Source organism: Scyliorhinus canicula, chromosome 17 (genome assembly GCF_902713615.1).
Source record: "Scyliorhinus canicula chromosome 17, sScyCan1.1, whole genome shotgun sequence".
Classification (NCBI taxonomy): Eukaryota; Metazoa; Chordata; class Chondrichthyes; order Carcharhiniformes; family Scyliorhinidae; genus Scyliorhinus; species Scyliorhinus canicula.
Window position 1 is genome coordinate 10,950,788 of NC_052162.1, and position 1,153,433 is coordinate 12,104,220.

Here is a 1,153,433-nt window from a genome sequence, read left to right on the forward strand (position 1 = left end):
TCTACCTGGTATATCTAAACAAGTATTTGGGTATTTATTGAAAGAAAGATAACTCTCGCAATGAGTTACGACCAACCTGATACCACAGAAGATGGTATACAGAGACCTAGGTGTATAGCTGAAAATGAATCTTATTGTGAGCCCAGGTGTGTGAACTCATCAGCTATCCATTTGAAATATTGTCAAACCTAATAAAAGTGTGCTCGATCAAGAGTTCAGTAATCGCATTCATGCAAATTTTCAAAACTTCTGACTAATTTGATTTGAATGGCAATCAGTACAGGGTCTTTTGGCAGCAAATGTTCAGCCAGGTATTCTGATTTGTCTATCTTCACAACTAACATCTTTATTTACTTCCTTTGATCAGGTTGAAATGTTGCTCCAAGCTCTCTGCTTCTTTGTAGGTATGCAGGTACCATGTTGGGCGCAGGCTCGGAGGGCCGAAGGGCCTGTTCCTGTGCTGTATTCTTCCCTTTTCATGATCTCTTGATGCCTCTACTGGATTGCCTGAGCAATATAAAACCCCGCGATAGTATTTTTATTGTAATCTAATTGGGGCTCTCAAAACTTTAGTAGGCTGGAATGTTGTGTCTTTACTATTTCAGGACATTTATGGTGTGCGTTCTGTGCCACTCTGCTCTTTTCCTTGAATAGCTAATTCCCACGGTTCCAATACCAATAAAATCCATCGCAAGATCAAAATGGTTAATTAAAGCGATCACCAGACCCACTTTAGGTTGTTATATCTGCTGGGTCAACACAAGAATCACAACAGCAACACGTCTAAAGGAGACACCGTTGCTTCTGGGCATGATGAACCAGTTGCTTTGGTTCAATCTATATTTGTCAAATACAGTCAAATCTATATTTGTTTGAGCCCATTTATCAAAGCAATGGCTGGGATAGAGATTCTGCAAAGAGATAAATTTAGTTGGAGCAATTGGGTATAGAGTTGGCAGACGGAGCATATTTTGGAGAAATGTGATGTTATTCACTGCTGGGAAGTGTGATGGGAGTGGTGTTTTCAGAACCCCGAAATGTATCATGGAGTTCAACCTTTAATGTATTGTTGCTTTTGAAGCACACGGCTTGTTCTCCAGGTGTGGTATTACAATTATGGACATGTGGGTTTTTAAACACGAAACAATGTTTATTCCATGAACTCAACTTAACCTTTTAAATAAACATTGGATCACTTAACACCCCTTCAAAGATAACCCCGAAAATAATACAACACTAAATAATTCCTCAAAATGTTCCTTCAAACCTCCAAAAGACTTCACGTTTACAACAGAAACACATCAGGTTAAAGACATTACTATTATGAATTTTACTTCACCCAAATGATTCAGAGATAGCCTTTCATGGCAGAGATCACAGCAGATCCAGCTCACTGCAAAACACAGACACACCCAAGCTCTTTTCCTCAAACCCGGCTTTCTCCTTTCAAACAGCTCACAGCAAACCAGCCAGGCACTTTTCAGCTGCTCTCTCTCAAACTGAAACTAAAAGCAGAAGTAAGCTCAGCTCCCCCCACCCTCTGACATCACTTCAGTAATATGAGCTGCTCCATTTCTTAAAGGTACATTGCTTAAACATCCATTTCTTAAAGGTACTCTCACATGACAAAAGAATAGAAATGCAAAACACTTTTTTTAAATTGGAAAATATTAAACGTTGATTTTTCCAGAGAATTTGGGTGACCTTGTACCAAAATCGCAGGAAGTTATCATAAGAGGTGTGACAAGCAACCAGGAACGTGAAAATAGTATGCTAACGTTTGTGGCACGGGTTCTGGAAGTATAGTCTTGTTGCAATTATTGTGAGACTACATATGGAACAGTTTGTTTTTTGTTGTCCCCTTCCTTAAGAAAGGATGAACTTTCCTTGAGGCAATGCAACAAAGGTCCATTAAATGAAAGAGGCTTGGGTTGGGTTCACTGGAACAGAGAAGACTGCTCCAGTCCCGTGGGGGTCACCCTGGCCACTCGGCCTGTTCCTCCCCACATCTCCACCCCCCTCCTCCCCAGCCCTGGCAAGGCTCCTCCCTCCACCTAACTCCAGCCAGCCCAGCCAGTGCCCCTCCTGGCAGCCCACAGTCGCTCCTCTCTGTGTCCCACCTCTCTCTCTCTCTCTCTCCATCAACCACTACGCTGGCTTCATGATTTTGAAAAGCAAAAGTGAACCGCACAGTTGGGTACTCAGACCATTTGAGGACGAGAATCGCAGAGGCTCCGGAGAATGCCAGGTCGGGCCCGCTAATGATTCTCATTGACGCCGCTGTCAAGGTGACGGAGAATTGCGATTTGCCGTCACATAGGTGCTGCCACGATTTTGGCATCGGAGCGTATTCTCTGCCCAATCGTGTTTTGTGATTTCAGTGGCGACAAACAGAGAATTCCACCCTATATCCCTAGGCTGGAGAATCTAGACTCTCAAGATAAGAGGTCAGTCCATTAGGATTGGCATCAGAGATTTCCTCACTCAAGGAGTTGCGGACCTTTGGAATTCTCTATCCATGGGAGCCGTAGATGCTCCATTTTGATTCAAGACTGAGATAAGGGATCAAAAAAAAAGTAGAAATTAGGTAGAAAATCAGACATGATTAGGGCTTGAGGACCTGCATAGCCTACTCTTATTTCTTTTGCTCTTACATTTCTGAAATCACTTGCTGTCAATTTACAAAAAGTACAACTCTTCACATCCACGTTTCCCAGCCAATGATTCGTAAATAGTGAGAATTATTTCTTTTAAATTGTTCTTGGTGTTTATATTCATGCAATATTGTCCCTGTTTATATCGTTTAGTAATTTGTTAACACTTGTGTATAAACATTGACTAAATGCAGCTTTCTATTATCAGCACTGCTGTGTTTCGATGAATTCCTTAATGATTCAATGACAAATTGATCTCAGTTCCAGTCAACAGTGATCAAATGAAATTTATGAAATGCTCCTGTGAAAATGGTTGGATTAGATTTTTTTCCGATATAATTGCTATTGCACTCCCACAGAGCATTTAATTCTACAATCTAGCTTGAAATTACTGCAGAAATCAACAATTGAAATTAATTAACTATCCATTGTCATGGTCTGTCTTCTGCTTGCTGCGGCGTTTTCTAATTATTTTTCAGGTAAATTGTGGCGTGAATTCTCCACAGGAGGATTGGACTGTTCTTTGGTGGAATTTGACTCATGACTGGATAGAATGGTATATTCCATCGATTTTGAAGCTAGGACGAGCAGATAGAATTAGTCTAAATTACATCAACATAGTTTGATAGTTTACTATTCACCTCACTTCACCGCAGTGGTGGAAGATGAGAAAAATGTGTGAATCATTATAGTGTCAGTACAGCAACAAACAACCTGCATTTATATATCACCTTTAACATAGTAAATCACCTCACAGGAGCTTTTATCAAACAAAATGTGACACCAAGCCATGTGAAATATTAGGGCAGGTGATAGAAGCTTTGTCAAAGAGATGATAAGGGATTTTAAAGAAGTGGAAAGTCACGAAGAGATTTAAGGAGGGAATTGCAAAGCATCAAGATCAAGTACTGTTGCCAACCCTCCAGGATTGGCCTGGAGCCTCCAAGAATGAAAGGCTAATCCTCAGGACACTGCTCAGTGTAAGCCTGGAGAAAAATCATTGGGGCATTTTAAAAGATGGTTTTTGTTGTAATTTGAACATTTCTCTTTCCCAGATATAAAAATATTGAAAATGGGCGATGGCGGTGGGTGGAGGGGAAACAGTTTAACCAACAGTCAAGCTTCATCCAATTGGACAATGAGACTTTTTGCATTCCAATTAGTTTATGAAGGCAGTACGTCACAACAATGTGTTGGCCAACTAATGGTTGGAATGTTGGACAAAACCTGCAGGAGTCTATTTAATCACAGTTGGCAACCCTAATACCTAGGCAGCTGAAAACATGGCTACCAATGGTGGAGCAATGAAAATCGGATATGCGTAAGAGGTCAAAATTGGAAGAACATGGAGATCAGAGGTTAGTAGTGTTGGCGAAGGTTATAGAATTAGCTGGGGGCCAGGCCTTAGTGTCATGAACCAGGGTTCAGGGAACCCCAAAGTGTATCATGGATTTCACCTGACCCACAACTTTTAATAGATTGCGGTTATGGGGAGCACATGGGCCTACCTTACAGGGGTGGTGCAACAGAGAGCTAAAGTACTTTTAAATTAAAACAATGTTTATTTATGAAACCAGTTAACACTTTATAAACCCACAGTAAACATCTTAACAACTATCAACACCAATCATCTCCACAGATACAATATTCTATAAGTAACCCTTAATCATTCCTTGCAACATCCATAAGACAAAAGACCCTTTTGTTTTACAGAGACATCAGGTTTAAATTCTCTACTGAGAGCAGTTATCACTTTGAAATAATCCAAATGATCTGGAGACAGTCTTTAGATTGCAGAGAGATCCTTATACAGCTGCTTGCTTTTCCTGCAGCTATCCAGATCTCAAAATGAAACTAAAAGCCCACAAAACATACCAACTTTTGTTCAAAGCGAAAGTGAAAGACAGCCATCCCAGCTCCACCCACACTCTGACATCACTGCAGCTGTTCGATAAATACCCATTTCTTAAAGGGACATCCACTACAGCTATTTAATAAACACCCTGTTCGTAAAGATTCTCTTACATGACACTTAGAGAGGTTTGAAACAGATGAGACTTTCAAAGAAATTAATTCGCTAAACTTTACACTGAAGTATTCTCAAATACACCCTGCCCTGCTCTACCTGAGTATAATAATGATTCCCTGATGCATTTTATATGATTACTGGCATGTGAGCACTACTTATCAGGTGGCATTTTTTGCCCAAAGCTAATTACCCTTGAGAAGATGGTATTGAGCCACCTCTTGAACCGTTGCAGTCAATGTTGTGTAAGTACACCCTCGGTGTTGTTAGAAAGGGAGTTCCAGGATTTCGACCCAGCGACAAGGAAGGATATGGTTCAATGTTCGAATAGTATGTGACATGGGAAAGTTGCAGATGGTGTTTCCGTGAGTTTGTGTTTGTGCCTGTCCTTCTAGGTCAGTGTTCTTCAAACTTTTTTTCCAGGGACCCATTTTTACCAACCGGCCAACCTTCGGGACCCAACCCGGCCGACTTTCGCGACCCACGCCAGCCACCCTGCGTGACCCATGCTGGCCGACCTGCGTGCCCTACCATTTTCTCTTACCTTGTTTGCTGCTGACAAAAATGGAGGAAATGTTTTTTGGTCCCTTTGGCTCTTGTACACGCTCCTCCAATGGAACCGTTAGTTGAAGGTGAAGCCTTCCTGTGTCGGAAAGTAAGGCGTCTCCATCTGTCCAAAGTTCTACATTTTTTTCCTGTAAAATTTTATCAAATAAACCCCCGCCTGAACTTGTAAAAAAAAATAAAAAATAAAATGAGTAAAATAAATGAAAAAAATGAATAAAACCCCCCCGAACTTGTAAAAAAAACAAAATGACTAAAATAAATGAAAAGAATAAAAATTAAATGAATAAAATAAATGAATAAAAACCACTACAGAACTTGTAAAACAAAAAGCTGCAACGGTTTTTAAAAAATAGCGGCCGCACTGCACATGCATGCTCTATTGTCGGCGCGCATGCGCATTTGCACATGCGTGCCGATCATGCGCAATGCAGCCAAAACATTTTTCACATGTTCGCGGAATGCGCATGCGCGCTGATCATGTTATGAAAAGCCAGCTGCTGCGCGGGGATTTGCGCATTCGGGAGCTCTGCGGACAACGGATCCACGACCCTCCCAACACCCGCCCGCGACCCACCCGTGGGTCGTGCCCCCCACTTTGAAGAACACTGTTCCAGGTAGTAAAGGTTGCAGGTTTGGAAGCTGCTGTCAAAAGACGTCTTGAGAGTTGCTGCTGTACATCTTGTAAAAGGTACATTTAGGACAATGCACTGCTGGTGGAGGGAATTAACATTGAAGGTGGTGGATGGGATGCCAATCAAGCAGGCTGCTTTGTCCTGGATGGTGTGGAGCTTCCTGAGTGTTGTAGGAGCTGCACATCCAGGCAAATGGAGAGTATTCCATCACACTCCTTTCTTTGCGCCTTGTGAATGGAGGGCAGGCTTTGGGTGAGCTGAAGAGTTCTGAGGATGGAAGGGCTGGAGATGTGGCCCCTCACACCTACGTGATTGCCCTCTCATTTGTTCCATGGGCCCCTTCATCACTCAGCATCCCAAATGGACAGTAACTGTCTAAATTTCCTCAGGGCAGGGTGGTCAGGTGGGGGGGGGGGGGGGGGGGGGAGGCTGCTGGCCTCGGGAGAGGCTAGCAGAATTAAAGAATATGCTGTCAGGAGGGATGGTGTGATGAGAAAGCAGATGAGAAAGTGTTGACGGAAAATAACGCAACAAGGTTCAGAGATCACGGGAATGGGTGGGGGAGCATCGTGAGTGACAGCAGAAAAGCACCGTGTTATTCCGGGAGAAAATGTAACCAATAGTGAATAGAGAGCCAAGGGGTTGCGGATGTAACTAATAGAAAGTTTATCTCATTGTCCTAACTTATTTCTCTAACTTTTGGTGAATAGCAAACGAATAATTCCAGCCACCAGGGACAGCTATCAAAGGGGAAGTTTGGAGGGGAAAGCTCAGATGGAGGAGAGAATAAACTTTTCTCAATGCACCGCCACATGGTCATACAGGGAGGGGGGTCCTGGGCACCTCTTCTCACAGGACCTCCAAAATCTTGGCATTTCCTGGATGGCTGCTAAAATTCACGCCATTTTGGCATGACCCCTTGCCCTGCATCGGGATATCCTGTAGGATTTCAGAGTCAATAAAGTGCCATTGTGTGTTTGTGACGGGTGGGAAAATGGGGCAGGCACTCTGCAGACTGGAGGGCCCAACAAGCAACGATGAGAAAATGTCATCAGGTTGTCAGTGTCTAGTGACACTGGGTGAGGGATAAACCTTGGTCCGGATACTGCGGAGATATTCCCTAGCCCTCCTGCTTGGAATAATGCGGGGGAATCTTCCTTTTGGTTTGTGATGCAGAACAAGACCAGAAGCACAGGTTCAATTCCCGTACCAGCTTACCCGAACAGACGCCGGAATGTGTCGACTAGGGGCTTTTCACAGTAACTTGTGACGATAGAAGGTTATTATTATTATTATTATTTTTTAAGGCAAATTGTATGTCAAATCTGACCTGTTTGCTTTTAAAAAAAGAGATTTTTGTTTTACGTCCCGTGTGGTCTTGGGGTTGTAGCCATCTGGGATGGCCACTTACAATAAGAAACATGGACAGTTGCAAAGCATAACGGGAAATATGGACAATGTAAGGTTCAGGCAGGCTCAGAGCCTGAATGTATATTTGTGAGCGAAGAATCCAGACAGCATCGAAACCCCCAACCAGCATTTTGATGGTGGCCCATCTCCGTGAGACAAAAGACTGATACTTGATTAACCGATACAATCCCAGACATTTCGGCGCCACCCCCTGTACTCAGGAAGCATCAACAACAGGGTCAATGACCGCTTAGGACACGCCCAGCCATCAAGGCTCAAATCAAATACAGTGATCGGGAACTACCCAATAAATGGGGTCCAAACCGAAGGACCGACCAAAAGAGCGCGAAAACCCCCAAGGATAAAGAGAGAGACCGCCATGCATCCGATCTCTCTTGGACCTGGCGCTCTGGCAACATCCACCTCCAAGTGCAGCACCACCAGGAGCAAGTTCAAGTTCAACGCCAACTACCAGACGGATTAGCCCAGCTGAGCAGCAGTTACTTCTCCAGACCCAGTAGATCCAGATTCGAACAAAGGCCACTGTTCCTCTGACCTAAGCCGGGTGCCTGAAGTCAAGTACAGGTTGCCATAGTTGATAGATATAATTTAACTAGTAGTGTTTATGCTGCATGATTAATCTTGTGTGTAAATTAAGTACCATTGATCTTGAACTAACTGGTGTTTGACTCTTTGATCGATATACGGTTGAACCTTGTGGTGGTATCATTTGATACCTGGCGACTCTGAGGAGTATAATATCGATATTTAAAGAAAGAAGGGCAACTTCATTGATTGCCATATTTATAGCAGGTAAAAAAGGCAACAGGGTTTGAAACAACGATTGAGCTTGATGCCAGCGATCAGAGGTGGACCTGTGTATGGACTGGAGATTGGAATGGTTGTCCTGCTGGGCGAGGTGATCCATTTCACCAACATTTCACCAATCATATTGCTGCTAAGTGATTGTGTCCAGGTTGACCACTCTCTCCATTCAATGCAGGGCTGCTGGGTTTGGGATCAATCACTTCACTGTTATTCTAGGGGTTGGGGGGTGAGAAGGGGGGTGGGGGGAATAGTCTTCACCATCACTTTAGGTTATTGTGAGGTCACTCGGTGAGCTGGGGTGAAGTCAGGGCCCAGTCCACACTAGGCACTGGCCTCACTAAACTTCATTTGAGTTCAGGTGTAAAGCATTCAGAGCACTACCTGCACGATTCTACTGCTCCGCCACCCAAGAGCTTTGAAATGAAGGGGGTGGTAATGGTCCCCTGGAAAGTTGTACAAGAGCAGGACATTCCAGGTATGTTTGGCCATGTCTGTTTCAATTTGTTCACAGAATGTAGCATTGATTAACTATCCCTAATTGCCCCTGAGAAGGTGGCGGTGAGCCGATTTCTTGAGCCACTGGAGTCCATGTGGTGTAGGTACACCCACAGTTCTGTTAGGGAGGGACTTTTGACCCAAGTGGTTAAGGCACCTCTGATGTCTTTGATAAATTAGACTCCACAGTAAGTGAGATGTGGGTGGGTGTTGCACGTCGCACTGTTAATGTCCAGCGCATTGAATTAAAAACAGAAAATGCTGGATAAACTCAGCAAGACCGACAGCATCTGTGGAGCAATAAGCAAAGTTAACCTTTTGTGCCTGATGAACCTCGTCGTGCCTGATTAAGGATGCTGGTAAATCTTACCCAAGGCACGGGATCTAAAGGCCTTGCCTCGGAGACCTGCCCGTGGTGCTGTTTAGTACTGGTCTCCACAAATGTAGACCAGGTGTGATAGCACTTGGGGGCTCTCCAACAATCGGATCCCGGGTGGTCGGGCTCTGGGCATGGTGGAGCCCTGGCACTGCCAATGCCAACCTTACAGTGCCACCCTGGTAGTTCCACCTATATGCTCCCTGGAACTTCCATGTGGTGGGGGCACTGCCAGGATGCCAGGCTGGAAATGCCACGGTGGCCAGGTGGCCTTTTGCCCAGGGGTTCCCTGCCCTTATGAGGTGGGGTGGGGGGGGGGGGGGGGGGAGTTCGAGGAATCCCTCATCCCTTAGGGCAGCACGGTAGCATTGTGGATAGCACAATTGCTTCACAGCTCCAGGGTCCCAGGTTCGATTCCGGCTTAGGTCACTGTCTGTGCAGAGTCTGCACATCCTCCCCGTGTGTGCGTGGGTTTCCTCCGGGTGCTCCGGTTTCCTCCCACAGTCCAAAGATGTGCAGGTTAGGTGGATTGGCCATGGTAAATTGCCCTTAGTGTTGGGTGGGGTTGTGGGGATAGGGTGGAGGTGTTGACCTTGGGTAGGGTGCTCTTTCCAAGAGCCGGTTCAGACTCGATGGGCCGAATGGCCTCCTTCTGCACTGTAAATTCTGTGATTAGTAATTTGGAACGTTGGTGGGGTCCAGAGGCCTCGAGGGAGAGGCGAGAAATCAGGCAACTTTTTGAAATGGCGCCCCGATCTCTTCCTGCACCGGTGAGCTGAGCTCGTTAGTGTCGGGAATGGGACTACGTTCGGCCTTAGCGACGTGTTCCTCACCTAGGCCCGAAAAAGAAGCAGACTCCCGTTTAATAACAAGGTTTTTATTGGTGCTGGTGCTGCAGGCACACCGCTAAACACACCGAAAACCCGACTCTGTTGTTTTTTTCCATTAAATCGTGCTCCGTACTGCAGGAGGGTCATAATGAACTCAAAATGTGAGCTCTGTTTTTCTCTCTCTCTCTGTGGATGCTGCCCGGTCTGCTGAGTTTATTCAGAATTTTCTGTGGGGGTTTTTTAGATTTCCAGCATCTGCGGTATTTTGCTATTATTTGAATAAATGAATGGCAGCTTCCATTTGCTATAACATTGAATATGTTTCATTATATTTGTAATCATCTTAATTTAGTTAATGCTGACAACGAGTCACTGTATTAAACACAATGTATAAGAAGCAACACCAGAATTAATGGTTAGATGGGCATTTATATTAATTCAACTACTGTAATAAATTTTAACGAATCAAAAAAAAGTAGTTTATAAAATCCTTTTAACGTTGCTTTGAAAAGTTTAATCTCCAAGTAAGCGACGTGACTTTTATGGGGCTTGACTGTAAACAGAATGAATAACGTATTTTCCAATATAACAGCCAGCATTGCAGTTCAAAACAGTACATGTGCTCAGGGAGCTGTGCTCAGGGAACTGTGCTCAGGGAGTGCTGCACTGTCAGAGGTTCCTTTTGATTTGGAATCAAAGAGAAAAACGAATACTCCCACTTCCCCGGGGTGCAAAAAGCAATGTCCCATTTGCCCTCATCAAACTTCTCTGTTCAAAATAACCCCAGCAAGTTAGTTAAACAAGCAAGTCAATTATGACCCTCATCACTAGCACATAAGGCCATTGATTGTTTAGCCAGCAGAAAGGTACCCGACAAGGATGGAATTCCAGCCGAACTACGAAAGGACAGAAAGCCCCATCTACTCCGTGACCTCCTCATTCTCTTTGATGGGTAGGATATGTCCAATAACACGTGCAGGAGAGAAATATGATCACATTACTAAAGGTAAAGGCAAGAGAGGAGATCACAACAACTGCTCTGAGGGGCATCTCACTCCCGAGTGTTGCTGGGAAAAGGTTTGGTGCAGTTTTCCTGAAAAGCCTCCATCTCCTTGCAGCCTGAGTGTGTCCAGAAGCTCGGTGTGCACTGGCAGGTCGACACTGGACATGACCTTCTCCATACTCCAGCTACAAGAGAAGTGCAGTGAATAGGGTATATCTCTTTCCCTTACTTTCCCTTACTAAAGCATTCAACATCATCAGCAGAGCAGGACGCTAAAAGATTTTGAGGAAAATTGCTGTCCACAAAAGCTCCTTGGTTGGATCTCGTTCCAGGACAACACACACTGCTCTGTACAGTGTGGCAGCAACACTTCCAGCAGGTTCAGAGTGAAACGGGGCTGTGTCCTCGCTCCCCACTTTGTTCGGTATTTTGTTCTCCATGGTCCTGATGTTTACCACCCCTGCAGGCATGAATGCAGTTAGCTGCCCACTAGGCCAGACTGCAAGGTCTACAATCTCATCAAGACTGAAAACAAAGATAAAAATACGTCCTGATCAGAGAACTCGTCTACACCGATGATGCCTGGACTAGTCGCTCACATGAAACCTCAGCTACAAAGATTGTCTCGTCAATGCCGGTAGCTTGTTCTCCAAGACTAAAAGAATCAAGGAAACTATAGAGGAGAGTGTGGCATATCTCTTCCCTTGATTACATTAAGCAAACCCCACTTAAAGTGGTTAGCAAATCCTGCTCCTTGTGTCCATGGTGACACAATCTATCCCTTGAAGGAGAGCTCCACATATGCACGGGACAAGCAGCTGCCTCTTTCTGCTGACTCACGAAACGCTCATAGAATAACATCAAGTAACTCCGAGGACCATGATAGAATAGAATCCCTACAGACCAGAAGGAGGCCATTCAGCCTAGCGAGTCTGCACCAGCCCTTGGAAAGAGCACCGTACTTAAGCCCACGTCTCCGCCTTATCCTCGTAACCCAAACCCCATCTAAACATTTGGACACTAAGGGCCAATTTGGCATGGCCAATCCACCTAACCTGCTTTGGATTGTGGTGGCAACTGGAGCACCCGGAGGAAACCCACGCAGACATGGGAAGAACATGCAAACTCCACACAGACAGTCACCTGAGGTCGGAATTAAACCCGGGTCCCTGGAGCTGTGAGGCAGCAGTGCTGAACACTGTGCCACCGTGCCGCCCAGATGTTTGTTTGTGAGGCCTGTGAAATGTGGGTAACTTCCTATCAGGAAAGGAAGGCAACAATTTTCATCTTCGTTGTTTGAGGCACATTCTGGGCATCCCAATCGTCTCAAAGGCAAATCTCGCAATATGCCAGTCCACATAAAACAGAGGTGACTCCGCTGGCTCGGGCACCCTGGCAGAATGCAAGACATTCCCAAGGGTTTTGTGTATGACAAGGCAGCGGTGCCAAGAGATCCGCAAGATATCCAAAGCTCTGTCTCAACGATACTTGCCAGTCTGATATGTGTCGTGTTAAACATAGTAAGATAACACGGGCTGCAATTGGATGCAGCTTTGCCTGAGAGATACTCCACACCTTGAAGTTAGTTCAATATGATTTATTGAACCTGTCACACAGTTAGCTCAATCCTCTGTGAGTTCGACTCTCTGCTAACCTATTGTGATTGATCTGTCTGACGGAACTAGACTAGCTCTTAGCCGCGTGCTGTAGGAGTTATATGATATGTACACCCTGACTCACACTGTAGATGTCACCAGTGGAAAGAGGCGGAGTGTGAGTGCCTCGTACCTTTTATAGTGGGAAACCACCCCTAAGTGTTCTGCCTGCTGATTGGTTATGTCCTGTTCTCTATATTCATTGGCTGCCTATCTGTATCTCATTATGTGCATGTCTGCATATCATGACAATATGAAGACTGTAAATATTGACTTTCACACCTGGGAGACATCAGCCGTAGCGGGAAATGGCAACATCACCTGACTGACGATCAGAGGCTATAAGTGGTTTGACAACATGTACCAACACCGAAAACAACCACCCACACGGACTCCTGTTGGCACCTCGTATGCAGCACTGGTGACAGAACTTGTCTCAAGTGGATTGTCCGAGGTACAGTGAAAAGTATTGTTCTGCGTGCAGCTCAGACAGATCATTCCATACATGAAAAGAAAACACATAAAAGGGCAAACATAAAATGCACTATGCAAATACACAGACACAGGCATTGGGTGAAGCAAACAGGAGTGCAGTACCATTCAGTAGAGAAGATGTGTGAAGCGATCAGATCAGTCCATCGGTCCATAAGAGAGTCATTTAGGAGTTTTGTAACAATGGGGAAGAAGCTGGTTTTGAATCTGTTAGTGCATGTTCTCAATGGAAGAAGTTGGAAGAGTGAGTAAGCCGGGTGGGAGGGGTCTTTGCCAAATCGAGGTCAGGGTCGGACTTCCGGTTTGGGCCTCTTCAACTCCCGGATCAGGTCGTTCTCGGAGTTCTGCTGGGTCAGGTCGGGTTGAGTGATCAGGTCCATTCCCTGGGCCTCGGAGGGTTTTCAAACCTGCAAGAGAACATAACAGAGAAAGGTTAGTGTTCGGATAAAGTTTTAAGAGATTAGTACGGTTATAGGAGATGTATGAAGAGAATCTGTGTGCGAGAGCTCGCAGAGAGCCTCCACGCTCCGGCGACATCTTGCTTGATGAGGCAGGAAGGATGCCGACGAACATTCTAAACCCTCAATCTCGACAACCAAGGAGGCCAAGGGCAGCAGATGCATGGGAACACCAGCACCTGCAAGTTACCCACCAAGCCACCCACCATCCTCACTATATCACTGTTGCTTCATAGTCACCGGGTCAAGATCCTAGAACTCCCTCCCAACATTATCGTGGGTGTACCCACACCACATGGACTGCAAGGGTTCAGGAAGTCAGCTCCCAACCAGCTTCTAGGAACATAGGGACATAGGAACAGTGTAGGCTCTTCGGCCTGTAGAGCCTGCTCAGCCATTCAATTAGATCATGGCTGATCATCTAACTCAATGCCACTTGTCCCTGCTATCCCCATGGCCCTTGGTATCACCAGTAAGGGCAATTAGGGATGGGTAATAAAATGCTGGTCTTGCTACACATGCCGTGAATGATTAAAATCATTTGAGGGCAGCACGGTGGCGCGGTGGTTAGCACCGCTGCCTCACGGCTCCGAGGTCCGGGGTTCGATCCGGCTGTGGGACGCTGTTCGTGTGGAGTTTGCACATTCTCCCCGTGTCTGCGTGGGTTTCACCCCCACAACCCAAAGATGTGCAGGGTAGGTGGATTGGCCAGGCTAAATTGCCCCTTAATTGGAAAAATGAATTGGGTACTCTTAAAAAAAATTTTTTTATTCCATAACGTGCCTTTTAAAACTTTTGATTTCTGCACAGCAATTGACTTGAAGTTATGCGGGGTATTTGCCATTCCAGTTGTGTGATTTCACAGGATTCTGATTTCACTGAAATGAAAATCAAAGTACTGCAGGTGCTGCATATTTGAAATAAAACAGAAAATGCCAGAAAATACTGATAAGGTTAGACAGCGTCTGTGGAGAGAGATTCAAGAGTTAACCTAGCAGGTTGTTAGTCTTTGTCTTTGGTTACACTATGTTATTAAATGCAGATTCATGTGGTCTCCATCACTCAGTCCATTGATGAATAAAAATCTGACCACCTTTCCCACCCCACTCTTGGAATTAGAAGGCAGTTTGGTCCCATAAACCAGGACATATATCCTTTGCATCTTCTCCGGTGACCTTATGGCTGGTGGGTGACACTTGGCTGACTAATTAAAATGTCTTTGAGATAGGAAATGTTGAACGGATTTGCCAATCGTTTGTGATGTCTGAGTGATTTCTGTTCTTTGAAGATTTTTATTCTTTGTTAGGAATGGCTGTTTGATGGGTCTCGCTGTGAAGATTTGGTTGGCTTTGCTGTTAATTGGTTTTACACACATCGTGACCTGTAAGTATGTTAGCCACTTTGAGAATAGCTTTTCCATGTCATAGACTTAACTTTTGGCAGGAAGAGAAGTGACTGAGCACTCTGTTAATATATTCCAACTCTATATTGAAGTTGAGGAGCAACAAAAGCAGAGGTCATTTCTTGTTCTATAATGTGTCCAAATTAAAAAATATATAAAGAAGCCCCCTTACATGAACTAGCCATTTAATTATGAACATAGATTAACTGTACTGTGCCGCTAATGATTTATGGATACCTTGAGGATAGAGACCCAACTAATTCTACAGGTATCTAATCAAAAGCGAAGCACAGCTGGATCTCTGTTTACCTCCATGTATAGTGTTTGCTTAAGAGGGCTCACAGGCTTGATTTGAAAACATCTGCACTTGAAATAACATTTAATCTATATTTTTAAAGTTTCCAGCTGTTGTTAGAAGGGATGATTTATTGTGGTTTATCCAAGAAGGGTGGTTTTTTTTTTCATGTTAAATTGAAGATTCCACTCAATCTCCTTTCCCTAGCCCTTTTTCCCATTTTAATGTTGACAAAAGCAAAAATTGTGGCTACTGGAACCATGGGCGAAATTCTCCCCTGCCCGGTGGGGCAGGAGGTCCCGGCGTAGCGGAGTGGCGCCAACCACTCTGGCATCAGGCCTCCCCAAAGGTAGGCCCACGCCGGAGTGGCTCCGCTATGCCGACTGGCGCCAAAACCAGCACCAACGACCTTTGGTGCCCGTCGGCCGGCGTCGGGGCTGGCCAAAAGGCCTTCGCCGGTTGGCGTGAGTCCGCGCATGCGCTGGGGCGTCAGCAGCCATGGCAGAGGCCGTGGCAGCGGCGGAAGAAAAAGAGTGCCCCCGCGACACTGTCCCGCCCACCGATCGGTGGCCGCCAATCGCAGGCCAGGCCACCGTGGGGGCACCCCCCGGGATCCGATCGCCCCGCGCCCCCCCCCCCAGTACCCCGGGGGCCCGCTCACGCCGCCAATCCCGCTGGCACAGAGGTGTTTAAACCACATTGGCGGGATTGGCCTGTCAGCAGCGGGACTTCGGCCCATCGCGGGCCGGAGAATTGCCGCGTGGGGCGCGCCGATCAGCGGGGCGTGATTCCCGCTCCCACCGATTCCCGGGTGGCGGAGAATTTCAGCCACGGCGGGCGCGGGACTTACGCCGGCCCCGGACGATTCCCCGATCCTGTGGGGGTCGGAGAATTCCGCCCCATGTTTGTATGGCTGGGGAAGCAGCTACAGCTCAATGCCAAGGTTAATAACGGTTTCAGCTGATGAAGTGGGGTACATAGGAACAGCTGGAGGCCATTCAGCCCATCGGGCCTGTTCCACCATTCAGTGCGATCGTGGCTGATTGGACACTTCACTGCCTTTTACCCCCACTATCCCCATAACCTCGACGTTATTGTTAATCAAAAATCTATCAATCGCCACTTTAAACATACTCAATGACAGAGCATCCTCTCAGGAGAGAATTCAAAAGGTTCACAATCCTCTGTGTAATGATATTCCTCCTGATCGCGATCCGAAGTGGTTTCCCCCCTTATTTTGAAATTGTGCTCCCCTGTCTGTAGACTCCCCAACCAAGGGAAACATGAATGAAATGAAAAATGAAAATCGCTTATTGTCACAAGTAGGTTTCAAATGAAGTTACTGTGAAAAGCCCCTCGTCGTCACGTTCCGGCGCCTGTTCGGGGAGGCTGGTACGGGAAATGAACCCTGCTGCTGGCCTGCCTTGGTCTGCTTTCAAAGCCAGCAATTTAGCCCTGTGCGAAAACATCCCCTTCCGATGTGGAAATCTGCAATGAAACTAGGATTGAATCGTTCAAGGCAGCATTTCAGTACAGGACCCATACTGTGACTTGAATGGCCACAGTCACAATTTGAGCTGATTCTCAATTTCTACTGGAAAGGCAAATGGAGGCCTCTTCTTTGGCACGTCCTCAAGTGGTTAAGTGTTAACCAGATTTTCCGTGGAGTTCACCACTTGGGTCAGTTACCAGGATGCTCTTGGTGATATTTATGGTCACCAGGAGATGTATCATTGAGAGCTGGGGCTGTCACGTATTGTGTGCAGTGTTTTCCCACAGGGATCACAGGATTTTAGATGGGTGCCTGGGTAGGTCTTTATTTTAGGTCCAGTGTCAGTGAGAGTGCTTCATTAGTTGTCAGCCAGTGGTGATGCTTGAGGGGGATATTTTCCCTGGGGACACCAGGAGGTTCAATGTGTGACAGCACAGGAAGCCACTCAATCTGTGTCAGTGTCAACATTGCAGCAATAATCTGCCTAACTTCCCGCGGGCGAATATCTATCACGTTTGTGTGGAAGCTCCTTAGTAAAACACTCTTCAGTGAAAACATTCGCTGAAACCTGAAATAGAAATCAAAATCATTGGCACTACTCAGCAGGTCTGGCAACATCTGCAGAGAGGAAATGTAGCCATCTCAGATGGCCACCTGCAAAGGACCATGGGAATTATGGCCAACCCAGGACTCAGACAGACTCAGAGCTTGTGTGTGTATTTGCAACCCAGATAGCTGGACGCGATCGAAATCCCCGCTCGTTTGCATTCTAATGGCCCATTTCCCCAGAACAAAAGAACTGTACTCAGGTAACCGATACAGATACAGACTAATCGGCGCCACTCCCTTTACTAAGGGAACCCAAATAGCCAAGGTCAATGACCGATAGGGACACGCCCAGCCATCAAGGCACCCTCCCCTTTATTGGTCAAAATCGAAGGCAGTGATTGAAGCCTGTCGAATTATTGGGTCCAAGTTAAGGGCCGCGCCAAAGAGTGCGAAATCCCAGCGGGATAAGAAGAGAGACAGCCATGTGCTCAGTCTCTCTTGGATCCAGCCTATGCCAACCCAAGTGCAGCATAACGACCAGGCAGACAAGTTCAAGACCAACGATCGCTCCCAGACAGATGAGCCCAACAGAAACAGAGCCACTTCTTCCACCCAGCCACACAAGATTCAGACAAAGACCTTGTCCATCTGCATAGAGCCGTTTGCCCTGAAGTTAAGTATAGGTTATTGTAGTTGCTAGGTGTAGTTTAACTTATAGTGTTTTATGTTGCACGTCAAAGTAATCCTTGTGTGTAAATAAACCATCTTTGAACTTGAACTGACTAACTAGTTGTGTGGTCCTTTGATCGATATCCGGTGAAGCCTTGTGGTGGTATAATTTGATACCTGGCGACTCTAAAGAGCATCATTATTAATTGGCAACCTTACTCCCGTGCCGATTGAAAACAGAAAACAATGTTAATATCTCAGCTCAATAACGATTTTTCAGAGCTGAAGCTTTGACCCATTTTGGAAGCAATAACTCATTGGGTCGTCAATATCTAAATGCAATATCTGCCTTTCTTAATGTTGCCGATAGGGAAAGAAGAAAGCAATTGTATTTATATAATACTTTATTAAAGCTCTCTGTTGGGGTTTACATTGTATTGCACAACTGCCATTGATGTGCACATAAATATGACAGAGCCTCTAAATACAGCGAAGCTACACAAAAACAATAATAAGAATATCCAGACAATATATGCCTTGTCAGTGTTGCTTAATAAAGGAATGTTCGTCCAGAGAGAATTCCTTTCTAAAATGAGAAACAGCAAGGCCAATGAAACAGCACCCGACTGGTGGCAGTGTAGCGCAGTGGTTAGCACTGTTGCTTCACAGCTCCAGACTCCCAGGTTCGATTCCCAGCTTGGATCACTGTCTGTGTGGAATCTGTAAGTTCTCCCCCGTTCTGCACGGGTTTCCTCCGGGTGCTCCGGTTTCCTCCCACAAGTCCCAAAAGACGTGCTTGTTAGGTAATTTGGACATTCTGAATTCTCCCTCCGTGTACCCGAACAGGTGCTGGAACGTGGCGACTGGGGGATTTTCACAGTAACTTCATTGCAGTGTTAATGTAAGCCGACTTGTGACAATAATAATTATAAAGATTATTATAATGTAATAAGGGTCAGGAAAATCGCATTCATGAATACTTCAAAGTCATTTTTCTCTCAATTTATAATGGGACCATTGTTATACAAATAATATCCTCCCTCTTATTAAAAAGGTGAGAAAAGTTCTGGTTAGAAAAATGCTTCCTTCAGAGGTGGTGGTCTCATTAACACACAAAGTCCTTTTATTGAACAAACCAATTGGCTATGGTTGAACCCAAACTCCGCTCTGAATCAAAGTTAATGTCTGAATCCCCATAGATGATTGTCACAGGAGATTTTCTAAGCCCCACTTCCAAAACCATGGGCTCGATTCTCCGTCCTGCCGCATCAGATTTCTGCTTCAGCACGCCGGCGGGGTGCTTCATTTTGCCGACTGATCAATGGGGTTCCCCATTGTGGGGCAGCCCCACGCCGTCGGGAAACCTCTCGCTGCCAGAAAAATGGAGCATCCCGACGGCGGAGAATCCAGTCCTGTGTTTTAAAATCTTCTCTTGCAATAAGGTTTCCATTAGCATTCCAAAAATCCACTCCACCTTTTCCAAAGCATTCTTTTGAACAGAGCCTCTCTTCTCCACATCTAGCAGTGCATCGACTTCGGGGTTTTGCACCAACCCCTCTCAGGATTTCTTTGTCTTGACTGCTTTTACACACTTGACGTCCAACCACCAATTCCCACAAATATTTTAATTCACATTCCACAGGCTGTGGAATAATCTCACAAATCTAAAAATCACTTCAGATGTCTTTCTGGTATCTCAGCCTTTCTCTGAGCTCTCTGTCTTTACTGTACAGTCCTTTGTTCTTGTACCTTTAACCTCAGTCCACCTGGAAACGTAGTTCCATTTCTCTACTTTCCTTAACTAGCTGCTCTTTAGATAACAGTTACTCCATTGTATGGTTTTTCTTATAGCACAGCTGAGAGAGATGTTGCCTCTTTAGCTTTCTAAACCATTGCTTTTAGCAGATCAGGGGGAGCTTTTCCCTTTCCCGCTGTCTATCTACAAACTAACTGCCCTGACTTCCTGATAAAAATAAACAATGGGCGGCACGGTGGTGCAGTGGTTAGCGCTGCTGCCTACGGTGCTGAGGACCCAGGTACGATCCTGGCCCTGGGTCACTGTCCATGTGGCGTTTGCACATTCTCCCGTGTCTGCGCGGATATCACCCCCACAAACCCCTTACGACTTGTGGAAAGACACAAACAATCCTGCATATTACTCAGGAGAGTCCCCTCTATAGATTAAGTGGCAGATTAATCACTTTAAAATCAGCAAGTGAGGAGGCTATCCCTCGGCTTCGGGGATTTAAATTCACCAAATAATAAATAAATAAGATTCTTGGCTGATCTTTGACCTCAATGCCACTTTTCTATCCCATCCCTTGGCTCATAATCTCTCTACACCAGCCCTGAATTTACTGAACAACAATGCTCTGGGGTAGAGAATTTTCTAGATTTACAGTCCCCTGATTATGTGCCGAGATTATGTGCTGAAGACCCTAAAGTAGATCCTGAATTCACAATCTTCTGACTCAGAAATTCTTACCCAATGAGTCAAACCTTTTACTTTGAAGTTGAGTAAAAATCACCATGATCTCAGTTGGTGCTATAACTGGCGGGAAGATCCCAGATTGGAACCCTGGCTCAAAAGACAGTAACTTTTGGGTGGCAGTGCCACCCAATCGAACCTCTGTGGATTTCTCCTCAAATCCCCGCAGCTGATTGTTACACCATGAGCCAACTGGCCTCATTGAACTCTGGCTTCCGCATGAGTGTTTCCAAACTCCACCCTCGTAAAGACACATCCAATAATTTTCTTCCAACCAATGCTTTCCTCAGCTGTTTACAGCAAAGATCCACTTCCAGGATTTCCAACTCTCCTTTCAGTATTCCTCTGCCTTAGATTGCCACATGCATTCAATATTTCACACAATCTCTCAGATACACAGCCACCAATAGAACACTATTGCTTCACAGGCAGTACTAAGGTCAACAACCTGAAGATTGCTTCACATGCCTGGCTTTTCGCTAGCCACCTTCACCAGGTCTGCACTTTTCAACTGTCTTTAACATCAATGAACGGTACCTTGTTAAAATTCCAGTCCCTTTTGTCCCTTTGACTTCAATCTTTCTGAGACTTCTCTTTTCATTCCCTGGTTTCTAAAACTATCTGTTCTTTAGTTTCTGGAACTTACTTTCTTCCCTCTCTGCTTCTCGGGCTCTCTGCTTTTGTCCCTGGCAGAGCTGCGAGAGCTCGTTCCTCTCTAGCTGCTCAGTCCCAACTGCCTTGGGTCCAGTTAAAACTAAACTCAAGACGCCTTCCTATCTTCAAGGTGGCCTCTGGTTGCTGAGCAACAGTTCAGTCCTTTTCTAAGCTTTGTTTGCTTTTCACATCATAAACTCGCAAATCAGTAGACGCAGTTTGAAATGAAGCCAAAAACCCCAAACATTCAAACACCTTTGGTTCAGCCGAATCGAACTGGGGTTTTAAGCCTTTCTTATGCAGAAACACTAAATTAAACTCATACCTTAATTTGAATAACCAGCAGCACAAATATAGAGTATTTAAAACTAGCTCTGCTTCCTGACACTTAATTAATCCTGTGGTAGCAAGTTCCACATTCTAACCATTCTTTGGATAAAAATATGTGATCACGAAGCTGTCGGTGTGTTGTTAAAATCCAACATATTCACTAATGTCCTTCCAGAGACTGTTTGGCACAGGGCTAAATCGCTGGCTTTGAAAGCAGACCAAGGCAGGCCAGCAGCACGGTTCAATACCCGTACCATCCTCCCCGGACAGGCGCCGGAATGTGGCGACTAGGGACTTTTCACAGTAACTTCATTTGAAGCCTACTCGTGACAATAAGCGATTTTCATTTCATTTCATTTCTTGGGACTGGTGGATTCTGACTGTCCTCAGAGATAGCAGAACATGCAACTCAGCTATACTAAGCTGCGATTGAGAGCAACTGGGGATACGTATTAAATGCTGGCTCTGCCAGTGATGTCCACCTCAGGGAAATAAACTTTTAAAGATTGCTAGGACGGGAGATCACCTGCACTAGTGGCCAGGCTGTGAAATTTTCATCTTCTCAGGAGTACCATGAGGATCTCCTCATATCAACCCCTTCTCAGATCTAGAGTCATGAAAATGTAATTTGGCTTTGTGGCTTATTCTGAAACTGATTGTCCAGGTACGGATACAGCGAAGAATTTATGGGAACACCAACTCCCTGAAGACGCTGCGTGGAGTTACAGTCGGTTCACTAGAGAAGCAGTCACTAGAAATACCTTCGACAATGTATTCCGTCCACTCAGTAAGTATGGGCTTGGCGCCATGTGAAGCATTAAATGAAATTGAATTTCAACTGCGTTAACATTTAAAAAAATGAAACCATCACAAAGATCATTTTTGCCATTGTTGTTGTATGCTAAATTAGAAAGGAAGACTGCATTTATGTGGCGCCTTTCACAACTTCATCCCACAATCCTTTGCAGCCAATGAAATACTTTTGAAGTGTAGCCATGGTTGTAACGTAAGCAGCTGATTTGCACACAGTAACAGTGAAAATGTGTTCCTTCTTCCTCAACCGTGATTTCCCACCTACAGTTGTGGACAGGGCCCTCAACAGTCTGCGTTCCATCTCCCACTACCTTCGCCCCCTCCCCTCCCTCCCAGAACAAGGATAGAGCCCTCCTCGTTTTCACATTTCACCCCCCAGCCTCCGTATGCAAAGTATAATCCTCCACCATTTTCGCCAACTCCAGCGCGATGCCACCACCAAACACATCTACCCTTCACTCCCTGTGTCAGCATTCCGCAGAGACCGTTACCTCCGAGATAATCGAGTCCACTCCTCCACCATACCCAACACCACTCCCATCACCCATGGCACCTTCCCATGCAATCGTAGAAGGTGAACACCTGCCCCTTTACCTCTTCCATGCTTAACATCCCAACCCAAAGCACTCATTCCAGGTTAAGCAGCGTTTCACTTGCATCGCTTCCAACTTGGTCTACTGCATTCGCTGCTCCCAATGTGGTCTCCTCTATATCGGAGTGACCAAACGCAGACTGGGTGATCGCTTTGCTGAGCATCTTCGGTCTGTGCACATTCAGGACCCTGACCTTGCCATTTTAACATAAGGCCCTGCTCCCATACCCACATGTCTGTCCTTGGCCTGCTGCAATGTTCCAGTGAAGCGCAATGCAAACTGGAGGAACAACATCTCATCTTCCGGTTGGGCATGCTACAGCCTTCCGGTCTCAACATCGAATTCACCAACTTCAGATGATTAGCTCTACCCCACCTTGACCCATTTGTTTTCATCCCATTTAATTTTAACTGTCTTTTACCACTTCTTTCTTTCTTGTCTTTCTTTATATATAGTTAACCCCCCCCCCCCCATCTTATCCACCTTTCCTTACCCTTTCTCCCCTTCCCCTTCCCCCACATCTGTCACAGTTTACCCTCTGATGTAAGTTTCTCTGCTGTTTGGCCTTTCACGCCTTTTGTTCTCTCTGGGGACTTCCATTAACACTCTCTCCTCTTGGTTTCTGTGGCTATTAGCATCCCATTTCCCTGGGTTTCTGTGGCTATGACTCATCTTTCATTCTCACTCCACAGTATGAATATTTCCCACTTTCTCTGTCTTTTAGCTTTGACAAAGGGTCATCTGGCCTCGAAACGTTAGCTCTTTTCTCTCCCTACAGATGCTGCCAGACCTGCTGAGATTTTCCAGCATTTTCTCTTTGGTGACATATTCACATTAGTAGTCAACCTCAATTTTTACCCTATAAATGAATGTTGCACTTACTGTTACCTTATAACTGGGTGGAAGGGATTGAGCAGGCAATAGGGTTGAGAGGGCGGTATGTTGCACAGATGCATGAGAGTTTAAGACACACCTACACAGAGCAAAGCCTGCATGGTGAATGGCAAAGGTGGAAAACAAAATCTATCATTCCGTCCTGCTTAGTTTTTCTGAAATTGGTGAACTGACTTATCACCTAATGCAAGTTTTTACAAGACCCTGCTATTCTGCAGAAACTCCCTTGACGTTTAATCTGAGCTAAATCAGGATGCACTTATTCCAATTGCATCCTTACAGGAGATATTAGTGGTTAAACCCAGATCCATCAGGACTGCGAGAACCATGGTCTTTCTCCCAGACTATCACTGAGCAATACCCTGGCACTGTTAAGAATGGAGAACTTTTGCAAATGATAAAGAAATGGCATGTTTCCCTTTGGAGGATTTTGAATACTTCCTGGAGTTAATGTACAGTAAGAAGTCTAACAACACCAGGTTAAAGTCAAACATGTTTGTTTCGAACACTAGCTTTGGAGCACTGCTCCTTCCTCAGGTGAATGAAGAGGTATGTTCCAGAAACATATATATAGACAAAGTCAAAGATGCCAGACAATGCTCAGAATGCGAGCATTTGCAGTTAATGACACATGTATGGCGCTGAGTTTATTTATTTGCCATCCAGCCTCAGCACTCAAAACGTACTGGTCCTGAAATCCTGTGATGTTTCTCCCGTTTATCTGCAGCAGTTCTGGAAAAATAGCAGAACCCCCGGGAATGAGATGGACTCTGGCAAAATTCCAGGGCAGCACATCCCTTCAGATCCTCACCCCTCCCCAATCTCGGTGCCCTCTACTAGCCCTGCCCCTCCCCTTCACTGGCTACTCTTCTCCAGGTCTTCTTGTGGACCCAGCATCCTACCCCACCCACCCACACCGCTTTGGTCCACTATTGCCTTCAGCAACCTGGACCCCATGTTTTGGAATTCCCTCCCTAATTCCCTCTCCTTCCTTTAAACTCCTCTGGAAAAGAGGTCAAGCTTCTAGTCAGCCTTTCTGATACTTCATTGTTGACCCCTCCCCTTTTTTGTTTGATTATGCCTCAGTGAAGCATTCTACATTAAAGGTGCTACAGAAATTCACGTTGTTCTTTTGGTTTTAAGCTTCAAATTGTTCTGTTTTGGCTCAGGTTGCTATTTCATTTCGGGTGGAAATTGCATATTTTTGCTCAAGTATTAACGAGCTGTAATTAATTTTGTTTCTCAACTTTCTCCTCAGTTATTTCCCCCGAAATGTTTCTGCCTCCTTCCCCACCGCAACCCCCACCACCCACTCGCCCGAGGGCACCGATTCGCCTGGGGGGCAGTTTCGCAGATACCGCTGGCCCTCTGGTTCCGCATCAATGCTGATTCTCGACATGGGAGCCTTGACAGTAACGTTTGGCAACTTGATCATCGGGAGCTCACTGAAAACCTCATCCTGTCACACACACATTCTTTCTTTCTGTCTATGCACCCCCACCTCCCACCCCCCCACCCCACACCAGCCCCCATCCTCACCATGTCCAGATAGTGACCAGCAGCGGACCCCCTGGCATGGTCAGTTGCTTGCTGGGTGGTGAGCGTACAATGAACTCCTCAGAGAGCTCATTACAAACAATTGTATTGTGTACTGTCTACATTTTTCTTTCGATTTAGAGTGTAATCCTCAAGCCAGAGATCTTAAAGCGTGTGCTGTGGAAGATGAAACCAATGATACAATTTGTCTTCTAATGGGCTGTTGTTTTAAGGACAGGCCTGAGAAACCGTGTTACAAGATGACAATAAACAGTAAGTCCATTTTCAAAGCCGAGGTTATTTTTGAGAGCTTTCAATATGTTTGTATTTCACCAAATAGTATCTGCAAGGTCAAGGTAATTTTGGATTAAACTACTCAATACAAGGGCTGGTGCAAGAATATTAGACACACTGGATGAACCCCACAGAATTCACTTTAGAAAATTAATATTGTGCATTACTACGAAGATCAATTCTGCATTTATAATTACAGATTTATTTTACATTAGGAAGGAGGACAGACTGATACTGATTGTATATTCTCATTACTCTGTAGGATATATACTGGAAGAAATGCACACTATCTTTCATAGAATCCCCACGGTGCAGAAAGAGGCCATTTGGCCCATTTGTGTCTCCACCGACAATCCCGCAACACTGTAAACCCACCTAACCTTTCTACACTGAGGGGAAATTTAGCATGGCCAATCCACCTAACCGGGACATCGTTAGACTTTTAATGTGTAACATGTCTTATGTAATGTAATAACAAATGCCGAACTGGGAGCAAATTCCTGCGGAAAGCCAAAGCTGAGAGTGTCGCTCCCCCCCCCGGTCCCCCCGGTCCCCCCGTTCCCCCCCCCCCCCCCCCGTCCCCCGTCCCCCGTCCCCCGTCCCCGTCAGTGGCATAATGAGACTCCCGCCCACAAAGGTGGGGAACCTCATTTCAATAGATGTAAATAATTAGCGGGTTTCCCCGTTGTATCGTCCACCCACATTTGGGATTCCGTCACGTTGGCCCGATTCACAACAGGTTTATCAAACCGTACGCCAGACAAAGAGAACCTGCTGGGGGTGCCCAGATAGTTATAGCCCCTAGGGGGAGAAGGGCATGCCTGGGGAGTACCTTGGCAGTTCCCCCTGGTACCCTGGCACTGACTGCTCGCACTGCCCCCTCGCACTGCTCCTGGCACTCGGGGCCAGGGTTATCGTCAGGGTGCCAGGGGGCTGTGCCAGGAGCAGTGCTGGTGGGGGTTCGTCTGAGGACCTTCATTGGGGTGGGGTCCCCATGTATATGTGGGGACGGATGTATATGAGGGAGGGTAGGCCTCGTGGTGGGTTTTCCCCCTGTTTGTGAGGCTGTTCTTAGTTTTATTCTAACCGGGCAACGGGGTGCCCTTTGAAAAGGGCATCCTGGTCACCGGAGAGCCGAGACGGAATTCTCCAGCCTTTGGGGTGGCTTCAATGGAAAATCACATTGACAGGCGGCAGTAGTAGAGGATCCCGTTGCCAGCGAATGACGCGTCATCGAGAAACACACGGCGGGAGACTGGAGGATCCAGCCCCCGATGTTGCCAGCTAGTTCATGTTCCGCACTGCTACCATGACTGCGTGAGACACGCCTCCAGAACACAGGAATCTCAGAGATTGTAGAGCTGCCGAGGGTACAGAGATAATGGGTGGGGAGGCCATGGAGAAATTTTAACAATACAATCAAGTGGGGCTGCTTTGTCCTGGATGGTGTTGGAGCTGCGCTCATCCAGGCAAGTGGCGGATATTTTACCACACTCCTGACTTGGCCTTGTAGATGGTGGACTTGCAGGTACACCTACAGTGCAGTTATGGATTGAGTTCCGGGACTTGACCCAGCCGCAGTGAAAGAACAGCACATGGTTTCAAGGCAGGATGGTGCTTGACATGGAGGAGAACCTGCAGGTGGTGGCGTTACGTAACTTCTTCTTAAGGGCAGCACGGTAGCATTGTGGATAGAACAATTGCTTCACAGCTCCAGGGTCCCAAGTTCGATTTCGACTTGGGTCACTGTCTGTGTGGAGTCTGCACATCTGCAATTGCCCCACTTCACCGTGATGGGATTTGAGCTCACGTCCCCCTTCTGGGTCTCTGGACTATTAGTCCAGTGACATTGCCATCAGACCACCATCTCCCTCAATAGACAGATATTTTTAACTGAAGTGTGAGATGCAATATGAATAGAACACATATCTTTGATGAATGATTGTTGTGTCATTAAAGCGGAGCCTTTCCCGTCCTGCATAACAGTGACATCTTTCAATTGACAGAACCAAAGCAAATATTAAATATCCTCGGAGTTGGGTCGGTGTCACTTGCTTTCATAGCTATTTGCCCATTGCTATTCTGCCTGCTAACAGAAAGGACGTAAGTAGATTGACTCTTATTTCTGAAAATGTACCTCATTACATTAGTTGCATCAACTGCAAATGGAAGGAATGTCTGATTTTTACACTGATAGATTCCGAATTCCCATTCAGATTCTGCCTCTATGCCGGATATCAAGAAATGATGCCCATAGCTGCTAAAGTTAGTAAAGTAAAGTTGCCATGGTCCCAGTTGACCATAGGCTTCTTTCTCCTTTGAGTGGGGGGAGGGGGGGGGGGGGGGCGGGGGGCTGACTGGTGGTGATTAAACCGGAGGATCACCACACCTCAGGCGAGGGGCAAGGTTGAGAAGGCGGGGCCTTCAGGAATCATGACTGGTCTGTAATTCCCTGTTTTCTCACTGCCTCCCTTTTTAAATAGTGGGGTTACATTACCTAGCTTCCAATCCGTAAGAACTGTTCACGAGTCTATTGATTCTTGGGAGATGACCACCAATGCATCCACTCTTTTTAGGGCTACTTCCTTAAGGAGTACTAAGTACTCTGGGATTATCAGGTCCTGGAGATTTATCGGCATTCAATCCCATCAATTTTCCCAACACCATTTACCTACTAATACTGATTTCCTTCAGTTTCTCCCTCTCACTAAATCCTGTGTTTCCCAACATTTCTGATATGTTATCATGTCCTCCTTTGTGAAGACAGAACCAAAGTATGTATTTAATTGGTTAGCCAATTTCTGACTGCATTTGTCTTCACCAATCATTTTCTCTTCACATACCTGTTGAAGCTTTCACAATCAGTTTTTATCTTCCCCGCAAGTTTACTCTTATACTATATTTTCCCCTTCTTAATCAATTCCTTTGTCCTTCTTTGCTGAATTCTAAACTATTCCCAATCCTCAGGTGTGTTGTTTTTTTCGGCCAATGTGTTTGCCTCTTCCATAGATCTAATACAGCCTATGGTCATCTGGGACTACGGCTACTTTACTACTCCAACCTGTTTTCTGCTTCTTTTCCCCTGTAAACCATGGTTTTGTCCACCTTTCCCCATTTAATTTTTGGACCAGACAGGAATGAACAATTGTTGCAGTTCACCCATGCGTTCTTCGAATGTTGGCCATTACCATCATCCCGTTAAGTAATGTTCCCCAATCCATTACAGCCACCTCAGCACCTCATAACATCGTAGTTTCCTTTATTTATATTTAGTACCCGAGTCTCAGAAACAACTATGTCACTCTCCATCTTGATGAAGAATTCTATCATACTATCACAGGGGCTAAATCACTGGCTTTGAAAGCAGACCAAGGCAGGCCAGCAGCACGGTTCAATTCCCGTACCAGCCTCCCCGAGCAGGCGGCGGAATGTGGTGACTAGGGGCTTTTCACAGTAACTTCATTTGAAGCCTACTTGTGACAATAAGCGATTTTCATTCATCCCCAAGGGGTCTCGCACAACTAGATTGCTAATTATTCTGTACTTGTACACAGAACCCAGTCTAGGATGGCCTGTTCTCTCGTTGCTTCCTCAACATATTGGTTCAAAAAACCATCCCATACAGCATCCAGAAATTCCTCCTCTACAGTATTGTTACTAAGTATCCTCACTCCTCTGGCAGATGCTCCCCATGTGCACGGTAATGCCCTAACCAAAATGGCATCTGCTATGGTCAGACTAGGACCATAGTGACACACTGCTGAAAAATTGACTTATTTGATTTTGTGGGCACTATCTCAGATTTCACACATGCTGTGCTGCTAAATCTTATTCCCTGAAAAGAAAGTGCACTTGAATGAATTAATCCTACTGCCGCTTTACTGGTCAAAACTGAAATGTTAAACTTGTTTCATTTTTTATGAACAGAAAGATGAATCCTCTTCTGCGCAAAAACCAGAAAATCGAAGATGCTAAAATGAAGGATACGAAACTAGGGGCATATGTTTTGTCTGTGCTCCAAGAACACAAAAAGAAGCAGAAAACAGGTTGGAGTAGTAAAGTAGCCGTAGTCCCAGATGACCATAGGCTTTGAGACCAGGGAGAGATCAGCCATGATCTGAATGGGTGGCGGAGGAGGCTCGAAGGGCTGAATCGCCTACTTCTGCTCCTAATACCTACAGACTGCTTTCCCCTTTGATGGGGAGAGCTGAGTGGTGGTGATTTAACCTGAGGATCACCACACCTCAAGCGAGGGGCGAGGTTGAGAAGATGGGACCTTCATGAATAACTTTAGCTAGTGCGGGAATTGAACCCACGCTGTTGGCCTCGCTCTGCATCATAAACCAGCTGTCCAGCCAACTGGGCTAAACTGGGGCGGCACATGGCACAGTGGTTAACACTGCAGCCTACGGGCTGAGGACCAGGGTTCGAATCCTGTCCCTGGGTCACTGTCATGTGGAGTTTGCACATTCTCCCCGTGTCTGCGTGGGGTTCATCCCCACAACCCAAAGACGTTCAGATTAGGTGGATTGGCCACACTAAATTGCCCCTTAATTGGAGAAAAATATAATTGGGTACTCTAAATTTGTACTAAAAAAACTGGTCTAAACTGGCCTCCATGGTTGCAATAGGGTATCATGCTAAAACACAACATTGATAAGATATGGGACGTTGGGACCCTAAAACCTGAATTTTAATAGGTTGGGGAGGCATGGCAATGAGCTTGAGATAAATTGTGAGGGAGGTCATTGGGACTTCAGCAGGAAGCACAAACTATTTTAATCCGCAGGACACATTGAAATAATCTGGAACAGTGTCCTGCCTGAAAGTGAAGGGGTGGCACCAGGGCCAGGAGTTGGGAGCTGTGCCCTGGAGCAAGGGGCCTTATGAAGACTTGAAAAGCCTCTGTTGTGACCACAGCATTGGGCAAAGTCATTGGCTGCTGATCCAGCACCGAGAGGCAGAGTCAAGACTGAGGTTTGGTCGACTCACGGGAACCTCACTGGAACCAGAACAGAAAGTATTCCCCTCTCCTCCCAGCCCACAAGGGTTGTCCAGTAAGGTTTGTTAACAAAACTCAACTTGGCCTCTCCTGGCTTATTGGCCTCTCTCACCACGGATTTCTCACTCTGGTCGGACGTTCTTTGGTTGACTCCAATGACATTGATGGTATCCTCAGAGTGGATGAAGGTACGATACCACCAGAGGGAACAGAGTGATCTTGGCAACCAACCTCGCTTATTAAAAGAAAATATATTTTCATTCCAGAAAACCAAACAGAAGTCCCACCGGCATCCCCCCCCTCCTGCCCTCCACCCCTCACTCCACCCACCCCACCCCCCCACCAAAAAAAAAATCTAACAGTGATCAGCAACTTACAGGACAAAATTAACGGCTGCCATCTTCGGTAAAATCCTTCAATTGTGCCCCGCGCGGTATGCTTAACCTTCTCGAGATATAAAACTCCACCAGATCCCCCAGCCATACCGAGGCGCTGGGTGGGGAAGCTGCCCATCAGCACCTGCCTTCGAGCAATCAGCGAGGCGAAGACTAGGACAACAGCCCCCAGGCCAGCAGCAGCTCCAATAGATCCGGTATCCCCAATGTGGCCCCGAGGGGATCGGCTTTAGTTCAATTTGTAGGATCGTCAAAGAAGAAGACGCAGAACCCCCCGAATTTAGGACACGACCAGAACATATGTACATGGTTAGCCGGGCCCCTCCCATAACGCTCACACTCATCCTCCAATCCCGCAAATAACCTGATCATCCTGGACTTGCTCCTTCAACGGTATCAGCCCTAACATCGCACATGATGAGGTTGCGTTCATCCTATACAAAGATTCACACCGCACCCCCTCCTCCACCTCGGACCCCAACTTCTCCTCCCACTTGGCCTGCACCCCTTCCAAGGATACGGCCTCCTCCACCATAAGCCTCCCAAAAACCCCCAAGGTACCCTCCTCCTCCATCCCCGCCAAAGACAAAACTCTCTCCATCAATGAGGAGGAGTGCGCCACTGGGAACGTTGGAAAGATCTTCACAAAGTTGCGCAACTCCAAGTATCTAAATACACCCGCCTGTGAAAGTCCAAATTTCTCCACCAACTCCTCAGAGCTCGTAAATCAGCCCTCCAAAAACAAACCCTTCATCGCAGCAACCCCTTTCTCCTCCCACCCCCTAAACCTGGCGTCCAACCTCGCCGTCTCCAACATGTGGTTCACACAAACCGGCACCAACTTCGATACCGGCCCCAAGTTAAAGTGCTGCCGAAATTGTCTCCATATCTTCAGTGTGGGGGCCACCGCCGGATTCCATGAGTGCTTCCCCGGAGAGAAAATGTGGAGAAGCTGTGACGAAAGCCCTTAATCCCGACCCCTTACACGAGCTTGACTCCATCCGCACCCATAAAGCCTCCAGATCCCCCACATCAACCCAACACCGTCTCAACATGCGCCACCCAATAATAACATGTCATGTTCAGCCCCAACCTCACTTTAACTTCTATCCAACCGGCCATTCTCACTGGGTGAGGTTCGTGGATCAAATTCGAACCCATGAATCCAGACAATGGATATTTGATCACGGGAAAAAAATACTTTGCAAGAGCAAGGTATGAATAGGCTGCTGAATGGAATAATATAGCCCAAATCGGTCACCAAAAGCACATCCGTAGATATAGAACACAAAAGTACAAATGATAAAGCAGATAACTATTAGCTGGAATAGAGATTGGAGTGACATACAAGATCAAAGGTGAATTCAAAACCTTGCCACTTTGGGTTAATCAACCAAAACCAAATATGCTAATTAACACACCTGCATTCTTGTGCTTCTTGTATCCTCTGATTGTCCCAAAACACTTCACAACAAAGAAGCTTTAGTGTGTAGTCATTGTTATCATTTGCACCCTTGTTTTCAAGTTTCTCCATGGCCTCAATTCCTCCCAATCTCTGTCATAACCTGAACCTGCACGGGATTTACGGGGTGGGAATGATTAAATTCCCCGTGTCCCATGCGGAATACAGACTTTCCCGCTAAGGGGCCGGGGAAGCTTAATTAACAGTGTATTTAAGTTTGAGACCGGCCTCAGACCCGGTTGTGTATCACCAGGACCAATGTACCTGAAAATTTGGAAATAAACCTTTATTTCATTTGTTACAACTCAGCGTAGACTTCCCCGTGTCTTCATAAAACTGGCGACAAGGAGTAAACCTGGTCATTGTCAACGCTGCCGTCCCGGCGTTTGATGCTGGAGTCGAGGATTCAATATCCAGAGTGAATGCATTATTCCTTTTGTGCGAATAATATCATGGAAGATGAGCACCTGACAGTGATCCTGCTGACCGCATGTGGCGCCTATACCCTTATACGAGGTCATTCGGAGCCTTACATACCCAGCGGCGCTTGACACCCACACCTTTAACCGGCTTGTTGTGTTCGTCAGTCAGCACTTCACCCAACGCCATCTGTTATAGTCCAACGGTATTGCTTCCATCTGATGGGAGAGCCCCAGGTGGGTCGGTCACCGGGTTCATGTCTCGGCTGTGGGAAATCACCAAGTTCTGCACACATGAGACTGCATTGACTGAGATGTTGCGCGATCGCCTGGTCTGCGGCATCAATGACTCAGAGACACAGAGAAAGCTCTTGGCCTAGCCTTCCCTGAACCTCCTACTGGCAGTACAGATACCCTTATTCCGTGAGAGTGCGGAAGGCGGGGTCCAGGAGATACAGGGCATGGAGGTCAATGCCTCGGGACATGGTCCCTCCCTTTGTGTCCTCCCACCCAGTCCGTCAGACAATAAGACCCCGACCTTTAGTTGCAGGCCCAACAATTGGTCGACAGTTACAAGACACTCAGCGCTTTAATGGAACTGAAAGACAGGCGTCGAAAAACAAATCTATAAAATTAACCGGCAGAGTCAAAGGTTTAAAAAATAAACGTACAGAATCAAAAAGGCAAGAGCAGATAGCCATCTGGAACTGGCAGCTAGAAGAGCCATGAATTCAAATTTAAAAAGGACTTTGGATAAAAAGGCAAATAATTGCTGCAGTTAACAAAGTTGCAAAACTTAAAAAAAAACAGCTGGCACTAGAAAGCAGTAGTTTTAAGAGAATGCAAAAATGGAACAGCTCAGAACACTCTGTACCTGCATTTATACATTGGTTGCAAAGTACACCTGCAAATGGAAAGCCAGCTGTATCTGAGCAACTACAGCCTCTGTGGGCAAAAATGTTTGCTGCACAATCTTAAAGCGGCAATACCCTTAAAGAGGTAATACAGTTAAAGTGGCAATCACAGGAAGGAACAAACAGCTATGGGCAGGAAAATTAAGGTAGACCCCAGATAGATGGCAACTTTCAAAAAAGGTCCATAGCAATGAAGACCCCCAAATCAGAGGCAATAGAAGTCCCCAGAGGAGGCAATGAAGACCTCGTGGAAGAGGCAACAGAAAACCTTAGAAGAAGTGAGGAAGACCTCAAAGTAAGGACAACAAAGACACCAAAGAGAGGGCATAAGACAAACCCCAGGTCGTGGGCAGCTCTCAAAAAAGATCTATAGCTGAAAAAGACCTCAAAGTGAAGGCAACAAAGACCTCAAAGAGGAGGTAATAGAAGACCCCAGAAAGTGGGCAAAAGAAGACCCCAGGAGGGCAAGAAAGACTGCGCAGAAGGTGGCAATGACAGACCGCTCAAAGGGGCAATGAAAGAATTGCAGAACAAGTCAACACTTCATCGGAAACATACTCGGCCAACAGTGAAGACAAAAGGGTGAAGTTAAGGCAAGTAGGAATGAAGGTTCCATTTGTGAAATGTTATGTACCCAGTAAGAACACAATAGATTCCACTCGGAGGAAATGAAGAAATCAAAGACTTCAAGAACAACTAAGAACGACTGAACATAAAGAAATGAAATGAAAATTGCTTATTGTCACGAGTAGGCTTCAATGAAGTTACTGTGAAAAGCCCCTAGTCGCCACATTCCGGCGCCTGTCCAGGGAGGCTGGTATGGGAATCGAACCGTGCTGCTGGCCTGCTTGGTCTGCTTTAAAAGCCAGCGATTTAGCCGAGTGAGCTAAACCAGCCCAAATATTCAAATATTTTTGAACATGTACCAGATCAACCTGTTAACGACATGACCGATGTCTCTGTGGAAGCAAATATTGATGAACCTGTGACAGAAAGGGCACCCATTATTGCCGTTCCTGTTAATATTGAGGAATCAGCACAAAGAATTAAAGTTCTGGAGAAGACATTAAAACAACAAGATGAAATCACTGACAGCAAACTTAAAAGAAAGTTGCAAAAACTTGCAAAATTAAGTTCAGAAGAAGGAGAAATGAATGGGACAATGGGGAATAAGCTGAACCCATGAAAAATCAACTAGAAAATAAGAGCAAGCCCAGTGAAGAATGGAATCGGGGGATGAAGAGCTTGAAGAAGGGAGGCTCGGCAATGAGAAATTAACTGAAGAGGAAAAAACATTGAAATGGACGCTGAGTCCGTAATGCAGACAGAAAAAGAAAGTGAGATCCTGTGCCAGAGCAGGGGGCAAGTCCCAGACCATGTCTCTCGGTGGCGAGAGGTGGGCGCCATTCGCTGGTGGTGGGATTCTCTGCTCCCACTGCTGTCGATAGCAATTCCCATTGAAGCCACCTCATGCCACTGGGAAACCCGTGGGTGGGCGTTTGCTGCCGGTGGGACCAGAGAATTCCACAGCCAGCGAACGGCCGGAGAATTCCGGCCAAGATAGCAAAACAGTCGCGCGAAGGGCAAAGCACAAGGACAGTATAATAAAATCCAATGTACAAAATGATGGAAGGACAAGAAATTTTATCACATGCGCTAAATACCAGAAACAGGGCTAAGACCATTCCTTCACACATAATACACCAACATTTTGAAAGAAGTGTCAAGATGTTAGACTTTGTTGTATTGTGATGAGGGGCTTGCAGGCACTGTAATGTAAGATTCTCAGTAGAACAAGGGTCAACGTGGTACTGGAGAGTGGCACCATCCACAGAGCCAAGTATGGTTGGAGGACAGTCTTGGACTGAACTGGGCTCGATAAGAAGCAAGCCTGCATGGAACAGACCCCGGCAATACCAAATTTGGAACCATACATGGTTAAAGCCTCGCAGTAAAAGTGTTTCTGCTTAAACACAAAAGCCTTAGGATTTCATCAATAAGCCCTCACCACTTCGATATAAAAAAAATATTTTTAAGTACCTAATGGGAAACTTCAATAGTGGATCAAGTTGGTTCCCTGGAATTATTGTCTCGAAGACTGGATCCCTGTTGTCCCAATTGGACATAGAGGGATGAATCATTCGTAAATGTCAGGAGTAGAGAGACACTTCAGTAGTCAGTGTTGCCATCAGGAAATATTTTGGGGGCATCATGGTGGCGCAGTGGGTTAGCCCTGCTGCCTCACGGCGCCGAGGCGTTCGATCCCGGCTCTGGGTCACTGTCCATGTGGAGTTTGCACATTCTCCCTGTGTTTGCATGGGTTTCACCCCCACAACCCAAAGATGTGCAAGCTAGGTGAATTGAACATGCAAAATTGCCACTTAATTGGAAAAAAATGAATTGGGTGCACTAAAGTTATAAAGGAAAAAAAAAGAAATATTTTTGAACACGTACCAGATCAACCTGCTAACGACATGACCGATGTCTCTGTGGAAGCAAATATTGATGAACCTGTGCCAGAAAGGGTACCCATTATTGCCGTTCTTGTTAATATCGATCCTGTGGAAAAGTCTCAGATTACAGAGTTACGCCGCTCTACAAGAAACAGAAAACCCCCCTCAAAGATCTGGGCCAGGGTTCTCCGCCGGGGAGGCTTGTTCGTTCCGTCGGCAGTGCACCCACGCCCGTGGGTTTCCTGGCAAAGTGGGGTAGCCACAATGGGAAATCCCATTGGCAAATGGCGGGAACGGGGAATCTTGCTGCCAGTGAGGGTGCTCTGCCAAGGAACATACGGCTGGCGGGACGGAGAATCCAGCCCCTGATTTACAATTATCCAACTCGTGTATAATGTTTGGCTAGAATTTAGGACTGAGTTATTGATCACTGTATGAAGGGGCTAAAGGGGGAGGGATGTTGTGATTGACCCTTTTAGGCCAAGACAGCAGAGAAGGGTCTCCTGGTATATGGGGCCAATCAGGGTGGGGAATCACCCCAGGGCGTGGAGCCCTCTTCAGCAGGAGACATGTCGGGAGCAAACTGCAGTCATGAGAATATTGAACAATTCTTATTGATAAACCCTTTTATGTTTACTCATGCAGTCTCTGAAAATGCATCGCTATAGACTCTCCCAAAAGAGGAAATACCCTCTCCACATCCACCCTGCCGATACCCCTCAGCATCTTAAGATGGCGTAGTATGGACAGCACGGTGGCGGAGTGGTTAACATTGCTGCCTCACAGCGCCGAGGTCCCAGGTTTGATCCCGGCTCTGGGTCACTGTCCATGTGGAGTTTGTACATTCTCCCCATGTTTGTGTGGGTTTCACCCCCACAACCCAAAGATGTGCAGGGTAGGTGGATTAGCCACACTAAATTGCCGTTTAATTGGAAAAAATTAATTGGTACTCTAAATTTTTTTGAAAAGGTGGTGGAGTATCAGATGGAGTAGTTGAGGCTAATAATGTAGATATATGTAACGGAAAGCTGGTTAATGAACAATTCTTGAGAAAGGAATGCGAGAGAAAGGAATAATAATAATAATCTTTATTGTCGCAAGTAGGCTTACATTAACACTGCAATGAAGTTACTGTGAAAAGCCCCTAGTCGCCACATTCCGGCACCTGTTTGGGTACACACAGGGAGAATTCAGAATGTCCAAATTACCTAACAGCACGTCTTTCGAGACTTGTGGGAGGAAAATGGAGCACCCGGAGGAAACCCACGCAGACACGAGGAGAACGTGCAGACTCCGCGCAGTCACCCAAGCTGAGAATCGAATCTTGGACCCTGGAGCTGTGAAGCAACAGTGCTAACCACTGTGCTATCGTGCTGCCCAATAGAAAAATATGTTGATAGAACCGGCTGAAAGAGGGTCAGATGGGGCCTTCAGCTCTGGTGTCTTCCTTATCAATCTTTTTTTCACCTTCTCCAGTGCCTTTATATCCTTGCTATAACATAGAGACAACACTGAGGTCTAGCTAATGTTCTGTAAGCAGTTTAACATGTCAAGTCCTTTCCTTACCTAAAATAAAAGCTGTTCTCAAATACCAGAGAGGAAGTTCATCTGCGAATGTTAAACAATCATGCAAGGACAATACCCATTGCAATTTCTACCTCTTAATGTGTGATTGCGTCCCCACTTTGAAAGTGCAATATCATTGAATCCCTACAGTGCAGAAGGCGTCTGCACCGACCCTATGAACAATCACACTCCCGCGTAACCCCACCTAACACTTTGGACACTAAGGGACAATTTAACATGCCCAATCCACCCAAACTGCACATTATTGGGAGGAAACCAGGGCACCCGGAGGGACGGGGAGAATAGTCATCCGTGGTCGGAACCAAACACTGGACCCTGGCGCTGTGAGGCAGCAGTGGTAACCACTGTGCCGCCGTGTCTCCCTTTATTGAGAATATCTTTTCCACTTCTTAAAATAGTCCTTCTATCTGTCATGGACAACTGCCAAGAGTGCACAGGTTCAGTTTAACATGGTGAAGGTTGGGCAGCACGGTGGCCTAGTGGTTAGCACAACCGCCTCACGGCGCTGAGGTCCCAGGTTCGATCCCGGCTCTGGGTCACTGTCCGTGTGGAGTTTGCACATTCTCCCCGTGTCTGCGTGGGTTTCGTCCCCACAATCCAAAAATGTGCAGGGTAGGTGGATTGGCCATGCTAAATTGCCTCCTTAATTGGAAAAAATAATTGGGTAATCTAAATTTTAAAAAAAAAGTTAAAAAAAAAAACATGGTGAAGGAAAAGTTAGAAGAGTTGTATGGAACCCAGGCCCTGTCTATTTCCTGGCTGTTCAACCTCGGATATATTGGCAAAGGTTAGAGCATCATTGCAACCTTTTGAAATGTGGCTTGTTATGTTAAAGGTATAAATGTTGCGTACTAAAGCAAAAATGAGATTTTTTTTTATTATTCCTAGAGCGAAAACCATCCATCCCGACTGGAGTTCCTTCAGCAGATATTTCACATTCATCCACTTTCGGATAATTTGAAGAAAAACATTGCTAATTTGGCAAATATATATTTAACTCATTAATTATTTTATTGGAAGTACAGGGAAGGAAAAAATGAACCAGTTTGATTTTTTGAATGATTTGATTTTTTGTGAAGAACGAGCCGCACAGAACCATTCGGCTTCCCAAGCCTGTTCTGCCAGGTTCTTTCTCAAGTTGCTTTGAACTTTTAAATTAAAGGAACAAAATAAATGTGCATTGTTTGTTGTTTTGCTCCACAAATGCTTACTTTCGCCGGGTGACTTTGAAGAATCCATTATCGAATGTAAGGGCAGAGCGACACAGTGGTTTGCCAATTTAACGCCGCGAATCCACCTACCCTGCACTTTTTTGGTTTTGTGGGGGCGAAACCCATGCAGAGAGAGAATGTGCAAAATCCACACAGACAGTGACCCAGGGCCGGAATCGAACCTCGGACCTTGACGCCGTGATGCAACAGTGCTAACCACTGCGCCACCGTGCTGCCACGGCCAATCAGAGTTGACTTGCCGACCAATCAGCACCCCTTTCTCCTGCAGTAGAAATTGCTACGATCATTTGAAATTTGGTATTCTTGCGTTTGTTCTGATGAGTGAAAGAGGAAAAACTTTGGCAGCATGTCTCTCCATACAGCAACAATCACATTCTGTACCACCTTGTGCCTGTTTGCAACTATGCTGTCCACCTCAACTCCACATTCCACATTCAGTCCGTTATCCACCACATTCCAGAAGATTTTTAAAAATGTTTAATATTAGGGGCAGCAGGGTAGCATGGTGGTTAGCATAAATGCTTCACAGCTCCAGGGTCCCAGGTTCGATTCCCGGCTGGGTCACTGTCTGTGTGGAGTCTGCACGTCCTCCCCCTGTGTGCGTGGCTTTCCTCCGGGTGCTCCGGTTTCCTCCCACAGTCCAAAGATGTGCGGGTTAGGTGGATTGGCCATGCTAAATTGCCCGTAGTGTCCTAATAAAAGTAAGGTTAAGGGGGGGGTTGTTGGGTTACGGGTATAGGGTGGATACGTGGGTTTGAGTAGGGTGATCATGGCTCGGCACAACATTGAGGGCCGAAGGGCCTGTTCTGTGCTGTACTGTTCTATGTTCTATGTTCTATTTAATTCAACTTGAGATCGAACAAAATACTGGAAAGAGCTGAGTTTAATAAGACGCATTGAAACAAAGAAATTAGCGGCAGGAGTAGGCCATTCAGCCCTTCAAGCCTGCTCCACCATTCAATATGAGAGAGTCCATGTGGGGAACCTATTGATTCTCTCGTCAATGATCTCTACAGAATGATAGATTGGTGTGAATATCGAGGTTCAAAGTCTGAGCTCATCTGAGACAGAATTGTGGTGGGTGATGCAGGCGTTGCTCTCTGACCTCCTGCAGGCTAAAGATGATCTAACCCTAGACAAGGCAGTCCAGCTAGTTAGACTGTCTGAGCTGTGTGAACAATACAGGGGAATCCAAAGGGAGAGAATACAACATGGGTAGAAAACCCGCCAGTCCAGCTTATCATGTCGTAAAGACGATGGGACAATCCATGTCAGGAGAGGCAGTTCCTGAACTGCCCAGCAGAGGGATCTGGTCAAAACCCCAGAACCACAGAGCTATCCCAAAGGTGGCCCATGAGGTCGAGACTGAAAACCTAGAAGACACATAACCGTCCTTTTGAGGTGAGATCAAAGATTGTGGTTCTCCATTTTGGAATGTTGGCATCCTGATAAGTTGTCATCTAACAAATTTTAAGTTAGATTCAGGTGACAGCGTAACAGTCCTGTCCACTAAGGAACCATGACTCAAAGACTTTGAACAATGGACACTCGACTTTAAGGGGCAGCGGGAGTCTGACTACCAGTCATCTGTGTGATCCTATAACCACTGACGTGTGGCAGCAAACAGATCTTTGAGCTGATGTGTCTCATTTATAACCAGCCTTTCCCTCTCCTGAGCAGGGCCACCTGCAAAGCCCTGAATCTCCTGCAGGTGGTGGAAGATGTCAAAACTACCACTGCCATTAGCCAGGCAGAACAGCACGGCCTTGAGTACTCAAACACGAAAGAGTATTCCGTCTTGGATTTCACCTTCAATCTCTCTCCTCCTTGGTGGACCACGTTTGTTCATCGTCATTCCCGGTCCTGAAAAGTCACCAATGGTCAGATCAATCTATCGCCCACAGGGTTACCATGGCACCTGCTATGGATGTGGTCCCAGAGAATGGTCGGCTTCCTGAGAAGACCCTCACTCCAACTGCAACAGTGGTATAGCTGGCCGACACAGCAACCACGGCGGACATACTGCAACCTCCAGCCAGCATGCCATAACCGCAAGGGGTGCTGGGACGTGGTACCAGTCTCTGGCCATCAACAACTAAACGCAGAGATGAGCGTACCGCTAAACCTTCTTCTCTCCACAGCATGGCTCTTCCTCAGCCACAGAGAGCTTCGAGACAACCCACACAGAGGAAGAAGAAGAGAGAGCAGCATCAATGAGGCAAATATCATATTCACCCACCCTGCAGGAAATTATCAAGGGTAACAGCAACCATGGATCAACGCAACAACCAAACTGACCAAACATCGGCCAATATAGGGAAATGGAAGAAAAGAATGAAAACATACCCATAAGCCCACTCAACCTTCTGTAACCATTACAGCAAAGCCAAATTGGCGAAGCTACAAGACAGGACAACATGCATGTCAAACAGTGAACTCAGCACGCACTACGTAGTGCTAAGCAATCCCACAACCAGTGGATCGGGTTAAAGCTCTGCAGTCCTCCACACCCAGTCAGGAATAGTGGTGGACAAGTAAACGCTAACCGGGATAAATGCTAAGTGGATGATCCATCTCGGCCTCCTCCTGAGATTCCCAGCATGACAGATGTCAGTTTTCAGCTAATTCAATTCACTCCACGTGATATCAAGAAATGGTTGAAGGCACTGGATATTGGGCTATGGGCTATGGGCCCTGACAATATTCCACCTGTAGTACTGAAGACTTGTGCTCCAGAACTTGCTGCACCCCCAGCCAAGCTGTTCCAGTGCAGTTACAACATTGGCATCTACCCGGCAATGTGGAAACTTGCCCGAGTAGGTCCTGTGCACAAAAAGCAGGACAAATGCAACCCGGCCAATTGCTGCCTCATCAGTCTGCTCACGATTATCAGCAAACAAATGAAAAGTGTTGACAGTGCTATCAAGCGGCACTTACACAGCAGTAACCTGCTCACTAACGCTCTGTTTGGGTTCCGCTAGGGTCACCCAGCTCCTGACCACATTATGGCCTTGGCTCAAACATGGACAACAGAGGGGTGAGGTGAGAGTGGCTGCCCTTGACATCAAGACGAGTTGTGGCATCAACGAGCCCTAGCAACGCTGGAGTCAGTGGGAATCAGGAGGAAAACGCTCCATTCTTAAATCGGACGTCTTCCAAATTACCTGTGGCATTTCTAATCTCCTCGCCCCCGCAAAGACTTTCACAGGTTTTTTTCCCACGATAATAGATTGAATGCCAATTCAGAAATTCTCTCTTAGGAAGGTCCTTGGGTCATTTTACATCTCATTCCTCTTGGCATTTAAGAGCTGCATTACGTCTGGCTGCACCTATTGGCATTCCTGAAATCGAATCCAGTGCAAAGCCCAAAAAGGCAGAATCCCTGAGGTGTGAATATTTGCTGGGCAGTGTGTCAATAATTCCCCTTTTGTCTGAATCTATCAGCACAGATGGTGGGTTTGGTTACTGATTCATATCTCAACATGGGGCTATCCTGTCCAACCAGCGAACTTAGAAATGAATTTCAGAAAGAGCTAATACAGCTAGTTTGTAGAAAAGTAGACCAACAACCCCACAAGCTGTAATAATACAACCTCTTTACTCACCCTCTTGACAATTTCACAATGCATAATTATAAGCAGGCCACGAAGCAGGTTTGAAAAAAAGCATCTACATTCATCCTGGTGACCCACACTACAAATTAGACGCAGATTTTGAACACAATGGTCAGCTTGTGAGATGTTTTCAAGCAGTTAACTACCCAGCTCCTCGAATTATATGCCAATGTAGCACAGTGATTATTAGCACTGTTGCTTCACAGCACGGGGTCCCAGGTTCGATTTCCGGCTGTGCGGAGTCTGCACGTTTTCCCCGTCTCTGCATGGGTTTCCTTCTCCGGGTGCTCCGGTTTCCTCCCACAAGTCCCAAAAGACGTGGGGCGGGATTTCTTCCAAATCCCCCGAGGGCCCGACGCCGGCGTAAAAAAATGGCGTGAACTACTCCGGCGTCGGGCCAACCAGAAGTTGCAAATCCTCGGCATTTCCGGGGGCTTGGCCGGCGGCGGAAGGGCCGGCGTGGTCCCGCACATGCGGAGAACGGAGGGCAGCACGGTAGCATGGTGGTTAGCATAAATGCTTCACAGCTCCAGGGTCCCAGGTTCGATTCCCGGCTTGGTCACTGTCTGTGTGGAGTCTGCACGTCCTCCCCGTGTCTGCGTGGGTTTCCTCCGGGTGCTCCGGTTTCCTCCCACAGTCCAAAGATGTGCGGGTTAGGTGGATTGGCCATGCTAAATTGCCCATTAGTGTCCTAAAAATTAAGGTTAATGGGGGGGGTTGTTGGGTTACGGGTATAGGGTGGATACGTGGGTTTGAGTAGGGTGATCATTGCTCGGCACAACATCGAGGGCCGAAGGGCCTGTTCTGTGCTGTACTGTTCTATGTTCTATGTTCTAACCACCGGCATGTTCTGGTGTATGCGCAGGGGGGGGGTGTCTTCTCCGTGCCAGCCATGGCGGAGCCCTACAGAGCCCGGCGCGGAAGGAAGGAGTGCCCCCACGACACAGGCCCGCCCGCATGTCGGTGGGCCCAGATCGCGGGCCAGGTCACCGTGTAGGCCCTCCCCCGTGGCTGGATCCCCCCACGTCCCCCCGAGGACCGCACCAGCAGGCCTAGCAGTCAGGTCTCGCCGTGTTGGACCATGTCCATTTCACGCTGGCGGGACTGGCCGCAAACGGACGGGCGCCTGGCCCATCGGGGCCCGGAGAATTGCCGGGGGGCTGCAGCATGATCCCCATACCCGCCTGAAAACCGGCGCCGGAGAATACGGCAACCGGCGTTGGAGCGGCCAGGCGGGATTCACCCTCCCCCCCCCCCCCCGGGATTCTCCGACCCAGCCGGGGGGGAGGGGGAGGTCGGAGAATCACGCATGTGATGTTAGGTTCTGAATTCTCACTCAATGTACCCAAACAGGCGCTGGAGTGTGTCGACTAGGGGATTTTCACAACAACTTTGTTGCAGTGTTAATGTAAGCCCACTTGTGACACTAATAAAGATTATTATTTTTATTATGTTTAGGGAACAACGTGCTTGGGAACGCATGCTATCTAGAGGCAACGTTGGGTTGTATTTACCAATTTGGGCATTGAAAGTCACCGTAGTCCCCGAGGACCACAGGCTGCTCTCCCCTTTTGAGAGCGAGCTGACTGGCGGTGATTTAACCTGAGGGTCACCACACCTCAGACGAGGGGCCAGGTTGAGAGGGTGGGGGCTTCATGGAAAACCTCAGCCGTTACGGCTGACAGTGTGTACTTAACCCGCGCTGCTGGGGTCACTCCGCATCACAAACCAGAATCTGGTCATTAATTGGCTTTCAAGTCACAACAGAAAGTCCAGCAGAGCAGGAATAGGAAGTAGAGGGGGCAGCATGGTGGTGCAGTGGGTTAGCATTGCTGCCTCACGGCACCGAGGGGCCAGGTTCGATCCCGGCTCTGGGTCACTGTCCGAGTGGAGTTTGCATATTCTCCCCGTGTTTGCATGGGTTTCGCCCCCACAACCCAAACATGTGCAGGGTACGTGGATTGGCCACGCTAAATTGCCCCTTAATTGGAAAAAAATAATAGGGTACTGAAATTTTTTTTTAAAATGGAATAGGAAATAGAGTTTAACCTTCACAGCGTAGTGATAATTACAGGCACTCTGTCAGGCCGCATTCTCCTTCCAATAACTCCATGGATAGAATATTCCAGAATTAATGTTCAAAATGATTAGTACAATGCAGTGGGGTCTCTGCTCTGCTTCCCCACCAGGCGAGGATTGTAGCCACAAGAATGGAGATAGTTGTCCTATCACAAGAGGCTGAGTAAATCTGGGCAGTTTTCGAAGAAAATTCTCTACCCCAGAGGAATGTGGATAACACCATAAAAGTTCGGAGCAGTAGTAGGCCGTTCGGCCCATCGAGGCTGCTCCGCCATTCAATGAGATCAAGACTGATCTGATGTGATAATCCTCAAATCCACTTTCCCATCTTATCCCCATAACCCTTGACCCCCCCTCACTGATTAAAAATCTATCCAGCTCAGCCTTGAACAAACTGAATGGCCCATTCTCTTTAGCTCTCTGCGGTAAAGAATTCCACAGATTCTCCCACAAGGGGAAACATCCTCTCAGCACCTACCTATCAAGGCCCCTGAGAATCTTATGTCTCAATAAGGTCGCCTCTCATTCTTCTCAACTCCAATGAGTATAGGCCCAATCTATTCAACCTCTCCTCATTAGAAAATCTCTCCACATCCAGGATGAATCAAGTAAGCCTTCTCTGCACTGCCTCCAGTGCCAGTATGTCTTTCCTTAGATATGGGGACCAAACTGTTCACAGATGCTCTAATACAGATGCTGCCTGGGAAAGACAGGCTGTTGAGCTCTCGGGAAATCAAGGAATATACGGAGCAAGCAGGGAAGTGGAGTTGAAACCCAAGATCAGAAATAACGTTGAATTGGTGGAGCAGGTTCAAGGGGCTGTATGGTGTATTCCTGCTCCTATGTCCAACGTTCCAGACAATACCCCTTACCCAAAGTCTTGATGCAAGCTTAGCATTCTAAGAGCCATGCTGACACAATGAGATCAATAATCTGCTCTTAGACAACTGGGCTGAGGGAAAAAGTTGCCAATCATTTGTGCTTGATTCCTGAGGCTAATCTAGTGAGGCTGCCAAGTATCTGAAACAGGCGGGTCTTCCAATTAAACGGTGGCTGATCTGGCATTTACAGAGAGAGCAACCTCATCAACTCAGAATGTGTCAAAGTGCTTCAAAACCAATGAAGTACTTTTGAAGTGTGGCCACTGTTGTAATGTAGGAAACCTGGCAGCCAATTTATGCACAGCAAGATCCCAAAAACAGCGGTGTATTAATGACCAGAATTTTTTTTTTGTTGTTGTTGGTTACGCAATGAATATTTGCTGGGACACTAAGGCGAACTCCTGCCCATTTTAAAATGATGCCTCAGGCCCGTTTCTATCCAATGGAGAATGTAGACCTCGATTTGATGTCTCATCTGGAAGCCTCAGGCCTGATTATACATTTGATTCTCTAAAGTGGGCCTTAAACCCCCAATCTTCCGACTCAGAGGTGAGCTGGTCAATCTCCTACAATTGAGAGCGGAGTCAGGGGATAGAAGAACATGAGACTGAACGAGACTGAGAGCGGAGACAAGGGGACTAAAAGCCGAGAGAAAGAGTGGGGCGGGAAACGAAAGGGGAAGACCATCAGGGAGCGATACACAGGGGACCACAACCGCCACAGCAAACACTGTGAGGAAAGGACAAAAGAACGAAAAGGAGAAACTCTGCTATATCCATGTTAATAATTAAAATCCATCGCGATGTAAATAACTCTAATGGTACTCCCGATGTACTCTCTTGCATAACTCTCGCAGTTCTGTTCGTATTTATATTTGTTATGTGCACCAAAAAACCCAATAAAAACATGTTTAAAAAAAGAAGAGTAGAGAAGTGGAGAGCTTTAGGGAGGGATATCCACGGCCTGGGGTCTAAGCAGTTAAAAGCACGACTGCCAATGGTGGAGGAATTGAAAGAGGTGATGCTCAAGAGGACAGAACTGGAGATGCGTAAAGATCTCAAGGAGTTGAACAAGATGACAAAGGTAGGGGGGGTGGGCGAGGCCATGGAGACCCCACTAAACGGGAGCGTTGGTCATTGAATTGGCTGTATCACGTACAGTGACATATCCGACCCTCACTGCTGTCTGGTGACTCTTCATATCAAAACGGCTGCAGTAGACAGGGATGTGCCAGGAGAGGGCAGTCAGAGACTGGAGTATGAGCCTGGGAACTCAAAGCATGATCCAATGACCACACCAGCCCAATAAGGCTCATGAGGCACATTGTTAAATTCTTCTTCAGACATCTGTGACTTTTTTTCAAAGGTTATTGAGGATTTTGTTTCCAACACTCTCTCTGGTCTGGCATTCCTAACAGTTACCTGTAAGTCAAGTAATCTCCAAACTGCCCTTTATTCTTCGAATGATGATTTTAAATTGATGTCCGCTAGATACCTGCTCACTGACCAATTTGTGTTTCAATTTCCCTCATAGTTTTGCACAGCTCAATAAATGTTCTGGTCTAATCAAGTGAACCCCATTTTCACTAATCTCTCCTCATTACGATTAAAAAATATTTACAAGGCTTATTATTTAACAGAACCTTTCATAAGAGAACCTGCAAAAGAGAAATGCTCAGCTGACTTTGCGACAATAATTTTGACTGATTTTCAGAAATATTTATGATTTTGTGGTCTAGCTGAACCACAGCAATATATAAGAACAGGGTTAGCCTATTAGACACAGTAAACCTGTTCTTTATCCAGGGGTCAACATCCTGATAGGTCCTCTCATCAAATCTTTCAATCTATTTTCTCTCTGTGAATCTTCATCAGTCACTTTAATCGATATATATACCATCCCCTTATCTGCCATTCTCTGTTAATCTATCCCACCTCAGTGCTGAAGCTCTACCCCTAACCTCCTCTTTTGCAACTTGTAGCTATGTTGCTTAAATACCGATTTTCAGACCTGGGAGTCACGGGCTGATGGCAAAGGAAAATGGCAACATCGCTTGCGGGCAGTCATCCGCCACCATGATAGGCTGGCAAGGGGGCACCACCCACCGATAACAACAGCCCTGAACGACACCTGGCAAGCACTTCAGAAACCCCGATGACAGATGATACCTCCCATAGCCTGGTCTCTTCCACCATCAGCAAACTGCACAACACAAAGCTGTCCGACTTCCAAGGGACTGGATTTGCTGAATGCCCAACGAGGGTCGGTTTCCTGAACCTTGACCAAAGCAAATGGTTTGTTTGGACCGGTTTTATCCATTCATTCATGACTTTAGCAATTAGTCAGGTCAAAGATTTCTCCTTGCCAAAGGAAACAAAACCCACATTTCTTCTCCACTTCAATCCTTGACGTCTAGAGTCAGCTTTATTGCTGGTTCAAGTTCAGTAATGCGCTTTATCTGGTTCAGCAGCAAGAATCCACATATAGATTCCAGACTGGGATTCTGACCTGTCCATCACACTTCAGCAATGGGTGTAAAACCCACAGCATGGCCAGATCACAGCCTGAAGAAACACCAATTTTAGTTACTCCAGGCTCAGCCGAGATACTGAAGGCCATTGTTGAAAGTGGAACCTCCATTAGCTGGGCAATGGCAATTCCTTCTTGGGGTAGGGCACCATTACTCTGCCTCTGTGATTGGCGGCGACCCAGGCTGTACCCCATGGTGGGTGAGCCGTTTACATTTACAATTAATAGACGTCTCCTTGTGCAACCTCCCCACCATATCCTGCAAACTTTGACGGGTAGAAGCCACGATAAACAATGTCACCACAGGACGCCGTCTAGAGTCTGGAATTAATTCGTATCTCGGTTATTTTAATGAAGCAGTTAGCCCATTGGGGAGAAAGGAATTTGATTTGGGTCGATCAAGCATCCATTGAACGGCCTCCTCCCGCGTGCCGTATGATTCTATGTCATCACATCACCCACAGCCATTTCTACATTTGTACGTATTTTAAATGTAATGTATGTCTGTCAAAATTGCATTAACGCTTCATTCTTTTCTGCAGTCCATTCTAACTTAAACCAGCAATACCACTCACCAAAATAAGAACATGGGAATATAAGAAATAGCAGCAGAAGTAAGCCATTCAGCCTCTTAAACCTGCTTCATCATTCAATCAGATCACAGCGAACCTTCCACCTCAACTGCACTTCACCCTTCCGATCACCATATCCCTTGATTCAGTCATTGTCCAGAAATCTATCAATCTCGACCTTGAATATATTCATTGACTGAGCATCCAAACTGAAAAACAGCAAACGCATTCTTTATTCTGAAATGTTCGGGTAAAAGTTTTTTCTTTGAGTAATCGCTATTAATCCCTATGTTGCGTTACACAGAGGTTGTATTCGAGGGTGAATGATCCATTTAAAAATTCCTTTCCTGTGCTTAACAATTGATTTTCTGCCACTATCTTCATTGGGCGCGATTTACCGGCCATGTCCTGCCGGAATCAGGGCGGGACACGGCTGATAGAACATAGAACACACAGTGCAGAAGTAGGCCATTCGGCCCATCATGTCTGCACCGAACCACTTAAGTCCTCACTTCCACCCTAACCCCGTAACCCAATAACCCCTCCTAAACTTTTTTGGTCACTAAGGGCAATTTATCATGGCCATTCCACCTAACCTGCATGTCTTTGGACTGTGGGAAGAAACCGGAGCACCCGGAGGAAACCCACGCACACACGGGGAGAAAGTACAGACTCCGCACAGACAGGGACCCAGCAGAGAATCGAACCTGGAACCCTGGCGCTGTGAAGCCACGGTGCTATCCACTTGTGCTGAGTGCTGCCCACGAATGATAGATCCCGTGAGAGGCCTCCTCCGCCATTCCCAACGGTCCTTCTGCCTCATAAGATCTAACGAGATTTCGCAAGACATCGTGATCACGAGTGGGGACCAGGCAGAACGGCAATTGGCAGGGGGGTGGTCTCCCAAGCGATCAAAGGCCCCCGGGTGATCAGCCTCAAGGCAGGGTGGCACCATGGCACTGCGAGGGTGCCAGGCTGATAGGCGATCAGAGACCCTGGGGGGGGGTCAGCCTCAGGGCAGGGTGGCACCATGGCACTGCTGGTGACACCTGGGCACTTTGGCACTGATAGATTGCCCAGGTGGCACTGCTAGACACCCAGGAGCCCTGCCAGGATGCGAGGCATTTTGCCCATGTCGTGATCGGGCCCGGGGGTGCCTTCCTTGTGTGAGGTGGGGTGCCGGGGGCGCGAGGACCCCCTTATAGGTGATCTGGGGCATTGGGGGGACCGGGAGTCGCATTGGGAGGTCAGTAAATCGGGGCACCATTTAAACATGGCACCCCATCTCTTCCTACACTGAGGAACTCCGCCCGGAGCCGAAATGGCCACGTGGTGACATTACATAGCAGGATCGTTCCCGGTGCCTTATTTTTAGTTTGATCACGCCCATAGTTACAATTCCAGAATTATAGTGGACATGAAGAGACTGAAGAGGTCGGGGGTCATTCTCCTTTGATCAGGGAAGGCTCTGAGGAGATTTAATACAGCTGCTCAAGTTGATGGAGGGTTCACTGGAGTAAATAAGGTGAACCTTATCCACTGGCAGGAGGGCCAGTAACCAGAGGAAGCAGATTGAACCTAAATTGATAAAGGAACCAGTGGAGGTGGGTTTATTTTCAGAGTGAGTTGTTATGTTCTGCCTGGTATGGTAATGGAATTAGATTCAGTAGTAACTTTCAAAGAACCACCACAGATATGATGGTACTGTTTTCCTCTGTGGTTAATCTGCGAGGAAGAATTAAAAATATTGTGACTTTGAAACAAAAGCAGGAAGTATCCAGGCAGTGTTTGCTTTAAATCACCTGGCATTAGCTGCAACACGGAATACCTCAATAAATACAATTACGTAGAGGTTACATCAGTGCTTGAGACCCTTCAGGCCCATGCAAGTGTTTAAGCTCCACAGTGTGACATCCCACCATTGTTACAAATTCCATTCTGATATATTTTTATTTATTTCTCCATCGTGTAGTTATCCTTAAATGAATACATTCACTGGCCCCAACTGCTCCATGCGTTAGCATGTTCCACACTCTCACCACTCTCTGGGGGAAATAAATTTCTCTTAAAATCCCGATTGGATTTATTAGTGACTAGTTTATGCTTACAGCTGCTAGTTTTGATTTCCCCTCAGCTGGAAATAACTTCTCGCTGTCTACCATAGCAAATATCTCATAATTTTAAAGACCGCTATAATAATGATAATAATAATAATCTTTATTATTGTCAGAAGTAGGCTTGCATTAACACTGCCATGAAGTTACTGTGAAAATCCCCTCGTCGCCACATTCCGGCGCCTGTTCGAGTACACGGAGGGAGAATTCAGAACGTCCAATTCACCTAACCTGCACGTCTTTCGGGACTTGTGGAAGGAAACTGGAGCACCCGGAGGAAACCCACGCAGACGCGGGGAGAACGTGCAGACTCCGCACAGACAGTGACCCAAACTGGGAATGGAACCAGGGACCCTGGCGCTGTGAAGCAACAGTGCTAACCACTGTGCTACCGTGCCACCCACCAGGTCGACCCTCTCAGCCTTTTCAATGGAACAGAGGCCCTGACCTATTTAATCCTTCCAATGGGTAAATCTTCTCAGTTCTGATATCTTTTTAAATATCTCTTGCGTTTTCTGCAGTGCCTCTATATGCTTTTTATAACATTGTAATCAGCACTGTCCACAGTATTGGGGTCAAAACAGGCTTCTAAACAAATGTAACACTTTTCACTCCCATCCCAGTCGAAATGAACCAAGGTGATTTTTATGATCTTGTTATGTAATAAGATAGCGGGCATGAGATACTTGCCTTGTCAGTTGTAGTGTTGACATGCACGGATAAGACTTTTCTTTCTACTTGATAAAATATGACAATCAGATTTTATCACACAAAAAATATCAAAGGCTATGAAGATTGCACACACAGGTTGCAATAGTGAGATGCGCTTTGCCGAGGAGGTTCTTTGTCCAGTATTTTAACAAAATGAAATGAAATGAAATGAAAATCGCTTATTGTGACGAGTAGGCTTCAATGAAGTTACTGTGAAAAGCCCCTTGTCGCCACATTCCGGCGCCTGTCCGGGGAGGCTGGTACGGGAATCGAACCGTGCTGCTGGCCTGCTTGGCCTGCTTTAAAAGTCAGTGATTTAGCCCAGCAAGCTAAACCAGCCCCAAAGTGGTTGAACAGTTATTATAAATAGATTAATCCCACGATTTACAGAACTAAATTTTGCATGTTATAATTAGAAGCCAACATTGTGTCAGAGATACTGATTGAAAGAATGGTAGATCTGTTAAGAAAGGACAAGGTTCCATGCAACCCAGAGTGTGTTAAATCGACCTTCTTCCTGAGTAAGATATATATTTGCTTAATTCACGATATGCAGGTGGCCCCCAATCACCTTATCTAAAAATCGCCAATGCTAGATATTGAGAAATCCCCACAGGCAGAACTACGTCTTAAATTTCTGGCGGAGTAATTTCAGTGGAAATAAGAAGTCGCAGGGAAGATGTAAAAACAAGTTACTGAATAGCCCGTTTTACACGCTCACACAAAGTCACGGTTTACCTTGTGGAGTTTCTGTGAGCCGATAACAGAATAAAGATTCTTTCCATAATTTGTCTTTTGGTTGAAATGTTTAAACAGCGGCTCCGACTCCCCTCTCAAGTGGACATAACAGACGGAATCTCGCTGCACTATTCAAAGAATATAGCAGTGGAACTCTCCGTGCCTCTGATTTCAATTATTATTTCATTGATGTTCACGGGGGCTTGCACACATTGGCTGCCACATTTCCTACATTACAAGAGTGACCACACTTCAAACAAAAGTACTTTATTGGTTGTAAAGTTCTTTGGTGCATCCTGAAACCCTGAAAAGTGCTTTATAAGCAAGTCGTTCCTCTTGTGGAAGTTCAGTTGTACACAACCAGATAAAACTTCGCCAACTAGCCGACATGAAGTGCTTGTTTACGTAAGGTCCTTTCTGCTCAGGAAGCCATTGGCTATCAGGGTTGTCTGGAACTTAGTGGGGAGAGACCCTTCCCCCCCCTCCTATGACAGCTCTATTAATATTCCATTAATGAGCCAGGCTTGTCAACTCAATCGTCAACAGTGTTCTGAAGCACTGCAGACTTGCCTCGCTCAAGTATTGGATTACACGTCTGCTACAGAGAGTTGGCTGAGTTCCAAATTTCTAAGTTTTCACATTTCTTAGGTCCAGCTTAGTTCCCCAGAGAGAATCACATTTACTTCTCCTGGACCTCAGAGACACCTAGCAATCGTGCGTTTGGGCCCTCAGTAAAAACTAGGAACCCTTCCGGAGAAACGCGGTGAGCTGCACCATTAAATGTGACAGCTACCAGCAGGAAACTGTTGGACTTTAACCTGGTGTTGTAAGACTTCTTACTGTGCTCACCCCAGTCCAACGCCGGCATCTCCACATCACGGCTACCAGCAGGAAAGCAAGGGGCTGGGAGGCAAGGTGGCGCAGTGATTAGCACTGCTGCCTCCACTGCTGCCTCACGGCGCCGAGGACCCGGGTTCGATCCCGGCCCCGGGTCACTGTCTGTGGGGAGTTTGCACATTCTCGCCGTGTCTGTGTGGGTCTCGCCCCCACAACCCAAAGACGTGCAGGGTAGGTGATTTGGTAACGCTAAATCGCCCCTTACTTGGATAAAAAAAAAATGGATTGGATACTCTAAATTTATAAAAAGGAAAAAAGGTACTGCTGCCTCATGGCACTGAGGACCCTGGTTCAATTCCGGCCCCGGGTCATTGTTCATGAGGAGTTTGCATATTCCCCCATTGTCTGCGTAGGTCTCACCCCCACAATCCAAAGATGTGCAGGGGAGGTGGATTAGCCACGCTAATTGCCCCTTTAATTGGCACAATTTTAAAAAGGGACGGCAAAGGATAAGGCAGGAGATTGGATCTAGTTAATATGCTCCGACAGGGAGCCAATGCAGACTCGATGGGCCAAATGGCCTCCTTCTGCACTGCAAAGATTCTGTGATTGACATTAATCACATGATGGATGCATGCCGTACCCCAGAGAATGGTGGAAGTTATAGAATCCCTCATAGAATTCCCTACAGTGCAGAAGGAGGCCCATCAGGTCTGCATGACCCTCTGAAAGAGCAGCCTACCCAGGCCCACGCCCCCACCCTATCCCCGTAATCCCACCTCACCTACCCATCCCTGAACACTAAGGAGAAATTTAACATAGCCAATCCACCTAACCTGCACATCTTTGGACTGAGTTAGAGTTGTTGCAGCAACCATTTCCCCCAGTGAAATCCCAATCTTGTTAAACACTGAAGCCTGGACATAACCTCATGTGTTTAAATATTGGAAACCTAAGAGTTTGCTCACCTGCTGCATCAAATCATAGAACCATAGAATTCCGACAGTGCCGAAGGGGCCCATTTAACCTGCATCAATCGTCCGAAAGAGTACCCTACCTAGGCCCAGTCCTCCGCTCAATCACTGCAACCCTACCTAACCTGAAAACCTGGACACTGAGGGGCAATTTAGCATGGCCAATCCACCTAATCTGCACGTCTTTGGACTGTGGGGGGAAACCGGAGCACCCGGAGGAAACTCACACATGCATGGGGGGTGCATGCAAACTCCACACAGTGGAACAAGGCCTGAATTGAACCTGGGATCCTGGTACTGTGAGGCAACAGTGGTAACCACTGTGCCACTGTGCCACCCAATCATGACTGATGCCTGATGAAAAGCCCAATGCAGAGGAGCTTATAGTGCAGGAATACCCTCAATGTTGTAGACATTGCAGATCAATGTGATTTATTGTGATTCGTGACCTATCACTTGATCATTTGAGGCATGTTGCTGAGGAATCTTTTTTGCCATTTTCCTGAACTTAGTGGCATACTACCCTCACTCCAAATTATTCTTGTTTTGCCACAAATCTACCTTCCATCTTTATCAGGATAAGGGAAATCCTTTCATTGCCTGCTGGGGAGTTCTGTGCAGCAACAACAAGAAATTATGTTTTCCATGGCAATTATAATGCAATTAAACAGCCCAGACATTTTATAGGAGCATTACCATACAAGAAAAATTAGCATGGAGACAAAGATGGTGGTATCAGGAGAGACAAGCAAAGACTTAGTGAAAGAGATAGGATTTAAGGAGCATATAAAGAGAGAGAGAATAGTGTTATACTTAGGGAGGCAATTCTGGAGCTTTGGACCCAGATGGCCAAATGCTCAGGTGCCAAAGAGACTGGTTAGACCTCAGCTGGAATACTGTGTACAGTTCTGGGAGCCACGCTATAGGAAGGATGTGAATGCATTGGAGAGGGCGCAGAAGATGTTTACAAGAATCATTCCGGAGATGAGAAACTTCCGTTTTGCGGCTAGATTGGAGAGAATCATAGAATTTACAGTGCAGAAGGAGGCCATTCGGCCCATCAAGTCTGGACAGGCTCTTAGAAAGAGCACCCTACCCAAGCCCACCCCCCCCACCCTATCCCCACCCTAGCGCCTAGGATCTTTGCTACACAAGTGGGTTTCCTGCAAAAAAGCGACATCAGAGTTTAGGCTCTTAAGATGAGCGAATGCCATTGGCCATTCTACTGGGTCATTCGAACCCCTAACATTCCAGGTAACCAGACGGGTTGGAGGTCTCCCACCACCCCTTCAACAGGGTTTTTTTTTTAATCATAGGATTTACAGTGCAGAAGGAGGCCATTCGGCCCATCGAGTCTTCACCGGCTCCTGGAAAGGGCACCCTACCCAAGGTCAACACCTCCACCCTATCCCCATAACCCAGTAACCCCACCCAGCACTAAGGGCAATTTTGGACACTAAGGGCAATTTAGCATGGCCAATCCACCTAACCTGCACGTCTTTGGACTGTGGGAGGAAACCGGAGCACCCGGAGGAAACCCACGCAGACGCGGGGAGAACGTGCAGACTCCGCACAGACAGTGACCCAAGCCGGGGACCTGGGACCCTGGAGCTGTGATGCAATTGTGCTAACCACTATGCTACCGTGCTGCCCAGAGAGATTGGGACTATTCTCCTTTGAGAGGAGAAGGCGAAGAGGAGATTTGTAAACGATGTTCAAAATCATGAGAGCGGCTGGACGGAGTAGAGAGAGGATGAAACTGTCCCCATAAAAGGATTAAGAACAAGAAGGCACAGATTTTCTATGGGCCTTAACTTTATAACCACGTGGGGTGGCCACGTCCCGATTACAAAATGGACACTTTGCAAAGAATGCAGGGAAAATGGACAATACTGAGAAAGCAAGCAGGTGAAAGGTTTGTCTGTTGATTGAAGTTGTAACTCCCAGACAAGACCGATACTGCAAAGCCATTACCATACTAATGAGGACAAAAGAGAAACATTTAGGTAAACGATACTAAAGCAGACACCCCGGCACCAGAGGAGACTAGAACAAAGCAGGCCAACGGCCACCTAGGGCCACCCAGCAATCAGGGGAACCACCCCTTTATTGGAAGAAATCGATACCGATGATCAAGATGCGGTCCAATTAATTGGGACCAAGTTCAAGGCCCGCCCAAAAGCACGCAAAGCCCCCTTTGGGTATAAGAAGAAGCCCCCAAGACAGAATCTCTCTCTTGGCCTTGGCTCTCAGCGAGGAGAGACCTGCCTAGCAGCTGCACCAGAGCAAGTAAGTCCAAAGTCAACGCACGCTGTGAGACAGACGCTCCTAGCTACTATTCTATACCAGCTCGACCCCAGCAGCCTCAGAACCGGACAACGGCCATTGTTCCTATGACTGGGCACCTGAAGCTAAGTATAGGCTTTAGTCAGCGCCGGCCCTAGGGTTGCTGGCGCCCCGGGCAAGCTGAACTTCAGCGCCCTTGGGGGGGGGGGGGGGGGCGAGGGGGGGGGGGCGAGGGGGGACGGGGCCGAGGCGGGGGAGGGCGAGGCGGGGGGGCGAGGCGGGGGGGCGAGGTGGGGGGGGCGGGGCCGAGGCGGGGGGGCGAGGCGGGGCTGAGGCGCGGGGGGGTGGCCGAGACGGCGGGGCGGGGCGGGGGGCCGGGGCGGGGCTGAGGCGCGGGGGGGTGGCCGAGGCGGCGGGGCGGCAGGGCGGGGCCGAGGCGGCGGGGTGGGGGGAGGGCCGAGGCGGCGGGGCGGGGCCGAGGCGGCGGGGCGGCGGGGCGGGGCCGAGGCGGCGGGGTGGGGGGAGGGCCGAGGCGGCGGGGCGGGGCCGAGGCGGCGGGGTGGGGGGGGGGGCCGAGGCGGCGGGGCGGGGCCGAGGCGGCGGGGCGGCGGGGCGGGGCCGAGGCGGCGGGGTGGGGGGAGGGCCGAGGCGGCGGGGCGGGGCCGAGGCGGCGGGGTGGGGGGGGGGGCCGAGGCGGCGGGGCGGGGCCGAGGCGGCGGGGCGGCGGGGCGGGGCCGATGCGGCGGGGTGGGGGGGGCCGAGGCGGCGGGGAGGGGCCGAGGCGAGGGGGGGGAGGGGCCGAGGCGAGGGGGGGAGGGGCCGAGGCGAGGGGGGAGGGGCCGAGGCGAGGGGGGGCGGGGCCGAGGCAGGGGGGGCAGACGGAGCGGCGGACGGAGGGGGCCGCCGTGGGGAGGGCGGCCACTGCGCATCCGCTGGTTGGCACCGGCCCAACTGCGCATGCGCGGGACCCGAGTCTCTGGCGCCCCCGAACACATGGCGCCCCGGGCGACTGCCCGAGTTGCCGGTACCTTGGGCCGGCCCTGGCTTTAGTAGTAGTGATAGTTTAGTTGGCAGAGTTTTGTGCATGAGTATATTTGACTGTGTGTGTAAATAATTGATTTCAAACTTACTAACTGGTGTATCGAGTCTTTGATCAGTATTCGGTTTTGAACCGTGTGGCGGTATCGAAAGATAGATTACATAGATTACATAGAATTTACAGTGCAGAAAGAGGCCATTCGGCCCATCGAGTCTGCACCGGCTCTTGGAAAGAGCACCCTACCCCCTATCCAAGGTCAACACCTCCACCCTATCCCCATTACCCAGTAACCCCACCCAAGATACTTGGCGACTCTTGAGCAAACGTAATTAGAATTAAGGAAGGCGACCAGATTAACCGCCATAAACAGAGCCAATTAAAGAGAGAACACAACGAGCAACAACTTTAATTTAAAATAATTTGTAAAAGACGCAAATGTAATGTTTGTGTCTGGAATGCACAGCCTGGAAGTGTAGTGGAGGCAGGTTACATCGTGGTGTGGGGGTGGTTACAATGGGAAATCCTATTGACAACCAGCAGGAAGATAGAATCCCACTGTCAGCGAATGACACGCTGCCAAGAAACACACAGCTGGCAGATGGGAGAATCCATCCCCAGGAGTACGTTGATCAGGAATATGTGGGTCGCCGATGGGTGTTATTTTAAACGGTGCCGGTTTTCTCCAATTGAGCTGTCTTTCTCTCGCGCAGTTGAAGGCTGTGAACACTACTGGCATTGAAGCATTTTCACTTTTTGTTTGCTGCTGGTAAACTCCAGTGTATAATTGTATGGAAAATATTTCCCAACTATTGCTTCTTAGGTGTAATAAAGCAGGCCTGGCCAGGTTGTGTCTCACATTGGGTGAGGGTGGAACGCAAAGTAATTGATCAGTTCAGGCTTCCCAGAGAGCTGATTGGAGTTACATCCTGATCTTTGACCTCTGCTCCTCTCAAATGGAGCTTTTCATTGGAATCAGAGGTCAATAAATGACCACATCGCTTGTATATCATTTTTTTTTGGAAATGTTTTTTATTGAGTTTTCATATTTTATATCCAACAAATTACAAATTATTAGAAAAAAAACACGCAAAAATTAACATGTATATTTACAGGTAAGCATCTTCATAATAACAACTGTGGCCGCCCCCTTTAGCCGGCATACATATTTTGCATTCCCCAATATGGCCGAGGCACATATTTATAGGCATTTATTTACAATTTGGTTTTGGGCCTTAGCTTGCCATCAGACTGTCACTTGCGGCTTTGTCCTTCCTTTTTTTTTTGGAATAATTTTTATTCAAGTTTTCAACAACAAATTTTATCACAACAGAGAAAAACAGTAGCCCCTCCCCTCCAATACAAAAACAATAAATTAACAAGAAAAACAAATAAGCGTAAAACCATGCGAACAAACCCCCATAACGAACCCGTAGCCTCCCCCCCCCCCCCCGCCCCCCCCCCCCCCTCACCCGCTACCTTCCCCCGATTCCCGTCCATTTTCCCTTGATACTTGGCCACCCGACTATTCTTCCTCTTGTTCGTTGGCCACAAACAGGTCCCGGAACAATTGCATGAATGGCTCCCACGTTCTGTGGAAGCCGTCGTCTGACCCTCGGATGGCAAATTTGATTTTCTGCATTTGGAGAGATTCCGAAAGTTCGGACAGCCAGTCTGCAGCTCTGGGCGGTGCTGCTGACTGCCAGCCAAACAGGATTCTACGGCGGGCGATCAGGGAGGCAAAGGCAAGGGCGTCCGCCCTCCTCCCCAGGAATAGATCTGGCTGGTCTGAAACCCCGAAGACCGCCACTATCGGGCATGGCTCCACCCTCACCCCCACCACTTTGGACATAGCCTCGAAGAAAGCTGTCCAGTACTCCACAAGTCTGAGGCAAGACCAGAACATGTGGGCATGGTTGGCCGGGCCTCTTTGGCACCGTTCACATCTGTCCTCCACCTCCGGGAAGAACCTACTCATACGGTTTCTTGTTAAGTGGGCTCTATGCTGAGCCTTGCGCACATGGAGGTGTAGTTGACCCTATGCAGTGCTTCGCTCCAGAGTCCCCACCCTATCTCAATCCCCAGGTCATCCTCCCATTTCTTTCTTGTTGCGTCCAGTACGGTGTCGTCCCTTTCTACCAGTCGGTCATGCATGTCGCTACAGTTCCCTTTCTGTAGGACTTGCGTCCAGTAGGTCTTCCAGTAGTGTCTGTCGTGGCGGTTGTGGGTACGTCCTTGTCTCTCCACCCTCCACGCCTCTGAAATTCGGCATTCCTCTGTTGTAAAGGAGGCCCAGGCAATCGTTGAAGCGGTGCGACACTGGAGGCATTACCTGGCCGACAGGAGATTCACTCTCCTCACTGACCAACGGTCGGTAGCCTTCATGTTCAACAACACGCAGCGGGGCAAGATCAAGAATGACAAAATCTTGCGGTGGAGAATTGAGCTCTCCACTTTTAACTAAGAGATCTTGTATCGCCCTGGCAAGCTCAACGAGCCCCCAGACGCCCTCTCCCGAGGTACATGTGCCAGCGCACAAGTGAACCAGCTCCGTGCCATCCGGTGGTCACTCGCTTGTACCATCTAATCAAAGCCCGCAATCTGCCCTACTCCATCGAGGAAGTACGGACAGTCACCAGAGACTGCCTGATCTGTGCCGAGTGCAAGCCGCACTTCTACCGGCCAGATCGCGCGCGCCTGGTGAAAGTGTCCCGCCCCTTTGAAGCCTCAGCGTGGACTTCAAAGGGCCCCTCCCCTCCACCGACCACAACACCTACATCCTTAGTGTGGTCAATTAATTTTCTAGGTTCCCCTTCGCCATCCCATTCCCGCATATGACGTCTGCCACCGTCATCAAGGCCCTGGATTCCATTTTCGCCCTGTTCGGTTTCCCCGACTACATCCACAGTGACAGGGGATCCTCGTTCATGAGCGATGAGCTGCGTCAATTCCTGCTCAGCAGAGGTATTGCCTCCAGCAGAATGACCAGCTACAACCCCCGGGGAAACGGGCAGGTAGAGAGGGAGAATGGGACGGTATGGAGGGCCGTCCAGCTGGCCCTACGGTCCAGGAACCTTCCAGCCGCTCGCTGGCAGCAGGTCCTCCCTGACACGCTCCATTCCATTTGGTCACTACTGTGCACCGCAACTAACAGTACACCCCATGAACGTGTTTTTGCCTTCCCAAGGAAGTCTACATCCGGGGTGTCGCTCCCGACTTGGCTCATGACTCCGGGCCCAGTCCATCTCCGTAGGCATGTCCGGCACCATAAGGCGGAACCCCTGGTGGACAAAGTACGCCTTCTCCACGCCAACCCTCAGTATGCCTATGTGGAGTTCCCCGACGGCCGCCAGGACACAATCTCGCTCCGGGACCTGGCTCCCTCAGGTTCCGATCCCATGCCCACGCCCCTTTTCCCCCCCCCGCGCCACCCTCCTTTTCCCCGGCGCCCCCCTATTCGTCCCCACCAGGTCCATCCCTCGTCCCCCTGCCCACACTGGAGGACACGGAAGATTTTGGCTCGCTCTCGGAAGATTTTGGTTCGCTCTCGGAGTCATCCCTCCAGGAGCCAGCACCAACACCGCCAGCACCTGCACCGACATCGCCACCACAGCTACGCCGATCACAGCGGAACATTCAACCGCCGGTTTGGCTCAACCTGTAACCTGCTGACCAGATGGACTCTTGGTTTTCTTTGTTTGGACCATTTTGTAAATATTTCATCCTTTGTATCATAGTTACACGTCACCCCCGCCGGACTCATTTTTACAGGGGGTGAATGTGGTGATAACCACTGTAGAGATGCATACTTGCAGTAGGGGGATGTGTGGCTGTACCTGTAATACAGGTTCCTCCGGTAAGCCCCTGCTGGCTAGCTCCGCCCACAGGGAGCTTGTGTATAAATATGCGTGTGAGTCACTCAGACTCTAGTCTTCAGTTGCAGCTGGGCGAATAGCATCACACAGCAATAAAGCCTCTATTGTACTTGTCTCTCGTCTTTGAGTATAATTGTTAGCGTCACAGATATCTTTATATTTTATGCCGCAGTATCATCGCGATCTCCCCTCGTCCACTCTTTGAAAGAATTTGTGGTTGACAATTGTGCTCTCTGCTCCTTTATCACAGGTCCCAGATGTCACTATTTTGTGAGGGCCACGAAGAATCCAGCACAAGTTTGTAGAATAGAAAGAAATAACTTTATTTACAATTATATATATATATACAACATCAGCAATACTCCCTTGCTGCTCACACCTCTCTCCAGCTGGTTCCAGCAATGGCAAGCTTTATTTATGCTCGGACTCTGCTAATTGTAGTGATCTCTGTATGTGCATGTACACAAGGGGTTAATGTATAATCAGTAGCACCACATGATCATTAGAGGGCCAGACCAACAGGGGTATAAAAAGCAACCAAATTGTGTCTCTCCCTCTCTCTTGGGTGCACTGTGACCAGGGCAGTATCAGATTAGTTCAGATGGCTAGTGGAGTTACGTATAGTTAATGTAGTTAGATCTTGTTAACCCTATCACTAGTATCAAAGTAAAAGTAAAGAACTCATGCAATTATTGTTATAGTTACTCAATAAAACTTTTGTTACTACTGGACGAGTTTGAGTCTTCTTCATCGAGATTCAGAAGACCTCATCATTAACCAAGGATTGAGTAGCACATGTTACTTACCACACAGGTAACAAAACATGGTACCAGGTTTGTTGGCTTTAACAGAACTAGTTAGATTAGGTTGGACAAAAAGAGGAAAAAAATTCAGACCGGATATTTGACTGTGGAAAACTTCGCAGCAGATGGATCCTCGACAACTAAACGATTCAATGGACGACGTTCAAGTATCAATGCAGCTGAAAACTGACGGTAACTTCAGTAGTAACTGGAAAATGTCTCTGAAGAATGGAAAATAGCAATACTACTCGGAAAAGCAGGACATGAAGCTACAGAGATCTATAACTCCTTTAATTTCTTGGAAGGTGAAGACAAAGCTAAATTTAAAGTGATTATCGCAAAATTTGAAGAACAGTGTAAAAGTCAGTCTGGTGAGATGCTGGAAAGATTTATCAGTGAGCCCATCACTGATTTTATTACAGACCTCCAGGTACTAGCACAAGGCTATAATTATGCTGATTTCAAAGATGCTGTGACATTGGATCAATTAATTTATGGACTATCTGAAAAAAATTTGAGGGAAGAACTTTCACAAAAAAAGTATTTAACATTAGAAATTGCTATACAAAAATGCCTTGCTTATGACCAAAAACAAAATCAATACTTTGAGTCTTTACAAAGACAGAATCATTATCTGGAAAACAAAATCCTTAAAAATGGCGCAAATACTCATCACGAGGCAGAGGCAGAATCTCACTGTTGTGAAATTAACTTTCACAACACCCTGGAACAAGCAGTCTGCACCAACCAAAGTGAAGAGCACAATGACAAATCCAAAACAAAAAGAGTTGATTTGTCTATCGAACAAAACACACAAACTACTCAGACATGGTTGAGTTATTTGGATATGCTGATCACAGCATCAGCAACACGGCTGCACAGCTCAACACGACTCTACTCATGGTAGATGAATCCAATACCATGATGCCATGGCAGATCGTCATATATTGGATGACAGCAAGCTGTCAAATGCCCAATTGAGTAACTATAACAATAATTACATGAGAAGAAGACGAAGCCACAGAGAGAGCACAGAACGACTCAGTTGAGAGAGCACAGATCGACTCCACAGCGAGAACACTGCACGACTCCACATAGAACGATGAAAAACTCCACACAGAGAGCGACGCAAGCCTTCACAGACAGCTCGTTGACAGACTCCAAAATGGAAGTAAGCAAACATTCCATAGCGAACACCATGCATGAACAAGACTATGAAGATCTATCCACCTTATCTGAGCAACCAGCAGCAGACTACGAAAGTCTACCAAGCTCACGTGTACAACAAAAAGACTATGAAGGTCTACCCAGCGCATTTAATCAATAAGAAGACACTGAATGTCTACCCATTGTATGGGAGAATAGTGACAATGTGAGCACAATCAACATACAGGATGTGCAGGATCACAGCGAGACTGACAGATCTCAGCTCGTCTGTACAGAAACACTCAATAATCAGAGAAAGGCTACTCAACTGTATAGAACCTTAGTTGCAGCTGTATAGAACCTTAGTTAGGCCACACTTGGAGTATAGTGTTCAATTCTGGTCGCCACACTACCAGAAGGATGTGGAGGATTTAGAGAGGGTGCAGAAGAGATTTACCAGGATGTTGCCTGGTATGGAGGGCATTAGCTATGATGAGCGGTTGAATAAACTCGGTTTGTTCTCATTGGAACAAGCAGAGGTTGAGGGGCGACCTGATAGAGGTCTACAAAATTATGAGGGGCATAGACAGAGTGGATAGTCAGACACTTTTCCCCAGGGTAGAGGAGTCAATTACTAGGGGGCATAGGTTTAAGGTGCGAGGGGCAAGGTTTAGAGGAGATGTACGAGGCAGGTTTTTTACACAGAGGGTAGTGGGTGCCTGGAACTCGCTGCCGGAGGAAGTGGTGGAAGCAGGGACGATAGTGACATTTAAGGGGCATCTTGATAAATACATGAATAGGATGGGAATAGAGGGATACAGACCCAGGAAGTGTAGAAGATTGTAGTTCAGTCGGGCAGCATGGTCAGCACGGGCTTGGAGGACCGAAGGGCCATTTCCTGTGCTGTACTTTCCTTTGTTCATTGTTCATGAGTCCAAAGAGACCACATCAATTGAAATCTTGAAGATTTTGACTCCAGAAGAGGAGCACCACAACACACAACAAAATGAAATTGTGAAGATTTTGACTCCAGAAGAGAAGCACCGTGGGGCAGCACGGTAGCATGGTGGTTAGCGTCAATGCTTCACAGCTCCAGGGTCCCAGGTTTGGTTCCCGGCTGGGTCACTGTCTGTGCGGAGTCTGCACGTTCTCCCCGTGTGTGCGTGGGTTTCCTCCGGGTGCTCCGGTTTCCTCCCACAGTCAAAAGATGTGCGGGTTAGGTGGATTGGCCATGCTAAATTGCCCGTAGTGTCCTAAAAAGTAAGGTTAAGGGGGGGGGGGGGGTTGTTGGGTTACGGGTATAGGGTGGATACGTGGGTTTGAGTAGGGTGATCATTGCTCGGCACAACACCGAGGGCCGAAGGGCCTGTTCTGTGCTGTACTGTTCTATGTTCTAAACCACTGGTTTCTTGAAGAGGAGCACCAAGGAAGCAAAGAAGAGGAATCAAATCCACCACAAATGTCTGATGTCACCAACATCAATGCAACATCAGATCAGTCTCACAATTCTCAAGAAGAAACGCTCAATGTAACACAAACCAAAACAGACACTGACACCAATAACTGTGACAATGACAACAAAAACAGAAACAATAAGCACGACAAAAATAACAACAAGAACGACAACAACAAGAATGACAACGAAAACAACAAAGACAGAAACGACAGAAACAACAACAATGAAACAACGACCTGTACAACATGGTACAACTCTGCACATGAATGACAATGCCACAGCACATTGAAAAACAATGACAAGACTACAAACATACCATGGCATGACAAAAAATCTCATGAATTCACATCTGTTCCAGAACAAGCAAGCACACCAGCTTTCAAGGCAGAGGACACATGGGATCAATACCGCAAGCACAGGAAAAAGTCCAGGTCAGACAGCAAAGGTGACATACAGAATCAATACCGCAAGCACAGGAAAAAGTCCAGGTCAGACAATGGTGTAACAAAGTGATTCGACCATTCGAACACCTCATGATGACTTGATGGCCACTCAAACACAAGAACACTGATGACACTCAAAAAGAAATGTTGACATCAACATCGCCACTTCGACAACAGAAAAAGAAAGCAACTCAACCGAACAAATTCATGAAGTTTGGACTCACAAATTTTTTTATTAAGATTTGATTCATAAATATTAATTGGCTTTGTATAATCATCAATATTATCACAACATATACATAACATAATTTGTCTACCTGTTTCAAGCAAACAAAAGGAAAAACCTAAGAGACTAAATGTCTTAACATTTGACTGATTAACTCATTGATTTTACGTAATGCAGTTGCAAACTTCATCCATTATGTTTGTTCAATTTTCTTTACCACATACAGAAAATATGTAACACAAGAAAAAAAGGGGGATGTAGTGATCTCTGTATGTGCATGTACATAAGGGGTTAATGTGTAATCAGTAGCACCACATGATCACTCGAGGGCCAGGCCAACAGGGGTATAAAAAGCAAACACATTGTGTCTCTCCCTCTCTCTTAGGTGCACTGTGACCAGTACAGTATCAGGTTAGTTCAGATGGCTAGTGGAGTTACGTATAGTTACTGTAGTTAGATCTTGTTAACCTTATCAATAGTATCAAAGTTAAAGTAAAGAACTCATGCAATTATTGTTATAGTTACTCAATAAACCTTTTGTTACTACTGGATGAGTTTAAGTCTTCTTCATCGAGATTCAGAAGACCTCATCAGTAACCAAGGATTGAGTAGCACATTTTACCTACCATACAGGTAACAAAACATGGACTCCATCTACACCTCCCGCTGCCGGGGGAAAGCAGGCAGCATAATCAAGGATCACTCCCACCCGGCTTACTCACTTTTCCAACTTCTTCCATCGGGCAGGAGATACAGAAGTCTGAGAACATGCATGAACAGACTCAGAAACAGCTTCTTCCCCACTGTCACCAGACTCCTAAATGACCCTCTTATTTATTGACTGACCTCATTACCACTACACCCTGTATACTTCACCCGATGCCAATGCTTATGTCGTTACATTGTATATCTTGTGTTGCCCGATTATGTATTTTCTTGTATTTTCTGAATTGTGTTTAATTCCCTTTTCTTCCATGTACTGAATGATCTGTTGAGCTGCTTGCAGAAAAATACTTTTCACTGTACCTCGGTACACGTGACAATAAACAAATCCAATCCAAACACTAATAATTTCTCCGCCCCCCTCATTGGGGAAGCTCATACTCCCTAAGGATTGTGGGATTGCTATTAGTCCCCAGTCAGTGGTAAGCAGGCAGGTTAAACCACACTGACGACACTGTATCTGCCTTCATTAGATACAGCAAAGCAAAAAAAAGGTCTCAAGGGTTTTCCTCAGTGTTTGTTTCTACGCTTCTCTGGATCAATGTATCTCACAAACCTTTGCGATGATTCAATTATTAATTTGACAAAAGTAAAAACATGTTCAGAGTCCCGACCTTGTTTAAAGCTAAGGCTGCACTGGATGTTACTGGTGGAGTAACGCAATGTGATTTTGGAAACAGCTCTACACCACATTTCAGTGCGACTTGGGAAATCAAGTCCCATCTGGCTCATAAATGCACCAAAAGGAAGGGATGTGAGACCCCTGCCCAAGGCTCTATGCTCCGGCATCCCCTCCATAAGCTGCTTCACTCCTCCACCCCTCCTGCAGTGTTCACGTGGTCTGTGTTTGATCATGTAAGTCTGTTTACCATTCATGCTCACTGTGCTCAATTGGTTCAGCCTGGGTGTGGAATCAAAGTAAACAAAACAGTAGAAAGAGTTCAAGGCTTGAGTGAGGGACAGGGAATAGACATTTTTTCCGAAGTCTACTTATTTGGATCTTACAATTCTTTAAACAACTCAACAAAATTACAAAATAAATACATTGCAGTATCAATGGAAACAAAAGGCCCAACATTCAAAGAGAAGAAGAATTGTCAAGACACCCAATAATTGGGAGTCCTGGGATGGGAGTCAATTCCCTCCGCCTCAGTTCAACCAAGGGACTCTCTCCTAAACCTCTGGACGGACCAGGATCAGTAACATTACCCTGCTCACCTGAATGAAAAAGGAGGGAGGGAAAAGAAAGAGAGAAAAACTCCAAGGGAAGAATGCCCGGACTGATCTACCCAACTCTGTCTGCCATTGCCGAGGGTATACTGAAAACACTCACATTCGTGAACCAATCAGCCAAGGATTAACGGAACGTACCTCAGCATGTACCACCACTCATATCGTCCCATTCTGATAACTCTAAAAAATCCAACCACACAGAAATGTCACAAGGAATCCAGCCCTACCTGAGATGTAGAATCTGCACGGGCCATTGAAGGAGACAATTCTTAATTTCAAAATATCAAAAAACTAAAATAAAAGCCCGATATGGTTAACTGGTGGTTTATACTCAATCTCAGTTATGATGTGACTAACTCCATCAGCCGACTCTACCACCACCATCCAACCATCAGCCCATCCTGGCACCACTCACATTCATTATAAACGAGGTAAGCGGTGTCAAAAAAGCAACCCCTCCCATAACTAAGAAATATTACAGACTTGGAGTATTGTGAGCAGTTTTGGGCACCCCATCTAAGGAAGGATGTGCCGGCCTTGGAAAGGATCCAGAGGAGAATGATCCCTGGAACGAAGAGCTTGTCGTATGAGGAACAATTGAGGACTCTGGGTCTGTACTTGTTGGAGTTTAAAAGAAGAGGAGGGATATTATTGAAACTTACAGGATACTTTAGAGGCCTGGATAGAGTGGATGTGGAGAGGATATTTCCACTTGTAGGAAACACTAGAACCAGAGGACACAATTTCAGACTAAAGAGATCGGGGCTGGTTCCACTGTTATTTGTTATACATATTAAAGATTTGGATGAGAATGGAGGAAGCATGGTTAGTAAGTTTGCAGATGACACCAAGATTGGTGACATAGTGGATAGTGAAAAGGTTATATAAGATTGCAACAGGATCTTGACCAATTGGGCCAATGAATGACAGATGGAGTTTAATTTGGATAAATGTGAGGTGATGCATTTTGGTAGATCAAATCAGGGCAGGACCTACTCAGTTAATGGCTGGGAGTTGGGGACAGTTCCCGAACAAAGAGATCTAACAATTCATAGCTCCTTGAAGGCGGAGTCACAGTTGGACAGGGTGGTGAAGAAGGCATTCAGCAAACTAGGTTTCATTGGTCAGAATATTGAATACAGGAGTTGGGACGTATTGTTGAACTTGCACAAGACATTGGTAAGACCACACATGGAATACTGTGTTCAGTTCTGGTAACCGTATTACAGGAAGGATATTGTTAAACTAAATTGTGCAGAAGAGATTTACGAGGATGCTACCAGGACTTGATGGTCTGAGTTATAAGAAGAGGCTGAATAGGCTGGGACTTTTTTCACTGGAGAGTAGGAGGTTTAGAGATGATCTTACAGAGGTCTATAAAATAATGAGGGGCATGTAGTGATCTAAATATCTGTGTATATATACAAGGGGGCAATATAGATGCACTACAACTAAGCAATCACTAGAAGGAGCAAGGGCAATGTATAAATACAGACAGACAGGAAGCCAGAGGACACTTCACAGGAATGGCAGCTGGTGAGAAGGACACAGCCAGGCAGCTCAGATGTAACAAAGTATAAGAGCTGGAGAGAGAACAAACTCATACAATTAAAGCATCTACTTCAACTGTAAGACTACGAGCTTTATTCAGACGCAAGGAATAATACATGGTACCAGGTGACTTCAGAACGCTTACTATAAGATTACACAAGATGCAGACACAGAAAGATCAAAATGACAAGAAAACTCATACCGGACATTCAACATGGGGAGACTTCGCTGCTTCGATGGAACTCGTTGGAACTCCACCACAGCTGAAAACAACTGGTAATTTAAGTCATAGAAGGAAAAGCTTTAAACAGATGTTCAAAATATATATTATAGCTAATGATTTGAGAACAGCCTCAGAAGAAATGAAAATAGCACTGCTCCTAGCAGAACATGAAGCTAGAGAAATCTATAATGGCTTTAAATACTTCAAAGATGAAGACAACACCAAATTAGAAGTCATACTCAAAAAATGTGATCATCATTGTAACAATGTTGCTTTAAGACATTCAATGCTTGGAGACCAAATTGCACAGTGAATGAGTGATACGAAACTCAATTATTACCAGAACAGAAAGATGTAACGCTGGAAATCGCGATTGAAAATTGCAGATCTCAAGAAAAATAACATTAAGTGCTTACCTAGAAAGAACACTGAAAAAGTTCTTCTCCACGGGTCTGAAGAAGTTAAAATGGCGTCTGAGCAAATTTAAAACTTCCCGGGGAACAAAAGACGCAAATCTACGCCTGTGCATGCGCAGGAAACAGAAGCCGCGCAAGCGCAGTTGAAAATAGCCGTTTTGGACTCAGATCGTTCATGCCGCGCAAGCTGTGCATGTGCAATTGAAAAAAATAAGTTTTGGGTGCAGATTGTTCTGTGCATGCGCAAGGTGCGCATGTGCAGTCAGCAGAAGATCCAACACCATTCGCCAATCAATCTGCGCATGCGCAAGTTGCGCATGCACAGTTTATAAAAAAGCGTACAGTAAAGGAACATCGATTTGCATATGCGCAGGAGATTCGCACAAGCATCATGCCGTTAGCAGATGCCGAACACGCCCACTTAAAGGGGAAATGCTCGAAAATCACAAACAAGACTCTTAAAGGCACAAAACCAACAAATTTAACCTCAAAAGTCACAACAATGCCTGAACTTCTACCAGCAGTTGAAAATAACTTTCGCAGCACCCTGGAACAAGCAGTTTGCACCACCCAAAGTGAAGAGCACAATGAAAAATCCAAAACAAAAAAAGATGATTTGTTTATCGAAAAATACTACTCAGACATGGCTGAGTTATTCCGATATGCTAATCATAGCATCAGCAACACGGTTGCACAGCTCAACACGACTCTACTCATGGTAGATGAATCCAATACCATGATGCAATGGCAGATCGTCGATACATTGGATGGCAGCAACCTGTCAAATACCCAAGAAGAACACGACACCACGCAGAGAGTACTGACCGACTCCATTGAGAGAGCACAGATCAACTCCACAGAGAGCGATGAAAGACTCCACAGAGAGCTCGTTCACAGACTCCAAAATGGAAGCAATTAAAGACTCCATAGCGAACGCTATGCATGAACAAGACCATGAAGGTCTACCCACAGTATCTGAGCAACCGGAAGCAGACTATGAAAGTCTACCCAGCTGACATAATCAACAAGAAGACAATGTAACGAAAGGGAAGACAATGTAAGTCTACCCACTGTATGTGAAAACAGTGACAATGTGATCACAATCGACATACAGGATATGCAGGATCACAGTGAGACTGAAAGGTCTCAGCTCGTCTGCACAGAAGCATTCAACAATCAGAGGCGATTCTCATGAGTCCAGAGAGACCACGTCAATTGAAACGTCATCCACTCTAAACTACCCACAAGAAAATGAAATCTTGAAGATTTTGACTCCAGAAGAGGAGCACCAAGAAACCAAAGATGATTCAAATGAACCAGAAATGACTCCAGAAGAGGAGCACCAAGGAAGCAAAGAAGAGGAATCAAATCCACCACAAATGACTGATGTCACCAAGTTCAATGCAACATCGGATCATTCTCACAATCCTCAAGAAGAAACGCTCAATGAAACATCAGATACCACAAAGGATACTGACACCAATAACTTTTAGAATGACTCAAATTATCCACACGGAACAGTCATTGAGCGCAAGAAGAACAACAAAAACCACAAGAAGCTCGACAGAAACAAGAACAACAACAGCAACAACAAAAACAAAAAGAACAACAACAAGAAGCATAACAAAGACAACAACAGCAACAACAAGCATGACAAAAACAGCAAGAACAACAACAAAAACAACAAAGACAGAAACAACAAAAACAACAACAATGAAACAACGACCTGTAGAACATGGTACAACTCTACACATGAAGAACAATGTAACAGCACACTCCAAAACAATGACAAGAGTACAAACATACCATGGCATGACAACGAATCTCATGAATTCACATTTGCTCCAAAACAAACAAGCACACCAGATTTCAAGGCAGATGACACACTAAATCGATACCACAAGCACAGAAAAAAGTCCACATCAGTCAACATCAGTGGTTCAACCATTCAAACACCTCGTGATGGCTTTTTGGTTACTTAAAGCACAAGAATACTGACAACATTCACAAAGAAGTTACAATATCAATATCACCACACATACAACAGAAAAAAAACTCAACTGAACAAATTCATAAAGTTTGGACTCATACATTTTTTAATGAAAATTGGACTCATAAATATTAATTGGCTTTGTATAAAGCCAGGGGCTGGTTTAGCTCACTGAGCTAAATAGCTGGCTTTTAAAGCAGACTAAGCAGGCCAGAAGCACGGTTCAATTCCCGTACCAGCCTCCCCGAACAGGCGCCGGAATGTGGCAACTAGGGGCTTTTCACAGTAACTTCATTGAAGCCTACTCGAGACAATAAGCAATTTTCATTTTTTCATTTCATATAATAGCCAATATCATCACCACTATTACAGATATACATATCATAATTAAAATCTAACTATTTTATACAATTTTCTTTAACACTGAACAGAAAATATGTAAAAGAAAAAAGGGGGGATGTAGTGATCTGCATATCTGTGTATATATATACAAAAGGTCAATGTAGCAATCACTGGATTGAGCACGGTTTAAATACAGACAGACAGGAAGTCAGCACACTCTTCACAGGAACGGCAGCTGGTGAGCAGGACACAGCAGACAGGTAGCCCAGATGCAACATAGTATAAATGCTGGAGAGAGAACAAACTTATACAAATAAAGCATTTACTTCAACTGTCAGACTACAAGCTTTATTCAGACACAAGTAATAATATAGGGCATAGATAAGGTAGATAGTCAACATCTTTTCCCAATGGTAGAGGATTCTAGAACTAGAGGGCATTGGTTTAAGGTGAGAGGAGAGAGGAGAGAGATACAAAAGAGACCAGAGGGGAAATCTTTTCACACAGAGGGTGGTGAACATCTGGAATGGGCCGCCAGAGGCAGTTTAAAAAATATATTTTTTATTCTCCTCTTTTTTCACATTTTCTCCCAAATTTACACCCACCAACAATAAACAATAATCAGCAACAAATATGTCAATCCCCATATCAATGACAACGATCCCATCCTCTCACCAAACCCCAAACATTAGCCCGCATGTTTAGTGATAGTGGCGGATACAATTTCTTCCTTTACTAAACAGTTAGAGGGCAGCACTGTGGCGCAGTGGGTTAGCCCTACTACCTCATGGCGCTGTGGTCCCAGGATCGATCCCAGCTCTGGGTCACTGTCCATGTGGAGTTGGCATTATCTCCCTGTGATTGCGTGGGTGTTGCCCCCACAACCCAAAGATGTGCAGGGTAGGTGGATTGGCCATGCTAAACTGCCCCTTAATTGGAAAAAATGAATTGGGTACACTAAATTTATTTTTAAAAACAGTTAGACAGTTACATGGGCAGGGTGGGTATAGAGTGATATGGGCCAAATGTGGGCAAGTTGGACTAGCTTAGTGATAGGAACTGGGCGGCATGGACAAGCTGGGCCGAAGGGCCTGTTTCCATTCTACAAAATAAAATCAATGATTCTATGACTCTGAAGGGCAATCCTTTAAAACAGAGATGAGGAGGAATTTCTTCAGCCAGAGGGTGGTGAATCTGTGGAACTCTTTGCCGCAGAAGGCTGTGGGGGCCAAATTACTGAGTGTCTTTAAGACAGAGATAGATACGTTCTTGATTAATAAGGGTATCAGGGGTTATGGGGAGAAAGCAGGAAAATGGGGATGAGAAAATATCAGCCATGATTGAATGGCGGAGCAGACCCGATGGGCCGAGTGGCCTAATTCTGCTCCTATCTCTTATGGTCTTACAATGACAAAAAGATCACATTTCACATGATCAACCCAATGTGATTTTTTACGAGAACAGGATAACTCGCCCTTGTGCTCACATCTCACACAACCTTGCAGGAGAAAAGACAACAATAGATAATCAAGAACATAATCACAAGGGAGCAACGTCAAGGATTATGGAAGAATTGCAGGATAATGACACCAGCTATGTAGCTCGAGAAGGATGTCGACAAGACAAGTTCAACGGACACTCCTCAGGATCGCTCAAGAATTCCAGGGAATGAAGCACCTTGATTTCCACCATGCCATCGCTCCGGTACCCTAGCAATCCACAGCCTCGGCCAGGATGGATGGCTCGACCTGCTCAGTCACCTCCAACCCCTCGTGATGATCATCGAGGATAGGGTGATATAGGACAAATGGTCGGGGGGCCCAACCAACCCCAGACCACGGAGATTGGATGCCCTGCGCTCTGTCGAACCTGATGCCCCCAGCCTCGAAATCATAATTACTAAAGCATGGCAGCCAATGTTCAAACTTAATCTGGAACTCACCTCCCACTTCTCGACAGGGACCGGGCTCACGGACACACCTTTTCCGGTCCCATCTCTCAAACCCGTCAGGATAAATGACACGCCATGCAGGATGATCTCAACATCTCAAAGTCGGGCCCTTACTAAGGTAAGGGCTCTTCCGACTTCAGGAACTCTCCCATGCATCTCCACCGTTGTCCTCGCAAATCTTCAAACCTGCACTGCAGAGCCGAGATCTTTATCCAGGACAACATTCTCAATGGCGGTCATCATCCGGATGCACACAACACCACTCAGGCAAAATCCAGCTCACCAGCAACACCGCCACTGCAGGATGGGCCCCACCCCAGCCCACTCCGACGAGGATTGTCCGCAATTTATCTCAGCTCCTGTTCGCAAAACACCTATCTGGATGCTCCAGGAACATAATGCAAGACATATGACCCAAGAAAAGACAAATACGAAATGTGCATTAGGATAAAATAAAGGATTACAAGATGAGCAGAGCGAGAGCTCATGAAAATGCAGCTGCACATCACTTGACCCCCCCCCCCCCCCCCCACCCACCCACCCCCGGGTAAGCATTTTAAAGCACCGAATATAAAACCTCTAGAAAATAGTGTGATCTCAAAATATATCCAAGATATCAAGGTACAAAATATACAACACCTCCTCCTTTAAGATTTTCTTAAAATCGATCTCTTCATCCAAGCTATGCTTCAGTCGATGCCTTGGCCAATATTTACCTCTCAACAGCAACACTGTAAACTGACTAATTGGCCAGTCATGTCATCCTGTTTGATGTCTGTGGATAAACATTATGCTGCAGCATGGGCCTACGTTACAACAGTGAGCGTACTTCACTTCAAAGAGGAATTCACCGGCCAATTATCCCTTGGGGCAAGCCAAGGGCATGAAACCTAGACGCAAGTCCTTTCTTTTCTCTCTCGCTCTGCAATGCATTCTTCTTATCCTTTCTCGACTGGGCGACCCAAAACCTTAAATGCTACAATTTTGGTGGATCTTACATATTCACAAAAGTGGCTATTCTCTAGTGTTGGACTTAGTTAAGTCTATGGAAGTAATGGTGTCTCGTTGGGGTTTCTGGTGCAGTTGCAGCCCTTAGAACTCCCTGAAGATCTATATCTATTCTTAGAGAATCAGAGAAAGTTCCTCACAATCATATAATCAGTTTATATGCTTGTGCATGTTTATCATTCGTATGTTATCACAGCTTAGTAAATAATTATTTCATTTTTCATTCTAAATCATAAGGCATGATTTAAGGGTATTTTATATGCTCCACATTCAGTAATATGTTTTGCTATTTATTGATACATCCAAAGAAAAGAAAAAGGGCTTGCAATTCGATGCCACCTTTCGGAACCTCAGAAAGTCCCAAAGCATTTCACACCAAGTAATTACTTTTGAGGTGGAACAACCTCAGCAGTCGATTTACACGTAGCAGTCTTCCACAAACATGACTTGACCAGATAGTATGTTTTAGGTGATAAATGATGACAAAGTCTATTTCTTCAAATAGTATTGTGGACGCATTTACATTTAACTGACAGGGCCTTGTTTTGACACCTGGCCCAAAAGACAGCGCCCCCCCCCCCCCCCCCCCCCCCCCCCCCTGCACTGGGACTGCAGCCGAGATTTTTGTGCTCAAGTGGAGCTTGAGTCCATGGCCTTCTGATGCAGAGGTGAGTCACCCACTGAGTCACAGATTGGGACGGTATCAATGCATTGTCTTCACTTAGCTCACAGACGCCTACTCTCAGAAGCTCACAAAGGTAAATGTAAAATGTAAAACACGTTCATAACAACGTAACATGCAGATGTGATGGCTCATCTGCACAAGTCCCTGGGTCTGCCTCTGGCATTCAGGATGGTGGCCGTCACAACACTGGAACCCCGGATCATCACCGCAGTGGATCGGGGGAGCTTCTGCAGGTCGACCTTTCAGATTAGGTGTCCTGGAGGGTGTCCACCTTCCAGACTCAGAATGTTCCTGGGGATCCGCATTTTCAGGAGGTCCACCTTCTTCAATTGTGGGCCAGCGATGTTAGACACCTTCAGAACGTGGCACCCGCACATGACAGCGGACTACGCACCATCCAGGCCTGCCCTGCCCTGCCATGGCGTGAAACGGCCAGGTGCAGAATTAAGGAGGTCAGGGCTGGAAGATTTGGCGTGAGTTCTTGCTGGCTGCTGCAGCAGGAAACATTTTCCTAGACCTGCCATGGGACTTAGTCTCTGAATGGGAGAATTCTGCCCACCATTTTGTAACATGCCACGAAGACACACCAGAAAGGCAAAGGAATTCTACCCCTCCCCTCCCCCTTCTTTTAAGATGTTCGAAATAAATGTTTGAAATATCCTGTTTTTGTTCAATGGAATCAGTTGACATTGCAGAGGAGGCAATATGTAAGAGAAATGAAAAATTAGAATTATTACCCATGATTATTCACTGAATGGTCTCAATCCTCTGAGTTAATTCTTGATATAAATTTTTCAATCAATGCTCTGTCAAGTAACAGATTCTTTTCAAAGATTTTATTTGTTGCTGCTGAGAAGGTGAAATTCATCAGATTTCGTGAAGTTTGCAACAATAACCCATTTTCACCCATTCTAATTGGCTCCAATGCAACTTTAATGAAATATTCCTCAGACTGTTCATGAAAATCATTTCATTCCCTTGGTTATTCCTGTATTTATCTGAAGACTACATGCCTTGTAACAAGGATTGGAATTGTTTATTGTACCAGTGGATTTTTCTCACATCACAAATCTAAAGTTGCAAACAAATTGACAGTGTAACCCCCTATGGGGAGAAGAAACATCGTGAATGTTTCTTGTGCAGCAGTTGAAATGTATTTTTAGGAGTGCGGTGACAAGCTAAGGCTGCTCCAGGTGAATATGAAAATTAAATAATAAGTCCTCTGTTGAGATGATGAGAATGAGCAAATGAACTCTTCACTAGAGCACACATCTCATTCAACTCCCTCTAACCTGGTTGATTAGAACAAGGATGTCCAGACGTTGTGATCTTTTTGAGGCACACAGGATCCCGAGGGGATTTGACACTGTTCAAAACAATTCTCATCTCCCTCCTGGCTTTTTTGCCAATTGTCTTAAATCGGTGTTCTTTGGTTACTGATACTCCTGTCACCTTATTTGCTCTTAGTTTGGGACGCCTCCATGAAACCTTAACCTTCCCGTCTTGAATGGAGTTAACGAGCACAATGTCATAATATACACCAGTATATCATGGTGCAGACACACACTGATGGACACACACAGGGACCAATCAACATGTATAAACACCGCAGCCAATCAACAGTTAGAATAAACACACTATAAAGGCAGAAGGCACCACGGTTCCCACTCATTCTGGGTGCTGACTCTGAGTGTAACAAGAACTCATCCAGCCCAGCACAGACTCACACCACGTGCTGAGAGAATCAACTGGTTCGGACAAGGCTTAGGTCTCTAGTATAAGTTAGCATCATTTAGACCCACAGTCATCGTGTGTTAGTTAGTTAGAAATAGTTAATAAAATTGAGTTGAACCTTCATCAGTGTTGGAAGTGTCTGTTCATCTCTCAAGTCTACACAAGCCAAAACTTCATAGTACCAGGAGTTGAGGGATGCTCGCACTTCTGAGACCTACCTTTCAGTGATCTGCCTTCCACCAGTTTCGCGCCATCCTACAGAATGGACTCCGGTCGCCCGCCGCCGCCTCTCCGCATTGCAGGGAATCTGGGCTCGAACTGGAAACTTTTCAAACAGCGCTTCCAGCTGTACCTCGAAACCAGGGACCTGGAAGCTGCCTCGGACGCACGGAAGATTGCTCTCTTGCTCTTCACATACGGTGACCACGCTCTGCACATTTACAACTCGCTCACCTTCGATGAGGGGGAGAACAAATCGAAGTTCAAGACCATCATTCTGAAGTTCGACAGCCACTGCGCGGTCGAGGTCAACGAGAGCTCCGAGAGATACATGTTCCAGCAGCGAATTCAGGGTAAGGACGAGCCTTTCCAGTCCTTTATTAGCCACCTCTGCATCCTTGCGCAGTCCTGCAACTATGGGTCCACCTCTGACTCCATGCTCCGTAACCAGATTGTTTTTGGTGTTCAATCTGAGCCCCTGCACCAGCAGCTACTAAAAGTAAAGCAGCTCACTCTCTCTACGGCCATTGAGACCTGTGTACTTCATGTACTCCTTTATCCAGGCTGCTGAAACGGCGCGGCAAGCCCCTTACGAGGCAGAAATGACAAAATCTCTTCAGGCTCTGGACCTGAACGATGGCGGCCATTTTGAGCGCTTTTTGCAGAAGCCCGTGCTCACACGCAGCGAGCATGCTGATGTCACGGACCGCTTCGTGCAGGTGCGCACTACGCTGACTCACCCCGCGCATGCGCGGTGGCGTGACGAACGGTGTGCGGCAACTGCGGCTCCGCCCACTTAAAGCGGCAATGTCCCGCGAAGTCCCGGCGCTGCCTGCAGTGTGGCAAACGAGGCCACTACGCTGCAATGTGCAGATCTTCCCTGCCTGCTGCTCTTCGAAGGTCCACCCAGCCCCACAGAGACGTCAGGGCTATCCAGCCTGCCATCAATGAACCTACTCTAAACCTTAATTCCGACTGTGCCTGCATTGACCCACAGGTCCCGTTTCAAATCGGCGTCATTACTACGAACAGGGTGTCCCCCAAGCGTGGCACTGAACCCGTCCACGTCCACATCGGCCAGGATGATGAGTGTTGTGCCACCCTTACGGTCAACCGGTCCCGTCAGGTTCCGCCTGGACACTGGCGTTTCTGCCAATCTCATCGCATCATCTGATTTTTGCAAGCTCTGCGTATAGCCTGCTGTCCTGCCATCTGCGTGTAAATTGCTGGACTACAATGGCAATGCCATCGTCGCCAGCGGCTCCTGCCGCCTTGAGGTGACACATCGTGCTCACACAGTCATTCTCCCATTCGAGATTGTTGCTGCCTCAGAACCTTACTTGCTTGGTGCGCAGGCTTGCAAGCTGCTCCACTTAGTGCAGAGAGTACACTCTCTCTCTCTTCAAGTGATGTGTCTGCATCCTCTGACACAGACTTCAGGGCACAACTCGACTCCATCATCCAGCAATACCATGATGTTTTCGAGGGCATGGATACGCTCCCGTACACGTATAAAATCTTACTCAAGCCCAACGCCACGCCTGTTGTTCACGTACCTCGCAGAGTCCCAGCGTCCCTCAGGGACCGCCTCAAGCAACAGCTCCAGGACCTCCAGGACCAAGGAGTCATTTTTAGGGTCACAGAACCCACAGACTGGGTAAGCTCCATGGTCTGCATCAAGAAGCCATCCAGCGAGCTGCGGATCTGTATTGATCCTAAAGACCTGAATCAGAATATCAAGCGGGAGCACTACCCGATTCCGAAACATGAGGAGCTCATGTCTGAGATGGCCCACGCTAAACTATTCTCAAAACTGGATGCCTCGAAGGGTTTCTGGCAGATCCAACTAGATGAGTCAAGCAGGAAGCTGTGTACATTCAACACACCCTTTGGCAGCTTCTGCTACAACCGGATGCCATTCGGCATCATCTCTGAGTCCGAAGTTTTCCACCGGATCATGGAGCAGATGATGGAGGGGATCGACGGCATCCGGGTATATGTCGACAACATTATTATCTGGTCAACCGCCCCGCAGGAACACATTGCCCGCCTTCAGCGTGTTTTCAGGCGCATCCACGAACACGGCCTCCACCTCAATAGGGCCAAATGCTCCTTCGGCCAGTCGAGTATCAAGTTTCTGGGGGATCACATCTCCCACCAGGGGGTGCGTCCGGACGAGGACAGGATTGCAGCAATCACGTCCATGAAGACGCCCGAGGACAAGAAAGCGGTCCTTCAGTTCCTGGGTATGGTGAATTTCCTCGGGAAGTTCATCCCGAATCTCGCCTCACACACCATGGCCCTCAGAGACCGGATTCGCAAAACCACAGATTTCCGATGGCTCCCTGCTCACGAGCGTGAATGGCAGGAGCTGAAGGCCAAGCTTTCCACGGCCCCTGTGTTGGCCTTTTTCGATCCGAACAAAGAGACCAAAATCTCTATTGATGCCAGTCAGTCGGGGATTGGAGCCGTGCTCCTCCAACGAGATGAGGCCTCGTCATGGGCCCCCGTTGCGTATGCGTCGCGGGCGATGACTCCCACAGACCAGCACTATGCGCAAATTGAGAAAGAGTGTCTCGGCTTTCTCACTGGAGCCGTGAAGTTCCACGAGTACGTCTATGGACTTCCGCAGTTCACGGTTGAAACAGACCACCGCCCGCTTGTAAATATTATCAAAAAGGATTTGAACGACATGACGCCTCTCCTCCAGCGTATCCTACTCAAGCTGTACAGGTACGACCTTCAACTGATCTATACGCCTGGCAAGGATCTTGCCGTTGCCGATGCCCTCTCAAGGTCGATCACAACTCCATGTGATCATGACGGCTTCATTTGCCAAATAGACGCTCACGTTCAGTTTGCCGCCTTCCATTTGCCAGCTACGGATGCACGACTGATGCAAATTCACCGCGAGACAGCGGCTGATCCACTTCTGCAGCGGGTGATGCGTCTAATGTGAGACGGGTGGCTCAAGGGCCAATGCCCGCAATTTTACAACGTCCGTGATGATCTGGCGGTTGTCAACGGGGTGCTCCTGAAATTGGGTCCCATCGTCGTCCCACAAAGCATGCGCCAGCTGGTGTTGGAGCAACTCCATGATGGGCACTTAGGGATCAAGAAGTGCCGCCGCAGGGCCAGAGAAGTTGTCTACTGGCCGGGCATCAATGATGACATTGCCAATGTGGTGCTCAACTGCTCTACCCGCCACCGTTTCCAGCCCGCCCAACCACGGGAGACCCTGATGCCCCATGAGCTCGTCACATTGCCTTGGACCAAAGTGGGCATCGACTTGTTCCATGCATTGGGCAGGGACTACGTCATCATCATCGACTACTTCTCCAGTTACCCGGAGGTCATCAGGCTGCACGATCTCACATCCTCGGCTGTGATCAGGGCATGTTAGGAGACATTTGCCCGACATGGCATTCCGCTAACGGTCATGTGATCAATTGCCCCTGTTTCGCGAGCCAGGAATGGGCCGGCTTCGCCCAACACTACAACTTCGAGCACGTTACGTCCAGTCCGCTATACCCCCAATCCAATGGGAAGGCGGAAAAGGGGGTCCACATCGTAAAGCGGCTCCTCAGCAAGGCCGCCGACGCCGGCTCAGATTTCCATCTTGCTCTGCTAGCCTATCGCTCCGCCCCGCTCTCCACCGGCCTGTCGCCTGCTCAGCTGCTAATGAACCGCACCCTCAGGACGACGGTGCCATCGATTCTCACTCCCAAACTCGATTATGTCCCCGTGCCCCACCACATGCACATGTCTCAACTGCAGCAGAAAACGTCCTACGACTCACGGGCTGCTGACCTTCCCGACACCCATCCACAGGACAAGGTTTGCATCCACCTCCCGGATGGTGGCTGGTCTGCGCCTGCTATCATTCTAAGGCAGGTGGCCCCCCGCTCCTTCCTGGTCCGCTCACCGGATGGATCCATTCGGCGCCGCAACAGGCGTGCTCTTCGCCTGGTTCCAGGGTCGTCACGGGATCCTCCGACCAGCTCTGCTCCTGATCCCGCCTTGGACTGTGTGGAGCTTCCGGTCACTCTGCCTGCCCCTCACAGTGCTGCAGCCCTCCCGGCTCCTGAGGCGCCAGCCATTGCCCCACCCTTGAGGCGGTCAACCAGAGTTCATCGCCCACCTCAGAGACTGACTTTATGAACTCTGTACACATGTGGACTCTCTGAAATGTTCTTTTTTTCCTATATCCTTTATTTTTGCATTCGTTATCTAGTGATTTGTAAATAGATTTGTTGGTTGTTCCAGTTCATGGTAGTCATTTGCACCAGGCACCTTCCTCTGTAAATAGTCTTGTTCCCTGTATATGGCTTTGTATATATTCGCACCTCACACGTAGCTAGGTACATTCTCCACACACCCACACTATTTATCACATGCCTATATCAACCTTTTTTTATAAAAGGGGGGATGTCATAATATAAGAACATAAGAACATAAGAACATAAGAACATAAGAACTAGGAGCAGGAGTAGGCCATCTGGCCCCTCGAGCCTGCTCCGCCATTCAATGAGATCATGGCTGATCTTTTGTGGACTCAGCTCCACTTTCCGGCCCGAACACCATAACCCTTAATCCCTTTATTCTTCAAAAAACTATCTATCTTTACCTTAAAAACATGTAATGAAGGAGCCTCAACTGCTTCACTGGGCAAGGAATTCCATAGATTCACAACCCTTTGGGTGAAGAAGTTCCTCCTAAACTCAGTCCTAAATCTACTTCCCCTTATTTTGAGGCTATGCCCCCTAGTTCTGCTGTCACCCGCCAGTGGAAACAACCTGCCCGCATCTATCCTATCTATTCCCTTCATAATTTTAAATGTTTCTATAAGATCCCCCCTCATCCAGTATATCATGGTGTGGACACACACAGGGACCAATCAACATGTACAAACACCGGAGCCAATCAACAGTTAGAATACACACACTATAAAGGCAGAGGACACCACGGTTCCCACTCATTCTGGGTGCTGCCTCTGAGTGTAACAAGAACTCATCCAGCCTAGCACAGACTCACAACACGTGCTGAGAGAATCAACTGGTTCGGACAAGGCTTAGGTCACTAGTATAAGTTAGCATCATTTAGACCCACAGTCATCGTGTGTTAGTTAGTTAGAAATAGTTAATAAAATTGAGTTGAACCTTCATCAGTGTTGGAAGTGTCTGTTCATCTCACAAGTCTACACTAGCCAACACTTCACACAAGTGTTAATATATCACCTTCTTAGAACACTCTCACATCAAATAACTACAGAGGTCATGGTGTGGACCACTAACTATGTCGCCAATTCTAAATACAACTACCCTTGTCTACCACTACATTCTACCTGTCCCTCTGCTCCTTGGGCGTAATCTGTCACCTACCTGCCTACTTACGTACAAACCTTCCCATTCTCTGAACAAACCTAATCCCTCCTCCCTCAACTTCGCTAAACACAAAAAACCCACAAAAGAAAATCATCCGATAATTATCTTGGTTTTTCAATGCCTTGTGTGCTAATTCTGTTTCTCTTTTTCCTACTTTAAGTTTCCCTGTACGGTGTTGTATTTCATTTGGCTTGATGTCTTCTTCCTGGTATTCTTATTGATGCTGTTTTGCCTGAGGTGGCTGTCTGAATGACCTGGTTTGACTCATTTTAATTCTTCCATGTGGTACAACATCTTTAAAAAATTTTTTAAAATACTTTTACAGTACCCAATTTGTTTTTTTTTTACAATTAAGGGACAATTTAGTGTGGCCAGTTCACCTAACATTTCTATTTTTGGGTTGCGGGCGTGACACCTACGCAGACACAGGGAGAATGTGCAAACTCCACATGGACAGTGACTCAGGGCTGGGATCGAACCTGAGTCCTCGGTGCCGTGAGACAGCAGTGCTAACCACTGTGCCACCGTGCTGCCTTTCCCTGTGGCACAGCACCATGTGTTAAAGCTAAACGTCACCCTCACACTTAGGATCAGGGAGTCAGCTTCTCTCGATGACAATGATGGGTATTTCCCCCAAGTCCCCCTCTTTGGCTGCCTTTTCAGTAACCCTTCCCAACTTGCCTTCCATTTCCCTCCATTTCCTGTGTATTCTCGCACTTCAAATTAATTGCGATGAATTAGAGCGAATATGGCTTCTTTTAAATTTTGGATTTGTCGGGTGAGGGGTGGATCGATTTGAGTTTCTCTCTTTATCTCTTCACTGCATCTACTGTCTATGCCATTGTGCGCTCTCTGCAAAATTAGTTCATTGCTCAGTTTAAAGTAATAGATCTCTGGACACGTTCAAAGTGCATCTGTCCTGTCGCTATATTAAGCACAATACAAAGTTATTTATGATATTAAAAATTGTTTATATTTTGTTTTCTGTACTTCCCAATTAGTTCTAGTTCATCCTTGTTAAATCAAGAGGAAGGGAAATTAGTTTTAAATCATTTGCAATCGCAGTTTCCCATGCCTTTTCAATATTTGCAAAGAGTATTAAAGGCTTTGGGGTAAGAGTTGGTCCCCAGGCAGAAAATGGGATCAGAAGGTCTAGGTTGTGGTTGTCATCACATAAGGCAAGGGGCCTTTTTCGGCATCAGCGGAAGTCACCTAAGACACTGGAGACAAAAGTGGGTGATAATTAAATTACACAGGATTACTGAGGATATTTGGGGGGGGGGGGGGGGGGGGGGCGCAGTGATCGCGTCCCTAACTTGGAACTAGAAGTTCCTGAGTCAAGCCCCACCCCAGGATGGTGAAGGGAAGGTTTGTTCTGAGCACAGTCAATAATAAAAACCTGAAAAGCCTTCGAACGCACACACCAATGACAGGCGGTAAGAGAGGGAGAAATTCTTAATCAACCATGTGATAGAGCTTCGACTATCAATATCCGTAGTCCCAGACTGTAACATGCATTTTTACATGCACATTGCCATAGTAACGCAGCTCCCTGAGTAAACTCTAAAACATCCCCACCACATAGGGTTATGCGACAGAAAATGTTGCTGGAGTCCAGGTTAGCAGGGGCTGTTTACCTCTTTGAGGGGGAGAGCCGGCTGGGGGTGATTTAACCTGAGGGTCACCACACCTCAGGCGAGGGGCAAGACTGAGAAGGAAGGGCCTCAGTTCAGTTGGCTGGACGGCTGGTTGGTGATGTAGAGCTGTGCCAACAGCACAGGTTCAATTCCTGTACCGACTGAGGTCACCACGAAGAACCCCCCCCCCCCCCCTTTCTCAACCTTGTCCCTTGCCTGAGATGTGATGACCCTCAGGTTAAATCGCCACCACTCAGCTCTCAGTGGTCCAGTGGGACTATAGCAACTTTCAATTTCAGAATCCCCCAAGAAGTGCACGCCAACTTTTGTTCTCCACTCGAGTTTCCTGCCATCTAACTTTACCATCATAACCCTTTGCTGCCATCTCCCTTAAGTATTTTCCCAGATTCCGCTTAAATGCATCTAAACAATTCAACTCAACTACTCCCTTTGTGTTTCACTTGGAGTTTCACATTCTCACCACTCTTAGGGTGAAAAGGTTACTTCTGAATTCCCCATTAGGTTTATGGTGGTTATCTTATATTTATGATCTCTCGTTTTCCTCCTAATCTCAAGGAACCATTTTCCCAGTATCCATTCTTTCAAAACCCTTCACAATTTGTGATAGCTCTGTTGGGTCACCCCTCAGCATTTAAGGGATCCAGCTCGTTCATCCTTTGCTGATATGTATCATCTTATCATTCAGGAAACCTTGCTAATATTGTCTGCACCCTTTTCAGTGGTTTCACATCCTTTCTGTAGTAACCAGCACTGTACACAACGCTCCCAAGTGTGGTTTAACTGAGGTTCAGTATGTGCGCAGGACGGTGAGTGTACAGCACTGTGGCGCAGTGGGTTAGCCCTGCTGCCTCGCGGCGCCGAGGTCCCAGGTTCGATCCCGGCTCTGGGTCACTGTCCGTGTGGAGTTTGCAGGTTCTTTGCATGGTTTTCACCCCCACAACCCAACGTTGTGCAAGGTAGGCGGATTGGCCACGCTAAAATGCCCCTTAATTGGAAAAAATTAATTGGGTGCTCTAAATTTATTAAAAGTAAACTGAGGTTCAGTACAGGTTTAGCTTAATTTCTCTACATTTTCAATTTTATCCCTTTAGAAATAAATCCTCGTTTAGATTCCACCTTTGAGATGGGTTTGGGTTAAAGGAGCAAAGTAAACACAGCAAAAATTTGTTTCTGGTGGCTAATAAATGAATATATCTGCGGGCTAAACTGTTTTCTGAGGTCAACACTGATCTGATTTTGGCGGCACGGTGGCGCAGCCGTTAGCACTGTTATCTCATAGCGCCGAGGACCCGGGTTCGATCCTGGCCCCGGGTCGCTGTCCGTGTGGAGTTTGCACATTCTCCCCGTGTCTGCGTGGGTTTCGCCCCCACAATCCAAAGATGTGGGCAGCACGGTAGCATGGTGGTTAGCATAAATGCTTCACAGCTCCAGGGTCCCAGGTTCGATTCCCGGCTGGGTCACTGTCTGTGCGGAGTCTGCACGTCCTCCCCCTGTGTGCGTGGGTTTCCTCCGGGTGCTCCGGTTTCCTCCCACAGTCCAAAGGTGTGCGGGTTAGGTGGACTGGCCATGCTAAATTGCCCTTAGTGTCCTAAAAAATAAGGTTAATGGGGGGGGGGGTTGTTGGGTTACTGGTATAGGGTGGATACGTTGGCTTGTAGGGTGATCATTGCTCGGCACAACATCGAGGGCCGAAGGGCCTGTTCTGTGCTGTACTGTTCTATGTTCTATGTTCTATGTGCAGGGGAGATGGATTGGCCACGCTAAATTGCCCCTTAATTGGAAATAAAAATAATTGGGTACTCTAAATTTAAAAAAAAACACTGATCTGATTTACTGGCCACGTGTGGTGAGAATGGATTGGTGGTGGTGGGGAGAGGGTGTGGTAAAATAGTGCTGAGCATCATTGGGATGGTTCCATGTGCTTTGCCGTCACTGGGGTGCATTCCCAGGGAGGCCGAACGTCTACATGCTCTGTGGAGCTGGGAGCTTATTTGCGTAATTAGGATTATTAAGGGCCATTTTACTAGTTTGCTGGCTTTTTGCTGATGAAAGGATGATTCCTCACCCCCCCCCCCTCCCCTGTTTGAGGAAGCTGCCAGCTTCACGGATCATGTGTCCCACACACCCCACTGTGGCAGCCCTGGGGCGTCAATGGAGCCATCGATTCCAGAGCCGAGGATTTCTCTCTGATCAGCATGGCGCACAGCCCTCAGCCATTGCGAATTTTAATTTTCACTTGCATCCCCTGGGTGCCACTATTTTGAGATGCCCTCAAGGCTTCCTGCCTGCCCCTCTCCTCATGGCTACTGAGCTGCTGGACCCATGATTGGACGGCAGGGACGGCGGGTAACCAAACTGGAGGCCACCTGGGATTAAAAAGCCAAACCAGTCCTCCTGCTGACGGGGGGTGGGGGGGGGGGGGCACAAGACCTGCATTTCAGCCTGACATCCTGGTCACAAGGCCAGCATTAAAATTCAGACCAACATTTCACACCCAAGACTGATGAAAGGACATCGCCCTGAAGCGTTGACTCACCTTCCTGCGGTATTATCATAACCGTCAGTGCTGCAAGGGTTAATGAAGTGCTGAGAGTATCCACTAGAGGGAGCTGCAGTTACAACTATATAAGGCAGTGATGCTAAGCCTTGTGGCAGAGAGTATTGTGCAGGAGTTAGCTGGTGAGAGTCTGAAATACAGATAGTGTAAGTGAGTGCAGATCATAGTTTAAACCTGTAGTGAGATTAGCTGCAGGGAAGTGTAGTTTAGATGTTATTAATCAACTGTGTATTCTTCAGGAGTACGTGTCGAATCCAAGTTAGTAGTGTTAATACATTTATAGCTTTGTTCAAGGGCAAGCTATGTTATGGTCCTTGTGAACACGATGCCAACCATCCAGAAATAAGCAACACGAAGAACACCACACTTCCATAGCCACAGTTTTTGGTTTGCTCATTCACAGGTTGTGAGCGTCATTGGCAATGTCAGCTTTTATTGTCCATTGGTGAGCCATCTCCTTGACAGCTGAGTGGCTCGCTAGGCCACGCCAAAGAGCAGTTAAGCGTCAACCACATTGCTGTGGATCTGGAGTCACATGTCGGCCAGACCGGGTAAGGGGGGGCAGATTTCCTTCTCCAGAGAAATTCACTGAATCAGATGGGTTTTTAATGAATAACCTGTAGGTATTAACGTCACCGTTGGTGAAACTAACTTTACATTTCACTGTTTTTTTTAATATAATGGAATGGATTTAAATTCTACAGATGCCAATGTGGGATTTGAACTCATTACTCTGTCTCATTAGTTCAGGCCTCGGCGTTAACCTGGTAACATGGCCACTATTTATTGGCCCCAGTCGTACCTGGCAGCCTGAGTATTTTCAGCATTTGCTGTTAATATTCCACTCTTTCAGCATCCATAGGATTTTGCCTTTGTGTTTATCTGAGAGAATGCCTGCTTCCTGAGGGGCTCTTGGGATGTTTTCACTGTCAGACAGTTAGCACTGCCACCTTATTTAAAGAGCAAGAGGATCAAAGATATTCTCTGTTTGGAAGGCTCCAGACGCTTTCACAATTACTGCCAACACAAGCAGGTAAATGAGGCTCACCTTACATCCAAACTGATAGCAGAAAATACCATTTGATCTCAAAGTAAAAATTTAGTTGTTTAATTGGGGGAGTCTTACAGCGCAGACTGCACATCACCTGCTGCGTTGCTTCAATTTTCACACTCTCCACCCAAGTCTTCAAATCCTTCCGTGGCCTCGCCCCCTTCCAATCTCCATCACCTCCTCCGGTCCTCCCACACTCTGAGTCCTCTGTGCGGCTCCAATTCCGGAACCTTCTGCCTCTCCAAGTTTCTTTGCCACATCACTGGCAGCCATCTTGGCTCCAACGTCCGGATTTCCCTCCCTCGACCTTTCCACCTGCATTTACTGTCCCATTTCATCAAGACGTTTCTGAAAAACTACCTCTTTGACCAAGCATTATGGCTATCGATCCTTGTTGTGTTAAGTAATTTGGAAGAACACAAGCTGCCACTTGATGCAGTGTTGAGTAAAAGATGCTCCAGACTTTGAAGTGAGTCCAATGTGTTTTATTGAACTATTAGCGCAGTTCTCAATGAGTTCGACTCTCTGCTAATCTAAATGTGGTAACTCAGTCTAACTGAACCAGCCTTGCTCTAAGCCACGTGCTGGGGTGTGATGCTGAGGATACACTTCATATCATGACAATCCTCATGTCTCCTCCTTTGGCACGGTGTTTATTCCTGTGCTAAATGGTTATGTTTTTGGGCATTTTGAAGAACAGTGGGAGGATTCTTGTGTGCAATTTAAACACTAACAGGGGCATGTTGGGCCCATAGGCCTGTTTTGCAACTGCACGTTTAATAGATTTGCTTGTTGACAAGGTCTGATGTTTCACTCTGTTACTGCATTCGCTATGATAAGAGTAAAGTACTAAAGTTTGATGATGCTGGCTCAGTTGAACAGCGCTGGTAACAGCTGCGACGTTACTCAGCCTGACAGTTGTTCAGTGGGACAATAGTCATGGGAACATATGTCCCTAGCTACGAGCTCAGGGATGCCTCCAGCTTTCCCTTTCTGCTGACCTGCCAGCTATCTGTCAGAGGGCAGGGATTCCATCGCAAGTAGGCGCTGCTTACACAGTTTGAATGATCCCCTGCCCTTCAAGCAGAAGAGCTCTATCGATGAACTGCAGATACCCAGACTGCAGACTTTCAGCAGTACACTGGATGTTTTCGATTCAACGTGTGTCAGAGTGCTAGATCCGTTTGCATGTATTTCTTGTCTCAACTCGTTTTTATTCATGTTTATCATCCATCACCCTGGTTACCCCATGGCAGTATGGCACTGGTTTAACCCCCAGTATTGCCTTTCGTGATCGAGCAGAAAGGATGTCTACATAAGGAGTTCTATGTTATGTGTATAATGCATATATAATATTAAATATATATATATATAAAGTCATATTTGACTTGCCTTAGTGAATTTTAAGCTCTAGTTTTCTCATGCAAGTGATGCGTTCATTTTGTGATTGTCTGTGCTACACATAGCCACCTTTCTTCTTCCCTCATTCTCACCCTCCTTCTACTTCCCCTCCCTCACTTCATTATCTCTCTCTTTGTTACCTTTACTCCCTTCTCTCCCTACTCCCCCTTTCTCATTCTTCTTCCATCCCTCACCCCTTCCTCCAATGCCTCTCCCTGCTTCCCTTCCCACCCACCTAACACTGTCCCTCTCTCTCCCCATGTGCCCTCCTTCACTCCTCTTACCTCTGCTTCAGCGCCACCCCCTCATACTTTCACACTTTCCTTCCCTTCCTCCTGTTACGTTCTGGTGCTTGGCCGGTCGGAATAAGTGCACTAGAGAACACCTAGTTTGTGACCAGTTAAACGTTTATTGTGGGACAATAACATGGGTTAGATAACCAAAAGAAAATTATCAAAAACTGCTAACTATTATAAATGACCTAAGAGCTACTACAAATGTAATTATCCGCTACCACGACTATCAGCAGACTTCCTGAGATAACAGTGACATGTGGTTGTTCTCTACTGCCACCTGCTGGTTGGAGGTCACATCTATCACTACTTACATGAATGCTTCCACCTATCATCACACCTCCTTCCTCTCTTCCTCTTTCTTTCACCCTCTTACTCTCTCTTAGAATGCTTTGCTGAGTTAACCAGTCATTCCAAGTCTTGCATTTGCTGTGGATAAAACCAAAACCCTATACCACTGAACGCATAATGAAGTGAGTTAAAAACCCTGATCGGGGGCATAGCGGAGACAAGGCACCAAGGTGGAGCAAATCTGATGTGTGCCACTGTCTGCAAGATGGAATCGATGCTTCCTGACAAGAACATACTCACACTCATCAACTGAACCGCTCGTGACATAATTCATCATTTTTTGCTGTTGACCCAGTTTCCAGGTTGAAAGCAGCAGTTGTATTGATAATCCTCTCCTGTTCCGTTAGCCACATGAAGCAGATTATAATGTGCTTCCTCAAATAGATCCTCATAAAGCACTATCGAGAAAGTGATTTACAAAGCAGTATGAGTAAGTGAGATTCTGGCCTTTCCTCCTCAGTAGCTCATTCATAATCCATTTCTAACCTGTACTGCCTGTATACATACTTATTACATCCTCATATTTTAAAGATTGTCGCATTGATCACTTCAACAACAACAACTTACATTGATATAGCCCCTTTAACATAATAAAACATTTCCGAGGAACCGTAATTATCAGAGAGAATTTGATACTGAGACAAACAAGCTGACATCAGGACAGGTGGCTAATCGCTGGTCACAGAGGTGGATCTTAAGCAAAAAGAGGGAGAGAGGTTCAGGGAGGATATTTAAGAGCTTAAAGGCTTAGTGGTTAACGGGACAGCTGTCAATAAACGAACAATAAGGATGTACAAGCCTCCAGATTTAGAAGGGTACAGAGATCTTGGAGGGTTGTGAAATTGGAGGAGGGGGCAGGCCAGTGGGGGCACTTCCCGGCTTGGCTTACTGTCTGTGCAGAGCCTGCACGTTCTCTCTGTGTCTGCGTGGGTTTCCTCCGGGTGCTCCGGTTTCCTCCCACAAGTCCCAAAAGACGTGCTGTTAGGTGAATTGGACATTCTGAATTCTCCCTCTGCGTACCCAAACAGGCGCCGGAATGTAGGAACTCGGGATTTTCACAGTAACTTCATTGCAGTGTTAATGTGAGCCTACTTGTGACACTGGGACAGGTTTGATACTGAACCGTTGGATAATGTTCAAAATTAAGCCAGCACCAAACTACAAACAATCAACAATTAGCTAATGTTCATTTTCCTAGAAATATATTTTTATTGGGTAAGGTTATCTTGGGATATGGAACCTGGTCATATTGTCACATATAGGCTTACGTTAACACTGCAGTGAAGTTACTGTGAAAAGCCCCCAGTCGCCACATTCCGGCGCCTGTTCGGGTACACGGAGGTAGAATTCAGAATGTCCAATTCACCTAACAGCATGTCTTTCGGGACTTAAGGGAGGAAACCGGAGCACCCGGAGGAAACCCACGCAGACACAGGGAGAATGTGCAGACTCTGCACAGACAGTGATCCAAGCCGAGAATCGAACCTGGGACCCTGGAGCAACAGTGCTCCAGTCACTGTGCTACCATGACTTCTGAGATGCAGATCAGCAATGATCTAATTGAATAGCAGTATAGGCCCAGCGTTTTGAATGGCCAACTCCTGTGCATATCCAATTGCCCTTTGAAAGTTACAATTGAATATCATTCCATCACCATTTCAGGCACTGCAGGCCAGATCATTGGAAGAACTTGCGGAGTAAAAATAATTAGTCTCATCTCCAGTCTGATATATTGCCTTTGGTTACACACCCTCCTACCAGTGGAAATATTAATCCATACTTACTCATTATTTTGAGCCCTTTGAAAGTTCCTCGTAATCTTGTCTACAGAGAATAATCTCATCTTCTCTAGTGCCTCTGTGTAACTGAAATCCTGAGTCTCAAGTTCTAGTAGAGCCGTAGAATTCCAACAACACAGAAGGAGGCCATTTGGCCCATCACATCTGCCCCGACCCTCTGAAAGAGCACCCGACCGAGGCTCACTCCCCTGCCCTATCCCCGTAACCCCACCTAACCTACACACTCTGTACCCTAAGGGTTAATTCAAATGGCCAATCCACCTAACGTGCAGGTTTTTGGTCTGGGGGAGGAAACCGGAGCACCGGGAGGAAACCCACGCAGACATGGGAAGAAAGTGCAAACTCCACAAAGACAGACGCTCAGGGTTGAAATTGAACCTGGATCCCTGGCACTGTGAGGCAGCAGTGCTAACCACTGTGCCGCCCATAGTAAATCTCATTTGCTCTTCTCCGGGGCCTTAACACACTTCCAAAAGTGCAGTGAGCAGAATTAGACACCATACTCCAGCAGATCCCCTGATTTATAAAGGTTTAACACAGCTTCCTAACACTGCCCACCTCCATTTATAATATATAATGGGTTCTGGATGGCAAATGTTATCAATATTCAAGCACTTTTTCTTGTTTATTTCTGCACACTCCACTTGTACAAATATCGACTAACAGTGATTTCCACACCCTCATACTAAAACAATCTACAAAAAAAATTATTTCTATCTCCTCCAACTAAAAGGCTTTTATTAAGTTCACCCTGTATTTAATGAGGTCCTTCGGGCAGACAATTACATGCAGGTGCAGCCTTCATACTCCACGCTGTAATGCGCTAAATTATAAAATATGTCAGAGTTGTGTGCAATCTCTGATTCGATTCTTCCTGAGGGGCGAAAAAAAGACCTTTTACTCATTTCCTGGATTCACAATCTAAATCCTGCGTCTGTTTTTCTTCAGATATTGAAACTCAAAGTTTTATGTCGAATTCTCTGGGTCACATCTTATCACAAATTTTGTAGAACAAAGAAAAGAATATAAATGACTTGTATCCACTGTACAGAGACTGGGATGTTGATCATTGAAGGATGATAAAAAATAGTAATTGTTCAATAAAGTGAGATATATATTTAACATCATCTCGATGCTGCCTGTTCCAGCTTTAATCTTATGATTCAGTTCTCCAGTCAGACCCATGTAATTATCGTATAACTCCAGACATGAAACAAGGCACTGAAACATGATTAAAAATTATTTTTAAAAGTCTTCATGAGATCAGCATGCTGAATGGAATGCACAAAGGCCATTTGCATCCAGAATTTTAGCCATCGACCTAAAGATCTGATTGCAACCCACCATTACCAGGGCCGGCTCAAGGTACCGGCAACTCGGGCAGTCGCCCGGGGCGCCATGTGCTGGGGGCGCCATCAAGGAGTGCGTGACTGGCGTCAGAGACCCGGCGCATGCGCAGTTGGGCCGGTGCCAACCAGCGCATGCGCGGTGGCCGCCCCGCACAAACATGGCGGATGGATCCAGGGTCGCCGGTGGAAGAAAGGAGGCCTGCCGACAGAGAGACCGGCCCGCCGATCGGTGGGTCCCGATCATGGACCAGGTCACTCCGCCCCCCCCCCCCCCCCAGTGAACGGAGCCCCCCCCCAGTAAACGGAGCCCCCCCCCTCGAAGGGCGCCGAAGTTCAGCTTGCCCGGGGCGCCAGCAACCCTAGGGCCGTTTCTGACCATTACACATCTCCCCGAGGCCAAGAAAAAGGGCAGAGCACCGTTGAATAGCGGGGGTGTTTGCAGGTATCGAGGAACACCCTGCTAAACGCGCTGCTCAGCTGACTTTAGCTCGAGTCCATTGAATCGTGCCCTGAAACTAGGAGCAGGAGTAGGCCATTCAGCCCTTTCAGCCTGCTCAAACATGTTGTCAGTGGGGGCAAGAGAGTAGTTGAGATTGTGGTATTATCATAAATTTAAGAACTGCAAGGGTTAATGAAATGTCTAGATCAGCCACTAGATGGAGCTACAGTCACAAGTATAGAAGGCATCGATGCTCAGCCTTGTGGGGAGAGAGAGGTGAAGGTGATAGCTGGAGAAAGACTGAGGTAAATATAGTGTGAGTAAGAGCAGATCATAGTTTATTATAGTGTAGAGATTAGTAGTAGGTGAGTGTAGATTATATGTTAATTATCTGCTGTGTATTATTTAGGAGTACGTGTTGAATCCAAATTAGTAGTGTTAATAAATGTATAGCTTTGTTAAAGCTGCTTTGTGCTCTTTGTGACCAGTACGCCAACCATCCTGAATTTAACAACACAAAGATCATCACAGAGGTGAATAGCATGGCTGCGTTTAAGGAACTGCTAGCTGGGTAGATGAGGGAAAGGGAATAGTGTTGGTAAAGTGAGATGAAGTATGGTGTGAGGAGCCTCTTGTTCGACCAGATCGACTGAATGGCCTGTTGCTGGGCTGTGCACTCGATGTAATACAATTGTATTCACCAGCAGTTCCAATCTTTTCATCTGTGGCATGATCTGAGTGATTTAAAGTTGAAGCTTTTTGAAAACTTCAATTAGAAAATGGTCTTAGCTCCTCCAAAAGACATTGAGCTCCATGAAGAAGTTTGGAATAACCCTGAAATATGTGGTGTTATCATAACTGTAAGAACGGCAAGGGTTAATGAAATGTTTAGAGTAGCCACGATAGAGAGCTACAGATACAAGTATATAATAATAATCTTTTTATTGTCACAAGTAGGCTTACATTAACACTGCAGTGAAGTTACTGTGAAAAGCCCCTAGTCGCCACATTCCGGCGCCTGTTCGGGTACACTGAGGGAGAATTCAAAGGCATTGATGCAAAGCCTTGTGAGTGACAGTAGTCAGGAATTAGCTAGAGACAGTCAGAAGTATTACTGGTGTGAGTTAGAGCAGATCATAGTTTATACTGTTGTTCAAAACTCACCACTATTCTTAGAAGTCCCCCTATACCAAAAAGAGCCGACATTCTAAATGGTGCTCAGGGATTCTCACTCCCTAACTCCGATGCAGGCTTCGGTGGGTGCTATTCAGGTCAAACTATATTTTCAAGTTATCCCCCGGTATAACCCATACCTTCACCGAAGATTTCATCTATTTACCACTTAGTAGCATCGATCCTGGGTCATGCATTGCTAAGTAAGTAAAGTAGACTTAGGAATAACCAATGTTTTGGTTAAATTAAGTTATTTCATTATTATATTTTTTCTTTTAAAAGCTGCAATCACTTTCTTTAGAGAAAGGTAAAAAGATCTTGCTTCTGGGTCTTTCTGGTTGGTTGAAGGGGCCTTCAGGCCCAACTTGACAATCAATCTTCTTTAAAGTCTGTTCTTCTTGATATGTATTTGCTGATGAGCTTGGTTGCTATGTCCTATCTTTCCCATGTATTGAGCTATGAGAGCTGGCTCTGCTGGCTATCTCTGTGCTGACTCTGAGCTGACTCTGCCTCCTCTTTAAATTCTAGTCTTCCTTAGATGTATTAGCTGTTTTAGCTCGGCTGCGATGTCTTATCTTTCCCATGGACGAGCTGGCTGTAAGCTGACTCAGCTTGCTTCTCTTACTCCTTCTCTCCTTCTCTCCGAGTTCTGGTTCAGGGTTTACATTCTCTTTCTAACAGTTATTAAGTTTTTATGATTTTATTGTAAAGTAACTATTATTTCACTTTGATTGTAAAAAGTATCTTTGATCTAAATATTCTAATACAGAAACTCACCAGCTGATTGTCATAGAATCATAGAATTTACAGTGCAGAAGGATGCCATTCGGCCCATCGAGTCTGCACCGACCCTTGGAAAGAGCACCCTACCCAGCCCACACCTCCACCTTATCCCCGTAACCCACTAACCCCCACTTAACATTTATGGACACTAAGGGCAATTTAGCATGGCTAACCCGCACATCTTTGGACTGTGGGAGGAAACCAGAGCACCCGGAGGAAAGCCACGCACACACGGGGAGAACGAGCAGAATCCGCGCAGTGACCCAAGCCGGGAATCGAATCTGGGACCCTGGAGCTGTGAAGCAACTGTGCTAACCACTATTCTGCCATGCTGTCATGTGAGAATGTCCAACTCCACTCCCCTAAAAATTCTTTAAGATATTCTCTCATAATAATGCTTTTGTTTAGCAGCTTGCACAATTGTTAGCACTGCCTCCCTAACAGCGCCAGGGACCGAGTTCAATTATGGCCTTGGGTAACAGTCTGCGTGAGGTTTGCACATTCTCCCCATCTGCGTGGGTTTCCTTCGGGTGCTCCGGTTTCTTCCCACGGTCCAAGGATGTGCAGGTTAGGTGAAACTAAATGAAATGAAAATCGCTTATTGTCACAAGTAGGCTTCAAATGAAGTTACTGTGAAAAGCCCCTAGTCGCCACATTCTGGCGCCTGTTTGGGGAGGCTGTTACGGGTGGATTGACCATGATAAAATTGCCCCTGAGTGTCCAATGATGTACAGGTTGGGTAGGGTTACGGGGATTGGGCCGGGGAGTGAGCCTAGGTAGGCTGCTCTTTCAGAGGATCAGTGCAGACTCGTTTGGTCGATTGGGCTTTTTCTACATTCAAGGCATTCTGTGGATACAAATGACAGTTTTAAGCAAAGCTTCCCTGCATTTTTAACAGAGAATTGAGTCCAGCATTAACACCAAACCCTTTAGGATTTCTTCGTCTTGACTGCTGCATAAATTGCTCACAATTGTTTTAGCTCCACATTCCAAGACTATGCTAAAATTACATTAAATGTTTCATCTACCATTGAAATCTGCTGTCCCTCTTTAAATCTCGTTACTGCAATTCTCTCTTTAACTGAGAACACTTTGTTTAGTCTTCTTTTAATTCTTCTGAACAATACCTTAGTCCCTGTTCTCTCAACTCCAGTTGTCTTAAATATTCTTACTGTTCAATTCCCTGTTTATCTGGACTGTAAATTGAACTTTAGAAATCCTGCTTCTTTGCAGCTCCCATCCTATCCAGTTTTTCTTCTGGCAGAGCTGAGAAATGTTCACTCCCTGAGATTCTGTCTCCAACAGCTCACAAATTCAGTGAATGCTAAAAATTGTAAGCCTCTCTACCTAACAAGGTCCCAGTTGCTAAGCAATACCTGCATATCTCTGCTGGCCTATTTATTCTTCACACTGTAGCCCTCTCTAAGCACAAAATAAACACAGTTGCAATTTAACCAATCCCCCCCACAATTAGATCCCTTTGTCCAGCATGAATCTAACTACAGACTCTACCTTTCCCGGCGCAGATACATTAAATTAAACCCATGTAGAGCCATAGAAAGGTTACAGCACAGAGGAGGTCATTCAGGCCATCTTGTAACATGTAAATATCTAATTACATAACATATTGCATCATACATGTAGTTTTCTTAGTTCACAATTACACATGGCGTAATATATAATGACGATGACTTAACCAAAACAAAAACAATGGCCGCTGCCATTCACTTTTCCTGCTGGCAACGCAACCCCGCCCGCAAATTTCCCAGCAATGTGGGGCGGCTTTAATGGGAAATGCCATTCACAAGCAGCGGGAGTATTGAGCCCCACCACCAACGCACTGCCGTGAAACAGGCGGCTGGGGAATGGGAGTATCTAGCCCAATTACATTAACAGCACTGTCAGACTCTTCACAGGGTAACAATGTCGTAACTTGGCGGGATTCCTTTTCTTCTAATTACCAGCTTTCAACTCAGAAAATAATATTTCATTTACATCGACAGCGCAATTGTCCTCTTTGTCACTAGTAGGTACAATTCCATTCTCGATCCCCTCCTCAAACTCAAATTTGCATTTTGATTTATCACAGTCAAAATGCCATCTTTGTGCATCACCATCTTCTCTTATTAAAACCTCTTTTAGCTGTTTCAAGGATGGTGCTAAGATGCTTCTTGTGTTCACTCAAAATAGTTTCATGCACTAGCTTTGTTTGTGCTTTGAGCTTTTTGTGATCTTAATGTTCATTTCAAACGAGTTCTTTTCAATTCAGTTCGAGCCATGTCAATTGTTCCCTCTCTCTGAAGTCTTATAGTTCGTTCTAATCCTTCAATTTATTTCCACAAGTTCTGAACTATCTCAGTCTGGTTAACAGTAGAGTTTGAATGGTCTTTGACAAATTGTTCACTTGGCTTTCTTCCAAATACTACATATTGTGTAGTATCACCAACAAACATTTTAAAATCAGTCTCTGGTGATTGATTCAGAAAGATCACTTTGCAATTTTAGTCCTTCTGGTTGACAATTCTTGCTTTCCAATTTTACAGGTACTTCAGTTGTTTTCTTATTGTCCATTACTGGCTTTGATAGATCAGTAATGGATCAGCTCTTTACTCAACTGTATCAGTATTCCACAATGAGTTTTCATTCACAGGAGAAACGTTTGAATTGCGACCCTCCATGCCACCCATCTTCTTCTTCATTTCCTCCATTTCGCTTTCAAGTTCGTAAATCTCATTGTTCTTCTCACGATGAAATTCTAACAGTTCGTTAGCTTTGCTTTCTAATTCTGCGTTCAACCAATTATTCTGATTTACCAGAACTTCCTTTTCTTGTTCGAACAAGGAACAAATAACAAAGAGCAGTACAGCACAGGAACAGGCTCTCCAGGCCTGCGCCGATCACATGTCCTACCTAGACCAAACACCTATAACCTTCCATAACCTGTCTGTTCATGTGGCTATCCAGATAAGTCTTAAAGGTCACTTACATATCTGCCTCAACCACCTCACTTGGCAATGTATTCCAGACCACCACCACCCTCTGTGTGAAAAACATCCCTCCGCACATCTCCACTGAATCTATTCCCCGTCTTGAACTTGTGCCCCCTTGTAACTGTCATTTCGCCCTGGGAGAAAGCCTCCAACTGTCCACCCCATCTATACCCCTCATCATTTTATAAACTTCTCTCAGGTCACCCCTCAGCCTCCGTCTTTCTAGGGAGAACAATCCCAGTTTATTCAATCGCCCCTCATAGCTAATCCCCTCCATACCAGGCAACATCCTGGTAAATCTTTTCTCTACCCTCTCCAATGTCTCCACAGCCTTCTGGTAGTGTGGTGACCAGAATTGGACACAGTATTTCAAATGAGGCCTGACCAACGTTCTATTTAACTGTAACATAATTTGTGAGTTTTTGAAATGAAAAATAAAAATTGCTTATTGACACGAGTAGGCTTCAATGAAGTTACTGTGAAAAGCCCCTAGTGGCCACATTCCGGCGCCTGTACGGGGAGGCTGGTACCGGAATGCGAACCGTGCTGCTGGCCTGCTTGGTCTGCTTTAAAAGCCAGCGATTTAGCCGAGTGAGCTAAACCAGCCCCTTTTATACTCGATTCAAGTAATACTTCTGATGCTGGAAGTTTTAACCGTTGCTAGGTTTGCTTTTTCAAGTTTATCTTTCAGAAAGTTCAATTCCTCAGTCCCACTTTTTCTGATTCTCAATTATTCTCATCAGTTCTCTTTTTTCATTTGCAAATTGAAAGTTGTCTCAATCAGGATTTCCTTTAACTGTTTGTTATATCTCGCTCATTTTTCTCCACAGTAGTTTCCAAAAGTTAATTAAGATCACCATGGTTAATTGCCTGTTGCAATTCAGTTGTCAGCACATTACTGTCAACACAAGCCAAATCATTACCCAGGATGAAATCTATTCCTCCAATAGGTAATTTAGGAATAATTTTCACCGTAACAATTCCATTTACAAAATTGCTTTACTGAAGGAAAAATGTTACTCTTTCCATTAATAACACTTATTAATAACTTACCTACATAAAACCTCCTAGAATCTTCTTATTCGCCGATCACTCTCTAACGAGTATGATTGTCCACTTAAGAAACTCTGTGTTATAGACTCATAGAGGTGTACAGCTCCAAAGAGGCCCTTCAGCCCATCGAGTCTGCACCAGCAATAACTACACCTAATCCCATGCTAATCCCACTTACCAGCACTTGTCCCATATCCTTGAATGTGATTGTGTTTCAAATGCTAATCCAAGGGATGTTTAAAGTTTATGATGTTTTCAGCGTCCCCTACCTTCCCAGGCAGTGCATTCCAGATTCTCACCACTCTCCGAGTAAAATTTACGTTTCTCAAATCCTCTCGGAATCTCCTGTCCCTGACCCCAATACAATGACCCCTAAATCAAGGTGAACAGCTACTTCCTATTAACCCTGTCCCAACCTCTTCTCATTTTATACACCTCAATCATATCCCCCCCTCAGACCTCTCTGCTCTAAAAAGCACAATTCAAGCCTATCCAGTCTCTCCTCATAGAACATTTACTCCATCTCAGGCAACATTGTGGTGAAACTCCTCTGTACCCCCTCCAGTGCAATCACCTCCTTCCTATAGTGAGGTCAGCAGAACAGCACACGGTACTCCAGTTGTGGCCTAACCATCGTTCTTTACAGCTACATCATGAACTTCTTGCTCTTATATTCTATGCCGGAACTGACAAAGGTAAGTGTCCCATATGCCTTTTTAAGTATTCACCTGCTCTGCCTCCTTCAGGGATCTGTGAATAAGTACACCAAGATCCATCTGTTCATCTGAGCTCCCTAGTGTCCTGCCATTCATTATGTACTCCCTTGTCCTGTTTCTCCTTCCAAAGTGCATCACCTCACATTTATCAGGGTTAAATACCATTTGCCACTGCTCTGCCTATCTGACCAACCCATCTATATCTTCCTATAACCTACTTCGTCTTGGAGTCCTACTTCTACTGTAGTCCTCTACTTCACTATTAACCATCCTACCAATCTTGGTGTTTCTGAAAACGTACTTGATTGATTGATTAATATTCATTGTCACATGTACCGAAGTACAGTGAAAACTATTTTTCTGCGGCCAAGGGAACGTACAAAGGACGCACAGAGTAGACAAAGGAATAATCGACAGAGTACATTAACATTCACAATGGTACATCAACAAATAGTGATTGGATACAGTATGGGAACAAGGGGCAAACGAAAGCAGCATAGGGCATCGTGACTGGTGTTCTTACAGGGAATAGATCAGTCCAAGGGAGAGTCGTTGAGGAGTCTGGTAGCTGTGGGGAAGAAGCAGTTCCTATGTCTGGATGTGCGGGTCTTCAGACTTCTGTATCTTCTGACTGATGGAAGGGTCTGGAAGAGGGAAAAGCCTGGGTGTGAGGGGTCTCTGACAATGCTGTCTTCCTTCCTGAGGCAGTGGGAGTTGTGTATAGAATCAATGGGAGGGTGGCAAGCTTGTGTGATGCGTTGGGCTGAGTTCACCACACTCTGCAGTTTCTTGCGATCTTTTGGCCGAGCAGTTGCCAAACCAGGCTGTGATGCGGCCAGATAGGATGCTCTCTATGGCACATCTGTCGAGGGTTCTGAGAGCCGACGCAGACATGCCAAATTTCTTTCGCTTCCGTAGGAAGTAGAGACGTTGTTGGGCTTTCTTGATTGTTGCATCAATGTGAGTGGACCAGGACAGACTGTTGGTGATGGTGATCCCCAGGAACCTAAAGCTATCGACCATCTCCACTTCGGAGCCATTGATGCAGACGGGAGTGTGTGTCATGCTATGCTTCCTGAAGTCGATGATCAGTTCCTTGGCCTATCCGACATTTAGAGAGGTTGTTTTCGGTACACCATGCAACCAAGTGATTTATCTCCCTTCTGTAGTCTGATTCGTCGTTGTTTGAGACACAACCCACCACAGTCATATCATCTGCAAACTTATAGATGAATTGGAGTTGAATCTTGCTGCACAGTCATGTGTGTATAGGGAGTACAGTAGAGGGCTGAGCACACATCCTTGCGGGGCCCCGGTGTTGAGGACTATTGTGGCCGAGGTGCTGTTGCCGATCCTGAGAGATTGCGGTCTGTTGGTGAGGAAGTCAAGGATCCAGCTGCACAGGGAGGGGTCAAGTCCAAGTTTGCAGAGTTTGGTTATTAGTCTTGTTGGGATAATGGGCTGGGGTTCTCCCCTAACCGGCGGGGCGGGGGGTCCCGGCGTGATGGAGTGGCGTGAACTGCCTCTTCACCTTCCGCCTCTGCCATGGTGAAGACTATGACGAAGGCGGAAAGAAAAGAGTGCCCCCATGGCACAGGCCTGCCCGCCGATTGGTGGGCCCCGATCATGGGCCAGGCCACCGTGGGGGCACCACCCGGGGCCAGATTGCCCGCATCCCCCCCAGGACCCCAGAGCCCACCCGCGCTGCCTGCTCCCGCCGGTAAGTTAAGTGGTTTGATCCACGGCGGCAGGAGAAGCATGACAGCGGCGGGGCTTTGGCCCATCGCGGGCCGGAGAATCGCCGGCGGGGGGGGGCACGCCGACCGGCGCGGAGTGATTCACGCCCCCGCCGAATCTCCGGTGCCAGAGAATATCAGGTAAGCTCTTCCTTTCCTTTTCTTGTTTTATCTAGAGGGGATGGCAGGGAAGGCAGTGCAATTTTCCTCCTGCAGAATGCTTGAGGTGAGGGACGCCGTCAGTGTCCCTGCTGATTTCACCTCTGGGAAGTGCACCCATCTCCAGCTCCTCAAAAACCGTGTTTGGGAACTGGAGCTGGAGTTGGATGAACTTCGGATCATTCAGGAGGCAAAGGTGGTCATAGATCGAAGCTTCAGGGATGTAGTTACTCCAAAGAATGTAAATAGAAGGGTGACGGTGAGAGGGGCTGGGAGGAAGCAGTCAGTACAGGGATCCCTTGTGGTCGTTCCCCTCAGTAACAAGTATACCGCTTTGGATAGTGGGGGGGGGGGGGGGGGACTTACCAGAGGTAAGCCATGGGGTACAGGTCTCTGGAACAGAGTCTGTCCCTGTTGCTCTGAAGGTAAAGGGGGAGAGGAGTAGAGCATTAGTCATTGGACACTCCATAATTAGGGGAATAGATAGGAGAATCTGTGGGAACGAGAGAGACACGCCCTTGGTGTGTTGCCTCCCAGGTGCCAGAGTCCGTGATGTCTCAGATCGTGTTTTCGGGATCGCTAAGGGGGAGGGGGAGCAGTCCCAAGTCGTGGCCCACATAGGCACCAACGACATAGGTAGGAAAAGGGATAGGGATGTAAGGCAGGAATTCAGGGAGCTAGGGTGGAAACTTAGAGCTAGAACAAACAGAGTTATTATCTCTGGGTTATGACCCGTGCTACGTGCTAGCGAGACGAGGAATAGGGAGAGAGAGCAGTTGAACACGTGGCTACAAGGATGGTGCAGGAGGGACGGTTTCAGATACCTGGATAATTGGAGCTCATTCTGGGGTAGATGGGACCTCTACAAACGGGATGGTCTACGATATCCTGGGGGGGGAATTTGCTAATGCTCTTCAGGAGGGTTTAAACTAATTCAACAGAGGGTTGGGAACCTGAATTGTAGCTCCAGTATACAGGAGGTTGAGAGTTGTGAGGTCATGAGTAAGAGTAAGGTTTCAAGGTTGCAGGAGTGTACCGGCAGGCAGGAAGGTAGTTTAAAATGTGTCTACTTCAATGCCAGGAGCATCCGGAATAAGGTGGGTGAACATGCAGCATGGGTTGGTACCTGGGACTTCGATGCTGTGGCCATTTCGGAGACATGGATAGAGTAGGGACAGGAATCCTTGTTGCAGGTTCTGGCGTTTATATATTTCAGTAAGCTTAGGGAAGGTGATAAAAGAGGGGGAGGGGTGGTATTGTTAGTCAAGGACAGTATTACGGTGGCAGAAAGGACGTTTGATGAGGACTCGTCTACTGAGGTAGTATGGGCTGAGGTTAGAAACAGGAAAGGAGAGATCACCCTGTTGGGAGTTTTCTATAGGCCTCCGAAAAGTTCCAGAGATGTAGAGGAAAGGATTGCAAAGATGATTCTGGATAGGAGCAAAAGTAACAGGGTAGTTGTTATGGGGGACTTTAACATTCCAAATATTGACTGGTATAGTTCGAGTACTTTAGATGGGTCCGTTTTTGTCCAATGTGTGCAGGAGGGTTTCCTGACACAGTATGTAAATAGGCCAACAAGAGGCGAGGCCACATTCAATTTGGGACTGGATAATGAACCAGGACAGGTGCTAGATTTGGAGGTGGTGAGCACTTTGGTGATAGTGACCACAATTCAGTTACGTTTACTTTAGCGATGGAAAAGGATAGGTATATACCGCAGGACAAGATTTATAGTTGGGGGAAAGGCAATTATGATGCAATGAGACAAGACTTAGGATGCATAGGATGGGGAAGGAAACTACAGGGGATGGGCACAATTGAAATGTGGAGCTCATTCAAGGAACAGCTACTGCGTGTCCTTGATAAGTATGTACCTATCAGGCAGGGAGGAAGTGGTCGAGCGAGGGAACCATGATTTACTAAAGTAGTTGAATCACTTGTCAAGAGGAAGAAGGAGGCTTATGTAAAGATGAGACGTGAAGGTTCAGCTAGGGTGCTCGAGAGTTACAAGTTAGCTAGGAAGGACCTAAAGAGAGAGCTGAGAAGAGCCAGGAGGGGACATGAGAAGTCTTTGGCAGGTAGGATCAAGGATAACCCAAAACTTTCTATAGGTATGTCAGGAACAAAAGAATGACTAGGGTAAGAGTAGGGACAATCAGGGACAGTAGTGGGATGTTGTGCGTGGAGTCCGAGGAGATAGGAGAGGTGCTAAATGAATATTTTTCATCAGTATTCACGCAGGAAAAAGACAATGTTGTCGAGGAGAATACAGAAATACAGGCTACGAGACTAGAAGGGCTTGAGGTTCATAAGGAGGAAGTGTTAGTAATTCTGGAAAGTGTGAAAATAGATAAGTCCCCTGGGCCGGATGGGATTTATCCTAGGATTCTCTGGGAAGCTAGGGAGGAGATTGCTGAGCCTTTGGCTTTGATCTTTATTTCGTTATTGTCTACAGGAATAGTGGCAGAAGACTGGAGGATAGCAAATGTTGTCCCCTTGTTCAAGGAGGGTAGTAGAGACAAACCCGGTAACTATAGACCAGTGAGCCTTACTTCTGTTGTGGGCCAAGTCTTGGAAAGGTTTATAAGAGATAGGATTTATAATAATCTAGAAAGGAATAATTTGATTAGGGATAGTCAACACGGTTTTGTGAAGTGTAGGTCGTGCCTCACAAACCTTATTGAGTTCTTTGAGAAGATGACCAAACAGGTGGATGAGGGTAAAGCAGTTGATGTGGTGTATATGGATTTCAGTGAAGCGTTTGACAAGGTTTCCCACGGTAGGCTATTGCAGAAAATACGGAGGCATGGGATTCAGGGTGATTTAGCAGTTTGGATCAGAAATTGGCTAGCTGGAAGAAGACAGAGGGTGGTGGTTGATGGGAAATGTTCAGCCTGGAGTTCAGTTGCTAGTGATGTACCACAAGGATCTGTTTTGGGGCCACTGCTGTTTGTAATTTTTATAAATGACCTGGAGGAGGGCGTAGAAGGATGGGTGAGTAAATTTGCAGATGACTAAAGTCGGTGGAGTTGTGGACAGTGCGGAAGGATGTTGCAGGTTACAGAGGGACATAGATAAGCTGCAGAGCTGGGCTGAGAGGTGGAAAATTGAGTTTAATGCAGAAAAATGTGAGGTGATTCATTTTGGAAGGAGTAACAGGAATACAGAGTACTGGGCTAATGGTAAGATTCTTAGTAGTGTGGATGAGCAGAGAGATCAGAGTGTCCATGTACATAGATCCCTGAAAGTTGCCACCCAGGTTGATAGAGTTGTTAAGAAGGGGTACGGTATGTTAGCTTTTATTGACAGAGGGATTGGGTTTCGGAGCCATGAGGTCATGTTGCAGCTGTACAAAAGTCTGGTGCGGCCGCATTTGGAGTATTGCGTGCAGTTCTGGTCGCCGCTTTATAGGAAGGATGCGGAAGCATTGGAAAGGGTACAGAGGAGATTTACCATGATGTTGCCTGGTACGGAGGGAAGATCTTATGAGGAAAGGCTAAGGGACTTGAGGTTGTTTTCGTTAGAGAGAAGAAGGTTAAGAGGGGACTTAATTGAGGCATACAAGATGATCAGTGGATTAGATAGGGTGGACATTGAGAGCCTTTTTCCTCGGATGGTGATGTCCAGCACGAGGGGACATAGCTTTAAATTGAGGGGAGATAGATATAGGACAGATGTCAGAGGTAGGTTCTTTACTCAGACAGTAGTAAGGGCGTGGAATGCCCTGCCTGCAACAGTAGTGGACTCGCCAATATTAAGGGCATTTAAATGGACATTGGATAAACATATGGAGGATAAGGGAATAGTATAGATGGGCTTTAGAGTTGTTTCACAGGTCGGCGCAACATCGAGGGCCGAAGGGCCTGTACTGCGCTGTAATGTTCTGTGTTCTATGTTCAGAGCCCCTGAAATTTTCTGTCTCACCTCCTACATCAGCCTGGGATAGAATTCATCTGGGCCTGGGGTTTTGTCTATATTTAAACCTGGCAAAGCCTCCAATATCTCCTCACCAATACATCAGACTGCTCAAGGTCCTCACAGTCCCATTTCCTGAATTCTATACCTACGTCCTCTTTCTCCTGAATGAAGACCAATGATAAGTATTAATTTAATGGCCGAGCAATGTCCTGTGGCTTCACACTTGGTCTCTAATGGGCCCTCGACTCTTTCCCTGGTTAACCTCTTCCTCTTAATCTATTTATCAAATATATTGGGTTCTCCTTAATCTTATTCACAAGTTCTTTTTTTCATGCCCCTTTTTGTTCTTCTATTACTTTCTTAAGTTCCGTCTTGCACTTTTGATATTCCTTTCAGGCTGCTGTAGAATTTCAGGTCATGGATTCTATGGGTCCTTGTATGATTGATGAGCCCAATCAAAGAGCCACATCTTCGGCTGCCCACTTGATAGGATTGATCCTTAGGCTCTAGATTGCTGGTATTCCTTCCTCAGGCTCCTTTTCTGTGCCTCCTCTTGCCATTGAGTGCCCTTAAAGAATTGTGCCCCTTCAATCTCAAGGTTCCTCCAAGTAGATATCTTCTAAGCAAGGCCTTGCAGGTGTTGACGTCAATTTTGCATTACTTGAGGTAAGCCTTCATGATGTTATTACAGCACATCCTATGTCCTCCTGTGATTTGGGAGCCTTCCTTGAGCTGGGTAAGGAAGATTCTAAACAGCTGACTTGTAATGCAGAACAAGGCCAGCAGTGCGGGTTCAATTCCCATACAGGCCTCCCCGAACAGGCTCCGGAATGTGGCAACTAGGGACTTTTCACAGTAACTTCATTGAAACTCACTTGTGACAATAAGCGATTATTATATTATATTATTATTTGCTTTGGCAGTCACAAATTGTATCACCAGCAACCATCAATGATTCATCTGCTCCCGTATCTCTTAGAATTTTAATTTGTTTACTTATTTCACTTAAAGAGTAAAGGAAAACCTCACCATTTGAAAGAAAATGCCCAGAACCTCCAACAGCCTAGCTACCTTAGCCAGCACTCAAATAATTCTCTGAATTATCTTGAGACCTATCCCCCTTTCTCATTGATTCTGAAGGAACATGTTTCACCTGCAACACTGCTACAGTTTTAACAGCCTTTTCCTTTTCATATTCTGCCTTTCCTACTATTGCAATTGGTTTCCATTTAGTTTTCAACAATCTGCCCTAATATGGCCCACTTGGAGACACTCCGGCTGTCATTTCCACCCTCACCACCTTCCTTTTTGATCTGAGGAGGAATTTCCTGACCAATCTCAACTGTCCCATCCCATCCCTTTCTTGACCATTTGTTTTCTTTTCTCCTTTCCACTTTCTGTCCTCGACTGGTTTAGAAGGGTGACAAAAAACAGGTTTGATTTTATAGACTAGTTCTTAATCATCAGCTGATTCTGCTGCCTATCTAGTAGTTTAAACTTTTTGTTCCGCAACATGTGTCCTAATATCCAAAGGAAGTAAATCTTTCCATTCTTTTAAAAGAATCACCTCTCTCAGGACTTCACATGTTTTCTCTATCTTTAACGCACAATGGTCAGGACTATTTTGCTTCATCCTCTCAAATTCTACATGAGTTTCTCCTAGCTGTTTTCTTGAGTTTTGAAATTTCTGTTTTATGCCTCAGGAACCAACAAATGTGCACTAAGGATAGCTTTATTTCCATCTACAGATACCTCTTCTAACAATAGTGCATACAGCTCACTATCTGTACCTACCAGTCTACTTTGTAAAATAAATCTCCAGATTTCTTTTGGCCATTCCAATTCTTTAGCTACCCTTTCAAAAGAAATAAAAAACGCCTCCACATCTTTTCCCTCAAATTGTATAAGCGCTTAATTTAAACATTTCCCTACTAGGTTCATTTTTGAAGTGACTTCCATCCTCAGTGCCTCATTATTAACTTCCACCATTTTAAGATTAAATCCTCTCTCTCATTCCTTTTCTCTTTCTGCCATTTCTAACTTCTCCATTTCCAATTCCCTTTGAAAGCTCTCTTTTCCTGCATTTCAAATTTCTTCAGTTCTATTTATTTCTCTTTTCCCTTTGCCTCTAATTAAAATGTCTGCACTTCTATTTCTTTCTCTTGCTCCTTTTTTCTTCATTTGTAATTGTTTCATTTGTAATTTAGTTTTAACTAATTACATTTCATCATTTTTTGAAATACTTGGGGCTGGTTCTCCGCTGGCGGCATTCTCCATTATGCCGGCACTGCACCCACACCTGGGGATTTCCCAGTGGCGTTGGACTGCCCACAATGGGAAACCCCATTGGCCAGCAGATGGGATAGAGAATCCCGCTGCCAGCAGGGGTGTGCCGCATCACAAAACTGGTGTGTCAAGATGGAGAATCCCGCCCTTGATCTATCTGACAACTGTTGCAATTTTAAATGTTTCACTATGCTTTAAATAATGTCAGCTTTCCTCACCCCGACAGGTAATCCCAACTTCAATTGAACTCTCAACTCCGAGACTGAATCAAAATGACATCAAACGTGTCATCTACCTCTGAAGCCTGCTACCCTACTTCAAACCTAGTTACTGCAATTATCTCTTTAACTCTGAACACTTTGTTTATTCCTCCTTGAATTCTTATGAACAATACCGTGGTCTCTGTTCTCTTAGCCCCGACCACCTGAAACACTCTTTCTGTCCCAGTTCCCTGGTTATCTTTGCTGTAACCTGTACTTTAGGAAGCCTTCCTGGTTGCAGCTCCCATCCTGTCCAGTTTTCTGGAATTGCTGAGAGATGCTCACTCTGAGAGATCCCACCTCCAACTACTTACAAATTCAGCTAAAACTAAAACTTAAAAGCTTTTCTACCTTAAAAGGCTCCAAATGCTAAGCAATGCCTGCATAACTCTGCTGTCCTATTTATTCTTCATGCCATAGACCTCTCTAAGCACAATAAAAGCACAGTTGGAACTAAACCAACTGCCACACATACAAACACAATTGTCCAGCAGGACTGTTGATTATACTCTTCCAGGCACAAAAAAATAAACCCTCTTAAAACTATACCTCATTTCTAATGTTTACTAATACAAATATAAGTCGCTTCATCCTACCTTTGTTTTTCGAACATAAAGGTTGACTGGATAATTACCCAGAAGGGCAAACTTCCTCAGGGCAATTTCCCTGCACTGGGAACCATCCACAAATCCAATTTAAATCACAAGCTTCAGATCAATAGTCATCCAAAAAAATGTTGAATAATCAAAATCACTTCAAACTTCTGGGTAACTATTGTAAAAACCTAACCGACTCCCCCCCCCCCCCCCCCCCCCCCCCCCCAACCACCACCCCAGGGGACTCCCCCCACCGCCCAACTAACCACCTCCCCGACCTCACATCCCCAAACCAACAATGGGATTTCCACCTCGGCAGGACTGTACCCAGCCCCTCCCCCTCCCCGAATGGCCAGCCCCAAACTAGCCAGATGTGGATGGCTACCTTGTGTTTTGTCATTGTCGGAGTGCCCCGTGTACCTGTTTCTGCCAATTCCCAGCAGTTCATTCAGAACATGGTCAATCTATTACCTCCCTCCTATTTTGCAGCGATCCCCATTCCGAATCTGTGATCAAGATCAAGCATGAACCCTGTTAAAATCTCTGCACCAACCCAGTGAACAGAATATTGTTTTCCAAACTACAAAATGGGCTTCACATAATTTTTGTTGGTGCATTTGACATAAGCTGTAAAATGTTTACTGGGTGGATGTACTATATCAGCATTAGCTGCCCATCATCCCTAGTTAACCACTTAACAAATTAATATCATTGGGGATGCCTCGTCATGGTCCATTTTCACTAGCTCATATTTTGGATTAGCAAATGTTTATTCTGATGGTTAATTGAGGCCAAAGCAGAGTTAAAAGCTCCTCAAACAATGAAGGCAGATTCACCTGATGGGTCTTCATCGTGTCATTCTGAAATCTTTACCTTGGTTTTCGTTAAGCTTATATTTAAATCAGCAATGTTTCCTAATCATCAACAGCACTTTTGTGATGTTGTACGAAATAAGTAATGGCATGATGGGAAAACTGGTCAATTACTTGGTACAATGTAAGAAAAGCTGGCTTCGCGTGACTTAAAGCCTGAATAAGATCAGAGATGGTCAAGCTGTTCCGAAATTCCTGAGCTCCGCAAATTCTGATAAGACTAACTCGTCATAACCCAAGGCAGTCTAAATACGACAAGACAAGGTCAGGAAGGAACAAGCCCCCTCTGACCTTTTAATATTCCATCAAAGGACAAAATAATGGTATGAGTGATGAGACAAAGAGTCCTGGAAGGTCAGCAAGGTGATGCCTGTTTTATGATATTGCTTATGTTTATACTTCTGATCGAATTCCTGACTAAGCTGTCATCACGTAATCCTGATTCTGATAATGTATAAATAGTGAGCTGATTCTCTGTGAAAGCGCGGATTTGAGTAGGAATCAGCAGTGGTAGTAACTGCTCTCCGACCTCAACCTTCAGCCAAAACTGCATGCAGTCTGTTCGTAAATAAATTATTGTTATTTTTCCATAACAAGCGTTGTTGAATCTTTCTACCACAGTCCAGAAACGGGAAAAATGTTGACTACTACAGTTTCACTCTGTGTATTTGCATGACACAGGCAGATTTGCTCTCCTATTGTCTATAATCAGTATGTGTTGATTGGAAAGCGGTGAGTCATTCCCAACCTTGGAGTTTGTATTCCAATTAAATAGTTCAGCAGCAAGTTTTTGTACGTTTAAGCCAAAGAAGATGGTCTATTCTCACACACTTACCCCAAATGAACACGGGGCCACACACTTGTCATCACACTTGAACACACATGCACACAAAGGTTGAGTACAGATAAAGAGTACAGAACATCGTTAATTCCATCTCTAATGTATGTGAAGGCCTTGTAAAGTGAAGGGCTCAAGGTAGGTTGCAAGATTTCTTGCAGTTGAATATCTAGAAGGTTGGTTGTCATGGACATTTCTAAGGCCCATCTCATCTGGTTCGGATGGGGAGACCATTGTGATACAATGGGAGGTTCCTATCTTCAATTGAGTTTCAGTCTTTCCTTTTTGTCCAGTAAGAAACATGGAGATAGGTTGTCTGAAAACTCCATAGTGTTTAGATATTGACCCATCCTTAAGCAATGAGATGTGATTTCCATATTCAGCTGCGGGGCACCCTCCCCTAAGTGCATATTTAATTAGGTATTCACCAGAGACTTGATACAGCCTTTAGTCCAAATGTCAAAAGTCACACGATTTGTTGGGACTATTTTAACAGTCCATTTGTGGGTAATTTTTTAAGTATTGATAAATGTTCATAATATGACAGGCCCATATTGGGCAACACAATAAAACATATTTCGCTCCTAATCTAAACCATCCTCTGCACCATCTTGGAAGATATTTAGACCTCAAAACGTTATCTCAATGCAACCATTTTATGGACATAAAGTGGCAATGGGCCGTCTGTGCACCTGAACAGTTTCAAAAATAATCAGAATTTTGAAGTAACAGACTATGTTTAAGATATACTATCATTCAATGCTTCCAAATTGTGATCTGGTTTGCATCGATTCATCTCAAACAATGTGACCTTATTTGCAAATGAAGATAAGACGATGATTTGAAAATACATTGCCTTGTTAACCTGTCAAAATGAAAAACGTGCCTGAAGTCTGAATTTGAATGTCATTGAGGGATGGTTCCTTCGGTCTGAAATAAACACATCACTGAGTTACTTTACTTGATTGATATTTTAACTGTGGAGCCGCATTGACCCTGGAGTTATAAATCCTCTGCTAAATTATTATCTTACAACAGCAGTGCTTGATGAGCTCTTGGCTAAGCAGTTTTACTGCCACAATCTCCAGCGTGAAGGTAACGTGCCAGCATTTACTCCTGGGCACCTGGAGGAGCAGAAGAACGCATTTGATGCTCCTGATTGGCAGTGCTCCACAGCAGAAGTGCTAATTGCTAAAGGAAGCTGCTGAGGAGGGGAAATCTGTTGGGATTTCCCAGCTGGAGTGTTGTTGATTAGCTTCTGCAATCTGGCCAACAGCAGCACTGGTGGCTATCTACCATTATCCCAAGCACTCACCCTTTGGGGAAGCAAACGGAGGAAAGAGGTATGTGGTTTCAAATGAGACATATATCCCTTCAAAACAATTCTCAACAAATATGACTTTTACTGTAGCAATGAATGCTCATTATGCATTTGTAACGAGCCTGAGAAAGATACTCAGAATAATACCATTTTGATGTTAAGAAATACGCATAAATGCAGCACTTTAAATGTGATAAAATGGTCCGAGTCCTGTCGCCAGGGTTATTTTGTTACAAATTTTGACACCAAACCAAAGAACGAGATATTAAGACAGGTGACCAAAAGATCTTTTTTAAAAACATTTTTAATAAATCTAGTGTACCCAATTCATTTTTCCAATTAAGGGGCAATTTAGCATGGCCAATCCACCTAGCCTGCACATCTTTGGGTTGTGGGGGCGAAACCCACGCAAACACGGGGAGAATGTGCAAACTCCAGACGGACAGTGACCCAGAGCCAGGATCGAACCTGGGACCTCGGCGCTGTGAGGCAGCAGGGCTAACCCACTGCGCCACCACGCTGCCCTACCAAAAGATCTTTTTATCATTCATTCACAGGATGTGGACATTAAGCTGCAAGTTGTGCATTTGTTTCCCATCCCGATATCCTATGGGAAGCTGGCTGTAAGCTGCAGGGTGTGCACTTAGGAATGTCAGAAGGAAAAGGTTAGCAAGGACCAATGTGGATCCATCAATGGCAAAGGCAGGAGAATTTATCATTGAGAATAGCGGAATGGTGACGAAGCGAAATATTTAGTTGTGTTCGTCTTGACAGAGGAAGATACAGAAAATCTCCCACAAAAACTAGAGAACCAAGGGACTGGTGAAAATGAGGAACAGAAAGAGAATATTATTAATAAAGAGGCAGTACTCAAAAAATTAACTGGATGAAGGTTGAAAACTACCCTGGACCTGATTAAGTACATCCCAGACTGTTGCGGGAGGCGGTGAGAGGGATAGTGGGGGGGGGATTTCCCCCCTGCCTGTTGTGTGGGGTGGGTATGGCGGAGGAAGCGGAGAATTGAGTGGGAGATGCAAAACGGCATTTTAACCGGTGGGATTTCCCCGCTCAATTGTCCCCGCCCCCCCTTCAATGACGTAATGGGAATCCGACTTTAAAATTCAGGATCCCCATTTACATCTAATTTACAATCCAGATCCGGCATTTACTCCTGATTGTCAACCGATGTTGTGCTGTCCATTCACATTGGGATGAGAACACATTGAAGTGAATCACGACACGTCGTCCATGACATCGAACTGGCGACCTGAACCTGCCAGAGGCGCACAACTGAGGCCAGCTGAGTGCAGAGGGAGATGGCCATGTCCGGGCAGAACCCTGGTACTGTCCTGTGGCACTGCCACGACACTGCCTGGCATGACCCCTGGTTGGTGGGTTTTGCCAGCATGATTTTGTGGGAGCCGCCTCCTCGATTAAATATGGTGGGAGTAGCCAGCAGTGAACCCAGCGAGCTACGCCCCACTTTTCCCACCCTAATTGATACCTAGCCAAAAAATCTGTCTAGTGGAAGCATTGTTGCAATCTATCAAAATTCTACAGATTCTGGAAAAGTTCCTTCAGACTGGAAAGCAGCAAATGCAACCCCACTGTTTGAGAAAGGAGAGAGAGGGAAAACTGAGAACTCAGACCTGTTTATAATGTCAGTAGTAGAGGAAATGTTAGCGCCCATTATAAAAAATGTGAGCACTAGATACTAAGAAAATAATGATACGATTGGGTAGAGTCAACATGGATTTATGAAAGCGAAATCATTTTGTCAAAACTTTTGGATATCTTTTTTTAAAATAAATTTGGAGTACCCAATTATATTTTCCAATTACGGGGCAATTTAGCGTGGCCAATCCACCTATCCTGCACATCTTTGGGTTGTGGGAGTGAAACACACACAAACACGGGGAGAACATCCAAACTCCACACGGACCCTGACCCAGGGCCAGGATTCAAACCCGGGTCCTCAGCGCCGTAGGCAGCAATGCTAACCACTGTGCCACCGTGCTGCCCAACCTGTTGGATTTCTTTTGAGGATGTTCCTTATAGCACAGATAAAGGAGAACCAGTGGATGTGGGGCATTTGGATTTTGCAAAGTCTTTCATTAAGGTCCCACGCAGGGGATTAAGGATAACATACTGCTGCGGACTGAGAATTGGTTAACAGACATTAAACAGAGAGTAGGAATAAACAGGTCATTCTCAGGACGGTGGGTTGTTTCCAGTGGGGTATCGCTATGATCAGTGTTTGGATCTATTTTGATAACTTAGTAAGCTGCTTAGTGGTTAACAATTGAGCAATTTCTAGGTCAGTATGTGCCCAATTAGCTTCAGAGCTTTGTTGTTGTGCCAACTGAACATTTCTGATTTTCATATCACCCACTTCTGACTCCTGACTAAATTGTGTGCTGCTGCACACATCCAAACTTAGGCTACCAAAGCCAAGACTTGTAATCTGATGCTGTTTTAAAGATAATGGTCAAAAGAATACAGGTTGGAAAACCCAAGCTCACATTCATCAGGGCCAACATAGTTGGCTCTTTAGTCGCCCAGCAACTGTACAGTTGTTGCAAAGCTACAGGCAAAGAGACTACGTTATGGTTCAAGAAGGTGACTCACAAACTTCTAAAGGGCAATTAGGGATGGGCAATGAATATTGGACGTTGCCAATGATACTCACGCCTCATGAACGAATGACAAAGGAATGTACAGTCGTTCAGTCCAGTTATCAAATCTTGTAAATCTCTTCTTGCATTTTCAGCCAACAAAAACAATTGCATTTATCAAGCACCTTAGTGTAAAACATCCCAAGAAGGTATTATAAAATGAAATATGACACTGAGACACATAAGGAGATATTAGGGCAAGTGACCAAAAGCTTATTCAAGGAGTCAGGTTTAGAGGAGCATTTTAGAGGAGGAAAGATGAAGTAGAGAGAGACAGAGAAGCTGTGGGGTGAAGTAGAGAGACAGAGAAGGCTGTGGGGTGAAGTAGAGAGAGACAGAGAAGCTGTGGGGTGAAGTAGAGAGAGACAGAAATGGCTGTGGGGTGAAGTAGAGAGAGACAGAGAAGCTGTGGGGTGAAGTAGAGAGAGACAGAGAAGCTGTGGGGTGAAGTAGAGAGAGACAGAAATGGCTGTGGGGTGAAGTAGAGAGAGACAGAGATGGCTGTGGGGTGAAGTAGAGAGAGACAGAGATGGCTGTGGGGTGAAGTAGAGAGAGACAGAGAAGCTGTGGGGTGAAGTAGAGAGAGACAGAAATGGCTGTGGGGTGAAGTAGAGAGAGACAGCGATGGCTATGGGGTGAAGGGGCTGTTTAGCTCACAGGGCTAATCGCTGGCTTTGAAAGCAGACCAAGGCAAACCAGCAGCACGGTTCGATTCCCGTAACAGCCTCCCCGAACAGGCGCCGGAATGTGGCGACTAGGGGCTTTTCACAGTATCTTCATTTGAAGCCTACTTGTGACAATAAGCGATTTTCATTTTCATTTTCATTTCAAGTAGAGAGAAACAGAGATGGCTGTGGGGTGAAGAAGAGAGAGACAGAGATGGCTGTGGGGTGAAGTAGAGAGAGACAGAGACGGCTGTGGGGTGAAGAAGAGAGAGACAGAGATGGCTGTGGGGTGAAGTAGAGAGAGACAGAGACGGCTGTGGGGTGAAGTAGAGAGAGACAGAGAAGCTGTGGGGTGAAGTAGACAGAGACAGAGACGGCTGCGGGGTGAAGTAGAGAGAGACAGAGAAGCTGTGGGGTGAAGTAAAGAGAGACAGAGACAGCTGTGGGGGGGAAGTAGAGAGAGACAGAGAAGCTGTGGGGTGAAGTAAAGAGAGACAGAGACAGCTGTGGGGGGAAGTAGAGAGAGACAGAGAAGCTGTGGGGTGAAGTAAAGAGGAACAGAGACAGCTGTGGGGGGAAGTAGAGAGAGACACAGACAGCTGAAGGCACGGCCACCAATGGGGCAATTAAAATTGCGGGATGTTCGAGAAGCCAGAATTTGAAGAGTGCAGAGACCTCAGAGGAATGGAGTCGATTACAGACATAGGGAGGGGCCACTAGGTGTGAATTTTAAAATTGAGGCATTGCTTAATTAGAAGCCCGTGTAGGTGAGCGAGCAGAGGGGTGATTGCTGAACGCGATTTGATGCAGATTGGGACATGGATGACCAGGTTTCGATGTTCTCAGGTTCAGTTGTAAGAATAAAATATGGAGGACATGACACTGTATTGTGGCCTATCCAAGGTTCTGTACATGTTTAACGTAAGGAGTAGCGTACAAAGGGTTAATGTGAGCAGGTGCTGCACCATTCAGCTGGAGGAATTTGAAACATTCCCCTTGTTTACTCAGAGGTGGAACCTTACCAAAAAAATGCCAAAGTGTTAGTCCCGGTGCGAAAAACAGAATCTTAAGCCTCTTAGAGAAATAAACAGTGAGTGGGCGTTGTTGATGGCACTTAGGGCCGGAGACAGGCTTCAAACAGATCGGGGTGCCATCTTTAAAGGGCTCCCCCAGCAGCGCTGCAGCCAAACAGCCCCCGGGCCACATCGCAGAGATCTCAGAGCTCTTCCCACCGACAGTAATTGGCAGCACATCCCCCCACACCACACTCCTCCTACTTCCCAATGGTCACCGGCGGCAGATCCCCACTCCCCCCTCAATGCCCACTCTCCCGTGCCCCCCCCCCCACCCACCACCCTCCCCCCCACCCACCAACCCCCTCCCACACCCACAACATATATATACACCCCATCCCCGCTCCATAGGGCTCCCACTTGGGTCTTGCCCTGGCGTGACCCTCTGGCACGGGTTGCCAGGGGCATGTCGCTCTACCGCACCATCCCGGGGCTCACGTTATCACTGTGTCCCTTGGAGGGAACCCCTCGATTGCCTCACGTCTGGCCAGATTTGATGTAAATGGCGTCGGCTTTGGGTCAAGATTGGTGAGACGAGAAGGCCTGGAGAGAGAGCTCGCTATTTACATTGTAATGTGTTAAAATATGGTTTCCGGGCTCCAGCAATGTGATTCTCACCACTCCACCCGAATGGGGACTTGGGCGGGGTGGGGGTGGGGGGTCTCCCAGGCAATCGGAGGACCCCAATTGGCCGGGCTTTGAGCAGGGTGGTACCCTGGCACACCCGATGCCACCCAGGCATCTTGACACTACCAGGGTGCCTAGCTGGCAGTGTCAATGTGCCTGGATGCCAGGTTTGCCGTGCTGGGGATGGGGCCCAGGGGTACCTTGCCTCTGTGAGGAGGACTCGAGGACCCGCTAATCGGTAAGTTGGGGTGTTGGGCGGGGGGGGGGGGGGGGGGGGGGGGGTCGACATATCAGGGCAGCGTTTCCAAATGGCGCCACGATAAGTTCCTGCACTGTGAGCTGAGCAGAAAATGAAGGTAAGTGCAGCTCGCCGAGGAAAGTCCTGTTTAATAGCGGGGTCAATCCCAGCTTTGCAGGCTCTGAGAAACACTCCGCTATTCACTCCCAAAACTGGACTCTTTTATTTTTCGTTAAATCGTGCCCATGGCTGCTTTGTCTGTTTGAACTGAGGAGAGTGATGGGTTTTTAAAAATTCATTCATGGGAAATGGGTGTTGCAGGCCAGGCTCTGCCAGCATTTATTGCCCATTTCTAATTACCCTTGAGGGGGAAGTTGTTTTTTATAAATGTTTTTTATTGGGTTTTTGAACAAAGTATATTTACCGTTATGGACACAGGATAAGAGACATATATATATATACACATATATAGAAGAGAAGGGCACACCCAACCATACTAAAGAAAAGAAAATAGTAAATAATTTAAAAAAGCAATAAAAAATAAAATAGAATAACTGGTAGGGTATTGTGCACCAGCTCAACAGCAGCAGCTCTGTACACCTGGCAAAATTATTCACAATACATAAGTGGGCGACTGTTGGTGGGGGGGAGGGAGGGGTGGTGGAGACTGGGGAGGTAAATATATATTTGGGTGCCGGTGAAACAATTACAGTAGGCAATACTCGAATGGGTTTGGTGTTGGTGTTGTCGCTTGCTTCTCCTGGACAGATCTCGCTGCCGTCACGCGCTCACCTCTGCTTCTGCCGTTCCTCCCGTCTTTCGTCTTTATTCTCCTCGTTCCCTGCTCCTGGAGATGCCATGTTCGTTATTGTATCCCATGCCTTCCTTCCGGCTCTCATTTCCCTGACTCCACCCCCCCCCCCCCCCCCCCACCTCCCTGGTTCTCCTCTCTTGTTCCCTATCACTTCCCTCTCCCCCCTCCCCACTCCTGTGATTCACCTTTCTTTCCTCTTAGGTTTAGCTGTACCCCCACCCTCCCGTTCTATCTCTCCCTCTCATGCTTTGGCGACTTTCCCCTGATTCTTGGCTATTCTTCCGCTTGTTCGTTGGCCACAAACAGGTCCCGGATCAATTGCGTGAATGGCTCCCACGTTCTGTGGAAGCCGTCATCTGACCCTCGGATGGCGAATTTGATTTTCTCCATTTGGAGAGATTCCAAGAGGTCGGACAGCCAGTCTGCAGCTTTGGGTGGTGCTGCTGACCGCCAGCCAAACAGGATTCTACGGCGGGCGATCAGGGTGGCAAAGGCACCCTCCTCCCCAGGAATAGATCTGGCTGGTCCGAAACCCAGAAGACCGCCACTTTCGGGCATGGCTCCACCCTCATCCCCACCACTTTGGACATAGCCTTGAAGAAGGCTGTCCAGTACCCTGCAGGTCTGGGGCAAGACCAGAACATGTGGGCGTGGTTGGCCGGGCCTCCTTGGCACCGTTCACATCTGTCCTCCACCTCCGGGAAGAACCTACTCATACGGGTTCTTGTTAAGTGGGCTCTATGTACCACTTTTAGCTGCATCAGGCTGAGCCTTGCGCACGTGGAGGTGGGGTTGACCCTATGCAGTGCTTCGCTCCAGTGTCCCCACCCTATCTCAAACCCCAGGTCCTCCTCCCATTTCTTCCTTGTTGCGTACAGTACGGTGTAGGCCCTTTCTATCAGTCAGTCATACATGTCGCTACAGTTTCCTTTATCTAGTATGCTTGTATCCAGTAGTTCTTCCAGTTCGCCAGTAGTGTCTGTCGTGGCGCTTGTGGGTAAGTCCTTGTCTCCTTTCGTAGGAAGTTTTTGAGCTGTAGATACCTTAGCTCGTTCCCCCTGGCTAGCTGGAATTTCTCTGTCAGTTTGTCCAGTGATGCGATCTTGCCGTCCGTGTATAGGTCCCTGACTGTCAGTGTCCCCCCGTCCTGCCTCCACCTTTTTAAGGTGGCGTCAGTCAGTGCTGGTGTGAACATATGGTTGTTGCAGATGAGAGCTTTATCCGACATTTTGGTCAGGCCAAATTGCTGCCGTAGTTGGTTCCAGGATTGGAGGGTGGCTATCACCACTGGGCTGCTGGAGTGTTTTTTGGGTGGGGATGGGAGTGCTGCCGTGGCGAGAGCCCGGAGGGAGGTCCCCGTGCAGGAGGTCTCCTCCGCACGCACCCACTCGGCTTCTGGCTCCTGGATCCATCCCCTTACACGCTCGGCTGTTGCCGCCCAGTGGTAGAATTGTAGGTTTGGGAGGGCTAGCCCCCCCCCCCCCCGGATTTTGTTTTTTGTCAGACCTTCTGTGGGATCCTAGCATTCACCCCCTCCCCATACAAATGACATGATTAGTTTGTCCAGCGCTTTGAAAAAGGCCTTGGGGATGTAGATTGGAATGGATCTAAACAGGAAGAGGTACCTGGGCAGTATGTTCAGTTAGATCGTCTGAACTCTCCCCGCGAGGGAGAGCGGGAGTGTGTTCCATCTTTGCAGGTCCTTTTTTACTTCCTCCGTCAGACTGGTCAGGTTCCATTTGTGGATCCCTTTCCAGGCATGGGCTATTTGGATCCCCAGGTAGCGGAATTTGTGTCGGGCTTGTTTAAACGGCAGTCCTGTTAGTGCTGCCCCCCCCCCCCCCCCCCCCCCCCCCACTTGTGGGTGTACGGGGAAGATCTCGCTTTTGCTCATGTTGAGTCTGTAGCCCGAGAAGGCGCTTGAGGGGGATGTTAGCTGTCAACCACATTGCTGTGGGTCTGGAGTCACATGTAGGCCAGACCAGGTAAGGACGGCAGATTAGTGATCCAGGTGGGTTTTTACAACAATCAGCAATGGTTTCATGGTCGTCATTAGACTTTTAATTCCCGATTTTTATTGAATTCAAATTTCACCATCTGCAGTGGCGGGATTTGAACCCGGGTCCCCAGAGCATTACTCTGGGTCTTTGGTTTATAATAATAATAATCTTTAATTGCCATAAGTAGGCTGACATTAACACTGCGCTGAAGTCACTGTGAAATTCCCCTCGTTGCCACATTCCTGCGCCTGTTCGGGTGCACTGAGGGTGAATTCAGAATGTCCAAATCACCTAACAGCACGTCTTTTGGGACTTGTGGGAGGAAACCGGAGCACCCGGAGGAAACCCACGCAGACACATGGAGAACGTGCAGACTCCACACAGACAGTGATCCAAGCCGAGAATCAAACCTTGGACCCTGGAGCTGTGAAGGAACAGTGCTACCCACCATGCTGCTCACTAGTTTACCAACTTTAATAATAATAATAATCACTTATTGTCACCAGTAGGCTTCACTGAAGCTACTGTGAAAAGCCCCTGTTGCCACATTCCAGCGCGTGTTCAGGGAGGCTGGTCCAGGAATTGAACCTGCATTGCAGCCATTGTTCTGCATTACAAGCCAGCTGCTTAGCCCACTGTGCTAAATCAGCCCCTTACTTGCCCAGCGACAATACCACTATGCCACCCCCTCCCCTATTGTGGTGAATGAATTGAGAATAAAGTAATAGGGCATTCCAAGTGTTCCAAATAGTTTAAGGTTGTGTCATGTGCATTGTATTTCTCTAACATTGCAATGATATCAAGTATAACAATAACCGTCAGTGATAATTAGCAGATATTGCAAATAAAAGTGGCACATATTGTGCATTTGGCAAGATAATGAGCTGGCAAAATTAGATTTATTTTTCACAATGGCATCCTATGTTTTATTCAAAAGGTGTGGATGTAGCATAATATTTACTGCATTGATCTAAACTGCTCATTATTACTTGGCTTTTGAAGGAACAACTTTGTTGTTTTATCACCAGCTATGGAGGGTCATCAGCTGCGGTGGAAGATTGTAAAAGTTCCCATCAGGAAATGGAAAATGTGACAAAAAATTCCAGGTAGTTGAGTAAATGGGATCTCGGAAGATTGTGTAGGACGGGGTGAAGTTTGACGAGGGCACGAGTACAACTAAGCGAGTAACAGAAGCTAGAGGCCGCATTTGGTTTCTACAGGTTTGCTATCATTTTGGGCTACTTTCAATGTCATGTTTCACCCCAATTTTGTTCAATTTAACTCTGAATTCCGGTCACCATTGTCCATATTTATGCGCAGTCTGTTGCATCAAGTATTCATTGAAGAGATAGAGACATGGTCAAGTGACTCCATGATGTAAAAATCACAGCCCTGGATTATATAAATCTTAAAACTATATCCAAGTGAGGCAACACAACTGAAAGCTTTATTTCATAGAATTTACAGTGCAGAAGGAGGCCATTCGGCCCATCGAGTCTGCACTGACTCTTGGAAAGAGCATCCTACCCAAGCCTGCACCTCCACCTTATCCCCATTAGCCAGTAACCACACCCAACACTAAGGGCAATTTTGGACACTGAGGACAATTTAGCATGACCAATCCACCTAACCTGCACATCTTTGGACTTTGGACTGTGGGAGGAAACCGGAGCACCCGGAGGGAACCCACGCAGACACGGGGAGAACATGCAGACACCGCACAGACAGTGACCAAGCCGGGAATCGAACCTGGGACACTGGAGCTCTGAAGCAATTGTGCTAACCACTATGCTGCCCTTTATGGCTCGTGAACAGGGAATTAACTCAGTACTTACCTCTTTCACAGGGCTAGCAGGGGCCCGATGGGCCAAATGGCCTCCACCACCTGTGCTATAAAGTTTGATTTTTCCCTTCCTTTCAGCTTGAGACATACCAAGTGCGTGAGTTGAATTCCCTCAGGCCATAACTGGATAACCTGAAGTTTACAGTGCCTACACTTATCTCAACATGAAATTCATGGAATCATAGAATCTTGCACCACATAAAGAGGCCATTTAGCCCATCATGCTGACTTTTTGAAAGAGCTATCCACTTAGTCCAGGGACGGGAAAGCTACAGCCCCATTTGGCCTGTTGGGACCTTTCATAACAATTCTTTATGTACTAGTACTGAGAATTGGAGTTTTTAACTGAAGAAAGAAATCCGATTCTCTGCTTCTATCTGGACAGACTAACCTTTACTTGGCTCAGGAAACCTACAATCATAGAATCTCTACAGTACAGAAGGAGGCCATTCGGCCCATCAAATCTGCACCGACCCTCTGGAAGAGCACCCTATCTAGGTGAACCCCTCAGCCCACAATTTGTGTCACCCTACCCCACCCTATCCCCACAATCTAACCTGCACATCCCTGGACATTAAGAGGCAATTTAACATGGTCAATCCACCTCACCTGCACATCTTTGGACTGTGGGAGGAAACCGGAGCACCCGGAGGAAACCCACGCAGACACCCAAGGTCGGATTTGAACCCGGGTCTCTGGCGCTGTGAGGCAGCAGTGCTCACCACTGTACAACTGAGGGAGAATTCAGAATGTCGAATTCACGTAACAGCACGTATATCAGGACTTGTGGGAGGAAACCGGAGCACCCGGAGGAAACCCACGCAGACACGGGGAGAACGTGCAGACTCCGCACAGACAGTGACACAAGTGGGAATCGAACCTGAGACCCTGGCGCTTTGAAGCAACAGTGCCAACAATTGTGCTACCGTGTTATGAAGAGCGACTGGATAAAATAGGGTTAATTTCCTTGGCGTATAGGTGACTGAGGTGAGAAATTATTGAGACGTATACAATTATGAGGGGCATAGACCCAGTAGACAGGAAGAAACCTTTGCCCCTTGGTGGAGGGATCAAAGACCAGGGGTCATATATTTAAGGTAAGGGGCAGGAGGTGTAGAGGGGATGTGAGGAAAAACCTTTTTACCCAGAGGGTGGTGGGAGTCTGGAACTTGCTGCCTGAAAGGGTGGTGGTGGCAGAGACCCTCATAACATTTAAGAAGTATTTAGATGTGTACTTGTGATGTCAGGGCAGACAAGGTTAACAAAGGACAAAGAACAAAGAAAAGTACAGCACAGGAACAGGCCCTTCGGCCATCCAAGCCTGCGCCAACCATGCTGCCCGTTTAAACTAAAATCTTCTACACTTCCGTATCCCTCTATTCCCATTTTATTCATGTATTTGTCAAGATGCCCCTTAAACACCACTATCGTCCCTGCTTCCACCACCTCCTCCGGCAGCGAACCCACTACCCTCTGTGTAAAAAACTCGCCTCGTACATCTCCTCTAAACCTTGCCCCTCGCACCTTAAACCTAAGCCCCCCCTAGCAATTGTTGGGAGGAGGCACCAATCTGAATAATGTGCAGCTACGCACAGCCGAAAGGTTCAACACACAAAGTCATTCTGTGCAAAGAGCCCTTAATTTCCCTGCTGAGGATGCCTTGTTTTCACATGTATGGTTAGAACTCAGTATTTCGGAATTGAATACCGCAGGAAGGAAATGGGATAGATTCTTTGCCACGCTGATGTGAGGGACAGGGAAAGGAACAGTGCACGCACAGCTGGAAACCAACCTTCTACGTGCTCCTGAGCATTGGAAAAGTACTTTGCAGAGTGCAGGCCATGGCTCGGGAATAGATAAAACTGACACAAATAGAGATCAGAAAGCTGAGGCTTTGACTGAGGTGAGCAACACAATAGGTCAATGTCGCCAGCGTATTGAAAAGCGTCAGGAGTGTGTGTCGATGAGATGCAAATGAAAACGGATGAGCTGTTGATGAAACAGATGGACTGCTGAACAGAAACAGATGAGTTGCCTGCTGACTTTAAGATAAAAACAAATAACCTGCAGATGAAAATGGATGACTCAGCACATGGTGAGCAGAGACGGCAGAAAGAAAGTCTGGAAGAACTCCAATCGTGAAAGCAGTTAATCTGAGCTCAGTTGTCTCCAATCCCAGAATGGGATACCGTCAGGCAGAGTTGTCAAAGCCCTTTCCCCTTCACGGTTCACCGCGACGTGCCCCATGGTGCCATGCCTGCTCAGTTGCTTGTACCTCAACTTACTAAAGCCATGATCATAGTGTTCTGATTCAAGCTTGTCCACTAATGAGGCAATGACGCAAAGGAGAGCTAACAGTGCAATGGGTGTCCCTACAAATTTAAATTTTACTGGCAAATATTTTGCACGACATTGGTTTCACTTTATTCATGCTGGCACCGTCGTTGTTTGTTGAGACTAGTTCAGTCAGAGTGCAAAACGCACTGGCATGCCTCATCTTTGGCACGTATTGATGGTTAGGTGGGAGTTTTACTTTACTGTGGAAGAAACAATGTTGTGTTTTTTATTCACTCTTTATTGAATCTTGTTCTTCGTTTCCAGTGTTGTACACATCACGCGGTGATATACGATTAGACTTGCAGGCTCAGCTGTCCCTCCCTGCTATGCGTTGTTGAGAATATTATCCGAGATCAGGCATAGATAGGATAAGTGAGAGATAAGTGTTGCCACGAAGAGAAAAGGTTTGGAGGTATCCACAATCGAGATTCTTGTAAAACATGATGAGGGGTTTATTGATGCTGTTGCTCAATACAATCGAGATGATGATCTGCTCAAAGCAATCACTGTGCATCAGGTTAAAGGCTAGGAATGCTGCAGCGGGTAACTCCCCTCCTGACCCCCCTAAAGCCTGTCCACCATCTACAAGGCACAAGTCAGGAGAGTAATGGAATACTCTCCACTTGCCTGGATGAGTGCAGCTCTAACAACACTCAAGATGTTCGACATCATCCAGAGAAAAGCAGCCTCTTGATTGCTCCTCCTTCCACAAACATTCGCTCCATCCACCACTGAAAAACTGGTGACACAAACGCAGCAACGATGTATTCCCAGGTCCAGAACAGCATAATATGGGAACATGTAAACTGATTGGCTTCAGCAGGAAAAATAGAAAAGCAGCATATTACTGAAACGTGGAAAGATTGCAGGAATCTGATGCACAGAGGTATCTGAGTATCCTGGTACGTGAGTCACAGAAATTGAGTACTGCCAAAAAAAATACATTTTTTTTGTTGAAACTTTTCACCTTACACTCATCCGGACAATTCACAGGAATACCAAATGAAAGGGGAACAACAATTTATGCTGTATGGGAAGAGAGTGTTGATTGGTTGGCAAGTGGGCTCTGATAGGCAGAGGCATTTCCATGGAGAATGCACCAGTTGACGGTGGCTGACAGTCAACTGCCAAGCATCATTTGAAATTTAAACCGGGCAGCTTGACTCTGATTAGTCAAGACATTTTCCCAGAGAATGAACATGCAAATGGCTGTCAATTATTTTGTTCAGCAGAAACAGGCACAATTTCTGTCTGCAAAGAACTTGTATATGTAACTTCCTGGTCAGGGACATGCATCACACTGCAAGCCCCGCTGATCATTTTAAATTGTTTGTTATTTCTAAAGTGTCCAACCCAGTCATTATTTTACAGACCTCTACCAGGTCACCTGTTCAATCTTTCCTGATGTCTCAAATCTCTCAGCTCTGACCATACCTGGAATAAGGTACTGCCTCCCATACAAAATATAAACAAAATTCTTAGCCCACTGAGGATTATGTAACAAGTGTTGTCCAATCACCGAATCTGAGTATCTGTGAGCAGGTTATTGCTGAGTAAGTGCCGCTTGATAGCACTGTTGATGACCCCATCCATCACTTTACTGATAATATACAGTAGATTGATGGGGCTCTAATTGCCTGGTCAGATTTGTCCTGTTTCTTGTGTACATGACACATCTGAGTAATTTTCCACATAGCCGGAATATTGCCAGGACCCATCACATTTGCAGTATCCAGTGCCTTCAACTGTTTCTTGATATCATGTGGAGTGAATTGAATTAGCTGAAGACTGACATCTGTGTTGCTGGGGACCTCCGAAGGAGTCCAGGATGGATCATCCACTTGGCTGAACATCGTTCTGAACGCTTCAGCCTTGTCTTTTGCACAGATGTGCTGGACTCCTCCATCATTGAGGATAGGGGTATTTGTCGAGCCTCCGTCTCCAGTGAGTTTTTTAGTTGTCCACCACCATTCACGGCTGGAAGTGGCAGCACTGCGGATCTCCGTTGATTGTGGAATCGCTTCGCTCTGTCTGTTCCTTGCTGCTTATGCTGTTTGGCACACAAGTAGTCCTGTGTTTTAGTTTAGCCAGGTCGACACTTCATTTTTAGATATGCCTGGTTTTGTTCCTGACCTGCCCTTCTGCACTCTTCATTGAACCAGGGTTAACCCCCTGGCTTGGTGGTAATGGTAGAGTGGGGGATATGTTGGTCCATGAGGTAAAGATTGTGGTTGAATACAGTTCTGTTGCTGCTGATGGCCCACTGCGCCTCATGGATGTCCAGTCTTGAGTTGCAAATCTGATCAACGTCTATCCCATTTAACATGTTGTTAAAACCACATAACATGATGGAAGGTATCCTCAATGTGAAGACGGGACTTTGTCTCCACAAGGTCACTTTTACCGATACAATCATGGATAGATGTATCTGCGGCAGGCAGATTGGTGAGGGTGAGGCCATGTTTTTCCCCCTTGTTGGTTCCCTCACCACCTGCTGCAGTCCCAGGCCAGCAGCTACGTCCTTTAGGACCCGGCCAGCTCGGTCTGTGGTGGTGCTACCGAATCACTTTTGGTGATGGACATTGAAGTCCCCCACCCAGCGTATATTCTGCACCCTTGCCACCCTCAGTGCTTCCTCGACGTGGAGGAGTACTGATTCATCTGCTGATGGTGGACTACACATGGTAATCAGCAGGAGGTTTCCTTGCCCATATTTGACCTGGGGTTCAGAGTCAATGTTGAGGACTCCCAGGGCAACGCCTTCCAGACAACATATCACTGTGCCACCACCTCTGCTGGGTCTGTCCTGTTGATGAGACAGGACATACCCAGGAAATATATGGCAGCTTCTTGGACATTAACTGTAAGCTATGATTCCTTGAGTATGACTATGTCAGGCTGTTGCTTGACTAGTCTAAGAGACAGCTCTCCCAACCTTGGCACAAGCTGCCAGATGTTAGTAAGGAGGACTTTGACGTGTTGATAGGACTAGGTTTGCAGTTGTTGTTTCCAGTGCCTAGATTGGTGCGGATGGTCCGTCTGGTTTCTTTGTAGAAGTTTCCTTTGTAGAAGTTTCCTTTGTAGAAGTTAATTACAACTGAGTGGCTTCATAGGTCACTTCAGATGGGATTTTAGAAACAACCACATTGCTGTGGGCCTGGAGTCACATGTAGGCCAGGTCAGGTAAGTTCCCTGGCTCCATCCTGTGCTCAAGCTGAGGGTTTTATGTCTTTGTAACTCTTACCCAGACCACGGCGAAAGCAGGGTCATTGAATATTTTTTATGCAGAGGTAAATAGATTCTTGACTAACGGACAAGTCAAATGTTCTCAGGCGTAGGCAGAGTGTGGAGTTGAGGCCATAATCAGGTCAGCCATGATCTAGTTGAATGGTGGAGCAGGCTCGAAGGACCAGATGGCCTATTCTTGCTCTATTTTATATATTTTTATCGCTGTCAGCAGTGATAATTGAAACGTTGTGGGTAAGTGTGAAGCCATTTAAAAACTTTGCCAGGCAACACCCTGAGGTGGACCCACATTTGGTGAAGACTGCCTCATCCTTTATTTAGGCTGCTCATTTTCTTACCTTGTTTGACTGCCCCCACTGTCACATCCCCCACTAAATCCAGGACACTAACTTCCCCTGGACAATGGCGTTGGGCTGGGAACCATCCAATAAACCAATTTAAATCGCTAACTTCAGATGGTTTGTCAGTTTAAACCTCATAGTTACTCTGAAAGCACTTCCAACACCAGAGTATCTATTTTGTGGACCCAGATTGAGCCCCACGCTCTAAACCTCCCAACCCTGACCCTTCCAGAGGATCACCTCCCCAACCAAGCACTCCACATGCATGGTATTCCTCCACCCCCCCAACCTGACACCCAACATGACTGGACACGACCCCAAAATGGCCTGAGCACCCCCCCCCAGCCCGATTTTCCCCGTATCCAGACCTGACTCAACAACTCCCCCCTCACAATGTTCATACCCAACCCGACACACACACACACACATGCACAACCCCCAGAACCGACACCCAACCCGACACACCCCCCAACCTGACACCCCCTCCAACCCCAAACAGACACCTCTCTTTGTCTGGAGCCCACCCTGCCCAAATCCAACCCCCACCCCATCAATGTGTGGACACCCCCCCTCCCCCCCCACACCAATGTCCGAATGATCCCCTTCCACCGATATCTGAACACTGTTGACTTCTGGATTCCTCCTGCCAATATCTGAACCCCTCCACTCACCAATATCCAGACCTCCCCCGCCAATGTCTGGAACCGCCCTCACTTCGCTGATGTCTGAACCACCCTCACACTCTGATGTCCAAACCCACCTCTGCCAATGTCCAACCCCCCATCCCCTGCCAATGTCTGAACCCCGCCCCCTGACAGTTAGTGATGTAAAAGGTGGGAGGGGGGGCGTGCACTCCTTCGCTGCGCTCCTTTTGCACTTTGCTGCTGGAGCCACTGATTTGCTTCACCTCTTGCTTCACCTCTTCAATCTCACCCAGCCTGAGTCAGAAAGGTCGGGTCAGATCAGCTCTTTGCAATCCAACCGCGGGTAAGTCACTATGGAGTGACAATCCGCCACTGATTACTACTCCGAGGTATTGTCTTGTTGTAAAACTGGATCTCCTGATTTAGGATTGAATCATTACAGCAGCAAGGGATGCCATTCCCGCTCCCATTCCTGTGTTGGCTCTTAGAGAGAGCAGTTTAGCTCCACACCAGCTTTTTGCAATTTGTCTGAAAGTAATTTGAAATTAGATTGGAGGAGTATGTCTCGCTCAGGTACAGATGTGATTTTCCTAATTAGTGCAACGGTGCCAAGCATTTAAATCCCAAGACACCCTTACAACATCTGGAGAAATCAAGGTGGTGGGTTGCACTCTGACACTTAACCAACCCATTGCCGGTTTAGTTCCCGCTACAGAGAGCAAATGCATCATCCCTGCAGATGTGGGAGTGTCTAATTTAATCTGAAAGATGTAAGAATAAAAGGAAAGGTCTGGAATCAGCTCTCAGCTTGCTCTGCCTGATGCTTGGCAATTAAAGTCCTCAGTGTGCACATCCTTGTTTGTACTCACATAATAACAGAGCAGTTGTTTCTCAGACACTTGCCTTCTCCGAGTTTCCGTGTGAGGAGTGGATATGACAAGGCTGGCATCTTATGGTGAATGAAAGCAGTTAACAAAGTTTTTATTCATATAAATTTAGAGTACCCAATTTTTTTTTCCCGTTTAAGAGGCAATTTAGCGTGGCCAATCCACCTACCCTGCAAATCTTTGGGTTGTGGGGGCGAAATCCACGCAAACACGGGGAGAATGTGCAAACTCCACATGGATAGTGACCCAGAGCTGGGATCGAACCTGGGACCTCGGTGCCGTGAGGCAGCAGGGCTAACCCACTGCGCCACCACGCTGCCCACAGTTAGCAAAGTTAATACAGGATCACAGAATTGTTGCAGTGCAGAAGAAGCCATTTAGCCCATCGTATATGTCCAGAGGAGCAAGTTATTCCCTGCTATTCCCTCACTTCCTCCCCGTAAACTGGCACATTCTCCCTTTCCAGGTGACAGTCTAATGCCTTTTCCAATGCTTCGATTGAACCTGCCTGTGGTAGTATGGCTAGAGAGATCATATTACCAAAGAACCAAGCTGCCATTGGTACAGCAGCCTCGCTGCCCATTGGCCCAGGCAAGTCATGTGCCTCTCTGCCAATTGGTTGTGGCTGGTCATGTGACTCTCCGCCGATTGGCTGAGAGGTTGGTAGCTCCGCCTACAAGGCGGGGTATAAGAGCGCGTACTGGCTGGCAGTCGGCCTTTCTCTGTACGACCACCGCCGGGCTCACATTTAGCGTATTAAAGCCTGTTGTTTGGAACTTCACTACGACTCGAGTCCAATTGATGGTGCATCACTGCCCACACCACACTCTCAGGCGGTGCATTCCAATTCCTAAAAACCCGCTGCGTAAAAAATTCCTTCTCACAAAAAAATGCCCTTCCTCAGCTGTGAGGCTGCCAATATTGACCACACTTCTGCCGCTGGAGGAACATGCACACTCTCGCTCTGTCTTATTGAGAAAACTTTGAGCGTGATACATTTTTAATGAAAGAGCTTGCATTGATAAAGTGTCTCCCACATCCCTGGGACATTACATAGCTCTTCACAGCCAATAAATTACATTTGAAGTATAATCACATGTGGATAATAGTAACAGCCATTTTGCACATTGCAAAGTCCCACAAGCAGCATAAAGATGAATGGTCAGTTAATCTGCTTTCCCGCGGCTGGTTGAGGAATAAATGTTGTCCAGGAAGCCGGGGGGGGGGGAAATCCCCGTGATCTTTTTTCGGAATAGCACCTTGGGATCTTTTCCACATGTCCCAGTTTTAGGTCTCATTAGAAAGGCATAACCTCTGACACTTGCAAGCCTCTAAGTGCTGCACGGGGAATATCAGGCTGGATTATGTGGCCAGGCGGTTGAGCGGGACTTGAACTGTGTTGCTGACTGGTATTGTGACACAGTCACTTTCGTATTAATGGAAAGGTTTTAATGTAGATCCTTTGTGACCTCTTAGAAGATTTCAAGGCTTTTTTGTTTGGGAAAACCTTAAAGAGGTGACAAACGTTAAAAATCTGACTGGTAGCTGATTCGACCGGCGAATGAGAGAAGTTGGCCGTGCGCCATCAAATTAAAATCCCTTGATTTTCCTCTTGACTGTGGAAGCAAGCAGCAGGAAATGAACAATGTCTTCAAGGACTTTTACTGAAGGCTCAATCAGCTGCATTATGAACCCACTGAAGTGCCCATTGACTCAGTCCTGGCTTTGATAGGTCGTCCATACATCTCTGCAGAAAACAAGGCAGCTCTTCACCAACCTTCATCTCCAGCAGTTGGGTAAAATGCTCTTTCATTTTACACATGGAGACTCGGCAGGCTGCCCTGCCAGTTCCATTCAGACGTTCAAGGATGAATCAACACCATTAATACTTAGTGTGTGACACAAAACTGGGAAGAAGGGAATCTTTTCCACGGTTTCATGCCCAAAGGCTCTCACAGGATTTTAACCCCTTCCCCTTAGTGATCTGAATTTGAATAAATATTTGTTTGGATTTTACTCTCCACTGCAGGCGGGTTTCGAATCGAGGTGCCTTCCCGCCTCTGCCTTTATAGTAATGATACAAGTGGTGGGTATGTTGTCAGGTGGTCCACGCACTTATTTTTTTATTTATTTTTTTTATTTATAAATTTAGATTACCCAATTATTTTTTCCAATTAAGGGGCAATTTAGCGTGGCCAATCCACCTACTCTGCACATTTTTGGGTTGCGGGGGCGAAACCCACGCAGACACGGGGAGAATGTGCAAACTCCACACGGACAGTGACCCAGAGCCGGGATCGAACCTGGGACCTCAGCGCCGTGAGGCGGTTGTGCTAACCACTAGGCCACCGTGCTGCCCTAGGTCCACCCACTTATGGCCGCATCTCTGAACTCAACACCGGCAGCGAGGATCAAGTAGAGCTGCAAACAGCACCATTCTCGTTGTATCCGGCCACCTCTTCAAAGGCCTCTGGAGGTCGTTTTACTTGCCATAGCGATGCCGCATTTCCGGGAGCTGGAAGCATTTGATGCAGATATTGAAGATTGGTCACAATATGTCGAGTGGATGCCGTATTTTCTTTGGGTCAACGCCATGATTTTCTTGACGGCTTGTGAAACGCCTACCTTTAGTGTGAAAAAGAACTTAACTAACCCCGCCACCCCGCCACCTCGAAGTCGATCGGGGACCCGGTAGCAATTGTGGCGGATCACTTCAATCCCAAACCACCGGTCATCGTCCAACGCCACCATTTCAATACGTTCGACTGGACTGCTGAGGAGTTCATAATGGAATTTGTGGCGTGTCTCCAGAAACCTGTGGAAATTTGGGAATATGGTGCCGTCCACTCTGAAACATTCTGAGACAGGTTGGTCTGCGGCGTCTGTAACACGGCAACCCAGCGGAAATCGCTCACTCAACCTCAGCTGGACCTCATGAGGGCCGTAGAAATCGCCCTGTCGCGGGAAACTGCAGAACAGGGTGTACAGGAATTACAGAGGATGGACATCCTCAGCTAAGGCCACATCCCTTCCAGGAGCACGGTGCCCCCTCCACCAGGTAACCCCGGTTCTCAGCCCTGGGTGCCAACCCACTGGGGCTGGCCGGTAGCCTAGGACCCCGGCAACCGGGCGGGACTCCTCCCCCAATCCAGACACGGCGGGTCCCTGGGGTGGTGGGACAAGTGGTCAGTGTGGTTGCAGGGGGCCGCGTCCACAGGATGGTCCCTTGCCCGTTGCCCTGTTAGTGCTGGCCGCCTGTCCGGTCCCGCAACTTTTTAATGCAAGGGCTAACAGGTGATGGCAGTTTTTCCACACCCAAGGTCACCCCATTAAAGTCACTGCCGAGTCAATGGTCATTAGAATGGTCATTAGAATTGGGTTGGACACAGGTGCCGCTGTCTCGGTTGTCAGTTGGCACACTGTTGAGAAACTCCGGATGCGAGTGGAATTCCTGTCATTGCAGGACACAGAGGCTCGGTTGGCCACGTACACAGGAGAGCCACTAGCTGTAGCTGGGACCACCGGTGGTCTCTGGGCAACAGACCGCTTGCCTACTCTTGGTCGTGATGAAAGGCGACGGCTTCAATTTGCTCGGCTGCAATTGGCTACAACGCCTCCGTATTGGCTGGTAGCAGGTTTTCCGAATGAGCTCAGGCGGCCTCAACACGGTATTGGCAAATACCCAAAGTTTTTAAGACCAGGCTGGGAATTATCCATGGAGCCATAGTGAAGATCCACGTGGGCTATATGGCACAACCAAGATATTTCCATGCTCGCCCAGTTCCTTATGCACTTCTTCCTAAGAAGGAAGCAGAGCTTGGTCGACTTGAAGGCTTGAGGGTCATCCGCCGGTGCAATTTGTGGATTGGGCAGCACCAGTCATCCCCGTAATGAAACCTCATGGCATTGTCTGCCTGTGTGGCAACTATCAAAAGATGGTGAATAGGGCCTCCAAGCTGGACTGGTATCCAATGCCATGGATCGAGGACCTTTATGCCAAGTTGGCCGGGGAGTCACTCATTCAACAAGCGCAAAATGAGCCTCGCATAACTCCAGTTGATGTTGGACCCCGAGTCCCGAAAATACGTAAAGGTGAACACACATTGGGGTTGTTTGAGTACAAACAAGATTGCCTCTCGGTGTGTCGTCGGCCTGCGCCATTTTCCAGCATGTGATGGAGAATATTTTGCAAGGCCTACTGCATGTGGCGTTTTATCTGTACGGCGGAATGTCTGAACAGGTCCACCAATATAACTTAGCTGATGAGGTGCTCCATCACCTTGGGGAGTTCAGCATTCGTCTTCGTAGAGAGAAATGCATTTCTCACACCTAAGAGGTGACCTATCTGGGCTTCCTTGTGGACTAGGAGGGCCTGCACCCAGTTGAAGACAAGTCCGGGCTATCCAGCAGGCCATCGTGCGGGAGGAGCGACGGAATTCAGTTTGTTCCTGGGACTCATCAATTACTACAGGAAATTCACCCCGGGCCTTGCGACGATGTTGGCACAGTCTCCTCAAAAAGAACAAGGTGTGGGCATGGGGACAGCCGCAGGAGGTGACATTCACTGAGGTGAGAAGGCAGCTCACTTCTTCTCAGCTGCTGACTCATTTGGACCCCACAAAGCCGCTTTTGGTCACTTGCGACACCCCAGCGGATGGCATCGACGCCATGATGTCGCATCGAATCAGCGACGGTAAGGAGAACCCAATCGCTTTCACCTCGAGGACACTTACCGCGGCTGAGTGCAACTATGCCCAAAGAGAGGGAGGTCTGGCCGTGGTCTTCACCATTAAGAAAATTCTGCCAACACGTCTTTGGGCGTAGGGCCACAGTATTGACCATTCCCGAGCCACTGCTGGGGTTATTCAAGGAGGACAGGGCCATTTCACCCATAGCGACGGCCAGAATTCAACAGTGAGCCCTCTCACTGGAGGCATCGAATAAGCTCTACCACACTGCCCGGGGATCATGCACGTGGACACTTTGAGTAGGCTCCCACTCCCACACCCCCAGGGCTAACAAAGTCATCTTTACAATGCATTTTATGGATACATTGTCAGTCACGACGGAAACCCCTGGAATAGGGAGTAGACTACATTCCTCAGTGGGATGACCTTGCGGTGTGAGGTTCACAGTGTTGGAAGTTCTTTAGAGAACAAAATCTGCTTCCTTTACCCATTCTAGCCTACATGTGACTCCAGACACACAGCAATGTGGTTGGCTTCTAGCTGCCCTCTACAATGGCCGAGCAAGTCACTCAGCTGTACCAAACCATGACGGAAAAGCTGAAAAGGAATAAAACCAGACAGACAACCTTGCATTGACCCAGGCAACAGAAAAAACATCCCTGTCAACCTTTCCAAGTGGTTCCTTAACAAATCTGGGGATTTGTGCCAAAATTAGGAGAACTGCCCCACAGACTATTCAAGCAACAGCTTGATATAACCTTACTCACCACCAATGTCCCAGACACCTCTCTCATTCCTGGGTGTTCTGTTCCATAGGGACAGTGGCGTACAGTCAGGAAGGAGATATGCCGGGAGTCCTCGGACCACATGAAGTCTCATGGCATCAGGACAAATATGGGTAAAGGAAACCTCCTGCTTATTATCACTACCCTCTCCCTCCACCTCCCTGCACCCCCTCAGATGATGAATCAGTGCTCCTCCCTGTTGAACACCACAGTCTGGGGGACTGAAGGTAGCAAGGGTGCAGAATGTACTCAGGATGGGGGACATCAATGGCCACAAACAAGGCCGGAATTTAACATTGGGATCACGTCCTGACATCATTGCGCACTCGTGCAATATTTCAGTCGGCAGGTGCATGCCAGATTTGGAAGCTTGCCCGCTGATAACCAAGCAGGAAGCTTAGTCTACTAAGGGGCCAATGGAACGCAATTTTACACGGCCCATCTGCTTTTATGTTTGGCGGGGGGGGGGGCGACAGCCAGGCGGCCTTTACATTTCAGCCACCCCCCTCCGGAGCGGGGTGGGGGGGGGGGGGGGGGGGGGGGGCGACAGCCAGGCGGCCTTTACATTTCAGCCACCCCCCCCCCCCCCCTCCGGAGCAGCACACCGGAAGCGCCAGACCGAGCCCCAACCCTCCCTTTTCTCAGCACCCGCCTTCTTCCCATTCTCCCCGGCAACGCTGAGCCCGCGAATTGGCCGGCCGGCGTGAAATCACATTCCAGGCGACAACCGCGGGTGTGGTTGTGATTCTTCACCCGGTTCCAGGACTGCTGAGTGTGCGCAACCGATGGGCAGAAAATCCAGGCGCGAGAGTGGCTCAGTAGCTGACGGATGGAGCTGGCTGAGTCCCGAGGGACAAATCTGCCAGGCTGGACCTGGTGGCAAGAGAACCAAGAAGTGCAAAAATCCTACATGTCCACACCTTCCTGTTGGCAGTGCACCTGTCCATGGCATTATTGGTCGGACTGACCACTGCACTGTCCTTCTGCACACAAAGTCCTTTCTACATACTTAAAGCGGTGGAGGCACAGTGGTATATAATCGGGCGGGAGTTGCCCTCGGAGTCCTCAATATCAACTCTGGACCCCATGAAGTCTCATGGCTTCAGGTCAAACATGGACAAGGAAACCTCCTGATGATTACCCCATACCGTCCATCCTCAGCTGTTGAATCAGTCAGTACTCCTCCCTGTTCAACACCACTTGGAGGAAGAAGCAGTCAGGGTTCCAAGTGCACCATGTACTCTGGTTAGGGACTTCAATGTTCATCACCAGGTGAGGCTCGGTAGTACCACTACTGACTGAACTGGCCAAGTCATAAAGGACATAACTGCTAGTTGGGTCTGCGCTAGGTGGTGATGGAACCAACGAGAGGTAAAAACATGCCATACCTCATCCTCACCAATCTGCCTGTCGCAGATGCATCTGTCCATGGCAGTGTTGGTAGAAGAGACCATCTCACAGTCCTTGTGCAGACAAAGTCCTATTTCCACAATGAGAAAAGCGTCCACCCTGCTAAATGGGATAGAATCAGGATGGCTTTATTAACTCAAGACTGGGCATCCATGCAGTGCTGTGGGCCACCAGCAGGAGCAGAATTGAACTCATCCACAATCTGCAACCTCATGGCCCGGTATATCCCCCACTCTACTACTAACTCCAAGCCTGGGGATCAATCCTGGTTCAAGAGTGCAGGAAGGCATGCCAGGCGCAGCACCACGCACACCGAAAAATGAGGTGTCGACCTGGTGAAGCTACAACACGGGACTACTTGTGTGCCAAACAGCAGAAGCAGCAAGTAATAAACAGAGCTAAGCGATTCCACAATGAACGCATCAGATCTAAGCTCTGTAGTCCTGGCACATCCAGCCACGAATGGTGGTGGACAATTAAACAACTCACTGGAGGAGGAGGCTCCACAAATATCCCTATCCTCAATGATGGAGGAGCCCAGCACATCTGTGCAAAAGTCAAGGCTGAGGCATTCATAGCAATCTTTAGCCAGAAGTGCCGAGTGGATGATCCATCTCGGTCTCCTCCGGTAGTCCCCAGCATCACAGATGTCAGTCTTCAGGAATAACTCCACGTGATATCAAGAAATGGCTGAAGGCATTAGATACTGCAAATGCTATGGGCCCGGACAATATCCCGGCAATAGTACTGGAGACTTGTGTTCCAGAACTTGTAGCCAAGCTGCTCCAGTACAGTTACAACACTGGCATCTAACCGGCAATGTCGAAAATTGTCCAGGTTTGTCTGTACACAAAAAGCAGGACAAATCCAACCCGACCAAGCAGTCTACTCTCAATCATCAGTAAAGGTTTGGAAGGGTTCATCAGCAATGCTGTCAAGCAGCTCTTACTCAGCAATAACCTGCTCACTGATGCTGAGTTTGGGTTCTGCCAGGGTCATTCAGCTCCTGATCTCGTTACAGCCTTTGTTCAAAAATGAACAAAAGAGCTGAACTCAAGAGGTGAGATGAGAGTGACTGCCCTCGACATCAAGGCAGCATTTGACCGAGTGCGGCATCAAAGAGCCCCAGCAAAACTGGAGTCAAAGGGAATCAGGGGGAAAGCCCTCCACTGGTTGGAGTCATACCTGGCACAAAAAAATATGGTTGAGGTAGTTGGAAGTCAGTCATCTCAGTCCCAGGACATCACTGCAGGAGTTCCTCAGGTAGTGTCCTAGGCCAGTGTTCTTCAAACGTTTTTTCCGGGGACTCAGTTTTACCAACCGGCCAACCTTCGGAACTCAACCCGGCCGACCTTTGCGACCCACGCCGGCCGACCTGAGCAACCCACCATTTTCTCTTACCTTGTTTGCTGCTGATAAAAATGGAGGAAATGGTTTTGGGTCCCTTTGGTCCTCGTACACACTCCTCCAATGGAACCTGTTGAATGCAGGTGAAGCCTTCCGGTGACGGAAAGTATGGAGTTTCCATCTGTCCAAAGTTCTGCATTTTTTTCCTGTAAAATTATTTCAAACAAAACCCCCCCCCCCCCGAACTTGTAAAAAGAAAATTAATAAAATGAATAAAACCCCCCAGAACTTGTAAAAATAATAAAATGAATAAAATAAATGAAAAAAATAAAAATGTAATGAATAAAATAAATGAATAAAATGAATTAAAAAACCCTGAACTTGTAACACAAAAAGCTGCGGCCGCACGACTCCTCAGACAATGATGTAGTCTGCGTGCAAATGCAGCACGACCTAGATAATATCCAGGCTTGTGCTGACAAGTGAAAAGTAAAATTTGTGCCACATAAGTGCCAGGCAATTACCATTTCCAATAAGAGAGAATCAAACCATCGCGCCTTGACATTCAATAGCATTGCCATCACTGAATCCCCCAGAATCAACATCCTGGGGGTTACCATTGACAAGAAACTGAACTGGGTTAGCCATATAATTACTGTGGCTACAAAAGCAGGTCAGAGGCGAGGAATCCTACAGCGAGTAGCTCACCTCCTGACTCCCAAAGCCTGTGCACCATCTACAAGGCACAAGTCAGGAGTGTGATGAAATACCCCCACTTACCTGGATGAATGCAGCTCCAACAAAACTCACAAAGTTTGACACCATCGAGGGCAAAGCAACCCGCATGATTGCTCCTCCTTCCACAAACATTCACTCTCTCTACCGCCAACACACAGAAGCTGCAGTGTCCACCATCTGCAAGATCCACTGCAGGAACTCAGCATGGTTACTTACATGGTTATTCAACCCCTCCTCATAGCTAATGCCCTCCATACCAGGCAACATCCTGGTAAATCTCTTCTGCACCCTCTCTAAAGCCTCCACATCCTTCCGGTATTGTGGCGACCAGAATGAAATGAATGAAAATGACATGAAAATCGCTTATTGTCACAAGTAGGCTTCAAATGAAGTTACTGTGAAAAGCCCCGAGTCGCCACATTACATTATACTCCAAATGTGGCCTAACTAAGGTTCTATATTGTTGTGATTCAAATTTCCTCCCGGCAATGCAGACCAGCAGTTTGTTTCCCGTCACCGTGGTGCGGTTGCAATGGGAAGATAGAATCCCGCTGCCAGCGAGCGGCGCGCTGTCGATAAACACATGGCTGGCGTGTTCCAGTATTTTCTGTTTTTATTTGATTAAAACAGATTGGACCAGTGCTGGGCAACCTACGGCCCATCTGGGTTCTGAGTGCAGCCCACAAGACATTTCACTGACCGGTGCCCACGCGCAGGGTTGCTACATGCCACTGGAACCACGTAGTGCTTCTTTCCTACCGGCATGTCTGATTCGCATGTAAAGCGAGGACAAGTGAAGTGAGGCGTGTGCTGATTACTCACATTGACTGTGAGAGGGCGCTCCCTCTGCGTCCAAACAAGCATGAATATTTATTTTGCTTTTACCACTTAAAATTGATGACGGTTTTATTATTAAGGGCAGTGTTCAGCACTGATGCTTCGCTGCACCAGGGTCCAAGGTTCGATTCCCGGCTTGGGTCACTGCCTGTGCGGAGTCGGCACATTCATCCCATCCCTGCTTGGGTTTCCTCCGGGTGCTCCGGTTTCCTCCCACAAGCCCCAAAAGACGTGCGTTAGTGAATTGGACATTCTGAATTCTCCCTCTGTGTACCCGAACAGGTGCCGGAATGTGGCGACTAGGAGATTTTCACAGTAACTTCATCGCAGTGTTACTGTAAGCTTACTCATGACAATAAAGATTATTATTATTACATGAATGACTAAGCATTTTCTATAACTAGTTAAATATTCAGCATGAATTAAATGCATTCCATTTCATTCATGGGGTCAAAACTAGCGAGCATGTCCACTTTCAGCCTTGCGGCCCACTGGGATAAAGAAGGGCCACTCATGCGGCCCATTCACCAGCCCAGGCCTTGCTGGTTATAGGGTCACTCTCACACGGCTTCATGTAGAATTTGCTGTACCCAAATTGGTCATTGCATTTCCGACATTGCAACAGTGAGATCACTTCAAAAAAGTATTTAATCGACTGTGAGGGACTTTGCGACACCCTGTGTTGGGAAACATCACTGCCAGACTAATCCTGGTGCATACTCCAGTTATATGAAATGGGTTGAATTAATTGAAAAGTCTAGATGATTGCATCGCAGGGCATGCAGCACAGCATTACTACAGCAAGTCGCCACAGGGTACTGCTATCACACTCATTCTTTTAAAGAATAGCTTTAATCAGAGCGCATGTGGTATAACACGAGACGTAGAATGGAGCTTGGGTTATGGAAAATATAAGTGGCTGGCTTTGTCGATCTGTTTCTGAGCTGGTGTTTCTTTGTGTGGGTTTAATTCCCAGTAAACGACAGAGTCCCTTCACGCCCTCTCTGTACTCTCACCTCTATTGCTTCATTAGTTTTCAATCTTTTCATAAACAGCCAGCATTCCAATTTCTTTCAAGAGCTACTGCCCAACAAGGTGCTAATTGGTTTGAGTATTTTCCACCTATCTGCTACTGTGTGGGGATAAAACAGGCCTTTCTTTCAGTTTGAGTTTACACTGTCGGTGACTCTCAATAGCAACAGTTCAGGTTGCAGCAAGGCAATAAAGGTTGTTTATTGCCTGGCTGGAAATGTATCTGTCCCGCTCTCCAAACGCCTGGAAACAAGCTGAGTGTCCAAATGCTCAGTGAGAGACAGAGCTCACACTCAAAACATTTACATTTAAACATTTTACAGCCTCTTCTTATAATTGGTCACTCCAAGAGTAGGCACAGTCTCTGATCATGATTCTGTTCAGTTTGCGACTGCCAGTGACTGGAACGAGGTACGACTAAAGTTGAAGCAAACAAATTTTATTGCCATGGATGCCTTTTGTCGAAGGGTTAAGCCAGTGTTTCTCAAAATTTTGCCCGGGAGCCATTTTTACCAATCGGCCATCCTTTGGGACACAGGTCGACCGACCTTCGCGACCCACGCCAGCCGACCTTCACGACCCATGCCAGCCGGCCTTCGCGACCCATGCCAGCCGACCTTCGCAACCCACGCCAGCCGACCTTCGCGACCCGCGACAGCCGACCTTCGCGACCCACGACAGCCGACCTTCGCGACCCACGCCAGGCGACCTTCGCGACCCACGCCAGCCGACCTTGCGACCCACACCAGCTGACCTTCACGACCCATGCCATCTGAACTTCGCGACCCACCATTTTCGCTTACCTTTACTTTAACAGATGAGCCTACTTGGTCCCCTCCATCTCACTTGCTTTGTTATTCAATGTTACTTTTCTGATAAGCGCTTCAGCTGATGATTTAAGATCTCGCTGCATCCATAGAAAAAAATCAAGAGGTTTCTCAAGGCTGAGTCTTCAAATGTCTTTGACGTTTTGAGGGTTTTAAACTTGCATTTGCTGGTACTTCCCACATGAACGTTGAATCCTGATTTGCAGTGGCACAATTAATAACCCACACCTCAAGAAATCATCTTCATGCTGCCTTGTTCCTGTTCTCAGCTTATTCTTCATGGGTTGTTCGCCAGAGGCCCTGGGGTTCACACCAGCACTGCTGGCAGCTACAAACTGGAGGGAACTCTCTCGTGCCCAGAGCACGTGACGCCAGTCTATGGGACGCGTGACCTGCTCTCTGCTGCCACTCTCGGCAGGATGAGTCCTGGCAGGATTCGGGAACCATGGATGGCCATGGAAATTCAGAATATTGTCAAAAAGAAAAAAGATGCACATGTGAGGTACAGACAACTAAAAACACATAAAGCACTTGAGGAATACAAGGAAAGTGGAAAAGTGCTGAACCAAGGAGTTAGGAGGGCAAAAAGGGGTCACAAAATGTCCTTGGCAGACAGGATTAAGGAGAATCCCAAGGCATTTTATACGTATATTAGGAACAAGGGGGTAGCTAGACAAAGAGTTGGCACATTCAAAGACAAAGGAGGGAAATTATGTATAAAACCCGAGGATGTAGGTGAGATACTTAATGAGTATTTTGCATTGGTATTCAGAAAGGAGAGGGGCATGCTGATTGGTGATGTCTCAGAGGGATGTGTAAACACATTAGAACAGGTCGTTATTATGAGGGAGGAAGTTTTAGGTGTGTTAAAAAGCATTAATGTAGACAAATCCCCAGGGCCAGGTGGCATCTATCCCAGATTACTGAGGGAGGCAAGACATTAAATCGCTGGGCCTCTGACAGAAATCTTTGTGACCTAGTTGGCCTGAGGTCAGATCCCAGAGGATTGGAGGATAGCCAATGTTGTACCATTATTTTAGAAGGGTTGCAAGGATAATCCGGGTAATTATAAGCCAGTGAGCTTGACGTCAGTGATAGTGAAAATGTTGGAAAAGATAGGATCTATGCACATTTGGAAGTGAATGGTCTTATTAGCGACAGACAGCATGGTTTTGTATGAGGGAGGTTATGTCTCACTAATTTGATTAAATTTCTTGAGGAGGTGACAAAAATGATTGATGAGGGAAAGGCTGCGGATGTTGTCTATGTGGACTTTAGTGAAGCATTTGATAAGGTCCCTCATGGCAGGCTGGTGCAAAAGATTAGATCATATGGGGTCAGGGGTGAACTAGGCAGATGGATCCAGAACTGGCTTGGCCATAGAAGACAGAGGGTAGAAGTGGAAGGATATTTTTCCGAATGGAGGTCTGTAACTAGTGATGTTCAGCAAGGATCAGTTCTGGGACCTGTGCTCTTTGTAATATATATAAATGACTTGGAAGAAAACGTAGTGGGTCTGATTTGCAAGTTTGCGGGTGATACTAAGATTGAAGGAGTTGCAGGTGGTGATGGAGATTGTCAGAGAATACAACAGGATACAGATAGGCTGCAAAATTGGGCAGAGAAATGGCAAATGCAAGGTGATGCATTTTAGCAGATCCAATTCAGGTGGGAGCTATAAAATAAATGGCAGAACCATCAGGAGCATAGAGACACAGAGATCTAGGCATGCAGGTCCACTAATCCTTAAAAGTGACAGCAGAGGTGGAAATGGTGGTAAAGAAAGCATATGGCATGCTTGCCTTCATAGGAAGAGGTATCGAGTATAAAAGCTCGAAAATTATGTTGCAATATAGAACGTTGGTTCGGCCACATTTGGAATACTGTGTCCAATTCTGGCACTACCAGAAGGACGTGGAGGCTTTGGAGAGAGTACAGAACAGGTTTACCAGGATGTTGTCTGGCATGGAGGGTATTAGCTATGAGGAGAGATTGAATAAACTGGGATTGTTCTCGCTAGAGAGACGGAGGCTGAGGGGGCGACCTGATAGAAGTTTATGAAATTATTAGTGGGATAGATAGAGTGAACAGTTGGAGGCTTTTCCCCAGGGCGCAAATGACAATTTCAAGGGGGCACAAGGTGAGGGGGGTAAGGTTCAGTGGAGATGTGCGGGGGAAGTTTTTTACACAGAGGGTGGTGGTGGCCTGGAATACACTGTCAAGTGAGGTGGTTGAGGCAGATACGTTAGCAACCTTAAAGACTTATCTGGATAGACACATGAACAGATGGGGTATAGAAGGATACAGGCAGTTGGTCTGGATAGGACACGTGATCGGAGCAGGCGTGGAGGGCCGAATGGCCTGTTCCTGTGCTGTATTGTTCTTTGTTCTTTGACTCCAGCGATTTAAAAAAATCTGCTCCTGGGTCAGCGCACTGACGTCAGGAGGAGGCCTCCTGCCCCATTGGATTCCGGGTCTGCGCACTGCTGAGGGGGCACGCATGCGCGGGACGACCGACATTCTGAAAGCTGGTTGCGGCCAGTGCTTTTAAAAGCCAGTCGCGCCATTGGGCACTACTTGGGCAATCGGGAACGGTGCAACGCATGGCACCCGTGAGTCGTGACCCTGGTTTTGAAAATGACTGGGTTAAGGCTCTGTCGACTGCTACTTGTACTGGCTAAACCCTCACTTTGCTCATTTGTATTTAGTTGTTTTTAGTGGTTTGTGCTGTTCTGTTGCTAAGGCGTTAGCCTGTCAGCCTGGTCGTTATTGTAAATGAGAATTGGTTCTCAATTGACTCGCCTGGCTAAATAAAGGCTAAATAAATAAAATTAATACCAGGCAAGTTAATCATCCCAATGTGTAAATATGCCATCCTCACACTGCAAGTTCTGTCCTTCCCACTGAACAAGGCAGCCGTGCCACCTTTCATAATGAAGATAAAATAGTATCAGTCATAAATCGCATTTAACGGATTGTAAAATTATATTTGAAATGTAACATCGTTGGCATGGTAGCACAGTGTTTAGCCACTCCTGTGAAATAGTGCCAGAGGGCATTCGGGGTCGGGGTCTAACTTCTAAAACTCAGCACCTGCAACAGTGCAGCATCCCCTTAGTCCCACGAAGGAACATAGTGTAGAAGAGGAGCTTTATGACGAAAACCAATACACAAACACAGCTTTGACGTCAGCATTGCTAATTGATGCCAATCCTCAATTATTTATACAAGAGCACGTGGTTACGTCACAACATATGAAAGAGCCAGATGTTTGCTTAATGATGTGGCAACTATTGTGCGCAAATAGTGGGGAAGAGAGAAGGTGAAGCAACATCTGGGGACAGTAACAGGTAGCACCGAACTCTCAGCGCAGTTCCGCAAACACACTTCATTTCGAATGGCTCGGTTTGTTAGTTTGCCGAACAGAGGTTGACACAGTTGTTGGGGGGGGGGGGGGGGGGGGGGGGGGGGGGGCTGTTACAGTAAAACTACCGCACGTGACCATTTCAGAGGAGGAGATATTTATAACAATAGAAATAAAGTGACAAGGGTAGCCTTCCCCATGCTCCGTGTGGAGTACGAGCTCCCCCACTAAGGGCTTGGTATCTTAATTACCTTGTGTATATAAGCACCGACCAAGAGGGACCCAGAACCTGGTAAGGGTTTGCTTCAGTAGTCCACAGGGGGTTCTCCTTATTGCACTGAGAGGAGGGAGTCGTCCCCCCCCCCCCCCCTCCCAGGGCACTCAATTATTGGATGTCTTAGGGCAGCACAGTGGGTTAGCCCTGCAGCCTCACGGCTCCGAGGTCCCGGGTTCGATCCCGGCTCTGGGTCACTGTCCGTGTGGAGTTTGCACATACTCCCTGTGTTTGCGTGGGTTTCACTCCCACAACCCAAAGATGTGCAGGGTAGGTGGATTGGCCACGCTAAATTGCCCCTTAATTGGAAAAAAACTAATTGGGTAATCTAAATTTAAAAAAAAAAATTATTGGGTGTCTTGACCATTTTATTTATCTTTGGCAGTGGGTTCTCTTCGGTTGGGACTGGCGTAATCTTTCTGTTCAGTAGCAGTGGGGGAGGTGCACTGCCCTGGGTGTGGTTGAGGAGGTGCAGGATCACCTGGGTTCCAGGTTTTGGGGGTGCACTGGAGGTCTAGGTGGTGCTGAGTTTTGTGTGTCAGAGGGTAATGGGTTAGGCCAGGCCCAATGCTGTGGTTGGTATCCTGTTGCCCCCCTGGAGCGTGGGATGGTCCTTTCTTGAAGGCCCTTATTAGGGACATCCTGAGAGGACTCTTGAGTACACAGGAGCCTGGGGGTAAGCAGAGTTCTGTACTTACTTGATACCCTGTTGTCCCCCCTCGTAGTCAGGATTACGCACTTATATTTTCTCTTTTTCATTACCGATGGTGGGCATGTCTTGGGGGAATACGGACCCACAGTTGGGTCTTGAACCTTTATTATCCTGTGATCTATTCTTGCTGGGTCTCCGTCCCTTTTGTTGGGAGGTGTTACCAGCACTGATCACAATGTGAATATATATCTGCTGGACCTCTCTGTATAATGGAATAGAATAATGCTAGTTCTGTACTATGCCTGCGACTGAGGTTACGCTGCATTGTGTGATATATATGTAACATCCCTGTAGAACTGGGGTTGTCGTGAATTCTCTTTGTTTGTTAAAATCATTTTATGGGTGGGGATAATGAATCCGTTATTGGATCCCGCAGGAGTACAGACAGGGAGGAGGTGGCGTTGTGTCATTAGTGCCTCTGGTACAGCTGGAGTTGAGGGGGATGTATATTGGTCTGCGCCCAAATCTATCCTGAGCTCTTGTGGTTAATGATGAGCAATCGCCCCGTCGAAAGGTGTGCATCATCTGTCCATGTTTTCATATCTTTATCCTGTTTCTGCCTTCTTCCCTGGTTAGGCTTTTTGAGATATCAAGTTACGTCTAATGATTGTATTGACCCAATTGTCCTGTTGTTCTCCTGTATTCACGTACGTGGAGCTTTTACTTTTTTTGCTGTGCTGGACCATTCCTGTAGTTTTGTTACATTATTTATTAAAATGTAAAACTTCACGAATTATAATTTTTTACAATTAGCACAAAGGAAAATAGTGTGTTTGTTGGAGGTCAGTCATCTCAGCTCCAGGGCATCACCGCATCTTAGGTGTAGGGTAGCATCTTAGTTCCAACCATCTTCAGCTGCTTCATCAATTACATAGAATTTACAGTGCAGAAGGAGGCCATTCAGCCCATCGAGTCTGCACCGGCTCTTGGAAAGAGCACCCTACCCAAGGTCAACACCTCCACCCTATCCCCATAACCCAGTAACCCCACCCAACACTAAGGGCAATTTTGGACACTAAGGGCAATTTATCATGGCCAATCCACCTAACCTGCGCATCTTTGTGACTGTGGGAGGAAACCGGAGCACCCAGAGGAACCCCACGCACACGGGGAGGATGTGCAGACTCCACACAGACATTGACCCAAGCCGGAATCGAACCTGGGACCTTGGAGCTGTGAAGCGATTGTGCTATCCACAATGCTACCGTGCTGCCCGTGCTGCCCAATGCTACCTTCCTACCAACACAATGGCAGGTTCGCTGATGACTGCACAATGTTCAGCACCATTCACGGCTCCTCAGTAACTGAAGCAGTCCATGTCCAAATACAGCTAGTCCTGGAAAATATCCAGGTTTGGGCAGCCAATGGCAAGTAACATTCGTGCTAGGCCCTGACCATCTCCAATAAGAGAGAATCAAACCATCACCCCAATAAATTCAATGGCATAATCATCACTGAATCCCCCACAATCGACATCCTGAGGGTCACCTTTGATCAGAAATTGAACTGGACTAGCCACATTAATACTGTGGCTACAAGGGCAGGTAGGAATCATGTCGCAAGTAACTCACCTCCTAACGCCCAGTGGCAGTAATTTGTACTATCTACAAGATGCATTGCAGGAACTCACCAAGGCTCCTCAGGCAGCACCTTTCAAACCCATGACCGCTACCATCGAGAAGGGCAAGGGCAGCAGACACATACGTACCCCAACACCTGGAAGTTCCCCTCCAAAGCACTCACCATCCTGACTTGGAAATATATCGCAGCTTCTTCACCGGCGTTGCGTCAAAATCCTGAAACTCCCTCACTAAGAGCACAGTGGGTGTACCTATGCCACATGGACTGCAGCGGTTCAAAAAGGCGATTCACCACCACCTTCTCAAGGGCAATTAGGGATGGGCAACAAATGCTGGCCTAGCCAGGGAAGCCCACTTGCCATAAAAATGAATTTTAAAAAGTTAATCTCTCAATCCTCTGAATCCCGCACACACAATTAACAGAACAGAGAGAGGATTAAATGACAAGGAGTAAATTGAACCTGAATGTATAATATATCTTCCAGCCAGTTAGTATCAGTCAAAGGGCAATACTGTGTGAGCTGGCACTCCTAAAGCGTCTCAGATAGCATTGCAGAAAGGCAAGAAAAATACATTTATATTGTGCCTTTCATGACCTCAGGATATCCCAAAGTTACATGACAGCCAATTAAGTATTTTCGAAGGAGTCAATGTTCTAATGTAGAAAACAAAGCAAACTATTTGAACCGAACAAGCTCCCTGAAACAATTGCCAGATAAGATTTATTTCTGTGAAGTTGGTTAAGAGATAATTATGGCTCCAAAAATCATTTGGTTCTGTTATTAGTGTTGCCAACCCTCTGGGATTGGCCTGGAGTCACCAGGAATAGATCAGTCTCCAGGACACTGCTGTGCTCAGCTCTGGATAAGAATCATTGGGATATTTAAAAAATTGGTTTCTCCTGTCATTTTCTCAAAACGGGCAAGATTTAATGGCCTCATTGCACCCGACCTGGAGACAAGCTCCAGATTAACATATTTAAGTGAGCCATTAGGCTTATTTAATTAGGTCTGCGCAGATTCGCCCGACACCAGGAGTTAATGGCCGTGTCTGGGAGATCTCGCCAGTGCGCCGTTTCGCACTGGTTTCCATAAACCTGCACCAGGCATAACAGCATCGGAGGGGGGTTCTCCCTGGCCATTAGAGACCCCCGCCCGGATGGTCAGGCTCTGGGGGAGGCTCGTACCCTGGAAATCCCGCTGGCACCTGGGCATCTTGGCATTGGCAGCCTGAGACCATGGCAGTGCCACCCTAGCACTGCCGGGGTGTCACGCTGGCAGCGCCAAGGTGCCCGGGTGCCAGGTTGTCCATGCCAGCGATAAGGCCCGAGGGTGCTTGCCCTTAAGAGGTCGGGTGAGAGGGGTCGCCTGGACCCGGTGAGAGGTAAATTGGGTGCAGGAGAGGGGCCGGAGACTACGTTGGGGTGGCTGAAGGAGGGGGGGGTGGAAAGATCAGGGCAGCATTTAAAAATGGCGCCCCGATCCACGGGTTGTCTTCCTGCACTGGCAAGGTGAGCTCATCAGTGCAGGAAATGATGCAAAGGCGGCTCCGACAGGGCAAATCCCACCGAGGTAAAAAAAACATTAAATAGCGGGGTCTCTCTGCGCTGCAGGCACCGAGAAACACCCTGCTAAACGCCCCAAGAAACGGTCCCACAAATCGTGCCCATCATTTGTCTTTACCAGATGTAAAAAATATTGAAAATGTGGGCGGTGGGGAGGAGGGGATGTGGGTTGGGGTGCGAGTGGGTGTCTGGCGGACACTAATGAGTCCTTTTGCTTCTAATTGGTGCAGGACAGCAGTGCGTCAGAAGGATGGGGGTGTCGGATGAGTGGCGAGATCGTGACAGTGAATAATTATGGGCGGCACAGTAGCAAAGTGCTTCACAGCTCCAGGGTCCCAGGTTCGATTTCTGACCGTTCTCCCCGTGTCGGCGTGGTTTTTCTCCGGACGCTCAGGTTCCCTCCCACAAGTCCTGAAAGGAGTGCTTGTTAGGTGAATTGGACATTCTGAATTCTCCCTCTGCGTACCCGAACAGGCGCCGGAATGTGGCGACTAGGGGCTTTTCACAGTAACTTCATTGCTGTGTTAATGTCAGCCTACTTGTGACAATGATAAAGATTATTATTATTATGTGATGGAACCTCCAGGAATGCACTCAATCACAGTTGGCAATCCTATCTGTTGTGTGCACCTGAAGTGGGTAAACAGGCATTAGTTTAACATCCCATCCAACAAGGAGCATTGCCTAGCAGTGCCGGTAATGAAGTTGTCAGCCAAGCTTTGGCACAGCGGTCTCTGTAGCGGAGTTTGAACCTGAGACTTCCTGACTGACGGGTAAGCATTTCCCCCGCTGAACCGTCACCAACACAAAGGCTGATCATGGAGGCTGAAGATTTGGTGGATCTCTCATGTCTCAGTAGATAAATAGGTAATAGGTTACATTAGACTGTACAGCGGGCTCACTAATGTTCAGCAATTTAGATAATAACCGCCACCATTTTGATGAATCTGTTGCAAATTGGACAGCAGAGCTGTCAATGTTCTGGCAAAAAGTTTGGAGTGACATTTATGATCATCAACCCTGACAAAGATTGCAAACCCATTAAAACATCTGAAGTACTTTTTCTTCGCAGAGACACACGTCAAAATAGGTTCCGCTTCTCAATCAAAGTGATTGCACTTTTTAAAGGGTGATTCGTGCCATATCTGTGGATTTTTATCACACCATTATGAACAGGCTGACCCCCTTCCTCAGGAAACTACCTTGATCTGATAGAGGTATAAAATGAACTTGAATTGATGCAGCATAATTCAAGACTTCAGAATGTCTCAGGACACTTTTAAAGTCGATTAATTTATTTTGAAGTGTAGTCAGGGTTGTAATAAAGGAGGCATGGAAGGTTATTAGTGCACAACAAGCCCCCATAGTTAGAAGAGTATTTTTAAAAAAATTATTAAAGATTTCATCGTTAACAAACACGATCTAAACTACAACACAGCTCTCAAACATTGTACAATTGTCACGCTAACAATGTAAGGAATCAGAGGTATAGACAAACACACAGCAGAGGCTAGATCCAACGCCCCCCCCTTCCCATATCCCCCCAATCTCACAAATAAACCCTACCTCCTTGCTAACAGCTGATGGTAAATAACTCTTTGAGGTATAAGGTAAATGGCTGCCACCACAGGTCGAATCCATCTATCGATCCGCTCACGGTATACTTGACCTTTTCCAGGGATAAAAAGTCCATAAGGTCACCCAACCAGTCCAAGGCACCCATCAGGACTCTCCTTCAGGCGCTCAGCGAGGCAAAGGCGACGCATTCGTCCTCACTCCCGTCAGCTGCACCGGAGAGTCAGATAACCCAAAATGGCCACCAACGGACAAAGCTCCAGATCAATGTTAAGAGCCCCTGACACGGTGCTCAAGAAGGAGACCCAAAGGCTCACCATCTTCAGACAAGACCAGAACATGGGGGTATGGCTGGCGGGCCCACAGGAACACCGCTCACACCTGGCCTCCTTTCCAACAAAGAACCCGCTCATCCTGTTTTTAGTTAAATGAGCTCAATGAACCAACTTGAATTGAATGAGGCTGAGCCGCGTGCAGGATGAAATAGAATTTACCCTTCAAAGGTCCTCATTCCACAAATCCATGTCTGTGATGGGTCCCAATGCCTCCTCCCATTTTGCCTTCACCTGACCAAGAAGCGCAGATTCCAATGAGACGGTCCGCTCATAGATATTCAATATCCTCCCTACCCCCAGTCCTTCCCAACCGTAAGATTTCCACCAACAGGGAAGACTGTGGCACTACGGGGAACACAAGGGAAGCCTCATGAACTAAGTCGCGCATTTGAAAGTATTAAAATAGGTGTACCACAGATAGTTGGAAATTCACTAAGAACTCCTCCCAACTGGTGAACGGTCCATCTATAAACAGGTCTTTAAAGCACACTCGCCCCTTCACTTCCCATGCCTTAAAAGTCAAATCTGAACTCATTGACGCAAACAAATGGTTACCATTTATAGGAGCCAACAATGACATTGCACTCAACTTGTAAAGTCATCTGAGCTGCCACCATTGTTCAGAGATCACCACTGGGTTTGAGGTATATTTCAGTGGAGAGAGTGAGAGTGGTACCATTATTAGGGCACAGAGGCTCAACCTTTTACATGAACCTGCCTCCATCCTCCCCCATATGGCATCCGATTCACTGTACCGTCCAACGTTGGCCGCCCAGTAATACATGAGGAGAGGAATTTGGGTAGTGCTACTTGCCTCCAACTGTCGGGCCCTCTGGGGGGCCCCTGCAAATTCTCAGCACCCTACGCGCCCATATAAAGGAATTCACTAACTTGTCCACACTAGTAAAGAACGATTTAGCGAGAAAAATAGGAAAGCATTGAAACAAGGATAGGAACCTCGGCAGAATATTTACCTTTATGGTTTGAACTCTGCCCGCCAGGGATACCATAGCTAGTAATGTGAGAAAAATCAGATAACCTATTTTTAGTGATGTTAGTTGAGGTATAAACATTGACGAGGATCAACTCCCACCAACTGGATGGCGAGAACTATTGGTGACCAATAGTAATGGTGACCAAGAGTATTCAAAATAAACTCTACGAGGATGTTGCTGAAATTTGTACCTTAAATATGATACAGGAGATTTTTCCTGATTAATTGAATGTGAGCATCACTGGCAAGACCGGCATTTTTTACCCATCCTTAATTGTCCTTTAAAAGATCATGATGAACCACCTTTATGATGAACCACCTTTGTGATGAACAACTGAGTTGATCCTCAGGCAATTTCAAGGGACAGTTAAGAGTCAACCAAATTGCTGTGGCGTCTGGAGTCAGGCCAGATTGGGTGAGGACAGCAGATTTCTTTCCCTCACCGACATTGGTGATCCAGATGAATTTTGATGCCAGTGCACTTCATGGTCATATTCCACCTCCACCTCCCCCCACCCCCAGCTCTTGACGTGGATTTAATTAACTAACTAAAATTCCTCAACCGCCATCTTGGGATTTGCAGTCATATCTCCCAATCAGTTGCACCATAGCGCCGATGTCCGGCATCAGCAGCTCAGTCGGGTCGGAAGCTATTGGCCCATTACCAGCTCGGCAGGAGCCATCCCAGTCACCGCGCCAGGAGTGGCCCTGTGTGAAAACAGGAACCTTGCCAGCCAAGCATCCATCAACCCCAGAGTCTGCTTCTTAAGCCCCCTTTTTACCATCTGTACGGCTCTCTCGGCTAAACCATTCGAAGGCGGGTGAAAAGGGGCGGTACGGACATGGCAAATCCCATTGCGCTTTGCAAAAGCGGCAAACACTTTGCTCCTAAATGAGGCTCCATTCTCAGTGGCGAACACCTTAAGTATTCCATGGACCAAAAGAGAAGTTTGCAGGCGCTCTATGGTAACTCAGGACGTGATGGACATCATCCTGTGGACCTCCGGCCACTTTGAGTGGGTGTCCACCATGATCAGAAACATCGACCCCAAAAAAGGACTGGCAATATCCACATGAACACTGTAATGATATGTATATATGTAGACAAGTAAAGGGTTAATTATTCCATCTCAGTGTAACACAGCCACTAGAGGGTCATCCTAGTTCCCACGACAAATATAAGAACTCAGGGAACCTTGGGTATTGTAGTCAGTAGAGTGTAAGCAGAGAGAGATAGATTACAGCATAGATGAGATTAGATAGAAGCAGCACGTGTAGCTTAAATTAGTTATTACTTAGATATGCATTACTTGAATACTAGTTATAATTCTGTGTAGTGTGTGAACTCAATATTAATCAATCATTATTCAATAAATCTAACCACAGCTGCCAGTCCCCTCCACACATTTTGATTAGTACAGTCTCAAGTTTTATTTCCCATATTGCAATGAGGCAATATCCTGATGCATGCTTAGGTCATGTACAAATTTCCTTGTTCAGTACCTACAAAAAATCAGTCAGCCCTTTATTGCTGGAAATTGCATTATTTATCTATCATTGTATTATGTATAACAGCCAAATTATACATGGATAAACTCTTCAAATGCTTATTGAGTTGACATTGTGTGAGCCATAAATTTGCCTTTCTCAATTCTCTTTAAAAAAAAGAATTCAATAAATCAGTTTTGTTTTTAAGTCAGAGATTGGTGTTTTCCTTATGATCACACCATCAGACCATCCTAAATTACGAAGCAAAGAGTAACGATATATTAACAAAGAGTAATATAACAAACACAAGCCTAAGGGCGACCCAGCCACTGCCAGGAATGTAATGGAACCGCTGCAGGGGCTTCTAATGTTCCTGACACATGGGGCAGTCCTGGGCCAACACCTCAATTACCGCATCCAACCCTGGCCACCAAACGTAGCTTCTGACCACCATCTACACCTTGGACACTCCAGGATGTCCCACATGAAGATCCTTCAAAACCAAAGCCTCTTCTTTTGCAGGAACGACGACCCTCGTCCCTCATAGGAAGGTACCACCTTCCACGGTCAATTCTGAGAACTTGGAAGAAAACACCTTCAACTCTCCTGAAGCTGTTGCCGCTGCCCACCATACAACACCAGCTGACGCACCTTAGCCAGCACAGGGTCAGCCTGCATCCACTCATGGACACAAGAAGCAGTCACAGGCAAAGAGTCCATAAAGTTCAGGACCGCGATGACTTTGTCCGATGTGGGTAGGTCAGCGGCCACAACTGGCAAGGGAAGATGACTCAAATAGTCTGCATTCGCAATTTGTGTCCCTGGACAGTGTTCAAAGGAGTGCTCATGGGGTGGCACAGTGGCGCAGTGGTTAGCAATGCTGCCTCACGGCGCCGTGGACCCGCGTTAGACCCCGGCCCTGGGTCACTGTCCGTGTGGAGTTTGCACATTCTTTCCGTGGCTGCGTCTGTCTCACACCCACAACCCAAAGATGTGCAGGGTCGGTGGATTGTTTTCATTTTGAATCATGCTAAATTGCCCCTGAATTTTAAAAAAGGAAAAAATATATTGAAAAAAAGAACCGCTCAATTACTCCTCTCACGTGTGTTTGACTCTCTCGAGGTATAGAAACTCCACCAGATCCCCCAGCCACACTGAGGCACTGGGCAGAGAAGCTGACCTGCATCCCATCGCTACTCAACTCTAAGCAATCAGTGAGGCGAAGGCCAGAACCTTGGCCACCGTCCCTGTCTCCCTCTCCGGCAAGTCTGAAGGTGCCTAAGGGAGAGGACCCCAGCTCAATTTTCAGAATCGCCAACAGGAGGAGACGCAGAACCCCACGAGCTTAGAACTCACCCAGAACATGTGCTCATGGTTACAGGGACTCCTCCCACAATGCTCCCGCTTGCCCTCCCCTCCCGCAAACATCTTGCTCATCCTGGACCGACTCAAATGAGCCCATGCATGATCTTAAATTGTATTTATCCAAGCCTTATACACGAGGATGTGACATTCACCCTCCACAGGGGCTCACTCCACACACCTCGCTCAACACCAGCCCCAATTCCACACCAGCCCCAACTCCTCCACACCAGCCCCAACTCCTCATCCCATTCCGATTCTGGTGCGGCAGTTAATTCATGCCCAACATATTAGGGAATCTGTTATATCAAAGTTAGTTGTTGTCATTGTACTGATGAAGTAAAGGGGGAGGGGGGGGGGGGGGGTTACGTATCTGGGAATACATTCTTGCTCGTTCTTGTCACGTGATGTGTAGTGACATCAGCATAGTGTTTGCACGGACTTTGAGCAGATCACTTTTTTTGATTGTACGAGCAACTCCCTTAATAAACCTCTCAATGTGTTTTCCAAGAATCCAGAGTGCGGCCACCTCCACACGTATTCATTCTGTGGCAACAAGGAAATATAACAGCAATACTCAGCTTTTGATGACAGTATTGCTGCTGAAGCCTTGGCCTATGCTGCAGACGCTGATGTCCCACCAGATGCAGAAAAAAAACCTCTTGTCTCCAAGGCGTCTTCCCTAAGGGCCAAAAATACTGTGGGAGGCTGAATCCCTCAGAACTGTGACTTGGAGAAGGGGCGAGTGGGAGATGGAGAGGAGTGCAATCTGAAGTTCTGGAGAGGGAGTTACAGAAATGTAATGTAAAGCACTAAATATATAGGCCGAGATTCTCCGACCTTGCCTTGACATGTCTCTACCACAGGATGCAGATTTCCATCCAGTTCGGATGAACTGTAATAACCCACCATTCCCGGGGAGACGTCAAATCCTGGTCGTTGCTTCGTGTTGCTGTTGAAAAGTGGGATAATATACTTGGGGGTGGAGGGGTGCGTGGGGGCGGGGGTGGGGGGGAGGTGTAGCATAAAGGGTTAACAGGTGGGGTATGCAAATGGGTGACAATACAGGAGGACCCATCTCAAAAACAGGTCATGTAGCAGTGGTGGAGAATACTAGAGCGAACATTTCAGGTTGACGGCCCTCAGGGATTCCAGCATTGGCTGTTCCCATTTCAGAGTATCAGCATCTGCAGTGTTTTACTTTGTATTTGTGGTATGGATGACAGGATAAGTGTTTATTTTCCCCAAAATAAATACAGCAAACATGTTAATTAAGGAATAAAAATGAGGAAAATCATAACACAAATCTATGGCAAATAGGATGCTGATATCATGCAAATGGGAGATTTGCCTTCTGCACCTTCCGCTGGATACAAAATTAAAACTATCCAGAGGTATTATTTTGAGGAAGAGCAAGGGAGATTTCCTGGACAATATTTATCACTCGGTCAACATCACAAAGATGGAGTATCCGATGATTATCACATTGCTCTGTGTGGGATCTTGCAGGTTGCCAGCTGCATTTCCGACAGCACAGAAATGACGACGTTTCTGGAGAAATGCTTTGAGATGTCTGGTCGTCCTGAAGGCAAGATATAAATGAAAGTCTTTTCTTTTCTACTTTTCACTGTGACTGTTTTGCTTGTCACTTAATCACTAACTGCAGAATAATACTTTTCCCATCTGATGGAGCTGTCCATTTCAAACGATGAGCTCCAAGTGCTGGCACGATCGTAAAGTGTTCAATTTTTATCACCAATGCCTTCTCGAACTCTTGGCACTAGACAGTGTAATGTTCTTTGATTGGGCTGATGTTGAATCTTGATATTGAAGTGAGAACAAAGAACATCAGATTTTGTTTTATAAACAGTTATTTATTACTAACACTACACTAACGAGTTAATAAAATGTCTAAGGTTAACACCGTTGGAAATAATTGTCTAACACTAACTTACACTAAGATACTACAGAGCTACTCTAATATGCGACTGCTACCAACTCCTTCTCCTGGAACACATGGTGTGTCCTGATCACGTGCTTTCGTACTCGCACCACCTGCTGGTTGGATGCTGAAACTACAACAGTTATACATATATTGTTACTTACATACAGATGATAATGCAGATGACAATCTACTTTTTAAAAATAAATTTCGAGTACCCAATTAATTTTTTCCAATTAAGCGGCAATTTAGCGTGGCCGATCCGCCTACCTTGCACATCTTTGGGTTGTGGGGGGCGAAACCCACGCAAACACGGGGAGAATGTGCAAACTACACATGGACGGTGGCCCAGAGCCAGGATTGAACCTGGGACCTCAGCGCCGTGAGGCTGCAGTGCTAACCACTGCACCACCGTGCTGCCCTGAGGACAATCTACTTAGCATCACAGACAGTTTTGTTATTAAGGGGAACCAAGCCAGCTGAACTTTGTGCTGTGGTATTTTGTAGTGCTGACATCTTTCATGTTCTTTTGCACAAAATCAGGAATAGAAATTTCCATGTTGTCTCTTGTATATTTCCATGTATATTGTATATTTCCAGGTATATTGTATATTTCCAGGTATATTGTATATTTCCATATATATTGTATATTCCATGTATATTGTATATTTCCATATATGATGTATATTGTATATTTCCATGTATATTGTATATTGTATATTTTCAAGACTATTGTATATTTCCATGTATATTGTACATTTCCATATATATTGTATATTTCCATGTATATTGTATATTGTACATTTCCATGTATATTGTATATTTCCATATATATTGTACATTTCCATACATATTGTATATTTCCATGTATATTATATATTGTATATTTCCATGTATATTGTATATTTCCATATATATTGTACATTTCCATGTATATTGCACATTTCCATGTATATTGTATATTTCCATATATATTGTATATTTCCATATATTTGTACATGTCCATGTATATTGTATATTTCCATATATATTGTATATTTCCATGTATATTATATATTGTATATTTCCATGTATATTGTACATTTCCATGTATATTGTATATTTCCATATATATTGTATATTTCCATATATATTGTATATTTCCATATATATTGTATATTTCCATGTATATTTAATATTGATGGAAGCAGTCACAGCCAATATGTACATAGCAAGATCTCACAAACAACAATGGTCAAATAATCAGTCATTCTTTTTTTAGTCATGCTGGTTGAGTGATTAATATTTACTAGGAAATCTCTTCTGCTTTAAATAATTCCATGGCATCATTTACTTCCTTCGTGACGAGCAGATAGGGCCTCAGTTTAATGTTTCAAAATGGTGTTTCCGGCTGTGTAGCAACTACCCACAATGCTGCACTCATATACCAGCCTGGAACGCTGGGGTCAAATCTCTGGATCTTCGACGTCTGTGCTGGGAGTGCCGCACCCTGGGCCACCACCGCCATCTTACGTTCTCACAGTCTGCCATTCCGCCCCACCTTTTCTCCAGCTTCATCCAAACCGGAGGATGACAGCTGGATGTAGAAGGAATGTAAGATAATTGCAAGGGACCATGGGATGAAAACAGAGAGATTCTCTGGCGGAATCACTGACATGACCCCAGGACGTACTACTCTTTGTATGAAGGGAGGATTAATAAAGGGAATGACCAGGGCTGAAAGAAAACTAGCAGATCATCAATCAAAGCTAAGCTGCTCAGGCACAACAGTTGGTGTCACGGCTTCTTCGCACCCTGGCTCTTATCATCATCATCCATAAAATCGCTGTGTTGTTTAATTTCCTTTTGAGAAGCATGTTTAGTTTTTCTTCATTACCTAATTTGCCTTCCAGGCTCCTTCTGATTCAGCAGGGACAGAGCTCGATCACCCAGTTTTCAACAGCTAGGACCTCTTTAAATCTGCTCCCGCGTCCCATGATGACAGTCACCGTTCTGCACAGAGTAAACGTGGGCAGCCTTTACCCAATTCCTAGCAAGGGCCCACACCAGAGGTATCATTTCACTTCAGCCTGAATCAATTAGTGGCAAACCCAAAGGGCAGAATCTTCACTGCAGGACCCGACTGTCAGGCTCAGACGGAGGTCAAATGTGATTTTCCTCAAATTGTCCAATAACTGGCCCCGGGGCTCATGCTGGCCATCCAATCGAGGGTGGAAGACAGTCTGGAGGGCCAGTGGGAAGCACCAAGGTGGAGGTGTCCTCTCTCCACCTTTTAAAATGTGGGGCATGATCGGAGATAATAATTCCTGAGTATTCACCTGCCACTCCTGCCACTTTCGAAGATGGAAAAATCAATGCAGGAATACGCATGGTGGACATGTGAAAAAAAGGAAAAATCCATGTCGTTGGGGTGCAAAGATCGCCTGGGATCTTTGATACACAAGTGGGTTTCCTGCAAAAAAGGCGACATCAGAGTTTAGGCTCTTAAGATGAGCGAATGCCATTGGCCATTCTACTGGGTCATTCGAACCCCTAACATTCCAGGTAACCAGACGTGTTGGAGGTCTCCCACCATCCCTTCAACCGGAGTTAGCCATTCCCAAAGAGAGAAACAGGACCAGGGAAGCTGAAAAGAAAAAGAAAAAAGATGCACCTCAGATGGCCACCGAGCCCAGTCAGATGACCCAACAAAGGGAAACCAACAGACAACTTCAGCAGACAAATACGAAGCACACCCCCTTCCCTCCCCACCCCAAAAAATCCATCACAGATGACTAGATCTATACCCAAAAGCAAGTGGAACAATGGCAAACAATAACTTATCCTAAAGCGTACAATACAGGGGCTGGTTTTGCTCACTGAGCTAAATCGCTGGCTTTTAAAGCAGACCAAGCAGGCCAGCAGCATGGTTTGATTCCCGTAACAGCCTCCCCGGACAGGCGCCGGAATGTGGCGACTAGGGGCTTTTCACAGTAACTTCATTGAACCCTACTCGTGACAATAAGCGATTTTCATTTCATTGTTCAGTAACAAAATAGGTTAAACACAAGCTCTAAGCACATTTTTTAAAAAACTATTGTAATGAGCTGCAGAAAACCCTCTCCAACCACCCCCTGATTAGCAGGGAGACTCCCAACTGGAGGATAAAACCTGATTTAACTTACAACACCACGTGAGCGACGAAATGTAGCGCCAAACGTCAACGATAAAAAGAGAAAAGGAACAATAGATTAATGTGAAAAAAAACCCAAATCACAGAGATTTCACAAATCTAGCCAAAGGCATCAAGGGGACAACCTGAACAACGAATATGAAAAGACATAAAATACAAAGTGTCTGTACACAAAGCCATGCAGCAGATTAAACAGTGCACAACTTGAGCTTTTTAACAAAGGAGTCCGCACCTCCAGTCTGTCAAAAAAGTTCTTCCCCCCCCACCCCCCGAATGTTACTCGAAGGCGAGGTGGATAAACAATCCCGAACTTGACTCCATTCTTGTATAGGATGGATTTCACTCCATTAAACGTGGCTCTTTTTTTACTGGACTTTTAAAAAAAGACGTGTCTTTAAAAATTGGGCACACGAGCCAAAGATGGCTGAGAACATGACTTTGGAGGCTGTAAAACTCAACGACTCTCTGGGAGGTTCCTGTGTGGTTGATACGAAGAGAGGGAAACAATGGAACGTATCCATTCTCAGACAGACATTTCGAAAGGAGAAGCCATGCAGAAGTGACCTGCCATCTCCTGTGGAGGTGATGGAAGCTGATTACCACCTCAGCAGGCATCATATACTGTTAGACGTGCCCCAGACTGGTTTTGTGAATTTTCCCCTCCCCGGAATACACAAGGGCCTTGGATAAAATGCCAGCTGCAAAGTCTTCTGGGTACGCCACAGTGTGTGACATGGAATCACGGAAAGATAGCAGCAGACACCCACGGTCTGACAGAGAAAATTTTAAGTCTCACTCTCTCTCTCTCTCTCTCTCTCTGATTGCTGCCAAATCAGCAAAGCCAGAGCTGAAAAGGAAGCAGGACAACACCTCCCAATTAAACGGCAAAACCCTGGAAGCCCGAAAACCAACTATTCAACTGCTGAAGTCAGCGCTGTTGGAGTCACGAATGGCAGCAATGCTGCACAATCTACTCCTCATGCACAAGTCAAAGACTGATTTGTATCCTTCGTTTTCTTATTTTTGGACTTATTACTCAATTCTGATCTGTGTGAAGTTTGTGCGTGTGTATTTGCGTTGCATTCAGTAGCCGATAAACCCAGGGCGAGATTCTCCGCACTCCCGACGGTGCGGAGAATAGCGTGGCTCGTAAAATTTTACGGCCACGCTGTTCTGTCGCCCTCCCGCTATTCTCCCCCCCCCCCCCATGCCCAACTCCCGACACGAATCGCTGCCGCCGTTTTTTTACGGCCGGCAGCGATTCACAGCTGTTCGATGGGCCGAGTTCCCAGCCCTTTACGGCTGTTTTTATGAACGGCAAACACACCTGGTCTGGCCGTTCGTAAAAACGGCCGTAAACACTCGCTTTTTATAACCATGGCACCGATTGGCACGGCAGTACCACGGCCGTGCCAAGGGTGCCATGGGCCCGCGATCGGTGGGCACCGATCGCGGGCAGCGGGCCCGATGCCCGCACACTATTTCTCCTTCCGCCGCCCCGCAGTATCCATTCGCGGGGCGGCTGAGGGGCAACCCGGCCCGCGCATGCACGGGTTTCGCGCAAATGCGCGATGACGTCATCCGCGCATGCGCGGGTTGGAGTCTTCCAATCCACGCATGCGCGGCTGACGTCATATGACGCGTCAGCCGGCGCTAACTCCGGCAAGCGGGCTTAACGAAATTCGTTAAGCCCGTGATGCCGGAGCTTACGGCGTCGGGCTGCTAGCCCTGACCGGGGACCAGAATCGGTTCCCGGTCGGGAAGGGGGGGGGGCTGGCGTCAAACCCGCCCGGATTTGACACCAGCTTTACGATTTCTCCCCATATGGGAGAATCTCGCCCCCAATCTTTCTTTAACTCAAGGAAGCCTGCTTAATTGATACCTTTTAAGACATAAATACATTGGGACATGGAAAAGGTACCCACAAGGGAAGGCATCCTTTTTGAAGTAACCTTGCTGTGACCAACCAATGGGGTTGAATAAAGGCAGGGATCTAGTTCACCCCTCCTCACCTGGTGGCATAATAATTTGGGAGTATCCCATCTAGAATTAGAGGAGATTGGGGGTAAAGAATGTGGGGACCTACCCCGGGGACCAGTCATGACAACATACAGTTAAACATGGAAATGAGGGTGTTTGTGCCTGTGGTGACCTGCTCACCTACAAACTGTGGTATGCTAATACCTTGCTAAGATGCTGCGCATTAAAATACAAGGAACATAGTGAAGTTAGGGATACTTAAACATTAGTAAACCTTGCAAACAAGCCAGAAAAAGCTATTCCCAGCAGAATTGTGTCCATTGAAGTGTAAGTAAACTTTTAACTCATTGTAATCTTTTGTTTTTAATTTAGAGTAGCCAGTTGTTTCTCTTTTCCAATTAAGGGGCAATTAAGCATGGTCAATCCACCTAACCAGCACATCTTTGTGTGGGGGTGAAACCCACACAGACATGGGGAGAATGTGCAAACTCCACACGGATAGTGACCCAGGGCCGGGATTCGAACCCAGGTCCTCAGCGCCGCAGTCCCAGTGCTAACCACTGCGCCGCATGCCGCCCCTACTCATTGCAATCTTAATTACTGCCGGAAAATCTCTCCGGCACTGAAAATCACCCTTTACAAATGCCAAGCAGCTTTACTTTATATTCTTAATTATCGTTGGAGGTTGTTTTTCAACTTCTCTTTTGCATTTTCTTTCTGTCTCTTATCTCGTTTATTTCCGTCTTCCTTTCCTTCCCTTTATTTTGCTTTCTGCACATGATTTTACATTGAATTCAATATACGATCTGACACTTGCAGTCCAGGCTCAGTAAGGATTATTCAATTTGATTGGCGGAAGGGCTTACCATTGCTTGCCCTATTCACATATATCCCTGTCTCCTATGCAGAGGGGGGTGCCATTGAAGCCACCCCACACCTCCGGGAAACCCGTTGTGCTGCCGGCGGGAACAGAGAATCCCGTCGCTTCCGAATGACCAGAGAATTCTGGCCATTGTCTGTTCAAAAGTCAAATAGAATTTTGCCACCACCGACAAAATCCAGACTATTGTGTTCATATCGGTGCTGAATGAACAGGTAGCAACTAATATGGACACATAAGAAATGCATTGACCAGTTCTAAGCCAGAAAGATGATAAAACATCTATTTTGCAGCCAGCTCTTTGACATTTCCTTTAAGCTTTTACTCAATGAGTCGTAACATTACTCAGGCAGAACTAAAGAACACACATGATGATGCTTACGTCAAAGTAATGTTTGTACATTTAGAGAATGAAATTCCTCCTTATTTCCGATGAAGCGGAAATTGTTGCAATTCAATATGTGTGCAATCAATAGTGCTCGAAAGCCTGCAAAATCCGACAGAAAAGGCCTTTAAAAATAAACTCCTGTCATATTTCCTGTACTGTTTATAGCAAGACAGATGTAATGATCTAAAGTCAGTTGTTAAGGTGATTCCTGAAACATCCTCTGTTTTAAACCCATAGATTTTGCTTTGATCCCAGGCTGTCAAATTGAATGCGACTGGCAATGTATGGTCACTTTAAACAGGATTGCTGGCAAATGATCATAATTGTTTGCTTATCTAATGCTTGTCTTTAGCAGATCTGTCACTCGAAAAGACCCAGGGAGCTGAAATAATGTCTATCGACCTCAGCAAGGATAATCCCCTTCTGTCACTCAGAACTCTTTCCTGGGAGTGGACTTTGGTCTCGTGGCAGGGCAGCGTTATCATCCTGGCTGAAAACCCTGCTTTTGATCTGACTCGTGTCCCGTTAGATTCAGCGAAAATCGGATCGTGACAACACAGGTTGGAATTGCATTCCCAGTTGAGAGCCAGCAGTCGGAATTGCATGTTTGGTACAATGTCGATCGTGATGGCACTGATTAACAATTCATGGTCGCGAGACAGTTTTGATCCAAATCGCACATGTCGAAACCAAAAGTTGGTCCCGGGGTCATTATTAGATGGCCTGGCCATTGTTTAATAACTTCTCTCATGTGGGAAAGTGGGCCGGCCGATGAGGCGCCAATGGCATTGCGACTGCGTGTGGCCCGCATCACGGTGACGCTGATTTGGAGGGGTTGGAGATCGCAAACCGGCGCGCGCCCTGATTCCGGCGTTGGAATCGATTCTATGCCCAATCGCCGATTACGATTTTGGCGTTGGGCAACGGAGAGTCCCGGCCTCTGTTTTTATGCACATCAAATATTTATTTATTTCTTTATTTCCTTCTTTCATTTAGAACATAGAAAAATACAGCACAGAACAGGCCCTTCGACCCACGATGTTGTGCCGAACTTTTGTCCTAGATTAAGAACAAATTAATCTACACCCCATCATTCTACCGTAATCCATGTACCGATCAATAGCCGCTTGAAGGTGCCTAATGTTTCCGACTCAACTACTTCCACAGGCAATTTCTTCCTTCTTTCCCTTTCTGTCCCTCCCCCTTTCTTTCTCATCAATATATGCCGGATGGGTTATGCGTTGAATTTTAACCCTGCTTGCCTTGTTTTCCAAGGATTGGTGTGCAATCAAAATCTTCCGAGTAACTTGTACACCAGAACACGGCGCACGATCACTCCATCCACAAATTCAGCCAGCGACTCAAGAGCTTATCCCATGCCATTGATGTAATTTTTCGGAAAAGGTTCAACTTCAGAAGGGGCCGAGAAAGTGAAATGTTTTGATTTCATTTTATAGCCAAGAGGAATTCTGTTCAAAAGTCAAAATGGAAAGGTTAAACATTCCCAGGTTCGGCCTACCCAGCTTCCACGGCATCCTCCACTCCCACCCCACAATTGCCTGAACGCATGAGCAGCGTGAGACTCACCCGAGAATCTAATCCAATCACCGACCTTCCATTAATGGGCAGCAATTATTAGCCTGGGATTGATTCTCCTGATCTTAGATCACTTCCCCAAGGGAAGCAACTGAGCATTATGGTCCTGTGATCTCAATGCCCTCAAAGGGATGGGCTATATTCACGGCTAAAGGCTATAACACAGATCTCAGAGTGTTTGTAAACAATGTCACAGGAGTGGCAGCACGGTGGCGCAGTGGGTTAGCCCTGCTGCCTCGCAGTGCCAAGGTCCCAGGTTTGATCCCGGCTCTGGGTCACTGTCCGTGTGGAGTTTGCACATTCTCCCCGTGTTTGTGTGGGTTTCGCCCCACAACCCAAAGATGTGCAGGGTAGGTGGATTGGCCATACTAAATTGCCCCTTAATTGGAAAAATGAATTGGGTACTCTAAATTTATTTAAAAAAAAAAAAAAACAATGTCACAGGAGATCTGTTTGTAAATGTTCTTGTAACAGAAAGATAAGGAATAGGGGGTGACCATTCAACTCCTCAAGCCTATTCTGCCATTCAGTTCAAACATGGTTGGTCTACATCTCAACTCCATTGTCCCAGCTTTGCCCTTCACCCCTTGGTAAACTTACCTGGCAAAAAAAATCTGTCAATCTGTGTCTTGAAAGCTCCTGTTGACCTTTGGTGTCTACCACCTATTTGAGGAGAGAGTTCCAGATTCCTCAACCTTTTGTGTGAAACATTTCCCCCTTTTGAATGTGCTAGCTCTAATTTTAAGGTTATTCCCTGAGTGTTTGATTGTCCCACCAGACGGGGTGGTTTCTCTTTATCTGCCCTCTCAAATCCTTTTACCTTTTGAAAAACCTGCACCAGATCAATCCTCAATCCCTTACACCCGAGCGGGGACACGAATCAAGTTTAAACAAACTGCGCCTGCAAAATTAACGCTCCACCCAGGGAACCATTTCAAAATTAATAAGTCTTACATTGATCGAAATGAAACACAATCTGATAAAATAAATAGTAACTAATTCTAGGAACAGGAAGAAAGCCGTCCCCAAAAATAACAAGGACTCGGAATGACTGGGCACTGTGCCACAGGACGGAAGCAACAAGGCCCACAGCTGCAGTTGCTCACAGGGGTGAGTTCACCATTGTGGCCAAGACTAAATAGTCTCCAGGAACTACACCACAAGAAAAAAGTTGTGGCAGAATTAGCCCAGGATGTTGTCACTCACAAATCCTTGTAGCAACCAGCTGAAAATCTAAATTGGCAAAGATGCCTATAATTCACCACTACCGCAAGAGGATTTAAAACGCAGAAGGAGATAATTGAACTGGGGAAGGGGAGGGGAAATCATAGAATTTACAGTGCAGAAGGAGGCCATTCAGCCCATCGAGTCTGCACCGGCTCTTGGAAAGAGCACCCTACCCAAGGTCAACAACTCCACCCTATCCCCATAACCCCATAACCCAGTAACCCCACCCAGCACTAAGGGCAATTTTGGACTTTAAGGGCAATTTATCATGGCCAATCCACCTAATCTGCATATCTTTGGACTGTGGGAGGAAACCGGAGTACCCGGAGGAAACCCACGCACACACGGGGAGGATGTGCAGACTCCTCACAGACAGTGACCCAAGCCGGAATCGAACCTGGGACCCTGGAGCTGTGAAGCAATTGTGCTATTGTAGCCACCTAGGGTGGCCACTGCCCAACACAAAATGGAAGATTGCAAGGAATGCAGGGAAAATGGACATGTTGTAAAGCAAGCAGCTTGCAAGGCGATTGTATATTGGGACGACTGCAGAAACCAGTTTTGACTGTTGCAGAAACCAGACAGCACTGTGAAAAGAAACCAGTTAACATACTAATGAGGTGATACCGGGCGATCCCCAGATACAATGGAAACAAGTTAAACACAGATCGATACATTCTATGGAAGGCCAGACCCTTTAGAGCCAGAGAAGCCCAAAACAATAAGTCCCAAGAACCGCCCCAGCGACCGAGAAACTGTCCCATGATTGAGGGGTTCAAACATAATCGATTGGGAAGAGACCCAATCGATTCCAAGCAGGTAAGGGAGTCCGCCCAAAGGGGCGCAGATCCCCTGGGACCTATAAAAGGCAGGTCCCACACATGGTTCAGTCTCCTGTCTCCTGGCTCCTGTCTCCTGATCCAGCCTTCGGACAGCAGCCACCAACAAGTATGTGCCTCCCAACGACCACTACCAGAGATAGGCACTCCTGACCCCCTTTTTAATTGATACCAACCTGAAGTCTGCAGACCAGAGCAGAGCAAGAGGCCTTGTTCCCTGACCCAGCAGTTCCTTTGAGATAAGTATTAGTTATTTCGCGGTAGGAGTAAGTGTAACCCTTTTAGCGTGTGCATGGGTAGTTATTATAATTGTATTATAATAAGCTCTAGTTGTTTGGACTTACTAATTGATGTACGGTTTTATTGCTTTGAACTTCACCTTGAAGCTTGTGGCGGTGTCTTAACGGCAACTGGAGACTCCAGAGCTTAGACAAGAAACAGAGCTAAATTGAGTGTTCAGCACACTCACCCCAGAACGAACAACACTATCCACAATGCTACCGTGCTGCCCAGTTAAGAACAGTTAGGGATAGGAAGAACTTGCATTCATCTAGCACCTTTCGCGATTCTCCCAGGGGCCGGGCCGGAGAATCCCAGCAATCGGGCCACGCCGCCCCGACGCCGGCACGTGATTCTCCGCTGTACGCAGCCGGGCCGCCGATTCTCCGTCCACACCTGGTCGCAGCCGGTGGGAACTCTGCGCGCAGGGTCGGGGGCGGCCTGTGGGGGGGTGGGGCTCCGACCCCGGGGGGGTGCCTCCGATGGGGCTGGCCCGCGATCGAGGCCCACCGATCCCTAGCTGGCCTCTCGCTCCCCGGGTCTATTTTCTTACGCGCCGACCCCTGAACTCCCGCGCCATGTTGTGTCGGGGCTGGAATGCTGAGGGAGGCCACCACACATCCGCGTGTTGGCGCCAGTGCCGCTGTGCATGCGCGGGTCCCGCGGCACACAGTTTGCGCCGGGATGGGAGACTGGAGCAGCGTGAATCGGTCCAGTGCCGTGCTGTAAGGGGCAGTATCGGTACTCCCAGCGACCCGTTCACGCCATCGTGAAACGCGACGGCGTTTCTGACGGCGTGGACACTCTGCCGCTGAATGGGAGAATCTCGCCCCAGAAGGTCTCAAAACACTGTTCAGCCAATCAGAACCATAGAAAAGCTACAGCACAGAAGGAGGCCATTCAGCCCATCCCTCCTAATTCCTGCAAAGCTTGTCTTCCCCCAATTGAAACTCCTGATTTATCTCTGTCCTTTTCCAAGGTAATTACTGAATCTAACTGAATTGTGATCACTTTCCCCGATACGGTCGGCAACTTTCACTTCGTCCACTCGCCCTTTTTCGTTCCCCAAGACCAGGTCCAGAATTGCACCTCCTCTCGTTGGATTTGTTACTAATAGGTTGAACAAATATTCCTGGACACACTGCATGAATTCCTCTCCCTAAGTGCCCCTTATATTGTTTGAATCCCAGTTGATATTGGGATAAAGACTCCGACCATTATTGCTCTCTTGGATTGGATTTGTTTATTGTCACATGTACCGAGGTACAGTGAAAAGTATTTTTCTGCGAGCAGCTCAACAGATCATTTAGTGCATGAAAAGAAAATACATAATAGGGCGATACAAGATACACAATGTAAATACATGGGCACCGACATCGGGTGAAGCATACAGGAGTGTAATATTAATCGGGTCAGTCCATAAGAGGGCCATTTAGGAGTCTGGTAACAGCGGGGAACAAGCTGTTGTTGAGTCTGTTAGTGCGTGTTCTCAGACTTTTGTATCTCCTGCCCGATGGAAGAAGTTGGAAGAGTGAGTAAGACGGGTGGGAGAGGTCTTTGATTATGCTGCCCGCTTTCCCCAGGCAGCGAGAGGGGTAGACGGAGTCAATGGATGGGTGGCGGGGTTGTGTGATGGACTGGACTGTGTTCATGACTCTGACGTTTCTTGCGGTCCTGGGCCGAGCAGTTGCCATACCAGACTGTGATGCAGCCAGATAGGGTGCTTTCTATGGTGCATCTGTACTTTCTACGGTGCATCTGTTCTATGGTGCCTCTTGTTCTTACAGGCAGAAATTTGTTTGCATATTTCCTCTTCTATCTCCTTTTCACTATTTGGGGGTCTATAGTATACTCCCAGGAGTGTAACAATCCTTTTGTTAATTTCTAAGCTCAACCCATAAAGCCTCATTGCAGAGCTCGTGACCTGCTCATTGCTGCCGCTTCTGGTCAGAGATCTGCACACAAGCTAACTTCCTTCTCATTGAAATGGAACGGGAGGTCTCAACTTAAAGATCTTATAAAAAGTATGAAATGCCTTTCTTTGCAAAAAATATACTTTATCCATTAAATATCTGAAAGAACATTGCAAACAACGGCAGCACAGTGGCGCAGTGGTTTGCACTGCTGCCTCACTGCACTGAGGACCTGGGTCCGATCCCGGCCCCCGTCACTGTCCTTGTGGAGTTTACACATTCTCCCCGTGTCTGCGTGGGTCTCACTGTGATGATCTTACTGAGCCATCTTCTTCCTTCAGTCTGCTCATCAAGGAGCACGCTGTGTATATCTTTTGGATGAAGAAATGCGAGCATGTCTCATCCTGCTCCACGGAGCGGACTCTGCACCAGAAGGTGATCTTGGAAATCTCTGTGGTGACGGGCGACGCTGACTGACCCTTCACCTCCTGGAGATCTTTCGTGCCATCGACTCCCATCGGCTGCATCCGGAGCAGATTCTGCGAGGCTTTCTGGAGTCGGGACATTTCCGCTCGTCACTCACTCTCTCTTGATGTTTGCCTTGATTTCTTCAGGGATTCAAAGAGGGAAATCACGGTTCTCTGACCTTTGTGATCCCTTATGAGTTCCTCAATGTTCTCAAGGCTCAACAGTTTCATATTCAGCTTCACCCCCCTGCCAGACCTCTGGTCCTCCTGTAGGTGACAGCTAGCCAGAAGGAGGCAGTGGTCAGAGAGGAGCATCGCTTGATGCCAGTGAATCTGACCGTGAAAGCTAGGGATACAAACAGGAAGTCTATCTTGGAGCAGGCTGACCCATCTGGCCATGACCAAGCATATCTACGCTGCGCTCCATCAGCAAGGTTACTAAAGACGTCATGCAGCCTTGGACCTGGCAGGCAGCTCCTACCTGTCACACTGAATTCCAAAGGAACTATTTTGTTATGTCTGCCAATGCTTGAGCTAAATCATTTGAACAAGTAGAACTTTCAGTCCTCTCCTAAATGGACTTGCTGATCCTCTATCTCCCCACCAAGTTCTTCTTGCTGATAAAGTTTTGTCTCCTGCCCTCTTTAATGTCACTTTGTTTAAATTTAAATTTTATTTATGATATCATCAGGCACAGTTTGAATTTATTTACTTGCTATAGGGCCTTGGACATTCCCTCTTCCCACTCACTCTTCCCTTAGACTCGGGAACATCCTGAGCTGCGAACTGGGTGCATATTGTTTACCCACTCAGTCCATTGTGTTTGGTATCCTCCACCTATTGGTGCCAACGAGTTTGACCCCAAGATACTCCCAATTGTCACAGCATACATTCTCACCCGAAGCATGGCTTAAACATCAAAATAGTTTGTCTTTTCACTGCTGGAATGGATGGTTAAATTCAGGCTTCAGTTCTCCATCCCCTCCAAAGTCTGGAATCTACCCCACTTGCCGAATGAAAAGTGAAACCTATTAAAGGATGTGACTTGACTGTGGTTTGTGGGTTCTAGTCTCACTGCAGAGACCGAGGGCAGTATTTTACCCACCTCATAGACGTGGGAGTAAGGGGATAGGTGCACCAGTAAGACAGCAGGGAGGGAGATGCATGGGGGCAGCTTCCCAAGACATTCCGGTCACCGTGAGCAGGCTGCCACTCAACAGGGGCCAGCAGTCATTAACTCGGCAAGCCGCTCCGGGGCCCCAGGTGGCGTTGCTGACTTCCATCCCAGCGGACGTCTCCCAGTGTGTGCAGTATTTTGCTTTTTTAATTACAGATTCAGGGCCTCTGATTTTACAGCAGCCCACTGAGAAACCAATTCGGAGCAACCACCTCTGGTAAAATGGCTGAGGCTGCCTTGTTTCTGGCAGGTATGGGCTTGGGACCCCTGTTTTCTCCCAATGTCGGGGTCCAGAAGCTTGCAGTAAATCTCTGTCTTTGAGCATGAAAAACCTAGGCTAATACACCCAGAACAGTACTGCGGGAGTACTGTACTATCAGAGGTGTTGATTATATGGAAGGTATATTATAATGAATAAGAACGAGAGATGGGAACATAGAACATAGAACACTACAGCGCAGTACGGGCCCTTCGGCCCTCGATGTTGCGCCGACCTGTGAAACCATCTGAAGCCTATCTGACCTACACTATTCCATTTTCATCCATATGTCTATCCAGTGACCACTTAAATGCCCTTAAAGTTGGCGAGTCTACTACTGTTGCAGGCAGGGCGTTCCACACCCCTACTACTCTCTGAGTAAAGAAACTGCCTCTGACATCTGTCCTATATCTATCACCCCTCAATTTAAAGCTATGTCCCCTCGTGTTGGTCATCACCACCCGAGGAAAAAGACTCTCACTGTCCACCCTATCTAACCCTCTGACTATCTTATATGTCTCTATTAAGTCACCTCTCAGCCTTCTCCTCTCTAACGAAAACAACCTCAAGTCCCTGAGCCTTTCCTCGTAAGACCTTCCCTCCATACCAGGCAACATCCTAGTAAATCTCCTCTGAACCCTTTCCAAAGCTTCCACATCCTTCCTATAATGTGGTGACCAGAACTGCACGCAGTACTCCAGGTGCGGCCGCACCAGAGTTATGTACAGCTGCAGCATGACCTTGTGGTTCCGAAACTCAATCCCCCTGCTTATAAAGGCTAGCACACCATATGCCTTCTTAACAGCCCTATTAACCTGGGTGGCAACTTTCAGGGATTTATGTACCTGGATGCCGAGATCTCTCTGTTCATCTACACTACCAAGAATCTTGCCATTCGCCCAGTACTCTGCATTCCTGTTACTCCTTCCAAAGTGAACCACCTCACACTTTTCCGCATTAAACTCCATCTGCCACCTCTCAGCCCAGTTCTGCAGCTTATCTATGTCCCTCTGTATCCTACAACATCCTTCAGCACTATCCACAGCTCCACCGACCTTCATGTCATCTGCAAATTTACTAACCCATCCTTCTACACCCTCTTCCAGGTCATTTATAAAAATGACAAACAGCAGTGGCCCCAAAACAGATCCTTGCGGTTCACCACTAGTAACTGAACTCCAGGATGAACATTTGCCATCAACCACCACCCTCTGTCTTCTTTCAGCTAGCCAATTACTGATCCAAACCGCTAAATCACCTTCAATTCCATACTTACTTATTTTCTGCAACAGCCTACCGTGGGGAACTTTATCAAACGCCTTACTGAAATCCATATACACCACATCAACAGCTTTACCCTGATCCACCTGTTTGGTCACCTTCTCAAAAAACTCAATAAGGTTTGTGAGGCATGACCTACCCTTCACAAAACCGTGTTGACTATCGCTAATCAACTTGTTCTTTTCAAGATGATTATAAACCCTATCTCTTATAACCTTTTCCAACATTTTACCCACAACCGAAGTAAGGCTCACAGGTCTATAATTACCAGGGTTGTCTCTACTCCCCTTCTTGAACAAGGGGACAACATTTGCTATCCTCCAGTCTTCCGGCACTATTCCTGTCGACAAAGACAACATAAAGATCAAGGACAAAGGCTCTGCAATCTCCTCCCTGGCTTCCCAGAGAATCCTAGGATAAATCCCATCTGGCCCAGGGGACTTATCTATTTTAACATTTTCCAAAATTGCTAACACCTCCTCCTTTTGAACCTCAATTCCATCTAGCCTGGTCGACTGAACCTGAGTGTTCTCCTCGACAACATTGTCTTTCTCCAGTGTAAACACTGACGAAAAATATCCATTTAACGCTTCCCCTATCTCCTCTGATTCCACACACAACTTTCCACTACTATCCTTGATTGGCCCTAATCTTACTCGAGTCATTCTTTTGTTCCTGATATACCTATAGAAAGCCTTAGGGTTTTCCTTGATCCTATCCGCCAACGACTTTTCGTGTCCTCTCCTCGCTCTTCTTAACTCTCCCTTTAGGTCCTTCCTGGCTAACTTGTAACTCTCAAGTGCCCTAACTGAGCCTTCATGTCTCATCCTAACATAAGCCTTCTTCTTCCTCTTGACAAGTGCTTCAACTTCCTTAGTAAACCACGGTTCCCTTGCTCGACAACTTCCTCCCTGCCTGACAGGTACATACTTATCAAGGACACGCAGTAGCTGTTCCTTGAAAAAGCTCCACATTTCGATTGTACCCATCCCCTGCAGTTTCCTTCCCCATCCTATACATCCTAAATCTTGCCGAATAGCATCATAATTGCCTTTCCCCCAGCTATAATTCTTGCCTTGCGGTATATACCTATCCCTGCCCATTGCTAAAGTAAACATAACCGAGTTGTGATCACTATCACCAAAGTGCTCACCTACATCTAAATCTAACACCTGGCCGGGTTCATTACCCAGTACCAAATCCAATGTGGCCTCGCCCCTTGTTGGCCTGTCTACATACTGTCAGAAAACCCTCCTGCACACACTGCACAAAAACTGACCCATCTATAGTACTCGAACTATAGTATTTCCAGTCAATATTTGGAAAGTTAAAGTCCCCCATAACAACTGCCCTGTTACTCTCGCTCCTGTCGAGAATCATCTTTGCAATCCTTTCCTCTACATCTCTGGAACTATTCGGAGGTCTATAGACAACTCCCAACAGGGTGACCTCTCCTCTACTGTTCCTAACCTCGGCCCATACTGCCTCAGTAGACGAGTCCTCAAGCGTCCTTTCTACCGCCGTAATACTTTCCTTGATTAACAATGCCACACCCCCCCCCCTCTTTTACCATCTTCTCTGTTCTTACAGAAACATCTAAATCCTGGAACCTGCAACAACCATTCCTGTCCCTGCTCTACCCATGTCTCCGAAATCGCCACAACATCGAGATCCCAGGTACCAACCCATGCTGCAAGCTCACCCACCTTATTCCGGATGCTCCTGGCGTTGAAGTAGACACACTTCAAACCAGCGTCCTGCTTGCCGGTGCCCTCTTTCGAACTTTTAACCCTATCCCTGACCTCACTACTCTCAACATCCTGTACACTGGGACTACAATTTAGGTTCCCATCCCCCTGCTGAATTAGTTTATATTGAGACATGAGTATCCTCGTAGTGAAGGTAAGGATGCAAGTACAGTATGTGGTAAAGAAGGCAAATGGTACGTTTGCCTTCATGGTGAGCGGATTCGAGTACTGGAGCAGGGATGTATTGCCGCAATTATGCAGGGCCTTGGTGAGGCCACACCTGGAATATTGTGTGCAGATTTGGCCTCATTATCTGAGGATGTTCTTGCTATCGAGGGAGTGCAGTGAAGGTTTACCAGATTTATTTCGGGGATGGCGGGACTGACATGTGACGAGAGACTGAGCCAGTTAGGATTATGTTCACCGGGGCCGGCACGGAGGAGTGGTGGTTAGCACTGCTGTCTTACATCGCTGATCTCCCAGGTTCAAACCCGGTTCTGGGACACTGTCGGTGTGGAGTTTGCACATTCTCTCCGTATCTGCATGGGTCTCACCCCCATAAACCCAAAGATGTGCATGGTAGGTGGACTGGCCACGTTAAATTGCCCCTTAATAAAAAAATAATTAATTTTCAAAAAGGATTATATTCACTGGAGTTTAGAGGAATGGGGGAGGGGGGTGTGGGGTGGAATCTCTGCAAACCTACAAATTCTGAACACGACTCATCTCGGTAGATGCAGGGAGGATGTACCTGATGGTGAGGGGTGGGGGGGGAGGGGTGTCCAGAACCAGGAGTCACTGTCTAAGGATACGTGGCAAACTATTTATGACCGAGATTAGGAGAAATTCCTTCACCACCGAGAACCCGGGTTCGATCCTGGCCCCAGGTCACTGTCCATGTGGAGTTTGCACATTCTCCCCATGTCCACGTGGCTCTCACCCCCACAACCCATAGATGTGCAGGGTAGGTGGATTGGCTACTCTAAATTGCCCCTTAATTGGAAAAAAATAATTGCGTACTCTAAAGTTATACATAAAAAAAGAAGTCGTCAATAATTCCATTGCTACTTGGAGGATCCTGCTGTGTGTATGTTGGGACAGAACTTGCAATTGTTTTTTGGCAAAACTTCAGTTTTATTTTTATGTGTCTACTTAATGATTGGCTTGAGAGAAATTAGAAGGGATTTCAAGACCATAAGACATAGGAGCAGAATTAGGCCACTCGGCCCATCGAGTCTGCTCCGCCATTCAATCATGGCTGATATTTCTCTCATCCCCATTCTCCTGCCTTCTCACCATAATCCCCGATCCTCTTAATAATCAAGAACCTATCTATCTCTGTCTCAAAGACACTCAGTGATTTGGCCTCCACAGCCTTCTGCGGCAAAGAGTTGCACAGAATCACCACCCTCTGGCTGAAGAAATTCCTCCTCATCTCTGTTTGAAATGATCATCCCTTCAATCTGAGGCTGTGACCTCGGGTTCTAGTTTTTCCTACAAGTGGAAACATTGTCTCCACGCCCACTCTATCCAGGCCTCTCAGTATCTTGTAAGTTACGATAAGATCCCCCCCCTCATCCTTCAAAACTGCCAACGAGTACAGACCCAGAGTCCTCAACTGCTCCTCATACGACAAGCTCTTCATTCTCAGGATCATTCCTATGAACCTCCTCGGGACTCTTTCCGAGGCCACCACATCCTTCCTTAGATATGCGGCCCAGAGGGCGGCACGGTGGTGCAGTGGTTGGCACTGCTGCTTCACGGTGCTGGGGACCCGGGTTCAATCCAGGCCCCAGGTCACTGGAATGTGGACATCCTCCCTGTGTCTGCAAGCGTCTCACCCCCACAACCCAAAAAATGCGCAGGCTACTTGGGTTGGCCATACTAAATTGCCTCTTATTTGGATAAAAAATTGGGTACTCTAAATTTTTAAAAAAGGTACGGGACCCAAAACTGCTCACAATACTTAATATTTAGTGGTAATAAAGGCCACTTCAGAGGACAGTCCAGAATAGACCGTGCTGGTGTGGGACTTGAGTCACATACCAGATAAAGGAAGCAGGTTTCATTTCCTGGAGGACATTATGAAGCAGTTGCATTTTTAAAAAATAGTTTTATTCTCCTCCTTTTTCCCATTTTCTCTCAAATTTAATCACTCTCCTCAGACCGTACGTTTTTCTTTCCATCCGCTAATTTTAACTGACTGTCATGTTTCATGGCCATTTCCTGAAGTTCAAACTCTCTCTCTTTTTCACTTTACCTGATCTGTATCTCCCTTTCTCTTCCTTTTTTGTTCTGCTAGGCCTATTCTTTCTTTTTCTCTTTCTTCTCTCTCCTTTTCTTTTTCCCTGATCTGTATCTCCCTTTCTCTCTCTTTTTGTTCTGCTAGGCCTATTCTTTCTTTTTCTCTTTCTTCTCTCTCCTTTTCTTTTTCCCTGATCGGTATCTCCCTTTCTCTCTCTTTTTCTTCTGCGAGGGTTATTCTTTAACATAGAACAGTACAGCACAGAACAGGCCCTTCGGCCCTCGATGTTGTGCCGAGCAATGATCACCCTACTCAAACCCACGTATCCACCCTATACCCAACAACCCCCCCCCCCCCCCCCCCCCCCCCCCCCACCTTACATTTTTTTTAGGACACTACGGGCAATTTAGCATGGCCAATCCACCTAACCTGCACATCTTTTGGACTGTGGGAGGAAACCGGAGCACCCGGAGGAAACCCACGCACACACGGGGAGGACGTGCAGACTCCGCACAGACAGTGACCCAGCCGGGAATCGAACCTGGGACCCTGGAGCTGTGAAGCATTTATGCTAACCACCATGCTACTGTGCTGCCCTCTTTCAACCCAAAGTGTTGGCAAAGCTGCCTCCAAATTCTCAATGAAGCTATTGTTACTTGACTCCCCGAGTATTTCCCCGGGGCCATCGGGAGCGGCCATGTTGCTAGCGCCTTCAATCCTGATCCCCGACACAAACTCTCCCCCATTCTGACCCACTGGGAATCAACCCCTCTGATCCAGCTCCTCACCTTCTCCACATTCGCCGCCAAGTAATAATATATCAGGTTCGGAAGACCCAAACCCCCTGCATGCCTTCCCCTCTGTAGCAGCACCTTTCCAACTCTGGCCACCTTCCCTCCCCAGATGAATGAGGCAATCATTCCTTCACTCTCTCTAACCCTAACCCTAAAAAATGCCTCTGGCAGGAATATCGACAGGCATTGAAAATAAACAGGAATCGCGGCAACATGGTCATTTTAACCATCTGTACCCAACCCGCCAGTGACAGAGGGAGACCATCCCGCCTTGCTAGATCAGCTTTCACTCTCCCCACCAAACTAGAAATGTTGTACCTGCGGAGTGCCCCCCCTAATCCCGAGCACCCTGCACCCCCAGATATCTAAAGTGAGTCCCTGCCCTATGGAATGGCAGCCCCCCCTACCCCTGCCCCCACCCCTGGCCGAGACACCACAAAATAATCACTCTTGTCTAGATTTAATTTGTAATTCGAGAAAGACCCAAACACCCGAAGCTGCTCCAATATTCCCCGTATTGATACACTCGGTTCCGACACATATAACAAGTCATCGGCATATAAGGACACCCTATGCTCTATCACCACCCCACCCCCCCCCCCCCCCCCCCCCCACCCCCGCACTATTCCTTTCCATACCTCCAAATTTCTTAACGCGTTGGCCAACGGCTCAATCGGAAGTGCAAACAGTAGGGGGGACATAGGACATCCCTGCCTAGTCTCACAGTGGAGAGAAAAGTATCTCGAGCTGATGCTGTTTGTCCGGACACTCGCCCTTGGTTCCTTACACAGTAGCTTTACCCAGTCCACAAATTGTGGACCAATCCCAAACTGCTCCAGAACTGCCATCAAGTACCCCCATTGCACCCGGTCAAATGCTTTCTCAGCGTCCAATGCCACAACCACCTCTGTTTCCTTCCCCTCCGCTGGTGCCATAACCATGTTCAATACCCTCCTAACATTCGAAAAGGGCTGCCTCCTTCTCACAAACCCCATCTGATCTTCACCTATCACCTTCAGGAGGCACTCCTGCAGCCTACCCGCCAGTACCTTTGCCAATACCTTTGCGTCCACTTTTAAAAGTGATATGGGCCTATATGACCCACACTCCGTTGGATCCTTATCTTTTTTAATCAATAGGGAAATCGATGCCTGCCCCAATGTTTGTGGTAACACCCCTTCCCTATCGCCGCCTCAAACATCTCCAACATACCAGCTTACCCTTTAATTTTTTGTAATATTCCACCGGAAATCCTTCCGGCCCTGCCACCTTCCCCGACTGCATCCTCCCAATCGCATCTTTTATCTCCTGCTCCACTATCGCTCCTTCTCATGTAGCCCTGTCCCCCTCCCCTAACATTGGGAATCTCGATCATCTTGCCTGGGTGCTGTTGCTGGTTGTCACGGATCTTGCTGAGTTGAACTGAATAGATTGAACAGGCACTCCTGGTATCATGTTGTGTTATGCTTCTTCGTGTAGCATAAGCTGCTCCCTTGATGTATGCTTTGACAAAGGAAGCTCCAGACTTTGTAATGAGTTCAGTATGTTCATTGAACTATTAACACAGTTCTTAAATGAGTTTGACTCTCCTGCTAATCTAACTGTAGTAACTCAGTCTAACTAAACCAGCCTGCTCTAAGCCATGTGCTGGGTGTGATGCTTCTGATCAATCCTGATGTACTCTCTAGTTGTGGGTCTGTGGAAAGAGGCAGAGCATGTGTTCCCTGTCCTTTTATATGGGTTGTGTAATGCCCCCTTGTGGTAATGCCACCTCTGGGTGTCCTGATTACCCATTGGTTGTGTCCTGTTGTAATGACCCATTGGCTGGATGTCTGTGTGTCATGACATCTCTGGTGCTCCCTCTAGTGGTTACGTAGTTGTAGTGTATTTACATTAACCCCTTGTGTATATACAGTGATGCATATCACCACAGGGTACTCCAGCCCATCTAGAAATTCGTGCATCTCCCAGTCTCCCCCAGGTAGGTCTGACCTATATAACCTCTCACAGAATTCCTCAAACATCCTATTAATCTTATCCGGAGCCATCACCAACTTCCCTGCCCGGTCCCACACCTGAACAATTTCCCTTGCCGCCGCCTCCCTCCAGAGCTGGCCCGTCTTCTCTCCATGCTCGTAGACTGCACTCCTTGCTCGCCTCAGTTGGCATACTGCCTTCCTGGTAGATAGTCAGTCAAAGCTTGCCTGTAGTTCCTTCCTCTTTTCCAACTAAGTTGCATCTTTCACAACAGTCCAACAGTGTCGTGGTCACTTTTATTGCTTTGAAACAAAATTCTAAATTCTAAAGACTCGGCAGCACGGTGGTGCAGTGGTTAGCACTGCTGCCACACAGCATCAGGGACCCGGGTTCGATTCCGACCTCGAGTCACAGTCTGTGTGGAGAATGCACGTTCTCCCCATGTCTGCGTGGGTTTCCTCCGGGTGCTCCAGCTTCCCCCTTCTCAAAACATGTGCGGGCTAGGTGGATTGGCCATGCTAACTTGCCCCTTAGTGTCCAAAAGGTTAAGTGGGGCTATTGGGTTAAGGGGGTAGTATGGAGGCGTGGGCTTGGGTAGGGTGCTCTTTCGGAGGGTCGGTGCAGACCAGATGGGCCAAATGGCCTCCTTCTGCACCCTTGGGTGGGAGTTGAATTTGGCATGCAAATACAGATGGGAAGGCAGCACACACCGAGCAGTCCTGGGAGTGAAGGGTTAACGCTGTGCCTTGCCTGCAGCACTCCAGCGTGTAAATAATATGCAAATATGAGAGATTCCAAAACCTTCTGTGCTCTGTTGAAATTGGAATCCCTCAGAATTCTCTGTTGATAAACTAGGGCAGGGGGCGGGGTGGTGGTGGTGGTTGGGGGGGGGGGGGGGGGGGACCATTGTTCCGACGTTGCGCAGAAAATAGACATTCTTTTCATTGTGTCTCCCTTTTAGGATGTTGTTTTTTTTTTGATGTTCATTGTTTGAAGCAGGAATTCACTGAGCCTCCAGGAGGCTCCACATCCCTCTCTAACCCTTGCTGTGTCACTTCAACACTGCAATTCAAACACTCGTCCACTGATGATGACAGGACCTCCCACAAGCCTGGACGACTGCAGTGTTGTAGCACAGTCACACGAGGACTAACAAAATAAAAAGAGGACATTAAATATTAATGATATATAAAAATACTTTCAATGTATTGCGCACAGTTTGGCACATGACATCATAAATATTAAACATATGTAGATGCTTTATGGCTTACAGTGCTAATGCATGATTGTTACAACACAGTTACAGGCCATTGTCACTTATAGGTGACACAAAGTCTCAACGGAACTCAGCTGCTGCTTTTGCCTTTTAAAGTGTCTTTTTAAAAAGTCTGGAATTGCTTGGCTAAATCTTTATGCCGCTCCAGCCCCATCTGCTTCTTTAAAGCACTCCTTTGGGCAGCACGGTAACACAGTGGTTAGCACCGTTGCTTCACAGCGCCAGGGTCCCAGGTTCGATCCCCGGCTTGGGTCACTGTCTGTGCGGAGTCTGCACGTTCTCCCCGTGTGTGGGTTTCCTCCGGGTGCTCCGGTTTCCTCCCACAAGTTCCGTAAGACGTGCTGTTAGGCAATTTGGACATTCTGAATTCTCCCTCCGTGTATAGGTTTAAGGTGCGAGGGGCAGGGTTTAGAGGAGATGTACGAGGTAAGTTTTTTACCCAGAGGGTAGTGGGTGCTTGGAACTCGCTGCCGGAGGAGGTGGTGGAAGCAGAGACGATAGTGACGTTTAAGGGGCATCTTGACAAATACATGAATAGGATGGGAATAGAGGGATACGGACCCCGGAAGTGTAGAAGATTTTAGTTCAGATGGGCAGCATGGTCGGCGCAGGCTTGGAGGGCCGAAGGGCCTGTTCCTGTGCTGTACTTTTCTTTGTTCTTTGTACCCGAACAGGCGCTGGAATGTGGCGACCAGGGGATTTTCACAGTAACTTAATTTCAGTGTTAACGTAAGCCTACATGTGACAATAAAAATTATTATAAGATATTATTATTAATACTCAGTTCTTTGATCAAGCTTTTGATCACCTTTCCAAATATCTCCTTCTGTGACCCGGTGTTACGTGGCTCCTGTGAAGCGCTTACTGATGCCAAAGGCACTGTATAAATGCAGGTTGTTGTTACTTTGTTCCTTTTTCTGGTAACTGACAAGGAAACAAGAAGGTTTCCAAGTTGTTTTCCAATCACTTGGCAAATTAACTTGGTTTTACTCTTCCTTTGAGATTGAGAGAGTTCTCCTCTTATTGCTTAAGGCAAATGTGGTTTATACCTGATCATATTCCAAATCGCAATCACTTGCTGTGGCAGCTCTTGTAATTTAATGAAATATCCAATGACAGCAACAGCGCAAATACTGTACTGGGCAAACTGTTGCGATTAATGCTCCCAAGGGTGAGGCTTTATGCAAAGGCAGCCTATTTTGGGAATGTAGGCATAATTATCATACTCTGCAGGTTGTGGCATTTACTTGTTTGACAACCTGGAACATTGCACGTGACCTGGTGATCCTCAGGTTAAATCACCACCAGTCAGCTCTCCCCCTCAAAGGGGAAAAGCAGCCTCTGGTCAGCTGGAGCTGTGGCTACTTTACTTACTTACTTCCAAGAATTTTTAAAAACGATACCACCTTTCATGACCTCAAGGTGTTCCAAAGTACTTAACACCAAATGAAGTGCTTCTTGACGTGCAGTCACTGTTGTCATGTCAGAAATGTGGCGGTCAATTTGCATACCACAAATTGCTATAAACAGCAATTTGGTAAATGATCAGGTCATCTCATTTAGTGATGTTGATTGAAGTATAAATATTGACCAGGACACAGGGAGATAGCTCTCTTAATGTCCTCTGAAATAGTATCCACCTGGGAGAGCATTGGTTTAAAGTCACCCTGAATGTTTGCATCTCTGACAGTGCAGCACCCATTCAGCCCTACAGTGAAGTGTCAACGTAGGTTTTAAGCTAGAGACTCTGGAATGGGACAGGAACCCTCACCCTTGTGACTCGGAGACAAGTTGGCTGCTAACTGAGTGACGCTCCCAACAGTGGACCTGACCCCCTAAAGCCCTGTGCCGGAAGCACTTCGGTTGCCCCGAATCTGAGCAAGTGTTGCATGTCTCTTTCACAAGGCAACGCATATGAAAGGTGATGCCTTCATCTGCACAGATCAAAACTGAAAGTCGAAGCTGGAATCCAGATTTGGCTCTCTGCTTTTCTCATGTGTCAAAAATATTGTACGAAACGTCCCCACAAGGCCATGTGGCACCTCTCATGATGCTGTGGCAGGAAGAGGTATCACAGGGGTGGTTCCTATGGCTACAGACAGCTCTTAGTGATGGGGAGTGTAAGCACAGTTTGAGGTTGCTTGGACATGGCCAATGCTGGCTAGTCTTTGCTCCACTTGCTCACAGGTGCACAAGGAATAAATTCCGCACTCCAGCACCAGACAATTAACTGCTGGAAAGGCTCCAATCAGAATGGCTGTAATTCATTTGTGAATATCTGAATTTGTCCTGCTTGTGGTCCACTTTTGAGACCGGGAGGCCTCTTTAAGAAAACAGCAGCTTTCGAAGCACAGCTCCTTCATCAGGTGAGACACTCACCCGATGAAGGAGCTACGCTCCGAAACCTACTGTGTCCAAACAAACTTGTTGGACAAGAACGTGCTGTTGTAAGACTTCTTACTGTGCCCACCCCAGTCCAACGCCGGCATCTCCACATTAAGAAAATAGTGACAGACAGGGGGCGTTGCACAAATGGTTGGTTATCCAGTGCTGGGCCGGTCCAGTCAGTAAAGACAGATGTGCATTTATCTAATTCCTTCCACATCCTCAGGATGCTTCAACTGATCGCATAACCGATGGAGTACGTTTTGAAGTGTCGCCATTGCTGTAACGTGAGAAACGTGCACAATTTGTGCACAGCAAGCTCCCACAAACAGCAACATCACGATGACCAAATCGTCTGTTGTATGAGATTGATCGTGGGTTAACTATCGGCCAGGACTCTGAGGGGAAACTCCCCTGCTCTTCATTCGCCCGAGAAGGCAGGCAGGGCCTTGGAGTAGCGTCACACAGAAAAACAGCACCTCCAACGTTGCAGCACTCCCTGGGTACTGCACTCCCAGTGTCAGGATGGATGCTGTGCTTGAGTGTCTGGAGTAGAATACATGCCAAATGCAGGCAGTGCCAGACATCATGCTGTGCGGTGTGGAAGGAACGTGTCGAGATACCTGCTTCTTGTTCTCCCTCTCACTTAACTAAGGTGAAGCAGTCAATCCAGCTGATGCCTTTAATGAATTAGTTGCACTGGACCCATGCAGCTGATATCTTGGCAGCAATTTGTCCTTAACATCAGGTTCACTGGTGATCCTGTTTTTGTGTTGGGGGGAGGGGGGGGGGGGGGGGGGAGAGGGGTTAGCATGTGTGTGCCACTCACCCCTGGTGATCATGCACCCCGGGGTACACTCCTGATGGTAAATCTGACCAATATTTCCTAGCAGCCTAATTCCAACGTGATTCCCAGCAACACCCACCATCAAAACCACCCTGCTGCGTCTGTGCATCGGGGACTTTGTAACCTACCTGGAACTCGCAGGGCTGGCTGAGGTTTCACTTCTGTATTTATCCTTGCTCTCCATGCACACAGTCGAATGCATTGTTTGGCACTTCTAACACCTAATCTTAGAAGAAGTGCCCAGCTTGGGGGACATGGGGGGGGGGGGGGGGGGTTGCAGAGAGCCATTATCCCAGTGTGGAAATGCCAAGGTGGTGGTGGGGGGGGGGGGGGGGGGGTGTGGGCGGTGGGCACAAGGAAGGAGAAGGTGATGGATAAAACAAAAAAAAATGCAGGAGGAGGGGGGGGGGGGGGGGGGGGGGGGGGGACATGTGCACTGCCTTAACCACATCTCCCACAAACAGCTGGCTCTGCCAGGAGTGGAGTTGAGCTGCTGTTTCACATTGTGTGTGTGTGTTTTCTTCATTTCAACGTGCCAGATCCCGAGCTGATAGTGTACTGGCTCCATGTCATGGCTTCTTGCTGCCTATAGCTCCACCCCACTCTGTGTGATGTTGAGCTGAGCCTGCCTTTGCACAGCGAAAGGCAAGCCAGCATTCTCTCAGTGTGAGAGGCAAGCCCAGCCAGCACGTACAGTACGGGTTACAGTGAGCAGAACAATCGCCGTATGTTCTGTCAAGCCCATTGGTGTCGGGGGCACTAGTTCCAGGGATCTTGCAGCCAGCGCAACTGAGATGGACCTTTTCGAGTTTGACTTCTTCAGAGACTGGGAACTGGAGCAATCGTGGTAGGTCTGTCTCTCCCTGTGTGTGTGTGTGTGTGTGTGTTTTAAGCCTTTGTTATGAATAAGGTTGCTTCATAGCTTTTAATTCCCAGCCTTTAGCAGAGGTTTTACTGCCTCACTTGCTCTCATTGTGAGCCGCTGCTATTCTGCTGCCTTTTTCTCTCTCCCCCCCCCCCCCGTCGTACAGCTTACACGCTGGCGTCAGGACGAGTCTATATTTTGCCACACTGATTTTTTTTTCCCCCTGTTGTTGGAAGGTTTTGCTTTGTGGAGTGTTTCATTTTCTGCCAGGGCTTTATGTGAACGTGAGGCACCCAGTGGCACTGACATCCTGAAGTTTGTGGCTAGATGTCTCTGAGTGCAAAGTGAATGGATGTTTCCAATTAGTGGAGGCTGACCTCAGAAGCAAGATATTATATATATATATATTACATAGAGGAAATCATCGCGTGTTTATAGACCCCTCACAGTGCAGATGACAAATTTGCAACGCTTGACCATTTGAAATGAATGTTTGGATGATCAGAGTTGGTGATTTCCGAAAACTTTCAGCACACATGGAATTTGTCTCCCCCCCCACCCCCCACACACACCCCCACCCCACAGGGAGAAAGCAGCCTTGTAATGTTGTGGGACTGAGACACTCAGTGGGAGTGATGAAAACATGCATGCTTGAATCTATCAGATGCACAACACTTCCATGTAATGTTTAATCTGCTGCTAATCTGCATTGACCAAAAAATAAAAATGCTTGGACCCAGGCACCATGTCCACTTGAAGGATTTGTCGGGAAATGAATTCTTGTTGGGGCTGATGGGGTTCAGCTCCAGTCCTCAACAGGGTTCATTGTAAAATTGGATTCCATGTCCACGCACGGTCTGGAGTGGTGATGAGCTCCTGGGAACCAAAACTGTGGACCAGTCTGCATCTATTGAGAACATTCTCAATTTTACCAGATTTATGGACATCAGGACTGAACTATCTCTTGAAGATGAATGGAGGCAATGGGGGCAAATGGTTTACTTCGGTCTTCCTGAGCACAGAGTGACTTGTGTGAAGCATGGACCCATTGGGCCGAATGGTCTGTTTCAGTGTTGTACAATTCTGTGTGAAAATACCTTGTAGATTGTTCCATAATTTAGGTAGGTGTCGCTTAAGAATGTTCCCAACATAATTGCTCTTTCAATGCATTTCTATTGTTACTCATCCGTGCCTCCTTTGTTGGTAGATTGCCTTTTATTTAGGGACTGGTTTAGCACAGGGCTAAATCGCTGGCTTTGATGGCAGGCCAGCAGCACGGTTCAATTCCAGTACCAGCCTCCCCGAACAGGTGCCGGAATGTGGCGACTAGGGGCTTTTCACAGTAACTTCATCTGAAGCCTACTTGTGACAGTAAGCGATTTTTATTTCATTTTCATTTTTGTTTCGAGGGCTTTTACAGAACATGCACCCATTACCACTGGTGGTCTTGTACAGAGTGTTTGCCCAATGTCCCAACAGTCAAGTGGAGGTCACTTAGGCTTTGGCGGGCAAATGATGAACATCTGTTTGATTGTTGACAGTCTGGTAGGAGTATATGTCCAATCCTTGTTGCCCTGGTGCCATTATGTGCAAGTGCCCGAAAGGCTTGCCACTGGAGTGTGTTAGAAGCATTTTGCCTCAATGATGAGACATGCCTATCTCTTGCTGTCTGACTGCGTCTGACTCCTGTCAGTTTGTTGGCAGCAAGTGTCTAATTTTTGATGGGCCAGTGGTCCTGTGTGGCTGATCTTTGTGTTTGTCCCGTGCCTGTTGACCTTGTCTCAGTGTCCCGACCCTGGGCTGGCCACACTGTAGTTTAAATGCAATCACTTATTGCCTGGTAAGAAGTCTTACAACACCAGGTTAAAGTCCAACAGGTTTGTTTGAAATCACTAGCTTTTGGAATGTAGCTCCTTCATCAGGGGAGTGTCACTCCCTTAATGAAGGAGCTACGCTCCAAAAGGTAGTGATTCTCACCAGCTTTTCAGCCATTGAGTTGCAAAGACCTATGACAATCGGCGGGAAAACATTTTGCTTAATTTCCGTTTTAATTGGCAACACCTTATATATAAATAGTGATCCCTAGTTCTAGATTCTCCCACAAGGGGGAACATCCTCTCCACAACCACCCTGCCAATACCCCTCAGGATCTTACATATTTTAATCAAGTTGCCTCTTACTCTTCTAAACTCCAGGAGTTACAAGTTTAACCTCTCCAGTCTTACCTTATAAGACAACCCACCGATGGGCAGCATGGTAGCATAGTGGTTAACACCATTGTTTCTCAGCTCCAGGGTCCCAGGTTCAATTACCGTCTTGGGTCACTGTCTGTGCTTCCCGTGTCTGCCTGGGTTTCCTCCCACAGTCCAAAGATCTGCAGGTTAGGTGGATTGACCATGCTAAATTGCCCCTTAGTGTCCAAAAAGGTTGGTGGGGTTATTGGTTGATGGGGATAGAGCAATGGTGTGGGCTTGGGTAGGGTACTCTTTCCAAGGGCCGGTGCAGACTCGATGGGCTGAATGAGCTCCTTCTGCACTGTAAATGCTATGAGACTATACTTCTATGAGACTATTCCAGGTATTAATCTGGTAAATCGTCTCTGAACTACTCCCATCCTTCCTTAAGAATGTCGACGAATACTTTACACAATATTCCAGATGTGGTCTCACCAGTGCCCTTTAAACGGAAGCAGAACCTCCCAACTTTTATATTCAATTCACTCTCAAAATAAATGATAACATTGTATTCGCTTTCCTGGGGCGGCATGGTGGTGCAGTGATTATCACTGCTGCCTCACGGTGTCAAGGACCCGAGTTCGATCCCGGTCCCGGATTACTGGCCGTGTGGAGTGTTATGGGCCAGGGTTTAGAGAACCCCAAAGTGTATCATGGAGTTCACCTGACCCACAACTTTTAATAGATTGTGGTATGGGGAGCACACGGCCCACTCGACAAGTGTGGGACAGCAGAAATGGAAACGTATTTTTTTAAAGCAAAACAATGTTTATTCTATGAACTCAAGTCAACCTTTTTAAAACATACAGTGAACATCTTAGCAACCATTAATTCAAATACAACCCCCAAAAAATACAACACTATGTAACCCTTAATAACTTCCCAAACAACATCCAGAAGACAAAAGAAACACCTTTTAACAGAAGCACATTAGGTTTACATTCACTACTGAGAACATTTATAATTTTGAATTCACCAAATGATCAAGAGATAGTCTTTTCATGGCAGAGAGATCAACAGTATACCTGCTCTGTCTGGTTTCAGCTCCAACACTGAAAACAAAACTAAAACACACCCTGCAGCAAACAGCCTAAAACGAAAGTAAAAAGCTGACAGACAGCCCAGCTCCACCCACACTCTGACATCACTGCAGTAATAAACACTCATTTCTTAAAGGCACTCTCACTACAGATACTTATATACACACCCATTTATAAACACCCATTTCTTAAAGCTACTCTCACATGACAGGGGTTTGCACATACTCGCCGTGTCTGCGAGGGTCTCACCCCCGACAACTCAACGTTGTGCAGGGTAGGTGGATTGGCCATGCTAAATTTCCCTGTAAATTGAAAAATGTAAAGGCAAATTATTCGCTTTCCTATTTATGTGTTGCATCTCCCTTCTATAATTCATGCACTAAGGCACCCAGATCCCTCTGCATCTCCGTGCTCTGCAATCACCTGCCATTTAAATAATAAACGTCTCTTCTGTTCTTCCTGCCAAAATGGACAATTTCGCATTTGCCCACAATACACTCCATTTGCCAGATTTTTGCCCACTCACTTAACCAATCTGTATCCCTTTGTAACCTTCTTATGTCCTCTTCACAACTTACCTTAAAGTCTGCGTGCTTTGGCAAACTCTCTGCTGAAAGATTGAGATGAGTTATCCTAAAGGCAAAGGTGATTTACAAACACATCTGCATGTACGTGTGCTTAATTCCATCAAATAGCTTGTGAAAAAGCTTTGCACTAAGGAGGCATTATAAGATTGAGTTAACTTTCTGATCCTCGTCTTTATAGGTCCAGAGGATTCACAGGGGACCAGTGTTTTAAAAACCCATAACCTTTGGCCCTGCACACACATGATTAGTTAATCGTTACCTTACTCTTCAAACAAATAATATTCAGTGGAATGTTGCGCAGTTGTCAGTATCCAGGGAATCACAGCCGTGCTGTGTGTCTGGTGAGAGCAGTTGTAACAGTATAGGGCAGTTTGTGACTCAGATTAAACGTAAATCCCTTTTTTGGCAAATCGGTGTTAAGAAGAGAGATTTACAGAACGAGCAGGCAACTTTAATAAGATTGTATCTGGTAGAGTTGTTGCACATGGACGTAAGGCGTGACCTAGAACAGTTCATCTTTGTTTAGAATGTGTGATCCCCTCCAGAATGCCAAATTACGTTGAAAACTCATTTTATCTGATCGTGTGGCATGCATTTTAAGACTCAACAAAAGTGCATCTCGGGTTTTTTATTTTAATGGAAAATGGATCCTGTTAAAGAGAGCGTCTGCTCACACTCCTTGGCTCCTGTAAAATATGGACCTTTGAACTTTCTATTTATAAAACATGGTGGAGTCTTTGACATTTTTGCACATGGGTGTTTCTGCTGTCACTGAGGTCTGTCCAAGACTGGAATACAGCAACAACACAACCTCCACTGGAGCACTCGCCTTTACAAATTCAAAACAAGGGATTGTGTTAATGTTCAACTCTGCAGACTATGTGCCAGATCAATTATTAATCATTTGGTTAATTTCTACACTTGTTCCTTCTCTGGTGGCTGCTGTTTCTATCTTCTGTCTGTTTATCTGCAATATTTTGACTCAATTGATTCCGGTTCAATGACATCTGACACCTATCTCAAAGCTCTAGCAGAGCAACAATCCTTCAAACAAGTGTCTTGTGGAATAAGACAAGCCGTCTCGGAAGGTTTGTGTGAAAAATGGGCAATGCAATATGTTTTATATGTAAATGCATAGAGATGTGCATGCTTGTGTGGGCATACAGATACACAGACCTATAACGAGGAACAGTTATAATGGGGAGTGGGTCCCTACCTCTGAGCAAGGTGCTGGCCATTGAAGGTGCATCCATGATGTGGCCTAACAAGTTGATTATCAACCTATAAATCCTTCCAGCATTCCTATGGCGGACGGGCGTCTGCTGCTCGCCCATCCTTTATGTGGACGGATGCCCCTCAAGCAATACCCCCTGATTTAAGGTTATTGACCTGTTCCTGGAGATGTGAGCAATAGGGGCTGGTTTAGCACAGAGGGCTAAACAGCTGGCTTGTAATGCAGAACAAGGCCAGCAGCGCAAGTTCAATTCCCGTACCGGCCTCCCCGAGCAGGTGCCGGAATGTGGTGACTAGGGGCTTTCCACAGTAACTTCATGGAAGCCTACTTGTGACAATAAGCGATTATTATTACTATTGTAGGTGGGGTAAGATTTCCAGGCCATGCCTGCTGTAGGAATCGTCGCGGGCGGGGCAGACAATTTGACCGACCATTAAAAGGTCCTGTGATCGCCGGGAATTTCTGGTCTCTGGTCAGGGGGGGGACCCGGATATCCCGCCCATGGAAACAGACGCAAGCGTGTGCTTTGGCTGTCCCATGCGTCTCCAGATGTTGGAGGCTTTCCAAGTCCAGTGCAGTGCAATGGATTGGATGTTATCCACCGTGGCGATAATTTGTGTCAGGGTTACCTGATGCAGCATGAAGCACGGCTCATGTTGAAACGATACTGCCAGTTGGGCTGGTTTTTACAGTTTGGGATGGTGAAGTTTTTAGTGACTGCATCACAACATCTGCACAACAAGCTTTTCTGCTTTATGAGATCCCAAGGGTTTCATCCAAGTGCTGCACTTAAAACCTGGGGTATATTGTTTCGACAATATGCCACTAACTGCCTCTTTGAAATTATTTTGGAGACAAAGGACAGGAAATGCCTGTAAGTCCCCAATGGGACAATGGTTCTTAAAGGGACAGATTATTTTTTTCAGTACTTGGGAAGCAAATCATTGTTTGGATGCAAATTAAATTCTGATTTGTTGTGTTATGACACCCTGGGCTAGTGCACGGTCAATTCCAGCCCCATTGGTCCTGGAGTCAGAACACAAGTTTATTAACCAATAATTCTGACAAAAATACCCAAAGTCTTTGGCCCTTGGCTGCCCAATGATTTCAGTCACCAGGTTGGTAAATGTAAACAAGATTATATTTATAATGAGAACTGTCATGGAATGTGCAGTAAATACAATTGGTTAACGACAAGCTAATACCTAATACCCACTTTAACTGTCCCACTCTCTACGCACACGAGACAAACAAATGCAGAGGGGTTGAAGGGCTGTGGACAAAGAGCAGCAGGGAGTGGGACTGATTCAAAGAGCCAGGACAAGCCTAGTGGGCCAAATGGCCTCCTTCTGGGCCCATTCTGTGGCAAGGTGAAGTGTTCCGGCGTGACATGATGGCGATAACAGTGGGTGGGAAGTGGAGCTGGCTATTCAGCCCATCGACTCTGTGTTGAGCTCTTTGGCTCCCCGAGGACACATCCGCCAATCCTGGCGTTACGGGTAGAACCATGTTAGAATGAGACGGTAGATCAGAACTCCTGCACTGGGCTTCGCTTGCCATTGGTGGCTTCGACTGGGACTGCCAAGCCAAGAGCATGGGATCAGCAGAATCCGGGCCAGCTACTTCAAAAGACAAAATCGACAAACTCGTTTTGATGAGATTTGGGATTTGGACTTCAGAATGAAAGAAAGGAACGATTTGTTTAACAGGTGTGACAGAGTTTCCATATTTGTTTCTGCTCCAAAGATAAACAATGGCAGGTTTCAATGTGTAGATATTACCTAATTTCACCGAGTGAAGCACATTAACAAGTCAATGGCCATCAGCAAATATGCTACGATATGGCTGCCTGTCAAAACGCATGATTCACTCCCCTCTCTCATTGACTATCCTGATTGTTGCTCACTCCTGTCCGCAAAGATCAACATGGATAATGGTAACACAGCAAAACAAAATCTAAAACAACTACATCTTCTATTTATATAGTGTCTTGAATGCAGTTTTGAAAAAAATTTTGTTTCATGGGATGCTCTATTGCTGGCAAAGCCAATATTTGTTGCCCATCCTTAATTGCCCTTGAACTGAGCGACTTGCTAACCCATTTCAGTGGGTAGTTAAGAGTCAACCAGATTGTGGCCTGGAGTCACGTGTGGGCTGGGCCAGTTAAGGACGGCAGATTTCCTTCCCTCTCAGACATTAGTGAACCAGATGGGGTTCCCATGACAACAGCTGATAATTACATGGTCACTATTTCTGAGACTAGCTTTCAATTCCAGATTGCATTTGTTCAATTTCAATTCCATCAGCTGCCTTGGTGGGATTTGAACCCCTATCCCCAGAGCATTAGCCTGGATTTCTAGGTTACGAGCCCAGTGACATTAGTACTGTACAGCCAGCTCCCCCACTCAAAGCTAGAACATTGAAGTGAAACATTTGAAGGCTTGTTTCATAATAATAATAATCTTTATTAGTGTCATAAGTAGGCTTACATTAACACTGCAATGAAGTTACTGTGAAAAGTCCCTAGTCACCGCATTCTGGCACCTGTTCGGGTACACAGAGGAAGAATTCAGAATGTCCAATTCACCTAACAGAATGTTTTTCGGGACTTGTGGGAGGAAACCGGAGCACCCGGAGGAAATTCACGCAGACACGGGGAGAACGTGCAGACTCCGCACAGACAGTGACCCAAGTGAGAATCAAACCTGGGACCCTGGCGCTATGAAGCAACAGTGCTAACCACTGCACAAGCACACAGGATCAGGCAAAATTTGGTGCTGAGTTACGTAAGGAGGGATGAGGGCAGATGACCAAAATCTGATCAAAGAGATCAATTTTAAGGTATGTCTTAAAGGAGGAGAGAGGGGGGTCAGGGAGGAGCGGAAGGGGATTCCAGAGCTTAGGGCTTTGGCAACTGAAGACATCACGACTCATTGTGAACAATGCCACGGGAGATCTGATGGAAAAAAACAAGAAGACTGGCTGCCAGAAAGTCCAGAACATTCCAGACTGTTTGCCAGGGCACAAACATGCTTCAAGTTAATATTGATGAACCACTCAGTACTGGAAATTACATTTGCAACATTCTCATTTTTGAATGCTTAACATTGTCTGGGCTGTATGTCATGCGTTATTGCTTGAGTTAGAGTAACAGTGGAATGTTTTCAGTGCATGAGTTTTAAATGTGTGAACCAGGATTAGTAGCAAGGGTAATCGCTCGGCTATGTTACTTCCAGCTGTGGCCCATTTGGTAGCACTCTCGCCGCTGAGTCAGAAGGTTAATGGTTCAAGTACAATTCCAGAGACCTGAGCCCCATAATCTAGGCTGGTGCTCCGAGTGCAGTACTGAGGGACCGCTCCACTGTCGGAGCGACTGACATTCAACCGTGGCCTTGTCCAGCCTTTTGGGATGTAAATGATTCAATGACCACCATTTTGAAAAAGATCAGACCCTGGCTAATACTTATCCCTCAACCAACCCAAACAAAAGCGATCTTGTTTTTTTATATAAGTTTAGAGTACCCAATTCTCTTTTCTTTTCCAATTAACGGGCAATTTAGAGTGGCCAATCCACCTAGCCTGCACATCTTTGGGTTGTGGGGGTCACACATAAAAAGACTTGGGGAGATTTCACAAACACCTCGCGGACAGTGACCCAGGGCCCGAATCGAACCCAGGTGCTCGGCGCTGTGAGACGGCAGTGGTAACCACTGCGCCACCGTGCCGCCCTAAAAGCGTTCTTGGGGCAGCACAAAGACGCAGTGGGTTAGCACTGCAGCCTCACAGTGCCGAGGTCCCAGGTTCGAACCCCGCTCTGGGTCACTTTCCGTGTGGAGTTTGCATATTCTCCCCGTGTTTGCGTGGGTTTTGCCCCCACAACACAAAAAGATGTGCAGGCTAGGTGGATTGGCCACGCCAAATTGCCCCTTAATTGGAAAAAACTTGAATAGGATATTCTAAATTTATTTTTAAAAAGCGATCTTGTTGTTAACAGACTGTAGTTCGAGTGGACTTTCCGAATGCAGATTAATTGAAGTGCTTTGGGGCACTTTGAAGCGGTGAGAATTGAGTCCGTTTTCTACCTGTACCGTCCTCCAGCTCAGTGGTGACTGCGCCAGTCAATATAAAGCTGCAGAATTTGCACTCTGCACAGAATTGCACTAGGCCTTACCTGGAGTGTTTCAGCGCTGATGGCAATCGTGATCGCAAAGGCAGCCCATTACCCTCTGCGATTTGCACCACAACCTTCCTGTGGTGCATGGGAAGGAGTCGTTGTTCGGAATGTAATCATCGTCCTGTGGTACGCATAGTGAATGTGATGTAGCCTTTGGGCCACTGTGGTTTTCCTCATCCCGCTGTCAGTCAGGCGCACTTTTCAAATCAGTGGATTTCATACAGAATGCTTTATTTTTATTTTGGGCCGTTGAGAGAGAGAGAGGGAAATACATTGTGACATTGAGGGGGATGAGGGCGATACCAAAGCTGTTCTAAATCGATGGCCTCGTGTCTAACTTGGGGCTTTGGTCTGGCTTGCTGTCTATTTATAAACTTGATGTATTTGTTCCTAATATTGATGCTGACTTTAAGCTATCGGTTTCGGCTGACAGGTGCTGGCGAGACCGGGATGCCACGCTCCCACACAGCCCGTTCAGCGAAGGACGGTGGGAACCCCAACCTGCTATTTTTTTTTTTAAAAAGGTACACGGCCGCCAGGCCAGAGTGAATAGCCAGAATCATACCTCAGTTTAAATGGTTCACAGGAAAAGCAGGCAGGGAAAATCTGCTTCAGCCAGCAGCACCACTGGAGCTGAGTAGAGCACAGAATGCTGTCCTCGCCGCAGCACGGGAGGCTCATGCAGCTGTAATGAATGAGAAGCATTATGGAGATAGTATCTGTGAAGCACTTTGCTTTGCATTTCAATGCCGTGGAAAATGAAATGCGCACAGCAGCACCATTAAAGCATACCCACTACTCCAGAACATACGAACGATTCCCTTAGCCTTCATTATATGTGGAATTACGTTGCACAGAAAGGGCCATTCAGTCCAACTCCTCTCTGTTGGCATTTATGCTCTACATGAGTCAATTAATCTCACCCTATTAGCATATCCTTCTATTCCCTTCTCCTTCACATGCTCATTTAACCTCCCTTTAAACATATCTCTGCTATTTGTCTGAGCTACTCCATCCGCTAATGATTTCCACATTCTAACCTCTCTTTGGGTATGTACATTTCTACTGAATGTAATGGATTTGTTAGTTATATTTACACTTATAGCCCCCACTTTCGGTCTCTCGCAAAAGCGGAAACATCTCCACATCTACGCCATCAATCCCTTTCTAAATGGCAGTGGTCTCTACAGGTCACGCCTCAGTCTTCTCTTTTCCAGAGAAAAGAGCCAAAGCCTGTTCAGCCTTTCCTGTTGGGTCGACCGTCTCAGTTCTGAACATAGGCATTAGGAGGAGAAGTCGGCAATTCAGCCCTTCTAGCCTGCTCTGCCTTTCAATCAGATCATGACTGATCTCTTCCTGGTCTCAAATCCACCTCTCTGCCTGTTACCCATATCCCTTTAACCGGTCTTGAAACCATTTACTGACTCGGACTCCACCGCACTACGTGGCAGCGAGTTCCACAAATACGCCACCCTCTGCGAGAAGTAGTGCCTCCTCATCTCAGTTTCAAATCTACCGCCTGTCAACCAAGATCGTTGACCTCTCGTTCTAAATTGCCCCACAAGGGGGAACATTTGGTCTACGTTTACTTTATCAATCCCTTTTAGCATTTTATACACCTCGATCAGATCCCCTCTCACCCTTCTAAACTCTTGCGAGTATAAGCCCAGACTGTCTAATCTCTCCTCATACGCCAACCCCTTCATCCCCGGAATCAATCTGGTGAACCTCCTCTGAACTGCCTCCAATGCCATCACATCCTTCCTCAAATAAGGAGAGCAAAACTGGACTCAATACTCCAGATGTGGTCTCACCAACACCTTGTACAATTGCAACCACACTTCTCTACTCTTACACTCCAGTTCTTTTTGCAATTAATGCTAACATTCCATTTGCCTTTCTTATTACATTTTGTACCTGCATACCGACTTTCTGCGATTCATGAACAAGGACACCCAGATCCCTCTGCCCAGACACATTTTGAATCAGCTTTCCAATTAGATAAGAATTTGCCTGTTTATTTTCTCGGGCCAAAATGGATAACCTCGCACTTACGAAAACGTCGTTGTCCACATGTTTTGCACTTTTTCCAATGCCTCTGTGGTGGCTGATCTAAGAAACCAGCATTCACTGGTATTTGTAAATAAGCAAAGCTAGACAGGGGGCAGATACACGATTTCAGGTGCTTGCTGTGTTTCCATTTGGAGATGGTAACCAGATATCATTATAACTGCTTACAAGGCCCGGGTTCAATTCCGGCCTAGGGTGGACAGTGTGGAGTTTGTACGCTCTCCTCCTGTCTGCGTGGGTTTCCTCCGGGTGTTCCGGTTTCCTCCCACAGTCCAAAGATGTGCAGGTTAGGTGGATTGACCATGATGGATTGCCCACTAGTATCCAGGGATGTGCAGGCGAGGTGGGGTTACAGGGATAGGGCAGGGGAGTCAGCCTGCATGGCGTGCTCTTTCAAAGGGGCGGTGCAGACTCAATGGGCCGAATGGTCTCCTTCTGCACTGTCCGGACTTTATGATTCTGTGAAGGCCAATTATTTTCCTGAGAAAATCACAGGACCATACTGCACAGAAGGAGACCATTTGGCCAATCATGCCCATGCTAACTAATCTGAAAATCAGTTACTCTCGCTAGCAATGCCTTTTCCCCAAAGTGCTGCAGATATTTTCTTCACGAGTCTTTATCCAATTCGGTTTTGGGTGTTACTATGGAATATTCTGCCTCCAATCTTTCAGGTGGCCGGAGCCAGGATTCAGAGACCCAGTGCGCTGGGGATCTGTGTTCGAATCCTACCATGGCAATTGAATTTAATAAAAAACTGAAATTAAAAATGTCTCTCATTTAAAAAAAAAAATTTATAGTACCCAATTAATTTTTTCCAATTAAGGGGCAATTTAGTGTGGCCAATCCACCTAGCCTGCACATCTTTGGGTTGTGGGGGCGAAATCCAGGCAAACACGGGGAGAATGTGCAAACTCCACACGGACAGTGAACCAGAGCTGGGATCGAACCTGGGACCTCGGCGCCGTGAGGCAGCAGTGCTAACACACTGAGCCACCCTGCTGCCCCAATGATGTCTCTCATGAACGTAAACACGAAATGGTAAAAACCCAATATCCTTTAGGGAAGGGAAATCTGCCATTCTTTCATGTGGCTCCACATCCACAGCAACTCTTAAATGCCCTCAGAAATGGTCTAACACGCTCCCTCAGTTTAAGGGCAATTATCAGGTCATCAATGTGACAATCACTTCATTTTGGGGCTACCAAACTATAAGTACTTGGCTAATCTTCCATCGGCTTTTGGGGAAAAAGTGGTGGAGTGGCACGAGTGGCTTGTTCTTTCAACGATGGAGCACGGGCATGATAGGCTCCATGTTCCCCTTCAGCAATGGCCAATTGTATGATTCTATGCTGTTTGAATACCGCGATTATGAAGATTATTTGTTTGATCAATGGGTAAATTCTAAATCAGAAGGTCAAGATCGCTTTGTAATGAAAGAGCCTGAAATATATCCACATTATTGAGGCAAATAAATTTACGTTTTAATCCATACCTTTAAAATTGTTAAGGTAGGACAGCACGGTGGCGCAGTGGGTTAGCACTGCTGCCTCACGGCGCCGAGGTCCCAGGTTCGATCCCGGCTCTGGGTCACTGTAGGTGTGGAGTTTGCACGTTCTCCCCGTGTTAGCGTGAGTTTCGCCCGCACAATCCAAAAGTTGTGCAGGGTAGGTGGATTGGCCACACTAAATTGCCCCTTAATTGGAAAAAAATGAAAATGGCTCTTGGCCATTACAAAGTACTTTTCCCTGGCAGTACCATCCTTGATTGCCATGACAGGATGAGGAGAAAAACATAGCCTTTATTGGGAACAGAGGTGTAGGTATGAGAGCTAGGCACATCACTGTGTGCAGACACAGATGCAAGCCATTTTGTTCTAAAAGGGTTATGATTGAAGTTAGGCGAGGTTGTTGCCAGAGAGCTAATCAGAGGTGTGCTGTTACAGTGGGGAACATCTCATAAATCGCAGCATCTTTGATTGAAGTGTCACGGAGGCTTATCTAGATCTGCCTGCACTGGGCTGTTGAGATGAGGTGCTGTTACGTTAACCAGTGCCAGCGTTGCTTCTTGTCACTTTATTTATTTAGATAAGTCTCATTCTTAACTGCGTGATCCCTTCCACTGAGAACATGTGCTGAGTCAAGTGCCAGCAAATTGTAACTCATCATTGTAAGAGCAGCTAACAGTTGACACTCTTATCTGGAGAGTAATTGCTTCAGGTCTGGTAATTATCATCTGAATTAAGTTTGAGTTATGGCCTGAGATAGTTGACGCTAACCAGGTTGGTATTTTCTGTGACCTAGTTGATAACTCACATACCTCACTGGCATTCAGCTCCCATCAGCATCACCCAGGTGAACTGAGTTGAATATTCTGGCCCTCGACTGTATTAGGTTCCAGCTTTATGCATATGCAGTGATTTCTTTCCAACTTCCTTTGGGGCACAAAGTGACGGAAGTTCCTCCAGGGTAACTTTACACTGGCCTTAATGTGACTCCCTGGCCTTACATCTGTTTTTAATTCAACCTCAAAGGCCGGACCGTTTTTTATTTAAGACTCCATGCTACAGTGCAGCCATTTACGCAAAAAATTGTAATGAAAGTATTGGGTAAATTGGAAGTTTTATGATATCCCCCACCAAAGCCTGCTTTATATCACAACCCACAACCTGGTTCTGTGGCAAAAGGTCATTGGGTTCCATCACAGTTGGAGAGAGAGAGTTGTCGACATTGCCGATATTTCTAAATTCATTCACAACCTATGGATGTCACTGGCTGCGCCAACATTTATTGGCCAAATTTTGTTGGAGCTGAGTGGTTTGCCGGGCCAGTTGCTGGGGGTGTGGGTCTGCTCTCACATGTAGACCTGACCAGGTGGGACTCTCCTTCCTTACCTGGCATCATCACCGGTTTTGTTATGTAAATCACTGGCCTCCTGCCCTCTCACAGGCCTTGGGCAAAATCTAATGGTCGCGCCCGCACCAGGGCGTGACACGGCCGATAAATTCTGTGCACCGGGCTTGCCACATCTCATAGATCTCGCGAGACAGGGCAGCACGGTGGCGCAGTGGGTTAGCACTGCAGTCTTACGGCGCCGAGGTCCCAGGTTCGATCCCGGCTCTGGGTCACTGTCCGTGTGGAGTTTGCACATTCTCCCCGTGTTTGCGTGGGTTTCGCCCCCCACAACCCAAAGATGTGCAGGGTGGGTGGATTGAACACACTAAACTGCCCCTTAATTGGAAAAAATTAATTGGATGCTCAAAATTTTTTTAAAAAATAGATCTCACAAGACATCACAATCTGGACGGGATCCAGATCTGGCTAATCTGCATATAAAAGTGCTGCAATGAGCACTCGCCGGAGTTACCCAAGGTGTGGGATGTGACCCCCAAACCTCAGAGACCCTGAGCGAGCGCCGGTTAGTACTGGTCTCCACAAATGGGGACCAGGCGTACAGCACTTTGGGGGGGGGGGGGGGGGGGGGGGTGGGGTTTGGGGGGGGGGGGGGGGGGGGTTCCCCTGGACACGAATGTGCCCGATCCTTTGGCCACGTTTCTGTTGACCAGAATGAAGCTCGGCTTTGAGCTCTCAAGCCCTCTGTTCGGGAATCTGGTGATGAGCTGCTCAAGGGACAGAATTACAAGGAGGTTGGTTTCCACATGCAGGGGTTGGGGAGAGGGGGGGGGGGGGGGGGGGGGGGAGAAGTTCGATCGGGTAGGAGTGCAGAGGATGCTTCTGTCTCTGGGGAGACTGAAACCTGAGGCCATAGATAAGGTAGTCATGCTTTTTTCAGAGGACCAAGGCCAGCTCGCCTCAATGGGCTGAATGGCCTCCTGCTCTATAAAGATCCTGCGATTCAGTGAATAAATCCAGCAGGGAATTCAGGAGAAATCTCTTTACCCAGTGAGCGATGAGAATGTGGGACACTGTAGGGCAGCACGGTAGCACAAGTGGATAGCACTGTGGCTTCACAGCGCCAGGGTCCCAGATTCCATTCCCCGCTGGGTCGCTGTCTGTGCGGAGTCTGCACGTTCTCCCCGTGTCTGCGTGGGTTTTCTCCGGATGCTCCGGTTTCCTCCGACAGTCCAAAGACATGCAGGTTAGGTGGATTGGCCATGCTAAATTGCCCTTTGTGTCCAAAAAGGTTAGGAGGGGTGAGTGGGTTATGGGGGTAGGGTGGAAGTGAGGGCTTAAGTGGGTCGGTGCAGACTCGATGGGCTGAATGGTCTCCTGCTGCTCTTTAAAAGTTTCTGCGATTCAGTGAATAAATCCAGCGGGGAATTCAGGAGAAATCTCTTTACCCAGCGAGCGATGAGAATGTGGAACTCACTGTTCTCCAGAGGCGTTGAGATGAATAGGATTGACGCATTAAAGAGGAGGCTAAATAAACACATGGGGGAGAACAGAATGGACGGTAATGTTGATAGGCTTAGCTAACTGAGGTGAAAGAAAGCTTGAATGGAGTACACACATCAGCGTAGACCAGTTGGCTTGAACATCTCTGTGATGTAAATGTTAGGTAACACAATGTAAAAATACATCCTGCTTTGTTGCACTCCAATTCATTGTTGTGTTTTGAGAGTAAGCTTCGGTGCACTTAAAAATTGCATGTTCAGTTGTTCGGAGAACATTTGAGTCGAATTAGTGTTGTTTACTGCTGTGTAATTGCTCTGCAGGTCGTGGATTACTTGAGTTTAGGGAGATTTACTTTGTTAATCTTGCGATATTAAGACTGACTGCCCCAGATTTGTTTAAATAAAATAGAGGAGTAAACGGCGGACTTCAAGACTTTTCTTTATGTCTGTCTTTCAATTATGTCCAATAAATTGTTTCTATCAGGAATAAAATATTGGGGTCTCGGTCTGCAATGTCGGAGAACTCACCCAATGTTTCCTCCTTCAGAATAAATGAGTTGAAAAATCAGGCAGCTGCCTCTGAATAGTTGCACAAACAACTTAAGTGTTTGTTTGCTAATATTATCAACATATATTTCCAAACCTAAACTCTTTATCTAATCAAGTGTAGAACTTATTCTTCAATTACATTTTAAACCCATGAAACCAAAATTCGTTATGGATTCCTTCTCTCATTTTCCCCTTTTTTTCCTCCTTTACCCCCTTTGCTCTTTCTCTAATTCCACCCCCCCCCCCCCCCCCCCCCCCCCCCCACCCATTTCCGTCCTTTCCCACTCTTCTTTCTTTTCCCTTCCTATCCCTCATTTTCCCCACTTCCTTCCCTTCCACCTTTTCCTCCATCTCTCCTTTTGGTCCCTTTCCCTTATGTCCCACGTTCCCGCTATAGTCATGTCCAGAAACCCCTGGGCGAACAGGAATTTGCGGAGGCTCAGAGGAAGCGGAGATGGAGATAATTCGGCAGTAGCTTTCAAAACAGAATTGGTTGTGTACCGGTCAAAGGGAAAGTTACAGAGCTGTGGGGCATGAACAAGGGAAAAGGACCCATTAAGTTGACAGGCATTATAATTTGATTCGATGAGGAAACCTTTCCAGAAGATCTCAAGACGTAGGAGCACATGGGTGGGCCGTTCGGCCCATCGAGTCTGCTTCGCCATTCAATGAGATTATGGCTGACCTGATAATCCTCAACTCCATTTTCCCACCTTCTCCCCATAACGCTCAGCAGAGCTGTGTTCCCAAACAAAGTTTCTTCCTTCAATTATTGCGATTCACACCCTTCTATCCGCTGAGGTTTTTAAATTTCTTTTGCCCACACTTTACGTATGCATCTGTGATGGGTATGAGTGACACGGAGGTGGAAAGAGTGTGTTAAATAATCTGGACATGGACGGGTAGAGTTTTGGAAACTGAAACATAATGAAGTTTTGTCAGTCGAAGGTTAGGAAGATATGGATGATATTGCATGATTTCCCCCCCCCCCCTTTTTAAAATAAATTTAGAGTACGCAATTAATTCTTTTCCAATTAAGAGGCAATTAAGCGTGGCCAATCCACCTAACCTGCACACCTTTGGATTGTGGGGGTTAAACCCAGGGGAGAATGTGCAAACTCCACACGGACTGTGACCCGGGGCCGGGATCGAACCTGGGTCCTCAGCGCCATAGGCAGCAGTGCTAACCACTGCCGCCTAATGATATTGCGTGATATAGATGAGGTAAACTCTAGACTGTAACCAAGTTAACAGAAGGTGACACAGTGGTTAGCACAGTTGCTTCACACTGCCATCATCCCAGGTTCGATTCCCGGCTTGGGCCACTGTCTGTGCGCAGTCTGCACGTTCTCCCCGTGTCTGCGTGGCTTTCCTCCGGGTGCTCTGGTTTCCTCCCCCAAGTCCCGAGAGACGTGCTTGTTAGGTGAATTGGACATTCTGAATTCTCCCTCAGTGTACCTGAACAGGCGCCGGAATGTGGCGACTAGGGGATTTTCACAGTAACTTCATTGCAGTGTTAATGTCAGCCTACCTGTGATAATAATAAAGATTATTATTTTATTCAGCATGTCTCCCAAACTCAGGATGTCCCAACGTGCTTTACAGCTAACGAAATGCTTTCGAAGTGTCGCCTCTGTTGCGATGTAGGAAACGCAGCAGCCGATTCACGCACAGCAAGGTCGCATCAACAATAATTGGTAACAACCACGTTAATTTTTGTTCCAGTGGTGGTGACTGAGGGACAGTGGGAAGAGCTCCCCTGATCTTCTCCAAAATAGAGCTCTCTCCTGGTCACTTGAGACAGTTTAACCTCATCTGAAAGATAGCGTCTCCTACAGCGCAACACCTCCCCGGTACTGCACTGAAAGGTCAACATAGATTTTCTATAGCACTCAACCCTCCAGAATGGGAGTCTGAACTCACAAATGTCTTTCTCAGAGGTGAGAATGTTGCCAACCGAGCAATGGCTGGCACATCTCGTCTGTGACACAAAGGTGTAAGAGGGCCATATTTGAACAGATGCTCCCAACCTATCACTGTCAATAAAAAAACACGGAGAGCGAACTGGAAGGCTTTGACGAAAGGGTCACCGAGCAATTCATTTTATATCACCTGGTAAGCTGGACAGAAGGGCAGAATATCTTATTTTAAGAGATTGGTTGTACAGTGATAAACATTTGCCTTGTCTGCTTTTCCTCGTTTTGATTATGGTATATCAGGTAATGAACAGTTATAAGATTCATGGTCTATCGATTGTAGTTTTAAAAGGCAGTGCGTTAAGAGGGCCTGAGCAGGAATAACAAACAGTTATGTTGATAAGGATCTTGATGTTATAGGGCCAGGAGTTACTTTTGGTAATTTTACTGAACAGTACTTTCATTTTGTCACCTCCGTTTCTCGACGTTTTACTGGTGCTGTTAATCCATTTATCTTAAAATGGTGTTGTGACAAAGTCCTCTGTGAAGATAGCTGCAGAAGGAGCATCTTAATCAGAGCACGTTAAACGGCTTATGAGCTGGCGCTGAAAACACTAATCCCTGGACCTCTGTTTGTTGTATTGGTGCAGAGCCCAGTTAAGACAATGGACTTCTCTCAAGCAGTACAGTGGTAGCTAACATGAGCAGAAGTATAATATCAGGATGTTTCCAATGTGGAATCAAAACCTTGACCTGCAAACTGAGTTGACTTTGTTCAATATTACAGTGATAAAAGCATAATTAAATTGGCGTCCACGTGAAGGAGTAGGTTAACTCAATATCCTCTCTCCATGGGACTTTGGTTCAAATCTTGCCACCCCAGGGTATGGGGATAAAAGCTCCTGTCGCAGCTGGTAACCGAGACAAGGCCTTGCGTACAGTGGGCTGAAGTTGTTTTGTTTCATTTCTTAGTGGGTATCAGCAAGGAAGAAACATTTCCCTTTTGTTGGTGCACTTCACCCCCTCAGGATTTCCTTAAAACGTTGCATCTTTTTAAAGTGTAATTGTTGGTGTCATATAGATGGGCTTGTGGGGAGCGGGGTCAGGGTGGGGGGGAGGGGAGGGGGGGGGAGGGAGGGGGGAGGCGAGCATAGTGGTGGTGCATGGGGTGACAGCATTTTCTCTTGCTTCTGAGTCTGTAGGCTGTAGATGCGACCCCAGTTCAGAGGCAAGCTGAAACTTCAGTGCCCGTACTCAGGGAGTGCTGCACTGTCAGATGTGCTGGGCAGGATTCTCCTGTATGCCAGCCCGTTTCCCGGGGCGGCACGCCCTCGCTGTCAGTGGGATTCTCCATTCCCGCAGTCGGCCAATGGGGTTTCCGCCGGGTAACGCGGGGGCGTGTGTGCGCTGCCGGTGGGGGTGGGGGATCCTGTGAACGGCGAATCCCGCAGGCCGTCTTTCAGACTTTGAACATTCGACACTGAACCGTCTGGTCACCTGGGTGTGTTTAAAAAGTTCCATGGCCTTATTTGAAGAAGATCATGGGAGTTCTGGCCAATATCTAACTCCCGGCCAAGATCATTATAACAGGTTACATGCTCGTGCATTTCATCACTGTTCGTGGGAGCTCTCTGTGTGCAGATTGGTTGCTGTGTTTCCAACATTACAACAGTGGCTATCCATCAAAAAACATTAAATTAACCATCTAGTGGTTTGGGATGTCCTGAGGTATAAATGAGTTCTTCGTTGCCTTTATGTATGCATATGCAGAAGCTAATTTGTGCACAGTGAGATTCCCCAAACCCCTCGTGAATGAATCATTTGTTTTTTGCTGCTATTGTTTGTGGGATGAAAGTTGTCCAGGCCAGAGAGAACACCTTGCTCTTCCTTGAATGGGGACACCTGGCGTTGTGGAGTTCCACCTGAGCAGGCAAATAGAGACATATGTTTAATGCCCTATTGGAAAGATGATGTGGAGATGCCAGCGTTGGACTGGGGTGAGCATAGTAAGAAGTCTTACAACACCAGGTTAAAGTCCAACAGGTTTGTTTCAAACACCAGCTTTCGGAGCACGGCTCCTTCTTCAGGAGCTGAGCTGAGGAGGTGTGTGCCTGTTGGACTTTAACCTGGTGTTGTAAGACTTCTTACTATTGGAAAGATGCATCCCTTGTGTACATGGCTGGTCATAATTGTGCACAAATTGCACTCACTTTACACTCTGCTTTAAAACATGTCAGTGTGGTTGGTTGCAGGAAATGGAAAGTTTCACATCCCTTCATGTGTGGCTGATTGTCTAATCCTCGTGTTGAAGTACAGAGATCTTTGGCCTGTGTGCGTGTGTGTTTGTTATAGTCGTTCGTGGGCGTCGTTGGCTGTGCCGGCATTTATTGCCCATCCCTCATTGCCCTTTAGGGGGCAGTTAAGAGTCAACCACATTGCTATCGGTCTGGAGTGAAACCAGGTAAGGACGGCAAATTTCCATCCCTAAAGGGCATTAGTGAACCGGGTGGGTTTTAACGATAATCGACAATGGCTTCATGGTCATCATTAGACTTTTAATTCCAGATTTTTTATTGAAATCAAATTTCACCACCTTTAGTGGCGGGATTTGAACCTGGGTCCCCAGAACATTGTCCAGTGACAATACCACTATGCCATTGCCTCCCCTGTCTGTGTATGCGTGTGTCCATGTTTGTGGGTGTAAATGTGTATCTGCGTATGTGTGTGGCTGTGAATGTGGCTGTATTGTCTTTGTGTGTGTGTGTGTCTGTGTGTGTGTCTGTGTGTGTGTGTGTCTGTATGTGTGTGTCTGTATGTGTGAGTGCGTGTGTGTGTGTGCCTGTGTGTGTGTGTCTGTATGTGTGTGTGTGTCCGTGTGTGTGTTTGTGCCGTGTCTGTGTGTGTTGTGTGTGTGTGTCTGTCTGTGTGTCTGTATGTGTGTGTGTGTCTGTGTCACTGTGTGTCTGTATGTGTGTGTGTGTCTGTGTCACTGTGTGTGTATGTGTGTGTGTCTGGATTGTCTGTGTGCCTGCGTGTGTGTCCATGTGTGTGAGTGTGTGTGTCTATGTTGTGTGTATGTGTGTGTGTGGCTGTGTTGTGTGTGTGTGTCTATCTGTCTGGGTGTGTGTCAGTGTGTGTGTCTGTGTATGTGCGCATGTGTGTGTGTGTCTGTGTGTTGTGTGTATCTGTCTGTGTGTCTATGTGTGTGCCTGTGTGCCTGTGTGTGTGTGTGGGCGTGTGTCTGTGCTGTCCGTGTGTGTGTGTGTGTCTGTCTGTCTGTATGTGCGTGTCTCTATGTGTGTGTGTCTGTCTGTGTGTGTGTCTATGTGTGTGTCTGTGTGCCTGTGTGTGTGTGTGTCTGTCTGTGTGTATACATCTGTGTGTGTGTCTGTGTTGTGTGTGTCTGTGTTTTGTGTGTGTCTGTATGTGTGTGTGTCTGTGTGTATGTGCCTGTGTGTGTGTCTGTGTGTGTACCTCTGTGTGTGTGTGCCTGTCTATGGCGCCTGTGTGTGTGTCTGTTTGTGTGTCTATTGTGTACTGTGTGTGTGTCTGTGTGTGTGTGTCTGTGGGTGTCTGTGTGTGTGTACCTCTGTGTGTGTCTGTCTGTCTATGTTGTCTGTGTCTGTGTGTCTGTCTGTCTGTATGTCTGTGTGTGTGCCTGTGTGTCTGTCTGTGTGTTGTGTGTGTCTGTGTCTGTCTGTGTGTGTGATCATGGCTGACCAGACACTTCAATGCCTTTCTGCCCCTGTTTTTGGCAGGCGGGAAAGATGGCGGGAGTGGAGAATCGGAGGGTGAGTCCCATAGTGGCTTTCACGCTGGTGGGATTTTCCCACCCTTGTCAGTGACGTAACGGAGTTCTCACCATGCAATGACAGGAAGTCCATTATAATACATCAACACTTAGTAAGCCTCCCAAATGTATCATTTCCCCCAGGGAGGGAACTCCATCCCCCCTGGTGAGATTTACACCAGGTTTTGAAAAGCAGGGTACGGGCAAACATAACCCACCACTTGCACACAGACAAATACAGACCCCCAGGGAGGAGAGGACCTTGGCAGGCAGGGGGAGGGACTTCCATTGGGGATGGGCGGGGGCTCACGCGTCCATGGGGGTGGGGTTTCCCAAATGGGGGGGAATGGTTTCTGTGTCCATGGGGTGTGCCTTTGTTTATTTTGTTTGAGATCGGTTCGCCATGGGACCTGCCTATTCACTTTTTTTCCCCAAAGTTTTTAAAATTACAGCGGGAAAACCCGGCAAGGCATCTGGAGGAATGCCCACTGCTTTTCCCGCCGGAGACAACACTTTGAAAAAATATCGCAAAATCAAACCGTGCCTCCATTGGGCAGGTATGAAAAATTCCACAGCACTGTTTCAGAAATACAGCAGGGAAGATCTCCCTGGTGTCCTTTTTGTGAAAGAAATTTAGAGTACCCAAATTCTTTTTGTACCAATTAAGGGGCAATTTAGTGTGGCCAACCCACCTACCCTGCACATCTTTTTGGGTTGGGGGTGTTGGTGTCTGTTCTGAGACCCACACAGACACGGGGAGAATGTGCAAACTCCGCACGGAGTTTGTGATAGTGACCCGGGGCCAGGATCGATCCCAGGTCCTCAGCGCAGTGAGGCAGCAGTGCTAACCACTGCACCACTGTGCCGCCCCTCTCCCTGGTGTCCTGGCCAGTACTTAACACCCCCCCCCCCCCAATCAAAATACGACCAGGATTCTCCGCTCCTCGCCGCTAAGATTAGGAACTCTGATTGGGTGGGGAATATCGTGTCGGCCGGAAAACGGGGTCTGCCACTGGCGGCAGACCCGCCCCCTGTCTCTGGTCCCACCCCGCTGGCCACAATGGGCTTCCCTGCTAGTGGGAATATGCAAACTGCTCCTTTGCATTCAGTTGAATGCGATCAACAGGGGAGACACGGGGAGAATGTGCAAACTCCACATGAACAGTCACCCGGGGCCGGGATCAAACCCTGGTCCTCAGCGTGGTGAGGCAGCAGTGCTAACCACTGCGCCACTGTGCCATCCCCAATAAACGCTCTTGACATACAATTGACACGTTATTTAGCATCTTCAGGTTTGTGAGTTCAGCAACAGTGGCGTCAGGGAAAACTGGATGTTTGAAATTAGAAATCTGAGTATGCCTGGAGACAGAATTTGTTTTCTGCCGTTGTATTTCTTTGTGAGTGCTTCGTTTCGCAGTTTCCTCATGTTTACATGCTGAAGAAACAGTGAGGATTTCTCCCACTCATTAATTAAGGATGTTTGTAATCACTTGAAGTGTTCACACATTCCAAAAACACAATGTGATCTGTTTATTCTTTACGCCTGTCCATTCTTCCTTGTCAAACCTGCAAGAGTGTCTCCTGCAAGGCACTTTCAATAAAATCTCACTTAATTAGCATTGCAGATTTGTTCATACACTGGTCCATTTTTTTTATCCACGGGTTTACCTCATTTTCAGATTAAAGACCATTATGCCTGTTGTCAACATTGAACATTTTTCCAGTTGGCTCAATGTATCGAATGCCGTTTGTTGTTCAGATCATTTGTCACTTCCACGCAAAGTGTCACACGCAGGATTTACTTTCTGGTGAAAAGAGGTCTCACTCGTTTTCTGAGTGCGTGCTCATGTCCCGGCACGTTTGTCGTAGCCTCCTGCCTGAGCCATGTCGATAACAAACTCATGCCGCTTCCTCTATTGCAGGGGTGGGCAAACTACGGCCCGCGGGCCGCATGCGGCCCGCCAAAGGTATTTCTGCGGCCCACCAAGTCATTAAAAAAAAAAAAAAAAAAAAATTTTTTTTTAAAAATTTTTTTTTTTTTTTTTTTTTAAATTTTTTTTTAAAGGTTAATGGGTGGGGGGGCTGTTGGGTTACTTACTGGTATAGGGTGGATACGTTGACTTGAGTAGGGTGATCATTGCTTGGCACAACGTCGAGGGCCGAAAGGCCTGTTCTGTGCTGTACTGTTCTATGTTCTATATGAGGCGCCCAGAATCATAACCGGGTGAAGTAATTATTTTACTTAATATACTATGCGGCCCTTTGTGAATTGTGAATTTCTGAATGCGGCCCTTGCACGCAAAAGTTTGCCCACCCCTGCTCTATTGCATCAAAACCTCCTCCTCCTGTCACAATATGTGGATATTGTAAAGCACATAAAGGGTTAATGTAATGTTACTACTCTAGTCACTAGATGGTGCTATAGAGCAACCATATAAATATCACATGCCTCCTTGACTTCTGGGAGATAGATGGAGAGAGTGGGAGAGCAAGACAGAGTAGTTGTGAGGTAGTTGAACCGGGCAGCACGGTAGCACAGTGGTTAGCATGGTTGCTTCACAGCTCCAGTGAAACTCTTGCAGGTTTGACAAGGAAGAATGGACAGCTCCAGTGTCCCAGGTTCGATTCCCAGCTTTGGTCACTGTCTGTGCGGAGTCTGCATTTTCTCCCCATGTCTGCGTGGGTTTCCTCCGGGTGCTCCAGTTTCCTCCCACAGTCCAAAGATGTGCAGGTTAGCTGGATTGGCCGTGCTAAATTAGTGTCCAAAAAGGGTAAGTTAGGCTATTGGGTTACGGGATAGGGTGGAGGCATGGGCTTGAGTAGGATCCTCTTTCCAACTGCCGGTGCAGACTCGATGGGCCGAATGACCTCCTTCTGCACTATAAATTCTATGATTCTATAATAGTATAGTTAACGGAAAGGATGTGTAGCGCAATCTTTACTTCACTAACCCCTTAGTAATATGTTCGAATCTAACTCAGTGTAGTGTAATAAATTAGCTTTGTTTATTAAACACAGCTTGCTGTTCTTTGTTGGCACTACAACCTTCACCACCCTGAAATAACTAAAACAAAGAACTCAACGCCTCCCTCTGGTTATTGCCTGGTTTCAAGATTCGTGGCAGATCCCTTCTTTCCCCCTGCCCTGCCCTTGTACGCCCTGATGTTGTTTCCCACTGACCTCCGCTGCTCCCTCGGGATTCAGCCATTGCTTGTCTTCTCAGCTGTGGGCCCAGCTCCACTTTTGGGTCCTTTTCAGGACTTAGAACATAGAACATAGAACAGTACAGCACAGAATAGGCCCTTCGGCCCTCGATGTTGTGCCGAGTATTGTCCGAAACCAAGATCAAGCTATCCCACTCCCTGTCATTCTGGTGTGCTCCATGTGCCTATCCAATAACCTCTTGAAAGTTCCTAAAATGTCCGAACCCAGTATCACAGCAGGCAGTCCATTCCACACCCTAACAACTCTCTGAGTAAAGAACCTACCTCGGACATCCCTCCTATATCTCCCACCCTGAACCTTATAGTTATGCCCCCTTGTAACAACTCCATCCACCCGAGGAAATAGTCTCTGAACGTCCACTCTATCTATCCCCCTCATCATCTTATAAACCTCTATTTTGTCGCCTCTCATCCTCCTGCGTTCCAAAGAGGAAAGCCCTAGCTCCCTCAACCTTTCCTCATAAGACCTATCCTCCAAACCGGGCAGCATCCTGGTAAATCTCTGGAACCAGCGAGAGGTAAAAACATGCCATACCTCATCCTCACCAATCTGCGTGTCGCAGATGCATCTGTCCATGGCAGTATTGGCACCCTTTCCAATGCTCCCACATCCTCACTATAGTGAGGTGACCAGAACTGCGCACAATACTCCAAATGTGGTCTCACCAGGGTCATGTACAGTTGCAGCATAACCCCGCGTCTCTTAAACTCAAGCCCCCTGTTAATAAACGCTAACACGCTATTGGCCTTCTTCACGGCTCTATCCACTTGAGTGGCAACCTTCAGAGACCTGTAGACATGAACTGGTGATAAGAGCCAAATGGTGGTTTGGGAAGGGCTTTGGTCAGTGTGAGTTGCGAACTCAGGTGTGATGCATTCCTGGAGCTACCGTCATTGTAGGTTTCCCTGCCTCAGCTCCCTCCTCCCCCCTTCCCCCACCCCCCCCTTCCCCCCCCCCCCCTTCTCCCCCCCCCCCATTCCCGCAATTGGCCCTCTAACATGCCCATCCTTGCAGGGGCCAATTGGGAAGCAAAACCGGCTCTTAAATGACCCAATTGGATAATGCCTGATTGTCAGTTGAACAACGTTGCCATCCCATTTGCAATATTTGCACACAGTAATTGTCAGAAAATGTTTGAAGAAAATGAAGGGAAAATTGCACAAATGCTTTCAATGCGCCTGCCGTTTATTGTCTTTCCTCTGTTGCTCATAGCCGTCCTCTAGAGATTACTGTTCAATTCCTGACGGTTCCAGGGCAATTCTGGACGGTCCCAACTCTGGGTTAGAAGGTTGTGGTCATTTTCGGGGTATGTATGAATGTAATAAAGCTGCTTAAAACTGATGGACGGCAGGCTGTGCCCCTCTCGTTTATGTAGTACACACTGGGTTGGACAGGGAAGAGCTTTGAAGTGGTTTCCAGGGAGATGGAGGTGTATTCTTTTCAGGCCCCGCCATGCCTTTGCTCCTCCCTATCTCCGCAGCTTCCTCCAGCCCAACAGGTCGCTGAGGCAACTGAAGCAGAAAATACTGGTCAATCTCAGCAGGTCTGTGGAGATAGAAGGGAGCGAACGTATCGAGGCTGGACGACTCTTTGTCAAAGCTGTCTGTCAACTCCCTGAGAACTCTGTCTCTTACAGACCCACTGATATTGATCACCTCACTATTGGGGGCAGTGCCTTCAACCGCCTGGGCCCCAAGCTCTGGAATATCTTCCCTGCTTCCCGTACCAGCCTCCCCGAACAGGCGCTGGAATGTGGCGACTAGGGGCTTTTCACAGTAACTTCATTTGAAGCCTACTTGTGACAATAAGCGATTTTCATGTCATTTCATTCACCTCTCTGCCTCTCTCCAAAGACACTCCTACAAAACCTGACATGTTGACCAAGTATTTGGTCACCTGTCCTTGTGATTTAGTGTGAATCATTTTACCACATCAAAGCCGTTACATAAAAGCAAGTTGTTGTTGTTGATGGCAGTTCGGAGTATGATTTATTGACTCTTATTGTCTTGTAAGCAAGAATTAGCATTTGAATAGCACCTTCCATGACCTCAGGATATCCCAAAGCTCTTTGCAGCCAGTGAGCCAGTGTTTTTCAAACTTTTTTGCCCAGGGCCCATTTTTACCAACCGGCCATCCTTCGGGACCCCCACCGACCGACACTCACCATTTTCTCTTACCTTTAGTGCGAGAGGTGAGCCTGAGCTTATATTTTATAGTCCAGAGTGGCGAAGAATGAGAAATGAGCTCAATGAAACAGGCATTATTCTCTCTGGACTCGACAGAGCAGATGTAGAATGTAAGTTTTCCTCAGACGGGTGGTTTACAGCCTGGAGATATAGTCTGCAAATTACAATGTGACCATTTTAGACAGAGATGAGGAGGAATTACTGTACTCAAAGCATTGTAAATCTTTTTAATGTCTAAAATTCACTATCAAAGAATGGTCTCTTTAAGGGCAGCAGGGTAGCACAGTGGTTAGCACAATTGCTTCACAGCTCCAGGGTCCCAGGTTCGATTCCCAGCTTGGGTCACTGTCTGTGTGGAGTCTGCACTTTCTCCCCGTGTCTGCGTGGGTTTCCTTTGGGTGCTCCGGTTTCCTCCCACAGTCCAAAGATGTGCAGGCTGGGGGAATTGGCCATGCTGAATTGCCCTTAGTGCCCAAAATTGACTTGAGTGGGGTTACTGGGTTATGAGGATAGAGTGGAGGTGCAGGCTTGGGTAGGGTGTTCTTTCCAAGAGCTGGTGCTGACTCGATGGGCCGAATGACCTCCATCTGCACTGTAAAATCTATGATTCTGCAGGCTTAGCTATTGAGCATATTCAAGACAGATGCAGGAAGACTGAATTGAATTTAAAAAAAAATCTTCTGCTGGGTCAGCGCGTTGACGTCAGGAGGAGGGGGTGTTTCTCTCTGGGCTCCAGGCACGTGCACTGATGAGCGTGCACGCATGCACAGCGCGCCCGCATTTCTTTAGTTGGTCATGGCCGTCATTGTCAAGAGCTGGCTGGCTGCAATAAGGCGCTTCTTAAGTCCAGACACTTGTAACTTAGCAAGTGCGGCAGCTAATTTACACAGCAGATCCCACAACCGTCAGTGAAATGAGTAACCCGCCGTCTTGCTTGTGGGAGAAGCGGTGGCCGGGACTCGGCCGATATCTCTTCTGCCCTTCCACAGGGTAGATGGATGAGCTGGTGAATCAGCATCTCTCACGCTGCAGCACTCCCTCGGTATTACCCTGAGGTGTCAATCTGGATTATGTGCTCAAATCTCTGGAATAGAGCTTGAACCTGGATTGGGGGAGAGGGAATGATGCCCCCTGAGCCCGGCTGACACCTTATTAGGAAAAAAAAATTAAGTTTTGGCCCCCGGGTGGATTCAGCTGACGGTACCGGTCTGTAATAATCACAGGTCATGGCTAGATGTTCCAAACCGATTTCCTTTACTGTTTCAGCGTTGGTTGCAAACCCTGTACTCTGTCTGTAATCTGTTTGTTCCCACAGGGATGCTGATGGCAATATGTTCCATCCTTTTTCTCCCACTAAACATGCATTGCAGTTGGAAATTAATACGTTGGAACCAACACGGGTTCAAAATCTAAAAAACCCGTGAAATTCTTGTTGCTTTATGCCATGTGAAAATTCAATCACTCAGCAATCTGCAGCCCTTTCAGCTGACAGCACTCCATTTTACACCAAAACGCTGTGAATTGGAAATTATCGAGCGTGGAGTAATATAATTATGCAAATTGTCTAGGAATTAAATATTCCATGTTGATGTAGGAAAGACAACTGGCTGACTCACCAGGATATTTATCTTTGCACCATGTTTATGACTACCTTTCTGCATCAACCTTTACAGACTCATAAAGCATATTTCCAAGCAAATGCATTGTATGTGCCTGTTTTAAATTGTCAAGTGAATTGCCGTGTTAATCTGTCTTATTTGACCGTGTCACTGAATTCCAAAAGATGGGCTTTTATTTAAATTGCGGGATGGGTTTGATTTTCCATAGAGTCCCTAAAGTGCAGAAGGAGGCCGTGCAGCCCATTGAGTCTGCACCGACCCTCGAAAGGAGCACCATAACCTAGGCTGACTCCCCCGCATTATCCCCATAACCCCACCTAATCGGCACATCTTTGGACACTCAGAGGCAATTTATCATGGCCAATCCACCTAACCATCACATCTTTGGTCTGTGGGAGAAAGTCGGAGCTCCCGGAGGGCAGCACGGTAGCCTTGTGGATAGCACAATTGCTTCACAGCTCCAGAGTCCCAGGTTCGATTCTGGCTTGGGTCACGGTCTGTGTCGAGTCTGCACATCCTCCCCGTGTGTGCGTGGGTTTCCTCCGGGTGCTCCGGTTTCCTCCCACAGTCCAAAGATGTGCAGGTTAGGTGGATTGGCCATGATAAATTGCCCTTAGTGTCCAAAATTGCCCTTAGTGTTGGGTGGGGTTACTGGGTTATGGGGATACGGTGGAGGTGTTGACCTTGGGTAGGGTGCTCTTTCCAAGAGCCGGTGCAGACTTGATGGGCCGAATGGCCTCCTTCTGCACTGTAAATTCTATGATATCTATGAAACCCACACAGACATGGGGAGAATGTGTAAACCTGGGTCCCTGGCACTGTGAGGCAGCGGTGCTAACCACTGTGCCACCTGGGGAGAATTCCCCTTCGCTTCTTTGCCTTGAGACCCTCTATCAAGGCTTCTTTTGCCACTTTGGATTTTTCATACTCGCAACTGTAAGCCTTATTCTGTACTTCGTCTCCACACTAAAATGAAAAGAGCTTGCAGTTATATAGTGCCTCTCACAACTTCAGGATGTCCCAGAGTGCTTTGGAAACGCCAACTTTATTTCGAAGTGCGGTCATTTCTTGTAAAATGGAGAATCCAGTGGCCTGTCTGAGCCAGGAGACATTCCCAAAGAGAAATGTGATCATGGTCAGATATCGACTTTAGTGATTTTGTTGGATGGGTAAATATTGGAAAGGGCTCCGGGGAGAATTCCTCTTTGTTTCTTTGCAGTAGTACCTCGAGACTTTTTGCATACACCTGCGATGGCAGACGAGGTCTCAGTTTGATGTCCCGGTTGAAGTATGATGCCTCCGATAGTGCAACACTCCTCCCGTAGTGCACGGGGTGTGCCGGCTAGATTTTGTGCTCGTGCTCAAGACCAGGGTTAGGACTTGGACCCCAAACCTTTTATCTCAGGGCAGCATGGTGGCGCAGTGCGTTAGCCCTGCAGTCTCACGCCGCCAAGGTCCCAGGTTCGAATCCTGGCTCCGGGTCACTGTCTATGTGGAGTTTGCACATTCTCCCTGTGTTTGCATGGGTTTCGCCCCCACAACCCAAAAGATGTTCAGGGTAGATCAATTGGCCATGCTAAATTGCCCCTTAATTGGAAAAAACAAATTGGGTACTTGAAATTTATTTTTTAAAAACTTCTACCTCAGAGTGCTAATATAGTATGGAAGGAAATATGGATACATAGTCAAGTGCTGAGGTGGTGAAAGGTGTTGCAGTTCTTTCTCTTTGCTCGTTGATTATTCCAGAGTACATCATATATAAAACAAAAATATTCATTTGAGTTCCATAGATACCTTACTCTGAAGTCCTTCACTAATTCCAACAACAGAAGGAACATTGAGTGAATCTCAATTTTAGGTCATGTGTCACCACATCGCTTCCTGTGCCATTGGTTTACAAGCAAGGCTGTTCGTGGGTGGTCAGCTGGTTTGAGATTATGCCAGCTGTCGTTGAAGATGTCTGTCAGATTTTGCTACTTCCCTGGGTTGCCCTGCAGACAAACAGCCGTTTCCTGACAGCTTCAAGCGAGGATTGCGCCCTTGCATCTTATCAATTTCCCAGCTATAGTTTCCTGCTCCTATTATGTCATCTGAGAGTACCTTTAAGAAATGGGTGTTTATAAATGGGTGTGTATATAAATATCTGTAGTGAGAGTACCTTGAAGAAATGAGTGTTTATTACTGCAGTGATGTCAGAGATTGGGTGGAGCTGGGCTGTCTGTCAGCTTTCTACTTTCGTTTTAGGCTTTTTGCTGCAGGGTGGGTTTGGGTTCATTTTAGTTTTGGAGAAGCTGCAATCACAGCAGGATGTGGGTGAATCTCTGCAAGCTTAGAATGTCCATTTGCTGATTTCAACATGGTAACTGTTCTGGTAGTGAAGTTAAGCCTGAAGTCTTTCTGTTAAGAGGTGTTTTTAAGTCTTATGGATGTTAAAAGGAAAGTAAGAATGACTTAGTGTTGTATTCTTTGGGGGTTGTATTTGAATTAATGGGTGCTAAGATGTTCACTGTATGTTTTAAAAAGGTTAACTTGAGTTCATAGAATAAACATTGTTTTGCTTTAAAAAATACTTTTCCATTTCTGCTGTACCACACCTGTAGAGTGGGCCATGTGCTCCCCATACCACAATCTATTAAAAGTTGTGGGTCAGGTGAACTCTATGATACACTTTGGGTTCTCTACACCCTGGCCCATAACAATTAGACTTCCTAATTTGTATTAAGATTGGGTGATGTCAGGAAGTACTTCTTCACACAAAAGGTAGTAAAAATCTGGAACTCTCTCTTCTCACAAATCTGTTGAGGCTGGAGCATCAATTGGAAGTGTCAAAACCATGATTGTTGGATGTTTGTTAGTTTAGGGATATCAAGGCTTAGGGGACCAAGGAGTTGAGTTACAGATCAGATGTGATCTAATCGAATGACGGAATAGATTCAAGGGCTAAATATCCTCCTGTTGTCTCTGTGTTCCATCTTCTTCATGTCTAGTCCACGATCAGTCAGCGCGAGATAAGCCTGTAAAAGTCAGGTCAGCCAGGGTACTGATCTGTGTGTCTAATTCTTGGGCAGGTTTGCTGCCTTTTTGCTCTGCTATTTAAACTCTGTCTCTGAAGGCAGTCGATTTTCAATTACCATGTGCTAGATTTGAGAGGGTGGTGAATATTTGGAATTCACTTCCCCAGAGGGCTGTAGAAGCTCATCTATCAAGTATATTCAAGACGGGGATCAATAGATTCATGGATATTAAGATATTAAGGATGTGGGAAATGACATTGAGGTAGAAGCTGGCTCGAAGGACTGAATGGCCTCCTATTTCCTGTGTTCCTGTGTTCCTCAATGTCTTCCACATTGTCACCTCTGGTCTTGGCTGAGCCTTCTCCCCCAATCAGGAGCAGTCCATTGGTACTCAGCTCTGGCAGTTATGTGAGCCTGCCATGCACCCAAGAAAAGGTGACTTGATCATGGCCGGGATTCTCCGTTGAGGGTCTGCTCTGCTATCGCTGCTGACAACAGCGGCCAGTTTTGGCATAATTTGGCACTCGGCCCAATCTCCCATTCCACTGTAGATTGTTCAGAGAATCCCGCTGCAGTGAACGGACGGAGAATCCCGCTGCAGTGAACGGACGGAGAATCCCGCTGCCGTGAACGGACGGAGAATCCCACTGCCGTGAACGGACGGAGAATCCCGCTGTCGGGAACGGACTGAGAATCCCGCTGCAGTGAACGGACGGAGAATCCCGCTGCCGGGAACGGACGGGGAATCCCGCTGCCGTGAACGGACGGAGAATCCCGCTGCCGTGAACGGACGGACAATCCCGCCCCAGGTCCGATGATCGACTTTTACTCCATGTTGATTTCAACAGAGAGCAAAATTAGGTTGGGTGTAAATGGGTGGTTGCCCCCGAACCTACTTCTTCCCTGTCCAGCAGATTGGCTTAAAGTTGGTCCCACACTGCCTCTCATAATAGAATTGGAGTCGTGAGTGGGGTTTGGGTTGCATAGTGATAAGCAGGTTAGAAAAACTCCAAACCCACTTGCTGACAGAGGATGACCTTGAATTCGAGGGTTACCTTGAATTTGAGGGTTAGACACCTCTTGTTTGATCATTGCACGTTTAAGTTTCATCTGAGGAGAGGCAGTAGCGTAGTGGTACTGTCACTGGACTAGTGATCTAGAGGCTCAGGGTAATGATCTGGGAACACAAGTTTGAATCTCACCATGGCAAAGGGTGAAATTTGAATTCAATAAAAATCTGGAATTAAAAGCCTCATGATGACCATGAAACGATTGTCGTAAAAACCCAATGTCCTTCAGGGAAGGAAATCTGCCATCCTTACCTGGTCTGGCCCACATGTGACTCCAGATCCACACAGTGTTGTGGTTGACTGCCACCCACTGAAATGGTCCAGCAATCCACTCAACTCAAGGGTGATTAGGGATGGGCAATAAATACTGGCCCAATCAGCGATGCCCACATCCCAAGAACAAATTTGACTTGTTTTTTGACTTGCAGTTTTAGTAGGGCAGTTCAACATTTTAAATTAATTGCTTCTTCTTCCTCTGAGACAGTCCCTCGGGGGTTGAATCCGGTATGATCGTTCTGAGATGGCTGACAAGGCCAATGTGCAAAATGCAGACTCTGTCACATACGGGGCAGGGGATGCTCAGAGAGGTCCAGGTAGATTTGAAAAAATAAATTTAGCGTACCCAATTCTTTTTTTTTCCAATTGAGGGGCAATTCAGCACAGGTCTGGGATCGAAACCGGGTCCTCGGCGCCGTGAGGCAGCAGCACTGACCACTGCGTCACTGTGCCGCCCCTGATCCTTTGGAAGTTGGTGCGCTCTTTCCCCGTTGCATTGACTTTGCCTCTGTACGCTCCCGACCAAGTCTCTCGGTGTGTCCGGTGATTTCCTGAATGACCCTTCTCTATTTTGGTCCGTCACAAGCCAGGGACTCCCATGAGTCGATGTGGAGGGATGAAATGTTTGACCTCCTCGGAGATGCTTTGCGGTCATCCCTAAAATGTTTCCGGGGTGGCACGGTAGCAGAGTGGTTAGCACCGTTGCTTCACAGCGCCAGAATCCGAGGTTCGATTCCCGGCTTGGGTCACTGTCTGTGCGGAGTCTGCACATTCTCCTCGTGTCTGCGTGGGTTTCTTCCGGGTGTTCCAGTTTCCTTCCACAAGTCCCGAAAGACGTATTTGTTAGGTGAATTGGGCATTCTGAATTCTCCCTCAGTGTACCTGAACAGGCGCCGGAATGTGGCGACGAGGGGATCTTCACAGTAACTTCATTGCAGCGTTAATGCAAGCCTTCTTGTGACAGTAAAGATTATTTTTTTGAAACAATTGTCGGGGAGTATCCTGCCGTGACTGAGTTCCGAGTAGAGCAGCTGTTTCCGGGGGCTGGGGTCAGGTCTTTGAATGACATGTGCACCCTGCCGAGTTGGTTTTGCGTGATTTGCACCTCGATGCTGGGCAGGTTGGCTTGGGAGAGAACCCTGCTGTTGGGCCACCATTCTTACCACTCGATTGTGAAGACGCCGCTCATGGTAACTGTCCAATGCTTCGGGGCGCCTGCTGTAGGGTGTCTAAGTCTCCGAAAGATACAGGGCATCAGCACCTCCTAAATACAAAACATCAGAATGAATTTTAAAAATGGCAGTGTGAGCTGACTTACTCTTGCTGCTTTGGCACCAGCATTGGCAGTAGTCAAGTATCTTTATTAGCTCAATGATAAACACTAATGGATGGTAGATAATTTTTTTTGCTGTGCACGACACAAAAACAGGGCTATCAGAGGGGCAATAAATTGTATAATTCAAGTGACAACTAAGTGCGATATATCTCAGGCCTGAATATATAAAGTAATTATTTTCTCAAAGGTTATGCCACCCCAGTAAAGTGAAATTTAAAGCGTAGTAATTTCCGACTGTATTTGTAGCCATCAGAACTAAGATCTTTATTAAAAGAGGCTTAAACTGTCCTGTATCTGAGAGATGGACAGAGAGAGTAATGCAGTGAATTATGATTTAGTGTGATTATTATTTTGTTTAATGGTAAACAGAAAGTACACACGCAGTCAAGTTCCCTTTAACCAGTTTTCGCTCTGATGTGACAGAGATGGATGGAACGTTGTCCTCTATCACTCACTAGAGAGGGAAAGCATTAATGAGGTCATTACCTTAACCCAGGCAAGTGGAGAGGATGCTGAAATTACCATTAGTCCCAGCTCCATTTTAGTGGCATTCAGCCACTTTGCTGTCATGAGCCAATCAGATGATGGCTGTTTGCCGCTCCTTCATTGTTCCATTTGCTGCATCCTACCCCGAATGCGGACCCGCTGAGCTGTTTCTGCCCGAATGTCCCGGAAAATTCCCACTTCCTGGCCCGTGGTCTACTGCTGCTGATATTAGTGGACAAATCACTAACCCGTGTGACATTCCTTGGGACACTATTTCAGCAGAGGCTCTCCCAAAAACAGCAGGCATTTATGCTTTCATTTAAATTTAGAGTACCCAATTTCTTTGCCCCCCATTTATTTTTTTATATAAATTTAGAGTACCCAATTCATTTTTTCCAATTAAGGGGCAATTTAGCGCGGCCAATCTGCCTACCCTGCACATCTTTGGATTGGGGTGGGGGGGCGAAACCCACGCAAACACGGAGAGAATGTGCAAACTCCACACTGACAGTGACCCAGAGCCGGGATCGAACCTGGGATCTCGACGCCATGAGGCAGCAGGGCTAACCCACTGCGCCAGGGTGATGCCCTTTTTGCCCCCAATTAATGGGCAATTTAGCATGGCCAATCCACCGAGCCTGCACATCTTTGGATTGTGGGGGTGAGACACACGCAGACACGGGGAGAATGTGCAAACTCCACACGGACAGGGACCCGGGGCCGGGATCGAACCCGGGTCCTCGCCGCCGTGAGGCAGCAGTGCTAAACACGGCACCACAGTGCCGCCCCTTACAGCTTGCATTTATATAGCGGTGCTAGCATAGTCGAATGTCACATGGTGCTACACAGCAGAATTCTCAAACAAAACTCGACACGGGTTCACGGGATGAGATATTGGGATGGTCAACCAAAATCTTGGTTAATGGTAGAAAAGGAGGTTAATACTTTGGGTGCAGAGCCTTCATCACAATCTTCTCCTCTAACCTGGGGTCTGAGAGTTGCCTTTGATCCTGCGCTGAGGCAGATCGTTCATTATCAGTGTTGATATTTTTATTGAAACTGGGAGGTCTCCTGTGCTAATGCCCCAACCTGGCAAATCAACATAACTATAGCTGCTTATAGCCCGCAGTTACTGGTTAGAGGACAGTTGTAGGTGCTTGTAAAATTCAGGCGATCGCTTAGTGATTTACTTTCTTTATTGTTTTGCATTTGTAACAAACAGTACTGTCTGATTTGCCTGTCAATGTATTGTGATGCACATCTACAAATTCTTCCCGGCTTGGGTCACTGTGTGTGAGGAGTCGGCACGTTCTCCCCGTGTCTGCGTGGGTTTCCTCCGGGTGCTCCGGTTTCCTCCCACAAGCCCTGAAAGACGTGCTTGTTAGGTGAATTGGACATTCTGAATCCTCCCTCTGTGTACCCAAACAGGCGCCGGAATGTGGCGACTAGGGGCTTTTCACAGTAACTTCATTGCAGTGCGAATGTAAGCCTACTTGGGACAATAATAAAGCTTATTACAAGTATGTTACTTCTTTTGTATATATCCCAGCCTGTGTTAATCATTATAAATGTCCATGGTGTTCTTTTTCTTTTCAAGTTTTAGAGCACCCAAGTATTTTTTTCCAATTAAGGAGCAATTTAACGTGGCCAATCCACCTATCCTGCAAATCCCTTTGGCTTGTGGGGGTGAGACCCGCGCAGACACGAGGAGAATGTGCAAACTCCACGCGCACAGTTACCCGGGGCCGGGATCGAATCCGGGGGCTCGGCGGCGTGAGGCAGCAGTGCTAACCACTGCGCCGCCGTGCTGCCCTGAATCTAAGCTTCTTACACACGGGATATGCTCCTGGGTTCAGACCCCTCCCTGGCAAGTTGTGGAATTGGATTCGGTAAGTTTGGCAATTCGTGACGTGGTACCAGAAAATGACCATTCATAAAATGTTGCTGGATTGTCATTAAAAAATCCAATTGGTTTGTTCATTTATTTTGGAGAAGGGAACCTGCCCCCCCTTCCCAATTTGAACTCGGCTTAGCTCCATTAGATCCCACAATCTGAGATCAACAATCACAAGGTAAGAAGGGATGGGCACCAGTCACTGTCTGGTCAGTGTTGAAAAAACATTGGCAACAGATTTGGTCCTTCCAGAGAGCCACCTGGTTGAGTAAAGATCTAAAGCTGGGCAGTAGAGGGCGGCACAGTGTCACATTGGTTAGCACTGCTACCTCACAGCGCCAGGGACCCAGGTTCAATTCCGACCTTGGGTCATTGTCTGTGTGGAGTTTACACATTCTCCCCGTGTCTGCGTGAGTTTGCTCCGAGTGCCTCCCACAGCCCACAAATGTGCAGATTAGGTGGATTGGCCATGATAAATTACCCCTTAGTGTCCAGGGATGTTCAGTTTGGCTTACGAGAATAGAACATAGAACATAGAACAGTACAGCACAGAACAGGCCCTTCGGCCCTCGATGTTGTGCCGAGCAATGATCACCCTACTCAAACCCACGTATCCACCCTATACCCGTAACCCAACAACCCCCCCCCTAACCTTACTTTTATTAGGACACTACGGGCAATGGTCATGGCCAATCCACCTAACCCGCACATCTTTGGACTGTGGGAGGAAACCGGAGCACCCGGAGGAAACCCACGCTGACACGGGGAGGACGTGCAGACTCCGCACAGACAGTGACCCAGCCGGGAACCGAACCTGGGACCCTGGAGCTGTGAAGCATTTATGCTAACCACCATGCTACGGTGCTGCCCCCAACAGGAGAATGGACATTGATAGAGTGCTATTTCTAAGGGTCGGCGCAGGCACAATAGGCTAAATGACCTCCTTCTGCACTGTAGGGATTCTAAGTAATCACCCCCATCCAGCACCTTGAACATTCAATCCCTCCAGCAAATACCCTGGGCTGAATTCTCCGCCGGCGGGATGCTCCGCTTTGCCGGCAGCCCGGGGGTTTCCCGATGGCGTGAGGCTACCGCACAATGGGAAATTCCACTGACCAGCCAGCGAAACGGAGCATCCCGCCGGCATGCTGAACCAGAAATCTGGCACGGCGGGACGGAGAATCCAGCCCCTTATCTGCAGTATGTACCACCTAGAAGATGCACTGCAGCAATTCACCCAGAGTCCTTTGACAGCACCTTCTGAACACACGACCTCAACCACCTAGAAGGACAAGGGCAGCAGATAGATGGGAACAGCACCACCCGCAAGTCCTCCTCCAAGTCACTCACCTTTCTGACTTGGAAATGTATCGTCATTCCTTCACTGCCACTGGATCAAAGACCTGGAACTCCCGGCCTAACAGCACCGTGGCTGTACCTACACCACAAGGACTGCAGCGGTTTAGAAAGGCGGCTCCCCACCACCTTCTCAGGGCAATTAGAGTTGGCCAATAAATGCTGCCCCTGTCGGCAATGCCCACATCTTGTGAATAAATAACTATAAATCCAGAACCTGCAGTGATGTAGACACTGGTGACTGTTTACATACAGGACCTCTGCTCAGATGTTTTACATATGCAGAATGAATGTTAAATGTTGATCAGCAAGTTTGATAATCTAACTTGGAGAGGAATGGCCAAGATCACAAGAAACTGCAGAGTGTGGTGAACTCAGCCCAATGCATCACACAAGCTTGCCATCCTCCCATTGATTCTGTCTACACCTCCCGCTGCCTCAGGAAGGCAGACAGCATTGTCAGAGACCCCTCACACCCAGGATTTGCCTTCTTCCAGATCCTTCCATCAGGCAGAAGATACAGAAGTCCCGAACATCCAGACATAGGAACAGCTTCTTCCCCACAGCTTCTGGACTCCTCAACGACTCTCCCTTGGACTGATCTGTTCCCTGTAAGAACACTATTCACAATGCCCTATGCTGCTCTTGCTCATGTATTTGCTTTGTTTGGCTCTTGTTCCGCACTGTAACCAATCACTATTTGTTGCTGTACCATTGTCAATGTACTTTGTCGATTATTCTTTTTGTTTATTATGTTCTTATTGTGTACATTCCCTTGACTGCATAAAAATACTTTTCACTGTAGTTCAGCACATGTGACAATCAATCAATCAACAGTGCACAAGCGGACAAATTTAAAAAAAATTGATAGTTACCATACAGGAAGCTAGTTTTACATGACATGCTTTGATGGTATTACTTATATCAGTATGGGCAATTATCAGCAATAAATCAGATTCTGTGATCTGAGCTGATTGTTAGTTCCGAACTTCAGTGATATTGGGCCATGTTCCATTTTATACCAGCATGTTCCATGGGGCATTCTCAAGGAAATGTCGGATTCCCTGATTCCTGACTTATATTCCCGAGAGTCAGGGTCCAAGCCTGGACCGTCAACCATGTGTGCATGTTATTACAGTGAGAATTCCCTGGTAATATATATAGTGTCCAGATACAGTGGACATGTTTCACTGGTAACTTTGACACTAATGTTCAATCACCTGAGTTTCAGATTTATTTCAAAATGGTGACATTCCCGTTCATCCCCTCCGGCCCACCCCCTCTGAGAATCAAGATGAAAAAGGATCTTTGCAAACCGGTTCTGAACATGGAACTACCCATGGTATGTGGAACTGGTCGTTGACAAGGGGAGATGTGCCTCAGGGGCAAAACATTCATCTGTGATGCCACATCAGCTGTGATACTTAGAAAAACCTGACGTCGTACAACCCAGAGGATTGAAATGGATGAGCTGTTGATGGGTGACCCAGAACAGCTCATTTTGTGACTGACTGTGTGTGACTCTGTGCACAATAAGTTCATGGAGGTGGTAACGAATCAGTTTGATTGACCACAAGGGTGCAACAGGACACTGGGGCAGACAAGGCAACACTGTCCGTTCCAGCAAATCTCTCAAAACTAAACAAAGTTATAATCACCAAATTGTGTGGAATTAGTCAGAGGCACGACAGAGATGGAGAGCATTCAAATGCAGCTTTCTCCTTTTAGAGCGAGCTGATTGTCAGCAAATCAGACATACAGTGCGCCTATTGTGTGCTAAAATGCACAACTTTGCAAGTTTTGAGTGCAGTGTTTGCTACATCATGGCTTTGTGGATCAGTAATATAACACGCACAGTGTTACATATCAATGATAATATCAGGCCTTGTCTGCCGTCTTATGTCAATGTAAAGGATCTCATGGGACTAAAGGATTAGACAGATATGTTGACCGGCTTTGATGATGAGTTATTGAAGGAGGCTTTTGTGGAGTACCGACACAGGCATGGATTTGTTGGGTTGAATGGCCTGTTCTTGCGTTGTAAATGCTTCATAATGTGTTGACGAAGAGCAGGGGCTGGCTCTCTGGTATCATGGGTAATATTTATCCCTCAATCAACATCACAAAAAGAGAGAAGTTGGTCATTGTCATATTGCTGTTTGTGCCCGGAGCAGGCAGCACAGTTTGAAATTAGTAACTACACTTCAGGTGTACTTTATTGGCTGTAAACCACTCTGGGAAATCCCGAGATGTTATCAAACACCAAATCCAAATAAATACGATTGAAGGGTTCAGAGGTTGCTCAGACCGAACCATCATCTATAGTTTCCAGTCTCGATCCACAATATGAGTGCCGGCTGACAGTCGGGCACAACATTTTTCTTTCAATAAATTTAGAGTACCCAATTATTTTTTTTTCCAATTAAGGGACACTTTAGCGTGGCCAACCCATCTACCTTGCACATCTTTGGGTTGTGGGGGTGAAACCCACGCAGACCTGGGGAGAATGTGCAAACTCCACACAGACAGTGACCCGGGGTCGGGATTCGAACCTGGGTCCTCAGCGCCGCAATCCCAGTGCTATCCACTGCGCCACATGTCATCTCATCCGGCACAATATTGACACCATCTTTCAGATGAGTTAAGCCAAGGCCCCAGTTGCCCTCTTGGATGGAGGCGTGCGGGAGCCTCTTGAATTATTTCTTCGAAAGAGCAGAGGAGCTGCCCCTGAGGCACTGCCTAATATTTATGCCTCAATCCGCCAACTTTTAAAGTAAACGATCTGGTCATTAGCATAATTGCTGCTCCTGGAACTTCGCTGTGAAAAAAAACGGCTTGCTGTATTTTCTTCTTGACAGTAATGATTGCACTCCAAAGTGCATCGTTATCAGTAAAGCACTTTGGAGTATCGGCAGGCTGTGAAAGGCGCCACAGAAATGCAAGTCTTTCTGCGTTTTGTCATCCTGTGGCACGGGATTAAAAGACGGCCTCTCACTCTAAATTCAAAACTAACGGACAGTTTAATTGTAGACTTGCTTAACGCTGAGCAAGTTTACCCTTGTTTTCAAAATAACTCATTTTAAGATGTGTTGGAATGAAAGGACTTTCAAATTTCTCATGAGATGCTGAATACTCTATCACCACTCACATCAGCTTATATATTTTTTATTTCACAATTTATCACCATGCTTCAGCATGCTCATCACACGAGGTAAACTGACAAGCTCCTGAGAAAAATGGTGCAGTCAGTCAGTCAAGATCAGGCAGTGTTTCTTTACCATTCAACATTGTGATCAATGTGGTCATAATTGGATTTTGAAATGAGCAGCAGAGAGGGGATCTAAAGCAACCGCCAGTGCCAGGAGTGACAGAGTGATAGATCTAATTCTCTCCATCTCTGACAACTACGCTCCCCACCACTTCCCAGCACCCTTGCACTCCTGCACATATGCACGCGTGCGCACTTTGACGCATTAGAATCTGGGCCAGTTTGTCGACTGAAGATGAATCATTGCAAAGGTGGCCCTGAAACACAACTGCTTCAAACAAAATGATTGAACTGGCTGCAACCACTGTCACTGCCCCCTCCATTCATTTTTAATTTTTAAAAATAAATTTACTGTACCAACTTTATTTTTTCCAATTAAGGGGCAATTTAGCATGGACAATCCAACTACCCTGCACATCTTTGGGTTGTGAGGGCGAAATCCACGCAGATGCGGGGAGAATGTGTGCAAACTCCACTCGGACAATGACCCGGAGCTGGGATTGAACCTGGGATCTCAGCGCCGTGAGGTAGCAGGGCTAACCCACTGCGCCACCGTGCTGCCCTAGCTCCCTCCATTCATTGTCATCAGTGCTACTTCCTATCCCAACCAACTTCTCATATATGTATACATGTTCCTACAGGGCGGCACGGTGGCACAGTGGTTAGCATTGCTGTCTCCCAGCACCAGGAAACCCGGGTTCAATTCCAACTTTGGGTGGCTGTGTAGAGTTTGTACATTCTCCTTGAGTCTAAGTAGGGATAGGATGGAAAGCGGGTCTATGTGTGTGTGTGTATGTGTGTATGTGTAGAGAATGGGGGGACAAGTTAAAGTGGGTATTATGTATTAGCTTATAGTTAACCACCCGGTGAATGGCACGGTGGCACAGTGGTTAGCACTGTTGCTTCACAGCTCCAGGGTCCCAGGTTCGACTCTCAGCTTGGGTAACCGTCTGTGCGGAGTCTGCACGTTCTCCCTGTGTCTGCGTGGGTTTCCTCCGGGTGCTCCAGTTTCCACCCACAGTCCAAAGATGTGCAGGTTAGGTGGATTGGCCACGCTAAATTGCCCTTAGAGACCAAACGTTTAGGTGGGGTTAAGGGGATAGGATGGAGGTGTGGACTTAAGTAGGGTGTTCTTTCCAAGGGCCGATTGGCCTCCTTCTACACTGTAAATTCTATGATTCTATGAAATAGTTGTATTTGCTGCATATTTCATTATAGTTCTTGCTTTGAATAAACAGTAATCGTGTTTACATTTACAAAGCGTTGACTGCTTTTATTGGACAGCCAAGGGCCAAAGACTTTGGATATTTTTAGACGAATTACTGGCTAATTCAGTTGTGCTGTGGAATTGATCGCACACTTGCCCAGGGTGTCGTAACATTGCCCGTACAATGACAGAGACGACACTGAAATGGGACTTCATTGGCAATGTTGATTTGGGACATCCCGGGAGAGGTCAGGTTATCTGTGTGAGTTCTTCTTTCTTCAAACCGTTAAAGGTAACATTAATTATTCTGATATTAATTCCACCAGTGAACTGCAGTATGGTATGGTAATAGTCTTGCATTTTTGGCTGGAGCTAAAGGCCCTCTTTGATTGACAGTGCAAATCTCTGGCATGCTGCCTGCGAGCACCTGATCTGAAATGTCAGGCGGGTAAGATTCCCTGAGTACTGCGTGCTTGGAAAATGAAACCTCCTGGGTCCACACTGAGATATTCTACTCTGGGTACAATGATAGCGAGGGCTTTGCCACTAGCTAGCCAAGGGCTGCTGAGAATTGAGTGCTCTTGAACCCACATGAGAAAGCTGCCACTGCCAACATTCATGTGCCTCTTTGATGGTGGACACTGTCAGATTACAAGAGACCTCTTGTGAAGCTAAATCTGATTAAGTCTGCCAACCTGTCAGCTGTCAGTTCAATAGATCAGCGGCTCGCACAGCACCACCTATTTGGTAAGCGAGGAGGAAAATTAAGCACAGGTATTGAGCACAGACTGCACATGTCCCATTGATGAGAAGAAGAAAGACAAGAAGGGTTTTCATTTATAAAGCATTTTACATGACCACCAGATGCCTCAAAGGGCTATACTGCACAGGCAATGAGGGACTCATTAAAGTGTAATCACTGTTGTAAAAGAGGAATGCAGCAACCAATTTGCTCACAGCAAGCTCCGAAACACAGCATCTTTTACATCCACCCTCGCAGACAGACGGGACCTCACTTAGTGCCTGAGCAGATGGACACCCCAAACAGGGCAGCACTCCTTCAGTACTGAACTGGAGTGTCAGCCCTGGAGAGGGACCAGAACCGAGAACCGTGTGACCCAGGCACCTGTTGCTGGTTTGCCCTTGTGAGATGAGCCAGAGTTTGTTTGGGAATGTGCATTTTACAAAACTATAACTTGTACAGGAGCATAATCAGAGAGTACTGCTGCCTCACAGTGCCAGGGACCAGGGTTCAATTCCAATCTTGGGTGCCTGCACGTTCTCCCCGTGTCTGCGTGGGTTTCCTCCGGGTGCTCCGGTTTCCTCCCACAGTCCAATGATGTGCAGGCACATGGTGGATTGACCATGATAAATTGCCCCTTAGTGTCCAAACATGTGCAGGTTAGGTGGGGTTATGGGGCTAGGGCGGGGGAGTGGTCATGGGTAAGGTGCTCTTTCGGAAGATCGATGCAGATTTGATTGTCCGAATGATCCAGGAAAGAAGATGTATGTCATCATTCCTTAACATTTAATGGTATTGCCATCGCTATCAACACCTTGGGGAGTTACCTTTGAGCAGATATATAAAGAATGTGACTCCAATAGCAGGTCAGAAGATGGGAATTATGTGGCACGTAACACACTTCCTGACTTTCCAGGTCCTCCCATAACAAGGCACAAGCCAAGAGTGTGATGGAATACTCTCCACTGGCGCGGAGGTGTGTAGTCCAACAACATTCAAGAAGTTCAACACTACCAGGGCAAAGAAGCCCACTTGTTTGGCACCCCATCTGCAAACATCCACTCCCTCCACCATAGCAACTGTGTGTGCCACCTGCAAGATGCACTGCAGGAACTCACCAAAGCTCCTTAAGCAGTACCTTCCAACCCATGACCACTACCATCTAGAAGGACAAGAGCAGAAGATACCTGGAAATCCACCACCTGGAGGTTCCCTTCCAAATCACTCACCACCCCGATTTGGAAATATATCACCGCTCCTTCACTGTCAACCTGGAACTCCCTCCCTAACAGCACTGTGGGTGTACCTGCACCACATGGGCTGCAATGGTTCAAGTTGACGGCTCACCACCACCTTCTCATGGGCAATTAGGGATGGGCAATAAATGCTGGCCTAGCCTAGCGACACACACACCCTATGAATTTTTTTTTTAAAAGGTCAGGTGACCACAAGCTTGGTCTAAAGGTAGGATTGTGTTAAAGGAGCAGAATGAGAGTTGAAAAGGTTTAAAGAGGTCATTTCAATGCAGGAGCGATTACGATCTGGGGAAGGTAAAAGACCAGAATCAGAGGATAGCGGAATCCTTGAAGGGTTGCAGAGCTGGTGGAGGTTAGAGAGGTAGGGAAGGAGCGAGATCCTGGAAAGATTTGAACATGGCTGAGAATTTTGAAATCAAGGCATTGCCAGATTGGGGGCCAATATAGGTCAGCGAGCACAGGGGTGACAGGTGGACAGAACCGAGGAGCGAATGACACTTGGTGCGAGTCAGGTTTAGGGACAGCAGAGCAATGGGTGAGCTCGGCGTCATGGCAGCTGCAGGCTGAGGTACACCTGGGACAGCTTCACCCACCAGCACAGCAGTGTGATAAACATTGATCAGTGACACCAGCACTGGTGGCAACAGTCAGTCCCGTGACTCAGTCAGGTGAGGGGAGGACTGTGTGAATGGCAAGTGAGAGGAAACGCAGTCATTTCCTTTGAACTGCTGTCGCTTTCACCAGAAGCACAGCTCTCCTCGGCTACCGAATGGTGCACGGCACGGTATGTCATCTATTCTCTCTAATTTACCTCCTTATAATTCGCGTCACTTGTGAGGCGCCGTGCATTCATTAGAAACGTTCCTTTCACCTTTGGTGCTGCCGGGTAGTGTTGGAAGCGAGTGTTTTTGTTGCCGCTGTAAGGTACACATCGTGTGTTATTCTCACTGTGTTTTCAATTGCCTGCAAATATACTCTGTAAGCTTTCGGTGTGTCACTGAGGGTGTGGGTTAGTTAGAGTTGGCACATCGACTTCTAAGACAATGATCCAGACACTGCAGCTGTGAAGGAAGAGAATAATTAGAGCTGGTCGGCCAGCTTGTTCTTTTCTGATCTAATAGTCATGAGAAGAGATGTCAGAAAAAGAGAACTCCAGTCAGAAATTTAGACTGAGTTGTGTCTTAAGCAGGATGGGTTTGAAGTGAGGCAAACTGCACTTTTTCAATCTCCTGCGCTGCGCACCGTCTATTGCAAGTGGCTGCCGCTCCCCTGTCTTCAGAGAGAAAGTGCCACAAGCAAATGCATGCATCAAGTCCCTGGAGTTCCAAGAGCAAATTCTCCCCTGGTTCGCTTATTCTTCTGAGAGCTCTCAGATCAAGAGCAGATTAAAGCAAAATACGCTGGAAGTCAAAGCAGAAAAGGCGAGACGCACTCAGCAGGCCCAGCAGCTCCTGTGGGGAGAGAAACTGGGTTAAGACCTTTCAGCGAGCAGAATTAGCAAGCACAGGGGTCAGGGGAGGGGAGGAAACGACAAGAGGGAGATCTGTCAGAGCGATGGCAGGAGAGATTAAACGACGAGAGGGATGATGGTGCAAGGAAAAATGCGATCGTCATAGGACAAGTAGAGAAGCAAAAGATGGGTCTAAAGGAGGCGTAAGTGGCAACAGCAGAAGGTACCTCAGCCAAGAAAAGATACCTCAGTCTGTGTGCAACCAGTCGGACTTCCTCAGCAAACAAATTCCTCGCCAAAGTTTTAATAATCATAATTGCTTATTGTCACAAGTGGGCTTCAATGAAGTTACTGTGAAAAGCCCCGAGTCGCCACATTCCGGCGTCTGTTCGGGAAGGCCGGTACAGGAATTGAACCCGCGCTGCTGGCCTTGTTCTGCATTACAAGCCAGCTGTTTAGCCCACTATGCTAAACCAGCCCCAATTTCTCTCAGAGGATCGGGTTTTATCCTTTGTGTCGCTGATCCCGATGCACTTCACCACATTCCACAAGCACGATTGCCTTTCTCTCTTGGGATTTCAGTGTGAGTAGAAAAGGGTGACTGTTCTACTGGTGATTGAAAACTCGGCATGGTTATCCCATTTGTAACCATTTCCCAGGGCCTGGTTGGGAGCCGATGAGGAATGACTTCACACAGCACTCTGTGAAACACAGATGCTGTTACTTCCCCAAAGGTGGCTGCGCAGTTTGAACAATCCCCTGTGTCTTGAGCCATGGTTAGTGGAGGCCCTTGTTGATCACCATGTGATCCACCGTCAACCAATTTCATTTCTGATGCCCTTAAGCCACTTGGAGAAGTAGAAAATCTTTTGGTTGTTTTGGAAGGGTGAATAGATCATAGAATCATCAAATCATTATGGCAAAGTAGGATGCCATTCAGCCCATCGATTCAGTGCCATTCAGTCCATTGATTCAGTGCTTGCTCTCTGTGTGGCAATCCAGTCAGTCCCACTCCCTCATTCTGTCCAAGACCCTCTGCAAGGTTATTTCCTTTGAGTACCTATCCGGTTTCCAACTGAAATCATTGAATGCTTTCACTACCCGCATAGTCAGCAAGTTCCAGGTCATTGACACTCGCTATATATAAAGATCTTCCTCTCGTCCCTCTTGCATCACTTGCTCAAAACCTTCAATCCATTTCCCCTCCGGTCACTGAGAACAACTTGTCTTTGCCTCATAACCTTGTACATCTCTCAATCTGCTGAGCTGCAAGGTGACTAACCCCATCTCTGGAATGGCTTAGTCAATCTCCTGTGTACCCTCTCGAGGAACCTCACATCCTTCCTTAAGTATGGTGGCCAGAATCAGTTTGGAGTTTAAAACATTATGGGTGTGATTCTGGATTTCGCTGTAGCTGGGCGCGATCCAGGCACGCATATTTAAATGAGGTTTCGTTCGGGTGTTTCCCAGAACCTGCAGAGCCGGGAAAGACCTCGCTATTAGAAGGCACTTTGACGATTTATTTTGGCCTCGTTCAGGAACTTAGTTCACCAGTCCAGGAAGACTATTTGCAGATCAGGGAGCCATTTGTAAAGGCAGTCCCGATCCTTCGACCCCACGCCCCCGAGCCGCCACCGTGGCTTCAGTGCCAAACGGCGCCTGGTTGAGGCTCCGGTGAATTCTCCCGGGTGAATTGGGCGAGCGCATATTTAAATGAGCTGAACGGATGATGTAAATTTGGGCGTCTGGATCTCGTCCAGTTAGAGCGAGATCCAGATTGCAACCCGCCGCGAGATTTCGTAGAATCTCACGAGACGTTTTGAGCTTGGCAAATCTTGATGCAAGTCTCTCTCGAGATTCAGTGGCCTCGTCCCGACACCAAGTCAGGCACAACGAGGTTGCTGAAGCGTACCCAGTATGTTTGCAAGAAAGAGTTAGGTATGTTACAATCCCAGTTGGTGTTAGAACTGAACAGGAAAATCCCAGAATGGAACTCTGGCGCAAAAGACCAAAACGTCCACTTTTTTTCATAAAATGTGGCGAAGTCACAGGACCACTAATTAGTTTGAACAACAAGGAAAAAACATTTTTTTATTTTTTCTCTATAAATTTTTCATACCCAATTCATTTCTTTTTCCAATTAAGGGGCAATTTAGCATGGCCAATCCACCTACCCTGCACATCTTTGGGTTGTGGGGGCGAAACCCACGCAGACACTGGGAGAATGTGCAAACTCCGCACGGACAGTGACCCAGAGCCGGAATCGAACCTGGGACCTCGGCGCCATGAGGCAGCAGCGCTAACCCACTGCGCCACGGTGCTGCCCAAAAAAACATTTATTGAACATGAAAAGTTACAACACTCCTTTATTCCCCCCTTAGCTTAACAAATACACACAGATTTAAGGGCAGCACGGTACCGCAATGGTTAGTACTCCTGTCTCACGGCGCCTAGGACCCGCTTTCGACCCGGCCCCCGGGTCACTGTCCGTGTGGAGTTTGCACATTCTCCCCGTGTTTACATGGGTCTCGCCCCCACAACCCAAAAAGATGTGCAGGGTAGGTCAATTGGCCACTCTAAATTGACCCTTAATTGGAAAAAAGTTATTGGGAACTCTAAATTAATTTAAAAAAAAACAATGACACACAGATTTAAAGATTAATGGATTACAAAGTGCAACTTAAACTATTTTTTTTAAACATAAATTTAGAGTACCAAATTCATTTTTTCCAATTAAGGGGAAATTTAGCGTGGCCAATCCACCTACCCTGCACATCGTTGGGTTGTGGGGGCGAAACCCACGCAAACACGGGGAGAATGTGCAAACTCCACACGGACAGTGACCCAGGGCCGGGATCGAACCTGGGACCGTGGTGCCGTGAGGCAGCAGTGCTATCTACTGCGTCGCCATGCTGCCCTGTGCAGCTTCAGCTACAATGGTCTCATTAACGCAAACAGTCCCTTTTAAGCAGACAAAATAACTGTGGCCAAATACACACTCCGTTCTGAACCCAGGTTATTGTCTCTGGTTTTCTCCTCAGTATCGCCCCAGATTATTGTCACATGGGAGTTTCCAAACTCCTCTTCCCAAAAACGCACTTTATGTTCTTCTCTCATAATAATGATCTCACTTAACCTTTGCATTCGGAACTCCAGTCCAGGTTTTACAAATAACACGTTCAAACAAATCTTCTGCTCTACTTTTAACAGTGAATCCAGTTTAGGATTTCACACCAACCCGTTTAGGATTTCTTTGCCTTGATTGCTGTGCAAATTAATCATAATTGCTTCAGTTTCGATTTCCAAATGCTATTTAAATTACATCAAACATTCAGTCCACCTCTGAACTCCGCTGTCCCACTTTAAATCTAGTTACTGCGATTGTCTCCTTAGCTCAGAACACTTTATTTACTTTTCCTTGAATTCCTCTGGACAATATTTTAGTTTCTGTTTATTTAAATCCAGACTTCTTAGGCAGGCTTTCTGACCCAATTCCCTGGTTATCTGGGCTGTAACTTATACTTGAGGAAGTTTGACTCTTTGCAGCTTCCATTCTGTCTAGTGTTTCTTCTGGCAGATTTGAGAGATGTTTGCTCCCCGAGACCCTGGGTTGGATTCTCCGCAGCCCCACACCGAAATCGCATTTGGCGCGGGGGCGGAGAATCCAATTCCACGCTGGAATCGGGCCCAGCGCCGGTCCGGTGATTCTCCGGGACTCGAGGATCGGCGTGTTCGTGGAGTACTTCGCGCGGCTGGGGGGCTATTGCCCGAGGCCCGCCCAGCTATCTTCCGATCCCGACCGGCCGTGTTGCCGATGGTGTGGTTCTAACCACCTATCGCCATTCAGGAAGCTCGCGTGCCTCTCATCTGCCTCCGCGGTCTGAGTCCGCCATGGCGATCGGCGCGGCCACTGGAGGAAGCCGCCGTGCACATGCGCGGACTCAAAATCGGAAGCTCGTATCCGCAGCTATAGCTGTGTGAATCACTCTGTGTCCCTGCTAGCCCCCTGCAGGTGAGTGAATTGGCTGACCTTTTTTATCGGAAACTCCAGAGTGAAACGCCAGCGTTTCTACGCCGGCGTGGGGACATAGTCGCATTTTGGGAGAATCCAGCCCCCTGTCTCCAACTGACCACAAATTCAGCTCAAGCTAAAAATTAAAAGCTGTTCTACTCTACAACGCTATGTAACACCACATGCCTCTGCTGGCCTATTTATTTACTTTCATGTCATAGCCCTCTCTAAGCACAACCAACCCCCACACATACAAACACCTTTGTCCAGTGTGAATCTAACTACCGGTTTTACCCTTTCAGATACAGAAACATTAAATTAAACCCACTTAAAACTATACCTTTTTTCTAATGTATACCAATACAATTATAAATCCTTTAAAACAGTAACAGTATAGTTCTTGGTATATAGTGATCAAAGGAAAAAAGGAAATAGATTATTGATTGGATCAGCCATAATCATAATGAATGGTGGGGCTGGAGCAAGGGGCCGAATGGCCTCCTCCTGTTCCTATTTCTATGTTTCTATGGATGCAATGCATCCGTTGTGGCATCACTGTGTACTCAATACATTTACTTTTGAAGGTCAAGTCCCCGCATGCTTTGCTAACTAAATATGCCTCAGTCTTTCCCACCACCTTCAATTATCTGTACACATAAACCCCAGGCCTATATGAACCTGCACCCTTTTTACAACTGTGCTATTGAACCTATCCCTTTCCCTTCTGCCAAAATGCATCACCTCACACTTTTCTGCATTAAATTCCATCTGCCCCTTGCCTGCCCATCTATAGCCCATCCTAGCCCATCTGTGTCTTATTGTGAACAGATTGTATCGTCACTGTCAACCCCTCCTCCAAGTTTGCAAATTTTACTCTGTATTAAAATATCCAAGTCATGTGTGCGGTATTGATCAAAAAGAGTAGGGGTCCTCACACTTACTGTTGGGGAACACCACTGTCTACTATTGGTCTGCCTGAGAATTAACCATTTATCGTGACTTATCTGCCTTCAGCCAATTTCTGGATCCAAGTTGATGCTGACTGCCCCGGTTCCATGAGCTTCAATTTTGTTAACCAGCCTTTTATGGGATAGATTCTTTGTCAAAATACATTCTTAAAATCCACATCGGCAATAAACATTCCATTCCCCTCATCCACCTTCTCTGTTACTTCATCAGAAAATTGGATTAGGCTAGTCAAGCACGATCTACCTTTCTGGTGGGATCTTAATGAGCTCAAACCTCTCCAACTGCCTGTTGATTTTTCTCCCTGATTATCATTTCTAAGTCTTTACTCATTAACTGATGTAAGATTGATCGACCTGTAGTTACTAGGACTGAACTTATACCCTTTCTTAAATAAGGCTGTCACATCTGACACACTCCAACCCCCTGGCTCCTCTCCCTTATCTGGGGAAGATTGAAAGATTATGGCAAATCTTTCTGTCATCTCTGCACCCCATCCCCTCGCCCGCAATGTCCTGTGGGTACCCTGGATACACCACCTGGACTAGGCAACTTGTCCACTCTAAGCACAGCCATCAATGAAGTAGGTAATTTTTCCCATGCATAAATGATATGATGAAGTAAGTTGTCCGCAATGTCTCCCGCGTTACAGTAGTGGCTCCACCTCAAGAGGACGTTACTGGTTTCAAGCACTTTAGAATGCCCTGAATGACGCGATACAAAGGCTAGCCTTGTTCCTTCAACAACACTCCTCAGATATACATCATCGCCTCAAACATTGTTTACCCAACACTATTTACTCCAGGGAGACAATCTCTTTTAACACGTTGCAAATACAAGTTGTTTATTTTGTTAAGCAGCAGTGAGGATGCACAGTCATACTTCCCAAATTACCCGGAATAGATTTTGGACATCAGCTGCGTTAGAATCTTGACGAAAGATAACCATTCTTCATATCCTGGATTGCTTTCTCTGTTCAAAATGTTAGCCATGGACTATATCGACTGCTGATTATTGACCGTCGAGGTATCAGATGCGACTCAGTTGGTAGCCCTGTGGCTTCCGAATCTGTGGTTTGTGAGTTCAAGTCCCAGACACTTGGCATGTTCAAATCTAGGTTGGCATTGCTTGGCGGTGTTGGGGGGCTGGTGCAGGGGGCTGAGCTGGATGTTAAAGTCCCATCGGCACTGTTTCAAAGAAGAGCTGGGAGGTAATCCCCCCCCCCCCCCTATTTAAGCAACTGTACCCCTCAAGCAAGATGAGTAAAAACACGTTATGGCCAAAACTTTCCAGTATTCCGTCTGTTGGGATGTTCCGGGCCCACCGATGGCTAATCCACGCCCCGTCACCGAGTTCCCCGGCGTGGAGTGTGGCAGAACTGGAAGATCCCACCTCTTCCACCATAAAACAGGGAGGAGGAGTGGGGGGGGGGGGGGGGGCTGCATGTTTATTATCACATTGCTGTTTGTGGGGCCTTGCTGTGTGATAATTAGCTGCCGCGTTTCCTACTTTGCAACAGCGATTACTCTTCAACGGCACTACGTCATTGGTTAGAAGGTGCTACGTCCTGAGCTGTAAAACTGTGATACAAATGTATGATTTTTTTTCTGTTGAAGCTGTGGCCTACGGGCTCTCAATCCGTGGTGAAGAGACAAATGGGTGGTGGGCAGGGGGCCTGATAGTGGCAACCAGCAGCCTAGAGGTGTTCTGCTCCAAGCCTGTTTTGGCAAGTGGCGAATTTCCGTGGAAAAAAATCTGAAAATACGTGGGTGTCTATTACTCATATTCCAAGATCAATTCAAAAGAGTGATTTACAGTGTTCTTTCATTTACAAAGGCCGATACCAGAGTAGAGAGGTATCAGTAAATATCAGGAAAGATTGAACAAACTGGAGAGTCCTTGGGCGACAGTCTCTCGCCTTCCTGTGTCGTGTTTCTTGAGGGATAGAGGTGGCCCGCCATTGACCAGTGGCGGGATCTCCTGGTCCCACCTCTGTCAATGGGATTCAATGGGATTTCCCATTGAATTCATCCCGCTTTGCTGGGAAACCTGTGCTGGGGGTGGAGTGGGGGGAGTTGTGGTGGGGGGGGGGGGAGGGAGCTTCGGCATGGACCCGAATGGCCGGAGGATTTCACGCCTTTTCTCTAGATAGGTTGGGGCTGGTTTAGCACAGGGCTAAAATGCTGGCTTTGAAAGCAGACCAAGGCAGGCCAGCAGCACGGTTCAATTCCTGTAACAGCCTCCCTGAACAGGCGCCGGAATGTGGCAACTTGGGGCTTTTCACAGTAACTTCATTGAAGCCTACTCGCGATTTTCATTCATTGAGGGGTGACTTGACAGAAGTCGTCTAGGTTATGAAAGGAGACTTAAAGGGTGTTTCCATTGGTGGGAAAGATCAAAATTAAAGGTCAGAAATATTAATAATAATAATCTTTTATCAGTGTCACATTAACATTGCAATGAAGTTACTGTGAAAATCCCCTAGATGCCACATTCCGTCGCCTGTTCAGGTACACTGAGGGAGAATTCAGAATGTCCACTTCACCTCACAAGCACATCTTTCAGGACTCCTGGGAGGAAACCGGAGTACCCGGAAGAAACCCACGCAGACACGGGGAAAACGTGTAGACTCCGCACAGACAGTGACACAAGCCGGGAATCGAACCCGGGTCCCTTCTGCTGTGAAGCAACAGTGCTAACCACTGTGCTACCGTGCCAGTCTGATCAGCGTTAATAAATCCACCCGAGAATTCAGGAGAAACCTCTTTGCCCAGAAAGAGTAAGAGTGTGCAATTCACTTCCCCATGGAATAGTTGAGGCCAACAGTATAGATGCATTTAACGGGAAGCAGGGAATAGAGGGTCAATGCTGATGGAGATGAATAAGCCAATCAGAGGTGACTCGAAAGGAGCATAAGTACAAGCACAGACTATTTGGGCCAAATGGCCTGTTTTAGTGCTGTACATAATATGTTCAATTTTATGTTGACATCTTAGCTTTACAGGCCCCAAGCTTTGGTCTTCTTCATAAATGGAAATGTTTTCATAGAATCGTAGAATTCATAGAACCTTAGAATCCCTACAGTGCAGAAGGCGGCTGTTCGGCCCATCAAGTCTGTACTGATCCTCTGAAAGAGCACCCTACTTACGACCCCTCCCCCACCTTGCTCTCGTAACCCCACCTAAGCAGCACATCTTTGGACACTAAGGGGAAATTCTAGCACCTAACCTGCACATTTTCCCTACATCTACCTATCAAATCACTGCCTAAGCTTAAAGACCTCTATCAGATCACCCCTCAGCTCTCACTTTCTGAGAGAAAAGACTCTCAGCCTGTTCTGCTTTTGCTGATAAGGATGTCCCCCTGCAGTGAATTCTCTTTCTCATCAAGGAATGCACAGCACCGATTTAGAGAAATCAGGTATTTTGACTTCATCTACTTTGCTGCTATTTCCCTTGTTGATAAACAACCCCCCCTCATCAATATGATGTTTCCTCTACATAAATCATTCCCAGCTGCAACTTCCCTCACGCGCAACTGTACATCCTGCGGCTCTACTCTGCATTAATATCTCTGCCTTGTCTTTATGCTTCTCTTTAAATCATGCATCTTCTTCCAGAGGTCTTGTCGGCTCATCAGAGCGGACAAGGCATCGTTAGCTATGCCAGTGATGTATTGGTAGTGCTTGTGAGGCCATCATCTATCTGCAGTTATGCTCAGCACAGCCTCCTGCTGTAAAGACGCTTTCATAGAATCCCTACAGCGCAGAAGGAGGCCATTAGGCCCATTAAATCTGTACCGGCCCTCTAAAAGACCACCCTACTTAGGCCCAATCCCCCACTTTATCCCTGTAATCCCACCCAATTTTTGGACACTTAGGGGCAATTTAGCATGGCCAATCCACCTAACCTGCACATCTTTGGATTGTGGGAGGAAACCGGAGCACCCTGGAGGAAACCCACGCAGACACAGGGAGAACGTGCAGACTCCGCACAGACAGTGACCCCAGCTGGAGATCGGACCTGGGACCCTGGTGCTGCGAAGCAACTGTGCTAACCACTGTGCTATCATGCCGCCCTTGTCTTCACTGGGAGTGACGCTCCTTATGGGAGACACAGCTTCCGAGATTTCTGTCTTGATGAGAATCATAGAGAAACACCCCTTACAGAATGAGGCCATTTGGCCCACTGTGCCCATGTTGAATCTTTCAAAGGTCTATCCCATAAGTCTTCTGCTCTCTTGCTGTAGCTCCGCAAATGTTCTTTTTTTTCAAATATTTAACTAATTCCCTTTCGAAAGTCGAACCTACTCCTCCACCGGCCGCGCTCCCGATCCCAACAATTCACTGCGGGGAAAAAAGATCATCCTCATCGCCGACTCTTTCTTTTGACAATTTTCTTAAATCTGAGTCGGTTGTTTACCAACCGTCGTGCTCTAGTGGAAAGCGTTACTAATTTTGGCAATGAGAAAAGTAAAAGCAGTAAACAGTCTGTCACCTGGTTTTACTTCTGCTATTTCACCAGGTTTAGTGAAGAAAGAGTGTCAGTGCTCGGATTGCTGTCGAGTGGCTGGCCGTTTTATTGGTGGTTATGCAGTCCCACTATAAGATTAGTTAAATTGGGTGAATTCCATGAGGGTGTTGATCTTCCATCGTCTCTGCCATTAGCAGCATTGATGATCCAAGTTGCTGCTTTCCAAGCCAAGTACATTGACTGAAGGTAGCCGGGGGTAACCATAGCCCGGGGGTCGCACTCTCCCCTCGGAGTCAGAAGCCAACTTGGGCTAGTGCATGGCCAATTCCACCCCCACTCTCATAGAATTTACAGTGCAGAAGGAGGCCATTCGGCCCATCGAGTCTGAAACGGCAGGGAGAATGCTGACAAATCTCAGCAAGTCTGGCAGCATCTGAAGGGAGAGAAAAGACCTGACGTTTCCAGTCCAGGTGACCCTTTGTCAAAGCTGACAAGTCTGAAACAGCTCTTGGAAAGAGCACCCAACCCAACCCCACACCTCCACCCTATCCCCATAACCCAGTAACCCCACCCAACACTAAGAGCAATTTTGGACAATATGGGCAATTTAGCATGGCCAATCCACCTCACCTGCACATCTTTGGACTGTGGGAGGAAACCGGAACACCCGGAGGAAACCCACGCAGACACGGGGAGAACGTGCAGACTCCGCACAGACAGTGACCCAAGCCGGGAATGGAACCTGGGATCCTGGAGCTGTGAAGCAATTGTGCTAACCACTGTGTTACCTTGCTGCCTCTTGAGCCGGAGTAGCAACCCAGGTAAAATTAGATTTTATTTAAAATACCTGAGGTCCTTGGTTGATCCCAATAAACAGCAGTCACCATTTTGCAACTTTAACTCAGGTAACCTTCTACTATGTAAAGTATTATAATTAAACAGACAGAAAATGTAATTGACTGCTACCACTTTCCCAAACCCCTCCCTTCCTTACTACCCCCACTCTCTTCACACTCACACACAGACAAACGACACAGAGTGGAAAGGGGTTTGGAAGGGAAATAAAATATTAATAAAAGATTAAAGATCTTTGATGCAGTGGGATGGCTTCCAGTTAATGTCTTTCTAAAGTTCAGCTTTTGTTTTTGGTACTTCTTCCTTCTAGGCTTGAGACGGTTTTCTCTGGCAAGGTTGTCTACTGTCTCTGCAGACTTAGCATTATTTCAGATTCACAGCAAAGGATGTGACAGACACTCACTGCTTTCAGAACAATAGAGCAGTTCTTTCAGTTCAGCAGGTGAGAGAGAGAGAGAGAGAGAGAGAGAGTGTTCCTTCCACTTCCTAAATTCTAAACGCATCTGCCCAGTTCTCTCAGAAAGCATCACTCAGGAATCAATCACTGACCGTTGTCAGGCAGAACACTGTCCCTGGCCAACCCACTAGTTGCAATCGATCCAACTCCCTCAAACCTGGTTCCTAAGATGTATTTGCTGCCCAAGAGTCTGGTTAAAAACAAATCGTGTGAACGCAATGTCCTGACCAGCAGGCTGCTTCCACCTTGAGTCTCCCGCTTAAAGGCACATTTCGATTATGGGTCCACGGAGCAAATTAATCAAATTACAAACAAGAAAGGGAGCAAAGGAAATAAACAGGAAGGGTTCTTACAGTGTGGATTCAAGTGCAACTCCAGTGACTTCGGGGACATAGGAACACAGGTGTTTGGTGTTTAGTCCATTCATCCCCTCAAGCCTGCTGTACCATTCAATAAGATCATGGCTGATCTGGTAGTCGACCACACCGGTCTGCCCCTCATAACCCTTGAACCCCTTGTCTATCAAAACTCTATCTCCGCCTTGAACAAATTCAATGAGCTAGCCTCCACTGCGTTCTGCGGAAGAGAATTCCATAGACTAACAACCCTTTGAGAGAAACAAAATTCTCCTCATCTCAGTCTTAAACAGCAGATCTCTTATTCGTAAATGGTGTCCCCTGGTTCTTGTCTCCTCCCACCAAGTAGAATGCTCCTCCCGGTATCCACCCTTTCAAATCCTCTCAGGATCTTCTATGTTTCAATAAGATCACCTCTCATTCTTCTAGATTCCAACAGCCCAACCTATTCAACCCTTCTTCATAGGATAAGCACCTGATCCCAGGAATGAGTCACAAAAACCCAGGAATAAGCCCAAACGTGTGGCTGATACTCCGGTGCAGTACGTCACACTGTCAGAGGTGCTGTCTTTTGGATGTGCTGTGGGCTCAGGTGCCCTTTCAGATCCCATGGCAATATTTCGAAGAAGCACAGGGCAGTTATCTCTGGTGTAAAGGAAGGGCGTGATTCATCCATCGTGTTGCGTCTGGCGTAGAGCTTAGCGCGACTAGTGAATACCTCGTGAGGCCCAAGTCAGGCTTCGTGTCAGGCGTACGCGAGTCATGTGGTCCTCGCTCGATGTGATCCAGAGAATGAAAATATCCCACCGCCGCATTCTCCTGGCTCCCGTTCGTCACCAACCACACCGACAAGGCCTCAATTGGGCACCAATTAGTATTGGTCACCACGAGCGGAGACCAGTTGTGATGGCCAATCGGGGTTCTCAGAAGACATTGGAGCCCCCAGGTGGTCAGTGACCGGGCAGGGCAGTGTCCCAGCACTTCCCCTGGCACCCTGACAGTTTCAACCCTGGTGCGAGACCCTTGCCAAGGGTCAAGGCCTGAGCGGGGCCTTGCACATGAAGGGGGTGAAAGGGACCCTGAAGAGGGAGTGTGGGGGGGAGCTGAAAACTCTTTTAAAAGGCACCCCGGTCTCTGAGGAGCCGGTCTCAGCAGTGAGTTCAGCTCCCCACACTGAAAACCAAGAGGCTTCTCGCGAGAATCGCAACGCTTGTGACATCTCGAGAGATTCATCCAAACCTCACGAGACATCGGGATCTGAATCTCGCCCTCGCTGAGTGAGGTCCAGAAATACATATTTAAATGAGCCATTAGGTTTACTTAAGTATGTCTGTGTGGGATTCTCCCGGTGCCCGGGAACTAACGGCCTCCCCAGCGAGGCCTGGACCAAGCGCCGTTTAATAATTCCCGGGCCATTGGAGAACCATGTGTGCTTGAGAACAGGGCAGGGTGGCACCTTGGCTCTCCCTTTAGCAGCTGGGCAGTTTGGCAATGCCAACCTGGCACTTTGAAGACTGCCATTATGGCTCTGCCAAGGTGCTCAGGTGGCACTGCCAGGCCAGCAGGGGCTCTGCCAAGGTGCTCAGGTGGCACTACCAGGCCAGCAGGGGCTCTGCCAAGGTGCTCAGGTGGCACTGCCAGGCCAGCAGGGGCTCTGCCAAGGTGCTCAGGTGGCACTACCAGGCCAGCAGGGGCTCTGCCAAGGTGCTCAGGTGGCACTGCCAGGCCAGCAGGGGCTCTGCCAGGGTGCCTGGGTGGCACAGCCAGGCTGGCAGGGGCACTTCCAGGGTTCTGGGCTGGTAGTGCCAGGGTGCCAGGTTGCCTATGCCAGGAATCAGGCCCAGTGGTGCCTTGCCCTTGAGGTGGGGTGAGGAGGGGCGCTCGAGGACCCCCTAAAATGGTAAATTGGGTGCAGCAGGATGTCTCAGGCCACGGTAGATCGGGGCAGCATTTTAAAAGGGAGTTGGACAAATACTTAGGGATGAGTAATTTATAGGGGTATGGATAAAATGTAGGGATGTGGGACTGAGGGCCAGGGCAGACACGATGGGCCGAAAGGCCTTCTGCTCTGCTGTACGTTTCTACGATTTGATGATAAAGTTGCTCAATGATTTATTGAATATCATTGCCTCCAAGCCAAGGACCTGACTATCAAAGGCACAATTGCAAATAATAGATTGATGTGAAGGCATGCAAATAAGCAGATTAACTGTAGCTTTAGATTTTCACATTTTGGGTAGCAGAAGATTTGCATCAGTGCACCTGGAACCTTTATAAGATGAATGCCCCAGAGGTTAGTGGCAAAGGAAGTGATCTCATGTTACAATTGCAGAGACAGCTTTTAATAGTTTCAAAGGTTTGAGCAGAAATTTGCTCAGAAGTAATTTTGCAATTGGCCAATGTTTGGTTCGGTGGTTTATATGAGATTGCAGCTGGTTTAAAACTAACCAAATTTCAACAACAGCACTAACTTGCATTTGTGTGGTGCCTTAAACATAGTAAAATGCCCCAAGGCATTTTGCAGGAATCAGACAAACGTTGACCGGGATTTGCCGTTGCGAGTGTGCCCCGGTACCACTGCTGGCGGGGACGGAGAATTTGGCGATCATCCTTGAACTCCCTCCCTAACAGCACAGTGGGTGTACCTACACCTCGGGGACTGCAGCGGTTCAGAAGATGGCTTTTAACTAGTCTCAAGGGTAATTCGGGGTGGGCAATAAATGCTGGGCCAGCCAACGATGCCCACGTCCCCGCGAACAAATTTTTAAAAAGATAATCATGTACTGACTGATTTACTTTCTCTTGCACAGTTCTGGGTACTGAATTTTCTACCTGTGACAGTGTCTGACTAACTGTTGCTTATTTGTATTGGATCCCTGCTCTCCTTTAACGTTGAATTGACTTTCAATCACCTGCTCTGAGTTTTAATCCCTTTTCATTCCTTTGGTCCTGTTTCGTTATTCATCCTTTGCCTCTGCGTTTCTCATTGGCCCCCACAGGAATGTTACAATTTATGTCCACAAGGAGCCCCTCCTTCTGTTGACAGCTCTCCCTCTGAAATACACTTTCAATCCACAAAAATGCATTACCTTTATGGATTACCAGCCTAATGTGACTCAGTCAGATTTCACGCTTTGGAAATCTGAGCACACAGTAAGGTATTTCCAAACCTGTGCTGTTGAGAATTCTTCCGTCACCTCACAGAGTGGCATTTCAAAACGGCATCTTGACTTTGTAGTCCCACCGTTGTGCAAAGATGACCCACACACATAACTTGCTTTGATTGATAACTCACAGCAACGGCGGAAATATTTACCCGACAAATAAATGCAACAGCTGGGATACCCGTGTAAACAATGAGCGCCCGACTATCCTTTTTCTGCAGCTCTTTATAATGCTTTGCAAACATGTCTCCTCTTTTTCTGAAAAGAGTGAGGTGTGTTACAGCGTTTGAACCTTTTATATTATATCAATATCCGTAAGGGAACCCTTGCTGCACAGTTTGTTTTCTTGATTAGAAAGTTTGCTCAAGAGTTATTTGAGGTTTTCTTAATTATGATTCATCTCAAATCTTTGAGGCTTTATCTAAACTGGGGCTTAGTTGGCAAATGTGATACGTCGCTCTTTCACACTTATCACTCAGTATGAGGAAATCAGGGCAGCCAACAAGCTATGTTCACTCACTGGGCTGAATTTTAGTCCGGCGGAGGGAGCTTTAATGATAGGCAGGGGAGCTGGAATTGTGGACCCCCCTACATTGGCCGTTTTGCAAGACCCACAACTGGCCTCCAAATTGCCATCTCTTTAAAGCATTGGCTCCCCGAGCCCAGGAACTGCTGGCCAATTGGATAAGGCAGGCGCCAGCGAGGCGCTACTGGATGTGTTACTGAGAATGGCCGACACTGTTCGTTGCCACTGGTGGGGGAAGCCTCAGTGGCATGAAGAATGGCTGAACAGGAGGCAACCCACCCATGCAGTAGTGAGGACAGCAGGATTTCCTCACAGCAGAATGGCAAACCGCTAAAGTACCAGTGACAATGGGAAGAAGCCCTTAATTTAATGCTTAAGTGGCTCAATTGATCTTCGGGTGGGGGTGGGGGGGCATTCCCCACCTTGTCTGCCACTGGCAAAATGGTGTCGTGGCAGCAAGACATGGGGCCCTCCGTCTTCCCTCTTCATTTTACATGCTTCCATACCTGTCTCTTAAGCCTTTCCCATAGACCTGCTAAAACCTAACCCACTCAAGTTTTTTACTGAGGTTACTAGCCTGGCAAAATACGGTCATTTTGATTCTCTGCTATTAAAATTTCAAAGTAAAATACATTTTTCATCTGCACATTTCTTCCTTTTCATAGAATTTACAATGCAGAAGGAGGCCATTCGGCCCATCGAGTCTGCACCAGCTCCTGAAAAGAGCACCCTACCCAAGGTCAACACCTCCACCCTATCCCCACAACCCAGTAATCCCACCCAACACTAAGGGCAATTTTGGACACTAAGGGCAATTGATCATGGCCAATCCACCTAACCTGCATATCTTTGGACTGTGGGAGGAAACCGGAGCACCCGGAGGAAACCCACGCACACACGGGGAGGATGTGCAGACTCCACACAGACAGTGACCCAAACAGGAATCGAACCTGGGACCCTGGAGCTGCGAAGCAATTATGCTATCCACAATGCTACCATGCTGCCCATTTCTCCTTCTTCGCCGTTCTTCTTCTTCAGTCAATCACTCTCCTTTCATTCCTGATTCTTTCGCAAGGGCTGCTGGTAGGTGACACACCCAGGCCTCGGCCTTTGTTAGGCTCATGAGGAGGGCTGCCTTTGCCTTGTGGTGTGGAAAATTTCTGTTTTTGCTTAATTCCCCTCGCTAACGTGTCAGCGGAACCTTCTCTGCGGTGAACACCAGTTGCGTGCCCATTACCTATCCCAGTGTTGCACTATTGAAATTTATCCGATTAAAGAAGGATTAAATCGTGGAATATTTCAAAACATTTACTGTTGTAGAATTGACATTGATGATAATCATGCATAGTTACTCTCAAGAAGGTGATTGGTTTGGATTGGATTTGTTTATTGTCACATGTACCGAGGTGCAGTGAAAAGTATTTTTCTGCACGCAGCTCAAACACATGATTTAGTATATGAAAAGAAAAAGAAAAATACATAATCGGGCAACACAAGGTACACAATGTAAATACAGAGACACCGGCATCGGGTGAAGCATACAGGAGTGTAGTATTAATCTGGTCAGTCCATAAGGGAGTCTTTTAGGAGTCTGGTAACAGCGTGGAAGAAGCTGCTTTTCAATCTGTTTGTGCGTGTTCTTAGACTTTTATATCTCCTGCCCGATGGAAGAAGTTGGAAGAGTGAGTAAGCCAGGTGGGAGGGGTCTTTAAATATGTTGGCGGACCATTTTGAATTGCTACAGTTCTGTGTTCAAAGTGCCCTCGCGGTGCTGTTGGCCCAGGTGTTTGCTCCGGCAACAGCGAAGGAATGGTAGTTCTAAGTTATGATGTTGTGTCGCACGGCAGCACGGTGGCACAGTGGTTAGCATTGCTGCATACGGCGCTGAGGACCCGGGTTCGAATCCCGGCCCTGGGTCACTGTCCGTGTGGAGTTTGCACATTCTCCCCGTGTCTGCGTGGGTTTCGCCCCCACAACCCAAAAGATGTGCAGGGTAGGTGGATTGGCCACGCTAAGTTGCCCCTTAATTGGAAAAAATAATTGGGTACTCTAAATTTAAAAAAAAAAATGATGATGTGTGACTTGGCGAGGAACAAGGAGGTAGTGGGGTCCCCATGTGCCTGCTGCCCCTGGGCTAGGGAAGAGCTGTCTGTGAAGCCTTGGACAATATCCGCATTGATGAGGGGCCTTAAGCTGACAGTGCGCCATCTTCAAGGGATGGACAGCACTGTAGGGTCTGGCAGCACTAATAGAGGAGAAAATGTTTCCAAAATGGCAAGAAATCATCCAAGCTCACTTCCAAAGCTGTGAATGTGCAGGCAATGAGAATTTGCAGCCAGAGACTGGGTGGAATATTTCATCTCAAAATGTCAACTAAAGCAATTCAAAACTACAAGTGGAGAGATAACTGCACTGCTCAAGTAAGGCTGTCACTGTACATCGCGAGTCCCTCCATCTCGATTTGTGAGACACGGGTAGTCTGCCTGCTGTTTACGGCCTGATGTCGGAGGGAAAAATAATATTAATACAACATAACCGCTGATGATCTCTCTGGGTAAATAGCTTTTTGATTGTTGGGCATACAGCAAGGGAATAGAGTGGAGTGATAAAACGAGAAATAAACAAGAAATATTTAGGGCAAGTGATTGGGAGGAGCAGAGGATGAAATAATGAATGCTTAGAAATAGTTGCGTGTGAAAAAAAGGGCAGGAGCACTTCATCCACCGCTGTAACCGATGTGTTGGCTGACTTTTAAATGACCATTAAAGTTGTGGACATTGAAAGCCCAATGAACTAATATCGTGAATAATAATTGGTGGGCTTCAGCAGTTTAATCATTTATGAGTGACACGAATTCTCTTTGGCAACAGCTTTGGAGTAAAGGCAATAAAATAAGGCAAATAATAAACATGGCAAATGTAATTGCTTTGTCGTCTGATAGCGCTGCTATCGTTTTTTTTTCAGCAATAAAACATGATTGTCTTTTATTTCCGTGCTGTAATAAAACAGTAAGTAAATTACCCATCCTGTTTCCTTTTGCAGCCTGTAATCATGCTTTAGTTCGGGGACTCCTTTTCTTAATGGGTGTAAATCACTCAACATTGTGGAGGAATTGAGGTGTAAAGACAACTGTCATAATACGGAAGCAAAATCGTGCCAATGCTGGGAACGTGAACCAAAAGCTGAAAACACTGGAAAATACTCAGCATCTGGGGCAGCCAGTCGCGGAGGTTATCAGCATTTCAGGCTGATAACCTTTGCTCATATTTCCATAGTAATTGGTGAGTCACAAAGCTGGAAGACAGCAGCTTGTCTAATAATGTCCCACCTCCGACAGGAAAGTTCCAGCACCTGCACACCCCTTTTAATTCCTTTCAACCATCTTAAAACCCCTCGATTACATCGTCTGTTCATCCCCTGAACACTCATTGGCACGGCGGTTAGCACTGCTACCGACGGCGCTGAGGACCCGGCTTTGAATCCCGGCCTTGGGTCACTGTCCGTGTGGAGTTTGCACATTCTCCCCGTGTCTGCGTGGGTTTCACCCCCACAACCCAAAGGTGGATTGGCCACGCTAAATTGCCCCTTAGTCGTAAAAAAATATTGGGTACTCTAAATACATACGTCTATTAAAAACAATCCCCGAACACCAGGGACTGCGAGCTTCTTCTGGGTACTACACCACCTCTGAAAAAGCATCAAAGCAAAATCTGACCATCCTACTTTTACCAGGGTCTGATGAGGGTGAATATTCTGGGCTTTTGCTTTGGACCGTGATCGGATAACAAATTCCAATGAGGTGGACAGATTTGCAGTAAGGAACAAATACAACTCACCCCAACACGTCAGCAAGTTACTTACTGACTTACTCTCTTTGTGTGGCTGGACTGACAGCGTTACTGGACTGAATACAAAACTTCAATAGAATCATAGAATTTACAGTGCAGGAGGAGGCCATTCAGCCCATCGAGTCTGCACCGGCCCTTGGAAAGAGCACCCTACTTAAGCCCCATGCCTGCACCTATCCCCATAACCCAGTAACTCCACCAAACCTTTTTGGACACTAAGGGCAATTTATCATGGCCAATCTACCTGACCTGCACATCTTTGGACTGTGGGAGGAAACCGGAGCACCCGGAGGAAACCCACGCAGACACGGGGAGAACGTGCAGACTCCGCACAGGCAGTGACCCAAGCCGGGATTCGAACCTGGGACCCTGGAGCTGTGAAGCAACTGTGCCACCCACTGTGCTACCGTGCTGCCCTTATAACCAAACATTGTCCCTCATTTCCACTGGATCACTGACTATCAATCCCTCTCTGTTGGATTTGCCAAGGCTTCTTCAACAGCACCTTCTGACCTCCTGATCTCTGCCACCCCGAAGGACAAGGGCAGCAGATGGCTCGAGAACAACACCACCTGTAGGTTTCCCCCCATTCGCTCAACGTTCTGACTTTTGACATCACCACCGCTGGGACAAAGTCCTCTCTAACAGCATGACGGGTGTACCTACACCACGTGGGTTGCAGAGGTTCAAGAAGCGGACTCACCGCCATCTTGGCAAGAGCAATCAAGGATGTGTGAATGTCGGCCTTGCCAGCGATGCCCTCACCCCGTGAAAGAATACAGAAAGGATTACGAAAGAACATCCACCTCTAATCAATCGATAGCTGGCGCAGACAGAATGGTCTCCTTCTGTGCCGTAACTATTCCATGGACCACGCTAGTATCCCTTTTCTGATTGAAATGGTCAACGGTGTCAGGGCACATCATCTGCCATTTGTCAGGAATCTAACGATCAAAGAAATAATTTTTAATATATTGCGATGCGCTATGCCGCTGGCCGCCACGGACCACATGGGATTTTGGCTCGATATGGAAACGGGTTTCCTCAATTCTCCGAGTCATTTGTTCACTCACCACATGCAGTATGGCTATTATTTGACACAAAGTTTAGTTGTGACCTAAGTGGTGTAATATTTCAAAAGGCTGATGATCCAAGTGAAACATGTTCCAAAAACAGCCACGAGCAAACCTCAAACAGCCCAGCTCGAGTGGGCTCTCTCTTTGCACCAAGCTCCGAGATTATGACAACTTGAAAGTTGTGCCAATTTCCAATTCAAATGATACGTGCAAATTTCCCAGCTCAGCTTTCTTTCAGAAGTTGAGTAAATGACGGGCGAGATACGATGGCCACGTTGCGCCGGAAAAGCCGGGAGACCCAGCTTGCAATGCCTCGCGAGATCCAACACGATGTCCCCAGACCTTGCGATTTAAATCCAGCCCACAATAGGCGGGATGACTTTTTGGCAAATCTGCATACTAGAGCGAGGCGGCTCGTCTAACTCTAATGTGCAGGTACGAAAGAGAAAGACAAAGAGTCATTGGACTCGAAACGTTAGCTCTTTTCTCTCCCCCACAGATGCTGCCAGACCTGATGGGATTTTCCAGCATTTTCTCTTTTGTTTCACATTCCAGCATCCGCAGTAATTTGCTTTTATCTAATGTGCAGATTCCTGAGGTTTCTAGGGCTGGAAACTCCCAAAATGGGACTATGTCCCCACGCCGACGTAAAAACTCAGGTATTTCACTCCGGAGTTTCCTCAAAAAAAGATAAGTTAGTTCATTCACCTAGAGGCGGCTCGCAGGAGTGATTCATGCAGCTTTAGCTGCGGATACAGGCCCCTGTATTTCCGATTTTGAGTCCGTGCATGTGTATGGCGGCAGCCTCCAGCGGCCGCGTCGAGCGCCATAGCGGACTTGGACTGTGGAGGCAGCTGGAAATTATAGGGTCCCTCCGATCGGCCGCACGGCCGAAGATCCGCCCGCCCCGATCTGCCCCCCGGCCCTGATAAGACCCCCCGGTGCCAGATCCCCCCGCCCCACGACAGGACGGCCGTGGACTGGGTCTGCAGCCGTCACGCGAGCTTCCCGAACGGCGATAGGTGGTTAGAACCAATGGCATTGGGAACTCGGCTGGCTGGGAGCGGGCCTCTGGCAATGGCCCCTCAGCCGCGCGGAGAACTCCGCAAACACGCCGATTTTTGGGTCCTGGAAAATTGCCGGACCGATTTCGGCGTGAAAGTTTGTTCTCTGCATCCGCGTCAAACGCGATTTTGGCGCAGGGCTGCGGAGAATCCAACCCCTGAAGCTTTGGGATTTATCGCCGTTCAGCGCTGCTCCCCACAAGCGGGGCCCAGATGAAACGGCACTCCTGGGGATCTCCTGGGCACCTTGGCAGTGCTACCTGTGTTCCAGCCTGGCACTGCCAGTTTGGCATTGCCAAGCTGGTAATCTTTGAGCGAGCGCGCGATCAGGCCAGGGGTGCCCTAAGTGGATGTTGGTGGCGTGGGGGGGGTCACCGGGAATCCTCCCATTGCCCGTATGGGCCGTGGGGAGGTCGCGGATCGCTTCAGGGGCCTCTGGAATTGGTAAATGGCTACCCAATCTCTTGCAACACCGGGGAGTTGCAGCAGATGGAGCTCCCCGTGAACAAAAGGGGGCTATGTGCAGCCACGGCCGCCAGCTACCCGCTGAGGCCCTTTGTACAACTCACCATCCTGAGGATTCAGGCCAGTCATTTAAAAAGAAAAAATTTAGAGTACCCAATTCATTTTTTCCAATTAAGGGGCAATTTAGCACAGCCAATCCACCTAGCCTGCATATTTTTGGGTTGTGGTGGTGAAACCCATGCAAACACAGAGATAATGTGCAAACCCCACACGGACAGTGACCCAGAGCCGGGATCGAACCTGGGATGTCAGCGCCGTGAAGGCCAGGGACATGTCCTGGGCCAAGAAGCTGGAGAAATCAGCAAAGGTGTCCCCATGCATCCGCTGCCCTCGTCCAAGTAATTGGTTGCGGGAAAATTAAAAGCGGCGTTCACCCATTTCGTTGTGGATCTGCGGGTTTCTTAATTTGCTGCTGCTGCTGTTAAATCCACCAGGGTTAATTACAAGAAATTAAGGAGCTGTCATAAGCAGACTGTACCTTTCTCACTCCAATAAAGCCTGATATGTGGTGCGGGAGCGTTAGTTCATTAATTTGGATTCCCCCAAGGGCTGCAAGCAGGCATCTCTCTGAATATGAATCATAAACTAGGAGGCCCGAACAGGAAGCACAAGAGATAGGATTAAAAAAAAAAGAGATTGACTGTTTCATCTCTATTGCCCTAGGAACATGATGAACAGGCAGTCAGTCAGGAAATAACCCTGCTCCTGACATTTCTGTGAGGATCTCTTTTTAATAATTTGCACGTTCAAGCTACATGCTTTCAAATATTAAAATATCCCGATCTTGTGTGTCGTTGAACCATCCTTAAAACCGCTCCAAGCATAGCTCAATCGGCTAGCAGCATGGTTTTTAAACACCCTCGGAATATTCCTCATTAAAATTAAGAGAAAGACTTCGCTTTAAGTTGTGACGGCGGGGGAGGGGGTGGGGGGGGGGGGGGGGGGGGGGGGGGTGGGGGGAGTGAAAGAACAGGTCGTAGCTGAAGGACGTTTAAACAAACTTGTGTGATGTCTTTTTCATTAAGTCAACTCTGAGGGCAGTGCAGGCATCTTGATTCACTTATTGTTCAACGCCATCAATCCCACAGCCTGCCACGCACCCTTGATCCAGCTGATTACTGCGACGGAGGTGGCTCAGGCTACGGCTCCGTCGTGTGGGCCGTGACGTTGAGAGGTTGACATTGGCGACTGTGACAGCAGTGCTCAATATGCGCAGGCTGCAGGGGCGATAGCTGCACGCTAACTGCGAGAGACCGACCCGCACGGTGTCAATGCGCGTGCTGTCAACTGATAAATGGCCCAAGTGCTCAGCACAAGGGGGAGAGAGAAAAAAAGATTATAATTAGATTCCCCAATCTTTGCACCATTTACTGCAAGCTAGCTGATAAGTGAAGTCAGAAGCGCTTAGATTAAATGAATATGAATGACTTTCCTTTCGAAGGCCTGCATTTGTACTGAGTGCTTGTAAGCAGATGCAGAAACAAATACTTGGACCTTTTCTAATGTTTTATTAATTAACTCAAATCCCCCTGGAAAGAGTTACATTATTTCCTTTTGATGCCATTTCAGAGATAAGCAAACTAAAATAACTTGGTCCCCCCCCAACACCCCCATTTGATTTAACTACAATATGATATAGACTATGGACAGAATCTTGTTAATGACACACTGTTACTAACACGCATCGAACACCAGCAAACTCAGGGATTAAAGGGACACACTGCGAGTTGCGAATCCCCGGAATTGACTGTTTGATTTACGCTGCAGCACCTACTGTTTCACATAAACAGCACCGCGCTTTTGGTTGGTTGATTACATTCAAGAATGCAATAATAATTATCTTTATTCGTGTCACAAGTAGGCTTACATTACACTGCAATGAGGTAAATGTGAGGATTTGTACCATTAAACTCACCGCGGAAAGTCTTGTAAATAATATCAGCATCTTTTCAATAATGTGAGGATTTTTTAATGCAACCCAGTCAACATCTCTGGCCCAGAAAGGGAGCAATTGAAACTACAGAGTCTCAGCCCTTCAGGTAATGAATTGCTCTTAGAAGCTCCAAACACTTTTAAATTGAATTTGTCTGTAAAATCGCTCGGCGCTTCTTTTTTTCAAAATTAAAAAAAGAAATTTAGAGTACCCAATCGTTGTTTTTTTTTCATTTAAGTGGCAATTTAGCGTGGCCAATCCACCTACCCTGCACATCTTCGGGTTGTGGGGGTGAAACCCACGCAGACACGGGGAGAATGTGCCGACTCCACACCGACAGTGACCCAGAGCCGGGATTCGAACCCAGGTCCTCAGCGCCGTAGTCCCAGGGCTAACCACTGCACCACGTGCCCCCTCCCCCCTCCCTCCCCCCCACCCCACTTGGCACTTCTTAAGCCCTCAAAACTGCTAAAACGTTTTGAAACATATAGTGGACGGGATTCTCCGTAGCTGAACACCAAAATCGGTCTCGGCGATGGGGCGGAGAATGACTCAGCCGCCGGATCCAGGGCAGGCATGCAGTTGCAAGTCTGTTGGTGCGTCATCGGCTGGCCCACCCTCGATGCTGCACCCCCAGTGGGCCGAGTTCCCGAACGGCGTGGGCCACGTGTGGTCTCAGTGGTTGGCAACCTGGCGTGCCGGCTGCGGACGGCGTCCAGCGCCGCACACTCGTCCAGGATCCGTGCCACTGGCCGGGGGGGGGGGGGGGCTTCTACTGGGGCTGGGGGGACTGGTGGGGGGTGGCCAGTTGGGAGACTGTGGGGTCGGCTGGGCAGGTTAGGGTTCGAGCACGGCCGGCGCTATGTTTTTCAGCCCGCCGGGTGCAGGCCGCCAGCCCTGCGCATGCGCTGCCCGGGACCCGCCGATCCTCCGGCCATTTAGCGGGTGGTTCATGTGATGCTGGTGCTAGCCCAGGGGTGGGCAAACTACGGCCCGCGGGCCGCATGCGGCCCGCCAAAGGTATTTCTGCGGCCCACCAAGTCATTAAAAAAAAAAAAATGTTTTTGTTTTTTAAATTTTTTTTTTTTTAAATTTTTTTTTAAGGTTAATGGGGGGGGGGGGCTGTTGGGTTACTTACTGGTATAGGGTGGATACGTTGACTTGAGTAGGGTGATCATTGCTCGGCACAACGTCGAGGGCCGAAGGGCCTGTTCTGTGCTGTACTGTTCTATGTTCTATATGAGGCGCCCAGAATCATAACTGGGTGAAGTAATTATTTTACTTAATATACTATGCGGCCCTTTGTGAATTGTGAATTTCTGAATGTGGCCCTTGCACGGAAAAGTTTGCCCACCCCTGTGCTAGCCCCTCACCGGTACCAGAATCGGTGAGGGGTTCACGCCGATTTTCCTGTCGTGAATCATCCATGGATTCTCTTTGGTGCCGTACTTACGGAACGGAGAATTCCGCCCACTAACACCAAATCTCTGGATCTTTCTATACAAACTAACGTGCTCAAATACAATTTTCAAAAGGTATGCAGCTTCTCATTAGCACTGACGATAACTCCTTAAAACCTACCTCTTTGACCAATCTTTTAGACATCTGCTCTAATATCTCTTTCTGTGGGTCAGTGTCATATTTGGTTTTATAATGTTCAGGCGAATGGCCTTAGAATGTTTCCTTACGTTCAAGGCGCTATATAAATGCAGCCTGTTGTTGATGTTGAAAGAGCAACAGGAAGGAGGCGAGGTTTAGGGAGGGAATTCGAAAGTTTAGCGCCTACACGTGTTGAAGGCGTAGGCAGCAAATGGAGAGTGAAGGGAATCGGGGATGTGGAAGAGGCCAGAACTGGAGGAGCTGGAGGAGGTTACCGATCTATCCGTGGGTCTGCTGATCACGTCAGGTTGTTCACAGTTTAATCAAAGAGGCACTAATACGGCCGGCTGTAAATAGAACATAGAACATAGAACAGTACAGCACAGAACAGGCCCTTCGGCCCTCAATGTTGTGCCGAGCCATGATCACCCTACTCAAACCCACGTATCCACCCTATACCCGCAACCCAACAACCCCCCCCTTAACCTTACTTTTATTAGGACACTACGGGCAATTTAGCATGGCCAATCCACCTAACCCGCACATCTTTGGACTGTGGGAGGAAACCGGAGCACCAGGAGGAAACCCACGCACACAGGGGGAGGACGTGCAGACTCCACACAGACAGTGACCCAGCCGGGAATCGAACCTGGGACCCTGGAGCTGTGAAGCATTTATGCTAACCACCATGCTACCCTGCTGCATTAGACCAGTTTTTCTCATTGGTTACCGAGAAGCAGACGCCATTCACATTTGGGAATATATCACATTCTCAGGTCGCAGAGACATTATGAATGTGTGGATTAAGTCAGGGATGAAGACAGATTCCAGAGCATTTGAATCCCTTTGAACACGGCCACACCCAGTCATAAGACTGGGATGATGCAGTTCTCTCTGTGCTGACATTTCTGACTTGTAGCTGTGTCCTGCTTGAATTCAATGACCACGGAGGTTTCTTTGGGCTCTTCCTATTCCTTTTTTTTCTCTTCTTTTTCTTTTTAAAAAAAAAATTTACAGCACCCAATTCGTTTTTTTTTCCCAATTAAAGGGCAATTTAGCATGGCCAATCTGCCCAACCTGCACATCCCCAGGTTGTGGGGGCAAAACCCACGCAATCAAGGAGAGAATGTGCAAACTCCACACGGACAGTGACCCAGAGCCGGAATCGAACCCGGGTCCTCGGCGCCATGAGGCAGCTGGGCTAACCCACTGCGCCACCGAGCCGCCCCGGCTCTTCCTATTCCTGTTACCTCATGAATGATAAGTCCTAAAATTCAGAGCAACAGGATTTGTTGGAACCTGCAGCTTGTGATCTACGAAAATTAACAGAAATGTTGATGTAAACTTTACACATTAAACATGAGGCTCCTCTGTGTGGTTCACGCCCCTCAGCGTGTACTCGTTCATGCCCCTCAGCGTGTACTCGTTCATGCCCCTCAGCGTGTACTCGTTCATGCCCCTCAGCATGTATTCGTTCATGTCCCTCAGCGTGTACTCGTTCATGTCCCTCAGCATGTACTCGTTCATGTCCCTCAGCGTGTATTCGTTCATGTCCCTCAGCGTGTATACGTTCATGTCCCTCAGCGTGTATACGTTCATGTCCCTCAGCGTGTACTCGTTCACGTCCTTCAGCGTGTATTCGTTCACGTCCCTCAGCGTGTACTCGTTCATGTCCCTCAGCGTGTATTCGTTCATGCCCCTCAGCGTGTACTCGTTCACATCCCTCAGCGTGTATTCGTTCACGTCCCTCAGCATGTATTCGTTCATGTCCCTCAGCGTGTACTCGTTCATGTCCCTCAGCATGCACTCGTTCACGCCTCTCAGCGTGTACTCGTTCATGTCCCTCAGCGTGTACTCGTTCACACCTCTCAGCGTGTATTCGTTCACATCCCTCAGTGTGTATTCGTTCACGTCCCTCAGCGTGTACTCGTTCATGTCCCTCAGCGTGTACTCGTTCACGTCCCTCAGCGTGTACTCGTTCATGCCCCTCAGCGTGTATTCATTCAAGCCCCTCAGCGTGTATTCGTTCATGTCCCTCAGCGTGTACTCGTTCATGTCCCTCAGTGTGTACTCGTTCATGTCCCTCAGCGTGTATTCGTTCATGTCCCTCAGGGTGTACTCGTTCATGTCCCTCAGCGTGTATTCATCAAGCCCCTCAGCGTGTACTCGTTCATGTCCCTCAGCGTGTACTTGTTCATGTCCCTCAGGGTGTACTCGTTCATGTCCCTCGGCGTGTATTCATCAAGCCCCTCAGCGTGTATTCGTTCATGTCCCTCAGGGTGTACTCGTTCATGTCCCTCAGCGTGTATTCATCAAGCCCCTCAGCGTGTACTCGTTCATGTCCCTCAGCGTGTACTTGTTCATGTCCCTCAGCATGTACTCGTTCATGTCCCTCAGCGTGTATTCGTTCATGTCCCTCAGCGTGTACTCGTTCATGTCCCTCAGCGTGTATTCGTTCACGTCCCTCAGCGTGTACTCGTTCATGTCCCTCAGCATGTACTCGTTCATGTCCCTCAGCGTGTATTCTAATCCTTCAATGTGAAGAAAATAATTGCATTTATAAGATAGCTGAGGACGTTCTGGAGAGTTTTATAGCCAATGTTGTGATGTAGGAAATGCAGCAACCAGCTTCTGCACAGCAAGATCCCACTAACTGCAGTGTGATGATGATCAGATAATCTGTTTTAGTGACACTGGGTGAGGGATAAATATCAGCTTGAACCCTTTTGCTCTTCTTCCAGTAAAGCCTTGTAACGATATACACCCACTCGAGAGGACAGGGAGGATCTCAGTTTAACATCTGAACTGAAAGATGGCACATCCTTGGTAGGGAACCAAGTGTGTCAGGCTCTGCATGGGATTTGAACCTACAACTGAGAGGAAAGAATGCTCCCCACTGTGGCAACACTGATTGTTCCCTCACCGAGACGGTGCATAGGGCACCTATTCTGATTGCAAACTGCTGCCTATTAAACAACTCACTGTGAGGAGGTGCAGAAGACCATGATTGATTTTTACTCCATCGCTTGCCCCCCAGGGTGTGTGCTATTCTTGGGTAGTGGCTTACCGGGAATTTACCAATGGTCAAGTCCTCAGTGTGGTAGCATAGTGTGCTGCTGTTGTGCATCACCAGGCAAATTCTTTAATAATTCGACTTAAAAGAACAAACTTAAGAAAGCCCAACTGTAAAGAAGCATCGTTGCAGAAACCTCCAGTTACATATTTAGAGCAGCCAAAAAAAATATTTGTTGTACTTTGAACATGCACCCGTGCTGTGTTTCTGTCGCTTTGTGGAAGACAAGCACGCACACCCTTCCCTGAAACCAGCACAACCTAAATAGTGCAGCGCCGATAATGACAGACAGGTTTGACAAAAGGTAAATTGAACGCAAGACTGGAAGCTTTTGACAGTTCCAATCCAACCTCTGTAAACTGACAATCATAGAATCATGCAGCACCATTTGTAACGTCAAGGGAAAGTGGATGGGAGATCTAGACTCATAGAATCTTACAGTACAGAAGGAGGCCATTCAGCCCATCCTTCTTGTGCTGGCACTTTGCAAGAGCCATGCAATTTGTCCCACTGCCCTGATCTTTTCCCGTAGCCCATCATTCCCCCCCCCCCCCCCCCACCCCAACCCGCTTCTTTGAATTTGCTTCCAGGGTCCTTCCAGGCTTTCGACAAGGTCTCACAGAGCGGATTAATATGTAAAGTTAAAGTGCATGGGGTTACGGGTTATGTCTCGAGATGTGTAAAAAGCTGGTTGGTAGACAGGAAGCAAAAAGTTGGTATAAATGGGTCTTTTCCTGATTGGCAGGCAGTGACTAGTGGGTACTGCAGAAATCTGTGCTCGGACCCCAATTGTTCACATTACATATTAATGATTGGGAAGACGGAACCAAATGTATTATCTCCAAATTTGCAGATGATACCAAGTTGGGTGGGAGGGTGAGCTGTGAGGAGGATGCAGAGATGCTTCATCGGGATTTGGATAGGCTGAGTGAGTGGACACATGCTTGGCAGATGCAGTATAATGTGGATAAATATGAGGTTATCCACTTGGATAGTCAGCGAGACCTTGGTGTCCTCGTGCATCAGTCGCTGAAAGTAAGCGCGCAGGCAGTAAAGAAGGCTGATGGCATGTTGGCCTTCAAAGCAAGACGATTTGAGTAAAGGAATGGAGATCTTTTACTGCAATTGTATAGGGCATTGATGAGGCCACACGTGGAGTATTGTGCACAGCTTTGGTGTCCTTATCTGAGGAAGGGTGTTCTTGCTGTGGAGGGAGGGCAGCGAAGGTTTAACAGGCCGATTCCTGGGATGGCGGGACTGTCATATGAGGAGAGACTAAATCGGTTAGGATTATATTCGCTGGAGTTCAGAAGGGTGAGAGGGGATCGCCTAGACACTTACAAAATTCTAACAGGATTATTCAGGGTAGATTCAGAAAGAATGTTCCCGATGGTGGGGGAGTCCAGAACTAGGGATCAAAGTTTGATGATAAGGGGTAAACATTTTAGGACTGAGGTGAGGAGAAATTTCTTCACCCAGAGAGTGGTGAATCTGGGAATTCACTTCCACAGGAAATAATTGAGGCCAAAACGTTGTGTAATTTCAAGAAGGAATTAGTTATAGGGCGTGATTCTCCGCTGCCCACGACGGGTCGGAGAATAGCGGGAGGGCCTTCCCGACATTTTTCCCGACCTACCGCTATTCTCCCCCCCTCCCACGGCCGCCCCACGACATGAATCGCTGCTCGCCGTTTTTTTACGGCGAACAGCGTTTCTCCCCTCGCCGATGGGCCGAGTTCCCAGGCCTTTACGGCCGTTTTCACGAACGCAAACACACCTGCTCTCACCGTTCGTAAAAACGGCCGCAAAGTGCCGTTCCCGACAACCATGGCACCGATTGGCACGGCCGCACCACGGCCGTGCCAAGGGTGGCATGGGCCCTCGATCGGTGGGCAGAGATCGCGGGCAGCGGGTCTGAAACCTGCGCACTCTTTGTTCCTCCGCCGCCCCGCAGGATCAGTCCGCGGGGCGGCTGAGGGGCATGACGGCCCGCGCATGCGCGGGTTTGACGCATATGCGTGATGATGTCATCTGCACATGCGCGGGTTAGAGCCGTCCAATCCGCGCATGCGCGGCTGACGTCATCATGCGCGTCAGCCGCCGTGACCCTTGGCGCGCGGGCTTAGCGACGGTCGCTAAGCCTGCGATGCCGTGCTTCGCGGCGCTGCTCTGCTAGCCCCGACCGGGGGGGAGAATCGGGTCCCGGGAGGGGGCGCGGAGGCTGCCGTGAAACACGGCCAGTTTCACGGCAGCCTTTACGACTCTCTGCATTTACGACTCTCCGCATTAATAACGACCAAAGCTCTTCTGTCCATTATGGCAGTCCTGCTGTGGTCGGGGAAGTGTTATTTCATGAGTTAGGTATTCATTCAGGCAGTGGAGATATCAAGCAGTAAGAGACGTGTCGCAGTTTACTCAGCTGCAATGGTGATGACGGCTGCTAGTGCATCTATAAATTTACAAATGTGGTTTCCGACTGTAAACAACCTCTGAGCTACGCGCTGCCCTGTCTTTACAGGCAGCAGAAAATGAAATGTTCTGAATGAATGTAACATGTGAAATGCATTGTCAGAGATAATTCACCACCGCACATTGTGCACCTTTCCCTTGTTGACTTGCGGCTTCCAGCTTTCGACGGATGCCCACGAACGCAGCCGTATTTTGCCCTCGCCGAGGATCCGCTTGGCTCAGTTTTATGTTTCCACGTGGAACTACATTTCTGAGCCAGGGGTTAGGATTTAGCAGTGCCTTGTAAAAGGCACAAGACACTTGCTTGATCTTTAAAGTGGCAATGATATGCAAGATCAAACAACGTGTTACTCCAGGGTAACGCTTCATCTAAATACACATTAGCCGCCGTCCTTGTGCATGTTAAGTGGTGACAGTGGAGAAGTTCAGAGATCGACAGATTAACGATACAGAATCTAGAAGCCCCTGTTTGCGGATCCAGTGGTGACGTCCTTTGGACAAGCTTGACTGTTCGGTGAGCTCTGTTTCAAACAATTTATTTCGGGAACCTATCATTTGATTGATTTTCCGCGTTTTGCTCCAAAACAGGATTTCCCACTCTGTCGTAAGTTTATTAATTTCCAGAGGCCTTTCCTTTTCTCTACAAATAGGCTGCTGGATAATGACACTCTGCTCATTTTTAATGACATTTGGTCTATAAGTAAATAAGCACGGGTATAGGGTGGATACGTGGGTTTGAGTAGGGTGATCATGGCTCGGCACAACATTGAGGGCCGAAGGGCCTGTTCTGTGCTGTACTGTTCTATGTTCTATGTTCTAAGTAAAGGGCAGCAGGGTAGCATGGTGGTTAGCATAAAATGCTTCACAGCTCCAGGGTCCCAGGTTCGATTCCCGGCTGGGTCACTGTCTGTGTGGAGTCTGCACGTCCTCCCCGTGTGTGCGTTGGTTTCCTCCGGGTGCTCCGGTTTCCTCCCACAGTCCAAAGATGTGCGGGTTAGGTGGATTGGCCATGCTAAATTGCCCGTAGTGTCCTAATAAAAAGTAAGGTTAAGGGGGGGTTGTTGGGTTACGGGTATAGGGTGGATACGTGGGTTTGAGTAGGGTGATCATGGCTCGGCACAACATTGAGGGCCGAAGGGCCTGTTCTGTGCTGTACTGTTCTATGTTCTATGTTCTATATCTGTGCCTAACAATGTGCAGAGACCCAGCAAAGGTGTCACAGAATCGGTAACAGTGAAGAATGGATTTATCAGATAATTGAGTCTGAGGTCCATATTTTATGTGGCAGTTCGGATGACCTTTCACATGCAAATGTGACCACAAAGAGACACAAGTAGCTGTTAGATTAGGCGCATGACTTGTAAATTAGTTATGGTACCTACAAACAGAAAGTAGCAGCAGGATAGACAGTGATTTTTAAATCACCAATTAGGCCTCAGCTGGTCAAGGCCTTGAAGCGGGGCCAGGAGGGATTCACCAGAGCGATATTAGGGTCGAGAGACTTCAGTTATGTAGAGACTGGAGAAGCCGGAATTGTTCTCCTCACAGCAGTGAAAGCTATTGGGAGATTGAGCAGAGGGGTTTAGAATCATTGAAGGATTTTGGTAAGGGTAAATCAGGAGGAACTGCTTCTTCTGGCAGAATGATGGTAAGCGGAGGACACAGATATAAGATCGTTGTTCACTCTCTCAATGTACGCATGCTCCGAGGAAAAGACCTGGGAATCGATCCCAGCCTGAGAGTCTAGCTGAGTTTCTCTTGCCGAGAGTTAACATTGACACGAGGGGCTGAATGGCCTCTTTCTGTGCTGCAAAGTCGCCAAACACCCAGATGAGGGGGAGGGCTGACTGGCGGCGATTTAACCTGAGGACCATCACATTCTCAGGCGAGGGGCACGGTTGGTTCATGCCAAACTTCAGCGGGCACGGGAATTGTTGGCCGCGCTGTTGGCCTCGCTGTGCGTCATGAACCAGCCGAGCTGCACCGGCCCCCAATAACCATTCCATGATTCTCCAATCCGCAAGACTAACACACTCTCAAAGCAAAGGAAGAGCCTGTTCAGGAGGTACCTTGCGTTTGGTCTGTGCACCGTGACGCCAGCCCCGGTCTCAACAGTGTGACTGCTGGGTCACACAAAATAGATGATGGGGTGATTCAGAGAATGTGATTTAGGTTTCCACTTTGTAACTGAGAGATCTCACGTTTTGCTGAGGAGACTGTCTCACCTGCAGGCTGGCTTTTTTGAATGTTTGCATCTGTTGGTCTTTAAATATCCAGACACGTCTTTTGTCTTTTCACATTTGACTTTTCAGTGCCAGGTCCGCTTGAGATTGGACGTTGCAAAATACTTTGTGCATGCAACAGATCTTTATAGATAACCACACATGGCATCAATTTTAAACATGTTTAACAACTGATCGCTTGTGCCCACTGAGCAGGAAGTCTCATCGAGGCCGATTTCCGGATTTCCATTCGGACCAGTTGCAGCCACTGATCTGATGTTACTGACGATTCTGCAGTGAGTCATGATCCAGACTGCACTGGCAGCATGATGGCACAGTGGTTAGCACTGCTGCCTCACAGCGCCAGGAATCCGGGTTCAACGCTGACCTCGGTTAACTGTGCAGAGCCTGCACGTTCTCCCCGTGTCTGCGTGGGTTTCCTCCGGGTGCTCCGGTTTCCCCCCACGGTCCAAAGATGTGCAGGTTAGGTGGATTGGCCATGATCAATCCGCGGGGTTACGGGATAGGGTGGGGGAGTGGCGGGGGTGTGGGCCTAGTTGGAGAGCTCTTTCGGAGTGTCAGTGCTGACTTAATGGGCCAAACATCCACCTTCAGCACTGTCGGGATTGTATGGCTGGTGGAACCGGTTCAATAGTAACATTAATAAAAAGGAATTTGATAACGATTTGAAAAGGAATTTGCTAAACTATGGGAAGAATCAGCAGGGTGTCCATTTCTAGATCGATGTTTCAAAGAGCTAGCACAGGGCCAGGGGCCGAATGACCTTCTTCTGTACAATATGAGCTTATGATTAATTCCAGTGACTGGAGTAAAACCTGATTTCTGTAATTGTCATTTCAGTAAAACTGAGTTATTTCCGTCCAGTAAGTGCTTGAAGTGGATGGCATTTCTGCAAATGGTGGATATTTCATTTGTTCCAGAGGGGAAGCTGTATTTTGGTGCTTTGGTCACATCTCCCTGCAGCTGTAGTTGTCTCTCAGCAATAGCCATCTTTATAACTGAAGTCATACCCAGCGCAGGAAAGGCCTCGAACACAGGAAATGTGTGTTGACAATTCACCTTGACTCAGGATGTGGCAAGTGTTCACGTACAGTGTTCCTCCCAGCCGGTCGCAAGGCATCCAAAGCAGTCAGGCTTCTTTTAATGTCATGGGCCCACAGACAAAGAGAGCGTATTCCTTTCGGATGATTTGTCCCTCCCTTAGTGTCTCCACCAGGCAGGGCTTCATGAAATAGAGCAGCTTGGCCATCCATTGAGTCGGTTTAACCCAAGTGGAATTGGTCGATTTTACACGCATAAATCAAAGACGATTCACGGGGTAGATTATTACTTAAATGTCTACGTTCACGCAGGTGGGGTTGAACCATTCTATTTAAAATGGCTTAATTCCTGTTTGCTGATAGTTGATCCATTGCAGTCACACAGAGGGTGCACTGATCAGAGAATGTATTCCCATGAAGTAATGGAAGGTATCATTGCGATTGTTTCTAATTTGAAAATTGTTGTTCTTTTTATATACTAGAAGATCGCCGGTGGCATTGCTTACGGTGAGTCAGAGGATCCCCTAAAGTGTGCCGGCTGAAGTGTGACAGCTAAAGTGTAACAGGAAGTAAGTGTAATGCTTACAGGAAGTCCATGCGAAGCAGGACTTAAAACAGTACAGACAGCTTATGAGAATGGACTGGATCGATTGAATAACTGTTCACTTGTTTTTGCTACAGGTTTATTTGAGAGTTGTATATATAAGTTGAATATCTGCTGTTGGGTTATTGTGCTCGTAGGCAACCCCTAGGCTGGTACTAAAGTGTACGCTTTCCATTGCTGTTTAGTGCAAATAGCCATAAAAAAGTGATGAAAAATCAAGAGCTATCGCGTCACTGCGCTATTCCATCTTTGCCGATCAACTCCCCAATCACCACCGCCCACCCCCAACAAAAGCAAAAGGATTGAAAGTGGGAACGGTGCCCTTTTCTGGAGTGAAACCTGCCAACCTAGTCAAGATCTTCGTTAATCAGCTTGGAGGGAACGATGAGGGTTGGGGGGTTTTTCCTTCCCGTGGGGGAAATTAAATTGGGCAGGGGGGGGGAGTTAGGTTGCCTGCTGGGCCGGAGTTGAATCAATATTGGAGCTGCAAATGTGCCTTGGACTTTCATTCCAACTGGAGCTTCAGTTGATGCACAAAGTGAGCAACGAGTTGGTAGAACATGCCCGAATGCACCGCTCAGCTCCATCTCTTAGGAAATTGCAAACATTATTGGTGCACATCCAATAGATCATGACAAGAATGAGCAACTGAACCGAGCAGAAAATGAATTTTAAATAACAGGCAGCTTTCAATACAAACTGCACAGGCGGTTGTCGAGCTCCTCAAGGGCTACGGAATAAACATTATTGGGCTTGTGTTGGCGAGGGTGATGAGGAAAATTAGGTCTCCAGCAAAGGAAAACTGAAGTTAATGACGGTTTCTATTCACTGTTATTAAAACTAATCCAAACATTGGTAAGATTTACAAGCGCCAGTTTCTAAAAGTGAGGAAACATCTCTGAAATGCCTGACCTTCGACCTTGGGGAAGGTATGAGGGAATGCCTTGTTTGTTTTTGCTTGTTAGTTCACACCATGGCCATGCTGTCTTCCGTGTGTAAACACATTTACAAAGTCGGGCATGTTTTGGACCTCGGGGGTCCATAACTGGTTTGTCAGGCCAGCCCCTTATTCTGGTTTCCAGTAGTATATTTGGAAGGAGCTGCAGTTGGACACCAACTGGTCTAATTTGGGATATCAGGGGTTAACAATGAACCTAAACCTCCCAGTTCGAAAGCAACCTGATCGAATGTTTGTCTCACAGGGTAGACTGATTCCCTGGTGTAGAAGGCTGGTTTAGCACAGTGGGCTAAGACAGCTGGCTTGTAATACAGAACAAGGTCAGCAGCGCGGGTTCGATTCCCATACCGGCCTCCCCAAACAGGCGCCGGAATGTGGCGAATAGGGGCTTTTCACAGTAACTTCATTGAAGCCTACTTGCAACAGTAAGCGATTATTAGAAAACGGACAGCCAGCAAATTGAGCCTGTCTTCCGCTGCACAGCCCAAGTTGAATTTGTCCCAAAGTGTCAGCCTTGGTTCCAGAACAAGGATCTCAGTTTTGAGTCAGAAGGTTGTGGATTCAGGACATTCCCCAGTGATTCTGGAATTGTACCTTCCCAGTGCCAGTGCTGAGGGAATGCTGCACTGTCCGAGGAACCTCCTTTGTGATGAAACCCGAAATCGAGGCCTGAGCTGCTCTCACGTGAGGACATCAAAGGTGCTATGGCAACATTTGAACAAGAGCGGGAGAACACCTGGATTCTTGACCAACATTCCTCCCTTGATGAACACCGCTATAAACAAATGAATGAGTCATTAACCAGCCATTTATCTGATTGCTGTGTTCGGGCTCATGCTGTGCGCACATTAGTTGCTGACATTGCTGCAGTTAAAATGTACAGGATTTGGAACAGATACTTCCGACAAGCTGGGACGGAGGATATTCCTCCTGATGATGAGACAATAAGCTGAGAAACAACTTGCGGCGATGCTCGTGGATGACAGCACAATGCCATTCCTCTGTCCGTTATTTTAATGTGAGCGTTAACCATTTATTTTAAGCGCAGCACTGTCACAACTAAGTTCATAAATATGGTTAAGCAGCCATGCGCTAACATCCCCAACACTATTCTCCAGACTGTAATCAATAATAGTTGCCCTTCACATCAAATCTTCATTCAACCAAAGCTTATGTGCATTCGGCCAATTAACTTTAAATGCTGTTATTGCCTGATTTGGAGTTATTACCGAAATGTGCAAAGGCTTTTGGCAATGATTTTCGCAAGGAAAACAGTGACATATTGAACCAAAATAACCTTGTGAGTATTTGCCTGCCCTTATCAATGTCGTTCGTAGCGAGCAAATTGGCTCAAAGGATGCTTCATTTTCTGGAGATTCGCAATGGTAAGAGTGCTGACATCCGATTGTTAGCTGTCTTTATATAATAATAATAGACTTAATCAGCCATGACCTTAAAAGGCAGATAGGCCAACAAGGACTCCAGTAGCTGAAGGCACAAAGCGCATAATACTCAAGAACAAACCTACTGAAAAAGCAAGCAGAATGAATGCATTTTAAGTCTGCAATGGTAAAATTAGTTGTAGAAATGCCTTGGGTTTCACAGGTTTTAGATCAAGGTCTGTGGGAGTAACTTAGGCTAATGTTACAGAACAAAAGGAATGGTAGGGATATGGGAAAAGAACTAGGGAGTGCAACGAACTGGATTGCCCTGCGAAAGAGCTGGCATGAATTCAATGGGCCGAACAGCCTCCTTCTGCGCTGCACTATTCTGTTTGACCGCAAAGTATGCAGATTAAAAAAATAATAATTTAGTGTACCCAATTAATTTTTTCCAATTAAGAGGCAATTTAGCGTGGCCAATCCACCTACCCTGCACATCTTTTGGGTTGTGGGGGCAAAACCCACGCAAACACAGGGAGAATGTGCAAACTCCACACGGACAGTGACCCACCCAGAGCCGGGATTGAACCTGTTACCTCGGCGCCGTGAGGCAGCAGCACTAACCACTGCGCCACCGTGCTGCCCTAAAATATGCAAAACTTGATCAGTTTACGAATGCAATTTTGGTGTTTGGCATCCCCAGTGAACACTAAAAAGCTCTTTGGGAAAATGCAAATAGGCAACAAACATCATTTTTACATAACTTATATTCTCAAAAATGTTCAATTATTAGAATGACAAATGCAGGGCAGCACAGTGGCGTAGCGGGTAGCAATACTGCCTCACGGCGCCGAGGTCCCAGGTTCGATCCCGGCTCTGGGTCATTGTCCGTGTGGAATTTGCACATTCTCCCCGCGTTTGCGTTGGCTTCGCCCCCACAACCCAAAGATGTGCAGGGTAGATGGATTGGCCACGCTAAATTGCCCCTTAATTGGAAAAATATGAATTGGGTACTCTAAATTTATTTTAAAAAAGAATGACAAATGCACTTATTTCTGTTGTGGTAACATTTTACCTGTTGATCTTATCATTAGTCAATTATCTTCAGAACTCCATACCTCTTTGTTCATTATGTATAAGCATTGTAACAGATTAAATTATGACATTTTGGACTATGTAATGGAGGTTGATTGCTACCTTTTTAATGAGTGCCTTTCAGTTCCACTGGTTTTATAGAACATTGCAAAGTCCAAGGGGATCATGGAAACGTCCCATTTTACAAAGTGTTCATGTATCGTGATTTTAATTCAGATCAAAATCTCATGGTATGTTGAACAGGAAGAGGAATCTAGGCCGAACGTTGATATTGATCGTCTGCACCCTCCCTGCCAGGGAGAGTGGAGCTTGTCCCACCTCTGTAGGTCCTTTGTGATTTCCTCCGCCAGGTTGGTCAGATTCTATGTGTGGATCTGTGTCCAGTCCCGGGCTATCTGCATCGCCAGGTAGCAGAATTTGTTTTGGCCTAGTTTGAATGGGAGCCCCTCCAGCTCTGTCTCTCCCCCATCTGGGTTCACTGGGAATGCCTCGCTCTTTCAATTCCCGTACCAGCCTCCCCGAACAGGTGGCGGAATGTGGCGACTAGGGGCTTTTCACAGTAACTTCATTGAAGCCTACTTGTGACAATAAGCGATTTTCATTTCATTTCATTTTCATAGCCAGTCCGATTGCCAACTCTTTTTCTCCGTTCTATTCCCTATGTATTCTTTGTTCCCCCACTGCTCCCAAGTCCCTCCTCCCCTCGTCTCCCTCTCCTTCACCACCCCCTCCCAGCTGTGTCGTCCCCCCTCCCTGCCCCTGTGTCTCCCCCCACCCCCGGCCAGGTGCTTCCTCTGTTGAGATGCGCCGCGGCGCCCTTACTGCCTGTTTTCCGGTGCTAGCCCTCCCTGCTAGGACGCTGGTTTCCCTCCCAGAGCTCCCCTCCCTATGTCTGTGCCCGCCGACCGCCTGTTTTCCCTGTCTGTCCCCTCACCTGCTTTCCCTATCCTCGCTCTCTCTTGTACCCGGTCTTTCTGGTTAGAATGAGGCAGTACATTCCCGCGCAAACACATAACTACGACTATGTGTCTCTGATTCTGTCTCTTTCAGCAATCTTCCTCCGACATGCCTTCATCACAGCTGCTCCTGTTCTTTGTCTAGGCCGTTGGTCCTTACAAAGTCCTTTGCTTCTGCTGGGGTATTGAAATAATATTCTTTACTCTCATGTGTGACCCAGAGTCTGCCCGGGAATAGCATGCCGAATCGCACCCCACTCTTGTATAGCGCCGACTTTGCCGAATTCAACTTCGCCCTTTTCTTTGCCAGGTCTGCCCCAATGTCCTGATATATCCGGATTCTGTCCTTCACACGAGCTTACTTCAGTTTGTCTAGCCCACCGCAGGATCCTTTCCCGATCCTGGTATCGATGCAGCTTCGCGATGATCGCTCTCAGCTGCTCTCCTGCCTTGGGCATCGGTTTGAGCGACCTGTGTGCCCTGTTGAGTTCTGGGGGATTGGGGAAGCTATCTCTCCCTTGATTGCCCTCGTCGGGTCTGAAGGCACTCGATGTCTTCTGAAAGGCCCACAGTCCGTATGTTCTGCCGTCGGGACCTGTTTTCCTGGTCCTCGACTTTTCCCTTCAAGCTCCTCTGGGCCGCCACCAACCTTTTCCTCCAGATCCTGTCACTCTGGTCTCTCTCGAGGCCTTTCTCTTGCGCCTCCACTTTCTTTCCCAGCCCGTCGATCATACTTTGTAGGGAGACCATCGCCTCCGTCACCACCACCTGGATCTCGATTCTAATCACCTCCTTAATGGCGGCCAGCTCCTTCTTTATGAGGATCCTCCATCCGTGTCCTGGTGAGGAGGGGGGGAGCTGGTGCTCGGGTCGCCGTCTTCTCCCCGCTCTTGGGCAGCCGGCGCCTCCCCCTAGCCTCGTGGTCCACCGGCTCATCCGCCCGTTGTTCGTGCCCTTTCCGCCACTTCTGCCCTCTCGTCGGCCTCTCGAGCTCCCATGCCCCGGTATCTTCTGCTCTGTTGCTTCTTTCCCTCCGTTGGTGTTGTTTTCTGTTGATTTCTCAGTCAAATTCTTCTAAAAGTGTCTTGCACTTGGTGGGGGTGGTGGCGAAGTGTGGTGAGGGTGGGGTGGGCAGGTCTTGCAGTGTGGAGGGTGACCCTCGGATGAACCTTGGCCTATTGTAAGGTCCATCATGTCAAGCGCACGTTTGTCCATAGCTGTTGTAACCCATGCCCGCCTGATTCCCGGCCCATGCGGACCCAGAGGATATGGTGCCCGGCCCGCGAACAACAATGACTGCACTTCCAAAGTAGTTGCTGGTAAAGTGCTTTGGAACATGCCAAAGTCATGACAGGCGCTATCTAAATCTTACTTTCACTGACACAATAGCTGTGGCAGTGCTCACAATAAGAAACAAAAGAAATAAGAGAGGAGTAGGCCACACGGCTCCTTGAGTCTCCTTCGACAATCAATAAACTCATGGCTGAACTTCTACATCAACCCCACTTTCTTGCCCTACCGCTTGCTTCTCATGATGCCCAAAGATATATTGATTTGAGTCTAGAATATACTCAATAATTAAGCTCCAACATTTCCCTGGGGTAGAGAATTCCAATGGTTCATAACACTCTGAGTGAAGAAATATCTTCCCATCTTGTTCTCCCCTAACTCTCGACTCGTTAACGGCTAAAGGCTGGTTTAGCTCAGTGGGCTAAACAGCTGGTTTGTGATGCAGAATAAGGCCAGCAATGCGGGTTCATATTCCTGGACCAGCCTACCCGAACAGGCATCGGAATGTGGTGACTAGGGGCTTTTCACAGTCACTTCACACTTGTGACAATAAAAGGTTATTATTATTATTATTATAGAAGGAACAGCCTCTCGGTATCAACCCTGTCAAAACCTTGTAAGGGTTTTGTATATTTCATTCAGATTATCTCTCATTCTCCTGAACGTCAGAGACGATAGACCGATCAGAGGACACACTGTTTTATAGGCACAGGACCATAACGCTTTTTAATGCACAACTAGGCAGGAGTGGTGTGTAAGCTGCCCTTTATGGCCCCAACATCATACTGCTGTAATTATACATTGATTAGGGGCAATTTGAGGTTAATTAGAAGGTCCTTTTGGAGAATTTAAACTTATTTTTTGCTTCTGCTTTACATTTTTCTATTGACATATGTCGCAGAAGTGCACATGTGTGCAAATCTGACACAAGTTCCTCTGTACTCCAGCACAGATTACCCACCCCGAGAGGGGAGCTCGATCCAAAGGTAAGGATGCTACCCGCTGAGCCACAGCGGGTACTGGATGCCAGCTTTCTGGCACTGCACAGAGCAGAGGCCACAGAAAACCCAAGGGGCCTCACGGTAGCATGGTGGTTAGCATCAATGCTTCACAGCTCCAGGGTCCCAGGTTCGATTCCCGGCTGGGTCACTGTCTGTGTGGAGTCTGCACGTCCTCCCCGTGTGTGCGTGGGTTTCCTCCGGGTGCTCCGGTTTCCTCCCACAGTCCAAAAGATGTGCAGGTTAGGTGGATTGGCCATGCTAAATTGCCCGTAGTGTAAGGTTAATGGGGGGATTGTTGGGTTTCGGGTATACGGGTTACGTGGGTTTAAGTAGGGGGATCGTTGCTCGGCACAACATCGAGGGCTGAAGGGCCTGTTCTGTGCTGTACTGTTCTATCTATCTAAAAACTGGCCACACAGACAATTGCCATTGGAAAGCAGCTGATTTGAATGGCAGTATCTCTGCCGACACACTTTAAAGATTTCACAATCCATATTGGAATGCGCAGGCAACAATGCACCTGACCACTGAATTCTCCTCCTCCAAGCCCTGGTGGGCGGCACGATAGCACAGTGGTTAGCACTGTTACTTCACAGCTCCAGGGTCCCGGGTTTGATTCCCGGCTTGGGTCACTGTCTGTGCGGAGTCTGCACGTTCTCCCCGTGTCTGCGTGGGCTTCCTCCGGTTGCCTCCCACAAATCCCAGAAGACGTGCTCGCTAGGTGAATTGGACATTCTGAATTCCCCCTCTGTCTACCCGAACAGGCGCCGGAGTGTGGCGAGTAGGGGATTTTCGCAGTAAACCTCATTGCAGTGTTAAAGTAAGCCTACTGGTGACAATAATAAAGATTGTTATTGCTAATATTATGATCTGAGGGCTTTACAATTCGGGCTTCTTGCTCATCTCCAATTTCCACGGTGGCCGTGCCTTTAGCTGCCTGGGTCGTAAGCTCTGGAATTGACATCCTAAACCCCTCTGCCTCTCCCTCTTCCTTTAAGATGTTCCTTAAAATATGCCTCTTTCACACATCGTATTTTGCCTGATGATGTGACTTGGGTTTTTAACCATGTTTGTGATGGTATGTAATGAAAAATGTTGTTGCTGTAAATGCCACTCCATTTCTACCCCAGAAGAAACCCAAAGGTAGTTCTTATGCGACTGTGAAAACAGTGCTATTTGATTAAGAAACATGGCCTCAGGGTTCTTGTTTTATTAGTGGGGTGTTCCTGGGAATTGTACTGGACAATTGTCCAGTGGGACTGATTTATTGGGGTGTGATGGGGCAGTGATTTGGGCAGCAATTACCCACTCTGATCTAGATGCCCATTCTCCCCTTGCTAACATCAGCAAGACACATAATGTATAAAAGTCTTATTGTGCAGCACTGTAGGCCTATTGCCTGTCCAAGGAACAGGTACTGTGCAGCATTCATTGTGCACTGCAGGCAAGGGTGATCTGTTCCTACTGTGTGTAGCACCTACACTCAAACTGAATCTTAAACTGGAAGAAACTGCGTAACACCCAAGATGTGAAAAATGAATAACCGATAGACTTACCCGTAAATAACTAATTTTTCTAAACATCTATCCAAACATTTTAGAAATGTTTCCGCAAATTCTTTGGTTTTGATGAACAACACGCTGTATTTATTCAGCACCTCGAATGAAATAAGACATTCCAAGATGCTTCACAGACATGATGGGCCGAATGGACTCCTTCTGCGTTGCATGAATATATATCTGCGACACTGAGTCTAAATCAGACAGTACAGTATTTAATTCATTGTAATATCATTGATAGAAAGCAAATGATAGGAAAAAGGATGGGATTTAAAGAGAGATTAAAAAAAGTAAAAGTAAAATACAAATTCCTTTCAACTATCCAGCAATCAATAATAAGTCTCCAAATTTTAAAAATTTCCAATGCGAGGGAGTCTCTTTGGCATTTGTTAAGGGGTTAAATTCACAGGTTGGGAGATTGAGGGCTGTATTCTCCAATTTGGAGGCTATATCCGGAGGATCTATGGCGTTTTATGTGGGAAAAACCGTCGCCACCCCAACACCGATTTTCTGACTGGTGAGGGGCTAGCAGCCGCCCCACGTAAAATGAATGGCCTCCACGACAAAAACGGCTGAAGAATTGCTGGGTCCATGGCCACGCATGTGAACAACAATGACCTGCAACGGTCCTGTCATACAACACGGCGCCGGCCATGCGCGGACCGACCTGCCATATAGTGCCCCCCTGGACACCCCCTTGTCCACCATTCACCAGTCCACGCCCAGCCCGCGCTGAAACACCTCCAGCCAGCAGCACGGCCCCCGCCCGACTGTGGCGGCGCTGGACACAGTCCGCAGCCGCCACACTCCGCGCGGTCGGGAACTCGCCCCATCGGGGACGTAGCATCGGGGGGGGGTGTCTTCCGGAGACGTACTGAGGCTGTCCAAACAGCGTGCGGTGCGCTCCTCGATGACGCCGTTTTGAGGGGGCGAAGTCTGCAAAAACAGGTGTCGCACCCGATTCCAGCGCAAAAAGGGATTCTCCGCCCGATCGGCGATTAGGAAATGGGCTCCGGGAACGGAGAATCCCGCCCTATGCTCTCCCACCGGAGCTGAATTTCACCTGATTTGCTGCGAGCCCAAATGGAGGAAGTAATTTCCAATCGTTAGCCATGCAAATATGTGCATGGCGAGGATTGTGAGGGAAAATGGTGGCCTGATAACAAGGCCCCACGGTTGGTCACTCCGCAACGCAATTTAGCCCCCCTCCCCCCACAGAACAATTAAGGCCCCCACCGCAATATTTTCTGGTTCCCTCCCTCTCCATCCCCATTATGGGGATTGACCTGTCCCACCACCCCCCTCCTCAGATACCCCCTAAATGATGAGACCCCCACAGAGTCCCTTCAATAAAGAGACCCAAGATTTATCACTATGTTCAATTTCATTCACACTTGAATGTCGCAGCTCTAACTTTTTCTATTGTGTAAATACCCCATTGTATTTGAATGGTTTGTTGGTGGTATAGTCATTATGTTTCTGCACGAACAATCCAGCAGCCTGGGTTAATGATTAGGAGACATTTGTTAACTTAATTTGAGTTCAGTTTATTAAATAAACCAGGTTACAAAGCTCGTATCAGTGTGGGCAGCACGGTGACACCGTGATTAGCACTGTAGCCTCATGGCGCCGAGGAACCTGGTTCGATCCCGCTCCCGGGTCACGGACTGTGTGCAGTTTGCTCATTCTCCCCGTGTCTGCGCGGGTCTCACCCACAATCCAAAGATGTGCAGTGGATTGGCCATGCTAAATTGCCCCTCAGTTGGGAAAAAAAGAATTGCGTACTCTAAATTTAGTTTAAAAAAAACTCAGTAATCAAACCCATGAAATGACTAAAGAGTTGTTAAAAAAACCTATCTGATTCACTAATGCCCCTTAGGTGAGGAAATCTGCCATTCTCTCCTAGTCTGGCCTACATGCGACTCGAGATCCACGGCAATGTGTTGGACACCTAATTGCCCCCTGAAATGGCCTCACCACTACTCAGTTGTATGATGTGACCATCAATTCACACGACACGTGGTTGGAAGTGAACAGTGGTTTTAATAGTCTTTCAACAGAGCCTGCCTGCGACGAGATGAACTGGCAGGCAGGCTCACGACTGCCAAGCTTTATACTTCCGGTTAGTGGGAGGAGCCATAAGCGGAGCCATGGGCGGAGCCAAGGGTGGAGCCCAGTACAAACTCCTCATCTCCCCCTATGGGCAGAGCCGCGCAACTGCTCGTATACCGAGCTTACATAGACACAGTACATCATATATAATAACAGTGTGAATTACACGGACTGTGATTCACCACATTATATTCATGATGGTGGTTTACAACCAACTTCGCAAGGACAATTTGGGTTGACAATAAAGGTTGTTCTGGCAGGCCATGCCCGTGAGTGAACAGAAAATAAATAATTTCAATGTCTGGTCTCTCCGACAAGTATTACTGCAGTGAAGCCTGTGGGGGAGCATTTCAAATTAGATACACCTTCCTGATCTCCATGTTTAATTGCAGTGTAGACCCCAGAGGTTGCTGCCTGATTTGCTCTGAGCGCTGTTGGTCTTGCCATCAATCTTAATGCAGAATTGGGCCAATATGTTTCTTGTGGACCTGCAATATTTTAAGTTATTAAGTGCTTGCATTCAATTTTGTCGGAAACAAGCCATAGCCCACAAGCCATCTCTGCTTGCTTCAGAGAGAGAGAGAGAGAGAGAGACAAGTGGTTATAACTTGCTGAACAGCGCTCCACACCAGGCGTCTTTCCTGCATTTCCTGCCTGCCATGGATGTCTTGGAAGGATTAGTGGGTTGGTTATCGACCTGCTTCTCTGCATCATGTACACTCATGCGGACGGGTCCTGGAGTTGGACATGAACCCAGAGATGTCACTCACTGAACACGAGACTTCCCTGCATTCCACTAAGAACTTGTTCAGTGCATTTTAAATTATTTGACACAGAGTACCCGAAGTTCCCACATATAAACATCGGGCTGAATTCTCCGTTTGGGTGATTAATGTTCTCCCGCCGGAGATGAACAGCCTCAGATTTGAGCTCACGTTGCAAGCGAGAATCCAGAGGTGATTCATTATCCCTTGCTGTGTAAATTTATACATGGCGGGAATTGCGAACGGTTCCCTCGTCAATCTCGCTATCGGGCCCATCATTTTGAGTGGGCCATCGTTAGTGAGCTCCAGCCCCATCCACCCCCGCAACGCAATCCCCCCCCCCCCTCCCCCACCCACTATGGGATTTTCTGTGTCACCCCCCTGCTGCCACAGTATAAGGGTGACACCCCTCCCCTAGCCTGACCCCTCGCAGTGCCAACTTGCCACCTGTGCACCCTGGCACTGTTGGCCCAATACCCTGGCAGTTCCCAGGCACCCAGCAGTGCCACGGTCTCACTGCCAGGGTGCCAGGCTGGCAATGCCAATGTCCTTAGGTGCCAGGGGACATGCCAGAGTGCCACCCTGTCCCAGACCACAATGGCCTGGGAGACGCATCTAGGTGCCATTACTCCTGATCCACGTTTATGTGTGGACCAGTACTAAACAGTGTCATGTCGAGGTCTTGCTGGAGCGGCCCGTGAGTCCTGGGCGCGGGGTGAATCCGGTGTCAGGGGATTTAAATGAGCCTTAACGCTCATTTAAATATTCAGATCTGGATCTCGCCCAGAGAGGGTGATACGCAGATCGTGCTGGATGGAGCGAGTCGGGTGACCCGCAAGAGGTTTCGCACCCAGCGGGGTGTGCAATTTGGGGCTCGCCCGAGATTCACCCGCTGCGCCCGGATCTCCGCCTAACGCTGCGGGGGTTTGCTGAATCGCGGCGGTAGATTTTAAGCAAGAGTTGAGTGAGAAGTGGAGATGTTTAAGGAGGAAGTCCCAGAGCTTAGGTCGAGGCAGTCCAAAGCACCAATGGTGGAGAGATGAGGATCAGGGATGTGCAAGAGGCCAGGATTGGGAACATGTTAAAATATATGTGATGCTAATTCTCCTTTTGTCAGCATCCAGCTAATTATAAGTAGCGCTCGCTGCAGCCCAAAATAGATGCATTATTTTGCGGAGGGAAAACTTGAGCCTTGAAACACTTTGCTGAATAGTAACTGAGAGCTTGGCTGGCCTGGCTTTCTTTTCCCAAGTTCAGTAACTTTCTTGCCAAACAGAACAGCACTAAGAGCACCCTCTGGCTCTCCAGCACAGTGCTGTCACTCTCCAGCCCTGTTTTTGCATCCGGCTTTCTCCTCATCCAGTCCCACATTTGCATTCACTGGGGAAGGGGATTGGACGGCTGTCTGGCTGATCAGCAGCGAGTGAGCCAAACCTGAACTGGGAAGCTTTGAACTGTTGCGTCTCGTTAAACTTCTGGAAACATTGAAATTCTGCAAACGATCAGGAAGACAGAGAGAAAGCAAAACGAGTAAAGAACCTGAAGAGAATGAGGGTTGAAAAAGAGGTAATGAACGCAAGCCAAGAAATGAGGCAATAAAAAAAGAAGTAAACCGAACATGTGAACAGAAAACCACAACAAACCAGTATTACACCAATGGAATTCAGCAGCTCTCTTGTTTGGCCAATATTTATACATCAACCAAAACCTGAGACAGATTATCCGGCCATTATCATATTACCGTTTGTGGGAGCTTGCTGTGCAGAAATTGGTTGCTGTGTTTTCACTATCACAACAGTGACTACGCTTCAGATCTACTTTGTTGGCTGTGAAAAACTTTGGGAGGCCCTGGGGTCATAAAAGGTGCAACATATGTACCAGCTTTTTTTTAACCTCTTTAATGTGTAGCTGGAGAAAATGGAGCTAGTGCACTGGCCCAGCGATTGACGTCAGTACGCTTCTGAAGACTGCCTTCAGTTAAATCTTTTGAAATCGATTTGAACATTTTTTTCCCCCGAAAGTTAAAGGAAATGAGGGACGCCGGCGCAGCGCACGAGAACAGAACGTAATCTCATGGTTAAAGGGAAGTGTGGAGTCAGTGCCCTGCCTGACCCTGGGCCACAATGGAGTTTAAATTCAGGCCACGTCACCATGAGATTAGGCCAGGCTTTGTCTCTGGAGTTACACAGTGTAGATTAGCAATGATGCGGTATGATTGCACGCTGAAGTAACTCTGATACAAATGTTGGTTTAGTATCTCATTTACACCACATGTATTTTAGGAGATTTGTCTCATCTCATTAGTACAATGCTAACTTGTTGTGTTTTTTTGTCTTTATATCAGCTTTGCTTGTATTGTTTAGTGTTTTGGCGTAATTTTCATTATTCTCTCTCAGCACCCATTCTCCTTAATTAACTTCTTCAATTTATTTTTTAATTTGTCTGCCAGACACTTAAGCGTATTTTTAAGCTTGCACAAAATGGAACTATGTGTAAAGGATTCACATAGAGGTTGACCTTCCCGGTCCGCCTCTAGTTCCACGAAAGACACCGGGGGGGGGGCCATATTTTCCGATACTGCCCAACCGCGGGGAGGATCTCTACGGGAAGGGCGGAAAGCTCGATGGATTATTTGAAGGTCTGTTGACCTCGGGCGTGAATTTCCGGCCTCGCGCAAATGAAAAATCCCCCCTCTTTGTCCAGATGGTCTCGTCATTGCTGCATCAACTGCTCCAATTGGTTGAAATGCTTTATCCAAATTAACAATTTGAAGTCTTGCGTCAATTTTGAATCTGTAGAAGTGTCCCAGGATTTGGCACTGAGTCACGCGACAGATATTGGACAGGTGACCAAAAACCTGGTCAAAAGATAGGTCATAAGGTGCAATTTAAAGGACCAGGAGAGTGTGGCAGAGAGGTTTATGGAGGGTCTGGGAGCTTAAAGCACGGTCACCGGTGATGGAGCATCTGAACTCAGAAACACGCAGGAGACCAGAATTGGAGGAGCGCAGAGATTTCAGAGGGTGGTACGGCTGGAGGAGGTTGCAGAGATAGGGAGTAACGAGGCCAATGGGGGAGAATGAAAGCTAATCTTTCCCACTGCTCTTCCCATTCGACATTTTGGGGTTGATTTTGACTCTCCCTCAACTTGTGTGCAAGTGGTAACGAGTCAAAACCCTGGTGACAAAAGGCTTTGTGGCTGTGTTTCTGCTCGCCAGCTAGTTGCAAACTTTTCAGGGAACCCTGATTTAGACAGACAGCACTTTCACCAGAAACAGGTGAGAGCTTTACGTTCACATTTGGATCGGGGTCCTGTGGCGTATTTAGCGTACTGGTGCCATTCTGGGCATCTACATTGAAGAGCACATGCTGTGCAAGCGCCACGTCTATTAGGGTTGGTCCAATGAACTTCGATGTTACCTACCTGGCCTTATGGAAACTCAACCTGCCCTGGACCCCTGTGGGCCTGGACCCCTGTGGGCCTGGACCCCAGTGGGCCAATCTTAAAGGTCACCACCTCCCCTCTCAGATCGAAACTTTGGTTACTTCTTGAATAGCACTGCCTGTTTGCCAGTTCAATTGAAATGGGGCAAAGCTTCATGTTAAGTGTAGGCCATCCATGAATGATGTTAGGAAATACTCATTTACGCAAAGGGAAATGGAAATCAGGGACCACCTCCCTCAGAAAGCTGTTGAGGCTGGGGGTCAGTTGTGAATTTCACACCTGAAATCACTACGTTTTGATGAGGCTTGGTGGTGGGGGGGTTGTTTAAGGATGTCGGACCCAAGGCTGGAAATTGGAGTCAAGAGATGCAGATCAGCCAGGCTCTAATTGAACAGGGCAGACTTGAAGGGCTGAATGGTCTTCACCTGTTCCCATATTCCTCTACCCGCTCACCCAAATAATGATGGGACCTCCTGCCAGTGATATCATTGCAGTTGCTCTGCCCACCCTCCATGCGGTGCACACTCGTCCACTGAAATTCCTGAGCATGTCTGGAACAGTCTACTGGTGCGAGCTGAACATCTATAAGAGATAATAAATGTCATCTCAATGCTTTGGAAAATACAGTAACTTTTGGATTTTCGCCTGCCTTGACAAATGATTTCTTTTCATCATCGTCTTAATCCCTTTTGAAAACAAGCCTGTCAGGAGCTGCCGGCGCATCTGAGAGTTGCAGATTTGAACATTACAGACACCAAACATTATTTATGTGACTGGACTCTCAAGCTGCCTCTCTCAGCTGATAACGATTCTGCTTCTCTTTGTCCCTTCTCAGGCAGTCCCTCAAGGGTGCCTTGCTTTGACTCCGGTTCAGTGGGTTCTGAGACGGCCAATAAGTCCCATGCTCCATCGGCGACATGTGGGGCAGGTGGTGCTTGGCGGGTCAGGTAGATGAGTTGTTAAGAGGTTTGTGCGCTCTCACCAATACCTTCGGCGGGATCTTCCAGATGTTCCCGCTGGCCAGATCTTCCGGTCCCACTGACGGTGACTCCCCGGCTGCCAGTCCCCTGGCAGTGGATGGTGCAAACAAAGGGAAATGTCATTGACAGTGGTGGGACCGGACTATCCTGCTTCCCGACCAATGGCGGAACGCTGCAAAACACTCCACGGGGATGGGGGGTGGAGAATCCTGGCCCTCAACTTCATCATAGAGTATTCCCGATGGAATGTGCTTGGTGCCTTCCCAAAGAAACCTTCTTCATTTTGATTGGCTACAAGTCAGGCATGGTTGACCTCTTCCTCACTGCTCTGTGGACACAGCAAAAGTGCTACCATTGCCTTCCTAGGATTCTCCTTCCACCCCTCGACCTCCGAGCAGAGTGGTCGATTCCCAAGGTTTGTATGATGCATACGAGCGACATGTCCTGCCCAGCAGAGTTGGTTTTCAGTGGTGCTGGGCATTTGGAATGCCAGTGCTGTTGGATAACCTTTCTTCCCACTGGCTTGGGAAAATCTTACAAAGCCTCCTCCACAGGTGGTACATCGCCAGGGCTTCAAGGGTCCTGCTGTAAGTTGTTCCAAAATATATTTTTATTGAAGACATTTTTCATTGTCACAAAGTGAAGCCACACTAAAGAACAAACAAATAAAGGTACAACGCACGACTAAAGCAATCAATGATTGACAAGCCCACTAAACCCAACCCTTCAACATATTACTCAAAACTAAACCCCCCCCCCCCCCCCCCCCCCCAACAGCTGACGGTGACTAAATCTCTGAAAAGGGAAATTAATGGGTGCTTCCCATTTGTAGTCCCGATGATCCTTCGCCCACCTCAGGACTCGTTCCTTCTTCTGGGAACTATTGAACCTCATGATGATTGCAGGTCGTCTCGCCGGAAAGGGGCTTCTGCCTGAGTGACCGGTGGGCTCAATTCAGCTCGAGAGACCCGGCTCCACACCGTGTATCACCGCTCCATGTTCCTTTACCGTCTAATCAGCCTCACCCAACGCCTGCTGAATAGGAGCCATGGCCACTTCTACTGATTTGTGGGGGACCTCGGAGACAGGCCATGGCTGTTTCTGAAACTCCGCTGCCAAGATGCCTGTAAGCATCTCGCCTGTCAGTGGAGGGGACAGAGCCGCGGTAGCAGCCTCCGCCATTTTCTCAACACAAGAGCCGTGAGAGGCTTCTGAATCCATCGACGTCTCTCTACTTACTGGCTTCCTTGAGCTGGATTTTCTGGGAATTTCTCTTGTGTGGGAACCTTGTTGCATCGAATTGCTTAAGTTTTAACCCTAACACCCCCAAAAAACTGGGCGAATAGAGATAAAAATAATGTATGCTGGCAGGAGCCACCTCTTGGGCGACTACTCCCTACATGCCGCCATCACCGTGCCTGCTGTAGGTTGTCCAGGTCTCCGAAGCAGAACGGGGTACAGGGCACACCGCTGCCTGGTAAACCACATCCTTAATCTCGGGTTTGAGATCCTGGTCCTCAAATACTCTGATATTTTTTTTTAAAATTTAGATTACCCAATTATTTTTTCCAATTAAGGGGCAATTTAGCATGGCCAATCCACCTACTCTGCACATTTTTGGGTTGTGGGGGTGAGACCCACGCAAACACAGGGAGTATGTGCAAACTCCACACGGACAGTGACCCAGAGCCGGGATCGAACCTGGGACCTCAGCGCCGTGAGGCGGTTGTGCTAACCACTAGGCCACCGTGCTGCCCTCTCAAATACTCTGATAATGATACAGCAAGGGCAATGGGTAGCTGGGAATAACTGAGGAAGCAGTAGGGGTAACTAGAAGCAAATCAGGTTAAGAAATCAAATAAAGACTTTCATTTATACATTGTGCCTTTCAAAACTTCAGGGCACCTCACAGTTCCTTGCAGTTGGCGAAGTACGTCCGAAGTGTAGATACTTCATTGCAGACAATGTAGGAGACACAGCGGTTAATTTGGGCACAAAAGTCTTTCTCAACCAGCCGGGTGAAAATGACCAGGCGATCTTTTTCCTTCCACTGATGCTGATTTACTAGGTTCAGCGTCTCTGCTGGAAGGTGTCATCTCTGATGGTGCAGCGCTCTCTCTCACACGACAGTGAAGCAGCAGTCTTGATTCCTGAGCTCAAGCCTTGGAGAGGGACTTGAACCAACGACTTTCTGACTCAGAGTTGAAAGTGCTTCCAAGTGAAGAGATCCTCCGTCCCGGCAGTCGGCCAATGGGGTTTCTCATTGTCGGCATCCCCACGCCGTCGGGAAATCCGCGGGCGTGAGTGCGCTGCCGGCGAAACGGAGGATCCCGTCGATGGAGAATCCAGCCCCAAATATTTAAAAATATATATTTTGTGAAATTCTAGGAACGATTCAACACACAAACGGTTAACACTGTTGTTTCACAGCGCCAGGGTCCCAGGTTCGATTCCCGGCTTGGGTCACTGTCTGCGCGGAGTCTGCACGTTCTCCCTGTGTCTGCGCGGATTTCCTCCGGGTGCTCCGGTTTCCGGCCACAAGTCCCGAAGGACGTGCCGTTCGGTGAATTGGACATCCTGAATTCTCCCTCCATGTATCCGAACAGGCACCGGAGTGTGGCGACTGAGGGCTTTTCACAGTAACTTTGTTGCAGTGTTAGTGTAAGCCTACTTATGACAATAAAGATTATATTATTATACAAAGGAATGAGGTTCAACAGTTTGAATAGTTCCCTTTCTAGGCCAGAGAGGTAGACTGGGTTCACAATTATCACATAGTTAAATGGGTCTGTGTGCTCTTAATTACCAGTCTTAATTTTCTGCGGCAAGTTTATTGGGAAATTAATGCGCAAATCAGCAAGTTCTGAAAATTAATGGGAATACTGAGGGCAAGATGCCCTTTGCGTGGGATCAAATACGAGAGGAGTGTAAATCGAATAGAAAGTTCTGGAGATTCGTATCTTAATGACATCCCTCATAATCCCATAAGTTTGCTGGTGGTTCTGTGAATTTATGCATTGTTAACACTCTGTTACTGTAACTGCAAGTTTCAGTTCATTGTTTTGAGAGGCCCGTTTGCTTCGGAACACATTGAAAATCAACGTGGTTGGGATGTCTCGACGTCTGTACTCTCTCTGACGGCCTGTTCGAGATGGATTGATTGCAGTTGTGGGAGTGGACTTTTCAAAGATGGTTGAGGAATCCCTCACTGTCTCGAAAATGAAATGGAAACAAGACAGCAACAGAAATTGGTCAGGAGGTTAAGAAAGAGATAGAAGGTGGTCAGAAAGAGCAACTAACCCATGCAGAGGTTTGGATTGCATTTTGACCCTGGTGTAAATAGCCCTGTTTCCCAGAGATTGACACTTTACAAAAGGTTAAATTGCCTTTTTTAAATGATAGAATCATAGATTCACAGAATTTATAGTGCAGCAGGAGGCCATTCGGCCCATTGAGTCTGCAATGGCCCTTACAAAGAGCACCCTACTGAACCCCACGTATCTACCCTATCCCCGTAACCCAGTAACCCCCACTTAACATTTTTTTGGACACTAAGGGCAATTTAACATGGGCAATCCACCTAACCTGCACATCTTTGGACTGTGGGAGGAAACCAGAGCACCCGGAGGAAACCCACGCATACACGGGGAGGATGTGCAGACTCCGCACAGACAGTGACCCAGCCGGGAATCAAACCTGAGACCCTGGAGCTGTGAAGCCATTGTGCTAACCACTGTGCTACCGTGCTGCCCAAAATGTTGTTATTTTATTCATGGACAGCGGTTGAGCCATTGGGTTAATGAGAATTTCTGCTTTTTTAAAACCATTTTAAACTTAATTATTATTAATGTGGTGGACTATGCAAAAATCTATAACTGACCTGTTCACGGCCATTCACACATTTACCGAAGCCCATTGATACAAAAAAAGTTTGCATCTCTGTAGCAACTTTGACAGTCACAGGACACGCCAAAGTGCTGCACAGCCAATGAGGTGTGTTTTTGAATGCCACTGTTGCAATGTAGGAAATGTGGCAGCTAATTTGAGCACAGCAAGATCCCATAAAGGGCTATGAGATCTTTTTTCATGTGTTTTTAAAAATAAATTTAGAATACCCAATTCATTTTTTCCAATTAAGGGGCAATTTAGCGTGGCCAATCCACCTACCCTGCACATCTTTTGGGTTGTGGGGGCGAAACCCACGCAAACACGGGGAGAATGTGCAAGCTCCACACAGACAGTTACCCAGAGCTGGGATCGAACCTCGGACCTCGGCACCGTGAGGCAACAGGGCTAACCCACTGCGCCACCGTGCAGCCCTGGGCTATGAGATCTTGGGCAGATCATCTGTTTTCGGGATAAATATTTGTCAGGGAGAACTCCCTTGCTCTTCAAAATAGCACTAGGGGATCTTATAATGTCCACCTGAGAGGGCAGATGGAGCCTTGACCTAATGTCTTATCTGAAAGTCTGATGGACGAACTATCGACCAGTGCATCACTCCCTTTGTGCGACATTGGAGTGTCAGCCTGGATTATGGTCTCATGTCTGTAGGGTGGGACTTGACCCCACAACCTCCAAGGTCAGAGGCAAGTGGGCTATCAACTGAACCAGGGCTTAATGAGAGCTGAGGATACACAGACCGAGGACCTGAAACGTAAGTGGGAGGAGGAGCTCGGGGGGAACTGGAGGACGGTATTTGGGCAGAAGCCCTGAGCAGAGTAAACACAACCGCAACATGCGCCAGGCTCAGCCTGATCCAGTTTAAGGTCATGCACCGGGCCCACATGAAGGTGGCCCAGATGAGCAGATTCTTCGGTCTGGAGGACAAGTGTGCTGGATGTGCCGGAGGGCCGGCTAACCATGTACACATGTTCTGGTCGTGCCCTAAACTCAGGGGGTATTGGCAGGGATTCGCAGATGTCATGTCCCGGGTATTGAAAACTGGGGTGGTAATGAGCCCGGAGGTGGCAATCTTTGGGGTTTCAGAGAACCCGGGAGTCCAGGAAGAGAGAAAGGCCGACGTTTTGGCCTTTGTTTCCCTGGTAGCCCGGCGATGAATACCGTTAGCATGGAGGTACTCAAAGCCCCCGAGGGCTGAGGTATGGTTATCGGACATGGTGAGCTTTCTTGGCCTAGAGAAAGTCAAGTTCGCCTTGAGAGGTTCGCTACAAGGGTTCGCCCAAAGGTGGCAGCCATTTATTGACTTCTTTGCAGAGGAGTAAGCGTCAGCAGGGAGGGCGCTAGGGTAGAGTAGAGTAGAGTAGGGGATATTGAGGCAGGTCCGTGAATGAACAGAGCCGCGATTTGCACTATGTTTAATTTGTAATTTGTGTCTTGACTTCTTTTTGTTTTTGTACTGTACAATGTCACTTTCTCTCTGCCTAAAATACCTCAATAAAATTGTTTGTTAAAAATAAAACTGAACCAGGGCTGATGTTGCAGTCACATAACTCGCTGCAAGAGAGTGATGTGATGCGAATCCAAAGCTCTATCACTTGGATTGGTATCACACTGGCACCAAAAATCTCCCAAAGTTTCAACCTGACTCGGCGGCAATAAAATCAAAATAAGCATGTTGGTTTTGTTAAGGCAGGTGGCTGGAGAAGACCATTAAAACCCAAACCTCCTTTTCTGACCAGCCAACATTTCATTTGTTGGCAAGTTAGGTCAGAAGCTGATGCCACTGGCATAGTATTAACCCAGCGTAAAAGCAACTAAAATATCCGGAAGACAAAAGCCCTTCCTGGCAGGAATCTCGCATTCTTGAGCTTCAGACTCCGAGAAGTATAAACACGATTTGAGACGCACTTCTGTGCTTGTTTAAGCTTAATATTGGGTTCTAAGCAAAATCTTTGGGCTGGATCTACCAGCTCCACCCGCCCAGAGATCGGAAATACCTGCCCCCGCCCCCGCACCCCCCCCCCCCCCCCCCCCCCCCCCCAAGGTTCTGGCCAATATTTGTTTCTTAATCAGCATCTCAAAAAAAGCAGATTATCTGGACATTATCACATGGTCGTATGTGTGAGTTTGCTGATCAGCGACTGGCTGTTTCCTATCTCATCATACGTCAGAGTCACTTCCTTTCATTGAGTGTGAAGCACTTTGAGATGTCCGGTATCCATGAAAGGCACGATATAAATGCAAGTCTTCCTTTATCTTTTTCAAAGAGCTGGAACAGACACAGTGGGCCAAATGGCCTTCTTCTGAGCCTGAACATAATGCGGCTCGTAGCCAGCAGTATAACTCTGGCCTCGTCGCCTCTGACTCGCACTGTGTAACCCCTCACCTTCAATTTCAAACTGGTCCTGTTGCAGCAACGCAAGGTGACGTTCTGTGGGTGCTGGACTTAAACACCAAATGCTGATAACGGTCAACAGGCCAGGCAGAAAGGGAGTTAGTGTTTCAGGACACTGGGCTTTTGTCAGAAGTGCCATGCATATTGTGTCATAAGCAGCTTCCAATCTTGCTGCGGCATTTGAGCATTGGCCCCAGTGGCTATTTTTAACCTATTAAGCCTGTTTTGCAGCTTTTTAAGAGAGTGTTGATCTGTGGTTTCCGCAGCATTGGTTGTAACAGTGACCCACGCACCTCAGCCCAGGCATGGCCCTTTCACTGGGTGGACTAGCCTCACCAACGTCTTTGACCGAGGTCGACCTCAATGATCGTGCAGCTGCTAATGTGCAGGCCTTTGCATCCGTGCAGTTGCACCTTGCTAAAAAAAAAATCCCCACAAGGGAATGAAACCTTTTGAAGCCAGTTGTAAGTGGAGCAAATGTGCACGCCGTCTTGGTGCACTCCTACACATGTACAGATGTGCTTATCTGGAGCTTCGAACAAACACCAGACAGATCAAAGTCACCTGAGCCCTCCCCTCCTCCCCCTCCCTTTTTGCTTCATGTTTATAAAATGGAGGTTAAGTCCGAACTACCCACTGAAAACTACAGCTGGAAGAAAGATGGCGGGGTTTGCGACCCGTACTTTGAAAAACCCTGCAGTAGTTGGTATGTGTTTCTGCGTGTGCTCAGTGGAAGGCATGTTTATAATAATAATAATCTTTATTAGTGTTGCAAGTAGGCTTTCATCAACACACTGCAATAAAGTTACTGTGAAAAGCCCTTAGTCGCCACACACCGGCGTCTATTCGGGTTCACAAAGGGAGAATTCAGAATGTCCAATTCACCTAACAGGCACGTCTTTCGGGACTTGTGGGAGGAAACCGGAGCACCCGGAGGAAACCCACACAGACACGGGGAAAATGTGCAGTCTCCGCACAAACAGTGACCCAAGCCGGGAATTAAACCCGGGCACAGTGAAGCAACAATGCTAATTCATCGTGCTCATGTGCCTTCCATTGTTGGCAGTTTAATTCCGGGTCATTACGGAATCATGCCATAACTGCATAAGAATGATGATTGTGCATCTCTGTCATGGAAGATCAAATCAATAGTAACTTTTTTTAAATTTTATTAGTTTTTTTTATAAATTTAGATTACCCAATTATTTTTTCCAATTAAGGGGCAATTTAGCATGGCCAATCCACCTACTCGGCACATTTTTTTTGGGGTTGTGGGGGCGAAACCCACGCAGACACAGGGAGAATGTGCAAACTCCACACGGACAGTGACCCAGAGCCGGGATCGAACCTGGGACCTCAGAGCCGTGAGGCGGTTGTGCTAACCACTAGGCCACCGTGCTGCCCTATCAATAGTAACTTTTGATGGGCAATTCAATTTGTTCTTGAATAGGAACTAAGGCTATGGGGAAAGAGCGAGATGGGGGAATGGTGGCGTGTGAATAATTTGATCACACAAAGAGCCAGCACAGGACACGATGGGCTGTATGGCCATCTTCTGAGGTGGTTCCATCTCAGCTGGATTATGGAGCACAATTCTGGGAAGCACAATTTCGGAAGGATGTCAAGGTCCTGCTTTTGGGCAGTAATGGGAAGGCTGGTGAAGAGGGGCAGTGGGACCGATTTGTCAGTTCTTTCAAGGAGTTGGCACAGGCACGATTGGCCGGATGGCCTCCTTCTGAGTTTCAAGGACCTATGATTTCCATGCGCGCATTCTGTTCTTTTATCCGATTTCTCACATGATCTCCCAGCTCCAAAAAGCCTGACATCCCGGGTGAAGGAAGTACAGAATCCTCTGTGATGCTTACACAATGGTCAATCAACAGTCAAACAAAAAGTAGGAAGCGCTTCCCCGTCACTTATTGCACAGCAAACGCCTGCCGTTTTTGCGGCTTCACCTTTTGCCAATCTGTTTACGCATGCGAGGGTATTTGTACAGCCAATCGGTGGAGCACACCCTGAATCTTCGTCCATGTGCCGTTTAAGAATTAAAACGTTTTACCTTGACGATACGTTGGTCCCGAAATGAATAAGAGGCAGAATTTAGAGGCTATAAAAAGTGATGCTTGCGTGTCGTATTGCTCCCGTCGAATGTGCCCCCCGCGTCAGTGCCACCTCTAATTGGATTGCGGTTTGCTCTGATTTACAGGGTGCAGTGCTGTATAACATTTTTAACATACTGCACCATAACTCACTTGAATAGCTGAAGCCAAAGGCTGGGGCTGGATTCCGATGAACACATCCTCTAATTAAAGGAACTTGCCTCATTTCTCCCACTGTTCAAAATTATTAATTGACATTTGTCAGCAAAATAATTGAGATGATTCGGATAGGCGTGGGCCTCCCCTGCTGTGTTTCAATGCTTTGATTTAGAAAATACTAAATATGAGGTTGGTTCCTTTTGCTGGTTTAGCTCAGTGGGCTAGATAGCTGGCTTGTGATGCAGAGCAAGGCCAGCAGCACGTGCGGGCAATTCCCGTGCCGGCAGGGAATTCTGAATTTTCCCTCCGTGTACCCGAACAGGCGCCGGAATGTGGCGATTAGGGGCTTTTGACAGTAACTTCATATTGTGGGAATAAAAGATTATTATTATTATTAAAAGGTGCTGTTTAGCACAACGCTAAATTGCTGGCTTTGAAAGCAGACCAAGCAGGCCAGCAGCACAGTTTGATTCCCGTAACAGCCTCCCCGAACAGGCGCCGGAATGTGGTGACTAGGGGCTTTTCACAGTAACTTCATTTGAAGCCTACTCGTGACAATAAGCGATTTTCATTTCATTTCATTTCATTATTATTTTGTGCATTGAGGGACCGGCCCGAGAGTTTTAGTCTTCCATGTTTAATTACAGTCCTTGTTCTGTCCAATCTCCATCTGGTATCTCAGTGCTATTGTCCTCGTCAACAAATTAATAGTTCAAAAAAACTTGTTATTTCACAGCAAGGTCAACATTTGTTGCCCATTCCTAATTGCCCTTGAAATGCCCAACGATCAAGGCCATTTCAGAGGACAGTTAACAGTCAACCAAGTTGCCCTGGGGTTGCATGCAAAGCAGAACAGATAAGGAAGGCAGACACCCTCCACTGAAGGACATTAGTGAATCGGATGAGTTTTTACCGCAATCAGTGTTAGTTTGATGGCACTGGATGCGATTCAGCGGACTCACATTAAAGTACGTTATCCAACTGAACTTAACCATTTCATTTGGCCCCCGGAGCTCCTCGCCGTCGATTCCGCAGTTAGAGGGATTTCCTGCTGGTGAGCTGAAGCACCCCCCCCTCCCCCCCCCCACTTTTAGGCTTCCCACAATCTTTTGTACTCCCCCCTCACCCCATATCTACCTGGCAAGGCCCTCACCAGCCCGCTCCCCCCACACCCGGGCCCGGCCACAGTCAATGCCTATCTGGCACCTGGGAACCTGGGCACTGAAGCCTGACACCCTGGCAGTGACAGGGTGGTGCTGCTAGCCTGGTACCCTGCTGCCCAGATGCAGGGGGAGTGTCAAGATGCCACCCTGCCATGTCCCCAACCAGCCGGAGGGGTTCTCCAATGACCTGGGAGACCCCCCCCCCCCCCAGGTGCCGTTGTGACTGGTCCATATTTGTTGTGGATCAGCACTAAACAGCGTCTTGGCGAGCTCTACCAGCTGCGGGCGGTGAGTCCAGGCAGCGGGTGAATCCGGTGTCTGGATTTTAGCTCCCTTAAATATTCAGATCTGGATCACGCCCAGAGAGGAGGTCATCCAGATTGTGCCGGGCAGAGTCGGTCCGGTGACCCGTGCGAGTTTTCGCGCTCAGCATGGAGCTCAATTCATCCGTTGCGCCCGGATCCACTCCAGGTTGAATCTCCACCGCTATTTCTAAGGCTAGCTTTATACTCCAGATTTTATTAAATGAATTTGAATTCCAGCAGCTGCTGAGGTGGGATTTGAACCTGTGCATTCAGAGCATTAGCCTAGTCTCTGGATTGCTAGCTCAGTGACATTATGAATATGCCACCACAGTTACATTTCTAGGTTATTAGTCAATATCTCACGGTATCTCACGGGGCCTCACGGTAGCATGGTGGTTAGCATCAATGCTTCACAGCTTCAGGGTCCCAGGTTCGATTCCCTGCTGGGTCACTGTCTGTGTGGAGTCTGCACGTCCTCCCCGTGTGTGCGTGGGTTTCCTCCGGGTGCTCCGGTTTCCTCCCACAGTCCAAAGATGTGCGGGTTAGGTGGATTGGCCATGCTAAATTGCCTGTAGTGTAAGGTTAATGGGGGGATTGTTGGGTTACGGGTATACGGGTTACGTGGGTTTAAGTAGGGTGATCATTGCTCGGCACAACATGAAGGGCCTGTTCTGTGCTGTACTGTTCTATGTTCTATATCTGAGTGTCAGCACCATATCTCAACACTTCATTTCTGAAGATCATGATCTTATTTCCTCTTTAAGATTAATGATTCCACTTGGACACAAAGGCCGGGATTCTCCGATCCCGCGGCCAAGTTTTAACGCCGGCGTCAAAGGCGGCGCGAGCCACACCGGCGTCAACGGGCCTCCAGGCCCAGGTATTCACCCCTTCCCAGGGGGCTAGTACGGCGCCGGAGTGGTGTCCGCTGCTCTGATGCTCGAAGGCCGGCGCTCCACAGCTGGCGGGGGTCCACGCATGCGTGCAATGGCCGGGCAATATGGCGGAGCCCTACAGGGACCCGGCGTGGAGGAATGAAGGCCCCCCATGGAAATAGCCCGCCCGCCGATCTGTAGACCCCGATCGCGGGCCAGGCCACCATGCAGCCCCCCCCCCCCGGGAGTTGGATACCCCCACCCCCCCACCAGGAAGGCCTCCGCAGCCAGAACTCCGAGGTCCTGCCGGGTAGGACCATGCGTAACCCACGCCGGGGAGACATGGCTGAACTCGGCGGGCACTCGGCCCGTCGAGGCGTGGAGAATCACCGGGGACCGCTTTCAACGGCACCCGACCTGCGGTCGGACCCGGCGGGGGATCGGAGAATCCTGGCCATAATCTAGACTGACTCTTCAGTGTATCACTGAAGGTTCATTTGCCTAATGCTCGATGCGATTCTGTGATTGGGCAGCACTTAACGGGATAATCCTAAGTGTGCTAAGAATTGCACTAAGAATCAATTTAGAATGATAAATTGGGCTCGCAATGCGGCTCACTTATGCTTGCGGGAAGCTACATTTATCCATAGGCAGGGACTTCTCCTCTGCAGGCGACAGGAACATGTCGCAGCATTGTACTTCTAAAAATTTAAACAAATGCTTGGGGTGAATATTCCCTGGCAATTCTCCCTGGCAATCCTTGGCCAATCATAGATGATGCTCCCTAGTCTCCTGCAGTATAAATTGTAGCTGCCATTGAAATTTGGTATTCTAGGGCGGGATTCTCCGGTATCCGGCGGGCAGGCTGTACCGGCGCCAAAGAGTGGCGTGAACCACTCCGACACGGGCCGCCCAGAAGGTGCGGAACCCTCCGGGCCTTTGGGGGCTAGGCCGGCACTGGAGTGATTGGTACCGCGCCATACAGTGCCGAAGTGCCTCCGCCGGCCGGCACGAGTTGCCGCATGCGCAGGAGCACCAGCGTGTTCCTTCTCCGCACTGGCCATGGCGGAGGTTTACAGCGGCCGGCGTGGAGGGAAAGAGTGCCTTCAGGGCATATGCCCGCCCGCAGATCCCCCCCCCCCCCCCCCCCCCCCCCCCCCCCCCCGAGGACTCCACAGGCCGCCCACTGAGCCAGGTCCCGCCGGTACAAACCTTGTGTAATTTACGCTGGCGGGACTGGCCGAAAACGGGCGGCCGCTCAGCCCAACGGGGAGCGGAGAATTGCCGGGGGTGCCGCTTTCAACGGCCCCCGACTGGCGCGACGCGATTCTCGCCACCGCCAAAAAACTGCCGCCTGAGAATTCGGCAGCCGGCGTCGGGGCAGCAGGGCAGGATTCATGCCGCCCCCCCTCCCCCCGGTGATTCTCCCACCCGGCGGGGGGTGGGAGAATCCCGCCCCTTGTATCTGCCCTGATGAATGTAAAACATTTTGTCAGCATGTTTATTTTTTCCGCAGTTCTGAAAGGTGGATTGTATAATGGAAGGTATGGGGTGGGATTCTGCGTTGGCTGACGTCGAGATCGGGGCGTGCGATTGGGTGGAATATAGCTTCCGACGCCGGAATTGCGGCAGGCACCAATTTGATGCCGAATCGCGACGGTCCGCCTGCTCGAAAACGGCGTCAATGTGACCCATGCCGCCCGCAGTTGCAACACCGTTCACATATCATTAATGGGCCCACCCACGATGCTCCGCCTCCGATGGGCTTAGTTCCCGACGGCGCGTTTCACGTGTGCTCTCACAAACCGTGAACGTGGCATGGTGGCCTCTGAGAGAGAGGGCGTACAGACAGTGTCCAACACCACCATACTTCACCGACGGTTGTGCCGCTGGCCGGGGGGGCTTCTGTCAGGGCTGGGGGAAGTAGTGAAGGGTGGTCAGGAGATGGGTTGTGGGGTTGGGGTGGACAGGTGCGCAACACCATTACCGCAGCCGGCAAGGCAGCCATGTGGCTGCGTGTGCTGCTGGCACCCCGCTATAAACCTGGTGCGCTAGGTCATATAGGTGACCCCTCCCCTGCCCTCTGGCCCCAGCCGACTAATCAGCTGTAAAAGCTTATGTGGCCATTCATTTGCTTCTCGACTTCAGTATTGCATTATGTCATCAGACATCAAAAATAATAATTAACTGCTTGTCAAATACTTTGGGGGGGCCTTGAGGATGTGAAAGAAATGTTTCGCTTTCTGAAAGGGCATTTTTAAATGTTAAGCACAAACAACAATGAGAGAGAACTCCTCCACTATTTATCATCAAATCATAAGCAAGGGGATAAAGAAAATGTTTAAGATGTTTCACTGCAAAGAGGAATTACTCGTCCCTTCACACTGGCATCTTCTCCACTACCTCTCAAAAAGCCCACTTAACCGTCAATTTGTTTCATTGTCACATTCTATCCTTTGCTCGTTCTTTCTGGAGTTCAAGTGCAGTTCCTTTCAGACCCACTTATTTTTGACCTGACGGATGACACCTTTTTATGACAATTCCCACCAGCCTTTCCTATTTCATTTGCATTACACAGACGCCTTATCAACTGCACTTCATCGTTCTGTTTGCCGGTTCACATTTTAGTTCAGGTTCCACCGAAGGACGTGACGTTACGTGGGAAATATTTTTTATTTCTGAACTGTCAATTTGCCTTTCATTGATCGGTTTGACGAGGCCTGCAAAGACTTGGACCCAATAACGTTTGTAGATGAATAATAATACTGATCTTTATTGTCACAAGTAGGCTTGCATTAACAGTGCAATGAAGTTACTATGAAAAGCCCCTGGTGGCCACATTCTGGCACCTGTTCGGGTACACAGGAGGAGAATTCAGAATGTTCAAATTACCTAACAGCATGTCTTTCAGGACTTATGGGAGGAAACCGGAGCACCTGGGGAAACCCACGCAGACACAGGGAGAATGTGCAGACTCTGCACAGACAGTGACCCAAGCCGGGAATTGAACCTAGGACCCTGGCGCTGTGAAGCAACGGTGCTAACCACTGTGTTACCGGAATGGCAGGGGCTGAAGATCACACAAGGACTAAAACATATCTGTGACTGTCTCCATTTTTCCCCAAATATCTCCGGTTTCCTCCCACAAGTCCTAAACGACGTGCTGTTCGGCAATTTGAACATTCTGAATTCTCCTCCTGTGTACCTGAACAGGCACCAGAATGTGGTGACTAGGGGATTTTCACAGTAACTTCTTTGCACTGTTCCCCAAATATCTGAGCACCTGTTTCATGTCAGCTGGTGTTTGCCTTGCACCTCTTTGTTTTACTGGCCTGATGATCCATCTCGCATCTCTGTCCTGGCAGAACTGCATCCCAAACAAAACCAGCACTCCCTTGAATGGGAGGCGGTGGTTCAATGGTACTGTCACTGGACTAGCAATTCAGAGACACAGGACAATGCTCTGGCGATCCAGGTTCAAAATGAACAATGGTGAAATAAATAAAAATATGAAATTAATAGTCTAAAGATGACCATTGTCATAAAAGCCCATCTGCTGACTATCATAGACTCCCTACTGCGCAGAAGAAGGGCATTCATTCGAGTACATACAGATCCTCCGAAAGAGCACCTCACCTGGGCCCACGCCCCAATCCTATCCCTGCCAATCCACCTCACCTGCACATCCCCGGACGCTAGGCGGCAATATTGTCATGGACAATCCACCTAACCTGCACATCTTTGGACTGTGGGAGGAAACCGGAGCACCCGGACGCAACCCACGCACACATGGGGAGAACATACAAACTCCACACAGACAGTCACCCGGAATCAAACTTGGGTACCTGGTGCTGTGAGGCAGCAGTGCTAACCACTGTGCCACCGTGCCGGCTAATTTCCTTTCGGGACGGGAATCTGCCGTCCTTACGTGGTCTAGCTTACATGTGACTCCAGATCCACAGCAATGTGGTTGACTCGTCAATGGCCTAGCAAGCTATTCAGTTCAAGGGGCAATTAGGGTTTGGGCACTAAATTCCAGCCAGCAAAGCCAGTAAATAAAAAGAATTCCATAGAATTTACTTTACTTTCCTATTCATACCCTGAGGGGAAACTCTCATATCCGAGTGTAGTCCTGTTTCTCATAACAATTGCTTGGGCTGATGGACTTACAGTGAAGACGGAAGTTGGGCAGCTTTTACACATTAATGGCGCTGTATAAATGTATGTTGCTGTTGGTTAGATGCTGGTTGCTGTTGGATTTTTGCTTGCTGCATGAGATGAAACTGTGAGGTAGCAGAATATGAATGCTTGATGTGTTTAACTGGAATTTGTCCAGCCCATTTTAACAGAGGTCGAAGCCACATAAGTAGGTTAATGCCCAAATAGGGAAGAGGGGAATTTCAACAAGGGCATTGAGCCAATATCCCACTGCAATAGTTCAAAGCTTTAAGTGTTATCATTGACTATTTTAGAAAGCAATACAATTAGCATTGAGTGTCTAGTGGTGACAGAGGTTCTCACACAACGCTCAAACACTATGACCTACTAAGTAATAAACAACTTATATAATCTCCTTCCGAAGAGAGAATCCCTCTCTGGAACAAGTTCCACACAACAACACATCATAATGGTTGACAAAGATACAGAGGGTTTATTGTATTTGTTCCTCAGTAGATAATGGGATTTTGTGAATGAAAATGATCAATTATAAGCTTTCCAAATTAGTAAGTGACATGTTTCTCCTTATCAGACAGCACGCTTGGCTAAATACCATTTGGCAGTATGGCCCCTCTAAGTTAATTATTTTGCCTTGACAATGTTTTGGTCCATAGATAATATAATTTGAAAGCCAAGCTAAAATATGCTGGAGCCATGCCACATGGAGTGCTATAGGCCACCATGAGTCAATGCACTAATGGGAATTCAATGAGTAGTTTTAAGCGTCATTTGAAAATGTAGAACTGATAACCCGTGGCTGGTCAAAATTCGTCTCTGCTATGTTGACACCTATGCACAGTGTTGATAATGGATATGGTCACATTGCAAAGACATAATGAAATCTTGGTGTAAAACCATACCCTGAGTACTTGTGCCCAAATCAGTGAGTATGAATTAAGGCTTTAAAACTTTATGACATTAACTAATGTGATGTGGTTGGGTTCTGGCTATCATCAGCAAACATTAACTGATGTATTGCAGGCTGTATATTTCCCCATTAAGTGCCATTGGCTCTGTGATAAACGATGGCCATTACCCGGTCTCAACCTTACTGAAATAGTACTGGCCTGCTACAATGCACGTTGGGATAATTACAGATTTCCTTTGGGATTGATCATGGGGCAGTCTGGAGTCAGGTAACGGTAGTGGTGTTTGTACCCATCCATAAGGCCACTGCTCAGGCACACTCTCTGAAAATCCAGGTAATCGTATCATCGTTGAGGGCATTCAGAGGGCAATTGTAAATTTTTCGTGATTAGCAGGGTTTGGTTTAAATGACTTGTTTCTATTTGTGACAAAGTTTAACTGTTGTGGTATGATGGCTGGAGTGTGGCTCCTGGAATGTAACATATGCAGCACGGTGGCACAGTGGTTAGCACTGCAGCGTCACAGCGCCAGGGACCCGGGTTTGCTTCCGAACTCAGGTGACTGTCTGCGTGGGGTTTGTCTATTCTCCCCGTGTCTGCGTGGGTTTCTTCCGGGTGCTCCGGTTTCCTCCCACAGTCCAAAGATGTGCAAGTTAGGTGGATTGGCCACGATAAATTGCCCCTTAGTGTCCAAAAGATTAGGATTTATTTATTGGGCTAGGGCAGGGATTGGGCCTAGTTAGGGTGCTCTCTCGGAAGGTCAGTGCAGACTGGATGGGCTGAATGGCCTCTGTCTGGACCGCAGGAATTCTATGATTCGGTGATATGCAAAGATGTGCATGTGTATATTTTTTTATTTGTTCTTGGTATTGAGATTGCAGGTAAGGCTAGCCTTTATTGCCACCACTAATTATCGTTGAGAAGGTGGTGGTGAGCTATCTTCATGAACCATTGCAGTCCTTGTGGCATAGTCACAGTACTGTTAGGAAGGGAATTTGCAGATTTTGACCCAGCGATAGAGAAGGAATAGCGATATCCCCACCAGGATGATGTGTGGCTTGGAAGGGAACTTGCAGTTGGTGATGGTCGCATGCCACTGTGACCCTTGTTCTTCGAGGTGGTCGAGGTTGAGGGTTTGGAAGGTGAATTAAAGGACCCGAGGTGAGTGGCGAGTTAAGTTACTCGTCCCAGAAGTTCCAACCTCTCGTCTGCTCTTGTGGCCACAATATTATATACATAGAAACATAAATAGGAAATAGAAGGAGGAGGAGGCCATTCAGCCCGTCAAGCCTGCTCTGCCACTCATTTTGATCATGGCAGATCCTCAAGTTCAATACCCTGATCCCTCCATATCTTTCTTCAAATTACAATGTTTTGGCCTCAACCACTTCCTATTATAGCGAATTCCACAGTTTCACCACTCTCTGGGTGAAGACATGTCTGCTCACCTCAGTCGTAAAAGGTTTACCCATTATTCTCAAAGTATGACCCCTACTTCTGGACTCCCCCACCATCGGGAACATTCTTTGATTTTATAAGTTTCGATGAGATCCCCTCTCACTCTTCTAAACTCCAATGAATATAACCCTAACTGACTTAGTCTCTCCTCATATGACAGTCCCACCATCCCTGGAATCAGCCTAGTAAAACTTTGCTGCATTCCCTCCATAGCAAGAACATCCTTCCTCAGATAAGGACACCAAAACTGCACAGAATACTCCAGGTGTGGCCTCACCAATGCTTTATACAATTGCAGTAAACATCCCTGACCCTATACTCAAATCCTCTCGCTATGAAGCCAACATGCCATTTGCCTTCTTTCCTGCCTGCTGTACCTGCGCGCTTACTTTCAGCAACTGATGCATGAGGACACCAAGGTCCTGCTGAGCAGCTACCTCTCTCAATTTAATAATCTGCCTTCCTATTTTTGCTACCGAAGTGGTAACCTCACAGTTATCCACATTATATTACATCTGCTATTCATATGCTCAGTCACAGCCTGTCCAAATCCTGCTGTAGCATCTCTGCATCCTCCTCACAGCTCACCCTCCCACCCAACTTTGTATCATCTGCAAATTTGGAGATGATACATTTAGTTCCCTCACCCAAATCATTCATATATAATATGAACAGTTGGGGTCCTGGCATAGATCCCTGCGGTACTTCACTAGACACTGCCTGCCAATCAGAAAAAAGACCCGTTTTTCCCAACTGTTTTCTTCCTATCTGCTAACCAACTTTCTATCCATCTCAAGACGCTCTCCACAATCCCATGCGCTTTAACTTTACATAGTAATCTGCTATGTGAGACAAGTTCTGTTCGGTTTCTGGTCAATGTTAATTCCTCGGATGTTGATAGTGGGGGATACAGAGATGTTAATGCCATTGATTGTCAAGGGGAGATAGATGGTCAGATTCTCTCCTATTAGAGATGGTCATTGCCCTGGCATTTGTGTGGTTAATTTCCACTTATCCGCCGAAGCCTAAATACTGTGCAGGTCTTGCTGCATAGGGATACGGACAGCTTCAGCAGCTGAGGAGTCACAAATGATGCTGAACACTGTGCAATCAGCAGTGAATATTTCCACTTCTATTCTAATGATGGAGGGAAGGTCACTGATGAATCAGCTGAAGATGGTTGGGCCCAGGGCACTACCCCGAGGAACACCTGCAGTGATGTCCTGGAGCTGGGATGATTGAATAATGAGATAAATATATTAAATATATGAAAATATAGGAAGGGCAAATATTGTACACATATACACTCTTCATGAATTTCTGCATTCTGAAATCAAGTAAATATTTAAAAGCATATATATTATGATAAAAAAAATGAATACATTGTACATTTATACTTTATAGTTTCTAAGGTCATGAATATATTCATAAAATATAGAAATATATGAAAAACTATGCACCTTCCAATCGCATGACCTCCACCACCTAGACAGACAAGGACTGTAGATTCCCGTACCAGCCTCCCCGAACAGGCGCCGGAATGTGGCGACTGGGGGCTTTTCACAGTAACTTCATTTGAAGCCTACTCGTGACAATAAGCGATTTTCATACGAACACCCCAGCTGCAAGGTACCCACCGAGCCACGAACCATCCTGACTTTGAATTAAATTTCCGTTCCTTCACTGTCACTGGGTCAAATGCTTCGGAATGCTTCGGAAATCAGAAGCACAAAGGGACTTGGGAGTCCTTGTTCACGATTCTCTTAAGGTTAATGTGCAGGTTCAGTCGGCAGTTAAGAAGGCAAATGCAATGTTAGCATTCATGTCAAGAGGGCTGGAATACAAGACCAGGGATGTACTTCTGAGGCTGTAAAAGGCTCTGGTCAGACCCCATTTGGAATATTGTGAGCAGTTTTGGGCCCTGTATCCAAGGAAGGATGTGCTGGCCTTGGAAAGGGTCCAGAGGAGGTTCACAAGAAAGGTCCCTGGAATGAAGAACTTGTCGTATGAGGAATTTTTGAGGACTCTGGGTCTGTACTCGGAGTTTAGAAGGATGAGAGGGGATCTTATTGAAACGTACAAGATACTGCGAGGCCTGGACAGAGTGGACGTGGAGAGGATGTTTCCACTTGTCAGAAAAACTAGAACCAGAGGACACCATCTCAGACCAAAAGGACGATCCTTTAAAACAGAAATGAGGAGGAATTTCTTCAGCCAGAGGGTGGTGAATCTGTGGAACTCTTTGCAGCAGAAGGCTGTGGAGGCCAATTCCCTGTCTTTAAGACAGAGATAGATAGGTTGTTGATTAATAAGAGGATCAGGGGTTATGGGGAGAAGGCAGGAGAATGGGGATGAGAAAAATATCAGCCATGATTGAATGGCGGAGCAGACTCGATGGGCCGAGTGGCCGAATTCTGCTTCTGTGTCTTCTGGTCTAAAATCCTGCAACTTAATCCCTAATGGCACTGTGGGTGTACCTATGCCACATGGAGACATTCAAGATGGCAGCTCACGCCACCTTCTCAAGGACAATTAGGGATGGGCAATAAATGCTGCCTTAGCCTGCCAAGTCCACATCCCTTGAATGAATTAAAAAAAAAAGACTTTTTCTTGTGATTATAATTCAAGCTGTGTTTTCTCCCCCCTCAGTCTTGTGTAATTGAGTTAGTCACTTAATTATGTTTATAATATGTTGGAGTGTCTCCATAGAAGGTGAGGTTTGGATCTGGTTGAGAGTAGGAGCAACTTGATTTACGAACATTCCCTGCAGATAATACTACCATTGTCTTGCCAAGAGTTAGCACCAACAATTTGCTTTATTCCAGCTCATAACTTGCAGGCTATCGCAAATGACTGTCGCCAATATTATATTACTGAGTAATTTGAGCGGCATTCTCCTTGGTATGACATTTTACCGCAAAGAACAAAGCAAGGTACAGCACAGGAACAGGTCGTTTGGCCCTCCAAACCTGTGCCGGAAAATGGCGGGAAAATAAGCGGAGGAGCATTATATGAATCTGTTAAACATTTGGCTTGCTGTACTTCTTATAGCATTTTCTGGGGTGCAGTATTTAATGAGGTCAACTCAATTTGATCTCCCTCATAGAAAATTGTAGAAGCCAGGGCAGCACGGTGGCGCAGTGGGTTAGCACTACTGCCTCACGGCGCCGAGGTCCCAGGTTCGATCCCGGCTCTGGATCACTGTCTGTGAGGAGTTTGCACATTCTCCCCATGTCTGCGTGGGTTTCACCCCCACTACCCAAAGATGTGCAGGCTACATGGATTGGCTACGCTAAAATGCCTCTTAATTGGAAAAAATGAATTGGGTACTCTAAATTTATTAAAAAAAAGAAAATATTAGAAGCACTCTATAGAGTTCCGGAAACATTAACTCACTCTCTCTCCACAGATTGCGCCTGACCTGCTGAGTGTTTCAAACATGTTTTCAATTCAGATTTCCAGCATCCTTCGCAATTTTGCTTTCATCCTCCCCCTTATTATTGTCACATTGGTATTCCTCGATGTGAGGGTATATTTAATTCTGTTTACCGCTGTGGAAAAAACCCAGAAGTTGAAATAAATTCAGTTATAAAGACTTAGCAGTGTCGGGAATCCATTGTGGAGGATGATCTTAACTTGTGGATTTCCCCTGAGATGACACAACAGCAACACTACTGTCCAACTGGCTTGGAGGAAGTGTGACTGGGAGTCATGTCAAAAGAATTCCATGGCTGAATGCTAGCTCAGGGGCAGCGCTCTTACCTCGGAGGCAGTCCCCATTCCAGAGACTTGTAATCCAAAATCTAGGTGACCCTCCCAGGGCAGGACTAAGGGAATACTGCCCTTTTTGGAGGTGCTGTCTTTCGATGAGACAGCAAACCGAAGCCCTACGTGTCCTCTTTGTTGGATGTGAAAGATCCCAAGACACAGCTTTGAAGGGGAACAGGGATGGTTCTCCCCAATACCTTTGGCCAACATTTCTCCTTTGACCAACAACACAGTATCGTGTATTCATTGTTGGGCAATACGGTGGCGCCATGGCACCCAGGACCCGGGTTCGATCCTGGCCCCTTGTGGCTGCCCGTGTGGATTTTGCACATTCTCCCTGTGTCTGCTTGGGTCCATCCCCCATAATCCCAAGATGTTCAGGGTAGATGGATTGGCCACGCTAAATTGCCCCTTAATTTTTAAATTTAAGAAAATGCATCCCATTGCTGTTTGCCATGTGGAAATTGGTCAGCAATTTCACACATTAAATTTCAGAACTACTTCAGTGGGTGTCAAGCACTTTGAGTTGTTTTGAAGGAGTGGAAAGTCCCTATACAACTGCAGGTCATTCTTAATTCCTACCTCTTGCTTACACGCCTCAGCTCAGTTTGATGAAAAGATTTGTGGAAAATTCCAGCAACAGCAGCATTTATGTAGCACCTTCCACATAGCAAAATGACCCAGGATGGTTCGCAAAGCATTATCAAACAGGTATAGACAAACCGGAGACTGGGATTGGACACCAGTGAAGATTAGGATTTTACGCTGCATTATTTCAATACTACCATTGCAGCTCCAGCTGCCATTATACAGTCAATTAAAAAACAAACAAACATACACTTATGCACTCAGTTATTAGAAAGGGTACAAATGTTTTTAAATCCTAGCATATGTAAAATATATACTTCAGTGAGTTCAAACTGTGTAATCCAAGAAAACAGCAACACTTCTCAATGAAGTGACAAAGTAATGATGCACTCCTGAAAGTATTTTAAATACTTGATTTTGTAACATGCCCAATCGAATCCTCAGGTATATAACTCAATAATTATTGCACTGTGTGTTCATTGTCCCTGAAATGCGATTGCACTTGTTTCTAAAATGCCTCTGATGGACAGGCTACTTATCTGAAAAGATCGGATTACCGTTGGCAGATCTATGCTCCATATACTCACGAGAAATTCCTTTTGCCTGCCATTTTTAACGTTAACCCGTTCAAGATAAACAGGTGGATACTTGTTTTACAAAGGCACACCGTCCTACACCGCAGGAACCTGTTAAACATTCATTTTTAGCTTGTTACTCACAGTATTTTCTAGGGTATCACTGTTATTATCAACCTATTATGTTTTAGCATACTTTCCTTTTATTTTCCCAATTTTGTGAAAATTGTACATCTGGATTTTTCTGGAGTGGTGCATCTGGTGCCCAATGCACTGTTAGCTAGATTTCTTTCTTCACCCTTAAGCTCGCCATTCTTTTGCATTCCAAACTGCTGGATGTACAGGCTGAAAACGACACAGTGAGGGCAACGGAACATCTGGGACCTAAATGAACGGCGAGGCCAACAGGCTATCTCCTCAACGAACGGGAGTCAACAATTGAGAAAGTAGCAGGGTAATGACAGGGAAGGAAGTGGGATGGAGTAGGGTCATATAGAAAGAAAATTAAAGAGGGTGAAAGAAAAAAGTACGGGAAGGTGAGAGAAAAAACTTCTAAATTCAGTTTTTAAAAAGAATCTCCAACATCAATTGATTGCATGCAGGAATGAGACTGAACAGTTTTAATTGTTCCCTTTCTGGCCTGGAGAGGTTGATTGGCATTGTCGTAACAAATGTCACATCGTTAAAGGGGTTCTTACACTTTTAATTGCTGGCCCAAACTTTCTGCAGTCTGTTTATTGGACAATTAATGTGAAAATCCAGCAAGTTCCTTTAAAACGGAGACGGTAAAGGTGAGATGGAACTTGTAGGAATCAAAAAGCAGAGTGCTGTTCATTGAACATCGAGTTTTAGAGATACGCAACTGACAGCGTATCTCCGTAACCCTCTGATCTTGCTGGCTGATTTTGTTCATTAATTATAACCTGCATCATTAACAGACCATGGTTTGTGGGCAGCACGGTGGCGCAGTGTGGGTTAGCCCTGCTGCCTCGCGGCGCCGAGGTCCCAGGTTCGATCCCGGCTCTGGGTCACTGTCCGTGTGGAGTTTGCACATTCTCCCTGTGTTTGCGTGGGATTTGCCCCCACAACCCAAAGATGTGCAGGGTAGGTGAATTGGCCACGCTAAATTGCCCCTTAATTGGAAAAAATTAATTATATATTCTAAATTTATTTTAAAGAAACAGACCACGGTTTTTCCCAGGATCTGATCCATTATTATAGTTTATGTTGTGAAGGACAAGCAGATGCACTGGAACAAGACAGAAGCAAACTCCCTTTGATTACTCCAAAAGGCTGATTACAGTTAACATGCTTACATAAGTGTCATTGTCGCAGCTAGCAGAACAAAGGGTCTAAATGATCAACCACAAGTTTAATTAGCTGCTGTTTTAAATTAATAATTGACGTTTTAAACGCTGAAAGAGGGATCGCTGTAGTATTTAATCCTCGGAGTAATACGGTTCGTTCCCCCGTTACACCCCACCGTGATCTATTGAGGATAGGTGCTGGATTTATGATGCTGGAAAATTTGTTGGAGCATCTTTGGTGATTTTTCAACTTCACCTGACCTCAGCAGGGGCTTGATTGCCTCAACTATCAGGCTGTTATTAATATTAGTATTTGTGCTGTGCAAAAGCCAGCGAAGGTTGTTTTTTTTTCTCTTGTGACAGATATCATCAATGTGTGCAATCTGCTATTTAAATTGTCATCTAGAGTTTGTTCACTAATTAACTGCTACCAAACGCTCATAACAGATCAATGCAGGTTGAATGCACACAAGTGTCCCCTGCTGCAGGTCCCCAGAGGGTTGTGATTGCAAGTTGAAGCCTGCCTCCCCTTTTGTTTTTTTTTAAATTTCCTTCAAGGTTTCAATGGTCGCGTTCCCCCACCCCCACACCCCCTCTTTTCCATGGAATGAGTTGTTCAGCGTATCAAGGGATCTGATGCTCTGGCACTTTACTCAAAAGGCATAACATTTGATCTATCATCTGTCACACTCGTCTTGTCAGCTCTGCAAAGCTCTCAGCTTTCGCCTACGTGTCTTTAAATGCCCTCTCCCCAATGTCTGTTGCAGTCACTACGAACAGGATCGGAATGCGCTGCGGAGGAAGGAATGGGAAAGACGGAATCAGGAAGTCCTTCAAGACGAGGATCTGTTTGCTTCAAGTTTTAATCTATTCAGTGAACCCTACAAGGTAGCCTGGTCCAAGTGCGTTAAAACGTTGTTTCAGTTTAACTTTGGTGTTGCACCTAGAGGTGCTTGGCTGTACTCTGAGAACATTTGCACATTAAGAGCAGGAAAATGGTGGTGATAAGTGGTAATATCCTGATTTGCTTCGAATCATGTCATTAATTAATCAATTTGTAGTAATTACTGTTAAATTCAGGCAATGTGGGACAAATACACATGTACAGTTCCCAGATTTAGCTAATTTATGCTACAAGATTGGCTTTGAATGAAATTACTTTTCGATGACCAAATTTGTAACGTTTTCCAGTTGAAGTGCAAAAGCCTGAGGCCTTCATGGTCCCAGGTTTGAACTAGATGAACAAGCAGACATTCAGGGTGGGGCACTCAGGGACGTCTGCCCTCTTAAGTCACAAACAATATTTTCTTCCTGGCTGGCAATTAATTAATGGCTTCACCTGTAGATGTGGAGGGTAAATTGCTAATGTTGATCCATGTTTGTAACCAATGTTTTGGGCATTAATTTGGGGAGTTTTGACCAACACGTAACAATAATTGGGGGGCGGGGGGGAAGGACACAACAGATCTTGCAACTTAGGCAAATGTGGTAGTTGTGAGGGGTGGGGTTTGCAGGTGGGTGGGGGGGAGGGGAGGGGAGGGGAGGGGGAGAGGTGGGGGGGAGGGGAGGGGAGGGGGGAGGGGAGGGGGAGAGGTGGGGGGAGGGGAGGGGAGAGGGAGGAAGGGGGAGGGGAAGGGGAGAGGTGGGGGGAGGGGAGGGGAGAGGGAGGGAGGGGAGAGGGAGGGAAGGGGGGAGAGGGAGGGGGGGAGGGAGGGAGGGGAGGGGGGAGAGGGAGGGAGGGGAGGGAGGGGAGGGGGGGAGATGGGGAGGGGGGAGGAGGGGGGGGAGGAGGGGGGGGGGTGGAAACCAGTAACACGGACATCCAGAGGGCAGATGCGTACTTCCATAACACCTCGTGGCCAGCAGCTTACTCAAAAATAATCAGGAGTTAAGATTCAAGAGGAAGCCAATTTGTTCGCTCTTGTATTGAGGTTTGCAAACCAAAGCATTGACTGAAGTAACATTCTTAGTACTGCAGGAAGTGAAGGTCTAAAAGGCAATAGGAATTAAAATTTTAAAAAATGTATTTTGTGATTCGTGGGAAATAGTCATTTACCTACCAATTGTCGGCCAAAATGCCCAAATCTTTACTGTGTGTTTGTATATGTGTGCGCACGTTTGTGTGCAACAAGATGTCCAAGATGCAAGCATGTGTTTAACTGCTGAAAACGATATGTAGATACATGACCATCATCTGTCAGCCCAAATCAATACGTTTTGGTTCCAATGCTTTCTAGTCCAGTTTTGCAGACCTACAATATAGGTGAATAGGTAGTGCCACCAAACCACTTTTACAAGTGACTATTATTTGCAACTCAGATCTTCTGAGCTTGGGTTGAAAAGAGGAAAAGTGTTTAAAAATTGCATTCTATTGGGTGCAATGTGCTAGTTGTATAATATGTCTCAGGGCTGATAAGTGGACGCATTTACAAATTTATTTTTAATTGTTTTCTCCTAACAAGTAAAATGTATGTCTCCAAATGTTTAATGTTTAACTCCCTTCTTCCAAACCTTTGTGGTATCACTCCCATTATTAAGGTTGGGGGGGGGGGAAGAAAAAAAAAATCAAAGGCTGGTGCTGGGAGTATATTCTGCTGCCTTTATAATGCAACCTTCAAAATTGCCCTTTTGGCAACTCTTGAGAGGGTTAAATGAATGGCCTTTAAAGAATTGGCTTGACATCCTTTGCCACTATCAGCAGCATGGTATCTGCCGTAGCTCTGGGGCTGGCTGTTCCAAACTCTTTGGTCCCACCCGAAGTTTTTATTTGGCCGCAGCTGACGGGCAATCCCACTGGGTTCTATGTTGTGCCAATGCAGCAATGAGAGGGACCTTTCCAACATAGCTAATCTTTGGCTATTTCACAGGGTTTCAGGAGTCAACTGCACCATGTGGGACTGGAGTCACTTGTGTGCTAGAATGGGTAAAGGTGTCATCCTTCCCCCTCCCCTAATGGAGCATTGGCGAACCAGCTAGGTTTTAACAACCCCTATAGGTCCCACAAATAGGGCCTCACGGTAGCATGGTGGTTAGCATCAATGCTTCACAGCTCCAGGGTCCCAGGTTCGATTCCCGGCTGGGTCACTGTCTGTGTGGAGTCTGCACGTCCTCCCGTGTGTGCGTGGGTTTCCTCCGGGTGCTCCGGTTTCCTCCCACAGTCCAAAGATGTGCGGGTTAGGTGGATTGGCCATGCTAAATTGCCCGTAGTGTAAGGTTAATGGGGGGATTGTTGGGTTACGGGTATACGTGGGTTTAAGTAGGGTGATCATTGCTCGGCACAACATTGAGGGCCGAAGGGCCTGTTCTGTGCTGTACTGTTCTATGTTCTATAAATGATCATATTTATTTGTTTTTGAATGCAGTAACATTCACCAATATGCAAAACACAAGCAAACCTACCCGATGTCATGTGGCAAACAAACTATTCTTGATTAGGGGAGATGAATGAGGAGCCATTATAGTGCAGTATAAGGATTCTTTGTTGTCCTTTTAAAATAATTACTGTTTAGTTTTGTATGCCATCTAATTTCTTTCAGACCAGCAAGGGCGATGCCCTTTCCAATCGTGTGCAGAGTACGTTAGGAAACTATGACGAAATGAAGGATCTGTTAACGAACCGCTCGAACCAGAGTCACCTTGTGGGCATCCCCAAGTCTTTGATTCCACAAACCCCTGTCGAGAAAATGGAGCAGGGTTTCTTCACCGAGCCGAGAACCAAAATGGCGCCGTCCCGCCAAAGTAGCAGCCATTCCTCGACGTGCATGCCCCCACCTTCCTCCTCTTTGTCGTTGAGTTCGACGTTGCTGCATGGGCACCAGAGCAACAAGAAATCCCGGACGGACTGGTCTCGGGGTGGTCATGGCTCCGGGGGTGGGCATAGTGTGCAGTCTAACAGCCAGACCAGCAACCAGCAGAGCAGAGGGAAGCATCCTGTCACACATGAACAAGCACAGGACAGGTACAACGACCTTTATAGCAGTCAGACAGAACTGCACAAAGGTGATCACCAGGCTGCTGCGGAGGAGTGCGTTAAGTCGCAGTCATCCAGTCCCTGTACCACTTCACGTTCCAAAAGACATAGCCACTCCAAGTCCAGCAGTGGAGATCATTCCTACAAGGACAGCTGCCATGGAAAGTCTCCTGTTGACAGTGATGCTGTTTCCCACTCTTCCGGATCCCCGGCCCCTTCTACATCACTGATACCCTGTAGCAGCGCGCTGTCAGCTCAGAACTTCCCTCCGGGGCTTTATCCCAAGTCAAACATGGTGCAGCAGAAGCCCACTGCTTATGTAAGACCTATGGATGGGCAGGACCAAGCTCCCATTGAGTCGCCTGAGCTGAAACCGCTAATGGAAATCGAGGATGCTTTTAGTAGCCAGTTGTTTGGGAGCCTCTTGGATGGAAAGCCCTGCACAGCAAGTGCCAAGTGCAAGTTGCCGAAGCTGACGATCCCGCAACCTGGTGAGGTAAGCGCACCCTCACAATTTTCAAATCTCATGTGAAAAAAAACACAGAATAAACGTGGAATGTTGGTCCCAGGTTATGGTTTGTTTTGGAGTGGCAGGGTTGTACTACTGCGAGGTTTGTGTTGTGTTCTGTGTATAGATGTATGGAAGCCTATCTGGTGTCAGAAGTCAACCATGGCGCATCTGAAATTGTTACAATGAAGAGTTACAAGGTTGGCGAATATCCGGCTGCACTTGATAAACCCAAATTAAATCATTGGCGTTTACTTGAAAGCGCAGAGTGTAATGAGAACTCTGGTTGGAAATGTTGGCAAGTTGTTTGTACTAAATATTATGAAACTTATGTTTACATAACGTTGGGATCTCCAGGAACAGGAGGAGTCCATTCAGTTCCTCAGGCTGACTCCTTCATTCAAGTAGACCATGAATGGCCTGTGCACCTCAATTCCATTTTTCTGCCTTTCTTCCATATTCTTCCCCCAACAAAATTAGCCGAATGACAAAGCGACCTCCGAAAGGGCACCTGCCCCAGGCTCACTTCCTCTGGGTCTGTACTCATTGGAGTTTAGAAGGACGAGGGGGGAAACTTATTGAAACTTACAGGATACTGCGAGGCCTGGATAGAGTGGATGTGGAGATGATATTTCCACTTGTAGGAAAAACTAGAACCAGAGGGCACAACGTCAGACTGAAGGGATGTTCCTTTAAAACAGAGATGAGGAGGAATTTCTTCAGCCAGAGGGTGGTAAATCTGTGGAAAGCTTTGCCGCAGAAGGCCGTGGAGGTCAAATCACTGAGTGTCTTTAAGACAGAGATAGATAGGTTCTTGATTAATATGGGGACCAGGGGTCATGGGGAGAAGGCAGGAGAATAGGGATGAGAAACATATCAGCCATGATTGAATGGCGGAGCAGACTTGATGGGCTGAGTGGCCTAATTCTGCTCCCATGTCTTATGGGTGGGGGTGGAGGGGTGCGGAAATTCCCGTAACAAGGCATTAGATAGAAACTAACCAACTCCTCCTTCTAATTTGTCAGCTTATACCCTTGTCATAATACCCCAATCCTTTAATTCCAATTGACTACTGAAAATCCTGGCCCCAAAAAACTTGTGAAGAATCTGAATGCTTCTTTAACAGCTTTGTAAATGACAAATGCCGTTTGGGTAAAATTACGTGGAGTAAAATGTGGTATCATAAAATTACCTCTTATATTAATAGATGACAGTGTGATACATATTACAGAGCATAAGTGCTCTTCCCTGCAATGGCTCATCAATTTGTACTGAACATTAATTCCACTCTTATGAGCCCTTGCTCTTGCCCTGAATGTTGTGGTTTACATATCGACTGGTGCAAGCGAGGAGCAAACAATGCTTCTCTGTGGCCGAAGGCTAGCCTCCTCGTTTTTCCTCTGGCCAACAAAAATAGGACTTGGAACTTGTGCTGGATGAGCTGTTACCTTGGCAGACACATCAACTGCCTGTGCGGTTACTGGAGTTTCGTGCACTTTACAGAATGTGCTGTGTCAGGCACCCTAATTCTGCTGGTTTTAATTCCCCTCTTTGAAATGGGATGTCATATTCTTCGGCATTTTGAACATCAATGGCTCTATCGTAAACAGAAACATATGTGACAGCAGAGTGTCAACCACTGCTTATTGGAATGATCCTGCTTGAGGGAATTCAACTTCCTGTTATTCACCCTGGGCAAGGCAGCATTATCGTGGAGCCAGTGACTTATTATTATTTGGGCATCAATTGCGGGAATGCACACGAGTAAACAAACCAACACAAATTAACGTTTTATTTACAAAATTGACGACACTAATGCGCACATTGGAATGATGGCCAGGCATTATTACTCGTACACCAAGTTAAAAAGAAATTACTTGCATTTAAATAGCTCCTTTTATGACCTTTGGACTTCCGAAAGTGTTTTCAAGCCCATGAAGTGCTTTTAAAACGTAGTAACCGTTCTAAGGTCGTAGACATGGCAATTTGCGCACAGCAAGATCCCACCAGCAGCAGTGAGATACATGGACAGAGATGTGTTTTTGCAGGGCAGCACGGTGGCCTAGTGGTTAGCACAGCTGCCTCACGGCGCTGAGGTCCCAGGTTCGATCCCGGCTCTGGTTCACTGTCCGTGTGGAGTTTGCCCATTCTCCCCGTGTCTGCGTGGGTTTCGCCCCCACAACCCAAAAATGTGCAGAGTAGGTGGATTGGTCACACTAAATTGCCCCTTAATTGGAAAAAATAATTGGGTAATCTAAGTTTATAAAAAAAAAAGAGATGTGTTTTTGTGATGTTGGTTCAGGGATTGATACTGGCCAGGGGACCGGGAAGAACTGCTGTTCTCTTGTTTGAAATAGTGCTCCACCTGAGAGGGTGGGCTCAGTAGAACAGGCGGGAACCTCCACTCCCTGAGCCACATGTTCCTCGGTGGTGCGCCGTTCACTGGCGCAGGGTTCTCTCTTCCCGCCGCTTGTCAATGAGTTTTCTCATTGAAGCCGCCGCACCCCGCTGGGCGGGGCTGTACTGGTAGCCAGAAAAGAGGATCCCAACGACTGGAGTCTCATCAGAAAACAAGTCCATTTGCCAGCGCAGCTCTCCATCATGACTGCAGAGGGACCGTCTGCCGAGGTTTTGTGATCAAACTTTGAAAAGGGGTTTGAACCCACAACCTAAACACCACTTGGCTCAAGGATAGAACTTAAAAGCTAAGCATCAGCCGTGCTGGATGATACATTGAAAGAGTCAGCAGTTTGAAATGGTGGATATTGTGGCTGCCGCCACACTAGATCACCCTTGATATTCCATTCGGTAAATTATTTTCCCAAAAAGCCCATGGGTTTTCATCTGTTCTTTGCCTTCCCAGGAAAGCACGTGACTCCTGGGGCGGGATTCTGCGGGAATCGGCGGGGCGGGCACCTCCGACGCGAAGGAGTGGCGTGAACCACTCTGGCATTGGGCCGCCCCAAAGCTGCGGAATCCTCCGCACCTTCAGGGGCTAGGCCGGCGCCGGGGTGGTATGTGCGTGCCGGCCGGCGGGGAGCGGGCTTGGTGCCATGCCAACAGGCGCCGAATGGCCTCCACCACCCACCGCGAGTTGGCGCATGCGCGGGAGCCCCAGCATGTGCTGCGTCATCCCAATGCATGCGTGGGGGGGGGGGTTCATCTCCGTGTCGGCCACTGCGGAGGACCACAGCAGCCGACGCGGAGGAATAGAGTGCCCCCACGGAACAGGCCTGCCCGCGGATTGGTGGGCTCCGAACGCGGGCCAGGCCACCGGGAGGGGGCACCTCCCGGGGCCAGATGCCCCTGCGTCCCCCCCCCCCCGAGGATCCCGGAGGCCGCTCGCGCAGCCAGGTCCCGCCGGTAAGTACCTGTTGTCATTTACGCCGGCGGGACCTGCCTAAAACGGGCGGCCACTCTGAATCACCGGGGTGGACTGCTGCCACGCCGACCAGCGCGGCGCGATTCCTGCCCCCGCCAAATCCCTGGCGCCGGAGAATTCGGCAGCCGGCGGGATTCACACCCCCCCCCCCCCCCCCCCCCCCGGCGATTCTCCGACCCGGCAGGGGTTCGGAGAATCCCCTGGTGTTCGGCCAATGCCCGGATTGCTCAAACATCATAACCCCCCCCCACCGGCAGGCTGGGCGGGCCACCTCACCTTATGCTGCTCATCATTTTCTGATGTTCAGGGCAACACGGTAGCATAGTGGTTAGCACAGTTGCTTCACAGCTCCAGCGTCCCAGGTTCGATCCCCGGCTTGGGTCACTGCCTGTGTGGAGTCTGCACGTCCTCCCCGTGTCTGCGTGGGTTTCCTCCGGGTGCTCCGGTTTCCTCCCACAGCCCAAAGATGTGCAGGTTAGGTGGATTGGCCATGCTAAATTGCCCTTAGTGTCCAAAAAGGGTAGGTGGGGTTATGGGGATAAAGGCGATAGGGTGGAGGCATGGGGCTTAAGTAGGGTGCTCTTTCCAAGGGCCGGTGTAGACTCGGTAGGCTGAATGGCCTCCTTCTGCACTGTAAATTCTATGATGTGTTCAACCGTTCCCCTTCTGCATCATTCAGGAGACAGCTTTCCCGAGAGGTCCCAAACTCTGAAAAATCAGCTGCCGTAGCAATGGGATCGTTCCAAAGAAAAATGGCCACATAATGTCAGAACTGTTCCAGCATGTTTCAAACACTGCAGCTGAGGTCGGAGAATTTGGGACTCTGCCCCATTCACTGCGGCAGGTCCGGAGAACCCTGATTTGCGGGAGGCGGTGGCACAGTGGTATTATCGCTGGGCTCGTAGTCCACAGACCCAGGGTGATGATCTGGGGAGCCAGGTTCGAATCCCTCCACGGCAGGTGATGGAATTTGAACTCAATAAAATATCTGAAATTAAAACGTCGAATGATGACCGTGAAACCATTGTCGATTGTCATGAAAGAAAATCCATCCGGTTCTCTCGTGCCCTTTCGGGATGAAAATCTGCCACCCTCACCCGGTCTGGCCTACATGTGACTCCAGACCCACAGCAATGTGATTGACTTTTAACTGCCCCCTGAAGGACAATTAGGGATGGGCAATAAAGTCTGGCACAGCCTGCGATGCCCACATCCCATGAACAAATATTTAAAAAAGAACACTCGGAGAATCCCGCTGCCGTGAATGGTTGGAGACTCCCGCCCTTAACCATGTTTGTGTAGGTTATTAAAAGCAAAAATACTGCAGATGCTGGAAATCTGAAATAAAAACAGGACATGCTAAAAATACTCAGCAAGTTTGGTTGCATCTGTGCGAGGAAAAACAAGAGTCTTTTTTATAAATTTAGAGTACCCAATTAATTTTTTCCAATTAAGGTGGAATTTAGCGTGGCCAATCCACCTACCCTGCACATCTTTGGGTTGTGGGGGCAAAACCCACGCAAACACGGGGAGAATGTACAAACTCCACACGGACAGGGACCCAGAGCTGGGATCGAACCTTTGACCTCAGCCCTGCGAGTTAGCTGTGCTATCCACTGCGCCACCATGCTGCCCCAGGAGAAACAGAGTTGACATTTGGGGTCAAATATGATTCTTCTTCAGAACTTTTGCAATATTTACTGGCATTGCAAATCAAGGACTAGGGAGAGGGCTTGTGTTCACTCAGAATTGATGAGGCTTTGAGGTTAGGCCTCCCTGACAAGCATGGAACTCTTCTTATAGGTCATGGGTTTTGGGTGCCAATCTTTCAAGGCTGCGATTGATGCAACCTTACATATTTGTTAATATGGGGATCAAGGGATGTGGGTTTAAAGCTGGAAAATGGAGTTCAGGTCGAAGTGGTCGACGATAACAAGGCCAGCATTTGTTGTCCATCCATTTTTGCCCTTGAACTGAATAGCTTGTTAATCCATTTGAGAGGACAGTTAAGGGCCAACCAGATTACTGCCGGTCTGGAATCACACACTGGGCCAGGCCAGGTAAGGACAGCAGATTTTCTTCCCTCAAGAGCACGAGTCAAACAGACGGGTTTCTGTGATAACCGAAGATTTAGCCAAACATGCTTTCAATTCCGGGTTCAATCGCAATTGAATTCCAATGGTGGAATTCACCTGGGGCTCTGGATGACGAGCCCAGAAGCATTACCACCGCACTACAATCTCCCACCCTTACCAACTCGTCCTCTGTGGAAAGCTTTAGGTTGCTTTTGCCAGCCAGAATGGAGGTAATTCCTCCATCTTTAAAGAACAGGAATTGACTTGATGTGCATCACCCTGTGTTCATTCACTCCCCTTCGCTTACTGAAGAAATTACCCTGCTTTTTCCAGCACGTCCAGCTCTAGTTTCAGTCGTGAGTTCACTCGAAAACAGACTGTAAAGAAGGAATCCAGTTTGGTTCTGTTTTTAGCGTTTGCAGATTTGTTTGAGTCCTTTGCCAGGATAAAGCCAAGGATTGTAAACCCCTTTGAAACAGACTCCAGACTGTTTGCTATGTTAATCGATGTTGGGTGAGATTCTCTGGCGGCCGGGAAGTGTCCCGCCTTTGGTTTGATGGCCTACTGGTCCCGCTGCTGTCAATGGGGATTTTCCCATTAAATCCAACTCAGGCCGCCGGGAATCCCGCAACATCAGCTGGACCGGAAAATCTCGGAAAATCCCGCCTTGGGAACAGCCGAAAGATCTCGCCCTTTGTGACTGTGAAGTAGACCATTTGCTCTGAGCTCCGCCCAGCTTCCATTTCGTTGACCGATACAGGTGGTCTTAATAGGCGTCCTGATGTTTACAGCACAGGTTATTGTAATCAGGCTGAGTGGCAGCACAAAACAGGTGGTATTGAATTAGCCTTAACCGTGCCCACTATTCAACCTTAAACCAGGCAGCCAATTCAATAGCCTCTGCTTCGTAGGGTGGTTGCCTAAGACGCATTTCAAAATCTTAAAAATGACGAGTTACTCCTTATGATGAGTTGTGACCTTACCCAGAACTGCACGAAAGGAGAGCAATGGAGCACCCTAGTGATGGAAACGCTGCACTGTTTCTAAAGCGTGCAACTTCCACACAAAATACGTGCCACGACAGTTTACAGTCACAAACAGCTGACGACAGTTCGTGCTGGTGAGTAAATTATTCCTATTTGTCACTTCTTAGCTTCTCCCCTTTACCTACGGGATGTCCTATTGTCAATGAAATTCGCCTTTGGGTGCCGGTTATATAATAACCAACCCTGTCGCATTTTCAAAATGAGGTTGAACTGAAAAGTTCGCGTTTTATTTCTTTTTGTGCAGTTTTAAAAAAAAAAATGTCAGGTTAGATGCAAGACCTGCCAAAATTCCACGTTCCTGTAGGCCCCACGATAATAAATAATCAGGCCTGTTGCTTTGGCATGAAATCCATGAACTTGGATTGTTATTTTCTGATGCTGAAAACTCAGAAGCCTGTTGAGAAAAGAGATGGTTCAAGATAAAGTTGCAGATTCTTTGGTTTTTCGGGCTGATTAGCAAGGGGAAGGCCTGACAGCTGCCCTGGGTTTCAGAGTCGAAAGGTTGCGGGTTCATGTTCCACTCCAGAGATTTGAACACCAAAAGGGGACCTGCAATCCTAGCCATCTACTGAGGGGGCACTGCTGAAGGGGTAGTCTTTCAGATGAGGCGAATGAACTAAAGCACTTGTCTGCCCTGTCAGGTGGATGGAGGATAACCCACACGCGGCATCATTTCGACAAAGAGCCATGGAGTCATCCCCAGTGTCCTGGTCAATGTTTATCCCTCAATCAACGTCACTAAAAGACAGATTATCTAGTTATTATCACATTGCTGTTTTACAATACGTTCCAAAGGTACTTCATTGACTGTAAAGTGCTTTGGGGCGTTCCGAGGTCGTGGAGGCCGCTAAATGAATACAAATTCTTCTCTCAGTAGTTACAACCTTTGTTGACTGCTCACACAAGGGGAGGGGAACACCCTCTCAATATTGCAATCGGCAGTTTTGAAAACAGTTTGTGTTCTGACAGGCAATTGGAAAAAAGCAGATGACAGGTCGACCACCTTCCTGCTGTTTGGTCAAAGCGGCGGCAGGTCGGCCTACGAAACAAGAGTGTAGTTTATTGGCAGATTAATTCCCACAATCTCTATACACTGCTTTTCAAAACACATAACAGTTTAGGAAGTGAAGGGAAACAATGTGTAGTTATTAGTCCCTAAGGATTCACTTGCTGAGCAATTGTGTTAATAGGGTGTAAAATATGCAAATGACCTGATAGCGAGACCCCTAACTGTGAGGGGAAAGGGGCACTTAAAGAGAGGTTGGTGTGTTCGCAGCATTGCCGTCGGAGGAAACGGTACAAAGGGCTATTTATATCCACGGAAGGCTGATTGCAGATGGTGCTTAGTTAGAAGAAGACAAAAAAGTTTATTATTATGTACGGGTTCCACCAGTTTGCGCTGCAGATGTTACTGTTTATTTTTACTTCGGGTGAAAATTTGCTGCTGAACATTTTTCCCGCCTCGGTACATTTTGTCAATATTAACTCTTCAATTGCAAATAAACACCAGGCGAATGAAAGCTGGGTTGCGCACTGACAAAGTAAGCAGGAAGAATATTTTGGTCACTTTGGGATTTTTGTCTTTTTGCAAATCAACAGAACGCTCGCACAAGTTTTTTTTTGATTTTTTTTTTTTCCCCCTGAAAGGAAGTGATGATGAAGGCGGTCTGAAATGTTCCTAGTTTTGGGCTAAATATACATTCACTTAAAGATATGGAGCTGGATTTTAATGGGTGCCACGTTGTACAAGCCAGGGGCGAATGTGCCTCTTTCCTGGCTGGCTGGCCGCAATGCCGTTCAGGACTTGGTCAGGTGGCCATTGCTTGGACCGCAGGCAATCGCGAAGTAGGTGATCGGTGATAGAGTCCAGACGTTAAGTAATTCTATGGATGCTCCGGGGACATGTTGACAGGCTTTTGTGAGTGGGAATGGGGGTGGGGTTGGGCAGAGGGTGATGCTCGGCTGGCAGAGCAGGACGAGAGGGAAAACATGGGGGTGAGCTTGAATCATGGAAGAGCTTGACGGGGCTTTTGATGGGCGCAGGGGGCATAGAAAGGATTTTTGATACACCATGTGATTTTATCGAATTAAACTGCGGGAGCAACCTTGTATAATCTGGGGATGCCAAGGCCCTGATTTTTGGACTGCTGTGCCTGAAGCACAGCTTGGCCCTGTGAAATGTGTAGCTATGGAGTGAGGAGACACACTTCACTTTAGGAGAGCAGAACCCATTCCTGTGTACACAACTCAGTAGCTTAGTATAGGTTCCAAAACATGGTTTTGGGTTTCTGCGCATATCCTTCTGTTTAAAACGGGCTGATACTTTTAAACAAAACCTTTAAGAATGTAATTTTGAATCCAAGTAGACTCTTTTCCATACGTGTGATTCAGTGACAAATTAAATGTGACTATTTTAAGGATTGCAAGTCAAATAATCAGCAAGGTCTGTCTGGTTCGCATCTGAGCATACAGCTCGTCACAAGACACAAGAATAACTTCTATTTAGTGCCAAGGCGCTTCACAGGAGAGTCATCAAAATAATTTGTCACTGGACCCATATAAGATGAGAGAATAGATGTAGCTATTGATATACATGTTACCATGAGTGTTTGACAACAAAGGTAAGTCAACATGTCCCAGTGTGCTGAGCAGTTGTTGACACAACATTCTTTCTCTGGAATGAGATCTGCTCACATCAGAGCCCTTGAGAAGATCCGTCAGCAATGTTTCCGCCACATCCACCTGACTCACAGGGCGGTCCGTTGAACAAACGTTGGTGTCCTTCTTGAAGTGGGCTTTGCGAGCATTCAGGCGAAACTCCTCCCAAATCAATTTTGATGGATTGGACGCTGTGGGTGGGATTTTCCGCCGGCGGGACAATTCAGAGCCTGTGCCCGGATGGATGAAAGACACCTCCCCCACCAGGTCCCGGCTGGTTTAGCACAGTGGGCTAAATAGCTGGCTTGTAACGCAGAACAAGGCAGCAGCGCGGGTTCAATTCCCGTACCGGCCTCCCCAAACAGGCACTGGAATGTGGCGACTAGGGGCTTTTCACAGTAACTTCATTGAAGCCTACTCGTGACAATGAGCGATTATTATTATTATTATTATTATATTCCCAACTCACAAACGGGCATTGTTCCGGGGAGGACATTGGCACGTCCTGCCCCATGCATCCTAATATTTGATGATCGAGAATTGGCCATCCAGCACATGCAACTCTGAGTAGACACCATCCTCGAATCGAGGGACAGCCATCGATGGCAAAAGGAGAATTGATCGGCGGATAGGTTTGTGGAGGGAATTCTAACACAGCCACCAGTGCGGAACAATTCCAAATCGAGAATGCACATGAGGCCCCAGTTGGAAGAATGCAGAGTTCTTGGAGGGCGTGTGAGGCTGAAGGAGATTACAGAGATATGAGGGGGGGTGGGGGTGGCGAACCATGGGGTCATTTGAAAATAAGGTTGAGAGTTTTATAATTGAAGCATTATCAAGAGCCAATGGAGGTCAGTCAGCACTGGGATGACTGGTGAACGGGACTTGGGAGAGGGAATCGCGTAGCTTTGGAACACTTGAAGCTTGTTAAAAGTCGGGCGCCACAGTAGCATAGTGGTTAGCACTGTCGCTTCACAGCTCCAGGGTCCCAGGTTCAATTCCCGGCTTGGGTCCCTATCTGTGCCGAGTCTGCACATTCTCCTCGTGTCTGCGTGGGTTTCCTCCCACAGTCCAGAGATGTGCAGGATAGGTGGATTGGCGACGCTAAATTGCCCTCAGTGTCCAAAGGGATTGGGTGGGGTTTCTGGGTTACGGGTATGGGGCAGAGGTGTGGGGTTAACTTGGATGCTCTTTCCAAGGGCCAGTACAGACTCGATGGGCCAAATGGCCTTCTGCACTGTAAAGTCTATGTCTATGTTTAATGTGGGAAGCCCGCTATAGTGTGTTGGAATAGTCAAGTACAGAGGAAACAAAGGCATGGGTGGGGTTCAGTGGGCAGCACGGTGGCGCAGTGGGTTAGCCCTGTTGCCTCATGGCGCCGAGGTCCCAGGTTCGATCCCGGCTCTGGGTCACTGTCCATGTGGAGTTTGCACATTCTCCCCGTGTTTGCGTGGGTTTCACCCCCACAACCCAAAGATGTGCAGGCTAGGTGGATTGGCTATGCTAAATTGCCCCTTAATTGGAAAAAATTGATTGGGTACTCTAAATTTATAAATAAAATTTAAAAAATGGGTGGGGTTCAGCAGCAGATCATGGAGTAATCATAGCAAACCATCTCTCGGAGTAAGTCCATCATAGAGATCCAGAAATGAGATATGGAAAATCCCCAGTGGTGGAAGGATTTGGGAACTATCGTCACTCCTTCCTCTCAAGAACACGACGCAGTTCATTGTACATGACCTTGGATGACCCCCTAAATGTTTCATGACTGATGCATTCAGTTGTCCGGCCATAGAAAACTCAACTAATTTAAAATGATAATTGAACATTTAGAAAGGACAAAGGTTATGGAGGGAACTGCCCCTGCCCCCACCCATCACTGTACGTTAAATAAATATTCAAACAGGAGTGCATCTTCAGATATTGTTAAGCTTGGCAAGCAGTTGATATCTCACTTGCAGTGACAACAAGAATTGCAAGCAAATCAAAACATACACTCAGCGAAGGTCTTCTCAAGTCAGTGTTATTGAGTCATTGACAGGAACATTTTTACTGGGAACAGAGACAGACTGGCGGCCTTACAAGTAACTCATGTAGCTGCCAGATAATAAACTGTGTGGGTACAGAGCGTGCTGTACCAAGATACTGTGCAAGTGGAGAATAAATGAGGAAGTGCACACGCACACACGAGAACTCGGTGAAATCAGATATGCCCTGTTTGCAAAGCGAGTCACAACAGCTTTATGTTGATAAATCTGTATGATCTGAGGTGTGTCTCCATTCATTTAAAAAAAAAAAAATTTAGACTACCCAATTATTTTTCCAATTAAGGGGCAATTTAGCATGGCCAATCCACCTACTCTGCACATTTTTGGGTTGTGGGGGCGAAACCCACGCAGACACGGGGAGAATGTGCAAACTCCACATGGACAGTGACCCAGAGCCGGGATCGAACCTGGGACCTCAGCGCCGTGAGGCAGTTGTGCTAACCACTAGACCACCGTGCTGCCCCGTGTGTCTCCATTCATAAGATAAGCTGAGGTACCCGGGTAGATGGAGGACCAGTTGCCAATGCATTACTCAGCATGACATGGATACCAGTGCCGAGAAAAGTCAGCTGTTACGCAAAGTCCCATGTAGGCTTAATTCAAATTCATCTATATTCATCTCGGAAACATTCCGAAAATCCTAAGGCTGTCTTGACTTGTTGAATCAAAGCATGGCATTGAACAGTAAGTGATTATACTTCAACCAGATTATTATTTTTTAAGTAACATCTTTCTGAAACTTTTGTTTTATTTTTAGAAAGGTGGTTTATCTCCTGGTTTCCTTCCATCCTGCTCCCATCCCTCGCCCCCCCTACTCTGTTGTCTCGTACTGAACATTGGTTCTCCATCTAGTTGGAGCGACAGGTTTCTCAAGAACTTTCCTAGTTAGCTGGGAGGAAGCTGCTGGAGGAGCTCCATACACTGAGGTGCATGAGCTACCCGTTCCAGCCATTCCACTGTTCCGACATTAGCAGTAGACGCCTCTCCTTTGCATTATTTGGAGGGTACGCACGACAGTATCTTGCCGTTATACAGTGACTTTAATGTGCTGAAACAACTCCAGGTGCTCCACATGCACGGAAAGGTTGACACCGAACCACAGAAGGAGATAAGAGATTTGGTCACAAAGGGGGAGCGATAGAGAGGTGGAGAGGGTCAGGGAGCACAGGAACGCAAGAAATAGGACCAAGAAGTTGTCAAACCTGCTCCCCTATTCAGGCTGATCTTGGCTTCAATTTTGCTTTCTTATCTGCCACCCCCCCCCCCCCCCCCCCCCCCTACTCCCGTATTCCTCAATTCTCTGAGCGACCAAAATCTCTTCATTCCGGCCCTAACTAATAAGAGAATTCCAGAGCTGAGCAGTAGGCAGCTGAAAGCATGACCACCAAGGGTGGAGAGTTAACATCAGGGAGGCAAGGGAGTCAGAATTGGAGAACAGAGACCCCGGGTGGTTGTGGGGCTGGTGGAGATGACAGAGATCGGGAGGGGCAAGGCCATGGAAAGAGCTGAAAACAAGAATGAGAGTTTTGACATCAAATCGGCGCCAGACTGGGAGCAGACGTAGGTTAGCGGGCACAGGGGCGAGGGATGAACAGAACTTGGTGCGAGTTCTACCACCAGAAGATTTCCGTTTCCCATCATTTCCCGAGCAGTGAGCATTCTTGCAATGCGCCTGCTGCACCCCCAAACAATGATACAGAGCACGGAAATCTGCTCACCAGAGATGGAGGCCGGAACTTTCCGGTCGTTTACAGTGGCGAGATTTTCCGCCCCTGACGACGGAGTATGCCCCCCCCCCCCCCCCCCCCCCCCCCCCGCCATGGGTTTCCGGTGGTGAGGGGTGCATTCGAGGGGGAACCCCATGGACAACTGCAGGACCAAAAGATCCCACCACCAATGACGGGCTGCCTCCGTCGGCCCAAGTTGCACTGAAAATCCCTCCCATTATGATCTGATTAATGCCGGGAGACCTTTATGTCCATGGAACTAGGCAGAGGCATCTCAATTTTTCACGCCATTGGAAAATGAGGAACAGCATGTCATTTAGCCCTTTAAACTGTTCAGATGGCTGGCCAGTACCTCTCAACCCCATTTTCCCACCTTCGCTCTCCTTTATCCATTGATACCCATAAATAATCTATCAACCTTAACCTTAAAAGCATCTGGTGAGGGAGAGAATTCCAGGTCTCTACATCACTTTGTGGAAAAAACGTATTTCAGATTTTGCTCCTGAATTGCCCAGCTTAAATTTTAAGATTGAAATGAAATGAAAATCGCTTATTGTCAGAAGTAGGCTTGAACTAAATGACTGTGAAAAGCCCCTAGTTGCCAGCTTTCATAGAATTTACAGTGCAGAAGGAGGCCATTCGGCCCATCGAGTCTGCACCGGCTCTTTCTTATTTTGAAAGAGCACCCTACCCAAGCCCACACCTCCACCCCATCCCAGTAACCCCACCCAACACTAAGGGCAATTTAGCATGACCAATCCACCTAACCTGCGCATCTTTGGACTGTGGGAGGAAACCGGAGCACCCGAAGGAAATCCACGCACACACGGGGAGAACGTGCAGATTCCTCACAGACAGTGACCCAAGCCGGGAATCGAACCTGGGACCCTGGAGCTGTGAAGCAATTGTGCTAACCACCATGCTACCGTGCTGCCCTCCGGCACCTGTTCGGGGAGGCTGGTATGGGAATTGAACTGTGCTGCTGACCTGCCTTGGTCTGCTTTCAAAGCCAGCGATTTAGCCCTGTGCTAAATCAGCCCGATTGTTTCTTTGTTCTGGATTCCCCCATTAGAGGAAAATGTTTCTCCGTATCTACTCTCTTAAATCCTTTTCATCGTTTGAAGCACCTGGATTGGTTGACAAGAGCAGATCGTCTGTGCCATCAGACATGGCAGAACCATACACATTGTCAACTCTCTGGTCGAGCAGTCTGCAAAAAAAAAAAAGAAGAAATGGCCAAAGGGAAAGAATCTGTGGTCAATTTAGGAAAACTGCTGGGAAATTCCTCCCTGACTCCTGAGGAAGATCAAGCAAAGCCCCAGGGGACTGTAGTAACTCAGCTGTATCACAGTATAATGTCTGAAACTTGAAACAGTCTCTCCTCTCTCAGGAGCTGGCCAGGCTCCCCCGTCAAGATAATTGGCAAGAAAGCCGAGGGAAAGGTGGGGAGAATTAACTTGCAGCGGTGTGAGATCTCCCGATCTGGAATGTGTGGTCTGAAAAGGTGAAGGAAGCAGATTGAAAAGAGGATCGGAGGAGTGCTTGAAAGGAACATTTTTGTCGTGCTCTGAGGAACGATTGGCAATGGGGATGGGGCTAATTGGGTGGCTCTTTAACAGAGTCATCACAGGCTGGTGGGCTAAGTGCACTTCTTCTGTGCTGGAGGGTTCTAGGATATATTTTAATGAATTCCAGTGTTGCTTAAGCCCCCCCTCCACCCCTATTGCAACTACTTCTGGTTGAGGAGGCACAACTGCAAGTGATCTGGGCACAACAGCTATGTCTACACTGTTGTGGCCTGTCTCCTGAAAGACACAAAGAAGAGCAATAGCCCCAGATTCCCAAGTGTGAATTGTGCTCATCTGCATGCAGTTATAAACTGGGAGATAAATTCTTCCATGACACCCTAATTCGAGATGAGATGGGATTGAATATAATTGTATCCTTCACACTGCAACAGTCAAATCTGGAGAGTTCACTGATTGTGACTTGTGTTAGATGCATCTATAATCACCCTGCAATCACAGTGGGTATTGATTGAATATATATTCCGACATCATTTTAGTATATATCTGTCCGCTACACACCCACTGCATTAACTATAAGGAATTGATAGGACCATAATAGAATTGATCTGGCACTGAAGAGCCAGCAGGCTTATTTATCCTTGATTAGTACCTCAAATACCCAGAACAATCATCTACGTCTGGTGATATTGCTGCAGACTTGTTTATTGAACACGTGTGATAGGTAGTGGAAGCAGATTTAATTGTAACCTTCAAAAGGGAATTGGATGAGTGCTTGGAAAAGAAAATAAATTGCAAATGAGGAAACTGCAGAGGGAGTGTGACTGATTGGTTTGCTTTCTCAAAGGGGCGGTATATGCTCGATGGGCCAAATGGACCGCTTCCGTGCTGTACGGTTCGAATTTTGACTTTGCGCATGAGCGAATCAGCGACCTATTTCACGTCCCTCCAAAGTCACATTGCCGTTGAGTTCAGGGGAATGTAACTGGGGAAAGGGATACAACAGAAAGTTGATCTGGGAGCTCCCATTGGCCATTATTGCCCAACGTCAATGATCCCCGCGGCCTGCAGTTTCAGCAGAAATGTTAACGCATTTATGATAAAGCAGTACAAGTCCCCACTAACTATCCATTGCAGTTCACTCTGGGAGTCCAGGTTGCTATGGCAGCATGCACTCTTGCATGCATGTTGGCACCTGGAGCCGTGGATAGTGATGGTAGAAGCTCCCAATGGTCTTCCCATCATGAGACAGACCAGGAATGGATGGGCACGGTAGCACAGTGGTTAGCACTGTTGCTTCACAGTGCCAGGATCCCGGGTTCGATTCCTGGCCTGGGTCACTGTCTGTGTGGAGTCTATATTCTCCCTGTGTCTACGTGGGTTTCCACCGGGTACGGGTAGGGTGGGGTTGCTGGGTTACGGGGATGGGGGGGAGGTGTGGGCTTAAGTGGGGTGCTCTTTCAAAGGGCCGGTGTAGACTCGATGGGCCAAATGGTCTCCTTCTGCACTGTAAATTCTATGTTTATGTCACCAGAGAGGGTGGGTTATGCCTCCGTTTAATCATAAAATTTACAGTGCAGAAGGAGGCCACTTGGCCCATCGAGTCTGCACCGGCTCTTGGAAAGAGCACCCTACCCGAGGTCAACACCTCCACCCTATCCCCATAACCCAGTAACCCTACCCAACACTAAGGGCAATTTTGGACACTAAGGGCAATTTATCATGGCCAATCCACCTAACCTGCACATCTTTGGACTGTGGGAGGAAACCAGAGCACCCGGAGGAAACCCACGCACACACGGGGAGGATGTGCAGACTCCGCACAGACAGTGACCCAAGCCGGAATCGAACCTGGGACCCTGGAGCTGTGAAGCAATTGTGCTATCCACAATGCCACCATGCTGCCCTTGGCTCATTTGAAAGGCAGCATCACCGACAGTGCTGGACTCTTTCAGTACTGGATCAGCCTACATTCTGTGCTTAAACCTTTTGAGTGAGATTTCAACGTGCGCCCTCTCTGAATCAGGCCGCAAGAGTGCTGTCCTCTGCCTCACAGGTAACACCTTAAAACAGGTATGTTTTCCTGATGACCTGACTTGCATTCCTATCTCAACTAACACAACTTGCATTTAAATAGCACCTTTAATTTTGACACCTCATGGGACCTATTTTCAAATATAATTTGACACTGAGCCACATAATTAGGTGTTAGGAAAGGCAGCTCAAGGTTTGGCCATGGGGGTAGGTTTTATGGAGCATCTCGTGCCAAAAACAGGTCATGTATTTAATTTGCTGCCTGTGAAAATGTGTTGGCCAGTTAGCTGCTACTTCTGATGCCATACAGCAATACTAACTCATAGGTTGAATCATAGAATTTACAGTTCAAAAGGAGGCCATTCGGCCCATCACCCAGCCCTTGAAAGAGAACCCCACTTAAGTTCACCCTATCTCCGTAACCCAGTAACCCCACCTAACCGGTGGACACTAAGGGGCAATTTAGCATGGCCAATCCACCTAACCTGCACATCTTTGGACTGTGGGAGGAAACCGGAGCACCCCGAAGAAACCCACGCAGACGGGGGAGATTGTGCAAACCCCGCACAGTCACCTAATGCTGGAATTGAACCCGGGGCCTTGGCGCTGTGAGGCAGCAGTGCTGACCACTGTGCCATCCAGCTACACTTGAAAACTCATCTAAAAATGCTGCGGTCCAATTTCTACCGTTCGCTGGGTCTCCTTCACCCATCACCCTGGTACTTGCTGACGGACATCACCTCTTGCTCCGCCAGCACCTAATTTAAAATTCTCATCCTTGTCATCAAACATGCTGCCCTCCCCCTGAACCTCCTCCAGCCCCACAGCCCTCCCAGCTATCCGTGCTCACCTAAATATGGCCTTGTTTGTGACCCCGAATTGCCTCCTCCCATTGCTAATGGCGTTGCCTTTGACTACGCGGCTCCAAACTCCTGAATTCCCACCCTGTACCTCTCTGTCTCCCTGTCTCAATTTCCTCCATTAAGGCACGGCCTAAAACCCATTTCTTCGACCTGACTATCAGCTGCCCTGATGTTTCCTTCTTTGAGTTGACATCGTTTTTCTTGTCTGGTTGCATTCCTGCAAAGTGTCTTGTCGGGGAGGTTTTGCCTCTGTGCGAGGTGCTACATCAATGAAAGTTGCTGTTGTAAATGCAAGTGACCCTGCCACTTTGGCGTAGTTACTCGCTTTGGCCAACTGTTCTGTGCTCTCCATTTGCTACAGTGATTCATTTACTTCGACTGCACAAATTGTGTGAAGATGTTTTAATGTGACTTCGCACACCACAGCGACGTGTGACAGACATTGCCATACAGTGTGCTGACATCTCGCCACAGAACCACAAAGTATAAAGATAGTCAGAGGAGATCATTCAATGCCGATCACTTGGTCGGGTGACACTAAAGGGCGCTCAAACATTCTTTTTGTTTGTGAACATGACATTTCTGCAGAAACAGAAGACTCGGGAGGCACAGTGATCAAAAACAATAAAGACTCCGAGACTCCCTTGGTTCAATAAAGTTGTAGTTGTTTCCCAGAGGGCTTGGGGCTGTCTCCACCTTGCGGTGCGGTCTGCTCACATGTTGTGACTCGTTGTGCCTCTGCATGAGAATAGCAGTTGCACCGTTGTGCATGAAGCCGCAAGCAAAAACTCTCAGGCCTTGAAATGATACTTTGGACCGGCCCCAAATGCTTCAACGGTTTGTCTCGGCTTTCAATGTAACATGCCCAAGTTCAACCATCCATCAATAACGCTCGGGTGAGTCTCTGCCAAAATTGATGGAGGATGAATGTGAAACTTCACCGCGTGGAGTGGAATGAACCTTCACAGGAGTTTCCCACTCGTCAGTCATAACCTCTGGGAAAACCCCTGCAAAAACCGGAACATTCTGCCATAGATCGTTATGGTGAGTGGAGGAAGGGACTCCCGAAATGTATCCCAGGTCATAATTTCAAGTACTCTTTATTGGGGCTAAATGCAAGAACTGGCAAAGCAGCTCTTCAGAAAGCGCTACTGACATTTAACATTCATTCTTGAGACATGGTTGACTCTAGGAACGCCACATCTGTATACCGTTTATGGGTTCGAGTCAAGTCACGACCAGAGCACAAAATCTGGATGCTCCAGTATCTAGTACAGGGGAAGCCTTGCCTTTTAGATTGAGGTGCAAGACTGGGGCCTTGTCTATCCTCTCAGGTCCAAAATAAATAATCGTGCAGCACTATTTTGAAGAAGAGCAAGCGAATGATCCCTGATAGCCAATATTTACCATCGATCAATATCATTGAAGCACATTATCTGGCCGTTATCACATTGCTGTTTGTGTGATTGTGCTGGGCTGCATTTCCCTCATCACAATAGTGGCGACCCTTCAAAAGTCCTTCATTGGCTGTAAAGTGCTTCGAAATGCCTGGTGGTTATGAAAGGCGCTATATAAATGCAAGCCTCCTTTTCGCATTTATTGCCCACCCAAAGTTACATTGAGAAGTTGGCCATGGCTCTCCTTCTATCTGGCTCAATTTAGCAACTCACTAAGAGTCACCATAAAATGCTGGGTGGGGTTGACAGGTCTTCAAAAGCAGGTCAGTGAACCCTTTTGGTGATTTTGAAGTCAATCCAGCAGATCCCAATGGTCAGTTGCCAACGCGTGCTGCCTGAAGGCTGCAGTGCAGCAAAGCACTGGAGCTTCATCAATAGCATGCCCCACACCCGGGACCTCCAGCAACCCAGGAGGGAAAGGGAGGAAGGTGCATGGGAACGTCATCACTTCGCAGTTCCCTTCCAAGTCACACGAACCGTCCTGACTTGGAAATACATCACCTTTCCTTCAGAGTCGCTGGGTTAAAATCCTGGAACTACCTCCCTGGCAGCACTGTGGGAGCACCTTCAGTATGTTGACCACCACAAGTGGTCAGACCTGAATTTGCATAGTGCCTGTAACAACCTCAGGGGATCCTGGCGTGCTTGACAGCTTGATAAATACTTTGGAAGTGAGTCACTGTTGTAATGCAGCAAGAATTTATATTGTGTTTTGACTTAATAAAGGAACCCAAAGCACTTCACAAGAGCATTATAAAACGGGACTAGACTCCGAGCCATATAAGGAGATATGAGGACAGATGGCTAAAGCCTGGTCAAAGAGGTAGGTTTTTAAGCAGAATTTTGAAGGAAAATGGAGAGTCAGAGAGGATTGGAGAGGGTATTTCAGAACATCCAGCTGAAAGGAGGCCAAATAATGGTGGAGTGATTAAAATCCGGGGTCCTCAAGAGGCCAGGATTAGCGGAACGCAGATACCTTGGAGGAAGATACGGAGACAGCTCATGGAAAGATTTGAAAACAAGGATGAGGAGTTTAAAATGAATTTGTTGCCTGTCTGGGAGTCTCTGTAGCTCAGGGAGCATGCTGGTGATATGGGAATGGGACTTGCTCCGTGTTATGTCGTGGGCAGCAGAGTTTTGGATGACCTCAGGTTTACAGAGGGTCGAATGTGGGAGGCTCGCCAGCAATGTTGCGAGGTCGGCAGTCAATTCGAATGAAGGAAGGCTCCCTACCCACCACCTCTAGAAACTAAGGACGGGCAGTAGATGCCAGCCTTGCCAACAATGTCCATATTCCCAGATTGAATAGTGTAAACCTTGTTGTAAAGCTCAAAGCTGCTACTACCAAACAATTTGAAGCACTGCAACACATATTTCAATCCAGTTTAAACAGAACACATTGACACAGTCATTTTTCACAATATTCCAAGTATATGGCGATTTAAAAGACAATATTGCTCACACACAGCTTTAGAACTATTTGCTTTATTACAGTAATCAATAGCAGTCATGGGGCTGCCATGAGGCAATTCTTGTGTATTGATATAACCTGCTCATCGAATCATCAAATCATTGAATGGTTACAGCACAGAAGGAGGCCATTTGGCCAATTGTGCCTTTTCTGGCCTCCTGAAGGAGCATTTCACTTTGTGCTCTTCCTCGAGGCTTTGAGGGGGAGAGCTGACTGGCGGTGATTTAACCTGAGGATCGCCATACCTCAGGCGAGGGGCGAGGTTGAGAAGGCCGGGCCTTCATGAATAACCTCAGTTGGTACGTGAATTGAACCCATGCTATTGGCCTCGCTCTGCATCACAAACCAGCTGTCTGGCCAACTAACTGCGCAAAGAAGACCACTACCATCTGTAAACCAATGCCTTTGATGAATAAGCGTGCTGTGAGGAAAGCGTGCGAAAGAACCACCATTTGAAGCAAGGACTCTTATCTTTTGACCTTCATCTTATTATTTTCACCCCTCTCCCCTCTTTGTTTGACTATCTTATGCGTGTGTGAAGAGTGTGGGACAGTAAAACGGGGTAGTAGCTTAGTTTGCTTGTTATCCAACTGTAATTACTGCATATTTCATCATTATTCATGCTATAAATAAATAGTAATTGTGTTTACATTTACAAACCCGGTGACTGTAATTATTGGGCAGCCAAGGATATTTTTATCAGTAAATTCACTTGTGTTGTGACTCCGGGATCAATGGGGCTGGGATTGACCGTGCACTAGCCCAGGGTACCGTAACACCCTTATTATATATTATCCCTCCCGGGTCTTCCTACCAAAATGCACAACGGATTAAATTTCACCTGCCACCTGTCTGCCCAGTCCATCAGTCTGCCTATGTCCTTTTGAAGTTCCACATTGCTCTCCTCACTGATCACAGTGCTTTTCAGTATTCTATCATCCGCAGATTATTGCGTGAATCAATGAACAGGGAGCCCAGTCTCGGGGGGAACTGGAGCATCGAAGGGAGCACCAGTACGGGTGTCAGCGACAAACCAGAAACAACAGGGCAGCTGGAGGAATTCAAATTAAATTAATAAATGTACATAGGCTGGGATTCTCTGTTCTGGAGTCTAAGTGCTGTGGGTGGCAGGGTGGCACAGTGGTTAGCACTGCTGCCTCACAGCGCCAGGGACCCAGGTTCAATTCCGGCCTCAGGTCACTGTCTGTGCAGAGTCTGCACGTTCTCCCCGTGTCTGCGTGGGTTTCCTCCGAGTGCTCCGGTTTCCTCCCACAGTCCAAAGATGTGCAGGTGAGGTGGATTGGCCACGCTAAATTGCCCTTAGTGTCCAAAGATGTGCAAATTGGGTTATGGGGTTACGAAGTGGACGGGGGATTGAACATGAGTAGAGTGCTCATTCAATGGGTCGGTGCAGACCCGAAGGGCCGAACGGCCTTTTTCTGCTTTGTAGGGGTTCTATGATTCTCTGATTCCATTATTCTATGATTCTACGATTCTATGAACTCTGAGTCACCCAGGAAAGTGTATTGAGATGTTGTATCATATAATAAGCAGAGAATATCTAGAGCAGGATGCACTTTGTAGCTTTTAAGCATAATTATTCCAGCACAAGTTGAGATTGCTGTGCACAGTCCTGATATTATAAACATAAAGCTGCAGGGGGTCCTGAAGGATCAGTTGGCTGTCCCAGCCATTGCCAGTTAATCCCTTTTTTTTCCCAGAAAAAGCTGCCTTTGAAATTGTTCCAGGATGCTTTAGGTTAGTGTTTCATTCTTGGCACGAGATTGATTCAGCCATTTGACCTGTTGCCAGAAAATGAAATTTCTGCCGGGCAGACCAGATTTGAATGCGACGGGCCGCGTCCCTTCTCGGAGAGTGTTTCCTCTGCATGGGGTGGGTGAGGAGGGTTTCTTGCAGATGGTCAAAAAATTCATACCTAGCCCGGGATTGCCGAAAGGCATGTCATCGGCTGCCAGAGCAATCAGATGGCAAAGAGTGTAGTCTGCAACACTAGCCGCGCTTGTTCGGTTGAGTCAATCACCACCAGGAATGCGCTGCCATGCTGAAGTCATTCAATGTCACATGTTTAAGACACATTCAAAATATTATTCTGGTTGATAAATCTGCGGGGAAACACTGTTGGGAAGTTTCAATTACTTCTGTAAGCATGGGAAAACATTTTAAATGGCAGAAAGACATGTCTCCACAGCACCTTATCAAAGTCTCTCGGAAATGCCTCAAATCAAATCGCTTAAAACCAGTGACTCTGAAGGGCAGTGACTGATTGTTGTCCGGTGGGAAAATACTACTGCCAGTTTGTGCACAGCATGTTCCCCCACCACTACCGCACTGGAGTCGTTAGCCTGGGTTATGGGCTGGCGCAGGAAACCACAACCTTCGGACTTTAGATGCGAGAGCGTGTGCAACCAATTTTTAACAAACCTTTCGGAATAAGATTTTCCGCAAGTCAAATATTTGCTGCAAAAAGCAAAACAGTTACCACTGAGGCACTGCACAGTGGTTAGCACTGCTGCCCCACAATGCCAGGGTCCTGGTTAACACTGCTGCCTCACTGTGCCAAGGACCCAGGTTAGCACTGCTGCCTCACAGTGCCAGGGACCCGGGTTAGCACTGCTGCCTCACAGTGCCAGGGACCCAGGTCAGCACTGCTGCCTCACTGTGCCAGGGACCCGGGTTAACACTGCTGCCTCACAGTGCCAGGGACCCGGATTAGCACTGCTGCCTCACAGTGCCAGGGATCTGGGTTAGCACTGCTGCCTCACAGTGCCAGGGACCTGGGTTAGCACCGCTGCCGCACAGTGCCAGGGACCCGGGTTAACACTGCTGCCTCATAGTGCCAGGGACCCGGATTAGCACTGCTGCCTCACAGTGCTAGGGACCCAGATTAGCACTGCTGCTTCACAGTGCTAGGGACTCGGGTTAGCACTGCTGCCTCACAGTGCCAGCGACCCGGGTTAGCACTGCGGCCTCAGTGCCAGGAACCCGGGTTAGCACCGCTGCCTCACAGTGCCAGGGACCTGGGTTAGCACTGCTGCCTCACAGTGCCAGGGACCCAGGTTAGCAATGCTGCCTCACAGTGCCTGGAACCCGTTTTAGCACTGCTGCCTCACAGTGCCAGCTACCTGGGTTAGCAATTATGCCTCACAGTACCAGGTACCCAGGTTAGCACTGCTGCCTCACAGCGCCAGGGACCCGGGTTCGATTACGGCATTGGGTGACTGTGCGGAGTTGCAACATTCTCCCTGTGTCTGCGTGGGTTTCCTCCGGGTGCTCCAGTTTCCTCCCACAGTCCAAAGATGTGCAGGTTAGGTGGATTGGCCATGATAAATTGCCCTTAGTGTCAAAAGGTTTGGTGCTGTTACGGGGATAGGACAGGGGAGTGGGGCTAGGTTGAGTGCTGTTTTGGATGCTCGATGGGCTGAATGGTCTCCTGCGCTGTAGGTGTTCTATGATTCTATTGGCAGGTTAGGTGGGTTGGCTGTGCATTCAATGTGTAAGTTAACTTACAGGCTTACTGGGATAGGGCAGGGGAGTGGGCCTAGGTTGAGTGCTCATTCAGAGGGTCAGTACAGGTTCGATGGGTCGAATGGCCTACTTCTGCACTGTAAGAATTTTATGAGAAGTAGCTGCCCCTGCTCAATTTGCCTTTCAATGCAAGTGAGGTCCAAAACTAGAACAACTGTCATTTAAAGGGTGCATTTAGCATTGTAAAGTACCCCAAGGCAATTCAGAAAAAACAGAATCAGGCAAAATTTGATACTGAGTCACAATGGACATAGTAGGGCAGGTGAACAAAATGCTTGGTCAAAGGAATGGCTTTTAATGAGCGTCTTTGAGGGGGAGAGAGACAAAGAGGGTTAGGGAGGGGGTTCCGGACCCAGTCAGCTGAAAGCATAGCCACCAATGGCGGTGTGGTTCAAATTCAAGCTTGGATATCTCCGAGGGTTGTAGGGGGGAGTTGATGTTGCTGAGATGGGGAGGAGTGAAGCCATGGAGGGTTTTGAATAGAAGGATGAGAATTTAAAAATGGTGGCATTGCTGAAATGGGAGCCAATGGAACCGACAAATGCCCATTGTACCAACTAATGGTGTGAATTGCCATTTAACTAGGCCTTATTCGATCTGAACTGATACCACATTAAAGTAACACATTTAATTCTTCAAAACTGGGACCGATGAAGTATTTCACCGGTGTCATTAACAACCTCCACCAGTTGTGACATGAGGAATAAATGCATCTATTATTGGGCTGGGCCAGGCTGGATTTAGAATAGGTCAGGGACAGGTTGGATTCTGAAAGGTCAGCGAACAAATCAGGCTGGGACTGAGGGCTGGGGAACCCTACTCTGGTTGGATGTGTTCCCGGAGGTTTGATCACTTCTCTCAGATGTCTCCTCTCAGAGGATTATGCATCTTTGAGGAATTCTCTGACCCAGAGGGCAGTGTTCTATATTGAATATATAGAAGGCTGAGTTAGACACAGTTTGATTGACAGAAGAGCAAAGGGACAGGCTGGAAGGTGATGTTAAGGCCACAATCATGACAACCCTGGTCTTATCGAATGGTGCAGCAGTCCCGATGGGCTGAATGACCTATTCCTACTCCTATTTCTGTTGATCCTATGATCACGTTCCTCCCCTGCCTCCAAGCACCCAGCCGATTAAATAGAATTTATTTAATGGGGGGGGGCATTGGTAAGAGGTGGTTGGGGGGGGGGGGGGGATTGGTAAGAGGGGAAGGCAAGGTTGGGAGTCATGATTAGGGCTGTGCCCTGGAATGAACTTTTAGCATCACTGTTCATTTTGGAGCCTGAAGACTCAATTACAATCTGATTACAAACTTAAGATTGAGTTGTCATCGCTGAAGGTTGTTCCTGCTGATCATACATCCTCGTTATCCAGCCAATCATTGTCGGACGCACTCTGGGTTCAGTAGGGAATCAATAGCTGCCTGCACCCATGCCATCTTTAGAAGAACGGTTCCATCAAATGGATGTTTTTTGTGTGTTGTCTGCTCTGACTCGATTGTTAGCATAGTTCTCTCTGACTCTGAAGGTTATGTGTTTAAGTCCCACCTGAGCACAAAGGTCCAGACTGACACTACATTACAGTGCTGAGGGAGGGCCACATTGTTGGAGGGACTGTCATTTTAACGAGGTATTAAACTAGGGGCCTCTTAGTAAAAGACGACATAGCACCATTTGAAATAAGAGTAAAGCAGTTCTTCCTACTGATGGTAAAAACAGGAATTGTTGGAAATGCTCAGCAAGTCTGGGAGCATCCGTGGGGAATAATATTCAGTTAACATGTCAGCACAACAAGCTTTCATCGGCACTTTTGTTCCTTTGTTCACCTTCATTGCTTTCTGTTGCTCCTCTCGGGTTACATCGGGTATCTACTCATTCCAATGAAAGTTCCTCAACCTGAAACACTGCCCTGGACCTGTTTTTAATAGAATTTTATAGAATTTACAGTGCAGGAGGAGGCCATTCGGCCCATCGAGTCTGGACCGACTCTTGGGAAGAGCACCCTAACCAAGGTCAACACCCCCACCCCATCCCCATAACCCAGCAACCCCACCCAACACTAAGGGCAATTTATCATGGCCAATCCACCTAACCGGCACATCTTTGGACTGTGGGAGGAAACTGGAGCACCCAGAGGAAACCCACGCAGACATGGGGAGGATGTGCAGACTCCGCACAGACAGTGACCCAAGCCGGAATCGAACCTGGGACCCTGGAGCTGTGAAGCCATTGTGCTATCCACAATGCTACCGTGCTGCCCTCAACTAGCTAACTCCTCAACTAGCATCACAAAAACATTACCTGGTTACGACCCATTGCTCTTTGTGGGATCTTGCTGTGCACAAACTGGCTGCTGTGTTTCCTACATTACAACAGTGACTACTGTTCATGGCTTGTTAATTACATTGTTAAGGTTTGTTAACGTCAATTGCATTGTTACGGTTAAGAGAAACAAGTGATAGTTATTAATTGCCTGAGCATGTATAAATGGGGAACAGCTGGGACACTGGACTGCGTGGAAGGAGAGCTGTGAGACCGAACAAGTGAGTAAACTCTCTTGATAAAGAAAAGCTCTATGTCTCGGTTTCAGCTTCACTAATCCGCTTGGATCCTATTGAGAACTGTGCTTCAATAAAAAGGAAAGAATTGAGTTTATATCGTACTTTTCACAATCACTGGCTACCTCAAAGCTAATGAAGTATTTTCTGAACTGTTGTAATAGGGGAAACACACAAACCAATTTCCCTGTAAACGGCAAAGCACTAACGACCAGATAATCTGCTTTTGTGATATTGATTGTGAGATAAATATTGATCAGAACGCTGGGGATATCTCGCCTGCTCTTCTTAGAAAGAGCGCAGCAAGATCGTTTAGATCCGCTTGAGCAGGAAGATGGAGTACCCCTTTAACATCTCACCCGATAGGCAGCACCTCTGACAGTACAGCACTCCTTCAGCACAGAAATGGGAGTCTCGGCCTTGACCTATGTGTTCCAGCTCTGGAGTACGAAAGGAACTTCATTGGCTGCGAATCACTTTGGGCACACCTCCATGTTGTGAAAGCTGTTATCCAAACTCAGGACTTTCTTGAACATACTTGAAGTCAGCTTCTGCTGATTTCACACAGGCTTACAGGAGAACATAGCCTTTGGCACTTCCCTAGATGGCAGCGAATGTGCTACCGAGTAACGGTGGCGGGTCCAGTTCAGGCATAATGGGCCGAACATGCTCCTGTGCTGTATCATTTTATCATGCACGGGCTAAGCACACGTGGCTTTATTCGCTGATTGAATCCTTCCCCGTTTGAAAGGCCAGCGGTTCTGATCAGATGCACTTCAATAGGATTTTGCTACCAGGGCTACAAGGCCTCAGGAGCTGGTGGCAATGTCTGCGTCTGTCACAGTGATGTGCCACTGGATTCAAGTACAGCATTTATGAGCTTTGTGTGAAAGCTGATGGATCTATGGGCAGCCTATGCTGAATGCAAATGAAGTCAGAGCAGACAGTGGAGTAGATCAGAATAATAATTTAGTTATTTTGTCAGAGGACGTTGGGTAGGGGCGGAGGGGGGGTGGGGGGGGGGGGGGGGGGAGCGCGGTGACACGAAAGTTGCAGGTGGATTTAGTATCATCCGACAGCAAACAATCATTGATTAGGAATTAGGTCAATCAACTTTGATTTGCTTCACTGACCCGCAGATTATTTGCTCCCCTCAATGCTGCCGTTTAAAAGGATCTTTCGGATTTAATTGGTATTCACGGCGTTTCGGGGCTGGAGTATTAAGGGTTGTCACTAGCTAAAATGAAAGGCAGTATATCTCTGTAGCTCTTAACACCACCAAAAAAACCTTCACGTTTTCATTCCCATTTTATGCTGTGAGCTGGAATTTCAAATGGCAGTCCTATTTTCCACCAGGCACAAAGGTTTACTGTGTCAAATTCCTGTTGTAATGGAGGTGCTAATTTAAAAAAAAAAATTTAGTGTCCCCAATTCATTTTTTCTAATTAAGGGGCAATTTAGCATGGCTAATCCAGCTAACCTGCACATCTTTGTGTTGTGGGGGCGAAACCCACGCAAACATGGGGAGAATGTGCAAACTCCACACGGACAGTGACCCAGAGGCAGGATCGAACCTAGGACCTCGGCGCCATGAGGCAGCAGTGCTACCCAATGCGCCATCGTGCATGGAGGTGCTAGCTAACCTGGTTGATGTAAGAAATACAAACAGTAGAGATTTACAGGCGCTCTATAGACTTGCTCAAAATGTCGATAGGGTGGGACAGAGTAGATGTGCTTTTCCGGTTGAAAGTGGCTAATTTTAACTTTGGTTTCCGGTATAAAATAATAATAATAATAATAATAAATGCTTATTGGCACAAGTAGGCTTCGATGAAGTTACTGTGAAAAGCCCCTAGTCGCCACATTCCAGCGCCTGTTTGGGGAGGCTGGAACAGGAATTGAACCCGCGCTGTTGGCCTTGTTCTGCATTACAAGCCAGCTGTTTAGCCCACTGTGCTAAACCAGCCTCCAAAAGGAAAATATCGCATTGCAGCCCATTTTACATCTGTCGACGTTATCCTTTCCTTATTTGAAGTAAATAGGTTCTTGTCCATTCATAGCTGACAGAAACATGATGCCAAAGTTTTCATCGATCATTATCACCATCAGTCATTCCCAACCTCAAACCTTTTTGCATTCTGCAGCCTATGTGCTTTCCTTCCTAGTTTTGATCTGTTTGTGACAGTGATGGGGTGGTGACAATAGCACCATTTATCCATCCGTTTTTCCCGATGGGAATTTTAATACAGGCTGAAAAAAAATTGCATTTACGTGGGGCACTTAATGTAGTAGAACATCCTTAAGGTGCTTAACTGTGATGTAATTAGCCAACCATTGACACTGGAGAAGGACTATTAGGACAGGAGCCTAAAATAATTAGCCAAAGAGGTAGGTTCTAAGCAGAGTCTCAAAAGGAGGTGAGAATGGTAGAGAGAGGGAGAGGTTTAGAGGAAAGAAATCCTGTGCTTTATACCTAGATGGCTAAAGGCATGTTCACCGATGGTAGAGTGAAGGATGCCAAGGGATGACGCAGTGGTTAACACTGCTGCCTGAGATGCTGAGGACCCTGGTTCGATCCCAACCCTGGGTCACTGTCCGTGTGGAGTTTGCACATTTTCCCCTTGCCTGTGTGGGTCTCACCCCCACAAACCAAAGATGTGCAGGCTAGGTGGATTGGCCACACTAAATTGCCCCTTAATTGAAAAAAAAAATTGGGGACTCTAAATTTAAATTTAAAAAAAAGGAAGTGAAATCATAAGCCAGAATTGGAGGGCTGCAGGGTTCCTTCCTATCTGACTCACCTCCTCCAGCCCTTCAATTCTGGCCTCTTGCACATTCACAATTTAAATCACGCCATTAGTGAAGGTGGATGTCTTTAGCCATCTCGATCCAATGATCTGTATTTCCCTTCTTAACCCTCTTGGTCACTCTCTGTCCCTTCCCCCCCCCCCTTTAAGGCCAAACTCCAGTTAACAGTTCCAAAACCTTCACATGCGGATTGGTGCCAAACTTTACTTAAAAATGCTCCCATGAAGAACCTTGGCTTGCTATAAAAATGCGCGTGGTTGTTGCTCTCGGAGAGTTGTCGGGCAGGAAAGGGTTACAGGGCTGAGGTTCTGATGCCAAAGGGCTTTAAAAATTGGTTGTAAATTTAGTTCGCATAAATCTTCAAAGAGACCTGGATTGCTGTGAGCTGCTCGCATGAAGATAATCTGCAGCCGTCACCGAAATGTTGAGCAAAAGGAAGTCAGTGCAACTGATGACCAAGTATTTTAAACCAGCTTTATTCCATTGACTGAGAGGGCTTAGCAGCTTCGAGTGTTGGAAAGTAACAGGCAGAGTGTGGCATGCTGTTATGTCTTTAAGTCATTAAAATTTATATTTGATGCCATATGCAGTTGCGAATATCTTTGGTGGTTTGCAATAACATACCCACTGTGCTATTCCGCATTTATGTCAAAAGGGAGCATGACCCAGTATGCAAATGTGGTACTGAAGTGTCAAAATCATATTCACAATGCTTCATGTCAACTCTGCTTCACAAGGAGCCCTCTGAATGGGATCATGCTAGAATGCTGTGACCCAAATTAAAAACCATTAGTGAGTTCTTTTTCTCACAGCCTTCACACAGAGTGAGGATGCTCCACTACTAGAAGCAGCCGCGCTTGTAGGAATTTAATAACGTGTGTTTTAAAATAAACATATCCTGCAGGAAACGCGACGAATTGTATTCGCAAAAAGAGTTTAACCTGGGTGATTATTACTGCGTGAAACCTAAACATGCTGCAATACCGTAAACAGCCTTTTGTTAATTAATTATCCACGACCGCTAAATTGTGGGGGATCACATTTTGAGCAGCCTATCTCGGCCGGCGGATGGTTCTTTCAAAATTCACACCAGCACAAAAGATCTATCGACAGCCAGTTTGAAATGTCTTTTTTTTTAAGATGGACGCCTTTTTTGCTTTGTGTGTGGGAGTGGGGTGTGTGCAGGGCCTTGGGGATAGAGCAGGGAGGTGGAATTAATTGGATAGCCCTTTGAAAGGGCTGGCACGGTGGGAGGGGGCTGAATGGCCTTCTTCAGTGCTGGAAGCCTTTACGATCCTGTACCACAGTGACGGAGTGCTGCATTGTCAGAGGTACTGCTTCTCTGTTGCGACATCATGTGGAATTCTGCTGTGTGGAAATTGTCCAGCATGTTTGAATCCGTAACAACTGTAACTGCATTTCAAAAGAGTAAACCGTGCTTGGAAAATACTCTGGGATGTCCTTTGCCAAGCAGAGCCGTGTTTTATGATTTTAAAATTCTTCCTTTCGAGAATTCTTTTGATACTCATTTGCATGTTTCCATGTGATTGAACTGCCAAAGCTCTTCTTCTGAAATAATTGAATTCTTACGTGTGAACTGAAAGGATGGTCATTCGCCGTTGTAATGTTTTTGTACATTATTAAAAATCCCACCAGGGTGGATCCAGAGGCAACCATTAATGAAGACAGATATCTCACAGAAACTATCACAAAACTGAACCATGGAACATCTTGCTCGCTGGAAAATTATTCCCAATAACTGGGTGTGATACGCATAGTAGCTGTGATACTGGATTAGTAATGCAGAGGGCTGTGCATAGAGCACATTCGCAAGAGAATCACAAAATGGGACGTCTTCCACCATGTTGGCATCAGAACTTAATGAATGACAAGAGCCTTTCACAATCACCGTCCATCTCAAAACACTATAATAATAATTTTTATTAGTTGGGATTTGTTTTATTTGTTCATTAACATGTTACATTAACACCGCAATGAAGTTATTGTAAAAAGCCCTGAGTCACCACATTCCGCCGCTTGTACGGGTGTGTGGGTACGCGGAGGGAGAATTCAGAATGTCCAAATTCCCTAATGCGTCTTTCAGGGCTTGTGGGAGGAAACCGGAGCGCCCGGAGGAAACCCACGCAGACACGGGGAGAACGTGTAGACTCCGCACAGACAGTGACCCAAACCGGGAATCGAACCCGGGACCCAGGCGCTGTGAAGCAATAGTGCTAACCACTGTGCTACCGTGCCATAGCCAATGAAACTACACTTTTGAAGTGAAGTCGCCGTTGTAATGTTGGAAATTTGACAACCAATTAGCACACAGCGAACTCCGTAAACAACAATGCGATAATGAGCAGATAATCTGTTTTGACTGAGGGATAATAAATATTGGCCGGGACAATTTTGTTTTGCTTGATTTTGGAAATTAAATCTTTGCTTCAGTACGAACGTGACCATGAAGCTGTTGAGGCGGTGGCCTAGTGGTATTGCCACTGGACTAGAAAATCAGAGACCCAGAGTAATGCTCTGGGGACCCAGGTTCAGATCCCACTGTGGTAGATGGAGAAATGTGAATGCAATAAAAAAAAAAATCTGGAATTAAATTCTAATAATGGCCATGAAACTATTGTAGATTGTTATAAAAAACCCATCTGTCATAACCCCCAGGAGGACCACAGGTAAACCATCATTGATCCTACCATGGGACCTGTGGAGTATGAGCTTCCCAGATAGGGGATGGAGGCCACCCACCAGCGGCTTGTTATGGACTGATATAAAAGTTGGCCCTAGACAGATGAGTCCTCCCAGAAAGGGTTGAACTGGGAGCGAGATGCTGCTTTATGTAAAACTTTGTATATAGTTCAAATCAATTAATGTTCAAATTTTCACCTGCTTCCTGAAATTAGTAAAAGAAGGAAAACCTTCTGCCCTCACTGGGTCTGGGCCTATGCCTGGCTGCAGTGCCTTGGTCACATGGTTGACTATTAACTGCCCTCCGAAATGGCGAGCAAGACGTTCATTTCATAATGCGTGAGAAGCAAAAACCACGACGGATGCTGGAAATATTAAATAAAAATACAAAGTGCTGGAAGAAAAGCCCCAGCAGGTCAGGCAGGGTTCGTGGAGAGAGAAACAGAGTTAACGAGCGGGGTTTTCTGCACGTTCACGCTGCCGGGATCTTACAGTCGCACCAATGGTGCACCCCCCGCTGCAGGTTTCCCGAGAGCAAAGGGTGCGGTCAGTGGGAAATCCCATTGGCAACAGCGAGGTTGGAAGAACCTGCGACCAGCCAATGGCAAACTGCCCTCCGCCACTGCAGATCACGCCACTGCGGCGGAGGAAGGTCCCACAAATGTTCCGAGTTGAATTACTTCTTTGCAACACATTGCCTACCCCTTGCTGCCCAGGTCTTGCAATGTGCTGGCCACATCCAAATAACGGAGGTTTGAAAGAAGGCTCCAAGAGTCCATTTGACCATAGTCACTTGCAGCCGCTGATAATTCAGAAAGTGATCACTAATGTTAAATTGGAGCTCACTGTTTAGAATGGGCAGAACATGTTCCACTCGAGATCACTGTCTGTTAGCGGATCCCACCAACAGGCTGAATGGAGCGTACCATGGGTATTGGCTAATGATTTTCCCATGCAATATTCCATCAATTTTTGTTACAGTTCAGCTTGTCTGAAGCTGCTGGGAAAAGCAAGCCCCTGTGCAAACCACAGGCCATGTCAGGCACAGACGCCCTCCAAGCTTTTTCTTGTACCCTCACTGTTTCTTCTATTTTGCATTTGGAATTTTTTGTTTATTGTCACCTGTACCGAGGTACAGTGAAAAGTATTTTTCTGCGAGCAGCTCAAACAGATCATTGAGTACTTGAAAAGAAAATGCGTAATAGGGCAACACAAGGTACACAATGTAAATTCCACACTGGCATCGGATGAAGCATACAGGGTGTAGTATTAATCAGATCAGTCCATAAGAGGGTCATTTAGGAGTCTGGTGACAGTGGGGAAGAAGCTGTTTTTGAATCTGTCCGTGCGTATTCTTAGACTTCTGTATCTTTTTCCCGATGAAAGAAGTTGGAAGAGAGAGAAAGCCGGGTGGGTGGAGTCTTTGAATATGCTGCCTGCTTTCCCCAGGCAGTGGGAGGTGTAGATAGAGTCAATGGATGGGAGGCGGGTTTGTGTGATGGACTGGGCAGAGTTCACGACTTTCTGAAGTTTCTTGCGGTCTTGGGCCAAGTAGTTGCCATACCAGGCTGTGATGCAGCCAGATAGCTTTCTATGGTGCATCTGTAAAAGTTGGTAACAGTCAGTGTGGACATGCCAAGTTTCCTTAGTTTCCTTAGTTTTTGGCTGATTCAGGGAAGCATAACCTGGGACTGATAGCAGACGTATGTTGGTCCCAGATGCCTCTAGCCCTCGGGGTCTCTTGCCTATATTTATAACCGGAATGCAACCTGTGCTAACTTTGGAGGACGAACGCTATTAAATTTTCTTGGAGAATTCAACTTCAAATCTTAAAATCCGTCTACCAAACCCTGCTCGAACCTGCCCCTTGCCTGGCTCGAGTTTAAAATCTCCCTCTGAGGTATCATTTTCATATCAGAGGATTAGAAAGGTGACAGAAGCCACAGAGGAATAAGGAACACTGGCTCGGATTGTCAAAGCGAATCCCAGTCACACAGAGAGATTACTGCAGCTCGGATTGCAGGGCCTCATGTATGACTGAAAAGTCAGCTCACTGGAAGAACTACAGCCCCCAGGTACGCAAACCCTGACGCAAACAGGAGGCAGTGAGGGAAAAATCCAGCCTGTTTACATTGCTGTGGTTTCCCCTGGACAAGTGGCATGTTCTGTGTTTATGAATACGCTCATGTCTATGATGACTTCAGCACTGTGGAATGTAGCAGAGTATGGCTAGCACATCTATAAAAACAGCAAACTGAACTCATGCAAGCAGCCCGGACTTACATTTCAAACCTAGCAACCCAGGGGCAGCAATCTTGGCATTTCCCCTTCATTTATTGGTAAAACCACTCAAATTGACGCTGGGGCCAAACTAGGGCATTGCCCATCATTAAAACACCATCTTTTCACCTCTGGGATTGATTTTCAAATTCATCCCTTACTGCATTGAGATTTTTCTCTTCTGTCTCTCTCTCTCTCTCTTGGTTACAAGGCTCCTGAGGGAAAATGAGGTGAGGCTTTGTCTCAATCTTCTCCTGAATATAGGAGATGGAGGGGGTGATCTAATCGAGTGATTAGGCTGTTAAAATCATTCCGCATGGTGAATTTTTCTCTGATATGGGGAAATCAAGCACAATGGATAATCAAGGCCTTGCCAACATAACATCAACCTCTGTACTGCGAGCATCAGCCGAGAGTTTGCACTCAAGTCTCTGGAGTGGAATTTAAACTGACAACCTTCTCACACAGAAATATGAGAGCTACTCAGTGAGCCACAGCTAACACCTGACAGCCTGAGCAAACACAACTCAGCCGCTGCCAGTCAATCCTCATGTTCGGTGGCTCCTGCAGAAGGCCCACACAACACATTGGGCTTTTCAAGCTCTTGCCGAGGCCTCTCATTCAAGGGTTTCAGGCAAATAATTTTCTGTTCGGGATATTCGCTTCAGGTAAATCGAATTCAGGTCGAGAACCTTAAAGTCAGGCTACCTGGAGACTTGGCTTGCCCAAAAACTGAACAATAATAATCTTTATTGTCGCAAGTAGGCTGACATTAACACTGCAATGAAGTTACGGTGAAAATCCCCCAGCCGCCACATTCCGGCGCCAGTTCGGGTACACAGAGGGAGAATTCAGAATGTCGAATTCACCTAACAAGCACGTCTTTCGGGACTTGTGGGAGGAAACCGGAGCACCCGGGGGAAACCCACGCAGACACGGGGAGAACGTGCAGACTCCGCACAGACAGTGACCCAAGCCGGGAATCGAACCTGGGACCAAAACCAACTCAGCCTGGCTGGCCTTTTACTTAGGATGTCAGGGATCTGACTGCCGAAGATAATCTTCTTGCTCAGGTCAAAGAAGGCTCCCAAACACGAGGAGGACAAAGGAATCACCTGAGAGACACCCTGAAGGCTTTCCTGAAGAATTGCAACAGAGACCTCAACGCTCTGGGAGGCCCTTAATCAGAAAAGACCTACTTGGAGGCACCTCCTGATTGAAGGGACACAATTCTTCAAGGACATCCAACGGCAAGAGCAGGCACAGATAATGAGCCTGACAAAGGAATACCAATGATCTAGAGTCCAAGGACCGATCCCACCTACTGGAAACGCCTGCCAAGTGTGCAGCTGAAGATGCACAACTTTCTGCTGGGTTGGGGCCCTCGCGTATCCCCCCCCCCTGCATCACCAAACCAGACCAGAATCTGCAAGTAATGAAACAATTGAAACCCAATAAATACTGGAATAGGTTTGGGGACCTTCTTGGGCGGTATTCTCTGACCCCCCGCAGGGCCGGAGAATCGCTGGGGGGGGGGGCGGCGTGAATCCCGCCCCGACGCCGGCTGACGGATTCTCCGGCGTCGGTTTTTCGGCTGGGGCGGGAATCGCGTCGCTCCGGTCGGGGTCGTGCCATAGGCCCCCCCTGGCGATTCTCTGTTTCGCGATGGGATGAGTGGCTGCCCGTTTCCGACCAGTCCCGCCGGTGTAAATCAAACAATGTCCTTACCGGCAGGACCTGGCTCTGCGGGCGGCCTGCGGAGTCCTCGGGAGGGGGGGGGGGGGGATCAGGCCCCGGGGGTGGGGAGGGGGGGGGGTGGGACCGCCACGGTGGCCTGGACCGTGATCGGGCCCCCAATCTGCGGGCGGGACTGTGCCATGGGGGCACTCTTTCCCTCCGCGCCGCCCGCTTTAATGATCCGCCACAGCCGGCGCGGAGAAGAAACCCCCTGCACATGCGCTGGGATTACGCCAGAACACGTTGGGCAGCGTCAACCCCGCCAGCAGCAGCCTAGCCCCTGAAAGTGCGGAGGATTCCACACCTTCCGGGCAGCCCAACACCGGAGTGGTTAACGCCACTCCTCGGAGCCCATACGGCCCGCCCTTCCGGATAGCGAAGAATCCCGGCCCTTATCTTTCTATGTTCATTGTATGCAGAGGGAAGTATTGACTTTTGACAAGGGTTGCTACCATCTGGGACACATTAGTCATGGGCAAAGCTTCTTTCCGGTAGCTTGAGTGTGGAAAGTATGCCATGTGGGCGGGACAAGGAGTGCTGTTCCTGAGTGTGAAAAATTAGAGATGAATGTGATCCTCGTCAACATGATATGGAGTGAGACGTGTGTGATCAGTGATGTTTGTACTCCCTGAATGTGTCAGCAACAAAGATATTAGAGGGACAATGCATTATCCAGTTAGGCTAAGAGGCCTGTTCCCATGCTGTAAATATGTTTTAATAATTCTCCATAAGTCGCCACACTATATCTAATCTGCCTTTAGAATACCTGAAAGGAAAAACATTTTGTGTTCCCCAATGCATCAACTCAGCTCCTTAACCAACTGCCATGCGCCCTCAAGAAGTTAAATGGATGTTCACAGTTAGCCAGGAGATGACAATGTCATATTTCTGCGTTGGGCAAATAGGAAAATGCTCCCACGTCAGGGAAAAACTGACAATGTGAATCTTGATGTTGCAGCTAGGCCTCTGAATGTTATAGCTTTTGGAAATTGTGAGAAAGCCCATGGGTCATTTGCCAACGACTTCCAGATGCTACAAGATTTATTGAGAAAATACCATGGGGAAAGGACAAGGAAAGGTACATTTAGAAAAAAAAATTGTAATCCTGACAAAGAAATCTTCCGACTAGATCTTTTTGCCTCATACTGACGCGCAGTTGCATTTTTAAAGAATATTAATCTTTATTGTCACAAGTAGGCTTACATAACACTGCAATGAAGTTACTGTGAAAAGTCCCTAGTTGTGTACATTGCTGCCATAACCTTCTATTGTACTTTGAATTAATTTAGAATTTCCCTTGCCTATCATTCACTGGGTTTCCTTGCATCAGTATGAATAGATTAATTCTAAAAAATTCTTCGATGCTGTTGAAATTAAATGCATATATCGAGATAGTGAGCTCAATGAATAGTCTGTTGAATAACTGATGTTTGACAAAATAGTGCATGCTGATTATAAAAATCCCAAACATATATACATAAACACAGTTAAACATCATGTGCAGGGTTCGTGCTCCTTGTCCATGAACCATATCTGCCCTTGTCACAGTTGTATTTCACACGTTAAATCGTAAACATCTCTCATTCAATGGCACAGTGTAGTTGCAGACTGCGACCACTAGCTGGCTCCACCAAGAGAGTTTTTGAAGACCATCACCACACTGAGTGGCCATCCTATATACAGGAAAGAAAGAACCCGTGTGCTCATTGATGCACAGTAGGGCATATCAATGGGAATTTTGATGTATTTTTGTTAAAATCATTGGCGAGAGTGGGTTTTCCAAGTGTTTGTCAGTGCATGCCATGAGCCTGGTTGGAAATACCCAGCAGTCAGCCCACAACCTTCCAAAAGATCAGCGCTCCTCTAATTCTGGCCTTTTGCACAATGCCGCTCCACCATTGATGGTTGTGGCTTCACTTACCTGGGCTCGAAGCCACTGAATACCCTCCCTATCCACCTCTCCACCTCTCTAACTCTCTTCCCTCCTTCAAGAGGTTTATTAAAAGCTACGGGTGCGATCGAACAGCCTTGCCGCGCTCAACTCGCCAACGCGACAAGGCCACTAAATCTCGCAAGAGGCCTCTCGTGAGATTTGCGATGCTCGGAATGACTCGCGAGATCTAACGAGACCTGGGTTTCGATCTGGGTCTTGCCCTTGCTGGGCGTGTTCCAGATTAACGTGCTTAAATCAGCTGTTAGGCTCATTTTATTAAGTCTGCGGCCGATTATCCTGAGACCCGGGATCGAACGCCCACGCCTGGGAGACCTCGCCGTGGCACTGTTTCGCACTGGCCCACACAAAAGTGGACCAGGTGGTAACAGCAACTGGGGGAGTCTCTCGGGCTGTCGGATGCCCCTGGGCGGTCGGGCTCCAGGCAGAGTGGCAACCTGTCACCCGGGCATCATGGCACTGCCAGCCTCGAACCTTGGCACTGCCACCCGATGCCCTGGCAGTGCCAGCCAGCCCTGGCAGGGGCATTGTCTGGGTGCCAGGCTGAGTGCCAAGGTGCCCAGGTGACAGGGTACCCGTGCCAGAGATCAGGCCAGGGGTGCCCTGCCCTTATGACTTGGGATGGGGGGAAGACTCGAGGACCCTAATAGGTGAGTTGGCGTGCCTGAAGGCCGCGGTGGGTGGCTGAGGCAGTCGAGAGACCCAGGTGGCAGTTAAAAATTGCGCCCGATCGCTTCCTACACTGATGAGCTGAAACTGTCAGTGCAGGAAGGGAGGTAAGTGCAGCCTCGATGGTGCATTCCCGACCGAGGCTCAAAAAAACCCCAAAGTCCCGTTTGACAGTGGGCGCCGAGAAATACCCCAACATTCGCACCTTATATCTTTGGCTCAGCTTTTGCTCACCTTCCCCAAATCTCCTTGTGTGACTTAATGTCACTTTTTGATTGGTTGTGTTCCTGTGAATCACAATGGGATATCTTACTATGTCAAAAGGTGTTATATAAATTCAGATTGTTGCTGTTGTTATTATTGATACCTTACTTGACCAGGCATTCATATCCCTGGCACAAGGTTACAATAATTTTGCAAACTCGTCAGCTGTATTTATTTGTTGATTTCTAAAACTAACCCATAGTGCTAAATATATTATTTTAAGAAAATGCTACAACGCTTTAATATCCCGTTACCATATTTGCCTTTGTCAATATAGCATGTTGCGGTGGACTGTATATGTGAATATGGTGTCATTTTTATTGCATTCATTTAATGTATTTGTTTGATAAATGTGTCATATAAAAGTTTTCCCTGATGATACATTCTAATGTCATAAGGGGAATGTCTGTACATTTCGAGAGTGCTTTAAATAGCCACAGCACGTTAAAAGCCTTGTCCCTCTGATACGTATATTGTTTACTTGCCAGTGGCCAGAGGTTGCAACTACCTAGCAGAATGGAAATAGGAAATGTTTACATAGCAGTTTATCATGGAAAATATTGACACCACAAGGTACCGCCAAAATCAAACAACCGGAAGGGGTTTTCCAGGCAGGAAGTGCACAGGATTTCCAATTCTGTTTACAAGTACATGCTTGAGGTTTTTAATGGTGTTGCTGTGGTCGTCTGAGTAATGGAGGACCAAAGAGACCATTCAGCCCCTTGAGCCTGCATATATGTGGGGTGGGGTTCTCCGTGTGGGTGATTATGTCTTCCCACTGGAGCAGCCTAATACCGAGGTCTGCCGACTCTACAACACCCCCCCCCCCCCGCCCCCGCCACAACGCAAATCCTGCCGCCTACCCCTCCACTGAAAAATATGGACATGCACCCCGCCCCTTCACCACCACCACGGGACTTGCTGTCTCACCTCCTCCCATTGCATGCATGAGGGTGACCCATTCCCCCCATATCAGAAACATCCTCATATCAATGACCCCATTACAAACCAACTCATATCAGAGACCCCCCAAGAAAAGAGACTCCCCCCCCATAAAGCACAGACCCTCCCAAATCAGAGACCCCATATCAGAAACCAGCCCAAATCAGTGATCTCCCATCAGAGACCCCCCTTATCAGAGATCCAACCAGTCAACCCTGCCTTGAAGCTAAAGAGGTCTCTGCAGAAATGGTGAAAAAGCACTGCTTTTTCACTTGCCTGTCCCTTACACCAGCTGTTTATTCATAGACAGCTAAAACACATCACAAGGCTTTAAACCCCCTCAGAGCCTTTGATCTGTGAGCCTCCTATTCACTTTAAAAGAGAAACAGCTTTTAGTAGGCTTTAATTGACAGGGTAATAGCTTACAGATTGCCAGATGTCGGGATTGTTTATTTTCATCTCCCTCCATGCTCAAAATCATCTCAAGTACAGTGCTGTGAAGCTAACCACAATGTTTATAAACATCTAGCTATGATTGACAGGTCATCACCACATCAAAAGCAGTTAAGTGCTTTCTGTTGAGAAAAAGAAGTGAAAGCACCTATCTCCCACATGTTGATTTTGCATGTGCCCATTCAAAATCATTATGGTTTATAGTTGCACCAGGACTTCATAAACACTATCTCTAATATGGGGATGGGTCTCTGATATGGGGGTCGTACCATCAGGGAGGCATGGACAACTGGGTTCCAGCCCATTAATCGGATGCAAATGCGGTCAAATTACTCATTTGCGTCCTCCCGCTATTGCACGTCATGTAGCTCGCTGCCGCTGCCAGCGGGGTACTGAATAATCGTAGGGTGCTGATCTCCTTTATAGCCTGGCGAGCGGTTCTCCACCGTATCGGGAACTCCGCTACAGGCGGCAGGTGGCGCAGAATCCACCCCATGGTGTTTATGGAACCTTGGTGGAAGTGTAAACCATAATAACTTTGTATGTGCACATGAAAGATACAAGTTAGAAATGGAATATAAAAGTAGAATTCGGATAGTTTTAACACAGTACAGATCACATTTCCCGGCTTGAACATGGCTTGAGTGTTCAAGAGACAGGCTAACTAATCTTTTTGTCTTGTGCTCATCAGGACAAATGTATGAATGCCAAATTTCAAAGGGTACATTTTATACCACATGAGAAAAGGGTGCTGATTGGTTGGCAAATCGACTCTGATAGGCCGAGGCATTGAGACGTAGAACGCGCCGTTTGTTTTTGGCTAATTCATAAAAGGTGGGATTCTGGGACATATCCCTTTTGTTTGCAGAGGACAAGTCCCTGTGCATAACCACCACATGTTGTGTTTTTTTTTTCTCCCAACAGCTCACCTTTCCTTCTACTGCCACCATTTTCAGGAACTGATGACAACGTCAACAACGTTGACTTTGTAGAAACTTTATGAATGATAGACCATGTACAGTTGGCTTCCATTGTCTGCAGATTGAAAGTTATTAAAATTTAAAGTTGTACACAGGTTCTGACCAACACCCGAGGCTCAGGAACATAACCCTGCCAGAATAAAAGTACGTCTGGAATAAAATTCCTCTGTCACACTTTGTTGTTGCTGTTATGAAAGGAAATATCTTTTCGACATGTTTTTTATGTTTGACGCAGAAATATGAAAAAGAGCTGAGGCCTGACAGACATGTCTTGATATCGGTAGTGACAGAAGCTCAGTGACATTGCTCAGAGTCAGTCTGATGATCTCCTGTTTTATGGTCTCAAGCAGTAACGGGCTAGAAGTGTGACAGGGAGTAAATGGAATACTGTAAGTGACCCAGGGATCTGCCTTACAGCAATTAGTCTCCAATTGACTTGATGACCTTGCTATGTTTCACATATGGGCAGCACGGTAGCATAGTGGTTAGCACAAATGCTTCACAGCGCCAGGGCCCCAGGTTCGATTCCCCGCTGGGTCACTGTCTGTGTGGCGTCTGCACGTTCGCCCCATGTGTGCGTGGGTTTCCTCCGGGTGCTCCGGTTTCCTCCCACAGTCCAAAGATGTGCAGGTTTGGTGGATTGACCGTGCTATATTGCCCCTAGGTGGGGTTTCTGGGTTATGGGGATAGGGTGGAGGTAGGGGCTTGGGTAGGGTGCTCTTCCCAAGAGCCAGTGCAGACTCGATGGGCCGAATGGCCTCCTTCTGCATTGTAAATTCTATGAAATATCCTCACTTTCACATCAGCCAGTAGGTGGGGCCAATTTTGTGAGGTAGGAGGTTGTGGGGAGGAACAGACTGACAGCCCATGAGGAGTGTTAGAGTGGGCGGGCGGGGATGGCTTTCAAAGTGTGAAGGCCTAAATATTTGTGGGGGGCCAGAAGCAGAAGAATGGGAAAACGGAAAAATCAATCATGAAAATTTGGCTTTGCCGCTGTTTATTGAGCGGCCATCTGCTCGGCAGCACGGTAGCATAGTGGTTAGCACAATTGCTTCACAGCTCCAGGGTCCCAGGTTTGATTCCCGGCTGGGTCACTGTCTGTGCGGAGTCTGCACGTTCTCCCCGTGTCTGCGTGGGTTTCCTCCGGGTGCTCCGGTTTCCTCCCACAGTCCAAAGATGTGCAGGTTTGGTGGATTGGCCATGCTAAATTGACCTTAGTGTCCACAATTGCCCTTTGTGTTGGGTAGGGTTACTGGGTTATGGGGATACGATGGAGGGCTTTGGTAGGGTGCTCATTCCAAGAGCCGGTGCAGACCCGATGGGCCGAATGACCTCCTTCTGCACTGTAAATTCTATGAAATCATCCGTTTGTCCCTTTGAGGACCACTTGTCAGTCTGCTCAATGCCCATATACAAAATGGCAACGCATTCACGATGCTCGCTCCGCCCCCACTTGTGCCTCATAATGGCAAACAGATCTGAGTGTCAAATGCGGCTGACAGGCTTAAAAAGTGGATAGGTCATCAGCAACCTAGGGTAGTGACTGGCAATGTGGTAGAGTGCAGAAAATTATGCACCTGAGCATTTTCAGAAAGAGTGCTTATGACATGTCGAACTGCAGGAGAAGTTTTACACAGGTTTATCGAGAACCCTTCTGATAGATGATATTTTGAATATCGTAGACATCTGTGGTCACGAGTTGGGTGCACCTGCAGTTTGCAGGAAGGACTTGCATTTGAATCTCTCCAGAATTGCCTGCCAAGGGATCTTTCAAATTTATTCTTTTGTGGATGTGGCTGGCAAGGGTGGGGCGGCGAAGGTCACATGGTTGACAGAGGGTCGTCTTGGCATAATATCATCGAACAGCACAGCGCTGAAGGAGGCCTATCAGCCTTTTGGTCTGTGCTGGCTCCTTTGAAGGGCAATTCAGTCGCTCCCACCCACCCTCCCCGTTTCCCGAGGACTTTTCTCTCTCCTTCAAACATTTATCCAATTCCCTTTTGAAGGCTACTATTGGTTCTGTGTTCACCCGATCAGGCAGCGCATTCCAAGTATGCAGCACTCGTATCAAAAATGCCTTGTGTCAGGTGGCTTCTGGTTCTTTTGCAGATCACCTTAGATCAGCGCCCTCCGGCTGTCGATGCTTCAACCATTGGAAACATTTTCTCTTTATTTCCCCCCCTTACGGATTTGAAATGCCTCTATCAAATCTCCTCATAGCCGCCTCTGCCGTTTGGAGAACAGCCCCATCATAGAACATAGAACAGCACAGCACAGTACAGGCCCTTCGGCCCACGATGTTGTGCCGACCATTTATCCTGATCTAAGATTAACCAAGCACTTCAATTTACTGCTGTCCATGTGCCTGTCCAAGAGTCGCTTAAATGTCCCTAATGACTCTGTCTCCACCTCCTCCGCTAGCAGTGCATTCCACGCGCCCACCACTCTCTGTGTAAAGAATCGACCTCTGACATCTCCAATCAACCCCTCAACCCGCCCCCCCCGTAGCTGCAAAAACTTTCATCTTTGGAACCATTCGAGTAAATCACTTCAGCACCCCCTCCAAAGTGTGAGGAATGCATTGGAACATCACCCAGCTTTTGCTCACTTCCTGCACCGGTCTTGTGCACAAGCCCGCCTGCACGACAGGCCCTCAGCAATCAGAGGTGCAAGCTGACTCCTGCTTATTTTTCAATGTGTCTCCCCTCACATCATCCGGCTAAGGAACCAGGTGTCTCTCAGAGAAGGTTTGGAGGCTGTTAGCATAATTACTCTTCTGGGATGCGTTTGCCTACAACAGCAGTGAGGCCACACAAACAGTAATTCTTTACAGCTTGGGCAGCTGATAATGATGTTACACACGTTGAGGTGAACAAGGCGAGGTATAAATTTAAAACTTGCTGCGAGTATGAAACTCGTAAAGCGGAAGCAAGATGAGATCTGTAGCAGGGCTTAGCTTGGCCAGCTGTGCCTAATTTACACATCTTTAGTTCCTGCCAAATTTTAATATTGGATCAACATTTTAATGCATATTTGTATTTAATTTTGCATGCTTCACTTTCTGGAGTTTGGGCTTTTTATTTTACTAATTCATGTGATATGAGGTTCACTGGCTAGGCCAGCATTGATTGTCCACTGTCCAACCAGGGGCTGGTTTAGCTCACAGGGCTAAATCGCTGGCTTTTAAAGCAGACCAAGCAGGCCAGAAGCACGGTTCGATTCCCGTACCAGCCTCCCCGGACAGGTGCCGGAATGTGGCGACTAGGGGCTTTTCACAGTAACTTCATTGAAGCCTACTTGTGACAATAAGTGATTTTCTTTTTCATGTGGTGTAGGTACATGCACTGTGCTGTTAGGGAGGGAGTTTCAGAATTTTGAACCAGCGACTGAAGGAACGGTGAAACATTTCCAAAACTCAGGATAATTTGAGACTTGGGCCTTGGGATGTTCCCTTGCGCCTGATTCCCTTGATCCTCTAAGGAGGAGAGGTCGCAGGGTTGGAAGGTGCTGTCGAAGAAGCCTGGGTGAGTTTCTTGCAGTGCATCTTGTAGACGCACTAGTGACCTCTTGTGCTCGATTGCCTCACATGGGGGAACATTTGATCTACGTCTACTTTATCACTCCCTCTTAGTCTTTTATATACCTCAATCAGATCCCCTCTCATTCTTCTAAACTCTCGCGAGCATCAGCCCAAACTGTTCAATCTCGACCCATACATCAAGCCTTTCATCCCCAAAATCAATCTGGTGAACCTCCTCTGAACTCTTCCAATGCCACCCTATCCCTCCTCAAATAAGGAGACAAAAGCTGGACAAAATACTCCAGATGATGTTGATGATTGGGGGAAGGTGGGTGGGTTGGGGGGGGGGGGGGGGGGGGGGTTGTTGACAATGACATTGAATGTCTAGTGGTGAATAGACTTCTCCTTGTTGGAGATGGTCATTGTCCGGCACTTATTAGCCAAAGCCATGCCCATTTTCCTCGAACTCTACGCATGAATCTCTCCAATCAGGTTTCTGCCATCGCAACACTGCCACTTTCAGCAAAGTCACAATGACAGATGTGACTGTGACAGAGGTAAAGTTTCCCCCCTTGTCCTTCTCAATCTGTCTTCAGCCTTTGACACGGTTGCGCTCTGTGTCTTCCTCCAATGCCTCTCCTCTGTCGTCCATAGAACATAGAACATAGAACGATACAGCGCAGTACAGGCCCTTCGGCCCTCAATGTTGCACCGACATGGAAAAAAAACTAAAGGCCATCTAACCTACACTATGCCCTTATCATCCATATGCTTATCCAATAAACTTTTAAATGCCCTCAATGTTGGCGAGTTCACTACTGTTGCAGGTAGGGCATTCCACGGCCTCACCACTCTTTGCGTAAAAAACCCACCTCTGACCTCTGTCCTATATCTATTACCCCTCAATTTAAGGCTATGTCCCCTCGTGTTAGCCACCTCCATCCGCGGGAGAAGGCTCTCGCTGTCCACCCTATCTAACCCTCTGATCATTTTGTATGCCTCTATTAGGTTACCTCTTAACCTTCTTCTCTCTAACGAAAACAACCTCAAGTCCATCAGCCTTTCCTCATAAGATTTTCCCTCCATACCAGGCAACATCCTGGTAAATCTCCTCTGCACCCGTTCCAAAGCTTCCACGTCCTTCCTATAATGAGACGTCCACTTGCCTAGTTCCTGGTCCTGGGGTGGCATGGTGGCACAGTGGTTCGCTCTGTTGCTTCACAGAGCCAGGGTCCCAGGTTCGATTCCCTGTCTGTGCAGTGCAGAGTCTGCACGTTCTCCCCGTGTCTGCGTGGGTTTCCTCCGGATGTCCCTGTTTCCTCCCACAAGTCAAAAGAGACGTGCTTGTTAGGTCATTTGGACATGCGCCGGAATGTGGTGACATGTACCCGAACAGGCACCGGATTGTGGCGACAAGGGGATTTTCACAGTAACTTAATTGCAGTGCTAATGTCAGCCTACTTGTGACAATAATAACGATTATTACAAGTTTCTTCCTTGAAGACACTCGTGCGAAAACCTCCGTCTTTGACTAGGCTTTTGTTCACCTGCCTCAATGTCCTCTTATGTGAATTAGTGTCACACCTTATTGTATAATGGCTCTGTGAGGTGCCTTTGCTTTATTAGCTTTAAAGGCACCTTTTAAATACAACTTGTTCTTGTTATTGTACTCACATGGATGAACCAACTCTGTTGCCTGTGAAATGCAAGACAAAGACTCACGCAGCGGGATTCTCCGACCCCCCTCCCCGCCATTGGCAGTGCCCCCCCCCACCCCGTCAATTCTCCGGGCCCCGATGGGCCGAACGGCCATCCGTTTTTGGCCAGTCCCGCCGGCGTGGGTTAGACATGTTCCCACACGGCGGGACCTGGCAGGTAAGTCGGCTGGGGAGGTCCTCAGGGGGACGCGGGGGATCCGTACCCGGGGGAGGGGGGGGGCCCAACGGTGACCTGGCACATGATCGGGGCCGACTGATCTGCAGGCGGGCCTGTGCCGTGGGCCCAGGCCGGCCCCTGTAGGGCTCCGCCATGGCTGGCGCGGATAAGACAACCCCCTGCGCATGCACCAGAATACGCCGCCGGTCTGCGTATGCGCGGAACCACACCGGCGGTTCCGTGCATGCGCGAGATCACGCTGGCCCTGTGGCACATGCGCTAACTCGCGCAGTCCCTTCGGCACCGGCTGGAGCGGGGCTAACCCCTCCGGCGTCCACCAAGCCCCCGGAAGAGCAGAGAGTTCCGCACACGCCGGAATGGTTCGCGCCAGTTTTCCCGCCGGCATGGGGAAGGGAGAATCCCACCCCTGAAGTCTTTGCAACATCTTGTTGCATTCATTAGCATGAATTTATTCACAAGTTGGAACTGCCTGGGTGAAAAGCATCAGGAAGTAAGCTGACACCGTTCTGGGTTTGACCCCGCTCACATACACGAACCCGACTTTGATGGTGTGAGGTAGACTTTTATAGGAAATCGAACTCACAATGCAATCTGCATTATTTTTCGAACCTTTCGAATTGGAGACGAAACTGCGAAGCGGAGCACTCGATTTTAAATGCTTCTTCCCAGCCCCACCCCACTGCCCACCTGCTAATCCTCAGCCGACAGAAAGTGGCGGGTGAGGACTTAAAACGGCTCTGTTTCCGATCTGGGCTTTTCCGGGGAAGTGGGCATGTAGAACCGCAAATGATCAAAACTAGTGTATCAATTCTCCTCGGCATTTGTGTTATTTAGATTTCAGTCCCTTTGTAACTTACATTGGAACTTCTGCCAGGATTTGTGCGTAGTTAAAGGTATCACTCAAATGCTCACTGCATAATGACAATATACTTGTCGGCACGTAGTTTTCTGGCTGTGCAGGAGGGCTCGACAGTTGTTAAAAATGAGTTCCAAACATGCTGATTAACCACTGAATGTGATCATGAATGGGCCAAGTCCACAACAAGCTAGATCAGCAGAGTTTGTTACCTCAACTGTGCCTTGAGCGTAAGGCAGGGTTCCCAACCCTCCAGGGTTGTCCTGGTAATTCCAACAAATAAAGGCGGGCCACCTGCTCTGCTGCAAGCAACCCAGGAGAAAAGATTGGAGGGGTCTTGGTAAAACGGCACGCTTTCTTTCATTTCCCTTGCCGATTAATCTTTCATTCTTTTTCAAATATTTGAGACAGTGAATAGCAAAAAAGTCAAGAATCACCCACTCAGGTGACGTGGCGTCTGCTTTCTGATTGGCTGTGGGAGGGCAGGCCATCTGGATGAACATGCCGGGAGCGATCTACCCGAATGGGAGCAGAGTCCCGTCGCGAGGGCGGTTAGCTGGATGTTTCCCGGAAGTTGAAGCGCCGAGAAACACCACGCTATTGAACGGCCATTCGGGTAGGTTATGGGGCCTCAGCGGGGAACGGCTCAACGAGGCCGCGCTTTGTCCCATTTGCTGCACCGAGGAGCTACACTCGCCGGAACTCAGTGCAGAAGGAGATCGGGATGCCATCTTTAAATGGCATCCTGATCTCTCGACCACCCCCACTGCGCACCTCCCAAACCCCCGCAAAGCCCCAACTCACTGATAAGGGGTATTCAGGCACCCCCCCCCCCCCCCCCCCACACACACACACACACTCCCCTGCACCCACACAGGACACCCACAGCCTCAGTCCCCGTTGCAGGAAAAAATGCCAAGGCACCCTTGCAGTGCCCCTGTCAGCTGGCAGTGCCACTTGGGCACCGCTAGGCCGGCAGTGCCAAGGTGCCCACGTGGCACCAGCAGTACCAGGGGGCCACCTGTGTAGAGGCTAAATGCCTGGGCGTCTCCGATCCCCTGGGAGAACCCCACGAGTGCCGTTCCATCTGGGCCTCATGTGTAGAGACCAGCACTTAGCGTGCGGCCGAGATCTCCTGTGCCAGGGGCTTAGATCCCACCTGTTGGATAGATCGGAGTGAAATAGTTGTTTGCTGAAGGAACTTGGACAGATCGCAAGGCCTGGGCTAGGTCAGAGGAAGCTGGCATGTCACGGCTCCAGGGAACAGGGCGGAGGTGGAGGTCGTGTGACGCACATCGAAAAAGAATGCAAGCTCACCCACGTAACAGGCTGGTGAGGGGCAAACTAAATAACAGGCACACACACTGATGGATAGAGGAATCTCAAGCCGTACGCACGTGCCTGTAGGTCAAATTGTGTGCTATACTTGTGACAGATTGTGTTAATATGGGAAGGCTTGAGTAAGCAGAACAAATTCAAGCATCTCTTTAATTTAAGGAGAAAGAACATTTGGCGCCAGTAATCTGCATTGCAAGCTCAAATCCCGTGCAGTGGGACTTGAACCCATAACCCTGTTGCCCGCTGAGCCATGGCTAACACCAAGAGTAAAGGAAGCAATAATTCGGGAGGTAATGTTTTGTCTTTGTGCCCCCACTGGAGAGCCCCTGTTGCCAGGAGCAAAGAATGAAAATCCGAAATCTGGGCATGATTTTCTTTTCACGGTGGGATAATGGTGTGCTGCCGAGCCCAGATTTCAGCAACATCCTTCCAGATATCTCCCTGCCCTGGGCACTCTGTCAGAAAATGAGAAAAAGAGAAAATAGACAATCTACTGGTGGATATCTAATGGCGGCCATTAAAACAGGAACACTTTGTTCTGGACCGAAGCTCAAGTACGTTTTCTCAAGCAAATCAATGCCAGTTAATCTTTCAGTGTCAGACGGGTGGGTTTTGTAGTCGTGATAAATGCCTTTGCAGGAAAGTTGTAATTCTGGAATGCGCGCCTGGTGCTCTGACAGCTACAGATGGGGCCAATTACTGTCAGGAGCACCCATCCTTCCGTGAGTCTGCGGAAAAATCTAAGATCACAGCGTGTCAACAGAACAACAAAAAAATAAAGGGAGAGAAAGTTTGGGCGAGCTTCACACCGAGACTGACACCTGCTCTGCGACGGTCTGTGTTTGATGTCCAGCTCAGCAGGGTCCAGGCGGACTCTGCTTGGAATAACACCGAATGAAGACATTCTTTCCACATTTTGCTTGGCAGGAATTTGAAAGCTGACAAGAGAAATTTTATTTGCTGTGCTTTTGATGCAGGGCCCCACGTTTAATGGAATGCAAATGACATTACAATAATGAGCTTAAAACGTTGAAATGTTTGTACCTTGTGAAGGCGTCCTTTGCCAGGAATGGTATTCCATGGAATGCAGAGTGTCATGTGGTTATTGTTTTGAAAGCAGTGCAGAATTAATACACATAATAGAACTATTTAACGATTTTAATTCAACACTAGCTAAGTCAAATGCCTATTTCCCAAACTCCCCCCCCCCCATCCTCCCCATAAGCCTTCTCGGGTCTACTTTTAAATTGGTGGATTGTGAAGATAAATCACGGGGGGGGGGGGCCCAAGTTAGCCGTCACGGGAATGGTGACCCAGTCACAAAATACGTTGTGAATCGGGAAACGTCCCTTGCTGGTGGCATCCCACCATGGAAGGTTGGGGATCTCATTAAAGTGCGTTAGCATCTTACTAGCGAGTCCTCTGGCCAGGCTCCCCCCCCCCCCCCCCCCACCGCCACTGAATATCCATCAGGTAGAGTGGCATGCGGTGCAGTGGTTAGCACTGGGACTACGGTGCTGAGGACCCAGGTTTGAATCCCGACCCTGGGTCACTGTCCGTGTGGAGTTGGCACATTCTCCCCATGTCTGCGTGCGTTTCACCCCCAAAACCCAAAGATGTGCGGGTTAAGAACAAAGAACAAAGAAAATTACAGCACAGGAACAGGCCCTTCGGCCCTCCCAGCCTGCGCCGATCCAGATCCTTTATCTAAACCTGTCTCCTATTTTCCAAGGTCTACTTCCCTCTGTTCCCGCCCATTCATATACCTGTCTAGATGCTTCTTAAATTATGCTATCGTGCCCGCCCCTACCACCTCTGCTGGTAAAGCGTTCCAGGCACCCACCACCCTCTGCGTAAAAAACTTCCCACGCACATCTCCCTTAAACTTTCCCCCTCTCACCTTGAAATCGTGACCCCTTGTAACTGACACCCCCACTCTTGGGAAAAGCTTGTTGCTATCCACCCTGTCTATACCTCTCATAATTTTGTAGACCTCAATCAGGTCCCCCCTCAACCTCCATCTTTCCAACGAAAATAATCCTAATCTACTCAACCTTTCTTCATAGCTAGCACCCTCCATACCAGGCAACATCCTGGTGAATCTCCTCTGCACCCTCTCTAAAGCATCCACATCCTTCTGGTAATGTGGCGACCAGAACTGCACACAGTATTCCAAATGTGGCCGAACCAAAGTCCTATACAACTGTAACATGACCTGCCAACTCTTGTACTCAATATCCCGTCCGATGAAGGCAAGCATGCTGTATGCCTTCTTGACCACTCTATCAACCTGCGTTGCCACCTTCAGGGTACAATGGACCTGAACTCTCAGATCTCTCTGCACATCAATTTTCCCCAAGACCCTTCCATTGACCATATAGTCCGCTGTTGAATTTGATCTTCCAAAATGCAGCACCTCGCATTTGCCTGGATTGAACTCCATCTGCCATTTCTCTGCCCAACTCTCCAATCTATTTATATTTTGTGGTATTCTCTGACAGTCCTCTTCGCTATCTGTAACTCCACCAATCTTAGTATCATCTGCAAACTTGCTAATCAGACCACCTATACCTTCCTCCAGGTCATTTATGTAGATCACAAACAACAGTAGTCCGAGCACGGATCCCTGTGGAACACCACTAGTCACCCTTCTCCATTTTGAGACACTCCCTTGCACCACTACTCTCTGTCTCCTGTTGCCCAGCCAGTTCTTTATCCATCTAGCTAGTACACCCTGAACCCCATACAACTTCACTTTTTCCATCAACCTGCCATGGGAAACCTTGTCAAACGCCTTACTAAAGTCCATGTATACGACATCTACAGCCCTTCCCTCATCAATTAACTTTGTCACTTCCTCAAAGAATTCTATTAGGTATGTAAGACATGACCTTCCCTGCACAAAACCATGCTGCTTATCACTGATAAGTCTATTTTCTTCCAGATGTGAATAGATCCTATCCCTCAGTATCTTCTCCAACAGTTTGCCTACTTAGGTGGATTGGCCATGCTAAATTGCCCCTTAATTGGAAAAGAAAAATAATTGGCAACTCTAAATTTACAAAAGAGAAAGAATATTCATCAGGTACTGACGTGACGCTGGCGCAGTTTATAACACCTGTATAAAACTGAGAACCAGGCAACCTTGCTTCCGATGGCTATAGCGGCGGTAAACGTTCAGCTCGCTCTCACTCTCCGGCGTTCCAATTGCAGAGGGGGAAACGGAGAGGATGCATGGGGGGGGGGGGGGGGAGGAGGGGACAGACCCAGTTCAGTGCATCTCGGTCAGGCGGGGAGGGGTTCAGTCGCAACCCGCAGCCTGGCTGGGAGAGAGATAACCGTGGAGGTGTGATGGGTGTGTGAAGGGGTGCAGCGGGAGCTATGAGGAGCCAAAATTTCCATGAAGAAGGTCATTCGTCTTTTTTCGGTTTTTTAACCCTGCCCTTTTGAGGAGCGAGCTGGTGCTCAATATCGCGGCCACGGCCTCCCAGGTGGGGTTGGTGTACCTGCTCGCAGGTACAGACTGTCATGCCTCTGCTGGGCACCAGAGGTTTGGTGAGGGTTCCCTCTGCAAAATGTGATGCTGTCCTCCTGGCAGCCATCTCCCCCCACACCCCCCAAAAAGGGCAAAAAAATTATCCAGTCTACTTTACGCGGGGAAGTGAGTTGTCCGGCTGGAGTGAGTTACAGGCTGTAAATGTGGATTGCAGAGGGTCAGGGTAAGGACTGAACACTTTACAGGTATGACCTGAATCTACCACGCCCCCCCCCCCCCCCCCCCCAGTTATTATGTCGAAATGTTAACTCTACTCAGCTGAACAGCATTTGCGATTGTAATTCTGTGAAACCCGCCACTGTCTGCAATCGCGCCTTTCACCACCAGAGTAGAATCTCCAGCCGAGGAAGCACTGTTGAAGTGTAGTTATTGTTGTGATGTAGGAAATACACCAGCCAGTGTGTGCACAGCAAGATTCCACAAACAGCAATGCGATAATTTTTTTTAACAAACAATTTTATTGAGGTATTTGTTGGCATTGTAAACAGTTACAGATAACAGAGACATGCAAACATCAACGGAAAACCAATTCTTAAATCAAACCATAATGCACATACCCGCTCATCTCCCATAAACACTACCCGCCTATTTATCCCTCCTACTCTAATCTCTCTCTCCCCCCTCCCCCCCCCCTCCCCCCCCCACCGACGTTCACGCTCCCGCGAAGAAGTCGATGAATGGTTGCCACCTTCGGGCGAACCCCAGTACAGTTCCCCTCAAGACGAACTTAATTTTTTTCATACCTAGAAAACTTGACATGTCCGAAAGCCATAGTTCGGTCTTCGGGGGTTTTGAGTCCCTCCATACCAGCGGTATTCGCCGCCGGGCTATTAGGGAAGCAAAGGCCAGAACATCGGCCTCTTTCTCTCCCTGGACTCACGGGTCTTCCGAAACCCCGAAAACTGCCACCCCTGGACTCATCACCACCCTTGTTCTCAGCACCCGGAGCATGACCCCCGCAAATCCCTCCCAGTACGCCCTAAGCTTAGGGCACGCCCAAAACATGTGAACGTGGTTCGCTGGTCCTCCCGCGCATCTAGCGCACTTGTCCTCTACCCCAAAGAATTTGCTCATCCGAGCTACCGTCATGTGGGCCCGGTGGACGACCTTAAACTGAATCAGACAAACAGCAATGCGATAATGACGATACATCTGCATCTCCTGAATAAAACGTCATTTTATATTGTATTAAATATATTAATTCTATATATTGCGTTACCTTGTATTGCTTACGTTGTTTAGGAGTGCTTCATTCAAGTAATACACAGACTTTAAACACTGGCCTGCTTTGCGCAGAGGAACACAGGATTGTTCTGTGCTTAGAAATGTCCTCATTGCGCCAGGTACATCTTCTCCAGACTCACAAGCTTGATCTCTGCCTTCAGAGCATTACTAATTGAAGATCAAATTGTTCTAGGGCTTCGCAAGACTTATCCTTCTGAACTAAGTAGAGATTCACAGACGTGCAAACGCAGCTGCATTAATCTGATCCTGTTCAATAAAGTAATGATGGGATTCCTGCACCTATTTGGCGATGGTATATTGGAGTGTTGTCGCAGCGACTTATAGACTAAGTTGTACATATTTCCGAACAGTCCTTGGGACTAAGCCCAAAAACAAAATAAATATTGTTAATGTCCTGATACAATCGGCTGTTTTTAGTGCTGAAATGGACTATAGTTCAGCAATCGGCCACTAACCAGGGGTTGATTTAGCACAGGGTTAAAGAGCTGGCTTTTAAAGCAGACCAAGGCAAGTCAGCAGCACGGTTCAATTCCCGTACCAGCCTCCCCGAACAGGCGCCGGAATGTGGCGTCTAGGGGCTTTTCACAGTAACTTCATTTGAAGCCTGCTTGTAACAATAAGCGATTTTCATTTCAATTAAATCTGGATCGAATCACAGAAGATAGGGGGGGGGAGGAAGGGCTGGGGGGATGTGGCCCAGTGTCCTGGTCAATATTTATTCCCACCCCCCCAACTAATATCACTTCAAAAAAAGGCTACCTGGCCACTAACCATTTTGTGGGATCCTCCTGTGCACAGATTGGCTCCAGAATTTCCTATGTAACGATATTTCATTCATTTTTTCAATGGCTGAAGGATGTTTCGGGACCGAAAGAGATCATAGAATCGTATAATTTACAGTGTGGAAGGAGGCCATTTGGCCCATCGAGTCTGCACTGGCCCTTGGAAAGTCCACACCTCCACACCTATCCCCATAACCCAGTAATCCCAGCTGACCTTTTTTGGACACTAAGGGCAATTTAGCATGGCCAATCCACCTAACCTGCACATTACTGGACTGTGGGAGGAAACCGGAGCACCCGGAGGAAACCCACGCACACACGGGGAGGATGTGCAGACTCCGCACAGACAGTGACCCAAGCCGGGAGCCTGGGACCCTGGAGCTATGAAGCAACTGTGCTAACCATTGTGCTACCGTGCTGCCCATCATATGAAATCAAACATTACTTTATCCTATGGCAGAATGCCAAGCTCAGTGTCAATGGCAAAGACTCCAGTCTGCTCCAACCATCTGAGGACTCCTCTTGTCAGCGCACACATTTATTACCGAATATCCCATAACATCTGATATTACATTGAACCATTTTACTGAGCTGTTCAATAAGGGCTGGTGGCACACCTTTTTACTGGGCCTTAATTATCATTCGTTGGAAAAATCGGAACAAGCGCCGCTGAATTCACGGTGCTAGTTTTCAATGTACAGCCGTTCCAGCGGGGATTTTGAGAAAGGCAGTATTCTGCTGAAATACGTGAATGGAAATGTCCACAGGATTGTATCTGGGGCTTTATTTGGTTTCGAGTGCGGGTAGGTTTCCTGTGGAGCACATTATTTGGTGAAGCAGCACATGATAAAAGTGCTGACAACAGCTACAAATCAGGCAAAGTGTGTTTTCCTTCAAATAAAATAAACTTTTGACACGGGCAGCGACCTCAAAGCCCATCAGGAAGCATCCACAGTAGGGATTCATTTTGTTCTATTGTTGTTCTCGCTCTGTTAGGATCTCGAGGCCTGCAGTCAGGAACAACCTCAGTTTTTCTCGCTTCTCTTCTCCCCTGCTGTAAAAATTCTCTCTCTTTCTTTCCTTCTCGGTGACCCGGTGAATTGTGAATGGTTTGAATGTGTATCCTGGTTCCTTTGCTCCCCACTCCTCCTCCCCCCCACTGCCACCACCCCCCCCCCCCCCCCCCCCCCCCCCCCCCCGCCCCTCCACCCAACAAAATCCCAGGGCTGATTTGCATGATAGAAAGATATCAGGCAGGAGCAGCACGGTATCATAGTGGTTAGCACAGGGCCACAGGTTCGATCCCCGGCTGGGGTCACTGTCCGTGCGGAGTCTGCACGTTCTCCCCGTGAATGTGTGGGTTTCCTCCGGGTGCTCCGGTTTCCTCCCACGGTCCAAAGATGTGCAGGTTAGGTGGATTGGCCATGCTAAATTGCCCGTAGTGTCCAGAAAGGTTAAGTGGGGGTTACTGGGTTACGGGGATAGGGTAGAGATGTGAGCTTGAGTAGGGTGCTCTTTGTAAGGGCCGGTGCAGACTCGATGGGCCGATTGGCCTCTTTCTGCACTGCAAAGTCTACGATTCTATGAGGTGGAGGTGGGGTCGTGGGGGCGAGAGGGCATTCTGTTTTATGTCCACTTCTACCCCCCCCCTGCACAATTTAATTGCCACTGAAACCAAGGGGGAGAAATGAAACGGATGCGATTATCCATTTTATACCACCATACGAGAGTCTAGATCCGTCCCCTTGCAGTGTGGCTCATGTAGCCATTAGCTCTGTCATTAAGATGATTGCCTGAAGCCAGGGTGAGTGCAATCCCCCATTTTCACACTGCTCGAGGATAGAGTGCTTCCCAATAGACAGTGAGCCAAGTCCCGCATACATCATGATTTCAGCAGCCTCTCAAAAGTGTGGACGTCACAGATTAGCAGTGGGCCTAATGTTTCGGTGATTCATATTCCATTGTAATTATATGGTCCAGTGAAAGTGATTACATCTCCGCTTCCATCTCCGATTGAAAAGTTTTGGCTTGATGGTGGCTCCATAATTTACAACCCCGCCATAATGGGCCAGTCTTGTGGAAAGAAATAAAAAGATAGATGGTGCTGGCAAGGTTTCATAGATTTATTAAATTCCTATCAAATGAAGAAAAAAAAAAAGTCTGCTGCACTTGGAAATGGCCCGAGTTCTTTTTTTAATCAAAATTCATGAGCCTGAGAGTTTGGTTGAGTAGGTTAGAGAGGGGTTTGAATCAAAAAGTGATGAAAAAATATAAAGAGCCGGTTTGAGGTAATTCTTCACCGCCATCTTTTAATTGGCTGTTAAATCAAATGCTTATCTGCCTTCCTGCAGATATCACATTATATAAAATACAATTAGTGTTACTTACACTGTAACTGATATATACTGAGGAACAGGTTATGGGCAGATGACAAGCCCATTGCTTTGGTCAGTTGCAGAAGGCTTAAATATACTCTCGCCAGCAGAATCTGAATGGACTCAGCAACAGTGACCCTTGGCCAACGTGCCCAACCGGCGGTGACCCTAGATTGAGGACCAATGCGACATTCGGCTTGCAGGCTCTCTGAGATATGGGGCAAGAGAGCGGGGGCTGTGGGAGGTGAAGGGAGTCATTGGAATCATAGAATGTTCCAGCACTGAAGGAGACCATTCAGCCCATCGTACTGGCTCTCCAAAGGAACAATTCACTGAGTGCCATGCCACTCCCCCCACCCCTTTCCCCTGTAACCTTGCACATTCTTCCTCTTCAGATAATAATCCAATTCTCTCTTAAAAGCCTCGATTGACCCTGCCCCCACCAGACAGATCCTAACCACTCGATGTGTAAAAAAGGTTCCCCCTCAAGTCACCACTCATAGAATTTCCAGTGCAGGAGGCCATTCAGCCCATCGAGTCTGCACCGGCCCTTGGAAAGAGCATCCTACTTATGCCCAGTTTTCCACCCGATCTCCGTAACCCCAGTAACCTGACTTAATTAAGGGGCTATTTTGCACATCTTTGGACTTTGCCAATCATAGGAACAGGAGGAGGCCATTTTGCCATTGAGCTTTCAGCATCGTTCAATGAGGTCATGGCTGATCATTCAGCTCAAACCCACTTACCCTCACTATCTATTAATTTCTGCCTTGAACAGGCTCGATGGCTGAACTTCTGCAGCTCTCTGGGTAAAAAATTCCAAAGGTTCACCAACCTCTGAATGAAGAAATTCCTCCTCATCACTGGTTTAAAGGGCCTGCCCCTTTTTCTGAGATCACGGGCGGAATTCTCCAACCCCCCGCAGGGTCACGGAATCGACCGGGGCCGGCGTAAATCCGCCACCCGGGAATCGGCGGGAGCGGGAATCACGCCCCGCCGATCAGCGGGCCCCCCGCAGCGATTCTCCGGCCCGCAATGGGCCGAAGTCCCTCCGCTGACGGGCCTCTCCTGCCGGCGGGAATTGGAACACCTCTGGTGCCGGCGGGATTGGTGGTGCGTGCGGGCCCCCAGGTTCCTGGGGGGGGGGGGGGGCGCGGGGCGATCGGACTCCGGGGGGTGCCCCCACGGTGGCCTGGCCCGCGATCGGGGCCCACCGATCGGCGGGCGGGCCAGTGCCGTGGGGGCACTCTTTTTCTTCCGCCGCCGCCACGGAGGCGGAAGAGACTCCCCCTACCTCGCATGCGCTGGTGGTGATGTCAGCGGCAGCTGACGCACCGGCGCGTGTGCGGACTGGCGAAGGCCTTTAGCCAGCCACGGCGCCGGGCGCCAAGGGCCGTTGCCGCCAGTTTTGGAGAATTCCGCAACTTTGGGGAGGCCCGACGCCGGAGTGGTTGGCACCACTCCGCTATGCCGGGACCCCCCGCCCCGCCGGGTAGGGGAGAATCCCGGCCCACATCTCCTGGTTTTAGACTCACCAGCCAGGGGAAACATTTTGCCGGAATTCTGCGGCAGTCGGAATTCTTTGTTCCTGCCTACCTTGCACCTCTGCCCATGGATTTTCCGGCGGAGTGGCGTGGTTTCAATGACCCCATTGAAAAGCGGAGGGGAGTAGAGAATCTCGGCGCTAGCGAATGGCACTCCGCAGAGAGATACGCACTTGGGGGGAACCACAGAACCATCCGCCCCTTATCTACACCTCCGCCGTCACACCCTGTGAGAATGTTGTAAGTTTCAACGAGGTCATCCCTCATTCTTCAAAATTCCAGGGGAATACCTACCAGGTCTCCCCAATCTCTCCTCATAAAACAATCCCAACCACCCAGGGATTAACCTGGAGAACTTCCACCGCACTCCCTCTGCGGCCAGTGTAGCCTTTCTTGGATCAGGAAACTGAAACTGCACGCAATGCTCCAGGTGAAATCTCACCAAGGTTCTATATAACTGCAGCCTGACAGCTTTACTCCTGTACTCCAATCCCCTTGCTATGAGGGCCAACATACCATTTACATGGTTCTCGAACTTGCCACAAATGGGAACAGTTTCTCCCTCTCCACTCTGCCCAGACACCTCATGGTTTTGAACACCTCTATCAAATCTACTCTTTTTTAAATCCAAATATGAACCACCCCAACTTCTATAATCCACCTACGTAACTGAAGTTATTGGAAAGCTCTATCAAGGAGATGGCATCGGCTCAATGAGCTGAATACTGTGCTGCATGATTCAATGATCTATCTCTGCTGCTTATGCTGTTAAATTTATTCTCAGTAGCCTGGTAACAGTCTCCTGTGAACAAATAACAATGTAAAAACTGTTTTGTAGAATCCCTGCAGTGCTGAAGGAGGTCTTTCAGCCCATCGAGTCTGCAAACACCCTCCGAAAGAGCACTCCACCCAGGGCCATTTGCCCACTCTAGCCATGTAAACCTACCTAACCTTTTGGACACGAAGGGGCAATTTAACACGGCCAATGTACCAAATCTAGACATCTTTGGGCTGCGGGAGGAAACCGGAGCACCCGGAGGAAACCCACGCAGGCACGGGTTGAATGTGCAGACTCCACACAGAGAGTCATCTGAGGCCAGAATTGAACCCCGGTCCCTGGCGCTGTGAGGCTGTGAGCTGTGCTAACCACTGTGCTACCGTGCTGCCCTTCAATTAATTACAATTGAAGGTTATCATTTGATAAAGTGTGAGAAAAATGATTAAAGTAAAATTAATGGCTGGTTTGAAAAGGTGGGCAGGTCCACCTAAATGTCAGTTTTCATTTTGTAAGTGCTGACTTTTGCTTAAATTTTCCTTCTTGTGTTTTTTCTGTGCCTCTGACCTTTAATTTTCAACGGAACGTGCGCAATATGGAAAGAAAAATAGCTGAGTTTTATCTGCAAGATAATCTCAAATCAGCTGCACTTGTATTATTTAGAAGAGTTTTCGAGAAGGGGTATTCGAAGTATGGGTCTTTTGTTTTGGGTCATGATATCAGGGGATATGAAGCAACGGCAGAAAAATGGGATTGAGATATTGATCAGCCTAATCCAGGCTTTACAATTACATTACAATTTTTTTCCCACTCAAGGGGCCGAAGTAGGAGGGAATGAGGGTGTGAAAGGTGCTAGATGAATGCAACTCTTCTCTTTTTATCAACAATCATTTCTCAGTCGGTGGCAGAGCAGTGTTGAGGCAATAGTTTTGGAACTAAATCACTTCATGGCTTTATTGTGAAGTGAAAGAGGAGCTTATCCCCAGCGTAGGTTACAATCAGAATGTCGATCACTCTAATGCTTACACTGTGCTAATGAGAGCAGACCTGTGTCGGGACGAGCATTCAATGATGGCGTCAGATAGATTAATATAGCACTTGAGGAAATTCTGCTGATCAGTGATTTATTGCACAATTGTGACAAACTCATGATTGAGTCAAATATTAGGATTTTCAATCAAACTCTTTTGCTACTGTATTATTTTGATATCCAGTTGTTTTCTTAATCGAAAACCCTGCCGGCTAATATCCAAGGCAGAATATTGATCTGATCTACATTTCCCTTTCTGTCACTCTGTCCAATTACTGCAGGGCAAACTGCGTACTCACTTCAGAAAGCAGTTTGCGATGTTAATGGACCTTGTTGGGAATGACCATGGGGCCTACACAGCATGGTCTGGAGAGGGGGAAGGACCTGCAAATACCAAGGACACTTCACAAAATCAGAACGTCCCAAAGCCCTTTACGGCCAATGAAATATTTTCTGAAAGGTAGTCACTGTTGTAATGTAGGAAACAGGGCAGCCTATTCTTGCACAGTAAGATCCCACAAACTGCAATCAATCAAATAGTAGTGGCCGTGGGGAGTGTTTAGTCCCATTCGGGAGAGTAGATGGGGCATCGGTTTTATAATGATATGCATCACTATAAATAAACAAGGGATTAATGCAAATACACTAAGACTAAGTAAACACTAGAGGACGCACCAGAGGCAGCATGACACACAGCCACTCAACCAATAGGTCAGTAAGATAGGACACGACCAATGGGCAGTCAAGACACCCAGAGGTGACACTACCACAAGGGGCATTACACAACCCATATATAAGGAAAGGGCACAAATACTATCTCTTTCCAAAGGCGACAGAGGTGGCGATATTTGGGGTGTTGGAAGATTCAGGTGTCCAGGGGGTGAGAGAAGCCGAAGTTTTGGCCTTTGCCTCCCTGATAGCGTGGAGCCGGATTTTGCTCGACTCGAACGGGATTGGAAGCTGCCGATAGCGGGGGTGTGGGCGAGCGGTCTGGCAAAATTCCTGCGGTTGGACAAGGTCAAGTTCGTCTTGAGGGGGTCGGCAGCTGGTTGACCCGAAGGCGGAAGCCGTTTTATTGATTTCTTTGAGGAGGTTTGAGGGGTTCGGGGAGGGGGGGGGGGGGGAGATGGCGGTGGTGGGGTATGGGTGTTAAAATGGGGGAGGCGGGATTTGAGGAGGGGTTGGTGTGAGGGGAGCAGGGTGGGAATGGGAGTTGTTTATTGAATAGTTTGGTTGTTCTTCCAATTCCATTTGTATATATGAAAATGCCTTGAATAAAAATATTTTTAACAAAACTGCCAATACAAAGGAGCCTGAGAATTGGGCATTCTACAGAGAGGCAGAAACTGTTCCAGGGTGTTGCGGAAGACGTGACAACCCAAAGGAAGAACATTACTGTTGGGACAATTGAAGCGATTGAAGAGAATTGTCGAATAAACATAACAAGAAGAAGGAGGAAATGTTGAATGTAGAAATAGAGCTCAATGTAACCACAACAAAAGGAATGTGGCAGAGATCCAAAGCCATGCACAGCATGGGAAGGCAGAGAACATTAGAGATGTTGTTGGAAGAGAATGTAATAATAATAATTGTTATGGCCACAAGTCGGCTGACAGTAACACTGCAATGAAGTTACTGTGAAAACCCCCTAGTCGCCACATTCCGGCGCCTGTTCGGGTACACTGAGGGAGAATTCAGAATGTCCAGTTCACCGAACAAGCACGTCTTTCAGGACTTGTGGGAGGAAACTGGAGCACCCGGAGGAAACGCTCGCAGACACGGGGCGAACGTGCAGACTCCGCACAGAGAGCGACCCTGGCACTGTGAAGCAACAGTGCTAATCACTGGGCTACCGTGCCGCTCATAAAACACTGAGCACTATCTCTGGGTTGTCTTGAACCACCAACCTTTCAGTTAACAGCCGAACGCGCTCACCAATTGCGCCACAGAGACTGGGATGGGAAGTTGATCCATGTTGGAATCACCTTAAAAGAGAATCAAAGTTGGAAAAACGGAACGGATTGCAAAAGCAGAGCGAGCGACTCGAGATTGGTTGTGATCTTATTCGGCAAGAAAATGTTATTCTGGCCAAAAGGAAGCTCCAGTAATCAAGGAAGAACACTGAGGTGTTCAGTAACACAGTATTAGGCCGGTGGAAAATGTCATTGGTCAGGAATTTCCCGCAAAGAGCTGGAAGTCAAGGTTGGAACGTTGATGGAGAATCATTCCCATGAAACAAACGGACTAAGAGTAAAACCAGCACACACTGAGAAGGAGGTTCAAAAACCAAGGAGAATAGCTGAAGTATCGGAGACAGATCAGCTGTCCATTGAGTGAGACTTAGGGTATGTAACAGTTGGGAAACAAAGTTCAGTTGGAATGAATTTGGACACAGGTTAAAGACTGTGTCCCAGAGGGGTCACGTGAATTTGTCAGTTCATCCAAAGGTACTTCAGGTGATCAATCAAGAGAAAGAAAAGGAGTTGTTAAAGAAATAGGTCAACCGGCTGCGGGAGATGGAGCTGGAACGGGCTCAGACCAAACTGCAACTAATGTTGCCCGAGTGAGAAAAGCTTCGGGATGGAGGAGGAAGTGGATGTCTGGTATAAAGAACATAGAAACAGAATTTACAGTGCAGAAGGAGGCCAATCGGCCCATCGAGTCTGCACTGGCCCTTGGAAAGAGCACCCGATTTAAGCCCACGCCTCCACCTTATCCCGGAACCCAGTAACCCCACTTAACCTTTTTGGACACTAAGGGCAATTTATCATGGCCAATCCACCTAACCTGCACATCTTTGGACTGTGGGAGGAAACCGGAGCACCCGGAGGAAACCCACGCAGACACGGGGAGAATGTGCAGTCTCTGCACAGGCAGTGACCCAAGCTTAAAGTTGAAGCCAAGTTGAAGCTTAAAGGCATTAAGTGTTATGCTAAATGCAAGCCCCAAGATCTGATCATCAACCAATCGTTACATTGATTTACAAATGTCTGACTTGTGTGTATGATGGTTAAGGAGAATTTGGGGTGAATAGATTAATTTGGAAGGTTGCACAGAAACGTTAAAGGGAAAGGGTGTGGTGGATTGGGGTGCCTGTCTCTTGAGGACAACACAGCAAAGGAGGGTCGCCTGGCTCTGGGGACCAATGGGGACCAAAAACGGATGATCACCACAGAGTCCTCTCCTGACAGAATACACAGGCAGCCAGGTAGCAAAGATGTAAAGATTGGATCAGCACCTCAATGCTGCTTCAGGGCAGAGATGCCAGTGGCTTCTGTACCATTGATCCTTGTTATCAATAAACTCTGTTTGTTCACATTCTACTGGTATATGTACAGAAAGGTGAGTGTGTGTGCACATGTATACATGCTCATATTTTCTGTGTACATAGAGGTGTACATTTGCATGTGTCATGTATGTGTGTGATCATGCATGTATGAACAGCGTGCGTATGTATGCACGTGTGTGCATGCGGTCATGTGTATATGTACTTGTACTGTGTATGTTTGCAGTGTGAAGCCAATATTTTAGCAACCCTTTAAATTGGAGGCAGGGGTTCCACAAAATGGTGAAGGAAGGTGATGGGGGTTCCGGAGCCGTCACCTTTTATAATAATAATCTTCATTGTCACAAGTAGGCTTACATTAACACTGCAATGAAGTTACTGTGAAAAGCCCCTCGTCGCCACACTCAGGCGCCTTAGGGTACACTGAGGGAGAATTCAGAATGTCCAATTCACCTAACAAGCACGTCTTTTGGGAATTGTGGGAGGAAACCGGAGCACCCGGAGGAAACCCACGCAGACACGGGGAGAGCGTGGAGACTCTGCACAGACAGTGACCCAAGCCGGGAATCGAAACCTGGGACCCTGGATCTGTGAAGCAACAGTGCTAACCATTGTGCTGCCCGCTGCCACAGCATTTTACCAGCAGCCTGGAGGGGCGGAGGATGCCTCTCCCATCCTGAGACCAAATGTGCCACTTAAGTGGTGAACCCGGTGACCTCCCTGTGGGTTTGGGGTGGGGGCTGAAAGTCCACCTATTCGGGCACTCTGTGGCCCACAGAGCCCCCCCCCCCCCCCCCCCATGCCGACCAACTCCCTGCTTCACCCCGTAATCCTGATGGGCTCCAACAATCCCCGACCCCCTCTGACCTTGCTGTGAGGATGGCATCCGTCGCTGCTTCCTCACAGCTGGGTGCAGTCCCAGCAGTGGCCACTGCTCTTAGTGGCGCTGCTGGCAGCCCTCTGATTGAATGGCAGCTCTTGGAGGCAGGTTCTGCTCTTTTAAAGGGGTGGGGGGCCCTAATAAGCAACAAAGTAGTTGCTGGATGGGCCTAAAATGTAGCTGGGGGTCCCTGAAATGGCCAAAGCGGAGTTGGCGTGTATGTGTCTGTCTGCATGTGGTCATGTGTGCACCTATGTGTGTGTGTATAGAGAGGGCCAAATAGATATTAAATCAGTTGCACACTCAGCTTCATTGTAATGATTCTTTTTCTTCAGTGACTTTGCTGTCCCTCTGCTCTGTGTGGAGAGTAATTGAACATCTCTGTTCTTAATCTTTTCCATCGACATAATTATTTTACTCATATCCCTCTTCACTGTTCAGTAAGTGATGGCTGGAACCATAGTGTTCTGCTGTTGTCAAAGCTCTGCGCAGAAATAACCGGCCGATAATGTGGAGGATGCTGTATCGCTGCCTTCCATTTATGTAATGCAAATTGCACTTGCTGTTCATGTCAGATCAATTTGCTAATCATGACTCATTTTCTATGTAGAAAAAAGGAAAACAAATTGAGCATTAATGTAAATTACATCAACGTTAAACTCCTGAGAAAATGAAAAATTATTTTGAAAGATTCCTTGTGGGATAAGACTCTGCGCACATGGAGAATGGCCATCTGGGCTTTTAATGTACAGCTGTGGTCAGGTAAATGTGTTCAGTATATGGGTCAGTTAGAAAGTCCACTTTGTATGGGAGGATGCACATGGGATACGTGCACCATAAAATGGCAACTGAAGTTATAGATTTGTGTAATTATCATAGAATTTACAGGGCAGAAGGAGGCCATTCGGCCCATCGAGTCTGCACCGGCTCTTGGAAAGAGCACCCTACTCAAGGTCAACACCTCCACCCTATCCCCATAACCCAGTAACTCCACCCAACACTAAGGGCAATTTTGGACACTAAGGGCAATTTATCATGGCCAATCCACCTAACCTGCACATCTTTGGACTGTGGGAGGAAACCGGAGCACCCGGAGGAAACCCACGCACACACGGGGAGGATGTGCAGACTCCGCACAGACAGTGACCCAAGCCGGAATCGAACCTGGGACCCTGGAGCTGTGAAGCCATTGTGCTATCCACAATGCTACCGTGCTGCCCTAATACTGTGTAACTGCACCATGACCCAGTGGTTAGCACGGTTGCCTCACAGCGCCAAGGACCCGGGTCGATTCCGGCCTTGGGTCACTGTCTGTGCAGAGTCTGCACGTTCTCCCCGTGTGTGCGGGGGTTTCCTCCGGGTGCTCCGGTTTCCTCCCACAGTCCAAAGATGTGCAGGTTAGGTGGTTTGGCCATGATAAATTGCCCTTTGTGTCCAAAACGGTTAGGTGGGGTTATGGCGATAGGGTGGGGACGTGGGCCTTGGCAGGGTGCTCTTTAGGAGGTTTGGGGCTGACACAGTGGGCCAAACGACCTCCTTCTGCACAGTAGAGATTTTACCAGTCTGTGATTCGACTGCCCATTTTTGAAAGAATAAATTTTTAAAAAGTTACTCTAATCACGCGACACTTTACACTCATTGCTGCAAAAAAACAAGATACCCAAACTGGCGAGGGCCGCACCCAGATACCTGGTAGCCACAGCTACGAGGAGTCTCAGAGACTGGTGATGGGCCTTTGAGGGTGGCACCTACAAATTACACAAGCCATAGATTGAGCCAGGTCAGTTATAAGGGAATAGGAATCACCCCTGTGCGGGACATGGAGCTCACCCTAGTTTGTACAGGACACAGGCTGACTGCCATTCCTACACGAGAATCATAGAATCCCGACAGTGCAGAAGGAGGACATTCGGCCCATCGAGTCTGCACCGACCCTCTGAACGAGCACCCTACCAAAGCCCACTGCCCCACCCTATCCCTGTCACCCATAACCCCACCTAACCTTTTGAACACGACAAGCAATTTAGTACGGCCAACCCACCTAACCCGCACATCTTTCGACTGTGGGAGGAAACCCGTGGGGCACCAGGACAAAACCCACGCAGACACGGGGAGAATGTACAAACTCCACGCAGACAATCACCCGAGGCTGGAATTGAACCCGGGTCCCTGGCGCTGTGAGGCGGCAGTGCTAATCACTGTGCCACCGTGCCACTCGGCTGCAACTCAATTATAAACAATTGTTGATTGGGTAGACTGGAGTCATTGCAATACAAGCAGCAAGTGTCAGTGTAGAGCTCTATACCTCACGAGACGGAGACTTAGGGTCAATCCTTTTCCGTCTGGGAGAGGCTCCACTCAGGGTTGGAGTCACACAGTTAGTGATTGCCACCCAATCGCAGACCAAGATGATTCTCCAACCCAATGGAACAAGTTGATGTTCCAGAAGATTATAATCTTAATAATAAATAAAATAACCAAGATAAATTGGAGCAATTTTTTTTTAGATGCTTTCTTCCACTTCATGTGCCTGACATCCCCTTCAATCAGCCTCTGTTTATTAGGCTCTTGAATCAACCAAGCAAATTCAACATGGAAAACCCAGTGTTCACAAAGAGTATCCTGGCACTGTGTTGGCCGGCATGTCAGAGAGCCATTTAATTTGCTTGTGTCAATCATACCCATTGGATTAAATTATTGCTTCTAAGTCTGAAGGTCTGCTTTCATACCCCACTTTAGCAGTTTGAGCACAAGCCCGGCTGACATTCCAGTGCAATACTGAGGGAGCACTGCACTGTCAGAGGGTCAGTACTGAGGGAGTGCTGCACTGTCAGAGGGTCAGTACTGAGGGAGCGCTGCACTGTCAGAGGGTCAGTACTGAGGGAGGGCTGCACTGTCAGAGGGTCAGTACTGAGGGAGTGCCGCACTGTCAGAGGGTCAGTACTGAGGGAGTGCTGCACTGTCAGAGGGTCAGTACTGAGGGAGCGCTGCACTGTCAGAGGGTCAGTACTGAGGGAGTGCTGCACTGTCACAGGGGCAGTACTGAGGGAGTGTCGCACTGTCAGAGGGTCAGTACTGAGGGGGTGCTGCACTGTCAGAGGGTCAGTACAGACCCCCATGGTGGTAACCCTGTTTAGCACAGGGCTAAATTGCTGGCTTTGAAAGCAGACCAAGGCAGGGCAGCAGCACGGTTCGATTCCCGTAACAGCCTCCCCGAACAGGCGCCGGAATGTGGCGACTAGGTGCTTTTCACAGTAACTTCATTGAAGCCTACTCGTGACAATAAGCGATTTTCATTTCATTTCATTTCAAGACGGCTTGGTGCATGTATTGCCAAGGGCAGTCCAGGCATGCTGGTTCCCGAAGGGAGGGGGGGTGGAGTGTGGGGTGGTCAGGGAGGTAAATCCATTGCTCCTGTGCCCTTCTGTTGCTGCCAGGCTTCAGAGGGAGGTTTCCTGGGGGGTTGGGTGGGCTTAGGCTGTGGGTCAGGGGTTGACCCTGGGACTTTTCCGCAGAATGGGCGTCTTGTGCCTCCAAGCCCTGCGCAACCTGAAGATCACTCTTGGCATGGTGATCTCAGGCAGCTCTTTCTTCATGATCTTCATCCTTGTTTGACCTGCTTAAACTATGAAGTGGCCTTCTCACTCTGAATTGCTCCGCCTGACAGCTGATGAGCAGATCCGCCAGCTTATTGAAGATGCAAGGAAGTAAGGTTTTCCCTTACCTCATATCTGCTCCCTCAGCCCAATGCTTTAAAACTACAGCTTTATGAAGCCTTCCAAAAAAACCCACAACACTTGAAAAGCCTTGAAATACCATGAGATCCTTTACAATGCTTAGTATTCAGTCCACTTCAGCCAGTACCTTTAATTATCCTTTGATTGACAGCTTAATGGTTTAAACACAGCAGTCTGAATGTTTGCTTATTGATCTTCCCCTTCACACTTGAATGTATCTGAAGTACCCTTCAGTGCAAAGTTTCTGAAGAACATTGTTTTGATTGACAGCTGCTGGCCACTTCAAAAATGCTACGAGCTTTCACTTCCTCTTTTCTATCTCCAGAAAGCACTGAGCAGTGTTGAAGTGGCCAGCAGCTGTCAATCAGAAGAAGGTTATTTAGGAACATTGCTGTTAGGACCAATGGAGGGTACTTCAAATGCATTCAAGCCTGAAGGGGCACATGAGCAATGAGCTAGCCTCCTTAACCCCGCCCCCCCCCCTCAATAGGGTGTCACTGGCAGGATGTTGGTGCCATAGTGCCGGGGGCAGTGCACCGTTGGCAATGTCAGTGGGCAGGACCTGAATGGGGGACCAGTGGAGGGGGATTGGGCAGTTGGGTCGCCCTCATGTGTTCACAGTGTGGGGTGGTGACCCATTAATCCCATGGTGAGGCGGAGGATGCCCCTCCTTGATAAGGGATTGGGAGTGTTCCTCTTGTCAAAGTGGAGTCAACAAAGTGGGGTCACCATTTGCGTTTGGGATCGGGGGACCTATTCAAAATGGAGGCCGAAACCAGAAGGCGCAGGGAAACTGGCATGTTTGTCGCCATGCATAATTTACCAGAGCAAAGGCATGTGAATACCAGCTTAGTGACGCTCCGAGCACCAATGGGATACAGTCCTGATTCTCCGCTGGTGGGAGCACTGAGGGCTGGATTCTCCAATGACGTGGCTATGTCCAGAACATGGGTCGTCGATGCCCCCGAACCAATGCTTCGCTCGGTGGGGGTCTAGCAGCCGCGCCAAGTAAAGGCCCCTACTTTACCTGCAGATATGGACGGAGAATTGCCGGGTTCGTGGCTGCGACCTGCGGTGGTCGCACCGTACAACGTGGCGCCAGCCGCATGCATACCCAGTGTGCTAGATATTGCCCCCCCTGTAACCCCCCTCACCACCACGGCACCCCCCCCCCCCAACCAGTCCCCCAACCCCCGCCGAAGCCCCCCACCCGGCCAGCGGAACGGCTCCCCCTCCCCCCGACTGTGACGGTGCTGGACACATTCCGCATTGTGGGAGGGCCTTCAGGTGGCATCCTGAGGCTGTCCCAACGGCGTGCGGCGTACTCATCGATGACGTCTTGCATTCTGGCCCACACATCATCAACGCGTATCTGAATCCTGATTCGGAGGCTAAATATCACCGTCGGCAACAGTCCTGCGACCAGTAACAGTTTTGGAGGGGGCGGAGCAGCCATAAAACGGCGCCACCCCCAAATTTCGCCGTCAAAACGGATTCACCGGCCAATCGGCGAATGCGACGTCGGCAATCAGAGAATACAGTCCTTAGTCTCTGAAGTAATGAATCTCGCCTGCAGTCTCGCCGATGCCCTGCATAACCGAAGCATAACATCCTTACATTTATTTGTCAACTCACCATCCCGCCTCTCGAAGTGGAAAGATCCGTGAGCGGTAACTTTGGGCCAGAGTATAAAATGGGCAAAATCGAATCAGCAGCCCGTTACACAAGTCCCCAGTTCCCTTTCTGTCAGAAGCCAGTGGAGATGAAAATGTGGACAGGACCATAATGTCCAGTAACCCCCTTTCCCAGAATTATCGTGACCCGCACAAAATTCAAAATGCCGCAGGTGATGGAAATCTGAAACGAAAACAGAAAGTGCGGGAAAAACTCAGCAGGTCCGGCAGCATCTGCGGAGAGAGAAACCATTCGATTCAGGTGGATGACATGCTGAGCATTTAGACTTACCCTCATTCTGTTTAAATCCCGATAGTTGCGTTGCTTTTCTTCAATTCTCCAAAAGCGGTAGCATTTTGTTCAGCTGTCAGTCCCTTTTTACATTAGTGATCTGGTGACATTTTGTTGGTCCCAAAATAGAACATTGAAGCGATTTCCAATGCTCTTGCGCTCTGCTGCATTCTGGCCCACACATCATCAATCCGTATCTGAATCCTGATTAGGAGCCTAAATATCACCGTCGGCAACACTCCTGCGACCAGTAACAGTTATTGCCCATCATTCGATCACTGCAGAGGATGTTCTTTTTCTGCATCTTTATGCCGTTGTTCTGGCGAGGGTTCCAGATGGACCTGACCCTCCGTTGCTGAAACAGTGTAGTGGAAATCTTACTCCTGTTTTCCTTTTCTGACCTCTGTGCTGTAATTGGAGGTATGCGGCCACTGTGGTTTCCTGAGAAAGCCTGCCGTAATTCTGTTCTCACTGAATCGTTCGGTGCTCAATGGACGGCAGAGTAACAGGGATAGATTTAATGGAGGCGCAGGAGGAGCCTCATAATCGCTGCTTTGAGGGAAGGCCCACTGAATTATGTGGCGCCCAGGCGCTTTACAGGCCAGCATTGGGCCTTCCCCGCGATCAAGGACCCCGTGGGCAGCGGTCCTGCCTGCTGAGAATTGCCAGCCTTTTCAAATGGCAGTGCCCCCAGGGAGTCCATGGCTGCAGCCAGCACGATACCCACCTGAGGCCTCGTAGCATCGAATTGGCTGAAGACTGGCATCTGTGATTCCTGCGGACCTCTGGAGGAGACCGAGATGGAGCATTTCACAATTCTGGCTGGAGATTGTTGCAAATGCTTCAAGCTTCTCTTTTGCGCTGATGTGCTGGTGTCCTCCATCATTTAGGATGAGGATATTTGTGGAGCCTCCTCTTCCAGTGAGTTGTTTAATTGTCCACTGCCAATCATGGATGGAGGTGGTAGGTCCGCCGATCCGGGGCGGGATTCTTGGAAAATGGGGCTATGTCCCCACGCCGGCGGGAAAACCAACGCCAACGACTCCGGCGTCAACGGCCCTCCCAAGGTGAGGAATTCTCTCCTTTCTCGAGGGCGAGGTTGCCGCCGGAGTTGGCCCCTCTGCTCCAGCCGGCACCGAACGGTCGGCGCGAGTTCGTGCATGCGCGGAATGGCCGCCGTGATCTCACGCATGCGCGGACTGGCCGGCATATTTCCGCGCATGCCCGGGAGTTCTCTTCTCCCCGCCGGCCCCCGGGCAATGTGGCGGAACCCGACGGAGCCAGCTCGCCCACAGATCGGTAGGCCCCGATCGCGGACCAGGCCACGGTGGGGGCCCCCCCCCGGGGTCGGATCCCCCTGTGCCCTCCCCCCCCCGAGGACCGCCCCCGCACACTCACCTGCCAGGTCCTGCCATGCGTGAGTTGAGTGATTCACGCCGGCGGGACTGGCCCAACTGGATGGCCGCTCGGCCCATCCGGGCCCGGAGAATCCCCGGGGGAGCCGCTGTCAACAGCCCCCAACTGGTGTGGCGGGAATCCTGCCGCCGCCTGAAAAACGGCGCCGGAGAATTAGGTAGCCGGTGTTGGGGCAGCGGGGCGGGATTCCCATCTCCCCCCAGGGATTCTCCAACCCGGCGGGGTTGGAGAATCCCGGCCCTTATATCTGATCCATTGGTTTTGGAATAGCTTAGCCCTATCATTATGCTTTTGCTGTTTGGCACACAAGTAGTCCTGTGTTGTAGCTTCACCATCTCATTTTTTGGTATGCTTGATGCTGCTCCTGGCATGCCCCCCCCCAGCACTTTCCATTGAACCAGGGTTGATCCCCTGGCTTGGTGGTAACGGCAGAGTGGAGGATACGCTGGGTCATGAGGTTACAGGTTTTGGTTGAATATAATTCTGCTGCTGTTGATGACCCACAGTGCATCACAGATGCCCAGTCTTGCTAGACCTGCTCTTAATTTACCTCACTTAGCACAGTGGCATTGCCACACAACACGATAGAGGGTATCCTCAATATGAAGATGACACTGCGTCTCCACAAAGACTGTGCGGCGCCCACTCCGACCATTTTGGTCATGGTTGGTGTGGATGAGGTCAAGTATGTTTTCCCCTCTTGTTTCCCTTGCCACCTGTTGCAGACCCAGTTTAGCTATTATGTCCTTTAGGACTGTGGTGTTACTGCCAAGCCAGTCTTGGTGATAGACATTGAAGTCGTCCCCCCCCCCCCCCCCCCCCCCCCCCCCCATCCAGAGTATATTCTGGCCCTTGCTACCCTCAGTGCTTCCTCCAAGTGGTGTTCAACATGGAGGAGTATTGATTCGCCAGCTAAGGGGGGGATGGCGCATGATAATCAGCAGGAGGTTTCCTTGCCCATGTTTGACCTGATGCCATGAAACTTCATGGAGTCAATGTTGAGGACTCACAAGGCTGCAGTGGTTGGCACTGCTGCCTCACGGCACTGAGGTCCCAGGTTCGATGGGCAGCACGGTAGCATGGTGGTTAGCATAAATGCTTCACAGCTCCAGGGTCCCAGGTTCGATTCCCGGCTTGGGTCACTGTCTGTGCGGAGTCTGCACGTTCTCCCCGTGTGTGCGTGGGTTTCCTCCGGGTGCTCCGGTTTCCTCCCACAGTCCAAAGATGTGCGGGTTAGGTGGATTGGCCATGCTAAATTGCCCGTAGTGTCCTAAAAAGTAAGGTTAAGGGGGGGGTTGTTGGGTTACGGGTATAGGGTGGATACGTGGGTTTGAGTGGGGTAATCATTGCTCGGCACAACATCGAGGGCCGAAGGGCCTGTTCTGTGCTGTACTGTTCTGTTTTCTGTGTTCTGTGTTCGATCCCGGCCCTGGGTTACTGTCCGTGTGGAGTTTGCACATTCTCCCCGTGCCTGCGTGGGTTTCGCCCCCACAACCCAAAGATGTGCAGGGTAGGTGGATTGGCCACGCTAAAATTCCCCTTGGAAAAAGTGAATAGGGTATGAAAGGGAAAATGCTGGAAAATCTCAGCATGTCTGTCAGCATCTGTAGGGAGAGAAAAGAGCTAACGTTTCGAGTCCGATGACTCTTTGTCAAAGCCAAGTGAATAGGGTACTCTAAATTTATAAAAAAAGTATGATTCTGCCATGTGTGACTGTGCCAGGCTGTTGCTTGACGAGTGTGTGAGACATCTCCCCATGTGGCACAGACTCCCAGATGTTAGTGAGGAGGACTTTGGGCTTAGTTTCCAAACTCCACCACCCTACCCCGCACCCTAGTGTGTTTTGTGGAAGCGAAGGCAGCCCGCCATTGGCTGGCAATGGGACCTACCAGCCCTGCCGAGGTCAACAGCTTTTTTAATGGCTTGCTCACTCTGCCGCCCAGGAGCCCATGGCAGGGGGGGGGGGGGGGGGGGGGGGATTGGGGTTCACTATGAGTGGGACTGGAAGATCCTGCCATCGGGAATGGCCGGAAAACTTTGGACAGTACCTCCAACGGCGCAGCACTCCCCCAGGCCCACACTGGGAGAATGAGCTTTAATTCTTGTGCTATAATCCCAGAGTGGGACTTGAACCTCCTGACTCAGAGTCGTGAGTGTGCTGCCCAACTGCAGCAGGTCTAACATCGGAATCACTTGGGCAGCTGCAAGTTAAAACCCAGCGAGGTTCAAGTCAAGTCGAGGTAAAATGAGAGAAACCTTGCGGGCGAACTGATATAAATTGAAACATCGGATGGTGAGCTTTAGCAAGTAAAAAGAAAGTCCGTTTGGTGCCCTTTGCCTGAATTAAGATTTACATCGCACGTTTTGGGCCATTCCTCTATTTTGACAATTTTCCTATGTTCCCGCCAGAACTGGAAAAATTCACACTGGAAAGGAAAAATGAAAAAAAGTCCTGACATCAGATTGAAATGAAACAAAATGATCTCATTGGGAGTGCATATGGATCCTCGGGTGGAAATAAAATGGATTGTTGCTGGTGACTAATATCCGTGGTCTGTCGCACCACCATGTTTAACTCTTCTCTGATGTCAATTTGAAGCTCTGCATTTTTTTTCAAGCATGTTGAGAGGGTCTAGCTATTAATGGGAGCACTTGACACATGTGGCAAATTGCTTGGCAATCCAGCAAATGGATTCGAGTAAGGGCGGCCTCGATGGAGTGTTTTATATGAAATGTCAATTATTAGTCACCGTACACTGCGGTTCTGTCGTGGCGAGCAGAAAACAGGCCGTCATTTCTGGAAACTGTGATACTAAATCAAAGCAGATGTCAGTCTTCCAACTGATGAATAAATGGGGGAAAGATTAAGCTGTTTAATTATGCAGATTACTTTGGCCGGTATATCTGTTGCACAGCTCTAAGACTCCTCCTCACCGCCCACCCCCATGCATCCAGCTGGGAAAAATACTGCCCACATCCTAATTCGGACCCATTTATAATAATAATCTTTATTGTCACATAGGCTGACATTAACACTGCAATGAAGTTACTTTGAAAAGCCCCTAGTCGCCACATTCCGGCGCCTGTTCGGGTACACGGAGAATTCAGAATGTCCAAATTACCTAACGAGCACGTCTTTCGGGACTTCTGGGAGGAAACCGGAGCACCCGGAGGAAACCCACGCAAACACGGGGAGAACGTGCAGACTCCGCACAGACCCAAGCTGCAATTCAAACAGAGGACCCTGGCGCTATGGAGTGACAGTGTTTCTTGTTGCTACCGTGTTGCCTGTACCCATCACCCTCCCCTGAATTTGCTGAATTACGCTGGCTCCCAGTCATGCCGCATCATCATTTTAAACTTCTTCTCCTTGGGCAGGGTTTTATGGACCAGCGCCGGGCTCGCACAGTATGGTGGGTGGCCAGCCCACCACGTTCCCGCCCAACGCCACCCAGTCCCCCGTAATATGGGAGGTGGGTGGGTGGCAAAATCTGCAGCTCGCTTGCTATTTGTAAATCAGTAACGGGCAATTGAGAGGTTGTTACCAGGCCAATTGACCCGAACGTTACACTTCCCACGCTATAATATCGCTGATGCGGGTGGGAGTGGATGAGCCGTTTTAAATCAAACTGCTTAAAAGGCGGGAACGGGGGTGGGTGGGTGTTGGTAAGTGCTTTTGAGGCTGTACTGTGTGCATTGATGGGGGGGGGGGGGATCTGGGGGGATGTGGGGGGAGGGGGATGGGAGGATGAGAGGGGAACCCTCTCTGAAATTTTATTGCCCCTCCCCCTCCCGCGTCCCTACTTTGCTGGCCTCCAAAACTCGGCACCCCGCCCTCCAAACCCGCCCTCCAAACCCCCACCACCCTATCTACACTCCCGATTCTTCCCCATCCAAGACCCAAGTCAAGGCTGGGTCTGGAGGCCCTGTCTGTCTTTTTCAATTGTTGGGCTTGCTTCAAATCCGTGCAGGGCCGACTACTGAGTTCTGGCGCTGCTCAGATTGCTCGGGCTGCCGGCCAATCGGATTGGCCAATGAGAATCTGTGGGGGGGGGGGGGGGGGAGGGGGGGGTTTGTGCTAGCTTTTGAGGGTGGGACTTCCTCCCGCTGAGGGGTGAGGACCCACCATCGCCTTGTCCATGCTGCCCGCTGCCTGTGTCATGTGAGAGTACCTTTAAGAAATGGGTGTTTATAAATGGGTGTGTAGATAAATATCTGCAGTGAAAGTACCTTTAAGAAATGGGTGTTTCTTACTGCAGTGATGTCAGAGAGAGGGTGGAGCTGGGCTGTCTGTCAGCTTTTTACTTTCGCTTTAAGCTTTTTGCTGCAGGGTGGGTTTGGGTTCATTTTAGTTTTGGAGAAGCTGCAATCACAGCAGGATGTGTGTGAATCTCTGCAAGCTTATGAATGTTCATTTGGGGTTTTCAAATTAGTAACTGCTCTCAATAGTGAATTTAAACCTGATCTTTGTGTTAAAATGGTCTTTAGTCTTCTGAACGTTGTTTGGGAATTTATTAAGGATTACTTAGTGTTGTATTCTTTGGGGATTGTATTTGAATTGATGGTCGCTAAGATGTTCACTATGTTTTTAAAAGGTTACATTGTTTGTTCATAGAATAAACAATGTTTTGCTTTAAAAAATACTTTTCCATTTCTGCTGTACCACACCTGCAGAGTGGGCAGTGTGTTCCCCATACCACAATCTAGTAAAAGTTGTGGGTCAGGTGAACTTATTGATACACTTTGGGGTTCTCTAAACTCTGGCCCATAACACCTGTTATCGTTGTGGAATGGCCTTGTTTAGTGAGGGTTGGGTGGTGTTCAAAATGTTTTCTGTGGACGAGGGAGGGAGGGGGGTAGTGGTGAGTTGTATGCCTCTTGCAAAGTTCAGCCGCTTGTTTTCAAATCCCTCCCTACCTTTGTGATCCCCTCCATTCCACCGCCCACTGAGATCACTGCACCAATTCCAACCTCCTCTTCATCTTCGATTTTCACTTCACTACTGAATTCTATGCGTCCAGCTGCCCAGGTCCTCCGCTCTGGAGTTCCTCCCTCAACCTTTCTGGTTCTCTATCTTGCTCTCTGGGTGTGATCTAGAGTCCGTTCTGGGCATGAGTAGCGGGATTGTTCCCAGTGTTTGCAGCACCTGGAACCACCCCACTATCTAACAGCACTGTCTAGCTATTTTGGTTCCCGGTGGGTAATTGTAATAAGTTCATGGAGGCAGAGGCCCCTTCACCAGAATTCCTTTTATTTACAAAACCAATAGCTGAACAACCAGGATCTGACACTGTTATATACAAAGAAAGGGGTTCCTTGATTGGGCCACTAATCGGGGAACTCATATTAAGAACAAAAGATCATATGAACTAGGAACAGGAGTAGGCCATCTGCTCTGCCATTCAATGAAATCATGGCTGATCTTTTGTGGACTCAGTTCCACTTTCCCGCCCGAACACCATAACCCTTTATTCATCAAAATACTGTCTATCTTTATCTTGAAAACAATCAATGAAGGAGCCTCTACTGCTTCACTGGGCAGGGAATTCCCTAGATTCACAACCCTTTGGGTGAAGAAGTTCCTCCTGAACTCAGTCCTAAATCTACTTCCCCTTATTTTAAGACTATGCCCCCTAGTTCTGCTTTCACCCGCCAGTGGAAACAACCTGCCCGCATCTATCCTATCTATTCCCTTCATAATTTTATATATTTCTATAAGATCCCCCCAACCCCCCCCACCCTTCTAAATTCCAACGAGTACAGCCCCAATCTACTCAACCTCTCCTTGTAATCCAACCCCCTCAACTCTGGGATTAATCTCCTCTGCACACCCTCCAGCGCCAGTACGTCCTTTCTCAGATAAGGAGACCAAAACTGAAAACAATACTCCAGGTGTGGCCTCTCTAACACCTTATACAGTTGCAGCATAACCTCCCTAGTCTTAAACTCCATCCCTCTAGCAATGAAGAACAAAACTCCATTCGCCTTCTTAATTACCTATTGCACCTGTAAACCAACTTTTTGCGGCTCATGCACTAGGATACCCAGATCCCTCTGCACAGCAGTATGTTTTAATATTTTATTGTTTAGATAATAATTCCTTTTGTTGTTATTCCTACCAAAATGGATAACCTCACATTTGTCAATATTGTATTCCATCTGCCAGACCCTAGCCCATTCACTTAAACTATCTAAATCCCTCTGCAGACTTCCAGTATCCTCTGCACTTTTCGCTTTACCACTCATCTTAGTGTCATCGGCAAACTTGGACACATTGCCCTTGGTCCCCAACTCCAAATCATCTATGTAAATTGTGAACAATTGTGGGCCCAACACTGATTCCTGAGGGACACCACTAGCTACTGATTGCCAACCAGAGAAACACCCATTCATCCCCACTCTTTTTCTATTAATTAACCAATCCTCTATCCATGCTACTACTTTACCCTTAATGCCATGCATCTTTATCTTATGCAGCAACCTTTTGTGTGGCACCTTGTCAAAGGCTTTCTGGAAATCCAGATATACCACTTCCATTGGCTCCCAGTTATCTACCGCACTGGTAATGTCCTCAAAAAATTCCACCAAATTAGTTAGGCACGACCTGCCCTTTATGAACCCATGCTGCGTCTGCCCAATGGGACAATTTCCATCCAGATGCCTCGCTATTTCTTCCTTGATGATAGATTCCAGCATCTTCCCTACTACCGAAGTTAAGCTCACTGGCCTATAATTACCTGCTTTCGCCTACCTCCTTTTTTAAACAGTAGTGTCACGTTTGCTATTTTCCAATCCACCGAGACCACCCCAGAGTCTAGTGAATTTTGGGAAATTAAGTATTCTAATTGGCCAATCTCAAAGACCTGACCTAAGTCATAACAGCAATGTCTCACTGAGGCTGTACTTAGTGTCCGAGGAGCAGAGCACAGTGCAGGAAGTGAAATGGCATTCCAATCACCTCCCCCCCCCCCCCCCCCCCCCCCCGACATGACCCCTTGGCCCCCCAACACCCCACCTCACCTATAACGGGGTCCTTGATCCCCTCTGCACCCCACACGGTCAGGGCATCCCCTGGCCGGATCCCGGTGCGGGCAAAATGCCATCCTGGTGCCTTGGCAGTGCCAGGTTGGCACTGAGGTGGCACTGCCAAGGTGCCAAACTGACGATGCCATGGTGCCCAAGTGGCACCAGAAGTGCAGGGTGCGAACCCTTCCCGGAGGCCAGGGACGTCTGATTGCCTGGGAGACCTCCCCAAGTGCTGTTCCTCCTGGTTCCTGCTTGTAGCGACGTGTACTGCACGGTGCTCGGCTGCAGTCTCCTCAGCAAGACTGGTAGATGTGGGGTGGCCATTCCATCCAGCGCGAGCATAGTTAAAAGTGCCTTTGAGAGGCCTTTCCCAAGATCTGCTGGCCACATCTGCGGCCGATAGATTGCACCGTCCTTCTTTAAAACACACCTTAAAAATTACCTGTGTGAGCAAACGCTTTGTCACCTGTCGGAATATCTCCTTCCTTGTCTCACTGTCCACACTCTGTTCAATCACATTCCCCAGGACGTCCCACTGTGTTAAGGTGCTGCGCAAATGCAAGTTGTTTTTGAAGCATTTTCTAATGCAAGCCGTTGAGAATCCTGTCCCTTCTCAGGACTGAAAACTTTCCGCTCTTCGAAGGTGATCAAATCAATCTGTTTAATTTGCTCTGCTGCTGGAGGTGCATTGACGTACTTACATGTTTATATTGCGCAACCATATCCCAATGTCCTCACTTTGTCATGGAAGCTTCTGAAAAAAAAAAAATCTACAAAAGTCAAACCTCCCAGCACATCTGCTTTCAATCGTTTCTTTTTTCCAATGGATTAAGATTAATGCTGCCAGAGTTGGAAATTTTAACGGGAGATCTCGGGCCTGCTTTTAAGCTCGTGAGCTGAGTGGGTATTTCAGTGTTTGCCCTTTTGAGAGAATTCGCAGCCTGTGTTCGCAAGACAAGATGCCCACAGCAGTGTGAACCTGCACGTGTCATGCTGGGATGGCGTGGTATGTATATTTGTCCATCGAACCGAATTACATTGGGTTGCTAAACCCTTAGCTGGTACAGAATCGATGTGGCAGTCAGTTTAGGGAGCTTTATTTGGACTGATCCAGCCCAGCGATTGTGAACGAGCTCAAGGGAACAGATCCAGGTTTTTAGTCATTTTAAGGTCGAGCAACAGAAACAGCTTGGAAAGTCATTTGAAGAAACTGGCAGCTGCTAGGCAGTGGGAACAGCACCGAACAACAACAGCTTACATTTCTGAAGTACCTTTAATGTAATGAAACATCACAAGGCAGGTCACGGGAGCAGTACAAGAGTAAGACACAGAACCACGTAAGGAGTGAGTAGGTCAGATGACCAAGACCCTGGTCAAGGAGATAGATTTAAGGGAGTATGTTGAAGGAGGAAAATGAGGATGAGCGAGGGAGAGGTGTAGCAAGGGAGCTCCACAGTTTGGGGCCCAAACACTGGAGGCACAGCCATCAATGGCGGCGCTATTAACACTGGGAATGCACACAAGGCCTAGAATTAGAGGAATACTGATATCGTGCAGGGTTGTGGGATAGAAGGAGATTTTGGTGCTTGGGAGGGGTTTGAAAGCAAGGATGAGAACTTTAAAATTGTGACATTGTTGGACCAGGAGGCAAGGTATGTCAGAGCGTACAGGGTGATAGGGGAATGGGACTCGCAAGGTGAGGACATAGATAACAAAGTTTTGGATGACCTCAGGTGTGTAGAGTTCAGCTTGTAGTGTGTTGGAATGGTGAAATCTAGAGGTAACAAGGGATGAGGGCTTCAGGGATGAAGTTGGGTCATCTTATCTCCATTATGCAATTATTGTTAACATTTATATTGATGCCGCAATAAGAGAGTCGTAAACGCTGCAATACTTAACAGAACAATGGGAGAATAAGAGCTACCAGTGATAAAGAGGGAAAGTGAGATGTGAGGTTTTGTTGTGGAAGGGTTAATTGAAATGTTGACATGTAATCCAAACAGAGTTAAAATCTCGGCTGTCCCAGTTTTTTTGCTGTGGGTTTGGAGGTTGTGGCCTGTTAGCACTAGTTCCATTGGAGTTAGGTAGCAAGTTAACTTGGAGCCCTCCTCACTACCATGATGGTCAGGTGCGACTGAGAGGGTTCATTGTCACTGAAGTCCACTGCACCTCCTTTGGCTGTCTCAGCAGTCAGCAAGGGGCTAAACAGTATTGTGCTGAGACCACGTGCTGCCGACCGCCTTCTTTTCTTAAAGGCAGTCTGTCCATGTCAAAGGGAAGTCGCATTGAATATAATCTTGCTGCAATTTGAGACATGGAAAATGGACCAAGGCCAATAAGAGGGATTCAGGATGAGGGGTGTGATGCTTGAGCCATTATTGATGCGGGGTGGGGGTAGGGGGCAGAAGGGTGTTGGTAGGGAACCAGGAGATCCTCAAGGACACTCTGAGAAATGAGTGAGAGCGGTTGGACAGGTATGTTAATCCCCGGAGTCTGGGGATGAGAACCTGGCAGTAGTATCATAAGAAGTACAGTATCCTGATACACTTGGTCAAGGCCATTCAATGCATCTTACCATGGCACCTCCGACCCATCACACTGCTGTCCTCTGTCATTGCTCAATGCATCACTCCCCCATCACTCACCTCGCCGCACTCCCTGGTAGTTAGGACTCAGGTCTAACATCCAGATACTTCACTTCATCCTCACCCATGTTCCATTGATGCCAGCCACACAAACCCCGCTCACTGCCACTCCACTGACCGTCAGCTATTCAGCCGTGGCACACAATGCAATAAACCTCAGGACATTCTGTCCCCTCTCTTGCAGGACAAGATGGAACACAGTGGAAGGGAGCAAAGGAGATTTGGCAGGGGACAAAAACGTTTGCATCGTCTAAACCCTGTGGAGGAAGTGCCGCTCCATATCATGGGGCCGACTGCAAAAGCGCCCATGGCATACAGCACCGCAGGGGGAGGCGGTGGCATAGCGGTATTGTCGCTGGACTAGTAATCCAGACACCCAGGATAATGATCTGGGGACCCGGGTTCAAATCCCACCACGGCAGCTGATGGAATTTAAACTCAATAAAATATCTGTAATTAAAAATTCTAATGATAACCATAAAACCATTGTCGATTGTCAGAAAAATCCCATCTGGTTCACCAGTGTCCTTCAGGGAAGGAAATCTGTCGTCCTTACCTGGTCTGGCCGACACGTGACTCCAGACCCACAGCAATGTGGTTGACTCTTAACTGTCCCCCTCAAGGGTAATTGGGGATGGGCAATAAATGCTGACCCAGCCTTCAATGCCCACATCCCATGAACGAATAAAAAGAAAGATTTAGATACTGGCCCCTCATGAAGCTCGGAGTCTGCTATAGTGTCGAGACCTGCGCACAGTGAGTCATCCGGAAAGGAATGGCCTGCACCCAGCCCAGGAGGAAAGGATAGTTTGTTAACTAGCTCACTGGAGGGCGAGGTCACAGATGAGTTCTGTTGCAGGAGGTTCAGATGGGAAGTTGATGGAGTGCCACAAAGGAGAAGGCATGGTGCATTGGCTGACAGTCTCTGTCAGGAAGCCTGGAGGAGTCCAACTCCAACTTGCAGAAGGCATCACTCAGAACTTGCCTTGTTTGTCGCCTTTTCTTTATCTCCCCGTCATGTTGAAGCCCCAAAGTCGTGGGCACTGCTGCTGTCCTACCTGTTGTGTGAATAGGTCACCCACTCCGAACCCAAGACTGTGAAGATACAGCAACACTGCAGGGAAATCCAGGAACTCACCACAACACCACACAAGACACTTCGGCCGGACGGGTGCACACGGTGACGCGGGTACAATATCCCGCGAGAGTCAGACAATGACGATGTCTCCGGCGAGATCTCATTGTCAGACTTACCCTTGCCCCCAGCCTCTGCCGTAATGAGGTTCTCTCCTATTTAAATAAATTACAATATCAGTACCGTTCCCTCCTACATTGGGATCTCCACCTTCACCGATATGATGTCAGGAGGTGTGGGGGTGGGGGGTCAGTCCCAGGCAGTAACCTGGCACTGCCGTCTGACAGTGCCCTGACACCCCGGCATTGCTGGGTATGGTGCCAAAGGAGGTCCCTCTGGGGAGCTCCATGGGGAGGTCCATGTGGTTTTGGGGGGTGGGGGTGGGGGTGGGGGGGGGGGGGGGGGGGGGGGGGTTGCCTGTGTATGTCTGGGGGAGTTCTCCGTTTGCGTGGATGTGGACTTTGTCTTCAGAATTCATGACGTTGCCGGCGTTTTTCTGATCCCACCCCAGCAGCGTGACAGCGTGGACCACACCCTTCATTTTTGTTTGCCCCAAGAACTGTATCATCTGCCGAGCAATGCCGGCGGTGCAGCTGCCGGTTTTGTTGCCTGAGCCAGCACTTGGTGCAAAGATGGTCAACTTCTGCCCTGCACATGTGTAAGTCCTTAAAAATTGCATCACTTTCCGTTTGGGTGCCTGGTCCTTCAAGGAACACAGGTGCTGGTCTGCCTGACAGCTTAGCGCTTGTTGCTTGAAGAAGGATACACAGATTTGTTGCCTGGCACTGGTTTGTCCGCGTTCAGTATCCTGCTGTGGCATCAACTGGTTGACTTGTGTGACTTTGCGCCTTCGCAGTCTATGGGCACATGCAGGCAATGCCCACATGGGCACCTTTCCTCAGGCTTTACTCAGCTTACAGCGCAGCATGGCAAAGGGAAAGAGTGCAATATACTGAGTTGAATTAATCAATTTGTGCTGAATCCAGCTGGAACATACCGTTAAAGTCAATCCAAACTTAGGCCGGGATTCTCCGGCTGTCCACTGCTGGCGGAATTCTCTGGTCCTGCCAGCAGCCCATCCGCCTCTGCCTCCCCCCTCAGCTCTTGCGGGTTTAGCGGTGGCGTGGGGTGCTTCTGTTGGGAAATTCCATTGATAGCGGCGGGAACAGAGAATCCCGCTGCTAGCTAGTGGTGCGCCGCCTTCTGCTGCCGAGAAACACGGGCAGCTGGGGGGGGGGGGGGGGGGGGGGGGCGGCGGGGGACCAGGGAATCCAGCCCTTAGTCCCACTTCATACTCAAAGCGGTCTCACTTCAGAAGATCATTCAACGACAATTACCTTTAAAGGCAACAGAAAATGTCAAGGCACTTTGATGAGGAAAAACAAGTGCGGACGGTAAGGGTGGAATTCTTTGGCCTCGCCCGCCCGGCAACCGGGAATTTTCACCGAGGCCAATTGACAGATATGATCTGCATCCCCTCCGTGGCGATCCTGCGGCGGGCGCGACTGAAGAATCCAGCCCGAAGACCGGGGGGGGGAGGCTCAGGGGCAAAAACCCGGTCAATTAGCTGGTTTTGAAGAGGCCCCCGAAATGAGAAGACGGAGAGATTGAGAGAGAGAATTCCATAATCTGAGGCCTGTGTAGCTGAAAGCAGGATTTCTCCTGGGAGATTGGAAGAATTGGAGGGACGCAGAAGAAGTCAGCGTTAAAACCCTGACAATCTTAACATGGATTGAGCATGGGCAGCTTCTCTATTGAATTGGTCACCATTGCGCCCGGATTTTTAACATCGCTTCATTTTACGGCTTGCTGTCCCAAACAGAATCACCTCTGATAATAACCTTTGCATAAGCCTCCCGACGAAAAGGAATACCAACTGCCCAAAAGCCGAACGGCAAAGAAACGACACGAGGCAGCAAGCACAAGCTCACTTCAGAGCTCCAGTTAAGGGGAATTTAAGCTGTCATTTTAGTCCAGCGGCTGTGCTGCAGTTGCAAGAAGCTCGCTTGCAATTTGAACAACTCCAAGATGAAAAGTGGCTACTTTGATTCCAGTTCAGTGACTGTTTCCACTTAAAACAGCTTGGGGAGAAAATCAGTTATCCGTTCATTCAGGTGAGTGCCATCGATTTCAACAAGACAAAACATAAGGCTCGATCCTGCGGGGAATAGGGGGGGGGTGGGGGGTGGGGTAGGGGAGTGGTGTGTGGCTTTAAGGTACTGACTGCAGGAATCAAATGAAAAGGTTTGCACAGCACGGGGAAATAGTGATTTTCAATCGGTACTTTCACCTTTCCAACACCACTAGATACAAGCTGCTTCCAGATTCCCTCAGGTTATCATGCAGTTACCTGGTGCGAAGATGACTCCCGCAGTGCACAATCAATCACACTGTTTTGGGGCTCCTTCGTGGTGTATATCCCACAGCTCCTGACCATCAGCCGTATCAAAACAGCTTGTGGGTGGCAGTAAAGGATGCAATGTTATGGGACACAAGTACAGATCAAACTTACAGTGATCTACGAGCTGCAAATTTAATAGCAATCCCCTAATTTTAAAGATAACAGGAGATGCAGATCACCCTGTATAAGGGCGCGCGTTGATAATGAAGTCAGTCATTTAAATGGGGTCGCCATTTAGGACAGAGGTGAGAAGGTTTTTCTCTCAGGGAGCCGTGAGTCTTTGTTCCTCAAGAGAGGATGGGAGCAGAATCCTTGAATTTTTTTTTTAAGGCCAGAGGTTGATAGATTCTTGACTAACAAGGGGGCGAAAGGTTATCGGGGGTCAGCAGGAATGTGGGGTTGAGGTTACAATCAGACCAGCCATGATCATATTAAATGGCGGAGCAGGCTCGAGAGGCCTCCTGTTGCTCCTAATTGATACCTTCGTATGTAGCACCTTATGTGTTATATCCTGCCCATGGGGACCATGATCCACTGGGTGGGATCCCTGTTTCATTTCCATCAAATCGTGCCCATAATAAGAGGAATTGAAGTTTACGTTTCATTATTGTCAGTTGACTATATTCAGAGCTGCGGTGGTCTCCCTCCTTTCTGCTTTATTCAGCGTGATGGCGCCATGGTAATTCTATGACAGTTCCTATAGCCAGTGCAAGTTGAATATTGTGCTTAATATTGGATAGAACTCTTTCCGGCTGCCTCCTAGCGCGTTTTCCTGGCAGCAGAGCCACTCGCTATCGGTTACCAGCAGGATGTTCCATTCCCACTGAGATTTAGGGCAGCACGGTAGCATAGTGGCTAGCACAAATGCTTCTCAGCTCCAGGGTCCCAGGTTCGATTCCCAGCTTGGGTCACTGTCTGTGCGGAGCCTGCACGTTCTCCCCGTGTGTGCGTGGGTTTCCTCCGGGTGCTCCGGTTTCCTCCCACAGTCCAAAGATGTGCAGGTTAGGTGGATTGGCCATGCTAAATTGCCCGTAGTGTCCAAAATTGCTCTTAGTGTTGGGTGGGGTTACTGGGTTATGGGGATAGGGTGGGGGTGTGGGCCTGGTTAGAGCGCTCTTTCCAAGAGCCGGTGCAGACTCGATGGGCCGAATGGCCTCCTCCTGTACTGTAAATTCTATGATTTATGGTGGTGCGTATGGCCCGCCCTCCCCACCGCCGGGTAACCCACAAATATAGTGGTTTCTGTGGGTCTGGAAAATCCCTCCCCATGTTTTGGTTCCGAGAATAATAATTCCGAAAGCTGAACCACATCTGATCTGAAGTAAAGGCCAGCGTGTTACAGTCTCCCACCTTTCATTGCACTTGTTATTCTGTCTGAACTTGCATCGGGGATCTCATTGGGAAGGTGGAGATGGTCGGAATCTTCCCCTCAGTGCACAGAGCCCTGGCTGAGGCGGGAAAATCAGCATGTAGCTCCACAGCCGAGTTTTCTCTCCAGAATTTAGAGCACTCCAGGCAAACGACACTGGGGGTGTGGTTTCCACCTGACAGAACCTGGAACGCCGGCCCCACATGGATCGCGGCACCATCTTCAAAGATTTCCCGTTCTGTGATAAAAATAAACTCCCACCCACAACCTCATGGACACAGGGAATGCCCCCCACCCCCAGGAGCTACACTTACCTTCCCGCACTGGCTGATTCCCCTCGACTGCGTCAAGTTTTTAAAAACCTGTTGAATGAATATACAGTGAAGGGAGAACATATTGTGGGAAAGCCCTGTGATGACATTAAAGTTTATTAAAATTTGTTAAAATGAGGTTTGTTACGTCGCGGGTGAGGCACGTGGAAAATCGGAAAACGAGATCTTGCCGACGCTTGCGGGAATTTAGTCCCGCATTGCCATTTACGCTGACCGTTAACGCGGGCTCAAAATCGCCCCATAGCTTCTGTACAAACTGGTTTGCATACTGACGTACAAAATCTACCATGGGCTAGCGAAAGCGGGCAACGTTTTAAGACTTGAATTTTTAAAAGATGATTTTGCTTGAAGAAGTGTTCCTTAATGCATTTAAGCGCAGTAACTTGGTTCAGTTTGATTAATGCAGCTGAAAATGGGTTGATCGCCAGAGGAGAGCACTTTTAATCACACTCTCATTCCCCCACCTCTGAGCAAGCTGATTGTAAATTATTGCAAACGACTTTGGAAGGATATACGGGACCATTTGCCAGTTATATTGGGGTACAGTTGTCAGTGTCTTGGTTAATTAAGGAGAAATGCACTCATCAGCTTCTGCAACATGCCTATCATGCCCATCAATCAGCTTCATTTTAGGAGCCTGCTCAAAGACATATAAAGAGGCACAATTAGCAGACCCTCCCCAATGCTCATTAATTTGATCGAGGGGCATGGACAGTTTTGTGGGTGGGGATTGCAGAAATTTGATGTGTGCTGGACATAGTTTGATGTTAAAATTCCATGATTTCTTTCTGAATTATGCAATGAAGCCAGTGGAACTGAATGGAAACTCTGCCCTGTGGTCTTTCCAACTGATGTGTAAGGCTTTTCCCACTTGTTTTGTAGAGGCAGAGGAGCACAGAAAATCTCCAGCATGGAAGGAGGCCTTTTGGCCGATCATGTCTGTGCCAGCTGAAGAAAATCTATCCAGCCTAATTGCTATCTCATGGCTTTTTCAGTATCTCAGTCAATGTCTGATTGTCAGGCACCATGGGCTGGATTCGCCGTTCTGGAGACTAAGTCCCTCTGCCGGCATGAAAACGGTGGTATTTTACGCCAGGAAAACTGGCGTAAAACGGCCATCGATTCTCCGTTTTGCTGGGGGCTGGTTTAGCACAGTGGGCTAAATAGCTGGCTTGTAATGCAGAACAATGCCAGCAGCTCGGGTTAAATTCCTGCACCAGCCTCCCCGAACAGGTGCCGGAATGTGGCGACTAGGGGCTTTTCATAGTAACTTCATTGAAGCCTAGTTGTGACAATAAGCGATTATTATCAGGGATGCAGCGTAGAGCTTGCAGCTGCCGATATGGCCCCCTGCACTTCCAGTTCAGAGGCTGCGCATTCACACGCCGGTGGCCTGCAGCGGCCGGGCCGTGCTCCATGGCGGGCTCAGCCCGCGGACCTGGACCGCCAAAGTAGTGCCCCCCATTGGCCGCTCGTGTGCCCCGGACCGCCAGCCCGCATTGCTCCCAGCCCCGAATAAAACACCCCCTGCCTGCCGATCGGCCCTTACCCGATGGTGGCGGTCCAGGAATGAGTCCTCAGCTGCCATGCCAAGTTCACTAACTGTGTGAGCACACGTAAACCATGCCGTCGGGATCTCGGCTGGTCGGGGACGGAACATCGCGGGGCGGGGCGGGTCACGGGCAATGGCCTGAGGCGGTGGATAATTGGCACGGGTACTCCGAGAGTACGGCGCTTTTCAGGCGGCGGAGAATTCAAAAACCAGCGCCGCTCACGGTAGATGAATCCAGTACCATGATACGATGGCACACATTCGATACATTGGATGACATCAACCTGTCAAATACCCAAGAAGAAAACAATGCCACACAGCGAGTACTGAACGAATACGTTGAGAGAGCACAGATCGACTCCACAGAGAGAACACTGCACGACTCCACACAGACAGCGATGAAAGACTTCACACAGAGAGCGACGCAAGCCTCCACAGAGAGCCCGTTGACAAATTCCAAAATGGGAGAACTAAAGACTCCAGAGCGAACACCATGCATAAACAAGACCATGAAGGTCTATCAACCTTATCTGAGCAACCATAAGCAGACTATGAAAGTCTACCCAGCTCACATAATTAAGGGGGCAGCACGGTAGCATTGTGGATAGCGCAATTGCTTCACAGCTCCAGGGACCCAGGGTAGGGGTTGTCCTTGGGTAGGGTTCTCTTTCCAAGAGCCGGTGCAGATTCGATGGGTCGAATGGCCTCCTTCTGCACTGTAAATTCTATGATAATAATCTACAAGAAGACAATGCATGTCTACCCACTGTATGTGAGACAAGTGGCGAAGAAATCACAATTTCCATAGAAGATCTGCAAGATCACAGTGAGACTGACAGATCTCAGCTCGTCATAGTCATAGTCATAGAATTTACCGTGCAGAAGGAGGCTATTAGGCCCATCGAGTCTGACTGGCTCCTGGAAGGAGCACCCTAACCAAGGTTAATATCTCCACCCTATCCCCATAACCTAGTAACCCCACCCAACACTGAGGGCAATTTTGGACACTAAGGGCAATTTATCATGGCCAATCCACCTAACCTGCACATCTTTGGACTGTGGGAGGAAACCGGAGCACCCGGAGGAAACCCACGCAGACACGGGGAGGATGTGCAAACTCTGCACAGACAGTGACCCAAGCCGGAATCGAACCTGGGACCCTGGAGCTGTGAAGCGATTGTGCTATCCACAATGCTACCATGCTGTACAAAAGAACTTGACAATCAAAGCACAACCACTCATGAGTCCAGTGAGACAGCATCAATTGAAACCTCATCTAAACTACCCACAAGAAAATGAAATCTTGAAAATTTTGACTCCAGGAGAGGAGCACCAAGAAATCAATGATGATTCAAGTGAACCAGAAATGACTCCAGAAGAGGAGCACCAAGGAATCAAATGCAACATCAGATCATTCTCACAATCCTCAATAGGAAACATTCAATGAAACATCAGATACCACAAAGGACACTGACACCAATAAATTTGAGAATGACTCAAATTATCCACACGGAACAGTCATTGAGCACAACAAGAACGACAAAAACCACAAGAAGAGCACAACAGCAACAAGAACAACAATAGCAACAACAAAACAACAAGAAGCACAACAACAAAAACTACAAGCACAACAACAAAAACTACAAGAACAACAGAAACAATAACAAGAAGCATAACAAAGACAAGAACAGCAACAACAAGCACGACAACAACAACAAGAACAACAATGAAAACAACAAGAACAGAAACAACAAGCACGACAAAAACAACAACAAGTGCGACAACGAAAACACGAAGACAGAAACAACAACAACGAGACAGCGACCTGTGCAACATGGTACAATTCTGCACATGAAGGATAATGCAACAGCACACTCCAAAACAATGACAAGACTACAAACATACCATGGCATGACAACGAATCTCACAAATTCACATTTACTCCGGAGCAAACAAGCACTCCAGCTTTCAAGGCAGATGACACACTAAATTGAAAGCACAAGCACAAAAAAAAGTCCACGTCAGTCAACATCAGTGGTTCGAACATTCAAACACCTTGTGATGGTTTGTTGCTAACTTAAAAACAAGAACACTGACGACATTCACAAATAAATTACAATATCGATATCACCACGTCAACAACAGAAAAAAAACTCAACTGAACAAATTCATAAAATTTGGATTCAATTTTTTAAATTAAGATTAGACTCATAAATATTAATTGGCTTTGTATAATCATCAATATCATCACAACTTGTACATATCACCACCTATGTACCTGTTTTGTATAATTTTCTTTAACAAAGTACAGAAAATATGTAAAAAGAAAAAAGGAGAGATGTAGTGATATGCATCACTGGATATACACAAGGGGTTAATGTAAATACACTACAACTAAGTAACCATTAGAGGAAGCACCAGAGATGTATATATACACAGAGACAAACAAGAAATCAGAAGACTCTTCACAGGAGTGGCAGCTGGTGAGCAGGACACAGACAGGCAGCTCAGATGTAACATAGTATAAGCGCTGGAGAGAGAACAAACTCATAGAAATAAAGCATCTACTTCAACTGTAAGACTACGAACTTTATTCAGACACAAGGAATAATACAAAGAGGAATCATTCTTTCCACATCCAACTTGTCAAGACCGTTCAGGATCCTATATCCTTTAATCAAGTTGCCCCTCACTCAACGCCAACTCGTTCATCCCAGGTATTCATCTTTGTCTGATTGCAGAGAGACCAGATGCCATTCATTCTGGAGTTAAGATCCTTTCGCGATCCAGCATTTCAAGATATAGATACCAGGGCTGAGGGATTTCAGTTATGCGGAGAGACTGGAGAGGCTAGGATTCTTTTCCATAGAGCAGTGAAGGTTAATTCACCCCATAAACATATCCTACTCTTCCTTTCTCCCCCCACCAGCTCCCCCTTAAGTGCACCTATGCTTCTCACTTCAACAGCTCCCTGTGGTAGTGAGTTCCTCTGGTTCTCTAGAACTTCTTTTAGAACAAACAGAGAAAGACCTGTATGTATATAGTACCATTCACATCTTCGGAAATATCCCAGAATACCTTTGAAATATAATCACTTTTGCAATGTGGGAAACGTGGCAGTAAACCTATGCACAGCATGCTCCCACAAATAGCAATGTGTTAATGACTAGATAATCTGTTTTAATTATGTTGTTTGAGGGGTAAATGTTAGCCAGAGAAATTAATATTCATAGCCCCCTAATTGTAGACTCTCCACAAGTGGGAGCACATTCTTTACGTCCATCCTGTCGAACCACCTCACGGCTTCAAAGGCCCCTGTGAGATACCACACGCAAAGCAGGTTGAGAAGCACTAAATGACGCTGTGACTGAACAGCACTGACATTTTCAATTAGTCCAGCCGAGGCTCAGATCAAATTGCCTCTTAACTGACATGTGCATTTACATTTACATAGCCGGCTGCAAACTCATAGCCAGAATTTAAATTGGAAAACAGATAATTAGGATAAACGGAGATAGTTACTCTGCCAATACATGGTATAATTAGAATTCATAGGAAGAGTTACTGCTGAGGCTAATTAGAATAGTGGGTTTGAACCGAGTCATAGGGATTGAATGTTCCGTACAAATGAATATGATTAAAAATTATTCTCTGACTGATGTACATTGCCTGTTTAGATGTAATATTAAATCTGTGATGATGCGGATTGTTTAACAAATGAAAGATTCCATAGGTGCGTGCGCCATCATTTGAGAATTTGTAGCATGGACTGTGTCTTATAAATCTGATTGATAAGGATATTTTTCCCCTCTGGCAACATTTTAATTCAGTGCAAGGACTCATGAATTCAGGAATAATTTAATCAAATGAGTCATTGGACTGTTGTGACTCATTCCAGGCAAGGCTGTGACTTCACATAGAGCACAGCAAACAAAGGCCAGACATGTCACAAGAACATTGAGGACATTTATAGTGCCTGCATAACAAGTTCAGAATTGGAAACATTTATCTACTGACTGCTTCATCTCCTTCACAGTTAGTTTTTGAGATGCATTTTAAAAAAAAAACACACGCTCGGAATTGAGACATTTTCCTGGACGCTTCTAACTTAACTGCTTGTGATTATTTTGTCCAGTGATCCTGGAGAGGTCTGGCTTTCAACGGACTCAAAGAATTCTGTTCGATTTTATTCAAATGCTCACGGTCACTCAGTCATAATTTAACTTATACAGCGCCCTGGCCACAGCAAAGCATTCCAAAACTTTTCAAGGGATCGATTGCCAAACAAAATGCCCAGCTCCGAAAGGAGATAGGAGGACAATTAACTCAAAACTTGGTGAAAGAGTTAGTTTGCAACGAGCATCTTAAGGGAGGATAGAGAGTCGGTGAAGTTGAGGGAAGGAATTAGGGTCCAGGCAACTAAAGGCCCGACCACCAACGGTGGGTGGTTAAAATCAATTAGGATTGTTATAATTTTTTATTGATTGGTTCTATCACTTTATTAAATGTTAGGATGAAACTCCAATGACAGCCCTCTGTTTTTTTAATCGGAATGTGGCATTTGGCCTCTGATACTCCACACTGTCAAATCCCTCCATGGGAGGGCAGCACGGTGGCCTAGTGGTTAGCACAACCGCCTCACGGCGCTGAGGTCCCAGGTTCGATCCCGGCCCCGGGTCACTGTCCGTGTGGAGTTTGCACATTCTCCCCATGTCTGTGTGGGTTTCGCCCCCACAACTCAAAAATGTGCAGAGTAGGTGGATTGGCCACGCTAAATTGCCTCTTAATTGGAAAAAATAATTGGGTAATCTAAATTTAAAAAAAAAAAAAATCCCTCCATGGCTTTGCCCATTTCTATCTCCGTAACCTCCAGCAAAATTACCCCCCCCAAGACCTCTGCGCTCCTCCAATTTTGGCCTTCTGTACACCTTCAATTTTAATTGCTCCCAAATGGAATCCATGCCTTAATTTGCCTAGACTCGGGAATTCCCTCCCGCAACCTCTCTTCCTCCTCTCTCTTCCTTTCCTAAACCCCTTCAAACCTACCCCGTCGACCAATCTTTTGGCCTAATTTCCCTATTAGATGGGTCAGTGACAATTTTTAATGGCCAACTCTCCTGGTGCACTTTGCGGCATTGATGATGCGATATTGCTGCAAGGCATCTTTGTTACCAATGAACTGCCCGAGAGTGGATCCCACTATCCTGAGGGAAATTGGGAGCTTTTCCCCATTGTATGTGGAACTCGATGGACACGGAGCTCAGACTGGCGTTACACGATGGAGCAGCTTATCCTCAATACTTTGCTGTTTTATATTCATTATTAAAATATATTTATTTTGTGATGTACAACATCCAGTTCATGACTGGCCCAGATTCCTGGCAAAGCTGTGATAATCTTAATTTGTCTCGTGGTTCAAATGCCAATGTTGCATTGTGGAGTCACATCACTTAGTATCTGTTCTTTGAACCACGTCGAGATGCATACTCATAAGTGATGTGTTGGGTATGCTGGGTCTACGAGGACTGCATTTACCATAGCAGTGAGAGAGAGTCTTCCAACACTTGGAGAAATACAAGTCTGTTTTATTGAACTACCAACTGTTAAACATGCTTAAACTGTGGGTTGACACTATGCTGAGTTGACTGGAGACCTGAGGCTAACCTGACCAGACTATCTTACTACCACATGGTGGATGTTCGTGTTGCTGATCACGGGCTCTGGCTGTCTCAGAGGCTGCATCCCAAGAGAGCGGGAAAACGAGTGCCCTCTGGCTTTATAGTGGCCGTGTCCTGTCTGGTGATTGGCTGCTGTGTTCTGTGTGTTCATTGGTCATCCTGTGTGTCAATCAATGTCTGTCCGTGCACCATCATATACTTGTGAGTACATTATGACAATAAGAAAACTAGATATACATCTAGACAGACATTATTGAAATGTTACAATATCATGTTTCAGAAAGTAGACACTTTATTGGTTATGCTAGTTATCTCAGTACCAAGTCTGATCTAATTTGTTTTAATGCTTTAACTCAGTTATGCCAATGTGAGTTCTCTTAAGCACTTCACAAATCAATATTTAATGCAGACAATTACAAAGAAGGCATCTTGCAGCGACAGCGAGATACTGGGGATCAGACAGAAAGAGTCACAACTCATTTGTGTAGAAGGCACTCATCTTGCCTGACTGCCTGAGAAAGAATCTGAGGAACTTTCCTGCCACCACTGAGGTACTGGGGTAGATCTTGATCTCGGGTGATTAATATTTCCGTTCTCCTCGCTGAAGACCAAGGAAATCATGATGGGGCGAGGTGTGAAAGAGGCTGCCAACCTTCACCTTAACCCATTTACACAATCACTCCGATGCCCCAAATCTGTTTATTCTCCAGGAGGATCCAACTGATGGTGAATTCGAGGTGTTGTGTGGTGCAGTGCACTGGCAAGCTCCCTAGAAGGAGCAGGGCTGGCACCTTGAACCTGAACTGAATTGAACTGGAGGAGAGGTTAATAAAATAGCTTAATTTCTTGTGCCCTGGCTGGGAGTGTCTGACCCCTGGTGGTTCAATCAAGATAGGGCTGGAAGACTGAGCTTTGGCTATTTGGAGGGAGGATCACCCAGTTTTTACCTGATTTAATTTGAGTTCAATCCCTGGTTATGAAGTGATTTATTTTGAGAGTAAGAACATGACGAGACAATATAAAATAAATTCTAAAGGGTGTGCAGGAGCAGAGGGTGCATTCATTTGTGGGAAATATCTCTTTGAGGATGAGAGAGCATAAATAAACCCTTAAATAAACTAAATCTTCCAGGGACATTTCATGGTAGGCAGCTTAAAGATTACTGGAAGGCAGGTTAAAGTTAACATTTTAATGGGTAACACGGCGGAACGGTGGTTAGCACTACTGCTTCACAGCTCAGGGACCCCGGTTCAATTCCGGCCTTGGGTGACTGTCTGTGCGGCGTTTGCACTGTCTCCCCGTGTCTGCGTGGGTTTCCTGCGGGTGCTCCGGTTTCCTCCCACAGTCCAAAGATGTGCAGGTTAGGTGAATTGGCCATGCTAAATTGGCCCTTAGTGACAAAGATGTGGAGGTTAGACAGGGTTACGGGGAGAGAGGAGTGGAGGCAGGTGGAGTGCTCTTTCGGAGGATTGGTGCAGACTCGATGGGCTGAATGGTCGCCTTCTGCACTGTAGGAATTCCATGATATGTACATAAGTCACTGAAGGTGGCAGAACAGATTGTGAAAATGGTTAATAAAGCAGACAGCATCCTGTGCTTCATTAATGGGGCATGGAGTAGAAAGCAAGGTATGTTAAGCTTATATAGAGTACTGGTTCGGCTTCAGCTGAAGTAATGCATCCATTTCTGGGCGCCATACTTAAGATGTCAGGGCATTAGAGATGGTGCAGAAAATATTTGTGAGAAGGGTCTCATATAGTGTATATAGATTGGAGATGTTTGGACTGTCCTATTTGGAAAGAGAATGTTGAGAGGAGATTTGACAGAGGATTTCAAACTCTGAAGGGACTGGACAGAGCAGCGGAAGGATCGAGAATCAGAGGGCACAGATGTAAGGTAATTGGCAACAGGAGCAATGGCAACACGAGGAAAAACCTTTTCATACAACGAGGGGTTAGGACCTGGAATGCACTTCTCGAGAGTGTGGTAGAAGCGGGTTCAATCGGAGTATTCAAGGGGGAATTATTATTAACTGAAAAGGAAGAATGTGCAGGGTTACTGGCAGTAGGTAGGGTTGATGACACCACCGTAGTGGGTCGGATTTCAAACAATGACGAGACAGAATATAGGAATGAGATCGAGAATCTGATGAACTGGTGCGACAACAATAATCTCTCTCTCAATGTCAACAAAATGAAGGAGATTGTCATCGACTTCAGGAAGCATAGTGGAGAACATGCCCCTGTCTACATCACTGGGAACAAAGTAGAAAGGGTCGAGAGCTTCAAGTGTTTAAGTGTTCAGATCACCAACAACCTGTCCTGGTCCACCCACGCTGACACTATAGTTAAGAAAGCTCACCAACGACTCTACTTTCTCAGAAGTCTAAGGAAACTCGGCATCTCACCAACTTTTATAGATGCACCATAGAAAGCATTGTTTCTGGTTGTATCGCAGCTTGGTATGGTTTCTGCTCTGCCCAAGACCGTAGGAAACTACGAAAGGTTGTGAAAGTAGCCTAATCCATCATGCAAACCAGCCTCCTATCCATCAACTCTGTCTACAATTCCCACTGCCTCGGAGAGGCCCCTACGCACCCTGGACATACTCTCTTCCACCTTACATAGAACATAGAACAGTACAGTACAGAACAGGCCCTTCGGCCCTCTATGTTGTGCCGAGCATTGTCCGAAACAAAGATCAAGCTATCCCAATCCCTGTCATTCTGGTGTGCTCCATGTGCCTATCCAATAACCGCTTTTTCCATCAGGAAAAAGATACAAAGGTTTGAGGTCAAGCACTAACCGACTCAGGAGCAGCTTCTTCCCTTCTGGCATCAGGCTTTTGAATGGGCCTACCTCGTATTAAGTTGATCTTTTCTCTGCATTCTAGCTATAACTGTAACATTATATTCTGCAGTCTCTCCTTCCTTCCCTATGTACGGTATGTGTTGTCTGTACAGCATGCAAGAAACAATACTTTTCACTGTATACTAATACGTGTGACAATAATAAATCAAATCAAATCAAAATTGTGGCAGCAGGTAAATAACTCCTGCAGACAGCAACACAGATAGGGCAGGCTGGATGGCCTAGTGTACTGTAGCGATCCTGTATTTCTATTTGTTGTGGTTGAATGTGGATTGCCCGGCTGAAGGCGTTCTCACATTGCTTTGAGGTTTGATGGAGGTTGGCTACCCTGGTTGGAGATATTCTGCAGGTTTTGTCAACTGCCCTTCCCCCACACTCCCACTAATGGCTACCTGATGTGACCTCACGTTTCAGCTCTATTTGGAGCATGTATAGACCACTCCAAATGAGTGTTTTGTGAATTGCTCATCCCTTTGAGTCTCCTGCCATCCAATACTATAAGCATAACCCTCTATTCACCTCTCCCTCATAGGCATACCCTTAAATGTACCTATACCAGTCACCTCCACCACCATTAGTCACCCCTAATGGTAGCATAGTGGTGAGCACAGTTGCTTCACAGCTCCAGGGTCCCAGGTTCGATTCCTGGCTTGGGACACTGTCTGTGTGGAGTCTGCACGTTCTCCCCGTGTCTGCGTGGGTTTCCTCCGGGTGCTCCGGTTTCCTCCCACAGTCCAAAAATGTGCAGGTTAGGTGGATTGGCCATGCTAAATTGCCCTTAGTGTCCAAAAAAAGATCAGGTGGGGTCACGGGGTTACGGGGAGAGGGTGGAGGTGTGGGCTTAAGTAGGGTGCTCTTTCCAAGGGCTGGTGCAGACTTGATGGGCCAAATGGCCTCCTTCTGCACTGCAAATTCTATAATAGCAGCAAGTTCCACATTCTCATCACTCGCCGGGTGAAGGAGGTTTCTTTTGAATTCCCCATTGGATTTCTTGGTGGCTACTTCATATTGTTGGCCTCCAGTTATGCTCTAACATCCTTAAAATCAATCCAGGTTCTCAGTGTCTTCATTGAAAGAACAAATGCATGTATCTGTAAATATAGAAATATTGTACTTGTAAATATTTTCCAACATGATCTGTGGCTGGCAGAAAGACACTATTTCCCACTGCAGTTCCACATTCCTAGAATTTAATTTCCATTTGGAAAGTGGTACCATGTGTTCTTCAAGGGACTTGGATGCCAAACTATCTGTTGGCTTTGGTGGAAGAATTTGTAGACAGTACTTTGGAAGAGGGGTTGTTAGGCTTTTAAAAACACTTGGCTGTCAACTCAAGCCCTCAATACTTAATTAAATCTTTCTTGTTTATTGAACTTCGCATCATTTGTGAAAACTGGGGTCAAACAAGGGCTGTATCATCGCACCAACGCTCTGCTCCATCATCTTCACAGCAACGCTCCACCCGGTCATCCTGAAGCTCTCCGCTGGAATGGAACTAACCAAGTGGACTAGCGGGAAATTGTTCAGCCTCATACCCCTCCAGGCCAGAACCAAGGCTGTCCCGCCTTCTGTCATCGAGCTGCAGTACGCAGACGACGCCCATGTGTGCGCGCACTCAGAGGCCAAGTTCAAACCATCGTCGACGTGTTCACTGAGGCATATGAAAGAATGGGCCTCAGCTTAAACATCTGGAAAACAAAGGTTCTGTTCTGTACCAGTCGGCTCCTGCCACACAAAACTGCCCTCCTGACCATCAAGACCTATGGTGAACCCCTAGATAATGTGGATCATTTCCCATATCTCGGCAACCTCCTCTCGGTGCGAGCAACTATCGACGATGGAATCCAGCATCGACTCCAATGTGCCAGTGCAGTCTTCGGACTCCTGAGAAATAGAGTGTTCAAAGACTGAGACTTCAAACCCAGCACCAAGCTCATGGTCTGCAGAGCAGCCTTGGTCTCCATCCTCCTGTATGCATCAGAAACATGTACAAGGTAAAGCAGATATCTCAAATCCCAGGAGAGATATCACCATGGCTGCATCTACAAAATGCTGCAAATCCACTGGCAGAATAGGCATACCAAATTGAGTGTACTCTCCCAGGCCAGTATCCCCAGTATAGAGACACTGGTCACGCTCAACCAGCTGCGATGGGTGGGCTACATTGTCCACATGCCCGACACAAGTGCTCTACTCCGAGCTCCGGATTGGCCAGCGATCACTAGGAGGGCAGAGGAAACGCTACAAGGACACTCTGAAAGCCTCCCTAAGTAAATGCAGCATTTCCATCGACAGGGCGACACAGTAGTATAGTGCTTCACACCTCCAGGGTCCCTGGTTCAATTCCCGGCTTGGGTCACTGTCTGTGCGGAGTCTGCACGTTCTCCCCGTGTGTGCGTGGGTTTCCTCCGGATGCTCCGGTTTCCTCCCACAGTCCAAAGATGTGCAGGTTAGGTGGATTGGCCATGATAAATTGCCCTTAGTGTCCAAAATTGCCCTTAGTGTCGGGTGGGGTTACTGGGTTCTGGGGGTAGGGTGGAGGTGTGGGCCTGGGTAGGGTGCTCTTTCCAAAGAGCCGGTGCAGACTCGATGGGCCGAATGGCCTCCGTCTGCACTGTAAATTTTATGTGGGAATCGTTTCCCATAGAAAAGCCAAGCTGGAGAAAAGGGATCCGTGAAGACGCCAATCACCTCGAGCGTCAAAGGGTGGAGCACATGGAGGCCAAGCATAAACAGCAGAAGGAGAGCGCAGACTCCAGAGTGTCCCACCCACCCATGTCATCAAATACCACCTGCCAAACCTGTGACAGAGTCTGCGGATCCAGGATTGGAGACTATGCAGCCACCGCAGAACGCATTTCACCAGTGCAGAAGCAAGTCACCTCGACTCTGACGGACTGACCAGGATTTGGATAAGACATTCAGTTGTGACCCCCATCTTCTCTCTCAGCTGGCCAGAAACAATGGGCATCATGGTAGCACAAGTGACTAGCACTGTGGCTTCACAGCTCCAGGGTCCCAGGTTCGATTCCCCGCTGGGTCACTGACTGTGTGGAGTTTGCATGTTCTCCCCGTGTCTGCGTGGGTTTCCTCCGGGTGCTCCGGTTTCCTCCCACAGTCCAAAGATGTGCAGGTTAGGTGGACTGGCCATGCTAATTTGCCCTTAGTTAGGAGGGTTATTAGGTTACAGCGATAGGGTGGAAGTGAAGGCTTAAGTGGGTCAGTGCAGACTCGATGGGCTGAATGGCTCCCTTCTGCACTGTACGTTCTATGTTCATAGCACTGTGTCCAAGGCAAGTTGGGAGTTATCCCTGGTGACCTGGTCAACACTTATCCCTCAGTCAACATCATTAGAATGATAGAAAACCTACAGCCCAGAAGGAGGGCATTCGGCCCATTGAGTTTTCACTGGCCCTCCAAAAGAGCACCCGAGCTAGGCCCACTCATATCCTATCCTTGTAACCCCATAACACCACCTAATCTTTTGGACCCTCAGGGGAAATTTAGCATTGGCCACTCCACCTAACCTGCACATCTTTGGACTAAAAACAGATCATCTTGATCATGATCAGATTGCTTATTGTGGGGGCTTGCTCTGCGCAAATTGGCTGCTGCATTTCCTGCCTGACAAAAGTGATTAACATCATTGGCTGTAAAGCAGTTGGCGGTTCTGAGGTTGGGAAAGGCGCTACATAAATGCACATTCCTTTTCCTACACTAGTGCCACAATTATGAAAAAAATTAAACCATGAGTGGGCAGTAAAAGTCAATGCATTGGCTTGTGTGGTACACAGATCAAAGACAGCCATGTTCCCAGATCCTATCTCAGCCCTGTGTTGAATGTGCTAATCCCAATCAGATATGTGAAAGGAGAGCAGAGCTGGGTTTACTGACTCCAGGTGGTGGGTGAGAAAAAGCTCAACCAGGGTTTCACCTACTGGTAGAAGGTGCATATTCTCCACTGGGAAGTGTGTGGAATTTTGCAATGTGAGGGGGCAGGATGAAGCACTCAGGGAGTTGTGAATCTTTGGAGCTCTGGATGCACAATCATTGAATATATTCACGACGGAGATCGGTAGATTTTTGGTCATTATCGGAATGAAAGGATATTGGGACAAAGCAAGAAAGTAAAGTCGAGGTAGAAGATGAGCCAGGAGCAGGCTGGAGAGGGTCAGCTCTTGTTGCCATTTCTTATGTTCAACCATGCAAATCAATAGGCTACATCTCAAGGCATTCAATGATAAAGAGAGCGAGGTTACTGTAAGATTGGAGTTTGAGGGATGTGGATGTGTCTTCTTGGCCATTCTTAATTGCCCTTGAGAAGATGGTGAGGGGCCTTCTCGAATTGCTGCAGTTCAACTTGTTTACCAACACCACGGTGTTGTTAGGAAGGAAGTTCCTGGATTTTAACCATGGTGCGTGGTTTGGAGGGAATCATAGGATCATAGAATTTACAGTACAGAAGGAGGCCATTCAGCCCAGCGAGCCTGCACCGGCCGTTGGACAGAGCATCCTACTTAAGCCCACATCTCCACCCTTCCCCGTAACCCGGTGACCCCACCTCCCCCTTTTGGACACTAAGGGCAATTTAGCATGGCCAATCCACCTAACCTGCACGTCTTTCGGGACTTGTGGGAGGAAACCGGAGCACCCGGAGGAAACCCACGCAGACATGAGGAGAACGTGCAGACTCCGCACAGACAGTGACCCAAGCCGGGAATCGAACTTGGGACCCTGGCGCGGCGAGGCAACAGTGCTAACCACTGTGCTGCCATGCCGCCCACTTGCAAGTGGTGGTGTTCCCGTGCGCCTGTTGCTCTTTTCTTTCCAGCTGCTGGAATTGGCGGGTTTGGGAGGTAAGAAGTATTGGTAGATGCTGCAGTGTGTCCTGGAGTTGGCACACACAGTAGCCAGGGCACACTGATGATGGAGGGAGTGGGCGCTTAAGTTAAGCTTCGACAAAACAGGACTGCTTTGTCCTGGATCACGTCGGCCGATTTCTCTGAACTGGCCCGTACCCTCCCTAAGGTGATGAACGGCGTATTATCCTGCCAAATTGCTTCCGACTGTTTTCTGATCGGGAGCTGAAGATTCGGAGACAGAAACAGTTGAGCACCTTTCAGGTTTGTCTGAAAGTTGGAGGTTGTTTTTAGTCTCCCTTGAACAAGGTCATAATGGGAACCCATTATGAATTGAAGTGAATAAGGAAAGGGTTGAACCGCCATCGGTAATTCAAACTGAATGTGTTTATCGGTCTTTGAAGGTGAGCATCTGGTGGAAGTTTGATCTTTGCAGGGGAATGTAACTGCTTTCAACTGTGGAAACAGAATTATCCCAGATCATTTGCACCCACAGGCAATGCAGTCACTTGCCTTGATGTACAAATACCCATTCCAAATCACTTACTGCTCCTGCCAGGTATCTATACACCAACATTATTACTTAAATATGTGAACGGTAGGAAGGACCCTTTTCCAGATATAATTCTGTGACTGTGGATACCTTGGCAGTCAAGGGCTGAGATCTTAATGCTCACCTTTTGATCTATCAAGCTTTGGAATGGTGGAGAAGATTGTAGGTGGTGACTGACTTGTGGAGAAATATTGTTATAACCAATGTCGTGGTCTCAATCACATTGCTATCTGTGGGAGCTTTCTGTGCGTAGATTGGCTGCTCTGTACCTTCCATTACGGGAATGACTACACTTCAAAAGTACTTATTGTCCCTCAAGTGCCTTGGGATGTCCTGACGTTGTGAACGGTGCAATAGAAATATAAATCTTTCTTTTGTTCTTTTCATTGTTAGAGATAGATTTTAGCACAGTAGGCCTTTTCATGATCCGCCTATTGTCTGTCGCAATGTGTTGGAAGTATTTGGATCCTTTGGCTGCAGCTGTGTTGAAAGGTTTGAATGATATGTAAGTGTTAAGCCACAGTTGTCATGTAATCGATTACTGGGCTGTGAGGCTATGGCAATGAAGAAACGGTGATCTCATTTGCTGTCTCTATGTTGTTCAGTGCAATCTCCATCCAAATAGGCAAACGCTTCTGTGAGAAAACCCCTCTGATTACATTGTGTGCTTAACGATAATCATTGTTCAGATTGGCCAAAGTTCAGGCTGTTCTAAACTGCGAGCTTAATTTCTAATCGCCTCAGCCTCTCAGAGCTGACAGCGTCCCTTTAAGCCAACATCTTTGATTCAATAACTGAGAGTTCAATAAAGACCATCTGCTGTCTCCTGAGGTAGTTCATCCATCCTGGCAGCTGACTCAACCCTGGCGTTGCTGAGTGTGAATTGCCTGACTCCAGGTACATCAACATAAATCCTCCAAGATGCTCAAGGCCTGAGCATCTTTCACCGTGGCTTCCCTCATCTCCAGACTTTCAATTTGCAGCGTGAGTTTCAGAGATGGCACTCTGTCCCCTCGAAACGTGCGACTGCCGTTCAGAAAGAAGCAGAAAAATAACCTGGACAGACGGAGCCCCCATTGTGAAACCTAAAACACGGAGAACACACATTCACTGGTCACTGGAGAGAACCCAAATACACGTCATACCGCAATATCATAAGTGAGATAAGTTTAATGCAAATAACGACACAAAAATGGTTAATCTATGCGTATACTGTTTGCATAGTCAGTGCACAAACATGGATTAACTGTAAGAGAAATTAGAACAGAAGGCAGGAGGAATCTCTTCACGTGTTACGAGGGTGTGGAATTTGGTTGCTGGGTAAATGGTTGGGGATGAAACTAATGCCAGCTTTCAAAATTAGATTAGATAGGAGAGGTGGCAAAATGAAGAGGGGCATTGAAAATGGGAGTATTCTGAGAAAGTCTGAGGGTAAATTGAACACGGGCTGACTGGACGTGTTTCAGTGGTCGGGCAGGTTTGGCAGCGAGAGTGGAACATCTCATCAGAAGGCCAGTTTTCTCTTGACGTAAAAGCATGAAGTGATCATCCAGCTGGCACGGGTACTGCCAGGGTGCCAGGTTGGCACTGCCAAATGTGGGGGAGACCCTTCCAAAGTGCATTCGGACTGGGGGGGGGGAGTCGGGGGTTGCTTCAGGGATTGGGGATGCCATTCACCAAACTTTTATATGGTTCTTTGTCAAACATTTTTTAAAAATCCATATCCATCACATTCCCTTCTCTGTTACTTCACCAAAAAATAAATTAGGCAAACATGATTTGCATTTTACAAATCCACGCTAACTCCCCTTAATGTGCTCCAATGCCTGTTGATTTGTTCACTGAAACTAAAAGCTTCCTCACCACCGATGTTAAACTGACTGGCCTACAATTAAGAGAATGCGTCCTTATACGCAATCTTGTCATATTTGTCACTCTTCAATCCTCCGGCACCTCTCTTATATCTAGGGATTTTTACAAGATTATGATCAACATTTCCACTATCTCCATTCCCACTTCTTTCGGCAGACCAGGGATGTAAGCCATTTGGACCAGGTGACTTAGCACCTCTAACTATTTAGCCAGCCTATCAATTTTCACCCCATCCACCATGTCTACCGCCTCCTGATATTTTGGCAGCATCCCTTTCTTTGGTAAACACCAATTCAACATATTAATGAAGTATTCTGGCCTTGCCCTGTGCCCCTGAGCAAATGTCACCCTCGGTGTTCCTCAGTGGCCCCACCCTTCCCCGACTAGGCGTAGCAGACTTTGGGTTTCCCTTTTATGTTACCTGCCTCTTAAAGAGAAGCAAGCTGAAAACATGGAGAAAGGATCAAAAGGTTATGATGATAGGGTTAAATGAAATATGGGTGAGAGCAGGCATGTGTGAAGCATAAACATTGGCATGGTCTCCTTCTGTTGCTGTACATTCTGTGCCATTCGCTGCATGTTAGGTGAATTGGGCATTCGGAATTCTCCTTCCGTATACCCGAACAGGCGCCGGAATGTCGCGACTAGAGGCTTTTCACAGTAACTTCATTGCAGTGTTAATGTAAGCCTACTTGTGACAATAAAGATTATTATTATTATTATGTTGGTGGTGTCATCTGCCATGATGTATCTGGCCATGAGGCGGTTCTGTGACATGACTTTCCGAAATGTCCCTCCCAATCCCTTCACCCTTCTCTGCATGAAAACAAAGCGCGCAGCCATCGGATGTTTCGCGTCGAGTTGTGATTGGGAATACACAGCCATGGGTGGTGGGACTAATTCTCAAAAGTGAGCTGCATAAGCACTTGAGCAGGAAACCTTTGCAGGGGCCTGCTCAAAGAGCGAGGGAGCACCTGGAGGAAACCCACTCAGACACGGGGATAGCGTGCAGACTCCACACAGACAGTCACCCAAGGTTGGAATTGAACCTGGGTCTCTGGATCTGTGAGGCAGCAGTGTTAACCACTGTGCCACCGGGCCACCCTTGACCAAAGTTGGCTTAGTAGGTCCACTGAATCTTTGTTCAACTTAAAAGGACAAGCTAATTCATGGTCCAGATGTCCAATTCACCAGCTCTTTATGTCAGGCTAACCTGCTCCCAAAAGATGTCCAGGATGCTGCCTGCTCAGCTTTCTTTTCATTTGTGGTTTAGTCTTATTGTGTTTTTGTTGCCCAATAATCGTTGATGCCGTTTTCTCCTGTGCTGTTTATTTGCTAAATGACCTGTATTATTTATATCAAGCCCAGTGGCTCAGTACATCTGTGTAGAGAATAAAAGCAGTTGCAACTCCAATGTACTTCGGCCATTCTCCACCATTGAAGAGATGAATGCGGGATGGGGGTCGATGCACATTTTCTAATCAAACCGCCACGATAGATAGGGATCAATAAAGCAGATCAACTACAAGGAACCATTAACCCGTGGACAGATTTGCAGATTCCATTGTCTTCTGTGCATCACCCGACATAAACGTTGCATAACTTGCCCATCAATGTAAAAGTCACATTTTGTTTTCAGTTTGAAAGCGTTCCAAACATTAAAAACAGCAACTGGAGGCTCTGATCTAATAAGCTGCTTGATTTCAACCAGTGTAAAACATTGCAGAGCAATGTGTTCAAAACCCTGATAAAAACATTAAATCAGTATAATTACATTCTCTCTGATCTGTTTGATAAGTTGCTGTGATATGTGTTCACAATTATCTACACATTCTGTACTCCGTACCAGCACTGGAAAGCAATGTATTATTGTGCTGCAAAACTATAACTCAGATTAAACGGATATTCTTATTTCCTGCATGATTTCTTTTCCAGCACATGTAAACGTAATACATTGTCACAACATAGTGCTTCATTTTTAACGTCAGGTTAAACGGCACAGAATAAAGCCCCTTGCTCCCAGTCCCAGCTGAATAATTGCCTTATCCAGCAGGTGAAAGATCAAGTACGATCAAAGATTCAGGATTTCGAATGGCCTGATGTAGTATTTGATGTTCGCAGTGGAAACGTTACAAAGCCATCATAACCTCTCACATTTTACGCCTGAAATGTCTATTTATTTTCCGCATGCAATTCACATTCAGCAAAACTAAGTTCGCAGATGACACAAAAAACTGGTGGTGCCGGTAAATAGCAAGGAGGAATAGCGATTACAGGACAATATAGACGGGCTGCTGGGCAGATGGGCAGAACGGTGGCAAATGCAGTTTAACACTGAAAAATGTGAGGTGGTGTATTTCGGGAGGATTAACAAGGCGAGGGGATACACAATGAATGGTAGGACCTGAGGAAATACAGAGGATCAGTTGGCGTGTATGTCAATAGATCCCTGAAGACAGCGGGCCAGGTAGATAAGGTGGTTAAGAAGGCCTGTGGGATACCTGCCAAGGCATTATTAGCTGAGGCATAGAATATAAGAGCAGGGAGGTTACGGTGGAGCTGTATTAAAATGCTCATTGGACCACAGCTGGAGCACTGTGTGCAGTTCTGGTCGCCATACTATAGGAAGGAGGTGATTGCACTAGCGAGGGTGCAGAGGAGATTCACCAGGATGTTTACCTGGGCTGGAGAGTTTCAGCTACCAAGAGAGATTGGAGAGGCTGGGGTTGTTTTCCTTGGAGCAGAGGAGATTGAGGGAGGACCAGATTGAGGTGTTTGAGATTATGAGGGACTTAGGTAAGGTGGATAGAACATAGAACATAGAACAGTACAGCACAGAACAGGTCCTTCGGCCCTCGATGTTGTGCCGAGCAATGATCACCCTACTCAAACCCACGCATCCCTCCTATACCCGTAACCCAACAACCCCCCTTAACCTTACTTTTTAGGACACTACGGGCAATTTAGCATGGCCAATCCACCTAACCCGCACATCTTTGGACTGTGGGAGGAAACCGGAGCACCCGGAGGAAACCCACGCACACACAGGGACGACGTGCAGACTCCACACAGACAGTGACCCAGCCGAGAACCGAACCTGGAACCCTGGAGCTGTGAAGCATTTATGCTCGCCATCATGCTACCGTGCTGCCCTTTGGAAGGGACTTTTCCCCTTAGCAAAGGGGTCAGTAACCAATAGGCGTAGTTTTAAGGTAATGGGCAGGAGGCTTATTCAAGATGTGAGGGAAAATATTTTCACCCAGAGGATGGTGGGAATTTGGAACTCACTGTCTGAAAGTGGTGGTGGCAGGATCTCTCACAATATTTAAGAAGCATTTAGATGAGCAGTTGAAAACCCATAGCATACAAAGCAACGTGACAAGTGCTGGAAAATGGGATTACATTTGGTGCTCGATGGGTGGCACAGTTGCACATTGGCTAGCACTGTTGCTTCTCAGCTCCAGGGTCCCAGGTTCGATTCCCAGCTTGGGTCACTGTCTGTGCGGAGTCTGCACATTCTCCCCGTGTCTGCGTGGGTTTCCTCCGGGTGCTCCGGTTTCCTCCCACAAATCCCACAAAGACGTGCTGTTAGGTAATTTGGATGTTCTGAATTCTCCCTCCGTGTACCCGAACAGGCGCTGGAATGTGGCGACTAGGGGCTTTTCACATTAACTTCATTGCAGTGTTAATGTACGCCTACATGTGACATCAAAGATTATTCAAAACAAGTTATGTAAAGATGAACAATTTGTAATGATCCCTATTTGTGAAACCTAGAATTCTAAATGCATTTTTGTTGACAGTTTAGATGCAGTTGTATCTGACTGCAGTTGCTGCAGTTGAGGCCTTTTGAGCTTCTTTGTCTGATTAATTTGACACCTGTCACACCAAGGCAATACTGAGGGAGTGATTTTCAGATGGTACGTTAAACCAAGGCCCGTTCAGATGTTCATGTAAGATATCTTGACACTATTTCAATGATTCATAGAATCATAGAATTTACAGCAGAAGGAGGCCATTCGGCCTATCGAGTCTGCACTAATCCCTTGATAGAGCACCCCACCCAAGCCCACGCCTCCACCCAGTGACCCCCACCTAACTAAGGGGCAATTTGGCACGACCAATCCGCCTAACCCGCACATATTTGGACTGTGGGAGGAAACCGGGGCACCTGGAGGAAACCCACGCAGACGCGGGGAGAACACGCAGGCTCCGCACAGACAGTGACCTAAGCCGGGAATTGAACCTGGGACCATGGAGCTGTGAAACAACAGTGCTAACCACTGTGCTACCATGCCGCCCCAGGGGCAGGGGAAGAGCAGTTGAGTTCTTGCCGGTGTCCTGACCAATATTTATTGCCTCACTGAAATGCTCAATCTGGTTGGTCATTATCTCAATGCTCTTTGTGAGGTCTTGCTGTGCACAAATTGGCTTCTGCGTTTGCTGCATTGTAACCGTGGTTACACCTCAAAGCACTTCAGAGGCTGTAACGTGCTTTGGGATACACTGAGGTTGCGAACGGTGCATTCTTTTTAAACATGGAGAATTGTTTAGATAGGGGGTGGTGACAAACAGATGTTGCGACAGCTTGAATGTATCGGGGATTGCAATGGAAGTGGGACTTAGACCGGGATTCTTGCTTTTTTTTGTGGATGATAAAAATCGGCGGGGTACCTGTGCAACGTCCCATCTTCGCAGCAATGAATTTCCACTCTCTTCAATACAGCTTGAAGTCGGAATTTTGAGTGGCCAGTTGAGCAGATTGAAAGCTGCCTTCAAGCTGTCAGAACATGTGGTGCCGGCTTTGAGGCGATGGGTGGAACTTGTTAAATCAGACATGACTGGGAAGCCCATTATGGAGGAAGTAATTGTCCTGTGGCTTGTTTAAAACTCGATAATTTCCATTGATCAACCGAAAACAATGTGGATGTTTACCACCTGACTGATTGAAGTGGGGAAGACTTTGAATAGTTTATTTGCTGGGATTTCGTGGTAAGGATAACAGTAAGGCTACCCGCACTCAGCTTGTTGAGGGGTGAATCGGGGACAGCAGCTTCCAGTGTCTGCAAATGTGCGGTTAAAGACTGAAATCAGGAAGTTGCTGCCTTGAGTTGGTCTGCTCCTCCACAGCCTGCTCTCCTCCATTCTGCACCAAGAAGTCTTGGCCTTAAAATCCAGGTCAAAGGTTCTTGTACTTACTCTCTAGTCATCCACGAAACACCGCAAAAATGCAGGGGCTTATCTATTCAAATATGGACAATTTTCTAATGGTGTGATAAGACTCAATTATTACCAAACAACTTGCCTGATGCTGAACATTTAGTTTTGAAAGTGGAAAGTCTTGTTCTTTCTGATTTGAAATATTATTGAAGATCAGATTTTAAAGATAAAGTTAAAAAAAGCTCTTTCCACTTTTTCTTTGTCTCTTTCTCCTGAATTTCTTTCGCTCTTTATTTCACTTTCTGCACATTATTATTGTTATGATGATTTTGCTTTGGATTGAATATTACAATTGACACTTCCTGGTTCACACTTTGCGTGACTCAGTGAGGATTCTCCACCTGATTGGTTGAGGAGATACACGGGGCTGGATTCTCCGATTTTGAGCATGTGTCTCGTCTGACGACCAAAAGTCGACGGCGTCACCCGCGCCGACGCTCCGCCCGGTGGGGGACGAGCAGCCGTGCCAAGTACTTGCAGATTTGGACGGAGATTTGCCGGGCCCATAGCTGCGCATGAGCACAGCGGCGACCTGCAGCGATCGCGCCATACAACATGGCGCCGGCAGTGCACGGACCTGGCCCGCCAGATAGTGCCCCCCTGTAGCCACCCTCGCCACCCCCGGACCACCTCCCACCCGTCCCGCCAGCCCCTGCCAAGTCCCCCCCCCCCGGCCAGCGGAATGGCACCCCACCACCCCAACCGTGACGGCGCTGGACACAGTCCGCAGCCGCCACTCGAAGTGAGCCACGCGTCCCACGCCATTGGGAAGTCGGAACATCGGGGGAGGGCCTCAGGCGACGTCCTGAAGCCTTCCCGATGGGGGGCGGTGCCTTCAGCGATGATGTAGTTTTTGAGGGGGCGGAGCATCCCAAAAAAGGCACCACCCCGATTTCGGCGTAAAAACGGATTCTCCGGCCAATTGCTGAACGCGCTTTCGGTGTCGGCAATCGGAGAATCCAGCCCACGGTTGTTTCCCCAGTCCACGCAGATCCTCTGGTTGCCACTCTGCTTCAGCCTCTCAGTGGCTTTACCGTGCCATGAGAAACACATAAAGCAGCTGGGGCAGCTGTAAGCATGAGAACAGTGCCCTGTACGTTGGTGAAAGAAAGAACAAAGAGAAACTTGTATTTATATGCCAGGGCGGGGTTTCCATTGCCTCACACCTATAGCGGGCTTCCCAATCTGACAGAGAATGGAGCATCAGCCAGAAAATGGAATATCATTGCCGATCCTGTTCCGATATTCCGGTCCTCCTCACCAGTGGGAAGAGGTCATTTGCATCCGATTAATGCCCGAGTCTCCAGTCATAACCCCCGCCGTTTTGCACCGAACCCCGCTGCTGGAAATCCTCCCGTTGGAGATTGGTGCAAGTTGTCCCAATTGTGACCCTGGTGCAATGGATCCCGCAGTGGGTCAAGGGGGTCAGTGCATAACTGAGGTGTCCCCCAAAATCCAACGGAAGGCCCTCTCTCCCCACAACACAAGTCCAGCCCACCTGCCTGACCCTTCCCCATGATTCCCCCCAGCAATCCCAGCAGACACCCCCATCAGACTCCCCCGTGAGACCACCCCATCAGAGACACGCAACAGAGAACCCGATCGGAGACCCCGATCAGAGAACCCAAAACAGACTCCCCAACAGAGAACACACAACAGAGAATCTCAACAGTGACCACCATCAGACTCCCCCACCCCATCAGACACCCCATCTGCTGTGAAAAAGAGGAAGCGAAAGCACTGAGCTGCTTTTGATGTGGTGAGGAACTGTCAAGGAAGAGTGTTTATTTTTAAATCTTTTTCGGGGAAATTTAGCGTGGTCAATCCACCTCCCGTGCACATCTTTGGATTATGAGGGTGAGATGCACGCAGAAATGGGAGAATGTGCAAACTCCACACAGACAGTGACCCGGAGCCGGAAACAAACCCGGATCCTCGCCGCCATGAGGCAGCAGTGCTTACCACAGTACCGCCCAAGCAAGAGTGTTTATAAACATTGTGGTTAGCATCAAAGCAGGATACTTGAGATGCATTCAAGCATGAAGGGAAAGATAGCTCAACAATCCCCCAAGCAGCTGTCTCTGGAGTAATGCAGTGTACTGCTGTGTGAAATTGAATGGAAGATTTGTATTTCAAAGGCTATCAAGGGATTTCAAGCCCTTTGAAGTGGTATTTGGCTTCTGAGGAAGCCTCTGACACTTGTAACAGCTGCTGCTTTAAACACTTTTGTCTGAGGCGGCAGATTTAGGGAATGGTGAGCAAAAGTTGAGTAATGTTTCACTCTGCTACCTGGACTGCGCTTCAGCTTTCTGGCTGGGGTGACTGATGGGGGTCTCTGTTGGAGGTCTCTGATGGGGGGGGGGTCTGATGTGGGGGCTGGGGGTTTCTGATTGGACGATTGGGAGATCTGATGTCAGGGTCTGATGGGGTTTTGGGGTGGTTGGGTCACCTTCATGTGTACCTGCTGTGTGTGTGTGTGTGAGGTGGGGGGGGTTGACCTGTTATTCCCATGGATGTGTGTGGGGGGGGGAGTGGGGAAGGATGCCCCTACTTGTCAGCGGAGGGGGTGGGTAGGATTCATGTTGTGGGAGGGAGGGAGGACCCGGCTATTTTTCTCTCTCTTGTGGAGGGAGTTCTTATGAAATGAAATGAAATGAAAATTGCTTATTGTCACGAGTAGGCTTCAATGAAGTTACCGTGAAAAGCCCCTAGTCGCCACATTCCGGCGCCTGTCCGGGGAGGCTGGTACGGGAATCGAACCGTGCTGCTGGCCTGCCTTGGTCTGCTTTAAAAGCCAGCGATTTAGCCGAGTGGTCCTTTGTAGACCTAACTGTCCAGCCCCTTTTCACAAAGAACCATCAAAGTCACAGCATGCTAGATGTGTCACATATTAAATCTGATGTGACTCACAGAAAAATTAATTTGCTGAGGTATTGTTGAGCAGTTCCAGCAAAATTATGGCTCAAAACCACTGCGGCTGCTTCACAATGGCTTCCAGCATTGCTCGTAGCTTGCAAGTCCCTTATTTTCCATTGAACTCGGACTGTGTTCAGTCATGTACTTGGCAGAAGGTGATGTAATTTCCAAAGCATTGCCTTGTTTCAACTTCTGGAAACGTTTCAGCATAAATATTGTTATCCAGAAAGTACATGGAGCTCACATCTTGTTGGGGCAGTCAGTCAATTTACATCTTCTTTCAATCAGCGACCAGGACACAAATTAAATGCTTCAAGCTTTTGACTCTGTGGCAGGTTTTACAGTGGCTGGCACTTCTCAATACCTCTCGCTGCTTATTTTACCAGTTATGGGTCAACCGTCTCACTAATCTGTGACAACATTTTTCTACATTCATTCATTCATTCACTCGCAGTCTGTGGTTGTGACTGGAATAGCCAACATTTATTGCCCACCTCGAGTCGCCCTGAGATATTGATGGTGAAGCAACTGAGCACTGCCACTTCAAAGGGCAATTAATAGTCATCCACATTGGTGTGGGACTGGAATAATATATAGGCCCAGGCTGGGAAGACTTCCTTCCCTCAACAATGTGAGTGAACTAGTTGGGTTTTTACAACAAACCAATAATTTCACGCTCACTTTTTTGTCATTGGTAACTTTTATTCCCTGAACTAAATTCAAATTCTTAAACTGCCACCATAGCATTCGAAGTCCCGCTCGCCGAATTACGAGCCCAGTGACTGCGCGACCATATCGGCGGCACAATGGCACAGTGGTTATCACTGCTGCCCCACAGCTCCAGGGTCCCAGGTTCAATTCCGGCCTCGGGTGACTGTCTGTGTGGAGTTTGCACTTTCTCCCCGTGTCTGCGTGGGTTTCCTCCGGGTGCTCCGGTTTCCTCCCACAGTCCAAAGATGTGGAGGTTAGGTGGATTGGCCACGCTAAATTGCCCTTAGTGTCTCCTTAGTGTCCAAAACTTAGGTGGGGTTGTTGGGTTACGGGGATGGGGTGGAGGTGTGGACTTAAGTAGGATGCTCTTTCCAAGGACTGGTACAGACTCGGTGGGCATAATGGCCTCCTTCTGCACTGTAAATTCTACGAATCTGTAAATTCTGTGAATCCATATCCTTTCTTTTTTAATTTAGAGTACCAAATTATTTTTTTACCAATTAAGGGACAATTTAGTATGGCCAATCTACCGAACCTGCACATCTTTGGGTTGTGGGGGTGAAACACACGCAGTCACAGGGAGAATGTGCAAACTCCACATGGACAGTGACTGAGGGCCCGAATTCAAACCTGGAACCTCACCGCCGTGAGGCAGTAGTGCTAACAGAGTGCCACCTGCTGCCCCTGTGAGTCTATACCCTTGATGAGTTATACAGCGTAAAACACTTGTATGTATGTCACTGTGGTGTCATGGCTCAGCTGCTATCACCCTCACATCTGACTCAGAAGGTTCTGGGTTCAGTCCTCCCTTCAGGGTTCGAGTGCAACAATCTAGGCCGACACCCCAGTGTGGGCACTGAGGGAGTCTGCACTGCTGGAACCGTGGTCTTCTGGATGAGAGGCACCATCTGCTCTCTCGAGTGGATGTCCTGATGTGTGAAAGGCACTTTATAAATGCAAGGCTCTCTTTTCCTTTCATGCATTTGCCAGAGTTAGTCTCCGATGTTGCAGACTTTATAATTAGTATTCCCATCACTGAAAGTTGCCCTGATTTGCATGAGCATATTACTTGGGTAGAGGTTGTAGAGCTTGGAACAGAGCCGTTTGATCTGACCATGTCTGATTAATCCACAGTAATTGCATTCATCGCTAAACTGTGATAGTATAATCCTCCCTTTATAGTCTGTTGGTAATAGTCAAGTTTTTGTGCAAATTCTATCCTGACTGGTTTACATGACATCGTGCGTACAAAACAGAAACAGGCCATTAGTCCAAGTGGAGAATGCCAGTGTTGATGCTCCACTCACACCTCCACCACACCATTCTTCATTTAGTCCTATCAGCATTCTTTCTTTATCTTTCCCGCTCATGTATTTCTCCAGCTTCCCCCGAAGCACGTCCATGATGTTTGGCCTTCTCTTACCACAAAATGTGAAAAGAGCACACTGGGTATGTCAGCCACGACTTCTGTGCTCACCCTCGGAAAGGGGCGGGGGGGACTTGTAATCACAACCGTCTGACTTAGAGACAAGACAGTCGCCAACAGCTGATGTGGCAACGTGCGCCTCATCCTAACCACAATTGGAATATCTGAGCGGGTTTGTACGGGGGCTAAGTAGAGGGTGAGGATTCCCCGCTATCTTGGTTGACTCCATCCCCCTCTGTCACCAGTTACTGATGAATTTGTCAAGGCTTTTCATTTGGTTCTGATTCCAGAATTATGTAAAATGCGATTTACAAATATTTATGGACTTCCTTAACACAACACTATTGAATTACCAGTATATTTTTTCAATTATTTTGGGGGGATTTGCAAACTGGAAAATTCACTGCTTCAGGCCATGTCTGGACTGCTGTCTCCTTGTGTACAAGAATCCAATTACTGCAGAGGAGATTTTTTTTTTTTGTGGAATAACGATTTCCTCTGGGCAGAGGTCAGATTAGTTTTCCTTCAGCCTGAAATAAAAGCAAAACACTGCGTACGCTGGAACTGTGCTAGGTTGGATGGGTTGAATAGCCCTCTCTCTATTCTATAGTTTCAGACTCGGAGCAATTCTGTATGCCAGGAAGAGAATTGAGCCAGGATTCTCAGAAATCCCGGCCAAGTGTTGACGGCGGCTAAACGGGCCTCCTGGCCCAGCAATTCACCGGTCCTCAGGGGGCTAGCACGGCGCCGGAGTGCTGCGCGCTGCTCTGGCGGCGAAAGGCGGCCCTGCAAGGCCGTCGCGGGTCCGTGCATGCGCGAGACGGCCATCTCCGCACTGGCGCATGCGCGTGGTTGCCGTCTCCGAGCTGGCATGGAGCAACGTCGGGACCTTACAACGGGCCGCGCGGAAGGAGGTAGGCCCCCTCCAGATCGTGGCTGCCCCCGGATCGCAGGCCTGGATCCCGTGGAGCCCCCCCCCCACCCCTCCGGAGTCAGATCCCCCGCGACCCCCCCCCCCCCCCCGTCCCCCGCCAGGAAGTCCACCGCGGCCGCAGGGACTCCCGCCCGGTGGTACCAGGTCAGAGCCACGGCGGCGAGAGTCGGCGGAACTCGGTGGGAGTGTGGCCGGTTGCCCGCGGAGAATCGCCGCGGCGGCCTAATTCAGCGGCCCCCGACCGGCACCACGGCGACCGTGCGGACGCGATTGTTCCGATTCTCCGGTCGCCGGAAAATCGCGGCCTGACATCGGAGCGGCGTGACGGGAATTTCCCGTGCCTCCGCCGATTCTCCGACCTGGCGTGGGCTTGGAGAAACCCGGCCCTGAATCTTTGGCTGCAGAAACGGCTAACCAACATCATAATAACCAGATTATCCCACTTCTTTCAGCTCCAATGCTTTTCCTCAGGGATTTGATAGGCTTTGATATGGAAAATACTTTCCTCTGGTGGGGCAGGATGGCACCATGTTAAAATTGAAACCAAGCCATAGAGGTGTGAAGTGAGAAAGCACCTGTCCATGTAATTTGGAAATCTCAACCACTTTCGCTGCAGGAAATCTCAAACACTTCCCCAGGCGGCACGGTAGCACAGTGGTTAGCACTGTTGGATAACAAAGAACAAAAGAATAAAGAACAAGTAAAGTACAGCACAGGAACAAGCCCTCCAAGCCTGCGCCGACCATGCTGCCCGTCTAAACTAAACTCTTCTACACTTCCGGGGTCCATATCCCTCTATCCCCATCCTATCCATGTATTTGTCAAGATGCCCCTTAAACGTCACCATCGTCCCGGCTTCCACCACCTCCTCCGGCAGCGAGTTCCAGGCACCCACAACCCTCTGTTTAAAAAACTTGCCTCGTACATCTCCACACCTTAAACCTATGCCCCCTAGTAATTGACCCCTCTACCCTGGGAAAAAGTCTCTGACCACACTCTGTCTATGCCCCTCATAATTTTGTAGAACTCTATCAGGTCGCCCCTCAACCTCCATCGTTCCAGTGAGAACAAACTGAGTTTATTAAACCTCTCCGCATAGCTAATGCCCTCCATACCAGGCAATATCCTGGTAAATCTCTTCTGCACCCTCTCTAAAGTCTCCGCATCCTTCTGGTAGCGTGGCGACCAGAATTGAACACTATACTCCAAGTGTGGCCTCGGTAAGGTTCTATACAGCTGCAACATGACTTGCCAATTTTTATACTCAATGCCCCGGCCAATGAAGGCAAGCATGCCGTATGCCTTCTTGACTACTTTCTCCACCTGTGTTGCCCCTTTCAGTGACCTGTGGACCTGTACACCTAGCAACACCAGGGACCTGGGCTCAATTCCAGCCTTGAGTGAGTGTCTGTGTGATGTTTGCACGTTCTCCCCGAGTCGGCGTGTGTTTCCTCCGGGTGCTCTGGTTTCCTCCCACAGTCCAAAGATGTGGAAGTTAGGTGGATTGGCCACGATAAATTGCCCTTAGTGTCCAGGAATGTGCAGTTTGGGTGGGGTAATGTGGATAGAGCAGGAGAGTGGGCCTGGGTAGGGTGCTCCTTCTGGGAGTTGGTGCAGACCTGATGGGCCGAATGGCCTCCTTCTAAGAGGCAATGGTGTTGGAAGGACAGAGGGGGGTCAGGTGAATTTTTGAACACTGATATTGATGTTTTTACTCAGGGTATTATTCAGGGCAACTAGTAGAGTTGATCAGGGAGAGCCGGTGGATGTGGTTTATTTAGACTTTCAGAAGGGTATCGACAAGGTCTCAAATTGCAGATTACTATGTTAAGTGCATGGGATTGCGGGTAGTGTATTGAGATGGATAGAAAGCTGGTCAGCTGACAGGAAGAAAATAGTTGGAATACATGGATCTTTTGCGAATTGGCAGGCAGTGAATAGTGGGGTACCGCAGGAGTCTGTGCTGAAGCCCCATCTGTTCACATTATATAATAATAATTTGGACAAGGGGATGAAATGTACTATCTCCAAATTTGCAGATGATACAAAGTTTTGTGGGAGGTGAGATGTGAAGAGGATGCAGAGATGGTTCAGTGGGATTTGGACAGACTGAGTGAGTGGGCACATGCATGGCAGATGCAGCATAATGTGGATAAATGTGAGGTTATCCACTTTGGTAACAAAAATACGAAGGCAGATTTTATTTGAATGGGGGTAAATTGAGAGAGGTGGATACTCAGTGAGACCTTGGTGTCCTCGTGCATCAGTCGCTGAAAGTAAGCGCGCAGGTACAGCGGGCGGTAAAGAAGGCAAATGGAATGTTGGCCTTCATAGCGAGAGGATTTGAGTACAGGAATAGAAATGTTTTACTACAATTGTATAGGGCATTGGTGAGGCCACACCTGGAGTATTGTGCGCAGTTTTGGTGCCCTTACCTGAGGAAGGATGTTGTTGCTATGGAGGGAGGGCAGCGAAGGTTTACCAGGCTGATTCCTGGGATGGCAGTATTGTCATATGAGGAGAGACTAAATCGGTTAGGATTATATTCATTGGAATTTTGAAGAGTGAGGAGAGATCTCATAGAAACTTATAAAATTCTAACAGGATTAGTCAGGGTAGGTTCAGAAAGAATGTTCCCGATGGGGTCATAGGTCGAGGATAAGGGATAAACCTTTAAGGACTGAGATGAGGAGAAATTCCTTCACCCAGAGAGTGGTGAATCTGGCATTCGTTACCACAGAAAGTAGTTGAGGTGAAAACATTGTGTAATTTCAAGAAGGAGTACTTGGGGCTAAAGGGATATGGTGGGAAGGCGGGATCAGGGTATTGAACTTGATGACCAGCCATGATCATAATGAACGGGCAGAGCAGGCTCGAAGGGCCGAATGGCTTCCTCCTGCTTCTATTTTCTATGCCTATTTCCATGTATTCGGGCTTATGGTGCAAAGGAGAGAAAAATGGAGTGTGGTGAATATCAGCAGTAACCTAATAGAATGGCGGAACCGATTCAAGGGGTTGAATGACCTCCTCCTGTTCCAGACTTAACCGGGTTGAATTTTCCAGGTTATATCGCGATCCCGTATCGGCCTCCATTCAGTGTCGAGAACCTGGAACGAACTGCGGTGGAACATTGGACACAGTCTTCCTGGAGGCAGCCAGTTAAAGAGCCATCTCCAGGACCACTGCCCAATGGAGAACGGTAGGTGGGCCCGTGAAGGGAAGGACCAATAGGAAGAGCAACATCCAGCTGGCAGCCACAACATGGATGCACTGCTGCCATCTTCTGCAAATGTTCGATTGAAGAGGTTCACGCAGATAGAGCCATCGGTGTGAGGGAGGGTGAAACCATCGACAGGACTGGTCAGGCTGTAGTGACAGCATTTGCTCTTGACAGTACCTTTATTGGGGCTTGGAGATTCCTGCCCCATTGGAGGCACCCTCCAGAGAATTAGTGGGCTCCGTGCATGACAGCGGGCCTGCTAGACTTGTGGGACGAACCCCTCGCTATCAGAAAATGACACTTAATTGGACTTAATTGGACCCCTCAGTGCTATAATTGGCTGACTGTCAAATTGGAGTGAGCTGCCAGATTCTCTCACCTGACCCAGGAATGGTCCACAGAAGGTGAAAATACGTCAGGGGGCTAACTCAATGTTGTTGTCCCGATTTACCCTCCCTCTCTGCTGGAGAAGAAGTTACTGCCTAAAGCTGTTGAACTCAATGCAGACTCCAGAAGATGAGGTGTTGTTCTTCTGGTTTGCCGTTGGGTCTCACAGGAGCATTGCAGTAGGCCGAGGATGGATCTGTGGGTGTGCGAGCATGGTGCTGGGTTGAAATGGCAAGTGGAAGGTTGGGGTCCTGCTTGTGGACGGAGCGAAGATGTTCTTCAAAGCGATCACCCAGCCTGAGTTTAGTCTCTCCAGTATAGAGGAGACCACATTGGGAACAGTGAGTACAGTCGACCTAAGTGAAGGAGGTGCAAGTGAAACGCTGCTTCACCAGAAAGGAGTGTTCAGGCCCTTGGACAGTGAGGACGGAGGAGGTGAAGGGGCAGATGTTGCACATTCTGCGATTGCATTGGAAGGTGTCATGGGAGGGGGATGAAGGGTTCCGGTCAATCAACGGGATGCTCAGTTGCTCCCATTAACACATTCTGCTACCTCACCTTTTTCATCCCACAAATGTACCATTAACTCTCAAGACTGTGCCCAAGACAAATTTTTCCGCACCTCCTTCACCTCAACCTATCCCTGGTCTTCTATTCTGCCCCACCTCCAGCCACTTTGGCCGAAGCCCATGTTGTCACTGTGGTGAATGTATGCTATTAAAATTCCCCACTGTACTGTGTTGTATGATGTCGATGCCCTTGTGGGCTCTGCCTGTGGCTCCGCCCCCTCAGGGGTGGTATATAAACCTGTAAGCCTGTAGGCTGCACTCAGTACAGATCAGTCGCAGGCAGGCACAGATCAAGCTGATTAAAACCACTGTTCATCTATCGTTAGGACACTATGGGGCAATTTAGCGTGACCGATCCACCTAACCCGCACATCTTTGGACTGTAATGTTCGCCATAATGTTCGAACGTTCCGACCTCTATACTAATTGCAGGCAGCTCTTCTTAACTTTGAAAGTTGATGATGCAGCACTCTATGACATGGACTGATAAACAGACAGACCACACGTCAGAGGGAGGCAGCGAAAGCCTAGATATCCACTGTTCATGTCAGACAACGTCTGATAATTACCTTCATGCTAGCCTCTCATATTTGAATGGACATACTTAGCATTTAGAGCAACTTTCAAAAAATAGGTGAAACTTCATTGCCCGTAGCAAACTCCATCTAAGGATAAGGCAAAAATTATCCAGAGAAGCCTCTCTCTCTTTGCATTTCAAACTCATTGACACAAATATTGATCTCCATTTCCGCTGTGTGTGTAGAAGATACTGGGAAATCAACCAACAGGCATATAAATAATCTCTTATAAAGTCTGACTTTACTGTAAAGTCACTGAGCCCAAATGTGGATCTAGTTTAAGTGCCCGTTGATCGATCGTACAAGTTTAATTATGAAGGCTTTTCGCAGAGTAAATAAAAGGAAATTGTTTCCATTGACAGAAGGGGTGACAGTCAGAGGGCACAGGTTTGAGGTAATTGGTGAAAGAACCGGAGGTGGGGGCGGGAGAGGGAGGGGGGGAGGCGGAGCAATGTTTTCTTGATTAAATAGTGAGTTATAATGATCTGCCTGAAAGGGTGTTGGAGGCAGATTCAGTAGCTAAGTTTCAAAAGGGAATTAAGAAAGAAATTGCAGGGCTCTGCGGAAAAGTAGCAGCAATGAGATGAATTGATTGATTGGTTGATTGATCGGATAGATCATTCAAAGAGCCAACAGAGGTAAAACAGGGCTAATGGGCTTGTTGTTCTGATTCTGTGGGATGGCACGATGTGTCATGTGGGTTCCCCATGTATTGGAGGGGCTGCTCTGTGTTGTATGTCACCAAGTCGCTGTGTGCTGTTCAGTGGCATGAGCGCTGATTGATCAGCTGTTGCAGACAGAACAGAACCGTGGCTCCCGCTTTTGTTTTTGATGTTAACAAGGCACAGGGGGCATGATGCAGAGGACTCCAGTTAAAGTTCTTTAAACGGCGCGTCGAGCGGGGTGTTTCCTGGCGCCTGCAGTGCCGTATTCGACGGTACTGAGGCACCCTCAATTATGACGCGAGAGCAAGGTCGGTAATCAAAAGGCTTTAATCTACAGAGAACTGAACAGCATCCGAGAAAAGTGTGCTCACCACATGGAGCCTTATCCTATATACCGTTTCCTGGGGGCGTAGCCAGAGGCGGAGTCCCCCAGGGTTCCAAGCCTCTTAAAGGGGCAAGGTATTAAAGGTCAGGTACCGTTTACGGCAGTTATTAATACCGTTCATCACAGGTACTTTGCCATTTCCTTTGCCCTCGGCGGCGAACTCCCCATCAAGGCCATTTTGAAAGTCAGTTCCTGCACTGGTGAGCTCAGCACAGGAAGACTACCCGCAGATCGGGATGCTATTTCTAAAGGCAGCCCCGATCTTTCGACCTCCGTCAGCCTCAGGACTCGGGGTCCTAAAGTCACCTCCCCCCCCCCCCCCCCCCCCGCCCCCCCGTTGACCTCATCTCTCCTCTTATGGACAAGTGCCCCCTCGGGCCTGACTCCTGGCATGGACAACCTGGTACCTGGGCACCTTGTCTCTGTCAGACTGGCAACCTGTTGAATCTCACAAGATGTTTCGGGCATCGCTAATCTCACCTTTCGCGTAATTCAACGGCCTTGTCCTGACCCTTAAGTCGGGTGCGATGACGCCGCTGAATCGCGAACGGGTTGTGAAAAAGAAGAAGGAAGGACGTGAGAGAGGGTAAGCAGGGCTTTGATTTAATGTCTCAACTGAAATACAGGGCCTCCAACAATGCACTACTCCCTCAGCACTGCAGAGGAACAGGCAGGGTAGAGAGAGAGGTCCTATTTCCACTTTTCAGGCAACCTAGTACTGGGGGCACAGTCTACAAGTTTCAGCCAGGCCTTTCAGGAAGCACTTTTTCATGCAAAGCGCGTTATGTGTTTGGTAAGCTCTTCTATAAATGGGAATTTATGAGAACAATCATTAATTTAAATCTGTCAACCAAAGGTAGTAGGTTATATGGGGTTAGGTCACTGATCTGCTATGATCGCATATGGTTTGGCTCGAGGAGCTGAATGGTCAACTCCTATCCCAATGGACTTTCAGCCCGGATAATGACCGGGATTCTCCCTTCTGGGGACTAAGTCCACAAGCCGGCGGGAGAACCGGCACCAACCACTCTAGCGTCAACAGCCCCCGAAAGTGCAGAATTCTCTGAAGGGCCGGCGCGAGTTCGCACATGGGCCGAAGGGCCGGAGTGATCTCGCGCATGCGCAGACCGGCCGTCGTATTTTGGCGCATGAGCGGGGTGTTCACTTCTCTGTGCCGGCCATGGTGGAGCCCGACAGGGGCCTGTGCGGAGGAAAGGAGTACCCCTATGGAACAAGCCTGCCCGCAGATCGGTGGGCCCCGATTGCGGGCCAGGCCACCGTGGAGGTCTCCCCCCGGGGTCGGATCATCCCCCCCCCCCCCAGGACCAGCCCCGCTGACTTACCTGCCAGGTCCCGCCAGTACTGAGTTGAGTGATTCACGCCGGCGGGACTGGCCCAACTGGACGGCCGCTCGGCCCATCGCGTGGCGGTAACCCTGCCCGAAAAACGGCACCGGAGAATACGGCAGCTGGTGTCGGGGCGGCGGGGCGGTTTCTCCAACCCAGCGGGGGGTCGGAGAATCCCGGCCCTGGTCTGTTACAACCCTACCGGAGGCCCAGGAAGCCCCCTGCAAATGGGAGAATCTGTAGGGCTCCAAAATATGACGGCCGGTCTGCGCATGCACGGAATCACGCCGGCGGTACCGCGCATGCACGAGATCACACTGGCCCTTCGGCGCATGCAGGAACTCGGAGCGTCCCTTCGCAGCCGGCTGGAGCGGCGCCAACCCCTCCGGCCATCCACCTAGCCCCCGAAAATGCAGTGAATTCCGCACTTTCAGGGGCTGTTGACGCCGGAGTGGTTGGCGCCGGTTCTCCCGCCGGCGCGGGGACATAGTCTCCAGGAGGGAGAATCCCGGCCAATGTGTTCGTGTCTGGGGTGGACATGAACCCAGGACCTTTAGAATTCAGAGTGTCACCACTCAGCCAAAGGTGCCTCAAATACAAAAGGCTGCCAACTTTTGATCCTTTTAACCAAGCTGGAGAAGGAGATGGTTGTAGAAATAAACCAGCACAAATAAACCAGTCCATGTAATGCAGTAGCATCCCAGTATAAACCCAAGCTGTATCAGCACATTTGCCAGCATTGCCTAACTCTGCTTATGCGGCCTGTGGCAGGCTTAGATTCAGGTAAAGATCATATCGTGGCTAGATTATTGGAATAGTAATCCAGAGGGCTGGAGTAATGATTCCGAGACTGGAGGTCAAGTCCCACTACAGCAGCTGATGAATTTAAATTTGGTTAATTAAACAAATCTTGAGCAAACAGCTTGTATCAGAAATTGTGAAATTATTGGATTGTCATTAAAATCCACCAGGTCCACTAATGCCTTTTGGGGAACAAAAATTGCCATTTTCACTTGGCCTGCAGATGACTCCGAGGGCAATGTGGGATCGGGAGTAAACGATGAACATGTGAAGAGGCCCAATCATGTAAATAAATTTAAACATTGCCTTTTCATGTAACTACTGCAGCTGAAAAGTCTGCCCTGAAGCCTCCTTACTCATGTGTTGGCGTACCGTCATTATGTCAACCAGCAGTCCAAGGAAAATCTTCAAAGAGAAAGGGGCAACAATAGACACCAGACAACAACAGAGCTGAGAACAGCAACCGAGCATTGTGCAGTTTGCGGCCTGCCCATGGGCAACTTAGACATCCTTCCCTGAGCTTGGATTCGATGTTTGTTGCCTCATTCTGTGGGGCAAAGATATAAAGAAAGTGGGGACGTTTTTTTTTGAGAAGCATTACTCACTTCCCTGTTGTCTCTTGATGTCAATCAATTGATTGTGTGTAAAATTGCCTGACTGGCTGAAGAGGTGAGACTAATTCACTCTCGATTATTTCATTGACCCAGAATGCTTGTGTCTGAGTGATGCAGGCAGTGGGGAAAAGTAACAGCCTCACCACATTGTCAGAAAGTTGTTAGTTTAAGCCCACTCTGCAACTTTATAAAATAGTTTCGGTTAAATGCCGGAAGGGACATGCTGCATTGCTGGAGGCTCTGTCTTTTGGGTGAGAGATTAACTTCAGCACAGTGGTTAGCACTGTTTCTTCATAGCGCCGGGGTCCCAGGTTCGATTCCCGGCTTGGGTCACTGTCTGTGCGGAGTCTGCACGTTCTCCCCGTGTCTGCGTGGGTTTCCTCCGGGTGCTCCGGTTTCCTCCCACAAGCCCCGAAAGATGTGCTTGTTAGGTGGATTAGACATTTTGAATTCTCCCTCCGTGTACCCGAACAGGCGCCGGAATGTGGCGACTAGGGGATTTTCACAGTAACTTCATTGCAATGTTAATGTAAGCCTACTTGTGACAATAATAAAGATTATTATTATGGTTCAGATTGTACTATTCAGAGAAGAACAGGAAGCTCTCCCAATCTCCCTCCCTCAACCATGATATTAAAAAGACAAATGAACTCCCAAGTGTTTAAGCTGTTTATGGGAGCTACACTTTGAACATTGATTGGCAAGTTGAGAGAATGGAACTACATCGTGAATGTGAAGCCTTTCTGCTTTCCATACCACCCTGCTACGTCACTGCTGTTCTTCCTTTATTTAAATAAGCACATAATGCACATTTATACTGATGGGAGAAGCTAATATACTAATGCGAGGAATAAGTGAATAAAACCTAAGTCATGTTTGACCTTTATTATTCTCAGTATTTAAAATACGAAGTTGATCTATTTGATTGAGTGGATTGAGTTCAGTAAGTTCCTTTGATCTCAGTGAACTGGCTGTTGCTAAAATGCCAAGCTGTTATTGAACAGTACTCCTCAACACAAGGAAAGCCTCTCTTCCTTCGCAATGGCTAACTAGAAGGTGCCATAGAATCGTAAAATGTTTACAGCACAGAAGATGCCCCTCGTCCCCTCCTCTCCTTGCCGGATCTTTTGCAAGAACAACTCTGCAGGTTCCACTCCCCCTCCGTTTCCCGTAACCCTACATTTTATTTCCAGTAATTCATGACTTATAGGTCAAGCAAACCCACACAAGAATCCATACATGGTTGTCTGTAATTTTCGTTTTGAAGATTGTTCAGTTTTTGACTAAACATTGCCCACAGTTTTGAAAGGTCGGTCCTGCTGCTGTGACACTCCAGCTTGGAGGCCTGAGCTTCCATTAACGGTGACACTCGAACCCCCTCCAATAGCTTGGGCGGGATTCTCTCAGCCTGGGGCTGGGCCAGAGAATCCCCGCGACTGCCGCAAATCTCGCCACGCCACCCCGACGCCCCGACGCTGGGATACGATTCTCCACTCTGCGGAGAATCGGCGCCATTGTGCCGGCATCCTGGGCCGAGTGGCCATCGCAAAAACCCGAGTCCTGCCTCCGCCGTTCACACCTGCTCTCAGCCAGTGGGACCTTGGCGTTGAGGGGTCCTGGGGTGGCCTGTGGAGGAGGGCAAAGGGGAGGGGGTGTCTGACCCAGGGGGGGCTTCCGATGTGGCCTGGCTCCGATGTGATCGGCGGGCCGGCCTCTCTGGCTGGGGACCTCCTTTCTTCTGCGCCGGCCCCTGTGCCATGTTGCGTCGGAGCCGGCGCGTTGAAGGGAGCCACTGCGCATGCACGCGTTGGCGCCGGTGCCACAGCGCATGTGCGGACCCCGCGCTTAGTTCATGCCAGGATCAGCAGCTGGAGTGGTGTCGTCCGCACCAGTGCCGTGCTGACCCCCTGTGGCGACAGTGTTTCCAACGGCATCAACACTTAGCCTCAGGATCACATAATCCCGCCCCTTGTGTCTGCCTGTGTTGCTTGGCTGCCTAGAGGAGGGGGGAGAGCACCAACCAGCTAACCTGCCTGTAACGTTCAATCCTGTGAAAATAGGGAAAGGACAAACTTCTGAGATGCTGGAGATATTAAGTACAGCCATATAAAGGTGGAGCTTTGGTGCATAACTCCATCTTTATAATATCTAGTTCCAAGGAGAGAATTTATATTTAGATAATCCCTCACAATGTCATCAGGATCTTTACAGAGCACGTCACAAGAGTCTAAGGGTGAACTATGACACAGATAAGTTGGATACACAAGCGATCAAATAAGACATTTATCCATGCTCGAATATCTAGAAATGTTCCCAATTGAAATTATGAATCTTTCGAGTCACTGTAATTGTGGGTTTATCAGGTTTTAACTTTTGTCATGGGAATGTCACTTTAAGAAATGTTTGTTTGCTCAAGCGGCTGCAGCGATGTCAGAGTGTGGGTGGAGCTGAGCTCTGGCTCTGCTTTTTACTTTTGCTTTAGGCTGTTTGCTACAGGGTGTGTTTAGTTTTGTTTTCAGAGAGAAGAGCTGCAGTGAAAGGCAGCAGATGTGCATGGATCTCTCTACAAGCTGAAAACTGTTCATTTGGGTGATTTCAAAGTGATAACTGCTCTCAGTAGAGAATTTAAACCTGATCTCTGTGTTAAAAAGGATCTTTTGTCTTCTGGATGTTGTTTGGGAATTTATTAAGGGTTATCTATAGAATACTGTTTTCTTTGAGGAATTATTGGTGTTGATAGTTGTTATGATGTTTACTGTGGGTTTATAAAGTGTTAACTGGTTTCATAAATAAACACTGTTTTAAGTTAAATGTAATGTAGATTTCTGTTGTATTACACCTGCAGAGTAAGCCCGTGTGTTTCCCATAACCACAACTATTAAAAGTTGTGGGTCAGGTGAACTCCATGATACACTTTGGGGTCCTCTAAACCCTGGCCCATTAAAAAATTGGGGGCTCGTCCGGGATAAAATTGGGTTGGCTTTGTGAACTTAAAGACAGTGAGGGGTGAGCATATTGTGGTTGTTTTTCAGGTGTGGTATTTCAGTTTAAGTAGAGAGTGTGTTGTGGACAATGGCTCTTTCTGAGTTTCTGAAGTTTTTGGGGGTGGAGATGATCACACGCAGTACCTTACGAACAGAGACTAAAAACAGGCTTTTAGAGTTGGCAAAAACATTGCAATAAACATTACCTGACAAAATGCGAAAAGATGAGGTAATTATGGCGGTGGCTAAGCATTTAAAAATGGCAAAAATTCAGTTACAAATTAAACAAATGGAACATGAGAAAGAATTAAAACAACTTGAATATGAAAGAGATGGAAAAGAAAATGAGAGAGAAGAAAGAGAAGAAGAAAGAATAACCCTAGCAGAACAAAAAAGAAAGAGAAAAGGAGTTACAGATCAGGGAAAAAGAAAAGGAGAGAGAAGAAAGAGAAAAAGAAACAAGAGCCCGAGCAGAACAAAAGGAAAAAAAGAGGGAGACACAGATCAGGGGAAAAGATAAAGGCCGGGATTCTCCGACCCCCCCGTCAGGTTGGAGAATCGCCGGGGGCGCTGTGAATTCCGCCCCCGCCGGCCGTCGAACTCTTCGGCACAGGAGATTCGGCGGGGGCGGGAATCGCGCTGCGCCAGTCGGCGGCCCTTCCCCCAGTGATTCTCCGGCCTGCGATGGGCCAAAGTCTCGCTGGTTTTATCCTGGTCCCGCCGGCGTAAATTGGACTAGGTCCCTTACCGGCGGGACCTAGCGGCGCGGGCGGCTCCTGGGTCCTGGGCAGGGGCGCGGGGCGATCTGGCTCCGGGGGTGCCCCCACAGTGGCCTGGCCCGCGATCGGGGCCCACCGATCCGTGGGCGGGCCTGTGCCGTGGGGGCACTCTTTTCCTACACTCCAGCCATGTCAGCGCCTGCCATGGCCGACGCGTAGGTGACCCCCCCACCCCCACGCATGCGCAGGGATGACGTCAGCAGGCGCTGACACTTCTGCGCATGCGTGGACTCGTGCCAGCTGACGGAGTCCCTTCGGCCCCGGCTGGCGAGGTGCCAAAGGTCTTCCACGCCAGTCGGCGGGGCGCCAACCACTCCGGGGTGGGCCTTTCTCCTAAAGGTGCGGAGGACTCCGCATCTTTGGTGCAGCCTGACACCGGAGTGGTTCGCGCCGGGACTCCCCGCCCCGCCGGGTACGGGAGAATCCCGCCCACAGAGAGAGAGTTTGAACTTCAGAAAATGACCATGAAACATGACAGTCAGTTAAAATTGTTGGACATAAAGGGAAACGTACAGTTGGATGTTAGTGATGAGGACAGTGAGAATGAGTGTCATAGTCGGCTTGGTGGGGATCTATTTAAATATATCCAAGCATTGCCAAGGTTTGATGAGAAGAAGGTAGAAGCCTCTTTCATTTCATTTCAAAAGGTGACTAAACAAATGAAATGGCCACAAGACATGTGGGTATTACTGATTCAAACAAAGCTGGTATGTAGGACTAGTGAAGTGTTTGCATCACTACTGGAGGAGATATCTGGGACGTATGAGGAGGTGAAAAAATCCATCTTAGGTGCACAGGAACTAGTGCCTGAAGCCTACTGGCAAAGGTTTAGAAATTTAAGGAAAGAACCTGGTTTTAAATGATTCTAACTCAAAGTGACGAACCAAATCCAGATGATTTTGAATTTGACATACTTCATATTAAATTGGAAACGAGGATGTTCTTAAAAATTGGGATAAATTGTTGAGTTACCTTCCAGAAGAAAAACAGATTGACCTGAAAGAGTTATTGATATCACATAGGCAAGTTTGTGGAGATAAGTTGGGAGGCACTAAAATGGCTACACATGATGTAGATGTGGGAAATGCTGTTCCAACCAAACAACATCCAAATAGACTTAACCCTTTAAAATTGGCACAGTTTAACAAAGAAATTGAGCTCAACAGCATTTAAAAGTTGCACAAAATGTGATGAAATTGGTAGCAGACAAGAAATCCAAAGTTTGTAGTTTTGCCAGTGGAGATAAAGTTTTAGTATTGTTATCAGTGGTAGGTGAACCTTTAGAACAAAGAAACCGAGAGTATGCTTAAAAATGGCATAATTGAAGTGGGTTGCAGCCAATGGAGCTCACCCATAGTGATGGTACCAAAACCAGACGGTACCGAACGGTTGATTGTGGACTATAGAAAGGTTAATGCAGTTACAAGAATGACTCTTATCCTATCCCACGTTTGAAGGATTGCATTGAGAAAGTGGGACAATCAGCTTTTATTTCCAAACTGGATTTACATAAAGTTTATCCGAAAGGGTGAAGGAGATCTCAGCTTGTATGACTCCAAACGGTATATACCAATTCAAAGTTATGCCATTTGGCATGAAAAACGCCCCAGCCACATTTCAACGGTTAACGAATAAAGTTGTTTCAGGATTACCCAATTATGTGGTATACATCGACGATCTGGTCATTTTCAGCCAGACATGGAAAGAATATTTAAAACATCTGATGGAGTTATTCAATCGACTTCAGGAGGCAGGTTTGGTGAATAGACGAGTCTGGAGATGGCAGAAACATGGATGAGTGTTTGAGCAGCACATGGGTTACGGAGGTGGAAGGAGATTGCGATGGAGCGAGTCTGGGTCAGAAGCTCAACTATAGTCAAACAGGTCACTGAGGTTGTGAAGAATATGAGATGGTGGCTGGGGAGAAAGATAGAATTTGAAGGTGTAAATTTCCTCATCTGTTTTAACAGTGCAAGTATAGCACCCGCCAAAGCTCCTCTGCATGAACCTGCATTGCTCCACTATTCAAGCAGATAGAAATATCTTCATTTAATGCAGTCAGCAATGATGTTGCTACAGGAATAAATAAGAGCCAGGACACAATAGAGGTCAGTGATGAGAGACAAGTATATGAGGGATAACAGAACAGGATATGCTATTAGGATTAGATTAAGTAAAGTGGGAGAAGGCTCATGTGGAGCATTAAGGCCAGCAAAGAGCAGTTGGGCCGAATAGCCTTCTCAGTACTCTATACATCGAGGTAACTTAATGAACATCATTGCTTGGCAAAGTACATTTATGAGCCACATTGCTTTGTGGAGCTGCTTTGGTCGCTAAAAAAAAACATTAACGTGTCATAAAGACTTAAGATAAAATGTTAATTAAAGCCATTTAAATTAGATTAAAATTTAATACTCATAACAATTTGCTTCTTGTTCAAAGTAATTATATTCTCCCATATTTCTCCCAGCAGCACCTTTCCTCCAGTTGGCATTGGGAGAAACACGGAAAAGAGAAGAGGTGGGATTAGTGGGGGGCTCCTATCTTGATTCAAATTGCTCTGTTTGGCAAACCCACTTAATGTACCCTCTGAATTCAGTGCTGAGGAGACAATCATCATTAGTGCAGCTATTAGCAATTCCATATAACCGAGAGCAAGCTCACTGGGGAAGTCGAGGTGCATCCTTGGTTAATGCTGGCTAGTTAATTGCGAGAGGAGGCTCATTGAGAAGCTTTAGTGACCTTCTAGCAACTCATTCAGCTAGCAACTTGTCACTTGTCGTCAAGAGATACTCATCAAGGGATCTTCAATGATTTCCCTCATTACAGTTCAGTCAGCGGTTATGGCAATGAAAGGAATTCATAATATCCCATGAATTTATCGTTCACAGGGATGTGAATGATTGACTTGCCTGCTCAGTGTTGCTCACGATGTAAACAAATAACAGGACATGCCTATATCAAAACAAGGAAAGACTTAACTGTCCAGGCTATAGGCACAAACATGGGTGGGAAAGCAGCAGCTGTTTTTTCAAGGCGTCGCCCCTCTGTGATGGCTGGTTAAACAATGCCTCGATTTTAAAATTCTTATCCATGTTTTCACATCCCTCCATGGACTGCTCCTCCCCTGAGCGCGATTCTCGGGCTGTGTTGCGCATAGCGCAAATCTCGCTATGCCAGGAGAATTCCGGGGTAAGCCCGAAGCGGGATTTGCGCCGGGTGCCAAACATCTTCTGATTCTCCCAGGTCCTCCCAGCAGACGTGGTCTGGTCCATGCCCTCACAGGGGGTGAATCAGGCGAGTTTATTGAAATGATCATTTAAATGTTCAGGATCTGTTTGAAGCCGGATTCTCAGAGTATTTGGGGCCCCTGGCTGACTCGGCTCTGGGTAGGATGGTACCCTGATACCATCTGGGCATCCTGGCAGCGCTATACCCTGACAGTGTCAGCTAGGCATCCTGGCAGAGTCACTGCCAGGTTGGCAGTTCTTAGGTGCCCTGGTGGCATTTTCCCATGCCGGGAATCGGGCCCAGGTGTGCCCTGCCCTTATTAGGTAGGATGTTGGGGGGCTCGATGACCACCTTATAGGTGAGTTGGGGCATTGCGGGTGGGTCTGGCATTGGGGTCTTGACGAGCCCGCCATTTTTAAATAGCGGCCTAATCTCTTCCTGCACTGGTGAGCAGAGCTCCTCAGTGCTGGAAATGGGACTAAGCGTGGCATCGGCAGGGCATTCCCCGCTGAGGCCCCAAAATGAAACATAGTCCTGTTGGATAGCGGGGTCTTTCTCGGCCCTGCAAGTGTTGGGAAACACCCGGCTAAACGCGCTCGATGTGGGGACTCTGTTTTATTTTCATTAAATCACGTCCTAGGTTTCCTTGAGGTGTGAGGAAGTTCAGGGATGAATTAATTGAGGTGTACATAATTATGAGGGGCCTCGATCGAGTAAAGAGGTACCTCCTATTCACCTCAGCAGACTGCTCAAAAACCAGGGTCCATAGAGGTAAAGTAATTGGTAGAAGGATTGGTGGGGAGATTAAGAAACATTTTTCACCCAGCGGGTGGTAGGGACCTGGAACCCACTGTCTGAAAAGGTAATTGTCGCAAAGAACTCCCACCACATTTTTAATAATTCTTGGATATACTTGTGAGGCCTCCAAGCTGTGTGCAGCAATGCACGGTGAAACTGACTAGTTCTTCATTGACTGACATGCGTCCAATGGGCCAAATGGTGTAAATGTTCTACAATTTCTATGATCTTATCCATACCTTAACTCCTTATGTGGATCGGCATCATTCTTCTAAGGCCCTCTCAAATGAAAATCGCTTATTGTCACAAGTAGGCTTCAAATGAGGTTACTATGAAAAGCCCCTCATCGCCACATTCCGGCGTGACTGCACGGGAGGGCTGGGACGGGAATTGAACCCACGCTGCTGGCCTGCCTTGGTCTGCTTTGAAAGCTAGCTATTTAGCCCACTGTGCTAAATCAGCCCCTAGGGGTCTTGGAATGTTCCATTTTGTTAAAGGTGTTATATAGAAACAAGTTACTGTTGGTTTCTTTTGAGTATCATGTTTAAAACATCCCCTCTCACCTCTCTCTCTCTCTCCCCACTCTTGCCCCCCCCCCCCCCCCCCCCAACCCCCGGCAGTCATACCATTTCCTGGGAGAGGCAAAAGGAAATTAGAACCCCAGACCCACAAAGGAAATGGTCAGGCGATTTAATCAAGCATATTCCTTCGTGGTTTGGTATGACCATTACTTACTTCAAATCTTGTTTGGATACCAGAAGTACATCTAACGTAAACACATAATGACCTGCGACTCTGTTGGGTCAGTGATCCTGGCACCTACGTTGGGGCCAGGCCAACTTGTGACCTGTGCGATTCACTTAGCCAGAGTATGGAATGTCAGCGGCTGGAGGAGTGCATTTCAGGCACCTGCCGATTCAATGGGGCAGTATTGTGCCTGGCCTGGGCAGGGCCCCGTGAACCATGAGAGGGACAAATGCTACCCTGTAATTGTCTTCATTCTTCAGGAACTGAACCCACGGCCCTACATTGTGGGTGGACTGATCGTCTTGCCTCTCCGCCCCCGTCTCTGAAGATGCAGCAGGCCTCAGATGAAGACTTTTGACTGCATCCCCTCAGCATTGCGAGAGGGGGGACAAAGGTGATGCTCATACCCCCACCGAGTTCCCAGCCTCCCCATCGCGCCCTGCCAGTGTTAGGACAGGAGTGTGCAGGTCGAGACATTCAGCCCCATCAAGTTATTAAAAAGATAACCAACCACAGCCCAAAACGCCTTCCGTCAGTGATCATTTATGGAAAAAAAACGACACAGAGTGGTTTTCCAGCTGTTCGTCATTAGTGTTTGCAATGGAGTAATTAGGCAGCCTAAAGCAAAGAATGTACAAACACATGCGAACATTGCAATTTCCTTTCAATGGTCTTTAAAATTACAACGTTTATTAAACCCCTCAGACCGGAGGGGTCTCATTGTTTAGCACCTTAACAAGAAGGGAAATCCCCTCATGATCCAGAGAGAAAATGAGGCTTCAACCAATTCAGATGCATTGAGTGAAAACCTTGAAGGGTTGTCACAAAACAGTCTCTTAGGAGGGTGCTTTTACTGACTTGGAAGCTACAAGGGTTGTCTGGCAGTCTGGAAAATCGCTTATTTTGGAGGGGATCAACTGGTTAATCCTTCGAAACAATTGCCAAGAAACAGCCCTGCAAAGAAGTTATAAGGTGGGTCAAAGTCACATTCAACACCTGTAGAACTTGGCAGCGGATCTGAGAAAGGCTCAACGCTGGAAAAAAGAACGAAGCAGAAAGTGGCTTTGAGTCGCCACACGTGGAGGTTTATGGGCCACTGGGACATCAAAGTGTTGACTTTGTCAGTAGAAGTGATGTTTGCCCTGAAGGAAGGCATTGAATCTGCTCAGCACATTTCGCCTTCTGTAATGCTGCACCGTGTAATTTAGTGGCAGGAGACTTTAGTTTGTGCCATGAGCTGGAGGGCAGCAGTGGGTTTTGGTTGCAGATGGTTAGCTGCCCTGCATGTTCCTGCACAGGGGAAGAGCTCTCCATGGTGACTGTTCAAAGCAATCTTTGCCCTGGTACTCTCCATTGGCCAATTGCTATCCAGCCATCTGATTCCCTCGGTTCAACCTGTCGGCCCTTGGTTGGATAAGGCACCTTCGACCAGGAGCCTGCAGAAGGCATTGAAACTGGCATGTAGCCACAGGTGAGGTAACGGAGAATCCCGCAGATGGAAAATTTACTCCATTTGGTCAAATGACCAAAACATTTTTTTTATTTGTTCATGGGATGTGGGCGTCGCAAGCTGTAATGTACCAGCATTTATTGCCCATCCCTAATTGCCCTTGACAGGCCAGTTAACAGTCAACCACATTACTGGGGGTCTGGAGTCACATGTAGACCAGACCAGGTAAGGAAGGCAGATTTCCTGCCCTAAAGGACATTAGTGAACCAGATAGGTTACGACAATTGACAATGGTTTCATGGTCATCATTAGACTATTAATTCCAGATTTTTATTGAATTCAAATTTCACCATCTGCAGTGGCGGGATTTGAACCTGGGTCCCCAGAGAATTAATCTGGGTCTCTGGTTTACTAGCCCAGTGAGAATACCACTGCGCCACCACCTCCCTGATTTTAAGGAACCTTGCAAAGGGGAACAGAGAAGTAAAGACGCTGAGAGGTTTATGCAGGGAATTCTAGTGCTTAGAGCCCAGGAAGCTGAAGGCATGGCCACTAACGACTCAGTAATGGATATTGGGGATGCATATGAGGACATTTTTTTTTCTCTTGACGTCATGATTTGTATGAACGAGAGGTTTAATTTTGTGTGCGATGTGTTGGGTATGCTGGGTCTGCGAGGACTGCGTTTACCATAGCAGTGAGAGAGACAGGCTTCCAACACTTGGAGAAATGCAACTCTATTTTATTGAACCACCAACTGTTAAACATACTTGAACTGTGGGTTGACACTATGCTGAGTTGACTGGAGACCTGAGGCTAACCTGAACAGACTATCTTGCTGCCACACAGTGGATGTTCGTGTTGTTGCTACACGGGCTCTGGCTGTCTCAGAGGCTGCACCCCAAGAGAGCGGGAAAACGAGTGCCCTCTGGCTTTATCGTGGCTGTGTCCTGTCTGGTGATTGGCTGCTGTGTTCTGTGTGTTAATTGGTCATCCTGTGTGTCAATCAATGTCTGTCTGTGCACCATCACTTGTGTGTATATTATGACAGTGTGTTGCTGAGTTTGGCTACTCTAACCTTCACAAACATGATCTTTGCCTATTATGCCTTAGAGATATTTTTGGAAATTTCCTGGAGGCTCACAGATGCTGGTTTGTATGTAGTTGTTTCTTCTGAAAAAGAACCGTCCTTTGCACGACAATTAGCCATGTTTATTAGCTCTATTACACAATGATGAAGCTTCCTCTCTCATTCGTGGTGAGGCTTTTGTCCATTGCTGGTACACGGTAGTTGCTGCCTGATGTCCTTTGCTCCTGTATCGGCTGTCAGCTGTGGCCCATTGGGTAGCTTTCTTGTCTCTGTGTCAAAAAAAGGTGAAGGGTTTAAGATCCACTCTGGAGACTTGAGCACCAAACCCAGCCTAACCCAGAGGGATAAAAGCAAAATACTGCAGGGGCTGAAGATCTGAAATAAAAACAGAAAACGCTGGGAAAGCTCAGCAGGGCTGGTGGCACCTGTGGTGAGAGAAACAGAGTTGGCGTTTTGAGTCCACCATGATTCTTCTTCCAAAGAAGACTCAAATTGGACTGGAAATTTTAACTCTGCTTCGTCCACCTCAGCACTGAGGGAGTGCTGTCTCGCTGGAGGAGCAACCTTTCAGGTAAAATCCCAGGAAACTATTTCAAACGTGTGCAGGGGAGTTCTCCCCAGTGTCCTGAACAATGCTTCTGTTTTAAATGAATTGGGTACTCTAAATTTTATTTATTTAGAGTATCCAATTCACCTTTTCCAATTAAGGGGCAATTTAGCCTGTCCAGTCCACCTACTCTGCACATCTTTTTGGGTGGAGGGGGCGAAACCCACGCAAACACGGGGAGAATGTGCAAACTCCAAACGGACAGTGACCCAGAGCCGGGATCGAACCTGGGACCTCGGCGGCGTGAGGCTGCAGTGCTAACCGCTGCGCCACTGTGTCGTCCCCTGAACACTGTTTATCCCTCAACCAACCTTGTTAACACAGATGGTCTGGCCATTATCACATTGCTGCTTTTGGGACCCAGCCGTGAACTGATTGGCTGCCGTGTTTCTAATAGGCAACAGTGACTTCATTGGCTGAGGTGAGGAAGGAGCAGTGCTCCGAAAGCTAGTGATTCGAAACAAACCTGTTGGACTTTACACTGGTGCTGTAAGACTTCATACTCGGTTCCAGAAAGAAAGAAAACAGCTTGTGGTAGGACATACTATCTGTGGCTAACAAAAAAAGTTGCGGATAGTATCAAATTGAAGGAAAAAGTGTTCACTTCCCCCCAAATTACTGGCAGGTCAGAAGATTGGACAGAATCTAAAATGAAGTGAAAAATTAGCCAAAGATAATAAGGGAGAAATTAGAGTATGAAGGAAAGCTAGCCATAAATATAAAACAGACAGGAAGAGTTTCTACGAGTATTTGAAAAGGGGAAAAGCAAGTAAAGTGAGTGTTGGTGTTCCAGAGAGTGAGTCTGCGGAATTGGTAATGAGAAATAAGGAAATGACAAATGCATTGTATGCTTTTTTCTTTCTTTTTTCACTGCAGAGAACATAAATAACATACCAGAAATGCTGGTCAGTCAAGAGATGAACGAGAGGGCTGAAGTTAAAACAATTACAATCACCAGGGAAAGAGTACTTAGAAGCGAAGAGTGGCAGGACCCCAGGACTTATGGACTTCATTCCAGGGTTTCAAAGAAATGGCTGCTGAGATAGTAGACGCATTGGTTTTAATTCATCAAAATTCCCTAGATTCTGGAATGGCCTCTCATGTGATACAAAATATAGTGAATGTGACTCCTCGAATCAAGAAAGGTGGAAGGAGGATCATAGTGGACTCAAAACGCCAACTCTGTTTCTCTCGTCACAGGTGCCACCAGCCCTGCTGAGCTTTCCCAGCGTTTTTTGTTTTTATTTCAGATCTTCCAAGACGTCAGTTAGCCTAATATATGTCAGAGGGGAAATGCTCAAGCCTATTGTTAAGCAGGTAGTAGGAGGACACTAAGAAAATTTTAATGAAATCAGGCAGAAGCAATGTGGTTTTGTGAAAGAGAAATTTCATTTGACAAACTTATTGGAGTTCTTTGAGGAAGTAAAACATAATGTGGATAAAGGGGAACTTGTAGATGTGGTGTACTTGGATTTTCAGAAGATATTTGATAACGTGCCACATCAAAGGTTACTATTCAAAATTAGAGCTCATGGCATACAGGATATCATATGAGCATGGATAGAGCATTGGTTAGCTGCTGTGAAGCCAAGAATAGGGATAAATTAGTCATTTTGGGGTTCACAAGATGTAACCATGGGGTCCTGCAGGGATCACTCCTGGGACCTCAACTATTTGCCATCTGTATCCATCAGACCATAAGACATAGGAGCAGAATTAGGCCATTTGGCCCATCAAGCCTGTCCCCCAATTCAATCATGGCTGATATGTCTCTCATTCCCATTCTTCTGCCTCCCCCCCCATAACCCCTGATCCCCTTATTAATCAAGAACCTACCTATCTCTGTCTTAAAGACACTCAGTGATTTGGCCTCCACAGCCTTCCACGGCAAAGAGTTCCACAGATTCACCACCCTCTGGCTGATTAAATTCCTCCTCATCTCACTTTTAAAGGGTTGTCCCTTCACTCTGAGGCTGTGCCCTCGGGTTCTAGTCTCTCCTAATATTGGAAACACATTCTCCACGTTCGCTCCAAGGCCTCTAAGTATTTTATAAGTTTCAATGAGATCCCCACCCCCTCTCATCCTTCTAAAAACTCAAAGACTTGGATGAAGGGACTGAATGTACAGTTTGCTGATGGCACAAAAATAGGTTGGAATATTGATTGATTCATTGATTTATTGTCACATGTACCGAAGTACAGAGAAAAGTATTTTTCTGCAGCACAGTACGTACACAGTGGACAAACAATCGACAAAGTACATCGACAAATAAAAACAATCGACAAAGTACATTGACAAATAAGTAATTGGTTACAGTGCGGAACAAGGGCCAAACAAAATAAATACATGAGCAAGAGCAGCATAAGGCATTGTGAGTTGTGAAGAGGACATCATGAGTGGAATTCTCCCCTACCTGGCGGGGCGGGTGGTCCCAGAGCCGAGGAATCCTTCGCACCTTCAGGGGCTAGGCTGGCACCGGCGGGGTTGGCGCGCGCCAATCGGCGCGGAAAGGGCTTGGCGCCGCGTCAACTGGCGTCGAAGGGCCTCCGCCGGCCGGCGCGAGTTGGCGCGTGCGCAGGAGTGCCAGCGTGTGCTGGCGTCATCCCAGCGCATGCACAGGGGGGTTCATCTCCGCACTGGCCATGGCGGAGGTCCACAGCAACCGGTGCGGTGGGAAAGAATGCCCCAACGGCACAGGCCCGCCCGCGGAACTATGGACCCTGATCACGGGCCAGGTCACCGTGGGGGCACCCCCCCCGGGGCCAGATCCCCCAGCGCCCCCCCGAGGATCCCGGAGGCCACCCACAGAGCCAGGTCCCGCCGGTAAGTGCCAGGTCTAATTTACGCCGGCAGGATCGGCCTAAAACGGGCGGCCGCTCGGCCCATCATGGGTCGGAGAATCGCCGGGGGGGGGGGGGGTGGGGGGGGGGGGTGCGCTGCCAGCAGCCGCCAACCGGCGCGGCGCGATTCCCGCCCCTGCCAGCCAGCCAGGCAGGGGGGGTTGGAGAATCCCGCCCAAAGAGTCTATAAAGTGATCGAGATAGGTTAAGTGAGTGGGCAAAAATCTGCCAGATGAAGTTTTATGTGGGAAAATGTAAACGTCTTTACGTTGTTTGGTAGAATAGAAAAGCGGTAGAGTGTAATTGCAGAACTCTGAGCTGCAGAGGAATCTGGGTGTCCTAGTGCATGAGCAACAAAACGTTAGTCAGCAGGTACAGCAAGTAGTTAAGAAGGTAAATGACATGTTGCCGTTAATTGCAAGGGGAAATTGATACAGAATTAGAGTTGTTTTGCTGCAGTATTACAGAGCATTGATGAACCCTGTGGAGTACTGTGCACAGTTTGGGTCAGTTTTTTTAAGAATGGATATAATTGCTCTAGAAGCAGTTTAGAGAAGGTTCGCTTGACTAATTTCTGTGATGATGGAGTTGGCTTAAGAGGAAGGGGTGGCTAGGTTGGGCATGTATCTATTGGAGTTTAGAGGAATGAGATGCGATCTTATTGAAACATAAGGGCACTTGACAGGGTGAACACTGGAAGAATGTTTCCCCTTATGGGAGAGATCAGAACGAAGGGACACAGTTTAAAAATAAGGGCCTCCCATTAAAGACAGGGATGAGGAGAATTATTTTCTCTCAGAGCGTCATTTAATCTTTGGCACTCTCTTTCCCAGAGAGAGGATTCCTCGGCGCAGGGTCACTGGATATGTTTAAGGCTGAGTCAGATAGATTCTTTGTTGTCGGGAGAGTCAAAGGGCGTCGCAGGTAGACAGGAAAGTGGAGTTGACAGCACAGTCAGATCAGCCATGATCTTATTGAACGATGGAGCAGGCTCAAGGGGTTGAATAGCCCACTCCTGCTCCTGATCTGCATGTTCGTATCTGGAATGCGCTGCCTGAAAAGGTGGGGAGAGTGGGTTTAATGACAATTTTTTTCAAAAGGAAACAGGATAAATACTTGAAGGAGAGAAAATTGTCGGGCAATGGGAAGAGTCGGGTGTGTGGGTGTAATTGGATGACACTTTCAGTGGGCTGGCAGAGGCTCCAAGAGCCCAATGGCCTCCTAGCGTGTTGTAAAAATCTTGAAAGGAGCACTCTACCCTGTAAGATAATATTTGTGAAAGGAGAGATTGATATTTTGAAAAGAGTGGCTGTGAAATAAAAGTCTAAAACAAGGGCACAGCAGGGACTAGTGTGCCACAGCTTTATAATGGGGAAAATAACATGCATTATTGAACTGTTAGGAGAAGAATACTGGGTGTTGTCAACTCTGAATAATGCCTATTTATTAAACCTATTCAGTAACTTAGGCCTCCCACTTTGGTAGTCAGTTTATCAACCTTTTCATTCAAGAAGGCCCTTAAAATTAGTTTCATTGATCTGAGAGACCTATTAGATACCCTTGGCTGCTGAGTACATATCGCTTTGCTTTATTTATCATGAGCTTTTATTTTCTTCGCTTATAAATCCTGCTTTCTTGAGCACATGTCCAGGATAAATGAAGAGAGGGCAGACTGCCAAGGTTTCTGCGTGAACCTACCCCTGGAGCAGCCCTGCTCTCTTCATTTATCAATGTCTCTTCTGGTCTTTATCTGATGGGGGCCAGTGATGGGTTGTGTCCTGAGGTAGAGACAGGGTGCTGGAGGTGGACGTTCCGGGTGTAACGTGTACAGATTGTAACATGGATTGAAGTCATCAGATTTGGTCCAGTCTTGAGGAATGCCATTGGGGTAAGCAGTTCTTTGGAATTAACTAAAATGATCATTTTCACAGCTATTCCCATCTCACAGTGTTCACTCACATTAATAAGAATCATTGTTGTTATTTACAGTCCCCATATAAGTGACTTAAAGTGGCACTGGTTCGCTGAAATGGACTCTTTGGGAAATCATTTACTCAGTGCTATATGAAGCGTTTATTAGGTCTTGTGGCATGTTGTGATTGAAAGGGTTGCCTAACAATTGCCTCCATGCTGTTGAAATCAAATCATACAAACAGAAACCTATTGTAAGCAGTTATCTATCTGTCTACCTACCCACCTACCTACCCACCTACTCACCCATCTACCTACCCATCCACACACCTACATACTCACCTATCTACCTACCCACCTACCTACTCACCTACCTACCTACCTACGCACCTACCTACCCACCTACCTACCCACCTACCCATCCACCCACCTACCTACCCACCTACCTACCCACCTACTCACCCACCTACCTACCCGTCCACACACCTACCTACTCACCTACCCACCTACCTACGCACCTACCTACCCACCTACCTACCCACCTACCCATCCACCCACTTACCCACCTACCCACCTACCTACCCACCTACTCACCCACCTACCCATCCACACACCTACCTACTCACCTACCCACCTACCTACGCACCTACCTACCCACCTACCCACCCACCTACCCATCCACCCACCTACCTACCCACCTATCTACCTACCCACCCACCTACCCATCCACCCACCTACCTACCCACCTATCTACCTACCCACCTACCTACCCACCTACTCACCCACCTACCTACCCATCCACACACCTACATACTCACCTATCTACCTACCCACCTACCTACCCACCTACCTACCCACCTACCCATCCACCCACCTACCTACCCACCTATCTATCTACCCAGCTACCTACCTACCCACCTACCCATCCACCCACCTACCTACTCACCTATCTACCTACCCAGCTACCTACCCACCTACCTACCCACCTATCTACCTACCCAGCTACCTACCCACCTACCTACCTACCTACCTACCTACCTACCCATCCACCCACCTACCTACCCACCTATCTATCTACCCAGCTACCTACCTACCTACTCACCCATATACCTAACCATCCACACACCTACCTACTCACCTAACTATCTACCCACCTACCTACCCACCCACCTACCCACCTACCCATCCACCCACCTACCCACCTATCTACCTACCCACCTACCTACCCACCTACTCACCCATCTACCTACCCACCTACCCATCCACCCACCTACCCACCTATCTACCTACCCACCTACCTACCCACCTACTCACCCATCTACCTACCCACCTACCCATCCACCCACCTACCCACCTATCTACCTACCCACCTACCTACCCACCTACTCACCCATCTACCTACCCACCTACCCATCCACCCACCTACCCACCTATCTACCTACCCACGTACCTACCCACCTACTCACCCATCTACCTACCCACCTACCCATCCACGCACCTACCTACCCACCTACCGTTCTAGCCACCTACCTACCCACCTACCCATCCACCTACCTACCCACCTACCTACCCACCTACCCGGCCTCCCACATGACCGCCAGCCTGCCAACTGATCAGCTGACCAACCGAGCTGCCTACCTACCCAACCTGAGATCACGCTTAGTGGGGGTAAGTTTTATGAGAGTTCAAACCTGGTAATAGTAAGTCTGCGCCCTCTTTCATTTCTCTTCCCCTGGAAACAAACAACGGAGAGAGACGTAGAACAGGCCGATGACTGACAATCATCCCGCTTCCTACATTACAACAGTGACGACACTTCAAAAGCACTTCATTGGCCGTAAAGTGCTTTGGTGCGTCTCGAAGTGAAAGGTGTTGTATAAATGCAAGCATTTCTTTCTTTGACAGTGTCAGACGATTCCCTGTTCCTTTGCACCCCGGCGGGATTCTCCATTCCCCTGCGGTGATTGAAGATTTGGCTGAGCGCCAAATTCTCCGTCCTCGCTGGCAGCGGTAGTGAGGCGGACTCACCACGTGCAGACTCCCAGCCCCAAATCTACACAATAATGTTTGAAACTGATACCGGCATTGAGCTTGTACCACGGGCTGGGGAAGCTGCATTGGAAGCTCCGGTGAATGGTGATGGGGAAATAAAGCAGCAATAGTCTGACCCAACACCACACCAGCATTACCCTTCCATTCAGAAATCTAGACTTTGGATGGATTGCTGTATCTTGTCTGTGACACGAGTTACTGACAGAACGCAGAGTGTGTTATCGTACAACGATGTCTTTCACCACTGATTGAGCGTTTGGTGAAAAATCTCCTCATGCTAGAAGTTTATATAAAAGTTAAGAGGTGAAGGATCTCAGGCTCTGTGCCAAATCGGGTCTTTCAGGAAACAAAGAGTGGTGAAGGTTTGGGGCCCTCTTCCACAAACAACAATTGATGTTAGGGCAGTGTTCATTTTCAGTCGGAGACTGATAGATTTCTACTAACCAAAGATATTGCAGGGTTTGGAGGAGTACATGGAATTCGGTCATGGATGGGCTAGTATCTCACTGAATGACGGAACAGGGTCAAGGGGCTAAATGACCTCCTCCTATTCCTATGTTCTCAAGATCTTGGCTAGGATGGTGATAGGCGGTGTCACTTTTGGCCTCAGCACCTCTGGTCGAAAAAGAAGAATTAAAACACAGTCTGCAATGAGAGCAGCATCGCTGCCTCTTTTAGCTGCTGCATTAATCTATCAATAACATCACCTGCTTAAGGTCAGAGCCCTAAAAGCAAATTACTGTGGATGCAGGAATCTGAAACGGAAGAGAAAATGCTGGAAAATCTCAGCAGGTCTGGTATCATCTGTAGGGAGAGAAAAGAGCTAACGTTTCGAGTCCAATAACTCTTTGTCAAAGCTAACAGAAAGTGGGAAATATTAATACTGTGGAGTGAGAATGAAAGTTGAATCATAGCCACAGAAACCCAGGGAAACCGGGTGCGAATGGCCACAGAGACCGAGGGGAAAGAGTGTTAATGGCAGTCCCCAGAGAGGACAAAAGATGTGAAAGGTCAAACAGCAGGGAAACTAACATCAGAGGATGAACTGTAGATGCAGGGGGAGGGGAAGGGGGAAGCAAAGAGGAGAAAGGTGCAGGAAAGGTGGATAAGATTGGGGGGGGGGGGGGCGGGGGGGGGGCGGGGGGGGGAATTAAATGTATATTAAGAAAAAAAGAAATGGTAAAAGACAGTTAAAATGAAATAAAAACAAATGGGTCGAGGTGGGGCTGATCATCTGAAGTTGTTAAATTTGATGTTCAGACCAGAAGGCTGTAGCGTGCCTAATCGGAAGTTGAGATGTCCCTCCAGTTTGCGTTGCGCTTCACTGGAACATTGCAGCAGGCCAAGAACAGACATGAGGGCATGGGAGCAGGGTCTTGTGTTAAAATGGCAAGCAACAGGAAGGTCAGGGTCCTGAATGCGCACAGACCGAAGATGCTCAGCAAAGCGATCACCCAGTCTGCGTTTGGTCTCTCCGATATAGAGGAGGCCACATTGGGAGCAGCAAATGCTTCCAGGACCAGAGTCCATCTGGGTTAGGCCATTAGCACCTTCCCAGAATACATGGAGGAAGGGGAAACAGTTCCTCTCTCCAAATACATCAACTTTCTCTGGTATGTATTTAAGGGAGGTCAGCCTTAGGTTGTACACATTTGCTGCAGCAAGCAACAGTGACAAATTGGAAGACGATCTGGATTGTAGTTGAGTATTTAAAATAATGCATCAAGCCCAATGAAGATAATTCACTTTTGCTCTGGCTGATTTGAGTCCCTTAATTTGATGATACCCTCCACCAGCAAGATGCCCCAGTTGAATAGTTTGGAGCAATGTAAACGATTGATATTAACGCCTGGAGTTTCCTCGGGAGGGCCATTGGGACATTTCACTCGAAATGTGCGGCGAAGAGCGTGGATTTGGCTGAGGTGAATTCACGTCCAAGTTGGCTCTCAAGTTTATTTGCCTCAGCCCAAACATAAAACCTCCCATGAATCAGTCCAATCGAACAGCATTATCGAACTTAATCAGTTATTGAGTGTAACAGGGTCACTGGTGCTTCATAATTATGGAACTAAACTAATTTACACCGAAAATGTGTTCAAGTAATTACTACAACTGAAGAAGTAGGCTATTCAGCTGTTTCAGTTGAGTGCAAGACACAGGTTTCATGTACCAAGGGCAGATCAATTGACTGAATTTGACCTAATTTAAACTGAGTTTAGAGCCATTTAAAGTAATTCTGGCATCGTATAAGAAACAAACCCTGACTGAAGCTTCAATTAAATGCTGGTCATTACATCTGTAGGTCCTTAATCATGGATTAATATGACCACGGGTGCCTGTTCAACCAAATGCATCGCGATGAACACCCGTTGAACGGGCATAATTGGTGGTAAATAATCATGCCAAGCTGTGGGCATGGCCAGCTGTACGGACAGTGTTGGCTTCAGGTGAAGTGACTACTGAACCACCAAATCCCGAGTGTTACAATTACAGTTACAATTGAAGGTTTTAAATTCCACAATCTGTTGGGCTGTTTGCCTCAATGGCATCTAGATTGACCTGCACATCCAGACATAGGAACAGCTTCTTCCCGAGACTCCTCAACGACTCTCCCTTGGACTGATCTGTTCCCTGTAAAAACACTATTCACAACGCCCTATGCTGCTCTTGTTTGGCCCCTTGTTCCGCACTGTAACCAGTCACTATTTGCTGATGGACCATTTGTCAATGTTCTCCGTCGATTATTCTTTTGCCTACTATGTACGTACTGTGTACGTTCCCTTGGCCGCAGAAAAATACTTTTCATTGTACTTCGGTACATGTGACAATAAATATCAATCAATTAATCAATATCTGGGCTGAAACCAAAGGGAAATGCCGTGTCTAAGTATTAAAGACTCGGGTGCGAGAGAACAGGCTCTGAAAAGTTCTCAAAGAGCAGGATACTGAAAAAGAACAAGAGCGAGCCGGAATCTGTCAAAGGTTCTGCCCGAGGGGAGTTGCATAAAACCTAGCAAGTGAAGGTTTGCATTTCTTTAGCACCTGTCACAACCTCAGGGCATTCCAAAGTGTGGTGCAGCCGCTTAAGAAGATTTAAAATGCGGCGCTGTTGTAATGTGACAAACTCAGCAGCTACGTCCTGCACAGCAAGCTCCCGCAAGCAACAATGAGATCTGTGACCAGATAATCTGTTTCATCTGAAGGATAAATATTGGCGATGGAATAAATACTGGTCCGATCACCAGGGAGAATTCCCTTAATCTTTTTTTAATTAATGCCATCGGATTTATTACATCCACCGAAATATCTGACAGGGCCTTGGTTTGACATATCATCCAAAAAATCAGCGTGCGTGATCTAAAGGCCTTGTCACGTCCGACTTTGTGTTGGGACGGGGCCAATGAATCTCGCAAGAGGTCTCATCAGATCGTGAGACGTCGCGATCTAAGCCATTAGGCCCATTGAAATATACGTTTGCGGGATTCACCCAGCGCATGGGGCCTAATGGCCGTGCCTGTGAGACCGCGCCAGGACGTAGTTTAGCATTAGTTTCCACAAACATGGGCCAGTCGTAATGGCACGAGTTGTGGGGGGTTGCGGTGGGAGTCTCCCATAAGACATAGGAGCAGAATGAGGCCACTTGGCCCATCGAGTCTGCTCTGCCATTCAATCACGGCTGATATTTTCTCATCCCCATTCTCCTGCCTTCTCCCCATAACCCCTGATCCCCAGGCCATTAGAGTCCGCTGGATGGTCAGGGACAGGGCAGGATGGCAGCCTGGCAATACCTCTGGCACCTGGGCAATTTGGCACTGCCTGCCTGACACTCAGGCAGTGCCACATGGGCACCATGGAAGTGTCAGTCTGGCGCTGTCAGGGTGCCCGGGTAGCACTGCCAGGCTGGCAGAGTTTTAACCAGGGTGCTCGAGTGGAAGTGCCCAGGAGCCAGGTTGGCATTGCCAAGGATCGGGCCCAGCCGGACCTTGCCAGGTGGAGGGGAGGGGGTGAGGAGATGTTCGCTGTGGCCTCCCTGACGTTGGGGTTGGGGGACAAGTGAGTGGGTGGTCAAAAACAGGAGGGGAGCGCTTAAAGGGCATTGTGTTGGGGTGGGGCAGGGGGGAGACCGGGTCAGCATGAAAAATGGCGCCTTGATCTGCAAGGAGCCTTTCTAGTCGGAAATGACTCCAATTGAGGTGATCAAAATTCTGAACAATTTTGACAGGGTAAAGAAGGATATGCGTGTCAGCGACTAGGGGTCACAATTTCAAGATGGTCAGCAAGAGAACCAGGAGTGAGATGAGGAGGAACTTCTTTACTCAGAGAGTTGTTGAGGTTTGGAAAGCGCTGCCTGGGAGAGGGGTGGAGATGGAATTTGATAGGAGGTTTCAAAAGAAAACTGGATATATATTTGAAAGTGACGAACGTAGAGGGCTACGGAGATAGAGCTGGGGAATGCGACTAGCTATGTTACTCTTTTGGGAGCTGGTGCAGACATTATGGGCTGAATGGCCTCCTTCTGACCTGTAAATAACAAACTAACAAAGTGGGGCCTCGGTGGAGAAAAACTCCCCGAAACCCAAAAAACCCGGCAAAGTGCAGGCAAATAGCTTCGTAACTGCTGAGAAACACTCCACTAAGCGTGCCCAAAACTGGACATAGATTGTTTTTCTGGTTGAATCCCACCCAATATCTTTGAGAGTGCAGCACTCCCATTGCACCGCTCTGATAGTGTTAACTCAGACTGTTTATTCAGACTTCTGGAATGGGACTTGAACCCGGGACTGTTCGACTGATCCGTTCAGTGAGTGAGGTATAAACATGTAAGAAAGAATCACTTGCACGTATTTAGCAGCTGTCACCATCCTGAAGTCCCCGATAGACTACACTTGAAGTGTAGTCTATATAACGCTAAGAAAGTGGGCAGCAAGGTAGCACAGTGGTTAGCACAGTTGTCTCACAGCTCCAGGGTCCCAGGTTCTATTCCCGGCTTGGGTCACTGTGTGTGCAGAGTCTGCACGTTGTCCCCGTGTCTGCGTGGGTTTCCTCCGGGTGCTCCAGTTTCCTCCCACAATCCAAATTTGTGCAGGTTAGGTGGATTGGCCATGCTAAATTGCCCTTAATGTCCAAAGAAAAAGGTTAGGTGGGGTTACTGGGTTACGGGGATAGGGTGGAAGTGTGGGCTTAAGCGGGATGCTCTTTCCAAGGGCCGGTGCAGATGGGCCGAATGGCCTCCTTCTGCATTGCAAATTTGATCAAAGGTGAAACGCTAGCACAGTGGATAGCACTGTTGTTTCACAGCCCCCAGGGTCCCAGGTTCAATTCCCGGCTTGGGTCACTGTCTGTGCGGAGTCTGCACGTTCTCCCCATGTCTGCGTGGGTTTCCTCCGGGTGCTCCGGTTTCCTCCCACAGTCCAAAGATATGCAGGCTGGGTGCATTGGCCATGCTAAATTACCCTTGAGGTTGCTGGGCGATGGGGTGGTGGTGTGGGCTTGGGTCGGGTGATCTTTCCGTGGGCCAGTGCGGACTTGATGGGCCGAATGGCCTATTTCTGCACTGTAAATTTTATGTCTATATCTATGCCTAAACACAGCAGTCGATTTGCGCACATCAAGCTCCCACATGCAGCAAGGTGACCGTGCACAGGTAGGATCTGGTTTTTTTTGGTAATCATGGCTAAGGGATGAATATTGGCCGGGGAACTGGGGGGAAACATGCACTGCTCACGTCCAAAAAGCTGCCCTGAGATCTTTCAAGCCCACTTCAGAGAATAGACTTGGATTTAGCGTGTCACCTGCAAGGTGACCCGACCGACAGTGCAGCCCTCCCTCGGGGAATGTCAGCCTAGGTTTATGTGCTCGATTCTTCCGAGTTGGAGCCTGAAACCACGACCCTTGAACTCAGCCAACAACCAAATACAACATTTTTTAAAAAGTGGGAAAAGGCAAAGCAACCCAGTCCTGAAAGAGCTCGTTGAGGAAGAAAAAAAGTAGGAACACAAATTCAAATATTCTGCACAATCCAGTTGCATGTTTCAAAAAAGTTAAATGAATCCAGTGGTTTGCCCGTGTTACTGATGTTTGTGCCTCTTTAATACCTTTTCAGTGAGGTCTCCCAGCATGTAACACTAAGTAGGCAGCAGTAAACTCAGTTGGAGCCAAGATAAATGTGTAGCGATTCAATTCGAATATTTACAGTTCAAAAAGAAATGCACCGTCTATATTTGTCACATGAAGCTAATAGTACAAATGATAGAATTTTTAAGCTGGAACTCAATCTGCGGGCTTTGTATTGACGAACCACTCGAAGTTTCCTCTTGTGTTTTACAATATCGGTTGCACCCCGCCGATTGCCTTGTTGCCCTGAGTTCACTGTAACACTGTGCGATATCACAGACAAGTAAAAAGTGACACAGCTGGCTGGAAATGGGTCTTCTCATCCTTATCATTAATGTAGCCTTCTCAGTTCTTTTTTCTAAAAAAAACTGCACGGCTTGTTTCCATGGAGACAAGACATTAAGCTGCCACCCTCCAGCCAACAGGAAGTTTACAGGATTTCAAAGCCCTGTCTGTGATGAGTGTTTATAAAGTCGCTTTGTTGTCAGTCTGTCTGAAGCTGCGAGTAATTATCTCCTTGCCTGTGCAGCTAACAACTGATAACCTTGTTGATTAACACAGTTCTGGTTATGGGTACGAGGACATCTTGCCGAAGACCATATTTACTCAGGAGTCTCTTCATTTCAATTTCATGGGAATGAAGGCTTTTTTAAAAATAGAACCAAATTATACCAGGATTAAAAGGTGCCTTGAGTTTCAGTGGAATCTAAATAGAATAGCTCATTCTTTGCAAATGGTGCAGTAGTTTGTGACTCAGAATGATCTGGTTCACAATTGAACCTCCATATGTGGAAAACCGTACAGCCTGATTTACAAATAACACCAGCCCAATCACCTTCTTTGAATACGGTACTGATGCATGTCTGTGTGTAACTATCGCGTCCTGAAGGGAGGTGACAGTTTGACCCAAACTGTATCAAACTTTTTTCACACCTTGCAAATTCTAACTGCATCTTCAGCCTACACTGTCCCATGAACAATTTAACCATCCACGAGCAAATTGGACTTGTTCGCCCTTAATTGGCAGGTATAAGCTTAATTTCTTTTGATTTTTAAAAATAAATTTAGAGTACCCAATTCGTTTTTTCCAATTATGGGGCAATTTACCGTGGCCAATCCACCTAGCCTGCACATCATTTTGCGTTGTGGGGGAGAATGTGCAAACTCCACATGGACAGCGACCCGGGGCCGGGATCGAACCCGGATCCTCAGCCCCATGAGGCATCAGTGCTAACCACAGTGCCACCGTGCTGCCCTATAAAATTTATTTATAAACACATATTTAAGATGGTGACTATGTGAAGGAGGGAAACTGGCGAGAGGAACTTTTTCGTTCCACCTAGGTCGATGGTTGCAACTGCATCGACATGGCAAAATTTGATTGTAAAGGTTCATGTCGAAACCTGCAATGAAAAAGTTGACGGGAAACCATGACCAACCATTGTGATGATAGGTTTGTGGGCAAGTAACTTGCCCCACACAAGATTCTTAATAATGTATTTAGAAATATCCAGGGCGGGATTCTCCCTTCTGACAGCAGAGTGTTGACACCGTCGTAAAAACCCGAGAGTTTTACGATGGCGTCGTCGGACTGATAAGTGTAGCGATCCTCTGCCGTACAGGGGCCAGCACGGCACTGGAGCAACTCACGGCGCTCCAGCTGTCGATACCGTCGTCAAACGGGCGGCGCGGATCTGCGCATGCGCGCTGCGGCCGGTGTGAATTTGCACCATGCGCGCTAGCTTCCTTCTCCGTGTTGGCCCGGACGCAACATGGCGTAGGGCTACAGGAGCCGGCGCGGAGTTAAAGAGGCCCCCACCAGGAGAGGCTGGCCCGCCAATCGGTAGGCCCCGATTGCGGGCCAGGCCACGGTGGAGGCCCCCCCCCCCCCGTGTTCGGGACCCCCCCCACCAGGCCCCCCCCCGCAGGATGGACGGCGAGGTCCCGCCGGGTAAGACCACGCGTGGAGAATCACTGGGGTGGCCACGTAGAGTGCCCCCCAACCGGCGCCAATAGCCAACGGTCACCGGAAAATCGGCGGACTGGCGTCGGGGCAGCTTCGCGTGAATCGTTCCCGCGCGGCGATTCTCTGACCCAGCCCCGGGGTCAGAGAATCCTGCCACAATGCCTGTGCTGTCAAAGTAAGAACGGTACATGCTGATTTGCCTTGTCATAGCAGTGGCACAACTCCAAGGGATGGGGCAGTCAGCCAGGATTCCTACTCCTGACCATAATTAGTACCCGCTAGAAAATGTGCCCATGCATTGGTTGCGACCAGGATCATCTCTTCACGTGATGCTCACCACAGAGGACTGGCCTGCCATTGTTGATCGGGACTCTCCATTTGGGAAACTATGTCCTCTTGCTGGAGCTGAATCGTACCTGATTTTGGCTACCTATGACTTATGGCCTTATTAAGGGGATCAGGGGTTATGGGGAGAAGGCAGGAGGATGGGGATGGGAAAAGTATCAGCAAATCAGGGAGCGATTCCCGATCCTTTGCCATGCAGGTTCATGCATGGGGAGGATTGCAAGGGAGGAATCCCGCTATTGGGCTGCCATTTTGAGCGGGTGGCCCGATAGCAAAGTCCAGAGGCTGCCCCCCCCCCCCCCCCCCCCCCGTCCCCGTGTGGGGTGAGGGGGAGGGTGTCCCCTCTGATGGAATTTGGAGGCAATTTCCTTAAAGAGTTACCCCCTTGGCCCACTTCGAGGTCCTTTGCATCAGTGCAACACTTGACAGGACCGGCACCAATTCTAGCCCACGTGAATCCCGGACCAGAGGACTGGAGAGTCTCGCAGGCCTGGAGAATATGGTGCCAGGCTCACTAGTAGGATGCAAATGGGTCTTAATGGCACAGGGCACGAACCTTGATCCCGATGCCAGCGGAGGCCGGTCGCCTCGGAACACGATCGCACCGGTAGCGGAGCTCCCGATGCGGCAGAGAATCCGGCCTGTTGTCCAGGCTCACATTTAATGATTGACCAATTGCTCAAGAGAGTGGAGCACCGAAGGGTGTGTGTACAATCCTAATCCAATGTGGTGAGGAGACCAGAAGTTAGAAGGAAATCAGGAGACGGGCCGAAATATATTGGGGCTATCCCATTACTCAGCGCGTACTCACTTATTAAGCGTTTGAATGCATCTTATAAGTTGCAGGTTGCTTTTGCCCGCAGAAAACCTCATGAACTGAACAGGGTGCAATTCAATTTTAAAGCAACAACAACTTGCATTTATGTGAAACCATGAGGCGTAGGAGCAGGGGTAGGCTGTGTGGCTCCTCCAGACTGTTCTCCCATTTTGTAAGACAAATAACAAAGAACAATACAGCACAGGAACAGGCCCTTCGGCCCTCCAAGCCTGTGCCACCATGGTATCTGCCTAAACTAAAGTCATAGCTAATCATGTACCTCAACTGCAGTTCCCCACACTATCTCAATATTCCATTTATCTGCCGCTTTGATGCAGCAAAATGTCAGAATGTGCTTCACAGGGGTGATTATCAGACCAGATTTGATCCCAGGCCATATAATGAGACATGAGAACAGGTGAATGGAAGCTTGTTCACAGAGGTAAACGTTGCTTCTTGACGGGGGAGAGAGCGGTAAAGAGGCAGAGAGGTTCAGGGAGGGAATTCTGGAGGAGAGGGCCCAGGTGGCTGAAGGCACGATGCAAATGATGGAATGATTAATGATGGAATGCAAATGATGGAATGAGGCAGGGAACTCTGGGAGCTGTAGTGTGAAAGGAACATTGTACGTTTATACTGCACTAAATCTGATATATGGGTTCACGTTACAGCTAATTACAGTCTACCCTTTCCAATATCAGCATGATTTCAACAGTAAAACTGTCACAGTGGTGGAAGACGCTATGTGCAAAATCGATTGAGTTTTTGCATGATATTTCGGAGCTGTAAAAAAAATGAGTCTGAGATGTAGGTAGCTCTGCAGGTTTATTCTTCAGGAAACAGCCTTGGCCTCTGGGAGTACATAACAGGATATTGTGAGCAACGCAACAGTTTATAGAAAGACGTTGCATTTCTATAGCACCTTTCACTATCTCAAGGCATTCCAGCAATTTTCATCTAATCTAATGAAATAGTATTGAAGTGTAATTATTGTTATAGCGGAGGAAATATTGTGGCTAATTTGTGCACAGCAAGCTCCCACAAACAGTAAAAAAAAAACCCGTCTCCATCAATGCAGCAATCTCTCAGTCATGTCCTGGGAGTATCAACCTAGATTCTGGTACTTAAGCTTTTGGTGTAGGACCTATCCATATAACTGTCAAGGTCGGCATACTATTTGTTGAGCAAAGATTGACACATTCAAATAGCGTGTTTCTGATTTCCCACGCCACGGTTCTCGTCAGGAGTGAGTTTAGCAATGCTTATTTATTTGTGTGTCTCCATAAATCAGCAGAGAAACATGGTAGCCTAGAAATTGCAGATAGTAATATTAGTGGACATGCAATATTTCTCTGTCAGTTTAAGATGTGTTGACATGTTTATTTAAAGCAGACTATCCCCTCAAATAAAATTGTTGACAGAAGAATATCAGATCAATGTGTTATGCATGTGGAGGCTAACATCAGCACAGGTCAGTGTGAGTTGTACAAAAGCACAGAAGGATTAACTTAGCTCTAACTTAGCTCAGTAAATGTGTTTTCTCATAACCCTTCCCTCCGATTTAAACCCTGAGATAAACATTGTGGAACCATTCCAGTCATTCATGGTATATCCCACTTTCGAAGGTTTTATAGGTCTGTCATTCATCGTGGTTCCACAAGGCAGATGCTTTGACAGTTCAGACGATGGATAAAGCTCTATCCGGGCTTCAAGCCTTCGTGTTGGATGATGAATGACTGGGGTCCATGAGGCTGCAAAGCCAAGGTTATCAGTTAAACACAAGGGCTTCTTCTCAACAGTTGAGAACTGATAGACGACAGGGAAACAGGTTAAACCTGCTTGGCTGAGACAATTTGAACCTCTGCCTATATTGTTGCTGTGGTCAAGCACTCTGTAAGATTGTCGAGCTAATAGACAATGGCAAAGAATTGTGAAAATTAGTTGGTCAAGTGCGATGGCAACCCTCTTACAATTGAGAATAACTTAAGCTCTATTAGGCAAGAAAGACTTACATTCCGAGAGCACCCGGAACATTAATCCATTCCAAAGCACCTTCAAGCCAATTAAATTCCTTTGAAAGTTAGTCGCTGCTGTAAGCTATGAAATGTGGTCATCAATTTAACCACAGAAGGAGCAATAATGCAATGTTTCGATATTTTATTTTGATGATTACAGGATAAATGGTGGACAGCACAATCAGAAGAACTTCACTGCAGAATAATGGTGTAGAGATCATCACATTCACCTGAGGGCAGACAGGACCATGGTTTAATACCGAATTAGAAAGTCAGCAGGCTAGATTCTCCATTTGGGAGAGACACATCTTCCCCCGCCAGAGCAGAATCGCACCTGGTCTTCGCAGGCACTCAAAGCAGCGCCCAGGAGTGATTCCGTCTCATTTGCCATGCTAATTTATGCATGGGGGGGGGGGGTATGAAGCTCGTGGGATTCAATCAGAACACTTACTGGGTCGCCCATTCAAAATGACAATGTTCATAAACACCTCGGAGATAAGCGCTTCCTCTTTTTCTCAGCAGAAAGCACTTAACTTCTTTTGGTGTGGTGAGGACACGTCAGTCATAGCTAGATGTTTATAAAAAGTGTGCTTAGGTTCGCAGATGGGTACTTGTGATGCAGTCAAGCGTGAAGGGAAATTAAATAAACAATGCAGACCACTGGCTGTCTGGTAGCTTTTACCTTGTCAATTGCAGCCTACTAAAAGCTATTTTTCTTTGAAAGTGAATATAAGCCTCACAGATCAAAAGATCTGAGGGGGTTAAAGCATTGTGATGTGTTTTGGCTATTGATGAAGTAACAGATGCTGCTTTTAACACTTCTGTCTGAGGCAGCAGGTGTAAGGGGCTGGTAAATGAAAAAGTAGCGACTCCTTCTTCCTGGACTGCTCTTTATTTTCCAGACAGGGGTGATTGATTGGGGCGGGGGGGGGGGGGGTGGCAGATCTTTGATATGAGAGGGTATCAGATAGGGGGATCTCTGATTATGGAGTATCTGGTGGGACATATAAATGCAGTTTGTCATTGTTGCTTTGGTCAGAGCTGCTGAATAAGTATAAGAAAGCAGTTGCAACTGAGTGACAAATGGGAAGGGTTTGCTGTGGGATAACGAGGAGTGTTCTGTAATGGCAGGAGAGAGGAGCCGCCATTTGACCTCCATAGCTTGCAGTTCATTAGTCCAAATGGAGGTCTAGAGGTGCTGCAGCCACTGGTTTAACTGCACAATAGTTCCATGAAATTCAGTTCACCAGCTGACCCTGTTATTTAACATAATATCCTTTTACAAACTTTACCGTGTGCAAGCAGCACTTGGAGTTGTCACCGCAGTATCCCTCAAGCAGAATTTCTGTAGGATACCATAAATATCGCCGATCCCAAGACCCGATCAGAATCTGCTTAACCCCAACCATGGGATTTTATAATTGAGTTCACGCAAACTGACTTTTTACTTTGCGGAGAAAGGGAAGCATTTAATGTTGTCCAAAACAAACACACACGTTTGAGCATTAGAATGATTTCTTTGCGCGCTGTATGAACAGGACTTAAAGGGGTATCAGGTGTAAAATGGGAGCATTACACTGCTAAATTCATGGGCCCCTTTCTCAATTGACTTGTGTGGAAATTTGCGCCATTTCCACATTAAATTCACGGGAATCTTTGATTCGCTGGTTAAAGCGTCACACTTGCAGCTATCTCACAGCAGTGACACTAAAATCACACCTATTGATTTCTGTTGCTCCCTTTATGTCAGTGTATGAAAATTAGACAGCTTCACACATCGGCGGTTACTGGGGAATGTTGTGTGTATTTTCATGTTGCATGTTGCAAAAACTTCAATCAATGATATTGTTTTTAGGGAAACTATATTGAGCTCTGCAATCTTCAGCGGTGATCGTCGTCTGGTTTTGACAGGAATTGAAAATGAAATGAAATGAAAATGAAATGAAAATCGCTTATTGTCACAAGTAGGCTTCAAATGAAGTTACTGTGAAAAGCCCCTAGTCGCCACATTCCGGCGCCTGTTTGGGGAGGCTGGTAGGGGAATTGCATTTGACTTGTAAATCACAGTCAGTTGTCTGGTCACATTCTGCATTAACCTCAAACGTTTATCTGAGTACCCATAAGAAGAATTTAATCTGAGGTAAATTTGCTGATCAGCAGTAAACGCGAATCAATAGAAAGGTTTATAGGAACTATCCATAACACTTTCCAGTTGTGGAATATATATATGGAATGCTGTTAAAACTGGGGAATGTCCCTCCCAAGTGGCTATGACAGTTTTGGTTCGGTTAGTAGCTCTCCTGCTTTTGAATTAGGAGGCTGTGGGTTGAAGTAAATTCGAGAGATTTGAGTGTCTAATCTAGACTGACCATTTGGGGCAGCAAGGTAGCACAGTGGTTAGCACAATGGCTTCACAGTGCCAGGGTCCGAGATTCAATTCCCGGCTTGGGTCACTGTCTGTGCGGAGTCTGCACGTTCTCCCCATGTCTGCGTGGGTTTCCTCCGGGTGCTCCAGTTTCCTCCCACAGTCCAAAGATGTGCAGGGATAGGTGGATTGGCCATGGTAAATTGCCCTTAGTGTCCAACAAAAAAGGTATGGTGGGGTTACGGGGATAGGGTGGAAGTGTGGGGACAGGGTGGAGGTGTGGGGTGAGGTAGGGTGCTCTATCCAAGGACCGGTGCAGACTCGATGGGCTGAATGGCCTCCTTCTGCACTGTAAATTCTGTGTGTGAAAACTGTGTGTAACCCTCCCCAGTGCAGTACTGAGGGAATGATGTGCTGTGGTGTTGAATTTTCCAGTCGGCCACCAGTTCCTGACCAAACGGGCAGCTCTGCTGCCTTCAGGCGGGCACCCGGGTGGCAGGCCTGGGCTCCAGACAGGCCGACAAGCCTTCCCTGCTTGCCTGGGTGTGGTACAGCCAATGGCCACCCTGCACACAGAGATTCCCCCCCGCCCCCACCCCGCCAGCTCCTCCCACAGCGGAGCTAGCTGCAGTATGTTTTGGAGCTCCACCATGTTGAAACATCCTCTCAGTTTCTTGCCCTCTACTACAGCGCGCTGCTCCTCTTAAGCTGGAAGGCTTCTGATTGGGACTCCAGCTTTGAAAGCCCATGACCCCTCCTTCAATTGGGTTGGGAAGCGGTCTCCATGACAATCAATTGGCTGCCTCCGTGTAATCCCAAAGACTGACTCTTTTCCCCAGGTGCGTGGACTCAGGGGTAGAAACAGTCCCAGCGCCTGTTGTGCACCGCCCCACCCCCCTAGTGGAAATTCAGCTCGTGTTTCAGTGTCACAGAATTATTGAATTGTAACAGAGCAGAAAGAGGCCATTCAGCCCATCGTGTCTGTGCTAGCTCTCCGAAGGAACAATTCACCTAGGTCAGCATTTTCCAGATCCTCCATGGCGGCCTCTCTGTTGGCAGAGAGGTCTCGCCATTGACTGCCAGAGAGATCTTCCGGTCCAACCGAGTCAATGGCTACTTGCGTTGCTCACTGACCATACTGCCGGGAGCCCTTGTGGGCAGTAGCCTTCGGCGGGAAAGTACGATCCCACAGATGGTAAGGGCCGGAAAATCCCAGCCCTAAGTGTCACTCACCTGCCTTTTCCCCTTAACCCTGCGCATTTATTCTGTTCAGATTCCTCTATACTGCAGCACATTGCAGTCACCCTCCATTTAACAATACAATAAACAACAATAATAATATTATAGGGCAGCACGGTAGCACAAGTGGATAGCACTGTGGCTTCACAGCGCCAGGGTCTCAGGTTCGATTTCCTGCTGGGTTACTGTGTGTGCGGAGTCTGCACGTTCTCCCCGTGTCTGCGTGGGTTTCCTCCGGGTGCTCCGGTAATTTACCGTGACCAATCTACCTAACCTGAACATGTTTGGACTGTGGGAGGAAACCGGAGCACCCGGAGGAAACCCACGCTGACACGGGGAGAACTTGCAGACTCCGCACTTGTGTGAAGAAGTGCTTCTTGTCTTCACCCCTGGATAATGTAACAGATATTGTTGTTGCACAGTCACCTCTATTGCCCTCGTTCTTGCCACCGTGTTTTACTGTGCCAGGGAAAGCAAGTGTATCCGCCATGATCTTGTTTCTGGTTGCAGTCATTCGCTTTATGTGTATGAAATCATTAGCGTTATTTAATGTATTGACTAGAATGAATCTAGTCAACTGAAGTGAATTATTCACCAGTCTGTTATGATTACATGTGTCGCCCAGCATATTGACTAATTCTTAACAGTCACATGATGGGAACTGATCTCATTATCTCTGGCAATTATTGCCGTTCACAAACTCCAATGATCCTTAAAAAACCAGAAGTCCTTAACCTAACTGAGCTTCAAAACAGGAGAGAACCACATGGCTGACTGCTAAAGCCAAAATTGACATTATCAGACAACTGCGCATGCATTAAACATTCCACCCATGTCATCCGTTTATCTTTGTTATTTATGGCAGTGTAACTCTCATAAAGGGCATACAGATGACTCATATTTTGCTGTGCATAGATGTTAAAGAGCTCAAAAGGACACAACAAATAAGTAGCCTTGTTTGATGTCAGGTGAATGAGTGCTGACTGTTATATGTTTTCTATGAAGGACATATTTCAGCGTAAGTCGATTCAATCTATACGGGAACCCTGACTTGTGAGGAATTTAATTCTATCACTTACGTTACTGAATAATTTTGGAAAGCCATGGCGTAATTTTAGAACTTTAAAACTTCTATCATGGGATGTGGGCGTCGCTGGCGAGGCCAACATTTGTTGCCCATCCCTAATTGCTACCTGGTGCACCACCTTGTTGAAGCACTGCAGTTCATTTTGTGTAGGCACACCCACAGCGCCATTCAGAAGGGAGTTCCAGGATTTTGACCCAGTGAGAATGAAGGAATGATGATTTATTTCCAAGTCAGGATGGCGTGAGACGTGGAGGAGAAGTTGCAGCTGGCGGTGCTCCCAGGGACCTACTGCCCTTTTCCCTCTGGGTGGCAGGGGTTTTGGGTTTGAAATGCGCTATTGTAGGTGCCTTGGTAAATTGCTGCAGCGCACCTTGTATAATGTCACTGCGGCCAGTGTGACATTATGATAAATATACAGATGTAAGTGTTAATGCAGTGTCCAAATCAACCACTAGAGGGAGCTAGATGCAGGACTATATAAGGCATTGATGCTCAGCCTTGCGGTGTGAGGTTGAGGAGAAAGCTAGAAGACAGACTGTAGGAAAGATAGTGTGAGTGAGAGCAGATCATAGTTATTGTATTAATGTAGAGATTAGTAGTAGATGAGTGCAGATTGAATGTTTATTATTAACTATTTTGTTATCGAGGACTAAGTGTCGAATCCAATTAAGTAGTGCAAATAAAACTTTAGCTTTGATCAATATAAAATCTATTTGTGGGCTTTGTGAACACTCCGCCAACCATCCTCGGATTAGAACCACAATGAACACCACATCCGGTTAGCTAAGTTGGCTGGGCAGCTGGTTTGTGGAGTGAAGCCAACAGCAAGGGTTCAATTCCCATAACGGTTGAGGTTATTCATGAAGGCCCCTCCTTCTCAACCTTGCCCCTCGCCTGAGGTGTGGTGATCCTCAGGTTAAACCACCACCAGTCAGCTCTGCTCCTCAAAGGGGAAAGCAGTCTATGGTCATCTGGGACTATGGTGACTTTACTTTGTACATATCGTACACAGTGCTACCACTGTTTGTCAGTGGTGGAGGGAGTGAATGTTCAAGGATGAGGTATGAATCAAGCAGACTACTTTGCCCTGGATAATGTGGGTTTCTTGAGTGTTTTTGGAGTAACCCTTGTCCGGACTAGTGTAGAGTACTCCATCGCATTCTTGATTTGTGCCTTCCAGATTGTAGATAGACTTTTGGTAGTTGGGAGATGAATTAGTCATTGCAGGATTCCTGGGCTCTGACCTCCTCTTATAGGCACAGTATTTATATGACTGTTCCAGTTCAGTTTCTGGTCAATTGCATCCCGCAAAATGTTGATCGTGGGGGATTCAGCGATGCTAATGCTATGAATTTCAAGGGGAGATGATTAAATTCTCTCTTGTTGGAGATGGCCATTGTCTGGCTCTTGTGTGGCATGAATGTAATTTGCCACTTATCAACCCAAAGTTGTCCAGGTCTTGCTGCATTTGGACACTAACTGCTCCAGTGTATGAAGAGTTGCGAGTGATGTTAAAATTTGTTCAATCATCAGAGAGCATCCCCCACCTCTGACCTCATGATGGAAGGGAGGAAACAGCTGAAGATGTTTGCACCTCGGACACTACCCTGAGAAACTCCTGCAGTGATGTCCTGGGGCAGCACGGTAGCACAAGTGGCTAGCACTGTTGCTTCACAACGCCAGGGTCCCAGGTTCGATTCCCCACTGAGTCACTGTCTGTGTGGAGTCTGTATGTTCTCCCCGTGTCTGCGTCGGTTTCCTCCGGGTGCTCCGGTTTCCTCCCACAGTCCAAAAATGTGCAGGTTAGGTAGATTGGCCACGCTAAATTGCCCTTAGTGTCCAAAAAGGTTAGGAGGGGTTATTGGGTTACGGGGATAGGGTGGAAGTGAGGGCTTAAGTGGGTCGGTGCAGACTGGATGGGCCGAATGGCCTCCTTCTGCTCTGTATGTTCTATGTGACTGAGGTGATTGAGCTACAACCACTTCAGCCATCTTTCTTTGTGCCAGGTGTGACTCCAACCAGTTGAAAACATTCCACCATAGAAACATTGGGTGCGATCAAATGGCCTCGTCATGCGTGGAGCGACGAGGCCGTTAAATCTCGCCGAAGTCTCTCGTGAGATTTGCCACGTTCGGAACACCTCACGAAATGGAGCAACATCTCGAAAAACATTGTGATTGGTAGGCTGGTAAGAACAAAGAACAAAGAAGAACAAAGAAAATTACAGCATAGGAACAGGCCCTTCGGCCCTCCTAGCCTGCGCCGATCCAGATCCTTTATCTAAACCTGTCCCCTATTTTCCAAGGTACTGGCTTGGTAGTGCCAAGGTGCTCGGGTGCCAGGTTGCCCATGCCAGGAATCAGGCTTGGAAATGTCTTGCTCTTATGATCTGGGTTGGGGGGGGGGTGTGGTGCTCAAGGACCACCTGACAGGTATGTTGTGGCATTGGGGGGTGGGTATGGAGGCTGCGGTGGGGAGTCTGACGCGGGGATAGATCAGGTCGGCATTTAAAATTGGCTCCCCGATCCTTTCCTCCATTGACGAGCCTCAAAACAAAACCAGAGACCCGTGTGTTAGTGGGGTGGTTTTCGGCACTGCAGGCACCGATCAACACCTCACTAAACGCGCCCACAAAAGGACTATCTTTTTTCCGTTAAATCGCACCCATTGACTGCAATTTTAGAGGACTTCTTTATTGCCATACTCGGTCAAATGTTGCATTGATGTCAAGGATAGTCACCCTCACCTCACCTCTTGAATTCAGCTACGATTTGGTTCATCTGGATATATCAGGCTGTTCTATCATAGACTCATAGAATTTACAGTGCAGAAGGAGGCCATTCCGTAATCGAGTCTGCACCGGCCCTTGGAAACAGCCCACACCTCCACCCTGTCTCCTTAACCCCATCTAACCTTTTTTGGACACTAAGGGAAATTTAGCATAGCCAATCCACCCAACCTGCACATTTTTGGACTGTGGGAGGAAACCGGAGAACCCAGAGGAAACCCACGCAGACACGGGGAGAACGTGCAGACTCCGCACAGACAGTGACCCAAGCCGGGAATCAAACCTGGGACCCTGTACTAACCACAGTGCTAACCACTGTGCCACCATGCCGCCTATAATAATCTCTATTGTCACAAGTATGCTTATATTAACACTGCAATGAAGTTACTGTGAAAAGCTCCTAGTTGCCACAATCCAGCGCCTGTTCGGGTACACGGAGGGAGAATTCAGAATTCTCAGCTGCTATGGGAATTGAACCCGCGCTGCTGACCTTGTTCTGCATCACAAATCAGCTGTATAGCCCACCGAGCTAAACCAGTCCCGCTAACCTATGGGAGAGCAGTCCCAACCCCAGGACAAATGCCCAACTGTTACGGGGGAGGACGTTTCTGGATGTGCTGTTGTCATTTCCAGTGCTTGGGTCAATGCCGGGTGATTCATCGAAGATTATTCATTTTCAACAGCGGTTTGAGACAATTGAGAAGCGAGTTAAGCCATTTCAGAGAGTGGTTGTGAGTCAGCCACAACGCTGTGGTTCTGGGGTCATGTGTAGGCCGGACCTTATGAGAAGAGCAGATTCCCTGGGCAGCACGGTGGCGCAGTGGGTTAGCCCTGCTGCTTCTCGGCGCCGAGGTCCCAGGTTCGATCCCGGCTCTGAGTCACTGTCTGTGTGGAGTTTGCAGATTCTCCCCGTGTCTGCGTGAATTTCGCCGCAAAACCCAAAGATATTCAGGGTAGGTGGATTGATCAGGCTAAAGTGCCCCTTAACTGGGAAAAATTAATTGGCTGCTCTAAATTTTTTTTTTAATTACCTGAACGGAAGGAAGTTGGTGAACCTCGATGAGTTTTTAATACAATCAATGGCAGTATCACAGTTACCATCATTGAGAATAACCTTGTATCCCAGATTTATTAATTAATTGAATTTAAATTCCATTGCGCCACTGTATTCCCCCCTCCCCCCACTCCCCAAGTTATCAGCTAATCATAGAATCATAGAATTTAATGTGCAGAAGGGGGCCATTTGGCCCATCGAGTCTGCACCGGCTCTTTGAAAGAGCACCCTACCCAAGCCCACACCTACATCCTATCACCGTAATCCAGTAACTCCACCCAACCTTTTTGGACACTGAGGGCAATTTAGACTGGCGAATCCATCCAACCTGCAGATCTTTGGATGCATGGGAGGAAACGGGAGCGCCCGGAGGAAACCCACGCAGACACGGGGAGAACGTGCAGACTCCGCACAGACATTGACCCAAGCCGGGAATCGAACCTGGGACCCTGGAGCTATGAAGCAACTGTGCTAACCACTGTACATTGAAGGAAGGGGCCATTCTTGGTCTCTGTTGGTGAACAGCCTTCAAAGTCGAAGCTGACTTCTCACAATCAATTTCTTAGCTACTTCTTCGACTATTTTAAAAACGTTTGTCCAGTTCCCTTTCAAAGCATGTTATAGCTTGTGCCTCAATACTCACCTCTAGTAAAGGACTCCATATTCTAATGCACGTTAGTCTGTAAACATTTCCATGAATTTGAGTATAACCTTAAGGCTACAGCCCCTGCTTGCCTCTTGTCATGTTAGACGAGTTTGGCAATTAAGTTTTTTACCATTAGATATTCGGTGACAAAAGAGTTAAGAAGCTTATTAAGAATTAATTGCCCTTGGCTTCCGGTGGCGGCTATGAAGGAGTAAGTCGCACATTTGGTGGCTCCCGCTCTGGTCGGACTTTTGGACCTTTTCCCCTGATTTTCTCCCGGACTTGAATTGAAACACTGATGACAGAGGCAATTGTGTACTGAATTCCCACATCGGTGCATGGAGAGAAGGACTAGAAGTGCTCATAAAGGCAGAAACAGAAAGACAGAGAAGGCTTGGGCTGAAGCTGCAGCAGGAGGCAGCATAGCGGAGAACCGGACCTCTGGTTTGTCGACCCAGCGGTCAACGGAGCAGCTGATGCAAGTTATTCAGGAAGGCTTTGCTAAGCAGGAGCGGGCCTGCTTGGACCCAATAAAAGAGTCGATTGAGCGGCTGGAGTTTAGGTTGGACGCCCAAGATCTGGCGTTCCAGAAGGTGGAGAAGGCGTTGGCTGAGCAGGAGAAACATCAAACTGCGGTGGAGCTGGAGGTGGGGATGCTGAGAGACCAGCAGAAGAAGCTCCTGGAGAAGGTGGAGGTACTAGAGAATAGGTCCCGCCGGCAGAACTTGAGAATCGTTGGGCTCCCGGAGGGGTCCAAAGGAGCGGACGCTGGGGCATGCATCGCAGATATGTTAGAGAAGCTGCTGGGGGATGGGGCATTCTCCCGACCCTTGGAGGTGCACAGGGCTCACAGAGCACTCGCAAGGAAGCCGCGAATGGGAGACCCCCCCCCCCCCTCCCAAGGGTAATGGTGGTGAGATTCTACAGGTACTTGGATAAGGGGCACATTCTACAGTGGGCCAAGCAGACACGGAGCTGTAAATGGGACAACAGTATCCTGCGGATTTACCAAGACCTGAGTGTGGAGGTGGCCAGGAGAAGAGCAGGCTTCAAACAGATCAGGGCAATCCTTTGTAAGAAAAAGGTGAAGTTCGGACTGTTGTATCCGGCCCGTCTCTGGGTCACGCAGCACTTTTATTTTGAGTCACCTGAGGATGCGCTGGACTTCGCGAAAAGGAAAGGACTAGTGGTGGACTGAGAACTTTTGAACTTTGCTGCAACATCTTGTTTCTTTTTTGTTTCTGTTTTTCTGTTCTTTGAAAAGAAAGTTTCTCATTTTTCGTTTTGTGGAAGCTGTTTGTAATGCCTTTTGCATTGGTTTGGGACCAGCGGTAGAGCTGAGTAAGTTAAGGTTTTCATTTGCACTGTTGGGGGATGGAGGTGTGCCTGTTTAGATCTTGGTGTTTTTCTGTCGGGCAATTGTGTGGAGATTGTTTGATGTTGCGGTATATTTGTATGAATGGGGGGGGGGGGAACAATGGGTGGGAGACTATCCGGCGCCAGGGATGGGGGTCACCAAGCTAGCTGGGTGGGCTAGCTCACGGAATCGCAGTGGGGGGTGTGCATATGTTCGGTTTATTAAAGGGGTTGGGTTACAGAGTGTTGTTGGGGGGGGGAGGGGGGTAAATGTTCTGCTGATGAGGGAGGGGCTTGGGCCAAGGGACAGAGAGGAGGTTGGGGGCGGAGGCTGCCTGGGGGCGGACACCCGGTAGAGGTGCGGAGCATGGGCTGGAGGCGGGCCCGAAAAAAGGGATGGCTGATCGGTGAAGGAGCAATGAGCCCCCCGAACTAGGCTGATCACCTGGAATGTTTGAGGGTTAAATGGGCCGGTCAAGGGGGCACGTGGGTTCATGCATCTTAGGGGACTGAAGGCGACGTGGTAATAGAACATAGAACATAGAACATAGAACAGTACAGCACAGAACAGGCCCTTCAGCCCTCGATGTTGTGCCGAACAATGATCACCCCACTTAAACCGTACACCCGTAACCCAACAAACCCCCCATTAACCTTACACTACGGGCAATTTTAGCATGGCCAATCCACCTAACCCGCACATCTTTGGACTGTGGGAGGAAACCGGAGCACCCGGAGGAAACCCACGCGCACACGGGGAGGATGTGCAGACTCCACACAGACAGTGACCCAGCTGGGAATTGAACCTGGGACCCTGGAGCTGTGAAGCATTGATGCTAACCACCATGACACGCACCTTAGAGTAACTGACCAGATTAGATTGAGGAAAGGCTGGGTCAGTCAGGTATTTCACTTGGGACTGGATTCAAAGACTAGAGGGGTCGCGATCCTGATCAATAAGCGGGTGGTGTTTGAAGTGGGTAGAATAGTCTCAGATGTGGGAGGTTGGTACATTATGGTCAGTGGGAAGCTAGAGGGGGTGCAGGTGGTATTAGTAAACGTGTATGCGCCAAATTGGGATGATTGGGAGTTTAAAAGAGGATGCTGGGAAGATACCGGACCTGGACTTGCACAGGTTGGTCATGGGAGGGGACTTCAGCACAGTTATTGACCCTGGCTTTGACCGGTCAAGTTCGAAAATGGGCAGTGTGCCAGCAAGGGCAAAATAACTAAAAGGGTTCATGGAGCAGATTGGGGGAGGTGGGGGGGGGGGGGGGGGGGGGGGGGGGGGGGTTGTGGATCGATGGAGATTTGGGCAGCCAAGGGTGAAGGAGTTCTCCTTCTACTCACACGTGCATAAAGTATACTCCCGGATTGATTTCTTTATTTTGAGCAGGGCCTTACTGGCAGGGGTGGTGGACACGGGGTACTCGCCGATTCCAATCTCAGACCATGCTCTACACTGGGTTGACCTGCAGGTTAGTAAAGACAGTAACCAGCGCCCGCACTGGAGGTTAGATGTGGGACTTTTGGCTGACGAAGGGGTGTGCGAGCGGCTGAGGAAATTTATTCGGAACTATCTGCAGGTCAACAACACAGGTGAAATTTCAGCAGCGGTGGTCTGGGAAGGACTGAAGTCGTGGTCAGAGGGGAGCTGATCTCGATACGGGCCCAGATGGGGGAAGGTGGACAAGGCAGAGATGGACCGACTGGTAAAGGAGATACTACAGATCGATAGGAGGCATGCGGAGACCCCAGAGGCAGGGCTTTTAAGGGAACGGCGGAGGCTACAGGCAGAGTTTGGCTTGTTAACCACAGGGAGGGCAGTGGAGCAGCTGAGAAAGGCAAGAGGGGCGATCTATGAGTATGGAGAGAAGGCCAGCAGAATGCTTGCACAGCAGCTTAGAAAGAGGGAGGCAGCCAGGGAGATAGGGAAAGTAAATGTCAGAGATGGGAACCTGGTTGGAGATTCAGCAGGGGTGAATAAGGCGTTTAAGGATTTGTACAGTAGGCTGTACAGGTCGGAACCCCCTACGGGGCCGGAGGGGATGAGGCACTTCTTGGACGGGCTGAATTTTCCAAAGGTGGACGGGGAGCTGGTAGAAGGGCTGGGGGCCCCGATCGGGTTGGAAGAGATAGTGGAGGGTCTGAAGGCCTTGCAGTCGGGTAAAGCCCCGGGGCCGGACGGGTAACCAGTGGAGTTATATAAAAAGTTCTCTGGGATGTTGGGGCCGGTGTTGATGAGGATGTTCAATGTGGCGAGGGAAAGAGGGGTGCTGCCCCCATCGATGTCACAGGCCCCAATTTTGCTGATTCTGAAGCTGAAGAACACGGAGCTGTGTGTTTCCTACAGGCCGATATCCCTGTTGAATGATGCTAAATTACTGGCCAAAATTTTGTCCTCCAGGATTGAGGATTGCGTTCTGGAAGTTATTAGGGAGGACCAGATGGGGTTTGTTAAGTGTAGGGTTTGTTAAACGTGATCATGATGTCCCCGGAAGGTAGGGAGGTGGAGGTAGTGATTGCAATGGATGCAGAGAAGGCTTTTGATCGGGTAGAATGGGATTATCTGTGGAAGGTACTGGGACGGTTCGGATTTGGGCGGGGCTTTATTGACTGGGTCAGGTTGCTGTTTCAGGCTCCTGTAGCAAGCATACAGACGAATAGGACAACATCGGACTATTTTAGACTGCACCGGAGGACGAGACAGGGATGCCCCCTCTCCCCACTGTTGTTCGCACTAGCTATAGAACTGTTGGCAATTGCTCTGAGAGCCTCAAGGGGCTGGAAGGGGCTGGTCGGGGGGTGTGGAGCACAGAGTCTCGCTCTATGCAGACGACCTGCTTCTGTATGTATCAGACACAATAGAGGGGATGGAAGAAATCATGAGGATTCTGGGGGAATTTGGCCGGTTTTCGGGGTATAAGCTAAATGTGGGGAAAAGTGAGATGTTTGCGATCCAGGCAAGGGGACAGGAGAGGCGATTGGAGGAGCTGCCGTTTAGATTAGTAGGGGGAAGCTTTAGGTACCTTGGCATTCAAGTGGCGCGGGAATGGGACCGAAATTAAATCTGGCCCAACTAGTAGACCAAATGAAGGACGGTTTCCGGAGATGTGACGCGCTCCCGTTGTCACTGGCTGGGAAGGTGCAGACGGTGAAGATGACTGTCATCCCGAGATTCCTGTTTGTGTTTCAATGTCTCCCCATCTTTATTCCGCGTCCTTTTTTAAATGGGTCAACAAAGTGATCACTGGTTTTGTTTGGGAAGTAAGGAAGGTAATGCTTGGGCGGAGTCGAGGAGAAGGTAGGCTGGCGCTGCCAAATTTTAGTAACTATTACTGGGCGGCGAATATAGCCATGATCAGGAAGTGGGTGGTGGGGGAGGGGTCGGCATGGGAGCGTATGGAGGTGGCTTCATGCAAGGGCACCGGTCTGGGGCATTGGTAACTGCGCCTCTGCCGTTCCAGCCGGCACTCCACCAGCCCCTTGGTGGTGGCAGCCCTGAGAGTCTGGGGGCAATGGAGGATACTTGCGGGAGCAGAGGGCGCATCGGTCTGGTCCGTAATCTGAAATAATCATCGGGTTGCCCCGGGCAGTATGGATGGGGGGTTCTGTATATGACAGAGAGCAGGGATTGAGAGGATGGGCGATATGTTTATAGAAGGGAGCTTTCCGAGTATGAGGGCGCTAGAGGAGACGTTTGGGTTGGCGAGGGAAAACAAATTCAGGTATTTGCAGGCGCGGGACGTCCTACGTAAACAAGTGTCAACCTTCCCGCTCCTATGGCTAAGGGGGATTCAGGACAGGGAAGTTTCCAGAGGGTGGGTAGGAGAAGGGAGCGTCTCTGACATTTACAAGGAACTTATGGGGTCAGAGGAGATGCAGACCGAGGAGCTGAAGCACAAGTGGGAGGAGGAGCTGGGAGGAGAGATAGAGGATGGTCTATGGGCAGACGCGTTGAAACAATTCAAGGTCGTTCACCGGGCTCACATGACAGTGGCCCGGATGAGCAGATTCTTTGGGGTGGAAGACAGGTGTGCAAAATGTGCAGGAGGACCAGCGAACCATGTCCACATGTCCTGGACATGTGCAAAGCTTAGGGGATTTTGGCAGGGGTTTGAAGATGTCATTTCCACTGTGTTAAAAACAAGGGTGGCGCTGAGTCCAGAGATGGCAATTTTCGGGGTGTCGGAAGATCCGGGAATTCAGGAGGAGAAACAGGCAGACGTTCTGGTCTTTGCTTTCCTGGTAGCCCGGAGACGGATACTATTAGCTTGGAGGGACTCAAAGCCCCCGAAGTCAGAGACCTGGCTATCGGACTTGGCTAGCTTTCTCTGTTTGGAGAAAATCAAGCTCGCCTTGAGAGTGTCACTGTTAGAGTTCGGAGGTGGCAACCGTTCGTCGACTTCTTCCCAGAAAATTAATTGTCAGCAGAAGGGGAGAGGTTAGTTTAGCTTAGAGTAGGGGGTTAATAAAGATGGGACCTTAAGGAAGGGAGACGGCTTTTGCACTCCGTTTATAGTTTCATGTACATTGTTTATTTTGTTGTTGTTACAATGCCAAAAATACCTCATGTGGTAGTATGACTAGGGAGATCATATTATCTTAGAACCAAGTTGCCATTGGCACAGCAGTCCCGCTGCCCATTGGCCCAGGCAAGTCATGTGCCTCTCTGCCAATTGGCTGTGGCTAGTCATGTGACTCCCCACCGATTGGCCGAGAGGATGGTAGCTCTGCCTACAAGGCGGGGTATAAAAGCTCGTACCAGCTGGCAGTCGGCCTTTCCTTGTACGACCACTGCCGGGCTCACATTTAGCTTATTAAAGCCTGATATTTGGATCCTCTCTACGACTCGTGTCCGATTAATGGTACATCGCCTCAATAAAATGTTTATTAAAAAAAAAAGAATTAATTGCCCTTTGGTGGCTTAATGCCAGTATCATTTGGCTTGCTTCGATGTGAAGTTCCATTGATTTTCCTGAGGATACCCACGCTGGAAAGGTGAAGTGTGTGGCTTCCATGGTCTTTTGGATGTGATGTTAAACCGCGAGCTTCTCTCTGACTTCTTGGGTGAATGTAGAAGATCACATAGCTCGATTCAGTGAAGGGCTGAGGAGTTCTCCCTGGTGTCCATTTCAGTATTTATTCCTTAACTAACAGCATCAAAACTGTTATTATCTGGTCATTGGTCACATTGCTGTTTGAGGGAGCTTGCAAATTGGCTGCTGCGTCTCCTATGTTGCAAAAGCAACTGCAGATCAGAAATACTTAATTGATGGAGCTGAATTTGAAACCATGAATGGCGCTATATAAAGGGGCAGAGGTGAAGATAGTTGACAGCTTCAAATTCCTAGGGGTGCACATCGTCCTGGCCCACCCACATCGACATTACCACAAGGAAAACACAACAGCGCCTTTACTTCCTCAGGAAACTAAGGAAATTCAGCATGTCCACACTGATTCTTACCAACTTTTGCAGATGCACCATAGAAAGCATCCGATTTGGCTGCATCACAGCCTGGTATGGCAACTGCTCGGCCCAGGAACGCAAGAAACTTCAGAGAGTCATGAACACAGCCCAGTCCATCACGCGAACCTGCCTCCCATCCAGTGACTCTGTCTACAACTCCCGCTGCCGGGGGAAAGCGGGCAGCATAATCAAAGACCCTTCCCATCCGGCTTACTCACTCTTCCAACTTCTTCCATAGGGTAGGAGATACAAAAGTCTGAGAACACGCACGAACAGAATCAAAAACAGCTTCTTCCCCGCTGTTACCAAACTCCTAAATGACTCACTTATGGACTGGCCTGATTAATACTACACTCCTGTATGCTTGACCCGTTGTCGGTGTCTATATTTACATTGTAGACCTTGTGTTGCCTTTTTATGTATTTTCGTTTCATTTTATTTTATTTTCATGCACTAAATGATCTGTTTGAGCTGCTCGCAGAAAAATACTTTTCACTGTACCTCGGTACACGTGACAATAAACATACCCAATTCAAATGCATGTCATTTAACACAGAGATGAGGTGAAATGATTTCTCCATGAGCACTGTGGATCTTTTGAACTCCCTGGCTGAAAAGGTGGCGGAAGCAGAGTCTTTGAATATTGTTAAGGCAGAGGTGGATAGATTCTTGATAGGTAAAGTTACTGAGGATAGGTTGGATGTAGGTTTGAGCTTATTATCAGATCAGCCTTGATCTTATCATATGGAGGAGCAGACCCGGGGATATGGTGGGGGATGGTGAATGGCCTATTCCTGCTCCTTGTTGATATGTTTGTCTGTAAGCCTATCCTTTTTCTCCAGGGATACCTCTATGAGTATTCCCATTGGCTGGCTGTTCACGGGTAGATTGAAGTTATTTGGGTGCTTGTAGAGTTACACTCAGCTTGTTGCTCAGGGTGTTTCCCTACTCCAGTTTTCACACCTCTTCCCTCCTTCGGTGCTTTCACACCCACCCCAATTATTTTACATTTGTCCACGTTGAACCGAGAAAAGATCAGAATCATTCTGAGTCCGACTACATTTTTTTCCCCATTTTTTTCCCACTTCCTGTTATTTCTGAGATCTATAAAGAGCCGGGAGGTTGTGTTTATTTATGCTTTTCCATGTCACTTACTTACTTGTAAACCAGTAAACATCCCAGGATTGACCCCTGAGTAAATCGCCAGAAACCTTTTCCCAGAATGAAAGGCTTCCATTTATAACTTTCCTGTTTCAATTTTAAAAGTACATTTCCAATCACGTGCCTGGTTTTTTTACCCTCTTGCCATCGTCATCAATCACGAGCGTGGAATCTTGCCAAACTCTGTTTTGAAAACCCAGTACACATCAACAGCGTTTGCCTTATTCCGTGTGTCAGTGGGATATTTGAAAAATACCAACACACAACTTCTCCGAGCTCTGTTTCGACAGAGCCACAGACCAAGGTGCCCCAACGTTGGGCCTCCTCTCTGAGCTAATACAGTCGATCTCAGGGGGGGTGATTATTGGCGTAACGTCTCTGGCTTTGGGAAAGTGCAAACAATTTTCAAGGTTCTTGCTTGTTGTTACCCAATAACCACCTGAGGAAATAGGCGTGTCTGTGTGTGTGTGTGTGTGTGTGAATGTGTGTGTGTGCCTGAGCGTGTTTTGAGTCCGCACACGTGTGTGTGAGTGCATGTTTGTGAATGTCTTTGAGTTTATCTCCGAAAGTGCAAATATGAGGGAATGAGTGTGTGCGTGTGTTAGTGAGTTTGAGTTAATGGGCCTGATCGAACGGCCCCGTTGCACCTGACGCAGGACGTGGCAAGGGCGTTAAATGGCCGCGAGGCTTCACGCGGGATTTGCAACACTACGCGAGGCCTAACAAGATCTCCAGAGATTGGGGAGTTGGGGCAGCATTTACAAATGGCGCCCCGATCTCTTCCTGCACTGACGAGCTGAGTTCATTCGTGCAGGAAATGAAGGTAAGTGCAGCCTCAGCGGGTAGTTCCTCGCCAAGGCCATGAAACAAAAGCAGAGTCCCGTTTGATAGCGGGGTCATTCTTGGCAAGCAGGCGTTGAGAAACACCCAGCGAAACGCGCCCAAAACTGTGTTCTGTTTTTCCTGTTAAATCACGCCCAATGAGATTGAGTATATTTGCGACTGTGTAAGTATGAGCCTGTGTATTTGAGTGTATCTACGAGTGTGCAAAATATGAGGGAATAAGAGTGTGTTTGTGAGTTGGAATGAGTGTGAGTGAGTTTGAGTGTATCTGTAGTGTGCAGTTGTGAAGGAATATGAGTGAGTGTGTGTGCTTGAGAGTGTTTGAGTGTATCTGAGTGTGCAAACATGAGGGAATATGAGTGTTCGTGAATTTGAGTAAATGTGAGTGTGTGTTTGTGAGTGTGTTTGATTAGATCTGTGAGTGCAAGTATGAGTGTGCGTTTGTGAGTGTGTGTTTGTGAATGTGTGTGAGTATATCTGTGAGTGAGTAAATATCAGTGTGCGTTTGTCAGTGTTTGTGTGTGCAAGTAAGCTTGAGTGTGTGTGTGTGGTTGTGAGTGTGTTTTTGGGTGCATCTGTGAGTGTGCAAGTGTGAGTGGGCGTGAGTGTATGTGCGTCGGGTGTGAACAGCCTGTTCTTAGCTGTCATGCCTCCTCATGTTGAAGAAGCTGCTAACATTTAATGACTAGCCTAGGTGGCATTGTGATTATGTTGCTCAACTAGTAATCTCGGTGAATGTGAGTTCCTAATCCCACCATGAGAAGTTGAAATTTGTTTTCAAATCCACATACAAGCCAGTATCAGTAAAAAAAATATCCAAAAAGCTGTCAGACTGTTGTAAAGAAACCCCAGCTGGTCCACTGATGTCTTTCAGAGAAGGAAACTGTCTGTTTGTTTCCTGTTTAGCCGACAGGTGACTACAGTCCCACAGTATCCTGGTTGCCTCTTAGCTGTCCACTGATGTGACTCAGCAAGCCACTTAGTTGTATCGCCACGTTGTAAGGGCAACTCTGGACAAGAAATATCGGCCTTGCCAGTGACGCCCAAATTCAGATATTTATTAAGTGTTCAAGGAGCATACATAAAAGGGTTACTGGAGTAAGATGGGGTTCCCGCCAGCCATGGAAACCATCTCTTTGGTACGAGGCAGCATCTTCAGAAGAGGAGACAAGCAGGCACATGGAGAAAAGGCAGGACAGTGGCTTTGAACACCACGATTAACCATGATCATATTGAATGACGGAGCTGGCTCGCCGGACCGTATGGTCAACTCCTGCTCCTATTTCTAATGTTCTTGTGCTTTTCCATTTTAGAAAACATCAGTGAGTGAGTGACACATGGGATGCGATTTATCCAAATTTGGAACGGAGTGCCGTGATGAGCCCGCTTCACAGGGTGTTTCCCGGCAGTCGCATCGCCAAGAAACAACTCGCTGTCTGTCGGGACTCTGTTTCAATTTGCCACCTCAATGGGGACCACCCCATTGATGCCGCACTTAAACCCATTTCCTGAACTGAGCAGTTCCATTTGGCCGGAATTCCTCAGTGCAGGATGGAATCGAGCCGCCATTTTTAAATGGTGTCCCGATCTCTCGACACCCCCAACACGACCCCCAAACCACCCCAATGCACCAACTCACCCCACATACCCGCACGGCACCCCGTCTGGTCCACGTTTGTGGGGACAGCACTGAACGACGCTCGCCCGCGATCTCCGAGGCAAAGGAGCTAGATCCCAACGCCTTGGGTAGATCAGGGGAACGCATATTAGAGTGAGACTAACTGTTTCACTCTCGTATACAAATTTGCAAAGTACTGATCCTGCCCACAATGGGCGAGATCGCAACTGATCTTGCGAGGCGTGGCGAGCCGGGTAGATCGCGGAAGAGGGATCTCCTGGAATCTACCAGCCACGCCGTCTACTGGGTGCAACGCGGCCGGTAGGTCGCAAGCTGGATCTCTTCTTCTTGAGGATTGTTGGTCTATATTTTTCAAGAAAAGAAATCACGCCATCATCGAGGTCTTATGAATGTATTTCACAGGGCAACACGCTGGCGCAGTGGTAGCACTGCAGTCTCACGGCGCCGAGGTCCCAGGTTCGATCCTGGCTCTGGGTCACTGTCTGAGCAGTTCCATTTGGCCGGAATTCCTCAGTGCAGGATGGAATCGAGCCGCCATTTTTAAATGGCGTCCCGATCTCTCGACACCCCAACACGATCCCCAAACCACCCCAATGCATTCTCCCCGTGTTTGCGTGGGTTTCGCCCCCACAACCCAAAGATGTGCAAGGTAGGTGGATTGAACACGCTAAATTGCCCCTTAATTGGAAAAATGAATTGGGTACTTTAATTTAAAAAAAAAGAGAAAAAAAAAATGAATGTATTTGACATCATATTGGCCCCTCAGAAACCAAATATGGCACTCAATGAGCGAAGCACTTGACATGCCAATAACTTAGACCTAAAGCTTCTCCTAAAGACTAATTGCTGTCATTAGACAAGCAGGAAATCTATGACGTGACACGTGATATTGAAAACTAGGGCCGGGATATTATGATAGACGTTAATTTTATTTTGATTGCTTAAAAAAAAAAGATGATTTACTGTCCACGCGGAAGAAATGTTTGAGTAAAAATCTTTTTTCTTATTGTTCTCCTCAGCTCAGCCTTTCCAACGAGACCAGCTGTGTGGAAGAAATACTCCGGGTTGGTGTTTTTTTTTATATATCATAACTCTATCATTGGGCTTGTGGGAATAAGCAGAGGTGTATTTGAAACAAAAACAACAAAAATAAAAGCAACATGGCCATATGTAAGGTTTTGTTACAGGGCGGTGTGGGGAGGGACGTTAGTCATCCTCTGACAGTACAAGGTAGATGGATTGCTCAGTACTGGGCCCTAATCGTAGACATGCTACAAAATGACGGACACCCTTTTTGGCACTGGGTTCCAGAGAGAATTCTTTTTACATTATTGGCTGGCAGCCTTCCATTTTCATTGTGGGTATTTAAGGGGAAAAATGCTCCAGCCAGCCAGAAATTTGAAATGACTCCATTGATGGTGATCTTGACGTCCAATGTGTAAAGCCAGAAGTTAACGTGGCAGCTTTAATTCAGCTTTGGAAAAACAACGTGCAACCATCTCACTGATGAGTGAGGCTGTGATGTCGATGGTGGTTGTTAGGACTGACAGATTAATAGGGAAATAGCCCCAATCCCCATAGCTTTCAACATCACAACATTGAAGATAGGAAACACATGTGAAGGATCACACTCTCTGTAATAAAGAATAATACTGGTAACATCGTGGTACTGAGTTTGCAGGAGCATAGGAACAGGGGTAGGTCATTCAGCTCCTCAAGCCTACTCCACCATTCAGTGAGATCCTGTCACCTCACTCTATTTACCCATTTCTGCCCCATATGTCTAAATGCCAATGCTTAAATCCCAACAATGTCAGATTTCAAAATTACAGTCGACTCATTATGAACTGCCATTTGCAGAATAGAGTATCAAACTTCTAACATCCTTTGGGTGTAGAAATAATCCCCAACGTCTCTCCGGAAAAGTTTGGCTCTAATTTTTAGATTATGGACGGGATACTCCGGCCTCCCAGCCACGTGTTTCTTGGCAGCGGGAGACAGAGAACCGTTCGCTGGCAGTGGGATTCGCTGCTCCCGCCGCTGTCAATGGGAATTCTCATTGAAGCTCCCCCCACCCATGTCAGGAAACCCTCAGGTGGGGTGCGTTGCCGATGGAGCCACAGAATCTCGCCATCAGCGAACGGCTGGAGAATTCACCCCTATGCCTCCTTGTTCTGGACTCCCCAATCTCTGGATATAGTTTAATAGAAGCATAGAAAATAGGAGCAGGCGGAGGCCATTCAGCCCTTCGAGCCTGCTCTGCCATTCATTATGATCATGGCTGATCATCAAGTTCAATACCCTTATCACGTCTTCCCCCATATCCCTTAATCCCTTTAGCCCCAAGAGCTATATCTAATTCATTCTTGAAAGGGCACAATGCTTTGGCCTCAACTACTTTCTGTGGTAGCGAATTCCAGTTTCACCACTCTCTGGATGATGGACTTTCTCCTCACCTCAGTCCTAAAAGATTTACCCCTTATCATCAAACTCTGCCCCCCAGTCTGGACTCCCCCACCATCAGGAACATTCTTTCTGAATCTACCGTGTCTAATCCTGTTAGAATTTTGTACGTTTCTATGGAATCCCCTCTTACTCTTCTAAACTCCAATGAATATAATCCAAATCAATTTAGTCATTTTAAGGAATGACTTAAAGGAGGAGAGAGAGGCAAAGGGACTTCAGCGAGGGAATTGCAACGTTTTGGGCCCAGACAGCTGAAGTCAGATAGGTTGTTGGGATAAAGGAGGTTGTCAAAGTTCAGAGGACCAGAATGACTGGGGCACTGAGTTGGAGGAGATTGAAAAGACAGGGACAAGACCAAGGAGGGATTGAAAAGAAGAACTTAAAAATCGAGGAGTTGCAGAACCAGGAGCCTCTGCAGATCAATGAGCGCAGGAATGACTGGATCTATGTTGTATCACCAAAAATAAAGAAATCCTGGAGAAGTAATGTGAAATGACAAAAATCAACAATTTCAATTGATTTTTGAAATGGACACGCAGATCTTGTTGGGAACTGTATCTATTATTGTATCGATATACACCGAAACTCTGTGTCAGCATTTGTGATTGTTGCCAATCAATCCATAATCCAGGGACACTATGTATCAGGTAAAATAACTTAGCAATTGATATGTACAGGAATATAGGAAGCAAGAGTTAACAACATTTCCTCAATGGTGTTAAAACAATAATCTTTATTGTCACAAGTAGGCTTACATTAACACTGCAATGAAGTTACTGTGAAAATAGACCAGGAGGAAACTTAAGAAATCTTTGTGACCTCAATATTTAACATGTAACCTTATTATTTAACGTGTTAAGTCAGCACAAAGCAACAATGAACAAAGTCAGAATGTTTCTCAAGTAATGGCACACAAACTGGGAGTGACTTTTATTTGCAGCGAGTTGTTATGGTCCGGAATAACTACCTAAATGGAAGCAGATTAAAACAATAACTTTTCAAAAGGAAGCTGGATGAATACTCCTAAAAGAAACATTCACAGGGCAATGGGGAAATAGCGGTGGAGTGAGAAGAATTGTCCAACTCTTGCAAAGGACATTGGGCTGAATGGCCTCCTCCTCTAACTGTATGAGAGGTGCCTGGAAAGACTGGAAACATTTGGGGCTGGATTTGGGTGGAACCGGAGCAGTGTACAGATGGGTGCGACCAATGTCACGTATCCAGGGTGTGAAAGTGAAGTGGCCCACATCTTTACCTGGGTGCATTTATGTAATTAAGCAGCTCCTTCAGAACTCACCTAATAAAGTGTTTCAATTTTTAGGGGGCAGGTGACCATTGGGTAAAGCAGAATGGCTCCAGCCTGTAAGGAACACGGTTGGCAGCTTAGAAAAAGTTTAATGTGATTTTTAAAATTTTGAGTTTTGATGAAAATTAATCACACACTGACATTTTAATCACATTAACGCTTCCCTATCCTATCCCGGGTTCCAGTTCCCCATCTATCCTGGCCAATAGGAAGATTCATGTCCTTTAATTTTTTTGAAACTGTGAACAGACTGCAGCCACAGAAATGGATGCTGAGGTGGGCCAGATAATCTTTATTGTTGTCAAAAGTAGGCTTACATTAACACTGCAATGAAGTTACTGTGAAAATCCCCTCATTGCCACATTCCGGCGCCTGTTCAGGTACACAGGGAGAATTCAGAATATCCCATTTACTTTACAAGCACATCTTTCGGGACTTGTGGGAGGAAACCGGAGCACCCGGAGGAAACCCACACAGATACGGGGAGAACATGCAGACTCCGCCACAGTCAGTGACCCAAGCCGGGAATCAAACCTGGGACCCTGGCGCTGTGAAACAACAGTGGTAACACTGTGGTACCATGCCACCCTAAATGACAAGCTCCCCTGGTGTAACTGCATTCACTCCCCCCCCCCCCCCCTCCCCATCACCAATTAGCAACACCGCTCAACTTCTCACCACTTAATCCCTCATCTCTATTAATATTGGAAGCATTATCTGCTTCCCACCGGAGGCGGGGTGACCATCCGGAAATGGAACCCACCTCCTCAGCCTCAGTCCAACACCTGTTTTTTTCTGTCCGGAACGGAGTATCATTTTGAGAGCCACCTTACGCAGAAATATCAGATAGCAAAGTGACAAGAAAGGTAGACCAAGGAAATTACTTCAAGTCAAATTAGTCAACTGGGAAAAGAGAACAAACATTTTCAAGGTAAATGGAGAGCTGACATCTTTTCCTCACAATCACTGATCAAAGTATGGGATAGATTTCCAGGTTGTAGAGCTGGCTGAGTACCCTGAAATACCACTGAATTAGTAATCCAGGGGCCCAGGTGTATGGGATACAGGTTCAAATGCCATGAGGGCAGACGGTAGGATTTAAAATTCAGTCCATAATTCTGGAATGGAAAACGAGTTTCGGTAATGATGACCGTGAAACTATAATAATATGATAATCTTTATTGTCACAAGTAGGCTTACATTAACATTGCAATGAAATTACTGTGAAAATCCCCCAGTTGTCACACTCCGGCGCCTGTTCAAGTACACAGAGGGAGAATTCAGAATGTTCAGTTCACCGAACAGCACATCTTTCGGGATTTGTGGTTAGGAAACCAAAGTGCCCGGAGGAAACCCACGCAGACAAGGGGCGAACGTGCACATACCCCGCACAGACAGTGACCTAAACTGGGAATCGAACCTTGGACCCTGGAGCTGCGAAACTATGTGAGCTGTGAAACTATAGTTGATTATGAGGTTCTACGGGAAGGAAGTCTGCCATCTGTCCATGGCCTGGCCTAAATGTGATTCCAGGCCCATTGCCATGTGGTTGACTCTATACTGCCCTCTGAAATTACCTTGCAAGCCACTGCGTTCAATGTAATTAGGGATGGCCTCTCGAGCAATGGCCACATCCAATGAATAAATAGAAAACAATTTTTTTATTTATAGGGATGCGGTGAGGCCGTTAAATCTCGCGAGTGTCCTTGCAGGTGGCACTGCCACGCTGGCAGTGCCAAGGTACCCAGGTGGCTGGTTGCCCATGCCAGGGTTTGGGCCCGGGGGTGCTCTGTCCTTATGAAGTAGAGTGAGGGGGGCCCCGAGGACCCCCCAACAAGTAAGTTATGAGTAAGTTACGGCCTTGGGGGGAGTTCCAGAGGCCGCAGTGCAGGGTTCAGAGATGGGGGAGACATTTAAAAATGGTGCCCCGATCTCTTCCTGTACTGACGTGCTGGAAGTGAGGGAAGTGCGACTTCGACAGAGCATTCCTCGCCCAGGTCATGGAACAAATACAGAGTCCCGTTTTGAGGCGCAGGAGAAAGACCCCGCTAAATACACCCAAAATGGGATTCTGTTCCTCCCCCCCCCCCCCCCACCGTTAAATCGCGCCCATTGTTAAGAAACAGTTGGGTGTTACAATAGGGCCTCTCTAGATGGTTACATTCAGATGAGCTGAATTTTTAAAGTTCATCCATGGGATGTGGGTGTTTCTGGCTCAGCCGGCGTTTGTTACCCATCCCTTATTACCCTCGAGAAGGTGCTGGCGGAACACCTTCATGAACCTTTGCAGCCACTTTGGTGCAGGTAGACCCACAGCGGGGTTTGGCAGCGATTATTATAACGCTCCGCCATTGCAGATTTCACTGACATCCTGAGGGGGGGTTTTTTTCCTGCAAGGTAGAGAGGGCAACTGAAATTCATGCACAAGCTAAAAGCAAATGACTGCGGATGGTGGGATCTGAAACAAAGACAGAAAATACTGGACAATCTCAGCAGGTTTGACAGCATCTGTGCAGAGAGACAGGAGCTAACGTTTCAAGTCTGGATGACTCCCTGTCAAAGTTTTGACAAAGTGTCATCCAGACTCGAGACTTTAGCTCCAAAACTTGTACATTTGCTTCTGGCTGCACATCACACAGAAAAATTAGAGATTGTTATCCTCAACTCAAACACCAATCATAGAATACAGTGATGTGCCTACGAATATGAGTCATGCTTGCAGCTTATAAAGACACAGTTTGTGCACGCTTCATGGAGTGATTTGCAATCTTTCGCCTGAGTTTGGAACCTCTCATATCACGAAGGAATAGGGTAAATTAAAATCAACAGGAAATTAAATGGAAGCAGGGACAGGCTGTTTTAGATGACAATCAAGAGAAACACAGGCACTTTGCTAAAGCAGTGTATACTGCTAAACACTGCCAACTGTTCTCTGTGCAATGTCATTCTCTTTCAAAGGCATTCCTTTCCACTGGTTCTCATACCTATCATCATTTTTCTGATACTCTGTGCTTTCGTGACAAGACGTTCTTGCAGTAGCCTTGTCATGCAGCGCCAGTTCGAATTAAATTCAAGGAAAAATGAAAGGAGGGAGATTGAAAGCCAGACGGTTGTTGCAAGCGGGAATCAGAGATTTTTTTCTTGATTTTTTTTTAAACTTTAGAGTACCCAATTCATTTTTTCCCGATTGAGGGACAATTTAGCATGGCCAATCCAAAGATGTGCAGGTTAGGTGGATGGGCCTTGATAAATTTCCACTAGTGTCCAAAAAGGTTAGGTGGGGTTACTGGGTACGGGAATAGGGTGGAGGCATGATGCTTAAGTAGGGTGCTCTTTCCAAGGGCCAGTGCAGACACGATGGGCTGAATGTCCTCCTTCTGCACTGTAAATTCTATGATTCGGTCCACCTACCCTGCACACCTTTTGGGTTGTGGGGACGAAACCCACGCAAACACGGGGAGACTGTGCAAACGCCACACGGACAGTGATCCAGAGCCGGGATCGAACCTGGGACCTCAGCGCCGTGAGGCAGCGGTGCTAACCACTGCGCCACCGTGCTGCCCTTTGTGTGAATCAGAGATGATGGAAAATCTTCAACTTGTAAAAACCCGACTGTTATTTCAACATCTCCCAACAACATAACCTTCAGCCCAAAGCGCTCGGGGATGTAATGCCATAAGAGAGCAGAAATTTTGCACAACTTACCAGATAACAGCATTAGTCACCATCAGCTCTGGCCTTGAAAATCCAACCAAAATAGCTGGGAGGAAGGTGAGACAAAGATGTCAAACGTTCAGTTACTCGAACCCCGCAATGCAATCCCAGTGCCTTTATTTAGTGTCAATCTTTCACTCTGCCAGACAAACTATTGTTCGGTTTCCCTCCGCAGCAATTGTCAGTGGAATACAAGTTATTTTCTACAAAACACGGTTTATTTTTAACATGATGTGACATTACAGGATGGTTAGCCGCATTGAATAATTTGAAGCAAGCTACAACAATTGTTTGTCTATCAAGACGATTTTGTAGAAAATGCATAAAACTGTGCCTCATTTCAGTCCAGCATTACAGGCTCCAATTTTGAATTGCTTTTGGTACATGTGTCCCTGAAGTAGCTCCATCTTAATAGGAGGATGAAGTTCTCGTATCGCAATTTGGTTATGGTGAGACTGGAACGGAATGATCCATAAGGCTTAGCGAGTTGCTTACTGTGCTCTTAAGGATAGAAGGGGGACTGTGTGAACAGCTGGACTATTATACTCCAGCTCTACTGAGAGAAATTACTGAGACTGGTGAGTGATGGTGCAAGGGATTAAAAAGGAGAACAACCATCTCAAAGGAGGACCAGTCATCTGGACTCAGATGGTCTTAAACCCGACTTTAATCGTATCTGAAAAGATGATCCTTTCTGTTGAAAAGAGAAGACTGAGCTGTGTCCAGACGGAGGCCTTTAAGATTCTGAAAAGTTTTGATGGGAACATAAAATCATAAGACCCGCAGCGCTGAGGACCTGGGTTCGAATCCCGGCCCTGGAGTTTGCGCATTCTCCCAGTGTCTGCGTGGGTTTCATCCCCATAACCCAAAGATGTGTAGGTTACGTGGATTGACCAGGCTAAATTGCCCCTTAATTGGAAAAAAAATAATAATTGGGTACTCTAAATTTATTTAAAAAAAAGAAATAAAATAAAAAGACAGCACAGGTAGGCCATTCGGCCCATCAAGTATGCTCCATCATTCAATATGATGATGACTGTTCTGATAATCCTCGACTCCACTTTCCCGCTTTATCCCCATAACCTTGCTGATTAAAAATCTGTCTATCTCAGCCTTGAATATACTTAACGGTCCAACCTCTGAGGTGGAGAATTCCACAGGTTCACTACCTCTGAGAGAGGAAATTCCTCCTCATCTCTGCCTTAAACGGATGACACCTTACTCGGCGATTATACCTTCTGGTTCTAGTCTCACCCAAAAGGAGAAACACCTTTACTCAGCGAGCGGTCAGAATGTGGAACCTGTCACCATAAGAAGTAATAGAGATGAATAGATTAGATGCATTTAAGGGAAAGCTGGATGCGTACGTGAGGGAAAAAGGAATAGAAGGACAGCCCGATAGGGTGGCATGAAGGAGGGTGGAGAATAAACACTGGCATAGACTGAATAAGGCTGAATTATCTGTAACTATGTTCTATGTATGATATGTATTTGGATTTATACATTAGGCTTTCCTCTAATTAGAGTGCTTGGAGCATCTGAATGGAGGCCATTTTGTTTGTTCCTGCAGGGACCGCTGGTTTAGAACTCATGCACCCACTGTCTCCTGTTTGCCATCCATCAGTTCTAATGGGTGGTATCACAGTGTCTGCATCATTCTTGTGAGCATTCTTCTTGCCTCGCAGTTGGGCAGGGGGATGTTCCCCCTCTGGGTGTCAGCCCTACATTAAAAGCCAAAAGATTGAGAGACACAACAGATAATTGCTGATGATGACTTCTTTGTGTGACGGAGCAGATCTCAATCGCTCACTTGAGCCTGAAAAGTGTTCAAAAGCAGAGCCCGGGCAGTTTCAGAATGACTGTGCAGACCTCAGATTGAATTTAGAGTCACTGGTTGCTGGTTATTGGCCTAATGGTGTCTGAATGACATTTTAAAAAATAGCCTTAGCTATTAAGAACATAAACATAAGAACATAAGAACTAGGAGCAGGAGTAGGCCATCTGGCCCCTCGAGCCTGCTCCGCCATTCAATTAGATCATGGCTGATCTTTTGTGGACTCAGCTCCACTTTCCGGCCCGAACACCATAACCCTTAATCCCTTTATTCTTCAAAAAACTATCTATCTTTACCTTAAAAATATGTAATGAAGGAGCCTCAACTGCTTCACTGGGCAAGGAATTCCATAGATTCACAACCCTTTGGGTGAAGAAGTTCCTCCTAAACTCAGTCCTAAATCTACTTCCCCTTATTTTGAGGCTATGCCCCCTAGTTCTGCTATCCCCCCCCCACCTCATGCATCACGTGTCTGATTTACCTCCCAGTGACAGACACGTGATGCATGATGTGGGGGGTGGGGGTGGGGGGTGGGGGTGGGGGGTGGAGGGGGGGGGGTGGGTGGGGGGGGTGGAGGGGGGGGGCAGTGGCACAGTGGTATTGTCGGTGGTATTGCCGCTGGACTAGTAATCCAGGCACCCAGGATAATGATCTGGGAACCCGGATTCAAATCCCACCACAGCAGGTGATGGAATTAAAAAGTCTAATGTTGACCATGACCCCATTGTCGATTGTTGTAAAAACCCATCTGGTTCACTAATGCTCTTTAGGGAAGGAATTCTGCCGTCCTTACCTGGTCTGGCCGACATGCGACTCCAGACCCACAGCAATGTGGTTGACTCTTAAACACCCTCTGAAATAGCCCAGCAAACCACTCAGTTGTATTCAACCGCTACAAAAACACGAAAATAGAATTAAACTGGACGGACCACCCGGCATCGATCCAGGCACCGGAAACGACAACGGCAAACCCAGCCCTGCCAACCCTGCAATGTCTTCCTTACTAACATCTGGGGGCTTGTGCCAAAGTTGGGAGAGCTGTCTCGCAGACTAGTTAAGCAACAGCCTGACATAGTCATACTCACAGAATCATACCTTACAGACAATGTCTCAGACACCACTATTACCATTCCTGGGTATGTCCCATCTCACCGGCAGGACAGACCCAGCAGAGGTGGAGGCACAGTGGGATACAGTCAGGAGGGAGTTGCCCTGGGAGTCCTCAACATCAACTCTGGACTCCATGAAGTCTCATAGCTTTAGATTAAACATGGACAAGGAAACCTCCTGCTGATGACCACGTACCGACCACCATCAGCTGATGAATCAGATGTTGAACATCACTCGGAGGAAGCACTGAGGGTGGCAAAGTTACAGAATATGCTCTGGGGGGGATGGGGGGGACTTCAATGTCCATCACCAAGAATGGCTCGGTAGTACCACCACAGACCGAGCTGGCCAGGTCCTAAAGGACACAGCTGCTGGACTGGGACTGCAGCAGGTGGTGAGGGAAACAACAAAGAGGGAAAAACATACTTGACCTCATCCTCACCAATATGCCTGCTGAAGATGCACCTGTCCATGACAATATCGGCAGAAGTCACCACCGCACAGTCCTTGTGGAGACAAAGTCCCGTCTTCACTTTGAGGATACCCTCCATCATGTGTGGCACTACCACTGTGCTAAATGGGATAGACTTTGAACAGATCTAGCAACTCAAGACTGGGCATCCATGAGGCGCTGTGGGCCATCTGCAGCAACAGAATTGTATTCAACCACAGTCTGCAACCTCATGGCCTGACATATCCCCCACTGTACCATTACCACCGAGCCACAGGACCAACCCTGGTTCAATGAAGAGTGCAGGAGAACATGCCAGGAGCAGTGCCAGGCACATTGAAAAATGAAGTGTGGGCCTGGTGAAGCTATAACACAGGACTACTTGTGTGCCAAACAGCATATGCAGCAAGTGATAGAAAGAGATAAGCGATTCCACAATGAATGCATCAGATCTAAGCGCTGCAGTCCTGCCACATCCAGCCGTGAATGCTGGCGGACAATTAAACAACTCACTGGAGGAGAAGGCTCCACAAATATCCCCATCCTCAATGATGGAGGAGCCCAGCATGTATGTGCATTCGCAACAATCTTCACAGCCAGAGGTGCTGAGTGGATGATCCATCTCAACGTCCTCCAGATGTCCCCAGCATAACAGATGTCAGTCTTCAGCCAATGCGATTCACTCCACGTGATATCAAGAAACGGCTGAAGACATTGGATACTGCAAAGGCTATGGACCCTGGCAATATCCCGGCAATAGTACTGAAGACTTGTGCTCCAGATGTTGCCGCACCCCTAGCCAAGCTGTTCCAGGACAGCTACAACACTAGCATCTGCCGGCAATGTGGAAAATTGCCCAGGTGTGTCCTGTACAAGAAACAGGTGAAATCCAACCCAAACAATTACCACCCTATCAGTCTACTCTCCACGATTAGCAAAGTGATGGAAGGAGGCATCAACAGGGCTATCAAGCGGCACTTACTCAGCAATAACCTGCTCACGGACACTCAGTTTGGGTTCTGCCAGGGTCACTCAGCTCCTGACCTCATTACAGCCTTGATTCAAACATGGACAAAAGAGCTGAATGCCAGAAATGAAGTGAGAATGATTGCCCTTGACATCAAGGCAGCATTTGACCAAATATGGCATCAAAGAGCCCTAGCTAAATTGGAGTCAATGGGAATCAGGAGGAAAACTCTCCGCTGGTTGGAGTCAGACCCGGCACAAAGGAAGATGGTTATAGTAGTTGGAGGTCAATCAGCTCCAGGATCTCACTGCAGGAGTTCCTCAGGGTAGAGTTCTAGGCCCAACCATCTTCAGCTGCTTCATCAATGACCTCCCTTTCATCATAAGGTCAGAAGTGGGATGTTTGCGGATAACTGCACAATGTTCAGCACCATTCACAACTCCTCAGATAATGAAGCAGCTAAACCTGGACAGTATCCAGGCTTGGGCTGACAAGCGGCAAGTTACATTCACACCACTCAAATGCCAGGCAATGACCATCTCTTACAAGAGATGCTCTAACCACGCCCCTTGACATTCAATGGCATTACCATCGCTGAATCCCCCATAATCAACATCCTGGGGGTTACCATTGATCAGAAACTGAACTGGACCCAGCCACATTAATACAGTAGCTATCAGGGCAGGTCAAAGGCTAGGAATCCCACAGCGAGTAACTCACCTCCTGACCCCCAAAGCCTGCCACCATCTACAAGACACAAGTCAGGAGTGTAATGGAATACTCTCCACTTGCCTGGATGAGTGCAGCTCCAACAACACTCAAGAAGCTCAACACCATCCAGGACAAAGCCTCCCCGCTTGATTGTTCCTTCATCAACAAACTTTCAAACCCTCCACTACCGACGAACAGTGGCAGCCTTGTGTACCATCTACAAAATGCACTGCAGTAACTCGCCAAGGTTCCTTAGACAATGGGCGCAATTCTCTCAACGGGAGACTAAGTGCCGACGCTGAAGTGAAAACCAGAGTGTTTCACTCCGGCGTCGGAGGCCGCTCGTCGCTCCCTATTCTCCACCCCCAGGGGGCTAGGAGCGGCGCCGTGTCAATTTTACGCGCCGGGCCTTGGCGCCAAGTCAAAGTGGCGCGGCATAAATGATGCGGCCGGCGGCGCCTAAATGACATCACCCACGCATGCGCAGGTTGGCCGGCGCCAACCCGCGCATGCCCTATTGCCGTCCTCCCCGCGGGCGCCCCGCAAGACATGGAGGATTGATCTTGCGGGGCGAGGAAAAAGAGTGCGTCCTTTAGAGACGCCGGCCCGCCGATCGATGGGCACCGATCGCGGGCCAGACTCCTCCTGAGCACCCCCCTGGTGCTCGATCCTCCCCCCCGCCCCCCCCTCCCCCCCCCCCCCCCACAGGCTGCACAAGCAACGTTCGTGCGCTGTTCACGCCGGCAGCGACCAGGTGTGGTTGGCGCCGGCGTGAACCGTTTGGATTGGGCAGGCCACTCGGCCCATCCGGGCCGAAGAATCGCCGCTCGACCGTTAGAAACGACGAGCGGCGATTCTCCGAGCGGCCTGTCGTAAAATTCGGCACACCGTTTTGGGGGTGGGCGGGAGAATCGCGTGCGGGTGCCAGGGCTGCGCGGCGGGAATCGCCCGGCACTCCCGCGATTCTCCCACCCAGTGTTGGAGCGGAGAATCGCGCCCAATACCTTCCAAACCCACGACCACTACCATCTAGAAGGACAAGAGCAGCAGATAGCTGGGAACCCACCACCTGGAGGTTCCCCTCCAAGTCACTCACCGCCCTGACTTGGAAATATATTGGCCGTTCCTTCACTGTCGCTGGGGAAATATCCTGGACCTCCCTCCTTAACAGCTCTGTGGGTGTACCCACACCTCAGGGACTGCAGAGGTTCACGATGGCAACTCAACACCACCTTCTGAAGGGTAACCAGGGATGGGCAATAAATACTGGCCTAACCAGCAACGCCCACATCCCGTAAATTAATTTTATTTAAATGAGTAAAAGAGTAATGAAGCTGATTGGGTTGTTAGACCTGGGAATACCTGACACCCTGAGATTGATGCTGCACTCTTTCCCAGATGCCCTTTCTCCAATTGCAGCACCAGGAGTCCATTATTCAGGCAAAAAGGGTATTATATTTCTCTCTTTATGAAAACAAATAGGAGAAAAAAGTATGCGGAAACTTTCTAAATGTCCCAAAGCTCTTTAAAACCAATTGAATAGCGTTTTTCAAATGCCATCGCTGTTCTAATGTAAGCAATGTGGCAGCCAGTTTGCGCACTGTTAGATCCCACCATGTTGTAACACCAGATTTTTGGGGTGTTGTTTAGTCACTAACCAGGACACCAGAGAAAACTCCCTTGTTCTTCTTGGGAATAATACCAGGAGATGGGCAGCACGGTAGCGTAGTGGTTAGCACAGTTGCTTCACAGCTCCAGGGTCCCAGGTTCGATTCCCAGCTTGGGTCACTGTCTGTGCGGAGTCTACACGTTCTCCCCGTGTCTGCATGGGTTTCCTCCGGGTGCTCCGGTTTCCTCTCACATGTCCAAAGATGTGCAGGTTAGTTGGATTGGCTATGCTAAACTGCCCTTAGTGTTCAAAAACAAGGTTGTGTGGGGTTACTATGTTGCAGGGATAGGGTGGAGGTGTGGGTTTGGGAAGGGTGCTCTTTCCAAGGCCGGTGCAGACTCGATAGGCTGAATGGCCTCCTTCTCCACTGTAAATTCTATGATTCTATGTTTTGCATCTACCCGAGAGAGAAACAGAAGAAAATTTGACATCTCACCCAAAAGACACTTGTGAATGTGGCCATGCTGGTGGATACTGTGCAGTACTGGTGGATGAATGTTGTCTTCTATCTGCTATTTTAATGGGAAAGCATGAAAAAAACCTGTCTCCTGATATCGCTGAGTATAATATCTAGACTTATCAACTGTGCAGCTATACAGAGAGGTGGTCTTGTGACACAGTGGGTCGTGTCCCTGCATCTCAGCCAGAAGCTCCATGGTCCCGCCCTCCTCTGTGACAGGGTGACCATGTTAGGTGTGCTCATAATGTGGTCAAACAGGGTAATTATCAACCTATAAATCCTCCCAATATGTCTATGGCAGGTTGTCCCCCAGTCAGCCATGTCTAATGTGGAGCGTTGTTCCAACTATGGCCACGGGCTAGTGAATTGTTCCAGGCAAAACGCGTTACGGAAGCTTCATGTGTCTCTGGGTGTGGGAAGAGAATTGAGAAGAAGACTGATTGTGCTTAATAAAGAGCGTAGTTTGGGTCACCATCTTCTTTTTAAAAAAAATAATTTTTATTGGAATTTTTTACAGAAAATATAAAATATAACAACAATGAAATGCAACAGATTGCAGTGAGCTCGGCAGATCCCCTTCAGAGATAGTTTTATGGCCATTCTGTCAAGGTACTTCGTTGTCTTAGGAACAGTGAAACAGTTGTGCATGCTCAAATCTATCGTGGGATATGGCAGACTGGAGTTGCCCAATTCTCAGCCTTTGGAGAATACGCCCTCTCGTTGAAGCCCATTGCTGGACCTTTGAGAGCAGGTGGTAGGAGCAGGAGCTTAGAGCTTTGCCAAAAAGCTCACTGCCTGACAGTGCTCACTTTCCTCTGAAGAATATCACTTCCATCCACTGCCTTTGGACATGTTCGTAGTAAGGTATTGAGACACCAAAGATAGTGGGGCACTTTGAACATAATATGGGAAGAGTCCATCAGCTGAATATACAAGACAAGTTCACAAGAGTGAAAGACTCTAATTTGGAATATGATGACCATGAAGTCGGTGCCAAATAATGCTAATTCCAGCCTTTAATAATAGTAAAAAAAAAACCTTTGTACTTCAAAACCGAAAAGGAGGCTCTTATCAGTCTGCGGTTCATGATTCAACTCATTCTGAGCGTTACATTAAAATCAGATTGAAAATACCCCAGGTGCTCCACTGACGATTGCTTTTTGGTGCAGGCATAAAACATTAGCAGTGTGGGAGTACATGTTGTGCATTACAAATGATTATACAGACGTCATTGGAAACCGGGTAACGTGTCTACTGGCAGAGTCAATCATGCAGACTTGACAGTCATGCAGACAGCTGTGGGAAGAGGCGATGTAAAATAACTGTATCCGAGCAACACAGCATTTAGTCAGCAGGAATGACGAACAGTACATCTCTGCTCAAATGAATGAATGCTATACAGAGACATCTATATGTCCCCAATATTTATATATCTTAAGTATTTTATCGTTAGATGTCTGTTTTTTTTTGTTGTCGAAGCTATTACAGAGGACATGGGAGGGAGATGCTTCAGGCTTCAGGAACATGTCACAGTTATATTAATTAGCCTTCATTCCTACTGGCTTGATTTTTTTTTGTATGTAAGCCAGATAACACATGCTGTTGGGTACCTCAGAAATTCCTGACTGGAATCGGATTGCTTTTATGGAATTTCATACTCGTTACAATGCTTCCGGCTCCATGAGCCAGTCTTGTGTCGGCGCAGACTAGCAGGAGCCAGCTGGAGAAAACACAAGGACATCGCCGAGTAAAGCAGATTGTTTTTTCAAGCAATGAACAGCATGTTCTTGTCGTGACAACTCTGAGCTAAAGAGCGATTAAAAAAAAAACCCCAGCACTTTGAAAGCAACAACACTGCAGATGTGTTAGCCACTCCAGCTGTTAGCTTTTGAAGTCCAGAACCACTTAAGATTAGAGTCACATCTCTTGTACCTTTACAAATAAGCGGTGCTCAATACTATCAGATCCATTTTAAGGTTGCCTGATTTCTATCTACTGCCCTAACCACACCCCTCCACCATCCATCACCCCCCCTGCACCTCCACCACCACCACCGCACCCCCCCCCCCCCCCCCCCCGCACCTCCACCACCGTCACCGCACCCCCCCATCACTGCTTAATGTAGCATAGGGTTTTTACAGCCCAGCTGGAAACCAGCCAAACTGAAACTAGAAAGATATGCAGACGGAGACTTGTTGCCAGATTTTTTAACAAAACAGTTCAGAATGGTGTGGGAGGGTTACAGGCCCCCGAGTCCCATAGCTTGCGTGTTTGAATCTTCCTCGGCTGATACGCAAAGGCATTGACGAGGTGAGAATTGCCAAGTTTCTGGTGGGGCTGTGAAATGGAACGATGTGACCTGTACACCGGCCATGTGCTGGACCAGGGGGGGTGGGGTGGGGGGTGAGGGTGGGTGGTGGTGGAGGAAAGCATTGGGAAGTGAGGCTGTCAGATAAACTTACCAATTCTGGCTGGACAGATTCCTCGAGGTCTCATTACGTGACCCCCTAGCCTCCGACCGCTCCGGCCAGTGATATGCCGGGAGGAAGAAGATGAGGGGGTGTACATTGGTGGCCACATTTGGAGGGACTTTATTGGTGTTCGTTTTAAACGGCAGTGGCGAGGCCACTTCTGAAACATGCGTAGTTCTGATCTCCTTGCCTGAGGAAGAACCTTGAGCGAGTTCAACAAGGGTTCTTCACCCAAGGGTTGTGAAACTTCAGAATTCTCTTAGTGGCAGCTTTGGATGCACGGTCATTGAGAACATTCAAGGTGGAGGTTGTTAGATTTTTGGTTACTAAGAGAATTAAGGAAAACAGGGATAGTGTGGACAAGTGGCGTTGAGGTGGAAGAGCGGCCATGATCTTGTTGAATAGCAGAGCAGGCTTGAGGGGCCAAATAGCTGAATCCAACTCCTCTCTCTTACATCGCTATGTTATTTAAACCTCAACTAACACCTAAATGTAGCTGAAATGATCACATTGCTGTTAGTAGGAGCTTGCTGTCTGTAAATTGGCTGCCATGGTTCCTACATTACAGTCACGGCGACACTTCCAAAGTACTTCATTCTCGGCTGCGTTAAACTTCGGGACCTCCTGCGCATGTGAAAGGTGCTATGTAAATGGGGATTTGTTTGTTCTTTTTCTCTCTCTCCAAATAGCAATACTTCCCCTCCAAATGATAAGATCAGAGCGAGAGATAAGCACTTATGACTTAGTGTCGCAATTACCCCAGTGAGAGACGGGACAGATGGGCATTACCTTGTGTTTGCTGAATGTGTGATCATAAAGGCCAAAACTATATGGCCCTCCTACTTTCATTATTGTACTGAGGAGAAATGTACTAAATTTAAAACCATTGATGTTTTGGAATGTAAAAATGGTAAATAAGCCAATTCAAGTTTTTAAAAATTCTTTCATACCAACCGTCTGTCTTGATGTCATTGCTCAGTTGCATTGGAAGTAACATTCTTTGGTGAACCTCAATATTCTGGTAGGTCAGACTGCTCAGAAATAAGAACCCCAAGCAGGTCCTTGCTATTTTACAGAGATGTGTGTGCAGTCAAATACTGCTGGATGCAGCAGTAAGATATTTCAGTGAGGTGTGAGCAAGGCTCGACCTCTGAGTCAGAAGGTTGTGGGTTCAAATTTCATTTCAGAGCACTGACCAAGCTGTGGGTCCAATGCAAATATTGAGGGAGGAGCTGTTTCTGAAAATGGCGTTAAACGGAGGCCGAACAGGTGGATGTAAAATACCCCATGGCACTATTGTGGAGGACAGGGGACTTCTCCTGTTTTACCGGCCCATGTTCATCCTTCAATAAAGATCCCTGGACCAGATTATCTGGCTCTTATCACATTGCGGTCTGTGGGGGCGAATTGCCAGCTGTGTTTTTCTGTATAATAATAATCTTTATTCGTGTCACAAGGAGGCTTACATTAACGCTGCAATGAAGTTACTGTGAAAAGCCCCTCGTCACCACACTCCGGCGCCTGTTCGGATACACAGGGAGAGAATTCAGAATGTCCAATTCACCTAACAAGCACATCTTTCAGGACTTGTGGGAGGAAACCGGAGCACCCGGAGGAAACCCACGCAGACACGGGAGAACGTGCAGACTCCGCATAGACAGTGACCCAAGCCAGGAATCGAACCCGGGACCCTGGTGCTGTGAAGCAACAGTGCTAACCATTGTACTCCCGTGCCGCCCATGTCACGATGACTGTGCTTCAAAAGAAATTAATTGACTATGAAACGAATCGGGATGTCCTGAGGTTATGAAAAGTGCTATATAAATGCAAGCTCTTTCTTTCAACGGCCTTTTCACTCTGACGGAGTCCAGCCAGGTTTGATTAGCGCTGAAGTCATACTGTGCTCATGCACGGCAGATAGCTAGCACAACAGTCCAAAGATGTGCAGGTTAGGTGGATTGGCCATGATAAATTGCCCTTAGTGTCCAAAATTGCCCTTAGTGTTGGGTAAGGTTACTGGGTTATGGGGATAGGGTGGAGGTGTTGACCTTGGGTAGGGTGCTCTTTCCAAGAGCCGGTGCAGACCCGGTGAGCCGAATGGCCTCCTTCTGCACTGTAAATTCTATGACAACAAAGCAGCCTCTAAACAATCTTGCCATACAAAATCGCATGACTTGTGCCAACAATGTCATGTCTGTAATTCATTGTGCATAATGGCTCTGCAATGAAACTGGACCAAGTATTTGTTCTTTCTAAGATAGCAGCTTTAATCAAGCAGACCTTAGCGAGTGTTGAGATATTTTGGTCTCCTGCCAACCCGGTTTTTCTCGTTCAGCGTCTTGGGGCCAAAGAACCTCGAGGATAATATCAACATACAATGTCGTTCTTTGTCCTTGGGACAGCCAGCGAAAGCCAACAACATCCATGTCCCAAGGAGGGATAATAAACACATTTTTAAAACTCCTTACCATTTCCTCAGGGCATACCAACGTACTCCACGCACGATGAAATTGATTGGAAGTCTAGTGACCATCGTTATGCAAACCAAAATACAGCAGTAATTTTGCCAAAGCAAGACCCCCTTTGCCATCGGCAATGGCTGCGACACTAAATAAAAGTTCCAAGCAGAGGAAAGTTGAAGGCTATGGGCGGCACAGTAGCACAGTGGTTAGCACTGTTGCTTCACAGCGCCAGGGATTCGGGTTCGATTCCCGGCTTGGGTCATTGCCTGTGCGGAGTTTGCACGTTCTCCCCGTGTCTGCGTGGGCTTCCTCCGGGCGCTCCAGTTTCCTGTTCGGGTACACGGAGGGAGAATTCAGAATGCCCAGATTACATAATGAGCACGTTCTTTGGGACTTGTGGGAGGAAACCACTGTGCTGCAGTGCTGCCCACAAGTCGAACCACTGTGCTACAGCGCTGCCCACAAGTCCCGAAAGACGTGCTTGTGAGGTGAATTGGACATTCTGAATTCTCCATCAGTGTACCCGAACAGGCGCCGGAGTATGGCGCCCAGGGGATTTTCACAGTAACTTCATTGCAATGTTAATGTAAGCCTACTTGTGACATCAATAAAGATTATTATTATATGCATGGGACAGTGAAAGTAGGTCGCCGTGCCAAAGAGCTAGCATAGATATGACGGCCCAAATGGTTCTCTGTAAATGATTTTGTCCCTAATAGAACAATGGAATAGTTTGCTACGGGGCGCATCCAACAAGCAACAAATAGTGGAGTTCTACCTTGATGGTGACAAAAAGACGATTAGGTGTGATAGAATAATCAGGACAGAACAGATTTCTACTCCTGTACTTTGTTCGCTTCCCACATGACAGGGAGGACTCTTTAGTTTCGTTGATAGCACATTTGCCTCTGGGTTCATGTCCCACTCTTGGACTTGAACATAAAAACCCCAGGCTAATGCTCTAGTGCAGCACTGAGGGAGCATGGCATTGTTGGTGGTCCTGCAGTTTGGATCAAATGTTAAACCATGGCCCCATCTGCCTGCTCGGGTGATCCCGTGGCACTATTTCAAAGAAGGCCATGGGAGTGATCTCTGGTGTCCTGCACAATATTTATCCCTGAATCAACCTCACAAAAGAACAGATGATCTGGTCATTATCCCGTTACTGTTTGTTGAGTGAAAATTAGCCGTCACATTTTCTACATTCTAACAGTGACTACATTTCATTGGCTGGTAAGCACATTGAAATGGTTGGCGGTCATGACAGGTGCTAGACAAATGCATGTCTTACTGTCCCCCCTTGTACAATAGCACCCCCCCCCCCCCCCCCCCCCCCCAGATTGTAAACTGATTCCTAAAGCATCAAAGGTTTCAATATATTTATGGCGCGGCAGATGAGTGTGAGAAACGGCCAACAGTAATCAGATTTTAATTAACTGGAGAATGTGTTTATTCAGACCAACCCCTCCCCTTGTTTCCAAGGCTACTTTAGCTGTGGCCTTAAGGGGTATATTACTACCGAACAGGATAGTTATGATCAACCCCACAGGACCTCAGCTAGTCTTTTAAGTAAAATCTAGTAACTACCTCCTCCAGGGTTAGGTGAGTTTAACTGTAAGCTACCAATATTTTATATTAATGAAATCAACTCATACAGATGTTCAAAGAGCAGAAATCTATCTTGCAATAAATTCAATTTGCATTTTAAATCAGAAGTAATTAGCATAACTAATTTGTTATTCCTAATCACAGTGTAGGTTTGGTTGTGCAAAGACATGATTTACAATTTTTGAGTTATAGGAAAAGTATTTGTTCTAATTCATATAATTTCCCCATACACAGGTGTGATTTGCATAACGCAGTGATAAATTACCCCTCGTTCTTCAGTAAAACAAAAGGATAGATTTAGATTTATTTTGTGCCTTTCAAACCCTCCGAACAGGCATGATGTGGAGATGCCGGCGTTGGACTGGGGTGAGCACAGTAAGAAGTCTGACAACACCAGGTTAAAGTCCAACAGGTTTGTTTCAAACACGAGCTTTCGGAGCACTGCTCCTTCCTCAGGTGAATAGAGAGGTATGTTCCACATTTATATCTATAGACAAAGTCAAATCATTACATCTGTAATGATTTGATTAGCCACAAATGCTCGCATTCCAAGCATTGTCCAGCATCTCTGACTTTGTCTATATAAATGTTTCTGGAACATACCTCTCCATTCACCTGAGGAAGGAGCAATGCTCCGAAAGCTCGTGTTTGAAACAAACCTGTTGGACTTTAACCTGGTGTTGTAAGACTTCTTACTCCGAACAGCCCAAAGCTCTTCACAGCCAATGCACTCCTGAAATGTAATCACGGGGTTGAATTCTCCCATCTGGGACTGTGTCCCGTGGCGGGAACGTGAACGGGGAGTGTTTCCCATTGCAGAGGCCAACGGGAAGCTAAACCATGGACTGGATTCCCCATCGGCGGGATCCTCCGTTTCGCCGGCACCGCACTCACGCCCGTGGATTTCCCGACGGCGTGGGAGTGACCATAATGCAAAACCCCATTGGCCAGAAAACGGGTGCAACGGGACGGTGAATCCCGCCCATCATATCTTCCGGCCCCAACCTCATTAATTATGCACCCAGGGGTCTTGCGCCATATTCCAGGTTGGGCTTGATTGCGCACGTCTCTCCACCATACTTGGTCGCCATTTTTAAAGGGCTCCCAACAGCATTGACCCGCTGTTGAAGTAAGAAAACGGATCTCTTGAAATAAGAAGATGGCTCTCCCGAGACGTGCTGAGGCTGGAAGGTAGACCTCCAAGGTGACAACACAAGCTGGAGGATCCACCTCATAGATGCTCCCCCACCCACTGCTGTGGTTGTCCATATCCCACAGTCACTGGCAGCCTCCATCCCAAATGCTAGAGCAGCCCCAGGCATTCTTTAAGCTAATCCCAACTTCTGCACATCATGTTGTTCCAGATGTGTTCCTTTCTGACTTATTTTTCTGTCGGTGACGCGGAAAATTGGGCAGAGCTGGGGCGGGGGGGGGGGGGGGGGGGGGGGGTAGATTCGGATCGGGTCTTCAACTGCATCCCATTAGTAGTTTCACGCCGGCCTCCAATGGGTTTTTTAAAATAAATTTAGATTACCCAATTATTTTTTCCAATTAAGGGGCAATTTAGCGTGGCCAATCCACCTACGCGGCACATCTTTGGGTTGTGGGCGTGTAACCCACGCAGATACGGGGAGAATGTGCAAACTCCACACGGACAGTGACCCAGAGCCGGGATCGAACCTGGGACCTCAGCGCTGTGAGGCGGTTGTGCTAACCAGTAGGCCACCGTGCTGCCCCGGCCTCCAGTGGGTTTCACGATCCACCATGGACAGGCACCAGTGGAAGATCCTGCAGGAAATTCACGGCAGCCTAAAACCAATTTTTAAGCCTCCCGCAAAATCTTCCTCCCCTGCCTGCCATTGAACCCGCCAGAGGGGCATGGGGGAATTCCGCCCACTGTTGTCTTGTGGTTAATGTGGCAACCAATTTGCGCACAGCAAACTCCCACAAACTGAAACTGACCGGCTAACTAAATTTTCGGGATTTAGATTGACGGAGAAATATTAACCAGGCCAGCAGGCAATCTCCACTCCACAATCTTTGAGATAGTGCCAAGGGATCTTTTACAACCACTGGAGAAGAAAGATGGTTTTAACGTCTCATCTGAAAGGTGGCACCTCCGGCAGTGCAGCACCTCCCTCAAGTACTGCACCAAAATACCATTTGGAAAGATCTATAAAGAAAGTTTTGCGTTCAGATGGAAGGTAACCATTTGGAAAGTGGTAAGTGGCACAGTATTTAATGTGCGGTCACCAGGTATTCATATTCTTCAATGCAATAAATAAGGCTGAAGCATTCACCAATCTTCAGCCAGAAGTGTCAAGTGGTGATCCATGTTGGTCTCCTCCGGAGGTCTTCACAGATGCTAGCCTTCAGACAATTTGATTCACTCCACATGATGTCAAGAAAGGGCTGAATGTTCTGGATACTGCAAAGGGTAGCACTGTAGCACAAGTAGCTAGCACTGTGCCTTCACAGCGCCAGGGTCCCAGGTTCGATTCCCCGCTGGGCCATTGTCTGTGAGGAGTCTGCACGTTCTCCCCGTGTGTGCGTGGGCTTCCTCCGGGTGCTCCGGTTTCCTCCCACAGTCCAAAGACGTGGAGGTTCGGTGGATTGGCCATGATAAATTACCCTTAGTGTCCAAAAAAGTTAGGAGGGGCTATCGGATTGCGGGGATAGGGTGGAAGTGAGGGCTGAAGTGGGTCGGTGCAGACTTGATGGGCCGAATGGCCTCCTTCTGCACTGTATGTTCTATGTTCTAAAGCTGTGGGCCCTGACAATATTCTTGAAGATGTATATGTCCCAGTACTTGCCACACCCCTAGCCAAGCTGTTCTAGCACAGCTACAATACTGGCATCTGCACGGCAATGTGGAAAATAGCCCAGCTTAGTCCTGTACATAAGAAACAGGACAAATCCAACCCATTACTTCCCATTAGTCCACTCTCAATCATTAGCAAAGTGATGAAAGGGGTCATCAACAGCTCTATCAAGCGACACTTACTCAGCAATCACCTGCTCATGGATGCTCAGTTTGCATTCCATCATTGTCATTCAGCTCTTGACCTCATTACAGCCTTGATTCAAACATGGATCAAAAATATCTGAATGCCATAAGTGAGGTGAGAGTGACTGCCCTTGACATGAAGGCAGCATTTGACCGAGTGTGGTGCCAAGGAGTCAATGATAATCAGGGGAAACCTCTCTGCTGCTTAGAGAGCTCTGGCACAAAGGAATATGGTTGTGGTGGTTGGAGATCAATCATCTCAGCTCCAGGACATCACTGCAGGAGCTCCTAAGGGTAGTGTCCTAGGCCCAACCATCTTCAGCTGCTTCATGAATGACCTCCCTTCCATCATAAGGGCATAAGTGTGGATGTCACTGATGACGGCACAATGTTCAATGTTCAGCACCATTTATAAATTCTCAGCAATTGAAGCAGTTCATGTCCAAACGTAGCAGGACCTGAACAATATCAAGGCATGGGCTGACTAGTGGCAAGTGATATTTGTGTCAAAATGGTGCCAGGCAATGACCATCTCCAACAAGGGAGGGGACGAGGTTCTCCGTTCCGCCGCACCATGGGCGGGATACTCCACGAACCGTCGGGGTTGGGCACTCCTGGCGCCGAGGAGGGGCGTGAACCACTCCGGCATCGGGCCGCCCCGAGGCGCGGAATCCTCCGCACCTTCAGTGGCTAGGCCAGTGCCAGAGTGTTTGGCGCCACGCCAACCAGCGGCGAAGGGCCTCCGCTGGCCGGCGCGAGTTGGCGCATGCGCCGGAGCGCCAGCGTGTTCTGGCGTCATCCCAGCGCATGCGCAGGGGGGTGGTTCTCCGCACGGGACATGGCGGACGTTGACAGTGGCCAGTGCGGAGGGATAGATTGCCCCCATGGCACAGGCCCGCCCGCGGATCGGTGGACCCCGATCGCGAGCCAGGCCACCATGGAGGCACCCCCAGGGGCCAGATCCTGGGGGTGCCTCCAAGGACTCTGCAGGCCGCCCGTGGAGCCAGGTCCCGACGGTAATTAGGACTGAGTTTAGGAGGAACTTCTTCACCCAAAGGGTTGTGAATCTATGGAATTCCTTGCCCAGTGAAGCAGTTGAAGCTCCTTCATTACATGTTTTAAGGTAAAGATAGATAGTTTTTTGAAGAATAAAGGGATTAAGGGTTATGGTGTTCGGGCCGGAAAGTGGAGCTGAGTCCACAAAAGATCAGCCATGATCTCATTGAATGGCGGAGCAGGCTCGAGGGGCCAGATGGCCTACTCCTGCTCCTAGTTCTTATGTTCTTATGTAAGGACCTGTTGTGACTTACGCGGAGGGACCCGCCGAAAACGGGCGGCGACTCAGCCCATCGCTGGCCGGAGAATTGCCGGGAGGGGGGCGCTGCCAGCAGTTGTCGACTGGTGCGCTACGATTCCCGCCGCCTCCGAAAACCCCGGCGTCGGAGAGTTCGGCAGCCGGCAGGGGCGGGATTCACGCCCCCCCCCCCTCCCCCCGGGCGATTCTCCGGCCCGCTATGGGGGCCGGAGAATCACGCCCCTGATTTCTGGTGCGGCGAGCCCAAGCTGGCAGCGGGATTCTCCGTCTCGGCAGCCAGCTAATGGGGTTTCCCATTGCGGGCACCCCAACGCCATCGGAATATACGCAGGCATGAGTGCGCTGCCGGTGAAGCAGAGGATCCCACTGACGGAGAATCCAGCCCTAGTATAACCATCACCCCTTGACATTCAACTCCATTACCAGAGCTGAATCCCTCACAATCAACATCCTGGGTGTTTCCATTGATCAGAAACTTAACTGGATTAGCCACATTAATACTGTGGCTACCAGAGCTGGTCAAGGGCTAGGAATCCTGTGGTGAGTAAATCACCTCCTGACTCCCCCAAAGCTTGTCCATTATCTACAACACACTGGTTAGGAGTGTAATGGAATACTCTCCACTTGTCTGGTTGAGTGAAGCTGCAACAGCACTCAAGCTCGACACCATCCAAGCTTGCTTGATTACTCCTCCTTCCACAAACATTCACTCCCTCCACTACGGACGAACAGTGTGCACCATCTACAAGATGCACTGCAGGAACTCACCAAGGTTACTTCCGTAGCACCTTCCAAACCCACGACGACTATCTTCTAGAAGAACAAAAACAGAAGATACCAGAAGCATCACCACCTAAATTGTATTTAGCTACCAGTGATTTCATGGGTTGCTACAGTCAGTATTTGGTGGGGAGTGCTATGATGAATGTACTGATTCACACAGGGCGAGATTCTCCCAAAACGGGAGAAATCGTAAAGCTGCCGTAAAACCCGGGCGGGTTTTACGGCAGCGCGCCCCTTCCCGACGGGGGACCGATTCTGGTCCCCGGTCGGGGCTAGCAGTCCGACGCCGTAGGCTCCGGCAAGACGGGCTTAACGAAAATCGTTAAGCCCGCTTACCGGAGTTAGCGCCGGCTGACGCGTCATATGACGTCAGCCGCGCATGCGCAGTTTGGAAGACTCCAACCCGCGCATGCGCGGGTGACGTCATCGCATTTTTGCGCGAAACCCGCGCATGCGCGGGCCGGGTTGCCCCTCAGCCGCCCCGCGAATGGATACTGCGGGGCGGCGGAAGGACAAGTAGTGCGCGGGCATCGGGCCCGCTGCCCGCGATCGGTGCCCACCGATCGCGGGCCCATGGCACCCTTGGCACGGCCGTGGTACTGCCGTGCCAATCGGTGCCATGGTTATAAAAAGCGAGTTGGTGACGCCGTTTTTACGAACGGCAAGACCAGGTGTGTTTGCCGTTCGTGAAAACGGCGGAAAGGGCTGGGACTTCGGCCCATCTAACAGCTGAGAATCGCTGCCGGCCGTAAAAAAACGACGGCAGCGATTCGGGTCGGGACTTCGGCGGGGGGGTGGGAGAATAGCGGGAGGGCGGGAAAAATGTCGGGAAGGCCCTCCCGCTATTCTCCCACCCGTCGTGGGGGGCGGAGAATTTCACCCACAGTCTTTATAATACCAGGACAACTATTCTATTACAGTTACTATTACTAAACTTTAGTTCAAGAAAAAAAAGTTACTCACCATCCTGATTTGGAAATATATCACTGTTCCTTCAGTGTCGCTGGCTGGTTCGAAATCCTCAAATTCACTCCCAAACAGCACAGTGGGTGTACCTACCCCTCAGGGAATGCAGCGGTTCAAGAAGACAGCTCACCATCACCTTCTGAAGGGCAACCAGGGATGGGCAATAAATGTTGGCGTAGCCAGCGATGCCCATATCCCGTAAGTGATTAAAACAAATGTTACCATTAAATTCAAGGAGCAGGAACACCCACTTTGAGCTCAAGTGACTTCTTGGTATTGTTCATAATAAATCTACATCTAGCCACTAGGAAGAGGCCAATTGACATTTAAATAAATATACAGTAAATCTCCCTTCGCATTGCTGATGTTCAGTCAGGACAGTGTGAAGCTGAGTGTACTGCTCTGCCACTCGGGCGAAGCTGTGTCGAAGAAAGATGTATCTGTAGTTTAATTTAAAATGTTCAATTCTTTAATTTGGGAACCCAATTTCCTCGGGCTCAAAACTAAGCCCTGTCAGAGGTGTGGGGGGGGGGGGGGGGGGGGGGGATTTTGTGCCCGCTTTAGCCATCAGCATAAATGGCGACGTGGGCCCCATGTTCCGTGAGAGTCAGAAAACAAGATCTTGCCAGTGAGATCTGGGGCAGGATTCTCCTGCAATCGGTGAAATGGCCCAACGCCGGCGGCAAGAACTGCGCGAACCACTCCGGCGTTGGGCCAACCGGAGGTTGCGTAATTCTCCGCATTTTCGGGGGCTAGGCCGGCGCTGGAGTGGTTGGCGCCATACCAACTGCCGCCGAAGGGCCGTCGCGATTTGGCACATGACCAGAACCGCCGCCGAGGTTCCGCGCATGCGCAGACCGGCCGGCGCGTACCAGCGCATGCGCAGGGGGTTTCTGCTCTGCACCGGCCATGGCAGAGCCCTACAGAGGCCAGCACGGAAGGAAGGAGTGCCCCCACGGCACAGGCCTGCCCTCAGATCGGTGGACCCCAATCGCGGGCCAGGCCACCGTGACCACTCCCGCCCCCCCCCCCCCCACTAGGGCCAGATCCCCCAGCACCCCACCCTCCCCCCCGAGGACTTCAGTAGCCGGCCTACAAGCCAGGTCCCACTGTGGTGGGCCATGTCCATTTCACGCCGGCGGGACTGGTCAGGAACCGACAGCCGCTCGGCCCATCAGGGCTCAGAGAATTGCCGGGGGGGGGGCCGCTGCCAACGGCCCCCAACCGGCGCGGCGTGATCCCCGCCCCCGCCCAAAAACCAGCGGCAGAGAATATGGCAGCCGGCCTCGGAGCAGGATTCACGCCGTCCCCCCGGGGATTCCCTGACCCGGCAGGGGGTCGGAGAATCCCGCTCCTGGTTTTCCGATTTTCCCTGCTCTTTTCCAGTGACGTAACGAGGTTCCTGTCTGGAAGGGGCGGGAACCTCATTTCAATAGATTTTGATAAATTTAAATAATAATTAAAGGGCTTCCTTGCAATATAATCCCTCCCCCCGCCACCCCCCCCCCCCCCCCCCCCCCCCCCCTTACTAAATATTCATTACAACAGGTTTTTACAAATCTGAAACAGTGGGAGGGAACCCGCCGGGGGTAAGGGGGAGGCAAAGGTAAGTATCGCTCTTGGGGGGACAGGCACATGCCTGGGCCATGTCCTGGCTCTGCCCACTCGTACCCTGGCAGTGTCAACCTGACTGTGCCAACCCAACAATGCCAACCTCTGGTGTGCCTCATTGAGGGGGGGAGGTGAAAGTCCCCTTATATGTGTGCGTGAGGGAGGGGGGGGGTGGGCAGGGAGGGCACCCTGATGCTTGTGGGGGAGGGGGAGGGGTAGTCGCCTGTGTGGTGGAGGGGGTCACTCTAATGACTGTGTGGGACGAGGGGGGGGGGGAGTTGCACCCTGTGGTCGCCCAAATAACTGTGTGTGGGGGGGCTGCTGCTTGTGAGGGGGGGGCGGGTGTTGCCTGATGCTTGTCAGAGGTTCCCCCGTGGCAGGTGTGGTGGTGGTGGTGATGGGGGGGGGGGGGGGGGGGGGGTGGGTAGGGGAAGACGCAGAATGGGGGCCACCCTTTAAAGATGGCGGCCCGATCTCTGTGGAGCCAGAGTGCCTGGGAATCTGGAGAGGAAAAGATGGCTGTACAGTTGCAGAGATGCACATCGGTTTTCAATCTGAAACAAATATCAGGAGATTCCGCCCAGGGTCACAGAGGGTTGGGAGGCAACCAAGACTGGGAAAAGACATTTTAAAAGCGAGTAATGGGAGTGTGATAGATGCACAGCTGTGGATGAAAGACAAGAAGGGGAGCTTTGGTAAAGGCAGACATGGTTGAAATTAGAGGAAGTGGGGAGTGTAGTTGCATTAAATATTATTTTAGGGGATGCAGGCATTGGTGGCAAGAGTGACATTTATTGTCCATCATTCCATATGTCCCTGAGAAAATGGCAATGAACAATCTTGAGTCACTGCAGTTTTAGTGGTGAAGGTGCTCCCATAGTGCTGTGAGATAGAAAGTCCCGGTATTTTATGCTGGAAACAATGAAGTAATGACGAGAAATATCCAATACGTTTCAAGGTCTGCTGAAGAGGTTCAGGATGCGGTGGGGTTGCAGGTTACATGGGACTAGAGGAAACGCTGCAGCAGCACCAAATTTAATCCGGGGCTGCATTTGAACACATTTAAAATCGAAGGCCCGGAGTCCGGCCAAAAGCAGGATTCAGGAAAATCAGAACCTCAGTTTTGAAAAATGGTGAAAGCAGTGAATGAATCGAGTCAACAGGGAAGAGCCGGCTGAATTGGAAGTCTAGAGCGACGCAAAGTCACAGAAGCAGTTGTTAAAATATAATGGCAGCAGAAAAGAAGATGGAATGTCGAAGGAAGGTGGGAGACCTGGCAGGGGGTCATTGGAATAGTCCAGTCTGGAGATAACAGAAGTGTGCATGAGAGTTCAAGCAGCAGATGTGTTGGCAAGTAATGTTTAGGGGATATCCTAACTTGCACCAAGTCCCATTCACCTTCTGTGATCGTACAGCCCATTTTAGCAATTTTTCAATTTTATCATTCTCTGCCATGCTTCACCACCATGGCCATTCCCCTGCCTATAGGGCGGCATGGTGGCATGGTGGTTAACACTACGGCCTCACAGCACCAGGGTCCCGGGTTCGATGTGTGAAGTCTGCATGTTCTCCCCGTGTCTGCATGGGTTTCCTCCGGGTGCTCCGTTTTCCTCCCACATTCCAGAGATGTGCAGATCAAGTGGATTGGCCATGATAAATTGCCCCTTATGTGACTCCATGGTACAGGCCCGCCTGCAGATCGGCGGGCCCAGATTGCGGACCTGGCCATCATGGGGGTCCCCCGGGGCCGGATCCCCCTGGGGCCGGACCCCCCCCACCGAGGACCCCACTAGACGGCCGACAAGCCAGGCCCCGCCGTGATGGACCATATCTGCAAGTTAGGTGGCATTACAGGGATAGGGTGGGGGATTGAGCCTAGGTAGGGTGCTCTTTCCGAGGGTGGGTGCAGACTCAATGGGCCAAATGGCCTCCTTCTGCACTGTCGAGAATCTGTGGAATTCACTCCCTAAACCTTTCAGTCTTCCTATTCCTCCTTCAAGATGCTCCTTAACATCCACCTCCTGTCATCTGCCCCAATATCGTCATCCGTGTCTGGTTATCATGCATTATTTAACAGTGCTCCTGTAATGTCCCTTTGCCTATTCTGAAGGCACTGTGTTTTTCATCAGGACTATCTCACACTTGCGCAAACGTACATGGTTACTGATTAATTATTCTGAAATATTCTGAGATGGTGCAACAAATAACAATGTCCAACTAGATGTCAAACCTTTTATTCATCCAGAAGTATTCAAATTCTGAATTATGTCCAGACCAGTAAACATCCCTCTTCTCGTGTAAAAAGAATGAGGGTATAGTTGATTGAGGCCAGTTTGCAGCAAACACGTAATCCTGGTCCCACTGGGTGGTCCTTGGAAAAGTTCTCCTCCCTTCTATTTGACCCTTGATAAACTACTGTAAATAAATGGCTTGTTATTCCTTCCTGCTCTGAAAGGAGAAAGGACAAACCTTTTTAATCATCTGGTACTTTTGAAATTGTTTAATATTCCCTGCGCTCAATCGCCAATGGTCAGACAGAGGAAAAGAGTCTTGTTTATTTTCTCCTTAAAATGATCAAGTCCAAGTCCAAGTTGTTCCAGGCTCAGCCAAACTTGCGGAGTTGATCAAGGGGAAACTCACCACAACACCGCACGCTCTTTTATTTCCAATTCACTTCAGCCTGAAGCCATAATTCACACCAGGACCATACCCACACCACGTGCCACACGATCCTGTGTCCCTTCGCATGTACACCTTGGGCGGGATTCTGCCATAATGGGCGGGATGGCCTGACGCCGGTGCCAAGCATGGCGCGAACCACTCCGGCGTCAGGCCACCCAGAAGTTGCGGAATCCTTCGCACTTCTGGGGGTTAGGCCGGTGCCGGAGGGGTTGTCGCCGTGCCAACTGGCTGCAAAGGGCCTCTGTGGTCCCACGCAGGCACAGAACCGCCGACGTGTTCCTGCGCACGCGCAGGGGGCTTCTTCTCTGTGCCGGCCATGGCGGAGCCCTATGGAGACCGGCGCAGAGGGAAAGAGTGATCCCACGGCACAGGCCCGCCTGCAGATGGGCGGGCCCCGATCGTGGGCCTGGCCACCGTGGGGTCCTCTGGGGCCGGATCCCTCTGGGGCCGGATCCCTCTGGGGCCGGATCCCCCCCCCCCCCCCCCCCCCCGAGGACCCCGCTAGACAGCTGATAAGCCAGATCCCGCCGTGATGGACCATGTCCATTTCACGCTGGCGGGTCTGGCCGAAAACGGGCGGCCGCTCGGCCCATCGGGGCTCGGAGAATTGCCGGGAGGGGCCCCCGACCGGCGCGGCTTAAACTCCACCCCTGCCCGCAAACCAGCGCCGGACAATACGGCAGCCGGCACCGGAGTGGTCACCGGAGCGGCCACCGGAGTGGCGGGGCGGGATTCACGCCCCCCGGGACTCTCCGACCCTGCGGGAGGTCAGAGAATCCCGCCCATTGTGTTCCTGAACAGCACAAAGTAAGGTAGATGTTGACTTTCTGTCACAGTGCAGAGCATTCATCAGCAAGTTAGCAGCCCGTTTCACATCCTTCCCCATTTTTACTGCTACTATCGTCAACAGAAGAGAAGATCATGATGGGGAGATGCTGGCGTTGGACTGGGGTGGGTGCAGTCAGAAGTCTTACAACACCAGGTTAAAGTCCAACAAGTTTGTTTGGAATCACTCACCTGATGAAGGAGCTGAGCTCGGAAAGCTAGTGATTGCAAACAAACCTGTTGGACTTTAACCTGGTGTTGTAAGACTTCGTCAAGTGAAGATCGGAAGGTGTTAAGAGATCCGCTAACTCACTGGGCACAAATTTCCCGTTTTTGCACGGAATGCTGGCTGAGGTGAGGAAGGTAGGGTGCGGCTGGCCGGCAGCAAATCCGCGTTCAGCCGCTGGAAGAGAACACGGGGGCATCTCTCACCGTCAGGCTGGAGGAGCAGGGCAGGGAAAAGCAGGCAACACCGGCAGTTTGGGGATCTATTTTTGAAAGGCGCCCCGATCTCAGATAAAAGACAAACAGTTGGGAAGACCTTCAATTGTATTATTATAGATTTAAATTGGGTTCCCGTTCATCGGGGCCCGTTGCTTTCCGTGGGTTTACTTTCAAGAAGGCAGCTCTTACCTCCGAGGCTGTAATAGTGGGTATGGGTGTGTCCAGGGCTGTTGGGGTGGGTGGCACTGATGTATTGAACCAAGCGTTACACACAGTTCTGCACACAGCAAGTCCCCCCTCTTCCCGGAGCCTTCTTTCACTCCCCGATGCAGCCTTCTCTCGCTCCCCGAGGAGTCTTCCCTCACTCCCCCGAGGCAGCCTCCTCTCCTCTCCTCTCCTCTCCTCTCCTATCCTCTCCTCTCCTCTCCTCTTCTCTCACTCCCTGAGGCAGCCCCCTCGCACTCCCCCCGAGGCAGCCTTCTCTCGCTCCCCGAGGAGTCTCCCCTCACTCCCCCAGGCAGCCTCCTCTCATTCACCCAGTGGGCTCCTTCTCTTCTCACACGATTCAGTACTCTGCTTATATAGTCTGATCAGGCTGCACAGCTGATTCTCGGTGCACCGATCAGTTTGCCTTGTGGCCTCAAGTGGGTGTTGTCCGGAAACTGGAGAAAGTACTGTCTTTCCAGCACAAAGCCCCTGGTGTACCAGACTGAACATACACAGAGTGTGCTCCTGAGTGTACTCAAACAACAATGTACAATTACACAGAAACTAAATTCATGGTGTGCACTGACTTTAGATTGTATAGATACGTAGTGCTCGGATATCAGGAAGTGTCTGGCAAGTGCGTGATACCGTGGAGAATTAAAGTGTCCAAAAAGTATGGAATACTTCTCATTGCATTAGGTTGGGATGGGATTCAGATCAAGTGTGGTTTGCTGTTTGACAATGACATCCATCCAAATCAGTATAGCCTGAGATGTACCTTACAATGTTGATATTCCAGTGATGGATATTGCCAAATGAAGGTTAGATGTGTGGTGATTTCCCAACTAAAACTAACCTGAAGGATCTGTCAGATTTGTTACAGTAATTATGCACCTTCAAGCATATTCACCTGCAATGCGGCTTACATGTATTACTTTTTTATAATAAATTTAGAGTACCCAATTATTTGTTTCCCAAATAAAGGGCAATTTAGTGTGGCCAATCCACCTACCCTGCACATCTTTGGATTGTGGGAGTGAGACCCACTGCACACGGACAGTGACCATGGACCATGGAATCGAACCTGGGTCCTCGGCACCGTGAGGTAGCAGTGCGCTACGTAACCACTGCGGCACCATTCCACCCTTTCCTTACAAATATTACAAAGTAGGATTGGGAGATTGAAACTTCTGTTTCAATGGGTTGAGTGGACCTTCAGTGACATACGGTCGGTACAGTGACTGTTTCCTCAGACACCTGCCTGGAGCAGTGCGAGATGGATTGAGGGTGGTCATCCACTCTGGTCACTCTCATTTGTTCCTCAGAGCTGGATTATTAATCTAACCTATTTTGCTTCAAGTGCAAGTGGTCTTTGTTTAACCCCTTCACAGGCCGGCCATGATAGATATGCCACCAATAAGTGAATGGCATTGAGTTCACCCTAGTTTAGTTACCTTTGAATCGGACAACAATGGACGAGAGGTTGTGGGCTGGATTCTTCCGCCCGCCCACCGCAAGATCGCCGTGGGCATGACATGGACCATGTAAAGGTCCATTGATCCAGCTCTTGTCAGTGTCTTTCCAGAAATTAAGAAAATTACTCAGTTAGGGGTGGCAGTCACCTGATGTGAGACAGTAAGGAGGTGAACGGATTTCAGGCCTTTCATCCTCTGAACAGAATGGTCAGGAGACGATCTTGTGGTGCTGTGGGTAGTGTCCTTGCCTGTAACGTAGAAACACAGGGTCCGGGTCCACCTTCAGGATGGCTACGGAAGATGTGTTCATAATGTGGCCAAACAGTTTGACTGTCAAATTGCAAATCCTCTGTAATATGGGCAGCACAATGGCACAGTGGTTAGCACAATTGCTTCATAGCACCAGGGTCCCAGGTTCGATTCCCAGCTTGGGTCACTCTCCGTGCCGAGTCTGTACCTTCTCCCCGTGCCTGCGTGGGTTTCCTCCGGGTGCTCCGGTTTCCTCAGACAAGTCCCGAAAGATGTCCTTGTTCGGTGAATTGGACATTCTGAATTCTCCCTCTGTGTACCCGAACAGGCGCCGGAGTGTGGCGATAGGGGATTTTCACAGTAACGTCACTGCACTGTTAATGTAAGCCTACTTGTGACAATAATAAAGATTATTACAAAGATTTGGAACTCGCTTCACAAATGGCAATCGATGCTAGATCAGTTGTTCATTTTAAATCTGAGATAGATGAATTTTTGTTGAGCAAAGGTGTTAAGGGATATGGGTCAAAGGCAGGTATACAGAGTTTGGCCACAGATCAGCCATGATCTTATTGAATGGTGGTGTAGACTCGAGGGGCTGAATGGCCTACTCCTGTTCCTATGTTCCTCTGACTCAAGGAAATGAAAGGACTTTAATTGGTGCGTTGCACCGTCGGGTTGTCCGAAAAATCCATCATGGTCAATAAATTGCTTGTCGCAATTAAATGTGCTCACCCATATTTTGTGAACAAACAGGGGCAACCAGTCATTATTCAGTAAGGTTCCCCAATAGTCGGTGAGATAAATACCAGTGGATTTGTTTTGGTGGAATTGGTATCGAGGTGAATGTCAGCCAGGGCATCTTCCTGCCTCTGCTTGACATTGTTCTATTGGATCTTCGGCAGCTACCAGAAAAGTGGCCTCTGTTAAATGTCTCAGTTGAAAGATGACACCCCCAACAAAGCAACCCCTTCCTTAGTGCTGCACAGCAGAGCCAGCGTCAATGGGGTGCTCAGGTCCTGGAGTTGACCTTGATCTCACAAAACATATTCAGCGGTAACTGAGCTCAGGTTGCCACGTGTAAGTATGGCTGGCGTGCCTCACCTCCGCTTTTCACCTGGTTGCACAGCCTCGCTGAAATCAAGAAGGCACCCAGGAGGCGGAAGGCCAACCTGGAAACCACAAACAACAATTAAGATGCGCGGCATTCCAATGCAATGTCTGTCGAGTTGCTTTGTGTATCACAATGCTTCTTAAACAGGGAAACAAATATTAGAAAGTGCCGAGAGAAATTCAGCTGGGCTGAGTTCATCATCAGTTCTTTATTTATCTTCACACGGTTGAATTTGACAGAAGACTGAAGCCATTAGGTTGACAATCACCATTATGGTGTCTGCACTCTGCTGCCAAATCATTGTGTCTTACCAAGGCAGATTTTAGCACCGAAACGGGGTGCCTTTAAAGCCAAGCTTTATTGGTGTTAGGTGAGTTGATCGAATAGTCAGAAACATGTTTGATAACACTAAACAAAGCTGTGACGGAGCTCAGTAGAAACTGTCTTCTAAGAACAAAGCAATTTTAAGATGCTGGAGACCGTATATCATTAGCCTGCAGCTACACACAGCAGAGGACTGCGTGGTTCTCGCCCACACATCTAATGGAGCATTGAGTAGAATGTATCTCATTTATGCAAAGTGCCTGTGACAGCTTAGTGTCCCGTATCATCAGCACATTTACAAGAAATGGAATATAGCTTTTAGTTAAATCTTTTTTTTTTAATTGCTGTACTTTTGAAGTATAGGAGCGAGCCCTGGAAGAAGGAATAACTCATCACCCATGCTCCACGCATACAAAATAAACACAGTGCAAATAGCAAAAAAAATGTAACAGTAAGGTTTGGCTTTGCATTTCAATTCCCGTCGTTACATTAATACCCTGACGGGCGCTTTGAGCAGTCAGATGTCTACTGGAGACCGTTACAATGGTTACAGCAATACACGGTTGACGCGCTGCGAAATGGGTCACAAATTGATTTGTGAAATTGTTTTTTGTTTTTTTTTTCCGCTGCAGGAGATGACACACTCGTGGCCTCCTCCCTTGACAGCCATACACACACCTGGCAAGGCCGACCCAACCAAGTTCCCGATCCCAAACAAGGTAGGGGGAGCTGCCGTCGAATCTGAATTTAATCCGACGGATTTAATCAGGAGTTGGGAAACGTTTAAAAACCTTTTTGAGAGCAGACTAGGAATTAGAATTGAAACAAATTCTATTCGTAGCCCTCACAGTGGGCTACAATATCGAGGTTTTATATAGAAATCGATGACTGCCATTGTTCCTTGTATTGAATCCTTTTTAGTATCTTGGACTATCTACGCAATGTGAACCAAACAAATTCATTGAATTACACAGAATTTGCAACGCTGAAACAGGCCATTCGGCCCACATGACCTCTGCTGGTGTTTATGCTCGACCTGAGCCTCCTGACATCCAACTCCATCCTACAATCTGCATACCCATCTGATGGGTGGAGGCAAGAGTGATGCAGATGGCACATCAGAGGTATTTCTGGTGAAATTTCTGCATCTGGTTATATGTTCCACCTGAGGGTCAACATTTGGAGACTCAGATCCCAGTGGATCCCTGCCTGACAGGAGCGTGGATCCGAGATTTGGTGCTTCTGGTTTTCTGGCCATTCTTCTTCAGGAACACTGCAAATCGGACACCCTGACTGGCACGCCAGCCCTTTGATGCTCCCATGGGGAAAGGTTGGAGATTCACCCGAACATCTGGCGGCACGGTAGCACAGTGGTTACCACGGTTGCTTCACAGCTCCAGGTTCTCCCAGGTTCAATTTCCAGCTTGGGTCACTGCCTGTGTGGAGTCTGCACCTTCCCCCCGTGTCTGCGTGGGTTTCCTCCGGGCGCTCCGGTTTCCTCACACAGTCCCAAAATGTGCAGGTCAGGTGGATTGGCCATGCTAAATTGCCCCTTAGTGTTCGGTGGTGTTACTGGTTGCGGGGAAGGGGCGCAGGTGTGGGTTTAGGTGGGTGATCTTTCCAAGAGCCGGTGTAGACTTGATGGGCCGAATGGCCTCCTTCTGCACTGTAAATTCTATGATTCTATTAGTCCATGATCTAAAATTTACATGAATGCAGTACATTTGTGCCAAATCGTTGCCAGTTGATAAATCTGCTCTCATCTAATTGAATGACATAGCTGGTACAAGGGGTTGAATCTCCTTTTCAATGTTCTCATTGCTGTTTCTGATATCTTGGTGCACCAAGCATGGCTGATGTATTTATCTACATAATAGCAGTCACTGCACCGCTGAATCAATCATTGTCTGTGGAATGCTTGGAAAATAAAGAAAAGTTGTATTTCCATCTTGTCTCCCGCCTCAGGATGTTCCAAAGCATTTTATAGAATCGGAGATTCTAATATCTTCAGGAATCGTGAGACGGTTACAAACAGAAGTTTTATTTTGGTAAACAAAATCAAAGGCCGCAACGCGGCATACAGCACAAAAGTCCCAGCCGGGTCTACCCATCTGCTCAGCCCCAATCCGGGCCGGCTTTTAAGTATAAGGTTCACCAGCCCCACCTGCTAGGCCTCCACCGCTCATAAGGGAGCTTGCATTCCACCAGCCACGTGGGGAGATCAAATGGATCTCATAGGGGTTATTGAACCCCCCCCCCCGACCCCCAATCCTTCGGTCCCTCTGTCGTTGGAGGTGGAGGAGGTCTACTTCACTGCTTTGTCTGTGGCTGTTGCGGGGTTGGGTCAGAGGGAGTGGAGCTTGTCGGGGAGCATCGCTTCCATGCCAATCGTCTCGGGGTGGGAGGGGGAGCGGTCTCCCCCTAACCAAACTGCTATCCAAGATTATGGGTGTTTCTGTCTTCCTGTCTATCCCCAGGTTCTCCATCTCGCACATATCAGTGGTTCTGGACCTCGGGGACTATTTATTGCTCCCTGGCTCATGGAGGATGGGCAAGAGGAACGAGGAACTGATTCGTCAGTGCGAGATACCTGCCATTGAGCTGGTCCACATGTTTGCACACCGTCCGCTTCTTGGTTTTGACTGTATAAGAGACTGGTCCGGGCTTCTCCACTACGTTCCCTGATACCCATCGGGTACTGTCCCCCAAATTTCGGATGTGCACAGTGTTTCCTGTCTTGAACCCTCTGTCCTGCTTCCGGTGGTCATGCTATTTTTTCTGGAGGTTTTGTTTCTTCTCCACCTTCCCACCAAGCATGGGAAATGTTAGGCATTGACGGGTTTGTAGTCTTCGGCCTATCAGTAACTCCGTCAGTGCTACTCCGATTGTCATGTGTGGGGTGCTCCGATAGTAGAACAGGAAACCTGCCAATTTTGTCTCAACTGACCCTGTGCCATGTTTTTCAAACCCCTCTTAAACGTCTGTACTGCCCGCTCGGCCATGCCGTTTGAAGAGGTGTGGTGCGGGGAGGTTGTGTTTAACTCCATTCACCTGCATGAACTTTGAGAATTCCTTGCTGGTGAATGGAGTGCCATCGTCAGTGACGGGCACTTCCCGGATGCCATGGACACTGAATGATTGGCGCAGTTTCTATTTGGTGGTTTGCGAAGTGGTGGATGGCGTCTGGCAAACGACCATCTGTTCTGAGTGGGTAGCAACAAGTAGTAGAAACATTGAACCTCGGAAAGACCCGGCAAAACTGGCGTGTAACCGCACCCGGTGCCAGGGGTGAAGTGAGGCTGATGAAGGGAGGTTTTGATGGCCTTGGCATGCCGTGCACTGCTGCACCCACCTCTCGATGTCACCATCAAGCTCAGGCCACCGCACATAGCTCCTGGCGAGCATCTTCATTTTGGACACCCCCAAATGTCCATTGCGCAGGTCCTGCAGGATGGCTTTCCTGCCTTGCCTCAGGACGAGTACATGGGTTCCCCACAGGAGAATGCCCTCTTCAATGCTAAGCCCCTGTTGTTTGGTTGGGAAACCCACAGTTCTTCAGGCAGTTTTCCCTGTAGTCCCCCCTGTAGGACGACGTGGCGCTGCTTTGCCAACCTGCTTTGCGTCCACACATGAATTTACGAGGCTGTGAGAGGCAACGTGCACCATACAATGTAGCACCCACATGGCTTTGTCTGCTACTGGCGGGGCTGAAGGGAGCATGTCTGCAATGGGAGCTGGCTCAGGGCATCCGTATACCCAATCTGCGCACCCGGACTCAAAGGCATATACATACGCCGCCAACAATAGTGCCCACCTCTGGATCCTGGACAAAACTATCGGTGTATCACCTTGTCTTCTTTGAAAAGGTTGAATAACTGTTTGTTGTCCGCAATGATTGCGAAGTGCTGCCCATAAACGTATTGATGGAACGTTTTGACTGTGAAGATCACAGCCAGTCCTTGCCTGTCAATCTGAGTGTTCTTGCACTCTATGCCAGCCAAGGCTCTCGATGTATAGGCTGTCAGTCTCTCCATCCCATCACTCATCCGATGAAACAACACTGCCTCAATGCCATACAGACAGTATTACTTTAAAAAAAATAAATGTAGAGTACCCAAATAATTTTTTCCAATTAAGGGGCAATTTAGCATGGCCAATCCACCTACCCCACACATCTTTTGGGTTGTGGGGGCAAAACCCGCACAAACACAGGGAGAATGTGCAAACTCCACACGGAGAGTGACCCAGAGCCGGGATCGAACCTGGGACCTCGGCGCCGTGAGGCAGCAATGTGAATCACTGCGCCACCATGCTGCCTTAGACAGCATTACGATCCCAGACCAGACCCCAGCAGTGGCGAGGATACTAGACCGAATCCCCAATATTACAGTTTATTTTAAGACTCTGCGGAAAGACTGATTCACTCCAGGAATGATTGCATTAAAAAAATAGGGCTTTGGTATTTCTAAAACAAAATCTTGATTATAAACACAATATTAAACTTTTAACTTTACAGCCGAAAAATAACACCTTACTGCAACTATACAATTTTCCATTTAACAACAAGAAAAGAAACATACAGATCTCAATCCAGCTTAAACCAGCAAGGCATGCAGTAATACATGCATTACAGAACTGATTCTGGCTTTTGTTAGAACACCTTCAGACTCTGGCTGAATATCTTCAAATAGCCACTTCAAATGGGTTGTTTCAGCCTCTTCCTTGTCTTCAGATGAGACTGCTCTGCTTTCGAATATTATTACTAGTTTTCCCTATCCTACCGGGAAAAAAAAACTGCCTTTATCTGTGGTCTAAAAAACAAGGGATATCAGATCAGACTTCACTTTCAAACGTCTGTCTCCCAACCTCTGTCTCTCTCCGCAGCTTTCTCCAAAACTGCCTCTCTCCACAGATTCTCAAAATGTCTCTCTCTGAGCTAAAAAAGCAAATTCATTTTTCCATGGACGACAAGCACATTAACTCCCCAGGGAATTTCCCAGGCAAACACTATGCATTGCCCCAGACTGAAAAAAACATTCCTTGGCAAATATCACGGGTGGGATTCTCTGCCGACGGGTTCTCCGTTTTGCCGGCGCCCAGGGGGTTTCCCGACGTTGTGGGGCTGCCCCACAATGGGAGACCCCATTGACCGGCCGGCGTAACGGCGAATCCCGCCGGCAGGTTGAGGCAGAAAAGTGGCGCGGCGGGGTGGGGGCGGAGAATCCAGACCCACGTGCTGGCTGCTAAAACTACCCAAGCCCGGCAGAACACTCTCTAACCCCAATATTTAGAAGCCAATGTTCCTAAAATGTTACAATCGTCCAACGTGTGATTCGGAGTGGTCTAACAGGGTCTTAATGTGTTAGCAGTGTAGAGGACAACAGTTGCTGCTTTACTTCAACATCCTCCATGCTCATGTTTGATGTTTCTTTAAGAGAGCATGTAATGATGCCAGTATGGTCGCCAGATTCGCAATGAACCTTGGTGCCAGACTGGCACTGCCAAGGTTCCCAGCTGGCACAGCTGGGGCACTGCCAGGGTATCAAATGGGTACAGCCAAGGTGCCAAACTGCATTTTCTACACGGTCGCGATTGTGCCGGGGTGTCTTGCGTTAGTGCTGGGGGGTGTCTTGGGGATCACGGCAGAGTCTCCAGAGATTGGGCCCCATTTAAAAATGGCATCCCCATCTCACGCTGCATTGAGTGTTCCGGCGAGCGGAGTTCCTCAGTGAAGAAAACGGAGCTTTGTGAAGGCCTTGGTCGCTTGTTCCCTCCTGAGGTCTCCTATCTAACCGCGGTGCTGTTCGATCGCGTTGTGTTACTCGGCACTCGCTGTGGGACTTTATTCCCATTTAGTTAAATCGTGCCCGTGATGTTTCAATAAGATCACCCCCTCATTCTTCTAAACTCCAGCTGATACAGGTCCAACCTGTCCTCATAAACTAACCCCCTCCTCCCCCTCACCAGTCACATGAACCTTCTCTGAACTGCTCCAGGCGCAATGCTTATAAGCTGAAAGCAAGACGGAAAATGCTGGAAATTCTGAGCAGGTCTGACAGCGCCTGTGGAGAGAGAAAGAGAATGAACATTTCGGGTCACGGCCTTTCATCAGAGCTGGGGAAAGGTTAGAAATGTAATAGGTTTTAATCAGTGAAAGAGTGAAAGGTGGAGGAAGAAAACAAAAGGGACGGCCTGTGATAAGGTGGACGGCAGGAAAGATTAATTGACCAAAACGTTAATGGTGCAGGGCCAAAGTAATGAAAAAAGTAAAGAAACAAAAGATTTGCCACGCGGCTGGGGTGGGGTGGGGGGTTGGGTGTGGGGAGGAGGTGGGGGGGGGGGGGTTTGGTGAACCGCGGAGTGCTGATTGGTTATCAGCTGGAAGCAAAAGCAAGAGGAAAGTGAGAGCGAACCCAAATCCTGCAAAGAGAACGGAAACAAAATGGGGAAGAGATTACAGTCTGAAATTGTTGAACTCAACGTTGAGTTCGGAATGCTTATAGTGGCTGATCAAAAGATGAGGTGCTGATCCTTGAGCTTCATCGGAATGCTGCCAGGATACCGAATTCAGTGTGAGGGCGAGGCAGAGGGTTAGAATGTCAGGCTGTTGGTCGTGGGTGCAGGAGGTGTTCCACAATAGATTCTCTCAATCTGCGTTTGTTCTCCCCGGTATGTGGATGCTTTGGAGAGGGCGCAGAGATTTACCTGCCTGGACTGGAGGGCAAGTCTTATGAAGAAAGGTTGAGGGAGCGAGCGCTTTTCTCACGGGAGCGAAGAAGGAAGAGAGGTGACTTGATAGAGGTGTACAAGGTGATGAGAGGCATGGATAGAGTGGCTAGCCAGAGACTTTTCCTCAGGGCGGAAATGGCTGTCACGAGGGGACATAATTTTCAGGTATTTGTTGGAAGGTTTAGGGGAGGTGTCAGAGATTAGTTCTTTACACAGAGAGTGGTGGGTGTGTGGAATGCACTGTAGGCGGAGATGGTGGAGACAGAGTCATTAGGGACATTTAAGCGGCTCTTGGACAGGCACATGGACAGCAGTAAATTTAATTTTTCTAAATTTAGCGTACCCAATTCATTTTTTTTCAAATTAAGGGGCAATTTAGCGTGGCCAATCCACCTACCCTGCACATCTTTTTTTAAATTTTTTAAAATAAATTTAGAGTACCCAATTATTTTTTCCAATTAAGGGGCAATTTAACGTGGCCAATCCACCTATCTGGCACATCTTTGGGTTGTGGGGGTGAAACCCACGCAGACACGGGGAGAATGTGCAAACTCCTCACAGACAGTGACCCAGGGCCGGGATTCGAACCCAGGTCCTCAGCGCTGTAGGCAGCAATGCTAACCACTGTGCCACCGTGCTGCCCACCCTGCACATCTTTGGGTTGTGGGGGAGAAACCCATGCAAACACGGGGAGAATACGCAAACTCCACACAGACAGTGACCCAGAGCCAGGATCGAACCTGGGACCTCGGCGCTGTGAGGCAGCAGGGCTAACCCACTGCGCCACCGTGCTGCCCTATGGACAGCAGTAAATTGACAGGGTGTAGGTTAGGTTGATCTTCGATTGGGATAAATGGTTGGCATAACATCTTGGCCTGAAGGGCCTGTACTGTGCTGTACTGTTCTATGTATAGAACAGACCACATTCTGATCAGCAAATACAGTATGCCAAGTTGAAACACGTGCACGTGGATTGCAGTTTCACTTAAAACGGTGTGAGGAGCCTTGGAGGGTAATCAGAGAGGGTTTGAGGAGGACGGGCATTGCACCTCCTGCACTTGCCACGGGAAGAAAGGGGGAGTTGACTGAGGAGTGTTGCGAAGGAGAAGGTCCTTTTGAAAGGCTGGAAGGGGAGAGGGGGTGGCTGTTGGCTGCAACTTGCAGGTGATAGAAATAGTGGAGGATGGCCTACTGAGCATGGAGGTTGATGAGGTCAAGGGAAACCCTACCATGATCCTGGGAGGGGAAGAAAGGAATTTGGGCAGGAGTGTGGGAAATGGGACGATGACTGTCAACCATGGTGGGGGAGAGGGAGGGGAGGGGGGGGGGGGGGGGGAGGCAGGCAGGGGGTGGGGGGGCAGCGGGAGGTGGGGGACCTTCAGCTGAGAAAAAAGAGACATATCAGAGGCGCCGATAATCAAGGCTGTATCATCAGAAAATCCAATGCTAAGTTGTGAAGGATAATTTGGCTGTTTTTTTTGTAGCTTTTAACTAGTTTTAGGATAAATGAGAATTCCATTTATCACAATAAAAAAGGAATATGGAAATTCCTTGCTTAATATGCATGATGTCTGCTCTTTAATGAAATGGGCACTGTATTAAATATTTCAAAGAGATATTGTTAGGGTGACATAACATGTGATATTCTTTCATCAGCAGTATTCTGTCACCCTGATCCTATATTCATTCTGTTAGAATTGTGTGTTTAGCTCTCATTCAACGAGGTAATTATCTGACACAAACAGTGCGACACAGTGCCATTGTGTTCTGCTTAATTGCTTTTGTATTTTCAGTCATTAATTTCTGAAATCATTTGATGTAAAAGCTAAGTGAATGAATTCATACCTCTCCTTTGCTTTGCATTGTGCAGTGAGGAAATGAGCTCTGATGTGTCTCATGTTCTTTGTTTGTAGGATTCTCAGCATCTAACCTCCGGGTACAATGGGCAAAGTAGGTCACCTTTTACTCTTGTCTTTAAAGGCAATTTACTGCTCTGTCTGTAATTAAACTTAATATTGGAATGTTAATTACATGGTGCAGAAGCTCGGAAGATGGAAGAATAATTTCCTGATGATAAAGTAGCATGTGTTGTGGCGCGTTGATGGCAGGATTTCAATGGAACTCACAACAGCTGTAGATGGAGGTCTATGTAAAAATAACGAAGATGTGACACTCCGAATGCCTGCTTCTTTTCAGAGCGCTGTGATGTTCAAGAAAAACCTCCGACAAAGTCTGCACCACAGAAATCGTGAGTACCACTGGCTTAAAATTATTTTTTCTTTTTAAAAAAAAAAGAAAGGCTCACGCGCCTTCTCGGTGGCTGGAGCTGAAGCTGTTAGAGAGTGGGGAGATGCCATCAGTACGTTGCAGAGGTCTCAAAGATTGACGGCGGTTCATGATCCTGATTTAAGAGGTCAATTTGTTGTCCTCATAGTTAGGCCCCTTTTGGTCAGCCCAATGCAACTGAATAGCCGGTATCCAGAAACCCGGGGCTGTATTCTCCGGGCTGCCAGCCGCGTGTTTCCCGGAGGTGGGCCTTTTGCTGACGGGATTCTCTACTCCTGCTGCATGTCTATAGGATTCCCCATTGAAACCACCCCACGCCGCTGGGAAACCCACGGGCAGGGGGGTGTCCTGTCGGTGGGAAAAGAGAATCCCAACTATCGGAGAATTCCGACTCCAATCTGCAAGCTGGAATTCAAACTATTTACAGCAAACTCATTCGGTCCAACAGATCCAGACCAGGGTTCACCATATCCTTCTGTTCCACCCTCCCTCGTGTGCTTTCCCTTCAAGGTTGGCAGAATGACCTTATTGAGACACAGGCCGGTCCCCAGCCGCGTGTTTCTAGGTGGCATCCCGCCGTTGGCAGCGAAATTGTCCATTTTGCTGCCGTCTAAAGGGATTTCCCATTGTAGCCACCCCACACCATCAGGAAATCCACGGGCGGGCTGCCGGTAGAACAGAGAATCCCGCTGGCGGGGAATTCACCCCATATTCTCAGAGATCTTGACAGAGTAGATGCTGAGAAGTTGTTTCTCCGTGTGGGAGAGTCTAGGACCAGAGGGCATATCTCAGAGTAAGGGTCACCCATTTAAGACAGAGATGAGGTGGAATTTTCTTCTCTCAGAGGGTAGTGAATCTGTGGAATTCTTTACTGCAGAGGGCTGTAGAGTCGTTAAGTATGTTCAAGGAGGAGATGGACAGATTTTTATTCAGTGAGGGAATAGAGGGTAAGGAGATAAGGCGGGAAAATGAAGCAGAGGATCATCATATTAGATCAATCATGATGAGTCATTGACTAGTGGAGCAGACTCGATAGACCGAATGGCCGACCGCTGCTCCTACATCTTCTGGCCTGATGGCATTTTTCACAACTCGTGAGTTCCACATTCTCACCACCTTGAAAAGACGTATCTCCTGAATTCCCTGAAGGATTCGTCAGTAACTATCTTATATTTACTCGCTCTAATCTTGCTGTGAGTGGCGTGATCTTCTCTACGTAGACTCTATCCAACCTCTTCATAATCTTGACGATCTCGTTTGCGTTGTGGTGTTAAGCAGCTTCAGATGCACTCTGTCTGAATTGTACAAGCTGTCAATGAAATAATATTGGAAAGGAAGCAATTCAGAGATGCATTAAAAAGGCAGCTGAATGCAGTTTAATGAGATGAATAGAGAGCTGGAAAGGAACCGAGGTGTGAATATGGGACGGATACAAAGGTCAGGATTATTCGTGTGTTATTAATAGGGTTAAATGACAAGGCCGTTCACATAAACGTAGATTTACATATCAAACCTGAGGTGCTTTACCTTCAATCCAAACAGTAGCTATCATTATTGAAATCACATTAAATAGACAAATAGAAAATGACAGTGAACCATTCTTTCCAAGTGAGCAAAAGACTCGAACCTGCTGGTGTACAACCTGAAGGATTGTGTACCTATTGTCTACCACTCTCTTATTCTGTCCTCTTACTGTTGAAATTAATCAAGAATCTCTTGCACTCTGCCTATTGTTGCCTGGTCGAAGCAGATCCAAATGAGTGTTCTAAACACATCCCAATTAACTCAGAATAAGTGATGATGTGGAGATGCCGGCGTTGGGCTGGGGTGGGCAGTGGACAGTAAGAAGTCTTACCACACCAGGTTAAAGTCCAACAGGTCTATTTGGAATCAGTAGCTTTCGGAGGGTAGCTCCTTCATCACCCAATAAGTGGAACATAGGTAAAGGAATAGGCCATTCAGCCCCTCAAGCCAATTACACCATTTAAAAAATATTCCTTCACAGAAGGTGGGCGTCGCTGGCTTGGCCAGTATTTTTATTGCTCATCCCTGTTGCGCTTGAGAAGGTGGTGGGAAGCCCCTTTCTTGAAATGTTGTAGTCCAGGTAGTGTAGGTACATACACAATGCTGTTAGGGAGGGTGTTTCAGGAATTTGACCCAACTCCAGTGAAGGAATTAAATGAAGGAATTGAAGGAACTAAATCATGGCTGATCTGTATACTAACTCACTTACTCAATTGCCTCTAGGTGTACCTTCCCCAGTAAAAATCTATCAAACTCCGTTTTAAATTTTTCAATTGCCTCCAGTCTCAATCACCTTTTGGCAGCAAGGAATTCCAGATTCCCAGTGGCCTGAGTGTGAAAAAGCCACTTCCAGACATCACTCTGAATGCCTCAGTCTAATTTTATGGTTCTGCTCCCTGGAGGAGATCACAGAGACTGCGAATGGAGATTTCGGTCGCTTGCCCGTCCTGCCACGGGGAACGTGCTGCGCGGTGGTGGGGTGGTGGAAAAATCCACCCCGTGTCCCACCATTTCACCTCAAGGTCGGTCTACCTGACCATCTCACTGTTGGCTCAACTCACTGCGCAGAGCACTGCCAGTAAAGAGCCACACCTGCTTGGAGCAAAGCACTGGAAATCACAGGACCTGACTTTTATATCTGTTGATTCAAATGGTTGGAAAATCAAGGCACACGGGTCAATGATTTACATGTCAATATTCCCTTGGTGCACTGATTCTTACTGGAAAAAGTCCATCAGAAAATTGGCCCTTATGTCCAAATATTTATTTCACTCTCATTTTTGTGTTGACTGTAGAGAACAAAGAACAAAGAAAAGTACAGCACAGGAACAGGCCCTTCAGCCCTCCAAGCCTGCGCCGACCATGCTGCCCGTCTAAACTAAAATCTTCTGCCTCGATTTCCATCCTATTCATGTATTTGTCAAGATGCCCCTTAAACGTCACTATCGTCCCTGCTTCCACCACCTCCTCCGGCAGCGAGTTCCAGGCACCCACTACCCTCTGTGTAAAAAAACTTACCTCGTACATCTCCTCTAAACTTTGCCCCTCGCACCTTAAACCTATGCCCCCTAATAATTGACCCCTCTACCCTGGGAAAAAGTTTCTGATTATCCACTCTGTCTATGCCCCACATAATTTTTTTGACCTCTATCAGGTCGCCACTCAACCTCCGTCGTTCCAGTGAGAACAAACCGAGTTTATTCAACCGCTCCCCATAGCTAATGCCCTCCATACCAGGCAACATCCTGGTAAATCTCTTCTGTACACTCTCTAAAGCCTCCACATCCTTCTGGTAGTGTGGCCACCAGAATTGAACACTATACTCCAAGTGAGGCCTAACTAAGGTTCTACACATCTGCAACACGACTTGCCAATTTTTATACTCAATGCCCCGGCCAATGAAGGCAAGCATGCCGTATGCCTTCTTGACTACCTTCTCCACCTGTGTTTTGGAATATCTTGAAATTGTGAAAGGTGGTATAGCAGGGCAAGTTCGTTGTTTGATTCCTCTTTCTTTGCCTAGGTCTGGCATAAGGTTAGCATAGTTAGAAAAAAATGTTTCTTTCTCCATGTTTTTCCATGATTTTTTTCCCTCAAAAAGCTATGTGGGGAATTTTTGCCACGCATTCTGCCATTCATGGAAAACTGTCTGAAAACTCTGTTCATACATCTGCAAAAATTTTGCAAAACACCTTCCTGGTGCACTGACAGTTAAAGTATCAGTGGATACATTTAATATGCAGTAAAAAGAATCAGAGGCAAGGGCGGCACGGTAGCACAGTGGTTAGCACTGTTGCTTCACAGCGCCAGGGTCCCAGGTTCGATTCTCGGCTTGGATCACTGTCTGTGCGGAGTCTGCACGTTCTCCCCGAGTCTGTGTGAATTTCCTCCGGGTGCTCCGGCTTCCTCCCACAAGTCCCAAGTGACGTGCTGTTAGATATTTTGGACATTCTGAATTCACCCTCCGTGTACCCGAACAGGCGCCGGAATGTGGCGACTAGAGGATTTTCACAGTAACTTCATTGCAGTGTTAATGTAAGCCTACTTGTGACAATAAAGCTTATTATTGTAAGAGCAAGCTACATGTGGCTCTGGGAATCTGAAATGGAGGCAAAGATTGCTGGAAATACTCAGCAGGTCTGTCAGTATCTGTGGAGGGAGAAACAGTGTTCATGCTACAGGACATTGACCTTCCATCAATGCTTCTCACACTGAGAAATAGCGATTGAGATTGTGCACATTCTCCCCGTGTTTGCGTGGGTTTCGCCCCCACAACACAAAAGATGTGCAGGGTAGGTGGATTGAACACAGTAAATTGCCCCTTAATTGGAAAAAAATAAATTGGGTACTCTAAATTTATATTAAAAAAAGAGATTGTTTTTATAAATTCAGAGTACCCAATTCATTTTTTCCAATTAAGGGGCAATTTAGCGTGGCCAATCCACCTAATTTGCACATCTTTGGGTTGTGGGGGCCTAAACCCATGCAAACGCGGGGAGAATGTGTAAACTCCACACGGACAGTGACCCAGAGCCGGGATCGAACCTGGCGCCATGAGGAGGCAGTGCTAACCACTGCGCCACCGTGCTGTCCTATAGCGATTGAGATTTGTATATTTTTATTAATCGCTGCCATTTTCACTGTTAAATTAAGTTCATGGAAAAGAAAATAACTCACAAATATCTTTCACAATCTCATGTTCCAAATTGCTTTAAAGCTAATATAGCTCTTTTTAAGTGTCGTCACTGTTGTAACATGGGAACCAATTTGTCCTCAACTGTTTGTCACAAAGAACAACGCCATAATCTGGATTTTTAGTGGTGGCAGTTTAGGGATTAAAATTGGCCAAGATGTCAGGGAGAAATCCCTTCCTTTTCTTTGAAAGAGCCTAATAGGGTCTTCCATATCCACTTGAGGGACCAGACAGGACCATGGCTGGATGACTGTTTTGAAAGACAGCACCTCCTATACTGCTGCATGTCCCTCAGCCCTGCGACTGGGTTATAGGCTGAGACTGTGCACTCAAATCTATGGAGTGGGATTTGGACCCATGCCCTCTGACTCCATGATGACAAGGCTCAAAGACTGAACCACAGCTAACAGTCCAGCAAATAACAGGTGTCACAACACCCTGGGCCAGTGTGCTGCCAATTCCAGCCCCACTTGACCCAAAGTCGCAAATTGAAATTAACTCTTAATTTTAAAAATACCCAAAGTCTCTGGTCTTTGGCTGCCCAATAATTACAGTCACCAGGTTTGTAAATTTAAACTCAATTAACATTTATGAATAACAATAACTATAATTAAGTAGGCAACAAATACAACTGGTTAACTACAATCTAATTTCTTACCTCCCCTCTTTAACTTGCCCCACCCTCTACACACACACACACACACACACACACAAGGCAGACAAACACAGGGAAAGAGTGGTGGAAAAAATATGAAAAAGTAAGACGACAAAAGTCTCTATTTCAGATGGACATCTAGTTAGATTTTTCTTCACTCAAGGTATCCAGTTGGATGAGGTCTTTGCATTCAGTCTGTCATGGTTTTCACTGTAGATTCATCAGGGTCTCGAGACTTCTCTGTAGACTCAGAAACAGCAGGTAGGAAACATTTGTAAGAGAGAGAGAAAAACTCACAGCCTCTCCTCTCAGCACTCAGGAGCTTTCTCCCAGATTCTCAGAAAAAAACCTCACCCTTCAGAACACAATCACAGTCTGTTGCCGGGTAGAATACGCTCCCTGGCCAATCCGTTGGCTACTAGCCAACCAATTGAACCAAATCCCTCCAATCTCTCGGGTGCCACAAAGCCTGAGTTCTTCTGTTCAAAATCTAAATCTTCATAACACTGTGTCTATTTTGCAACTTTTGAGTTCCTTACTTCCCTTGCTTGACCTTTTTTTTAATAAATGTTTTTATTGGGTTTTTGAATAAAGTATATTTACCGTTATGTACACAAAATAGAATACATATATAGATATACATAGAAGAGAAGGGAACACGTACAAAAAGCAAAACAAACAACAACAAAAAAAAAGTTAGAATAAAATAACTGGTAGGGTATTATGTCTCAGCTCAATAACAGCAGCTCTGTACAATTGGCAGTATTGTTTTGACCACATAAGTAGGCATCTGTTTGTGTGGGGGGGGTGGGGGGAAGCTGGGGGGGGGGGGGTACATATACATTTGGGCGCCGGGGAAACAAATACTGAACAATTACAGAGGGCAATATGCGAATGGATCTGGTGTTGGTGTTGTCGCTTGCGTCTCCCGGACGGCTTTCGCTGCCGTTGTCATCTCGCGATCACCTCCGCTTCAGCCATTAGTCCCATCTTTCGCCCGGATTTTCCTTGTTCTCTGCTCCTGTTTGTTATTGTTTCCCGTGCCCTCCTTCCGGCTGCCATTCCCTTTCCTCCTCCCCCCCCCCCCCCCCCACCTCACTGGTTCCCCTCTGTGGTGCCCTGTCTCCTCCCTCTTCCACCCCCTCCCCCCTCCCTCCCCTTCTCCTGTGGTTCGCCTTTATTTTCTCTTAGGTTTAGCTGCTATCTCCCCCCCCCCCCCCCCCCCCACCCCTTCCGGTCTATCCCTCCCTCTGGTCTATCCCGCCTCGGCTACTTTCCCCTGATTCTTGGCTACCTGGCTATTCTTCTGCTTGTTCGTTGGCCACAAACATGTCCCGGACCAATTGGGTGAACGGCTCCCACGTTCTGTGGAAGCCGTCGTCTGACCCTCAGGATGGCGAATTTGATTTTCTCCATTTGGAGAGATTCTGAGAGGTCGGACAGCCAGTCTGCAGCTCTAGGTGGTGCTGCTGACCGCCAGCCAAATAGGATTCTACGGCGGGCGATCAGGGAGGCAAAGGCAAGGGCGTCCGCCCTCCTCCCCAGGAATAGATCTGGCTGGTCTGATACCCCGAAGGCTGCCACTATCGGGCATGGCTCCACCCTCACCCCCACCACTTTGGACATAACCTCGAAGAAGGCTGTCCAGTACCCCGCAAGTCTGGGGCATGACCAGAACATGTGGGCGTGGTTGGCCGGGCCTACTTGGCACCGTTCACATCTATCCTCCACCTCCAGGAAGAACCTACTCACATGAGTTCTTGTTAAGTGGGCTCTATGTACCACTTTTAGCTGCGTCAGGCTGAGCCTTGTGCACGTGGAGGTGGAATTGACCCTATGCAGTGCTTCGCTCTAGAGTCCCCACCCTATCTCAATCCCCAGGTCTTCCTCCCATTTCGTTCTTGTTGCATCCAGTATGGTGTTGGCCCTTTCTATCAGTCAGTCATAGATGTCGCTACAGTTTCCTTTATTTAGGATGCTTGCGTCCAGTAACTCTTCCAGTAATGTCTGTCGTGGCAGTTGTGGATACGTTCTTGTCTCCTTTCGTAGGAAGTTTTTGAGTTGCAGGTACCTTAGCTCGTTCCCCCTGGCTAGCGGAATTTCTCTGTCAGTTCGTCCATTGCTGCGACCCTGCCGACTGTGTATAGGTCCCTGAATGTCAGTGTCCCTCCATCCTGTCCCCACTTTTTAAAGGTGGCATCAATCAGGTTGGTGTGAACCTATGGTTGTTGCAGATGGGAGCTTTGTCTGACATTTTGGTCAGGCCAAATTGCTGCCATAGTTGGTTCCAGGACCACTTAGTGTGACTATGGTGGGGATGGGAGTGCCACCATGGCGAGGGCCCGGAGGGAGGCCCCCTTGCAGGAACCTCTTCCGCGCGCACCCACTTGGTTTCTGGCTCCTTGATCCATCCCCTTATTTGCTCGGCCGTCACCGCCCAGTGTTAGAATTGTAGGTTTGGGAGGGCTAGGCCCCCCCCCCGAATTTTGTTTTTTGTAGGACCTTCTTTGGGATCCTATAATTCTTCCCCCCCCCCCCCCCCCCCCCCCCACCCCCCACACTCATACGAACGCCATGAATAGTTTTTCTAGTGCTTTGAAAAAGGCCTTGGGGATGTAGATCGGAATGGATCTGAATAGGAAGAGGAACCTGGGCAGCACATTCATTTTGATCGTCTGGACTCTCCCACGAGCGAGAGTGGGAGTGTGTTCCATCTTTGCAGGTCCTTTTTTACTTCCTCTGTCAGACTGGTGAGGTTCCATTTGTGGATCTCTTTCCAGTCATGGGCTATTTGGATCCCCATGTCGCGGAATTTGTGTCAGGCTTGTTTAAACGGCAGTCCCATCAGTGCTGCCCCCCCTACTTGCGGGTGTACTGGGAAGATCTCGCTTTTGCTCAAGTTGAGTTTGTAATGGGGCAGCACGGTGGCACAGTGGTTAGCATTGTTGCCTACGGCGCTGAGGACCCGGGTTCGAATCCCGGCCCTGGGTCACTGTCCGTGTGGAGTTTGCACATTCTTCCCGTGTCTGCGTGGGTTTCACCCCCACAACCCAAAGATGTGCAGGGTAGGTAGATTGGCCACACTAAATTGCCCCTTAATTGGAAAAAATAATTGGGTACTCTAAATTTAAAAAAAAAAAAGTTGAGTTTGTAACCCGAGAAGGCTCCAAACACTTTCAGGAGCGCGATGATTCCGTCCATGCTGCTCTGTGGGTCCGAAATATAGAGGAGCAGGTCATCTGCATAGAGTGAGACTCTGTGCTCTCTGCCTCCCCTTCGGATCCCCCTCCAGCTTTTTGCTCCTCTGAGAGCAATTGCTAATGGTTCGATCGCTAGAGCGAACAGCAGCGGGGACAGTGGGCATCCTTGTCTGGTGCCGCTGTGCAGTTGGAAGTATCGGGAGTTGGTGTTGTTGGTCCGTATGCTCGCCATGGTAGCGTTGTGTAGGAGCTTTACCCAGGAGGTGAACCCTGTTCCAAGCCCGAACCGCTCCAGTACCTCGATGAGGCCATTCGACTCTGTCGAAGGCCTTTTCTGCATCTAGGGAGACGATCACCTCTGGTGTTCTCTCCCCGGAGGGGGTCATTATCACGTTCAGCAGGCGCCTGATGTTCGAGGTAAGCTGTCTACCTTTGACAAAACCTGTCTGGTCCTCTGCGACCACTTCTCGTGCGCAGTTTTCTAGCCTTTTGGCTAAGATTTTGGCCAATATTTTGGCATCTGCGCTCAGCAGTGAGATGGGCCTGTATGACCCACATTCTGTTGGGTCTTTATCTTTCTTAGGTATCAGTGAGATTGAGGCCTGTGCTAACGTGGGCGGCAGTGTGCCCCTGGCTAGTGATTCTGTGAACATCTCCCGCAGGTGCGGGGCCAGCGCTGTCACAAATGTTTTGTAGAAGTCCACCGGGAACCCGTCGGTCCCGGCGCCTTTCCCGCCTGCATGGAGCTAATGCTGTCCATGATCTCTCCCAGTGCTAGTGGTGCTTCCAGGCCCCGTTTTCTGCCGTCCCCCACGACTGGTATGTCCAGTCCATCAAGGCACCGTTTGTCCCAGACTCCCCCCTTGGGGGCTCTGAGGTATACAGCCCTTGCTAGGTCTTGAAGGTTTTGTTAATCTTTTCCGGTTCTGAATTTAATGTGCCTTTGGTATCCCTGATTTGTGCAATTTCTCAGGTGGCTGCCTGCTTTCTCAGCTGGTGTGCCAACAGGCTTTGTCTTCGTGTTCGTATAGGGTCCCACATGCTTGGTGGAGTTGGTGCACTCCTTTCCTGGTGGAGAGCAGATCAAAATTCCTTTGTAGCGCTTTACTCTCCGCCAGGACCTCTACGGTCGGGGCCTCGGAGTATCCCTTGCTTGACTTGAAGGTACATCTCTATTAAAGATCCATGGACCAAAAATGATAATGACAAAGTAAAAGAAATAGGAAACAAGGGCGGGAAACAAGGAAACAAGGAAGGGAGCCTATTGGTCACCTTGGCTCGATTATATGAGTAACTGAAGTTGTTCGGTGTGATTAGATTATGTTGCAGCCATTGAAAGAAACCCAGCAGAAAGAGGCACATCAAAGCCAGATAATGAGGTTAAATTTCTACAGTGTTGTGGTGTGTATTGGTACTTCAGAGAGATGTTCAAGTGTAAAACTGCTGCATATCCAGGCGCCAGTGCATTGATACTTTCCACCCATATAGTTTAATGAGGAAGTGCCACACTGAAGACTTGAAAAATATTGGTTTGTTCATAATACAAAGCCAACAGTATAATTAGAGTCACACACTTATTAATACATCTCAAATGTCAAACTGGATGAGTAATCTAGAGGCCCAGGCTGACGCTCCCGGGTCAATGGTTCAAATCCCAGCATGGCAATACCTAGGACTGAAAGTCTCTGCCTTGTCGCCCATGAAATTGTCATTGATTGTCGCATAAACTCAGCTGGTTCACTCGTGTCTTTAAGGGAATAGAATTTGCTGTCATTACCATGCCTGGCCTATGTGTCACTTTGTTTTATTTATTCCTGGAAAGGTGGCTCGGCCAGCATTTAAGAGTCAACCACACTGTTGTGGGTCTGGAGTCCCCTATAGGCCAGACCAGATAAAGATGGCAGATTTCCTTCCCTAAAGGACCAGGTTGGCTTTCGCGACAATCGACAATGGTTTCATGGTCAGTGTTAGCCTATTAACTCCTGATCCACATTCGTGTGGTTGAATCTTGACTGCTCTCAATTAAGGACGGGCAACAAATGCAAATGCCTGGCCCATGACACCCATATCCATGACAAACTTTAAAAACTGAAATTGTGGATGAGTCGCTCTTTTTGGAAGTACTTTGCTCCGTATGTCTTCCACATGCGCTTCAGCCTATCCACCTCCTGAAGCACATAATCTGGCAGGATTTTCCTCGCAATCTGCCGCCTGTTTCGCGGCAGTGTAGGCAACGCGCCATTGGTCGCTGGCGGGATCATCCGGTCCCCAACTGCCACCCCCCCCCCCCCACCGCCGTGCCAATTGGCCAACCATTGACGGTCCTCAGCTGCCTAGGTTTTAAAGCTGTGGAATTTGCTCCTCATCCTCTTCGCCTCTCTACCGACTTCTTTTCCTCAGAGCCTCTTAGAAATCAGCCTCTGCGACCAAACATTCCGTCAGGCCTCCTGCCATCTCATCCATTGGCTTGCCCCCCCCCCCCTCATTTTGTGACCGATGGCCGCTTTGAATGTTGCTCCGTGCGGAAGGTGTTATTCAAATGCCAGTTGTTGTTGCGGTTCGGAGCAAGACTTTTCAGCTCCCGGATTGCTAATGGGTTTTCATTTCAGAGTTGCAGTGGCTGAGTCCGACGCGAAATAGCACGTTCAGTACAACATCAGCATGGAAGCCAGAGCATAATCAGTAATTTCTTATTTCCAACAGAATCACGATACACATGATCACTTGTCTTTTTATAAAGTAAACTGAGCCCTGAATAGCTATGACGACAATGAACACAGAATGAGAGAGGCTGTAACAATAAACTTTGATTTGAATGGCTTTGATAATGAGAATTCTTTTAAAATGAAGATCCATGTTGGCTGTTGAGACCATTCAGTAACAAAGGTTGTAAAAATTCTGGCAGACTTACTCCATCTGCCACCACCATCATTATTCTGATTAGACTCGGAGTTGATTGTGCCGGAATTGTTAACAGCAATATCTTGGCTGCATACAGAGACAATGCTATTCCCAGCCGAACGGGAATGAATAGGTGATTCCCTCATCAATTGCCCCTGGAGACCGCAACTGCTGTCAGTGACTGACATTGATTTTAGGTGCATAATTTTTATTATTCTACTCTCCTCCACTCAGTTCTGGAGGAATAATCTTGCTTACATTGGGAGAAGTTACTGTAGTTTCCATCTATTGTAGAAGCTCATTTTAAATAGGAGATAGTGGCATTTTCGTAATGTCGCTGGACTAGTACTCCAGAGGCCCAGCCTTTACGCTCTTGGGAAATGGGGTCAAATTAAATTCAATGAATGAATCTGAAATATAAAGTAATGGTGACCTTTACAGCTATCGTCGATTGTTGTAAAAATCCATCTGCTTCACCAATGTCCTTCAGGGAAGGAAATCTGCCATCCTTACCCAGTCTGGCCTACATTTGATTCCAGACCCATAGCAACGTGGTTGAAATGGCCTTGCAAGCCACAGAGTTCAAGGGCAATTAGAGATTCACATCAAATGTTGGTCTTGCCAACAACGCTTACGTCCCATGGAAGAAGAATATATTAAAAAATCGACAATGCCAAACGCACAGAGAAACTTGGTTCATAGATCATAGAATTTACAGTGCAGAAGGAGGCCATTCGGCCCATCGAGTCTGCACCTGTTCTTGGAAAGAGCACCCTACCCAAGTTCAACACCTCCACCCTATCCCAATAACCCAGTAACCCCACCCAACACTAAGGGCAATTGTGGACACTAAGGGCAATTTATCATGGCCAATCCACCTAACCTGCAAATCTTTGGACTGTGGGAGGAAACCGGAGCACCCTGAGGAAACCCACGCACACACGGGGAGGATGTGCAGACTCCGCACAGACAGTGACCCAAGCCGGAATCGAACCTGGGACCCTGGAGCTGTGAAGCCATTGTGCTATCCACAATGCTACCGTGCTGATTAAACAGAGCTGTTGCTGTGAGCCCTGCTGTTGGTCCTGCCCCATCTCTCTGGATTGAGACAGCGGTGTCAATAGACACTCTGCAATATCTCATTCGCAGCAGTTGGAGTATTGTGTCCAGTGCTGGGTGACACACTTTCAGGAGCAAGTGAAGACTTCGGAGAGGCGACAGAATAGATATACACTGGAATCGTTCCAGAGACGTGGGGTTATGGTGACGCGACATGGATAGACCGGAGAAGGTGGGGTTGTTGTCCTGACAGTAAAGAAGATGAGAGGAGATTTAATGGAAATGTTTAAAATCATGAGGGTTAGATAGAATAAATAAAGAGAAACTGTTCTGAATGGTTGAAGAGTCAATAAGAGGGCACATATTTATGGTGATTGACAAAAGAACCAGAAGGGATGTTAGGGAAAAAAATGTTTATCCAAAGAGGGAACCGGGTTCGCTTTTGGCCTTGAGTGACTGTCTGTGTGGAGTTTGCACTCTTCCCCTGTGTCTGCGGGGTTTCCTCCGGGTGCTCTGGTTTCCTCCCACTGTCCAAAGATGTGCGGGTTAGGTGGATTGGCCATGATAAATTGTCCCTTAGTGTCCATGGATGTACAGGTTATGTGGGGTTACGGGGATAGGGTGGTGGAGTGGACCTGGATAGGGTGCTCTTTCAGAGGGTCGTGCACTTGATGGGCGGAATGGCCTCCTTCTGCACTGCTTGTGCCATTGGAGTTAGACTCAATGAGGTCTGCATGTGGATGGGCGATTGAAAGAACTTACATTCTTATCGAGCCTTTCTTGACTGCAGGACATCCCAAAGCACTTTACAGTCAATGGCGTCCTTTTGAAGTGTAGCCAATGTTGAAATATAAGGGAATAGATTCAGTAACGATGACTTCACTCAGTCCGATGGTCAGTCCTGGCAGCAGTCCTGTATTATTAAGGGACCACTCTATGTACTGCAGGAACAAACAGATAGCTACTGATCCCGGGAATGAAGAGCACATTTACCGATCGAACATGCAATTTGATCCTTGGGAATGAATGGGCTGTTTACCCAGTCGCTAGGAATTCGCTCCCAAAGATGATAATTAGGGGATAATTTTCAATAACATTGCACAGAAGTGCATTCCTCTTTTAGATGGAGAAATGCAACAGCCAACGTATCCCACATGTTGCAGCCCTTCAATAGGGCTGCCTGCCCCTGGTTGGCTCACAGCTCTCAGCAGATGGAACTTCCGCCCCCAGGGTCCTCGATCTAGGAGTAAGCTCGTCACTGACCTGAGTGGTGCTTAACAGTGATGGCCCATTCTGAAAAAAAAGCTATTGCTGGCTCTCCAGCCAGTGGATAAGACCACCGGCGCTTCCATTAAACATGACCCAAAATCTTAAGCTTTTAATTCTTTTGTGCAAGCATCCACTTAAAATAAAGCAGTTTCTGGCACACCCACACTGTGTTAAATGTTCATGTCCCACTACAATCTCTGTTTAATTGTTTGCTCTCATGCCTCACATCAGCCAACATATTTTCTTCCATTTGTATTATAGCAATGCTGGCTAAAAGGAACTTCTGATTGTCATTGGTGCTGAGAATAGCTATGATGATTGGGGAAAGCATCTCAACTCTAAATACCAAAATTCATTTGTCACAAAGTGCTCGATTGCACTTCCTTGGCGCCAGTTTTGAAAATGTAAATTATTTGCTGGATCAGATGCTGACAGGCTGCCGCCACTCTGTGCTGTGGCTGGCTCCTGGGGCTGACGGCAGCCAAGCTCCACTCTTTCTCCTTCCGACCTTCCTGGTGTTGGCCAAGGATGCTGAAAAACTCAGTTAAATGGCCGGAATATTCTCCAGGTACAGTCTTTGCTCTGAGTTGGAAGGTCGCAGGTTCAAGTCCCATTCCAGACACCTGAGTACAAAATCTAGGCTGACACTTTACGACCGAGGGAGTGCTGCACTGTGTTGGATGCTGTCTCTTGCCTGGCAGAAGAGCAAGGTAGTTCTCCTTGATGTCCTGGCCCATCTTCACCCCTCAGCTAACATGACCAAAATAAATTATCTGGTCATTATCTCTGAGAACATAAGAGCAGGAGTAGGCCATCTGGCCCCTCGAGCCTGCTCCGCCATTCAATGAGATCATGGCTGATCTTTTGTGGACTCAGCTCCACTTTCCGGTCTGAACACCATAACCCTTAATCCCTTTATTCTTCAAAGAACTATCTATCTTTATCTTAAAACATTTAATGAAGGAGCTTCAACTGCTTCACTGGGCAAGGAATTCCATAGATTCACAATCCTTTGGGTGAAGAAGTTCCTCCTAAACGCAGCCTTAAATCTACTTCCCCTTATTTTGAGGCTATGTCCCCTAGTTCTGCTTTCACCCGCAGTGGAAACAACCTGCCCGCATCTATTCTATCTATTCCCTTCATTATTATATATGTTTCTATAAGATCCCCCCCACATCCTTCTAAATTCCAACGAGTACAGTCCCACTCTACTCAACCTCTCCTCGTAATCCAACCCTTTAAACTCTGGGATTAACCCAGTGAATCTCCTCTGTACACCCTCCAGTGCCAATACATCCTTTCTCAGGTAAGGAGACCAAAACTGAACACAATACTCCAGGTGTGGCCTCACTGACACCTTATACAGTTGCAGCATAACCTCCCTAGTCTTAAACTTCATCCCTCTAGCAATGAAGGACAAAACGCCATTCGCCTTCTCAATCACTTGTTGCACCTGTAAACCAACTATTTGCGACTCATGCACTAGCACACCCAGGTCTCTGCACAGCAGTATGTATTAATATTTTATCATTTCAATAATAATCAAAACTTGGCTGCAACATTTCCCATGTTGCAACAGTGGCTGGGGAAGCGCTTCAGGACTTTCTGTTCTTTTTTTCTTCTTTGCAATTGATGTACAGGCTGAGCTGTGTGGTGGCAATACTCCAAACCCAAATCACGGCATGTGGTAACCCCGCCACGCCAAACATTCGCGTGGGCTCTGCAAGATCAGAAAGTTTGTGCAGCGTTTTGTTCAGGAGTCACAAAAGAGCCCTGGAAAATCAATTCCAGCAGGTCACTTAGCATCTGCGGAGAGAAGCAGAGTTAACACTCTGGGTCTGAGAGTCACCTTTCACCAGAACATTGCCCCGCAATGCTCCTCTGCTCAAGTGCTGCCTGATCTGCTGAGTATTTCCAACACCTTGGGCTGGATTCTCCGATTCCCCCGGGCCCGCGTGTCTCCCGGTTGCGCACCGTTCGCTGGCGGCGGGATTCTGTCTCGTGCCATTTGTCAATGGGATTTCCCATTGAAACCACCCCACGTGGCGGGGAACTCACGGGTTGGGGGGGGGGGGGGGGGGTGCGCTGACGCGGGAACAGTGAAACGCAACGGGCGGACAATACCAGCCCTTATTTTCAATTTCCTTTCAGATTTCCAGCGTCTGGGATATTTTGCTGTCAAGAGCTCGTCTTTAGTTTTTCCTGGAGCAATATGTGTGGCCTCTCTCCTTCGATGGACGAGGTTGCAACTCATTTCTTTGCCTGGCAACAACCTTGGGGCTGGGGAGCAACTCAGTTGTTGGCCCAGATTGACCCTTAGCACCGGATTAAAATTCCCAGTCGTCTCCACGGCAACAGTATCTCGAAAATTAGATCTTTGAAGAGGCAGGAGGAAATTTAAAACTCTCTGAGCAGCAATGAACTCTGCAAGAGGGGTTCGGCCCAATTGGCAGTGACATCTCCTAATTGAAATAATCTGGGCCTTTGCCTGAGAAAAACCTCTTTTCCCTTGCTCGGATTTTTTTTTTTGGGAGCAAAACAGTAACCGATCACCCTTGATTAGAAGTAAAGCACACTTGTTGCCATGAATTTTAAATCAGTTTAGGCATGCAGTCTGAAGCACTGATGTACTGACTGAGATATGAGATGGCCAAGTGCCAAGCCAAGCATTTGGAGACGAAACTCCAAAGAGTTATGCCGCAGGCTACACGTACGCTCACAATGGTACTGGCTTCCAAATGGTGGCTGGCTTTAAATCACGGACTGCCCTTTCCAAGCTCTGTAGGAGACAAAGGATTTTGCTATTAAGAAGCGCTCCTCCCAAACCCAGAGACTTGTTGCAGCAATTTGCTCCTGAGCGTGATCAGGAGCCTAATACGTGCCTTTCGCAAGGGACCAGCGAGGACTGTCTTTTTGACCTACCCTGGGAGTCGACAAGCTTGAAATGGAGTCCAGCATTGCAGTCGAGATTGTTATCTCGCTTTTCCGCCTGAACAAACTTAAACCCGCGCTCTTCATTTTACGACTTCAAATGCGATCTCCTTTCAAAATGAATTCAATTAGGCTCATGAGTTACGAGGAGAAATAGGCGTCGTGACTTAAAGAGCCACCGCACTGTTTGTCAAAGTGGTCCTCACTGCACAGTATTTGCCAGATATTGCGGAAAATCTGTGACCTCCTTGTCTTCAGAAAGATAAATGCTGGAAACATGGGGAATATTTCATGACGCTGTGTTTCTGGTACAAGACTGGATCTTGGCCTGTACTCATCGCGTGATTGCACCCATGTTACAGGATGGGCCAACTTGGGGAAGCCATTAACAATTTTCAGGTAGCTGACACCCATTGACAAGATAGGAAGATGAAAAACAAATGGCTGACGTATTTTTAATACAACGTGTCCTGTTTTATTTTTTGTACCATGGGGGTTAAATTTTGGCTTTGGCCAATCATGTACAATAAAGAACATTTGTTTGATCGAATGTTTTCCCTTTAATATGTTCTTTTCTAACGGGATGTGGGCATCTCTGTTGAGGCTAGCATTTGTAACCCATCCCACATTACCCGCGAATTGAGTGGCTTGCTAGGCCATTGCTGTGGCCTCCTGGCACTGTTGGTGCCACTCTGGCACCGGCACCCTGGCAATGTCACCTGGGTGCCAGCCTGGCACTGCCAAGGTGCCCAGGTAACAGTGCCAGCTGGCAAGGGCAGTGGCAATGTGCCAGGCTGACAGTGCCAAGGTGCCATGGTGGCGCTTTTCCTGCGGCGGGGATTGGGCCCGGGGGAGGGAGTCCTCTGCATATGAGATGCAGGGGATGTGGTTGACGGGGGGGGGGGGGGGGGGGGGGGGGCAAGGACGCCATTACAATTGAGTTGGGGCCTTGGAGGGGTGGTTCCGCGTTTGCGAGATCGCCGAGAGTGGGGAATCTTTCAGGATGGCAGCCGGTGACTAGTGGTGTGCTGGGACCACAACTTTTCACAATCTACATGAATGATCTGGAAGAAGGAACTGAAGGCTCTGTTGCTAAGTTTGCAGATGATACAAAGATCTGTAGAGGGACAGGTAGTATTGAGGAAGCAGGAGGGCTGCAGAAGGATTTGGACAGGCCAGGAGAGTGGGCAATGAAGTGGCAAATGAAATACAATGTGGAAAAGTGTGAGGTTATGCACTTTGGAAGGAGGAATTTAGGCATAGACTATTTTCTAAATGGGCAAATTCTCTTAAGGTTAATGTGCAGGTTCAGTCGGCAGATAAGAAGGCAAATGCAATGTTAGCATTCATGTCAAGAGGGCTAGAATACAAGACCAGGGATGTACTTCTGAGGCTGTATAAGGCTCTGGCCAGACCCCATTTGGAGTATTGCGAGCAGTTTTGGGCCCCGTATCCAAGGAAGGATATGCTGGCCTTGGAAAGGGTCCAGAGAAGGTTCACAAGAATGATCCCTGGAATGAAGAGCTTGCCGTATGAGGAATGTTTGAGGATTCTGGGTCTGTACTCGTTGGAGTTTAGAAGGATGAGAGGGGGTCTTATTGAAACTTACAGGATACTGCGAGGCCTGGATAGGGTGGAGGTGGAGAGGATGTTTCCACTAGTAGGAAAAATTAGAACCAGAGGACACAATCTCAGACGAAAGGGACGATCCTTTAAAACAGAGATGAGGAGGAATTTCTTCAGCCAGAGGGTAGTGAATCTGTGGAACTCTTTGCCGCAGAAGGCTGTGGAGGCCAATTCACGGAGTGTCTTTAAGACAGAGATAGATAGGTTCTTAATTAATAAGGGGATCAGGGGTTATGGGGAGAAGGCAGGAGAATGGGGATGAGAAAAATATCAGCCATGATTGAATGGTGGAGCAGACTCGAGGAGGCCGAGTGGCCTTATTCTGCTCCTATGTCTTATGGTCTTATGGACACTACTATTTAATGGCACTCTGCCCTTGTTTTTGGCCGCGCCGAGGAATGTCCTTCTTAGGCCACACAAAACTAATTTCCTGCACTGTCGAGCTCAGATCAGTGCAGGAAGATGACTCCCGGATTGCGGTGCTGTTTTTAAAGGCCACCACCATCTTTCGTGCCACCCCACTGCTGCCTCCAGACTCACACCCCTCCCCCTAACAAAATCCAACTTACTTCTCAGGGGGTCCTCAAGCTGATCCCCGGGCCTGATCCTTGGCATGGACAGCGTGGCACCCGGATACCTTGGCATTACCAACCTGGCACCCTGGCAGTGCCCCTACCAGCGCTGCGGTGCCACCCAGGCACCCTGGCAGTGCCAAGGTGTCAGGCTAGCAGTACCAAGGTGCCTGGGCGCAAGTGGGAATGCCAGGGCACTACTCTGCCCAGAGCCCAACCACCCAAGTCTCTAATGGCCGGGAGACCCCCCCCCACCCCCACCCCCACCCACCGCTGTCATTACGCCTGGTCTACGTTTGTGGAAAGCAGTGCTAAACGGGCACCCTGGCGAGGTCTGCCAGGCGAGTCTGTTGGTTCCCGGGCCCTGAGAGAATACAGCGCAGACATATTTAAACGTGCCTAATGGCTCAGATTGCACATTAAATCTCGCGAGGTGTTTCAAGCATCGCGAATCCCGCGACGCCTCTTGCAAGATTCAACAGTCTCGGCACGTCGACGTGACTTTCTTTTTCCATTGTTTGCCCCTGTTGCTTTTTCTCTGCTACTTCTCTCTTTACCTTGAACATTTGTTTTTGTCTCCAACACTATTCAAGGCCTTTGTCTCTTTCTCAATTCTAATCAGCTGTTCCTCAGGGATCAGTGAATAACGCTGCAAAGAGGTTAACCATTCGGTCATAGTGCCCATGTTTATTTTTTAAGCTAGTATTTTAGTAGAGAATAGACAGGTGTAAATCATTCTGCAGTACAAGCTCATTTAACTATTCGTATTTTTTGATAGTGGCAACAAACAGCGATGACGCAGAAACCAAGCAGATCAGGTGGAACCTTACCATATTTTTTTCAAACTGCCATGCTCAGACTGAAATCGGGTGTGTACCTCTCCAGTGGCACAGACCAGTTTTTCATCCAGATCTTGAGCCTCTTTGAAGAAATAAAATGAGTGGGCGTGGTGTATGCGTGCGGCCTGACAGAGACCGGGGGCCATCTTTAAAGGGCGCCCCGTTCAGAACAGAAGTGTTGATCCACCACCCCGCCACCTCCATCTCCACCCATGGAGGGCTCCCCCGCCCCCATAACAATCATCAGGGAGCCCCCGTTTCCACCCCCCCTCCGACAACCATCAGTTGCTTCCCTCCACTGAAAATCTTTGGGGGCTCGCTTGAGGTCCTGCCTGGGCACTGCCCCCTGGCACTTCACACTGGCAAAACCCACCAGTACCAATCGGTGCCAGGGCTGGACAAGCTATTAGGCCTGTGCTCAGAGTCTGCACGAGTCATGAAAATGAGGAATGCCTTCCATCCATCTCCAGGCATGGGGCTGGAGGATGATGTTCGCTCGGATCGCCGGTCTCCCTCACTCCAGGGTGGCCTCCTGGGTCCGCCGGCTCGCCCACCTGTTGCTCGTGCCCTTTTCTCCCACTCCTGCCGTCCCTTCGGGAATTCAAAATGTCCAATTCACCCAGCAAGCACGTATTTCGGGACTTGTGGGAGGAAACCGGAGCACCCGGATGAAACCCACGCAGACATGGGGAGAACGTGCAGGCTCTGCACAGACAGTGACCCAAGCCAGGAATGGAACCCGGGTCCCTGGTGCTCTGAAGCAACAGTGCTAACCACTGTGCTACTGTGCAACCCATCAAAAGGTTTGTGTACCACGTATCAGCTACTTTAGCTAGTAAGCCATGCTACCTATTTATCTTTTGAGCAAAAGTTATGTAACCATGAAGAACGTCAACATATTTATTTTTTCATATCTCCACTATACAACTCTGATGAATATCCATCCTGATCCAGAAATACAATAGATCATGGAGTACTTGACTATTTTATTCCATCCTCATGTACGACCTTCAAGTCATCTGGCACTTGCATTATTGAAGGAAAGTGAAAATTATTAACAAGGCGTATTCTCCAAATAGAGTGACAAAAACCTGTTTAACTCGTTGTCTCGTTTGGCTTTGAGCAATGATCTGCTGCAGATTGAATGAATTTCCGACCACCGACCAATTTTAGGGCTTAGAGTGAGTTGCTTATCAAAACATCTTCAATCTAAGAATCTAAGAACATGTAGCTTAAAGCCAGGTGGAGTACAGAAAAAACACTGATAAACTTAAATAAAGTGCCAGGTTCCCATTCAACTGAAAACATGTTACATGTTAATCCAAATAAATTGAAGGTTTTACTTTCAGGAGAGCATTGAAGCAAAACCAACAGCAACATGCAACTAGGCCTCAATATGTCAGTAATAATCCAGAATAACCTGGCAAATATTTACCCCATAACTAACACCTAAAACCCGATCACCAGTCATCATTATGTGTGTGGTAGTTTACTAGTTGGCTGCATTCCAATAGCGACTTACTTCAAAAATATTTCATTGGCACTTTGAGATCCATATGTACTGGGACCAGGGTTCAAGCGAGCCGCATAGCTGGGGAAGAAGAGAGGCCTTTAAACTAAACAAAGGGGGCGAGGGATCGAGTTTGGGTTGATGAGGCGAATAAAGAGATGGAGTCAAGGCAGGAGAGAAAAATAAAATATTTGAAATGGGGGCCAGATCCTGAATGATCTCCACAAGGTGAACGTGGAAAGGATGTTTCCTCTTGTGGGAGAGTCCAGAACTCATAGAATAGAATCCCTACATTGCAGAAGGAGGCCATTCGTCCCATCGAATCTGCACCAGGCCTTGGAATGAGTACCCGACTTAAGGTCGCGCCTCCACCCGTTACCGAGCAGCCCCACCTACCTCACCTTTTGGACACTAAGGGGCAATTCAACATGGCCAATCCACGAAACCTCACGTCTTTGGACTGTGGGAAGAAACACACAGACACGGGGAGAAGGTGCAAACTCCACACAGAAGCCAGAATTGAACCCGGGTCCCTGGAGCTGTGAGGCAGAACTGCCAACCACTGTGCCACCGTGCCGCCCAATTCGGGGCACTGTTTTAAAATAAGGAGTTGCCATTTTCGGGCAGCGACGAGATTTATTTTTATTTCAGAGGGTTGTGTGACTTTGGAACTCCCCGCCTCAAAAGGGGTCATTGAATATTTTTAAGGCAGAGTCGATAGATTCTTGTTAAGTAGGGAATCAAAGATTATCGGTGTGGGGGGGGGTGGAACTCAAAACACAAATGGATCAGCCATGATCTTATTGAATGGCGGAGCAGGCTTGAGGGGCTGCGTGTATATTCTGAGACAGTGAAGGGAGATTTCGTAGAGGATCCCAGAAAGGAGAGTCAAAAACAATGGCCGGGATTCTCCGATTCCCCGCCGGGTCGGAGAATTCCCGGGGGCGGCGTGAATCCCTCCCCGGCGCCGGATGCCCTATCCTCTGGCGCCGTTTTTTGGGCACCGCCAGGTTTCCCGCCTTGCCAGCCTGTTGACAGCGGCTCCCCGCCGATTCTGCAAGCTCCGATGGGCCGAGTGGCCGTCCAGTTTTGGCCCGTACCGCCGGCGTGAATTACTCACCGCACACATTGCGGGACCTGGCAGATAAGTGTGCGGTCCTGGGGGAGGGGCATGTGGATCCGACCCCGGGGCGGGCCTCCATCGTGACCTGGCCCGCAATCATGGCCAATCCTGCAGGTGGTCTGTTTCTGTGGGGGACTTCTTTCCTTCTTTGTTCTTTGTTTAGACAAAGGATCTGGATCGGCGCAGGCTGGGAGGGCCGAAGGGCCTGTTCTGTGCTGTAATTTTCTTTTCTTTGTTCTCCGCCCTGGGTCCCTCTGGGGCATTGCCCAAGGGCCGGCGCGGAGACGAGAAGTACGCATGCGTGGAATTACGCCGGCTGGTCTGCGCATGCGCAAGATCACCCCCGCCGGATGCCTTCCACCCCCTCCGAGGGCCGTCAAGTCATTTCGACGCTCAAATTCATGGACACCTTGCCGGTCACCGCTGACCAGATATGCGACTGGACGCAAAAGGACTCAGCATTGGCGAAAGTACACCACATCGTCTTGTACGGTGGCCAGCAAGGGAAACTGCCCGGGGTTCCACAGGCCTTTGACGCCAAGGTGCAGCAGCTCAGTGTGGAAGACGGCATCTTCCTGTGGGGGGCTCACATCATGATCCCGAGCTAGGTCAGACAGGCCATTCTCCGGAATCTACACAACATACACCCAGGAGTGTCGAAAATGAAGATGCTGGCCAGAAGCTAGGTGTGGTGGCCAAGCCTGGATGGCATGATCGAAAGACTGGCCCAAGAGTGCACCACAAGCCAGGAGCAGCAGAACCTTCTGCCTGCCGCCCTGCTACAACTATGGGAATGGCTAGACCGACGTTGGATGCTCTTGCTTGCCGGCTTTGCTGGACACTTCCAAGTGGCTGGAAGTCTATCGGATGTTGTCCACCAAACTGAAAGCCACTGTTGAGAAGATACGGTTCTCTTTCAGCACCCACAGCATCCCAGAGTTGCTCGTCACTGACCACGGCACCCTGTTCACCAGTGATGAGTTTGAACGATTTATGAAGGTAAACGGGGTGTAGCACATCTGCTGGCGTCTCCTTCGGGAAGAGTGACAAGTCGCTGGCTGACCTGTGGTTTCCCAACCCTGCCATTTTGCCAGTCGCTGGTGTTGCACCGCCATCCTCCATCCACCCTGGGGAGGGGTCCCGCCTTTGGGAGGAACGTGTTGTTCCCTGTACAAATTTGGATGAAAGAACTCTGATATGTATTGAGGTAGGCATAAATGGAGCAGATGATGGCTTAAAGAAAATAATTTACATTTACGCAGCACCTTTCACAATCTCCGGATACTCCAAAGGACCGTACCATCAATGAAGTGCCTTGGAAGTGTAATCACTGTTGCAATGTAGGCAACATGACTGCTAGCTTATGCACAGCAAGCTGCCACCAATGGCTATGTAATAAGAAGTCCATCATGTGCGTGAGCGAGGTTGGTTAGGGAACAAATATTGGCCAGGATATTAGAGAACTGTCTTGAAAACCTGAGAAGCAGAATGGATCTGAAAGATGTCCCCTCAACAGTGCAGCACTCCAATGATACCGCCGTGTGTTTTTTGGCGCTGAACTGATCCAGAGGCAAGGGTGCTGCCAATTGGCGCTTAATGCTTATTACTTGACAGTCTAAGGTGCAAATATGCAGGAAATTCCAAGCCAACATGTGGATCAACAGAAGTTAGTTTGCCTCATTACCTGGAATTAAAAAGATTCTGGAGCACCGAAACAGACCATTTGGTCCAACCACTCTATATGGAATTTTTAATAATAATAATAATCATGATAATTATCACAAGTAGGCTTGCATTAACCCTACAATGAAGTTACTGTGAAAATCCCCTGGTCGCCACATTTCGGCGTCTATTCAGGTACACTGAGGGAGAATTCAAAATGTCCAATTCACCAAACAAACATGTCTTTCGGGACTTATGGGAAGCACCCAGAGGAAACCCACACAGACACGGGGAGAACGTGCAGATTCCGCACAGACAGTGACCCAAGCCGGGAATCGAACCCGGGACCCTGGAGCTGTGAAGCAACAGTGCCACTTCGGAAGTCAGTTCACCTCAACTTCCCCGTGTGGTTGTGAGGTGCGTTGCCTAAACCACTCCGGGGGGTATGAAGTTTCTCCTGAATTCATGTTTAGATTTATGAACACTTTTCTTATATTTGTTTTTTTTAAATAAATTTAGAGTACCCAATACATTTTTTCCAATTAAGGGGCAATTTAGCGTGGCCAATCCACCCACCCTGCACATCTTTGGGTTGTGGGGGCAAAATCCACGCAGACACGGGGAGAATGTGCAAACTCCACATGGACAGTGCCCCAGGGTCGGAATCGAACCCAGGTCCTCAGGGCTGTAGGCAGCAGTGCTAACCTTTGCGCCACCGTGCCGCCCTAATTTTCTTATATTTGTGGCCCTTAGACCTGTTCGAACCGCAGTGGACCCATCTTCTCTACATCTAACTCTGCCAAACCCTTTCGTAATCTGAAAGACCTCTAATACGTCACTTCTCAGTCTTCTTTATTCCAGAGAAAAAAACCTTCCTTATGGGTGTAACCTCTCAGTTCGAGTATCAGCCTTGTACATCATTTATTCCTCTGACGTCTCATTATTAGAGGAATGAGCTCATTGATTCCACGAACAAGGCCCAGTCACACTGTTGTGGGTCAGAGTTAACTTATTTAATCTCCTAAAGATGAGTAAATGCAAATCAGGTTTCCAGGAAGATAAGGGCTCGGCGGAAAAAAAAATAGCTGACTGTTAAGATAATGAAGTGAAATTTCAGGCCATGAATCTAACATTACAACAGCTAATATCCAGTGCTAATCAGTTGCATTTGACTAAGTGACACTTCCAGGGTCGTATCAACACTGCGATCTAATTAGGTTCCGTCGCGTATTTTAACTTCCATTTGGCAAGAATTGAAAAGACCCACCAAATTAATTCCTAACTTGAGACGAATGTTTCAGAGTAGTGTTTGGCAGGGAAGTGGAAGAAGACCTGATGTATTGTTTCACAAGGAGTTGGCAGCATCTCAATCTGCGGACAATGCAGGGACAGAGAAGCCTACTTGTGACAATAAGCGATTTTCATTTTGTTTCATTTCAAGTGGACAGAAGGACTAGAACTAGAATCAAAAACACCGAGCGTGTTTTAATGAAAGAAGAACAGAGTCCTTTCTGGGCAGGAGTAGCGGGGACCTTTATTTTTTAGCCACGTTTCCTGCACGGAGGGACGAGCGGGGTTCCTCAGTGCAGTAAGAGATCGGGAACCCACCACCTCCCGGCCCCTGATGTGACCCCCCCTGGATCCCCTTAATCCTCCAGCTCAAATATAAGGGGGTCCTTGAGGACACCCCCCCCCCCCCTCCCCACCGCACCCCACCTCATACGGACAGGGATCCCCACAAGCCCGATTCCCCAGCCCGGGCAAAATGCCAGCTTGGCGCCCTGGCATTGCCATCCTGGCCGTACCCCTGCCAGGTTGCCCAGGTGGAGGTGCCTGGCGGATAGTGCCCAGGTGGCATCGGCAGTGTCACCCTGCCCGGAGGCCGGATGCCTGGGGGATCTGCGATCACCTGGGAGATCCCCCTCTGAGTGCCTTACCGCCTGGTTCCCGTTTGTGGGGACCAGTGCCATACAGCGCCCGTCAAGGTTCTCCTCGGCGAGGCCGGTAGGTGCCGGGTGGCTGTTTGATCTGGCGGCCGCATAGTTAAATAAGAAACTCACAGAACTGTGCGAGACTGGGTCCCACCCATTGTGGGCAGGAATCGGATCGCGAGGCATAACTACCGGCGGGGATCCCAGAAGAGGTTCCAGTTCCGGCGGGTCATGGCCGGGAAATCGCACCCACTATTTCTAAAGTTGCAGATTGCACCAAATCCATGGGAATGATCAATACTCAGGAGGGCTGCAACAATCTAAGAAAGACATACAGCATGGGCAAGTATTTGGCAAATGATGTTTAACACAAATAAATGTGAGGTAATACATTTTGGCAGGAAGAATAGAGAGATCACTCATTAGTTGAAAGGTGCAAGTCTAGGTGGAGTCGAGAAACAAAGGGATTTCATACACTTCAACCTCAGGTATTCATGGCACATGTGGATAGCCTCGGGAAGATCCAGGCTAAAGCGAGCTGTGGATATTGAAATAGAATGAGTTGGAAGTGGGGGTGGATCTTATGGTATTAATTCATGAATTACAATAATCAGAGGGATTGATTTTACATGCCATGGTGTGTTTTTGGCAGGGAAGGCATGTAAAATGTGCCATGTGCCACTGCCAAGCACGCTCCCATGACAGGTGCTGAAATTGGACAGGTGCCGAAATAAAAAAATCAAAGATGAATTACGTTTGTTAATAAACCAGTCGACTCCCATAATAAACTACCCACACCATGATACGGCTGGCGCATGCAGTCGGACAGGGGCGGGCAGGCTGTTTTTGTTAAAACTTTTTCAAGAGGGCTGAAGGAGAGGTGGTGTACTATCCTCAGGAGCGGCCATTTGCGCTTTGGGTCCAAATCTCTGGAAGGTAGTACCCATCTTTACTCAAAACACACCAACCCTTCTCCTCCATTCCATCCCCCCCTCTCCCTCCACCCTCCCCACTCTCCCCAAACTGGCTAAACCCTCCCCAGCAGTACCCTGGAATTAGCTTATTCCAGGATCCAATGGGCTTTCTTTTTAGGACTGGTTGAAGTCCCAGAAGCACCCACTAATGAAATTTGGGGCTCGAGCTGCTGACCAATCCGATTGGGCAGCTCCACAAGACGGCGATTCCTCCCTAGTAAGGGGCCAAAGTGCTGCTGTCAGATAATTTAGCCTGGTTGGCAGGCAGGAAATGAAGAGTTAGGAATGAACGGGTCTTTTTCCAATTGGCAGGCAGTGACAGGGGTACCACAGCGATCGGTGCTAGGACCCCAGCTATTCACAATATATATTAATGATTTCGGTGAGGGAACTAAATGGAATATTTCCAAGTTTGCAGATCACACAAAGCTGGGTGGGAGGGTGAGCTGTGAGGAGGATGAAGAGATGCTTCAGTGATATTTGGACAAGTTGAGTGAGTGGGCAAATTCATGGCAGATGCAATATGATGTGGATAAACGTGAGGTTATCCACTTTGGTCACAAAAAACAGGAAGGCAGATTATTATCCGAATGGCTACAGATTGAGAGAGGGAAATGTGCAAGATACCTGGATGTCCCTGTACACCAGTTGCTGAAGGTAAGCATGTAAGTACAGCAGGCAGTAAAGAAAGCAAATGGTATGTTGGCCTTCATTGCGAGAGGATTCGAGTACAGGAGCAGGGATGTCTTGCTGCAATTATACAGGGCCTTGGTGAGACCCCAACTGGAATGTTGTACACAGTTTTGGTCTCCTTTCCTGAGGAAGGATGTTCTTCCTTGAGAAGGAGTGCCGCAAAGGTTTACCAAACTGATTCCTGAGATGGTGGGACTGGTGTATGAGGAGAGATTGAGTCAGTTAGGATTATATTTGCTGGAGTTCAGAAGGATGACGGGGGTCTCATAGAAACCTAGAAAATTCCAACAGGACGAGACAGGGTAGGTAGATGCAGGAAAGATGTTCCCGATGGCGGGAAAGACGTTCCCAATGGATTGGGAGTCCAGGACCAGGGGCCGCAGTCTCAGGATACGGGGTAGAACATTTAGGACTGGGATGAAGAGAAATCTCTTCAACCAGAGAGTGGTGACCCTGTGGAATCTGCTATCACAGAAAGGTCAAAACATTGACTGCTTTCAAGAAGGAGTTAGGGATAGCACATGGAGCAGAAGGGATCAAAGGATATGGGGGGGGGGGGGGGCGAAGGTGAGATCAGGTTACTTAGTTGGATGATCAGCCATGGATATAATGAATGGCGGAGCAGGCTTGAAGGGCCGAATGGCCTCCTTCTCCTCAATACTACAGCAAATCCTCCCGCGAAAATTAGGATTACTTCTTCAGTGGGTTACAGTGCGTGGGGGATAGTTACATAACACAAGTGCTGTGCTCAGCATCAATCCCAGTCACTTACTGGCACTCCGGAAGTGATTTGCAACATATCGCACGGGACCTGCGGGGTGGGAAAGATCATCTTCCCCGTGGTCTTTGCAGGGTACGAGCTGCCCCGCTAAGGGCGGGCGATTTCTAGCAGCGTTTGTATAAAGGGGCAGCCACTAAGCCACCGACTCGAACAGGAAAGCGGTAGGAACCTGCCGGGCAGTGTAAATATAATAATAATAATCTTTATTAGTGCCACCTTTTCGGATCCATTGTGGGAGAATTCAGAACGGCCAATTAATCTAACAAGCACGTATTTCGGGGCTCGTGGGAGGAAACCGGAGCACCGGGAGGAAACCGGAGCAGACACGGGGAGTACTTGCAGACTCCGCACAGTGACCCAAGCCAGGAACAGGACTCGTGTCCCTGGTGTTGTGAAGCAACAGTGCTAACCACTGTGCTACCGTGCCTCCCATATCGTGTTGTAAATAAAACTACATTTCTTAATTTTACTTGGTGTGAACTCTCCGTGTCCCTCTTAAATGATTGACAGCTGATTGTCCAATTATCTCGATAGTAGGAAGGGCTCATCACAATGTGCACCCTCCAAAGGGCCAACATTGGACCAATCGCTTTTGTTCGTCAGCAGCAACAGATGTGATAGTCCTGACTGTTCCTCAATGGTGGCTGGGGATGGGCAGTTATTGAAATTTGGGACGAGGGTTACAGTGAGCATTCAGTGTGTTAGACGACTGTCTCCTGCTGCTGCTAACGGTTAAAATTGGCCCAGGCGCGTTAGCAAGTTTACATGGTAACATTGAGGGCGGGTGTCGGGAGCCACTTTCACACAAAGGGTAGCAGGAAGCTGGAAATCCCCCCACAAATGTTGAGCATCCTGCATGTTGAACCCCTGACGTTAAAATGGCTGATGAGCAAAAGAGAAAAACAAATATAAACTGAGGAATATTATTGGAGGAATGGCTGACGTGCATTTAAAGACTTCCCTTTGTCCGCTATTTCAGGTATGATGTTACCCTGTTTTGTCCCCATGCCCCCGGTAAATTATCTTTTCAGTTTTATCTCCAATCCTTTTTTTGGAAAGTTATCGTTTAAATTGCTTCCAGCGCCCTTTCGCCTCGTTTCTTTGTGCTTGCACGCACATCTTTATTGAATAAATACTTGCCCTCAAAAGGGTTAAAAGCTTCCTTGGTGGCCCAGCAAGATGGCAAAACAACGGGCGAGATTGTTTGTGTAAGAGGTCATTCTGAACTGTGCAGCCCCCAGTTACAAACTGCTGCGCTTCCCTCAGAGATCACGGCTTGCTCGGTTAAAATACAGAAGTCTGCAAAGTAACATATGTCGGACATATCACCCCAGTTGAGTCATTTGTCCCATTTTATTAAAGCTTCTTGCACCGTCTTTCCAAGTGCAATGTGCCTTTTGTAAACGGCCATCTAAGTCCGGAAGTTGTTAATGCACAAATCAATCAGGAATGAGGGACTTCAGTTATGCAGGAAAGCTGGGATCATCCCCCTTAAAGCTGAGATCGTTAAAGGCAGATTTAATAGCGTTTTCAAAATTATGAGAGGTTTTTGATTGAATAAATAAGGACAAAATGTTCCCGGTGACAGGCGAGTCAGTGAGCAGAGGACACAGATTTAAAATAATTGGCAAAGAGCTGGAGGGGAGATAGGAGATTCTTTTTTGCGCAGTGAGTTGCTCTGATCTGGGATGTACTGCTGAGCAGGGTGATGGGAACAGGGGCAATATCCACGTTCAAATTGGAGTAGGATATGTGCCTGAAAAAGTAGGGCTGTGGGGAAAGCAGATGAGTGGGACTCATGGGTAACTTTCTTTAAAACTGCCAACATGAGCGTGATGGGCTGAGTGGCCTTCAGCGTGCTGTAAGATTTTGCGAGAACTGAACTGTTCCTATGACATTCCCCCGTATGATATCGTAAAAGAGGCATTAGCGTTAGCACCTTCTTCAATCAACAACAATAAGCAATTACCTGAAGAGAAAAATAATTTTCAGAGTTGTGGTAAAGGCGGGAGAGTGGCACCTGTTGAGCTGCTCTAGCAGCGGGCCAGAATGAACACGATGGGCTGAATTGCCTCCTCCTGTGCTGCAATCATTCTATGATTCCATAACTGATGGAATGACGGGTGTATGAATGAATTCGTTGTTGACTAAATGCAAAAGGTGTTGTCTGGGCTGATGGAACTTGTAAGATGCCAATACAATCAAGCAATCCCAGATCTTCCCTTTTGAAAAATATTTGGATGTATTGTTATGGGCCAGGGTTTAGAGAACCCCCAAAGTGTATCATGGAGTTCACCTGACCCGCAACTTTTAATAGATTGTGGTTATGAGGAGCACAGGGGCTTACTCTGCAGGTGCGATGCAAACAGAAATCTACAGTACCTTTAAATTAAAACAATGTTTATTTATGAAACACTTTATAAACCCCCAGTAAACATCTGAACAACTATCAACACCAATATATCCCCAAAGAATACAGTACTCGATAGATAGCCCTTAATAAATTCCCAAACAACATCCGGAAGACAAAAGACTCTTTTTAACACAAAGATCAGGTTTAAATTCACCATTGAGAGCAGTCAGCACTTTGAAATCACCCCATTGATTTGGAGACAGTCTTTAGTTCGCAGAGAGAGATCCTTGTGCAGCTCCTTGCTTTTCCTGCAGCTATCCAGCTCTTAAAACAAAACTAACCACACCCTGCAGCAAACAGCCTAAAACGAAAGTAAAGCAGACAGACAGCCCAGCTCCACCCACTCTCTGACATCACTGCAGCTCTGTAATAAACACCCAGTTCTTAAAGGTACATCCACAACAGATATTTTATAAACACCCATTTCTTAAGCACCTATTTAATAAACACCCATTTCTTAAAGGTACTCTTACATTGATGTGTTGGGCAGGCTGGGTCGATGTGGACTGCATTTGACGCAGTGTAGTGAGAGACAGACTTCCAACACTTGATGAGATGCAACACGATTTTATTTAACATCGAAACTATTATACATGTTCAACTATGGGTTGACACTATCTTGTCTTGACTGGAGACCTGATGCTAGCCTGACCAGACTTACTAGCTACCACATGATGTTTGCACTGGCTAGATCACGAGCTCTGACTGTCTCAGTGGCTGGGTCCCGAGAGCAAGGGAAAACGGTGCCCTCTGGCTTTATAGTGGTTGTGTCCTGTCTGGTGATTGGCTGCTCTGTTCTGTGTGCTCACTGGCCATCCTGTGTGCCAATCACTGCCTGTCTGCACTCCATTACATACATAGATGTATATTATGACACACATGACAGAATGTTATGGGAAAAGAGCTTTAGAAGTGACAAAGTGCAGATCTGAAATGTTTCTCTGTGAGCAACTCCAAAACAGGAACCACTAATCTTTGACTTGTTCTAAAACTACCCCCCCCGGTGAACGACTTCACCAAATCCAAGCTGCTCCAATGTGTAAAAGCTAAAGAAAGAAAGACTTGCATTTGCATAGTAACCTTCATTAAATCCCAAGTGCTTGGCAGTCAATGAGCACTTTCTGAAGTGGAGTCACTGTTGGAAATGCGATGGCCAAATTGCAGATGGCAGCTTACACCAAGGAAAATGTTATAATGGCTAGATAGCATGTTCCTTTAGTGATTGTAGTTGAAAGATGTGTACAGGAGTGAACTCTCCAGCCCTTCGTTTGTCCTCTCAGGTAAATGCAAAGGATTCTGTTCTAAGAGGAGCAGAGGAGTTCTCCCCAGTGTCCTGGTCAATATTTGTTCCTCACAACACCTAAGAAAGATTATTTGATTGTTGATCTCATTGTTGTTTGTTGGGAGGTTGCTCCGCACTAATTTATTACCGCATTTCCTCCATTACCGCAGTAACTTTACATAATTGGTTGCAAACCTCTTTTGGCCGCTCCGAGATCATGAAAGCCACTATGGAAAGGCGTGTTTAATCTTTCTCTTCATCTTCAAAATACGATCACAGGATCTTTTAGACCCACCCAGACAGATCTAAAGGACGGCACCGCCGACAGTGCAGCACTGCCCCCAGAACTGCACTGGGTATGTCAGACGAACGTTTGTGTTGAAGTTGCTTCTCTGGTCTGGCGCTGCTTGGCGTAAATGGTTGATGCGATCGCAAACCTATGGAGGTCGGCAAGTTGACTCTCAGGCAACAGTGTCCAGGCTGCTGCCAGACTGGAGCTGAGAGCTGTTTGGGGTTGGCAGAATGCGACCGGAGCAATAGTAGAAGGCTCCTGGGCAAGTATAACGAGTGTGTTTGGTCGGAGCTAAATAAGTGAGGCGTCAGTAAGAGTAAAGGGATAAAAATGCGCAGTCGCTTCAAGTAGTAAATTGACTTAAATCCCAGCTGGTTGAAATTCACGAGTAATCACACATTATACTCCACAACTCTGAAGGATAATATTTATATATTAAATCAAAGGAACAGTAAATGAAAGGGCCAATGGTCCAGTGCGTTCTTTTATAGTTTGCTATAATAGGGTTTACAGGGGGTGCAATATTCTTTAAACAGGAGGGTCTTTTCAGATGAAGTTCTGGGTCTCCCTAATTGTTATAAGTTGTCATCTGGACTTCCCCGACTTTCAGACATTACATAATTTTCGCTTCATCCCTCCGAATTGTTTAATTCCTGTTCTGCTCTGGAAAATTGATAATAAAAGTTTGGGGACGCAGGTATTATTTGTCAAACAATCGGCATCTTTGGCGTCACAGTAGTACAGTGGTTAGCACTGTCACTTCACAACGCCAGGGTCCCAGGTTTGATTCCCGGCTTGGGTCACTGTCTGTCTGCACGTTCTCCCCGAGTGTGCATGGGTTTCCTCCCACAAGTCCTGAAAGACAAGCTGTTAGGTGAATTGGACATTCTGAATTCTCCCTCAGTTTACCTGAACAGGTGCCGGAGTGGGCGACTGGGGGATTTTCACAGTACATTCATTGCAGTGTTAATGTCAGCCTAATAAATATTATTATTATGTTATAGCTTTTGGATAATGCTGATTTTAAAAAAAATATTTCCAGGATATATGAGGCCACAATTCATTGCCCGACCCTACAAGGCAGCGGCACACCTACAGTATTGACTGTCTAGCAGTTTGATACAACTGAGCGGCTTGCTCGGACATTTGAGAGGACATTTAATAGCCAACTACATTGCTGTAGGTCTGGAGTCACCTGTAGGCCAGACCAGGTGAAGACAGCAGATTTACTTCCTTAGAGGGCGACAGTGATGTGTTCTTATGACAATGGTTTCATAAGAATTTCATATGACAATTAGATTTTCAGATTTTTATTGAATTCAAATTGTGCGATCTGCCGTGGTGAGATTTGGACCCTGGTCCCCAGACCTTGCCCTGGGTCTCTGGATTACTGGCCCAATAGCTTTCGGAGCGTAGCTCCTTCATCATGAAGGAACTACGTACGCTCCGTAAGCTAGTGATTCAAAACAAACCTGTCGGACTATAACCTGGTCTTGTAAAACTTCTTATAGTGCCCACCCCAGTCCAACGCCGGCATCTCCACATCATAATTCCTTGGCTAACAGAAAGAGGCAGATCTCTTGCTTCAGGGAGTTGGGGTTGGGTGGGGGGAGGGGGGGGGGGGGGGGGGGGGGGGTGGGGGGGGGGGGGGGTTGGGGGGGCCCGATGGACAGAGTGGCATCTGTTGGCCAAGGAATAATAAGACATACACCAGTTTCCTCGACTTGTGGCATAGAACCGTAGAACCCCTGCAGTGTTGAAGGAGGCCATTCGACCTATCGAGACTGCACCGACCCTCTGAAAGAGCACCCTACCTAGGCCCACTCCACTGGCTATCACGGCCAATCCACCTAACCTGCACATATTTGGGCTGTGGGAGGAAACCGGAGCACCCGGAGGAAACCCATGCAGACACGGGGAGAACGTGCAGACTCTGCACAGTCACCCGAGGCCGGAATTGAATCCGGGTCCCTGCCGCTAGGAGGCAGCAGAGCTAACCACTGTGCCGCCGTGCTGTCCTTTTAAAAAAATAAATCCGGCATCCCAGCTGTAATATTGCGAAAGGCATGATATCGATTCTCCATCAGAGCTCCTGCCAAGCTTGGCTCTGGGCTGAGAGAGGAGCTTCAGAAAATCTAATGCAACTTGATTTTTTTACCCATCTGTTTTGCTATGGACCTTTGACCAGTCACGTTGAGAATTGATTTCATCCCAAAAGTGCAGAAAAACCACACATTTCATAAGATGAACAAGAGGGCGGTTGAAAGCATTCCCAGTTCTCTGGTGTTCTCATTACAAAGGCCAAGGAATAATAAGATATACATCAGTTTGTATTGGAAAAAGGCATTGCGAGTATCTGTAACTAGAGTTCTGTCAAAATCATTTAAACATCTTGGCTGTGTTTACTCTCCCTACATTTAGAGATTTTCATCATGAGCGCCCACCACGCCCTCAGTCCCGTTGTCCAAATCTCTTGTCAGTCAAGTGAGCTGGACACTCAAAGAATGGATTGATAAGATAAGATAATCGCTTATTGTCACAAGTAGGCTTCAATGAAGTTACTGTGAAAAGCCCCTAGTCGCCACATTCCGGCGCCTGTTCGGGGAGGCTGGTACGGGAATTGAACCGTGCTGCTGACCTGCCTTGGTCTGCTTTCAAAGCCAGCGATTTAGCCCTGTGCTAAACAAACCAGATTGTGCTGATTCCTGACCCATGAATAAGCATATCTCCTCTGAATGGTGGCAACCCACACTGCCCCAGCTGGCATAGGGAATCTACCTTCTGGGAGAGTGACCCGCAAAGCATTGTACCACAGGATGTTGGCATACGGTACCCATCTGGCTGCCAAGGCCTACTTTTAATATTATTTGTCAAAGATTTGTAAGTGGAGTACTTCCACAAATGCCAGACAACATAATACCAGCTCTCTCAAACAGCCGCAACATAGTAAACACTTACAAATGTCTCCATATCTATTGACAAGAGCATTTCAAAAGGGAATTGGTATGTATTTGAAGAGGAAGAACATAAAAGGACATCCCAAAGCGCTTTATAGCCAGTGAAGCACTTTTGAAATATAGTCACTGCTGCACTGTAAGAAACACAGCCGCTGATTTCGACTCAACGAGATTCCATAAACAGCAGTGTTATAATAGCCAGGACATCTATTTCAGTGATGTTGCATTGAGGGATAAATATTGGCCAGGTCACCAGGAACAACTCCCCCCTCTTCTCCCAAATAAGGCCAGGGGATCTTTGAGGGCCACCTGGGAGGGCAAGGTTAATGTTTAATCTGATAGACAACGACCAAAATTCTCCGGTCGTTTCGATTCCATTTTCTCGGCAGGAGAGCACCCTGGCCAGAAGTGTTTGCGGCGGCGTGGGGGTGGTTACAAATGGGAAAAACCCGCTGACAGTCAGCGGGCAGATACAATCCCGCCGCCAACGAACGGCGTGCGGTCGAGACAGGGGTGGCTGGCGCACCGGAGAATCCCGCCCAGCATCTTTGACGGCGCGGCAGTCCCTCAGGGGCAGCACTGTGATTGCCAGCAACAGACACCCGCATTTATATAGCGTCTTTAGTACAGTAAGTCGTTCCGAGATACATCAAAGGAGTCTCACCGCTGAGCCTCACAATTGGACATCAGGAGGCACCAAAGTGAAAGAAAAAAGCCTGGTCCAAGAGGTAGTTCTTGAGGGGTTTCTGAAAGGAGAGTGAGGCAGAGGAATGGGAAGGTTTACAGAGGGAATTAAATAATTAAAATCGGGAATGCTCGAGTGCCTAACTTCGGAGGAACCCAAAGGGGGGGGGGGGGGGGGGGGCTGGTGTCGAAATTAAAATTTCACTCTGAAACAGGTCGCAGTCGCAGAGGAGGTTTGATCCCCACCGCCCCTCCATCCCCAAAGCCGGCACTGGGAGTTGTAAATATTTTCATTGAAATATGCTACCGGTGAGCTACCGGTGGTGGGTGGGGGCCTGGTTGATTCTGGGTGGAGCAGGTAAATGAGCTCATCTGAGCCATCCTACAGTCAGAGCCCAGAGCCAGGGTGCTGGCAGGGTGTGGTGGAGGCAGTGTGTGGGGCCGGGGAGGGGTGGGGGGGGGGGGGGGGGGGGGGGGGGGGTGTGCAGTGTGCGGATGGGGAGGTGGGGGTATCACTGGGCTGGCTGGGGGACGGCGCTGCACAGGCCAAAAATAGCCGCATGCTAAAATTAAAGCTAAAATAATTTCCTGGGCCCTCAGCCGAGGTGGTTCCAGTGCTCACTGTAAGGGCTGCTGCTTAAGCAGCTTGACGTCTGATATAATGAAACCACAGCTTCGATCATTGGTAACTGCTTGGTTTATGCCGGCAGGCTTCTCACCCGTTCACAGGCCCTGCTGAAAATGAGATCCGGTGGGGTCTTGAGCCTCGACAGGCAAGGCCGAGATGACCCCCATTTGGAGCTGTCAGCCTCCTTGCCTTACGGATGAGAAGCAGACAGTCTGGGCTGGAACGTCTCCTCCTGATTTCCAGCATTCTGTAAAAATAAACCCTTGGCTCAGACGTTCTGTCCAGTTCTTTCGATCATTTCAACAAAAAAAAAATCGCCTGTTTATTTGAACAGAAGAAAAATAATACAGTTTATGACATCTGAGTAGTAAATTGCTGTAACAATATCTGGACTTTTTTTGCACATTGTTGTCACATTGCCCTCGTATGGGAATTAATACAAAGCAGGAATTGTACAAAAACCAGGTGCGTGACACCCTACTGACAGACCGTCAAGTTTAGCAGTCCCATGTGAGCGAAGCTTTGCTTTAATAAGGAGCAATCAAGTGCTGGACTTTGGGTTCATTTAACATCTCATTTTTGAAAAGGGCGAACAGTCTGCATATACTCGTGTAACGTCTTTTTGCTAAGTGGACCACAGAGGCTTTTTGTTCTCTCTCTCGGCTGTTACTTTGAGCGCACTTTTAACTTGAGAAGACCTTCGGAGGAGACCCTTCCACGCCTGGGCCACGCTGGCCTCTTGCACATTCCCCCACTGGTAAATCACAGGGGCTGAGTGAAGTGGGAGAGGAGCCATTGTGAAGCTGTCAGGCTGAGGCAAGTTAAATGGGCTGAAGTGATAGCTCATGTTAACACTCGACAGTCATTGCCAGGCAAACAAAGAGCCAGTGGAGGACAGTTAAAAGGCAATTTTGCTCTGATGGGTGGTCGATTTTAAAAACACAGGAACGAGAAATAAAGGGGATGGACAGTCCTGCCACCCGCGGTCGAGCGTACAGAATCTGGGCCCTTTTTAAATTGACAGGGCTTCTTTGAGCGTGACCTGAACAAACGGAGAGAATAGAATCATTTCTCTCAGTGAATACAATGGAACTAGGTGTCCCTGGGAAGTCGCATTTTACCACACAATGTTAACATTGGCGGGCCTAAAGAGTGCAGCCTCCTTCTCTTTGCCTTTCCAACTGTCACTAATATCCTCCACCCACCCTTCCTCCTTTTCATCTCACAGCAGGCATGCATAATACACAGCAGGGAGGGGGTAACCATGCATAAATGCTGACACAGCAGAGAGCAGCACAGGTGGGATATTCAAGGGGGTTCCCCCTAATGGGACAGCCATTACATTAATGCGCTGAGACTCCCCATCAATTTCCAGCTCCTAATTCAAGATTGTCGGTCGACGGCAGAGATCAGGAGCGGAAAGATGTTGGGGAGAAAGAAGCATGTTTTCTGTCCTGAGATCTTCAACAGTAAGAGATTCCAGTTTTGGCAACGTTGCTTCAGCGGATAATTCCTTCTCAGTCCCTCCACGTTTAGCGACACTTTATTTTTTTGGCGTTTCGTCCTGTGCGGGAAATAATAATAAGAAATAGGAGGCAACAAATTAAATGCTCCAGCCGATTGTGAGGTGGCATCTAAATAACTACGGGATTACCTTAGCTGTTTTAAACTGTAATTACACTAATTGCTTTTGGCGCCCGTAAGAATCCATCGCAGGCAGGTTGCTTCAGTGACAAGGTGGAGCTACTGGGATTCTTGGCCAGAGTTGCACTGACATAGGGGGCCAGAGAGAAATGGTTCCAAGCCTTCAATCCTCCTTCCCCTCAGTCACAGCAAAGGGCAGCGCTTATCCGGCCTGTTCCTCACAGGATGAAAGCACACAGCTAGGCTGCGATCTGAAGTGACTGCAGTTCAGCTAATTGTTTTTCTTTGCGACCGTAATCTCCTGTTAATTGTTTCGTAATGAGTGGCACTTCAACCTCAATCTTACCTTGTGTAATTGAATTAGAAATCCCCCCTCTTTAATCCAATCCTTCCTCCTGCTGTGTAAAGCCTGCACTAACACTTGATTAGTTTACAAACAAGTTCATGCTTCTGCGCCTCCCGCTTTATTTGCTGGCGTTTCATTCGTGAATTTGGTTTTCTGTGGCGGGTTTTTCTTTTGCTTCTTCTTCTTCTTCTTGTTTGAAATGGCAAGCAACTCGTGCGCCTGAAAGCAGCAACAGGGCGAGATAAAGTGGCCTCGGTGGAATGCGGTTGGTTAGATTTGTGTTACCGTCGTGCATCGTCACACTGCACTGAACACTGGAAAGGGGGACATCTGAGAATGTCCCCAAGTGCTTTCCTGCTACTGGAGTGCTTTCGAAATGTAGGAAATGAGGCTGCCAATGTGTGTACAGCAAGCTCCTATTCACAGCAGTGTGGTAAATGGCGGATAATCTGTTTTGGTGATGTTGATTGAGCGGTACACATTAGGTCAGACACTGACCACAACGTCGTTCCTCGTCTTTGGAACCCTTTTACATCCACTTGAGAATGTTGCCTGGGCCTTGGTTGAACACCCCAGCTGAAATTCAGTATCTCCAACACTGCAGCACTGTCACAGTTCAGCACTGGGATTACTGAACGGGATTTTCATGCTGAAGTCTCTGATACCTCAGTGAGATTCAAACCTATGACCGTCAGACTCAGCGATAAGGAGCGAGATTCTCTGATCCGGAGGCTAAGTGTTGACGCTGTCGTAAATGACGTCGCGTTTCTTGACGGCGTCAACATGGCCTCAGGAGCAGCAATTCTGACCCCTACAGGGGGCTAGCATGGCACTGGAGCGACCCACGCCGCTCCTGCTGCCGATCCCAGTGTCAGATGGGCGCCGTTGGTCTGCGCATGCGCAGTGGGACCGGCGCCATTGCGCGCATGTGCAGTGGCTCCCTTCTCCACGCCGGCCCCGGTTTCCCTGTTCCAAGTTGTCCTTTGACATGCTGAGTATCCGTGTTCTGCTATCAACACATTCTGATCCCTTAATGTCCGCTATCACCGCCCTTCTTAGCCTTGATCACCATCATTTACATTCCCTTTGTCTTTCTGTCCATAACTTCTTTGTTAATCTCTCCTGAGCCTCCACCCATCGCTGACCCTCTATCCAGCCCACTGCTCCACACCCCGCCACTGCCCCCCCCCCTCCCCCCCCCCCCCCCCTCCGTCGCCCCTCCCCCGCAGCAGTGTAAACCTCCTCCTAGTTCCAGTTCTCTCCAGCTCTGGTGTAGAGGTATCCAAACTCAAAATGTTAGCTCTGTTCTCTCTACCAATGCTGTCAGGCCTGGTGAAATTGTCCAGCATTTGCTGTTTTTGCTTCTGACTCCAACACCCGCAGTATAGCTATAATACTTTCTTGAACTCCTGCAGTCCAAGTTCATAAGTTCATAAGATATATGAGCAGAATTAGGCCATTCGGCCCATTGAGTCTGCTCTGCCATTCTATCATGACAGATATGTTACTCATCTGCTACCTACAATGCTACAGACCAAGAGCTAGATTGTGAAATTAGCCAGAGCATCTCCTCCCTAGAATGCATGACCGAGGAGTGGGAGTCGGCAATTCAGCCTCCCGCGGCTAAACACCCTCAATGTGATCATGGCTGATCCCATCCTGGCCTCAACTCCACCATCCTGCCTGTTCTCCATAACCCTTCAAACCCATTACCAATTAAAAATCTGTCTAACTCCTCCATAAATTTACTCCACCGCACTCTGGGGTAGCGAATTCCAAAGATTCACAACCCTTTGGGAAAAGTAGTTTCTCCTCAACTCTGTTTTAAATTTGCTACCTCTTATTCAAAGATTATGAACTCTTGTTTTAGAATGCCCCACAAGAGGAAGCATCTGCTCCACGTTTACTTTATCCATACCTTTTAGCATCTTGTCTACCTCGATTTGATCTCCCCTCATTGTCCTATGTTCTATGAGGAAGGGGGGTGTTCCCAGGATTTTGATCCAGCGACAGTGAAGGAACGGCGAGATAGTTCCGCGTCAGGTGTGTGACTTGCAGTAGAACTTGCAGGTAGTGGTATCCAATGCGTCTGCTGCCCTTGCTCTTCTAGGTGGTAGAGGTCACAAGTTTGGAAGGTGCTGCAGTGAATCTTGTCAATGCTGCCACTGTGTACCGACAGGAGAGAGATTGAATTTTGAGGTGCGGACGAGGTGTCGATCAAGTGATCAGCGTAGGATCCATTTCTAGTGCAGAAAGTCATGATGGGCCGATATGCTTTGAGTTGATTGAACCATGCTTGGGCTCCTACAGGTCACACTGAATGCAGTAACTCTACACAATTGATCAGGAATAGATGAGTTGTCTTCCTCGATATATTTGGGGCACAGTGACATATGGTTTTCAGACCTCATCTGTGGTAACCAGAGGGGACAGGTTTGAGGTAATTGGTAAGATAATTGGCAAAAGAACCGGAGGCAAGATGAGTTTTTTTTTAAACACAGTGTGTGTTTAGCATCTGAATGTACTGCCCGAACGTGTGAATTCAATAGTAATTTTCAAAGGGAAATCAAATAAATACGTTAGGAGGAAGAATCTGCAGCGCTATGGGAAAAGGGCAAGAGAGTGGGACTAATTGGAAATCTCTTTCAAAGCTCTGGCACAGGTAGGATGAACTAATTGGTCCCCATCTGTAGTTTCAGCGACAATTTTAATACATGATTGTTTATCATTATTTTTTTTCTTGCAGGATGCTGGAGGATGACTTGAAGCTCAGCAGTGATGAGGATGACAGTGAACAGGTAAGCACAACAACAACCTGCATTGACATGGCGCCTTTAATGAAGTAAAATTCCCCGATGGGCTTCACAGGAATATCATTGGCACAGAGATTTGCCAGCAGGTCACGTAACGGAGAGAAGTAGGACAGCGAAGCCAAACCTACTCAAAGAGGTAGGTTTTAAGGTGTCTAAAAAGAGGAGAGAAAGAGAGAGAGCTAGAGAGGTGGGGAGGTTTAGGGAGGGAATTCCAGAGGTCCCACAGAAATAGAGGCCGGTTTAGCACACTGGCCTAAATCGCTGGCTTTTAAAGCAGACCAAGGCAGGCCAGCAGCACGGTTCAATTCCCGTACCAGCCGCCCCGAAAAGGCGCCGGAATGTGGTGACTTGGGGCTTTTCACAGTAACTTCATTGAAGCCTACTCGTGACAACAAGCGATTTTAATTTCAAACGAAAGTATGGCTGCCATCGTTGCAGCGATTAAAATCGGGGGTGCTCACGCGGACAAAGTAGAAAGAGCGAAGGGGTCTCAAAGGCTTGTAGCACTGGAGGAGGTCACGGAGAACTCTTATACCTGTCTATGTCAAATGTTCTTTATTATTCTTCACAAGCATTCCCTGAAGGAGGTGATCCTTGAATTCAAAGTGGAAACCCATGACTTGATATTGAACCATAGACAAGAACTGTTGCTTTATTGACTTGCATTTTGATCTGGAACATATTCCATTGGTTTAAAGGCGGTATCCTAGATATGACCACTGCCAACAGCTGCACTTACTCCGTGTTTCAAACCAGGACACTGAAAGACTCAAGTGATTTATGAACTCAGCGACAGTGATGGACAAGATAATAACCCCTGCCCCATTCGGAATGTCCCATACAAATTGTGTTGATTGTGCATTGTAATATACATGTCCCCTACCCCAACCAAAACCACGTGATCCCTGGGAAAGAAAAGAAAGACTCGTGTTTACATTGTAGCATATATCACAACCAGCCAATATCTCAAAGAGCTTTCCAACCAATGAAGTACTTTTGATGTGTAGTCACTGTTGTAATGTGGGAAAGGGGAGGTGGAAAATGGCTTAATTTTGGGGAGAGGAATACGTGGGCAACTCCTTTCTTACCCCTCTACCCCCCCCCCCCCCCCCCCCGCCCCCCCACACACACCTTAAGCCATCAAATGTAGCCCCCCCCCGAGGAAATTCTCGACATGATAATTCCGTTCAGAACCTACATTTCATACAAAGTGCACCCCAGCTCAAATCTCAAGCTTTGAGCAATTCTGAGAATCAGCGTCCACCACATGTGATGCCGGTCTGTGCATTATTCCCTCGGAAAAGTACCACCTCCCAACATCCAATCTGGATCAGCCCGAGTACGATTTAAAATTAAGGCCTTACCTAACCTATTCACCCCGAATGAACAACAAAGAACAAAGAAAATTACAGCACAGGAACAGGCCCTTCGGCCCTCTCAGCCTGCGCCGATCCAGATCCTTTATCTAAACCTGTCTCCTATTTTCCAAGGTCTACTTCCCCCTGTTCCCCGACCGTTCATATATCTGTCTAGATGCATCTTAAATGATGCTATCGTGCCTGCCTCTACCACCTCCGCTGGCAAAGCATTCCAGGCACCCACCACCCTCTGCGTAAAAAACTTTCCACGCACATCTCCCTTAAACTTTCCCCCTCTCACCTTGAAATCGTGACCCCTTGTAATTAATTGACACCTCCAATCTTGGAAAAACCTTGTTGCTATCCACCCTGTCCATACCTCTCATAATTTTGTAGACCTCAATTAGGTCCCCCCTCAACCTCCGTCTTTCCAACGAAAACAATCCTAATCTACTCAACCTTTCTTCATAGCTAGCACCCTCCATACCAGGCAACATCCTGGTGAACCTCCTCTGCACCCTCTCTAAAGCATCCACATCCTTCTGGTAATGTGGCGACCAGAACTGCACGCAGTATTCCAAATGTGGCCTAACCAAAGTCCTATACAACTGTAACATGACCTGCTGACTCTTGTACTCAATACCCCGTCCGATGAAGGCAAGCATGCTGTATGCCTTCTTGACCACTCTATAGACCTGCATTGCCACCTTCAGGGTACAATGAACCTGAACTCCCAGATCTTTCTGTACATCAATTTTCCCCAGGACTCTTCCATTGACCATATAGTCCGCTCTTGAATTTGATCTTCCAAAATACATCACCTCGCATTTGCCTGGATTGAACTCCATCTGCCATTTCTCTGCCCAACTCTCCAATCTATCTATATTTTGCTGTATTCTCTGACAGTCCTCCTCGCTATCTGCAAGTCCACCAACCTTAGTATCATCTGCAAACTTGCTAATCAGACCACTTATACCTTCCTCCAGGTCATTTATGTATACCACAAACAACAGTGGTCCGAGCACGGATCTCTGTGGAACACCACTAGTCACCCTTCTCCATTTTGAGACACTCCCTTCCACTACTACTCTCTGTCTCCTGTTGCCCAGCCAGTTCTTTATCCATCTAGCATATATTGGGTTGTAAGTGTGAAACGGAGAGGAACAGTTCTCCAGGTATGTCCCGATCTCCTGGCTTTCTGTGATTTTTGGTGATGGTTCCTAGCTTTACACAATTTTCCATTTTCAATTAGCGGTTGTTAAATTCTACAAAAACAAAGGCACTTAACCTTCCTTGATAGAAAATGAGAGGAAATGTCACCCGGTGACTTAATTATGTATAATTAAGAAGAGTGAAATGCAGATGGTATAGCTTGCGACCTATAGGCAAGCTGTAAAGCGAGGCAATATTGCACATGACATTTACAATGGCAACAGGAACCCTACGAAAGGCACATTACTCTTTTCTTTACTTGCGACTTAGTGACAAGCCTCAAATGCTAGGAAATCAAAGGGTAGGCCTGGGATCAATTTCCATTTATTCCATAGACGCAGTTATTGCTGCTCACTACTTTGGAACGGTTGTTTGAGCACAAGGCTTTGTCCAGTGACCTTAATACAAACGAACACAGAAACATGAGACTGTGCTCAACACAACTGCCTTATCTTGATTGCGTCCAATAAATATCAATCGAACACATATTTGAGGGTTGCACATCTTTCACTTGGTGAGCCGCAGGAACTTTAGGATTTTGCAAAGAGATACCATTCCTAAGGTACGTTGGAGGTAACTGACAGCTTCACAGATCTGAGAGGAGATAAATTGATTTAATTACAGTCAGCATCTGTTCTTACAATTTACTGCAATTCACAACGAGCTTGCTGGCTTCCTCTAACTTTAATGAATTTGGCAACTGCATGAAACCTTTAAGCATTCCCTTTTCTCAATGTATATGTGCCATGTCATTAGCCGAACAGAATAAAGCTGTGGGCACAGAACGCCAGTGTATGGACACGATGGAAGTGGCATCCTTAACTAATCTCCTAACTGGAAATTGATTGGACTTGACATCAACATAAAATTCACAGAGGAGAATTATTCACCATTTAATGACCAGTGTTGGGCACGATTTAACGAAGAAAAGAAAACAGCTTGGAACATCGGCAGTCACTCCACTGTGGTAATAAACACTGTTATTTCTGTGGCCTTGGCGATGAACACCCCATTGAAGCCACAATTTCCTGCACTGAAGATCTCCGTTCAGGCATGGCACCCTGATTTCTCGACCCCCTGACGGGATTCTACCCCCCCCCCCCCCCCTCTCAAACACCCCAACTCATATGGGCAGGGGACCCCCAGACCCGATCACCAGCAACTTGGCACTGCCAGCCTAGCACCCTTGCAGTGCCATTCTGGCATCCAGATGGTACTGCCATGGTGCCCAGCTGGCACTGCCAGGCTTCCCAGGTGGCATCAGCAGTGCAGGGTATCACCCTGCCCAGAGGCCAACCACCCGGGGGCCTCCGATCTCCAAGTGCTATTCCACCTGGTCCCTGTTTGTGGAGATCGGTGCTTAACCCGCTTTGGTGAGGGGATTCGCTCCCGAGAGCCGATTCGATCTGGCGCAGGCTTAGTTAAGTGAACAGCTAAGCACACTGAACTGTGCAACCTGGATCCCACCCATTGTGGGCAGGATCTCGTTAGATCTCCTGGGGCGTAACAACTGCCAAGAATCCTGGAAGGAAGAATCCACCCGCGCGGGATTTAACGGCCAGATCCCGTCCCCATTCCGGCAAGATGGAGCAGCTAAATGGCGGGCATTATCTTCGCCAGTGTGCGTGAAGTTTATATTTGAGGACTTAAGAGTTTGAGATGAAACAGACAGAAAATAAAGATGTAAATATTGTGGAGCCTGACTTCTGTTAATCTGAAACCCCAATTGTCTCTGATTACTTTGATTCAATGACACAGATACTGATTGGAGCGGCGTGTTTCACAGATTATATTCTGACATAAATTTTAGAAAGAAGCTCTGACCATCCTTCTGACAACCATGGGCAATATTTCAACTGGATGCCCAGGGTGGGGGGTTATCTGTGTCCCATGTGTCTGATGGTGATAAAAAGGACTTGCATTTCTGAAGCATCTTTCATAACCCTAGGAGCCCCGCCCTCCCCACCCCATACCCACCCTGGGCAAAGGGCTATACAGCAAATGAGCACTTTTGAAGTGTATCCCCTGCTGTAATGTGGCAGCCAGTGTGTGCACAGCACGATCCCACAAAACCCCAACATGACCATGAACAGGGGTGGGATTCTCCGACCCCCCTCGGGGAGTCGGAGAATTGCCCGGGGTTCGGCGCCAATCCCACCCCCACCGTGTCCCGAATTCTCCGCCCCCCAGAGATTCGGCGGGGGCGGGAATCGTGCCACGCCGGTCGTCGGGTCCCCCGTGGCGATTCTCCGGCCCGCGGTGGGCCTAAGTCCCGCCGCTGACAAGCCTCTCCCGCCGGCGTGGATTAAACCACCTACCTGACCGGTGGGATTGGCGGCGCGGGCGGCTCCGGGGTCCTGGGGGGGGGGGGGGGGGGTGCGGGGCGACTGACCCCGGCGGCGTGCCCCCACGGCGTCCTGGCCCGCGATCGGGGCCCACCGATCGGCAGGCGGGCCTGTGCCGTGGGGGCACTCTTTTTCTTCCGCCTTTGCCATGGTCTTCACCATGGCAGAGACGGAAGAGACCCCCTCCCCTGCGCATGCGCCGGTATGACGTCAGCATCCGCTGACGCTCCGGCACATACGCAGATTTACGGCAGCCGGCGAAGTCCTTTCGGCCCCGGCTGGCGTGGCGCCGAAGGCCGTTCACACCAGCCGGCGGAGTGGGAACTACTCCGGCGCGGGCCTAGCCCCTCAATGTGAGGGCTTGGCCCCTAAAGGTGCGGAGACTTCCACACCTTTGGGGCGGCCCAACGCCAGAGTGGTTCACGCCACTCCAACACGCCGGGGCCCCCCGCCCGCCGGGTAGGGGAGAATCCAGGCCCAGATAATCTGTTGTAATTATGTTGATTAAGGAACAAATGTTGACCAGGAGACGAGGCGTTTTCTTCACAATTGTTGCCTGGCATCTTTTATGCCCGCCTCAGAGGGCAGACAGGGCTTCAATTCAAAGTCTGATTTGAATGATGGCATCTCTGACAGTGCTGCACGTCCTTGGTTTTGTGCACCCAGATCGCTGGTGTAAAATTTGAACCCGTAACCTTTTGATTATGGAGCCTGGCATGTAGCAATGATGGCATTGTGCTAAATCTGTGCTGCGTCCCCACAGAGAGGTAAAATGGGCGTTCATTTTGTCGTATGCTTGGGATGTGTCATTACTGAACCCCCATTAGTGGAGTCCTAATGAAAGAACGAAGTGGCGAGTCAGAGAGATTTGGAGAGGGAATTTCAGAAGTTAGCCTTAGACAGTGATCCTCACCTTTTAAGATCATAGATCATAAAATTTACAGTGCAGAAGGAAGCCACTCGGCCCATCGAGTCTGCACCGGCTCTTGGAGAGAGCACCCTACCCGAGGTCAACACCTCCACCCTATCCCCATAACCCTGTAATTCCACCCAACACTAAGGGCAATTTTGGACACTAAGGGCAATTTAACATGACCAATCCACCTAACCTGCACATCTTTAGACTGTGGGAGGAAACCGGAGCACCCGGAGGAAACCCACACACAAACGGGGAGGATGTGCAGACTCCGCACAGACAGTGACCCAAGCCGGGAATCAAACCTGGGACCCTGGAGCTGCGAAGCAATTATGCTAACCACAATGCTACACAATGCTTATCGTTAAGTACTTGATCATGCTCAGATAATATGGTCAAAGTGTGGTCCTCCTACTCTGTATAAATAATCCAATATAGTATTTAAAATACGATTCATGTTTGCTTTATCAGCCATGATCTTATTCATTCAAATTACATAGAATTGACAGTGCAGAAGGAGGTCATTCGGCCCATCGAGTCTGCACCAGCCCTTGGAAAGAGCACCCTACCCAAGCCCACACTTCCACCCCATTCCCGTAACACAGTAACCCCACCCCACCTTTGGACAGTAAGGGCAATTTAGCGTGGCCAATCCACCTAACCTGCACATCTTTGGACTGTGGGAGAAACTGGAGCACCCGGAGGAAACCCACGCAGACACGGGGAGAACGTATAGCCTCCGCTCAGACTGTGACCCAAGCCAGGAATCGAACCTGGGACACTGGAGCTGTGAAGCAACTGTGCTAACCATTGTGCTAACGTGCGTACCAGGCAGAAATTCAAATTCTGTGTCTTTATCATACCCTGGCTGGCTCACTTTGCTACTGTCAGTGATTGCTGGAAAAACCCACGGGGGAATAAACCCTCAAATTCACCCAGTTTTACAAATCCCTCGATTAACCGCCACACCTACCACTGCCTTCATCAGCTTGCACCCACTGCTCTCTGAGCCTGGACTCATTTCCTTCCACCTTTAACCTCACCAGAGCTTGCAACTTGTTATCTGGTTTATCTCAAAAACCCTCCAGAAAACCTGGAGGAAACCCACGCAGACACGGGGAGGACGTGCAGACTCCGCACAGACAGTGACCCAGCAGGGAATCGAACCTGGGACCGTGGAGCAGTGAAGCAACTGTGCTAACCACTGTGCTACCGTGCTGCTGGGTTAAAATCTCTATCGTGACAGTTTGTAAATTTGAATACAGTTTTAAAAAATAAAAACACTATCCGTGGCAGTGGCCGTGAGGCTGTCGGTTTGTTGTAAGAATCCAGCTTGTACACTTTGGTTTTGTGTAGAAGGGAACCTGTCATCCTTACTCAGCCTGACCTATCTGTGATTCCAGTCACACCCAAATGTCTTTGACTCTTATCTGCTCTCTGAAGTTGCCTAGCAAGTCAATCAGTTTGTACAGATGGGCCATAAATCCTGCTTATTTCAGTGACACTCACAACCCGAGAGTCAGTTCCTTTTGATGTTTTGCAACGCGTGTTGTCGAGTCACTGATAGTAGAATAGTGGCAGGTTACTCCACAGGCCTCAAAACGAGGGGGGTGGGGGTGGCAAGGCAGCGCAGTGGTTACCACTGCTGCCTCACTGTGCCAAAGAACCGGGTTCGATCCCGGCCCCGGGTCACTGTCCACGTGGAGTTTGCACATTCTCCCCGTGTCTACGTGGGTCTCGCCCCCACAACCCAAAGATGTGCAGGGCGGGTGGATTCGCCACGCTACATTGCCCCTTAGTTTGAAAAAAAAATTGGGTACTTTCAATTTATTAATAAATTGATTAATTAATTCCTCAAAACCCGGAATGGCCCACACTCTTTTTCTCCCTCAATGCATTGGAACTTTGTGGTGTTCTGCCACTTCACTGGTTTCCGATAGGGGTGGAGTGCAAAGCTCGAGAACTGATCAGGCTAACAGGTCAATAACAAGTGGACAAAAGTGATGATCCATGTGGAAAAAGTGTCAGCTGCTCCCAGTAAATTGTTCACCACACCAAACAAATTAGGAGACAAATGTACCTGATTAATTAAATATTGATTGGACACCATGTCACTGTAGTGATCTACATCCTCGATGCTATTTGAGAGTTAGTGTTAATCAATAGAATGATGAAGCAAAAAACGTCCCGACCTTGAGTGCATGGTTCTGGGTTAAGTTACTTCCATTGAATGAGTTCAGGTGGAAGGTCCACCACACTGGCTTTGAAACCTACACAAGATGAGGGGCAGTTCTTGATCAACACGATTGGTCAAAGGAGTGATTGCTAGAAGTCAGTTCCCCTCTTGTTAGGATCAATGTAAACAAGCGTATTGAACTTAAACTTGAATCGAATTTGCTAATTCGCCCCTTAATTGAAAAAAATTAATTAGGTACTCTAAATTTATTTTTAAAAAATGTTTCCTTTGCTTCTTTTGTCATTCATCTCATATCGATGTCCGATGTCCTCTGTTTCTCGATCCTTCCACCTACGGGGAAAGTCACTCCCTTGCTACCGTGTCCCGAGCCTTTAAGTTTTTGAATGCCTTCATAAAATCCCTCTCAGCATTGTCTTGTCCAAGGACAACAGTCCCAGCTTTCCCAGTCTGTCCAGGTAACTAAAGATCCTCGTCCCTGGAGTCTTTCTTGTGAATCTTTTCTGCACTCTGTCCAACGCCTTCACATTTTTCCTAAGGTGCGGTGCCCAAAACTGCACACTTTAGTTGAGTGCAAATCAGGATTTCATACAGTTTTATCATAGCCTCCTTCCTGTTGTATGCTCTGCTCCTATTTATAAAACCAGGATCCCGTATCATTGCATTGTTAATGTAAGCCTACTTGTGACACGAATAAAGATTATTATTATTATGCCTTTTTAACTGCTCTCTCAGCCCCTCCTCTGCTAACTTCAATGACCTGTACATTGTGACGAATGCAGGACTTCAGATATATTGGATTATTAGCATTTGGCAATTTAAGGGCTCAATGCCTGGGTTAGAGTGTGTTTGACTGCAGTAGTCATGTTTTTAAAAAAAATCTTGTTTTGCAAGACCAGAAAGCTTTAATGAGCCAGAGGTGAAATTGACCAGAGTAAAAAGCCTGGGCTACTGCACTGTTGTTTGACTAGGGAGAGTCCTGGAGGAGCTGATTTGTTTTCAGCCTGGGTAGTTAATGTATTTTCAGCTTGGGGAGATGATGCCATTGTTGGGCGGAGCTAAGGCATTCAGATATTTTGAGAAAACCTTGGAGTTGAGTTCTGACCTGGCTGCCCTTTAGACCACAAGTAAGGTCTTTTGCTCTCACAATAGGATAGTTAAAAAAAAAAGATTAATAGTATTTAAAGCAGCACAGACTTGTCTGAGGACAAGGGAAAAGCTGAAAGAAACCAGTTGTAACAGCTTTTTGAAGACATCCAGCCAGAATTTTCAGGGGTTCTGACAGGAGCCAAACCTGTGCTGGAAAACAAGTGTTACTCTGTGCCACTGGGATGTAGGATGGATTGAGAGCTGTATGTTTTTCCTTTCTTGTTCTTTAATTGGGAATAAAGATAGTAATTAAGGGCATCGTAATTACTGTATTGAGTAGTATTCAAGGGGTAACTGTAAGCTGTTTTTGGATGTGACGTTAAAGTTTTAAAAATTGCGTTAATAATAAAGTTATGTTTTAAAATACCAAATCCTTATTTCTCCGTGCAGTCACTCCTGGAGCGAATCATTCTTTCCGCAAAGTCTTACAAAATAAACTGAAATATTGGAGTTTCGGCCCAGCATCCGAGCCACTTTTGGGGTCTGGTCTGGGATCAAAGAAAAAATTATCCAGATAAGATACGAGGTCAGGTTACCTAAAACTGAGTGAAACAGACAGACACAAATGTGAGATTATCTGCTTGTGTAGCTAAAATAGGAAGGCAGATTATTATTTGAATGGGTGCAAATTGGGAGAGATGGCTACTCAGTGAGACCTTGGTGTCCTCGTGCATCAGTCGCTGAAAGTAAGCGCGCAGGTACAGCCGGCAGTAAAGAAGACAAATGGAATATTGGCCTTCATAGCGAGACGATTTGAGTATAGGAATAGAGATGTTTCACTGTAATTGTATTGGGCATTGGTGAGGCCACACCTGGAGTATTGTGGGCAGTTTTGGTGTCCTTATCTGAGGAAGGATGTCCTTGCTGTGGAGGGAGTGCAGCGAAGGTTTACCAGGCCGATTCCTGGGATGGTGGGACTGTCACATGAGGAGAGACTAAGTGAGTTAGGATTGTATTCATTGGAGTTTAGAAGAGTGAGAGGGTATCTCACAGAAACTTACAAAATTCTAACAGGTTTAGACAGGGTAGATTCAGAAAGAACGTTCCCGATGGTGGGGGAGTCCAGAACTAGGGGTCATAGTTTTAGGATAAGGGGTAAACCTTTTAGGACTGAGGTGAGTAGAAATATCTTCACCCAGAGAGTGGTCAATCTGTGGAATTCGCTACCATAGAAAGTAGTCTCAAAATGTGTAATTTCAAGAAGGAATTAGGTGTAGCTCTTGGGGCTAAAGGGATCAAGCGATATGAGGGGAAGGCGGGATCAGGGTATTGAACTTAATGATTGGCCACGATCATAATGAATGGAGAGCAGACCTGAAGGGCTGAATGGACTCCTCCTGCTTCTACTTTTTAATGTCAGTTTTAAGGAGAGCCATAAAGGGTGAGAAGCAGAGAGGTTTAGGAAGGAAGCTGAAGGCGCAGTGAGCAAAGATAGAGGGTGAGATTCTCTCAGCCCTGGGCCTGGCCGGAGAATCCTCACGAACGGGCCATGCCGCCCCGACGCCGGCACGCGATTCTCCGCAGAGCAAAGAATCGGTGCCATTGGCGCGGTGCCAGTCGGGGGCCGGTCTCCGCAGCCCGCCCACCGTTTCTCCGGCCCGGATGGGCCGAGAGGCTGTAAGAAAGGAGCTAATTCCCGCCGGTGCTGTTCTAACCTGCTCTGGGCCGGCAGGACCTTGACGTCGAAGGTGTCGGGTGGCAGCCTGTGGGGGAGACACCGGGAGTCCGATCCCGGGGGAGGGGCCTCCGATGTGGCGTGGCCCGCAATTGGGGACCACCGATCGGCGGGCCGACCTCTGTAGCTGGGGGCCTCCTTCCTACGTGCCAGCCCCTGTAGTCCTGCGCTTTGTTGTGTCGGGGCCAGCACGTTGAAGGAGGCCACTGCGCATGCGCGCATTGGTGCCGGCGCCACTGCGCAAGTCCTCGTTGGCACCGGTGCAACTGCGCATGCGCGGATCCCGCGGCGCACAGTTCGCGCCGGGATCGGCAGCTGGAGCAGCGGAAACCGCTCCAGCGCTGTGCTGGCCCCCTGTAGGGGCCAGAATTCATAGAACATAGAACGATACAGCGCAGTACAGGCCCTTCGGCCCTCGATGTTGCACCGACATGGAAAAAAAACTAAAGGCCATCTAACCTACACTATGCCCTTATCATCCATATGCTTATCCAATAAATTTTTTAATGCCCTCAATGTTGGCGAGTTCACTACTGTTGCAGGTAGGGCATTCCACGGCCTCACCACTCTTTGCGTAAAAAACCCACCTCTGACCTCTGTCCTATATCTATTACCCCTCAATTTAAGGCTATGTCCCCTCGTGCTAGCCACCTCCATCCGCGGGAGAAGGCTCTCGCTGTCCACCCTATCTAACCCTCTGATCATTTTGTATGCCTCTATTAAGTCACCTCTTAACCTTCTTCTCTCTAACGAAAACAACCTCAAGTCCATCAGCCTTTCCTCATAAGATTTTCCCTCCATACCAGGCAACATCCTGGTAAATCTCCTCTGCACCCATTCCAAAGCTTCCACGTCCTTCCTATAATGAGGCGACCAGAACTGTACGCAATACTCCAAATTCGGCCGTACTAGAGTTTTGTACAACTGCAACATGACCTCATGGCTCCGGAACTCAATCCCTCTACCAATAAAGGCCAACACACCATAGGCCTTCTTCACAACCCTATCAACCTGGGTGGCAACTTTCAGGGATCTATGTACATGGACACCGAGATCCCTCTGCCCATCCACACTACCAAGAATTTTACCATTAGCCAAATATTCCGCATTCCTGTTATTCTTTCCAAAGTGAATCACCTCACACTTCTCCACATTAAACTCCATTTGCCACCTCTCAGTCCAGCTCTGCAGCTTATCTATGTCCCTCTGTAACCTGCAACATCCTTCCGCACTGTCTACAACTCCACCGACTTTAGTGTCGTCTGCAAATTTACTCACCCATCCTTCTGCGCCCTCCTCTAGGTCATTTATAAAAATGACAAACAGCAACGGCCCCAGAACAGATCCTTGTGGTACGCCACTCGTAACTGAACTCCATTCTGAACATTTCCCATCAACTACCACTCTCTGTCTTCTTTCAACTAGCCAATTTCTGATCCACATCTCTAAATCACCCTCAATCCCCAGCCTCCGTATTTTCTGCAATAGCCGATCGTGGGGAACCTTATCAAACGCTTTACTGAAATCCATATACACCACATCAACTGCTCTACCCTCGTCTACCTGTTCAGTCACCTTCTCAAAGAACTCGATAAGGTTTGTGAGGCATGACCTACCCTTCACAAAACCATGCTGACTATCCCTAATCATATTATTCCTATCTAGATGATTATAAATCGTATCTTTTATAATCCTCTCCAAGACCTTACCCACCACAGACGTTAGGCTCACCGGCCTATAGTTACCGGGGTTATCTCTACTCCCCTTCTTGAACAAAGGGACCACATTTGCTATCCTCCAGTCCTCTGGCACTATTCCTGTAGCCAATGATGACCTAAAAATCAAAGCCAAAGGCTAAGCAATCTCTTCCCTGGCTTCCCAGAGAATCCTAGGATAAATCCCATCCGGCCCCGGGGACTTATCTATTTTCACCTTGTCCAGAATTGCCAACACTTCTTCCCTACGCACCTCAATGCCATCTATTCTAATAGCCTGGGTCTCAGCATTCTCCTCCACAATATTATCTTTTTCTTGAGTGAATACTGACGAAAAGTATTCATTTAGTATCTTGCTTATCTCCTCAGCCTCCACACACAACTTCCCACCACTGTCCTTGACTGGCCCTACTCTTACCCTAGTCATTCTTTTATTCCTGACATACCTATAGAAAGCTTTTGGGTTTTCCTTGATCCTACCTGCCAAAGACTTCTCATGTCCCCTCCTTGCTCGTCTCAGCTCTCTCTTTAGATCCTTCCTCGCTTCCTTGTAACTATCAAGCGCCCCAACTGAAACTTCATGCCTCATCTTCACATAGGCCTCCTTCTTCCTCTTAACAAGAGATTCCACTTCTTTGGTAAACCACGGTTCCCTCGCTCGACCCCTTCCTCCCTGCCTGACTGGTACGTACTTATCAAGAACATGCAATAGCTGTTCCTTGAACAAGCTCCACATATCCAGTGTGCCCAACCCTTGCAGCCTACTTCTCCAACCAACACATCCTAAGTCATGTCTAATGGCATCATAATTGCCCTTCCCCCAGCTATAACTCTTGCCCTGCGGGGTATACTTATCCCTTTCCATCACTAACGTAAAGGTCACCGAATTGTGGTCACTGTTTCCAAAGTGCTCACCTACCTCCAGATCTTAGCCAGGAAGGCCAATTCATCCTGGGAGCGGCCTGTTCACGCCATCGTAAAACGCAACGGTATTTACGACGACATGGACACTGTGCTGCGTGATGGGGGAATCCCGGCCAGAGTATGATAAGTGCAGGATTCTCATGTGGTCACAATCAGATGAATGTTGATATCTTGGAGAGTTGTGGAGTTGGAGAAGATTGAAGAGTTAGGAGAACGGAAGGCCATGGAGACATTTGAACACAAGTGTGGCATTGTCGAACCAGAGTCAGTTTATGTGTGAGCACTGGGGTGATGTGTAACTGCGGCTAAGTGCGAGCTAGGATATAGGTAGCTGGGTTTTGGAAGAGTTCATTTTGCAGAAGGTGGGTGCTAGCCATGAGAGCATTGGTCCAGTTGAACCTAAAGTTAATAAAGAGGTGCATGAGGGTTTCAGCAGTAGATGAGCTGACGGAGAGGCAGATGGAGGCTCCCTTAGTGATGGAGAGCACAGGGCCAGGAAGGCCAACTCTTGGTCAGATAGGATGTTAAGCAGTGATTCCTCTAAGCTATGTAATGTGAGGTCGTACAGCTCGCTGGAAGTTACCACGGACAACATTCACCAAGCGTCCCCTTTAAAATATGCTGCACGGACGACTGCAGAAGGGAAATTTAAAGGTTATGCACACTTAATTAAACAGGCCACGCGCAACAAAACAAAATGTTGGGGAGGTTGTATGCTGCGGTCGCAAACAATCTGGTTCAGCCTCAGAAAATGACCTGGGAGCGGACTAGAGTTGGCAACGAGGGAATGAAATTGAGAGTGATGGCCGAAGACCATGGCTTTGGTCGCCAATATTTAATTGGAGGAAGTCTCTGCTCCATCAGTACCGGATGTTGGACAAGCACTGTGGCAATTCCAAGACAGGCGGGATGATGAGAAAGGAAGCGGTGTGATGTAGTTTTGGGTGAAGGGCATCATGCACGATGAGAAAAGGGCAATTTGAACCTTTAAGGAGGAACCACACTCTTGTTGGTTTCTGTGAAATTGAACTATTGCGGAGCAGAGGCTGACTCTATTATCCGTTGTCTTGGCCCTCACCGATCGAGCAATAACACTTCCCGGTCTTAAAAATTGAAAGAAAGCGTCAAAACAGAAGCCATGGCACATGGGAAGATGACTATTAGTTGCACATATTTGCCAGAAATGAACCCTTTGTTCCCAGTTTACCTTTGGTAATAGTCTGGGAGTAGCACTCGGCCTCTGTTGTTATCAGTGTTTCTGAGCCTATGTTCTCCAGAACACTTTCCTTACACAGTTATTTTTTTGCTCCTTCTGTCTTGCAGCCCCATTCAATATCCTTCAATATTTCAAGGTGTTAACTCCCTGTTTCTACTCCATTTCCAGTTTCCTTTTCTTTATCCTTGTAAAGATACAATTGCCACTCTTCCACAATCACATGAATACAAATGGAAAGGAAAGGTCAATTGATTAAAGCCACATATCCTTTACGTGGCTTGAAACAGCGCCCATCGCAAGGAGGCCTTGATTGACTTATCCTTTTTTTTCATGACTTGCTCATCAAGACAGATCCGAGAAGAAAATTATGGATGGGTTTCTGCAGTGTGACTTTAGACCTGCAAAGACAGGGCAGTGAGGAGTCGCTGCCTCCGTTGCAAAAAGCAAACGGGCAAAAAGCGCCAAAGTTTTTTGACTTGCGATAGATGATATCATCTTGGATAGGCCTGTGCCCTGACTGTAAGATTGGCTTGGGCTACAGGATGATGGTGAAGGTGATTGGCGAGGCTTTTTATTACCTGATGGGTTAGATTTAGTGATCAAAGTCTAATCATTACCACCCAAACTAAGTGCCGCTTGAATAAAGGACACGGTTAAGCAACCTTGAGCTTCATTTAGTAGAAGGATGTCTCTTGATATTAGTCTTCCGAAAAATTCCAAATGTGACAGGTTAATTGTACTTAGGTAAACTACTGTCTAAAATCTATCCAGCAGTGTGGCAGTTTCATGAAATAAATAGTGCTTTCTGAATTGCAGTGAGGATTTCAGGCTGTTAAAATGCTTTGATAGACTGTGTTTTTAGAAGCATTGAGCCGGCATGCCTCCTGGCTGTGTTGCTTAGCAACATTTTAATTCAAGAAGGATCAAAAAGACAAAATCCCTATGGAGTTGAAAACAGAAATAAGTCTGCAGTTGACAGATGATATGAGTTGTTATATAATATACTGTGAAGATCACTGAGTTCTTTCATGAATGATAAATGGACTGTACACAGATCAATGGGTTCTGCAATAAACTGGAACCACGGTCCATATCTGAGGCAGAACAGGTTGCGTAGTAAGGAAGGCAGTGGGAGATTTAGTCATTGAGACAATTTGTGTATGTTTTACCGTTACAGAGTGTGAGGGGAAACAACTGACAACATTTGGCTATCTCTCGACTACTTCCTTTTCCAATACAGATCTACGTAAAACCCACATCTGATCGCTCAGTTGTGTTCACTTGACTTCAGCTTGATAGAAATCAGCCTTTTCTTTCAAAGCATTACCACAATCATCTAAGTGAGGATATTGCAGCAAAATGATCATTCATCCATGTGTGGTGTCTTCAAAGCAGGATCATGTTGAAAATGGCACGAGCAAATGCACCACTTATTTTGGCTTTCCTGAAGCAAATTCTAAGGCAGCCTCTAAAATGCTGCAATTTCATGGCTTGGATTTCACGCAGATAGTAAATGACCTTGTGTATTCACATTTCAAATGTATTTTATAAATGCAATTGGAACATAGAACATACAGTGCAGAAGGAGGCCATTTGGCCCATCGAGTCTGCACTGACCCACTTAAGCCCTCGCTTCCACCCTACCACCCCTAACCCAATAGCCCCATCTAACCTTTTTTTTTGAACACTAAGGGCAATTTATCATTATTTTAAAAAATAAATTTAGAGTACCCAATTCATTTTTTCCAATTAAGGGGCAATTTAGTGTGGCCAATCCACCTACCCTGCACATCTTTTGGGTTGTGGGTGCGAAACCCATGCAAACACGGGGAGAATGTGCAAACTCCACACGGACAGTGACCCAGAGCCGGCATCGAACCTGGGACCTCGGCGCCGTGAGGCAGCAGGGCTAACCCACTGCGCCACCGTGCTGCACAAGGGCAATTTATCATGGACAATCCAGCTAACCTGCACGTCTTTAGATTGTGCGAGGAAACTGGAGGAAACCCACGCAGACATGGGGAGAACGTGCAGACTCTGCACAGTGATCCAAGCTGGGAATCGAACCTGGGACCCTGGAGCTGTGAAGCCATAGTGCTAACCACTATGATACCGTGCTGCCCTAGTATGAGGAGTCCCACATTCTTAGTCTAAAAACTGTTGGATATATTATTTGGATAGTTTTAATCTCACCCTCAGATTGCAGTTCACAATAGAGTCGTGGTATTGCCGCTGGACTAGTAATCCAGAGACCCAGGGTAATAATCTGAGAACCCGGGTTCGAATCCCACCACGGCAGATGGTGAAATTTGAATTCAATAAAAATCTGAAATTAAAAGTCTAATGATGACCATGAAACTATTATTGATTGTCTTAAAAATACATCTCGTTCACGAATGCCCCTTTAGGGCAGGAAATCTGCCGCCCTTACCTGGTATGGCCTACATGGTATTCCAGATCCATAGCAATGTCGTTGACTCTTAAATGCCCCCTAAGCAAACGACTCAGTTCAAGGGCAATTAGGAATGGGTAACAAATGCTGACCGTCAACGATGCCCACATCTTATGAACGAATTTTAAAAAACATGGGTTGCAAATTGCTGGAGGTGCAAGCTAATAACCGTGCTTTAAGGGCAAAGGGGTACATGGACCCTAGTGAAGGGACTAAATAACATAGAACATAGAACATACAGTGCAGAAGGAGGCCATTTGGCCCATCGAGTCTGCACCGACCCACTTAAGCCCTCATTTCCACCCTATCCCCATAACCCAGTAACCCCACCTAACATTTTTGGTCACTAAGGGCAATTTAGCATGGCCAATCTACCGAACTGCACGTCTTTGGACTGTGGGAGGAAACTGGAGCACCCGGAGGAAACCCACGCAGACACGGGGAGAACGTGCAGACTCCGCACAGACAGTGACCCAGCGGGGAATCGAACCTGGGACCCTGGCGCTGTGAAGCCACAGTGCTAGCCACTTATGCTACTGTGCTGCCCAAATGATGGAGAAATAAAGAGTAATCGACAGAGAAGGAAATTGGAGTCAAAGTAGGGACAGAAAGAGCAACAGATAAAGGAAGTAAAAGTGGATTGAGGGCGAGAGAATATCACAAATGTCCTCTGCCAGGTCAATATCCCCAGTACCGAGGGTCTGGTCACGTTCAACCAGCTGCGATGGACGGGCCACATTGTCCCCATAGCCGCCACGAGACTCCCGAACCAAGTGCTCCACTCCGAGCTCCCCAATGGCAAGCAATCACTAGGAAACACTACAAGGACACTCTGAAACCTCCCTAGATAAATGCAACGTCCCCATCGACAAGTAGGAATCATTTGCCTCAGAACGCACAAATTGGAAAAAAAAGCATCCGCGGAGGCGCCAATCACCTCGAGAGGCACAGGGTGGAGCACGGGGAAGCCATGCGTAAACATCAGAAGGAGAGCGCAGACTCCAGAGCGTCCCATCCACCGGCCTCATCAAACACCACCTGCCAAACCTGAGGCAGAGTCTGCGGATCCGGGATCGGACTATTCAGCCACCGCTGAACCCACGTCCCTGGAGTGGAAGCAAGTCACCCTCGACCCTGAGGGACTGCCCAAGAACGCAAACCATGAGAAAAAAAACCCAAGTTAGGAAAAATCCTCCCAAAAACAATTTATATCTTTCCAAGGTGGTCATAAACCACGCCATTAGCAGATTTCATATGACTTGAATCCTCAGCCCTAATTGGCTGTGGTTGAGATTAATTTGGGCTAACAAAGAAAATACAGCGATTTCTTTTGCACGCAATGAATTTGATTGGAGAAACTCATGGTGTGGTTGCTTTTTTTTCGGTTTTGACGATATTAAAGGCAGCGCAAATCATCCAGCCAATTGCAGAGAATTGGAACTCACTCTGTGTTTCTTCCTGGGCATAAATTGCTGGGATTTTAATGAACTAATATTGGCAAGTACCGTGAACGCACCGTTACTCTTCTGGCGATTTATGGCCGGTAAGGCTTTTGTGTTGGCAAAAGGCCACCGGAAAGGCTCAAGCCAGCAAGTGAAATCTGAGGGAACTTCACATGCAATCCGTGCCAAATGCACCCAAACAGGGCAGCAGGCTGCCTCATCGCCGATTGACACGTAGAAGTCATTCTTAATGCCTGTGATTCCAGTAAAGATTCTATATTTGACGTTTTTAATTGATGCACCTTTTTCATTTAATTGCTTTCGCGTTTGCATAATTAGTCACCAATGGTCAGAATGAGGGATCGTACCGATAAGGTAATAGCTAATAAATTCTATGGAATGCGGTAGAAGGCTCTTTAGCCAGAGTGGTTAGATTGTGGAATTCCCTTTTGAACGGAGTTGTTCGCGTGAACAGCATCGGCCCATTTAAGGGGAAGCTATAAAAGGACATAACTGCTAAAGGAACAGAAGGTTTTGCTGAGAGGATAAAGGGGGTGAGCGGTGGTTCATGTGGAACGGAACCAGCAACATGGACCAGTTGGGCCCAGTGGCCAGTTTCTATGCTGTAATGTCTATGTTGTCGGATGAAAATATTTGCAGGGGAATGGGAGTGCTGTCCAGAGAGACGGCATTGGCTCGATGGGCCAAACGGCTTCCTTTTCTGTGATAATGACGCAAAATTTTCTTCACAGTATTCTGACCTCTTTATGCTCCAATTTGCCCATCTAAGGCCTTCAACAAATAACAAGTGGACAGTGAAGCACTTCAGACATCCCGAGGTCGCAATATATTTTTAAAATTTAGAGTACCTAATTATTTTTTTCCCAGTGAAGGGGAAATTTTGCGTGGCCAACCCACCGACCCTGTACATCTGTGGGTTGTGGGGGTGTAACCCATGCAGACACGGGGAGAATGTGCAAACTCCACACGGACAGTGTCCCGGGGCTAGGATCGAACCCAGATCCTCAGCGCTGTGGGACAGCAGCAGTAACTGCCGCGCCACTGTGACGCCTCGAGCTCGCAATATAATTGGAAATTCTTTCTTAATTTGTTTTTGTGGAGAGTGTTACCTTTGAATTTGCAACAGTATGGAAAATAAACCTGAATTACAAATACTCTTTCATGCTCGCACAATTTCTGCTTGCTGGGCGCCGTAGCAAAAGGGGAGACGGTAACTCAGCCATGTGAGATCAACCAGCAAGTCATCAAAAACTGAGGTACTGCAGCCTCGATCCCGGCTCTGGGTCACTGTCCGTGTGGAGTTTGCACATTCTCCCCGTGTTTGCGTGGGTTTCGCCCCCACAACTCAAAAAGATGTGCAGGCTAGGTGGATTAGAACATAGGAGAGAGAACAGTACAGCACAGTACAGGCCCTTCGGCCCACAACGTTGTGCCGACCATTTATCCTAATCTAAGGTCAACCTAACCTACACCCCTTCAATTTCCTGCTGTCTATGTGCCTGTCCAAGATTAGCTTAATTGTCTGTAATGACCCAGACTCCACCACTTCTGCTGGCAGTACATCCCACGCACCCACCACTCTCTGTGTAAAGAACCTACGTCTGACATCTTCCCTATACCTTACTCCAATCATATTAAAATTATGTCCCCTCGTGACAGCCATTCTCTGGCTATCCACTCTATCCATGCCTCTCATCACCTTGTACACCTCTATCAAGTCACCTCTCTTCCTTCTTCGCTCCAGTGAGAAAAGCCCTAGCTCCCTCAGCCTTTCTTCGTAAGACATGCTAAATTGCCCCTCAATTGGAAAAAACTGAATAGAGTACACTAAATTTATTTTTTAAAAACTGAGGTACAGCCAACACCCTCTGACCTCTGAAAGGGAGCAGAGAATGCTGGGAGAACCTAGCAGGCCAGGCCGCAGCCGTGGAGAGAGAGAATCAGCGCAAACGCATCAGGTTGATGGCCTTTTGTGGGAACTGGGGGAAGTTCGAGTTGCAAGAAGCAAGCGGAAAACCATTAAGTTGAAGAAGTCAATGGCGAGGAAAGGAAATCCAATCCAGCAGCGGAGCAGAGTTTCTTGTAAGTGGACACTGCGGTGAATCAAAGACTGAACCAAACGCAAGCTGCTGTGGTGCAGAGGGTTGCCTCCCTACTTATGAGTCAGAAGCTCTGGATTTGGCCAGGATTTTCCACACGGCGTGTTTTCCAGCAGTGGAGGCGGCTCAGCATTGGCTGCCCGTGGACTCTTCCCGTCCCACCGAAGTCAAGAGCAATTCACGTTGCTCACCAGCTGTACCGCCGGGGAACCCGTCCGGGGGGGGGGGGGGGGCTCCGCCCAGACTGGGAGATTTTGCTGGTGATAAGGGCTGGAAAATCCCACCTTTTGAGTCCCACTCCAGTGGCTGGGTTTTCCAGTCCTGACTGCCCAGGGACAGGTTCTTGATCAATAAGGGGATCAGGGGATACGGGGAAAAGGCAGGGGAATGGGGATGAGAAAGATATCAGCCATGATTGAATGGTGGAGCAGACTCGATGGGCCGAGTGGCCTAATTCTGTTCCTTTGCCTTATGGTCTTATGGGAGAGATTCCCATTCAGCCATGTGACGGAAAGAACATTGGAGCCTCCATCATCAATATCCATCGCTGCAGACCGTAACGTGCATGTAAAAGTGCATGTTGCCACAGCAACTTAGGCTCCCTGAGTGAACTGTGACACACCACAGAAGCAAGAATAATGTTGTTTCGGAGAGAAAGATCTTCACCATTTGCAGATTTAATTTGAATGATTTTTTTTAATGATGGCATGCTCAGAGCTGTTTTTAACAGGTGTAACAAAGACAGTGGGAATGTATATTTATAGCAGTCCTCATTACTGCACCCCTCCCCTTCCCAGCCAACATGAATGAGTTAGTTTCATACCAGAATGCCTCACCTTCGCAGGCAGTTTGGAGCTGTGATATATCCCTGTATCATTATCTGAAAATAACTTACTGCTCCAAGATTCAACTGTAGAAGGAAAGCACCAAAAGAAATGGCCGGAATTCTCCAGCCGTTGGCCTTCTCTGTTCCCGATGCCAGCAGGTGGGGTGGGGTGGGAAATCCCATTGACAAGTGACAGGGAGAGAGGGTCCCATCGCCGGCGAATGGTGCCCAGCCGAGAAACACGTGGCCGGGGATCGGAGAATCCAGCCCATAATTTACGTTGCCATGACCATTGTACAATCTGAATCCCAAAATGTAACTGAAATTGAAAGTAAGAAAGAGCTTACTCTTATATTGGGCTGAACTCTCCGTTTTGCAGGGCTGGAAGGGCGATTCACGATCTGGCAAGAAAGCGCCGATCCAGTTGTGATGCTCGGGTCCACTGCTTGTGGTAGGGTTGAGGTTCCATTTAAGGGGCCAGAGACCATGGGCGGGATTCTCCGGCCCCGCACAGGGTTGGAGAATCGCCGGGGGGGGGGGGGGGGATCGAATCACGCAACGCCGATCCGCCGATTCTCCGGCAACTGGAACGTTGGCGTCAATGGTGTCGGCGCAGTCGTCGTGCCGCCGGTCGGGGTCCGCTCAACGCGGCCAGCCCGGCAATTCTCCGCGCTCAACGGGCCGAGTGCCCGCCGCGTTCGGCCGAGTCCCGCCGGCGTCGTTCCCGTGTGATCCTACCCGGTGGGACCTCGCCGTTGATCCCCACCAGAGACCTCCCAAATGCAGAGGTCCCCCATCAGAAACCGACCAATTACAGACACCCTCACCAGAGACCCCCCCCTCCCCTAATTCCTGAGACCCCACCCGAAGCCCCCCCTTACCTGGAAGCAGTCCAGACAGAGACAAATCAAGGGCGGGATTCTCCGTCGGCTGACGCCGGAATTGGAGCGCGCCCCCCACCCCCCACATCCCACAACCACAGGTCTTTGTGTTGTTATCTCATCCAAAAGACAGCAGTTTTGAGCTCCCTCTATTTGATCACTGGAGCGGCGAGAGCCGTGATTTTGAACCTCACATCCTTCCGACTCAAAGATGAAAACGCTACCAACTGAGCCACAATTACAACCAACACATCAAGTACTGAAATAACATGAAATAATATTACAGTTGGAAACATTGCTCACAGTAGTCTTCATCAGCCTGTGTTGTCACAGACGTGTGCGCTCGAAGTGATGAATCAGATCTTTTTAACACGTTAGTACTGGGCTGCAGGCTGCCAGGCCAGATGTCAGGATTCACCCAGTATCTTTGGTTACACAGTTGCCCTGATGCCACCTGTGCTACTTCCACACTTTGGGAACCTGAGGCATCGCTGCTGGTATCGTTTGTTATAGGAAAGTTGAGCCATGGATTAGTGAAAGTCGCCACAGTCTCAGAGGCTGCTGTCCCCTATGAGGTGATTTAACCTGAGGGTCACCACACCTCAGGCGAAGGATAAGTTGAGAATGCAAGTGCCTTCATGGATAACCTCAGCCGGTACGGGAATTGAACCCGCGCTGCTGGTCTCGCCCTGCATCACGAACCAGCCGTCCAGCCAACTGAGGTAACCAATCCGTACACCACAGAAGGAGTCTATTCAGCCCATTGAATCTGTACCAGTCCTTTCCCAAATCCCTGTTTATGCTTTATCCCTACGAAATCCCTCCTTCAAATTTATACCCAGTTCTCTTTCAAAAATGTCAATTAGATCAGTATCCAGTCAGTGCATTCCAAATCCTGAACATTCATTCTTTAAAAAAAGAGTTTAACCTGATTTTTTTCCTAGCACCAAGTTCCACTTGCACTGTCATTATCAGAACAATTCAAAGTTAATTCCACGGTCCTGCTGGCTTTGTACGGCTCTGAAATGTTATCTCTTTACAAATCTTTATCTGCGTCAACCTCTCCCTGTGGCAATAAAAGCATTCCGCGACATGTGGCCACTTCCATGCTTGGAAATTTCTAAGTGTGCTGCAGAGCCTTGGAAACTTGGTCAATTTGTGTGCATTTCAGACGGAGCTCCACCCTGTACTGTGTCCACGATTGTGATGCACTGAGTAATTCCACCGATTGCAGAGGGAAAAGCACTTTGGGCCTTGAAATGCTTTGATGTTCCGGCCGTTTACTGTCATGCAAAACGGACACCAAAATGTTCAACCCGGCAGACGACATGCGTGCCACGAATGTCCAAATCTTTGCCTTCCATACTGGGAGATGCTAAAGCACTGGCATCCAGGGCATCATAGAATTTACAGAGCAGAAGGAGGCCATTCGGCCCATCAAGTCTGCACCAGCTCTTGGAAAGAGCACCCTACCCGAGGTCAACACCTCCACCTTATCCCCATAACCCAGTAACCCGAGCCAACACTAAGGGCAATTTTGGACACTAAGGGCAATTTATCACGGCCAATCCACCTAACCTGCACATCTTTGGACTGTGGGAGGAAACCGGAGCACCCGGAGGAAACCCACGCACACACGGGGAGGATGTGCAGACTCCGCACAGACAGTGACCCAAGCCGGAATCGAACCTGGGACCCTGGAGCTGTGAAGCAATTGTGCTATCCACAATGCTACCGTGCTGCCCAATGAAATGGAATGAAATGAAAATCGCTTATTGTCACAAGTAGGCTTCAAATGAAGTTACTGTGAAAAGCCCCTAGTCGTCACATTCCGGCGCGCCTGCTCGGGGAGGCTGGTACGGGACCTTCTGTACAAGGAGGAGGCCTGATAGCTGCTTAAACATCCCACCTTGAACTTGGACTGCCTTTCACACAACCAGGGTGGCTTGCTGTTATAGCCCGCATGAGACCCAGAGGATTGGAGCAATCGACCTCCTCGTAAGTCTCGCCGCATACGAGCTCTCTCACTATAGGACTGATGAACCCTAAGTCATCCATATAAAGCAGGCCAGGTATGGTACCAACAGTACAGACTAGGTTCGGATTTTGCCCATCTTGTAAAAACTGGTGTGTGTTAATAAACCAAGTCCGGACTCGTTTTAGGGGCGGGATTCTCTGAGCCCCTGCACCAAAATTGCGCTCGGCGTGGGGGTGAACAATGGGGCGTCAGACCCACGATCGGGTCCGACTCCTTCCCGCGATTCTCCGCGGACTGGAGAATTGCCGCCAGTCGTGCGCGGTTGTCGTGGCACTGGTCGGGGACCATTGAAAGAGGCCCCTGCGGCGATTCTCCGCCGGCAGCTGGCCGAGTTCCCGTCGGCGTGGTTCCCTCATGGTTCCCTGGCAGCTGCCAGGGTTCCGATCAGGAGCCAGCGATCGGCGGGAGCGCGCGATCTTGGTGGTGTTGGGGTGGGGGGGGTATATTGTTGGGGCAGGCTTGCTCAGTGGGTCCGCCATGTTGTGCGGGGAAGCATGCGCAGGCCTGCGGCCGGAGGTGCAGGGCCCCGTATCGGCAGCCGGAGCTGCGTGGAGTACTCCGGGGCCCTGCAAGGCCTCCTCAAAACGAAGAATCATTCTGGACTTTCTCCAGGAAAGTCCAGAATGATTCGCGTCCGTTTTCTCATGGGCGTGGGGCATAGTCGCATTATCAGAGAATTTTGCTCATGGTCTCCAAAGCTTGCAGCATTCAGACTAAATGTAGCCGAACTGACAGTCCTTGCTCGAAAAAGCGGCAGAACAGACTCAAGGGGCTGACGTCGCCGACTCCTGTTCCTATTTTCCTAACCCACGATTCCAGCGACCATCCCCCCCTCCCCCCACCCCATCATAGCAGTGGGTCAACAGTTGGGAGAGTAAAGACTGAGATGCCGGGGTGCGCTGGAGCCGATTCTAATGGCAGCACAGTGTAAACCGACGCGTCTTTGATTAAAAGACTGCTAACTGCTGTTCCAATCTTCTACTAACAAGATCACCAGAAGCACCCCATAAAACAACACCTCAGCTTGAATGACACGGCACACAGAATGCGGAGTCCGAGGCGATTAATGGAACCATAATTGGGTAATTTCTGCTCCTCAGTCCAAGGCGTTTTAATTCCTCTCGGCTATTCTCGTCCCACTTGTGAAGTGACTGTCATGGTGTGTGAGATAATAGGAGAGCAGCTCCAAGTGGTCAACTTTATCACAGGATAATTACTGCACGACATTTAACTATTGCTGCCACGAGCTGCTCTGTAAACATTGAGTAACGAGCAACGCTCTTAATAAATTGAGCTTTCTGGAAATCTGTAACAAAATAGTAAAGATGATTGTTTCCGTAAATTCCACCATCGGTTGTTATGGGCCAGGGTTTAGAGAACACCAAAGTATATCATGGAGTTCACCTGACCTACAACTGTTTATCGATTTTGGTTATGACGAGCACAAGGGCCGACTCTTCAGGTGTTATTCAACAGAGCCTTAAGCACTTTAAATCATAAACAAAGTTTATTCTACAAATTCTGTTAACATTTCTGACAAACGTAGTCAGCATTTTTATCAACTACAAACCGAAATACCCCACACAGCTACAGTAATCTATATTTAACCCTTAATAACTTCCCTTTACTGTTTCACTCAAGTAACAACACCCATAAATCAGAAAAATCCCTTTTCCCACAAAACAGTAGGTCTGAATTCCTTCCAGAACACAGTTATCACTTTGAAGTTATAAAGTGATCTGGAGACAGCTTTTTTAACATGCAGAGAGAGAGAGACTCCAAGATCCTTGTAGTCTGAATACAGCTTCCAACTGTCTAAACCGAAAATAAAACTCAGAGCCACACAACAGCTTCCAGCTCAAAACGAAAGTAAAAACCCGAGCCACCGCCCAGCTCCACCCACACTGACATCACTGCAGCCATTTGAGAAGACAAACATTTCTTCAAGGGACATTCCCATGGCACCGTCCGCACCTTAAGCTCCAGTCCTCTACCGCTGCTGCGTTGGTCTCGTTTCCGTTTTAACTATTACAATTATGTCAGCATCCATGTTGGGGAGATGGTGGTGAAGATGGTGGCATCACTGTTCTTGAAATGGAAGGACCCAAGCCAGCTCTGGGGGCATGGGTTCCGCAGCGCTGGTGGAATTTAAATTCAATTTATTAAACATCGTTTCAGTAATAAGGATCAAGCTGCCATCAATTATCATAATAACGTATCTACCCTGTTGGGAACGGAATGGTGTCCTTACCCAGCCTGGTCCACATGTGACTCCAAACCCACTGTAAGGATCCTCCCGTTATCCCTGTTGGTCCCTTGCCCAGGGTGTTGTCATACCGCAGCAATGCGCTGCCCTCTGAAATGGCCGACGAAGCCACACAATTCAAGAGCAATTAGTGACGGGCAACAAATGCTGGCCTTGCCAGTGACGTCCACGCCCCATGAAAGAATTTTTTAAAATTCAGATTTTAACACGGTAAAATGCGGAAGAAAAGGAGGGCTTACATTCCTGCAGCACCTTTCACGACCTCAGGAGATGCCAAAATGCTTTGCATCGATGAGGTGTCTTTCTGAAGTGTAATCGCTCGTGTAATGTGGGAATGCAGCATCCAATGCACCGTGGGCAGCACGGTAGCATAGTGGATAGCACAATTGCTTCACAGCGCCAGGGTCCCAGGTTCGATTGCCGGCTTGGGTCACTGCCTGTGCGGAGTCTGCACGTTCTCCCCGTGTCTGCATGGGGTTTCACCCGGGTGCTCCGGTTTCCTCCCACAGGCCAAAGATGTGCAGGTTAGGTGGATTGGCCATGCTAAATTGCCCTTAGTGTCCAAAATTGGCCTTAGTGTTGGGTGGGGTTACTGGGTTGTGGGGACAGGGTGGAGGTGTGCGGTTGGGTAGGGTGCTCTTTCCAAGAGTCGGTGCAGACTCGATGGGCCGAATGGCCTCCTTCTGCACTGTAAATTCTATGAATCAATGAATTTGCACACAGCAAGATCCCACAGGCCGCAGAGTGATAACGACTGGGCTACCTGCTTTTGCGATGCTATTTAAGGGGTAAATATTGGCCAGGACACCGGTGATGACTCGCCGCTCTGATTCACAATAGTGCCATGGGATCTTTTACGTCCACTTCATTTGACATTTCCCTCAGTACTGGACTGGTGCAACAGCCTTATATTTTTGTGCTCAAGTTCTGGAATGGGACTTAAAGTCACAACCTCCCAATTCAGGCAGAAGAATGCTGCCTGCTGAGCCGAAGCGGGCACCAATACGTGTTTGGTCAGCCCCTTTCTACCAAAACACTTGCAATGAGAAACGTACAGTGGTGACTGGGGCCATCCAGTTGGCTTAACAGCAATCTTTAAAGGAGGTTAAATGTTATTCTGTGCGCCAGAGCATGTTGGTCCATTTCTAAGTGCTGAAGCAATAAATTCTCAAAGCCTTTGCAACAACTGCGTATTTTGCATTGTTTCTGACCAACTAATTTTTTAATTTATACTTGCAGGCAGAGAAAAACAAGATTCGACCCATTGCTGTGAAGTAAGTTTTTTTTTAATGTGGCTGTATTTTCTTATTTGTGATCAATAAACACACACTGAAGTGTTTATTATGTTTAGTTGGGGGGATTATTTATGTTCTCTGAGCTATTCAGGTAAGTGATTACACAAGCATGACATTGCAATCCACCCATTACTACCTTGAGGGCAAATGTTTTATGCTAGTCATAAATTATCCAATTCGATTCCAATACAACTTGTGCTTTGTTTCAAGTAACACAATTTCAGCAAATTTACTCGGCAACTGCAGCAAATCTGAAACCGATTGTGTTGTTTTCTTTAAATGAGCTGTAACGAGATTAGAAATAATCATCCGCAGGTCCCCCTTGTAAGTAAACATGCAAGTCGAGGCTGTGTCAGTGACTCAGTGTTAATGTGACAAGACTTTAAATAGCCTTTAAAGAGTCGTGTTGGAAATTCAAACTGGTGATAACCCAACGCTCGCCCACACTGCTCTGAGCCACAGGACTTCAAGGAGAAAAGGGGCTTTGCACTGTCGGAAGAATTAGATTAAAATGACTACAGGGGTGTAGATATCGCTCCTTTAACAATAATGATGCTAATGTGGGCTTCTGAAGATAATCAGTGATAAACTAACTGCTCTAATATAAGGCTTCACACTGTACGCTTGAATAGAACATACCTACCCACCCAAATGTATTTTAAACTGATCCAAGGTGACACTCGGTATTAATGAGCCGGTAGGAAGGGTTTCACAGAGCATTTGATATCTTGGATATGAATAAGGGTTAGCCTAGTCTCCTGGTGCCTTTGCTGGATATTAGTTAGTAGTTACCACAGTTGGAATCTTAAACTGGCCCATCCTTTTAATGTGCCTGGATACTTCCTGAGGGAAGTAGTGGAAATGGGTCCCGAGGTCAATTGAAGGCCAATTATTGTTACTGTTGGAAGTGTCTTCAGATTGACAGTCTATTGGCACCCTTCCAGTTTATCACAAGGTCGGAAAAAACAACCTGAAATGACCAGGGTTCCCTCCTCTTTATGTCTGCTTCTTTTTAGGTTTTTAAAGTTTTGATTGATTGACGCTTTATTCTATCTGCAGTGTGACTTTCTGAGTGCGAAAGACAACCTCAGTAGTTTGCAGTTCTGATTGAAGGCCATGTCCTTGCACAGCGCAAGGCTGCTGCAGGCGACATGTACCAAATTCATTTCAATACATTTACATTTCAAGAAAGTCCTCGAATTTAGCTTTCCAGAGGTCATTTTGATGTTATGCACTCGTGTAAAGTGGGTGATATCAGATGAACAGCCAGTTTCTTACCTCTCCCCACTTCCATTACCATTGACGTCAACATATTTGTCGGTTGCACGCACATAATATGAAGCTGGTCGTACATCACAAAGTCAGCGATACCCTCTCCCATCCTCTCTCCACGTCTTGCTTTGGTAACCAGCATGCTATTTTGTTCAAAGATTGACTGAAGATTGATTGTAACAATGTATGTTGGAAACTCACTTTATCATTCAAGGTTTTGGCATTTTTATAAGCACCTGGATTAAAACAAGTGAAGCATCAAAGGTAAACTGGAAACGGGAAACAAAGACTTGGGTTAAATGGGTGTCAGATGTGGTGCTCTCCACAGGTCAGTTCACGTCCGCTTTTGTTCTTGGCACAAGCAGATGATTTGAATTTGGCATCTTGATCTTGGCATTTGTTGAAATGCAAAAGGAGGAGGATTCGATGGACAGCAAAGAAGACTGTAGGAGACGGACAACTTAATGGAATTGGCAAGCTGGTGGCAAATACAATTTAATGTGGAGATGAAGTAAGACACTGGAAGCAATAGGAGCATGCTGTTGGGCAAATTGAAGGGGTGGATGAAAATAGAGGCCTGGGATATCAAACATATCATTCCCTTAAAGTGGAAGTGCAGGATGTTCAAGCCATTGGAAAGCCCAACTGGGGGCGGGTTCTACATGAATCGGCGCGATGGCCCGAACCCAGCACCACAAATGGCGCAAATCACTGTGGCGTCAGCCCCCCCCCCCCAAAACGTCGCAAATTCTCCGGCTGGGAATGGGCTAGTAGCGGCGTGACGCCATTCGCCCATATCCCCCCCTTCCCCATACCCCCTTCCCCCATGTCCCCCTTTCCCCCATATCCCCGTCCCCATATCCCCCCTTCCCCCATATCACCTTCCCACATATACCCCTTCCCTATATCCTCCCACATCCCCTCTTCCCCATGTCCACTTCCCCCATATCCCCTTCCCCATATGCCCCTTCCCCCAAATCCCCCTTCCCACATATCCCCCCTTCCCACATATCCCCCTTTCCTATATTCCCATAGCCCCCTTCCCCCATATCCCCCTTCCCCATATCCCCTTCCCCATATGCCCCTTCCCCCAAATCCCCCTTCCCCCATATCCCCCCTTCCCCATATCCCCCTTCTCCCATATCCCCTTCCCCCATATCCCCCTTCCCCATATCCCCTTCCCCATTTACCCCTTCCCACATATCCCCATCTCCCCATCACTTGTATCCCCTTCCCCATATCCCCCCTTCCCCCATATCCCCATCTCCCCTTCACTTGTATCCCCTTCCCCCATATCCCCTTCCTCATATCCCCCTTCCCCCATATCCCCCTTCCCCCATATCCACCCTTCCCCATATCCCCCTTCCCCCATATCCCCCCTTCCCCCATATCCCCCCTTCCCCCATATGCCCCTTCCCCCAAATCCCCCTTCCCACATATCCCCCTTCCCACATATCCCCCATTCCCCATATTCCCCTTCCCTCATATCCCCTTTCCTATATTCCCCCATATCCCCCTTCCCCATATCCCCCTTCCCCCATAGCCCCCTTCCTCCATATCCCCCTTCCCCCATATCCCCTTCCCCATATCCCCCTTCTCCCATATCCCCCATATCCCGCTTCCCCCATATCCCCCTTCTCCCATATCCCCCTTCCCCCATATCCCCATCTCCCCTTCACCTGTATCCCCTTCCCCCATATCCTCCCTTCCCCCATATCCCCCTTCCCCCATATCCCCCTTCTGCCATATCCCCTTCCCCATATCCGCCCTTCCCCATATCCCCCCCATATCCCCCTTCCCCCATATCCCCCTTCCGCCATATCCCCCTTCCCCCATATCCCCCCTTCCCCCATATCCCCCTTACGCCATATCCCCCTTCCCCCATATCCCCCCTTCCCCCCTATCCCCATTTCCCCCATATTCACCCATATGGGACACTTGGTCACGTTGGCGGGACTTCAGCCCATCCGGCCTGGAGAATTGGGGCGCCCCGGGGCCCATTGCATAATTCCGCTCCTCGACATTCTCCGAGGCGTGCGGCGCGATTCACATCGCGGGGCGGCCGGGCGGGATTTACGGCCCCCCCAGGTGATTCTTCGAGCTGCTGGTGGGTCGGAGAATCCCTCTCTGGGTTTCTTAAATAGAATACAAGAAAAAAGAAGTGTTGCTAAATCTGCACAAAATATTGTTTTGGCAGCAGTTTGAGTGCGAATGAGAAATTTTATGTGTCGTTTTGAAGCAAACACATTGAAGTCACATCGCCTGGGCAACATAGGGGCATGTTGAGGTGGGAAGTCATCACTGAGGAGTGATTTGAGATTCTTCGAATATTTTTACTGATACAAAGCCAAGAGGAGATTTAACAATTTTAACATTGCTGGATGGACTGAGGAAAGACTATTGCCTCTGATTGGGAAATCAGTGAGAAAGGAGAGTGAAGAGACAGGTTAGAAGTGCATGGCGCAATGATGTGGTACTGTAAGTAACTAAGGCAACGTTTAAGGAAAAAGTGGACAAGCATTTCAAGGTGCAGAGTTAGTCAAGAGCTGGCATGGAAATAATTGGCTGAATGGCCCGATTCCATACTGTAACCGTTTATCATTCTACAGTATAAGATTGCTCGAGAGAATTCTATTCATATGGGGTTAGGCATACAGCATGCGATCAGCAGAGTTGAAAGACTGAGCTGCTATCATGAAATGGAACTTCCTTTAATGAGGTTAGAATTCAAACGTGACTGATTTATTAAATACATAAATAGTTAATAAAGTTTCTCAGTGTATTTTGGCTGATTCCCGAGGTCCAGGAACTACTCCAAGGTCAATTAAACTTTAATCCAGAGCTCAGTTTTGAAAATATAATGACATGTGCCAGGTTACCTGGTTACAGATCGCATGCATTCTGCATTTGGAGGCTGCTGATCCCTCGGAGCCTCAGTTATTTGAGACCTAACTATTTCTGATTGGCCGCCACTGACAGAATGACAAGCCAATAAAATAATTCCGGTTCGCAACATTAAACCTTACGCCAGAGAATGAGAAAACAATTCCTAAAGCTTCCTCTGCTATTGCCCAATGGGAGATTTTAACGAGATCAGGTTGGGAATTTGCGTGTTATGTAGGTTCTGTGTTCACACATGATTGGCTGCCGAGTGAGTCCCTGACCTTAAGGAATGAAATTACTTGAATTTCTATCAGTGCCTTTCACAATGTCTGGACTTCCTCAAGCTCATTACAGCCATTTAATGCTTTAAAGGTATAAACACTGTTATAATCTCGGTAGCTAATTTGCAAACAGCACAAACATCAATTAAATAAATAATCAGAAATTATGATTTAGGTATCGATTGAGGGACGAGCACTTGCCAAGACGCTGTGGAGAACTCATTGCTCCTCATCAAATTGTACCGTGATATCTTTCACATCTCTCTGAGAGGACAGACAAGGCCTCAATTTAATGTCTTGTCCAAAAGACAGCACTTCTCACAGTGCAGCACTCCCTCACCACTGCCACACAATGTCAGGCTACTTTTGTACTCAAGTCTCTGGGGTGGAACTTAATCCCCGTCACAGCCGTTTGACTAAGAAGCAAGAGAGTGCCTACCTCTGTGTCCCCCTCCATCCCTACAAGTCTTCGAGAGCTCTGCAGTCCTCCAACCCCTCAGTTCTTTCTCTGCACCGTTGGGTACCTTCAGTTGCCTGGACCATAAACTGAGCAGTTCCTGCTCTAAACCACCCCAGCCCCCCACCACCCAACTACCTTCCACCCCTCCTGTGAGAAGCTCCTTTGTCCAATGTTTTTGGTCCCCAGTGCTAAACTCCTTCTGGGGTTTGGTGTCAAACTTTAGTTGTCAATGTTGCGATGAAATGCCTGGTGATGTTTTACTCTGTCGAAGGTGCTGTAAGAGCAGGTTGCAAGTCTTGGCTGGCAAATCTTCCTGCTCAGATTTATGTTCGGGGAAGTTGCCACGGGGAAGGCAGGAAATTTCTTTGGAAAGAAGGAGAAAGAGAGAGTGGTTGAGCACATTTCCACAGAGACACGGTGCGATTTAACAAAAAAAACACCGTCCCGTGGTGGGCAGGTTTAGTGTGGTGGTCCCCAGCTGTTGTAGCGCCTGGAACAACCCCTCGATCGAACGGGACTCTGTAATTTTTCGGGTCTCGGTGGGGTATTCCGCACTTACCTTCATTCTCCACACGGAGGAGCTCCGCTCGGCAGGGTAGGAAGGGATTGGGGCGCCATTTAAAAATGGCACCCCAAACTGTTGATCCCCCAACACGACTCATGGACCCCCCCGCCCCCCAACTTACCTGTTGGAGGGTCCTCGAGACCCCCACACCCCACCTCATCAGGGCAGGGCACTCCCAGGCCCGATTCCCCAGGGTGAGTAAAATGACACTTTGGCACTACCAGGGTGCCCAGGTGAGACTGCCCAGGGTGCTTGGCTGGCAGTGCCAAGATGCCCATGTGGCACAGCAGAGCCAGGTGGCCACCTTGACCAAAGGCCAACCACCCGGGAGCCTCCGATCCACTGGGAGACCCCCCCGCCAAGTGCCGTTCCGCCTGCTCCACATTTGTGGAGGCCAGTGCTAAACGGTGCCCACCTGGGCTCTCCTCAACGAGGGGGTTCAATCCCAGGCGCTAGTTAGATCTGCCTAACCGCACACTTAAATGTACAAATTTCGGCCACGGCAATTGTGGGCGGGATCCAGATCGCGACGTCTCGTGGCGAGCCGGGGCAGCACCGTCCCAGGTTCGATTCCGGCTTGGGTCACTGTCTGTGCGGAGTCTGCACATCCTCCCCGTGTGTGCGTGGGTTTCCTCCGCGTGCTCTGGTCTCTTCCCACAGGCCAAAGATGTGCAGGTTAGGTGGATTGGACATGATAAATTGCCCTTAGTGTCGAAAATTGCCCTTAGTGTTGGGTGGGGTTACTGGGTTATGGGGATAGGGTGGAGGTGTTGACCTTGGGTAGGGTGCTCTTTCCAAGAGCTGGTGCAGACTTGATGGGCTGAATGGTCTCCTTCTGCACTGTAAATTCTATGAAATCTCGCGAGAAGCCTCTCACGAGAGTTACTGGCCGTGTCACGTCCCGTGTTGGGTCATTAGACTGTGTCCACAGGTATTGGGCAAAGTCAGTCACAGCCACGCAGGAAGGAAGGGAGGGGATTTAGCCACTGTCGCCATAAACATGTTCTAAGGCACAATAATAGACGACAATGATGATCTACATGATTATCTGCCTGCCAATTTACCCAACGTTTGCTCTGTGCTGAGGTGGGAAGGGAGAGAATCCAAACCAATTTGCAACTAGAAAAATAGAAAAAAAAACAAAGATGGAATTATTGATTATTCCGTTGTTCTAAATAATAAGTGAGTGAGTTTTGCGCAGGTTTGTGGGCTCAAACTGTATTCTCTGGAGTGGAGGGGGTCTGTTACCACAGAGAAAGTCAGAGGGAAATTCAATGGGGGGCCTCCTCATGCTTGGTAGGAATTGGGCAATGGGAGGATGCCAGCTGAGGTGAGGTCAGAGAGCAATATCTTCGTCGAGGAATGGTTTATGGTGGCAGGAGGAAGATTGAATATTGAATAAAAGATTGAATGTATACCAAAACGCTGGGGATAATAATCAAATAAGGAAAAACGAAATGTGAATAGTAGAGTCATTAAGGTGAATAACTTGAATTTCACACTGTCAAATACCTCGTACGCTTCAAGTAATACAAACACTTTGGTTTATAATAATAATTAATAAAAATAATAATCTTTATTCGTGTCACTAGTAGGCTTATATTGACACTGCAATGGCGTTACTGTGGAAATTACTGCATAAATATAATTAAGCATTTCATTCATGGTTATTTTTCAAGGCGTGGAGCTGAATTTTACAATCTTTGACTGTAGGATTATATTGTTCCAGGGATTATCACTCGCTGCAATCATGCTATACTCGCTGGGAAATCACAGCCATTATGTTGATCTATCTAACTCGTCAGCAGAAAATAAGTCAAATGCTCACTCACAAGAGCAAATAGTCAAATAGACTGACGGAATTTCATTGTGCTAATGTGCCATTGACAGATATCTTCCCTAAATGCTGAACTCAAATACAGCAGCAAATAGGAACGTGTATTTTAATCATTGAACCTGTTTATCATTCAGTCTCTCTGCTCCACGTTTTGAGACACAACTTATTAATTTTGAAATTAGATGCAAGGTTAAACCCCTTCGAAATAGGTTTGAACTAAAAAGTCTTACATTTAATACTCCCAGTGAAATTATGAAGAAGACAAGGTCAGACAAACAGACTGACCTGAAGTCATGGCACTCAGTGCTGATCTCAAAGAAGCTGCTCACACAGATCTAGTGGTCTCTTTTGACAAATATTTCCCCTTTCTTGAATCTGGCGTCGCCAAGGGGGTCTCCAGAGCACGGCAACAGTGATATTCATAAAATCTCTGTAGTGCAGAGGAGGACATTCGGCCCATCGAGTCCGCACTGACCCTATGAAAGAACACCCTACCTAGGCCCACTCCCCCGTCCTATTCCCGTAACCCCTTAAAGCCAGCCGACCTCTGGATAGTAAGGGGCAATTTAGCATGGCCAATCCACCTACCCTGGACATCTTTGGACTACGGGAGGAAACCGGATGACCCGGAGGAAACCTGCGCAGGCACAGAGAAAATGTGCCAACTCCGCGCAGCTGCCCAAGGCTGGAATTGAACCCGGGTCCCTGGAGCTGTGAGGCGCAGAGCTAACCACTGTGCCGCCGTGCCATCCCGAATCATCAAGAAGAATGGCAGGCAAGGAGGCAATGGCGTAGTGGTATTATCGGTGGACTATTAATCCAGAGACCCAGAGTCATGAATTCAATAAAAATCTGGAATTAAAAGTCTAAAAGTTGATCAGGAAACCATTGTCGATTGTCATAACAACGCATCTGGTTCACTAATGTCCTTTAGGGAAGGAAATTTGTTGTCCTCACCTGGTCTGGCCTACAAGTGACTCCAGACCCACAGCGATGTGGTTGACTCTCATGTGCCCTCAGAGATGGGCAATAAATGCTGGCCCTGCCAGCGATGCCCGCATCCCATGAACTAATTTTTAAAAGTCCTTACAGACAGCAAACCCAGAAGTCACATGCACAGATTACTCTTCGCTTTTCAATAGAATCATGCAAAGAACAAAATAAATGCTTGGGCCATACACATGTGTTGAAGGCAAGAGCTGAAATGTCATAAACACCTTGTTAAAACAAATTCATATTTTAAAAACGTGATTTTAAAAAAATCACAAGGGAGAAGCTTGACATTCCCTAAAAATAAAAGGTGTTGTTCAGGGCCAGTGAAGCTGTTCAATAGTAATTATGAACTTACTGCCCTGTTAAAACTCAGTTACACCTCATTCATCAAAGTGTAACATCATCAAGGTGAGATGGAGGATATAGAAGGACAGGTTTTGACAGCTCAGTGATTTCTTTTTTTTCCTAAATTTAGAGTACCCGATTCTTTTTTTCCAATTAATGGCCAAACCACGTACCCAGCGCATCTTTTTGGGTGGGTTGTGGGGGCGAAACCCAGGCAAACACGGGGAGAATGTGCAAACTCCACACGGACAGGGACCCAGAGTCAGGATCGAACCTGGGACCTCGGCGCTGTGAGACTGCAGGGCTAACCCACTGTCCCACTGTGCTGCCTAACTCAGTGATTTCTGCTTAATTGAGGACAGGGAGGATCTGAACATCGCTCCCTCTGAAGAAGCACAGAATTACTGGCAGCAACCTCTGCCTTTCCATATTCCGCTGCGGACTCCAGAGGTTGCTGTCAGTGTTTCAGGAGAGTAATGATGGCAAATTCTTCAAAGACATTCCTAGCGCATAATCAGGGTTATGAAGCAGTGACCATATCCCACACTTTCATGTCAATTTATTTCTCTTCATTTTCCATCATTGCCCCAAAGTTTTTACTTCCCAATAATACTTCAGTTAGAATTCCCATGCCAGAATACTTTGCAAATTAGCCATTTGAGATTACACCAATTGCATTTATTTAGCACCCATGGCATAGAAACAGGGTCCCTCGAGGAACTTCAGAAAGATATAATCAGCTGGAAATCAGCCCTGGAGAAGTTACTTGGAGGGACTAATCACATTTTTGGTCAGACAAATGGCTCACAGAGTCACCAGAACACGATTAGAAGCAGGAGTAGGCCATTTACCTATTCAAGCCTGCTTTACCGTTCAATAGATCATGGCTGATCCGATTGTTGCCGCAACCCCAACTAACTCTCTACTGCGCATAACTCTTGGCTCCCTTATCAATCAAAAATCTATTAAAAACTCAGCCTAGAATTTGTTCAATGACCCAGTCTCCACTGCTCCCAGAGGAAGAGAATTCGACCTATGAAAATTTAATCTCCTCATCTCAGTCTTGAAAGGGAGATCCCTAATTTTGAAACTGTGTCTCTTAGTTATATACTCAGCAGCAAGGGAAACATCCTCTCAGCAGGCAACCTATTAAGATCCCTCATGATTTTATGCGAAATAATCTTTAGTGTGCTAAGAATTATGGTGACAGTGTGGCACATTTGAGTGTACTGGAAGCCACATTTATGAATACACAAGGCCCTGCTCTTTGCGGACAGAAAGAACATGTACACACATTGCGTCTGTTTCAGCTCAACAAACAAAATGACAGCCATTCGCTAACTCCTTCCTCAGGGCAACTCCAAAACCAATCAGGGTCGAACCGACTGGTTTAAATTTCAAACAATGCTTGGCAGTTAACTGTCAGTCACGTGGTGCAATCTCATGGCAATGCCTTTACCTATTAAAGTCTACTTGCCAACCAAATGGCAGTGTCTCCTCATATAGTATAAATTGTTATTTTCTCCTTTTACTGGTATTCATGTGAAGTGCCCCGATGAGTGCAAGACGACTTGTCTCTTTTTTCAGCAATACTGAATTTCTGTGCTACCAAACAACTACATTGCCAGGTCTAAATTGTCTGTACCCTGGTTGGCAGAGGAACATACTGCTCTAAGAAAATGTCCGATGAACTAATCTTCCATTCTACCTTTATCAATCTGTTTCATCCAATCTATATGAAGATTAAAATCATCCAAGGTTATTGCAGCGTCGTTCTTCCAAGCCCTCATTATTTCTTCCTGTATACCCTGACCTACAGTGTACAAACTGTTAGGGGAGCCTATAAACTACTTCCATAAGTGACTTTTTACCTTTACTCTTTCATATCACAACCCAAACCAATTCTACATCTTGATCTTCTGAACTCAAGTCATCCTACACGATGGCACTAATATCATCCTTAATGAACGGAGCTGCCCCACCACTTTCCTGTCCTCTTGATAGGTTAAATACCATTAAATATTTACGCACAGGCCTAGTCACCTTTCAGCCACATCTTTGAAATGACTGTTCGCCATATTTTCTATTCGAATATTATGTACCCGACAACAATTCGCTTGTGGCTCGGGTAGTAATCCATGTCACCGAAAGGGGAATACAGGTGGAGAAGGTAATCAAGAAGGCATACAGCATGCTTGCCTTTATTGGCCGGGGCATTGAGTGTAAAAATTGGGAAGTCATGTTGCAGCTGTATAGAACCTTAGCTAGGCCACACTTGGAGTATAGTGTTCAATTCTGGTCGCCACACTACCAGAAGGATGTGGAGGCTTGAGAGAGGGTGCAGAAGAGATTTACCATGTTATTGTCTGGTATGGAGGGCATTAGCTATGATGAGAGGTTGAATAAACTCGGTTTGTTCTCACTGGAATGACGGAGGTTGAGGTGCGGCCTGATAGAGGTCTACAAAATTATGAGGGGCATAGACAAAGTGGATAGTCAGAGGCTTTTTCCCAGGCTAGAGGGGTCAATTACTAGGGGGCATAGTTTTTTGCTCAAATGGTCGTGGGTGCCTGGAACTCGCTTTGGAGGAGGTAGCAAGGACGATAGTGATGTTTAAGGCGCATCTTTACAAATGTATGAATAGGATGGGAATAGAGGGATACAGACCCCGGAAGACTTTAGTTTAGACGGGCAGCATGGTCGGCACAGACTTGGAGGGCCAAAGGGCCTTTCCTTTTCTTTGTTCTTTGTTCTTGTTCTTTGTTCTGTTCTTTGTACACCAAGAGAATGTGAGGGAGTGATTTAGGGAATGAATTCTAAATATGAACCCTCAACAGCTGCAGTTCTGACTACAAAGTGAACCATAATCAAATGAAATGAAAATGAAATGAAAATCGCTTATTGTCACAAGTATGCTTCAAATGAAGTTACTGTGAAAAGCCCCTAGTCACCACATTCCAGCGCCTGTTCGGGGAGGCTGGTACGGGAATTGAACCCGCGCTGCTGGCCTGCCTTGGTCTGCTTTAAAAGCCAGTTGTAGCCCTGTGCTAAACCAGCCCCTGAAAGGAGGGAGGACACACCGGATGATTTGCAGTGAATGGAAAGATCTTGGGCTGGTCGAAGTTACTGAGATGGGGGGCAGTGAGGCCATGAAGGAGTTGAAAGATGAGCATGGGAGTATTATGCGTTACAAGGAACTGGGAGCTAGTGTTGATCAGCAAGTCTGACGGGTGAGGAAACCTTGACAGAGATTAAGGCGCAGGCAGCAGAGTTTTGAATGGGATGGATTGCACAGACTCTGGAGGTTGGGAAATCAGCCAGGAGAGCATTGGAGCAGCCAAGTCTTCCCCACAATCCCTCAGCTAACTGCAGAAAATGTGCCGTTCTTTGTACATTATCCATCATATCATCTGGTGCTGTCTTCAGTTCCTGTTCTGGTATCTGAGTGCTGTATGAATATTGAAGGTTAATCTGAAAGGAATCATGGAAAAATATCATTAGCAGTAAACGCTGCAGTGAAAACACTTGACTGAATTGCCGCTGGAGATGAATAAAAACTAGTGCTTCAGATTTTTCTGTACTAACCATATGTGTAATATCACACACATATTAATGAAGAAAAATTGTTATTAGGCCACATGTGATATTAAATTTTTATAAATGTAATTTGGCCATCAGCCATATGCGCTAATAAAAATTCATTGAAAACTACTGCACTTTTGACATTTGCCAGAACCAAGTAAATAGTCACTTTTGTTGCTGAGAAACGAGGTCTCAGTTTTTACACAGTCGGATAGCAACAGGAAGGAGTGACTTGCATGCATTATAGTGTCTTTCACAGCCTAGAGACTTTCAAAAGTGCTTCACAGCCAACAAACAATTGTTGAAGTGCAGCCAGCCACTGTTGTAGTGGAGAACCGTAGCAGCCAATTTGAGTACAGCAAGCTCTGACAAGCAGCACTGCAATAAACCATCTATTTTAGGCATTGGCTGGAGTATAAATATGGGCCAGGACACTGGGATGAAGTACTCTGTTCTTCTTGATATGCTGATGAGCCTTGGCTTTAGTGTCTCTCCTGAATGCCAGTACCCCCCAACTGTGAAGCACTCCCTCACATCCATGCTGGAGTAATTGCCAAGGTAATGGGCTAGAATCTCTGTAGTGGAGCTTGAAGAGACAAGGAGAGCTCCCCACTGAGCCACAACTGCTAATGATGGGCAGTATTTTGCAGTGTGTGGCACAAGTTCATTAACTCACCCATTTCGAGATCACTGCTGGATAATGGTAGAAGGTCCTTTGATGCAGAAATGCACTTTGGTCTGTACCTCCCGTATCATCATCACGTTCTGGCATGACGCTTCAAGGGTTTGATTTGCTTTTCTCTCTGCATTGCCAAAACTGACATCAAGGCTCTGAATTGATAAAGTAGCTAAACCTTTACCAACTGCTCTGCAAGTGCAGGAGATCTGTCCCACTGTGAGGGCACTCTTTACCTTGAGTATTTCTCAGGAAAATCCGAAGTATTAGAAAAATGCTCTTGGCTATTACATTTACTTTCCTATTCTTTGCACTGCTATTCACAACCGGCAGTAGAACGGAAATGGCAAGAAAAATGTATCTATTTTGCAATCATGTCTGTGGCGGAAATGACATTAAAGGTTCACATGCTAAATGTGGCTCGGCATGATCAGAACTGTAAATTTAACAAATGAAGTTTATAACCTTTCCCTAACAGCAGGTTTTCATTACTTGATAAATGGGAATTCAGATACCCCAGCTGACCCCTTGAGAACAAGGCTAACAAGTACAGCAATCACAGAAATTATGTCAATCCCTCCGACAATCGTATCAACCACACTTCACCTACTTGTGAAAATCTAATTGCTCCTGCTTGCAGAGGGCTACTCGAGCAACGCATGCAAATAAACTAATTCCTATTGTTTCTGTTCAAATGTCCTCCAACCTGTCGGCCCATATGATGAATAGTTGGCTCCATTAGCTAACAATCATGGCCCATAAATCGGCAAATCTGGTTGAAACTGACCCGACAAACTATCGGTCTTTTTATTAGGAGGCAGATGGAATGAATCAGTGACCAGGTGAATGTCCCAGTAAATTGACACGTCCATTGATCAGCAGCTTGCTTGCCGCTTAAACTGAAAGTATACTTCCCATTATTGGAAATCTTCTGATCTGGCGTAGTAAAGGCCCTTCTACCTGTTTGACGTCACACTTCCAGGATGCCGACCCCACCATCTTCCCAGTGCAGCACCGGGGACTGTAGATTCTTCAATCATTCCGGTGTCCCGATCAATCTTTCAGTCAGCTCATTCCAGCCTACGTGTTTCTTTTCTATTTGTTTTTGGGTTGTGAGCAATGTCGCCAAGGCAGTATTAGTTGCCTACCCCCTGGTACCATGAGACGTTGGCGGGGGAACATTCTTCTTGAGCTGCTGTTGTGCTGGAGGCTTTGCTGCAGGCATTCGAGAAGAGAGGAGAGGGTGATTGCAAGGAAGGTAAGATTCAGAAGAGCAGAGAGCAGCACGCCTGATCACTGAGCTGAGCAAGATTACAGGAGGAGAGGGTAAGCCATGGGAAGACTGGGGCTTTGTGTAGTCAGGGGGCTGCACCCATGTCTTTATCGATCTCATTAGGAGATGTGCAGGAGAAACCTTTTAATGCCTCTGCCATTGGACTTATCTTGATTTCCACCAGCTGGCTTCTACCGACCCACAGCAGGCACTCCAAGGGTTAACTCTCTCCATTTGTGTGCAGCCGCTCACTATGACTGGATCATCCAGTTGGTGACCATCCCACCATATCAGCTCCTGATAGTTGCAGCTCACAGCACAGCTTTCCCAATGTCAGCCAAATCTCCTTCACCCGCACTCACCCCACTCATTCCCCTGAGCTTGCCTCACATCGAAAGATGTTAAATGATCAGCACGGTGGTGTGCCATGCTTCCTGAACAGTATAGAGACATGTAGCTGCTACAACTCTAACCTGATGAGCGACACTAGTGATGAACTATGAAAAATAATCCTGCATTTCATTGGAAGGTGTAAAGGTGAGGGTCATTCCTTTGACCAAACACCTGGCACTCAGTCTTCAAAACTCACCAAATTACATCAATGTTGTTGAAACAGAAGCTTCAGTTATTCTACAGAGAGCATAAAATAATTCATTCTGCAATTTCCTCAGGCAGATTTCTTGATTTAGATGTATCTATGATAGTGAAGGCCCTTGACATTGTGGAGTCAATTACTGTTGTTCTGACAACTGAACTGGGGGTATAGTCAATTTATTAACAGAAGGAGCTCTCAGTTATCCTGCTACAGATTAAATTAATTGTTACCTTTGTTCTTTGTTTTGTAATACATTTTGAGAAGCGATTATGCAAAGGAGAATTTGTGGTTAGTGATTTAGTGCCTCTCAACCCACAGCCCATGGCCCCTCAAACTCCGATGCCAGCTTATTGCCCCTCTACCCACACCCCATTTCCCGCATGCCCCTATGCCAACTGAATACTCTTCTACCCGCCCCAAATGCCCTGCAGCCCTAGTGCCCACTCATGCCAACCCACCACCGTCTTTTATCCTTACCCCCTCCATGCCAACCCACCTAGCACCCTTCGATATTTCCTGCGTAACTTTTACATCCTGGATAGCTTTGACAGTTGGACAGCTGCTTAACATTTCCTTGACAGTTGGACAATTCTTAATAGATCTTGGCAGATCCGATGGCCGGGATTGTTCGCTCTAGTTCTTCACAGGTGGGTTTGTTGGTGAGAGTGGATAATTTCGCGAGCGGTCCAAATTGTGTTTTACCTCGACAGGAAGTCTTGCCGAGGGGGTTTTCATTTTCATTTTATGTACTGGGTGGCATTTAAAAAAGGCACCCTGATCTTTAAAATCCTAAGCTGCTGTGGGGTAGGCTCAATTAGGGTGACGTTCTGGGATCCACCCCTTCAACATTTATGTACTAAGTTCCTTACAATATGGCAAAGAAAGCTGCTGTTGGTGCCTGCGGCTTCAACACCGTTTTTCCCCCCTGATGACACACTGTTCAAGAATAAGGTAAAATTCTGCCCAATGAGTTTTGGGGAAAAAAGCACAAAATCATGTTTACTTTAAACAATTCCAAAGGGTGCACTAAATTTCCCAAGTGTGTCCTACCTCTCCCAAAGGTGTCCTGGAACTTTCTCCAAAGGGGTAACTTACCTCTCTTGCGTATCCAGAAGAATGGGTCAAGTTTGACCTCCTCTTACCGGCTCTAATCTGCACACTCCGAATCCCACACTCCTGCTCTTCCGAAATTGCACTTCGCCGGTGATTTCAGTGGTCAGCTGCCTGAAGCCCCAGCCCACTCCAATCCTGCCCCGGCAGGATCGAAAATGCCAGGTTATGGAGGCGAGACTTAGGATTTTCAACCATTTCCAGGATTTTCAGGACAAATTCGGTCCTCGGTGTTTGGAATGTGACGTCACATATCGAGACAAATAGAAGCTTCACGATCAGCTTTTATCTCAATTGCTGTTGTTTGCTAACTGCACTCCAACCATTAATTTGAATGGATAAAAAAATAGTGGGTTTGTTCCAGAATCTCACAGAATTACAGCACAGGTCAATCTGCACAACATTCCATGCCAATATGTGTGTGCTTCATCAGAGGCCTCACCCACTCCATTTACTTGATCTCTACATATCCTGTGGAATAACTCTCAGGAAATACACGGGGATGACACAATTGATCTGACCGTGGGGCTCGTGGAATACAAGTTCCCCCCCGCTGCTGGGCGGAGGCCTGTGCTTTTCAAAGTAACTTCATTGAATACTTGTGGCAATAAGCAATTACTATTATTATTATTATCAGCTGGGGCTTGTGAAATAAACACTTAAATGCCGGCCCGGATTGAGACCGGCATGATCGGTGCTCCCAGTTGGGACCTATGTGCCATATGCCATGTTGCGGCCTTTTCTTTTGACTAGAAAGTAAACCTTCGTTTGGATCACCTTCCCGGGTCTCTTGAAGATTTTATCCCTTGTATCTCTTTCTCCCTCACACATCTTTAATTGTAAGAGAGTGGTTGGAATGTGGAAATCACTGGCATCAGCAGAAGTGACCGTTGTCATAAAATGAAATGAAAATGAAATGAAAATCGCTTATTGTCACGAGTAGGCTTCAGTGAAGTTACTGTGAAAAGCCCCTAGTCGCCACATTCCGGCGCCTGTCCGGGGAGGCTGGTACGGGAATCGAACCGTGCTGCTGGCCTGCTTGGTCTGCTTTAAAAGCCAGCGATTTAGCCGAGTGAGCTAAACCAGCCCCTAAAACCCCCAAAACCCAACTAGTTCATTAATATCCTTGAGGGAACGAAAGCCTTGTTCATTCTGGTCTATATGTAACTCCAGCCATATAGATTCTGTGGCATATAGATTCCAGGGCAAAACGGCCGGCTTGATTGGTACCCCATCCACAAATATTGGGCACGATTCAGCAGACATGAAACAAAGTCTGCTTTTGGGCGCGCTTGGCGAGCTGTTTCTCGGCGGCTGCAGAGCTCAGATTCACGGCGCTCTTCACTGGCACTCTGCTGCTTCTTGGGACCCGGGGATTTTCTTCTCGTTGAGGCCACACTTTAGTAGATTTCCTGCCACTGGCAAACTGAACTCGCCAGGGTGCCAGGCTGGAAGTGCCAAAGTGCCCGGGTGCTGGAGAAGAACCACCCTGTCCTGACCTGGACCGACTTCCAAGGGGTCTCTAACGGCCTGTGAACCCCCCCCCCCCCCCCCCCCCCCCCCCCCCCCCCCCCCCCCCCCCCCACGAGGCGCCTGCATGCCTAGTCCAAGTTTATAGAAACCAGTGCTAAACAGAACCTGGATACAGTCTCGCAGGCGCATCTGTTGATTCCTGGGAGCCGGGTAAAAGCGCCTAATAGGATTCAACCATTGCGCCCTGCTCCACGCCGGGCGAAATGCGATGGCTGAATCGCGTCCATTCATTCCCTCCACCACCGACAAATAGTAGCAGGGACCACTCGGCGCCGAGGTCCCAGGATCGATCCCGGCTCTGGGTCATTGTCCGTGTGGAGTTTGCACATCCTCCCCATGTTTGCGTGGGTTTCGCCCCGACAACCCAAAAGATGTGCAGGGTAGGTGGATTGGCCGCATTAAATTGCCCCTTAATTGGAAAACTAAAATGAATTGGGTACTCTGAATTTTAAAAAAGAGCCGTGTGTACCATCTACAAGGTGCACTGCAGGAACTCACCGAGGCTCCTTCGACAGTGGGCGGGATTCTTTGCTGGCGAGATTCTCCGTTTTGCCACCGCCCGGGGATTTCTCGATGCCATGGGGTTGCCCCACAATGGGAAACCCCATTGACCGGTGGTGGAACGGAGAATCCCGCTGGCGGGTCGAGGCAAAAATATGGCGCGCAACCACTATTTTCCAAACACCCAACCAATCTAGACGGACAAGGGCAGCAGACAACTGGGAACATCATATCCTGGGGTTAAATTACATGTCGCAAAAATGTGCCAGTGTGGCAGTTGAAGTCTGACTGCCCTCTCACACACAATACTCCACAACGGGCTTTAGCTGCACCCTGCAGAAGCGAAGAAGTGGATGTATTTAGGAAATTTACTTCAAATTGTTTCCAGAGTTGTAATATAGCAAGTCAGTAATCAAATTGTACCTCATAACACAGGCTGTAAAGAATGTGATTAGCAGCGACAGTGAAGATTGCGAGCTGAATTATCATTTGATGGCTTAGTCACACACATTTTCATATGGCAAGATATAAGTGCCCCAAGGTCATCACAGGCAAGTGAATTAGCATATCAGGGGCTTCGGCTTCCACAGAGTGAATTATGGGATGGATGCGCTGCTCCGAAGCATCTGTGCATCACAAGATCAATTATTTATACACCCACTGAAGTGTGTCTTATAGAGATTTCCCCTAGTTATTCCGAGCACATAATTGCCAGAGTATCAGCATTCAACACCAGTGTGTAGGTGTGAGATTCTAACACTAGTTACATCTATAATAACATATTACAACCCTTGATATAATGTTTAATAAACAGATTCATTGACTTTTAGCTGAAGTGCAAGGTAATATTTTCCTCTTGTGTTTTGGTTTGTAGAATGATACTAATCTCAGATTTTGAAGCCTAGCAGGATTTGCAGTTTGCAACCCCATATTGAACAACTATCATTTTAGGAGGCCTTTACAATAAGTAAGCATCAAATATTTTCAATGGATAAATTTAGAACAGACAAAATCCGTAACAGGGGAACAAAATGTGGGAAGATTAATATCAAAATTCCCCAAAGTACCAGTACTGAATAATTGAACAAAGGAAATTGTGGAACCTTCCAGAACAGCAGAGGCCATTCAGCCTATTGTGCCAGTGCTGGCCCATTGAAAGAGCTATCCAAAAAGCCTTACTTCACCTGCTCATTGCGCTTGCCCGGCAGTCTTTTTCCTTTTCAACTTTATATCGAATTCGCATTCGAAAATTACCATTAAATCTGCTTCCACCACCCTCTCAGGCAGTGAATTCACGATCATAATAAATTGTTGTGTTAAACAGCAATATTCCCAGGCAGCATGGTGGCACAGTGGGTTAGCACTGCTGCCTCATGACGCCGAGGTCCCAGGTTCGATCCCGGCTCTGGGTCACTGTCCGTGTGGAGTTTGCATATTCTCCCTGTGTTTGCGTGGGTTTTGCCCCCACAACCCAAACAATGTGCAGGTGGATTGGTCACGCTAAATTGCCCCTTAATTGGAAAAAATGGGGCTTGATTCTCTGCACTCCGACGGCGAAATCGCGGCCGACGCGGGGGCGGAGAATCCATTTTCCCGCACGGAACCGGGACGGTTCCCCGATTCTGCGGGCCGCCTGGCACCTACCTGCGGCCATTGCTGGTGTCCTGCTCCGCCATTCTCCACCCCCGACTGGCCACAGCCCCGATGGCATGGATCTAATGTGGCCCAGCTGGTCGGGATACTCGCTGTTTCCTTTGGCCTCGGTGAGTAACTCTCCGTTGAGCCCACTGTTTATGTAATTTCCTGCACTGGCCAGCTCAGCTCCATTCGCTAGGGCAGGAAGACTATCCGCGGATCGGGTTTCCAGTTTTAAAGGCAGCTCGGATCTTTTAACAACCTCACCCCCCCCCCCCCCCCCCCCACCCCCGCCGCAGTATCCCACTGCGTCCTCTGGACCCCCCCTCCCCCTCCACTTCACTAAACTTACCTCTTCCGGGGTCCTGGAGCCCAGCAAGAGCAAGATCCAGATCGCAACTCCTTGTGAGACTCCGTTGAACCTGGCAAGGCATTTCGAGCATCATGATTCCTGATGGAGGCCTATCACGAGATTCAACAGCCTTGTCCCGGCGTGATGAGGCTGCTGAATCGCACCCATTATGTGCAAATTAACCCTAATCTAATACTGGTACAAATGGATATATACGATGTGAACACATATTACCTTCTGCGATGTCATAAACAGGCTCAGCCATATAATGTTGGCTGGAAACCATTTCAGTATCAGGGCCCAGTGAATGGCCAGCAGTCATGGTGACCTTACTATGATAGGGAGGCAATTGGTTAACTCAACATGTTGTCATGATTGGTCCACGTGAGGGTGGTCAGCATCTGCCGGCCTTTCCTTTTGATTTTCCTGTCCCTGCACAAAGGGAAGGATTAAAGATCGGATTGGAGGTGAGGCTTACCAAGCAGGTGAAAGACCTTTATTCAGTCTGTTTGAGCTGAGTAGAAATTTCTGGCTCCCCCTTGCTCTGCAGCTAAAAAAAGCTGATGAAATAAGAAGAGAAAGACTTCATACAGCGCTCTTCACGACCACCAGAAGTCTCAAAGTGCTTTAAAGCAAATTACGTTCTCCTGAAGTGCAGTCACTGTTGCAATGTAAGAAACACAGCAACCAATTTGCTGACAGCAAAAGTCCCAGCAACAGCAATGCGATAGTGAGTGAATTCCCTCAGCAAGCGTTCCCTCAGCATTGCACTTGAGTGTCGGTGCAGATTTTTACATTCAAGCTCTGTCGTGGAACTTCAGTCCAGGGCATTGAGATTCAGAGTGCCCCCAACGGAGCTGAGGCTAACAGTGTACCCCAAAGGGCGGCATGTGGCGCAGTGGTTAGTACAGGGACTGCGGCGCTGAGGACCCAGGTTCGAATCCCGGCCCTGGGCCACTGTCCGTGTGGAGTTCGCACATTCTCCCCGGGTCTGCGTGGGTTTCACCCCCACAACCCAAATATGTGCAGGTAGGTGGATTGGTCACTTGGAAATTGCCCCTTAATTGGAAAAAAATAATAATTGGGTACTCTAAATTTAAAAGAAATACAGCGCACCACAAGCCTTAAGTTAGCAGTGTGGGGGGAGAATTTTACCCGTGAGAGTGAGGCCCATTGCGAAACTGGGGCTGGTGAGAGGTGGTCACAGTACCAGAACCATCCGTGGGAGCACAGATCTCATGGCTGCATTACATCCAGCTGGGGTGCCACAACAAAGACTTGAAAAGACCTTTGTTGTGGCCAAGGGACAGATTCTTCTCTGTAACTCGTGTCTGCCTTACCGAGAAACATATGCGTATCTCAATCAGCACCGAGGCCCGAGTTTAGTTTATCATAACCGCACATGATTATAACTAATGCCATCTTTCATCAGTTGCTTTTGAAACCAGTTTGACCACAGGCCGTATAATGAATACATGGAAATAGCTGCTTATTTGTCATTAAGTACAACAAGATGGTCGGCGATAGAGGAAGTACGCACATCAAGTGTGAGGTTCATGTATTCATTATAAGGCCTGTGGCCAAGCTTTGGTGAGGCCACAGCTGGAGAACTGTGTGCAATTCTGGTCGCCACATTATCGGAAGGATGTGATTGCAATGGAGGGGATGCAGAGGCGATTCACCAGGATGTTGCCTGGGATGGAACATTTAAGTTATGAAGAGAGGTTGGATAGGCTTGGGTTGTTTTTGCTGGAGACGAGAGGACTGAGGGGCGACCTGATTGAGATATACAAGATTATGAGGGGCATGGACAGGGTGGATAGGGAGTAGCTGTTCCCCTCAGTTGAAGGGTCAGTTACGAGATGGCACAAGTTCAAGGTGAGGGGCAGGAGGTTAAAGGGGGGATTTGAGGAAAAACATTTTTACCCAGAGGGTAGTGACGGTCTAGAATGCACTGCCTGGGAGGGTGGAAGAGGCGGGTTGCCTCACATTCTTTAAAAAGCACCTGGATGAGCATTTGGCACGCCATAACATTCAAGGCCATGGGCCAAGTGCTGGCAAATGGGATTAGGTAGGCAGGTCAGGTGTTTTTCATGCGTTGGTGCAGACTCGATGGGCCGAAGGGCCTGTTCTGCACTATTATTCTGCGGTTCAAAAAAACAAGCTGCAATATTTTCACTGGTTATTTTACAATTTCGTTCTATTTAATGATACTGTTGTACGGTATTTGAAGTAACAAGAATTATAGTCTCCGTCTTTAAAGTCGTGCATGTAATACCTGGAACATTAGGACAGTTAAATCATCCAAAGACTCGCAGGTTAGGTGAGTGGGCCATGCTAAATTTCCCCCTTCGTGTCCAGGGATGACCAAGTTAGGTGGCGGGGTTACAGGGACAGGGCGGGATGGGCGGGGGACAGACCTCGTTCGAGTGCACTTTCGGAGGTTCGACAGGCCGAATGGCCTCCTTCGGCACTGTAGGGATTCTGGGGTTCAATAAATAGAGGGCCATTCCGCCCAGTCCTGGTTCCTTTCTCCTGAAGGGCTGACTGTCACTTACTGTGTCACTCAGCTGTTTCTTGAATAATTACAGGGCCTTTCCTCCCATCATTCTAACGTGGAAACTCATTGCGTGTGGTTCAGATCCTGCACCAAAGACCTGACACTCGTAATAAATAATGGTGCAATTAGTAACATGTAACTATCAATAACATGTCATGGTTAATGAATAATATGAAACAATTGCGTGATAATTCATATAATTTTTATCCGCGCAAAGCACGTGGTATCATTGGCAAAGCTGGCATTGATTGTCCATCCCTAATTGCCCTTGAGATAGTGGTGGTGAACCACTGAGTGGCTTGCTGCGGCTTTCAAAGGGCATATCAGAGTCAAGCACATTCCTGTGGATCTGGAGCCATGAATAGGCTGAACTGGGTGAGGCCAGCGGATTTCCGGCCCTCAAAGTTGTTTGTAAACCAAATAGGTTTTTATGGCGATCCAGTGGTTTGATGTCCACCGTTGTGGACACGAGCGTTTCATTCCAGATTTATTTTATGAATTAACTTTAAATCTCAAGCTGCTGTTGTGGGATTTAAGCTCATGTCTCCAGATCATTAGTCTAAGCCTTATTAATCCAGCAGCGTGACCACCATGGTACCATGCACTCATAACATAAATAGAACATAGAACATAGAACAGTACAGCACAGAACAGGCCCTTCGGCCCTCGATGTTGTGCCGAGCAATGATCACCCTACTCAAACCCACGTATCCACCCTATACCCGTAACCCAACAACACCCCCTTAACCTTACTTTTAGGACACTACGGGCAATTTAGCATGACCAATCCACCTAACCCGCACATCTTTGGACTGTGGGAGGAAACTGGAGCACCCGGAGGAAACCCACGCACACACGGAGAGGACGTGCAGACTCCGCACAGACAGTGACCCAGCCGGGAACCGAACCTGGGACCCTGGAGCTGTGAAGCATTTATGCTAACCACCATGCTACCGTGCTGCATATAAATGATATGGCAAAATTCATGACTACGTAATGCACGACAGCACAGTGGTTAGCACTGTTGCTTCACAGCGCCAGTGTCCCAGGTTCGATTCCCGGCTGTGCGGAGTCTGCACGTTCTCCCCGTGTCTGCGTGGGTTTCTTCCGGGTGCTCTGGTTTCCTCCCACAAGTCCCAAAATTTGTGCTGTTAGGTAATTTGAAGCAACATTGCTGTCCACTATGCCACCGTGCTGCCCTAATAATCTATGTTATAGGATGGGCAATAAATGCTGGGCCTAGCTAGCAACATTCACACCCCACAAAATAATACATTTTAAAATTTATGAAATGGGATCAATCTAGGTATGAAAAAATCAATAATATAATAATCAATAAGAAGAATATATCATTAACATGTAATAATCAATAACATTAAAATATCTTTAAGGGTGGCATGGTGGCACCGTTGGTGGCACAGCCAGGGTCCCAGATTCGATTCCCGGCTTGGGTCACTGTCCGTGCGGAGTCTGAACGTTCTCCCCGTATCTGCGTGGGTTTCCTCTAGGTGCTCCGGTTTCCTCCCACAGTCCAAAGACGGGCTTGTTAGGTGAATTGGACATTCTGAATTCTCCCTCAGTGTACCCGAACAGGCGCCAGAGCGTGTTGACTAGGGGATTTTCACAGTAACTTCATTGCAGTCTTAATCTAAGCCTACTTGTGACAATAATAAAGATTATAATAAAGATAATAAAGATTATTATTATTAAATTGCCCCTTTAGTGTCCAGGGCTGTACAGGTTGGGTTACGGAGGTAGGGCGTGGTAGAAGAGTGAGTGGACATGGGTAGAGAGATCTTTTGAAGGGTCGGTGCAAATTCAGTGGGCCGAATGGCCAACTTCTGCACAGTAGGGATTCTATGATCCACCTAACAATCAATAACGTTCACCTTCCCCACACTGAAACTGAGACAGAAATAGCTTGTTTTTCGCTTAATTCTGATATATTTCTCTCGCAATTGTTTCGATACTTTTCTAAGTGTTGTTCACTGCCACTGCTCAAGGCAACAGTCTACTCTGTGAAGTTGCTTCATGCGATGAAGGAACTAAGGGGCAGATCAGCAAGGGCCCTGAATTACCAAAGTAATTGGCATCAGATTTGGGTCAAGGTAGGTTTTGCAGCAATATCCTGGTGTTTCATGTTTTGTGTTAAATTAAATTCAGCAGCATGGAAGGGTGGAGCCTCCAGAACCTATTAAAATTGTCTATGGTGGATTTACTGGATTTAGTGTGGTAAATAAGTAAACTTTACTTCATTGTCAAATGACCCTTCATTCATCTAGGCCTGAAGGACTTGTGATGTTTCCTATGGAGTCTTTCCATTATTCTATCTAAAATACGGGAATGTCCCGCAACGTTGCTGGAAAGACCTCCAGCTTCTAGAGTTTGCGAAGATGATTGGCTTAGTCCCGTTCGCCAACCTGAGGGTCTTGCGATGTTGCTGTTTGAGAAACTCACAGTCAGGGAGGGGCTCAACATCACAAAAAACAGAGCAGGCTTGAAGGGCCTAATGATCTACTCCTGCTCTTATTTCTTATGTTCTAGTCGTTAACACGTTTGTGGGAGCTATCTGTGCTACAATTAGCCGTAACGTTATTCACATCCCCACCTTGACAACACCTCAGAAGTTCTTTATCAGCTAGAAAGCACTTTGGGATATCCTGAAGGTGTGAGAAATGAAAGTGATTCTTTTCTTTTCAACCCCATCCTTTCAAATCTAAAAGAGGCTAGCAATGAATAAAAACTGATCAAGAGATTGTCAATGAATTTGAGGGATTAGGATTAGTTAAAGGAGTGACTGCTCCTGGATTAGGACGTAATTTACTGATTTCTATTCCCTTGTGTACTAGATAAAGAGCAGCACGCCATAATCTTTGATTAGCTATTCAATAACTCACAGATACATACATACATAGAAGATAGGAGCAGAAGGAGGCCTTTTGGCCCTTTGAGACTGCTCCGCCATTCATCACGATCATGGCTGATTATCCAACTCAATAGCCTAATCCTGCTTTCTCCCCATAGCCTTTGATCCGATTCTCTCCAAGTGCTATATCCAGCCGCCTCTTGAATATATTCAAAGTCTTAACATCAACTACTTCTTGCGGTAATGAATTCCACAGGCTCACCACTCTTTGTATGAAGAAATGTCTCCTTATGTCTGTCCAAAATGGTTTACCCTGACTCCTCAGGCTGTGACCCCTGTTTCTGGACACCCCCATCATTGGTAACATCTTCCCTGCATCTACCCTGTCCAGTCGTGTTAGAATTTTATAAGTCTCTATGAGATCCCCCCTCATTCCGAACTCCAGCAAGAACAATCCCAATTTAGTCAATCTCTCCTCATATGACAATCCCGTCATCCCTGGAATCAGTCTGGTAAACCTTCGCTGCACTCCCTCGAGAGCAAGAACATCCTTCCTCAGAGAAGGAGACCAAAACTGAGCACAGTACTCCAGGTGTGGCCTCACCAAGGCCCTGTATAATTGGAGCAACACATCCCAGCTTCTATACTCAAAACCTCTTGCAATGAAGGCCAACATACCATTAGCCTTCTTTACCGCCTGCTGCACCTGTAGGCTTACTTTCAGCATCTGGTGCACAAGGACACCCAGGTCCTGCTGCACACTCCCCTCTCACAATTTACAACCATTCAGGTAGTACTGGTAGCCTTACTGTTTTTCTTCCAAAGTGAATAACCTCACACTTATCCTAATTATACTGCATCTGCCATCAATTTGCCCACTCGCCCAACCTGTCCAGATCATGCTGTAGGATCCCTGCATCCTCGTCACAATTCACCCTCCCACCTAACTTGGTATCATCTGCAAACTTTGAGATGTTACGTTTTGTTCCCTCATTCAAATCATTAATATATATTGTGAATAGCTGGGGATCTACCTAGGATTACATAGAACCTCTATCAGTGAATCAGGTTATTCGGCCCAAGTGGTCTCCCCATGCGTACTAGCCTCAATCCATGTCTCTCCCCGTCCCTCTGTCCCTTTCTAACCATTTCTTCAAGCATCTGTATCAAACCAATTTTTAAACGTTCACACAGGCCCAGACTTAGGGGCTGGTTTAGCACACTGGGCTAAATTGCTGGTTTTTAAAGCAGACCAAGGCAGGCCAGCAGCATGGTTCAATTCCCGTACCAGCCTCCGCGAACAGGCGCCGGAATGTGGCGACTAGGGGCTTTTCACAGTAACTTCATTGAAGCCTACTCGTGATAATAAGCGATGTTCATTTCATTTCATTTTTATTTTCAACACAAAGCCTAGCCCAGAAATCTGAATTCCTGGTCCCGAATTTGGCCTGCCCTATTTACGCATGGCGGAAATGGATTTGGGCTGGGATTCACGCGTGCGCATTTTACAGAGGCAGCTGGCCATTTAAATCATTAGCTGCAGCCACAGAAGTGTTAATTTGATGGGCCAGGAGTATGAAACCCAATGTGATTAGACCAGGTAAGAATTTGTCTAAACTTGATGGATTTGCTTAAATAGCCAGGGTGCCCCTTTGAATTTGACAACGAGGAATCTCTGGGGAAGGTAAGATGCTCTTTGGGGTAGGTCAGAAGCCCCCTGGAGTCATTAAAAGTAGGCATGAATGTGCGTAAAAAGAGCATAAACCTATAACCGCCAAACTCATTGGAACTGTCAATAGACCTGTCAAATTCAACTGTCAAAACTGTCAGAAGCATCTGTCAAAGGGGTCTTTCAAAGGGAGCTGTCAGAACTGTCAAGAGGACCTGTCGAGACGATCAAGAGGGCCAGTTAAAAGCAGCTGCCAAAGAGAGCTGTCAAGGAATTTAAAAGACCTACCCTTGAACCTGTTGAAAAAAAGTGCCTGGTGGATTGAAAAAAATTAATTAGCATGGAGCATATGCGGGAGACGTGGGGGGGGGGGGGGGCGGTAGGTGAGGTCGGATGGAGATGATTAGAGACTGTGGGGGTGGATGGGGGAAATCAGACGGCACAGGTGGGCATGGATGGGGCACGGGGAGTGTGAGAGGGTTGTGGACTAGAGAGATGTTTGTTTTATCGTTACCTTTTAAAATCTTTTGCACAGTGCCAGTGCCAGTGCCCAAAGGCATCACACTTCCACACCAGCAGCATCTGCACTCATTCCAGGGGCAATGGGCCCAACTTCTAATCCAGCCCACACCTCCCCCCCCCCCCCCCCCCCCCCCCCCCTCCCCCCATTCCCCTGAGGAATGAAAAGCCCTACCTCCGGGCCACATTTTCCTGGATCGGATTTGTGGGGGGCGGGATATGTCCCGGATCCGAATCTAGACGAGAGTCTCTCGATTTCCGAAGCCTCACTGCACTCAATATGAGAAGGTTATCCTGCTCTCTGTGGCACTGGCAAAGTATCACTGAAATGCTGTCACATGGCATTCAGTGCGTTGGGATATGCCGCATAGTCTTCAAACGTTGGAAGTTTCAAGCAACTAAGAAATGTGTTTGTTTTGGGGTGAGGGAAAGCTGGAAAGTTAGTGAAAAAGCTCACAGGACAGGAAGGTAAAGGGCAGCAAAGATTTATTTTGTTAAAGGGAAGGGTCATATGTTACTTTACTGATGCCCATTAATCTGTCAGAGGGACAGTGATTTGGCAGGAGAAGGAAGCGTGGCCAGGAATTTGGCAGTGGTTTGCGAGCACAGCTGTCTGACTTGTGGGTGTTGGTATTTTTGGACTTGGCAATGGAGCATTCGTAAAGAATGGCAGTTTTATACTGCAGCACTTATTCAACGTGGACTTAAAAAAGCAAAACCAGATAAAGTGGCAATCCGCTGCGATTATCCTGGAGTACAATAGTATAACTACAATGATTTTGTTTCGTAACTAGTGGTTGGGGAAGTTTATATTCCAAAAGCCCTGATATAGGTGAGGCGTTGGGTAGCGTACAGTTAGCAACGATGCCTCCAGACAATTGCTGTTTTCGCAAAGAAAATCCTGCCAAAATAACACATTTCGTACAATGGAAGCTAATGATTACGAAGTAATTCCTCTCACTAACCAATTAGTTGGTGGGGTGTATCGCCAGAACGCCGCACTCTCATTCTGGGCTCTTTTATATCAATGCTTTTAATTTCTCCACCATCGGTAGCCATGCCTTTAGATGAAGGGCCTGGCTGTGACTTGAAGATAAGCCTTCTTTTTCTTGATTCTCCACACCTTCCTCCCATCCGCCCCCTCCCCCTTCCCCTCCCGTCCCCATCCTCAGCTGCCTCATGAGGGAATGGTTTTCTCTAATTCTTCCTGTTGAATCTTTTTGACATTTTAAGCAGCTGCCTCAGATCTCCCTTCAGCCTCCTGCAAGTCAAATTCTGCAGCCTGCCTTCATAATTTAACTCCCTGAGCATTGTTGCCATTCTGGCGATGCAGTTGATGGGGCGCATTAGCTGCCTTTCGAATGGTATTGTTCCTTCCACGTGGGTTTGAGGGTGTAATCCCGACTAAGCTCTTCACTATTCTAATTACCCATTTCCTTTTGTTGGTCACCGGTGTGAACTTCACTCAATTCCTTTGACCCGACACAATTAAAACTATAAACGCTGGAACTGAGGCCTAGTTCTAGGGTAAGGCCTTGTTGCAGCCTTGCAGTTGGACAGTCCTGCCTCTGTGTGCTAGAATGGATCAGGGCCCAAAGCGAATGGAAAGCAAGCAATTCTGAGGCCAGAATTCTTGAGTGAGAAACCGGACGTTGGACCAAGGCCCATCAAGTTCACTTTCTGCCACTCCGGTGGATGCATAACACAACGATAATGGAGGTGTGAACGTATCACAGCACTCAAATCTCTATTAATTGTCTCCAACAGACCCAGACACAATGCTCCCTAGCTCAAAAGGACGGATAAGAGCAAATAATGTTTACTTGCTTTTCAGCACAAACATGAGATTATTTAATTTCGCAACCACCAAGAATACTTACATAGTTAGAACTCCATTTATGAAAATGTAATCAAGACTATTATTTACTTAGCTAGTAGCCTGCGGTGTAATTGAGGTATGTTTTCTCCCTGTTGGCTAATTCACCCAGAAAGTATTGTCTTCACTTCCCAATAGACATTAATGGAATGGCTAATGCAGAATCAATCTCACCCTTTACACAACTTTGGGACCATAATTACAAATATTTGAAAACATTGAAAATGTTTTTTATTCTTACACGCATGTAAAGTGCTGGAACTTGGCACAGCGGTCTTGCTAAATTTCAGAGGTATTTTGAGATTTAAGTAATGACTGCCGCGTTCTTATTTAAATACTGAACTGTTTTCAGTATAACATCAGTTACTAATGTTGGACAGGTGCCAGTTTAGCAACATGCTGTTTTTCTGCCATCGTGTTGTAGCTTGAATCATAAGAGACTGGTGCTTGGGTGCTAAGATCACGTCTTCCCATCCCTGGGATCATGGGCCACTTTTTAATGGTTCGACAAAGCCGACAGCTGCCAGACAGGAACCAAATGTCGCTTGTGGAGGAAACCAGCACTCGGGGGAGCCATGGTTAGAAGATCATCCCCCAAAAAAAAATCCAACAAGGAATTCAGGAGCAATTTATTTCCCCAGAAAGTTGGTGCAATCTTCCCAAAAAATGGGCAGGGTGCTGGATCAGAGTGCAGGATCAGAGTGCTGGATCAGAGTGCAGGATCAGAGTGCTGAACCTCGCAGGTTTAACAGCCAGCTTTTCTCACCAGATCTAATGGCGCTCTGCTCAATTTCAAAGAGCTGGCATTGTTCACACAGCCAGGTGGAGGGGCGAGGCCTAAAAAGAGTTCTCAGCGCCGGGAACCGGGCTTGCTCTCAATGTTTAATGAGGGACCACCCTCTCGACCCCTGCATGCAGACATCGGGACATCCCCCAGTAGATAAGGGGACCCCTCTCACAGAGAAGAGGACACCCCCAACCCCCCACGACCCATGGAGGAAGGTAACCCTCCCTCAATGGAGCCCCTGACATTGTTGCCAGGGTGCCAGTGCAATACCCAGGCATGCCCCTCAACCCCCGAGGGGCATACTACAGGCATATCTCCCACCTCCCCCACCCCCAGCGTGGTCATCACCGCTGTTTTTTTCCCGAACCCCAGTAGTGATTCACCCCGGCGACGTGATACCCGGGAGTGGGGGTGCACCGTGGGTGGATGCTGCGGCATCAAGCCCTTTAATGACATTAAAATGTATTATGTATCGCAGGTTCACATCCTTTCTGGGCGTGAACTTTATCTTGTCACCGGCCCGGGGGGGGGGGACACTCGAAAACTCAAATTACTCCGTCGAGGCCTGCGTTTCTGAGTCTGCATGCGATTCAGCCACCTTTATTGGAATCTTCCCCACTGCAAAAACAGCTGTGAATCCTTGGTTATTGCTTAGCGTGTGCAACCCGCTTCCACTAGGAGTAGGTGAGGCAAAAAGCAAAGATGCATTGAAGGCAGAGCTGGGTAGGTAGATGAGGGAGGAGGGAAGGGAAGATTATTTTGATCGGGTGAGATGAGGGGTGGTGGGAGGAGGCTCATGTGGGTCATGAACTACAGCACAGGCCAGCTGGGCTGCATGGCCAGGTTTCGTGCTGTTGAATTCTGTGCAATGTTAATTCACTGTAATTTAGCAGTTGTCAGTCCATGACACAGCCGCAGACGGCAGTCTAGAAAATTACAAACTAAAAGTGGGTAGTATGAAAATGGCAACATCGGTGGAGAGGGAGCAGCTGCAACAGTTCAGGTGAATGAACTTCTGTCAGAACAGATTTGATAAAGGGTCATCAACTTGAGTCAATAATTGTTCCTCTCAGTACAGAGGCTGCCAGATCTGCTGAGTATCTTGGGCACTTTGCTTTTTTGGGCCAGTGTGACAGTCGGGTCTGCTGAGGTTGGGAACGAAAGTGGACAGGGCCCGAAAACATCTCCGCCGGCAAGATTGCAGGTTTCTCCTGCAATCTTGTGCTTGGGCTATTTTTGGGTTGATGGGTAGGATGTTAGGCTCATGAAGACCCTTGCTTAGGGCAGGTAAAGGAGGTCGCCTGGGATTTTCCAGCCATACTTCCGTCGCCCAGTCTGGTGGCAGTCACTTTGACTGCCTGGAGGTGTGCACCCGGAGGCGGGCCAAAGCATCAACCCTGCAGCCAGGCCGACAGGCCCTCCTTGCCTTCCTGGGTGTAGTAGCCGCAGTCAAAAGCCACCCTGAGAGGGATTCCCCAGCTCTTCCCCCGCACCAAACTCTGACGGTGGTGATCTTGCTGCCTTTTCTGTTTCTTATTTGAATTTTTGAAATGTTGGAGAGGGAGGTCACCCCCACGTTGAAGCGCCCTCTCAGCTACTCATCCCTCGCTGCAGCCTCCTGCTGCCCTCAAGCTGGAAGGCCTCTGATTGGCCCTCCAACCTTGAGGGCCTCCCTGCTGCCCTCACTTGACCAGGGAACCTGCCTCCAGGACAATTAAGGAGGTGCCCTGGTCCAAATCGAAGGTCGGTGACTTTCGCACCGGGGCAAGGGTGGGACCTGGAAACAGACCCCACTCTTGTTTCCGGCCTTCTTTAGTGCCCGCAGACGAGTCCGAGGTGATTGGATTAATAGGAACTAGTTTTACAGCAAAGTGACAATATGTACAATACTCTTCAGATCCCAGCCGAATCTGAGGTGTCGGTTTCAAATCTGACCACCTTTTATTTCAAAGTCTACTACCCTGTCCATGGACTCCCCTCCCCCCAGTTGGGGAGCTTCTACTCAACAAGGGTCAGGGGGGACTAATTGCTCCAGCCCCGCGGGTCATAACACCTTCAAAGTGAAAACGCAACCCATAGAATCATTGCAGCACTGAACGAGGCCAATTAGCCCGTCGATTTAGTGTTGGCCCACTGTAGAGTTATCCAGCTGGTCCCATTACCCCCTACCTCCATCCCTTAGCCTTGCAAGTTCATTTCCATCAAGGGCCCATTTAGCAAATGTCCGAAGAACATCTGACCCCAATCCTGAAACCTCATCCAGCGGCAGACAGCAGCCTGCAACTGATGGAACCATCAATTCACTAGACACGTACTTTAAGATATGAACAGTGGTTTTAATCTACTTACAACAGAGCCAGCCTGTTCCGTGTTGAACTCTCAATGAACTGAACGACTGGCTCGGAGCATTGGTATTTATACAGCAGTCCAGTGGGAGGTGTCGTGGGTTGGAGCCAAGGGTGGAGCCCTGTACAAACTCCTAAGCATTCCCAGCTCTACTCCCCCTAGTGGTCGGGCAACGCAACTGCGCTTACAAATGCATGGTCTCATGTATATACAATACAGTGTGAATTACGGAGTTACATTCACCACAGCAACCTCCGCTCCTCCAATGTCCTTTTATTCGGTCACAGGATTTGAGCCTCAGTAGCAAGGTGAACATTCATTGGCCTTCTCTGGGTTACCCGAGAAAGTGGAGGGAGACCACTTCAGAGGGGAGTTGGAAGCCAACCAGATTGGCGTGAGACTGGAGTTACATAGAGGCTAGATTGGGCAAGGACGGCAGATTCCATCTCCTAAAAGATATGAGAAACCCAGTTGGGTTATTATTACAATCCCAGATTCATGGTCACTTCTACCGTAACCAGTTTAAAAAAAAAATGGAATTGCAATTCTCAAACTGCCATGATGTAATTTGAATTTGCGTTCATTCTGGATTATAAATCCCGATTTCTACATCACTAGTGCAGTAAAATAGCCACAACACTGCCGTATCTGATTTTTAAAAAATAAATTTAGATTACCCAATTATTTTTTCCAATTAAGGGGCAATTTAGTGTGGCCAATCCACCTACTCTGCACATTTTTGGGTTGTGGGGGCGAAACCCACGCAGACACGGGGAGAATGTACAAACTCCACACGGACAGTGACCCAGAGCCGGGATCAAACCTGGGACCTCAGCGCCGTGAGGCAGCCGTATCTGATTTTTAGCCCTCAAGTGCTATCCTTCACCATGGTAAAATGCTAAAATGCATTGAAAACGCACCAAAACATTTACAGGGTTGCCTTTAGGCTTTCCTCGAAGTTCATTTATTTGCAATGTTATCAAGTGTCACCATCCGACTTCACTTTAACCCTACAGACATTATCTTGGGAATGAGCTTCAGTGCTGCCCTATGTGCTGATGGAACATTGTTGCACTCAAGTCAGAGACCACGTCCATCTGACTGTCAAGAACCCCAACACATTAATGTTGTTGGAGCTGCCTTCAAGGGATGAACGTTGAATGAGCTACTCCTGTGTGGAACGGGACTTGGGGATGCATGGCTACCTATCTTGGGTAGACCATAAGTACATAGGAAATAGGAGCAGGAGTCGACCATTTGTCCTCTCAAGCCCATTCCGCCATTCAATAAGATCACGGCTAACTTCACTCTCCTGCCTTCCCCCATGACCCTTGACCCCAATCAAATATCTATCAAACTCAGCCTTGAATTTATTCAATGAGCCAGGTTCCACCACACGCTGGGAAAGAGAATTCCAAACGCTAACAACACTCTTGAGAGGAAAACAAATTCCTCCTCATCCCCACCTTAAATGGGAACTCCTTTTTTGAAATTTTGTATCAGGTGTCAGAAGTGTCCATGTACCCGCACAGTGATTGCTCAACACTCATCGTGACAGCAGTGGGACATAAACAACTAAGAGGCAATTTTTATGACCTTAGGACATCCCAAAGTGCTTTCCAGCCAATTAAGTATTTGGCTTGTGGTCCACTAGGAGTCTTTTTTTTTAAAAGATGTATTTGTTCCGGGAATGCGGGGAACACTGGCTTGCCAATATACATTGCTCATCCCAATTTCAATCATTACGTTTCAACGTCATATTGAGCCAACCAGATAGTGTCGGCCTCAGGTCACATGTAGACTTGCCACGGTAGGATATTGACTCACGGTTGCTGAGATGCTCACCCAACACCAAGGAACTGTACCATTCGAAAACCAGATCTGTCCCTAACAGGATATCATTAGAAAACCCCGATACATGATGACACGAAGCAACGATTATTTTATCACAAATGCTTTGCCCCTTATCACAACTCCTGCAGTTCCTCATCTTTACTCTTAACTTTTATCTTGCTCTGCTTGCATTAGAAGATAGTAACTGGAAGGCCTATATAAGCGAAGACCCTCCCAGCCATTAGGACACGTCAATAAACAATTAACTGCAACAGTTTACCACTAAACAAGCACTAATTACAGGATCCAGTAAGGCCCATCCAGCAGGCCTTTGTTTGCTGTTGAATTTGAAAGCTATTAGCATTGTAAAACTTTTACTTTCTAGCTGCTGGTCAGCTGCAGTGATTGTGAAAACAGATTAACTGGGCGCAGTGTATCAATGCTGCTCACGCACTGAAGTACATCCCCGAGTCTCTCTTCTCCACCGGGGTAAACCAACATTTGCAAACCATTTCTGATAATGCAGTAGAAAGGAAAGAAAGTTCTGCATTTATACCACAGCTGTCATAACACCAGGTCAAGGCCATAGCATTTCCTTCTGAATTGTTATTGCTGTTTGAGTGCAGCAAGCATAGTAGCCAATGTGCACGTGGCAGTGTCGCTCAATAACAATGTGATAACGGGCAGATAGTGTTTTTAGTGATGTGCATTAAGAGGTTAGTATTACTTAATCCCCTTTAAAATAAGGACCATGGGATTTTTGTATCCATCTGAAAGAACAGACAAGACTGCAGTTTAACCTTGTACTTGAAGGGTTGCACCTTTGACAGTGCAGAACTCCCTCGCTAATGCTTTGGGAGCACCAACCTAGATGTTGGGCGTGACCTAACCAAAATGAATCGGAGCCTGTTCGCACCGGAATCATCCCGCTATCTAAAGGCATTTTGTTGCTTCTTTGGGCCCTAGCGAGGAACAACATACGGCACCGTGCCCCCCCACCCCCCGCCCTGCCCTGCCGCCTGCCGAAGCCGCACTTACCGTCAAGTCCTGCAACGACGAACTCCAGTGGGTGGAGCTCCTCAGAGCAGGAAGAGATCTGGAGATCTGACCCCCCCCCCCCCCCACCCCCTGATGTGACCCCCCTCCCCAATGCCTCAACTCACCAATAAGGGGGGCCTCAGAACCCACTGCACCTCAGCTCACTTGGGCAGGACATCACCGATCCCCGGCGCGATAAAATGTCAGCCTGGCACCATGGCAGTGCCCTGTCCAGCCTGACAGTGCCACCTGGGCTCACTGGCAGCCCCAGGCTGGCAGTGCCAAAGTGCACAGGTGGCACCTGCAATGCCAGGGTACCACGCTGCCCAGAGGGCAACCACCCGGACGGGCCTCCAAACGCCTGGGAACCATCCCCCTCCCACTAAATGCCATTCTGCCTATTCTCCGTTTGCGATGAGCACTGACAAATGGCGGCCATTGTGTGCAGGACCCAGGAATGTCTCAAGAAGAGGTTGCTACCTCTAAAGGTGTTGTCTTAAGAGCCTTTAGTCCTCATTGATGGGTAGAGGTAGGGCCTGCGAGACCCAACCCACCATGATCCTGTCCCACAAAGCTCTGCATCCGTGCTCCTCATGGAATTCCCCAGGCCAGAACTTCGGCCTCCTGTAGCATCCGAAAGAGCTCTTTCTGAATAATGCTATTGCCTCTCTCGCTCTCTCTCTCTCTCTGTCTCTCTCTTTGCCTCTCTCTCTCTCTCTCTCTGCCTCTCTCTGCCACCGCTTGCTTTGTTTTTACAAGATCAGTTGGACAGATAAACACCTGCCATAAATTTCATCTCAATGGGATAATGTTCAACCTTTCATAATCCCCATCACAACCTTCATTACAGCTGAACACCAGAAATTGAAAGAGTCTATTAAGACAGGTTCTGATAATGGTTCCGCCACTCGGTCCAGGCAGTGCATTGGAGATGAATAACTGCAAGATGACAGCTGAGTCACAGATCACTCACAGTGTAAAGACAGCAATGATAAATCTGATTATTTGTGCAGTTATTTACCTCGAACTGCAGAGAATTGCACAGGGTTTACAAACTGTTCAGCCTGGTTGGCTTGTGTTGGTGTTAATGCTCCACATAAGCCTTCTCTCACCCTCACCCCATTAGCAATTCTCTCTATTCCTTTCTCTGTCGCACACTCACCCAGCTTCCTCTTGAATACATCGATGTGATCTGCTTCAACCTCCCCGTGCTGTGAGCCCTACATCCTAATCACACTATGCAGAAAGGGGTGGCACAACGGCACAGTGGTTAGCACTGCTGCCTCACAGCTCCAGGGTCCCGGGTTCGATTCCGGTCTCGGGTGACTGTCTGTGTGTAGCTTGCACATTCTCCCCATGTCTGCGTTGGTTTCCTCCGGAAGCTCCGGTTTCCTCCCACAATTCAAACATGTGCACGTTAGGTGAATTGGCCGTGCTAAATTGACCCTCAGTGTCCAAAAGGTTACGTGAGATAACGGGGATAGGGTGGATGTGTGGGCTTAATTAGGGTGCTTTTTCCAAGACTCGATGGGCTGAATGGCCTCCTTCCGTAAATTCTGTAAATTCTAAGACGTTCCGACTGAATTCATGACTGACTATCTAATATTGTTGACCCCTAATTTAGGATTTACCCACAAGTAGCAACAACGGGAAAAATGTTTGAAACGTGCGGAAGTGGGGCAGGAAGTAGGGTGAGGTGCAGGAAGTTGGCATCATGAGTTGGTTGTTGCTTTGCCAGTTGTTTGTGCTTCCGCGCTCCTTGTTTGGAAGAGGTAGTTTCAGGGGGAGGTGGATGCAGGTGTATTGTCCGTGCTAAAGTGTCCACACGTGTGCGGGTTAGGTGGGGTTCCGGGGTTGCGGATATAGGGCGGGAGCCTGGGTAGGGTGGTCTTCAAGAGGGTCGGTGCAGACCCGATGGGCAAAATGGCCGTCTTCCGCACTGGGGATTCTACAATCCTATGAGTGTTGGTGCAGAGAATGCCTGTGGTGCAAATCTGGAGTGAAGGTTTGAACCTAATGAAGAAGGGTGTGGGCGCCCCCTGCAGGCTGTACCTTGTAAAATGGCAGAGCAGGCTCGAGGGGCTGAATGGTCTACTCCGGTTGCTACTTTCTATGCTCATACATTCCTTTGTCAGTGCTGAGAATGTAAAATTGGGACGCCTGTTCTGATGATTGCGGAAGTATTACCAGAAGGATTTGGACGAATTTGAAAAATATAATTAAATTTACCAAATGTCGTCCACAACCTATCATTTTCTAATTAGCACGGTAATGCGATGTTTTACAAATTGCACGTGTAAAAACAAAAATCTGACCCTTTATTTAGCTGAACAAATGAACAATGATGTTGTGTATTTGCAAAAGCGCAGATAAGCTTTACGGATTGCAAATGATCCATTTTATCTCTTATACAATAACTACCATTTTGAGTGTGATTACAATGTTCAGAAAAAGCGAGACGGTGTTTTGGCAGCTTCTCCATTCAGTCTCATTCAACAACAAAAAGAGACAACTATTTGCATTTGGTGTTCTCAGCATTACTCCCACTAGAAAAAGCTAATTTGATTGAATTCCTTTCAAATGGTTCTTTACAAGTCACTTGAAGCTCCTTGCACAAGTGGAGACAGTTTGTCTTGTGCTGTTGATTGAACATTCTGATATTATGTGGTTTATTGATGGGTGCAATCTTTTCAGTTGCGCGCTACCTGGCTGTTCTTTTTTTTTGTGTGCAGGGGCAGCACGGTAGCGCAGTAGCATTGTGGATAGCACAATCGCTTCACAGCTCCAGGGTCCCAGGTTCGATTCCGGCTTGGGCCACTGTCTGTGCGGAGCCTGCACATCCTCCCCATGTGTGCGTGGGTTTCCTCCCGGGTGCTCCGGTTTCCTCCCACAGTCACAAAGATGTGCAGGTTAGGTGGATTGGCCATGATAAATTGCCCTTAGTGTCCAAAATTGCCCTTAGTGTTGGGTGGGGTTACTGGGTTATGGGGATAGGGTGGAGGTGTTGACCTTGGGTAGGGTGCTCTTTCCAAGAGCCGGTGCAGACTCGATGGGCCGAATAGCCTCCTTCTGCACTGGAAATTCTATGATATAATTCTATGATAATATGTGGATAGGAGGCAAGACTTCCTGCAACCTTCTGACAGTTTCGCTTTGATTCTGGTACCTCTTGTCCCACCACTCCCTTTACCGCAGTACTGGTGGCCCTGCCTTCAGTCCCAAGATCCGAAATTCCCTTCCTGAACCCTCTGCTCCTTTTTTCGAATTTATTCTTGGGATTTGAGTGTTGCTGGCAAAGGCGGCATTTCTTGCCCTTCCCCCATCGTGTAGGTACACCCACAGCGCTGTTAGGAAAGGAGTTCCAGGATTTTGACCCAGCAACAATGCAGGAGCGATGATACGGTTCCAAGTCGGGATGGGATGAGGAATTTGAAGGTGGCGGTGTTCCCATTGGCCTGCTGCCCTTGTTATTCTTGGTGAGTTGCTGGGATGCATCCTGTAGATGGTACTCACAGCTGTCACAGTGAGGAAGTGAATGTTTAAGGCGAATAGGGTGCCAATCAAATGGATTGTTTTGTTCTGGGTTGTGCCGAGCCTCTTGAGTGTTGTTGGAGCTGCACTCATCCAGGCAAGTGGAGGGTATTCCATTACACTCCTGACTTGTGCCTTGTAGATGCTGGACAGGCTTTGGGGAGTCAGGAGGTGAGTTACTCACTGCAGAATCCCCAGCTTCCAACCCAGTCATGTCACTACAGTATTTATCGAGCTGGTCCAGTTAGGTTTATGGCTAATGGTAACCTCAGGGTACTGAGGAGGATTCAGTGATGGCTATGCCATTGAACATCAGAGGGAGACGGTTAGATGGGCAGCACGGTAGCATGGTGGTTAGCATAAATGCTTGACAGCTCCAGGGTCCCAGGTTCGATTCCCGGCTGGGTCACTGTCTGTGTGGAGTCTGCACGTCCTCCCCGTGTGTGCGTGGGTTTCCTCCGGGTGCTCCGGTTTCCTCCCACAGTCCAAAGATGTGTGGGTTAGGTGGATTGGCCATGGTAAATTGCCCGTAGTGTCCTAAAAAGTAAGGTTAAGGGGGGGGTTGTTGGGTTACGGGTACAGGGTGGATACGTGGGTTTGAGTAGGGTGATCATGGCTCGGCACAACATTGAGGGTCGAAGGGCCTGTACTGTTCTATGTTCTATGTTCTATTCTCCTTAAAGAAGCTGCTTTAAAACCCACCTCTTTGACCATGCCTTTGGGTAACTGCCTGAATATCCTCTCTATGTGGCTTGCTGTCGAGACTTTGTTTGATAATGCTCCGGTGAAGCACCACGGGAGGTTTTAAAATGTTAAAGGCTCTATATAAATTCAAGTTGTTGTTTTCATGGGGAGCAAATATTCAAGGTCATTATTTCTAACTTGTTTTTGGGTGATTGGAGTGCAGATCAGGAATTGGCTGGCATTCCCTCTTGTCGGCGATGGTTTCTCCTTGCAGGTTGCTGGGGTTATTGGGATGTTGGTGGCGGCTGTGGATTTTCAGATGGCCTTTGAGCCCTATCTCAGCTTTATAGGCTGTCCAATAGTGAGGACATTGGCTGTCGGTCTGGAGAAGTGGTAATGGGTTCGTTGGCTCAAGCAGCGGTCGTCTCTTTCCATCTCTCTCGCCGTTCTCCCTCAGTGGTTGTTTTTGTTGATTGGCAGATCTTGATCTCATTTTTAATTGATCACCATTTTGGCTATGATTGCACTTATCGAGTGTTGATGTTAATCGAGGTTTTCAGATTTTCTCTGAAGTGTTTCCTTCGGCCCCGTGTGGATGGTCTGCCTGATGTAACTCTGGGTAGAGCACCGGTTTCGGGTCGTCTCGAGTTGGGCATTTTGACGTGTCCCATTCATCTCAGTCGGTGTGAGGTTATCGTGGCCTCTACACTTGGCATATCTGTCATTTGGAGGATGCTCATGTTTGTTCTTTTGTCCTCACACTTGATTTGCAAGATTGCATTGATGATGTTGTTCTCGGGTTTTGATATGGCGTCTAAAGTTGTCCAAACTTCAGCACCATGGATAAGTTCAGGGAAGACCTCTGCCCAATGGACTTTGCATTTAGTATCGGGTCTGATTATCATAATTCTTAAAAATGCGAGTATGTAATTTACCATAGGCTGAGCGAGCACATTAGACTTGGTTATGGCTTGGCAACGATAGCAAAGAAACACTTTGCTATCGTAATACAGCTATCTGCTGTATTACGCTGACCGGAATTCTCTGGCCGTTGGGATTTTCATTTCCCGCCGGCAGCGCACCCCTGCCCGTGGCTTTCCCGGCGGCGTTCGGTGGCTTCAATGGGAAATCCCATTGACAAGCGGCAGGAAGAGAACTGTACCGCCAGCGAACGGTGCGCTGTCGAGAATCCCGCGGCTGGGGGACCTCAGAATCCAGCCCGCTGACTTCCACCATTCAGACTAAATGATCCCGCCACAAAATCCATAATTTGTCCACTGACTCCACCTTCATCCTGGCCACTGTCTGCGGCTGAACCATACTCTCCGTGACTCCCTGGATTTTATTTGACAAAGCTTTGAGCTTCCCATCCCAGATCTTCCATAGCACTGAGACTGCCTATTCAAGCCTCCATAACACCGCCCGTCTTTCCCCTGCCTCGGATCATCTTACAGACAAAATCCTCATCCATGCCTCGAGACTCGACTATTCCTGAATCTTTGAACCAAGCTTTCGGTCATCTGTCCGAATATCTGCAGTGTGGCTTGATGTCACATTTTGTTCGATGACTCTCCAGGGATGTGAAAGGCAGAATATAAATGCAGGTTGTTGTTGTTTAAGGCAGTGAACTGTGGAATGTCAGCAGAATGTGTTGAGAGTGGGTACACTGTTATCGTCAGCAATCGCATCATGAGTAGACATTTTTTTAATATTCATTATGGCCTCCCAAATCTGGATCTTTTTCTGGCTGCTGCCACAAGAAATGGGAGCAGGAGTGGGCCATTTGGCCCCTGCAACCTGCCGTGCAATTCAATGACTTCACAGCTAAACTTCCACATCACCTCCACTTACCTCCTCATTTCCAGCACGCCCTCAAACCACCCCTGCCCCACTGTCACACCATAGGCCGTCAAGTAACAGATAAATAGGTAAACTCCAGAAACTGCTCTATGTGTTGCTTGATTAGCCAAGGCCTCATTCAATCTTGGGAGCACTGGGTTGATGCGAGTTGTCCAGGTGCTGAACTGGAGAATAAAACATGGCTGCAATTTTTTTTCTTTTCTCTCCTGGGTCGCCTGCTCGACTATGGTTCCAGGAGAACGCGGGAAGGGTTGGCAGCACTATCGAGCATCCCTACCCAGGTAGATGTTCCTTTCCCTGCTTTTAAAAATGGATGTCCCAGATTACCCGCAAGTACAGGAAAACTGCACCCAGGATCCCAAATGTAAGACCAGGAAAATGTGTCCCACCACTTTGATGTAAATAGCGCAATTTGTCAGATGATCTGTTCATATTCAATGGTTTGAGCTTTCATAAAGCCAGACGGACTCAGCACTTCAGATAAAATGGCATTGGAGGCCCCAATCACAGGAGTTCCGCCCTTGAACCTGGCAGCCACCATGTTCGTCGGTTGGCATAAGGTGTGGGCAGGTGGGGCAGAGGGGTTGATGTGCGTGGTGGGGGGGGGGGGGGAGAGAGATGAGGGTGTGTATGGCTCACAGAGGCAGCTGCACATGTAAATGTGAAGTGATCATCCAGTAGACCCAATTTGCATCACTGGGATTTCCAAAACACAACTTGTGGGCTTTGGCCATTTGAGGAAAGGGTCTAAATCTGTTGGAATTATTTGGAGAGGTACGGTACCCTCTTCAGGAGGGGAGCTACCCTTTTGGAGAAGTCATATGTCTTTTGGGAGAGGTGAGTTCTCCTTTGAGAGAGGTACGATCCTTTGGGATTTTTAAGACCAAGCATGAAGGTACATAAAATCTGGAGAAGCCCTATGCATCTGTCAAGTCATTTTAAATCCCCAGGCCCTTAAACTTTTGGAAGAAAAATCCACCTGCAGTTGAAAACAAATGGTGCTTGCTATTTCACTCTTTGTTGACATACGCCTGAGGGTTGTCATTAAACGATTAGTGCCGCTTGACTGCTTCCAAAATCTATCATTCTCACAGTGAGTGGGTGGAGGTGGTGGTGGCAGGGGTGGCTGTAAGTTCACAGTTTGATTAACAGCTCCAGGTGGTTAGAAAGAGATTACCTTTCTATGTTTAAAAAAAATATATTCTTTGATGAGATGTGACATCTTAATTGCCATTGAACTGAGTAGCTTCCAGGCAGTTGAGTGTCAACCACATTGCTATGGATCAGGAGTCACATGTAGGTCAGACCAGCAAAGGACGGCAGATTTCCTTCCCTGGAGGGCATTATGAGTATCAATTATAGTTTCATGGGATGGGAAAACTTCATTTAAAAAATCTATCTGCTTCTGCTTTAGTTGTGTTGGCATCACAGATTAATATTTTTATTCCAGTTCACTAATTCCCCCATTGGAGAAGGAAATCTGCCATCCTTACGTGATCTGGCCTACATGTGACACCAGACCCAATGTGGTTGACTCTCAGGGGAAATTAGGAATGGGCAACAAAGACTGGCCTTGCCAGTGATAGAAAGTAGATTTTGTGGTTAGCTATAGATAAGGTTTAATGAAGAAATCCTGGTTGGAAAAATCCTTTAATCCTTAAGAATATTTAACTAAATCAAAATATATTAACCATGAGGGTGAAGAAAAAAGCTGACTAACTGGGAACTGATCAGATAAAACACACCATGCTCACATTTTGCAAGTTGTTTGAAGACTGCTCATGAGTGCATGGCCAAATAGCAGAAAGGACCCTTTGAGTTATGGTAAACTGGGCTGATATCCCAGTTCCGTTTAGATGGTAACGGCTGGTCAGCTCATAGTGATAATTTCTTGTGGGAAACTTGTTTCGCTCCGACCATCATGGAAAATTACCACAAATCGTTTATCTCTTAAATTTGGCAGACAGACGCTTTGGTCGAATTAAGTGAATTGTAAATTAGTTAAAACCAATCGCAGCCGTAAAGAGGACAAAGCTTTAAAGATAGTAATCTCCTTAAAAAGTTCGGTTGTCGGGATGAGAAACTTTGACTACTCCGGAATCATTCTTAACTAATCTCTGAAACCTATTCTCTTGCCTGCTTTGGAAATTGCCAGTTTTCTGTTGTTTAAATCACTCAGTTATTTCAATAGTGTGTGTTTGCTTTGAAGAATTCCCGAGTTGTATTTTAGAACTCAACAAGAGTATTTGCTAAAGACAATCGATCTGACTAGCTTGTTGCCGGGCTAGTTGGAACTTCCTAAATTCTCTATTGAAAAATAAACTTAATCAGTAGATACTAAAGCTGACGAAGAAAGTTTTAAATAACTTTAACAAGAAGCGCAATCTGGAATCTCTGTTATTTGGGAACTACGAAGGGATAACGCATATTCTAGGGTTCCGAATAGACACAGAGATCCATCACCAGTGACGCCTACAAATAAACGAAAGCAAAATATATAGCAATGACCTACCAGGGATAGAAAGAAGGAGGAAATTATGATTTGCATTGAAAGAAATTGCAAAGTAAAACTAGCACAGAGGGCCTGCGTTTGAACAACTCTAGGACCCAATCTTATTTTGATTGCTTTTTACAAATACAACCTGGGGACAGTGACGGGGGACGCCCAGATAAAGATTACGAACATGTTACTATTACATCTATGGTTGGAAATCTTTTTTCTGTTGGTATTCCTAGCGCATGTTTCGCAGGAGTTTGCTACCAATTTGTGGGATGCCTCAAGATGTTTTGTCAAACAAGAGGAGAATGAAACATTAGCCAACATAGTTGGATAGGGCTGGAGGGACTGAAGGCTCCATAACTACCAAAGCTACCTGCAAGGGTCGATAAAAATTGTTTGAATATCATCGCGGTCTTAAAAATATATTTGAGTACTGAAGTCATGCTGTGAGTACAAACACTTTGGATGGATGGCTTGCTGCTGGTTTATCGAATGTGCTCGGTCGTTTACTGTCAAAAGCTTCCTACCTGTGCTGGAGGGACAGAGTGAGAAATCTTAGAGGAGCATGAGGTCAACGTTTGATGCTGTAGAGTCTTGAGCACAAAGATCAAGCTATTTATGCAAGGCAGTACTGAGAGGATGCTGTACTGATCCAGTTGCCATCTTAACAACAAGATGTTAAACCGAGGCCTTGTCTGTCCTCTCAAGAAAATGTAAGATACCACACTGGCATTATTTTGAAGAAGTGCAATAACCCAACTAATATTTATCCCTCAGCCAACATCAGATTATTTGGTCATCATCACCTTGCTGTTTGTGAGATCTTGCTGCCACTTTTAGGAATGCATCAATGCTCAGTATCGTTGCACATTAACATGGACAGACCACCTGAAACAAAGGGTGGGGTTTTCCAGCCCTGTCCACTGCAGGGATTGCCCTGGCCAATCGGGAAAATCTCCCACTCTTACCACCTGCCATCACGCATATTGGAAGGACTGACAAGCTGATATTTGAACCTGTTTGGCCGCGCTATGGGCACACTCTTGGAGCGTGGGACGTAAATCCAGAGCTTCTGGTATTGAGGTAGGGACGAGACTCACTGTAGCAGGAGACCTCCATTACACCCTTCAAAAACTTGTCTGGCTCTCTATTTTGCACTTCCCTCCTTTAAGTCTCTCCTTTAAAACCTACATTGTTGACCCAGCTTTTGGTCATCTAGCCTAATATATCTTTATTTGGCTTGGTGTCAAACTTTGTTTGATAATGCTCCTGTGATACTAGTTGGGACAGTTCACTGTGCTAAAGATGTTTGTTAAATACAAGGCATTGTTGTTATTATTGGGTTGATTTCACTGGAGCAGATTAGACGGAGGGGTGACCTGATCGAGAGATACAAGATTATGAAGGGGTATGGACAGGGTGGATAGAGAGAAACTGTTAACCTTATGTGAAGGGTCACTGATGAAGGGCCACAGGTTCAAGGTGAGGCGCAAGGTGAGAAGCAGGTGAGGGGATGTGAGGAAAAACGCTTTAAGCCAGGGGGTGGTGACAGTCTGGAATGCGCTGCCTGGGAGAGTGGTCGGGGCGGGTTGCCTCACAACCTTCAAAAGGTACCTGAACGAGCTCCTGGCACGTCACAACATTCAAGGCCAAGTGGTGGCAAATGGGATTCGGTAGGTGGGTCAGGTATCTTTCTCGATGCAGACTCGAAGGGCCGAAGGGCCTCTTCTGCACTGTATTTTTTGTGATACCGTAGACAGGCAAAGGTATATGGTGATGTGAACCCTGTGTTTTAGTAGCTAGCAATGAGATATGGTAAGTGCCTTCACAAGTAAGGCTGAGCTGGTAACTCATGAGCAATTAAATCTCAAGTGAGATATGCTGAAATCTCATGTAGAGTTATTATTTATATCTCACTGTCAGCCATGCCAAACACTTCACACTTGCAGCTTCTATTTAAAAATGCATGTTCTTGTAGCAGTGGGAATCATAGAGATCAAAATATATATTCATCAAACCTTCGACAGCACCTTTCAACCTCTGCCGCCTCGAAGGGCATGGACAGCAGACACATGGGGCCGCCAACATCTGAAAGTTCCCCTACAAATCACTCACCAACCTGACTTGAAAATATAACACCGTTCCTTCACTGCCGCTGGATAAAAATCCTGGAACTCCCTTCCTGAAAGCACTGGGGGTGTTTCTACATCACATGGACAGCATCCGTTCAAAAAGGTGGCTCACCACCTCCTTCTCAAGGGCAATTAGAGATGGGCAATAAATGCTGGCCTTGCCAGTACTGCCCATATCCTGGGAATGAATTTTTAACATAGACATAGAACATACAATGCAGAAGGAGGCCATTCGGCCCATCGAGTCTGCACCGTTCCACTTAAGCCCTCACTTCCACCCTATCCCCATAACCCAATAACCCCTCTTAACCTTTTTGGTCACTCAGGGCAATTTATCATGGCCAATCCACCTAACCTGCACGTCTTTGGACTGTGGGAGGAAACCGCAGCACCCGGAGGAAGCCCACGCAGACACGGGGAGAACGTGCAGACTCTCCGCACAGAGAGTGACTCAGCGGGGAATCGAACCTGGGACCCTGGCGCTGTGAAGCCACAGCGCTATCTACTTGTGCTACCGTGCTGCCCAAATTATAGAAATTCCCCCTTTAAGGCTACATATGCATGCTAATATAATACAAAAACTGAAGCAGTTGAATAGATGTATTCTAAATAATAATTTTCCCTTTAAATATTATTGGTTGTATTCGCCAGTAGCTGAAAGATATACTTGTGATGAAAATTCTCCTGAGATTCAGAATCTATGGAAGGCAATCACTCTATCGAAATTTTAAGCATTTTTCATCTCTGTTCAGTTTCTTCTTTGATAAATGATTTAGCAGAGGCAGTTTTGATTAACGGTTCCCAAGCATTTAGAGCATCTGATAGTTTTGTCTTATTTCACAATTCTGTGATTTCCATTGCGGCATGTGTGCATAACCGTGTTTGTGTGTGTGCGTCTGTGTGTGCAGGTGTGTGTGCAGGTGTGTGTGCAGGTGTGTGTGTCTGTGTGTGTCTGTGTGTGTCTGTGTGTGCGTGTGTGTGTGTCTGTGTGTGCGGGTGTGTGCGTCTGTGTGTCTCTGTGTGTGCGGGTGTGTGCGTCTGTGTGTGTGTGTGTGCATCTGTGTGTGTGGGTGTGTGCGTCTGTGTGCGTCTGTGTGTGTCTGTGTGTGCGGGTGTGTGTGTTTGTACGTGGTTTGCTCATCCAGTTAGAATAAGACCCTCTGAAGGAAGAACATAAGAAATAGGAGATGGAGTAACCATATGGCCCTTTGAGCCTACCAGATTGTTCAACAAAAGCATGGTCGGTTTTCCAGATGAACTCTACTTGACACTTTCCATATCCCGTAATTCCCTTAGTAACCCAAAAATCTATTGCTCTCTGACTCAAATATAATTCTACCGATGCTTTTGGTTGACTTGCAAAACACTTATTCAACCCACTCCAAAGATGTGCCGGTTAGGTGGATTGGCCATGCTAAATTGCCCTTTGTGTCCAAAAAAGGCACAATGCCTGGACATGTTCCTCTTGCCTGCAGAGGACAGGCAACATATGGTAGCTCCTAGCAAATGTAAGTGAACCATCAGGGACAGCATGGTAGCATTGTGGATAGCACAATTGCTTCACAGCTCCAGGGTCCCAGGTTCGATTCCGGCTTGGGTCACTGTCTGTGCGGAGTCTGCACATCCTCCGCATGTCTGTGTGGGTTTCCTCCGGGTGCTCCGGTTTCCTCCCACAGTCCAAAGATGTGCAGGTTAGGTGGATTGGCCATGATAAATTGCCCTTAGTGTTGGGTGGGGTTACTGGGTTATGGGGATAGGGTGGAGGTGTTGACCTTGGGTAGGGTGCTCTTTCCAAGAGCCAGTGCAGACTCGATGGGCTGAATGGCCTCCTTCTGCACTGTAAGTTCTATGATAATCTATGATTTTGGGAGCTCAACTGACTGTTAGTGTAATTTTTTGCACACTCAGGACTGATGAAGAATTACTGTATTATCGTGAAATCACATCTAACGTTAGGCGTTATCTCCTGAGTTTTGTGAGCACAGTATGGCCAGTACTCTTCTCATTGCGAACAGCTCAAAGACTCTGCTGTTTGATGGGATCAACCTACAGACCGTGCATCACACCAGCGCTGAAATCCACTTACCACGTTACTCGTTTGGCTAGTGGGAAGATTGGCAAGCATCTTGTCAGTGGCAGAAGCCATTTGTTCTTTTAAATCAACCTGTCTGACACTGAAAATTAATTATTAAAATGAGGAGCCGTGGGTAACAATTATTGGAGATTTAAAAATGTGAAATTTGACATTCAGATATTTTTCTATTTTTCCTTTAATGCTATCGTTCACTAGTGCTTTTCCCCCCCCTCTCTCTCTTTCCCTTCACTCAATCTGTCTTTCCCTTCAACAATTTGTCATAACTCAATAGTCTAATCCCGCTTTCCCCCATATTCTTTGATCCCCTTTGTCCTAAGTGCTATGTCTAACTGCTACTTGAAACTACACAATCTGTTGGACCCAATGACTTCGCGTGGTAACGAATTCCACAGGCTCACCACTGAAGAAATTTCTCCTCATCTCTGCCCTAAATGGTTTACCCCATCTCCTCAGATTGACCCCATCATCGGGAACATCCTTCCGGCATCTACCCTGTCCAGTCCTGTTAGAATTTTATGGGTTTCTATGAGATCCCGCTCACAGTCCGAACCGATTCGATCTCTTCTCGTATGCCAATCCCGCCATCCCAGGAATCAGTCTGGTAAACCTTCCCTCTATAGCGAGAACTCTTTGTTTCCTGTCTGCCAACCAGTTTTCTATCCATCCCAATACACAACCCCCAATCCCACGCGCTTTACTTTTACACGTTAATCTTTTAGGCGGAAGTTTATGCCTTCGTGAATGCTTCGATTGAACTGCCTCCACCACAGTTTCGGGCAGTGTTTACCAATTCAAAAGACAATGCCTTTTTTAAAAAAGTATGGCTGAAATATTGGACGGGGGAACGTAGCAAAATTTCATTATTCACTACGTTATTGTGCCAGCAACCATAGGTATGGCATATGTTAGCGATGCAATGAGACGCTGGAGGTGTGCATGCTTTGAAGTCACTTATATTTATGGATGAAATTTATTGCTGGAGTATTAGACCAAAATAGTTTTATCTCTCCAAAAACCTTATAATGGATAATGGCAGTTAATGCATCTGGTATATGATCCAGCTTCTCGTATCCAGTACCCTCAAGGTTTTCCACCATTAAAAATGTACACTTAGTCACAACCTCTTCACACAATTTTCAGATGCTTCTTTGCAGGGCGTAGCGTCCATGGGGCAACTTTTCTTTTTAAAGTGCAAATTAGGACCAAGATGAAATAGAATTTTTGCACGTCCCCTTATCTATTTGGATTCCTGCAACGCTTTCGACTATTTCTTTCCTGGAATGCTGTGAAAAGAATGAAGAGGCTTGAGAAATAGTTTTCCCACACACACACACACACCAGTCAAATCCCATTAACGGATGTCAATCAATGCTTCGTGTAAGCCCGTTCCTGGCTTCAGCTTCGAAGCAGTTTTAGAATATATAAAATCTAATTGTGTTTAGCGGCCTTGGTAGAGGGAGTCAGCATTGGCAGGCGTATGTGTGTGTGTGTATCTGACCCACGCTGTAGTCGGTGTAAAGGACAAACCCACCCTTCGTTACTGCGCCTCCGTGCCATATGCTTGCAAAAGGAGCAGGGAATTAGGTGAGTGCTTCCTCTACCCTGCTCCCTACCATTGTTGCCTCGCTGTCGCTCATTAATTCTGTGCAGCTTCCACTTGTGTTTGAGAGGGGCGCAGTTCATTCCCGGGACATTAGGAGCAGGGGTAGGCCATTCCCCCCATCGGTGGAGGTGTGGGCTTAAGTCGGGTGCTCTTTACAAGAGCCGGTGCAGACTCGATGGGCCGAATGACCTCCTTCTGCACTGAAAATTCTATGATTGTATGAATGTCGCCCATTGTTTCTGGAGCTGACAGAGTCTCTGCAGCAATTCTCCTTGGAGCTGACCGAAGGTGCGGTCTTGTTGGCTGGTTTGCAAAGTCATACCTTACTCATGTAAGCGTTTAAACAAAAGAGAAAACAAATCCTGCCGTTTCGGAGCTGGTGTTGACATAGGGGGATAAAAGTGAATTTACTGCATGGCAGTGGGAATACAGAATTTATCAGAAATTGCAATTCCAAACAGATCTACTTCTCCTCAGACAGCTGACATGAATCAGTCTTATCCAGATGTTCCACCAGATGTGTGGCCTGTTGCAGTAAAACCAAAGTGGCAAATAACAGCGGCCAATGGAAAAATGTTCAGCAGATGTGTACACTTTTCAGATTAATTTCCGTGAAATCCTGAGACTACGTTCATCGAATGTTACAGCACAGATGGAGGACATTCGGTCCATCATGTCAGTGCTTGCTCTTTGGAAGAGTCCGATTTACCCTCCTCTTTCCTCACAGACAAGCAATTTTCATTCAATTTCAAAGACTTCTCTAATTCCCTTTCGAAAGCTGCTATTGAATGTGTTTTTATTCTCCTTGCAGGTAGCGCATTCCAGTTCATGGCAGCAGTAGATTTAAGAATGGCTTTATTGCTGATAGATTATCAATGTAACAGGATGGAATGCCTCTACAGAATTTCTGGTGCAGTTGAATCCTTCCATTCATTGCTTCCCCGTCGGGAAGATACATTTTCAGGATTCCATTTGCGTGAAAATTCATTCTCACTTCCCTCTGACCCTGCAAAATTGCTGAAATTAAGCTCACACTTTGGAAAAAATACATTTACCTCAAACACCAAATTTTGGCAGAGGCCGTAATTCATTAGATGTACTGGGGTTGAACGCATTGCTACAAATGTGGGGAGAGGGATTTCTGCTGAATGTGTTCGGCTCTTTCATGCGAGTCTACTTTCAGGCCTTGTATACGTTGAAGAAGGAAGCATTGTCTGGTGAAAACCATCTCAATGAGTGACTTCCTACTCCACTAAAGCTTACAAGGTCTGTGTCACAAATAGAATGCCGTTCAATAAGCCGGCCCTCATTGTCCTTTTGTTCAAGTCCTGAAATGGTTGTTTAAATCACGTATCATGTGAAGTAGGCTTTGTGGAGTCATTTCAATTATATTGGGAATCATATCAAAGTCATAAAGCTAAAGCATCCTTGCAGAGGTCACTCCATTTACAAAAAGAAAGTACACAGAGAGATTCTATATTCTAGTTACATAATGACAAGACAATGCCAATGCCTGGCCGACTGAGACATTGTTCAACAGTTCAAAATGCTGGACTCCATCATTAAAAGTTTAGTAGTTACTGTAATGATATGTAGAATATAATTTGTGTATAATTTAACAACCGAACTGTAAGTAAAGATAGGCGCCTTATTCATAGACTGAGATTCTAGCATCCGACCACTAGGTGGTGTGACGGCAGGAGAACGTTACTGGAACACACGTAGTGTGCAGCAGAACGTGGATAGCAGGCGTAGAGTCCAGTCGCTTGTCGATTAGCTCCTCAGTCAATTGTAATTAACACTAGAACAATAACAGCAATTTATGCTACAGGGGAAAAGAGTGCTGATGGGTTGACAAGTCGACTGGTCAAGGCGTGGCCATGGAGAAATCAATGGGGAACTACAAATTCCAATCCCAAGGTTGCATGATTAGGCAGCACTCGCTGAACAACCCTGAATGAGCTAATAGCTACACTAACAAACAATTCAAGATAATCAGTCGAGCTCATAACGTTGCTCATTTACACTTGCTAGAAGTGATGTACCTTCATAGGCTGAGGCTCATTCTCTGCAAACAAAAGGAATATGTTCAAGCCTCCTGTCTTTTTAGAATTACCTGGGAGCTTGAGGTAAAATTTTCTGTCTGTCAGGCAGGCACACTTGGCAGACCCGGCAGTAAGAGTGAAATGTGCTTCAGGCCATGATCGGTCCTGGAATGTGATATTATGCTGGCTGGCCAATCAATGGGCAGCCAGTATGAAAAATGTGCTGGGGAAGACTGAATGCTGCTGGTGAGGATGGGAAGAGAGCAGACACTGAGAAAAGGGAGGCTGCGGGTCGGCGCTTCTCATGTGCTTCCTCAGGGGACTACAAATCTGTACAAAATAAATAGCGATGGAAAGACGATATAAAGAGTGTCTGGGGAGTACATTCAAACACAAACATCAGTTGCCATACAACTTTAAAAATGTTATTTCAGCCCTGACATCTCATCCCGCCCTCAATCGAGATTGGCTGCCTTGCCAATCAGCCAACGGTAAAAGCAACTAAGGCTGGTTTAGCTCACCAGGCTAAATCGCTGGCTTTTAAAGCAGACCAAGCAGGCCAGCAGCGCGGTTCGATTCCCGTACCAGCCTCCCCGGACAGGCGCTGGAATGTGGCGACTAGGGGCTTTTCACAGTAACTTCATTGAAGCCTACTCGTGACAATAAGCGATTTTCATTTCATTTCATAAACTTTCATCCAGTTTGCCCTGAATGGACTAAACTGCCTGCATGATTGTCAGTGGGTGTGCTTCCGACTTGTATGCACCTGCCGACCAAACTGTTGCTCGGTTGCACGATGGCGTCTAGCACGTGCCCGCCGCCTTTTTGCGCGATTACACCCGCAACCGGTTTAGGTGCATGACTGCCCGAACAAGGTTAAATTCTTGCCTTGGAGGACCTACAGTTCACCATTACTTTGACCGTGGCAACACCTTGGCCAATCAGAGTCAACTTGCCAACAAATCAATATTGCTTTCCCCTGTAGCCTGAATTGTAATGATTGTTTAAAATTTGGCATTCTTGCATTTATCCGAATGAGTACTTTGGCAACGGGTCCTTTTTTCAGCAATATTTCTCAGGTGCAGTCAGTTGTTACGTGGGCAAAAATAGCAGCCAATTTGCACATAACAAGGCTGCAAGTAAAATGAATGACGGTACTGATTGAGGCAAAACTGTTGGGCAGCTCATTGCAAGGAACTCTCACTCTTTCTTGCATTGTTGGATTGGATTGGATTTGTTTATTGTCACGTGTGCCGAGGTGAAAAATATTTTTCTGCGCGCAGCTCAAACAGATAATTTAGTGCATGAAAAGGAAATAAATAAGAGGGCAACACAAGGTACACAATGTATATATATAGAGGCACAGGCTTCGGGTGAAGCATACAGGAGTGTAGTATTAATCAGGTCAATCCATAAGAGGGTCGTTTAGGAGTCTGGTAACAGCAGGGAAGAAGCTGCTTTTGAATCTGTTCATGCGTGTTCTTAGATTTTTGTATCTCCTGCCCGATGGAAGAAGTTGGAAGAGTGAGTAAGCTGGGTGGGAGCATGATAGACCTTTTTGTATCCACAGCAGACAGCTTAACATCCTACCTGAATGTTAGCATTCCTGAGAGAACACATTTCCCCAATTCTGTGTCGATCATGCTCAACTCCAGCAGCAGGACTTGCATCCATAACCATTTGACTCAGAAATAAAACTGAGCCCCAATTAACCTGGGTTTGTTCTGTTGAAAACACAGAAAAGGAAGCAGTTTCAGAAAACAATCTGGAAGTATTGGGTTTCCATTCTCAATCTATTTTGATAATTTTGGTTTGTTGGAGTGTCATGTGAGAATACCTTTAAGAAATGGTATTTAAGAAATGTACCTTTAAGAAATGGGTGTTTACTACTGCAGTGATGTCAGAGAGTGTGTGGAGCTGGGCTCTCTGTCAGCTTTTTGCTTTCGTTTTAGACTGTTTGCTGCAGGGTGTGTTTTAGTTTAGTTTTCAGTGTTGGAGCTGAAGCCAGACCAAGCAGGTGTACTGCTCTTCTCTCTGCCATCAAAAGACTATCTCTTGATCATTTGGTGAATTCAGAATTATAAATGTTTTCAGTAGTGACTTTAACCTGATGTGCTTCTGATAAAGGTCTTGTTTTTAAGTCGTATGGATGTTAAAAAGGAAAGCTTAAAGGTTTACTTAGTGTTGTAGTCTTTGGGGGTTGTATTTGAATTAATGGTTGCTAAGTTGTTCACTGTAGGTTTCAAAAAGGTTAACTTGAGTTCATAGAATAAACATTGTTTTGCTTTAAAAAATACTTTTCCATTTCTGCTGTACCACACCTGTAGAGTGGGCCGTGTGCTCCCCATACCACAATCTATTAAAAGTTGTGGGTCAGGTGAACTCCATTATATACTTTGGGGTTCTCTAAACCCTGACCCATAACAGGAGCGAGGAGAGGGTGAGGTCGATTGTGTTCATCGAGATGTAAGTGAAGACTGGGGAATGCTCACACTTTTCTGCACCTTAACATTCACACATATATGTCTTCAGCATCAAGGATCCCCAAGTCAGGAACAGAATAGGGGTTATTTTTGATTATCTCCATAAATATAAAACAGGTAACAATAGATCATCCGATTCTTGTCCAATTATAATGACAAGCATGCGCGATGGACTGGAACCATTTTCCACAGTTTAATAAACTTTGGGGAAATCGTTTAATATTCGTAAAGGGTGATTTAATGATCAGACATTGCAGCATCTCAGAAAATAGCTTGTGATTTTCCATCCATTACAAAAATGAGTGGAAATTTATGGGTTGTGTTCATGCTTTGCAATTTCTTAAAATACGTTCCCAGCAAGTGTTGGTCCCTACTGGGACCTATTGGCTCATGGAACCCACCCCTAAAATATATTGATGTGTACATCAAAACTATGCTTATTAGGAAAATGTAGTAATGGATACATATAACATGAAGTTGCAAGGGAATTATGGATTACATCATCTTTAATGTAATTTTCAATTTCCACTTGCACTGCTGACAGGTGAAGGATTTATGTTATGGCTTTGCAAATTTGTTCAGTCCCTTGGCCATGAACTTGTTCGCTCAGCAGCTTAAAAATGCTTCGTTAAATTTTCAGTATATCCTTCTCCCTGTGGGCAGCCACTAGATTCCTTTGGAAAACAAATATGCTAAGAATCAGACGTATATGTGTGAACTATTAAATCAATAATACTCAGCTCTCGCTGATGTCCCATAAGACCATAAGACCATAAGACATAGGAGCGGAAGTAAGGCCATTCGGCCCATCGAGTCCACTCCACCATTCAATCATGGTTGATTTCAACTCCATTTACCCGCTCTCTCCCCATAGCCCTTAATTCCTCGAGAAATCAAGAATTTATCAATTTCTGTCTTAAAGACACTCAACGTCCCGGCCTCCACCGCCCTCTGTGGCAATGAATTCCACAGACCTACCACTCTCTGGCTGAAGAAATTTCTCCTCATCTCTATAAGACCATAAGACATAGGAGCGGAATGTCAGTGAACTAAATGCTCACCAACCATTCCCCGCCCTGGTCCACCCACTTTAAAGGAGATATTGAACATATCAGAGAGGAGCAGGAAGTAGGCCATTCAGCCCCACGAGCCTGCTCTGCCATTTAATAAGATAACGGCCAATCTGGTAAACCTAAAATCTGCACCCCGATAACCTATCACCCCACCCCCCCCCCCCCCTTTTGTTTACCAAAAATCTATCTACCTCTGACTTCAAAATAGTCAAAGACTCAGCTTCCGCCACATTTTCAGGAAGAGAGTTCCACAGACGCTCACCATCTGAGAGAAAGAAATTCATCTAATCTCCGTTTTAGATGGGTGAGTCCCTATTTTTAATCAGTTACCGATAGTTCTAGATTCGCCCACAGGAGGAAACTGCCTCTCCACATTCGCCCTGTCAAGACCCCTCAGGACCTTATGCTTCGATCAAGTCACCTCTTACTCTTTGAATCTCCAGTGGATACAAGCCCAGACTGACCAACCTTTCATCATAAGACAACCTGCTCATTCCAGGTATAAGTCTGGGAAACCTTCTCTAACCGCTGTTCATTTGAAATCGCGTTAAAATAGTAAACTAATGTAAGTCTCGTGAATCCATTCAGCTACCTGCGTCGGCAGTAGTTTCATCCTTTTGAGTAACTTTCGCTCCTCGAACCCTTGTTTATCCCCAACATGTTTGTGCATCAATCTCTAAGGAGTGACTCATTAAAACGTTTCGCCCAGGAACAGGCCACTCTGCCCATCGGTTCCTTGCCAGTGTATATGCCCCACATGAGCCTGTTGTCATTCCTGGGACGTGGGTGTCGTTGGCTGGGCCAGCATTCCTTGTCCATCCCTAATTCCCCTTGAGAAGGTGGTGGTGAGCTGTCTTTGCCGCTGTAGTTGATGTGATGAGCTGTTGGGGTTGGTTGGGGGATGGGGAGGAATCGGCAGAATGGTTCTGGGATTTAATGCTTACCTCAACATTGGTCATCATGACAACGGTCATCGATCAATGTAGAACCCCATCTGGCACACTAATATCCTTCAGGGAAGGAAATCTGCCATCCTTGCCTGGCCTGGCCTTCATGTGACAGATCCATACCAATGTGATTGACTGTTGAGGGCAATTAGGGATGGGCAATATAAATGCAGGCCTTGCCAGCGACCCTCACATCCCATAAAAGAATAAAGGAAAAAAATATATCGATTCATAGCCTGAATGGTCTTCCTCAGAAGTGGACATATTTTCACATTTAATCTACACATGCCCCATGAACCCCCTCCATAATTAAAAAGACCGTTATCAGGTTACACACATCAGTCTTCTCTTTCCTCGCGAAAAGGACCCCAGCCTATTTCCTGATAGGTATAATCTCACAGTTCAGATCACGTCCTGGTAAGTCTTCTTTTGTATTTTCTCCGTTGCTTCAATCTGTCCCCTTTGTAGAGCACAGAGAACATGACTGTGCACAGTACTTTAAATTCTGAAGGTCTTTTAACATTTTGGAGGGTGGTGGGGGATCAGACAATTGGGTGTGAAGGAGGGTTTGTCCTCTTCAAGGTTCTCCAAAGTTTAACTGAAGTAACTGGGGAATTATAACTGAGGTTAAGACAGTGAATGCCGTTCTCCCAATGGCAGAGATAGGTGTAAAGAGTATGAACATCGAGGACGAGACAGAGAGTCGCTTGGAAACTTTAATGATTCCAGCGCCAGTGTGTGACATTTCAGACACCGATAGACAGCGAAGTCAGAATTAAAAATGGTGACGAGAGTCACTTTGAGTTCAGCAAAGTTACAAATTCCAGCTTTTCTCTTCTGATAACGCAACCTTTCAGAGCATTGATCCATATTCCGAACGAGGTAGTTTTCAAACGTGAATTGAATAAGTAGAGGGAGTAGAAAAGATTCCAGGACATGGGTCCAGAGAAGGGAAGTTGGACTAACTGTATTAGTCTTTGGAAGACCTGGTGCAGGCTTAAGGGCTGAATGGCCATCGTATTCAACAGATCTGTCGTTGATTTAGTCCAGTTGCTTGTTTTAACCAGCGATAAAGATGCAGCAGTGATTTTCTTTCCACTACTTATACGATTATTCCTGATGCAGATCAGGTGAAACCTGCATGGCATTACTTTTTTATATATACTTTCTGGCATTTGAAATATAATGTATGCCTACATTGATGGACATGAATATCAAAGCATGAGCTACATTAGAGGATGCAGTTTTTATTTAAATTTGTTTTTGGAATGTGGCTAGGCTTTATCTATTACCCAACTATAGTTGCCTTTAGGGCATTAAGAGTCATCCACATAGTCTTTGATTGGAGTCAAGGAGACCAGACTGCATTATGGCCAGTTCCAGCTTCCACAGGACATTAGTCAACCTGTTGGGTTTTCACAGCAGCCTGGAAGTTTCCCGGTGCTAATATGTAAATTTGCAGATTTATTGAATTCAATCCACAATTTGAAATGGCGAGATTTGAATATAGGAATCCTGAGATACTCGCCTGACATTTTTTTTTAGCACTGTTCGAGACCTCAGGACATCACTGTCCGCCACTGTCAGGGTGGCACGTTGGAGGCACAGTGGTTAGCACTGCTGCCTCCCAGCGCCAGGGACCCGGGTTCGATTCCGGCCTCGGGTGATTTCCTGTGCGGCGTCTGCACGTTCTGACCCATGTCTGCGTGGGTTCCCTCCGGGTGCTACGGTTTCCTCCCACAATCCAAAGATGTGCAGGTGAGGTGAACTGGACATGCTAAAGATTGCTCCTTAATGTCCAAAATGTTAGTTGGGGTTACTGGGTTACTGTTGGGATAGGGTGGGGCATAGGACTAGGTAGGGTGCTTTTTCAGTGCGTCAATGCAGACGTGATCGCCCAAATGGCCTCCTTCTGCACTGTAGCGATTCTATGATCACAAAGTTCAGGTTCAGGGTTAGCACTGGGCCCAAGCAGGTGGAGTGGAACTGACTAGGTTGCTCTGCAGTAAGAGTCACATGGACCCGATGGGCTGAATGGCCTCCTTGAATGACTCTAAATGACTCAAAGTGCTTTGCAGCTAGCCAAGTACTTTTGAGATGCAGAGCTCAATTTAACGAGAAAAAAGAGTCCCAATTTGGGAGCGGGGTGTTTCTTGGAGCACGCAATGCCAACAACGGCCCCGCTATTAAACGGGACTTTGTTTTTTCTGGCAGGCCACGGTGTAAAACGCCCCACAGAGGCTGCACTTACCTCACTTCCTGCACTGCGAACCCCACCAACGCATTGAATAGTGGTTCTCCGAGCCTCCTCCCCCTTCACCCCACCTCATAAGGGCAGGGCAACCCCGGGCCAATTCCTGGCGTGGGCAACATGGCACCCAGGCACCTGGGCATTGCCAGCCTAGCACCTGGGCGCTACCCCTGCCAACCTGTGAATGACACCCTGGAACCCTGCCAGTGGCACTGCCAAGGTGCCTAGTGGCATCAGGGTTGTCAGGGCACCACCTTGCCCTGAGCCCAAACACCCCGGGGGCCTCCAATCGCCTGCAAGAACTCCCCCCAAGTGCCGTTATTCATACTCTACATTTATGGAAACCAGTGCTAAACTGCAAGGTATCTCTGAAGGGGGCTTTCGATCCGGGCCTTGGGATACTCAAGCGCAGACATATTTTCGTGAAGCTCACTGTTCACTTAAATATGCAAATCACTAGTGAGGGTGAGATCCAGATCGCAACATCTTGCGAGATTTTGTAAAATCATGTGAGCCTCGCTGCGGGATTGAACGGTCTCGTTGGGTCACCGAGTCGGACGCGATGAGGCCGTTCGATCGCGCCCGTAGATGCTGTTGTGATGTAAAATAGTGGTACCAGAGCGAGACCCCACAGAGCCAGACCCCGCAGAGCCAGACCCCGCAAAGTATAACCCCGCAGAGTGAGGCTCAATAGAGTGACACCTCGCTGAGATCCCGCAGAGCGAGACCTCGCAGAGAGAGACCCCACAGAGCGAGACCCCGCAGAGCCAGACCCCGCAGAGCCAGACCCCGCAGAGCCAGACCCCGCAGAGCGAGACCCCGCAGATCGAGACCCCACAGAGCGAGACCCCGCAGAGCGAGACCCCACAGAGAGTGGCCCCACAGAGCGAGACCCCGCAGAGCGAGACCCCACAGAGCGAGACCCCACAGAGTGTGACCCCGCAGATAGAGACCCCGCAGAGCGAGACCCCACAGAGCGTGGCCCCACAGAGCGAGACCCCGCAGATAGAGACCCCACAGAGCGAGACCCCGCAGAGCGAGACCCCACAGAGCGAGACCCCACAGAGAGAGGCCCCGCAGAGTGAGACCCCGCAGAGCGTGACCCCGTAGGGCGTGACCCCGTAGGGCATGACACCACAGAGCCAGACCACGCAGAGCCAGACCCCGCAGAGCGAGACCCCGCAGAGCGAGACCCCGCAGAGCGAGACCCCACAGAGCGAGACCCCACAGAGCGTGGCCCCGCAGAGCGAGACCCCACAGAGAGTGGCCCCACAGAGCGAGACCCCGCAGAGCGAGACCCCGCAGAGCGAGACCCCACAGAGCGAGACCCCACAGAGCGAGACCCCGCAGATAGAGACCCCGCAGAGCGAGACCCCACAGAGCCAGACCCCGCAGAGCGAGACCCCGCAGAGCGTGGCCCCGCAGAGCGAGACCCCACAGAGCGAGACCCCGCAGATAGAGACCCCGCAGAGCGTGGCCCCACAGAGCGAGACCCCACAGAGCGAGACCCCACAGAGCGAGATCCCGCAGAGCGAGACCCCGCAGAGCGAGACCCCACAGAGCGTAACCCCGCAGAGTGAGACCCCGCAGAGCGAGACCCCGCAGAGCGAGACCCCACAGAGCGAGACCCCACAGAGCGAGACCCCGCAGAGCGAGGCCCCGCAGAGCGAGACCCCACAGAGCGTGGCCCCACAGAGCGTGACCCCGCAGAGCGAGACCCCGCAGAGCGAGACCCCGCAGAGCGAGACCCCGCAGAGCGAGACCCCGCAGAGTGTGACCCCACAGAGTGTGACCCCGCAGAGCGAGGCCCCGCAGAGCGAGGCCCCGCAGAGCGAGACCCCGCAGAGCGAGACCCCGCAGAGCGAGACCCCGCAGAGCGAGACCCCACAGAGCGACACCCCGCAGAGCGAGACCCCGCAGAGAGAGACACCACAGAGAGAGACCCCGCAGAGCGTGACCCCGTAGGGCGTGACCCCGTAGGGCGTGACCCCGCAGAGCGAGACCCCACAGAGCGAGACCCCACAGAGCGACACCCCGCAGAGCGAGACCCCGCAGAGTGAGACCCCACAGAGAGAGGCCCCGCAGAGTGAGACCCCGCAGAGTGAGGCCCCACAGAGTGAGAACCCGCAGAGCGAGACCCCGCAGAGCGAGACCCCGCAGAGCGAGACCCCGCAGAGTGAGGCCCCGCAGAGTGAGGCCCCGCAGAGAGAGACCCCGCAGAGCGAGACCCCACAGAGCGAGACCCCGCAGAGCGAGAACCCGCGAACAGCAAAGTGATCGTTTTGAATCAATGTTGATTGGGGGATAAATGTTGGCCGGTACCCCAGGGGAACTCCCCTCCTCGTCTTCAAGATGTTGTGTTGCCATGGGATATATTATGGGATATATGAACACTAACATTTTTCAGTGGCCACCATGACAGATGACAACTTTATTGGATTTTTAAAAATATGATTATACCTCACAGTGCCTAATGAGTGCAAGCTGTGTTCGTAACATTAATATCGAATAACCAGTTAGCCAGGCTAAATTACTCCGAATGGGAGGGATTCCAGGCAAACATCTGTTAGACATTGGATTCCATTCTCTGCTTTGCCAGCCGCAGAACATTACGGACCAGATTTGGAGTTCTTTTTGAAAGTGATACCAATGCTCAAGGACCAGAACAAAAACTAAATCGTTGGAAATACTCAGCAGGTCTGACAGCAACTGTGGAGAGTGGATAGAGTTGGCATTTCAGGCTATGACCTTTTCTCAACCATTATGTTTTCAGTTAATTCGTACACTATAAATATGGGAGAAGGACAACCTTGAGTATATTGAAAGGCAGGTGCACGTCGACCAAGTCAGATGATGCTGGGAAAGGGTTGAAGTGCCAACACTTTATTGGTGCGATCTGAATTTGCCTTCAGTAAACGTTCCTGTCTTTGACATTGTTTGCGATACATTTGAGGGAAAAATGAGAAAATCCCACCACTGCTTCATCCGTTAAACTGACCTGGTCATTTCCGATTTCCTCTGGATGACCTGGGTCTGAATTTTCGGATGGCGAGGGCTCACTTGGCAGGCCCTCCACCACCTTACCAATCCAGCCACGTAACCGCTACACTGCCATTAACAGTCCGAGATGCTATCTGTTCGGCGTTCTACTAAAGATGCTATTACTGTGGATTTGGGCATATTCTCGCAGGGCAGTTGGATTTTTCAGATTTACACTCCTGCAAACAACAGGCAATGCCAGGTATGGATTGAGAATGTTACATTTTATGTCTTGGCAGCTTTAGAAAAATGAGGTTGAATTTTCCGTTATAAAAATGCATTTTTTTTTTACAGTGTCAACCCTATAATTCTGCTTGGGTTATGAATTTTTATGGCTCTTGTTCCTCATGTCAGAATAAAAAGAGCAAAAGACAAACTTAATGTCACATTTCAGCTGATGGACCACTCGAAGTCCAAGAGTGTGTTGCGAATCTTTGGAATGTTCTACCACAGAGGGGTCTGGGTGCTCAGTCATTGAGTATGTTCAAGGTTGAGATTGATAGGTTATTGGGCTGTAATTGAATTTAGGCACTTTGGCTGCGGAAGGAGGACTGATTGATGCAGCCGATCAGCCAGAGTCTTACCAAATGGCGGAGCAGGTTTAAGAAGCTGCGTAACCTACCCCTCATCCTGGCACTTCAGAGATGGCAACCATCTTCTCCTCTCTCACATGAAGGAGCCATGCTTGATCCCCACTCATTAGGTGCTGCTACCTCTGGTTATACACCGTCTATTCCTGTAAGAGAGAGGGTAGTGCCTCGGTGAGTATGATGCAGTGTATTTGGGGTGATGTGAGAATTGCGTGTCTCACTTGCAGCAGTGCTAAGTGTGTGTGTTAGGTGGAGTGTAGGGCAGCACGGTAGCACAGTGGAGGGAAGCACAATAGCACAGTGGTTATGTAATGAGAATGTCACTTTAAGAAATGTTTGGCTGCTCATTATACTGCAGTGATGTCAGAATGTGGGTGGAGCTGAGCTCTGGCTCTGCCTTTTAGTTTCACTTTGAGGAAAGCTCGGGTGCGTCTGTGTTTTTTTGGTTTCGTTTTTCAGCGTTGTAGCTAAAGCCAGACAAAGCATCCGCACTGCTGCTCTCTCTGCCATCAAAAGACTATCTCTTGATCATTTGGTGAATTCAGAATTATAAATGTTCTCAGTAGTGAATGTAAACTTGATGTGCTTCTGTTAAAAGGTGTTTCTTTTGTCTTCTGGATGTTTGGGAAGTTATTAAGGATTACTTAGTGTTGTATTCTTTGGTGGTTGTATTTGAATTGGTTGCTAAGATGTTCACTGTATGTTTTAAAAAGGTTAACTTGAGTTCATAGAATAAACTTTTTTTGCTTTAAAAAATACTTTTCCATTTCTGCTGTACCACATTGTAGAGTGGGCCGTGTGCTCCCCATACCACAATCTATTAAAAGTTGTGGGTCAGGTGAACTCCATGATACACTTTGGGGTTCTCTAAACCCTGGGCCATAACAGATAATACAGTTGCTTCACAGTTCCAGGGTCGCAGGTTCGATCCCCGGCTTGGGTCACTGTCTGTGCAGAGTCTACACGATTTCCCTGTGTCTGCGTGGATTTCCTCCAGGTGCTCCAGTTTCCTCCCACAGTCCAAAGATGTGCAGGTTAGGTGGATTGGCAGTGCTAAATTGCCCTTAGTATCCAAAAGGTGGGGTTACTGGGTTACGGGGAGAGGGTGGAGGTGTGGGCTTGGGTTGGGTGCTCTTTCCAAGGGCCGGTGCAGACTCGATGGGCTGACTGGCCTCCTTCTGCACTGTCAATTCTATGATTCTATGATATGATATGAATGTCAAAAGTAAAGTCGCCATAGTCCAAGATGCCCATAGGCTACTTTCCCCTTTGAGGGGGAGAGCTGGCTGGTGGTGATTTAACCTGAGGATCACCACACCTCAGGTGAGGGGGCAAGGTTGAGAAGGCGGGGCCTTCATGATAGATTGGGAAATGTCACTTAAAGGGATGTGAATAGGCAATAGCAAACATTCAAGGAGCGTATGGGGGAACTGCAACAATTGTTGATTCCTGTCGCGCGCAAAAGTAAAACGGGAAAGGTGGCCATTCCATGTTTTACAAGGGAAATTAGAGGTAGTATTCAATGCGAGAAAGAAACATACAAATTGGCAAAGACAGGTCTGAGGAATGGGAGGAGTTTAGAATTCAGCAAAGAAAGATCAAGGGGTTGATTAAGAAGTGGAAAATAGAGTACGAGAGTAAGCTTGCAGGGAACATAAAAACTGACGGTAAAAGCACTGGGGTGATGGGGATCAAAGGATAAGAAGGGGATTGGGTTATTGAGTTGGATGATGAGCCATGATCATAATGAATGGCAGAGTAGGCTTGAAGGGCCAAATGGCCTCCACCTGCTCCTATTTTCTATGTTTCTATGAATAACCTTAGCCGGTACGGGAATTGAAGCCACGCTGTTGGCCTGGCTCTGCATCACAAACCAGGTGTCGAGCCAACTAAGCTAAACCGTCCCTGAATGTCAGGTGTGAGGCCTGTCTGATAGCCATTGTTGGCAGGCTTGTGATGGCGTGTGATACTTTGAGCAGGATGTGAGGCAAGTGATGCAGTTGGTGAAATGTGGAACTTTGAAGATGCGTTCACTGACCTTGACTCCTTGTGTGAACTTGTTTGAACTACACGTGGCATCACACACAGGTCCTCAGGGCTAGATTGGTGGCATTGACCGCCATGGCAGATTCGTTCACTATAATATTGACTGAATAATACCAAGCACCAAGCACAGTGTTCACAGCAAACCAGCCAGAAAAAGATTACAGTTGTAAAAATGTAATTATTACATTGATAGATCTACATGCATACAATAGTCAAAGTGTTGGAATGGCCATGCGTGTTGGCAATAAATTATAATATTTTTCATTTATTAAGTTTGCTTATCGACTTGTTAACTTTTATATTAACTGGTCGCCTCGCACTGGGAATTTATAACTGGCTGCAAGTGCATTAGGGTCATTAGTCGGACCACGGAATTAATCGGAACACAAGTTATTAAGCGAGTCAGAATGAGATTGATTGGTGTGAATGGGGACTGTATTCTCCGTGTTGCTGTGCTATCTTTGATTCTGTCTCTTGTTCGGAGTCACTTTCAATCAGCTCTAGGTGAATGTGACTTCATATCAGTGAAGAGCTGTGGATACAGGATTATTTTCAAGGTATCAAGTGATGATCTTTGAAAGGTACATTCACCACTACTCAGGTGTCTTTCATTGGCAATCATGGGCGGGATTTTCTGATCTTGAGGCTCAGTGTTGACAGCGTCGTAAACGCTGTTGCGTTTCTCGACGGCGTCAACATGCCCTCAGGAGCAGAAATTCTGACCCCTACAGGGGGCTAGCACGGCACTGGAGCGACCCACGGCAATCCAGCTGCCGTACCCGGTGTCCGATGGGCGCCGTGTGGTCCGCACATGCGCAGTGGGACCGGCGCGAATGCCGCGCTTGCGCGGTGGCTCCTCTCACGGGGGCATAGGGCTACAGGGGCCGACGTGGAACAAAAGAGGCCCTCAGCCCGATAGGCCGGTCTGCCGACCAATCGGCCCCAATCACAGGCCAGGCCACAGCGGAGGCTCACCCGAGGTCAGACCCCCCTCCCACCCCTCTCCAGGCCGCCCCCCAGATGCATTCATGGCGAGGTCCCGCCGGGTAGGAGCAGGTGTGAACAGCGCCAGCGGGACTCGCCGTTTTTACCATGGCCGCTCGGCCCATCCCGGGCCGAGAATTGCAGAGGGGGCCCCGTAGAGTGGCCCCTGACCAGCGGCGCGCCGACCTGCTGGCACCAATGGTGCCAATTCTCAGTGCTCTGGAGTATTGGCGGACCGCCGTCAGGGTGGCATGGCGTGATTCGCGCTGGTTCTGGCGATTCTCTAGCCGGGACCTGAGGTGAGAGAATCCCGCCCCATATTCTGACACTTCCAGTGTTGAAAATGCTCAGTCTGCCTCCAAGTCAAAAACACTTTATTCAGATGATCGGATAATGCAACCCTGTCGATATTGCAGTGTTTCCTCTGTCCTACGTTATTTACGTTGCTTAGTTCAAGTGATTTGATTTGATTTATTGTCACAGTATCATAGGTACAGTGAATGTGTTGGTCTGCGTACAGTGCAGACAGATTGTTCCATACATGAAAACATAGGACATACGATAAATACACAATGTAAATACAGAGACACAGACATCGGGTGAAGCATACGGAGTGTAGTGCTACACAGTAGAGAAGATGCGTGGTGCAATCAGTTCAGTCCATAAGAGGGTCATTCAGGAGTAACAGTGGGGAAGAAACTGGTTTTGAATGTGTTTGCGCGTGTTCTCAGACTTCTGTATCTCCTGCCCAATGGAAGAAGTTGGAATAGGGAGTAAGCCGGGTGGGAGGGATCTTTGATTATGCTGCCCGCTTTCCCCAGGCAGCGGGAGGTGTAAATGGAGTCAATGGATGGGAGGCGTGTTCGCGTGATGCACTTAGCTGGGCCCATGACTCTTTTGAGCAACTCTGATTTTATTTGGTCTAACCAATGACTTTGAGTTGCTAAGAGCAAACCGTACTTAGCAGCAGACTCCTGTGGCAATAATACATTGGGAGGGATTCTCCGTGCGTTCACACCAGCGGGATACTCCGTGCGTTCACACCAGCGGGATTCTCCGTGCGTTCACACCAGCGGGATTCTCCGTGCATTCACACCAGCGGGATACTCCGTGCGTTCACACCAGCGGGATTCTCCGTGCCTTCACATCAGCGGGATTCTCCGTGCATTCACACCAGCGGGATTCTCCGTGCGTTCACACCAGCGGGATTCTCCGTGCGTTCACACCAGCGGGATTCTCCGTGCGTTCACACCAGCGGGATTCTCCGTGCATTCACACCAGCGGGATTCTCCGTGCGTTCACACCAGCGGGATTCTCCGTGCGTTCACACCAGCGGGATTCTCCGTGCGTTCACACCAGCGGGATTCTCCGTGCGTTCACACCAGCGGGATTCTCCGTGCGTTCACACCAGCGGGATTCTCCGTGCGTTCACACCAGCGGGATTCTCCGTGCGTTCACACCAGCGGGATTCTCCGTGCGTTCACACCAGCGGGATACTCCGTGCGTTCACACCAGCGGGATACTCCGTGCGTTCACACCAGCGGGATACTCCGTGCGTTCACACCAGCGGGATTCTCCGGTCCCATTGCAGTGAATGGGAGATTGGGCTGAGCGCCAGATTCTCCGTCCTCACCAGCAGCGGTTTTGGGGCGGACTCGCAATGGAGAATCCCGGCCATCGTCTTGAAGCTGCATTTATAAAGTTCCAAGTCGATCTGAGTGAGGTTCATTCATAGAAAGAAAGAAGAGAGACATAAATAGGCTGGAGATTATTGAGTGACTCATAGCCAGCTCTACTGGGCTGGAGATGTTGCTCCCATACCTGACAACAGACCTCCAAAGCAACTGCTCCCCTCGGATCAGCAGGAGACTCCCAGGAAGAGAGCGGAAACACGTCAGGGGGTGGTCCTCAAAACCACCCCGGAAGAGGTCAAATATCCCCATTGACTCATGGGAGTCCCTGGCCTGTGGCCCAAAATAGAGAAGGGTCATTAAGGAGGGTGCCGAACACACAGAGCAACTTTGTCGGGAAGGTGCAGAGGCGAAGGTGAGGTGTCAGAGGGAGCGCACAAACCTCCCGACAGCCCACCTACCCAAACCCTCTAGCACGTGTGCAGAGACTGCAGATTGCACAATGGATTCATCAACCATCTCAAAGTCCATCGGACCGGAGCGGAAATAAGTCATCTTCAATCCCGAGGCACTGCAGATGGAAGAGGAGGTTATTGGTAGTGTTATCACCACGTGAACAGGTTATGATCTCCCATTGCCGGGCAGGATAGAAACATCGTTGCAATGAGGGAATGACTTAGCCTGCCAGATCGTTCTACCCACTGTGTGCTGATTGTCATCTGTCTCTTTGAGAAGGCAGTTGGGACATTTAAGACGGGTTTCAGATGTTTGGGGAAAAGGTGGGTGTATGGAGTTAGGTCACAGGTCTCATTGAATGGGGGAATCAGGCTTGAGGGGCTCCATAGCCTCTTCCTATTCTTATGTTCCCATGTGGGACTGCTGACATTTTACGTTTGGTTTCCTTGTGGATCCGGAGAAGCAAGAGTGACTGGTAAGATCTCTGAAAGCTGGACACTGTTGGTGTGATCCCATCCTTTGGCGCTCGATGTGACTGATCGGGCATGTTCCCACAGATTGCCCCCTCCTGCTGCCAGCTTCCTCTCCTGCCCCCTGGCCAGGTAGTGTGGCCCTTCTTAAATCAGGGCCTGGATTCTCTGCACCCCGACGCCGAAACCGCGTTCGGCGATGGGGCGGAGAATCCATTTTCCCGCATGAAATCGGGACTGGCACCAGTTCCGCGATTCTCCGCCCCGAACTGCGCGGAGTGTCCACCACCTGCGGTCATTGCCCTGCTATTCTCCGTCCCGGACCGACCGAATTCCCGACGGTGTATTGCTAATGTGGTCCTGCCGTTCGGGAAACTCACGAGACGGCTGCGGACTCAGTCCGTGGCCGCCACAGTCGGGGAAGGGCCAATCGGAGGGCAGAGGGGGCCTCATTCAGGACTAGGGGCTATGGCGGTCCAGGTCGGGCAAGCGGCCGATCGGGGGGCACCATTTCTGCGGTCCAGGTCCGCAGGATGAGTCCGCCTTGGAGCACCTCCATGCGTAGGCGCAGCCTCTGACCCAGACGTGCGGGGGGCCGTATCGGCAGCTGGAGCTGGGAGCTCCACGACAGCTGTCTGCAAGCCCCCTGCAGGGCTGTGAATCCGTGGCCTTTTGACGACCGTTTTCCTGGTGTAAAAGTCCACAGTTTTCACGACAGCATGGGGACATAGTCCCAAAAACGGTGAATCCAGCCCCAGGATCTTGCTACTCACATATATACACCTCCACCTTCTTTTTACTAGAAATACGCTAATGCCTGGCTTAAATTATTAGACAGTGGAAGGTTTTATACACTCATTGTCTGCTCGTAGCTCATAGCAAAGGTAACTTGTAGCCTGACGAGGCACGTCCAATGAAATACAGCTGCAGTTAGGTTATCCTCGATGGGGTCACTTCCTTCAATTCCAGTATCACACAGAGCAGATTACTCCCTCTAACACTAAACCTTCGTCGGGTTGGAAAAGCTCCAATTGTGGATGGACAGAATGCCAGTTTGCACTCAACCCGCAAGCCTTTCGCAAGCCAGACATGCAAGGCGAGTGTTTCGACATTAAAAAGAGAAGGGATTCAGTTAGGGGTGCATAACAGCAGACTCCTGCGACAGAAGGATAAACCTAACGATAGCCAATGATCCACGAGAAGCAGATGCTGCTGGGAATTTGGGGCTGCGAAACGAGAAAGTGAAAGCTCTGTTAATGATGCTGCATTCAACTAAGGTTTCAGAAATTCTGCGGAACAGTCTTTAGTGCAAGGATCCAACTCTGCCCTTCACTTTTGAATTCAATTCCCAACCCTGCTCACTACCTCATCGTACTCGTCAATCAACCGAGCTCAGCTCCTGAAGCTGTTTTCCGAGCTCCCAGGACATTGCATCATTTCCTTTGTGCAGACAGAATTAGTCAGGAACAATGTTTAATTTTGTTTCAAGCTCACAGTTTGGCAAGACCAGCTCCCACAACCCCCCCCCCCCCCCACCCCCCCACCCCAACTCTCACCCCACTCCTGTTTCTTCCACTCCACCCCTTTTTGATAAGGTACTCATAAATCTTTAACGCTGCTTAAAAAGTTTGTTTTTCTTTTCCATTGCGATAATCTTCCTTGCATGCTGTTTTCACAAGGATTAGGAGTTAATGCGGTTACACGCGCCCATTCGAGGTTCGAATTAAGAAACAGCTGTTCTTTGACTGAGTGCATATGCTCTGCGTCGGCATTCTAGCCGAGCAGCAGGGATAGCTTTTCCCGCACACCTCATGCGCGAGGTGGTTAATTTAAGGGTCACATCTCAGACATTCATGCCTGGTGGAGCCCTCTGCTCCAGTTTTCACTCACACTACCTGGGCTAGAATGTCTCAAAGCCAGCGCGGGATCAGGGAGTGCGGTGATGATGAGGAACAAGTGCTGCCAGGGGAATCTGAAGCAAGTGGAGATCCGGCGAAGAGGAGAAAGGTGGTGATACTTTTCCTATCTTTCTCTTCAGCCGCCAGGAGCTGGTGAATGTTCGGAGATTAATTAGCTAAGCAGGGAGGTGATTAGTTGGTTTTGAAGATTTTACCCCTTTAAACAGGAGCAGGGGCTTAAACCAGTATTGGAGAGATTATATTTGTTGCATTAAATGTATAACTGAAGTAGTTTCACCACAAGGTTGTATAGGGTTAATTAGTAATATAGCAAAGATCCACGAGGAAAAAGTGATCATAATACAACTAAATTCCTCACTAAGTTTGAAAACAACATACTCAAGTCATAATCGAGAATCTTCAACTTAAACAGAGCCGAAAATATAAGTATGAATGGACAACTGGCAAATGCTGATTGGGTAATTAGACAAACAGGTATAGTGCTAAATAAACAGGGTGAAACATTTAAAGTAACAATTCAAAATGTTCGAAAACAATACATTACATTGAAAAACAAAACCTTAGAGTAAGAAAGATCCTTCCGTGGTTTACTGTGGAGGTTGAGGAGGATATTAGATGAAAAGAAAAGGCTTATCATGTTACAAGGAATAGTAATAGGTCTGAGGATTGGGACTGAATTAGAGACAAGTAAAGGGCCACCAAAAAGTTTAGAGAAAGGCAAAATAGAATATGAAACTAAACTAGCTTGTGATATACAAACCGATTGTGTGGGTTTTTGTAAATATACAAAAAGGAAGAGAGTAGCTAAAGTAAACATTGGCCTCATAGAAGCAGTGACAGGAAAAATTGTCATGGGGAATGAGGAAATGGCAGATATAGTGAGAAATATTTTGTGTCTGGCTTCACAGTGGAAGATACAGGTTTCATACTAGAAATTCAGGATAATCTAGGGACCAAAACGGATGAGGAAATTAGGTAAATATTATCAGAAGACAAAAGATCCTAGAGAAACTCAAGGGACTAAAATACGACAAATTCCAAGACTTAATGGCCTACACTCTAGGGTTCTAAAACATAGCTGCAGAGGTAGCGGATGTGTTGGCTATGATATCCCAAAATTCCCTACATTCCGGAATGCTCTCAGTAAATTGGAAGCAAATGTAACACTGCTGTTCAGCAGCCACCACGACAGGTTCACGGTTTGTGAGAGCAGACGTGGACCGCGCCGTCGGGTACTCGACCCATCAGAAGTGGAGCATCGCGTGTGGGCCGATTAAGGAGATGCGAACGGTGTTTTAACTGCATGCGCCGTGCGTCGCATTGATGCCATTTTCGAGGAGGTGGAGCATCACAATTTGGCATCAAACCAGCACCTGCCGCAGTTTGCCGTCGGGAGCTATTCACTGCTCGACCGAACGCCCTGGATTTCGGCATCGGCCAATAGAGAATCCCACCCGTTGTCTTTCAAATAAGATGTTAAACTAGGGCTCTGTCCACCCTGTCGGGTGAATTTAAAACAGTGCGGCACTATTTCAAAGAAGAGCTGAGGAGTTCTCCCCAACACCCTAGCCAATAAATATCACAAAATAAAATATGATTTGGGCAATATCACATTGCAGTTTGGGGAGCTTGCTGTACATAAATTGACTGTCACATTTGCTACATTACATCTGTGACTAAATACTATTGTCTGTAAAGCCCGTTGGGACATCCTGCAGTCTTGCAAGGCGCAGTTTCAATGCAGGTCTGTTGATGAAAACATTCAAACCATAATTAAATTGCACAAGCTCACCACAGACAGTATCAGGCAGACAATTCAAACATACCTCGGTAAAAACATAATCAATCTTGTGAAGTCAAGGGATCAAAATGGATTTTCTTGTTTTCCCTGTTTAGCTGTGAGATTCTTTCTTGATCACACAACATTGCAAGCTGTTAAATCAATAGTCACTTTACCGTCTCAGGTAAATGCAAATGTCCCACCCGGCTCTTTCGAAGAAGGTGCTTGCGAGTTGTCCCATTTGTCCCTTGGCCATAAATTTGACAGAACTCCATTTTGTGGGAGCTTGCTTCAAATTAGCTACAGTATTTCCGACATCTCAACAGTAACTGCACCTTCCAAACCCATGACCACTACCATCTAGAAGGACAAGAGCCGCAGATACCTGGGAACCCCACCACCTGGAGGCTCCCCTCCAACTCACTCACCATCCTGACTTGGAAATATATCGCCGTTCTTTCACTGTCCCTGGGGTAAAATCCTGGAACACCCTCCCGAATAGCACTGTGGGTGTAGCTACGCCACACGGACTGGGAGGTTCAAGAGGCAGCTCCCCACCACCTTCTCAAGGGCAATTAGGGATTGACAATATATACTGGCCCAGCCAGCGAAGCCCACATCCCATGAATGAATAAAAAAAAACATCCCAAACACTTCATCAGCTGCAAAGTGCTTTGGGACATCCTGAGGTCATGAAAGACAATACATGAATGCAAGATCTTTATTTGTGTCTCTGTTAGATCCGCAAATACGGAGCTAGCATCATTTGTTTGAAAGTGAGTCAATTGACAGGATCTAGTAACAAAACGTGGTTGTTAATTCCAGAGATGCTCAGAAACTCAACTGTCAGTGATTTCCTTCGGGCCCCCAAGGCGATGGATTTGACAAATGTTCTTCTTCCCCGTTCTGTCACAAGGCTTTGTGTCTGCAGAATGCAACGCTCCTGGATGCATCCAACCGACAGCTCTAAGAGAGGAGAAAGGTCTTTAAGTGAATTAGAATGGTTTTAAACTGGAGTGATCGATCAAATAAATTCTGACCACTTTAATTGGTTTCACTAAATTTAATTGGTCGTAATTTCACGACGAAACGTTTGATTTAGCTGACAAACCTGCCCCTCTGAGGAATATCATGACATTATAGCATAGCCATAACAGTTGATTTTACACAATTACAGTGTGTGAAAGCAATAATTTAATATATTAAGAACTTTAATGATTTTTAAGGCAAGTCATTGCACATTATGATCTCTGAAAGTGCTGAAATTATTCTTCAAGGTAATTTATCACGAGATTATAGTAACTGATGTGTTGAAGATCATTTAATAACAGCATGGTTGTGCTGGAGTGGTTGCATAGAAAACATGGACATTAAGAATCTCTCGGTTAGGGTTCTGGTGGAAAGCAACTCTCTGTGTTACTGTGGCTGTTTGGAAGACACAGTTGTGTCGTCGGACTGGGGAGTATAATAGGCAGAGCTAGAATCATCGAATTTACAGTGCAGAAGGAGGCCATTTGCCCATCGAGTCCGCACCGGCCCCACTAAATACAGATCTGGCTGGGAACCGATGTTATACAGAATACAATCTTAAAAAAATAGAACAGGGAGAGAATGTAGCAAGGCCCAGGCCCAATCAGTAATCCTAACGGACCGAGGCCTGTTCTCTCTCGCTGCACACTGCTGTCCCCGATCCATGAAGCAGGCAGATCGAACACCTGAGAGTTATCTAGCTCCTGAAGCGGCTATCAATCTCAGCGATCTGCACAGCACAAGCAGGAAGTGAGGTGGGGGAGGGGGGGAGGGGAGGTTTAGAGTTTCCACTTTGGGTACTAAATGTATATGTAAAAAATCTTTATTGTCCCAAGTTGGCTTACACTAACACCACGATGAAGTTACTGGGAAGAGCCCTGAGTCGCCACTGGCACCTGTTCGGGTACACTGAGGGAGAATTCAGAATTCTCAGCTGGTACAGGAATTGAACCCACGCTGCTGGCCTTGTTCTGCATCACAAACCAGCTGTCTAACCTACTGAGCAAAACTAGCCCTCTATTGCAACTGTTAGAAAACTTTCCCTAAAATGTTCTAAAAATTGGGTCGGTCTGGTTAGGCTTCAAATTCCTGCTAAAATTTGATTGCATAATCACAGAGATAAAATCTTCCCTCAGTCAACTCAGTCCGGCAGTGTAATCGAGAATGACCATTCTGAAGAGCTCTTTAATGTTGTGCTAACCCGGTGCAGTTTTATTAATTCAGCCAAGAGTGGGTTTATCAAAGGAATAAGCCTTTTTAATAAAAGTATCCAGCACTTCGTCAACGAATAACATGATTTTCAGTCACTGGAAATGCATTTAAAAAGCTATACTGAATAAATTAATATTTCATTGCACCAGTCAGTTTTTTTGGCAAATTAAGTATTTGTTGACGTGAAAATATCTTCAAAAAAAATACCAACTATTGCTTGTGCGCTTAAGCAATTTCAATTAACTCGATAGAATTCGTAATTAAAAAACTGGTATCAGTAATAGAGAAACAACAGGATTGTTAGAAAAATCGATTCATTCACACTCTTTAGGGGAGGAAATCGACCCTCCACACCCAATCTGGCCTACCTCTTACTCCAGACCCACAACAAACAGGTTAACTCTCAACTTCCCTCCGAAATGGCCTCGCCGACCATTCAGTTGAATTCTTTGTTTTTTAAAACATTTTTATTCAAGGCATTTTCGCACATACAAAAAGAATCTGAAAAACGAAACAATTCAATTGACAAGTAAACAACCACACCCCCCCCTGCTCCCCTGATGCCTTCCACACCTCGCTTTCTGCCTTCCCCATTTTAACCAGCTTACCCCCCCCAAAACCACCCCTCCCCACTTGCTGTCCCCTCAAACGTCCTTAAAGAAATCAGTAACTGGCTTCCACCTCCAGGTGAACCGGTCTGCAGACCCCCTCAATGTGAACGTAACCTTCTCCAGCCTCAGGAATACTGCCAGGTCGGTCACCCCCCCCCCCCCCCCCCCCCCCCCCAAACTTTCGGCAGCTCCGAGCCCCGCCACCTGAGCAAAATCCGTCTGCGGCCTGTCAGGGAGGCAAAGGCCAAAACATCGGCTACTCTCACCCCCTGGCTCCCCGATCGTCCGACACGCCAAACATCGCCCCCTCTGGACTTGGAACCACCTCCACACCTCCTCCACCTCAGACATCACGTCCGAGACTCCCCGCCAGAACCCTCTCAGTCTCGGACATGGCCAGAACATGTGGACATTCAGTTGTATTCAAGAAGGTGGCTCACCAGAACCTTCTCAAGGGCAGTTAGGGATGGGCTGTGAACACTGGCCTCCTCAATGATGTCCACATCCAATTGCCGATTTAAAAAAAAGACCAGCTTATTTTTAAAACTCCCCTGAGCTTTTGCAGTGCTCCAGACCGTTCTACCTGGAACATGCCGATGTTACCGACGATATCAAACGGAAATTCAACTGCCACGTGTATTTTATTTTGCGAACGGCTTGGTTTAAAAAAGTGTCAGCTATTGAAGTGAAGAATGAATAGTCCCTGGCACTCAGGGAACAGTATCAATAGAGTACTCAATGATTTGATCTGAGGAGAGCTCAGATGATACTTAACGGTGAAGTATTGAGTTTCCAGACAGTGACTGAAGCTGTAATGAAATTTGAGATCCAACGCAGTTGTGCTGCACTTCTTTGCTGGTGTTACCTAAAACTCTTAAAAACCAGGACAATAAAAGACAATCAAAAGGAAGATCAAACCAAAAGGACAACATTTCATTCCACTTGTGGTTACTGTCAAAATATTTAAAACGGTAGCCAGGAGTCTAATTCCATTTCTTGCAATCTGTTTAGTTGCGTATATTCTCGAAGCAAGTTGGCAATGTCACCATTTACAGAGTTACTTAAAGGGAGGCAGAGTTGTCGTGGTATTGTCGTTGGACTAATAACCCGGAGACCCAGGGTCATACTCTGGGGACCCAGGTTCAAATCCCACCATGGCAGATGGTGAAATTTGAATTCAATAAATAACATGGAATTAAAAGCCTTAAAGGTGACCATGAATCGATTGTCGTAAAAACCCATTTGGTTCACTAATGTCCTTTAGGGACTAGATTAAGAAATTTACAGTGCTGAAGGAGGTGATTCGGCCCAACGAATCTGCACTGGCCCTTGGAAAGAGCACCCTATTAAAGCCCACGCTTCCATCATAACCCAGTAACACCACCTAACCTTTTTGGACATTAAGGGGCAATTTAGCATGGCCGATCCACCTAACCCGCACATCTTTGGACTGTGGGAGGAAACTGGAGCCCCCGGAGGAAACTCACGCATACACGGGGAGAATGTGCAGACTCCGCACAGACATTGACCCAAGCCGGGAATCGAACCGATTGGAGCTGTGAGGCAGCAGTGCTAACCATTGTACCACCGTGCACGCAGCCCTTACCAGATCTGGCCTACATGTGACTCCAGATCCACAGCAATGTGACTGACGTTTAAAAGCCCTCAGGCATGTACAATAAATGGTGGCCCATGGATGCTTTTTTAAAAAGTTAGCGTGCAAATGTGTGGCACAAAGGCTTGTTGAATGTTTATTTTTTATTTTTTATAGAATTTACAATACAGAAGGAGGCCATTCGGCCCATCGAGTCTGCACCGGCTCTTGGAAAGAGCACCCTACCCAAGGTCAACACCTCCACCCTATCCCCATGACACAGTAACCACACGCAACACTAAGGGCAATTTTGGACATTAAGGGCAATTTATCATGGCCAATCCACCTAACCTGCACATCTTTGGACTGTGGGAGGAAACCGGAGCACCCGGAGGAAACCCACGTACACACGGGGAGGATGTGCAGGCTCCGCACAGACAGTGACCCAAGCCGGAATGGAACCTGGGACTGTGAAGCAATTGTGCTCACCACAATGCTACCGTGCTGCCCCTTCCTGAAGGCAGCTTTCCTGACTGTTTACCCCATGACAGATGCCCTCTGCACCCTCCCTGCCTGGCACCACCTCCAGCCTGGGATTAATATCGTCGGACTACTTTGCAGAAACTCTGTTGAGGCTGCGGCAGGAACATGGCCAGAATCGGAAAACTCTCCCTACCCCTTGTTATTTTTGGAAGTGACCGGATTAACTCTCCTCTTCTTTCTTCCAGCAGCATCACGTTGCAGAATTCCCATGGCACAGGCTCTGGCCATTCCAGCGGCGGATGCAGCAGCTCCAGTGAGTCCGGGAGCAGCTCGGAATCTGATTCGGACAGCGAAAGCAGCTCCAGCGACAGTGAATGCAATGAGGACTCGCGCAGTGCAACGCCAGAGGTACGGGATGCTCCTGTCTAATCAGACAGCTGCTAGTATGAATGCACCCTGCAGTTTTGTTTTTAGTTCCTTCCGCCACCCAGAAAGAAGCGGGAAGGAGGCAGGTGGGAACACCGCCGATTCTCACGTTCTTTCCCAAGTTATACGCACCGTTCCGACTTAGAATGATATCCCCATTCCTTCACTGTCGCTGGGTCAATATCCTGCAGCAGCCTCCCTAACAGCCCTGAGGTGTGCTGACATTATATGGACTGCAGCAGTTCAGGATGAAGGCTGATTTCCACCTTCTTACGGATAATTGGGGAAGGGAAAATAAATGCGGGCCTTTCCAGGAATGCCCACATCCTGGAATTTTGATGCAGTGCCAGTAAGGGAAAATGAAAGAGAAAATGCTGGAGAATCTCTTTTTTAAAAATAAATTTACATTACCCAATTATGTTTTCCAATTAAGGGGCAATTTAGCGTGGCCAATCCACCTCGCCTGCACATTTTTGGGTTGAGGGGGCGAAACCCACACAGACACGGGGAGAATGTGCAAACTCCACACGGACAGTGACCCAGAGCCGGGATCGAACCTGGGACCTCAGCGCCGTGAGGCAGCTGTGCTAACCACTACGCCACCGTGCTGCCCCCTGCTGGAGAATCTCAGCAGGTCTGGCAGCATCTGTAGGGAGAGAAAAGAGCTAACGTTTCGAGTCCAATTACTCTTTGTAGTAAGGCAAATTGATGGCCGTAATTCTCCGAATGTTGGGATGCTCTCTTCCCGTGGGCAGGTCACCCTGCTCCTGAGTTTCCCGGCAGTGTGGGGTGGTTTCAACGGGAAATCCCATTGATAAGTAGCGGGAGTAGAGAATCTCACCGTCACAAGCGGCACGCTGCCGGGAAACACGCAGTTGGGAGGTCGGAGAATCCCATCCGATATTTATGTTCAAGTCGAAATGGCGTGTGACTTGGTGTTGCTGCGATATTGCGGGTTTTGTCCTTCGAGGTAACAGAAGTTGCAGGTCTGACAAATACTGTGAAGGTAAATACATGTCTGCCTCATGCCTCTTTATTCTCCCTCTCTTCCATGTTCCTCCCTGTTTTTTTTTCTGTTGCTACTGCTTACCTGCCATGGTACAGGTCCAGTAGTGTCAGCAATGGCGTCTCATGCTCAGGTGTTATTCTTACTCCATGGGCTCGGCCATGGATTACTTTAAGCACGTGACCGTCTCTCATGGGCCCAGTCTCATCTCATTCCAATCGTCCCACTGGGGAAGGTGAAGGTGTGGGGAGTTGGTCTGTGGATGTGGAAACCTTGGCTCATCCTTCTGCCAGGTTGGTCATTGTAATCTTCGCACAAAAAGAAGTCTTACAAAACCAGGTTAACGTTCAGTAGGTTTGTTTCAAATCACTAGCTTTCAGAGCACTGCTCCTTCCTCAGGTGAATGAAGAGGTAGGTTCCAGAAACATATATACAGACAAAGTCAAAGATGCAAGACGATACTTTGAATGCGAGCTAGTGATTTGAAACAAACCTGTTGGACTTTAACCTGGTGTTGAACAAGTTCTTACTGTGCTCAGCCCAGCATCTCCACATCATTGTAATCTTCAGCAAAGATCAACAAATGCAGCACAGGTCCACTGAAATCCAGCAGCTTCCTGGACAGTATAGCTAACGTGCTACACCAGCCGCCCAATGAGCCTGTCAAGCTGCTCAACTGCTTTGGGGGAATATGCGAGCGCTGTGCAAAGAGGCCCCTTTTGTGACCAGTGACAATAAAGGTATATTTTGCTTTCCGCTGCATGGGACAGTCACAGAGATGCGGACGCATTGTTGGTACTCGGCCCATGTAAAACCCATTTCGCTTGAGGCATTCCCTTTTTCCTCAGGGAATGTGTGAACAATATATTTACAAGTGTTAACTTGTTGGTGTTGAGTTGATGCACAATAGATATCCAATTTCCAATTTGGGGGGGCCGACAATGACTATGTTTGTTTATTTAATTTTAATACTTTTTAAGTTCTTTTGTTGTTCATTAGGGTTGGGGGGGTGGGGGGATGTGATACATGCGCCGATACGGTCTGGGGGTGTCACAGTTATTATGGGTTATTTTGTTGCATTTCATTGTTTGTCGTTATGTTTTATATTTTCTGTAAAAAATTCCAATAAAAATTATATTAAAAAAAAGAATATAATGATATTCGGTATAAAGGTAAAACAGGATCGAGAGTAAGGGCAGGGGATGAATCTCAGCCACTACCAGTGTGCCTGTGAACAAGGAACTGCGCCCCCCCACCCCCCATCCCACCCCTGGGGGACCAATAACAATCCATACACTTTTACACGTTGTGCTCCATGTGTGGCGACACTATGGGGTTAATAACATCAGTGTTGGGCAGTGGTCCTCAACTGGGCATTAATTGCCAACTTATGGAATTAAATAGGCAGCGGGGCAGGAGGGTGATCCTTGGGTCTTCCCACCGCGGACTGAAGTGGATCAGAGACAGGAAGGTGGCCACCCGCCCGCCTAATGAAATGCCCCCCACTGCGAAACCTGGGGAAGGCTTGAAGTAAAAAGAACAAAGAAAAGTAAAACACAGGAACAGGCCCTTCGGCCCATCCAAGCCTGCGCCAACCATGCTGCCCGTAACGCTCAATGTGTCTACTGGCAGCAAGGAGTCAGATGTAACTAAAATTTAACGTTCAGGCACTTTGGAACCTGAAACATTTTCTTTGCTAAACCAATGGTTACCAGGTGAAAACTAATTTGCCAAAATTTCCAGCTCGGAAACAGGTCAACTGGCCTGCCAGTGTTTCTGCTCTGCACGGGCATTGGCAAGGACCCCTTTTATCTGATTCCCTCAACAGGCGTAGCCCTACCCAGCAGCACTGCTGTACCACTTTAGACAGTTGTCCCATTTCATGATTAAAATTATGAAGGGGTTCAATGTGGTAGATGTAGAGACGGTGTTCCCAGTAGTAAGAAAGTCAATAATTAGGGCGCCATAAATATCAGATAGTCAGTAAGAAATCCAATAGAGAATTCAGGAGCAGCATCTTTACCCAGAGAATGTGAACTCACTCCCACAAGGAATCACTGAAGCAAACAGCATAGATATATTTAAGGGAAAACCAAATAAACATGAGGGAGAAAGGAATGGAAGGGTGTTCTGATACAGGTTCGATAAAGGTCTGCATGAAACATTAACACTGGTCGCGTGTATAATGGACAGTGTGTGATTGGGCGAGTATATAATGGGCCGTGTGTGATTGGGCGAGTATATAATGGACAGTGTGTGATTGGGTGAGTATATAATGGACAGTGTGTGATTGGGCGAGTATATAATGGACAGTGTGTGATTGGGCGAGTGTATAATGGGCCGTGTGTGATTGGGCGAGTATATAATGGACAGTGTGTCATTGGGCGAGTATATAATGGACAGTGTGTCATTGGGCGAGTATATAATGGGCTGTGTGAGATTGGGCGAGTGTATAATGGGCCGTGTGTGATTGGGCGAGTATATAATGGACAGTGTGTGATTGGGTGAGTGTATAATGGACAGTGTGTGATTGGGTGTGTGTATAATGGGCCGTGTGAGATCGGGCGAGTATATAATGGACTGTGTGTGATTGGGCGAGTATATAATGGACAGTGTGTCATTGGGCGAGTATATAATGGGCCGTGTGTGATTGGGTGAGTATATAATGGACAGTGTGTGATTGGGCGAGTATATAATGGACAGTGTGTGATTGGGCGAGTGTATAATGGGCCGTGTGTGATTGGGCGAGTATATAATGGACAGTGTGTCATTGGGCGAGTATATAATGGACAGTGTGTCATTGGGCGAGTATATAATGGGCTGTGTGAGATTGGGCGAGTGTATAATGGGCCGTGTGTGATTGGGCGAGTATATAATGGACAGTGTGTGATTGGGTGAGTGTATAATGGACAGTGTGTGATTGGGTGTGTGTATAATGGGCCGTGTGAGATCGGGCGAGTATATAATGGACTGTGTGTGATTGGGCGAGTATATAATGGACAGTGTGTCATTGGGCGAGTATATAATGGGCCGTGTGTGATTGGGTGAGTGTATAATGGACAGTGTGTGATTGGGTGAGTGTATAATGGGCCGTGTGAGATTGGGCGAGTATATAATGGACAGTGTGTGATTGGGCGAGTATATAATGGACAGTGTGTCATTGGGCGAGTATATAATGGGCCGTGTGTGATTGGGTGACTGTAACAAATAGTGTGTGATTGAGCAGGTAAATTATCAGACAGTGTGTGATTGGGCAAATTGGTAATGGACAGTGTGTGATCGAGTAGATGTGTAATGGACAGTGTGTGAATGGGTCAGTGTGTAATGGATGATGCGTGATTGGGCGAGTGAATAACGGATGGTGTGTGAATGGGCAAGTGTGTAATGGATGATGCGGGATTAGGCAAGTGTATAATGGATAGTGTGCGATTAGGTGAGTTTGTAATGGGCAGTGTGTGATTGGATGGGTGTGTAATGCATGGTTTGTGTAATGGATAATATGTGATCAGGCAGGTGTGTAAAAAGATGTGTGATCAGTTGGGTGTATAATGGACAGTGTCTGGGTGCGTGTATAATACGCTATGATGGTGGGTGTGTAATGTAGTGTGTGATAGGGTGGGTGTGTAATGAAGAGATAGGGTGGGTGTGTAATGCACTGTGATGGGTGGGTGTGTAATAAACAGAGATAGGGTGGGTGTGTAATGCACTGTGATGGGTGGGTGTGTAATGAAGAGATAGGATGGGTGTGTAATGCACTGTGATGGGTTGGTGTGTAATGAAGAGATAGGGTGGGTGTGTAATGCACTGTGATGGGTGGGTGTGTAATAAACAGTGATAGGGCGGATGTGTAATACACTGTGATGGGTGGGTGTGCAATGCAAGGTGTGTGATCTGGCCTGTGCCTACACCCTGCAGTAAGGAATCGGGAGTGTGTGTAATGGGCAACTGTTGGTCTAATTGCCGCTCTTTGCAATGCTAAATTGTCCCTGTAGCACAGAATAAGTTACGAGTCAGGAAGTAATGAGTGGATCAGCTCACTGTTTGCTCTCGGAATGTTATGAGGTAACATTTTCTCTTGCTTTTCCCAGCCTGAACCACCATCTACCAATAAATGGCAATTGGATAAATGGCTCAAAGTCCATTCACACAACAAGACCATCATCAGCAACCAAACTGAATGCGATGGACTCAGTGACTCTCAGTCACAGAGCAATCAGCAGAATGAGGAAGAGATCAAAGGGAAGCAGACTATTTCACTGCCTCAGCCAGATTCCAAAGATCGGCTTTTACTCAGCCCCATCAGGGAGAAAGCTAAACCAAGGACTGCACAGAAAACCCCCGAAGGGAAAGGAGTGAAACAAAAGTCGCCGGTGCCCAATGAGCCTGCTCCCCCGAGGAGGATCACAGGTAAAAAACAGCCCAGGAGAGCGGAATGCACTCCCAGCTTGGACGAACAGAGCTGGGCCAAGCCAAATATCCCCATCAGCACTCCCAAAGAAAGAGAAAGTCGTGCTTCAGCAGAACAGCCCAAAGCAAAGCCGAGAGCAACCAATAACAAAACAGGACCTAGGAAAGAGCCACGAACCTGCACAGCGCCTGTCGTTGACAAGAAAAAGCACCGAGTGCCTGGCAAGCTTGTGCCTAAATCGAGAGAGTTTGTGGAGACAGATTCGTCTGATTCCCACACAGATCACGATGAACACATGCCAGTGATAATCTCAGCCAGTCCAGCTGTCACAACAAACTCCCTCCAACCCAAGGACAGCGGGAGCATCAATAACTGTCCGAGCAGCACTTCAGTCGACCAAGTTACTACTGACTTGCCGGAAACACCATTTTCACCTCTTCCGTTACCACAAAATGAACTTCTTTCCCCCCTGAGAGACTACGAGGAAATTAAATCACTTTGGGTGAAATTTGATCTGAATCTGTTGACCAGGATTCCTGGACAAACGCCCCCTGCAGAGACAGTTCCCACCAAGGCAGAGATAAGACAGTCCAACAGTAAATACAACTATCAGTCCCCTACACCTGTCACAGATAAAAACACCATCAAAGCAAAACGGAAACACAAGGTTAGTGGCCTTTCTGGGACAGGCAATCTGGAGGAAGGTTGAGGGTAAAACAAATTCAGAAGTGCATTTGAGTTACAAGTGGTTATGTGACTGGACTAGTAATCCAGAGGCCTGAACTAACGATCTGCAAAGACATAAGTTCGAATCACACCATGGCAGCTTAAGGAATTTAAATTCAGTTCATTAAATAATATCTTGAATATCTTTTTTTAAAAACCTGTAAGTTATGATGACCATGAGTTTTAAATGCCAGTCTGTTTCAATGGCATCCTTTTTTTATTCATTCATGAGATATGGGCGTCATTGGCTGGGTCTGCATTTATTGTTTATCCCATTCATAGCCCTGAACTGAATGGTTTGAGAGTCAACCACATTGCTGTAGGTCTGGAGTCACATGCAGGCCAGACCACGTAAGGATGGCAGATTTCCTTCCCTAAAGGACATTAGCGAACCAGCTGGTTTTTAACAATTGACAATGGTTTCATGGTCATCATTAGACTATTAATTCCAGATGTTTGTTGAATTCAAATTTCACCATCTGCCGTGGTCGGATTCGAACCCAGGTTCCTGGGTCTCTCAGGGAATGAATCGGTAAGTGGGATTTGACTTAGCACACAGCTAAGTTGCTGGCTTTGAAAGCAGACTAAGCAGGACAGCAGCACGGTTCAATTCCCGTAACAGCCTCCACGAACAGGTGCCGGAATGTGGCGACTAGGGGCTTTTCACAGTAACTTCATTTGAAGCCTACTTGTGACAATAAGCGATTTTCATTTCATGTTGGGAAAGAAATTGGGACAGGCTTGGGCAGTGTGAAGTTCCTGAGACCTGAACAGTTATATCGAGACATTCAGAATGAGACCAAATGAGCTGTTAAACATGGATTATGTTTTCTTACCTCCTCCGAGCAGACTACCTCTGCTGGTACATGTGTGTATGGTAGCCTTACGTGGACGAAATGCAAGATGCAATTTCCCATACTTGACAAAGAGGGTCCATGGAAACATCTGATGATTTCCATAATCCGTTCGAGCACCGCACCCCAGGACAATATCTCCTCATGGTCTCGTTCGACCTTGTAGTCAATGACGTTCACTATCAATATCTTCTTTTCATTAGCAGGTGGATATCACAGAAGCTCTCTGTGATAGCAAGAAGCAACGCGTGGAGAGGGAGGTAACTGCCCCTACTCTTGTACCCATCAGCTGTCCCGTTAACTCCAGTCACAAGATTCTCAGCAGCAAAGAGTAAGCACTTTTCACATTCGTAACCCTTTGGTCCAGTTTTAATAAATGTTTCAAAGCCACTTGACACACTGGAGATGTTGTTTCCTTTCCCATCTGAAATAATGAGCTGAATTTTATGGGGTCCCCATTCACACCAGCTACAAAAGTCAGATTCAAAGCAGCCAACTTGGAAAAAAGGCCTTCCTGTAGGAATAATACACTGGGTGTGGCATGCACGTATGCCCCCCGTTGAGAGAGCTGTAATCTGATTGCCTGGAGGCTCTAACTGTCCCAGTTATGCCAGAACTCATACTGGGTGCTGCCATGACTGCATGCAGGCCCTGTGAGAGAGACCAATCAATCCCAGACTAAGGCATGCCCTGGCTTTCAAGGTAAGAAAGGATCGGGCACTCTCGGGAGGGAGGATGGGTTTTGGAGGCAGGCAGTGAGGCACAAAGGATGGGGATCATCTTGGGGTGGGGGGGGGGGGGGGCAGCCCCAATGCACACAGTGCACCCCTGAAGGACATACTTTAACTTCCTCCACACCTTCGAACCAACTGTGTTTAAAGAATGCTGGGCTGCATGCCAACGCCTATCATATTGTGGGAGTGAACAGGAGGATGCAATTAGCCGAGTATGTAGAGGTAAAGGTAGGGTCTCACTTGATGGTTCCAATGGCTTTTTGTGCTACTGAAACATTCTGTGCTTCTAGACTTATTCCAACATTTAGCATCTTACCCTGGGAATTAATTCTTTCTCCTTTGTAGGCTGTCGAAACAGTTGACAAAGAGGGAGCGGAAGTTCCCCCCTCCGCTGTCCCCGCTGCCGGACGAGCCTGAACCCAAACGACGGAACAGCGAGACCAACTCCCTCAGTCAGGAAAGCAACAGCATCGCCATACCAACCAGTGCCTCACAGCCCTCTGTACAATACAAACACCGTAAAACTGACAGCAAGTGTCCCTCCCATCCGAAAAATCCCGTTGTGAGTTAATGCTTTATTAATCTCTTCTTGCCGGGAACGGGACAATGGTGGAAAATACTGAGCCGGTCCATTCGTGACGAGAAAAGACAGGTTCATGTTTTAGCATGTCAGCTGTGGCTCAATGGATAGTATATTCGGACTATCCATAGTGGTAATGAGGCTGTGGGTCTTGAATGTGCAGTGCTGAGGGAGCGCCGTCTTGTCGCAGATGCCATCTTTAGGATGAGATGTTGAACTGAACCTCTATTAGCCTTCTAGGGAAGATATTAAAGGTCCTGCAGCGTTATTTTGAAGAACGGGAAGAAAATTCTCCCCAATTTTCCAACCAATATTTATCCCTCAAGCAACATCACTCAATATCACACTATCATCTGATGCTCTACCGACTGAGCTATCCGGGCCCGATATCACACTATCATGTCGTTATCACAGTATTGTCTGTTGGAGCATGCAATGTGGTTCCCAGGTCCCCTACATTACAGCAGTGACTGCCTTTCAAAAGTGCTTCATTGATTATAAATCGCTTCAACATGTCATGAAAGGTGCTATAAAAATGCAAGATTTCATTGGCTAAGAACCTACAGTTAAAACCTGGGCGGCACAGTGGCACGGTGGTTAGCACTGCTGCCTCGCAGCACCAAGGACCCGGGTTCAATCCTGGCCTCGGGTCACTGTCTGCGGAGTCTGCACGTTCTCCCAGTGCCAGCGTGGGTTTTCTCCGGGTGCTCCGGTTTCCTCTCAAAGTCCAAAGATGTGCAGGTTGGGTGGATCGGCCGTGCAAAAATTGCCCCTTTCGTGTCCAGGGATGTGCAGGCTAGGTGGGGAATGCAGCATAGGCAGGGCACTCTTTCAGTGGGACGGTGCACTCTCGATGGGCCGATTGGCCTCCTTCTGCCCTGCAGGCATTCTCTGATTGCAAAACCATCTCCACGTTTTTATTTTCATTTTAGATTCTGTTCAATTCGCGTTGTATTTTATTAAACAGCATGTTCTCAGTAGCTGGCTTTGCACACCCGTAACCAAATGGAATAAATGTTTTTTTTTGGTTATGAATAATTCCTGCTGAAACTCTTAAAATAAAAGGGCTGATGATGGTGTTTCTTACTCTTAATGGCCTAGCATGAACCAGGCCTGATTTGATTAGAGAGAACCCAGCAATGTTTTTGATAAATTGTGTGGCACCTTCATACAAAATCCTTCATATGAAAATTATACCTTTGAACTATTCATACATATCACTATTAGAAAGGCTGCACGAGACTCAATTTCTGCTCGCATCTCGGACATAACCTGAATTGATTCTGTTGCTATAGCAACGGCTCAGTTAAGTCTCAGCTATCATCATAATAGCCCTGGCCTGTTCAGTCTCTTCACGAGATGAGATGATGCTGTTCATCCTCAGGTTGCACGGTGCTATTTTTTTCTTCAAATTCCCAAAGAATTTTATTTGCTTTTGTTTTTTAACGGTAATTCAATTCGGCTTTTTCTCCTTTCTGCCAGGGAGTGAAATCTATATTTTCTGATGAAAATAGGGGGAAATTTCGGAATGACAAAACAAAATTCTGGCTCAAGAGCGTTTGCTTGTCCGTGTCCTTATAATGATGCTGTGGGATTCCAGCGAGCAAACAACACACCCTAAATTCCAATCTCCGCCATTTTAATGGAATCACTCCACTAAACCGAACGAGAACTTCCAAGGATGGAACGATTTTTACTGATTGCTAAGTTCTCCATTTTTGGGTTGAATGACTGAACCTTCAATTCCCAATGGAGACCGGACAATGCTAAATGGAGAATTAGTACTGCGGTTACACGTCTGTTTATGAACCGTGCTCCCTTCAGGCGTGGCTCCCAACTGGTAGTGTGGGGACACTATTTTCTAATGTTGCCTCAATAAAATCACCAAGTCTGTTTCATATTAGCCCACCCCCACCCCCCCGCCCCCCCCCCCCCCCCCCCCCGCCCCCATCTTTCCTTGCAAGTTCCATTTATCATTTTAATGACTACCATTTTCAATTTGCACTTGTATAACTTCAATGATCACTCCTGTGACTCACCTTTACTTGAGTGGTGCAAGACATCTCGGTAGCGATCACACTAGTTCATAGGTTCATAAGCTGTTCATAATTTTTTCATAAGCAATGATGTGCAGGTTAGGTGGATTGGCCGTGATAAATTGCCCTTAGTGTCCAAAATTGCCCTTAGTGTTGGGTTGGGTTACTGGGTTATGGGGATAGGGTGGAGGTGTTGACCTTGGGTAGGGTGCTCTTTCCAAGAGCCAGTGCAGACTCGATGGGCCGAATGGCCTCCTTCTGCACTGTAAATTCTATGATAAGCTGTGGAGCAGATTCGGCCCATCGAGTCTCTCCGCCATTCTATCATGGCTGGCATCAGACATGGACCGGATTTTCTGTTCCTGGTCTTTGGGGGCAGGTTTGGTGACTGGAGAGGAAAATCTGGCGAGAGGCCCAAATTGGGTTTTAAGATGGCGGGATGTCGAATCGGTATTGTCCCTGCCCCCACCCCAACCCCCTTCCCCGCCAGTGACATAACGTGAATCCTACCGTTCAACACCAGAAGCCACATTAAATTAATTTGCGTATCTTTATCAGGCTGCTACTCCTGATTACCCCCCGTTAAATAATCCATTATTTGCTGTGAGGGTACATCGCCGTGATTTACAACTGGTCACCCGCGGCAGGCACCCGGCGGGCAAACCTGCCAGAGGGGCTGGTTTAGCACAGGGCTAAATCGCTGGCTTTGAAAGCAGACCTAGGCAGGCCAGCAGCATGGGTTCAATTCCCGTACCAGCCTCCCCGAACAGGTGCCGGAATGTCCGTGTGGAGTTTGCACATTCGCCCCGTGTCTGCGTGGGTCTCACCCCAAGGTTGGGTGGATTGGCCAGGCTAAACTAGCCCTTCACTGCGAATAATTTTTTTAGAAAGGATGCTCCGGTACACAAAAGCTATAATGGAAATCCCCCTCCCCCCCACACTCACCACCACCTCCCCACTTGCAACGTTACCCCCTTCACCTCCCCATGCACTGCCCTTCGCAGTGAAGGGCCAGTTTAGCCTGGCCAATCCACCCAACCTTGGGGTGAGACCCACGCAGACACGGGGCGAATGTGCAAACTCCACACGGACAGTGGCCCAGGGCCGGGATTGAACCCGGGTCCTTGGCATCGTGAGGCCACCGTGCTTTAAACATGGTGCCCTGATCTTTAAAAAAACTAACTTGCTGCCCCACCAGCATGGCATCGTGGGATACGTCCCTCCGAGCAGCACGCTGGAAAAAGCTGCCATTGGTGCTGGTGGATTTAACGTCACATTTCCTACAGCCCCACTCCAGATATCAAAGGGAATATTCCTCCCCCTGGTCATTTTTAGAGCGACAACAAAAAAGCAAATAAAGCACAGTGCAGGCCAATCAGCCCATTGTACCAATACTGGCCCTTTAAAAGAGATATCCAATTCATCCCGCTCCTCCGCTCTTCTCCAAGACCCTGACAATATTTTCATTTTATCCTTTGCAAGTACAGATGTAAGTCGCTTTAGAAGGTCATTGTTAAATTTCCTCCTGCGCTGTATCACTATTATTCTAAGACAAAGGGAATAATGTCTCCACCAAAATGGCAGAAAAATAGAGAAGTAGAATCAATGGGCTCATGGCTCCTCACCCCGTAGTTCAAAATAATTCTTTGGGTGTTTGAAACTTTGCCTGTTTGATGCTCTGGCATCTTCTCTTATTTTGAAAGGCCCTATTGGACAAAGTTTTTGTCAGGCCTGAGGAACTAACCTTTGTGCTGTGCTTGATATCTAGATCGATAGGTATGTTTCTGAGCTCGCTGGGTTATGGGATGACGTTGCTGGGGACTGCAATATGTTCCCATTTCAAGCACGTTGGTTTTAGCCCACCGAGCATCTGCAATCACAAGTGGTGCCGTTTTAGAGGCAATATTATGGCCCCCTCTGCTCTCTGTCAAACAATGTTGACCCCCTCCCCCCACGCTCTATGTTCAATGTGAATCAGCCCATTTCCCACTCTGATCCTTGATAAGCATGTCTGAGTAACACTGCAGGTAAAGGTCCTTTAGAACCCACTGAATTATCCAGTCACCCTTCTCCCTCTCCTCATTGTATTTTTCCTGATGCACATAAGTTAGTCCCACTGACATGATGAATTGCTTGATATTTTACAACGTTCGAGAATTATCTTTGGGTGGGGAATGCTTGGCGAGACAGAGCAATAAATGTGTCTGTCCACTGGGCAACATGGAATCGTTTAGACCAGAAATTGGCACCAAGCAGGGCCCGGTATTGCCAGCTGAAGCATTATTTAATGGAGTTGTGTTGCAGCCCCTCCAATGCCAAGGTCAGTTAGTCTCAACTTAATTCCATGCAGAGTTAAGGGTGATGGTTCCTCCATTGGCATTCAAACGTCACGCCCCGAGAAGCGAGTCAGTAAGCCGTCTGATCCAAAACAGAGGCAAAATACTGCAGACGGTAGAAATCCAAAATAAAAGCTGCAAGTGCTGGAAATACGCAGCAGGCCTGGCTTGATTGGCGGCCTGTCTGGTGGTGGAGCCAGCTCGCCATTGGTCGCTGGCGGGACCTTCCAGCCCTGAAGAGGTTGTTGGCCATTTGCGTTGTTCGCCAGCCGCAGCTGCAAGGAACCCACCGCGGAGGTGGGTGGGTGGGGGGGGGGATGCTGAAAAATCCAGGCCTCTGTTTGCCTCTTCATCAATGAAACCATGGACCAAGGATTTTGCCACTTTCGGCAGGGCCGAAAGATCCTGTTGATGGGATGGGCAGGAAAATCCCGTTCAGAGTTAACATTATGAGTACAGAAGAGTCACCTTCGACAAGAAACGTAGAGAGCAATTTTGCACTCAGAGTGCTGGCTGAACTGCTGCCCTCCAGCTGCACAGCCACGTTTTCTCTCCAGATTCACGCTTGCAGGGCGGGGCCTGATGAAATGAAATGAAAATCGCTTATTGTCACGAGTAGGCTTCAAATGAAGTTACTGTGAAAAGCCCCTAGTCGCCACATTCCGGCGCCTGTTCGGGGAGGCTGTTACGGGAATCGAACCGTGCTGCTGGCCTGCGTGGTCTACTTTCAAAGCCAGCGATTTAGCCCAGTGAGCTAAACAGCCGGCAAAGCTAGCTCCCAGGGGCAGAGGCAACCCCGGCAAACTCCCCTAGACTGCTTCACCTCTGACAAAAGCAGTTGTAAACCTCGGCGGCGTGAGGGGAAGCATACGGCAGGCAAGTCCTTCATTTGTATTTAAATTGATTAAAATGTATTTAGAGGAGGGTTCTGCCCTTTCTGGGTGGGGACCTCATTACGTCACCAGCAAGGGACAGGGAAAATATAACCATAGAATCCCAACTGTACAGAAGGAGGCCATTCGGCCCATCAATCCTGCAGTAACCCTCTGAAAGAGCACCCTACCTAGGCCCCACCTAACCTGGGGGGAGGAAACCCATGCAGTCATGGGGAGGAAGTGCAAACTGCACACAGTTACCGAGGTCGGAATCAAACCTGGGTCCCTGTGAGGCAACAGTGCTAAGTACTGTACCACCGAGCTGCTGGCGTGGATGTTGTTCACTGATTCTCACGAGGTTTGCATCGCCCTTTGTGATCACGGCAAACACAGCCACTAAATTATCCCCGTTAACACTGTTCCCCCCTCTACGGATGCTGCCTGACTTGCTGTGTATTTCCAACATTTTCTCTTTGAGTTGTCTGTTCAGCCATTATCAACAATGTGTCACTGGAAATATCACTGCCCCAGACGTGATTGGTGGCAGACAGGTAAAGGTATTGAGTAACCACAACAATGAACTTGCTGTCAACAGGTAACCCTATGCTTCTTGCACTAACAAACACCTTTTTAACCGTAGGAGATTGAATCACATCCCAACTCATCAAGCATTAGCCATGAAAACAACCAGCCACAAGCAGATCCCTGGACATTAATATCCAACGGTCATTCAGAACCGAGAAGACCTAAATTAACTTTTGATGATACGTAAGTATTAATCTGTGTGTCTTTCTTGTTGACACCTAACTTTGAAACGTTAACCCATCTGTGAGCTTTCTGATCCCTTTTGTGTGTTGCGATTTTGACAGAAGAGTCACAGAAATCCTGCACAAATGCTGTCAATTAGATTGTCGGCTAGCGGGATTCTCCATTGTGCCAGCAGCGTACCCATGCCCGGGGATTTCCCGACGGCCTGGGGTGCCCAGAATGGGAAACCCAATTGACCGGCTGGTGGGACGGAGGATCACGCTGACGGCGGGGGGCGCACCACACCAGAAAACGGGTGCAGCGGGACGGAGAATCCCGCCCAGATGTCTTTTTGTTTCTAATTCTTTCACGGGATGTGGGCATCGCTGGCTAGGCCAGCATTTATTGCCCGGCCCTAATTGCCCTTGAGAAGGTCGCGGTGAGCAGCCTTCTTGAACCGCTGCAGTCCGGACGATGTAGTTACACGTACAGTGCTGTTGGGAAAGGTGCTTCAGGATATTGACCTGCAGCGTGTTTTACAGAGGCAGCTTGCTATTGGGCAGCAGCGGGATCTTCTGGTCGGCCGATGTCTGTGGCGTTCTGCATGACTCGCCTTCGACGAGACCGGGAGATCTGCCCCCGGCAGGAAGGGCTGGAAACCCCCTTTCCAAGTCAGGATGGTGTGTGGCTTGGAGGGGGTCTGTTCATGCAGAGCCCAATGTCTCTCGGCCTCCAGCTCTTCTCATGAATTACATTCAAGGTTTCAATGTTTCCTTTATATCTTGGCAACAAGAACTGGGTACAGTTTCTGGTTTTGCCCTCTGCTCTATATATTTTGAACATAAATTTTTCTGTCTTGAGGTCTACTGATCTGGAAATGTACGAAGCCATTTCTGAAATTCCAGTTCGTCAGTCCCATCCCATATCCTTTCCTTTCGATAAGTTCACTTCAAGTCATTCAATTCTCCTGTATCTGGAGTTAATCTGAACTCCATTGCACTGTGTTCAATAAAGTAGCAGGAACCTCCTGAAAGAACGGTGCTTATTGAAAGCAGTGGGATACTAAACACTGAGCACTTTTTCCATCTTGATGAAGTGGCATCCGTGCTGTATTTGCCAAGACTAACATGTTTTGGAGCTCAGGGCTGGAACAGATGCAAGGTTTGCTTCAGTTCAGTACGAGTTGGTTCTTCCGCCTGCCTATTAGCAGTCACAGCGGGAGCCTAGCTGTTCTGCAAGCGAAGATTAGAAAGCTTGAGAGAGTTGCTTGGCCCTCAAAGGCTAGATGTGCGTAATAGGATTGGCACATGTATCAATAATATTAGTGCATATATGAACAATAGTGATGTAATATTTCAATAGTGTTACATATATTAATTATCGTGATACATAGATTAATAATAGTGATACATATTACCTTTACCTTTTACATATATTAATAAAGTGACGCATATACTAATGAGGGCCGGTTTAGCTCGCTTGGCTAGACAGCTGGTTTGTGATACAGAGCAAGGTCAGACAGCGTGGGTTCAATTCCCGTACCGGTTGAGGTTATTCATGAAGGCCCTGCCTTCTCCACCTGACGTCTCACCTCAGCTCTCCCCCTCAAAGGGGAAATCTGCAAATGGTCATCTGGGAATTTGGTTGAATAAACGCGGTTTGTTCTCACTGGAACGACGGAGGTTGAGGGGCGACCTGATAGAGGTCGACAAAATTATGAGGGCATAGGCAGGGTGGATAGTCAGAGACTTTTTCCCAGGGTCGAGGGGTCAATTACTAGGGGGCATAGGTTTAAGGTGCGAGGAGCAAGGTTTAGAGGAGATGTACGAGGCATGTTTTTTACACAGAGGGTAGTGGGTGCCTGGAACTCGCTGGCAGAGGAGGTGGTGGAAACAGGGACGATAGTGACATTTAAAGGGCATCTTGATAATTCATGAATAGGATAAGTGAGGCACTCTCAATTACGACACGAATGTTAGGTCAGTAATCCAAGGCTTTAATAAGCAGTGAACAATGGCAGCCTCCATGAGAAGTGTGCTCGCAAAATGGAGTCTCATCTTAAGTACTGTTTCCCAGGGGGCGTAGCCAGAGGCGGAGTCCCCCAGGGTTCCAAGCCTCTTAAAGGGGCAAGGTATTCCGATCATCACAATAAGAATAGAGGGATACGGACCCCGGAAGTGTAGAAGATTTTAGTTTAGATGGGCAGCATTGCCGGCACAGGCTTGGAGGGCCGAAAGGCATGTTCCAGTGCTGTACTTTGCTTTGTTCTTTATGGTGAATTTACCTTGCATATATATTAATATCATTGGTGCCTTTTGATTCACGGGATGTTGATGTTACTGCCTGTCACTAATCACTGTTGCGAAGGTGGGGGTGAGTTGCAAACACAGCAGTTATTTTGTGGCATTGCTGTGTAGCTTCAGGGGGGCAGGTAAGAGTCAATCAGAATGATATGGGACTGGAGTCACGTGTGGGCCAGACACAGCCGGAATTGATTTCCCTAAAGAATATTAGTAAATCAGATGGATATTACAATAAATATGTGTATTTATGCTCACTGCTGCTGCTTGCTGTTACTCCTACCAGCTGATCTGCCGCCATGGTATTTCACACTCATCTATCTTGTGCATAACTGCTCCTTAAAGTGGCATGTATGTCAATAGGAGTGTTATATAAATAATAATGGTCCATATAGCAACAAGGGAGCAATAAAGTCACCAAACTTACAATTCAGACCTATTACTGGTCTGATTAGTAAGTTGGTGGACGACACAAAAGTTGGTGGAATTGCGGATAGTGATGAGGACTGTCAGAGGATACAGCAGGATTTAGATCGTTTGGAGACTTGGGCAGCGAGATGGCAGATGGAGTTTAATCCGGACAAATGTGAGGTAATGCATTTTGGAAGGTCTAATGCAGGGAATATACAGTGAATGGTAGAACCTTCAAGAGTATTGACAGTCAGAGAGATCTTGGTGTACAGGGCCACAGGTCACTGAAAGGAGCAACACAGATGGAGAAGGTAGTCAAGAAGGCATACGGCATGCTTGCCTTCATTGGCCGGGGCATTGAGTATAAAAATTGGCAAGCCATGTTGCAGCTGTATAGAACCTTAGTTAGGCCCCACTTGGAGTATAGGGCGGAATTCTCCGCTCCCGGGAAAAATCGAGAAGGCCGTCGTGATCTCGGCTGAGTTTCACTACGGCCTCGGAGGCCGCTCCTCTCACCGCATTCGCCCCCACCCGGGGGGGATAGGAGCGGCGCTCCGTTATTCTTGGCTGCCGGGCCTTGACGCTTGCGTCAAGGTGGCGCACCGAGAATTACACGACGGCGGCGCCTATGTGACGTCAGCCAAGCATGCGCAGGTTGGCCGGCTCCAACCCGTGCATGTGCGGCTGACGTCACGACGGCTGACGGCTCAAACCCGCGCATGCGCGGTGACCGTCTTCCCCTCCGCTGCCCCGCAAGACGTGGCGGCTTGATCTTGCGGGACGGCGGAGGGGAAAGAGTGCGTTGCTTTGAGACGCCGGCCCGATGATCGGTGGGCACCGATCGCGGACCAGTCCCCTCCCGAGCACGGCCGTGGAGCTCACCCCCCTCTCCGCCCCCCACAAGCTTCAAATGGGCCTTTGGCGCCCATGTTCACGTCGGCAGCGACCAGGTGTGGTTGCCGCCGTCGTGAAACGGTCGTGAACGGCAGGCCACTCGGCCCATCCGGGTCGGAGAATCGCCGGTCGCCGTGAAAAACAGCGAGTGGCGATTCTTCCGAGCGGGGGGGTGGGAGAATCGCGGGGGGCGTAAAATGAGTCGCCCGGCCCTCCCGCGATTCTCCCACCTGGTGTGGCGAGCAGAGAATCGCGCCCATCGTGTTCAATTCTGATGATGTGCTAGGTACGCTGGGTCTGTGAGGGCTGCGTTTACCAGAGCAGTGAGAGAGACAGGCTACCAATACTTGCAGAAGTACAACTCTATTTTATTTAACTATGAGCTGTTGAACATACTTGCACTGTGGGTCGACACTATGTTAGGTTGACTGAAGACCTATGGCTAACCTGACCAGACTATACTGCCAGCACATGGTAGATGTTCGTGCTACTGATTACGGGTTCTGACTGTCTCAGAGGCTGCATCCCGAATGAACGGGAAAACTAGTGCCCTCTAGCTTTATAATGGCCGTGTCCTGTCTGGTGATTGGCTGCTGTGTACTGTGTGTTGATTGGTCTTTCAGTGTGTCAGTCAGCGTGTGTCTATGCACCATCATATACTTGTGTTTGTATTATGACAGTCGCCACACTACCAGAGGGATGTGGAGGCTTTAGAGAAGGTGCAGAAGAGATTTACCAGGATGTTACCTGGCATGGAGGGCATTAGCTATGAGGAGAAGTTGAATAAACTTGGTTTGCTCTCACTGGAACGACGGAGGTTGAGGGGCCACCTGATAGAGGTCTACAAAATTATGAGGGGCATAGACAGAGTGGATAGTCAGAGACTTTTTCCCAGGGTAGAGGGGTCAATTACTAGGGGGCATAGGTTTAAGGTGCGAGGGGCAAGGTTTAGAGGCGATGTAGGAGGTAAGTTTTTTACACAGAGGGTAGTGGGTGCCTGGAACTCGCTGCTGGAGGAGGTGGTGGAAGCGGGGACGATAGTGACATTTAAGGGGCATCTTGACAAATACATGAATAGGATGGGAATCGAGGGATACGGACCCCGGAAGTTTGGAGTGATTTTAGTTTAGACAGGCTGCATGGTCGGCGCAGGCTTGGAGGGCCGAAGGGCCTGTTCCTGTGCTGTACTTTTCTTTGTTCTTTGTTTGTAGATGAACATAGTCTGCTTTCCCCTTTGAGGGGGAGAGCTGACTGGTGGTAATTTAACCTGAGGATCACCATACCTCAGGCAAGGGGCAAGGTTGAGAAGGTGGGGCCTTCACAAATAACCTCAGCCGGTACGGGAATTGAACCCACACTGTTGACCTCGCTCTGCATCATGAACCAGCTGCCCAGCCAACAGTGCTAAACCTGTGTATACTAATAGAAGTGTGCAAAAATGATGGGTTGCACGTTCGTTAATATTTACATTGTGCTACCAGCACAGATCACAAAACGTTGAGCTTGAGCATTAGAGTGCTATTCGGCTGTTCTGTTCGGCTGTTCAGACCCCCCATCTGGTCATCTCCGAGAGCAGATTAGCCTCTCTAGGTGTGATGGAGGGGTCACTGTTCTGCTCTCCAACAGCACGGATGCCCGCTCGTGACTGATGGTTACTATTTTCCAGGTCTCATAATGCTGATTACTACATGCAAGAGGCCAAGAAGCTGAAACACAGAGCTGATGCACTGGTAAGATATTCGTTCTTTTGAATGTTTCCTTTCTACTGGTGTCACTGGAATGACACAAATTAATAGTTACACGGGGAGGCTGCTGCTATATCGCTGGTGAGAAGTGAAATTAGGTTGCTTCTTGTTGAGATTCACATCACTAAAGTTCTTTTCTTTTTTAATTTTCAGCTTGATAAGTTTGGAAAAGCAGTTAATTATGCAGATGCAGCACTATCATTCATTGAATGTGGAAATGCGATGGAGCGTGATCCATTAGAAGCGAAATCCCCGTACACCATGTATTCCGAGACAGTGGAGCTCATCAGGTTAATGTCTTTTTGAAGATAATTTTACTAATCATTTTTAAATGATAATTAATAACCTGCTGTGAGGAAATCAGGGTAGAAGATCAAGATCTATACGGAGATGTCATATTTCAGAGCTTAATTTTTAAAGTGACTTGTAACACATGCCATTTTGTTTGTTCGTAATTTATATCTTTCATTAATTTATGATGCTTGCAATCAGCTGGGTCAATACTTTGACCAAATCAAGTGCACAGCTCGCCCAAAAGCTAAGGAGAATGGTAGCAAACTTTAGAAGAGCAGAGGCCGGCTGGTGAATCGGGCAGACACATGGGAAATGAAATATAACTCAGAAGTGCAAAGTCTGAGCAAGGTCATGTGTGAATTCCAGTGCTGGTGCCATGCAATGTGCGTGGGCAGTATGTCTGGTTGGTTAGGAAGACGGACAAAAAGAAAGAGTTGCATTTATATTTTCCACCGCCGGCTAGGAAATCTCTAAAAGGCGCTTCACAGCAATTGAACCACTTTTAAGCTGAGTCGCTCTTGCAAGGTAGGAAACACAGCCGCCATTTTAGGGCACAGCAAGCTCCCATGAACAGCAATGTGAGAATGACCGACAATCTGCTTTTGAAATGTCGATTGAGGAATATTTTCACAGTAACTTCATTGCAGTGTTGCTATAAGCCTACTTGTGGCAATAATAAAGATTATTTTTATAAATATCGTCGTCGCTTGGTGGTACAAAACATGAGGACCGCTGAAAGCAGAGACAGGCTGCCGAAGCTTTTCGACTTGCACTCATCAGGACAAAGACGAGAACACCAAATTTCAACCGTCACGACACAGGAAAGGGTGCTGATTGGTTGGCAAGTCGATTCTGATTGGCCAAGACATTGCCTTGGAGAAAGCAACAGGGAACGATAGGCTCCCTCAGCTCCTGGATAATTCAAAAAAGGCACAAGGCTTGAACATATTCCTTTTGTTTGCAGAAAACGGGTCCCTGTGTGTGCATGTAAGTTGCTTCTAGCAACATTAAATGAGCCACATTATGAGCTTTACTGATTATCATAAATGGGTTGTGAGTGTAGCTATTAGCGCATTCAGGATTGTTGAGCAAGTGCTGCTGAATCACAGAGTCACATGTAACAGCAGAGATTTTGGGCATTGCAAGCCCGGGCTGGGTGAGCGAGGTCTATACTCTGCCTACTGCAAACAACTGAAGGAAGATTGGATTGAATTGGATTAGATTTGTTTATTGTCACGTGTGCCGAGGTACAGTGAAAAGTATTTTTCTACAAGCAGCTCAACATATCATTAAGTGCATGGGAAGAAAAGGGAATAAAAGAAAATACATAATAGGGCAACACAAGATATACAATGTAACTACATAAGCACTGACATTGGATGAAGCAAACAGGGGTGTAGTGTTAATGAGGTCAGTCCATAAGAGGGTCATTTAGGAGTCTGGTGACAGTGAGGAAGAAGCTGTTTTTGAGACTTCTGTATCTCCTGCCCAATAGAAGAAGTTGGAAGAGTGAATAAGCCGGGTGGGAGGGATCTTTGATTATACTGCCCGCTTTCTCCAGGCAGCGGGAGGTGTAGATGGAGTCAATGGATGGGAGGCAGGTTTGTGTGATGGACTGGGCGGTATTCACGACTCTCTGAAGTTTCTTGCGGTCCTGGGCCGAGCAGTTGCCATACCAGGCTGTGATGCAGCCGGAAGGTGCTGTTTGATTCATTCAGCCAATCGTTGGGACATACAGCCGAGGTACCTGGCAGCACACCGGCATAGAAATCCATACATGACCTTGCTCAATGGTGTGATAGGCAGATTGCCTTTTTGGACTGGTAGATGGAAAATACCACTCGTATAGGCATTCCTTAGGAACAGCATGAAACACCTATTTTTCAAATGTTTGAGATTAAATGAATCAGAATCCCAAACCAGAATTCTTGCCTGATCTCTATTTCTTACAGTAACAAAGTATTGTTCGCAGAACTTGCACTGTAATTTGTATGGTCCACGTTTTCAACTAGACCCGAGAATGATGTAAAGATTAGATGGACTTCAGTAACGGAACAAGGAAGAGAAACAGGATCGGGAGTACACTGTTCAGTCCCTCAAACCCATTCCACAATTCATTTTGTGTCAACCGTCGCCCAGTGTCCAGAACGTGTGCGTCTCAGCCCGCAGATTATGTTTCACTTCAGAACCTTGAACCCATGATCTACGATGACACTTCAGTACAGCACCGAGGGATTGTTGGGCTGTTTGAGGTATCATCCTTTGGATGGGATGTGAAACCAGGAATGGCCGTGCTCTCTCAAGCGATCCCGGCACACTGTTGAAAGAAGGGGAGGGAGTTCTACCAGTAACCTGCACCAACATCCATTCCCCAGGCAGCACTTAAATCAGATTACGCACTCGTTGTCACATTGGTTGCATGTGGGGGCCTGCGTGCCGTGTTTCCAACATCTTCACTGTCTGTAAAATGTTGTGAGATCATAATGATCTTTTTTTTTGTCACAAGTATGAAGTTACTGTGAAAAGCCCTAGTTGCCACATTCTGCCGCCTGTTCGGGGAGGCTGGTACGGCACTTGAACCCGCACTGCTGGCCTTATTCTGCATTACAAACCAGCTGTCTAGCCCACTGAGCTAAACCGGCCCATCCTGAGGTTGTGAAAGGTGCTATTTAAATGCACAAGTTTTTTAATAATCGGCGATCTGTATTGTAATTCCATTTACCTGTCTTGGTTCCTGAACCCTTAATACCCTTACCCAGTAGGAATCTACATCAGCAAGAATGGAAGCAAAAATTGGGGATGGACAGAAAGATGTCAGTAATTCATTCGGAAATGGGGTGGCACAGTGGTTAGCACTGCTGCCTCACAGCTCCAGGGTCCCGGGTTCAATTTCAGCCTCGCGTGACTGTGTTGTGTTTGCACATTCTCCCCGTGTCTGCATGGGTTTCCTCCGGGTGCTGCCACAGTCCAAAGATGTGCCGGCTAGGTGGATTGGCTATGCTAAATTGCCCCTTAGCATCAAAAAAAATGGGCGAAATTCTCCGACCCCCACGACGGGTGGGAGAATAGCGGAAGGGCCTTCCCGACATTTTTCCCGCCCTCCCGCTATTCTCCCCCCCCCCCCGTCGAAGTCCCGACCCAAATCGCTGCCACCGTTTTTTTACGGCCGGCAGCGATTCTCAGCTGTTAGATGGGCCGAGGTCCCAGCCCTTTCCGCCGTTTTTACGAACGGCAAACACACCTGGTCTTGCCGTTCGTAAACACGGCGTCACAAACTCGCTTTTTATAACCATGGCACCGATTGGCACGGCAGTACCACGGCCGTGCCAAGGGTGCCATGGGCCCGCGATCGGTGGGCACCGATCGCGGGCAGCGGGCCCGATGCCCGCGCACTACTTGTCCTTCCGCCGCCCCGCAGTATCCATTCGCGGGGCGGCTGAGGGGCAACCCGGCCCGCGCGTGCGCGGGTTTCACGCAAAAACGCGATGACGTCACCCGCGCATGCGCGGGTTGGAGTCTTCCAAACTGCGCATGCGCGGCTGACATCATATGACGCGTCAGCCGGCGCTAACTCCAGCAAGCGGGCTTACCGATTTTCGTTAAGCCCGTCTTGCCGGAGCCTACGGCGTCGAGCTGCTAGCCCCGACCGGGGACCAGAATCGGTCCCCGGTCGGGAAGGGGCGCGCTGCCGTAAAACCCGCCCGGGTTTTACGGCAGCTTTACGATTTCTCCCGTTTTGGGAGAATCTCGCCCAATGTTTGGAGGGGTTTCTGGGGTTACGGGGATAGGGTGGAGGGGTGGGCTTATGTAGGGTGCTCTTTCCAAGGGCTGGTGCAGACTCAAAGGGCCGAATGGCCTCCTTCTGCACTGTAGGGATTCTATGAACTGTGCTGCGAGTTTAAATTTGCCCATATGTGTATCCCTTCATGTATAGATGGTCATTAATGTACATGCTATTCATGCCTATACAACATAATAATACATAAAGTCACTTAATTCATGAGCTGATAAATTATGTCTAATTTTAGTAACTGTGCAACATAAAACCAGAATTGAGAGATCAGAATTGTTGATGCGGATGCTTCCTTTTCACTTCCCCAAGCTACAATTTTATATTAAGTTGGGATGTTACAGTCACTGAGTGTCTGATGACTCCAGTTCCTCAGGCTGTAGAATGTATGACAAAATGTCATCTTGCTTTTCGCACAGCTACGTACAAAGAATCAAGCTTAACAACTCAATTCAGCTGCTCTGCAGTTCCTTTACTGAGCACCTGTACTGATTTCAGTGCCTACATCTCTCAAAATGCCATGTAAATGAACTCCAGGCCAGAAACTCGGATCGGCACGGTGGCACAGTGGTTAGCACAGCGCTGGGGACCCAGGTTCAATTCTGGCCGTGGTTGATTGTTTGTTTGGAGCCTGCATGTTTTCCCCATGACTCCCTGGGTTTCCTCCGGGTGCTCCGGTTTCCTCCCACAGTCCAAAGATGTGCAGGCTAGGTGGATTGGCCGTGCTAAATGGCCCCTTGGTGTTCAAAAATGTGCGGGTTAGGTGGGGCTACGGTGAAAGGGCGGGGCAGTAGGCCGAGGTCGAGTGGTCTTTTAGAGGGTCGGTGATGATTCGACGGGCCGAATGGCCTCCTTCTGCACGGTAGGTGTTTTCTCACCTGAATGGTTAGAAATGGGTTCTGCGCTGTGCACTGACCAATGGAAGTGTGCTCTTTGCTCTCAATTTTCCATGGTGTGGTATTTCTGCACAGTTACAGGTTTGGGGTTGGATGTGTGGATGTGTGTAGGGAGCACGGCACAGGGGTAATTTTGACTCCTGGACATTATACTTCGCTCTCCAATTTTCTTTTCTTTGGATTCATTAAAACTAAAAGCCAGGAAAGATGGATAATAGGCGGTAATGTGGTGACACATCCAAGAGTCAAATTTACCTTCAAAAGAGGTGTTTGGAGCCTGAGAGGAAAAACTAGACTGTTGGACGCACTTTAAGTTTTGACAAGCCACTCATGCAAAGAACAGAAATTGCCCATCCGCTTCCCCTGCATCTGACAAACTAATAAGAGCCACTTACATATTACTCACCAGGCAGTGTTATTGATTCTTCCTTGTTTCTTTCCCAAGGTACGCCATGAGGTTAAAGAATTTCACTGGATCCATGGCCACGATAGCTGATAAGAAATTGGCCGTCTTATGGTGAGTTTCAGCGAGTCAGCTGCCAGGTTATTAAACTCCCAGTTAACTGCTTTGTAATACAATGAGTGTATCATTATGTCGTCAAAAAAAATAAGTTAATGAGGGAAGATTTTATCTTCTCACATTCACAAATTATAGATGATTCAGCTGCGCTATTTTGTGACATTTATTCATTACCTTAATTCCATATTGTGCTTAACCAGGCAAAGTGTGCTGTTTTGACTTTGCCTTATATCTATCTGCACTGTGCTCCTCAAGAATCCAAGAAGGCAAGCATCATTTACATAAATTGTGTTGTTTTATTGAGTGCTTATTCTAATCCAATCTATCTCCAATTAAATCCAGTTACCGATGCCTTTCACTTCTCTATTTGCGAATGTTCAGACTGAAGAAAGACCATGCAATGAAGTACTCTCGGTCCTTGATGGAATATTTTAAGGTATTTTGATGGTTTTATGTAGGGCGGAGGGTGTGGGTGGAGTATTTCTGAAATGCGCTGTTATGATGGCGGACTTCATGCGAGTGATTTACGCTGCTGCTATCCACTTCCCTTCACCCAGTGGTAAGTCTTGCTTTGCCCAAGATGTCACTGGGATAAGGCAACAGGATTGACAAGTGAGATTGCATTTCCTATGATAAAGGGGTTGTTGAGAACAAAGGGACGTGATCCTATAACGTTTTTAAAAATATTTTTATTCAGATAAACAGTACAATGACCACCCAATGGCCCAAACCCACTCGCCCCTCCCCATCACCCCCGTGAGGTGTAGCCAAAGCCAAACATGAAGCAAAATACAGAATCAACCCCCCCACCCCCAACCGCTGACGTCAAGCAGCTCCCTGAAAAAGGGGATGAAGGTCTGCCACCTCAAATAGAACCATTCCACCGACCCCCTCATGATGTACTTGATCATCCCCAGGTGCAAAGAGATCAAATAAAAAGCAGTTCTCCACACACGGGGTCGTAGAAATCTGGAACGCTCTCCTGTCAAATGCCATGGATGTTGGGGAACAATTGGAGCTATTAAAGTTGAGGTTGATAATAATAATCTAATATTAATAATCTTTATTATTGTCACGAGTAGGCTAACATTAACACTGCCATGAAGTTCCTGTGAAAATCCCCTAGTCGCCACACTCTGGCGCCTGTTCGGGTACACTGAGGGAGCATTTAGAATGTCCAATTCACCTGACAAGCACGCCTTTCGGGACGAATGGGAGGAAACCGGAGCACCCGGAGGAAACCCACGCAGACACGGGGAGAACGTGCAGACTCCACACAGATAGTGACCCAGGCCGGTAATCGAACCTGAGACGTTGGCGCTGTGAAGCAACAGAGCAAACCACTGTGCTACCATGCCGCCCTAAGAGCCTAATTCTCCGATAATTGGGATTCTCTTTCCCGCGGGTTTCTGGACAGCGGGGGGGGGGAGGAGACGGACCTCAGTGGGGAATCCCCCTGGCAACCAGCGAACGGCGTGCCACCGAGAAACAGACAGCTGGCAGACCGGAGAATCCAGGCGAAGGTTTTTGTTAGCTGGGATAAGAAGTGAAAGTGTGTAAGTGGGGTAGTGGTAGGCCTCAGCCATGGACTAATTGAATGAAGTAGCAGGCTCAGGGGATGGAACAGACTCCTCCTCCTGTGTCCCTCATTTTCGGAACGGGCAGATGGTTATTACTCTCCCAGCTCCCTGCCTAAGGCAGGTTCAATCGAGTCATTCCCGAGGGTGTTAGATGATAATTTGAATAGACGCAAAGTGGAGGGGTGCGGGTAAAGACAGGGGAACGGCACTAAGGCTTGTTTGGAGAGCCAGTGTTGACACGATGGGCCAAATGGACTGCTTCTGCGCCCTAACAACTCTGTAAAGGAGCACCAACATGGATTTAAAATGCTGGGATTATTCCCATGAAGCAGAGAATATTAGGAGGTGCTTTGATAGATGTTTTTAAAGTGATGAAGTATTTTGATAGACTTGACAGCGGTTGTCATCAATTTAAAAGAGACTGAGGAGATAGCTTGAAGAAGTTTGTTTACATGTAGACTTGTTGGAGCGCGCAATGTTTTGCCAGAGGGAATAGTTGAGACTGAGTCAGTTGCATCATTTAAGGGAAAAGCAGCTATATATTTTAAGTAGAATATACAAGGCAACAAGGAGATCGTGGAGCATTGGTATTGAACCTCTCCAGCTATTGGTTAACACAATCATAAACTCGGGCTGATCCAAAACCATGTTACCAGCGTCACATTAAATTCCATTCAGCCATCACTCCTGCACTCACTCACCTGACTTGGCTACCAGTCTGGCAACTCCTCAATTTTAAATTTCCCAACCTTATTTTCAAATCCTTGCCCAGATTTGGCTTTCATTAACTCTGTAACCTCCCTCGCTCTACAAGCCTCCAAGATACCCGCACTCCTCTGATCCTGGCCTCTTGAGTTTAATCGCTTTATCAGTGGCGGTATGTCCTTCAGCTGCCTGCGTCCTAATCTCTGGGATTCCCTCCCCAACCCCTTTGCTTCTCCGCCTTTCTCCTCGGTTAGGATGCTTCTTAAAGCATTAGGGGCTGATTTAGCACACTGGGCCAAATCGTTGGCTTTGAAAGCAGACCAAGGCAGGCCAGCAGCACGGTTCAATTCCCGTACCAGGCGCCGGAATGTGACCACTAGGGGCTTTTCACAGTAACTTAATTGAAGCCTACTCGTGACAATAAGCGATTTTCATTTCATTTTTCATTTCATAAACGCTAGAGGTGGGATTTTCCAGCAGCGCCCCCCCCCCCCCCCCCCCCCCCCGCTCACTCCCCTCCCCCATGGCACATTGTCCAGCGGCAGGATGGCTCACCATTTGCCGGCACTGGGATCTTCCAGTCCCACAGACGTCAACGCCGGTCTTTTGGCAATCAGGCCACCAAGGAACCCGTCACTAGGGGTTTGCTATCGGCGGGCCGGAAGCTCCCGCCCATGGCAGGACCGAAAAATTCAACCCGACATCCGTTTGGTCGCCTGTCCCTAACATCTCCTTGTGTGGCCCTGTGTCAAATGTGGTCAAACAACGCTCCTGTGAAGCTCCTTGGGATGATTTATTGGAAATGATGGTGCAAGTTATTGTTGCTGACTGGCTCTTCTCTGCTATAAACCTCTGGGGCTTTACTATACGTCAGCAGTGACTTGAGCCCACCAAAGGTTTTCATTTCCCACTCACACCTAAAGGTTCCTTTTCAAAATATAACAGTTAAATAAATTAAATGCCACTATTCATTTAATTTGTTAATGGTCAGTTCTTCAAATTCAATCCGATACCACATTTTTCCAAAATTAATCACAATTGCTTGAAGTTTAATTGGCTTCTGTGCGTTATGTTTGAAGTGAAATTCAAAGTGAATATTGAAGTAGCCAGCATTTACCAGTAATCTGTTCTGGAACCTCGGCTTGGTTCATGTCCTGGTCCAAAGAGAATGTTTTCCATTGGGCTCGTTGTGCGCCAGCAGAACCCTTAGCATGCCACCCCCACCCCATCAGGGAGGCCAGTCCTGCCTTGGTTACTTTGATGTCAAGCCAAGGTTGACTTTTCTGGAAAGTCCCTGTAAGCTGGTTTGATTTACCCTCCGTCCCAGCGGAATCATAGAATCGAGCAGCACAGAACGAGGCTGTTCGGCCCATCACACCTGTGCTGGCTCTTCGGAAGAGATGTCCAATTAGTCCCACTTGCCCTGTCCTCTCTCCACGCTCCTGCAACTTTATTCCCTTCAAACCTAAAACTAATTGCCTCTGAAACGTTGTTACTTAATCTCACTCCAAAAACCTTTCACGCTTCAAATCACAACAACTTGCTGCGAACATAAAGGTTTTCTCATCTCGCCTCTGGTACTTTTGAAAATTGGTTCAAGAGATGCATTTTCACGAGAAGGAGAAGTGAGATTGAGTTCAGAAGCCTGCCAAGGAGCAGGTTTTCCTTGTTAAAGCTTGAACATGAAGGATTGGATGGGCAGGACGCTTTAAAGGGAAGTGTGCGGTGAGGATTATGCACCTCACGACATAGGCAAAACAATTTTCCACTTCATTCTTTAAATGGACAACAAATTATATGGATGCTATCCTAGGCCCTCATTCTGCCCAGACGCTAGAGAAGGTTCTGCCCTGGGGATATCCTGAAGACTATTTCCCTCAGCCTTGCCAGTGTGCAGTGAGGCCATTCTACCCAAATTGTAAATGGAGAGACATCAGCTTTCGAATTTTTCGTGACCTACGTGTCGATTTCCCAGCAAAGGGTCATCTCAAAACTCAAAATCTGGGAAAGGTACAAGAGGCTGAAAGGCTAAGCGCATGCAATGTGACATGATTGCCAATGTGCCTGTGGATTCTGTTATTTATGCAGTTGGAAAGTACCCCAATCTTTAAATGAACCGTCCGAGCGGGCCTCCCAAGCGACGGAAAGCAGTACAATCACAGATTTGTTTTCCATCCTTACTCACTCCGAGAAAGTGATGGTGGGCTTTCTTCATGAGAAAGACGTGCAGTTTGCTAGGTCAGGTCTGAGGTCATAGAACATAGAACATAGAACGATACAGCGCAGTACAGGCCCTTCGGCCCTCGATGTTGCACCGACATGGAAAAAAAAAACTAAAGGCCATCTAACCTACACTATGCCCTTATCATCCATATGCTTGTCCAATAAATTTTTAAATGCCCTCAATGTTGGCGAGTTCACTACTGTTGCAGGTAGGGCATTCCACGGCCTCACCACTCTTTGCGTAAAAAACCCACCTCTGACCTCTGTCCTATATCTATTACCCCTCAATTTAAGGCTATGTCCCCTCGTGCTAGCCACCTCCATCCGCGGGAGAAGGCTCTCGCTGTCCACCCTATCTAACCCTCTGATCATTTTGTATGCCTCTATTAAGTCACCTCTTAACCTTCTTCTCTCTAACGAAAACAACCTCAAGTCCATCAGCCTTTCCTCATAAGATTTTCCCTCCATACCAGGCAACATCCTGGTAAATCTCCTCTGCACCCGTTCCAAAGCTTCCACGTCCTTCCTATAATGAGGCGACCAGAACTGTACGCAATACTCCAAATGCGGCCGTACCAGAGTTTGGTACAGCTGCAACATGACCTCATGGCTCCGGAACTCAATCCCTCTACCAATAAAGGCCAACACACCATAGGCCTTCTTCACAACCCTATCAACCTGGGTGGCAACTTTCAGGGATCTATGTACATGGACACCGAGATCCCTCTGCTCATCCACACTACCAAGAATTTTACCATTAGCCAAATATTCCGCATTCCTGTTATTCTTTCCAAAGTGAATCACCTCACACTTCTCCACATTAAACTCCATTTGCCACCTCTCAGCCCAGCTCTGCAGCTTATCTATGTCCCTCTGTAACCTGCAACATCCTTCCGCACTGTCTACAACTCCACCGACTTTAGTGTCGTCTGCAAATTTACTCACCCATCCTTCTGCGCCCTCCTCTAGGTCATTTATAAAAATGACAAACAGCAACGGCCCCAGAACAGATCCTTGTGGTACGCCACTCGTAACTGCACTCCATTCTGAACATTTCCCATCAACTACCACCCTCTGTCTTCTTTCAACTAGCCAATTTCTGATCCACATCTCTAAATCACCCTCAATCCCCAGCCTCCGTATTTTCTGCAATAGCCGACCGTGGGGAACCTTATCAAACGCTTTACTGAAATCCATATACACCACATCAACTGCTCTACCCTCGTCTACCTGTTCAGTCACCGTCTCAAAGAACTCGATAAGGTTTGTGAGGCATGACCTACCCTTCATAAAACCATGCTGACTATCCCTAATCATATTATTCCTATCTAGATGATTATAAATCGTATCTTTTATAATCCTCTCCAAGACTTTACCCACCACAGACGTTAGGCTCACCGGCCTATAGTTACCGGGGTTATCTCTACTCCCCTTCTTGAACAAAGGGACCACATTTGCTATCCTCCAGTCCTCTGGCACTATTCCTGTAGCCAATGATGACCTAAAAATCAAAGCCAAAGGCTCAGCAATCTCTTCCCTGGCTTCCCAGAGAATCCTAGGATAAATCCCATCCGGCCCCGGGGACTTATCTATTTTCACCTTGTCCAGAATTGCCAACACTTCTTCCCTACGCACCTCAATGCCATCTATTCTAATAGCCTGGGTCTCAGCATTCTCCTCCACAATATTATCTTTTTCTTGAGTGAATACTGACGAAAAGTATTCATTTAGTATCTCGCTTATCTCCTCCGCCTCCACACACAACTTCCCACCACTGTCCTTGACTGGCCCTACTCTTACCCTAGTCATTCTTTTATTCCTGACATACCTATAGAAAGCTTTTGGGTTTTCCTTGATCCTACCTGCCAAAGACTTCTCATGTCCCCTCCTTGCTCGTCTCAGCTCTCTCTTTAGATCCTTCCTCGCTTCCTTGTAACTATCAAGCGCCCCAACTGAAACTTCACGCCTCATCTTCACATAGGCCTCCTTCTTCCTCTTAACAAGAGATTCCACTTCTTTGGTAAACCACGGTTCCCTCGCTCGACCCCTTCCTCCCTGCCTGACTGGTACGTACTTATCAAGAACATGCAATAGCTGTTCCTTGAACAAGCTCCACATATCCAGTGTGCCCAACCCTTGCAGCCTACTTCTCCAACCAACACATCCTAAGTCATGTCTAATGGCATCATAATTGCCCTTCCCCCAGCTATAACTCTTGCTCTGCGGGGTATACTTATCCCTTTCCATCACTAACGTAAAGGTCACCGAATTGTGGTCACTGTCTCCAAAGTGTTCACCTACCTCCAGATCTAACACCTGGTCTGGTTCATTACCCAAAACCAAATCCAAAGTGGCCTCACCTCTTGTTGGCCTGTCAACATATTGTGTCAGAAAACCCTCCTGCACACATTGTACAAAGAACGACCCATCCAATGTACTCGAACTATATCTTTTCCAGTCAATATTAGGAAAGTTAAAGTCTCCCATAACAACTACCCTGTTACTTTCGCTCTTTTCCAGAATCATCTTCGCCATCCTTTCCTCTACATCTCTAGAACTATTAGGTGGCCTATAGAAAACTCCTAACAGGGTGACCTCTCCTTTCCTGTTTCTAACCTCAGCCCATACTACCTCGGAAGAAGAGTCTCCATCTTGCATCCTTTCTACCACCGTAATACTGTCCTTGACTAGCAGCGCCACACCTCCCCCTCTTTTGCCCCCTTCTCTGACCTTACTAAAGCACCTAAACCCCGGAACCTGCAACAACCATTCCTGTCCCTGCTCTATCCATGTCTCTGAAATGGCCACAACATCGAAGTCCCAGGTACCAACCCATGCTGCCAGTTCCCCTACCTTATTTCGTATACTCCTGGCATTGAAATAGACACACTTCAAACCACAGACCTGAACACTGCCGCCCTCCTGCGAAGTCAAAACTGTGCTCCTGACCTCTCTACTCTCAATCTCTCGCACCCCAAAACTACAATCCAGGTTCCCATGCCCCTGCTGAATTAGTTTCATTAAGTTTTTTTTTAATTTAGTGTACCCAATTCATTTTTTCCAATTAAGGGACAATTTAGCGTGTTCAATTCACCTACCCTGCACATCTTTGGGTTGTGGGTGCGAAACCCACGCAAACATGGGGAGAATGTGCCAACTCCACACGGACAGTAACCCAGAGCTGGGATCGAACCTGGGACCTCGTGGCCATGAGACTGCAGTGCTCCCACTGCGCCACCCTGCTGCCCTCGAGGTCATTAAGAGCTAACCCTTGGAGCATTAGTCAACCCGTTGTCCGTTGAGTCCTTCCAGCATTGTCCATTTCCTGGTGCTAGCCTGTAAGTCAGCAGATTTATCATTTCCTATCGCGGAATTGGAACTCATAGCTTTTGGTTCATAGCCTCTAACTTCTATATCAACATACCCGGTAGCTCCTCTGGGAAGTCAGTGGCATAGCCGCATCCTCACTGGTTTGGTAACCCAGAGGCCCAGGATAATGCTCTGGGCACCTGGATTCAAATCCCACCATGGCAGATAGTGAAATTTGAATTCACTAGAAACCTGGAACTTAAAGTCTAATGATGACCATGAAATCATTGTCGTAAAAACACATCTCCCTTCAGGGAAGGAAATCTGCCATCCTTATCTGGTCTGGCCTACATGTGACTCCAGATCCACAGCAATGTGGTTGACTCTTAAATGCCCCCAGGGATGGGCAACAACGCTGGCCCATCCAGCGACGCCCACATCCCAAGAACAAATTAAAACAAAAACTCTCAACATTCACGGTGCTGTTTAAATTAGAATGGTGTTACTATGGCGTCTGTTGTCAGTATTGCCCAGTGGTTGTTTCTTGCAATGTTTATGGATTAATGTTCAATATGTCCAGATGTTGTTGCTCAGCTGCATGATTTTACCTGATCTGACAACGTAATCCTTGGCAATGTGTACACTGCGACATGACTGACCCCCTTATGAAAAAGAATCTTAAACTGTGTTTGTTTTACTTCTCATCGGAAAGCCGACGGGGGCCTAATGTATTTTCATACATGATTTTATTTTTGTGTGTGTGTGTTACAGAGTTCCACAAAAGCCTCACAAGCTCCGTCTCCTTGGGGAACAAATGGAAAGTAAGTCTCCCTCAGTAATTCTTAGGGCCCAGATTTTGTTGGAGTGTAGCATCACACATTGTGCCTTGTTACTTACACCCATGTATCAGCCATAGCTCAGTTGTTAGCCCCCTCACCCCCCCCCCCCCATTCTGAGAGCTGAGCACAAGAACAATTTCATGCTGATGGTGCAGTGCAGCACTGAGGGAGTGCAGCATTGTCGGAGGTGCCATCTTTCGGACGAGAAGTTAAGCTGTGTTCAGATCTACCTGCTTGGGTGGATGTGAAAGATCCCAAGGCACTAACCTGGGGAAGTTATTCCTCATGTCCTGACCAATATTTATCCCTCAGTCGACATCACATCACAAAAAACAGATTACCTGGTCATTACCGCATTGTTGTTAGTGGCCATTTGCTGAGCGCATATTGGCTGCTATGTTCTTTACATTACAACAATAACTACACTTCAGAAAGTACTTCATTGGCTGTAAAGCACTTTGAGTTATCTGGGGCTGGATTCTCTGGTCGCCGACACCAAAATCGCGATCGGCCGGAGAATCCCCATTTGCGTCGAAATCGGGGGCGGCGCCGCTTTCCAATGATGGGATAGAAACATGGGATTAAGAAAGGAAAAGAGAGTTAGGAAAAATGTAAATTTGACCTTCTTAAAATCTCCAAATGCAATTCACTACCGCAAGTAATGAGACCTCACACACATCATCGTTTACTTCGTGGGCAGCAGAAGTTGATTTGTGATTATTAATTGTTATTGAAAAGGAATTCAGGCTGTTATTTGCAAGCGTTTTCATTTATTCTTTCATGGAATGTGAGCGTCACTGGTTAGGCCTACATTTGTTGCCCGTCCCAAATTGCCCTTGAGAAAGTGGTGATGAGCTGCCTTCTTGAAGCGTTGCAGTCCACGAGGTGTAGGTGCACCCACAGTGCTAAAGGGATCATGGATTTTGACCCAGCATTAGTGAAGGAGTGCCGATATCGTCCTAAGTCAGGATGATCTGTGCTTTGGAGGGTATCTTGTAGGTGGTGGTGTTTCCAAGCATCTGCTGCCCTTGTCCTTCGGGGTGGTAGAGGTTGCAGATTTGGAAGGTCCTGTCGACAAATCCTTGTTGAGTTGCTGCGGTGCATCTTGCAGATGGTACGCACTGCGGGCTACTGTGCGTCGGCGGTGGGGGGAGTGAATGTTAAAGGTGATGGATGGGCTGCTGATGCTGATTTAATGGGCTGTTTTGTCATGGACTGTGTTGAGCCTCTTGAGTGTATGTTGGAGCTGCACTCATCCAGGCAAGTGGACAGCATTCCATCACACTCCTGCCTTGAGAATGGTGGACAGGTTTTGGGTAATCCGGAGGTGAGTCACTCAGTGCAGAATTCCCAATTTCTGAACTGCTCTTGCAGTCCCAGTATTTACTTTTCTGGTCCAGTTAACTTTCTGTGGCGGGTTCAGCAGACAGTGAACGTTATAATGCTGCAACCTCACGATACTCTCGGGGAGGTTCAGAGCAAGAGGCTGTTTTTTCAATGTTCACAGCGGAGCAGCGCAAAATGTCCCGGCAATTGTGGTGATTTGCAATTCACGGTGTATCTCTTCTCCATCACAAGTTGCCGGATGATTTACATATTGATAACAACAGTGTGCATCGTCAATTTGCAATTACTACAGGAAATTCGGGAACTATGAGACTGGTTGCCCTTTTCAGCTGCCTGCGTGCTTATGTTCAATGGGAGCTCCAGCCTTTGTTACCATGAGTGCTGGGGATACAACCGCATGTCCCACGCCACTTTCAGTTACAATTGTTTTTACACTTAACATGCAATCATTTCATTTTTCCCTCCTGCCCAGGGAATTTATATAGCCTTGCTGTAGCAGGCTAGCTCCGATAAAGGAGTATTGTCAACAGTTAATGTGATTTACTCACCTCTTGAGTTGCCATCTTTCAATTTAATATCGACCTTTAGACACAGAGTCACAATGTTTACATTTGTTGAAAGACTGGTGCATATTTTATTGATAGATGTTAAGATCTACTTTAAAAGCAATCCAAGTCACGGTTGATCGGTAAATGGCTGCCGCTTTTACGATGGTTGGTGATTGTGATTATGACTGAGAATTTAGCTGGATTTAATCTGACCTAAATGTTTTTCAATACAACATTTATCCTTGTCTCCTGTCAGAGCCAATAAGAAAGGATTGAGTGTAATTATTATGAATGAAAATAACAGAACTCAGATTGATTTATAAAATAAAATCATACATCATAGTGTTAATCAAGCTCCTCTGAGTGCTCCCGAGCTGCTTAATATATTGATCACACAAGCAACCCACTGACATGGTGAACAAAGGGACTGCCTACAGGTTCAGCACCATCTGCTTCCTCCTCTATGGCTGTTTGTTTCCTAATTATATTAAGTTTCCAAGGAGATAAACAAGTTGGATTTGCATCCGTCAACAGGCCTTTTCTCCATGGATTACCTCTCTGTCTCTCCGCCATATTTCCAGTTTTCACTCTGTGGCCGACAAGTGCCCGCTGAGATCATCAGCACCTTCTGCCACGTGACGTCGCTTGCTTGGCAAAGCCGTTTTCCTCAGATCGTTTCTTTTGCCTGGATCATCCGTGGCCCAGCCGCATCAGATTCACTTTTTTTTAACCAAGAACAACAGTGCAGCACAAGAACAGTCCCTTCGGCCCTCCAAGCCCGTACCGGTCATGATACCAACCTTGGCCAAAACCTTCAGCACCTCTTTGTGCCATATCCCCCTATACCCATCCTATCCATGTGTTTGTTGAGATGCCTTTTGAACGGCGTTAATGTATCTGCTTCCACAACCTCGTTCCAGGCACTCACCATCCTCTGCGTAAAAAACCTGCCTCGCACATCTCCTCTAAAGTTTGCCCAACGGACCTTAAACCTATTGACTGACCGCTCCACCCTGGGAAAGAGTGCCTACCCATTCACTCTATCCATGCCCCTCATGTTCTTGTAGACCTCTATCAGGTCACCCATCAACCTCCGTCGTTCTAATGAAAACAGTCCAAGTCTATTCAGCCTCTCCACATTTTTGTCTTTCCACCCCTTAAAGAACTCATTTCTGTCACCATTTTCCAGAGAGCCCCAAAGCTCTTGACAACCAATGCTGACTTTTTACTCTGCAGTCACTGTTGTAATGTATGAAACGTAGCAGCCAGGTTGCTGCACAGCAGGATCCCACAATGATAATGACCTGGTTTAGTGATGTTGGTTGAGGGATAACTGTTGATCAGGACACTGGAGACAACTCATCTGCTCTTCAATATAGTGTCCTGGGACCTTCGACCTGAGAGGGCAGAAGATGCATCAGATTAATCGAACCCTGATACTCACAGCAACCCTTCCCAAACCAGAAAACGCAACCGCTTTGAAGGACAAGGGCAGCTCAAGTACATCAACACTGGCATCAAAATTCTATCCAAGCCACACACCAGCCTGACTTGCAATGATGTTCACTGTCACTGGGTCAAATTCCGAGATCTCCCTCCCTAACAGCACTGTGGTTTAGCTGCACCTCATTCTTTTCATTCATTCACGGGATGTGGGCGTCGCAGGCTGTGCCAGCACTTATTGCACACCCCGAATTGCTCCTTGAGGGGGGCAGTTAAGAATTAACCACATTGCTGTAGGTCTGGAGTCACGAGTAGGTCAGACCAGGTAAGGGCGGCAGATTTCCTCCCTAAAGGGACATTAGGAAACCAGATAGGTTTTTGCGACAATGGTTTGATGGTGACCATTAGATTGTTAATTCCAGATTTTTACTGAATTCAAATTTCACCATCCGCCATGACGGGATTTGAACCCAGGTCTCCAGAGCAACACTCTGAGTCTCTGGTTTACTAGTCCAGTGACAATACCACTATGCCACCGCCTCCCTCATCGACTGCAATAGTTCAAGAAGGTGGCTCATCACCACCTTCTGAAGGCCAATTAGGGATGCGCAGCAAACACTTCTCCTGCCAGCATCACCCACATCCCAAGGAATGAAAGATCTGCTTGGCAAACTCACATTATGATGTATTTTCTATTTCCCTCCATGCAGAACCACAGGAACAGCCTCCCCGCTATCTCCCAGTCCATCTCCCGTCAGCTCAGTTGGGTCTCACGGGAGCTACACGAGTAACACCGGCTCCTCACCCTCAGCAACCATCAGCATTCCGCAACGGATTCACCACATGGCGGCCAGCCACGTCAATATCACCAACAACATCCTCAGGAGTTACGAGCACTGGGACACGGCTGACAAGCTGGCCAGAGAGAATAAAGGTCAGAGCCATTCGCCACACTGTTTTTCCTGAAGCGATGTATGTGTTCCTCTATATGTGCTCAATTCTGGGCATGCACCTCAGCAAGAAATATATTGGTGCAGGGACAATGCGATGACAAAGGAGATACATTACGAAGGTTAATTGCATAAAGTTGAGGTCTTACTGCACAATTAGTAGCGTCGCTGCCTCTGAGCCTAGAGCTCTGGGTTCAAGTCCCACTCCAGGACTTGATGGCCAAGGAAAGTGAGTTCAAAAAAGGTTGATTCTCAGCCTGCAAATCCTTCCACACACACTAATGGCAGGCAGGCAAGAAGAGTGGGAGAGATTCCTGGTCAGCCATTTAATAGAAAGAAATTGGAGCCTCTATCATCGCTATCCATGGCTCCCAGCTGCAACATGCATTTTAAATGTATGTTGCCACAGTAACTCAGACTGCTTAGGGGGCTGGTTGACTCATTTGGCTGGAAGGCCTCTGCGGATCAGATTGATGCCAAGAGCAAAGAGTTCGGGCAGCATGGTGGCGCAGTGGGTTAGCACTGCTGCCTCACGGTGCTGAGGTCCCAGGTTCGATCCCGGCTCTGGGTCACTATCCGTGTGGAGTTTGCACATTCTCCCCGTGTTTGCGTGGGTTTCACCTCCACAACCCAATAATGTGCAGGGTAGGTAGATTAGCCAGGCTAAATTGTTCTTTAATTGGAAAAATGAATTGGGTACTCTAAATTTATTTACATTTTTAAAAAAAAAAGAGCAGAGTTCAATCCCTGTTTTAGCTGGGATGGATTCGAGAGCTGCCTCCTTGCCCAGCCCATGGTGGAGATCATGGTGCAGTGGGGTCGGACCCGCCTTCAGGCCAAGAGAACTGAAGAAGAGTTTGCATCAATTTGTATTTCCATAAGTTAGGAAGATTAAGATGTGAACGGGTTGAGGTATTTAAAACGTTAAATAGATTTGAGGTGCTAGGTGCAGAGGAACTACTTCCTCTGGTGGGAGAATCAAGAAGATGGCGAGGTGCAAAATCAAGACTTGGCACAAGTAGTGCAGAGGGGGCAGAGTTTTGGATGACGGGAGTAGAACATGAAAGAACAGCCAGGAGTGCGTTGAAATAGCCATGTCTAGAGGGGATGAAGACATGAATGTAGGTTTCAGCAGCAGATGTTTTGATACAGAGACCGAGTTGGGAGTAGAAAGGACGATACATTCGCCCAGTAAACCAGATCTCCGCCCGACATCTGCTAGTGACAAGGCGACATATCCCGGGGGAATCGCTGGAGGAATTCTACCGTGCGCTTCTGGTACTAGTTAGGAACTGTGACTGCCCGCAAGTTTCATCCAGCGACCACACAGAACTTTTAATCCAGGACGCATTCGTTGCAGGTATGCTGTCCTCCCAAATCCGTCAGCGGCTGCTAGAGAAAGAGAAACTAGGCCTCAAGGAGGCACCGGTCCTTGCTAGCTCCTTGGATGTGGCCTCCCAAAACGCCCGCATGTACATCCCCGACCGCGCGACAGCCCCTTGGGCAGCGTGGAACCCGCCCGCGGCCGACCCCGATGCATCCGCCATTCCCCCACAAGCTTGTGCCGCACGGCTACCAGGCAACCCCGGGGGGGCCCCCCTGTTATTTTTGCGGGCAAGCCAAGCACCCCCGGCAGCGCTGCACGGCCCGCTTCTCCACCTGCAAAAGGTGCGGCAAAAAGGGCCATTTCGTGGCGGTATGCCAGGCCCGGGCGGTCACCGCCGCCTCCGGGGGCGAACCGGGGCCGCCACCACAACTCTCTCCACGGGCCAAGTGCGGGCAGCGGACGCCACCATCTTCGTTTTCCCGAGCCACGTGCGGACCCTGGGCACCGCCATCTTGTTCCCCAGGGAACATGTGCAAAGCCTGGGCACCGCCATCTTGCACACCCCCAGCCATGTGCGACCCATGGATGCCGTCATCTTGGCTGGAGTCTCAGGGCCCCGATTCGGATGACCACACACCGCCCGAGAAAAATCTTCAACCTTTACCACGACTCGCCTCGGTGACCCTGGACCAGTGTCGGCCCCGAACGCTCTCGACCGTGGCGACGACCGTGCTCATCAACGGACACAAAACATCCTGCCTGATCGACTCCGGGAGCACAGAGAGCTTCATACACCCCAACAACGATAAGGCACTGTTCTCTTCCCGTACACCCAGTCAACCAAAGAATCTCCCTGGCCTCCGGGTCTCACTCTGTAGAGATCAAGGGGTTCTGCGTAGCTAACCTCACGGTCCAGGGAAGGGAGTTAAAAAATTTCCGACTCAATGTCCTTCCTCACCTCTGCGCTGCCACACTCCTAGGGCTAGACATCCAATGCAACCTCCAGAGCTTAACCTTTAAATTCGGCGCCCCTGTACCCCCTTTACTGTCTGCAGCCTCGCGACCCTGAAGGTCGACCCGCCTTCCCTTTTTGCGAATCTCACCCCAGATTGCAAACCCGTTGCCACCAGGAGCAGACGACAGTGCCCAGGACCGGCTCTTCATTAGCTCGGAAGTCCAGCGGTTACTGAAGGAAGGTATTATCGAGGCTAGCAACAGCCCCTGGAGAGCTCAAGTAGTGGCTGTAAAGACCGGAGAGAAGCACAGGATGGTCATCGATTATAGTCAGACCATCAACAGGTATACGTAGCTCGATGCGTACCCTCTCCCCCGCATGTATGATTTGGTCAATCAGATTGCACAATACAAGGTCTTTTCCACGGTGGACCTCAAATCCGCCTACCACCAGCTCCCCATCCGCCCGGACGACTGCAAGTACACTACATTCGAAGCAGATGGGTGGCTCTACCACTTCCTGAGGGTTCCCTTTGATGTCACAAGTGTAGTCTCGGTCTTCCAATGGGAGATGGACCGAATGGTTGACCGGTACAGTTTGCGGGCCACGTTTCCGTACCTCGACAATGTCACCATATGCGGCCATGACCAGCAGGACCACGACACCAACCTCCAAAAATTCCTCCATACCGCAAAAATCCTCAATCTCACCTACAACAAAGACAAATGCGTGTTCAGCACCGGCCATCTAGCCATCCTCGGCTACATAGTGCATGATGGAGTTATAGGCCCAGATCCCGAACGCATGCGTCTCCTCATGGAGTTTCCTCTCCCCCACTGCTCCAAAGCCCTGAAACGCTGCCTGGGATTTTTTTCGTATTACGCCCAGTGGATCCTCAATTATGCGGATAAGGCCCACCCACTAATCCAATCCACAGTTTTTCCCCTGATGGCAGAGGCCCGCCAGGCCTTCAGCCACATAAAACGGACATCGCAAAGGCCACGATGCACGCAATCGACGAATCCTTTCCATTCCAAGTCGAGAGCGACGCGTCCGACGTAGCTCTGGCGGCCACCCTCAACCAAGCGGGCAGACCCGTGGCCTTCTTCTCACACACCCTTCATGCTTCAGAAATCCGTCATTCCTCCGTTGAAAAGGAGGCCCAGGCCATAGTAGAAGCTGTGCGGCACTGGAGGCATTACCTGGCCGGCAGGAGATTCACGCTCCTCACTGACCAACGGTCGGTTGCTTTCATGTTCGATATTGCACAGCGGGGCAAGGTTAAAGAATGATAAGATCTTACGGTGGAGGATTGAGCTCTCCACCTCCAACTATGAGATCTTGTATCGTCCCGGGAAGCTAAACGAGCCTCCTGATGCCCTATCCCACGGCACATGTGCCAACGCACAAGTGGAACGACTCCGTGCCCTCCACGAGGACCTCTGCCACTCGATTCTTCCATTTTATCAAGACCCGCAACCTGCCCTACTCCATCGAGGAGGTCAGGACTGCCACCAGGAACTGCCAAATCTGCACGGAGTGCAAGCCGCACTTCTACAGGCCAGAGAAAGAGACCTGGTAAAGGCTTCCCGTCCCTTTGAACGCCTCAGTATGGACTTCAAAGGGCCCCTCCCATCCACCGACCGCAACACGTACTTCCTGAACGTGATTGACGAGTACTCCCGGCTCCCATTCGCCATTCCCTGCCCCGACATGACCGCAGCCTCCGTCATAAAAGCCCTCCACAGTATCTTTGCACGGTTCGGTTTCCCCGCCTACATACACAGCGATAGGGGGTCCTCCTTCATGAGCGATGAACTGCGTCAATTCTTGGTCAGCAAGGGCATTGCCTCAAGCAGGACGACCAGATATAACCCCCGAGGAAACGGGCAGGTAGAGAGGGAGAACGGAACGGTCTGGAAGACCGTCCTACTGGCTCTGTGGTCCAGAAATCTCCCAGTCACCCGCTAGCAGGAGGTCGTCCCCGATGCACTCCACTCCATCCGATCACGGCTGTGTACCATGACAAACCAAACACCTCATGACCGTCTCCTTGGCTTCCCTAGGAAGTCCTTCTCCAGGACCTGGCTGGCAGCTCCTGGACCCACCCTGCTCCGCAAACACGTCGGACCCATTGGTCGAGAGGGTCCACCTCCTTCACGCCAACCCTCAGTACCCTGACCGCTGATAAGATACGGTTTCCCTCCGGGATCTGGCGGCCACTGGATCCCCACCTACAGCCCCCCCCCACCCCCCCACCTACCTCACCCTCCCTCCCACTAGCGCACACCACGCTCGCCCCCTCCCCAGGTGGATCGGTTCTCCCACTGGTCCTATCAGGGGGTGATGAAGCTACCGAGGAAACCGAAGTCACATTCCCGGAGTCACGGATGCCCGAGCCGGCGCCTGCATCACCGCCAAAACTGCGACGTTCACAGAGGACGACCAGGGCCCCCGATCGACTAATTGCTTCATCTTGATATGTACATGTAAATAAATACTGTACATAGTTGTGACATGTAACAAGGCAAAACACTATACCACCGACGGGTACCACCATAATCTCACCCTCTACCACTGTAAGACCACCACCCCTGCCGGACTCTTTATTTTAACAGGGGTGAATGTGGTAGTCAGTATTAGGGTACCCAGGTTGAGTCTGTAAGACCATTGATGTGGGAGGTACCTGAGGCAGCAAGATCATTGATGAAGCCTGCCTGCTGGTTCCGCCCAGTAAGGCGGTGTACAAGAGTCTGTGTCTCCCCAGCTGCTGCATTCTGAACCTGCGCTGCTGGGGGAAACATCTAGCCCAATAAAGCCTTCAATTGTCATCCAATCTCGCTTTTGGAGTCATTGATCGAGCATCAGCATCAAAGTAGAAATAGGCAGTCAATGGTATGAATACATCATGAGAATACATTGGGATCAAATATAACACCAATACAACAATCTGGTTCAATTCCATCCAGATGTAACTTTGATTTTATAATAATCTTTATTAGTGTCGCAAGTAGGCTTACATTAACACTGCAATAAAGTTCCTGTGAAAATCCCCTAGTCGCCACACTCCGGCGACTGTTCAGGGGCACTGAGGGAGAATTCAGAATGTCCAATTCACCTGACAAGCACGTCTTTCGGGACTGTGGGAGGAAACTGGAGCACCCGGAGGAAACCCACGCAGACACTGGGAGAACGTGCAGACTCCGCACAGTGACCCTCTCACCTTTGCATTTAAAATCAAAAAGATTTCAAAAAAACTAGAACTTCTAATTCATATTTTTTAAACAGGAAATATTTCTGATTTACTTGGAATATCATACTTGCTCACTGTTGTAATCTTCTCATTATTTCCTCGGAACTGATTGGATGTCAGAGGTATAGGACGCGATTTAATAAAAAAAGAGTTCTGCTGTGGATGGGTGTTTCCCAATGCTCAAATGGGACTCGGCGGGTATGGGCTAACTCAACACTTAAATATGCAAATTTAAGTCCCGCTTATTGTGGGCGAGATCCAGATTGGAATGTCATGGCGTGCCGATCTGGGTAAATCTCACGAGATGTACCAGCCGTGTCGCGACCCAAACCGAGCGCGATGTGGCGGTTAGATCGCGTCCATTTCCCTTTTCAGTTCCTCTTCCCACAGGTCAAATGAGTCCTATTTCTGTGAATCACTCTGATCCAGGACCAGCAAGTGAAATGGGATTTAAATCTCATTAAAAAAAATGAGTTCCAACCAATTTATGCTTGAACATGTAAAGCACTTGAACGGTTGTTTGTGATATTTTAATTAAAAGTTTAAAGTTAAGAGGTTTTCTATCAAGGCATATTATAGATGAGTAATGTTGTTTGCACAGCAGTTAAGGCTGACGATATCTATTTCTGCTCTGAGAATTAACAAGGGATAATATTGATCAAATGTATTTCATTAGATAGAGATAATTGCAAATTAGCTGTAAAGTGCAACATCAAAGAGAATCACAAGGTGTAAACATGGTCTGCCTTAGAGAGGGGTTTAAAAATAAAGAAGATCACCAGGTAATGAAGGTGAATGCGATGATGGTAAAATAATAATGCATTAATGGTGTTCAACTGCATCACTTATGCGATTTCAGGGCATTTTAGATTGCAATTTGGTCTAAAAATGTGTTTGAGTGATTTCCTATTTTTCATGTTTTCTCCACTGCAGATTTTTTTCATGAGCTCGACACACTGATGGGGCCATTAACACAGCACAGCAACATGACTACCTTGGTTCGGTACACTCGACAGGGACTGCATTGGCTGAGGGTAGAAGCTCATTTGTTATAGTGACTGTGCTGCGCCCTCCTTTTTCGCATTTCCATCTCTACCTCTGCCAGGACCGCCACTGGTAGAATACCTGCCACTCCAAGGCTCCACAGTGAGTCACCGATGATGTGTCTCCTCTCGCCGTACTTCAGACTCGTGGCGCTGCTGGGGAGCCGGTCGGCACTCCGCCCGACGGAGGAGCTAGTGCCCAGTGCTTCAACAGAAAAAGTGCCGCCCTCACACGTTTTGTGCTTGTCTGTTTCCATTGCACTTCATTGACTCCTTCAACCTTGGGAATGACAGAGTCCCGAGGCGTCGTGCCAGGATCCACACTGCCTAGAGGCCAAGACAAACGAGGACCGTGTTTGAGACGGAAAACAAAAGAGTGCCTGAGGAAAACGAAAAATGAAATGCCTCGCAAGAAAGGCGAGTATGTTGAGTTACTGCTGGGCAACCCTGAAAAGAATTGTTCCCGAAGAATTCGTCGTTGGGCTTTCTTGCACTTTGGGTAACCCAGATCATGTGAAGAACATGCTGCTTTGTGACAGACTGCTAAAGGGGTCAGACTGAGGCATGGGGTCAATATTGAGAGTCTGACATATAAACGGTGGAGTCATTTGACTCCGTATTTTATACCTTCTTTTAGAGAGGAAACATACACAGGTAGAAATGGAAAATTGTGCATTAAATTGAAGTGCTCTGTCTGTGTTCATGGAGTGAAAACTCATCATCTTATGTTGTATGGTATGCCTTAGAGATTTGTGATCACAAGCACTTTTTTTTGAGAATATTTATTAGGATGTAAATCCTAACACCAAGTTGGTGTGCAAAGGAAGAATTCCATGGGCGTAGCCTCAGCATTTGTTAGGATGACTCCAAAACTGAGGCCATTTTATCCTCGAAGGCGATGTTCAGCCTTTCAAATTTACATGCCGAAATCATCAGGAACATCCATCTATCTTTTATTTTCCATTGCAGCAGGTTTTTCCCTTTCATACTCCCGCAGTCTTTTTTTTTGAGTTAACGCATGCAACACATCGACCCACGTCCAAACTTGGAAAAAGGAAACAATCCGCAGATGAAATTGACGGTGATGATTTGTGATTTGAAAAGTTAAGAAGCACAGAAAGAAAGGAGGAGGTGCAAAGAGCTAAGGTTTTGCCCAATATGCTCGAAAGAGTTAAAAGAAGAGGGCTTGGAAGTTGCATTACAGAATGGAACTCACAAGCAACGTTAACAAGCTCATCCGCAGTTCCTCAATGCTGTTTAAGCGGGTGAAATGAGTCAACCTGTTTCAGATATGTGGGTTAGCACCTCACCTTGATAAGGGAGGGAATTCAGAAAGAAGCATCAAATGCCTGTACCCAGATACCTCACGGTGTGAGTTCAGGATCAAAGCTTTCTCCCGGAATGCTCAAACCTGACAAGGGTCCGTGATGCCAAGTTCCATCAGAATGAATCCCGGCTTTGAAAAAAACTGAAATAAACAGCATAAAGAATCCTCTTCATTTAACAGGAATCTCATCTGGGGTTTTTATGTAGCCAGCTGGAGGCGATTATTGCTGGAAGCATAACATGCGATATCAGTTCTTATGCATTAAGTGTCATTTAGTTGTCCTTAAAGCATTCCTCAGCCTGTATCTGGTAAAAGGTGCAATTATCATTCATGTAATGTCCATCATATGTCAATATTGGTTGGGCTTCAAAAGAAAAATGCAATGCAATGATATCTTAAAGGAAAACTCACGCTGGATACTTCAATAATACACAAATCTCACAAACGCAGACATCAGAAAGATTCGGTTACACAAAGCTCTCTGTGCCTTATTACCTTTTGAAAGCACAGCCAAGTTTAGTAGGAGATAGCTAGCTTACAGGGGACAGAAACAACAGAACCTGTAGCCACACTCATTGGCAAGTCTCAAAATATTGGTCATTTGCCTTTCCCCGGACATGGTTGCTATTTTAAAAAGTCGCAGTGTTGAACCTGCAATGCTCCTCGCCATTTCCACTCATAGTACAATCATTTATTTCCAAATTGTGGGCCTTTTTGACATGTGAGAGGCAGACCTAATTTATTTTTATGTATGTGAATATATTGGAAGGAAACAAAACAATGTACCAAATGACTTATGTGAAATGACCCCAGTCTGGGTCAACTATGTTGTGTGGCGCACAGTGAAAAGGCTTGGCTCCTTCCTCCTGATGGTAAGATAGTGCAACTGTAGCAGCTGTTGTCTTAACCTTTAAAGCAGAGATTTAAAGATCTAGTTTAGCGAAAGTGATAGATGCTTAAAAGGGAAATATTTGCAGGGCATTGTAGGAAAGTGCGACTGGATTGCTCTTTCTAAAAGCTGGCATTGGTACGATGGGCCAAAGGGCATCCTTTGTGATTTGTCGTTCTACGAAACAAATTGTTCAGTGGACAGCCTCAGAAATATCTCAGCTGCAGTGCAATTGAACTGACTTCAGATAAATGCTCTGCTCCATCTTTAAAAGCGCACAGATAGATTTAAGGCAGAAGAGACGCTGAGAGCTTGAGTTGCTTCATTGTGTTAAGTAGGGGACTAATGTTAATATTACCAATAGATAAAAAGAAAGGGGAGAGCAGGCTGTCAGATCCAGTGGCCCACCAGTTACAACACAGTTACAGCCCCCCCCCCCCCCCCCCCCCCACCGCATCCCCTCACTCCCCCGCCCCTCCCATTTGCAACATAACGCTATCTACCATAACAAATTTCAGGGAAAACTCTTGGGAATTCCTTCCGAATCCTGAAGGCAATCAAGCAAGCTTCGTGGAAACCATGGTTACCCCATGATTTCTCACTACATGCGCTCAACTGCACCCCCTGTGCTTCAGCCATTAATGAGCAGACAGTAAGACGTAGTCTCAAACTCTGCCTCGGCTCGAATGGAGGTCTTTCCAGAGGACATTTTAACTGCAGAGCATGGAAGTCTGGTCATTGCAAAGGTACATCACCATTTTATCGGTCCAGCTTTAAAGGGTGGACAGTCATTAGCTTTGGAAGCAGCTTCTTATTTGTACTCCAAACACTTGACCCATTGGGCAGGACGCAATGTATTAAATAGGAGAGACACAGTGTGGGAGAAATAGAACATTCCATTGAGGAACGTACTGTTTACAAGTGGCAGACACTCAACATCCCTCTGCTTCCTTCTGTATTTTTATTTCAAAGGTCATCGCAAAATCTAATTTTAATGTATTCGTAAGTTGCTTTTAAGTCTAATGAAGCAAAAACAATTAAACAGCTTTATCATGTAATGAAGGCAACGTTGGAATGTCATGAGGGAGCTATTTGAACCACTCGAAACTGATATTATGGCACTTTGAAATGATACACATATGCCATTGACTGATTATCTGCGAACAAAGGGAATAATCAGTGAATGTTCCAAGGCCTCATTGGCTTGGCCCGGAATCTAAGAGAGTGAAATTTCCACCTTTTCTCATTGACGCTCACCCAAACTCTCCCTTGGCTCTCCCCGGACTCTTTGCCATTGATAGGCTTAGTTGTCACCAACACTACCATCTGCTACTCTGTTTTGGGTACTATTCCATCCGTCCCTTTAGCCTCCTCCCATTGCTCATTTTGAGGCCATCACTTGAAAACGTTGCACACAATTCACAGCCCAGAAACAAGCCCATTTAGCCCAAATAGTCCATTCCAACGTTCATGTTCCACAAACCTCCCTCGCCTCACCCTATCAACATTTTCTTCTACTCCTTTCTCTCTTACGTGTTTCTCTGGGCGCAATTCTCCGGAACAATTTCTGAGTTTACTTGTGGCGGGTTTTTCAGGGGGTTTTCCGCCAACTTTGCCAGTGAGTTCCCCACCGTTATTCAATGGCACTTAGTCACTTTTCTGGGCCCTGGGGACTTCCTCACCGGTATAGCCAACACTTTTTCACACTGGGGAGCTGAACTCAGAGATCGGGCCGCCAATTTGAAAGGGTGCCCCGATCTCTAATTGAGTGTGACAGCACCCCCCCCCCCCCCCCCCCCGCCCTCCACCAATGGGAAATGTCACCCTCCACACATATGGGCATTACCCCCCCCCCCCCAAGTGAGGACACCTCACTATGGGGTCCCTAGGGGAACCCCTCTTCAGGCCCTACCCTAAGTCTCCTTACAGCATCCCCTCCCTTCCAGGACCCCCACCTCCATCCTCCTTTCATGGGCATGGCCCCCCTCGCCCCCTGGACCTTGACACCTGGCACTTGGGCACCCTTGCAGTGCTCCTGCTAGCTTGGTAGTACCATCCGGCACATTGGCAGTGCCACGGTGGCAGTGCCAAGGTACTTGTGTTCCAGGTGGAGGGTCAGGGAGCCGCCCCGCACTTACCATGACCACCTAGGGGTCTCCAATGGTCCGGGAGACCCCCCTGGGTGCTGTACCACCTGGTCCACACTTGTGTGGGCTCGTGCTGAAAGATGCCTGGTTGCGGCCTCGCTGGAGAGGCCGGTGGATCCCGCGTTGCTGGCGGATACCGCCTAAGTATGTCCAAGCCGGTTTTAAACCAGCTTCGGCGCGTGCCGTTTGGTCCCCTTGTGGACGTGTTTCAGATTCGCCACCTCATGGGACTTGGGTGAACCCCGTGAGGCACGAAGATTGTCGGGAATCCCTCTAGAGGCTTTCCCGGCATTCACCAGCGCATCGTGATCAAGGGAGAGTGCAACGTGGCCGGTGGATCACGTCCCCTGTCTTCTCCTTGAATGCATCAATGCTATTCACCTCAACTGCTTGTTAGTTCCACATTCTCACCACTCTCTGAGTAATCATGTTTTATGAACATTATCTATGAACATACCAGCCTCCCCGGACAGGCGCCGGAATGTGGCGACTAGGGGCTTTTCACAGTAACTTCATTGAAGCCTACTCGTGACAATAAGCGATTTTCATTTTCAACATGGGTCTGCCTCCACACATATGCTTTTCAAACCCACTTTATTCATTCCTCCACTATCTTGGTTTCAGGATCTTTACCATCCGGTTTGGCAGCCTGTCTGTTGCTGTCAAGGTGGAATTGAGCATCTGCACCTCAACACTGATGAGGCCAAGGACCCCTTGCTCAGTTCCTTCCAGAAACCCTGCAGCCCAGCTCTCAATTCCACACCCCCTCGCCTTGCACGATGAATCTCGAGAGAAAATGCACCTGCCAGCGACGAGTCCCACGGCACTTTTCCTCTCCAAAATATTGCTCTCCTTCATCGTCGCCTCATTTTCACAGCCATTGAAGGTCTCTTTCGTGGTCTTTATCACCTTCAGAATAAACTTGTCTAATGTTCTCTTCAGTGACCACCTGGTCTCCATCCAACACAAACTCCATCTCAAACAGAGCATATATCCTCCACATCCTATCCTGCACATTTCCAAAGATTTCAAACATATCCACAGCGTCCCCCTTATTTGATTGTAATTTTCACATAACTTCATGCACACCAATCACCCCCTTCTCGCACTGAATACCATTAGTTCCTCGTCCCTCAAAGTCCTCCAACACAGGTCCATCCACTGCAAATATTTTTCTTCATGTGTTGTTCCAACTAGTCTACAATTTGTTTCCCCCACCTACATTCTACAGCTTCTGTGAAAGCAAGCCCATTCCCCCTACACCTTCCCTAAACCCTTTCATGTCTTTTACCCCAATCTGTTTTTGAAAACTTCCTGCCTTGATAAAGTTTTCATCATTCCCCTTATTATATTCCACCAGATACTGATTGAACCTAGTCCAAAATGCTGAAACCTTTGGGATGTGTCGCTATATTCATATCTTAGTGCAAGTCATTATACATCATTAAAAGCTCAATATTAAATCACTTCCACTATAATCACTCCTCTAAACCATGCATGCAAAAAACAATAGATTCTAATTATGTACATATAATGCACATGGGTTTAAATTGGATAAGAATGTCTATGCCACTATTGCAATGCAGAGTAAACTCCTGCTTCAAAGTCTGGGTATGTCAAAGCACCCAGAGACACATTTGTTATCTCTTCAGCACCAAAAATTACAGTAAGGAGTTATGTCCACATCTGGATGATCAGACTAAAACAACTTGCAATTATATATCAACTTTACTCGAATATATCATCCCGAGGTACTTTATAGGGATAGAATAAAAAGAAAAATAGATATAAAGAGTGTCTTAAAGTAGAGAGAGGTGGTAGTGCATAGAGATTCAGGAAGGGAATTCCAAAGGTTAACATCTGGCCAACTGAAGCCTTGGCTCCCAATGGAGTGATTAGAATGGGGGGGGGGAAGAGCCCAGAATTGGAGGCGCAGCAGGTGGAGAAGGATGGTTAAAGCGCCTGTCTAGTGAATAGGAAATCCTGAGTTCAGGTATCAGCAGCGCCTTCATACCTTATGGGTGGCATTTGTAGCACAGTGGCTAGCACGGATTCTTCACAGCTCTAGGGAGCCAGGTTCGACCCCTGGCTTGGATCACTGTCTGTGCGGAGTCTGCACATTCTCCCCGTGTCTGCGTGGGTTTCCTCCGGGTGCTTCCGTTTCCTCCCACCATCCACAGATGTGCAGGTTAGATGGATTGGCCATGCTAAATTGCCCGTAATGTCCCAAAAAAAAGGTTAGAAGGGGTTACTGGGTTATGGGGATAGGGAGGAGGGGTGGGCTTAAGTAGGGTGCTCTTTCCAAGGGCTGGTGCAAATTCGATGGGCCAAATGGCCTCTTTCTGCACTGTAAATTCTATGATAGAGAAATAAGGACAGGGAGAAGCCACAGGGAGGTTTTGAACAAGCGGGTGAGGATTTTAAATTTGAGATATTGTGGATTAGGAGCCAAGGGTGATCAGAAAGAGCAACTGATTGGTGAATGGGTTTTTTCCTTTCAAACTCTTTCTAGATATTTGGATGAAAAGTTTTGCTTTACTTGTTCGGGTTTCAAGACAATCATTGCAGCTTCAAAGCAAATAAGGTCATTTTCAAAGATATACAAAATTGCAACAGCTGTCACTATGTGGATACGGCTGGAAGACCTGATGGTCATTAAAAATTGAAGGTGATGTGCTTTATTCTGAAAGTGTCTGTGGTAGCTGGTTTGTGCCGATGATAATAGATCCAGTACCATCTTTGGGTGCAGGTTTAGCTCAGTTGGCTGGATAGTGGGTTTGCGGTGCAGAGGCAAGGCCCACGGCGCAGGTTCAATCCCCGTAACCGGCTGAGGTTATTCATGAAGGCCCTGCCTTCTCAACCTCTTGCCTGAGGTGTGGTGATCCTCAGGTTAAATCACCACCAGTCAGCTCCCCCCACGTCCCCTCTCAAAGGGGAAAGCAGCCTATGGTCATCTGGGACCACGGCAACTTTATCAGATCATTTCCTCCTTGAGGTTAGTGTGAATTGCATCCCAAAACAGAACTGATGGAGTAAGTGTCTCAAATATAGTTCAAGGCTAATCTTACAGATGAAACATTAAAATCAGTGGAATTATATATCCTAAAAGTAGTGTCTTAAATTTCCAAAGTATCAAAGATTGGGTAATGATATTATTCCAATACCAAGCTTAACTGGGAGGAATTCTTTCAGAAGCTTCAGGTGCCTAATATAATGTTCAAACTGCAATCAGTTACTGTTGTCAGGATTGCACATGAACAATAAATGCAGAAAGATTTACTCTTTTTGATAGAGGGAGAAATAATATAGTACAGGGTATTTATATTTAGCATAAAGATGATATAGATTAGATAGCTAACAAGGTTTGAAGTAAGACCGCCCCAAAAGGGAAATACTTCCCAATGAGTGTGTTTTATTTTTTAAAAAACACAATCCAAATTTCGACATTGTGTGAAAAAGCGTGTCCGTTACATTAAAGGGAGGTTGTGGAGGGAGGCAGAGTTGTGGAGGGAAACAGACCAGGAGGCAACTGCATGTCAAAAAGAAAAACTTGCATTTATTTACCGCCTTTCATGACCTCAGGGCATCTCAAAGTGCTTTGCAGCCAATCGAGTACTTTTGAAGTGTAGTCACGACTGTAATGCAGGGAAACGGGCCAGCCAATTTGTTCTCCTCAAACCCTCCACAAACAGCAGTGTGACAATAACCCGATAAGTTGTTTTTATAATGTATGACTGAGGGATAAATACTGACCATGACAACGGGGAGAACTCCGTGTTCCTGTTTGAAATACTGCCGCTGGACCGTTTATCACCACCCAAGAGGGCAGGCACAGTTTAAGGTGCCTAAACATTTCTCTTTCTGCGAGAGTCGCACCAGCACTTGGCGTGCATATGCTGTCCACCATTGCGTTGACAAGAGTGAGGGTCGCAGGATAACCTCTTCATCAACAAAATCAGGAATGCTTTCTAAAGCTGGTTTATAAAATCATGTTAAATGGAGTTCACGAGTGTGCAAAGTTCTTCAGCGATTCGATGCCAGTGTGGGCTTTGTGTTACCGTCAAGAACATGGTCGATTTTAAAAATATCATCCTGTAGATGTAGATAATGAAATGTAGCAAATCAAGGCTCACGTCTTAAAATGTGTCTTACATTTTTCAGCCAGACTGAAGACGTTTTATATAATAAAACTACAACTTGGAAATTTATTTATTAGTGAAATTGAACGCTGTGCTAGATGAGCAGACCGTTTCTAACAGTAAACCAATGTCTGCCAGGTTTTGATTCGTTTTGGAAAGTGCATGAATTATTGAACCTATTAGTCTTACCATTGTTAAATTATTCCTTTCCTGCATTGGTGCAGTCTCATCAAGCATCTCCACTCACGTTTTTGTAAATAACACCTTCCCTTTTGGCGTCTTTTTTCAAAAAGATTTCCCCATCAAATCTCCATTCTGAAAAAAGAATCTGCACACCTCCCGATTTGTTACTGCCAAAATGTTGATAAATGCACTGCCTACTCTAAAGAGATTTTCTCAAGGACATCTCAACGAGCCCAGTTCTCTCTGTCTCGCATTATCACGTTGCACCATTGATAAACCTCACGTCTCGCCATATCCAGCTCATTGCCTGTTGGTTGCTTCATCCACTCACCAAAGGCCGGAGCAGAACTGTACCATTTTGTTTTTCTGCTGTGCTACCACTGGGTAAAGGTTGGGAAGGGGGCGAACCCATCCGATGTAAAAGTTAAGGAAACGAAAGACACTCACTGACATATTAAGCCCAAACGTCACAAGTTGGCTTTGTTCGACAGGCATGCTATTGTCTATCCTTGTACAAAATTTTATTTTGTTTTGGTAAGTTATGAATTTTTTGTACAGAGAGCTAAAATGTAATTATGTTAAACTATTGATTCATCTCTGTATAGCTGTGAGAGGTTCATTTCTTTGGCTTAAATATGAAATATAATCTGCCTGTTTCGCTTTGTATTTCAGCTGTGTTGCACAGTTAATGCATTTTTGTTACTAGTATGTTCATTTGGAAACATTAATACTAAATGTACAAACATTAATCTGTTATTGGTATTTTTTGTTCTTTTTAAATGTAATGTCTCGGTATAAATAATAATTGTATGAACTGGTATAATTGCTTCTCTCAAAGAGGGCTTAATTATAGACCAGTGCATTGAATAATAAAGAACTACAATAAAACTGTTTTTTCTTAAAACTGCCTGTCAATGCTTTCCATATAGATGTATCTGTAACTACTTGCAAGTTATTTGTACCCCAGAGATTGATATGTATTTAAGTAATGAGTTAGTCTGGGTAGTGGCTCAGGGACAAGGGAGAGAGGCTGCGACAAGGATTTCTTGCCTGCACTGGGGTTGCTTTAGTCTAACCCGGAGCTAACCATCGCCTTTCCCCGAAGAGCCTCAGGAAGCAGTTTTGAGTGTTATCTGTGTGGATCGGAGGAGCTGTGGCGGCTCGCCTTGGAGAAGAGACGATTGAGAGGAGATTTGACGGAGATGTTCATCACCATGAGGAGTCGGGGGAAATGTAATAGATGAAGGGAAACTGTTCCCTTCGGCAGAAGTGTTAAAAGTCAGAAGTGAATTGGGTAATTAGCTGAAGATGGGTGGAGGGATGATGGAGAATAGGTTGGTTGCTCTTCCAGAGAGTCTGTACGTAAATGACAGCGTGAATGGCCCCCTGCTGTGCTGTAACCATTCTAGAATTATAAATGGAAAAAAGAAAATTGCATTTGTATAGCGCTTATCAAGACCACCTTTCCCCCAATGAAGTTGTTTCGAAGTGCAGACACTGTTGCAGTGTAGAAAACCCAGCAGCTAATTTGCACACACGAAGCTCGCACAAACAACAATGTGAGAGTGACGAAGTCATCTCTTTTCCATTTTAACGAGATCTTGAGGTTGTTTCCCTTTTTAAAAAATAAATTTAGAGTACCCAATTCATTTTTTCCAATTAAGGGGCAATTTAGCGTGGCCAATCCACCTAGCCTGCACATCTTTGGGTTGTGGGGGCGAAGCCAACGCAGACACGGGGAGAATGTGCAAACTCCACACGGACAGTGACCCAGGGCCGGGATCAAACCGTGTCCTCGTTGCTGTGAGGCAGCAGGGCTAACCCACTGCGCCACCGTGCTGCCCGACTCGATCTTGAGTTGAAGATTGGTTAGGATCCTCCGCTGTTCTTGAATAGTGCAATAGGATCTTTTATGTTTATTTGAAGGGTAGACAGCACATTGGTTTAACATCTTAACTGAACAAACACCACTTCCTCAGTGCTGCACTGTGATTGTATTCTTAAAAATGCCTGTCAAAGTTTTCCACACACTGTAGGATTTATCGGTAACTACGTCCAAGTTAGCTGTACCCCAGAGATTGATCTGTGTTTAAGTAATGGATCAATCTCGATGTGGCTCAGGTACAGCATCTTATATTTTGTGCGCAAAGCTCTGGAGTAGGGTTTCAAGCCACAGCTTTCTGAATCGGGGACGAGGGTGCTAAATTCTGGTTAAAACCTCATTCCACTTTCCTGTGCAATCGAGACCAGACTTTGACTCTGTGCTTACTCTGTACGAGTTCAGGAAACTCCACCAACTGCCATTACGTTAGAAATATTTGCGTGGAAGAAACAACTCTTAGGGCGCGATTCTCTGGCCTCGTTGCGCCCTCGCACAAGCTCAACGAGGCCGGTGAATAGCGGGAGAGGTCAAAAACGAAAACCGCGCTGGGCGCCAAACAGTTTGAAAACAGCCCGCCCCCGCAGGCGAAATTGGGATCCCGCCGTAGCGTGGCGAGAAGCCAATAATTACCACTAAGCCCAATTTCCATACAATTGACAGGAGCCACCCCACATCCTATGGCTTCTCATGATCCGTCGGCCTCACCAGCAAGTGGCTGGCGCTGATACGTACTTTTTAAAGACGTGAACCTGGAGGAAGGGCTTTTGTGGGGAACCGAGGAGGTGAGTAGCCATTTTGTCTCACAGGCAAAGTGCCTGGGGGCACAGGGCTTGCCGCCCCAGTGCTCAACAGGGGGTCGGTGCACCCTTGGCTGGGGTGCACCCTCTGCTGGAGTGTGCCGCCATGTGGGGTGGGTGATGTGGGGGGGGGGTGGTCCGCTGGGGTGGGGGGGGGTAACCACTCGCGTCTCCACCATAACAACCCCTGGATCGTGTGTACCCATTCCAGGGGCAACCCTTCCCCCGTCTGCCCAACCACCCATAACCGCCCCCCCCCACCGACTGCTGGATGTACGGCTGAAGGCTATCACTGAATTGGCAATCGTGGTTAAGTGAGAACATCCCAAGTTGTGCTCAAGGGCAGGCAGTCCATGCAGCAATTGGCCATTATTGTCTAACCTCCGAATCAAACCATGAGGCATGGACACTGTGTCGGACGCTGTGGGAAGCAACACCTCACAAGCAGCAGCTAACATCCGAACACTCGTGAGATGTGTTCCAGCATTGGGGAGGTGACCGGAGGGTGGGTGAGTGCAATGGAGGGGGACCAGCGCCTGGTGCAGGTAATGTTAAGTGCAGGTGTCCGGGGTACAGGGTCTGAGGTCCATTGAAGGGGACCCTCCTGTGTGTGGACAGGGCATTCAAGGCATGGGGGTAGGAGAGGGGGGGGGGGGGGTTGAGATCCATGGGGGAATGGAGGGTCCCGGGTTGGGAGCCACCGTTGTTTGTCAGTCTAACACATTCTCCCAATTCCTTACAGATATCATAGAATTTACAGTGCAGAAGGAGGCCATTCGGCTCATCGAGTCTGCACCGGCTCTTGGAAAGAGCGCCCTACCCAAGGTCAACACCTCCACCCTATCCCCATAACCCAGTAACCCCACCCAACACTAAGGGCAATTTTGGACACTAAGGGCAATTTATCATGGCCAATCCACCTAACCTGCACATCTTTGGACTGCACATACCTGCACATGAATGGTATAGAATCATAGAATCCCTTCAGGGCAGAAAGAGGCCACTCGGTAGCATTGTGGATAGCACAATGGCTTCACAGCTCCAGGGTCCCAGGTTCGATTCTGGCTTGGGTCACTGTCTGTGCGGAGTTTGCATAATCCTCCCCGTGTGTGCGTGGGTGCTCCGGTTTCCTCCCACAGTCCGAAGATAAGAACATAAGAACTAGGAGCAGGAGTAGGCCACATGGCCCCTCGAGCCTGCTCCGCCATTCAATCAGATCATGGCTGATCTTTTGTGGACTCAGCTCCACTCTCCGGCCCAAACACCATAACCCTTAATCGCTTTATTCTTCAAAAAACTATCTATCTTTACCTTAAAAACATGTAATGAAGGAGCTTCAACTGCTTCACTGGGCAAGGAATTCCATCGATTCACAACCCTTTGGGTGAAGAAGTTCCTCCTAAACTCAGTCCAAAATCTACTTCCTCTTATTTTGAGGCTATGCCCCCTAGTTCTGCTTTCACCCGCCAGTGGAAACAACCTGCCCGCATCTATCCTATCTATTCCCTTCATAATTTTAAATGTTTCTATAAGAACCCCCCTCATCCTTCTAAATTCCAACGAGTACAGTCCCAGTCTACTCAAGGTTTATGGTGTTCAGGCCGGAAAGTGGAGCTGAGTCCACAAAAGATCAGCCATGATCTAATTGAATGGCGGAGCAGGCTCGAGGGGTCAGATGGCCTACTCCTGCTCCTAGTTCTTATGTTCTTATGTTATGTTCTCTCCTCATAATCCAACCCCTTCAGCTCTGGGATTAACCTAGTGAATCTCCTCTGCACACCCTCCAGTGCCAGTACGTCCTTTCTCAAGTAAGGAGACCAAAACTGAACACAATACTCCAGGTGTGGCCTCACTAACACCTTATACAATTGCAACATAACCTCCCTAGTCTTAAACTCCATCCCTCTAGCAATGAAGGACAAAATTCCATTTGCCTTACAGTGTTGCAACTGTAAACCAACCTTCTGTGACTCATGCACTAGCACACCCAAGACTCTCTGCACAGCGGCACGCTTTAATATTTTATTGTTTAAATAATAATCCCGTTTGCTGTTATTCCTACCAAAATGGATAACCTCACATTTGTCAACATTGTATTCCATCTGCCAGAACCTAACCCATTCACTTAACCTATCCAAATCCCTCTGCAGACTTCCAGTATCCTCTGCACTTTTTGCTTTACCACTAATCTTACTGTCATCTGCAAACTTGGACACATTGCCCTTGGTCCCCAACTCCAAATCATCTATGTAAATTGTGAACAATTGTGGGCCCAACACGGATTCCTGAGGGACACCACTAGCTACTGATTGACAACCAGAGAAACACCCATTAATCCCCACTCTTTGCTTTCTATTAATTAACCAATCCTCTATCCATGCTACTACTTTACCCTTAATGCCATGCATCTTTATCTTATGCAGCAACCTTTTGTGTGGCACCTTGTCAAAGGCTTTCTGGAAATCCAGATATACCACATCCATCGGCTCCCCGTTATCTACTGCACTGGTAATGCCCTCAAAAAATTCCACTAAATTAGTTAGGCATGACCTGCCCTTTATGAACCCATGCTGCGTCTGCCCAATGGGACAATTTCTATCCAGATGCCTCGCTATTTCATCCTTGATGATAGATTCCAGCATCTTCCCTACTACCGAAGTTAAGCTGACTGGCCTATAAATTCCTGCTTTCTGCCTACCTCCTTTTTTAAACAGTGGTGTCACGTTTGCTAATTTCTAATCCACCGGGACCACCCCAGAGTCTAGTGAATTTCGGTAAATTATCACTAGTGCATCTGCAATTTCCCTAGCCATCTCTTTTAGCACTCTGGGATGCATTCCATCAGGGCCAGGAGACTTGTCTACCTTTAGCACCATTAGCTTGCCCATCATTACCTCCTTAGTGATAACAATCCTCTCAAGGTCCTCACCTGTCAAAGCCTCATTTCTATCAGTCGCTGGCATATTATTTGTGTCTTCCACTGTGAAGACCGACCCAAAAAACCTGTTCAGTCCTCAGCCATTTCCTCATTTCCCATTATTAAAACTCCCTTCTCAGCCTCTAAAGGACCAATATTTACCTTAGCCACTCTTTTTTGTTTTATATATTTGTAAAAACTTTTACTGTCTGTTTTTATATTCTGAGCAAGTTTACTCTCATACTCTATCTTACTCTTCTTTATAGCTTTTTTAGTAGCTTTCTGTTGCCCCCTAAAGATTTCCCAGTCCTCTAATCTCCCAGCAATCTTTGCCACTTTATATGCTTTTTCCTCCAATTTGATACTCTCCCTTATTTCCTTAGATATCCACGGTCGATTTTCCCTCTTTCTACCGTTCTTCCTTTTTGTTGGTATAAACCTTTGCTGAGCACTGTGAAAAATCGCTTGGAAGGTTATCCACCGTTCCTCAACTGTTCCACCATAAAGTCTTAGCTCCCAGTCTACCTTAGCTAGTTCTTCTCTCATCCCCTTGTAATCTCCTTTGTTTAAACACAAAACACTAGTATTTGATTTTACTTTCTCACCCTCCATCTGCATTTTAATATTTTATTGATGTGCAGGTTAGGTGGATTGGCCATGATAAATTGTCCGTCGTGTCCAAAATTGCCCTTAGTGTTGGGTGGGGTTACTGGGTTATTGGGATAGGGGGAGGTGTTGACCTTCGGTAGGGTGCTCTTTCCAAGAGCCGGTGCAGACTCAATGGGCCGAATGGCCTCCTTCTGCACTGTAAATTCTATGAATAATAATTTCGATGTCCACACTGACCCTCTGAAAGAACACCCCTACCTAGATCCACACCTTCCCTATCCCCATTAAACAGTAATGCCACCTAACCTTTGGACACTAAGAGGAGACCAGATACAACGAGAACTATTGGACCATCCTAGATGCAATTAAGCGGTGCATCGGACTGCTTAAAATGCGACTCCGATACCTTGACCACTCCGGTGATGCATTGCAGTAGCCCCCCCCCCCCCCCCCCCCCCCCACCCCCGGAGGGTTGCCCGCTTCGTGGTGGTCTGCTGTGTCCGCCACAACCTGGCACAGCGATGGGGCGATGTGCTGGTGATGAGGAACATGTGACCAGTTCCGGATAGGAGGAGGAGGAGGATGAGGATTATGAGGAGGGGCCGAACTAGGGGCTGGAGGACAAGGCCGGGACGAAACCGGGGGAGCAGCCAGAGCCTGCAGGACTGGCAGCAGCAGCGAGGGTCTGGCAAGCCCGGAGGGCCAGGGAGGCCTTCATACTCGCCCACTTCACATTGGGCTTGGCGTGGTCCATCATCGCTATCTTCCCCACCCCCCCCCACCCCCATTTCTGACCCTCCCAAGGTATGTGCCACATCACTCCAGGGTCGGCCCTGTCAGAGAGTCACTGTCGAGGGCAGGGGGGGGGTGATGATAACCCGCAAAGAGCTGAGTGTGGGTGCTCTTCAATCTACACCATAGTCTGACCCCTGCCTGTCTGCTGAGTGCTCGCTCACACCCATCACCGGCACTCGGTGCAGCCCGGTGGGGCGCGGTGGGGCGCGGTGTAACCGGATGTGGGCGGGTTCTGCCCGCATTGCAGAACAAAGTGACAGCGACTTTATATTGGTTATGGTGAAGAGTTTTTAATGTTTCACATGTGTCCAACAATGCCCCACTCTCCCGATGGTGCTGCCCCACTCTCCCACCAACCCCTCACCCCTTGTCACCCCCTATCTTCCCCAGTGCCCTCTCAGTGATTCTCGACGTGCTTCGCCTTCCTTGCTCCACATCAAGGTGTGTCCTCACAATGCACATTAGAGGTGGAGGCGGCCGTCTGCTCACCAAATATTGTGGCCTTGAATTCCCCGGCAGGCGTCCCCTGTTGATTACTTCCACCAAACACTCACAAGGGAATGCACAAAACACTGCATGCTCCCCCCAAGTAGCAATAAAGAACTACAAATACTGAATGAGATATCAATGTGATTTATTGCGACAAAAGACGCGGTATTTGCATGGCTGTGCCACCCTGTCCCGTGTGTTGACTGCGAGCTGCGGCCTCATTGGAAGGGTGTAACTCAGGGGAGCTGGTGGCCACCATCCCCACTTCATGGGATGGATCGAGGTTGGCGCCCAGCGCCCACTCTTCCTGATTGGTACCCATAAGGCCCTGGGGTTAATCTCGGGGTGGAGGGACAGCTGGTTCAAGGCCTGGCTGCCCCTGCGTAATTTGACTCTGCCAGCCCTGCGGCTCGCCAGTGCCTGCACCATGATGGCGACGCCCCCCCGGCGATGCTCCTCAGTGATTGGGACACACTCTGCAGCACATTGCCAATTCCACCTGTGACTGGGATTGCTCTGCAGCACCTCGGGCATGCCCAGCAGAGAGCGGGGCATGCCCTGCAGAACCTCATCAAGGTCACGTCCCCCAACGAGTTGGACAGTCCACTGAGGCCCTCAGCCCGTGGCCGTCACAACTGAGACACACCTTGGACACCTTCACTACTGCCGCTGACTTTGTGCACCAGGCTTTCCACTGCGGTCGCCACCCTGGCAGTGTTGGCCTCAGTGCCACGCATTGCCGGCGACATCTCCTGCAACCGTAGCCTCTGGAACTCCTCCAGTTGGCTGTGGACTTGTTGAGTATCGCTGACATCTCCCTCTGAATGTCCCAGCCGCTCCCTAACGTCTCCATCAGCTCCGGGATAGCCTGGTCCATAGTCTCAGCATATGGCTGGGGCCCAGCTGAGTCCTGGGATCCAGCAGACCTCCGACTGCTGTCTTGCCTGGGTGTTTCCGCCTCCACCTGATGTGCACCAGATACTGTGGTGCTCACCAGATAGTGCCCCAGAAGCCTGACCACTAATGCTACCCACTGAGGTGCGTGTCTCTGCGCTGGTGGAGGGTGACAGCTGTGCCGCATCGATTATGGCATCCTCGGAGCTCTCCTCCAAGGTGGTCTCCTGGGAGGCCAGGGGGTGGGGCCACCCCGGATGGGCGGGCATCATTGGCTGGAGGACCTCCGGGAGAATGGACACGTGGTCAGTGCGAGGGGTGGGTCAGTCAGTAAGGAAAGCAAGACAACTCACGTTTGACAGGTTTGAGTGGGTGGGGCCCAGCGGATCCTTCCCTCTGACCAGAGCCCGTTCCTTAAAGGTTGTGAGGATTCTTATGTCCGGCACCCCTCCCCAGTCTGGGCTCTCACCTTGCGATTGTGGGAGAGGTTCTCCTGCGGAGACAGAGGGCATCATTAGCCCATGTGTGATTTGCAGTGGTTGGGAGGGGGGGGGGGTGAAGGGGGGGGGGGGGGGGGGGGGGTGGTGAAGGAGGGAGGGGTGAAGGGAGGGTTGGGGGCTCACATGTGAAAAATATCAATCGACTGACCCATAATTATTATTTCAGCTTGTGATGTATTAACAGCTTGTGAATCATAATGTGTAATGCACAAGGTATGCTGCTCTACGGAGGAATAAGTTACCTGTTTCTTGAAGGCCACCGAGCTTAAAAGAGCTGTCTGCGGCCAATTAGAGTTTAATTGCTGATGCTTACCACATGCTTGTCAATGTATCACTGTCGACTCACCTGCAAGCTCCCCTCCTCTAGCTGTAAGGAACCTAGGGCGGAATTCATATTCCATATTTTATATATATGTTTCTGGAACATACCTCTTCATTCACCTGAGGGAGGAACAGTGCTCCGAAAGCTTGTGTTTGAAACAAACCTGTTGGACTTTAACTTGGTGTTGTAAGACTTCTTACTGTGCTCACCCCAGTCCAACGCCGGCATCTCCACATCATGTAAGGAACCTGTAATTGACCACAGCAGGAAGTCAGTGTCCAAACACACACTTTTGATTCCTTCGAAGGGCAACAAAGGGTAGGCAAATGAAACCAAGTCTTCAGCATCACCCACATCCTGTGCAGAAAGTAGGATCAAAGTATATCATCTAAACTGAAAAGTATATCATCTAAACCTTCATACACTTATATGCACTTAGACTAATATCTTGAACATGTGTTTATTGGGCACAGGCCATCTCCGCTTGCTCTCAGTAAGTCAAAGGACGTGTGTTGTTCGATACACGAGGAGAGTGTAATAATAAGAAGGAAGGCCTTGAGAGCCCATTCCTGAGAAACATGAAAGCACTGACTTTAGCGAAAACTGTTCAAAAGACTTACATTTATCTAGCGCCATACAAAACCTCAGAATGTTCCAAATTGCTTCATAACGAATCAAGTCCATTTGAACTGCAGTCACAATTGTAATGTGGGAAACATGACAGTCAGTTTTGTTGTAAGCTTATGCGTGTAGTGCAGTTGGCATTATTAAGGTATTCCTAGTCTTAGGTAGTTCAACAGTAAGTATTTACTAATAACTATTTTTATTTTTATTAATATCTATTTTTATTGATAAATATTTTTATTAAAGCGCATCAAGATAGATATATCCCTGGGACCTGATGAAATGTATCCCAGGACGTTGTGGGAGGCTAGGGAGGAAATTGCGGGTCTCCCCAGCTGAGATATTTGAATCATCGACAGCCACAGGCGAGGTGCCTGAAGATTGAAGGGTAGCAACTGTTGTGCCCTTGTTTAAGAAGGGCTGTAGGGATAAGTCTTGGAACTACCAACCGCTGAGCCTGACTTCTGTGGTGGGTAAGTTGTTAGAAGGTATTGTGAGGGACAGAATCTACAGGCATTCAGGCAGACAAGGGCTAATTGGGGAAAGTCAGCATGGCTTTGTGAGGGAAAAGCCATGTCTCATGAATTTGATTGAGTTTTTTTGAAGGGGTCACCAAGAAGGTAGATGAGGGCAGTGCGGTTGACGTTGTCGGCATGGACTTTAACAAGGCCTTTTACAACGTACCGAATGGTAGGTTGTTTCAAAAGGTTAAATCTCACAGAATCCAGTACAAGGTAGACAATTGGATACAAAATTGGCTTGGCGACCAAAGGCAAATGATAGTTGTGGAGGATTGTTTGTCAAACTAGAAGCCTGTGACCAGCGGTATGCCTCAGGGATCGGTGCTGGGTCCACTGTTATTTGTTATGTATATAAATTATTTGGATAAGAATGAACCTAGTGGAGTGTTGCAGCGACAACAATCTCTCCCTCAATGCCAGCAAAACTAAAAAGTTGGTCATTGACTTCAGGAAGCAAAGTACTGTACACACCCCTGTCAACATCAACGGGCCGAGGTGGAGATGGTTAGCAGTTTCAAATTCCATGGGGTGCACATCTCCAAAAATCTGTCCTGGTCCACCCACGTCAACATTACCACCAAGAAAGCACAACAGTGCCTATACTTCCTCAGGAAACTAAGGAAATTCGGCATGTCCACATTAACTCTTACCAACTTTTACAGATGCACCCTGGAAAGCATCCTTTCTGGCTGCATCACAGCCTGATATGGCAACTGCTCAGCCCAGGACTGCAAGGAACTTCAGAGAGTCGTGAATACCGCCCAGTCCATCACACAAACCTGCCTCCCATCCATTGACTCTGTCTACACCTCCCGCTGCCGGGGGAAAGCGGGCAGCATAATCAAAGACCCCTCCCACCTGGCTTACTCACTTATCCAACTTCTTCCATCGGGCAGGAGATGCAGAAGTCTGAGAACACGCATGAACAGACTCAAAAACAGCTTCTTCCCCACTGTTACCAGACTCCTAAATGATCCTCTTATGGACTGACCTCATTAACACTACACCCCTGAATGCTTCATCCGATGCCAGTGCTTATGTATTTACATTGTATACCTTGTGTTGCCCTATTATGTAATTTCTTTTATTCCCTTTTCTTTCCAGGTACTTAATGATCTGTTGAGCTGCTCGCAGAAAAATACTTTTCACTGTACCTCGGTACACGTGACAATAAACAAATCCAATCCACCAGGAATGTAGGAGGCATGGTTAGTAAGTTTGCAGATGACACCAAGATTGGTGGCACAGTGGATAGTGAAGAAGGTTATATAAGATTGCAACAGGATCTTGACCAATTGGGCCAGTGGGTCGATGAATGGTAGATGGAGTTTAATTTGGATAAATGTGAGGTGATGCATTTTGGTAGATCAAATCAGGGCAGGACCGACTCAGTTAATGGTAGGGAGTTGAGGAGAGCTACAGAACAAAGAGATCCAGAAGTACATGTCCATAGCTCCTTGAAGGTGGAGTCGCAGGTGAACAGGTTGGTAAAGAAGGCATTCAGCATGCTCGGTTTTATTGGTCAGAATATTGAATACAAGGGCAGCAAGGAGGTGCAGTGGTTAGCACTGGGACTGCGGTGCTGAGGACCCGGGTTTGAATCCCGGCTCGAGGTCACTCTCCGTGTGGAGTTTACACATTCTCCCCGTGTCTGCGTGGGTTTCACCCCCATAACCCAAAGATGTGCAGGTTAGGTGGATTGGCCACGCTAAATTGCACCTTAATTGTAAAAAAAAATAATTGGGTACTCTAAATGTATAAAAAAAGAGAATATTGAATACAGGAGTTGGGACTTCTTATTGAAGTTGTACAAGACATTGGTAAGACCACACATGGAAAATTGTGTTCAGTTCTGGTCACCCTATTATAGGAAGGATATTGTTAAACTAGAAAGAGTGCAGAAGAGATTTACAAGGATGTCACCAGGGCTTGAAGGTCTGAGTTATAAGGAGAGGCTGGGACATTTTTCCCAAGACCCTAGGAGGCTTAGGGGTGATCTTATAGAGGTCTGTAAAATAATGAGGAGCATAGATAAGGTAGATAGTCCATCTTTTCCCAAAGGTAGAGGAGTCTAGAACTAGGGGCATAGGTTTAAAGTTAGAGAGAGATACAAAAGAGACCAGAGGGAAAATGTCTTCATTAAGAGGGTGGTGAGCATCTGGAATGGGCTGCCAGAGGTAGTGGTAGAGGTGAGTACAATTTTGTCTTTTAAAAAGCAGTTAGACTAGCTTAGTGATAGAAACTGGGTGGCATGGACAAGCTGGGTCGAAGGACCTGTTTCCATGCTGTGAACATACATGATTCTATGAACTAAAAGTTATTTACATACTTACTATAAAGATCGAAGCTACGAGCTGTCTCCATGCTTGCATCTACACAGAGCTCTGTCCACTGACTGCTGAATGCAGGTCATATGTTCTCACAGATCACTGTGTGGGTGGTACGGCACTCACTTCCATGTTAACTCTTTATGTGCCAGACCCTTATACCTCCCCAAGTCTTTATCCAAAGTAATTACAAGTTATCTCAGTTCACTCCATGTATTTGGATCAAAACTAATACCTTAACACCCCCTCTAGTCTCTGGGTTCATAGGTTCAGGTTGCCTGGGGACCTTAAAAGCCTTGCAACCTCTTGCCAGAGGAGCAGTAGGCTCTATTGCTGCAGGCAAACATTGTTGAATTGGAGCTTTGGCATCTGGGTGTCTTCCTCAATTTCTCCCCACTGTTCAATGAAGTGGACTCTTCAAGGAATGAGGAGAAGGCTCCTCCTGTTCCTCCTTATCATGCCTTCTGCTGTGCCAATAAGGTGTGAGCAGGATCAATCATTGTATTTCCAGATGATAGTGCCCTCTCTCTCTCTCGTCTTTAATCCAGACCTCGTCATGTCCTTGTAGTTGTGGCAAGTGTCTGGTGTAGTACCTTTTGTTTCGCCGGACGCCTGCTTCTGCTGTAGGACCTGCTCTCCTGTTTGGATGTCCTGGCAATCCTTGGCTACCAACCCCGGGATTAGTTTATTTGGCAGGATTGGAAGTTGTATGCGGAGTTAACTGCCCATCAGGAGTTTGAACGGAGCTTGGCCGCATTTTAACGTGGTGGATCTGTCGGTTAACAGCTGTTTAGAATTCTTCACTCTTTTTTATGAGGGCTTTTATAGTGCAGATCCCTCATTTGACCTCCCTCTTTGACTGTGGGGAACTGGTGTGGTGATAGAATCTGATTGTGATGGCAAATTGTTTGAAAACTGTGGGCCATTATCGGACACAATCCCGTCCGCGTTGCCTTGGCTTACGAACATCACTTTAACCAGTGTATCTGCCGTTATTGTGTACAGTTGCTTCACCACAACACATCTGGAAAAGTAAACCACCACAATGAGGAACAATTTGCTGTTGAAGGCAAATGAATAAATGCCTAGCCTCTCCCATGGTCTGTTCGTGAATGGTGTTGGGAGAAGGGGCTCCCTTTGACCCTGCTTGTGCAGCGCACACATCTGATAGTTCAATCGTGTCTTCAATTAGAACATAGAACATAGAACAGTACAGCACAGAACAGGCCCTTCGGCCCTCGATGTTGTGCCGAGCAATGATCACCCTACTTAAACCCACGTAACCCGTATACCCGTAACCCAACAATCCCCCCATTAACCTTACACTACTGGCAATTTAACATGGCCAATCCACCTAACCCGCACATCTTTGGACTGTGGGAGGAAACCGGAGCACCCAGAGGAAACCCACGCACAAACGGGGAGGATGTGCAGACTCCACACAGACAGTGACCCAGCCGGGAATCGAACCTGGGACCCTGGAGCTGTGAAGCATTGATGCTAACCACCATGCTACCGTGAGGCCCACTGCTACCGTGAGGCCCACAATTACTCTGGAAATACCTGGCCACCAGACAGTGGATTGGGCCCAAGCCCTGCACTTGGTAATACCAGGTGGCCTTGGTGTATTTTTTGAGGGATCTCCAGCCAAAGAGAAACTGGGTGACCAGCAGCTCATTGTAGAGCAGAAGATCACCTGTGACCATGAAGTGTTTTTGTTGTTTGAAGCAAGCTTTCAAGGTGCCACCCTTGTTGGCAGTAATGGCGGATGTTGGCACACTTCTCATCTCACAGTTGTGTCTGGCATTTACGTGCGGCCACTGGCAGGTGGCTCCTGGGTAATTGGGTGCTTGCTTCAAGTTCCTCGATCAGACTGGTGGAAGGTCCACTGTGCCTGTGGAAAGTATATCCGTATTGTTTGTTTTTTTGCTCTGGACATCTGCTGTCTCATAAGCGGAATCTCGGGATTCTGGGAGACATTTTTGCCTGCTGCTTCTCACCCAGTATGAGACCAGTGGCTCATTGTCTGTTTTAATTGTGACCTTTCAGCCAATGGTGTGGTCTGGAAATGTCTCGCACACTCGTGAGACAGTGAGGGCTTCATTCCCATCATGGTCGGTGTAAACCTCACCTCTGCATTGGACAGCCCTCTGGATGCCAGTCAGTGACTTCCATCCAGCTGCCCTAGAAATAGGACCACTCTGAGGCCTGTAGATGAAGCATCATCCATTATGGTGGTGAGGGGTGGGCTTCAGAGGGGCAGAATGACACTTAGGACCAGCATTGCGTTGATGCGAATGAATGCCTACTCTTGAAGTATGTCCCAGCACCATGCCTGGCCTTTCTTAAGCAGATGTCTCAATCACCTCATCAGTGGAAATATTTCAATGTACAGTGTTGACCAAGGGTGTCATCTGCCATATGGACAATGTTTTGGTTGGTGACTCAACAATGGAGGAACGCGATAAAAGACTTACGCCAATCTGAGAATGCCTGCAGGCAGCAGGGCTGACACTGAATGAAAAAACATCATGCTCCAAGCCATCGATTCGGTTCCTGGGAGGCACAATAAAGGAATCACCGTTAACCCACAGAAAGCAAATTCCCAACTGCAACTTGCCAGCCTTGGGAAGAATTTTACCCACTGGGTTGCCACCCCACAAATCTTTGCAGGTCTGGAACTGAGGATGCAGTTGGGAATTTGCTTTCTGTGGGTTAACGGTGATTCCTTTATTGTGCCGTTGTGTCCCAGGAACCGAATCGATGGCTTGGAGCATGATGTTTTTTCATTCAGTGTCAGCCCTGCTGCCTGCAGGCATTCTCAGATTGGCGTAAGTCTTTTATCGCGTTCCTCCATTGTTGAGTCACCAACCAAAACATTGTCCATATGGCAGATGACACCCTTGGTCAACACTGTACATTGAAATATTTCCACTGATGAGGTGATTCCGAATGACAGACAAGTTGAAGCCGAGTCTGTTCGAGGGAGTAATGAAACCTGGAGCGGAGTTTTCATGGCTCTGTCACAGCGTTGATGTGGCACGCCGTTCAAATCTCCATTGACTTCAGGAGGTCTGGAAAATTCCACCCCTGGACTTGTCGTCTAGCTGGAGTAGTCAAACGTTGCTGTTGGTGTTGAGTTTTGAAAGGACCATGCTCTTGAGATTAGTCAGGATTTTGCTAACTGGCTGTACTTCTCTTCCTACAGCTTTATTGAGCTGCATCAGGTTGGCGTAAATGCGGATGGACCGATTGGGCTTTGGGGCGGGGACCTTTTTATACTTGGAGCCAGGTCCTTGTTAGTTCACGGCTGAGCGAACAATTCTGGTTGGGGACCGTGGCCAATTTTTTTTGTCCCTTTAGTCTTTGCACCTGAGTGTCACCTGAAGAGCACCTTTCACAGGGAGTGTGATGCCTCCTGGCTCCTTATAGGTGTTTCATGGGTGACATCAACCATTAGGTCACCAGCCATGGTCCTCTGTACAAAAGGACTGTAACACATGTCCTACTTAAAGTTTGGAGATGGCAATTAATGAAGGTGTCTGCATTACAGAACGTAAATCATGGATCTTTAACCTCACCCAAGAATATGGCTGCATGTCCTCTTGGTGTGCTGCGTTGACCTCAATAAAGCGCTAGAGAACTTTTTGCATTTGATATTTTGACTTTCCAAAGATTTTCAAAGTGTCCTGTACGGTTATATTGAAAGCATTGGGTTGAAAGTGCCAGACATTGATCTCAACTGTGGGGACACTGTGCTCCATAATGCTGGCCTAGTCGTTCTGGAACTCGCTGCCGTAGCAGGTGGTGGAAGCAGGGACGATAGTGACATTTAAGGGGCATCTTGACAAATACATGAATAGGATGGGAATAGAGGGATACGGACCCTGGAGGTAGAGAAGATTTTAGTTTAGACAGGCAGCATGGTCGGTGCAGGCTTGGAGGGCCGAAGGGCCTGTTCCTGTGCTGTACTTTTCTTTGTTCTTTGTTCTTTGTTAGCTCCCTTCTCTCTCCACAGATGCTGCCAGACCTGCTGAGGTTGTCCAGTACTGTCTGTTTTTGCTTCAGATTCCAATCTCCGCAGTAATTTTCTTTTATCAACAGGACGTCTGTCTGGAGGAGGGCGGGGTGGGGCGCGGCATTTATAACTACCTGCCAATTCTCCGAGGATCAATTACATTCCAAATGCCCTCGCAATTGAGCTTAAAGCAATGTAGCTCCACTTTTGCAGCAAAATGATGCTTTGGCTTCACTTGGCATATTGCCCTGTGCGCAAAGCATTTCCCAATGCTGTTAAAAGCATGCATACTCGAACATTTTGCCAGATATATTGCAGGTTTCACCTCTGGTGTCAATTGGTGTTTCCTCGTCTCCACAGCAGCTTCAATTCCCCCCCCCCCCCCCCCAACGCCTTATCTTTTTAAATGGCTTTCCTCACTATGTATTCAATATGACAAGATATAGAGTCACGATGAAATATTACTCATGAAATTGAACGGAAGGTGCAGTAAATAAGACAGCCTGAGTCACTTCCAAGGCTGTTAAATTTTACAAAGACTGTCGTTTTGCATGTGCTTCTGGACCAAATAACGGCAGTAATTTGTTACAATAATGGACACCTGACAGACTATTGATTCTAGGTTATTCAGCTATTGAGAACAATTATAAGCATGGCCTTCTTTCCTGCCTCCGTGTGTGGTCTCCATGGACGTCCTCACTGTCTCCTGGAAGGATAACCACTCGAAGCTGCAACACTTTTAAGGATCCTTTCAAGTCCACAGTCTGCAGAAGTGGAATTTTAACAACTCCAGTCTCTTTTTAATGAGCTCAAATTAAAGGCAATTATATTCCTAAATCCTTGGAATTTCCACAGGAGCTTTATTCACCTGATTGCAAGCATTTGTCACAGCGCGTGAATTAAAATTCAGTGATATGCTTTTATATAATAAACAATAATTGCAGGGCAGGGAGTGAAGCACAACCGATAAATAATTTCCCCAAACAAGGTGTCAGAAATCTGAATTTACAAATTCCATGCATTTCATTTACTCTTGGCTGGTGTTCAAGGTTTTTGACAGTAAGATTTATTGATTTAATTGCCTAGGGTAACCATGCAATAAAATTATCTGAAAGATAAATTTTCATGGCACTCTGCTGCATTAGAGTAATTTTTCAAGTGCTATGACTGTACTTTTACAGGTTTCAAGGTACAAAATGTTTTTTTTAATAGTGGTCTGGTCATATATCTGGGGATGATGCAAAGAGAAAGAACTTGCATTTATTTAGCACCTTTCAAGATGTGCTTCACAGCCAATGAAATACAATTGAAGTGTAGGCATTGTTGTAATGCAGGAAACTCAGCAACCAGTTTGCACACAGTAAGATCCCACAAATAGATTTCCTTTGAGTTATGTTGCTTGAGGCCTGTGGGGAGAAGTCCCCCACTTCTTACCTATAAGTAGTGATACGGGAGTTCTTATGCCCAAATTGGGGGGGGGGGGGGGGGGGGGGGCAGATGGAGCTTCAGTTTAGTATCGCTTCTGAAGGACTGCATCTCTGACAGTACATCACCACCTCAGGACTTCACACCTCCGAACGAGCCAAACAGCTTTGTCTGATGTGTTTGTAAAATTGAGGCATAGTTCCCGTAAAGATGAATGTTTTCTGCTCTTTACTCTCCCTTGTATTAATGGAGCAGCGATCAGCCATTTGGCCCAAAGTTCCTGCCCTTCCTCATCTATCCTCATCAACATATGCTCTCCTCTGTCTATCCAGCTTCCATTTAAATGCAACTGTATTATTCGCTTCAACTACTCCCTGTTGTAGTGACAGGAGCACAATGTTCAGCACCATTCGTGACTCCTCAGGTACTGAAGCAGTTCGTGTCTACCTGCAGCAAGACCTGGACAACATTCACTTTGGGCTGAAAAGTAGCAGGTAACAATTGTACCGCACAAGTGTCAGGCAATGAAATGAAATGAAAATCGCTTATTGTCACAAGTAGGCTTCAAACCGTGCTGCTGGCCTGCCTTGGTCTGCTTTAAAAGCCAGCGATTTAGCCCAGTGCTAAAACGACCATCTGCAACGAGAAACAGTCTAACCATCTCCCCATGGCATTCAATGACCTTACCATCACTGAATACTCCATATCAACATCCTGAGATTACCATTTACCAGAAATTGAACTGGTCCAGCCATGTAAATATCGAGCATGGGTATATTTGTGAAGTGTTAATTGTTTAATTTCCCACCACCATTCTTGACTGGATATGACAAGACTGCAGAGCTCTGATCTAATCCATTGGTTGTGGGATGACTTAGCTCTGTCTAGCATACACTGTTTGCGCTGTTTGGCTCGCAGGCAGCCAGCCCTGTGTTACAGCTTCACCAGGATTACACCTCATTTTTAGGTAAGCCTAGCGCGAGCTCTGACATTCCTCATTGGTACGCCCTCATAGCCGTGAGGCTCGTGGAGCATGAAGGCGATGCGCAGTGAGGACAATCCATACGCCCTCACATTGCACCAGTGAGGGTTTGATTCATGAGAGTTTGATTTGAGTGTGGCTGATTGTAGCGCACATACCCTCTGTGATAAGGCTCCTTTCGTGGAGATGCAGCGGATGGCCTTAGTCCCCACATTCCAGGAGGTTGATGGCAACTTGCAATGGAGACACTTCATAGATCCTCACAGAGCTCATGTGAATGTCTGTCTGCTGTCTGGCTGATGGCGACTTGCTTGAGCTCAATGAACAAGGTCATATCATGGAGATGCAATAGGGAAAGTTTAACCCTGGCCCTTTGGCATCCTTTGTGAGCTGAAATCCTCAGGGCCACAGCGTCACTGGAGACAGAAGGTGATAGGATGGGGCTGGTGGGGGTGGGTGGGTTAGGAGTGGCAGTCTGTGGGGGGGGGGAGGTCTCCTTTCGGAGTCCTGCTAAGCAGCAGTGTCAGCCACCTCTGCCTGTGGAGCTGGAGTTGAAGGGGTCACAGAAGAAAGGGTTTGGATGGGCCGGGCACTCACAGAGTCACCTGGATGGATGGCCCCAGGGTGTGCACCTGCTCGTCCTCCTTCCTATGGATGTAATTTCTCTGCTATCTCTCACCATTTAGATGACAAATTTAATTTTTATTCTTCCTGCCATAATAGATCATTTCACAATTGCCCACAGTATACTCCAGGTGCCCCGTTCCCCTCTGGCGTTGACACTGATGATGCCAGCAAGTGCCGCCACCATGGAGTGACTTTCCTGCAGAAGTGCAGGTCAGATATTCTGGACCAAGGTCTCCATGGCGGTCACCACCCTATCAGTGTTGACCTCCGTGCGTTGGCATGTCAGCGCTATCATTTCGGTCTGAAGGTGGACAGACTTCTCCATCATGCCTAGCAATCTGAAAAGTGCAGCAGACATCTGTTCCCGGTGTCCCCGAGCTTGTCTTTGCCTCTCCAGCAACTGAGGCATGACCAAATGCACAGGTTCCTCGTATGACTTGGACTCAGCAGTTTTCCAGTCTCCAGCAGTTCCCTGAGTATCAGCAACATGGGATGTGCCGGCCTCTACCTGCTGTGGATCCGACAGTGCAACGTGCTCACAGATTGTGACTCCAGGGATAGCTTAGAACTAGTCCAACAGAGGCGTGTATCTCTGCACTGCTGGGGGATGTGGGTGAGCGGAGAGACATGTCAGCAAAGTTCGTCTCTGTGGCCTCCTCGCCTGTATTGTCCTCAGGGCTGGAATCAGGGACCTGGCTCATGGGCGCTCTTGGTTGCTTCCCAGATGTGTCCACAAGAGAAAGGAGAGATCATTAGTGCATGGTAGGGGCCTCAGAAACAGGGGACATTATTCACAGGCTGGTTGTCTGATAGATATTGCAGTTCTGAACCCTCACTTGGTTCACTACGGTCAGCACAGGGATGGTCCCCATCCTCGCTGGCTAGTTGAATTGCTCTATCTTCAACGTCGGTCAGGACTTTGAGTTCCACCAATCTGGGGAATAGCTAGAAAATTTCAGCCATTGATTATTATACATTTATGTTCTCCGTACCCTGCGACTTCTTTCCAATTGACTCAGAATAGAATGTATTTGATTAAGTTCTGACTCTTGACAAAGCGAACGGTATAAGATCACCATTCATTCTTCCAAATTCCGAGCCTAGGCCCAACCTTCTCACCTCTTCCCCATAAGACAAACCCTTTATCCCTGGGAAAAAAGTTATTATTGATTCTACGGTTGTCCATCATCCTCCATCAAAAATCTGCCAAACTCAGCCTTGAATATATTGAATGAACAGACCACAATGCTCACGGTGGGGAGAGAATTTCAAACACTGACAACCCCTGAGAGAAGGAATTTCTCCTCATCTCCACCTTGAATGAGAGACCACTTATTTTGAAACTGTTTGCTCTCATTATAGATTGTCTGATGAGGGGGAATCTTCTCTCAAACTCCCTCAGAATGGTATAAGATCACCATTCATTCTTCCAAATTCCGAGTCTAGGCCCAACCTTCTCACCTCTTCCCCATAAGGCAAACCCATTATCCCTGGAAAGAAAGTTTCCTTTCACCTATGAACCGATCTATCAGCGGCCTCAGTTTCCTTTAATTCTTCACGGCGCTTACCTTCTCAAATTCATGTCATGGTAACATTCAAAATCACATTTTCAAGTGGCACATTGTTAGATTCTTATATTATCGACTTAATCAGCATACAAGTGAGTGTATCAAGTTCCAAGATGTTGAGATGGGTTTTGTAGTGAATACCCCGAGGTTGTTTCTTCTTATGGGGAGACTAGAACTAGGAGACGTAGTTCAAAGATAAGGGGCGGGATTCTCCCGTACCCGGCGGGGCAGGAGGGTCGCAGCGGGACAAAGTGGCGTGAACCACTCCGGCGTCGGCCCGCCCCAAAGGTGCAGAATCCTCCACACCTTCAGGGGCTAGGCCGGCGCTGGAGTGGTTTGCGCCCCGCCGGCTGGCATGGAAGGCCTTTGGCGCCACACCAGCCGGGGCCGAAGGGACTCCGCCGGCCGGCAAGACTCCACGCATGCGCGGGTGCGTCAGTGGCTGCTGACATCATCCCCGCGCATGCGCGGGGTGGGAGGGGGGGGGTAACCTACGCGTCGCCCCTCGCAGGCTAACACGGCCGATGCGTAGTAGAAGAGTGCCCTCATGGCACAGGCCCGCCCGCGGATCGGTGGGCCCCGATCGCGGGCCAGGCTACCGTGGGGGCACGCCCCGGGGCCAGATCGCCCCGCATCCCCCCCAGGACCCCGGAGCCCGCCCACGCCGCCAGGTCCCGCCGGTAAGGGACCTAGTCTGATCCACGCCGGTGGGACCGGCAAAAACCAGCGGGACTTCAGCCCATCGCGGGCCGGGGAATTCGGGCAGCCCCGGGGCCCATTGAGTCACGTCGGTCCCCGTCATTCTCCGAGGCAGGCGGCGCGATTCATGCCTCGCCGACTTTTGGAGGGCCGGAGAATTCGGAGGACGGCGGGGGCGGGATTCACGCCAGCCCCTGACGGTTCTCCGACCCGGCGGGGGGTTGGAGAATCCCACCCAACGTTTCCATTTTAAGATAAAAATGAGGAAAAACTCTTCCTCCAAAGTGCCCGTGGTGAGTGCCATTTGCTTCATCAGAAAGTCGCGGAGGCTGAATTTTTGAATTTATTCAAGGCAGCGCTTGGAATGTTTTTGTGAGATAAGGGAGTCAGGGTTAAGGGTTATGGGAGGCAGACAGGAAAGTGAAACTGAGACCACAATCAGATGAACCATGGTCCTATTGAATGGTGGAGGGCCAGGCTCGAAGGGCCAAATGGCCCACCCCTGCTTCCATGTTCCTATGGTCCTGTGTCAGTGGAAATATCATCTGTGGCATTCAGCTGCTCGTGGATGAATATGTAGATTAGGAGCAAAGGACAAGGAAAGTCAAAGTCCACCTGTTTCACCTTCTATCATTCCAACTAGAAAGCGGTTGTTAATCGATCAGTGCAATGATTGCAGGGAGGGAAATTCTCTTTGGGGGGAGCTTTGCGAACCAGAGGCCCAAAATCACCTGTTCCTCCCAAGCAACACTCACCGCAAGCCATTTTTCAGGTTACTCGCAAATTGAACCCAAAATATTATTTTCTGAAAGAGACCTCTTTAATTTGCATTTGAATGGATGGCACGGTGGCACAGTGGTTAGCACTGCTGCCTCACAGCGCCAGTGACCCGGGTTCAATTCCGACCTTGGGTGACTGTCTGTGTGGAGGTTGCACGTTCTCCCCATGCCTGCGTCTGGGTTTCTTCCGGGTGCTCCAGTTTCCTCCCAAAGTCCAGCGATGCGCATGTTAGGTGGATTGGCCAAGCTAAATTGCCCCTTAGTGTCCAAAAGGTTAGGTGGGGTTACAATTTAATGGGGATAGGATGGAGGAGTGGGCCTAGGAAGGTGGGGCGCGATTCTCCCAAAACGGGAGAAATCGTAAAGCTGGCGTCAAACCCGGGCGGGTTTGACGCCAGCGCGCCCCTTCCCGACCGGGAACCGATTCTGTTCCCCCTTCGGGGATAGCAGCCCGACGCCGTAGGCTCCGGCATGACGGGCTTAACGAATATCGTTAAGCCCGCTTGCCGGAGTTAGCGCCGGCTGATGCGTCATATGACGTCAGCCGCGCATGCGCGGATTGGAAGACTCCAACCCGCCCATGCGCGGATGACGTCATCGCGTATTTGCGCAAAACCCGCGCATGCGCGGGCCGGGTTGCCCCTCAGCCGCCCCGCGAATGGATACTGCGGGGCGGCGGAAGGAGAAAGAGTGCGCGGGCATCGGGCCCGCTGCCCGCGATCGGTGCCCACCGATCGCGGGCCCATGGCACCCTTGGCACGGCCGTGGTACTGCCGTGCCAATCGGTGCCATGGTTATGAAAAGCGAGTTTGTGACGCCGTTTTTACGAACGGCCAGACCAGGTGTGTTTGCCGTTCGTAAAAATGGCGTAAAGGGCTGGGACTTCGGCCCATCGAACAGCTGTGAATCGCTGCCGGCCGTAAAAAAACGGCGGCAGCGATTCGGGTCGGGAGTTGGGCGGGGGGTGGGGGAGAATAGCGGGAGGGCGGGAAAAATGTCGGGAAGGCCCTCCCGCTATTCTCCGACCCGTCGTGGGGGTCGGAGAATTTCGCCCGTGCTCTTTCAGACGGGCGGTGCAGACCCGATGGGCTGAATGACCTTCTGCACTGCATGAATTCTATGAACGAACCAATAATGTTTCTGCCATTCTGAGGGAGCCAATCCAATAGATTTGCCACACACTCAATATCTAAAATAGTGATTCCATGGATTATTTTTCAGAGTCACCCCTTTTAAGAATAGGCTATCTCCTCTGATTATGCTGTTCGAGAAAAGGTGATTTAAAGACTCAATTAGATATAGCTCTTGGGCTAAATGTATCAAGGGATACGGAGGAAGGCGGGATCAGGGCATTGAATGCGGTGATCAGCCATGATCATAATGAAGGGCAGAGCAGGCTCGAAGGGCCGAATGGCCTCCACCTGTCCATAGTTTCTATGTATGTTTCTATATCTGAAAGGGCTTGTCAGAATACATATAATCTACATATAATTTATGGGGCAGCATGGTAGTACAAGTGGATAGCACTGTGGCTTCACAGCACCAGGGTCCCTGCTGGGTCACTGTCTGTGCGGAGTCCGTGGGTTTCCTCCGGGTGCTCCGGTTTCCTCCCGCAGTCCAAAGACGTGCAGGTTAGGTGGATTGGCCATGATAAATTGCCCTTAGTGACCAAAAAGGTTAGGAGGGGTTATTTTGTTACGAGGATAGGATGGAAGTGAGGGCTTAATTGGGTTGGTGCAGACTTGATGGGCCGAATGGCCTCCTTCTGCACTGTAGATTCTATGATTCTATGTTCTAAGTTCTATGTTCTACCCAGTTCCTTTGGAATGCTATGAACAGCAATTGTTTAACCTCCCAACTTCGTCTCTTCCAGTAAGAACACGTCAATTTTACATGATTGCTCCTTGTCATCCAATCTCCTCAATTATCCTGATTGTTTTCGTCAGTATCCTTTCAGTTGCTGCAATGTCCTGTTTGCGCTGCGCTGATCAGAACTGTACACAATATTCTGAGCAGAGCCATACCAATGATTAGGAAGATCAGCAGCTTGCTGTTTTGCTCATTAGAAGGGTGAAGAGGAAATTCTCCGAGATCTATTTTTGTCAACATTTCCCCCCTGTTTTTACTCACCTGCAAACCCTTCTTTGCCGGTGACCCTTTCACAAGCCATTTTATTTCCCTGGCTTATTTTATTTTTATTTGCGTGTTGCATAGAATATTAAAATTCTAGCCCAGAAACAGACCAGTCAGCCAATCAGGCCCGTGGCAATGTTTATACTGTGTCTCCTCAAACCTTGCTTTATCTAACCCCCTATTAGCATATTCTTTGATTTCTTATGTACCTAGCAAGCTATCCCGTGAAGACGTCCGCACTGCTTGCCTCAGCTGCTCCATGACGTAGCGAGTTCCTCATTCCTATCCGCCCAGTAATAAAGAATTTACTGAGTAATCCATGAAATGGCTACGTATAATAAAACGGTGTCACACTTTATCTTTGATGTGGAGATGCCGGCGTTGGACTGGGGTGAGCACAGTAAGAAGTCTTACAACACCAGGTTAAAGTCCAACAGGTTTGTTTCAAACACGAGCTTTCGGAGCACGGCTCCTTCTTCAGGTGCCTCTCTGAAGGATGCACTCCCTTCCTCCGCTGCCCCGCAAGATCTCTCCGACATTTCTTGCGGGGCGCCCGCGGGGAGGACGGCAACCGCACATGCGCGGGTGACATCATTTACACGGCACAGGCTGCGTAATGTACGCAGCGCCAAGGCCCGACGTGCATAAATGACGCGGCGCCGCTCCTAGCCCCCAGGGGTGGGAGAATAGGGGCGAGGAGCAGCCTCCGACGCCAGAGTGAAACACTCCAGTTTTCACTCTGGCGTCGGCACTTAGGGCGCGATTTTCTGCTGCCCACGCCGGTTGGGGGAAAAGCGGGAGGGCCTCCCGACATTTTTTGCGCCCTCCCGCTATTCTGCCCCCCCCCCCCGCCCGACCCACGTCATGAATCGCCACTTACCATTTTTTACGGCGAGCGGCGATTCTCCGTGGCTGATGGGCCGAGCGGCCGGGCCTTTACGCCTGTTTTTTCACGGCAGCAAACACACCTGCTTGCTGCCATCATAAAAACGTGCGCTGGATGCCCGTTTGGGGCATCCAGAGGCCCGTTAGGGGTGGGAGCACCACCGTTGTGCTCGGGAGGTGACAGGCCCGCGATCGGTGCCCACTGATCGTCGGGCCTGCGTCCAAAAGGGACGCACTATTTCCCCTCCGCCGCCCGACAAGATCAAGCTGCCACATCTTGTCGGGCGGCGATGGGGAAATGTGGAACCGCGCATGCGCGGGTTCCGTCAATGGCGTGATGACGTCACCCGCGCATGCGCGGGTTGGAGCCGGCCGCGCGTCATCTTGGCGCACGGCCTTAACGACGGCCGTTAAGGCCGCAACGCCATGATTCCCGGGGTCCCGCTCCTAGCCCCAATGGGGGGAAGAATCGGGTCCCGGGAACAGGCGTGAAGAGTGCCGTGAAACACGCCCGGTTTCACGGCAGCCTTTACGACTCTCCGCATTTGCGGAGAATTTCGCCCTTAGGCTCCCGTTGGGAGAATCCCGCCCAGCTTCTCTAATTCATGTCGCCCACCGCCAGTCAGGTACAGACGTACATTGCAAACTCGCCCACAATTGAAAAGCCAATCAGTATTCCCTCAACGTCCGAGAACAAACTAAGTTCCTCTCCTCATAGCTAATACCCTCCACACCAGGAAACATCCTGGTCAATCTGTTCTGTACCCTCTTCAAAGCCTCCACATCCTTCTGGTCGTGTGGCGACCAGAATCGAACACTATATTCCAAGCTTGGCCTAGCTATGGTTCTATAAAGCTGCAACATGACTTGCCAATTTTACAACTCAGCCGATGAAGGCAAGCATGCCATATGCCTTCTTGGCTTCCTTCTCTACCTGCCTTACCACTTGCAGTGATCTGTGTACCTGTACACCCAGATCCCTCTGCCTACCTTCTTAAGGGTTTTGCCCTTAGATAGATACAAATGTTTTAGTTATTAACTCCTTGAATGTAAATGCATAAATGGCCTTTGTTTGGTTTTTAGCACAGTAGATTGATCAGGCTGCTGGACCGGATAACACTTAACCTCGAATTCTGGAGAATATCAGAGAGGCACTATGTGAATCATTAAGTTAGCTGACTGATGGATCTTTGAAATCTGGAGGAGTTTGAATTAACTGGAGAAAAGGCTTTATGCACAAATTCTTTCACACATTTGCCAAGCCATATTCATTGATATCTAGATAGGACCATCAGAACAACAGTAGGCCATCTAGCCCCTTGAGCTTGTTCTACCGTTATGGCTGATCTGTACTTGAACTCTATTTACCCAGTTTTATTCCATATCTCGGAAGTAAAGCTCTGTAATTCATGTCTTTAATAGGCTTGAATTACATAATTAAACGGGTGTATAATGAAATTTCTCGCCATGCTAAAGACTAATGATTTAATGATCCATAATTTAAAATAAAATGCCAACCGGCACTGATATTTTTCACTTAAAAAGCATAGTTTTACTGATGTTTGGGGACTAACATGTTTAACATAGAGGAAAAGGTAATAGAAGATTGGAAAATGATGCGACCAACGTATTTTCCTTGAGCTCCTGCATTTCAAACTTTCCAATGATGCAGTCGGTGGTGGTAGGGACCGGGAGCGAGTATGATAGGGTGTGGTGGAAATAGAGAGCGTGTACAAGGAGTGGTGGGAACATAGAGTGTGCAAGGGGAGGAGAGAAAGTTGTGCTGTACTTTGTGGTGCTAAAGTCAGGATAAATTTATTACCGCTACTAATTTGGATTCAACACGTACTCCTAAATAATACACAGTTGATAATTAACATATAAACTACACTCAAACTACAACTAATTTTGAACTGTTATAAACTATGATCTGCTCTCACTCACACTATTTATACTTCTGTCTGTCTCTATCTAACTCCTGCACTACTCTCTCCCCCAAGGCTTAGCATCACTGCCTTATATACTTGTAGCTGCAGCTCCCTCTAGTGGCTACTCTCGACATTTCATTAACCCTTGCAGTTCTTACAGTTAGGATAATACTACAAAAATGAGTGTATGCACGAGGTGTGGCGGGGGGGGGGGGGGGGGGGGGGGGGGGAGGTGAATATAGAGAATGTACAAGAGTTGGGGAGAAAGCAAGAATGTGTGCAAAAGGTGAGGGGAGGAGTAAGTTTCAATCTTCAGATCCTGAGGTGGGGGGCAGGAAATAACGTTGAGCACAAGGCCCCATAAACTGTAAATCTGCCACTGATCTCGATACTAAAAAAAAAACAAATCTCAGAGGTATGGATATTTCTAAAATTTGGAGAGACTTTGGGCGCGATTAAATGGAAACATTTTGAAGTGTCGTTTTGGGCGTGATTGGCGGCGTCTTTCTCAATGGCTGGGTTGCCGAGATCATGGCCTGTATTTAATGGCACTTAGTGCTGGAAATGAGCCCCCGACGAGCCTCTCGCCATTACAGTCTGTCTCGCCGTCTGATTCGCCAGACCCGTTGCTCAGCTTCTCGCCGCTAACAAGAGGGAGCTGCTTTTAATCTCTCCCTTACCACTCACTCCCAGTCAACGCACACGAACAGCAGCAGTGCAGACCTGTTTACCGATGCCGACTTGGCCAGGCTTCCCAATGCCATCGATGCGAGATGTGACGTCCTGTTCCCCCGAGGAAGTTGGAGGACCAGCGTCAGGGTCAGCAATGCTGCCTGGGAGGGAGTGGCAGTGGCTGTCAGTGAGGGCAGCATGACCAGGAGGACCAGAGTCCAATATGGGAAAAAGACAAACGACCTTCACTGAGCTGCAAGGATAAGTTACCACCTCTCTCCTGGCATCAGTTCCGTCTGCCACCCGTCAAATTCCCAAACCCCCCCCCCACAAATCACTGGCTGACACCTCACACCCTCCCCACATCCGAACTTTGCACTTGTTTCTCATCATGTCCAGGTGCGGCACATGTCACCTGCTCTAAACACCCTTGACCCATCAAGCGTGCAGCTCACGGTGCCCTCTCGTTGTCTCTGCATGGACAAGATAGCCCATAATAAGCAGAATGGGGCAAGGCAAGGGGCGGAGTTCCAGAGAACTGCATCCTCACCCCGGATGAGGAACTGACCCTGGAAATCGCGGGGTTGTCCGAGGAGAGAGCAGTCACTGACAGCGAGGCTGGCCTGTGTCAGAGAGGTGAGGATCCACTACCCCTTCACCCAGGTGACCTGTCCCAAGTGAGTAGTTCATGTCCGACAAAATGATCCTTCCCTCTCATTGGCCATGACCATTGTCTCGCAGGATGAGGCGGGTCATCCATAGTTGCACACCCCCTGAAGGAGGGATGGGGGGGGGGGGGGGTGGAGGAGGGATTTGGGAGAAAGATTGTGGGGGAGGGAGGTAAATGAGGGGTGATGACAACGGAGGGGGCATTGAAGGGGAAATGAAGGATTGAGGGTAAAGTGAGATTGAGTGGGAGGGAGGGAAATTGGGGGGAAACTGACAGACACCAGCCTTGTGCTAAGAGACTCTGGTGATGATGAGGGACTCCCTGGCCCTCCGGGCATGTTGGACCTTTGCAGCCGCCTATCCTGCTCCCTTTCGCTCCTTCTGTGGCTCCTCACCGGGCTGATGCTCCAGCCCTTCTGGTTCCGCCTCCTCCTCCTCCTCCTCAGATGAGGCCGCATGTCCCTCCTCCTCCTCCTGCAGCATGCCACCCTGCAGCTATGCCAGGTTATGGAGGGCACAGCAGAAATCCACAAAGCAGGAGACCCTCTGATGGGTGCGCTGCAGGACACTACCAGAGTGGTCCAGGCTTTGGAACCCCACTTTGGCAATCTGATGCACCGGGTAGCAGCATGGGCTTCATTATATCGGGTATCTGCCTCTGTCTCAGATCTCCGCACCGGTGCCATCAGCCAGGACCTCAGCAGGTACTCCTTGTTCCCCAAGAGCCAAACAGCCATCCTGGAATGGTACTTGAAGATGTGGGGGATCTTCGAATGCCCCAGGCTGTATCTATCATGCACGCTCCCTGGTATAATGATACGTATGAGCCATTCTGTATATTAATATAGTAAGAAGTCTTACAACACCAGGTTAAAGTCCAACAGGTTTGTTTCAAACACTAGCTTTCGGAGCGCTGCTCCTTCCTCAGGTGAATGAAGAGGTATGTTCCAGAAGCATATATATAGACAAAGTCAAAGATGCCAGACAATGCTTAGAATGCAAACATTTGCAGGTAATTAAATCTTTACAGATCCAGAGATAGGGGTAACCCCAGGTTAAAGAGGTGTGAATTGTCTCAAGCCAGGACAGTTGGTAGGATTTCACAAGCCCAGGCCAGATGGTGGGGGGTGAATGTGATGCGACATGAATCCCAGGTCCCGGTTGAGGCCGCACTCATGTGTGCGGAACTTGGCTATAAGTTTCTGCTCATCGATTCTGCGTTGTCACGCGTCCTGAAGGCCGCCTTGGAGAATGCTTACCCGGAGATCAGAGGCTGAATGCCCTTGACTGCTGAAGTGTTCCCCAACTGGAAGGGAACATTCCTGCCTGGTGATTGTCGCGCAATGTCCGTTGATTCATTGTCGCAGCGTCTGCATGGTCTCGCCAATGTACCACGCTTCGGGGCATCCTTTCCTGCAGCGTATGAGGTAGACAACGTTGGCCGTGTCGCACGAGTATGTACCGCATACCTGGTGGGTGGTGTTCTCATGTGTAATGGTGGTATCCATGTCGATGATCTGGCACGTCTTGCAGAGATTGTCCTGGCAGGGTTGTGTGGTGTCGTGGTCGCTGTTCTGAACTGGGTAGTTTGCTGCAAACAATGGTTTGTTTGAGGTTGCACGGTTGTTTGAAGGCCAGTAGTGGGGGTGTGGGGATGACCTTGGCAAGATGTTCATCTTCATCGATGATGTGTTGAAGGCTGCGAAGAAGATGTCGCAGTTTCTCCGCTCCAGGAAAGTACTGGACGACGATGGGTACTCTGTCGGTTGTGTCCTGTGTTTGTCTTCTGAGGAGGTTGGTGTGGTTTTTTGCTGTGGCGCGTTGGAACTGTCGATCGACGAGTCGAGCGCCATATCCCGTTCGTACGAGGGCATCTTTCAGCATCTGTAGCTGTCTGTTACGCTCCTCCTCGTCTGAGCAGATCCTGTGTATACGGAGGGCTCGTCCATAGGGGATGGCTTCTTTAACGTGTTTAGGATGGAAGCTGGAGAAGTGGAGCATCATTGCAGTGTTAACGTAAGCCTACTTGTGACAATAAAAGGTTATTTATTTATTTTATTGCCCCTGGACCTGGGGGATCCCGGCGATGGCGGAAAATCCTGCTGCCCGGGCATCTTGGCATGCCTGGTCCAGGTTGAAGGTGACTCAGTTGGATACCTGGGTACACAGGGCTTCTGTGACCCCCCCTGGATACACCTGTGGGCTGTAGCTTGTGACATGCCTCTCAGGTCCCTGCTCGAGCCCAGCAATGAGCCCAGGAATGAGCTAGCTGCATAAACATTTGGGGCTGCGGTGACCGTCACAGCCACCGGGAGTGTGTGTCCTCCTCTACGGGGTGCCAAGTCCACAGGGGGCATAGGTGCCACACTGTCTCTTTGTTGAGACGGAGTCTCCTGCGGCACAGACATCTCATCAAAAGATGAACGGCACCTGTCCACCTTGGATCATCGCTGGCCTCCTCTTCTGGATTACTCTTTGGCCCAATGGGCGGCCATCTTCAGTGTGTGCAGTGGTCCCCTGCACATGGGGTGCTGCCTCCAGCCTGCATCGTCACTGCAGCCTTCTCCGGCATCTGGCACCCTTACAATGATTGTCCCATCTTCTATCAGAGTGCCATCCAGCGAGCCAGTTGTGCTGGAAAACCTTGCTCGACACCGTCACCCCCGGCCGCATCAGGAGTCCCTAGACCCCAGACCTCCGCTGAAAGCAGGAGTGAGGCCGTGCTCAGGTGCCCTTCCCTGATGCACACACACACTTACCCTTTGGTCACGAGAAGATCCCCAGGGCTGAAGCCCTGCTTATTAGTGTTTGATTGGTGGCACAGTGTTCAAGCTTTAATGGTTAATTGAAATACTATGCACTTAGTCATCCTCTGAGACATGGCACGAGAAACACTTGAGAGTTGAGGAGTGTGAAGTGCTCTCACAACGAACAATGCCAATCCTCATTTGTAACAGACGTCAGCTGTGAAGCTAGAGGCTGCTCACAGTCGAAGGGTTTTAAAGTGACCTTCTACATAGAGCCAAGAGCAAGGCTCTGCCCTCGACGTGTTCCTTAGGAGAGACAGGCTGCAGCTATGGCTGCCCCTGTTATGGGTCTCCACAATATTTAAAGATGGCTTGAAGGCCTCACAGATGCAAAACCCCTCACTCCCCCGGCCCAGGTGCGACCCCCGATCTAGAACGTTTCAACCCCCCGTCCAGGCCCAAACCCCCTGAGTGGTCCCCCACACATGCCTCCCCCCCCCCTCCCCCCCGCCCCCCCCCCCCCCCCCCCCCCCCCCCCGCCCGCCGAGCACTGGACCAGCAGCTCCGGTGCCCTCCAGTTCCACGTCGGAAAATGGGAACAGCTACACACCTCTTCACTTCCCCCCAGTTGCCATTGCGCCAGTTTTGCGTTTTTGAAAAGGAGTACTAAACGACGCCCACGTGATTTCTCGCTGGGGAGCCGGATTAACTCCCGGGAGTTACAGATGTATCCAAAGTAAAGCCTACCTTTTACCGACACAGTACGTTTTTATCAGATCTCTTATCCATAAATGGCCCTTTTCCTGGCTGGGTAGATATTGAAAGTGCTTTTGCTGAACTAGTGGACCATAACAAACAACAGAATGGAAAGAGTAAATACCTCAGTTGTCTGGAAGAGGATTACCAGATAAGAATGGAATCCCCCCCCCCCCCCACCGACCCGAGAGATGTCGGCTTAAGCTTCAGGTATCAAAATGTCCCAGGGATCAAGTGTCACGGCTTCTTTATTTGAACCTGTACCTGTAACATTCAACTTCGATCTTGCTAATGAGATTGAAATGATTGAAAATGAGGGTTAATGATACGCTCACCATTTTTGGGCGAGGTCCGGAACTTGCCATCGGGAGCTGGCAGAGTGAATTGAAAACTGGCTCACACCCCACGTGAATCTTGATTTTGGCTTTTCCTGCTATTGCGCCGGGCGTAACGCGGTGGTTAAATCGCAACCTTTGTTTCCCTATTAATTTAAGTTATTTACTTTCTATTTGTTTTGCTCTTCATCACGTCACAAACGGCAGCAGTTATGTTCCTGATTCACTGTCTATCCATGCTGAATACCAAAGATTCAAAGCGTGTTGCTGGTAAAATTGATGCACCATTATCCTGCACAGTTGCTGTTAAATGGATGTTAATTGTATTTAGTTGGTGGGCATTATCTGGGGATTCACTTGTGTCCCATAAATAGGAACAGACTGAAATGTTTGAGTGAGAGGGTGAAAATGTTTCTTTCATTAAATAAATGTTTATAAAAGAGTCTAAATATTGGCTACGGTGCTTTCCCTCACCGCCTTGCCTTCTAGCTTATATCATTTGGGTCACCTATTCAATGTCCTGCGTCTATGGGAAGGGCAAATAATATTAATTCACGTTCAGTTTTATTGCACAAAGGAATTTCAGAGGAACGCTCTTAGTGAATGAACAAACAACTTGGGGGAAAAAAACCTCGACACACAATTATTCCGCAAAGAAGTATTGCACTGAACTTAAATTTACAACCTAGGCCGGATAATGGTAAGCCTGTGCATGTACAATATCATGCTCTAATTTGTTGGTCATAAGGTTTTGCCAAGCTGCTACTCTGAGCAGCAGAATTTCACTGTCGTGCAGTGATTGGCTACCAAATCCGACACAATGCAATCTAATGCAACAAAGCGAAGGTTGGACTGGAATGATGTATCCAAAGTAAAGCCTACCTTTTATCGACACAGTACGTTTTTATCAGATCTCTTATCCATAAACGGCCCTTTTCCTGGCTGGGTAGATATTGAAAGTGCTTTTGCTGAACTAGTGGACCATAACAAACAACAGAATGGAAAGAGTAAATACCTCAGTTGTCTGGAAGAGGATTACCAGATAAGAATGGAATCCCCCCCCCCCCCCCCCCCCACCGACCCGAGAGATGTCGGCTTAAGCTTCAGGTATCAAAATGTCCCAGGGATCAAGTGTCACGGCTTCTTTATTTGAACCTGTACTCACATTTCTCCAGAGTTTACTCGATGGATTAGGTGCCACAAACAAATGGCCATCTGATATCGTTCGGAGTTAGCCAGTTCTAATCTCTTTCTTTCAGCCCGGAGGTCCTAATTCATTATTTGAGAGGGGAAACATGCTGCTTCAACTCTCAGAGGCAGTTGCTTTGGTGGGGCCTTGGTGTTTGCAAAGTGAAAACTTGAGGGGAATTAGCTGACCCTAACCAGGCCAGACAACAGCATTGAACCATGTCACGATCTGCCTCTCATCCCTCTCCTTTCTTCGGGGGTTGGCAGGAAGCCACTCAGGAGCTGACAGACCGCATGACTGGCAGCTGGGCAGTGGTAAACGAAGGACGAGGGATGACACACACAAAGCCAGCTGAGGTGGCGATAGTGATGGACAAGAGTGCAGGAATTAACTACACCAAATAAATTAATTGAAGTTATTATTGATAGTGAAATTGATAATATTTATTGATGATATATCTTGAAAATGTTTAGAGGGTAATGTTAGTCATTCAGTCCATCTGGATGTATTCATCCAAAAACATACCGTACTCCACCCATCATCCTGACTAGTTTTTTCTCAGCTGATTCCAGGAGGTTTACCTCCGCGCTATTTGAAAATGTGTTCCATATGTTGACTCAGAGTTTGCACTTGTACCTCTTAGTCACACGGTTGTGGGTTTCTGTTTCAGATTCTGAGCACACAAATCAAAGTTGAGACTCCAGTGCAGTATTGAGGGACAGATCTGGTTAACTGCCATGATAGCACAGCTAGTGCCTTTCAAATCCAGTTCGCCATCTCTTGGCAGACTCTTCAATTGATATCACTTATGATTTAAAGAATACTGGGGGGAACTTTCTGGACAAATGACAAAGTGACATTTCCGGCGAGAAAATCGATGGGATTCCCCTTGGCCCCGGCTACGCAATCCAGACCCCAATTGTTCAGGCACTTTGAAATGTTCTTTTCCCCATCTGAAAAATGTCGCGCCTGAAGCGGGAAGCGGGCGATTCGCCCGCCCACCCACCCCGGCGGTCATCTGAGTGCTCCAATCAAGGGGGCGCTTGCCACCCCACACCCTCATGCCACAGACATCAGAACACAGCACTCCAAGAACTTTTAAACAACACAGGCAGCAAACTTCAAGACCACCCTGTAGCCATGCTGGCCACGCAAAATGGACACTGAGCCAAACTAAAATGGAAGGCTGCTGAGAAACAGACAGTTCAGCCAGAACAGCAGTCTGCAAAGAGCAGTTTGCATTCTGCAGCAGCAGAAACCAGTTTGGGCTCAGGTGGAAAGACCTTAGCTAGGTGCAAATGGCAAAACGCTTTGCATGCTAATGAGGCCATCAGACTTGAACACCCACACAATAGATACATTTGGTTCTGAATGGACACATTCCAATCAAGACCCAGACATCGAGGCACCAGAAACCTCCGAACAAAAGGACATAAGAAACGCCCCCTCCATCACGGAGACCCCCTCGCATTGGGGAATTAATCCAGTATCGATAAGAAATTGATCCAATAGGTAGAGCCCGCCCGAGAAGAGGGAAGGACAACGGAACCCCTATAAAAGATAGGGACCTCGTGTTGTCCGGTCTGTTAAACCTGTGCTCCGGCCCCGACTGACACCTGGTATCCTGACTCCAGCCGTTGAGCACCAGCCGCCGAAACCGTAAGTTCAACGCTCGCTACGCGATCCAAGCCCGCTAGACTCCCAAGTGCCAGAACGCTTGCTGAAGGCTGCAGACAAAACCAGGACGAAGGCCTCGTTCTCTGACCTTGCCTGTTCCTGTTAGATAAGTATTCTGTTTGCTTATGTTTAGTTGTAGCTTAGTCTCTTAGTGTGTGTGTGCATGAGTATTTATTATTAACTGTATAATAAATATTGATCGTTTGAACTTGACTAATCGGTGTATCGTCTTTATTACTTTGAATTTGACCGTGGAATACTTGTGACGTTGCCTATACGGCAGCTGGCGACTCCAGAGCTTAAATAATTACATAGAACAGAGCCTAGCAGTGTTAAGCACACGTCGAACTCGGAGGCGTGTTAATACACTCCAATAAACGCGTTTTACGCCCATAGTAAAACGTGCAACATTTAGTGGCGACATCCGCCGGGACCCTGTTGTAAGTGGAAACACCACAGTGTCCAGGACCCTGAAATTTGAATTAGAACTCCAAATTGCAGAGAAAGAAAGAGATCACAAGTATTCAAGGTGTTCAAAATAATAAGCGAAATTCGGAAGTGTGTTTTAGTGCATGCGTACTAACAGGGCTGTAAGGTAAAACTGAAAGCTTTTTGTTGCGACAAACTTTCGGTAGTTTTGTAATCGGAAAATAGCGTAAGCCGTACCCTTTTTCGAAACACCACCCCAGCAACCCCCTGTTCCAAATTATAAAAAGAGAGTCAGAGGAAATGGCCATGCAGGCAATGGAACGTCTGATGGACCCAGAAAGGTTTGTGGTCGCAGCGACCAGCAGCAGTAGCAGAGTAGGCCAGTGTCCCACGTGGGAGCTGGAACTCCGCAAATATTTACAAGGAAAGGGATGGCCCCTTTGGAAAGAGTTTTGTGCAAATGAGGAGACAGGTCCCGGCAGTATAGGTCATACTTGGTGGGAAAACCTCTCTCAGATACACAAAAAGAGTTTAAGTAAAGCACGCAAGCCGATGGCGATTGTGTCCTGCTTGGCACAGTTGCGAGGCGCAGAGGAGGTTATCAGGACGCTCCGGGCAGATTTAGAGGAAAGGAACCGAATGAGTAAGGTCGATGTCAGGGACGTCGAGAAAGAAAACCTGGATCTTAAAGGGAAGTTGGCAGAGAAGGGTAGAGAGGTGGATGATGCCAAGAGGGCTCACCAGTCTTGTCTAGCTCATCTGAACAGTTCCCAGACCCAGTATGAGAAAGCCTATCAGGACGTGCAACGTGCCGTTCTGATAAGACAGGAATCGGAGAAGCAGGTGGAGGCATTGCAGAGGCAATGTTCGGATCTCAAAGCAGCTTTGAGAGCACTCCACGCTGCAACGACCGAACAAAGACAAAGCACAGTTGACCACGCGAAATGCAGAAAACAGATTGCGGAACTGCAATCTCTGCTTTCGGTGCAGAATGGCTTCCAAAGCACCTTTGGAGCTCAGTTAGATGGGGAGAATGCCCCAGATTGGCAGGAATTAAGCGAGACAGCGCAGCGTTATGTTCAGGGAACATGTGCGCCCGCAGCTCAGCAGAAACGACAGGCACCCCAACCCCCCACAGCTCAGATCATAACCGCACCCATGAATCCCGTAACCACACAGAGGAAAGCCGAATCAGAAGGCGCCCCAGACATAACTTACACCACCCCTTTAACAGTAACCCAGCTAAGGGACGCTTGTGAAAAGATCACTCCGTTCCTCCCCACCGCAGACCCCCACCAGTTCTTCGCGAAAGTAAAACAGCAGGCTACCATGTACGGCCTGGATGAGAGAGAGCAGGTTAAGCTCACCGTGCTGAGCTTAGACCAGAGTGTAGTGGCAGCCCTCCCCGACCCACAAAACGTGGCAGGAGGCAGCCTAGAGGAGATGCACACTGCCATTTTAGATGCCATCGGGTACAATAGAGGTGACCCCGTAGAAGGCTTGAATAAGTGCAGGCAGAAGAGATCCGAACACCCCACAGCATTCGCAGGAAGGCTGTGGATTCACTTCAGCGCAGTTTTCGGACAGCTAGATAGAGCGCATTTAACCCGCGAAAACATGGTTAAATGGACGCGCACAATTATCTCACACGCAACAGAAGCAGGACAGAGCGCTTGCAATAATTACGACCCCTCAGAAGAGGCCCATAACGAAAAATGGGTCCTCAAAAGATTGTCCCGCGCTTGGGAGCAATCGCTTCAGGCAAAAGCAAAGGTTAGATCCCCAGAAGAGGCTCAGGCTGCTGCAGATATCCAAGCAGTCAGAGAGCACCAGAAGCCCGCATGGGTAAATGAAGGCAAGAGCAGCCCTCAACAGAAAGGACAGGAATGCTATAACTGTGGACAGTTAGGGCATTGGGCAAAAGAGTGTAAAGCACCCCAGCGATCTCAGAGAGGCCAGCAGACAGGCACTCTGAACCGCAACAAAGCAAAACCCATCCACAATGTAGCAGTACAGTCAGGACCCACCAATGTGGACGAGACGAACTGACGGTGTTCGGGCTCCCCCACTTGGGTCTGTGACACACTATGGGACTCATCAGGGAGGCCCGTAGTCACGGCAAAAGTCAAAGGGAAGCCCATAGAGTTATTGTGGGACACAGGAGGATCCCGCACCACCATTAACTCCACAACCACGGCACACGCAGACACGTGGCCGACCACCTCCACCATCACACTTAGCGGGTTCACCGGACACTCGCAGCAGGGACATATCACAGCACCCGTAGCGATCCAGCTAGGGAACATTTCCACAAGGCACCCCGTAGTTTTAGTAAATCTTCCCCGGACAGCAGAACACATCCTGGGGATAGATTTTATGAACGCCCACAGCTTGTCGTTCGACCCAGTGAACCAGTGTGTCTGGCGAATGGCGAGATCGGACAGAGCCCCAGCCACCCTCACAGTAGGAGACTACGCTAATCGGATTAGCGCAGTGGGAGAGTACTCATTCGACCTGACTACACTCCACACCGACCGACAAATTAAGGCCCTACTAAACAAACACAGGACAGCATTTGCAAGTCACCGTCATGACTGTGGCAGAATGACTGGACAAGTTCATGTTACCGGACAGGACCCCCGACCGCAAAAGCAGTATAGATTTCCCCTCGAGGCAGAGGTGGAAATAGAAAAAGTTATAGGCAGCTTGTTGGACCAAGGTGTACTGAGAACGGTAGCCTCCACCAACAATGCCCCTATTTGGCCAGTGAGGAAGCCCGATGGATCATGGCGTCTGACCATCGATTATCGGGAACTCAACAAAGTAACCCCCGCAGTAGCCCCAACGGTAGCTACTAGTCCCGAGACCATGCTCAAGCAGGGTCTCAACGCCAAGTACTTCACGGTATTGGACATCAGTAATGGATTCTGGTCAATACCATTGGCAAAAGCGTGCCAATACAAATTCGCATTCACTTTTAAAACACAGCAGTACACGTGGACATGCCTCCCACAAGGATTCCACAATTCACCCTCCATTTTCCACCGACAGCTGGCAAGTGGATTAGAAAAATTTTCCCGACCCGAATGTCTGGTACAGTATGTAGACGACCTACTACTGCAGACAGACACAAAGGCAGAGCACATTTCGCTTCTGGCCGAACTCCTGGAACTCTTAACTGAAATTGGCTGTAAAGTTAACCCGAAAAAGGCCCAAATATTGGAAAGTAAAGTGATGTATTTGGGATCAGTCATCACGCACGGCAAACGCGAGATCGAATTCAAAAGAATTGATTCGATTGTCAAATTGCCCCTTCCCCAGAATGTATCAGCCCTCCGGTCGTTTTTAGGACTGGTTGGCTATTGTCGGAACCACATCGACGGATTCGCGACAAAAGCCGCCCCACTTTCAGACCTCCTTAAGAAAGGAGCCCCCTGGGAATGGCTTCCGCAGCATACAGGCGCTGTGGAAGAGTTAAAACGAGCCCTTAGTGCAGCACCCGCGCTGCTAGTCCCCGACCAACTTTCACCGTACGCAATAGAGGTAGCGAGCACCGATCTGACCCTCTCGGCCGTGTTGCTTCAGGAACGGCACGAGCAGCTAAGACCAGTGGCTTATGCCTCCCGACTGTTAGACCCAGTAGAACAAGGATTTTCAGCCTGTGAGAGGCACCTCCTTGCTGTCTTCTGGGCAGTACAGTATTTCTCCTACATAACCGGACTCAACCCCATTACTATTCTGACCGAACACACACCCACACAGCTACTCCTAGACGGTCGACTGAAGGACGGTTCAGTTAGCCAGATTAGGGCAGCTAGATGGACACTACTTTTACAAGGACGGGACATTACAGTTAAACGGACCCGCACACACACATATTTAGCAGACAACCTCCAATACCCCGGACAGCCCCATGACTGTGAAATTGTAGCTCCCCTGCATAACACAGGACCCTTTTTAGCAAAAACACCCCCCAGGAAGATAGGGAACCCAAAACAAAGCCCCCAGCCCACAGACACGTGTGGACCCTTGAGGATTTATGTAGACGGTTCCTCCACAGTTTTAAATGGTGAGCGTATCACAGGATGCGGCATCTATGTAGAGGACGCGCAGGGGCGCGCTCTCGAAGAAATCGCTCTTAAGTTACCAGGTCACTTAGGCGCGCAGGCAGCAGAGCTAGCAGCCATAGCGTACATAGTGGACCACCCCGATTCTTTCCCCAGCCCAGCAGACATATATTCAGACAGCTTATATGTCTGTAATAGTTTAACCGATTTTCTGCCCCTGTGGAGGACACGAGGTTTTGTCTCCGCAGACGGAAAACCCCTTCCATCAGCCCCTCTACTCCAGCATATTTTAGCGAAAGCGAAGGACAGGACCTTCGGCATAATAAAAGTAAGAAGTCACCATAGGTCATCACCCCCTGGGAATGTAAAAGCCGACGCGTTGGCTAAGGCAGGTTCCAGGAGAGGACACTTATGGACCCCCCCAGCTAGCGCACCAGCTAGCGCCCCTGTGAGCGCAGTCCAAGTCTCACAGACTGATATTAAAGATCTCGTGGCAGCACAAAAACAGGACGGAGACCTCAGGGAGGTTTTCAAGGGAAACTTTGTGCCTGCTTACGAGCACTTTAAACACGCACTGACCACACATGAGGGTGTGATCATTAAGGACCGACTTTATGTGGTCCCACAGCAGGACAGGAATCAGATGATTGCCTTGTTCCATGACGGACACGGGCATCAGGGAATTGATGCAACAACGAGGCACCTCAGGCAACTCTGTTGGTGGCCTGATCTCAGGAATGATGTAACGCACTACATTGAGAATTGCCTGATTTGTGCTCAGAATAACCCGGACAGGTATTCTAAGAAGGCACAACTTCGGCATACTCGCCCAGTTAACGGCCCTTGGACAAACCTCCAGATCGACTTTATAGGTCCATTGCCCCCTTGTAGGAATGGCTATAAATACGTTCTGGTGGTGATAGATACCTTTACCAAGTGGGTAGAGGCATTTCCCTCACGAACAAATACAGCAAAGACAGCTGCAAAGATCCTGACCCACCACATCTTCACGAGATGGGGTTTACCCCGAAGTATCGATTCGGACCAGGGATCTCACTTTACAGGACGGGTCATGAGGAACGTCCTGACAATATTCGGAATCAAACAGAACTTCCACATTGCGTATCATCCACAGTCCAGCGGGATTGTGGAGCGCATGAATCGGACCCTAAAAACTACCCTTAGGAAAATGGTTCAAGAGAACAATTCCACATGGGATTCAGTGCTCCCATTTGCACTTATGTTCATAAGGAACACTGTCTCCACATCGACAGGATACACACCACACACACTCATGACCGGACGCCCTATGAAAGGTACAGAATTCCTTTTAGGACTGGACATGACAAGCCCCGAAGTGACGGCCCTCACACATGAAAAGGCAGTTAAAGAACTAGTTGAGACTGTGAGGTCTGCACAGCTCGCAGCCGCAGTCCAGCTAGGGAAACGCCGACAGCAACGGACTGCCTGTTTCAATAAGACCGTACACACCACAGAATTCCAGGTTGGGCAACAGGTAATGTTATCTGTTTATAACCCCAGCAGTTTTTTGGCTCCAAAATATTCCGGTCCCTACTCAATTTCGGACAAAATTAGCCCCTCCGTGTACAGAATAAAGTATCCTAATGGAAAGACCGCGTGGTTCCATATAAACCAGTTAAAGGCATATGGAACACAGGCCAACCATGCTCACCATGTCCCGCTGGATGCAGCAGAACACTTCACCCCGCCCACCAGAGACACTTTTCCACCATCCCCCTCACAGACCAGTTCATCCACGGACTCGCCCACGACTCCGCCCACAGACCACTACAGACCACGCCCCGACACGCCCACAAGCTGCCACAGCAGAGACAGTAGGACAGACACTGACTCTGAAGACAGCGACACCACACAGCCATACAGCCCACACTGCACCAACTACGACCCCGACTCCAGTGACCCCATGGAAGTCACTTACCTCAAAAACCCCGAACCACCACCCGACCCCGACTACCCCGACAACACACTCGACGCCACACAATGGCACAGGGACAATTCCTACAGACTTGTCCGCAATGATGAAAGTGACCCCCGGTCACACAACTCCAAAATAGCATGCCTGATCCACACAAGGGTGTGGGATCCGGGAGAGCAGGACGACACGGTGTCTGACTCCCGACACGGCAACCCCTTTGTGACCCTGTTCACAGAGGCAGAATCAAAGTGAGGTGTCCAGATGATGTAAGATAGGAATCGTTTGAGGGAAACGATGTCCTTTCTGATGGAACCTGCACGTATGTTTGTCTTCGTTTTATGTTTGTTTGTTTTCAGGAATGTAAATGTTTCAGTTGGAGGATGGACATCTTCTTTTCAGCTGAAAAGATTGTGACCACCTCACATACACGTTAGCTTGTCTGCCGAAACTTTTGAGAACTTCGGTTTGATTGGAGATCTTTTCCAAAGTTGTAAGGCCACACGCCAAATAGTTTATCTGCAGATATCTCTGAGAACTTCAGTGATGTCCTCAGTTGGAGCATCTTGGCTCCCTTGGTTTTTTTAGGTGCCCCTCTATTCGGCGAAATAGAGGCTGCAAGTCACGGTAAACACATTCGTACCCGTTTTTTCCAGGTTACCCAGGCAGTGGACAAACGGCACTGAGGACCCGCCCTGTCTGAGAACCAACCCTTGGTCAGCCAAGCTCGGGTATGGCACAGCACGCCCTACCCGGGGATCCCATCCAACTCATACCCGTAGCGGCCCATACGCAACTCATTCGGACGTTTCTTTCCAAATTTTGTTTTCATTTTACGTTAGGTAGCCCTTCGGCCACCATCCCACATGCTATTTACATCCGGGAACATTCGGATGGTAAATCAGCAAAGCCTGCGAGACGGCTCGCAGAAGGAAGGATTGTTAGGTGTATGCTGGTCTTTAAATTCGCTTTTTGAAAAAAAAAATGAGGGGAGTCACAGGGTGTGACTTAGCCAGTCATTTTAAAGGGTCAATTGGGTTTTGAAAGACAGATGCACTAACAAGTAAAGGTCTTAAACTGTGTATTGACAGATACTGTGCTTGATCCCAAAGGTTTCAAAGGACGAGACAGAGGTCGAAGCCAGGATTGTCAATACCGGAGGAAGAAGGAAGAGAAAGAAGAAGAACAGCAAAATGATGGAAGCCCACTTATTACTATTTAATGTCATATGTATATGTGTGGAAACAAGACACGTTTCCCCCACAACCCCCACCGTAAATGTTAGTACAGCAAACCCCCAGTGCTCAGCTCTGATCAGCGAGGTTCAGACCTGGTGTACTAAATTCATGACGTGGTACTCCATGTCCTACATAATCGAATCACTGTTGGTGATTGCGATCCTCACCATCCTAGTGCAGACCCTCAGGTTGAGGAAATGGAAGAGGAGAGCCTCTCGTTCCAGCACCTCACCCATCTATAGAGTGCAATCCCCCATCTTCGGATTCCACCAAACCCCTCAACCCCTCACTGATTACAACACTCTGTAAATAAAATTCAGCCATGTATTATATTGTTCCATACTCGACTGCCGAGTTGGGAAGTGTTATGTTGTGGTGTGAATGGTTAAGGTTTAGAGTGATTAAATGTTTAAGTTAAGGTTAAGGTTAATAGTGATAGGTAGAGGTTCCCAATTGTAGTAATGCATGTCCCTTTTGACATAGGGCCAAGTAGAGATGTTAGTTAAAAAAATTTTTTCTCTTCTTCCCATAGTTTAGAACAGAGTAGAACAGGAACTGGCAAGAGGTCAGAACACAAGGAGGCAAAGTACATAGGTGATCCTTCACAATAGTATGATTGTGAGGATCACAAGGAGGGAATGTAGCCATGCTGGCCACGCAAAATGGACACTGAGCCAAACTAAAATGGAAGGCTGCTGAGAAACAGACAGTTCAGCCAGAACAGCAGTCTGCAAAGAGCAGTTTGCATTCTGCAGCAGCAGAAACCAGTTTGGGCTCAGGTGGAAAGACCTTAGCTAGGTGCAAATGGCAAAACGCTTTGCATGCTAATGAGGCCATCAGACTTGAACACCCACACAATAGATACATTTGGTTCTGAATGGACACATTCCAATCAAGACCCAGACATCGAGGCACCAGAAACCTCCGAACAAAAGGACATAAGAAACGCCCCCTCCATCACGGAGACCCCCTCGCATTGGGGAATTAATCCAGTATCGATAAGAAATTGATCCAATAGGTAGAGCCCGCCCGAGAAGAGGGAAGGACAACGGAACCCCTATAAAAGATAGGGACCTCGTGTTGTCCGGTCTGTTAAACCTGTGCTCCGGCCCCGACTGACACCTGGTATCCTGACTCCAGCCGTTGAGCACCAGCCGCCGAAACCGTAAGTTCAACGCTCGCTACGCGATCCAAGCCCGCTAGACTCCCAAGTGCCAGAACGCTTGCTGAAGGCTGCAGACAAAACCAGGACGAAGGCCTCGTTCTCTGACCTTGCCTGTTCCTGTTAGATAAGTATTCTGTTTGCTTATGTTTAGTTGTAGCTTAGTCTCTTAGTGTGTGTGTGCATGAGTATTTATTATTAACTGTATAATAAATATTGATCGTTTGAACTTGACTAATCGGTGTATCGTCTTTATTACTTTGAATTTGACCGTGGAATACTTGTGACGTTGCCTATACGGCAGCTGGCGACTCCAGAGCTTAAATAATTACATAGAACAGAGCCTAGCAGTGTTAAGCACACGTCGAACTCGGAGGCGTGTTAATACACTCCAATAAACGCGTTTTACGCCCATAGTAAAACGTGCAACACACCCACACCCAGACGCGACCCTCATCGCAGAAACCCCCTCCCCCCTCGTCCCACAGTCCCTTAGCCCCCTCCCCCAGGGTCATCTCCCCACCCTTCCCAGAGTTGGCCTACGGGCTCTTTCCCTTTGGACTCCCTGGTGCTGGGTGGAGACAGTGGTTCTCACCTCTTCCTTCTTCTTCGGAGATCATGGCGCCCGATTCGCATTTTTGAAAGAGGTGTAGTGAGTCAGATCAGCGTGGAGGAGATGAATGCTGGATTAGCCATGATCCTACTGAATGGCAGAGCATGCTCGAGGGGCCAAACGGCCAACTCCTATTTCTTATGGCGCCACACCTGGTGGGTGGGAATATTTAATGGGGGCCGAAGTATATTGGTTTCAAATTGATGCAAGTCAGGTTTGTACCCGAGAGAAAATGCTGGAAAAACTCAGCAGGCCTGGCAGCATCTGTAGGGAGAGAAAAGAGTTAACGTTTCGAGTCCAGATGACCCTTTGTCAAAGCATGTGGTCATCTGGATTCGAAACGTTGGCTCTTTTCTCTCCCTACAGATGATGCCAGACCTGCTGAGATTTTCCAGCATTTTCTCTTTGGTTTTAGATTCCAACATCCGCAGTAATTTGCTTTTGTCTAGGTTTGTACCCTTCCTGGGGGTGAACCTGATTGCACCATCGGGGAGGGTTTAGGAAGATCGCGTTCCAAAATCTCCCCAACGTAAACCCTGATTTTGGCCTCTTGCGAGATTTAGCGGCAAATGGGGGATTTGCACCCTCAGCTGATGCAGCCGCTAAATCCCGCCCGTTATTTATCATTCTAATATATGTCAATGTATTTCACATTCTATAAGTAAATCAAAATGATCAATATAATTCATAACTATTGTACAATTATTACAATATCCTGAACAATTTCCATATTATGATTCATATTAAATGAAAACATTGAAGCATAATAAATCAAACCAATGTGGAATTAATGGATACTCTTTATATCTTGGCAAATGGATATTAATAAAATCATATTCTTCATTTTCATAAGCAACATATAAAATTAACACAACAAATCTGGCCAACACAATGGCAATTAAATTGCTTTTATTTCATTAAGTTTACTGGGAATATTTACGCTATTAGACTACTTCAGCACATCAGCCAAGGCTGACATTGCACGATTTGAGGAGTGGGCCCTGGAATACACGGTGTTGTCCGAGGAGAGAGCAGTTGGCGACAGCGAGGTTGGTCTGCTCCGCAGGGGTGAGGATCCATAGTCTGTTCACTTGACTTGTTTCAAGTGAATTGTTCATGTCAGACAAAATGATCCTCTCACTGACCGCATGTCCATTGTCTCACAGGATCGCCGCCTGATGGGACCAGGCCATCCGCAGTCATCCCCCATCCCCCGCCCCCGCCACCCAAGAGACCACCTTGGAGGAGAGTAACAAGGAGGTCACCACTGAGGGCAGACGCACCATGGGGCACACAATGGGGCGGCGCCAGGACTGGCAGCGCCAGCTGACACAGAGGCCTCTGGAGCTGATGCAGGCTGCCAATCCATCCCATGGAGACCCCCAGGGTCCTGTGGGCATTATCAGGGGGAGGAAGCGCTGGAGGCCAATCCAGGGCCTGCCACCAAGGAGATGGTGGTCTCCCGTTCTTCCGAATCCCCCCCCCCCCTGACGCCAGCGCATCTCAAGGACAGTGGGAAGAACAGGGTGGCACAATGAAGCCAGCGATACCGGTAAGTAGGTCGGGACCCCCTGCTCCAGGCCTTCCAGAGGACGTCTACCAAGGACATCAAGGCGCAAAAAGTAGCAAGCTGCCTCCAGCTATTTTAAAAATATACATTCAACAGTGCCCAATTATTTCTTTCCAATTAAGGGGCAGTTTTAGCATGGTCAATCCACCTACCCTGCATATTTTTGGTTTGTGCGGGTGAAACCCATGCAGACACGGGAAGAATGTGCAAACTCCACACAGACAGTGACCCGGGCCAGGATCGAACCCGGGTCCTCATAGCCATAGTCAATGACAGCGTGATTAGTAACATGGGCCTCCATATCGTGTCATATTGGGTCTCCACCTTGGCCTACGGCCTCTGCACCAGCATCAACAGCCAGGACTTCAGCGGGTATCCCTAATCCCCAGGAGCCAACTCTTCATCTTGTGGTGGTATTCAAAGACACAGGGGATCTCAGATGTCCCAGGATGGAGATGTCAGGCACACTCCCTGGGAAGCATGCTCACAGGTACATGATCCGAAGGTGATGGTCACACACAAGTTGAACATTCAGGGAGTGGAACCTCTTCCAATTAATGAAGGGCAATCTGGGTGTGAGCAAGGCGACATGCAGTGTAGCCACCTGGGGTGGATACACTGGATACTCGCAAATGGATACTCGCAAAGAGTGCAGGGAAAAATGGACAGCACTTGAAAAACAAGCAGGTGCAAGGTTTCCTGTGGATTGGAACTTGCAGAACCCAGACAGAACTGAAACTACAAGCCGTTAGCATAGTAATGAGCTATCTCCGGGGACAAAAGAAACATTGAAACAATCGGTACCAGGGCAGACTCCCCGGTGCCAGTGGAGGCTAAAACAAAGGCAGGCTAACGGTTACCTAGGGCCCGCCCAGCGATCAGGGAATGACCCCGTTATTGGAGAGAATCGATACAAACGATTGGGACATGGTCCAATTAATTGGGACCAAGTCCGGGGTCCGCCCAGAAGGGTGCGAAACCCTGGGGGCTATAAAACAGAGTCCCCAAGGTCAGTTCGCTCTCTTGAGAACTCTTACTTTCTCCATCTTCACCTTGGCCTTTGGCTCTCAGCGACGAGAGGCCCGCCAAGCACCAGCCAAGTACGTCTAAGGTCAATGCACGCTACGGGATAGACGCTCCTAGCTACTATTCTATACCAGTTCGAAGCCAGCAGGATGAGAACCTGACAATGGCCATTGTTCCTCTGACTGAGTGGGCCACTCGAAGATAAGTATAGGCTTTTAGCAGTAGTTGTAGTTTAGTGAGTAGAGTTTGTGCATGACTAATAATTGACTGTGTGCGTAAATAAATGTGCATTGATTTCAAACTTGCTAGCTGGTGTATGGAGTCATTGATCAGTATTCGGCTTTGAACCCTGTGGTGGTATCAGAAAGATACCTGGCGACTCTTGAGCAAAGGTAATTAAAAAAGGCAAATTAAGGGAAAGCATAACGAGCAACAGTGAGCCATCAATTACCCTCTGGACCTGGGGCATTCTGGCGATGGCAGAGAATCCTGCAGCTTGGTGGGCTTGGCCCAGCTCAAAGTTGATACGGTCTGATGCCCGGGCATACAGGGTGCCCTGACCTCATGGATGCACTTGTGGGCTGTAGCTTGTGAAAGTTTGCCCAAGTCCCCGCTTGAACCCTGGAATGGACCGGTGGCATAGAAGTTCAGGACCATGATGAACTTCACGGCCACTGGGAGTGGGTGTCCTCCTCGTCCATGGGATGTCACGCCTGTGAGGATGTGGCACAGGTGCCGCACTGTCTCATTGTTGAAGTGGAGTGTCGTGCGGCACACGCTGTCCATCAGCTCCTTGAAAGACGCCTGTACACTTTGGGTCCCTCCTCGGCCTGATGGGAGGCCGGGTCTTCAGGGTGTGCGGCACCCCCTGCACATGGGTGTCGCCTCCAGTCTGGGTTGATGCTGTAGCCTTCTTTGACATCTGGTCACCTGGGCTGCCACCATCACTATGAGGGCAACATCTGCGGGACAAACACCACCACACATTTTGGTATAGTAAGGAAAACAGAGAGACTGACAAGCAGTTAGGGCTTCCACCCCAGGACCCTCAAACCTCCCATGCCTCCCCCACCCTTACATGTCCCACCTTCTCTCAGGGTGCCATCCAGCGAGCCAGTTATGCTGGAAAACCTCGCTTTGCACACTCACCCCTGGCCCATCAGGAGCCAGCCCCTAGAGCCTAAACCCCAGACCCCTGCCGGGAACATTAGAAGACTGGGCTCCAGTGCCCTCCCCTGATCCACACACTCACCCTTTTGTCACAAGGATATTCCCAGTGCTGAAGCCCAACCCTTTGAGTGTTTGATTGTTGGGTGCTGCCACTGTAGAGCTGATACTTCTAGAGGTCAGGAAAACTATTCATGCTTCAAAGTTTGATTGAAATGCGATGCAATAATCATTGTCTGAGACTTAGCACATGTACCCACGAGAATCCACTTGAGAATATTTTGTTTATTAAACGGTCAACAGTAACAAAGATTCGAAAATCAACGTCATTACATTTCACTGTGGTAGGTTGTGTAGAGGTATTACGGTGCCTAGTAATGCTGAAACACCATTGGTAGATAATGTATGCTTCCCATTGGTCGAGCCTGTATAGTAGCTCCGCCCTACAAGGTGGGGTATAAGAGCCCGTGCCGCCCCAGCAGCTTCCTTTCTGTACCTGAGCTGTTGGGGAAAACATCTAGCTTATTAAAGCCTTCAGTTGGACTACAACCTCACTTTAGTAGTCATTGATCGTGCATCAATTTAATAAGCTAGATGTAAAGAAAAGAGTTCCGAATCAAGCAGGAGTGTCGGCAACTCAGCCCCCACGCAGTAAACTCGGCGGTGACTTTCAAGCACTGGCTGGCGTGCTTCAATGGCTACCTCGGAACGGCAGAAAACACACCCACAAGAGAATAGAAACTGCAGATCCTGCAATTGAGGGTGAGCCCAGAACTCTACACCCTCATCGAGGACGCGGACGACTTCGATGCCGCGATGGAGTTTCTTAACAGACATTACATTCGCCCTGTAAATCAGGTCTACGCCCGGCATCTATTAGCAACGAGGTGACAAATTCCTGGTGAGTCACTGGAAGAATTCTACTGTGCGCTCCGAGTGTTGGGGAGAAACTGCAGCTGCTCGCAAGTTTCAGCCACACTGAACTGTTGATTCGGGACGCTTTCGTTGCGGGTATGCTGGCCTCTCAAATCCGCCAGCGTTTGCTGGAGAAAGAAACTCTAGGCCTCAAGGAGGCACAGGCCCTTGCCGGCTCCCTGGATGTGGCCTTCCGAAACGCCCCCGACCGCGCGGCAGCCCACTGGGCAGCGTGGAGTCCCTCTGCAGCCGACTCCGAAGCAATGGCGCACATCCCCCCACAAGCTTGTGCTGCAAGACGGCATGGCAACCCCGGGGGGCCCCGCTGCTATTTTTGCGGGCAAGCCAAACACCCCCAACAGCGCTGCCCAGCCCGTTCGTCCACCTGTAAAGGGTGCGTCAAAAAGGGCCACTCTGTGGCGGTATGCCAGGCCCGGGCGGTCGCTGTGGTCTCCAGAAGCGAATGCGGACCGCCACTACAACCCTCTCCATGGGCCTCGTGTGGCCAGCGAGCGCCGCCATCTTCCTACTCCAGGGTCACGTGTGACCTCTGGGCGCCGCCATCTTGTTCCACTGACGCCGCGTGTGATGGATGGGTGCCGCCATTTTATGCACCAACAGCCACATGCGACCAGTGGGCGCCGCCATCTTGGATGGACTCCCAGGACCTCGGTGCAGATGACCACACACCGCCCGACGAGAACACCCAGCTGCTGCCACGATTAGCCTCGGTGACCCTGGACCAGTCTCGGCCTCGAACACTCTCAACTGCTACAACAACGGTGCTAATCAACGGACACGAGACGTCCTGCTTAATCGACTCTGGAAGCACGGAGAGCTTCATACACCCCGACATGGTAAGGCGCTGTTCTCTCCCCGTCCATCCTGTTAATCAAAAAATCTCCCTGGCCTCCGGTTCCCACTCAGTAGAGATAAAGGGGTTCTGTGTAGCAAACCTCACGGATCAGGGAATGGAGTTCAAAAATTACCGGCTCTACGTCCTTCCCCACGTCTGCGCGGCCACACTCCTAGGGTTAGACTTCCAGTGCAACCTCCAAAGTCTAACTTTCAAATGCGGCGGCCCTAAACCCCCACTCACTGTCTGCAGCCTTGTGACCCTCAAACCTTCCCTGTTTGCGAACCTCACCCCGGATTGCAAACCCGTCACTACCAGGAGCAGACGGTACAGTGTCCAGGACCGGATCTTTATTAGGTCAGAGGTCCAACGGCTACTGAGGGAAGGAGTCATTGAAGCTAGCAACAGTCCCTGGAGAGCTCAAGTAATGGTGATAGAGAACAGGGAGAAGCATAGTCATCAACTACAGTCAGACCATCAACAGGTTTACGCAGCTGGACGCGTACCCTGTCCCCCGCATATCCGACCTGGTAAACAGGATCGCGCAATACAAGGTCTTCTCCACGGTGGACCTTAAGTCCGCCTACCACCAGCTCACCATCCACACGAGTGACCGCAAGTACACAGCCTTCGAGGCAGATGGGCACCTCTACCACTTTTTAAGGGTTCCCTTCAGTGTCACTAACAGGGTCTCGGTCGTCCAGCGAGAGATGGACCGAATGGTGGACCGATACGGTTTACGGGCAACATTCCCGTATCTCGATAATGTCACCATCTGCGGCCACGACGAACAGGACCACGACACCAACCTCCGAAAAATCCTCCAGACCGCGAAAATCCTTAACCTTACGTATAAAAAGGATAAATACGTGTTTAGCACCGACCGCCTAGCCATCCTCAGCTACATAGTGCGAAACGGAGTTATAGGCCCCGACCCGGAACGCATGCACCCCCTTATGGAGTTCCCGCTCCCTCACTGCTCCAAAGCCCTGAAGCGCTAACTCGGTTTTTTTTCTTACTGCGCCCAGTGGGTCCCCAACCATGCAGACAAGGCCCGTCCTCTGATCCAATCCACAGTTTTTCCCCTGTCGATAGAGGCCCTCCAGGCCTTCAGCCGCATCAAAGCAGACATTGCAAAGGCCACGATGCATGCCATCGACGAGTCCCTCCTCTTCCAGGTCGAGAGCAACGCGCCTGACGTAGCTCTGGCGGCCACCCTCAACCAAGCAGGCAGACCCGCGGCCTTCTTCTCACGCACCCTCCATACTTCCGAAATCCGCCACTCCTCGGTCGAAAAGGAGGCCCAGGCCATAGTAGAAGCTGTGCGACATTGGAGGCATTACCTGGCCAGCAGGAGATTTACTCTCCTCACTGACCAATGGTCGGTCACCTTCATGTTCGATAATGCACAGAGGGGCAAGATAAAAAACGATAAGATCTTGCAGTGGAGGATCGAACTCTCCACCTATAACTACAAAATCTTGTATCGTCCCGAGAAGCTAAACAAGCCTCCTGATGCCCTGTCCCGCGGCACATGTGCCAACGCACAAGTGGACCGCCTCTGAGCCCTCCACGAGGACCTCTGCCACCCGGCGGTCACTTGCTTCTTCCATTTTGTCAAGACCCGCAATCTGCCCTACTCCATCGAGGACGTCAGGACAGCCACCAGGAATTGCCAAATCTGCGCACCTGATAAAGGTTTCCCGTCCCTTTGAACGCCTCAGCATGGACTTCAAAGGTCCCCTCCCCTCCACCGACCGCAACACATATTTCCTGAACGTGATTGACGAGTACTCCCGCTTCCCGTTCGCCATCCCGTGCCCCGACATGACCACACCCACTGTCATCAGAGCCCTCCATAGCACCTTTATACGGTTCGGGTTCCCCGCTTACATCCATAGTGATAGGGGGTCCTCCTTTATGAGCGACGAACTGCATCAATTCCTGCTCAGCAAGGGCATTGCCTCGAGCAGGATGACCAGTTTCAACCCCCGGAGTAACGGACAGGTAGAGAGGGAGAACGGAACAGCCTGGAAGACCGTCCTACGGTCCAGAAATCTCCCAGTCTCCCGCTGGCAGGAAGTCCTCCCGTATGCCCTCCACTCCATCCGGTCACTGCTCTGCACCACGATCAACCAAACACCTCATGAATGTCTCCTTGTTTTCCCCAGGTAGTCCTCCACTGGGACCTCGCTCCCGACCTGACTGGCAGCCCCCGGACCCATCCTGATCCGAAAACACGTGTGGGCGCACAAGTCAGACCCGTTGGTCAAGAGGGTCCATCTTACCCACGCTAACCCCCAGTACGCCTACGTGGCATTCCCCGACGGCCGACAAGACACGGTCTCCCTACGAGACCTGGCGCCCGCCGGATCCCCGCGCACACCCCCGCCACCAGTCCCACCCCCCATCCCACCAGTGCACCTTACAGCTGCCCCCTTCCCAGGAGGATCGGTTCTTCCACTGGCCCCGTCTAGGTCCCCCCCGCCCACCGACGCACCCTGCAGACGCTCCCTTCCCAGGTCAATCAGCTTCCCCACCAGCGACGTCTAGGGGTGTTGAAGCTGCCACAGAGATCGAAACCACGCTCCCAGAGTCACAGACGCCGGAACATCCACCGGCGTCACCACCAAAGCTTCGACGATCATAGAGGACGACCAGGGCCCCCGATCGACTGATTGCTTCACTATAACATGGATATAGTTAATTGTAAAATTGTAAATAGTTACGATAATAAGACAAAATGCTGTACGGAGGTATTACGGTACCTCCATAACCATAACTTTTACCACGTTACCATGTTGTAATACCAAGCCACCACCCCCGCCGGACTCCTTTTTTAACAGGGGGTGAATGTGGTCGTCTGTGTAGAGGTATTACGGTACCTAAAAATGCTGGAACACCATTGATAGATAATGTATGCTTCCCATTGGTCGAGCCTGTATGGTAGCTCCGCCCTGCAAGGCGGGGTATAAGATCCCGTGCTGCCCCAGCTGCTTCCTTTCTGTACCTGAGCTGCTGAGGAAAACATCTAGCTTATTAAAGCCTTCAGTTGGACTACAACGTCGCTATAGTAGTCATTGATTGAGCATCATTCACATATCACACAAACCATTAAACAACAAGGAAACATCACCGTTTCATATTGGTAGCAATATGAAACTATATCATGTCAGTTTCACAAAAAAACACAAACACGCAATATCACCCTTCGCAGGTTCTTCAACAGAAATGGAGGATAAGTTTGAGAATGTGCTATCATGTCCAAAACTTTGTTGTAGAAATGATCTGCCCAGCAATGTGTTACTTGTTCCTCGTATCAGTGCCATTCTCCATCCAAGAGCCGCAGTTGTTCAGGACCCCCCCCCCCCCCCCCCCCCCACCCCCCATCCCACACATCTCAATTTCACTGGAATCAAATCCTGGCATCCACATATTCCACTGGCGCTCAAGGTACAGTTGAGCATCCTTGACTTCCAGCGTGTTTAACCCGCGGTGACGTGCCAGTGACACACAACACTCACCACACCAACAGCAAAAGCATCAGCAATCTGCCAAAGCATTTCTTCAACGGTGTCATCAGGAGGCCCATTTGGATCGATGTCGTGCATCAGGTCCCACATCATCTTCTTGTTTCAAACCGGATTGCCTTCTGGACTCATATGCCCCCCCCCCCCCCACACCCCCCCCCCCCCCCCCCCCCCCGAGCCCAGCGTTCCAGGACCCAGGTACCTTAGAAATTTTTTTTACCTTCTTTCTGGCCACAGAAAGAAAAGAAAAACAGCAACAGCAGCCTCCAGGCACCTGCAGCCACCAGCAGGAGCAAGCAGCAAACACAACATGCAGCTGTGAACTGCTCTCACAGCTAACAAGGCATGCTCAGATTTGCGCTGGATGTAACACAGCGGTTAAATCATGCCCTTGATCTACAAAGATTTCCTTTTATTGGCTACCTTTCCCCAGACCCAATTGGTATGTTTTAAAAGAAGCCAATTTAATTAGGTTTTCTTGAGGTAAAGGTAGAGTGAGTTTATTAATTATTAAAGGCAAGAAAATGGTGATACACATGAATATACAATCATTCAGATTAGAAGGGAGAATTGAGTTCAAAGTATGAAAACATATTTTTTTTAAATGGTGTACGGAACAGTCTTAACTTGTGAGGAGTAGATGATTGAGCGTTGCGGTTTTTGCGATTTGGCAATTCACTTGAGCTGACTTCAGCAGTCAAAGAGTCAGTTTTGGGGTTCCAGTAGAGTCCGGTTCAGCTAGCGAATAGTCGGTTTTACGATTCCAGTGTTCTGTAGTCTGGTGGAAAAGATTCCAATTTCAATTTTCAGCAACGATCTTTGACTTGCCTGAGTTCCACAATCAGAGAGAGAGAGAGAGAAATTCCTCTAAAACGGCTATTTGCAGGGGAACTGTGAATGTGCTTGCTGGCTTTTCCCTGTGTCAACACTCCTCGCACTCCAGCATGTGTTCTCACAGTGCACACACACATTCTTTCCATATTCCAAGTGGGAAGGCAAATCCAGAAAAATCCATCTTGGCATTACACAGGGAATCTCTTGATGAGATAGCCATCATGTCCCATTGTCTCCATAGGAGATGGCAATTTGTTTCTAGATTTTAGAAGTGCCTTACCTGGTAACAGTGTGGGGTTCCATTGTCTCTTGGCGAATCACCCTGCAGCAATTCAGCCAGTGACTTGCCCATTTTTAAGAAAAAAATCATATTTCATTTAAAGTCCAATATTTCCTGATGTAATTTGATGCTTTTCCTTTATTATTACAACAGCACAAATCAGCTATCACATTTCCTACATTACACCAATGATTCCACTATCAAAGCATTTAATTGTCTGTGAAGCACTTTGCAATGTCATGTCACCACGTAGAAATGCAAATCTTTATTTTCTTTCTTGAGACAGAGAAAGGAAAGTAAGCAAAGTGATCATTTGTGGGCTGCAAAAAAAAAATCTAACGAAATGCGACATGAAAAATACTAACTCCATGCGGCATAAATTATGTCACAGAAATGTTAGCATGCTCTGGAGGTGAAAGTGTCACATGTTTAAATGCTGCAGTCACTCAGGAGCAATACAATTATCGTCCCAGTATAATTTATTAAATCAGCTGAAGATTAAAATAATGGCAAACTTCTCCTGAGGGAGGTAAGAATCAAAATAGAAATGTCATGAAGCCAAAACAATAATTAGACAACTCTTTCAACAGTCATTTTTATTTGATTTCATACTCAATGGTTTTGAATTTTATTTTGCACAAAAGTCGATGTGTTAGGCCACCCAGCAATACCCTTTGTTAGTTAGCCCATTCACTATTAAACGTTGTGTCTTGGCACACAACAGCGCCCTTTGTTTGTTAGTCTGTTCACTATTAATCGTTGTGCTTTCGCACACAACAGCACCCTTTGTTAATTCGCCCGTCTACTGTCCATCGCTGTGCAGTGCCCTTGTTAGTTAGCCCATTCACTATTAATTGTTGTGCTTTCGCACACAACAGTACCCATTGTTAGTTAACCCGTTCACTATTCACCGCTGTGCAGCGCCCTTTGTAAGTTAACCAGTTCACTATTCATCGCTGTGCAGCGCCCTTGTTCGTTAGCCCATTCGCTATTAATTGTTGTGCTTTCGCACACAACAGTACCCTTTGTTAGTTAACCCGTTCACTATTAATCACTGTGCCTTGGCACACAGCAGTGCTTGTTAGTTAGCCCGTTCATTGCTGGCGATATTTTGAGCGGCAAGATGCTGTTCGCGGCCAATGAAAATGGCATAGTGCCCTTTGTGGGACATCTGGTTTAGCTCACTGGGCTAAATCGCTGGCTTTTAAAGCAGGCCAAGCAGGCCAGCAGCACGGTTCGATTCCCGTACCAGCCTCCCCGGACAGGAGCCGGAATGTGGCGACTAGGGGCTTTTCACAGTAACTTAATTGAAGCCTACTCGTGACAATAAGCGATTTTCATCTGGGATCTGATCAAGCCGGGTAAGACATTGTGAGGAGATTTCCCACAAGTTGGCTAAGTGTCACTTTCGGCACGAAAGCCGGTGAGCATCCTGCTGGACCCGGCCCTGCGATCCGGTGCATAATTTTTACACTATTAGATAAAATAAATTTCCCCATGTTAAAATGACTGCGCCTTTGGCGTGAAACATCTCCCCACCCCCCCCCCCCCCCCTCCGAGGGTCACCACCGCTCTTTAATCAGGTGCTCCACAGCACTTGCCCTCATTCAGGCCAGGAAGATGTGAGCAAGGAAAGACAGCTCCACGATTCACAGCAGGGCCCTAAACCAGAATGTTGAATGGCATGTAGGAGGGAACGGAAACAATCGGCCCTCAGGCTCGCGGCACATTCTCCAGCAAGGGCGCAGACCCCGCCTGGGCGACCATGGCAGCACTGGGGAGCATCAGAGGACGGCGGTGCAATACCACAAGGAGATGAACAAGCTTCTCTGTTCTGCCGGGATAGGTGCTCCCTGTATCCTCTCTGCTCTCCAACTTGTCGTCACCCCTCAGAATGTAATCTCAAACCCACACGCTGCCACCTAGCAGGGCCCCAGCACCTTACCTCCAACAAGCTTCCTCACATCTCCCTGGGGCTCCTCACCCACAAACCCTCACTGCTCTCTCTCCGTGCCCACACATGCCAGGCATCATCGACATTGGACCCGTCAGGCGGCCAGCTAGCATCTTCCCTATTTGTGTTTCTGCAGGATAAGCATAGAACATAGAACAGTACAGCACAGAACAGGCCCTTCGGCCCTCAATGTTGTGCCGAGCCATGATCACCCTACTCAAACCCACGTATCCACCCTATACCCGTAACCCAACAACCCCCCCCTTAACCTTACTTTTATTAGGACACTACGGGCAATTTATCATGGCCAATCCACCTAACCCGCACATCTTTGGACTGTGGGAGGAAACCGGAGCACCCGGAGGAAACCCACGCACACAGGGGGAGGACGTGCAGACTCCACACAGACAGTGACCCAGCCGGGAATCGAACCTGGGACCCTGGAGCTGTGAAGCATTTATGTTAACCACCATGCTACCCTGCTGCCCTAAAGTGGCATGGCCACTATCGCCGTGAGCGAGCGAGCGAAGGTGGGCGGTGGGATTCAGGAATTGAAGATCCTGACATCTTTTGAGGAGAGAGCCTAGGAGCTCGCAGTGGAGGAGAGGGGCTGTACAGAGAGCAAGAAGGCCTGCGAGAAAAAGTGAGGATCCACTACACCTTCAGCCAGATGACCAGTCTCAAATGAGTTCTGTGTAGTCCAAACCCTTGACCAGGCCATGTACTAAACCCATGCCCCTTGTCTTTCAGGAACATGACCCAAAGAGCCTGGACCATCTGTCTACCAGCAGTGCCCAACCACTGACCATCGGCACCACCTTGGCGGAGATCTGAAAGGCGGACATGAATGAAGCTTCACAGCTATCTCTAAACTTACAAGATAATACATGGCTTAGAAAGGGTGGACGCAAAGAAACTGTTTCCGTTAGGCGAGGAGACGAGGACCCATGGGCACAGCCTTAGAATTAGAGGGGGTAAATTCAGAACAGAAATGCGGAGACATTTCTTCAGCCAGAGAGTGGTGGGCCTGTGGAATTCATTGCCGCGGAGTGCAGTGGAGGCCGGGACGCTAAATGGCTTCAAGGCAGAGATAGATAAATTCTTGATGTCGCGAGGAATTAAGGGCTACGGGGAGAATGCTGGTAGGTGGAGTTGAAATGCCCATCAGCCATGATTGAATGGCGGAGTGGACTCGATGGGCCGAATGGCCTTACTTCCACTCCTATGTCTTATGGTCTTATGGTCTATCACCTGCAACATTCACCATTGCAGAGACACACACCTCAGTGGGTGACCTTAGCAGGCAGACTTCTGGGTCACTATCTGGAGAGCACCACAAGTTTTCTGATTCACGCATCATGTGGAGGCAGGAACAGCCCAGGGATCGGATAGCCGGATGTCTGCTGGATGCCAGGGGGCTGCTGTGCCTCAGTCAGGTGTCGTGCTTCTGGACACGTTCATGCCTCCGACACTGGAGAGTCAGGAATACCAGGAGGGGTTGTCAGCGACATCTCTCTGACTGCAAGGCCAAATGGAGTTGACCCAAAGCCCCTGTCACAGGAGATCTTACCGACGATGCATGGCACCCAGGCAAACACTGCAAGGGTGGTGTCCACAGTGGAAAACCTGGGCCTCGAAGTTGATGTGTTATCTGTGTTGGTCTAACATCGACTGCAACTGGATGCAGTAAAACGAGAAACAGGCATCCGACATAGGAGATGGTCGAACTCCGTTTTATTGAACCTGTTGATTGCTGTACACAATCTGCTGTGGGTTGACACTCTATTAACCTAACTGATAACCTCCTACTGGCTTGACCAGACTAGCTCTCTATCACATGGTGATGATCTTCATTGCCCTGTGCACTGTGACTATCTCCCTGGCCGTGTCCTGTGAGAGAGGGAGAACCTTAATGCCCTGTGGGCCTTATAGTGGTGGTGTCCTGTCTGGTGATTGGTTGTTCTGTGTCGTGTGTGTTCATTGGTTATCCTGTGTGTCAATCACTGCCTGTCTGCATCTCATGATATACATGAGTGGATATTATGACAGGAGTCAGATCCATGATCGGGCGCACTCCGAAACATGGTGCAGTCCGAGGACCGTGACTGAGGATTTCAACTGTATGGTTCAGACAATGGTGGATCTCCGTGAGTGGTAACACCAGATTATGTTGAGGCTTCTAGAGTTCATCCAGCTTCCCTTCCGTCCAACGGAGTAACCCAAGGTCCCACAAGCACCTGGAGGGAGGAGGATTTGCTGTAGCATATTCTGGGCCCTTATACCCAGGAGAGCCTGGGAGTGACCAGTAAATCGGAACCTCCCCTTCCTTAGACGCGGCAACACCAGTGCCACTTGAAAGTCGGCCAGGGCCTTCTTGGCCCCGGCCCTCCAGGGGGCGCCCTCCAAGGGCATCTCAGACAACAGTGTATGGGAGGCAGCAGGCCGCCTCCATCTCTGATGTGCATCCTGGGAACACACCCAGACATAGTGGGAGGCTATGTAAATCAGAGGAATTGTGGAGGCTCTGCGTAGTCACGGGTGACTTTCAGCACAGTTAGTTGGGGGAAAATGTCTCTCGTGACTGACTTATGTATTATTGTTCTTCACCATCTTAACTCCTCACATTTTTTCACCCACCTCCCAGTGGCATAGGCCTCCCCCCCATCTGGACAGAGCTGTTCCCACTGGTCCTCAATGTTGGGCAAATGGTTAGGTCCTGTCATTCTGAATGTTCAAGAACAAAGGGGCAAAGGAATGTAGGCGCGCACCTCTCTCAGACATGAGCCCCCGGGGAGTCAGCACGCTGGCTGCAGGCAGGAGTCAGACGTAAGCAGTAGCTGAGGAACATCACAGACCATTCCACACTGTGGGCCATCATCACCCTCCTGCATTGACAGGGCAGCAGGTACTCAAGGACTCTTCAGCTCTATCACCCTTGAGACTAGGATCTCTGCAACCTTTGTCTCCTGGTCACTTCATCCTGAGCTCCAGGAAGGATACACGAGTCTGCTAGACCCTTTGGTATTCTTTGGGGCATTCATGCTCCTGCAGGGCTGGTGTGGCCTCCGACACCTGGTCGCAAATGAAACCACAGAAGAGGGGCAGACAGTCAGGCTGGACGACCCCCACTGATTAAGCGGGAGATCTCCACCGGAGAGTGCTTTGAGACAGTAGGAAGTTGATATTGCTGAGGGTTAACTCTTGAGGGCCAAGTAGTGTCAGGGACATGAGACTTAGGAATGCAACAAGGCAAAATTATCTATAGGCACCCTGCTTAGGCTAGATAATCCAGAGAGCTCATTGCTATCATCCCTCTATACTTAAGCCTCCTGGACAAGGGATCCACAGGTTGACGACCCAACCTTGTGCACAGACTGCGCACTCACACTGCATACATTGCACACTCACACAACACACAATCACTCTGCACAGACTGCAGACTTCAAGACCACCGACACCGACCAGCCCCCCCCCCCCCCACCCCCCCAACCGTGAGTAAAGCCTTCTGCCCTCGACAACTCACCCTAACCTGGACCATCCCCCTGCTGCCCAGTCGCCTCTGCTTCCTTGGACTCCCTGGTGCTCAGTGGAGAAAGTGGCGCCCAACTCTTTCTTGACTCTGGGACTTCATGGCGCCTGTTCCTGTTTATAACAAGCGGTGGATGTCACGGCTGGTGAGTGGGAAGGTTTAACGAGGATTGAAGATGCAAATGTAAGTCCACTAAGTAGATGTTAATGCATTCACATTTCATGTTAATCAGTTTCACGCCCTTCCTGGGTATGAACATGATCACGGCATCGGAGAGGGTCTGGGAAGATCGCGATCGGAAATCTCGTCGCTGCAAATCCTGTTTTTGGCCTCTCGCGATATTTAACGGTTATGACGGAATTTGCGTCCGCAGATAATGGGCGCGCTAATTCGCACCCATTGACTCTCTCATGTAATCAGATAAAGGACGTGAAGCTCCTTTTCTGATAGGGCAGAAATCACCATGTCTTCCGCATACTGAAGATCCACGAGCCATGTCACTGTTGTTTTCTTCCTGGATTTCAACCGGTTGAGGTTGAAAGGTTTTCCGTCCATCCTGTAGCAGATGTCCACTCCACTGGGAAGCTTGTTCTTGACAAGGTGAAGGACGGTGGCAATGAAGATTGACTCTAACCTTGACCTCAAAGGTTTCAGTCAGTGAGGACTGTCGCCCACATCTTGTCAGGCTGACCTGAAAAAAATGGAACATTGGTGTCAATGCCTGAGAGACTTTTACTCAGAAGAGGCCTACTTGGAGGAACATCCTGATTCAAGGGACGCAATTCTTCAAGGAAACCTGATGGCAAGAGTAGGTTCCGAAAGCAAGCCTGGGAAAGATCTTGAGTCCCACCTCCTGCAAACTCCTGCCAGGTGTGTGGTCAGAGATGCGGCTCGAGGATTGAGCTCACGGCCACGCAAGGACCCTCAGAACCCATGACCAATGGCACGGAGTTTCTGAGGTGGACAATCACACTCATTAGTGAGTGACCACTGAAGAAAAGGAAGAAGATGATCTAATCAGATTGAATGGGTGGAAAAAGAATGCGGCTAGGTCTGAACAAGGAACAGTAAGTTGGAGTGAGTGAACTGAATGTCAAGTCAGGTTAAGAAAGTAAAACAAGGAGAGGGAAAAAAAGACTGGGGACTGGATTCACCGTTTTTGAGACTAAGTGCGGAGGATCTGTGGCGTTTTAGGTCAGATAAATCGGCGCCGACCCCTCACCGATCCTGCGACCAATGAGGGGCTAGCAGCTACGCCGAGTAAAACTCCCGGCTCCCACGATATAAAAAGAATGCGGCCAGGTCTGAACAAAATAGGCAAATGGCCAGGTCCGTGGCTGTGCATGCGCATGGTGGCGGCCTGCAGCGGCTGAGCTGTAAAACATGGTGCGCGATCCCGGCCTGCCAGATAGTGTCTCCCTGGCCACCACCTGGCGACCCCCTGACCATCCCCACCAATCCCCCCAGTCCTTGTCAAAGCTCCCTTCGGCCAGCAACGTGGCTCCTGCCCGACTGTGGCGGTGCTGGACACAGTCCACAGCCACCAGGCCGGGTTCATGACCGCTGAGACCACATGTCAACCGCACGGGCCATTGGGGGCGGACCATCAGGGGAGGGCCTTCAGGTGACGTGCTAACGCCGTCCCAACGGCGCGCGGTGCGCGACGCGATGACGCCATCCCGAAGGGAGCAGAGGACACAAAACCTGCATCAAACAGGCGCTGCCTCCGATTTCGGTGTCAGAAGGGATTCTTTGCCCGATCGCCGATTACGGTGATCCCGCCCTGGATTAGGGAAGAATGAAAGAAAGACAATTTGGATATCCACATTTAATTTTGCACCTGCCCACCTGAATTTGCTGTGGTATTTGAACATAAATAACAGTTAGTGCTATTAGCATTGTCATATTTTGACAGCAGGGTTTGGGTCATTACAATTCAATGAAATTTTTGTAATGACAAATAGATACTCCTGACAGCAGCATCAGCCTGGGTTTGAATATTGGGAACTGATTGAGAATGCATCTATAGTTTCCCGATGGCCACTGCTTGGCAGAGAGGTGGAATCATTTCACCAAGAGGGTGCAGTTTTAAATCTGTCCTAACGTGTAAAAGAATATTAAAATATCTCGACCGTGTGCCTCATGCAGCCATATGAACAATGAACAGGGAATAATTGTGCGAGGGGCTTTGCTACTAAGTGTGTGCAGCCAAATCTTCCCCAATTTTATTTTTTGTTGAAAAATTATAAATCTAGTTTTCCCTGGCAAATTTCTTTTACGACCCTGCATGCTGGGGAGAATTCTGGAGTTCAGTCATGTTAAATCTTACGTGTGCAGAAATCCAATTTCCTCTCTGCTCTATTATATAAATGGTAATATAAAAGAAAATGCGGTGTGGTTCAGTGAGAGGAATGCGCAACGTGATAAAGAGGGATGGCAAAGGAGAGAGAGAGAGAGAGAGTCAGTCAGCCACATTGCTGCACATCGCCCAGTGGAAAAAAACACATTGCCGTGCCTGATGCTCGTAAACAAATGCTAAACAGATTTTTATGGCAATCGTCTCTCCAGTCCTCCAACAATGGAGGTGACGACCTGTTGTAATTTAGAAGATTTAAGGCAGAGAGAAACAATTTCAGTTGGTCGCCAGGAAATCCACAAGAATTCAGAAATAACTTCTTTATCCGCAGAGTGGTGAGAACTGGTTACCACAGGGAGTAGTTGAAATGAAGGCTTGATTTAAGCAAAGGCCAGGCTAGCATGGAAACGGAGAGGGGAAAATAGGCTACGTCGATAGATTTAGATGAGGATTGATGGGAAGAGTGTTATTAGTACTGGCGTCGAATAATTAGGCAGAATGGCGGGTTTCTGGGGGCGGCGCGGTGGTTAGCACCACTGCCTCACGGCGCTGAGGACCCGGGTTCGATTCCGGCTCTGGGTCACTGTCCGTGTGGAGTTTGCACATTCTCCCCATGTTTGCGTGGGTTTCATCCCCACAACCCAAAAAGATGTGCAGGGTAGGTGGATTGGCCCCTTAATTGCAAAAAAATAAATTGGATACTCTAAATTTTAAAAAAGCATGGTGTGTTTCTGTGCTGTGTATCCTGTGCAATCCTGTGCAACGTAGCACTTCTGGTAAAATAGCTCACCTGATGAAGGAGCTACACTCCGAAAGCTAGTGATTCCAAAAAAACTTGTTGGACTTTAACCTGGTGTTTGTAAGACTTCTGATGGTAAAATAGCTGACAGAGGAAGGTGATAAGAGAACAGGACTTGCTGGTCAGTCCTTGGTGGACCAGCAGCAATTCCCGGGCCAGGAAGTCCTACGTGAAACACAAAACCCGTGCTGACCCTTCCAGTGTTGCACGGTTTGAGATGCTGGCTCTCGGACGAGATGGAAAGCCGCCACCTTGTTTGTTCTCTCAGGTGGGCGTCAAATATCCCACTGCACTGTTTGAAGAAGGGCAGTACAGTTCTCCTTAGTTTCCCCATAAATACTTGTCCCTCAAAGAACAAGACCAAAACAAATGAGTTGGTCTCATTGCAGTTGGGGTGGAGGGCACTGTGTGCAAATTGGCCCATTGCATTTCCTATTTTACAGCAGCGACTTCCCTTCAAAAGTACATAATTGGCTGGGAATCACTTTGAGACATCCTGAGGTTGCTTGTTTGGGTCCGTCCTTTTCTTGAGAACACTAAGTATCTAACTTAATTTAGAATGGCCAATTGTGCAAGGTGCCAGGGAACAGCTGGCCTGGGTATTTCACAGGAACTGGTGCAGGAACCGATAACGCTACAGCTTTCTCCGATCAGCCTTCCTTTATATTTGTCAACGCAGAAGGCTATATAGTGCTCTAATTATGATGTCAAGGTCTTGTTTAATAATCGCAAGAGTAAGCCAATAGCTTCTGCTAGAGATATAATTGTTTCCCTTTCTGGACGATGTGCGTCTGCTTCCTGGCAGCTTGCTGGGCTGTCATGATAGAGAAATATCATCTGTAGATTTCGGCCCTGAAATCATCCAACCCGGATGTATTGTTGCTGGCCAAGGACTCAACCACCTGTTCTAACTCAAGTAGGGTAACGAGGCGACTCCAGATATGATCGTATCTGTGCCAATCTGCAAAAATGTTCACTCTCACAAGAATTCTTCCATCTGTTCCATCAAAGGGATACATTCAGAGGCCTGAAGCTTGAATTATTTGAGAGTTGTGTTAATAAGACTGATGGGTGAAATCAGGAAACCATTTGATTCTTCCACAGGTACAGCAGTTCGAAAATTTGCACAGTGGACAAATTAGGATCTGATTGTGGGCTCTAGGTTGGACAGTGCCATTCGCACATTAACAGAACTTACCTCCTCAGAGAAAATAGTATTTTTTTTTTAATTCTTAAACTTGGAAGTTTTACTGTAACGTGTGATCAAAACTGGCTTCTGTAGACCCTGACAAACTCTCTCTCACTCATTGTCTATCAACTATGCTTCTGCCTGATACTCAATTTGCAGATAGGACATCATGAAGATAGCCCTATCACTGACAGAGTATTTTAACCCTTTCCTACCTCTGTTTTATTCACCCAAATTGTCATCCAAAACAAATTTTAATAATCGCCCACACTAATGAGATTTGAATAAAACATGGGAAAGACAGCTAGAAATTGGATGATTCCATTCTGTTTATAATCTTTATTATTGTCACAAGCAGGCTTACATCAACACTTCAATGAAGTTACTGTGAAAATCCCCTCATCGCCACATTCCGGCGCCTGTTCAGGTACACGGAGAGACTTCAGAATATCCAATTCACCTAACAATACGTCTTTCAGGACTTGTGGGAGGAAACTGGAGTACCCGGAGGAAACCCACACAGACACGGGGAGAGCGTGCAGACTCCGCACAGACAGCGACCCAAGTCGGGAATCGAACCTGGGACCCTGGCGCTGTGAAGCAACAGTGTGAACCACTGTGCGCCAGTTGAGGCTGGCCATTTGAAATAAGGCTTCTCCCGTTGTTTTGTTATCTGGCGTGAATTGGGCTGCAGGTGAAATGAGAAAGCTCTTCGAAAGATTTCAGTTGTTTGTTTTTACATTATGAATGAAATCGATCATTTGCACCACCTTCTGTGGGATCAATATCTTCTTTCTAAAGTTGCTAATTAATATTAAGAGTGAACCCACAGATTTAAATAGACAGGGGTATAGTTTGGGCTTGCTTGTAAATGCTGGGCACTTGGAGATTTAAAAATTCCAAACAGCAGATTGTTCGGCTCAATAAACATATGAACAGGAGGAGATTATTCAGTTTATGGAGCCCATTCTGTCAGTTGGATGATTCAACGGTTGAGCTATATCTATCACTTTACTTCCTTAATCTTTCATAACTTTGCTGAATAAAATCTATCAAACAACATTTTGAAATGTTCAATCGACTCCTAACCTCAACAGTTTTCTGGGCGAGAGGGTTTGGTTTGATTTGATTTATTGCCACATGCAGCGAGGTACAGTGAGAGGTATTGCTCTGCGTACAGTCCAGACAGATCGCTCCAGACATGATAAAACATCGGACACACAAATACATAATGGAAACACATAGGCATCGGGTGAAGCATACTTGCCCGATGAAAGAGGTTGGAAGAGAGAATAACCCGGATGGGAAGGGTCTTTGATTATACTGCCTGCTTCCCCAAGGCAGCGGGAGGTGTAGACAGAGTCAATGGATGGGAGGCAGTTTCGCGTGATGGTCTGGGCTGTGTTCTGGATATAATGAAAAACAAAGAGCTACTTCGTCGCCAAGGCAAGACAAGTTTTAATTTTCATCATATTTAACTGTCAATGGCTACATTGTAAGAACCAGTGTCTCGGGAACATGGCTTTGACCAGTAATTATGAAATCGAATCTCACGAGCAATGGCAACATACCATTGCTCGCTGCTGAACTTTGAAGAAAACTGCCGACAAAGATGTCAGGCGGGATTCTCCGCGAACCGTCGGGGGTGGGCCACTCTGGCGCCGAGGGGTGGTGTGAACCACTCCGGCGTTGGGCCGCCCCAAAGGTGCGGAATCCTCCGCACCTTCAGGGGCTAGGCCGGCGCTAGAGTGTTTGGCACCGCGGCAGCTGGTGCGGAAGGGCCTCTGCCGGCCGGCGCGAGTTGGCACATGTGCGGGAGCGCCAGCGTGTGCTGGCGTCATCCGAACACGTGTGCCGGGGTGTTCTTCTCCGCACCGGCCATGGCGGAGGTTGACAGCTGCTGGTGCAGAGGGAAAGAGTGCCCCCACGGCATCGTCCCGCCCGCGGATCGGTGGGCCCTGATCACTGGCCAGGCCACCGTGGGGCAGCCCCTGGGTCCAGATCCCCTCCCCCACGCCCCCCCGAAGACTCTGCAGGCCACCCATGGAACCAGGTCCCGCCGGTAAGTACTTGCTGTGATTTGCGCTGGCGGGACCCGCCGAAAACGGGCGGCCACTCGGCCCATCGCGGGCCGGAGAATCGCCGGGGGGGGCGCTGCCAGCAGCCGGCAACCGGCGTGCCGCAATTCCTGCCCCCGCCAAAACCCCAGCGGCGGAGAATTCAGAGATTCCCGCCCCTAGTAAGAGGTCTCACAACACCAGGTTAAAGTCCAACAGGTTTATTTGAAATCACCAGCTTTCGGAGCGCCGCTCCTTCATCAGATGATGGTTGAGATGGAGCAGAGGGGGTGATGAAGGGATGTGAGGTTCACCAGAAGGACAGGAGGGGTCACCCCAATGGGGAGAGAGTGGAAACTTGGAGTGGTGTGGAGAGGGTAGTGGAAGAGAGGTAGTGGTCACGTTGGGACAGTCAAGGGGGAAGGAGCACTTGGACAGGACAGACCTTGGAGATGGTGCCCCTTTCAGGTAACATCTGGGGCATCTCTGACTGTGTCTATATAAACATTTCTGGAACAAGCCTTTCCATTCACCTGAAGAAGGAGCCGTGCTCCGAAAGCTCGTGTTTGAAACAAACCTGTTGGACTTTAACCTGGTGTTGTAAGACTTCTTACTGTGCTCACCCCAGTCCAACGCCGGCATCTCCACATCATGCCTTTCAGGTAAGGGGGCCGGTGATAGAGGCACCTCCCCACCTCTCCCATCTGAGGCCCAAGCGGATTTATCTGCAGGGCTACCCCCAGTCTACCGTGATCTCCCCTTGCCTTCCTCCGCACTGCAATCTGTTCAGAAGTGGCCCTGAAGTAGCTGGTAATTGGCCACTTAGGGAGCTCAATTGGTGGGTGAGAAAGGTTGCAGCAAGACTATCTGGTGAACGTCATGGGCCCCCTGTCTGAAAACTCACCAACAGGGGCCTACAACAATCCACCCACTGATTTTCTGAGGTTATCTTTTATGTTAGCAATTGCCCGGCAATTTAGAAAGAATAGAGGCTTCTGCTTCTGTAGTGTATTTGCTGACATCCAAAGTCGATTTACAGAGGACAAAACATTTTTGAAGTGAGTATACTGCTAATTCCACCTATTGTTGCCCTGACCCAGGCTGCATTTCTGGCCTTGCTTTCAAATTTAAATGCTGAGTAATTGTATCAATCATCTCCAGCTTCCTAGTTCTAGCTGGTACCTCTATTTCCAATGCACCTACCAATTCAACTAACTTGTCCTTGTGAAGCTCTTTTGAATTACCCAGAGGTAAGTCTTCCACCTCATACAAACCCTTAGCAGTTTCCAAAGTCAGCCTGTTACACCACTACAAACGGGGTGTCTCTTTCAATTTACACTGTAACCCAAATCCGCCGTCTGCCATTCCAAAGATCCCGGCTGCGTCCGCAAATTATGTTCCGACACCCTGGGCAAGAGCATGGCCATTTCCAGCCCCACTCATCCCGGAATCACAACACAAGTGAATTGATCAACAATTCTTATTCTTTGTCCCTTGGTTGCCCAATTATTACAGTCACCGGGTTTGTAAATTTAAACACAATTACTGTTTATTTAAATTGAACAATAGAACATTACAGCGCAGTACAGGCCCTTCGGCCCTCAATGTTGCGCCAACCTGTCAAACCACTCTAAAGCCCATCTACACTATTCCATTATCATTCATATGTTTATCCAATGACCATTTAAATGCCCTTAATGTTGGCGAGTCCACTACTATTGCAGGCAGGGCATTCCACGCCATTACTATTCTCTGAGTAAAGAACCTACCTCTGACATCTGTCCTATATCTATCTCCCCTCAATTTAAAGCTATGTCCCCTCGTGCTAGCCATCACCATCTAAGGAAAAAGGCTCTCACTGTCCACCTCAATTAAGTCATCTCTTAACCTTCTTCTCTCTAACAAAAACAGCCTCAATTCCTCAGCCTTTCCTCATAAGATCTTTCCTCCATACCGGGCAACATCCTGGTAAATCTCCTCTGCACCCTTTCCAATGCTTCCACATCCTTCCTATAATGCGGCGACCAGAACTGCACGCAATAGTCCAAATGCGGCCGCACCAGAGTTTTGTACAGCTGCAACATGACCTCATGGCTCCGAAACTCATCCCTCTACCAATAAAAGCTACCAAGAACTATCATGAAATATGCTGTAAATGCAACTGGATAACAACAAGCTTAAACCTACTCCCCACTTTAACTGTCCCACTCTCTACCCACACACACCACAAGACAGACCAACACAGAAATGGAGAAAGGGGTGGAAAAAGAACAAGGATGAAAGTTAAGAGATAAGAGTTTTTGCTTTAGATGCTTCAGATGGTGGTTTTCTAGCACACTGGTTTACAGTCGGCAATAGTCTTTAAAGGATCCCTGTATCTTAGAAAATTCCAGGCTTTCTGGAGAGACACTATTTCCCATCAAACTGGGATTAACGCCCGAGGTTCGCATTCAGGCCTCTATCTTTCTGTAGAGAGAATTGGTGTGTTCTGCCTTTTGCCTTTCACGAAAGAGAGTTGGTCGGTTCTGGACTCCACCTGCACATAGATTCATCCGGGCTCTCTGCCCGGATCAGAAACGTAGCCTTTCTGGTGAAAAATAGAGAGGAGAGTATAGCAGGTCCTTTCCTAGGCTGCCAAGATCACAACTGAAACAGAACTCAACCCTTGGAGCTCTGAAAAACATTCCAGTCGGATTGGATCCAATCACCACCTGTTGCCAGGCTGAACACAGCCCTTTGGGTCAATTCATTGGCTATTAGGCAAATCAATCAAACCGTATCCCAGCCAATCTCTGTCATTGGTGCCGATCAGTCTACAACCTCAGTATGAACCAGCATAGGCTAGCACAATGACCTCACCTGCTGCTGAAATCCTCTGCTTGAATTAAAGGCACAGGCCACTTGCCTCAAAGATATATATCCATTAATCATCCACAAATCAAAAATGTAATGGCAAAAATAAAAGAAAGGGTAAATAAGGGAACAGACAGGGAATAAACAGGAAGGACCCTTACAATATAAACCTGGAAGGAGCAGTGTAGATTTAGCAGAATTACATCTGGCCAGGCCACAGCTGGTTTAGCTCAGTGGGCTAGACAGGTGGTTTATAATGCAGAACAAGGCCATTGGCATTTGAGGTTTGGGGGGGTTCTGTTGTTCTTGTTGTTTTGTTTTATGTATAAAATGTTAAAATGTTAAAAACCGAATAAAAATATTTAAAAAAAAGATATTGCGAGGTGTGAAGAGCCGGATAAATCGTGCGAGTGCCCTCCCATGAGATTTACCAGCCGCATTGCGTCTGGTGTCGGCAGCAGCATGGCTGTTAGATCGTGCCCTACGTATATATGGAACATGATTTCTGCCCAGTAATTTCCCAAATTATTTTGCAAAGGTTTCCTGACAATAAAACACAAAGTTATTCTGAGTGCATAGATTCTGATTCAGTCTGTGGTGCGACATTGTTCCAGGACTAACTACATTTACCTGACTTTGATGAAACTGATGCCAAATTCTCCATCACACCAAATCTCACGGGGCCCATTCCCAGTTGTGTGATAATCACCATGTTTGTAGTACAATTGAAAAATGCTTACAGCAATCCCAGCATTGTAAAACACACAAATATACATGAATTAATTTACCCTGCACTCCGTGCTTTAGCTTCTTAACAGCAGGTTTTTAATCGAGTCCACAGAAGTGACTTTACTTCAATAATTTTTTGACTTGCGAACACCTGATCTCGCAGCAGTGGTTCAGGGCCGTGGTGAGGCCACACCTGGAGTATTGGGTGCAGTTTTGGTCTCCTTACCTGAGAATGGTACATACCTTACCATTGAGGGTGTGCCGTGAAGGTTCACCATTCTGAATCCTGCGATGATAAGATTGTGGTATGGGGAGTAATTCCCATAGAATTCCTCACAGTGTAGAGGGAGGCCTTTTGGCCCATTGAGGCTGCACCAATTGTTCGACTGAGTATACATGCCCACCCCCCCCCCCCCGCCCCCTGCCCCTCCCCGCCCCCCGCCCCTCCCCGCAACCCCATAACCTTACCTGCACATCCCGAGACACTAAGGGGTAATGTTAACATGGCCAATCCACCTATCTTTGGACTGTGGGAGGAAACCAGAGCACGAGGAGGAACCCCACGCAGACACGGGGTGAAAGTACTAACTCCACACAGACCCAAGGCTGGAATTGAACCCGACTCCCTTGCGTTGTCAACTGGGCCGACTGTATTAATTGGAATTTCGAAGAATGAAAGGGGATCTCATCGACGTGTATGAATTTCTGACAGGGCTGGACAGACTGGATAGAGAGATGTTGTTTCCTCTGACTGGGGGGGAGGGGGGGTGTCTAGAACAAGGGGTTACAGCCTCAGGATATAGGGTGGGCCATTCAGGGCTGACGTGAGGAGAAGCATCTTCACTCAGAGGGTGGTGAACCTTTGGAATTCTCTACCACAGTATGCTGTGGAGGCCAAGCCACTGAATATACTTAGATTTCTTGACTCAAAAGGTATGAAGTGGTATGGGGAGAAATCGGGAATATAACATTGAGGTGGAGGATCAAACATGACCGTATTAAATGGCCAGCTGTCGGTGGGGAATCGCTGCGGGGGCCTCTTTCAGTGGCCCCCGACCAGCGCCTCACTGTCCGAGCGCGTGCGACTGGCGGCAATTCTCCCGTCCACGGAGAATCGTGGAAAGGCATCGGAACGGATGGCGGGTCTGATGCCCCATCCTCCGCCCCAGTGCGATTTTGGCGCGGGGGTTCAGAGAATCCCACCCAATGTTCTCCCGCCGGAGGTGAATTACAATCGGTTTGCAATCGGACCCCCCCCCCCCCCCCCCGGGAGTACAAGAAATTCAGTGCCCCTTGCCATGCAACTTTACGCATAGTGTGGAATAGGAGGGAATCCCTCTCTTGGGTCACCATTTTGAGCGAGGTCCCGCATCCAGCTATCCCCCTGCACTGTAAATCAGCCTAGAAACCCCCACACAACACATCACTCTCCCAACCCGGAGTTCCCGGGTACCACCCCCCCCCCCCCCCCCCACCCCAACCCTCACTCATGGACCCCTGAAATAGAGAGAACCCCCCAAAGGGACCCCTGTAATACGGAGCCAACCCTCAGGGACCCCTGTAATAGGAAACCACTGTAATAGGGAGATCCCTCAGGGACCCCTGTAATAGGGAGATCCCTCAGGGACCCCTGTAATAGGGAGATCCCTCAGGGATCCCTGTAATAGGAAACCACTGTAATAGGGAGATCCCTCAGGGACCCCTGTAATAGGAAACCACTGTAATAGGGAGATCCCTCAGGGGCTGGTTTAGCTCACTGAGCTAAATCGCTGGCTTTTAAAGCAGACCAAGCAGGCCAGCAGCACGGTTCGATTCCCGAACCAGCCTCCCCGGACAGGTGCCGGAATGTGGCGACTAGGGGCTTTTCACAGTAACTTCATTGAAGCCTACTCGTGACAATAAGCGCTTTTCATTTTCAATAGAGACCCCCCGCCCTCCCCTGGGGGCACCCTGACAAAAAGGACCCCCCACAGGGATCCCTGTAATAGTGCAAAGCCCCACAGGGAGCCCCTGCGTAAAGGGACCTGCTGTTACAGAAGCCCCTTCCCCACACAGTCTCGATTCCCCCACCCCACCAAAAAGAGACCCCTGGCTGGAAGGTGGAGAGCAGTCCAGACAGGGGCAGAGAGAGGAATTACAGCTGTAACACTTACCTTGAAGCCCAAGAGTCCATTCCTGGAAGGAGAGCAGCTGTGAGCTGCATCTGGCTCCCACAGATCCATTAACAGCAAGTCATTCATAGCTTTCTAGTTGACTGCCCAGGTGGCCCAAAGCTTATGCCCAAAGTATTTGACACTGCCCCAGTCGCAGGTGTAGATTTGGTGCTGTCTGTCATATTGCTAAGATTGCCATGTTTACATTAAGTTATTCCATCGCACAGAATTTTACCATTCAGCCCAACAGTTCTGTGCTAGTACATTTTCTGCATTCTATTCCCAAAAGTCTAACAGTTTGATCGACATGTTGGGTCTTGTATCTTATGAAGAGGGAGTGTGGACTGAGTCAGTTATTTACTTGAAACTAGTTTATTTAACGTATTCACAAAATATACAAGGTGTCTGACCTGTAGGCAAATCTCCTCTGAATGCTGCCTGTCTGCTACACAGAGTATGTAGCACATCACTACTGATGACACGGATACATCATAGTCTACATCATTCAGTAGCATATCTACTCTCGTAACCCATTAGCCTGCACTGGCACCACCGCCTGGAGGTGCCTCTCCAAGTCACTCACCATCCTGGCTTGGAAATATATCGCCGCTCCTTCACTGTGGCTGGGTCAAAATCCGGAAATTCCCTCCTTAAAAGGTGGGTGGGCCAACACCTCAGGTACTTCAGCGGTTCAAGAAGGCAGCTTCTAATGGGCAATAAATGCTGGTCCAGCCAGCGCCACACATTGGCTATAAATTCATTTAAAAAACCCCAACTTATCAACATACTTTTAAATTTCTTTTCCTCTCATGTACTGAACTAGATTAGCCTAAAATGCCTCTGCACCATTTGCCTCAGATATTCCGTGTGGTAGTGAGTTTTGTGTTGTTCCTCGTGTCTTAATAAAGCTCGTAGTCTCAAATGTGGAGAAGATGCTTTATTGTGAATTCGTTCTCTCTTCAGAGCTTTACCTACGGCTACCTCAAGTGCTACTAGCTGGTGTCTGTGTCCTGCTGCCAGTTCTGCCTTCTGTGAAGTGTCCTCACTTCCTGTCCCGGTCTATTTATATGGCTCTCCCGTGCTCCCTCTAGTGTTTGCTCAGTTGTATTGCATCTAGTTAACTTGTGATCACCACAAGTTTAACATTCTAACCACTCTATGGACAATGCAACATTTCCCAAGTTCCCCATTAGATTTATTAGTGATGATCTTGTGATTTGTAATTCCAGCCATCCTGACAAGTGCGAACATCTTCCTTAAACTTACGCTGTTGCTCTATTTCATTATTTTAAAGGTCTCTCTAAGGTCACCCCTCAGCTTTCCCTACTCGAGGGGTAGTATTTTCTCGCCCCTTCAGCTGGCATGCTATTCCGGTTCCATTGTGACCGGACCATAACATTTGGCTCTGGAGAAGAAAAGATCCCAAAACTGTTCGGTCTTTCCTGGTAATTATAATCAATCAACTCCAATCTCATTCTCCTGAATATTTTTTTTTTCCCACCTTCTCCAATGCCTCTTACGTTTTATAATATGAAGGCCAAAACTGCGCACATTTGTCGAAGTACGGTCTCACCAAAGTTCATTACAAGTTTAACATGACTTCATTGCATCTCAATTCCATTCGCTCAAAAGCAGCCACAACACAAACCAATTTTGCTGAAATGAGTTTCTCATTAAATTCAATGAGCAGCTTTGAGCCAAGAAGATTTTGCATCAATGTATAAAGACCAGGCACTCTGCAGTGCTGAAATGTTTGAAATCCAGATCACGTACTTTACTAACATGCACTTTGTCAACATTTACAAGTTCATTTCAGCACAGTGAAGGCTTGTTAATATCCACTAAAATCGATGCTATAAAATCAACAGTAACCTGAATTGATGAATCAGACGATGCTCGAAAAACAGACACAAAAATTGTCTCAGGTCAGATTGCAGGAAAATCAGAAATGTTTATTAACTGATTTGTTTTGCATTACTTAGGTGTCTGATACAAAACAAAATCCATCATGATGTTCCAGGCCAAACTATGAATCCAGATAAATAGAGTTTCTGTTTGACTAACATGGAGTGCCACTCTCTCCCATTTATCTTATCCAAGGGTATTGATGTCAGGAGCGCAATGACAAAACTCTGGCCTGCTCAGATGTCTTTAGCGCTACTGCTGAAATTTAAGCAACTAGAACAGCTCAGCTTACCAACTTCCCATTGACTTTGTAGTTGGACTGCCCAACCCATTTGGAAAATGGCACGTAGCGTTAACTCAGGGGGAAAAATATAAAGAATTCCCTCAACACTTTCACCAGAGCGACAGTATGGATCAAGTGCTTACATCTTTGGCAGAGGACTTGAATACACAACCTTGGAATTGTGATGCAAGAAAGGAACATACTGGGCAATAACGGATACATCAGCAGAAAGGTCCCAGGCACAACAATAACTATCATCCTTTCGATCCCTTCAGCAAATGTCGATGGCTGGTTTACTATGGACCTTCCAATTTAGTACTGGAGTACCAAAACAAAAGGCAGTTGCTGGAAATCTCAAATAAATACGGAAAGTGCTGGAAACCCTCAACCTTCTGGCAGCACCTGTGGAGAGAGTTCATGTCCTGAGACGAAGATGACTTCTTCAGAATGGAAGGAGAAGAAGTTCTGAAGAAGAGGCACATTCAACTCGCAACATCCGTTTCTCTCCCCACAGATGGTGCCCGACTTGTTCTTTTTTAAAAAATAAATTTAGTGTATCCAATTTATTTTTTTCCAATTAAGGGCCAATTTAGCGTGGCCTATCCACCTTACCCTGCACATTTTTGGGTTGTGGGGGTGAAACCCACGCAGACACGGGAGAATGTGCAAACTCCACACGGACAGGGACCCAGAGCCGGGATCGAACCTGGGACCTCGGCGCCGTGAGGCAACAGTGCTAACCCACTGCGCCACCGTGCTGCCCCTCAGGCACCACCTTTCTGATATTTTGTTGGAGCGTCATTTTTCGACTGAAAGCCTGCGTGTATATCTCCAGCTGCACAGCCCAGGTTTCTCTCCAGATTCGCAGGCACTCTGTGCACAGGGAATTTGGGGGGGGGGGGGGCAGGTTTGTGCTGCCACTCTGGCAGGGTGGGGCTTGATAGAGTCGGCAATTCCAGCTCCGCAGAGACTGGAGCTCTGTTTTTATTTATTTTTTAAAAATAATTTTTATTCAAATTTTTCAATAACAAATTTTCTCCCGACAATAAAATAAACAAGGTGTAACAGTAAACACAAAGAAGACCCCCCCCCGCCCCAATACAAAGCAATAAATTCATAACAACACAAAAAAATAAGAAAGTAGTAAACAAACAGTCGCAAAAACAAACCCCCTTAACAGACCCTTAATCCCCCGCCCCCCTGCCTCCCCCCCCTCCCCCGGGTTGCTGCTGAGATTGATCATCCTCTAACCTACCGCCAGAAAATCGAGAAAGGGCTGCCACCGCCAGAAGAACCCTTGTACCAACCCCCTCAGGGCAAACTTGGCCTTCTCCAGCCTGATGAACCCGGCCATGTCATTGATCCAGGCCTCCGGGCTCGGGGGCTTCGCGTCCCTCCACTGTAAAAGAATCCTACGCCGGGCTACTAGAGATGCCAAGGCCAGAATACCGGCCTCTCTCGCCTCCTGCACTTCCGGCTCCGATGCTACCCCAAAGATCGCGAGCCCCCAGCCTGGTTCCACCCTGGAACCGACCACCTTGGACAAGGTCCCCCCCACCCCCTTCCAAAACCCCTCCAACGCCGGACATGCCCAGAACATGTGGGTGTGATTCGCCGGGCCTCCCGAACACCTCCCACACCTGTCCTCTCTCCCAAAGAACCGGCTCATCCTGGCCCCAGTCATGTGCGTCCTATGCAGCACCTTCAGCTGGATTAAGGTGAGCCATGCGCAAGAAGAGGACGAGTTCACCCTCCCCAGGGCGTCCGCCCACGTTCCCTCATCGATCTCCTCCCCTAGCTCCTCCTCCCACTTCGTTTTCAGGTCTTCCTAGCTCCTCCTCCTCCTGCATCACCTGATAAATGGCCAAGATCCTACCCTCAAAGACCCACGTCCCCGAGAGCACCCTTTCCTGCACCCCCCTAGGCGGCAGTAGCGGGAACTCCGGCACCTGCCGTTTAACAAACGCGGGGCTCTGTTTTTAAAGTGGGCCTCAATCAGCATTAAAAATAAAATCCCGTCCACCCCCTGCCCCACAGGCACGGAGAACCCCCACCCCATCACAAGCATCGGGACAATGTCCCACCCCCCCATCCCCCACCCCATCACAAGCATTGGGTCAATGTCCCCCCCCCCACCCCCATCCCCCACCCCATCACAAGCATCGGGTCAATGTCCCACCCCCCCATCCCCCACCCCATCACAAGCATCGGGTCAATGTCCCACCCCCCCATCCCCCGCCCCATCACAAGCATCGGGTCAATGCCCCCCCCCCCCCATCCCCCACCCCATCACAAGCATCGGGTCAATGTCCCACCCCCCATCCCCCACCCCATCACAAGCATCAGGTCAATGTCCCCCCCCCCCCCCCCATCCCCCGCCCACCACAAGCATCGGGTCAATGTCCCACCCCCCCCATCCCCCACCCCATCACAAGCATCGGGTCAATGTCCCACCCCCCCCATCCCCCACCCATCACAAGCATCGGGTCAATGTCCCACCCCCCCATCCCCCGCCCCATCACAAGCATCGGATCAATGTCCCACCCCCCCCATCCCCCACCCATCACAAGCATCGGGTCAATGTCCCACCCCCCCATCCCCCGCCCACCACAAGCACCGGGGCAACAACTGCCTCACACAATGGGACTCCCCAGATATCCCGCCCTTGGCACTTCCACCCTGCAGTGCCACCCTGGCACATCCACCATGACACTGCTGCCCTGACACAGAGCCTGGCACTATCACCATGGCACTGGCACGCTGGCACAGCCATCCTGGGCAGGAAGCCTGTTGCTTCACCGGCGAGGTGTGGGGAAAATCCGAGAACGCAATATCTCTGGCGAGATTCCCTTATCCACGGTTTCGCAGGAATTTTCGCCGGCCTCGCCATTGCCCCCGTGATGCCCCCCATCAGCTGAAACTCGCCCCCTGGCCCATTGAATTTTTCCCTCATTCTCTGCTTTCAGATCTCCAACATCCACAGTATTTTGAAACTATAATGAGATTTCTTACTTGCCTTCCTCCCTCGAAAGATGGTCACTAGCTCGTCATCGGATTAAATTAATTAAATCTAAAAAACATATCCTTACCTTTAAACCCTTCCACGGTTTTGCTTCACACTACTCTCTAAAGAACTCCAGTCCTCCACTTCCCCCTGAAGCTAAGCCTTCGATTCCTCACCATATCTCTTCCATTGTCAACGATGGAATGGCCTTCCGCTGTCTGGAACCCTCTTGCTCGACCTCACCAGCTCTGCATCTTTTATTTCAACTTGAAAAATGATCAAATGTTTCCACCACAACTCCAAATTGTTCTTCCATTAGTAATACCCACCTGCGAAGTGCCGTTTTTGCATTACACGTACAGTACAAGTTGCTGTGCTGCCTGAGGAGGACCAGCGGTAATCTTCAAAAGGGAATTGGAGCAATATGTGAAGGGACATCTTTGCGAGGCAGTGGATCAGGAAAATGGGCCTAATTGTGGAGCTCTCTCAAAACACCCCTACAGGTATGGTCGGCCAAATGAACTACGCAAGTGCTCCATTACGCCGTGCAGGAAATTTTGGATTTTAGCCCTACTGAACAGGCAGTAAGTTGTAAAACTGTAAATTATATGAGTGCATTACCACTGTCACAAATTCTGCTTATCAACGTATCTTAGCTCCACTTGTCAAAGGTGGGAGCTTCAGCAGTGACTGCTTATTGTTGGCATCCAAAGTAGGCGCAAAACAAAACTGTGAAATACCCAGACTGTATACCCAGCGTTTGTACTCAAAACCTTGCGGCTGCCTCATTTGTAACATCTAGCAGGCCATTTGCCTTTGGAGAATCACATGGGCTGGGGGAGTGGGAGAGAAACTGCGGTGAAGTGGTAATGGTCATTGGACTCGTAATCCATAGACCCATGCAAATTCTCTGGGGAAACAGGTTCTAATCCCACCACCATACCTGGGAGAGTTTTAATTCAATTAATGAATCTGGAATCGAAAGCTCGTCTCAGTAAGGGTCACCATGAAACTACCATCGATTGTTGTTGAATCCCTTCTCATAGAATCATAGAATTTACAGTGCAGAAGGAGGCCATTTGATCCATCGAGTCTGCATCGGCCCTTGGAAAGAGCACCCTACTAAAGCCCACTCCAAACCCACCCTATCCCTGTAACCCAGGAACCCCTCCTCATCTTTTTGGACACTAAGGGCAATTTATCATGGCCATTCGACCTAACCTGCACACCTTTGGACTGTGGGAGGAAACCGGAGCACCCGGAGGAAACCCACGCTGACACGGGGAGAACGTGCAGACGCCACACAGTCAGTGATACAAGCTGGGAAATCGAACCTGGGACCCTGGCGCTGTGAAGCAACTGTGCTAACCGCTGTGCTACCGTACCACCCACTACCATGGTTCACTAATGCCTTTAGGGGAAGGAAATCTGCCATCCTTATTTGGTCTGGCCCACATTCCAGACTCGGAACAATGTGGATGACTCTTAACTGCCTCTGAAATGGCCCAGCAAGCCACTCAATTCAAGGGCAGTTAGGGATGGGCAACAGCGACTCCCACATCCCCTGACATAATTTAAAAAAGCATAGTTTGCAATGTGCGACTCACCTTGAAAGATTAAGGCCAGGATTCTCCGCCACCCCGCCGGTCGGAGAATCCCCGGAGCAGGCGCGAATCCTGCCCCGACGCCATCTGCCCTATTTTCCGGCGTCGTTTTATGGGGGATTCCCGTTGACAGCGACCCCCCCCCCCTCCCCCGGCGATTCTCTGGGCCCCGATGGGCGAGTGGGCGTCCAGTTTTGGCCAGTCCCGCCGGCGGGAATTACTCACCTCACACATGATGGGACCTGGCAGGTAAGTGTGCAGGGGCTGTCCTGGGCGGGGGGGGGAGTGTGAAACCGGCCCCAGGAGGGGCCCCACACGGTGGCCTGGCCTGTGATCAGGGCCTACCAATCTCCGGGGGGAGGGCTGGTTCCATGTGGGGACATTTTTCCTCCATGCCGGGCTCCTGTAGAACCCTCGCGCATGCGTGGAAGTACACTGGACAGTCTGCGCGTGCGCGAGATCACGCCGGCCGTTCCCCGCATGCGCGAACACGCAGCAGGTTTCCCCTGGAGCGGCGCCAACCACCCCAGCGTCAGACTAGCCCCCGAAAACATGGAGTGTTTGGCGACGATTTTCCCGCTGGCGTGGGGACACATCCCCATTTTCGCAGAATCCCGCCATTAATATTCATCTCCAATGTCACACATCAGCTCGAAGTTGCATTGAGGTTTTGAGTCATGGTGAATGATCACATTTCCTCTCAGCCCTTCTCTTTGATGCCTTGAATGACTGACATTCACTGAAGCAAGTTTACAGGAAAGCCATGGCGTACCAATCACGCTTTGACTCCAGATACTGTGGCCTGAGGGGACAGGACACTGAGTCTTCAATAAAGCACATGAATCTCAGCGGCGCAGTGGTTAGCACTGCTGCTTCACGGCGGCGAGGACCCGGGTTCGATCCTGGCCTCGGGTCACTGTCCATGCGTAATTTGAACATTCTCCCCGTGTTAGCATGGGTCTCACCCCACAACCCAAAGATTGCAGGGTAGTTGGATTGGCCACGTTAATTTGCCCTTATTTGGGGCAGAAAAGAATCAGGTACTTGAAATTCATAAATTTAAAAAAAGCAAGTGAACCTGCCTACGGCGCAGCTCTTTGAGGATCAGAATCGTTTCCGAAAAAGCAGGTCCATTCGTTCAGAAATTCATAACAGACACAAAGAAACATTGTTAAGATTAAATTTTTTTAAAAGCACAGAAAATGCTGGAGAGGCGCAGTGGCTAGCACTGCTGCCTCACAGAGCCCAGGACCTGAGTTCAATTCCGGCCCCGGGTCACTGTCCACGTGGGGTTTGCGCATTCTCCCCGTGTCTGTGTGGGTCTCATCCCCACATCCAGGCAAAAAGATGTGCAGGTTAGGCGGATTGGCCATGCTAAATTGTCCCCATTTGGAAAAACAAAAGATTTTTAAAAAAGAAAATCTGGGAAAAAACACTTTGAAGAGCAAGCAGCATCTGTGGAGAGAGAAACAGAGTGAAATCTCATTAAGACGACATTGCACTATAATCGATGTCCGTGCAAACTAATAGCACGTGGAATCCCGGTACTGTGAAAATTGCACAGAACAGACACCTTAAAAAAAGTGTTTCCTGTTTGCAATAGGGTTTGAAAGTATTTGCTCCAACTGTACAAAATCATGGAGGATTTCTGAATATAATTACCTGTCAGGTGGTTTATCAGTGAAAGGGAGGTATTGAAAGAAACAGTGCTTTGATTTTAGTGCCAAATGGTGATTTAATAGTCATTTATCTTTGTAGGTAGATGCAGCTGTGTTTACAGCTCTGGTATGCAACACATGTGGTATGAAATAATGATAAAGGTAAGAAAACAAAGAGCAGGGGGAAATAATAAACATGTCACGCCGAGGGTGTAATCTTCTATTTGGATTTTATCATTGTGTATAAAATACATATTACCATGGGTCTGCAAATCATGCGCCTTGTTTAAAAATGCATGAGCATTGGTTCCTGGGGTAACATTATAATAGTTGTCTGCATAATCTATCATAATGTAGGATGCTGGTACTGTGAAAATAAGCTTCTTGGATACATAATAGGTCTACGTTTTTTACCTTGTTATCATAGTTATTGTTTAACATCTGCTCTCGATTGCCGTGTCGTTGTTGCTGGGTTTAATTGTTAATTGATACTGTCAGCAGGGTCTTGGCGCAGCTTTGTCATGTCTCTGAAAATTCATTAAGATCTAATCAGTAAGGACCGCAATATTGTAAATGGGACATCTAGATTATGCACCAGCAAATGTTCCTGCACAGACATACTTAATTTAATGTAATCTGTTGAATGAATGATTACAGTAGTAGTTATAGAAAGATTCTGTCATATAGGGCAGTTCAGTGATCCCTCCCGACCTCAGCTTGTCTGCAGTTGGTAAGTGCACCGCAGTGCTGCCTCAGAATTTACACTGCTCAAAGACCCTTCACACCATCAAGGTGCCACAGGCCAGAAAAATGCTCCCCTGTTGCGGCTTCTACCTTAACGATTAGGTCCTCGAAAAGAAAAGAAAGTCTTGCATTTGGAATATAGTGTACAGTTCTCGTCACCACACTACCAGAAGGACGTGCATGCTTTGGGGAGGGTACGGAAGATGTTTATGAGCATGCTGCCTGGTATGGAGGGCATTAGATTTGAGGAGAGGTTAGATAAACTCGGTCTGTTCTCACTGGGACGATGGAGGTTGAGAGGCGACCTGATAAAGGTCTACAAGATTATGAGTGGCATGGACAGGGTGGATAGTCAGATGCTCTTTCCTAGGGTAGGTGAGTCAGGTACTAGGGGATATAGGTTAAAAGTGCGCGGGGAAAAGTTTAGAACAGATGTGCGAGGCAAGTTTTTTACACAGAGGGTGGTAAATATAAAGAATGTGCTACTTGGGGAGGTGGTGTGAGCAGGTACAATAGAGGCATTGAAGGGACATCTAGACAAATATATGAATAGGGTGGGAATGGAAGGATACGGACTCTGTAAGTGCAGGCGGTTTTAGTTTAGGCAGGTACCATGGTCCGCGCAGGATTGGTGGGCCAAAGGGCCTGTTCGTGTGCTGTATTGTTCTTTGTTCTTTGTCCTTCCACACCCTCAGGATGTACCAATGTGCTTTACATTCAAGTAGGCAGTTTTTAAGTGTTGTAATCTGGGAATTGTGGCCTGGGTTAAAAGTCCTTGATAAAAGGCAGCACGATGGCGCAGTGGGTTAGCCCTGAGGCCTCACGGCGCCGAGGTCCCAGTTTCGATCCCGGCTCTTGGTCACTGTCCGTGTGGAGGTTGCATATTCTCCCCGTGTTTGTGTGGATTTCACCCCCACAACCCAAAGATGTGCAGGGTAGGTGGATTGGCCACGCTAAATTGCCCCTTAATTGGAAAAAAATTAATTGGGCACTCTAAATTTATCAAAGAAAAAAAAAGTCCTTGATAAATCTGGCCTGATCCCCAAATATCATAAAGCGAAACCCCAGAATACTTATTCAACCCCTGTTTGATCACAAGCAGCTGTCCTCCACAGGCAAAGATTTCCAAACTCTTCTCAGCATGGTCCACCACTCTTACTCCTCTCGCTGAGACTCCTGAACCTGGGCCTACCTGGTCTCTTTAATATGGTGGGATATCTGTAATCCCACTTGTGGCCACCACTCTCTGCAGGCGCTGTTAGGACAACAGAGTTGTTGACCATCTGATTGGCTGGCAGCTTCCTAAGATGGGGCTTCCTCCTGAAAAATCACAATGAAACACGTTGGAAACATATAAAATTCTAGTAGGGCTGGACAGACTAGATCCAGGGAGGATGTTTTCTCTAGTTGAAGAATCTAAAACCAGATGACACAGTCTCAGGATATGGGGTAGACCACTTAGGACTGAGATGAGGAAAGATTTCTTCACGCTGAAGGTACTGAACCTGTGGAATTCTCTACCACAGAAGGTTGTGGAGGCTGTCACTGAATGAGATCACAAAAGATAGTAAAGTTTTTAGATTTTAGTGGCATTAAGTTGTATGGGAGGAATATGGCATTGTGCTCAAGGATCATACTGAAGAGAGGAGCAGGTTTGAAGGGCCAAATGGCCTACTCCAACTCCTTGATTCTATGTTTAAAAGAATTAATACTATTCCCAACTTTAAAGAGTTGGGAGCTGCCATTGGGATGGTTGAGAGGCTTCATTCCTACTATTTAGCCAAGGGGGTGAGTGCATGAACCACAGCACCTTGTAAAATTCAGCCCTTGGAAACGATGGTGTTCCCATGCATTTCGTGACCTTGCTCATTTAGATTGTAGATGTGGATGGGCTTCTGAGGTCAAAGAGCTCTTCTTCACATAAAGAATGATCAATACATGGAATAAAATCTTGGATAACGTCAGTGCAAAATCTTCGGTGCCACTTTAGAAGGAGTTTCTTTCTGTCCCTTTATAACTGTCTACTCCCATCCTACTGTGCTTCTAGTGTCATTTGCAAACATCAAAATACAACTTACAGGAGGAATTAGCACCATAACAACATGTACAACCAGCCAATATGGTGGGACAGGAAAAGACCTGACCCAATCTACGCAGCACATGCATCTAGATTACCTCACGCATCGCCGAACACAACAACACACGATGACCATTGGCAGCTTCATGCATGGTTGAACCTGCCTCTCAAGGAGTGGCCTCTTTGACCATCAGATAAGGGGCTCCAAGTGAAGACATCCCATCTGAAACAGTTTTGTTTACCGCCTGTCCACCATCTTACGGAGATGGAAGGATATATGATCGGGTTAGCTTCATTGGGTTTGATGTACCATCAATTGGACTCGAGTCGTGAAGAAGTTCCATATATCAGGCTTTAATCAACTAGTTGTGTGCCCGGCAGTCGACTTACAGAGAAAGGCCGACTGTCACATGACTAGTCTCAACCAATCAGCAGAGAGGCACATGACCGACCTGAGCCAATGGGCAGCGAGTGCTCTGCACCAATGGCAGATAGGTACCGTAAACCTCCTAGTCATACCACCACAGGGTTCACCACCTTCTCAAGGATAGTTGGATGGACAATAAATGCTGGCCTTGCCTGTGACATCATTTTTCCAAAATATAATAAATAAATATTATGGAACGGTTGAGATTTCCCAGCATTCCCCCGCTCCCCCGTGATGGGTTTTCCAGTGGTGGAGGCAGCTCACCATTGGCCGGCAGCGGGATATTCCGGCCCCGCCCCGAAGTCAACCCCGTTTTGCGTTGTTGGGCAGCCACGCCGCTGGGGATCCCGCTGGCCAATGCAAACGGCTTCTGCCACTGGAAAACACGCAGTGGGGGGGGGGGGGGGTGGAAAATCTTGGCCAACATCTTTCACAGACTGACGCCATCCCAGAGTGTTTTACGACCAACTGAGCATCTTTGAAATGTATTCGCTGCTCCAATGTAGGAAACACGGCATCCAATTTGTGCACAGCAAGCTCCCACAAGTGGTAACGTGATAATGACCAGATCATCTGTTTTGGTGGTGATGGTTGAGGGATACTGCGAGGAAAATGCAGGTCTGACGGCCGACCAAACATGTCTGTTCCTGATCAGTATTTATCTTGTAATCTCAATTTGTTCTTATTATAACTTCAAATTCTATTGCTGTAGATATTTATCAAGCTCCCCTTTAAAGAAATTAATCAAAGTTGCATTAAGTGCTCTTTCCATTCCCAACTGTGTATCAAAATAAATGTTTGAATCTTCAGTTTCATTTGAGGTTTGTTTACTTTGAACTTATGTCCTATAATTTTGCAGATCCCAAGCTAAACCGACTGATTAATTATATAAGGCTTTCAACCTTCTTTGCTCTGCCTACAGTTTTCTCCCATCTATTCCAAATGTCTACCTGTGCCACAATACCTTTGGTACTTTACCCAAATGAGCATTTCTGCTATGTGACTCCTTGATGCAGAACTTGGTGCACGTGTAAGAAAAGGAGCTACCACCTATGGCCAACTCAGGACACGTGCATGGAAGAACATCAAGTTGGCCCTCAAGGGTAAACTGAAGGATCAATGCTACAAATATTAGGTCTGGTTTAATTTCCATCCCTGGTAAATAGATTATTTAAATTCAGCAGGTTAGGACAGACCAGGGTGAATATTCTCAAGCTACACACAGCAGTCATAACAGCACTGAGAGTGCACCTACACGACATGGACTGCAGTTTTTCAAGAAGGCAGCTCATTACCATCTGCTCAAAGGCTATTAGGGCTGGACAATATATGTTGGCCCAGCCAGTGATACCCACACCCTGTGAACGAATACATTACCCTGAGTCTTCGGATTACTAGACCAGTCACAATACCACTGTGCCGCCTCCTCCCCTGACAATATTCTGGCAATAGCACTGAAGACTTATGCTCCAGAACTTGCCGCACCCCTAGCCAAGCTGAACAAGTACAGCTATAACACTGACATCTAACCGGCAGTGTGGAGAATTGCTCAGGTATGTTCTGTATCCAGGACAAAGCTGCCCGCGTGATTGCTACCCTGCCACAAACATTCAAATCCTCCACCACCAATGCACAGTAGCAGCCGTGTGTGCACCATCTCCAAGATGCACTGCAGGTGCTCGCCAAGGCTCCTCAGGCAGCACCTTCGAAACCCATGACCACTACCATCCAGAAGGAGAAGGGAAGCAGATACCTGGGGACACAACCACCTGGAAGCTCCCCTCCAGATTACTCACCATCCGGACTTGGAAATATATCACCGTTCCTTCACTGTCGCTTCGTCAAAATTCTGGAACTCTCTGACTAACAGCACAGTGGGTGTTCCTACACCACATGGACTGCAGCAGTTCAAAAGGCAGCTCACTATCACCATCTGAAGGGAAATGAGAGATTCGCCTAGCCAGCGAAAAACACATCCCATAAAAATGTATTTCAAAAAATTCTTAGAAACTCATCCACAGGTACAAAAAATTATCCAAAGACTGATAGAGTGTTGGTCTTTATCCCAAGGGATGCATTAAAAGGTAAGGATTTTATGCTTCAGTTGTACAGAGCCTTAGTCAGATGCCCAGGTAGAGTAGCGTGCTCAGTTTTGGACACTGAATCTTGGGTAAGGTATATTGACCTTATGAGACCAGGTTACAATTAGACTGGTTTGCCTTCTCTTTAGCAGGTTGAGGGGTATCTGGTTAAGGTGTAAATATGATCAACGGCAAGATGATGTGGGATTTTGGAAATCAACAGATTTTTGCTAACAGGATCAAGGGATATACAACATAAATATGTGCAGATCAGCTATGATCTAACTCAACAATTATAAATGAAATGAAAAAAAAATGAAAAATCTCTTATTGTCACAAGTAGGCTTCAAATGAAGTTACTGTGAAAAGCCCCTAGTCGCCACGTTCCAGCGCCTGTTCGGGGAGGCTGGTACGGGAATTGAATCCGTGCTGTTGGCCTGCCTTGGTCTGCTTTAAAAGCCAGCTCTTTAGCCCTGTGCTAAACCAGCCCCTACTCCTACTCATGGTCTACTCCTGTTCCTGGTACCCTTTACTCCAAGCCAATACTCTTCAGGGTACATCTTACGGTGCTGCCTTGACCCATTGCTGTGTGGTTTTATGACCGTAAATTTGATACATTTAGCTCATGAAGAAAATTATCCATCATAAATTGGATCTGTTTTTTTATTCCGCTTGCAAATACATCCCTATGTTTGCACTGCTTAAGAATTAACTTTATTCTGAAAGAATCCTTTCTTCCGGGAACATGGAATATCATTTTTGATAGTCCGTTACCTAAGCAATTTGCTTGTGCCATTGCACTTGAAAATGATTGGGCTCCAGGCCGGTAAAACTAACTGGCAGTCTCCTCACCAACAGATTAGTCATCCTCTGGTGGCTTTGAGTGCATAAGACCGATATGTTATGTTATTAGATTTTCAGGTGTGCAGATTTCTGAAAAATTAAATTTTTTTGCTTGATCTCCTTGCTACCTCCATTCTGTTTGCCACATCAAGGAAAACATGAAAGCTCCTCCATTCGATTAGAGTGAAAAATGTTTCCCGATTCTAAAGATACATTGCTATCATCCGCAGATTTCCAGCATTATTTTGATCAATGCAGAATAATAGGATCGGAGGATGTTTAGAGTGTAGAAGGAGGCCATTCGGCCCACTAGTTCCATGCTGGTTTCTGCAAAAGCAATTTAGCCAGTCCCACTCCCCCGTGGCATTTCCCATAGCTTTGCACATTTACTCTGTTCAGGTGCTTGTGCTATTCCCCCTTGAAAGTCGCGATTGCTTTCACCACACCCTCAGGCAATGCCCTCCAGATGCTCATGAAGCATGAAGGGTTTCTTCCTCATGGCTCCTTGGCTCTTTTGCCAAACACCTTACATCTGTCTTCTCTGGTTCTCTACCCTTCTGCCAGTGGGGAAAATTTCTCTCTAACTTCTTTGTCTAAACTGCTCACTTTTGAGTAACTTTGTCAAACCTCCTCTCAATCTTTCCTTTTCCAAGAAGAACACCAGATTCTCCAATGTATCCATGGATGGGAGCCCCACATCCATGGAACCATCCTTGTAAATCTTTCTTGCACCCTTTCTGGAGCCTTCACATTCATGCTTCAGTGTGGAAACACACACTCAACCTTTTTGCATAAGGAATCATTCATTTTTTCGACAAATGTTGTCTACTGATTTTTCTTTTGTATTAAAGGGCAGCACGGTAGCATTGTGGATAGCATAGTTGCTTCACAGCTCCAGGATCCCAGGTTCGATTCCGGCTTGGGTCGCTGTCTGTGCGGAGTCTGCACATCCTCCCCGTGTGTGCGTGGGTTTCCTCTGGGTGCTCCGGTTTCCTCCCACAGTCCAAAGATGTGCAGGTTGGGTGGATTGGCCATGATAAATTGCCCTTAGTGTCCAAAATTGCCCTTAGTGTTGGGTGGGGTTACTGGGTTATGGAGATAGGGAGGAGGAGTTGACCTTGGGTAGGATGCTCTTTCCAAGAGCCGGTGCAGACTCGATGGGCCAAATGGCCTCCTTCTGCACTGTATTATCTATGACTAATTCCTGGGACAAGGGTGTCATCAGTAAAACCAGCATTTATTATCCATTCCTAAGGTGGTATAGGTGCATCCACAGTGCTGTTGAGGAGGGAGTTCCATTGACATTGAAGGTGTTACACATCAGGATGCCGTGTGACGTGGATGGGACCTTGCAGGTGATGGTGTTCCAATTCGCATTCCTCTGCGGTCCTTGTTCTAGATCGTAGATGTAGCAGGTTTGTAAGGCTTTAAAAAAATTAATTAATGGGCCAGTATTTATTGTTGTTGTAGCTGCACATATCCAGGCAAATCGAGAATGTTCCATCAGCCTCCTGACATGTAACTTGTGAACGGTGGACAGGTCTTAGGGAGGCAGGAGGTGACAAGATGATGGAGACGAAATGTCACTGAGCTAGCAAATGCTCTGGGATATGGGTCCAAATCTGGTGTTTGCTGGTGGAATTTAACTTAAATTCATTGATAAATCTGAATCTGAAATTGAAAGCTAGTTTCAATAATGTTGGCCTTGAAACTATCATCGATAGTTATCAATAAACCATTTAGTTCAGTAGGTCCTTCAGGGAAGGATATCTGCTGCCCTTACCCAGGCTGACTTACATGTGACTCCAGACCAACAGCAATGACTCTTAACTGTCCTCTGAAATGACTTAGTAAGTCATTCAGCTGGACCAAACCGCTGTGGAGGTTAAATCAGGTTGACCGCAATGGTTCAAGGAGATGATTTAATATCATCTTCTCAAGATCAGTGAGGGATGAGCAGCAAATGAGGGCCTTGCCCGTCATGACTGCGTTGGATCAAAGAAAAAAAAAAGAGCAACTCATTGCACAATCCCCAGCCTCTTGTCTGAGTCAGTAAAGTCCTGAGGAATGAAGTTTGGTTTTGATTCTTGATGGGCAGCTGTCCATGTAAATTCAATTTCCTTTGCTGCTATTGTGAGGAAATATGGACAAATCCTGAGGTGAAGCAACATCCATTGTGATGCGTTCACCTACATCAGCTCCCAGAGCACAGCATGATCCCATAAACAGCAAATCCCGAGTTTTAATTAGTATTGGGTAAGGGAGTATTTTTGGCCAAGAAATCTCTTTGTTCTGGGAATGTGGGCAAAGATTTCCTGAGAAGTGTCAAAGTCCATCTGAATGAACAGATACCAGATTTGACATTCATTCACTCTGCATGTGGCATTCACTCAGCACTTAACAGGAGCAAGAATTCCCACTCGTACCGAACTTTGAATATAAAAGAAGCCCCAACTTGTTTTACACAGCACTTTCATCACGTGGACTGCAGCATTTCAATTGGAAGGCCCGTCACAGGGTGGCATGGTGGCTTAGTGGTTAGCACTGCAGCCTCACGGCACTGAGGACGCTGGTTTGGTGCTGGCCCCGGGTCACTGTCCACGTGGAGGTTGCACATTCTCCCCGTGTCTGCGTGGGTCTCACACCCACAGCCCAAAGATGTGCAGAGTAGGTGGATATTGACCACGCGAAATTGCCCCTGAATTGGAAAGTAAAAGAATTGGGTACTTTAAATAATAAAAAGAAGGCTCACTACAATTTTGAAAGGGCAACTCGAGAATGAGTTATGAAAACTGGCTTTGCCATATTCGGAGAGTTAAGATCATAAGACACAGGAACTGAATTCGGACATTTGGCCCATCGAGTCTGCTCCGCATTTCAATCATGACTGATATTTTTCTCATCCCCGTTCTCCTGCCTTCGCCCCATAACCCCTGATCCCCTTATTAATCTGTCTTAAAGACACTCAGTGTTTTGGCCTCCACAGCCTTCTGCGGCAAAGAGTTCCACAAATTCATCAGCTTCTGGCTGAAGAAATCCCTCCTCATTTCTGTTCCTTTAGTCTGAGATGGTGTCCTCTGGTTCTAGCTTTTCCTACAGGTGGAAACATTGTCTCCACATCCACTCTATCCAGGCCTCTCAGTATCCTGTAAGTTTTAATAAGATTCCCCCCCCCCTCATCCTTCTAGACTCCAAGAGTACAGGCCCAGAGTCCTCAACTGCTCCTCATACGACAAGCTCTTCATTCCAGGGTTCATTCTTGTGAAACTCCTCTGGACACTTTCCAAGGCCAGAAAATCCTTCCTTAGAGGTGAATTATACAAGCAGGACAGTGGGCGATATGGAGGAGGGGTCATGAGCCAGTGAAGGTGAGATTGCGACTGGTCAACAGAAATATCAGTTGAAGGGATGGATTCCGAGGAAGAATTTGGAGGGCGGTGGGGGACAGACAGATTATATGCTCATCATTCATCTAGAGTATATGGAATCATACAGCACAAGCGGAGGCCATTTGGCCCATTGTGTCTGTGCAGGCTATTTTGAAACAGCGATCCAAATAGTCCTGCCCCTCCCCCAACCCCAAAATCTTTTCTTTTAATTATATATGTGAATCTCCTTTAAACGTTACTTCTCAATCCATTCCTATAACCCTTTCAGTCAGCGCATCCCAGGTCACAATCTGCTGTTTCAAAAGATGCTGCTGTTGTGATCTCTCCTCTGGTTCTTTTGCCAGTTTTCCTAAATCTGTGTTCTCTGGTGACGGACCCTCTCGCCACTGGACACAGCTCCTGCTTACAGGAGAGACGAGAAGTAACAGTGATGAATGATCATTGCAACGATATGATCAAGTGAAGGGACGTAGACGACAAATTCTGAACTTTCATTGCCGCCCCACTCTAACAGGCAGAAGCGAATGGTTCCAGGGATGTGGGATTACAATTAGGTGGATGGACTGGAGAAGCTGGGGTGTTCTCCTTCGAGCAGGAAAGGTTCAGATGAGATTGATAGAGATGCTTAAAATCCTGAAGGGTTTATATGGAGTAAATAAAGAGAAACTATCTGAAGGGTCAATAATCGGAGGGTGAAGATTTAAGATGATTGGCAAACAAACCAAGGTGACTTGAGGATAAGCTATTATTTTATTCAACAAATGGTCATCCTGATAGGACGGTAGAAGCAGATTTAATAATAGCTTCTTTCCATAGGGGATCGGATATATGGTTGATGGAGAGAAAGAGCAGGGATACGAGGGAAGAGGCAGGGAAGCAGGAATAATGGGATTGTTGTTTGACGGAGCGAGTGCGGACTCACTGAATGGCTGCCAGCTGCACGACGTTGTGCTTCATGATATTATGAACACTGAGTGGACAGCCAGTCAATGATTCTGGATTCTCCGTTTTGGAGACTAAGACCCACGGCGGCGTGAGAACGGTGGTCTTTTACACCAGGAAAACCGGCGTCAAAAGGCCACCGATTCCCTCTTTTGCTGGAGGCTAGCAGGGAGCCGGCACAGAGCCCGCAGTTCTAGCAGCCGATACGCCCTCCCGGCACTTGTGGTACAGAGGCCACGCATGCGCAAGGCAGCGGCCAGCAGCGGCAGCGCCGCTCTCCATGGCGGACTCAGCCCGTTGTCCTGGACCGCCAAAGTAGTGCCCCCCACCCCCCAGACCACTCGTGCACCTCGGACCCCCCGCCCACATTTCCCCCAGCCCCAAATGAAGCCCCCATGCCCGCCGATTGTCCCTCCTCCGACTTTGCCGGTGACGGACTGAGTCCGTCGTCGCCACGCGAAGATTCTGGACGGCATGATGACACGTAAGCCACGCCGTCGGCAATTCTGCTGGTCGGCAACGGAGCATTGCGGGGTGGACCTCAGGCAATGGCCTGAGGCGGTGGCTACTCGGCGCGCCATATTCCTCGAGTACGCCAATTTTCAGGAGGCGGAGAATTGAAAAATGGCGGCGCTGCCGATTTTGCCGCCAAAGCAGATTCTCCGCCCCATCGCCGAACGCGATTTTGGTGTCGGAGAGCGGAGAATCCAGCCCACGTTCCACTGCCAAAGGATGGCGACCTGTGAATTTCATGCGTGTGCAATATAAGCAAAAAATACCAAGCGTGAAATAAAATGCTTCTGAACTAATATGCTTCTCGTTTATTCGTAAGTACCATTGGAAATAGACGTTTGCTAGTTCCTTCAACCATAGTGGTGAAGGAACTGTAAGTATCTGCGAGCCGGTTGTCAGGAAGGGAACATCTGCTCTCCTGCTCCATTCCCAGTAACACGGATATTATATGTTCCGAAGGATGAGCCTGAGCCAGCTGGGAGAATAATTACAAAATGTCGCCTCATGCTCTGTCAAATATTGTTATTACTTCAGGCAAAATGAATGCTCGGTGACAAACTATCACAGACTGTTAGGATCTGTTGAAATCTTTCTGGGAAAAACAGAGGTAGGGTGGCGGGGTGGGGGGGGGGGAGGCGGAGGAGGGGGGGGGGTGATGCTGGGTGGGGGGGGAGAATGTTACTGGCATTCCACTAGGCTATAATTATATCAAATTTATCAAGTAGTTCCCAACCTCAAAATTGCTTCTGGCAATTAAAACAGATGAATGACAAAATGTATTTGTGTAGCACTTTAATGTGATGAAACATAACAAAACAAATCAGGCACTAGAGCCGCAAAGGGAGATAATCCGGACAGATGACCAAACGCTTGGTCAAACTGATAGATTATAGGAAGCATCCTAATATGAGGTAGGGTTGTATTGGTGGGGAGGTTAGGCTCCCAGCAGCTGAAGGCATAGTCACCAATGGTGGGGAAATTAAAATGGGGGATGCTCACAAGACGGGAATTAGGGGAGTACAGGTACATCGGAGGTTTGTAGAGCTGGTGGAGATACAGAGATAGGTACGGGCAAAGCTATGGAGGGATTTGAAAACAATAAGGATTTTAAGATCAAGGCATTGTTTCATTGGGAGCTGATGCAGTTCAGCAAGTACCGGGGTGATGGGTGAACGGTGTGGCATTATCATAAATGTAAAGAACTCTAATGTAATGTCTATATCAACCAGTAGAGGGAGGTAGATGTGCAACTATATAAGGCATCGATGCTCAGCCTTGTGGGTGAGAGGTTGAGGCGAGAGCTCGAGGACAGACTGAAGGAAAGATAGATTGGGCGGAATTCTCCGCTCCCGTGATAAATCGGGAAGGCCGTCGTGAACTCCGCCGAGTTTCACGACGGCCTTGGGGCCGCTCCTCTCACCTTATCCACCCCCACCCGGGGGCTAGGAACGGCGCTCCGTAAATCTCGGAAGCCGGGCCTTGAACCTTGCGTCAACCTTGGGCAGCTCCAACCTGCGCATGCGTGGCTGACGTCACAACGGCTGACAGCTCAAACCCACGCATGCGTGGTTGCCGTCTTCCCCTCCGCTGCCCCGCAAGACGTGGCGGCTTGATCTTGCGGGGCGGCGGAGGGGAAAGAGTGCGTCACTTTGAGACGCTGGCCTGACGATCGGTGGGCACCGATCGCGGTCCAGTCCCCTCCCGAGCACGGCTGTGGTGCTCACTCCCCTCTCCACTCCCTACAAGCCTCAAACCAGCATTTGGAGCCCATGTTCACGACGGCAGCGACCAGGTGTGGTTGCCGCCGTCGTGAACCGGTCGGGAACGTCAGGCCGCTCGGCCCATCCGGGCCGGAGAATCGCCGGTCGCCTTGAAAACCGGCGAGCGGCGATTCTTCCGAGCGGGGGGTGGGAGAATCGCGGGGGGCGCCAGGGGGTCGTGTCGTGAGTCGCCCGGCCCTCCCTCGATTCTGCCACCCGGCGTGGGGAGAGGAGAATTCCACCCTTTGAGTGAGAGCAGATCATAGTTAATGCAATAGTGTAGAGATTAGCAGTAGATGAGTGTAGATTATATGTTTAATATCAACTGTGTATTATATAGGATTAAGTGTGGAATCCAATTAAGTAGTTAATAAATTTGTTCAATCTAAAAGCAATTTGTGGTCTTTGTGAACGCTACGCCAACACATTGACTTTCTATCTTAGAGTGCACCAACTATAAAATGCTTCTTCTGTTCTACAAATTCCACTATGGCCACTTGCCAGCCCACCTCTGTGGAAATTATCCTTTATTTCTCTCAAATAAGTTATCGCGGCACTTTACTATTTTCTGAATAATGATACATTCAGGAGCTCTGAGAGAAGAGATTTCAGTGTTGACAAGACAGCACATACTGGCACCACATGACATAGTCTGGGACTGTGTTTGGCGACATGCTACATGACCGGCTGGCTTGTGGGATCCATGACCTTAATGTCCAGAAGAAACATCTGGCAGAGACCCCAATTACTTTGGAAAAAGAGATCAGGATAGCTCAGGCGATCGAGCGCGTCAAAAAGGTGCCACTGAGCTTCAAAGCGTGGCTGAAGGGGAGGTTAACCAAGTGTGGGGCAGTACGGCCTCCATGTCTGCGGCAGGATCAACAGGCACAGCACGGAACCAGACATGGTCCTCGGGACGAGGACTGGAACCCGAGGAGCAGGATAGGGATCGGGGAGTCAAACCCAACCCGAGGTGGACTGCTATCATTAGGGGGAGGAACCATCTCCAGGAGACTTGCCATGTTCGGGAGTTCACGTGCTTCTGTTACAAATGCAGGAGCTGCACCTGTCCAAGCACATTGCCCTATGAGACAAAACGCGCCAATGTAAAAGAAACAGCCGCAGCAGTCCTCAGCACCACCGAACATAGTGGAGAAGAGCTCTGAAGAAGTGCATACGATGTATCGGTTAACTGCAGTCCAATTAATTAAGATGGCATCAATTGAAATTGTCTTCAGTGTAAATGGTAGACCCCTTAAAATGGAAGTTGGTGCTGGGGCTTCGGTGACCGTAGTGGGTGAGCAGATGTTCCAATATTTTTAAGCTTGAAGAGTACTGCAGCCAAGTTTTTGACAAGCACCTGGAAGATTTTGAAGATCCTTGGCACAGCCAAGACTCCAGTAATCTACAAAGGGTAGGAGGCCAAGCTGCCTTTGGTTGTCGTGGAAGGGCAAAGACCCAGCTTGCTGGGAAGAGACTGGTTACAGAAGATAAGGCTCAACTGGCTGGAAATCCTCAAAGTATCTGACGACATTCTCCAAGATGGGGGTATGAATATGTCTTCTACTTAGAATTGGACCAGATTAAGGGCGTAAAAGCCATGATATATGCCAATCCAGATTCGACACCAAATTTCTTCATTGCCAGCCCAATGCCACATGCATTGCATCAGAAGGTTGGACCAGAGGTAAAGAGATTGGAAGAGCTGGGGATAATCTAGCTGGTACTGTATTCAGAGTGGGCAGCGCCGATAGGCCCTGTCCTTAAACCTGATTGGTCGATCAGATTTGTGCGGACTATAAGGTGACCATAAATCAAGCTGCCCAGGTCAATTGGTTTCCTCTTCCAGTGCACAATGGAAAATCGCCTCCAGGGAAATCCCACGGTAATGGTTCACCTTGATGACAAGCTAGTTACATTGTGAGGATCCTCCTGTTAATCCCGGTTTGTCCCTTTTAATTTCTGTTATTTTGCTGTTTTAATTTTTGTACTCGGAAAATTAATGTGCCCATGCCGTTAAGATGGCTTCGCCTTTAATTTGAATGGCTGGTAAACTGAGGGTTGGTTTAAGATGCTAAGACACAGCAGATGTGTGGTGTTGTGATCTGACACCAGCGATGACACATCTTGATGGACTTGGCTGGGCCAATGAAGAGGCTCAAATTGCTGGGCCTTTGCGGATGCTCAATGCTGACTGGTGCTGACTTCCGGCATGTTCTGCAGAACCAGGAGGATTGATCTAGCTTTCAGTTTTAAAAATCCAGCACTAAGGCAACACCTCTGCTGGTACTCTCTCCACTTTTTCCTCTTTATTCAGCTTGTGAGTGTTTAATTCCTGCTGGCAGTGCTAGAGGGAGCTCTTTGGGTTTCTCTCCCTGAAATGTTTAACAAACCTCTCTAAAATCTTGTGCAACCCGCTTTTCTGATGCTCTGTTTTTCCTCAGTATGGTGAGTGTGGAAACCAGTTAGGTTTAAAACACAGGCTGGAGCTGGGGAGAAGGTGAGACCGAGAGTATTTAAATTCAAAATGGCCTGAGGCTGTTCCTTTGAGTGATAAGGGTAATAAAAGTTAAAGTGACTCCCCAAGAGGAAACCCTATAGCCTGGAAGCACTGAATGTATGTGGCTGCCAGAAGATCCTCACTAATAATAGACTGGTGGCTATGATCCTTAAGCATTCTGGGAGGGCAGCCTGCTGAACATCGGAACTTCAACATCGGAAGCAAAGACACTCATCTTTCGTTTCATTTTCATTCCTATTATTTTTCCCTTCTCCTCCCTCTGTATGTGTCTGCCTTGTGTGTATTTAGCTGGCCGTTATTCCATTGTTATGATTGCATATTTCAACTTTGTTCCTGTTATAAATAAACAGTTATTGTGTTCACCTTACAAAACTTATTGAGCAGTCAAGGGGCTAAAGATTCTGCACACTTTATACAAATTATTGGTTAATTCACTTATCCCACTGGGATTCCAGGGTCTGCAGAGCTGGAATCGAGAGCACACCAGCTCAGAGTGTCTAAACAACATTGATACAACAGGGTTGCACCCCTTGGAAGGAAAGGTCATGGCCATATAAGACATTCCTGCACCCAAAAATGTTAGCAAGCTTGAGTCCTTTCTTGATATGGTCAATTCCTATGGAAGGTTTATTTTGGATCGAGCCACAACATTGGCACCATTACACCAGCTGTTCAGGAAGAATCAGCGGTGGCGATGGAGAGAGCAGCAAGAGGATGTTTTCTGAGTTGTGAAGTCAGCATTACAGCCGTCAAACCTCTTGCTGCGTTTTGACCCGGAAAAACCAATTGTGCTGACATGTGACACGGCCCCTTATGGACAGGTTTTATCCCACAAAATGGGAGATGGCTCAGAACGCCCTGTTGACTTTGCTACAGGACCCTTTCTAAAGCAGAACAGAACTATGCCCAGATTGAGCAGGATGGCTTCGCGTTTGTATTTGGTGTGAGGGAATTCTTCCAGCATGTGTATGGTCGATGTAATGACAGGTCACATGTCATTCTTGGGCCTGTTAAGAGAAGATAAGCCCAAACCGCCTCCGCGGAGGTGCAGCGTTGGGCCGTGCAGTTGGCGACTTTTCAGCAGCGGACTGGACGCAAATTACCAATGTTGATTCGCTAAGTCGCCTGGCCCTAGCCAAGAGCATTCCCCCACCACCGGCATGCCAGGAGTCATTCCAGTCCGAAGGTTACTGACACGCTGCCAGTGTCCACGGGGCACGTCTGCAGCTGGACCCAAAGAGGCCCAGGGTGCGAGTTAACAGAAAAAGAAGAGTCCCGTTTGGTCACGTTCAGAGGAGTGTTTCTCAGCCATTGCAGCTCTGAGAATGACCCCGTTATCAAACGGAACACTCTGGCCTCAGTGAGGAGGCCTAAGTCCAGCGGAGGCCACACTTTCCTGAATTTCTTGCCGTGACGAGTACAGGAAGAGATTGAGGCGCCATTTATAAATCTCACCCCGAGTACTCAGCCCCGCACATTGTCTTCCGCACACCCAAATGCCCCACCTTACTTGTTGGGGGTCCTTGGGCTACCCTCACCCCACCTCATAAGGCAAGGTACATGCTGGGCCCGATCCCTGGCATGGGCAACCTGGCACCTGACACTGCCAGCCTAGCAGTGCCCCGACAGCATGGAAGTGCTTCTGTTAGTCTGGCAGTGCCATCCAGGCACCCTGGCAATGTCAGGGTGGCACTACCAGGCTGCCTGGGTAGCCCTGCCAGGGCGCTTGGGTGGCTCTGCCAGGGCGCCTGGGTGGCAGCTGGAGTGCAAGGGTACCAACCTGTCCAGAGTCCAACCACCCTGGAGCCTGGGAGACCCACCAGGTTCTGCTATGCCTGGTCCATGTTTGTGTGGACCGGCGCTAAAAGGCGTGATGGCGAGATCTCCCAGACCATCGGGGCCTTGGGAGATTCCAGCAAGGACATATTTAAGTGCTCACTAAAATATGCAAATCTGGATCCCGCTCAGTGAGGGCGAGATCCAAATCGTGACGTTTCACATGATCTTGTTAGATCTCACGAGGAGCCCTGAACCTCGCAAATCACGTGAAAGGCCACTCGCGAGAATTAACGGGCTTGTCGCACCCCGATTCGGGTATGATTGGGCCGTACGAACGCGCCTCCTATTTTTTCAAAGGTCAAATGAATGATACAGCCCGGCTGGGATTACAAGAAGTCTGTACAGCTGAGATTCTACTTCACTCATCAAGATGAGTTGACATGTGATGATGGTGTGATTCTATGGAGTTCACGGGTAGTCATCCCGCCTCAGGCCAGGGGGCCCATCTTCAAGCCTCACCCAGCACCCACCCAGGGCAGGCAGCCACGAAGGTCACACCAGCTCAGCTGCTCATGAGCCATCCTTTGAGAACCTGATTGGATCTTGTATTTCCAGATTTATTGGGGAGGGTGGAGGCACGTCAGGGCTCCTAGAAGAACCGGTGATCAGAGCAGAGAGAGAGGTCAGGTCGCTTCGGGTGGGAGACTCAGTTTCAGTCCAAATTTTCCCTGCCGGTTCAACTTTGTTTAGAAGGACGGAATGCAGCCCAGTCAGGGTCAGTGTCTTGTGTGATCGATGTTTCTGTTCAACCTCCTGCGTCTGTTGAGACCAGGAAGGATAGTTCGCCTATTGCCAATGTGGTCCCTGATGTGTTTGGTACTCTGGATCTGTGGAGACTGCGTTTACCTTAGCAGTAACACATACAGGCTACCAACACTTGAAATAGTACAACAGTATTTTATTAAGCTAGGAACTGTTGAACATACTTTCACTGTGGGTCGACACTATGTTAGATCAAACTGAAGACCTATGCCTATCCTAACCAGTCTATACTATTAGCACATGGTGAAGATCTGTGCTACAAGCTGTGAGCTCTGTTCTTCTCAGAGGCTGCATCCCGAATGAGCGGGAAAACTAGTGCCCTCTGGCTTTATAGTGAGCGTGCTCTAACTGGTGATTGGCTGCTGTGTTGTGTGTGTTGATTGGTCTTGCAGTGTGTCAATCAGTGTGTGTCTGCACCATTATATACTGGTGTATATTATGACCGTCCCTCCCGAGCTGGCTTTGACTGCGGACCGCTCGATTGTCCAAAAGCGCGCTGAGCCTACGGCTGGGCTACGAAGGTCATGGAGGATCCGGAGGTCTCCAGACTGACTGATGTTTTGATGGAGTCTCTTATTTTGGTTGTCCCTGTTAACAATTGTATCTTTTGTACATAGTTTTGGGGTAGTGTGTTAAGGGGCTTAAGGGGGGTGTGGGGGGGGGTGTGGTAGCATGTCCGCTTTAAGGAGCGAGCTCCATAGACCACGTGACTGCCTCGGGGCCAATCGCGTGGGAGTGCGTGATACCCGGCCAATGGGGAGTATGTGCGGGAGCCTGGGAGCAGAACCCTGGGCAGTGGACTAGGGGGCTGAAGTATAAAGGCCCATTGTACAATGTTCTATCCATGTTACCTAACTACCTTTGCCTTTCATCGATTAAACTCCTTTGTTTACTAGTGGAAGCCCCCAGTGTCTCTATCGAGCCATCACAAGTTGCTCTCTCAATCCATGTTAAAATTTATAGTTGTCATCCTGTGGTATAAAGTGGCTTCAATATGATAATGAGAAAGTATTAACTGAGGTACTCCCTTAAATTTTCAGTGAACAATTATTTAAAAAATACTGCACGTGTAAATCTTTGTGCGACAATAGAGCCCACTTTTACATCCTTTCCCACTGAAATGAACAGAAAGAAAAATCAAGGGAGATGTCCCCATTATCCATTTTAATTAATGGCTGTTTAACGGGATGTCGCTCAGAGCCATAAAGTCCGGGACATTTCTGGATTGAATCTGTTTTGAGTGAGCCAGAGTGATCGTCTCAAGGACTGCACCGCCACGAACTGCACTCTGAATTTAGACTTTAGAATTTACAGTGCAGAAGGAGGCCATTCGGCCCATCGAGTCTGCAACGGCCCTTACAAAGAGCAACCCACTCAAGCCCACGTATCTACCCTGTCCCCGCAACCACCACTTAAACGTTTTGGACACTAAGGGCAATTTAGCATGGCCAATCCACCTAACCTGCACATCTTTGGACTGTGGAAGGAAACTGGAGCACCCGGAGGAAACCCACGCACACATAGAACATAGAACATAGAACATAGAACGATACAGCGCAGTACAGGCCCTTCGGCCCTCGATGTTGCACCGACATGGAAAAAATCTAAAGGCCATCTAACCTACACTATGCCCTTATCATCCATATGCTTATCCAATAAATTTTTAAATGCCCTCAATGTTGGCATGTTCACTACTGTTGCAGGTAGGGCATTCCACGGCCTCACCACTCTTTGCGTAAAAAACCCACCTCTGACCTCTGTCCTATATCTATTACCCCTCAATTTAAGGCTATGTCCCCTCGTGCTAGCCACCTCCATCCGCGGGAGAAGGCTCTCGCTGTCCACCCTATCTAACCCTCTGATCATTTTGTATGCCTCTATTAAGTCACCTCTTAACCTTCTTCTCTCTAACGAAAACAACCTCAAGTCCATCAGCCTTTCCTCATAAGATTTTCCCTCCATACCAGGCAACATCCTGGTAAATCTCCTCTGCACCCGTTCCAAAGCTTCCACGTCCTTCCTATAATGAGGCGACCAGAACTGTACGCAATACTCCAAATGCGGCCGTACTAGAGTTTTGTACAACTGCAACATGACCTCATGGCTCCGGAACTCAATCCCTCTACCAATAAAGGCCAACACACCATAGGCCTTCTTCACAACCCTATCAACCTGGGTGGCAACTTTCAGGGATCTATGTACATGGACACCGAGATCCCTCTGCTCATCCACACTACCAAGAATTTTACCATTAGCCAAATATTCCGCATTTCTGTTATTCTTTCCAAAGTGAATCACCTCACACTTCTCCACATTAAACTCCATTTGCCACCTCTCAGCCCAGCTCTGCAGCCTATCTATGTCCCTCTGTAACCTGCAACATCCTTCCGCACTGTCTACAACTCCACCGACTTTAGTGTCGTCTGCAAATTTACTCACCCATCCTTCTGCGCCCTCCTCTAGGTCATTTATAAAAATGACAAACAGCAACGGCCCCAGAACAGATCCTTGTGGTACGCCACTCGTAACTGAACTCCATTCTGAACATTTCCCATCAACTACCACTCTCTGTCTTCTTTCAACTAGCCAATTTCTGATCCACATCTCTAAATCACCCTCAATCCCCAGCCTCCGTATTTTCTGCAATAGACGACCGTGGGGAACCTTATCAAACGCTTTACTGAAATCCATATACACCACATCAACTGCTCTACCCTCGTCTACCTGTTCAGTCACCTTCTCAAAGAACTCGATAAGGTTTGTGAGGCATGACCTACCCTTCACAAAACCATGCTGACTGTCCCTAATCATATTATTCCTATCTAGATGATTATAAATCGTATCTTTTATAATCCTCTCCAAGACTTTACCCACCACAGACGTTAGGCTCACCGGCCTATAGTTACCGGGGTTATCTCTACTCCCCTTCTTGAACAAAGGGACCACATTTGCTATCCTCCAGTCCTCTGGCACTATTCCTGTAGCCAATGATGACCTAAAAATCAAAGCCAAAGGCTCAGCAATCTCTTCCCTGGCTTCCCAGAGAATCCTGGGATAAATCCCATCCGGCCCCGGGGACTTATCTATTTTCACCTTGTCCAGAATTGCCAACACTTCTTCCCTACGCACCTCAATGCCATCTATTCTAATAGCCTGGGTCTCAGCATTCTCCTCCACAATATTATCTTTTTCTTGAGTGAATACTGACGAAAAGTATTCATTTAGTATCTCGCTTATCTCCTCAGCCTCCACACACAACTTCCCACCACTGTCCTTGACTGGCCCTACTCTTACCCTAGTCATTCTTTTATTCCTGACATACCTATAGAAAGCTTTTGGGTTTTCCTTGATCCTACCTGCCAAAGACTTCTCATGTCCCCTCCTTGCTCGTCTCAGCTCTCTCTTTAGATCCTTCCTCGCTTCCTTGTAAATATCAAGCGCCCCAACTGAAACTTCACGCCTCATCTTTACATAGGCCTCCTTCTTCCTCTTAACAAGAGATTCCACTTCTTTGGTAAACCACGGTTCCCTCGCTCGACCCCTTCCTCCCTGCCTGACTGGTACGTACTTATCAAGAACATGCAATAGCTGTTCCTTGAACAAACTCCACATATCCAGTGTGCCCAACCCTTGCAGCCTACTTCTCCAACCAACACATCCTAAGTCATGTCTAATGGCATCATAATTGCCCTTCCCCCAGCTATAACTCTTGCCCTGCGGGGTATACTTATCCCTTTCCATCACTAACGTAAAGGTCACCGAATTGTGGTCACTGTTTCCAAAGTGCTCACCTACCTCCAGATCTAACACCTGGCCTGGTTCATTACCCAAAACCAAATCCAATGTGGCCTCGCCTCTTGTTGGCCTGTCAACATATTGTGTCAGGAAACCCTCCTGCACACATTGTACAAAGAATGACCCATCTAATGTACTCGAACTATATCTTTTCCAGTCAATATTTGGAAAGTTAAAGTCTCCCATAACAACTACCCTGTTACTTTCGCTCTTTTCCAGAATCATCTTCGCCATCCTTTCCTCTACATCCCTAGAACTATTAGGTGGCCTATAGAAAACTCCCAACAGGGTGACCTCTCCTTTCCTGTTTCTAACCTCAGCCCATACTACCTCAGAAGAAGAGTCCCCATCTAGCATCCTTTCCGCCACCGTAATACTGTCCTTGACTAGCAGCGCCACACCTCCCCCTCTTTTGCCCCCTTCTCTGAACTTACTAAAACACCTAAACCCCGGAACCTGCAACAACCATTCCTGTCCCTGCTCTATCCATGTCTCTGAAATGGCCACAACATCGAAGTCCCAGGTACCAACCCATGCTGCCAGTTCCCCTACCTTATTTCGTATACTCCTGGCATTGAAGTAGACACACTTCAAACCACCTACCTGAACACTGGCACCCTCCTGCGAAGTCAAATCTGTGCTCCTGACCTCTTTTCTCTCAATCTCCCGTACCCTAAAACTACAATCCAGGTTCCCATGCCCCTGCTGAATTAGTTTAAACCCCCCCAAAGAGCACTAACACACAGGGAGAACGTGCAGACTCCGCACAGACAGGGACCCAGCCGGGAATCGAACCTGGGACCCGGGAGCTGTGAAGCAATTGTGCTAACCGATATGCTACCGTGCTGCCCTGTCCGCTTTATCACTTGTTATCACTGAACCTCACTGTAAACTGTATGAGTGTGCACATCAGAGAGAATGTTCATAGTCCCCTACTTCCCTGTGGGGACTTGCACTTGAAGCGTGTGTTGGCTGCAGATTGCATCAGAATGCCGATTTGCGGATGGTGCTTCCTTTGCTTGTGTTCTCTGCTGGGGGTGGGGGTGTGGGGAGTAGGGGGAGAGGCAGAGATTTTGCCACAGCTGATGACAGGGTCAGACTCTGCTGCGATGACCCCCATAGTCGGATAACTTGCTCAGCACTCACTGTGCCGGGTCACCCATGATGAATGAGCGGTCAGGCAAAGTAATGCATAGTCAATCAGCCAGGACAAGCTAAAGGACTGACCTTCTTTTGGAACGAGGCAATGTGTCTTGCTGCTGCTATCGCAGTTCCCACAGCGGAAACATATGGGCCTGAATTTCATTTGAATGGGAGATTTTCACACTGGGTTTGGAACTCAGACTGTGTTGCGAAAGAAGCCACAAACGGTGACATGAAATATTGATTTTTTTTTTGAAAGGGTGCACTGGGTTATGGGCTGACTCCTACCTAAGATTGATTTCACACCATCCATCGGCAGGATCACAAAGGGACAAGGTTGCTCTGGTTGGGTACGTGTATCGTAAGCACGTTCCTCTTGTGCACATTTACGACGTTGCTGCACTTAACAACAGATCAATGTTTCCACTGGTTTTAGTGATTTAGTTTCAACCAGCAGTCTGAGTGAAAAATTAATAGCACCAACATACATCAGGGAGACAGAGCAGAGAAGCAGCATGCCCAGTGAAAACTGAAATAAATCCAAGTCCCTTTCACATCTGTTTGTTATTTTGTAAACCCAGTTGATATCATTTCTGATGTGAAGCCATGGAAACAATGCCCTTCTATGTTCAGGGATATGTTTAATAAGTCGACACGCTCAAGGAAGAGACTAGCTCAGGGATGGGAGGGCCAGGTGGTTGAAGGCAGGGGCCGCTGCGATCAATTTGCTGGTCTTTCACATATCACATTAATAACATTAATAAGCTGAAACTTGGGCAGGGCTGCAAGCTGGATATTATTGGCGTAGGGCAGCACGGTAGCATTGTGGATAGCACAATTGCTTCACAGCTCCAGGGTCCCAGGTTCGATTCCGGCTTGGGTCACTGTCTGTGCGGAGTCTGCACATCCTCCCCGTGTGTGCGTGGGTTTCCTCCGGGTGCTCCGGTTTCCTCCCACAGTCCAAAGACGCGCAGGTTAGGTGGATTGGCCATGCTAAATTGCTCCATGGTTTCCAAAAAGGGGTTACTGGGTTATGGGGATAGGGTGGAGGTGTGGGTTAAAGTAGGGTGCTCTTTCCAAGGCCCGGTGCAGACCCGATGGGCCGAATGGCCTCCTTCTGCATGCATCACAGGGTTTCTATTACCCGTAGCAGCTCCAGGTTCGAGTCCAACACCAAGGGATGTTGGCCATGGAAGGAGTGTTGAGTGTGGTTCAATAGGTTGAGAATCAACTCGGAAACCTTTCCACCACTTATGGGCGGCACGGTAGCGCAGTGGTTTGCACTGTTGCTTCACAGCTTTAGGGTCCCAGGTTTGAATCCCGGCTTGGGTCACTGTCTGTGCGGTGTCTGCACATTCTCCCAGTGTCTGCGTGGGTTTCCTCTGGGTTCACATTAATGTACACTGACAATACCCAGTTCTACCTCAGCACCACCAATTCTACCATGTCTAAATAATCAGATCGGATATTGTCCGATATCCCCAATCATTTCCCCCAATCAAATATTGGGAGATCAGAACCATTATCTCCGGGGCCCACCAAACCCTGATAGTTAGCTCTTATTCTATCCCTTTCCCAAACAATTGACTGAAGCTGAACCAAGATTATCCATGACCGTATTGTCAAATTTGACCTTGAGGTGAACTTCCGGCCACAAATCCACACCGTCAGTAACCATGCCTATTCCCACCTCTGTATCATCACCTGTTTTCACCTTTATCTTAGCTCATCTGCTACTGAAAGCATCATTTATGCTCTTTCACCTTCAGACTTAACTATTCTGATGCACTCCTGGCCAATCTCCCATATTCTTTTCTTGCAGACGTCTAAAACTCCACTGCCCGTGTCTGAACTCGCACCAAGTCCTATCACGCAACACAATGCTTGCTGACCTGCATTGACAAAGCTTCTATTTTAAGATTTTCATCCATATTTTCACCCCATCCCATCTGCACTTCTTTAATTCTGGCCTCTTAAGCATCGTCGGAATTAATCGCGTCACCGGCGCGGGGGGGGGGGGGGGGGGGGGGGGGGTGCGCCATGCTTTCAGCTGCCAAGGCCCGAGGCTCTGAAATTCTCTCCCTCTCTCTACATGTCATTCCTCCTTGAAGGTACTGCTGAAAATTTATAATTTAATCTACCGTCAACTGAGTTTTATACTGCCCAATTTTAGCGTTGTTTTGGAATGTTTTGTTGCGTTAAAGTCACTATCAAGTTACAAATTTTTTTTAAAATGTTTTTATTCTCCTTTTTCACATTTTCCTCGAAATTTACCCCCACCAACAAACAGTGAACGGCAACAGATACAATGTCAAACCCCTTATTAACAACAACGATCCCGTCCTCCCACCAACCTTCACACAACAGCCCGCATGACAATATAAGCATCAAATAAAAAAACCCAAAAAAGGAATCAGGAATCGCCCATGGTCACCATTAACATATATAGTCAACCTCCACCCCCCCCCCCCCCCGCCAACCCCCTCCCCCTCCCGCTAATATTCATGGCCATCCAATCCCCAAAAGAATACAATGAATGACACCCATGAATTGTAAACCCTCCGCCCCCTCCCCCAGACTCCTCCCCTCCACTTCCTCTCGAAAACATCTCACCCAGTATTGGTCCCTTCCCCCAACTTTTCACCCCGGCTAGGCTTATTGAAACCTGTTCTACCAGGCTCTGATGGCCGCAGCCCCTCCTCACTCCCGTTCACTGGCCGGCTTAAACCAGGCAGTGTGGAGGCCCCTGTCCGGTTCTCCTTCCCCCCTTTTAGCACACAGCCCCAGCATAAACACACAAGCCCCAACGAACCATCATTGCAAAGGAAAGTCCCAACTCTTACCTTGTCCAGATAGACAGCGTCGACTCATTTAGTATATGCAACAACATGCAGTGATAAGGTAAAGCTACATACTGGGCAGCACGGTAGCACAAGTGGTTAGCACTGTGGCTTCACAGCGCCAGGGTCCTACGTTCGATTCCCCGCTAGGTCACTGTCTGTGTGGAATCTCCCCGTGTCTGCGTGTGTTTCCTCCGGGTGCTCCGGTTTCCTCCCACAGTCCAAAGACGTGCAGGTTAAGTGGATTGGCCATGATAAATTGCCCTTAGTGACCAAAAATGGTTAGGAGGGGTTATTGGGTTACGGGGATAGGGTGGAAGTGAGGGCTTAAGTGGGTCGGTGCACACTCGATGGGCCAAATGGCCTTCATCTGCACTGTATGTTCTATGTATATATACAGCTACATACTCTCCCACCAACCCCTTACCCTCAGTACAAGACCAGTCCTCAGTCCCATTTCTCAATTCTGCCACAGCCCTTCTGCCTTCGCAAACGCCTCTGCCGCTTCCACCGTCTCAAAATACAAGTCTTTGGATTCATAGGCCACCCTAAACTAAGCTGGATACATTATGTCACACCGCACCTTGCTGTTATACAGTACCGTCTTCACTCAGCCGAAGGCCACCCGCCTCCTCGCCAACTCCACCGTAAAGTCTTGGTATGTATCCCAGTTCCAGCCCTCTGCACCTCCCGCTTCTGCTTTGCCCAGCACAGGACCTTCTCCTTCACGCGGTACCTACAGAAACAAACAGTCACTACTCTTGGCGGCTCACTGGCCTTTGGTATTGGCCTCCATGACCTATGAGCCCAATCCAGTTTGAGAGGGATCTTCCCCCACCCTCAATAGCTCCGCCAACATCGTGGCAAAATACTCCATCGGCCTCAGGCCTTCCACCCCTTCGGTCAGACCTGCGATCCTCAGATTCTGCCGCCTGGATCTGTTTTCCAGGTCTTCCATTCTGGCTCACAGACCCTTGTTGGTCTCTATCACCCTCCGCAGCTCCTTCCCCATCGAGGTGAGTTGATCACTGTGTTGCAATAATGCCTCTTCCATTTCCTTCAGTGTCTCACCTTGCTCCCGCACCTCAGCCGCTGCACTCAATACCGCCGCCCTCACCGGGGCAATTGTGGTGGTATAATTTGCATAGCTGTCTGCCATTGGTGCAGAACACCGGCTTACCATTGGCCCTGGTCGGTCATGTGCCACTCGACCGATTGGTTGAGACCAGTCATGTGACAGCTCTCCGATTGGTCGAGAGGCTGAGTTAACCATCCCTCCATACCGAGGTATAAATAGTCAGAACGCCCGGCGGTTGTCCATTTACTGTAGTTGACCGCAGGGCTAAGTTCTAGCTTATTAAAGCCTAACTTTTGTACAGCAACTCGTCTCACGTTCAATTGATGGCTCATCAATTTAATAAGCTAGATTTTTGAAGATGGAGTTCTGGATCAAGCCCGAATGCCTCCGCATCAGCCCACAAACTCAGAACGCTGCAGAAATTTTTCAACATTGGCTGGCATGTCTCGAAGGATACCTGGAGTCTGCAACCAGCCCCCCCACCATGGCACAGAAGCTTCAGATCCTCCACTCCAGCATGGGCACAGCAGCCTAAGCGATGATCAAGGAAGAGAAAGATTACGATGCGGCCAGGCTTAAGCTGAATGGACAGTTTCTTAAACCAGTCAACAGAGTATTCGCCCGACATCTGCTGGCCACCAGACAACAGCTCCCCGGTGAGTCATTAGACCAATTTTACAAGGCCCTCGCTATCCTGGGGAGGAATTGCTCCTGCCTCCAAGTTTCAGCCACAGAGCACATGGAACTGCTGATCAGAGATGCTTATGTGGCTGGGATGCAGTCCCCCGCTATCCGCCAGCGGATGCTGGAAAAAGACGACCTCAGCCTAACTGAGGCACGGACTCTCTCCACCTCCCTGGAGGTTGCCATTTAAACGCCCGAGCCTATGTCCCCAGCCGTGCTGCACCACCCTGGGCCTCCTGGCACGCTTCCCCACCGCCATCCGCCGCTCCCGACCTCTCTCAGGCCTGCGCCACGGGACACCCTAACAAGTCCACGGGGCCCCGCTGCTATTTTTGTGGGTTCACGAAACACCCTCGTCCGCGCTGCCCAGCCCGCTCCGCTCTCTGTAAGAGCTGTGGGAAAAAGGGCCACTTCTCCTCCGTCTGCCAGGCCAAAACGGTCGGTGCTGTACCGCGCAGCGACCGGGGATCCCCCCCTCCGGGCCCTTGCTGGCCCCTCCAATACCCGGCGCCGATCTCTCCACCCCGCCCCCGGGCCCCTGCGCCCGGCCAGCGCGCCTCCCCCTCTCCTCCGGGCTCTTCCGGGCCCCTCCAGGACGCCGCACCGATCTCTCCCCCCCGCCCCCGGGCCCCTGCGCCTGGCCTGCGCGCCTCTCTGCCCCCGCTCCCAGCCGCTCCGGTCGGCTCGCTGGCAACGCTAACTCCGCCCCCCTCAACCACGAGGGCCCCGCGGGCGCCGCCATCTTGGGGCGCCGACTCCACGTGCGGATCCTGGTCACCGCCATCTTGGGGCGCCGACCCCACATGCGGATCCTGGGCACCGCCATCTTGGGGCCCTGACTCCACATGCGGGTCCGGGGCACCGCCATCTTGGGATCCCGACTCCATGTGCGGATCCTGGGCACCACCTTCCGGGACTTGCACGCAAGGTTCTTCCAGCACCTACTCGGACGACGACGACGACTATGGATTTTCTCCACGGCTCGCGGCCATTCAGCTCGACCAGTCACGTCCACGCATGCTCGCCAAAACTACAACGCTGATCCACCTCAACGGCCATGAGACGGGCTGCCTGCTGGACTCCGGGAGCACGGAAAGCTTAGTTCATCCTGCCACGGAAGTCGTCCTCCGGATCCCCTCTCCCGATGTGGCTGGCCGCCCCCGGACCCATCTTGCTCCGGAAGCTTGTGCGTGTGCACAAGTCCGACCCGTTGGTGGAACAAGTCCAGTTACTCTACGCTAACCCGTAGTATGCGTATGTGGAGTACCCCGACGGTCGGCAGGACATGGTCTCCCTCTGGGACCTGGCACCCGCCGGCGTGCGGCCTTCCCACCCTTCACCACAGACCCTCCCCTGCTTTTCTCCCCCCAACGTCCAACCCAGGCCACCCTTCCCCATCCATGGCGTCTCCACAGCCAGCTCGGGTGACGGAGACTGTTCAAGGACCATCGCTCCCGGACTCCAGGACGTCAGCGGAACCACCACCATCGGCTGAACCGATGCCACCTACTCCACTGCGGCGGTCTGCCAGAACATCACGGGCCACGAAAAGACTGATCGAATCGATTTAAATTACAACAGCTCCATGGACTTTGTTGGGACTTTATGTACTATTGTTAATTGTCTGGGCCAGTGGGAAGCCAAAAATGTAATAAAAGAAAAGAGAACATTTTTGTTCTCTCTTCCTTCCCCGGCTGCTACTCATACCACCAGTTCTCTCCCCCCCCTCCCCCCCCCCCAACCCCCCGGCTCTCGTTGATACCCCCCCCCCCCCACCCCCGGCTTCTTTCTCCGCAAGGGGTGAATGTGGTGGTATGATTTGCATAGCTGTCTGCCATTGGTGCAGAACACTGGCTTACCGTTGGCCCTGGTCGGTCATGTGCCTCTCGACCGATTGGTTGAGACCAGTCATGTGACAGCTCTCCGATTGGTCGAGAGGCTGCGTTAACCACGCCTCCATACCGAGGTATAAATAGTCAGAACGCCCGGCGGTCGTCCATTTACTGTAGTTAACCGCAGGGCTAAGTTCTAGCTTAATAAAGCCGAACTTTTGTACAGCAACTCGTCTCGCGTTCAATTGATGGCACATCAGCAATCGCCTCCTCCACCAGCACTTTCAGTACCGCCACTATGTGTTTTGTGAACTGTTTTTCAAGTTTCATGGCCATCGCCTCGGTCATCCTTTCTGCTGTGAGCAGTGCGGCCTCCCCCGGCGCCCCAGCTTCCGCCTTCCTTCTTGTCCCTGAGCCGACCTTTCCACCCACCGGTGGACCTTCATTGGCCCCCTTTTTCATGGCCGTTTTTCTTTGAGATTTGGACATCTCTCTTCTCTGTGCCTTCCTGCCCTTGTTTAATCAAAAGTTGCTGCTGGGATGGGGCCTCAAAAATCTGAAAAATCAATTCTCGGGCAGGAGCCCTCCAACGTGCAGCTTCCTCCAACCCGCCGCCACCGGATGTCTGCAATTCCTATTCTAATATCCGATTCTGGATCTGAGAGAAACCTTTCCTCAAATCGCCATTGTCCGCCAATCCGCCAAATTTACAAATTTGTGTTCTTTTTGAGGCACCTTGGCCTCAGCAAACACGTGGGCCCTCCTGCAGTAACTTTGCAGTAACTTTGCTTTCGGGATCAGATTCTTTCCAAGTGCCAAAAATTTCAGGATCGATTTTTTGGCAGCGCCCGTGAAAGGTCGCCACGAACAGGACGCGGACCATGTAAAGGTCCGTTGACCTCAGGCGGGAATTTCGAGTGGCTGGGCAACTGCGGCCGGAGAATCCCGCCCCTCGTTCAGAAAGCAGCAAAAGGCATAGGTTTATATCGACACAAACCATGCTGCCAATCTACCAATGTTTTGAGAACATTTGGAAAACCTTGGGTGGGATTCACTGTCCCGCCACACCAGATTTCTGGTGCGGTGCACCCCTGTGATTCCCCGTCTCACCAGCTGGCCAATGGGGTTTCCCATTTTGGGCAGCCCCACGCCATTGGGAACAGTCAGTAGTGGAACAGCCAGTCGTGGAAATTACCTGATGACAATTGGCGAATATTCGAAAGGATACAACCTGTTCCTGAAGACGTGAGCTGTTAATGACACAGAGGATTTTCAGTAATTATGTTTGTGTCAAATAAATACATCTGTAATAAGTCAAAGAATGTTTCAAGATTGCACAGCTGGTGTGGAAATCTTAGCAAAATGTAAGTCCTGACACTAAAAGCCATCATGTAAACATGAAGATTTGCATAGTGCCTGGTAAGCTCCTTCCAATCTGCATCTTGTGGCGTGTTATTTAACATATGTGTGGTGAACAGCGAGAGGTGATAGAACATAGAACATACAGTGCAGAAGGAGGCCATTCGGCCCATCGGGTCTGCACCGACCCACTTAAGCCGTCACTTTCACCCTATTCCCGTAACCCAATAACCCCTCCTAACCCTTTTGGACACTAAGGGCAATTTAGCATGGCCAATCCACCTAACCTGCACGTTTCTGGACTGTGGGAGGAAACCGGAGCACCCGGCGAAAACCCACGCAGACACGGGGAGAACGTGCAGACTCCGCACAGACAGTGACCCAGCGGGAAATCGAACCTGGGACCTGGCGCTGTGAAGCCACAGTGCTATCCACTTGTGCTACTGTGCTGCCTGTGATGTATTACACAGATAGGGATTTACCACTCCCATTCTTCACAAGTGGGTTTGGAGACAGGAGGGGAAAATCTCGCAAGAGACCCAAATCGCGGTTTACGTCGGCAAGAAGTCTCACCATGATTGTCCCCACTCCCTGTCAGGGACATAACAGGAATAACGTCGTGGGCAACATTTTAATAAATTTGAAAATCATTGTCGGGTCTCGATGTGGGATCATTCCCCTCCCATAGGTTAATCTGTCCATGTGATCGCACGCCAACGTGAATTTCAAGTGGTCTCCCACAGCGTGCACCTGGCTGGCAGATCTCCCAGTGGATCTCAGATAGGTGTATCGCTCAGGGGGGGAGTGGGTCATGCCCAAGCAATGCCAAGGGGGAAATGCCAGAGGCAGAGCAGGGGATGAGGGGGGTTGTATGAATTTCAGTCCGTGCACCAATACAGCCCTTTATAAATCCTAAATTGCGGGCGTGGTGGCGTGGTGGACTCCCTACCAATGTGGCATCATGGGGCCCGCCTCTTGACGTTTTTCTCTCTACGCCTCTAACAATGCTATGGGGAAAATCGCATTGATGCGGATGGCTCCACTTTTCCCTCCCGCTGCAACATTGCCAAAAAAAGGTCAAATTCCACCCACAGATCGGAGATTTGAACTGAAGTGAGCAGGTCCTTGACCTCCTGGTTTGAATTCCTGATGCAGTGAGCAAAGCTAACTGACCCTTCCCATGGATTCTTGAGTAACTATGACAAAGTTGTGTTCATAATGAGCAGAGTGCTGACCATATTCAACTAGTCTGTGCTTACAAAACTCAGAACTTAGAGTCCGGCATTAGATTCCATGATTGGACAGCAGTTGCTGGATAGTCCCAAGTGTGTTAAAAATTATACTAACAATTAATTTAAGATTATCAGTCAAACTGGCAATGCTGTTTGCTTATGCTTGCTAAATGCGACATATATTCATACACAGAACGTGTCCTCTGCAAACAGGAAGGATATGTCCAGAAATGTCACCTTTCTCAATTAAACAAAAGCATGGAAGATAACTATTCCCTGGTGCATTCTCCATCACAACGCTTCAACCAATCAGATTCCACTTGCCATCAGCACCATTTCCTCATGCAGTATAAACTGCTGTTCCCTTTGAAATTTGGTATTCTTGTGTCTGTTCTGCTGAGTATGGGGGAATACTGTGGCACGGTATTTGCACTGCTGCCTCACAGCACCAGGGCCTTGGGTTCGATTCCGGCCTTTGGTGACTGTGTGGAGTTTTTACATTCTCCCCCTGTCTATGTAGGTATCCTCTGTTCTCCTCCCACAGTCCAAAGATGTACAGGTTAGGTGGGATTGCCGGGATAGGGTGGTGGAGTGAGCGTAGGTGGGATGCTCTTTCGGAGATCCGGTGTAGACTCGATGGGCCGAATGGCCTTCTTCTGTACTGTCAGGACTCTATGAATGCTAAGGCAATGAGACAAAAAAGCTTTGATAGCTTGTCTCTTTTTTTCCGATAACACTATTTAATGTTTGAATTCAGAACCTTGATTTGTGAGGTTGCTCACTCCCAAGGTCATTGCAATTATCGGGTTAAACATAAGCTGACAGTAAACAAAATACAGAACTTGCAATTATGTTGTGTCTTTCACAATCTCAGGATGTCCAACATCCTTCGGCAGCCAATGAATTACAGATGCGATGGAGAGAATGTGGCAGCCAATTTTCACACAGCAAGCTACCAAAACAACAGTGGGAAAACAACCAGATAGCATCCATTCCAGTGATGCTGGCTGAGTCCATTTAATGAAGTTATTTACACAGCCCTGTTCAGGATTTTGACCCAGCCTAGTGAAGGAACGTCGCTATAGTTCCAAGTCAGGATGGTGTGTGATATGGAGCAGAACTTGAAGGTGGTGGTGTTCACAGATATTTGCAGCTGCTGTCCTTGTAGAAGATAGAGGTTACAGATTTGGGAGGTGCTGTTGAGGGAACCTTGGCAAATTATTGTAGCACATTGTGTAGATGTTTAAAGTGGTGCATCGGGTGACAATGGAGATAGTCTGGTTTGTCTTGAATGTTTTTGGGGTTGCACTGTTTGTGGCAATTGGAGAGTATTCCATCACACACCTGATTTGTACCTTGTAGATGGTAGAAAGGTTTGGGGAATCAGGAGATGAGTTGTTCACTGCATAATTCCCAATATCTGGCATACTCTTGTAGCCACGCTGCCCCAATTAATTTTCTGGTCAATGGTAACCCCCAGGGTGTTGGTGGTAGGGTATTCAACAATGGTGATGCCATTGAGTATCAAAGGAGGTAGATGCATATGGGGCTGGATTCTCTGTTTTTGGGACTAAGTCCCCACCCTTTTACGCCAGGAAAACTGGCGTCAAAAGGCCACAGATTCACGGCCTTGCAGGGGGCTAGCAGACAGCTGATTGGAGCTCGCAGCTCCAGCTGCCGATACGGCCCCCCCGCACTTCCGGGTCAGAGGCCGCGCATGCAAATGGCGCCAGTCTCCAGCGGCCGCACCGTGCTCCATGGCGGACTCAGCCTGTGGACGTGGACCCACGAAATAGTGCCTCACATCAGCCGCTAGCCCAGCCCGAACCACCCGCACACGTAACCCCCAGTCCCGAATGAGCTCCCCCCTGCCCTCTGATTGGCCCGCCCCCCGACTGTGGCGGCCTCAGACTGAGTCCACAGTGGTCGACGCCGTCGGGAATTCGGCCAGTCCACGGCGATGGGCAGGCCTCAGGCTGAGCCGATGGATAATCAACACGCCGTACTCCCCGATTACGCCACTTTTCGGGGTCGGAGAATCGCGGAACCGGCGACTGTCCCGATTTCGTGCGGGAAACCCGTTGCTGAGCCAGATTTTGGCGTCAGGGTGCGGAGCATCCAGCCATGGTCACTGCCTGGCACTTGTTTTGCGCAAGTGTTTCTTGTCAACTATCATTGCAGTCCTGAATGCTGTCCTGGTCTTACTGCATATCGATACAGGCTGCTTCATTGATTGAGGAGTCGCGAATGATGTTGAACGCTGTGCAATCATCAGCGAGTCTTTGACCTTATGATGGTGGAAAGGTCATTATTGAAGGGGCTGGAAATGGCTGGGCCTAGGATACTACCTTGGAGGAACTCCTGCAGTGATGTCCTGGGTTTGAGTTGATGGAATTGTGGGAAAATCTGCATGCATCGTCTTCATATATGATCACTTGCCTGAGCAGGAGAATCACTTTAATCAGTGCCTATCTTTTCTCACGTTATTAATATTGGTATAGCTTAAAATTCAATATCCAGTTAATGCCGACAATTCCCTTCTCTCACATCAGTCTATCCAAATATTGTAGAGTTGCAAACACTGTTTCGATTACCTGGTCACATACATGAATGGGCAGAACGCGGTGATAGTGAATGCATTCCTGCTTCAGTGAAATAAAGAATCGTCTTAACCTCAGAAATTACCAAACACAAATACTAATATTTCATCATCGTCCCTTGAGCATTATAACAAGTTATCTATCCCCTTCCCAGATTGGAAGGTGGTCAATGATGTACGAGCTTTCAGATTTTATTTATAAAGCAGACTCTTCCAGATAGGAACAGATCATTTACTTGCTGACACATTAAGACCTAGTAAATGACCCCTACAAATCCATGGGGTTCTTACTTTCACATTCTTTTAAAATATTGCGGTGTCGAATTTCCTGTGTGCCTGCAGGATAAATCACACGTTCCAGTTTACAGACCCTTTCCATGGTCAAGCAGTAACCTGAAGTTTGATTACTTTATCAATGGCGCTGGGTACATTCTTGTTTTTATTGTATAGTTAACAGAATTTATTCAGTTGAGTCCCGGAGACACAAACTTGCAGCTGATTGCCAGTTTTGAGAGAGCCGTCTTTCGAAACATATTTGGCTTCAATATCAATTGATTTTCTAATGCATTTTAAGCAGCAATGATGGGTTTTTTTTTATTCAATGGAGACAATTTGAAAAATGAGACTATTTCATTTCTGCTAGGTCTCCCGGTTAATAAGTTTCTACTGTGTTGCTGTTTTGTATTCAGTGACAGTATAACACATTCCCAGGCTGGTGATGACATGGGCCAGTTTCAGTGTTTATCTCCTTTTATATAGCCCTGCAGGAATGAAATCGGAATTGCTTGAAAGCCGGTTCTCATTTGCCGTCCCCTTTTTCACCGCTGAGGTCAATGAGGGAAGGCTTTATTGCTCTTTTTTTCCCTGAGCTGGATTTTACCTCTCACCTTTAGCAGCACCTAGAACTCATGTCTGTGAGCGCAGTACGAACCCACTTCGACACAATCTTGAAGCAGCACCTCATTGTCCACGAGAACATGAATACCAGAGTTAATGACTTTCATTCAAGTTGTGGAATTGCTATCGCCTCAGTTGACATTGAGGTGCCGCATTGTATGAATTGTTCACATTGGCAACTTTGGTTTCCTACATTTTACATTGTATTACCCAAATGTTCATTACCTACGGCTTACTGTCACTTCAGATGTAAGGTGATTGGCCAGACTTTATGGTCACTTGTGAATGAATGGCACCCAAAACTGCCCACTAAGATTTAGCAAGGTTATGGTGCGTTGATTCCCATTGTTCTGATATAGAATCCCGACAGTGCAGAAGGAGGCCATTTGGCCCATTGAATCTGCACCAAGACTCTGAATGAGCACCTATCTAGGCACACGCACCCACCCCAGCCCCGTAACTCAGCAAACCCGCCTAATCTTTTGGACACTCAGGGACAATTTAGCATGGCCCTTCCAGCTAACCTGCACATCTTTGGACTGTGGGTGGAAACGGGAGCACCCGGAGGAAGCCCACGCAGACGTGGGGAGAATGTACAAACTCCACACACAGTCACCCGAGGCTGGAATTGTGTCTGGGTCCCTGGCTCTGTGAGGCAGCAGTGCTAACCACTGTGCCACCGTGCCGCCCTCACGATTCAGATTTGGTGTCATTTGTGGGATCCAACTACAGTCCGCCAATTGGATCTAAGCATTCTCACAGACAACAAGGCAGGAAATAATAAACAGGGATTACAATTCACATTTTTATCATTGCATCAAAAGTGAACTAAAGATTGAGGCATACACATGGGATTAAAGGAGACGCACAAATATCATGAACATTGAAGAAAATAAATAAATTTTATTTATAGCCATTGAAACCAACAGCTGGTAATAGAAGGTCTGAATGTAGTGTATTTGTTCGGATAGTCAAGGGTACCCCTTGGGAGAGGTAAGGATATAAGTCCAGGGCACCTATGAGAGAGGGAAGGCACACTTTGGGCGATGTAAGATGGGATTGTTAAAAGTAAACATGATTGTGCATGAAAGATGTGTAGCCTCACTGGAACTGTCAAAGAACTTTCAAAGCTGTCAAAAAACTGTCAAAGCTGTCAAATAATTGTCAAAGTATACGTGAGTTGGCATAGAGGGTTTAAGGGGAAAGGGTGGTGGTGGAGGGGTATATGTTAGCATGAGTTGGCACTAAGCTGACAAAGGGTTATAAAGGACCATGGGGTTGCGTGGGGACTGGATGGTGTGAGGGGATAGGGGATCAGTAGATAGCATGAGTCAACATTAGGGTATGAGGGGCCATGGGGATTGGGTAGAGTGACATGAGTTGGCATGGGGGATATGAGGGGCCGGAGGATGGGTACAGAGCATGGGTTGTTGGCACAGTGGTTATTTTTAAAAATATAAATTTAGTACACCCAATTAAATTTTTCCAATTAAGGGGCAATTTAGCGTGGCCAATCCACCTAATGTGCATATCTTTTGGGCTGTGGGGGCGAAACCCACGCAAACACGGGGAGAATGTGCAAACTCCACATGACAGTGACCCAGAGCCGGGATCGAACCTGGGACCTCGGCGCCGTGAGGCAGCAATGCTAACCACTGAACCACCGTGCTGCCCATTGCGCAGTGATCATTAGCCAAAATGGGGCAGAGGATGTGGGTAGAGGAGAATTAGGCATGCTATGTGAATGGGAAGTGAGGGAGGTTGGGGAGCTATGGACTGCAGGGCTGTCTTTTTTTTAGAGTCTAAGAGGGCTACAGCATGGAAAAGACCTTTCAGTCCATTTTGTTTCAATTTTTCTTTATTTAATTCAATTAAGTGCCAGAGCATTGAGTCGGACCATCTGCCCAGTCCGCCTCCACAACTGGCAGCAAGAGGGGGTGGGGCGAGCCTGACTTCTAATCCAGCCCACCTCCCTGGAATAACAATCTGACCCGCGGGTAGCCATTCCCGGCAGCGCCAGGAATTCTCCGTCTTTGTGCACCCAACCCAGAAGCCAAAATCCAGGCCACTGTCTTGCAGATGAGATATTAAATGGACGCCCCATCTACCCTCACTGGTGAACATAAAACCGTCCTGAGAATGTGAAAGACACTGGGCTGGATTCTCCGCCCCGCCGCGCCACTTTTCAGCCTCGACCCACCGGCGGGATTCTTTGTGACGCTGGCCGGTCAATGGGGTTTCCCATGGTGGGGCAGCCCCATGCCATCGGGAAACCCCCGGATGCCGGCAAAACGGAGAATCGCGCCGGCGGAGAATCCCGCCCACTAAATTAATGCAAGAGTTTTCTTCCTGTGGTGACCTTTTCCTACCTGCTAGCCCGGAGGGAAATCTTTTTGAGTTGGCGGGATTCGGAGCCGTCAAGGATAGGGGCATGGGTGAATGAATGAATCACCTGGCAGAATTCCTTCACTTCAAAAAGATTAAGTTTGCCATTAGGAGGATGAATGAGAGGTTGTCCATGAGGTGGAAGCTGTTCATCGACTTCCTTAAAGCACGCTAAAACATCAGTGGGGTGAGGGGAGGGTCTCACAATTCATCAAATTTACATTGCAGTAGGAGGCCATTCGGCTCATCGAGTCTTCACGGGCCCTTGGAAAGAGCACCTCCACCCCATCCCCGTAACTCTAACTAATCTTCTTGGACACTAAGGGCAATTTAGCACGGCCAGTCCACCTCACTTGCACATCTTTGGACTGTGGAAGGAAACCGGAGCACCCGGAGGAAACCCACGCAGACACGGGGAGAACGTGCAGACTCCGCACAGTGACCCAAGCCGGGAATCGAACCTGGGACCCCGGAGCTGTGAGGCAACAGTGCTAACCACTGTGCTGTCCTATCCCCCTCGTTTTCACTCTTTTTAAAATTCTTGTTAAGGGAGAGGGGGTTGTCTCGGGTTCTACTGAATAAAAAGGGGGGAGGTAGGAGGGAATGTATTAGTATTAGATCTCTTATGACATTGTTGTTTGTTTGGTGTGGGGCTTTGAGTCTTTCTGTTTTTGTCCATTTCTGAAAATACCCCCAAGAAATTTTCTTTCAAATAAAAGAGTTCTCTTCCTCCAAGAAACGTGAAAAAAAAACCATCGGAAATAATTGAGAGAAAACCTGTGAATAATTTTTTGCTCTATTAGCTTAACAGTTACTGAACCAGTATTTTTGTACACTGAGCACTGATTATAATTATGAACAGTAAAATTCGCACTCCTAAATTGCTGGAAGTCACACAGTCACATTATTCATTAATAGCAGTTCAACTGAGTGTTACGTTTGTTATAAAGCACGAGGAGAGGGAGCAATTTGAGCATGTCAGCACAGGTTGTTACGTTAAGTGTTTATCAGCGATATGTAAACTTCCCGGTATGTGATCCGCAATTTTCTCAGCAAATCTGAAAAAGAGCAGAAAGAAAAATTGTTTATGCTTGACGCTTGAAATCAATAGTATCAGAAATTGTACCAGACATCATGCTGATTCAAAATAGAGTCTACTTTGGCAACGTTTGTGCAAGAGGTTAATACACGGACAACTTGCATTCAAATAGTGCCTTTGTTACAGTAAAACATTCTAAGGCATTTAACAAAATTTGACGTAGTGTCGTGCAAGGATGTATTAAGACAGATGACCAAAAGGAGATGTAAAACAGAGAAGTTTAGAGAGGAAATTCTAGAGCTCAGGGCTTTGGCACAGCTCCCAATGATGTATTGGGGATAGCCAAGAGGCAGGAATTAGTGGAGTGCAGTGATCTCATGGGGTGAATGGCTGTAAGAAGTCACAGAGCAAGGAAGGGGCAAGGTTCCAAATGGATCTGAAACCAATGTTGAAAAGTTTAAAATTGAGGCATTTCTCAACTAGGAGACAATGTAGATCAGTGAATCTGGTGGTCATGAGGGCTGCCACCGAATTGCAAGTCTTTTTTATATATAACCTCATAGGTACATGATCCTTTTCTGCAAATTCCCCATGTCAACGTTTTGTTGTTATGATTTCATGTCACTGTTTCAGAATGAAAATACCTCCGTTAAGTTTATAATGGGAACTTCTGATGTAAACACACTGCTTGTGCTTAGTGTAGTGTGCTGGTCACTGCAGTTAAGGAAGTTAAACTTTCGCTACATGCATTTCCCAATCCAAATCATGCTTGGCAACAAGGTAGCATGAGGTGGTCCGCTGTTCCCTTCCACTGGGGAAAACATTTTCCAGAAGTATAAAACAAAGTATAACAACTAGTCACACAAGGAGCTATTAGGGTAGATGACCAAAGATTGGTCAAAGAAGTAAGCTTCAGAGGTTGTCTCAAAGCAGACAAACAGTGGGGAGTTTCACGGAGAGTGTTCCAGAGCTCGGGGCCGAGGCAACTGAAGGAGACGTCACCAATGGTGGAGCAATTAAAATCAGGGCTGCACAAAAGGCACAAATTAGAGGAGTGAATGTATTTCATAGGGTAGTGGGGCCGTGGGAGATTACAAAGATAGGGAGAGATAAGGCCTTGGAGGGATTTGAAGTCAAGACTGAGAATTTTTAAATCCACACATTGTTTGGCCAGTTGCCAGTGTAGGTCAGTTTGCACAGGGGTGTTGGGGGAATGGTACCTGCAGCAAATGAAGACATGGGCAGCAGAGGTTCGACTATCAAGATTGTGAAGGGTGGAATGCGGGAAACCAGGCAGGAATGTGTTGGATTAGTCAAATTTAATAGTAACAAAGACGTGTCTGTGGGGGTAAGGGGATGAGTTGAGACAGGGGTGAAGTTAGGTGATGTTATGGAAGTGGAAATAGGCGATCTTAGTGATCGCACAAATACCAGTTTGAAAGCTCACCTTTGGAACCAAATGTGACACCAAGGTTGTGAACAGACTGGCGTAATCTCAGACTGTTGCTAGGGAGAGGATTGGAGCCGGTGGCTAGGGAATAGAGTTTGGAGCAGTGCCCAAAGACAATGGACCGGATTCTCTGTTTCAGAGACTAAGGGCTGGATTCTCTTACGACCAGAAAGTCGACGCCACACCCGCACCGATCCTCCGCCCGATGGGGGGGGGGCTAGCAACTGCGCAGTGTAAAACCCCCGACTTTACCTGCGTATAAGGCCGCAGAATAGCCAGGTCTCAGGTGAGGTCCTGAGGCCGTACCAACGGCGTGGGGCGTGCTCTTTGAGTACGCTGTTTTTGAGAGGGTGGAGCATCGCAAAAACGGCACCGTCCCCGATTCCTGTGTAAAAATGGATTTTCCAGCCAATCGGCGAATGCAATTTCATTGTCGGCTATCAGAGAATCCCACCCTAAGTGCTGACTTTGGAGTAATTCAGCACAACCTTTTTTAGAAATAAATTTCTAGTACCCAATTCTATTTTGTTCCAATTAAGGGGCAAGTTAGCGGAGGGCAGGCGGAGCCAATGCTTTGGGTGCAAAAAGCAGAGATTGGGTTGATTGAGAACTAGATGGATCAGCGGATGAGCTCTCAACGTCTTGAATTATTTTTATAACATTTCAATATCTGTTTTTGTTTACTTAAAATGCTTTGAGCAGTCACTGAACTGGAACCTTTATGCTTCTGTGTGCGTTTTCCTGCGTTACATCCTCATTTGTATGGGAACACTGGGGAACGTGAACGCGGTAATTTTCTCATGCCATAGCAGCGCATTGCCTTTTCACTGGTAAGGGTCACCGAGGAGAGCGATGCTGGGAAATGCTCCAGGGTCCCAGGTTCGATTCCCGGCTTGGGTCACTGTCTGTGCGGTGTCTGCACGTTCTCCCCGTGTCTGCGTGGGTTTCCTCCGGGGGCTCCGGATTCCTCCCACAGTCCAAAGATGTCCAAAGGTTAGGTGGATTGACCATGCTTAATTGCCCTTAGTGTCCAAAAATGTTAGCTGAGGTTACTGGGTTACGGGGACAGAGTGGAGGTGTGGAGTTAGGTAGGGTGCTCTTTCCAAGGGCCGGTGTACACCCGATGGGCTGAATGGCTCCTTCTGCACTGTAAATTCTAAGGTTCTATGTTTCCATCAGAGTGGTGTAGGACACAACTGAAGTTAAAAACATGGAGAATACAAGAGTGACCAGGATTCGCAAATTGGAGCACAGTTTGTTCCAGTTTTGAATAAGTGTGGTTGGAAAGCATCGGTAACGAGCACAATAAACACAGTTCCAATTTCCAGTGGCTTGTTGGCCTGGAGGTATTACCCGGGGAGCAAGCAAAAGAGGGAAAATGAAATGTGGATAACGTTGAATAATTTAAAAAGGATTTCAATTCTTCTCCTCTGCGGGTGGCACGGTGTCTCAGCGGTTAGCACTGCTACCTAAAGGCACCGAAGTTCCGGGTTCAATCCCGGCCCGGAGTCACTGTCCGTGTGGAGTTTGCACATTCTCCCCGTGTCTGTGTGGGTCTCACCCCCCCACTCCCAACAACCCAAAAGATGCACAGGGTAGGTGAATTGGTCACGCTAAAGTAAAAAATAAATGACATTTTAAAAAATTCTTCTCCTCTGCAAATCGGAGTTGTTTTATTTGTAAAGAAATGAGATCACAAGTGTTGTTTTTCCTTCAACGTGCAATTTCTCAGAGCCAACATGTGAGCAGAGCTCCTGGATGCGAGTAATTGATAGGGACAGGATGTAACAAACTAATTTTCTCGTACCTAATACCTCGGCTTATTGCTCAGCTGAAGCATGTCTGAAACACAAGGAGGGCAAATCAGCTACACGAGCCCCAGTGAAGATGCCAGCTGTGTCTCAGAATGATTAGGATTTCTATGAACAATGGCAGGACCTTGGAGAGACTCCAGACTTTCGGGACAACTTTGCCGGAGCATGGCTTTCTTCATGCTTGAACTCAAAATGAAGCAGATCTCCGAGAGTGGGCAGGGATTCTATGTGCTGGGATGTTGCCATGTTTTGGGATGGAAAACACAAGCTCGTATGGGATTTGAATTGAGCAGGATTGACTCCAGCTATTATGGTTAAAGTTGCGTTCAACCAGAGCTAACATGGACTATAACAAATCAACTCAACAGCAGAAAATAAAAATTGGAGAGTGTGGACACAATCGGATACCATGCCTGAACTGCTCTTCTTTTTATCGTCTTGCTCTTTTTTGCTCCGTTCCTTGCTTATTTTCTAAGTCTTTTGAAGAACCGAAGAGCGATAGGCCAAAGTCAACATGGATCCACTCCATTGCCTACTGCAAGTGGGCGGCACGGCAGCACAGTGGTTAGCAATGTTGCTTCACAGCGCCAGGGTCCCAGGTTCGATTCTCGCTTGGGTCACTGTCTGTGTGGAGTCTGCACGTTCTCCCCATGTCTGCGTGGGTTTCCTCCCAGTGCTCTGGTTTCCTCCCACAAGTCCCGAAAGAGGTGCTGTGAGGTGAATTGGACATTCTGAATTCTCCCTCTGTCTGTGTACCCGAACAGGCATCAAAGTGCGGCGATGAGGACATTTTCACAGTAACTTCATTGTAGTGATAATGTCAGCCTACTTGTGACAATAATAAGGATTGTTATGAAACTATAACTCTTCCAAACCTTATCACTTTAACCTGAATTTTCCAGCCTTTCACGCCAGCCTGATCTTCCGATTCAGCCGATGTGAACGGATATTTGAAAGGCTGTCCGGCCTTGCCCTAGGTGCACCCGTGGCATGGGGATTGGAAAATCCTGGGCCTTTTACCCTACTCAGGGTTGGGTGGGGGGTTCATTTCTGTTAAGGCCTCGTTCCCTCTAGAGGTTCCCCTTTAACGTAAAGTTGAGTTCTTTGTTCAAATCGTGGAGAGAAGCCCTCTCTTGGTAGGCCAAGGATTACCTCCCCATTGCATTCTGGTCTGCTTCCCTGATCAGGTTCACAATTCCCGAGAGTCAGAGCAGCTTTCAAACTAACCCAGGAAGCATTCCCAATGCTCATTTCTATTTGTTATCAACTGCTTATGTTTCGAGATGCTCATAGGTCAGACAAAATCAATGATGAGCAAACTCGGCTGGTGAGTGGGCCGCGGGAGTGTCCCTCCTTCATCTCAGTGGGCTGCCAGATTGAAATTGGGTTTGTTCACTGAATTTATGAATAAGATTAAATACATGTAATACATGCCGAATATTTCATAATGAGTTATAAAAAATGCTTAATTATTTATATATTAATATGTAGTGATCAGCATATCTGTTGGCATATAAAGGGTTGGTGTACAGAAGTAACAGCTAGGTAACTACTGGCTGGTTTAGGGAGTAGTTTAGCACAGTGGGTTAAACCAGTGGCTGATTTAGCACAGTGGGCTAAACAGCTGGCTTGTAATGCAGAACAAGGCAGCAGCACGGGTTCTATTCCCGTACCGGCCTCCCCGAACAGGTGCCGGAATGTGGTGACTAGAGGCTTTTCACAGTAACTTCATTGAAGCCTACTTGTAACAATAAGTGATTATTATTAGATGGCAGCACTAGAGATGGGTGTAAAAGACAGACTCAAGCAGAGTTCCTGCCTCTTTGTGTTTGGAGTGACTAGTGACCAGAGGTAGAGAGAGATAGCTCAGAGTGCAGGTGTTGTTAATCACAGTTAATATATATTTAATCTTGTTATTTAATCTCTGGTTTAGTTGTTGAACATAAGAACATATGAACATAAGAACATAAGAACTAGGAGCAGGAGTAGGCCATCTGGCCCCTCGAGCCTGCTCCGCCATTCGATGAGATCATGGCTGATCTTTTGTGGACTCAGCTCCACTTTCCGGCCCGAACATCATAACCCTTAATCCCTTTATTCTTCAAAAAACTATCTATCTTTACCTTAAAAACATTTAATGAAGGAGCCTCAACTGCTTCACTGGGCAAGGAATTCCATAGATTCACAACCCTTTGAGTGAAGAAGTTCCTCCTAAACTCAGTCCTAAATCTACTTCCCCTTATTTTGAGGCTATGCCCCCTAGTTCTGCTTTCACCTGCCAGTGGAAACAACCTTCCCGCATCTATCCTATCTATTCCCTTCATAATTTTATATGTTTCTATAAGATCTCCCCTCATCCTTCTAAATTCCAACGAGTACAGTCCCAGTCTACTCAACCTCTCCTCGTAATCTAAACCCCTTCAGCTCTGGGATTAACTTAATGAATCTCCTCTGCACACCCTCCAGTGCCAGTACATCCTTTCTCAAGTAAGGAGACCAAAACTGAACACAATACTCCAGGTGTGGCCTCACTAACATATTATACAATTGCAGCATAACCTCCCTAATCTTAGACTCCTTCCCTCTAGCAATGAAGGACAAAACTCCATTTGCCTTCTTAATTACCTGGATGAAAGTGGAGAATGTGGGGACAAACTCACAGTTTAATTGTTAACGATACTCAATAAACAATTTGCTTTAATTGAAGACTTTGAGTGTTGATGAACATCAAGTACAGGATCATCTTGGAAAGAAGCAAATGAGTAATAAGATATTACACATCGTAATACAACACAATATTTACACTTTGTACCTGGAGGGAGTGCACGGCTCTCACAGCCAATGTTGTGAGCAATCAGCATGCACCTCACTACATTTACGTAGAGCATTAACATAGAACATACAGTGCAGAAGGAGGCCATTCGGCCCATCGAGTCTGCACTGACCCACTTAAGCCCTCACTTCCACCCCACCTTCATAACCGAATAACCCCTCCTCACCTTTTTTGGACACTCAGGGTAATTTATCATGGCCAATCCACCTAACCTGCATGGACTGTGGGAGGAAACCAGAGCACCCGGAGGAAACCCACACAGACAGGGGGAGAATGTGCAGACTCCGCACCGACAGTGACCCATTGGGGAATCAAACCTGGGACCCTGGCGCTGTGAAGCCACAGGTCTACCCACTGTGCTACCATGCTGCCCCCAGCACGATAGCACTTGACTTTGCCTTACGTGTGAATCACTTCAGTCCGACCGGAATGTGGCAACTCTGTGCGGGGACAACAGTCAACAAAATGTCTCGTGGGCCACACTCAGAACCCAGATAGATCGGATACGGCTCTCAGGACGCAGGTTGCCCACCACTGGTCTAAATATTCTACTCCCTTATCAAGCTACGTTCCCATAGAATGATTGATTATGCTTGTAAAGACACATTGTATTCTATTTTCATACACTTTTTAGCACGGGGGGGGACCGGGGTGGGTGGACGGCAGAGTAGCACAGTAGGGGCGGCACGGTAGCACTATGTTTAGCACTGTTGCTTCACAGCGGCAGCGACCCGGGGTCAATTCCCGTCTTGGGTCACTGTCTGTGCGGAGTCTGCACGTTCTCCCCGTGTCTGCATGGGTTTCCTCCAGGTGCTCTGGTTTCCTCCCACAAGTCCCGAAAGATGTGCTGTTAGGTAATTTACACGTTCTGATTTCTCCCTCTGTGTACCCGAACAGGCGCCGGAATGTGGCGACCGGGGGATTTTCACAATAACTTCATTGCAGTGAGCCTACTCGTGACACTAAAGATTATTATTATAAAGAGCACTCTACCTCGGCCCCCTCCCTCACCTATCCCCAAAGCCCCACATATTGATTATGGCCAATCCACCTAACCTGCACATCTTTCGACTGTGGGAGGAAACCAGAGCACCCGCAGGAAACCCACACAAACGTGGGGAGAATGAGCAAATTCCACAGAGACAGTCACCCAAAGTTGGAATCGAACCCGGATCCCTGGCGCTGTGAGCCAGCAGTGCAATCCTCTGTGCTACCATGCTGCCCTATATTTTCTAATACTTTCTATTAAAAATATTTCTAGGAAGAAACAGAGAGCACGAAAGAGAGAATGAAAGCAATAAAAAGAAGTGTAAACGCTAAAGTACTCGAGGAAACACAAGTCAATTTGCGCAGAGGGAGTTCACGGAAACAGCAATGTGATAATGACCAGATCATCTGGTTAAGGGATAAATAAAGTAGACCATCAGTAAAAGTACCCTGCTATTGTGCAAATGGTGCCATGGATCATCTACACACATGTGAAAAGACAGACAGTGGACAGTGTCTCAGTTTAATGTCTCATCAATGTTCGCGACACCTTTGACAGTGCAGCACGCCCTTGCTGGATTGTCAGTCTAGATATCGTGCTCAAGCCTTGGCGTGGGGCTTGAACCTATTGATTCAGAGGCGAGAGGGCTGTCACTGAGGGAAGGCTGATGGCTAAATAATTTCAAGTAAGCGTGAAGGCTCAGGAGAAAGAATAGAAATGTTTCACTTGTGCATTGCTAACTAAGTAGTGGGGGCGAGGGATCAAATTTGGTCCAGTGAATCCAAGAGTAGAGACAAGGAAAGGGAGAAAGGTATTAATATGGGAAATGATAAACAGAAGGTGACAGGAAGTGTTGGAGAGTACAAACCCAGAAGTAAAACAGCAGTCAAGCTAGAGGTTACCGAAATAATAAAAGGACAAAATTAAATGTTCCGTGTCTCATGCATATATTGATTGATTGATTGATAGATTTGATTTATTGGCACATGTACCAAAGTACAGTGAAAAATATTTTTCTGCGGCCAAGGGAACATACACAGTTCGGACATAGTAGACAAAAAGAATAATCAACAGAGAACATTGACAAATGGTACATAGCATGCAAAATGAAACAGATGAACAGATAGCACCAATAGAAACAAGTGGGTACAATTTTATAGCCATTACAGAGATGTGGCTGCAGGATGGCATAGAGAGGGGCTGGTTTAGCACAGTGGGCTAAACAGCTGGCTTATAATGCAGAACAAGGCCAGCAGCGCGGGTTCAATTCCCGTACCGGCCTCACCGACAAGGCGCCGGAATGTGGCGCCCAGGGGCTTTTCACAGTAAATTCATTGAAGCCTACTTGTGGCAATAAGCAATTATTATTATTACATGATATTTAGGAAGAAAAAGAAGTCAGGAAAAGGCAGAGAAATGGCTCTGTTAATTAACAATGGTATTATCCTGTTCGTGAGGTCTGACCTAAGTCGGGTAAACCAGGATGCAGAAACAGTTTGGGTTGAGATGAGAAACATTAATGGTAAGAAATTGCTTGTGGGAATTGTGGGAATGGTGTACAGCAACCCCCCCCCCCCTCCCCCCCGAATTGTAACAACACGGTGCAACAGAGTATAAAACAAGAGATAATGGGACCTTGTCTTAAAGATACAGTAATAATCATGGGGCATTTTTGTCTAAATATAGACTCAAAAAATCAGATGGGCAAAAGTAGCGTAGATGAAAAGTTCATAGATTGTTTTGGGGAAAGTTTCTTAGAACAGCACATTTTGGAACTAACTAGACGTGGTATTGTGCAATGGGATAGGATGAATTAATAACATCTTTGTAAAGGCACCCTTAGGTAATAGCAATCATAATATGATTCAACTTTACATTCAATTTGAGAGAGAGATGAACGGTCCCAGACTAGTGTTCGAAACTTAAATAAAGCCAATTATGAGGGCATTAAAGCCCAGTCTTACATCCCAGAGGAGGCCCCAACAGTGGCTAGGATACTGGTCTGACCCCAATATTTTAGTTTATTTCACAACTGTGTGGAAAGAATGTTTTGCTCCAGGAGTGATTGCATGAAAAAATAGGGCTTTGGTACTTCTAAAACAAAACCTTTATTATAAATACAATATTAAACTTTTAACTACACACCCAAAAATGAACAGCTTACCATTACCCCTTAAGCCTACTATACAATTTTCCATTAAACAACAAGGAAATAAACATACAGCTTAAAATTAGCAGGGCATAGCGTAATACTTGTGGTACAGAACAGATTCTGGCGCTTGTTAGAACCCCTTCAGACTCCAGCTGAATTAATTCAAATCGCTGATTCAACTCGTTTGTTTCAGCCTCTTCCTTGTTTTCCCACAAGATTGCTCTGCTTCAAAAGCTAATTACTTTTTTTCAACTATCCCACTTGAAAAGAATCGTGGGCTCAGAATCAGGCAGATCAGAACTCAGCTCCTCGCTCTCTCTCAAAGCTTCATCCAAACTCACTGTCGCTCTGCCATTCTTAGCTCCACACAGAAAGGACCTCATCTCCCTTAGCTGGAAACGCATTATGATCGCTATAGGCTGAAAAAGGACATTTACTCCCCAGGGGCTTCCCCAGCCAAATCACTATGCACTAGCCCAGGCATAACACATTCCTTGTCAATTTCAACTGCTGTTTCCTCCAAGTAAAGCAAAATTATTTCAAAAAAACACATTCTAACCCCAGGCTTTTAACCGTGAAATTGCCCAAGACATTTACAATCCAATTTTCCAAACATCTTCCAATCGTCACACCTCCCCCTTTAAAGAAAATGAACCAGCAATCTAAACAGGTGGCTTCATTTTTTTAATAACCCTTTCAACGTCAAGCATTTCATAAGATTATGCAAAACTTATACTCTGTGCGATATATCATTTTACATTCTTCAACCACAATGTTCAAGCTCTTCAGCTTCCGGATCCAGTATTCCATCACTGAAGATGGTCTCTGTGAAATGGTGGCTCCAGTTCTTCGTCTGTCCCTCCTAACCAGACACTGGCATCATCACCCCATGTGTCACTACCATGATACGATTTTGACTCCTCTTGGAGCTCCACAAGTCCTGCATTTTCTCTCATTGCGACCTGTTGTCTTGTGATTAATTCCCTCTTTTGTGAGAAGTTGTTGTCACTCCTCTACTAGTTCATGCTAGAGGACTGCTGGTTTCCTGGAGTTCCTGCGCAATTTGATGCTGGATCTCAGTTTTCTCCCGAATCTGCCTTCCAAGCTAGCTTTCTCTTCAGTGTGACCATCACTGATACCTTCTGCTTGATGACGTTCGAAGGGCAATTGCTCCCTAACCTTCAGCTCTTCATTAACTCTGTCAAGGAGTTCTGTTTGGCATTTATGTAAATCAGCCATCTTTGTTTCTACCTGTGCTAACTTTAATGGATTGACCTTGTATTAATGTTTTTCAACAGGAATAACATTTCCAATTTCCACATCATTCACGATTACTTTTGTATTTCCCAATTTATCACCACATTCAGCTCGATGTGACTATAATAACTCATTTAGGTCATTTTGGTTTTCCTCCGGAAGGTAACTTAATAATTCATCTCAATGTTTTAATACTTTCTCATTATTCAATTTAATTTGAGGAATGTCAAATTCAGAATAATCTGGACTTGACTCTTTTCTCCAAATCACCATGATTAACACTTTCTCCTTCTTTCTTTCCCTGCCAAATTACCTTTTGAGCCTATTAACATGACACACTTGAGTTTTCCTTCTGTCTGGCATCCTTCTGCAGACTCGATGGGCTGAATGGCCTCCTTCTGCACTGTAGTGATTCTATGTGAGAAACATCTGTAAATCAGGAAATGGAAGGGAGTGAGGAACTCAGGAAAATTACCAGAGAAGTGGTACTGAGAACATTTTTGGAGCTGCAGGCTGAAAAATACTCGGGTCCAGAAGGAATTCATCTTCGGATCTGAAAGAAGTAGCTAGTGGGATTTTAATTTTCCAAAAATTCCCTAGATTCCAGAATGTGTCCATGAGATTGGAAAACAATGAACGTAACTTATTTCTTCAAAAAGGCAGGGAGACAGAAAGCAGGAGATTACAGGCCAGCTATCTTTACATCCATCAAAGGGAAAATGTTGGAAATCATTGTTAATTATGTTATGGCAGGGCATTGGAAAAAATCAATGCAATCAGACAGAGTCAATAGGGCTTTGTGACAAGGAATTCATGTTTAACCAATTTATTGCAGTTCTTTAAAAGTGTGGCTGGCTATGGACAAAGGGATGTGCAGTGGATTTACTGTACTTAGATTTCCAGAACGCATTTGATGATGTGTCACGTCAAAGGTTATTTCGTAAAATACAAGCTCATAAGAATATATTGGCATGGATTGAAGATTGGCTAGGCAACAGAAAACAGAGAGTAGGCATAATTGTGTCTTTTTCTGATTGGCAGGATGTAGGGAGAGTTAGTTCTGTGGGAGTGGTTGGATCACCCTCATGCGTGTGTGCTGTGGGAGGTTGACTCGTATTTCCCGATATGGTAGGTGGGAGGATGCCTCTACATCAGTGGGTTGCGCGGTGGGGGTGGGGGGAGGTGGGAAGATTTGCATTGTGGGGCGGAGGGGGGGCGGGGGGACGAGAGGGCTAGCCACCAGACCTCGGTATCAGGCCGCCCGCTCAAAATAGCAGCCCGGGATTCCAATGACACCCCTCGAGCTTGCCACCATGCATATATTTGACGGGAAGGGAGAGGAAATGCTCCTGGCTCCGTTCCTAGTGCCAGCACTGACCAGGACCGATCCTACTCTGCCGGAGCACATAGGCTCCCGAACGGAGAATCCAGCCGCTGACAAATGAAGTATAATATGGGCAAATGGGAAATTGTCCATTTTGGCAGTGTTATGGGCCAGGGTTTAGAGAACCCAAAGTGTATGATGGAGTTCACCTGACCCAAAACTTTTAATAGATTGTGGTATGAGGGGCTGGTTTAGCTCACTCGGCTAAATCGCTGGCTTCTAAAGCAGATCAAGCAGGCCAGCAGCACGGTTCGATTCCCGTACCAGCCTCCCCGGACAGGCGCCGGAATGTGGCGACTAGGGGCTTTTCACAGTAACTTCATTGAAGCCTACTCGTGACAATAAGCGATTTTCATTTCATTCATGAGGAACACACGGCCCGCTCTACAGGTGTGGTACAGCAGAAATCGAAAAGTATTTTTAAAAGCAAAACAATGTTTATTCTATGAACTCAAATTAACTCAAATTAATACAGTGAACATCTTAGCAACCATCAATTCAAATACAACCCCCAAACAATACAACACTAAGTAATCTTTAATAACTTCCCAAGCAACATCCAGAAGACAAAAGAAACACCTTTTAACAGAAGCACATCAGGTTTCACTACTGAGAACATTTATAATTCTGAATTCACCAAATGATCAAGAGATAGTCTTTTCATGGCAGAGGGAACAGCAGTACACCTGCTCTGTCTGGCTTCAGCTCCAACACTGAAAACAAAACGAAAAAAACACAGACACACCCAAGCTTTTCTCAAAGTGAAACTAAAAAGCAGAGCCAGGGCTCAGCTCCACCCACACTCTGACATCACTGCAGTAACATGTGCAGCCAAACGTTTCTTAAAGTGACATTCTCACAACACCTACCCTCAAGAAAAGAAATAAACCATCAACTTCAAGATGGTTTCATTTTTCACCTTCTCACTATCCTTTAAGAAATCCACACAGTAAATATACTTTTTTGTTTGAAAAAACAACACACTCAAACAGGTAAAATAATATAGTCCATTTTTTTTGTTCTTCTTCCTCCAACTGAAATCCTTCTCGATTGACAGTCTCTTTGAACAAGAAGATCTCTTCATGATCCACCCATTTCTCTACGCCTCGGCATGACTCTTTGAAGTCAGATACTTTTGTTCAATCTGATCAGAGAGTCCCTTGTAATTCTCCAACACAGGTGCATTGGTTATCACAGTTTTCAGGCAGTCAAATGCCTGTTGAAACTCCGCTGTTCATTGAAATTTTTGACGTTTCTTCAGCAAGTCAATCAGTGGAGCAACCGCGCTACAAAACCTTTGCACAAATGTTCGATCAAATCCACTCATGCCAAGAAATCACATTATTTCCCCTCGTCTTGAGGGTATCGCGAACTCCTCAAGGAAAGTGACTTGGGCTTTTCCAAATTCACTTTTGGCTAGGTTTATCATCAAACCCGCCTCCTAAAGTCGATCGAATAACGCATCAGATGTTTTAAATGTTATTTCCGTGTCTGGCTGAAAATCACCAGATCATCGCTGTGTACCACACAATTGGGTAATCCTGAAATGACTTTGTTAGTTAACCGTTGAAATGTGGCTGGGGCGTTTTTTGTGCCAAATGGCATAACTTTGAATTGGTATATACCATCTGGAGTCACAAAAGCAGAAATCTCCTTCCCCCTTTCGGATAAAGGTGCCTGCCAGTATCCTCTAAGTAAATCCAGTTTGGAAATAAAAGCCGATTGTCCCACCTTCTCAATGCAATCCTCCAAACGTGGGATAGGATAAGAGTCCATTCTTGTAACTGCATTAACCTTTCTATAATCCACACTCAACCATTGGGTACCATCTGGTTTAGGTACAATCACCATGGATGAGCTCCATTGGCTGCAACCCACTTCAATTATGCCAACTTTAAGCATACTCTCAATCTCTTTGTTAATCTGTGCCAATTTTAAAGGGTTAAGTCTGTATGGACGTTGTTTGATTGGAACAGCATTTCCCACATCTACATCATTTATAGCCATTTTAGTATTTCCCAATTTATCTCTACAAACCTGCCCATGTGATATCAATAACTCTTTCAGGTCAGTCCATTTTTCCTCTAGAAGGTAACTTAACAATTTATCCCAATTTTTAAGAACATCCTCGTTTTCCAATTTAATTTGAAGTATGTCAAATTCCAAGTCACCTGGATTTGATTTGTCACTTTGAGTTAGAATCAATAAAACATCCTCCTTTTTCTGCCCTTCCCTTTCACAGTACCTTTTAAGCATATTAACATGACACACTCGGTGAGTCTTCCTTCTATCTGGTGTTTTTACCACATAATTCACCTCACTTAATTTCTGGCAACAATACTAAAACTTTATCTCCACTTGCAAAACTACGAACTTTGGATTTCTTGTCCGCTACATGTTTCATCACATTTTTTGCACTTTTAAATGTTGTCGAGCCAATTCACCTGCTCTATTTAATCGTTCCCTAAAATTTGACACATAATGCAATAATGTAATTTCCGATTTCTCACTCACCAATTTTTCCTTAATCAATTTAAGTGGTCCTCTTACCTCTTGACCAAAAATTAGTTCAAAAGGACTAAATTTGGTTGACTCATTAGGTGCATCCCTAATTGCAAACAGTACGAATCGAATTACTTTATCGCAATCCTCTGGATAATCTTGACAATAAGCCCTCAACATTGTCTTTAATGTCTGATGCCACCTTTCTAATGCTCTCTGCGATTCTGGATGGTACGCAGTTAATTTAAATTGTTTTATTCCTAAGCTATCCATAACTTCTTTGAATAATCTTGAGGTAAAATTTGATCCTTGATCCAATTGTATTTCTGTGGGTAGTCCATATCTAGTAAAGAATGTAAGTAACTCCTCCACAATCTTTTTAGCTGTAATATTACATACTGGAATGGCCTCTGAAAACCTAGTAGACACATCCATTATAGTCAAAAGATATTGATTCCCACTTTTCATTTTAGGAAGCGGTCCAACACAATCAATTCGGACACTTGTAAAAGGTTCCTCAAATGCTGGAATGGGTATTAAGGGCGCTGGTTTTATCACTGCTTGAGGTTTCCCTATCACTTGACATGTGTGACATGATTGACAAAATTTAACTACATCTTTATGTAGTCCAGGCCAATAAAAATGTTTTTGTATTTAAGTTTGAGTTTTCCTTATTCCCAAATAACCTCCCACTGGCACCTCATGTGCAACTCACAACATCTCCTTTCTATACCCTACCGGCAATACTACTTGATGATCTTCTGCTCACTTTTCCTCCGCCTGCATATTTAAAGGTCTCCATTTTCTCATCAAGACATTACTTTTACGATAATAACACTCTGGTAAACAAAACCAAAAAAAACACACACACTCAAGCTTTTCTCAAAGTGAAACTAAAAAGCACTCATCCAGGCAAGTGAAGAGCATTCAATTGCACTTATGAATTGCACCTTGTAGATTGTGGACCGGCTTTGGGGAGTCAGGAGGTGAGTTACTCACAGCGGGATTCCTGGCTCTTGTAGTCACAATATTTATATGGCTAGTCCAGTTCAGTTTCTGGTCAATCTTAACCCCCAGGCTGTGGATAGTGAGGGATTCAGCGATGGTAATGTGTAGGGGTGGTTACTAGATTATCACTTGTTGGAGATGATCACTGCCTGGCACTTGTGTTGACCTGTGTCCAGAAGCAGGTCCCACGTGCTTGTCGGTAGTATCAAGTGACAACCCAAAGACACCTATTCTAGTTCAAATAAATGCAATGCTTCATTCACTAAGTGCAACTTAATAATGAAATAACATAATTAAATAAACTAAAACTACTCTCATGAGTGTGCGTGTGATATTACCCATCAGTCCTCAGGTTGATCAAGCCTGGTGCAGGGCTTTACCAAGTCTCAACTTTGGACCATTTTCTGGAGTGTTGATCCCAGTCTCTCTCACGCTCCCTGTGGGTTCTCCTGCCTTGAACAGTCTTCTTTTATCCTCCTTTCTTCCAGCCACCGGAATTGGACTTATCAGTCGGATTGTACTGTTAATCGATTTATTTCCTGGGCCCATCCTGTTGAATGAACTGTAGTTTAGTGCCTCTTATCTCTTGTCCTATTCTACACAATAGAATATGATAGGCCCACCTCCTGATGGGGACATCTCTGACACTGAATGTAATAAGTCCTGTTGTGGTGTAGTCACAGTACAGTACTCCAGGAACCTGGGCCCCTGGCACTGTGAGAAGAAGCCACAAAAGACTCAATTAAATATGTTATTATATCATTAATTTGTTAGGTTAAGGTATTGGAAAGCGTTGTTTAAACTAGCAGTGTACAATCGCAGAAGATAAGGTTTAAACGATCATTTCACAAATCATATTGGATGAATCAAGCCTTTATAGATTTCGCACTCATTGTTAATATTCACATACAGATTTGATAATGAAAGCAAATGAAGAAGTATTGCCACAGAGATCAGATTGTATTAGTATTCTTTTAATCTGACTCCCCCAGATATATATGAAGATATATGGAGTACATGGCTTTCTCTATAAATCTTATTAAAAGAAAATCTGATATCGCTATATACCCTTCAGATGCCAAAGGCATGTTTACTTCTAATATCATTGTTACTACTGATAAGTTGGAATACTCTGCAGTGCAGTGACTCCTTCTTTGTTTATGGCATATCATTTATTTTGGCAAGGTTTCTCTTCATTCATTCAAATTTGAGGAAAATCATTTGCTTATTAAAACAACCTGCATTTATATTCTGTCCTTAATGTAATATGCCAACTTTGTTGTTTAAGTCACTTTGTGTTTATATAGCACTTTTAATGTAATGAAATGCCACAAAATGTTTCACAAGAGATTATAAAACAATATAGTCACCCCCTTCAGGAAATATTAAGGCAAATTTCCTTTCTCCCCTTGTCTCCCCTGCACCTTTCTCCTTTGACCTGTCACCTCCCTCCCCTATCACCTCTATCCCACTCTCCTCCCTTCGCCTCCTACATCCTCCTTCCTTCCTCCCCTGCTCCTCTCTCCCTCTCCTGGTCTTCCCCAAACCATTTCTCCTGCTCATTTCCAAATGCCTCCCGTACTCCTCCCTCCCCTTCCTGCTCACCGCCCCACTGCCTGCCCCCCCCCCCCCCCCCCCCCGCCCATCCTCCCTATGACCAGATCCTCTTTGGGCATGGACTGAGGTCATCTTTGGATTGGTCACATCCTGAAAACACAAGAGGACCATTTATGCCAGACCCTCTTGCCCATCAGTTTAGTCATCAGTGATCATGCTTGGGTGTGAACCGATTTCGAGGCCCCTATTTCTTGAGTAGCATGAAAGGAAAGAAAGGCTGAATTTTATAAAACACTTTTAACAACCTCAGGACAGCCCAAAGTGCTCAACATCCAATGAAAAATGAAAAATGAAATGAAAATCACTTATTGTCACGAGTAGACTTCAAATGAAGTTACTGTGAAAAGCCCCTAGTCGCCACATTCCGGCGTCTGTTCGGGGAGGCTGTTACGGGAATCGAACTGTGGGGCTGGCCTGCCTGGTCTGCTTTCAAAGCCAGCGATTTAGCCCTGTGCGAAACAGCCCCTGTTACCCCCTGAAAACCTTTAAAAGCAGAGGCGACACGGTGGCACAGTAGTTAGCAATGCTGCCTCACGGCGCCAAGACCCCGACTTCGATCCCGGCCCCAGGTCACTGTCTGTGTGGAGTCCGCACATTCTCCCCCCCCCCCCCCCCCCCCCCCCAATCTGCGTGAGTCTCACCTCCACAACCCAAAAATGTGCAGGGTAGGTGGATTAGCCGCGCTAAATTGGCCCCTTAGCTGTTATAAAAAACCCTTAAAAGCATAATCACCGTTGTAACAAGAACATAGGAATAGGCCGGTTAGGCCTTCAAGTATGTTTAATGTTTAATGCCCCTTAAACCCATCTGGGCTCCAGTATTGAAAACTGCAAGATCCCACAAACAGCACTAAGATAAGTCTCTTTTTTACTAATGTAGGTCGTGGAATAATGCCCAAACCTCCCCTGACTCTTGTTGAAATAGGAGGACAGGCCCTCGATCCAGCATTTCATCCAAAAGGCGACACAATGCAGCGCTCAGCCAGTTCTGCACTGGAGTATCAGCCTTGATTGTGAATCTTAGCAAAAATGACTGCGCTCGGAATGTTTGACTGGGCCATCAAGCTGAGCATGACTTGTTCCAAAATTAAATTGACGAACGTACTTATGGAAGTCTTAAAAGATGATCCTTTAGATTTCAGGTTTAAACTCAATGTTGTGTGCCCATTGCCCAAAGTTGAATCCTCAGAGTAGAATCACATCCCATTAAAGCAGAACTATCAATGTCAGGAGACTGCCGCTCTGCAGTGATTCAGGCAGCTGCTTTCTGTGTTTGGCACAGAGAGTGTTTAATCTTAGAGCCACAGAAGGTTGAAGCAGTGATATTTGTCCCAGCAAATCTGCATTTTTTCCACATGAACCACCTTGTTTAATCCAAGTTTCCTGCTTGCTTTTAATATTCCTCTTTTTGGAGCAAAGACGGAAGCTGTTTTTCAAAATTATTTATGGAATCTGCACATTGCACCTTTTAACCGCTTGCTACGTAAACATTTTTTTTTCAAACTTCCTTTCAATGCTTTTAACTTACATTTTAAATGTTATTGTCGTGTTATGTACTCTGGGATAACACGGCAGCAGGGTAGCATAGTGGTTAGCACGATTGCTTCACAGCTCCAGGGTCCCAGGTTCGATTCCCGGCTTGGGTCACTGTCTGTGTGGAGTCTGCACATTCTCCCCGTGTCTGCGTGGGTTTCCGCCGGGTGCTCCGGGAGTTCCCTCCCACAGTCCAAAGATGTGCAGGTTAGGTGGATTGTCCATGCTAAATTGCCCTTAGTGTCCAAAATTGCCCTTAGTGTTGGGTGGGATTGCTGGGTTGTGGGGATAGGGTGGAGGTGTGGACTTGGGTGGGGTGCTCATTCCAAGAGCCGGTACAGACTCGATGGGCTGAATGGCCTCCTTCTGCACTGTAAATTCTATGATAACACAGGCTGCAACTGGATGCAGCTTTAACCAAAAGATACTCCAGACCTTGAAGTTAGTTCAATCTGATTTATTGAACCAGTAGCACAGTTAGCACAGTTCTCTATGAGTTTGACTCTCTGCTAACCTAAGTGTGGTTACTCTGTCTGACTGAACCAGACTAGCTCTTAGCCACGTGGTGGAGGTGTGATACTGTACATACACCCTGACTCACTCTGTAGATGTTCATCAGTGGAAAGAGGCGGAGTGTGAGTGCCTCGTGCCTTTTATAGTGAGATACCACCCCTGAGTGTCCTGCCTGCTCATTGGTCATGTCCTGTTCTCTGTGTTCATTAGCTGCCTGTCTGTATATCATTATCTGCATGTCTGCATATCATGACAGTGTTCTTTCCCATTACTGTTTCATGGACAGGTGGAAACCTTGGAGGCTTAAAGGCCTCCATCAGGCCATGAACACAACCTTTGATTTCCTCCTCAGCCCCTGGTTCAGATCATCTGCCACTGATACCCTGAGCCACGCTCTTGTTACCTCGAGACTTGATCACTCCAATGTCCTCCTGGCTGGTCTCCAACATTTGACCCTTGTAAACTTGAGATCACCCAAAAACACTGCTACCTGTGTTTGCATCCACTCAAATGCCATTCCCCTATCACATGTGTGCTCGCTGGCCTGCACTGGATTCCAGTTAAGCAAAATCTTGATTTTAAAATTCTCATCCCTGGTTTCAATTGTCTCCATGGTTTCACTCCGCCCTGCCTTAAACCTCGCAACCCTCCGAGTTATTTGAGCTCCTATATTACTGGCCTCTTGAGGATCCCCAAGTTTAACTGCTCCACCACTCCTGCCATATTTTCAGCTTCCAAGGCCCTAATCTCTGGAATGCCATCTCTAAACCATTCCCCCCTCGCTTTTTCTTCCTGTCAGATGCTATTAAAACTGACGATTTGACCAGGCTTTTGTAAATCTGTCCAATTACCTCCTGTTGTGGCCAGCATTAAGATAATGCTATTGCGAAGTGGTCTGAGGCATTGGCCGGAATTCTCTGGCTTTCGGCATTCTCTGTCCCCGCCGGCAGCGCATCCCACACCCGCGGGATTCTGGGCAGCATGGGATGGCTTCAATGGGAAATCCCACCAAAAAGTGGCGGAAAGACAGTATCCACCACCAGTGAACGGCGTGCCGCCGAGAAAACCGCGGCTTGGGAACCAGAGAATCCAGCCCCTCTTATTACCTTAAGGGCATCATGTTAATATCAGTTGTTGTTGCCATCCCTTAGTTTCCTCACCTCCTGCCTCTGCATCATCAAGGCTGCAGTATCGATGAGTGCACGTTTAGAACATAGAACATAGAACAGTACAGCACAGAACAGGCCCTTCGGCCCTCGATGTTGTGCCGAGCAATGATCACCCTACTCAAACCCACGTATCCACCCTATACCTGTAACCCAACAACCCCCCCCGACTTAACCTTACTTTTTAGGACACTATGGGCAATTTAGCATGGCCAATCCACCTAACCCGCACATCTTTGGACTGTGGGAGGAAACCGGAGCACCCGGAGGAAACCCACGCACACACGGGGAGGACGTGCAGACTCCGCACAGACAGTGACCCAGCCGGGAATCGAACCTGGGACCCTGGAGCTGTGAAGCATTGACGCTAACCAACATGCTACCGTGCTGCATTGTTTACATTGTAGAAATACCGTGTTTACATTGTAGAAATGGCTGAACGTAGGAAAAGAGCAATTGTTCATCGGTGCAGCTTTCTGAAGCTCACCATTGGAAGTAAGATGAGAACACAATGGTAACTGTAATTGCAGGTTGATATTCAACCTGTTGGGCCACGTTATGAACGCACGTTCCTTGGCCATCATGTCCTGGAGTGGGACTTAAACCCAGAGCTCTTGGCTCAGAGGCTGGGACATTACCCACTCTACCAAAAGGCTTCCAATTGCAACTGAGTAGAGGCTTTTCTCTTCAACATTCTTTAATGGTGTGTATCACTGACAACGCCAGCACTTTTATCTCATCCCTAATTGTTTTTGAGAAGGTGATGGTGAGCTGCCTTCTTGAACCTCTGCAGGGCACCTGGTACAGGTGCAACTATAGTGCTGTTTGGAAGGGAGTTCCAGAATGTTGACCCAGATACAGTGAAGGAACGGCGATACAATTCCAAGTCAGGGTGGTGTGTGGCTCAGGGAGGATCTTGAAGGTGGTGGCATTCCACGCATCTGATATAATTTTCCTTCTAGAGGTCATGAGTTTGGAAGTTGCTGTCAAAGGAGGCTTCATGAGTTAATGTAATGCACCTTGTAGACGGTACACACTGTTACCAATGTGTGTCACTGCTGAATGGGGTGGATAATTAAGATAGTTCCTGCTTTGTCCCAGATGATGTTGAGCTTCTGGAGTGTTGTGGGTGTCACACAAACCCAGAAAATGGGGAACATTCCATCACCCTCTGGACTTGGTTGCACCTTTTAAACGGAGGACTCTCTTTGTGGTAATATGAATCTAAGCATTGGATAGTTTTACCCTTGATTTTTCACTGACTTCAATTTTGCGAGGCTTTCATGATTCACCAGAATTCTACCAGGGATGAGGCAATTTAATTACCATTCGGTTGTAGAAGCTGCGTTGTTCTCCTTGGAACCAAGGGGATTGGGGGGAAATTTGTTAGAGGCGTATATAATTATGATCCCATTAGCTGATGGTACAAGGTCTAGGGGGACACAGATTTTAGATTTTGGGCAAGAGGTGTGGAGGGAATGTGAGGAAATGGATACGACTTGGAACTCACTGCCCACAAGGGTGGTGGAATGAACAATGACTTCAAAAGGAATTTAGATGAGCGCTTGAAGGGATTAATCTTGCAGTGCTATAGGGATTGAAGGGGGAATGGACCTACACGATTGGTCCATGGAGAGGTAGCATGATGCCAATGGGCTAAATGGCCACCTTCTGTGCCATAAACGCCTCTCTAAGTGCATGACTCTATGAAGCCACATTCAGTCAAATGCTGCCTTGGTGTCAATGGCTTCAGTCTCATTGAGTAAAACCTATGGAAGTATGGCAATAACATGCAGTATGCTGTTTTCTTACCTGCTTGTAAGAAAGGGTTTATTCACAGTACTTGTGCCGAGAGGTTTTTTTGTTACACGTTGGAGGTTTTCTGGATCCCATCAGAATGGGGGCGGGAATTTTGGCTGCTTTAGATGAATCCTCAGACATGCAGGAAGATTAGAGCCAGCCACGCTGTTCAGATGTCTACAGCTGGGAAAGGTAGAGAGCCGCCACAGAGCTCACAGATACACTGCCTGCCAGCACTGGGTGTACAGGGGCTCAATTTCCTTGACATGTTGGAACGGCAGTGCTTCAGGGGGCTTAGGTTGCCGGGCCAGGCGATGACAGAAATCTACAGGCGCCTAAAAGACGATCCACTCCTTCACTGACTTGATGACCACAGGTTGCCATTACAACTGCCCTCAGCTTTTCTGCACTTGCATCCTTCCAGGGTCTCCTAGTTTAACAAAGTTTCCCTGCAGTGATGTCAGTCATGGCTGGTTGAGTTTTGGGGATAGATGCGGGGCCTGATGGTTTGTAAATACTTGACAATAGCTCCCAGATAAATCAGGAAGGTTTCCACTCCATCAACATGCATCTGCTCTGCGGACACAAAAAGAGATATCTTCAGGTGTGTGCAAGGTACCTGGGGAGCTGCAATGATATTTTCATTTCAGGTTAATGACTTCTTCCACCTGAAGCACATTGTGTCACAAACTCCCAGGGCTGGTCTGCAGTCACCTCCAGCCCCCTTTGACCCAGAGCTGCTACACAAGCGAAATTCAAAATTATTTTTAAAACCTGATGACCTTGTCTGAGCCCAATAAACTGCAGTCAGCTGGTTTGTAACTTTAACACAAGTTACATTTTATCATGTACAGTTTTTTAATTAAACTGGCAGGAAAATGTAACTGACTATCTACTAGCCCTTTCCCAACCTCCCACCTAACTTTCCTAACTACGCACACACACACACAAACAACTTGGAGGTGAAAGGGTGGTGGAGAGTGAAAGAAGATATTAATAAGAAAAAAAGGATGAAGGATGTTTGATGCACCGGGATGACTTCCAGTTAATGACTTTCTGGACTTCATGCTTTTGTTTCAGTACCGAGAACCAGCGACAAGTTACAGCACACAAGGCAGTGTGACATGGCACAACCTGACCTTAGGTGCCGGGAGATCCCTCTTCCGGGATCTCCCCGGCTTCCCATGCGTCGCTAGATCTAACATGATCTCTTGATGTGAAACCCGCTCATTGTGGGCAGATTCATCTTTAGCAAATCTGCATATTAGAGTCGGACAGCTAGTCTCACTCTAATATGCACTCCCACGATCTACCCGAGGCGATGGGAGCTAACTGCTTTGCCATGGCGATCTCGGGATCTAACCACTTTACCTTGGAGATCTCGGGATCTAGCCGCTTTGCCATGGAGATCTCGGGATCTAACCACTTTACCTTGGAGATCTCGTGATCTAGCCGCTTTGCCATGGAGATCTCGGGATCTAACCACTTTACCTTGGAGATCTCGGGATCTAGCCGCTTTGCCATGGAGATCTCGGGATCTAACCACTTTACCTTGGAGATCTCGGGATCTAGCCGCTTTGCCATGGAGATCTCGGGATCTAACCGCTTTGCCTTGGAGATCTCGGGATCTAACGCCTTTGCCATGGAGATCTCAGGATCTAACCGCTTTGCCTTGGAGATCTCGGGATCTAACCGCTTTGCCATGGAGATCTCGGGATCTAATCCCTTTGCCTTGGAGATCTCGGGATCTAACGCCTTTGCCATGGAGATCTCAGGATCTAACCGCTTTACCATGGAGATCTCGGGATCTAACCGCTTTGCCTTGGAGATCTTGGGATCTAACCGCTTTGCCATGGAGATCTCGGGATCTAACCGCTTTGCCTTGGAGATCTCGGGATCTAACCGCTTTGCCATGGAGATCTCGGGATCTAATCCCTTTGACTTGGAGATCTTGGGATCTAACCGCTTTGCCTTGCAGATCGCGGGATCTAACGCCTTTGCCATGGAGATCTCGGGATCTAACACCTTTGCCTTGGAGATCTCGGGATCTAACCGCTTTGCCTTGCAGATCGCGGGATCTAACGCCTTTGCCTTGGAGATCTCGGGATCTAACACCTTTGCCTTGGAGATCTCTGGATCTAACTGCTTTGCCTTGAAGATCTTGGGATCTAACACCTTTGCCTTGGAGATCTCGGGATCTAACCGCTTTGCCGTGGAGATCTCGGGATCTAACGCCTTTGCCTTGAAGATCTCGGGATCTAACACCTTTTCCTTGGAGATCTCGGGATCTAACGCCTTTGCCTTGGAGATCTCGGGATCTAACCGTTTTGCCTTGGAGATCCCGGGATCTAACCGCTTTGCCTTGGAGATCTTGGGATCTAACCATTTTGCCTTGGAGATCTCGGGATCTACCGCCTTTGCCTTGGAGATCTCGGGATCTAACCGTTTTGCCTTGGAGATCTCGGGATCTAACCGTTTTGCCTTGGAGATCTCGGGATCTAACCGTTTTGCTTTGGAGATCTCGGGATCTAACCGTTTTGCTTTGGAGATCTCGGGATCTAACCATTTTGCCTTGGAGATCTCAGGATCTAATGCCTTTGCCTTGGAGATCTAAGGATCTAACGCCTTTGCCATGGAGATCTCAGGATCTAACCGCTTTGCCTTGGAGATCTCGGGATCTAACGCCTTTGCCATGGAGATCTCAGGATCTAACCACTTTGCCTGGGAGATCTCGGGATCTAACGCATTTGCCTTGGAGATCTCGGGATCTAACCGCTTTGCCTTGGAGATCTCGGGATCTAACGCCTTTGCCTTGGAGATCTTGGGATCTAACGCCTTTGCCTTGGAGATCTCGGGATCTTACGCCTTTGCCTTGGAGATCTCAGGATCTAACACCTTTTCCTTGGAGATCTCAGGATCTAACCGCTTTGCCTTGGAGATCTCAGGATCTAACCACTTTGCCTGGGAGATCTCGGGATCTAACGCCTTTGCCTTGGAGATCTTGGGATCTAACGCCTTTGCCTTGGAGATCTCGGGATCTTACGCCTTTGCCATGGAGATCTCGGGATCTAACCGCTTTGCCTTGGAGATCTCGGGATCTAACGCCTTTGCCTTGGAGATCTCAGGATCTAACGCCTTTGCCTTGGAGACTCGGCTGAGCGGTGTTTGAGAGATTAGGATGCCAAATCTCCTACACAGAGGATATCCAGCAAATAGAGCTCTTCAGTGCAGAAAACAGGACTAAGTGCAGCCTTGTCAGGGAGTTCCCCACTGAGGCCTCTATCTACCTGAATGTGCGTTCAATAGTGTGGTGTTTCTCGCTGTTCCGAGCATTGGGAATCACCCGGCTAAACGCGCTCACCACGGGACAATGTTCTCATTCTGGCAGATCTCACCCATGGTGCCTTTTGCAACTCTCAGCATGTCCTGAAACCCTCAAAGCCAATGAGGTGTAGCAGCCGTTGTGATGTCGGAAATGAGACACTCAATTTGCCCACAGCATTGCCTCACAAACTGTGATGAGATAGTCTATCCAGTTCCTCTCTTCAGTGGAGGATAATATGGACCAGAACACCAGAGAGAGAAATCCCCTGCTCTGTCTTTGTAATGGAGCCAGGGGATCACTGACATTCACCTGAGAGTGTAGACAGCTTCTCATTTTAACATCTCATTGGAAAGACAGCTTCAACAACACTGTGGCTCGCCCTTCATTAGCATCGATTTTGTGTGCTCAAATCTGACGGATTGAGACTCAAAACCACAAACCCTTTCACTCAGAGGTAGGGGTCCTACCCATCAACCCACCTTGGGTTATGAGTGCTGAGCCATAGCTGTGGTTTAAACCTTCGTGCTCAGGGGTGAGCGTGCGACCAACTGATCTGAGCTCACTGAAGAGCGAGCAGTGGGGAAAAGATTGATTTGCACAAGTCTAACTGGAGGCAGACAACACTTTTTCTAAATAAGCAGGTGGGAATTGAGAGTAGAGACAATAATGATGCAAATTACTGCAATCAATTAATCAGGGTGGAAGTACTTGGGGCACACAATTAGATGAGCAATTAAATCAAAGATTTGAAACTACTGCAACAATCAATGTTTCATTCTGCTGCTATGACATTAATAAGAAGTGCTGGCTCCACGTTTCATACCCAGATGAGGTAAAGCTCGTAATTGAGCAAGTTTTTCCATAAACTCCTGCTGTTGCCCGACAATTGATTCACTCCTAAAGAAATTTGCTGCTCCCAATTTTATAACCACTTAGTGTATAATGAAAACCTGCTGTTAGAGATGGGTTAATGATTTTAGACCTTGTGCATTCAGAGGACATATGGCTGCCAATTGGGAGTAGCTCACACTGTGCTTTTAATGGTATTTGCTTAATAGGAACAATTGGATGAAGAGAATGTAGTCCTCACCACGCAAGCATTGCCATTGACATTACTGGCAGGTAAGCACTTTTTGAAGAACTCACATTTCGTTCCCCCTATGACAACAGGCACCGAATAGAGCTTTTCATGCCACACCCACTCTGTTCCAGGGATTTATAATTATGGAAGCACACGCTATTTTGCCATCATATCTGCATCAGCTCTTTGTAAGACTGATACAATTATCCCTGGCTCTTTCTCCAGAGCACTGCAAACTTTCTCTTTTCAAATACCCATTCTGTTCCCCTTTCGAAAGTGACTATTGAATTTGCTTCCACCAGCCAGGCGTGCATTCCAAAACGTAACAACGTGCTGCTGCTCTTAAGTGTCAGGCATGGCTCAGCTGGTAGCACGCTTGCCTCTGAACTGTAAGGTTCCTGCTTCCCGTCCACCTCCCAGACTTGGACACAGAAGTCAAGACCGGCACTCCAGTGTAGTACTGAAGGGGCACTGTAACATTGGGAGGTCTTTCTCCTGATGTCTTGGCCAATATTTATCCCTCAATCAACATCACAAAAATCCAGACTCTATTGTCATTATCATACTGCTGTTTGTGGGAGCTGGCTGTGTGTGAATTAGCTGCTGTATTTCCTGCATTACCATGGTGATTACACTTCAACAATACTTCATAATAATATAATAATCTTTATTACTTCCACAAGTAGGCATACATTCACACTGCAATGGTTACTGCGAAAAGCCTCTAGTCGCCACACTCCAGAGGGTGAATTCAGAATGTCCAATTCACCTAACAAGCACGTCTTTCGGGACTTGTGGGAGGAAACCGGAGCAGCCGGAGGAAATCCACGCAGACACGGGGAGAATGCGCAGACTCCGCACAGATAGTGACCCAGTTGCCAATATCCAAATTGAATATTGGAAAACTATTTACTCTGGGAGGGAATCTAGAACAAAGGGGAATATTCTTACCTGCAGAGCTAGGTCGATCAGGGGTGATACGAGGAAACAATTTTCCATGCAAAATTTGTGGAAACCTGGAATTCTCTCTCCCAAAAAAACAGGGTCAATTGAAAACATCAAACCTGAAATTGATAGATTTTTATTCGATAATGGTGTTAAGGCATATGGATAAAAATACGAGGCATGATATAGATCACCCATGGTATAAATGTTGGTACCAGCTCAAGGGGCTGAATGGCCTCCTATTCCTTTGTTGCATGCTGGTGTTTTTTCTTCTTTTGTCCCCGAGTATCGCTTCATTCTCACCCAGCGCTGGTACAACACTTGTGTTACATTACGAAAAGAACAATTAGTGTGTTGGGAAAAGTAGAAATTTACCATCAGAAGGTAACCCCGGCTAACTAATGCATGAAGATTAAATGAAAAATGACATAAGCTCTTTAAAAAAAAACAAGATTCTTTAAAATTAAATTTCACAATTCAGGGACAAACTGCACGACTGAATGCAGCACATCGGATGAATTAGCTAGTGGTGTAAATTCTACATAATTCATCAGTCTTCACCGAGATATATTAACGCTCTTCAGTAAAGCATGCACCTCTGAAAATTTGTCAACTGTTACATTTTCAACATGGCAGAAAGAATGCTGATACTGCATTTCTTTTTCCAGACACACATCGCTTTGTTACGGGAATAAAAAAATTGATTTTAATACATTTGGTTCTGAGTGAAAAAACCCGTTCAATTATAAAATATCTATTCCTTTATCTAAACTCTGCTTCATACAGAGATGTTGTTGAATGTTTAGTATAACGCTACTGGAATTATCAATACTCTGATTTAAAGCCACCAAGCTATGATAGTGTTGAGCAGAATCTGGCATCATTTATTTAAAATTATTCTTCGTTCTTTGTTTAATGGTGGTATGGTGACAGATATGCTTGAATATGAGGGATTTTGGGATGTTCCCTAAATTCCATGAGCTTCCAGATTAATGTTGTAATTGCGCAACCGGTTAGACCCAGACTGAAAGGGCAGCATGATGGCACAGTGGTTACCATTGCTGCCTCACAGAGTCAGGGACCCGGGTTCAATTCCAACCTCGGGTGACCCGTCTGTGTGGAGTTTGCATGTTTTTCCCCGTGTCTGCGTCGGTTTCGTCCGGGTGCTCCGGTTTCCTCTCACAGTCCAAAGATGTGCAGGTTAGGAGGATTGCCCATCCTAAACTGCCCCGAAGTGTCTAATGGTTAGCCGGGGCGATGGGGGGAATTTGCCCTAGGTACACTGCTCTTTCAGAGGGTTGGTGCAGACTCGATGGGCCGAATGACCTCCTTCTGCACTGTAGTGATTCTGTGATTCTCTGAATATTCACTCGCAAGATGGGAATTTTACACAGAACTTGAGCTGCTGGGTTTAAATATTTTTTTTGTCGCAACAAATTTTGTAAATTTCTTTTACCATTACATGTTACGTTATTCAAGACACTAAAAGCAGCATAATGTGACATGGGAGTTTCTCATAGATATTTCAGGAAATGTGGCAGGGGCAGTCTTTATTGCCTTTTGGCAAAGCGGTGGTGAAAGGGTTGCATTTATCAGGTGGGGAGGCAGTCGCGTAGTGGTACTGTCAGTGGACTAGTCGATCAGAAACCCAGGGTGATGCTCTGGGGACCCGGGTTCAAATCCCGCCACTGCAGATGGTGAAATTTAAGTTCAATAGAATCTGGAATTAAAAGTTTAATGATGACCATGAAACCATTGTCGATTGTCGTAAAAACCCACTTGGTTCACTAATGCCTTTAGGGAAGGAAATCTGCCATGCTTACCTGGTCTGGCCGAAATGTGACTCCAGATCAGCAAAAATGTGGTTGACTCTTAACTGCCACCTCAAGGGCAATTAGGGATGGGCAATAAATGCTGGATCAGCCTGCAACGTCCCATGAATGAATTTTTAAAAAGTACACCAAAGGTGCTGTTAGTAATAAAGTCCCAGGGTTTAAACTCTGTGATGGAACAGCAATGTAATTCCAAGTCAGGGTGGGATTTGCAGGGGGCCTGAAGGTGGATCTGCTGCTCTTGTTCCTCTAGGCTGTAGAGATCATGGGTTGGGAACGTTTCCATATTGTTACTGCCAACTTTGCACTTGGAAACAGAGACATTGTGGGAATAAAAGTTTGCACTGGGCAGGGCCGGCTCAAGGCACCGGCAACTCGGGCTGTTGCCCGGGGCGCCATGTGCTCGGGGGCGCCAGACTCGGGTCCCGCGCATGCGCAGTTGGGCGGTGGCCGCATTCCCCGCGGTCCGTCCCCTCGGTCCACCCCCCCCCCGCCTCGGGTCCGCGTGCCCCGCCCCCCCCTCGGGTCCGCCCGCCCCGCCCCCCCCTCGGGTCCGCCCCCCCGCCCCCCCCCTCGGGTCCGCCCCCCCGCCCCCCCCTCGGGTCCGCCCCCCCGTCCCCCCCTCGGGTCCGCCCCCCCGCCCCCCCCTCGGGTCCGCCCCCCCCCGCGCCGCCCTGCCCCCCCTCGGGTCCGCCCCCCCGCCCCTGCCCCCCCCTCGGGTCCGCTCCCCCACCGGGTACAGATTTTAAACTGTAATATTTTTTCTCTCCCCTGTTTAGTATGTGATGCGGGCAGATGCTACAGAGCTCACTGCGTGGCTGCTGTTCTGAGACCTTAAGATCTGTGTTGGAATACAGCCATTTTATGAAGCAGTGGAGTGCCCATTGAGCAGTGGTAGTTCGTTAAGGCCTTGGGCAAAGCTTATGGGTTTAACAATATCGTCAGAAGCCCGAGACACAAACGTCTGACGCCCTGATGTAAAGTCTTGCCACATTTACTGAAGACATTCGCTCACCAGTTCCCCACACACCCGCACCACCCCCCCCCCCCCCCCATGTGTGCGAGAATAAAGATAGAAGTAAGCCATTACTTGTTTGTATAAGTGCTCTTCATCTGTGGATTTATTAACAAAAGTAAATAAACAGACTCCGCCGCGGTGCTGGGAAAATACTATTTTTGGACGTAGGGTTTTTCTTTTCCTATTTTTACTAAATGGGAAAGTAAGTGAAGGGTTATTATTGTAAACTGGCAGATGTTTTTATGTCATAGACAGGAAGTCACCAACAGTCATGATGTTGTCAACAACTGCTTTCATTTCACTGCATCTTTAAAGTCGAGGGTGCTGCACAGAATGGTTATCAAACAAAAACAAAATTTGACATCAAGTCACATGAGGCGCGGTTGGATCAGGTGACAGGAATCTTGGTCATTCATCAAAAAAGTAGACTAACGGAGTGTCGTAAAGGAGATTTGAGGAGAGCATTCCGGAGCTTCAAGTCCTGGACAACTGAAAGCGGGTTCGACGTTGAGAATGCGGAAAAGGTCGGAGGCCCTCTCGGCCCCGCCCCCCCTCTCGGCCCCGCCCCCCGCCGGCCACGCCCCCGCCCCCCCGGCCACGCCCCCCCCCCCCCCCCCCCCCGGCCACGCCCCCCCGGCCACGCCCCCCGCCGGCCACGCCCCCCCCCCCAAGGGCGCCGAAGCTCAGCTTGCCCGGGGCGCCAGCAACCCTAGGGCCGGCGCTGGCACTGGGGCTCAAAACATGGCTACAGAATGGGCCCAGTTTCCAAGGCGAGGTGAGTGTTACTGCTCCTGACATCAAGGCAGTATTTGACTCAGTGTGGCATCAAGGAGCCCGATCAAAACTGAGATCAATGCGATTCACAGGAAAACTCTCCACCGGTTGGAGTCATACCAAGCACAAAGGAGGTGTTTGTTTGGGGTCAATAATCTCAGTCCCAAGACATTGTTGTAGGAGTGGCTCAGGATAGTGTCCGAGGCACAACCATCATCAGGTGCTTCATCAATGACCATATTTCCACCATCGGATCCCTACATTGCAGAAGGAGACTATTCAGCCCATCAAGTTTGTATTGACCCTCCTAAAGACGTCCACTCCCCCATCTAACCCCATAATCCACACATCCCTGGACACTAAAAGGCAATTTACCATGGCCAATTCCACCTAACCCATTCATCTTTGGACTGTGGGAGGAAACCGGAGCCCCCAGAGGAAACCCATGCAGACACTGGGTAGGCGTACAAACTCTACTCAGACAGTGACCCAAGGCCGGAATTGAACCCAGGTCCCTGGTGCCATGAGGCAGCAGTGCTGAGCACTGTATCACTATGCTGCCCTCAGGTCAGATGTCGACACGCAGTGAAACAAGTCCTGCACAATATTCTGGTTTGGTTGATAAGTAACAAGTAACATTTGGACCACACAAGCAATGACCATCTCCAGCAGAGAGAATCTAATCACTTTCCTGAGGCATTCAATGATATTCCTGCGGCTGAATCCTCCTCCATTAACACCCTGTGGGGTAGAGGTGTTCCATTGATGAGGAACTCAACTCACAACCTTCTGAGAGAGAAAGATTCACCTCACCTCTGTCTTAAATGGGCAACCCCTTATTTTGAATGTGACCCCGAGTTCTAGATTTTCCCACAGGAGGAAATATCCTCTCCCCATCCACCTTGTCAAGACCCCTCAGGATTTTATATGTTGCAATCAAGTCGTCTCCTACTCTTCTAAACTCTACCGGATACGAGTCTAACCTTTTCTCATCAGCCAACACGCTCATTCCTGGCATTAGTCCAGCAAACATAACGTTTCCAATGAACTTACATTTCCTTGAATAAGGAGAACAATACTATACACAGTACTCCGGATGTGGCTTCACCAATGTCCTGTATAACTGAAGCATAAGCTCCCTATGTTTGTAAGAGATTCCCCTCACAAGAACGATAACATTGTATTAGCTTTGCAAACCACCTTGCTGTGTTGAATGTTGAAATTTCAGATACATATTGTATTATATGTAGTTGGTGCAGTAAGGGTTATACGCCTAGATTAGTATGTGTGACTGCTGCAGTAATGTTTTAAAAAATCCTAGCTTGCAAGGCATCTAGGCTTTGTGGCTACAGGATGTACAATTATAGCATCGTAAAAGTTGGGCTAATGGAGTTTTGTTTATGTAAAAGGGTTTCCTGGGGAGTAGATGATTGGAGATCTTGGGCGGGATTCTCCGATTCACCGCGCCAAAATCGCGCTCAATACGGGGTGGAGAATGACCCAAATTAGGCCCCCACACCGGCACGCGATTCTCTAGTGATCGGAGAATCGCCGCCATTCACGAGCGTGCGATCAACACAGCGGCGGTTGGGGGACCGTTGGAAAAGGCCCGCCGGTGATCCTCCACAATTGACCAGCTGAGTTCCTGCCAGCGTGATTCTAATGTGGTTCCACCTGGTAGAAACTCGGAGCCGCGGCTGATGTGGGCATTATGCTGGGGGTGGGTGGGGATCAGACACTGGAGGGGGGGGGGGGGCCTCGACGGCAGGCAGGCCTGCGATTGGGGGCCACCGTTCAGCGGACGATCATGATCCGGGAGCGAGCTATCTTCCTCCGCGTGGGGCCGCTGTGCGCATGCATGGCTGCGCAGTCTGTACAGCAGGGCCCCGCCGGCAGCCAGAACTACGGGACACACGCCAGAGGCCTGCTAGCCCCCTGAAAAATGGGGAATCAGCCCGGACTTTCTCGCCTGTTTTCCTGCCAGACGTGGGGACTTAGTCCCCCAAAGGGAGAATCCCGCCCATTGTGTTCAGCTTAGTAAGATGATGTTGTTCGTGTGAGGAACTGGGGTAGAAGCATTTTCTGGAGTTTGAATTTAGTTTTAGATTGGGATGTGACCAGACAAGCAGCTGCTCTCATTGCAGTGAGGTTAGATCTGTGTGTCGACAGACAAGCAGTTTCTTTCAAAACAGTTCAGTTGAAGGTTTGACTGGAGACAGACCAGAAACAGATCTCAAGACAGTGAGTTAAACACAATTAGGGGGCCTAATTTCCCACCCTACCTCCTCCTCTAACCAACCCCCCCACCCCACGGTGGTTGGGAAGCGGGAGCAGGGGCCTGTCGTGAAGGTGAGTGAGTGCCTTTAAATTTGCTTACCTTTCAGCGGGATCAGGGTTTGAGGTAATATCAGGTAAGCTCTTCCTTTCTTTTTCTTTTTCTTGTTTTTTTTTAATCTAGAGGGGATGTCAGGGAAGGCAGTACAATGCTCCTCCTGCAGAATGTTTGAGGTGAGGGACGCCGTCAGTGTCCCTGCTGATTTCATCTGTGGGAAGTGCACCCAACTCCAGCTCCTCAAAAACCGTGTTAGGGACCTGGAGCTTGAGCTGGATGAACTTCGGATCATTCGGGAGGCAGAGGGGGTCATAGATAGGAGCTTCAGGGAAGTAGTTACACCAAAGACTGGAGATAGATGGGTAACTGTAAGAGGGACTGGGAAGAAGCAGTCAGTGCAGGGACCCCCTGCGGTCGTTCCCCTGAGTAACAAGTATACCGTTTTGGATACTTGTGGGGGGGACGACTTACCAGGGGTAAGCCATGGGGTACGGGCCTCTGGCACGGAGTCTGTCCCTGTTGCTCAGAAGGGAAGGGGGAAAGGAGTAGAACATTAGTAATTGGGGACTCAATAGTCAGGGGCACAGATAGGAGATTTTGTGGGAGCGAGAGAGACTCACGTTTGGTATGTTGCCTCCCAGGTGCAAGGGTACGTGATGTCTCGGATCGTGTTTTCCGGGTCCTTAAGGGGGAGGGGGAGCAGCCCCAAGTCGTAATTCACATTGGCACTAACGACATAGGTAGGAAAGGGGACAAGGATGTCAGGCAGGCCTTTAGGGAGCTAGGATGGAAGCTCAGAGCGAGAACAAACAGAGTTGTTATCTCTGGGTTGTTGCCCGTGCCACGTGATAGTGAGATGAGGAATAGGGAGAGAGAGCAATTAAACACGTGGCTACAGGGATGGTGCAGGCGGGAGGGATTCAGATTTCTGGATAACTGGGGCTCTTTCTGGGGAAGGTGGGACCTCTATAGACAGGATGGTCTACATCTGAACCTGAGGGGCACCAATATCCTGGGGGGGAGATTTGTTAGTACTCTTTGGGGGGGTTTAAACTAATTCAGCAGGGGCATGGGAACCTGGATTGTAGTTTTGGGGTGCGAGAGATTGAGAGTAGAGAGGCCAACAGTTTTGACTTCGCAGGAGGGCGGCAGTGTTCAGGTCTGTGGTTTGAAGTGTGTCTATTTCAATGCCAGGAGTATACGAAATAAGGTAGGGGAACTGGCAGCATGGGTTGGTACCTGGGACTTCGATGTTGTGGCCATTTCAGAGACATGGATAGAGCAGGGACAGGAATGGTTGTTGCAGGTTCCGGGGTTTAGGTGCTTTAGTAAGGTCAGAGAAGGGGGCAAAAGAGGGGGAGGTGTGGCGCTGCTAGTCAAGGACAGTATTACGGTGGTAGAAAGGATGCAAGATGGGGACTCTTCTTCCGAGGTAGTATGGGCTGAGGTTAGAAACAGGAAAGGAGAGGTCACCCTGTTGGGAGTTTTCTATAGGCCACCTAATAGTTCTAGAGATGTAGAGGAAAGGATGGCGAAGATGATTCTGGAAAAGAGCGAAAGTAACAGGGTAGTTGTTATGGGAGACTTTAACTTTCCTAATATTGACTGGAAAAGATATAGTTCGAGTACATTGGATGGGTCGTTCTTTGTACAATGTGTGCAGGAGGGTTTTCTGACACAATATGTTGACAGGCCAACAAGAGGTGAGGCCACTTTGGATTTGGTTTTGGGTAATGAACCAGGCCAGGTGTTAGATCTGGAGGTAGGTGAACACTTTGGAGACAGTGACCACAATTCGGTGACCTTTACGTTAGTGATGGAAAGGGATAAGTATACCCCGCAGAGCAAGAGTTATAGCTGGGGGAAGGGCAATTATGATGCCATTAGACATGACTTAGGATGTGTTGGTTGGAGAAGTAGGCTGCAAGGGTTGGGCACACTGGATATGTGGAGCTTGTTCAAGGAACAGCTATTGCATGTTCTTGATAAGTACGTACCAGTCAGGCAGGGAGGAAGGGGTCGAGCGAGGGAACCGTGGTTTACCAAAGAAGTGGAATCTCTTGTTAAGAGGAAGAAGGAGGCCTATGTGAAGATGAGGCGTGAAGTTTCAGTTGGGGCGCTTGATAGTTACAAGGAAGCGAGGAAGGATCTAAAGAGAGAGCTGAGACGAGCAAGGAGGGGACATGAGAAGTCTTTGGCAGGTAGGATCAAGGAAAACCCAAAAGCTTTCTATAGGTATGTCAGGAATAAAAGAATGACTAGGGTAAGAGTAGGGCCAGTCAAGGACAGTGGTGGGAAGTTGTGTGTGGAGGCTGAGGAGATAAGCGAGATACTAAATGAATACTTTTCGTCAGTATTCACTCAAGAAAAAGATAATATTGTGGAGGAGAATGCTGAGACCCAGGCTATTAGAATAGATGGCATTGAGGTGCGTAGGGAAGAAGTGTTGGCAATTCTGGACAAGGTGAAAATAGATAAGTCCCCGGGGCCGGATGGGATTTATCCTAGGATTCTCTGGGAAGCCAGGGAAGAGATTGCTGAGCCTTTGGCTTTGATTTTTAGGTCATCATTGGCTACAGGAATAGTGCCAGAGGACTGGAGGATAGCAAATGTGGTCCCTTTGTTCAAGAAGGGGAGTAGAGATAACCCCGGTAACTATAGGCCGGTGAGCCTAACGTCTGTCGTGGGTAAAGTCTTGGAGAGGATTATAAAAGATACGATTTATAATCATCTAGATAGGAATAATATGATTAGGGATAGTCAGCATGGTTTTGTGAAGGGTAGGTCATGCCTCACAAACCTTATCGAGTTCTTTGAGAAGGTGACTGAACAGGTAGACGAGGGTAGAGCAGTTGATGTGGTGTATATGGATTTCAGTAAAGCGTTTGATAAGGTTCCCCACGGTCGGCTATTGCAGAAAATACGGAGGCTGGGGATTGAGGGTGATTTAGAGATGTGGATCAGAAATTGGCTAGTTGAAAGAAGACAGAGAGTGGTAGTTGATGGGAAATGTTCAGAATGGAGTTCAGTTACGAGTGGCGTACCACAAGGATCTGTTCTGGGGCCGTTGCTGTTTGTCATTTTTATAAATGACCTGGAGGAGGGCGCAGAAGGATGGGTGAGTAAATTTGCAGACGACACTAAAGTCGGTGGAGTTGTAGACAGTGCGGAAGGATGTTGCAGGTTACAGAGGGACATAGATAAGCTGCAGAGCTGGGCTGAGAGGTGGCAAATGGAGTTTAATGTGGAGAAGTGTGAGGTGATTCACTTTGGAAAGAATAACAGGAATGCGGAATATTTGGCTAATGGTAAAATTCTTGGTAGTGTGGATGAGCAGAGGGATCTCGGTGTCCATGTACATAGATCCCTGAAAGTTGCCACCCAGGTTGATAGGGTTGTGAAGAAGGCCTATGGTGTGTTGGCCTTTATTGGTAGAGGGATTGAGTTCCGGAGCCATGAGGTCATGATGCAGCTGTACCAAACTCTGGTACGGCCGCATTTGGAGTATTGCGTACAGTTCTGGTCGCCTCATTATAGGAAGGACGTGGAAGCTTTGGAACGGGTGCAGAGGAGATTTACCAGGATGTTGCCTGGTATGGAGGGAAAATCTTATGAGGAAAGGCTGATGGACTTGAGGTTGTTTTCGTTAGAGAGAAGAAGGTTAAGAGGTGACTTAATAGAGGCATACAAAATGATCAGAGGGTTAGATAGGGTGGACAGCAAGAGCCTTCTCCCGCGGATGAAGGTGGCTAGCACGAGGGGACATAGCCTTAAATTGAGGGGTAATAGATATAGGACAGAGGTCAGAGGTGGGTTTTTTACGCAAAGAGTGGTGAGGCCGTGGAATGCCCTACCTGCAACAGTAGTGAACTCGCCAACATTGAGGGCATTTAAAAATTTATTGGATAAGCATATGGATGATAAGGGCATAGTGTAGGTTAGATGGCCTTTAGTTTTTTTTTCCATGTCGGTGCAACATCGAGGGCCGAAGGGCCTGTACTGCGCTGTATCGTTCTATGTTCTATGTTCTATGTTCTATTTGCCTTGGAACAGGATACAAACAATTTCAAAGCCTGCAGTTTAAATAGTAAGTTCGGACAGGTAAGAATCTGCAGCTGCCTGAAGGATTCTCTTTCTCAAAGTGGTTCATCCAATATATCCCTTTACATCAAGTATTCCTGAGTCTGCTAACTGGATTTAAAAGTGGATTTTGACTTGAGATCGGTGTTGTTTTAGTGGAGATAGAGATAGCAGCTCATGGTTATTGTGTCATTGTATAGATAGGCATTGTTTAATTGGTAATTGAAAGCTGTTTGTCTTTATTACTATAATTGCTGTGTTCGTAATAACGTTTGTTTCAGAAACCATAATCCCTATTTTTGTATAAAATCACTCCTGAAGCAAAGCATATTTTCTTCCCAGTCTTACAAATCAATTAAAATATTGGAGTTTCTGTCCGGTATCCTAGCAACGGTTGGGGTCTGGTCAGGGATCAAAATACCTGCATACTAGCCTTTTGTGATCCATGCATCAGGACTTGCCCTGAACTTAATTCATCCCTCTCTATTGTGCTAATGCCATGATTAATAGCCACGCCTCCATCTTCTCTTAACTTCCTGTCCTTCTGAAGTGACACCTATCCCTCAATATTCAGGTTCCAATTCTATGTCATCCTGAAGCCAATGGCTGCGATTATCCGAAATCCCGGCCAAGTGTTGACACTGGCATCAAAACCAGCGCAAGCGACGTCGGTGGCAACAGGCCTCCAGACCCAGTCAGTCTCCCCTTCCCCGGGGGCTAGCATGGCGCAGGAGTGTTGTGCACTGCTCCAGCATCGAAGCCCAGCCCTACACGGCCGGCCACGCCACGAGCGACGCGGGTCCGTGCATGCATGCCCCGGGCAACATGACAGTGTCGGAGCGGTGTGGCGGGATTTGCGTGCCCCCCCACTCCCCGCAGTGATTCTCCGATCTGGCGCGGGCTCAGAGAATCCCACCCCTTGTCTTTGTAATGGCTATCAGATCGTACTGATTTATTTCTATTTGTACTTTCAGTTCAGTTATGTTTTGAATGCTGCATGCATTGAGATACAGTGTCCATCATCTACAAAGCACAAGTCAGGAGTGCGATGGAATATTCTCCATTTGCCTGGATGAGTGCAGCTCCAATAATGCTCAAGAATTTCAACGTCAGGTTGAGTGTTCCGTTCCAGGATGGGGGCGGGAACAACGGGTTTCCAGTCCAAAGGCCAGTTTGTCCTTGTGCCAAATCACGCGACATTGACCTAATTACTTATGGAGTTGTGGGTTCTCCGATGTTTTGGAAGATGCTGAGGTCAGGTGATCCATATCATAGACGGTCCACCCATCCACAGTCTTCCATGATGTTCAAGGGTCCTCTAGAGGCCTCCATCTCCACCTCTTATCCCTAACAGCTGCCCAGGTCTTCTATCAGATAAGCCTGACATTTGCACGCCACGCTAGTCCAGATGTGTTCTGTGCCGACGTGAAAGCCCACTGGTGGCGTCAACCTAAGAGAAAGCAGATTGGCATCTCATCCGCCATCTTAAACATTCACTCCCTCTACCAGAGGCAGCTGAGTGCACCATTTACAAGATGTACTGCAGTAACTCACTCAGGCTCCTGCTGCAGCCCCTTCCAAATCCACAACCACTACCATCTAGAAATAACTGTTTTCTGGAATGAATTCAAACCTGCTGTTTTGGAAAGGAATATCCACACCAAGTTTTATAGACAGTAAGAGCGCCGTGTGCTGGGCCACACCTTTTAAAAGGGGCTTCTGGTTTATGGAATCTTGTTATTATATTGGAACAGTTAAAGGGGGAAATGTATTAAGGGTGATATGTAGATTACTGTAGCTGCGTGGGGTATTTGTGTTTGTAGTTGATTAAAATGCTTACTTTGTATGTTTATAAAAATGTGAATTAAATTTGTAGAATAAAGTTTGTTTTTGATTAAAAGCGCTGAAGGCCTCTGTTGAATAACATCTGAAAGGCAGGTGGTCATCGGAACCAAAATCGATAAACAGTTGTAGGCCAGGTGAACTCCAGGATAAAACCCTGGCCTATAACAGGACAAAGGCAATATGTCAGTGGGAACACCACCACCCACAGTGTCCTCCGAGCCACACTCCATCCTGACTGGGAAATATATCCTGTTCCTTCACTGTCGCTGGGACAAAATGCTGGCACTCCTTCCCTCAGAGCACTGGGAGTGAACCAATACCACATGGAGTGCAACGGTTCAAGAAGGCAGCTCACCACCACCTTCTCAAGGGCAATTAGGGATGGGCAACAGATGTTCACATCCCATGAAAAAATATTTTTAAAATCAGGCAGGCCCGAGCCCCTTACCACCAGACAGATCCCATTCTCTAACCGTCAGCCTGGCCCCAGTCATAGAGTCATAGAAAAGGAGGCTATTTGGCCCATAGAGCCCGTGCTTTCTCCCCATTACCCTGTGAATTAGTTCTCTTCAAGTTCATCTCCAACTGCTTTTTGCAATTCCTGATTCCACCATCCCCTCAGCTAATACTTTCTAGATTTTCAAATCCCGTCCATGCTGTGAAATTTTCTTTCCCCATTTCCCTCATTGCTTCTTTAGCCAATCGTCAGAGGAAACTATTTCTCCTAACTTGCTCTATTAAAGCTCCTCACCATTTTCAATATCTCTACTATGTTTATCGAAGGTTGAGGGCGGCAGGTGGCACAGTGGTTAGCACTGCAGCCTACGGCGCTGAGGACCCGGGTTCGAATCCCGGCCCTGGGTCACTGTCCGTGTGCAGTTTGCACATTCTCCCCGTGTTGGCATGGGTTTCACCCCCACAACCCAAAGATGTGGGGGTTAGGTGGGTTGGCCATGCTAAGTTGCCCCATAATTGGAAAATAAAATAATTGGGGACTCTAAATTTATTTTAAAAAATGTTTATCTGAGCTTTCTCTGCTTGATGGAAAACAATACCATTTTCTGTCATCACTCGACATAAAGGTCTTTGTTCCAGCTATTCTGTGGTAAATCTCCTCTGCATCCTCTCTGATGCCTTGACATCCTTCCGAAAATGCAGTGTTTACATCTGGACAGAATGCTTCAGTTCAGGTCTAGCCAGGGATTTGTAAATGGTTATACCTTTGTTAGCTCTAGACTTAACTATTCAATGCTCTCCTCATCGGCCTCCCAATCTCCCTAAACATGAGCTCATCCCCAAACTCTGCTTCCCATGTCAAAACACCAACCACGTTCTGAACATCTATACCCGGGCTTGCTGACCTACACTAGCTCTAGGTTGCAATATCCTGCTTTTAAAGCTTCCAAGGCTTTCAAATCCCTCCATGGCCTTGATCCTCCTTGTTTCTGTAATCTCCTCCATCTGTCTAATTCTTGCCTCATGCATGTCTCAATGTTCAATCCCTCCACTATTCACAGTCGTGTAATCAGCTGCCTGGGCTCTGAGATCTGAAGTTCCCTCCATACATCTCCCTGCTTCTCTTCCATTTCTCTTTCTGACCATGGGCGTGATTTACCCAAAAGCCAGTGTGGCGTGATGTGGTCGATACGTGCCGGGCGATCGCTCTTTTGGGATCTAACTGGCTCCTGATCACGTGAGACCACGCAAGTACATCGTGAAGTGAATCCCGCCCATTGTAGGTGGTCACTATTTAGTAAATCTGCATATTGGGAAAGCAACCATCAATTCACTAGACACGTGCTTTAAGATATGAACAGTGATTTTAATCTACTTACTACAGAGCCAGCCTGTTACTCGTTGAACTCTCGATGAACTGCAGGCTGGCTCTGGACACGGTTATTTTTACAGCAGTCTAGGGGGGAGGAGTCGTGGGCGGAGCCAAGGGTGGAGCCCTGTACAAACTCCTGAGCTTTCCCAGAGCTACTTTCCCAGTGGTCGGATAACGCTACTGCGCTTACAATGGTATTGGTAAATACAGTGTGAATTACTAAGTTACATTCACCACACAACCACACTCTAATATGCACTCCCACGAACTACCCAAGACATTGGGATCTAACCCTTGGAGACCTCAGGCGGGCGGCATTCAGTGCAGGTCCCACAACCAAGATGCCACCGTGGCATCTTGGCACTGCCAGACTGGAACTCTGGCACCCTGACAATGCCACCCAGCTGGCAGGGGCACAGCCAGTGTGCCTGTCTGGCATTTGTCCCACAACAGGGATTGGTTCTGTGGCTGCCCTGTGCAGGGGTGGGGGAGGGTTGGGGGGAGACCTGAGGACCCTCTTATAGTTGAGTTGGGACTATGTAGGGGGGGGGGAGGTTGGGGTCACATTGGGGGAGTTGAGAGATCTCACTGACGAGATCAGGCGAGCCGGGCTCCACCGTACAGTAAGCGGGACTAAGTGCGACTTGGTCGAGGAGTTCCCCAAATCTACCCGATTGGGAATAGAGTCCTGTTCGATAGCATGGGGTTACTCAGCCCTCCGAGCTCCAGGAAATACCCGGCTAAACGAGCTCGTTATGGGACTCTGTTCCCATTCGGGTCGATCGTGCCCCATGTATTTGGTTACCTGACCTAATATCTCCTTACGGAAGTCTGCATAAAAGTTTAGTTGGTTTCATTCCTCTGAAGATCTTTGGGATGTGTTACGACATTAAAAGTGCTGTATAAAGTTAAATTATAGTGTTAATTTGTGTTAAGATCCCAGACCAGTCCCCAATATTCGCGAGGGTACCGGACAAGAAACTGAAACACTTTCTTTAAATTTGTAAAACTGAGAAAAGGATACTTTGCCTCCGGAGTGGTGACTCTGACCAATAGGTATCTTTTATATCAAAACAAACATTACGATTGACACAGGATTAAACTACATTAACATCACAGAAAATAGCTTAGAATTAACACTTAAACAATTCTTAACGACAAAAGTTTGACCCATTTAAACTTTAATTTCTACCTGATACCTTTGCTATCTCCAATTGAGCAAAGCCCATCACAGGTAAGAAAGCCACTTCTAAATAAAGTTAACAAAGGCCCTCCTCTGGGTGGAGATTTGTTGGAAAGACTGCTTGGAAAGAGAGAGAGAGAAAAAAACCCTTCCAGCTCCAACCACCAAGCAAACACAGCCTCTGAATTTGGACAGACTCTACTCTCCGACAGCCATGCAGGCTGTGTCCTCCAATAATTGTAAGAAGTCTTGCAACGCTAAAGTCCAATAGGTTTGTTTCGAATCACTAGTTTTCGGAGCACTGCTCCTTCCTCGGGTGAATGGAGAGGTGAGTTCCAGAAACATATTTATAGACAAAGCCAAAGATGCAAGGCGATACTTTGAATGCGAGTCTTTGCAGGTAATTAAGTCTTTACATGTCCAGACGGAGCAACTGGAGGGAGGGATAATTACAGGTTAAAGAGGTGTGAATTTTCTCAAGCCAGGACAGTTGGTAGGATTTTGCAAGCCCAGGCCAGATGGTGGGGGGTGAATGTAATGCCACATGAATCCAAGGTCCTGGTTGAGGCTGTACTCATGTGTGTGGAACTTGGCTATAAGTTTCTTTGGGCAGGCCCTGGTCTCTCTGACTGTTGGGCTGGCAACAGTCTCTGTCCATCAGACCCTGCTCTCTTACTGCCGGGCAGGCCCTAGCTGTAACTGTCGGGCAGGCCCTGGTCTCTCTGACTGTTGGGCTGGCAACAGTCTCTGTCCATCAGACCCTGCTCTCTTACTGCCGGGCAGGCCCTAGCTGTAACTGTCGGGCAGGCCCTGGTCTCTGACTGTTGGGCAGGCTCTAGTCTCGGACTGTTGGGCAGGCCCTAATCTCTGTCGGGCAGGCCGTGATCTCTGACTGTTAAGCAGGCCCTGGTCTCTGACTGTGGGGAAGGCCCTGGTCTCTGATTGTCGGGGTAGGCCCTGGTTTATGACTGTCCGGCAGGCTCTAGTCTACGGGGGGCTGATTTAGCACAGGACAAAAGAGCTGGCTTTTAAAGCAGACCAAAGCAGGCCAGCAGCACGGTTCAATTCCTGTACCAGCCTCCCCGAACAGGTGCCGGAATGTGGAGACTAGGGGCTTTTCACAGTAAGTTCATTTGAAGCCTACTTGTGACAAAAAACGATTTTTAAATTTTTTTCAAATGACTGTCGGGCAGGCCCTAGCTCTGACTGTCGGGCAGGCCCTGGTCTCTGACTGTCGGGCAGGCCCTCGTCTCTGACTGTCGGGGCAGGCCCTCGTCTCTGACTGCTCGGGGCAGGCCCTCGTCTCTGACTGCTCGGCAGGCCCTGGTCTCTGACTGCTCGGCAGGCCCTGGTCTCTGACTGCTCGGCAGGCCCTGGTCTCTGACTGCTCGGCAGGCCCTGGTCTCTGACTGTCAGGCAGACCCTGGCTCTGACTGTCAGGCAGGCCCTCGTCTCTGACTGTCGGACAGTCCCTGGCTCTGACTGTCGGGCAGTCCCTGGCTCTGACTGTCGGGCAGGCCCTGGCTCTGACTGTCGGACAGTCCCTGGCTCTGACTGTCGGGCAGGCCCTGGCTCTGACTGTCGGGCAGGCCCTAGCTCTGACTGTCGGGCAGGCCCTGGCTCTGACTGTCGGGCAGGCCCTGGCTCTGACTGTCGGGCAGGCCCTAGCTCTGACTGTCGGGCAGGCCCTGGTCTCTGACTGCTGGGCAGGCCCTAGCTCTGACTGTCGGGGCAGGCCCTAGCTCTGACTGTCGGGCAGGCCCTAGCTCTGACTGTCGGGGCAGGCTCTGACTGTCGGGCAGGCCCTGGTCTCTGACTGCTGGGCAGGCCCTAGCTCTGACTGTCGGGCAGGCCCTGGTCTCTGATTGTCGGGCAGGCCCTCGTCTCTGACTGTTGGGCAGGTTCTGGTCTCTGACTGTCAGCTTTTCACAGCAACTTCATTGAAGCCTACTCATGACAATAAGCGATTTTCTTTTCATTTCATTTCATTTCATTTCGGGCAGGCCCTGATCTCTGAATGTCGGGAAGGCCCTGGTCTCTGACTGTCGGGAAGGCCCTGGTCTCTGACTGTCGGGAAGGCCCTGGTCTCTGACTGTCGGGAAGGCTCTGGTCTCTGAATGTCAAGCAGGTCCTGGTCTCTGACTGTCGGGAAGGCCCTGGTCTCTGACTGTCGGGAAGGCTCTGGTCTCTGAATGTCAAGCAGGTCCTGGTCTCTGACTGTTGGGCAGGCCCTTGCTCTGACTGTCGAGCAGGCCCTGCTCTCTGAATGTCGAGTAGGCCCTGGTGTCTGAATGTCGGGCAGTGTGGTAGTGTGCAACATTGGAGGCATTATCTAGCCGGCAGGAGATTCACTGTCCTCACTGACCAACGGTCAGTTGGCTTCATGTTCAATAACACACAGCGGGGCAAGATCAAAAACGACAAGATCTTGAGGTGGAGGATCGAGCTCTCCACGTATAATTACGAGATTTTGCATCAACGAAGCTCAATGAACCCCCTGACGCTCTATCTCATGGTACATGTGCCAGCGTACAAGTGGACCGACTCCGGGCTCTCCACTATGACCTCTGCCACCCGAAGGTCACCCGGTTCTTCCATTTCATCAAGTCTAGCAACCTGCCCTACTCCATTGAGGAGGTCAGGCCTGTCACCAGAGACTACCAGGTCTGCGCTGAGTGCAAGCCGCACTTAACCGGCCAGATCCAACATGCCTGATGAAGGCCACACCTCCCTTTGAGCGCTTCAGCATGGAATTCAAATGGCCCCTCTTCTCCACCGACCCCAACACGTACTTTCTGAACGTGGTCGATGAGTACTCCTGGTTCCCTTTCGCCATCCCATGCCCCGATATGACTTCTGCCAAGGTAATTAAAGCCCTCCACAGCATTTTCACACTGTTCCGTTTCCCCACCTACGTCCACAGCGATCGGGGATACTCTTTTATGAGCGATGAGCTGCGTCAGTTCCTGCTCAGCAAGGGCATCGTCTCGAGCAGGACAACCAGCTACAACCCCCGGGGAAACGGACAAGTGGAGAGGGAGAATGGGACGGTCTGGAAGGACGTCCTGCTGGCCCTGCGGTCCAAAAGTCTCCCGGTCTCCCGCTGGCAGGAGGTCTTCCCCGACACTCTCCACTCCATCTGATCGCTCATCTGCACCTTGACTAACGAGACCCCTCATGAATGTCTCCTAGCCTTCCCTAGGAAGTCCACCTCCGGGGTCTCGCTCCCAACATGGCTGACAGTTCCTGGACTCGTTCTCCTCTGCAAGCACGTGCGGCTCCACAAGGCGGACCCGTTGGTTGAGAGGGTACAGCTACTCCACGTAAACCCGCAGTACGCCTACGTGGCAAACCCCGACAGGCACCAGGACACAGTCTCCCTCTGGGACCTGGCACCCGCTGGGTACCCACACACCTCCCTCCTCTCTGCCCCAGCGCCACCCTCCCTCCCCCCAGTGCACCCCACCACAGCCCCCACTCCAGGACGATCCGTCCTCCCCTTGGACCCACCCGGGGATGGAGATGAGGTCGACACGCTCCTGGAGTCACCGACGACCGAACCGACGCCTGAGTCGCCACCACAACTGCGGCGCTTGCAACATCGGATCAAGGCGCCTGACCGTCTAAATTTGTAACCTCTTTCTTAAATTTTAAACAACCTGTATGTAAATAGTTTCCACCACCCCTGCTGGACTCTCTTTGAACAGGGGGTGAATGTGGTAGTCACCACTGTTTGTATATATGACGTATATGAGAAGTAATACGGAAAGGCCCCTGTACTACAGGTATGGGGGTAGATCCCTGCCTGCTGGCTCTGCCCAGTAGGCGGAGTATAAATGTGTGGGTCTCCGAGCTGCAGCCATTTTGGCAGCAGCTGCGGGAGGCTCCACATCTCTGCCTAATAAAGCCTCGATTGCATTCTACTCTCGACTCGTCGTAATTGATAGTGCATCACTTGATCTCCCACTGTCGGGCAGACACTTACTCCCACTGTCGGGCAGACCCTGGCTCTGGCTGTCGGGCAGGCCCTGGTCTCTGACTGTCGGGCAGGCACTTACTCTCACTGTCGGGCAGGCCTTTGCTCTGACTGTCGGGCAGGCCCTGGCTCTGGCTGTCGGGCAGGCCCTGGTCTCTGACTGTCGGGCAGGCCCTGGTCTCTGACTGTCGGGCAGGCCCTGGTCTCTGACTGTCAGGCAGGCCCTGGTCTCTGACTGTCAGGCAGGCTCTAGTCTCTGACTGTCGGGGCAGGCCCTGGCTCTGACTGTCGGGCAGGCCCTGGTCTCTGAATGTCGGGGCAGTCCCTGGTCTCTGAATGTCAGGCAGTCCCTGGTCTCTGACTGTCGGGGCAGGCCCTGGTCTCTGACTGTCGGGCAGTCCCTGGTCTCTGACTGTCGGGCAGGCCCTGGCTCTGACTGTCGGGCAGGCTCTGGTCTCTGACTGTCGGGGCAGGCCCTGGCTCTGACTGTCGGGCAGTCCCTGGTCTCTGACTGTCGGGCAGTCCCTGGTCTCTGACTGTCGGGGCAGGCTCTGGTCTCTGACTGTTGGGGCAGGCCCTGGCTCTGACTGTCGGGCAGGCCCTGGCTCTGACTGTCGGGGCAGGCCCTGGCTCTGACTGTCGGGCAGGCCCTGGCTCTGACTGTCGGGCAGGCTCTGGTCTCTGACTGTCGGGCAGGCCCTGGCTCTGACTGTCAGGCAGGCTCTAGTCTCTGATGGTCAGGCAGGCCAATTTATTTTCTTACGCCTAGCATGCTTTCCGCCAGCTCCCTCTTCCCCTCTCTCTATCCCCCACGCTCAATTGTGCACAGCTCTGCTACCCCAGCGTGGGCAAGTTGCTACTGTAATTTTCTTGAAAAAGGTTGTAGGGAAACCTAAAATTATAAAATGATATAAACTTCCTATAATGAGAATAGTAGAAAGGTATTTTCTTCTCATTTGATTCCAAAACCTATTCATGTTGAGTAAAAACAAGTTAATATGTTTTTACTGAGGTTAACTGTCATTTGGCAAAAAAAAAATGAGATCCAGATTTATCACTAATTCATAAACAAATATAATTAATTTCTGTCCAATTGCTTAAAGTGGAGGCCGTGTTCTATTCATCAGAAGACTTCAAGCATTGTAAACTGCATTTCATCTGTTGCCTTAGAAACATTGCATTGCCAATGTATCATAATCCCTCAGTGACTGCCATTTTATGAGCGGCTGTTGGTTGACATTACAGTAATCTGTTCAAGGTCGCGTTTAATTGTTATTTTCAGCCACCTGACCTTATCTATCACAATATTTAGTGTCTGATTACAATTACTGATTTATACTGACTTCATGTAAAAATAAGAGGATTATACCCAAGCTGTTGTACTACAAGCGTAGCTTCTAGAATAGCAAGCAGTAAATTGATTCATTAGTTCATAAATCAGTATCCTCTTTTTACTGTTCAGGTACATTTACAGAGATTCTGCTGTCGCTTTCTGTTATTCTTGCAGTGGTCGGCACACTTATATATCAGTACTGTCAGCTTGGCTTGCTTCAGGATCACTCTTCCATCTGACCACCTTCCTTTTCCTCACCTGCTTGACAGGATCGTCCACAAACACAGCGCCAGACTTTCCACGTCTGTCATTGGCACCTAACTCTGCTCTCTGCCTCTCTCGACCTCTCCTCTGTCTCCGTGTTGTTAGATTGCTCTTTTGACATCCGCTCTCGGACAAGTTCATTTTAATCCAGTTAAACATAAAACCATAAGACACAGGAGCAGAATTAGGCCACTCGGCCCATCGAGTCTGCTCCGCCATTCAATCGTGGCTGATATTTTCTCATCCCCATTCTCCTGCCTTCTCCCCATAACCCCAGATCCCCTTATTAATCAAGAACCTATCTATCTCTGTCTTAAAGACACTCAGCGTTTTGGCCTCCACAGCCTTCTGCGGCAAAGAGTTCCACAGATTCACCACCCTCTGGCTGAAGAAATTCCTTCTTATATCAGTTTTAATGGACCGTCCCTTTAGCCTGAGATTGTGTCCTCAGTTTCTAGTTTTTCTTACAAGTTCCTCTGTTCAAGAAAGGGAATAGGAATGACCCTGGTAATTATAGGCCAGTTAGTCTTACTTTGGTGGTCGGTAAGTTAATGGAAAAGGTCCTGAAGGACAGGATTTATGACCATTTAGAAAGATGCAGCTTAATCCAGGATAGTCAATATGGATTTGTGAAGGGTAAGTCTTGCCTCACAAAAATTTGATTGAATTCTTTGAGGAGGTAACTAAGTGTGCAGATGAAGGTAGAGCAGTTGATGTCATATACATGGATTTTAATAAGGCGTTTGATAAGGTTCCCCATGGTCGGCTCATGAAGAAAGTAAGGAGGTGTGGGATAGAGGGAAATTTGGCCAATTGGATTAGTAACTGGCTATCACATAGAAGACAGAGGGTGGTGGAGGATGGAAAATTTTCAGACTGGAGACCAGTTACCAGCGGTGTACCACAGGGATCAGTGCTGGGTCCTCTGCTATTTGTGATTTTTATCAATGACTTGGAGGAGGGGGCTGAAGGGTGGGTCAGTAAATTTGCTGATGACACCAAGATTGGTGGAGTAGTGGATGAGGTGGAGGGCTGTTGTAGGCTGCAAAGAGATATTGATAGGATGCAGAGCTGGGCCGAAAAATGGCAGATGGAGTTGAACCCTGATAAGTGCGAGGTGATTCATTTTGGTAGAAAAAATTTGAATGCGGATTACAGGGTCAACGGCAGGGTTTTGAGGAATATGGAGGAACAGAGAAATCTTGGGGTTCATGCCCACAGATCTCTGAAGGTTACCACTCAAGTGGATAGAGCCGTGAAGAAGGCTTATAGTGTGTTAGCGTTTATTAACAGGGGGCTTGAGTTTAAGAGCCGTGGGGTTATGCTGCAACTTTACATGACCCTGGTGAGACCACATTTGGAGTACTGTGTGCAATTCTGGTCACCTCATTATTGGAAGGATGTGGAAGCATTGGAAAGGGTGCAAAGGAGATTTACCAGGATGCTGCCTGGTTTGCAGGATAGGTCTTGTGAGGAAAGGTTGAGGGAGCTAGGGCTTTTCTCTTTGGAACGGAGGAGGATGAGAGGCGACTTAATAGAGGTTTATAAGATAATGAGGGGGATAGATAGAGTGGACGCTCAGAGACTATTTCCTCGGGTGGATGTAGCTATTACAAGAGGGCATAACTATAAGATTCGGGGGGAGATATAGGAGGGATATCCGAGGTAGGTTCTTTACTCAGAGAGTGGTTCGGGTGTGGAATGGACTGCCTGCTGTGATAGTGGAGTCGGACACTTTAGGAACTTTCAAGCGGTTATTGGATAGGCACATGGAGCACACCAGGATGACAGGCAGTGGGATAACATTGAGGGCCGAAGGGCCTGTTCTGTGCTGAACTGTTCTATGTTCTATGCTCTATGGAAACAGCCTCTCCATGTCCACTCTATCCAGGCCTCGCAGTATCCTGCAGGTTTCAATAAGATCCCCCTCATCCTTCTAAACTCCAATGAGTACAGACCCAGAGTCCTCAAACATTCCTCATACGACAAGTTCTTCATTCCAGGGATCATTCTTGTGAACTTCCTCTGGACCCTTTTACGGCCAGCACATCCTTCCTTAGATACAAGGCCCAAAACTACTCACAATACTCCAAATGAGGTCTGCCCAGAGCCATATACAGCATCAGAAGTACATCCCTGCTTTTGTTTCTAAACTCCCACTCAACATGAATGCTAACATTGCATTTGCCTACCTAACTGCCGACTGAACCTGCACGCTAACCTTAAGAGAATCTTGAACATGGACTCCTAAGTCCATTTGTGTTTCTGATTTCCTAAACATTTCCTCATTTTGATAATAGCCCATGCCTCCATTCCTCCTTCAAAAGTGCATAACCACACACTTTTCCACATTGTATTCCATCTGCCACTTGTTTACCCACTATCCTAGCCTGTCCATGTCCTTCTGCAGCCCCCTACTTCCTTAATACTACCTGTCCCTCTGCATTTCTTTGTATCATCTGTAAACCTTGCAACAGTGGCCTCAGTTCCGTCTCCCAGATCGTTAATGTATATTGTGAAAAGCACCAACCCCTGAGGCACACCACTAGTCACCGGCTGCCATCCTGAAAAGACTCCATTATCCCCACTCTCTGCCTTCTGTCAGTCAACCAATCCTCTATCCATGCCAGGATCTTACCCTGAACACCATGAGCTCTTAACATATTTAACAGACTCCTATGCGGCACCTTGTCAAAAGCCTTCTGGAAATCTAAATAAATCACGTCCCCTGGTTTTCCTTTGTCTAACTTGCTTGTTACTTCCTCAAAGAACTCTAACAGATTTGTCAGACATGACCTTCCCTTGATGAAGCCATGCTGACACAGTCCTATTTTATCATGCACTCCGTGATCTCATCTTTAATAATGGACTCTAAATTCTAGCCAATGACTGAAGTCAGGTTAACCGGCCTATAATTTCCCACCTACTGCCTCCTTCCCTTCTTAAATAGGGGTGTTGCATTCTCTACCTTCCAGTTCTCTGGGATTCTTCCTGTCTCCAGTAATTCCTGAAAGATCATCACCAAGCCTCCACAATCTCCTCAGCTATCTCCTTCAGATCCCTGGGGTGTAGTCCATCTGGTCCAGACCTTTTAATTCAGCTAATTGCTTTTTTAGTTGTCCTCTGCTCACTTTTAAAGTCTTCCCAATCCTCCAGCTTCCCACTAATCCTCGCCACTTTGTATGCCTTTCTTCTGCTTTTATGCTGTCCTCGACTTGCCTCGTCAGCCATGGATGCCATTGGGAAGATTAAAACTATTGGGCGGGAATTTGCGCCCATCCTACAGCATGTGTTGCAGCAGTGAGGCAGCCCACCACCATTAGCTGGTAGCGGGGTCAACTGGGAAATGTGCAGCGGGTATGGGGGGGGGGTCGCCATGGGCAGGACCGAAGGATCATATTGGTGGGAAGGGCTGGAAAATATTGGCCATTGCTTTGGCCCTTGACGCAAACTCTGTACACTCAGATCAAGGCCATATCGCTGTCTGTCCACCAGGTCAGGCTAAGCCAGGCTATTGGCAACATTGTCAACCTGTTTGATCTCAAGTTGAGATTATGACGCCTTATATAAGACTGTATATTCCACCTCCACAATATTTGTCCATCTTCACCCCAGCCTCTGTGGTGTAGGGCGTAGCATTCATTTTCTGAGTCAGACGCTCTGGGTTTCGAGACCCACTCCAGGACTTGATGACCATAGGTGGTTCTTCATAACATGGCCAAAGTGGTTGAGTATCAACCTGCAAATCTTTCGAACATTTGCCTGTGGCAGGCGGTAAAAGATTCCTGGTCAGCCATGTGATGGAAAGAATGTTGGAGCCTCCACCATCACTATCCATAGCTCCAGTCTGCGACATGTATGCAAAAGTGCATGTTGCCACGGCAACTCGCACTGCCTGGGTGAGCTTTAACACAGCACCACCACTACTCCAGCCTTGGTCCAAATGCTGCTGAAATCCTCGTTCATGCCTTGCCACCTCAACGCTTGATACCTCCAATAGTTTTCAAACTCCAAGTGAAAACGTCATATCCATTGGGGCAGCACAGTAGCACAGTGGTTCGCACTGGGGCTTCACAACACCAAGGTCCCAGATTCGATTCCCTGCTGTGTCACTGTCTGTGTGGAGTCTGCACGTTCTCCCCACGTCTGCGTGGGTTTCCTCCAGGTGCTCCGGTTTCCTCCCACAGTCCACAGTTGTGCAGGTTAGGAGGATTGGCCTTGCTGAATTGCCCTTAGTGTCCAAAAAGGTTAGGTGGGGTTATTGGGTTAGGGGGAGAGGGTCGAAGTGAGGGCTTAAGTAGGTTGGTGCAGACTCGATGGGCCGAATGGCCTCCTTCTCCGCTGTTGGTTCTATGTTCTACCCCACCCAAGTCCCCCTTGACATCTCCCTCCTCTTTGATCTACCGTGTCTCTTGGTTCACATAACTGCAAATTACCAGCCTTTGTCTCAACACTTCCATGATCGTGTCCATCTCTCTCTCTGAAACCTTTACTATCCCAACATTTCTTCAATACAGGGCTCCTTCAGTCATGCACAGCAGTATTAATTAACTTATAAAAACACCTCCTAACATTAGACTTGAATCTACAATTTACTGATTTGGAAGAGATGGCTTATTTTAAACAGAGGAGTTCTTCACCACGGTACTAGCCAAAAGAGATTCATGCAAATATATTAAGTGATCACATGCAGTTACCCCCCAGTGCCATCTCAAGATGTTTGAGAATTAATCGAGAGGATTAATTATCAATACCTCACATTTATATCGGGGCCCTTTCATAGTATGAGGCATTATTAAACAACCTTTGTCACCAAGGCCTGGATTCACATCCTCGGGGTGGGTAAGGGGAGTTGGGAAAAGTCCAGGCTATGCCCATCTGCCTTGGGCGAAAGTGCCCACCAACGCTGGATCTTCACTGTTGGGGCCGGGTGTCGGCTGGAGTTGGGACAGTTGGCCCGGGAGGAAGTGCAGAAATGGCCATGGGGGCAGCCGGATTCGGAGGCGGGCCGCTTAAAAAGCCCAGTTTGGTGTTGTGGGATTTTGTCCCAGTGGGAAGATAACGCAAAAGCCCTCCAGCCTTCATTCCACACACCCCTTCACCCTCCAAACACCCTCCATTCCTCCTCCATGAAACTTCATATGGGTTAAGATCTGTGACCTGTCCACACCTGTTCAGTTCGAGGTGGGCAGCACGCAGAGTTGGTGAACCATGGTTGCAGTGTCTGGCCAAATGAGTAACCCGCTGCTGTCTTCTTAGCACTCACAGCTACAAGTGTACTCAGCAAGGAAGCACAGTGGTGTTGCTCAGGGACCGTGTGGCGCAGCCTTCTTAAAGACAGGCTGTCCCTCTTAAACTGAAGAATATCGTTGCAATTTAAGTGGTGACAAAATAAACATAGTGCAGAGAGGAGGTGTCAAGTGCTGACTGCGGTGCTGGAGACATTAATGGTTGAAATGGGTTGGAGAAGAGACCACCATGGTTCTGTCCCAGGTCAAAAGGTTCACTCTCAGGATGTAGCACGAAGCAGGAGGTCAATTCCCGGAGTCTGAACCCAAGGCCCCTGAGAGACAGGTAGAAAGTGGAATGTGGTGAGAGGGTTGGCGAGATGGAGGGAGGGAGAGGGAAGCGGGGAGAGGGGCAGTGCGCGGGAGGGTCTGAGGGTGCGGGAGGGGTTTGGGAGAGGAAAGCAGCAAATGGGAGGTGGTGATAGAATCAGGAGAGGCAGTGGATGAAGCAGCAGTGTGTTCAGAAGAACAGACGGAGCATGAATGGTTACAACGGGATTGTTGGCACATGTGTACGCTACAAGAAAGTTGGAGGTGGTGCTATACATTCTGTTATTTACAAACCGTGCAAAAATCAAAGCACACTGTTGGAATGTGCTTTAAACAGAGCACACCTGTTTAAACACTTTAGTTAGGATGTGAAACAGCACAGAAGGAAGCCATTCACCCCATCAGGCCTATGATACCAGTTTGAAGGAGCTATCCACTGAATTGCAGCACCCCTACTATTCCCCCACAGCCCTGCAAATCTTTCCCTTCAAGTATCTATCCAATTCCCTTTTGAAAGTTATTGTTGACTCTGTTTCCGCCACCCTTTCAGCCAGCACATTCTAGGTCATAACTCCAAGAAGCGTTCCTCCTTTTTACCGTTCATTAATGTATCCCCGTCTTTGAGTTGAAAGATTGACAAAGAGACCGAGGGGCGGGATTGTTTGAGCCTCCGTGCCGAAAATGCGATTGGCGTGGGGGCAGAGAATGGGCGTCAATGGTCCCCGAAGAATAGCTGCCAATCGGGCGCGCGGGGTCGACGCGGCGCAGGTCAGGGGCCATTGAAAGAGGCCCCCACGGCGATTCACCGAGTGCAGCTGGCAAAGTTCCCGGCGGCGTGGGTCTCTCACAGGGGCTGGTTTAGCACACTGGGCTAAATCGCTGGCTTTTAAAGCAGAACAAGGCAGGCCAGCAGCACGGTTCGATTCCCGTACCAGCCTCCCCGGACAGGCGCCGAAATGTGGCGACCAGGGGCTTTTCACTGTAACTTCATGGAAGCCTACTCGTGACAATAAGCAAATTTTCATTTTTCATTTTTTCATGGTTCCACCCATCAGGAAATCGGCGTGGTGGCTGCGGGTTCAGTCTGCAGCCGCCCTGGTGGGAGCAGGGGGATCATTCACCAGGGTTGGGGGTGGGGGGCCTCCAGGACGGCCAGGCTATCGATCGGGGGCCGCCGATCCGGGGCGTACGCAATCTGGGTGGGGGGGGGCTTATGTGTTCGGTGCCGGTCCACAGTTTGGGTTGGCCATGTCGCGCGGGGGCAGCCGCCGCTGTACTCATGCGCGGACCCCCGACCGGAAGTGCAGGGCCCTGTATAGGCAGCCGAAGCTGCGAGGAGCACTCCGGGGCCCTGCTAGCCCCCTGCAAATCGGAGAATAACCCTGGACTTTCTCCAGGCAAGTCCAGAGTGATTTGCGTGTGTTTTTCGCGGGAGTGGAGCCATAGCCCAATTCCGCCCTGGGAGCGGGATCCTCCGTCGGTGGGATTCTCTGTTGCGCTGGCAGTGGACTCATGCCCACAGGTTTCCCGGCACCGTGGGGTGGCTACAATGGGAAATCCCATTGGAAGCTGGTGGGAACGGAGACTCCCACTGCCGGCGAGGGTGCGCCGCCCAGGAAAACCGGACTGGTGGACCGGGGAATCCCGCCAAGCTTTCCTGGCCTTGTTAACAGTCTTCAGGTTTAACCGTGGCTGCTGAGAATCTACATTCTTGGATCCTTCTGGCTTTGCATTTGAGCCAAAATAGAAGAACAAAATTAACTCCAGCTCCCATCTCCAAGTCCCGTCTTTTGCGTAATATAGTATGATGCATGCAGTTTCCTTTACAGCTGCTGCTCAATGCCTGTGATCGCACGAGTATTTATTCTAAATTGATCACAAATGAGTAAAATATTTGAACTGCCAGTGCTCTTAGCTCCCTCTTTGAAAGCCCTGTCACTCCAGCCTGGCAGCTGTAATGTATAGGGCCATCTCGATTCCAAATGTGGCTCATTTCACCAATCAATCACGGGCCGGGTACACATTCATCGCTGCAATTTGATGTGAATACCAAAAAAAAAGATTGCGAGATATCTTTTAAAATTCATGATCGCCCACAAATACAGAGGCAAAAAACAACCTGCCTCACCAATTCAATTCCACGCAGAAGGCAGTAAATGCTGTTCTGCTGCCATAAATCATCTGAATTCAGGGTCTTTACTGCAATGGTAATGCACTCCGAGCCTGCCGTATGGAATTAAAACAGCTTTTCTTGTTGTGTATAGCAGCTGATGACAATTTGTAAATTGAATTTTTTTTGATTGTACTTACTCAGAAATACAATCGTGCCGGGGGAGATGTCGGTGGGGATGGGTAGACAATACCCATTGTCTCCATTAATGGATGTGATGTTGGAAGATGTATATTAATAAACTTGATGCTGTAATGGTTATATTGAAGACCATGTTGGAAGGGCTATGTTAGTGGTTATGTTAACGGTTTCGTTAATGACCCAGAAAATCTCTGCAAATATTCAGCAAGTCAGATATCAACAGATCAGTCAGATGGGGTGGCATGGTAGCACAGCAAGGTAGCACCGTCCAAAGATGTGCAGGTGAGGTGGGGTTACAGGGATAGGGTGGGTGTGTGGGCCTAGGTTGGGTGCAGCATTCTTCACTCAAATCAGTCGACCAGTGCCGCCTGATTATTGTGCTGAATTTATAAGATTGTTTCAGCCTTTTCCTTTGGCATTTGCCCAACCTTTTGCGACGGAGCTAGTTCCTTTGACTCTGATCGGGTCTTGCAATGAACCTCCACATGCTCTGGTGGAGTTATTTTATGATCTCCAGTGGAATTTCCTTCTCCCCTTTCCTTCTTCACACCTATAATAATAATACTTTGTGGATGATCTTCAGCTGTGCGTTCAAGATCTTCAAGCGGGCTGCAGCCCTCTCAGGTCAGACTGCAATTTCTTTACTGCCTCTTTCATCTGGGATTTTGGGGTGCTTCACCTGTTGCCGGCATGATGTAAGATTGTAGTTTGTCTCACAAAGGGATTTAGAGGCTCGTATGGTTGAACAATAACTGTTTATTGAAATCACATAACTATATACATACGTACAAAATATAGCCCTGATGATCTGCTGCCTTCATGCTGATTTCTAACAGGTTCACTACCATCCTCCACTGTTAGGATACTGGACCAATTCCCAACATTTATTCGGGTACCGGACCAGACCCCAACATTTATTAGGATATCGGACAAGAATTCCAACATTTATTAGGATATCGGACGAGAATTACAACATTTATTAGGATACCGACTAGACCCCAACATTTATTAGGGTGTCGAACGAGAATTCCAACATTTGTTAGGATACTGGATGAGAATTCCAACATTTATTAGGATTGAATACACTAATTGAATACACTATTCCATTCAGTAGGTCCAATAGCTGATGACGCAAAAGCAATTGAAGAGATGATTTTAAACAGCCAGGTGCACGTGCAGCACAAACCCATTGAAACAGAGCCCCTTAACTCGACAAAATTTCCTACTGGGCCATCCATGTGAACATTTGGGAATAAATCCATCCAAATACAACGGTGTCATCATTGTTTACCCCTTCTCTCAGTGGATCGAAGTGAAGTGTTAATGCACAATGGCCACTGAGCCGGTCATGAGGTGATTGAGGGCAGCATGGCCGCATAGTGGTTAGCACAATTGCTTCACAGCTCCAGGGTCCCAGGTTCGATTCCCGGCTTGGGTCACTGTCTACGTGGAGTCTGCACGTTCTCCCCGTGTGTATGTGGGTTTCCTCCGGGTGCTCCGGTTTCGTCCCACAGTCCAAAGATGTGCAGGTTAGGTGGATTGGCCATGCTAAATTGCCCTTAGTGTTCAAAATTGCCCTTAGTGTTGGGTGGGGTTACTGGGTTATGGGGATATGGTGGAAGTCTGTGGTTGGGTAGGGTGCTCTTTCCAAGAGCCGGTGCAGACTCGATGGGCCGAATGGCATCCTTCTGCACTGTAAATTCTATGAAAGATGTGCAGGTGGATCGGCCATGCTCAATTGACCCTTGGTGTCCAAAGATTAGTTGGGATAGGGCGGGGGAATGGGCCGAGGTAGGGTGCTCTTTCAGATGGTCAGTGCAGACTTGATGGGCTGAATGGCCTCCTTTGGTATTGTAGTGATTCTATGATTTTATGAAAGAACCTTTGTAATCCGTGGAATACCTGACCAGGGGTTGTCCGACAATGGGCCACAATTTGGTCATGAATATTTCACATATTTTGCCATAAATTATGAATTTCAACATCTCACCAGCTGCTCAAGGTATCCACAATCTAATGGTGAGGTAGAAACAGATATCCGAACTATGAAAACCATTTTTCAGAAAAACAAAGACTGTCCAATGGCAGACACATCCATCTCACTTCAGTGTTGATTATCCCCATCAGAGCTGTCCAGGCCGTACGATTCAGGACTGGGAAGAGTCCTACAGACAGTGATGAGCTTCCACTTACTATCGGAAGCAGCCTACTAGGAACTGTTTAACAGAGGTGTCAAGGTTTGGATGCGGGACCTTGACAGAGAAGCTATCATTATTCTGAGGGATGGAAATCACCAGCAGTCATACTTGATACAAGTCTCAGACGGCACAATTAAACGTAACAGGTAAAGCCTTCTCCTCATTCCTTGTGGCATCATACAATTGAGCAAATCAGATGGAGAAACCCTAATAACTGCAACATCAAATAGTACAACTTACATTTGGGTAAAGTCTTGGGGGGAGGTGCTGTATTAGGGTGTTCAGGGCTGGAAGGATTAATGTGGGACTGGAAAAAAATACCTCCCACCTTCTGATGTTGAGAGCCAGATGAGAATAGTAGAGTGTAGTAGTGAGGCCTGTTAGAAGCCAGCTTGAAGAAAGCATCTAGTCAGGACTATAGTATATATAAGTAAGGATGATGAAGCATTAGGCCTGATGTGTTATCTGTGTTGGTCTAAGATCGACTGCAACTGGATACAGTAAAACGAGAAACAGGGTTCCGACACAGGAGATGGTCCAACACTGTTTTATTGAACCTGTTGATTGCTGTACACAATCTACTGTGGGTTGACACTCTATTAACCTAACTGATAACCTCCTACTGGCTTGACCAGACTAGCTCTCGATCACATGGTGATGATCTTCATTGGCCTGTGATGTGTTAGGCAGGTTGGTTCGACGTCGACTGCAACTGGATGCAGGGAAGCTAGAAACAAACGTCTGCCACCGGAGATGATCCAACACTGTTTTATTTAACTATGAACTGCTGTACATGTTCAGCTGTGGGTTGACACTCTACTAATCCTACTGATGACCTCTTACTGGCTCGACCAGACTTACTGGCTACCACATGGCAATAGGGCCCACTAACATGTGCACTCTGACTATCTCAGTATCTTGGGTCCCGAGAGAGGGAGAGTCTTAATGCCCTGTGGGCTTTACAGTGGTGGCGTCCTGTCTAGTGATTGGTTGTTCTGTGTTGTGTGTTCATTGGTCATCCTGTGTGTCAATCACTGCCTGTCTGCATCTCATTATATTCATGAGTGGATATTATGACAGCCTGTGCACTGCGACTATCTCCCTGGCCGAGTCCTGTGAGAGAGAGAGAGCCTTAATACCCTGTGGGCTTTATAGTGGTGGTGTCCTGTCTGGTAATTGGCTATTCTGTGTCGTGTGTGTTCATTGGTTATCCTGTGTGTCAATCACTGCCTGTCTGCGTCTTATGATATACATGAGTGGATATTATGACATCTCCCCCTTTTAAAATAAATCTTGGAACGTGGCTGTATATGCATGCATAACTATGTACAAGTGGGCAATGAATGAACATATGTACATGGAAAGGTGCCTATCGTGCAGATACAGAGCAAGCTGAACAAAATGTACAAGATTTCAGTCTATAGATTCAGTCTTTGTGATGGGCGACGAATTCTCGTTGATCACCGCAGAGATGGAGGGGGGAACGCCAGCACCCGGACAGGAGGGATGGCTGCCAGATCGGTGGCCTGGTGGACAGGTGGGAATGCTGCCAGATCAGTGGCTCGTGGTGCAAAACGTCCGGAGGAGGCATGATGGCATGTGGAGAAGTGCGGTCGGGTGATGGGCAGGGAACGTTACGCAGCGCCCTCCTGTTGCGCCATAAAATGGAGCCATCAGCCATTTGGACAAAGAAAGCCCTGGGGGCAGCCTGTCTGACGATAACAGCTGGGGCTGACCAACCTCCCTCAGGCAGCTGAACGTGAACAACATCGTCTGGAGCCAGCGCAGGCAGATCCGTGGCATGAGCATCATACGTGATCTTTTGCTGGTCCCTGGATCGCTGCACCTTCTGCAGCACTGTGAGGTGGTCAAGGTCTAGAACATGGATGGCTGGAACAGTCGTCCTCAGGTTGCGGTTCATGAGCAACTGCGCTGGAGACAAACCAGTCGACAGAGGGGTTGCCCTGTATGCCAACAGCGCCAGGTTGAAATCCGAGGCTGAGTCTGCAGCCTTGCACAGCAACCGCTTGACAATATGGACCCCTTTCTCGGCCTTCCCGTTTGATTGCGGGTAATGGGGACTGGATGTGATGTGACTAAAGTGGTAGGATCGTGCAGAGTCGGACCACTCTTGGCTGTAGAAACATGGACCGTTGTCACTCATTACCCTGAGTGGTATCCCATGCCTGGCAAACATCTCTTTGTAGGCTTTGATGACAGCTTGGATGTGAGGTCCGACGGTTTCACCACTTCCGGGTAGCTGCAGAAGTAGTCAACCAGGAGCATGTAATCATGCCCATTGGCGCGAAAGAGGTCTATCCCCACCTTGGACCACGGAGAGGTCACAATCTCGTGCTGTTGCAGCGTTTCCTTGGGCTGAACTGGTTGAAATTTTTGGCATGTTGTGCAGTTGAGGACTGTGTTGGCAATGTCCTGGCTGATGCCAGGCCAGTAAACTGCCTGCCGAGCTCTGCGTCGACATTTCTCGACCCCCAGGTGGCCCTCATGGATCTGTCTGAGCACCATGGTTTGCATGCTTTGGGGAATGACGATTCTATCTAGTTTAAGAAGGATCCCCTCAACAACTGTCAGCTCGTCCTTAACGTTGAAGAACTAGGGGCACTGCCCCTTTTTCCAGCCATGGGCGAGGTGCTTCATCACACGCTGCAGTAGGGGATATTTGGCAGTTTCTTCGCGTATTTGTATAACTCATTCATCAGTGGCTGGGAGGTTGCTGGCACACAGCTGCACCTGTGCTTCAATGTGGCGAATGAAGTCGCCCTGTTCACACGGCGTGGTGATGGATCGGGATCAGGCACCGCGACGATCAGCTCCTTACCCGGTGTGTAGACGAGTTTGAAGACATATCGGCGGAGACGAAGAAGAATTCGCTGCAGCCGAGGTGTCATGTCATTTAAATCCTTTTGGATTATGTGGACTAAAGGCCTGTGGTCTGTTTCCACCGTGAACTTTGGCAGGCCGTATACGTAGTCATGAAACTTGACTATTCCTGTCAGGAGATCCAAGCACTCCTTTTCGATTTGGGCATAACCGTTGTTCGGTCGGAGTCATGGCCCTGGAGGCGTATGTCACTGGAGCCCAGGACAAGGAGTCGTCTCGCTGGAGGAGCACCGCCCCAATGCTGTCCTGGCTTGCTTCTGTGGATATCTTGGTATCCTTGGTTGGGTCAAAGAACGCCAGTACTGGGGCTGTGGTGAGCTTCACCTTCGGCTCAAGCCACTCCGCTTGATGTGTGGGAAGCTACTGGAACACTTGACTTTTTTACGAGCTGCCGGAGGGCTGTGGTGTGGGATGCCATGTTGGGAATGAATTTCCCGAAAAATTTACCATCCCGAGGAAACGGAGAACTGCCTTTTTGTCCTCTGGGGTCCTCATAGCATTGATTGCCAGCACCTTGTCAGCGTCAGTTTGCACACCCTTTTGTGAAATGTGGTCACCCAGAAATTTGATAGCGGACCTACCAAATGAGCATTTGGCCCTGTTGAGCTGGAGGCAGTTTTCATGAATCCTCTGGAAAACGTGTTTGAGGCGAGCGATGTGATCCTCGGGCATCGTGGACCAGATGATCATGTCGTCCACATAGACTCGTCCAGCTGTATCTGCCAGAACCCATGGGAGGCGTGCAGCTTGGTAAAGAATTTGGCATGAGCCATCTCACAGGTTAACTCTTCACGCTTTGGGATCGGGTAGTGCTCGCGCATGGTGTTGCGATTCAGGTCTTTGGGATCAATGCAAATGCGGAGTTCACCAGAGGGCTTCTTGACGCAGACCATGGAGCTGACCCAGTCTGTTGGTTCCGTGACCTTTGAGATGATACCCTGGTCTTGGAGCTCTCATTGCTGCGTTTTCAGACGATCCTTGAGAGGGGCCGGCACCCGGCACGGTGCATGGATGACTGGGATGGTATTCGGTTTGAGCAATATCTTGTAACGATATGGGAGCATGCCTATTCCATCAAACATGTTGTTGTATTGCGTTAGAATGTCGTCCATCTCAGCCTGGAGATTCGCATTGGGCGAGGCTGTCGCCGGGGTCAAGGACATGGCATGGACCCGCTGGACCAGATTTAGGAGCTTGCATGCGCGAGCACTGCGCAGGGATGCTGGGTGGCAGGCTGGTGGAAGAATGCTAGGTTGGTCTCGGATGCTGTCAATGTCCGACTGTGATATGAGGTTTGCAGATGCGCCAGTGTCCAATTTAAATCGGATGCGAGTCTGGTTGACCGTGACGACAGCACACCACTCATTGTCAGGATCCACAGTGAGGATTGGAAGGCGGTTTTCAGGCATGGCGGAGGCCAGCTCGTGCGTGGTGATTATGCCCACTCGATATGGAGACTTGAGGCAGTCAGCATCGGGGTCCTTTGGGCTTTGGTGATCCGAATCCTGCATGCCTTGTTGTACGCAGCGGACACGTCTGTGCTGCAGGTGGGATTGCTGGCTGTTGGTCGGTGGAGCAGGCCTGCATAAGGCTGCGTAATGCCCAGGCTCTCCACACTGTAGACATCGCCTTCCTTCGGCTGGACATTGCCGCTTTAAATGGGCGGAGCCACAATTTGGACACGTCATGATGCTGACGTCAGCGCGCTCTGTGCGCCATCGCGCATGCGCAGTGCGGTTGGCATACTTTCGCACATGCGCATAGGGGTCTTCGGCCTCGTTGTCCATCCGGTCGTGGCGCGCATGCGTAGGGACCCGGGAAAAGTGTGCGAAACGGCCACTCTCCTCGATGCTCAGGCCTTGCATTTTTGAGATGGCCTGCACCCTTTCTGCCTCGCGGGAGACTAGTTTTGCATTTCCTGCCGCCCTGATGCGGGAGTAACGATTCCTGGCATGCTCATGGACAACGCAAGTTTCGATGGCAACGGAGAGGGTCAACTGTTTGATTTTGAGGAGCTGTTCCCGCAGGGAGTCTGACTGGACCCTGAAGACGATCTGATCCCAGATCATAGAATCAGCCGTCGAGTCATAATTACATGACTGCGCGAGGATGCGGAGATGGGTCAAGAAGGACTGAAAAGGTTCATCCTTACCCTGAAGCCTCTGTTGGAAGATGTACCGTTCAAAGCTCTCATTCACCTCAATGTCGCAGTGGTTGTCAAATTTCAGCAGAACCGTCTTGAACTTCGCCTTGTCTTTGCCATCGGCAAACGTGAGCGAGTTATAGATGTGGATGGCGTGGTCACCTGCAGTCGACAGGAGCAGCGCGATCTTTTGTGCATCCGATGCTGCCTCGAGGTCGGAGGCCTCGATATACAGGAGGAACTTCTGTTTGAAGACTTTCCAGTTGGCGCCAAGGTTGCTGGAGATCCGGAGTTGCGGAGGAGGTTGGATCTTTTCCATGCCGCTGGATGGCTGCGTGCTGGTCATTGCAGAGTCACTCGAGGTAGGTTCGTTAGAGTTAATAGCTCTCTGGTACCACGATGTGTTATCTGTGTTGGTCTAACATCGACTTCAACTGGATGCAGTAAAACGAGAAACAGGCTTCCAACACAGGAGATGGTCCAACACTGTGTTATTGAACCTGTTATTGCTGTACATAATCTGCTGTGCGTTGACATTCTATTAACCTAACTGATAACCTCCTATTGGCTTGACCAGACTAGCTCTCTATCACATGGTGATGATCTTCATTGGCCTGTGCTCTGCGCCTATCTCCTTGGCCATGTCCTGAGAGAGAGAGAGAGCCTTAATGCCCTGTGGGCTTTATAGTGGTGGTGTCCTGTCTGGTGATTGATTTTTCTGTGTCCTGTGTGTTCATTGGTTATCCTGTGATGTCAATCACTGCCTGTCTGCATCTCATGATATACATGAGTGGATATTATGACAAGGCCTACACATTGTGAAGTAACAACAGAGGAAGCTGAAGATTTAACAGAGGCGGCCATGAGGAATATGGAATTGAAGAATCCTTGGCCCCAGGGTTCCCCAGTTGACAGTGTAATTAGTAGGCTGGCTGCCTATCAGTAGGAAAGCAGTTCAATTAATTAATTTTGACGACCACACTGCACTTTTCATCACACTTCTTGAAGAGGAGTGTAAAAGGGGGCAAAGAACATTGCTGAAAATTCAAACACAGGGTGTGGGTGCCGTTGCCAAGGGAAGGATTTATTACGCTGCCTGTGAGAATTTGGAAGACACCTTCTTGACCGGCTGCAGCCTGTGTGGTGTGGTGCGGTGTACACCCACAGTGCTGCTTGGGAGTGAAAGCCAGACCTTTGACCCAACAAGAGTGAAGAGGTGGCAATAAACATTTTGGATCCCTGCCAACTTCCTGTTGCGTTGTCCGAGCGAGTTGCAGATGGAGAGTGACAGGACTAGAAATGTCTTCCCTTCGCCACCACCCTGCTCCGTCCCACCAAGACCCCCTCCCCCCTACCCCCCCCCCCCCTCCCCCCACACACACACACACACGTATTGAACAGTTTCTCTGACCCATCGCACCTCAGAATTCAGCCCATCGGATTCCTGGTTGCTATCATAATTTCAACGCTTGCAAGGCAATGGATAGGGATGACTCTTGTTGAAGCCATTTTATTGCCTGTAATATCCCATATTTTTTTATGCTGGATTTATACCACCATCGGTACCAGATTTAATACATTTTACTGCCACTGTGTATATAATCTCACCAAGATCAGACTGCTCATGGAAAAGACACTCTAACCTTAATCTTCCATTAACGCAGACTGAAGATACTCACCTGATATCGGATGAACAGTGCTTTAATCCACCACTGCGCAAAGTTAAATTGTTGTGCCTAATGGTTTGTTGAATTAACCTAGGTGCCTAGTGCAGCCTATTTAGCTAATGTTTTATTTAAAGTTTTGATGACTAAATTAAGTGGAAAATGGATCTGAAGTATAAATTGAATAATAAAGTGATTAATAATATATTACAATACCTCCTCTATGAAAATGAAGTAAGCTAAGAACATGAAGGAAATACAATGTTAATTTGTATTTAATAAATTATTTATTTAACAAATACAAGAATGCATTTCCGCAAATGTCTTCGCAGTTCGTATTATTCATTTTTCTAAAAGGTTGAAGTCTGAAATGTAAAATAAGGCATGCAATGAATTACTGATTTGAACTAGAAGTAAGGGTGGTGCCGCATTAAGCCGGTGCATTGTGAAGTAACGACAGTAGAAGCTCAAGATTCAACAGAGGAGAGTATGAGAAACATGGGATCGTCGAATCCTTGGTCGCATGGTGTGGTGGTATGGATATGAGCACTGCCATTGGTGCAGAGCACTGGCTTCCCATCTGGCTGGTCATGTGCCTCTCGTCCGATTGGTTGGGACTAGTCATGTGGCTGCTCTCCAATTGGTCGAGAGGCAAGTAGGCCCCGCCTCCGAGGCGGGGTATAAGTACCCAGAGTTCCCGGCGGTCGGCCTTTCTCTGTAGTCGACCACCGGGCTAACAACTAGCTGATTAAAGCCACAGTTCGGATCCTAAGTGTGTCTTGAGTCGAATTGATGGTACATCACAAGGTTTCCCAAGTATAATTTGTTTACAAGATTAGCTTGCTGGACTGGGAAGGCAAGACTCCTCCACTTCCTGGCCCACAAGCTGTGCTGGGAAGACACTTTTCTGGTGGATTATACCCCCTCACCTCCTTTTTTTCACGACCGGGACATCCAAGCCCTGGGAAATCCAACTCCCATGGAGTATTTTTTTTTAAACTGCTAAAATAGAAGCACACCAGCTCCTTAAAAAGATTTTAGTAACTGACTCAACTCTCCAGAGTGGATTCGCCAATCACTCCACCTTTCCCCAACCTGCCTCTGATATAACTGGTGGTGGGTGCATCGGGGTTGGTGTGTGCCACACAGTGGCACCCTACCTATCCACCTTTGCGGGTTAAAATTCCCTCTGTAGAACTTTACAGCAGAAAGGGTTGTCATCGTTCTGTCATTCCGATGCCAACTCTTCGAATGAACTGCCCAATTTAGTTCCAAAATCCAACATTCTCCTGCAACCTCCAAATTAGTCCTTTTCAAGCCATGTCTAATTGCTCTTTGATTGTTGCTACAGAATCGAATTCTACCTCGCCTTGAAGTTGTGTGTCCCAGATCATAACCCCTCTCTCTTTGCATTCCTCCTCATTTCTGCTTCTTCAGAAGATTATTTTAAATCTGTGACCTTTTGGCCAGAGGAAACGTATTACTCCTCCTTGCTCAATTCAAACCCCCCATAGAACAGCTCGGCTCCACTCCAGCCTCAGCTCTTCTACTGCTGGAACCGTCATCATTATCTTTGTTACCTCCAAACCTTTTGAAAAAAAATTTAGAGTACCTTGTTACTTTTTTCCAATTAAGGGGCAACCTAGAGTGGCCAATCCACCGAACCTGAACATCTTTGGGTTGTGGGGGTGAGGCCCACGCAGACACGGGGAGAATGTGCAAACTCCACACAGACAGTGACCCAGGGGCAGGTTCAAAACCAGGTCCTCAGCCCAGTGGGCAGCAGTGCTAACCAGTGTGCCGTTCCATTTACCACCAAACCTGACTGTTCCAATCTTCTGGTTGATCTCCCAACTTCCCCACACCATTAACTTGAGATTGCCCAGAATTCTGATGCTTGTAATCGAATCTGTACCCCCCCCCCCCCCCCCCCCCCCCTCCCGCCGTGCTTGCTGACTTACTTTGGTTCTCGCTCTGGCAACAACGCAATTTAAAAATGTTGTTTCTTGTTTCCAAACCTCCCCATGGCCATAACAATTCCTTCCTCTGCCATCTCTTCCAGCCCTGTGACCCTGTGCAATCCTGCACACCTTTAATTCTGCCCACTTACGCAACCCCATTTGTAATTGTTCCGTCATTTGTAACCATGCCATTGGTGTCCCTGAGCCCAAAGCTGTGGAATTCCTTCATCTCTCTGTCTCACTTTTCTCCGTAAGAAGTCTTACAACACCAGGTTAAAGTCCAACAGGTTTGATTCAAACACGAGCTTTCGGAGCGCAGCTCCTTCCTCAGGTGAATGGCGAGGTATGTTCCAGAAACATTGATATAGACAAAGTCAGAGATGCTGGACAATGCTTGGAATGCAGGCATTTGCAGGTAATCAAATCATTACAGATCCAGGGAGAGGGATAATCACAGAGAGGGCTCCAAAAGCTCATGTTTGAATCAAACCTGTTGGACTTTAACCTGGTGTTGTAAGACTTCTTACTGTGCTCACCCCAGTCCAACGGCGGCATCTCCACATCATCACTTTTCTCCTTGAAGGCACCTCCCACAGCCTAGCTTTTCGAGCACGCTGTTGGTATTCTGCCTTTTGGTGACCTCTGTTCGGGCTCACCTGAACCATCTCTGCTCAAAGGGGAACAATTGCAGCTTCTCCAGTCTCTCTACATCACAGTGAAGTCCCTCATTCCTCACATCATCCTGGTAGATTTTTCTGTACCCTCTCCAGAGCCTTGACATCCTTCCTAAAGTGTGGTTCCCAGATTTATAGACAATACCTCAAGGTGAGGCCTAAGCAGCAATTTGTAAAAATATTTTCTTGATTTCAATTTCAACGCTGGGAGAGTGCAGCAGTGTCAGAGGGTCAGTACTGAGGGAGTGCTGCAGTGTCAGAGGGTCAGTACTGAGGGAGTGCTGCAGTGCCAGAGGGTCAGTACTGAGAGAGCGCTGCACTGTCAGAGGGTCAGTACTGAGGGAGTGCTGCAGTGTCAGAGGGTCAGTACTGAGGGAGCGCCGCACTGTCAGAGGGTCAGTACTGAGGGAGTGCAGCAGTGTCAGAGGGTCAGTACTGAGGGAGCGCCGCACTGTCAGAGGGTCAGTACTGAGGGAGTGCCGCACTGTCAGAGGGTCAGTACTGAGGGAGTGTCGAACTGTCAGAGGGTCAGTACTGAGAGAGTGCTGCACTGTCAGAGGGTCAGTACTGAGGGAGTGCCGCACTGTCAGAGGGTCAGTAGTGAGAGAGTGCTGCACTGTCAGAGGGTCAGTACTGAGAGAGTGCTGCACTGTCAGAGGGTCAGTACTGAGAGAGTGCTGCACTGTCAGAGGGTCAGTACTGAGAGAGTGCTGCACTGTCAGAGGGTCAGTACTGAGAGAGTGCTGCACTGTCAGAGGGTCAGTACTGAGGGAGTGCCGCACTGTGAGAGGTACCGGGCACGATTCTCCCAAAAGGGAAGCGAGCGTTTTTCGCCTCGTGTTTCCCGAGCTCGCAGTGCCGAGAAACACATGGCTATTCAAGTTGACTGACGATGAATAAGGGGCCTGAACGCGGAATGCGTAGCTAATGCTGAACATAGCCTCGTTCTGTGCAGTGGGGATCTCTGCTCGCTGGAATTCCCCATTGTAGCGAGTGAGCGTGATGCCATTTTTAAATGCGTCCCAATCTCCGAGGCCCTCAAAACAATCCCTGACCTCCCAGCCCCCAGTCTGAACACAATATGGGAGGGCGCCTGCACCCCCCCCCCCCCCTCCCACAATACCCACAGCGGGCAACCCGGCCTGATCACATCTGCATAAAAAATGCCAGCTTGGCACTTTGGCAGTGCCAGTCTGATAGTGCCATTCCAGCTGGCAGGCCACCTGGGCAGTGCCAGGTTGGCACCCAGGTGGTGCTCCAGGGTACCAGGCTGGCACTTTCAGGGTGCACAGGTGGCAGTGCCAGGGTACCTGGGTGGTACTAGCAGTGCCAGGGCACCACCATACCCAAAGTGCATGCAACTGGGTGCTTCTGATCTCAAAGAACAACAAAGAACAAAGAAAAGTACAGCACAGGAACAGGCCCTTCGGCCCTCCAAGCCGGTGCTGACCATGCTGCCCGTCTCAACTAAAATCTTCTACACTTCCTGGGTCCGTATCCCTCTATTCCCATCCTATTCATGTATTTGTCAAGCTGCCCCTTAAATGTCACTATCGTCCCTGCTTCCACCACCTCCTCCGGCAGCAAGTTCCAGGCACCCACTACCCTCTGTGTAAAAAACTTGCCTCGTACATCTACTATAAACATAGAACATTACAGCGCAGTACAGGCCCTTCGGTCCTCGATGTTGCGCCGTCCTGTGAAACCCCTCTAAAGTCCCTCCACACTATTCCCTTATCGTCCATATGCCTATCCAATGACCATTTGAATGCGTTTAGTGTTGGCGAGTCCACTACTGTTGCAGGCAGGGCATTCCACGCCCTTACTACTCTCTGAGTAAAGAACCTACATCTGACATCTGTCCTATATCTATCTCCCCTCAATTTAAAGCTCTGTCCCCTCGTGCTGGACATCACCATCCGAGGATTGCCCCTCGCACCTTAAACCTGTGCCCCCTAGTAATTGACCCCTTTACCCTGGGCGAAAGCCTCTGACTATCCACTCTGTCCATGCTCCTCATAATTTTGTAGACCTCTATCAGGTCGCCCCTCAACCTCCGTCGTTCCAGTGAGAACAAACCGAGTTTATTCAACCGCTCCTCATAGCTAATGCCCTCCATACCAAGCAACATCCTGGTAAATCTCTTCTTCACCCTTTCTAAAGCCTCCACATCCTTCTGGTAGTGTGGCGACCAGAATTGAACACTGTACTCCAAGTGTGGCCTAACTAAAGTTCTATGCAGCTGCAACATGACTTGCCAATTCTTATACTCAATGCCCCAGCCAATGAAGGCAAGCATGCCGTATGCCTTCTTGACTACCTTCTCCACCTGTGTTGCCTCTTTCAGTGACCTGTGGACCTGTGCACCTAGATGTCTCTGAGTTTCAATACTCTTGAGGGTTCTACCATTCACTGTATATTCCCTACCTGCATTAGACCTTCCAAAATGCATTACCTCACATTTGTCCGGATTAAACTCCATCTGCCATCTCTCCGCCCAAGTTTCCAAATGATCTAAATCCTGCTGTATCCTCTGACAGTCCTCATCGCTATCCGCAATTCCACCAACCTTAGTGTCGTCTGCAAACTTACTAATCAGACCAGTTACATTTTCCTCCAAATCATTTATATATACTACGAACAGCAAAGGTCCCAGCACTGATCCCTGCGGAACACCACTAGTCACTGCCCTCCAATTAGAAAAGCACCCTTCCATTGCTACTCTCTGCCTTCTATGACCTAGCCAGTTTTGTATCCACCTTGCCAGCTCACCCCTGCTCCCATGTGACTTCACCTTTTGTACCAGTCTGCCATGAGAGACCTTGTCAAAGGCCTTACTGAAGTCCATATAGACAACATCCACTGCCCTACCTACATCAATCATCTTTGTGACCTCTTCGAAAAACTCTATCAAGTTGGTGAGACACGACCTCCCCTTCACAAAACCATGCTGCCTCTCGCTAATACGTCCATTTGCTTCCAAATGGGAGTAGATCCTGTCTTGAAGAATTCCCTCCAGTAATTTCCCTACCACAGACGTAAGGCTCACTGGCCTGTAGTTCCCTGGATTATCCTTGCCATCCTGCTTAAACAAAGGAACAACATTGACTATTCTCGAGTCCTCCGGGACATCACCTGTAGACAGTGAGGATCCAAAGATTTCTGTCAAGGCCTCAGCAATTTCCTCTCTAGCCTCCTTCAGTATTCTGGGGTAGATCCCATCCGGCCCTGGGACTTATCTACCTTAATATTTTTCAAGACGCCCAACACCTGGTCTTTTTGGATCTCAATGTGACCCAGGCTATCTACACACCCTTTTCCAGACTCAACATCCACCAATTCCTTCTCTTTAGCGAATTCTGATGCAAAGTATTCATTTAATATTTTGCCCATTTTCTCTGGCTCCACACATAGATTCTCTTGCCTATCCTTCAGTGGGCCAACCCTTTCCCTGGCTACCCTCTTGCTTTTTATGTACGTGTAAAAAGCCTTGGGATTTTCCTTAACCCTATCTGCCAATGACTTTTCGTGACCTCTTCTCGTCGTCCTGACTCCTTGCTTAAGTTCCTTCCTACTTTCCTTATATTCTACACAGGCTTCGTCTGTTCCCATCCTTCTAGCCCTGACAAATGCCACCTTTTTATTTTTGACGAGGCCTACAATATCTCTCGTTATCCAAGGTTCCCGAAATTTGCTGTATTTATCCTTCTTCTGCACAGGAACATGCCGGTCCAGAATTCCTTTCAACTGACATTTGAAAGCCTCCCACATGTCAGATGTTGATTTACCCTCAAACATCCGCCCCCAATCTAGCTTCTTCAGTTCCCGCCTCATATAGTTATAATTAGCCTTCCCCCAATTTAGCACATTCACCCTAGGACCACTCTTATCCTTGTCCACCAGCACTTTAAAACTTACTGAATTGTGGTCACTGTTCCCGAAATGCTCCCCTACTGAAACTTCTACCACCTGACCGGGCTCATTCTCCAATACCAGGTCCAATACAGCCCCTTCCCTAGTTGGACTGTCTACATATTGTTTTAAGAAGCCCTCCTGGATGCTTCTTGCAACTCTGCCCTGTCCAGGCCCCTCGCACTAAGTGAGTCCCAGTCAATATTGGGGAAGTTGAAGTCTCCCTTCACACCAACCCTGTTGTTTTTACTCGTTTCCAAAATCTGTCTACCTATCTGCTCCTCTATCTCCTGCTGGCTGTTGAGAGGCCTGTAGTAAACCCCCAACATTGTGACTGCACCCTTCTTATTCCTGATCTCTACACATATAGCCTCACAGCCCTCTGAGGTGTCCTGCCATAGTACAGCTGTGATATTCTCCCTAACCAGTAGCGCAACTCCGCCACCCCTTTTACATCCCCCTCTATCCTGCCTGAAACATCTAAATCCTGGAACATTTAGCTGCCAATCCTGTCCTTCCCTTAACCAGGTCTCTGTAATGGCAACAACATCATAGTTCCAAGTACTAATCCAAGCTCTAAGTTCATCTGCCTTATCCATAATACTTCTTGCATTAAAACACATGCACTTCAGGCGACCAGACCCGCTGTTTTCAGCAACATCTCCCTGTCTGCTCTTCCTCAGAGCCATACTGGTCCTATTCCCTAGTTCTCCCGCAATGCTTTCACCTTCTGACCTATTGCTCCGGTACCCACCCCCCTGCCATACTATTTTAAACTCTCCCGTGTGACACTAGCAATCCTCATGGCCAGGATATTTATGCCTCTCCAGTTTAGAAGCAACACGTCCTTCTTATACAGGTCACACCTGCCCCGGAAGAGCTCCCAGTGGTCCAGATAGCGGAAACCCTTCCTCCTACACCAACTGTTTAGCCACATGTTTAGCTGCTCTATCTTCCTATTTCTAGCCTCACTGGCACGTGGCACACAGAGTAATCCCGAGATTACAACCCTAGAGGTCCTGCCTTTTAACTTTCTGCCTAGCTCCCTGAATTCCTGCTGCAGGACCTCATGCCCCTTCCTGCCTATGTCGTTAGTACCAATATGTACAACAACCTCTGCCTGTTTTCCCTCCCCCTTCAGGATGCCCACTACCCGTTTGGAGACATCCTGGACCCTGGCACCAGGGAGGCAACATACCATCCTGGAGTCTCTTTCATGTCCACAGAAGCGCCTATCTGTGCCCCTGACTATAGAGTCCCCTATGACTATTGCTCTTCTGCGCTTTGACCCTCCCTGCTGAACATCAGAGCCAGCTGTGGTGCCACTGCTCTGGCTGCTGCTGTTTTCCCCTGATAGGCTATCCCCCCCCGACAGTATCCAAAGGGGTATACCTGTTCGAGAGGGGGACAACCACAGGGGATTCCTGCACTGACTGCCTACCCATTCTGGTGGTCACCCATTTCTCTGCCTGCACCTTGGGTGTGACCACATTTATATAACTGCTATCTATGACGCTTTCCGCCACCTGCATGCTCCGAAGTGCATCCAACTGCTGCTCCAACCGAACCATGCGATCTGTGAGGAGCTCTAGTTGGGTGCACTTTCTGAAGATGAAGCCATTGGGGACGCTGGAAGCCTCCCGGACCTGCCACATCTCACAGTCAGAGCACTGCACCCCTCTAATTGACATTGCGTCAATTAATTAGTAAATTAAATTTAAATTAAAAAAAAAATGTTACTGTTAACTATATGTTTCCTAGCATTAGATTTCTACTATAAATGTGAAAGCTAAATACAGTACTCTCCGATCTCTGGCTTAGATACCCCTCTAAACCATAATTAAGTAATTATGTTTAATTAGCTTAGCAATGCTTAATTTTTTTAATTTAGTGTAGATTCCCAACCAGCCAATCAGGTCACAGCTTTACTGTGATGTCACTTCAGTTTCTCCCACCCCCCACACAATTTGAAAAGGTAATAAAAAATAAAAATGAATAAAAATCACTTACCTTCTCAGGTTCTCAGATGCTCTCTGGTTCTCTCCCTGCAGATTCAAAGTTACAGGCCAGAAGAAAGAAAGAGAACAAAACAGGAGGGGAAAAGCACCTTCTCCCACTCTGCACCGAATTACCTCACTGCATCAAATTACCAAGTTCCAATTCCCACTTTAGATGTGCTCACTCCGGCTGTGTCTCCTTGACTTGCGCAAAGCTGCGTGTCTCCTGGGAAACCCACACAAGTGCTGTTCCGCATGGTCCCTGTTTGTTGGTACCACTGCTGAACGGCGCTCACCCGAGGTCTCTGAGGCATGGGGGTTGAATCCCAAAGCCTCAGGTACCTCGAGAATCTGCACATTGGAGTGAGGCTTACTGCCTTGCTATAATATGTAAATTTGCTAAAAAGTGATCCTGTCCATTGTGGGGAGGATTCACATCACAATGTCTCGCACGATTGCGTTGAATCCCATGGGGCGTTGTGAGCTAGGTAGATCCCGGGAGCGGGGTCCCCCAGCTTTCAAAGACTATGCTGCACCCCAGTGAGCTGTTGTTCCGCCGCAGTGTGGCCGTTGGCTCGCGCCCGCCACCTTTCGTATGAGAACTTAAACTAAGGCTCCATCTACCCATTTCTACTGGATGTGACAGTGGGGAGAGTTAGGAAGGGGTGGTGGGAGTTAGGGCAGCACTGTAGCACAAGTGGATAGCACTGTGGCTTCACAGCGCCAGGATCCCAGGTTTGATTCCCCACTGGGTCATTGTCTGTGCGGAGTCTGCACGTTCTCCCCGTGTATGCGTGGATTTCCTCCGGTTGCCCCGGTTTCCTCTTACAGTCCAAAGGCGTGCAGGTTAGGTCGATTGGCCATGATAAATTGCCCTTAGTGACCAAAAATGTTGGGAGGGGTTATGGGGATAGCGTGGAAGTGAGGGCTTAAGTGGGTCGGTGCAGACTCGATGGGCCGAATGGCCTCTTTCTGCCCTGTATGTCTGTTCAAAGGATGTCTTCAGTGAAAAGAGCAGATTGGAGTAGCTGGGTTTGTTCTCTTCAGAGGAGATGTGATAGAGGCGTTCAAAATAATGAAGGGTCTGGACAGAGTAGAGAGAGGAAGAGAGAGAGAGAGAGAGAGAGAGAGGCTCTTCCCATTGGCAGAGAACCAGCGACTTGAGATTTAATGGCAAATGAGCAAAAGTCAACATGAGGAAAAGGTTTGTTTTGAAGCAGCAAGTGGTTAGGATTTGGAAACGTACTGCTTCAGAGTGTCGTTGAGGCAGATTCAATCACAGCTTTCGAAAGGGAAATGCATTTGTGTCTGAAGAGAAACAAATTGTGCGGCTACAAAGGGCACGGGACTGGGAATAGTGGAATTGCTTTTCAAGAGAGCCAGCATGCATACGATGAGCTGAATGGTCTCTCTCAGTGCTGTAGCCATTCTATGATTGCATAATTCTTCCTATCCTTCCATCCTTCTTTTCCATTCTGAAGCACTTACACATTCATGCACAATATCAGGGCTTGAAGCAACAACTGAGGAGAAAATGACAGACTAGCTCACTGGGCTAAATCGCTGGCTTTAAAAGCAGACCAAGGCAGGCCAGCAGCACGGTTCGATTCCTGTACCAGCCTCCCCGGACAGGCGCCGGAATGTGGCGACTCGGGGCTTTTCACAGTAACTTCATTGAAGCCTACTCCTGACAATAAGCGATTTTCATTTCATTTCAAATCGGTTATTTTATGCTTCTATTGATAAAAATGAAGGCAGCTGCCACATTGGCTCCTGCTGTGGCAACACCTGAATTTAAACATTCTTGTTCTCAGTTTCAAATCCTTCCGTGGTCTTGGCGGTAAGCTCCTCCAGCACCAGGGTCTCCCAAAACCGCTACCCTCTTCCAATTCTGGCCTGTTAGGCACCATCGGATTTTAATCACTTCGCCATCGCAGTTCAATAACGGTTTACCATTGGATCATGGCAGTGTTGATGTCCTCGTGTTTGTTTGCTGTGTGATGTCTGGAGGGCTGTTTATCTAACTCTTAATACTGAAGAGGTTCCAATTGTGTTGTTTATACAGAGGCAATTAAAATCAAGCAGTTGTCCAATGATGCAGTCATCAAGTGTGAATTATACATTTAAACAGGACAGTAATTTAATCAACAAGGTGTCCTTGGCTATGTAGTAGAATATGTTAATCTACATTGTTAAATCATATACATATGCCATTGATAGAAAAACAAATGTTTTTTTAAATTAAATTTTTAATCAGACGCTTTGAAGGAACAATGAAAGAGTACACATCACATAATTTTGGAGAATGCATTAAAGCAATGTTTTATTTTAATTACGATTTTTATCAATGTTATCTTGGGGGGTTGTGCATTATCAGCTATGGTCTTGGATTACCTTCCACGGGTATAAGGCTGGATGTGTAAATCATATATTATCCTTGAATTATAGTTATGAAATTGTGGTAATAAGTGAAAATGATAAACATCTGTTTATTACCAGATTCGTACTTGTTAAATGATGCTTTGGAAAATACAGTAGGCAAAAAACAATCAAGGCTTTGTTTACTTTGTTAGTTTATGTAAGTCTGGTTATCAAAAATTAAATTTCACAGAACAGTGCCTTTAATGAACTCCATCCGTCTTGCAAGGAATCATTTAATTTTTAGACACAGATTTTAGCTTTCTTCGACCCTCCCATCGCTAAAAACATCAGCAGCTGCCTGCCTTTTTATTAATGCAAGCACAAAATGACTGATTTATCATCTGGAATTTGTGCTTACAAATCTTGTAGACTAAGCCAGGACAAAAGAATGTACTTTATAGTAATTCCCTGTTGCTTGTTAGCATCTTGCATCACTTTCTCTTTCTCAAATTTACAAAATCTTCCTTGCACCCTCCAAAAACCTGAGCCATAATTCTCAACATCCCTGAGCTGCCTGATCTACACTGACAACAACTTAATTGAAACAATTTTATCCTCATTTTAGAATCCTTCCATGTCCTCGGAGGTAACTTCCTCTAACTTCCAAAATTGCTGCACTCTTCCAATTCTGGCCTGACAGGCAGCTTGGATTTCAATCACTTCACCATCGACGCCATGCCGCCAGCTGCTTATAGTCCCTAAACTCTGGAATTCCCTCCCAAAATATCTCGCTCTCGCTTTTCTCCTTCACGGCAGTCCTTAAAATTGGCTACATGGACCAAAGATTTTTGTTACCTGTCCCAATGTCCCCTTATTGGTTCAATAGAACATAGAACATTACAGCACAGTACAGGCCCTTCGGCCCTCTATGTTGCGCCGTCCTGTGAAACCCCTCTAAAGCCCATCTACACTATTCCCTTATCGCCATATGTCTATCCAATGACCATTTGAATGCGTTTGGTGTTGGCAAGTCCACTACTGTTGCAGGCAGGGCATTCCACGCCCTTACTACTCTCTGAGTAAAGAACCTACCTCTGACATCTGTCCCATATCTATCTCCCCTCAATTTGAAGCTATGTCCCCTCGTGCTGGACATCACCATCCGAGGAAAAAGGCTTTCAATGTCCACCCTATCTAATCCTCTGATCATCTTGATAGATTTTTTTTTTGTTGCAATTTATCATGGCCAATCTACCTAACCTGCACATCTTTGGACTGTGGGAGGAAACCGGAGCACCCGGAGGAAACCCACGCACACGCGGGGAGGATGTGCAGACTCCGCACAGACAGAGACCCAAGCCGGAATCGAACCTGGGACCCTGGAGCTGTGAAGCAATTGTGCTAACCACAATGCTACCGTGCTGCCCACTGTCAACTTGTGTTTGATAATGTCCCTGTGAAATACCTTGGGGCGTTTTACTATGTTAAAAGCTCTAAATAAATGCAATCTGTTGTTGCTGTGGATTGGAATAACATGAAATTTAGGGAAACATTGGAAGTGGGGTTAGTAATTTGTCCCAGAAAACCTTTCCTGCTGATTTTGGAGCAAGGCAGTTCCTTTATTCTGCAGATCTGACAGAGCATCAAAGTGAGTATCTATCTCCCTTTGAAACTTCTTCATTAGTTGTGTACTCAGCCTTCAGTCATGGCAAATTTCATATTCTTCCAACACCTTGGGACGGAAATATTTTTCTTGACCTGCCAAATGGTGCACGTTTGAAAATCTGAAACAAAAGCAGAAAGATTGCTGGATGCACTCAGCTAATCAGGCAGAATCAGTGGTGAAAATCAGGCAGAATCAGCAGAGCAATTCAGGCAGATTCATTAGAGCGAAACAGACAAGTTGACCTATTAGGTGTGTGGATCCTTGTCAAAACTGGCAAACGTTAACGATAAACGGTGCCTAAGTGTGGGTGAAAAAAAAACACAATTTGTAAACACAGACATAACAAATAAATAGAATGATTGGTAAGACATTTAAGTGGAGATCGGAAATGCAGGTTGTTGTTAGGGGATGGTTAAATGACGGGAATGGTTTTAACACAAGGCTATAGTGATTTATTTTATTCAAGCTCAGGATGTGGGCATCGCTGGCAATGCCAACTGTTATTGCCCACCTCTCGTTTCTATTGAGAAGGTGGCAGTCTTTCTTCTGGAAGCCTTACAATCCACTCGGTAGGGTGCTTCCAAAAGGAAACCAAATCCCAGAGGGAAGCGTTGCTGAACGATGGGCTCTCCGTTTATTTTTGTGCGTTTTTAGGGTGGGAGTTCCAGGATAATGACCCAGCGACAATGAAGAAATGTTGATATTGTTCCAGGTCAGGATGCAGTTCGTGACGGGGGGGGGGGGGGGGGGGGGCAGGGTGTTAGTGATGTTTCCATTCACTTGCTACCCCTGTCCTTATTTTGCTTTGCATTCAGGGTCCAGATGGGGTTTGTTTGTAGAACATACAGGCAGCACGGTAGCATTGTGGATAGCACAATCGCTTCACAGCTCCAGGGTCCCAGGTTCGATTCCGGCTTGGGTCACTGTCTGTGCGGAGTCTGCACATCCTCCCCGTGTGTGCGTGGGTTTCCTCCGGGTGCTCCGGTTTCCTCCCACAGTCCAAAGAAGTGCTGGTTAGGTGGATTGGCCATGATAAATCGCCCTTAGTGTCCAATATTGCCCTTAGTGTTGGGTGGGGTTACTGGGTTATGGGGATAGGGTGGAGGTGTTGACCTTGAGTAGGGTGCTCTTTCCAAGAGCCGGTGCAGGCTCGATGGGCCGAATGGCCTCCTTCTGCACTATAAATTCTATGTAATTCTATGTAATACAGTGCAGAAGGAGGCCATTTGGCCCATCGAGTCTGCACCGACCCACTTAAGCCCTCAGTTCCACCCTGTTCCCATAACCCAGTAACCGCTCCTAACATTTTTGGTCACTAAGGGCAACGTATCATGGCCAATCCACCTAACAGCACATATTTGGATAGTGGGAGGAATCTGGAGCACCCGGAGGAAACCCACGCAGTCACGGGGAGACCATGCAGACTCCGCACAGGCAGTGACCCAGCGGGGAATCGAACCTGCAACCCTGGCGCTGTGAAGCCACAGTGCTATCCACTTGTGCTGCCCATGCTTCGCCTGATACCCTAAGAACGATATCATAGACTGTTATTCATAAAGAAGCATTCTTGTTAATTTATATCTAAATGCAACTCAGTACCTGCACATGAGATTGTATTTCTGCTTCCCACCAGACCTCAGTTACTTAATCATGTTGACGCTGCATCATAGTTACTTCAATACTTGCACCAGTACTTACACAAGTGTCAGGTGTTCCTGATATGAACTATTTGCTCTGCACATCTAAATGCTGGAGCTCATGGTCTGGGAAGTGTTGTCAAAGAAGGCTTGGTGGAGTGTATCTTGTAGACTACGCATTGTATCTCATAGATAGGAAAAACCTCAGCTACGCCAAGGGGGTGATGGAGTGAGTTGGTGTATTAGGTGGCCAATAGGCGACCAAACAAGCGGAATGCTTTATCTGGGAACATGTTGAGCTTCTTGAGCGTTAATGGAGCGGCACTCATCCAGGCAAGTGGAGAATATTCCCAGATACTCCTGCCTTGTGCCTTGTGGATGGTGGCTTTGGGGGAGTGAGCCATTCTGCAGAGAATATTCAGCCACTGATAACCTCGCCATTTTGTAGCGTCTTGAGTTATGTTTCTGGTCAAGGGTGATCGCTTGGATATTGATGGTGGGACCTTTCATTATAATAACAACAATAATCGCTTATTGTCACAAGTAGGCTTCAATGAAGTTACTGTGAAAAGCCCCTAGTCCCCACATTTCGGGGCCTGTTCGGGGAGGCTGGTTACAGGAATTGAACCGTGCAGCTGGCCTGCTTTAAAAACCAGCGATTTAGCCCAGTATGCTAAACCAGCCCCTAGCTGGTTAGCTGGAAGCCGTTAGATGTCGCACTTAGGACGAAGAGGATGAAAGGATATGGGGGGGGGGGGGGGGGGGGGGGGAAGAGTCGGATTAGGCTGTTGAGTTGGATGATCAGCAATGATAATAATGAATGGCGGAGCAGGCTTGTGGGGCTGAATGGCCTCCTCTTACTCCTATTTTCTACGTACGGTAGCATGGTGGTTAGCATAAATGCTTCACAGCTCCAGGGTCCCAGGTTCGATTCCCGGCTTGGGTCACTGTCTGTGCGGAGTCTGCACGTCCTCCCCGTGTGTGCGTGGGTTTCCTCCGGGTGCTCCGGTTTCCTCCCACAGTCCAAAGATGTGCGGGTTAGGTGGATTGGCCATGCTAAATTGCCCGTAGTGTCCTAAAAAGTAAGGTTAGGGAGGGGGGTTGTTGGGTTACGGGTATAGTGTGGATACGTGGGTTTGAGTAGGGTGATCATGGCTCGGCACAACATTGAGGGCCGAAGGGCCTGTTCTGTGCTGTCCTGTTCTATGTACGGAGAAGGAGGGAGCTGTTCCGATGGGGCGGTTTTCACTTGAATCAAGCTGGGACCAGAGTCCTGGCAAATCGCAAAACTAGGACTGTAGATCAGGCTTGAAGCTGAATATAGTGTGTGGGTGGGGGACTTAAAGACTTTGGGCAGATTCTTAGTTCAGGAGACTATGTTGTCCCACTGGAACAGAGTGGCGCCAATTTTATGAACCCCCTGGGGTCATGAAGCGGGATGTAATTCTGTGTTCCATGCTATACAAATATATGCATGGCATGGAATACAAGGATTTTCCAGGGAATCGCGCTATCGGGCCACCATCTTGAATGGGCAGCCCGATAGTGAGCTCCGATGGTCGGCCAACCCTCTCCTGCACCACAAATTGGCCCCGAACATCCCCTCTCACACCACACAGCAGGTCCCACTCCCGGATTGCCTGTTTACCCCTCACCCCAAATACAGGGGTGACCCCCCCACGCCTCATAATTGCTCAGCAATAACCTGCTCATTGATACTCAAAAGTTCCACCAGGGTCACTTAACTCCTGACCTAATTGCAGCCTTGGTCCAAACATGAGAAAAGAGCTGAACTTAAGAGGTTAAGTGAGAGTGACTGCCCTTGACATCAAAGCAGCATTTGATCGAGTATGGCATCAAGGAGCCCAAGCAAAGCTGACAGAATTAAAGGTACTCTATCCGAATGCACACAATATTTGTAATAAGGCAGATGAATTGATGGTGCAAGTTTCCGTAAGCAGGTATGATGTAATTTGCCGTTATGTAACGTGTGAAGGTTTAGGTGTATTAATGTTTATGAAGGATGGAAAAAAAGGAAAGGAAGAAGGGGTAGTGTTTTAGTTAAGGATGAGTTGGGTACAATACTGAGGGAGGATCTTAGATTGAAAGATCAAAATGTAGAATCAGTTTCGATGGAGCTAAGAAACAGCAAGGGACAGCAAATATGAGTGGAAATTGCTTATAGGCCATCAAATAGTAATGATAACGTCGGGCATGGTTTAAATCAGAAAATTAGAGATGCATGTAACAAGAGTAATAGAGTAATCATGGTACCTTCCAATCTGCAGGAAGCATTCCAGAATCTATAGAATTTTGCAAATTGGAAGTCAATGCATCCATTATCTCTACAGCCACCTCCGTCAGTACTGGGATGTGGGTCATCAGATACAGGGGATTTATCTACTGTGAAGATAAATCTAATTAACATTAATGCTGTGTGAATTCCTGGAATGGATTTTGATTTTCTAGAACAGTATGTTGAGGAACCAATGAGAGAATGAGTGATTTGAAGTCTAGTATTGTGTGATAAGAAAGGGGTAATTAATAATCCCATTTTCAAGGAGCCTCTAGGGGACGAGCGACTATAATATGATGATATTTTAGATTAAAAGTGACATTCAATCTGAAACCCGAGTCTTAAATCTAAACAAAGGAAACTATGAAGGCATGAGGGGCAAGTTGGCTGGGAAAGTGCATGACAATAGGCGGGCAATGGTTAGCAATCAAAGAATTAATACATGGTTTACAACTAATTGAACTTCCTCTGAGGCACAAAAACTGTCAGGAAAGGTGATCCAACCACATCTAAAAAGTTACAAATTGCAATGGCTCAAAGGGAGAGACTTATAATGTTGCTGAGGATTGGGAGCATTTTAGAATTCAGCGAAGGAGGACCAAGAAACTGTCGAAGAAAGAGAAAATGCAATGTGAAAGTAAACTGGCGAGAAGCTTAAACATGGGCTGTAACTGCTTCTGTGATATGAAAAGGGAAAAGATTAACAAAGGCAAATGTGGGCCCACTGCGGAAAGAGACAGGAATTTGTAATGGTGTTGGAACCAACAATTCTACGGACACGTGCTTGTAGGATTAGAACAGCGGTTTTAATATACTCACAACAGAGCCAGCCTATTAGCCATTGAACTTTCGGTGAACTGGCCGGTTGACCATGTGGCACTGATCCTTATACAGCAGCTCCAGGGGGAGGAGTCCTGGGCGGAACCAAGGGAAAAGCCCAGTACAATTCTCGAGCATTCCCAGAGCTACTCCCCCTGGTGGTCAGGTAGTGCAATTGCACTTACAATATAGACACATGCAGATTATAATCCGGTGTGAATCACATTCACCACAAATGGGAAGAAAGAAATGACAGAGAACCGAAACAAATACTTTTGTGTCATTCTAAGCAGAGGACGATAAAAAAAGAATCTCCCAGGAATTAGAGAACCAAGGGACTAGCAAGAATGAGGAACTGAAATAAATTAGTATTCATAAAAAAAAGTATTGGAAAAACAAATGGGAGTGAAAGTAGATAAATCCCCTGTATCTGATGACCCACATCCCAGTGCTGACGGAGGTGGCTGTAGAGAAAATGGATGCATTGACTTCCAATTTGCAAAATTCTATAGATTCTGGAATGCTTCCTGCAGATTGGAAGGTACCAAATATAATCCACACTATTTAACGGGAGGGAGAGAGAAAATCTGTTAGCCTGACATCAGCAGTAGGGAAAATGCTAGATCCTATTATTAAGGTTGTGACAACTGTTCACTTCGAAACTGATGGCAGGAGTGGACAGAGGCAACATGGATTTTCGAAAGGGAATTCAAGTTTGACAAACTGCTGGAGTTGTTTTAGGCGGCAGCTGGCAGAATAGATAAAGGGGATGTGGTGAATTTGTATTTTCAGAAGTCTTTCATTGAGGACCCTCACAGGAGGTCAGGAAGCAAAATTAAAGCACATGACATTGTGGGGCTATACTGACATGGACTGAGAATTGGTTAAAGGACAGAAAATAAATGGATCACTTGCAGGTTGGCGAGCTGAGACTAGTGGGGTACCAAAAGGATCTGTCCCCAACTTTTCACAATCAATATCAACGATTTAGATGTGTGGACCAAAATGTAATATTTCTGATGACAAAAACTTGGTGGGAATGTGAGTTGTGAAGGTGGCTTCAAGGAGATTTAGACATACTAAGCGGTGGGCAGGAACATGGCAGATGGAATATAGTGTAGAAAAATATGAAATGATCCATTTTGGTAGAAATAAAATGGAGAGCATTTCTGAAATGGCGAGCGATTGTGAAGTGTTGGTATCCAAAGGTACCTGGGTGTTCTTGTTCCTGAGTCACTGAATGCTAACATTCAGATGCAGCGAAGGTTTGGGAGGTAAATGGTATTTGGCCTTTTTTGCAAGAGGATTAGAGAACAGGAGTAAAGAAGTCTTGCAGCAATTATATGTAGCCTTGGTGAGGCTCCTTGTGGAGTACTGTGTACACTTTTGGTCTTACTTAAGGACGGATATCACTGCCATAGAGGGAGTTCAACAAAGGTTCACCAGACTATTCCCTGGGATGGTAGGATTGTCTGATGAGGAATTATTGAAGAGTCAGGGCCTGTATTCTCTGGAGTCTAGAAGAGTGAGGGTGATCTCATTGAAGGATACAAAATATTTAGGTGCTATACCCGCCGTCTGGTTGAGGAGGTGGCGGGTAGGAGAGGGGCAGCAACTAGAACCAGGGGCGCAGTCTCAGAATGTCATGTCACCCTGGGCTGTTGCACTGCCAATTCCAGCCCCACTTAACCCAAACTCACAACACAGGTGAAATTAGATTTTATTTTAAAATCCCTGAGGTCCTTGGTTGAGCCCAATAAACTCCAGTCACCAAGTTTAACACAAGTAACCTTTCATTATAATAATAACAATAATTGCTTATTGTCACAAGTAGGCTTCAATGAAGTCACTGTGAAAAGCCCCTAGTCGCCACATTCCGGCACCTGTTCGGGGAGGCCGGTACGGGAATTGAACCCGCGCTGCTGGCCTTAATCAGCATTACAAGCCAGCTGATTAGCCCACTGTGCGAAACCAGCCCCATGTACATATATGTACAGTGTTATAATTAAATGGACAGAAAATGCAACTGGCTATATGCTACCCCTTTCCTAACTCCCGCCCCCCTTCCTAACTCTCCCCACTGTCTATACACACACCCAGACAAGCAACACGAAGGGGAAAGGGTGATGGAAAGGGAAAGAAAAATATGAATAAAAATAAAAGGATTAGGATCCTTGAAGCATGGGATGACTTCCAGTCAATGTCTTTCTAATGATAAGGCTCTCATTTGGTACTCCTTCCCTCTAGGCTTGAGATGGTTTTCATAATAAGAACCTTTATTGTCAAAAGTAGGCTTACATTAACACTGCAAAGAAGTTACTGGTAAAAGCCCAGAGCAGAAGGAGGCCATTGGGCCCATTGCTTCTGCACTGACCCTCTGAAAGAGCACCCTAACCGAGGCTCACTCTAGGGTGGGGGAGGGGGGGGGGGGAGTGGTCCTAAAATTGACTAAAGGTCAATTTTAGCATGGCAAATACACCTAACCAGCACATCTTTGGACTGTGGGAGGAAACCGGAGCAACCGGAGGAACCTCAACGCAGCCAAAGGAGGAGAATGTGCAAACTCTACGCAGTCACCCAAGGTGGGAATTAAACCCGGGACCCCGGAGTCCCCGGTGCTGTGAGGCAGAATGCTAACCACTGTGTGACTGTGCTGCCCTCTGGCATGGTTGTCTACTCTCTGGAAGTAGAACCTGGGACCTGGAAAACAATGTCCTGGCAAGCAAGCTGCTTTAACTGAGCCTTCTGCTTACAGGTACGTCCCGATTATGGGTCCACAGACCAAGAATAATAAAAATGGGAGCAAAGGAAATACACAGGAAGGACTCTTATCAGAATAAGAGTTGAATGATTTCGGACTGAGGTGAGGAAGAATTTCTTCACTCAGAGGGTGGAGAATCTTTGAAACTCTCTGCACCAGAGGGATATGAAAGCTCAATCATTTAGCATGTACAAGACAGAAATTGATAGATTTCTGGATACTAATGAAATCACGGTGCACGGATATGATGCAGGATAATGGCATTGGTGGACAAGGCCGGATTTGCTGTTTCAAGGGGGGGTAGAAAGTTCTAGGAACCAACTGGCCTTCTACTGCTCCTGCGTACTCTGAGCCTAATGGGCATGGAAGTGCCATGCTTGGCATGGAGACATAAGGACCCATAAGGGGTGGATGAAGGGAATATCTAAACATGTAATGTCATGGGGGTGGGCGGGAAACATAATGTGTCATGGATGGAATAGGGAGTCGGCGGGGGTGGGGGGGGGGGGGGGGTGTGCAGGGTGGGGGTTGCGGTGGGGGAGCACCGGAGGCCTTCCTGAGTTCCATATAACTGAGCCAAAGCCTGACAATACCAAGATGGGGCATTAGACCAGCACACCTCTACATCTGCCAGCCCCTGTTGCTGCCTCTGAATATTTTCCTGGATGCGTTGTATGTGACTCTAGGTTGTACCTCCATCTTCCCTCCACAATGAAAATCACGTGCTTGTGGGCACTTTCTCCCAAGGTGGAGGGGCTAAGCCGGGAATGTTCCCATTACCCACCTTGAGGATGAAAATCCAGGCCAAATTATATTTGGTAAATTGCTGCGGGTGTTGGAATCTGAAACCAAAGAGAAAATGCTGGAAAATCTCAGCAGGTCTGGCAGCATCTGTAGGGAGAGAAAAGAGCTAACGTTTCGAGTCCAGTTGACTCTTTGTCAAAGCTCTCCCCCTGCTGATCCTGCCAGACCTGCTGAGATTTTCCAGCATTGTCTCTTTTGGTTTTATTTGGCAGTGGTGGAATTCAAACCCAACACCCCTGAAGAGATTGGAACCTTAAACAGCACCTTATACTGCACTCTCACTGAATGATGAAGCATCAGTGGGGCAGTGGTTAGCACTACTGCCTCACAGCTCCACGGTCCCAGGTTCAATTCTGGCCTTGGTGGTTGTCTGTGTGGAGTTTGCACTTTCTCCCCGTGGGCTTCCTCCGGGCGCTCCGGTTTCCTCTCACAGTCCAAAGATGTGCAGGTTAGGTGGATTGGCCATGCTAAATTGGCCCTTGGTGTCCAAAACTTTAGGTGGGTTATTAGGTTACAGGATAGGGTGGAGGCGTGGGCTTAATTAGGGTGCTCTTTCCAAGGGCCTGTGCAGACCCGATGGGCCAAATGGCCACTTTCTGCACTGTACATTCTATGATTCTATGAACAGAGGAAGGCCAATTAGCCCAAGTTGACCGGGCCAGTTGAAAGAGCTTTTCAATTAGATTCATAGGCCGGGATCCTCCTTTCTGGGGACTAAATCCCCACGCCGGCGTGAAAACCGGTGCCAACAACTCCGGCGTCAACGGCCCCCCAAGTTGAGGAATTCTCACCTTTCTAGGGGGCTAGGTTGACGCCGGAGGGGTTGGCGCAACTCCAGCTGGTGCCAAAGGGTATTCAAAGATTATCCGCGCATGCGCGGATCGGCTGCCGTGATTCCGGGCATGCGCGGACCGGCCGCCATATTTTTGCGCATGCGTGGGGTGGGGGGGGTTCTCTTCCTGTGCTGGACCCCAGGCAATATGGCACAGCCCTACAGGGGCTCGACGTGGAATGAAGAAGAGCCCACACAGAACAAGCCTTCCCAAGGGCCACCCACGCATACTCACCTGCCAGGTCCCGCCGGTGCGTGAGGTGAATAATTCACGCCGGTGGGACTGGCCAAAAATGGATGGCCGCTCTGCCCATCGGGGCCTGCCGAATCGCCGGGGGGGGGGGGGGGCGCTGCCAACGGCCCCTGACCGGTGTGGCAGCGATCCCGACCCCGCCCGAAAAACGGAGCCGGAGATTATGGCAGCCAGCGTCGGGGCGGGATTCGCGCCTCCCACCAGTGATTCTCCGACCCGGCGGGGGGTTGGAAAATCCCGCCCATAATCTACACCCTCTTCCCACCGACTTGGGAACTTTTTATTTTCAATTCCTATTCTAGAATCTGCTTCATCTGTCCTTTGAGGTAAATCATTCCAGGTCATGCAAACTCACTATGTAAACAAAAATTCTCTTAGTTTCCATCACCAAAAATCTGTGTCCTCTGATTTGCCCCCTTGGTGCCAGTGGGAGCATTTTTCCTTATTGCCTCTCTGAAACCTCTCATAATTTTGAACGCTTCCATTTCTCACCTTAACTTTTTCTATCTCAAGCGGAATAATCCCAGTTTCTCTAATCTCCACAAAAGTGAAGTCCTTTATCCCTGTTTGAATCCTGATAAATCTTCTCTGCACCCTCCCCAAAGGCTTTGACATTCTTCCTCAAGGGTATTGCCCAGAATTGGAAGATATACTCTCGTTCAGGCCGAGCCATTCTCTTAGTTTGCTCTCAGTTTTCTTCAACAAATACCAAAGATTTATGGCTGGGTAGTCACTCCGTCCACCCTTTATGAGTCCTTAATCCTCTATGCCAAGCACTGGATCAGTTTCCCTCCCCAACTACTAAAGATTTCAGCACAACATGCTTGGTTTTGGAATCTATGCGTCTTGGGATCCGGGAACAGCCTTTTAAACTTGTCCAGTCACATTCAAACTTTTGCCTACATGCACCCAGGTCTCTCTGTTCCTGTAGCCCATTTAAAACCCCTTTGGTTGTTATTATTTAGCTCATATTGCCTCTCCTTGTTCCCCCTCCTGAAATGTGTCACTTCATTCACACTTCTCGCCATTAAATCCCATCTGCCGCATGTCTGCCGTTGCACCAGCCTGTCCCTATCTTTCAGCTCCTGTCCTCTGGCGATGAAATCCTCCTCCAATATAATCGAGGATGAAATCTGTTAGCAAGTACATACTTGGCAACCGGTGCCTTTGTGAAGCCAGAGAAAGATTGCAAACGTTTTACCGAAAGTCGATCAAAATGAAAACACTATTTTTAGGTTGGTATGTTTTTTTTTTAAAATATCAGTACAAATGTCCTATTAATTGTACCAGATACTGGTGCCAAAAATAATGAGCTATGCAAAGCATTACAAAACAGAAGGTGCCAAAAATTCCACTCTATGCTGTGAATTAATAGGTTAAAATGAAGGGCGCTATCATATCTGCAAAGCAGGAGAGTATAAGGGCGATACTGCTTTAATTTGTTCAATGCCTGTTCATTGGGTTTGATTTGATTTGAGTGAATGAATGATGCAAAGATCTCGATGTTAAACGAATGCTCCCGTGGCTTCTCTGGCAAATGCAACCTGATGTGTTGAGGGCATGTCGAGGAGGGGCATGCCACAACAGCAAGCCAGGCAGTCAAAGACGGTAACTGCTATTGATGGCCCACACTGGCTGGAACACATCTGGGAGAGGGGAGGGGACGGGGGGGGGGGGGGGGGGGAGAGAAGCATTTATTTTCATCGACCTATTAAAGCACACCCCACCCACAACATGTGGCGGCATGCTTTGAAGTTCAGCAGGTGTCACGCCAAGTGCTGTTTTTCTTCTAGTTGAGAACAATTAGGGGCTTTTCACAGTAACTTCATTGAAGCCTACTCGTGACAATAAGCGATTTTCATTTCATTACAATGAAATATTGATTTCTAGAAGGATTGCTCAGGTAGTGTAAAGCAGCAGACGAGTATTCACCGAAAAAGCCTTTTTGCTTTGTGGAACGAGCAATGGATCTGCACACACAATAAATATTTAATAAGAAATCCCTTCTGGTGGGATTTGTGCGCGCACAGCATCTCATTACTGTGTCTGGGAATAACATCCTCATTGTCACTTGCTTAATTACTTTCAGAAAGAGTATAGAATTGTGAAGCTGCTCGAATCAGAGAGTGATTAAACTACCTGGCAGATTTCAGTGTCCTTCATTATGATCCTCATTTAGCACTTTCTAATGGATTTACGTTTTTACTGCTCTGGTTTAATTTTTATCTTAGTTTTTGTGCCTCCCATTCCCACGAAAGTGCGAGTTGCCTCTGAGCAATTAATTGCTAATGAAAGGTGTCTGTCAGCCCCACTCTCTCTCTCTCTCTCTCTGCAGGCTGCCAGGGTGATTGGCACTGTCGGCAGTCTGGCCCTGCAGTTGGCTGTAATGTGACAGATTGCGTTCCGCAAAAATGCTAAATGAGAAGTGAGGATTTGTGATTTCCAATGCCCTCAGCTACACCGCTGACAGTTCTGACATTTTGGTGCATTGAGCGACTGCATGAAGGATTCTGAGCAGCACCTGCTGGATAGTGGAAACCATAACAGTCGGTGGGTACTCATGTCAGCTCCATGTTCCAGGCCAGTTTCGTCACAGGAGTTGGGTACGGTCATTGGGCGGCACAGTAGCACAGTGGGGAGCACTGTTGCTTCACAGCGCCAGGGTCCCAGGTTCGATTCCCGGCTTGGGTCGCTGTCTGTGCGGAGTCTGCACGTTCTCCCCGTGTCTGCATGGGTTTCCTCCGGGTGCTCTGGTTTCCTCCCACAACTCCCAAAAGGCGTGCTGTTAGGTAATTTGGACATTCTGATTTCTCCCTCAGTGTACCCGAACAGGTGCCGGAATGTGGCAACTAGGGGATTTTCACAGTAACTTTATTGCAGTGTTAATATAAGCCTACTTGTGACGCTAATAAAGATTATTATTATTGTAACGAGAGTGAGATGTAAGGTTACACTATCCTATCATTTTATTTTTTAAGATAGGAATTTGTTTAGGCGGGTGCAGATCGAGGTATGTTCATCGCGGTGATGGTCATAGTTGCATTTTATCTATCCATTTGGCACTGAAGGAGCAATCTGGAATGAAATGATTTGCCAAGGAACAATGCAACAAGAGTATCTCTGGGAATTTTCATGGGAAAACACCATTGGCAGTGCAGGAATAGTACTTCAGGCTGGGAAAGAAATTCCTCACAGTTAACAATGCCACCACATATTAAATGAGCATGTTATCAATACCTGTCGATCTCCTGTGGCATTGCTCAAGGTGAGTCAGAGGATCCAGTGGTTTCAATTGCAAAACCGAAACTAGCAACTGTCTCTCCCAGTCCCAGCTGAAGCAGTTCGCCTTCCTCCAGTAAAATGGGGTGTTTATCAATCCTCACCTCATCTTGCTCTCTCACTCCCTCTTGCTCTGTCAAAGGGCTCCTTCCTCAGCTAAACGCATTGGAGGTCATTATAGAATCATAGAATCATAGAATTTACAGTGCAGAAGGAGGCCATTTGGCCCATCGGCTCTGCACTAGCCCTTGGAAAAAGCACCCTACTTAAACCCCACACCTCCATCCTATCCCCGTAACCCAATAACCCAACCTAACCTTTTGAACACTAACAGGAAATTTATCATGGCCAATCCGCCTAACCTGCACATCTTTGGACTGTGGGAGGAAATCGGCGCACCCGGAGGAAACCCACGCAGACGGGGAGAAAGTGCAAATTCCACACAGTCACCCGAGGCCAGAATTGAACCCGGATCCCTGGAGATGTGAGGCAGCAGTGTTAACCACTGTGCCAACGTGCCACCCTAACATTGGCCTCTGGTCTAAAACAGGTGATGGGTGATCAACTGGCCATTATGCCCCTCCTTCTTTCCGTGACTTTAATAGAATGAAAAATGATAGCAGCTTCATAATTAGGGTAGCACCGTAGCACAGTGGTTATCACAGTTGCTTCACAGCCCAGTCTTGGGTCACTGTCTGTGCGGAGTCTGCACATTCTCCCCGTGTCTGCGTGGGTTTCCTCCGGGTGCTCTGGTTTCCTCCCACAGTCCAAAGATGTGCAGGTTGGGTGGATTGGCCATGATAAATTGCCCTTAGTGTCCAAAAAAGGTGAGGTGGGGTTACTGGGTTGCAGGAATAGTGTGGAGGCGTGGGCTTAAGTAGGGTGCTCTTTCCAAGAGCTGGTGCAGATTCAATGGGCCAAATGGCTTCCTTCTGCACTGTAAATTCTATGATTCTAATCTGATATCAACCATTTACACTTGCCTTTGATCAATATTTCCCCTGTTGGTTCCCTCTTCCCCACAATATAACTCTACTGTCTCCTCAGCCAAGTCAGCAGGGGTATTTCAAACTCCACACAGACAGTCACCCGAGGCTGGAATTGAACCCAGGTCCTCGGCATCATGAGGCAGCAGTGCTAACCACTGCGCCACGGTGCAACCTCCAGTTTGAAATGTTGACCGAGTGGGTTCCATATTTTGAAAGCAGAGACAACTACTGGTTTGACGAGTATTGTGCCGGAGCAAATGGAAGAGAGGCCATCACCAGTGCCCAGTGCCCCCAGACTGGACCCTCCACACAACACAGACACCATTGGTACCAAGGTGGACTCCGGGTCCTCATACCACCCCAACACAATCTTCCCATTAGTGGCCCAGAAATAAAATATCACATTTTGCAGCGCAAGCCACCCCCGACTGTCTATCCCTCTGCAGGGTGCCCCTCCGAATCCTCTGAGATTTTCCCACCCATATGAAGCATGATATCGGCCACTCAACGCCCCACCCCCCAAAAAAATGACTTGGGTAAATACCAGGAGACACTGACATAGGAACAGGAACCTTGGCAAAATGTTCATCTTGATTGATTGAACCCAGCCTGCCAAGGACGATGGGAGGCTGACCCACTTTTCCAGGTTAGCTTTGACCCGACCGATTAGGCCGGTAAACCACTGTTGCACCTATATTAGGTGATGTATGGTAGGACCTGTACTACAGGTTTAGAGGTTTAGGGGCTGGTTTAGCACACTGGTCTAAATCGTTGGCTTTTAAAGCAGACCATGGCAGGCCAGCAGCACTTCCCGTACCAGCCTCCCCGTACAGGCGCCGGAATGTGGCGACTAGGGGCTTTTCACAGTAACTTCATTGAAGCCTACTTGTGACAATAAGCGATTTTCATTTTTCATTTCAGGTACGTCGGTAGTCCCTGCCTGCTGGCTCCACCGAGTAGGCGGAGTATAAATGCATGTGTCCTACATGCTGCTTTTCACCATTTCACCAGCTGCTGTGGGAGGCCACACATCTTAGAGCAATAAAGCCTCAGTTGTATCCAACTCTCGTCTTTGTGCAATTGATCGTGTATCAATTTATTGCTCTAAGATTTTCTAAAGATGGACCTCCGTATCAAGCCGGATCGCCTGCAGCTGGATCCGCAATCAAGCGACGCCAAAAGGGACTTTCAGCACTGGCTAGCTTGTTTCGAGGCGTACATCAACTCGTCGCCAAGCCCTGTCTCGGAGGCTCAGAAAATACAGATAATGTACTCAAGGTTGAGCTCCAACGTCTTTCTGCTGACCCAGGACACACCAAACTGCGCCGAAGCCATGACGCTTCTCAAAGAAAACTACGCTCAGAAGACGAACACGCTCTTCGCCAGGCACGTACTCGCCACTCGCTCTCAACTCCCTGGTGAGTCCATAGAAGACTTCTGGCAGGCCCTAATCCCACTTGTCCGGGACTGTGACTGTCAGGCCATTACGGGACGCTTTTGTTACGGGATTGGGTCGGACCACATACGCCAGCGACTGTTAGAAGGGGCCACACTCGATCTCGCAGAGACAAAGAAGCTAGCGCTCTCTATGATGGTCGCCTCGCGTAACATTCAGTCCTACACCCCCAGCTGCGCATCCCACCCCTCCTATGCATCGTGGACCCCACAGACGGCCGCCCCAGCGGGGGCCTTACTCAGCCAATACGCCTGCGCCACGCGTCAGCCAGCGAACCCCGGGGGTCCCCGATGTTACTTTTGCGGCCAGCAGAAACACCCCCGCCAATGTTGCCTGGCCCGCGCTGCCCTTTGTAAGGCTTGCGGTAAGAAGGGGCACTTCGCCGCGGTGTGCCAGACCTGTGCAGTCACCACTATCACCGCCCACCCCCTCGTTTACGGACAATGGGCGCTGCCATCTTCACCTCCCCGGACTACGGTCGGCCAGTGGGCGCCGCCATCTTCTCCCCCTCAGACCAAGCACAGCCAGTGGGCGCCGCCATCTTCCCCTCCGCGCAACACGTGTGGCCCATGGGCGCCGTCATCTTGTTCTCCTCAAGATCTTCAGGCGCCGCCATCTTGTCTCCCCCACGGCACATGTGCACCGCCAGCATTCCAGGACCTGTGCCCCCCGGGCTCCCCATCATCCGACACCAGCGACGACCAACCACGACTCGCCTCAGTGACCATCGACCAGTCTCGTCTGCACAACCTGGCCACCGCATCGACCAGCGTGAAAATCAACGGACATGTGATCTCTTGCCTGCTGGACTCCAGGAGCACTGAAAGCTTCATCCACCCGGATAGGGTAAGGGGCTGCTCCCTCGCAGTACACCCCGCCAACAAAAGAATCTCCCAGGCCTCCGGATCCCATTCCGTGGTGATCGGGGGTACTGTACGGTCACACTCACGGTCCAGGGCGTTGAATTCAGCGGCTTCAGCCTCTACATCCTCCCTAGCCTCTGCGCTGCCCTACTACTCGGTCTGGACTTCCAGTGCAACCTCCAGAACCTAACCCTGTGATGCATGATCAATTGCACAAAGACGAGAGTTGAATACAACTGAGGCTTTATTGCTCTAAGATGTGACAGCAGCTGGCGAAATGGCTGCAGCATGGAGGACACACCCATTTATACTCCAGGGACTACCGACGTACCTGTTGTACAGGTCCTACCCTACATCACCTAATATAGGTGCAACAGTGGTTTACGACGCCCTGAAATTCGGCGGGCCCCTACCGCCCCTTACAGTGTGCGGCCTCGCGACCCTAAAGGTCGATCCGCCTTCCCTCTTCGCAAATCTAACCCTGGATTGCAAACCCGTCGCCACCAGGAGCAGACAGTACAGCACCCAGGATAGGACCTTCATCAGGTCCGAGGTCCAGCGGCTGCTTCGGGAAGGCATCATCGAGGCCAGCAACTCCCCTGGAGAGCCCAAGTGGTAGTGGTGAAAACTGGGGAGAAACACAGAATGGTCATGGACTACAGCCAGACAATCAATCGGTAAACGCAGCTCGACGCGTACCCCCTCCCACGCACATCTGATATGGTCAATTAGATTGCGCAGTACCGGGTCTTCTCAACGGTAGACCTCAAATCCACCGCCTACCATCAGCTCCCCATTCGTAAATCGGACCATCCATACACTGCCTTCGAGGCAGACGGTCACCTCTATCACTTCCTCAGGGTTCTTTTTGGCGTCACCAACTGGGTCTCGGTCTTCCAAAGGGAGATGGACCGAATGGTCGACCGGTATGGTTTGCGGCCACCTTCCCGTACCTAGACAACGTCACCATCTGCGGCCATGATCAGCAGGACCACAATGCCAACCTTGCCAAATTTCTCCACACCGCCACTCTCCTAAACCTCACCTACAACAAGGAGAAGTGCATGTTTAGCACGACCCACTTAACCATCCTCGGCTATGTGGTCCAGAACAGAGTTCTGGGGCCCGATCCCAACTGCATGCACCCCCTAATGGAGCTCCCCCTCCCCCACTGCCCCAAGGCCTTCAAACGCTGCTTGGGGTTCTTTTCATACTACGCCCAGTGGGTCCCAAACTATGCGGACAAGACCCGCCCACTCATACAGACCATCCATTTTCCCCTGACGGCTGAGGCACAACAGGCCTTCACCCGTATCAGAGCCGATATCGCCAAGGCCGGGATGCACACAGTAGACGAGACACTGCCTTTTCAAGTAGAGAGCGACGCATCAGACGTCGCCCTAGCCGCCACCCTCAATCAGGCAGGCAGACCCGTGGCATTCTTTTCCTGCACCCTTCATGCCTCAGAAATCCGGCACTCCTCCGTCGAAAAAGAGGCCCAGGCAATCGTTGAAGCTGTGCGGCATTGGAGGCATTACCTGGCCGGCAGGAGATTCACTCTCCTCACTGACCAACAGTCGGTAACCATCATGTTCAATAACACACAGCGGGGCAAGATCAAGAATGATAAGATCTTGATGTGGCGAATTGGGCTCTCCACCTACAATTACGAGATTTTGTATCACCCCGGTAAGCTCAACGAGCCCCCAGACGCCCTATCCCGAGGTACATGTGCCAGCGCACAATAGACCGACTCTGGGCCCTGCACGACAACCTTTGTCACCCGGGAGTCACACGGTTGTACCATTTTATAAAGGCCTGCAATCTGCCCTACTCCGTCGAGAAAGTACAGACAGTCACCAGGGACTGCCAGGTCTATGCGGAGTGCAAGCCGCAATTCTACCGGCCGGACCGTGCACGCCTGGTGAAGGCCTCCCGCCCCATTGAACGCCTCAGCGTGGATTTCAAAGGGCCCCTCCCCTCCACCGACCGTAACACGTATTTTCTCAGTGTGGTCGATGAATACTCCAGATTCCCCTTCGCCATCCCATGCCCCGACATGACGTCTGCCACCATCATCAAAGCCCTCAACACAATCTTCGCTCTGTTCGGCTTCCCCGCCTACATCCACAGTGACAGGGGTTCCTCATTCATGAGTGATGAGCTGCGTCAGTTCCTGCTCAGCAGGGGTATCGCCTCCTGCAGGACGACCAGCTACAACCCCCGGGGAAACGGGCAGGTAGACGGGGAGGATGGGGCAGTATGGAGGGCCGTCCAACTGGCCCTACGGTCCAGGAACCCTCTGGCCTCCCGCTGGCAGGAGGTCCTCCCTGATGCACTACACTCCATTCAGTCACTACTGTGCACCACCACTAACAACACACCCCATGAACGTCTTTTTACCTTCCCCAGGAGGTCCACATCCGGGGTATCGCTCCCAACTTGGCTCGCAGCTCCAGGACCCGTCCTGCTCCGTAGCCACGTCCGACTCCACAAGGCGGACCTGTTGGTGAAGAGGGTGCAATTGTTCCATGTAAACCCCCAGTATGCCTACGTGGCATACCCAAACAGCCGCCAGGATACTGTCTCCCTCAGGGACCTTGCACCAGCAGGTTCCACACACACACACCCCTCCGGCCTGGTGCCACCCTCCCCTCCCCTGGCACTTCCAGCAGAAACCCCGCCAGGACCTTCCGTCCTCCCTCTCCTCACGCCCGAGGATGAAGAGGATTTCAGCACGCTCCCGGAATCACTGAAGATCAGACTAGCATCGACATCGCTGCCACCACTGCGTCGCTCCCAGCGGCACATCAAGGCCCTGGACCGGTTAAACCTCTAACTGGTCCACTGGACTTCAAAAGACATTTTTTTTCTCTCCAATATTGTAAATGTATAACTCATTTGTTGTATATAGTTCTCCACCACCCCCGCCAGACTCAATTTTATCAGGGGGTGAATGTGGTAAACCATTGTTGCACCTATATTAGGTGATGTATGGTAGGACCTGTACTACAGGTACGTCAATAGTCCCTACCTGCTGGCTCCAGGTAGGCAGAGTATAAATGTGTGTGTCCTCCATGCTGCAGCCATTTCGCCAGCTGCTGTAGGAGGCCACACATCTTAGAGCAGGGGTGGGCAAACTTTTCCGTGCAAGGGCCACATTCAGAGATTCACAATTTTAAAGGGCCGCATAGTATATTAATTAATAGTCCCGGTTGTAACCAATTAGCGTGCGGCATATACCTCAGCGCTTCTCCCGGCGGCATCCTGCCTTTAGCCCTCTTTTTCTCTACTTTTCAAAAATGGCGCTTCACCTGGTTATGATTCTGGGCGCCTCATATAGAACATAGAACAGTACAGCACAGAACAGGCCCTTCGGCCCTCGATGTTGTGCCGAGCAATGATCACCCTACTCAAGTCAACGTATCCACCCTATACCAGTAACCCAACAGCCCCCCCCCCCCCCCCCATTAACCTTATATTAAAAAAAAATTTAAAAAGAAATTTTAAAAAATTTGTTTTTAAATTTTTTTTTCTTTTTGAGGACTTGATCTTGGTGGGTCGCATAAAGACCTTTGGCGGGCCGCATGCGGCCCGCGGGCCGTAGTTTGCCCACCCCTGTCTTAGAGCCTCAGTTGTATTCAACTCTCGTCTTTGTGCAATTGATTGTGCATCAATAATTCAATTATTGGAGCCGCGCCCAATCCCAAGCCACCTGGACTCCCCGATGCCAAAGCTTGTTCTGGCCAGGCGGAAAGGCAATGCCCCCAGACTGGCTCCCTTCCCCTGAGTGTTGACCAACAAATACGCGCTCTTGTCTAAATTTAACTTGTAACTAGAGAAGGAGTCAAAGCTCTTCAGTCTACTCATTATGTCACCATTAGCTGGCCCCGGATCCTTCCCGTATAAGAAAATATCATCTGGCATACGGGGGTCGCTATGTTCCACACCACCCTGAACACTTCACTTGCTTGAGGCCCTCAGGACAATGGCCAGTTGCTCAACCTCTAAAGCAAACAGAGGGGGAGAAATAGGCCCCCCTGTCCCATCTCCCTGTGCAACTGTAAAGACCCCAAACTCACGGTGTTGGCACAAACACTGGTGGAATGAGTGTCATACAAGAAACGCACCCAAATGACAGAAGCCCAGGGTCAAGCCCAAACCTCTCCAAAACCGCAAAGAGGTACCTCCACTCGACCCGATCAAATGTTTTTTCTGTATCTAAAGACACAATTATCTTGGATTCCAGCCCGGCCGCTGGGGCGAGAACCACATCCAGCAGTCGCCTCACATTGGATGACAATTTTCGGCCCTTTACAAATCCTGTCTGGTCATTCCTAACTTCCTCCAGGAGACAGGGTTCCAACTTCAGTTCTCGAACTTTAGCCAATAGCGTTGTGTCAACATTAAGCAATGGAATCGGGCAGTATGACCTGCATTCCGTTGGCTCCTTATCCTTTTTCAGGAGAAGGGAGATGGATGCTCGCCCAAGCGTCTCAGGGAGGGAACCCTGTGCCAGACAGTCATTAAACATCCTCATCAACAATGGGAACAGCTGGTCAGCAAACCACTGATAAAATTCCACCAGGAATCCATCTGGTCCCATTGCCTTCCCCATCTCCATCTGTCCCAATGCTGTTCGAACCTCCTTCAGACTTAACAGTGCTTCCAGCCCTTCAAGCACCTTGGGGAACTCCAGGCCTTCTTAAATATTCTGCCAATAACGACTTGTTCTCTGGCTGCTCCGACCTATACAGTCTCTCGTAACAGGCTCAAAATGCCCCGTCCACCTTACCCGGAGCGGAAACCAGCCTACCCCTCCCGAAACCCTAACCGGGATGACCTCCCTGGAAGCCACCTGCTGCCTTAGCTGGTGAGCTAGGAGGTTAATGGCCTTCTCCCCAGACCCAAATGCCACCCCCCCCAAATGCCTCAGCTGGCACACTTCCCTATCTGTAGACATTTGCTTTTGCAGCTTTTTCCTGCATGCCAAATATTCCGGAGTTGGATCACTCGCGCATCTACGGTCCACTTCCAAGATCTATCGACTAACCTCTGGCGTTCCTTCCTAGTCTCCCCGTCCATGTGTGCCTGATATGATATGATCTCCCCTCTAATCACCGCCTTCAACACCTCCCACAGAATAGAGAGCGAGACCATCCCATTCTCATTGAACTATGGCTCTCAAAACCCTCCTGTAAAACCCCATATCAGACAAAAGCCCATCCAACTTCCATCCCATGCATTGCATCCAGCCCGCCACCAACACTAGGTTTACCATATGTGGAGTATCGTCAGATATAACCACAGCCGGATATCCCGGCTTCCTCACCCCGGAGAGAAGAGTCCGACCCATAACAAAGTAATCTATCCTCGAGTAGTGCACCTAGTGCACCGGGGATAAAAACAATGTCTCCATACCGCCCCCGGATGCATAAATCGCCACGGGTCCTGCCTCAGGTTTCCATTTGCAATGTTTAAAAATAAAGGTTAAAGAATGAAACATCCCTCTGGCTCTCACCCCTGAACACGCTTCATCCAGCACACAGTCGCCATGCCACATCCCTGCCAACCAGAGGGCACCCCGATCTCGGGATTCCTGGCTGCTGTTTTCTTCTGGCCCTGCCAACGTGAATGCATGGGCCACGCCACCAGGTTTGTTCTGTACAGAGTGCTGGATTCTCTGGTGAGGCAATCTGGCTGTGCAGCCTGTGAGCTCCATACTCGCGTTCCGGCCTCGGCCAGCACTCTGTGCAGAGAATGCAAAATTCCACCCATTGTCTGGGCTCTAGGGACCCAGTGAATGCCTGTTCCCCTGGCAACCTAGTGAAAGAAGGAGCCTTTTCTCACGATGTTAGTTGTAACAAAATGCATTGAAGTTGCATGGAGTTCACAGGAACAGGTCATTTGGCCCCAACAGGTCTAAACAAGAGCTTTCTCCCATTCGTCTTCATCCAACCCCAGCAATATAGCTTTCCTTTCTCTCCCATGTGTTTATCCAGCTTCCCCTTTAATGCATCACATTCACTATTCACTCCCTGTGGTGCAGAGTCCCACATTCTAACCACATTGAGTCAAGAAGTTTCTCATGAGTTCCCTAGCGGTTGTGGTGCTGATGGGTGCAGGGATGGTGGGTGCAGCCTGGATTTGATCCATGCTGATAATATGGGAAGAATGTGTCTACATTTTCCGGATAAAAGCAAATTACTGCGGATGCTGGAATCTGAAACCAAAGAGAAAATGCTGGAAAATCTCAGCAGACCTGGCAGCATCTGTTGGGAGAGAAAAGAGCTAACGTTTCGAGTCCAGATGACCCTTTGTCAAAGCTGGTCAAAGGGTCATCTCAGTCAGAAGGTCCTGGATTCAAGTTACCCCTCAAGGTTAAGAAGCATAATCCACCTGGCACTCCCAGTGCTGGTCTGAGGGAGTACTGCACTGTCAGAGGAGCTGTCTTTCAGATGGAGCACCAAACTGAGGCCTCACCTACTCCTTCAGAGGCACTTGTGCAATGTCAGAGCCTATTAAAAACACTAGAGCTTACTGCTGCAAATGCTAATGAGCAGCCAAACCCAATAGACCAGGAAAGAGCCACGTAGGGCCCCCAGTCTGTTCTGCGCCATCTGATCCCGACCGCCGTGGTGATCATAACACCAATGAGTCTTGGTTAAGGGAAGACAAATTGGCGGAGGTTTCTGTTCTTGACAACCGCAAACATTCTTCCACCATTAAATAGCATTTCAATATTAACTACCACGTTTATCTAATAATAGCCACTTGGGAGTCATAACAAAGTACAGCCAGAGCTCTGGGAACCATTCAGCAGCAACCAGTCAACGCACTTGGGAGATGGGGGGGGGGGGGGGGGGGGGGGGGTGAGAGAACTGCCAGAGTAAATTGGCAAGGAAAACAAGACGAGACATAAATAAACACCAGTTACACAAATTTCTGTGACCTTGTGCGCCCTTCCCTCTTTAGCAGTGTTTACAGCGGATAAGTACAAGAATCATACATATACAACACATGGGGTAGGCTGTGCCTTGTTACTGCTGGGTGAATTGTCACCTCTCATGAAGTGTGTCCTGAAGTTCACTGCCCATTAAAGTGAGAAGCCGCTGTTTCAAATGGAAAGCACTTGTGCTTCACATTCAGTGTGAGAACTCAGGTAAGTGACAGTGAAACGATTAGATCCTTCAGCAGCCCATCCTCAACGAACCACCTCCCTTTCACCATGCAGACTAGATATCCATCAACAAACAAGCGTTGCCATCAAAGGATGATTGCTCCCACTCCCACACCACTATTTCTTTCTCTGAGCACGCAGGGCCGTCGCTTATTGAACCAACTGCAGCAAAGTGTCCGTAGAAAACCAAATCAGGCCTCAGTAAAGCTCGCCAACCAGCCCATTCACCAACTGGGGTTTTCCTGGAGTTTTGGGAATATCTGAAATGAATTAAAGGGTGGGGGGGGGGGGGGGGGGGGGGGGATGTTTACATTCAGTATTCCTGTTATTCAGCCCAAGTCATTATGAATACATATGCAAGTGTTTTAGATACAATAATAAAAAACAAATTCCATCCCTGTATGTTTGGAAGATTAGGTTATTAGGCTGTTGAACTTAATGGACTCAAATTGATCGTCTATCCCAGTGTTTGTGGTACGCAAAATACTGGATGAATCTTTGAGCGTCACCCAGATTGAAAAGATTAGCTGCCTTCTCCCTCCACAATGCTGTCCGACCTGTTGAGATTGCCCAGTAGTTTCTGTTTTTGTTTCAGATTCCAGCATCCGCAGTAAGCTAAATTTATCCCAGTGGTTTTGCTGTTCGAGCCAAGACATCTTCCATCGATCCACTCCAGATCCCGTCAGAAGCCGCAAGTTCCTGGACATGTGAATACCCAGGAGCACAACGCCCGGGGGTTTGTGGGACTCTGGAATTATTTAAAAGTAGAAGACTTTACGGTGTCAGCCCGAGGTTAGTTGTTAGTGCTTTTGACCCTGAGCCCTGAAGGCATTAGGTTTGAGTCCCCAACACAGAGACCTGAGTCTGTAATCCAGTCTGATACTCCCAGCCTAATCCTGAAGGATACTTCCTGGAGATGACAGCGATAATCCAAGTTCGAATTAAAAGAGCTCTCAGTGTAAATGGGGCTATTATGTATCTGGGAATGTCTACCTGCTGGTTATGTGTCCCATGGTGTGTAGTGAGGCCAATGTGAGCTTTGGGCAGATCACCATCCTTGAAAGAGTTTGACGGTGCCATGCCGGTTACTCAATAATATCAGTTACTTAATAATAATCTTTATTGTCACAAGTTAGCTTACATTAACACTGCAATGAAGTTACTGTGAAAATCCCCTAGTCGCCACATTCCGGCGCCTGCTCAGGTACACAGAGGGAGAATTCAGAATGTCCAAATGGCCTACCAGCATGTCTTTTAGGACTTGTGGGAGGAAACCGGAGGGCCCGGAGGAAACCCACGCTGACATGGAGAGAACGTGCAGACTCCGCACAGACAATGACCCAAGCTGGGAATCGAACCCGGACCCTGGCGCTGTGAAGCTACGGTGCTAACAACTGTGCTACCGTGCCGCCCATTCTTGATTCACAAAAGTGAGTTTGCAGAAACCTCTCAAGAGGTTCTACCCTTGGACTATCTAGAGCAGGGGTGGGCAAACTACTGCCCGCGGGCCAGGTCTTTATGCAGCCCACCAAGATCAAGTCATTGTTTTTTTTTAATTTTAAGGTTAATGGGGGGGGGGCTATTGGGTTACTGGTATAGGGTGGATACGTTGACTTGAGTAGGGTGATCATTGCTCGGCACAACATGTGTTTCATGTGAAGTTTCTACTTTAAAATATTAATTAATAAAAATTAATTGCTTTTTTTTTCTTTAAAAACCTTTTATTTTGGCTATTTTAAATATTAATTATTTTACTTAATATACTATGCGGCCCTTTAAAATTGTGAATTTCTGAATGTAGCCCTTGCACGGAAAAGTTTGCCCACCCCTAATCTAGAGAGTAATACTTTGGAACTGAGATCAGAGACAGTATCGAGTTCAGATTCAATTTCTCAGGACTTTTCAATGCCTATAGTGACAGGTACTGCAATAACTACACAAGATCCAGCATCTGCAGAAAGGAAGTGGACACTTCCAAGGTCTCAAGTAGCCAAGTTCCAGAACGTTGAATTCTACCAAAAAGGAATAGATGCCCACCACAGAGACTGTATCATTAAATTGTGTATATGTATAGAAATAATGCATCAGTGGATCTGTTGGGTGAATGATATTCGTTGTCCTTGTCGGGATCCGAAAATGGCAGGAAAAACGGGTGCCATGGTTGCATTTGATGAGGATTATTGATGAGAAACATGGAATACTTATGAGGAAAGGTTCCACTTATTTCTCGTAGGCGAGGAGACCTAAAGGTCACAACATTTCTCAGCTCAATGGAGCGTAAAACGTTTATGCTGCTACAAAACTTAGTTCACCAATCAAAACCGGGGGATATGTTCTATATTCATAGAATTGTAGCACTTACAGTGCAAAAGGAGGCCATTTGGCCCATTGGGTCTGCACCGGCCCTTGGAACGAGCAACCTGCTTAAGCCCACGCCTTCACCCTATCCCCGTAACCCGGTAACCCCACCTACCATTTTGGGCACTAAGGGGCAATTTAGCATGGCCAGTCCACCTAACTTGCACATCTTTGGACTGTGGGAGGAAACCGGAGCCCCAGGTGGAAACCCACGCAGACACGGGGAGAAAATGCAAACTCCTCACAGACAGTCACCCGAGACTAGAATTGAACCCGGGACTCAGGTGCTGTGATGCAGCAGTGCTAACCACTCTGCCACCGTGCCGCACAGTATTGAATTAATTAAAATCTTAGAGGGGCATTTCTTTGCGGGAACATTTTTAATTGTGGAAAGGTTTCAGTTCCACCACCTTAGTCAAGAAGAAGGTAAAAGCATTTTACAGTTCGTAGCGACTTTGAGAAGGTGAGCAAAATATTGTGAAATTTGTGCAACACTTGATGATACATTTTGCAACAGGCTGGTGTGAAGCTATTCAGAGGAAGCTGTTTACTGTGAGGGATTTAACTCTTAAACACTTAAAAACTGCTGTGGAAGTTGCTACATCTATGGTGCTAACAAAAAGTGAAGCTTCACAGATGCGGCCTGGGGGCTAGAGCGACCAGGGACCCGAGTTCGATTCCCGGCTGGGTCACTGTGTGTTTGGAGTCTGCACGTTCTCCCCGTGTCTGCATGGGTTTCCTCCGGGTGCTCCGGTTTCCTCCCACAAGTCCGAAAAGATGTGTTTGTTAGGTGAACTGGGCATTCTGAATTCTCCATCAGTATACTCGAACAGGCGCCGTAGTGTGGCGCCGAGGGGATTTTCACAGTAACTTCATTGCACCGTTAATGTAAGCCTACTTGTGACAATAATAAAGATTATTATTACTGCAAGAGCTGAAGTTAAGGTGGGGCAATCAACAAACTTTTGGGGCATTTCCAAAACACGAAGGCCATAAAATTAAATTGGACGTGGGTGCAACAGCTTCACTAATACCTGAGACAATTTTTCATCAAAAGTTGAAGCGCCTGCCTTTCTAACCATCAAATGTGACCCTAAGGGCGATCACTGAAGAGGTCACAGCATTAAAAGGGCACATTATGATGAAAATAGAAGCAAATGGACAGGCTGTGGAGTTGTTTCTTCATGATGTCCATGAAAGTTTTCCTGCACTATTTGACAGAGCATAGTTGGCTAATATTAGACTTAACTAGGTATCAGTCAATCTATGACTGGAGATGAGGTTCACACAGAAATCAAGTCAGACAGCAAATTGTCTTTACATCATCAAATAAGCTCTCGGAAATCATTTTCAAATTTGGAACTGAAATAAATCTATTACCTATGGTTAATTTACATACGGAATTTGTTTTCACGAGAAGATAGGCTTCTTGTATGGATGAAATTCAGCATTTATTTCGCAATAATAATAATAATCTTTATTAGTGTCACAGGCTTACATTAACACTGCAATGAAGTTACTGTGAAAAGCCCCTAGTCGCCACATTCCGGCGCCTGTTCGGGTACACAGAGGGAGAATTCAGAATGTCCAATTCACCTAACAGCACGTCTTTCGGGACTTGTGGGAGGAAACCGGATCACCCGGAGGAAACCCACGCAGACACAAGGAGAACGTGCAGACTCCGCATAGACCTTGACCCGAGCCGGAAATTGAATCTGGGACCACCTGGTGCTGTGAAGCCACAGTACTAACCATTGTGCTACCGTTCTGCGAATAATAGGTGTCAGTGTGGCACATATTATAAATACTGAGCTTTCAGCTCCTCTAATCTTGTTTTTACAACATAAACCAATCTACCCGATAAAAGTAAATTACTGCGGATGCCGGAATCTGAAACAAGAACAGAAAATTCTGGACCATCTCAGCAGGTCTGACAGCATCTGTGGAGAGAGAAGGGAGCTAACGTTTTGAGCCTGGATGACTCTTTTTCTCCCAATATACCTGCCTGTGCACCATATAAAACTATGTCTTGCAGTTCAACACAGCACACGCTGCCATTACCACTTCATTGAGATTGTGGTTGCACATAATACATAAAACATACATGCAGCAGGTAAAACAGTGCTACTTAATTGTGGGGTTTGCATTACTTCCATATAAATTACTTATCATTTGCTTTCAAGACCTGAATCCTATTGCTAAATTGCAGCCTTTTTACTTACCCCCAATTGCTCATAATTCTGCATGCGAAACATCAGATTTTCAATTGTGCATGAACCATAATTTATTAAATTAAAGACAACCTTTACACCTTTACCTTTACACACCATCAAGATGTAACTCCTGATTACTTATCCTTAAAACGGGCCAGCAATCAGGCAATGCAATCTGTGATCAGACACTCATGCAGTATTGACCAAGGCTGCAGTCAGACGTGAGGCACACTTCAGCTGACCTGAACCATTAGTTTAATTATCCACTTCTTATAACTCAAAATAAAACATGCTCGAAGCCTGGCGAACATCTGAGAGAGAGCGCGAGAGTGTGTGTGTGTGTGTGTGAGAGAGAGAATGATGCTAATGTTTGGGGTGCTGATTTTAAAAATTAATTCTTGGGATGTGGGTGTCACTGGCAAGATTGGCATTTATCGCCAATCACTAGTTGCCTTGAGAAAGATGGTGACCTTTCTTCTTGAACTGGAGCACTGTGATATAAGAGGGCAGTTAGGAGTAAGCCACGTTGATGTGAGTCTGGAGTCATATACAGGCCAGAGCAGATAAGGATGCCAGGATTCCTTCCCTAAAGAGACGTTAGCTGAACTAATATTCCACCATTATTGCAATCTCCAATGTGATGGTGCTACTAAGCATATCTTTCCCTTCCCTTTCAACATTATGGGGAGACATTCCCTACACCAATCCTGATCCATTATTCCTTCACCTTGAACACTCGTAACTTCCCGCACTGCCAGCACAAGAGATAAAATACCTACCCTTCTGTTTCCTCCTTTCCACCACCCAAGGCTCCAATTGAAACAGTTATTATTGTGCTTCTTTCAATCTACCATGCTGTACTTGCTGCTTGTATGAGTTCTCATCTATAATGGGAAGTCCAAATGCAGAGCGAGTGATTGCTTTGCTAAACTCTGTTCAGTCAGCCAGCATTGCCTACTTGGCAATTTAATTATACATCCTAATCCTACACTAACCCTTATGTCCTGCAACTTCTGGAATGTCCCGTTCCAATGAAGTCCATCAGAGGTGTGAAGAACAGCACCCCACTCACCCCAGGTTAAACATTTTCCCCTTGAATCCCCTCCATACCTCGTCCCATCAACTCTAAATCTATTGCCCTGGTTATGGATCTGTTCTCATCTCCTTGCTCCTGCTGAGTTTCTCGAGGTCAGGAAGCCTAGCCACTTGTGCCTAAAAATAGAATCACCATTAAGTTAAAGGTTTGCAGCATTATTCCAAACCTATTTCTCGCAAGCAGATTGGTAAATTGCCCCTTGTCCATTGTCATGTGAGTGTACCTTTAAGAAATGGGTGTTTACTACTGCAGTGATGTCAGAGTGTGGGTGGAGCTGGGCTGTCTGTCCGCTTTTGACTTTCATTTTAGACTGTTTGCTGCAGGGTGTGTTTTAGTTTCGTTTTCAGTGTTAGAGCTGAAGCCAGACCAAGCGGGTGTACTGCTCTTCTCTCTGCCATCAAAAGACTATCTCTTGATCATTTGGTGAATTCAGAATTATAAATGTTTTCAGTAGTGACTTTAACCTGATGTGCTTCTGTTAAAGGTTTTGCTTTTCAGTCGTATGGATGTGAAAAGGAAAGCTTAAAGGATTACTCTGTGTTGTATTCTTTGGGGGTTGTATTTGAATTAATGGTTGCTAAGATGTTCACTGTATATTTTAAAAAGGTCAATTTGAGTTCATAGAACAAAACATTGTTTTGCTTAAAAGAATACTTTTCAATTTCTGCTGTACCACACCTGTAGAGTGGGCCGTGTGCTCCCCATACCACAATCTATTAAAAGTTGTGGGTCAGGCGAACTCCATGATACACTTTGGGGTTCTCTAAACCATGGGCCATAACACCATTAAGATCAGAGGTGGTTGGGTTCGAAGCAGGTTCCGATCCTGTTCCAGATTTTTTTTGCATTTCAACCTCTTTCACAGCCGCAAACCCACCCAATTTTGGGAGTTGAGACTGAGCCCATAGAGACATTGAACAGCACCATCTGGTGTACAGGCTGAGCAATTATTTATATAAAGCTGCTGTAGTTCCAAGTTGGCAGTGCCCATGTTTACAAATATAACCTTCAAGTTGTGCTTCAGACTATGAGGGACTTATGGAGGTAAGGAACCAATTTTTGGACACTCAGTAAGAATTTGTCCTAATTTCATTTCAGATTCTTACATTTTGCAGAGAGCAGAAAGAATTCTGGGCTGAATTTAAGTTTAAGCCCTAAATGTGATATGTTAATTCACCGTACAAGCTCACTTCCTGAGTGATTCAGCACCTTTAGACAACGTCAAAATATAACCTGGACAATTGGGTGGAATTCTACCAAGCCCCCACCAGCAGATTCGATGCATGGGGTGGGCGATTAGGGTAGGAGGCCCTGAACTCTCCAGCAGCAGGATCATCCCCTGGAACCTACCATGGCAGGTTGGATAACCCACCAGATGCCGGCATAAACCTCAGTTGCGTCCCATAAGTGTGTTTTTATGACAAACAGTGCCATGGTCATTTTAATTCCAGATTTTTATTCGATTCAAATTGCCGTGGTGGGATTCGAACTTGGGCCCCAGAACATTACTCCGGATTACTAGTCCAGTGACAATACCACTCTGCCACCATTTCCCCCACAGTACGTACTGACATAAACAACAGATAAAACGTTCACAAGACGATAGCAAGCAGACACTCAAGAAGTGGCTAAATTTGGAAGAAAGGTTATAAATAGAGCTACATGCAAGCAGAAACCAGGCTATTGATTTTGTAAATTAAACTGAGAATTTTATGCGTCAGAAGTGTCACACACTCCTATCAAATTCTTTTCTCCATTACTTTACTGGAGGCATTAACCCCTGTAACATCTCTGTAACACTTCTGTGCTGCACTCATTGGCAGATATATTCTGTTGCACTTGATTGTGTCATTGTCCCACAGGAATTACTCTTTGCCCTGCTTCCCAAGGTCCTTCCTTGTACTCTCTCCGGAGTTGGAGAATGTCACAAAGAAGCAAATAAAAACTAACACAAAAGGGACAAGCTTGGTATGAATGTAAGAGATTTGAGTTTACCCACACCAATCCTTACAATTGAGATAGCTTGCGCATTACACATCCCATGAAGTTATTCTTACTGATCCAGAACAATTTTTAAATGTTCTGTGATTCAGGTCTCTCTCTGTCTGTATTTCTGGCAACTCAACAATTCCACTGTGTCTATAAATTCTTAATTGATCTGTCAGTCAAACAAAGCAAGATTTCTGCAATTTGATCCTTAAATGAGCCCACCATTCCTTTCAAGAATATACACTGGTTAAACAATCTAACCTTAGAACATTTTATGTGGCATAATATTCCTGTCTTTACAAAGCAGAGCAACCATCGACTTACCATGGGAGACTCCACGTACATACATGCTCGTAGGTGCCCCGTGCCATTGCACATATTTTACAGCAGACCGAAGAATTTAAAACAGGTAAAACCAAACAAACAATTGTATCATTATTTATAACACTTGAATGTTTCTACATTTAAAACAAACTTGGTATAAATGTAGGAGACTCAGTCCAACAGTGTCCAACATTGTTATAGTTTGCTGACAGTTGTGCCGCTGGCTGGGGGGCATCTGCCAGGGCCAGGGGGAGTAGCGCAGGGCAGCGAGGGCATGAGCTGTGGGGCGGTGGTGCAAGGCAGCCATGCGATTGCGCACGTTGCTGACCGCCCACTGTGAAATTAGCGCCACAGGTTGGATGGGTGCACCCCCCCTCCCACAGGCCACCTCTCTAGGTACCCTCTGGCCCCAACCGACCCATAAACAGGATGGGTTCACTCCAACGCAACCAGTGCCATCATCTTGGTTGGCATGAGGGTTGGCATTCATTGGAATTGCGCGAGTTCTACATGGCGCCAATGCTAACTCATTAACGGGACTTGAATCGCTCCGGGACTGGCACTGCTTTTGTCCACCTGGAACACTCGTGATTCAATCCAAACGTCAGCGTTTAGTCTCCCAAACGGGGGGGTGAAATCCCGGCCCGAGTCTTAGACTCCCAACCGACAAAAGTGGCGTTTCTCTGTCGACCACGTCGGTTCTTCCTCAATACCTTGAAAAATGCTGTCAAATCTCCCCTTCATCTTCTCAATTCCAGGGCACGCCACCCTGGTTTGTGTATCCTCACCTCGTAATTTAACCCTTGGAATCCAGATACCGTTCTGATAAACATAGACGACATTCATTCCACAGACAGCACATTCTTCCGAAGGTATGTTGCCCAGAACCTCTCCAGGTGCGGTCTGTGTATCGCTGAAACATGACAACCACCCCTTTTCATTCTTGTGCTCTCGGTAAAAAGACCAGCATTCCATTAAGGTAATCAGGGAGTGGGAATATTTAGGCCAGGAAGAGAGCATTCAGGGTTAAAAGGTTTAAATTATGAGGCCAGGTTGCACAGACTAGACTTGTATTATCTTGCTTGTAGATGATTAAAGGATAATCTGATTGAGGCTCTGTGTTCAGTTGCGAAGACCCTAAACTCTGGAATTCTTTCCTTCAATCTCTCCTCCGAGCTGCTTCTCTTTTCCTCTTGTAGATGTTCCTTAACATTCCTCTCTCTTTTATCAAGCTTGTGATCACCAACCTGATAGCTCATGGTGTGGCTGCTTTGTTTTATAATGCCCCTCTGTGACATTTTATTGTCTACAGGTGGTATATCAATTACAAATTAAAACAAATTACTGCGGATGCTGGAATCTGAAACCAAAAAGAGAAAATGTTGGAAAATCTCAGCAGGTCTGGCAGCATCTGTAGGGAGAGAAAACAGCTCACGTTTCGAGTCCCGATGACCCTTTGTCAAAGCTAAAAGACAGAGAAAGTGGGAAATATTTATAGTGTGGAGTGAGAATCAAAGATGAGACATAGCCACAGAAACCCAGGGAAACGGGGTGCTAATAGCCACAGACACCAGAGGGAAAAAGTGCTCATGGCAGTCCCCAGAGAGGATAAAAGGTGTGAAACAAACAGCAGAGAAACTAACATCAGAGGGTAAACTGTGACAGATGTAAATGTGGGGGGAGAGGAAAGGGGAAAACAAAGAGGAAAAGAGTAATGAAAGGTGGATAAGATGGGGGGTAGGGGGGGGGGGGTGAATATATATAAAGGAAGCCAAGAGAGAAATAAGTAGAAAAAACCGTTGAAATGACATGGGATGAAAACAAATGGGTCGAGATGGGGTAGAGCTAATCATCTGAAGTTGTTGAATTCGATGTTGAGGCCGGAAGGCTGTAGCGTGCCTAACCGGAAGTTGAGATGTTGTTCCTCCAGTTTGCGTTGCGCTTCACTGGAACATTGCAGCAGGCCAAGAACAGACATGTGGGCAAGGGAGCAGGGTCCTTTGCTAAAATGGCAAGCAACGGGAAGGTCAGGGTCCTGAATGCGCACAGACCGAAGGTGCTCAGCAAAGCGATCACCCAGTCTGCGTTTGGTCTCTCCGACATAGAGGAGACCCTGACCAATAAATCACAAATCATTTATCATAAATTCGATAAAGATGACATTTTCCTCCGGTGGGAGAGTCCAGAGCAAAGCGACCTTACCTTAAAATTTGCAGCACGGTAGCACAGTGATTAGCACTGTTGCTTCACAGGGTCCCAGGTTCAATTTCCGGCTTGGGTCACTGTCTGTGTGGAGTCTGCACGTTCTCCCCGTGTCTGCATTGGTTTCCTCCGGTTGCTCCGGTTTCCTCCCACAAGTCCCAAAAGACGTGCTGTCAGATGAATTAGACATTCTGAATTCGCCCTCTGTGTACCAGAACAGGTGCAGGAGTGAGACGACTAGGGGATTTTCACAGTTACTTTATCGCAGTGCTAATGTAAGCCCACTTGTGACAATAAAAATTAGTTTTTTTTAAAGTACAGGAGCGTGGTGACGACAAGTGCCATCTTTGTTGATTTTCAAAGGTTTCTGTTGTCAAACACTCACTGCTGTAGTTGGGAGAAGTCTGTGTTGATGCAGCTGATCCGTTGTTGGATCTCCTCGTTAGCGGTGGTCTTTTTGAGAGAGGTGCTGCCAGGGGGTGGAAAGTGCTCAGCATATTTCAATAAGGGTGCGCTACCCTGCGCATTGTACCCAATGCATCTGCGAACATACCATGAGCAACGTCGTGCGAGGTGAAGCTGTGCATGTAAGTTTTGAAACAGAATTGTTGATTTTAGGAGTCATTCCCTCTGGTTCAATTTTGGGTAAAATGTCTTGGCATCGAGATGTTATTTTTGGTGACTTTGTACACAATCTGTGCCAGTGAATAGTTGGTAACCATTTAAACATTCTCCAGCAAGGCTTGCAGCCGTGGATGGGCCGGGATATCAACATCCAATTCTAACTTACTGCTTCTGGAACTTTGCCCAACACAAAAGAAAATTAAATGGGAAATTCTGCTCCTCAATTTCCATCCTGCAATACTGCATTTTGGAGAAATTGAGTGTGAGCCTAAATCTGGTTTAGTACAGGGCTAAATCGCTGGCTTTGAACGCAGACCAAGGCAGGCCAGCAGCACGGTTCAATTCCCGTACCAGCCTCCCCGAACAGGCGCCGGAATGTGGCGACTAGGGGCTTTTCACAGTAACTTCATTGAAGCCTACTTATGACAATTAGCAATTTTCATTTCATTTTTAATTTTGGATGTATTTTCAACTAATCGAATATTGACAAACTTACACCCCTGTAAGTCCCTTCTGAAGAACAATTTTTTTTATTGTACTCTATAGCACCTTTTCTAGAATAACTGTAATATACGTGACACAGTGACAGTGGTTAGCACTGCTGCCTCAAAGCGTCAGGGACCCGGGTTCGATTCCGGCATCGGGTCACTGTGTGGAGTTTGCACGTTCTCCCCGTGCCTGCGTGGGTTTCCTCCGGGCGCTCCGGTTTCCTCCCACAGTCCAAAGATAAGCAGGTTAGGTGGATTGGCCATGCTAAATTGCCCCTTTGTGTCCACAGCTTACAGGAATAGGAGGGGAGAGTGGGGCTATAAAGGGTCGGTGCAGGCTCGATGGGCCAAATGACCTTCTGCCTTGCAGGGATCCTGTGATAACCAGCAGTATTCTCCTTTTGATGAGCTTGTTTGTTTTAGTGATGGCGGTTGAGGGATAAATGTTGGGCAGGGCACCAGGAGAGTTTCCCTGATTCTCCTTTGAAGAGTGGCCGGGGATGAGTCACGCACATCTGCCTAGGCAACAAAAAAAAAAATCAGTTGAGGGAAAATCCAGGTTGACATGAATCATGCACAAGGTCTCGAAAAGAACAGACGTGAGAGACCAAATGACCTTTGCCTGTTCCATGTTTTCTTAAACATTCAAGACTGCAATTTATTTCATAGACCAAATGTTGTGCCAGGAGAACTATAGGAATAGTTATATTGGTCTAAATATTAGGGTTGCATTAACACTGTCGACCAAGAATGCACACGGGAGCCAATATTATAAACTATCATTAGACTTTCATCCCACAGAGTAATGGAAGATGCCACCGACATGAGGTAATACAGACTAGGAGAACGCTATAGGCTGCCAGCAGCAATTCTGTCTCCGTGGGGAGAATCCACTGCTTCGTAATAATTTCCCTGTATGATTTAAGCCAATTAGATGTTTTTTCAAATCGTTCCGATATAATTTGCAAAGCTCTTTCTGTTTACTGAAGTGTGTGCTGTCCTCCCTGCTTCCCTTTGAGATAGTGCCGTGGGATCTTTTCTGTCAACCTGACAGGGCAGATGGGTATTTGATTCAATGTCTCATCCATCGAAAGATGCGGGCCTAGATTCTCTGAGCCTGCACCGGGTCGGAGAATCGGCAGTGACACGAGAAATTCCCGCCGCATCTCTTTGATGCCGGCGCGCGATTCTCTGGCGACCAGAGAATCGGCGCCAATCGTTGATGCGGGGCGGTCGGGGGTTGCTGAAAGAGGCCTCCGCGGCGATGCTCTGCGGTCGAACGGCCGCATTCCCGCTGAGTTCCGCCGGCGTGGTTCCGACCTGGTACCACCTGGTGGAAGCTCGGACCTGTGGCCGAGGTGGCCATCCTGGTGAGGGGGAGGGTAGATCAGACTCCAAGGGAGTGCCTCCACGGCGTCCAGGCCCACGATCGGGGGCTACCGATCGACGGGCTCCCGTGATCTGGAGGGGCCTATCTCCTTCCACTGGGGCCCGCTGTAGTGCTCCGCCGTGTTGCGTGGTGCCGGCACAAAGACAGCCATCGCGCGCTTGCACCGGACCGGAGACAGCCGTCGCACACATGCGCGGACCCGCGCCGGCAGTGCAGGGCTACCTTTCGGCGCTGGAGCCGCGCGCAGCGCTCGGGCGCCATGCTGGCCCCCTGAGAGCCGCTGAATCGCTAGGCCAAGAGGCCCATTGACGCTGGCGTGAAACACTCTGGTGTTTACGCCGACGTCAACACTTGAATAATAATAATAATCACTTATTGTCACAAGTAGGCTTCAATTAAGTTACTGTGAAAAGCACTTGGCCGAGATTTCGGAGAATCCCGGCTGAGATCTGGAAGTCGGCAACGACACACATTGGAGTAAAGCATCATTTGACGAATTGTACCGCCTGATTAGAGCAGTTACAAACATTTTTCGTCAGGCTCACGGAGATGACCCATTCTTCCAAGGGCTGGCCCATTCTAAATGTCGACCTAAGCCAGGAGTGAACTTTAAACCCAGCCTGCAGATCTCCACAGGTTAAACTATGACGTCAGGATGCCAACATCTACCTTGAAAACAGAGGATTAAGATTCAGTTAAGGTGTTCGAGGCGACGATCAGATTCTGTAGAGCGTGCGAAGCAATTTCCTCAGGTCAAGAACAAGGGGGTAGAGCTGTTGAGACCAGCGGTCAAATTTAGATTTCACTTTTGAGATTGATAGATTGTTGATGACAGAGATATTAAGGGATATGTAACCAGGCAGATAAAAAACACCAGCCATGATCAAACAGAATGTCTGAAGAGGCTGGAACATCAGAAATGCGAGCAGAACTAAGTCAAGCTGCTCCTTACCATTCATTATAATGAGCTTTTACCTCCATTCCACTTCCCTGGACTATCCCAATATCCCTTAATTCCCATAGAGACTAAAAAACTATTGATCTCAGCCTTGAATATATTCAATGAGTGTGTATCCACAATTCTTTGGAAGAGAGAATTCCAAAGATTCTCAACCTTTTGAGTGAAAAGTTTCTCCTCATCTCAGTCCCACTTGGCCGACTCCTCATTTTAGACCATGAGACATAGGAGCAGAATTAGGCCACTTGGCCCATCGAGTCTGCTCTGCCATTCAATCATGGCTGATGTGTTTCTCATCCCCATTCTCCTGCCTTCTCCCATTACCCCTGATCCCCTTATTAATCAATAACCTATCTATCTCTGTCTTAAAGACACTCAGTAATTTGGCCTCCACAGCCTTCTGCGGCAAAGAATTCCACAGATTCACCACCCTCTGGCTGAAGAAATTCCTCCTCATCTCTGTTTTAAAGGACTGTCTCTTTAGTTTGAGATGGTGTTCTCTGGTTCTAGTTTCTCCCACATGTGGACACATCCTCACCGCGTCCACTCTATCCGGGCCTCGTAGTATCCTTCTTGTGAACCTCCGCTGGACCCTTTCCAAGGCTAGCCCATCCTTCCTTAGATAGGGGCCCAAAACTGCTCACAATACTCCAAATGAGGTCTGACCAGAGCCTTATGCAACCTCAGAAGTACATCCCTGATCTTGTATTCTAGCCCTCTCAACATGAATGTTAACACCACACAGGCAGTCACCCGAGGTTGGCATCGAACCCAGGACCCTGTCTCTGTGAGGCAGCAGTGCTAACTACTGTGCCATCCTGCCACCCCTTCGTTACAATGCTTAGCATAATATTTGTCTTCCTAACTGCATGCTCTCCCCTCAAGTTAGTTTTGCAGCCTCCTTGCAGCCTAGATTCCCACCTAACTTCATATCATCATATGATGCTATTCAGATACATCGAGCGGGATTCTCCGTCCCGTTGCATCCATTTTCTGATGTGGCGTGCCCCCGCTGGCAGTGAGATTCTCCGTCCTGCCAGCTGGCCAATGAGGTTTCCCATTGTTGGCACCCCCACGCCGTAGCTGAGTGCCAAATTCTCCCTTCTTGCCAGCAGTGGTAGCGGTGTGCATTAGGATCGGAGAATCCCAGCCCAGGTTGGGAAGAGCGGGCGTACGCCACCTTCCCAAATCCACGGCAGGCTGAAGTTTGCTGTGTTCAGCGTTAACGTTCTCGCAGTCTCCAAGAACGAGCAAGCTGCCTCCAACTTTGCGTTCATCGACGATTCCTAAAAGCGTGAAAGAACGATTTATCCTTGCTCTGAGAGTGCACCCTCCTGATTCTGTTCCCGCGTGTCGGAGCAGTTGGTCCCCCTTCTGTGCTGGAGCATTGAAGAGACTCTTGAAACAACAGCATAAAAACAGAGGCAACAGACGGCTTCGTATTACAGCCATAAAGTCAAAACCAAGAGCCAAGTAAGTGTCAAGTTACAGACAATATTCTCCGTGTAAGCCAGAGAGTGAGATAATAAAATAACAGATGCTCAACTCTGACAAAATGCAGCTGATTCGGAGTAGGAGGAAGCTGTGGCAAGATACACGCGATATCAGATATAGTAAGTTCAGAGCTGCCCCTCCATCTGCAAAAATAAACCCCACCGATTGCGGCCTTGCCTCGAGCTGAAACAATTTAATTGAGGAAGTTGTGGGTTTTTGGTGGTGATGCTTAATTTTCCATACCAGGCAAGATCAGGCAGACAATGTAGCTTTAACATCCGACCTGTTCTAGCAACGCTAGTGCCTCTCTGCTCAGATCCTACCTCTGTGGTCCAAGTAAACATCACAGATGGAAATAGACAATGGTGCCCTAAGGCAACAGAAGGAAGATTGGCGTTTTTTTTTACTCTCGTGTGCGATGATCATTATCACCGTGTTACAAGTTTAAATTAACTTTGCAGCACGTTTAGAACATTACATATCTTTCCAAGTTTCACTGTTTATGTACCAGTAAAACACAGTAGGCCACATGGAGCATCTCTGCAGGTAGCTGGGAGATTGAATAGAATGGGGCTAGGGTCTCTGGAGTTTAGAAAAAAATATATAATTCCAAGAGTACTTGACAAAGTAGTGACACTTTGAAAAGCATTTCATTGTCTGGAAGAGCTTTGAGATGTCCTGAAACTGTGGATGGTGATTTTTTTTTTATTGCACATTATGAAGGGTTTTGATAGAGTAAGTAACTTGCAGAAGGGTTGGTCAGCGGAGAACAGATATCTGTTTGAATGGTGGGGCACACTCGATGGGCCAAATGGCTTATTTCTGCTCCTGCATTCCTAACTAAGGTGCGGAGGGGAGGGGGATGAGAATTATTTTTTCCCCAGTGAATTGTTATGATCTGGTATCCACTGCCTGAAAGGGTGGACTCAATAGTTTTTTTATATAAATTTAGTGTACCCAATTCATTTTTTCCCATTAAGGGGCAATTTAGGGTGGCCAATCCACCTACCCTGCACATCTTTTGGGCTATGGGGGCGAAACCCACGCAAACATGGGGAGAATGCGCAAACTCCACACGAACAGTGACCCAGAGCCGGGGTCGAACCTGGGACCTCAGCGTCGTGAGGCAGCAATGCTAGCCACTACGCCACCGAGCTGCCCCGGGTGGACGCAATCGTAAACCGCAAAAGGAAATTGGATGCTTCTGTCAAAAACCGACAGGGCTTGAGGGGAAAAGCATTTATTGATAGCTCGTTCAGAGAGTTCTCACAGGCATGGTGGGCTGAATGGCCTTGTTCTGTATTGTATGATTCCTTGATTTGCTGAAGCTTTTTTCTTTCACTTTCCCTAAAGATAGGTTTTGATGCGACCATCAATTCAACCAGAGACACGAGTTGGAGTAAACTGTGGCTTTAATCGGCCTACAACTGAGCCTGCCTGCAACTCTGCTGAACTGAAGGCGGACTCGCAGGACCGCAGCACTTATACTTCCTGAAGGGGGTGGAGCCAAGGGCCGAGCCCTGTACATGCTCCTCATCTCCCCCTGTGGGCAGAGCCGCGCAACGGCTCACAGACAGAGCCCACAGGGACACAGTAATGTAAAGTGTGAATGATAGTGGTTACACATTCACCACAGGTTTCTCACCGATGGACCCCCCAACCCTTTGAACCCACACTCTTTCATACTGCACATCCCAGATCCTATTTCCATCGTGGGCCAACAATTGTGCACATCCTATTAAAAGATTAACAGGTTTATGATACAGTTTAGTTAACTCATTAGCCTACACCACCAAGGACTCAGGTCAAAGTCAACGGGGACAGATGGGCATTTCGCAGAACAGTGTAAAGCAGATAATAGTGAGGCAGCAACCCTTCTCTCTCTCTCTCTCCATTTTTACTGCCATTAACTCCAACTGGCAAAGTTTGCTGAGTCACTATCACCTGTTTTAGCCTGTTGCCAAATGATTCAAAAATTATAGTTTGTATCACAATGTCAGATCTCAGGATTTAAAAAATGTTTTCATGAGTTTGTGGGCAAGGCTGGTAAACCCAACGTTTGCTCCCTGTCTCTAATTGCTCGTGAGAAGGTGGTTGTGAGCTGCCTTATTGACCCACTGCAGTCCATGTGGTGCAGGTACACCCAGAGTGCTGCTCGGGAGGCAGTTCCAGGATACTGATCTAGCGACAGTGAAGGAACGGCGCTGTATTTCCAAGTCTGGATGGTGTGTGACTTGGAGGTGGCGGTGTTCTCATGCATCTGCTGCCCTCATCCTTCTGGGAGGTAGAGGTTATTTCTGGGTTTGGAATGTGTTGTGAAAGTCTCTTCGCGAGTTGCTGCAGTGCACCTTTTAGATGGTACACACTGCTACCATGTGGTGTGGGGAGTTAATGTTGAAAATGGTGGATGGGGTATCAACCATACAGACTGCTTTGTCTTAGATGGTGTTGAGCACCTTGGCTGTGTTGGAACTGAACTCATCCAGGCAAGTGGAGAGTATCCCATTACACCCTTGAGTTGTGCCTTGTCGATGGTGGACAGGGTTTTGGGCGGCGGGGGGGGGGGGGGGGGGGGGTGCAGATGGTGAGTTACTCATCACAGAATTCTGCTGTTATTGCCACAGCATTTTTTTTGGCTGGCCCACCTCAGTCTCTATTTGATGGTGACCTCCAAATTGTGGTTGGTGAATGATTTGATGATGGCAATGATGATGGTAGGTGGTTAATTTCTCTCTGTTTGGAGGTGGTCATTACCCTGGCATTTGTAGTATGTGAAAGTTACATTTGAATAAAAACAGCATGTTGGAAATATGCAGCAGCCTGGTGGTATCTGTGGAGAGTGGAACATTTTTATGTTGATAACACATTGACAGAACCAGTTTTATTTCAGATTTCCCACCTCTGCAGTATTTTGATCTAACTATATTCAGCTTGGCTCATAGTTTTGCAATCTTAAGGCAATGTATTCATTCTCAACACATTGGAGCAGGCATCTTAGCTGATGAGAATAACCTCTGAGTGACGTTATTACTGCAGCTGTAAGTACTAACCTTAATTCACAGTCCAAAGCAATAGTGTCACTGAAACGTACTCCAGCTCTTTATCCATGCCAAGATCTCTGCCCTCATCAAATCCTTGAGGATCTGCAGCTTTTTGATGCTGTTCATTGGCAGCCGTGCCTTCATGTGCCAAGGCCCTAAGCTCTGAAATTCCTTTCCTCAACATTTCCAACTCTTTACTTCTCTCACATGTTGTAATATTCTTAGAAGCTGTTGACGCTTAAAGAGAAATTCAAATGGCCAGTGTTGAACTGAAAGAACTATGCCACAAGATTATCCGAGGGTTCACCAGCTGAGTATGGGTAGAACTGAAAAATAGGAAGGGCGAGATCACTGTGCTACAGGCCCCAAATAGCCAGCGGGAAATTGAGGAGCAAATTTGTGAGGAGATTACAGAGAGCTGCAAGAACAATAGGGTGGTAATAGTTGGGGACTTTAATTTTCCCAACATTGATTGGAACAGCCATAGCATTGGGAGCTTGGACTGAGAGAAATTTGTTGAGTGTATTCAAGAGGAATTTCTCATTCAGTATGTGGAAGGCCTGACTAGAGAGGGGGGCAAAATGTGACCTCGTCTTGGGAGCGAAGGAAGGGCAAGTGACAGAAGTGTTAGTGTAGGATCCAGAGAATTCACAATGCAGAAGGAGGACATTCGGCCCATCGAGTCTGCACCGACCCTTGGAAAGCACACCCCACACCTCCACCCTATCCCGTAAGCCCCCGTCTAACCTTTTTGGACATTAAGGGCAATTTATCATGGCCAATCCACCTAACCTGCACATCTTTGGACTGTGGGAGGAAACCGGAGCACCCGGAGGAAACCCACGCAGACACGGGGAGAACGTGCAGCCTCCGCACAGACAGTGATCCGAGCCGGGAATCGAACCTGGGACCCTGGAGCTGTGAAGTAACAGTTATTCACCAAGGTACAAGATTTTACATGTGTGGACCCCTCAGCTCAAGCTTAGGCCTCACTGTTTTCTTGCTGAGTGATTTTTTAAAAATCAGAAAATCCCTGGATTTCTAAAAGCTCTCTGCTCTTTGTCTTGGCTTTGGACAGACACAGACTGCTTGGTCCCAGTCTGCTCTTCGGCTAACTGCCTTTCAACATGAGGGTTCCAGTAGATTCCTTCTTCCAGCTCTGAGCTAATCAAGTCTTTCAGTCTTTTTTTTCCTCACTAACTTAGTCTTCAAATGTAGCGCAGGATCTCACCCACAGTTGAAAATTAACTTTAGTATTTCTTCTGCTTAAAGTACAGGCCTGACTAACAAGTATCCTCGGCTTCCTCAGCACTCAATCAGCTGCAAACTATACAATATGAAAGCCGCAGCTCTCTCAATCTGTGATAATCCTGGGTTTTTAGGAAATCTTGTGACTTGAGCCCCAAAATGGCTTCCCACATCTCCTTCTCCACGGAAACAGGAAACACCTCAGCCTTGTTTCTGAATCGAATTGCAAATTCTCTATATCTGACTACAATAGCCTTCAAACTTTAGAAACAAACTGGGCCAGGTTTTAGCACAATTATTTACAATCTTGAAGAAACCTATTCAAACACAACAACAACAACCTGATGTGAACATCAAGACACTTCACAGGACGATCAATCAAACAACATTTGATGTCAGAAGCATGAGAACACACCTTTGCATCCACCATGATTTGAGTGTCTTTTTGTTTTATTTTCCTTTAGCTGGGTTAGCCCTCATGTCTCTCCTGTCCTTGTCCCCTCCAGTTGCATTCAGATGCGTTTTGTGTAGCCATTTGCACCTCATTGAAAGATACAGGCTGAGGTTTTCCGGCCCTGCCGGGACGGGAGCCATTGTGGGAGTTTCGGCAGCCCACCCAAAAGCCTATTGACTTTCAGTGGGACTGGACGAATCCGGTGGTGGCAGAACTGGAAAATTTCACCCATAGTCCCAAACTCTATCAATTCAAAAGATAGTCATAAGACATATGGGGCGGGATTCTCCATTGCCCGTCGCCGATATCGTAACCAGTGATCGGGCGCAGAATCGATTTTGACGCCGGAATCGGGGCCAGTGGCTGTTTGTGAGTATCCGACCCCTCCAAACCGGCATCAGTGTGATGAGTCGTAATGCCGTTGGCGCCTCATCGGCCTCCCAAATCGCGATGCTCCCCCCCGACAGGCCAAGTTCCCTACGGCACGGGACACGTGTCCTCACAAAACCGTGAACTCGGCATGGCGGCTGCGGACTGTGTCCAGCGGCGCCACACTCGGCCGGGATCCATGCTGCTGGCTGGGGGGGGGGGGTGGGGGTTCTGCGAGGGCTGGGGAGACTGGTGGGGGTGGTCAGGGGGTGGGCTGTGGGGTCACGGTTTGCAGGCTGGATCCGTACACGGCCGGTGCAATGTTGCACGGCGCGACCATTGCAGGTTGTCAGCCGTGCGCATGCGCGGCCAGATTCCCAGCCATCCCCCTGCCGTTTACGGCGTGGGAGGTGGGAGTTTTGTTTGGCGTCGGTTCTAACCTGTCACCGGTACCGGAATTGGTGAGGGGTTCGCGCTGATTTTTGACACGTAGACCTCCCACGGATTCTCCATTTGTGCTGGCATGTAGCCGCAGGAACGGAGAATCCTGCCCATGAATTTTATAAACTTCACCTTGTAACTCTTCTTACGACTTTACTCCTTACTTCTTCCACCAAGTTTTTGGTCACCCGTCCTAATCTTTGCTCGTGTTGGTGTGCCAAATTTTGTTTGAATAACCTTTGTTTGAAAGGCCACAGAATATAGAATTCCTGCCGTGCAGGAAACCATTCGGCCTATTGAGTCTGCACCGACCCTCTTGATAGAGGACCCTACTCATGCCTAGTGCCCCTCCCTATCCCTGTAGCCCCATAACCCCATCAAACTACCCATCTTTGGACACTAAGGGGCAATTTAACATGTCAAATCCACCTAATCTGCACTTTGTTGAACTGTGGGAGGAAGTCAGTCTTGGGACATTTCACTAGGTCAAATAAAAGTTGTTGTTGTTTTTGAATAAGTGTCTTCTGACCTTCTGGCATTTTCAAGATTGGAAATGAAATGAAATGAAAATGAAATGAAAATCGCTTATTGTCACAAGTAGGCTTCAAATGAAGTTACTGTGAAAAGCCCCTAGTCTCCACATTCCGGCGCCTGTTCGGGGAGGCTGGTACGGGATTGTAAACCTTTGCAAGATTTTGAAAAATGAAACCATATAATATTCCCCAGAAACCAATGAAGATTACAAGTCATAAACAAAACTCAATCCGTACTTCATAAAACGTGAAATCTCATGAGTTTGATTTTATTATTTAATAATCTATTGATGTTCGTCAAAATTTCCCCTCTGATTTAACTAATCCTTCGTTCTTCGTTACAAAAGTAAGATTTTGGATACTTCTTTCTTTTTTTCTCAAACAGATTCCCCACCTCCCCTACCGCAAATCAAATTGACCTCCATAGCACTGCCATTGCACCCGCACCCCCACCCCCCCAATCTCCTCCCCTCTCTCCCTGCAAACTACCACCACCATTTCCATCCATTTCAACTGATCCAAATAGGGGAAAATGTACCTAGTGGGTCAGTAGTAATGACTGAAAAAAGACTGGGGACCAAATGACAAACAAACCAAAGGTGACAAGTGGGAAACCTGTTTATACAACCGATGTGGTGAACTGTAAAAGGGGCAGATGATGATTCAGTCGAGGCTTTTGAGAGGGAATTAGATAAGAATTTGAAGGAAAGAAAATTGGAGAGTTACAGGGAAAAACAGGGGAAAGGAACAAGCTAAATTGTACTGAGCCGGTACGACTTTGATGGGTCTAAAGGCCTCTTTCTGTGTTGTTGCCATTCTCCGATTCTTTTCTATCACGGCCAATCGTGAAGGCTCATGTCCCACCCTCTCAACCTTGTCCCTCGCCTGAGGTGTGGTGATCCTCAGGTTAAACCACCACCGGTCAGCTCCCCCCCCCCCCTCACAGTGGAAAGCAGCCTCTGGTCATCTGCGACTATGGCGGCTTTACCTTACTTGGCTCGATCACCTTACATATCTACACAGTGAATCCAGTGTACGAATATGGGAGTGTAGTGGGTCTGGAACTGGACTGCTAATCATCAGGTGTCTCCAAATTCCAGTCTGACAATTTGAGATCAGATTACGAACCTGGAAATAAAAAGCTGGTATCAGTTAAAAAGAAAAAAAAGAGAATAACTCGGCCATTAATGCCCATTAGGGAAGGAAAGCTGCCATCCCCTCACCTTGGGCTAAATTTCATGAGGGGGCATATTTCTGTTGGTTTCAGTGCCCTGCCCATTTGCTGTATTATATGGACCGGATTGGGGGTGAGTGGTAGGGCAGTGGGCATTCCACCCTTTGTATTTTATGTGCCCCTCACTTCCCCCACCACCCACCCTTCGGCTAAAACATGCCTATGTTGGGGGAGTTGGTGGCTGTAAAATCCTGACCCTGGTCTGGCTTACAGTTAACTCCAGTCTCACACAAATGTAGTTGCCTCTTGACCTCCCTCTAAAGTGGCCGAGCAAGCTCTAGTGATATGTATATCTGCTGGTATATAAAGAGTTAGCAACTACATCATAGTGTAAGACAACAACTAGAAGGCAGCACTAAATTCATGCATAAATAAGTGAACTCAAAGGATCTTGGGTCTCTTCAAACCAGGAGTGACCAGGCAGCAGTTAGAGAGTTAGAGCATGGTTAATACTCATAGTTATATATAGTTAATACTTAGTGTGATTTACTTTATCGGCAGTTATAGTTCTGTAAGAGTGAACAAACTCATTAGTATTTAATTGGTTATTCATTAAACCTATTTTGCTTTGAATTAAAGATTGGTAGTTTCTTTGAAATCTAACCATCAGACCAATCTGGAAGTAAAACAAAAAATACCGACATACTACAAACTAGTAATATAACATGGCACCAGGATTTGGCTTCAGTCAACTAGCGAGAGTAATATAGTAAGATCAGAAAAAGAAGAAAACCTTAGCAGCTATTCGACTCAAACAGTCGCAGCAAACAAAACCTTCGAAGACGAACGCCTCGATGTACAAAGCTCAAGCTCCTCGTCACATAAGGATAACCAGTAATTTGAATGCAAACTGGAAGCTGTTTAAACAGCAATTTCAAATTTATTGGGAAGCTTCAGATTTAATTAATGCTGCAGATGCTCACAAAATTGCATTGCTTTTAACTATGGCTGGTCAACATGCGATAAAAATTTGCAACTCCTTTCACTATTCTGCTGATCAGGGCAAAGGTAAGTTTGATGTTATTCGTAACAAATTCGACGACCATTGTAAGATCCCAGACAAATGAGACATTTGGACGCTTCATTTTTCATAAAAGATTGCAAAACAAGGGGGAAACATTTCGCAGCTTTGTAACAGGCTTAAGACTGCTAGGACAAGCCTGTAATTTTTCAGCACTGCATGATTCTTTAATTCGAGACCAAATAGTGTTCGGTATCAATGATGAGCACCCCAGGGGAAGATTCCAGAGACAAAAGGATTTAATGTAAGAAATAGTAGAAATTTAACCATCAGACCATTCTTGAAGAAAAGCAAAGAATAACGACATGTTACAAACAAGTAATATAACACAAGCGACTCAATTGCACCGGGAATTCTCAGGGCAACAAGCGGATGGACAAAAAAGCGGCACCCGCATTCTAAGAATGAAAATGAAACAAAAATCTCAACTTCGGTATGACAGAGCAGAAATCATTGCACACATAATCAGACTTCTCTGCTCTCCTAAAGGAACATTAACCGGGGCCTGTAACAAGTCAAATTGAGAATTAAAATGGTGGGACAATATGATGTGAGTGCATCAAACAATAATATTGCTGAAAGTAACTTAATCCGACGTGAGCGGAGAAAGAGCGCCAGGCTGATTCTATAAAACACATCTTGGTTTTCACACAATCCGGCCTCCCTAACTGATATTTCAGGGTTAAGGAAGAGGTACAACTTGGTTTAACAACTGAGATTGCCAAAAACGTCCGTTTGCTTTGTTATCAAGGGAAACCATCATTTTTCCTGCTAATTGGAAACATACATCTCATGGTTATGAGAGGAATAAGGGGAGTTAAAAATGGTCATAAAACATATAAGAAAGAACAGTGATGTGACTTGCTTGACATCTCAGATTCCATAATGATGAGGAAACTGCTCGAACACAATTTTCTTGAAAAGAAATGATGTGTGCCAGGTTTCCTCCAGATTATTAACAGGACGTGGTTTGATTCTGTTTTCTGTGAGGCAGCTTTGCTGGTTTGAATCATTTTATAGAGTAAAAAGGCAAGGGCAAGGCTGAATGTGTAATTTATTGTATGTGAGCAGTTGTAATGGACGATGGGGAAACCATGAGATGAAGGATTCGGGGCGGGATTCTCCGCCAGCCGACACCAAAATCGGGAAAGGCGATTGGGGGGGGGGGGGGGGGGGGGAGAATCGGTTTTGACGCCAAAATCGTTTCCAGCACCGGGTTTACGCCAAATCACAATTCTCCGGTGCCTCGACAGCAGATCAATGCGTTCCACTCCACACGTAGTAACTTCATTCCATTGTTCATGTAAGCCTACTTGTGACACTAATAAAGATTATTGTTTTAAAAAATGTCGTTGGCATTTGAGTAGCGGCCTGACCCAGTATTCTCCGGGGCTTCCGCGATTCTCCGCCTCCACGAGGGGGAATTCACGGTGGCCAGGTTCACTTGCATTTTCTAAAGTCACAAAACAGGCACCGTGGCTGATGAGGGGGAGAGAGTGATGTATGGAAAGTGTCCAACAGGATCGAGGTGGATGGGCACGGAACACCATTGGCGCAGCCTGCCAGGCAGCCATGCGGCTGCGCACACCGCTGACTGCCCACTGTGAACCAAGCGCCATGGGTCGTATGTATTTCCCCCCCCCACACGCCACCCTGCCTAGGTTTCCTCTGGCCCCAGCCAACCCATCTATGGGATAAGTGCGCTCCAGTGCAACCAGTGCTAGCTTGTTGACTGGGATGAGTGGGGAGTTTTGGGTGTATATGCAGCTGCAGCTTGTCAACCTCTTGATTGTCCCGACCCCGACGAATCAATTTCCATTGGAATTGATCGTGTTCCACGTGGCGCCAGTGCTAGCCCCATAACGGTTGTTTAATCTGTCCGGGTGCGGCCCAGGTTTTGTTGTCATAGAACTCCATGAATCCTGCCCCGGCGCCAACACTATGAGCGGGATTCTCCAATTGCCGACGCCGAAATCACGTTCGGCAATCGGCCGGTGAATCCATTTTTATGCCGGAATCGGGGGCGGCCCTGTTTTGCCGCGCTCCGACCTCTCAAAAACGGTGTCCGTGAGGAGTATTCCGCAACCCGTCGGGTCGGCCTCAGGATGTCATCTGAGGCCCTCCTCCGATGCTCCGCCCCCGATTGCCAAATCCCCAACGGCGTGGGGCGCCTCTCACTTTTTGGCACCTCGCGTGGCTGCTGTGGACCGTGTCCAGCGGCGCCACAATCGAGGGGAGCCGTTCCGCTGGCAGGGAGGGGCTTTCGCAGTGGCTGGGGGGACGGGGGGACGGGGGGGGAGGGATGGGGGGGGGTTGGAACGGGGGGGGGGGGGGGGAGGGGGATGGTCCAGGGTTGGTGAGGGAAGTTACAGGGGGGAAGTTTAGGGCAGGCCGGGTTCGTGGACGGCCGGTGCCATGCTGTACAGCGCGCGCGCCGCAGGCCACCTCCGTGCGCATGGGCAGCCAAGGACCCAGCAAATCTGCGTCCGTATTGGCAGGTAAAGCCGAACGCTGAAGAGCTGCTAGCCCCCAATCTGGTGGAGCATCGGTGCGGGGGCGGCACCAACATTCTGGTGGGAAGACCAGACGTATCCTGCGGACATAGCCGCAGAATCGGAGGATCCAGCCCTTAGTCTCAGGAACGTAGAATCGGGCCACCAATCTTTTCCCCAACACAACCGGGGCATCAATTTAAACCAATCATATCCTTCTCATGAGTTGATGCAAATTACACAGATTCTTCTGACATAGAATTTGCTGCCCAGAAAGTTACAGGTTTTTCAAACTGGTTGGTCCATGCCACTGCTGCCCCTGAAGTGGACCTCCTTGCATCCCATCCTATCCTCCTATTCCTTTTTTCTCTCATGTGTTTATCTAACCTCTGCTCAAATCGATCTATACTTTTCACCTCAACCACTCTGCGTGGTAGAGAGTTCCATCTTCCGACCAGTCTCTGGTCAAAATGGTTCTCCTGAATTCCAAATTGGATTTATCACCACCTTTCTTCTGATTTTGATCTCCCCACACGTTGAAATATCTTCCCTACCTCAACTTTATCAATACCTTAAAGATCTCTACTCATCCACTTCTTGGTCCTTTCTTCCTGGAAAAATTGGACCCAGCCTGTATATTCATTCTTAATAAGTATAACATCTCAGTTTTAGTATTGTCCTTGTGGTTCTATCCGGTGAGGTACTGAGGTATATTCTGGGTACCGCACTTTAGAAAGGATATAAGGGGATGGCAGTTTTGTCCTCGGGCAGAGATTGAGGAAACTGGACCTGTTTTCTCTAATGTTTCGAAGAATGAGAGTTGATCGAATTGAGGTGTACAAAATTCTCGACAGGGTTGATGCAGGAAGGATGTTTGCGGGTCTAGAACTAGGGAACAGTCTCCGAATAAGAGGCAGGCCATTTAGGACTGAGGTGAGGAGGAATTTCCTCATAGAGATGCTGGTGAATCTTTGGAATCCTCTATCCCAGAGGGCTTTGGAGGATCAGTCATTGAGTATGTTCAAAGCAGATTTTGATAGATTTTCACATACCAATGACGTTAGAGGATACAGGGATAGTGTGGGAAAATGGTGTTGAGGTAGAAGATTGGCCATGATCTAGTTATATTGCAGAGGGGGCTCGAGTGGCAAAACAGCCAATTCCTATTCCTGTGTTCCTATATTTGTTTAGGAAGGTGTGCAGTGCAGATCCACCACGCTCAAAGCATTTGATTATCATAGAGTCAAGAATAATTACATTTGCACCACACAAGTGTCAGGCAATGACCATCTCCTACAAAAGAGGATTTAACCATCGCCCCTTGACATTCAATGGCATTACCATCACTGAATCTCCCACAATCAATATCCTGAGGGTCACCATTGATCAGGAACTGAACTGGAATAGCCACATTAGTACTGTGGCTACCAGGGCAGGACAAAGGCTAGAAATCCTACGGCGAGTAACTCATCTCCTGACGCCCCCCCCCCCCCCCCCCCCCCCCCAAAAGCCTGTCAACTATCTACAAGGCACAAGTCAGGAGTCTAATGGAATATTCTCCACTTGCCTGGATGAATGCAGCTCCAACAACACTCAAGAAGCTTGACAACATCTAGGACAAAGCAGCCCTGCTTGATTGCTCCCCCTTCCACAAACATTAAAACCCTCCACCACCGACGAACAGTGGCAGCCGTGTGTACCATCTACAGGATGCACTGCAGCAACTCACCAAGGTTCCTCAGTCAGCACCTTCCAAATCCATGACCACTACCATCTACAAGGACAAGAGCAGCAGATACCTGGGAACCCCACCACCTTGACGTTCCCCTCTGAGTCACTCAACACCCCGACTTGGAAGTATGTTGCCGCTCCTTCGCTATCGCTGGGACAACATCCTGGAACTCCCTCCCTAAAGGCACGGTGGGTGTACCTACACCTGAAGGACTGCAGCGGTTCAAGAAGGCAACTCACCATCACCCTCTGAAGGGCAACTAGGGATGGGCAATAAATGCTGGCCTAACCAGCGACGCCCACATCCCGTAACTGAATAAAACAAAACAAATAGTACATTATGGAATTTAGAGTGAAACTGCTTTACTGAGTGTCTTTGAGCAAGTCCATTAGTCCCACTCCACTGCTCTTTCTCCATATCCCTGTAATCCTTTCCCCTTCAACAGTTATCCAATTCTCCTTTATGGAATGATTGTAAGGAGAGATTACAAGCACCAGGTTTGTATGCCTAAGAATGTACAAGGCGATTTGCGTGAGAATGTTAGAATTTTGAAAGGAATTGATCGGGTAGCAGGAGACAAACATTTTCAACTCCCGGGGGGAGCCTAGGTCAAGTGAACATAAACTTAACTTCAGAGTTGGGCCATTCAGCACAGAAATGAGGAAACAATTCTTCAAGCAGAGCAGGACAGAGGTTTGAAATTCTCTCCCAAAAATTCCAGCTTAATCATTTTGAAATTGGAGATTGATAGATTTCTGCTAATCAGAGGTACAGGAGATGGAACCAGGGCAGGAGAATGGAGTTCAGATCCAAGTCAGCCAAGGACTCACAGATTGGTGCAACAGGATCGAAGGGCTGAATGGCTATCTTCTACTCCTTTCACAGTGTTAAAAAATCCTGTCAACGAATATGTTGGTGAACCTCCTTGAACAAACTCCTAACACACTTGCACTAAATTCCCCTCTGCGTTGCGCAGACAGGCATTAACCTGTTTATTTTACCCATTTTCAGGCCAAAACACAGTGAGGGCGAATGGAGCACAAATAGAATATCGAACATAGAATTTACAGTGCAGAAGGAGGCCATTCGGCCCATCGAGTCTGCACCGTCCCTTGGAAAGTGCACCCCACCTAAGCCCCACACCTCCACCCTATCACTGTAACCCAGTTACCCCACCTCACCTTTTCGGACACGAAGGGAAATTTAACATGGCCAATCTTCCTAACCTGTACATCTCTGGGCTGTGGGAGGAACGGGAGCAGCCGGAGGAAACCCACACAGACACGGGGAGAACGGGCAGACTCCGCACAGACAGTGACCCGAGCTGGGAATTCGACCCGGGTCCTTGGCGCTGTGAAGTAACTGTGCTAACCACAATGCTACCGTGCTGCCCCTTGAAGACGTTCGGTAAGACTGATGTCCCTCTAGCTGTGTGGCTTTGAGGAAATTGAGATATGGCCGCGTTACTGCAGCCACCGAATAATCCTGACGTGTGAGTGAGTGAGTGAAATGAAAATTAAAATCGCTTATTATCGCAAGTAAGCTTCAATGAAGTTACTGTGAAAAGCCCGTAGTCGCCATATTCCGGCGCCTGTTCGGGGAGGCTGGCACGGGGCTGGTCCAGTGAGTGAGTGCGCAGGAAGTACAGGCCGCTCTCACTTTCACAACACTTTTCACACGCGACTTCGTGCCTTTTAGAGAGAAATATCCACAACGTAGCTGATTCAAAAAGCAAAATGTTAGGCATGCAAACATCGACATATAACTTTTAACAGATCCACTGCACAAAAGAAAAAAACGTGTTTCCTTAGTTCTGACGCACCAGGGGGGGGCTTTGTAACCCAATACATCTCAACCCCCAAGGCACATTCTGACTGGAATGACGGGGACCACATGAAACAACCACCATTCATTCATATGGGGCATTTTATGAGAGCAGACTTAATTAGACTGCGCATGAGGCAGTCACAACCAGCCATAAATAGGTTCAAATTACAGAGTCTTAATTGATTCCATTTATCTATACCATTTCTGTAAGCGCTTCCAGTCATCAATACAAATCACGGGGCTCACAGTGATAGGTGGACCTTAGCTGCAAAGATCAAAACTCTCTGCTTCTTTCTTTCAGTAACATTCCACTTGGGTGTTAGACCTAATGGGGAGCTATTAACCTGTGATCGGGCTGGTGGTGTGGGTGTAGCAAACATACTTGTTACATTGATTTCTGGAAGTCTTGTGCAAACATTTGCCCATTGGGCAGCAGTAGTGGCTCAGTGAGATCTCAGCTCCAGACGCCCCCCCCCCCCCCCCCCCCTTCCCCCCGGCCCCCTGTTTGCACAAAGCCACACTTGTTTCAGTCCAGAGCAGGCCGAGAAGCTCTGCACAGGAGATGTCAAAAGTGTGCGCTTTCGAGGGGCAAGATTTACAATCCAAATGAGCAAGATGGATTGCCAACTTATTTTAATACATTAGTGTCGTGTTTATTTTAGGGGCTGAAATGCAGGTGGCCTATCTTTAACCAAAACAAAACAGTCATTGCACAGGACAGAGAGACTTGACAGGGCACTGATGTCTCCTACATCAGGAAACCACACACTGTATACGTTTTTTTTTTCAACTTGACTGACAACTCCATAAATTAATTCACATTTGCTTTAACTGGCTCCTTGTGTTTATCCAGAATTGGAGCCACAATTTACTGACTGAAAACCAAGCCTTGATTCAGGGACCATCTGTGAATGGTTTCACAGAGCAATCTACAGAATCGTTTTGATGATGCGGGGGGGGGGGGGGGGGGGGGGGGGGGATAGGTTAGGATCTACGCCCGCCTTTCTCGAGTATGTTTCCTGTGTGTTGTGGATTACACCCAATTGATAAGGAATGAATTCTGAATATGAGTGAGTTCGGCACAGGCAGATAACTGCTTTCTTCAGTTGGTGAATTTTCACAGTGCCTGCAGTAGTCCCCACGATTTCTAGATGAAGGGAGACCATGATCTATCAAGTTCACCTTCTAATATCCTGGCCAGAACATGATACAATGATCGTCAAAACTCCTTTTACTGCCCCACGGTTCCCCAGAGTCAATGAGATCCTTTTGAAGTTGTCGGAAAAATAAGCTCCAACAAACAGTGAGGAAATAAATAACCAGTTGGTTGAGGGATGCTGGCCAGGGCAGCACGGTAGCACAAGTGGATAGCACTGTGTCTTCACAGTGCCAGGGTCCCAGGTACGATTCCCCGCTGGGTCACTGTCTGTGTGGAGTCTGCACGTTCTCCCCGTGGCTGCGTGGGTTTTCTCCGGGTGCTCCGGTTTCCTCCCCCAGTCCAAAGACGTGCAGGTTAGGTGGATTGGCCACGATAAATTGCCCTTAGTGACCAAAACGTTTATATGGGGTTATTGGGTTATGGGGATAGGGTGGAAGTAAGGGCTTAAGTGGGTCGGTGCAGACTCGATGGGCCGAATGACCTCCTCCTGCACTGTATGTTCTAAGAGCTGGTTTGAAGGCAATCATGGAATACCTACAGTACAGAAGAAGGCCATTCAGCCCATCGAGTCTGCAGTGACTTTCTGAAAGAGCACCCCACTCAGCCCCTCTCCCCCACCCTATCCCCATAACCCTGTATCCCCAATTAACCTTTGGATGGGGCACGTTAGCATGGCCAATCCACTTAACCTGCAGTTGGACTGTGGGGGCGAACCCACGCAGACATGGGAAGAATTTACCAACCCCACACAGAGAGTCACCCAAGGTCGGAATTGAACCCGGGCCCCTGGCACCATGGGACAACAGTGCTAACCACTGTGCCATCATGCCGCCTTTATGCCCCCATGATCTTCTTCAAATAGTGATATCTTACACCCAAACAAAGGGACAGACAGGGCCTTGATTCAATGTAATCTGAAAGGCAGCACTGCCAACTGTATAGCACTCACTAAATATGGCACAGGAATTATCAACCTAGATTATTATGCTTAAAGACTTCTAAATTCAAGCCAAAGTGTAACCCATCGAGGTACAGCTGACATATTGGACGGGATTCTCTGTGGTGTGGCGTGTTCCCATCGTCAGTGGGATTCTCCGTCCCGCCAGCTGGCCAATGGGGTTTCCCATTGTGGGCAGCCCCACACCTTCGGGAAATCCCCGGGAGTGGGTGCGCGCCAGTGCAACGGAGAATCCTGACAGCGGCGAATCCAGCCCCTGATTTCTTTTATCGCTAAACAGGGACAAAGCATCCTTAATGTCTTATTTCACAATCCATTCCCCTTTTACATGGCGTGTTCTTATTCTGAGACATTCATTGGCAGAACAGGTCCATTTGTGTCTGGGTGTGCAGGGCACTATAGGTTCAAAAACAGTATTGGATATACGAATAGAGGAATAGCAGAGCCCATGTAGTCCAAGAAGTTCATAGGTGGGTTTTTACACACCCTTACCGTCTCACCCGCACCCCTCCTCCCCCACCAACGGACTTGAAGACTGTGGGGGTCGTAAAATAAAACCCCACCCCTTCCTCATATTCTGGCGGCAGGTTAGGCGCCATCAGCCCGCCCAACTTTAGGCCTCTTGAGGGCGTTAAATTGCCAATGATAGGCCACTTAAAGGCCCTTTACTGCCTCTGGTCCCATAAGGCACTGGGCAGGAGAAGGCTGAAAGAAAGCTGTTAGCTTTATCAACTCAGGGTAAAAACAAAAAGGAAGGGAGGGTACCTCTTTTAGGTACCCATCGGGAGGATCAGCACCCCAAGGTGGCACCACACCCTTTGTGCCTCCGCACCCCCCCACAACTCCCTCCCAGCATCTCAAACGTGAATCTGTCCTCCCTCTCCTACCAAAATCCCTGGAGTTACCTTATCGCTGGACTAGTAATCCAGAGAGCCACGGTAATGTTCTGGGGATCCAAGTTCGAATCTCGCCATGAGAGATAGTGGAATTAGAATTCAATTAAAGAAATCTGGAATTAAAAGTCTAATGACGACCATGAAACCATTGCGGTAAAAACCCATCTGGTTCACTAATGCTCCTGAGGGAAGGAAATCTGCCATCCTTACCTAGCCTGGCCTACACGTGACACCAGAACACAGCAATGTGATTGACCCTTGAAAAAAATGCCCTCTCAGGGGCAATTTGGAAAGTGCAATAAACTCGAGTCAGGGGCAGCGATGCCTGCATCCCGTAATTGAATAAAAACAAGGACGTCCGGTATCCATAATCTTCTCAGGACCCCCGTATAGTCCCAGCTGTGTGCCGGTATTGCTGGGATGAATCATTTGCCAGCGAGTCAGTTTGGCTAGCAGGCCTGGAGGGCAGGGATTCCTCTCCATGAAGAGTGAAAGCTCCACCTTGTTAGGGGCACCTCCAGAATATTATTGGTTGGGGGCGGCCCGTTTTTGAGCTGCTAATCAACTTTTCTATTGAGAGGGGAACGGGAAGGGGCTTGGCGCCATGCCAACCGGTGCCGAAAGACCTCTGCCGGCCGGCGTGTGTTGGTGCATGCGCAGGAGCGCCAGCGTGTCCTGGCGTCATCCCAGCGCATGCGCAGGGGGGATCTTCTCGGCATTGGCCATCGCGGAGGACCACAGCGGCCGACGCAGAACAATAGAGTGCCCCCACAGAACAGGCCCGCTCGTGGATTGGTGGGCCCTGATCCCGGACCAGGCCACCGTGGGGGCACCTCCCACGGCCGGATCCCCCCACGCCCCCCCGAGGACCCTGGAGGCCGCACGCGCCACCAGGTTCCCGCCGGTAAGGACCTACTCTAATTTACGCCGGCGGGACCGGCAAAAACAGGCGGACACTTGGCCCATCGTGGGCTGGAGAATCGCCGGGGGAGCTGCTGCCAGCAGCCGCTGACCAGCGCGATTCCCGCTCCCGCCAAATCTCCGGCGCCGGAGAATTCGGCAGCCGGCGGGGGCGGGATTCACGCCGCCCCCCCCCCCCCCCCCCCCCCAGTGATTCTCCGACCTTGCAGGGGGTCAGAGAATCCCGCTCTTTGGATTGATTAGGTTCACGTACCTCACCCCTCAGTGCCTGACCCCCTATAAAAATATCTAATTTTTCTTGAAACAAGTCATACTGAAATCTCTCTCAGTTGATAGATAAAACGAACCCTGCATATTGACCTTCCTTCAACTTGGAATCGGAAAAGCTGGGCCAGGGTGGGGGGCGGAGTGGTGGATTTTAGCAACACCAAAACGAATGGTAGAGGATTTGGTAAAAGGCATTCATTTTTTTTTGAAGTGGGTAAATGGCCCCAACCTACACCCTACACACCTGCTGTCATTTTTACAGTGTTGCATTGCATATCTCGAGGTGAGACTCTTCATGATAATATTGAGAACAGGTAAATATTAAGCAGGTAAGTCTTCTTTATACTACTGCTTGTGGTCCAGGAGGAGGAGTGCTTCCCCTGCGTTCTCAAGCAAAGCTGCTCCCCTTCAAGCTTGTCATACAACACTTTATGCCCCCCAACCTTTGCTACACTTCCACCCCACCCTTCCCGCTATTACCAATGCCCTCCTGGCTCCCCGCATGCCAGGCATGTGCCTGATGGTGATTGACTGAAGCCCTCTGCTGCCAGTTGTCCTATTCGTAAGCCAGTCAGACTGGCATTGTGGCAGGAAGCAAATAGACTTTAAAAAGAATAACAAAGTCCTGCCGTTAAAGGCGTCAGGGCATTCGCCTTTTCCGGCATCCTGGGTTTCCCCAACTTGCTGGAAAAGATGAGACCTGAGTATCCGTAATGCCAGCATTTGCAAAACAAAAATTTGCATTTATATATCGACTTTCATGACCGCGGTGTTTTCTAAATCACTTTTCAGCGAATGGCATACCTTTGAACTGTAGTCACTTGTAATGTAGGGAAGGTGACATCTAATTTGTACTCAGGTGAACTCTCACAAAGGGGGCGGCAGGGTGGCACAGTGGTTACCACTGCCGCCTCATGCGCCGAGGACCCGGGTCACTGTCCGTGTGGAGTTTGTACATCCTCCCCATGTCTGTCTGGGTCTCACCCCCACAAGCCAAAAAAATGTGTAGGGTAAGGTGGATTGGCCACGCTAAATTGCCCCTTAATCAGAAAAAAAGAGTGAACTCTCACAAAGAGCGATGTGATGATGACCAGGTTATTTTTGTATTTTTGTTGTCGTCAATTTGAAGCATATATATTGGCCAGGAAACTGAGGGGAACATCCCAAAACATTCTTCAAAATAGCATCATGGACATGTTTTAATGTCCAGCTGAGAGGACAGATGGGAGTCTCGGTCTAACGCCCCATTCAAAAGACAGCCCCTCTGCGGGAGTGTCAAGATAGAAATTACTGCTCAATCCTCTGGTCTGGAAATGTGAACCCTGCACAATCTACTTACTTTGGAGTTAGAGTCCAAGTCACTGAACCATGGTTGGGATCTCAGCAGCAACCTTGTAAAACCCACTTTAAACTCCAGCAATTGTTTTTAAAAAAGGGAAGTAAAAAAACAACTTTAATCAAAACTCGATGACCCGATGGGTGATAAAGTCCTTTATTGCTGGGCTCCTACTTGTGAAATTTTGCTGCCCTGGTAATTGAAGCTTTCATCTTAAATAAACAAGTGTTATGGGACATCTTGAAGACACTTATATAAATGTAACCTCTCCCTTTCTTTCTCCAACACATAGAGGAAATCCTCCCCCACGCTATTGGATCAAGCATTGATATTAAGCACGCAGTTAAGTAAAAAAACTAGGATTGATAACATAACGTAGAAAACATAATCTGCTCCATGTAGCATGCTGAAGAACCGCTGAACTCAATTCTTACAGTCTCATTGAAGCCATTAATATTTAATTAAATTTGTTAACCTGCCTGGTAAAATGTAATTATTTATGCATTCTCTGGAAGCATTGTGTAATAAGCTGTTTGCAACAACAAAACTACAACATATCGTCATCATGATAAAGGAACATGACATTTGAAGTTCAAGGCACATGGGCCTGCGTGTCGTCCTTTTCAAATTAAACTGCTCCAATTCCAATTTTAATTAGCTGAGAAATATATGCGAGCTGACACTTATTAATTCGTTAGGGGAAGCTTTTAGACCATACTGCAGAAGCGGAGGCTTTTGATGGAAAACTACGGGTGACACCGTGGTAAAAGAATTCAGCAGATTTAGAATTTCAATTCCGCCGCCATTAAGTCAACACTGCTGAAGTCAAACGGAGACATTACTGCGCCGTCCTAATGCTTATTGATTCAAAGTTTCTATTGTATTACTGTCCTGACATCTATTTAGTCTTGTGAGTGGTACAGTGATAGTGTCAAACATGCTGTGGAAGGCGTTTAATGAGGCTGAGAGGTGCAAGTGTCTGTAAATAACATCCATTTTTCAGTATGGTGCATCAATAACACTTCATCCGGGTTATACTCTGAAAGGCAGCAAGGGTGAAGTGTAGACGGGCTTTCAGTCTGAGTATTTCTCTGACACTGCTGGTGTTCGACGGTGGAGAAAACGGTGAAAGCCATTATCAGGAATGTCGGGGAGATCCTCTGGCTCAATCTCAATGGGAAAATAGCTTGAAGTAGCTCCTATTAACAAGTGCGGGTTGTTGGCAATTCACTTTCCTCCGCATTATTGCACAACCTAATTAATATCAGAAGGTAGAGGCGCTTATTCTGTGATCTTCTCTGGGGTATAGTGTTTTGTACCACTTTAATATCAGAAGTAAATTGCCAACTTGGAGTCATAGAATCATAGAATTCCCTGGGCAAAAGGAGGCCATCGGCCCGTTGACTCTGCATCGGCCATTGGAAAGAGCACTTAAGCCTTCGCCTCCACCTTATCCCCGTAAACCAGTAACATCACCCAAGCTTTTGGACACTAAGGGGCAATTTAGCGTGGCCAAATCACCTAACCTGCAAATCTTTGAACGATGGGAGGAAACCAGAGCGCCCGGAGGAAACCCACGCACACACGGGGAGACAGTGTAAACTCCACACAGACAGTCACCCAAGGCTGGAATTGAGCACGGGTTCCTGGAGCTGTGAGGCAGTAATGCTAACCACTGTGCTACCGTGACGCCCACACATATGGTGCCTTTTCTTTATTCATTCTCAGGGTGTGGTATGTGTCAGAATATACACACAAGTATATGATGGTACATGGACAGATACTGACTGACACACTGAATGACCAATTAACACACAGAACACAGCAGCCAATCACCACTCAGGACACGGCCACTATAAAGCCAGAGGGCACTAGTTTTTCCGCTCTCTCGGGATGCAGCCTCTGAGACAGCCAGAGCCCGTGATCAGCAACACGAACATCTACCATGTGCTAGCAGTATAGTCTGGTCAGGTTAGCCTCAGGTCTCCAGTCAACCTAACATAGTGTCAACCCACAGTGCAAGTATGTTTAACAGCTCATAGTTAAATAAAATAGAGTTGTACTTCTACAAGTGTTGGTAGCCTGTCTCTCTCACTGCTGTGGTAAACGCAGTCCTCGCAGACCCAGCTTACCCAATACATCAGTATGGTGGCAAGACCAACAATATTTTGCCCGTCCCTTATTTCCGTTGAGAACGAAATGATTTCTCACCCTCATGAAATACAACTGAGTGGCTTGCTGGGTCATTTCAGGGAGCAGATGAGAGTCAGCCACATTGCTGTGGATCTGTAGTTACATTCGGGTGAGCTAAGGGCACAATTTCTCTCTGAAAGAACATATGTGAACCAGATTATTTGACCATAATTCTACAGTTTGCGGGTCCGAATTTTGCTGTGCATCATGGGCCCCAACCCTGGCTAAAAACACAATGGTGAACTCCGCACCCCACTCCCTCCCCACAATCCTCACGACTGCCCCTCAGCAATGTAATGCTGGAGACAGCGTTAATTGTTTTAAGGCAAACCTTCCGGCCCTTTCTCAGATAGAAATAATGCCTTTAAGCGATGCCGGAGAATCGGGTGGCGAGACTCTTATGGTCCCTACAATGCTACTGGGAGCCACTGCTGTGATTCCAGGCAGTTCCGAATGCTGAGGGGGCCCGGACTAACAGGTAAGTCTGGGAGGTGAATGGGGAGGTGAATGGGGATGAGGGTGGTGTATTGTAGGGGGGGGGGGGGGGGGGGCTGGGGATCGGGTTCAAAAGGCCAGAAGTGAGGGTTAAAGGGTCAGGCGGAATAACCTGGGGAAGGTGGGGGTAAACTCAGATGGTCGAAGCTAAATATGCCAGCCTACCCACTTGGCGTGAACCTCTTCCTGCCATAGATAAACAACCAATGAGGGTGGGGCCCATAACCACTATTCCTGATACTAATCCTTTATTTCAGCATTAATCAATTTTGAAATTAAATTCCCGAGCTGCCATGGTGGGATTTGATCTCATGTCCCTGGATAACTGGGCTACCGTTCTCCCAAATGCAGCAACAAATCCCAAGGTGTTTCACACAAGCAATTATGAGAGAAAATTCAACACTGAGTCAAATGACTGAAATATTAGGAGATTATTATGATACTGGCCAAGACCAGCAGTTGCTAGGATACCTGACCAAAGTCCCAATATTTAATTTAATTTGTAAGACTGTGAGGAAAGGATAATTCACTCCAGGAGTCATTTCATGCCCAAATAGGGATATGGTACATTAAAACAAACTTTATTACTAACACAGTATTAATAACTTTAACAACATGAAGACAAAATAGCTTTTAATTACTAGTTACACAACGCTTAACAATACAATGAAATGTTAACACTTAACTGCTATCTTTATCTCCACTCAAACAACACCCAGTTCAGGTCACAATCCACTTTGAAATACAGTTAGAAGACTCAGGAATACTTGCTGTGAACAGATGTCTTGGATAAACCACTTTGAGAAAGAGAGATCCTTCAGGAACAAGCTGCAGATCCTTGCCTGTCTCAAACTACTGTTTACATTGCCAGCCTGAGATACTGCTCCTGTCTATACACAAGCAAATCTTTAACTCGCTGTCTTGAGAACAGTTGCTTCTCTGGTCACATCCCAATCTAAACTTGAATTTCGTAAACTTGCAATCTCAACAACCGAATGCTTCAGCCCCTGGCTCCTCCCATTAACTACATCATCTTACTCAAACTCAACACACGGGCACAATTCACCAGAAACATGTACAAGTCCGGTTTCAGAGGTGTTTGGCCAGGTGTTTCTCCATGGCTGCTGTACTGAGATTAACAGTGCTATTCAATGGCACTGAGCTCTTTTCTGAGCCTCAGGGAGTTTATCACTGTCAAGCCACACTTAGAATGATTTCCAGCACTAGTCAGCAAGACCATCTCCACACCATTTTGAAAGGCTGTCCCAATTTCTGCACCTCTCCTTTCAGGAGTTCCCCCCACCCCCCACACCGGTTTCAGGATACCCCCCCCTCTTCACCCCCCCAACCTTCTGTGCCCCCCTCAAGCCCTCACCATCCCTGTTTTTTTGTTTGTTTAGAATTTACAGTGCAGAAGGAGGCCATTTGGCCCATCGAGTCTGCCCTTGGACAGAGAGCCCTACCTAAGCCCACATTCCACCTCAACCCCGTAACCCCATCTAACCTATTTTATTTGGACACTAAGGACAATTTAGAATGGTCCATCCACCTAACCTGCACATCTTTGGAATGTGGGAGGAAACCAGAGCACCCGGAGGAAACCCACGCAGGCACGAGGAGAACGCGCAGACTCCACACAGACAGTGACCCAAGCCGGGAATCGAACCTGGAACTGTGGCGCTGTGAAGCAACAGTGCTAACTACTGTGCTACCGTGCTGTTTTCTGGAAAAAAAAACAGGATTTTTAAAAACATGGGTGGCACGGTGGCACAGTGGTTAGCACTTCCGCCTCACAGCGGCAGGGACCTGGGTTCAATCCCAGCCTTTGGTGACTGTCTCTCTGGAGTTTGTACGTTCTCCCCGTGTCGGCGTGGGTTTCCTCCGGGTGCTCTGGTTGCCTCCCACAATCGAAAGATGTGCAGGTTAGGTTAGGCCATGCTTAGCTTTTTAAAATCTTTATGCTTTCATGGGATGTGGCCTTCGCAGGCAAGGGCAGCATTTGTTGCCCATGCCTAATTGCCCTCAAGCTGAGTGGCATTTTTAAAGAATCAACCACATTGCTGTGGGTCTGGAGTCACGTGTCGGCCAGACCGGGTAAGGGTGGCAGATTTCCTGCCCTAAAGGAATGAAACAGATATATTTTTTTAAAGACAATCAGCAATGGTTTCATGGTCATCATTAGACTTACTAGTTCCAGATTTTGTATTGAATTCAAATTTCAATACCTGCCATGGCGGGTTTCGAACCCGGGTTCCCAGTGCATAGAAGCATAGAATTACAGTGCAGCAGGAGGCCATTCAGCATATCGAGTCTAAACCGGCCCTTAAAATTCCCCCCATACTTAAGGCCACGGCTCAACCCTATTCCTTTAATACACAAATACAGAAACACAAATTAAGCTTTAAATTAAGCTTAATAATGCAATATTTTCTCATGGGCCAGGATTTTACAGCCCCTCCCACTGACAGGAATATTACGAAGTAAATGACAATTTAAATTGTTCGCGACACCCGCCAGTGGGAGACTGGCCACAGTGGGGCCTGGTCACAAAAATCCTAGGACGTATTTATCGTTAATAATAATAATCTTTATTGCTGTCACAAGTAGGCTTACACACTAGGGGCTTTTCACAGTAACTTCATTTGAAGGTTTCAACGGAACAAGGTCATGTTCGGTGAAATCAAAGCAAGGTGCAGCGAAAGGCCTATGAATGAAATAGACTGTTGCAGGAACCAAATTTAAAGTCGGTGATGTGTTGTTGACACATTAACACAGCTTGCGAAGCAGTAGTGTTCTGTCAGCATGGCAAGGTACCTGAGAGATTGTGTGGAAGTTTGATGCACGTGGTTACCCAGGGGAATGCTGAAAGGAGAGGTTGAAATATGGATGTGGATCCTTGGTGAAGTCATTCGAGTGAAAGCGTTGTTTGGGTGAAAATTCCAGGGTGTTTTCTTCCAGAGCAGAGTTTGGAAACCTCTATGTGAAAGACGGAGTTCCAGTGCGACCTGTTGGCTTCAGGTGTGGCAATCATCTGGGGCCAATTGCTGAGGAATCCGCAGGTGGTATCTGTCACATGGTTTCAGAGTGTGGTGTGTCTGACCACATTTCACCTATTGGGCAACATGGGCTGTGTGCTAACTGAAAACATCAGAGTATAAGACAGATTCTGTAACATCAGCTGGGATCGTAACAATTTTAAAATAAAGGCTTTTAAAAATGCAATATTTTCTCATGGGCCAGGATTTTACAGCCCCTCCCACTGACAGGAATATTACGAAGTAAATGACAATTTAAATTGTTCGCGACACCCGCCAGTGGGAGACTGGCCACAGTGGGGCCTGGTCACAAAAATCCTAGGACGTATTTATCGTTAATAATAATAATCTTTATTGCTGTCACAAGTAGGCTTACACACTAGGGGCTTTTCACAGTAACTTCATTTGAAGCCTACTTGTGACAATAAGTGATTTTCATTTCATTTCGTTTCATTCCAATGAAGTTACTGTGAAAATCCCCCAGTCGCCACATTCCAGCGCCTGTTTGGGTACACAAAGGGAAAATTTAGAATGTCCAATTCACCTTTCGGGACTTTCGAGGAAACCAGAGCACCCGGAAGAAACCCACGCAGACACGGGGAGAACATTCAGACTCCGCACAGACAGTGACACAAGCGGCAATCGAACCTGGGCTGTGAAGCAACAGCGCTAATCACAGTGTTACCGTATTGGTACAAAGTGATTTTACCTTCTCAGCAACAAATGGCATTGTAAATCCCACTCTCAGGAGAGAATCCCTGCAGATGAGGCTCTCACACTGACACTTTGACAACCTGTGGAACTTAAATAAGATTCAAAACTGAGTTCAAAAATGGCTCCGAGGTGCTGACGAACCCAGGGCACATTGTAAATCTATCCTGCCTCTTCCTGATTCCTGAACAATTAGCATTTGAGTAACTGTTGAGAAAGAGTTCTGTAGCCTGGACATACACAATTCCTCTCTCTCTCTCTCTCTCTCTCTCTCCTGGGCAGGTAGGTTAAAGCTGCAGATAGGAAGGATTAAGACAATGTGAACAGGGTACGGCATGGGGGGAGGGGGGGGGGTAGTTAGACCGGAAGGGAGGGGGAGGGGGGCTATTGGACAGGAATGGGGTTCGGACCAGAAGGGGAGTGGGGTAGGTTAGGGACGGAGAAGGGTTGGGTAGGCGGGTTGGGTCAGGCCGGGCAGTGGGGCGTCGGGTCGGGCCGAGCTGGCCAGGTTGGGGGTGGTGTGGCGGGGGTTCATGCTGGGCGGGGAGGTGGTAGGGTATGGTGGGACAGGAGGGTAGGGGTGGTGTGGCGGGTCCCCTGGGATGTTATGTGTGTGGGTGTGGGTGGGGGTGTCCCATGTGAGACTGGTCTGGAGTTATTGAACAGTTACTCTGGAGTTAGAGATGATTTTTTCCCCCCCCCTAACTCTTTCAGAGTGACTATCAGGGCAAAACTGGCTGAACCATCTGAAGTTAACAATTTAAATCGCTTCTATTGGACAGTTCCCAGCCCAGCACAACTGTCCAGAGGAAGTTAATGTTTCTGTGCAATTGTCGGGTTAACGCTTGTGTGGAATCTTCCTGGAGGGATTCACAGGCGCATCATTGGACTAGCCACTAAACGTGATGCTGGGGAACCAGGAAGTTTCAGGCATCTTTATCTTCCCTGTAGCACAGCTGAACAGTTAGATGGCAGGTGAGGACTGAGAAGATAAGGCAGGTACATTATGTGACTTTTATGTTTCCCTAATGAGGAGGCCTGTCAGTCACAAGCATACTGAAAGAAAACGAGCTTGGCGGATTGAATCATCAAAGCAAACAGATGGAACTTGATGTAAGACGATATTGGCAAAAGCAGCAGTAAAAGGCTTAAGTTCACATCTAGGAATTTTTATTAAACAGGATAGGTCCTGGCAGCTTCGCGGCAAAACTACATTAACTTATGTAGCGTGGATCTGTAATGTTCAGTGTCCATCCTATTCTGTTTACAAACTGCAGTGCAAGGATAGTTGACAAATCCTTCCATTTAATGTCTGGTCAATTACAACCACTGGTAACAAGACGACAGTTAAATTCGTAGCTCGTCTCCCAAAGGACATACAGCATTCACCACAAGGTCCCTGCTTTGCACTATCTCCACGGTGTTCTCCTAGTACTTGGTCACATCTCATTCTATTGCCCAATTGTGCTGACATTTAACGTCTCCTTAACCTGCTGTTTGGCATTGGTGCAAAATAATTTGTTGGGTTTAAGTTGTAGAGATAAGAAAATAGTTAGCCCCTAAGCTTCTTTGCAGCTATTTCTATTGGTTAGAAAGAGGACATTCAGCCCATCGTATCTGTGCTAGCTCTCGAAAGGAGCACTTCACGGAGTGCCACTCCACCGCCCTCTCCCCTTAGCCTTGCACAATCATCTCTTTTTCAGATTGTAATTTATTTCCCTCTTCAATATGCCTATTGCCTCCACCACCCTCTCGGGCAGCACATTCCAGACTCTAACCATTCTCTGCATGAAATAGTTTATCCTCATGTTCCCCCCCCCCTCCCCCCCAACCCCCCCACTCCCCGTTGCTTATTTTGCCAACTACTGTAAATCAGTGTCCTCTTGATTCTGATCCTACCTTCAGTGTGAATAGTTCAGCCGCATCTACTCTGTCCAGACCCGAGTCATTTTGTATACTCCTATTTAACCTACTCTCAACGTTCTTTTCCGCAAGGATAACAGTGCCAACTATGTGACTGCAGTTCCTCAACCCTGGAACCATTCTGCTGAATGAGGTTACGTATTTCCTGGCTCCATATCCCGACATACCTTTGGATGACAAAGGTCTATCATTCTCAGATTTAAAATTACAAACTGGGTTTCCTCCGGGTGCTCCGGTTTCCTCCCACAGTCCCAAGATGTGCAGGTTAGGTGGATTGATTAAGCTAAATTGCCCTTAGTGTCCAAAAAAGGTTAAGTGGGGTTACGGGGATAGGGTGGAGGTGTAGGGTGCTCTTTCCAAGGGCCGGTGCTGAACGCCATGGGCCAAATGGCCTCCTTCTGCACTGTAAATTCTATAATTGTAAAATTAGCAATAGATCTAGCATCAATTGCCATTTGAGCAAAAAAGTTCCAAATCTCAGCCGCTCGTTATGCGAAAAAGCTTCCTTCTGTCTACCCCCTCGATTGCCTTGAAATCTTGAAAACATTGATCAAATCAAAATGTTCAACAGCGGAGGTGGGCAAAACGTTTTTCTTGTGTCAGCCCAACTGAGCAATAGCGCTCTCTCTTCCCAGGTTCAAATCCCGGACCAGCACATGAATACATAATCTAAGATGATGCCTCAGTACAATACTGATGGAGTGCTGCATTGTCAGAGATGCTTTCTTAAAGATGCTAAACGTTGTTTACTTTTCCATGGGATATCAGCGTTGCTGGCAAGGCCAGTATTTTTTGTCCATGCCTAGGTGCCCTTGAACTGAATGACTTACTCAGTCATTTCAGAGGGCCGTTCAGAGTCAACTTCATTACTGCGGGTCTGGAGCCACACATAGGCCAGATTGTTTTCCTTTTTGAACCAATCAATGATAGTCATCATTACTGAGGCCGGCTTTATATCCCAAATTTATTAACTGCTTTGATGGGCATTTGAAGCCAAGTCCCTGGAGCATGAGTCGGGTTTCTGGAGTACCAGTCTAGTGTCATTACACCTTCATCTCCTCTCCGAATGGGATAAACCCCTATACATATAGCCTAAGCTCTTCGCTACATGTTTTGCTGGATGAAAAAGATCCCATGGCACTATTTGAAGCTTGGAAAAGGAGTTCTCCTTGTTGTACTGGTCGACATTAATCATAGAATCATAGAATGTACAGTGCAGACGGAGGCCATTCGGCCCATCGAGTCTACACCCATTCTACATTTCATTCTTACCAACTTGTGGTTCATTCAGATGTGACTTTTTCTTTCGAGGTCCGTACTGCAGGATCCCAATTGGTTATCTCTCAATCATACGGAGCATCGTCAGAATTAATGAATTGAAATAGTTGATGATCACGTTAACCGATTATTTTCAGTGAGGTTGAACAAAAAGCTAAAGGCAATGCTTGTCTAAAGAAATGAATTACAATGAGCTTTCTTATTGTACGGTCGCAATAGCAAGTGAAGCTATGTTCAGTTCTCGCTGTTTCACGATAGTTCTTTGCTCCAAGCATTATGTGCCCTTGTTGTATTGAGTCACAGTGCTGCTAATTACATTTTAATCAACAGTAAATTGTATCCACTTATTAGATTTGAACCCTGCTCGCGCTATGGCTGTCCTTAGATGCTTGCTGTTTTTCTATCAAAGCTTATCAATTTTACAGAGTGGCAGTGTTGTATTTAGTATATCAGGTAATTCCTTCGTAAGAAAGGAACTTTATCTGTTGTTGGGCTTGAACCCATTATCTCAATACTGAGAGGCAGACATCTTACAGCTAAGCTGCTTACTGATGCTCTTTATGGCGTGTTGTGCTCTTTTAACAAATGTATGTTATTCTCTCGTGAGCTTCCGTGCGATAATGCATCAAGCCCTCTCCTGTTTAATCAGGCTATTGACTCTTCCAACTTCAATCCCACATACTCACCGCTCGAAGGAAGAGTTACTAATACTGTTAATCCACCAGAGTTAATGATGTCCTCTTGTTCTTTGCCATTCATATTGCTGTAAACTTTTCATTCCTTCTGCTTTGACGTGCCGCAACTTGTCAGCAATGGCTGTCTCCAGTCAGAAGGCTGTGAGTTCAAGTCCAACTCCAGGGACCTAAGCACAAACATTTCAGCCCATTCTACTGAAGGAGTGCTACACTGTTAGAGGTGCTGAAACTCAATCAAGGATATGTTAAATTAAATCCCTGTCTTCCCTTTCAGGTGGATGTAACACAGGTCCCACAGCACAACTTCCAGGAAGGTGAGGATAATTATCATCAGTGCCCTGGGTAAAGGTATTTTTCTTGATTGCGTTTAGTGGCTAGCTACTAATTTTGGTCTCCCATACAAGTGGAAACACTTTCTCATAATCTTGAAGAACTCTGGAAAGTTGCCCAGAAAGTTTCCCTTTCTGGAGAAAAGAGCCCGAACTTGTACAATCTTTCCTGAGAGTTATAATCACTCAGTTCTGATACCATCCTTATAAATAGTTTTTGTACCTTTTTCAATATATCCTTTTTACAATATGGTTCGCACTACGGTCTAATCAAGATTCTATACAAGTTCAATGTGATTTCCTGACTTTTGAATTATTTCCTTCCAGAAACAAACCTTTGTTTGCTTTTTTAATGGTCTTGTTAATCTAAGTCATTAATTTTAGTGATTTTTCTACATGTATCCCCAGATCCCATTGATTCTCATTCCCATTTTGACATTTCTCCAAGCAGTACGCAGCTTCCTTCAACCCTGACCAAATGTATCAGTTCACACTTATCTGTGTTGAAGTTAATTTGCCATTTTGGTTGCTTCGAAACACCATTTTTTCCCCCGGTTCTTACAGCGTATCTGAAGATGTTGCTGAGGCTGCTGTCGCGATGCATCAAGAGTTTTCCCAGCAGGCTCTGTGGTGCAGGAACACTATCAGGTGTCTATTTGCCTTGGCCTAATCTGGATTGTCTGCTTCCAGGCATCGTGATCATGTTTTGTTATGAACTGTCTCATAAACATTCTCTGGCATTGTTCCTGTGGAACCATAATTTCACCAGACTAGGCTTCATAGTCAGAGCATTTACAGTGCAGAAGGAGGCCATTTGACCCATCGAGTCTGTACCGGCCCCCGGAAAGAGCACCCTATCTAAGCTCACACCCCCTCTATCCCCGCAAATCAGTAACCCCACCCCAACCTTTTTGGACATTAAGGGCAATTTATCACGGCCAATTCACCAAACCGGCACATTTTTGGACTGTGGGAGGAAACTGGAGCACCCGGAGGAAACCCATGCAGACACGGGGAGCAAGTGCGCACAGACAGTAACCCAAGCCGGGGATCGATCTTGGGACCCGGGAGCTGTGAAGCAACTGTGCTAACCAGTGTGCTACCATGTCCCCCTGCTGTACTACCGTGCCCCCCTTCGATTCATGTCAACTACAGTCATCTCTAAGCTAGAGGTTTGTATGTTGAAGCCCCACTACAGACAGCTTAGCACAGAATCCAGGCTAGCACTTCAAGGCCGTACTGAGGGTGTGCTACATTTCTGGAGATGCCATCAATTTTTCCCAGTTAACCTCAACAAGATGAATAATACATTTTACGAATGTAGAGGTTATTTGTACAGGATTTGTATTGTACCGGTATATAGCTTGGTCAAAATAAATTTGGCGGCACAAATAATGAGATACGGTTAAGACTGCAGCCCCATATATGGTTATTTTCCATTTGGATCCATAGAATCTCGGTAATCAGTATCGAGTCAATGAGAAATGTGCAGCACAAATATATTTCTGTGACAGGCAGATTTAATATGCCATGATGCTTTGCATAAGATCGGTAATATAAAGCCAAATATATTGAATTATATAATTGTAGCAAATTTATTCAGCTGACTTATAATTCAAAGTTGCTTTTCAATTGAAAATAAATCAATTTTGCCGATAACTTGAATTAAACAACTTCAAATTAAGAGAACCAGGCTTTATGTAAATATATTAGATGCAAATGTATTTAATTATATATTATAAATCATTAATTTTAAATAGGCATAAATGCAAATCAGAATGCATCTCTGATGTTAATCACTCCACGGCTGGTAGGCACACTTTCATCTGCTTGTACCTTAAGCTCTGAAATTGCTTCTCTAAGCCTCTGCGTCTCTCTACCACTCCTTTAAGATGCACCTTAGCACCTAAATTTAACCAAGCTTTTAGTCATCTGTCTTCATATCTTTGCTGTCAAATCCTGTTTGATCATTGGTCCTGTGAAGTGCCTTGATAAATTTTACTATGTTAAGAACGCTATATAAATGTAGCTTTTGTACAAACATGGAGAATCAAAGGGTTGAATTTTTCTGTGTGCGTTGGAACCCTGATGTGGGAACCTCATATGGGTCCTGAGGTTATGCATGGCCTCAATGGGCCCCTGACAGGCAGACCGGGGAAGTGAGATGTTCAATAACCGGGCTCAGAGCAATGTCGCGATGCCAACCCCACCCAGGACAATGAGCGTTACTGGAGAAGCATGAAACCCAAGAGGCACCTTCGGAGGTGGCCAACGATAAAACCTGGAAAGCTGAGAGTGTGCGTAGATCCATAGGACCTTAATAAAGCTTTGACGACATCTCACTGACACATAATAATAACAAGCTTATATTAACACTGCAATGAAGTTACTGTGAAAATCCCCTAGTCGCCACATTCCAGCACATGTTTGGGTTCACAGAGGGAGAATTCAGAATGCCCAAATTACCTAACAGCACGTCTTCCAGGACTTGTGGGAGGAAACCGGAACACCCGGAGGAAACCCACGCAGATACGGGGAAAACGCGCCGACTCCACACAGACAGTGACCCAAGCCGGGAATCAAACCTGGGACCCTGGATCTGAGAAGAAACAGTGCTACCCACTGTGCTACCATGCCAACTATGAAATAAATTTTGCCACAATTTTCCACGACAAAGGTCTTTGCTACCCTAGAGGCGAAGGATAGATACAAGCTAGTGAAATTTGAATGAAAGCAGCAGTTTCTGATTACAATCTAGATGTCAATTAGGAGGTACAGATTCTGTTGATGCTGCTTGGGATTTCTATTGCTCCAGATGTGTATCAGCGAGGAGAGCATTAGACAGTCAATGATCCTCCTGGTGTGGAGGCGATCGTGGAAGATTTGCTAGTCTAAGGATTTATTTGTAATATTTATTTATGTAGCGAATGCAAAGTCCCCAAGCTAAGCAGTTCCTTCAGGTCGTGCTAAGTGTGGTTAGGCCTCCACTGAATCTGCGGATTGGACATTCTGCTACGATGTGGTGCATAGTTTACTCTCTCCCACAGGCACATGAGGCAGAGTGGGTGAGGAGATGGCACTAATGCCCGTGAACCTGTTATGGGTCGACCACTCTTTCTTTGGAAGGTTAAAACCAGACAGTTGTTGGGTTAGGTTTGAGACAAGATACTCATTTGTCATGTACATTGTTTCCCATTCATTTGCCCAGATGGGATTTGTGTTGAGGTGCTGCATGGGAGGCTTTTTCCAGATCGGCCTTCTTGATGGGAGTCATATCATGGGCGGGCTGAATAGATCAACATGGAGTGGTAGGCGGGGTGGGGTGGCATTGCAAACCTTTTCTAGCATTTTGTGGGGTGTTGCAAGTTGGTGGATATATGGAGCAATGACGTTTGCCAGGACAGGGAGCCAAAGGCTTGGAGTTGAGCATAGCGATCTTGTAATGATAAGCATTGTAGTGTTCAGCTGGGTATCAATTCTGTGTGTGTGTGTGTGTGTGTGTGTGTGTGTGATGATCTTGGCAAAACTGGGGTGCAGTATTCTGCTACTGAGTATGAGAGTGCGAGGTTTGGAGGATGGGGGTGGCAATACCCCACGTTGCCGGCTGCTTTGCCAATCAAGTTGTTTTGAGACTTGACCTTGGCTGCAGTTGTTTTTAGATGTTCCCAGAAGATCAGTGTCCTACCTAAGGTCATTCCAAGGTATGTTGGAGCTGGGTGATCTTTTAACTTGTAGCCATACAAGTCTATGTATGTGGAGATATTAAGGCAGAAGGCATTGCAGATCATGACCAGTATCCAATCAGACTGCTGGAGAGAGCTCGCCAGATGAACCTGAAGCTGAACAAGAAAAACCTGTGACTGAAAATGACTGAATTCAAGTTCATGGGTCATGTACCGACAGCAAAAGGATTTTGCCCTGATAAAGATAAGGTGAGAGCTGGAGCAGACGTAGGGCAATCAACAGATGTGAAAGCAGTTCAAAGATTTGCAGGTTGTGAATGACCTCGCCACGTTCCTGTCCAATTTGTCATCGGGGTGTGAACCTCTAAGCAAGCTCACTGCAAAGAATCTTTACTGGTATTGGGGCATAAAAGAAGAAGCAGTTTCCAGTCACATCAAACAACTAGTGGCGACAGCACCAGCACTGAGGCACAATGATGAAATCACTCTGCAATGTGATGCCAGCAAAACAGGATTTGGAGTACACACGGGCAACATGGACATGCAGTTGTGTTTTCATTCAGCGTGTTAATGCAAACTGACCGATGCTATGCAAAAAAGGAAGGAAGGGTGCCTCGCTATTGTTTTTGCTGACAAGCATTTCAACTAGGGCAGCACGGTAGCAGAGTGGTTAGCACAGTTGCTTCACAGCTCCAGTGTCCCAGGTTCGATTCCAGGCTTGGGTCAATGTCTGTGCGGAGTCTGCATGTTCCCCCCGTACCTGCGTGGGTTTCCTCCGGGTGCTCCAATTTCCTCCCACAGTCCAAAGATGCGCAGGTTAGGTTGATTGGCCATGCTAAATTGCCCTCAGTGTCCAAAAAGGGTAGGTGGGGTTATTGGGTTACGGGAAGAGGGTGGAAGCGTGGGCTTAAGTCTTTCCGAGAGCTGTATCAGGCATGGTGGGCTGAATGGCCTCCTTCTGCACTGTAAATTCCATGATATGGTGCCTGGTTGAGAGAGAGCAAATGATGACCACAAGTCACTTTAAAGCATCTTTCTCAAACCACTTCCATCTGAAATACAAACAAGGGAAGCAGGTGTACATCACTGATATACTGTCAGGTGCTGCACTCCTTTTGAAGGAAGGTGATGATCATCACACAGAGTGTGAGATCTTCCAGATTCAACAAGAAGCAAAAGAACGACATGCTCGGAAATGATCAACCCAACTGAAACATCTGCCAGATAAGTGTCTTGCTCAGATCAATCGAACTGCACAATGAGATGCAACTCTTCAAATGCTACTGGAGGTAATATTGAAGGGATATCAAGGACACTCCTGTTGCTGTAAGGGAAAATTAGGCATCAAGGGATGAAGTAATTGCCCAAGACTTCACCTCTTACAATGGAACTTGAGTCACTATTCTTAAAGAGATAAGGGGCAGAATTCTCCGACCCCCAGAGATTCAATCCCGCCCCCGCCATGTCCCGAATTCTGCACCCCCCGAGATTCGTCGTGGGCGGGAATAGCGCCGCGCCGGTCGGCGGGCCCCCCACGGCGATTCTCCGGCCCGCGATGGGCCGAAGTCCCACCGTTGACAGGCCTCTCCCGCCGGCGTGGTTTAAACCACCTCTCTTACCGGTGGGATTGGCGGAGCGGGCGGGCTGCAGGGTCCTGGGGGGGGGGGGGGGGGGGGCGCGGGGTGATCTGACCCCGGGGGGTGCCCCCACTGTGGCCTGGCCCGCGATCAGGGCCCAACGATCGGCGGGCGGGCCTGTGCTGTGGGGGGCATTCTTTTTCTTCTGCCCCTGCCATGGCCTTCACCATGGCGGAAGCGGAAGAGACCCCCTCCCCTGCGCTGCGCCGGTATGACATCAGCAGACGCTGACGCACCGGTGCATGTGCGGACTTACGCCGGCCGGCCAAGTCCTTTCGTCCCCGGCTGGCGTGGCGCCAAAGGCCGTTGACACCAGCCGGCGGAGTGGGAACTACTCCGGCGCGGGCCTAGCCCCTCAATGTGAGGGCTTGGCCCCTAAATGTGCGGAGAATTCCGCACCTTTGGGGCGGCCTGTCGCCGGAGTGGTTCATGCCACTCCGACACGCCGGGACCCCCCGCCCCGCCGGGTAGGGGAGAATCCCGGCCAAGAAAAGGGATACTGAAGTGCATCTATGCAAGCCATCGTGGAATTGAGTCCAGTCTGAGGAAGGCAAGATATGTCCATATTAGACCAAAGATGAGAAATTGTTCACAATTTGACTCAGTTAAAAATTGAACTCAGCTAACACACAGCTAAGAGTCTTCTGAGAAAAGCACACACCGTCATTTCAGGCACATATACAAAGGCCTTGAGAAGAGACTTTCTCAGACAAGGAACCAAGGAAACAAGCTTGATAATGTTGCACCCGCAACATTAATACAGACACTGTGAATGTTATTCTTTAAATTATAAACTTAGGTAAACATCAATGAGCCTACATCTTAGCTAGGTTTCATCATAGCTGGTACAAGGCAACAGAAATTTATGGTTTTCATTTGTGATTAGAAGTATAAAACTGGTTTGTTATTTGTTTGAAAATCCTACTTTTATTTTCTAAGTGGATTTACATTCACAATATTTAGATGGATTAGTTTATCTTGCTCGATTGTTCAAAACAATACTGCAACATAATCCAAGATTTTAACCGAGAGTAAAATATTATAAAGTAACCATTATTGTGGCTGGTTTAGCACACTGAGCTAAATCGCTGGCTTTGAAAGCAGACCAAGGCGGCCAGCAGCACGGTTCAATTCCCGTACCAGCCTCCCCGAACAGGCGCCGGAAAGTGGCGACTAGGGGCTTTTCACAGTAACTTCAGTTGAACCTACTTGTGACAATAAGCGATTTTCATTTCATTTCATTCATTCATTTCATTCAGGTTGTGCCTTCACTCTATAAACTTCAAGGATCATAACTCTGCTAGAATCTACTAATTGTGAATTCTTGGTTCTGAGAGAGGTAGACTCCTCAGTGAGTTAGTTTCCCTTGTAATATCGCTGTAAAGTATATTTTATTCTGAGATATATTTGTTTTGTCTAAATTCTCCAGAAAAAGAGGGGTTTAAGAAAAAGTCTATAGCTAGCATAGCTGACATAAGCTCTAGTGATGATTTAAAACCTCTTTTGGTTGAGAATTTCAACTGGCAAGAAGTTAAACTGAATAAATTTACCTTGCCGGGGGATAAGGATTGCAAAACCCTAACAAAGTGAGATTAAGGATCACATCAGCCAGTTCAATGTTTGCGGTGAACATCAAGCTAAACAAGCTGAAGAACTGCTCATAACTCATGACATCCCAGACAGACCATTGATGAAGCTCAGAGTAGATTGTTGTATGATACATATATAGTTCAGAAGGTCTGATGAAGAGATTCTGAGTCTTCTATAGTTTAACAGTAAGCGCTTATTAATTACTTACAACAATCCCGGAACAGGCGCCGCAATGTGGTGACTAGGGGCTTTTCGCAGTAACTTCATTGAAGCCTACTTGTGACAATAAGCCTTTATTTATTTTTTATACAGTAAGATTTCAGCTAGGAGCTGTCTCCATGCTTGTCTCTGCACACGTCTCTGTCCATTACTGGACTGCCCTCTAATAATAATAATCTTTATTAGTGTCACAAATAGGCTTGCTTTAATGCAGCAATGAAGGTACTGTGAAAATCCCCTAGTCGCCACACTCCGGCGCTGGTTCGGATACACTGGGGGAAAATTCAGAATGTCCAATTCACCTAACAAGCACATCTTCGAGACTTGGGGAGAAAATTGGATCACCCCGAGGAAACCCACGCAGACACGGGGAGAACGTGCAGACTCCACACAGGCAGTGACCCAAGCCGGGAATCGAACCGAGGTCCCTGGCACTGTGAAGCAGCACTACTAACCACCGTGCTACCGTGCCGCCAACGCCTGCTCTGGTTATGTGTTCCTTTACATCACACTGTGGGCAGTACTGTACCCAGCCTCACATTAACCTTTTCTATGCTGGAGCCTGATCCTATATTATCGTCTTCACTTTAGCTTGTGCTGATTACCTTGACATGATTAACCACTCTTCAAACTACTAAGAGTCAGACCAACTGCTCGGTCATGGAATGACATCTGACAGTAAGCATTCTCTTTTGGATTTTGCAAGCACAGACTGGTTGACTTCAGTCTTCCTATGATCAACAACCAAAGGAACATGCCATTTATATCTGATCAGCCAATCGTTGGGACATACAGCCTACGTACTTGGCATCACACTGGCACTGAAATCCATACACATCACTCAATTGTGTGGTGGGCAGAATATCTTTTCTGAATGATGGCAACATCCACCTGTCAGTGGACCATACCGCATCACATAGCCACTGCATAGCAGGAGCATGAAGGCACTTGCTCAACCTGTTACTTGAGATTAGGGGCTTTTCACAGTAACTTCATTGAAGCCTACTTGTGACAATAAGTGATTATTATTATTATTTATATGGTCTTCCTTTGCACCCTCGTTGGAAATAATCATAGAAACATAGAAAATAGAAGCAGGAGGAGGCCATTTGGCCCTTTGAGCCTGCTCCACCATTCATTATGATCATCAAGTTCAATACCCTGTTCCTGCCTCCCCCCCATATTCCTTGATTCCCTTCAGCCCCAAGAGCTAGCTAATCTATCTGAATCAGCTACATTTTCATCAATCCTTTTCAGCAGGGAAGTTCTCCCCAATGTCCAGGTCAATATTTGTCCCTTAACCAACATCACTTAATAAAATGATCTGGTCGGTATCTCATTGATGTTTGTGGGGGATTTCTGTGCACAAGCTGTTTCCTACATTGCAACAATGACTGCACTTCAAAAAGTGCTTAATTGGCCGTAAAGCACTTCCCAAGGTCTTTGAGTCAAGAAAGACCTTACAGCGGCAACGTAAGTTCTTTCTATTCTTTAAAATCTCTGTTGAACTTCATTGCTCAGCACCCGATACTTGCTTCAAGGAAAGCTGCCTGAGGTCAGAGGGAAACTCAGATCTCGCAGGGGAGCAAAAATGGGTTTTTGAATACTGAGATTCAGTGTGACAGTGCCTCATCGAAAGGAGCACACTGCACAATAAAAGAACAATAAGCACATGTACAGTGCTCCTCGGTGCTGATAACCAGTTTACACGGGTCCCCAAATCCTTTTAAACATTTACAAGCATCTGATATGGAAGCTGAATTTGACCTCTGGCTAATGTTAAGTCGGAGACTTATGGGGGATCCTGGTTGCCTGCCAAGAGCTAGGTTGCTAAGTAACAATATTTTTAGCACATTGTCGCACTGATGTTTTGAAAGAATTGCCGTTTCTGACACAGACCTGTCAGTAATGGTCATTCAAGGGTCAAAGTCAGCTCCTGTAATGATATTGGACTCAGAGCAGTGTTTTTCCCATGTAATATAATAGATATTTTATTTACTCCAATTTCAAAGCTGACCCACCAATGTTTTATTAAAGTATCACCATTTATTTTCCACTCAGTATAATCACACACCATGTCAAGTAATAATATTCATTAAAATCTATTCAGAATTAAAATTACACGAGCAGTAATGGAAACTATTTGGATTCATTTATGCGCAGAAATGCTAAACATCTTGTGGTGAAAAATTAATGCATGAGAAAAATGGTGATACATATTCAAAAACATGCCATCAATTAGCACACCAAACCAAACCATTTTAAATCATCATTAAAGTGTCAACCAACGTTCAGCTTGAGCACAGCAGGGGAAATACTCTAATATCTTGTTAATATAGCACTCTCTCAATACTGAACAAGAAATAATAGCTTGCACATTGACAATTCTTTTTCGTAAAGTCCTGTGGAGCTTTTAAGATGTTTCTGAAGTAATGTGGACAGCGAATCAAAGGATAAATTGTGAATCTCTTCTCATGGAAAAATATTATAGTTGCTGTAATATGCTATGTTACAACAACAACTTTCATTTAAATGGCATCCTTAATCTACTATAATGCCCCAGGCGCTTTACAGGAACAATGGGCGGGATCCTCTGATCCTGAGGCTAAGTGTTGACGCCGTCGTAAACGCCGTCGCGTTTCACGATGGCATCAACATGCCCTCAGGAGCAGCGATTCTGACATCTACGGGGGGCCAGCATGGCACTGGAGCGATCCACGCCGCTCTAGCTGTTGATGCTGGCGTCACTTGAGCGCCGCGGGTCTGCGAAAGCGCACTGCGGCCGGCGGCAATTTGCGCATGCGCAGTGCCTGCCTTCTCTGCGCTGACACCGATGCAACATGGCGTAGGGCTATGAGAGGTCAGCCCGCTGATCGGTAGGACCAGATCGCGGGCCAGGCCACAGCGGAGCCCCACCCCCTCTGGGGTCGGACTCCCCTCCCCCCTCACCCCTGGATGGATGCACGCTGAGGTCCCGCCTGGTAAGCCCACACGTGGACGGCGCCAGCGGGACTCAGATTTTTGTGTGGCCGCTCGGCCCATCCTGGGTGGAGAATAGCCGGGGAGGGAGGGGCTGCGTAAAGCCGCCCCCAACTGGCACCGTGCCAACTGCGCTGATTCTCTGCTTTCTGGAGAAGTGGCGGACCGGCGTCGGGGGTGTCGGGGGGCGTTGGGGCGGCGTCGCGCGATTCGCGCCCGGCATAGTCTGAGAGAATTCCGCCCAATGTATCATACAAAGTGAGCACCATCAGGAACTATTAGGATCGAGGACTTAAAACTTGGTCAAAACGGTGGATTTTAACTCGTCACTTAAAGGAGGGGTGGGTGGAGGCAAAGTTAGGAGGAGGGGGGAGTTGTTTAAAGAGGTGGAGAGGTTTAGGGCGAGAGGTCCAGAGATTAGAACTGAAGACAGCTGTAGCCACTACAAGTGTTGGAGATGCAAATAAAATCAGGGTTGTGCAGGAGGTTCGAATTAGATTTTGGATGGCCGTATCGCTTGAGGAGATTACCTTGCTAGGGACAAGTGAGGCCATGGAGGGATTTGAAAACCAGGATATGAATATTAAAACTGAGGAGTTACTGAGCCACAAGCCAATGTAAGTCAGCGGGCACGAGGGTGACTGGGTGAAACTGGGTGTCTTCACTTCTCATGTTGTTGTAAGTGGACTGTGAGATGTATGTTATAGTTACCAAAGTGTTGTATAATTTCTAAATAATTAAGAATGCATGCAGACACATATGCATTTGCTTCTGAAGTGAGTTTCCCATTAAAAACAAGAAGCTTATTTTCTTCTTTTCCCCCCGCCCCCCACAAAAAAAAGGAAACACCTGGTGAATTTATTTTTAGCACACCCTACTGGACTCACTAAAATGTTCTTTTACAAAAGCATAAATGTTAGACACAAACATCCTGCGCCTTGCTACCGTTGCTAGCGAGAAGGGAGGATTTCTTTGGTGATCAGTGGGACCAGAGAATCCAGCCTACATCTTCTCCCGTTCAGCCAGGAACAAATCGGTCAGGCGGTTTGCAAATTTGCTTTGGTTGAGGGAGGAGTGTTGGTTTAGGTATCCCAATTGGTGTACTTCTGTGTCATGGGACCATTTCTGATTAAGTTGCTTTGAACCAAACTTTCCTTTTGAATCCGGACAAGGCTGATTCATCCTGGGGCACAGTCATCTTCCGAACATCAGCTCAGCAGGAACGAATGTGAAGTGTTACGCTACATACTCAAAACATTCTTCAGCTTCAACTTCCAATCTGTTTGTGTCCTCCCCTTCAATAGGGCTCTTCTGTATGCCTGGACCACTTCACTATTTGAGGGTGGGCAATAAGGCGAGATTAGAATCTGGTGGATCCAAGGATTTTCAGGAATGTTTGAAATTCACATGTTACAGTGGCTAAGAAGGCATATGGTATATTTGTCTTTGTTGTGGGGGATGTGATAGCACTGGAAAGGGTGCAGAGGAGATTTACCAGGTTGTTGCCTGGGCTGGAGAGTTTTAGATATGAAGTGAGATTGGATAGACTGGGATTGTTTTCCTTGGAGCAGAGGAGACTGAGGGGTGGGGGGGGGGGCATGATTGAGATGTATAAAATTATGAAGGGCATAGGTAGAATAGACAGGAAAAAACTTTGCTCCTTGGTGGAGGGATCAATGACCAGAGAGCATAGATTTAATGCAGGAGGTTTAGAGGGGATGGGAGGTAAAGCTTTTTCACCCAGAGGGTGGTGGAAGTCTGGAACTCGCTGCCTGAAGGGTGGTGGAGGCAGAGACCCTCATAACATTTAAGAAGTATTTAAATGTGCACTTGCGAACCCAAGGCATACAAGGTTATGGGCCCATAGCTCGAAAATCGAATGACAATAGTTAGGTGGATATTTTTGACCAGCACAAACGCAATGGGCTGACGTGCCTTTTTTCTGCTGTAGACCTCTATGAACCATGTGACATTGTCAGGCACAATCTGCTCTGCCAATCCAAAAGTAATGAGAGGCAGTGGTGGCATGGAGGAACAGTGGTTAGCACTGCTGCCTCACAGCGCCAACAAGCAGGGTTCAATTATGGCCAGCGTGGGCTTCCTCCAGGTGCTCCAGTCTTCTCCTGCAGTCCAAAGATGTGCAGGTTACATGGATTGACCATGATAAAGTTGCTCCTTCGAGCCCAGAGATGTAATAATAATAATAATAATTATTATTATTATTATTATGTTACATGGATTGGCCTTGACAAAATTGCTCGTTAGTGTCCAGGGATGTGTAAATTAGGTGCTGTTATTGGGGTAGGGTGGGGGAATGGGTCTAGCAGGGGTGCTCTTTCAGACCGTTGGTGCAGACTCGTTGGGTCGAATAACTTCTTCTGCACTGGAGGGAGTCTATGATTCTATGAATTTCCACAGAGCATCATCGACTAAATCAGCGACGTCATGAGAGCTAAGTCATCGGTTTCATGGGAAAAACCAGAGGCCACTTTGTGTGGGCATCCATCACAATGTAGGATGTATGTCCGAGAAGTGGTCTGGCTAAGTCGACATGAAGTCTCTGCCATGGGAGGTCAGGCCAAGCCCATGGATGCAATGGGGCAGGCTTGGCTGACCATGTACCGTGGCCACAGTACACGTAGATTAGCCAATGCTTTCATTGTGACGATTTCCATGTGACTGAGGTGAAGTTCCTCTAACTGTCGTGTTTGTAACTTTGGAGGAATATTAAATCTATTATCATTTTTAGCTTGTACAGTAATCACCAAGACAGGTAATAGCTTCCGCAGCAGCTAGATTGAGCTCTCTAAGCCATCCGCTGAATTTTGTCAAGGGACAGTCTTCAATTATGTAAGTCACTGATTGGGTGGACCACAGCTGCAGTCCGGGTGCCCTGCGAGGCCCCAGTGGTGCCGACTTGCTGCATAAGGGGCTTGGCCAGTGCTGAAATGGTTGCGGAGTTCCCAATATTGGCGTGGCAGGTTGAAGCTGGGTGGGCGGGCTATGGGATCTATGATGAAGTGGTTTTAATGGTGGAGTGTTGGTTCCATTGCTGTTGCTTTGGGCCTCTGCTGCTCTTCCTTGGCACAGTGGGCTTGGCTTTACAGGCTGGTCTGATAGGAGGTGGGCGGCAGGTGGATTGTAAGCTCCTTGTGTTGCGGCAGGCTTGGATTGATGTAAAACTTCTCCATAAGCTTTTTTGTTGCGATCTCCCTCCTTACGTGAGGAAGTGGGAGCTTGTTCAAGACTGGGAGCCAGGGCAGTTGATTGGAGGGTATCCAAGATGATGCCCATTGTATTGAACTGGGCATTGACAAGACTGATACAAACTCTGATTTCCCATAACTAACAACCATCTTGCAGAATCAGCTCAAATCTATGTCTGTCGTGAGTTCCAAGCTCAGTAGTTATTTCTTAGGGACCCACACCAAACTGTATGTCCAGGTAAACTTTGAACAGCACACTATCCATCTGTGTTCAAGTCAAATGCGTTCCACTTCAACAGCTAACATATCTATTTGGTTCACATTGAAAGCAGTGACATCCCTTCGAGATGTGGAGCTGCGTTGTGACGGATCTGGAAAGTGCATGAACATTTCTATGATTTTGGGGACAGCAAAATGTAATTTTGTTTTGCGAAGTAGGTAAGATCAGTGTTCATCTTTGTACATGTGCAGTGCAAGTGTGAATGTGACATTGAGCTAAGCAAACAGGCCAGAGGCTTGCGGTATGTGATTAACTTGAATTTACGCTCACACAAATGTTGATGATACTTTAGATTATTCCTTCTTAATTTGGGGATAACTTTGTTCTGCCTTGGACAATGTGAGTGAGGCACATGCAATGGGCTTTTGACTGACATCAAGAAATGTGTGGGAAACAACACCACATCCAGATACATCATAAGTCAGGCTCACCATTTCACTGCAATGTGCCAGGAATTTAGCAGAAGTGAGCTCCGGCTTGAGATCCTTTAAACTTTCCTGACAGGCTTGTGACCAATCCCAGTTAACATTCTTCTTCAGCAGATTATTCACTGGGGCTGCCTTGGTAGCCAAACTGGAAATTAACTTGCCCTAGGAATTCACAAGTCCCAAAAACAAACAAAGCTCCTTCACATTGTTGGGCTGTGCTGCTTTCACCACTGACTCCAGTGAGGTTGAGAGGTCAGTTTCATTGATCACATGTCCCAGGTACTCCATGGAGGGCTACAGGAACAAACATTTGTATTTCTTACAGCGGACGCCATGTTTTTCCATTCTACACAGGACGCTGCCGAGGTTATCTAAATGAGTAGAGGGTTTTTCTTTGATGATGAGCATGTCATCTTGGAAGCAGATTACACCAGTGAGGTCTGCAGTATTTTATCCATGGCCTGTTGGTATAAGTACGATGATGATGCGATTCTCAATGGTCGTTGTTTGTCTTGATTCAGACTGATGGTATTTGCTGATGGTTGTATACAACTCGCAATCTTCACTCGGCCGCATTTGCAAAAAGTGCCTATGATAGGTCAAGCTTTGTGAATAATTCACCTCCATTCAGAGCAGCACACTGGTCCTCAATTTTCGATAGTAGATACTCATGCACTTCGCGGAACATAAGAACATAAGAACTAGGAGCAGGAGTCGGCCATCTGGCCCCTCGAGCCTGTTCTGCCATTCAATGAGATCATGGCTGATCTTTTGCAGACTCAGCTCCACCTTCCGGCCCGAACACCACAACCCTTAATCCCTTTACTCTTCAAAAAACTATCATCTTTATCTTAAAAAGATTTAATGAAGGAGCCTCAACTGCTTCACTGGGCAAGGAATGCCATAGATTCACAACCCTTTGGGTGAAGAAGTTCCTCCGAAGCTCAGTCCTAAATCTATTTCCCCTTATTTTGAGGCTATGCCCCCTCGTTCTGCTTTCACCCACCAGTGGAAACAACCTGCCCACATCTATCCTATCTATTCCCTTCATAATTTTATATGTTTCTATAAGATCTAAATTCCAATGAGTACAGTCCCAGTTTACTCAACCTCTCCTTGTAATCCAACCCCTTCAGCTCTGGGATTAACCTCGTGAATTTCTTCTGCACACCCTCCAGTGCCAGTACGTCCTTTCTCAGGTAAGGAGACCAAAACTGAACACAATACTCCAGGTGTGGCCTCACTAACACCTTATACAATTGCAGAATAACCTCTCTAGTCTTAAACTCCATCCCTCTAGCAATGAAGGACAAAATTCCATTTGCCTTCTTAATCACCTGTTGCACCAAATTTATGCGACTCAAACACTAGCACACCCAGGTCTCTCTGCACAGCAGCATGTTTTAATATTTTGCCATTTAAATAATAATCCCTTTTTCTATTATTCCTACCAAAATGGATAACCTCACATTTGTCAACATTGTATTCCATCTGCCAGACCCTAGCCCATTCACTTAACCTATCCAAATCCCTCTGCAGACTTCCAGTATCCTCTGCACTTTTTGCTTTACCACTCATCTTAGTGTCATCTGCAAACTTGGACACATTGCCCTTGGTTCCCAACTCCAAATCATCTATTTAAATTGTGAACAATTGTGGGCCCAACACTGATCCCTGAGGGACACCACTAGCTACTGATTGCCAACCAGAGAAACACCCATTGATCCCCACTCTTTGCTTTCTATTAATTAACCAATCCTCTATCCATGCTACTACTTTACTCTTAATGCCATGCATCTTTATCTTTGCAGCAACCTTTGTGTGGCACCTTGTCAAAAGCTTTCTGGAAATCCAGATATACCACATCCATTGGCTCCCCGTTATCTATCGCACTGGTAATGTCCTCAAAAAATTCCACTAAATTAGTTAGGCACGACCTGCCCTTTATGAACCCTTGCTGCGTCTGCCCAATATGACAATTTCCATCCAGATGCCTCGCAATTTCTTCTTTGTTGATAGCTTCTAGCATCTTCCCTACTGCCAAAGTTAAACTCACTGGCCTATAATTACCCGCTTTCTGCCTACCTCCTTTTTTAAACAGAGGTGTCACGTTTGCTAATTTCCAATCCGCTGGGACCACCCCAGAGTCTAGTGAATTTTGGTAAATTATCACAAGTACATTTGCAATTTCCCTAGCCATTTCTTTTAGCACTCTGGGATGCATTCCATCAGGGCCAGGAGACTTGACTACTTTTAGCCCCATTAGCTTGCCCATCACTACCTCCTTAGTGATAACAATCATCTCAAGGTCCTCACCTGTCATAGCCTAATTTCTATCAGTCACTGGTATGTTATTTGTATCTTCCACTGTGAAGACCGACCCATAAAACCTGTCCAGTTCCTCAGCCATTTCCTCATCTTCCATTATTAAGTCTCCCTTCTCATCCTCTAAAGGACCAATATTTACCTTAGCCACTCTTTTGTTTTATATATTTGTAGAAACTTTTACTATATGTTTTTATATTCTGAGCAACTTTACTCTCATAATCTATCTTACTCTTCTTTATATCTTTTTTAGTAGCTTTCTGTTGCCCCCTAAAGATTTCCCAGTCCTCTAGTCTCCCACTAACCTTTGCCACTTTGTATGCTTTTTCCTTCAATTTGATACTCTCCCTTATTTCCTTAGATATCCACGGTCGATTTTCCCTCTTTCTACCGTCCTTCCTTTTTATTGGTATAGAATTAAAGAAGGGAAAGGATTAATGGTGATTTTATAGTCACCACATTTTCTGATAGACTCGTCATCCTTCTCTACTGGCACCACGGGAGTTGCCCACTTTGCACGACCAACTTTCTCAATTAGCTGATTGTTTTCAAGTCATTCTACTTGCTGCTTGATTTCCTGTCACATGCTGGAGTGAACTGAAGGTGATTTGAAGAACCTTGGAGAGGCTTTGGCATTCACAGTAAGTTTAATTTCAATGTCTTTAATAACCATAAGATATTCCTTCAAGATATTGGCATGTTTGCCTAACAAGTATTGCAACATCGCGTTGCCATGTGCTTTATTTATTTTATTCCTGTCAAGCCGAGTTTCTTTTAACCAGTTTGTGTCCATAAACAATGGGTGATTTCCTTCCATAATGATAAGTGTTAACTTGCTGTCTGGCCTCCATATTGAGCGTGAACTGACAATTTTTCAAGTATATTCACAAGTTAGAACATAGAAACCACAGTGCAGAAGGAAGCCATTTGACCCATCGAGTCTGCACCGACCCATTTAAGCCCTCACTTCCACCCTATCCCCGTAACCCAATAACCCCTCCCAACCTTTTTGGCCCTATGGGCAATTTATCATGGCCAATCCACCTAAGCTGCACACCTTTGGGTTGTGGGAGGAAACCGGAGCACCCAGAGGAAACCCACGCAGAGACGGGGAGAACGTGCAGACTCTGCACAGACAGTGACCCAGCGGGGAATAGAACCTGGGTCCCTGGTGCTGTGAAGCCACAGTGCTAGCCACTTGTGCTACCGTGTTGACTAGTGTAGATGCTAAACTGGAGGAGGGGTTTCTCCAAAGGGTATTCTTTGAAAGATTTCTCCATTTCTTCTCTAAAACAATAGAAACCGGAGCTCCACTGTCTAACTCTACGTCAACCATTTTATCATTTAAGGCAATGCCAACTTTTAATCCTTCATCCAGCTTCAGGTCAGACTTAATACAACAAAATGGCTTTCTGCATTGCTGCTGTTAGTTTCAATTTCTGTCTCGTCTGGACTTGCATTACTTTTGTATGTTGTTTCCAAGTGATGTGTCTTTTTTAATTGTCTGTTTATTTTCATGTGCGACTTGGCTGTCTGCTCTTTGTGATGGCCTTTCCCTTGCAGTATTACTTTACTGTGATCAGCCTTTGATCTACATGCATGCTGTGTGTGTCCCTTTTTCCACAGTGGCGACAATCAGCGGATTCTATATTATGCCCCCTTCCATTACAGCGTTAACATGTTTTGAAAGGAGTATTCCCTGACTTAACTACATTAACTTCAGCATTGCCAGACTGCACGTTCAAATCTACACCTTGTTTCTCTGACATTCCTCTAGGCTTTGCACAATCTCAATCGCTTTCTTCAGCTTGCTCTGCTAACAGCCTCCGTGGAATTCTTTCCTTTCTCAGTCCACAAACCAAGCGATCACGCAAAGCTTCTTCCAGGCAACCGATCAACTCACAATATTCAGCTAATTTCTCAGCTCAGCTAGGAACTGAAAATGAAAAAAAAATGAAAATGAAAATCGATTATTGTCACGAGTAGGCTTCAATGAAGTTACTGTGAAAAGCCCCTAGTCGCCACATTCCGGCGCCTGTCCGGGGAGTCTGGTATGGGAATCGAACCGTGCTGCTGGCCTGCTTGGTCTGCTTTAAAAGCCAGTGATTTAGCCGAGTGAGCTAAACCAGCCACTAAGTTACTGTGAAAAGCCCCTAGTCGCCACATTCAGGTGCCTGTTCGGGGAGGCTGGTATGGGAATTGAACCGTTGCCTTGGTCTGCTTTCAAGGCCAGCGATTTAGCCCTGAGCTAAACCAGGTTAGCTAAACCCTGAGCTAAACCTGTGCAAACTGACTGAACTTTGTTCTATTCCCTTTGGTGAAATTTGAATTTCTCAGCAATTAATTACATCTTGAAATCACACAAAATATAAAAGTTGGGAAATTTAACTTTTCATATCAACAAAAAGAAGGAATATTTTGAAGGAGTATTTTCATAAATCACATTGTGCGTTTTAGAGTCAAATTATCCCTTCTGCAATTTGGACCAAGAGTTCTCCCAATGGAGAAACTCAACGTGTGATCATTGTTTGGATGGTCATATTTCTTGGTTTGACAGTACCACTGAGGGATATTAATGTATATAAAAGGAAGTTTGTACACATAAGGAAGTTTAATGCATGCTGTATTAATTGCTAACGGCACATACCATCCATTATTGAGAGGATTAGATGCTCCTCTTAGTCACCTAAGTTCCATCCTACATGTCTTTAACGCTTCAAAAAGCCCACCAACCACCTCCTATTTTCACCAAGTGCTATTCTAGCTTGACCCCAGAGGCCGCCATTTACAATTCTTTCCATTTCTCCCCACCCACTTCTTTTCTGCAACCTCCTCCAGCTCTTCTAGATTCGTTAGGCCGCACTTCTGACACTTCTTTATCTCTAAACCAGTCGTAGCGATAGGTCTTTCAGCTGTTCCCAGTCAATGTTTTTCCTTCATAGATTTGTCGGGATCTCCTCCTTAAAAGAAACCCTGAATATCTACTACTTCTGACCATTGTTTTGGTGAAACCTGCCCCCCCCCCCCAAGATTCCGCCACTCTGTCTGCCACTGCTCCCCAGTTGGCATGTTTATCTACATTACAAATTTCATTTAATTAACACCCTCCGCCATCTTATGCTGAACCAAAAGCTATTCTTCCTTAACAACAGCCACATATTGCCATCCCTTCCCACCTCTGTAATCTCTGTAAACCTCTCTGACTCTCTCTCCTCCTTTAAGATACTCCTTAGAACCTACCTCTTTCACCAAGCCTCTGAACACTTATCCTAATGTCTCCATGTATGTGGTCTATATATGGAGGCTGTTTTAGCTAAGTTGGTTTGTGATGCAGAACGAGGCCAACAGCGCGGGTTCAATTCCCCTACCGGCTGAGGTTTTTCCTGACGGCCCCGCCTTCTCAACCTTGCCCCTTGCCTGAGGTGTGGTGACCCTCAGGTTAAATCACCCACAGTCAGCTCTCCCCCTCAAAGGGAAAAGCAGCCTGTGGTAATCTGGAACTAGAGCGACATTATTTACTTTATATCGTTCAGTGTCAATTGCTGCTCGGTAACCTTCCTGTGAAATGTCTCAGAAAGAGACATTTGTTAAATGTGCTTATATAAATACATCTTGCTTTTGGCTTGCACCTTAGTTACAACCAATGTTCATCTTAAAATGGCTGCTCGAAGGTAAGTGAGAGTGGCCTGTGGATGATTGCCTCTCTCAGTGTGGAGATGCAATGGCCTCTACTCCCACATTGTCACATTGTGAATTATAAGGCCAACAAGCCATTACAGGGTTGCCAATGTTAATTTAAATTATATTTTGAAGATGTACTGTGTTGCTAAATCTGTCTTATTCCATGGTGTATAAAGCAATTACTAACACTGAATGAAGATTTCACTTGTAGTCTGTAATGCATTTTGCACCTGCATAGAATGATGAAATCACCACCTCAGTTATATTGGGCTGTAGCTCATTGTCTCCCAGAAATGTATAAAAATATCTTTAACAGTATTTAAACTAATTTATGACATTAGTGCTTCAGCCATGGCTTAGCGAACAGAACTCTAAGCGCCTGAGTCAGAAGGTTGGGGGTTCAAATCCAACTCCAGTGACTTCGTCATGTACTCCGAGCTGACAATTCAGTACAAGACTGAAGAAGTTCTGCACTGGCCGAGGTGCTACCATTCAGCAGGGACATTAAACCCGTCTGTACTCTCTTCCGAATAATAATATTATTTATTATTGTCGCAAGTAGGCTTACACTAACACTGCAATGAAGTTACTGTGACAATCCCCTCGTCGCCACATTCCGGCGCCTGTTCGGGTACACGGAGGGAGAATTCAGAATGTCCAATTCACCTAACAAGCATGTCTTTCGGGACTTGTGGGAGGAAACCGGAGCACCCGGAGGAAACCCACGCAGACACGGGGAGAACGTGCAGATGACGCAGACAGTGACCCAAGCCGGGAATCGAACATGGGACCCTGGCACTGTGAAGCAACAATTTTAACCACTGTGCTACCATGTCACCCATGTACATGCCAATATTTACCCCTCAATTGATACCTAATCTGCTCATTATCATATTGCTGTGGGATCTTACTCTGCCAGCTACATGACAAAAGTGACCACACTTCAAGAGTAAAAGTATGAGCTGCAAAGTGCTTTGTGACATCCTGAGGTAGCAGAAAGAGAATGCAAATACTGCTTTGATTAGACCAGTGTTGGGAACCTTTGTCCCGGAGGCCCCATGCGGCCCATCAGGCTTTTGAGTGTGACCCACGAGCCATTTTGTTGACTGTTGCCTAAGCGCAGGTTGCCACATTGATGCACGATCAATTGAACAAAGGCTAGAGTTGGATACAATTGAGGCTTTATTGCTCTAAGATGTGTGGCCTCCCACAGCAGCTGGCGAAATGGCTGCTGCATGGGGAACACATATATTTATACTCCGCCTACTGGGCGGAGCCAGCAGGCAGGGACTACCGGCGAACCTGTAGTACAGGTTCTACCATACATCATCTAATAAAGGTGTAACAGTGGTTTACCACACACATTCTGCTGGTTTCCATCCACAGTCTTTTTTCCTCCCAGTATGACTGAAGCAATCCACATGTAACGCAAGGTCAAGTGAAGTGAGGCGTGTGTTGATTGCTCAACATTAACTGTGAGAGCCGGGCACTAACTCTGTGTCAATCAAGCCATTTATGTTTATTTTGATTTTACTCCTTGAAATTGCTGACAGTTCTATGAATACAGGAATGATGAAGCATTTTCTGTAGCTTGTTATGAAATATTCGGCATGAATTAAACCTTATTCAAGGGTCATAGTTAGTAAATATGTTTGATTTCAATCTTGCGACCCATTCAGTGGCCTGGGCTGCCCATCACTGGGTTAGACATTCATATTAAGTTACCTCAGTATTAATTTAACGCATTCCGATATTTCAATGCAGCATATGCACCTGGAAGTTATTTTTTACAGTTACTGAAAGCATTCTTTTTAAAATGGCAGAGCGCTAAATGAAGACGTAGGGCTGGATTCTCTGTTTCAGCGACTAAGTGTTGCCTCCAACGGAGCATGTGCGGTCTTTTACGACCAAATATTCTGCATCAAACCCTCACCAACTGGTGAGGGGTGAGTAGCGGTGCCGGATGAAACACCTTGGGAGGGATTCTCTAATACCGGGCTATTTCCCCACTCCAGTGTCATCGGCTCCCGAAAGTGAGGAATTCTCACCTTTCTAGGGGGCTAGGTTGCCGCCGGAGTTGTCCCCGCAGTTCCAGCCGGCGGGCACGGCCCGCACAAGTCCGCGCATGCGCCGATTGGCCGGCGTATTTCCGCGCCTGCGCGGAACTGCCGCCTTATTTCCGTGCATGCGCAGGGGTTCCCTTCTCCGCACCCTGGCAATATGGCAGAGCCCTACGGGGGCACAGTGCAAAGTAAAGTAGGCCCCCACGGAACCAGCCCGCCCACCAATCGGTAATCTACGATCGTGGGCCAGGCCACCGTGGGGGCCGCCCCCGGGGGAAAATCCCCCCACCCCTCCCCAGGACGGCCCCCGTACACTCACCTTCCATGTCCCGCCATGTGGGAGGTGAGTAATCCACGCCGGCGGGACTCGAGCAAACTCGTCGGCCACTCGGCCCATCGTGGGCCTGGAGAATCACCCGGAGGGGGGGGGGTGGGGGGGGGGGGGGGGGGTGGGGGGGGGAGGTGGGGCTGTCAACGGCCCCCGACCAGGGTGGCTGAAATCCCGCAGGCGCCAAAAAAATGGCGCCGGAGAATGGTGAAGCCGGCGTCGGAGTGACTGGGTGCGATTCTCACGCCCCCCCCCCCTCTGGAATTCGGTTGGAGAATCCCGGCACTTTTTCCTGCGCCAAAAACGGCTGTGTCGTCCTACAGTGGTCGTGCCGTAGAATATGGCGCCGGCCGTGCGTGGACCTGTCCTGCCACCTGTGACCCCACAGCCCACCCCCTGGTTAACCACTCCCAGTCCCCCCAGCCCTAGCCACCCCCCCCCCCCCCCCCCCCCCCCCGCGACCCATGCCAGCAGCATGGATCCCGCCTGAGTGTGGTGGCCCCGGACACAGTTCGCAGCCGCCCCACCAGGACCCTGCATGGCTGAGACCATACATGTCTCGCACCGTCGGGAACTCGGCCCATCAGGGGCAGAGCATCGCCGGAGGACTGGTCGGTGATGCGCCAGTGCTGTTGCAATGACCCCATTTTCGTGGGGGGGGGGGAGCATGTCTGACCGGCATCAAACCTGCGGCGGCCCCCATTTGGGCATCGGAGTCGATTCTCCGCCCGATCACCGACTACGATATCGACATCGGGCAACGGAGAATCCCGCCCGTTATTTGTGAAATGCTATGTTTATGTGGAATGGAAATTGTGTGTTGTATCTTTCCGTTGTATTTGTTTTCCTCCATTAAATATTCCAAGGACTTGACTCAGGACATATCGAGTTCTGGGGTGAGATTCTCCGTCCCTCCTGACCAGTTTTCTGGTGTGGCGCGCCCCTGCCGGCAGTGGGTTCCCCGTCTCGGCAGCTGGCCAATGGGTTTCCCATTGTGGGCACCCGTGGGCGCCGGGTGCGCTGCCGGCAAAGGGGAATATCCCTCCAATGCAGGATCCCGCCCCAGTATCACAAACACTTTATTACTGCCAAATTATGCTCCATTCTGTGTACGATAGGAGGCTACAGAAAGAGATTTCTAGGCATTTGATAGATGGTGGATCAATGTTTGATCAATGCAATCGATGTTGAAGAAAGGTCACTGCCGTATTGTGGACATGTTGATTTGTCTGTGATTCATTTGCTGGAATCCCTAATTATTATTCTTGCATAATACATGTGAGGTAACATGACATTCCGTCAACTGTACAATAGTAAATAAAATCTCGTATTATGTATATACATATATATACATAGCTCCTTCATTAATGGCAACAAAACCAATATTAGTCTAGCATCAACAAGCATTCACCTTTGTTTCCTCTTCCTTCCTGACAGCTTTCAGCTGTAACACTTCAATGGAATCTTGAAAACAAGCATTTACTGCGTTCATCTTGCAAAATAAGAGGAGATGGAAGTCAGCAACAGCACAATATTACAGCATCAGGTTCAATCAGATGCCCCATCTGTTTTAAGCTCCTCTGACCTTGATTTTTTTTCTCCCTCCCTTTCAGTGAAACCACGCATTGGAATTTTCCTGCCCAGCTGGCAGTGGGAGTCCGCACGGATCGGATGAATGCATTGGCTGGCCTCCGAGGAATCTCTCCCGTCCTTTTTTTTGTGTCAAGAGATTTAAGAACCGACTGGAGAGGCGAATTGGAATGCGGCCAATGTGACTCGATGTAACTGTTATTTATTCATTCACAGTGTGTCAAGACAGCAGAGCTAATTTGAATTAAAAGTGGTTATCACAGCGCCAGGAAGAGCCATAGATCTCTGTCTCTGCAGAGTGATAGACAGTGATTCGGAGAAGGGGAAAGGAAATCATTCACAGACAATGGCCTGTGGCTGCACCTCTTTGCTTGACAGATACAACACAGCGATGTTAGAAAGAAATTATATGATTGAGTATTTCATATGTTGAGTTTAATTTATATCAAGAATCTCTCAATTTGATGTGCAGGTGTTTGTATGTGGGGTGAAGTGTCAAGTATTGAGCATCCATTTATCCAGTATATTTATTCTCATTTGATAAAGATCAGCCTTCAGATCTAACTGATTTATCTGTCAATTTTAGCAGAAACATGTAGGTTTTATGACAATTCCTTAATAATTAGAATAACGTTTGTGGAAAAATGAAAATTATATTTCATCTGTCCTTTACTGAGTGAGTGCATAACTGAGGAACTGCAAGGAAAAGGAAGGGCCACATGACCATTGAATTCCTTTTGTTCTTCTGCATGGGAGGCAGCCAATGTGCGCACAGCAAGATGCCACAAAGTGCATGTTGTGTTGTTCACCCTGGGGTAACACAGACTGCACACAGTGCAGTTAACTGATCAAGTATACACGAAACGTGGGCGTTGGTTCAATATAAGATTTATTGAACTTCAGTAACGAAGCACACAACTGCCTGTGGGTTGACTCTCTACTACTCTAAGTAAACTAACATTAACTATCTTGACCAGGCTAGCTCTGATCCACGTGTAGAAGACGTTGAATGATTTGTACACCCTGAATGTCACTACAGTTGTCGCCAGTCGAAAGAGGCAAAGTGTTGATGCCTTGTGTGTTTTATAGTTGGAAGCCCCCCTCTGGTGTTCTGTCTTGTGATTGGTCGTGTTGTGTTCTGTATGTTAACTGGCTCACCTGGGTGCCTGTCACTGCATGCCTTTACCTCATGATGTGCATGGGTGCATACTATGACAGAGCACATGAGGAAAAGGACCAATTAGTTTACCTTTGCGAGAGATCAAGGAGGATGCTGCTTGAGAGGACAGAAGGGCAGCTCCATAGACATCATCAACTTGTGCCAAGAGATTTCTCACAGCCACTTTGAATAGGGATAAGCAGACAGTGCAGCACTCTCTCAAAGTATCATTGCGTTCTTGAGCCTCAGAATGAAGACTGGGCATCAACCATCTGACAGAGAGAACACAAACTTCTGACACTGTTGGGAATTACTCACAGGGTTGCAGTGTTGGCACACAATGTTGCGCTGTCAGCTCTGGAGTTAGACTGGAGTCCCCAATCTTCTGACTCAGAGAGCTGAGCCGCTGTCGCTGAGCTAATTCGAACATCGGTCTTTCACCCATGCGTTTGGCACTCTTCCAGCGGGAGATGCCATCATTCTATTTGCTGCCAGGGAAGTGTCCCCTAGGCCGTTGGCATGATCGCATACACGCCATGTGCTTGGCTGGGTGCAGCTGCTACAGCACTCAGGACGCTTGGCACCATCCAGGACAGAACAATCACCAAGATCAATATCCATTTCCTCCACCGATGGAATACCACGGCTGCGATGCACAAATCTAAAACATGCACTGTAACGACTCAGAAGGAGAAGGAAAGCTGTGGAGAAATCATCACCTCCAAGTCCCAGCCTGCCATGAACATATATAAACATACATTCATTCTTTCATGAAATGGAGTGCCGTTGACAAGGCCAGCATTTGTTGTCCATCCCTAACAGTCCTTGAATTCAGCATCTTGCTGGGATGTTTCAGTGGGCAGTTCAGAGGCAAACACATCACTGTGGATATGGGGTCAAGTCCAGGTTGAGTCTGCCAGACCAGGTAAGGACGACAGATTTCCTTCCCTGAAGGTCACTAGATGGATTTTTCTGAACATCAATGATAGTTTCATGGGTCACCATTACCAAGACAAGCTTTCAATTCCAGATTTTATTGATCAAATTTGAATTCCATCAGCTGCCATCGTGGGATTTGAACCCATATCTCCAGATTATTAGCATTAGCCTGGGCCTCTATTTATTAGTCCAGTGACATTACTATCCTGTCACCAACTCTCCGTATACTGATTCTTCTATCATTGCTAGGTAATTATTATAGATGGCAAATGATTATTGATCAGGAAGTCCATTTGATGCAAAGAATCATAGAATTCCCATTTAGTCTGCACCAACCTTTTGCCCTAACGTGGCCCACTCCCCACCCTATCCCGTAACCCTACCTAACCTGCACATCCTTGGACACTAGGGGGCAATTTATCATGGCCAATCCTCCTAACCTGCACATCTTTGGACGATGGGGGGAAGCCGGAGCTCCCGGAGGAAACCCACACAGACAGGGGAAGAGAGTGCAAATTCCACACACACAGTCACCCACAGTTGGAATTGAACCTGGGTCCCTGGCGCTGTGAGGCAGCAATGCTAACCACTGTGCCAGTGTGCTGCCCCATTTATCCAATCTTTGCATGAAGAGGAATCCCCTGCTATTGGTCATAAAGTTATTTGTTACTATTAAATTAAAGTTCTAGCTCACCCTTTTTGGCATCCTTAATAATCTGAAATATCTCTATAAATTCACCTCTCAGTTGTCCCTTCCCTGAGATTGTCAAAAAGTTCATGTTTCTCCAGTTGCTTTTCCTCCCAAGTCAGACTCCTGATGCTGGGATCAACCTTTGAGCTCTTTTCTGCACAGGGTCCAATTCTTCAATGTTGGGTATTTCTTGGCGACCACAATATCCCGCAATTTACGACCCAATATTGTGTAGCAACACCGTTACCATAGTGATTCAAAGTGAAGATCTATTATCACCCTCTCAGAACATTTTGGGATGGACAATAAATGCCAGGCTTGTCAGTGGTCACCCAACCATTGAAAGTCATAAAATCCAGCACAGAGTTCACGTGGGCTGGGATTCCACGGCCTGTCATTGTGTCTGCAGTCTCCGGGAACACTAACCATAATGGCTGGATGTGGAATGAATGGGGGAGGAGGTTGTATAACCAATGCAGCACAATTCCTCTCTGACTGTCACCCACCAGTCATGTAGGGCTCAGGTTTCTCTGACCAACAACATAGGTTTATTCAGGCGCTATGTTACTGTCCTCCAATAAACAACAGCAACAGCTGCACCATTAATATAATAAAACATACCAGGGCTCTGAGGTTGGCATTTTGTGTTTGACACATTCCTGGAGGTTTCAAATTGCCTTTCTTCCTTATTTCTATGGTAACAGGAGAAGCCCATCCAACCCTCAAACTTTTTAGTTGGATCATGACAATTCTAAATCCTTATTCAACTAGTAATATTTTTATAGCTAACAGTAAAAAGTTAAAAACAAAAATGAAAAGACATCTCTTTTTAAATGACTTTTGATGTCTCTCCCGGTTCCCAAGAGATCTTTAATTCCTGGTGGTTCCGCTGCTATCTTGGACGTTTTGAAAAACTATTCTGCAGAAACCTCTACCTCCCTCACCTTCGCCATCTCCTTTCCAGCATTCAAATACCTCCCCTTCCATGCAATCTTTAATTTCCACTTCCATTCTCATTCTTTTCCCGACACCCAGGATCAGGCTCCCGATTGAGATGGGCACCACTTGCCTGCCGAGGTGGATATAACAGAATTCGATGACGCTATTTGAGGAAGAGCAGAAGAGATCTCACTCGTGTTCCGGCTGGTATTTATCCTGCATATCCACACCACTAAAAAAAAACTTTTGCGTCAATTTCACATTGCTGTTTGTGGGATCTTGCTGTGTGCCAATTGGCTGCTGCCTTTCATACATTGCAACATTTCATGCATTGCAACATTTCATGCATTGCAACATTTCATACATTGCAACAATGACTACACTTCAAAAAAGTACCTCTTTGCCTGTAAATCAATTTGAGGTGTCCTGCGACCATGAAAGGAGTTTTCCAAATCCAAGGGGTGCGATTCAGCCAATGAGTTTCCAAGTGTCGTTTTGGGCGGGTTTAACGGGATCTTTCGCCCTGGCTTTTTGGGTCAGATCCAGACCTGATTCACCCCCAAACAACAGAGTCACATTTTGGGCGTGTATAGTGGGGTGTTTCTCGGCGCCTGCGGCACCAGGAACGACCCCGCTACCAAACAAGACTCTTTTTTCCGGCCTCTGTTGGAATCGACACGTTGAGGCCGCATTGACCTCACTACCTGATGAGCTGAGCAGGAAGATTTCGGAGCGCCATTTTTTAATGGTGCACCGATATCTCAACCCCCCCCCCCCCCCTCGAAATCCCCACCGTAGCCTCCAAACCCCCCCCCACTGACCCAAAGAACCTCTTTGGGGTTCACGAGACCCCCGCCCTCACCTCTTGTAGGCAGGCACCCCCAGAACCAATCCAACCTGACATCCTAGTATGGCACCTGCCAGCCCGGCAGTGCTTGGTTGCCCAGTTGGCAGTACCCGGGTGCCCAGGTGCCGGGGGAGTGCCAGGGAACTGCCCTGACCTGTCCCCAAACACCTGGGGGATTTAATTACCTCTGAGGCTGCCTTGCAGCCATCACAACTGGTCTACGCTTGTGGAGACCAGTACTAATCGGCGCCCGGTTGAAGCTTAGCCGGTGCATCTGGTGACTCCCGGGCACTGGGGGAAAAGCAGCGTTGGCATATTTAAATAAGCCGAATGGCTCATGTAAATATCTCAGCGAGAGCACGATCCAGGTCACATTGGGCGCCGGGCGTCAGGTGACTCATGATCAGTTCGCTGCCTGGTGCGAAGCCCAATTTGTGCGCGCGATTCACCCGTCGCTCCTGACTCCACGCCGGGCGCAACGTGCCCAAGTTCACTCTTTCTGCTTTCTTTCAACCTACCGCTCTCGTCCTCTCTGGCTTTCTATTTTATTTTCCTTCCTTCCTTCCTTTCCTCCATGTTCATCGTAAACCCATTCCGCTTCATTGCAACATGCTCTGAGCCATGTTCCCGCATGTGAAGCAGACCACGTGCAGTGTTTATGACCTTGAACTGACCTTGGTGTATTTAGCTGCAAATATCAGCTTTGTTATACAACAAGAGTAAATAAAAAGACTGCTCAAGAGAAAATCCAGTCTATTAGTTAGACCGTCATGCGCCTGCATTCTCTAAATGCTAATAATCAACTTCCACAACAGTATTAGCTGCAATACACAGGCGCATAGTGACACAAGTATGTGACAACATCATTTACTATTTTGTCATGGGCACATGCATAGCTGCCTGATTTCTTGTATATATTCATGCGCACATAAGGAGAGACTGTGATATTTTGTTTTTCGTACCCTCAGGAGTTCACAAAGGGCTTTACAGCCACTTAAGTACTTTTAGATGTGGAGAATGTGGCAGCTGAATTGCATGCAGCAAGATCCCGGAAACAGTAGCGTGAGATGATGGCTGGGATCTTCACCCCCCCCGCCCCCCACCCTCTATGGTGCATTTTCTGGCAACTGCGGCATCTCACCATGGACTGCTGGGTAGGATCTTCTGCCCCGCAGATGTCAATGATGTTTTATGTTGTTCGCCTTGAGGGGACGGGATTCTCCAACCGCGCGCCGGGTCACGCTACGCCGCTCCGACGCCGGTCCACTGATTCTCCGGCGCGGCACCGGTCGGGGGGGGGGGCAGCTGAATGCGGCCCCCCGGCGATTCTGGTCGCGCGATGGGCCGAGTTAGGCTGAGTCGCGCCGGCGTCATTCTTGTGTGGTCCTACCCGGCGGGACCTCAGCGTTCATGCTGCGGGGGTGGCCTGGTGATGGGGGAGGGTGGTTCCGACTCTGGGGGGGGGGGGGGGGGGCCTCCACTGTGGCCTGGCCCGCGATCAGGGCCTACCACACGTATGCGCGAACTCACGCCGGCCGTGGTGCGCATGCGCAAACTCGCGCCGGCCGTGGCGTGCTTGTGCGGGCCTGCGCTGCCCGTGCCATGCCCGTATTGGAAGCTGGAGCAGCATGAGGCTGGCCTCCTGTGCCGCACAGGATCGCCAGGTGACGGAGCCATAAAATACTCTGACGTTTACAACACCGTCACCACTTAGCCCCAGGATCAGAGAATCCCGCCCAAGGTATTTTGATGCTCCAACTTTGAAACTTAGAGTAAAATTCCCATTACTGAGCCATGCCGGCAACTTTTTATTCTCGACCACAGAATCCCGACAGTGAAGAAGGAGGCCCATCGAGTCTGCACGACCCTCCAAAAGAGCATCTTACCCAAGTCAAATCCACCACCCTATCCCCGTAACTCCAAGTCATCCTTGACATAGAAGCATGCATTTATGCATATACGATTGTATAAGAACATAAGAAACATCAGCAGGAGTTGACCAAATGGCCCCTTGAGCCTACTCTCCCATTCATTGCAATCATGACTGATTGTTCAGTCATTTCTAAACAACTGCTTATATATGTGTCATTATAGGTGTGCGTGTATACACTTGCCCACTCTTTGTGTTACCTATACATGTACTTGTGTAGGTATACATACATAAAAGTTATAACACGACGATAGAAAGAGAATGAGATCATCGTAGCTACTTTATTTCTTCCAGGGCTCCCTGTTAATCATCGCTAAGTGGCCTGTAAAAGAACAGAGGAATTATAACACAGAGCTTCAATTTCAAGTTGATTAGAGCTTTGAGGTAATGTGTTTTCCTGAATTTTTCCGATTCACAGACTCTCCAATACCCTTTTGACAGACTGTGAGTGCCGCACGGCTAAAGGACAACATTCAGAAAGAACAGGTTTGCGGGCATTTGGAATGCAATGTTGTTGAACAGTTATCTGCGTGCTCCCGTGCATTGCGGTTTCTCCATTAGTGGGGCGTGCCTTACTCATTGCTGTCAAATCTAGATCTAAATTCAAGACTAAAAAGAAGCGTGAACAATTGTTTGCGTTATTCATTAGGGAGGATCAACAATCCCCCAAGCCAAACTAGTTTACAGAAGACCAATATTCAAGCTTTACCATTGTATAGAGTTGGGTAATCTAATTCCTAAAACAGCAGGTTATAGAATCACAGGACAGAATGTTACGGCCCTGTCGGGGCAGAGGCAGAGGGGAAAATGCGACCAGCCGGTCATAAGTTCAGAAGATATAGGAGCAGAATTAGGCCATTCAGCCCATTGAGTCTGCTCCGCCAGTCTATCATGGCTGATATGTTCCTCATCTGTTATCTACGATGCTGCAGACCAAGAGCTGGATTGCAAAATCAGCCAGAGCATCTCTTCCCTGGAGCACATGACCTAGGACCAGGGATAGACAATTTAACCTCCCGAACATAAACACCCTCAATGTGATCATGACTGATCCCATCCTGGCCTCAGTTCCACCATCCTGCCTGTTCTCCATAACCCTTCAAACCCATTACCAATTAAAAATCTGTCTAACTCCTCCTTAAATTTACTCACTGACCCTGCATCCACCGCACTCTGGGGTAGCAAATTCCCCAGATTCACAACCCTCTGGGAGAAGCAATTTCTCCTCAACTCTGTTTTAAATTTGCTACCTCTTATTCTTAGATTATGACCTCTCGTTTTAGAATGCCCCACAAGAGGAAGAATCCGCTCTACGTCTACTTTATCCATACCTTTTAGCGTCTTGTAAATCTCGATCAATGGTCCATTGACTTTTGGGGGTCCGTTAGATCCAGCGTCCGAAAAATTCCACCATTCGAATCTTGCCCCACAGAGGGAGGCCATTCAGCCCATCCTGCCCAGCCTGGCCCCTTGCAAGGGAGAACAAATTGACCCACTCTTCCCCCTTCCTTTGTTGTTTGATCGAGAGGAAATATATTTGAATGTATTTGCTAAGAGCAGAGAATCATCACTGGATCAGGTGAGGGTTTCGGGCGCACGGTTTTGCGCGCTCTGGGATTCTATTGGTCTGGGAATTATAGATATCACTGACAAGCAATTAATTTACAGCCACTCCTTTTTTAAAAAAAAACAAATTGATTAAAATTTATGATTCTCTCATAACTCACAGGGTTTCTAATAACAGACGCCTCAATTGTTACGCAACTCAAACTCGGCATCAACATTTAAAGGTCGAAAGTCGTATATCATCTGTTTCACTTTAAAATGGAAGGTAATTATTTCCATACATTATAATCTTTGTAATATGAGAGAGCGGTTAAATTAGCTGACAAGATGATGTAGCCAGGCTAACTTTTCCTGTTGAATAATAAATGTGTCGGTCTATTTATATAAATGAGCTGTTTGCTTCCTTCAGGTGGGCTGGTCAATTTTTAAAGTAACAATAATATATCATGCAAGGCTTGCCTTCAAAAATATTCTGCACTGGATAATGAATGTGCAGATCTATTAGTGTAGATGGGTCAGTAAACATACCTCATGGGATAATTTAATCTTAAGGCAGAGTTAAATGTTTGCTCAGGTTGCACGTTTACAGTGAATCTGGATTTGAAACTCCACGGAAAGCACAGTTTAAACCATGGTGAGACCACCTCACCTGATCCAGTGATGATTCTGTGCTCTTGCAAATACATTCAAATATATTTCCTCTCTTTCAAAGAACAAAGGGAGGGGGTAGAGTGAGTCAATTCGCTGCCTTGAGGTTCATTTTCATAAGCTCTGAGTGTTGCTTCAGAGGAAGCAAGAGCAGGGAAGGAGAGAATTAAACAAGAGAATGAAGAAAAGACAGCGGCCGAAGAAACCGGAAGGAGAGAACAAGGAGAAACGTGACAGTAGGCAAGGGCAGCACGGTAGCACAAGTGGATAGCACTGTGGCTTCAAAGCGCCAGGGTCCCAGGTTCGATTCCCCGCTGGGACACCGCCTGTGCGGAGTCTGTACGTTCTCCCCATGTGTGCGTGGGTTTCCTCCGGGAGCGCCGGTTTCCTCCCACAGTCCAAAGATGTGCAGGTTAGGTGGATTGGCCATGATAAAGTTTCCTGAGTGACCAAAAAGGTTAGGAGGGGTTATTGGGTTAAGGGGATAGGGTGGAAGTGAGGGCTTAAGTGGGTCAGTGCAGACTCGATGGGCCGAATGGCCTCCTTCTGCACTGTATGTTCTACCAGCGAATGAAAAAGGGGAAGGGAGGGATGGGATGAAACAGGAGAAGGTGGGCAATGCCCCCACGAGAGAAGGAAAATGGAGGAGAAAAATAGAATGGGCGACGAGTGAGCAATGGGAAGGAAAGGAAGGAAGGAGGGAGGGAAGGGTAAGAAAGAAGAGCAAAAGCAAAGAAAAAGAGAGAAGGTGAAGGACCTGTCTGTGTTGATAACACCTCATTGAAACTCTTCCAACAGCAACAAAATAAAAGCGGTAACTGAATTTCAGCAATAAATTCACCACAGCTTACCAGTTGCCAAGTCCATCGCACATCTACTTACAACTGAAGAACTATCTAACTGAAAACATTGTCACTTGGAACTACCTCTTAAACAAAGTTCAAACACAGATGCTCAACCAAGGTTCTTGCAGCAAGCACCCGACCTTGGAGAGACTTGGGTCTTGCCTGCAGGCAGCCAAGTTAAATAAAATATGATACATGATTTTGTTTCCCTCTGGAGCCACCAGGGCCAATTTTGAGATACATCCATCCTTATTATAGTCGCCTCGAGCTACATTTAATACACACAAAAACAAATCACTCTAAATCTTTTTAAGCAGTACTCACAAACTTAGGATGTTGGAATCGAAGTGAATCTGTCTGCTGAGGGTCCTGGAACTGAAGACACGGCAGAGAAAGCCCACATCTGTACAATTGATTGTATATGTATAACATTTAAAATAGCCTATTGTATTGCCAAAATTGCTCATGAACACAAATCAGTTCTAATCAGCAAATAATGAGGCTTGTCAGATTTGGGAATTTGCAAATGCAAAATCCTAAAAATGAATGTCAACCTCAGAGATTTGTTAGGCTTGTGGAATTGTCTCCTTCAGAAAGCAATGGGGGCTGCGCAATTGAACTTATTCAAGGCCCAGTTAGACATATTTCTGATGGACAAGGGAGTCAAGGGGTATGAGGTACAGACAGGAAATTGGTGTTGAGACCACTACCAGAACAGCCATGATCTTACTGAATGGCAGAGCAGGCTCGAGGGGCTGAATGGCCTCCTCCAGCTCCTAGGTCCTCTGTACAATGAACCTATTTCTTGCTCTCCAACTTAAGTCACATGGCACACATGCATCTAGCCAAGCTGTTCCAGTACAACTACCTGACAAAGTTGAAAATTTCCCATGTGAGTTCTGATCACATAAAATAGGACTCAACCAATCCAACCAATTACCATCTCAATGGTCTATTCCAAATAATCAACAAGATGATGGAAACTGTTGTCCACAATGCTACCCCCTGCCCGCCCATGTTCAGCTTGGATTCTGCCAGGACGAGTTGACTCAGGACCTCATTACATCATTGCCCTAGTATGAACAAAAGGGCTGAATTCCAGAGGTGAGGTGAGAAGGTCAGCCCTTAAAATCATAGCAGCATTTGACCAAGAGTGGCATCAAGGATCCCCAGGAAAATTAAAGTCAAACCAGGGTCAAAGCTAATAATCTAATAATAATAACAATCTTTATTGTCACAAGTTGGCTACATTAACACTGCAATGAAGTTACTGTGAAAAGCCCCTGCCGCCACATTCTGCCACCTGTTCAGGTACACTGTGAGAGAATTCAGAATGTCCAAATGACCTAACAGCACAATCTTCAGGACATGTGGGAGGAAACCGGAGCACCCGGAGGAAACCCATGCAGACATGGGGAGAAAGTACAGACTCCACACAGACAGCGACCCAAGCCGGGAATCGAACCCGGGACCCCTGAGCCATGAAGCAACAGCACTACCCACCATGCCGCGCCTAACACAGATATTAGTATATAAACATAGACTTCAACACATAAACACACACAATAACATATTCATACATACACATTGACAGAAGATAAACAAAGTATACACACAGACGATTGGCGTGCCCCACGCGGCGATTCTCCGGCCCGCGATGGGCCGAAGTCCCGCCGCTGACAGGCCAATCCCGCCAACGTGGTTTAAACCACCTCTGTGCCGGCGTGATTGGCGGCGTGAGTGGGCCCCCGGGGTCCTGATCGCGGCCTACCGATCGGCGGGCAGGCCAGTGCCGTGGGGGCACTCTTTTTCTTCCGCCGCCACCACGGCCTCCACCATGGCGGAGGCGGAAGAGACCCCCCCTCCACTGTGCATGCGCCGGTGGTGATGTCAGCAGCCGTTGACGCCCCGGCGCATGCGCGGACTCACACCGACCGGCGAAGGCCTTTCGGCCAGCCCCGCGCTGGCCAGCGGGCGCCAAAGGCCGTTGGTGCCGGTTTTGGCGCCAGTTGGCGTAGCGGGAGCCACTCCGCGCGGGCCTAGCCCCTAAAGGATCGGAAAATTCTGCACCTTTGGGGAAGCCCGACGCTGGAGTGGTTGGCGCCACTCCACTATGCCGGGACCCCCCGCCCCGCCGGGTAGGGTAGAAGTTTGCCCCCGGGCTCAATCCCGGTTCTGGGCCACCGTCCGTGTAGAGCCCACACACTCTCACCTCCGCAACCCAAAGATGTGCAGGTCACGTGGATTGGCCACAGCAAATTGCCCCTTAATTATCCACTGGTTGGAGTCATACCTAGCACAAAGGAAGATGGGTGTGGTTGTTGAAGGTCAATTGTATCAGTCCAAGGGCATCACTGCAAGATTTCTTCAGGGTAGTGTCCAAGGCCTAACCATCTTCAGCTTCTTCATCAATGACTTTTCTTTCATCATTTGCAGATGACACTAAGATGAGTGGTAAAGCGAAAAGTGCAGAGGATACTGGAAGTCTGCAGAGGGATTTGGATAGATTAAGTGAATGGGCTAGGGTCTGGCAGATGGAATACAATGTTGACAAATGTGAGGTTATCCATTTTGGTAGGAATAACAGCAAACGGGGTTATTATTTAAACGATAAAATATTAAAGCATGCCGCTGTGCAGAGAGACCTGGGTGTGCTAGTGCATGAGTCACAGAAGGTTGGTTTACAGGTGCAACAGGTGATTAAGAAGGCAAATGGAATTTTGTCCTTCATTGCTAGAGGGATGGAGTTTAAGACGAGGGAGGTTAGGTTGCAATTGTATAAGGTGTTAGTGAGGCTACACCTGGAGTATTGTGTTCAGTTTTGGTCTCCTTACTTGAGAAAGGACATACTGGCACTGGAGGGTGTGCAGAGGAGATTCACTAGGTTAATCCCAGAGCTGAAGGGGTTGGATTATGAGGAGAGGTTGAGTAGACTGGGACTGTAATCATTGGAATTTAGAAGGATGAGGGGGGATCTTATAGAAACATTTAAAATTATGAAGGGAATAGATAGGATAGATGCGGGCAGGTTGTTTCCACTGGCGGATGAAAGCATAACTAGGGGACATAGCCTCAAAATGAGGGGAAGTAGATTTAGGATTGAGTTTAGGAGGAACTTCTTCACCCAAAGGGTTGTGAATCTATGGAATTCCTTGCCCAGTGAAGCAGTTGAGGCTCCTTCATTATATGTTTTTAAGGTAATGATAGATAGTTTTTTGAAGAATAAAGGGATTAAAGGTTATGGTGTTCGGGCCGGAAAGTGGAGCTGAGTCCACAAAAGATCAGCCATGATCTCATTGAATGGCGGAGCAGGCTCAAGGGGCCAGATGGCCTACTCCTGCTCCTAGTTCTTATGTTCTTATGTCAGAAGTGGAGATATTTGCTGATGATTGCACGCCAGCTCTTTGAGAGAGCTATCCAGATAGTTATTACCTCATTGCTCTTCAAAGCCTCCTCATCAATTCCCTTTTGAAAGTTGAGAATGAATTTGCTTCCACTATCCTTTCAGGGGGAGGTCTGGTGGCATTGTGGGTAATGTCCCTGTCTCTGAGCCAGAATTTCGGTGTTCAAGCCCTACCGCCGGACTGGATAACCAAGGTAAGGTGAATTCATAACACAACCCAAACACTTTGAGTATCAACCTACAAACCCTTCCGACACAAATAGTAAGAGTAAGAGTGGGAGAAGTTCCCAGTCAGTCAAGTGATGGAAAGAATGTCAGAGTCCCTACCATCTTTATCCATGGGATTTTCCTGTCCTTCCTGCTGGCGGAATCTTCCCTTCCCACCGAAAGAGACCCCCTGCGACGGGTTCCCTGGCGATGGGATGGGCGAGCCATGCAAGACGTCGGGGGAACCGAACAATCCTGCCGTTGGCTAATGGTGAGCCAGAAAACACAACACAGTGGGGCTGCTGAATCCCACCCCATAATTCTAGACTATAACACACATGTAAAGGTGCAATGATACCATAGCAACGCAGACTCCCTGACTGAGCTGCAACACAACACAACTTCTGTGTCAGACTGTGCACTCTAGACCAGGACAATCCGATGCATCAAAATAATTCTCCGCACCTCCCCTCTCTTTCTTTTGACAATTACCCAAAGTGTGTGTACTCTGTTTACCCCTTCTCCTACTGGTGGAAACAGTTTCCTTCTCTTTACTATATCAAAACTTTCCAAAATTTGACATGATTATATGGATTTAAAGTAATTGACAGAAGGATTAAAGGATGATCGAGAGGAAGTTTTGCAGCCAGGAGCGATGGAAATTTGGACCTCCTGCCCGAGTCACTGGTAGAGATGGTCAGCCTTCATCACATTAAAGGAAATATTGAGATATGGAATTGAAATGCTGTAGCCTAAAGGGCTATGGGCCAAGTGGGAATAGGCTGGATGTCGCATTTTTGGTTGGGATTGCCAGGGTGGGCCAAGTAGCCTTCTTATAGAACAAAGAACAATACAGCTAAGGAACAGGCCCTTCAGCCCTCCAAGCTTGTCCCGGTCATGATGCCACTATTGCTCAAAACTCTCAGCACTTCCCAGTGCCGTATCCCTCTATACCCATTCTATCCATGTATTTGTTGAGATGCCTAAAAGAAACATAGATGCCTATGTTTCTATGTTTTCATTGTTTTTGAAATCTCACTGTAACCTCCACTGCTATAATGAGAATAGGCCTTCCACTGCATATTTTCCAAAGAAAGATATGGGATTACATCGGATATGCGATACAGAACTAAGCCATTCAACCCAACCAGTGCTTGCTATTACCTACACTCCACTCAAGCCTCTTCCTCCCACCTTTTCCCATCTAAGTCTACCATCATAACCGTCCGTTCCCTTCTCCCACTGCTTGTTTAGCTTTCCCATAAATGTATCTATTCTGCTTGTCCCACTTTCATGGGGGAGTGAGTTCCACAGTTTCACTACTCTGTGGGTGAAGAAGTTTCTTCTGAATTCCCGATTGGGTTTCTCGTCCCCCCCTGCTTGTGCTGACCGCCTCTGGTGATGCTCTTGCCCACCCGAGGAAACATTCCCTCTGTATCCACTCTCATAGAATTTACAGTGCTGAAGGAGGCCATTCGGCCCATCGAGTCTGCACCGGCCCTTGGAAAGAGCATCCTGCTCAAACCCACACCTCCAACCTATCCCTTTAACCCAACCCAACCTTTTTGGACACTAAGGGAAATTTAGCATGGCCAATCCACTTGACCCGCATGGCTTTGGACTGTGGGAGGAAACCGGAGCACCTGGAGGAAACCCACCCAGACACAGGGAGAATGTGCAGACTCCGCACAGACAGTGACCCGAGCCGGGAATCGAACAAGGGACGCCGGAGCTGTGAAGCAACTGTGCTAACTAATATGCTACCGCGCTGCCCTTTAACTCCCGTTAAAGTCTTTCATGATATTAAGCACCTCCATCGGGTCCACCCCCACAGCTTTCTTTTAATAGGAGAACGAGAGCCAGCCTGTCAATCTTTTCCTCATCTGTAAACCCACACATTTCTGGAATCACCCTTGATATGTAGCCTTCAGTGCCAGGACTCCCTTAAAAGAATAGAATAGAGTTTCCTCGCTCGCTTTAGCTGTTGATCCCCAGTGATTAATTCTGCTGCAAGGTAATGTGTATATTCTCCCCTGAATAGAGTCTCCCTGAAACATTTCCAGCAGTATTTACAATGCATACAGTGTAACACACAGCAGCACTTAAAGTAATAATTCACCGCAATGTCAAACTGCCAGCAATTTTTTTTTGTCCCAGGACTGTGAGAAATACTCTTTCCTCAATAAAAAAATTCTTTCCTTTTCTTTTTCTCCTTATTAAACAAATACATGGTATGTTCTGACAAGGCTGATGTATGTCAATGCGAGCCTTGTGCATACTTAAACACTGACAGCTTTGAAGTATTATTCATCTAGCCTCACAGACAGAAATCTTTCAACTTTAATGGATGTATATATGTATATATATATATGTGTGGAAATGTACTTTGGTGCTGAGCTGGGGATTCAGGTTAGCCGATGTTTTCCTTTTTTTTGTTTGCATATTGTAGCAATTACAGGGAGAGTTCTCTTCTGTTAGATTTGCATCATTCTAAAGCCCAATCTCATTTCGAACCAACAGAGCCAGCCTGCTGAGGGAAGTTGATCATGATGTCTTTAACTTACCTCATACCTCCATATGGAAACACTTTGCAGTTCAGAAGAAGGGCTAAATCATATAATGGACACTGAGCTATAAGTGCTTTGGCAAATAATGTACCAACAGAAAAATCCACCTGAAGCATTCTGAGTGAAGCTAAAACAACTCCATACAAGGCAGATGTTTTTGCTGCTCTTGTCCATTCCTTTCTAAGTCGATACATCCTATTAATATCGTACATGTGGTCCACAGATTTACAATAACTATAAAATATAATCTTCACCCTGAGGATTTCTTGATTTATCCTGTGCGGGACCTCCATGTATTGAATGCAAGACACCTGGGATTACACCCCCACATTCTGACATCAACTTGCTGAAATTATTATGTGCCATTCTTGAATTTCCGTGAGAAGGTTGTGAACCTTTTTTCCTCATGTGCAAATTGTGGAGCAGCCATACATTTTTGTTGTTCTTTGTTTAATAGCCATTAATATTTAAGCAGCACTCTTTCGGTGAAGGGGCGCTGACAAGTGTTAATAGGAAAATGACAAGTTTTCATCGTGCAAGCAATTCTAAACTGTTCAATTAAAAAAATCTGGCAGCAACACTTGAGAAAACAGGTAGTCGACTCAATTGCTCTCCATAATCATTCACGGACACCCGAGCAGCCAATGTCAGCTCAATCAAATCTAGAAAGTATTCAAACTTCAATTACTTGAAGACCCAAAGTTGGTAAGGTGGCAGGCAATCCGTCTGGAAAGAGGGTACACAGCAAATCCTGTGAAATCGGATTAGATTTGCATGGCATCAACGCAAATCCATTTGACCAAATATAAATACTTGAAGAATCAATATAAAGAGCTTGTTAGACATTGCGTGAAGGTGTGAATATCATTAAAACACTTTCCTTATTTATGGACAACACTGAGACGTTACCTCCATGAAGGAAGTCAGAATTTAGCAAAGAAAAGCACGAACGATGTCAGTTTGACCTTTGGATTCTTTCTGAATGAAGGCATTCTCGCTTCTCTTCCTTCCCATTAAGGCTTCAGTAGCACAGAACAGCAAATGCAGAAATAGTAACCAAACAGGCAACGTTAACACGCCCACCTTAAGGGGTTGTGTCGGTTTACACACATTTAGGCTGATCAAGTTAACTTAACCAGAGATGACAGGCAGGGGGAGCATAGGACCAACCCCACCACCTTCCCAACATTGGGGATCAAACACGTCCACAGACACAAAAAGTAGAGAGCAGGGTGTTGTGTTATGCTTCCTTGATGACAAAGGAAGTTTCAGACTTGGAGATAGATTTAACACATTTATTGAACAGATAACAGTTCTCCTACTTGGATTTGACTCTCCTGCTAATCTGCTACAGTAATTTAGTCTAACTAGTCTGCTCTAATCCATGTGGTGGGTGTGATGCTTCCTGATCTGTGAGGATGCTTCCTGATTTGTGAGCCCCTGTATCTTTGAGTGTCGCCTATGGAAAGAGAAAGAGCATGTGTGTCCTGTCCTTTTATATGAGTTGCCTCCTTGTGGTAGTGTCACCTCTGGATGTGCCATGACTGCCCATTGGTCATGTCCTATCTTACTGGCCTATTGGTTGAATGTCTGTGTGTCATGATGTCTCTGGTGCTCCCTCTAGTGTTTATTTAGTTCTGGTGTATTTACATTAACCCCTTGTGTATTTACAGTGCCCTAGTGTATACCCCTTGTGTATTTACAGTGATGCATATCACCACGCAGGGAAGGAAAGAGAAGGGTCTTCAGAGGTTAGAAACCTGGAAGATGGAATGACATGTGCAATGTTGGAGGGAGGAGGATCAGAAATACCCCCTGATTGAGCTGTAACAAATGCATAATCGGTTCCACGTGAACAATTTCTCCTAACATCTGCAATGAGGTTGAATGTGATGGTAATTATATCCGGTGCCAGCATTTGAAGATACGGAGGGGAATACGGAACATATTTAAAGGGCTCTTCGCAAGAAAACCCAACAAATGGTGAAATGGTTGAAAGCAAGTTAGTGCGGATGCTGGAATCTGAAACAGAAACAGGAAATGCTGGACAATCTCAGCAGGGGCCGACAGCATCTGTGGGGAGAGAATGGAGCTAACGGTTCGAGTCTGAATGACTCTCCATCAGAGCTGGAGAGAATGGGAAATAGGATGAGATTTATATTGTAGTACAGGGGGCGCAGTGTGGAGCAGTGGGGCTGAATAGAGAGCCAGCCATAGGTGGAGGCTAGAGAGAAATTAACAAAGATGTTGTGGACAGACAGACAAAAGGAATGTAAATGGTAGTGATCAAGTCGAAGAAGGATGCTGACAGTAGCATATTAAGAGATCAGAATGTGTTAATCATAGAATCATAGAATTTACAGTGCAGAAGGAGGCCATTCGGCCCATTGAGTCTGCACCAGCTCTTGGAAAGAGCACTCTACCCAAGGTCCACACCTCCACCCTATCCCCATAACCGAGTAACCCCACCCAACATTAAGGGCAATTTTGGACACTAAAAGAATTTAGCATGGCCAATCCACCTAACCTGCACATCTTTGGACTGTGGGAGGAAACCGGAGCACCCGGAGGAAACCCACGCACACACGGGTTAAATGTACAGTCTCCGCACAGTCAGTGACCCAAGCCCGGAATCGAACCTGGGACCCTGGAGCTGTGAAGCAATTGTGCTAACCACAATGCTACCAGCTGCCCTTAATGGGAGACCGAAGGTGAGCAATGTGTCAAAGGACAACTTGCAACAGGGAACAGATGGCCCTCGAAGAGGGGGTGTGGTGGGGGGGGGGGGGGGGGGGGGGGGGAGGGGAGAGGAGACGCTGAGGGAACAATGGATCGATGGAAGAAATGAAAATAAATTGATAGAAATAAGAATGGGGTGAAGGGAGAGGAGAGAGTTCACATCTGAAGTTGTTGAACTTAGTGTTACATCCGGAAGGCCTAATTGTAAAATGGGGATGCTGATCCTCCAGATTCCATTGGGCTTCAGTGGAACATTGCAGCAGGCCAAGGACGGACATGTAGACATGAGAGCAGGGCGATGAGTTGAAATGGAAAGTGGCAGCAAGGTCTGGGTCCTGCTTGCGAATGGACCGAAGGTGTTCGGCAAAGTGATCACCCAGTCTACGTTTAGGCCAGTGTAGAGTAGACCGCTTTGGGAGGAGCAAATGCAATAGGCCAATTTGAAGGAGGTACACGTGAAGCACTGCCTCGCCTAAAAAGAGTGTTTCAGCCCTTGGATAGTGAGTAGGGAGGAGGTGAAGGGGCAGGCGTTGCACAAAACCTAGCCTCTCTCTCTAGATCCCATGTATTGTTGGCCCTCCTTGTGGCCTCGCTGCTCCATCCCCCCCCCCCCCCCCCCCCCCTCGCAGCAGTATAAATCTCATCCTATTTCCAGTTCTCTACACCTCTGACAAAGAGTCATCCAGACTTGAAAGGGTAGCGCTGTCCTCTCTCCACAGTGACTGTCGGACCCGTTGGCATGTTCCACCATTTTCTGGTTTTGTTTGAAATGATGAAGCGGCATTGGCAGAGATATTGGAATCCATGGCAATCCGTCAAGCAGTGTCCAGTAAGGTAATATTTCAGAGCACTCACAAACATTTGGGAAATGCCAGTGACGTGTCTGAATTCCTCCAGCATCAATCAGAAACAATTTACATACCGCGCATTATAATGTCAGCTGTGGTTCTGTGGGTAACCCGCTTCCCTCAAAACCAGAAGACGGCGGGTTCAAGAGGTACAGATCTAGGTTAGCATGTTTGGGTGGTACTAAGGCAGGATTTTGCTCATTCCGACTAAAGTCTCCAATCGCTTGTCCTCTCCGTTGAATTTAAGAGATCCCACGGCACGAATCAATATTGAACAAGGGATCGCTCCCAGTGGTTTTATCCCTGAAGCATCATCTAAAAGAGATTCCATGGTCATTATCGCATTGCTATTTGTGGGATCTTGCAGTACACAATTTGCTTACATCACGACAGGGGACTAAAAAGATGTTTAATTGGCTGCAGAATAGTTCTGGCCATCAGGCACCAATGAAAGGTGTGACATAAGTTTTGTTTATTCACTTGTAGAATGTCCTGGCTGGACCAGCATTTTATTGTCCTGCCTAATTGTCCTTGAGAAGATGGTGGTGAACTGCCTTCTTGAATCAGTGCAATTCATCTGATTGAGGTACATCCACTGTGCTGTTCAGGAGGGAATTCCAGGATTTTGATCCAGAGATTATGACAAAACGTTCCAAGACAAGATAGTGTGCCATTTGGAGGGAAACGTGAAGGTGGTGGCGTTCCCATGTACCTGCTGCCCTTCTCTTTCCAGGTTGTTGTGGTCATGGGTTTAGCACAGGGCCAAATAGCTGGCTTTTAAAGCAGCAGCGCGGGTTCAATTCCCGTGCCAGCCTCCCTGAACAGGTGCTGGAATGTGGTTTAGCACAGGGCTAAATAGCTGGCTTTTAAAGCAGACCAAGACAGCCAGCAGCGCAGGTTCAATTCCTGTACCGGCCTCCCTGAACAGGCGCCGGAACGTGGCAACTAGGGGCTTTTCACAGTAACTTCATTTGAAGACTACTTGTGACAATAATCGATTTTCATTTCATTTTCATGGGTTTGGAAGGTGCTATTTAAGTACCCTTGGTGAGTTGTTGCGTGGTACACACTGCGATCACTGTGCATCAGTGGTGGAAGGAGTGAATGTTTAAGGTGATAGGTGAGATGCCAACCAGTAGGCTGCTTGGTTCAGGATGGTGTTGAGCTTCTTGAGTATTGTTGGAGCTGCACTCATCCACATTAGTGGAGAGTATTCCATCACACTCCTGACTTGCATTTTTAGATGATAGACATGCTTTGTGTGCCACAGGATTCCCAGCCTCTGACCTTCTCTTGTAACCATAGTATTTATATGGCTGGTCCAGTTCACTTGTTGGCCAGTGGTAACCCCCAGGATTTTCATAGTGGGGGATTTAGCAATGGTAATGCCATTGAATGTAAAGGGACAATAGTTAAATCCTCTCTTGTTGAGGATGATCATTTTGGCACTTATGTGGCGTGAATGTATGTGCCGTGGGCAGCACGGTAGCATGGTGGTTAGCATAAATGCTTCACAGCTCCAGGGTCCCAGGTTCAATTCCCGGCTGGATCACTGTCTGTGTGGAGTCTGCACGTCCTCCCCGTGTGTGCGTGGGTTTCCTCCGGGTGCTCCGGTTTCCTCCCACAGTCCAAAGATGTGATGGTTAGGTGGATTGGCGATGCTAAATTGCCCGTAGTGTTCTAAAAAGTAAGGTCAAGGGGGGGGTTGTTGGGTTACGGGTATAGGGTGGATATGTGGGTTTGAGTAGGGTGATCATGGCTCGGCACAACATCGAGGGCCGAAGGGCCTGTTCTGTGCTGTACTGTTCTATGTTCTATGTTCTAATGTTACTTGTCACTAACAACTCGAGCCTAAACGATGTCCTGGTCTCCCTGCACGTGGGCATGGACTGCTCCTGTACCTGAGGACGCGCAAATCCTGCTGAACTCTGCAATCATTGGTGACTATCTCCACTTCTGAACTTATGTTGCAAGAAAGTCAGTAACAAAGCAGTTAAAGATGCTTGGGCCTAGGAAACCATGCTGAAGAACTCTTGCAGCTTTGAAGTTGAGATGATTGCCACTAACGACCACAACCAACTTATTTTGTGTTAGGTACGATTACAATCCGTGGCGATGTTTCGCCCTGATAGTCATTGGCTTCACAAGAACACAAGAAACAGGGGCAGATGTAGGCCATATGGTCTGTCGAGCATGCTCCACAATTCAGTACGATCAGGACTGATCTTTGGTTTCAACTCCATTGTCCTGCGCACTCCCCATGTCCCTTAATTATCAGAAATCTGTCTGTCCCAGCCTTAAATGTAAATTCAGTGATGGAGCCTTCACGACCCTCTGAGGTAGAGAATTTCAAAGATTCACAACCCTTTGAGTGAAGTAGTTATCAGTTTTGCTGGGACTCCTTGATGCTGCACTTGATCAAATGCTGCCTTGATGTCAAGGCCACCCAACCCCCCCCCCTCCGCCAGCCCTTTGACTGGAGCTCTCAAACTCAGTTCTTTAGTCCATGTTTGAGCCAAGACTGGAATGAGGACAGGAGTCGAGTGTTCCTGGCAGAATCCTGACCCAGCCTCAGTGAGTAGGTTATTGTTGAGTATGTGTCGCTTGATAGCACTGCTAGTAGCAACGTTCATTATTTTGCTAGTGATTGAGAGTAAGTTGATGAGGTGCTAAGTGACTGGCTTGGATTTGTGCTGCTTTTTGTGGACAGGACATAGCTGGGCAATTCTCCACATTGTTGCGTAGGTGTCAGCGTTGTTTCTGTACTGGAACATCTTGGCTAGGGACATGACTAGTTCTGGGCAAACATTTTCAGTCCTGCAGTCAGGGTCCACAACCTTTGCAGTATCCAGTGCCTTCAGTTGTATCACGTGGAGTGAATCAAATTGGCTAAATACTGGTGCCTGTCATTCTGGGAACATCAGGAGGAGGTCGAGACGGATCATCCATTCAGCACTCCTGGCTGAAGGATGTTGCAAATGCGTCAGTCTTTATATTGCACTGATGTCCTGAGCTGCCCCATTGTTGAGTGGTGGGGAGAGTTTGTGGAGTCTATTCTTCTGGCTAGTTGATTCACTGTCCATCACCATTCTTGGCTGTATGTGGCAGGACTTCAGAACATTGATTTAATCCATTGAACAAAGAACAGTACAGCGCAGGAACAGGCCCTTCGGCCCGCCAAGCCAGCGCCGATCAAGATGCCTGTCTAAACTAAAACCATCTGCACTTCCGGGATTCGTATCCCGCTATTCCCATCTTATTCATGTATTCATCAAGATGCCTCTTAAATTCTACTATCGTATCTGCTTCCATCACCTCCCTCGGCAGTGTGTTCCAGGCACTCACCACCCTCTATGTATAAATCTTGCCTCGTACATCTTCCGCCTTGCATCTTACACCTATGCTCCCTAATAATTGACTTTTGCACCCTGGGAAAAAGCTATTCACTGTCCAAGCCACTCATTGCTTGTGGAATCCGTTAGCTCTGTCTATAGAATGCTGCTTCCAATGTTCAACATGCATGTAGACCTTTGTTGTAACATCTGAGGATTGGCATCTAATATTTAGCTACTTCAGGTGCTCCTGTTGGCATGATCTCCTCCATGTTGCATTGGGCCTGGATTGATCGCCTGGCTTGGTGGTAATGGAGTGGGGGATATGCCAGGCTAGGTTAGACCAGGCTATGCCAGGTTAGAGATTAGAGTTGAATACAATTCTGCTGCTGGTGCACAGCTCCTCATGGATGCCCGGTTTTGAGTTTCTAGACCTATTCTGAATCTAATACATTTAGCACAGCGGTAGTGCTACACAACATGAAGAAGAGTGTCCTCCATGAGAACACGCAACTTCATCCTCACTACAGTGGTTACTCCGACAAATACTGCTGTGAACAGATGCGACTGCGCCAGTTAGATTGTTGATTCCAAGGTCTAGTAGATTGTTTCCCTCTTGTTGGTTTACTCACCGTCTATTGCAGGCCCATTCTGGCAGGTATGGCTCTCAACACACGACCAGCTAGGTCAGAGCTGATGCTCAGAACTTCTTAGTAACAGGAATTGAAGTCACCCACCCATAGCACATTAGGTCCTTGCCAGCCTTAGTGTTTCTCCCAAGTGCAGTTCAACATGGAAATGTGTTGATTCATCAGTTAAAGTTGAACACGTTGGAGGTAATCAGTAGGAGATTTCCTTACGTATGTCTGACCTGCCGCCTTCATGGGATCCAAAGTCAATGTTGTCAATTTCCAGAGCCACTCTCTCCTGGCAGTATGCCACTGTGCCACCACTTTTAGTGCGTCTGTTCTACCAATGGGGCAGGACAGACCCCGTGATGGTGATGAGAAATATGGGACATTGGTTGCAAGGTATGCTTCTGTGACAATGACCATGTCCACACCCTTGTTCAAAAACTGCAAAGATAAGCAGACCTGGTCAGTTTAACCTTGGTGATATTTCAGGACAAACCGAATAGCCACTTGGGTAAATGCGGGCTTATAGGAAGGCCAGCGTGGATTTGTTCAGGGCAAATTAGATTTAACTGATTTGCTGGAATTTTTTGATCAGGATTCTGATCCAGTGACTGTGAAGGAACAGATATATATTTCCAAGTCAGGCTGGGGTGTGGCTTAAAGGGAAACTTTTAGGTGGTGGTGTTCCCATGCTGCTGCCCTTGCCCATCCAGATGGTAGCGGTCGTGAGGTTGTTTAAGGAGCCTGGTGGGTTTCTGCAGTGCAAAGTGCGGATGGTACACACGGCTGCCGCTGGGTGTGGTGGTGGGGGAAGGGAATGCTTCTAGACAGGGTGACAATCAAGTAGGAGGTTTGTCCTGTTTGGTGTTGAGCAGCAGACATGTGAGAGCGCCACCACCTGGTGGTTCCCCTGCAAGCCACTCACCATCCTCACTTGGAGCCATAACGCTATTCATTCACTGTCACTGGGTCAGAATCCTGCAACTCCCTCCTTACTGTTACTGCCGTGGACAGATGCATCTGCGGAAGGAGATTGGTGAGGATCAGGTATTCTTAAAATATGTTTGTACACCATGGAGGTACAAGCAAACAGGAACTTTATTGGAAATGTATTTTTTACCAGGCTGCTAGAATAGACTGACTACTAGCCTGCCCAAATTGCCGATGACATCATCAGTACGTCACATGATTTAACTCTTTAATTTACCTTTTTCCAACTAGAATCATAGAATCGTAGAATCGTAGAATCCCTACAGCGCAGAAGGTGGCCTCTCGGAGCTGATGTTGAAGATTCCCAGGCCAACTTCCTCCCGACTGTATAGCACTGTGCCCCCACATCTGTGGGTCTGTCCTGCTGGGGGGACAGGACATACCCAGGAATGGTGATGGTGTTGCTTGCGACATTACCTGTAAGGTATGATTCCGGAAGTATGACTATGTCAGGCCATTGCTTGGCTGGGCTGTGAGACAGCTCTCCCAACTTTGGCACAAACTCCCAGATGTTAATAAGGAGGACTTTGCAGGTCAACTGGGTTGGGTTTGCCGTTGTGTCTTCCGGTGCCGAGGTCGATGCTGGGCGGTCCGTCCAGTTTAATTTCTTATTGACTTTCTAGTGGATTGATACAACTGAGTGCCTTGCTCGGTCATTTCAGAGGTCAGTTAAGAATTCGGCAAAATGTTCGGAAATCGCATATAGACCAGGACAGCAGATTTCTTCCCCAAAGGAAATTAGTGCACCAATATACAGCTCTGTCATGTGGTTGGACTTATCTTCCCTCCCCAGATCTCTGTCACATAGTCATCTGTCATTGTATCACAGTTATATCATAGATTATCATAGAATGTACAGTGCAGAAGGAGGCCATTTGGCCCATCGAGTCTGCACCGGCTCCTGGAAAGAGCACCCTACCCAAGGTCAACACCTCCACCCTATCCCCATAACCCAGTAACCCCAGCCAACACTAAGGGCAATTTTGGACACTAAGGCCAATTTATCATGGCCAATCCACCTAACCTGCACATCTTTAGACTGTGGGAGGAAACCAGAGCATCCGGAGGGAACCCACGCACGCACAGGGAGGATGTGCAGACTCCGCACAGACAGTGACCGAAGCTGGAATCGAACCTGGGACCCGGAGCTGTGAAGCAATCGTGCTGTATAGGGATGAGGTGCTTCTGATCTTAACGCTTCAACTCTTCGCTGTACAATCATATATTAAAAGTTCAATAAATTGCCTGTTCATAAATGCAGGAACATTTGTCAGTACAATACATATTCAAAACATGGTCACATGTTACACATTTCAGAGTGCTGGAACATGATAGTGAACCTTCTCTGCTAAATCCTCGGTCTTGTTGTCATTCACTTAGTCATTTAGCAACTGAAAGTTCACTCCAGTTCATGGTCCTATTAACAGGAGTGCTTGCTGATGCTGAACCAGAATAGAACACTTAGTTTGAAACCTCAAACATTAACTGCTCACAAGAGCAGTCAAGGAATCTGGGCATGCATACACCCATCCTTGTATTTCATTATGGGGAAGTGCTGATCTTCTGGGCTCCTTTGGGGACAGGGTAGTTTAGGAAACCCAAGCGTTTGACACAAACACTGAATTGTGAGATTGCAACCTTGCAGAGCGTGCTGAAATTTCAACATGTTCCGTCACGACTCTGCAACATTTACGATATTTTGCTAAGAGCCCCACTGATGTTAAATGTGAGTGTATCCCAAAACCAAGTAGGGTAACTTGGAACACCAGTTCTTAGTGGTGCATATTTACAATTAGGTACACTGTGAGAAACAATATGCAAATCGGGGGAGAATAGTCCAGTCATTTTGTGATCAATTAGTGAAGGATATTTATTAACTTAAAAGAAAATATACAAGAAGGACTGTAAGATGCTACAACAGTGCATTAAACTACACTGATAGCTATGCACACACAGTATTACATGAAGTTCCCCTTTGTTCCCAACAATCTATGTTTCCTGAACTCTGAGACATCCCTTGTTCCCAAATAACATCCGATATTATATCGCTCTCTGAGCTAAATTCAGCAGATATTTACCACGCACAGGTTATTTGACCATGTTTGGGAAATCCATCTTCAGTTTCAGCAAAGGCAGTCTTCTCAATTTGAGTTTTGGATTTTAACTGACTGCCCTTTTAGTAATAGCTTGTTTTATGTAGCTGGGTGTGGCTATATTGATAGCTGCCTCTATTGTCACTACATATCCCCAACTTCCTGAAACTTCAGCTAAAACTAAAACTTAAAACACCCACATGCTTATGTCTCGTATTTATTCTTCACATTGTAGCCCTCTCTAAGCACAATAGAAACACAGTTGGAGCTTAACCCACCCCCACACATACAAGCATCTGTACAGTTGAATGTAGAAATTGTCATGTATTACATTTCCTCTTTGTTGCAGTCATGTCATTAAAACCCCTTTAATCATTAACTTGTTTACAGTTTTCAATTATTAGCTTGTTTACAGATAGATGGCTAATGAGATATTGTTTTGATTGCTGTTAATTTCCTGGAGAATCAATAATTTATGAAGGATTTAATCTTAGCTAAGCATGTGATGGGGTATTTTAGTAGTATACAGATGATGTAATTAATAGGAGGAGCCAGGTGTGTCTGTAGTTTGCAGTTTTTGCCAAATGCTGTTAGGTTGAGCAGAACATTTTAGAAGACAGAAGGATGTTCAGGTTATTCCTGAAATGATCTCTCTCCCCAAAGCTCTGCACAGATAAGCTAGTGACCTGTTTTGTTAACTTTATTTATAAGTGGAATTTGATCTGTATTGGGTTGCTGAATTAGAATTAATGACAGGTATAGATAGTAAGTTCATGTTTTTTCATTTATTTACGAGCTGCTTAACTGTTAATTGTAAAGCTATTTCGTTGATGTTAATTTGGTTACTTCTGTGTTTAATTAAAAAATTATTTAAACATAAAAGATGCCTATTGGTCAGAGCCATCACTTCTGGGATGAAGTATCCTTTCCTCACATTTAACAAATTTAAAATTGTTTGGGGCTCTCATGCGATATCCTGACAACAGTTGGGATCTAATTTAGTATTCCAACACCACATGAATCTAACTATGAGGATTTACCCTTCCAGGCACAGAAACATTAAATTAAATCCAATTACAATTGTACCTTATTTCTAATGTTTGTCAATACAAATGTAAATCCCTTAAAACTACGATTGTTTTCCAAACACTTTTTACAGCTTTTTCAACAGTTGAATTTTAATGGAGATGTTCTTCTAAATTAAATGAAGTTGAAACACTAAACAACGTCTTGATAGAGCTGCAAAACACTTCATTTGACATTAATGATATGCTATTTTGTTTTTGAAAATTAAGAGGTTTAATTTCCTTTGGTACTAAACGTGTTAGGGCAACAAGCTTTGTAATATTTTACTGCGGTTGTTAACCAGTTTTATTTTAAAACAGTGCGCTAATGATTCTAATGCATTATATTAACCAGTCTACTGGTTAAAAAGGAAAAGTTAAGGTCTTAAGTGCTGTTAGATCAGGGGATAGCCAGAGGGAACTGAAATTGGGACATATATCATGATGTGTGCATTGAAAGACCCGGAGAATTTTAACTGGACTACACAGGACTGGAGTGTCAAACTGTAATTCACCTCTTATCATGTTTTAAAGACAAATGAAGGAACCGTTTCATCTGGTAATAGTGGGTGAGTTTGAATAGTTCAATGATTTGGATGAGACGATTAATTGCAAATTCACAAATTGATTCACAAAGGGGTGGCACGGAGGCACAGTGGTTAGCACTGCCACCACACAGCTCCAGGGACCCGGGTTTGTTTCCAGTTTCGGGTGACTGTGTGGAGTTTGCACTTGCCCCCCGTGTCTGCGTGGACTTCCTCCGGGAGCTCCGTTTTCCTCCCATAGTCCAAAGATGTGCAGGTTAGGTGGATTGGTCTTGCCAAATTGCCCCTTAGTGTTGAAAAGTCTAGGTGAGGTTACTGTGTTACAGGGATGCGGTGGAGGTGCGGGCTTAAGTAGGGTGCTCTTTCCAAGGGCCGGTGCAGAGTAGATGGGCCGAATGGCCTCCTTCTGCACGGTAAATTCTATGAAATCTGTGATATCTTTGACACAACAAAGCACAGCGAGGTTATCAATTTGGATTGAGCCAATGTGTAGTTAATACATTAGAATCATCCTCCCTTTTCGTCATTTGAGGTTTTAGAAACACTGGACTTTTTTTCTGTCAGAAGTAAATAATTGAAAGATAATTTTAGAGTCATACAACAGAGAAAAGGTCCTTCGGCCATCGCATCTGCCAAAGCAACCACCTAAGAATTCTAATTCCATTTTCCAGCACTTTTTGTAGAGGTATAGGACAGTAAATATAATTGGAAAGATAAATCTGGGAAAGTACTTAAAATTTTTAATGAAGGTTAATAGGGTCAAACTAGCAAAGGGATCAGTTATGACTGATATGAGGTTGCTTTTCTTCATACAGTGAGAAACCGCACATGAAATGGACTTATCTTATTGGAGATGATATCAGCAAGAAAATGCATTTAAAAAGTCCCTTTCATGTAGCAAAATGCTGCACGGCACTTCACAGGGGCATCCGGTAAAAATAGACAAGGTGAGATCAGCTGGGTCATAGTCTATCCCAGCCTGGCACAAGGCAACTTCTGCACATCATCATTCCCATTTAAGGAGCAACTAAATGCTGAGATAGGAGGACATTAAACTGATTCCAGGTTGCTCTCATTTGTGACCATGTGAATGGGTTACCGGCTGATCTAGGTCTGCTTGGTGAATGGGGCGTGAGTTGTTTGGGTACTGAATATGTGGGGTAAGGAAACTCCAACCATGTTTACATCATGCAAGAGTGGCTATTAAATCATGGAGTGGAAAGGTGGACCTGGAACTAATGACAATACGTTAGCGTTGTGAGGTGGCTGGAGGAAAGGCAAGTAGTACTTTAGAACCATGAAAAATTAAACAAAGGAGCGCAAAAATAAGGATTTATAGAGCTGTTGCACCTCAATAATTTGGGTATGGTTTTTGCCATCACACATTGGGTTGAATTTTCCACGTCCATGGAATTTTCCTTGGCGGGTGTTCAGAACGCTGCTCAAAGTCCTTTGGCTCTCATTTCTTGATAGATCCCATGAGACAGAGCTTCTAGCGAACAGGGTTTGAAAGTGATGAAGCTGTTGGTTGGATACATTAGTTAGTGCTGATGAGGGTGGTAGGTTTAGAGGGAGCCCATACACAATGCAGAGACAGAAATTTAGATTCAATGCCAGGTACCTTTTTTTGGGGCTGTGTCACTTGCCCCTTTTTAACTACCCCCTGCCTCCCTTTGTAGACTCATTTCCACCAGGTCATGCCAGAGGAATTTAAAATCTGAACCTAACATTATGCATCCCAAAGTTTGCAACCAATTCCCATAAGAAGGAGCAGATTGAAAATCTTCATCCACTGGTATTCCTCACAGAGGAGATCCACACTACTTCTGGTATTCGTGGGGTAAACAACCGGTGTGGTTTAAGTCCTGGTGCATGGAGACATAGAGGTATAAGAGCATGCAAAATGGGAGCAGGAGAACAGGGAATTGCAAGGATTCACCACCCTCTGAGTGCCAAAGCCCCCCCCTTATTCCAGCTGTAAATGACCTGCCCTTATTCCGAGACTATGTCCCTGTTTCTAGACCCCCTCCCTCTCCCACCCTAGCCAGGGGAAACATCCTTCTTGTACCCACCTTGTCGAGCCCTGCATGAATTTTGTGTGTGAGAATGAGATCACCTCTCATTCTTCTAAATTCCAGAGAATAAAAGCTCAGTCTGGTTAATCCTGCCTCATAGGACAATCCCTCCAAGAATAGAAGGTCATTTGGCTCCGTGAGCCAGTTCTGCACATGCAGTGCATTTTTGACTAATGTGTGATCTAACTCCATATGCCTACCTTCATCCTATATCCCTGAATGGTTAACAAAAAATTATCAATCACCGATTTAAAGTAAGCGGTTGATCGAGCATCAATTGCCATCTATGGAAGAGAGATCTAAGAACGGCACGGTAGCACAGTGGTTAGCACTGTTGCTTCACAGCGTCAGGGTCCCAGGTTCGATTCCCGGCTTGGGTAATTGTCTGTGTGGAGTCTGCACTTTCTCCCCGTGTCTGCGCGGGTTTTCTCCGGGTGCTCCGGTTTCCTCCCACAAGTCCCGAAAGACGTGGGGCGCGATTCTCCCAGAGAGGGAGAAATCGTAAGGCTGGCGTCAAATCCGGGCGGGTTTGACGCCAGCCTCCCCCTCCCCGACCGGGAACCGATTCTGGTCCCCGGTCGGGGCTAGCATGCCGCCGCCGTAAACTCCGGCATCGCGGGCTTAACGAATTTCGTTAAGCCCGCTTGCCAGAGTTTGCGCCGGCTGACGCGTCACATGACGTCAGCCGCGCATGCGCAGATTGGAAGACTCCAACCCGCGCATGCGCGGATGACGTCATCGCGCATTTGCGTCAAACCCGCGCATGCGTGGGCCGGGATGCCCCTCAGCCGCCCCGCGAAATGATACAGCGGGGCGGCAGAAGGACAAAGAGTGCGCGGGTATCGGACCCGCTGCCCGCGATCAGTGCCCACCGATCGCGGGCCCATGGCACCCTTGGCACGGCCGTGGTACTGCCGTGCCAATCGGTGCCATGGTTTTTAAAATCGGCACTTTACGGCTGTTTTTATGAATGGCCAGACCAGGTGTGTTTGCCGTTCGTAAAAACAGCCGTAAAGGGCTGGGAACTCGGCCCATCGGACAGCTGAGAATCGCTGCTGGCCGTAAAAAAACGGCGGCAGCGATTCGTATCGGGAGTCGGGCGTGGGGGGGGGGGGGAGAATAGCGGGAGGGCGTCAGACTAGCGTGGCCGTAAAATTTTACGAACCCCGCTATTCTCCGCACCGTCGTGAGTGCGGAGAATTGCGCCCGTGCTGTTAGGTGAATTGGACATTCTGAATTCTCCCTCTGTGACCCGAACAGGCGCCAGAGTGTGGCAACTGGGGACTTTCCACCGTAACTTCATTGCAGTGTTGATGGAAGCCAACTTGTCACAATAATAAAGATTATTATAATTATTATAAACTTACACCACCTTTGTGAGTAGAAGTGTTTTCTCATTTCACTCCAGAAGGTTTTGGCTCTAATTTTTAAACTTTAACCGCGAGGCAAAAACTCCTCGACCAGTGGAACCAGTTTCTTCTTGTCTGTTCCCTTTAATATCTTGAAAATATCAGTCAAACCATCCCATAAACTTCTATATTCTGGGAAACACAGCTCTAGTTTGTGTCATTGCTCCCTATAATTAAAATTTTCACGTTCAGACATCATTCTGATCAACCTATTTATTGCCGTGTCCCAATATATTCTGAATTTCAAACTTTTTTTTATATTTTAAAACTGGCGACAAAGTGTTGCAACAGGATGGCAGGCTGAGGGTCACTTTCTGGATTGAAACCACTCCTCTGTCTCAAGGGAAAAAAAGGAAGTTTCCAGACGACTGTGGTATCAATTTCTTTTCCTGAAATAAATTCAAAAGAAAACATACAAACATAGTGATCATGGTCAGTAAGAAGGAGCAGATGAATTTTGACCGTGGCACTCCCCCCCCCCCCCCCCCCCCCCCCCCCCCCCCCACCTCCCTCCCCCAAGGCCGATACAACTTTCCTATAATGTGGTGATCAGAACGGGTTACAGTGCTCCAAATATGGTCGATCCAGGACTTTGCATCGCTTGAGAATGACTTCTATTCCCTTATGTACTAGATAAAGATCAGCACTCCATAATCTTTGATTAGCCATTCGGTAACTCATAGATACATAGAAGATAGCAGCAGGAGGAGGCCTTTTGGCCCTTCGAGCCTGCTCCACCATTCATCACGATCATGGCTGATCATCCAACTCAATAGCCTAATCCTGCTTTCTCCCCATAGCCTTTGATCCCATTCTCCCCAAGTGCGATATCCAGCAGCCTCTTGAATATATTCAAAGTTTTAGCATCAACTACTTCCTGTGGTAATGAATTCCACAGCCTCGCCACTCGTTGTGTGAAGAAATATCTCCTCATCTCTGTCCGAAATGGTTTACCCTGAATCCTCAGGCTGTGACCCCTGGTTCTGGACACACCCATCATTGGTAACATCTTCCCTGCATCTACCCTGTCTAGTCCTGTTAGAATTTTATAAATCTCTATGAGATACCCCCTCATTCTTCTGAACTCCAGCGAGAGCAATCCCAACCTAGTCAATCTCTCCTCATATGACAGTCCCGCCATCCCTGGAATCAGTCTGGTAAACCTTCGCTGCATTCCCTCGAGAGCAAGAACATCCTTTCTCAGAGATGGAGACCAAAACTGCACACAATACTCCAAGTGTAGCCTCACCAAGGCCCTGTACAATTGCAGCAACACATCCCTGCTTCTATACTCGAGTACCAGTCTTAATCTTGCAAGCTTAAATCTTTCTAATTTGCTGAACTAAGTTTCAGGGAAAAAAACGTGAATTCCAGATCTAACAATAATGTAACATAATCAGCCGTAACCTATTTCTGCTGTGACCTACTTACTGCTCCTGTAGGAAGCCCACTGCATATTAATAGAAGGCGGAGCGTTGATCTCAGCTCTGACCATAGGCATCAGATACCCATGCTTCCCAATCTATGCTGTGGGAATCTTTTTTTAATAATTCTTATTTCTATCAATAGCTATCGAACATTTATAGACTGTTTGGCCAAAACATTTTCTCCCAAACAATTCACATGGGCAAGTGCTGAACTCTTAATGAATTGTCTGTATATTAGCCTGGGCACCACTGGGCAGGAGGGTTCTTGTTGCATTTTATACTGTGTTCTTTGCACAAATATTTTAAAAAGTGGGGTGGGATTCTACGGCCCCTCGCCGGGCCGGAGAATCGCCGGGGGGCAGCGTGAATCCCGCTCCCGCAGCTGCCGAATTCTCTGGCAACGGGGTTTTGGCGGGGGGGGGGTGCGAATCGCGACGCGCCGGTCAGCTGCTATCAGCAGCAGCACCCCCAGTAATTCTCCGGCCCGCGATGGGCCGAGTGGCCGCCCATTTTCAGCTGTCCCGCCGGCGTAAATTAGACCTGGTACTTACCGGCGGGACCTGGCTCTGCGGGCAGCCTCCGGGGTCCTTGGGGGACGCGGGGGATCTGGCCCTGGGGTGGGGGGGGAGGGGGGTGCCTCCACGGTGGCCTGGCTTGCGATCGGGGCCCACCAGCTGCTGTAGACCCCTGCCATGGCCGGTGCGGACACCAACCACCCTGTGCATGCGCTGGGATGATGCCAGCACATGCTGGCGCTCCCGCGCATTGACCAACTCGTGCCGGACGGCAGAGGCCCTTCGGCGCCAGTTGGCACAGCGCCAACTCCACCGCCGGCGGCCTAGCCCCTGAAGGTGCGGAGGATTCCACACCTTCTGGGCGGCCCGACGCCGGAGTGGTTCACGCCATTCCTCGGCGCCGGGACCGCCACCCCACTGGGTAGGGGAGAATCCCGCCCGTTATCTCTTGAAATATATCTGAATGAGGCATGACACAAACAAAGAACTTCCTGTTGTATTGGGATGTGGAAATGTTTGACCAGCCTCCATGACTCAGTCTGCCTTGTGTTACTGTTTCCATAAATATTTTAGATGCATAATTCCTTTCTCGAACATGGTCAAAATTTTAGTTTGGTAATCAGCAAGTTCTGATGCAATGGTCATTAATATCTTGGGCTATTTTAGTGTTGCTGTTTCCAGATTCTATTTCCATCTTGGTGCTCGCTGACCGTGACTTTAAAACTCTCATCATTGCAGTTAAATTGGTCCATGGACACAACCTTCCCTATCTTTGTAACTTCCTCCAGTCGTACCATTCCAGTATGTTGTCTGTCCCTGGTTTTCACCACCCCATTATTGGTCATCGTGCCTTTAGCTGCTGACAGTTTAAGTTCTGGATATTCCACCCAAACCTCTCTCTCAGCTCTCGACCTTTCCCTCCTTTACGGTCCTCCTTAGAAACTATGGGATGGGGATTTTGCCATTGTGTTCACAACAAGCGCAAACAGCGACGTGCGAATAAAACCCCACGAGGGCCAGGGAACGGGATTCTCACCGGGGATGTCTCATTTCCTGATTTTCCGTGCTCCTCGGTGTCATCACGCACATCTTATTGAAGGGCTTCCCAGCCGCATAATCCCCCCTGACTGAATGTTGGGACATGTTGGTGAGGTTTACACCAGGCATATAAAAACAGGAATCAGTCAAGGTGAATCCGACGAGGGCACCAAGGAAAGTATAGCCCTGGGGGAGGGGGATATGCCCTAGCAGTGCCCCCTGGAACAGGTTGGCACTGCCCCGGCACAAGGTGGCATTGTCCCTTGGCAGTGTCAATCTAGCAGTGCCCACCTGTGCCGTGAGGCAGTGTCAACCTGTGCCAGAGGGCAGTGCTGGGGGCAGTTCGAGGCATGGGCCTTCTGGGGAGCCACATGGCCGGGGTAGGGGAGGGGGTTTCCCATGATGTGTGTTGGTAGGGAGGGGGCTGTTGCCTGTGAGGGAGGAGTGTCCTGATACTTGTGTCGTGGTGGTGGGGTGGGGGAAGAGAGCCCCTGATACATGATACTTGTGTGGTTATGGCCGGGGGAGGAGGGGCGGTCACGGGGAAACGGGGGGTGGGGGGGAAGGGGTGGGTGGAAGAGAGGCCCCAATACCTGTGTTGATGCAAACAGGGTGGGGAAGTGCACCCCCGATACTTGTGTGGTTGTGAGGGAGGGAAGGGAGAGAAGCGAGCCCCCCGATACTTGTGTGGTTGTGGAGGAAGGGGGTGGTCCACTCAATGTTTGTGGGGGGGGGGGGGGAGGGGGTCATCTCTGTCCGTGGGCATTGGGGACAAGTAAATTTCTAACACAGATCAGGGCTCCCTTTAAAGATGGCGCCCCAATCCCTGTGAAGCTGGCCATCCCAGTTATATCAGACCGTGCCCTGCCAGAATGATGGTGCAAACCACGCCCCCAGATTCTCTGTGCACTATGTGTTGAAAAATCTAGAAACTCTATTATGTATCAGGAGAGGTACATACGGTTTTCAGTCTGAACCTATCACTGCCAAATTTTGATAAAACTCTGCCCTATTGCTGGACTTTTCCATTTCTGAGACTGTGTGGAGGTGACTGGTTCCTGTTCCGCTGGCTGGAATGGTGGCACCTCACACCAGATCCCGTGCTTGGAACATGATTAATCATGCACAGCCGGGTATTGGGCTGAATTACCTGAAGGGACCGGGGCTGATTTGTCCATGGGTCGTCAGCTGAGGGGTTTGGAGGTCCAGTCACCAGATTGAAACACCAGTCGAACACACTCATCTCACTCTCTCCAGCCCACCTGTCTTCACAACACCAGCAAAGCTGGTCTGCCTGCCAGAAGGAACAAGCGAGCAGCCTCCAGAGGAATGCAACACCCTGGTTCAGCCACCAGACCTTCGAGGCCCTGATCTGTGGAGTGTAGGTGCACAGGCACGTCATGTATCCCAGGGGTGGCTTGAGGAAGCACCGCAACAACGTGTCTCCAGCCTAGGAGTCCATCGCCCACTCAGTAAGCACGGCGAGCAACTGGGCCCGGGGAGCCATTCTTTGCAGGAAGAGGGCAAATGATCTAACCTGTGAAATTCTTTACTGGGGCAGCACGGTAGCATAGTGGTTAGCACAGTTGCTTCACAGCTCCAGGGTCCCAGGTTCGATTCTCTGCTGGGTCACTGTCTGTGCGGAGTCTGCACGTTCTCCCCGTGTCTACGTGGGTTTCCTCCATGTGCTTCGGTTTCCTCCCACAGTCCAAAGATGTGCAGGTTAGGTGGATTAGCCATGCTAAATTGCCCTTAGTGTCCAAAGGTGGGGGTTATGGGCTCGAGTCGGGTGTTTTTTTGCAAGGGCCGGTGCAGACTCGATGAGCTTAATGGCCTCCTTCTGCACTGTGAATTTTGTAAATGGATGTAGAGGCCGGGTAGTTAAGTACGTTCAAGGCTGAGATAGACAGATTTTTAATCAGTGAGTGAATCAAGGGTTATGGGGATAAGGCGGGAAAGTGGAATCAAGGATTATCAGATCAGATCGTCATGATCTCGTTGACTGGTGGAGCAGACTCGATGGGCCGAATGGCCTACTTCTGCTCCTACGTCTTATGGTCTATGGTAATCCGCTCCCTCATTCTCACCATGACATCATGTACTCAAATGGCTAGTCTCTTCACAGTTCTCACACGTCCATTATGGTGGGTGGGCGGGTGGGGGGGGGATATATGTCAACACATTCTCTCACGGAGACTTGCACAGCACCACCATCCCATTTATCATGTTGCTCAAACTCTATCCTCTGGCCCTTCTGGGGAGGGCTCACCAGACACGGGGGAGCAATCGTTTCACCCAACCTCTGCTCCATCCCCTCTGATCGATCACATGCCTTGTTCTCGTCTTCATACAGGCCAAGCCGGCAGATGATAAGCAGGAACAATCACAGGCCAAAGGGCGGGATGATCAGCATTATTGCCCTCAGTTGAATTTTAGGAGGCTGCAGCTGAGCTCGTTAGGGAGGACAGGGGTTACTCCCATGGGGAGAGGGAAATCAGCCTCTCCCAGAAACCTAGTACGGATCTCAGCTACCTTAACGTCATCAAATCCTGACAATCGCAGTAAGTTGCATGTCTCTAATGTAGCTCATGGAAGCACTCACCAAAATAAGGCCTCAAAATAAGGGGAAGTAGATTTAGGACTGAGTTTAGGAGGAACTTCTTCACCCAAAGGGTTGTGAATCTATGGAATTCCATGCCCAGTGAAGCAGTTGAGGCTCCTTCATTGAATGTTTTTAAGGTAAAGATAGATAGTTTTTTGAAGAATAACGGGATTAAGGGTTATGGTGTTCGGGCCGGAAAGTGGAGCTGAATCCACAAAAGATCAGCCATGATCTCATTGAATGGTGGAGCCGACTCGAGGGGCCAGATGGCCTACTCCTGCTCCTAGTTCTTATGTTCTTATGTCCATCAATTGAAGTTCTATTCTCTATTTTTTTGGCACCAGCAGATTGAGGCCTACATTCCAGCCGAGCTTCTCTCCGAGCCCCAGACCATGTCCGAGGAGGAGGGTGAATTGTCGCAGCGCTCACCCGGACCCGCCACCAGGGCAGACACACACACCTCAGAGGGGCGTGGCTCTAGTTTAGACTCGGGGTCACTTTCTGGAGAGCATCGCATTGACACATCCCCGCACCAGTCGAAGGCAGGGGGTGTCTGGCACTGGGAGGACAGATGGAGACCAGCCACTTGCTCAGTATGAGTCAGACGATGAATCTTTGGAAGTGGCTGTCAGCTCATCACTGCCGATGCGGTGGGACATCAGGCAGAGATTCGACAGTCACTCAGCAGACTAGAGAAAAAAATGGCAGGATCTGTCCACCTTCTGTCTGATGTCATAGCTCTGACATACGAGCATCTCGAAGTCACCAAGGGAAGGTCGGTGACCAGCATGGAGACCTCGGTCCAGCAGATCTTGCCGGATCTGCGCTCGGCCCTGTGCTCCAAGGCCACACACCCTGCTGGGCACCATCAGGATGTAGACGACCTCCCTCCAGGTGCATCATCTTCTGCAGGAGTCAGGCCAGGGCCCTAGGCATCCACATGGAGAATGAGCATCAGCCAGTCACGCTGGGGGGGCTTCCTCTCAGGACACCTCAAAGGTGCAGCCACTCACGGTCTCCTCTGCCTGTGCTCACACCCATTCCAGCACCAGAATGCTTCTGCCCCAGAGCAGGAGACCCTTTTCAGGCCTGCTCCAGGCCTCGGGTCACCGGAGGACGTCCACCAAGGTCATCACAGGACGTAGCATTGAGCAGGCTGCCTCGACTCATGCTACAGATGTTGGGGCTATAACCCAGGCGTAGCAGCCTGTTAGGAAAGTTAAAACATTTTGATGTCAGCTCTGGTTCACTTGTGTTGGGCAGCAGGGTAGCATGGTGGTTAGCATAAATGCTTCACAGCTCCAGGGTCCCAGGTTCGATTCCCGGCTGGGTCACTGTCTGTGTGGAGTCTACACGTCCTCCCTGTGTGTGCGTGGGTTTCCTCCGGGTGCTCCGGTTTCCTCCCACAGTCCAAAGATGTGCGGGTTAGGTGGATTGGCCATGCTAAATTGCCCGTAGTGTCCTAAAAAGTAAGGTTAAGGGGGGGTTGTTGGGTTACGGGTATCGGGTGGATACGTGGGTTTGAGTAGGGTGATCATTGCTCGGCACAACATCGAGGGCCGAAGGGCCTGTTCTGTGCTGTACTGTTCTATGTTCTATGTTCTATCACTGTAAATAAATAGCATTTCTTTGAGTGTATTCGATGGGTAAGTGAATGTTTTGATCATCTGAAGGTGTTGTGAATTTGTACATTGGACTCCTCTTATGGTCTCATCCACCCTGGTTCACCCTCTTTGCACAACCAGATTGGGAAGGACACAGAGTATTGTGGTCATGTGGAAAACCTTCTCTGGAGTGTACTGCAGAAAGCCACCTGAACGGTTCAGGCATCTGAATCGGATCTTCAGACGGCCTATGGTATGCTCTGCAAGGGAGCGTTTGGAACTGCGAGCAGCGCTGTACCTGCCCTCAGCATGCGTTTGAATGTGACACACTGGAGTCATCAGCAGTGTTTAGGTGGGTACTCCTTATTCCCAATTAGCCAACCCGGCAGATATTCTGACCCTGTGAAAATCCCAGGCACCTGGGAGTGACTGAGGATGTATAAACATCGCAACTTCTACGTTATCCTGCACACACGTGCAGGATATGCTTCTGATGATCACATACCAGTTGCTCATTGATGGAATGGTAGAGCTTGTGATTGACAAACTTTAGGAGCTGCTGCCATGGACAGCCACATGGGTAGAGCCTATTGCCTCCTGCACTCTTGCGAAGCCTGAGGTGGCAGCGAAGCTGGTGAATCTTTGAGCCTGGCTATCCTCACCAAGAGCAACATAATGACGGAAAGGGTAGCGGTGATAACGTTTATGCATCGATGTGTTGCGGACTGCGAGATGTTACACAGATCCCCTGTCAACTCCTGAATAGTCTCTGAGGCAAAGAAATTGAGAGCTGCCGTGAACCTCAAAGCCACTAGAAGGGAGAAGCCTCCAACGCCATGTGGCCTCAGGTCTTCATGAAGAATTGGCCATGCCATGTACTAAACCTCTGGCTAAGTGGTGGCGTGCCCGCCACTGCTTCTCACTCATATGTAGATAAGAGAATCTTTGATGACAAACCCAATATCCAGCAAGTCACCTCAATTTTCTGTGTCTCTCCTTCTGATCCTCCTGCTCATGATCTGGCTCCATTTGACCATATCCCCCCAGACGAGGCCTCGTACTAGAGCAGCGCTTAGCATTGCCTCTCCCTCCTTTGCCTCCTACATTGCACGAGCACTCTGACAATGACAGCATTGAGCCCTGGATCCATTGGTCCTTATGCCTTCTCTCTAAAATGCAACATTGAAGACAAGAACAATTGAAGGTTTGAGAGAATGAGACTCAGAACAAGAAACTGATGGGAAATGTAGGGCTCCACAGCTTTTCCTGCCATACTTGCATGGTGGCTGATGTAACCTTGTCCCTGAGATGCTCATATACACATTGAGGTGACCAAGATGGCATCCCAAAAATGTTACATCTGGAGCCTTGTGGAATGACTCAAAGTAGCTCTGTGCTCCAATCTCTCATCTGTCATGCTAATAACACATCAGTTGCTAATGGTTAGTGAATGGAGGCTCTTTGGCCCATTATGAATGTCATTTATGGTGAATACATGACTGGCCTTCAGTGATGGAATACCATATAAGATGTAGCTGTGCCTCCTTCACTATCGCCTGTGTTCACAAAGTCTACATTCCGAGGTATTAATCTTGAGAAACAGCTCCTGTGATGTGAAGCCAATGGGTTCTATGTATCCTTTTAACGGCACCAACGGAAGCACTGGCTCTCAGTTGCATTCTTGTCAAAGAGGTCTTCCCCTTTGCAATTAACACCTGACTCCTGTTCACTCGTGGGATACCAACAAGTGAGAGCACATCTCAAGAATAGGCCCCTTAGTGCAGCATTGTGCTCCTCCAACATTGCCCCAGGCGCCTCCTGGACAGAATTGCCATTATTTTTGCTTTCAGCGATTGTAATTACTGGGAAAGCAAGATGGGCTTCTCTACTTTTAGTTCCAGATGGAATTCGACTCCCCCTCTCACACTGTCTGTGCACTAAAAATATACTTCAAGCCTCCAGATGTGTAGGTAAAGCTTCCTCCTGAAGCTCTCCAACCTCGCCATTAATACCGCATCCCTATAGTTATTGTGGTGAACATTTCTATCCTCACTCCGAAGCCCATCACCTGTAATGTGCCCATGGCCCATGTGGACATCTAGTCAACTTATCAAGAGATTGTATACATGGTAACCTGCCAAGGTGTCCACCCCCCACCCACTCCCAACCCTCCACGCCCCGCCCACCCCTTATTATGTGCTTCCAATCTACAGATGCCTCCACCTAGCATCACAATTCCATCTGCAGCCCAGCCCAGGGATAGCCCAGCCCAGGGACAGCCCAGCCCAGGGACAACCTAGCCCAAGGACAACCCAGCCAGGGACAGCCAATCCCAGGGACAGCCCAGCCCAGGGATAGCCCAGCCCAGGGACAGTCCAGCCCAGGGATAGCCCAGCCCAGGGACAGCCCAGCCCAGGGACAACCCAGCCCAAGGACAACCCAGCCCAGCGATAGCCCAGCCCAAGGACAACCCAGCCCAGGGATAGCCCAGCCCAGGGACAGCGCAACCAGGGTCAGCCCAGTCCAGGCACAGGACAGCCCAGCCCAGAGCCTGCTCAGCCCAGGGCCGTAAGATCCAAGGACAACAGTTGCCTCTCCTAAGCCCCTCACGCGCCCCCCCCCCCCCCACATTTCTGAGTGTCCCTGCGAACTATCACTAATGCGCCACACTGACAAACAACCCCCACGCAGGGCCTTTTCTGGAATCTGACTGCATCCCCTTCTAGTTAAAGATATGAAGCGTGATTCTCCATCCCCAAGACACACAGACTGTGTTCCCCCATGGGACGAGAATTAGACGTCGGGGAAAAATCCGGATTGGCTCCAGGCGCTGCCCCAAACGCCATGCTCTGACCCCTCACTGGTGGTGTGAATGGGTTCTACACCACACACCAGCGGGAGCACGGGAATAAATGCCAATGGGTCGCTATCATCAATTTGCATCTATTTAGCAGGCCCGGTGCCCTGTGCTCCACCCTCCCGTGGTTCTCTGGTTCCTGAGACTGGGAATCACGTGGTTGAGGTTCACTTGTAGTCTCTACAATCGGGAACCTGATGTGGTGGAACTCGCAGTGGGCCAAGGGGGCAACCGTAGATCCATGATGCCAAGGCCATGATGGTAGAGACCATCCAAGCCCACGTCCCCGTGCACTGCACAGCAGCCCACAACCCCTGGATTGCCTGGGTGACTACCCTACTCCCAAGTATGGGATGAACCGACCTGTCCTTTCCCCCCCCCCCCCCCCCGGCTGGGGCACCTGCAATAGGGGGACCACCCCCAGGGACCCCTGTGATAAGGGGACCACCAGGGATTCCTGCAATTGAGGGACCCCCCACAGGAGCACCTGTAATGGGGGACCCCCCACAGGGATCCCTGTTTTAGGGGGACCCCCCCACAGACCCCTGCCTAAAGGAACCTCCCACACACAGACAACCCCCCCTTATTACAGACCCCCACCTGCCCCCCCCCCCCAAAGGTGACCCAGGTCTGGAAGCTGGACAGCAGTCCAGACAGGGGCTGTGTGAAGCATGACAGCTGTAATACTTACCTTGCAGCTCCACGTGACCATTCCTCAAACGTAAGCAGCTGTGTCTGCATCTGGTTCCCACAGATTCAAGTGTCTGCAATCCACTTATGTCTTTCCAGTTGTGGTCTTTGATTGACAGCTCGGAAAAACCATCTGCAGCTTTGATCCTTTCATATCCCTTCAGGCTTCAGTGACCTAAGTGGTGAAGCCCCAATGTTTGTAAACATTAGCCACATCAAAGAGAGGTAAGTGCATTCCTCGCACTAAGCCCATTCCATTCTCTCAAGCATGTGATTTCAATGCACTTGCATCTCTTGATGTGGTTGGGGCCGACTTGCGGTGCAGGGGGGTGGGGTTGGCGGTTGCACGACTCTCCTATCGGGCTGCCCGTACAAAATGGCATAAATTTTCATCTCGTGGAACATTGAGTTGCATCCTGCTTTATGATCACAAGGGGATCGTAAAAAACGTGCAATTCAGCTCCAGTGGGAGAACACTGGGCTGGATTCTACATTTCAACGGCTAAGTACCAGCCGAAACAGAGAATTCCCGAGCGTTTTACGACCCAAGAATCGGCGCCGACCCCTCTCCGATTCCGGGACCGGTGAGGGGCTAGCAGGGGTGCCAGATGAAAGTTCCGTCTCCCGCACCAAAAATGGCCGAAGAGTGGCCGTGTCCGTGGTCGCTCATGCACGTGGTGACAACCTGCAGCGGTCAGCGTTCGCCGGCCGTGCGCGGACCCCGCCCACCATCCGCAACCCCACAGGCCACCCACAGGCCACCCCCTGGCCACCGCCTGGCTACTCCCCACCAGTCTCCCCAGCCTTTGCGGAAGGCCCCCGGCCAGCAGCACTGATCCCGGCCGAGTGTGGCGCTGCTGGACACCACGCCCGATTCACGACTGTTGAGACCACACGTGCCCCGCGCGGTCAGGAACTCGGCCCATTGGGGCGTGGCATCGCGGAGGGCCGGCTGATGACATGTCAAGACTGTTGCAATGACGTGCGGCGCACAACGCGCGACACGATTACGCCATTTCAGAAGGGGCGGAGCATGGCTGACCGGCCCCAATTTGGACGTCAGAGTGGATTCTCTCCCCGATTGCCGAGTACGATATAGGCATCGGGCAATGGAGAATCCCACCCATAGTCTCCCAAATGGAGAATCCAGCCTGTGATATCTCACAGACCTCCTTGTTTGTTAGCATTGCCTGGTTCCAGCTTCTCACCCCTCAGTCTTCTCTCTGCCCTCCATTGGTCCTCATCCTCTACCACCTCTTTGTTCCTCTGCCTTCCATCATGCCCCCTTGCCCTTCCCCCATTGTCCTTGCACAGCCTTCCTTCCCCGCTGCTTCTCTGCTGCTTGCCCTTCCCTTCCTTCCCCATGGACCCATCAATCCCCCTCCACATCTTCATCGCTTCTACCCTGTCCTCGCGCCCCAGGCCCATTCACAATTCGCGTTTGCAAAAGTGGAGCTTGCAGCGCTGCACAGTACAGTGATGTCCTTGTGGGTAGTGGCAGCACAGGGCGCAGAAGGCTCCTGCGCTGCCCCACCCTGGGCACAGTACTGGTCAATGCCTGGAAGGCATGTATGTGTACTGCAGCACAGTGATGTCCTTGTGGATAGCAAAGGCAAATTACAGAAGACCAACCCTGTAGCCCCAGCAGTGTGGCATTAATCACAGCAGGTAGGCTATGCATGTTGTGCTTACCTCAAAGGCACGGGCAAACTGTGATCCAACTTGTGCACGCCACACATTTTCAAACAGGTTTGAGGCCGATGTGATTTCCCGCTGGTGTGATGCAAGACTGGAAGGTGTGATGAGATTCCGGTGAGTAGCTGCTTTAAGGATCATTCGTGAAAGTTAAGTGATTGCAAATGGCATTCACATCGCTAGACAGGGGGAGAACCCACCCCGTTCGCCCGCTCTTGGGAAACTGGCAAACTGTTTTGCCTGCCGCTAAATTCTTCACTTCCACCCATCACAAAACCCACCAAGGCCAGGGTGGGAGAGATCGCGTTGGGCGGGAGTCTCCCATCCGCATGTTTCTCAGCGAACGGGAGGCGGAGCGCCATTCGCTGGTGGCGGGATTCTCTGCTTCCGCTGCTGTCGATGGAAATTCCCATTGAAGTCACCCCAGATGGCGGGGGGGGCGGTATGCTACCGGCGGTACCAGAGAATCCCGCAGCCAGTAAATGGGCCGGAGAATTCCGGACCCGTATCTCTTTGACCAGGATTTGTGGAATGTCATATCTCCCCACATGAGTGGGTGATAGACTGTTTTCTAATGCTCCAGTGAAGCACTCGGGAGGCTTCGCCATATGAAAGGCATTATATAAATCTAAGTTGTTTTTATTGTTAATAATCACTGTGAAAAGATAATGCACCTTCCAAGTTTCATTACATAACATACTCAGACTGCTTACTCTGCTGACAGCATAAATGGCACAGCATTAAAAAAAAACCAAATCCAATATATCCCACTTAATCTAATCAATTATTCTGTCCTTCAGAACTCTTGTAACAGCATATGTTGTGCTGAATAACTGTATGCTGAGCCTGTTATCTAAAAGAGCAGGGGTTAAGTAGACATGCAGCTTTCAGACAGTTGACTAGCTTGAGCTGTTCGAGTGTTTGACTAATCAGACCAGTCTTGGGACTGCCTGTCTCTCAGACTCGCTTGGGTTGTTAGGGGGGGTCAGACACGGAAACTGGTAGGATCCTAGTTAGCCCACTTGAATACGGTCTGCAGCAGCTGTGACAGTGAATGCAGAGCAGTGGAGAACGGGAGACAGTCTCATGTCCTTGTGAAGCAGGGCATTACGACAGCCACTTGCATTTGCATAGCACCTTGAGTGTAACAGAATGTGGTGGAACATCCAGCAAATATTGTCACGAAGAGAGCTGACCAAATGCTGAGGTAAAATGTGGGGTTTTGAGGTACATTTTAAGGAGGATAGAGATGCAGAGAGGTTTAGGGACAGAGATGCAGAGAGGTTTAGGGACAGAGATGCAGAGAGGTTTAGGGACAGAGATGCAGAGAGGTTTAGGGAGATCGAGGTTCAGGGATAGAGATGCAGAGAGGTTTAGGGAGATCGAGGTTCAGGTATAGAGATGCAGAGAGGTTTAGGGACAGAGATGCAGAGAGGTTTAGGGAGATCGAGGTTCAGGGATAGAGATGCAGAGAGGTTTAGGGAGATCGAGGTTCAGGGATAGAGATGCAGAGAGGTTCAGGGACAGAGATGCAGAGAGGTTTAGGGACAGAGATGCAGGGAGGTTTAGGGAGATCGAGGTTCAGGGATAGAGATGCAGAGAGGTTTAGGGAGATCGAGGTTTAGGGATAGAGATGCAGAGAGGTTTAGGGAGTTCGAGGTTTAGGGACAGAGATGCAGAGAGGTTTAGGGAGATTGAGGTTCAGGGATAGAGATGCAGGGAGGTTTAGGGAGATCAAGGTTTAGGGATAGAGATGCAGAGAGGTTTAGGGAGATCGAGGTTCAGGGATAGAGATGCAGAGAGGTTTAGGGAGATCGAGGTTTAGGGATAGAGATGCAGAGAGGTTTAGGGAGATCGAGGTTTAGGGATAGAGATGCAGAGAGGTTTAGGGACAGAGATGCAGGGAGGTTTAGGGAGATCGAGGTTCAGGGATAGAGATGCAGAGAGGTTTAGGGACAGAGATGCAGAGAGGTTTAGGGAGATTGAGGTTCAGGGATAGAGATGCAGAGAGGTTTAGGGAGATCGAGGTTTAGGGATAGAGATGCAGAGAGGTTTAGGGAGTTCGAGGTTTAGGGACAGAGATGCAGAGAGGTTTAGGGAGTTCGAGGTTTAGGGACAGAGATGCAGAGAGGTTTAGGGAGATTGAGGTTCAGGGATAGAGATGCAGAGAGGTTTAGGGAGATCGAGGTTTAGGGATAGAGATGCAGAGAGGTTTAGGGAGATCGAGGTTCAGGGATAGAGATGCAGAGAGGTTTAGGGAGATCGAGGTTTAGGGATAGAGATGCAGAGAGGTTTAGGGAGGAAATTCCAGGATGCAAGGCCAAAGCAGATGAGGTCACCACCAACTATGGAACAAAAAGCGCGATCGCACGACCACGTCGCACCGGGCGTGGATCCGAGTGGGAGAGTCCGAAATCGGGAACCATGCCAGGCGGGGATCGGTTTCCGATCTAACCAGCCCGCTCCTATTGGTGAGATCCGGATCCCGCCGTGGTGTGGCAAGAATCCTATATTCCCCAATTAAAGCCAATCTCCATCCTGTTAGTGGGAAGGACCCGCTATCTAACAACCTCCCGTGACCTAACCAACTCCCCTAGTGAGCGGTCATGCGGGCACACCTATTGTAAAATGTGAATCCAGCGAAATGGCTCCTGTTGGTATTAGAGGAGGTGAGTAACCATCTTGGAAAATGGATAATGAGCCCGGGGGCTCCGGGGCTGCTTGCCCAGCGCTTGAGGGAGGGGAGGGTGACCGGCCCCATCGCGGAGGGGGAGGGAGGGGTCAGCTATCATCGATGGGGATCTCCCCTGGGCTGGGGATGGGTGTGAGGTTCACAGCAATTGGGAGCCAACCCCTGGGTCGTGTATACCCATACCAGTGCCAAATCCAGCTTCTGCCTGTTCGTCCCACCGAACATCTCCAGGACAGAACTCCATCAGTGGTAATATGGTGCAGTCCACTTTAACCCCACTGACAATGGGGGCATTTGGCTGAAGGCTATCGCTAATAGGGAATTGGCATTGTTAGTAATCTGAGGACTTCACAGATCCCAAGTAGATTTCCGTGGGTAGAAATGCCACGTTGCAGGCCACTGTTACTGCCTAGCTTCCCAATCAGACTGTGCGGCCTGGAAACTTTGCCTGAACACTAGAGGCTTCAGTATCGCAGGGGCAGAGAGTCATTGTGGACTTGGCACCACATGGAGGAGGGGGCTACCCGCTCCCGGTGGCTGTCATGGTCACCGCAGCCCTGAACACTTACGCCTCAGGTTCACCTCTGGGCTCGAGCGGGGCTTGTACGACATATCTCAGCCAACAGCCCACAAGTGCATTCGTGAAGTCACAGATACCCTGTTCACCTGGGAGCTGACTATGTAAACTTTTATCTGACCTGGCCTATCAAGGCACCCGGGCAGCAGAATTCTTCACCATCGGCAGGATGCCCCAGGTCCGGGGCTAATAGGTGGCACTCATGTCGCCTTGCGCGCCCCGAACAGCCTGGGTGCGCCCTTCGTTAATACTAATGGTTTCCACTCCCTTAACGTTCAACTACCTGCCTCTCAACCAATTTCTTAACCATGTCAATAATTTGCCCTCAACTCTGTGGTCTTCTCCCTTAGTTAACAGTTAGGGGCAGCTGGGTAGCATGGTGGTTAGCATAAATGCTTCACAGCTCCAGGGTCCCAGGTTCGATTCCCGGCTGGGTCACTGTCTGTGTGGAGTCTGCACGTCCTCCCCCTGTGTGCGTGGGTTTCCTCCGGGTGCTCCGGTTTCCTCCCACAGTCCAAAGATGTGCGGGTTAGGTGGATTGGCCATGCTAAATTGCCCGTAGTGTCCTAATAAAAGTAGGGTTAAGGGGGAGGTTGTTGGGTTACGGGTATAGGGTGGATATGTGGGTTTGAGTAGGGTGATCATGGCTCGGCACAACATTGAGGGCCGAAGAGCCTGTTCTGTGCTGTACTGTTCTATGTTCTATGTTCTACGTGGGACTTCATCAAATGTCTTCTGGTAGTCCATATCAATTGCATCCATAGACATTCCCTGTCGACATCCTTAGTTACCTCTTCTAAAAACTCAATAAGGTTAGTCAGGCATGACCTTCCCTTCACAAATCCATCCTCCCTGATTGACCAAACATTTTCAAGGAATTCAGTTACTCCACCCCTGATTATAGACTCCAGCAATTTCCCCACCACAGATTTTGGGCTCACCGGTCTGTCATTCCCTGGTTTCTCCCTTTCACTATTTTTAGGGTGGCACGGCAGCACAGTGTTGCTTCACAGCGCCAGGGACATGAGTTCGAATTCCCAGCTTGGGTCACCACCTGTGCGGAGTCTGCGTATTCTCCCCGAGTCTGCGTGGGTTTCCGGTATCCTCCCATAAGTCCCAAAAGGTGAATTGGACATTCTGAATTTTCCCTCAGTGTACCCGAACAGGCGTCGGAGTGTGGCGACTCGGGGCTTTTCACAGTAACTTCATTGCAGTGTTAATGTAAGCCTACATGTGACAATAATAAAGACTTTCAGCAGAGTGACATGTGCAATTTCCCAATCCAGAGGAGGAAGGTTGTTTAAAAGCCAGTTTCATGCTGAGAACTGTAGCTTTCACTCAGTGAGGCTGATAGTCCATCTGGTGGGCGCAGTCTAAAATTGCACAGCCCTCAGAGGGGAAATTCCCAGTGTGAAGACCCCGATTGGTAAAAGTAAAAATAATTTAGCAGAGACTATTCCACAGCCTGCAGGTTCTGCTTGATGGCCACCATGAAAATATGACTGGCTATCTCGGCAGGAAAATAAACCATCTCAGGGCCTTTTAATCCCTGTTTTTTCTTTAACCTTTCCTACTCTCACCATGTGTCTGTCTTGTGTGTGTCTGGGGTGGAGGGTGGGATGGGGTTTTGGGAATACTTAGACTAGTAGACCATTATATGTTCATCTTTTACTCTTGTTGTAAAGAAACAGCTTTTTAATGTTTTACTAACAAATCTGGTCCTTGGAAATCATTGGAGCAGTCAAGGGGCAAGATCTCAGGAAAATAAACAAACTATTGATTAATTCACTATGCTGGGATTCCAGGTTCTGCAGAGCTGGAATTGACCATGCACATGATGTGAACCTAAACATCACCCCTTGACATTCAATGGCATTACCATTGCTGAATCCTCCACAGTCAACATTCTGGGGTTACCATTGATTGAAAATGAACTGGACTAGCCGTATTGAGACTGTGGCTAACAGAGCAGGTCAAACACTAGGAATCCTGCAGCCAGTAACTCGCCTCCTGACCCCCCCAAAGCCTGTCTACCATCTATAAGGCACAAGTCAGGAGTGTGATGGAATACTCTTCACTTGCCTGGATGAGTGCAGCTCCAACAACACTCAAGAAGCTCGACATCATCCAGGACAAAGCAGCCCGCTTGATTGTTACCCCTTCCACAAGGAATCAATTCCTCCACCACCGATGAACAGTGGCAGCCGTGTGTACCATCTACAAGATGCGCTTCAGGAACTCACCAAGGTTCCTCAGGCAGCACCTTCCAAACCCACACCCACTACCATCTAGAAGGACAAGAGCAGTAGATATCTGGGAACCCCACCACCTGGAGGTTCCTCCCCAAGTCACTCACCACCCCGACTTGGAAATATATCACCGTTCCTTCACTGTTGCTGGGTCTTTCTCCATAACAGCACTATGGGTGTACCTAAACCACAGGGACTGCAGCGGTTCTAGAAGGCAACTCACCACCACCTTCCGAAGGGCAACTAGGGATGGGCAATAAATGTTGGCCCAGCCAGCAATGCCTACATCCTGTAAATTAATTTTAAAAAAGTATCTATCCCATTCGTCCGAATCTGTGCTATGTTTCGCATTTTGTAAGCCCTTTCTTTTAGCTTCATGTTGTCCTTAACCCCTTTAGTTGTCCATGGCTGTCTATTTTTTTGTGAAGTTGAGCTATTTCCTCTCAGGGGTATATACTTGCTCTGTATCTCGCTCAATGTTTCTTCAAATATTCTCCACTGATATTCAGTCATTAACACAGGTGACGGGTGAATGGACTTGGCGTGACTAAGGATTTGGGCAGCTGAGAATATTACACTGAACGTTACAGTGCAGTGACAGACCATTCAGCCCATCAGGTCTATACTTGTGTTCGTGCTGCACACAAGCGTCCTTGCACTTTTATTACCGCCTATCAATATATAGAGCAACAGCAGTGTAATGATTATGGACTGGAATTAGCGCTCACTCGCTGGAAAGTTCGAAGGCAGGGGAGCATGGGTTAATCCAGCGAATGACCTGTCCACCTCCTGCCATCCCGCAGTTGGGGCTGGTTTAGCACATGGCTAAATAGCTGTCTTTGAAAGCAGACCAAGGCAGGCCAGCAGCACGGTTCAATTCCCGTACCAGCCTTCCCGAACAGGCGCAGCAATGTGGCGACTAGGGGCTTTTCACAGTAACTTCATTTGAAGCCTACTCGTGACAATAAGCGATTTTCAATCATTTTTTTCGTTTACATTTCATTTCATTTCAGTTGCCCCACTGCTATGAGACCAGCCTGCCTGGACCAATTGAGGCCCTAAAGTGGGAAATTAATTCAATTATTATTCAGGCATTGCCTCACAAAATGGAAAGGTCGGGCAAACAAATCCAGAGCTGCCCGGATGACAAAAAGAGTTGAAGATTCGTAAGCCATTCAGGTGTATTCAAAGAGGTGGTTCACCCACCATCTCCTCAAGGTGAATTATGATTGCAAAATAGGTGCTGACCTTGCGTGATTGCCCACACCTCATGAATAAAGAAAGAAAAGTCCTCCTCTTCCTTTCTTTGTCATGTACATAACTAGCGTCATCTTCTCTGCTCAACTGCTCAAGTTCCACAGTTTAGCTCGGGCTCAGCACCAACATGTGACAGAATAATATATTTTTTGAGAAAAGGCGTACGCCTGGAATTTTCTTTCCAGTATTAGTTACAAAACACTTCCGAAACTCATTTCTCCAGCCTTCCTTTCTATGCTTATTTAATGGAGGCAAACACACGGTAAGATTAATACGCTCATGTTTGCTTTAACATAGCAGAGGCGTGTTATACCAAATATGTGAAGGGTTCACCCACTCATATTGCCAAAAGCGTTTTCTAGACTATGCAACTCTCTTTGTGCAACCAATTTCTGTATAATAAGGTCCTACATGAGAAAATAAGCATGTCCATTCACTGTGAAATCACGAGTGTATTCTATCTGTACTCAATGTAAGGAGTTTGACAAGCCAACTTTAAATTAGATTTTTTTTAAATTGTTGATTTGAAATGCTTTTATTTAAAGCTACACAGATTTGAGCACAAAACCTGATATGAAACATCCAGTGCCAGTACTGAGGGAGTGCTGCACTATCAGCCAGTGCTGACGCAGCATGGTAGCACAGTGGTTAGCACAGTTGCGTCACAACTCCAGGGTTCCAGGTTCGATTCCGGCTTGGGCCACTGTCTGTGCGGAGTCTGCACGTTCTCCCCGTGTCTGCGTGGGTTTCCTCCGGGTGCTCCGGTTTCCTCCCAGAATCCAAAGGTGTGCAGGTTAGGTGGATTGGCCATGCGAAATTGCCCTTAGCATCCAAACAAAGGTTAGGTGTGGTTACCGGGTTACTTGGATAGGATGGAGGTGTGGGTTGGATGCTCTTTCCAAGGGCAGGTGCAGATTTGATGGCCTGATTGGCCTCCTTCCGCACTGTAAATTCTATGATTCATTGTATGAGGTGTTAAACTGAAATTTTGGTTGTCCTCTCTTGGGTGGACGTAAATGATTCCATAGCACTGTTACAAAGAAGCACAGAGATTTTTCCCTGTTGATTGGGCAAATCTTTCTCCCTCAAAAAAAATCACAAAAAAAAATAATGATGCCATTATCACATTGCCATTTGCGTGGTCTTACTGTGCTGAACTCCGCTGCCAAGTTTCCAACGTTTACAAGAGCGATGACACATTATAAAGTAGTTCTTTGGATAGAAAGCATTGTGGGACATTCCATGATTGTGAAGGATGCTGTAAAATTCACATCCCTTCTTTCCTTCTTATTTGATGGAAAACACACAGATTTTGGTGCCCTTTTACCATCAGGCGTTGAACAACCTGGTGGAGTACACTGACGGTTCAAAAAACAATAAACACGGGGAGAGTTGATACTGCAAACTGTTCCATGTAGTCATCTTAAATTAATCACTCAGCTATTTCAGCAGAGTTGCAATCTGATCCGAATAAATGATTAATGCGCCTTCTAAGATAGAGTCAAATGGAAATTGCACGTAAAAAACATTGAACGCTTGTACTCTAGTATCCAATTGTGTCATTTCAAGCTTTAAAAACTTAAGAAATAGGAGCTGTAATAGGCCATTTGGCCCCTCGAGTGCTCCATCACTCAATAAGGTCTGAATGTAGCCTGAACTCCACTTTCTAGAATCCTTGACTCCCTTGCCTGTTAGAAATCTGTCTCACCCAGCCTGGAATATATTCAATGATCACTTCTTGCTGGAGAAGAGAATTCCATTGACTAATGACCCTCCGGTGGGGAGGGGAGGGGGCGGGAAAAAATTCTCCCCCATCTCTATCTTGAATGGGAGACCCCTTCTGGACCCCTGGTTCTATATTCCCCCATGAGGGAAAACCTCTTCTCGGCATCGGCCCTGTCGAGCCCCCTCAGGATCATGCATGCTTCAATAAGAATGTGATGGCAAAGATTGTTCTTGTTGGAGCAAAATAGACTAAGGAGAATAAATTATGAAGGGTCATATAAGTAACTATTGTCATGTGAAGGTCCCTTTAAGAAAAGTGTGTTTATCAAATAGTTGCAGTGATGTCATTGTGTGGGTGGAGCTGAGCTGCGTTTCTGGCTTTTTATTTTCGGTGTGAGCTGGAAGCTGTTTTTTTGGCTCTGAGTTTTAGTTTCATTTTCAGTTGGGGAGCTACATTCAAACCAATGAAGTGTTTTCTCTCTCTCTCTCTCTGCCTACTAAAAAATGCCTCCAGGTCACTTGATGATTTCAAAGTAATACCTGTTTCTGTAAGGAATGCATACTTACTGTCTTTGTTAAAAAGGGTTTTGACTTATGGATGTTGTTAGGAAATTTATTAAGGATTACCTATAGAGTATTGTATCTGTGGGGATTATCAGTGTTGGTGGTTGATAAGATGTTTACTGTGTGTTTATAAAATGTTACCTGGATTCATAGAATAAACATTGTTTTTGTTTAAAAATACTTTAGATCTCTGTTGTATCACACCTGTAAAGTGGGCCCTTGTGCTCCCCATAGCCAAAATCTATTAAAAGTTGTGGGTCAGGTGAACTCCATGATATACTTTGGTGTTCTCTAAACCCTGGCACATAATAATATAATGAGAAAATATTTATACTGGTGGGAGATTTTGTTAAATAGAGCGAATAGATTTATTGCAGTTGACAAAAGAACCAGAGGGGCGATGAAGAGGGTATTTTATGCGCAGTGAGTTGTGTGATCTGGAATGTACAGCCCGAAAGAGTGGTGTGAGCAAATTAAAGAGTAACCCCAAAAAGGAAACTGGGAGGTCATGGGAAAGAGCAGGGGACTGGAATCATTGGATAGTTGTTCAAAGAACTATCACAGGCATGGCAGACTGAACAGCGTGAATCTATGGCCAGAAACCACCTTGACAACGTGGGAACAGGAAACCCCGCCACTGGACAATGAGTGCCCCACTTTCCCCACCACAGAATGGGTGTGTGGGGGGGGGGGGGGGGGGCTTCAGGAAATCCCACCCAATGAGTGGGATTTTGTCAATTAAATTTGCCCTCCAAATTTTCCAATCTCACCCGCGACGAAGCCCACCGCTGGTGGGACAGGAAAATCCCGGCCTGTGAGTCTAGTTCCTCTCAAGTATAATTTCTTTTAAGAGGTCATGTGTTTTTGGAACTCTCACCCTTGGAGAACGGGGGAGGCAGGGGGTCTTTGAAGCAGAGGTGGACAGATTCTTGACTACCAAGGGAGTCAAAGGATATCAGGGGGTAGGCCGAATGTGGAGTTGAGCCCACAATCATGTGAGGCACGACCATATTGAATGGCGGAGCAGGCTTGAGATACCCAACGGCCTACTCCTGTTCCTAATTCATATATTTGTATGTAAAAGCAGCAGGAACGTTATCAGACTATCAGTGCAATGTAAATTCGGTCTAGTCCCATTTTAATAAAATAGTGGAATAAGATGAATATTCGGGCCAATAAAATTTAATATCATTTCTTTAAACCATGCACTTAAAGTAAGTTAATCACATGACATGGATTAATAACCAAAGTTGGCCTATGGAAGCATTTGACCGTTCAATGACAGATCAAGGTGAAAAAAATAAATTACTCTAATATCAGAATAATATATCCTTTAAATGACACGTTTAATTGTTGATAGATTGCATCAATTTTTTTGTTCCCAAGGGCTGACTGTCAGATTAAAGGGGAACAGGATCCCTGAAGGGGATTTTAAAATGATCAATCTATGAATTCATCGCCAGTTGAGAACCCTATTGTTTTTGATGTTATTATACGCTCACAGGTACATATTAGGATATGAGTATGGCATTACTGTGTGCATAGAAAATGTTAAAATAAGCCCTTTCCTTCAAAATACTTAATTTTAGCGAGTGATGTTACAGCTTACTGTCAAATCTGCCAGCAGAGTTTCAATATTAATGCCCTCCTTAAAACATTTAAATCCCAGCCAAAAAAAAATAGTTCTTTGACATGAATTAAATATGCATGTATGACTAAGAATTCATTAGCTCATTTCTATGCAAATTACTTTTCCTTATCTTATTGTGAGTACTGAGCAAAGAGAAGTGTGCCTGTCAATTAAAAAGGAGACAGAGGATTGGCGAGATGTACGAAGGGGTGAATGAAGGCAAGGGTGGCTACACGTTATGGTTTCAGTGTAAGTCAAACATCTGGTTACAGATGAAGAATGATTGTTTTCTGTGGCATTCAGTAATTTAAATTAATTGTAAATGCTCGGATGAAGCGAACAGTATTTGCCTTAAGACGTGGATAGCTATAAAGTGCCACTCCACAGCTCACATACTTGAATTACTAACCAAATAATTGCTACTGGTTGTGGATAAAGATGGAGCTTCATTTTAAAGCCTCCACCCTCCCACCAAGCGCCCCCCACTATACCACCCTCCCCCCCACCCCCACCCCACCCTGCCACTCCCAGGTCCTTCTTATTTTGACCTCTGACGTTGTACCTGGGGCATGTGCAGTTCAGTTCTGGGCGGTACAGTAGCACAGTGGTTTGCATCGTTGCTTCACAGCACCAGGGTCCCAAGTTCAATTCCCGGCTTGGGTCCCTGTCTGTGGTGGAGTCTGCGCGTTCTCCCGGTGTCTGCGAGGATTTCCTACAGGTGCTCTGGTTTCCTCCCACAAGTCCCGAAAGATGTGCTGATCGGTGAATTGGACATTCTGAATTCACCTTCTGTGTACCCGAACAGGCGCCGGAATGTGGTGACTAGGGGATTTTCACAGTAACTTCATTGCAGTGTTAATGTAAGCCTACTTGTGACAATAATAAAAGATTATTGCTATTAAGTGGCCGCTCAACATGGAATGCATAATATCTTGAGAATGCAAAGATCTGAAGGGTTATCGCAACATTAGGATCTGTTGGGTTGTGGCTCTCTCCACTGTGAAATGTTGGAAACCCAGATGGGGGGCGGGATTCTCCCCTACCCGGCGGGGCAGAGGTCCCGGCGTAGCGGAGTGGCGCCAACCACTCCGGCGTCGGGCCTTCCCAAAGGTGCGGAATTCCACGCTGACTGGCGCCAAAACCGGTGCCAACGGCCTTTGACGCCCGCCGCCCGCGTCGGGGCTGGCGAAAGGTCTTTGCCGGTTCGCGCATGCACCGGTGCGTCAGCAGCCGCTGACGTCACCACCGCCGCATGCGCGGTAGGGGGGTTCTCTTCAACCACCGCCGTGGTGGAGACCGTGGCGGCGGCGGAAGAAAAAGAGTGCCCCCACGGCACTAGCCTGCCCGCCGATCGTTGGGTCCCAATCGCAGGCCAGGCCACCGTGGGGGCACCCCCGGGGTCCGATCGCCCCGCGCCCCCCCAGGACCTTGGGGGCCCGCTTGCGCCGCCAATCCCGCCGCCACCAGAGGTGGTTGAAACGACGTCGGCGGGATTGGCCTCTCAGCGGCGGGACTTTGGCCCATTGCGGCCGGAGAATTGCCGCAGGGGGCATGCCGATTGGTGGGGGGGGCCCGCCAATTGGTGCGGCGCAATTCCCGCCCCCGCCAATTCCTGGGTGGCGGAGAATTCCAGCCACGGCGGGGGCGGGATTTACGCCGGCCCCGGGCGATTCTCCGACCCTGCGGGGGGGTCGGAGAATTTCGCCCTGTCCCAAAAGATGTTGATCTGGGTGAGACCTCTCACTTTGACACCACCGAGCTGGGATATCTCCTCAGTCAAAAACACGGATGAGGATGGATTATTGACTCCATATCATTATTCACCCCCCCCCCCCCCCACCCCTCTGCTGGTAGCAACAGAGGTTTAATATAAGATTCCCTTTCCCTGGTATACCTTTTCCAGACCAAGTAGTTATGTTTAAAGAGGAGGCTATTCAACCAGGCATTCTTGAGTTAAGATAGAATAAGTTTATTAACTACTAAAAGGAGAAATAGTAAAACATATGTATCTACATTCATTCAGATTAGGGAGTCCAGTAGTAAATAAATATAAATAAAAAGTTACAGGGAACAGTCGCTGGATTGTGAGGAGCAGGTGAAGTTACTTTGAGGCCGCTACGATAGTTTTTTTGGCTTCTGCTGGTGAACAATCAATTCTTTGATTCAGGTGTCTTGTAGTTTAATAGTTCGGTCGAGATTTCAGATCTTTTCCAGCTGTGGCCCTTCTGCTAGATTATCGACCTTCACAGAGAGTGAGAAAGTTTTAGATGTTCCTGCAAAATCTGGCTGTCTTTGCAGGGGGCCTGCCTCGGTTATTGTACTTCCTTCGGTGAGGCAAACCTTAAGCTGCTTTACTCATAACACACACACACACACACACACATACAGTCAGACAGAACAGCAGAGGCTGCTAGCAAGCGTGATTTTAACTCCCAGATATGTTTATTCTAATGGGACTGGAACGTACTAGGCCATTATAGAGGATCTTAGAGATGAGAGGGCCTTGATGTCATATTTGTCCTTAGCCGAGATCGTAATTAGCCTTTGAATGGTTTTACAAATACTTGTCTGGAAGCACAGGGATGGGTTCCACTGTTAGAACATAGAACATAGAACAGTACAGCACAGAACAGGCCCTTCGGCCCTCGATGTTGTGCCGAGCAATGATCACCCTACTCAAACCCACGTATCCACCCTATACCCGTAACCCAACAACCCCCCCCTTAAACTTACTTTTTAGGACACCACGGGCAATTTAGCATGGCCAATCCACCTAACCCGCACATCTTTGGACTGTGGGAGGAAACCGGAGCACCTGGAGGAAACCCACGCACACACGGGGAGGACGTGCAGACTCCGCACAGACAGTGACCCAGCCGGGAATCGAACCTGGGACCCTGGAGCTGTGAAGCATTTATGATAACCACCATGCTACCTTGCTGCCGTTCTTTAGAGAAACCCCGTCAGTGACAGTGACAGTGACTCCCATCAGCCACCTTTGTCCATTTTTAAGAATGAACAACTCGGCTCTTTTTTAAAGTCCAATGTTTCCTTTTCAATTTCAGGTTTTTCCTCCAACATCATAACAATACTGACATCCATCCGTCATTCTTATACGTCGTTCCTGACCTTTTGAAACCATCCTACAGGTGACTGTGATAGAAAAAAGTAAACCTGGATGGATTCCAGAAATCTAGCAAACATGGAACTGATGTGACTGCTGGCGGTGCACCAGAAACTGGATAGCCTTTCAAGTACTTGTTCTCTGACCCTGCATTCCAGTTCTGTTAGTTCCACCAGTTACACATGTTTTCAGTCGTGGATAAATGAACTGCAGTGACATGGGATCTGATCGAGGAACAGAAAACTGTCCTCTTGACTTTGGGGTCCTTGTGTCTCACTATTGGAACAACTGTCCAGGCTAGTGCTCGAGCACAGCACTGATGGAACTCCGCACTGTCAGTACTGCCATCCATTGAATTTATTTTATTCTTCAATGGGATGCGAGCATCGCTGGCACGGCCAGCATCTGTTGCATTTGTTGCCCATTTCTAATTGCCCTTCGGAAGGTTAGGCGAAAACTCAGTTTGCAATAGCTCAGTGGAAATAAATAAAATGTACAAATTGTAAGTTAACCAATCAGGTCACCACTCTGCATCAATGCATGCCCTTCCCAGATGGGCAATTAAGCCGAATCCCATTTACCCAATATATCCCTATAGCTCTTCAACCTCTTTTTCTTCGCCCATCAGCCCAACTTAATTTTGAATGTTGACATACTTTCTGTTACATTCTCATAAGTCAATTTGTAAAGTGGTTCCTCCTGCCCCCACCATTGTCCAACCCCACCCCCTGCCTCACTCCGCAGCATCCACTTCTGTGACCTCTTGTTCTTGGTTCAATGATTCCTGTAAACATTCCTCTTCCATCTACCCTTGTGATGTCATGTTACATACATTTTTACAGTAATGCTATTAAAACCTATGTTAAGATGCATGCAGGCAGTATGACTGCTAGAGCGGTTATGAAGTAAAAGTGAGGTCATCAATGTCCTTGGGAACCATTTACTTGTTTACAGATTGCTAGCCAATGGAATATTGATTACATTTGAAGATCCTCCGAGGTGTGAATTTATGAGGGGTATTGTTTTTGGTTCTGGCTAAACAAGTCAATGGACATCTTACGAAGAGACAAAGGAATGCCTTATGCTTTGGATAGAGATGATGCAGTTAATGGGAGGAACCAGGTCTGTCTGAAGAGTTAGTAAGTCCCAGAACTCTAATCTGAACAGAGATGTTTTAGTTTGCTCCTGAAAGATTCTCCTTCCAAAGATTCAGCACAGAGAAAAACAACTAAAACCCTGGATGTTACCTTTATTCATGAGTGGCAGTTAATATTTATTGGTTTACTTAATTGGAATATAGTGGCAGATTTGGGATGTAAGTTAAGGTTTCTTCTTTTATTTAATAACTGTTGTAACTGTTATTTGTAAAACTATTTCTTTGTTGCTAATGTGGCTAATTATGTGATTAAAGTTTATTTCAACCTTAAAGATCCCTCTGCACCAGTGTTATCACTCCTGTAGTGCATGAACAGTTCATCACAAATTGAAACTAGTTGGGTTCTCGTTCAGGATCCTAACACCGTACCCCCATCCTTTCATACGTTAAACACATCTATCATTTCATTGCACAATCTATCTATCATACTTTGATGGAAAAAGACATAATAATAGCCTAAATTTTACATCCAACTTTAGAAAGAGTGACATGCATTTTCCTGAACTTTGGACATCCCAAAATTCTTTTCAGCCAAGGAAATATTTTAAAAATGTTATCACTGTTATGTAAGGAACATGGCAGCCAATTTGCACACAGCAAACTCCCGAAAAGACCAATGTGGTCATTCCTTATCTTGGCATGCCAATTTAGTGACAGATATTGGCCAGGGCACCGGGTATAACTCTATTTCTCTGCTTCAAAATAGACCCATGGGATCTTTTAAATCAAATCCAGCAAGCAAATGGGACCCTGGCATAACATTCCAAAATTTAGCACCTCCATAAATGCAGTGCTGTGCTCACTCAGAACGAGAGTGCCAACTTTGATTTTCATGCTTGAACCCTGGAGTGGGACTTGAACCCAGAACTGTGTTCTTCAAAGACAAGAGTGCCAATCATTGAGTCACAGCTGAAAGATTACCTCAGAACCAGAATGTACGTTGCAGAAATTATTTTTCTTTCATTGTTCAATAATTCTCTCCACTCAAAGGCATTGGTTTTTTTCATGGGGCGACGGAATTATTGGCTTCAGCCTCGATTAATTTAACCAAACGAATATTAATTATCTTATGAACTAGGGGGAAGATGCAAAGACTTATTTTATACAGCTGATTGTATATCTCTTTCAGAGGAATGGGTGATTTCTTCCTGCACTGTGTGATTCCATCACATCTGACGCTTATCATAGATCATAGAATTTACAGTGCAGAAGGAGGCCATTCGGCCTATCGAGTCTGCATCGGCTCTTGGAAAGAGCACCCTACCCAAGGTCAACACCTCCACCCTATCCCCATAACCCAGTAACCCCACCCAACACTAAGGGCAATTTTGGACACTGAGGGTAATTTATCATGGCCAATCCACATCACCTGCATATCTTTGGACTGTGGGAGGAAACCGGAGCACCCGGAGGAAACCCACGCACACACGGGGAGGATGTGCAGACTCCACACAGACAGTGACCCAAGCCGGAATCGAACCTGAGACCCTGGAGCTGAGAAGCAATTGTGCGATCCACAATGCTACCGTGCTGAACTTGATCTAGCCCTCGTCATCGTATATCCCTGGCACTGTAAAGCAACGGTGCAAACAACTGTGTTGCACGGTATTACAGTGGTTAGCACTGTTGCTTCACAGCACCAGGGAGCTGGGTTTGATTCCAGGCTTGGGTCACTGTGCAGAGTCTGTACGTTCTCCCTGTGCCTGTGTGGGTTTCCTCCGGGTGCTCCGATTTCCTCCCACAAGACCCAAAAGACGTACTGTTAGGTAATTTGAACATTCTGAATTCTCCCTCTGTGTACCCGAACAAGCACCGGAATGTGGCCACTAGGAGATTTTCACAGTGACTTCACTGCAGTGTTAATGTAAGCCTACTTGTGACAAGAATACAGATTATTATTAATATTGTTATTTTAACTGTTTAGTATCTGTTGAAAGAAGAACGCTTTAACCCAATGCAATGTTCTATTCAAGAAAGTCAATTTGTGACAGTGGATACTAGTGCCAATATTTACCGAGGCCGAGATTTCGGCTGGCCTCCAACACCCCACCAGATGGGTCCCGCCACGACTGGGCTGTCAAATCCTGACCTTGGACTCACATTTATTTACAGATGGAAGAATTACAAGCACACACCTCCTAACTCAACCACACCACAATTTCAGTAGATGTTTCATTACATGTGATGGTGGTGGTGTGTTACTGGTCACTGAGGGAATCTGGGTTGCTGTGGCAACATGCACTTTTACATGCACTCTGTAATCTGGAGCTATAGATAGTGATGGTAGAGGCTCTGACATTCTGTAAATCACACGGCTGACCAGGAATCTCTCCCGCTTGTACTCCCTGTTATTAGCATGTGTTTTAAAGATTTGCAAGTTGACACTCAACCTGGCTTGGCTGCATTATGAGCACAGCTTCCGTGGACTCAGCCCCGGGGTGGGACTCATGCCTGGCACTTCTGGCACAAAAGGAGTGACCCTACCCACTGCAATACAAGACTTCCTCTCATTATATGTGCTCACATGAGAATCCTGATCAATTCCCTCCAACTACATATATTTAAATAAAACAGGCATACATTCAAAGAGTTGGTGCAGTCAAAAGAGAGTGATTGTTCTTTCTATAGGGGCGGTGGTGGGGTGGGGGGGGGGGGGGGGGGGGGGGGGGAGAGGGTGAGGGGGTTGGATCCAGAATAAGGGGACGTGATTCGAGAAGGAACATTTAGATGCGATATTGGGAAGCGCTTCTCCACACAAAGGATACTGGAAATCTGGAAAGTCTCGGCCCCAAAAGAGCAGTTGAGACTGGAGTGAAAATTGAAAATGTCAAAACTGAGACCGATAGATTGTTTCTGTTACCAAAGCGCATTTAGAGCTACGGAAGCGAGGCTGGTGGGTTGAGTTAAGATGCAGATTAACAATGACCAGATTAAATAGTGGAGCCGGCTTGAGGTGTTGAATGGCCCATTTCTGTCCCTAATGCCTATTTCTAAGCCCCAACTCCATAGCTTTAAAAAAAATATTAATTCTCGGGGTGTGGGCATTATTGGCAAGACCTAAAACTATTATTAACCCTAACATGGCCTTGCCGTGATGTTGGGAGAATCTGATTGTCTTGCTGGGCCATTTCAGAAGCTAGTTAAGAGTCAACCCACATCGCCGCAGGCCTGGAGTTACCCGTCTGCCAGACCAGGTGAGGACATCATATTTTCTTCCTTGAAGAGCATGGGTTTTTAACAGCATTGAAGATTTATTCCCGATTTACGTAATTAACGATGTTTAAATTCCCCATTGGTAATCGGGGCCGGAATTTACCAGCCATTCCCGACGGCAGCATGTCCCCGCCCGCAGGTTTCCCGGTGGCGTGGGGTGGTTTCAATGGGAATGGCAAGCAGCAGGAGTAGAGAATCCAGCCACCAGAGAATGGTGGACCGCTGTGAAACACGTGGCAGGGGGAGTCTCGCCTCTGGTGGGGGCTCTCGGAAATCAGAAATCGAAACACATAGGGCGCAATTCTCCGCACTCACGACGGTGCGGAGAATAGCGGGGTTCGTAAAATTTTACGGCCACGCTAGTCTGACGCCCTCCCGCTATTCTCCCCCCCCCCCCCACGCCCGACTCCCGATACGAATCGCTGCCGCCGTTTTTTTACGGCCAGCAGCGATTCTCAGCTGGCCGATGGGCCGAGTTCCTAGCCCTTTACGGCTGTTTTTACGAACAGCAAACAAACCTGGTCTGGCCGTTCGTAAAAACGGCCGTAAAGTGCCGATTTTTAAAACCATGGCACCGATTGGCACGGCCGTACCACGGCCGTGCCAAGGGTGCCATGGGCCCGCGATCGGTGGGCACCGATTGCGGGCAGCGGGTCCGATTCCCGCGCACTCTTTGTCCTTCCGCCGCCCCGCTGTATCACTTCGCATGCGCGGGTTTCGCGCAAATGCGCGATGACGTCATCCGCGCATGCGCGGGTTGGAGTCTTCCAATCCGTGCATGCGCGGCTGACGTCATGTGACGTGTCAGCCGGCGCAAACTCTGGCAAGCGGGCTTAACGAAATTCGTTAAGCCCGCGATGCCGGAGTTTACGGCGGAGGCATGCTAGCCCCGACCGGGGACCAGAATCGGTTCCCGGTCGGGGAGGGGGAGGCTGGCGTCAAATCCGCCCGGATTTGACGCCAGCCTTACGATTTCTCCCTCTCTGGGAGAATCGCGCCCATAATGTTGCAAATACTCAGCAGCTCAGGCAGCATCTGTGGAGAGAGAAACAGAGGGTGCAATCTAACCCAAGAAAAATCAGTGCTAGCGTGCCAGCCTGGCCAGAGGCCGACCAAACGAGGGCCTCCGATCGCCTGCCCCAAGTGCCGCTACACCTGGTCCCCGTTTATGGTGCCCAGCACTAATCAATGCCTGGCCAGGTCTCCCCGGCGAGGCTGATAGGTGCCCACTGGCCGTTCCATCTGGTGTCAACACGGCTAAGTGGACTTTCCAATTCACTTAACCGTGCCAGTCTAGGTCCCGTCCATTGTGGGCAGGATCCAGATTGCGACATCTCGCGAGATCCGATTACATTTCGGGAGGAGTAATTTCCAGCGGGAATCACTGGGAGAGGTCAGTACAGGGATCTGTCGGACGCATCCCGCCCCATTTCCAGCGGACGCAGCCGGCAGATTGTGCCCAGAGTTAAAGCTTCAGGTGGAGATGACCTTTCATCAGTACATACATTTTACGGTAGGTTCTTTGGAGTTGGGCAGGGTATGGCGGTGGGGGTGGGGTAGAGTGTGGGTGTGGGGGGGGGGGGGGGGGGGTGGCAGTTGGGGATAGCAGAAGTTGATATCTCATTCATGTAACTCAGTTTATTGATGTCTCAGTCATAATATGAAAGTGGCATCAGTGTTACAAAGTTACTTTTAGTTTTATGCACTAGAATTATGTTAGCTATAATCTATGGTTCATAGTGTAAAGCCATTGAACCATTGTGATTATATAGGTCACACTAATAGCAACTGAACTTCTATATGTTGAACATCAATCCGTTTCACGTATTAAAATAAAGCTGCAACAAAATCATCTTAAGCGCTTATTCTGTTATGCTTCAAACCTAAACTACCACACAACATGGTGGATTTAAAATTGAATACATGTCTGTCTTAATATAGTTTTAATACGTACTTGCTCCATAAATGACTTTCAGAAATCAGGTTAATGGGGTAGATGGAAGAGCAATTTGCGTTATAAATAAATAAATGGCATTGCTTAAAAGACATTGTTTGATCATTAAATGTTGAATGTATAATTACAACAAGAATCTATTGCATTATGATGCTTGTAGATTACATTATCTGATAATGAAGCTATAATTAATACCCATTGTACACTTTCAGAAAACAATTGCAAAATTATTAAATGGAGAATTGAATGTTGATCCCTTAGAATAAAACAACTGTGCATGTAGTTTTGAGGAAAACTTTTGTACTAGAATTATAAAGAGTTTTGATAGAGTGACTGTTTCGAGTGGCAAGAGGTTCGGTAACCATGGAGCATGGATTTATGGAGTCGAGCAAAAGATCCAGAGTTGTCATAAGGAAAATAATATATATACAGTGAGTTGTTACGGCATGGAGAGGGAAGAGAACAACGAACTCTGGATATAGAACAGCATAGTGCAGCTCATTAGGTGGGTTGGCCTTTCACGGAACCATGGAAACTCTGCACCTTACCCAGAATGACACAACGATCCTGAATCTGGAAGTCCTGTCCCCATTTTCAACAGATCCTACTTTTGTCGGTAGGAGAGAGAGGGAAGGATGTGACTGACACAAATGGGAAACCTGAACCCAGCAAGGCCATTTGTATTCAGAGCAGAGTTCAAACAGACTCAATTTTCACTAGAGCGAGGACTATTTCCCACAGCGTGTGGCTTACAGGTTTTGAGAGTAGACTGGAGTGTGCATAAAAGATGGACAGGGTCTGTGGACCTTTCAAGTTGTCAAGTTGTTTAAATCCATTGCTCTTTAAATTTTGGGAGAAAAACAGCCTGGTGTGTCTCTCAGTAAAAAAAAAGATGCTTGCTCTTTCAATAGATGTTTTTTTGCCATAAGCCTGATGGGTATCATTATAGTATTAGTACAGTTTGACTGCTCCCACAACCTATAATTGTAACAGTGGGGACTCATTTGATTGACAGCCAAAAGAGTTTATTAAGGGATTAGCTGCCTTTGATGTAAGGCTATGAATACAAATGTTTGTTATGTTTCTAACTCATTAAGTGTTCAAAGGGATTTAAATGTATTGAATGGGCTTTTATCAATAGAATGCTTTTTATATGTAGTGAAATTAAACACTTATTTTATTTAATCTTAGCATGGCACTTGAGGTCTGCGCTTGCTAGTTACTGGGTGAGTTGACACAGAGGTCGAAAGAACAAAGGTTGCTGAGTGGGGGGCATAAGTTGGCACAGGGACTGTTGGGTGCCATAGAATGAGGGTTCAGAGATATCGGTTGGCACAGAGCTTATGAGGGGCCATGCTGGGTAGGTAGAGGGGCATTCGATAGCATGGAAGGTCTGATGAGCCATGAAGTCTTGGTAAAAAGGCATAAGTTGACATGGAGGTTTGGGAGCTATGAAGATGGATGGGGGCATGTGTTGGCCTGGATGAGTCATGGGGAGTGAAGGACAGTGAGGGGTGAGGACCATAGATCCTAACTTTTTGCTTATGTCATCATTAACATCATTGTTTAATTAACATTTGATTAATTAAATTATCCATTCACTCTTTATTCTACATTAGGGCCGGTCCATGTTGATGTTTTCCCTCCGCATGAAATCTAGTCCTAATGTTACATCCCTTTATTCTCATCCTTCCATCCCTCTACCTCGATAGTATTCATCAATATAAAGCCAAACAGCAACTTTGTAAAGTATTACAAGGTCTGCGACATGGTGGTAAATAAAAGGGGATGGAAGGGGAGCCACGTGGCTTCAAAAAGCAAGGATGCAAAAAAAATGCTTCCCTCAAAAATGCCACTGCTCAATGATACTCTTTGTAAATAATAATTTGTGCTTATTTCCTCTTGTAAACAGGCCAAATATTTTCCTCACTGCAATAGTCCATGGTTCAAAGCTTTCATGCAAAAAAACATTTTTTTGGTAAAGAAAGCCACATGCATAATAAAACGGTATGTGGAAGTTCGGTGCAGAATAGGGAAGATATGACAACCATAAAAACTTTGAAGAAAAAAACCTCAAAATGCTTTATTGATAAAATTAAAAGATTATTAATAGTTGAAAAATATGTGAAGAAGCATAGATCAATTATTCAACAGAATACTCCTGAGGTAACACATCAAACACCTTTGCAACATCTTTAATCATTATCCAAGTGTGGTTAATACAATACTAATTACAGAGTGCTTGACATTCTTTCGGATCCAAACTAAAATATTTTGCAAATTGTTTCCTTCGTCGCCGAACGCGGGGTTGGAGTTCTCACTCATGTTGACTCGATCTGAAATGATTTGTAAATGCTACAGCTCCTCCATGTGGTTGGAACAGGAACAGGGACTGAAGCTGAATGAAGGCTCAATGCTGGAAAACAACAGAAAACATAAAGGTTTTTTGATGGAGGTAATAAGCTGAAGGCTCCATAACTGCAGGAGGCTTAGAGCTGGATTTCTCTGCTCTCCTGTGGCAGGTAGCAGGGAGGGGGCGATCAAATACCAAGGGGGGGGGGGGGGGGGGGGTGATTCCCTCTACTTAAATGCCTGCCTCTGCTGCAATTTTACCAGCAATGGGGAGGGGGGCATTAGCATCTTCTGTCGATGGACGAATTGCGGACCTTAAGTGGAAAATTGATGCTTAAATAAAAAAGTATTGACTGCCATCAGTAGTAGGGAAGATGCCAGAGTCTATTATAAACGTCATTGGGGTGGAATTCTCTGTTGTCCGACGCTGATATTGCAATCGGCGCCAATTTGACACCGGTCAGCCATGCTCCGCCACATCCAAAATAGCGTCATCACAGGCCACCCCCCGGTCACTCCCTGGCCATCCCCCACCAGTCTCCCCAGCCCTTCCTTACTACTGTTGTATCTATTGGGATCAAAGGCTATGGGGAGAAAGCAGAATTAGGCTATTGAGTTGGATGATCAGCCATGATCGTGATGAATGGCGGAGCAGGCTTGAAGGGCCGAAAGGCCTCCTCCTGCTCCTATCTTCTATGTATGCATGTATCACTTTGCATACTGTTGTAATGGCATTAGCACGTCATTGGAAGGCCTTCCTGCGATGCTCCGCCCCCAATGGACCAAGTTCCCGACCGCATGGTTGACATCTGGTCTGAGCAATCGGGAACCTGGCATGGAGGCTGCGGATTGTGTCCAGCACCGCCACACTCGGCGGTATCCGTGCTGCTGGCCGGGGAGGCTTCCGCGAGAGCTGGGGTGACTGGTGGGGGTTGGCCAGGGCGTGACCAGGGGGGTGACCTGTGGGGATGCGGATGGTGGGTTGGGTCCATGCGCAGCCGGGCCATGTTGTACGCATGACCGCTGCAGGTCATCGCCGTGCGCATGCATGGCCAGGGACCTGGACAGTCTCCGGCCATTTTTAGCACGTGAGCCTGGAGTTTCACCCAGTTGCGATGCTAGGTTCTCGCCCGTCCTGGAATCGGTGAGGGTTCGGCGCCGATTTTGGCATCGTAAAACACCCAGGAATTGTCCGTTTGAGTCGGCACTTAGCCGCTGAAACGGAGAATCCAGCAGAACATTTGAAAAGCTTTAACAAGTTCGGCCAAAGCCAGCATGGGTTGATGAAAGGCAGCATGGTAGCACAAGGGGGAGCACGGTAGCACAGTGGGTAGCACCGTTGCTTCACAGCTCCAGGGTCCCAGGTTCGATTCCCGGCTTGGGTCACTGTCTGTGCGGAGTCTGCACGTTCTCCCCGTGTCTGCGTGGGTTTCCTCCGAGTGCTCCAGTTTCCTCCCACAGTCCAAAGATGTGCCAGTTAGGTGGATTGGCCATGCTAAATTGTCCCTTAGTGTCCAAAACCATGGGTTACTGGGTTACAGGAATGGGGTGGGGGCATGGACCTAGGTTGGGTGCTCTTTCCAGGTGTCGGTGCAGACTCGATGGGCCGAATGGCCTCCTTCTGCACTATATGCATTCTATGATTCTATGATTTATAATGTCTCCATCCATTTCGAATGGGCATCCACTAGTAAAAGGAATGGGCCAATATAATTTACATAAACTCTCACCCATGGTCACCCTGACCATTCCTGGGGGTGCAAGGGAGCTGCAGCTGACACTTTTTGGAGGAACTGGCATTGGTCACATTGTTTCACAATCATTTCATATCAGCATCAATGCCAGGCCACCAAATATAGCTTCTCGCTCGCATTTTCATTTTGGACAGGCCTGAATGGGCGCTACGCAGTTCTTCAAGTAGTAATTCTCTTCCTGGTATGGGGATAACCACTCTCATTTCTCGAAGGATGACACCATCCTCGCAACTAAGCTCAGCTTTCCTGGCCTGATAAGGTTTAATTTCATCCAAAGCTTTCTCATTCCACCATCCATGCAGCATTATATGTGTAACCTTTGATAACAGTATCAGTCCAGATAACTATTAGTCCAGTACTTAATTTGCTGCTCTGTCACAGGTAAGGGGCGGATTCTCCCATACCCGGCAGGGCAGGGGTTCCCAGCGGGACGGAGTGGTGTGAATCCTCTGCACCTTTAGGAGCTAGGACCGGAATGGTTGGTGCCCCACTGGCCGGCATGGAAGGCCTTTGGCGCTGCCAGGTCCCGGCAGTAAGGGACCTAGTCCAATTTACGCCGGCGGGACCTGCATAGAACGAGCGGAACCTCGGCCCATCGCGGGTCGCAGAATCGCAGGGGAGGGGGGGGGGGGGCGCTGTGAGCGGCCGTCGACTGGCGGGGCGCGATTCCTGCCCCCGCAAATTCTCCTACGCCAGAGAATTCGGCGGCCAGTGGGGGCGGGATTCACGCCGCCCCCCCCCGGCGATTCTCCGACCCGGCGGGGGGTCGGAGAATCCCGCCCAAGGAGTCCAGAAAGTTTAAGACCATTCCAATCTCTTGCGGCACTAGAGAGGGTTGCGTGACTGGTAACAGAAGGTGACTTCAAGGTGTCTGCATTAGCTATGTGAGACCCTGGTCGATGGTCAAAGGTATATTCATAGGCTGATAAGAACAGCGCCCAATGCTAAAACTTAGCAGAAGCAATTAGTGGAATCACTTTGTCCTCCTTGAAGAGCTCCAGAAGTGATTTGTTGTCTGTGACGACAGCAAAATGCCCCCGTTATATGTACTGAAGAAACCTCTTCATGCCGTAGATCATGCCAGACCTTCTTTATCGATTTAGGAGTATCCTCGTTCTGTGTCTAGTCGGGTTCTTGATACCTTGACTCCTTCCCAATGGGCCACTTGGACCTGTCCTCCATTGCATGGGATAACACGCCCCTCTCCTATATGGTGATACATTGCACGTAAGTACTTCGTAGTGGGGTCAAAATGGACCAATAAGCATGAAGTGTCAGCTTGGTTAAAGTCTTCTTCCTGAGGTGCTTTCCAACCCCATCTCTGATGCTTCTTTAACAGCACATGCAGCAGTGTTATCAAGATTGATAGATTTGTGATGAACTGCCCATAATAGTTGTCCATCCCCAGGAAAGATCTGAGTTCTGAGGTGTTCCTAGGGGCTGGTGCCTTATCATTTGCTCTCACTTTGTTCTCCATAAGGTATAACCCCTCAGCATCCAGCCAATAACCAAGATAAACCATTCTGTTTTCTTGGAAGGTGCAATTTCATCTTTTTAAATGCACTCCCACCTCCTGAAATCTCTCCAGACTTTGTCCAAATTGGCCAGATGTTCCTCTTCAAAGGAACCCGTTATTACATCATCCAAATAAATGTCCACCTTGAGCAAACCCTGCAGCAAACGCTACATAGTTCATGTAAGGTGGCACAGACCAATGATACACGAACTGTCGATGTGTAAATTGGTATAATGTCTGATGAGTATTTATGGTGACCTATCGCCTGAATGCACATCCAGTCCTAACTATTGGTAAGCATGGCTCATATCCAACTTGGCATATGTCAAACCCCCAGCCAACATGACACATAGATCCTCTATTTTGGGGATGGGGTGTCTGGTTTGACTACCGGCACAATGGGTGCTGCCCACTTTGCAAATTGTGCATGCTAAGATACAAGGTCTTCCAGCCATTTTAGTTCTGTTTCTACCTTCTCTACTAATGCATGGGACACAGACCCTGCTCAAAAACTCTTGAGGTGACTTTTGGGTCCACGTCGATTTTTACTTGCAACCCTCTGATCTTTCCCAACTCCTCCTGGAACACATCTTGGTATTTGCTTATGACTTTTGTTATGACACCCTGGGCTAGTGCGTGGTCAATTCCAGCCCCACTTGACACGGAGTTGCAACCCAGGTGAAATTAGATTTTATATGAATACCTGGGGCTTTGGTTGAGTTAAATTGACTACAGTCATCAGAGTTGTAAATTTAAATATAAGTATTTTTATTATTAACAGTAATTGTAATTAAACTGACCCGCACCAGCCTCCCTGGACAGGCGCCGGAATGTGGCGACTAGGGGCTTTTCACAGTAACTTCATTGAAGACTACTCGTGACAATAAGCGAATTTCATTTCATTTCATTTTTCAAATGAAACTGACCATCAAATACCCCTTTCCCACACACACCCCTTCTAACTATCCCCACTCTCTACACACACAGACACGTCAAATGGTTTTCTCTGGCAAGGTTGTCTACTTTTTCTGTAAATTCAAGATCCTTTCAAGCCACTCACACGTTTTAGATCAATTAAGCAGTTCTTTCAGAAGAAGGAAGAGGGAGAGTGCGTTTTCTCATTAAAAGGTCAAAACACTTCTGCCAAGCTCCCTCAGAAAGCATCACGCAGGAACCAATCACTGATTTTTTCAGTCAGAACATTGTCCCTGGAAAACCCACAGGTTACCAGCCAACCAATCGTACCAACTTCCTCCAAAGCTGGCTCCTGAGATTCATTTGGCGCTGACGTGTCCGACTTCTCCTTTCTAAAACATAAAACCTAGGAACACAATGTCCTGACAAGCAGGCTGTTTCAGTTTGAGTGTTCTGCTTAGAGACACATTTTGATTATGGGTCCATGGACCAAAAATAATAAAAAATAAATTAAAAGAAATGGGAACAAAGGAAATTAACAAGAAGGATTCTCACATACCTCTCCCCCCCCCCCCCCCCCCCCCCCCCCACCCACCCCCCCCCCCCTTAGAGGGATGAAACATCAGTGCAAGGATGTTTCATCATAAGATATGTGACACAAAACACACATCAAATTCGTCCTTCCTTTTCCACTTTCCCAATATCTCTGCCACTTAGCAACATTTAAATCTGTGACAATGCATCCACAATAATGTTGTCCCTTCCAGGAATATGTTCAATTTTTACATTGAAATATTTGAACAATAGAACTCCAACAGAACAATCCCACGTTCCATGTTTTACATTTTTCTACAAACGCGAGTGGATTTTGATCAGTATAGATTAAGCTTTGCTTATTATCATGCTGGACATAAAATTCAAAATGCTGTAGGGCTAGTAGCAGTGCTAAGGCTTCATTCTCAATGGTGGAGAACTTTCTTTGACACAGACTTAGGAATAGAGAGTCCAGTGGGATACATTGAAAAGGAAACTGGCTTGTCATCTGCAGTAACTCTGCCCTCACCCGCAGGTCACTGGCGTCAGTGGCCATTTTAAAGGGTTTGGAAAAATCAGGGCTGGCCAACACGAGTGGTTCGCTGACCAATATGGCCCAGTTGGAATTCTACAGACTGGACCATTTTTTGCTTGTTCCTGTGGGTTCAGTCGATATGGATGCTGTTTTATCAGGTTGGTGTCATCTCCATCATGTTCAGTTCATGTAGTGTACCCCAGTGTGTCCTTACAAATATTCAACTTTTGCAGTATTCTATGAGATCTTTTTGTTGCTCTTCTTTTCAGCAAACTCAGTCTCCATTGTTCTCGTTTTACCATATTTGCTCGTTATACCACAGGAGGGTCGCTCTGTGAACTGTTGACCACTTCCCCGACCGCTCTATTACTATCTCTGTCCTCTTCTACCACTTCTATCATTTGACACACTGGTACCTTCGTATCTTCTTCCCTATGATTAAATTTTATCAGCATATTTATGCGGCATAATTGGTCCATCTTCCTGCGGTCTGGAGTGTCTATCAGGTAAGTCACCTTACTCGCCCACCAAACTACTTTTTAGGGGGCCACTGAATTTCACTTTCAGAGGTTCGACCTGCAAAGACAACAGTACTAGTACCTCAACTCCAGCTTGAAATGTTCTGGACCTGGCATGTTTGTCTGCCCACAATTTCATTCTTCCTCCCCAAATCTTTAAATTATCTTGCGCTACCTGACGAGCTCCTGTGCCTTTCCAGAAACGTAAACACATTAATCAACATTGAGGATTTGTCTTTTTGTTTTCGCAACTTTAATGGACCCCATACTTCATGGACATGGATTCTATGGTTCTACGTTTACTGTCTTCCCTGGTTGGCGAATCTAGAACCAGTCTCCGGTGACATAATAGTAATAGTAATCGCTCATTGTCTTGAGAGTCTGATGATGTATCTCCAAAGATCACTGAGTTTGTGGGTGATAGGCGGTTGACTTTAATTGTTGGGTACCGAAACCACGAATTATGTCAAGCAATCATGTTCAGAAAGAGAGAGCGTGTTCCATCTCGTTCCATGGTCTAAACACTTCTGCAAAGCTCTCTCGGACAGCAGCACGAAGGAGCCAATCACTGACTGTTGACAGGCAGAACACTGTCCCTGGACAACCCACAGGTTTGCAGCCAAACAATCGAATCAACTTCCTCCTAAGTTTCACTCGGCGTCAACTAGTCAAACACTTTTTTCCAAACCGTAAAACCTGGGAACACAATGTCCTGACAAACAGATTAGTTCAGCTTGATTATTCTGCTGAGAGGCACATTTCTATTATGGGTCCTCTGACCAAAAATAATAAAGATACAACAATCCCTCCTATTGCAAATTAAAAATTTCCAGCCAGTTCAACATGATCTCTTGGAGCCAGTCACGCCCAATTAAACTCGGTCCTTGGCCCGAAACCACTATCAACGGTAGCTGTGCAGACTGCAGTCGATAACTCACAGGAGTCATAGTCACTCTGACTAGTTTTATGGCCTTTCCAGTACATGTCGTCAGTCTGGATTGTGGGCAGTATCGAAGTGAAGCATTAGCACACAATGGCCACTGAGCCGGTCATGAGGTAATTGAGTCCAAAGATGTACAGGTGGATTGGTCATGCTTCATTGACCCTTGGTGTCCAAAGGTTAGTTGGGGTCACGAGGATAGGACGTGGGAATGGGCCGAGGTAGGGTGCTCTTTCAGAGGGTCTGTGCAGACTTGATGGGCAGAATGGCCTCCTTCTGCACTACAGCGATTCTATGGTTCTATGTTTACTGTCTTCCCTGGTTGGCGAATCTAGAACCAGTCTCCAGTTACATAATAGTAATAGTAATCGCTTATTGTCACAAGTAGGCTTCAGTGAAGTTACTGTGAAAAGCCCCTAGTCGCCACATTCCGGCGCCTGTTTCGGGGAAGCCAGTACAGGAATTGAACTCTCGCTACTGCCTTGTTCTGCATTATAAGCTAGCTATTTAGCCCACTGTGCTAAACCAGCCCCAGCCCATGGTTGCCCAATTTGGACAGAGATGAGGAAAAATGTCTTCTCTCAATCTTCTAACCTCCAATGAATTCAGGCCTAGTCGAGCCAATTGCCCCATATATAACAACACTGCCATCCAAGGAATCAGTGCGGTGAACTTTGCTGCGTTCCCTCTATGGGAGGTATGTCCTTTCTTCGGTAAGGAGATCAAAACTGCACCCAATACTCCAGGTGTTGTCTCCCCAAGGCACTGTTCAGCTGTAGTAAGGCATCTTTACTCCTTTACTCAAGTCCTCTTATAATGAAGGTCAACATAGCATTTATCTGCCCCAAAAGCCTCAGATATACCCATACTTATCACAGATTCAGAAGTCTGATCGGCCTTCTTAAAAATGAACCAACAGAAAGCAAAGTGTTCTGATGGAGTCCCTGGTCATGCACTCAGATCCTGCGCAGACCAATTGGCGGATGTGTTCGCGGACATCTTCAACTTCTTCCTACTCCATTCCGAGGTTCCCAACTGCTTCAAGACCATCATCATACACGTGCCAACGAAGAACCAGATAATGTGCCTCAATGACTACCATCCGGTGGCCTTGACATCAATCATTATGAAGTGCTTAGAGAGGTTGGTCATGAGACTCATCAACTCTATACTCCCAGAATGCCTAGATCCACTGCAATTTGCATACCACCGCAACCGGTCCACAGCTGATGCTATCTCCCTGGCCCTACACTCATCCTAGAGCATTCCGACAACAAGGACTCCAACGTCAGACTCTTTCTTATTCATTGACTATAGCTCTGCCTTTGACACCATAATCCCAGCCAAGCACATATCTGAACTCGAAAACCCATCCTCTGCAACTGGATCCTTGAATTCCTGACCCGGAGATTACAGTCAGTAACGACGCCTCTTCCATGGTAATCCTCAATACTGGGGCTCTGCAAAGCTTTGTGCTTAGCCCTCTACTATGTTCCTTATACACACACGACTGTGTGGCATAATTTGGCTCCAACTCCATGTACAAGTTTGCTGATGACACGACCGTAGTGGGTCAGATCACAAACAATGGATGAGTCAGAATACAGTAGGGAGATAGAGAACCTAGTGGTGTGGTGCAATAACAACAATCTGTCCCCTCAACATCAGCAAAACTAAGGAACTGGTCATTGACTTCAGGAAGCAAAGTGTCTTACGTACACCTGTTGTATCAATGGGTCAGAGGTGGAGATGGTTGACAGCTTCAAATTCCTAGATGTGCACATCAACAACAATCTGTGCTCGTCCACCCAGGTCGATGTTACAATCAAGAAAGCACAACAGCACCGATACTTCCTCAAGAAACTAAGGAAATTCTGCATGTCCACATTGAATCTTACCAATTTTTGCAGATGCACCATAGAAAGCATCCTATCTGGCTGCATCACAGCTTGCTACGGAAGCTGTTTAACCCAAGACAGTAAGAAACTATAGAGAGTCCATCACCGCCCAGTCCATCACACAAACCTGCCTCCGATTCAGGTTGGTGTAGTACAAAATAAATTCTCATTAAATTGAAGACTAGGAAATAACGTACGAGAATATCGAACTTTCAGAAGAGCTCGACGATTTCTTCCAATGATAGAACCTTCATTCGTTTGAACAATGTATGAATGAGTTGCTGCTTGACATATAACCTTAGCTCGATCAGACCATCCTCCAGTGGGAATATAAATTCTCACTTGATCACCTGGATGAAGTGGTTCCAGTGATTTTGCATGTTCATTGTAGCTTCATTGTATCTTTTCCTGAAGATTCGTTTGATGTTGTGTTTTCCGGATGACTGGCTGAAGATTTGGATCAGGTAGTCGTAAAAATGGAAGAGTTGTACGCAACGTTCTGTTTATTAACAACTGAGTAGGAGATAAACCAGTTGAAAGAGGAGTAGCTCTGTAATTAAAGCTAAGAACATATCTGAATCAGAGTCAAGAGCTTTCTTGAAAAGTTGTTTCACAATGTGAACGCCTTTTTCAACCTTGCCATTGGATTGCCGATAAAGAGGACTAGAAGTTAGATGAGTAAAATTGTATGCATGAGCAAATTCTGTCCACTCACAGCTATCAAAACAAGGTCCATTGTCTGTTATGACTTTGCAAGGAATCCCATGACGAGCAAAAGACCTCCTTTGTTGCTTCGATCACGGATTTTGAGGTAGAATCAGACAATTTAGTTACTTCGGGATAGTTTGAGAAATAATTGATGATTAGGATATAATCACGACCATGAAAGTGAAAAAGATCTATGCCAATCTTCGACCATGGAGTCCTTTCAAAACCATGAGGTGTACGTATTTCTTTACTCTGAGTTGATTGATTGTGCTGGCAGCTCTCACATTAGATTGGTTATGTTATTATTTACTCCTGGCCAATATACTACCTGTCTCGCCCTGCGGTTGCATTTCTCTATGCCTAGGTGACCTTCATGTATTTTCTATAGTATCATGGGTCATAGTGCCACAGGAATATCAATACGATCGAGACAAAGTAGAAAACCATCTATAACAGTGAGGTCAGATTGAATGTTTCTGAATTTCGAACAGTGTATTTTCGGCCAACCATTTTTCATGTGGCTGATGACTCGTTGCAACATTTCATCTTTTTTTGACTCCTCTCTGATGAGTTTGAGTTTTTCATCAGACACAGGAAGAGTTTCAGCTAGAAACTGCACTTGAACTTCAATTTGTTGAACGATCTCTAGTTGTTGTTCTTCTGTGTTGGTAGAACAAGATCTTTACCTGGAGTGTAGACAAGTTGAAAATCATACCGTCTTAACTTCATGAGGATACGCTGTAGTCTTGGAGTCATGTCATTCAAATGTGAATGATGTGCACTAATGGTCGGTGTTCTGTTTCGATTGTGAACATTGGTAGTTCCTAGGCATAGTCATGGAATTTTTGAATTCCAGTAAACAAACCTAACCACTCTTTTTCTATCTGAGCGTCCCTTTGCTCAGTGGTAGTCATAGACCTTGACGCATATGCTACAGGTGTCCACAAAGAATCATTTCTTTGAAGTAGGACTGCCCTAATTCCGTTCTGACTTGCATCCGCGGAAATCTTCGTTTCTCGTGCAGGGCCAAAGAAGGAAAGGACAAATGCAGTAGTCAAAGCTGACTGGAGGTTTAGCCATTCTGTGTTGTGTTCTTCAGTCCACGAAAATGATGTGGTTTTCTTGATAAGGTTACGCAAAGCTGTTCTTGAAGCTAGGTTGGGTATAAAGTTTCCAAGGAAATTCATAATGCCTATGAATCTTAACACTGCTTTCTTAATTGAAGAGTCCTCTGGGACTGTCATCTTCTGAATGGCAGCAGTTTTATTATTGTCTGGTTGCATACCATGTTCTGAGATTTGATCACCCAGAAATTCTAAAGTTGAGATACCAAAGTTGCATTTCGATCGATTTAGCTTCAATCCGTATTTGTGTATTCTCTGGAAGACTTGCAGTAGTCTTGCATTAGTTTCTTCATGCGAAGATGACCATGTGATGATGTCATCAACATCCACCCGGACTCCATCTATGCCGTCTGTCATCTGTTCCATGGCATGGTGAAACATCTCAGATGCTGTGATTATGCCAAATGGCATGCTATTAAAACAGTAAAGACCAAATGGTGTGTTGAATGTACACAATTTCTTGTCTGTGTCATCCAACTGCATTTACCAAAAACCTCTGGAAGCGTCCAGTTTAGAGAAAATCTTGGCATTTACCATCGCGCTGATAATCTTTTCATGTTTCGGTATAGGATAGTTCATGTTTGATGTTCATGTTCAAATTCTTCAGATCAGTACAAATTCTTAATTTTCCATTTGGTTTCTTAACGTACACCATCGAGTTGACCCAATCTGTCTGTTCTGCTATCTTGGCGATGATTCCAAGATGTTGCATGCGTTCCAGTTCTTGCTTGAGATGATCACGTAGCGGAGCAAGAACTCTTCTTGGAGGGTGTACCACTGGTTTAGCATTTGCTTTTAATTGAAGAGTACCCATACCTTCAAATACCTGAGGCAATTGAGTGAGGATTCTTTCAATATCTTCCTGCACAGGTGCAAGAGGTTTGCTGGTGCTGTAGATTCTTTTCACAAGGTGTAAATCCTGATAGGTTTGTGCACCTAGTAGCTAAGATTGATTGGATTTAACAATCTCGAACCGTAAGGATATCACAGTGTTGTGATTAGTCACTAAGAGATAGCATGGTCGTAAAGAAGTAATTGTGTCACTATTGTAGTCACGCAGTTGGCAATCAGTTTTCTGAATTATAGGACTATGATTAAGTTGTGATAAATCATGTGTTTATCAAATTTGCAGAAGCTCCAGTGTCCAGCTTGAAGACAATCTCGAGACCATTGACTTGTAATGGTGTGTTCCATTCGGATTCCGTATTAATACATCGTACTATTTGTGGATTGGAAGTATCATTAGCAGTTGTGTGGAACATCGCAATAATTCCCACAAAGAAGGAATCTTCTAGACTATAAGCATCAGTATCATGATCAGTGTTGTCAATTTTTAAGGTCTGCATTGTTAGACGTTTGGCTGCTGCAGTACAAAGAGTCAAAGGTTCTGCTGCTTTTCCACAAAACACCTTTTAATTCATTCAACAGACTTTGCACAAAACATTTAACATCACATCATCTGACACAAGGGCCAGCTGAAGCCCCTTTACATATCAGTGTCAATTATTGGATGCGACAAATGAGACAACTAATTGGAATGTCTCTTAACCCATCACTTAACAGTCTCCCCTTCCTTGGAGAAAAAAATGTAATTAGGTGAAACAAAGTTACAAGAAATTCAAAAACACCCCCTTCTTTATTTTTGGAAAAAAAACAGTCACAGAAACAGGTGCCCTTCTTTAACAATATCCAAAAGTTTCTGTGAATTAGCCCCTCTTTTTGTAAAACAGTCTAACAGTTGATAGCTACTGTCAACCCCATTTAATTTTTGCTATCTCCCCTCTGTCCAACATCTGCTTCAAACTTGCGATGTCTATCCTTAACCTTTTTTCATTGACACTTTTTGTAGAGTGCACATTTTTCCAGAGGGATTTATTGCCAATGTGACATTCAATAGGTATATTTCCCAAATCCCCTAATCCCAAAATTTCTGTCAATATCTGAGATATGTAAAAGGCCATATCTACCGCCTCTACAAGGCTTAATGTCTCAGCAGCCAAAGTGCTTTTGACTACTCTCATCATTTTCTTTGATTCCCATGCAAGAGGGCAACATTTACCATTGTTCCCCAAAAGGGAAATTATAAAACCTCCTATTCTTGAAACCCCATCACATAAATTTGCATAGGACGCGTCACTATAAGCTATGAGTTTCAAGTGCCTACGGTCGCCTAAAACCAGGAACCTCAAAACACACTCCTGCACTTTTAGTTTGACTAATGCTTTATTTGCTCTTATTATGTCTTCCACTTTGGGATCATTCATTTTTTTTACTCATCTATAAGACATCAAAACTCATGTCCAGTCTTGTCTGTCTACCTAACCAATTCAGTTGCCCAATTAAACTTCGCAGTTGCTCTTTTTCCATCTTTGAAACCATTGCATCTTTTTGTGAAACCCGGCCACGACTAATTGCTATTGGGCTAATGCTTTCCAAATAAGATTGCTAACATAAAGTTGCCCCTAACTTAGTCTGTCCGATTTCTAGTCCAATATATTTAAATGCACCGGAAGCCTGACTTCCAACCCTGAATTCTTTCCTCAAACCAGAGATTACAATAGGTTCAAAATCACTAGTCCCACCCCACAAAAAAATCATCGACATGCATCATAAAGATGCCAGAAAGGTTTTCCGGATTTGCTTTCAACTAGCAACAGCCTAACTTTAACAAAACTGACCTTACCGAAAAGTACCAGACTCTAGATGCATCATTCAATCCATATACACATTTGTTCAACTTCCGTACCCCTTCTGTGTTAGCTGCTTCTTTCGGAGGACGGAGAAAAATGTCTCTTTGGAGCTGATGCCCCTGCAAAAAGGCAGCTTTTATATCTATAGATTTGCATTCCCATGCCTTTGTGGCTAATAGAGCCAAGAAGATCTTTAAAATAGCCTTTCCTGCCGTAGGTAAATCTACCCTTAAATCCTGATCTTCTAACTTTTCTTCAAATCCCCTCGCCACAAACCTGGCCTTATAAGATCCATCCAGAGGAACCTTTTCCGTGCAAATCCATCTGTGGGATAGAGCTCTTTGTCCCCTATCATGTACTTCCGTGTATACCCCAAATTCACTCCAACAATGCAGTTCTTGCTGTTTGGCATCTTTGATAACTTTTTCATCTAATTTATTGGAAGCCACCAAAATCTCACGTGCATGTGAGCTTCTACTTCTATTAGTATTTGTAGTCTTACTCATGTTCCGAGATCTTAATAAACTACGTCCCCTCTCCCGCCTTCTGTACTGCTACTGCTTGATCTTTCCCTTTTGCTGTGGGATGGCCTTTCAATAGTTCTCGATCTTTTCCTGCGGACCTGTTTACTATCTGATGTGCTATCATAACTGGCACTGCCTTTCTGTGCCCTCCATTTTTGAACTTCATTTACCCAATCTATTGTCTTCACTCCCTCCCCTGAATGCTGTACATTCAACCAATGTTTATACTTTCCAGTGGCCTTCCCTGCTCCACTAATAACAGTTCAAATCTTCCATTGACTAGACCCTTCAGGCAAGTATGTCACATTTGTACCAAATGTTGGCATTTGCCCTTTTGAAAAAATGGCCTGTTCTAATTCATCAGAAGTTTTTTTCATAGAATTTACAGTGCAGAAGGAGGCCATTCAGCCCATCGAGTCTGCACCGTGTTATGTTCCTCTACAGAACCCCTATCTATATCAGTTAACTGGTCCCCATAGTTCTGTAACACCTGCGTATCAGATGACTCTGGTTCCACGTCATGTCTGTCTGCTCTGTCTAAATTTGAAAATTTGTAATCTGTACCCATTATCCTTGATGAATGTATCCTAACAGTTTGATTACCGTGTTGCAAAATAATTGTTTTTCCATCAATGCCTATGATCTTCCCTGGGTCTTTCCATTGATTAGAATTGTCTCTCTTATTGTACACCATGTCCCGTTGCTGAAAAACGACATCTGATGGCCGTACATTATGTCTTAAAGCTCTGTGAATTCTTTCAGAAACTTCTGCTTCCAAAAAAGCTTTTCTACTGCTATGTAATGCATTTAAATGCTCAGCAAAAGCAGAGCTAATTGTAGTCCCTTCCCCAAGCTGGAGGCTGGTCATCCAAAATGGACGGAATTTTAGGGTTTCTATCAAACACTAATTGATAGGGACTATAGCCCCCAACCATCTGCAATTAATTCTTTGCATGTACCACCCATGCTAAAGCTGAATTTAACTTGCAGTTTCGTCTATCCGCCAAAATTTTGCGGAGCCTGTCATCTATTACCGCATGGTTTCTTTCACACACACCATTACTAAATGGGCTTTCCGCAACCGTATTCATAACTGTGATATTCACATTTTCACACATATCCCTAAACTCATCATTAGCAAATTCTCCCCCATTGTCTGTAAGGAATTTTGCCGGTGGGCCCATTCCTGTCTGTATCCATTTTTCCACGATTTGATTGGATTGGATTGGATTTGTTTATTGTCACGTGTACCGAGGTACAGTGAAAAGTATTTTTCTGCAAGCAGCTCAACAGATCATTCAGTACATGGGAAGAAAAGGGAATTGAACAGAATTCAAGAAAATACATGAGAATACATAATAGGGCAACACAATATATACAATGTACTACATAAGCATTGGCATCGGATGAAGCAGACATGGGTGTAGTGTTAATGAGGTCAGTCCATAAGAGGGTCATTTAGGAGTCTGGTGACAGTGGGGAAGAAGCTGTTTTTGAGTCTGTTCGTCCGTGTTCTCAGACTTCTGAATCTCCTGCCCGATGGAAGAAGTTGGAAAAGTGAGTAAGCCGGGTGGGAGGGATCCTTGATTATGCTGCCTGCTTTCCCCCGGCAGCGGGAGGTGTAGATGGAATCAATGGATGGAAGGCAGGTTCGTGTGATGGACTGGGCAGTATTCACGACTCTCTGAAGTTTCTTGCGGTCCTGGGCCGAGCAGTTGCCATACCAGGCTGTGATGCAGCCCGATAGGATGCTTTCTATAGTGCATCTGTAAAAGTTGGTAAGGGTTAATGTGGACATGCCAAATTTCCTTAGTTTCCTGAGGAAGTAAAGGCGCTGTTGTGCTTTCTTGGTGATAGCGTCGACATGAGTGGACCAGGATAGATTTTTGGTGATGTGCACCCCTAGGAATTTGAAACTGCTCACCATCTCTACCTCGGCTCCGTTGATGCTGACAGGGGTGTGTACATTACTTTGCTTCCTGAAGTCGATGACCAGCTCTTTAGTTTTGCTGGCATTAAGGGAGAGATTGTTGTCGTTGCACCACTCCACTAGGTTCTCTATCTCCCTCCTGTATTCGGACTCGTCGTTATTCGAGATCCGGCCCACTATGGTCGTATCGTCAGCAAACTTGTAGATGGAGTTGGAACCAAGTTTTGCCATGCAGTCGTGTGTGTACAGGGAGTAGAGTAGGGGGCTAAGTACGCAGCCTTGCGGGGCACCGGTGTTGAGGACTATTGTGGAGGAGGTGTTGGTGTTCATTCTTACTGACTGTGGTCTGTTGGTCAGAAAGTCAAGGATCCAGTTGCAGAGTGGAGAGCCAAGTCCTAGGTTTTGGAGCTTTGATATGAGCTTGGCTGGGATTATGGTGTTGAAGGCGGAGCTGTAGTCAATAAATAGGAGTCTGATGTAGGAGTCCTTGTTTTCGAGATGCTCTAGGGATGAGTGTAGGGCCAGGGAAATGGCGTCTGATGTGGACCGGTTGCGACGGTATGCGAATTGAAGTGGGTCAAGGCGTTCCGGGAGTATGGAGGTGATGCGCTTCATGATCAGCCTCTCGAAGCACTTCATTACAACTGACGTCAGGGCCACCGGGTGGTAGTCATTGAGGCACATTGCCTGGTTCTTCTTTGGTACCGGTATGATGGTGGTCTTCTTGAAGCAGGTGGGGACCTCGGAGTGGAGTAGGGATAGGTTAAAGATGTCTGTGAAAACCTCTGCCAGCTGGTCCGCGCAGGTTCTGAGTGCACGACCAGGGATCCCGTCCGGGCCCATCGCCTTCCGTGGGTTCACTTTCAGGAAGGCCGATCTGACTTCGGAAACTGTGATGGTGGGTATGGGTGAATTATGGGTTGCTGGGGCACTTGATAGCGGATTGTTGGTTACCTGCTCAAACCGAGCATAGAATGCATTAAGTTAATCGGGGAGGGGTGCACTGCTGCCAGAGATACTGCTCGGCTTCGCTTTGTAGCCCGTTATGTTGCTTGGTCCTTGCCACAACCGCCGAGAGTCTGTCTGTGACTCTAGCTTAGTTTGATATTCTCTCTTGGCATCTCGGATGGCTTTGCGGAGGTCGTACCTGGATTTCTTGTATAGGACAGGGTCGTCTGCCTTGAACGCCTCAGATCTGTCCTTCAGTAGGGAGTCAATCTCGCGGTTGAGCCATGGTTTCCGGTTGGGGAACGTACGTACTGCTTTCTTTGGCACGCAGTCGTCCACACATCTGCACATCCAGGATCCAGGATTACGCTCTTTTCTTTACTTCATACAATTGTTGATTGACTAAATCTGGTTACTAAATCTACAACATGCAAAATAATTATATTATTGGCTTTATCCCAGATCGTAAGTTCCATGGCCACAATGTTGTTAAAATCCTTGGCCAAAGGTAAGGTTACTATCGGTCGTTCTGGTGTCCTTCTGTACTTCCTACAAACTTCACAACGATCACTAACCTGTTCTATCAGCTTAGAATAGTCATCATCCCTTACCCCTGCATCCTTTAATAAATTTTTCAGCCTCCGAGGAGACGGATGTGCAAATTGCCTATGCAGTTTTAATACAACAAGCTTTTTACCAGCTAAAGTCCCATTTACAATTGCCATTAACACATCCTGAACAACTGTACTTGAAATATTATTTGTCAGTAATGGAATACAATAGTGTCCCGACTGTGTAAATTGTAAGTCCACCGTCTTTCCAAAAACTGTTACCTTATCCTGTTCCATACCCAGTTGCATGAGTGCTTTCTTCATCGACGGTCTGCTCAGAAGCAAAGGTATCTCACATGATAAAACATCCATGCTAATGAAATGATTCACTCCAGCAATATTGCAAGGGATCATCACTCTTTTCAGCGACTTCAGAGTATTATCATCCCCAAACCTGAAACTTGTGGAACTTTCAAATTCCTTAACCTTGTTACGATTTTCAGCACTCATGGAGTCCAGGTATCATTTAAACCAGTCAATTCCACACACAGTAGATGTGCAGCCACTGTCCAATACAGCACAATTGAAAGATTCTGCAACCAACACCCTCATTACCGATGTAAAACTGCTTGTTAATAGGACAATGCCTTCTTTCTGGTCACTATATTTTTCCTCTTCTGACTCTTCTGTGTCATGTGTCACTTCAAACACTCTATTATAACATATTGGGCAGTTGAAAGCATAATGGTATTGAGAGTCACATCAAAAACATCGATTTATCATTCCCTGTGCATTTCTGGGGTTCATCCTCCTATGTAGGTTCTAACTAGGCTTCTGTCTTCATACTTACCGGGTCCCGATCTCTCTCTATAGTCTTGGACCCTGTTTGTAGCCGTGCGATTTCGCCATCCTGTTAGTAGTGTGTCTTGCATATTCTGCTTTATTGCAGGCTGACCTATTTGGGTCATCAGAGCCATCGGAATCGAATGTTTCCAAATAAACTTTTTTTAAAGCTTCTGTCATCTAATGGAATAAGGTATCCTTATCCGCAAACTGAATTCCTGCCAAAACCAGGAGCCTATCCATGTTGCTCACTCTAGCACAGTCAAGTAGTTTAAAGGCCAACACAGACTGTGGAGATTCCAAGTTGTGTTTCTGCAGCCTTTTATATAGTCTGCCAAATTCCATTATACAGTCTTCCATGGAGAATTCCTCTATTTTCAGGAACCTATCAAAATCCGACCATGCTTCATACGCATTTAACAAATCATTATTTTTATAAATCTTATCCATGTAACGTAATAGAGTCTTCAGACCTTCTTCTGAGTCTAATTCTTCCAATTCCAGCTCAGAAAACACTTTGCTTCGGATTTTACTGTCATAAGGTAAAGAAAGAGCCAATGCCATATCTTGTTTTCTCTTTCCCAAGGCAGTTACCTTAGTCCACACAACTACTGCACTTCTCCATTGGTCGTACAATCCTCTTTCAGAAAATAAGGGGGGGGGGGGTAGTCATATCCAGCCATCTTTATCCTAGGTTCAGCCATATATCTTTGTTTCTTTTTCTCACTCACTCCTTGGTTTGGTCTGGAAAAGTTGTATCTTTCAACCCTTCACATTTGCACAGCAACCATCCTCTGCTACCATTTGTTAGACGTTTGGCTGCTGTAGTATAAAGAGTCAAAGGTTCTGCTGCTTTTCCACAAAACACCTTTTAATTAATTCAACAGACTTTGCACAAAACTTTTAACATCACATCACCTGACACAAGGGCCAGCTGAAGCCCCTTTACATATCAGTGTCAATTATTGGATGCTTAACGTAAATGAGACAACTAATTGGAATGTCTCTTAACCCATTACTTAACATGCACTTGTGTTAACACTTCATGTGTGTCTTTATTAAGCTTGAAGATTTATAGTGTGTATCTTTTAGTGTAGTTCTGCACAGAACAGCAAAGTTATTAAGTTTGCAAAATATTGAGCAAGTTTTTCCAAGAGCTGGGTAAGTTTTATGTGGGTGGGCGTGTCAACATCATCCACACGTCATGATGTTATGCTTGTCACGCACAAATTGTTTTCACGCATGCGCAAAACGGTCTTCCTTCAAATTGCATAGTTTGTTGAAGTGCGCATGTGTGGGTTGGGTATGTTCGTGCGCAATATGGTTGCCGTCTGACACGCACATTTTTCTGAACTACGCCACAAATCCAACGCAGTCGGCCTCGAGGTGCATTGTTGCGCCATTTTCTTTTAACAGAATTTCAGAGTACTGATTTTTAGATAATTCATTCACTCAACTCATTTCAATTGCATCTTCTAATAGCAAATATTTTTGCCTGAATAAATGTTCTCTGAGTTTCTCATCTGTGATGCCAAAAACGATTTGATGTCTAATCATAGAGTCTGACAATATCGAGATGTCACAGGTTTGTGATTTGAGCCTTAAATCTGTTCTGAAACAATCAACATATTCCCCATCTTTTTATACTCTCTTCTTAAAGATAAATCTTTCATGTGTCTCATTAATTTGAGATCTACAATGCAGAAAAAAAATTTCAATTACAATATTATGTTTCTTTTTATCTTCTTCCGTGGAGAATTGAAAATAGTTATAAAGTTCAATAGCCTGTGGTCCAGCCATTGATAAAAATACACGCAAGTTTTCTGCTATCACTGGCTTTATCTAAATCTGATGCAGAAAGGTATAGTTGAGATTGCTGCTTAAATACTTTCCAGTTTACTTCAATCAGAAACCTGAGCTGTCAAAGAGATTGCACTTTCTCCATTAGTTCGGGACTTGTCTGTGTATTGTAGTAGCAGATCTGGAAACAGTCTTGTCTTCGAAGGTCTGAGTCACGTGTTAGTTTTCTTTTCTTACAGTCTGACTATTTTATATCTGAATAACTTCAGCAATATCCTGGCACCATGTTATATTACCACTACTGGTAGCATGTTATATTCCTTGTCCTGTTCTCCAAGATAGCCAGATATGTAGTGTTGACAAAGATAATAAAATTAAGAAGATTAAATCAAAACTAATTTATTTTACACTACTTAACTTGTTTAGGTTCACACACTTCACTGACTAACAGATAATAAAATGATAGTACTGAATCTGTGATACAGTAATTAATAATCTCTCTAATTTATAAACTATACTCTAACTCAACCTCACACTATCCTTCTACATTGAAATCTCCATCAGCTTTCCCCAGCATGCCTCGAGATGCAGCCTTTTTATCTGAAATGAAAATGAAAATGAAAATCGCTTATTGTCACAAGTAGGCTTCAAATGAAGTTACTGTGAAAAGCCCCTAGTCACCACATTCCGGCGCCTGTTCGGGGAGGCTGGTACGGGAATTCAACCGTGCTGCTAGTGATGCCATCTATACATGTAGTCTCTCTTGTTAACCCTTTCCTTTACTTGTGCTATACATATCATTACATTCAGTACAAGTGACAATAAATCTAAATCTAAATCTAACTTCATAACTGCTTGCTGTACCTGCACACTTGCTCTCAGTGATTGGTGTACAAGGACACGCAGATCCCTTAACATTTCTCAGTCGATCACCATTTAAATGATACTCTGCCATTCTGTTTCTCCTGCAAAAGTGGATAACTTCACATTTGTCCATGCCATGCCGTATTTGCCATGTTTTTGCTCACTCACTCAACCTATCTAAATCATCTTGAAGCCTCTTAATACCCTCCTCAACCACTCAAATTCCAACCATTTTTTATGTCATCAGCAAACTTGGAAATTTTACATTTGGTTCCCTCAGCCAAGTGATCGATGTATATCCTGAATAGCACCTTGATGCAGGGTTGCTTTTACTTCCTGAGACCTTTATCAGTATCTGATAAGTGCTTAAATAAACTCCCAATGTAGTGTAAACCTCTTGTTTGTTTCCTTCTGAGTTTATTTGTGACAGGTTGCCTGCCATTGTTTGATATTTTCCTTCCAAAAACTCTGTGATGGAGTGATTGAGATCTCATCAAACTTTGTCTAGACTGCTGGATTCTGGGCAATATCTTTGCAGGTTATTTCATGTTCAGGAGGGTGACTGGGTTGAGGACGATGGTTTATGGTCTGTTTTCATTTTTAAATGCGATTCCACAAAATTGTCTGAAAATCTTTTGTGCGTCCACGTTGTTACTAACACTTATTTTTCTATTGTGGCATATCACTATTCTGTTTCTGTTAGTGGCCTAGAGGCATAGTAGCCTGGGGTGTGATTGCTGTTTCTGACCTGTAGGCGATGTACCTGGTGCCATTATAGTGAGTAATTCTGTCAAAATATGTCAAAATTTCAGAAGAGATTACAAGCGGTTTAGTTCTTCTGCAAGCACCATATTCCAACACCACTGTTGACCATGTCTCAACAGGTGTCTTAAGGGTATGTTGACTTCTGCTAAGTTTGGTAGGAACTTGCCTACTTGGTCGACCATTTCGGAGAAATCTTTGAAGCTCAGTCTGGGTTGTTCTGGGTTGTAGAAATTCTCTGGTTACTGAAATAAAAGTCAAAAGCTTGCAGGATTTCTTCATTATAAGTTGAAGTCTCACCAACTCCCTGCCTCTCTATCATATTGTCAGCAATAGATCCTATGGCATAAAGTAGCGTACTGACCTGGTCAGATAGGATGCTTTCTATGGTGCATCTGTAAAAGTTGGCAGGAGCCAATGTGGACATGCTAAATATCCTTGGTTTCCTGAGGAAGTATAGGCGCTGTTGTTCTTTCTTGGTTGTAGCGTCGAAGTGGGTGGACCAGGACAGATTGTTGATGATGTGCACACCTAGGAATTTGAAGCTGTCAACCATCTCCATCTCGACCTTGTTGATGCAGACAAAGGTGTGTACACTAATTTGCTTCCTGAAGTCAATGACCAGCCCTTTGCTTTTGCTGGCATTGAGGGAGAGATTGTTGTCGTTACACCACTCCACTATGTTCTCTATCTCCCTCCTGTAATCTGACTCATCGCTGTTCGAGATCCGACCCATTACAACTGTGTCGTCAGCAACCTTGGAGATGGAGTTGGAACCAAATTTTGCCACAGGATGTTGTGTGTATAGGGAGTATAATAGGGGTTTAAGTACGCAGCCTTGCGGTCTCCGGTATTGAGGACTATCGTGGAGGAGGTGTTGTTGTTTATCCTTACTGATTGTGGTCTATGGGTCAGAAAGACGAGGGTCCAGTTGCAGAGGGAGGTGCCAATCCAAGGTTTTGGAGTTCTAATATGAGTTTGGCTGGGATTATGGTGTTGAAGACGGAGCTGTAGTCAATAAATAGGAGTCTGATGTAGGAGCCTTTGTTGTCTAATAGCTCCAGGGATGGTGGGTATGGGTGTGCCCAGGGCTGATTTATATGTGGGTAAGTTTGGGATCTGCCCCCACAAGCTGTGCTTTTAGTGCACCCAGTGGCAATTTAATGGTCTTGCCAAATAAAGACCGAGGAGTGGGATAGCTGTGCAATTAGTGAGTGTGAGAGGGCTCCTGACAATGGAGGGCCAAAGGGAGGCCCTTCAGTACTTGATGACCAGCAGCTCCAGCAGCCAATGTGGGAGATGCTGTTCTGAATGTGGAGACAGTGAGGGTAAGTTCATTTTCACTTTTTATAAAGCCACAGCTGACTGGCCATGTTCCTGAAGGGGAAACCTCGGTAATTAACAACAACTGGCCTTAATTGGTGCCCGGCAACCAATATGACGACCAGCCGCTCTCATTTGGGGTTGGGATCACAGTGTAAAACTGGCATTTAGGTCAGGTGGTGCCAACTTGTGAGCCTGCATGTGTCCAGTCCAGACCTCGATCCTTTAAAAAATACAGTCCCCTGAATTCAAAATCCACTTCCCTGAATTTCCAATCTCAGTTGTGCTGCTTGTGAGGTTTGATTGAATTGAGGCATTATGTCCATAGGGGAAGGAAAATTAAGTCGCACGTTTTTACGAGTCTTCTAGCAGGTGATGCAAAGCAACATAGACTCATAAAGGAGGAATCCCTCACCCTCACCTTTGCCCTCGACCAGCCCATACAGCGACAGCTGCCAGGCTGGATACGTGGACTTGGGCCTTCCCCGCTACAGGTTGAATCCCAGTGGTAGCAGGATGAGGTGTTTAAGTGGCCATTACTTGGCCAATTAAGGGCCTCAATTAGCCCATGGGTGCGACAGTCTTCCCGACTACTCCCCTGCTGTTGGTAAAAATTTAGAAGGCACAGGGATGTGGACTCAAAAACAGCTTCTTCCCCGCTGTTACCAGACTCCTAAATGACCCTCTGATGCACTGACCTTTGTAGCCACCTGGGGTGACCACTGCCCAAACACAAAATGGAAGATTGCAAGGAATGCAGGGAAAATGGACATGTTGTAAAAAGCAAGCAGCTTGCAGAGCGCTTGTATATTTGGACTGCTGCAGAAACCAGTTTTGGCTGTTGCTGAAACCAGACAACACTATGAAAAGAAACAGTTAGCATATTAATGAGGCTATACCGGGTGATCCCCAGGCACAAAAGAAACAAGTTAACACTAATCGATACATTAAATGGAAGGCCAGACTTTTCGGCTCCAAAGAAGCCCAAAACAATGAGTCCCAAGAACCGCCCCAGTGATCAAGATACTGTCCCATTATTGGGGAATTCAAATCAATCGATTGGGAAGAGACCCAATCGATTGCGAGTGTATAGAGGATCCGCCCAGGTGGGCGCAAGACCCTGAGAGGAGTATAAAACAGAGACCCCGACCCCAGCTCGCTCTCTCTCCCAGCCTCTCCTTGACCAGCTAGCCCTCCTAGCAGAACACCGTTGCAGCAGAAGAACCTTGAGGAGGAGAGGTCTGGACAGCAGCCGCCAACAAGTAAGTGTCATACAACGCACGCTACGAGAGTAGACACTCCTGACCCCCTTTAGTCCATAACTACTGGAAGCCTGCGGACCCAGGACAAAGCTAGAGGCCGTTGTTCCCTGATCCGGCAGTCCCCTTATCCAGATAAATATTTGGCCTATTAGTGGTAGGATTAGCCTAGTCTTATAGTTTTATATGCATGATTAGTAGATTACCGTAATATAATAAACGTGTCTTGTTTGAACTTACTAATTGGTGTACGGATTTATTGCTTTGAACTTGACCTTGAAACTTGTGGCGGTATCTTAACGATACCTGGCGACTCCAAAGCTAAGGAACGAAACAGAGCCAAATTGAGTGTTAAGCACACTCACCCAGAACGAGCAACACCTTATTAACACTACACCCTTTATGCTTCATCCGATGCCAGTGCTTATGTAGTTACATTGTATATCTTGTGTTGTCCTACTATGTATTTTCTTTTATTCCCTTTTCTTCCCATATACTTAATGATCTGTTGAGCTGCTCACAGAAGAATACTTTTCACTGTACCTCAGTACACGTGACAGTAAACAAATCCAATCTAATCCAATCCAATATCAATAATATCCATATTTGCTAGAGACATCAATGCCCAACCTTGCCGATGATACCAAAGCGGGATCAACCTCTAAAGCATGGTTAATTGTTTAAAACTTCCAAGGAAACTGTAAAGGGATATCGATAGGATGGGATAGTCAGCTGAAAAGTTGCCGAAGGAATTTATTTCCAGTAGGCATGTGGTTATATATATATAGTTCTGAAGAAAATGTGAGAGCTGTAATTATGCCTTTAACAGAAGTAGACAAGGTGATGTAGAAGAACTGTAGGATTTGAGGGTGGGATACATTTGCAGAATATCTACCCCAGGCCTACCCCATGCCTCAGGCCAATAAAGCCCTGAACAAAAAGCTAATCCATGAGCATAGAGTGTAAAAGCCAGGAGGTAATGGCAGATCAATAGCTAGACTTCTGCAATGGCACCGAAATTTTAACAAGGCTTCAGAGCCAATTTGCTGGAATTCTGCCTGGCCCGAGGAAGTACAAATATGGAGGAAGACGTAGAAAATTGGAACTGAGAGAAAAAATGCTTGAAAAACGTAGCAGGTCCAGCAGCATCTGCAGAGAGTCAAAAAATTTTCATAAAATTGGAATTCTGAAGCAACATTATAAAAGTGTTTAATTTTACGAAAGGATTGAATGCGGTAGACAGAAATATTTCCGGGGGGGGGGGACGATGGGTGGGTGTGGGGGATGGGGGGGGGGGCGCAAGAAGGAAAGACCATTGACACAGAGGGGAGGAAAAATCTCTCCGGAATGAGATGTTGAGGCAGGAACTACATCAACATTGAATTTAAGAATAGATAGGTGGAGAAGAAAAAAGGGTTGAAGGGATATGGGGAAGGCTGGGGAACACATTTAGAGCTAACTGCTTGTGCGGAGGTATTTGTTGGCCCATTGTCTTCTTGTACATTCTCTGTGTTATGTGAGGCAAATTTTGAGGCCCCTGTGCCCATGAAGGGCGGCCACTCCAAGATTGTATCACCCCCCTCCACCCGCTTTGTGCTCCCCCCCCCCCCCCCCCCCCCCCCCCCGCCCCCCGGCCACTGGAACCCGATCCCCAACCCTGGAATGATTTCCAGGGGCTGAAGTTTAAGTCCAGGAGACATCTTCCTTCTTCTCGGGACCTCCCGTAGTCCCAGCAGTGGCCACCACTTGCTTCTGGCACCGTAAAGACTGCAAAATCTGCCAGCCAACCAAATTGGTCAGCAGCCCTCGAGGGCGGGACTTTGTGTTCCTGAGAGATGAACATCCCACTCTGAGGTAATGAAGGCCAACCCTGCGTATTATCACTGGGGGGGCAACCAGACTTAAAGTTGGTGAACTGCCAATGGACTTTCTGAGAGAACAAGTACATCCACCTATAAAATTCACCCCGAGGCCTCTTGGTCTAATTTGCTTATACTTGTGATGTACAAGTCGTTAATGCTTTGTACTAACCTTGGTAATTAATGATTCACAACATGATAGTGCTTAGAATTTTGGTCAACGGTTTCTCGCTGCTACATCTGAAATCCTTTTATTGTTATGATCACTTAACGCAAGCCATTTAATATTTCTTAGCATTGAGTGTCAGCTTTTATATTTTTTCAAGATGTATTTCCAGCATTTGCCTTTTTTCACATATAGCAACCTTTGGACATTCTCCTCAATCAGCGAGGGTTTAATCTAGACTGCTGGAGCGCTGCACTAACTGAAAACAGCAGGAAAGAGATCGAGAATCATTATTGCCTCTATTGCCAGGTTCTTTAAAAAAAAAGCTCACGTAGGTTAATGGTTTCAAAATAACAATGAAGCTGAACATCTTTCTAAATGTTTTTATTGTTCGGCTTTCAATCTTATGTTGGATGCTTTCATGCCAGCTGAGATTTGTTTCCCAGTTCCCGACTGAAGCCGGACTTTGCATTTAATTGTTGCTCCAATGCAGGAATCCTGCAGTTCTCTCCTGGGACCATGAAATTGGACCCTGCACCATTTTGTACATCAATAGGGGTCAAGAAAGACGAAACAGATGGGGACAAATTTCCACCTTCACCTCTTGGGCGACAATCTGATCAGAACAGCTCGACCAGCTATTAAAGAACCCAAACAGTTTACACTCAGGCAATCCATTTATGGCATCCACGTGGTGAAAATAAACATTTACCTTAAAGCCAGTAGATACAACGTCATTGGTCAGTTCAGAGGGTGGATAAGGCCATCCACATTGATGCGCATGTTTGATGGCATGTTTTCAATTTTGTTTTTAAAACTTGCATTTATCTAGTGCCTTTCATATCTCCAGGACATCCCAAAGCACTTTGCAACCGATTAAGCATTTTCTTGAAGCGCTGCATTGTGGGAAATCACGGCAGTAAATTTACACACAGCAAGCCCCCTCCAACACAAGAGGGAATGACCAGCTCACAAGCTTTGAGGATCTTCACTGAGGGATAAATGTTGATTCAGAATACTGAGAACTTCCCCTGTTCCTCTTCAAGGAGGTTTTGTTAAGATTTGTTTCCAGGGGTGTGAGAGTCACTGGAAACCTCAGCTTGCCCGGAGCAATGGATCCTTTTTATTTACAGCCAGCGGTCTGCGTTTAACATTTAATCTGAAAAAAGGCACATCCAGCAGTGCAGCACTCCTCAGTATTGCATTGGGATCATCAGCTTGGATCATGCGCACAAGTGTCTGGAGTGGGGCTTGAACCTACAACCGTCTGACTCAGAGGTGAGAGAGCTACCTAGTGAGCTAGGCTGACACGGTTTTGGAGTGAACAGTGTCACTCTACTGACTCAGTGCACCTCCTGCTGATGGGAAATTATGCAGGAGTGGCTGTTTTCTCCATCCTGATAACAATCTAATCTTCAAGCCTTTTCTGGGGTCAGTGGGGCATGATCAACTGGCTGATCATGCTGGCGGGATCTTCATCTCCCACACCGGCGGCGTGGGGTGAAATGAACGGGAAATCCCACTGACAGTGGCGCGACCAGAAGATCCTGCCATCGGCCAATGACGGGACCGGGAAACGTGCCGTGGGCAGGCCAGAGAATCTTGCCCATGGAAATTTGCCATGGAGGAAAGCAGAGAACATGGGAATCAAAAGGAAATTTACACCGTCCATACCGCTTAACACTTATGATAAAGAGAATAAACTGAAGATTACGAGGAATAATCACCAAGGAGGCCGCCGCAACAACAACCTGCATTCATATAGCACCTATGATGTAATAAGAAGTTCCAAGGTGTTTCTGAGGGGTGTAATTTGATACCGAGGATGTCTGAAGCTTGGAGTCGAAGGGATAGTGAGAGAGTCAAAGAGTTTCTTCGAGGAGTGATAAGCATCTTATTACTTAGCCAGTTCATAAGTTGTCCATATCCACAATTTAGTTAAAGATCTAAAGAATGCCATTGCAATTCTTGGCCTTGGCTTCTGTTTAATAAACACGAGTGACTTTTGCTCATTAAATGCTATTACATTTTCTTCCATTATTAATGTGGACTCCAGGATTCTTTCGCACTGGAAGGCAGGTAAAATTTGCAAGCCTGTGATTTTCTGGGGAATATGTGTCTGATATCATTATGGAGACTAAAATGAAGCTATTGACCTTGATTAGTTCTACTGCACCCATCTTACATTATGAATATTATCCGGTAATCTGTGGGGCAAGATAAATGGGAAGACTACAGGCTTCACACAGGTTGCAAGGGGTCAATCATAGTACCCTTGCTTTTTTGAATACTAATTGCCTTGGAGAAGAATGTAATTAGGAAAGAACATTCAGAGGATGGCAACACAGGAGGTGGGCGAGCAATTAAAGCAATTCAGAAAACCTCGCAAAAACAGTGTGGATTGATGTTGTATCTTTAGTGTAGAAAATATCCCAGGTGGGAGGAGGAGCAAAATTAATGACCAGACACCAAGTTGTAAAGGGAGAGTTTGGAGATATTTTAACAACATTTATAAAGGTGGAGAACAGAGCGGAGATGCAGAGGGTTTAGGGAGAGAGTTCCAGAATGTAAAGCAGGCAGGTAAAAGCTGCGCCTCTCTGGCGTGGTGGAGGCAGTGTGAGATATGCACCACTTCATGTTTTAAATGGAGGCTTTGAGCGCAGAGGGTTAGCAACCCTGTCTCTGAGCCAGTAGCTCCGACTTCAAATCCTCCCCCCCAGGACCCCATCAGGTGAGTGAAGGATGGAGAAGCTATGCTCCGATAGCTAGTGATTCCAAGTAAACCCATTGGACTTTAACCTGCTGATATGTAAGACTTCTTACTGTTTTTAATAGTCTTGGACAGTGCAGTGTCGCTATTGTGATGACTGGAGGATTTTAGGAACATTGAATTCTAAATATTGGGGCAATTTATGGGTTAAAAGCTTGGGGTTATAGTGTGTTTGACTGCAGTGGTGATGGTTTCCAAGAGGATTTTGTTTGCAGGGCTAGGGAGCTTTTAGGAGCCAGAAGGGGAAATTGACCGAGGGATGTGTTTTGCAGTCTGAACAGATGCACTGTGGTTTGACTGGGGAAGTCTCTGGAGAGTTAATTTGTTTTTGAGCTTGGGGATATAATGGGATTCTCCCATGCCGCGCCGTCCCGGAGAATCGATGTTTACGCCATTTTCCCGCGTGACGCCGGTCTGAAGCCGTCCCGCCATTCTCCCAACTGGCGGGAATGGATTCATCGGGGTCTGCGTCGCGCATGTCGGAGAATCCGCCGAGAGGGCAGTCGACGCACTTCACAGAGGCCCCCGCTATTTAATAAATTCGTCAGCCATGGGTCAGGTTCTTCAGGGCGTGGGGCTTAGTGCGCACGCGGTATCAGTGCCCCCCCCCCTCCATTCTTCCCCCACCACCTCCTCCTCCTCCTCATGATCAGCGCGCCGGCCTCTTCGGCCTCACGTGCGTCCTCCTCCTCCATCACATCGCCCTCTGGTGGGCGATGTTGTGCAGCACGCAGCATGCGACGACGATCCGTCCAACCCTGTCAGGGTCGTATTGCAGGGCGCCCCCTGATCAGTCCAGGCACCTGAATCTCATTTTGAGGAGGCCGAAGCACCTCTCCACGACACCCCTGGTTGCTGCGTGCGCCTCATTGTACCGGCGCTCCACTTTGGTCTGTGGCCTCTGTATGGGAGTCATTAGTCACGGTCGCAACGGATAACCCCTGTCGCCTAGCAACCAGCCCCTCATCCAGGGTGGGTGACCCTCAAAAATTGCGGGGATGAACGACTGTGCCAATATTAAGGCATCATGCACACTTCCCGGATACTGGGCGCGCACGTGCATAATCCTCATATCCTGGTCGCACACCAGCTGTATGTTGGTCGAGTATGCCCCCTTCCTGTTCATGAAGACGTCCCTGTCCTGCGGTGGTGCACACAGGTTGGCATTAACACCATCCACGATGCCCTGTACCATCGGTATGCCGGCCACCTGGACGAATTGCGATGTCCTGGTGAGCGTGTTCCTCCGGGAAGTTGGTGAACCGTCCCTTGATTGCATAAAGGCCATTGTTACTGCCCGGATGCACCGAGGCCTGACTGATCCCCGCTCAGCGACTGGAAGGAGCCGGTCGCAAAAAGATTCAGGGCCACAGTTACCTTCACCCTCTCTGGGAGGGCCCCTGTTCCACGTGTCTCGAGGTGCATCAGCTGGTTGCATATATGAGCGACCGTCTCACGGCTCATCCGGAGTCTCCTCCTGCATGCCACCTCCGTCATGTCCTCGTACGAGATGCAGTCCCGGTACACTCGGTCACGCATGGCACCCCTCCGCCGCCTTGGCATGATCGTCCTCATCCCCAGATAACCCTTCAGGATCTGTGTCGTTGCCCTGTTTCCGGCTGGCGACGTGGGGGTGGTCCACACCCTCCGCCTCGTCGTGGACTGGTCGGGCATGGTGGCCTGCGGCGGGGCCCTCCGCTGCCACTCCCTCTGTAGCACCCTCCATGAGCCTCCCTCCTCGCACGCGACGGTTGGCCATCTGCATGGCTGCCGCTGGCGCCACGGCAACGAACATTGACGGCTGCTGCGAAAACATCATGCACTTGAAGGGGGGGGGGTTGGTATGGGAGGGAGAGGCAAGGACATTTGTTAGCAGGGTGCTTTGACACGCGGCAGCCAGGGCCCTTTGGATGAATGGGTGCCCAGGCAGCCTGGACACTGTTCAATCAGACACACGCCGTCCCACCCGCCACGGTATCCGTTTCCCGCACCCCTCAACCTGTGCCTCCGCTTCGCAGGGCCAGCAGACAGACCCCTTCTGTACCTTTACGTCCTAGTTTTACAGCTCAACTGATAATTATTTCCATTTGATAAATACTCATCATCCAGAGAAAACCCAACAAGTTTCTTCAATCCCATAAGGAGCCCATCTCCAAACTTTATTAAAAGGTGATCCATTTGTTCTGGGTAAGGATATCTCGTGCTGGTTGAAGGTTTGCATCATATTTATGTATGGTGTTGAACCATTGAGCTTGTACCAGCTTTTGAAATGGAATTTCTTTATCAGTTTCAAGTCCTTTGACTTCAGAGAGTCCATTCTCTTTAACAAAAGACATATCTGTCTGAGAGTCCAATACATCCTGAACACCCTAAAGCGATAATTTTAAAAATCTATTTCACTTTGAGTTGTACCAGAATTGTGGGATGATTAACTCTGTTCTTGGGCTAAAGATTTGATTGATATGTATCCTTTCATTTTGATAAATGTTAGGCCATAAGCATTCATTTCCTCCAATATCGGCGCATATCGGCAGCAGTGACCCCACCCACATTAAGATGCACTGCAGGAACTCACCAAGGCTCCTTAGGCACCACCTTTCAAGCCACGACCACTGCCATCTGGAAGGACAAGGGCAGCAGATACCTGGGAACACTACCACATGGATGCTCCCCTCTAAATCACTCACCACCCTGACTTGGAAATATATCGCCGTTCCCTCACTGTCGCTGGGTCAAAATCCTGGAACTCCCTCCCTAACAGCACTGTGGATGTACCTACACCTCAAGATCTTCAGCAGTTCAGAAGGCAGCTCACCACCGCCTTCTCAAGGGCAATTAGGGACGGGCAACAAATATCCGGCTCGCCAGCGATGCCCACTTCCCGCAAATTAGTTTTAAAAATTGTCCACACATTCAAGCTACATTAAAATGCAAAGCATAATAAGTGATGAATAGTTCTTTAAGAGGCAGGTCTTTTCATCTTGTTCTTGTTTTTTTATTTGACAAGCCCTTCCACATTGATCAATCTTGCACTCCAGGCAAACTCCTTCCAGGACACATTCATAATAACATACAATGCCGCTACATGAAATATTCCAGTGTAGAGAATCGCCGGGCCGGGCATGTACCGCGCGTGCCGACCTGACTCCAGTCCGCCGATTCTCTGGTGAGCGGAGGATCGGTGCCATTGGCGCCACTGCGTTCGGCGCCGGTCGGGGGCTGCTCTGCTCGGCCCTTCCGGCGATTCTCCGACCAGGATGGGCCGAGTGGCCGCAAAAAAAATCTGAGTCCCGCGTGCATCCTTTCGGGGCAGCCTGGTTGGGGGTGGTCTGACCCCGGGGAGGCGGGGGGGGGGGGGGGGGGGGGGGGGGGGGGGGGGCGGGGAGGGGGGGGATATCTGCTGTGGCCTGGTCCGCGATTGGGGCCTGCCGAACAGCAGGCCGGCCTCTCCTGGTGGGGGCCTCTTTTACTCCGCGCCGGCCCCTGTAGCCCTACGCCATGTTGCTTCGGGGCCGGCACGGAGAAGGAGGCTACCGCGCATGCGTGCATTCGCGCTGGTCGCAGCGAGCATGCGCAGACACGCGGCACCCATTTGAGGCCAGTATCGGCAGCTGGTGCGCCGTGGGGCACTCCAGTGCCGTGCTGGCCTCTTGTAGGGCTCGGAATAGCTGATCCCGGGGACCTGTTGACACCTTCGTAAAACGTGCTGACGTTTACGACGGAGTCAACACTTAGCCTCAGGATCAGAGAATCCCACTCTGAGTTTTAGGAGTCACCTGAAAGAAAGTGCCTCCAACAATGCAGCACTCTGCTGTGAATGTCAGCCTAGACTTTGACCACAGGTTTCTGGAGTGGAACTTGAACTTCCGGTTCCGGTTCAGAGACAAGAGTGTTATCAACTGAGGCACAGCTGGCACAGTTTCACTTGCTGGGGGTTTGCAGTACTGAAGTTAATGTTTCCTCCAATATGAATTCAATTCAACCAAAGTTAAGCTGTTAGACCCATGCATGATAAGGCAAGTCTGCTGGATTGACTGCTTGAAATCACGGGTAGCTCGCAAAATGGATCTGTACGTGTATTTCTCCATTGGTTTCATCCTGAATCACGTTATGAATCTAATCTCACTCACACTCTGCTTCTCAGGTGGTTCAGAAGCCAAGGGTTCTCGGCCAGGGTTTTCCAAAGTGGGGGTCGCGACCCGCGGTCGGGAGGGAGTGATCGGTTGTGCCGTTCCCGCAGTGGTCCCGATCGCAGAGGAAGTGCCCAACGGCCACTAGCAGCATTTAAATTGAGAATGGCAGTCGCTGCCAATTTCAAGTGAAAAGAAATAAGGCTGTGTACAGCCTTCCGACCATAGGTGGCAGTAGTCAGCAGGTTACGTGTCCTGCACGTACACTTGACATCAAGTGCCCTGTACGTTATGTGCTTATAGCGCAAAATCCGGGAAAGCTGCATCCATTTTCTAGCTGAAGATGGATCATTTTCTTACAAGTAAGAGATGGCCAGAGACGCAAGTAGGCAGTGTACCTACTAGACAAGATCTCACAACAGAATCTGCTGGAGAGAGCTGCTTATGAGAGCAGTGCTAATGTTATCTCTGTACAGAGGCTCCAGGGCCTCTTGTTAACAACCTACAAAGAGGAAACTTAAGTCAGGAACAAAGCAGTATAAAGGTGATTTCTTGAGGTATGGTTTTGTCAATTGTGCCAAGGCAAATAAGGATGCAAAGCCAATGTCTTTTATATGCAGGGAAGCACTGGCAAATGAGAGGAAGAGTTTGAGATTTTGAAAGAGAGGTCCAGAGTTTAAGTTTTTTTTAAGTTTGAGACCCCAGATCAGCTAATAACTTACAGCTGACTCCAAATTAAAGGACTATGCTGGTTTAGCACACTAGGCTAAATTGCTGGCTTTTAAAGCAGACCAAGGCAGGCCAGCAGCACGGTTCAATTCCCGTACCAGCCTCCCCGAACAGGCGCCGGAATGTGGTGACTAGGGGCTTTCACAGTAACTTCATTGAAGCCTACTCGTGACAATAAACGATTTTCATTTCATTGTACCTGCCCTGTGATAGCACATTAACCACACTGCAAAAGCCCACACGAGGCTGTCGGCATTCTGGAGTAGCATTTCCCAGGAGTATCCAGTGCTGAGTAAAACAAGCATTTTGTTGCTATTGCCCTTCATAACAACCTAGATGTGCGAGGTTGGATTATCCATTATCACAAAGGTGAAGACGACTTAAAGGAATTGGCTGAAGTCTTCACCTGATATGTGCATTGCCCTCGCCTCCGTTTGCCCTGGTATGAGGAGGTATGAGGAGAGATTGAGTAAGTTGGGCCTGTACTCATTGAAGTTTAGAAGAATGAGAGGTGACCTGATGAGACATACTAGATGCTCAGGGAGTTTGACTGGGGAGATGCTGAGATGAAGTTTCCTTTTGTGGGAGAGTCTAAGACCAGAGGGTTTAATCTCAGTGTAAGGGGTCGCCCATCTGAGATGGAAATGAAGAGAAGTTTCTTCTCTTTCTTCTCTTCTCTGATGAATCTGTGAAACTCTTTACCACAGAAGGGTGTCCGCAGAGGGCTATAATTATTATCTTTATTATTGTCACAAGTAGGCTTACATTGACACTGCAATGAAGTTACTATGTAATCCCCTAGTAGCCACATTTCGGCGCCTGTTCGGGTACACTGAGGAAGAATTCAGAATGTCTAATTCATCTAACAAGCATGTCTTTCGGGACTTCTGGGAGGAAATTGGAGCACCCGGAGGAAACCCACGCAGACACGGGGAGAACGTGCAGTCTCCGCACAGACAGTGACCCATTGGGGAATCGAACCTGGGACCCTGGCGCTGTGAAGCAACAGTACTAACCATTGTGCTACCATGCTGCCCTAAGGCGGTATAGAGGCTGGGGCATTTGTATGATCAAGACAGAGATAGACAGATTTTTAATCAGTAAGGGAATCGAGGGTTAAGATAAGGTGGGAAAGTGGAGTTGAGGATTATCATATCAGAGCAGCCATGATCTCATTGAATGATGGAGCAGATTCGATGGGCAAAATGGCTTCGGTATGCTCCTACATCTTATGGTCTTCATGGACTGATGCAAGCCATATTGAACTTGCGCAATGCTATCAACTGGTTCTGAGCAGAACAGGAAACCAAGAGAATTTATGGCTTGGAAACATACGGAAGCTGAAACTACAGGAATACCTCGGACGTGATTTACCGACCACGTCCCAACAGAATGGGAGAAGGACACAGCTGGTAGACTCCGAGAGAGATCTCTCCCAGAATTCCCGATGGTCGATGTGCCTTGTGCGATCTAATGAGATCTCGCAAAAGGCTGTGATCTGGATCTCGCGCACCGTGGGTGGGACCCAGACTTGCTGAGTTAAGTGAGTTTGAGGCCAGACAGAACCGGTTCCCAGGATCACCGAGGAGACCCCCACCTAGCGTAAGCGAGGACCAGGTGGAATGGCACTTGGTGGGGTGGGGGGGTGGAGACTCCCAAGCAATTGGAGGCCCCATGGTGGCTGGTATCTGGGCAGGGACGCACCCTGGCACTGTGATGCCACCTGGGCACTACCAACCTGGCAAGCTGGCAGTGTAAGCCAGACACCCTGGCAGTGCCATCTTGGTACCACATTGGCACTGCCAGGATGACCAGGTGGCACTTCCAGGCTCGCAGGGTGCCAGTCCATGTTGACGATTGAGCCTGGGGGTACCTTCCCTGTGTCAGGTGGGGTGTGGGGGTTCTCGAGGACCCCCAACAGGTGAGTTGGGGCATTGGGGTGGACCTGGAGTCACGCGGGGGGTGGGGGGGGGGGGGGGGGGGGTAGTGATTGGGGCGCCATTTTCCATCGGAACTCCTCAGTGCAGGAAATGATGCTGAGTACGAAAACGCGACACAGTACCCTCACATAGTGGGGCTGTAGCGCTGGGAACAATCCTGCTAATCCCACCCAGAACGGACTCTGTTTTTGTTTGGTTAGACCCCCCCGCCCCCCCAACCCCCTCCCACCCCCACCCCCCATTTCAAATCATGGAAACATTCCCGAAAAACACTTCTTCGATTGAAGCAACTTCTATCAAATTAATTTGTTGCTGTTTAGATGTACAAAATATCAGGAGCTGCATTCCCAACCCAAGATTTCCAGCCCAAATACTTGTCACAAACATGAAATCGTATTTATTGAAAATCTTATTTATATGAAACCTTATTCAGCTTCATATTATTTATCAGCCAACAACAAGCAAAACTCAATGCACAAACCACACAATACATAGAATGCACAAATCACAAACCATAAAATACATATAATATGCAATACACAAACCACACAATACGTAGAATATACAATGCACAAACAACAGTAACACGCTCACCACCATGGGGGCAGCATAGTGGTTAGCACAGTTGCTTCACAGCTCCAGGGTCCCAGGTTCTATTCCCAGCTTAAGTCACTTTGCGGAGTCTGCACATTCTCCATGGATTTCCTCCAGGTGCTCCGGTTTCCTCCCACAGTCCATAGATGTGTAGGTTAGGTGGATTGGCTATGCTAAAGTTCCCTTAGTGTCCAAAAAGGTTAATTGGGGTTACTGGGTTAAGGGGATAGGGTGGAGGAGGTGTGTGCTTGAGTGGGGTGCTCTTTCCAAGGGCCGGTGCAGATTCGATGGGCCGTATGGCCTCCTTCTGCACTGTATGCTTCTGTGATTCTATGCTCAAGGTGGAGGGATTTCTTTCTCTCACTCCTGGGCTTATTTTTGGCAGCTTTGTGAATTGCAGGTGCAATAATCCTCACAAGACCGTCGGGGACGACCCGATTGATCTCCTTGTGGAGCTCGTGGAATAGGAGCCTCCCTGCTGATGGGTGGAGGCCTGTCATCTGGAGCTCATAGAATCAACCCTTAAAAGCCGGCCCCAATTGTGACTGGCATGATCGGTAGTCTCGGTTGGAATATTTGTGATGTATGCCGCATTGTGGCCTTTTCTCTCAGCTGAAAATAAAATGATTCACCTTCTCCAGTTTCCTTGACCTTTATGGCAGGTTTGAAGAATATCCGAATGGGTTGGTGCATCCTGTGGTTTACCTTTTCTTGATATAACTCCCTGTGGCAGCTGATGACCTATTGAATGTCTCCACTGACCTTAAAACTTTTCTCAAACTTCCAGGATTATTATCTTGGAAAATTTTCAGTCCATCCTGCCAGTTTCTCAAACATTCCATGCACATGGACAGAATATTGTGTGCGTTGAATGGGTTTTCTCAAGGACTCCATGGACAAATGTAGAATGTTGTGTGCGCTGAACTGTGTATCAACGGCCTGCTGAAGCACTCGTGTCATCAGTTAGGAGTCTTACATCACCAGGTTAAAGTCCAACAGGTTTGTTTGGAATCACTAGCTTTCGGAGCGCAGCTCCTTCCTCAGGCCAGTCAAGTTTAAGGAGCCTATCCTCTGCTCAAAGTGGCTCTTGAGGGACACGTGTAGCATTGTATACCTCTCCTCAGCGGCACCCAGCAGACGCCAAACTGGCATCATCAACCAGGTCGTTTGGGGTTGTTCCTTTCCCAAGGAGATAGCCTGCAATTGCTGACACTCTTCAAAATCCTGTGGCACCTGGGAGTCTTTCGGAATGTCAGCTCCCTGTGAACTGAGCACAAACATGCAGGATTTGTCTTCTGTGATCACATATTAGCTGCACATTTCAAAAGTGAGAACCTTTCCTATTGATGAGCATGACTGGCTGATTCCAGGGAACTCTCAATGGTGCGCTCTCCTAAAGAGGGCATCTATCACTGCCAGGGTGCGCTTATGCGTCACTGACTGGGGGATGACATGCAGGTCTCCGGTAGAACTCTGGAAGCAGCCACTGGCATGGGATTGCCTTGGAGTCCTTGCTGAAGCAGATCCACATGAAGCAGCTGGTATATGTGATCAACCACATTCTGGGGCATCTTCGGGTACCTCTGGCATTGTCATTTACAGGTAGCTGTGATATACCCCAGTTGGGGCCAATGTTCGCTGTCGCACTGGCCTCTGATTTCCAGTGTTGTGATCTTCTCAAGGCCCCTCTGCCTCTTTCTGCTCTGACAATTGTTCCTGCTGGCCCTCCTGTAACACTTCAAACTGCCCCAGTGAGCCAGGTGGATCCTATTGTTATCTATGTGGACATTCCTGCTCTTGCTGCTGTTCCCATTGCCATCGACGTGCCCATGCTCCTCCTGATGCTAATCCCTCCCGTTCTCGAGGCCAGCTGTACCCTCCCTTTCTGTGACCACCCCCCATGAGATCACCCACTACCCACCCTTCCTGGCCTAACTCCCTCCTCTGACTGTGACTGCACCCTCTGCACCCCCCCCCCCCCCCCCCCCCCCCGTACATTAATTCAAAACCTTAGGACCAGAGATCACCAACCCTGCCCTTAAGACCGACCTCTCTAAGATGTTCACTGCCCAGAGAGCCCATTTACCAAGTGACATGATTACCCTCCCAACATGCCTGAGCCAATCTGGCTTCCTTCTGTAAACACCCTCCCATCCTTCCCTGCTGATCCTGCCTCACATGCAGTTTGGACCACTGTCACCCAATCTCAATCAAGAGGGTGACATTTCTGAATGATCCCCAAGGACAGAGCAGCGGACTTCCAAATCCAGGAAGAGCTCAACCGCGGTGAAACGATGACTTATATGCAGTCGTCAATCTGAACACACGCACGTCTCGCTCACAGAGCACCCAATTTGGAGGAAGCACTTAACTCTGGTGAGTTGGCCTTTTAATGAGCATGCAGGGCATGCAAATACATGCAAAACAGCTTCCTGGCACTGCTCGTCACCTTTAAGGTTCCGAATACTCAATTGAAAAATTTCATCTTGCCATCGGGAGGCTGATTTTTGGCCTCCTGTTGAATGACGTTCCCCTGTCCGCCGGGCTTCCCAATCGAGGCTGGCCCAGAAGATTCTGCCCATCGTACCTGCTGCACAGAAAGAGGCCATCAGCTCAACTAATCAAAGCCCGCTGATTGTCGAGCCTACTGCCGCCCACCTCATCTGATTCCATCAACAAACCCTTCTGGAAAATCTCAGCAAGTCTGGCAGCATCTGTAGGGAGAGAAAAGAGCTAACGTTTCGAGTCCGATGACTCTTTGTCAAAACGTTTGCTGTCCACCTCTTGAGAAGTTGGTGGTGGTTGTGACGGCACGGTGGCCCGATGGTTAGCACTGCTGCTTTACAGCGTCAGGGACCCGGGTTCAAATCTGGCCTCCGGTGACTCTGTATGGAGTTTGCACATTCTCCCGTGCCAGCTTTGAAAAAGAGTCATCGGACTCGAAGCGTTAGCTCTTTTCTCTCCCTACAGATGCTGCCCGACTTGCTGAGATTTTCCAGCACTTTACCTTTTGTTTCAGATTCCAGCATCCGCAGTAATTTGCTTTCAACAAATCCTTCTGTTCTGTTCTCCCAGATGCTTACGGTAAAATTTAACGGTAATGTCGCCTCAGTCCCAGATGACCATAGGCTGCTTCCCCCTTTGAGGGTATCGATTTAATCTGAGGACCACCACACCTCAGGTTCAGAAGGCGGGGGGGGCAGGGGGTGGGGGTGCCTTCATAGAACATAGAACAGTACAGCACAGAACAGGCCCTTCGGCCCTCAATGTTGTGCCGAGCCATGATCACCCTACTCAAACCCACATATCCACCCTATACCCGTAACCCAACAACCCCCCCCTTAACCAGGACACTACGGACAATTTAGCATGGCCAATCCACCTAACCCGCACATCTTTGGACTGTGGGAGAAAACCGGAGCACCCGGAGGAAACCCACGCACACAGGGGGAGGACGTGCAGACTCCACACAGACAGTGACCCAGCCGGGAATCGAACCTGGGACCCTGGAGCTGTGAAGCATTGATGCTAACCACCATGCTACCCTGCTGCCTTCATGCATAGCCTCATGCCCTGATGTAGCTTTATTCACCTCAACTACTTTTCTTTGGTTCTGCATTCTAACCATTCTTATTTCTGTTTCAAAATCTAAAAGGTTCATCTTACATTTGCAGCGTTGTTTTCCCCGAGTCAAAAAACCTAAAATATACTCAAAATAACAAAATACCCATCCACACAAAGAGCTTCTAGATTTCAGGAGGAAGCTTAGCTGTGGAGATATCTCGGTGCATTCATGCACAACAATACATAAAGATTGTATTTTCTTTAAAAGTACTGCCACTAAATATAAGTGCAAAGTCGATTGAAAGTCACACATGAATCAATATGTGCCACAGTGAGATAATTCATAAGAATCTACTTTCGCATTTGGAATTCAAAAAAAACATTCTGCCAATCAGATTTACTTCTTCCACAGGCCTTGAACAATTGACTCTATCATAAGCTCTATCCATTAATCTTCCAAAGGAATGTTCTGGGCAAATACTTTGTGACCCCAAAAGGTTAGTGAAGCAAGCTTGCAGGATTCATTCATCCTCGCTGCTTCGTTATTTAACACCATCTTGAATAAACAAAGAACATCTGTTTATTTCTCATCCCCCTCACTTCCCCGCCTGCTTCAGCAACATAGGAACCATGTCAGGAAGGATATACTGTTCTTGGAGAGAAGGAAGTGCAGATTCACGAGAACGCTACCGGGGCTTAGAAAGTGAAATTATGAAGCCAAGTTGCATAAACTTGATGTAATATTACATAGTTGTGGTGAATGTAATATATGTTAATATAAATGTTAATTCACACTGTTGTTGTAAGCGCAGTAGCGCTGTCCTACCACTAGGGGGAGTAGCGCTGGGAGCACTTAGGAACTTGTACTGGGCTCCACCCTTGGTTCCGCTCATGACTCCTCCCCCTAGTGCAGCTGTATAAGTAACCGTGTCCAGAGTGAGCCTGGGTCACTACGAGTTCATCGACAGGTAACAGGCTGGCTCTGAAGTAAGTCGATTAAAGCCTAGATTCACATCGGAAACACGTGTCCGGTGAATTGATGGTTCCATCAATTTAATCGACTTAAGAACAGTAAAGATCGATTATGGAATCGGCCCTCAAGCCTGGACGCCTGGAACTCAACCTGCAGGATGCAGAGGCTAAAGAAATCTTCTCCCACTGGATCCGGTGCTTCAAGGCCTACCTGGCCGAAGCGAGCACAGCCGAAACAACAGAGGATCAGAAGCTAAGTCTACTGCACGCGAGGGTGAGCCACAGAATCTCGACGCAACTAAACTCGGCCAGTTCATATACTGCGGCGCTAGCAGTTCTCGAAAAAATGTATGTAAGGCCCATTAATGAAGTTTACGCTTGCCATGTGTTCACGACTCGCCGTCAGCGGCCTATGGAATCACTCGCAGAATTCCTAAGAGAACTTAACAATTTGTCCAATGACTAATTACCAAGCGGGTACCGTGGCTGAACACAGGGAATTGGCGGTACACGATGTTTTTGTAGCGGGCCTCAGGTCTAACTATGTGCGCCAACGACTGCTGGAAAAGGGGGCCCAGGACTTAGAAATGACTGTGGAAGCTGCGACCACGATGGAGGTCTCCTTCCGCAGCCTTAACTCGTTCCCCGCGGACCCCGCGACCCAATCATGGGTCCCCGACCAGTGACTCCCCCAGGCCTGTGCTACGCGGCCGCCCAGCCACCATGCTGCCCCAGCCATTTCTGCGGCCAGAATCAGCACCCGCGGCAGCACTGCCCGGCCCGCAACGCGACCTGCAGCAGCTGCGGGGGAAAAGGGCATTACGCAATAGTGTGCCTCGCTAGAAGGGCCCCAGGTTCCATCTCCCCAGCGACTCTCAGTAACTGCTCCCCTCACTCGCAGCCCTGTGGGGCCCGAAATGCTGCGGCCTATGCCCCTACTCCGCCCCCTCCAGTCACGTGCGATCCATGGGGGCCACCATCTTGGAAAACCTCCACCACGCGGCTGGCCACGTGCAACTCATGGGGTCCACCATCTTGGACTCCATCTTCCTCGCCGCCTGCCACGTGCGATCCACGGGCCCAATCGGTATCTCCACGCTCGGACAACGCTGCGGAGGAATTCGAACTAAACTATGAACTCAGAGGGCAGTCATCACGGGGCCACTCCAGCACAGCTGATCGAGCCGCCGACTACCCACAACTCAGCGCGGTCACCCTGGACCAATCAGGACCAAAGAATCTACGAAACTCGATGGCAGAGGTCCATATCAACGGGTACAAAATGCCATGCCTCTTCGACTCCGGGAGCACGGAGAGCTTCATACACCCAGACCTGGTAAGACGCTGTTCGCTCCCCGTTTTCCCCGCGCAGCAAACTATCGCGCTCGCTTCAGGCTCCCACTCGGTCCAGATCCAGGGACGCACCGCCGCGACACTCACAATCCGAGGAGCTAGCTACTCGAAGTTCAAACCCTACATTTTGCCCGAACTCTGCGCGCCACTCTTATTAGGCCTAGACTTCCAATGTAATCTCAAGAGCCTCACCCTCAGCTTCGGAGGGCCCCTGCCCCCACTTACGATCTGCAGCCTCGCTACACAGCGAATCCCCCCCCTCCTCTGTTTGCCAATCTCACTAAGGACTGTAAACCCGTAGCCACTCATAGCAGGCGATACAGCCTGCAGGAAAGGGTATTTATCAGAACAGAGGTCCAAAGGCTTCTCAGTGAGGGGGTTATAGAGGCCAGCAATAGTCCCTGGAGAGCTCAGGTGGTGGTCGTTAAGACCGGGGAAAAATTCCGTATGGTGGTCGACTGCAGTCAGACTATAAATAGTCGCGTATAAATAGGCTCGACGCGTATCCCTTCCCCAGGATTGCAGACATGGTAAACCATATCGCCCAGTACCGGCTCTTTTCCACGGTGGATCTGAAGTCTCCATACCACCAGCTCCCAATCCGCCCGGAGGACCGCCACTACACGGCATTTGAGGCCGATGGCCGCCTCTTCCATTTCCTCCGGGTCCCTTTCGGCGTCACCAATGGGGTCTCAGTGTTCCAATGAGCAACGGACCGAATGGTGGACCAGTACGGGCTGCGGGCCATGTTTCCGTACTTGGACAATGTCACCATCTGCGGCTATGACCAGCAGGACCACAACGCCAACCTCCACCGTTTTCTCCAGACGGCACAGAAACTGAATCTCATGTACAACAAGGAGAAATGCGTTTTCCGCACAACCAGACTAGCCATCCTCGGCTACGTCATGGAAAACAGAGTCCTGGGCCCCGACCCTGACCATATGCGCCCCCTCTTAGAACTCCCTCCCCCTCATTATCCCAAGGCCCTCAAACGGGGCTTGGGATTTTTTTCCTACAACGCCCAGAGGGTCCCTCAATATGCGGACACAGCCCGCCCACTCTTTAGGACCACACAATTTCCCTTGTCTGCCGAGGCACGCCAGGCCTTCGGCGGCATCAAGGAGGACATCGCCAAAGCGGCCTTGCGGGCGGTGGATGAATCCACCCCATTTCAGGTAGAGAGCGACGCCTCAGAGGTAGCTCTTGCAGCCACGTTAAATCAGGCAGGGAGACCAGTTGCATTTTTCTCCCGTACCCTCTCCGCTTCAGAACTCCGACACTCTTCAGTCGATAAAGAAGCACAAGCCATTGTGGAGGCTATCCGTCACTGGAGGCACTACCCCGCAGGTAGGAGGTTCACCCTTACCACCGACCAAAGATCAGCTGCCTTCATGTTCGACAACTCGCAAAGGGGCAAAATAAAAAATGATAAAATTCTGAGGTGGAGGATCGAACTCTCCACATACAATTACGATATCAAATATCGACCCGGGAAGCTCAACGAGCCTTCGGATGCCCTATCCTGCGGGACATGCGCCAGCGCGCAGATTGACCGATTAAAAAGCATCCACAATGACCTCTGCCACCTGGGGGTCACCCGGCTCGCCCACTACATTAGGGCCCGAAACCTGCCTTTCTCCAACGAGGAGGTAAAAGCGGTCACCAGGGACTGCCCGATCTGTGCGGAGTGCAAACCGCACTTCTATAGACCAGACAGGGCCCACCTGGTCAAGGCTTCTAGGCCCTTTGAACGCCTCGCAATTGATTTCAAAGGGCCACTCCCCTCAACTAACAAGAATGTTTACTTCTTAAACGTCGTAGACGAGTTCTCCCGTTTTCCATTCGCTATCCCGTGCCCCGACATGACCTCCCACACAGTCATTAGGGCCCTGCATAGCATCTTCACCCTGTTTGGTTTCCCCAGCTACGTACACAGCGACTGGGGTTCGTCCTTCATGAGCGACGAGCTGCGTCAGTACCTTCTCGACAAGGGCATTGCCTCGAGCAGGACGACCAGCTACAACCCCAGGGGGAACGGGCAGGTGGAAAGGGAGAACGTGACGGTCTGGAAGACAGTCCTACTGACCCTCCGGTCTAGAAAGCTCCAAGTCTCCCAGTGGCAGGAAGTCCTTCCAGACGCGTTCCACGCTATTAGGTCCCTCTTGTGTACGGCGACCAACCAGACCCCTCACGAGAGGCTCTTCATTTTTTCCAGGGGCACTACCACGGGGGTCTCACTTCCATCATGGCTGAGGACGCCGGGCCCCGTACTCCTGAGGAAACACGTCAGGGCGCACAAAACTGACCCCCCTTGTTGAGAAGGTGCGCCTGCTACACTCCAACCCCCAGTACGCATTCGTCGAGTTCCCTGACGGCCGTCAGGACACTGTATCCCTCCGGGATCTGGCACCCGCCGGATCCAGCGCCCCCCCTACCCCCACAGAAGGATCTCTCACTCTACACCCCATGCTGCCGCCCCTTGCGCTCCCGAGCCCACGAGCCCGCTCCACTAGTTCCGTGCCCCCGCGCCGGCCAGCCCCCAGCGCCCCCAGTCCCCGGTCGAACCAGGAGAGTATGAAGCTCGGATACAATCCTCCCTGGAGTCCCCCATCGTACCCCAGCACACCACACCCATCCAGCCACCGCAAGAGGCTGCAACAACGGTGCTCCGCTGATTTCAGCGGACAGTTCGACCGCCGGACAGACTGACTTTATAGACTAGACCACCACCCCCGCCGGACTTGATTTTTTTGAAAGGGGTGAATGTGGTGAATGTAATATATGTTAATATATATATGTTAATTCACACTGTTATTTGTAAGCACAGTAGCGCTGTCCTACCACTAGGGGGAGTAGCGCTGGGAGCACTTAGGAAATTGTACTGGGCTCCACCATTGGTTCCGCCCATGACTCCTCCCCCTAGGGTATAAGTACCCGTGTCCAGAGTCAGCCTGGGTCACAACGAATTCATCGACAGGTAACAGGCTGGCTCTGAAGTAAGTCGATTAAAGCCTAGATTCACATCGGAAACACGTGTCTGGTGAATTGATGGTTCCATCAATAGTTGAAATAATATTTACAATATGGTTATAGGCCATTTGGCCCAAAGGATCTATGCCAGTGTTTGTGATTCATTTATGGGATGCAGGTGACAGTGGCTAGTCCAACGTTTGTTGTCCATCTCTTGAGAAGTTGGTGGTGGTTGTGATGGCACGGTGGCACGATGGTTAGCACTGCTGCTTTACTGCGTCAGGGACCCGGGTTCAAATCTGGCCTCCAGTGACTCTGTATGGAGTTTGCACATTCTCCCCGTGCCTGCATAAGAATCTACTTATACCCGGGCATAAGAATCTACCCCTTAGGCAGTAAATACACACACACTATAGGTCCCATTGGGACAACCAACATGTCGATCTCTGGCTGGGCCGACCTTTTTTACTGGGTTACTATGAGCCCCAGCTGGGTATCCCTGTGGGCCTCGTGAGGGTTATTACAGTTCCCTCACTCTAGTCTCCCCCACAAGGGGAAACAGCTTACCTTATCCACCTTGTCCTGTCTCTTCAGTATCTTAAATGTTTCAATAAGCTCACTTTTCATTACCAAGCTCCAATGGGTAAGGGCCCAACCTGTTCACCATTCCTTCATTAGATAAGTCCTTCATTCCAGGTGTAAGTCCCAGATCCCAGATCCTTCTCTGAACAACTTGGAATATAATTCTATCCTTTTTTTCAAGTAAGGAGACAAAATCCAACACAGTACTCCAGATGTGATCTCATCAAGGCCCTGTACAGCTGCAGTAAAACTGTTAGATTCAGAAAGAATGTTCCCGATAATGGGGGAGTCCAGAACTAGGGGTCATAGTTTAAGGACAAGGGGTAAACTTTTTAGGACTGAGGTGAGGAGAAATTTCTTCACCCAGAGAGTGGTCAATCTGTGAAAGTAGTTGAAGCCAAAATGTTGTGTAATTTCAGGAAGGAATTAGATATAGCTTTTGGGGTTAAAGGGATCAAGGGATATGGGGGAAAGGCGGGATCAGGGTATTGAACTTGATGATCAGCCATGATCATAATGAATGGTGGAGCAGGTTCGAAGGGCCGAATGGCCTCCCCCTGCTTCTATTTTCTTGGTATGTTTCTATGTATATTCCATTCCCCTCACAATAAACGTGTTCCATTTGCTTTCCTAATCACTTGCTGTATCTGCACACTAATCTTTTGTTATTCATGTACCAGGAAACCCAGATCCCTCTGTACCAGCAAGTTCTGCAATCTATTTGAACGCTATCTTCCTTTTCTACTTTCTCTGTCAAAGTAAGTTCACATTTTCCTACATTTTACTCTGTCTGCCAAATTTTTGCCCTCTCAATTTATCTATCTATAGACTCTTTACTTGCCCTTGTGAACTTACTTTCCTATCAATCTTAGTGTCATTGACAAATTTAGCTAGCATACATTTGATTCCTTCATCCAAGTCATTGTAAACATTCGAGGCCCCGGCACTGATCCCTGTGGCACTCTACAAGTTACCACTTGCCAACTTCAAAAATACCCATTTAGCCCTACTCTCTGCTTCCTGTTAGCTAACATGAGCCTCCTCTCACTCATCTTCGTCTAACTCCATCAACATGTCCGTCTATTCCATTTCCCTCATTTGTTTTGCCAGCTTCTCATAGGAACATAGAACATACAGTGCAGAAGGAGGCCATTCGGCCCATCGAGTCTGCACCGACCCACATTCAGCCCTCACTTCCACCCTACCCCCGCAACCCAATTTTGCCTCCTAACCTTTTTCTTTTGGACTCTAAGGGCAATTCATCATGGTCAATCCACCTAACCTGCTCATCTTTGAGCTGTGGGAGGAAACCGGAGCACCCGGAGGAAATCCACGCACACATGGGGAGAACGTGCAGGTTCCTCACAGACAGTGACCCAGTGGGGAATCGAACCTGGGACCCTGGCGCTGTGAAGCCACAGTGCTATCTACTTGTGCTACCATGCTGCTTTAAATGTATCTCTGATATTCACCTTGTGACAGGGAATGTTTTCCACATTCTAAGTATTCCCTGAGTAAAGTCGCTTCTCCTGAATTCCCTATTGGGATACCAGTGACTGTCTTGTATTTAGGATCCCTGCTTCCACTCGCTCCTGAAAGTGGAAACTATCCCATCAAACTCTTAAAGACGTCTATCAAGTCAGCCCTCAGTTTTCTTTTTTCTCGTCAAAGGCTACAACTTTCTTGATGGGTATTAGCTCTGAGTTCTGTTACTATTCTAGGAAATATTCAGTGCCTTATCCAATAAGCTTGGTGAGTATTCTGATCACGGTATTAAAAATGTTGAAAGATTCAATACGGTCGATGGAGAGCAACTATTTCCTCAAGTGGGGCAAGCAAAGACGAAGGAAAAGTCATCTGAAAATTAGTCTGCTCTGGAGCAAAATCAGGAAGAACTTTGTAATAACCCTCATGAGACCCACGGGGAAACTCCAATCGACCTCCCCGTGGGACTCGCAGAATAAGAGCTCCTCCGCTAGCAGGCAGAGGCCCATCAGTTGGGGCTTGTGAAAAGCGCCTTTTTACATAGAATTTACAGTGCAGAAGGAGGCCATTCGGCCCATCGAGTCTGCACCGGCTCTTGGAAAGGGCATCCTACTCAAGGTCAACACCTCCACCCTATCCCCATAACCCAGTAACCCCACCCAACACTAAGGGCAATTGTGGACACTAAGGGCAATTTATCATGGCCAATCCACCTAACCTGCACATCTTTGGACTGTGGGAGGAAACCGGAGCACCCGGAGGAAACCCACCCACACACGGGGAGGATGTTCAGACTCCGCACAGACAGTGACCCAAGCCGGAATCGAACCTGGGACCCTGGAACTGTGAAGCAATTGTGCTATCCACAATGCTACCGTTTTAAAGTCAGCCTGATCTAGGACCGTCTAAACAGGGCAGTACCATTTGAGACATTGGAGCTGTGAGCCGCATTACGGCCTTTACCATTGTTGTCGAATTAAACCTCTTTCAGATTTACCTTCTGGGGACCCCTGAGCTTATATAGACTTGTTTCGATAACAGGGAGATAGGAATGGGGCTATGGATGCTGTGAGAATATTGGAATTTTCATAACTGAGATGGATAGACTTCTATTTCAGTTTTAACATCACATCTGAAAGACGACACCTCTGACAGTGCAATACTCCCTCTCGACCTAGCTTCAATCTAGATTTTATGCCCAGGTCTCTGAAGTGGGGCTCAGATCCAAAACCTTCCAATACAGACATAATGGGCCAAATGGCCTCCCCCTGCACCATGACAATCCTGTGATACTGTGATTAAGAAACAAGAGTCCTATCTTCTGAGGAATGGATTGCATCCTGAATGTAGTGGAGCTCTTCTTAATGGTCTTTGTGAGTATCTACATTTTATGGTTTTCAAACGTAAAACTCAAATGCTTACTCTTGTATAGTCGAAGGAAAGAACTGTGAACCATGCAGCTCATTAGCGATCAATGTTTATTGATCTGATATGTTGCCTCTTTGTTAATACATCCTGTAATCATGACCATTGCCTTCTCTGCAAGGATGACAAAACGCTGAACTTCAATAGTTGCCACAAATACATTATGGTCTGGGGCATCAACCTTCAGGAACAAAGAACCATTGTATGTATGGTACTCAACCAATACCTCCTTCTACTTTCCATTGTCCTGATATGAAACAAATAGCACAATGAGAAATTAATCAATGAATTCCTGCACTCCACCGCACTGTTTCATTACCCACAGCAGCGTTCGACATTGAAAGTAACAGAAAATGAGTTGTGGAAATGAGAAGTTCAATACAGGCCGAAAGAAGTTGCAACATTCGACTATAAATTAAAGCTGAAACGGTGCTATCACTGAGTGGCAAAGTGCCAATATTATCTATTGCGTTTTATTCATGGTTAATAGAGTTTACGCTTCCTGATTCATTTATAGTATAGAAGTAAATTCATGGGACATTAAATCTAAAATCAAACGCTTCACTCACAACAAAGGCATGATGGAATAGTCCAGTCCGGATATGTATCACCTGTCACAATCTCTATTGTTGGTACCCATTCTCTGTTAACTGAAAAATCACTTCTAGTGCAACCCCTATTAGAGAACTGAATTCAAAGGAAACTTTTAATTCTTCATAAAATGGCAAGCCTCTACGTGAGCTAACAAGGTAGCACTTGCACAGCAGTCAAAGATGAACATTTAATCATTATATCAAGTCCAGGGATGAGGGACTTCAGATTTTGTGGAGCAACAGGAAGAAGTAGGTTTGTTAAACAGATATATAATGGAGATTATGAAAGGGTTTGATGGAGTAGATAGTGAGAACATGGGCAGGATTCTCCGATCCTGGGGCTAATGGTCGATGCCGTTTTGCGACAGTGTCTACTGGCCCCAAGGATCAACGATCCTGCGCAGCACAGGGGGCTACACGCTGGAGAGCCTCACGCTGCTCCAGCTGCCGATATGGGCGTCAGCACGGGTGGCACGAGTTCACGCCTGTGTGCCACGGCGGGCCCGAGTTCACGCCTGTGTGCCACGGCCGGCCCGAGTTCACGCCTGTGTGTCACGGCGGGCCCGAGTTCAGGTTGCCGTCTCCGCGTCGGCCCCAACGCAACATGCCGGAGACCTACAGGGACCCAGCGCGGAGGAACATAGGCCCCATGGGATAAGCCCGCCTGCCGATCAGTAGACCCTGATCGCGGCTCAGGCCACTGTGGGGGGCCCCACCCGGAGTCGGATCCCTCCTCCCCTCCACCTGGCCGCCCACCGCAGCCAGATCGCTGAGGCCCCGCCGGGTAGGGCCACATGAGAACGATGCCGGTGGGACTCGGCCGAACCCGGCCCATCGTGCAGGGAGAATCACCGGGGGGGGGGGGGGGGGCGTGTTGAGCGGCCCCTGACTGGCGCTGACCGCACTGGCGCTATTGGTGACCGGAGTATCGGCGGACTGCCGTTGGAGCGGCGTGATTCGCGCCTCCCCACCCCGGCGCTTCTCTGCTGACCCGGCGCAGGGGTCGGAGAATCCCCGGCCTATGTTTCTGCTGGCGGGAGGGTGGGGGGGGGGGGGGGGGGGGGGGGGGTAGCAGTCAGATACCAATTTAAGAAATGGAAAAAGAACAGGAGGGGAGAGGGAGGAGATTTTTTTTTTACGCAGCATGTTTTTGTGGTCTGGCACAAGCTGCTTGAAAAAGTGGTGGCAGCAGGTTGGATGTTATTAGATTTACGTTTTAGGGTAAGATAGTGTAGCCAGCTAGTGACAATCCTGCTGGCAAATTAAAATCTTTACTCTAATTTAGTGTTCTTAGATATACTTAATCTCAACACAGATGTATTTAAGAGGAAGTTAGACATGTATTTAATGGAGGAAAGATGGGATCTTGGAAGTGTGCGATGATGTAAGGTGGGAGGAGACTTGTGTGGAGCATAAATACTGTGCGGTACTGGGGACAGGCTGACAAGTGGGAAAAAACACATAGGCCATAAACAGAAACTGCCAAATAAGGCCCTGGCTGGAATTGATACTGGCTATCTGTACGAGCACTCAAGTCAACACAGAAACTCATTATCGCTATATGGACTTTGTGGTTACCTACTCACAGTAGGTATTAACGTTTACACAAAAGGACAAATCTCATGCTACGAATATATAACTGACTTTAAGACAGGAGGTGATCAACTTTGCAGCAGGACGAGCGACAAGCAGAGAGGCCATCGGACTTCATAATGGGCTAATAGCTGGTCAGACAAGAGTGTTTCAGGGAACATGGATCTTTATTGAATCACTCTGGCTGAACACAAGTATTCTGTTTATTCCCATTAACGAGTTTGAGTGTGGACGGGACAATAAAACTCAGGCCAAGTGTGGCCGTGTACCTATGGCTCCGTGCAAGAAGAATCGGTAGAAAAGAAGGAACATCGGAACAGATCTTCAGTGATGACCTGGGAGTCCCCAAGGCACAACCATCACAAGAAGAAGGGAGCCTGGGCTCGGAGCCCAGAGACGATATCCACATTGAGTGATCGTAGCCTGGCCAGTCCCCTCCACTAATTGCGGGTAATAACGAGAGCTCAGCTGTGAGTCTGAGCCATAGTTTGTGTGAGCGAGGGAATTGTGAATAAATTGGGTTAAATCCCAAACCTGTTCTGTCCTTTGTTTGTCTCATAAGTAAAACATTTTGCTGATTAAAGTGTCTGATCATTTACAGCCAACAACTGGTACAGGCTAATTAGGGCACATGGCCTGCCACTATGTTGGAAATTCTGGTTATTCCGCAAAGACATATAAGGACCTGCTAGGCAGCAGAGCCATTGCAATATTCTTGATCTGATTAACTGTTCTACATCTGAATATTTGGTTCTCGGTTGGAATGGCTGCTCTATCCACGAGGACGCTTAAGAATCCTGGTTCTGACTCATCATGTCAACAAGAGATCCTTCGTAACAAAGTCTTGTCGCAGAAATGTTCAAGAAGGGAAGCTGCCCACTGCTTATATACTGTTGTGTTTTAGTTATTGATTTTCAATAATAACATTCACTGGTTACCTCATGGCTCCGTTTGCTTGTTTGTTTTTCACGGGCAAAGCTATAGCTTTTCCTTGGTTACGTACTCATTTGCATTGATTTTGTCTGGAATATTTTATTTATCTCTAAACATGTAACATAGACGGGGAGAACTGTGAGGCAGATTATTTAATGTCTGCAGCCTTTTGCTTGTTCTCCTTTTATAATTAGGACAACCCAATTAAAGTGCCTCAATGGCAAATACAAATTAATATAAACTATGTTTATGTGACTCACTTGTTCGGGGAGAGTGAGACCCTGGAGGAAGGATCAAAGTCGCTGTTGTGGAGAATCTATTACGTTTACCCAGTTTTTACAAAATGCCTGAACCCAAGGTTCAAGTTCCCACTTCGCATTATGGGCGGCACGGTAGCACAGTGGTTAGCCCTGTTGCTTCACAGCGACAGGGTCCCAGGTTCGATGCCAACTTGGGTCACTGTCTGTGTGGAGTCTGCACGTTCTCCCCATGTCTGCATGGGTTTCCTCTGGCTGCTCTGGTTTCCTCCCACAGTCCAAATATGTGCAGGTTAGGTGGATTGACCGTGCTAAATTGTCCTTCGTGTCCAACAGGGTTAAGTGGGGTTACTGGGTTACGGTGATAGGATGGAGCAGTGGGCTTAAGTATGGTGCTCTTTCCAAGGGCCGGTGCAGACTCGATGGGCCGAATCTCTGAGCTGAGATGATTGACTACCAATCACCATAACTATCTTCCTTTGCACCAGGTATGATTCCAACCAGCAGAGAGTTTCCCCGTGATTCCCAGTTATCTTCACCCCAGAGTATTGAAGGAAGTGACCCTAGAAATACAGCAGGCAGTAAAGAAGACAAATGATATGTTGACATTCATAGCAAAAAGATTTGAGTATAGGAATAGGGGGCGGGATTCTCTCAGCCCGGGGCCGGGCCGGAGAATCCCCGCGACCGCGCGAATCGTGCCATGCCGCCCCGACGCCGGCACGCGATTCTCCGCAGAGCGGTCGGCCCGCCGTTTCTCAGCCTAGGATGGGCCAAGCGGCCGTCGTAAAAACGCTGAGTCCCACCGGCGCCCTCCACACCTGCTCTCAGCCGGCGTGGAAGTGTCGGCAGGGGGCCTGTGGGGGGGGGAGGGGCGGTCCGACCCCAGAGGGAGCCTCCGATGTGGCCTGGCCCGCGATCGGGGCCCATCAATCGGCAGGCCAGCATCTCTGGCTAGTGGCCTCTTTTCTTCCGCACCGCCCCCGTAGTCCTGCGCCATGTTACGTCGGTGCCGGCGCGTTGAAGGAAGGCGTTGAGCATGTGCGCGTTGGTGCCGGTGCCACTGCACATGCGCGGATCCCGCGGTGCCCATTAGACGACAGGAGCAGCAACTGGAGTGGCGTGAATCGTTCCAGTGCCACGCTGGCCCCCTGTACGGGCCAGAATGCTGATCCTGAGGCCGTGTTGATGCCGTCAAGAAATGGGATGGCGTTTCCGACAGCATCAACACTTATTGTGTCAGGATCACAGAATCTCGCTCTGTAATGTTTTACTGCGAGTGTATAGAGCATTGGTGAGGCCACACCAGGAGTATTGTGGGCAGTTTTGGTGTCTTTATCTGAGGAAGGATGTTCTTGCTATGGGGGGAGTGCAGCGAAGGTTTAACCAGGCTGATTGCTGGAATGGTGGGATTGTCATATGAGGAGAGACTAAATCGGTTAGCATTATATTCATTGGATTTTAAAAGCGTGAGAGGGCATCTCATAGAAATTATGAAATTCTAACAGGATTAGACCGGGTAGATTCAGAGAGAATTTTCTGGGGAAGTTCAGAACGAGGGGTCATAGTTTGAGGAAAATAGGAAACATTTAGGACGGAGGTGAGGAGATATTTCTTCACCCAGAGAGTGGTGAATCTGTAGAATTCACTAACACAGAAAATTGAGGCCAAAAGGTTGTGTGAATTCGAGTAGTTAGATATAGTTCTTGGGGCTGAAGTGTTCAAGGGGTATGGGGGGGAAAGTGGAATCAGGGTATTGTATTTGATGATCAGTCATGAATAATTAATGGCGGAGAGGCCTCGAAGGGCCGAATGGCCTCCTCCTGCTTCTATTTTCTAGGTATTTCTGATGTGGAGATGCCGGCGTTGGACTGGGATGAGCACAGTAAGAAGTCTTGCAACACCAGGTCAAAGTCCAACACTTTAACCTGGTGTTGTAAGACATCTTACTGTGTATTTCTGACAGAGGGCATACTCCCCTGAAGGCCCAGTGATCTCCGAACTTCCCTACTTGCTTCGGTATGTTCCCTCAGACCTCAATCACCCCCCTCGTGACACCCCGAGGCATTCCCTACCTTCTCTGCCCAGGGACCCCCGCCACTTACTTGACCTCCAGTTCCTGGAACTTAGGCCCAGGAAGCTCCCTGCAGTGTCTCTGCAGGCCACTACAAACCACTTGGGTGTCTGGTTAGCTGCCGGTCAATCAGGTTAGCCGGTGGCTCCCCAAGGCAGGCCTCCCTTCCCGGTGAGGGCAGAGGTCCTGCTTTCGGGTGGGTGAAGTGGGGTTGCTGGAGTCAGCAGGAGTGTGCTCCTTGCTGACTCTGGGTGGCTGGGACCCACCTTTTGAAATTCTCCTATCTCCTCACAATTCACAATGATCCCAAGTTCCATATCAACAAGGCCGAGGCCAATAATATATCAGAAAAAGCAAGTGTCCCAACATTGACCACTGGGAAGCTCCACGACAACCTTCCTCCAGGCTGAAAAAAATCCATTAACCATTAATCACTGGTTACATAGAACATACAGTGCAGTGGGAGGCCATTCGGCCCATCGACCCACTTAAGCCCTCACTTCCACCCTATCCCCAAAACCCTCCTAAACGTTTTTGGATACTAAGGGCAATTTATCATGGCCAAACCACCTAACCAGCACATCTTTGGACTGTGGGAGGAAACCGGAGCACCTGGAGGAAACCCACGCAGGCACAGGAGAATGTGCAGACTCCGCACAGACAGTGACCCAGCTGGGAATCGAACCTGGGACCCTGGCGCTGTGAAGCCACAATGCTATCCATTGTGCTACCGTGCTGCCCACTCAGCCAATTTTGTAACCATGTTGCTACTGTCCCTTTTATTCCTTGACCTATTACTTTGCTCACAAGTCTGTTATGTGGCACTCGATTAAATGTCTTTTAGAAGTCTATGTCTACCACATCACCAACGTCGCCCTCATCAACTCGCTCAGTTACCTATTCAAACATCTGCAGCAAGTGAGTTAAACATGAGTTTCCCTTAAGAAATCCATCCTGCTTTCCTTAATTAACTTGCATTTGTGCATGTGACTATTAATTTTGTCCCGGATGATTGTTTCTGGACGTTTCCCCATCACCAATGCTGCTCTGACTGGCATGGAGTTGCTGGGCTTATCTTTAGGATCCTTTTTGAAAACGTTTGCAATTCTTCAGACCTCTGGCACCACGCTCGAGTCTAAGGAAGGCTGAAAACTTATGTCCAACGTCTCCGCAATTCCACTCTCACTTTCCTTAATATCCCGGGATGTATATCATCTGCTGCTACTGACTTATTCACTCTGTGTACAGGCAGCCTATCCAAAAAAAACCCTTATCAATATTGACTCATTCCAGTGTCAGAATTATCACCTCTTTCGCCATGGTCTGAATAGCACCTTCTTCCAGTCAGACGCAACAAAGTATTAATTTAATGCCTCAGCCATTGCACAGCAGTTAGCACCGCTGCCTCACAGCTCCAAGAGTCCCAGGTTCAATTTCGGCCTCGGGTCACTGTCTGTGCGGAGTCTGCACGTTCTCACCGTGTCTGTGAGGGTTTCCTCCGGGTGCTCCTGTTCCCTCCCACAGCCCAAAGATGTACAGGTTAGGTGGATTGGCCATGATAAATTGCCCTTTAGTGTCCAAACGGTTAGCTGAGGTTACTGGGTTGTGGGGACAAGGTGGAAGAGTGGGCTTAAGTTGGGCGTTCAGTAGGGTGCTCTTTCCAAGGGCTAGTGCAGACTCGATGGGCTAAATGGTCTCCTTTTGCACTGTAAATTCTATGATTCTATATGTAAATCCCCTTTGAGGTCCCAAAGCAGCCCTACTCCTCTTAGAACATAGAACAGTACGGCACCCGGCCCTCGATGTTGTGCCGAGCAATGATCATCCTACTCAAGTCAACGTATCCACCCTGTACCAGTAACCCCCCCCCAATTAACCTTATTTTTTAGGACACTAAGGGCAATTTAGCATAGCCAATCCACCTAACCTGCACATCTTTGGACTGTGGGAGGAAACCGGAGCGCCCGGAGGAAACCCACGCACACACGGGGAGGACGTGCAGACTCTGCACAGACAGGGACCCAGCCGGGAATCGAACCTGGGACCCTGGAGCTGTGAAGCATTTATGCTAACCACCATGCTACCGTGGTGCATCTTCTTGTCCTTTTACTATATGCCTTTGGAAGAGTTTGCGATTCCCTTTTATGTTGGCTGCCAGTCTTTTTTCATACTCTCAGTTTTCTTCTCTTATTTTCCCACTCCCCTCTGAATTTTCTATATTCAGCCTGGTTCTGAATTGTATTTTCTACCTGACAGCTATCATAAGCATACTTTTTCTTCTCTATCTTAATTTCCATCTCTTTTGTCATTCAAAGAGGCCTGTATTTGTTTGCACTATCTTTCCCTTTCCAGGGATTATACATTGACTGTGCCTGAACGATAACTTCTATGAAGGTAGGCAATTATTCAGCCACCATTTCCCTGCCAACCTTTGACTCCAATTAATTCAGCCCAGTTCCATTCTTACCCCATTGAAGTTGGCTTACTGCTGTTAGTTATTATAACCCTGGATTGCTCTTTGTCATATGATGAAATGAAATTAAATGAAATGAAAATGAAAATCGCTTATTGTCACGAGTAGGCTTCAATGAAGTTACTGTGAAAAGCCCCTAGTCGCCACATTCCGGCGCCATTTCGGGGAGGCTGGTACGGGATTCCTACAGTGCAGAAGGAGGCAATGCAGCCGCTTGTCTGAACCGACCCTTTGGAAGAACACTCTACCTAGGCCCACACCTCTCGTCTATGTGAGTAACCCCAATTAACCTTTTGGACACTAAGGGACAATTTAACATGGCCAATCCACTTAATCTGCACATCTTTGGACTGTGAGAGGAAACCGGAGCACCCGGAAGGGGTGTTCTTTGTGATGCTGTTCTCAGGATGGATGTCGTAGTGTTCACAAAGTCCACAGAAGCTAAGTTCATTAGCAAAGCTAACATTTATTTACACTACTTATTAAAGCTCAACCACTTACTCCTGTAGTAAACAATAATCTAGCAATCTACAATCTCCACTCAACTAACACTAGTCTCTACACTCTATTTATAACTGTACTCTACACTCTCTCACTGCCCCTCTCCAGCATTCTCTAACCTTCTCCAGCCTTCTCCCAGAAGTCTGTGAGTCAGTGCTTTATATAGTCCTGATCTAGCTCCATTTAGTGGTTAATTATGATATGACATTAACCCTTTGTATTCTGAACATTTCACATAATGTCACACCGGAGCCAGCGCAGACACGGGGAGAATGTGCAAATTCCACACAGACAGTGACTCGAGGCTGGAATTGAACCCAGTTCCCTGGTGTTGTGAGGCAGCAGCGCTAACTATTGTGCCACCATGCCGGCCCATAATCAACCTTTTCCATAGTCAACCTAAGTCACTGTCCCCTAAATGTTCTCCCGCTGACAATTGATCTACTTGGCCCACCTCATTCCCAAAACCAGGGGCTGGATTCTCCAATTATTGGGCTATGTCCCCGCGGCAGCGCAAAAACTTTCCTTCAGAAAGTCCTGAGTGATTCTTCCATCTCCGTCACCCAACGTTCCCGACGGCCAATAGCTGGTTAGAACTCGGCCAGTTGCGCGTGGAGAATCGCGGAGGGGCGCCCTCTGTCAATGACACGCGAGATTCTTGAGCAATTCTTTGGGGACCAGAGAATCGCGGGACTGGCGCCGGTCCGAATTTCCGGTTTGACAACCATTCTCCACCCTGCCGCGCCGAATGCGGCACGTAGCCTCGGAGAATCGAGCCCGTTTAGGGAAATTTACTTTAGAGGTCATTCATTTATCCATGAAAAATCTCTCTGTTTTATTATGTTTAATTATTAGCTTATGCCTGCAATAGTGTGGAGTGCTGAGTCTTTCTATTCTAGCTTACTCACCGCGGCAATCTAATTCTGCAATGACCTGATAAGTACGGTTACTGGCGAGTCATTCTCTAACTGACCTACTGACATCTGCAATGTTCAGAATAATTGCTGAGCCATTCTGTTTCTGACAAAATGACCGTTAACTATTGAGACATCTGTTATCCTTATAATTGTGGGCAAGGCGTTGTGGACGTTAGTTCAGGAATGGTCTCAGAGGAATGTGATTGGAAGGTAATTGTTGCTACGGGGGCCTAATTGGTCGTGTATGTAACCCCCCCCCCCAAGCTAATGAGGAACTAACCAAGTGTGTACATGTACAAAAGAGTCTAACTCCCATTGTACAATTGAGAAGGTGACTGCGAGCACTGCGGAGTGCGTGGCTTTCTCCCAAATGCTTTTGCCAACAAATTGACTTGACTCAACTCTTTGGTGTGAATAAGTTATTTACCACTTCAATTGGCGACGAGGATGGGATTCTGTCTCCGGACTAAAGCGGCGAGCCAACCCTTCGAGCGAGCCGGGACTGAATAACCGAACATTGGTAAAGACTTGAGTCAATTCATGAAAGGTTCAGTGACTGAGAGAATGGTAACTACCTGAGTTAACCTAAGGACAAGGAAATGCTAGTCCCTAACACAGAGCCTTAGACCAGTTGTTAAGGGAGGAAATCCTCTCACTCGAAGGTCAGGACCCTGAAGTAGGTGTCGGGACTGGAGAAAGAGCACTTGTGAGGGAGACTCAGGCAGCTGTGAGAAAGTGTGTGTGAGCGGTCAAAGGTCGGAACAAGATACGGATTGTAAGTAGCAGTGCCTCCTTTCTCGTTGCACTGAAAATAAATACTGTAGAGGTTTTTCCTGAACACACTCTGGGAACTCTTGTCCCTCACTATCCTTTATGCTCCTACTATCCCAGTCTATATTTCGATAATCTAATTTCCCCACTATAATTACCCTATCATTTTGTGCATCTCTCTGAAATTTCTTTGCAATTTTGTCCCTCTGCATCCATCCCAATAGTTAAAGGCCAGTAAGCTATACCAAGGATTGGAAATGCAACTTTTTTCTCCTCAGCTGTATCCAAATGAATTCTGTCCTTTACCCATCTGGAGCGTCCTCTTTCTCCAGCACTGCAATGTTCTCCTTAACCAATGCTGCCACCCCTGCCTCTGTACTTCCCTCTATCTTCCCTGAACATTTTTCATCCAAGAACATTTAACCACACAGACCCTTTTCGGTTCGAGCTGGAACATCATGGGCGCAATTCTCCGCACTCACGACGGTGCGGAGAATAGCGGGGGTCGTAAAATTTTACGGCCACGCTAGTCCGACGCCCTCCCGCTATTTCCCCCCCCCCCCCACGCCCGACTCCCGATACGAATCGCTGCCACCATTTTTTTACGGCCAGAAGCGATTCTCAGCTGGCCGATGGGCCGAGTTCCAAGCCCTTTACGGCTGTTTTTACGAACGGCAAACACACCTGGTCTGGCCGTTCGTAAAAACGGCCGTAAACTGCCGATTTTTAAAACCATGGCACCGATTGGCACGGCCGTACCACGGCCGTGCCAAGGGTGCCATGGGCCCGTGATCGGTGGGCACCGATCGCGGGCAGCGGGTCCGATACCCGCACACTCTTTGTCCTTCCGCCGCCCCGCTGTATCACTTCGCGGGGCGGCTGAGGGGCATCCCGGCCCGCGCATGCGCGGGTTTCGCGCAAATATGCGATGACGTCATCCGCGCATGCGCGGGTTGGAGTCTTCCAATCCGCGCATGCGCGGCTGATGTCATATGACGCGTCAGCCGGCGCAAACTCTGGCAAGCGGGCTTAATGAAATTCGTTAAGCCCGCGATGCCGGAGTTTACGGCGGCGGCATGCTAGCCCCGACCGGGGACCAGAATCGGTTCCCGGTCGGGGAGGGGGAGGCTGGCGTCAAACCCGCCCGGATTTGACGCCAGCCTTACGATTTCTCCCTGTGTGGGAGAATCACGCCCCATATTTGCACAGGGCAATTTGCATTTGTAACTCACCAGCCTTATTCAGCACACTCTGTGGATTCCCATGCATTCACATTAACCTTAATTTAGACTTTATTATTTTCTTCCTTACTCTGACCCCACCTAACAGCTTACTATTCCTGGCTGTAGAGCCATCTAATTCTCCCAGTATCTGTGCACCTTAGCATTCCTCCCCACGATTGTCCCCTGGTTCCTGTTTCTTGTCAAGTTAGTTTAAAGCCCTCTCCTCACTGACGTGTGGCTTTTCTTTGCTCAACTGTTACCTTTTCGAAGATGGCGCTGAGAGAGGCGACTTCTTGCAAGCTATGCCCAGCATACCCTCTAATTCTATCTTTTACTCTCGGTCTATGCTTCCAAAACTTCATTCTATCTCTTTTAAATCTCTAACAATGTTCTAATTCAATCACTTACAGATTTAGTGATCCTTAGGGCCATGGAGCTTCCCTACTGCCATCAGACTTTTGAATGGGCCTACCTCGTGTAAAGTTGATCTTTTCTCTACACCCTAGCTATGACTGTAACATTATAATAACATTATAAAAGGGGCTTTTCACAGTAACTTCATTGAAGCCTACTCGTGACAATAAGCGATTTTCATTTCATATTCTGCAGTCTCTCCCTCCTTCCCTATGTATGGTATGCGTTGTCTGTATAGCCTGCGAGGAACAATACTTTTCACTGTATTCCAAAAACGTGTGACAATAATAAATCAAATCAAATCAAATCAAACCTGTACATCGCCCTCCAGGCGCTTATCCAGGACTGTTTCTATATCCCTCCACCCTTCTCTGCTGGCTGTTACCCCTGTAAAGATCCCAGCTCTCTTCTACTCCCCCATTTTAAACATTTCACGGTAGCAGTGCCAACCTTGGCTCCCACCTCTGCCCCCCACCCCCCCCGCTGCAACCCCACCGGTTTCCCTCTCCACAGATGTTGCCTGACCTTCTGAGTATTTCCAGCATTGGTTGGCTTCCCTGTAGCACCGATAACTTTACTGCGTGACATAACTTTGAAAGTGCTGGGGTTGCACTTCCTTATTGTTTGAACAAAGGTTTTCTGCTTCAGCTGTTTGTGAAATTGTCAGGTACACTGAAGCTTTCTATACATCCTGAAAGCACACAGCGGTTCAAGGTAATTACTACCTGCTGACACCTGGGATTTTAGTTGGAATTAATGAGGGGAAGCATCTGAAGACGGCGCAATCCGGAGAGATTGAGATCAATTGCTTCTTTTTCCGGTTTGTGATTTCGCTGATCATTTGCCGTGTTGACCACTTTGATTTGGTTCTGGCCTTGAGTCCTGGGAGCCTTAAATACCTTTTCTATTTCAACACCCCTGTGTTCCACTCCTGCAGCTTCTTTCTTGCCAGTATTTCTTACTGAACTTAATCTCCAAAACAAATTTACTACAGAAAATTACCAGAGAATTCTGCCAAGCATTTAATTAACAGATGATATGAGTTAAGGCTGTTGACATGGAAAGCAGTTTGGCTGAATGAAAAATTGTTCTTGTTCTTGTCTGACATGTTGCAAGGAAGGGTTGGGAGCATTTGCCAATTCTGATTTACACCTCCTCCAAGCCTGAAGTCTAGCACACATACACATTTTCCCCTAGATCATCAGTGATTAGGATACATCCTTCCAGCTCTGGCCTCTTGCATTTCCATCATTTTCTTCGCTCCAACAATTGGCGATTTTGCCTCCAGCCCTTAAACCCCTCAGATGTGGAATTCTTTGTCTCTCTACCTTTCTCTCCTCCTTTAAGATGATCGACCTTTTTGATGGAACCATCAATTCAGCGAACACGTGTAGTTGGATCTGAACAGAGGCTTTAATACACTTACAACAGAGCCAGCCTATTCGTCGTTGAACTCCAGATGAACTGGCAGGCTGGCTCTGAGGCACTGATCTTTATACATCGGTCCCAGGGGGAGGAGTCCTGGGCGGAGCCAAGGGAGGAGCCCAGTACAAACTCTCACGTACTCCCAGAGCGACTCCCCCTGGTGGTCGGATAGTGCAACTACACTTACAATGGTGGATAGTGAACATATATACACGGAGTTATTTTGGCAACTATATACAGCATTGATCTTAAAATCGGTAGATAACGAACATATATACGTGGTGTGATATTGGCAACTATATATAGTGTGAATCACATTCACCACATTCATCCCCTGTTAAAAAAAATCAAGTCCGGCAGGGGTGATGGCTCAAAGAGTCAGTCTGTCCGGTGGATGAATTGTCCGTTATGATCTGCGGAGCACCGTGGCTGCAGCCTCTTGCGGTGGCTGGGCGGGCATCAAGGTCTGGGGTATGGTTGCCGGCTCCGGGGCGAGTCTTGTCCGAGCCTCATACACCTCCTGGTCGAATGGAGACTGGGGGCGCGGGGGGCGGGCTGCTGCTGGTGCTCGGGACTGGTGGGGTGAGCTCGCAGAATCGGGGCGCAAGGGGGCGGCCGCATAGGGAACGGGGAAAGGAGTTCCTCGGTGGGGGTAGATGGGGGGCTAGATCCAGCGGGTGCCAAGTCCCGGAGTGATACTGTGTCCTGGCGACCGTCTGGGAACTCAACAAATGCGTACTGTGGGTTGGAATGAAGCAGGCGCACCTTTTCAACAATGGGGTCGGTTTTGTGCGCCCTGACGTGCTTCCTTAGGAGAATCAAGCCAGACGTCCTCAGCCACGCAGGAAGTGAGACCCCTGTGGTAGTGCCCCTGGAAAAAATGAAGAGCCGCTCGTGGGGGGTTTGGTTGGTAGCTGTACACAGGAGGGATCTAATTGCGTGGAGTGCGTCAGGGAGGACTTCCTGCCATTGGGAAACTTGGAGCTTTCTGGACCTGAGGGTCAGTAGGACGGTCTTCCAGACCATCGCGTTCTCCCTCTCCACCTGTCCGTTCCCCCTGGGGTTGTAACTGGTAGTCCTCCTCGAGGCGATGCCCTTGTCGAGCAGGTACTGATGCAGCTCATCACTAATAAAGGACGCACCCCGGTCACTGTGCACGGAGCTGGGGAAACCGAACAGGGTGAAGACACTATGCAGGGCCCTAATGACTGTGTGGGAGGTCATATCGGGGCATGGGATGGTGAAGGGGAATCGGGAGAACTTGTCAATAATGTTAAGGAAGTAAATGTTTTTGTTAGTGGAGGGGAGTGGCCCTTTGAAATCGATTGCAAGGCGTTCAAAGGGCCTAGAAGCCTTGACCAGGTGGGCCCTATCTGGTCTATAGAAATGCGGTTTGCACTCCGCACAGATCGGGCAGTCCCTGGTGACCGCTTTTACCTCCTCGTTGGAGAAAGGCAGGTTTCGGGCTCTGATGTAGTGGACGAGCCGGGTGACTCCTGGGTGGCAGAGGTCATCGTGGATGGCTTTTAGGCGGCTAATTTGCGCGCTGGCGCATGTCCCGCGGGATAGGGCATCCGAGGGCTTACTGAGCTTCCCCGGTCGATATTTGATATCGTAATTGTAGGTGGAGAGTTCAATCCTCCACCGAAGAATTTTTTCATTTTTAATTTTGCCCCTTTGCGAGTTGTCGAACATGAAGGCGACCAACCGTTGGTCGGTAATGAGGTTGAACCTCCTACTTGCGAGGTAGTGCCTCCAGTGTCGGATAGCCTCCACGATGGCTTGTGCTTCCTTCTCGACTGAGGAGTGTCGGAGTTCTGAAGCGGATAGGGTACGGGAGAAAAACGCAACGGGCCGCCCTGCTTGGTTTAAAGTGGCTGCTGGCGCTACCTCTGAGGCATCGCTCTCAAGCTGAAAGGGAGTGGATTCATCCACCGCCTGCATGGCTGCTTTGGCGATGTCATCCCTGATGCAGCTGAAGGCCTGGCGCGCCTCAGCAGACAGGGGAAATAGTGTGCCCTTGAAGAGTGGGCGGGCTTTGTCCGCATATTGGGGGACCCACTGGGCGTAGTACGAAAAGAGCCCCAAGCACCGTTTGTGGGCCTTGGGGCCTTGGGGGAAGGGGAGTTCTAAGAGGCGCATGTGGTCCGGGTCTGGGCCCAGGACTCCGTTCTCCACGACGTAGCCGAGGATGGCTAGTCTGTTTGTGCGGAACGCGCATTTCTCCTTGTTATATGTAAGGTTTAATTTTTGGGCCGTCTGGAGAAAACGGTGGAGGTTGGCGTCGTGGTCCTGCTGGTCATGGCCGCAGATGGTAGCATTATCCAGATACGGAAACGTGACCCGCAGCCCGTACTGGTCTACCATTCGGTCCATTGCTCGTTGGAACATCGAGGCCCCGTTAGTGATGCCGAAGGGAACCCGGAGGAAATGGAAGAGGCGGCCATCGGCCTCGAACGCCGTATAGTGGCGGTCCTCCGGGCGGATTGGGAGCTGGTGGTATGCAGACTTCAGATCCACCGTGGGAAATACCCGATATTGGGCGATCTGGTTTACCATGTCTGCAATTCTGGGGAGGGTCACGCGTTTAGGAGCGTAAAGCGATTGATGGTCTGGCTATAATCGACGACCATGCCGAATTTTTCCCCGGTCTTGACAACCACCACCTGAGCTCTCCAGGGACTGTTACTGGCCTCTATGATCCCCTCACTGAGCAGCCTTCGGTCCTCCGTTCTGATAAATACCCTATAGTGTAGGCTGTACCACCTGCTGCGGGTGGCTACCGGTTTGCAATCCGGGGTGAGGTTGGCGAAGAGCGGAGTGGGGGCGATGCGCAGCATGGCGAGGGTGCAGATAGTGAGTGGGGGCAGGGGCCCGCCGAAGCTGAGGGTGAGACTCTTGAGATTACATTGGAAATCCAAGCCTAAGAGGAGTGGCGCGCAGAGGTCGGGCAAGACATACAGCTTAAATTTGGAATAGCTAGCGCCTCGAATCGTTAGCGTTGCTGTAGTGGCCTTGGATTTGGATGGAATGGGAGCCCGAAGCGAGGGCGATAGTTTGGTTGACGGGATAAATAGGGAGGGAACAGCGTCTTACCAGCTCTGGGTGTATGAAGCTCTCTGTGCTCCCGGAGGCACGACGTGTTGTAGCCGTTGGTCTGGACCTCCGTCATCGAATTTCTCAGATGCTTGGGGCGAGATTGGTCGAGGGTGACCGCGTTGAGTTGCGGGCCGCGTGGTGGGTGCCTGGGGGAGTCGAATTCTTCCGATCGGGCGTCCTGTCGAGTAGATGCCGCTGCGTTCTGGCGAGCTTGATGCAGGAACACTGCGCTGAGTTGCGGGCCATGTGGTGACTGCCCGGGGAGGTCGTACTCCTCCGATGAGCTGTTTGAGTCTGGGGATGCAGCTAGGGCCCGTGGATCGCACGTGGAGGGTGGTGATGAAGATGGCGTCCAAGATGGCGGCCCCCATGAATCGCACGGGGCCGGCCGCATGGTGGAGGTTTGCCAAGATGGCGGCCCCCATGGATCGCACGTGGTGGGAGGGGGCGGAGCCTGAGCGTAGGCCGAAGCGTTTCGGGCCCCGCGGGCCTGCTGGTGCTGGGGGCGATGTTTTTGGACTGTTGGGGTGTTGAGGGCTGGGGCCTTTCTGCCGAGGCACACTCTAGCATAGTGGCCTTTCTTCCCGCAGCTGCTGCAGGTCGCGGATCGGGCTGAGCAGTGCTGCCGCGGGTGCTGGCTTTGTCCACAGAAGTGGCAGGCTGGAGCAGTTGAATAACTGGTTTGGGGAGCTGAATAGTGGCAGGCTGGAGCAGTTGAATAACTGGTTTGGGGAGCTGAATAGTGGCAGGCTGGAGCAGTTGAATAACTGGTTTGGGGAGCTGAATAGTGGCAGGCTGGAGCAGTTGAATAACTGGTTTGGGGAGCTGAATAGTGGCAGGCTGGAGCAGTTGAATAACTGGTTTGGGGAGCTGAATAGTGGCAGGCTGGAGCAGTTGAATAACTGGTTTGGCGAGCTGAGTAGCTGGCTGGGGGAGCTGAGTAATTATCTGGAGCAGCTAGATAGCTTGAGTGGCGACCAGCTGTGGCAGCGCGATAGCTGGGGGGCCTTGCGGCACAGGTTTGGGGGGGTGCTCAGGTCGGGGGCCCATGCGGGGTTAGCGGGGTCCGCGGGAAAAGAGTTGAGGCTGCGGAAGGAAACTTCCATTGTGATAGCAGCCTCTATGGTAGTCTCTAAGCCCTGGGCCCCATTTTCTAATAGTCTCTGGCGTACATAGCTAGATCGAAGGCCCGCTACAAAAACATCCCGCACAGCAAGCTCCCTATGTTCGGCCGCGGTTACGGCCTGGTAATTGCAGTCATTTGAGAGATTGTTCAACTCGCGTGCAAATTCAGCTAAAGTTTCAGTAGACCGTTGTCGGCGAGTCGTGAACACATGGCGGGCAAAGACCTCGTTCATGGGTCTAATATACATTTTGTCCAAAATCACCAGCGCTGCGGTGTAGGAACCGGCTGGATTTAGTTGTGTCGAAATTCTGTGGCTTACCCTCGCGTGCAGTAGGCTGAGCTTTTGTTCCTCCGCAGTTTCAGCGGTGCTGATCTCGGCCAGGTAGGCCTTAAAACATTTCAGCTAGTGGCAGAAGGTTTCTTTCGCCTCTGCATCCTGTGGATCGAGTTCTGGTTTTAGAGCGGATTCCATGCTTTACTTCGGCAGCTTCTTAAGTGTATTAAATTGATGGAACCATCAATTCAGCGAACACGTGTAGTTGGATCTGAACAGAGGCTTTAATACACTTACAACAGAGCCAGCCTATTCGTCGTTGAACTCTAGATGACTGCAGGCTGGCTCTCAGGCACTGATCTTTATACATCGGTCCCAGGGGGAGGAGTCCTGGACGGAGCCAAGGGAGGAGCCCAGTACAAACTCTTGCGTACTCCCAGAGTGACTCCCCCTGGTGGTCGGATAGTACAACTGCACTTACAATGGTGGATAGTGAACACTGAGTTATATTGGCAACTATATACAGCATTGATCTTACAACGGGTAGATAACGAACATATATACACGGAGTGATATTGGCAACTATATATAGTGTGAATTACATTCGCCACACTTTTCACCAAACATTTATTCGCTTGTCCTAATATCTCCCTCTTTGACGCAGTGTTAATATCCTTCTGATTTCACCCCTATGAACCAGAGAACCATATAAGAATTATGGTGCAGACAGAGGCCATTCAGTCCATCTTGTCTGTGCCAGCCAATAAATACTAAAAAGCTTGATCATAGCAGTGCAGATCAACAAGCTGCTTACCACACTAAAGGCACAATATAAATATACATAGTTGTTGTCATCAGAAATTTGTCAAATTTACTCTCTCCCCAATTAAAGGCCCTGGAATCAGCTGCAAACAATCTGTTGACAATTAGTGCCATCAATTCCCAGTAGACTGACAAGTTGGAGACATGGCGAGGGTTGATGAGGTTAGCACGGTGATGTTTTGCATATGGACTTTTAAAAAGGAATACATAGAAATAGACACAGAAAATAGAAGCATGAAGAGGCCATTCGGCCCTTCGATCATGGCTATTCATCAAATTCAATACCCTGATCCCGCATTCCCCCCCATATCCCTTGATCCCTTTAGCCCCAAGAGCAAATTCCTTCTTGGCTTCAACTACTTTCTATGGTAGTGAATTCCACAGATTCACCGCTCTCTGGGTGAAGAAATTTCTCCTCACCTCAGTCCTAAAAGATTTGCCACGTAGCCTCAAACTATGACCCCTAGTTCTGGACTCCCCCACCATCGGGAACATTCTTTCTGAATCCACCTTGTCTCATCCTGTTTGAATTTTATAAGTTCCTTTGCAATCCCCTCTCAGTCTTCCAAATTCCAGTAAATATAATCCGAATCGATTTAGTCTCTCCTCGCATGACAGTCCCGCCATCCCAGGAAACAACCTGGTAAACACTCGCTGTACTCCCTCCACAGCAAGAACATCCTTCCTCAGATAAGGACACCAAAACTGCACACAAAACATCCCTATTTCTATACTCAAATACTCTCGCTATGAAGACCAACATACCATTTGCCTTCTTTACTGTCTGCTGTAACTACAAATTGACAAAGAACTACAAAACAGACCTGTTAGAAATATTGGAGCCCATGAGATTAAAGGAAAAGTGAGGTGAGGTGAGAGTGACTGCCCTTGACATCAAAAAGCATTTGACTGAGTATGACATCATGGAGCCCTAGTTGGAGCCAATGGGAATCAGGGAAAAATCTCTCCGCTGGTTGAAGTCATAAATGGCACAAAGGAAGATGGTTATGGTGGTTGGAGGTCAATCATCTCAGCTCCAGGACATCACGGCAGGAGTTCCTCAGGGTAGTGTCCGAGGCCCAACAATCTTCAGTTGCTTCTTCAATGATCTCCCTTCCATCATAAGGTCATAAGTGGGGATGTTTGCAGATGATTGCACAATGTTCAGCACCATTTGTGACTCCTCAGATAATGAAGCAGTCCAGGTCCAAATGCAGCAAGACCTGGACAATATCCAGACTTGGGTTGGCAAGTGGCAAGTTACATTTGCACCACACAAATGCAGGCAATGACCAACTCCAACAAGAGAGGATCTAACCATCGCCCCCATGACATTCAATGGCATTACCATCGCTGAAACCCCCACAATCAACATCCTGGGGCTTCAAACTGAACTGGACTAGCCATATTAATACTGTGGTTACCAAGGCTAGGAATCCTATGGTGAGTAAATCACCTCCTGACCTCCCCCCTCCCCCAAAGCCTGTCCGCCATCTACAATGCACACTTCAGGAGTGTAATGGAATACTCTCCACTTCCCTTGATGAGTGCAGCTCCAACAACACTCAAGTAGCTAAACACCATCCAGGATAAAGCAGCCCACTTGATTGATCCCCCTTCCACAAACATTCAAACCCTCCATCACCGCCGAACAGTGGCAGCTGTGTGTACCATCTACAAGATGCTCTGCAGTAACTCACCAAGGTTCCTTAGACAACAGCACCTTCCAAACCAACGACCACTACCATCTGGAAGGACAAGAGCAGCAGATACCTGGGAACCCCACCACCTGGAGGTTCCCCTCCAAGTCACTCACCACCCAGACTTGGAAATATATCCCCATTCCTTCAGTGTCGCTGGATTAAAATCCTGGATATCCCTCCCTAACAGCACAGTGGGTTTACCTACACCACATGGACTACAGCCGTTTAAGAAGGCAGCTCACCACAACCCTCCCAACGGCGATTAGGGATAGGCAATGAAAGCTAGCGACACGCACATGCCTTGAAAGAATTAAAAATATGAAGGGAGGCAATATAAATAAAATGGTATCATTTTAAAGAGTTTACAAGAGGGATGGTGTGGATGGACACAAATCTTAGTTGCAGGAAAACTTGAGAGGCTGGTTAAAAAAAAAGCATGTGGGATCATTAGAAAGGAATCGAGTCCAAAAGCAAGGATGTTACGCCGAACATTAATAAAACACAGGTTAGGTTAGCAGTATTGGCTGGAATTGTCCGTCCTTGTTCACGGCTGGGTACTGCCATTGTCTCTGAGAATGAATGGAGCTTTGTCTGGAAAGCTACATTTTCTGTTCTCGCTGGCAATGGATCCCCCCCGCGGCGGCTTTACTCTGCCTCCGTGTTGTGTGCTGCAGCGGCAGAGAAGGGTGCGCCAGTCGCCGGCCCGGCAGCAGGATCTCCTGGTCTTGCTGCGGTCAAAGGTATTTTCCATTGAATGCACCCCTTGCCACCTCGAAACCCGCGGTGAGGGGTGCACTGTCGGCGGAGCAGGGAGATCAGCGTGAACGGCCAGAAAATCCCGCCGATTACATTCAGAGAACGTGCGAGTGGCTGGCCAGGCCGGCATCTATTGCACGCTGCCAATTGTCCTGCCCTTTGAGAAGGATGGTGAGGCCTTAGAGGGTACAGGAGAGATTTACTCTCATGGTGCCAGGGATGGGGGGGGGGGGGGGGGGGGCATCAGCTATGTGGAGACTGAACGGCCTAAACGAGTGGCGCAAGCAGATTTAATAGTAAGTTGAATGCTTTTGTACACTGAAAGGAAATATTTGCAGGGCTAAATGGCGAGGGAGAAGCGCAAAATGAAAATCTCACACAAAGGGCTGGCACAACCATGATGGGCCAAATAGCTTTCACCGTGCCGCGTGTTATGTGATCCCACAAAGGGAATTTGCCTTTTGCCTGCAAATCAAAACTAATTGACAAAATGCTATTTCCAATAAAGCCTTCAGACCACTGGCTAATAATATAATTCTAGTGGGCAGTTTGCACAGTAGATTCATTGCACAAAATAGAAAATAAATCTGTCCAATTATTAAATACATTACATCTACATTTAGTGCACAAAATAGACCGGGAAATATTAGAGCAGACATGAGGTATTAAAATTACTTTTGAATTGACTAAAGGTAAAGTAATAATGTTCAATACCCTCTTCTTTATCTTTCCCCTCAAGCAATAAAACTTGAAATTGCCTGTTTATGGTCCACAAAAGGCATCCACTTTGCATTAGAAGGCTGATTGGCAACTACCTAATTCTGGATATTCCTCCACCAGGAAGGAAGTGCTTCATATTGGATCAACTGAGGGGCTCTGGATTGTGTTGCTGGGATCAATGATCAAGCTGCTCCAGGATGCTGTTAAGTGAATTGACCTTTCACGGAGGAAACCCTGTCGTCCTCCCCCACTTCATTCCCCCCCGCCCCCCACTCCATTCCCCCCCCCC

The 1,153,433-nt window shown here is 47.6% G+C and overlaps 2 protein-coding genes, 1 long non-coding RNA gene and 1 other non-coding gene across 12 annotated transcripts; 3 read left to right on the forward strand and 1 right to left on the reverse strand.

Moving 5' to 3' along the window:
* Positions 1-8,455: 8,455 nt before the first annotated feature.
* LOC119952344 (fragile X mental retardation 1 neighbor protein-like) lies at positions 8,456-38,786 on the forward strand. The gene is made up of 7 exons (XM_038776040.1): positions 8,456-8,592; positions 14,733-14,809; positions 21,970-22,092; positions 25,283-25,414; positions 27,442-27,538; positions 29,363-29,481; positions 38,556-38,786. The coding sequence occupies exons 2-7, from the start codon at positions 14,746-14,748 to the stop codon at positions 38,621-38,623; spliced, it is 603 nt and encodes a 200-aa protein (XP_038631968.1). The 5' UTR covers positions 8,456-8,592; positions 14,733-14,745; the 3' UTR covers positions 38,624-38,786.
* Positions 38,787-183,871: 145,085 nt separating this feature from the next.
* Positions 183,872-720,209, forward strand: aff2 (AF4/FMR2 family, member 2). 9 transcript variants are annotated; one of them, XM_038775398.1, is made up of 22 exons: positions 183,872-184,101; positions 264,612-264,698; positions 304,721-304,841; positions 307,463-308,419; positions 482,287-482,331; positions 518,131-518,217; positions 526,141-526,177; positions 526,424-526,475; positions 567,949-568,000; positions 595,984-596,018; positions 672,720-672,882; positions 677,995-678,981; positions 680,098-680,225; positions 680,974-681,190; positions 687,096-687,223; positions 692,474-692,537; positions 692,706-692,842; positions 697,978-698,049; positions 698,395-698,488; positions 706,641-706,690; positions 710,757-710,980; positions 717,465-720,209. In XM_038775398.1, exons 4-22 carry the CDS (start codon positions 307,469-307,471, stop codon positions 717,584-717,586), a joined length of 3,645 nt encoding a protein of 1,214 aa, XP_038631326.1. In that variant the 5' UTR covers positions 183,872-184,101; positions 264,612-264,698; positions 304,721-304,841; positions 307,463-307,468; the 3' UTR covers positions 717,587-720,209. The 9 variants fall into 9 exon arrangements, with proteins under 9 accessions (XP_038631326.1, XP_038631319.1, XP_038631322.1 ...); XM_038775399.1 differs by having other exon boundaries at positions 183,873-184,101; positions 307,490-308,419; XM_038775391.1 differs by lacking the exon at positions 264,612-264,698.
* On the reverse strand, positions 370,404-370,477 carry trnan-guu. The gene has a single exon. It is a non-coding gene; the product is annotated as a tRNA-Asn (tRNA).
* Positions 720,210-1,023,395: 303,186 nt separating the features above from the next.
* Positions 1,023,396-1,032,940, forward strand: LOC119952449. The gene is made up of 4 exons (XR_005457856.1): positions 1,023,396-1,023,489; positions 1,024,835-1,024,936; positions 1,029,673-1,029,761; positions 1,032,295-1,032,940. It is a non-coding gene; the product is annotated as an uncharacterized LOC119952449 (long non-coding RNA).
* The last annotated feature ends 120,493 nt before the right edge of the window (positions 1,032,941-1,153,433 follow it).

Bases quoted from the DNA above. Each gene is read 5' to 3' on its own strand.
- aff2 (XM_038775391.1), top strand. From the start codon at position 184,049: ATGGACCTTTTCGAGTTTGACTTCTTCAGAGACTGGGAACTGGAGCAA. The intron at 304,842-307,462 runs GTAGCCTGGTCC...ATTACTGTTTAG, and splicing joins TATTCAGTGAACCCTACAAG to TTTTGTATGCCATCTAATTT. The intron at 596,019-672,719 runs GTAAGTTTTTTT...TCTTTCTTCCAG, and splicing joins ATTCGACCCATTGCTGTGAA to CAGCATCACGTTGCAGAATT.
- LOC119952344 (XM_038776040.1), top strand. From the start codon at position 14,746: ATGGGTCTCGCTGTGAAGATTTGGTTGGCTTTGCTGTTAATTGGTTTT. The intron at 14,810-21,969 runs GTAAGTATGTTA...CTGATTGTCCAG, and splicing joins TTTTACACACATCGTGACCT to GTACGGATACAGCGAAGAAT. The intron at 25,415-27,441 runs GTAAGTCCATTT...TTCAATTGACAG, and splicing joins TTACAAGATGACAATAAACA to AACCAAAGCAAATATTAAAT.